We start from the raw sequence: 1,146,148 nt of genomic DNA on the forward strand, positions 1-1,146,148 counted from the left end.
TATAAGAGTCAGGGTCTTTCTTTGTTACCCAGGCTGGAGTGCAGTGGTGCTTTCATGGCTTACTGCAGCTTTGAACTCCTTGGACCCTCAAGCAGTCCTTCCACCTCAGCCTCCTGAGTAGCTGGGACTACAGGCACGTGCCACCATCCCTGACTAAGATTTTTATTATTTGTAGGGATAGGGTCTCATTATGTTGCCAGGCTGGTCTCAGACTCTTGGCTTCAAGTGATCCTTCCACCGCAGCCTCCCAAATTGCTAGGATTACAGGCATGAACCACTGTGCCCAGCATTGAGGGTGTGGGTCTTTCCAGGAAGTTTTCCATTTCATCTAAGTTATCCAACTTGTTGATATACCCTTCTTCATGGTATTCTGGTGGTTTTGTTGTTGTTGTTTGTTTGTTTTTGAGACAGGGTCTCACCTTTGCCCAGGCAGGAGTGTAGTGGCACTGTCTTGGTTCACTGCAGCCTCTACCTCCTAAGCTCAGGTGATTCTCCCACCTCAGCCTCCCAAGCAGCCGGGACTACAGGTGCACACCACCAGGCACAGCTAATTTTTTTTGTACTTTTAGAGACAAGGTTTCACCATGTTGGCCAGGCTGGTCTTGAACTCCTGGACTCAGGCAATCTGCCTACCTCCGCCTCCCAAAGTGCTGGGATTACAGGTGTGAACCAGCATGCCTAGCATAGTATTCTTTTGTCATCCTTTTTATTCTGTAGTATCAGTAGTAATATTTCTTCCTCACTTCTGCTTTTAGTAATTTGAATCTGCTCTCTTTTTTCTTAGTGCAGCTGTCTAAGCATTTGTCAATTTTGTTGATCTTTTCAAAGAATCAACTTTTGTTTTGTTGTTTTTCTTTTTCTTTTCTTTCTTTCTTTTTTTTTTTTTTTTTTTTTTTTTGAGTCGTAGTCTCACTCTGTTCACTTTGTTGCCCAGGTTGGAGTGCAGTGGCGCGATCCTAGCTCACTGTTTCCTGGGTTCAAGTGATTCTCCTGCCTCAGCCTCCCAAGTATCTGGGATTACAGCCGCCTGCCACTACACCCACCTAATTTTTTTGTATTTTTAGTAGAGACGGGGTTTCACCATGTTGGCCAAACTGGTCTCTAACTCCTAACCTCAAGTGATCAGCCTGCCTTGACCTCTCAAAAGTGCTGGGATTACAGCCATGAGCCACCCCGCCCAGCCTGTTGTTTTTCTTGATTGTTTTTCTATTCACTATTTTATTTTGCCTCCAACCTTTATCATTTTCTTCCTTCTGCCCTCTGTAAGTTTAGTTTGTTCTTGTCTAATTCCTTAACTTGTACAGTTATGTTATGGATTTGAGATTTTATTTTTAATGTAGGCATTTACAGCTATAAATTTCCCTCTGAGCCCTGCCTTCGCTGCATCTCGTAAGTTTTGTTATGTTTTTATTTTCATTTATCTCAAGGTAATTTCTAATTTCCGTTATGATTTCTTTGACCATTTGGGTTGACAGGATTTTTTTTCTTTCAGCACTTTACAGGTTTTATTTATTTATTTATTTATTTATTTTTATTTATATATATTTTTTGAGACAGAGTCTCGCTCTGTTGTCCAGGCTGAAGTGCAGTGATGCGATCTGAGCTCACCACAACCTCTTCCTCCCGGGTTCAAGTGATACTCCTGCCTCAGCCTCCTGAGTAGCTGGGACTACAGACATGCACTACCATGCTCGGCTAATTTATTTTTATTTTTTATTTTTTGTAGAGACAGGGTTTCACTATGTTGGCCAGGCTGGTCTCGAACTCCTGACCTCGTGATCCACTTGGCCTCCCAAAGTGCTGGGATTACAGGCGTGAGCCAGCGTGCCCAGCCTACAGGTTTTGTTACATTGCTTTTTGGCCTCCATTTTTCTTTCTCTTTTTTCTTCCCTTCCTTTCTTTTTATTTCTTTCCTTTATTTATTATTATTATTATTTTGTTATAGAGATGGTCTCACTCCATCACCCACCCAGGCTGAAGTGCAGTAATGCAGTCATGGCTCACTGCAGCCTCAAACTCCTGGGCTCAAGCGTTCCTCCTTCCTCCTCTCAAGCAGCTAGGACTACAAGTGCATGCCACCACACCAAGCTCATTTTTTTTTTTTTTTTGAGACAGTGTCTCGCTCTGTTGCCCAGGCTGGAGTGCAGTGGCGCGATCTTGGCTCACCACAACCTCCACCTCCCAGGTTCAAGCAATTCTCCTGCCTCAGCCTCCTGTGTAGCTGGGATTACAGGCATGCGCCACCAAACCCGGCTAATTTTGTATTTTTAGTACAGATGGGGTTTCTCCATGTTGGTCGGGCTCATCTCAAACTCCTGACCTCAGGTGATCCGCCTGCCTTGGCATCCCAAAGTGCTGGGATTACAGGCGTGAGCCACAGCGCTCAGCCTTTTAAAATTTTTTGTAGGGATGGGGATCTCACTATGTTGCCCAGGCAGACCTGAAACTCCTGGGTTCAAGCACTCCTCCTGCCTCAACCTACCACATTGCTGGTATTGCAGGTGTGACCCACTGTGCCCAGTCTGGCCTCCATCTTTTTTGTGACAAATTTACTCTCATTTGTGTTTTTGTTTCTCTGTATGTGTCTTTTTTTTTTCTTTATCTGTTCTATATTTTTGCCCTTAAATAATTTGATTAAATATGCATTGGTGTGTAGTTCCTTTGTATTTATCTTACTTGGAGTGTGCTGAGCTTCTTGGGTTTGTAGGTTGATAGCTTCCATCAGTTTCTCAGTAATTATATTATCAAATATTTCTTCTCCATCTTTCTTTGTCTCCCCTTCTGTGACTCCCATTACATGCATGTTAGGCCATTTTGATACTGTTCCACAAAGCTTTGGCTACCTATTTCTTTTCTTCCCATTCTTTCCTTTTCTTTATGTTTTAATTTGGATATTTTTTGTGAATCTATTGACTTGTCTTCAAGTTTACTGATGTTTTCCATTGCTGTGTCAAGTTTGCTGTTAATTACCAAGTTCCAGGAAGGAAATTTTTTTTTAAAGTTTGCTGTTTAACCTATATAATGAATTCTTTAGTTCTGACATATTATTTTCTATTTTTAGCATTTCCATTTAGTTCTTTTTTATGGTTCTATCTCTTTGCTGAAATTACCCATTTATTCCTGCATGTTGTCCACATCTTTCTGCTATTAGTATCCTCATCATAGTTTTTTTAAAGGCCCTGTCTGATAATTCCATTGTCTAGACCACCTCTGAGTCTGTTTATATTAAGTCTTTTCTCTCATCATCATGGGCCACTTTTTTGTGCCTTTTGTGTATTTTGTAATTTTTATTTTTTTAAGACAAGGTCTCACTCTCACTCAGGCTGGAGTGCAGTGGTGTGATCATAACTCAGTACAACCTTGAACTCTGAGTTCAAGCAATCTTCCCACCTCAGCCACCTGAGTAGCTGAGACTACAGGTATGCACCGCCACACCTTTCTTTCCTTTTTTTTTAAATTTTATTTCTTGTGGAGACAGGTCTCCTTATGTTGCCCAGGCTGATCTCAAACTCCTGCCCTCAAGCAATCCGCCTGCCTCAGCCTCCCTGTAGTTTTTAAATTATATGCCAGATCTTCTGTCTGAAAGAACAGTAAAGATTGGAATAAATTATATTTATCTTCAGAAAGTGACATGCCCTTTCTTCTTTTTTAGGTTGCTAGAGTAAGAGTTGAGTCAGTCTAATTCGTAGGTGATTTGTATTTGGGCTTTGTTGTAGCTTTAGTTTGATTGAGTTTTACCTCTGGCTTCAAATGTTTTGGGACAGTACTTTTCCTTTACTAGGGCCCCCTATTTGGACACTGAGATTTTCTAGAGATTTGCAGCTGTGCTTCACAGCTGCGTTCCTACCTCTCAGAACTGTGGGAGATCTCTCCATGTTTTATAGTCCAGTTGGTAGGTCATTGGCCACGAGGGAGTTCTCTTTGCTCTCTGATCCCACTTTATGCTTTCTGCACCCTGGAAGACCTCTTTCAGCCTTGCATCTCCTCCCCTGGCCTTTGGAGGGCAGGTACTCTATAGGGTGTAAATATTTGGCATGCCCCTGAGGTGTTTCTTTCAGATCTCCTGTTTGCATCACAAACTTTAGTAGTCCAAAGCTCAGATTGCCTAAAGGGGATTTTCTCAGCTCTCCTCTGCCTCCAGCTGTTGGTGACTGACCCTGATCCCTCCCTGAAGATTATGCGAAAGAGTTAAGGAGTAGGTTAAATTCCGTCTATGGCTGGGTTTCCTTTTTTTTGTTGTTATTATTATACTTTAAGTTCTAGGGTACGTGTGCACAACGTGCAGGTTTGTTACATATGTATACATGTGCCATGTTGGTATGCTGCACCCATTAACACATCATTTACATTAGGTATATCTCCTAAGGCTATCCCCGACCCCATGACAGGCCCCGGTGTGTGATATTCCCCTTCCTGTGTCCAAGTGTTCTCATTGTTCAGTTCCCACCTATGAGTGAGAACATGCGGTGTTTGGTTTTTTGTCCCTGTGATAGTTTGCTGAGAAGGATGGTTTCCAGCTTCATCCATGTCCCTACAAAGGACATGAACTCATCCTTTTTTATGGCTGCATAGTATTCCATGGTGTGTATGTGCCACATTTTCTTAATTCAGTCTATCATTGATGGACATTTGGGTTGATTCCAAGTCTTTGAGGCTGGGTTTCTAAAGATGCTAATTTGGGGCCAGGCGCCATGGCTCAAGCCTTGTATTACGCCTTTTTCACACTGCTGATAATGACATACCAAAGACTGGGCAATTTACAAGAGAAAGAGGTTTATTGGACTTACAGTTCCATGTGGCTGGGGAGGCCTCACAATTATGGCAGAAAGTGAAAAGCAAGTCTCACATGGCAACAGATAAGAGAAGAGAGCTTGTGGAGGGAAGCTCCCCTTTTGAAAACCATCATATCAGCGGGTGCAGTGGCTCACGCCTGTAATCCCAGCACTTTGGGAGGCCGAGGTGGGCAGATCACTTGAGGTCAGGAGTTCAAGACCAGCCTGGCCAACATGGTGAAACCCTGTCTCTACTAAGAATACAAAAATTAGCCAGGCGTGGTGGCAGGCGCCTGTAATCCCAGCTACGCAGGAGGCTGAGGCAGGAGATTCACTCGAACCCGGGAGGCGGAGGTTGCCTTGAGCAGAGATCACGCCACTGCACTCCAGCCTGGGCAACAAGAGTGAGACTCTGTCTCAAAAAAAAAAAAAAAAAAAAAAAAAAAGAAGAGAAAACCATGAGATCTCATGACACTTAATCACTATCATGAGGTCAGGGAAAGACCTGTCCTCATGATTCAATTACCTCCCATTGGGTCCCTCCCACAGCACATGGGAATTCAAGATGAAATTTGGGTAGGGACACAGCCAAACCATATCGCGCCTGTAATCCCAGCACTTTGGGAGGCCAGGATAGGAGGATAACTTGACCCCAAGAGTTCAAGACCAGCTTGGGCAATATGGTGAAACCCCATCTCTACAAAAATACAAAAATTAGCCAGGCATGGTGGCACGCACCTGTAGTCACAGCTACTCAGAGGTCTGAGGCAGGAGGACTGCTTGAGCCCGGGAGGTGGAGGTTGCAGTGAGCTGAGATCATGTTCATGCCACTGCACTCCAGCCTGGGTGACAGAGGGAAACCATGTCTCAAAAAATAAATTAAAAAAAATCTAATTTGCCATGCCAATATAAATGTAGCTGTTAAAAATTTGGGTAGTTTCTTCTTACAAGCCCTGTATGTGCTGGATTCTTCCTCTTGCTGTTACACAAGGGATGAAAGCAGCTATGGGTCTCTTCTTTCCCATTGAGAGCTCATCACTTTCTGGAATTGGTTTATTTAGGTCTCTTTGTTCCCTCAGCTCTTTATTCTTTTTAAACTGTGATTTTGTGTTTGGGTTGTTAAGGTGAGAGGATCTTTTTCAGCTTTCTATGAACAAACTGGAAACAGAATTCCTAAAGTGTGTCATTTCGTATTTGTTTTTCAGACTAATATATTTTGGTGGTTATGGGTGTAGGAGACACAGTGAACTCCAAGACTGTTTTGATGTTCATGATGCATCTTGGGTAAGATAGTAATCACTGTTTACATTTTCCTCCAAGTCAGTATAGCCTTAACATCTTAGAAATAATGAGTCTAGTCTTTCTCATTTTTGGAGCTACCAATTTGTCGTAATTGACGCTATGAAAAAAATGTGTTTTCTCTCTTTAACATTTGGATCCATTTGGCAAAAGGTATCTCTCTAGTGGTATTAGCCTTCATGGCTATTGGCAGAGTAATTTCTTTTCTTATATCGTTAATCACAGATACCTGCTTCTGTTAGACAGGTAGAGGCTTTAGCACAACTTGGAAAAATTATGTTCATATTTAACCGCAAAAGCTATTGTTGACATACACCTCTTTTTAGATATGTCCACTAGAATTATTCATAGGTCAGACTGGCCTCTAGATAAGAGTCAGTTGGTAGTGATACTAATTTTTCTACTTATTCTTACTGATTAGACAATAAATCATTATTAATGAAAGAAGTCATGAATTACAAAAATGAAATTTTTAAACAGATAATTTAAAAAACCATTGATCCTACCACCAAGATGCAGTCTTATTAGTTTTACCTTCTACTAGCGTATATTATTCTACATTAGTGTAAATACATATATATGTGTATATATATATATACACACACACACATTTCATGTATATTGCTTTGTATATGGGTATTATTGAAAATTCCCCATGTTTCTATGTTGTTTTTGAGTTTTAAAAATGACATATCATTAAAGCTTTGCTACTTAAAGTATTGCTGAGAATTTTCAGGAATATAACTTCTATTTATATCTAGTTATTTTTATTCATCAGTGAAATAACTCAATTTTTTTCTCCTACAATACAGTTACTAAGCTAATTATCATGTCCTGAAGTTTCTGGAACACAAATGGTATTTTTTTTTTTTTTTCATTTAGACTCTAAATGAGCTGGGTGTGGTGGCACATTTCTATAATCCCAGCTACTAGGGAGGCTGAGGCAGAAGGATCACTTGTACCAAGGAGTTTGAGACCAGCCTGGGTAACATGGCGAGACCCTGTTTCAATTTAAATAAAATTTAAAAATAGATTCTAAACTAAGTAAATTGTTTAGCTTATTTTACTTGCTTGACAAGGCCTGACAAAAATAAATGATGTCTTTCTGACACACAATATAAAACTGGCACAGAGATCATCTAGAGTAGTGATAGAGGATTTCAGCACCCTGGGAGATGCTAAATATGGTATAGCTGCTAAGTCTTTTCTTTGCTGACAAAGAATTTTATATCTTAGGAGATAAAGAAGAGAGTGGTCATAAGTTTAATCTGTAAGAACAAATTGCTTGGTGAAGTAGAAGTGATTGGAAGTTTTTGGGAACAGGAACCATGACCCACCCCCTAAAGTTTATTACAGCAAAAATGAGGAGTTCTGAGCATGTACTTTAGGGAAACAGATTTTAAAATGTAAACATCATTCCACCCTCTGCAATTTTAAAAAAGATAATCCTTAGAGAAAATTGAAAGATTGTCAACAAGTAAAATTATGATTCACTGCAAACAATACTATGAGAAGAAAAGTTGCCAGGTGGTGCTGCTACTGGTCTGGGGACCACGCTTTGGGAGGTACCCGTGTATCCGTTGGCTTTGTGACTATGGTAACACTTAACTCTATTTTTGTAAGGTGTCTGTTATTTTACCAGTAAATATGTGATAAAACTGTAATAATAATGTAAAAATTATTAAAGCTTTGAGATATTTAAAACATTTCTCTTTTAGGAAGAGCAGATATTCTGGGGATGGCATAATGATGTCCACATATTTGACACAAAGACACAGACTTGGTTTCAACCAGAAATTAAAGTAAGTGTGGTAAAAAGTCATCTTTATATATTTGTATTTAAAAATAAATTTTTTACTGTGGATTTTGGGTTTTTTTTTGTTTTGTTTTGTGTTTTTGAGACAAAGTCTTGCTCTGTTGCCCAGGCTGGAGTACAGTGGCACAATCTCAGCTCACTGCAACCTCCGCCTCCCGGGTTCAGGTGGTTCTCCTGCCTCAGCCTCCTGACTAGCTGGGACTACAGGCGTGGACCACCATGCCTGGCTAATTTTTGTATTTTTAGTAGAGACGGAATTTTGCCATGTTGGCCACGCTGGTCTGGAACTCCTGACCTCAAGTTATCTACCCACCTTAGCCTTGCAAAGTGCCCGGATTACAGGCATTATAGGTCACCACACCTGGCCTGTTATTTGGATTTTTGTAATTAGGTTTGTAATCACATACCAAGTAGTTCTCTTGAGTACTTTCATTAATAGCATTAAGAAAAACATCAGAACCGTAGATGGCACTTGTAGTCCCAACTACTCAGGAGGCTGAGGCAGGAGGATCACTTGAGTCCAGGAGTTTGAGGCTGTAGTGTGCTACAATCACATCTGTGAATAGCCACTGCACTCCACTGCATTCTAGCCTGGGCAACATAGTGAAACCCTGTCTCTCAAAATAAACAAATAAAACAAAAAAATGCATATTCTTCTCCATGTCAGCTAAGGTTTTCTAGAAAAAAGTCTTTTAATGAGGTGCCATCGTCATTCTTTACCCACAAGTGTCATGCCCTGATTTAATAAAGGTCTATTTTTAAAAATCCTTTTATAACAAAGCCCATGTTTTATATACCCTTGAATTCAGAGGTACATGCAATTATGGCATGACAAAAAATACATTATCAGTATTCTTTCATTTGTTAGTGACCAAACACAAATTCAAATTAGTTTAAGCAATAATGAATTCTCACATAGCTGGAAATCATATTGGAATGGCACACAAAGTAGAAGGAAGAGCCACAGGGACCATAGCCTCAGGAACCGGAGCAGGTTACTCAGCATCCTCACAATACTTTCTGTCTTTCTGTCTGCTTTTCTCTGCTTCTCTTTGTGTGCTTGTTTCATTCCGTCTATGGCAGACACACTGGCTCATTTAGGAGGGAATATGGTCCTGGTTACACACACAGTTATTTGTATTGTACTCTCTCAACGTCTATATATTAGTCTTAGAAAAGGGCTGGGCTTGCTGGCTCATGCCTGTAATCCTAGCACTTTGGGAGGCCGAGGCAGGCAGATTGCCTGAGCTCAGAAGTTCGAGACCAACCTGGGCAACATGGTGAAACCCTGTCTCTACTAAAAATACAAAGGAAATTAGCTGGGCGTGGCGGCATGCGCCTGTAGTCCCAGCTACTCGGGAGGCTGAGGCAGGAGAATTGCTTGAACCTGGGAGGCGGAGGTTGCAGTGAGCGGAGATTGCTCCACTGCACCACTCCAGCCTGGGCAACAGAATGAGACTCCGTCTGTACCAAAAAAAAAAAAGAAAGAAAGAAAAGGACTCTGCCTCTACTTGGGCATGTTCCTACCCTTTACAGCAATTCCTGATGCCAAAGGGATGATTGGCCAGTCTTGAGTCACATGTTCATTGCTAGGAACAGGAGGCTATTGTGACTGATAAGCTTACCAGAATTGAACAGAGTGGAATGCTAAGCAGGTCGTATATGCACAGTTACATACATGTCTACTAATACACATATATGACCAGAATTCCTTACAGTCCAACTTCTGTTCATGGAAATGATGGGAAGGTCTATACAAAATCGTAAGTATTAGAGTTTGGCCATTCTCTGGATTCTCTTTTTCCAGGCAATAAATTTCAGATTTCCAGTACTCTTCTATTCTCTTCTATATAGTAGAAGAATTCTTCCAAAATTTCAGATCAAGCCTGGGGTAATAATAAAAATTTTGTTTTGCTGGAAGGGCTGGGAACCAAAATTCTTAAGTGGTTCTCATTTAAGTGTTATATAGGTAATATCTGAATTATGTCTTACCAAGTTGACCTCAGCACAGTTATTCAAATAAGCCTGAAAAGTTTAGGAAGTTATGATATTGGATGCAGAGCTTTAATTTCCTATACCCACTTTGAGTAGCCAGTGAGCTGAAAATGTCAGGTTCTTTCAGAACTTGGAATTAAAATACATACATAAAGGCACCCACCATGAAAATATGGAAATTATGCAGAAGATTTTTCCCTCAAACCTTATTCATTCATCTACCCATGATACTCACTTTTTCCACCAATTAAAAACCTCCCTAGGGTGGCGTAATGGCTCACGCCTGTAATCTCAGCACTTTGGGAGGTTGAGGCAGGCAGATCGCTCGAGGCCAGGAGGTTTGAGACCAGCCTGGACAGCAGAGCGAAACCTCATCTCTACTAAAAATACAAAAATTAGCCGGGCCTGGTGTTGCACACCTGTAATCCCAGCTACTGGGGAGGTTGAGGCAGGAGAATCGCATAAACCCGGGAGGTGGAGGTGGCAGTGAGCCGAGATTGTGCCATTGCACTCAAGCCTTGGCAACAGAGCAAGACTCTGCCTTGAAACAAAAAACAAAACTTCTCTAAAGAAAAGGTCTGCTATATTTATTCAAAATAAAGTGTAGAGAAGTGTTATCAATTAATGTTAAGAGTTTTAGTAAGAGAGAGAGCACTGTCTGGCTTAAGCCAAGAGTGAACTTCTTATTGTAAATTTGAGGCACCAAGAGTTTTGGGGCCATTTTTAATTTTACAGAGTTTCTGAGATAATCGCAATATGCACTGCTCACTTCTAATGGGAACTCTGTGTGTGTGAAAGAGAAACAGAGGAGAGAGGGAGAGAGAGAACATTTTAAAATTTGATTTTAAAATCTTTATACAGTATTTCAAACAAAAATTTACATGAAACCTTATTTTGCTAAATAGTGTCAGACATATAAGAAAAACATTTTCAAAAGTAAAGATCAGGGAGAATAAAATGTATTCTGACAAATAGTATTTGTCTACAATTAGTACTATTTAGAATAAACTTTTGCATTAGCGTTTTTAATTGAATTACATAGGTAATGATAACTTAGTGATTAAGACTTTCACATACTGAGCATAGGAATGTAACTTTATTACAGATATTTCAAGTCTTTGCAGTCTGTTCTGATTTCTACTTGCAGGGTGGAGTTCCACCACAGCCACGAGCCGCGCATACATGTGCAGTTCTTGGAAATAAGGGTTATATCTTTGGCGGACGTGTTCTGGTTAGTGTTTTTAATGGAAATGGTATTTTTATGTGCAATGCTCCTTATAAAAATTTATCCTCTGATTTCGTGGAATAATTGAACATTCATGTAATCTAGAGATTAAAATGGCATTCAATACTAATTTTATTTATCTTCTAATTCATAAACAGACCATACATGAACAATCATAGATGATTATAAATCATATTTTAATGAGGAGAATCTTTCAGTGCAGTATCAGAAAAAATTAATTTCTTGTCATCTAAAGCCTGTGAATTTAAACCTATTTCTTCCTATTTTTTCCTTTCCCCTTTGACACATTGATTTGGGAGCTCTGTGTCAGTCTTATTAATGCTTAGCATTGTTTTCCAATAGTTAAACATCTTATGTGAAGTAAAATAGAGATAGTCTATTTTTAATCTGAACTTACTTTAAAAGAAAAATTTTAGCTGATAAAAGATGTGAAATACTGACCAATGTAACACACTTTTCTTTTAGCAAACTAGGATGAATGATTTGCACTATCTAAACCTAGACACCTGGACTTGGTCTGGAAGGTAAGTTTGAAGTCTAAGTACGTTTTAATCTATAGGCATGTGTATGTGTCTGTATGTCACCATAATCCAAATGTGAGTCTTTAAAACTGGACTGGTATTTTTTTCCTTCAGATCGTATGTCTAAGCAAGGACTATATAGATTTAAATAGAGTTTGTTCCTTAACCAGACAAGATAAAACATGAAAATACTAACAGTTGAAATTAGATTATATAAAAGTACTGGTTTTATACTAAGTAGTTTTTGAGGATTGATCAGTAGAAGAAATGAAGAAGTGGTTGAATGGGGTCATCTCAGGTGAACAGGTAATGGAGTAAAGTCGGATTTTATTTGTAGCTCATAATATGTATTTAACAATAGAACAAATATATTTAGCTATCAACTTAGCAATTTGTATAATGAGATGGAATCAGAGCTATATATTATTCCAAAGTATAAGTACCATTAAATACCATAAAACCATGAAAGTCTCAGAAGAAAATATAGCAGATTATCTTTAAAATGTTGGCATGGAGAAAGCTTTGTAAAGATGATATGAACTCAAAATTCATAAATGAAAAGACTGATCGATAAGACTACTTAAAAATTAAATATTTCTCTGTAGAAAAATGTACCACAAAAAATTAAATGGCAAATTGTAAAATGCAAACAAAAAACTGGAAACAATATTTGCAGGTTTTTTTTTTTTTTTTTTTGAGACAGAGTCTTGCTCTGTCACCAGGCTGGAGTGCAGTAGCATGGTCTCAGCTCACTGCAACCTCGCCTCCCAGGTTCAAGCAATTCTCCTGCCTCAGCCTCCGGAGTAGCTGGGACTACAGGCGCGCACCACCACGCCCAGCTAATTTTTGTATTTTTAGTAGAGACGAGATTTCACCATGTTGGCCAGGATGGTCTCGATCTCTTGACCTTGTGATCCGCCCACCTTGGCCTCCCAAAGTGCTGGGATTACAGGCATGAGCCACCGTGCCCAGCTGACATTTGCAATATTTTTAAAAGAGAGATGTCAGGGCAAAGATCCACAAGAACTCAGTAAATCAGTTTTAAAAAGGCAAATAATCCAATAGAAAAGTGGACAAAGAACATGCATAAACAACTCACAGAAGAAATAATAGGTAAAAATTATTTTTAAAAGATGTTCAACCTAGGCTGGGTGCAGTGGCTCACACCTGTAATCCCAGCACTTTGGGAAACCGAGGCAGGTGGATCACCTGAGGTCAGGAGTTTGAGACCAGCCTGGCCAACATGGTGAAACCCCAGCTCTACTAAAAATACAAAAAAAGCAAGGAGTGGTGGTGGACGCCTATAATCCCAGCTACTCGGGAGCCTGAGGCAGGAGAATCGCTTGAACCCGGGAGGTGGAGGTTGCATTGAGCCAAGATCGTGCCACTGCACTCCAGCCTGGGCAATAAGAGTGAAACTCTGTCTCAAAAACTAATAATAAAAATAAAACCAGGCAGGTGCAGTGGTACACGCCTGTAATCCCAGTACTTTGGGAGGCTGAGGCTGGTGGATCACCTGAGGTCAGGAGTTCTTAACCAGCCTGACTAACATGGTGAAACCCCGTCTCTACTAAATACAAAACAATTAGCCGGGTGTATTGGCGCATGCTTGTAAACAGAGCTACTTGGGAGGCTGAGACAGGAGAATTGCTTGTACCTGGGAGGCGGAGGTTGCAGTGAGCTGAGATCACGCCATTGCACTCCAGCTTGGGAAACGAGCAAAACGCCGCCTCAAAAAATAAAAAAAAGTTTCTTATAAACAACACAAACAGTAAAAATATTTCCGTTTTGTAAAAAACAAATTGTATCTTCCAAAAATGTCCTGTGTTATTCTGGAACATTCCAGACTGTGGAAGAATGGTATCTTCTCACCTCCTAAATTAAATTCTTTTGCTTCTAACTTATGCTTTTTTATTTTATTTTATTTATTTATTTTTTTTGGAGACGGAGTTTCGCTCTTGTTGCCCAGGCTGGAATGCAATGGCGCGACCTCGGCTCACTACAACCTCCACCTCCCAGGTTCAAGTGATTCTCCTGCCTCAACCTCCCTAGTAGCTGGGATTACAGGCACATGCTACCAGGCCCAGCTATAACTTATGTTTTTATTTTTCATGCCCCGTCTCTTTTAAGTGTCCCTTTTATTATTATGATTATTCTTGTTGTTCTGTTTTCTTTTGTTTTAAGAGACAATGTCTCTATTTTGCCCAGGATGGTCCGTCCAACTCCTGGGCTTGAGCAATCCTCCTGCCTTGGCGTCCCAAAGTGCTGGGATTACAGAAGTGAGCCACTGTGCCTGGCATTGTTTTTATTTTTATTTTTTTGAGAAATCCTTAGAGGTTTACCCTGTATCTGGAATGGCTTTCATGCTTTTATTTTGAAGTTAGAATAGCTAGCATTTTCAGAGGAAGATAATGTTTTGGGAAATTCTAGAAGTAGATCAAAGTAAAAAACAACAATATAAAAACCCATAATATCCTTGGGGAAATCAGCTAAAAACACAAAATTAACCATGAAACAACAGTAAAAAGTTACAGACATGAAAAAAATTGTGTTGAAAAACTAAGGAAGCAGCTGATTAGCCAATAAGAATGATGCTGAGTATGCATTGTGCATTAACGGAGAATTGACTTTTTTTTTTTTTCTTGGAGAAGCAGTCTCTCTCTGTCACCCAGGCTGGAGTGCAGTGGTGCAATCTTGGCTCACTGCAACCTCCACCTCCCAGGTTCAAGCAATTCTCCTGCCTCAGCCTCCCGAGTAGCTGGGACTACAGGCGCATGCCACCAGGCCCAGCTAATTTTTTGTATTTTAGTAGAGATGGGGTTTCACCATGCTGCCCAGTCTGGTCTCGAACTCCTGAGTTCAGGCAATCCACCCGCCTTGACCTCCCAAAGTGTTGGAATTACAGGCATGAGCCACCGCGTCGGCTGAGAATTGACTTTTATTTTCACTGTGTAGCCAGGTGGAATGGTCATTAAATGGAAAGATTTTTTAAATTCATCTAAGAATTTAATAATGTTTTTCAAATATTCATGTAGGTGGGACTAGTAAAAGTTTTTTGGAGCAGTGAGGGCAGATTTTTTTTTTAAGATCTAAGATGATTAAAAACCTTTTATTTTGATTAATATAGTACCTAGACTTTCTTTTTCTCCTTGCCACAGGATTACTATTAATGGAGAAAGCCCAAAACATCGGTCATGGCATACTTTAACACCTATAGCTGATGATAAACTTTTCCTATGTGGTGGACTAAGTGCAGATAATATCCCATTAAGTAAGTTGATTAAGGTTTAGCCTATAATTATTATCTCATTCTTTTTTCTTAATTGTATTTCATACTTACAGTGAAGTAAATCTTCCTTTTTTCCTGTTTTTCTGGTTTGCCTTTATCCTCAATTATTTTCTTGCATGAATTATGATCTCCTTGCTTTTGTACCCTTGGCTCTCCACGTTCCCCTGTTTTCTAGGGAAAGAGAAGAGGAAGGGTGATTGAAGCTAGATGAAACAAAGCCCCTTTATACTACTATATTCTGTGATTCTGTGTCCGCTGATTTTTGATCCAGATGCTTGTACTGTAGGGTAGGATGCTTGCACTGTTCGCTTTTGCTGTACTCCAGGCTAGGGGATTGGAAGAGCAGCCTTTCTTAGAAGGCCCTGGAAATACAAAGTGGGAAGCCCAGTTGCTTCTCTTTTTGTTCCAGAGCTGTAGAGGAAAGTGTTTAGCTAGGTTTTTTAAACTCCAGTCATTGCTGATCCCAGTGGCTATGGGTTTTGGAATGCAGTTTTTCTTTCAGCAGTAGAACTGTGGCATCAAGATAGACAGATGACCACGAATATTGACTTCTTAATTTGGCATGTTAGATGTTTTATGTTTTCTATTTTCTTTTCTTTTTTTTTTTTTTTGAGATGGAGTCTTGCTCTGTGGCCTGGGCTGGAGTGGGATGGTGCAATCTCGGCTCACTGCAACCTCCACCTCCCGGGTTCAAGCGATTCTCCTTCCTCAGGCACCTGAGTAGCTGGGATTACAGGTGCCCACCACCACGCTCAGCTAATTTTTGTATGTAGAGGTGGGGTTTCACCATGTTGGCCAGGCTGGTCTCGAATTCCTGACCTCGTGATCCACCCGCCTCAGCCTCCCAAAGTGCTGGGACTACAGGCGTCAGCCACCGCACCTGGCCATTTTCTGTTTTCTTAACCCAGAAGTTTTCTCTGGCTAGAGATGTTTTCATTAAGAAACATTATACACTATTACAACATTTATATAATTATATATTAGGGTCTGGAAACAACTGTTTTTCAACAAAAGTTTATTGAGCATCAGCTGTGTGTCTGGCAGTCAGACAAATTCCAGAGGTTAGTTGGAGAAACAACAGTTCCTAGTAGGAGATGTTAGTTATTCTTGCACATTATTATACTTCTCCAATTTGTGAGATTTTTATTTAAAAGAGATTTGGAATCTAACCAAAAACTAACATCTGTACATTTCACTAGGGGCTGTTTAATATCATATCTTCATGATCTCTAGTGTTTTTAGTTCCTGTTTTCTGTTTTTGGTCATTGACCTATGGGAAATTAAATGTCCTAACTCATAAGCTAGTCAATTTCCTCCCTTAAAGATTCTGTTTCAGTCTAAGATTTGGTCATATGGATATTAGATGATCCCAAGACTTTTTTTTTAGTTTGGTTGACTGTGATAATGGCATTGTGGTTATGTAAAAAATGTCCTTTTATTTTCAGTAATGCATACTGAAGTATGTATGGAGAAAATGATGTGAGATCTAGGATTTCATTTAGAAAAATTAAGCAATAATAACAAAAAGATAAGTGGAGCACATGTAGCAAAGTCTTGATAGTTGTTGAATCTGCGATATATGGAAGTTCATTGTCATGGTCACTCTATTTTTGTAAATGTTTGAAAATTTGTATGATAAAATAGGTGCACTCAGAAAAGATAGTCATTTAAATGTAGCATGATAAATTGGGGGGAAAATTAAAATTGTATCCCAGAGACCTAATCTTAATTTCTGAACTGTCATGATATTGCAGGTGATGGTTGGATTCATAATGTCACAACAAATTGTTGGAAACAACTTACACATTTACCTAAAACAAGACCTAGGTAAGTCAAGAAATTGACAAATAGTAAAATAGTTAAGAATTTTTAAAGTATTAAAATATAGTACTGAATTTATAGTGTTTGCCATTGAAACCATAAGCCATTGAGAAGGATATCTTTCAAATGAGCTTGATGTTACCTAAATAATTTAATTATTATTTTAATTATATCTGATTGTTAGAAATGATCTATCCAGTTTTCACCCATACTTGCATATTTGAAAATGTTATTCTTTTAGGTAAATGCATAATCTTGCCTGATAACTGTGAAGATTAAGATAATTAAAAGCATCATATGAGATTAATGTTTTTAATGTTAATAATTTTAATAAGCAGACAAAAATGGGGTTGGCTTTAATAGTAGTTATTTGTTTTTGGAAGAGGTTTAAAGCAAGTTAATCAGGAAATTTGCTTCCATGTTGATCCAATGGATGGCAGGTTATTATTAATCTCTGTTAACTGCATGATGTATTCATTGATGGGAATTTTTTGAAAAAGAAAATACGTTATTTATGGTATATTATAGAATTAAAAATTTTAGAAATTATATACTATTATTAAACTACAAAGAAAACCACATTTGTACTATAATTCTTGTTTTTTTCTAATTTTATTGAATAGTGTAATAATATCTTCATAGGAAATTCAGATTCAGCACATTATGATCATTATAATTGGTAATTCTTTTTTACGCTATGTATTTTAGAATTTTAAAAATACAGATTATTTATGCTAGTGTGTAATCAATTTAATGATATATATTTTGTTATTTAATAAATGACAGCTTACTTGAGAAAAAGGCCTGAAAATATTTATATTTATTTTGGTATATGTATCTATATTAATATTCACAGTACGTTTAGAATTCATAATTGCATTTGTGATTCTTTTGTCTTCATGTATAAAAATTCATTGGAATGTATTACTTTAACATTTCTGGCTCTTTTGAAATTTTTTTTTTTTAATGTAAAGAGTTTTGTACTGAGACATGGGAGCCAAGAGTTCTAGTCCTTGCTCAGCTACTACCTACTTTTTTGGCTTTGAAAAGTCACTTAAGGAAACTGAGCATTGGCCAGGTGTGGTGGCTCACGCCTATTAATCCCAGCAATTTGGGAGGCCAAGGCAGGAGGATCACTTGAGTCCAGGAGTTTGAGAGCAGCCTGGGCAACATAGTGAGACCCCATTGCTACAGTTTTGGTTTTTTTTTAATGGCCGGGTGTGGTGGTGCACACCTGTAGTCCCAGCTACTCAGGAGGCTGAGGTGGGAGGATCACTTGATCCCAGGAGGTTGAGGCTGCAGTGAGCTGAGATTGTGCCACTGCACTCCAGCCTGGGCAGCAGAGCCAGACCCTGTCTCAAAAAAAGAAAGAAAGAAACTGAGCATCGATTTTTTCATCGGTGAAATAAGAGAGTTGGACTAGATAATCTCTTAGTTTATTCCAGTTGTTTGATTGTATGAATGCATTATAGACCAAAGTATTAGTAAAAATGTTTAATTTTAAAATTGCTCCTATTTTATATTTCAACCCTTAATGAGTAGAGCAACACAACTATTATCTATAATATACTGTTAGTTAGAACTAGAGCTATGTAAAGAGATTTCTTTTAATTCAGCTGATGTGTCATGTAAATAATATGCTTTATTAGAATGTTTAGGTGATAAGTTTAGAGCAGCTGTGAAAGGACATAAACTATCAGTCTGTAGAAAAAACATCAGGTTGCAAGCTAGATGTCACCAAAATCAAGGCAGGAAAGGCTTTCCAGTGTTCTTCGATGATGAAATGGCCAGAGTTTCCCTAAGGCAGATAAGACAGAGGCAGATCTACAGGTATGAGGTGAGGAGAAGAACAGGTGGGATACAGTTGAGTGTAAGGAGAACATATATATGTGTCTATATATATACTAATTTTTATAAAAGTGACAATTTAGCTAAGATCTATAAGCATTTTGTACAAATTTTTCAAGTTGTAATTTGAAATGTAAGCTGCCCAATTCTCCTCTTAGAACTCTACAGCTAGGTTTCTCAACCTTGGCATTACTGACATTTTGGACCACATAATTCTTTGTCATGAGGGTGTCCTGTGCATTGTAGTATGTTTAGCAGCATCCCTGTCCTTTACCCAGTAGATGCCAGTTGTACTACCTTTTCTCTCCCCAACTTATGACAACTAAAAATATCTCCATATACTGTGAAATGCCTCTTTAGGGGACAAATTGCCCCTGGTTGAGAACGACTGTTCTACAGTGTAGCACTCCTATTCTCTGAGTCTCACCTTAGATAAACCTATGGCTGAAAAGCCATATATGTAGCCAGATCTGATAGCCTATATAGTTGGCTATCAGCAAGGACCCTTTTTTATGTGTCTGAAAAAGATGTTAGAGAAAATATTAGTGTATAGAGCCCCAAGTACTGTTGGATCTCGTGAGTATCGCCAAGGTTACACATAGCCTTCTCTCCAGGAAATTAATCTGTTCCTTCCCATGTATGAGGGCATTTTTTGTATTCTCTCTCCTTTACCTAACCCTCTTCCAGTTCCCATCCTTGACCCCACCACGTAATCTGGGTTCTTGTTGAAGATTTATATCAATGTATCTTCTATAAGAGTTGGAGAACTGGGCAGAGTATTTCCCAAACAACATCTCTAATGACTTAGTTCCATTTTGGGCCACAAGTGCATTTGTCATTGAATGTGTACACGATTGTTTGAGGAAAGTATTTGGTTTAACGAATTGTGCATAATTCCACTGTTTGCACTTGTGAAATTTAAGTAAAAGGGATTAATGTACTAAAAATTAGTTATGTGTCCCAGTTCCTGGGAAGTAGAAAAAATAAAATAAGTTGTGTGGTAATAAAATAAGTTATGATTTATAATTGTTTTAGGTATCTGTTGCTTCAACAGTTGGTATATTAAGAAAAGTAATCAAGGCCAGGTGTGGTGGCTCACACCTGTAATCCCAGCACTTTGGGAGGCCAAGGTGAGAGGATTGCTTAAGCCCAGGAGTTCAAGACCAGCCTGGATAATACAGTGAAACCCCATCTCTGAAAAAAAAAAAAAAATTAGCTGGGTGTGGTGGCGTGTGCCTGTAGTTCTAGCTACTCAGGAGGCTGAGGTGGGAGGATCACTTGAGCCTGGGAGACAGAGGATGGAGGAACCAGAGATTGTGCCACTGCACTCCAGCCTGGGTGACAGAGCCAGATCCTGTCTCAAAAAAAAAAAAAAAAAAAAAACAAGGAATCAAAGTACTCTAAAAGTCAAAGCAATGACTATGTAAAAATCCCTAATTTACCCTCTAAAATTGGGAAATTTTTTTGAGAGTTCTCTTACTCTGGAAATATTCAACTTTGTTAAACCATAAAATTAGTATTTGGGTTTTTTTGTTTGTTTTTTGAGATGGAGTCTCGCTCTGTCATCAGGCTGGAGTGCAGTGGCATGATCTCGGCTCACTGCAACCTCCGCCTCCTGGGTTCAAGCGATCCTCCTGCCTCAGCCTCCTGAGTAGCTGGGACTACAGGCGAAAATTATTATTTGTTAATAATGTGATATTGGAAATAGACATGAACTATCAGACCACTTCCAAAAGAATATTAGATGCTCTACTCCTTTATGAAATAATTTGTATATCTAATGACTGAATATATTATGTTGTTTTTTTCATGTTCTCTTTTGTTTGGTTGGTTTTTTTGTTTTTTTTTTTTTTGAGTCAGAGTGTAGCTCTGTCACCCAGGCTGGGGTGCAGTGGTGTGATGTCGGCTCACTGCATCACTGCAACCTCCACCTCCTGGGTTTAAGCAGTTCTCCTGCCTCAGCCTTCTAAGTAGCTGGGATTACAGGCATGCGCCAACAAGCTCGGCTAATTTTTTTTTTATTTTTAGTAGAGATGGGGTTTCACCATGTTGGCCAAGCTAGTCTTGAACTCCTGACCTTGTGATCTGCCCACCTCAGCCTCCCAAAGTGATGGGATTACAGGCTTGAGCCACCGTGCCCAGCCTCATGTTTGCTTTTGTTAATCACAAGTTTTTGAGCAGCTACTGGGTACAGAACACCACATGAGGCATTTTTAAGAAGCCATAAAATTAGATTCCCCAGGTTCCCATGGTGTGCTGTTAATGGCCAACAAGCACTCTCCAGAGTGGGAGGATGCCCTAATTTGTAGCATTTGCCGATTTCCAAGGTGTAAATACTCCTACCATGGCCAATTTCAAGCTTCCAACGTGATGTCACTGCACGTGGAGTTGGATGCAGATATGTACAATCAGCTTCTGCTAGCCAGTAAGCCAGTTTGAGCACACCACTGTGACAATTTCTTAACTTAAGGACCTCATAATCTTAGTTAGCTAGTCAAACAGCTAAAGTAGCATGCAGAGCAGTTCTTCTTCAAATGTAAGTGAGGCAAGTATAAAATGAGCACATAAACATTAAAGGGTGCTGAATAGAGATGGTAACAGAACCAGTTTTGGGTGGGTATTTGGAATACTTCCTGGGTGTTTGGAGCCTGTTTTTAAGGCCCAGTAAGAATGGCTTATTACTCTAAGCATAAGAAACAGAGTGAACAAAAGCCTAGAGATAGATGATAAGCTTTTCTCATAGGGGAAGCAAGGGAATGAATTTAGCTAAGTAGAGGGCTCATTTGGGAAAAGCCAAGAATTAAGATTTGTGGGAAAAAGAAACTGGTTGATCACAAATATTAGGCTAGGAAAACAGCCATTGGTAGTGCAGATGCTTCATCATCAGGAAATTTCCATGGTTAGAGGCAATATTTGAAAAATATTTGTTATTAGCCATATGTAGCTGAGGGAGATGAGAGACTGAAAAACTAGGAACATATTATGGTGTTCTGTACTCAGAGTGATGAGTAGTGTGACAATGGAAATGTGAAGGAGTGCCAAATTGGATTTGTTGGGTGATGGGGAACATAGAGTAGGAAAAAAGGCAAAAATTATAAGAACAGTAACATCGCAGATAGTAATAAGAAAACTGGGGAAAGTGCTTGTTTCAGCAATAAGGTGATCAGTTCCTTTTTAATTTATTTCACTGCAGGGATAATATGTATGAGAGAAAAAGGTTATAAAAATATTGAAGGATATAGTAGAGTTATTAAGAGTCGTCTCTGGCTGCGTGTGGTGGCTCATGCCTATAATCCCAGCACTTTAGGAGACCGAGGCAGGAGGATTATCTGATCCCAGGAGTTCAAAACTAGCCTCATCTCTTTAAAAAACAAAAACAAAAAACAGAGAGAGAGTCATCTCTTTAATGGTGTGATTTAATGAACTCTAGAGGAATCTTTATAACCCTTTTTAGGATATTCCAAAGGTTCAAGTTCAATCGTGTCTCTTTTAAATAGATTACATTTTAGAGTATGAAATTTAGAATTGATTTATATATAATGTACAGTTTCTCCCATGACAGTGTTTCACTCTGTTTATAATTTTCAATCATAGGTTATGGCACACAGCCTGTTTGGGAAAAGAAAATGAAATAATGGTATTTGGTGGGAGCAAAGATGACTTACTTGCCTTGGATACAGTAAGAAAATCTTATATCTAAATATTTCCTCTGAGTAGTTGTGTTATTCACACTAAATGGCTATTCAGCAAGAATGTTGATATTCTAACATTGCAAAATATGAAGGGCCTGAAATGTTACTCTGTGGTTTAATTAATCTTCAGGATGACTGGCTTTTTTGTTTGTTTGTTTTTGAGATGGAGTCTTGCTCTGTCCCCCAGGCTGGAGTGCAGTGGTGCGATCTCGGCTCACTGCAAGCTCTGCCTCCCAGGTTCACACCATTCTCCTGCCTCAGCCTCCCGAGTAGCTGGGACTACAGGCACCTGCCAACATACCCGGCTAATTTTTTGTATTTTTAGTAGAGAGACGGGGTTTCACCGTGTTAGCCAAGATGGTCTTGATCTCCTGACCTCGTGATCCGCCCGCCTCAGCCTCCCAAAGTGCTGGGATTACAGGCGTGAGCCACCGCACCCAGCAAGGATGACTGGCTTTTATGAAGCCTTTCTGGATATTTTGGATTTACAAATCAAAATAGGTCTATTAGTTTGATTAGCAAAATTATTAAGAAGACCTTTTAAAGGATGACTCCTCTTTCTCTTTTCTCTTACATGGGTTTCTCTAATATTATTGAATTAAAATATTTGTATGTAGGCTGGGTGTAGTTGCCCACGCCTCTAAATCCCAGCACTTTGGGAGGCCAAGGCAGGCAAATCACTTGAGGCCAGGAGTTCGAGACCAGCCTGGCCAACACAGCAAAAACCATCTCTACTAAAAATACAAAAATGACCCAGGTGTGGAGGTGCATGCCTGTAGTCCCAGCTACTTAGGAGGCTGAGGCACGAGAATCACTTGAACCCAGGAGGTGGAGGTTGCAGCAAACCAAGATCATGCCATTGTACTCCAGTCTGGGTGACAGAGCGAGACCCTGTCTCAAAGAAATATATATTTTTATCTAATATTTGATACATAAAAAGAATATTAATAATGTAGATGCTAAGTATAATAAATACCCATGAATTTTGTTAGCTAATTTTAGAGTTAGAACATCATCAGTACTGTTGAAGCCACCTGATTATTCCTTCTGAATCTTACCTACTAGCTTGCCCCTTCAAGAGGAAACTACTTTGTTGAAATATTCCAAGTATATTATTATTTTTTTTTTTTGAGACAGGATTTCGCTGTTACCCAGGCTGGAGTGCAGTGGCATGATCTCGGTTCGCTGCAGCCTCCACCTCCTGGGTTCAAGCGATTCTCCGGCCTCAGCCTCCCAAGTAGCTGGGATTACAGGCGTGTGCCACAACGCCCGGCTAATTTTTTGTATTTTTAGTAGAGATGAGGTTTCACCGTGTTGGTCAGGCTGGTCTTGAACTCCTGACCTCAAGTGATCCACTCACCTCAGCCTCCCGAAGTGCAGGGATTACAGGCATCAGCACCGTGCCTGGCCTATTCTCTTTTTTACTATATATCTTTTACCACTGCTTTACTCAGCTGTTTTACATTTAAGTTTAAAGCATTTCAATTTTAAAATTTGATAAAACTAAGGTCAGAGGCATAAATGAGTAGCATTTGGAGAGTATGGTTCTTTCACTCCTAGCACCCTGGGAAATTCAGAGCAGGGCGGCCATATTTATACACTATACACAATGGGACAGGAGTTCAGGAATGATTGATGTGGTTTTGTGTAGGACACTCAGAAATAGAGGATTCTGAGCCATCAGGGATGGGGTATGGTGAGCCAGAGCCTAACCCAGAGGGCACTAGCTCCCTTTCATCTCTTGAGGCACAGTTATCTCCAGAGCTGCTCCTATGGAGTGGCAAACTCCAAAGCAGGATGGCTTCTCTCCATGGAATTTGCTTTATTTTGTAGTTATGAAGCCCCTAACTTAAATGTTTTGTATATTGAAAGTTTTAGAGCTTTCTTTGGCTGAGAATTCAGTGCTTCACTAAAAGATTAAAACTACAACTTCGCATTTATTAAAAAAGCAAATTTTGTGGTTTGTCTTCTCTTTCTTGGCACTAGAAATCTTCATTTAGGATACAAAGTTTATCATGAAAGTAGGAATTCTGATTAAAAGCATGATCATAAATTATGAAATTCTAAAGACCTATTTGAAAGGATTAGATACATTTTCTGTGACTTTTCTACCACATTAACTTTTAGATGAGAGACTCATTATTCAAATAATCTTCCAGATCTTGACTTTCAAATTAAGAATTCCCGGGGAGGGCTGGGCGTGGTGGCTCACGCCTGTAATCCCAGCACTTTGGGAAGCTGAGGTGGGCAGATCACCCTGAGATCAAGAGTTCCAGACTAGCCTGGCCAACATGGCAAAACCCCATCTCTACTAAAAATTACAAAAATTAGCCAGGATGTGGTGGTGTGCACCTGTAATCCCAGCTACTCAGGAGGCTGAGGCAAGAGAATCACTTGAACCCGGGAGGCAGAGGTTGCGGTGAGCCGAGATCGCACCACCGCACTCTAGCCTGGGCAACAGAGCGAGACTCCGTCCTAAAAAAAAAAAAAAAAAAAGAGAATTCCCGGGGAATCTTGAGACCACCTGGAAAAGGAGGACAAGGTAAAGAGGAAATTTTTACATATGAGTTATTTGAAAGAAAAAGTTCAGCTTAAAAACAAAAAAAGTGCCAGGCGTGGTGGCTCATACCTGTAATCCCAGCACTTTGGAAGGCTGAGGCCGGCAGACTGCTTGAGCTCAGGAGTTTGAGACCAGCCAGGGCAACATGGTGAAACCCTGTCTCTACACCAGCTGGACGTGGTAGCCTGTTCCTGTGGTCCCAGCTACTTGCGGGGCTGAGGTTGGAGGATGGCTTAAGCCAGGAAGGCAGAGGTTGCAGTGAGCTCTGATTGCACCACTGCACTCCAGCCTGGGCAAGAGAGCCAGACCCTGTCTCCAAAAAAAAAAAAAAAAAAAAAAAGGTTTGAAAACCACTACTGGGCTGGGTGCGGTGGCTCACGCCTGTAATCACAACACTTTGGGAGGCTGAGGCAGGTGGATCACCTGAGGTCAGGAGTTCGAAACCAGCCTGGCCAACATGGCGAAACCTTGTCTATACTAAAAATACAAAAAAAATTAGCAGAGCATGGTAGTGGGCGCCTGTAATTCCAGCTACTCAGGAGGCTGAGGCAAGAGAATCGCTTGAACCTGGGAGTTGGAGGTTGCAGTGAGTGGAGATTGCACCACTGCACTCCAGTCTGGGCGACAGAGCAGGACTCCATCTCAAAAAAAAAAAAAAAAAGAAAAGAAAACCACTACCGTTATTTTTTAACTCACTTCTCGGTGAAGAATGTATTTCTTATTTTCAAATTTGCAATTATGTAGGCTATTGGTTAGGTTAAAATTTGGTCACTGAAAATTGGAAACCACAAACTCAAAGTTTGTAGGTAGCAGGTATATGTATGTACATGTATGTTTATGTGTGTGCATGAATTTATGTGTGTGTGTCAACAGCTAGAAAGATTTATTTGCTGCCTTATACAATATCTTTTACATTTATAAAATTAAGAAACATTCAATTATTAACTCATTGTTATTTTTATCAAAAACTTAATAATGCCTTTTTTGTGTTGATTAGGGTCACTGTAATGATTTATTGATCTTTCAAACACAGCCTTATTCACTACTCAGGTAAGCAAATTTAATATTTTCTATATATTTGCTATGAGTATATGATAATTTCTTTCTCATTTTTGGGAAGCATTGAAATATTTTTCAGGTTGCTTATGACATGAATTCAAGAATATGTTCACATCTTCCTAAGAGTATAATCAAATTTATAATGGTGAACTATACACCAATGTGAGTTTTAAAAATTAAAATATACATGCGTGGCGTGATGACTTACACCTGTAATTGAGTGCTCTGAGAGGACAAAGCAGGAGGATCACTTGAGGTCAGGAGTTCAAGACCAGTGTGGGTAACATTGTGAAACCCACGACTCTACAAAAAAAAAAAAGTAGCTGGCATGGTAGCTCACGTGTGTAGTCTTGGCTACTGTGGCTACTAGGGAGGCTGAAGTGGGAGGATGGCTTGAGTGCAGGAGTTTGAGGCTGCGTTGAGCTATGATCATGTTTCCTGTACTCCAGCCTGGAAATAGACTGAAAGCCTGTATATATGTGTGTGTGTGTGTGTGTGTGTGTGTGTGTGTATGTACACATACAATACAGTCACTGTTTTGTTTGTAAAATTGCCTTTAGTTTATATGGTAATATTAAACATACTATATTTCCTTAATTCTAAGCCTGACATTTTTCACATTTTAACTTTTTGGAAATTAGAGTGTGCCTAATAATATATATCATATATATGTTATATAGTCATTCCTTGGTATTTGTGGGGATCGGTTCCAGGAAAACCCCCACTTGGATACCAAAATTCATGGATGCTCAAGTCTCTTATATAGGGTGATGTAGTATTTGCATATAAACCTATGCCTATCCTACTATATACTTTAAATAATCTCTATATTACTCATAATTCCTAATACAATTTAAATACTATGAAAATAATTGTTACACTGTATTGTTTAGGGAATAATTACAAGAAAAAAAAAGTCTGTACATGTTCAGTACAGATGCAACTGTCATAAGCCTAACTATATTTTCAATCTGCAGTTGATTGAATCCACAGAGGAGGAACTTACAGATACAGGGGGCTGACTGTATATACACACATACACAGATATTTAATATAGAAGAATTTCTTTTTTAACCCCAAAGCTAGTATTAAGTTGGTGTTATGACTTGTAGTGTCTTAGTTCATACATTCTTACTCTAAAAGGAGTCTGTACAAAGTTTAGTGGGAGGATTATGGAAGAAGCCCCTATTTCTACCTGTGAGAGTTGGGAGGAAGGAGGCAGGATTTGAGAGATGTAGAAGTTGCCCAGTGAACAAGTGTGGGAATTTTATGCAGAGGGAATAACATAAGTGAAGACATATGAGAAAGAGAGAGATAAAGAGAGGGGACAAGTTATATTTCAAGGAGTATACTGTGACATTTAGATGTTCTATAACATGAACCACCTGAAAACCATTAGACTAGCTCAAACTGGACCTTTCTGACGTCTTTCTTAACTACCCCTTCTCTTAGCACAGTAGTTCTCAAACTAAACTCTCATGAGGGGCTTCAAAAAAATTAATGCCTGTGTTCTGCCCCTACAGATGATGATTTAATTAGTCCAGGGTGTGGCCTGCACTTTGGATTGCAAGTTCCTCATATGCAGGGATCAAGAAACACTTGAGTGCCTACTTGGGAAGGCACTGTGCCATGAAATAAGAAGGCATGGCCTTTCCCTAACATTGCTAATAATATAGAAGGTAGACTTTCAAGCTTCCAGACTTTTTCTACAATAGAAAAAGGAAATTGCCTTAAGAGAAACATATACAAAGTTTATGAGAATACTGGAGAAGAAGGCCTTTTGTCTGTCTATGATTAAGATGGCAAAGGTTAGGGAAGTCTTTGCAGAAGAAGGATTTGAGCTAAGAATTTGCCATGAACAAACAGTGCAAGGGTGTTAGTGTAAAGATATATACAAAAGCATAGTATGTTCTGGATACTGAATTCTTGAGCATTCCTGGAATGTAGTATGAGGCAGAGAGTTGCAAGAAATGATGTTGGACAAGAAATCAGAAATCATATGTCATCTAGAACTTTATCTCTCTTTTACAGTATCTGGTGTAAAGAGATCAAGAGCCATTGAAAAATTTGGAGCAAGAGAATAAGATGATCATATTACAAGTTAGACAATTCCTCTGGCAACAGAGTGGACGAAAAATTGAAGGGATATGTGACTGGGTAAAGAAAATTGGTAAAGAGACTATTACAGTGGTCAGGTACAGAGTGAATGTCTGATCTGGAAAGTATCAATGGGGCTGGAGAAGGAAGGGAGATGGAGATATTTAGGAGGGAGAATGGACTTGGTAGTTAAATAGATGCCAAGGAAAAGGAGTGGGGAGAATTAATGATAGGAGGAATATGGAGAAAGGCAGCAGTCTGAAGATGGCATAAGGGTAGAAATGATGAGTTTGGTTTTGGACGTGCTAAGTGTTTATGGGAACTGTAGTGGAGCTATCCATTAAATGCTTAAATATATGGAAAGAGGTCTGGGCCAGACATAAAATTTCATAATCATTGGAGAATTAGTAAGTGTGGATTAGCTCTGGCCAGGAGGAGTTTTAGAAGTAAGGAGAAAGCCAGCAACTCAGCATTAGGACCTTACTACATTTGAGGGGGAGGGAGAAGAAAAGGAGGCAGCAAGAGAGTGACCAGAGAAGTTGAAGGCTAGCCAGGAGATAATGGTAGCACAAAAACCAAGAGAAGGGAGATCTGAACAAGGAAAGACTAAAGAGATCCTAGAACATTTGGATTGAAAAGCACTGTGGATAGTACATATTTTCCCTCATCTCCATTTTCACAGTCAAGGATCCAGTGTCTGTAGTCTCACTTCTCACCACTGCTTCCAGGTTACATCATTTCACATGCAGGTGTTGCCATCTACTAACCTCCAGCTCATTTTCCCCCAGTCACTGAGGACTTTGGCCCTGGCTCACCACAGTCCCTTTTCTTGACTGATTTTAGCATCTGTGTGGAGAACTCTTTTCATTCTTTATGACCTTGCTCAGCACAGTTCCACCTGTGAAATCTTAAACTCCCATCCTCCTCTTGGACCAGAAACCTCTTATCCTGTTAATTCTTACACTCCCTTACTCCTTGGACTCTTCTCGGTTCTCCAAATAATAAGACCCTTCCACCCTTCCAGTTTTAGCTTTCTCTCTTTTTTTTTTTTTTTTTGAGACGGAGTCTCATTCTCACCCAGGCTGGAGTGCAGTACGCGATCTCAGCTCACTGCAAGCTCCACCTCCCGGGTTCACGCCATTCTCCTGCCTCAGCCTCCCGAGTAGCTGGGACCACAGGTGCCCGCCACCACACCCGGCTAATTTTTTGTATTTTTAGTAGAGACAGGGGTTTCACCATGTTAGCCAGGATGGTCTCGATCTCCTGACCTCGTGATTCACCCGCCTCGGCCTCCCAAAGTGCTGGGATTACAGGCGTGAGCCACCACACCCAGCCTTAACTTTCTTTCATATCCAGCCTAGTTCACCTGTACTTCTTTCTCTTGCCAGCAATTTTAATCCCCTTCTCCACCATTTCTCTGTTAGTGAAGGGTGACTTCTGGGGAAGAGCACCAAGACCGAGGGAGGATGAGTATGTTTGTTTATATGCCGGTTGGGCAGGAGAAGCCAATGGAGAGTAGGTTGTTAGAAACACAAGAAAATGCAGGAAAAGCGGGTAGAGCAGTGTCTTGAGAAGGTGATTTTAGCAAACAGATTTTTAAATTAGTCCTTGACTGGAGAAAGGATTCTTTTCTTTAAAATAGTGGAGAAAGAAGGAAGTATGGATATATAGATAGAAAACTTTTTTGGTTGGGGTGGGACATTGAGAAGTTCTAGTTGATAGTGAGGTCATCTGATAAGAGAAAAGAGAGGTGAGGATAAGAACTTAAGATGAATGGTGAAGATTTGAAGTAGCTGCCTAGGTGACTGCAGGAAGATGCTGACGTCTGTCTGCGGGATATATAACAAAGTAGCACGCAGCTGAGGTAGAATATCATCAATATGTAGTGGCACCATAGCTGAGAAACATGGCTTTCCCCAGTAGCACTAAACAGCTGGGTCGCAGGTGCAGAAAGGAGATGACTGGCTGAATTTATCCATCATTGCAGTTTGGCTGGGATGGGTAACAAACGGTGAAGGGGATTAAAATTGCTGGCAAGAGAATGAAGTGCAGGTGAGCTAGGCTGGATACAAAAGAAAGTTAAAACTGGAAGGGTCTTATTATTTGGAGAACCGAGAAGAGTCCAAAGAGTAAGGGAATGTAAGAATTAAAAGGATAAGAGGTTTCTGGTCCAAGAGGAGGATGGGAGTTTAAGATTTCACAGGTGGAACTGTCCTGAGCAAGGTCATAAAGAATGAAAAGGTTTCTCCACACAGATGCTAAAATCAGTCAAGGAAAGGGACTGTGGTGAGCCAGGGCCAAAGACCTCAGTGACTGGGGGAAAATGAGCTGGAGGTTAGTAGATGGCAACACCTGCATGTGAAATGATATAACCTGGAAGCAGTGGTGAGAAGTGAGACTACAGACACTGGATCCTTGACTGTGAAAATGGAGATGAGGGAAAATGTGTACTATTTTCTCAAGAAAGCTGCACACACAACAATTTTCTTAGATTTCAGAAAGTCAGAGGAAGCAGGGGTGTTTATAGAACATACAGCTGGTGTTCCAAAAAGCAAAAAACCCAGGTTTGGGAGGGGAGATAAGCAATGATGCAGAAGATGAAAAAGTGTAGAAATGATAGGAAGTGGCTTATATCGTCTAGTAGATTTGTGGGATCATGTTCATCTTACCTTTGGATATAAAAGAATATTATAAGAAATTAAAAGAAATAGCTATATTGTTCTGATTGTAAAAAGATGTATTTACCAAGAAAATTCATACGATATGAAAAGTATATAGTAAAAAAATCACCTATGAGCCATCGTAGGGGGTATATATATACATGTATTAGTAAAATTATAAAAATTGTACATGTATATATATGTATATATATACTGAGAGAAATTTTTTTTCTTTTTTTTTTCTTTTGAGACAGAGTCTCACTCTGTCACCAAGGCTGGAGTGCAGTGGCGCAATCTTGGCTCACTGCAACCTCCGCCTCCTGGGTTCAAGCAATTCTTCTGCCTCAGCCTCCCGAGTAGCTGAGATTACAGGCACGCACCATCACACCCGGCTAATTTTTGTATTTTTAGTAGAGATGAGATTTCACCATATTGGCCAGCCTGGTCTCGAACTCCTGACCTCATGATCCTCCCGCCTCGGCCTCCCAAAGTGCTGGGATTACAGGCGTGAGCCACCCCGCCCAGCAGAGAGAGATTTTATATATAAATCATTTATATAATGATCAATATATAACCCTATATACATGATTTTAATGATTTTATTAAATGATTAGAGTGAACTTAATCATGCTAAGAGGTCATTGGAAACCTCAGCAAGAGCAGTACACATATATGTATATGTGAATGTATAAAGGATCAAATTATGCAGTCTGTTTTGTAATATCTTTCATGTAAATAATCATTCAGTATAATAAATCTATACTTAAGTTAGTAATGGCTATATAGGTTCTATCTCGTGGAAATACAGTTTATTGGCTAGGTGCAATGGCTCAAACCTGTAATCCCAGCACTTTGGGAGGTCAAGGCAGGTGGATCACCCAAGGGGCAGGAGTTCGGAGTTCAAGACTAGCCTGGCCAAGGTGGTGAAACCATGTCTCGACTAAAAATACAAAAAAATTAGCTGGGCATGGTGGCATGCGCCTGTAGTCCCAGCTACTCGGGAGGATGAGGAGGGAGAATTGCTTGAACCTGGGAGGCAGAGGCTGCAGTAAGCCGAGATCACATTACTACACTCCAGCCTGCGCAACAGAGTGAGACTCCGTCTCAAAAAAAAAAAAAAAAAAAAGAAATACAATTTATTAACTAGTCTATTATATTTAGGATATCTGCAATTTGGGAATTTGGGGCTACTATAAAAATTAGGCATCAGGCTGGGCGCAGTGAGGCCTGTAATCCCAACACTTTGTGAGGCCAAGGTGGGCGGATCACCTGAGGTAAGAGTTCAAGACCAGCCTGGCCAACATGGCAAAACCCCATCTCTATTAAAAATACAGAAATTAGCCAGGCGTGGTGTGGCACACACCTGTAATAACAGCTACTCAGGAGGCTGAGGCAGGAGAATCGCTTGAACCCAGGAGTGGGAGGTTGCAGTAAGCTGAGATCAGGCCACCACACTCCAGCCTGGTTAACAGAGAAAGACTCCATCTCAGGAAAAAAAAATTAGTCATGAAATATTCTTATATATTACTATGGAAAACTGATGTATCACATGTTGTATTGTGATGATTCCTGCTTGGCTCGCACTGCCAGAGACAAACAGCAGATTCCTTCGCATGGTCCTCAGGGCCTCCATTTATCTGTCTCACCTCTGGCCATGCCCCACTCGCGCTCTGCCCTCCAGCTGTATTTAGACAATAGAAGTGCAGTTTCTGTAATCTTATTTCTCGTCTCTAGGGCTTTGCAAATGTGGTTCTTCTAGCTGGAATACCTTTGTTTCTTTAATTTGTTGAGGACCTCAAGGTCTCAGCTTGGACCTCCATCTGGAGAGTTTCCCCTGGCTTGCTAAGGTTGTCTTAGTTATTCTTCTCCTCTGATTCCCACAGAACCCTGTACCTCTACTTCAACCTCTCAGGACATTTTAACTCACTTCTTGTTTAGAGTTGTTCCAGAGTGGAGGGAAAAAGCTTCAAAGAGTAGAGAAGAACATCTAAATCTCTAGAGTATAAGTGCTTGTAAAAATGACAGCTAAAGTTACCCACAGCAGAATCAAATGAGTCTGTTAAAAAAATTTTTAACACTTATTTTTTTGAATTAAAGTTTATTAATTGAAACAGATGCTTTTTTGATAGTTCTTAAGTTTCTTGTGGTTTTAAAGTACAAAATGCTCTTCAAAATAGCATAAGATTAAAAAGGGCATTGTACTTGGAAGGATACTGCCCTCTAGTCTAATGGAATCAAAGGGGAAAAGAAATGAACACCCACGCCCCCAGAAGAGTAGAAACCCAAGTGGTCTCTTGGCACTTCCTGTATCGCTCCATTCCTGTCTTTCACCCTGCTCTCTCTGGGTCAAATAAGTCAAGTGTGTAACCCCCGTGCAGTTGTTTATGGAAGAAACATGGAGCAGATATAAAAATAGATGTTTCATCTTGAGGTGACAGAAGCAAAGGACAGTTCTGTGAGAAGGGTATATGGTTATTGGGCTGACTGAAAGGATGACATAAACAGGAGCTGCCATAGACTCATCTGGTTTGAAATTAAGTCTGAATCATTTTTACTTAAAGAACATTATGCATGGTAAGCCATATATTCTGTTTCCATTGGATTTTGGTCAGATTTAGTCTCTATGCTATAAAAATATATGATTATTATGGTGCTCTGGGAAAAAAAAATCCTATCATGTTCCAAACAAAACAAATGAATGCATTGCCATGTAAAATTTTTATGATGATTTTAAATTTTAGGAATACTTAACTATAACAAAGGATAAATGTTTGAGGGGATGGATACCCCATTTTCTATGACATGATTATTATGCATTGCCTGTCTGTATCAAAACATCTCATGTACCACATAAATATATGTACCTACTATGTACTGACAAAAATTAAAAATTAAAAAAAGATCTGTGAAAGTCCAATACTACAATGTTAAAAAAGAAAGAATTCTTAACTATAAATATTTTATATTATAACCTCAGGTTCAAGACTAATAATTCTGTTATGTTTTATTTACAGGTCATGCCTTGACTGCATTGGTAAAAATTCTATCATGTTAGAAAGTCAGATATCTTTATTACCTCCTAAACTTCTGCAACAAGTACTCAAAAAAATAACATTTTGGGCTGCAGCTAATCACCGAGAAGAACAAAGAGTCCAAAAAGAAGAAACAGAAAATAAATATCAGTGGATCAGTAGCAATTAAATTGTTATATACTTTACATATTTAGTATGTTTTAACTTTTTAATCAGACTATACATTTACACTCCCAAATTGCAGGCTTTATTTAAAGGATAAAATTTAAAGGATAAAAAAACAGTCACTCTGTTAAGTGACTATATGCCATGGGATATATGGAAAAAAGATATTAATGCAGATTAATTTATATTTGTAAACAAATTTCCTTACAAACTGCAGAACAAATATTCTTTCTGAAAGTAAGTACAGTTATAACAGATTTTAAATCAATGTGTATTCTTTACTGGAAAGATTACATACATTTGAGAATAAGAAATTACTCTCAAGAACTTCAGAAATCTGCAACATAATTTTATAAATATATAAATACATGTATGTATGTCAAAACACTACATATACACTTTCAGAAAGAATAAACTTTCTCAAGTCATTTTAAAGTTACCTAACGTTCTTCTTGAATAACTAATACAGTGGGTCAAATATTATAAAATAGGCAAACACCAAAATGGTATTAAATATTGAACTCCTGACCTTTTCGACACTTACCTAGTAAAGTATTCTTAGGCATCATCATAACTTTTCCTCACCTTTATTCGAATAGAGGAATAAATGTCTTCAGTTGTCTCTCCATTACCCCTAAGTTATTAGTTTGTCTAGTTTATATATAAAGACCATGTTTTAAAGTACATAAAGTGGAGGTTTATTTATCATACAGGCTTTGAAACATTAAGAAGCAGTATTTTTATTAACTTTTTGAGACATATTAAAATACATTTTGCCTTAGAAGACTGCTTCTAAAGTAATTTTTGTAAGTAATGAGATGGGATGGTAATCTAGTAATTTGACTTTATAGAAATCCCTCAGTTTGGCCCCCACCATTCTACAGAGTTGTACTCAAGACAGATACTGAAAAAATCTAATACCTTCCCTTGTATTTTCAGCATTACCATCTATACAGAAATGGAACACTGTATCTTTATATTCCTAAAAATGGTACTTTTGGCATAATTAAGAAATTTTTCTTCATATTATCACAATCATGCCCTTCCATTGAATTATTAATTACAATTAATTACTAAAAAGCTTGGTATGTAAAATTATTCTCCACAATATTACCATGCAAGTTATCTCTGAAATTTAAAATGTTAAAGAAAAACATTTCTATATTGAAATATATATAATTTATAATGAAAATTATAGTAGTTTGTAGTATTTCATTGAATTTTAGAGAGATATTTCATATATATGTACTGTATTTTGGATGTGTAAAGCTTCTATGTATTGAAATATTTTTTTACGTTTTATTTATTGTACAAAGTGTATATAATTACTGTTTTCTTTTTTGTCAGTGTAAAGCAGTCATTAGAATTGATTATACAAAAAATATTTCATTGTCAGTTTTCATTTTTCTATTTTTAGGCTGAATAACAGATTTAGAAAATGAATCTCACAAATAATTCACATCTTGGAAATAATTACCTTATTATGCTGTGGTGCTGATGAATTTAGCATCAGCCTTTTATATTTAAGGCAAAAATATATCAAAACCTAATTAGACACTGATAGATGACATTGAGCAGAAGGAACACCGTTTTAAAATGGCTTCTGGATTATGTGAATGCCTTGTCCCGCCTCTTAGAAGAGCACCTCTATTTTTAAATGATGTATTTGGAACATTAAAAGTTGGATTAGCCCCCTTAAAATACACACTCTCATGGGCTTTAAGAGAATGAAAATCTGGTCAGGTGCAGTGGCTAACGTCTATAATCCCAGCACTTTGGGAGGCTGAGGCAGGAGGCTTGCTTGAGGCCAGGAATTCAAGACCAGCCTGGGCAACATGAAGAGACCCTATCTGTTAAAAAAAAAAAAATCTCAGAATATTCTTACCATTGCCAGAAAGGATTCTTTTAAGGTTATTGTTATTTTTAATGTGATAAATAACACATCAAAATTAGTGTACCTTTTTTCCAAATAGTATTTTTGCAAAAGCACCTGTAAAAATACTTTTTAGAGGCCAGGCATGGTGGCTCATGTCTGTAATTCCAGCACTTTGGGGGGCTGTGGTGGACAGATCACTTGAGGCCAGGAGTTCGAGACCAGCCTGGCCAACATGGTGAAACCCTTTCTCTACCAAAAATTAAAAAATTAGCTGGGTGTGGTGGCATGCACCTATAGTCCCAGCTACTCGGGAGGCTGAGGCAGGAGAATCACTTGAATGTGGGAGGCAGAGGTTGCAGTGAGCCAAGATTGAACCACTGCATTCCAGCCTGGGCAACAGAGTGAGACTCCGTCCAAAAAAAAAAATATATATATATATATATATACACACACATACTTTGGAACTTTGTACTGTCAGCTGACACAGTGATGTTTTCACCAATGTGGGTTTTTTTTGTTTTTTTGGGTTTTTTATTTTGAGACAGAGTCTCTGTCGCCCAGGCTGGAATGCAGTGGTGCGATCTCAGCTCACTGCAACCTCTGCGTCCCAGGTTCACGTAATTCCTGTGCCTCACCCACCTGAGTAGCTGGGATTACAGGTGCATGCCACCACGCCCAGCATTAATTTTTGTATTTTTAGTAGAGACGGGGTTTTGTCATGTTGGCCAGGCTGGTCTCGAACTCCTAACCTGAAGTGATCCGCCCACCTTGGCCTTCCAAAGTGCTAGGATTACAGGTGTGAGCCACCACGCCCGGCCACCAGTGTGTTATTTGTACATGTATTTGAGAGAAATAAAGTCACCATGATAGAATAATTGTCAGGGTAGTGCATACTATTGATGAATTAAAATTTAGATTTCAGAATTTCTGGGAGGAAAAGAAGCAATTTTAAGGAGCAGATGATCCCCCTACTCACGTTTTTTTGCCTCTCTTTCCATTGTATTAATTTAATTCTTTTGGAATTTCCAGTTTGATGAAGTTGCCATACAGTCCAGCATGTGGGCACAGCATGATTTTTTCAAATGATTCAATGTCTGTTGTTTACATTATGGCTCATTCTTGGTGTTGTATATTCTATGGGTTTTGACATGTATATAAGGACATGTATTCACCAGTGTAGTATCATACAAAATAGTTTCACTGCCCTAAAAAATCCTCTGTGCTCTGCCTGTTCATTCCTCCCTCTTCTCTAACCCCTGGAAACCACTGACATTTTTACTGTTTACATAGTTCTGTCTTTTCCAGAATGTCGTATAGTCATACTGGCTTCTTCACTTAGCAGTATGTATTTACGTTTCTTCCATTTCTCTTCGAAGCTTGATAGCTCATTTCTTTTTAGCGTTGAATAATATTCCATTGTCTGACATACCACAGTTTATCCATTCATCTACTGAAAAACATCTTGGTTGCTTCCAAGTTTTGGCAATTATGAATAAAGCTGCTATAAACATCTGTGTGCAAGGTTTTGTATAGACATAAGTTTTCAGTTCATTTGGATCAATACCAAGGATCAAGATTGTTGGATCATATGGTAAGAATATATTTAGTTTATTAAGAAACCACCAGACTACCTTCCAAAGTGGCTATACTCAATGAATGAGAGTTCCTGTTGCTTCACATCCTTGCCAGCATTTGGTGGTGTCAGTGTTTTGGGTTTCTTTGTTCTGCTAGATATGTAGTGGTTCATATTGTTTTAATTTGCAATTTCCTAATGACATATGATGTTGACATTTTTCATATGCTGACTTGCCGTCTATATACTTTGGCGAGGTGTCCAGGTCTTTTGCCCATTTTTTTCAATCAGGTTATTCATTTTCTTATTGTTGAGTTTTAGGAATTCTTTGTAATTTGTAGATAACAGCCGTTTATCAGCAGTGACTTGCAAAATTTTCTCCCAGTCTGTGGCTTCACTTAACATTGTCTTTGACAGAGCAAGTCCATCTCATCAGTTCTTTATTTCATGGACTGTGCTTTGGTGTTGTATCTGAAGTCATCAACAAACCCTAGATTATCCAGGTTTTCTCTTCTCTTCTACAAATGTTACAGTTTTATGTTTTACATTTAGGTCAGTGGCCCATTTTGAGTTAAGTTTTTTTAAGGATGTAAGGTGTTTGTCTAGATTCGTATTTTTGCATGTCGATGTCCAGTTGTTCCAGCACCATTTGTTGAAAAGACTATCTTTGCTTCATTAATACTGCTTTTTCTCCTTTATCAAAGATCAGTTTACTATATTCACGTGGATCTATTCCTGAGATCTCCATTCTGCTGCATTTGTTTATTCTTTTGCCAGTACTATGCTGTCTTTAATACTGTCACTTTATGGCAAGTCTTGAAGTTGTGTAGTGGCAGTCCTCTGATGATGTTCTCTTTCAATATTTTAGATCTTTTGCATTTCCATATTAATTTTAGAATCAGTTTGTCAATATGTACAAAACAACTTGCTGGAATTGTTATTGGGATTGCATTGAATCTGTAGATCAAGTGAGGAAGAACTGATATTTATTTATTTATGTATTTATTTATTTATTTATTTATTTATTTGAGATGGAGTCTCGCTCTGTCGCCCAGGCTGGAGTGCAGTGGTGCGATCTTGGCTCACTGCAACCTCTGACTCCCAGTTTCAAGCGATTCTCCTGCCTCAGCCTCCCGAGTAGCTGGGATTACAGGTGCGCACCACTATGCCTGGCTAATTTTTGTATTTTAGTAGAGACGGGGTTTACCAGTTCGAGATCAGACTGGTCTCGAACTCCTGACCTCTTGATCTGCCCACCTCGGCCTCCCAAAGTGCTTGGATTACAGGCGTGAGCCACTGCACCCAGCCAGAACTGATATCTTAACAGTAAATCTCCTGTCCGTGAATATGGAATATATCTCCAATTATTTAGATGTTCTTTGAAGATTTTCATCCAAGTTTTATGCATATTTTGTTAGACTTATACCTATGTAATTTTGGGTGCTGCTAACATAATGCTAATGTGTTTTTAATTTCAAATTCCACTTACTCATTACTGATATAGGAAAATGATTGGCTCTTGTATATTAATTCTGTATCCTGAAACCTTGCTATAATTGCTTATTAGTTCCAGGAGGGATTTTCTGGTCAGATTTTCTACATAGATGATCATGTCATCTGCTAACAAAGACAGTTTTATTTCTTCCATCCCAAACTGTATAAAATTTCCTTTTCTTGTTTTATTGCATTAATTAGAACTTTCAGTATGATATTAGAAAGCAGTGGTGAGAGAGGGCATCGTTGCTTTGTTCCTGATCTTAAGGGAAAGCTTTGAGTTTCTCACCATTATGTCTTATGTTAGCATAGGTATTTTGTAGATGTTCTTTATTAAGTTGAGGAGATTCCTGTCTATTCCTAGTTTGCTGAGAGTTCTTATCATGAATGGGTGTTGGATTTTGTCCAGTGCTTTTCCTGTATCCATTGATGTGCTCATGTGATTGATTATGTAAATTGATTTTTTTTGTTGTTGTTGTTGAGACGCAGTCTGGCTCTGTTGCCCAGGCTGGAGTGCAGTGGTGTGATCTCGGCTCACTGCAACCTCCACCTCCCGGGTTCAAGTGATTCTCCTGCCTCAGCCCCCAAGTAGCTGGGATTACAGGCTCCTGCCACCATGCCAGGCTAATTTTTGTACTTTTTAATAGAGACAGGAGTTCACTACGTTGGCCAGGCTGGTCTCGAACTTCTGACCTCAAGTGGTCTGCCCACCTTGGCCTCCCAAAGTGCTAGGATTACAGGCATGAGCCACCGCACCTGGCCGTTAATTGATTTTCAAATGTTAAACCAGCCTTGCATATCTGGGATAAATCCTACTCAATTGTGGTATATAATTCTTTTTGCACAGGATTTGCTAATACAGATGTTCCACAACTTTTGTTGGTGTTAAGTCCCAATAAGCCCATTGTAAATTGAAAATATAAATCAAAAAATGCATAGTACACCTAACCTACCAAACATCATAGCCTAGCCTACCTTAAACAGGCTCAGAATACTGGCCAGGCATGATGGATCATATCTGTAATCCCAGCACTTTGGGAGGCCAAGGTGGGCAGATCATAAAGTCAAGACATCGAGACCATCCTGGCCAACATGGTGAAAACCTGTCTCTATTAAAATGCAAAAAATTAGCCAGGTGTGGCACCGGGCGCGGTGTCTCACGCCTGTAATCCCAGCACTTTGGGAGGCCGAGGCGGGTGGATCACGAGGTCAGGAGATCGAGACCATCCTGGATAACACGGTGAAACCCCATCTCTACTAAAAATACAAAAAAATTAGCTGGGCGTGGTGGTGGGTGCCTGTAGTCCCAGCTACTCGGGAGGCTGAGGCAGGAGAATGGCGTGAACCCGGGAGGCGGAGCTTGCAGTGAGCTGAGATCGTGCCATTGTACTCCAGCCTGGGCTACAGAGCGAGACTCCGTCTCAAAAAAAAAAAAAAAAAAAAAAAAAAAATTAGCCAGGTGTGGTGGCCTGCTCCTGTAGTCCCAGCTACTCGGGAGGCTGAGGCAGGGCAATCGCTTGAACCCGGGAGATGGAGGTTGCACTGAGCCAAGATTGGGCCACTGCACTCCAGCCTGGTGACAGAGCAAGACTCCGTCTCAAAAAAAAAAAAAAAAATGCTCAGAATACATATATTAGCCTATTGTTGGGCAAAATAATCTAAGACAAAGCCTATTTTATAATAAATCGTTGAATACAGTATAGTACAGTATTGGTTGTTTACCCTCATGATTGCATGGCTGATTGGGAGCTGCAGCTTGTCACAGCTGCCCAGCATAAGCGAGTATGATATTGCATATAACTAGCCCAGGAAAAGATCAAAAATCAAAATTTGAGGTACAGTTTCTACTTAATGGTTATTACATTCATATCATCATAAAGTCAAAAAATCCTTAAGTAGAACCATAGTAAGTTAGGGACTGTTTGTATTTTGTTGAGAATTTTTGCATCTATATTTATGAGGGGTATTAGTCTGTAGTTTTTTTTACCCTGTCTTTGCCTGGCTTTGATATTAGGGTAATGCTGGCCTCATATAATTAGTTAAGATATATTTTCTCAGGCTGGGCACAGTGGCTCACACCTGTAATCCCAGCACTTAGGGAGGCTGAGGTGGGTGGATCACTTGAGGTCAGGAGTTCGAGACCAGCCTGGCCAACATAGTGAAGCCCCGTCTCCACAAAAAATACAAAAAATTAGCCAGGTGTGGTGGCAGGCGCCTGTAATCCCAGCTACTCAGGAGGCTGAAGCACGAGAATTGCTTGAACCCAGAAGGCGGAGGTTGCAGTGAGCCAGGATCACATCATTGCGCTCCAGCCTGGGAGACAAGAGTGAAACTACATCTCAAAAAAAAAAAGGAAGAAGTATTTTCTCTGCCTCTAATCTTCTGAAAGAGATTGTAGAGAATTGGGGTGTTAAAGTCTCCAGCTATTTTTGTATTGGGGGTCTATCTCTCTCTTTAGCTCTACTAATATTTGCCTTAAACATCTGGGTGCTCCAGTGTTGAGTGCATAGATATTTAAAATTGTTGGCCAGGTGCGGTGGCTCATGCCTGTAATCCCAGCACTTTGGGAGGCTGAGGCAGGTGGATCACCTGAGGTCAGGAGTTTGAGACCATCCTGGCCAACATGGTGAAACCCTGTCTCTACTAAAAATACAAAAATTAGCTGGGTGTGGTGGCACACGCCTGTAGTCCCAGCTACTTAGAAGGCTGAGGCAGGAGAATCACTTGAACCTGGGAGGCAGAGGTTGCAGTGAGCCGAGATGGTGCCACTGCACTCCAGCCTGGCGACAGAGCAAGACTCCATCTCAAAAAAATAAAATAAAATTGTTATATCCTCTTGCTGAATTGACCCTTTTATTATTATGTAATGACTTTGTCTCTTCTTACAGTTTTTGTCTTGAAATTTATTTTGTCTGAATAAGTATAGCTTCTCCTGCTCTTTTGTTTGTTTGTTTCCATTGGCATGGAACATCTTTTTCCATCCCTTTATTTTCAGACTGTGTGTCTTTATAGGTGAAGTGCATTTCTTCCAGGCAACAGATCATTGAGTCTTGGTTTTTTTTTTTAATTCATTCAGCCACAACATGTCTTTTGATTGGAGACTTTAGTCTATTTACACTCAATATTATTATTGATAAGTAAGGACTTACTCCTGCCATATTGTTATTTGTTTTCTGGTTCTTTTGTGGTTTTCTCTTCCTCCTTTCCTTCTTGTCTTCCTTTTAGTAAAGATGATTTTCTCTGGTGGTATGATTGAATTTCTTGCTTTTTATTTTTTGTGTTTCCATTATATGTTTTTTTGATTTGAGGTTACCATGAGGCTTGCAGATACTATCTTAAAACCTATTATTTTAAGCTGATAGCTACTTAACACTGCTTGCATAAACAAACTAACAAGCAAAAAGTAAACTAATAAAACCTCTACATTTTAACTTAATTCCCCAGCTTTTTAATTTTTTGTCATTTCTATTTATTATTGTCCTATATATGTCTTGAAAATTTGTTGTAGTTATTTTTGACTAGTTCATTTTTAGTCTTTCTACTTAAGAGTAGTTTGCACACCACAGTTACAGTGTTATAATAGTCTGTGTTTTTCTGTGTATTTACTATTACCAGTGAGTTTAGTACTTTCAGATGATTTCTTACTGCTCACTGACATCCTTTTCTTTCTGATTGAAATACTCCCTTTAGCATTTCTTATAGGACAGGTCTGGTACTGATGAAATCCCTCAGCTCATGTTTGTCTAGAAAAGTCTTTATTTCTCCTTCATGTTTGATGGATATTTTCACTGGACATACTATTCTAGGGCAAAAGTTTTTTTTCCTTCAGAATTTAATTTTGTTTTATTATACTTTAAGTTCTGGGGTACATGTGCAGAACGTGCAGGTTTGTTACATAGGTATACACGTGCCATGGTGGTTTGCTGCACCCATCAACCCGTCATCTACATTAGGTATTTCTCCTAATGCTATCCCTCCCCTAGCCCCCCACCCCCCAACAGGCCCTGGTGTGTGATTCCCTGTGTCCATGTGTTCTCACTGTTGAACTACCACTTATGAGTGAGAACATGATGGTGTTTGGTTTTCTGTTCTTGTGTTAGTTTGCTGAGAATGATGGTTTCCAGTTTCATCCATGTCCCTGCAAAGGACGTGAACTCATCCTTTTTTATGGCTGCATAGTATTCCATGGTGTATATGTGCCACATTTTCTTTATCCAGTCTATCATTGATGGGCATTTGGGTTGGTTCCAAGTCTTTGCTATTGTGAATAGTGCCGCAATAAATGTGTGCATGTGTCTTTATAGTAGAATGATTTATAATCCTTTGGGTAGATACCCAGTAATGGGATTGCTGGGTCAAATGGTATTTCTGGTTCTAGATCCTTGAGGAATCGCCATACTTGTCTTCCACAATGGTTGAACCCCGGAGGTGAAGGTTGCAGTGAGCCGAGATTACGCCACTGCACTCTAGCCTGGGTGACGGAGCGAGACTCTCGTCTCTCAAAAAAAAAAAAAAAAAATTTATTCTTCTGTTTCCTCTGTGTATTTTCAAATAGCCTGTCTTCAAGCTCACCATTTATTTCTTCTGCTTGATCAATTCTGCTATTAAGAGACTGATGCATTCTTCAGTATGTCAGTTGCATTTTCGAGCTCCGGAATTTCCGCCTGATTCTTTTTAATTATTTCCATTTCTTTGTTAAATTTATCTAATATTATTCTAAATTCCTCTTCTGCATTATCCTGAATTTCTTGAATTTCGTTGAGTTTCCTCAAAACAGCTATTTTGAATTGTCTATCTGATAGTTCACATATCTCTGTGTCTTCAGGATTGGTCCCTGGTGCCTTATTAAGTTCATTTGGTGTGGTCACGTTTTCCTTGATGGTCTTGATACTTGTGGATGTTCATCAGTGTCTGGGCATTGAAGAGTTAGGCATTTATTGTAGTCTTCACAGTCTGGGCTTGTTCGTATCTGTCCTCCTTGGAAAGGCTTTGCAGCTATTCAAAAGGATGTGGGTGTTGTGATCTAAACTGTTATCTGCATTGGGGGGGATTCCGTGCCCTGTGAACTGTGGTTCTAGCAGACTAATAGAGGTGCCACCTTGGTTGTCTTGGATAAGATCTGCAAGAATTCTTTGGATTAACAGATAGAGACTCTTGTTCTCTTCCCTTACTTTCTCCAAACAAATTGAGTCTCTCCGTTCTGAGCTACCTGGAACTGGGGGTATGGTGATGCAAGTACTCCTGTGGCCACCACCACAGGGACTGTGCTGGGTCAGACATGGAGCCAGCACAGCACTGGATGTCACCCAAGGCCTACTGTAACCCCCACGTGGCTACTGTATAGGTTTCCTGAAGGCCCTAGGACCCAGGTGGCATGGTCAGCCAGGCTTTTGTCCTTCTCTTCACAGTGGACCTTTCTCTCTTTCTAACCCATTACACTTAGGTTACACCTTTTGTGATTGTGCCACAGTTATTGGATATTCTAGGGGAGTCTGAGGTGCCTTTTTTTTTCTTTTTGGTCTTTTTTCTCTTTGCGTTTCAGTTTTGGAAGTTTTATTGACATACCCTCAAACTCAGAGATTCTTTCCTCAGCTATGTCCAGCCTACTAGTTAGTTCATCAAAGGCATTCTTCATCTTCGTTACAGTTTATTTGATCTCTAGCATTTCTGTTTGGTTCTTTCTGAGAATTTCCATATCTTCTCTATTTACCTTACCCATCTGACTTAAGCAATCCTCCCACCTCAGCCTCCTGAGTAGCTGGCTGGTTCCACAGGCGCATGCCACTATGGCCGGCTAATTTTTGTATTTTTTGTAGATAACAGTGTTTTGCCCTGTTGCCCAGGCTAGTCTTGAACTCTTGGGCTCAAGCGATCTGCCTGCCTAGGCCTCCTAAATTGCTGGGATTATAGGGGTGAGCCACTGTGCCTGGCCATTACCCATCTGTTCTTGCATTTGACTACTTTTTCCATTAGAGGCTTTAGCATATTAATCATAGTTGTTTTAAATTCCTAGTCTGATAACTTCAACATTCCTGTCTTATCCGAGTCTGCTTCAGATGCTTGCTCATTTCTTCACACTGTGTTTTTTGTTGTCATTGTTTTTTTTGAGAGAGTCTCACTCTGTTGCCCAGGCTGGAGTGCAGTGGTGCGATCTTGGCTCACTGCAACCTCTGCCTCCCAAATTCGAGTGATTTTCCTGCCTCAGCCTCTGGAATAGCTGGGATTACTGGCATGTGCCACCACACCCGGCTAATTTTTGTATTTTTAGTAGAGACAGGGTTTTGCCATGTTGGCCAGGCTGGTCTCAAACTCCTGACCTTAGGTGATCCACCCGTCTCGGCCTCCCAAAGTGCTGAGATTTCAGGCATGAGCCTCCACACCCAGCCCACGATGTTTTGACTTTTATTATGCCTTGCAATTTTTTGTTGAAACCTAAACATGATGAGCTGGGTGAAAGAAACTCTGGTAAATAGGCCTTCTGTGGTGTGGTAGTAAGAAGTGTGGGGAGGGAAAGCATTCTGTAGTCCTATAATCATCTGTCTTTTTAGGAGCCTGTGCCCCTGGACTATCAACTTCACCCCAGTTCTCAGTTTTTCCCCCACTTAGGTGGAACAGAATGGCTAGAGGCGGCTGGAATTAGGTATTTTCCTTTTGCCAGGTAGAGTAGGCTTTGATAAAATAGTTTCTCCTGAGGCAGCCCTTGTTAAGAAGAACTAGCATATTTCAAAATGGTTCCTTTTTCCTTACCCTTGCTGGAAGCATGAGATAATTTTTCTCTGATATTTACTGTAAGAACCTAAGAGACCTCCTGGAGGTAAACTCAAAAAAGTGTGAGGATCGTCCTATGACTGGGTCCCCCGGAGTTGTGGTTTTGTTTATTTGTTTGTTTTTTTGATACAGGGTCTTACTCTGTTGCCCAGGCTGGAGTGCAGTCATATGATCTCAGCTCACTGCAGCTTCCTGGATATAAGCAATTCCTGTGTCTCACCCTCCCTAGTAGCTGGGACTACAGGCAAGTGTCACCAAACCCGGCTATTTTTTATATTTTTAATAGAGATGGGATTTCACTATGTTGATCAGGCTGATCCCGAACGCCTGACCTCAAGTGATCTGCCCACCTAGGCCTCCTAAATTGCTGGGATTACAGGCATGAGCCACCACACCCAGCCCCCTGGAGTTTTTAAGTCTAAAACGTGTTCACACTGAGCCTCCAACAAGTCATCAATTACTGTAAAGTTTTTATGCTCCCAAACTGGTAGCTCAGAAGGTTTTTGCTCATGGGTTTCTGCTTTGGTAAATTGTGATTCTCTGTATTCACCCATCTGTCTCTGCAGTTTGACAGGCAGTGGTTTGCACTGTGACCTCACTTCTCTGATTGATCTAAGAACAGTTGTTGATTTTTCAGTTTGCTCAGCTTTTTGTTTGTTGTTAGGATGGAGTGGCAGCTTCTAAGCTGTTTACATGCCAGACTAAAAACTGGAAGTCTTGGGCAGGGCACAGTGGTTCATGCCTGTAATCCCAGCACTTTGGGAGGCCGAGGTGGTGGATCACTTGAGTTCAAGAGTTCGAGACCAGCCTGGACAACATGGTGAAATCCCCCATCTCTACCAAAAATACAGAAAAGTTAGCCGGTGTGGTGGCACACGCCTGTAGTCCCACCTACTTGGGAGGCTGAGGCGAGAGGATCGTTTGAGCCTGGGAGGTGGAGGTTGCAGTGAGCCGAGATCACGCCACTGTATTCCAACCTGGGTAACACAGTGAGACCCCACATCAAAAGGAAGAAAAAAAAGAAATTGGAAGTCTTACAAGAGTATTTTTTTCAGCAAAAGATTTTTTTGCACACATTCTGGATTATGATTATAATGATAGCATTATCAATCATTGAATTTCAAATGACCTATAGTGGATTTTTAAGAATTTTATTATCTTTACAAAGAGACTTTTATTCTTAAACTAACTTCAATTGTCTCTTCTATTTTTATTTGATAAGATGTACAATTTATAGGCAGTGATTAAAAGGTTGGAGGTCCTTTGTTGTTTTTGTTAAGATAATTGAGGGATATTAAAATGAAGGAAGTGAAAATGTCTGAGTATCAATATAGATACACATACAAAGTAGGATAAGTAATGTACTCTAAAGTTGTCAAAGGCCTTGAAATTTTTTTGATTCTATCCCATTTAGGTCAAAATTAGAAAATTTTCCTCAAAAGAAAGTGATTCTGAAAACAATATGCTTTTGCTTTTTTTTTTTTGAGATGGAGTCTCACTGTATTGCTAGCTAGAGTGCAGTGGTATGAGCTCAGCTCACGGCAACCTCAGCCTCCCAGGTTCAAGCGATTCTCCTGTCTCAGCCTCCGGAGTAGCTGGGACTACAGGTGCAGGCCACCACGCCCAGCTAATTTTTTGTATTTTAAATAGAGATAGGGTTTCACCATGTTGGCCAGGATGGTATCAATCTCCTGACCTCTTGATCTGCCCGCCTCACCTCCTAAAGTGCTGGGATTACAGGCGTGAGCCACCGCGCCTGGCCACAATGTGCTTTTGCTTTTTAAAATTAAGTTGCTGATTGTATGCCAGCCATGATCAGAGATGGCTGTTAGCTTGAGAACTGTTTAGTTTAGGACCCCTTTACACTCTTAAGAATTATTGAGTTCCTCCAAGAGCTTTTGTTTATGAGGATTTTATCTATAGATATCTGCCATATTAGAAATTAACACTAATTTTAATTTAGTTTAATGTTTAAATTTTTTAATTTATTACAAAATAACAACAAAATTGTTAACATAAATAACATTTTAAATGAAAAATAACTTTATTTTCCTAATCAAAAGAATTTCAAAAAGAATGATATTGTTTTGCATTTTTATTTTTATTTTTGAGACAGAGTCTTGCTTTCTCACCCAGGCTGGAGTGCAGTGGCATGATCTCGGCTCACTGCATCTTCCACCTCCCAGATTCAAGCAATTCTTCTGCTTCCACCTCCCAAGTAGCTGGAATTACAGGCGCCCACCACCATGCCTGGCTAATTTTTCTATTTTTTTAGTAGAGACGGGGTTTCACCATGTCGATCAGGCTGGTCTCGAACTCCTGACCTCAAGTGATCCGCCCACCTCAGCCTCCCAAAATACTGGGATTATAGGCATGAGACACTGCGCCAGGCCGACTTAAGTGAAGAAAATCTGGCCTCACACAGATACATAGTTAGAAAAGAGAGTTCCTTAAGGAGCCCCTGAAAAGGTCTCCAGGTACCCACGGGGCTTGGAACTATACTTTGATACACTGAGAAACTCTGCTTATAGTACAACTAATTAATGTGTTTCAGAGACTCTTTTTGTTGTTACTGCTCTAAGTAGGATAAAAGTATGGTTTGAAACATAAATAAGTAAATCAAAGTGGATATTATAGTATTTTATTAAATGGCATATATATACGAAATATAGGCTGGGTGGGTGCGGTGCCTCACGCCTGTGATCCCAGCACTTTGAGAGGCCGAGGCGGGTGGATCACCTGAGGTCAGGAGTTCGAGACCAGCCTGGCCAACATGGTGAAATCCCATCTCTACTAAAAAATACAAAAATCAGCCGGGCGTGGTGGCAGGTGCCTTAGTCCCAGCTACTTGGGAGGCAGAGGCAGGAGAATCGTTTGGACTCGGGAGGCGGAGGTTGCAGTGAGCCGAGATCGAGCCAGTGCACTCAAGCCTGGGGGACAAGAGCGAGACTTCTCTCGAACAAACAAAAAACAAAAACGATGATAGAAGGGTAATGTAGCTGGAAGGAGGACACAGCCAGGAATTGAAGCTGGAAAGGCAAGCTGGGTCTGGACCATGCTGGGTCTTCTTGCACAGCACTGTGATATGAATTTTTTTTTTTTTTTTTTTTTTTTTTTGAGACGGAGTTTCGTTCTTGTTGCCCAGGCTGGAGTGCAATGGTGCCCTTTTGGCTCACTGTAACCTCCGCCTCCCGGCTTCAAGAGTTTCTCCTGCCTGAGCCTCCCAAGTAGCTGGGATTACAGGCGCCGGCCACCAAGCCTGTGTAATTTTTTTGTATTTTCAGTAGAGACAGAGTTTCGCCATTTTGGCCAGGCTGGTCTCGAACTCCTGGCCTCAGGTGATCCGCCTGCCTCGGCCTTCCAAAGTGTTGGGATTACAGGCGTGAGCCACCGCGCCCAGCCGAGATATTAATTTTGGATTCTACTAAGGACGACGGGAGCCAGCTCAAGGTTTTTAAGTGACTCGATCAGATTCACGAGGTTGGTTCACAAGGAACTTCGATAACCCCAAAGTCTAGTGAGCATAATTCGACTGGGAGAAGACACTGCTGCAAGGAATTCTGTGAACCAGACAGATTTGAGGGCACCAACCAGGGTGGATGGCAGATAAGGTCTTAACAGCCTCAAGGTGATTTGCTTCCTTGTTGAAGGCTTTAATTAATCCTCTTAAGTAACTTTCAAGTTCTTGAGTTCAAGTAAACACACTGGCACACTAGGGGAGGAGTGGCAGGCTATAAGCATTTTAATAATTAAAAAAAAAAAGCCTTTTATTGTTCAAAGTGTTCCTTTTCTATGGAGTGCTCCCAACCAGAAGATGAGGGAAATGGAGATAATGAAGCACGTCCCTCCTACCAAACACGATAAATTCTACAGGCACTGTAAGATCAAGAATTTAAGATTATTTTTGTCCCACCCTATTTTACAGGTGAGGTATCAAGCACAGTAACTCGTAATTTTCTTTTGGCCCAATTGAAAGGTATCATATAAGAGAAAGCTGTGTGTGCGTGAAAAGGATCCGCCTTTCTTTCTGAAGAAAAGGGTGGTTACGGCTTCGGAAACGCTTTTCAAGCCAACTCTGCAGCCCGGCTGGCGGCGGCAGCGGCGGCGGCGGCAACGTCAGATTCCCGCAGAGGCGGCGCCCGGCAGGGGCGGCAGGAGCTCAGGAGAGGCCCCCGGGGATCGGGCTGGGCCCCACGTGAGAGCTAAGCGACTGCCCTCGCGCCCGCAGAACAGCAGGGCCTGCATCGACTCTAAGGCGAGACCAGAAACTTGCTAGTGGAGCAATTCTGGTGCCCCTGCCCGGGCTGTGAACCCTCTGAGATCATCCCTCAATCAAACGAATAGAAATCCTCGGGAAGAAAAAAAAAATTGCGGCAATCCGGCTAAAATTCAGCAGCTTTCAGGGACCGATTCAGGACATTATCCCTGTGGTTCCCTCAGTGAAAGGAGACTCGAAGCGCGACTAGAAGTCGCCGGGCCCCATAGATCTGCGGTGCCCAGGCCGTAGGCGGAGGCGCGGGCAGAGGCGGCGGCGGCGGCGGCGGCGGCTGGAGGACCCGGCGCTGGGGGCGCTGAGCGGCAGCCTCGCTTCCGGAGCTCGGCGGGCGGCGTCAGCGGAACGGGCGGCTTCCGGCCGCGGCGTAAACAAGGCCGTGGACTGCAGGAGGCGGGGCAGACGGGCTGCAATAGGGAGCCGGCCCGACGCGGACCGCTTCCCTGCAGTGCCCCGAGTCCCGGGCCCGCGCCGCCGCCGCCCGGCTCCGCTCGCGGCCCCTCTGTCTGCAGGCGTGCCCCGGCGGCGGCGGAGAGCCGTCCTCGGCCGAGGAGGCTGGGAAACGCGAGCGCAGGCGGCAGAGAGGCCTCAACGCCGTCCCTTTCGCCACCGCCTTTTCCTTGCCTCGCGCCGCTGTGCATTTCTCTCCTTTTCCTTTGTTTTTTTGGCCCCTCGCGGGTGTGGGCATTGTTGGTTAGCAAAAGTGCAGCCTCAAGATGGCTGATGGCAACGAGGATCTGCGGGCTGACGACTTGCCTGGGCCAGCCTTCGAGAGCTATGAGTCCATGGAGCTTGCCTGCCCCGCTGAGCGCAGCGGCCACGTAGCCGTCAGCGACGGGCGCCACATGTTCGTCTGGGGCGGCTACAAGGTCAGTGAGTGGCCGGGCCGCGACGGACGTCGCTCGGCTGTGACTCGGGTCTGCGTTCGCGGCCAGGCGGGGAGGCCAGAGCGGGCCGCCGAGGGCGCTCCCCGCCTGCGTCGCGCGCCCCACCTCAGACTCTGCCCGTTGGTTGTTTTTTTTTTGCGCGCGGGAATCTTCCTTCTCTCGAGTACCCCAACCCGTCTCGAACCTCCAGGGCTGCTGTCATGTCACCCTGGTGCTCACAAAGCCAACTCACTCCCACCCCCGTTGTTGCCATTGGAGCGTTATTCCGGGGAAGGCCCTGTTAATGTTGCTTGGGCGGTGCATTCGGAAGGGTTGGGGTGTGAAAGGTGACGGTGTGTGATATCACTCAGACGCGTTATGAGGACGGCCTACGAGGACTTCACCCTCTGGAGCTGGGAACCGCTGCCCACTTACAGGGAGGCCGAGGTGTAGGAAAACTGGAATTCCAAAAGGTTACAGGAACCACCTTATTCAGCCTTCCCGCCTGTGCAAATGGCCATCAGGACTGTTTTCCTTCTGGCTTCAGCTGGGTTGAAGTTTTTCAGCAGACACCCCTATTAAGATAATGGAAAAGCTCCACCAGTAACCAAAAAATCCCCAGCATCAAATGAACTACAGAGTGCAGCTCTTTGACTCTCCGATCCCCTGGTTATAAACAACGTGATTAGTTAGCAGTTTAAAGCCAGTTGCCATTCTTTACCCTGCTAACCTCGGAAATCTAGAATTTTATTTGCTAGGATGGCTCTGAGCCAGTCCTACCACAAAATTCCTCTTTGGTCTTGAAAATGTTCTCCGCCCTCCCCACGCCCGTGCCTTGGATGACTTGCTTTGTGATTGTTTTTAGCTTATGGTACAGCTGACTTGATCATAGTTGACCATTTTTGAGATAGCTTTCAAAGATGGCTGTCCTGATACTTTATTTTGGTTTAACTGCAAAAGTAATTTTTTGCCAATCCTAATGAATCTGCAGTGTTTTCCCCAGTTTCCAATGAATGTGGTTAGAAAATAGAAAGGGGGCCGGGCGCGGTGGCTCACGCCTGTAATCCTAGCACTTTGGGAGGCCAAGGTAGGTGGATCAGCTGAAGTCAGGAGCTCGAGACCAGCCTGGCCAACATAGTGAAACTCCGTCTCTACTAAAAATACAAAAAAAAAAATTAGCCTGGCGTGGTGACGGGCGCCCTAATCCCGTCTACTTGAGAGGCTAAGGCAGGAGAATCACTTGAACCAGGGAGGCGGAGTTTGCAGTGAGCTGAGACGGCGCCATTGCACTCCAGCCTGGGCAACAAGAAGGAAACTGTCTCAAAAATACTTTAGAAAGGGGTAGAGAATTGCAAGAAGGGGGGCGGGGGGGCAAGCATGTAGTCACCCTTATAAAAATGTAAATTAATTCCCCTGGAGAAACCTGTCAATGACACTTCTAAGCTACCTAATTCATAATTGTATTTTTAAAATGACAGCATGAGAGAATAAGACTTTGGGAGTGGGGCAGGGGAGGATTCTTAGTGTGGAATATTTCTTGTGGATTTAAAAGGGCCTGGATGATTGGGGCCGATTCAGGGAGGAGCAGCACAATCACTGAATTGGATGGTTCTGAAACAGACTGCCCTCCCCATTTATGGCTGGTGGCTGGAACCCTGAGGGTAGGCACAGAAGTCCTTGGAGATTGTTTCAAAGGCAATAAACCTTGGCTTCCTACATAGTAGGCAGTTTTCCTCCCCAGGACAGGCTGGTCCCCTGTGGGTCAGCCCGCTTCCAGCCTTTCCCTTCATCACTGGTGGGGTGGAAAAAGAAGTTGTTTTACGTGGTCAACTGTTCTGTTTCTGTATGTTTAATATTCAAGCTTGCTGGACTTTGACACCCATTTTTGGCTAACCGCAGTCGTTTACTGTGTCAACATTGTTCAGAAAGTGGCTAGGGAGGGTCAAAGGCTGGGAATGTCAGGCAGTTGTTAAAGTTCAGGGAAAGGATAGAATCCTGGCTCCATCATTACTTCATAAATAACCTTGGGCAAATTACTTAAACTCTAAACTTGTTTTCTCATAACATCAGCTACTTTTTAGGGTTGTTGTGAGGATTAAATAAAGCAATCCATGGATAGCTTTCAGCTGTGGCATATGGTAGGCTCAGTCTGTGTTAGGAATTAATACCTGAAGGGAAATGGAGCAGAACAAAGAACTTAAAATTCTGCATAAGGATTTAATATTTTGCATATTTGCAGTTCTGCCCTCTCTATTGCTGCTTAGAGAATGGATAGGTGAAAGGAAGGCATGGCTAGAAAACCACGCATCGTGTTAGCGTGGATCAGGCACTTTCAGTAACAGCCTGCTGACCATGGCACAGGCAGTCTCCTGAAGTCATGCAGCTGAAATTTGGTGCATGGTTCTGTTCAGGATAAAGCTGCCTTAGAGAGTTCCCAGAGATCTCTTGGCTGGGCACAATGGCTCACAGCCTGTAATCCCAGCACTTTGGGAGGCTGAGGTGGGTGGATTGCTTGAGGTTGGGAGTTTGAGACCAGCCTGGCCAACATGGTGAAACCCTGTCTCTACTAAAAATACAAAAATTAGCCAGGCGTGATGGCGAGTGCGTGCAGTCCCAGCTACTTAGGAGGCTGAGGCAGGAGAATCACTTGAACCCAGGAGGTGGACATTGCAGTGAGCCAGCCAAGATTGCGCCACTGCACTCCATCCTGAGCAATAGAGACTTGGACTAAAAAAAAAAAAGTTCCCAGAGATCTCTTCTTGTCCTATTGCAACTGCTGTATCAAAATTCTGAATTAAGAGCTATCTATGTTGAGCTTTACCTTGAGTGTGTGGCATGGGTGGGGGAGGATTGTGCACTGTAATACCTATTTTTCATACTAATTATGAAATTAGTATCTCAAGATCGATTTAAAAAATACAGTAGTGCCTCTTTAAAATACCAGTTTTTATATTTACAATTTTTTTTATTCTTAGAGTAATCAAGTCAGAGGATTATATGACTTTTATCTGCCTAGAGAAGAACTATGGATCTACAACATGGAGACTGGAAGATGGTAAATGTGGATATTATAAGGGGGACTAAAAAATTCAGATAAGGGCTGGGCACGGTGGCTGGCTCATGCCTATAATCCCAGCACTTTGGGAGGCCAACGCGGGCGGATCTCTCGAGGTCAAGAGTTCAACACCAGGCTGGGGTGAAACCCCATCTCTATTAAAAATACAAAAATTAGCCAGGCATGGTGGCGTGCTAATTCCAGCTACTTGGGAGTCCGAGGTGGGAGAATCGCTTGAATCTGGGAGGCGGAGGTTGCAGTGAGCTGAGATCGAGCCACTGCACTCCAGTCTGGGTGACAGAGCAAAACTGTCTCCAAAAACAAACAAATCAGATATGGCTGCAAAGAAAAAAATGTAAAACACTTTCTAAGCTACTTATATATTCTAAAAACACTGTTCTGCTACTTTAGCTTAGCTGCTAAGCTTAATTTAGCACCTGTTCTGTAGTTACTAGATACTTTTATGAACTTAGAATAAATTTCTATCTCAAGTATCATAGTAATATTTAAAATAGATGTAGAGGCTTCAGATCCAGAATGGAAAAATAAGTGTTCCATTTTTTTCAAGATGTTAAGTCTTCTGTTATATGATCTCTTGAATAAGGAAAGGAATTTATAAATGGTTAAATTGTTAGATTTTAGATTGTATAGAATTTTATCTGCTAAAAATAAAGGTGGTATTCTATTTTAATAAGCTCTCAAAATTTGCATGCAAATCTTTTTAAAAATAGTGTTGTTCTGTTTAAAAACCAAAATGACCTCCAGTTTGCCCTTTTTGTAAACTGGAGATAATCTGAAATGATCTTTTGCAGTTTCATAACAGTAGTAGTCAAGAGCATGTCCCTGGTAGAATCAAGGTGTTTCTCAAAATGCTGGGTTAGCCATGGTTGCGGATTTACAAAGTAGTTTTCCCCATGGTGTGCTTTGTGAGAACTTTATGCTTTAAATATTTTACTTACTGTAGATCTCAGAATTAGCGTAGTAGTCCCACTTAACAGTTAGGCTGGATGCTGTGGCTCACGCCTGTAATCCCAGCACTTTGGGAGGCCGAGGCAGGCAGCTCACCTTAGGTGAGGAGTTCAAGACCAGCCTGGCCAACATGGTGAAACCCCATCTCTACAAAAATACAAAAATTAGCCAGGCATGATGGCAGGTGCCTATAATCCCAGCTACTAGGGAGGCTGAGGCAGGAGAATCACCTGAACCCGGGAGGCAGAGGTTGCAGTGAACTGAGATCATGCCATTGCACTCCAGCCTGGGTAATACAGTGAGACTCCCTCTCAAAAAACAAAAACATTTAACAGTTACAAACTAAAAATAAGTCATGATTATTTCTGTATATAACAAATTGGTGTTAATATGAAGCTGTTTCTTAATCTTTTTCTAGAGAATTGGAAATTTATAATTGTATTCTCTTAAAAGCAGAATGCTACATATTTTTAAAGATAATTTTTAAGGGGCCGGGCACGGTGGCTCACACCTGTAATCCCAGCACTTTGGGAAGCCGAGGCAGGTGGATCATGAGGTCAGGAGATCCAGACCATCCTGGCTAACATGGTGAAACCCTGTCTCTACTAAAAAATACAAAAAATTAGCCGGGCGTGGAGGCACGCGCCTGTAGTCCCAGCTACTCGGGAGGCTGAGGCAGAAGAATGGCGTGAACCCGGAAGGCAGAGCTTGCAGTGAGCAGAGATCGCGCCACTGCACTCCAGCCTGGGCGAAAGAGTCAGACTCCATCTCAAAAAAAAAAAAAAAAAAATTTAAGGCCAGGTATGGTGGCTCACACCTGTAATCCTAGCACTTTGGGAGGCCGAGGTGGGAGGATCACTTGAGCCCAGGAGTTCAAGACCAGCCTGAGCAATACAGTGAGACCCTGTTTCTATTTAAAAATAATAACTTTTTTTTTTTTTTTTTTTTTAATGAGAGGGAGTCTCACTCTGTCGCCCAGGCTGGAGTGCAGTGGCGCAATCTCGACTCGCTGCAAGCTCCGCCTCCTGGCTTCACACCATTCTGTTGCCTCAGCCCCCTGAGTAGCTGGGACTACAGGCGCCCGCCACCACGCCTGGCTAATTTTTTGTATTTTTAGTAGAGATAGGGTTTCACCATGTTAAACAGTATGGTCTCGATTTCTTGACCTTGTGATCCACCTGCCTCAGCCTCCCAAAGTGCTGGGATTACAGGCATGAGCCACCGCGCCCAGCCAAAAATAGTAACTTTTAAAAAAATGAGCCTTCTAAAACTTTTAAGTTTAGCAAAGATAAATATTATTATATCTGACAGTTTTAGCAGAAGACCTTGAGTATACTATTAGAATTTTAAATCTTAGATTCCTTAGGTTGATTCAGATCAATTTTTAGATTCAGAATGAGTTAATACATACAAAGCACTCAGGAATGCCTGGCACATGGCACTACCTGTTTGTAGTGTTACATAAAGGACTGAATCTGATGCATATGAACAGCTAAAAGGGGACTGAAGAAAAAACACTGAATTAATCTATCAGCACTGGGAATGTTGAGGTTTTCCTTCTGGGCTCCTGGCCCACTCAAAAGCAAAACAACTTATGGCCATGTAAATAAATAGCAAACAATTTAGTCTGAGAAACATAAAATGGTATGCTCCTAGAATAATAAAATATGACTTAGGCTTTCAGAATCTCTCATGCCTGTACACATGGGGCCAGCTGGCACTGTTTGTGGAATGGGTAAAGAGGGAAAAGCACATTCCTTGAATTAAGGTTAGACCTAGGAGAGATCCTAGCGGCACTGTCTACTCTGCCTTCTCATTTTATTCCTTTATTGTGAGGATATAAGTAGAAGAAGAAAAATTAATAGACTTTTGCATTTCTTCCCTTTAACTTACATACATTTAATTTATTCCCCCTCAGGAAAAAAATCAACACTGAAGGTGATGTTCCTCCTTCTATGTCAGGAAGCTGTGCTGTGTGTGTAGACAGGGTGCTGTACTTGTTTGGAGGACACCATTCAAGAGGCAATACCAATAAGGTTAGTGTTTCTAAGGATTATGGCTTGAGGCATTTTTATTCTTATTATCTTTCAAACAACTGCAAATTTCTAAGGTTAGCCCCAGACTTATTTGTGTCACAGTTAAAAATGATGTGTACTTGATTATGATATGAATGTGCATTTTAGTATTTTGTGTGCCAATCTGTATTTACCTAGGCATTATGTAAAATCAACTTTTGTTGGTAACCTGTGTGCAGTAACTTCCTGGGTGGTTTTTCTTTGTGCTTTTTGCAGCTACTTGTTCTCTTAGAACCTTAAATGTTAGATGAACATTAGTAATAAAATTGCAGACAAAATGAAGACAAGATGTAATGGAGGGAAGGGTAAAAATGAGCAGGCAACCAGTCAGAAAGCTGTAAGGATAAATTAAAACTGACAAAACTTTACATGTTAACATTCCTATAAAGTGGTGCCCAAAGACAATGCTGTTCAGACTTTGCCGTATTTTGTTCCAAGTAGGAAAAAATATATCACTTCTTCTCTTTCAGACCAATAAGAGACAGATTAAGTCAATCAGAAATGATACATATGACATATATTAGCGCTTACTGAGTTGCCAAATAAATGAATCCATAGGAGTCTATTAAGTTGGCAACTTAGTAAGCACTTTATGTGCTGAGCACTTGGCTGGACACTGGAGACAGAAAGAATGATATAGTTCTCACCTCCTGGAACTCACATTCTAGAAGGGACACATATAGTAAGTAAACCACTGCAGTAGCACCTGCTAGAGAGATACACAGCACCTGGCATATAGAAAATAACTCAGTAAGTATTGTTGAAACTGAAAACTTTGACATTGTATTTGGTGGGATGAGGGAACAGAACAAGGAAAATCTTGACCGAAGAGGTGATGCTTGAACTGAATAATAAAATTGGAAGGAGTAGCCAAGATACAGAGATATAAGCAAATGTCTTTTTTTTTTTTTTTTTTTTTTTCGGATGGGGACAGAGTCTCGCTCTGTCGCCCAGGCTGGAGTGCAGTGGTGCAATCTTGGCTTACTGCAATCTCCGCCTCCCAGGTTCAAGTGATTCTCGTACCTCAGCCTCCTGAGTAGCTGGGATTACAGGCATGCATCACTACGCCCAGCTAATTTTTTTATTTTTAGTAGAGACAGGGTTTCGCCACGTTGGCCAGGCTGGTCTTAAACTCCTGACCTCAGGTGATCCACCTGCTTTGGCCTCCCAAAGTGCTGGGATTACAGGCATGAGCCACCGTGCCCGGCAGCAAATGTCTTAATTATGGAAATTCCAAGTGGATGGAATATGTGGCTGAGATGGTTTCAAACTATGTTCCTAGAAACTTTAGGGATTTGAGATGCCTTGGGACACCTGTGGGAGGAGCATATGGTGTTAGGTAGGCTCCAAGCTGCCCCTTCCTCCTCCATTTTAACAAGTGTAGCTCCACTTTTGTTTGTATACGTTGGGCTTTTGCTTAGTATTTTGCTTGAAGAAAGAGTTCTATGCCTGAAAGATTCTGTGAGGCACATCTATAGGCTATCATTGAGCCATATGTATTTCAGAGCCAAGGGGGAGAATAATAACTGACACAACTTAAAAGCTTGGGGGAGGAGACAAGCTGTGGTTTTATGGAGGTAGTTACAGAAACAGTAGTAGTTTGTCGAGTGGCTAGGGTTGTGTGTTTTAAGTTTGACTGAATGGAAGCTTGAGTGTCTCAGAGAAGTAAAAAATATATAGTGGTCAGATATATTCAGTTGCCTGGATGTGAACCCTTTAAAGGAAAGATGAATATTTAATCTTTTAAGTATTGATCCTTAATTAATCTCTTTAATCTTAAAGATTAAGTCAATTAACTCTTTAATCTTAGAGTTAAATAGACACCGAACATGTATTTGTTAAATTGAATTTAAAGGTAAAATTACTAAACCTATTTTTTTTGGGTAATACCATTCTGATACCCATAAAATAAATATCAGGGCTGGGTGTGGTAGCTTATGCTTATAATCCCAGCACTTTGGGAGGCCCAAGTGGGCACATCACTTGAGGCCAGGAGTTTGAGACCAGCCTGGCCAACATGACAAAAACTCGTCTCTACTAAAAATACAAAAATTAGCTGGGCATGTTGGTGCGTGCCTGTAATCCTAGCTAGTCGGGTGGCTGAGGTACAAGAATTGCTTGAACCCAGGGCAGAAATTGCAGTGAGCCGAGATCATGCCACTGCACTCCAGCCTGGGTGACAGAGCGAGATTCTGTCCCCACCAAAAAAAAAGAAATATATATATATATATATGGCTATCAGCACAATTTTGCAATTGCAAAAATATGGAACCAGACCAAATGCCCACCAATCAACAAGTGGATAAAGGAAATGTGGTGCATATATATACCAGGGAATACTACTCCGCCATAAGAAGGAACAAAATAATGGCATTTGCAGCAACCTGGATGGAACTGGAGACCATTATTCTAAGTGAAGTAACTCAGGAATGGAAAACCAAACACCATATGTTCTCACTCATAAGTGGGAGCTAAGCTATGAGGATGCAAAGGCATAAGTATGATACAGTGGACTTTGGGGACTCAGGGGTAAAGGGTGATAGATGGGTGAGGGATAAAAGACTACACATTGGGTACAGTGTACACTGCTTGGGTGATGAGTGCACCAAAATCTCAGAAATCACCACAAAAGAACTTATCCATGTAACCAAACACCACCTGTTCCCCCAAAACCTATTGAGATAAAAAATAAAAAAATAAAAATGGGAAAAGAAAATGTACGGCTGTCTTAGCCAGGTATGGTGGTACATGGCTGTAGTCCATCTATGTGGGAAGCTAAGGTGGGAAGATGACTTAAGCCCAGGAGTTTAGGTTACAGTAATCTATGATTGTGCCACTGCACTCCAGCCTGGCAAGAGAGACCCTGTCTCTTAAAAAAAAAAAGTGTGACTATGAAAAAAAAAATTAGTTGAGCTAACAGCGTGCTTAGTGACTTAGGAAGTTGGTATTCAGTCACAGAATCCTCATCTGGACTCTGAGCAGTCTGGCAGCCAGTCTGCAGTCACAATTTCAGTAGCACTGAATTAGATGGCACTCTTATCATAAATCATAGTAAAATTAAATGCTAAACTTGAATTTCTTTCATAAAACCAACTCTAACTGAAATCATTGCTTCTGACAGTTCTACATGCTGGATTCAAGGTCTACAGACAGAGTGTTACAGTGGGAAAGAATTGATTGCCAAGGAATTCCTCCATCATCAAAGGACAAACTTGGTGTCTGGGTATATAAAAACAAGTAAGTTGGCAGCACTACAGGTTTGGGTTTTTATGTGTAAAGTGGTTTACCATTCAGGTATCCTTAGCCAGTAAACATTTGCACAGAACATACCTCATAGGGCCCATATGAAGATTAACTGAATTAATACATGAAAGCATTTAACACAGCACCTAAGATAAACTGCTTGTATCCTATCCTATGGGTATTTGAATTTTTAGTGTCTTGGTTTTTCATCCAACAGGTTAATATTTTTTGGAGGGTATGGATATTTGCCTGAAGATAAAGTATTGGGAACTTTTGAATTCGATGAAACATCTTTTTGGGTAAGTGAAGTTTCATATTTGCATATGGCCTCCTTAGTATGTTGAAATAATACATTTTATAAGTTTTGTGCATTTTTCTTTGGTAATCAGGCAGGCTGTCTAATTTTATAAATATCATTTCTAAAATAACGCGGATTCTTATTTTCTGTAGAATTCAAGTCATCCAAGAGGATGGAATGATCATGTACATATTTTAGATACTGAAACATTTACCTGGAGCCAGCCTATAACTACTGTGAGTTACTAAAGAATAATGAATTGTTAAGGATACTTAGAGGCAGTGGGGAGGGGTGGGGTAGGGGAGAGGGGTGCACCAGAGTTGGAAGATACTGTGAAAGTGACAGTTCATTCTTGTTTTCTGGGGAGAAGATCCATAACTTTAATGATTTCCAAGGACTCTAGAACTCAGAAGTTTAATGAATGTATGAAATGACTAACCCAGCATCTATTACCTAATAATCTAATACTTTTTTTTTTTTTTTGAGACAGAGTCTCGCACTGTTGCCTGGGCTGGAGTGCAGTGGCGGGATCTCTGCTTACTGCAATCTCCACCTCCCAGGTTCAAGCGATTCTCCTGCCTCAGCCTCCTGAGTATCTGGGATTACAGATGCCCGCAACCACGCCCAGCTAATTTTTTTGTATTTTTAGTAGAGACGGGTTTCATCACATTGGCCAGGCTGGTCTTGAACTCCTGATCTTGTGATTTGCCCACCTCGGCCTCCCAAAGTGTTGGGATTACAGGCATGAGCCACCGTGCCCAACCTATCTAATACACTTTACGTGGTAGAAGTGTTTCAGATTTTGGAATATTTGCATTATATACTTAACAGTCAACTATCTCTAATCCAAAGATCCGAAATGCTCCAATGAGCATTTCCTTTCAGCATCATGTTGGCACTCAAATTTTCAGATTTGGAGCATCTCATATTTTGGATTTTCCGATTACAGATACTCAAACTGTAATTAAATAACTCTGCACTATACTGCAATTTGTATTACTTAAATATTAGATTTCTTTTCCCTCTGACACAGATAATTATATTTCTTTTCCCTTTGACGCAGATATTATATAATATGCCAGCCTTTATTTTAAAAGAGAAAAAATAAAGCAGCCTATTGTGTTAGCCAGCCCATTCAGTAACACATTTCAAAAATAGAAAATTAAAATGCCCAGTTTTGGTAGTCAGCTTGTAGTACAACTGTTGTCTAGAAGTCTACACTCCCAACTTTTAAAAGCTCAAGTGCCTTACATATTCTTATCCCATATCCAGAGTAGACATAGGTATTTTCCCTGTTTATAAAAAGTTCACTAACTTGCTTATGTGCCTCTAATAGGGTAAAGCACCTTCACCTCGTGCTGCCCATGCCTGTGCAACTGTCGGAAATAGAGGCTTCGTGTTTGGAGGCAGATATCGAGTAAGTATTCAAACGACTTCAATGACTTGCTTTTGAATTCTTCAAAATGATAACTTAATTATCCTTTTTTAGGATGCTAGAATGAATGATCTTCACTATCTTAATCTGGATACATGGGAGTGGAATGAATTGTAGGTATCACTTTAGATACATTTTTCCAAAATTCAGATTGTTTTTACCCTATATTCCCTACTATTGGTATATAATGTCCTTGCTTAACTTTTCTTTAACTATGAAATTAAATAAACATAATTACTAGGTCCTTAAGGAATGAATTTTATTTTTGTGTTTCCAGTTCCTGTAACTATGTGCCTAGTACATAGCATGTGCTCAGTGTTTGTTGAAAGGAAAAGGTCTGAAGTTGATTCTAACGTCAAAGAAAATATTTCAGTATAAAGCATGTAGTTTATACCAAGAAGCCTTTTTAAACTTAAGGTCTCTTTTTTCATAACATGTACATATAAATTTTAAAAGAAAACTTAAAAATACAGTAGCTGCTTCTAAATGCAGATATTGTAACTTAGCTATTATTTTCAGAATTCCACAAGGCATATGCCCAGTTGGTCGATCTTGGCACTCACTAACACCAGTTTCTTCAGATCATCTTTTTCTCTTTGGAGGATTTACCACTGATAAACAGCCACTAAGTAAGTCCTTGAAAAATATGATAATGAAATCATCATATATCATCCATATCTAATAGCTGAAAATGAGTCTATTAGAGACTGATGAGACGGCTTATAGGGTTGGTTGGAAGGTTTGAAATTAATTTTGATCCTGTAACATAGCTGTAATTGTACTATATGGCATACTTCTGTTCAATAAAGAACCTGGAGCACTTAAGAGCCCTGCTGAAGGGCTACAACATGCAAAGGGCTTACTTGGCTAATTGCAGGGGGGGGAAAAAAAAGAAAATATACTCTCTGTATCTGCTCATGATCTATTACCTTTCTTGCCAAAGCTGTGCCCTTTAAATGTCAATGTCATATTGACAGACTAACATACTTCATTTCTTTGCTTGAATCAGGTGATGCCTGGACTTACTGCATCAGTAAAAATGAATGGATACAATTTAATCATCCATATACCGAAAAACCAAGGTATTTAAAAGCAATTCATATACTGAATATGCATAAGACATAAGAATTGAGGTTTTGGCTGCATTATATCCAGCATTCTTATTTATAAAAATCTCAGCATTCACTAAGGTTTGAAATACTTCTCAAAGAAAAGAAAACCAATGTTATCCTAGTATCGAATGATCTCCTTTCCGTCATCTGTGCATGAAGAGTAGGGCTGGATTTTTATTTTTGCTTCTTCCTTCTGTTATAAAATTGACACATAGTTAAAATATACAATCAAGCTTTTCACTTCAATGAGTTGAACTGCATCTAAGTTTATTAAAAATGAGGGTCGGCCAGGCGTGGTGGCTCATGCCGGTAATCCCAGCACTTTAGGAGGCTGAGGCAGGTGGATCACCTGAGGTCAGGAGTTCCAGCCTGGCCAACATGGTGAAACCCCGTCTCTAGTAAAAATGCAAAATTAGCTGGGCGTGGTGGCGTATGCCTGTATAATCCCAGCTACTTGAGAGGCTGAGGCAGGACAATTGCCTGAACCAGGAAGGCAGAGGTTGCAGTGAGCTGAGATCGTGCCTTTGCACTCCAGCTTGGGCAACAAGAGTGAAACTCTGTCTCAAAAAAAAAAAAAAAAGGGGGTAGAGGTGCTGGAATGGGTAAAATGTTTAAACCTTAATCACATGGGAGGCGAGGTACAGTGGGATTACAGGATTACAGCTGTAATCCCAGCACTTCTGGAGGCTGAGGCAGGCAGAGTGCTTTAACCCAGGCATTCAAGACCAGCTTGGGCAACTTGGCAAAACCCCATCTCTACAAATAATAGAAAAATTAGCTAGGTGTGGTAGCATATGCCTGTAGTCCCAGCTATTCAGGAGGCAGAGGATGTAGTGAGCTGAGATTGCACCACTGCACTCCAGCCTGGGTGATAGAGCAAGACTCTGTCTCTTAAAAAAAAAAAAAATACATGGGGAAAAAACAAGAACTGTCAATTAGACTTGCAGTAGCACTGTATAACAAAGATGAAGAAATCAAATCATCCAAAAAAAGCTTATTAAACACTGATAATTTTCTCTTGTTAATCTCAGAACAAAATGCTAAAGGAAATGATACAGTCAAAATTCATGTTCAAAGCCTGCATTTTTTCCCCAAGTATCTAAACCAAGTATAGTCATGCAAGTAAGACTTCATTTGCACAAATGATCTCTCCATAAAACTACCAGGCTTTCTGAGACTTTATAGTTTACTCAAGCAGGGCTTTCACCATCCCTCAGACGTTCTGTGTAAGGCCAGTTGGCCCTACCTATGGAAGAAGAAGGCATATACTACTCAGCTCCCATACGATTTTTATTGCTAACAAAGACCTAGAGAACAGATCGTTCAGTTCAAACTCCTCATTGCATAAATGAGAACGACCAGAGAGAGAAAATAATATCCAGATAAAATAGATATTGATTGATCTGCTTTTGCTACTTTCCCTTAAGATTTTACTTCTCGCCATGATGTTTTGGTCTGAACTACCTTAAGATCGCTAGTCTTTATTTCATAGCTCTATTCTGTAGTATAAAATGGCCAACTGGTGTTCTGGGTGGCTTCAAACTCGTTTTTGTTTTAAATGCAGGTTATGGCACACAGCTTGTGCCAGCGATGAAGGAGAAGTAATTGTTTTTGGTGGATGTGCCAACAACTTGCTTGTCCATCACAGAGCTGTAAGTATACTACCTTCACATTATTACTGAAACTTACTTGCAAAGCATTTGCTTTTAAATGTGTTCTTCCTATTTATTTTTCAGGCACACAGTAATGAAATACTAATATTTTCAGTTCAACCAAAATCTCTTGTACGGTAAGTAACTTTGTACTTGGCACTTAGATTATTTAAAATTGTGTTTCCTAAGACTTAGCACTCTCGAAAAACTAGGTTTATGGATTATTTAAGGGCAATAAAACTTCATTGCTATAACCAGTTCCTATGAAAATCTTTGAAGAAAGAAAGAGGGATGTTTTATGTAGTTTTTCAAGTGAATGTACTTCCAAACAGTAAAGTGAAATTACTTTTCTCTTTCCTTGTCCACTTTCAGGCTAAGCTTAGAAGCAGTCATTTGCTTTAAAGAAATGTTAGCCAACTCATGGAACTGCCTTCCAAAACACTTACTTCACAGTGTTAATCAGAGGTTTGGTAGTAACAACACTTCTGGATCTTAAGGCTTCATAAATAATGCCTATGATCACCTTGCATGGACAGCAATCCTGTAAACATCACAGAGTGGCATCATTTGTATAATTATATGCATTGTTGTAGTTTGCACCTGTTGGTTTTAATGTGCATGTGAATGGCCTAGAGAACCTATTTTTGTGTCTAAAGTTTACAATAAATGTATTTAACACCAGTAGCTGTCCTCTATTAAAGTAAAGTAATGGTTGGGCTTTTTACCCTGAAGAATGGTTGCTACATTTTCTTTTCAGTAACTTCAGGATATGTATCTGTAGAAACATTATAGTCTTACCATCATCAAAATGCTGAAGTCATTTTTTGAAAACATTATAGATTTTTTTTTTTTTAATGGCAAGAGTAGTCTATAGTTATGTAACCTAGTGTTGTAAATACAATATAATAAAGGTTTTTTTTTTTAAACATTAATATTCACATTATGACGAAGCTGGAAAAACAAAGTGTGGAGGGACCAACAACTGTTCAGTACTTTGACCTTAATGCTTCAGTGTAGGGGCTGGAGCAAGTGGTCATGCTGAATACAGGCAGGTGCTGTCCAGTCAATTAAAAAGTTTTTTTTTAATTAATAGGTTTTATAGCTCATGAAGGAATGGAAATAATGATGACATCATTTTCCATTCTGTTAAGAGACAGAGGAAAAGTGGGTTAGAGTCTTTAGTGGTAAGCCTAAAATGCGCTTCTGGTATTATAGGTTAAGATACTCTAACGTGCTATATTGGTAATTAATTACTAAAGGTGGAAATTAAAATGGTACAGAACTGAATCAGATTACAAGGAAAAAATTAAGATCAAACCTGAAGGTCTACAAATGAATAGAAATGATTAAGCTGAGTCATGAGAATTATTACTTATATTTTACATTTTGGTCTAATATTTTTTTCTGACAAGTATCAATGAAAGCAGAAGAAAATCCACTCCAATACTTAGTTTTCAAGACACAATCCTAAATATTTAAACCCCTTGTAGCTGGCCTATAATATATATATATTAGATGTTATATACAGTAGACTTACCAAGTCAATAGTTTAAGCAATCAAGCCACTTCACTGTTCAGTTTCTTTACATCATGAAATGAATACTTGGTATTAACCTCCCAAATTTCAAGAAAATGTAGAATAACTACAGATGTATATAATTAGCATTTAACTGTCCACAAATACTTTAGGAAATCCTATCATAGTGTTTCCTCTATATAAAACTGGGAAAAAAACAAGAATTAAGTCCTTTTGGTGAATATAGCAAGGCAATGTTTAGTTCATTTGGCCTGTAATATATATATTAGATGTTATATACAGTAGACTTACCAAGTCAATAGTTTAAGCAATCAAGCCACTTCACTGTTCAGTTTCTTTACATCATGAAATGAATACTTGGTATTAACCTCCCAAATTTCAAGAAAATGTAGAATAACTACAGATGTATATTAATTAGCATTTAACTGTCCACAAATACTTTTGGAAATCCTATCATAGACAGTGTTTCCTCTATATAAAACTGGGAAAAAACAAGAAGTAAGTCCTTTTGGTGAATATAGCAAGGCAATGTTTAGTTCATTTTTATAATGCGGAAATCCTGATACATGGTGCTTTCATCTTTGAACTTCCAAAAGGCTATAAAATTGGCTCTTCTCAAATATTTTAGAATTTCATTTCAGCTATTTCCTTTTTACGTTCAGAAGATTGGGTGCAGACACTTTCACTTTGCCAGGAATGTTTCTTGATAAATCTGTGTCCTAAAAAAAGAAAATTGCTGAATATCTTCACATCCTGTATGGTCAATCATGTTTCTTTTATGACAAAAACGAAAAACATTTCCAAACTTTTAGCTGAGATGGTTTTACTGCTTCTAATAAGACAGCATTTTCTACTAAAATAACAAAAAACTGCTAACATTTTAAATTGTACTGTCAGTCTCCACATTCCTTTTCTGAAGGAGAACTTTACCTTTACGCTGCGGAATAAGTCTTTTTCTCTTGCTGTTGCTTCTTTGGAATGCATGAAACTATTCAAGGCTGTTTTTGCAGCTGTAAATACAAAAAAGAGTAAGAATAATCTACTGTTAAGTCACTGAACTGTTTAAAATCATAATTCAAAAAAACAAATTTAAATACCTTTTCCCTTTTTCTGCACTCCAGGAGTAAGTTTCACTTTATATCTTTAAAAAGGAATTACATGTGTTACTAAATAGACGTTACAAAACAATTCACAAAAGCCATTCTGTCAACTAATGGTAACTTACTTGTAGTTTGTCATGGTGGTGTAAGGGGCACATATTGGAATGGCAAACAGTAGTACATCTTCAGGATGTGGCTGGCCTGTCAAAGAATCAAATAGGTTTTCCTAAAAAGGGAAAATAACAGTTACAAAGGCAATTTATACCGCCCTTTACAAAAAATGCTAAAACACTTGAATTAGTATCTCAACATATTTTTTATCTTTTCCTGATATACATACCATCTAAGCTGGAACAGTGGTACTTAAACTCTGCTTCATAGTTCCAAAGAGTTGAAGACCAATGTTTAAATATATTCTTTACTACTTAATTTTTGCCTAGCATAATAAGTAATGAGAACAATAATTTTCAAAATCCTACCTACAGTTACATTTAAGAGAAAGAAGGCCCAGGAGCAGTGGTTCACGCCTATAATCCTAGGACTCTGGAAGGCTCAGGCTGAGGCGGGTGGATCGCTTGAGCCCAGGAGTTCAAGACCAGCCTAAGCAACATGGAGAAACACCATCTCTACAAAAAATATAAAAGTTAGCTGGGTATAGTGGGTGCCTGTAGTCCCAGCTACTCGGAAGACTGAGGGGGGGAGGATCACCTGAGCCCAGGAGGTAGACGTTGTGGAGAGCCATGATCCTGTCACTGCACTGGGTGACACCAGCCTGGGTGACAGAGACCCTGTCTCAAAAAAAAAAAAAAAAGGAAAAAAACTATTGGATATTACCTGAGTTGCAGAAACCTGCTGTGGATTAAAATGATGCAATAATAACCACAAATAGATTTAAGTCCTATCACATGGAAATGGGACTAATACCTTGGCTATACCACTATTTCTCGTCCTGGGGAGATTCTGCCCTCAGAAGACAATGGGCAATGTCTAGAGATAGTTTTCGTTGACACGATGAGGGGTGAGAAGGAATAGGTAGGGGCTGCTACTGGGATCTAGTGGGTAAAGGCCGAGGATGTCGCTAAACATTTTATAATGAATGGGACAGACCCCACAACAAAGAATTAACCAACCCCTAATGTTAATAGTGCCAAAGTTGAGAAACCCTGGGCTAGAACAGCCTTCTCTCTTACCCATTATTAAGGAGAAATCCCAGAGTTCTTATTTGCTGTGCTGCCTGTGAGATTGCCCCCATTTATTTTACAATATGAATAAACTTAGATTTAGGACAGAATGCTTGGTGCTGAAGTATAATTAATATTTGAGTGTTTGCTATGTGCCATAAACTTTTCTAAATGCCCTTTACATACATTAGTTATCAAAACAACCCTCTCCTGGGTAGGGACATTATCCCCATTCTTCAGATGAGGAAACTGAGGCACAAAGAATGTTTCCAAGTTTGTACAGTTACATATAGCAGAGTTGGGATTAAGACCCCGAAAGTTTGACTTCGTAGCCTGCAGTCTTGTCTTAGGTTTCTAAGTTTTAATAAGTTGTGTTTCAAACATTCTGGGAACTGAATTGTAATCACAGTGTTGTAGTAGGAACCCCAACATAAAATCATACCTCATTTCCCTGTTGATCCAGATCTTGCTCTTCCTGTTCCGAACATATAAAAATAAAAATGTCAGCTATAATGTAAAATGAAAATTCCACATCATTAAACCATAAGGAGAAAGAAACAGTGATACAACCAGACTGTCATTTCTGACCCACAGGATAGGGGGCCTCAAGGTTATATTCTTCCTAAGACTCTGAAGTGGATTCGTATATGTGTTTGTGTGTGTCTGTTTTATTACTTAAGAAAGTAATGTCATTCAAGAGAAGAAGGGTAGTTCTCTGAAGTAGAGGAGGTGGGAACTGAAACTTTCATATAAAGTATATGTTAAAGCAGCAAAAGTTACAAGTACAATTTAAAATGACAACTAAGGTTGATAAGTTTGCCAGGAGAAAAGCAAATGGAGAATTTTGGTCAACAGAACTTTTATTTTTAAATATCTGTTCAACAGTTTTGGATAAATTTTTCCCATATCCCATAAAATATGCTTAATTTTGTTTGCTTAAGAAAAATCTATCTGGAGATAACTGACTGTCTCAGTCTGTTCAGGCTGCTGTAACAAAATACCTTAGCCTGTATAATTTAGAAACAACAGAAATTTTACTTCTTACAGTTCTGAAGGCTGGGAAGTCCAGCATCAAGGCACCAGCAGATTCAATGTCTGATAAGGGCTTGCCTCAAAGATGGTACCTTAGGCTGGGTGTGGTGGCTCATACCTGTAATCCCAGCACTTTGGGAGGCCAAGGTCGGGGGATCCCTTGAGCCCAGGAGTTCGACACCAGCCTGGGCAACACAGGGAGACCTCATCTTAAAAAAAGATGGCACCTTATTGCAGTGTCCTCACGTGGCAAAAGGGCACTCATCTCATTCATGACAGAAGAGCCCTCGTGACTTCACTTCCTAAAGGCCCAACCTCTTAATACCATCACACTGGGTATTTAGGTTCCCATATATGAATTGTGGGGGGATATTAACATTTAGACCATAGCACCTACTCATGAAAGAACATTAATAATTAACACCTCTAGTGAGTATTTGTGAGTCTAGGATTTACAGAACATAAGGATATTGTACAAATTTTAAAAGCCAAAACGAGTTTTAGTATTACTAAACAACAACTGTTCAGCAGGAAAAAAAAGAAAATAGTAATACAGAATCCCTGTAAGCATTACCTGCACTAAACTGAGCACACAATTATAACTCAAGCTTTACATAAAAAAAATGCTGGTGACAAAGGTAAAAATTTTTTATCTGGCCTCTATTTTAAGCCGTTATTAAAAAATAAACAGGCTGGGCATGTGTCTTACGCCTGTAATCCCAACACTTTGGGAGGCCAAGGCAGGCGGATCACCTGAGATCAGGAGTTCAAGACCAGCCTGGCCAACATGGTGAAACCCCATCACCACTAAAAATACAAAAATAAGCCAGGCGTGATGGTGCATGCTTGTAATCCCAGCTACTCAGAAGGCTGAGGCCGGATAATTGCTTGAATCCGGGAGGTGGAGGTTGCAGTGAGCTGAGATTGTGCCACTGCACTCCAGCCTGGGCAACAGAGCAAGACTGCCTCAAAAAAAAAAAAAAAAAAAATTCAAGAAGAGGTACATATTCATGTAAGAAGATATACAGAAGGCTGGGCTTGCTGTACTGTTAATAAAACAATTAGGCAATCATCTTAGCTGGAAAAATACGAACTCACTGGTTTTGTAACCAGAGTACTTGGCTCTTAAATGGTGTACTCATTTTCAACATTATGTACGACCATATGGCATAGATTCCTATAGAAAAGCTTAGAGAAAGTGAAAATTTATTTTCTACACATCTTCAAGACAATCCCAATTTTCTCTCTCTCTTTTTTTTTTTTTTTTTGAGATGGAGTCTCGCTCTGTCGCCCAGGCTGGAGTGCAGTGGCACAATCTCGGCTCACTGCAAGCTCTGCCTCCCAGGTTCACGCTATTCTGCCTCAGCCTCCCAAGTAGCTGAGACTACAGGCGCTCACCACCACACCCGGCTAATTTTTTTGTATTTTTTTAGTAGAGACAGGGTTTCACCACGTTAGCCAGCATGGTCTCAATCTCCTGACCTTGTGATCTGCCTGCCTTGGCCTCTCAAAGTGCTGGGATTACAGGCGTGAGCCACCGTGCCAGGCCTCTCTGTCTTAATTTAATTCAGTTCCCATCAGAATCAAAGCCTCTCCTTAAAACTGATTACTTCCTAAAGGCTTGTAACAAAATTGTTATCAGCTATCAGTACTACCATTATCATGCTTAGATAAGATACTGCAATTTTAGTCTTTCAGGTTGTATTTCTGGATGACATTCCATTAAGAATAGGGTTACTCACTTGTCTTGGTTTTAGCACTGAAAGTCCCATGTCCTGGGAACTCCAGGATGGGTAATCACCCTAATTAAGAAGCAGAAGCCCACAAAGTAGCCATACCTTGTCATCATGTGGATCATCTACAGCAAAGTCTTGTAACTCATGAGTTATAACCTCAAGGAACGGAGTTTCTTTCTTAATGTTGTCAGAGACCCTCTGTCCACCTCTAGGTTTCTGGGGCTGTTTCTTCACAGGTTCGTCCTTTGTTTTTCCTTTCTTCCCCTTCTTCCCTTTTTCTTCTTTGTTTGAACCTGCAGACTTTAATTCATAGAGGAAACATCAGTCAGTGTTGTATTTTCAATACTGTGAATATTTTAACAAGAATGTATTGAATGCCTGTCATACGCTAGGCAGTGGGCTAGATGCCCATTTGAAAAGCAAAAGAAAAAATGTTTTTAGATGTTATTTACCCCCAGCAACTTCATGATAAGTTCACGGTCTTCTTCATCCTGGTCTTTGTATTTTTCTTTCATTTTTTTCATTTTACTCTACAAAATCAGAAGATTTTGGTTGGAAATATTCAGCAGCAAAAAAATGTCAACAAATACTTGCAAAGAAATGGTGTTACTTTATATTCTCTGTCAAAAATGCTTACTGAATAAGGCACCATTATAATAAACAATATGAAGGCTACAAAGTTGGATAACTGAAGTCCTCATCTTCAAGGAATTTACCATAGGGTGGAGAGAAGATACACAGAGAAGTAAGAATACATTAACAAAACATAAAGAACTGTGAGGAAGAAATAAAGTAAAACAGTATTGGAAAAGCAAGTCTAAAAAGGAAGAGAACAGTAATAGCAAGTCATCACATTTGGTTTGGGTCAGGGTACACATGGAGGAAGAACAGGAAATAAAGCAGCAAAGCTAGGCTAGGCACTTATTCTAGAGGCTTTCAAGACTCTGTATTTTATTAAATAAACCAATGATTCTTTACCCTGATTACATCCCCAAATCACTCTAGGGGTTTTAAACTATAAACATCTAGGCCCCACCCTAGAGATTTTTGTCTTGATTAACTGTGTTAACTGGGACTGAAATAACACATTTTGAAAATTGTAAATTTGTGTCCCTAAACAGGACACAAACACCGTAAAAGACTGATACATCAGACTCAATTAGAATTTAAAAATGCTACTCATCAAAAAAGACTATTAAAAAGTGAAAAACAGCAATCCCCAAAGTGTGAAAAACGCTTGCAATACATATATCCGAGAAAGGACTTGTATTCAGGATTGCAGAGAACCCTTATACATCAACTAGAAAGACAGGACAAACCAATTTTTAAAATAGGCACTTCGAAAGAGGATACACAAAGGTCCAAAAAACATGAGAAAGCGCTCAATATCATTAGTCATCAGGAACATGAAATAAAAGCCAAATGAGCTATCAGCATATACACACTTAAATGACTGAAAAAAGAAAACAATACCAAGTGTTACTACGGATGGGGGACAACTGGAACTCTCATACACTGCCTGGTGGGAAATTGATACAGGTGCTCTGGAAAACTGATTGACAGGATCTAATAAAGGCAAACAACATGTATGCCACAACCCAGAAAATTCCACTCATATGTATATGAACAGAAATGCATACTTAGGGATCCAAAAGTCATGTGAGGGTCTGGCACGGTGGCTCACACCTGTAATCCCAACACTTTGGGAGGTCTGGGTAGGTGGATCACCTGAGGTCAGGAGTTCAAGACCAGCCTGACCAACATGGTGAAACACCATCTCTACCAAAAATACAAACAAAATTAGCCAGGCGTGGTGGTGCATGCCTGTAATCCCAGCTACTTGGGAGTCTGAGGTAGGAGAATCGCTTGAACCTGGGAGACAGAGGTTGCGGTGAGCCGAGATCATGCTATTGCACTCCAACCTGGGCAACAAGAGTAAAACTCTGTCTCAAAAAACAAAAAAAATGTCAAGTGGGGATATTCTTAGCAAGTGGCAAGCATGAGCCTTCTGGCTGGGCGCAGTGGCTCACGCCTGTAATCCCAGCACTTTGGGTGGCCGAGGCGGGTGGATCACAAGGTCAGGAGATCGAGACCATCCTGGCCAACATAAGTGAAACCCCGTCTGTACTAAAAATACAAAAATTAGCTGGGTGTGGTGGCGTGTGCCTGTAGTGCCAGCTACTCAGGAGGCTGAAGCAGGAGAATCGCTTGAACCCAGGAGGCAGAGGTTGCAGTGAGCTGAGATCACACCACTGTACTCCATCCAGGCTGGCAACACAGTGAGAACCCATCTCAGAAAAAAAGAAACTGGCAAGCAAGCATGAGCCTTCTGGGATGCTGGAAACATTCCAAGTAAAGTATCTGTATCTGAGTGGTGGTTTCACAGATGTGTGTGCTTATAAAAATTCACTGAGGCCAGGCATGGTGGCTCACGCCTGTAATCCCAGCACTTTGGGAGGCCGAGGCAGGCGGATCACAAGGTCAAGAGATCGAGACCATCCTGACCAACATGGTGAAACTCTGTCGCTACTAAAAATACAAAAAGTAGCTGGGCATAGTGGTGCACGCCTGTAGTCCCAGCTACTCAGAAGGCTGAGGCAGGAGAATTGCTTGAACCCAGGAGGCGGAGGTTGCAGTGAGCCGAGATCGCGCCACCGCACTCCAGCCTGGGCAACAGAGCGAGACTCCATTTAAAAAAAAAAAAAAAAAAAAAAAATTCACTGAGCCAAAGATTTGTGCATTTTACTACTATGTACACTGTACCTCAAAAAAAAATTGAGAAAGAATATTGTAACCAATAAACAGGACTGAGGAATGGAAAACCTGATGACAACAGAGTTTCTTAGAAAATACAACTTCGGAAAACCAACTTCAAAAAAAATCCCGGAAAACCTGAATAAACCTAAAATCATTAAAGAAATTGAAATTAGTTCTTACAAACCTCCTCAAAATAGCCAGGCATGGTGGCACACACCTGTGGTCTCAGCTACTAGGGAAGCTGAGATGGGAGGATTGCTTGAGCCCAGGAGGTCGAGGCTGCAGTGAGCCAAGATTGCAACACTACATCCCAGCCTGGGCAACAAAGTAAGACCCAGTCTAAAAAAAAAAAAAGTCTCCTCACAAAACCCAAAACATTAGGTCTAGTTTTATAAGCAAATGCTATCCAATTTCAAGGAACAATCTCCGTTTTTTGACAGAGTTCTTGCTCTGTCACCCAGGCTGGAGTGCAGTGCATGACCTTGGCTCATTGCAACCTCTGCCTCCCAGGCTCAAGCAATTATCCTGCCTCAGCCTCCAAGAAGCTGGGACCTACAGGTCCCACCACACCCGGCTAATTTTTGTATTTTTAATACAGATGGGGTTTCACCATGTTAGCCAGGCAGGTCTTGAACTCCTGACCTCAGGTGACCCAACTGCCTCAGCCTCCCAAAGTGCTGGGATTACAGGCATGAGCCACCGTGCCCAGCCACAATCTCCATTTTATACAAAGTTCTAGAGAGCAGAAAAAGAGGGAAAGGTCCTAAACTTATTTTATGAAACTGGTATAATGTAAACACAAAAAACAGGCAGAGACGGTATGAGAAATTAGAAGCCAATTAATATATTTTTCTCAACTAATATACCATACTGACTAACAGATAAAATAATACAATAGTCTGGGCATGGTGGCTTATGCCTGTTAATTTTAGCACTTTTGGATAACAAGCAGGAGGATAACTTGAGCCTAGGAGTTAGACCAGCCTGGGCAAATAGGAAGAGCCTGTCTCTAAAAATAATAAAAATAAAAATTAGCCAGACATGGTGGCACATGCCTGTGATCCCAGCTGTTTGGGAAGCTGAGGTATTAGGATGGTTTGGGCCCAGGAGATCGAGGCTGCAGTGAGCCATAACCACACCACTGCAGTCCAGCCTGGGCAACAGAGTGACACCCTGTCTCAAAAAAACAAACAAAAAGAATGCAATAGACACAGAAAAACCATTCAGTAACATTTAACTCATCGTTATTAAAAATAACTTTCAAAAAGGTGTCCTTCAACAACCCAAAGGAAACATCCCGCAATGATAAAATCTTAGAAACAGTTCCTGTAATGGAATTAACAAAGATATACACGATTACTACTTCTATGAAACATTATATTTTTGCTTTTCAGTCACTGCAAAAAAAAACATGGGGAAAATAAAAAGATATTAAGACTAGAAGAAAAGCCATAATTTGCAGACGATATGACTGCCTACAGATGAAGTATTAAAATTAGTAAGTGCTCTATAAGATTGCCCATTACTTGATCAACATGAAAGTTGTCTTCCCATGTACCAGCAAGTAACAGCTAGGAAATGAAAGTTTCAAAAATAGGTAGGGCGCAGTGGCTCAAGTCTGTAATCCCAACACTTTGGGAGGCTGAGGCGGGCAGATTGCTCAGTTATAGTTTTATAATTGCACAATTATAGTTTTCCACAGGAAGACTCAAAGTGGTAAAAATGACAATTCCCCAGAAAATAATCTAAAAGTTTAATGTATTTTAATAAACATTCTATCAGGATTTGCCTTGAAACTTAACCTATCTGCAGAATATTTCATTGTAAAAATGCATCATTTATTGTTATTTCACATTGTTGTACACTTAAGATTAATTGCAGTATTTTTTTGCTACTACAAATATAAACTTCAACGTCCTCGTTGCGTACCCATAATTTTTTTTAGGATAAATTCCTATAAGAGGAATTGCTGAGTCAAAGGGCAGAAGCACTGTTAAGACTTTTGACTGGAATTCCCATGTTGTACACTCAAACTGACAATGTAGTATCTATTAATTTGATGGGTAAAAAAAATTCCCCAGGTTTACACAGCATTTCTGTCATCACTTTTTTTTTTTTCCAGATTTGTCATTTGTTTTTTAATTTTACTGGTGGTTCTTTACTTTCTCCACCTGCAATTCACTGTGGTACCGTTTTCACATGGTTAGCCATCATTTTGAATATTTCATATCTTCTCAAATGATCTACAATATTATTTTATCACGTACTAAAATGCTAAATATCAGGTAGTGGTCCTCTGTCTAGATTTTATTCTGTCTCATTTTTTTCTGTCTAGCTATTCCTATGTTAATAACATGCTGTTGTAAAAATTCTAGCATTAAATATTTTACTACCTCATAGGGAAATCCCTCCTTATTTCCTTAGCTATTCTCAAGCATTACTCCTTCCAAAATAAATTTACAATTATTTTATCAAGCATTAAAATCTCAATTCTGATTAAAGTCATGTTGAATTTACATATGAGGGGAATTTATATTTTTATTAGGTTGAGTCTTCCCTTCCTTATGCACATGTCATTTGCAGCTCACTGGAAAAAAGCATAGGAAAATCTGACCTGTATGGAAGAAGGAAAGATCATAAAACATCTTTATAAAGATTATAGCCTAGTGTGGTGGCATGCACTTGTGGTCCCAGCTACTTAGGAGGCTGAGGTAGGAGGAATGCGTGAGCCCAGGAGTTCAAAGCTGTAGTATGCTACAAACATGCCTGTAAATAGCCACTACACTCCAGCCTGGGCAACAGAGCAAGACCCTGTCTCTAAAAAAAAAAAAAAAAAAAAATTGAAAAGAAATTTAAATTTTAAAAGGGGTACACTGATAAATTAGCCCATAATCCCCTCATTTTTATACTGCTACAGCTTTTTTTTTTTTTTTGAGACAGGCGAGTCTCGCCATGTCACCCAGGCTGCGGTGCAGTGGCGTGATCTTGGCTCACTGCAACCTCCGCCTCCTGGGTTCAAGCAATTCTTCTGCCTCAGCCTCTCGAGTAGCTGGGACTATAGGCATGTACCACCATGCCTGGCTAATTTTTCTATATTTAGTAGAGATAGGGTTCACCATGTTGGATAGGCTGGTCTTGAACTCCTGGCCTCAAGTGATCCACCTGCCTCAGCCTCCCAAAGTGCTGAGATTACACGCATGAGCCACTGTGCCTGGCTGCTACAGCATTTTGAAGAGTGTATTATATCATAACCAGACATGGTGGCTAACACACCTCTAGTTACAAGCACTTTGGGAGGGTGAGGCAGGAAGATCACTTGAGCCTGGGAGTTTGAGACCAGCCCAGACAATATAGTTAGACCCCATCGTTACAAAAAATAAAAAAATTTAGCTGAGCATGGTGGCATGCACCTGTGCGGTCCCAGCTACTTGGAAGACTGAGATGGGAGGATCACTTGAGCCTAGGAGTTAAGGCTAGTGCAGTGAGCCCTGACTGCACCACTGCATTCCAGCGTGGGTGACAGAGCAAGACTATCTTGGGGGAGCTGACAGCGGGGTTGGGGGGTGGGGAGGTGGGGGCAGGGGCAGTGTGGAAAGAGTATGTTCTATCATAAGTACTTCTTTCTTCACCATCCACCTTTAGCAAAATATCTAAGAACTCTAACCAAAATCTAAAAATTACTGAGCTAAATTCTCAATAAATATCAGCTCTGCTACTTAACTAGCTGGGTGACTTTGGCAAGCCATAATCTCCTATTACTCTTCCAGATAAAATGAGAGCTTCTGTGCAGATGATCTTGAAAGTCTAAAGAACTTCTAATAGTGATCTCTGTGTTCCCTAAATGCTGTATCTACTCAACTAATTTTTAGTCAAAGGAAATCACACAGGATTATTTTTTGGCCTACATTTTCTATTTCACTTCAACTTTAAAAAATTAAAAAGGAACCTCACAAATTAACTGTGAACCATATAGATCATCCTGAAGTTTACCTTTTGTCCTCGTTTCATTGGCTGCACAGCCGCAACATTTTTGCTTGTGTTCTGATGAGTTTCAATGTGTACAGTACTTTCTTTTTCTTTATCCTTTCCCTCTAACGCTTCTAAATCTCCTGAGTCACTTGGAAGTTTTTTCTTTTTCATTTCCCTGAATAAAAAAGACATGAAAACATTTCATTCTTAGAATTTGAAATTCTTAGTGCCCTAAAAAAGTTCCATGGGGAAGGCACATATACAGTATATAAATGGTCATGGCTTCTGCTTCACTTGATAATCACCAAGTTAGAAAATACAAAGATGCTTAAAATCATCATGTGGGAAAAAGATGCAAGTTTTTCATCTCTCATGGATTTATCTTTCTTTCCATCATCCAAGCTCAACATATTGTCACCCCTGACTCATCCTTACTCACTAGGCACATTTTGCCCCTGATCACCTTGATGGCCAGGCACTGGGATTTGTAGTCTTTGTACCAACATAGCATTGGCAGGTCTTAGGCATTCAATAAAACATCTGTTGACCGGTTGGTTGACTAAATGGATTAAAAATACACAGGTTAAGAAGGAAGGGTAAATTTTATTACTGTGGTATTCTTCTTTCTGTTCCCAATGCCAACGTCTTAGTTCAGGTCCTCATTACATCCCACCCAGACTTCCTCCAGAGTCTACATACTCTGAATTTTTTTTTTTTAAAACGGAGTTTGTGCCACCACACCCAGTTAACTTTGTATTTTTAGTAGATATGGGGTTTCACCATGTTGGTCAGGCTGGTCTCAAACTTCTGACCTCAGGTGATCTATTCGCCTTGGCCTCCCAAAGTGCTGGGATTATAGGCGTGAGCCACCACATCCGGCCATTAACTTCTATATTAATCTTCCTTAATCATTTGCCTATGTCACATTCTCTTCGTATCACTTTAAAGGGTATAGTCCAAAATCCTTAGCTTTTAAGTACTCCACTTTTAGTCCAAATTTACTTCTCCAATCATATTATCTACCATTTAATACACAAACTTTCTCTTCCTTCCAACTCAGTCTATTTATCATTTCCCCAAAGCACTATGCATATTACCCCAAAGAAGCACTCCCCTTTGTTAATGCTAATTCTCCTTGGAGTCTCCCTCCTTCATTTACTTAACTGCTAACATATCTTTCAAGGTATACTTCTGATGTTATTTCCCCAAACATCTGAACTCACAGCAATCTCTTACTCTTGAACTACTTTATCACTTTCAGACACTATTTACATATTTATGACTACTTCCTGAATCCAGGACTCAAAAGCTTCTTGAAGGCATGAGCTTTATACTTCACCTCTTTGTATACTCAGTAAGTATCTAGCACAGGGCTATGTGCTCAGAATTCTCTGTAATTGTTCAATGATTATGTTTCTCAAATGAAAAGGCTTTATTGTCCATTCTGTTCTAGGGCCTCTTCCTGGAGTGCTTTAGTTTGCTTAGTCTTTCCCACCCTACAGTAGTTGTTCCCTTCCCTTCCGCCCTTCCCTTGCTTCTACTTGCTTCCTGAGACCTGCTATTAAAAAAAAAAAAAAAATCGGCCAGGCGCGGTGGCTCACACCTGTAATCCAGCACTTTGGGAGGCCAAGGCGGGTGGATCGCGAGGTCAGAAGATCGAGACAATCCTGCCTAACACGGTGAAACCCCATCTCTACTAAAAATACAAAAACAAAATTAGCCGGGCGTGGTGGTGGGTGCCTGTAGTCCCAGCTACTCGGGAGGCTAAGGCAGGAGAATAGCATGAATCTGGGAGGCAGAGCTTGCAGTGAGCCGAGATCGCAGCCACTGCGCTCCAGCCTGGGCCACAGAGCGAGACTCCGTCTCAAAAAAAACAAAAAACAAAAAATCAACTATTCTGCCTTACATAAAACTTTCCTAATTTCAGGTATTCATATTTATTCCTGACAATATCACCCTAGAACTAGTCTATGTAATACACTGAAATCATTATTGTACATGTTTATGTAATAAAAGGTCTTATTAGAGCTAGTCCTCAAATAACATCATTTCATTCAACATCATTGTGTTATAACTTTGATGAGAACAAAATTGATTCCTGGCCACGGCTACCATCTGTGCAGAGTTTACATGTTCTCCCCATGTCTTTGTGGGTTTTCACCAGGTACTCAGGTTTTCTCTCACATCCCAAAATGCGCATGTCAGGTTAACTGGTGTGTGTAAATTATCCCAGCATGAATGAGTGCAGGTATGTGTGCCCTGCAACAGAATGACATCCTGTTCTAGGTTGGTTCTGGCCTTTTGCCCTGACCTGCCAGGATAGGCTCTAGCCACCAATGACCCTTAACTGGAATAAGCGGTTGAAAAACGAATGAATGAATGAATGAATGACTTAATAAAAATGATTGTCAAAAATTCATAAACTATAGTCATACAAATGTATAACAATCAACAATGTAGTATGAAAGTGTTTAATGAATGTGCCACATTTTTGTTTTTGAACCTCATGGTAGTAGGAGGTACTCTATAGTTTTCACTTTGCAAATAATCCTTGATTTAACCCACTACCACTACAACTGCCATCACTCATTGATTTACCAAAAATTGGGTAAATAATTATCTTGCTCGCTTTCATTCATCTTTCTTAAATATACATACAGTTTACATTTATTTTAACGTTTAATATTAGAAGAGTTTTCAGTCTTTATTTAGAAGCTTGGTGATGGTTTTGTGACCAAAAATATGCCAGAGGAACTTAACTCTTGTTTATATCAATTAGCCCATGGCAAAACTGGTTTCATTACACACTGTTTCCCTTAAGTCCAAGTTTCCAAGAACCTATTGAAAATGTTAAGTGGGCCAGGCGCGGTGGCTTATGCCTATAATCCCAGCACTTTCGGAGGCCAAAGCGGGTGATCACGAGGTCAGAAGATCGAGACTATCCTGGCTAACACGGTGAAACCCCGTCTCTACTAAAAATACAAAAAATTAGCCGGGCATGGTGGTGGGCGCCTCTAGTCCCAGCTACTCGGGAGGCTGAGGCAGGAGAACGGCGTGAACCCGGGAGGTGGGGCTTGCAGTGAGCCGAGATCATGCCACTGCACTCCAGCCTGGGCGACAGAGCGAGACTCCATCTCAAAAAAAAAGAAAATGTTAAGTGAAGGCCGGGCACAATGGCTCATGTCTGTAATCCCAGCACTTTGGGCAGCCAAGGTGGGAGGATCACTTGAGCCCAGGGGTTTAAGACCAGCCTGGGCAACATGATGAAACCCTGTCTCTACAAAAACTATAAAAATTTTTGTAGTGGCACACGCCTGTAGTCCCAGCTACTCAGGAGGCTGAAGCAGGAGACTGCCTGAGCCTGGGAGTTTGAGGCTGCAGTGAGCCATGACTGCGCCATAGCACTCTAGCCTGGGCAACAAAGCGAGACCCTGTTTCAAAAAAAAAAAAAAAAAAAAAAAAAAGGAAAATGTTAAGTGAGGACTTACTCTACTAGGTCTATTTCATTGATTATAGTTATAGATTAGGGCCCTTAAACAGAAAAATGTATTAGAGCTTAATATTAAAAACTAAACATTTGTGCTAAATCTTGGTAAATTTAATGAAGGAAGTCTTTAAACAGCTAAGTAATCTGTGGTAGCTGAGCTATCAATTAAAAAAAAAAGAAAAACATGCTTTTTAGTTAATTAACACAGATGTGTTTACCTTCTTTCCTTGGCTGACAAATGTCTCCGGCTCTGTGATTTACTGTCACTCTATTAAAACAAAAAAACAGGCAAATGCAAATATCACTATTAACTTTTTTGAAAAGTAGAAAATTATTCACTGAGAATCGGATGTTCTTCATAAAACTGAAAATAGCTTACAGAATTAGAAGATTCCTCTTTTGAAGCCAATTTCTGGATGGACCTATGAAAATAAACACAAGGGAGTCTCTACTAGCCTGTAAAAGACATGCATTTACAAAGTCCCAAAACATTCCCATATCATACTCTTAAGTACTGGCAATCCAACAAATTTTCAAATTTGGTGAAGTGAGAAAAACATACAACCAAATTGCTCCTCTCTCCACACTTCCATATACATTTTTAAATAGGTGACGTGTATTGAAAACTTACTGTGTGTCAGGCACTGCCAGATGGTATACACGCATGAAACCTTCACCAAATCCCTATGAAAGGGATACCATTCTGTTTTCACCAAGAAGGAAACTGAAGCTTAAGCACAAAGTAATTTTCCCAAGGACGCACCCTAAGACCCAATACTGGTCTGTCTGACTCCTAGACTGTTCTGAATTACCCCTAAGTTAATTATGCATTTATAACTATGGACTATTCACCTGATGATCTGCAAAACATTATATAGACTAAAACACATTTCTTTGATGGAATTGCCTTTGTTATGTTTTTAGCATTTATAACCATTTACTTGTTTCTATTTGGATCTAGTTTGGCCACTCTATATGCACTGTATTTTTCTACCCTGGTCCTGGGAATTTCTTTGCAGAGAGACCCAATCAAATGTTGAAAAAGTATTAAGACAATGGAGTGTAAAAGTACTGATGTCAATCTTGGTATTATCTTTGTAAGGATTACCTCATCATCATTCTCAGCTTACACAATAATATGTAAAATTTTATTTTTTAATTACCTTTGGGGTTGAAGGTGAGACAAGTCAATGGTAGTATCAGGATAATTTAATGTCTCTTCCCCTTCATCCTTCATTTCACCAACAGAATCCTGATCTTTTCTAACCTCTTCATATTCTCCTTCGTCTTCAGAGCTTTCTTCCTGAATGAGCTCCTCATTTAGTTCATCTCTGCCACTCTGAAGAGTGATATCCTCTTGGTCAACCTGAGTCATGAGTTCTACTTCCACAGGAGTTTCATGTTCTTCTTTATCCTCATCACTGCTCGTGTCACCTCCATCTGTAGAATTATCATAAGGAAAGTCAGTGTGGGACTACCAACCAAGCCAGGTGATTTCCTAAAAATGTCATAAAAATATTCCACTGTTTCTCCCATATTTCTCCAAAAAATCAACAGAAAAGTGTCTGATCATTCCCAAAGGGTACTCTTAGACAAAAGAATAACCTGTATCATGAATAGGTTGAACTAAATGATCTCCAAGATCCTTTACCACAATAAATTTCTTGGACATTGCTACCCTTTCAACAATGAAAACCACAACTCTGCCTTAGTTGGGTATTTCCAAAAACCAAGACAGCAAAATTAGTTGCATAACTTTTGCTGCTTTTATTATAATTTGCACATAAAAACTTAAATACGTATTATATAACGCCCACATAGCAGGTGCTCATTCTTCTGCAAAAGGAACACTGTCTAATAGTAGTAACAGGGTCTACTGCCTCACCTGTAAAATGAGATGCCACCACTCATCTGACAAGGATGGTTGTGAGAATAGAAAATAATGTAAATAGGCCAGGTGCAGTGGCTCATGCCTGTAATCCTAGCACTCTGGGAGGCCGAGGTGGGTGGATCACAAGGTCAGGAGTACAAGACCAGCCTGGCCAAGATGGTGAAACCCCGTCTCTACTAAAAATACAAAAATTAGCCAGGCGTGGTGGCAGGCGCCTGTAATCCTAGCTACTCGGGAGGCTGAGGCAGAAGAATTGCTAGAACCTGGGCGGCAGAGGTTGCAGTGAGCCGAGATTGTGCCACTGCACTCCAGCCTGGCGACAGACTGAGACTCCCTCTCGGGGGGAAAAAAAAAAAGAAAAGAATGTAAATAAGGCACTTTATACAGTCCCAGGGAAATGGTGAGCCTCAATCAACAAAATCTTGCAGCACAACAGTAATAGTAAATGAAACAATGCAATATTACCTGTAAAGAGGAATGACCTTAGCAGAGAGAATAACTACAAAAGTAGTTTAGTGGGAATATTTTCCCTAGTTTCCTCAGGTAGGCAGATGAATTTATTCCAGCAACTATAATTGCTCTCTACTTGAAACAAATATTTTATTAAATCAAGCCAAATTTTCATATGAGAAACTGCACTTTATAAATTCATCTATCACTTGTAATTCCTAAACCCAAAACTAAATGCTAATGCACATTTACCCGAGTCTACCTTTGTTAAACACATTTATGCATTACCCATTAAATACTGAAGTCTCACTATATAAACATACATTAAAGTATGTTAGTATGGATCCAATTAAATACTTTTTTTTTTTTTTTGAGACAGGGTCTCATTCTGTGGCCCAGGCTGGAGTGCAGTGGCAGTGGCGTGATCTAGGCTCACTGTAACCTCTGCCTCCCAGGTTCAAGCAATCCTCCTACCTCAGCCTCTTCAGTAGCTGGGACTATAGGCGCTCACAACGCCTGGGTGATTTTTTTGGTAGAGATGGTTTTGCCATGTTGCCCAGGCTGGTCTCAAACTCCTGAGCTCTAGCAATCCACCTGCCTCGGACTCCCAAAAGTGCTGGGATTACAGACATGAGCCACAATGCCCGGACTGATAAATACTTTTAAATTCACTAGAATAAGTATATTTAGCATTTCCAAAAAAAAAAAAATTCAGTAAAACAGCACGTACTTTGGGTTTTCGGGGTTTTTTTGAAATTTAGATTATCCCAAAGAGACATGATCTTCTAAGGATTTAGAAGCAAAACTAGGTAACAAAAAACATCACAAGCTAATTTCTTAAAATCTATAAACTACCTAATTGTTCCATTTCTTCTGATATGAGTTCACTTGTACAACTTGCCAGTGTCTCCATGTCTTCATCCTGTACTCTGACTTTTCGTTCACCCTGATGTCTCCAAACACAAGACTCATCTACCTAAAGAAACAGTTATTTTTCAGTGACGGAGCTTCAGACAAGACTAATGAAAATCAGGAAAAAAACAAATAAATAACCAAGAAGTTGAAGAGTACCTTAAAAAGGAAGCTAAACCCCATCATTAGATATGAGGGAGGAAGAAAATTCTTTTTTCCTACAAAAGATAACGTACATTAATGCTTTGAAAATCAGTCTTCTCCATTTTTTGCTTGTAAAACAAAAAAAAATTAGTGTCAGATGACACTAATGGTCATATCCATTTTGTCTTTTACTATGTCAAGAATAACATTTCCCATTTATAGAACTGGGCAGTATGTATAGGAACAGTTATTAAGAAGTAAAAAATATACACACTTGCTCTGATATTCTGGGTCAGTCAGACCCTGAATATTCTATTTTCAGAAATAAGTTCAGGCTATCCTTTCTTACCCTTATAACTAAACTATGTGAAAGTGCACTGCCCTCAATAAAAATATACATGAAGAAGATATGACAAACACTAAACTTGTCACACCAAGGCAAAAATTTCTTTACTTCATAGCAGACTTCACATAGGAAATCCGAGTAATTTGTTTTTGTTCTAAGAGTATTTGTAAACTGTCTCAAACCTGTCTCCATAATCCATTGACAAGTCTAGTGATATTTTTCCTGTCAAGACATTACCTCTTATCATGAAGCTTCCTGTTGTCAAATATTCTCCAGTTGGTGCTGTTTTAGATACCTGAAGAACACAATAATACATTATATTCTTATTTAAAAAAATACTCTAGTTTTCTTTTTCCACTTGAGGAGAAAGTAAAGTCAGAGTCAAGTAAGCCACACTGTCTTCTGAAAAGTTTATAATTTCGTACAAATTCTCAATACTAAAGGGAAAGATACCCCTTTAATGACAGATAAGCCTTTGGAAGTAACAAAGAAAAAAACAAAGAATCCACTACATCAATAATTTTCTTTCTTTTTTTTTTTTTTTGAGATGAAGTCTCACTCTGTTGCCCAAGCTGAAGTGCAGTGGCACAATCTCGGCTCACTGTAACCTCCACCTCCTTGGTTGAAGTGATTCTCCTGCCTCAGCCTCCTGAGTAGCTGGGACTACAGGCACGCACCACCATGCCCAGCTGATTTTTGTATTTTTAGTAGAGACGGGGTTTCACTATGTTGGCCAGGCTGGTCTTGAACTCCTAACCTCATGATCCGCCTGCCTCGGCCTCCCAAAGTGCTGGGATTACAGGCGTGAGCCACTATGCCCGGCAATAATTTTCAAATGCCATGGACGACAGCCAGAACTGGTCCACTCATCTCTTCCAGCATGAGATGTAATGAGAAAACTAAGGATAGGTTAATGAGCTTATCATAAAGCTATGTTTACTAAAATAAAGCTCTATTTATTAAATAAAATCCTTGTCTAAGATACTGTTTTTGATAATAAAGTTTTGCCTTTTTTTTTTTTTTGAGACAGAGTCTCACACTGTCACCCAGGCTGGAGTGCAGTGGCTTGATCTTGGCTCACTGCAATCTCCACCTCCCAGGTTCCAGAGATTCTCCTGCCTCAGCCTCCCAGGTACCTGGGATTACAGGTGCGCACCACCACGCCCGGCTAATTTTTGTATTTTTTAGTAGAGACGGGGTTTCACCATATTGGCCAGGCTGGCCTTGAACTCCTGACTTCATGATCTGCCCACCTTGGCCTTCCAAAGTGCTGGGATTACAGGCATGAGGCAAAAGTAACCTTTGTCTATATGAAATAGCAGATTTTTAAAAATATATCCTATTTTGGCAAAACAGAAAGTGAGTAAACTTATCCCATAATTTAAAAAAATTTTGGGGCCAGGTACAGTGGCTCACACCTGTAATCCCAGCACTCTGGGAGGCCAAGGCAGGTGGATTGTGAGGTCAGGAGTTCAAGACCAGCCTGGCTAAGATGGTGAAACCCTGTCTCTACTAAAATTAGCCAGGCGTGGTGGTGGGTGCCTATAATCCCAGCTACTCGGGAGGTTGAAGCAGAGAATTGCTTGAACCCAGGAGGCAGAGGTTGCAGTGAGCCGAGATCACGCCATTGCATTCTAGCCTGGGTGACAGAGCAACATTCCATCTCATAAAAAAAAAAAATTTATACATCTGTGAAACCCCCAAATCTTGAGAGTATCTTTATTAGTCATAGTTATTAAAATAGCAAGGGGCCAAGTGTGCTAGCTCATGCCTGTAATCCCAGCATTTTGGGAGGCGGAAGCAGGAGGATCACTTGAGGCCAGGAGTTTGAGACTGGCCTGGCCAACATGGCAAAACCCCATCTCTACAAAAATAGAAAAAGTAGCCAGGTATGGTGGGACACTCCTGTAGTCCCAGCTACTCAGGAGGCAGAGGCAGGAGAATCGCTTGAACCCAGGAGGCGGAGGCTGCAGTGAGCTAAGATTGCACCACTACACTCCAGCCTGGACAACAGAGCAAGACTCCATCTCAAAACGAACAAACAAACACAAAAAACCAGCAAGGGATTAAAAACACTAAATTTCATTCTAAAAAATTTCTTAATGAAAGAATTAAAACCACTTTTATAACAGCACTGAGGTAGCAATTTATAATCCCCCTATATGACAATATCACAGCACAGCATATAATATAAAAAGATATAAAAATGAAACTAAATCTAAGGGAGTATAATGAAACTGAATTCTTTTTATCCTACTGTACAGCTTTAGGAACTTATAAAAGTACATCATCATCAATTATAATTCTCAAAAGTATGATAAGAAATCAATAGCAATGTGAGGTCAAATATAGAATGAAGTATCACCAAACTCAACAGCACTGGCCAGGCACCATGGCTCATGCCTGTAATCTCAGCATTTTGGGAGGCTGAAGCAAGAGGACCACTTAAGGTCAGGAATTCGAGACCAGCTTGGCCAACATGGTGAAACCTCATCTCTATAAAGAAAAAAAAAAATGCAAAAAAACCCCAACAACATCATTAACCACAAAGAAGGGCAATTAATAAAAACAAGTGAATTTAAAAAAAAAAACAAACAGGATATGCCTACTTTTCTGGAAGTGCCCAAGAGAATTCAGAATATTCCAACAAAGATGAACAGAAGAAAGGCCTTTTAGGTCAGTATGCCAATAATAATCAATAATAACTGGAACACTCTTTATCCTGTATAATTGTGTGGATCACTCTCTCTTCATTTACCTCTCTGCTCAAATCCTACCTTCCTAGAAAGGTTCCCCCAATACTTCATCCAAAACGGTATCCCCTATCACTCTCTATCCCCTTCCATGCTTTTAAAAACACTATTTTATGGCACTTATTACCTGACATTATGTACATATTTTCCTCTACCAAAAAGAGTTAGCTCTATTGAGCCTTGTCTGCTTTATTTACTTCTATACTCTCAAAATTTGGCACACAGTAGCTCTTAGTAAATTAAGAAAAAGGACAAGAGCCCTTATTACCTGATGATGGTACACCCACCAAGCACTAGTGATAACTCGTGCATCCCAAGCAGCACTGTAGCAAAGTGCCATTGTGCCAGCTTCAGTCAAGGTCCGTGGGGGGATGGGTTCTCCTAGAATAACAATGCATAATGTTTCAATACCAAAGTATGGACTTTCTCCAGAGCAAGATATGAAAATCACATGCCGCATGACAGGGTCAATGATATGTGTATATATATATATATATATATATATTTTTTTTTTTTTTTTTTTTTTTGAGATGGAGTTTCGCTCTGTTGTTCTGGCTGGAGTGCAATGGCGCAATCTCAGCTCACTGCAACCTCCGCCTCCCGGGTTCAAGCAATTCTCTGCCTCAGCCTCCCGAGTAGCTGCAATTACCAGCGCCCGCCACCATGCCCGGCTAAATTTTTGTATCTTTAGTAGAGATGGGGTTTCACCATCTTGGTCAGGCTGGTCTTGAACTCCTGACCTCATGATCCACCCACCTCGGCCTCCCAGAGTGCTGGAACTACAGGCATGAGCCACCGAACCCGGCCGGTCAATCACATATCTTAAATACTAATACATTTTTACTTCACCATTATAAAAAGTTACTATTTTAATTAAAAATGTATTTTTAATACTCCTATTTACAGAGCAAGCTTTTAAATGACCTACGTAAATAAAACATGTCAGAGAAGAAATATCCTCTCACATCAATAATTCTAACTTCACTCCAGAAAAGATAATTTAGAGAAATCCATTTAAAGTTTGAAGACTTCCAAAATTAAAATAGATTGGCTGAATCATGAACATGAAGAGCATATATGAATAACATGTCCCTTATGGTTAGATTTCAAATATTTTTAAATTGGGGTATAATTCACATGCCATAAAATTCACCCCTTTAAAGTATACAATTCAGTGGCTTTTTGTATATTCATAATGCTGTGTGACCATGACCATCAATACTATTTAATTCCAGAATATTTTCATCATCCCAGAAAAGAAACCCTATATTCATTAGCAGCCACTCCCCATTTTCTCCTCTGTACCCAGCCCCTGGCAATTACTAATCTATTTTCTGTCTCTATGGTTTTGCCTATTTTGGACATTTCATACAAATGTAATCATACACAGCATTTTAGGTTTGGCTTCTTTCACTTAGCTTAATGTTTTTCAAGATTCATCCATGTTAAAAGCACATATAAGTACTTCTGTTCTTTGCAAGTCTGAATAATATTCCATTATATGGATATATCACATTTTGTTTATTCATTAATTGAATGACATATGGATTGTTTCCATTTCTTGGCTATTATAAATAATGCTGCTATCAATATCTGCAAACAAGTTTTGTGTAGACACATACCTTTGCTCATCTTGGGTATATACCTAAGAGAGGAATTGCTGGGTCAATTATGTTTAACATTTTTTGGAACTGCCAAACCACTTCCCACAGCAGCTGTATCATTGTCCATTCCTACCAGCAGTATTCTATGTTCTCCACCATCATCACCAACACGTGTTATTGTTTTCTCCAGCATCATCACCAGCACATGTTAGTGGGTATAAAGTGGTATCTTGTGATTTTTTTTTTTTTTTTTTTTTGAGACGGAGTCTCTCTCTTTTCACCCCGGCTGGAGTGCAGTGGCGTGATCTCGGCTCACTGCAACCTCCACCACCTGGGAAGTGATTCTCCTGCCTCAGCCTCCTGAGTAGCTGGGATTACAGGCATGCACCACTACGCCCGGCTAATTTTTATATATATATATTTTTTTACTAGGGATGGGGTTTCACTATACTGGCCAGGCTGGTCTCAAACTCCTGACCTCAAGTGATTTACCTGCCTCTGCCTCCCAAAGTGCTGGGATTACATGCATGAGCCACAGCGCCTGACTGGTATCTTGTGATTTTGATTTAAATTTTCCTAATAACTGATGATACTGAGAATCGTTTCATGTGATTGTTGGCCATTCACGTATCTTTGCAGAAATATCCATTCAAATCTCTTGCTCATTTTTCAGCTGGGTTACTTCCCTTTCTATTGTTGAAACTTAGGAATTCTTTGGACACTAGACTCATCAGATATATGATTTGCAAATATTTTCTCTTATTCTGTGGGTTGTCTTTTTACTTTCTTGATAATGTTCCTTGGATTAAGGTTTTATTTATTTATTTTATTTTTTGAGACAGAATTTCGCTCATTGCCCAGGCTGGAGTGCAATGATGCCATCTCAGCTCACTGCAACCTTCGCCTCCAGGGTCCAAGCGATTCTCCTGACTCAGCCTCCCAAGTAGCTTGGATTACAGGCACCCGCCATCATACCAGGCTAATTTTTCATATTTTTTAGTTGATACAGGGTTTCACCATGTTGGCCAGGCTGGTCTCGAACTCTTGACCTCAGGTGATCCACCTGCCTCGGCCTCCCAAAGTGTTGGGATTACAGGCATGAGCCACCGTGCCGGGCTGAATTAAGGTTTTTAATTTTATGTCTAACTTACCTGTTTTTTGTTTGATTACTTATGATTTTGGTATCATATCTAAGAAATTACTGCATGATACAAGATCATAAAAATTTATGCCTTGTTTTCTTCTAGCAGCTTTATACTTCTGGCTTTTAAGTTTAGGTCTTGGATGCATTTTAAGTTAATTTTTATAAATGGTGTGATTAAGAGGTCTAACCTCAATCTTTTGCATGTGGATATCTAGTAGTGCCATACTACCGTTAAAAAGTTAAGCCACTGACTGGCAGAAAATACTTGCAAAAGACATAGCAGATAAAAGATTGTTATCTAAAATATAAAAAAACTCTTAGAACTCAACAGTAAAAACACAAACAGCCCAATTAACAAATGGGCCAAAGACTTTTAACAGATACTGCATCGAAGATATACATATGAATATCTAATAAGCATATGAAAAGATGCTCTGCATCATATGTCACCAAGGAAATGCAAATTACAACAACATTGAAATACACTATGCATCAATGATAATGGCCAAAATCCAAAACACTGACAACACTAAATTCTGGTGGCAGTGGAACAACAGGAACTCCCATTGCTGGTGGTGATGTAAAAGGGTACAGCCACTTTAGAATAGACAGTCTGGTGGTTTCTTACAAAACTAAAAATACTCTTACCATGTGATTCAACAATATTGATGTTTGGTATTTACCAAAATGAACTGAAAACTTATATCTGTACAAAAACCTGCACAGATGTTTATAGTAGCTTTATTCATATTGCCAAAACATGGGGGCAACCAAATTCAGTAGATTAATGGATAAACTGTGGTTCATCCAGACAACTGAATATTATTCAGGGATAAAAAGAAATGAGCTATCAAGCCATGAAGAGACATGGAGGAAAGGTAAAAGCATACTACTAAGTGAAGAAGCCAGCCTTTAAAGATCAGTGGTTGTCGGGGGTTGGGGGAAGGGAGGGATGAACAGGCAGGGCACAGAGGACTTTTTTAGCACAACCAAACTAAATCTGTATGATAATACAATGGCAGATACATGTTTTACACATTTGTCCAAACTCAAAGACTATATACATCAAGAGTGAACCCTGGCTGGGCTTGGTGACTCATGCCTGTAATCCCAGCACTTTGGGAGGCTGAGGTGGGCAGAACACTTGTCAGGAGTTCGAGACCAGCCTGGCCAACATAGTAAAACCCTGTTTCTTCTAAAAATACAAAAACTAGCTGGGTGTGGTGGCACGTGCCTGTTAATTCCAGCTACTCTGGAGGCTGAGGCAGGAGAATCGCTTGAACCTGGGAGGCAGACGTTGCAGTAAGCTGAGATTACGCAACTGCACTCCAGGCTGGGCAACAGAGCGAGACTCTGTCTCAAAAAAAGAGAGTGAACTCTAATGCAAACTATGGACTCTGGGCCATAATGATGTGTCAATGTAGGTTCATTAGTTGTAACAAATGTACCGTTCTGGTGGGGGATATCGATAATAGGGGAGGCTACGCATGCATGCAGCAGGGGGTATGAGGGAAATCACTATACATTCTGCTCAATTTTGTTGTGAACCTAAAACTGGTCGAAAAAAATGTCTATTTAAAAAAAGAGGCCGGGTGCGGTGGCTCGTGCCTGTAATCCCAGCACTTTGGGAGGCTGAGGCGGGCGGATCACAAGGTCAAGAGATCAAGACCATCCTGGCTAACACGGTGAAAACTCGTCTCTACTAAAAATACAAAAAATTAGCCGGGCGTGGTGGAGGGCGCCTGTAGTCCCAGCTACTCGGGAGGCTGAGGCAGGAGAATGGTGTGAACCCAGGAGGCAGAGCTTGCATGAGCCGAGATCACACCACTGCACTCCAGCCTGGGTGACAGTGCAAGACTCCATCTCAAAAAACCAAAAACAAAAAATTAAAAAAAGAAAAAAAGAAAGAGGAAATTCTATCCCCATTGGTCTTGGCACCCCTGCTGAAAATTAACTGACCATAAACTACAGGTTTATTTCTGGAATCTCGATTCTATCCCTTGATCTATTTGTCCATCCTCATGCCAGTACCAGTGTCCTGATTACTGTTACTCTGTAGAAAGCTTTAAAATCAGGAAACATGAGTCCTTCAAAATTTGCTCTTCATTTTCAATACTGCTTTCGCTAATCTGAGTCTCCTTGCATTACCACATGAATTTTAGAATCAGCTTCTCCATCTCTGAAAAAATAAAATAAAATAAAATGCAGGGCCAGGGGCAGTGGCTCATGCCTGTAATCCCAGTACTTTAGGAGGTCAAAGTGGATGGACTGCTCGAGCTCAGGAGCTCGACACTAGTCTGGACAACATGGCAAAACCTCATCTCTACAAAAAACACAAAAATAAGTTGGGCACAGTGGCAAATGTCTATGGTCCCAACTACTCAGGAGGTTGAGATGGGAGGATCGCTTCAGCCTGAAAGTTCAAGGCTGCAGTGAGCCAATCGCACCACTTTATTACAGCCTGGGTGACAGGAGACCCTGTTTCAAAACAAAACAAAAAAAGCAGCTGCAATTTTGAGAGGGATTACAGTGAATTCCTAGATTACTGGGGAGTACTGCTATCAGAACAATATTAAGACTTCCAATACATATACATGGGATGTCCAATTTAGGTCTTTAATTCCTTAAAATAATTTTATAGTTTGTTATCTATAAGCGTTGTAAGTCTTTTGGTAAATTGATTCCTAAGTATTTTATTCTTTTTAATGCTAATTATAAATTGAATTGTTTTATTAATTTCCTTTTCAGATTGTTCACTGGTAGTGTACAGAAATACAACTGATTTTTGTTTACTGATCTCATATCCTGGACATTGCTGAACTTGTTTATTAGCTCTGATAATTACTGGTAGATTCTTTAGGTTTTTTAAATGTGTGTGACCATATCAACTGTAAACATAGGTAGCTTTACTTTTGCCTAATTTGGATTTTTTTTTCTTTTTATTGCCTAATGACCTATATAGAACCACCAGTATAATGTTAAATAGAAATGGCAAGAACAGACATATTTGTCTTATTACTGATGGGAGGAGGAAGGTACCCAATCTTTCAGCATTAAGTATGATTGTTAGCTGTCGGTTTTTCATAAATGCTTGTTTACCAAGTTGAGGAATATCCCTTCTATTCCTAGTTTGCTGAGTGTTTTTATCACAAACAAATGTTGAATTTTGTCAAATGGTTTTTCTTCATAAGTTGAGATAATCCATGTGTGTTTTTTGTCCTTTATTAGTAGATTATATTACATTAATTTCCATATACTGAACCAAGCTTTCATTCCTGAGATAAATTACGCTTTGTCATCGTATATAGTCATTTTAATATGCTGCTAGATTCAGTTTGCTAATATTTTGTCAAAGATTTTTGTCTATATTTATAACCGGTATTGGTCTGTAGTTTTCTTGTGTTATCTTTGGTTTTGTAATACTGGCCTTGTAGAATGGGTTAGGAAGTGTTCCCACTGATCCTATTTTTTGGAAGAGTTTGTGAAGAACTGGCATTCAACCTTCTTTATAATTCACCAGTGAAGCCATCTGGCCTAGGGTTTTCTTTGATGAGTATTTTTTTAATGTTTTTCTTTATTATTAATCCAATCTCTGTACTTACAGGTTTATTTCAATTCTCTATTTCTTCTTGAGTCAGTTTTAGTATTTATATCTTTCTAGGAATTTGTCCATTTCATCTAGGTTACATAATCTGTTGGTATATAATTGTTCATGGTATTCCCTTATAATCCTTTCAATATCTGTAAAGTCGGAAGTAATGTTCCCTATTTCATTCCTGATTTTAGGGATTTGAGTCCTCTATTTTCTTGGTCAGTCTAGCCAAGGGTTTATCAATTTTGTTTATCTTTTCAAAGAACCAACTTGGGTTTTGTTCATTTTCTCTATTTTTTTCCTATTCTCTGTTTTGTTCATTTCTACTCTAATATTTACTATTTTCTTCCTTCTCCTTGCTTTGGGTTGTTTTTCTAGTTCTTAAGGTGCAAAGTTAGGTTACTGATTTGAGATCTTTCTTCTTTTTAAATATAGGCATTTATAGCTATAAATTACCCCCTAAGGGCTGCTCTTCTTGCATCTCATAAGTTTTGACACACTGTATTTTCATTTCGTTCATCTCAAAGTGTTTTGTGGCATCTTTTGTGATTTCCTCTTTGTTCCATTGCTTATTTATAACTGTGGTATTTAATTTCCACATACTTACGAATTTAAAACATTTTCTCTACTCCTGGTTTCTAATTTCACCCCATTATAGTCAGAAAACTTACTTTGTCTAATTTCAACAGTTTTAAATGTATTGAGGCTTTTTTTTTTTGAGATGGAGTCTCGCCCTGTCGCCCAGGCTGGAGTGCAATGGCACCGTCTCAGCTCCTGGGTTCAAGCGATTCTCCTGCCTCAGCCTCCCGAGTAGCTGGGACTACAGGCGTGTGCCACCACACCCAGCTAATTTTTTGTATTTTTAGTAGAGACAGGGTTTCACCATGTTAGCCAGGTTGGTCTCAACCTCCTGACCTCACAATCTGCTTGCCTCAGCCTCCCAAAGTGCTGGGATTACAGGTGTGAGTCACCGCATCCAGCCGAGGCTTGTTTTATAGACTATCCTATGGTCTACCCCAGAGAATATTTCATGTGCACTTAAGAATACAGGGTGAGCACCCCAAACCTGAAAATCCAAAATGCTCCAAAATCTAAAACTTTCTGAGTGCAGCATGATGACTCAAAGAAAATGCCCACTGGAGTTTGCTAGAAACGTTTTGCAGCATTTTGAATCTGTGATTTTTGGATTTGGGATGCTCAACTGGTAAGTATAATGCAAATACTTCAAAATATAAAAACACTCTGGTCCCAAGCATTTCAGATAGGATACTCAACCTGTATGGTGCTGCTATTAAGTAGAGTATTCTAGAGATGTCTGTTAGATTTAGTTTACAGTGTTGTTCAAGTCTTCCATTTCCTTGCTGATTCTGTGTCCAGTTATTCTATCTATGACTGAAAGTTGGGTATTAAAGTCCTCAACTATTATTGTAGAACTATCTCTCTCTCCCTTCAATTCTGTCAGGTTTGCTTTATGCATTCTAGGGCTCTGTTATTAGCAGCACATATGTTTATAATTGTTACATCTTCTTGATAAGACTGATCCTTTTATCATTACATCTTTTTTTATTAGGTGTGTGTGTGTGTGTGTGTGTGTGTGTGTGTGTGTCACCCAAGCTGATCCTCCCACCTCAGCTTTCTGTAGCTGGGACTACAGGTGCATGCCACTGCACCCAGCTTTTTAAAAAAATTTTTCTAGAGATGAGGTTTCACTTTCTTGCCCAGTCTGGTCTCAAACTCCTGGCCTCAAATAATCCTCACACTTCAGCTTCCCAAAGTGCTGGGATTACAGGCATGAGCCACCACATCTGGCCCTCTATTAAATTTTTGTCTTACAGTCACACTAAAAATATTTTAAAGAAAGGAACAGGAATTCTGAATAGAAAGAAATATATTACCTGTTGGATTCTTAATTACACAGCTAGTAGCTCCATGAAGATCAGCATGTACATAAATGTCTCCTTAAATACAGACAAATAAAAAATGACACTTTAAGTCCTAATTATTCTTTTTTCCTTTTTTTTTTTTCAGATGGAGTCTCGCTCTGTCGCCCAGGCTGGAGTGCAGTGGCACGATTTCAGCTCACTGCAACTTCTGCCCCCAAGGTTCAGGCAATTCTCCCACCTCAGCCTCCCAAGTAGCTGGGATTACAGGCGTGCACCACCACGTCCAGCTAATTTTTTTGGTATTTTTAGTGGAGACAGGGTTTCACCATGTTGGCCAGGCTGTTCTTGAACTCCTGACCTCAGGTGATCCACCTGCCTCAGCCTCCCAAAGTGGCTGAGATTACAGGCGTGAGCCACCACGCCCGGCCAAGTCCTACTTCTAGGTGTGAAAAATGATTGCAAACTTTAACACCACTACAGTAAGCTTTTAAAAATTTGACCTACAATAACTTTGAAGACTGAAAGTTATTCTGTTAATGTAATGTACTGAAAGTCCAACACTGCAGATTAGCTCAGCAATACCATTTTAGGAATATTCACTTAAGAACTAAAAGCATCAAAACACATATGCAACAAACCATGAAGCATCATGCATCAAATCTTTCTACTAGTTAAATCTATCAAACAGAAGAGTATAACAAGAAAATCAATGCCTAATATTGAGATAACTGATCCAAACATTCAAGAGAAAATTTTTCCGAATTTTAATCTTACCTACCTGGTGTCAAGTATCTTTTCACAATTATTTCATTCTGTTGCTGATCTCGTCCACCTATAATTAGATAGTTCTCTGAGCTAATGAACCACAGAAATTTCTCAAACCTATCAAAATGAAAGAAAAAAAGTTAACTTTTCTTTATAGCTGCCTGAATTCATACCCTTTTTGCAAACAAAACAAAACAGGAAGCTATTTAAGACAAGTTGATGGTTTAATTTTTTTAAGGCATCAAGCTTAATTTTACTAAAAACCTATAATACAAATTGCCCTAGGATATTCTTTAGACAGTCTTAGAAAAAAGAAATTAAATTCTATGTTTAAAAAAGTTATCTCCTTACTCCATATAGCCTTCTTAAACTCAACTTCTAACAATAAATTTCATAAAGCAAAAGTATAAAATGTCATATGGTCCTTAGGTTTAGCTTTCTTTTAGTGAGGCACTGAATAGGCTTTAGACCACTAATAAGAAAGAAATGTTGTTTTCCCACTCTGCTCTCAATAAATGAACGTAATTAATCTTTAATATGATATTCTTTACATTTTTTTAAATACAAAAGACCAAAAATTGTCCTTAGGAGGATAAAATTACAACTTTTCTCAAAAGACAAAATAACTTGGGTTTTCATGATTAATACCTGCAAGATAAAAAGTACAGAGTATATTATCTGTATGACATTTAGAAAATGACATGCAAGACAGATGAACATAAATACTTGCTACATTATATATGACTACAGAGATTATCTTCTGTATGATTTAATCCACACTTTTTAAAACTTTTGGTTAAAAATGGTAGACTAAGCACAGATACTTAACTTAAACTCCCTAATATAATAGTGAAAGGACTTTACTATTTTCTAATCTGATTTTTTGATTGGGTAACACATACTCATGGTTGAATAAATTTTTTTACTTATATAAAAAAGGTCAGCTGGACACGGTGCCTCACGCCTGTAATCCCAGCACTTCGAGAGGCCAAGGTGGGCGGATCACGAGCTCAGGAGATCGAGACCATCCCGGTTAACATGGTGAAAACCCGTCTCTACTGAAAATATGAAAAATTAGCCGGGTGTGGTGACAGGCGCCTGTAGTCTCACCTACTCGGGAGGCTAAGGCAAAAGAATGGGGTGAACCTGGGAGGCGGAGCTTGCAGTGAGCTGAGATGGCACCCCTGCACTCCAGCCTAGGCAACAGAACGAGACTCTGTCTCAAAAAATAAATAAATAAAAAACAAAAAATATAAAAAAGATAGTGAGAGATCCTGCATCCCTTCAGTTCCTGTCACTACACCAAAGAGGGAGCCATTGTGACTGGCTTCCTGAGTATCCGTCTCAAGATTCTTTATACATAGAAAAGCTAAAATATTTATCCCAATCTTCTCTTTTTTGTTGCGGGAAGTCAGGGACCCTGAACAGAGGGACCAGCTGGAGCTGTGGCAGAGGAATATAAATTGTGAAGATTTCATGGACATTTACCAGTTCCCAAACAATACTTTCACAATTTCTTACGCCTGTCTTACTTTAATCTCTTAATCCTGTCAATCTTTTGTCCTTTGCCTTGTGATCTTTGCTTTTGCCCTTTGCCTTGTGATCTTTGTTGGACCCTTATCAGGAGTTTCTGATTTTGCCCTTGTCCTGTTTCCTCAGAAGCATGTGATCTTTGTTCTCCTTTTTGCCCTTTGAAGCATGTGATCTTTGTGACCTACTCCCTGTTCTTGCACCTCCCTCCCCTTTTGAAATCCTTAATAAAGCTTGCTGGCTTTAAGGCTCAGGTGGGCATCATGGTCCTACGGATACGTGATGTCACCCCCAGCAGCCCAGCTGTAAAATTCCTCTTTGTACTCTTTCTCTTTATTTCTCAGCTGGCTGACACTTAAGGAAAATAGAAAGAACCTATGTTGAAATACTGGAGGTGGGTTTCCCTGATACATTTTTAGACATAGCACAAACTGTTCTGAATATTGCTTTTTTCACCTAAAAGTACATTTTCTTCATTGCTGAATGGATGCACTACACTTACTTAACCATTCCCCTACTGATAGTAAAGAGGTTTGTAAAAAGACAAAGACATAGGGACAAAAAGAATGGGAGAGAAAAATCAAAGATGTATTTTGTAATCATCCTAGTAAGGGAATGTATAGCCAACAAGTCAATAAAAAGTAGTCAATCAAAAGAAGGCAATAATGAAGACAAAAGAGGACACAGAACAAATGGGACAAGCAAAAAGCAAACAGTAAGATGGGTGGATTTAAACCCAAATATATCAGAGATTACATTAAATATAAATGCATTAAATGCCCAGGTAAAAGGCAAAGACTGTCAGACTGGAAAACAATGACAATGATATATATGATGCTCCTTTAAAATATAAGGATGGAAAGGTTGAAATATAATGATGAAAAAAGACAGGCCAGGCGCGGTGGCTTATGCCTGTAATCCCAGCACTTTGGGAGGCCAACGCAGGCATATCACTTGAGGTCCAGAGTTTGAGACCAGCCTGGCCAACATGATGAAACCTCATCTCTAATAAAAATAGAAAAATTAGCCAGGCATGGTGGTGGGCGCCTGTAATCCCAGCTACTCAGAGGGCTGAGGCAGAATTGCTTGAACCCAGGAGGCAGAAGTTGCAATGAGCCAAGATTGCACCACTGCACTTCAGCCTGGGTGACAGAGCAAGACTATGTCTCAAAAAACAAAAAACAAACAAATAAAAAAGATATACCATGTAAACACTAACCAAAAGAAAGCTCATCTAGTTACACCTGACAAACAAGGAAAAAATAGTTACAAGTTAGAAGGACATTTCATTAAAGTTGATAAAAGACTCAATTAATTAGGAAGACGTAACAGTTATATAGTTTTATCACCTAATTACATTGTCTCATATATAAAAAGCAAAAACTGGCAGAAGTAAAAGGAGAAATGGACAAATTCGCAGAATATTATAAACTTTCTGCCAATATATTTTAAACTTTAGACAAAGTCTTTAAAAAAACACTGCTTACCAAAACTAGGAAATTTGAACAGTCCTTACATTTACTAAATAATTTGAATCTGCAATGACAAGCTTTCCCAAAGAAAACTCCAGGACTACTCAGCTTCACAGGTGAATTTCATCAGCTATTTAAGAACAACTGAAAAAGGAACACTTTCCAACTTGTTTTATGAGGCAATATGACCTTGATACCAATACCCAACAAGAACATTACAAGAAATGAAAACTACAGGATAATCCTAGTCATCAACAGAGATGTCAAACAAAACAGAGAGGGAGAAGAGACAAATACAACCAAATTTTGAAAGCTGGAAAACAAATGGACAAGTGATGAGACTTTTTTTTTTTTTTTTTTTCCGAGACAGAGTCTCGCACTGTCACCCAGACTGGAGTGCAGTGGCCCGATCTCGGCTCACTGCAAGCTCCGCCTTCTGGGTTCACGCCATTCTCCTGCCTCAGCCTCCCGAGTAGCTGGGACTACAACAGGCGCCCGCCACCACGCCCGGCTAATTTTTTTTGTATTTTTAGTAGAGACGGGGTTTCACCGTGTTAGCCAGGATGGTCTCGATCTCTTGACCTCGTGATCCGCCCTCCTCGGCCTCCCAAAGTGCTGGGATTACAGGCGTGAGCCACTGCGCCCGGCTGTGATCAGACTTAAGAAGCTGAATCCTAAGCTGATGGTGAAAAAAGCAACAACTAAATTTGCAATGTAAAACTCATAAAAGGATAAACAAATGGCAGCACAAACACTTAAGGAAATAAGAGTTTAAGATGGGAATGAAAACAGGAGGACTGGCTGAGAGTCTGTTCAAGAAGCAGTTAGTTCCATATATGTTCTTTCCAGCTAATTCCTGTTCCATTTCCTAACAGAAGGCCAGAGGTTAATTTCTCTAGAAAGGGTATAAAGAAGATCTCTGGACAAGGGTAAATGTGGCACAGCTATATAATCAGGAGTAATATATGTAAAATACAGCAAATAAGTAAATGAATTATGGATCCTAAGACTCTCAGCCTATTATTTCCACTGGGCTCCCCAAATGCTGCAGCAGCCAGGTCTTCACCTTACAAGCAGGAGAAAAAAAGAATCTTTTCTGGGAAATGAGACTAGCTCAAGGGGAAAAGGGCTAAAGACAATGAGGATTCTACACAAAATGGCCAACACAGATCATTTCACAAGCCCAACCACCCAGGGAACTTCCAAACAGCATTTAAATACCCTACCATAAAATGTAAAACGTTGAACAGACAATCAAGGAGCACCAGACACTAATATGAAAGATGGAGACAAAAGCAACATTTTTAAAAAAGTGCCTGTAGTCCCAGCTACTCAGCAGCCTGTGCCACAGAGCGAAACTCTGTCTCCAAAAGAAAAAAAGAAAAGGAGGGTGCGGTAGGGCTGATGTAGGTATGTCAAAAACTAACAAGTTACAGTAACATGAGTAACTCTAGACATCCAATATATGGCATGAGGAATACAGTTAACAATACTGTATTACATATTGGAAATTTGCTGAGAGTATATTTTTAAGTGCTCTTACCAGACACACAAAAAACAGAGTAACTACGTGAGATGATGCATATGTTAATGTGCTTGACTGTTTCATTTCATTATGCATATGTATATAATAAAAACATATTATAGACCATATATATATATATATATATATATATATGTTTATTTTTTTGAGATGGAGTCTCGCTCTGTTGCCCAGGCTGGAGTGCAGTGGCACAGTCTTGGCTCACTGCAACGTCTGCCTCCCAGGCTCAAGTGATCCTCCCACCTCAGCCTTTCAAGTAGCTGGGACTACAGGTGTGCACAACCACACCTAGCTAATTTTTGTATTTTTGTAGAGACGGGGTTTCGCCATGTTGCCCAGGCTGGTCTCGAACTCCTCACCTCAGGTTATCTGCCCGCCTATGGTCTCCCAAAGTGCTGGGATTACAGGCGTGAGCCACCGCACCTAGCCTATCCCTGTCTTTATAGAAACATTGTGAAAAGGAGAGAGTTCTGAATGTTGATGTCCCTGAGGTAGAGCAATTGCATGTACCCAAAATCTGTGTGTTTTCATTTGTGAGCATCTAGTCCAGTGCCCTCCCTTCACTTGCTCTGAGGGTGTAGGATGTTGTGATACCCATTAGCTAATTACCTTTGGGAAATGATTTCAGAGGATTAGAATGCCACTTCAGCCACCCATTTTTTTTTTTTGTTTTTGTTTTTTTCTGAGACAGAGTCTCACTCTGTTGCCCAGACTGGAGTGCAGAGGCGCCATCTTGGCTCACTGCAACCTCCGCCTCCCAGGTTCAAGCGATTCTTCTGCCTCAGCCACCCGAGTAGCTTGGTCTACAGGCACAAGCCACCACACCTGGCTAATTTTTGTATTTTTAGTAGAAACGGGGGTTCACCTTATTGGCCAGGCTGGTCTCAAACTCCTGATCTTGTCATCTGCCCGCCTCGGCCTCCCAAAGTGCTGGGATAACAGGCATGAGCCACTGTGGCTGGCCCCCATTTCCTTTTGACAGCAGGCAAGTGTCTGTGTGTTTGTTGAAATGACACATTTGATCCTTTTTATGGCTCAAAGAAAAGTTAATGAATACCTTTTGAGTTTGGTGCCATGACAGAGTCATTCCTCAAACCTGTCAGCACTTACGCGTTGTCCTCTGGTCACTGCATGACTTCGCTGAAGTTCCTTACCCTCTCCGTTTCAGATTCTGAAAGTATTGTATCAAGAGCTAATAATCGGCTGGGCGCGGTGGCTCATGCCTATAATCCCGGCACTTTGGAAGGCCGAGGAGGGTGGATCACTTGAGGTCAGGAGTTCGAGACTAGCCTGGCCAATATGGTGAAATCCATCTCTACAAAAAGTACAAAATCCCCTCTCCCCTCTCTCCTCCCCCTTCCACGGTCTCCCTCTCATGCCGAGCCAAAGCTGGACTGTGCTGCTGCCATCTCGGCTCACTGCAACCTCCCTGCCTGATTCTCCTGCCTCAGCCTGCCGAGTGCCTGCGATTGCAGGTGCGTGCCGCCACGCCTGACTGGTTTTCGTATTTTTTTGGTGGAGATGGGGTTTCGCTGTGTTGGCCGGGCTGGTCTCCAGCTCCTAACCACGAGTGATCCGCCAGCCTCGGCATCCCAAGGTGCCGGGATTGCAGACGGAGTCTCGTTAACTCAGTGCTCCCCACCTGGGAAGTGAGGAGCGCCTCTTCCCGGCCGCCATCCCATCTAGGAAGTGAGGAGCGTCTCTGCCCGGCCGCCCATCATCTGAGATGTGGGGAGCACCTCTGCCCCGCCGCCCCGTCTGGGATGTGAGGAGCACCTCGGCCCGGCCGCGACCCCGTCTGGGAGGTGAGGAGCGTCTCTGCCCGGCCGCCCCGTCTGAGAAGTGAGGAGCCCCTCCGCCCGGCTGCCACCCCGTCTGGGAAGTGAGGAGCGTCTCCGCCCGGCAGCCACCACGCCCGGGAGGGAGGTGGGGGGGTCAGCCCCCGCCAGGCCAGCCGCCCCGTCCGGGAGGGAGGTGGGGGGCTCAGCCCCCCGCCCGGCCAGCCGCCCCGTCCGGGAGGGAGGTGGGGGGGGTCAGCCCCCCGCCCGGCCAGCCGCCCCGTCCGGGAGGGAGGTGGGGGGGGTCAGCCCCCCGCCCGGCCAGCCGCCCCGTCCGGGAGGGAGGTGGGAGGCTCAGCCCCCCGCCCGGCCAGCCGCCCCGTCCGGGAGGGAGGTGGGGGGGTCAGCCCCCCGCCCAGTCAGCCGCCCCGTCCAGGAGGTGAGGGGTGCCTCTGCCCGGCCGCCCCTACTGGGAAGTGAGGAGCCCCTCTGCCCGGCCAGCCGCCCCGTCCGGGAGGGAGGTGGGGGGGTCAGCCCCCCGCCCGGCCAGCTGCCCCGTCCGGGAGGGAGGTGGGGGGCTCAGCCCCCCGCCCGGCCAGCCGCCCCGTCCGGGAGGGAGGTGGGGGGCTCAGCCCCCCGCCCGGCCAGCCGCCCCGTCCAGGAGGTGAGGGGCGCCTCTGCCCGGCCGCCCCTACTGGGAAGTGAGGAGCCCCTCTGCCCAGCCACCACCCCGTCTGGGAGGAGGTACCCAACAGCTCATTGAGAATGGGCCATGATGACAATGGCGGTTTTGTGGAATAGAAAAGGGGGCAAGGTGGGGAAAAGATTGAGAAATTGGATGGTTGCTGTGTCTGTGTAGAAAGTAGTAGACATGGGAGACTTTTCATTTTGTTCTGTACTAAGAAAAATTCTTCTGCCTTGGGATCCTGTTGATCTATGACCTTACCCCCAACCCTGTGCTCTCTGAAACATGTGCTGTGTCCACTCAGGGTTAAATGGATTAAGGGCGGTGCAAGATGTGCTTTGTTAAACAGATGCTTGAAGGCAGCATGCTCGTTGAGAGTCATCACCACTCCCCAATCTCAAGTACCTAGGGACACAAACACTCTGCCTAGGAAAACCAGAGACCTTTGTTCACTTGTTTGCCTGCTGACCTTCCCTCCGCTGTTGTCCTATGACCCTGCCAAATCCCCCTCTGCGAGAAACACCCAAGAATGATCAATAAAAAAAAATAAAATAAAATAAAAATAAAAGAATGATGCACATTTTAATAAAAAAAAAAAAGAGGAAAAAAAAAAAGTACAAAAGTTAGCCGGGCATGGTGGCGCACACCTGTAGTCCCAGCTACTTGGGAGGCTGAGGCAGGAGAATCCCTTGAGCCTGGGAGGTGAAGGTTGCAGTGAGCCAAGATCGCACCACTGCACTCCAACATGGGCAACAGAGCTAGGACTCTGTCTCAAAGAAAAAAAAAGTAATAATGGCAGGGCCAGGCATGGTGGCTTTTATCTGTAATCCCAGCACTTTGGGAGGCTGAAGTGGGAGGATCACTTGAGCCCAGGAGTTCGAGATCAGCCTGGCCAACACTGAAAGATCCAGTCTCTACTTAAAAAAAAAAAAAAAAAAAAAAAAAAAAGAGGTAATGGTGGCCCTTTCCTCTCATTTATGCACTGCAGGGATGAAAAGGATGACAATGTCTATGTGTGTGATAGATTGTGGAAAGCCTACTGCCATGTTAAGTGAAGAAAGGGAGTATGTCTGCTGAAGAGATTAACTTCTGGTCTCCTATCAGTATGTGTGGTGTGGTAGGGGGACTGCATGACCTTAACTTTTTGTTCTTGAGAGGCCTAGCATTATCAGAGTCCCCTTAGAGATTTTTTTTTTTTTTTTTTTGGAGAAAGAGTCTTGCTCTGTCACCCAGGCTGGAGTGCAGTGGCACGATCTCGGCTTACTGAAACCTCTGCCTCCCAAGTTCAAGTGATTCTTGTGTCTCAGCCTCCCTAGTAGCTGGGATTACAGGCACCTGCCACCACACTCAGCTAATTTTTTTTGTATTTTTAGTAGAGATGGGTTTTCACCATGTTGGCCAGGTTGGTCTCAAACTCCTAACCCCCAGTGATCCACCTGTCTTGGTCTCCCAAAGTGCTAGGATTACATGGGTGAGCACCACTGTGCCCAGCCTAAATATATATAATTTAAAAAAATTTAAAAAGAAACAACTTGGAGAAGACAGAGACTTGCCAAAAAAGAATACTAAAAAAATTTAATACATCAAAACTATTCTCAGAGAGCTAAAAGAAACTAAAGCAGAAACTTATTTATTTTTTTAAAAAGGGTATATTCCAAGAACCAAAAAAAAAAAGTCCTCTCTTTTTTTGCCAGGAACATTATGTTGAAAAGAGAGTTCTTAAAATTAAAAACATGATAGGAAGTAATAAAATATTCAGTGGAAAGATTTGGTGGAAGATAAAGCTGAGGAAACTCCCAGGATGTAGAGCAAAACGATAGACTTGAAAATAGAAAATACAACAAAATTGGAGGACTGGTCTAGGGGGTTCCATATCTTAAAAACAAGATTTCCAGAAGGAAAAGAAAAAAGAAAGCAGAGGTCAGGCAGTTTTTCAAGAACTATTTCCAGAAAATGTCTCAGAACTGAAAGTTTCTGAATTAAAACAGCCCACAAAGTATCCAACATAATGGATTAAAACATCACCACCAACCCCAATTGTAAAATTTTGAAAAATTTGGAGAAAAAATTGGGAGGGGAGAAATATCTACAAGCTTGTAGAGAGGCAAAAACAAGTTTCATGTAAAATATCAACTATCAGCCAGGTGTGATGGCTCAAGCCTGTAATCCCAGCATTTTGGGAGGCTGAGGCGGGCAGATCACTTGAGGCCAAGAGTTAAGAGACCAGCATGGGCAACATGGCAGAAACCCTTCTCTACTAAACACACAAAAATTAGTTGGGCATGGTGGCGTGCACCTGTAATCCCAGCTACTCGGGAGGCTGAGACAGGAGAATCACTTGAACCCAGGAAGCGGAGGTTGCAGTGAGCCAAGATCATGCCACTGCACTCCAGCCTGGGCAACAAAGTGAGACTCTGTCTCAAAAAAAATAAAATAAATAAAATATCAACTATCAAAATAATACCAGATTTCTCAAGTTACTATAATGAAGCAATACCTTTAAAAGTCTGAGGAGGCGGGGCGTGGTGGCTCACGCCTGTAATCCCAACACTTTGGGAGGCTGAGGCGGGTGGAACACGAGGTCAGGAGTTTGAGACCAGGGTGGCAAGTAAGGTGAAACCCCATCTCTACTAAAAATACAAAAATTAGCCAGGCGTGGTGGTGGGTGCCTGTAATCCCAGCTACTCCAGAGGCTGAGGCATGAGAATCGCTTCAAACTGGAAGGCAGAGGTTACAGTGAGCCAAAGACTGCGCCACTGCACTCCAGCCTGGGCAATAAAAGTGAAATTCCGTCTCAAAAAAAAAAAAAAAAAGTCTGAGGAAAATATATTTTCATAGAATTCTATACTCAATTTTTTTTTTTAAGAGACGGGGTTTGGCATGTTGCACAGGCTAGTCTCGAACTCCAGAGGTCAAGAGGTCCACCCACCTCACCCTCCCAGAGTGCTGAGATTACAGGAATGGGCCACCATGCCCAGCCCACTCAAACTATAAGAGTAAAATGTTTTATACATTGGAGACCTCAAAAACTCTGCTTTCTATACACCCTTTCTTGTGAAGCTTCTGGAACACACACTCTTTCAACCAAGAAAGAAGTATGAGATCCAGAAAAGAGTTTCCAAAACAGAGAAGGATAAAGATAACAATAAAAAGAAAAGTGTACGATGCTTAGAGAGAACCAATATAAAATTAAGTAAGTCAAAAAGCTCCAGGAGAGACTTCTGACCTCTGCAAGATGATACTGATTGAATTCCAATGTGTCTGAACACACTTGGAAGATATTATTTAGATAAATTAGTGATAAGAACAAAAATAAAAAGCAAATGAAATGACAATTAATAACTCCAGGGAAGATTTTTAAAACTGAGCAAGGAAGGAAAAAGAAAACAGAATTCTATGTGGGTCAGCTATGACATATAAATTATATGACTACAATTTAAATATTTATAATGATGCCAATGCTATTAATCTTGACAAAATTATGCTGTAACTGTGTGTGTATGTAATGGAACACAAGTGGAAAGAGGGAAATCCTCATCTTTCCCAGTGGGAAGTTAGTAAGAATATAAAACAGAAAAATTAAGAAGTAGCAATATAAACATATTACTAAGATAAATAAAGGCAAATATCAAAAGAATCAACTAAAAGAGCTAAAAGTGGTTTCCTTCGGAGAGCAGGCAATAGGAGTAAAGGTGAGGAACTGGAGAACTAGCTGAGTGCAGAAGCGTATGCCTGTAATCCAGCACTGAGGCTGAGGCAGGAGGATCTCTTGAGCCTAGAAGTTTGAGACCAGCCTGGGCAACAAAGTGAGACCCTGCCTCTACAAAAAATTAAAAAATTAGCTGGGCACAGTGGCATGTGCCTGTAGTCTCAGCTACTTGGGAGGCTGAGGTGGGAGAACTGTCAGAGCCCAGGAGGTCAATGCTACAGTGAGCCATGTTCATGCCACTGTATTCCACCCTGGGTGACAGAGAACCTGTCTCAAACAAACCAACAAAAAATTGCAGAGCTACTGGTTTTGTAACAAGCTTTGTAGAACTGTTTGACTTTTCTAAACAATGTGCATGGATAATTTTAATAAAAACAAAAACTGTATTTGAAAGAGACAGAACACTTACCAATATACTTTTCTTGCTTTTTGAATAGAGGTAACAGTCTGAACTTCTTTTAATGTTTGCTTTGTTTTCTTTTCTGCTGACTTGAATGCCTATTTATAGAAAAGAGTTTTAAAAACAATTTGTTAAGAATGTATTTAAATAACACCAAAGTAAATAATGGGGCAAGAATTTTTTTAAATGTCACAAAATGGCACAATCTACACACACACACACAAACACACACACACACAAATACGCATACTTGAAAGTAATGAAGAAATGAAAATATTTTTGCCTGAAGTATTAAAATAATCTAAACTAAAGAATTACTACATGAAAATATTTGCCCAAGACCTACAAAGTAATAAATACCTTGTCATTTTCTAGATACTGAGTACCTATCATATGCTTGGTTCTAGGCTAGATGCCATTAGAGATATAAGAGTGAACAAGATGGACAAAGCCCCCACTCCCACCCCACTAGGTCTAGAAGAGACAACTATTAATCATATAATCCTTTAAATAAATATATAATGGTGAGTGCTTCTAAAGATGCTACAGGAATATAACAAGGAAACCCGATTTACACTGGGTTATGGTCAAAGAAGGTATCTCTGAGGAAATGACATTTAAGCTGAATCCTCAACGACTAACGGGGTTATCAGGCAAAGAATAGGAAAAAGGGCATTACAAGCAAAAAAAAAAAAAAAAAAAAGACCAGCAAGTACAGCAAGTAGTAATCAAGGGCATAATGTCAAGAAATGAGGTTGAAGCAATAGACAGAGGGCCAAGTCATGAAGGCCACTCATTTAACAGCTATTAAAGTGCCTACTCTGTGCCAGGCAATATTCCAGGGATTGGGATGCAGCAATGAACAACACAAAGATTCTACTTTCATGCAATCTATATTCTAGAGGGAATCCAGAAAAAATATTCAAATAAACATATGTTGGGCTGGGGGGAGTGTTTTTCAAGAAGAAAATAAGGCAAAATAAAGAGAGATTCAGGGTGGTACTATCGTTAGTAATGAGCGGTCAAGGAAGGATTCTCTGATTAAATCTCATTTAAGTGGATATGTAAATGAAGAGAGGGGTCAAACTGAAAATTCCAGGTAGAGAGAACAGCAAGGGCAAAGACCCTGAGAGGGGAGCACGTGTCATTATTTTATGAACAGCTAAGATCCCAGTGTAGCCAGAAAGAGTGTATGAGAGGAGGAATGCAGGTGTTGAGGTCAGAGGGGAGGAGATCTCCCGTCCTTCTTGCAGGATAGGAGAAGGGCTCTGAATTGTATTAAGATGGGAAGCAACTGGAAGAGAAAAAGGACTTCACTTTTGATTTATTTATTTTAATATATTTTTTGAGACGGAGTCTCGCTCTGTCTCCCAGGCTAGAGTGCAATGGCATGATCTCAGCTCACTGCAACCTCCACCTCCCGGGTTCATTAGATTCTCCCACCTCAGCCGCCCAAGTAGCTGGGATTACAGGTACCCGCCATCACCTCAGGCTAATTTTTGTATTTTCAGTAGATATGGGGTTTCACCATGTTGGCCAGGCTGGTCTCAAACTCCTGGCTTCAAGCGATCCACCGGCCTCGGCCTTCCAAAGTGCTGGAATTACAGGCGTCAACCACCACACCCAGTCTTCACTTTTGATTCAAAAGGATCACAACGGGGCTAGGCATGGTGGCTCACACCTGTAATCCCAGCACTTTGGGAGGCCGAAGGTCAAGGCCTGAAGCGGGCGGATCACCTGAGGTCAGCAGTTTGAGACCAAGCTGACCAACATGGTGAAACCCTGTCTCTACTAAAACTACAAAAATTAGCTGGGTGTGGTGGCGGGCGCCTGTAATCCCAGCTACTTAGGAGGCTGAGGTGGGAGAATCGCTTGAACCTGGGAGGCAGAAGTTGCAGTGAGCTGAGATCAAGCCATTGCACTCCAGCCTGAGCAATAAGAGTGAAACTCCATCGCAAAAAAAAAAAAGGGTCACAATGGCTGCTATGTGGAGAACAGACTGTAGTGGGAAAAGAGGAGGAGGAGAGAGATCCAATAAGAGGCTACTTGTCATAGTCCATGTGAACACAGAGGTGATAGGGGACTGATCAGTGGAAATAATGAGTAGTAGCCAGATTCTGGCTGTACTTTAAAGAAAGAACCAAAGGATTTACTGATGGATTGCATGATTTATGGGAAAAGAGTCCAGGATATCACAAACATTTTTAACCTGAGTGAACAGAAAAATGAAGGTGTTATTTACTGAGATGAGGAAGAATAGGGGAGGAGCAGTCCTGGGGGGAAAAAATACTGGAAATACATATATTTAAAGCAAAGTTAAGTTTGAAAGATACTTCTGAATTAGAAAACCTCATTTAAACAGAAGAAATAATTATGTCCATTAAATTACGCAGGCACAAACAACTAACATTCACTCTAAGAAATACTCAGTACCTTCTCAGCAGCTTCAACAGTCTTTTGTGTTTTCTTAGCAGCATATCTCTTGTGATCATAATACCTAGAAAAACATATTTCTCTTAAATTTTAAGTATAATATTTATTCTTCAGTTTTCTACTTAGTTCTAACTTGACAAATTCTCAAATTATACAGAACAAATCAGAACAAACTGTATAATTAACAAAACTAAATTTAAAAAAGTATTTTCACCCAAAAAAAGTATGCATGTACAAGTGAAATTTAAAATTTTTTAAAATGTCCTTAATTCCTTAATTTATTGCAGATAACACTTGGCCTAAAATGTAAAGTTAAATGACTTACTTTTTGGCATTGGCATATGCTGACAAGCTGAGATCAACATCTACAAGTAAGGGCTTATTTTTCTGAGGCTTCTGCAGCTGTTTATTCTTTTGTTTTTTCTTTTTTCCTTTTGGTGGTTCAGTTTCATTTTTCTCAACATTGACGTCACCATCAACATCATCATCTTCCTCCTCTGATAACAAGTATGGATTTCTATTAAAAATATTCAATAGCATTTCACTAACGTCAATGACATCACTTTTATTTTCAATTTTCTTCTTCAATAAAATTATAAATGGTTTACAGTACTGGAAGTTTCATTATTTATTTTAATCTAAATTAGTTTTTTCCCTTTCTTTGAGAATTTCAAAATATGAAGAAAAAATGTTTAATACAGTGAACAATTAAAATAACAAAATAAAGACAAGCATTAACTGCTTGACTAAGAGTCAAACTTACCTTAGCAGCATTGTAACATGGTTTGTTTGTAGTTTTAATTCTTTGATTGCACTTGCAACAGGGTCTCCTTGAGCCTGGGCTTCTTTCACAATTAACCCAATTTCTGTCCAATCTATCTGGTTAGCTAAAGCACTTCGAACTACCTGAATGGCTCTGTCAACTATTTGTAGGTTCATTTCTATGAGCTCTCCTTTCAGTTTGTCTATTTCCTTAAAAAACAAACCACACACATTTACTACATTGCCAGTTAAAGTTAACATTTTTGAAAAAGCACTGAGAAAGCCAAACATAATACCTGAGCCTGCTGAAGAGCTTCCAATCTGTTTTCGTGATCCTTTCGAACATTATCTAATTTCTTCAATGCTTGCTTTTCCTTTTATTGGCAAAACAGATTTTTTAAAAATTAGATTTCTCCTACCTCATGACATCCCTCTCTTACTTCCCAACACTCACTATCCTGACCCCATCTATGCTGTTATCTAGCTAGCTGAAGTTCCCATAGTCTACCACCCTAGGCCTATCCCACTACAATGCGTTCCATGCCCCAAAATTACTTCTCCTGTCTTCCTAACTCCCACTCCTTATATAGAAAGGTATTTTGATTACAGGTTACTGTGTATATAAGATATACCCCTAATACCCTTGGCATTATTCAAACAGGCAGAAATCAAGACATTTTTTCCTATGGCACAAAAGTAAAGTTTGGGAGAACGAATTCTTTATTTTTTTTTAAATAATAGAGACCGGGTCCCGCTATGTTGCCCAGGCTGCTCTCCAATGTCTGAGCTCAATCCTCCCACCTTGGCCTCCCAGAGTGCTGGGATTACAGGCCTGAGCCACTGCACCTGGCAGGGAATGAATTCCCAAAGAGCATAAATTACCAAATGACTTTGTATTTTTTGCTACTTTTGATTTTCTCACAACTATTTCCAGTATTTTACAGAAACTTTTTCCCCTAAATTAATAAGACAAAGGCTCATGGTAGTTATTTGGCATTTTATCATATATACTTTACATTTCAAGGTTATCAATTGGGGGACAAAATTTCTAACACTAGTAATATCATCAATTAATGAGTATTTAAATGCTAGATGAAATATTTTTTAAAATTTAGATAAGAATGATGACTATTAAAACCCACAAAATAATTACCAAAATAAATCACTAGTATTTTGACACCCATGAAACCATGGGGTTCAGTTTACTAGCCAAAGTGCTGCCACCATGTGGTAATTACATGATGTATATAATTCATCTGACTGGCCTACCTGCTTTGAAATTGTGCTATGATTAACTAATTTTTAAAAACTGAAGAGGAAGTGGTACAGGGATTCAAACAATTTGATTTTTTTTTCTTTAAGGCAGAGTCTCACTCTGTCACCCAGGCTGGAGTGCAGTGGCACAGTCTCAGCTCATTGCAACCTCCGCCTCCCAGGGTCAAACAATTTTTGTGCCTCAGGCTCCTGAGTAGCTGGACACCCATACCACACCCCATTAATTTTTGTATTTCCAGCAGAGACAGGTTTTCACCATGCTGGCCAGGCTGTTCTTGAACTCCTGACCTCAAGTGATCTGCCCGCCTCGGCCTCCCAAAGTGCTGGGATTTACAGGCGTGCGCCACCGCGCCCAGCCTCAAATAATTTGAAATTTTTGCACACATATTTTAAGACTGTTTTTGAAAAAATCAAATCCCCTTCAAATCAAGAGTGACTATTAACAATTTATGAAACTGTTCTGCAGCAAATGCTCTAAAAACATGGTCAAATGTGCTGGGAAAATACTGTATATCACTTCTTTTGGAGTCATGATACACAGAAAACATATTAAGACTTGGCTTTAAAGTCCATTTAAAAAAGAAACAGTTTAATGATAAACAATATCCCCTCCTCTGGCCTATTTAAAATCTCCCTAAAACAGTATCTCCTTAACAGCAATGTTTGAGAAGCTTTGGGTTGTTCTGAGCAAACCACATTAAGGTGTAAATAACAGGCCTCACGTTCCCACCGTATTTTCCTTTTTTTACAGAATATCTGAAATACTCATGAAACAAATGAGGACATACTTTTCAACAATAAAATCCCCCATGGACCTTCTTCATAAACCTTTATCATAAATAAAGAGGCAGGTCAGAGAGTTCCCATACTACTTCTTACACTCTTTCTGAAAGGCTACCCTTTCCTATATCATCTACCCATCAAGCCGCTAAAGACTAGCTGGTTTAATATGTGTTTTTAATAATACATACCTGTTGTAAAGCTTTTAAGTCAATTTTCTGGCCTTCTATCTTGGAATAAAATTCATCCACCGCCTTATTAAAAAAACAAACAACTAGTTGGAAAAAAAAGCACAGTCTCTACTTCAACTTGCATACACAGAATTTTATTTTTTTTTTCTTTTTTTTTGAGACAGAGTCTCACTCTGTTGCCCAGGCGGGACTGCAGTGGCGCGATCTAGGCTCACTGCAACTTCCACCTCCGAGGTTCAAGTGATTCTCCTGCCTCAGCCTCTCAAACAGCTGGGACTACAGGTGCACCCCACCACACACCGCTAATTTTTGTAGTTTTTCAGAGACAGGGTTTCACTGTGTTGGCCAGACTGGTCTTGAACTCCTGACCTCAACTGATCTGCCTGCCTTGGCCTCCCAAAATGCTGAGATTATAGGCATGAGCCAGCAAGCCCAGCTGCATACACAGAATTTTAGATTCCATTGTGTTTCATAACACCACTCAAAGAACTTGAACAGATTTCCGGTAAATGTATTATATGGCTAAACAGTATCAAGAATCAAATGAAGTTCAAACCTCTGGTCCTTCATCCTGAAATAAAGTGGCAACAATTATTTCCAACAGCTGTATCTGTGACGACACTGATCTTTAATGCCCAGATTCACAGTGAATGTAAAGCAAGTATAGTTTCAGTTTCTCAATAGAAGCAAGTTGATATCAACAGCTCATATCATGCTAACTAACTGGTAAAGGAACAGAACGGAAAACCCACCTTGTCAAATGATTCAAATTCTATATATGGACATTGTGAATGTTGAGAAAACAAGAAAGGATGAAATTCCTCATACCTGTAAAACATATTTATTATATCACATTCGAGAACATTAACAAACATCCAAAGCAAATTGACCCATGCCTATATGCTTACGTCAGTATGTCTTCAACTGGTTTATCTGCTTCCAAGCTTGGTTTTATTTCTCTTTTCTGAATGATATATCCCTACAAAAATGCAACATTAAAATCATTCCTATTCATAATTAACAAAGATTTACTTCTTTTTTTTTTTTTTGATACAGTCGCGCTCGCTCCATCACCCAGGCTGGAGTGCAGTGGTATATTCTCGGCTCACTGCAACCTCTGCCTCCCGGGTTCAAGCAATTCTCATGCCTCAGCCTCCCAAGTAGCTGGGATTACAGGTGTGTGCCACCATACCTGGCTAATTTTTGTATTTTTAGTAGAGACAGGGGTTTTGCCATGATGGCCAGGGTGGTGTCGAACTCTTGGTCTCAAGTGATCCGCCCACCTTGGCCTCCAAAAGTGCTGAGATCACAGGTGTGAGCCACTGCACCTAAAAATTTAGTTTCTGTGACTGATATTAATTTGCACCTAATCCAAAGGTTTACTTTCTATGACTGATATTAATTTTAATTTTCTATAAATAGTTATGCTTTGAAAAGGGAAGAAAAACACTCATAAGCTACTAGGTAATTCAAAAAATATTTAATGGTTGGGAGCTGTAAATCACAACATTTTTGAAAAGGGCTGACAAATGAAAATGTGCTTCTCTATCTGAAACTAAAGAAATAACTGTAAATTCCTCAACTTTTCTGAAGAGCCGATACTAACCTGACATTGTACTTTCTATAAAAGATAGGGAACAGAAAAAAACTTATAAACCAACAAAAACTTTTAAAACACTATCCTGGGCCGGGTGCAGTGGCCCATGTCTATAATCCCAGCACTTTGGGAGGCCAAGGCAGGCGGATCACTTGAGGTCAGGAGTTCGAGACCAGCCTGGCCAACACGGTGAAACCTCATCTCTACTGAAAATATAAAAACTGTCCAGGCATGGTGGCACGTGCCTGTAGTCCCAGCTACTCGGGAGGCTGAGACAGGAGAATCACTTCAACCAGGGAAGCAGAGGTTGCAATGAGCCAAGATCATGCCACTGCACTCCAGCCTGGGTAACAGAGCAAGACTGTCTCAAAAAACAAAACAAAAAAACTATCCTGGAATAAGCATATTACAGATAACAATTTTCCAAATTAAAATAAAATGTATATATAATGATCCTTTAATGAACGTTTAATTTCTGAAAACCCAAATAAATCACAACAATATATAGTAAGTATACATGGTGCTACCTTCCCACTGAAGTTGGATGTTGTTTTCATATAGTCTTCTGCTTTCTGCAGAGAAACAAGTACTTTTTCAATATCTAATGGTGGGGGAAAAAAAGGAAAAAAGGAGTGCCAATCAAGTGTCAATTAACCGTGGCTAAACAACTATGTAGAAAAACAGGAAAGTGCTTACAAAATAATGTTGCGTTCAAGAAAATTAGAGATAGTGATTTCATGTTTATAACCAGTATATGTGGATATATGGTTTCATTTTGAACAGCCTGTTGTCCAAGTAGCTTTTATTGAATCATCCACCTTTCCCTCCATGACCTGAAAGGAACTTTGTTCATAAACTAAATTCCCATATTATTTCAAATTATTTTTGGAATCTTTATGCTATTCCTTCTCCAAAAACTTACAGTTTTAATTACTATAGCTTCATATTTTAATCTGTGAAGGGTTACACAGACAGTAATAAATCATTACTAGTATTTTCCAGAGTTATCCTGAACATTTTCACATGCTTTTGCTCCATATAAACATCAGAGTCATTTTATAAAAACAAACAAAAACAAAACACCACCACCAGCACCTGTTGTCATTTTATGAGTGCACTGATTTAGTATATTGCAGAAACTAAAACATTCACTAAAATCTCATTCAATTTTTTTTTTTGAGAGTGGTGATACTTGTTTTTGTGGGGTTTTTTGAGATGGGGGTCTCACTCTGTTGCTCAGGCTGGAGTGCAGCTGTGCAGTCACCACCCACTGCAGCCTCAAACACCCAGGCTTAAGTGATCCTCCCACCTTAGCCTCCCAAAGTGCTGGGATTGCAGGCATGAGCCAGTGTGCCTGGTCAAATGTTTTTCATTCTAGAACCACCTGCTCCCTTATTACTTTCCCAGAAAAAATTTTCATAGTTTAAAAAAAATGAAATAAATGAAAAATGTACCATGCAGACATACCTTTAGTTTCAAGTTTTTCATCCACTTTGACATTACCCGAGAATCCATTTTCTAAAAGACAGTGTTCAATGAGAGCTGGTCCATAGGCTATAAATGCAGAGGATATTACTTTTAGTATTTTCCTATAAATTCTTTTTTGTTTTTGTTTTTTGAGATGGAGTTTTACCCGTCGCCCAGGCCGGAGTGCAATGGTGCAATCTTGGCTCACTGCAACCTCTGCCTCCCACCTCCTGCCTCAGCCTCCTGAGTAGCTGGGATCACAAGCACCCACCACCATGCCCAGCTAATTTTTGTATTTTTAGTAGGGACAAGGTTTCACCATGTTGTCCAGGCTGGTCTCGAACTCCTAACCTCAGGTGATCCACTCACCTCAACCTCCAAAAGTGCTCAGATTACAGGTGTGGGCCACCATGACCTAGCCTAAAATTTAACATTCAAAATATAGCACAAATTTATTTCCCAATATCAATGATCTACTCAATAACAGTGGCTGGTGAAAACAATAAGTTTACTTATTTTGAAGTGTTACTTAGAAATGACAATTCTAGTTCTTAGACTGGGTGCGGTGGCTCATGCCTATAATCCCGGCACTTTGGGAGGCCAAGGCAGGCAGATCACCTGAGGTCGGGAGTTGGAGACCAGCCTGACCAACATGGAGAAACCCCATCTCTACTAAGAATACAATAAATTAGCCAGGCGTGGTGGCACATGCCTGTAATCCCAGCTACTCAGGAGGCTGAGGCAGGAGAATCACTTGAACCCGGGAGGCGGAGGCTGTGGCGAGCCAAGATCGTGCCATTGCACTGCAGCCTGGGCAACAAGAGTGAAACTCCGTCCCCCGCCCCACCCCGCAACCAAAAAAAAAAAAAAAAATGACAATTCTAGTCCTTAAAGAAATTTGAAACTACAATTAACTTACAAAAGTCAGTGCAAGTTATAGGAATTTAATGGGCTTCAACCACAATGAGGATTTATCCCTGGAATGCAAGGTTGGTTTGGCAACCAAAAATTGGTTAATATAATACTCCATATTGATAAAATAAAGGAAAAGAGCCATATATCATTTCAATAGATGCAGAAAAAGCATTTGACAAAATTCAACACTAATTCCTAATAAAAACTCTCAATAAACTAGGAATAGAGGGAGCATTCTCAACCTTATAAGGACACCTATGAAAAACCTACAGCTAACATGATAATTACTGGTGAAGGACTGAATATTATCCCCCTAAGATCAGGAACAAGGAAAGAATATTCAGTCTCACACTGCTATTCAACATTGTACTGGAAGCTATAGCTAGCACAATAAGGCAAATTAATTAATAGCATTCAGATTCTAAAGGAAGAAGTAAAGCATCCTTATTCACAGATGACATGATCCTGTACCTTAAAAAATCCTAAGGAACCCACAAAAAAACCCTACTAGAATGAATAAACAAGTTTATCAGGTTTGCAGGATACAAAAACCAATATATAGAAATCAATTGTATTTCTATGCAAAAATGAAATTAAGAAAATTCCACTGACAATAGCATCAAAAAGAATAGAATGTTTAGGAATAAATCTAACTGAGAGAAATTAAAGATCTAAATAAATAGTCAGACATTCTCTCTTCATAGAAGACTCAATGTAGTTAAAACGGCAATTCTCCCCAAACTGATCCACAGACTTAATGTAATCCTTACCAGGCCAGGCAGTGGCTCACAGCTGTAATTGAGACCAGCCTGGCCAAGAAGGTGAAACCCCATCTCTACTAAAAACACAAAACTTAGTGGGTGTAGTGGCATACACTTGTAATCCCAGCTACGTGGGAGGCTGAGGCAAGACAATCACTTGAACCCAGGAAATGGAGGTTGCAGTGAGCCGAGATCATGCCACTGCACTCCAGCCTGGGCAACAGAATGAGATTGTCTCAAATAATAGTAATAATGTAATCCTTATCAAAATCCTATGAGGCTTTTTTCATAGAAAGTAACAAGTCAACTCTAAATTTTATAAGGAAATGCTGGCCGAGCGCAGTTGCTCACGCCTGTAATCCCAGCACTTTGGGAGGCTGAGGCGGGCAGACTGCTTGAGTTCAGGAGTTCGAGACCAACCTGGACAACATGGTAAAACCCTGTCTCTACCAAAAAATAGAAAAATTAGCCAGGAGTTCATCCCTGTAGTCCCAGCTACTTGTGGGGCTGAGGCAGGAGATGGCCTGAACCTGGGAGGTGGAAGCTGCAGTGAGCAGTGTTCGTGGCACCGCACTTCAGCCTGGGCAACAGAGCGAGACCCTTGGGAAATGCAGAAGATCTTTTGAAATGCCAAATGCCAAAACTCTTTTGAAAAAAAAAAAGTGAACAGTTAAGAGGACATGTAAGTTGAGTATCCCTTATGTGATGTGTTGGGATAGAAGTGTTTGAGATTTCAGATTTTTTCACATTTTGGAATATCTGCATATACATAATGAGATACCTTGGGGATGGAACCCAAATCTAAACACAAAATTCATTTATGACTTTACGCAATATAGCCTGGAGGTGATTTTATACAATATTTTAAATAATTCTGTATAGCTGTCACATAAGGTCAGTGTGGAATTTTCCACCTGTGGCATCACGTCTGTGCTCAAAAAGTTTCAGACTTCAGGCCAGGCACGGTGCCTCACACCTGTAATCCCAGCACTTTGGGAGGCCAAGGCAGGTGGATCACGAGGTCAAGAGATCAAGACCATCCTGGCCAACATGGTGAAACCCCATCTCTACTAAAAATACAAAAAAAATTAGCTGAGCGTGGTGGCATGAGCCTGTAGTCCTAGCTACTTGGGAGGCTGAGGCAGGAGAATTGCTTGAACCCGGGAGGCAGAGGTTGCAGTGAGCTGAGACTGCACCACTGCACTCCAGCCTGGTGACAGAGAGAGACTCTGTCTCAAAAATAATAGTAATTTTAGGCTTAAGATTTTCACATTAGTAATGTTCAACCTGTACTACCTGATTTCAAACATTACAGAAATTTGCCAGGGGAAGGCCAAGTGTGGTGGCTCACGTCTATAATCCCAGCAATTTGGGTGGCCAAGGTGGTTGGATTGCTTGAGCTCGGAGTTTGAGACCAGCCTGGGCAACATAATGAGACCCTACCTCTAAAACAAACAAAAAAAATAAATTAAAAAAGAAAAGAAATTTGCATTTGCCAGGGAGACACTGGCTTAAACATACAAATTTTACACATGCTATACTAACAGCTGGAAAGTTCTAAAGATAACTTTTGAATGCTTTCTAATTTCATAAGAGAGGAAGAGTTAACTCTCTAGTGCTCAGTAATCAATGGTACCTGCCTCCCCGTCTTCTCTAGATTCCTTAATATAGGGCTAAGTGATGATCTTCTCAAGTATAAAAGTGTATTGGGATCAAAAATGCTTATTGGGATCAAAAGGACCTGTCAGATGCTGGGATGCCCTGAGACCCACCAATTAAAAAAAAAAAAAAAAAACCAAAAAAAAACTAAGCTAAGTGGTTATTAAATCAAAGACTCACAATGAAAAAATCTGATTTCTTAGAATACTACCATTAGCACTGAAGTACTAGATAACACAATCTGCATTGCTTTTAAATAAAATCTAATAGATAAAGCTCAAACTTCATGTGGTTTAACTTCTCTTTCTTTGACAATAAACTCCTACTTACTCCAAGGATCACTTGTTCAAATTTTCTAATAAAACCATAAAAGATTTCAATATATTCCTGAAAACCACACTGCCTTGCAAACATTTCACTGCTATTTGCAGGAATACTCACGAAGTAATGGGTTAAGCACCCTCTTCAGTAGTTCACCCTTAGGTGCGCTGGCTACTATTTCAGTCAACCTGTGAAACAAAACGGACATGCCTCTATCATATCTTAAATAAACCTTACAGCAATCTTCATATTAATACTACTTTCATCTGTATCAGTTCACCTGATCTTTACAATAATCTGAAACGTAACAGGAATTCATTCTTCTGTTGTGAGAAAATGGATCATAAAAGATATTTACCCAAGATTAACAGGTTCTTGAATGGCAGTTTTCTAAGATAAACCAGTATTTTTTCGACCAAGGCATATTGTCAGCAATGTGCCCACATATAAATGACATAAAAATGACATTTTTCTGTAAAAGTTAAATGTTTGTAAATTTTCATGCCATATCTTAATATCCAAAATGGTTTACCTAATTAAGCATCGAACAACTTTTTTTTTGTTTGGTTTTTTTTTTTTTTTTTGAGACGGCATCTTGCTCTGTCGCCCAGGCTGCAGTACAGTGGCACGATCTCGGCTCGCTACAAGCTCCGCCTCCTGGGTTCACGCCATTCTCCTGCCTCAGCCTCCCGAGTAGCTAGGACTACAGGCGCCCGCCACCACGCCCGGCTAATATTTTGTATTTTTAGTAGAGACGGGGTTTCACCGTGTTAGCCAGGATGGTCTCAATCTCCTGACCTTGTGATCCGCCCACCTTGGCCTCCCAAAGCGGTGGGATTACAGGCGTGAGACACCGTGCCCAGCCAGCATCTAACAACTTTTAACAATGCTGTACATCAATGTGGTCCCCATACCAGCATCAGCATTACCTGAGAACTAGTTAGAAATGCAAATTCCTGGGTCCTAGACTAGATCTACTGAATTAGCAGAGGGTGGGGGTGGCAATCTATGTTTTAACAAGCCCTCCAGGTAATGCTGAAGCATGTTAATTTTTTTTTTTTTATTTTTTTTATTTTTGAGACAGAGTTTTGCTCTGTTGCCAAGGCTGGAGTGCAATGGCGCAATCTCAGCTCACTGCAACCTCTGCCTCCTGGGTTCAAGAGATTCTCCTGCCTCAGCCTCCCAAATAGCTGAAATTACAGGCATGCACCACCATGCCCGGCTAATTTTTTTTTTTTAATTTAGTAGAGTCGGGGTTTCACCATGTTGGTCAGGCTGGTCTGAACTCCTGACCTCAGGTGATCCATCCTCCTCGGCCTCCCAAAGTGCTGGAATTACAGGCGTGAGCTACAGTGCCTGATCAACTTTATTTATTTATTTAATGTAGACTAGTTAAGTGAAGCAGTGGGAGTGGAGAAGGAACAAAGAAATGATGTATGTTAAACTTCAGGAACCACTGCTATAGAATATGAGTCAGCAGGGCCTTCCAGCTAGCTGGAATACAGCTGAAATACAAAAATACAGCTACAATCATTACTTTACCTCACCGAACTTCCCTTTTTCTTACGTAAACCAGAATTTCTCTCCCTTTGCCCTCTGCACAAGATATCCATCTGTCTTCTCACAGAGTAGCTAATAAGTCTCCTCAATTTACCAAGAAATCATAACCATTTGAAGTAACCCAAAACTTAGCTAAAAAACACATTGGGCTTGCTTCGGCAGCACATATACTAAAATTAGAACGAAACAGAGATTAGCACGACCCCTGCACAAGGATGACATGAAATTTGTTAAGTGTTCCATATTTTTTAATTTTAAATTTAAAATTTAAAAAAATTACAATGAAAAAGAAAGACATTGGCTGGGCCCGGTCGCTCATACCTGTAACTCCAACACTTTAGAAGGCTGAAGTGGGAGGATTGCTAAAGCCACAAGTTCAAGACCAACTTGGGCAACAAAGCAAGACCCCATGTCTACAAAAAAATTTAAAAATTAGCCAGGCATTGTGGTGGGCTCCTGTAGTTCCACCTACTTGGGAGGCTGAGGCAGGAGGATTGCTTGAGCCCAGGAGTTCAAGACTGCAGTGAGCTATGATCACGCCAACTGCACTCCAGCCTCAGGGAAGGGGGAGTGAGACACCACCTCTAAAAAAACTAAAGACAACCGAGCACAGTGGCTCATGCCTGTAATCCCAGCACTTTGGGAGGCCGAGGCAGGCAGATTGCCTGAGGTCAAGAGATCAAGACCAGCAAGGCTAACATGTTGAAACCCCATCTCTACTAAAAATACAAAAATTAGCTGGGCGTGGTGGCGCACGCCTATAGTCCCAGCTACTCGGGAGGCTGCGGCAGGAGAATCGCTTGAACCTGGGATGCAGAGGTTGCAGTGAGCTGAGATCGTGCCACTGCACTCCAGCCTGAGCAACAGAGCGAGACTCCATCTCAAAAAAAAAAAAAACACCTAAGGACATACATTTGCCTCTCCCAAATAAGACTTAATTGCTTACATGCACATTTATGTAGTTCAAACAGTCTAAATTGAGTTACGTTATCTAAGTAAAACAAAATATTTTATCTCACAGTTCTTTCACGTTCTGACATATGACCCATTTTACCTTTTTTTTAAGAGACAGGGTCTCATTATGTTGCCCAGTACATTTTAATACAATACGAAATGGGTTTAAAAACAAAACACTTTACCTTTCCAAAGTAAGCAAAGGTTCAGCAGCTCTAGCATGATCAAGTGGATAGCGTTCACGAACAGCAAATTTAACATCATCTGCCTCATCAGTTCGAAACCTTAGAATATTTAAAATTACGTACTCATAATCTGTAAGAACAATGTTCCCCTGCAATAAAATAAAATACAATTTAGCGCTCTTTCAAATAATTTTTGAGGCCAGGCACAGTGGCTCACACCTGTAACCCCAGCACTGTGGAAGGCCGAGGCAGGCAGATCACTTGAGGTCAGGACTTTGAGACCAGCCTGGCCAACATGGTGAAATTCCATCTCTACTAAAAATACAAAAGTTAGCCAGGTATGGTGGCGGGTGCCTATAATCCCAGCTACTTGGGAGGCTGAAGCAGGAGAATCACTTGAATCTGGGGGGTGGAGACTGCAGTGAGTTGAGATCGCACCACTGCATTCCAGCCTGGGCAACAAGAGCAAACTCTGTCTCAAAAAAAAAAAAAAAAAAAAAGGAAATAAAAAAACAAAACAAAACAGAAAAAAACAAAGCAAATCATTTTTGAGACTACTTAAAAATTGAGAAAGAAGCCGGGCATGGTGGCTCATGCCTGTAATCACAGCACTCTGAGAGGCCGAGGAAGGAGGATCACCTGAGGTCGGGAGTTCAAAACCAGCTTGACCAACATGGAGAAACCCTGTCTCTACTAAAAATACAAAATTAGTTGGGCGTGGTGGTGCATGCCTGTAATCCCAGCCACTTGGGAGACTGAGGCAGGAGAATCGCTTGAACCTGGGAGGTGGAGGTTGCAGTGAGCTGAGACTGAGCCATTGCACTCCAGCCTGGGCAACAAGAGCGAAACTCTCGTCTTAAGAAAAAAAAAAAAAAAAAAAAAATTGAGAAAGAAAATGTGGTCAATTTCAGAAGCCAGCCAGGCAAGGAACATATTACACTTCCACCTGCAATTTGTCTTTTAATATTAATAGTTACATGGCAAGAGCAATATAGTTAATTATACCATTTGCCCACAAATTTCCACATTTGGTAATGTAGCCCAATGAAGTAACTCCAACACTCCAGTAAAACCAAAGGCAATATGCTTAAAGATGTTCACTGAATGGCTGGGCGCAGTGGCTCACGCCTGTAATCCCAGCACTGTGGGAGGCTGAGGCGGGCAGATCACCTGAGGTCCGGAGTTCAAGACCAGCCTGACCAACATGGAGAAACCCCGTCTCTACTAAAAATACAAAATTAGCCAGGCATGGTGGCGCATGCCTGTAATCCCAGCTACTCAGGAGGCTGAGGCAGGAGAATGGCTTGAACCTGGGAGGCGGAGGTTGCTGTGAGCCGAGATCACGCCATTGCACTCCAGCCTGGGCAACAAGAGCGAAACTCCGTCTCAAAAAAAAAAGATGTTCACTGAAATTTATCTACAATAGAAAAAAAAAACCCCAAACAGCCTAAATGTAAAAGTTAGGGAAATTAAATTATGATAGCTCAACACAACAAAATAGTAGAAAGAGGTTACCTAATGGAAACAATGTTAGAAAAAAAGGAAAACATAAATAATGTTAGGTAAAACATAGCAAAGACACACAAAAAAGTTATATCCTAGAAAATGGAAGGCATATGTAGGCTAAAATGAAATTACTTCTTAAAGATTTAGAATTAAAGACTTTTTAAAATTTAATATTGCTAGATAACCTTTTCAATAAAAAAGAAGGGGGAACATAATGAAAATAAAGCTAACGAAAGAATACCACCTTCCAAATTTATTACTGACAGTGAAGATCAGAGTTACTCTACAGGTATAATTAAAATACAAAGAAGCATCCATGAAAACAGTCAAAAATGCCTTACAACTGTTTACAAGATAGTCACAGAATACGGTGGGAGTAATCCCAAATTCATCTGAAATGACAGGTTGCAATGTAAGTGGCTTCAGTAAATGTAGCCACCATTTACGTTGGTTAGAGAGATAGATAACCAGAAATTACTAAGTGCTGAAAAACTAGTAGCAGGCCAGGCGCAGTGGCTCACGCCTGTAATCCCAGCACTTTGGGAGGCCAAGGTGGGCAGATTATCTGAGGTCAGGAGTTCAAGACCAGACTGGCCAACATGGTGAATCCCTGTTTTACTAAGAGTACAAAAACTAGCTGGGCGTGGTGGCAGGTGCCTGTAATCCCAGCTACTCGGGAGGCTAAGGCAGGAGAATCGCTTGAACCCGGGAGGCGGAGGTTGCAGTGAGCCAAGATCACACCACTGCACTCCAGCCTGGCGACAGGGTGAGACTTATTCTCAAAAAAAATTAAAAAATAAAAAAAAAGAAAGAGTAAAAACTCAGGTTAGAGTAGAAAAGGACATTTACTACACAAATAATCAGCAAAGGGCTCATAATCAGATTAGATAAAGAGCTCTAAGAGATCATATCAAATGTTGCTAAGGATGTGGAGCTAAGGGAATTTTCAACATCAATGAATCTCACAGACATTATATATTGAATAAAAGAGCCAGGCGTGGTGGCTCACCCCCGTAATCCCAACACCTTAGGAGGTTGAGATGGGAAGATTGCTTGAGCCAGGGGTCCAAGGTCAGCCTGGGCAACGAAGTGAGAGTCTGTCTCTACAAAAAATAAAAAAATTGGCCAGGCATGGTGGTGCACATCTGTGGTACCAGCTACATGAAAGGCTAAGGCAAGAGGGTCACTTGAGCCCAGGAGGCCGAGTTTGCAGTAAGCCCTGATCATGCCACTGAATTCCAGCCTGGCCAACAGAGCAAGACTCTATCTCAAAAAAATAAAAAATATTGCATAAAAGAAGGCAGACCCAATGTCATGCATTGCTTAACAATGGGGATACATTCTAAGAAATGCATTTAGGCAACTTCGATGTCGTGTGAACGTAATAGAGTATACTTACACAAACCTAGACGGTGTAGCCTAATACATCCACCAAAGATATGATATAACCTATTGCTCCTAGGCTAGGAATCTGTATAGCATGTTACTGAATACTGTAGTCAACTGTAATACAATAGCAAGTATTTGTGTATCTAAGTACATCTAAATATAGAAAAAGTACAGTAAAAATATGGTATTACAACAACAGTTCCAGGCCGGGCGCAGTGGCTCATGCCTGTGATCCCAGCATTTTGGGAGGCCAAGGCGAGCAGATCACCTGAGGTCAGGAGTTTGAGAACAGTCTGGCCAATATGGTGAAACCCCATCTCTACTAAAAATACAAAAATTAGCTGGGCATGGTAGTACATGCCAGTAATACCAGCTACTCAGGAGGCTGAGGCACTAGGATTGCTTGAACCCGGGAGGCAGAGGTTGCAGTGAGCTGAGATCACACCCTTGCACTGCAGCCTGGGCAACAAAGTGAGACTCTGTATCAAAAAAAAAAAACCAAAACAAAACAAAAAAAAAACCGCAGTCCCCAGCCTTTGGCACCAGGGACCAGTTTCATGGAAGACAATTTTTCCATGGATGGGGGGTGCAGGGGTATGGTTTCCGGATGAAACTGTTCCACCTCAGATCATCAGGCATTAGATTCTCGCAAGAAGCATGCAACCTAGATCCCTTGCATGCACAGTTCACAATAGGGTTCACGCTCCTATAAGAATCTAATGCCACCACTGATCTGACAGGAGGCAGAGCTCAGGTGAGTAATGCTCACTCGCATACTGCTCACCTCCTGCCGTGTGGCCTGGTTCCACAGACCAGTTCCAGTCTGCGGCACAGGGGTTGAAGATCCCTGGTATAAAAGATTAAAAATGGAACACCTGTATAGGGCACTTACCATGAATGGAGCATGCAGGACTGAAAACTGCTCTGGGTGAGTGACAGTGAGTAAATGTGAAGGCCTGGGACATTACTGCATACTACTGTAGACTTGATAAATACTGCACACTTGGGCTACACTAAATTTGTTTTTTATTTTTTAATTTTTAAAAAAATTATGCTTACCTCAGACCAGATTAAATTTATGTATTTATTTATTTATATACATACACACGCACGCGCACGCGCGCGCACACACACACACACACACACACACACATATATTTTTTTTTTCCTTTTTGAGACTGAATCTCACTCTGTCACCTGAGCTGGAGTACAATGGCATGATCTCAGCTCACTGCAACCACTGCCTCCCAGGTTCAAGTGATTCTCCTGCCTCAGCCTCCCGAGTAGCTGGGACTACAGGCACGCACCACCACACCAGGCTAATTTTTGTATTTTTAGTAGAGATGCAGTTTTGCCACATTGGGCAGGCTGGTCTCAAACTCCTGACCTCAGGTGATCCACTCGCCTTGGCCTCCCAAAGTGCTGGGATTACAGGTGTGAGCCACCACACCTGGCCCAGATTAAGTTAGTTAGTTAGTTAGTTAGTTAGTTTATTTTTGAGACAAAGTCTTGCTCCGTTGCCCAGGCTGGAGCACAGTGACACAATCTGAGCTCACTGGAACCTCTGCCTCCCAGGTTCAAGTGATTCTCCTGCCTCAGCCTCCCGAGTAGCTGGGATTATAGGTGCCCGCCACCACGCCCAGCTAATTTTTGTATTTTTTAATAGAGACGGGGTTTTGCCATGTTGGCCAGGCTGGTCTTGAACTCCTGACCCCAGGTGATCTGACCCCAGGTGATCCGCCCTCCTCGGCCTCCCAAAATGCTAGGATTACAGGTGTGAGCCACTGTGCCCGGCCTGAGTCATTGCGCTCAGCCAAATTTATTTTTAAGATGTTTTTCTTTCTTCAATAATAAATTAACCTTTGCTTCCTGGAACTTTTTTACTTTATAAACTTTAAACTTTTTAGCTTTTTGACTCTTGTAATAACACTTAGCTTAAAACACATATCGTACAGCTGTACAATACTTTCTTTCTTTAGATCCATATTCTCTAAGCTTTTTTTCCATTTTAAATTGTTTTGTTTTTACTTTTAATGTTTTTGTTAAAAACTAACACACAAACTCACACACCAGCCTAGGCCTACACAGAGTCAGGATCAAGATGTCACTAAGCAGTAAGAATTTATTAGATCCATTACAATGTTACAGGACCAACGTTTATATGCAGTCTGTTGTTGACTGAAACATCACTATACATACAGCGCATCAGTGCATGACCGTATTTGACTATTTTCTGGTTGCATATTAGTCCTGAAATGTCAAGTACCAAATAATTTACTTCTCAGATCTTCATCTCCTACATTCATAAGGCTATTCTAAATGGCTAAAGTCTGCCTAAACTCAGACCTACAGATAAAATGAAGGTTATTACTGGAAAATTTTATTTTATTTGTGTGGCACCCATTTCCTAGGGTAGTAACAACCTTTGACACAGAAAAAAAATGTTCCCCCACTCATGTTATATAGCACTATTACAAAATGATTAATAAGAAATTTTCCTTCACCATATCCCACAAATTTAACTTACCCTATCATAGAGCTCAATGATTAAATGGTAAGCAGCTTCATCACTTCCAAATTGAAAATCTACAATTCTATCCACACCAAGCTGTTTTGCACTGACTAATCTCCGACTCTTCAAATGTTTTCGGCACTAGCAAGAGAAAGAAAAAGGCATTCATTTAGTAAAAGTGAATTCCTAACCATTTGGTATTGGTTTATAAATAAGCTTCTTTTCATTATCATCAGGAATATTTAAAACGTTGTGAATAACAGTATAGTCATAAAGTAATAGATTGCAGATGATAATCAGAGGGAAAACATTTTATTATAAACACTAACTCTGAAACAGTGTTTTATTTGCATTTTTTTAAGACAGGGTCTCACTCTGTCACCCAAACTGGAGCCCAGTGGTGTGATCATGGCTCGCTGCAGCCTCGACTTCCCTGGCTCAGGTGATCCTCCTGCATCAGCCTCCTGAGGATTGGGACCACAGGCACATGCCACTATCCCCAGCTAATTTTTTCATTATTTGTAGAGACAGGGTCTCACTATGTTGCCCAGGCTAATCTCAAACTCCTGGGCACAAGCAATCCTCCTGCCTTGGCCTCCCAAAGTGCTGGGATTACAAGCGTAAGCTACTGAGCCAGGCTTTTATTTTCAATTTTTAAGTAGAGAATGATGGACCTATAGCAAAATTTGCTTTGTTGCTTTATACCACTGCTAAATTCCTTGTTGTGGTCCTAATGACCTCACTCATAAGCCACAACCTTTATTTATTTACTTTATTTTGAGAGAGAGTCTCGCTCTGTCGCCCAGACTGGAATGCAGTGGCACAGTCTCAGCTCACTGCAACCTCCGCCTCCCAGGTTCAAGTGATTCTCCTGCCTCAGCCTCCTGAGTAGCTGAAATTACAGGCGTGTGCCACCACACCCGGCTAATTTTTCTATTTTTAGTAGAGACGGGGTTTCACCATGTTGGTCAGGCTGGTCTCGAAGTTCTGACCTCGTGATCCGCCCACCTCAGCCTCCCAAAGTGCTGGGATTACAGGCATGAGCCACTGTGCCCAGCCAACCTTTACTTATTTATTTATTTATTTATTTATTTGGAGACGGAGTCTCACTTTGTCACCCAGGCTGGAGTACAGTAGCACAATCTTGGCTCACTGCAACTTCTGCCTCCCAGGTTCAAGCAATCCTCCTGCCTCACCCTCCCAAGAGTAGCTGGGACTACAGGCGCCCACTACCACGCCTGGCTAATTTTTTGTATTTTAGTAGAGACGGGGTTTCTCCACGTTGCCCAGGCTGGTCTCGAACTCCTGAGCTCAGGCAATCTGCCCACCTCGGCCTCCCAAAGTGTTAGGATTACAGGCGTGAGCCACCACACCCAGTCCCTTTATTTTTTTTAAGTCTCTTTGATGACACTTCTAAGTATGCCAAATTTCCCTTTTGTATGCTTCATTTATGTTCAAAATTAATTAATTGTTTCCACTAATCTTCTACTTCTAATACATATCAACTATGGACCATGAGCTTATGGCTTATGGTATCCTGTAAATAGTCCACCACCTTATATCCAGTTACCCCTACCAATTCTTTTTTTTTTTTTTTTTTTTTTTTTTTTCTTTAAGAGAGTCTTTGCCAGGAGCGGTGGCTCAGGCCTGTAATCCCAACACTTTGGGAGGCCGAGGTAGGTGGATCACTTGAGGTCAGGAGTTCAAGACCAGCCTGGCCAATATGGTGAAACCCCATCTCTACTAAAAATACAAAAATTAGCTGGGCGTGCTGGCGCATGCCTGTAATCCCAGCTACTCAGGAGGCTGAGGCAAAAGAATCGCTTGAACCCAAGAGGCGGAGGTTACAGTGAGCCGAGATGACACTACTGCAATCCAGCCTGGGCAACAGAGCAAGACTCTGTCTCAAAAAAAAAAAAAAAAAAGAAAGGGACAGAGTCTCTCTGTTGCCCAGGCAAGGCTCAAACTCCTGGACTCAAGCAATCTCCCACCTTAGCCTCCCAAGTAGCTAGGATTACAAGTGCCCTGCCACTGTGCCCAGCTTATTCCTACAAACTTTACTAATATAACCCAAAGAGAATTTTCCTGGTATCGTCTCTAAGCTTTTGATAACCTATTTCAATCCAATGTAATAACTCTCATTCTTTATTAAATCCCCTTCCTCCTATCCCTGGCCATAAGGTTCTTTTTCTTATTAACAATTAAAATAATATTAGTATATCAAATCCAAATACAATTTACTTGGCAATACCTACTCTTTTAGATTACATGTACCGTCTTTTTGTACAAATATTGAAGTATGACATGGACTGGTAACAAGACTACTCTGTAGCCTCTAAAATATCTTACAATTGTTTCTAATTTTTTAATATAAAAGACCCTTTAGTTAAGACCAATAAGAAAGAATGCTTTCTTCAAGACTCAAATACGGTCTGGGTATGGCAGCTCACGCCTGTAATCCCAGCACTCTGGGAGGCCGAGGCAGGCGGATCACAACGTCAGGAGTTCAAGACCAGCCTGGCCAACATGGTGAAACCCCATCTCTACTAAAAATACAAAAATTAGCCAGGCATGGTGGCGTGTGCCTGTAATCCCAGCTACTTGGGAGGCTGAGACACGAGAATCACTTGAACCCAGGAGACTGAAGTTGCAGTGAGCCAAGACTGCGCCACTGCCCTCCAGCCTGGTGACAGAGCAAGACTCCGTCTCAAAAAAAAAAAAAAAAAAAAAGACTTAAATACGAAACAAATTTTACAGAAGTTAATCTAAGACCACCTTCAAAAAAAAGACAAAAAATCCACTCCTTGACAAAGGTTGAAAAAAAACAACAATAAACACATAAATTCATTATTAAAATTAATGCTAACATTTTCATAACTAAGAAGAGTTCTTCTCCAGACCTTATAGCCCAAATTGACTGAAATTCGCATTTTATATACTCACATAGGCAGAATAACTTCCTAGGATAAACAATCTGCTCCTCCTTAACTCAGTAGTTTTAAGAATGACCTATACTGATTTGATTAAACAGTAACCTACATGTAGGGCTATCTTTAAATCCCTAGAGGAAAATCACAATCAGTTCTTCCAGAGTCCCTGAGTAATAATTTTATTCAAGAAAAATAAAGACAAAAGGCATCATTGAAAGGACAGAAGTTCACACAAAGGAATAGTAAAAAGGGGATTATTTATCATGGAGAGTACAGATGGACACATAGTACATATTTAAAGCTTGTTTCATTTCCCTATCAACAGCTTGGTGAAATCAACCTGCTGCTGTGTGCCACAAAGCTATAGCTGTCATCCCCAAATGTGAATACTGGAACAACCACTGTGATTTATCACATAATAGACATAACTCTGCCTGTGCCATGCAACAGTAACAGCTCTTTGATTTATAAAGTGCTTAACATTGTCTGCTCCATTGAGGAAATCTTTCTATACATTTAGATTGACACGTACACCTAACCCATAGAATTCTAAGTATTTTTTAAAGTGACTGACCTATTAGTGTAGTCTGATTTGGAGATGTTTACACAATCCCAGTGTCCTATTTCATTGGCCTGTTACCTCATCCATAAAACTGAAATTGTATTTGTTCTTCACAGTCCACTGAGTTGCTAAACAACTTAAATGAAATACATATTATTCATCTGCCTTAAAAAGTGCTACACAACAGGTAGCATTATTATTGTCATTATTATTAAGGACAGGCCCCAAAAGAACTATTTTGGGTTACTATTAAATAAATTAAACTTTAATAATCTGAGAATTTTGTGAAAGCCCTTGTGATATGGAAACACTTACCTAATTTGTAATCCAAAACAGACTCTAAATTGCTGGGGGGTAAAGCTCTTCTCTGTAAAGCCTCTAATGAAATAACTCAATGCCATAACAGATACATTGCCAAAGTAAGGAGCGGAGCAGGAAGGAAATGAACATGTATGGAGTTCTAATATGTGTCAGGTATTGTTTCAGGTGCCTTTCTTTTTTTTTTAGATGGAGTCTCGCTCTGTCGCCCAGGCTGGAGTGAAACAGTGCGAACTCAGCTGACTGCAATCTCTATCTCCCAGGTTCAAGTGGTTCTCCTGCCCCATCCTCCCAAGTAGCTGGAATTACAGGTGTGTGCCACCACGCCTGGCTAGTAGAGACAGGGTTTCACCATGTTGGCTGGGCTGGCCTTGAACTTCTGACCTCAAGTGATCCACCTGCCTCAGCCTCCCAAAGTGTTGGAATTACAGGCATGAGCCACCGCACCTGGTCTGTTTTAGGTGTTTTATATATCATTTCAATTAATCCAATAATTTCATGAAGGAGGTACTATCCACATTTTACATTTAAAGAAACTAAATTCCAAGAGGTTAAGTAACTTTTCCAGGTTATAAAATTACTTTCTGACAAAGCTATTAATTCAAAGTTAAGTATATGTGACTCGAAAGTCTCGTGTACCACATGAATTTTCAATCTATATGTTACATCAATAAAAGAATGGGTAGCATGCCCACCCATGTAAAAATCTGTTTTAATAGTAAAAACAAAACAGAAAAATAAAAAGACTTAGTAACATATTAATGTCAGTGAGTATTCCAAAAAAAAAAAAATACTGACTGGGTACAGAGGAATACGACTCACAAAAGTGAGCTCTGGAAGATAAGACTAGGAAAAAAAGGTGGGGCAGGGAGGAGAAAGAACACAGAAAGCCAAGAATGTTAGGCTATAGAATATGGATTTAGAAATCAGGAAACCATAAAAGGTGAGGTAACTAATGAAAATTATACTTTAAAAAAATTAATGTTGGGCCAGGCGCGGTGGCTCATGCCTGTAATCCCAGCACTTCAGGAGGCTGAGGCTGGCGGATCACCTGAGGTCACGCATTTGAGATCAGACTGGCCAACATGGTGAAACCCCATCTCTACTAAAAATAGAGAAATTAGCCGGGTCTGGTGGCACACGCCTGTAATCCCAGCTACTGAGGAGGCTGAGGCAAGAGAATCACTTGAACCTGGGAGGCAGAGGTTGCAGTGAGCCAAGACTGTGCCACTGCACTCCAGCCTGGGTGACAGAGCGAGACTCCTTCTCAAAAACGAACAAAAAAACAAACAAACAAAAACAAAAAAATTAACGTTGGTCTAATTTAGAATTGTTTTGATGCAGAGAAGTGAATTACAGTTAAGGAACTGTAAGGCTGAATGTGATAAAAGCTTGAACTCTAATAGTGACTGTGGAAACAGAAGATCTGGAGCAGAACAGGATGTGAAAGGTAATGGGGAGAAATCAATTAATAAATATTCACTTTATTCAACCCATTATCTGTCAACCACTCCCTTTACCTTCATTTTATCTGCACTTTATTCGTAACAGTGAAGGAAACCCCAATTAAAAACTTAATTGTTAGTGAGCAATCTCTTAAAATTTAGCTTCAAGCGTAACAAGTTTACCTTCATGGCAAAACTAGACGGCATCATATTCTTAGGCCACTCAAATTCTGTTGTATGAATTCGTATGCCAGATTCAAGTAAAAGTGTAGCTTTAAAGTCCGGTCTGTAGAAGAAAAAAGTCGAATTTTTCTTTAGGGTATATGCCAAAGCTAATTGCTAAACAGGCTTAAAATGTAGGTTAAAAAAAATCAGTAATCTCATACTTAATTGTCAAAGAGAAAATAAGCCTATAAAATGTTCTTACTTTTGAAGACGAATAAGGTATGTCTTATTATCCACATCATAAACATTGTTTACTCTCATTCCTAGCAAGCTGCAAAGATAAAGGAAACATGTAACATGTTACACTATTGTCTGAAACATAAAACTACACATAATTTAATAAAAGCTTCGAAAGAGCGGATCTCAGTCTCTAAGGATATGGAGTCAGCCGAGGAGCAGAGTCTGAAAGCCATTTGGAGATTCAGTTCAAAACTTAAGAGTAACGATTTAAAAACAGAAGTGGTCTATCAGCTCTAGGAACAACACACTATAGCTTGCGTCTTCCAAATGACCCAATTTTGGGGGAGAAATACAGTAAAATATAATCCAATTAATTTATTACAAGGGAGAAAAAAAAAAGATAAAAGAGGGCCCCGAAAATATGACAAAGCTCACAGGGCTGAATAATAGAATCCAGACTAGAATCCAGATCTCAGTCCAAATCTGCTCAATCCAGCTAAAACCGCGATGCTCTCTCTCTCTCTGGGGTGAGGGGAGGGAGGTGTTCAAGAAACCAAGCCCCCAGTCTGGAAACCTCTGAAGCAAACGACCACTCTGGCGTCTCGTGTTTTAACAAACGTTTCCTGCCCAACCCGGACAACCCAGGCCAACAATGCAAGAGCTTCGCGCTAGCGGGGCAAGCCAGAGAGCTGGGAGGACGCGGGGGATGGGGCACGAGGTGCCTGGGACCCCCAGGGGTATCCTAAGGGTCACGGGAAAGACACCACACGCCTGCCCACTCAGGCCTAGGCAGGTCCATAGACGCACTAGGAAATAAGGAAACATATCAAGCTGGTCTGTTTGCGCCATGGGACTCCGGCCTCTGCCTCCTGCACTCCCCACACGAGCCTCGTCACTTAGGGTACTGTACCTAGCATTCAGCTCCGCGAGTACGGCGCGGAGGTCAATGGTGCTAAAGCGGCTCTTCATGGCGAGGCCCGAGGGTCACTACCGCAAGTTCCTCTACTGCCCGGCCGGACTCGACGCCACTTCTCCTCCGCGCAGGCGCACTTGGCGGAGCTCTACGGCCGCGCAGAAGACCCAATATTCCTCGAGGCGAACGTATTTGTGTCGCTTTTCTGAAGATTTCGATTGTCAAGTTGCAGCTGACTCTCTTCATTGTACCAAAATTCAAATTCGAATAAAGATTCAAACTGTTCTCTTGAAACTGCATTCCTTCCTGGAACCCTTACGGACCAGTCTGGTTACCGTGCCCCATTGTGTCTTGGGCTCAAGTCAGCCTTCATAGTGACCCCTGCTGGTCGAAACAATTTTCGAGATGATTATCAGGAGTATTTCCCCACAGGGGGGCCGTAGGGCTCAGTGTAGAAGAGCAAGGACCCCTTTCTGCGCGCTTACTTTGACATAAGATTTTGAAATGTAACGAAACGGAACTGCTTCGGTCCTTCTAAGATTATCCTCAACGATCGAGGCGAACTCTCAAAACGGAGTTCCTATTTTGATGGGTCCTGCTCTCGGAAGGAGCATTCTGCAATTGATTACAGGATTCTCATCGAACCTCGGTCTTGGTACCCCTGAGACTCACCGCAGTACCTGGTGTACAATCGGTGCTCCATAAACACTTGGCAGCATGAATGTGCAAGTGTTTAGCTAGATAATGGTGAAATAAGATAAAAATAAAAACAAGAAGATTCCCAATGGGGGTGGGGTGGGAGGGGGGATTCACAGTGTAGTGAGGAAAATAGTCCTGTAAGAATGTAAATTCTGCATTTCTTTTGTCTTAGGATAGATGCATGGGAAGAAAGGCTACTTTATAAGGTGAGAACTCAAAAGAGGCAGGGTCTCACTATGTTGCCCAGGCTGGAGTGCAGTGGCTATTCACAGGCGCAATCCCACTACTGATCAGCACGGGAGTTTTGACCTGCTCCGTTTCCGACCTGGGCCGGTTCACCCCTCCTTAGGCAACCTGGTGGTCCCCCGCTCCCGGGAGGTCACCATATTGATGCCGAACTCAGTGCGGACACCCGATCGGCATAGCGCACTACAGCCCAGAACTCCTGAACTCAAGGGATCCTCCAGCCTCAGCCTCCCGAGTAGCTGGGACTACAGGCACGCGCCACCGCGCCCGGCGCTCGGCGTCGCTGCAAAAGAGCTGCTAGAGGCTTGCAGGCTACACATGGTAGCAACCAGAATTCCTACCACCAGAAGGCGACTCTAAACAGAAAGGGCGCCGCTGCTATTTCAGAACTGGTACCAGTAGATGCAAAAATGGCTATAGCACATACTGCACAGCATTACTGTCATACGGTACAGTAAACCATACAGAATGGCCCAAAATATGAAAGCATTGGGGAGAAGGTGGAGAACAGGGAACTTTTGTATGCTGTTGATGGGAATGTAAATTAGTAGAGCCATTGTGCAAAACAGTATAAAGGCTCCTCACAAAATTAAGAATAGAATTACCATGTGATCTAGCAACAACATCACTATCCTGAAGATATATGTTCATGTTCATTGCAGCATTATTCACAATAGCCAAGATATAGGGATAATCTACTTTTCATCAATGGATGAACGGATAATGAGTGCAAATATATATGTACACACACACACACACACACATACATACATACAGTGGAATATTATTCAGCTTTCAAAAAAGAAATAAATCTTGCTGTTTGCAACTGGCATGGATTTAACAACATGGATGAACCTGGAGGACATTATGCTAAGTGAAATAAGCCAGACATAAAAAGACAAATACTGCATGATCTCACTTATACGTGGAATCTAGAAGTTTCTCATAGAAACAGACAGCAGAAATGTGGTTTCCAGGACTTGGGATGTAGGGGAAATGGGAAGATACTGGTCAAAATGCACAAACTTTCGGTTGTAAGTAGAGTAAGTTATGGAGACTTAATGTACAACATGCTGATTATAGTTCATAGTAATGTATTGTATGCTTGAAATTTGCATGGGAACAGAAAACCAAATACCGTATGTTCTCACTTATAAATGGGAGCTGAATGATGAGAACACATGGACCCATGGAGGGGAACAGCACACACTGGCGCTTATCAGAGGGTGGAGAATGGGAGGAGGGAGAGGGTCAGCAAAAATAACTAATGGGTACTAGGTTTAATACCTGGGTGATGAAATAACCTGTAAAACAAACCCCATGACACAAATTTACCTATATAACAAACCTGCACATATACCCCATGAACTTAAAATAAAAGTTAAATTAAAATAAAAAACAGAAATTTGCTAAGAAAGTGGATATCAAATACACACATACAAAGTGTGAGGTTATGGATGTGTTAATTGGCTTGATTGTAGTAATCATCTCACAGTGTATACATACATCAAAACATCACATGGCTGGGCCGGGTTGCTCACACCTATAATTCCAACACCTTGGGAGGCCAAGGCTGGCAGATGGCCTGAGCCCAGAAGACCAGCCCGGACAACATAGTGAGGCCCCCTCACCAATCTCTACAAAAAAATAAAAAAATTAGCCAGGTGTGATGGCATGTACCTATGGTCCCAGCTACATGGGAGGCTGAGGCAGGAGGATCCCTTCAGCCCAGGAGGTCAAGGCATGGTGGCCATAATTGTGCCACCACACTCCAGCAGGAGCTTCAGAGTAACACCCTGTCTAATAAAAAAAAAAAAAAAAAAAAAAAAAAAAAATTGGCCGGCTGCAGTGGCTCACGCCTGTAATCCCAGCACTTTGGGAGGCCAAGGTGGGTGTATAACCTGAGGTTGGGAGTTCAAGATCAGCCTGGTCAACATGCTGAAACCCTGTCTCTACTAAAAATACAAAAATTAGCCGGGCGTGGTGGCAGGCATCTGTAATCCCAGCTACTTGGGAGGCTAAGGCAGGAGAATCACTTGAACCCAGGAGGTGGAGGTTGCAAAGAGCCGAGACTGTGCCATTGTACTCTAGCCTGGGCAACAAGAGGGAAACCCTGTCTCAAAAAATATATATATATATAATATTTATATATATAGATATATGTATAATATATTTATATAATATGTATAATATATTTATATAATATTTATATAATATGTATAATATATTTATATAATATATAACATATTTATATATATATACACACCTCAAATATATGCAAATTTTATTTGTTCCCATAATTCATTTTACACTACTATAACAGAACACCACAAACTAAGTAATTTATAAAGAACATAAATTTAATGCCTCACAGTCCTGGAGACTAGGAAGTCCAAGATCAAAGGACTGGCATCTTGAAAGGGCTTTCTTGGTGTTACATCCCATGGTGGAAGAGCAACGAGAGAATGAGAGAGACAAGAGGACCAAACTCATCCTTTTATAAGGAAACCATTCCCATTTCTTTTTTCAGTAGCCCGAAACTGAGCCCCAGGCACTGTCTTATATAAAATATTTTAGTCTCTTATAAGCTTAGCATTAACCATCACTATGTTTGGCCTCATCAATAGATGTCTGGAATCTAGAATGAGAGATGGGATTTTTCAGTCCTATGCTTAGAGAGTAAATCAGAGATAGAATACATTGTTGTGTACTGGGGAATCATATTTTCCCAGAAAGACATACAAATGGAACAAACAGAATAGTGGAATTCAATTGAAACCATGTAATACAAAAAATAGTTGTGGTTCTTCTGGGTAAAAATAATGCTAAATTTGTTATTTATAACCCCAAGGGTTAAAGAAAGTACTAATGAAAAAATTTTAGGGCAATGGATTAAATCTTAACATAAGGAAGAACTTTCCGGTAGTAAAGACCGTTCAAATATTATTTAGAGATATATTCAGGCACTAAAAACCATTAAGAATAACAAGAGAATGCCACGAAGTCAGAATAGTGGTTATTTCTAAGAGGAAAGGTACTTGGGTGCGGGTTTCTGGGATGCAGGCAAAGTTCTATTTCTAGATGCCAATTATATAGTTTCTCACTTTATAAATTCCTTAAACTTACATTATGTGTATGTCTTATGCACAGTTTCATATGTACGACACAGCTCACAAAGTTTAAAAAGCAAAACAGCCAGGCACAGTGGCTTGCGCCTGTAATCCCAGCCCTTTAGGAGACTGAGGCAGGTGGATCACTTGAGCCCAGGAGTTTAAAACCAGCCTGTGCAACATGTTGAAATCCATTCTCTACAAAAAATATAAGAAACTAGCCAGATGTGGTGGCATGCACCTGTAGTCCCAGCTACTAGGGAGGCTGAGGTGAGAGGACCACCTGAGCCCAGGAGGTTGAGGCTGCAGTGAGCTGTGAGTGTGCCACTGCACTCCAGCCTGGGTGACTGAGTGAGACCCTGTCTCAAACAAAACAAAACAAAATAAATTTTAAAATGAAATTAAAGAGGCTGGGCACGGTGGCTCACACCTGTACTCCCAGCAATTTGGGAGGCTGAGGCAGGCGCAGATCACCTGAGATCAGGAGTTCGAGACCACCCTGGGCAACATGGTGAAACCCCATCTCTACTAAAAATACAAAAATTAGCCAGGTGTGGTGGCACATGCCTGTAATGCCAGCTACTGGGGAAGCTTAGGCAGGAGAATCACTTGAGCCTGGGACGTGGAGGTTGCGGTGAGTCAAGATCGCAACACTATACTCCAGCCCGGGTGACACAGCGAACGAGACTCTGTCTCAAAAACACAACAACAACAAAACCAAGAAGTTAAAGAGTAGGTATGATAGAAATTAAAAATGGCCACACATTCTTTAACACTCATGAAGTAGGTTCTGTTTTCTTCCCATCTTTGAATCCAGGGTAGCCTGTGATTCCTTTGACCAACAAAGCGTGGTAAACAGAAGTGATACTATGCTATTTTTGGCTCTAGCCTTTAATAAGACTTGTAGCTTCCAGTTTGGCCTCTTGAAGCTTGAGTTACAATGTTAGAAGTCTAATACCCTACCGTAGAGAGGCATTGAGACTACAGGGAGAGGAAGAGGAGCATGTCTTTACAGCCAAGCCTGTCAAGGCAGAGGCATGTGAATTCAGTTATCTTGGGCCCTACAAATTAGACCAGCCACCAGCTGAATACCACAATCAACTTCGCCTGGAGCAGAAGAATGTTCAGCTGAGTTTTGCTACAAACTCCTAACCCTCAAAGTCATGAAACCTAATAAAACCTAGTTGTATTCTCAAACTACTAAATGTTGGAGTAGTTTGTTATACGCAATAAATTACACAAAAATAGGCAGATTTAAGCAAATACATTAAAAAAGAAAGTAAGGGCCGGGTGAGGTGGCTCATGCCTGTAATCCCAGCACTTTGGGAGGCCGAGGCAGGTGGATCACGAGGTCAGGAGATCAAGACCAGCCTGGCCAAGATGGTGAAACCCCTTATCTACTTAAAAAAATACAAAAATTAGCTGGGCACGGTGGCAGGCGCCTATAATTCCAGTTACTCGGGAGGCTGAGGCAGGAGAATCGCTTGAACCCAGAAGGTGGAGGTTGCAGTGAGCCGAGATTGCTGCACTCTAGCCTGGGTGACAGAGAAAGACCCCGTCTCAAAAAAAAAAAAAAAAAAAAAAAGAAAGTAAGAGTTCCGCTATATTAAATTTGGCCTAAGGCTGCTGCTGTACCTTGAGTCCCTTAATACTGAACAACAATCCAATTTGGTACGTAAACAAATAGAAAGCTTACGAGTATATTCTTGTAACAAATAGCTGTCTCAGCCATCACAGCTGCCAAGCTTCAGCTAATCATAGGCTGTTAATTGAGCAAATCATGTCCAAATAAGGCAAATACTTGGCTGTAACCAATCAAGCTGTTTCAGTATCTCACTTCCCTTCTCTATCTGTGAATAGTCTCTGCCCACAATGTGGAACGCTCTGAATCTCTTCTGGTTCTGAGTGCTGTCCTGTTCATGAATCATTCTTTGGTCAAAAAACTCTGAAAAATTTAATTTGTCTGAAGTTTTTTTTTTTTTAACAGTTCTCATATTACTAGTAAACAAATTTAACCTGGGCATGGTGGCATGTGCCTATAGCTCCAATTGCTTGGAAGGCTGTGGCAAAAGGCTTGAGCCCAGGAGTGAGGCTGCAGTGAGCTATGATCTATGATCATGCCACTGCAATCCAGCCTGGTGATGGAGCAAGACTCCATCTCTTAAAAAAAAAAAAATAGAGTTTTAGAATAAGAAAACATTGTTTTGTACAAGGAATATTATTTTATTTATGTATTTTTTTTTTTGAGACAGAGTATCACTCTGTCACCCAGACTGCCAGACTGGCTCGGCTCACTGCAACCTCCACCTCCCGGGTCCAAGTAATTCTCCTGTCTCAGCCTCCTGAGTAGCTGGGATTACAGGCGTACACCACCACACCCAGCTAATTTTTGTATTTTTAGTAGAGACAGGGTTTCGCCATGTTGGTCAGGCTGGTCTCAAACTCCTGACCTCGTGATCCGCCTGCCTCAGCTTCCCAAAGTGCTAGGATTACAGGCGTGAGCCACTGTGCCCGGCCTAGGATGTTATTTTTAAATCAGTGAAGTACATACTCTAAAAGACAAAAGTCATAAACATTTATGTGAATATTTATATCCTCTTGGCATGGGTGAGACCATTCAAAGCAAAACACCAAAAGCAGAAAACATAAATGATTAGATTAACAGATCTGAATACATTAAAGGGGTATTATTTTTGTTTTGTTTTGTTTTGTTTTTGAGACCGAGTTTCACTCTTGTTGCCCAGGCTGAGAGTGCAATGGCTCACTCTTGACTCACCTCAGCCTCTGCCTCCCAGGTTCAAGCGATTCTCCTGCCTCAGTCTCCCCAGTAGCTGGGATTATAGGCATGTACCACCACACCTGGCTAATTTTGTATTTTTATTACAGATGGGGGTTTCTCCATGTTGGTCAGGCTGGTCTTGAACTCCCGACCTCAGGTGATCTGCCCGCCTCGGCCTCCCAAAGTGTTAGGATTACAGGCGTGAGCCACTGCGCCCAGCCCATAAAAGTTTAAAGTCACTATATGTCAAAAATATTCCACCATAACCCTAATCTTAACCCTAAACATAATTAAAAACTTAAAAGTGTAGTCCACACACACGCACACACACACACGGAAAAAAATATCAATGTGAAAATGTGTTCAACTTAAAAGTTGTTTTTTTTTTTTAAAGTATAAGTATGTTAAAGAACACAGTTACTGGCTGGGCACGGTTGAGGTAGGTGCATCACTTGAGGTCAGGAGTTCGAGAAGACAGTTACTGAAAGGATACCTTTCTGACCTCTCAGAGTTTTGTCAGTTACAGACTGAGCTTGATTCCCCCCATGTATTACTTTCCTATTCTGTGGTAATTTGCTGTATCAAATTACCACAAATTTAGAGGCTTAAACAACATAAATTTATTATTATTATTATTGAGATGGGGTCTCACTCTGTCCCCTTGGCTGGAATGCAGTGGGACACTAACAACTCACTGCAGCCTCAACCTCCTGGGCTCAGGTGATCCTCCCACCTCAGCCTCCCTGGTAGCTGAGACTACAGGCACATACTACCACACATGGTTAATTTTCATATTTTTTGTAGAGACAGGGTTTCACCATTTTGTGCAGGCTGGTCTCCAAATCCTGAGCTCAAGCAATCCACCTTCCTTGGCCTCTCAAAGTGCTGGGAATTACAGGTGTGAGCCACTACATGCGGCCAAATTTATTATTTAAGAGTTCTGGAGATCAGAAGTACCAAATTGGTGAAGAGGGCTGCATTCCTTCTGGAAACTCTTGAAGAGAATCCCTTTCCTTGCCTTTTCCAGCTTCAGGGGGCTGTCCACATTCCTTGGTTAGTTAGCACATAGATATCTTTGGGGAGGGGGTCATTATGCTGCCTATTGCACCTCAGTTCCACAAAGCTGAGTTATCCCAGAGGTCATGGTACTCAGGAAGTAGGAACCCCAGGGCTAATGGAGGCAGCTACTCAAAAGCAGTTCTTACATCCATAGCTAAGTCATTCTGGGTCCAATTCAGGGATCCATTTAGTGAAAAACAAGAGATACAAAAATTAGCCGGGCATGCTGGTGTGTGCCTGTAATCCCAGCTACTCGGGAGGCTTGAGGCAGGTGAAGCGCTTGAACCCGGGAGGCAGAGGTTGCAGTGAGCAGAGATCGCTCCCCGGAACTCCAGCCTGGGAGACAGAGCAAGACTCTGTCTCAAAAAAAAAAAAAAAAAGATATACCAAAATTATTTTGCTTCTTATTTTAAGGTTGGTGAGAAGGTAAAGTTTTTTTTTTTTTAAAATAGCATCTCTACCTATTTTCATTTTGTAAAAATGCATTCATTTGGAGGTGATTTTTTAATTCTTGAAAAGTTGTCCTGAAGAACCGGAATCAGACCTATTCCATGTGGTTGCAGAGGGCAGACCCAGAAGCAGCCATGGGGGAGATACCTGTTTTATTCAAAGAGGATCTTTTCTGACAGTTATCCTTGTTCAAAATGCAATGAACTACCTCAAAAAAAAAAAAGGGAATACAATTAGCTTTATAAAAAATTTAGTACAATGCTTCTTTCCTCTTTCATTTTATAGACAGTGAGGAAAATCTGTGTTTAGTGCTTAGAGTCTTTAAACTCCCAGTAGATTATCAGATTAATGTTAAGACTGATGTGAATGCTTAACCAGTTTCCACTGGCCCTAAAATGCCTGAATTTAACAGTAAGCCCTCCAAAACAGTTATTTCATATAGATGAAATTTCTAATCACAGACCACCAAGAACTTTTGAAAAATTTAAAGGTTGTCTTCTTTCATAGCTTACTCACTTATTTCTGTTTTTAAAATGAAGCATGATTATGAGACATGCTCAAGGACAGCTCAGTGGAGGATGCAGAGGTTTTTGCTCTCATTAACACTGGGTTCAAGACCCAGGCGGCTGGGCGCGTTCTTTAAACTCCCTTTGCTTCAGTTACTTTTCGGCGTCTAGGTGCCGTTCCCTTTTTGGCAATCCGACGGAGAGAGAAGCAAGCGAGGAGACAGGGTGGTGCATTCTGCCACGCTGGCCCCTCACCTCTGTCATCACAGGGCGTTCTGGGTTCCTCTGAGAGGAGTTTTTCCCTTATAAGGAGGCAGTAGTGGGATTCCTCTTCGGAAGATTAGCCCTGCCTGTAGCCAAGTAGAACGAAAGGATTTGTGTGTAAGACTGTTGATTAGCCCGTCTTTGGTCTATAGCATTCTAAAGCAAAAACCTTGACAGGACAGGGGTGAAAGAAGGTGACATCCGTGACAGGAGGTAGGCAGGGAAGCTCAGGTCAGCTCAGTGCAGGGGAATAATGTTGGTAACTGCAAGCAGCATCCTGAACGGCCGCGGGAAGAACTTGGAAATTCTTTAAGAGAACGTACTTTTTGCTCTCTGTGATCCGGCGGCCATTTTTTTCCGACTGTCTGTGGGTAAACGAGCAGCCCCTGTTGGCTCCGAAGGTAATAACAGCTTTTCGCAGAGACGTTTTGAATATGCGCCGGTAGGGGGCAGCGATGAGGCGGTTGCAAATCCCCAAGCATCCCGTCAACTGGTGAGCTTTCGCGCTGAAGGAAACGTAAAACAGTGGATAAATATAAGAGTGGAGAGAGAAAGCCAACTATAAACCTCAGTAACATCTTTCTCTATATATTTTTTCCTTTAGAGGAAGAGAGGACTCGTCTTTAAATGTGCACATTAGTATGTTTCTTAATACGTATGAACCGGAAAGGAGGCAAACTTCTTAACTTCAAAGACACTATTTACTTACAAAGGTACCCTTAATGAGGGAGGGGGGCAAAAGAGACGGGGTCTCGCTATGTTGCTCAGGCTGGAGTGCAGTGGCTATTCACAGGCGCGATCCCACTACTGATCAGCACGGGAGTTTTGACCTGCTCCGTTTCCGACCTGGGCCGGTTCACCCCTCCTTAGGCAACCTGGTGGTCCCCCGCTCCCGGGAGGTCACCATATTGATGCCGAACTTAGTGCGGACACCCGATCGGCATAGCGCACTACAGCCCAGAACTCCTGGGCTCAAGCGATCCTCCCACCTCAGCCTCCCGAGTAGCTGGGACTACAGGCACGCGCCACCGCGCCCGGCGGTCGGAGACGCTGCGAAAAGCTACTAGAAGCTGCAGGGCAGTTACGTCATTGGGGAGCGGGGGGGCCACGCCGGGCGACGTGAGCTTGGACACACCCACACTGGGCGGTCTGGAGGCTACGTTAGTGTGGCGTCATCCGAGCTGGGCAGCCGTTCTGCCTTACAGGGTTGGGACCCCGGAAGCTTATCGGCGCGGTTGCGGCCGCGGCTCCCTGTGTTTTGATCAGAACACCACGTTCCTGCTTAACAGAAATTGGTCAGTATGCGCTTAATGCTCATAGTGTGGCGTCCGGACACGCAGCGAGAGAAAAACGCAATAACCTGGTCCGTCAGCGTTGCTTGCTTCAGCAGGCCTTAAATATGTGCTGCATCTTTTGGGGGACGTTACTTAAGAGGCAAACATCTGGCTCGAAGTCTTCCATTATTTTCAGCAAGCATTTAGGAGGTGACTGCACTATAAGGAGAATAACCCACAGTAGCACAGGTTGGGAGTCTGCACAGTGCCGAGGCCAGCTCAGTCTTCACTATTCGAACGAAGGAAGCCTGGGGCAACTGTTTGTTTTCTCTGCCCTGCGTGTTAGTTGCCCGTTGTTTTTGGAGAAAAAACTAGTATCGGGGTATATTGGTGGAAAAATTTGGATTTGGCAGCTTGAAGCCTTTTTTGCGACAAGCTTAGGTTAGGAAGGGATAGAGGGGAGGAAAGAAAAAATAATTTTCGACCATAGTAGATCTGCGAAAGCAGACCTTCTGTTTGTCCTCTTATCTATAGTCTTTCCCTCACCCCCCACCCCTTGTCTCCTAAAAACCAGTCCAGACTTTCCCCGCCACCTCCGTCCTTGTAGCAGATAACGTTGCTCCTTCCTTCATGGATAAATTGAAGGCCAACAGACAAAAACTTTTCAACTCTTTGCTGCTCTGTCCGCTCTAAATTTATCTTTACACCTTCAGAGAAGAGCACCCTTCTGTTTTCCCCTCCTACCTCAAACCCAGTAGGTCAAAATTCTTCCATCAATCATTTTTACCCATTCTATCTCTCTCTTTCATTTATACAGATTCCAAGCTGCCTTTCTTCTAAAAAAAAAAAAAAAAAAAAAGTAAAAAAACTCCTTTGACCTTGCCTTTCTAAATGAAATCTGTCTGTTGTTTTCATGGCTGCACTTCTTGAAACCATGTTCTACAATTGCTACATTTGCTTCTTAACCTTCTGTCTTCAGTCCATAGCCCACCAATCCACTGAAACTATTCTAGCTAAGGCTACGATACCCAAGCCTCCTAATTGGCAGGTCTAAGGGACCCTTTCTGACATAGGTGATGTAATTTACCACCAATCTCTGTCACTTGTGACTGCTGTTTCCTCCCTGAACGTTTCTTCTCCCTGGTTCTTGTTCACAGCCCCTGATATTTCCTCCCAGGCTCTCTCTTCTGCCCACCCAGCAAATGTTTTTGTTCCTTACAGTTCCCTCCTAAATGTTCTCTGTTCTCTCACCGTGTTCTTCATGAGTGATGTAATAAATTCTCAAGGCTCTCAAATCTGTAGTTCCAATCTGATGCTGTTTCCAGAGCTTCAGATTCACATTTTTAGTTGCCTTCTGGATGTCACCTTGAAATCATTCAAAACTTCAAATTCAGTATTTGCAAACAAAACTGATCATCTTCTCTTCTTCCTCCAAGCTTACCCATTTTTTCTTTTTATCAATATGTTTATTTATTTATTTTTTGAGACAGAGTCTTGCTCCGTTGCCCAGGCTGGAGTGCAGTGGCACGATCTCGGCTCACTGCAACCTCCGCTTCCTGGGTTCAAGTGATTCTCCTGCCTCAGCCTCCTCAGTAGCTGGGATTACAGGTGCCCACCACCGCACCCAGCTAATTTTTGTATTTTCAGTAAAGATGGGGTTTCACAATGTTGGCCAGGCTGGTCTTGAACTCCTGACCTCATGATCCACCTGCCTCGGCCTCCCAAAGTGCTGGGATTACAGGCGTGAGCCACTGTGCCTGGCTCATCAGTATGTTTAGTTGCTCACTTCAGAACTCTCAGAGTCATCCTTGACTACTATTTCATCCATTCAATACCAAATACTTACTTTTTACTTATCCAGTGACAGGCACTGTACTAGGTGGTAGAGATGTGGTGGTGAAGAAAAGAGACAGAGTGGAAGAGACAGACAAAAACTTAGCAAAAAAAATTATAATTTCAAACTGTGATAAGTACCGGTGAAGGAAGCACAGTACTGAGATATGAACAATGGTGGTAGGAAGCAGGTGGGGCACCTGCTTTTGAGAATGTAGTCAGGTAAGCCTCTTTTAGGAGGTATCATTTAAATTAGGGCCTGAAGAATGAGGCATCGGTTAAGGTACATTGAAGCAAACAAGGACTGTCTGTAAACTGAAGTAAACGAACCTCTCTTTAGGAAATTCAGAAGAAAGAAAATTATCTCGAGGAAGTTGGTCAGAAGAAAATGGGCAGATCATGAAATGTTAGTTGTCCCCCAAAGTCGGTTCTCCCCTTTTACAGTGCTAATACATTGCTACTTGGGCACATGAATCCCAGCTAGAGACCACATTGCCTGAATTTCCTTACAACCAAGTGTGGTCAAGTTCTCACTAATGGAATATGAATGAAAGTTGTATGTGTCCTCTGCATCACTTGCTTAAAAAGAAATCGGTTGCCCTCTACTTTGGCCCTCTTGGCCTTTCCAGCGCTAGGTGGCGCCAGTGCAGATCCACTGCAGTGCCCCACCTTTAACCATGCAAATTAGGAAAAATACCTAGGGTCGAGGAAAGAAACCAGTGAATGCAGAAGGGGCAGGATTGGAAAACAAAACAAAACAAAACAAAACAAAAAAAAAAAAACAACCAAACCAAACCAAAATAAAACCAAAACAGCAGAGTCCATGGATGAATTAATGAAGCTGATCCACCCTATAGCCTCCACCACTCCTACCTCTGGACTGTTAGATGAGAAATAAGCTTCCATCTTAATTCAATCACTATATTTTGGGGTCTCTTTATTATTACAGCATACTCTGTACTCTAACTAATAGAGGGAGGTTCCCAGAAGAAAATCCTGGATAAGCAGAACTCAGAGCAGGAACCAAAAGAGCTCCAGGTATCTACAGGGCACCCCAATGGGATGAACCATCCTCAGTATCCTCTAAGAAGAGTCTGATTTTCTAGTTTGAGTTCTGTATTCTTCTACAATCTGTATTTATATGCATACCTATTTTTATTTTTGTTATTTATTTATTTTTTGAGACGAAGTTTCGCTCCGCTTGCCCAAGCCAGAGTGCAATGGTGTGATCTCAGCTCATTGCAACCTCCGCCTCCTGGGTTCAAGTGATTCTCCTGCCTCAGCCTCCAGAGCAGCTGGGATTACAGGCACGTGCCACCATGCCCAGCTAATTTTTTGTATTTTTAGTAGAAACGGGGTTTCACCATGTTAGCCAGGCTGGTCTCGAACTCCTGATCTTAGGTGATCCACCCGCCTCAGCCTCCCAAAGTGCTGGGCTTACAGGCATGAGCCACCACGCCCGGCCATGCATACCTATTTTTATTATAATTATGTTGTAAATAAAACATCTGTGTCTTGCTTTTCTTTCCCACATGTTACTATGTTTTTGGTGGCAGTATAATCTTTTATTATTATTATTATTTGAGACAGAGTCTTGCTCTGTCTCCCAGGGTGGAGTGCAGTAGCGCGTCTCAGCTCACTGCAACCACCACCTTCCCAGTTCAAATGATTCTCCTGCTTTAGCCTCCTGAGTAGCTGGGACTACAGGCAGGCTTCACCACACCCAGCTAATTTTTGTATTTTTAGTAGAGATGGGGGTTTCACCATGTTGGCCAGGCTGGTCTCGAACTCCTGGCCTCAGGTGATCTGCCCGCCTCCCAAAGTGCCGGGATTACAGGTGTGAGCCACTGCTCCCGGCCAGGTGGCCCTATAATCTTTTGATTTGGTGCATCATAATTTATGACTATTTAAATTGAACCACTATCAGTCACACTAATCACTTTACTATTCTATATATTTCACCTTTATTGTTTTATGAATTAGTGATCGGCATAGTATCCAGTGCTAAGTCAGTTATGCACAACCTCGAATCAGCCGTTTGCTTTTTTTTTTTTTTTTTTTTTTTTTGAGACGGAGTCTCGCTCTGTCGCCAAAGCTGTAGTGCAGTGACGCGATCCCAGCTCACTGCAAGCTTCGGCTCCCGGGTTCACGCCATTCTCCTGCCTCAGCCTCTCGAGTAGCTAGCTGGGACTACAGGAGCCCGCCACCACGCCCAGCTTTTTTGTTTGTTTTTTCAGTAGAGACGGGGTTTCACCGTGTTAGCCAGGATGGTCTCGATCTCCTGACCTCGTGTTCCGCCCGCCTCGGCCTCCCAAAGTGCTGGGATTACAGGCGTGAGCCACCGCGCCCGGCCAGCCGTTTGCTTTTTTAACAGTGCAAAAAACAAGGCCGTGTCTGGCTATATGGGGCTTTGCTTGTTCAAAATGTAACCTCTATACGGCCGCGCGCAGTGGCTCACGCCTGTAATCCTAGCACTTTGTAAGGCCCCGGCAGGCGGATCACTTGAGGGCAGGAGTTCGAGGCCAGCCTGGCCAACATGGTGAAACCCCATCTCTACTAAAAATACAAAAATTAGCCTGGCCTGGTGGCGCGCGCCTGTAGTCCCAGTTATTCAGGAGGCTAAGGCAGGAGAATCGCTTGAACCCGGGAAGAGGAGGTTGCAGTAAGCCGAGACGTGCAACTGCATTCCAGTCTGGGCAAGACTCCGTCTCAAAAAAAAAAAAAAAAAAAGTAACCTGTATGAAAGTTAATTTTGTGGCACTGAACATTGGAGTAGATAATAACCTCATCTGAAATGGGATGTCTCAATCTGTCTACAAAAAACTCCATGCCATAGAGCTCAAAAGTTTGTAAATTAGTCCTTTGGAGACGTTAAAGAGCATGGAGTCATACGAAAAGGCTTTCTGCCCTGGTAAGGGAAGAAAGCTTGTGGGCAGGTTGAGTCTGGTCCTTGAGTTCTCAGCTCTCACCAGGGAAGGGGTACCAGACAAAGCTGAGGCTGAACTTGAGCCGCACAGGCCCTGATTGCTGGGCCGTGAGAGAACACCCGAGGAGGGGGCCCAACGCACCTGAAGAAAAGACGACGTGGAGGTCATAAACGACCAAGAGAAAGGGGCGCACCGCGGACACTATCGCCAGCCGGACCCCAGATCAAGAGAAATAGAAGAGGAGCCGGGGTCTCCAAACACTACAGGCTGGGGTCCCAGGGCAAGGGACTGGGCCGCCGGCGGAAGCGTCGGGGAGAGGCGGGACTGTCGGCGGGGTGTGGGAGAGGCGGGGCGTGGGAGAGGCGGGGCGTGGGAGAGGCGGGGCCACCAGCAAGTGGGCGGGCGGGAGGCGGGGCCGCAGTTGGGGTGTGGAAGAGGTGGGGCAGCCAGCAACTGGGAGGGGAGGGAGGCGGGGCCGCCGGCGGGGCGCGGTGAAGAGGCAGGCTGCCAGAGTGCCTGGCCGACAAATTACCCAGCGTGAGCTCGGTCACCTGGGTGTGGCGGTTCAACCCTGAGCTACGTCCTCCCACGGCGCCCGGAGTTTCCCCACCCTTGACACAATGCCTATTCGCAGCTCGCTGCAGCGGAGTCATCTACTGCTGCTGGCAGGATTTTCATTGCGACGGGTTGTTATGTGCATTTCAGGACATACCCCGTGGGTTGTCCCTGATTCAGTTACATTTAATAAACGAGCGGTGGATTAACCGGAATTACAGTTTGACAGAAAACACGTTTTCTTCTCGACAACACCCTGCGTGTAGGAAGAGCCTTTAATATGGTTGATACACAATATTTAATCGATCCAGAAACACATTTCTTGTGACAGGCTTTTAAATATCAGAATAAATCCTAAGAGTGAACAGTTGAAGTTACTTATCCAATGTTACACTGCTAGGCCTATAAATAAACTTGCGGGGTCTATTTTCTCCCATTTGAATATGCTTTGATTTCCATATGACAGTTCTGCCGAAATGTTTTGACATTTTAGATCTTAGTAGAACTCCATTACAACACGACTATTTATTACGTTGATTCTGATCTGACGTGTAATAAATCATGTCCCCAAACCAAAACTCCATACATTAATATCCTGATATTTAACACACTTTATCCAACTATTGATTCTATCTGTTCACACCAATGTGGTAAAAGCTTTATGTTGTATTTAATTTATTCATTTTGAAAATATTTAAAATGCTTCATTTTCATTAGCTAACTTTGAAGAGTGCTTCTTTTGTTTGGGGACTCTGTAGATTTAGGCTAATGTCACCATTCAGAATAATTGGCAAATTGATTTGCCTTTCTTTGACTTTCTATTCTCCAAGCTGATTATACGCTGAGGTTAACACATTTGAACTGGCCGGCCGGTTGGGTGGCTCACGCTTGTAATGCCAGCACTTTGGGAGGCGGAGGTGGGTGGATCACCTGAGGTGAGGAGTTCGAGACCAGCCTGGCCAACATGGTGAAACCCTGTCTCTACTAAAAATACAAAAAATTAACCGGGCGTGGTGGCGGGCGCCTGTAATCGCAGCTACCCGGGAGACAGAGGTTGCAGTGAGCCGCGGTCGCGCCATTGCACTCCAGCCTGGGCAATAAGAGCGAAACTCTGTCTCAAAAACAAATATATATGTGTGTGTATATATATATATATATATATATATATATATATATGTGTGTGTGTGTGTGTGTGTGTATATATATATACATATATATTTGAACGTGCCTAGATTGTGGTAGGAAAACAAATACTTTAAATTGCATACAGCTTTCACTGACTAAGGTAAGAGGATCAGGATAACATTATTTGCCTAAACCATTCATTTACTCATTCAACAAATAAGTATTGAGATCTGCTATGTGCTAGGTGTCCCAGTGTGTCAACTATTAGTTAATATGGGGGAAAAATAATAGTTTTGAGAATAAAAGTGTAAAAAATGAAACAATTTGCTTGACATGATGCAAACAGTTTAATCATATATAGGTTTATGTCTATTCATCTTGGACCTGGAAGAGAGGACATAATTTCTGAGTAGAAGAATGACTGGGTTAATGTCTAATTTTGCATGTCCTCTGGCCCCAGCCATGATTAGTATAAAAATCCTAGGGTTTCCCTAGGTCTAGGGGAAGATATTACTCTCCTCACCACCTCCACATAGAGTAATATCTTCCCCTAGACCTCCTCCCCTTATGAACAAATGGAGGAACATTGAGGCTGTAAATGGCCTTTTGAGGTTCATATGACAGTCTACTTTCACTTCTTTTATTTTAGAGGGGGAAATTTTAAGCTTTCATGGGTGTGGTTTAGACAGTTTTTAAATATTACTTTGTTGAGAGTTTATGATGTGGTGGTTGAACAAATAGCACCATAGGTACTTGCTAGGGGATACATTACACATACAGTATGTCATCACAATTCACATTGTTAATAATTAAAAATATATTCTGTTACACTATGGTTTATGTGTATGATTTTTTTTTTCCTGAGATGGAGTCTCACTCTGTTGCCCAGGCTGGAGTGCCGTGGCACGATCTCGGCTCACTGCAATCTCTGCCTCCTGGGTTCAAGCGATTCTCCTGCCTCAGCCTCCCGAGTAGCTGGGATTACAGACGTGCACCACTACGCCTGGCTAATTTTTTTTTTTTTTTTTGTCAGTAGAGACGGGGTTTCGCTATGTTGGCCAGGCTGGTCTCAAACTCCTAACCTGAAGTGAACCGCCTGCCTCGGCCTCCCAAAGTGCTGGGATTACAGGCGTGAGGCACCGTGACCAGGCAGTTTATGTGTATGATACATTTCTTTTTTGAGATAGAGTTTCACTCTTTTTGCCCAGGCTGGAGTGCAGTGGTGTGATCTTGGCTCAACTCAACCTCCACCTCCTGGGTTCAAGTGATTCTTCTGCCTCAGCCTCCTAAGTAGGTGGGATTACAGGCATGTACCACCACACCCAGCTAATTTTTTTTTTTTTTTTTGTATTTTTAGTAGAGACAGGGTTTCTCCATGTTGGTCAGGCTAGTCTCGAACTCCCAACCTCAGGTGATCCATCCGCCTAGGCCTTTCAAAGTGCTGGGATTACACGTGTGAGCCACCGCGCCCGGCCTATATGTATATTTTATGACCAAAGGAATTCACACTTTTCTCAGTGTTTGCTTTTAGGGCTAATGAACTGGAAAAGCAGTCCAATTTATACAGAGAATACTGAAGGCACAAGCTGCCTGTGTCTGTTCAGCTGAAACCCCTTGCTGACAAGGTTCTAATTCATTTTGTGACACAGCTCATTTTCCAAGGGGGAGTATAGCCTAGGGTGTGGCAAGAAACAAATAAAGGCAAAACCACTACACATTAGTTAGAATATTGTTAAAAGAGACAGTCTATAGTCACTGTGATGTATGGATAAACAATATTGCATATTACAAGAGTATTTGTATAATCAAAACCATTATATACAAATGCTATTATGATTTATCATTATAAAAACAAATATTAATGTTCTTGTACATTATAATAATAATATAAACTAGAAGAGTGATTTATCCCCTTTTGAGCATAAGATTTATTAAAATAGTAGGTCCCTTTGTGCATTCATTCATTCATTCATTAACTCTACATCATTAGTCATTGGGGAAATGCAATCAAAACCACAAGAGATACAATTTCTTACCTACTAGGATCACGAAAATAACAACAGCAAAACAGAAAATAACAAGTGTTGAACTGGGCAGGTGGTGCATGTCTGTAGTCCCAGCTACTCAGGAGGCTGAGATGGGAGGATCTGTTGAGCCGAGGAGTTCCAGGCCGGCCTGGGCAACATAGCAAGACCTCATCTGAAAACAATGAAACAAACAAAAACAACAAAGAAAAGAATAACAAGTGTTGGCAAGGATGTGGAGAAATTAGAACTCTCATACATTGCCAGCGGGAATGTAAAATAGTGCAGCTGCTGTGAAAAACAGTTTGACAGTTCCTCAAAAATGTAAACATACAATCACCATATGATTGAGTGATTCCACTCCTAGGTACAGACCCCACAAAGAACCAAAAGCAGGTACTCAAAGAGATACTCGCATTAATGTTTGTCACAGCACTATTCACAATAGTCAAAAGGTGGAAACAACTCAACTGTCCATCAACAGATGAATAAGTAAACAAAATGTGATGCATATTCATATTCAGCCATAAAAAGGAATAAGGTTCTGACGCATGCTACAACATAAATGAGCCTTGAAAACATGTAAAGTGAAATAAGCCAGACACTGAAGGACAAATAAATCCATTTGTGTGAAATCTGTAGAATAGGCAAATATGTAGAGATAGAAAGTAGACAGAGGTTGGGAATTAGGGTAGGGAATTAGGAATTTTTATCTTATCTTACTTTTCATTTTTTTGAGACAGGGTCCTACTCTGTCACCCAGGCTGGAGGGAAGTGGCTCACTGCAGCATTGAACTCCCCTGGCTCAGGTGATCCTCCCACCTCCAGCCTCCAAGGTAGCTGGGGCTACAGGTGTGCACCACCACACCTGGCTACTTTTTGCATTTTTTTTTTATAGAGATGGTGTTTCACCATGTTTCCCAGGCTGGAGTTATTACTTAATGGGTATAGAATTTCTGTTTGAGGTGTTGAAAAAGTTTTGGAAATAGTAGTGATGGATGTACAATATTGTGAGCGTAATTGATGCTCCTGAATTATACACTTGAAATGGTTGGCCGGGCGAGGTGGCTCACGCCTGTAATGCCAGCACTTTGGGAGGCCGAAGCGGGCGGATCACAAGGTCAGAAGATAGAGACCATCCTGGCTAACATGGTGAAACAACCCTGTCTCTACTAAAAATACAAAAAATTAGCCAGGCCTGGTGGTGGGTACCTGTAGTCCCAGTTACTTGGGAGGCTGAGGCAGGAGAATGGCATGAACCCGGGAGGCGGAGCTTGCAGAGAGCTGAGATCATGCCAATGCACTCCAGCCTGGGCGACAGAGCAAGACTCCGTCTCAAAAAAAAAAAAGAAAAAAGAAAAAAAGAAAAGAAAAGAAAGAAAAACAAAAAAGAAAAAAGAAATTGGTTAAAATGGCAAATTTTATGTTACATACATTTTAACAGTTGGGCATATCTGTGTGGGTTCATTTCTGGGTTCTCTGTTGTGTGTCACTGATCTGCTTATCCCTCCATCAAGATGACAAAGTCTTGATTACTAGCTATGTGATAAATATTAAAATTGGGTAGACTGATTCGTCCCACTTTTCTTTTTGAAAATTGTTTTAGCTATTTTAGTTCCTTTGCATTTCCATATAAATTTTAGAATAATCTTGTCTATATCTACAAAATAAATCTTGCTAGGATTCTGATAGGAATTGCACTAAACCTGGAGGAAATTGACATTTTTTTACCATGCTGAATCTTCCAATCCATGAACATAATGTATCTTCCCATATGTTTGGATATTATTTTATTTCTTTTGTGTTTTGTAGTTTTTGATATATACATTCTGTATATTTCAATTTTTTGAGTGAATACAAATATTGTATTTAAAATTTTAGTGTCCATGTGTTTATTGCCAGTATATAAAATACAGTTGATTATTATTATTATTATTTGTTTTTTTGAGACGTAGTCTCACTCTGTCCCCCAGGCTGGAGTGCAGTGGTACAATATCGGCTCACTGCAACCTCGGCCTCCCAGGTTCAAGTGATTCTCCTGCCTCAGCCTCCTGAGTAGCTGGGATTACAGGTGCCTGCCACCAGACCCGGCTAATTTTTTGTATTTTTAGTAGAGACAGGGTTTCACTATGTTGGCCAGGCTGGTCTCGAATGCCTGACCTCATGATCCACCCACCTCGGCCTCTCAAAGTGCTGGGATATAGGCGTGAGTCACCATGCCTGGCTGAAATACAGTTAATTATTGTGGGAGGTTTGTGTTTTCAGATTTCTTGGGATTTTATATGTAGGAAATAACGTCTTCTATAAGTAGCAAAAGTTTTATTTTTTCCTTCCCAATCTATATGCCTTTTATTAATATTTCACTTTCTAGCCCTAATGCATGGCTAGAACTTTGAGCACCATGTTGAACGAGACCAGTGAGGTTGAACATCTTCCCTTGTTCTGATCTTAGTGAGAGAGCATTCAGTTTTTTACCATTAAGTATGTTAGCTGTAGGGATATTCTTTTCTTTTCTTTCCTCTTTTCTTTTCTTTCTTTCTTTCTTTGGAGGTTAAAAAAAATCAAATTGGGAAAGTTCTTCTCTATTCCTGTTTTTCATAAAATTTTATACCATGAGTAGGTGCTAAATTTTGTCAAATATTTTTTCTGCCTTCATAGAAATGATCAAGTGATTTTCTTTCTTTCTTTCTCTCTCTTTCTTTCTGTCTTTCTCTCTCTCTCTTTTTTTTTTTTTTTTTTTTTTTGACAGAGTCTCACTCTGTCGCCCAGGCTGGAGCACAGTAGTGGCATGATCTCGGCTCACTGCAACCTCTGCCTCCCAGGTTCAAGCACTTCTACTGCCTTAGCCTCTGGAGTAGCTGGGACTACAGGCACGTGTCACCAAGCCCAGCTAATTTTTGTGTTTTTAGTAGAGACAGGGTTTTGCAGTGTTGGCCAGGCTGGTCTCGAACTCCTGACCTCAAGTCATCCGCCCACCTCAGCCTCCCAAAGTGCTGGGATTATAGGCAAATTTTCTTCTTTATCCCATTGATTGATTGGATTACATGATTTCCAAATATTCAAACATTCTTGCATCCCTGAAATAAACTCCATTTCATGGTGGTATATGATTATATTTATACACTGCTAAATTTTATTTGCTAATATTTTGTTAAGATTTTTGTATCTGTATGAATTATTAATATAGATGGCTCACACTTGTAATCCCAGCACTTTGGGAGGTCATTTGAGGTCAGGAGTTCGAAACCAGCCTGGCCAACATAGTGAAACCCCATCTCTACTAAAAATACAAAAATTAGCTGGGAGTGGTGGGGGGTGCCTATAATCCCAGCTACTTGGGAGGCTGAGGCAAGAGAACTGCTTGAACCCAGGAGGCGGAGGTTGCAGGGAGCAGAGATTGTGCCACTGCATTTCAGCCTGGGTGACAGAGCAAGACTCCATCTCAATAAATAAATTAATAATAATAATAATAAAATACAAATACAAAAATTAACCAGGCATGGTGGCACACGCCTGTAGTCCCAGTTCCTCGGGAGGCTAAGGTAGGAGAATTGCTTGAACCTGGGAGGTGGAGGTTGCAGTGAGCAGGATCGCAACAGAGGGAGACTCTGTCTCAAAAAAACAAGAAAAAAGAAATACAGGTCCAGCTGGGCAGGGTGGCTCAAGCCTGTAATCCCAGCACTTTGGGAAGCCGAGGCAGGCAGATCATGAGGGTCAGGAGTTTGAGACCAGCCTGGCCAACATAGCGAAACCCCATCTCTACTAAAAATACAAAAATTAGCTAAGCGTGGTGACGCACGCCTGTAGTACCAGCTACTCGGGAGGCTGAGGCAGGAGAATCGCTTGAACCCGGGAGGCGGAGCTTGTAGTGAGCTGAGATCCCACCACTGCACTCCATTCTGTGCAACAGAGTGAGACTCTGTCTCAAAAAAAAACAAAAAGAAAAGAAAAGAAATATAGGTCTGTAGTTTTATATTCTTTGTGTGTGTGTGCACTTATTTGTACTGAATTATCTGGTTTTAGTATCAACTTCACAAAATAACTGAGAAGTATTCCCTCCTCTTATATATCCTGAAACTATTAAAATGTTGGGTAGCAATCTCCTGGAACATAAAGGTGCATCCTATAACCATCTGGGTCATGAGATTTCTTTTTTGGCAGTTTTAAAATTATAAATTCAATTTCCTTAATGATTACAGGCTACTAGGTTGGGCGCAGTGGCTCACACCTGTAATGCCTGTAATCCCAGCAATTTGGGAGGCGGAGGCAGGAGGATCACATGATGTCAAGAATTTGAGACCAGCCTGGCTAATATGACAAAACCCCGTCTCTACTAAAAATACAAAAATTAGCCGGGTGTGGTGACAGGTGACTGTAATCCCAGCTATTTGGGAGGGTGAGGCACGAGAATCGCTTAAACTCAGGAGGCGAAGGTTGCAGTGAGCCGAGATTGCGTCACTGCACTCCAGCCTGGGTGACAGAGTGAGACTGTGTCTGAAAAAAAGAAAAAAATTAATAATAATAATAGGCTGCTAAAATTATCTATTTTATATTGGGCGAGTTGGGGTACTTTGCGCTTTTGAGAAATTGGTCTTTTCACGTGCATTGTCAAGTGTATGTGTATACAGTTGTTTGTAGCATTCTGTTATTATTTTGATATCTGCAGGGTCTATAGTGATATCTCATGTTTCACTTCTGTTATTGGTAATTTATGTCTTCTTTCTTTTTTTCTTTTTAGTCGTGATAGCAGTTGTTGCTTTAACTGATATTTTCAAAGAACAAGCTCTTTGTCTCATTGATTTTCTCTATTGTTTTTCTCGTCTCGATTTTATTGATTTCTACTCTTATTATTTCTTTCCTTTTATTGCTTTGGATTTATTTTGCTCTTTTTAAAGTAGGTTCTTGAGATGGGAGTTTAGAATATTAGTTTGTGAGTTTTCCTCTTCTAATGTGCGCATTTAGTGCTATAAATTTCTCTCTAAGCAGTACGTTAGCTGTGTCCTTATAATTATGATATACTGTATTTTCTTTTTTTTTTTCATAGAGGTAGGGTCTCACCTTGTCACCCAGGTTGGTCTCAAACTCCTAGCTTCAAGCAATCCTCCTGCCTCAGCCTGATATGTTGTATTTTCATCTTTTTCTTTTTTTTTCTTTTTCTATTTTTTGAGACAAGGTCTTGACCTGTTGCCCAGGCTGGAGTTCAGCGACGTGATCATGGCTGGCTGCCACCTGTCACCCCAGGGCTGAAGTAACCCTCCTGCCTCAGCCTCCTGAGTAGCTGGGACTATAGGCAAGCACCACCAAGCCTGGCTTTTTTTTTTTTTTTAAAGAGATGGGGTCTCACTATGTTGCCCAGGCTGGTCTTGAACTCCTGGGCTCAACAGATCCTCCCGCCTTGGCCTCCCAAAGTTCTGGGATTATAGGCATGAGCCACCGCACCTGGCCTGTATTTCCATTTTCATTTATTTCAATGTATTTTCATTTCCCTGAGACTTACTTTTTGGCCCATGGATTATTCAGAAGCATGTTGTTTATTTTCCAAGTGTTTAGAGACTTCCCTGCTACCTTTCTGTTATTGATTTCTACTTTGAGTCCATTGTAGCTGGAGAACATACTCTGTATCATTTCTTTTTTTTTTTTTTTTTTGAGATGGAGTTTCACTTTTTTTGAGATGGATTTTCGCTCTTGTTGCCCAGGCTGGAGTGCAATGGTGTGATCTCGGCTTACTGCAACATCCGCCTCCTGGGTTCAAGCAATTCTCCTGCCTCAGCCTCCCTAGTAGCTGGGATTACAGGCAGGCAGCTGCCACCACGCCCAGCGAATTTCTTGTATTTTTAGTAGAGACTGGGATTCACTATATTGGCCAGGCTGGTCTTGAATTCCTGACCTCAGGAAATCCACCCGCCTCAGCCTCCCAAAGTGCTGAGATTACAGGTGTGAGCCACCGTGCCCAGCCCCGCTTCAATTCTTTATATATTTATTGAGGTTTGTTTTATAGCCCAGGGTATGGTCTATTTTGGTATATGTTCCATGGGCACTTGATAATAAGATACGTGATATGTTGTCTTTCAGTCCTCAGTTTTTGCTGATATTTATGTTCTTTTATTCTTCTCTGCTTATAATTGTCTTATTTATTTATTTATTTATTTATTTATTTTTGAGATGGAGTTTCGCTCTTGTTGCCCAGGCTGAAGTGCAATGGTGCAATCTCGGCTCACCACAACCTCCGCCTCCTGGGTTCAAGCAATTCTCCTGCCTCAGCCTCCCAAGTAGCTGGGATTACAGGCATGCGCCACCACAACTGGCTAATTTTGTATTTTTAGTAGAGACGGGGTTTCTCCACGTTGGTCAGTCTGGTCTCGAACTCTCGACCTCAGGTGATCCACCCGCCTCGGCCTCCCAAAGTGCTGGGGTTACAGGCATGAGTCACCGCACACAGCCCTTTTCTTTTTTCTTTATGAGCAAGGACTTGAGCAATAATTGTCTTTACTATGCCCTCTACATACATTTAGAACTACATTGGAGAGTTATAACTTTTACTTCAATCATCAAACATAATTTAGAAAACTCAAGAGGAGAAGAAAAATCGATTGCATTTACCCATATTTTTGCTTACCATGTTCTTTCTTGCTTCCTGATGTACCAACATTCCTTTTTCTAAAAAAAATCCTTTCCTTTCTGTTTAGAGAAATTCCAACTTCTTTTAGCTATTTTTTTAAAAATTGTAGAGATGGAGCCAGGTGCAGTGGCTCACGCCTGTAATCCAAGCACTTTGGGAGGCCGAGACGGGTGGATCACCTGAGGTCAGGAGTTCAAGACCAGCCTGGCCAATATGGTGAAACCCCATCTCTACTAAAAATACAAAAATTAGTCGGGCCTGGTGGCGCATGCCTGTAATTCCAGTTACTCAGGAGGCTAAGGCAGGAGAATTGCTTGAACCCAGGAGGTGGAGGCTGCAGTGAGCCGAGATTATGCCACTGCACTCCAGCCTGGGCAACAGAGCAAGACTCTGTCTCAAGAAGAATTTAAAAATTAAAAAAAAATTGTGGAGATGCGGGTCTCACTATGTTGTCTCGGCTGGTCTCAAACTCCTTGCCTCAAATGATCCTCCTGCCTCGGCCTCCCAAAGTGCTGGGATTACAGGTGTGAGTCACTGTGCCCAGCCCTTCTTTATATCTTCTTTATCTCTGCTGAGACTTTCTATTTCTTTGCTGAGACTATTTTTTAATTGTTTCAAGTGTGTTCATAATTGCTAATTAAAGCATTTTTTATGCTGGCTGCAGTAAAAACTTTGTCATATTATTCTAACATCTTTTTCATCTTGATGCTGACATTTATTGTCTTTTTTCATTCAATTTGATATATTGTTATAATGAGTGATTTTTGGTGGTGACCTGAATATTCTGAGTATTATGTTATAAGACTCTGGATGTTATTTATTTTTAATTTAATTAATTAATTTATTTATTTATTTTGAGATGGAATCTCCCTCTGTTGCCCAGGCTGGAGTGCAGTGGCAGGATCTCGGCTCACTAAACCTCTGACTCCCGAGTTCAAGCTATTATCCTGCCTCAGCCTCCCAAGTAGCTGGGATTACAGGTGCATGCCACCACACCCAACTAATTTTTATATTTTTAGCAGAGATAGGGTTTCACCATGTTGGCCAGGCTGGTCTCGACCACCTGACCTCAAGTGATCCACCCGACTTGGCCTCCCAAACTGCTGGGATTGTAGGTGTGAGCCATCCCACCCGGCCTAATTTTAATTTTTAATTAAGATTCCCCATTGTTAAGCAATGAACCTTATTTATTTATTGAGATGGAGTCTCACTGTGTCACCATCTCGGCTCACTTCAACCTCTGCCTCCTGGGGTCAAGTGATCCTCATGCTCATGCCTTAGCCTCCCAAATAGCTGGGATCACAAACCTGTACCACCACACCTGGCTTTTTTCTTTTTCTCTTTTTTTTTTTTTTTTTGAGACAGAGTCTCACTCTGTCGCCCAGGCTGGAGTGCAGTGGCATGATCTCGGCTCACTGCAACCTCTGCCTCCTGGGTTCATGTGATTCTCCCGCCGCAGCCTCTGGAGTAGCTACGACTACAGGTGCACACCACCATGCCCAGCTAATTTTTTGTATTTTTTGTAGAGATGGGGTTTCACCATGTTGGCCAGGCTGGTCTTGAACTCCTGACCTCAGGTGATCTGCAGCGCCTCAGCCTCCCAAAGTGCTGCGATTACAGGTGTGACTCACCCCACCCGGCCACTGCACCCAGCTGGATCTTACTTAAACTTCTGTTTTAGCTGGCCTCCTCTAACACCAGCAAGGAAAGAGGAGCACTACCTTGTTACTGCCAGATGGGGGCAGATGTCCAGGTTCCTCATTTGGCCTCTGTTGACAACCTAGGAGTGGCTCCTTGTTACTACAAGGTGAGGGTGGGAGTACTCGCTCCCCACTAGGCCTCCAGTGATAGCTCCCTGGCTGGAAAGCGTAAGAGTACATTATGCTCCCCATGGGGTTTTCACTGACTCTATACCACAAGGGAGGCTGGTATTGGGGGTGAGGGAGTAAAAGAAAAAAACCTGTTTTCCAGCGGGGCGCAGTGGCTCACGCCTGTAATACTAGCACTTTGGGAGGCCAAGGTGGGTGGATCACCTGAGGTCGGGAGTTTGAGACCAGCCTGGCCAACGTGGCGAAACCTCCGTCTCTACAAAAAATACAAAAAATTAGCCGGGTGTGGTGGCAGTCGCCTATAATCCCAGCTACTAGGCAGGGTGAGGCAGGAGACTCGCTTGAACCTGGGGGGCGGCGGAGGTTGCAGTAAGCCTAGGTGGCACCACTTCACTCCAGCCTGGGCAAAAGAGTGAAACTCTGTCTCAAAAAAAAAAAAAAAAGAAGAAGAAAAAAACTGTTTTCCTGTACACTCATGAAACTTCTGACACCAAATGTGTGGAGTTTTCCCTCACAGTAAGCAATTCTCCAGCTCTCTAGATCCCAGTCGGGTGTACTACAATTATGACAGTAACTACCCAGAATTAGCACAGACCACACAGGTTAAGGGTTCAGTCTCACAAGACTATCCCAGTTCAGAAGTCAGTCTCAAATTCCAAGTTGTGACTTGTACTTCTGACCCACTGGCTATAAATCAGGGGCTCCCATGACTCCCTCCTGGGGCTTGATAATTTGCTGGATGGCTCGAGGAACTCAGGAAAGCACTTTACTTGCAATTACCCGTTTATTATAAAGAATACAATTCAGGAAGAGCCAAATGAAAGAGATGGATTGGGGCCAGGCACAGTGGCTCACGTTTGTAATTCCAGCACTTTGAGAAGTGGTAGTAGGTGGATTGCTTGAGTCCAGGAGTTTGAGACCAGCCTGGGCAACACAGTGAGACTGTCTCAAAAAAAAAAAACAAAAACAAAAACAAAGAAAGAGATACATTGGGCAAGGTATAGGAATGGATGGGCTGTATGAGGGTTCCAGGCCCTTGCTAGAGGTGCCACCCTTCTAGCACCTCAGTGTGTTCACCAACCCAGAACCTCTCCAAACCTTGTCGGTTAGGGATTTTATGGAGGTTCTATTATGTAGGCATGATTAATTAAGTCAGTGGCCATTGGTGACTAAGATCCTCTCCCTTCCCTGGAGTTCAAGGTGTGGGACTGAACATTCTATCCAGGGTTGGTTCCTCTGGCAACTAACCCCTATCCTCTAAGAGTTACCTCATTAGCATAAATTCAGGAATGGTTAAACGGGCTTATTACTGTTAACTTAAAAAAAATCACAAGATTTATAAATTTAGAAGTGGAGACTTTATTTCTTGTAAAGTGTTACAGCCTGCAAGGTGGCCATCCCAGAGGCTGGGAAACGCAGCCTCCAGTAGAGACCTGGAAACAGGCATTTCAAAGGAGGAGGGGCTGGGGTAGGAGCTTTATGCTGAAGGAGTTGGCTAAACATACATATTTAACAGGCTAGAGGAGGAGCTATGAATATTCATGAAGGTGGTCCTGGTGCATGCATGTTGAATAAACATGCATGTTACTTATGAACTATGTTCACCTTGGGGTGGAGACTCAACATTTAAATGTATTACGGTTAGGCCCTATTCATCAGAGGTCTTTTCAGGACACAAAAGGACTTTTAAGCACGCAGTCTACGTAAACTGGCTAGACCCAGTCCTTGGTCAGTGGTCTTCTTATCAGGAGAAAGTTACTGAAATCAATCTCTTGTCCAATCAGAGCTGTAGTTATGGCTTATGGAACAAAGTCAGTTGGTCAGCATGTGGTGGTTGTAAGCTGCAACTGCTTCAACATTGTTTATCTCAAGGCCAGTGCTTATTTAGCTGCTAGAGAAAAAGAAAAACCTTGTGGTGGTTAGGACATAGGTTATTCTTTAAGTGTAGGAGTGCATGGCTTAACACTTGCCTGGCATGGCCTTAGATCCTGTTTATAATTTGTATCTTATTATCATAAAGATAATCTGTTCTGTCAGTCTTTTTTTTTTTTTTTTTTTTTTTGAGATGGAGCTTCGCTCTTTTGCCCAGGCTGGAGTGCAATGGCGCGATCTTGGCTCACCACAACCTCCGCCTCCCAGGTTCAAGTCATTCTCTTGCCTCAGCCTCTTGTGTAGCTGGGATTACAGGCATGTGCCACCACACGTGGCTAATTTTGTATTTTTAGTAGAGACGGGGTTTCTCCATATTGGTCAGGCTGGTCTCGAACTCCCGACCTCAGGTGATCTGCCCGCCTCGGCCTCCCAAAGTGTTGGGATTACAGCCGTGAGCTACTGTGCCCTTCTGTCAGTCTTTTTGAGACAGGGTCTTGCTCTGTTACCCAGGCTGGAGTGCCAGGGCACAATCATGGCTCACTGCAGCCTCGAACTCCAGGCTCAAGTGATCCTCCACCTCACCCTTCCAAGTAGTTGGTACCACGGGTGTGCACCACCATGACCAGCTAATTTTATTTTATTTTACTTTTGTAGATGCGGAGGGTGGGAGGGTGGTCTCCCTGTGGTGTTCAAGTGAAACCCCATTGCAAAATTGGAACTGACGCAGGGAAAGAGATCTGAACCTAACCAACTCCAACTTGCTTCTAATCTCCTATCTGTCCTTGTTCATTCCTGGGCATAGGCCAAAGTAACTTTGGGAGGCACTTAGTTTTTAGTTTATGGTTTAAAGCAAAGATGATAACAGCCCTTTCCCAAAACAAACCCCTTTCTTGCCTGGAGACTAGGCTGCCTTTGTGGGACTAACAAACTAGCCAAAAGATTAAAAATTATGGTTTAGGAGTCATGCAGCTGGAGGCGATAAGATTCTGACCCTTCCCAAATTGCTCCTGGGGCTAACATCACTATTGTAAAGATTCAGATCAGTGCTTGAGATATTTTGCAAACTCTGAACTTGATGGATCAACTGGCACCACCCAGACTGATACATTGACTCATGTGATCTTGTTGCCCCCACCCAGGAACTGACTCAGCGCAAGAGGAAAGCTTCAACTCCCTTCCATTTCGTCTCCTACTTGACCAATCAGCACTCTTGACTCACTGGCTGCCCCCTCACCCACCAAGTTGTCCTTAAAAACTCCGATCCTGGGCTCGGTGGGGTGGCTCACGTCTGTAATCCCAGCACTTTGGGAGGCAGAGGCGGGCGGATCAATTTGAGACCAGCCTGGCCAACATGGCAAAAACCCATCTCTACTAAAAATACAAAAATTAGTCTGGCGTGATGGCACGCCTGTAATCCCAGTTACTCGAGAGGCTGAGGCAGGAGAATCGCTTGCCTCCCTTGCTGGGAGGCTGAGGTTGCAGTGAGATTGCACCACTGCACTCCAGCCTGGGCAACAGAGTGAGACTACCTCTCAAAAAAAACGAAAAACAAAACAACAAAAATCCTACTCTGATCCCTGAATGCTCCGGGAGACTGATTCGAATAACAATAAAACTCTGGTCTCCAGCACAGCTGGCTCTGCATGAATAACTTTCTCTATTGCCATTCCCCTGTCTTGATAAATCGGCTCTGCCTAAACAGTGGGCAAGGTGAACCCATTGGGCAGTTACACAGGCTGGTCTCTAACTCCTGGACTCAAGCAATCCTTCGCCTCGGGCTCTCAAAGTATTGGGATTACAGACATGAGGCTCTGTGCCCAACCTGTTTTGTCAATCTTATGATCTCTATTTTAACATCAATGATGGTCAGTTGTGTCTAAACTGCAACAGGGAGGGGGTACAAAGAGGCATGTCTGACCTCCTATCTCGTTATAGCTGGGAACTCAGTTTTTAAGGTTTCTTTGGGGTCCTCTTGGCCAAGAGGTGGTTCATTCAGTCAGTTGCAGGGCTTAGGATTTCATTTTTAGTTAACGTGATGAATAACAAAAGATGTGCCCCTCACATCTATCAGTCAGGAAATTCCAAGGGTCTCAGAAGTTTTGTGCAAGAAACTGGGACCAAAAATCAAATATAGATCTCTTATTAATATATCACAATATCAGAAGGAAGCAGTGGTGGGAGAGGGAACTGGACTCCTTATAGTGAAAATCCTGACTTTCCAGTAGGCCTCCTCTGATCCACCCCAGCAGGGCAGGGTACGATGCCTCCTACTGCCAAAGGGAAGTAGAAATCCAGGTTCCCCAAGTGATCTCCATTGACACCAAGAATTTAGGTGGGGCTCATTATCACCTGGTGGGGATGGACAACCCTGTTCCCTACTCAACTTGGTGAGGGGACAAGAGATTGGGGCACCTCATTAAGAGCCTGGCAAGTGCGGATGCCTAGGCTCTAAGAAAAGAAAGACAGCTACGAACAGTCTGAGCTCTGTGAGGTATGTAAAACTTATCAGGCCCAGAGACATGAGTATGGGCCTTCAGGCACCTCCCCACTCATGTCTGGGGGCATTTTTTTTTTTGAGTGTCGCTCAGGCTGGAGAGCAGTGGCACAATATCTGTTCACTGCAGCCTCAACTTCCTGGGCTCAAGCAGTCCTCCCACTTTAGCCTCCTGAGGAGCTGGGACTACAGGCATGCGCCACCACACCCAGCTAAATTTTTGTATTTTGTAAAGATGGGGTTTCACCATGTTGCCCAAGTCTCGAACTCCTGAGCTCAACTGAGCCACCACTCCAGGCTGGCGGCAATTGCTCCTGACTAGTATTTTGTTCCGGACTAGCTGCCTCACCCATTGTCTTCATGTTCCTGGAACTTGTGATACAACGAACAATGTATAGCCAATCAATAGCTTCAGTTATTTTAATGTAAATTCTTGGTAAACAATCTAGGAACTGCCTATTTCCTTCAGAAACACACTTGTGGCCGGGCACGGTGGCTCATGCCTGTAATCCCAGCGCTTTGGGAGGCCGAGGTAGGTGGATCGCTGGAGATCCGGAGTTTGAGACCAGTCTGGCCAACATAGTGAAACTCCATCTCAACTAAAAATACAAAAAAAAGTAGCCAGGTGTGGTGGCGCATGCCTGTAGTCTCAGCTACTCGGCAGGCTGAGGCAGGAGGCAGAGGTTGCAGTGGGCCGAGATCCAGCCACTGCACTCCAGCCTGAGCGACAGAGTGAGACTCCGTCTCAGGAAAAAAAAAAAAAAAAAAGAAAAGAAAGAAAGAAAGAGAAACACATTTGTAATGACTGCTAATTAGAGTATATTCAGAGCAACTTGGATCTACACTCCTCGTTTGCAGTCCTCAGACTTGGCCCAAGTACACTCTCTACTTATATTAAGATTGCCTCAGTTTTTTTCCCTTTAGGTTGATAGCTCTCCACCTGGCCTTTATTACCATTGGTGGAAGTGGGGCTACAGATTTTTCTTTGGTGTTTGGCTGACATGGTTATTTTCTAAAAGTTTTCTGCCTTTCTAGGCTTTCTTCTGGTCCTTTGGCTGTCTGTCTTCCTGCACTTTCCTCATCATTTGGCTAAAGAGAGAAGGCTTCTCTTGGAGCTTCTTTCATATTTCAAGGTTTCAACTTCTTAAGTTCCAGGTTTGGAAGATATAAGGACAAAAAAGCAGCAAGAAACTTACCACTAAGTCATTCCTTGGGTTTCCAGGTCGCTAGCCAGCCTGCCTCCTTCTCGCCAGCTGTCAAAGTCTTCTTATGCTTCTTGTATTTGTAATGCCTCGGGTTTTTAGTTGTACTTAGAAAAAGAATTGGAAAAAGTATGCCTACTCTATCTCCCTGGAAGTGAATTCTATTGTATTAATTTTATGCTTACCTTTTGTTTAGGGCAAATGATACTGGCTGAAAAACTCCAGTGACTCTGATTTTTTTTTTCTATTCCCACATTAAGACAACTATTGTTATGGTATGAGGAATACATTAAATTATTCTAAGAGCTCTATAAAGCAATTCAAGCACAGGTCAAAAGGCCAGGTCAGGCTGGGAGTGGTGGCTCACACTTGTAATCCCCCTGTAATCCTAGCAATTTGGGAGGCCAAGGTGGGTGGATTGCTTGAGCTCAGGAGTTCCAGACCAGCCTGGGCAACATGGTGAAACCCCGTCTCTGCAAAAAACACAAAGATTAGCCAGATGTGGCAGCTCACTTCTGTACTCCAAGCTACTTGGGAGGCTAAAGTGGGAGGACCTCTTCAGCTTTTGAGCCTGGGAAGCAGAGGCTGCAGTGAGCCGACTGTGCCACTGCACTCCAGCCGGGATGACACAGCCAGACACTGTCTCAAAAAAAAAAAAAAAAAAATCCAGGACTTCAGTGCTCTTTATAAACTGAATTAGATTTATCAATAGCCCACCCTACCCCTTTAATTCTAATGGTGGTCATATACATATAATTCTCTTGAAGCATTAACATCTATGACTTTGATGCATTTACTTTAAAATTTTGTTTTGCTTGCACATTGCTTTTTCTTGACATGTTTTGTAAAACTATTGCCTTTGTTTATATGTAACAGAAGCCAATTAGAGCCTGCTTTAGCAAAAAGAAAAGTAATGTGGCCGGGCACGGTGGCCCATGCCTGTAATCCTAGCACTTCGGGAGGCAGAGGTGGGTAGATCACCTGAGGGCAGGAATTCAAGACCAACCTGGCCAATATGACAAAAACCCATCTCTACTGAAAATACAAAAATTAGCCGGGCGTGGTGGCACGCGTCTATAGTCCCAGCTATTCGGGAGGCTGAGGCACAAGAATCTCTTGAACCACGAGAATCGCTTGAACCACAAGAATCGCTTGAACCACGGGAGGCGGAAGTTGCAGTGGAGCCAAGATCGCTCCACTGCACTCCAATTGGGCCACAAAGTGAGACTGTCTCAAAAAACAAAACAAAACAAAAAAAAACCCCAAAACTAGGGTGTTTCATGAAACTCAGTGATTGGTACGCAGACAGACCCTAGTAAGGGCCTGGAGTGTCAGGAATAGTCTCTGCTTCATCTCTGCTTTCTCCACACATCTGCTTCTTTCTTTCTCCCTGAAAACTAACCTCTGTCTGCCTCCCAGTACTCAAAACAGGAATATGGCTGTGACACAGTCTCTAGTTAGTAAGATGCATCCTCTGGGAAAAGATGGACTGGCACAGTATTTCTTCAGATCTGATTCTAAATTCTTAGGAATAAAAATCCAGGCTGGGCATGGTGGCTCACACCTGTAATCCCAGCACTTTGGGAGGCCAACGCAGGTGGATCACTGGAGGCCAGGAGTTCGAGACCATCCTGGCTAACATGGTGAAACCCCATCTTTACCAAAATTACAAAAATTAGCCAGGCGTGGTGGCACGTGCCTGTAATCCCACCTACTCGGGAGGTTGAGGCATGAGAATTGCTCGAATCCAGGAGGTGGAGGCTGCAGTGAGCCGAGATTGTGCCATTGCACTCCAGCCTGGGCAACAGAGTAAGACCCTGTCTCAAAAAAAAAAAAATCCAAATAGCCAATTAGGATAATGAGTCTACCTGTGGTCCAGTTGGTATGGCCAGAGATGTACATGCTGAGGAATCCCACAGAAAATCCAGAACTGCTAGGAGTCTACTCCTGTATTTCTGTGGATGGGGGCGGCAGTTTCTAAAGACATCCTAAGAGTGTTAAACACATCCTAAGAGTGTTAAACACATTGAGTAACTTGCTCTACTCCTAGAATCTTTGATATACTGTTAAAGATTTATCCACATCAAAATTGTTATGATGTTCCAGGTCAGCCTTCTAACATAACTATGTAAATACACTGAATTCACGATTTGTTTTTCCTGTAATGTTAAAAAGATATAATAAGCAGCAGAAAGACCCATTTTTACATTTGGAAATGAAACTGCTTCAAAGGCTCTAGACTTTCCTTTTCTGGCATTAATTCAGTTAATGTGGAAAGTCGGCACACAGGGTAGTTGACCTTCATCCCATAGTGAGACAGCGGAGGAACTCTTGCCCTAATTCACCGGAGAGGGGCATAGCCCCCAATGACCCAGGTTTAAGAAACTGTAATGTTACCTCTGAAGCCAGTCTTTTTTTTTTTGAGATGGAGTCTCACTCTGTCGCCCAGGCTGGAGCGGGGTGCAGTGGCGTGATTTCAGCTCACTGCAATCTCCACCTCCTGGGTTCAAGCGATTCTCCTGCCTCAGCCTCCTGTGTAGCTGGGATTACAGGCACGCACCACCACACCCAGCTAATTTTTGTATTTTTAGTAGAGACAGGGTTTCACCATGTTGGCCAGGCTGGTCTGAAACTCCTGACCTCAGGTGATCCACCTGCCATGGCCTCCAAAGTGCTGGGATTACAGGTGTGAGCCACCACACCTGGCCTGAAGCCAGTCTTTAACTCAGCAGGTTATGCTATTTGACTATTATTTGTGGACATATAATCGATTTTATTTTTATTTTTGAGACAGAGTCTCTTTCTAACTCTACTGGAAGATAAATCTTTCTTACTTGAAATGGAAACAAACTCATAAATTGTGTCCGGCTTAATCCTTGTAAAATTGTTGTAACATTTACCTAGGATTTTACAACCATTTCCACACTCATAAATCTTGGTCATTGTGCTCAAAACTGTATCTTAAAGTAGGAGCTACTACAGACAATTATATGCTGATGGTTCAAAGGTTCTGAACAGCATAGAAGCTGCTCCATTGTTTGTTCTTGGTATATATACTATGTGTGTTTATAAAGTAAAATTTAAAAAGAGGATATGGAGCAGGAAATTTCACATGAACCTACCTGGTTATAATTTTCTAAGGAATTTTACCTTTCCAACCTAAATCTGGGTTTTGGATTAAGATATCGTTTACAACACTGCCAAGCTCTACTTTTCAATACAACTCTCTTCTTTTCTTTCCTTCCTTTTCTTCCTTTCTTCTTCTTTTTTTCTCTTCCCCATTCATTTTTTATTAATTCATTTATTCTCTCTTTGAAACAGCACTATGTAGCATCTAAAGTTATTATTATTTTTGAGACGGAGTTTCGCTCTTGTTGCCCAGGGTGGAGTGCAGTGGTGTGATCTCGGCTCACTGCAACCTCCGCCTCCTGGGTTCCAGTGATTCTCCTGCCTCAGCCTCATGAGTAGCTGGGATTACAGGCATGTGCCACCACGCCCAGCTAATTTTGTATTTTTAGGAGAGATGGGGTTCCTGTACGTTGGTCAGGATGGTCTCGAACTCCCGACCTCAGGTGATCTGCCCACCTCGGCCTCCCAAAGTGCTGGGATTAGAGGAGTGAGCCACCACGCCTGGCCTGTTATTATTTTTTGAGATGGAGTCTCGGTCTGTCACCCAGGTTGGAGTGCAATGGCGCGATCTCGGCTCACTGCAAGCTCCGCCTCCCGGGTTCACGACATTCTCCTGCCTCAGCCTCCCGAGTAGCTGGGATTACAGGAGCCTGCAACCACGCCCAGCTAATTTCTTTTTTTTTTTTTTTTGGTATTTTTAGTAGAGATGGGGTTTCACCGTGTTAGCCAGGATGGTCTCGATCTCCTGACTTCGTGATCCGCCCACCTTGGCCTCCCAAAGTGTTGGGATTACAGGCGTGAGCCACCGCACCCGGCTCTGTTTTTATTTATTTATATTTATTTGTTTTTGAGACCTAATTAAAAAATTTTTTTTGGCAGAGATTGGGTCTCGCTATGTTGCCCAGGCTGACCTTGAACTGCTGGCCTCAAGGGATCCTCCTGCCTCAGCCTCATGCATAGCTGGGATTACAGACATGAATCACTATGCCTGGCAGGATTAGCAATTTTTCTAAAGATACACTTTCTTATAACTTTATTTACACTTTATTTCTACTGCTAATAGATTTCCCAGGATTTATCCCTTCTTTAAAATAGTGTTCAATTCTGGGTAAGTCTGACCTAAGGGTTTCAAATGATAAAAGGGATAAAATCATCATCAAACAAGTGCATGGTCAGACCACCTTTGTCATGTGGTCAGAGTCATCCTTGGTACTTGATGGGATAAAAAGAAATACCTGACAGGGTCTTATGAAATGAGCGATTTTTAAGAGTTATAAGAATTCAGAAATTAGGGTAAACAGTGTGTGGTACTATTGTTAGAGAATACATTAATTCCAATTTAAAAACAGAGGGCCGGGCGCGGTGGCTCACGCCTGTGATCCCAGCACTTTGGGAGGCCAAGGCAGGTGGATCACGAGATCAGGAGTTCAAGACCAGCGTGGCCAATATGGTGAAACCCTGTCTCTACTAAAAATACAAAAATTAGCTGGGCTTGGTGGCACATGCCTGTAGTCCCAGCTGCTCAGGAGGCTGAAGCAGGATAATCACGTGAGCCCGGGAGATGGAGGTTGCAGTGGGTCCAGATTGCGCCACTGAACTCCAGCCTGGGCGACCAAGAAAGACTCCGTCTCAAAGAAAAACAACAACAAAAAAAATTAGGTCTAAGCCATTTTTTACAAGTAAACATATTTCTTATGAGATAGATATAGTATTGGCTGGGTACAGTGGCTTAGGCCTGTAATTCCAGCACTTTCGGAGGCTGAAGCAGGAGGACTGCTTGAGTCCAGGAGTTTGAGACCAGCCTGGGTTACAGTGAAGTCCTGTGTCTACAAAAAATAATGATAAATAAATGAATAAAAATTATAGTATTTTATTTATACTGTTTTAGTCAGGAATATCATAAACATAAGTGGTTGTTGAAGAGATTAAAAATTATGAAATGGCATTCTCTAGGGAAGCCTGGTTTGCGTGTAAATTCCAGAAATCTCTTCATTTACAGGCTTTGAGTCAAAAAGTAGAGAAGATTTTTCTATACTTAGCTGTTGGAGCATTCATCTGTTTAAAATTTAAGACATAACCCAGGCCAGGCCTGGTGGCTCACGCTTCTAATCCCAGCGCTTTGGGAGGCCAAGGCCTGCCCATCACTTGAGGCTTGAGGTTGAGTTCGAGACCAGCCTGGCCAATACGGTGAAACCCCGTCTCTACTAAAAATACAAAAATTGGCCCGGCGTGGTGGTGCATGTCTGTAGTCTCAGGTACTCGGGAGGCTGAGGCAGGAGAATTGCTTGAACTGGGAGGCAGAGGTTGCAGTGAGTCGAGACCGAGACCGAGCCACTGCACTTCAACCTGGGCAACACAGCAAGGCTCTGTCTCAAAAACAAAAAACAAAAACACAAAACACAAAAACATAACCCAGGTGTCTAGATAAAAATTAAAAAAGGGCTAGGCGCGGTGGCTCTTGCCTGTAATGCCAGCACTTTGGGAGGCCGAGGCGGGCAGATCACTTGGGGCCAGGAGTTCCAGACCAGTCTGGCCAACATGGCAAAACCTGTCTCTACAAAAAATAGAGAAATTAGTCAGGCGTGGTGGCGCACGCCTTTAGTCCCAGATACTGGTGAGGCTGAGGTGGGAGGATCTCTTGAGCCTAGGAGGCTGAAGCTGCAGTGAGCTGACATCGCACCACTGCACTGCAGCCTTGGTGACAGAGCGAGACCTTGTCCCAAAAATAGAGAGGTGGGGTTGGGGATGACACTTGAACCCCAATCTTCAGACTCCTAAGCTTTTCAGTTTTATGACAGTGCTTCATCTTAAGGTAAATGGAAAGTAAATGAAATAATTGTTAGAATATTAATGTTTAATAAGTTTATTTCCGACTGAAATGACGTTTATAAGGTTATCATATAACCTATCTACCATTATCTAATATTTTAAATTTGTTTAATAAAAACAGTATGTTACCATATGCTGTTTATAGCATCTTGCTTTTTAAACAAAGATACCCATTTCCTGTTTTTCTCCCCTTGATATTTGAAGGTTTCACGTTATTTTAAGTCTAATTTTATCATTAACCATTTGATACAAAAATGTGTCCTTGGCAGGGCGCAGTGGCTCACGCCTGTAATCCCAGCATTTTGGGGGGCCGAGGCGGGTGGATCACCTGAGGTCAGGACTTCGAGACCAGCCTGGCCAACATGGTGAAACCCCGTCTCTACTAAAAATACAAAAATTAGCCGGGCGTGGTGGTGGGCGACCTAATTCCAGCTGCTCCGGAGGCTAAGGCAGAACTGCTTGAACCCAGGATGAGGAGGCTGCAGTGAGCCGAGATTGTGCAACTGGACTCCAGCCTGGGCGACAGAGTGAGACCCCGTCTCAAGAAACAAACAAAAACCAAAAAACCAAAAATGTGCCCTGAAGTCTTCCACATTGTATTATTTAAGCCTCACGTGAGTTAGCAAGGTCAGTTTACACGAGATAAACTTAGTAAGGTTAAGTGCCCAGATCCAGGCCATACAAGCGGTCGTTCTATATTCTAAATTCTATGCTTCTTAAAGTTAAGAATGGGTAGTAGTTAAGAAGCTACTACTAACAGTATGAGATAAAATGATATTTTAAAGATGAACAGATGTCGCATTCTAAAAAGGTGAAAACGCGGCAAGGCACAGGAACTCTTCATAATACTGCAGTTTTTAAGAAACATGGGCTGGTCTTGACGAGACCTATAGGCAGACAGGGCTCAAACATTCAAAAGAGCTGCAGAGTAAACTCAACTCCGGGAAAGCGCTGCACTGACTGGCAGATTCCACACGAGACACTGGCCTCCCACGTGTCTTTCAGGAAACATACAAAATTCAAGGGATAAAGGAAGCCAAGAAGGGGTTGCGAAAAAGGGAAAAAAAAAAAAAACAAAAGCGAACAGAGCTTCCCTGGGACGTTCAGGGAGCGCGGAGGGTGCGGGAAGGCTGGGGCGGGCGGAGGGAATTCGCAGAGCATCTGGCGGGCACCGAGGTCTGGGAACAGGCCTGGAGGCAGCTCGGTTCGTGGAGAGAGCGGGCTGCCCGTGGGCCCCACCCTGTAGGGCCCCCCAGTAGATCTGCTCCCTTGGTTCGGGTGGGCAGGGGAGGGCAGAGCGCAAAAGAGAAAAGCAGGGAAGGAGACGCTAGAAGAGCCACGGGTAGGCGCGAGTCAGAGTCCGAGGTTCGAGGGCTCTGGGCCGGCCGCATCTGCGAGCCCTCCGAGGCGCCGTAGCCCCGCCCCTCCGGCGCGTGGCGCCCATGACGCTAGGCGCGCGGGCCGCTCTCCTTACAGAGGTCGCTCTTGTCCGAACGGTCGGCCTCTGCTGCGCCTGCGTGGTCGGGAGGGGAAGTGAGGCGGTTTCCTCGGCGCCTTTTCCGGCAGCGGCGGCGGCAGAACTGGGAGGAGGAGTTGGAGGCCGGAGGGAGCCCGCGCTCGGGGCGGCGGCTGGAGGTAACCCCTTGGGCCGAGCTGGAAAGGCGGGCCACCTCGGTCTTCGCTCCTTTGTGGAGCTCTGGCAGTAACTCCCCTCCCTCTCTGTTTCTCTGCAGGCAGCGCACCGAGTTCCCGCGAGGATCCATGACCTGACGGGGCCCCGGAGCCGCGCTGCCTCTCGGGTGTCCTGGGTCGGTGGGGAGCCCAGTGCTCGCAGGCCGGCGGGCGGGCCGGAGGGCTGCAGTCTCCCTCGCGGTGAGAGGAAGGCGGAGGAGCGGGAACCGCGGCGGCGCTCGCGCGGCGCCTGCGGGGGGAAGGGCAGTTCCGGGCCGGGCCGCGCCTCAGCAGGGCGGCGGCTCCCAGCGCAGTCTCAGGGCCCGGGTGGCGGCGGCGACTGGAGAAATCAAGTTGTGCGGTCGGTGATGCCCGAGTGAGCGGGGGGCCTGGGCCTCTGCCCTTAGGAGGCAACTCCCACGCAGGCCGCAAAGGCGCTCTCGCGGCCGAGAGGCTTCGTTTCGGTTTCGCGGCGGCGGCGGCGTTGTTGGCTGAGGGGACCCGGGACACCTGAATGCCCCCGGCCCCGGCTCCTCCGACGCGATGGGGAAGGTGCTATCCAAAATCTTCGGGAACAAGGAAATGCGGATCCTCATGTTGGGCCTGGACGCGGCCGGCAAGACAACAATCCTGTACAAGTTGAAGCTGGGCCAGTCGGTGACCACCATTCCCACTGTGGGTTTCAACGTGGAGACGGTGACTTACAAAAATGTCAAGTTCAACGTATGGGATGTGGGCGGCCAGGACAAGATCCGGCCGCTCTGGCGGCATTACTACACTGGGACCCAAGGTCTCATCTTCGTAGTGGACTGCGCCGACCGCGACCGCATCGATGAGGCTCGCCAGGAGCTGCACCGCATTATCAATGACCGGGAGATGAGGGACGCCATAATCCTCATCTTCGCCAACAAGCAGGACCTGCCCGATGCCATGAAACCCCACGAGATCCAGGAGAAACTGGGCCTGACCCGGATTCGGGACAGGAACTGGTATGTGCAGCCCTCCTGTGCCACCTCAGGGGACGGACTCTATGAGGGGCTCACATGGTTAACCTCTAACTACAAATCTTAATGAGCATTCTCCACCCATCCCCTGGAAGGAGAGAAATCAAAAACCCATTCATAGGATTATCGCCACCATCACCTCTTTCAATTGCCACTTTCTCTTCTTTTGAATTTGAACTCTGGAGTTACTGTTCTACAGTTTGGCGGGGACGGGGCTTGGGGGTTTTCTCTTTTGTTTGTTTCCCTTTCTTTTTCCTTTTTTTTTTTTTTTTTTTTTTGTTGGCTTTGCGTTAGGATGCTCTGATCTGACATTTGACATGAACACAAAGTTGCTAGATGCTCTTGTTGACTTCCAGCAGATGGGATGGGGGAAACACAGCAGTTCTTGGTAAAGTCCTTTGTAATAATAGTTTGATTTTTTTATTTCGAGAGAATCTTTCATTTTCCTATGTATGCTTTTTTCCTTTTTTGCCCAGTTTCCTTATCACTTGCTGTAGATGGCTTATTTTGCATTCATGCAGACTATGTTGCAAGTCTGTTTCATCTAGTAAACTGAAAATTATTGCTTAATCAAACTGCCGTTTGTCTTTTATATTTAAGGCCTTCCCCCCCCTTCCTTATGAGTTCTAACTTAGTAATTTCAAATGTGACCTTTTATATCTAAGACCAGTATAGTAAACTTAGCCCACAGTGGCAAATAATGAGTAATATTGTAATATGTTCCAGTTGCACCTCAGTATGTTAAACAGGTAATGTAAGAAGTTCTCTGAAATGTCAGCAAGTAAGTTCTGAAACACATCATGCATGAGTAGGAATAAAACCCAAGTTCCCCATAACGTAGATAACTTAATGCTGCATAAAAATATGAAAGTGTAACCCATGAAGGACACTTTTTCTTTCCACTGCAAAGTTAGCCACTTTGCTGTTTTTCCTCTTTTTTAAACTTTGAAAATAGACTCTTTCCAGAAATTGGAGCAATAATGGTGTTACCACACACAGATTAAATAATTTGTAGATATTTTAAGTGACTTTTGGGCAAAACTGGAATGTATACTTTTACCTTGTTTCAAACACCTAAGACCAGTAATTTAAAAATTACTAAAAGGTTTACTTTGTTCATTAATAAAACATTTAACAATTCAAATTATATGCACCTTTTACCTAGTTGAAAAAAATACACATTCCTGTTTTCACATTATAGCAACTGATTAAGCTGAAGCTGTAAGTCATTTTTTATAGATGAGTGATCCGCATCTCCATCAATTAGAACACTGGAAAAGATGTTTTATAAAAGAGGTATTTAATTTTGTTTGTAGGATTAACTCATGCAAATAATAAAAAAGATATCCTGTTGGTTCAATAGTACACTGTCTCCTTTAAGGAAGGAAGCGTGATGAATGAATGATGTGTAGACTTGAGGGATGACTATTAAAGGGGACGTAGGATGAAGAGAAAGAACCTACAGATGACAATGAATGTAAACTTATTTTTCTTCATGTGTAAGCAGTGTGCTCGCTGGTGATATCCAGATCCTAACAAGATTACTTGGTTAGCTGGTTAGGACCAGTAACTGGATTGCGACCACTATGATAATATTTTGAACCAAATGTTAATGCTTGATGCAGAATTGTAAAGCAGCATCTGGTTCCTATATAGCCTTAAGGATTAATTTTAGTGATCCTCAAGGAATTAAATAGGGAATTTCAGAAATGTAGACTGCAAAGGCAGTATACAGGAAAAGGTGGAGTGGGTTTTGTTTATGAGGGTGTCTGAAAACTAAAATTGAGCGGGATATCATGGTATAGTTGGACAGTATTGGTCCTTCACACTTTGGCCATATTGTATAATGGAGCTTTTACCAAAGATGTATGAGAAGTGTAAGACTATAAAAAAATGAACTATTCAAAGTAAAACTCTTAACAAACATTTTACTTAAAGCAGATGCAAAAGGGTATTCTCATGTAGGCTCCTGTTGGTGCAGAGGGATTTTTTTGATTTCAGGATACAACTAAAGTACGAAGTTCTCAGTTTCACTTTAGTAGAAAGAGCTCTAGAAATGAGGCTGATAAACACATCTAAGAACACTGGTTGCTTTCTAAAATTTCCAAAGCTCCACCATAAATGTAATTTTTAGTGTTTCAAATGATTGCATTTTAAAGTATATAAATATGGGTTATCCAATATCAATGCTATAGTAACATCCTGAAACAAAACAAGCACAAAGGTATAAATGCCTAAACTGGAGGAAACTTGAAACCCTCATGTTAAATCTTAAATGTAGTATTTCTAACTTGTGAAGACAGATTGGTAGGCAGCCATTTTTTTGTGTCTTAAAATAACTGGGGGCATAGTTAAAATTTTATACATCAAGTGATTGCTATTATTGAATGTTGCAGGTGAGATGTGGTTATTTTTAGTTTATTTGAAATGTTTGACTGGAAAGGGGGGAGGGGGAAGCAAATATTTGAAATTTGGAAAACCCTAAACCTTTTGGTAAGAAATTGTAATTTTCACTTAAAATTTTCTTTAAGGATATAAGAGGTTTATAATTGATGTAGTTAAATTGAACAATAACCATTGGTGACTGGAGCAGGTAATTATAGCCTGCAGAAAAAATTATCTAAGAATTTTAAAAATAAGATCCTGAAGTTGTTTAATTGCATCCATTTCTGTATTTATGTGAATTTATAAACTGCAGTAAGTTTTGAATGAGGTTAATCTTGTTTAATATAAGTAAATGAGTCTGTAGACTGTGATCTCCCCAAACTAAAAAGTACAGTACTTGGAATTGTGTTCTTTATGGTTGTAGTGTTGGTAAAGCACTAATATGCAGAAAATAAAGGAATTACACAGTGCAGTTTCTCACGTTATGTTACTCGCTTGAACTAGATAAGTGGGACGTGTGGTGTGTCGGGCCATGTTATTCTCCAGGGTATATGGTAAAAAGTGACTTAATTTGGAAGTTGCCTGACTTTTGTAAGAAAAAAAAATCAATTTGGTTCTTGTAAATGCTGGCTGTTTGAGGTAATGCGCCCTGTTTTAGTTCCACCAACTTAATCTGATTGTATGATAATTTAGAATACCACAGTTAAACAATTTTTAAAATTTGAGGTCCCATAGCAGTCTTTATTCTGCTGTTTTTTCCAAATTACAACCTTAGCATTTTTAGAAGTAGAGAATTGTGTCTAAAGAATTGGCCTTAAGTCTTAAATTCAGGCCTTAATTCTTTATAGACTTTTGGATTTCAAAGTTTCTTTTAGAGGTCAAATTGTTTGTCCTATCGAAATGGCAAAACTGTATTCATTTAGAAAGTAAAATAGTATCATAGAGGATAAGGTTGGAAGAAAGAAAAGTAAAAGATGAATAACTTGTTGGATAAAAGGGTTTGAAAGACATTCTTGTAAGCCTTTCCTCCTATATCAGCAATTTTTATAGTGTGATTTTAGAATGTCTTCATGTGATCTCTAGTATGATTTAACCCCATGTTAATATTTATTAATATATTTAGTACTGTGGTTAAGATACTGTGACAAAGTATCAATTTTTCAGTGCTAGCAGTAGAAAATATTTTCCCCATGAATGGGTTTTTATGTTTTAATATAAGCTTAGAAGTAGCCATAATCTGAATGGTGATGGAGCTTACAAAATTCCAAAAGTTATTTTCTCAATACCTTGCCCAATATGTATCAGGATTACAAGTAAGGTAAGTTGTATCTTTCCTTATAGGTAAAAACTGTATTTGTAAAACCACATACAGCAATTATAAGAAATTTTTAAGTGATTAGTCACTGAACATAATATATTTGGAGTATAATATTCAATATTATCTAGCCTTTTGCTTTAATTAAATGGTAAGGATTAGTAAAGGTTACAGTATTAGAGAGTTTACAAAAATGGAATGTTGGGAGATGGAGCCATAGAAGAGGCAAAGCAACTTGTTGCTTTGCCAAACAAAAGTTGCCAGACTAGACTAGTGAGCTGAACAGGCAAGGAACACAGAGGTGAGATCAAGGAAGGCAGAACAAGAATGGAGCGGGATTTAGGAATTAAAGCAAATCTGCAATTAAATATAACTGAAGTAATGGTAAATTTCAAGAGAACTAGACTGTAAGAACTAACCTCACATTGTGGGAAAATAAAAATTTTAACCTTTTCCCCCTTTATTTGAAATGTTCTATGACTACTTGAAAGAATTTAAAAATGAAAGTATTTGTCAGTTTTGTCCTTGAATATCTTTCATTTGTTATAGAATACATATTTTGTCCATAGTATTTTGTTTTATAAGTGTGAGGGTAGATTTTTTTATTGAGAGCCTACTAATATGCCTGGCACTGTTGAGGTGCAGGAGATCGACAGTGAAAAAAAAAACAAAAAATCTGTATTCATGGAACTTACCTGGAGGGTTGGGGGCAGAGAACAAAGATCAGATGATAAGTAAAAGTCTGTTAGGTTATATGCTATATATTGTACAATATGTTATGTATGTACACATATTAGGGAATAGGTAGGTGTGTTCGGAGAAGACCTCATTGAGGTGATGTTTGAGCAGATACTTGAGGAAATGTTAATATTGGTATAATTGACATAGTCACAGAAAGATAATAGTACAGTGTAAAGCAGAGGTGGGAAAACTGGCCAAGGGCAAATCTGGCTGCAGCCTGTTTTTTATAGGGACTGTGCTAGAATGGGTGTTACATTTTTAAAGGATTTGTAAAGTTTTTAAGAAAAAACCACGAATATGTGACAGACAATATATGGCCTGAAAAGCCTAAAATGTTTACTATCTGGCTCTTAGGAAAAACATTTAACCTCGAGTGTAAAGCCAATTTTTAAAACATTATCAAAATTTATAGGAAATGGAACAATTGAAAGTGAAAGGCCATTGTTAAATGAATCTAATCAAAATTTTAGGACACAGAGGCTGGGCGCGGTGGCTCACGCCTGTAATCCCAGCACTTTTGGAGGCCAAGGCGGGCGGATCACGAGGTCAGGACATTGAGACCATCCTGGCTAACACTGAAACCCCATCTCTACTAAAAATACAAAAAATTAGCCGGGCGAGGTGGTGTGTGCCTGTAGTCCCAGCTACTCGGGAGGCTGAGGCAGAATGGTGTGAACCTGGGAGGTGGAGCTTGCAGTGAGCCGAGAGCGGGCCACTGCCACTCCAGCCTGGGTGACAGAGCGAGACTCCGTCCCAAAAAAAAAAAAAAAAAAAAAATTAGCGCACAGTGACATAGAATTTCCACATTTTATACATTTAGTGAGCTAAGACTTGTTATTGAGTAGTCTAACCTGGATTTTGTTTTTCTAAATGAGTTTAAATGCGTGAAATCAGTAGTTTCTCAGTTTTGATTTTAACACAGTTGTTTAAAACTGTGTGAGTCACTTCATTTTAAATATTTCTTTTATTTTTGTGGTAGTTTTACTGGTCTTTGGATTTAAGTTAAATGTGATTCTCTGTTACGTGTCCTTTCTTCCAGATAACCTAGATTAGTTTGGTGTAGGTTCAGATAACATCGTTTAACTGTGGCTTTTTTATCCACTCTTTCTGTAATTAAGTCATAAGTCTATTATTTTTATGGAGAAAGTTTGTAAGGGGAAGTGTTTTATTGACGTGGAAACTTATGGTGCATGATATTTGGTTTCCAGTATTATTCCTCTAACCAATATAAACTAGAAAAATTTGCTTCACACATGGATTATTTCTTGCCTAGAGGGTTATATATTAATACTAAATCATACTAAATAATTTCTACAAGTAGGATGAGAAATCTATATTTTAAACTATTTAAACTATTACAAAGTTGTGAAACCTATAACTATTTTAGACTACTACAAAGTAATCTAGCGGAAGTTATGGAAGTAAATTTTATTGAGGACATTTAGAAATGAGCTTTAAAGAAATGAAAACATTTGTAGTTCATAGAAAGACCTATGTGAAACTAGTTATTTATGATTATAAAAGTTGTTTTCCATTACAACTGAATAGCCTGAGAAGGTTATAGCATATGAGAGGGAAAAAAAAACATTGTTGTGGTAGAGCAGAAATTTGGATCTTTGAAGTTGGTTATAATAAGGCAAACCAAAGTGCTTTCTCTGCATGTCTTTATTTTTTATTTTATTTATTTATTTATTTATTTTTGAGGTGGAGTCTCGCTCTTGTAGCCCAGGCTGGAGTGCAGTGGCTCCATCTCAGCTCAGTTCAAGTGATTGTCCCGCTTCAGCCTCCCGTGTAGCTGGGATTACAGGCATGCGCCACCACGCCCAGCTAATTTTGTATTTTTAGTAGCGATGGGGTTTCACCGTGTTGGCTGTTCTCGAACTCCTGAGCTCAGGCAATCCACCCGCCTCGGCCTCCCAAAGTGCTGGGGTTATAGGTGTGAGCCACCGTGCCTGCCCATGTGTTTATTTATTTATTTATTTGAGAAGGAGTCTCGCTCAGTCACCCAGGCTGGAGTGCAGTGGCGCGATCTCGGCTCACTGCAACCTCCGCCTCCCAGGTTCAAGAGATTCTCCTGCCTCAGCCTCCCAAGCAGCTGGGACCACAGGTGCACCACAACACCTGGTTAGTTTTTTTTTTTTGGTTTTGTTTTTTTTTTTTTGTATTTTTAATGGAGATGGAATTTCACCATGTTGGCCAGGCTAGCCTCGAACTCCTGACCTCAGGTGATCCACCCACTTTGGCCTCCCAAAGTCCTGGGATTACAGGTGTGAGCCACCGCGCCCGGCCCACGTGTTTATTTTTAAAAGTTAGTTTTATGAATAAGTCCTAGGTTGGAGTTAGGCCTAAGGAAATCAAACTCAGAAATATTCTAAGAATAGTAAGAGTTAGCATTTACTGAATGTTTGCCATGTGTCAGGCATTGTTCTAAGCATTGAATGGGTATTAATTCTCTAAATCCTCACAGCCACCTTGGGAGATAGGGCTCTCATTTTATAGTTGAAAAAACTGAGGCATACAGAGGTATATGTTAATAAGTAGCAGAGCCTGAATTTGGATTCAGGTAGTCTCTGCTGTACTATGAATGTGACTAAGGTGAACCAGTGCTTACTCATGTTCTTAGTATCTTTTTGGTGTATGTTTTCTTATAAATACCTGGCTTTAAGTAAATTTCCTATAATTTTCTTATTTTATCATCAATAAGATTTATTTATTTATTGAGACGGAGTCTTGCTTTGTCGCCCAGGCTGGAGTGCAGTGGCGCGATCTCGGCTAACTGCAAGCTCCGCCTCCCGGGTTCAGGCCATTCTCCTGCCTCAGCCTCCCGAGTAGCTGGGACTATAGGCGCCCGCCACCGCGCCCGGCTAATTTTTTTGTATTTTCAGTAGAGACGGGGTTTCACCGTGTTAGCCAGTATGGTCTCGATCTCCTGAACTCATGATCCGCCCGCCTCGGCCTCCCAAAGTGCTGGGATTACAGGCGTGAGCCACCGCGCCCGGCCATCAATAAGTTTTGAGTCCCTGTATAATTTCACTCTTGTGTACAGTGGAAAACACAGTATTAGGCACTTAGGGAACTTTTTTTTTCTGTAAAAATCAAATTTGACTGCTTGATAGTGAATTTGACAGATCATTGTGAAAAATAGGAAAAATTAAAATTTTCACTCAGCTGATTATTTGTATACTTATATATAGATTTCTTTTAAGAAAAGTTTTATATGGAATGCTTCATGAATTTGTGTCATCCTTGCACAGGGGCCATGTAATCTCTGTATTGTTCCAATTTTAGTATATGTGCTGCTGAAGTGAGCATCCCAGTTAAATTTCAATTAGATAAACTATTTTTTTAGTACAACTGCATCCCAAGCAATATACTAAAATTATATATTAAATTATATATACTATATATATAAATTATATACTAAAACTTAAATTGAAATTTAACTGGCCATCCTATATTTTACCTACAATCCTATATCTGACTTTGAGTGGTACGAAAGGAGGTAAGATTCAAAACGTCTAAGTTTAAAAAGATATTTAGGAACCCTCAAGAACTCTACCAAGTAGTTTGGATATTGTTTTGTGTGTAATGGGAGCCACTGAATTTTTACATACGTAAATATATATATATACACACATATCTTTCTGTGCATATAGATAGATAGATAGCAGGAGAGAGTCACAGTGTTTAGGAGTATTTAGTAGCTTTGTATAGAATCATGTATCAAGATTATGGATAGAGGTTGGAAGAAAGAAGTCCTTTCAGGAGACTTTGTTGATAATTCAGTTGAGAAAATGAGGGCCAAGTACAGTGTAGAGAAATGAGAAAGAAGTGAGAAAATGAAATAAATTGGTGAAATATGTTACTTGTGGAGGAAGAAAGCGTTAACAATTGTGATCTGAATTCTTTTTTTTTTTGAGACAGAGTCTCGCTCTGTCACCCAGGCTGGAGTGCAATGGCATGATCTCAGCTCACTGCAACCTCTGCCTCCTAGGTTCAAGTGATTCTCCTGCCTCAACCTCCCATGTAGCTGGGACTACGGGCGCCCACCACCATGCCCCGCTAATTTTTGTGTTTTTAGTAGAGATGGGGTTTCACCATGTTGACCAGGCTGGCCTTGAACTCCTGACCTCAGATGACGCGGTCGCCTCAGCCTCCCAAAGTGCCGAGATTACAGGTGTGAGCCACTGTGCCCCGCCTTGATCTGTTTTTTTTTTTGAGATGGAGTTTCACTCTTGTCGCCCAGGCTGGTGTGCAACGGCGCGATCTTGACTCACTGCAACCTCCGCCTCCCAGGTTCAAGCGATTCTCCTGCCTCAGACTCCGGAGTAGCTGTAATTACAGGCGCCTGCCACCACGCCCGGCTATTTTTTTTTTTTTTTTTCTGTTGTATTTTTAGTAGAGACAGGGTTTCACTATGTTGGCCAGGCTGGTCTTGGACTCCTGACCTCGTGATCTGCCCGCTTCGGACTGCCAAAGTGCTGCGATTACAGGTGTCAGCCACTGTGTCCGGCCCGGCGTTGATCTTAATTCTTACATAAAAGATAATGATAACACCATTGGTAGAAATCAGGATATATAGCATACTTCAATGGAGAGACATTGATAATTGGGTAAAGTACTTTGTTTGCAGTGCTGAAAAAGAGTTTGAATCTGTTAGGGATTCTCTCTTTTGTAACTATTCTTAGAGTAGTGCTGCCCGATAGAAACATAATGCAAGCCAAATATGTAATTTAAAATTCTTAGTGCTCACATTTAAAAAATAGAAGTGAATTCAATTTTAATAATGTTTTATTTAACCCAATATATCAAATATTTCAATATGTCAGCAGTATGAAAAAGAATTTTTTTTTTTCTGAGACAGAGTCTCGCTTTGTCGCCCAGGCTGGAGTGCAGTGGCACGATCTCGGCTCACTGCAAGCTCCGCCTCCCGGGTTCACGCCATTCTCCTCCCTCAGCTTCCCGAGTAGCTGGGACTACAGGTCCCTGCCACCACGCCCGGCTAATTTTTTTTTGTATTTTTAGTAGAGACGGGGTTTCACCATGTTAGCCAGGATGGTCTCAATCTCCTGACCTCATTATCTGCCACCTTAGCCTCCCAAAGTGCTGGGATTACAGGCGTGAGCCACCGGGCCCCCCCACTTTTTTTTTTTTTTTGAGACGGAGTCTTGCAACCTCTGCCTCCCGGGTTCAAGTGATTCTCCTGCCTCAGCGTGCCGAACAGCTGGGACTACAGGCACCTGCCACCATGCCCAGCTAATTTTTTTTTTTTTTTTGTATTTTTTAGTAGAGACAGGGTTTTCACCATATTGGCCAGGCTGGTCTCAAACTCCTGACCTCGTGATCCACCTGCCTCAGCCTCCCAAAGTGTGAAATAATTATTAATGATATATTTTACATACTTTTTTTTTTTTTGGAGACTGGGGTCTTGCTATGTTGCCAAGGCTGGCCTCAAGAGATCCTTTCTGCCCTTAGCCTCCCTAGTAACTGGGACTACAGGTGTGTGCCACCATGCTCAGCTCTACATTCTTTATTTCATACCAAATCTTCACAATTCAAATGTGTATTTTACATTTAAAGCACATCTCAATTCAGACTAGCCACATTTCAGTTCTCCATAGCCACATGTGGCTAGTGGCAATCATATTGGACAGCTCATTCTTAGAGGGTGATTTTTTTTCTTTTTTTTCCCATACTGTATCTGCAACTTAAGTAACTATAGTAGGGGATACCAGTTGAGATGATTTAGATGTGATGAATTTTTCTAGGCCAGAGGTTGGCAAACCATGACCTGTAAACAAAATTGGTCCCACTGTTCTGTTTTTGTAAATAAAGTTTTATCAGAACACAGCCACAAGCATTCATTTGTGTATTGTCTATGGCTGCTTTTGCACAACAGCAGAGTTTGTGACAGAGGCCCTATGGCCCACAAAGCCTAGAACATTTATTATTTGGCCCTTTACAGAAAGAATTTGGACCCTAAAGTCAAGTCTCTGGGATAAAACATATACCTTATACTTTTTCTCTTTTTCTTTTTTCTTTTTTTTGAGATAGAGTCTCGCTCTGTTGCTCAGGCTGGAGTGCAGTGGCGTGATCTCGGCTCACTGCAACCTCTGCCTCCTGGGTTCAAGCAATTCTTCTGCCTCAGCCTCCCGATTAGCCGGGATTACAGGTGCATGCCACCACGCCCGGCTGATTTTTGTATTTTTAGTAGAGACAGGATTTCACCATGTTGGCCAGGCTGGTTTCGAACTCCTGACCTCAAGTGATCTGCCAGCCTCGCCCTCCCAAAGTGCTGGGACTACAGGCGTGAGCCACTGCACCCAGCCTACATATTTTATACATTTAAATTAGGTTCCCCAAAGAAATAATATTTGAAATGATTAAAATATTGTATATATATTGATTCATTTATTCACCATTTACTGAAACCCTACTAAGTTCCATGTGCCATACTAGGCTCTATTAGCAAGATAAATCGGATTAATGACAGACCTGTTGCATCACAGCCACCATGTCCTACTGGATTCAATGCTTAAAACACACACACACACGCACACACACAGCAGTTTGTTAGGAGCCTCTCTTCCTCAAGGCTATTGCTTTGAAGTCAACAAGACTTAGGCTTGAGTATACTTACTAGCTGCGGTATCATGGACAAATAACACATGTTTGTGCATCAAGTTTCTTATGTGTGAAATGGAAGATGATACCACCTATTGTGCTGATCTGTTGTGAGAATTACATCTAAAGCCCATAGCATGCTGACAGGCACACAATATTTATTCAATAATAAGTACTGTTATTTAACTCTATACTCCGTTTTCTCATCCTGTAGATATTTTTTCCTCTAACTCCTAAATTACCGTGGAAGAAAATATCCTACAATTCAGAACTGGTGCTGATAAAGTATTAAACCTAAGTTTGCAAATATTAAGGGAAGTTTCATAGTAAATGTAACTATTTTAGTTAAATAGGGATTAAGCTAATCAGCATGATGCCTCCATATTAGAAATTCTGTTAAATTTCACTCCGTGGCTATTTGAATGATAAATACAAATAAATTTTGAGTCTAGTCTCAGCTATATCACTAACTGTTACGATTTTACTGGACAAATATCTAGTTACAGCCACCATAAGCTCACTTTCTACATTTTTGAGACGGGAGACACCATCATTTACATTTGTAATTATAATGTGACTACAATTACTTGGACATTGTCATTCCAAGGGGAGACTCTTAACTATGGGGGAAAAAAAAAGCTAACAGCATTAAGATTACTTCCTTTTTTTTTTCTTTTTTTTTGAGACAGAGTCTCACTCTATTACCCAGGCTGAAGTGCAGTGGTGCCATCTCAGCTCACTGTAACCTCCACCTCCCGGGTTCAAGATATTCTCCTGCCTCAGCCTCCTGAGTAGCTGCGACTACAGGCGTGAGCCAACACGCCAGGCTAATTTTTGTATTTTTAGTACAGATGGGGTTTCACCATGCTGGCCAGTATGGTCTCTATCTCTTGACCTCGTGATCCACCCCCTTGGCCTCCCGAAGTGCTGGGATTACAGGCTAAGCCACTGTGCCCGACCAAGATTACTTCCTTTTCAAATGCATTGTTTCTGCAAGTTTTCCTTACCTCTAGAAAACTGAGTAGCATGTGTTCCTCATTTCATACTCCACCCCCAACCATCAATAACTACAATACCCACCTGAACAATGTTTTGAAAATTAAATGACTCTCTTAAAGTGTTTTTATAAACTTTAACACACATCTCCCTCTGGTATCACACCCTTAACATCTATCATCTTGTCTTTGTCACCAGCTCTCTGGAACACTCCTATTAGCAGCTTCTCTACTGCCTCCGGTCTCTACTGCAAACTAGTTTCTGGCCATTTCACCCAATCTTTCTAACTAAGGAAGGTCCCAATGACTTTTTTTTTTTTTGAGATGGAGTCTCACTCACTCTGCCGCCCAGGCTGGAGTGCAGTGGTGCTATCTTGGCTCACTGCAACCTCTGCCTGCTGGGTTCAAGCGATTCTCCTGCCTCAGCCTCCCGAGTAGCTGGGACTATAGGCATGCACCACAACACCAGCTAATTTTTGTATTTTTAGTGGAATTTTTAGCAGGGTTTCACCATGTTGGCCAGGCTCGTCTCGAACTCCTGACCTCAGGCTATCCGCCCGCCTCTGCATCCTAAAGTGCTGGGATTACAAGTGCCAGGCCAGGTCCCAATGACTTTCTAACGTCAATTCTAAAGAATTCTTTTTGAACTTCAATCTTCTCTCTATAGGATATGTTCTCTCCTCTAATTTGTTCCCTGTCAGGTGCTTGTGCGTGCTCCTGAAGACAAAGCAACATTTTGGAGGGGCGGGGTCTTATTTGAAGTATATGAGGAAGGCGCTTCCTTGCAATGAGTGAGGGAGTTGGCAACTTTTAATAACCCCCAATCATTCTTCTTTATTTACTCAATAGCACCTGAGGGCCTGGTTGAAGAGAAAGGTTTTGAGGTAGGGGATGAGGCACAAGGGGCAAGAAAGCAGAGAGCAAACTCTTGCTGTCTCCCATCCCGTGTTGTTAGGTAGGGGTACATCATATTATTATAGTTAGAGCTATACCTATCTATGTGTTCTTGATGAAGGCATTGTTTGCAAGTTGCTCTTTTTCAACAGCAACATTAGTACCAGGTGATTACTGAACCCTTCACAGTTTGTCTTGCCCTTACTTGGAGAGAGCTAGATGTATCCTGTTTCTGCTGTGCATTTGGCCAACAGTCATGGGCGTGTGAATACGTGCCTTTGGTGTGTTTGTGTTCAATTCTCTTCATTTCTTTTTGTGTCTTGGACTTTGCATTAGGTAAACTCACGAACTTATTCATAAAGAACTCAACTTTTATGGTGTATAAATATTTAAAGAATACGTGAAAAAACAAGATGAAGGACAGGCTTATTTTCAGAGGTTTGTGCATGGTAGCAGAAAACATACATTTTAATGAAGTCATCTTTGTGCCAGTGAGCATTTGACTATTAACTTTTAAGAAGTGGAAAAAAATTCCTGAATTTTTTCGATAACTTTTAGAAAAGTCTTGTAGCATGTTCTGAGTTTGATCCACTGTTCACTGAATTATATGATAGGACTTCAATTTTAAAAGTGTATAAAAGCTTGTAGAAAGATTTGGTTTATTAAAAAGATTATGATGTGAAAAGCTAGCTCTAAAGTATTAAAGCTTTATTTTTCCCCCATTCTGAATTAAAATAGGAAGGGAGAGAGGAAGACGAGTCAGTGTTAAGGCCACGAGGTTGAATCATCTAAGGAAATGAGTCAGTGACTATAAACCATAACTTTCCTTTTTCTGGGGCTTTGACTTGGAGAACTTAATGTTGAATTATTTGAAAAATCTTGCTTGATATCAGTGAATTTAAAATAAGTTTCTTTTTTGTTTTGAGAAACCTTGTAATATTACTTGGATTCATTTATTTTTTATTTTTATTTTTTGTGAGACGGAGTCTCGCTCTGTCTCCAGACTGGAATGCAGTGGTGTGATCTCAGCTCACTGCAACCTCCACCTTCTGGGTTCAAGTAATTCTCCTGCCTCAGCCTTCCGAGTAGCTGGGACTACAGGCGTGTGCCGCCACACCCAGCTAATTTTTGTATTTTTAGTAGAGACAGGGTTTCACCATGTTGGCCAGGATGGTCTCTATCTCTTGACCTCGTGATCCACCCGCCTGGGCCTCCCAACGTGCTGGGATTACAGGCGTGAGCCACCACACCCGGCTGGATTCATGTATTATTTCAACAAATATTCAGTAGAAAAAAGTAGCGGGTATATTCTTCAAACCAAAAGACATGCAGTGATTTGAAAATATGGGTAATGTATCAGTATCTCTGTGTATATATTTAGCTCTAGGTAACCAATAGTGATTCTTAATCTGCTTTTAAAACAAGTTTTTTGAGGTTAATAACTGATGACTCATTATTGGATTTAGGATAAACCTAGAATGCTGGTAGCTATTGACACATCATATTTCTATTTGATATGCTGGAGTTTTTTTCCTAGTCATGAATTATTTCTTAGGAACCCTGAGCCCATAATTGAAATAAATGCATTGTATTTTGGCTTATTTTTGAAACTTTAAAAATCTCAAATGGTGTCAGGCGTGGTGGCTCACACCTGTAATCCCAGCACTTTGGGAGGCCAAGGCGGGTGGATCATGAGGTTAGGAGATCGAGACCATCCTGGCTAACACGGTGAAACCCTGTCTCTACTGAAAATACAAAAAAAAATTAGCCGGGCGTGGTGGCGGGCGCCTGTAGTCCCAGCTACTCAGGAGGCTGAGGCAGGAGAATGGTGTGAACCCTGGAGGCGGAGCTTTCAGTGAGCCGAGATCGCGCCACTGTGCTCCAGCCTGGGCAACAGAGTGAGACTCCGTCTCAAAAAAAAAAAAAAATCTCAAATGTAACTAATGATCAAGTCTGTAGGTAAACATAGATAGGTCTCTCAAGGTAAACGCTGGCATATTATATAAAAAATTCTTGACCTTTTATGATTGATTGCTTGTCTTTATGACTTGGACTCTTTTTATAAGATTGGATTGCATTTTTAATTCTCTCCAACTCATGAGTAATACTTGATTTATGACAGTAAATGCATTTTACACAAGAACCTAATATTTAGAAACTTACTGAAGTATCTTAAATCCTGTTTTTGTCATCAAGACAAACTTGAATTAAAGACTAAAACATTACATTTTTATTTTTTATTTTTTTTGCTTAGTATAATAATATGGTAGTGGTATCTTAGGGGAAATGTTTTAAATAAATACTAATATATCTTTTTCTTTTATTATTTCTTGGGTATCTTGTTGAATACAGTATGGATTTTAGACTAGCATGACAACATTTCTAAATTGCCTTCTGGTCAAGAGTGGTGGTTCACACCTGTAATCCCAGTACTTTGGGAAGCCAAGATGGAAGGATTGCTTGAGGCCAAGAGTTTGAGACCCACCTGGGCAATATAGTGAGACCATGTCTGTTTTTTTTTTCTTTTTTTCAATAGAGATGAGGTTTTGCCATGTTGGCCAGGCTCGTCTCGAACTCCTGAGGCTCAAGTGAACCACCCACCTCGGCCTCCCAAAGCGCTGGGATTACAGGTGTGAGCCACCACACCCAGCTAGACCACATCTCTTTTTAAACAATCAATCAATCAATCAATCAATCAATCAATATGGTTGGCAGGGCTATTGTTTCCATATGCTTAGACATCCTAGACATGTTAATTTTTCTCCTTTCAAACCTATGGTAATTTCTAGGTTCTTTTTCTTGCTGCATGTCCCAATCTAATAAAACCTAAAGTGTTACCCACTGATACACCTCAGGGTCCATGCTGCTTTGCTGAGCATCAAAATAGTGATTTAGGAAATTGTGATTTCTGGATTCTGGATTACAGTGTTAGAAATACCCAAGAAATTAGGATCTGGAAACATCCTATGTATGATGCTATGAAGGCCATTCATTGAATGGAAAAAGGATTGAAGATGGAAGAGAACCTCCTTTCCTCATATAAGCCATATATGATACTTATCTTTTTTTTTTGAGATGGAGTTTCACTCTATCATCCAGGCTGGAGGGCAGTCGCGGGATCTTTGTGGCTCTCTGCAACCTCCGCCTCCTGGGTTCAAGGGATTCTCCTGCCTTAGCCTCCTGAGTACCTTGGATTACAGGTGTGTGCCACCACACTTAGCTGATTTTTGTATTTTTAGTAGAGATGGGGTTTTGCCATGTTTGCCAGGCTGGTCTTGAACTCCTGACCTCAGGTGATCCACCTGCCTCAGCCTTCCAAAGCGCTGGGATTACAGGCATGAGACATTGTGTCCAGCCCTTCCTACCTTTTTTTTTTTTTTTTTTTTTGCAAGCATTTTTAGTTTCCTTTCTGACAGGATTGATTTGGGTAAAGAACATTGAATTTTGAGTCAATAGTCTCAAATAGATAGACCTATGTTTGAATTCCAACCCTGACCTCAATAGCTAAGTGACACTGGAAAATCTATCTCTTTGTCTCAGTTTTCCTGCTAAAAATCGGGATGGTAATGTTCACCCAGCAAGGCTTTATCACAAAAAGTGGTAACTTATGAGAAAGTCCCTATCTGGCATGGTAAGCACTCAAGAGAAATTAGTTCTATTTTCCTTCTTCCCTCTAGTTTAATAATTTAAAAAATTAAATCATGCAGCCATAAAAAAGAATGAAATTATGTCCTTTGCAGCAACAAGGATGCAGTTGGAGGCCATTATCCTAAGCGAATTAACACAGAAACAGAAAACCTAATGCCGCACATTCTTACTTATAAGTGGGAGCTAAACACTGGGTACACACAGACACAAAGATGGGAACAGTAGGCATTGGGGATTCAAAAAGGCAGAAGAGAGGAAGGGGGGCCAGGTTTGAAGAACTACTTGTGTTCACTACTTGGATGATGGGATCATTAGAGGCCTAAACCTCAGCATCATGCAATATACCCATGTAACAAACCTGTGCCCGTACCCTCTGAATCTTGGATAAAAAAATAAAAGCAGGCCAGGAGCGGTGGCTCATCCCTATAATCCCAGCACTTTGGGAGGCTGAGGCGGGCGGATCACTTGAGGTCAGGAGTTCGAGCCCAGCCTGGCCAACATGATGATACCCCATCTCTACTAAAAATACAAAAATTAGCTGGGCACAGTGGTGGGCGCCTGTAGTCCCAGCTACTCGGGAGGCTGAGGCAGGAGAATCACCTGAACCCAGGAGGCCGATGTTGCAGTGAGCCAAGATTGCGCTGCTACACTCCAGCCTGGGTGACAGAGTGAGACTCCATCTCAAAAAAAAAAAAAAAAAAAAAAATATATATATATATATATATATATACACACACACACACACACACACACACACATACACATACACACACATACATATATTCAGTGAAAAAGATATTCTCAAGGTGATAAGAAACCAACTATTTGTTGTATTTTACCTTTTAATAGGTAACAATTGAGAACAGGCATTATTGATTCAAGAATGGTGTTAGTTTTTTTCCTTTAACTACACAAAATGTGTAGTCATCAATTCTTTGACTAAGAGGAAGGAGTGTCAAGAGGGAAGCCTGAAAAAATCTTGAAGTTTAAATGCTTTTGTCTAACTATCTGAGTCACTCCTCAGGGTGGAGTTTCTATGGCATGGCTCCCTGCCAGCATAATTTTGAGCTTTTAAGAGAGAGTAGTTGGGCCAACAAACACAGTAACCAAAATGACTACTCTGACACTGGAACCAGCTTTACATACAAATATTTTCTCTATTATCTCAGAAATAATCATGGAAATATACAAGCATTTCCTCTTCTGAACCATATTAATTTTCTAAGAATGAATGTATATTCAGCTACAAACATAATTGAAACAATTCCAGAGAACAAACAAGTGTGGGCCACTTACTCCTGGGGATGTGGCTGTTCTGCACAGCTTTGAGATGTAGGAGAAAAAAAGTATGACTTCCTTCTGTTTAATGATTGTTTAAGTGTGCTTTGATTACTGCAGAAAGCCTAAACCTACTTTTTAAAATTCCATGCAAATCTTGTTGAAGTGAATTCCAGTGACTAATATATTTGAGAAACTTTCTTGGAAAAAAGAATTACCAATGATATATTTAAACAACTGGTATTCATAATATAGAAATATAATTAGACTAATGTGTTCAGTATTTCAATGAAGCTTGATGTTCTTGATCATTAAAGACTTACTTTTCGGCCGGGCGTGGTGGCTCGCGCCTGTAATCCCAGCACTTTGGGAGGCCAAGGCGGGCGGATCACGAGGTCGGGAGATGGAGATCATCTTGCCTAAGAGGGTGAAACCCCGTCTCTACTAAAAATACAAAAAATTAGCTGGGCGTGGTGGCGGGCGCCTGTAGTCCCAGCTACTCGGGAGGCTGAGGCAGGAGAATGGCGTGAACCTGGGAGGCGGAGCTCGCAGTGAGCCGAGATAGCGCTACGGAGCGAGATTCTGTCTCCAAAAAAAAAAAAAAAAAAAAAAAAAAAAAAAAAAAAAAAAAAAAAAAAAAAACAAGACAAAAAAAGACTTATTTTTCTTTGTGAGGCCGAGGCAAGCAGATTGCTTGAGCCCAAGAATTCAAGACCAGCTTGGGCAACATAGTGAAACCGCATTTCTACAAAAAAATACAAATTTGCCGGGTATGGTGGTGCACACCTGTACTCCCAGCTACTCGGGAGGCTGAGACAGGAGGATCTCCCAAGCCGAGGTCAAGCCAAGAAAGTGCCACTGCACTCCGGCCTGGGCAACAGGGTGAGACCATATCTCAAAAAAAAAATAGGCCAGGTGCAGTGACTCACACCTGCAATGCCAGCATTTTGGGAGGCTGAGGCAGGCAGATCACTTGAGGTCAGGAGTTTGAGACCAGCCTGGCCAACATGGGGAAACCCCGTCTCTACTAAAAATATAAAAATTAGCCGGGCATGGTGGCGGAGCTGTAATCCCAGCTACTTGGGAGCCTGAGGCACGAGAATCGCTTGAACCTGGGAGGCGGATGTTGCAGTGAGCCGAGATCGCACCACTGCACTCCAGTCTGGGCGACAGAGCAAGACTGTCTCAAAAAAAAAATAATAATAATAAATAATAAATAAAAATAAAAAATAGGCTGGGCGCAGTGCCTCACTCCTGTAATCCCAGCACTTTGGGAGGCCGAGGCGGGCAGATAACCTGAGGTCAGGAATTCAAGACCAGCCTGGCCAACATGGCAAATCCCCGTCTCTAGCTAAAAATGCAAAAATTAGCCCAGTGCGGTGGTGTGCGCCTGTAATCCCAGCTACTCGGAAGGCTGAGGCAGGCTAATTGCTTGAGCCAGGGAGGCGGAGGTTGCAGTGAGCTGAGAGCCTGGGCGACACAGCAACACTCTGTCTCAAATAAATAAATAAGACTTAATTTTATTTATTTATTTTTGAGACTGAGTTTCACTCTCGTTGCCCAGGCTGGAGTGCAACGGCGCAATCTCGGCTCACTGCAACCTCCACCTTCTGGGTTCAAGTGATTCTCCTGCCTCAGCCTCCTTAGTAGCTGGGATTACAGGCCCACGCCACCACGCCCGGCTAATTTTTTGTATTTTTTAATAGAGACTGTAGAGACGGGGTTTCACCATGTTAGCCAGGATGGTCTCGATCTCCTGACTTCGTGATCCACCTGCCTCGGCCTCCTAAAGTGCTGGGATTACAGGTGTGAGCTGAACCACTGTGCCCAGCCTATTTATTTATTTTTAAAATTTATTTTAATTTTTTACATCTGGGAAGTTGTGAAAAACTTTTTTTTTTTTTTTTTTCTGAGATAGAGTCTCACTCTGCCACCAGGCTGAAGTGTAGTGGCACCATCTCGGCTCACTGCAACCTCCGCTTCCCGGGTTTAAGCGATTCTCCTGCCTCAACCTCCCTAGCAGCTGGGACTACAGGCCTGCACCACCATGCCCAGCTAATTTTTTTTTTGTATTTTTAGTAGAGACAGGGTTTCACCATTTTGGCCAGGATGGTCTCGATCTCTAGACTTCATGATCCGCCCGCCTGGTGATCCGCCCGCGTCAGCCTCCCAAATACTTTTTTTTTTTTTTTTTTTTTGAGAGGGAGTTTTGCTCTTGTTGCCTAGGCTGGAGTGCAATGGGGCGATCTCGGCTCACTGCAACCTCCACCTCCCAGGTTCAAGTGATTCTCCTGCCTCAGTCTCCTGAGTATCTGGGATTACAGGCATGAGCCACCATGTCCAGCTGATTTTGTATTTTTAGTAGAGAAGGGGTTTCACCATGTTGGTCAGGCTGGTCTCGAAGTCCTGACCTCAGGTGATCCACCCGCCTCGGCCTCCCAAAGTGCTGGGATTACAGGTGTGAGCCACCACGCCCGGCTAGAAAGATTTATTTTTAATTAGGCCGGTTCAGTGGCTCATGTCTGTAATCCCTTCAGGAGGCCGAGGCAGACGGAACACTTGAGGCCAGGAGTTCGAGATCAGCCTTGCCAACATGGTGAAACCTCATCTCTGCTAAAATAGTCCCAGCTACTCAGGAGGCTGAGGCACGAGAGTTGCTTGAACCCAGGAGGTAGGTGGAGGTTGCAGTGAGCCGAGATCCTGCCACTGCCCTCCAGCCTAGGCGACAGAGTAAGGCTCCATTTCGAAAAAAAAAACAAACAAATAACAAACAAAAAACAAACAAAAAAACTTTGGGCAAAGATTGCACAGGATATAATTATACTAAAAGATTATTAGTTATTAAACCTGAAATTTAAATTTAATGAACTGTCCTGTATTTTATTTGATAATTCTACCACATGGGTTAAATGAGAAAAGTCTTCATAAGTACTTAGAACAGTGGTGGTACAAGTAGTGCTCAATAAATGGTAGTCTTTATTTTTTCCTTTTCTTCTGCCCACATGATCTGCAGGAATTATTTTTGAAACTAAAAATGATAACTAATACTTTACAAATGATGGAAAACTCAGGTTAAATAATTTGCATTTGGTTCCATAGATAAAAAGTAGTTCATCTGGATTGTAAAATGCTGCAGCCACTTTAGAAAAACAGTTTGGCAGTTCTTCAGAATGATAAACATAGAGTTACCACATGACCTGGCAATTAAGTCCACCCACACTTCAGGGTAGGGGATTAAACAGAGAAGTAGATACCAGGAGGTGGAGATTATGGAGGGCTACCTTAGAAGCTGCCTCCCATAGCATGGGATGGTTATCTGTCCAAACTGGGACTGAGGATACTTCTGTATGCCACTCTGATGGTTTGCTCAGCTTTTTTTAGATGGGAAAGCAAAAGGTTAATATATGTCAGTAAAGTCCAGTCTCTCCATACGTTGGAGGATGGAGGCCATTTTTTTTTAAACCAGTGGAAGAACAGGGATTTGAGTATGAAAATGCTGTAGGAGAGTGACTTTAAAATTGCTTTATCTTCCTTATTAAGGTAAGGGACTTGCCTTCCTTATTCCATTTTAACTTCAAATTTTTTTTCTTTTCTTTTTTTATACAAGTGTGGCACAGATTGTCTAGCAATTCACAGAATTCTTTTCCTTTCCTTCTTTTGTGTACTAATAGACTACATTTCCCACCCTGCCTCGCAGTTAGATGCAGCCTCACAGCTGAGTTCTAGCCAGTGGAATGTGAATGAAAGTGATATATATTGATTCCTGGTTTCATACATAAAGTCCCCTCAAGCTCTCTTCCATGCTACTTTCCTTTTTTCTGACTTTATACAGAATATCACAGCTTATTTGAGGATGGAGGAGCCCTAAGATATAAGGAAGAGGTTTTCTAGATGGATCTTTGTAGGAGGGCTGATCAGGAACTCATTTTGGACTAACTATGGGCAAGAAATAAACTTTTCTGGTTAAAAAATTTAGAACTTGGCACTCCCTATTCTAGTTTCTGTAAAGGAGAATAACTTAACCATATCACTACTGAAGAATTGGAATTCTCCCTTTAACTAAGAGAAGTACTTTGTTATTGTTTGTTTTTGAGACAGGGTCTTGCTCTGTCGCCCACACTAGAGTGCAGTGGCCTGATCATAGCTCACTGTAAACTTGAAATCCCGGGCTCAAACAATCCTCCCACCTTGGCCTCCCAAAGTGCTGGGATTACAAGCATAAGCCACCACGCTTGGCCTACACTTTTTATTTTTCAATAAACTGTTACCCTAGACTCTGTGAACCTCAGAGAGAATAGCTGCTGCAAAAAGCCATAATTGGTGGAATGTTTGTGTGCCTATACATTCTAGCTTGCTTCGAAAAACAGTTTGTCATTAGATACATGTTTGAACTATCAAGTGAGTTTTTTTTTCTGAGATGGAGTCTTGTTCTGTCACCTAGGCTGGAGTGCAGTGGTGTGATCTCGGCTCACTGCAACCTCTGTCTCTCAGGTTCAAGTAATTCTCCTGCCTTAGCCTCCCATTAGGTGAGATTACAGGCCCACACCACCATGCCCGGCTAATTTTTTGTGTGTGTATTTTTAGTAGAGAAGGGGTTTCACCATGTTGGCCAGGCTGGTCTCAAACTCCTACCTCAGGCGATCTGTCTGCCTCGGCCTCCCAAAGTGCTGGGATTACAGGCGTAAGCCACCAGGCCTGGCTCTTTTTTTTTTTTTTTTTTTTTTTTTAAAATAGAGACAGGGTCTCCCTATGTTGCCCAGGTTGGTCTCGAACTCCTGGGCTCAAGGGATCCTCCCGCTTCAGCCTCCTGAAGTGCTAGGATTATGGTAAGAGCCACACGCACAGCCACTGTCAAGTGAATATTAATCTTTGTGTCATAAAGACTGTCATGAATTTGTTTGCTATAGGGCGTGCTACTGCTTGGAAAAAAAAAAAAAATATATATATATATATATATATATATATATATATATATATAAATTTGGAATGTTTTCTGCAGCAAAACCAAAGAAAAAAAAATAGATAGGCAACTGTAGCCTAAACAATTAGGGACTTATTTCCTGACATAGTAAATCCAAGAAATAGGCAGTCCTGGCCTGGTGTGGCTCAGGGATTTGGTCAAGAACTCCAAAATTTGTGTTTTACCACTCTGTAGTCCTTAGTGTGCTGGCTTGTGGATTTACGATTCCAAGATATCTGCTGCAGCTCTAAGTACTTGTGCCTGTTTTCAAGGCAGGAAGGAAGAGGAGGCAGAACCATTGGCTGGAATTCATCACATGGCCTTTCCTAACTACAAAGGAGTCTCAGAAAAGAAGCACTTACCTTCTATACTCTCTAGTGGAAGAGGACAGGATGAAAGGGATTGATAATGGGTTTTGAGTTAGCTTTATCAAAGAGAATCATGGTCAAAAAGCTGGCTGGGCGTGGTGGCTCACGCCTGTAATCCCAGCACTTTGGGAGGCCGAGATGGGGGCCAATCACGAGGTCACGAGACCATCCTGGCCAACATGGTGAAACCTCGTCTCTACTAAGGATACAAAAATTAGCTGGGTGTATTGTAGCATGCCTGTAGTCCCAGCTACTTAGGAGCCTGAGGCAGGGGAATCGCTTGAACCTGGGAGGCAGAGATCATGCCATTGCACTCCAGCCTGGCACAGAGCGAGACTCCATCTCAAAAAAAAAAAAGAAAACTGAGAGACACTGTTTTAAAAGTTCTTTTAGACCAGATTTAGATAAGCCAAGAGTAGGAAATTCCAGGTAATGGGTCAGCATGAGCTTAGAATGGAATGAACATTGTGGGTTGGTTCACAGGACATTGATGAGCCCAGCCCTATTAGGTGGAGAATAATGTTAAGAAGCAATGGAAGGTGAGGGTGGGGCTTAGCTTGGCTGTAGTAATTAATAGGGCACCTCTAAAGGGTTTTGAACAGGGGAGTAAGATGTGAAGAACGGGTTTGGAGAAACATTTGACAATATGAATTATAAGATGAGCTAGGAGGTAAGGAATCCAGGACACTGCTGTGATAATACAGCTGTGAAATGCTAATTATTAATGTTGAAACATTGTATAATTCCAATATTCAACCATTTTTGACCTATAATATCATTAGATTCATTCATATTTGAGGTGATGGTAGGATGTCCAAATGGAAAATCTAATAAGTAGATGACAATATAGGACTCAGTTTTTGAGAGTAGAATATTGGAGGAAATTTTGAATTTCTTGATGAAAGTAGATACTTTCCATCCTATATTATCCGGATTTCATTTCCTTTCAACATTGAAGCTGTCACTTTGTGATGGCTTTAGCGCCCACATTTCTTTCTTTCTTTTTTTTTTTTTTGAGACAGAGTCTTGCTCTGTCTCCCAGGCTGGAGTGCAGTGACGCAATCTCGGCTCACTGCAACCTCTGCCTCCTGGGTTCAAGCGATTCTCGTGCCTCAGCCTCCTGAGTAGCTGGGATTACAGGCGCCCGCCACCACTCCCAGCTAATTTTTGTATTTTTAGTAGAGACGGGGTTTCACCATGTTGGCCAGGATGGTCTTGATCTCCTGACCTCGTGAACCACCCACCTCGGCCTCTCAAAGTGCTGGGATTACAGGCGTGAGCCACCGTACCCGGCCTTGACCCACACTTATTTCCAGGCTCCATACTCTTATATTCAACTGCTCACAAGGCATCTGCTCTTGGATATCTCAATGGACTCTTCAAACTCAACATATCTGAAAAAGATATTTTCTTCCTTCCCCTTGCCTCATCCCTCTCATTCTTGTCTCATATTCTTTTTTTTTTTATTTATTGGTATCAATGTCCAACTAGCTGACTAGACTCAAAACTTTGGACTTTGATTGTTCCCTCTTTTTACCTCCTACATTCTTTTGCTCATAGATCTGATAAATTCTGCCTCTTGAATCTATCTTTCCTCTTCGTCTCCTACTGCCACTCTCTTAGTTTAGGCTCCTATCACTTCTCACCTGGATTATTGAAATGCATCTTACCTGCTTAAGTCCTAGCGGGGAAATAGCCACACGGTTACCAAAGGGGTCATTTTAAAATACAAATATGGGGCCGGGCGCGGTGGCTCACGCCTGTAATCCCAGCGCTTTGGGAGGCCGAGGCGGGCGGATTATGAGGTCAGGAGATCGGCCATCCTGGCTAACACTGTGAAACCCTGTCTCTACTAAAATTACAAAAAATTAGCCGGGCGTGGTGGCGGGCGCCTGTAGTCCCAGCTACTCAGGAGGCTGAGGCAGGAGAATGGCGGGAACCCGGGAGGCGGAGCTTGCAGTGAGCCCAGATTGAGCCACTGCACTCCAGCCTGGGTGACAGAGCAGGACTCCGTCTCAGAGAAAAACAAAAAAACAAAAAAACAAACAAAAAAAAACACAAATATGGGCCGGGCGCGGTGGCTCATGCCTGTAATCCCAGCACTTTGGGAGTCCGAGGCGGGCAGATCACGAGGTCAGGAGATTAAGACCATTCTGGCTAACATGGTGAAACCCCGTCTCTACTAAAAATACAAAAATTAGTTGGGCGTGGTGGTGCGTGCCTGTAATGCCAGCTTCTAGGGAGCCTGAGGCAGGAGAATCCCTTCAACCAGGGAGTCGGAGGTTGCAGTGAGCCGAGATTGTGCCACTGCACTCCAGCCTGGTGACAGAGTGAGACTCCGCCTCAAAAAAAAAAAAAAAAAAAAAAAAAAGAAAGAAAGAAAGAAAGAAAAAACATAAATAAAAATACAAATATGATCATGTCTCTTTCTTGCTTAACCCCTTTCAATGGCTTTCAATGCATAGTGAATAAATTTGAAACTCATTAGCAGGGCTTAGAAGACTTTCCACAGCACCCACTTTATCTCCAGCTGTGTATCTTTGCATCTCCTTGCACTCCCCTAATTGCTCCACACCAAACTTCTTGTCCTTTTCTAGACATGCTATGCTGTGTCGTAATTACATGCCTTTGCATCAATTGTTCTCTTTGCCTGAAATTGTCATTTTCACCTTTGAACATTTTGGTCATCCTTTAGCAATGTACTTTTATGAAGACTTCTCAGACGTGTCATTCCCTTCTTTCTGCTTTCCTGGTAATTCACATTAATCTTTAGTAGAACAGTTACCACAATATATAGTTGTTATGCAAGTGTTTCTTCTCTGCATCATGAACAATGTGTTCTTGGTGTGTCCTGGTGCCTGGTTCATAGTTGGTGCTCAATATATATTTCTTCAGTACATTGCCATGAATGTGGATAAGTTGTCCCCTGAAGAAAGAATAGGACAGGGTGGCAAGGACTGCTCAAAGGAATGCTTATAATTAGAGGATGGAGAAAAACCAATAATCAGAGGATCAGTCAGACAAGAATAATTCATTTCCCATGTTATGGAGCCCCATACTGGGTATAAGGAAGTATACTGGCATGCTAAGCTAATGATAAGTTTGTTTTGGCTTTGCTTTGTCTCCAGGTTACAATCAGTACAGATATCTAAGGCAGAACTTTTCTGTTACCTTGATTTGTAATTTCAGAAACAACTCTTATAAGTACTGTTTATTTTCTTTTCTTTTTTCTTTTTTTTTTGAGACGGAGTCTTGCTCTGTCGCCCAGGCTGGAGTGCAGTGGCATGATCTCGGCTCATTGCAAGCTCTGCCTTCCGGGTTCATGCCATTTTCCTGCCTCAGCCTCCCGAGTAGCTGGCACTACAGGTGGCCACCACCACGCCCGGCTAATTTTTTGTATTTTTAGTAGAGACAGGGTTTCACCATGTTAGCCAGGATGGTCTCGATCTCCTGACCTCGTGATCCACCCACCTCAGCCTCCCAAAGTGTTGGGATTACAGGTATGAGCCACTGCACCCGGCCTCGTTTCTTAAAGGTACTCAACCATTCAGTTTTTGTACTGAAGTACGAATTAATTTTAATTTGGTGAGGAGACACATGGAGGGAAAATACCTTAATCTAGAAAGCCCAGGGGGAAGGAAGTTCCCTTCTAGAGTCTCAGCAAGTTGACACAGCCCCTTTGTTGTATTTTGAAATCATATATACTTGCTGGGGATGTTATTGGCCATGCTCACTGTTGGTCTCCTGACTACTCAGCTCCCAGAAAGTGAAAGTTGAGTGCCAGACATGGTGTTCAGTCCCCTCTTACGCTTATGCTTACTGACCACAGAAGTGACATTATTATATTAATTGTAACCAGAGGCAAAAATGAACATTATGCTCCAATATTAATTTCCAATTATGTATAACCTAGTGCTTATATTCCATTCCATGTAAAAAAAAACACTCCTTGATTTTTTGTGGTTTCACGGTCTAGTGATTAACTCCAACGTGTAACATGTGTTATCCAATGCCTATATAGAGTATTTACACTAATCTTCCTATTCTGGCTGTTATTTAGGTGATCACTATGTTCATATATTCTGTTGAATATTTTATTTTTTACTTCCCTTTGGTCTTGATTTCTAGGACTCTAGGACTCTAGGACTATTTCTAGGAATAGAGTTTATACTCTATTCCTCTTGGGTTTGTGCCATATATGTTTGCTTATTTCCTAATCCAATTTTCCAAGTCATAGCCTCACCAACTGCCTCTCCTTTCACTAACCTATCTTACTGCCAACATCTTTTTCTGACCAACCCCCAAGATACCCTCCGTAGACTCTGGGCTTAGTTAGCCTACCTATAGTCATCCTCTTTAACTTTTTTCCTTAATTTTTTTTATTCTCTTGAATTTTCCTGTCTGAATTTTAACTTCTCTAACTAACCTCACATTAAGCCTTTATAATTATAAAAGTGAGCCATGGTCTTTATGAAAAATTGGAAAAATATAAAAACAACTGGAGTGGAGAAGAAAATAATCTCCAGATTCACTACCCAATGAAAACTACTAGTATAGATATTTTTATTCTTTTTCAATTTTCTCTTAGCATGAAAATGTATTTCCCTATGTTATAAACTCTTTAGAAATGTAACTTGTAATGATACTATATGTTCCACCTTTAAGATTACAATACCATTCTTTTGTATTACGATATTGACTTAAAAAAGACTGTTGATAGCCGGGTGCAGTGGCTGATTCCTGTAATCCCAGCACTTTGGGAAGCTGAGGCAGGAGGATCACTTGAGCTCAGGAGTTTCAGACCAGCCTGGGCCACATAGTGAGACCCCATCTCAAGAAAGCATCAAATAATTATCCTGGCTGGGCACGGTGGCTCACGCCTGTAACCCCAGCACTTTGGGAGGCCGAAGCGGGTGGATAACTTGAGGTCAGCAGTTCAAGACCAGCTTGACCAACATGGTGAAACCTCATCTCTACTAAAAATACAAAATTAGCCAGGCATGGTGGCACACGCCCATAATCTAAGCTACTTGAGAGGCTGAGGCAGGAGAATCGCTTGAACCCAGGAGGCGGAGGTTGCAGTGAGCCGAGATCATGCCATTGCACTCTAGCCTGGGCAACAAGAGCAAAACTCCATCTCAAAAAAAAAAAAAATTATCTGGGTGGGGGGCACGTGTCTGTGCCTGTAGTCTCAGCCGTCCAGGAGGCTGAGGTGGCAGGCTTGCTTGAGCCTGGGAGGTCGAGGCTGCAGTGAGCCATGATTGTGCCACTGCACCCCAGCATGGACAACAGAGTGACACCCTGTCTCAAAAAAAAAAAAAAAAGAAAAAAAGTAAAAAGACTTGACATAATACCAAATTGCTTTCTGAGGGGATTAAATCAGTTTATGTTCCAACATCAGTGTGTGAGTGCCAGTCTCCTTGCATTTTTTCCAGTATTGAGTATTATTATGCTAATTTTATAGGCAAAATTTTCTCTTTAAACATTATCAAGAGCCCTGAAAAATAGCACCAATGATGTCATAGCTCTTAGGGTCAGAATTTAGGAGTTAAAGGGAGATACAGAAATCATCTAGTCTAGTTCTCTCATCATTCAAAGGAAAAAAAAAAAAGGATCTGCAGCAAGTTGATTTGCCAAGTGTCACAGGCAAATAATGATAGAGCTAAGGCTAGAGTTTAGGTTTCATGAGATGTGGTTCATTTTTTCCCATTCTGCTTCTTAACTTAGTATAGAAATTAAACCTCATTTTGTATTAGATATTGTCTTAGCTACAGTTTTTAAGATGGATCAAAAGACAGATTTTTTTTCAAAGAACTCCTTTAGTCACATAAAATTTTTATAGCTGTCTTTTTTTTTTCTCAAATTTCCTGAGTAGTTTATCAGTTAATAAAAAATTACCCAGCACTGGCATAAACTCATATAACAAAAATTCTGATATATTTATAATCTAATGCCCGAAATGTCATGGCTTAAATGATAATAATTTCTTCTCTCTCATGTTTTCTGCAGTTCAAGAATTCAGGAGCATCTTGGCTAGGTAATTCTGTCTTGGAGTCTCCTCTGAGCTTGCTATCAGCTGTCAGGGCTGTAGTCATCCAAAGGCTTCACTGGGGCTGCAGGATCCACTTCCACAATGGCTGACCTCCCCCACTCCCTCCCTTCCTCCCTTCCTCCCTTCCTTCCTTCCTTTTTCTTTCTTTTTTCTTTCTGTCATCCAAAGGCCTGACTGTGGCTGGAGGATACACTTCCACAGTGTGGCTTCTTTCTCTTCCTTCCCTTCCTTCCCTTCCTCCCTTCCTCCCTTCCTTTTTCTTTTCTTTTCTTTGTTTTCTTTTCTCTTTTCTTTCTTCTTTCTTTTCTTTCTCTCTCTCTCTTTTTTTGAGACAGGGTCTCACTCTGTAGCCCAGGCTGGAGTGCAGTGGTGTGATCACGGTTCACTGTAACCTCCACCTCCCAGGCTCAGGTGATCTGCCCACCTCAGCCTCCTGAGTAGATGGGACTACAGGTACGTACCGGACAGTGGCTCACTTTCATGATTGGCAGGTTGCTGCTGATTGATGGCAGGATGCCTGTTTTTCTCCACATGGGCCTCTGTACAGAACTGCTTGACTGTCCTCACAGGATGGCTGCTAGCTTTCCTCAGAGTGAGCAAGCGAAGAGAGCACAGCAGAAGCTGCAATGCCTTTTATAATCCAGCATCAGAGGTCACACACCCTTGGCCAAGCATGGTAGCTCATGCCTGCAATCTCAGCACTTTGGAAGGCCGAGGCAGGAGGATTGCTTGAGCCCAGGAGTTCAAGACCTGGGCAACACAGGGAGACCCCATCTCTCCAAAATTCAAAAATTAGCCAGTTGTGATGGCACAAGCCTGTGGTCCTAGCTACTTGGGAGGCTAGGGTGGGAGGGTCACTTGAGCCTGAGAGCTCAAGGCTGCAGTGAGTTGAGATCATGCCACTGCACTCCAGCCTGCTCAACAGAGCAGCACCATGTCTCAAAAGAAAAAAAAAAAAAAAGGCACACTCCCTCATTCCTGTTCTGTTCTGTTGATCATACAGACCAGCCCTGATTTATTTTGGGAGGGGCTACTGAAAGGTGTGAAGGTGTGAATATCAGCAGTTGAGGGTCACAGGAGACCATCTTAGATGCTGGCCACCGTAGTAGGAAATCCACAGCTTGTAATGACTCAGGTATGCTATCATGGACCCAAGCTCTTTCTAATCTTGCTATTCTCCCATCCCTAGTTATAAGCCTTTGTCCTACCTATGGTTGCAATATGGCTGTGGCACCTTCAGGTTTTTTTTTTGTTTTGTTTTTTGTTTTTTTAGATACAGTCTTGCTCTGTCACCCAGACTGGAGTGTAATGGTGTGATCACAGCTCACTGCAGCCTCAACCTCCAGGGCTCAAGCAATTCTCCTGAGCAGCTGGGACTACAGTTGTGTGCCACCACGTCCTGCTCATTTTAAAATATTTTTGTAGAGACAAGGTCTTGCAATGTTGCCCAGGCTGGTCTAGAACTCTTGGACTCAACCGACCATCCTACCTTGGTCTCCCAAAGTAATGGAATTACAGGCATGAGCCACTGGGCCCACCAGGTGTCTTGCATTTAGGTGTCAGGCTGAAAGATGGGGGAAGTGAAATAAGGGGTACTAGTCAACTTCCACTTGTAGCCCATTGGCCAAGACTGTCAAGTGACCTCCCTAAGCCATACAGACATCTAGGAGATTGAGTTTCTAACTTTGATAACTTCTTCAGTAGAGTCAGTCAAGGGAGAAGGGTGTTAGAAACGTAGGCTGGTCAGCACGCAGTGTCTGCCACAACCACAGGTAGCTTTTGTTACCCTAGTGAGGTGCTGGTAATATAATACTTAATAATGAATGGGTACCCATTCAATATTATACTTTTTTTTTTTTGAAGCAAAGTCTCACCCTGTCGCCCAGGCTGGAGTGCAGTGGCGCCATCTCAGCTCACTGCAACCTCCGCTTCCCAGTTCAAGTGATTCTCCTGCCTCAGCTTCCCAAGTAGCTGGATTACAGGCTCCTACCACCACACCCAGCTAATTTTTGTATTTTTAGTAGAGACAGCGTTTCACCATGTTGGCCAGGCTGGTCTTAAACTCCTGACCTCAGGTGATCCACCCGCATCAGCCTCCCAAAGTGCTAGGATTACGGGTGTGAGCCACCACGCTGGCCTCAATATTATACATTCTTGTAGGTAATTATGGAAGAATTTTTAAAATAATAAAACAGACTTTCCCTCTTAGAATTTTTAAGAGAAAGCAGTGATTGAAGATCCAGTTTAAGAAGAACCAAAAAGAAAATTGGATATGCAAAATAATGCTTTATAGATGGTTTTATGTGTAGGTGTCTGCTATAACAGATTTAGGGTGTTCTACATGTATTTAAGTGGTATCCTAAGGCTAGTGTGGTGGCACACACCTGTAGTACCAGCTACTGGGAGGCTGAGAAGACTGCTTGAGCCAAGGAGTTTAAGGCAGCAATGAGCTTTGATCGAGCCACTGTACTCCAGCCTGGGTGACAGAGTGAGACACTGTTCTCTTAAAGAAAAAAAAAAGTGGTACCTTAGCATCATAAAAACATGAGTTCTATTTTTCTTTTTTCTTTTTTTTGAGACAGAGTCTTGCTCTGTCGCCCAGGCTGCAGTGCAGTGGCGCAATCTCGGCTCACTGCAAGCTCCGCCTCCCGGGTTCACGCCATTCTCCTGCCTCAGCCTCCTGAGTAGCTGGGACTACAGGCGCCCGCCACCATGCCTGGCTAATTTTTTGTATTTTGTAGTAGAGACAGGGTTTCACTGTGTTAGCCAGGATGGTCTTGATCTCCTGACCTCGTGATCCGCCCTCCTCGGCTTCCCAAAGTGCTGGGATTACAGGCGTGAGCCACCACACCCGGCCCTATTTTTCTATTTTAATGTGAATGTTATGCTACCCATGATAGTATCACAACGCTTATGTTTATGTCATATTTTCTTCTCTACCATCAATTTCTTAGTTAACATTTATTGTTGACTGAAATATATAAATTGTCATTGCCCTTGAGGAGTTTATAGTTAGGGAGGTAATATATACAGAAAGTTTTAGATCGCTTGTAAAAACATGTAACAAAGGAAATGTTATACAATTTGGGGGGATAAAGTAGAAGATAATGTTTCAATAAATATAAACAATTTGAATTTAATACAACTAAATTCTTCAAATTAAAGGGATCAACTCGGATAAGGCAGTGATTGAGGCAGAGAAAAAAACTAGAAAAGGTGATTTGTATGCTCTTAGCTCCATTATGAGAGGTGATGTTTGTATTTTCTGCTGTACTTCATCCCTTGGGGTTGTTCTGGAGTCATAAGCCCTTATATACCTTTGGATTGTATTGAGGGATGTTATATTTAAAAAGGTAATTTGATACTCAGGGTTGTATTTATCATGGTATTATGAGAGTTCGGGCTACAGTACTACTCAGTGTCTTCTATAGGAGAACCAACAGTCCCAGTGTCAGAGTCCTTAAGGTAAAAACTTATTAGCTGTTGTCCTGACACGGATTATTTGTTCTCCTACAGAAGACACTGAGTAATACTGTAGCTCAACAACAGCTGTACCTTAAGGACAGCATACATCCTGTAACTAGTCATGTTTCCCTCTTTGTTTAGGGCACTAAGAAGCTCAGAGTCTAATTAAGTGAAGCACCTTTAATAATCATGAACCCCTTATCTCATGCATTCATTTCTCTCTACTAATGCTTCCTGGCTTCATCATACTTATGGGCCCTTGTTCTTTCTTCACTTTGATTTTCATGGTCTTTTTGTTTTTTTCATCTTATGTGAATTTTTTTTTTTTTTTTTTTTTTGAGATGGAGTCTCACTCTGTCACCCAGGCTGGAATGCAATGGCGTGGTCTTGGTTCACTGCAACCTCCGCCTCCCGGGTTCAAGTGATTCTCCTGCCTCAGCCTCCTGAGTAGCTGGGACTACAGGCACCTGCCACCATGCCCGGCTAATTTTTGTATTTTTAGTAGAGACGGGCCTTGTGATCCACCTGCCTCGGCCTCCCAAAGTGCTGGGATTACAGGCGTGAGCCACCGCGCCTGGCCATCTTATGTGAATTTTTATAATCTGCAAACACTTTTTAGAATTAGGAAAAATTTTTTTTTCTTTTTTTGGCTGAGCATAGGGGACTTTATTGATGGTAGATGACAAGGTGGGGCTTCCAAGGCCCTTCCCTTTTCAGGGGGTCTGCATGGAAATTGCGGGGAGGGGAGATTCTCAGTGTGGCAGGGAACTGGACACGTCAGGGACTCACCAGCAGCTGAGGGCCTCTCTCTTCCTCTTGTGTTTTTGCTGGGGCTAGTGGTCTGGGGGTCTTATTCCTTAGAGGCCGTGTGGGCCATGAGGTCCACCATCCTGTTGCTGTAGCCAAGAATAAGGAAGAATATTTTAACTGAAAAATAAAACTGCTTATACGCCCACCAAAGTGGCTAAAACTAAAAAGACAACACCAAACATTGGCGGTGAGGTAGGGCAATTGGAACCCTCAAATATTGTGGTGGTAATGTAAAATGTATGACTTTTTTGGGAAAAGGTCTGGCAGTTTCTTATAAAATTAAATATACCTACTTGTGACCCAGAAAAATGACCACATGTTAATAAAAAGACTTGCACAAAATGTTCACAGCAGCTTTATTCATAATAGCCCCAAACTGGAAATAGTCAATGTGTCTATCAGTATGAGAATGGTATATTTATACATGTGGTATATTTATACAGCAGACCACAACTCAGCAGTAAAAAGTGACTACTGACACATAAAACAACATGAATCTCAAAAACACTACGCTGGGCAAAATAAACCATACACAAAAGAGTATGTATTCTATGATTCCATTTATATGACATTCTTGAACAAACAAAGCTAATCTGTGGTAGAAAAAAATCAGATGGTGACAGTGTGCATGTGAGGGCATGAAGTGTGGACTAACTGGGAAGAGGGATCGGGGAACTTTTGGGGTAATGATAATGTTCTATATTTTGCCAGTGGTTGGGTTATACATATGTATGCATTTATCCAAACTCAGCAAATACACATTTAGAGTGTACATTTCATTGTATATAAATCTTACATAAAACTATAAACAAATATTACATTCTGTTTAATAATATGCATCCCAAAGTACTTAGGGAAAAATGTAGTGATGTCTAATTTTCTTTGAAATGCATCAAAAAATAAGATGAATTAATGATGAATAGCGGGATGATAGAATGATATGGGAAGCAAAATAAAATGGTAATGCTTAAATCTAGGAAGTGGGTACATAGGTATTTACTATAAAGTTATTTCAGCTGCTCTTTAAGACTTTTCATAATAAAATATTGGGGGGAAATGCCCTTAACCTTCCTTTAGTGTGTTCTGGCTGGATATAACTTTTTCTTTTAATATCTTACATAAGTGTTAAAGCCTTTCTCCTCAGGGGGAATTTATGTCACACTTTTCAGAATTTACATAATATCTAATTTAAGCTGTTTTAAAGTAATCAGTTAATGACCTTTAATCTAGATATAACTTTATTTATTTATTTTTTTTGAGATGGAGTTTTGCTCTGTTGCCCAGGCTGGAGTACAGTGGCATGATCTCAGCTCACTGCAACCTCCACCTTGTGGGTTCAAGTGATTCTCCTGCCTCAGCCTTCCAAGTAGCTGGGACTACAGGCGTGTGCCACCACACCTGGCTAATTTTTGTACTTTTAGTAGAGTTTGGGTTTCACCATGTTGACCAGGCTGGTCTTGAACTCCTGGGTTCAAGTGATCCTACCACTTGGCCTCCCAAAGTGCTGGAATTATAGGCATGAGCCACTGCGCCCAGATCTTTTTAACTTTTAAAAGATTTAATTGACAAATAAATACTGTATATATTCAAAGTGTACAACACGATGATTTGGTTTGCATACACATTGTGTAATGATTTTATTTTTTCTTTTTCATTCACTTATTTCCTGAACTCCGGCAGCTTACGTTTTACCTCCTTTGGTCATCTCACCTTCTCTTCTTCAAGATATTACTTCTGTTTTATGATTGTTTTGTGGAAACAATTGCTTCATTACATTTTTTAAAAAATTTACAGCAAGAGACCGGGTGTGGTGGCTCACGCCTGTAATCCCAGCACTTTGGGAGGCTGAGGAGGGCGGATCACCTGAGGTCAGGAGTTCGAGACCAGCCTGACCAACATGATGAAACCCCGTTGCTACTAAAAATACAAAAATTAGCTGTGGCACATGCCTGTAATCCCAGCTACTTGGGAGGCTGAGGCAGGAGAATTGCTTGGACCTGAGAGGCAGAGGTTGCAGTGAGCTGAGATTGTGCCATTGCACTTCAGCCTGGGGAACATGAGCGAGACTCCATCTCAAAAAAAAAAAAAAAATTTGCAGCAAAATGTTCAAAATTTTAATCTGCTCTGAGGTAATGTTTTCTTTTCTTTTTTCTTTTTTTTTTTTTTGAGACGCAGTCTCATTCTGTCACCCAGGCTGGTGTGTTGTGGCATGATCTCGGGTTACTGCAACCTCTGCCTCCTGGGCTCAAGTGATTCTCGTGCCTTAGCCTCCCAAGTAGCTGGGTGTGCCACCACACCCGCTAATTTTTCTATTTTTAGTAGAGACAGGGTTTCATCATGTTGCTCAGGCTGGTCTCGAACTCCTAACCTCAGGTGATCCCCCTTCCTCACCCTCCCAAAGTGCTGGGATTACAGGCGTGAGCCACTGAGCCTGGCCTGAGGTAATGTTTTCATGGTGATTATTCATCAGCATTTGTTTTTCTGTTTCTTTTTCATTTCCTTTTTTTTTTTTTGAAGCAGAGTCTCGCTCTGTCACCCAGGCTGGAGTGCAGTGGCACCATCTCAGCTCACTGCAATCTCCACCTCCCAGGTTCAAGTGATTCTCCTGCCTCAGCCTCCCAAGCAGCTGGGATTACTGGCACGCACCACCGTGCCCAGCTACTTTTTGTATTTTTAGTAGAGACAGGGTTTCGCCATGTTGGTCAGGCTGGTCTTGAACTCCTGACCTCAGGTGATCTGCCCACCTTGGCCTCTCAATGTGCTGGGATTACAGGCGCGAGCCACTGCACCCGGCCTAATTTTTGTTTTTTTAGTAGAGACAAGGTTTCACCATGTTGACCAGACTGGTCAACCACTCAAACTCCTGACCTCAAGTGATCTGCCCGCCTTGGCCTCCCAAAGTGCTGGGATTACAGGCATGAGCCACAGCGCTCAGCCTCTTTTTCATTTTCTTCCTTAAATCTTTTTTGGTTCTTTTTTGACTGTTCATCTTTGAATGAAGTGAATTTTCTTAGCTCAACTATTTACAGGAGATTTGTGTTGTGAAGGGGTCAGGGACATCTTCTGTATCAGTGGGAATTTTTCTTTTGATCCAGGGTTTTGCATATGAGATACTTTAGCCTTTTCTTCTTCGCAGGCAATGAAGACAGGCAGCTGCACAGCTGTGCACAGTGGGATCTCTTCTCACTTCTCATGAACATGTGGCTTCCTGTGAATATGACTTGTGTGTGGAGTTCTAATTTAGTCCCAATTTCTCTGCTACTCAAAATCAAAATGGGTCCAGAGAAACTGGTGCTACCAGCCTACCCACCTGTGTTAGTCAGTTGGAACTGCCGTAACAAAATACAACAAACTCAGTGGCTTAAAACATCAGGAATTTATTTTCTCACAGTTCTGAAGGCTAGAAGTGTGAAATCAAGGGGTCTGAGGGTTGGTCCTTCTTGAGGCTCTGAAGGAGAGTGTGCTCCATGCCTCTCTCCTCGCTGCTGGTGGTAGCCCTGGCATTCCTTGGTTTGTAGACGCATCACTACAATCTCTGTCTCCGTCTTTGAATGCTGGTCTCCTTTCTATGTCCGTGTCTACATTTTCCTCTTTTTTTTTTTTTGGAGACAGGGTCTTACTCTGTCACCCAGGCTGGAGTGCAGTGGCACAATCTCGGCTCACTGCAACCTCCACCTCCTGGGTTCAAGTGATTCTCCAGCCTCCGCCTCCCAAGTAGCTGGGATTACAGGTGTGCACCACCATGCCAGGCTAATTTTTTTGTATTTTTAGTAGAGATGGGGTTTCACAATGTTGGCCAGGCTGGTCTTGAACTCCTGACCTCAAATGATCCGCCTGCCTTGGCCTCCCAAAGTGCTGGGATTGCAGGTGTGAGCCACTGAACCCTGCCATTTTCCTCTTCTTATAAGGACACCAGTCGTTGTATTAGGACCCATCCTAATCTAGTATAACCTCACCCTAAGGATTACATCTACAGAGACCCTATTTCCAAATATGGTCACATTCACAGGTACCAGGGGTTAGGACTTTCACATATCTTCTGGGTGGGGGGTCACAAATCCATAACACTGCCTTCTTCCCATTGTTGCACAAATGGGGCTATTACTTTTTTTTTTTTTAACTTCAGTATACACATCTCACTGGGTGAGCTATTAAGCTCTTACTGAGCTCTTCTGGGGCCCACTCTCGGCCTCCTGTTGTGCCTTTCCTCACAAGCCTTTGCTTTTGGTACCCCTTACACTTATTTTACAGTTATTTTGTTTTACCTGTCTTAATTTTTTTTTAAATTGAGATAGGATTTTCATTCTGGTCTCTTGTGTCCTTTGTTTTGGGAGATGATTTCTGAGGGATGATGGAATTACCAACTTTATGTGACATCTTCAAGCAGGAAATGCCTTGGGTCTTTCTCATTCTTTAGGGGTCACTAACACACTGAACTGAATAAGAAAGGAAGATACTACCAGGGCGTGATGGCTCACGCCTATAATCCCAGCACTTTGGGAGGCCAAGGCAGGCGGATCACGAGGTCGGGAGTTCAAGAACAGCCTGGCCAACATGGTGAAACCCTGTCTCTACTAAAAATACAAAAATTAGCTGGGCATGGTGGTAGGCACCTGTAATCCCAGCTACTCAGGAGGCTGAGGCAGGAGAATTGCTTGAACCAGGAGGCAGAGGTTGCGGTGAGCAGAGATTGTGCCATTGCTCTCCAGCAGTCGAGCAACAAAGGCAAAACTCCATCTCAAAAAAAAAAAAAAAGATTAAAAAAAGGAAGATACTATTTTTAGTGCTTATTTCAGTAAGATGGCCTTCTAGTTTCTTAGTCTCAGCCTACCATGCCAGTTCTACCAACACTGTGTCATAGGTAGGAATTAATAGAATTTGCTTATATGGAGACTTAAAAAAAATCTTGCATATCGATTATATTGAGCTAGAATGCAATTTGAATTATTTTAAACTTTTCTATTATGGTAACAAAAACATAAAATTTAGCTTCTTTTTTTTTTTTTTTTTTGAGACAGTTTTGCTCTGTTGCCCAGGCTGAAGTGCAGTGGTCTGATCTCGGCTCACTGCAACCTCCACCTCCCAGGTTCAAGTGATTCTCCTGCCTCAGCCTCCCAAGTAGCTGGGACTACAGGCATGCACCACCATGCCTGGCTCATTTTTTTGTATTTTTAGTAGAGACTGGGTTTCACCATGTTGGCCAGACTGGTCTCGAACTCCTGACCTCAAGTGATCCACCCACCTCAGCCTCCCAAAGTGCTGGGATTACAGGTGTGAGCCACTGTGCCTGGCCAAAATTTACCATCTTAACTATTTTTAGGTTTATAGTTTGTTAGTGTTAAGGATATTTACATTGTTGTAAAACAGATCCCAAGAACATTTTCACCTTGCAAATATGGAATTTTATACCCATTAAACAGCAACTCCCCTTTAATCCCCTCCCACAGTCCCTGGTAAACCAATATTCTATGTTTGTTTCTATGAATTTTATGACTTTAGACACCTCATGTAAGTGGAACCATACAGTGTTTGTCTTTTGTGACTGGCCGATTTCACTTAGGATAATGTCCTCAAGGTTTGTTCATGTTGTAGCATGTGACAGAATGTCCTTCCTTTTTAAGGCTGTATAATATTCCATTGTATACATATAACACGTTTAAAAAATTCATTCATCCATTGATGGAGATTTGGGTTGCTTTCACTTCTTGGCTGTTGTGAAAAGTATTGCTAAGAACGTGGGTGCATTAGTTACGGTTCTCCAGAGAAATGGAACCAATAAAATATATAGAAAGAGATATAAAAAGACATTTCTTATAAGGAATTGACTCATGCGTTTATGGAGGCTGAGAAATCCCATGATCTGCCGTCTGCAAGCTGAAGGCCCAGGAAAACTGGTGATATCATTCTAGGCCTGAGAACCAGGGGAGGCAATGGTATAAGTCCTAGTCCGAGTCTGAAGGCCTGAGAACCAGGAGCTCTGATTGAGGGCAGGAGAAGATGGATATCCCAGCTCAAACAGAGAGCAAATTCACCCTTTCTGTCTTTTTGTTTGCTTCAGGCCCTCAACAGATTGGATAATACTGTTTTACCAGCTATCTGGACATCCTTTAGCCCAGTCATTTTTTTTTTGAGACAGAGTCTCGCTGTTGCCCAGGCTAAAGTGCAGTGGTGCAATCTTGGCTCACTGCCTCCTCCACCTCCCAGACTCAAACGATCCTCCTGCCTCAGCTTCCCAAGTAGCTAGGACTATAGGCGCATGCCTGATTTTTGTATTTTTTTGTGTTGATGGGGTTTCACCATGTTACCCGCGCTGGTCTCAAACTCCTAGGCTCAAGTGATCCTCCTGCCTCAGCCTCCCAAAGTGCTGGCATTACAGGGGTGAGCCACTGCGTCCAGCCCTAGCCCAGTTATTTGACACATAAACTACTGGATCATATGGTAATTCTATTTTTAATTTTTTGAGGAATCTCCATACTGTTTTCCATAGCAGCTGTTCCATTTTACATTCCCATCAACAGTGCACAGGGGTTCCAGTTTCTCTACATCCTCGTCAACACTTGTGATTTTTCAGTTTTTGATAGTAGCCTTCCTAACGGGTATGAGGCATATTCTTTACTTTTATATAACAACCATTGTCATACTGCTTTAATGTATGACAATTATAAAGTTAATAGTTCTTTTTCTCAGTACATAGCAAGTCTGTTTGGGTTGTGTCTTTATCACTATCATGTGTTGAAAGAAGTTTCTAATAGTTTTAATTATTTTTGCTCAGATTACTTATCAGCCCTGGGTGTACATTTTTAAAAAATAGACATCGAAAAAACTTTAAACCCATTTTGTCAACTTAAGGGACTTATTTCCAGGCATAGCCATTACTTCTTATATAGAATACAGTATTTTAAAAATTCTCAGTCCTAAAATGTTCCTGGAATCTGCTGATTTATTGAGATTTATTCTTGCTATACTTACTACTATGGTCTACTAAATACTTGACTCCACTGAATGCTAGTAACAGGTCTGCCTTTTCAAGTCTCTCCAACCTTGTGAATTTTCAATTACTACCACTTCAACTTCAATGTGATTCTTCTGAACTGCAGAGTCAGCAGTTACATTCTGCTGAGTAATGAATGCAAACTGCTCAGAATTACAGAACACTTAAAGCAACTCATTTTAACTATGTTTTTTTTTTTTTGCTGAAGATTGTGAGAGGTAACTGTAGCTACATAAATGATTTTTGGCAGGGTTGGCATTTAGAGGGAACCATTTATTTGCTTTTTGAACAACATTCCTGGGCCACTATTAACCTAAACATGTGAGAGCCAATATAGCACAGTGTTTAAGAACATGAGTTTTAAGCCCAACTGCCTGGGTTCAATTCTTGACTGTAAAAGCAGTGCGAGGGACGGGCTGGCGTGGTGGCTCAGGCTTGTAATCCCAGCACTTTGGGAGGTCAAAGCGGGAGGATCACTTGAGGTCAGGAGTTCAAGACCAGTCTGGCCAACATGGTGAAACCCCATCTCTACTAAAACTACAAAAATTAGCTGGGCATGGTGGCAGGCATCTGTAGTCCCAGCTACTCAGGAGGCTGAAGCAGGAGAATCTCTTGAACCTGGGAGGCGGAGGTTGCTGTGAGCCAAGATTGCGCCACTGCACTCCAGCCTGGGTAACACAGCAAGACTCCATCTCACACACACACACACACACACACACACAAAGCAAAAGAAAAAAACAGTTTGAGGTTAGGCAAGTTTCTTAACCTCTCTGTGCCTCAGTTTCTCCATCTGTAAAATGAAGATGGCTGTTATATTTTTTTTTCTTATTTTTTTACATAGAGATGGAATCTCACTATGTTGCAGATTGGTCTCAAATTCATGGCCTCAAGTGATCCTCCCGCCTCAGCCTCCCAAAATGTTGGGATTACATGTGTGAGCCACCGTGCCTGGCTGGCCTGTTAGATTAAATGAGTCACTGTATGTAAAGCACTTTGAACTGTGTCTAGCCTACAGTAGGCACTCTGTGAGGTTAGCTATCATGACAAGCATTATTGATTATCTTCATTGATTTCCTGGACCTAGCCAAACCAGCAGAGTGGCTGTTGACCAACTATGCTGATAATTATTAGTCTAGTTGGTGTTCAAAACTACTGCTATAGGCCAGGTGCGGTGGCACACACCTGTAATCCCAGCATTTTGGGAGGTGAGGTGGGTGGATCACTTGAGGTCAGGAGTTCATGACCAGCCTGATTAACATGGTGAAACACCGTCTCTACTAAAAAAAAAAAAAAAAATCAGGGGTGGTGGTGCATGCCTATAATCTGAACTACTTGGGAGGCTGAGACAAGAGAATTGCTTGTACCTGGGAGGCAGAGGTTGCAGTGAGCCAAGATGGCGCCATTGTACTCCAGCCTGGGCAATGAGAGCAAAAACTCTGTCTCGAAAAACAAAACAAAACAAAACAAAACTAAACTAAAAACAACTACTCCTGGGGCCAGGTACAATGGCTCACGCCTATAATCCCAGCAGCACTTTGGGAGGCCTAGGTGGGCAGATCACTTGAGGTCAGGAGTTTGAGACCAGTCTGGCTAACATGGTGATATGGTTTGGCTGTGTCCCCACCCAAATCTCATCTCAAATTCCCACGTGTTGTGGGAGGGACCTGGTAGGAGGTAATTGAATCATAGGGGAAAGTCTTTCCTGTGCTGTTCTCATGATAATGAATAAGTCTCATGAGATCTGATGGTTTTTTAAAAAAGAGGAGTTCCCCTGCACAAGTTCTCTCTTTGCCTGCCACCATCCATGTAAGATGTGACTCCCTCTTCCTTGCCTTCCGCCATGATTGTGAGGCTTTCCCAGCCACATGGAACTGTGAGTCCAATTAAACCTCTTTCTTTTGTAAATTGTACAGTCTCAGGTATGTCTTTATCAGCAGCATGAAAATGGACTAATATAGTAAATTGGTAACAGTAGAGTGGGGCACTGCTGAAAAGTTACCTGAAAATGTGGAAGCAACTTTGGAACTGGGTAATAGGCAGAGGTTGGTACCGTTTGGAGAGCTCAGAAGCAGACAGGAAAATGTGGGAAAGTTTGGAACTTCCTAGAGAGATGTTGAATGGCTTTGACAAAAATGCTGATAGTGATATGAACAATAAGGTCCAGGCCGAGATGGTCTCAGATGGAGATGAAGAACTGGTTGGGAATTGGAGCAAAGGTGACTCTTGTTATGTTTTAGCAAAGAGACTGGCAGCATTTTGTCCCTGCCCTAGAGATTTGTGGAACTTTGAACTCGAGAGAGATGACTTAGCGTATCTGATGGAAGAAATTTCTAAACAGCAAAGGATTCAAAAGGTGACTTGGGTGCTGTTAAAGGCATTCAGTTTTAGAAGGGAAGCAGAGCATAAACGTTTGGAAAATTTGCAGCCTGACAATGCGATAGAAAAGAAAATCCCATTTTTCTGAGGAGAAATTCAATCCAGCTGTAGAAATTTGTATAAGTAACAAGAAGATTAACAATGTTAATCCCCAAGACAATGGGGAAAATGTCTCCAGGGCATGTCAGAGGACTTCACAGCAACCCTCCCATCACAGGCCTGGAGGCCTAAGAGGAAAAAGTGGTTTCGTGGGCCAGCCCCAGGGTCCCCATGCTGTGTGCAGCCTAGGGACCTGGTGCCCTGCATCCCAGCCACTCCAGCCAATGGCTGAAAGGGGCCAATGTAGAGCCCAGGCATGGCTTCAGAAGGTGTAAGCCTCAAATCTAGGCAGCTTCCACTTGGTGTTGAAAAGTCAAGAATTGAGGTTTGGGAACTGCTGCCTAGATTTCAGAAGATATATGGAAACACCTGGCTGTCCAGGCAGAAGTTTGCTGCAGGGGCGAGGCTCTCATGGAGAACCTCTGCTAGGGCAGTGCAGAAGGGAAATGTGGGGTCAGAGCCCCCACACAGAGTTCCTACTGGGGCATCATGTAGTGGAGCTGTGAAAAGAGGGCCACCATCCTCCAAACACCAGAATGGTAGATCCACTGACAGCTTGCACCGTACACCTGGAAAAACCATGTATGCTCAATGCCAGTCCATGAAAGCAGCCAGGAGGGAGGCTGTACCCTGCAAAGCCGCAGGGGCGGAGCCTTCCAAGACCATGGAACTCACCTCTTGCATCAGCATGACCTGGATGTGAGACATGAAGTCAAAGGAGATCATTTTGGAACTTTAAGATTTGACTGCCCTGGTGGATTTTGGACTTGCATAGGGCCTGTAGCCCCTTTGTTTTGGACAATTTCTCCCACTTGGAATGGCTGTATTTACCTAATGCCCATACCCCCATTGTACCTAGGAAGTAACTAACCTGGTTTTGATTTTACAGGCTCATAGGTGGAAGGGATTTGCCTTGTCTCAGATGAGACTTTGGATGTGGACTTTCTTTTTTTTTTTTTGAGACAATGTCTTGCTCTGTCACCCAGGCTGGAGTGCAATGGCCTATTCTCAGCTCACTGCAACCTCTGCCTCCTAGGTCCAAGTGGTTCTGCTGCCTCAGCCTCCTGAGTAGCTGGGATTACAGGCACGTGCCACCATGCTTAGCTAATTTTTGTATTTTTAGTAGAGATGGGGTTTTACCATGTTGGCCAGGATGGTCTCGGCCTCCTGACCTCAGGTGATCCACCTGCCTCAGCCTCCCAAAGTGCTGGGATTACACGTGTGAGCCACCATGCCTGGCCTGGACTGTGGACTTTTGAGTCAATGCTGAAGTAAGACTTTGGGGGACTGTTGAAAATGCATGATTGGTTTTGAAATGTAAGGACATAAGATCTGGGCGGGGCCAGGGGCAGAATGATATGGTTTGGCTATGTCCCCACCCAAATGTCATCTTGAATTCCCATGTGTTGGGGAAGGGACCTGGTGGGAGTTAATTGAATCATGGGGCAAATCTTTCCCGTGCTGTTCTGATGATAGTGAATAAGTCTCATGAGATCTGATAGGTTTTTTGTTTGTCTGTTTGTTTGTTTGACTGTTTTTTGAGACGGAGTCTCGCTCTGTCACCCAGGCTGAAGTGCAGTGGCACCATCTTGGCTCACTGCAAGCTCCGCCTCCTGGGTTCAAGCCATTCTCCTCCCTCAGCCTCCCAAGTAGCTGGGACTACAGGTGCCTGCCACCATGCCTGGCTAATTCTAGTAGAGATGGGGTTTCACCGTGTTAGCCAGGATGGTCTTGATCTCCTGACCTCGTGATCCGCCCACCTTGGCCTCCCAAAGTGCTGGGATTACAGGTGTGAGCCACCACACCTGGCCAAGATCTGATAGTTTTAAAAAGAGGAGTTCCATGGCTGGGCATGGTGGCTCAGGCCTGTAATCCCAGCAGTTTGGGAGGCCGAGGCAGGCAGATCACTTGAGGTCAGGAGTTTGAGACCAGCCTGGCCAACATGGCGAAACCCCGTATCTACTAAAAATACAAAAATTAGCCAGGCATGGTGGCAGGTGCCTGTAATCCCAGCTACTTGGGGGGCTGAGGCATGAGAATTACTTGAACCTGGGAGGTGGAGGTTGCAGTGAGCTGAGATCACACCACTGCACTGCAGCTTGGGAGACAAGAGTACAACTCTGTCTTGAAGGAAAAAAAAAAAAAAAAAAAAAGAGGAGCTCCCCCACACAAGTTTTCTCTCTTTGCCTGCTGCCATCCATGTAAGACATGACTTGCTCCTCCTTGCCTTCTGCCATGATTGTGAGGCTTCACCAGCCATGTGGAACTCTAAGTCCAATTAAACCTCTTTCTTTTGTAAATTGCCCAGTCTCGGGTATGTCTTTATCAGTAGTTTGAAAACACACTAATACATGTGATGATACCCCATCTCTACTAAAAATACAAAAATTAGCCAGACATGGTGGCGTGCTCCTGTAATCCCAGCTACTCAGGAGGCTGAAGCATGAGAATCGCTTGAACCTGGGAGGCGGAAGCTGCAGTGAGCCGAGATGGCACCATTAGACTCCAGCCTGGGCAATACAGTGAGATTCTATCTCAAAAAAAAAAAGAGAGAAAAGAAAAAACCGTTAAAATAAATCACTGACTGGATAACTTGTGTGTAAAGGAGGAACTCGAAGCTTGAACTTCAGTATCTACCAGACAGGAGCTTCCATTCAAGAGATAAGGTACCTGAAGTCTCCAAGCACTGTGTCTGATACGTGGGTGTTCTGTGACCACCAGTTGAATCTGAATAGCTAATGATAACCTTTCAGAGTAAGAATGTTTAAACCCCTCATTCCAACTATGGAGAAGGAAGGGTAACGTACTGAGCACCAAGAAGCAAAAAGGTTTTGTTAGGAATAAGTTGACTGGTGACTCTGTAAGTGAATAAAAATTGCTGGCTCAGGAAATAAGCCTTCAGAAGGAAACGAACAAGATTAAATAATAGGATAAAGTTACTCTATCTGGTGTGGTGTGTTCCATGAATATTTTAGCTCTTGTGAATGAGTAAAACTTTTCACTAGGAAGAAGATATGACTTCCAACAAAAGTTCTGGGCAAAGTGCTTGGTTTCCACCTCTGCCTGTAACACAGAGGCTGAGGTCCAGCAGCCTTGTCGGTCATTCCCTTCATATTCCCAACCCCTTCCCACACACCTCAGCCAGTCACCCGTGAAGAGATATTTCCATTTCCTTGTGAGAGAACAAAGTTATGTAAAGCTATTTTTGTGTGGGTAAGAGGAGGCCTGGGAAATCAAGTGGAAAGTAAGAGCGCTGTTTAATAAATAGGATGGTGCTGTGAAAAGAAAAAAGGCTTTGGAGTTATAGACTGAGCTTCCAATCCAGGTTCTAAGACTTAGGAGTTAGGTGATCGTAGAAAAGTGACTTAACCTCTCTGAACCTCATTTTCTCCATTTGTAAAATGGGGATAATATTTCCTTCAAGGCTGTTGTGAGGATTAAATCTATGTAAAATCTTAGATATAAAGTAGACCTTCAACTAATCTTAGTTTTTCTCATGATTAGCTGAAGACAGGGATCTGACCTAATTCTATTTTAGCTAGCTTGGTATTTCCTGCCTCCAGCAATGAGGTGAAAACTAGAAATACTGAGATTTTAAAAAATGAATACAGATTCTGTTCAGGGTCTCTAGGGATTATAGAATAAGGGAGGATTTAAATTTTTAGAAAATCATCAATTATATCAAATTATTTAAAAAATGGCCACTTACAATAAAACAAATGAGTTCTGATGTTAGCTGAGTAGCAGTATAAAATATGATTTACATTTTAAGGGTGGAAACTATCTTCTTTAGGATTCCCGGAAACAGCTGCTCTGGTGTGGTGTACACAGGAAGTACTGAAAAATGCTTGTTAAGTATTTTACAAAAGCTCAATTAATACATATTTATTATATGTACATGCATTTTTATAGCTGTTGTTTCTGTATCTTTGAGAATGAATCTTTAGAAAAAAAAATGTAGTCAAGGAACTTTTGCTAGGATTGCCAAGGCTAGGTTTGACCACTGATTCATTCTTCAACATTGTCAAGAACTCCTAGTACTTACAAAACAAGTCTGCCTGGGGAGGCAAAAAGATGAGAAGGAAGTAAATAACAATGTGAACTGAAGTTCTGTTAGGTTTTTGCTTTTTATTACATGCTTTTGAAAAAGGGTTTTATTTTATTTTTTTCTACTTGTGTTTTAATTTTCCTTAATAAACATATTAGCTTTATACTTTTAAACCCTAATCTCTTCCCTCCAATGCATGGACATACAAGCATGTATGTATACCATCAACACACATATAACCTTTACAAGATGCATTCTGGGCTAGGCTGAAGCAAACCTAAAACATCACATATAGGACTGACAGACTGAATGAGAAAGTCCTCATTTCATTGTCCTCTTTGGACTTAAGTAACTGTGTGTTAGAACAAGATCTAAAGAAGTTTGGTCCTTGCATCCTATGGTTATACAAACTGGCCTTATGACTCATCATCTTGTCCATAGTCTTGAATTTTGATATTGGTTAAAGATTCCAGAAACTATGTGAAAATATTAATATATATATATATTTTTTTGAGACAGGATCTCACTTTGTCACCCAGGCTGAAGTGCAGTGGCGCTATCTCAGCTCACTGCAAGCTCTACCTCCTGGGTTCAAGCGATTCTCCCACCTCAGCCTCCCAAGTAGCTGGTATTACATGTCTGGCACCATATCTGGCTTTTTTTTTTTTTCTTTTTTTTTTTTTTTTTTTGTATTTTTTGTAGAGAAAGGGTTTTACCACATTGGCCAGGCTGGTTTCGAACTCCTGGCCTCAAGTGATTCACCCACCTTGGCCTCCCAAAGTGCTGGGATTGCAGGTATAAGCCACCATGCCCAGCCAATGATGAATATTTGTTATCTCATAGTTTGTGGGTCAAGAATTTGGGGCAATCTTAGGTGGTTTGGGGCTCCCTCAGGGTCTTTCATGAAGTTGCAGTCAAGATGTTGTCCAGGGTTGCAGACATCTGAAGGCTTGACTGGAACTGAAGGATCCGGTTCCTAAGTGGTTCACTCTCACTGTTGGTAAGTTGCTGCTGGATGTTGGCAGGAGGCCTCAGTTCCTCACCACGTGGGCCTCTTCATGGGGTTGCTTGTATGTCTTCATGACATGCCAACTGGCTTCCCTCAGATCAAATGATCCAAGACAGATCCAAAGGCAGAAACTGCAATGTCTTTTATTAACTAGCCTTGGAAGTCACACTTCATCATTTCCACAATATCCTATCAGTTACACAGGTCAGGCCTATTTCTACTGGGAGGGGTCTACACAAGAGCATGAAGGCCACCAGACAAGAGTCATCTTAGGGGCCCTCCTAGAGGCTGGCTGCCATGCTTCTACAAAGTTTGATCCAAAAATGTCACCCTTTCACTCCTGTGGAATAGAAATGGAGGGGGGCAATATGGGGAGATTTCCTTCTCTTCTGAGAAATGTTTTCAACTTTCAGCTGTTTCTTTTGGTATGCCTACTTTTGATATAGATTTTTCTCTCTCCTTCACTTTTTCTCACCTCTTGCCCAAGTCAGTGTACCTGTTTCAAAAATGCTCTCCCTATTCTTATTCAAATTCTAACCTGCTTGGATTTGTGCATAAATAAAAGTATCAGATTCTGATGAAGAGACTGTGATACGCTTCTACAAATAAAACATTTTCATTTCAGGGAACAATTTCTCTGGCATAATGCCTAAAACAAAACATTTACAAACTAGACAGTGTTTAAAATAAGGATATACAATTGGTTCATCACAGAAAGAGCTAAAATGTATTACTTATGTAATAAAAACATTTGAGCATCAGCTGGTTATATGGTTTGGCTGTGTCCCCACCCAAATCTCATCTTGAATTCCCATGTGTTGTGGGGGGACCAAGTGGGAGATAATTGAATCATGGGGACAAGCCTTTCCTGTGCTGTTCTTGTGATAGTGAATAAGTCTCATGAGATCTGATAGTTTTATAAAGAGGAGCTCCCCTGCACAAGTTCTCTCTCTTTGCCTGCTGCCATCCATGTAAGATATGACTTGCTCCTCCTTGCCTTCCTCCATGATTATGAGGCCTCCCCAGCCAGGTGGAACTGTAAGTCCAATAAACCTCTTTCTTTTGTAAATTGCCCAGTCTCTGGTATGTCTTTATCAGCAGTGTGAAAATAGACTAATACAGCTGGGCGCAGTGGCTAGTGCCTGTAATCCCATCTACTTGGGAGGCTGAGGTGGGAGGATCACTTGAGCCCAGGCATTCAAGGGTACAGTGAGCTATGGTTGGCCCCCTGCATTCCAGCTTAGCCTGGGTGACAGAGTGAAGACACTGTCTCTTAAAAACAACAACAACAACAACAACAACAACAACAAAAAACCCAAAAAAACAGGACGTTTGCATTTGAGCATCAAGCGCTATGTAACACATTATGAAGTCCTATATATTAGACATGATTTACTAGTCAGATGTATTAGTTACCACCTAGGGAAGAGCCAAAATGAAGGTAGATATTTGTAAAGACAGTTTGATGACGGAATATTAATAAAAAGAATACCTACTCGATCTCCATGTCAATCTTCTAGTAGATTCACGTTTGCCAACTCTATCGGGCTGCATGCTGCTCCCAGTACTCTGAAGGACCCGCCTGGTGATGATGCCATCCAGCATCCACAGAAGCAGGGCTGCTTGCTCTGAGGGCTCTTTGTGAATCAGGCAGTGAAGGAAGGGTCATGAGATGGGTGAACTTGGGCATGTCTCGAGTTCCCACATCTTGCTTTAACAGATTTTCAGCTCCTTCTAACTCTACTAGTCATTTATTACTGTTTTCTAGGGACAGCCCCCATCTCACAGTCACTTCTAAGTTTTTATTACCTTAGAATTGCTGTGAACCAGGAAATAAAATAACCAAGCATATTTCATTTATGTCCAAAATGGATATTAGGCTGGGCACGGTGGCTCATGCCTGTAATTCCAGCACTTTGGGAGGTCGAGGCAAGTGGATCACCTGAGGTCCGGAGTTTAAGACCAGCCTGGCCAACATGGTGAAACCCTGTCTCTACTAAAAATACAAAAATTAGCCAGGTGTGGTGGCACCCGACTGAGGCACAGGAATCGTTTGAACCCGGGAGGCGGAGGTTGCCATGAGCCAAGATCGAGCCACTGCACTCTAGCCTGGGTGACAAAGTGAGACTCTATCTCAAAAAATAAATAAATAAATAAATAAAAAGGATATTAATACTATTAATAAAATGACTAATTTAATACTGAAATGGCGGTGTTCAATGAATACAGACACTGGGACCACCTGGGATCCATCCAGCTGCTGGGTAGAGGGAGTCCTATGCTGGGTGGGTCATGGTAGAAGAGTGATAGTTAACCCAGTTAAAATGCTGACCTACTAATATGACTTTCATATGCAGGGGTAACTCCAAGGAAAGCCTCACTGGGTGCTCCAAGAAGGCCACTGCCTGGTCTGTGGGTGGGAGTGGGGGATGGTAAGAGTGGCCTCTGGACTCAGTCCAGCTCCTGCATTTACCAGCTGTGTGACCTTGAGCAGATTCCATAAACTCTGAAAGCCTTAGTATGAGTTTTTGGTTTTTTGTTTTTTTTTTTTTAATTTAGAATAATGGTACCTAGCACAGAGGTTGGAAAGATTAATGAAAAAATGTGGCTGGGTGCAGTGGCTCACGCCTGTAATCCCAGCACTTTGGGAGGCTGAGGTGGGCAGATAACTTGAGGTCAGGAGTTCGAGGCCAGCCTGGCCAACATGGTGAAACCCCGTTTCTATTAAAATACAAAAATTAGCCGAGCGTTGTGGTGGGTGCCTGTAATCCCAGCTACTTGAGAAGCTGAAGCAGAAGAATCGCTGGAACCCAGAAGGCAGAAATTGCAGTGAGCCAAGATCGTGCCACTGCACTCCAGCCTGGGCAACAGAACAAGACTTGTCTCAAAAAAAAAAAATGTGCATAAGGTGCTTAGCACACTGCCTGGCACACAATAAGCATCCAAATGCATACTGCCATTTGTTAAAAAACACATACACACATCTTGGATCTTTGCTGTATCTCACATTGAGTGCCCCCCTTTTTCTTTTTTAAATCAGTAAGACACTTTAAAATGAGAATTCTCACTTCTTTCAGCAAGGATTTTTTTTTTTTTTTTTTTGCCTTTTGGTTACAGAACAGCAGGAATGAGACTAGACTAAGGAATAGCACTTAGCATATGATATGAGAATGTATTCATATGTACACACATTGAAGACTCTAGGACTTTGGAAGCTGTGGGTTAATATGAGAAATGTCCCTTTAAGAGTTAAACTTTGACCTGAGTTTAAAGGGCTGGAGGGGTCAGGAATGACTGGGAGGACATGGAGAATTTTAGGCAAAAACCACACAAGGAAGGAAGATAATCATCTAAATAACTTGGATAACAACTAGGGAGGGGATGAGGTTAAGTGTTTATTAGTGGGGGGAAACTTTCAGAGAAAGAACCACATCCTCTGTAGCTTAAGCAAAAATGGGACTTGCTTAGCTCACGTAAGTGAAATTCAGGCTAATCTTGGCTCCGGGTAGGGCTGGATTCAGGACTCAGATGGTGTGGTCAGGGAAGCCCTCCTTCCCCTGCCCCCTTTCTCCTGGTAGTTTCTCTCAAGTAGTGAGTTAAGACTCAGTGACCAGGGAGAAAGCTTTTTCTGAGAACCCCAGTAGCTTTCAGAGAGGTGTCTGGCCTAATCTGGGTCACGGTCCAACCTTCTCCCAGTCACTGTGGCCTTGGTGGGATTGGGGTGCACTGGGCAGGATCGGCTAGCTAAATCACATGGGATTGGCTCGCCACCACCCAGAGGAGTTCTGCTCCCAAAGACAGGGCAGAGGAGGCTGAGCAGGAGCAAGGACATATCCACAGTAGGTAATGCTCTGCCTAACTTCCCAACCATCTGCCAACACCCCATGGGCAAACATACCTTCTGCTTGGGCTTGACACCAGCCCCCCGAGCCAGTCAACAAGACCCCCTGAAGTGACTGCAGAGTCTCATGATCACATGAGTTCCTGGAAACTTCATCTTATAGTAGGTAGTTGTCGAGAGAACTAAACGTAGAGAGTTCCTTTGTACCAAGAGGTTTGGAGCTAGGGCAGAATTCACAGAATACAGGGTCAGCTGAGTGAAGAGTGGAGTGAGAGTATTGCTCAGGCTGTATTCAATGAATGTAGCCATTGGGACCACCTGGGATCTGGCTGCAGGTTGTTGAGAGCCTCGTGCTAGGTAGTTGGTGGTAGGACAGTTGGGAATTAACCTAGTTAACATGCTGATCTACTAGTACCGAGCTATGTATGGAGCTTTATTTCCAGCGTCCTTCCCCTGTTTCATATGTGGTCTTCAGTTCAGTGGAATATTATTCTTTTTCCCTAGTAGAAAAATCTCATGAATATTTTTAGAGACTTGCTTGTTTACAGTAGGAAAAAGCACACATCCTGTGCTTGACATGCGTCCTTCAAAGACTTCTGAGTGAGGAGGCCTGTGGGGCTGGGGCATGAACCAGTGGAGAGAAATAGCACAGATTACTAGAATGCTTTAGAAATCCTTTTCTGCTTCAGATAAGTGGCTAATTAAATTTGGGGTTGGTTATTGGAAAAGTGCCAATTATGGAAACGAGCATCTGTTGATCACACTTTGCTTCAGATGCTCGGCTCCTTGCTAGAGCCGTGTTGCAAAGAAAGCAGGGAACTGCTGCTAGCACCAAGACAAGCAGGCGTGGTGGGAAGAGTGATTCATTATGTTTACTTTCAGGTTTCCGTCTTGTAAAAAGATTAATTCAGTAGAACTCAAATTCCAGAGAAAAATGGACCATTTATTGTGTTCGATTCAGGCTTAGGCACAGCAGGTGGATTTTCCAAATTGCCTCATCTGACATTTCCTAGAAATGTAAGCTAACATTATTCCAATTTTTGGCAACTGGAAAGTTATATTTGAATATTCTACAAGTCAGTTGGCAGGACTGGAGATTTCAAACATTTAACCATCTCTCTTGAGCTTGATTTTGTCAAGTGATTTTTAACTGTGAGACAGTCCTTTTTTAGACCTGGAAATAGTCTCAGAAAACTTAAGTCATTTGCCAAAGATCAGTGAATAATACGTACATTAGAGCCAGGAAGTGCAGAATATTGATTAGAATTCAGTTATCTTCTATCTTGGAGTCATTTGTAGAAAATGACCATTATTTGTGATGTGTGTGATTTTGTTTGGCACATGAAATGAGTGAAGGTTCTTTTTAAAACAAAAATTCCTTTTTTTTTTGTAGAATAGAGATGACATCTTGCTATGTTGCCCAGGCTGATCTCAAACTCCTGGGCTCAAGCAATCCTCCTGCCTTGACCTCCCAAAGTGTTGGGATTACAGGTATGAGCCACCGTGACTGGCCACGTGAAGCTTCTTAACAAACATCTTGTCCTGGCTTTTTTTCTTGGTACCTCTAACGCTTGCTTACTGTGGTGTCTGCCTTTGGTAAGGCCCTTGCCATAAGTGAGCATGGAAAGCTGCAAATCACATGTTCTCTTCTGGATGTACACTTTCCTGCTGTGTTGGGCAGATCCAACAGGCAAATCCACTTTTCAACAATAATACCATATTCAAGGTAATGACATCCTTTGATCTTTTCAATTGGAAATGGTAAACCTAAGCAAATTAAATGCAAGCAAACACCATCAGTTAATTATTTCTTAATTGTTAGGCATGTCTGGTCTTCACCAGTTGTCTCTAAGATACCATTTTACTTCCCTATTATAACATGTTTTTCTCTACTTCTTTGGAGTTTCTCTAGTAAATAATCTTTAGGTTATTCTTGAGTGTTTTTGCTTGTTTGTTTTCATGGGTATCATAGATTTTCCCTGTATTACTCTATATCTTTGGGGTTATTTACTGTAACTGCAGTCTTTTTGTGATTATAGAATTTCTGATATTTGAAAATAACTTTTAGGTAGATAAAATGCAGACATTTTCTAGGGATGGGGAGTGAGGGGTTAGAGATGAGACAAGACAGTGGATGAGTTTGGATTTAGACTTCTTTATTTAGGGGCCCTCTGGGACACCCAGGTGGATATGGCCAAAATGCACTTGGAGATGGTCCGGGACTCAGAAGACAGTTCAGGGCTAGAGATAAATATTTGGAATTACTAGCTTATAAGTAATATGTGAAACTGTGAGAATAGATGTAACATCCAAAGGAGGAAGCATAAGTTGAAAAAGGTTGATATTAAGGGCTGGGTAGAGAAAGATGATGTGAGTGGTCATAGAAACAGGAGATTTGGGGAAGAGCGCTGTTTTGGAAGTCAAGGCCAAGGTTGAGATAAGAGTCTGGCCATCAAGCAGTCACTGGCCTCAAAAAGCAATTTTGTGAGGCTGGGTGTGGTGGCTCATGCCTGTAATTCCAGCACTTTGATAGTCTGAGGCGGGCAGATCATTTGAAGTCAGGAGTTCGAGACCAGCCTAGCCAACATGGTGAAACACCATCTTTATTAAAAATACAAAAATTAGTGGGGCATGGTGATGGGCGCTTGTAATCCTAGCTACTCGGGAGGCTGAGGCAGGAGAATCGCTTGAACCTGGGAGGTGGAGGTTTCAGTGAGCTGAGATCACGTCACTGCACTCCAGCTTGGGTGACACAGTGAGACTCCATCTCAAAAAAAAAAAAGAACAATTCTGTGGAGTGGAGCAACTGAAAGCCACACTCCAGTGGGTTGAGGCACAAATAGCTGCTCAGGGAGATTGTCAGTGAGAAGGTGAGTAGACTGAGCAGTTTTTCATGATGGAGTGTTGACCATGTTTCTTAGGGAGAAAAGGAAGAGGGAGATTTGTAACAAGGGAAAGAACAGAGAAAGAAGGGAGTGGGGCCTATCGATGGCTTGAGGTTTCAGGGATGTGGGGATAGCATCAGGAGAGCAGTGGTGAGTCTAGGAGGAGGGTACACATTCCTTCAGCTGGAACAAAGAATGCAAGTGAAAATATAAGCTGGGCTGGGCACGGTGGCTCACACCTGTAATCCCAGCACTTTGGGAGGCCTAGGCAGGTGGATCAACCTGAGGTCAGGAGTTCGAGACCAGCCTGACCAAGATGGTGAAACCCTGTCTCTACTAAAAATACAACAAATAGCTGTGCGGGGTGGCAGGTGCCTGTAATCCCAGTTACTTGGGAGGCTGAGGCAGGAGGCAGGAGAATTGCTTGAACTCGGGAGGCAGAGGTTGCAGTGAGCTGAGATCATGCCATTGCACTCCAGCCTGGGCGACAGAGCGAGACTCCATCTCAAAAAAAAAAAAAAAAAAAAATTAGCTGGGTGTGGTGGCACATGCCTGTAGTCCCAGCTATCTGGGAAGCTGATATGGGAGGGTCGCTTGAGCCCAGGAGGTTGAAGCTGCAGTGAGCCAAGATTGCGCCACTGAACTCAAGAGTGATGAGACTCTGTCTCATAAAATAAATAAATAAATAAATAAATAATGGAAAAAGAAAAAATGTAAGTTGGGAGATAGAAAAATGGTGAGAGAGTTATCCTGATGCCCTCTTCTTTCTCAATGAAGCAAAAGGCTGGGTCACCGCCTGAGTGTGAAAGGAGTTTGGGAGCATCTTTAGAAATTAAAATATATGATGCACCTAGCTTTTGTGGACCCCATATATTACATTTCTTTTTTTTTTTTTTAGACAGAGTCTTGCTCTGTTACCCAAGCTGGAGTGCAGTGGCACGATCTCGGCTCACTGCAAACTTGCCTCCTGGGTGCAAGCAATTTTCGTGCTTCAGCCTCCTGAGTAGCTGGGGTTACAGGCGCCCTCCACCATGCCCAGCTAATTTTTGTATTTTTTAGTAGAGACGGGGTTTCACCATGTTGGCCAGGCTGGTCTTGAATCTTGACCTCAGGTGATCCGCCGGCCTCGGCCTCCCAAAATGTTGGGATACATTTCCATTTTGGAATCTAAGTCATTTTTCACTTTCTTCTGAACCCAAGAAACATAACGTGTAAGAGCCAACAGCTTATACCAAAAGTCATGCAAATGCTAAGGTCTCAGTCCTGCTTGGAAAACTCACCCTGGGAATTTCTGACCAGCTAAGAGTTTGCCTTCAGATGTGTCTCTTGGTCTAATATAGTAAATCTATGCCAACCTATGCAGGTTTTATTGATGTGAAGATTGATGGCTGAGTAATTTATACCTTAACTAACCTGATAAGTTGACTCACTCTTTGAGAATGTTGTATCTTCTATGGAGAGAGAGTGAGAACTCCTTGGGGTAGGGAGGTCCCCTGAGAACTGTTAGTGTTCCTGATGTAATAATATGTCTGAAAGCCTTTTATTATGGAGTGAGTGTGACAGTTAAGGAACGGAAAGAAAGAAATGTGAGTCACACAAAATCCCCATTCCAAGTTCTGTAGCCATTGTCAATCATATTCAGGAAAATGTTGTAAGGAACTTAAATATTATATACTCTATTTATATTTTATATAATCTTTATAAATGCTATATACTTTAGCTTCACCTCTGATGGAAAAAGAGACATATGTGTAGTTTCACTTTCCTCTTCTATTTTATTATGCTTGCACTAAATGAGGCAGAAACACCTTAGCAGAGTGATTGGCCATGAGGGAGGGGACATGGGAGGGGATGTCGGCTTCTGCAGTGCAGAGGAGCCCTCAGAATTTAAAATTTTGCTCTATTTTCCTTTGAGATGTCTTACCTTTGCCCCAGGTTTCCCATTTCAGAGCATAATGTGGAGCAGGCTCACCCTACACGGGCACAGAATTCTGCAGGAGCTTGCCTGTTCTTGTCCTGGCTCCACACCGCTCCTCAGGGTTGGGTACAAAGTAGCTTTCCAAACCTCAGGTATGACCAGCCAGAACCTGTTTATTGCTGGCCACTGGCCAACTTTGAGGGCACTGGTACTGTGGCTCCCAAGATCCTGCTAATGGGCATGTTCAGTTACACACAGGCTGGGGATGGCCAACAGTAGTACAGCCTGGAGGATTTTGCACTTCCTTTGGCTGAACTAACAACATGAGACCCTTAAATACAGATCAAGCTAAGTGAAAAAGTTAAGGAAAATTAAAACAAGAAGCATTGGAAAGATTTTGCCTTTACTTAAAATTCCCCAACATTTTCCTTTTAAAAGAAAATTAGCTAACCAGCTTTTAGTGGTCATTTATGGCTTATAAATACTTTCTAAGACTTTGTGTCACTTCCTGTTGCACAAATGGCAGGTTGGAATGTGCCCTTAGATCTCACCTAGTATTTCCCTTTCCAGAGCATCTGTCTCCTCTATCATTCCTGGATCCTGAAAAACCTCCAGAAGAAAGGAGATGCTTTTGCGAGACACAGATCCCAAGGCTCCCCCTACTCCAGTGCTACCAGATGTAAGAGAAGACCCCTTTCCTGCCTGGACCTATGCCACAGGCTGTATCTGTTCACCACACTCATCACCCAAAGCTGGAGAAGCAGCAAGGAGCAATCACAGATGTGGGGTGATGTGTCCCCACCATTGTCATGATCCTTTGGACGTATCTTCCTCCTGTACACTTGAGCAGATTTGGAGACAGTCTATGAACATGTTTTTTTCCCCTGTTTTTATCAAGTGTTCTCTGTTTTCTACTGAATCTTCAAACACAGCTTGTGTCTTATTTTCTGTTGGATGTATCGAGAATAGTATTTTCCCACTTCTGAAGAGCTTAAAAAATAGGCCATACTTCTGTTTTTCTGAGAATGTAGTTCTGCCTATAAGTGGGGAGATGAAAATAGCCTTCTAAATCTGTGGTCCTTAAGTTTATCTTCCCTCTTAACTTCACCAGGGAGCCAACAGCACCCATGTGCCTCAGGGTGGAGGTAAGAGTGAGAGATGAAGTGCAAAAGGTTGTTCAAACTTAAGTGCCTGGCAAGTCTTTTGGTCCCTGAGCCTGGGGAATTGCTATAGAAATCTAATCAGAGAAAGCAATCCAGGGCCAATGGGCAGGGCCAAGTACTGGGCAGGAATCAGGGTCATGGGTTACAAATTCATTTGAGAGTGAAATTATGAGCTTGCATAAAACTTTTATAGGGCTTGATCCTGGGAAATAGGTGAGTACCTTTACAAGGTAGTTAACTGAAAGCTGGAGTTTTCAAGACTTTAACGCTTTTTTCTTCTCCTTAAGTGGTTGGGAATGTGGTGGACATTTGTTAAGTGTGTTTATTTTTTGTTCAGCTTCCCTTCTTCCAATCACAGTTTTGGTGTGACACAGTATTCTACATTGTGTTCACGGCCAACCCCCTCCCTCTATTCAGGGACCTCCAGGGAATGGTGCAGGACTCAAGCTCAGCCAGTCAGAGCCTCCTTTCTGGACCTTGAATATCAAGGGAAGAAGCAGAGGGTGAAAAATAGTTCAGAGGACGCTAGTGGTGGCAGTGTCATCTGTGGGCAGCAGTGAGGTGCTGGCAGGGGCAGACTGTCCTGTGGAATGACCTGGGCCATGCTCCTCCGTGCCCATTCTCTCTTGGTTTCCAGCCATTTTCCTGATCCTTGTTCTCTAGCCCTCCCATCCATCTTGTGAACTATTCAGTATCCTTCTAATACATTCCAGCTTAAATCAAATTAGTCAGGGCTGGTTTCTGTTGCTTGCAACCAAGAATTATATTGGGCCATCTGATGTTCCTATCCTCAAATCTAAAGAGATGTTTCCAGTGTTGCTAGTTGGAGTCTACTTAGAATGGTCTGGCAGCAAGCATGGTATGTCCCTCTATGTGAAAGGAGCTGTACTTAGAGATTTTAAGACCAATCTAGAGTCTAGGGTTTCCAGCATGTTTCCCAAGTGGACCCAACTAATTTGATGTAGAGAGAAATTCCACTGAGTATGGACTCCAAATAGTCAATGTTTGTAGGTATGAAGCCCAAGCCACAAACCTAGGTGGCAAGAGATGGTGAGTTTCTTCATGTATTTAAATCAACTTAATTTCAACTTTACCTTTTCCTACCTAGCAAGAAGGAAATATATTCCCAGGCACACTTGACTTCCCCCAGAACCTCCTCACCCCAAAAGTTGTTTGGAAACCCAGTGTCTCTAGTGCCAGCATGTGGGGAGGCCCTCTGGGCATCAGTCACCAGACTGGATTGGTGGCTGCTGAAACATCCATTGTCCTGGCCAGTGTGGTCCCTTCAAACCTAGTAGCTCTGTTTCTCCCCCTGCAGTGTTTGAAGCATGGGAATCTCTAGCAAGGCTGTTCCCTAGACCTCTGTCTCCCTAGGTGTGCCACAAAACAAAGCCTTTGAAGATTTGATCACCTCCCTAAGGCATGATTAGTCCACTTAGTGGGGAGGACTCTAGTCCCAGATACTTGAGGAATCTATAGATTTCTGTCCCTCCTTGTTTCCAGGAATCTGTTAGCCTGATGAACATCCCACTTTCTTCATAGTTCCCTTACAGGATTCCCTATAACTACCTAATAAGTTAATTAATAGCTTAAGCTTGTGAAAACAAAATTCAAGAAGGAAAATGTCCTGCAGGCAGCTTTTGCTTTCTGCCTTGCTACAAACCTCCTTTGAGGCAAAGATGCACAGAGCCTGTTCCTTGTTCAAATGGGAGAAGGGAGATGGGTCACTACATAGGATGGAAGGAAAATTTTTAAAAAATAAGCAATTTTTTAAAAGTCTTGTCAACAACAGCTAAAATTAATGAGGGGAAAAATAAAACAGAAGTTCTGAAAGGCTATCCACTGCCAAAGACAAGGATTAGTAGAATTTGTATTTGGTGTCACCATCATCTGTGATTCCTTAAAGTTTCTTTCTTTCTTTTTTTTTTTTTTTTTTTTTTGAGATGGAGTCTTGCTCTGTCATCCAGGCTGGAGTGCAGTGGCACAATCTTGGCTCACTGCAACCTCCACCTCCCAGGTTCAAGTGATTCTCTGCCTCAGTCTCCCAATTAGTTGGGATTACAAGTGCCCACCACCACACCCGGCTAATTTTTGTATTTTTAGTAGAGATGGTGTTTTGCCATGTTGGCCAGGCTGGTCTCCAACTCTTGGTCTCAAGTGATCCACCCGCCTTGGCCTGCTGGCATTACAGGCATGAGCCACCGTGCCCAGCCTCCTTAAAGTTTCATAAGAGATGTGATCTCATTTCTAAGCTACTCTGGTATGAATGTCACTCCCTCTTTTCTCACCCTAACTTTTTCAAGTCAGGAATGAGGAGTATTTCTTGTTTGCATTCTGGAAATCAAGTCAGCAGTTCCATCTCTAATTAATATGAAACTTCTACTCCACTGAAAACAAATATTTGTGTTACAAATGAAAGAGAATATCATCCACAATCTAGCTTCTTACTCAGTCCCATGTTGCAGCTGTTGCTTTAAATAGAATCCACTTGCTATAGACTTGGATAGCAAGATGCTTTGGTGAGGTATCTCTGTTGGCATGTGAGCCTAATACTTCACTGATATATTTAAAATAAGCATATGCTAAAAATTTTTTGTTCATTATAAATGCTGATTCCAAGCAGCAAAGAATTCACATTTTGGGAATTTACAAGCCTAATTCATTCCACACATATGAGGCCAGATCCTGGTAGAATTGATGTCTCCCTAGAAGAGGCAGTTGGAAGGGAGAGTTGGGTCTGCACAAACTCATAACCATTGTTGATTTTGAATCACAGAAACCCTGGCTCAAATGGGCTTAGATGAGAGAGGGCCTTATCATCCCATTTAACAAGGCCAGAGGTGGGTTGGCTCCAGGATTGGCCAATTCAGGGGCTTAGGGACATCATGGAGGACCTCCCAAGCCCACAGATATTGCCCATCTTTCCTCTCTGCAACCTTCTGTGTGGCTTCTCACGACCAAGGCATTTCCCAGCATCAAATCATGGCAAGATTTTGAGCCAGGGGAAAGGAGAGGTTTCCTCTTACCTGTCTCTTCTTGATAGCAACAGAATTTCTCCCAAACTATGCTCCCTGCCCCAGCAAATTTCTTTTCATGCCTCATTGGCCAGAATTGAATCAACACCATACACTCAAGGCTTGACTCAGGGAGGCCTTCCAGAGCACATGGCCTCATGGGGATGAAGCTGGGCTTTCCCAAGGAAGGGAAATTCAGGCAGGGAGTCAGCAATGTATATCATGCCACCTTATCCCTTAGGAGCTTATAAACAACATGTAAATATTCTTTATATATTTCCTGCTCCTGTTTTACTTGAGCCCCTCTTCATATTCCCTGGGCTCCATAGTTGCTTCAACAGCCCCTATCCCTCCCCTAACAGCCTTAGGTATCTTCTCTTTCCAATCCACACTCCTTCAAATACCCTGCCCCAACTGCATGCCCCTAGCAGCCTTCTTTTTTTGGGTGGGGGGACGGAGTCTTGCTCTATCGCCTAGGCTGTAGTGCAAATTTTTGTATTTTTGTATTCTTAGTTTTACCATGTTGGCCAGGCTGGTCTCAAACTCCTGACCTCAGGTGATCTGCCCGCCTCGGCCTCCCAAAGTGCTGGGATTACAGGTGTGAGCCACTGCGCTCTGTCTCCATTCATTCATTTATTCATTCACTTACTATATATTTATTGAGTATCTACCATATATCAGTTTGTCAGGTGCTGAGGATACAAAGGTAAATAAAGCACAGGTTTTTGTGTGTGTGTGTGTGTGTTTTGTTTTTGGTCTCTTTTTTTTTTTTTTTTTTTTGAGATGGAGTTTCGCTCTTGCTGCCCAGGCTGGAGTGCAATGGTGCAATCTTAGCTCACTGCAACCTCTGCCTCCTGGGTTCAAGTGATTCTCCTGCCTCAGCATCCCGAGTAGCTGGGATTACAGGCATGTACCACCACACCCAGCTAATTTTGTATTTTTAGTAGAGACAGGGTTTCTCCATGTTGGTCAGGCTGGTCGCAATCTCCCGACCTCAGGTGATCTGCCTGCCTCGGCCTCTCAAAGTGCTGGGATTACAGGCACGAGCCACCGCCCCCGGCCTCCATTCATTCATTTATTCATTCACTTAATATATATTTATTGAGTATCTACCATATGTCAGCTTGTCAGGTGCTGAGGATACAAAGGTAAATAAAGCACAGCTTTTGCCCCCCAGGAGCTCATAGAGGAAACAAGTAAACAGGCAAACCATCTAATGTGATGGTTGTTATAGAAACCAAGTTATAAGTAGAGGAATAAAGAAGTATTAATAATGGTGGTCATTGGCACTGTGGGAAAGCTAAGCATTTGCAAGGTAGATTGTGAACCAAGCCACATTTCTGATGTTTCCAAATTACTGGCTTAAAAAATTAATTGTTGGAGAATAATCAATGTATGAGTTACGAGTGATGTGAAGTATTCCATATTAAAAGGAAGGCATGGGTGGGAGGTTGGATTTGCTATCTTTTCAAAGCAGTTGGTGACTTTGTCATTTATTAATCTTATTAGAAACATTTCTTTTCTGGAGTTTAATTAGAAGAAAATACATGATGTTAAAACATACTCTACTAAATGCTGAGGGCCGGGCACGGTGGCTTACACCTATAATCCCAGCACTTTGGGAGACCGAGGCAGACGGATCACTTGAGGTCAGGAGTTTGAAGCCAGCCTGGCCAACATGGTGAAACCCTGTCTCTACTGAAAATAGAAAAAATTAGCTGGGCGTGGTGGCGTGCATCTGTAGTCCCAGCTGCTTGGGAGGCTGAGGCAGGAGAATCATTTGAACCTGGGAGGCAGGGGTTGCAATGAGACGAGATCATGCCACTGCACTCCAGCCTGGGCAACAGAATAAGACTCTCTCTCTCTCAAAAAAAAAAAAAAAAAAATATATATATATATATATATACACACACACACACATATATATACACACATATATACACATATATATACATATATATATATACACATATATATACTAACTGCTGAATGTTTCATTTGAACCTTCATCAAGTTTCAAAATAAAATATTTCAGGATGAACACGTGAATGCTTTGTGTCTCTTACTTGAGATTGTTTTTACTTATTCAGAGAATTGTTTTAGGAGTCAGGGAGATGTTGCATGATTTGGAGGCTCCGAATTCCTGAGGATCCTCCTGAATTCTCAGATGTCTTCCCTAGTTCCTCTCCAGACTCATCCAGCCTTGTCCTTTGTTCTTTCCAATTCTCTGAGCACACCCTCTGCCTGGGAGAGGGCATCTGTCTATGTGATGCTCCTATCACAAGCATGCGAATTATGCCCATGTTTACAATTTCATTCCATCTCTCTTCGAAGTGCTAGTCTCACATTTTCAAATGACCGATGAACATCTCCATTAGGTGTGTTGCTGGGAACTCAAATGCCCTCCCTCATCATACCTTTTCTGCCTTCCCAATTTTTTCCCTAATATTTATTAAAGGCCAACTCAAACGCCATCTTCTCCAGAAAGCACTTTCCAATTGTCTTTCACCTAATAGGTAAATATTTATTGAGTGCCAGTTAAGGGACTTGACCTATTACAGACCAGAGTATACAGTGGTGAGCACACGTCCCTGTGGGGTGAAATATCAGAGAGTAGGTGACAACAGCTAGGAAGGACCTCATCTTGGTTGGAAGTGATCTCTTGCATCTCTGATCTCCTAAAACTTCACTGTCTATGTAATAAAGACACAATAACAAATAACTTAACCTGAAGAGGATTTGCTGTGCACTGGGTGCTGTCCTAATACATAATAACTCAATCTTCACAACAATCGTGTGAGACAGCACTGTTCTTCCACCCCCACTACCTTTTTTACAGAAGGGGAAACCAAGGCACAGAGAGATTAAGAAACTCATCCAGGATTACAAAGCTAGTAAGTGATAAGTGTGCTTTCATTAAAGCCAAGAAAGTAAAATTAGTAACAAGTTCTGTTTGGGGTAAAAATATTTAAACTTAATGTCATGAGTTTTAATATACCCACTTTTCAGTTTCAGTATTTTCTCAATGACATTAATGTCCTGGAGAAATATTAATGATTAAAAAATATACTAAGACTTATTAATAGGGGTGCACACTTTTCCTGTTGCCTCAGGCTCCAGTATGGCTTGGCACAGCATTGTTGGAGCTTGTTTCTTTTTCTTTCTTTTTTTTTTTTTTGAGACAGGATCTTGCTTTGTCACCCAGGCTGCTGGAGTGCAGTGGCATGATCTCAGTTCTCTGCAACCTCTGTCCACTGAGCTCAAGCTATCCTCCCTCCTCAGCCTCCCAAGTAGCTGAGACCACAGATGCGCACCACCGTGCCTGGCTAAGTTTTTGTATTTTTAGTTGAAATGGGATTTCGCCATGTTGGCCAGGCTGGTCTCAAACTCCTGGCCTCAAGTGCTCCACCCACCTTGGCGTCCCAAAGTGCTGAGATTGCAGAGGTGTGAGCCACTGCACCCAGGTGAAGCTTGTTTCATTTAAACTTTTGCTATTTTGTATATCATAGATTTTATGCATGAACTTTTATTTTTTAAAAATTATGCAGGCCAGGGGCAGTGGCTCAAGCCTTTAAATCCTAGCACTTTGGGAGGCTGAGGCAGGAGGATCCCTTGAGGCCAGAAGTTTGAGAACAACCCGAACAACATAGCAAGACTCCTTCTCTACAAAAAATTAAAAATTAGTTGGGCATGACAGTACATGCTGGTAGTCCCAGTTGCTTGGGAGGCTGAGAATGGAGGATGACTTGAGCCCGGGAGGTGGAGGCTGCAGTGAGCCTTGATTGTGTCACTACACTCCTGCCTGGGCAACAGAGTGAGACTCTGTCTCAAATAATAATGATAATAACAGTACATCTTATTTAATAATATTAAAATACTATTTATCTTGATTGCTGAGTTTTTGGAACCCCCTTCAATTCTGACCTTGAGTGGTGGAGGCAATTTGGCTCCAGGTCTGTACTTCTGTACTCGTATTGTTGATTTTTTTTTTTTTTTGAGATGGAATTTTGCTCTTGTTGCCCAAGGTGGAGTGCAATGGCGCGATCTCAGCTCACCACAACCTCCGCCTCCCATCTCGGCTCACTGCAACCTCCGCCTCCCAGGTTCAAGCGATTCTCCTGCCTCAGCCTCTGGAGTAGCTGGGATTACAGGCATGCACCACCACACCCTGCTAATTTTGTTATTTTTAGTAGAGACAGGGTTTCTTCATGTTGGTGAGGCTGGTCTTAAACTCCAAACCTCAGGTGATCCGCCCACCTCAGCCTCCCAAAGTGCTGAGATTACAGGCGTGAGCCACCATACCCTGCCTGTTGATTTTTATATCTGCATCTATTTATCACTGTTATTTCCAATTAAACTATAAATGCTTTGAGGGCAAACATCATTCATCATACTGCCTTCTTAGATTCCCAAAGACATCTAGCATTTTGTTTGGCACATAAAGGTGCTTGGTAAAGGATGGCTGAAAGGGAATCAGAATAGCCTCTTTTAATGTATTGAACTTTACCATCCTCACCAGCTACTTTTACCACAATATGTAGTTTTGCTTTCTTGATTGCAGTTTCCCTCTTACATGCATGCTTCATTTTAATTTTATAAAAATTACAGTGGCACGATCTCAGCTCACTGCAACCTCCGCCTTGTGGGTTCAAGTGATTCTCCTGCCTCAGCCTACCAAGTAGCTGGGACTACAGGCATGTGCCACCACACCCGGCTAATTTTTGTATTTTGAGTAGAGATGGGGTTTCACCTTGTTGGCCAGGCTGGTCTTGAACTCCTGACCTCAACTGATCCACCTGCCTCGGCCTCCTAAAGTGCTGGGATTACAGGCATGAGCCACTGCACCCAGCCGCCCAGTGTTTTCTTTTTAGTGAAACTTCACATTTTTCAGAGATACAGAGCCTTTGGGAAGAAAACCTAGAAGTTTTAGTTCTGTAAGTGGACAGATCAGTGTAGTAAAAAGAAGGCAGAGGATGTTCACAGACATAATTATCAGGTCTTTGGTAACAACATGGGAGTTTTTGAAGCACAACGGTTCTGTGATTTATGCCTCCTTGCACCTGGAGCTCGGCTCCACTCCTCCCACACCCTGCTGCAAAAACCTCTTCACCTGTGGCTGTGCGGTCTCTGTGTAGTAACTTCACGCCTGGTTGGTTATATTTTCTCCAGCACTGCTTCCGGGAATGACAGGAGGGGATGAGTATTTTCTCTCCTGTCACTGAACTACTAGAAATGTGGCTGTTTAGGAGGGGAGGATTCATGACGAATGCAGCCATTTCTCCGGGATGCATTGAGTAAAACCCTTTGAGAGCCCTCCTCAGGGTGGGAGCCCCCCCTTTTTTTTTTTTTTTTTTTTTTTTTACTGGAGAGACAGCCTCCAGCGCAAAATGAAGACACATTCCCTGGGTGGGAGTTTTGAAGACAAAATAAAAGAAATGCATAGCACCAGGAAACATCCGTACCTGTTGCCTTCTGGAGGGCTCCTCCTGCGAGCATTGTCATTGGGTTAGGTCCTGCACCCTTCCTGCCAATCCACTCTTGGGCTGGATTGAGAAATACAGAAATCACTTTGGGTTGCTTGGCTGTATGTTGAAATCCTCTGAGCAGGTTTAGTTTCTTTTGAGTTTTATTTCTTCTTCTTTTTTTTTTTTTTGAGACAGAGTCTCGCTTTGTTGCCCAGGTTGGAGTGCAGTGGTGCGATCTCAGCTCACTGCAACCTCCACCTCCGCGGTTCAAGTGATTGTCCTGCCTCAGCCTCTTGAATAGCTGGGATTACAGGTGCACACCACCATGCCTGTCTAATTTTTGTAGAGATGGGGTTTCACCATGGACTATAGGCCAGACTCTTAAAAATGAGGTGGCAGAAAATCTGAAGTTTAACCAAGACTCAAGTCCATTTTAATTTCTATTTTAATAATCTGAGCACAGAAAATAGATTAGTACGCTATCTGAGATTAGAGTGAACTGGTGAGAGACTCAGTGTCCAAATATATGAAGAAGAGTAGCAAGAATTGGTACAAAGTGAGAAAAGAAGTTGAGAGTGGTAGACAGGGTCCAGGCCCAGTCCCCAGGTCCTGGTGCTGTATGTTCCCTTACTGTATTTTCAGAGAAGGCGGGGAGGTGTTCAGCAGCCAGAACTCCATTTGAGGTAAGCCAGACTCAGATGGGGGTAAAGCAGAAGTCAAAAATCATCCTTTCTATCCTTCTGTATCAAGACTAAGTATAACAGCAGGGAGCTTGAAATGTAGAGACATGAGAGTTAAAGTTGACACCTAGTCTCAGATTTAGATATCAAAAGGTTAAGACTGTAAAAATCGGGGTGATCTGGAAGGATGTGATTCGAAAGTCAAACTGAGGGCCCATTGTGGGGCCAGGTGCTGGCCCTGGGTCTGGAGATATAGACATGACCAGACATAGTGCTGCCCTCTGGGAACTGTGATCTGTCTGGAATCATATATCTTACACTCCAGCCCAGTACAGGTTTCCAGGATTAAGTGGTGTTAGATAAATTGCAAGTACACTTTCAGAACTACATGATAATACGTATGGAAATTTTAACTAGAAAGGTGTACAGTGACAGAACTCCCTCCCCCCTACTTTAGTGGGGTGGCCACACTTCAACATACCTCTGTATTACTCATCTTCCATGCAGTGTTTCCCCAGGACCTGCCTTGACTTTTCTCTTGCTGAGCTCTGTTCTACCACACACTTGCCTCCCCAGATAGCTAATTATAAGCTTCTATTTTAGTGCCTGCTTACAACAAAAGCTGTGTCAAAAGCAGCGCATACCCATATAGAAATTTAAAAGGGTACAATTCCTGAATGGTGATGAAGCAGTACTCTGCGATGTGCTTCATCATCCAAGCGATGGTTCGGGGAAATGGAAATAGATCTGGTCAGATCGGTGCAGGCCAAGCGGGTGCCTAACATGTGTTTACCGACAACGACCTAGTACACGTTTATTAGGAACATTTTCTATTTACATAAAGAGGCAGAGACAGCTCCAGTGTTCATCAGGATCAGCTTGGGCTACTGCAGCCTTGCACATCAGTTCACAGCTTTGCAGGCCCAGAAGCGTTTTCACTAGCCCTTCTCAATCTTGAGAAATAATGCTTCTGATGTCACAGTAGTGTAGGCTATTTGAGCCCTAGGTTTACGTATAGTAGTTTTAGGTTTTGGATTTTTAGTCACAGGCCTTCTTGCTAATGCGATCGTCTCTTTTAGGCCTTTGGCATCTGAGCCAGTTCTGATTTGCTGGGATGCTATTATTGCCTCTTCTTATCCATTTCAGGAGTAAGGGGTAGAAGGGAGGAAAAAAATAGAAATAGGAACAGCATGAATGTTGATCGACATCTTGCATTTTGAAGAGGAAACTCATCATCTCCTCCAAATGGTCATCTACTCAACGCCTGGAGCTCTAAAGAAATGCCCATCCTCTTAATATAAAACAAACACAAACTATGTGTTCAGAGCTTCCATGTGCATTTGTGTTTACAGACGGAAATACCTGTGAGACTAAAAATCTTCAAGCCTTATTGCAGATCCCTGGTTTCTGTGGGATTATGTAAAACCTGTATTTCTGAAACCCCGCCTCCCGTCTTCCTTCCATCTTAAAGCAGGGTTGAACCTTTTATTAAACTGACAGCCAGGAAATGTTTTACCTGCTTGACTTGTTCTTACTATTTTATACAGGTTTCAGTCAAATGTTTCTACACCCTGCTGGGCGTGGGAGGCCGTGACTCACCAAGAGAGAGGATATTCGGTTTGCATATCCAGGGTGTTGCAGGATGATAGAGGACTTCACAATTCAGGCTTGGTGCCATTTTGTCCCTTCCCTCGTTCTCTCTTGGATATTTACTTGGCTACTTGCTCCCATGGAGAACCAGTCAGCTGAGTATTCAAATATTAAATTAATTCCTCTTTCTACACAAGTGGCCAAGCAAGTTTTTACTAGAAACGTAGACTGGTGCCTGAGGAAGACTGGGGGTAGGGAGAAGAGAGGATGAGTTTATTTATTTAGTTATTTTTAATTTTTTTTTTTTAATAGAAATGGGGTCTTGCTGTGTTGCTCAGGCTGCTTTCAAACTCCTGGCTTCGAGGAATCCTTCTGCCTTGGTCTCCCAAAGTGTTGGGATTACAGGGATGAGCCACCATGCCCAGCTAGAGACTGAGTTTAAAGGGCAAAGGAAACTGTGGAAAGTAGTTTCTCTAAATATAAGTTTTGTGATGCTTTTCCATTGTCCAAGATCTTTGTGCCTTTGTGTATGAATAGGCCAAGAAAATGTTTTAGAATAACTTTGAATTAATCAATTTGTGTCAAGAAACCTCCTTTTTCCTGCTGCAGCAGGGTCTGCTTGGCCTATGAAAGCTCAAGGAGGGGTCTTTTATGACTCAGAGATATTTCCTTAATTTAAAAAAAAAGTTGGGAGGCCGAGGCAGGCAGATCATGAGGTCAAGAGATCGACTGATACCATCCTGGCCAATATGGTGAAACCCCGTCTCTACGAAAAAGACAAGAATTAGCTGGGTGTGGTGGTGGGCGCCTGTAGTCCCAGCTACTTGGGAGGCTGAGGCAGAAGAATCACTTGAACCTGGGAGGCAGAGGTTGCAGTGAGCTGAGATTGCGCCACTGCACTCCAGCCTGGCGACAGAGCGAGACTCCATCTCAAAAAAAAAAAAAAAAAAAAAAAAAAAGAGGGACAGAGGCCTTTGACTCCTGGCCACTCTTGTGAATCACATTTTGCACACAACACCTCCTCTCTTCATCCTTTTTCAGACTAAGGACTTGCCCAGAACTCTGGTGGTTACAGACCAAGCACTATGGTTGGAGGAGCTAGCCCAACAGAGGCAGCTGCGATCAGGGGAAGGGTGGAAGCCGCACACCAGAGCACCCTTGCTGCTCCAGGGCTGTCAACGATCTTCTCATACTCAGAGACTCGCTCGCCCCTGTGTCCTTTCATTCCTTCCTGCAGGCACTTCTGGAGCGGGTAGCGTGGTGAGATTTCTCACACAAAATTTGCTACAAAGCTACAGTAGACCACGTAGTGTGGTAGTAACATAAGAACAGACGTATAGATCAATGGAATAAAATAGAGAGCCGGGAAACAAACCCTTGTCTTCAATAGTGCTGGGAAAACTGGATATCCACTTACAAAAGAATGAAGCTGGACCCTTACCTTATACCATGTGCAAAAATTAACTCAAGATAGATCAAGGACCTAAACTAAATCTTCATAATCTTTGATTTGGCAAGATTTCTTGGATGTGACACTAAAAGCACAGGTAGCCAAAGAAAAAAATAGACAAATTTGGCTTCATCAAAATAAAAAACTTCAGTGTATCAAAGGTCACTGTGAAGGGAATGAAAAGATGGCCTACAGAATGGGAGAAAATACCTGCAAATCACACATCTGATAAGGGACTACTATCCAGAATATGTTAAAAGCCCCTACAACTCAACAACAACAAACCAAACAACCTAATGTTAAAATAGGCAAAGTAATTCAATAGACAGTTCTCCAAAGAAGATACACAGATGGCCAATAGGCACAGGAAAAGATGTTTAAAATCATTAATCATTAGGGAAATACAAATCAAAATCACAATGAGATACCACTTCACATCTATGAGGATGGCTGGTAATAAAAACAAAAACAGAAAACAACAAATGTCGGTGAGGATGTGGCTAACTTGGGACACTCGCATATTGCTGGAGGGAGTGTAAAATGGTGCGGCCACTGTGGAAAACAGCCTGATTGTTCCTTGGTGGTAATACAGAATTTCCATATGATCCAGCATATTCCACTCCTAGGTATATACTCAAAGTAATAGAAAATAGGAACTCAAACAGATGCGTGTACAACAACCTTCATAGCAGCACCGTTCATAATAGCCAAAAGGTAGAAACAACAGAACCGTCCACCAGCAGATGAACAGATAAACAAAATGTGGCAAATGCATGCAATGGAGAAGGATTCAGCCACAAAAAGGAGTGGGATTCTGATACCTGCTATGACACGGATGAGCACCAAAGACATTATGCTAAGTGAAATAACCCAGACACAAAAGGAAAAATATTGTGTGATTCTACTTCTTTGAGTGACCTAGAATAGGCAAATTCACAGAGACAGAAAGTAGAATAGAGGTTTGGCAGGAGCTGGGGGAAGGGGAAATGCGGAGTGATTGCTCAACAGGTACAGAGTTTCTGTTTGGGATGATGAAAAGTTACATACAGCATTGTAAATGTCCTTATTGCCACTGAATTGTACACTTAAAATGGTTAAAGTGGTAAATTTTATATTATGTATATTTCACCATAGTAAAAAAAAGTTTTAAATACACATTCCAGGGCCCCACCCTTAGAAAGCCTCAGAGGCGGCCGGGCGAGGTGGCTCACGCCTGTAATCCCGGCACTTTGGGAGGCCGAGGCAGGTGGATCACCTGAGGTCAGGAGTTCAAGACCAGCCTGGCCAACATGGTGAAACCCCTTCTCTACAGAGATACAAAAATTAGCCTGGCATGATGGTGGGTGCCTGTAATCCCAGCTACTCTGGAGGCTGAGGCAGAAGAATCACCTGAACCTGGGTGGCAGAGGTTGCAGTGAGCCGAGATAGTGCCATTGCGCTCCAGCCCGAGTGACAGAGCAAAACTCCGTCTCAAGAAATCCTCAGAAGGTGATACAGTAAATATGGATGGGGTGGGAATCTGGAATCTGTATTATTATTATTATTATTTTTAATGCCTTCCTATCTTTCTCAGGCATAGTCAGGTTTGGAAACTTATGATTTAGTCTCTGCCAGTTCTTTCCAAGGGGCTGGTGCGTCTGTAAGGAAGTGTTCACCAGTCTACGTGAAATACATGTGTATTTCTCATGCATCTGAGTGTATTAAATTTGAAGTCCTGTTTTAAAATCTGAGATTGTCATGATTACATTGTTTTGGGGTTAAAGTGTCCAATCATCTCCCACCATAAAATGATGGTGACAATAATTCAGGTTGTTTTTTAAGTGTCTGTGCTTGGCAAAATAGAAGTGAGCAGTCCTATGTTAGTCTCTCAAAAGGTTTTCAAAATTTTAATGGTTTGTTAAATTCCAAAGATTGGGAACCATTCCTCCAGACACCATCCCTTTGAAAATACTGAAATAGAAACTGCTTCTGCTGTTTATTTTATTTGTGCCAGAAAGAAAAAAAAAATGGAAAGGACCTATACATTTTTCTGTGGTTCATAGGACCTGGAGCAACAAAGGGCAGCATTGAAACTGACAGCATTGACATGTAATTTGTCCTGCTGCCTGTTGGAACGTTCTTTTTCAGATGCTGGAGGAGCATGACAGAGGAGAGGTGGAGGTAGGCGAGAGTAATATAATTTCTCCAGGAGAACATCTGAGAGGGGAAGTTGCTTTCCTGCCCTGGCCCTTTCACCCTCCTGAGTTTGGGGGCTGTGGTGGGGCAGGGATTGACCAACAGCCATTCCTAGGGGATGGATGCCTTTGCATTCCAGAGGGCAGCTGGCTGAAGGGAGTGCTGAGTCTGTGGGAGCCATAGCCCGCCCCACCCTTTAGGCAGATTAGTTAATTATTGAAAAGTGCCTCAGAAGCACAAAGGTCTGGAGAGACTCCATGAGCTATTGCTCAGGCCCGTGTGGGAGCTGGCATTTCTGAGGAGACACTGAGACTCTTCTAGGAGGCTGTGGAACAAGAAATAGTTCCTTCCCATTGTGGTGCAGTCCTTTCAGGTTTGGTGTAGAGAGACAGTTCCAGAGAATTCTTATACAGTGCATATAACTTCTCAAGAGAGAAGTTAAATTTATTTGTCTTAGGATTTGTGAAGTATTTAGATAAATGAACCACATCAGATATTTTCCGTTGTTTTAATTTTTTGTGTGTGTGGTTTTAATGTTTTAAGGACATTCAGGTCTTTTTTTTTTTTTTTTTTTAAACGGAGTCTTCCTCTGTCACCCAGGCTGGAGTGCAGTGGCACAATCTCAGCTCACTGCAACCTCTGCCTTCTGGATTCAAGCAATTCTCCTGCTTCAGCTTTCAGCTTCCCGAGTAGCTGGGACTACAGGTGCGCGCCACCACGCTGAGCTAATTTTTGTGTTTTTAGTAGAGACGCGGTTTCACCATGTTGGCCAGGATGGACTTGATCTCGTTATCTGCTCACCTCGGCCTCCCAAAGTGCTGGGATTACAGGTGTAAGCCACCACACCCGGCCCATTCAGGTCATTTATGCATAAACGATCACATGACATGTTCTGTTCTCTGACTTACTTTTTTCTTTTACTTAACAACATTCCCTGTAGCTCTTTCTGTGTTAGTGCATATAGGCATCCCCCATTTTAACTGTTGCATTCCTTCTAGATGTATCATAGTTTCTTTACCCACTATTTTAGCAAAGGATCACATAGGTGGTTTTCCATTTTTCACCATTACAAACAATGCTGCAACAAATGTTCTTATACACAAATGGGTGTGTGTATGTATGAGTGTTTCTGAAGGATATTATTTCTAGAAGTGGAATTTCTGGATCAAAGGGCATGCACATTTAAAATTTTTGTAAATAATATTGAGTTTCTCCCCCAAAATTCTGTTCTGATTTTTATAGCCACCATTATACTCATCAGCGTTGGACATAATCATTTTGTTAAAACTGCCAGCGTCATGTGCAGAAAAAACAGTGTCATTTTAAATTGCATTTCCTGGATTTACCAGTTAGATTGTTCATTTTATCATATGCCTATTGACCATTTCAATTTTTGGAACTTTTAGAAATAAAAATACAGAAAAGGTGTATAGGCTGGTTGCAGTGGCCTACTGACCATTTCAATTTTTGGAACTTTTAAAAATAAAAATAGAGAAAAGGTGTATAGGCTGGTTGCAGTGGCCTACTGACCATTTCAATTTTGGGAACTTTTAAAAATAAAAATACAGAAAAGGTGTATAGGCCGGGTGCAGTGGCTCACGCCTGTAGTCCCAGCACTTTGGGAGGCCAAGGCGGGTGGATTGCCTGAGGTCAGGAGTTTGAGAACAGTCTGGCCAACAGGGCGAAACCCTGTCTCTACTGAAAATACAAAAATTAGCTGGGCATGGTGGCAGGTGCCTGTAATCCCGACTGCTCGGGAAGCAGAGGCAGGAGAAACGCTGGAACCCGGGAGGCGGAGGTTGCAGTGAGCTGAGATCTCGCCACTGCACTCCAGTCTCGGCGACAGAGCGAGACTCCATCTCAAAAAAAAAAAAAAAAAAAGAAAAGAAAAAGGAAAGGTGTATACATTAAAGGTGTACTGATCAATGCATTAAGACAAAGTGAACTCTTCCTTGTAATCATGTCCCAAGTCAATAAATAAAATATTATAAGACCTTCTCCCCAAAAGAAGACTCTCCCCTGAAAAAGATCGACCTCCTCCAAAGTAATTCCTACCCCAACATCTAAGTGCTGTAGATTAGTCGTTCCTGTTTCCTACTGTCATATGAACAGACTCATACAAACATGCACTCTTCTGCGTCTAGCTTCCTTCATTCGCATTACGTTTATGAGTCTTTCACGTACTCGTGTGTAGCTGTAGTATGCTCATTTACATTGCTTATTGTATTGCATTATGTGAATATATCACAATTTATTGATTGATGGACATCTGGGTTACATCTGTTGCCAACTTTCAGTTATTAATGAATAATGTTGCTAAGAGCATTATCGTGCATGCTCTTTAGTATAGCTGTGCATCATCTCTGTTGGGTATATATCTAGGAACAAGATTCTGGGGTCATCAGCATTGTTCTGTTCAACTCCACCAATTGCATTTGTGAATTTCTTATGAATATTCTTTGCACACTTATTATCGGGTGGTTTGTGTTTTATTATTGACTTGTATCTGTCCTATTTACTCTGGATGTTAGTTCTGTTGTAAATATTCTCTCTTAGTCTGTATATAGGCCCTTTTATTTTACAAAGTTTAAAGTTTTTATGCAGTCAAATCTGTAATTCTTTTTCTTTATGGTTTCTGGTTTTATATCTTGCTTAGAAAGTCCTTCTCTATCTCAAGATTGTAAAATACTCTCTTATGTCTTGTCTCCTTTTTTTTTTTTTTTTTTTTTAGACAGGATCTCACTCTGTTTCCAGGCTGGAGTACAGGATATGATCATGGCTAACTGTAGCCTCAACCTCCTAAGCCCAAGCGATCCTCCCCTCTCAGCCTCTTTAGTAGGTGGGACTACAGGCATGCACCGCCATACCTGGCTAATTTTTTAATTTTTTGTAGGGACAGGGTCTTGCTATGATGCCCAGATGGTCTCGAACTCCTGTGCGCAAGCGATCCTCCCGCCTCAGCCTCCCAAAGTGCTGGGATTACAGGTGTGAGCCACTGCATGGGGCCACATTTCCATTTCCTTCTAATACTCATTTTGATTTTTTACTTTAGGCTTTTTAGTCAGTATGGAATTTATTTGTGAGGGTGAGAAATAGAGGCTAATTTATTATCTAAATTAGGGGATGAGTAAAATGATACCATTTGCTGCCTAAGTTTTAAAAATATTTATTTTATTTTATTTTTATTTTTGAGATGGACTCTGGCTCTGTCACCCAGGCTAGAGTGCAGTGGCGCGATCACGGCTCACTGCAACCTCCACCTCCCGGGTTCAAGCGATTCTCCTGCCTTAGCCTCCCAGATATCTGGGATTACAGGTGTGCACGACCGCGCCTGGCTAATTTTCATATTTTTAGTAGAGACAGGGTTTCCCCATGTTGGCCAGGCTGGTCTGGAACTCCTGACCTCAGGTAATCCACCCGCCTCGGCCTCCCAAAGTGCTGGGATTACAGATGTGAGCCACCACACCCGGCCTCAAATATTTATTTTTAACATCTCAAAATAAGTTCTAACATCAAAGAACTAAAAAACTATCAACAAAAAAATTTTTTTACCTCAGAATAGTCTCCTCTAAGTTAAGCCTGAGTTAGATTCTAAATAGGGCAAATGTTCTAAGTCAGCGGTTGCCACCCAAAATGCTATCTATGCATATAAATGGTCAGTGACTTATTTATTCACTTACTATGTATTTATGGAATTTAAAGTGCAGTTCCCTTGGACTTACGTGTCTAACGAGGAAGAAAGGCTTCATTCTGGGACCTTCAGGGTAGCCTGGCTTGCACACTGGATCTAGGTTCACGGGTCATGAAAACTACAGTGGCTTTCTTCCCTCCCAAGCCTCCAGCTACTCCCAATCTGAGCAAATGGCCCCCAGATGGATTCTATGTTCTGAGTCCGTCCCCAGGACAGAGGGAGGTCCAGTTTGAGCTTTATTACAAATCCTGTAGGTCGGCTTTAGATTATAGACATGGCTTCCTCAGGCAAGGCTGCCCACTTGAGGGAAACAATTTTGTTGGCTGGCTGGGTGGTTGGTGTAGGGCTCACATTTGGGAGTTCACTCCTTTCTCTCCCTTTGTCTGAAACGATCAGCACCTTGTTGTGCCTGTTCACTAGCAGTACTCGGCACACAATCGTTTGTTGTGCTGACTCTCCAGTTGCTCGCAATGTGAGGTGGATTTGTTCTACTTCTTCCTTGTGTATTCTTGGTGAAGGCCGATAATTTGCTACTTAGTTAACAGACATGTTATAGGGCTGGAGCCTGAGATAAGGTCAGGAGGAGAAACATCCCGCTTAGCTTGACAAAGAGCTTGGTTTAAGGCTGGAGAGCTGACTGTGCAATTGTCTGAGCTGCTTTTCTTGGAAATGGCTCTCTTGGCTGAGCTCCAGAAATATAATCAAAAGTGGCCTGAAATCACAAGTTTTGCTGCTTGCATTCTTAGTTTCACAATTTAAGGATTTGGCTGGTGCCTGTCCTGAAAGTGTGGAATTGTCTACTGTTTGCTACACATGACGTTGAGTGAGTGTGTGTCTATGTGTGTACACACACATGCATGTGCAGGACACAGGGATTGTCTGCGTGGGCATGTTTTACAGTCCAGCTGTTTGTACCTTCAGGGAGGCAGTGATTAAAGAGCAGTGTATGGCAGGTTTTCTTTGATTTCAAGAATCACATATTTGGTTTTGTAGTTAGTGTCTTTGGAGAAGAGTGATGGAGACTCTTGCATAGAAGTGCAACTGATTGCTTAGGTGCAGTGGTTTTGCCTTTCTTAAGAACTCCGCCTCAAAAATATGGAGATAATTTACTTAGAAGAAGGCAATGTGCCGCTTTTTGGAGAAGCAGGTGTACCTGACCTTGCCCTGGGGGAAGTGAAGACCTGAGTTTGAGGAAGTCAAGCTTGAGGCTGTCAGAAGCAGTTATTTATATCTGAGTGATGTGTATGAAAGCCAAAGCCTTTCATTCCACCACCGTCACGGAACTAGTTTAGAGAAGAGGAAGGGCGTGCATTTTGCCTTGTTAAATATCTACTGCACTAAGAACTTCTGGTGTGGTTCAGATTTCTGGTAATCTGTACCCAGGCTCTATTGTCTAAAAAGGAGTGCTTAGACACTCTTCTTTCAACCTACTTTGTGGATAAAACAGCTCACTTCCAGTTGATTGATAGACTGTCAACTGATTGTTGCTTCCTTTCACCAGATGCCCCTCGTGTGGGCAGCCTCGTGTGTGTGTGGTGGTGGGGGTTGTGGTAGGGACCTTGCAATATCTCTAAGCTCAAAATAAGGACATTGGACTCTAAAAACTACCAAAAACCATACATCGGAAACTCTTGGGTTCATCATGATAATAAATGAAGTCTCACATAACTAGCTTTCATTTTTATGCCTCTTGAGTTCTCAGGTTTCCCCACCCCCCCCCACCAGGCTCTTTTGATTATGGGAAATGAGTGTGTTTTGGGACAAACATGTCAGGATTATGAGGGAGAAACTTGGCAGGGGAGCAAACTGTGCAATATGCTTGACAAGACTTGAGAAACAATACATCTCAGATTTTTTCAGATAGTTCTCAATTTCTGGTTCAGAAATATGGCCCAGAAGCTACAGAAAGGGAAGCACCACTGCAGCTCCACGGAGGGTCACTGCCTCTTAGACTTCACTAAGGAGCCAACAGGGGCCATTTATGCCCAGAAAGCTGAGGTGTCTGCAGGAGGGGAACTTACTCCTGCTTCCACCAGGAGTACATGGAAATTGAAAAGAGAGAATTTATGTTTTTTTGCCTTAAATGAGAAAAACAGAAGGTAGATCTCCCAAGGCAGAACATCTGTAATGATAGAGCAGTAAGGAATATGAGGAGGGAAACATGAGCATGTTTGCATAAACATTTAGATTTTTCTGGGCTTGCCCAATCCCAGTCTTTTGGAGTCTGTCTTTTATGAGGGCAACCGTGGTTTAAGAGTGAGCAAATGTTAGTTCATGTAATTAAAACCCGTTGAATTGAACAGGAAACATTCACGGGAAATCTGCAGGTGTCTGCAAGCAAGAGTGACGCTAGAAGGATCTTAGTATGCCAGCTCCCTCTTCCTCAAGGGTAGTGTCCCTGGAATGAAGCCACCAGCAACAGGAGAGGAAACAGATGGGGTTGTAGAAAGTAGGAGCAGCAAAAGCTTCTGAACTTAGTAATAAGCTGCTTGCCCCGGGGTGAGTATAAAAGGCATCTGGGGTATTTGCTTTTTTGTTTATTGGAGGAAGAAAGGTGTCTCGCAACATTTCTCTCTCTCCCCTTCCTCTCTCTCTCAAATTTATTCAGGATATGAAATTTCTAAGGCTACTGCCATCTTAGGGTTTGAATCTCTTTTCAGCTTCATTCACACATATTAAAGAGAGACAGTTCCAGTATGACTTAAGAAAGAAAAGCCAGGCTGATTTCCAAGATGCAGTGTTGTGCCACGGATGAGTTTTCTTCCTGGAGTGAGCTATTTGAGTTTCATTTTTCTTACCACCTTTTAGCCTCTTCATTCCAAGGCCTGGACACTTCAGGCAGAGAAGCCCTCATCCTGGGTGTCGGGGTGGGAGGTGTTCTCATCATGAATGGGAGGCGTACCCAGATCCAGCTCTGCCTTTTTTTAACCAAACCAGAGTGTAAACAAATGGCTGTGTGACTCACCATAATCGACATAGCAAGATATGATACATGCCAGGAGAGAAAAAGAAAGTGCTGATGGAAAAATAATCTCATTAGGGAGATTTGTTTGTGGTGATTTATTTTATTTTATGTTATTTTATTTTTTTGAGATGGAGTATCCCTCTGTCATCCAGGCTGGAGTGCAGTGGCGCGATTTCCACCTCCAAGATTCAAGTGATTCTCCAGCCTCTGCCTCCCAAGTAGCTGGGATTCTTGGAGCCCACCAACACACCTGGCCAAGTTTTGTATTTTCAGTAGAGATGAGGGTCTCATGATGTTGGCCAGGCTGGTCTCAAACTCCTGACCTCAAGTGATCTGCCTGCCTTGACCTCCCTAAGTGCTGGGATTACAGGAGTGAGCCACCACGCCTGGTCTGTGGTGACATTTGAAATGAATCTGAAAAATGAGTAGAACATTAACAGATGGAAAAGACCGTCACTGTATTATTACAGTATTAATGCTCAGTAATATCTGTATCTAACAATACCATGGAGCTTTTGTGGGGCCTGGTCTTAGAATATGCTTTTGCTGGCAGGTGCACCTCGATTATCCTTTGGAGACCACCTTACTCTTTGTTTTTGTTTTTGTTTTTGAGATGAAGCCTCACTCTTGTTGCCCAGGCTGGAGTGCAATGGCGTGATCTCGACTCACGGCAACCTCCGCCTCTCGGGTTCAAGTGATTCTCCTGCCTCGGCTTCCCGAGTAGCTGGGATTACAGGCGCCCGCCACCATGCCCAGCTAATATTTTGTATTTTTAGTAGAGATGGGGTTTCACTACGTTGGCCAGGCTGGAACCTTACTCCTACTCTCCACCTAGGAAGTGTGAGTGAGGCTGGCTCTGCCCCAGGCTCCTGGTGAGGCATGCAACCCAGACTGGCCAATAAAAGAACCACATGTCCTTAGCATAGTGAATTGGCTCAGGGTGGGAGAGTGACCCAAGTTGGGCTAGTCCTGGAGCTTTTGCTGGAACAATTAGGGAAAAGGATTCCTCTTTTTTTTTTTTATTTTGAGACAGTGCCTTGTTTTGTCGTCCAGGCTGGAGTGCAGTGGCACAATCTCAGCTCACTGCAAGCTCCGCTTCCCGGGTTCACGCCATTCTCCTGCCTCAGCCTCCTCAGTAGCTGGGACTACAGGCGCCCGCCACCACGCCCGGCTAATTTTTTGTATTTTTAGTAGAAATGGGGTTTCACTGTGTTAGCTAGGATGGTCTCGATCTCCTGACCTCATGATCCGCCCGCCTCGGCCTCCAAAGAAAAAAGGATTCCTCTTTCTGCTGGGGTTCCTAAGCTGGTGGGTTCCTGTTTGGGAGCTTTAAGGGGCCACTTTTGTTACCATGGAGGGAGAAACTGAGACATGAAAGGAAGATTCCTGAATCCTTCGTTTGAGCACCTGGAGCCAGTTATGCCTGAAACTCTATGCCTGGACATTTTAGTCACTCAAACCAATAAGTTTACTTTTTCTTTTCTTTTCTTTTCTTTTCTTTTTTTTTTTTTTTTAAAGAGATAGTATCTTACTGTGTTGCCCAGGCTGGAATGCAGTGGTGCAATCATAGCCCACTGTAACCTTGAACTTCTGGGCTCAAGCAATCCTCTCGCCTGGCTAATTTTTTTTCCTTTTTCTTTTTTTCGAGATGGTGTCTCCCTCTGTCACCCAGGCTGGAGCGCAGTGGAGCGATCTTGGTTCACTGCAATCTCCGCCTCCCTGGTTCAAGCGATTCTCCTGCCTCAGCCTCCTGAGTAGCTGGGATTACAGGTGTGCGCCACCACACCCACCTACTTTTTGTATTTTTAGTAGAGACTGGGTTTCACCATGTTGGCCAGGCTGGTCTTGAACTCCTGACCTCAGGTGATCTGCCTGCCTCAGCCTCCCAAAGTGCTGGGATTACAGGTGTGAGCCACAGCGCCTGGCCTCACCTGGCTAATTTTTTAAGTTTTTGGTAGAGATTGGTTCTCCCTATGTTGCCCAGGCTGTTCTTGAACTCCTGGCCTCAAGAGCTCCTGCTGCTTTGGCCCCTCAAGGCACTGGGATTATATAAATTTACTTTTTAAATATGTCATCTTGTGCTGTATTTGTGCTTTTCCCCTTGCAAACAAATAAACAAAAAAGTTCTAGTCAATACATAAATCTTTAGTGATCTGCTTAAACAAAGCTGTGGGAGCAAGAGGGTAGCAGATTCAGAGAGCAGTTTCCTAGCAAAAGTCTTTCTGCTGCTAACATCTTCCAGGTCAGCTTCCTAGGCCCCAGTGACTAAGACATTGGGACTTTATTCTTAACCTCCCTGGTCCAAGGCCTTTCACAGAGCTAGCTGACTTCTGTGTGCTGGATATTTTTCCATGAATCAGAAATGAAATATGCAACATTGTAGCCACAAAGCAATGAAAACAGCTCATTTGTCGTTTGTGTCCCTCCAAGCTTTGTTTTTTTCTGGGTCACACGTTATTAGTGAAGAGTCATAATGCTAATCCAGTTTGGATTTATTAACAGTTGAATAGACTATTGAGAAAAAACTTGTTAATCATCAGAAGCAAATTCATTGCAGAAGAATTACAGACAGAGTGGGACAAATGCCTTAAGCCAACTAATTTTCTGCCCCTTCAGGGAAAACTCTTGGATATTGGAATTAAGTGTCACAACTGGAAATGTAAGAATGTAATTGCTTTTATTGAATACTTACTATGTCCTTGATACTAAGGACAGTATTTGCCTACATTCTCTCTTAATTTCATCAACTCTGTGAAGTAGGTCCTAAACCCCGTTTTATAGGTGGTGAATGACGCAGACATTACCAGTTGCTACCCAATGTCCATTCTTTCCTTGTTCCTTACAGAGAGGCAACCCCAAGCAGTGACTGCTTCTAGCTCAAAGTTCAGGCTCTCTGGTGATTTCTGCGGCTGCTACTGCAGCTGTGGACAGCCATGTGATCTGATTCTGGCCAGTGAGACCTGAGTGGAAGTCTTCTGCAGATTTCTGGAAAAGTATTTCTTCTGGGATATGGGCACTGCCCCTTCTTCCTTGTTCCTTCCTTCTCCCTTTCTGGAATGTGGGTGTGAGGCTTGTGGCAGAGTAGCCATGCTGTGACCTTGAGGAAGCTATGAGGAGGAAATCCACATTCTGAGGGTGGAGGAGCAGGAAGGTGGAAGGAACCTGGGATATTGCTGACATTGTAAAGCCACTATTCCTCCCTGGAAGGCCTACCTTCAAGACTTGTTATGTGAAAGAAATAAGCCATTGTTTGGTTAACCTGGTGAGGCTGGGTTTCTGTTGCAGACAACTGAATGCAATCCCTAAGTGATACAGGGAAACTGAGCTGAAAGAGTTTAAGGGACTTGCTTGCATTTCCATATAAAGCGATGTCTCAAAGCTGGGTAAGACATGATTCCTACGCTTAAGGTGTTTACAGCCTAGTTTGGGAGTCCACTGCATAAAGAAACAATTATAATATAACATATTTAGTATAATGGTGGTGATTTGCATAGGGTATCATGGGTGCCTAGTAGAAAAAAAAAAGGAAACAAGACAAGAGCAGAATAAAAGTTAGCCAGGCAAAGAAGAGAGGTCAAAAAAAGAGATTATAGCTTGAAATAAAGGATGGAAGTGAGAAACAGCATGGCATACACAGAGGGCCACAAGCTGGTCTGAGTTGCTGGAGCATAAATTATAAAGTAGGCATTGGTGAGAAACACAGCTGGAGAGTTGTTTCATTTAATTATTGCTGAATAATAAGCCACTTCCAAAACTTAGTGGCTTAGAACTATATTTTACCATTTCTCATAGTTCTGTAATCTGAGCTGAACTCAGCTGAGTGGTTCTTCTGTTCATGGAGTATCTGTTGGGGTTGGAATACCCAAGAAAACTTCTTCATTCCCATGTTTGATGCCTCCAGCTGGGATAACTGAAATAGCTGGCTGGCTGGCATCTCTCTCTCTCTGTCTCTTTTCATATAGCCTCTACATATGAATAGCTTGGGCTTCTTCATAGCATGGTGATCTCAGGGTAGTTGGACTTCTTACATGGTAGATGGCTCCAATTAAAAGGAAGAGGAAGTTACCAGTGCATTTAAGGTCTGGGCTCAGAGCTATCAGAACAGCACTTCCACTGCACTCTGTTGATCAAAGCAAGTCACAAAGCCTGCCCTGAGTCAAGGGAGAGGAAATGGCTTCTATTTCTCTAAAGGAGGAACAATATGCACACATAGGGAGAGATGAATCAACAGTGGCCATCTTTGGAGACTATCTACTGCAGATTTTATAAGGGCGCAGATGAAGGACGCTCTTTTCTGCTTCAGGTAGGTTGACATGAACACCAGACCTAGGGCATTTACCTTGCTTCATATGTCGAATCTGAAAGGAGAAGTCCTCTCAGGCTGCCCTGACTCATCAGAGTAAAACAGAGTAGTGTGATTAGGCAGAGGTAGGGCTGCGGTGTGGCTTCTCTGCTGAACCCCCTCCAGTTTTCATATGGCATGGACTGGACTCAGAGGCTCCCATATGTCATGAGAGATGGTTGAGATAAGAGTTAGAGAGGCTACCTGGGGCCCTCAGTGGTGAAGGGAAGGCAAGCCCATAGTAAAGAATGGGCGGACCTCTCAGGCCAGATGCTGGATGGGAGATTGGCAGAAACCCTTCAGAGCCAGGGCCAAGGGAAGCTGAGCTATGGCTGAGTCTACCTGGGGAGATCACTGAACCCTGGCAAAGCTGAGAGATCAGACAAGAAGTTCCCAGCCACCCTGCAGCAGAGATTAGTGAGGATCTAGAGAACATAGTAAGGACTCCAGTGCCTCATGGCGGACTCCAGTGCACTGGCGGACTCCGGTGCTGCCTTTTGTCTCCCATAAGGTGACAAAAGACAATACCCATCCTAATGAAGGAATTACCCTGCCAACATCTTGGAGCACAGCAAGAGGAAGATGCAATGCCTTGAGAGACTGGGAATGCACCTGAAGTGATGGCTGCTTTTACTCTCTTCATAGCATTTCGTGGACTGCAGGAAAATTTATGCAGCAAGAGAGGCTCATAAGGAAGAATAGATACATTATAATGAAATAAAGAAGCCATGTTACATACAATTACAAAGAAAGAATAGGAGTAATGACAAATTCAGGACTGCAGTTACCTCTATGGGAGAGGAGGGGGTGGGGGAGTCCACAGGGAGCTTCAACTGTCTTGCTAAGGCTTTATTTATAAAGTTAGGGAATGGGTACATGTGTGTTGTTATATTCTGTATGCCTTTTTGTGAGTTTTAAGTAGTTCATAATGTAACTTTTTAAAAGGCTACACTTCTGAATAGATCTGTGAGCCCCAATGCCAAGTTTAGGTCTTGAACAGATTGTATGGGAGTGGGGATATAGAAAGAAGCTTGAAACAGGACTCAGACCTACTTGTTAGAAAAATCAACCTGGCTGGACTTGAGGAGGACAAGATAGAGTCAAGGGAGGCAGTGAGGGGGCTGCCACACCAATGCAGTGAGAGGGGACAGTGGCCTGATCTCCCCAGAGGTGGTTGGGGTGGCTTAGAAAGTCAAATTGGTGGACTTAGTGATGAATAAAATGTGGGGTGGTGTGGGCAAGGTTTGTGGTTGACTGGACGGATGAGTCCCCTACCTCCAATTGACTAAGGTAAGAGAATACACCCAAGTGGAGGGTGTATTTTGGTGCAGACATGAAGAGGTCATTTAGGACAGGTTGGTTTGGAGGTATCTGTGGGACATGCTGGTAGAGATGCCTGGACGGAGGGTGGATGCATGGGTCTGAACTCCAGGGAAGAGATCTTGGAGACCCCAGCACTGATGCAAATTGAATTTCTAGAAGTGGGTGAGGTGCTCCAAGAGAGAGCAAGTAGGGGGCCAGAAATGAAGATTCAGGGAAGTCTGGGGCACAGCACCCCCTTGGCCTGAGCAAGGGGAGCCTACAGCCATTCCAGCTCTTCAGACACCCCTTTGCCATCCTCTCTGGAGCTCCAACTTTGGTAAGCAGAAGAACTACCACCCACCATCACTCCCTCTGGCCTGCCTCTGTGGGGAGCAATGCATTCCCTGGGCTCCTCCCTCCCTGCCCTTGTGCATTCTCTTCTCTATTTGCTGTCAAGGTTTGCCTGCCTGTGGGCTTGCTTTCCTTTCTCTCCAGAAACACTAAAAGGGGCAGAGAGACCGCCCACCATCCCCCACCACCCACCATAGGAGCATGAAACGATAGGAGCTGCTGAGGTGCAGCCTGGAGACCCCTTGGGTGCCTTGGCATCTGTCCGCTTCCTCAGCCGCTGGGTGCTCAGCCCCCTGCTAGCCCCAGGCCTTTCAGAGCTGATGGCCTTGTTCCGCTTGTTCTCCAGACACGGTTTAGGTAATGCACATTCTTGTGACCCTGCCACAGTGTCTTAGACTTGAACTTCTGAACACTGGGCTCTGTGGAAACCTCTCAGCCCTGAGTAGCTGGCACTTTATTGGTGTTTCTCTCCCCTCTTTTGAAGAAGGGATATAATGCTTTCCTTTTTGCAGGATGGGTTTTTTGCCAATAACAGGAACATGCAGAGGCTGCTCAGAGCAGTTTTGGTTGGTAGTGAAGTTGGAGGATGTGGAGGTGAGGGGGATTGCAGCCTGGCCAGCCCATTTGCATGGGTCCTCACCTCCTTTTTGGTGTTATTGTTGTTGTAATAAATGCAAGACAGCGTTAGTCTTTGTTGACAACTTGGGTATCCTCTATCCTCTCTTCCACCCAGACCCTGTCTCCTTGAACTGGAAATCTCTCTTTTTCTTAAAATTTGGATTCTCATGTGAAGTTTAGAATCTGAATTAGAGAGAGGCTGCTCTGAGCTCTAGGACAAAAAAAGGGGGAGGTTTCCTGCCCTAATTTGGAATTAAGGGAATTTGGGAAAAGCCAAAGCAACAATGTTGTTTCAGAAATATCAATCTCTCAAAGCATTTCTCCAGAATTGAAATATATTTCAATTATGGAATGAAAATGTATCCATGGGAATGATAGAGGGTTTGGTTTGCCTAAAAATAACTCTGTAGTCAAGGTTAATACAGCTATGTAATAAGTTAATCAAGAAAGGAAAGTTTTCATATAGAAAGCACTTTAAGGAATTACTCCAAACTGTCATAGCATCTACTCTGAGATTTTCCAGTTGCTTTCAGGGTGATTTACTTACCAGCACTTTGGAACTTACTAGTATAAACTGTAGCCTTCTGGTATAAAATTTATACCAAAAAGAACAGCTGTGTACAAAGAGGCAATCTGCATTCTCATGATGTACCATTCCACCTGATAACTGGGCTTTCATTGGTTCATTCCTCTGCCTCCAGCCCTTGAACATGAGCCAACTCAGATAGCAGGGCAGCCATTCCCTTCCCAGGACTCCTCTGGAAACCTGCTCACTGCTTTGTTTTGGTTGCCTTATCTTGAGCATCTGATGTTTCTTGATGTACCTTCTAGCTCTGATAACCACCCCTATGATGTCCCCATGGCCACCATGCTTACTCTGGGATTGCCCTTCTGGGATGGTAACCCTGCCCAAGGCCCTCCTTCTGTCCTTATTCTGAGCCAGGTGTTAATAGCCAGCCAATGGGATCAATAAGCTGGGGAAGGAGGGTGTTATGGGAGTCTGGGAGTTGCATTTTCTAGCTAACATATTTGCATTTTAGTAGGGGTCTCCTGGGGCAGGGAATGTTAATTTCAAGAGAATTCCAGGCACTGAAACAAGCTGGGGTGTGTGTGTGTGTGCGTGCACGCGTGTGTGTGTGGTGTGCGTGATGGAAGAGGAATAGAATAAGAAGGAGGCCAAGGAAGAGGAAGAGGAGGAGAAGGAAGAAGAGAAGGAGGATGACGAAGGGGAAAGGGAAGAGGAAGAAGATAGTGGCCACCATCTATCAATTCAGCAAAAAGAACATAGAGAACACCCATTGTTCCTTCCATTCAGAGATGACCACTGCTAATACCTTGTATATATCCTCCCAAGCACCTAGTGTCATAGATATAAATGAACTTCCTTATCTCTAGCAGTCAAATTGAGACAATTTTATAAACTTAAAAGAAAACTGCACACAATTTCTGTATGTACCATTTAGTAACACTTACATTCCTTGTTCCAGTAGCCCCACTTCTAGGAATCTATCCTAAGGAGAAATATAGATTAATAAAAACAACCTTAGCCATCATGTACTGAAGGTTGATTGTGTACCAAGGGTCTTACACACATTGGCTCATTTAATTCTTACACCAACTCTACCAAGCAGATAACATCATCTCTCACCTGAGACTGGAGAAGTTAAGGACCTTCTCCAGGGACCTTAGCAGGGACCTCTGCTAGCAGGTTAGTCTGGAACTGGAACTCTGTGCAGCAGGTACCCCAGGATAAGGTATCATCCATCTGGACCGTCTCAGAAGTGAGTGTACCCCCTTGTCCCAAGTTTCCTGTCCTCTACATATGCTCTAAAGGCCCTGGGGTATGGGGAGGAATGTGACTCAAAGTCTTGCCCTCACATCCAGTGCTGAGCAGCAGCAGGTACAGTGCCTGCTGGGCCTCCCATCTGCTTAATTTCCCCTTCCATGAAGCCTTCCATCATCTGTTAGACCAATCTTGTCTTTCTTTTATTTGTATTTATTTATTTAGAGATGGAGTCTCACTCTATCACCCAGGCTGGAGGGCAGTGGTCCAATCTCAGCTCACTGCAACCTCCACCTCCCGGGTTCAAGCGATTCTTTTGCCTCAGCCTCCAGAGTAGCTGGGATTACAGGTGTGCACCACCACTCCCTGCTAATTTTTGTATTTTTAGTAGGGACAAGGTTTCACCATGTTGGCCAAGCTGGTCTCAAACCCCTGTCCTCAAGTGATCCGTGGCCTCCCAAAGATTCCAGGCATGAGCCACCGTGCCCGGCCCAATCTCGTTTCTCTTTTCCATGTGCTTGCGCAGTGCTTCAGGGCTGCCTCAGTCTAGCACAGAAAATACTCTACTGCCTCCCCACTAGTCACAGCCTTGACGGTCTCAATCAGAATTATCTGGCAAAGTGGAGAAAGTGCAGACCTACTGAATCAGATTCTCGGGTTCAGATTTTCTTGTAGCACACTCACGTGGGAGAGAAACTTCGCTGGCACACGTCTCCTCAGAGCAGGGACCTGGTCTCATTGCTCTTCATGTTTCCCACAGCTCTTAGCACCGTGACAACCAGCAGCCAGTGTCTGGTGAGTGTACAGAGGTATTTCCTAGGAAGAAAATGAGAGTAAGGAGAGTGTAAAGGTGGGGTTAAGAGTGTGGAACAACTGAAGAGGATATAATTTGAGAGAAGAGCGGTGAGATGGGAAACCTCAGGGTTGATCCACAGTGCCCACCCTTGGGGTTCCTTTGAGTGCTAGAATAGATATTCAGTCAATATCTCTTCCCCTCCTTTTCTCCGTAGACACATACTTTAGTCCCAGAATTTTTTTTTTTTGAAATCTAAACTTTCAATGACGAAATGAGTAATTGTGCATAAAGTGGGTCACAAGGAAGTGATAACGAATGCACAGACTATTTTAACTGCTGAATCAGAAATCGCTCTGCTACGTTATGAAATATGCAGGAAGGAAAATAAGCAGATGACAGAAGTGGAAGGAATCCTAAAATAATATTTTCACAAACAAATTCTGACCCAACATAGGCTTGGGGGGCAGTGGGGGGAAGCTTCCATGCTACACATTCCTGAGAGTTGAAGAATTGGAACAAAATTGCCAAAGTAGAAATCTTTCTAAATGACGTAGGATCTCCTGAGGCACAAAGCCACCCAAACCCGCAGCCCGAAAGCCTTCTGTAATTTCATGGGGGGGTCTTAGTCACCCCGCTACACGGCATGGGCAGGTTGGGATTAAAGAAAGCAAAGACAAAACAAAACCCACAAACAAAATTTACAAACTGTTCTATTTTTTCTTCCTAACACAAACAAACAAAACCCACTTTTTTGGTTTCATTTGTTTCATAGATTTTTAAAAATTGTTGTAAAACATATGTAATATAAGTTACCATTTTAGCTTTTTTTTTTTTTTTTTTTTTTTTTTGAGACAGAGTCTTACTCTGTTGCCCAGGCTGGAGTGCAGTGGCATGATCTCGGCTCACTGCAACCTCTGTCTCCCGGGGTTCAAGAGATTCTCGTGCCTCAGGCTTCCAAGTAGCTGGGATTATAGGCATGGCCACCACGCCCAGCTAATTTTTGTATTTTTAGTAGAGATGGGGTTTCGCCATGTTGGCCAGGCTGGTCTTGAACTCCCAACCTCAGGTGATCTGCCCGCCTCAGCCTCCCAAAGTGCTGGGTTTATAGGTGTGGCCACTGCCACTGCATCCGGCCCATTTTAACTTTTTTTTTTTTTTTTTTTTGGAGACGAAGTCTTGCTCTGTTGCCCAGGCTGGAGTGCAGTGGCACGACCTTGGCTCACTGCAACCCCTGCTTCCTGGGTTCAAGATATTCTACTGCCTCAGCCTCCTGAGCAGCTGGGACTACAGGCACCTGCCACCACATCCAGCTAATTTTTGTATTTTTAATAGAGACAGGGTTTCACCATATTGGCTAGGCTGGTCTCGAATTCCTGTCCCCGTGGTCTGCCCACCTCGGCCTCCCAAAGTGCTGGGATTACAGGCATGAGCCACCGTGCCTGACCAGCCATTTTTAAGTGTACAATTCAGTGGCCTTAAGTACATTCACAATTCACTTAATATTGCCCAACTGTCACCATTATCTATTTCCAGGATTTTTGCATCATCCCAAACAGAAACTCTGTACCCAATAAGCAATAATTCCCTATTCTCTCATGCCTTATCTCCTGGTAACCACCATTCTACTTTCTGCCTCTATGAATTTGCCTGCTCTAGATACCTCACATAAATTGAATCACACAATATTTGTCCTTTTGTACCTGGCTCGCTCCTTCCCTTCCTCCCTCCCTCCCTCCCTTCCTTCCTTCTTTCCTCTCTTTCTCTCTTTCTTTCCTTCTTTTGATGGAGTCTCACTCAGTCGCCCAGGCTGGAGTGCAATGGTGCAATCTCGGCTCACTGCAACCTCCGCCTCCCAGGTTCAAGCAATTCTCCTACCTCAGCCTCCTGCGTAGCTGGGATTACAGGCACATGCCACCACACTTGGCTAATTTTTTGCATTTTTAGTAGATACGGGGTTTCACTGTGTTAGCCAGGATGGTCTTGATTCCTGGACCTCGTGATCCGCCTGCCTCGGCCTCCCAAAGTGTTGGGATTACAGGTGTGAGCCATCACGCCCGGGCTTTTTTTTTTTTTTCAGACCTATTTAGTATCCAAGTACCACACTTATTTCACTCAGCTGAAGTTTTTCAAGGTTTATTTATGTTGTAGCATGTATCAGAATTTTATTCCTTTTTATGGTTGAATCATATCCCATTGTATGTACATGCTGCATTTTGTGTGTCCACTCATCTGTTGGTGGATAGATTGTTTCCATCTTTGGCTATTGTGAATAATTCTGCTATGAACACCAATGTACAAGTATCTGTTTGAGTCCCTATTTTCAATTCTTTTGAGTATACACTTAGGAGTGGAATTGCTGAATCATATGGTAACTTTATGTTTATGTTCTGAGAAGCCACAGACTGTTTTCCATAGCGTCTGCACCATTTCACATTCCCACCATCAATGCACAAGTATTCCGATACTTCTACATCCTCACTCACACTTGTTATTTTTCTTAAAAAAAAAAATAACAGACAACCTATTGGATGTGAAATGATATCTCATTGTGGTTTTGATAGACTTGTAGGCAGAAATCATACTGAGGACACATATTACAGCTAATTCACATAGTTTAGGTTTTTCAACAAAAACTAGGAATCAGCATGTACTGAAGATATACTAAGGATGTTTATAATTTATCTTATTTTGCACACTATCTTCTTTTCTATCTTATTTTTGATGTGAAGATCTAAACTGACCTCTTATATTCTCATTTTATGTATTAGTTAATTTTTCTTCTAGATACACATTTCAGTTTATCCAATGTTCTAAAAATGGTGTATAAGGCATTCAAAAATTTTTAATCTGTGATGACAATTGTCATTACTTCTGGTATCCTATTGAAACAGCCTCCGAAGATGAGTCAGTTCTTTTAATTTCTTTTCTTTCTTTTTTATTTTTAGACAGAATCTCACTCTGTCACCCAGGCTGGAGTGCAGTGGCATGATCTTGGCTCACTGCAACCTCCACCTCCTGGGTTCAAGCGATTCTCCTGCCTCAGCCTCCCGGGTAGCTGGGATTACAGGTGTGTGCCATTATGCCCGGCTAATATTTTGTATATTTAGTAGAGACAGGGTTTCACCATGTTGGCCGGCTCGTCTCGAACTCCTGACCTCAAATGATCCACCTGCCTCAGCCTCCCAAAGTGCTGGGGTTACAGGCGTGAGCCACCGTGCCCGGCCCCTTTTAATTTCATTGTTAAGTTATGTAGTGTTTTGTAGTCAATAGAACAAAAATGAGAAGAGAAGTTATTTCCTTGAGGTTGAGCTGTGGTCTTTTCTTAAGACAATTATTATAGTCAAGTGACAGACCTGGTGTATTGAAATATTTTCTGTTAAATGTTACCTTTCTTTGAGTGCAACCAACACATTTGAAAAGAGAGACCTTTCATGAACACTTGGTCAGCAAATATATATATATATATAAATTAATTACACATATATATATTTCTATATATATATAGAAATGTGTGAGCATGGAGAAATGTCTCCCAACAATATCCTTCTCAGGGATTTTTGTCTATGTATTACTGGCTGGGACTATAGCATATGGCCACCTCTCACTGCAAGGGAGGTTATGAAATGGAGTATTTTTGCTCGGGCACATTGCTGCTCTAAATAAAACTGTGGTTCTGTTAGTAAGGAGGGACAAGCAAAGGATGGAGTTTCAGGAGAGCAAGGCAAAAACCCTGCCCAAGGGTTTTTATCTAATGTGTGGCCAACATCTTTTTCTCATGGTACAATGAATATTATGGCACCTTATTTACTGAGCCTTATAGAAATAATCTGTACAACTTAGACATAAGAAAATGTGAGCTTTTAGTCCGAATCAAGTATTGTTTTACCAATTTCAAATGAGCGATTGGTAGTTTCGTGCAGAATTTTAACGTCATGGCTGCATAATGTCTAAGTGTACAAGCCCATAATTCCTTAGAACTATTTTCACTTTTAAAAAATTCATATCAGTTATTTTTACAGACCATATTTTGGGGGTGAAAATTATTAAAAATTCTCTTAATTCAAGAAAAACTCTGTGTCATGAATTTCCCCCAGTCTTTGAGTATCTATAGCTTAAAGAACATGTTCTACTTTGTGAACAGATAGGTGTTTGGTAAGAGGTATATAAATATACTTTTTCTGGTTTCATTTATTTTAAGATAATTTTTTTTCACCTCATGACAGTCATTTGGGGCTGACAATGTTACCATGGTAACCATGTTCCAAAATTCTGGTTGCTAGTGAATATTGATCCTTAGCACTTCAACACCCTTCATTCACTACAATGTTCACTTCTCTACGTGAAGGAGGCTCTGCTCAGAGAGCACATTTAGGTCAAGGAGTCCTGGCTTGGTAGCGGCTAGGTACTCCAGAATAAATCTACAGGATTTTCCTCCCAGGAACCCCATCTAAAGATCCCATTGAGAATCTGACTCAACCCACAACATTCTGGCTTACATTTTCACTGAAACAGATAGGAGCAAAACTTCTTTGTTTCCTTTTCAGCTGCATCGCGAGAGCTCAGAAGCTCAGTCAATGCAAAACAGAAGGCACTGAGGGAAAATTTCAGATGAGAATGGACGTACCCTCTCCAGAGGCAAAGAAGTTTGCAAATTACTTTTTGAAGCCCTCTCTATATAATTTTGAGGTTAAAAATGCTTTCCTCCTGCGAAGGAGAGATTTTAATCTGGATTGTATGCTGGAGCTCAATGATTGATCCAAATCAGAGTCCAGAGGCCTCATGGGAATGATGATCGTCAGGGCTACAGTGGGGCAACTGCAGATGGAGCTTGCCCCTCTCCTCCATAAATGGGGAAGAGCCTCTCACCTCCAGTGAGGTTTTGTGCATAAGAAAGGGGAGGCTTGTTAGAGACAGCAGCTTTGAAAACTTAATTCTCCTTGCCAAGAACTAATGGACTATCTTCAATGTGCATGAAAATGTGTCTGCACAGTGACCAGAGAAGCCAAAATGAGGCCTCTGCAGACCTAATTTGGCATCAATTTATCTCCATATGAGAAAGTCTGGTTGTACTTATTTTACTCTCTGCTCTAACCAAGAAAAAAACAAAAACCCGGCAAAGGTTCATTGAGACAACAGTCGGTCACTAAAAAGGAATTTGAACCAGTCGGTCACAGAAAAGGAATTTGAACGAAGATAACGTAGTTACATTTTACCCACATGTTCCTGAGGCCAGTGTGCTAATAGTTAACAAATGCTATTTAGCCCATCACCATTAGATTAACATTTAACCAAATCAGCATAGACTTTGTGTGACTAAAAGAATCTACAAACACACACACACACACACACACACACACACACACATCTTTTTTTTTTTTTTTTGAGACGGAATCTCGCTCTGTTGCCCAGGCTGCAGTGCAGTGGCACAATCTCGGCTCACTGCAACCTCCATCTCCCAGGTTCAAGTAATTCTACTGCCTCAGCCTTCTGAGTAGCTGGCATTATAGATGTACGCCACCATGCCTGGTTAATTTTTGTATCTTTAGTAGAGATGGGGTTTCACCAAGTTGGCCAGGCTGGTCTCAGAACTCCTGACCTCAAGTGATCTGCCCGCCTAGGCCTCCCAAAGTGCTGGGATTACAGGCGTGAGCCACCACACCCAGTCACAGATATCTTTTGATATCTCAAGAACTATGGACGGAATTAAAGAATTCCAAGACCAATTAAAGAATTTCAAGTGAGACAATTCATTTTCTTATGATCTTGGTCCTGTGTTTGGAGAGGCAAATGTGTGTTTTAGTGAAATGTAAATCCAGGGAGAAGGTGCAGTAGAAGAAACTGCTCACCTGTCCTTGTAGCTATAGCTAACCTTTATGGAGCTCTATCAGCTAGGCAGTATTTACTCATCAGTTCTGGGAGGTGAATGCTGTTATAATCTCCATTTTCCAAATGTGACAACAGAGACACAGAGAAGTTAAGTGACTTGCCCAACATCAAACAGCTAGTTTTACAGGACCATGCTCCTTGTATAAGTTGTTACACATGGTCCCCCTAGCTTTGTGGCTCACGATCCTGTGTGCAGAATGCTATTGTGGAAAGCAGGGAGAAAATCAAGCTGCGGTATACTGGGAGAGAAAGAACAAAGGAAAGCTCTTAAGGCGACAACAAGGACAATGTCTCCAAGGACAGTGCAATTTCCCATCAGTGAGGTACTGGTCAGGCTCCCCAGCCTCAGAGGCCCATCCAGGGTTTCTTCGCTGCCAGAGTCATGCTGTTCAACTGCTCGTAGGGGTGCTTCAGCCCTGGAAAGGAGTCCAGGCGGTAGGGCTGCCAGAGACCTGGCTGGTCTATCCAAAGACAAAGGAGGATGCCATTCCTCTGTAAGTTCTCTTTCAAATGACCTTTCTGAGATAGATCCTGTTTGCTTTAGTGTCTGCCCTCCTCAGTACATCCTCCCCGGCTCCAAAAAGACACATCCCTTGATATTCATCCAGTTCTCCCAATGGCCTTGGATGCTTGTGACTGTGCTTCTCAGGGGAATGGAGTCATTCCTAGTGCTGGGTTTCTGGAAGGATCTTATCAGAGTGAATGTAGTGTGACGTTTGGATACAGATTGGCTTATTAGCAAAAGCACCTTTTAACACTGATGCTGCCCGTTTTCCCTGGAAAATGAGCCTCTGTTTAATCCAAATAATATATGGAGAATGTTCAGAACTGTGATGTTACCATCTGTTGCTGGAAATTGAAAAGCAGAGAGGAAATATGCTAATACCTCTCTTTGGAATTTCTTCACCTGCCCTCTCAGTATAGTAACAGTCTGTTAGGTCTCAAACCTTTGCACCATTTATCATTAGGCCATAAGATAATGAATGCCTCTGGCCCTAAAATGTGCATCATTACAATCATTTGGTTTAAAAATATATGAGTATCTCTAATAAAAGGGATGATTATATCAATTTTAAAAACTTAAAAATCCAACGGCAAGTCCTCTTGGTTAAACCCGTAATATCAGGTCTCATAGTTTTATGTTTTATTTATTTATTTTTTTGAGATGGAGTCTCACTCTGTCACCCAGGCTGGAGTGCAGTGGTGTGATCTCGGCTCACTGCCACCTCCGCCTCCTGGGTTCAAGTGATTCTCCTGACTCAGCCTCCCGATTAGCTGGGATTACAGGTGTGTGCCACCACACCAGGCTAATTTTTTGTATTTTTAGTAGAGATGGAGTTTTGCCATGTTGGCCAGGCTGGCCTTGAATTCCTGACCTCAAGTGATCTGCCTTCCTTGGCCTCCCAAAGTGCTGTGATTACAGGCATGAGCCATGTGCCTGGCCAGGTTTAGTTTTAAGCTAATGATTTAAAGTATAATTTAGTTGTTCCTCTGAAGATTATAACTTTAAAAAAAGTCACATTTGGAGATAATTGTTCACATTTGCCTGAGGATGTTTCTATTTGAAAATGCATAATAGAATGTAAAATTATGATTTATAATAGCTTTCAGTTTATAATTAAAATCAAAATGGGAACATTCAAGTAAATGAAACAACTAGATATTTCTAAAAGGTATTCTTTATATGAAGATTCAAGGTAACATGTTTTGTTAGCATTCTTCCACATTGATTTAAATTGGTTTTTTTGCTTTTATGCAGGTGAGGTGGGGAGGAGCAGATGTTTTGCCTCTAGTGAGACAATAATTTACTTCCCTATTATTGTTTGACTTTGCCTTGTTTCTGCCTATGAATTACTAACAGAGGCTTGCAGCACTATCTATGGGGCCTGAAACATACAATAAGGGGCCAGAAGGCCTTGAGAGAGCTGAAAAAGAAATCATCACCCTAGCCTCACCCAGTCACCTGTCTCCAGGCAAAATAATTCCCTGTCCTTCATGATGATTCGGAGAAGACCAGCCCCACTCAGCTGCTGTTGCCAACCAACCATAGTTCTTGTTACCCTGGGCCACAAGTGCCTTATCCACTAGATTGAGAAAGTTAATGCCAGAGGGAAGTGAGAAACTAACTATGGAAGAGTGGACCCATGTTGCAAAAACAAAGTTCTAGGGAAAGACGTGAACAAAGATGGGTGAGTATGAATGGGGTCTGACTGGAACATGGCAGAGAAGAAATTCAACTATGCAATGAGATAAAGCAAAGATTCTAATGAAAGACTGATGTGGTCATAAACAAACAAACAAACAAACAAAAAACAGGTGCCCAATGAATACTTCTAACTGAAAAAAAATCTGAAGATGCTGGTCAGAGGATCCTCAGGAGGGAAAAAACCTGACTTTCCTTGGTAAGGGCCTGTGGAGCAAGTAATTGCAGCTTGAACCATGGGGTCTCCTTGGAGCTGCGGGCACCAAGCATCAGATCTGAACACAGAAGCTGGGCCAGTTTGTTAAGTAGGGTGCGGCAGAGACTGTTAGTTGCCTATCCAATATCCAGTCTCCTCTTTTTCCTTGGTCACATAACCCAGATTTTAATCTGGGTGGCAGTGTGCTCAGCTGAAAGACTACACTTGGAAGCCACATTTGCAGCCTGAGGGCCAGTGAGACATAAGCAGAAGTTGTTGGGTAGTCTTCTGTGGACTCCTTAAGAGGGAATAGACTACTCACAGACTCCTTTTTCTCCTTCTCCCTTCCTTCCATGCCTTTCTGGAACAGGAAGTTTAACATGATGATTGGCGCTCTAGCTGTCACATTGGACCATGAAGTTATGTTGTTTTTTTTTTTAATTAATTTTTAGTTTTATTTCAGTGGTTTTGGGGGTATAGGTGGTTTTTGATTCCACGGATAGGTTCTTTGGTGGTGATTTCTGAGATTTTAGAGCAGTGTACACTGTACCCAATATGTAGTCTCTTATCCCTCACCCCTCCCAACTTCTCCCCACACCGAGTCCCCAAAGTCCGCTATGTCATTCTTATACCTTTGCATCCTCATAGCTTAGGAAGTGATCTTGAAGATGAAAGCCATATTCTAAGGATGGCAGGACGAAAAGATAAAACTTTGATGATGCTGTATCTCCCATACCAGCCAGACTCCAGCCTTCTTTTATATGAGAGAGAAATAAGCTTCTATGTTGTTGAAAACACTGTTACTTCTTCATTCACCCAGGACATCACAAGCTTAGTGATCTTGGAAAGGCTTTGACAGAGGAGTGAAAAACTGGCGTGTTTTGGTTTGTTTATTTGTTTCAGTTAAATAAACTGTAAGACAAAGGTGATTTAAAATGACAAAATATAGTCTCTGAGCTCAGTCATAAAAAGGAATCAAGGGATTATGTAATTGTATTATGTATTTATTTGGTCTAAACAAAAAAGAGCTTTATTCTCTCATGTAAGTGAGTAGTCCGGAGGTCACGTGGGCTTCAGATAAGGCCTCATGAACAGCTGGACGAGACAATGAAGACCCAGTGTCTTTCTGTCTCTTCTTAGTCTCCATGGTGACGGCTTTATTCTTGGGCTGTCTTGCCAGATGATCACAAGATGGCTGCCAGACACAACCTGAGTTATGGATGTCCTCATTCACATTTCCTCAGAGAAAGGAAACTTCTTTCCCAGAAGCCCCTGGCAAAGTCACCTTGCATTGGCCTGCATTGGGTGACTATCCCTAAGCCAATCTCTGGAGCTAGGATGATAGGGGTCACTGGTTGGTTTAAACCTCCCAAGGTCTACCCAGAGAATTGCAATGATGTTAATCCCTGCCAACAGCATGGCTAGGAAGTATGGGACCCTGTTAGGAAAGAGAAAAGAAGAAAAATGCCTGTGGGGAGGCCACCCTATGCCCTATATTTTTCCTCGTCATCCTCACCAGGTAGTGTTATTTAAAGGACTTTAATATTTTAAAAGGCAAATTGCTCCCAAAAGGTCTATTGCCCTCAAATTTCATTTTCAGTAGCCTGAAACCCAGTATTAGACTTATTGATTTGGGGTAAGGCGCGGGATTTCCTGAAAAACCTTTGCTTCATTCATTCAACTTACCTCATTCATTAATTCCTCGGTAGACATTTCTTGGGTGCTGGTTATGTGTCATACACTCTGCAGGTCTTGCCTGAGAGGATAAACACATCATAAGCCATTAGGATCGGTGGCACTAGCACATGGGGCACTTGTACTCTTTATGAAGGTCGGGAAGCAAGTAGGAGGGCACGGGAGACAGGACAGGTAAGTTTTGATCGTGAGGAGGGAAGAGGCCTAGGAGTTGGGCATAGGGTGATGCCCAGAGAGACTGCACCTGCATGAGTCCCTCAGTGAGGACCCGGGGTGGGCTCTTAGTTCTTTGAAACTCAGAAAGGGAGACTGCTGTGAGGGCTGCATTTGGGGACTTGAAGCAGTGCCTGTTTTGCCGTCTTATGAGGGCAGGCTTTGTAATTGGGGTTTCCAGTCCCCCAGTTAGGAAGTCTCTGGGGGAAAGATGACTAGAGTCTGTGGTTCTTGATTTGGGCTTGGAGAGGATTTGGGGGTAAGATGCTAGGAAATGAGAGTGAAATCTCTGAAACTTACAGGAAGAATCTTCCCCAGTCCAGCTTGTCTGCTGCTCTCCTGACGCTGGAACAGCTTCTCAGGAGTTTTCCATTTTTCATGGCACAATTCTTTCTCCTGCAAGGATAAGAGAATAAGAGCTTCATAACCCAAATAGTTCACAGCGTGGTATTCGCCTCTATTTAAAATCATCTCCCATTGGGTTCAATTAACAATGTACATGTCAAATTATGTCACACCCATTACTTGCTCTAATTTGGTCAGGCTGGGTCAGGCAGTCCCTGAACTGATGGAGCTGTTAACCTCCCAGCAGAGAGTCACGGTGGCTGTGCCTGCACTGCCCTTGGCCTTGGCTGTGTCAGGGCAGAACACTGTACTGGGAAAGTACCAGGCAGTGCTGCAGGAAAGGTCAAGTTCGTGACGACAGTGACCAGTCATCAAGCCCTTTACCAGAGCTTTGCCTCTAGAGATGACTATGTGAATTGAATCGTGGCTCTGTCATTTAGCAGCTGTGTGATCTTGGGCACGTGAACTTTTCTGAGCCTCATTTTCCACATCTGTAAAATGAGACTATTATAACACTTCATTTATATTTATACTTTTAATTATATTGATATTTATTTCACTAGGGTTGTAGTGAGGATTAAATGCCATAATGCATGTAAAGTGTTTTGCATAATGCCTGGCACTTAGGATTAACTCAATACCAGCTATTTAGTAGTAGTATTTAATTTTTAAAAAATCTTGTTTGGTCCCTCAAAACTGGGATTCCTTCTGAGATCACATTCAGGAAATATTTCATCAGCCCTCAAGAAACTCGGAGAAGACAGGCAGTCTTTCCTGGAACGGGTAGAGGGGAACCAAAGGATCTGCAATGGTACCTAGACATCAGGATTATTAATATGTGTGCCAAGAGCAACCCTGACTTTAAGAACACCTCTGTGTGGGCACAGAAAGCTTCTTTTTCTGCCTTGGGGTTTCACAGGTCAATCAATCTGTGTGGTCAATCTTTGTGCGGTCAATCTGCAGAGCCCCAAGGGAGAAGGTAGAAGGGTGCTGGGCACTCTCTCCATTTTAAGTAGAGGTAAACTGGCTGGGCGTGGTGGCTCACGCCTGTAATCCCAGTACTTTGGGAGGCCAAGATGGGCGGATCATGAGGTCAGGAGATCGAGACCATCCTGGCTAATACGGTGAAACCCCGTCTCTACTAAAAATACAAAAAAATTAGGTGGGCGTACTGGTGGGTGCCTGTAGTCCCAGCTACTCAGGAGGCTGAGGCAGGAGAATGGTGTGAACCCGGGAGGCGGAGCTTGCAGTGAGCCGAGATCGCGCCACTGCACTCCAGCCTGGGTGACAGAGCGAGACTCCGTCTCAAAATAAATAAATAAATAAATAGAGGTAAACTGAGGCACAGAGAAGTCTCCACACACATGTACAGTACTTTTCATCCCCTCTCAAAAAACAAGGGAAACTGTACTAATTGTAGAGCTAGAGGCAGAATCTCTTGCCCAGAGAGACTTGAGACTGAGGCCAATATTGGGGAAAATTACCTTGGTTTACTTTACAAGCACAAAGGCTATGCTTCTTACCCTCTCTCCACATCCAAAAATCTCTGGGGTACATCGGCAGCCTCCTTTATGGTACATCCAGGAGATAGATAGTGTGTTGTGGAAAAAGCCCTGGGTTGTAGTCAAGAAACTTGTCCTGTAATCCCAGTCCTGCGAAACCAGCGATGTGGCCTTGGAAATGTCACTGAACATAGTACTGTACTTGAGAAACTGAATGGAAGGGTTTGGGCTACACCAATGGTTCCCAAACCTGGCTGCTCATGAGAATCTATGTGTGTGCATATGTGCATGTGTGCGTGTGTGTGTGCTGGGGCAGGGGTAGCTGGAGCCTAGGAATCTGTATGTTGTTTTTTGTTTGTTTTTTGAGACAGAGTCTCACTCTGTCACCCAGGCTGGAGTGCAGTGGCACAATCTTGACTCACTGCAACCTCCGCCTCCTAGGTTCAATTGATTCTCCCACCTCAGCGTCCCAAGTAGCTGGGATTACAGGTGTGAGCCACCACGCCTGGCTGGAATCTGTACTTTGGAAATGTTTACATGATTATCAAGAGCAGTCACTGTTGGGGACCCTGGGAGCAGATGCTTTCTAGAGTGTCTTGCTAGGCTCTAACATTTTCTGACTCCAAAGCCTCTTTCAGCACATTCCACACAATTCAGTCCAAAGGCGATGTCAGCCCTCACAGTCAGCTCCCATGAGCAAATCAGTGTGTGATTCCGCATGTACCAGGCTGTCTGTGTGCTCGGGCCCTGGGTCCTGTCTGTTTCTTGGTTAATTTGGCATTGAAGCCTGCATCTTGGGCTCACCTGGGGCCAGTAGCGCCTGGACCCTGACTTGCTCCAGAGGGGCCTTCTTGCCATTGTGCTGTGGTCTAGAACACCAGCTGCACCTGCCCTGAGTCCAAGAGCAGATTAGGAAACCTGACCAGCCTCCCCTGCACCCTTGAGGCCAGCGTCCTTCACAGGAGTTTTGAATTCACAGAAATGTGTCTCCAGCTGTCTCAGAGTTATGAAAAGTCTCTGTGTTAATAAGGAGCTATGGAACGCCAGGGCTAAAGCTGTCTTTAACTCTTCTTTCAAAACATTCAATCCTGACATTCTTTGGCTTAGTAAATGGGGAGGAGGCTTTTGCATTTGTGTGGGGGCGAAGGAAGGCATAAACTGCGGCTCCCAGGGCTGACTTCTGTCCAGGAAACACAGGTCTAGACGTCCTCTGAGTGGCAGAGAGAACAGGAGAGTGGGACTCTGTGGTGGGAGTGACACTGTGGCCCCTCGCCTGCAGGACACTCCAAGCAAGTGGGGTGGGGCTGCATGGGTGAGTGTTGGGGTGCAGTGAGCAGAGGAGGGGGTGCTGTGTGCTCACCCACCATGTGCTCTTGCCCACTACTGTTGGGTAGGACCACAATCTAGTGTTGCCAAACACGGTGAAACTTGTGATTCTTGGAAGAAATCAGGAATCTCAATTTTACATGAATTTTCCCAGTTTCAAAATGATGACACATTTAATTTTTACAATTCCTTAGGCCGGGCATGGTGGCTCATGCCTGTAATCCCAACACTGGGAGGCTGAGATGAGAGGATCACTTAAAACCAGGAGTTCAAGACCAGCCTGGGCAACATAGCAAAACCCCATCTCTATTTAAAAAAACCCAAATCATTAAAAAAAATTCCTCAGACCAAGCAAATTGCACCTTCAGGCTATAGTCTGGGTAGAGTCCTGGCTGCAGGACTGGTCTGGGTGTGCTCTAATATTCTGCCCCCAAATAGGCAGAACCCCAAAGGAGGTCCTTACATCTTAAGAGACCAAATCCATCTTACACTTGGTGACATCCTTTGTTGGAGGGAGAAGGAAGGCTCTGGCTCTCTAAAGCCTTAGGAATCTACTTTCTCTGCCACTGTATAACAGCCTACTACTGCGCTGTGGATCAGCAGTCCTCACCTTCCTTCTCCCTCTGTCTGTCCCTTGCTCCCAATAAGCCCTGATGACAGAGAGCTCAGATAGGGCCCTCTCCCTGGCTCTACTCAGGTGTGTAGCCAGGCTATAAGCTCTCACACTGTCTCCTTTCCCATTCTAGAAACAAATTTAAACCCAAGTAACAGAGAGGTACCCTGTAACATGAATCACTTTGAGCTATAATTTAGTTTTTAAAGGTAAATAATTTTTTTGAGACATGGTCTCACTCTGTTGCCCAGGCTGGAGTACAGTGGTGCAATCATGGCTCACCACAGCCTCTACCTCCCGAGGTCAAGGGATCCTCCCACCTCAGCCTCCAGAGCAGGTGGGACTATTAGCATGCGCCACCAACTCCAGTTAATTTTTGTATTTTTTGTAGAGACAGGGTTTTGCTATGTTGCCCAGGCTGCTCTTGAACTCCTGGGCTCAAACGATCTACCATCCTCAGCCTCCCAAAGTGTTGAGATTACAGGCATGAGCCACTGTGCCTACCAGGCCAAAGGTAAATAATGTGTGTAGTTTGATACTGTATCAGAAACTATTTGTGACACATGTCATAGCAAATGTGTGGTGACAACGGAATTTCTATATAGGAAACTCTTGGGAGTGGCATTTTGTTTGGGAGCAAGGAATGGTTAAAATACTTTATGTAAAGCTACATTGTATATTTGTTGTATATTAAACTCTCTTTTTATTTATATTGCACTTTTTTTTTTGAGACCGAGTCTCACTGTATCACCCAGGCTGGAGTGCAGTGGCCCGATCTCGGCTCACTGCAACCTCTGTCTCCTGGGTTCAAGCAATTCTCCTGCCTCAGCCTCCTGAGTAGCTGGGACTATAGGCCTGCACCACTACACCTGGCTAATTTTTGTATTTTTAGTAGAGACAGGTTTTCACCACGTTGGCCAGGGTGGTCTCGAACTCCTGAGCTCAGGTGACCTGCCCACCTCAGCCTCCCAAAGTGCTGGGATTATAGGTGTGAACACTGTGCCCAGCCTAAATTGCACTTCTATTTTAAAAACAAAGTTGTGATGGCTAATTTTATGTGTCAACCTGACTGGCCACAGGGCGCCCAGGTGACACCTTGTTTCTGGGTATGTCTGGGAGGATGTCTCCAGATGGAATCAGCGTTTGTACAGGTGGACACAGTAAAGTCGCTTGCCTTCCCCAATGTGAGTGGGCATCATCCAGTCCGTTGGGGGCCTGAATAAAACAAAAGGCAGAGGAAGGAGGAATTTGCCCCTTTTTTCCAGCCTCACTGCTTGACCTGGGACATTTTATGTGGTGAGCCATGATTGCAGCACTGAACTCCAGCCCTCCACTGAGATCTCATCCATCAGCTCCCCTGGTTCCCAGGCTTTCCAACTTGGGTCGTATTATATCACTAACTTTCCTGGGTCTCCAGCTTGTAGATGGCAGATCATAGGACTTCTCCACCTCTATGACCCCATGAGCCAATTCCTCATAATAAATTTCCTTTTATTTACATACACACACACACACCACACACACACACCTCCTACTAGTTCTGCTTGTCCGAAGAACCCTAATACACAAAGAAAACCTCCAGGAGCCACGCCTTGATGCTGCCTCTGTGACTGGTCAGGACACATGCAAGGATAAGGAGGTATGTAGAGACCACTTTGCTCCAGATGGGGAGGAAAATGGTCGAAAGAAGTCCCAGAACAACCCAGGGAAAGTGTAGACCCTACTGCTCAGGCAAAAATTCAATTTTGAGGGTGAGAATTTTCAGCCTGGTTCCTGAAAGTGTCCTAGACAAGGAAGATGCATTCTCACCACCACGCTGGGCCATTCTGGATAAAACCAAACCTGCTTCTTGGCAAAGGTCAGTGGTAATGTCAGTAGCGTCTCAGACACCTGCCCATGGATGCCTTCTGCCAGGCAGCCAGATGGCTCATTACGACCCACATGTAGCTCTCTAGGCCCAGTGCCCTGGCTTGGTGGCAGCAGATGGCCTGGGGGACAGGGGCTTGGTCTCATTGCTCAGAGTGTTCTCAGAGACCGTCTTGGGATTAGCAAACTCAGGGGATACCAAGGAAGATTTCCTTAGACCTGGGTGGACCCAACTTAGAGTTTACTTCTAAGTAACTAGTTCTAAACTCTAGAAAAGTAGAATAAAATGAAATATACTTATTACTTGCCAGGAAGTGGTTGAATTCTTGCTGTTACTATAATGCTACTATTTGGTATTATTTCAAGTAAGTAATCAGAGGGTTTCAATATTTAAAAATAAATAATGGCTGGGCGTGGTGGCTCACCCCTGTAATCCTAGCATTTTGGGAGGCTGAGGCGGGCAGATCATGAGGTCAGGAGATCGAGATTATCCTGGCTAACACAGTGAAGACCCCGTCTCTACTAAAAATACAAAAAACTAGCTGGGCGTGGTGGCGGGTGCCTGTAATCACAGCTACTCGGGAGGCTGAGGCAGAAGAATCGCTTGAACCCAGGAGGCAGAGGTTGCAGTGAGCTGAGATCACACCACTGCACTCCAGCCTGGGCAACAGAGTGAGACTTCGTCTCAAAAATAAAATAAAATAAAATAATAAAACAAAATAAAAATAAATAAATATACAAGAAAACCACTGACCCTTCACTAAATTGGTAGTTGTCATCACACTTAATCACTGCCTTGCCGGCAATATCATTCCCTTCTGGAAAACCTGTCATCAGCAGCTGGCAGGAACTCACACCGTTCTTAAATTTATCTGTTAATAGATGGTTTGACTGCAACTTTTTTTTTTCTTAACTTTTAAGCAGTAGCAATTCAACACTGAAAAGGAATGTGATGTTTATTGCTGTTTTCCCCCAGGAACAAAGAAATCTGGCAGGACACACACAGGTACAGCATGGACCTGCTTTCGGAGTTATGCATAATGATTTTTTAAGTTGGAGTGTGTTTGGATGAGGAGGGACAAGAAAACTGCTTCTGCAGGGGAGGTGGTCCCCACTGCAGCTTCATCTGTCCCTAGGCCACCTCCCTGCAGCCACCCCAGGCAGTCGTGCAGGACGTCATGTCCTGGCTGCTTTCCTCTGAGTCACAGAGCTCGCCACAGCACTTCTTCCTCCGCCTCTTACAGGCCTGGCCAGCCAGGAAGTCACAACCACAGCTAAGAGGTTCTGTGCTGAGCATCTACAGTAGCCCCCAAGTGAGGCCAGAGGTAGATGGTAATGGGTCTGAGGCTTGGGGCCATTTCACAGGACAATCATCTCTATACTTTTCATTTTGGTTTTAGAACTCTGTGGGATTTCTTTATCTCAAATGCCCTTATCAGTCTGCAGATCTCCTGAAGGCTCATCTGGTTTGCTAGGTCTTAGTCTGCTCAATACAGATGATAAGATAGTGGGTGAAACAAGAGGTTTGGTAACATAAGTTCCTGATGACATGAGTTGTACACAGTATATGTGCAATTTCTCAACACATGTTTGGCCTAAACACTTGCAAATACACCATCCTGAGCTAAGAGAGTGACTTTCTTTGATTTTTTTTTTCTTTAAGCAATGACACTAATCCAACAACAATCATTGGAGAATGCCTACTATTTTCCAGGCATTCTCACAAGACCACCAGATTCAATGTGAGAGATCCCCTGCCCTCTAGAGTTTTACAGGTTAATGGAAAGGGGTTTTTACCAAGAAGCGCAAATCCAAATTACTCGTTTCTTATGTTAGCAACTTCACCCTCAGGAGTAAGCAGCAGCAGCAGCCAAGGGGCACACAGAGCCACAGGCTAAACACGGTCCACAGCTTCCTGAAATCAAAGGGCTTCAAAGATTTGGAAGACACATTTCTTTTGATTTTTAAAGCAACCACACACCTATTCTGGAATAGTGTACAAAAATCACATAGGCCATCCCGACTCCTAACTGAATCCCCTCTTCCACCGTCAGAGGACGAGGGCACTTTTTGGCATGATGGAGAGAAGCGAGGGGGCAGGGGTGGCCAGAGAGACGGCTGGAGTGGAGGCGGGGGCACCAGCGTGGGGTGAAGGCAGAGGCACCACGGGAATGTAAATTGCAGGACGCATCCTGAGGCAGTGAGTGTTCGGGGCATTCTTGTGGGTGGTCACTTGGGCCCTAGATTAAAGGCAGAAACACAGAAATGCCTTGGGGGACGTTGTAAACTTCAACAGCTCTATCTGTTGTTTCAGGAATGAGGGAGAAACATTCACCAGAAGCTTCAGACTGGGAGGAGACAGAGTCTTTGAGGCAACCCAGGGGCTTCTTAGCTGCAGCTGTGTCTGCTTTGAAGTTCAGTCCACTCTCCCCAGGAAGCCAAGAGGCTCTCAAGTGCTTGCAGCAGAGAAGTTTCATAGAACAGAAAGAGCAGACAGAGGCACGCTGCGCCCTCCAGCACGGCTGCCTGGCAGGAAGCTTTGCTGAGTAACTTTGGTTTTAGTTGGAAACCTTCTGTCATGTTCCTGTCGGGGCAGTGTGGGGAGTGTGGGCTGCACTGTGGCGGGTGGGTTAGATTTCCTCCTTCCATGCAGTGGACAGGGATGTGGGATGGGGGCACGAAGCCATGGACAAGTGGATAACTGACCTTGAGAAGATGTAGAGGTCACCACAGAGGGTTTCCAACTCACGAAAGCATTTCTGCTATGGGAAGGACAAGGGACGCTGGCCTATGGAACAGGCCACCGGAGATTCCAGAGCAGAGCCCTGCCCAGGCCTCCAGACTTGTGGCTTTAATTATCCAGTTAGTCATAGGTTTACTGTCATCCAAGTTTAAGAAGCTTGACTGTGACCCATGTGCAAAAAAAGGTTGTTCAGGCTTTTTTTTTTTTTTTAAAGCCACTCTGGGCTGTTCAGCAGGCTGAGACAGGATCCCCAGAGCCCACCAGCCCTGCAGAAGTGGGGACTGCCTACCTGCACTTTTCTTTCTTAGGCACTTTTATCTTGAACACAGAGCCTCAGGCATTGGCCAGTCCGGTTAGTCTGGAAAAACTTGAGAGCCAACAGTTTATTTCTGCTCTGAGGGCAGTTTCACTAGCACAGAGCACATGGCGAGCAGAGCCCAGATTACAAGGCTGGGCGGGGCGGGGCGGGGGCGGGGGCGGGGGCGGGGGTGCAGGTGAGGTGCTTCGGCTCTGACGGGCGCTGGGCTGCTCACCCAGTTTTACATGGGAAGTGGTAGGGCCCTGTCTCCCCTGGCCCCTGCCCATGCCCCGGGAGAAATGGGTATGTTTGGGTGGTACCTTCCTGCATGGGCAGAGGCAGGTGATTGTATCGCCAGCCCTGGAGCTCAGCGTGCACAGCTTGGGCTTCCATTTGGAGGAACCTGATCCTTGGACTTGAACACTCTGCTCTTTGTGTTTTGCACAACAGGAGAGTCCTGCTCCTCGCTTAGCTCAGCACAGCGAGTCCCCTGGCTTCAGCTTCCCTCCTGAGCACCTGACGGTTGTCGGTTTACTGTGACTCACTGCCATTCTATCTGCCTGGGCTTATGTTTCCAGCATCTCACCAGAGCTGTTGTGACCCATCTCCTGGGCAAAGCCTTCCACGGAGAGGCTGCCGGGCCAGCAGGAGAGGAGACCCAATCCATCCATCAGCATTTGAATAATTCCATCCACACATACTTCTCTTCCAAACACCCGGGCTATTTTCCTTTCCCTGAGCCATGCAAGCCCAAGGAGCCAGCAGGGTTGCGTGCTCTCAGGAGTAGGACACGTCACATCAACTTGAGTGCTCCAGGAGCCCTGCCACAATGGTTTCTTTGTGAGATCATCTTTGCAGCGGTTTCCTGAAGCTCTGGCCTCCTTCCTGGTATCTTCACACATTCTAGGTGTTTCAATTCAGTAAAAACATAAGGGCCTTTTGACTGCTCACTCCTGCACTTCACACTGGGAAGGACACAGAAGTCCCCAGAGAGTGCCCTGGACGACAAAATGTAGTTCAGAGGTATCTAAGGTGGGTTCCACCCAAAAGGGTCCCACAAAGAAAGAATTCCAGGGCCAATTAAATTTGGGGATCTGCATAGTCCATCTCTCTCTTGGTGATTCAAAACATATATTTATATATATTAAAGGTTCTGAGAAGTCCTGTAAGTAAATCCTGTTCCACTTTTTAACCCACCATCTCCCAAACCCAGCATGATACTGATATCAGCATGCTACTCTTTTCATATAACACCTACTTATATATGAAGGAACTAATTGAGGTCTTTTGAGATATATTTTAGGAAATGATCTAACAGTGGTTTTTAACCTAAGGAAACACCTCACTAGAGAGTGCTTGGGCACAGGAGGTGGCATTTTGGGTTGTCACAAAGATGGGGAGGTGCTACTTGCATTTCATACATAGGGGTTGTGGGGGCAGGGGCAGCTAGTGCTGTTACAGTGATGATGCAATGCGGCCCCGTCCCAAGTGGGGTGGGGGGCACTGTCCTGCCCTAAATGCCCACAACTCTCCCCACGCCGCTCTCCCACCCCATTGAGAAGCAGTGGTTGGACCTACGCTCAGCATTGTGCTCCCAGGCCCTCTCTGCGGGTTCAAACGCCTCTTGATGTCCTCTTGGTCTCTGCCTCCTTGCTTCCTCTAGTTGGGATGCCTGCACGCTGGAGAGAGTTGGGTCTTTTGTGGCTTTTGTGGCTCTGGTCCCAGTAGGAGATGACAGACACAACCAGAGGGCAGGATTCCCTCGTTCCACGGTTCCATCTACTCTGGAGGCGAAAAAGGGGTGTGTGAAGTGGTCCCTGGGAATAAAGAGAAAGCTGCTCACCTTTCTGAAAAACTTTTCACCTCTCAGGGAAAGGGGACCTGAGAGAAGCCTAAGAGAAAACTCCTGATGCTTAGCCAACTCCTTGAGAAGGAAAGTGAGAATGGAGGCTGAAGCCCCTTCCATCCTTCCTGGTAAAGCAGCGGAGACGCCAACACCCACGATCTGCAACTCAAAGTCAAGGGATTCCGTGTCCCTGCTTGTGTCAACATAGAAAACGCCCATGGCAACGGGCAAGTGCGGCCTGAAATGGCAGAGTGTGTGTTTCACAAAACAGGGGTGGCTCACGGCTGCAGCCGCCCGGGGAGGTCCTGGCCTTGCCTTCGAGGGGCTGGTCCTCGGGGGGTGGATGCAGCTTTGCGGGGCTGGCTCCACGTCGCGCCGCGGCGGTTTGGGCTGGGGAGCAGCCCTGCAGGGAGGCGCCGCCGGGTGGGCCGCGGAGATAGCTGCAGGGCGGGGCCCCCGGGGGCGCGGGGACGCCCAGCGGCCGGATATCAGCTGCCACGCCCGCGTGGGCGGAGAAAAGAGCAATTTGACTTTGGACGGAGAGCTGAGATGCGGGGAGGAAATCCACCACCGGCCTCTGGCGACTCCTGTCCTGCGCGCAGGGGAGGCAGCGCAGCCCGTGAACACCCCCGAGCCCGGTGCGGGCCGAGCAGTTCTCCGCACCTCCGGTAAAGGTGCAGGACCGGGTGATGGTCTCTGCAGCAGTCAGAAGGCTCCTCTCCCAGCCCAGGAACGTCTGCAATAAATTGCTTCCATGTGCGGGCTTCCCGCTTCCTCTTTCTCTCTCAGGGTTAATGTGGGAAAAGGGAAGTGGCTTTTTTTTTTTTATTTTGAAAATTAGCTTTAGGGCAAAGTCCTGCCAAGTGTGTAGTTCAATACCCCATATTATAGGTGAGGACACTGAGCTCCAGAGAGATCAGATTCCAGGTCACACTGCTGGTGCGCCGCCAAACCAGGTGGAGAACGCTGGTGCCTCCGCTCCTTGGGCATTTTGACTCCGGCATTCATGATTGTTTTCCCTTCTTTAATACCCACTACAGCAAAAATTTTGTTGCTGTTTCCCTCTGTTAAGAATTATTAAAACTTGGAGGAGGGGAAGCAAAAAGTTCTTTCAATATTAAATTAAAGCACTGTCTAACGAGCCCATCTGAGAGTCATTTGGCTATCTAGGGGAAGGTAGCTTTGACTTATTTTTTACTATAAAATAGAGTCCAAACGTTCTTAACTCTGAAATTAGTTAGGCCAGGAGCCCCGGCTCATGCCTGTAACCCTAGTACTTTGGAGGCCAAGATGGAAGGATTGCTTGAGGCCAGGAGTTCAAGACTAGTGTGAGCAACATAGCAAGAGTCCCATTATCGATTTTAAAAAATAAAATAACATGAGATAGTACTGTGTAGAAACTATTAAAATGTAAGTGCTGTCTGGGTACGGGAGCTCACGCCTATAATCCCAGCACTTTGAGAGGCTGAGGTGGGCTTGAGCTCAAGAGTTTGAGACCAGCCTGTGCAACATGGCGGCAAAACCCCTTCTCTACAAAAAATACAAAAATTAGCTGGGCATGGTGGTGTGTGCCTGTAGTCCCAGCTACTCTGGAGGCTGAGGTGGGAGGATGGCTTGAGCCTAGGAGGTGGAGGTTGCAGTAAACCAAGATCATGCTACTGCACGCCAGCCTGGGGGACAGAGCCAGATACTGTCTCAAAAAAAAAAAAAAAAAAAAAAAAGTAAGTGTTTTTCTGTTCTACAGAGATGCAAATGATTCCTATCTGGTCAGATAAATTACCTCAAAGGTTATAGTTTTGCTGCCCTGTAGCACATTAGCCAGTTTAGTATCTAACTTTGTGATCTTACGTCAGCATTCCTTTTCGTTCTCTGAGTACACAAAATCTTTATTCTCGTAATATCTTTGAACCAGTGTTGCCACCTTGCAAAGTCCCTTATGAATGAGTTACCTACCTCACCGATACATACTCACCATATCTTGTCAAGGCTTCATATTCCTTTCCCTGTATAGTCCCCACAAATATACACTGTCAGCTTTCAATGCACACCAAGCGCCCATTATTGATTCTTTGTCCCGAGTGGCTCCTCTGGAGCATATGCGTAACATCAGGGGGACATAGGGCTTTTAATTGTCAAAAGTATACAAACTCAGCACGTTATTCCAAATAATCTCTGCCCCTGCTCCCTCACATTTTGATCATGCCGTATCTGTGATCTGGGGCTGGGGACTCTGGCCCTCAAGATGCCTCCAATGCTCTCGGCCCCTGCTAAGAGCCTCTGCCCACACACGGGGTCATGCGCATAACCTTAGAACTCTGGGCACGGCTAGATGAACTGTGGCACGCACCTGATCTAGGCAGCAGCCCACTTCCCAGTTGGTCAGCCAGTGAAGGAAGGCTCAGCCCCACCAGGCCAGTGAGATTCTCCGTCTTGGCAAATTGCTTAAAGACTTGATAGTAAAGGAGAAAGAGATAAAGCAGGCACCTGAGGCCCCGAAGCAGCAGACACTTAAATAAGCAGCAGGAAGAAGGTCCTGGCAGAGACAGAACACCTGAGTTTTCCACATGGCACACGGACCTTGGAGGCACAGAGGGATGGGCCCCGCTACTGAGTGGCAAGAAGACGAAATGTCTGTGTCGTAGAACTGTGTGTGATCTTGAAAGACCTCTCGGTTCGTGAATGGCATCTTGGGTTCTGTCAGGCTCCACACAGGTTCTACTGCTCCTCTTCCTCCAACAGGCTGAGCTGTGTGACTTTTCCAGGGTTGCCATCCGACCTGTCATTTGGTCTGTGGCCCTTAGTTTCTTATCCACATGTGGCTGTAAAAGAAACTCCACAATCCTGGAGGGAACTCAGTGGGTCCCTACTTCCAATCCAAAAACCTCGACTCACTCTTTTACTTTTTCTAATAACTTAATAAGTTAAATAATAATAAAAGAATTGTTACCGTTGTTCAGCCAACTCTTTCCGGGCTCATCAACGATTTTCTAGGAAAGAAGGTTTCCTTGGTTAGACCTGCACTTCCTCTCTGTCTCTCTCCATTCATGTTTGAGCATTCATTCATTCTCCCCACAAGCACATCATGGATTCTAAAATGAAGAAGGCAATATTCGTACTTTGAAGATGCTCACATCTTGCATGTGCAGTGTTACAAGAGTGGGGTTGGTGCAGGAGTGAAATGGGAGGCCGTGTCCCGAGATGGGGTCACCAGAACCTGGAGTGACAAGGTGGAGGTGGGGAGAGGAGCTTTTCCTCCTGGCTTTCCCACAAACACTGACTTCCATGCCTCTGGCCTGGAACCACATGTAACCAAAGCCATATGTTCAACTTGCGTTAATTAAATGGTGGCCTCAGCAACATTTCTGGTGCTGCTTCTGTTGCTTTGGCATTATGATGTCTTCAATATTTGTTACTGTGTGTCGTTTGTCATGTTTAACCCAGTGGCTCAGATTCTATTTGTTTGTAAAACTTAAATGTTGAGAGACTTCTGTTCTTGATTTTTTAGAAAATAAAAATTATTTTTGGTTTATTCCATGAGAACATATCTTCTATAGGTTGAACCTCCAAGGTTCTTCCTTCTTGATTTTTCTGGGAGATGACTGTAATTTTTTTTTTTTTTTGAGACGGAGTTTCGTTGCTGTTGCCCAGGCTGCTGGAGTGCAATGGTGCAATCTCAGCTCACCGCAACCTCCGCCTCCCGGGTTCAAGGAATTCTCCTGCCTCAGCCTCCCAAGTAGCCGGGACTACAAATGCGTGCCACCACGCCCAGCTAATTTTTGTATTTTTAGTAGAGATGGGGTTTCACCATGTTGGTTAAGCTGGTCTTGATCCACCTGCCTCAGCCTCCCAAAGTGCTGAGATTATAGGCGTAAGCCACTGTGCCTGGTGTAATCTTAACTGCTTTTTAGGAAATGGTGTAAGAAAAGGCTGTGCCATAAACTCAAAATCCTACTAATCCCCAGTTCTCAGCCCCAAACCGAAGAAAGATTACATTTCCAGTCCAGTTTCTAATCCCAAGTATCCATGCACCCAGGATGGCGGGAAAAGGGAAAAGGCGGTACCTTAAATGAGGGAAGGACATCTCAGTCTTGGCCAGTTCTTACTCTTCCCAGGGGCCACCCTCAAGCCCCACCCTGAGCAGGTAAGTGAGGCAGGCAGGCAGCCTGGGAGCATGTGTGGGAGGGAATCCAACGGTGTTCTCCAGGCTGCAAGAGCTGGGCAGACACAATCGTGCTGCAGCCCTGGCCTGTGTTTTTCTTTCCCACAAAGACCAACACCGGTGCTGCTGACATCATGACAGGTTTGATCATTTTTATTTTGCGGTGAGCGTGGTGTCATGGTGATGAAGAGTCCTGTGAGCTTGTGCAGGTCCCCTCAACTGCAGGCTGTCCAGGCTTCCTCCTCTACAGTAAAGACAAGGAGAATGGCTGCTTCCTAAGGTGATGGCGAGGTAGGATGAGGAGTGTAAACGGCCCACCCTGCTCCCAGTGGTAACTATGGGTATGATTTCCTTTTGGGAGAAGACAGAGATTGCCCTTCTGATCCTCCCAGCTGTAAATTTGGGCTGGGGCAACTTTTAGACACAAACAGGGCACTCCTGGCTACAGGGCCTCAATGTTTTCCTTGAGGTGGAGTATCTAGGCATTTCCCTGAGGTTTCTGATGCCTGGGCAGGGTGGGGTGGGGTGTGGCTGGTTCTGACAGCTGTTCCCCACCCAGCTTTGTGCCCTGGGGAGGGAGATCTACCTGCACATCCCGCTGCACTGGATCTGCAGGGAGCTGGGGCTGCCCTTGGACGCCTCAGGCACAGGCCCTCATCCTCTGCCTAACTGCTTTTTACACCCATCCCTTGAGTCCAGGGAGATTTTGCCACAATTTCAAAAAAGAAATGATTATTCAGAAGGCATTCTTCTATATATTTCCTTTTTTTTTTTTTTTGAGATGGAGTTTCGCTCTGTCACCAGGCTGGAGTGCAGTGGCATGATCGGCTCACTGCAACCTCCGCCTCATGGGTTCAAGCGATTCTCCTGCCTCAGCCTCCCGAGTAGCTGGGACTACAGGTGCATGCCACCACGCCCAGCTAATATTTTAATTTTTAGTAGAGATGGGGTTTCACCATGTTGGCCAGGATGGTCTTAATCTCTTGACCTCGTGATCTGCCCGCCTCAGCCTCCCAAAGTGCTGGGATTACAGGCATGAGCCACCGTGCCTGGCCACATTTCTGTATATCTTGCAAGCAGACACACTGTCTGTCTTTTATTTGATCATCTTTCCAAGGATGCTGGTATAGCATGTATGCTTGGAAAATAGAGATGCTGTTTCTCCAGAGAAAGGGGGAGCTTGCTTGCATTCTTCTATGTAGTTCTAAGGCCCCTGCTCCACTGTACAGCAAGTGGCCACACCCTTAGTGTCTTCCTTGCCTAACCCAGACCCTTACAGCACTCAGCTTGGAAAAGACCCTTGCAGCGCTCAGTTGGGTGCCATGATTATGCCTGTAATCCCAGCACTTAGGGAGGCCAAGGTGGGTGGGTCACTTGAGCCTGGGAGTTTGAGACCAGCCTGGGCACCATGGCAAAACGCCATCTCTAAAAAAAAAAAAAAAAAAAACCACAAAAATTAGCCAGGCATGAGGATGCACCTGTAGTCCCAGCTACTGGGGAGGTTGCTGCAGTGGGAGGATTGCCTGAACCCAGGGAGGTTGAGGCTGCAGTGGGCTGTGATTGTGCCACTGCACTCTATCTTGGGTGACAGAGTGAGACCCTGTCTCAAACGAAAACAAAATTTCAAAAAAAAAAAAAAGAATGCATTCTTGCCCTTAGAGGCTCCATCCTCACCTCCCTCTTCTGGTTTCTCTTCCTCTGTCTCTGCTGTGTGTGTCTTTAATAAAGAACACTGAAATTAGTGAGCCAGGTTTGCCTCCTGGGCAGGAATTATGAAATCCAGGTGGCCTTGGTTGTAATAGGGGGAAAAAAAAACCTTTATTTTGTCTGCTTAGTGTTGTCCTGGCTTTTCTTTGCATATTCCGTCCCCCTACCCCCAAACTCACTGTGCTGTTCTGGTGAGGCTGACCCCACCCAGATTCAGGACTGACCCAGGCCTGGCCAATCAACAAGGCCTTCAGGGACTGGTACGTGTCAGTTAAATGAGTCAGTCCCAGGACGCTTTGTATATATATGTATGTAATATTTGTAACTATTGGGAAAGTGTCTAGCTTTCCACAGGAACTTCTAACCTGTTCCAGTGTGACCCTAAGGATGCCGGTAGCCATCTTGCCACTCTCGGGAGAGGAAGAGCCACAGAGACAAGGCAACTCTGAGAGCTGAGTCCTGATGACCGGTCGAAGCACCCGAATTCAGCAGTATGTGAAGCCCCTGAACTTCCAGTTATATGTGCTGATGAATTATCTTTTTTGCTGAAGTCCATTTGAATTGGAGTTTATATCATTTGCAATTTAAAGAGAACTGATCACCAGCTGGCTCAAGTCTGAAGTATAAACTGGTTTCTAGCAATCAAAAGCAATGTGTGACCAGCACAGTGGCTCCAGCCTGTAATCCCAGCACTTTGAGAGGCTGAGGAGGGAGGATCACTTGAGGCCAGGAGTTTGAGACCAGCCTGGGCAACATAGCTGGACCCCATCTCTAAAAATACGTAAATTAAAAATAATTTTTTTTTTTTTGAGACGGAGTTTCACCTTTGTCACCCAAGCTGGAGTGCAATAGCACGCTCTCGGCTCACTGCAAATCTCCGCCTCTCGAGTTCAAGCAATTCTCCTGCCTCAGCCTCCGGAGTAGCTGGGATTACAGGCATGCACCACCACGCCCGGCTAATTTTTTTGTATTTTTAGTAGAGACAGGGTTTCACTACGTTGGCCAGGCTGTTCTCGAACTCCTGACCTCAGGTGATCCGCCTGCCTCAGCCTCCCAAAGTGCTGGGATTACAAGCATGAGCCGCCACACCCAGCCTAAAAATAAAATTTTTAAATAAAATAAAATTTTTAAAAAGCAAAGTATTTCCGCCGGGCATGGTAGCTCATGCCTGTAATCCCAGCATTTTGGGAGGCCGAGGCAGGCGAATCATGAGGTCAGGAGATCGAGACCATCCTGGCTAACACGGTGAAACTCCGTCTCTACTAAAAATACAAAAAATTAGCCGGGTGTGGTGGCGGCCACCTATAGTCCCAGCTACTCGGGAGGCTGAGGCAGGAGAATGGCTGGAACCTGGGAGGTGGAGCTTGCAGTAAGCTGAGATCATGCCACTGCACTCCAGTGTGGGCAACAGAGCGAGACTCTGTCTCAGAAAAAAAAAGTAAAAAAGAAAAGAAAAAAGAAAAAACACTGCCTTCCACTTTTTCCCTCTTTATTAAAACCATTCCCCTTCCTTCATCATAGCTAGGTGATCTGTCTCCACTGTGCTTTTAGCAACACGGCCTTGAAAAAGAGACTCTGAGAGACTCACTCCAGTCATGCAGAATTTTGGGACAATAGTGAGGTTTTCTCCCCAGGGATCCCTTCCATGTTTGAATTTCCCCACTCCAAGAGTTGTTCAGCAGAGGCCATGGGGACTGGCATCTGGATCCCGACCCACACTTACTCCAAGTTTTCCACTTTCGGAAGTCTCCCAATCTTCAGGCTGAAGTTGACTTCAGTGGGGCAGGCAACTGCATGCCCTACCTAGGTGCCAGTGAGAATTGGATTCAGCTTTTAAAGACCCTACTTTCTGCCTCCAAATGGTCTAAACAAAGATAGAAGTGTATTTCCTTCTCAGGTGAATGAAGTCTGGACTTAGTCTTCCTGAGGTTGTCATGAACCAGGATCTCTTTATCCTGCTTTCTCCCCATCCTCGGCGTTTGGCATAAACCTTCCATGACTCCTTTCCCTCCCCTCTTCTCTCCCCACACTGCACATGCCATGTCACTTACTTCATTGGCTGGAACACGGAGACTCCACCAGCGAGGGAGGCTGGAAAAGGCATTCTTCATTCTGAGTGCCAGTTTCATGTCGGGGGCCCATCACTAAGGAAGAAGAACAGAATGGATATTTGGGGGATACTAGGAGTTCTCTGACCTCTCATGCCACTCCGTGATGTGCCGCAGCAAAAATCCTCACTGGAATAGCTCCAGTGCTGGTGATGCCAATGAAGGCCACTGTGGAAAAGAAAAGAATAATTAATTCCAGACACATCAGTAAAGACACCCTCCTGTTATAAATGCTGAGAGAATGGCTTGGGACCACCTGGGGTCGTTCTCCATCCTGACCATTTAGAGATCACTACCCTCAGGGAGTAAGGTCTCAAATCCCATCTCAATGCCTCATAGACAGCTGGACTTACAAGGATTTAGGCCCACAGAAACATTTTAGGAAACTTCCAGGGAGTCAGAGATCAGGCAAGGGAGCTGCGTCCCTGCGTGACCCCATCTCAGCTGAGATGAGACAATAGCGGCTTTCTTCGTGAAAAACTAAAGTGGGAAATGTTTCTTGATATGTTTCACTACCAGTCTATATAGAGGGTCCGTTTATGAATAAGAGAATTGTGGAATTCCACACAAGGTTGTTGGGTCTCAGAGCTCCTTCTGCAGCTCAGGAGCACTGTAACTGGATTCTCCAAAGCAAAAACACTGCTTTTGCAGGTCATTAACAACCATGTGACAAAACTATCTTCAGGGAAGGAACCCAACCTCAACACCTCAACATTCACTAGTTAACACTTGCAGAGTGCTTAAAGTGCTGGTTGGAGCATGGTAGGGGCTCAGCAAATATTAGTGAAACAAGTGCCTGGACATTCTGGGTAAGAGAAGCCATTATTATTAGATATTTATGATGCATTTACTATGTATAAGGGATATAAGCACTCTGAAGGATCACAGAGATAAGACATTGTCCTTGCCCTCAAGGAGTTTACAATCTAATAAAGAAAATAAGAGGCTGGGCACAGTGGCTCACGCCTGTAATCCCAGCACTTTGGGAGGCTGAGATGGGCGGATCACAAGGTCAGGAGATTGAGACCATCCTGGCTAACATGGTGAAACCCTGTCTCTAATAAAAATACAAACAATTAGCTGGGTGTGTGGCAGGCGCCTATAGTCCCAGCTGCTCAGGAGGCTAAGGCAGGAGAATGGCGTGAACCCGGGAGGCGGAGCTTGCAGTGAGCCGAGATCATGCCACTGCACTCCAGCCTGGGCGACAGAGCGAGACTCCGTCTAAAAAAAAAAAAAAAAAACCAAAGCAAAAAATAATCAAGGTAAGAATCTGGGTTCCTGCCTCCCACAATTTATAATTGTAAATGTGTTTTGTTTTTTTTTTTTTAGCAAGTTTATTAAGAAAGTAAAGGCATAAAGAATGGCTACTCCATAGGCAGAGTGCCTATAATTGTGTCTTTGAAGAGGCTGGTTTTAATTTTTATTTTCTTTTATTTGTTTAGTTTTAGAGATGGGTGTCTTGCTATGTTGCTCAGGCTGGTCTCAAACTCCTAGCCTCAACCAGTCCTCCTGCCCTCCCTTCTAAAGTGCTGGGATTACAGGCATGAGCCACTGTACTCAGCTAAGGCTGGTTTTAAAATCCTCTCATTTCTCCTAGAAGATGGTGAGGATGTGATGTGGGTCACGTGGGCCAGGCTCGGGGGGTCATGGGCAGCACACTGTCCTTGGAAACAGCAGCAGTGGTGCCTCCTGTTTGTTCCTGTCACCTCTTGCTTCCTAGCTGAGCCTCTGCCTCAGTGTCCCCTCTCCAAGATGAGGCAACTGCATGTGTGTCCTGCAGCTCCCTCCCTCCCTTGCACTCCTAGCTGCTAGAAGCAGTCATATCTGTGAATCACATAGAGCTCCCTGACATCTGGTCTTACATCAAATCTTTCTTGGCAATATAAGAGTGAAACATCCAGTTTTTCAAACTGGCTGTTTTGTTTTGAATTCATCTTCAGATGAGCTTTTCTCAGGAGAAATGAGGAGTGGGGGACAGAGAGCAGAATAAAATGCCCACAGGAGAGTAAAACAAGATGCCAAAAGACCAGGAGGAAGACCACAGATTTCCAGAGCCTGATCCTCTGCCACCAGACCCTGAGGGCAGCTCTTTGATTTCTGGTCACTCGTGTCCTCCATTCCATGCCTTCGGCAGCCACCACCACAACCCCGGGGTCGGGCACCTCCACAGTGTACAGCAAGTTTACTACCTAGCAAAGTATGGCCCAGATCAACGGGGGCTTCAAAACCATCCACACTTACGTTTCATTCATTCATTTGCTAATTTATTCATTCTATATTCATTCAACACTCATTGAGCACCAGTAGGTGTCATCTAGAAGTCTTGTCTCCATTTGCTATCAGCAAGGGTATCACCTTTTCTATACAATGAGTCTCATTTCCCAAGAGTGGTTTTGGATTTGAAAGCAGATGTTACTCAGAACCTTTTCTGAGGGCAGTGTCTCAGCTCCCCAGGGAGGCCTCCAGTTCTCCAAAGGAGCCTTATACATCTTTGGCCCAGGTTAGCATCCATCTCCCTGCACATCCTCACAGATATTAAAAAGGATCAAAGCATCTTTGGACAGTCCCGGGTTGTCTCCAAGGAAATCGGAGGCACCTGGATGTAACTAACAAAGACTCTTTGTGTCAGTGGGGCTGAGTCACCTGACAGGTCTGAAATGTAACTTCCTCCTCTGGGGCCAGGAGAATGGAATCCGAAAGGCTAGAAGGATAGATCAAAATGAAGATAAAATTTTAAAGGAATGAAAGTAGAGTTTTGTACTTAGTGATTAAAAGAAGAAAAGAAATGACGAAGGAAAAAGGAATCCCATTTGACGGTGTTGTATGTGAAACTGACTTAGAGATTTTGGTTGACTGCAAACTCAAGGTGGACTAAGGCCTGATGTGGCAGCTGGAAACCTGAATGGACTTTGATTGTGTCACAGAGTCAGGAGTGTCTAGTGAGGAGACAGTAGCCCCCTGGGTTTGTCACAGGTCAGGCCATTTGTAAAATATTAGGCTTAGTTGTGGGTCCATGTTTTAAGATACATTTTAACAAACTGGAAGGACCCCCAGAGAAAGGTGGTATAAGTGTGGGAACCACACCGCACAAGAAGCCACTCATGTTCATCTATAAAAATGATTTACGGACATGACAACCTTCTTAAAATATCTGATTGTCAAGATGTAAAAGGGAGCCTGGAGAACTGAAGGCTGAGAAGGACTTCATTCTCAGATTGTGGGAGAGACCTTCTGACATGGATTTCTACAACCTCTGGCCACTTCATCTCACAATTTAATCTGCATCTTCCTCTTTCCCTTCATGTCCTCCTGTCTTAGAGGAAGAATCATTCCTCCTCCTTCCAGAGGCTGACCTCCTCCTCTCCCATCTCCTGCAGAACATGCCCTGCTAATTACCATCCCCTCCAGAATCCTTTATTTTTCTTTCTTTCCATAAGCCCACAAATACGAGGGAGATGATTAGTTAGGTACTTATTACATGCCAGGTGCATAGTAATTAATCTGCCTTATCTTGATTAATCCTCAAACCAATCCAATGAAGTAGGTGACATCCTCTCCATTTACAGATGAAGAAACAGAGGTTAGCTGGGTGTGGTGGCTCATGCCTGTAATCCCAGCACTTTGAGAGGCCAAGGTGGGCAGATCACTTGAGGCCGGGAGTTTAAGACCAGCCTGGCCAACATGGTGAAACCCCCTCTCTACAAAAAATACAAAAATCAGCCAGGTGTGGTGGTGCACACCTGTGACTCCAGCTACTCAGTAGGCTGAGGCATGAGAATTGCTTGAACCTGGGAGGTGGAGGCTGCAGTGAACCGAGACCCACCACTGTATTCCAGCCTAGGCAACACAGCAAGACTCTGAAAAAAAGAGAAAGAAAGAAAGGAAGGAAGGAAGGGGAAAGGAAAGGAAGACAGAAAGGGAGGAAAGAAGGGAGGAGAAAGAAAGAGAAGAAGGAAAGAAAGAAAGAAGAAAGAGGAAGGAAGGGAAAGAAAAGAAAGGAAGACAGGGAGGAAGGGAGGGAGGAAGGAAGGAGAAAGAAAGAGAAGAAGGAAAGAAGAAAGAAAGAAAAGAAAGAAAAAGAAAGAAAAAGAAAAAGAAAGAAAGGAAGAAAAAAGGAAGAAAGAAAAGAGAAAGAAGCTGCAAGGAGTTCAGTGACATTTCCAAGCTCACCCAAGTGAGCTTGGCCAAGTTTGAAACTTGAAGAGTGCTTAAAGTTCTGGATGGACTCAATTCCAGGTCCATCTGCCATTAAAACCCCCAAGCTCACTTGCTTCCAGGCTTTAAACGTGCTCCTCCATTCCCAGCCAAGTGCCTTTAAAGAAGGCTTTCTCTGTGGATCTACTTTCTCACCTCTCATCCACTCAGCCTGCTGCAGCCTGCTTTCTGCCCTCACCCTCTGCAGAAACGGCCTGCAGAAGGTCATCAGTGACCTAGGTTAATCCCATCAGCCTCTCCTCAGTTCTCACCCCACGTGGCCTTTTGTGGCATTGACATTGCTGGCCATACTCATCTTCCCCTACCCTCCACCCTCTGCCACATCTGGCTGAGCCCCTTTCTCTCACCACTTCACCTCTCATCCTATAATCCCCACCTCAGGTCCCTCCTTCCAGGTGTCATTGGCCCTTTTAAAGGACCTGAGGACTCAGCTAAAGTTGGAAATCAGGAATGTGTGTGTGGGACTTCCTGGTAGGTGTAGGGGTGCTATGGGTCTAAATGTGTCCCCCTGAAATTCACATGTTGAAGCTTAAATGCCAATGGAATAGTATTAAGAGGGGGGCCTTTTGAAGGTGATTAAGTCATGATTCCTTATGAATGGGACTAATGACCTCATAAAAGAAGTCCTGCGAAGCCTCTTTTGCCCTTCCCTCTCTTCTGCCATGTGAGGACACAGCAGTCATCTCTGTCTTCCTCCTCTGCCATGTGATGACACAGGAAGAAGTTGCCATATGAGGGACAGGCCCTCACAGACACTGAATCTGCTAGTGCCTTGATCGTGGACTTCCCAGCCTCTAGAGCTATGAGAAAATAAACCTCTGTTCTTTATAAATTACCTAGTCTGTGGTATTTTGTCGTAACAGCCCAACAGACTAAGACAAGGGGTAAGATATGGGGTGCAGTTCCAATGACCCAACTGTCCTCACACCTATATTGGATGGAGTCATAAAGGGTGGGGAAGAGTTATAGGTCAGAAACAAAGGGTCCAGAGATGGGGATTGGTATTGTCTCAAAAAGCAGAGACAGCTACCTGGGCAGAAGGCAGTGGATAGACAGTGAGATGGTGAAGTCCAAGGAGAAAGCAGACTGAGGCCCTGGGAGAGGGTGGCCATGATACAGAAAAGGAATTACAGATGTCACTGGAATTACAGATGTCAAGGAATTAAGACTCTAGATTGTTGGTCGGCTCATTGACCTAGACTCTGAAATCCCCTAAAATCATGACAGCAGGTGGATTTCACTTCCCTGACTTGTGTCCACATCTCATGTGAAGCTGTGTCCTCAGCAGCGATAAGATTTTGCATTCCCTAGGGATTATCTTCCATTTTTCCAGTTTGCCCAGAGCTCCCCATCCCTACTCCAGTTAAGCAGGACCACGGATGCAATGCTGTACTGAGTAGGGTAGCTCCAGGGGTGCCCTTCCCACAGAATACCCATTGAGGGTCCTGAGGCCACTCAGATAAGCACTTATTGAAAGAAGAGATGAATTCATTTCCTGTGTGTCTTTTTTTTTTTTTTTTTTTTTTTGAGATGGAGTCTCTCTGTGTCGCCCAGGCTAGAGTGCAGTGGCACGATCTCAGCTCACTGCTGTAAGCTCCGACTCCCGGGTTCATGCCATTCTCCTGCCTCAGCCTCCCGAGTAGCTGGAACTACAGGCGCCCGCCACCATGCCCGGCTAATTTTTTTTTGTATTTGTAGTAGAGACAGGCTTTCACTGTGTTAGCCAGGATGGTCTCGATCTCCTGACCTTGTGATCCGCCTGCCTCAGCCTCCCAATTGCTGGGATAACAGGCGTGAGCCACCACGCCCAGCCTCCTGTGTGTCTTATTCCAATTCAATTCAGCAGCATTCTTTGAACCCCTACTGATACCAGGCTCTATGTGATGGATTAAGACAGCTCACAATGAGAAGAGGGGCAGAGGGATAGCCTGCTGCCTGGGCGCTGATGTCCTCATTGATTCTCAGTTAGGGCAAAACCTCAGGGAGTTCCATATGTAGCCCTGGGCTCTCTCTTCTGGTCTCAGCATTTGAAAACCTCCTCGGGAACCCCAGCAACTCTTTAGCTTAATAAATGAGAGGAGGATGGTCTTGGTGAGACCGCTGAGGAATATTTGACATCGCTCAGGTCCTGGCCCACACCCCCCCGAGTCACCAGGTGAATGAAGCAGAAATGTGTCTGCCTTGGGCAGAGCCATGGCTGCTTTCTCTCTTCATGGTCTCCAAATTGAGGGGGAGGGGAATTGACAGCTTTTCCCTTTGGCTTCACTCTCCCCTCATTTCTTTCTGCAAGGAGTCTCAGGATCTCTTTTCATTTTCACATAGAAACAACCCCTGCCTCCAAACCCTTGGAGTCTTTCTCAGAGAATTCCATCTTGGCTGTTTCCTTCAGCATCGACAAAAGCTGGACCATCACAAGGGGCTTCTCCTCCTTATTTTTGAAAGAAGAGCACAAGAAAAGAGCCTTCCAAAGTGAGCCCCAAATGCTGACTTGCTGCTCCCCCATTAAAGTCGGTGTTGGCCCTCACTCTGTCTTATTTTAAGCAGCAGTGCTTCTGTAGAGCAGAGCTAAAGATTCAGCAAGACAGGATAGGTCTTTTATGGCTGCCCCCAGGTCTGCCCTCAGAGACTTCCAGAAAAGCCTTCCTCTCTGTCACTTTGCCTGATTCGCCATTAGCATTCCTGCAGCAGGTCAGCAGGTCTTGGGTACCCAAGTTCCAGCTACATGAGCTATAAAATCCCAAGCAGAACTGGAGCATCAAATTGCTGTGGGTTCATTTTTGGCTGGCAGGCCTCTTCTATTAGCACCATAAACACCACCACTATCCCCACAACACACACAGAGAAATACAGCCTGAGGATAAGAAGGCACATTGAGGAGCTGAGGGCGCTGGTGAGGAGGGGACTGGTCCACTAGCCATGACGAGGAATCCCTTTACAAAGGGGCCAGCTTTGATGTGGGAGTGGAGCAGGGAAATCTAGAAAGCCTCCATCAGAGACGGAATCCAAGACCTGCAGTCCCAGGACTCTGGTTCTGTTTAGACTCTTAGGTTATTCCTCCTTATGGGAAATCCTGGAACTGGACCAGCTTCTGTGATAACCTGCAACCCTGGGGACACATTCAATTTGCAGATGTGTTGCACAATATTGAGCAAAGGTTGATTCAACATTTATAAGCTGGGAGTCGCAGATTCATGGCTTCTTTTGGAGAAACAGTAGGTATTGGTACCCCAGGCCCTCGTGGCCAAATAGACTGGGCCTTTTAAATAGAGTGAATGACTCACAAGTTTGCACTTTCCACCGCTCCCTGTGACAGCCCTCATAAGAGGCCAGGTGATCCTGACCTTGCACGTGCACTGCTGTTTATTCTTATAGTGGAAAAACGTTTCTCTGTATACTCATTGCCATCAAACGTGATTTCCCACACAGGACTTCCCTGACTCCTGAAGGTATTTGATTTTGCAACCCCTGATCTAAAGCGCCTTGATTAGCCTGGATTGTTTCAATCACAAGGGATGGAAGATAAACCCATCCAATTTAAACAAAAATAAAAAGAGAGGCTGACAGGCTCCCGGTGCTGGGAAGGATTCCTGGGCAGTCACAGAATGGAAGGAGGGACTGCAGGAATCACAGAAAATGACCAGTGAACTCTGCCAGGATTCTGTCTCCAGCTCTCCTTCCTGCCTGTCTCTGTCTTTGGATGTTGGCCTCATTCTCTTTCGGCAGAGACGCCTTTGCCACGTGGTGAGGATCATGGCCACCAGAAGTCCCAATTTAGAAATCCCAGTAGAAAAAAGAGCTTCCTGTCTCCAGTTCTGAAAATCAATCCCAGGAAAGGATGCTGGCCTCACTTGGGTCATATGCTATAGAGCTGAAGGCTATTTTCTTTTCAAATCAAACACTTATGTAGCTAGTCACTGTTCTAAGCAGGTCACGAATATTAACTTATTTAAACCATATTTTAAAGAGCCTATGAGTTAGGTGTCATTATTGCCTCCATTGCAAATAAAGAAAGTGAGCCCCAGAGATGTTAAGTGGCTATCCCAAGGCCACAAAGCTATTAATTAATGGAGTTGACATTTGAAGCCAGCCAGCCTGGCTCCAGGGACTATGCTTGTACCCCATTGTATGGTTGTGCAGGTTTGTACCACATAACTCCAGGAAAGCAACCACTGAACTTACACAGAGCATGACCTGTACAGGTGTTGTGGAGAGCCTGCACGTGCCTGAAATTTAATAACCAGTCCTAGAATTTGACCTGTTTTGGATATTCCGGCTCAGTTTCTACATCTGTAAAGTGAGAGGATAAGCGTTATCTTCTGGGATTGTTAGGATTTGGGGAGATAAGTAACCATCTAGCATGGCTCTCGGCACAAAGAATGCTCTAGAAAAGGTCAGCCATTAAAGACTTAACTTTCTTCCTGGCTCTCATGGGCAGGTGTCATTCCCAGCCCTCTGCTCTCACTTATGACAACATCTAGTCTGTACCTCTGAGAATTACACAGGCCCTGCCACCTCTCCTAGTTTAGCCTTGGCTTTCTAGGATGAAACATAAGCCCTGCTCCCTGTTAAGGAGGGTTGCAAAGGGCAGGGATAAGGCCAGGTGCTGAGTATGTGGGTGGATGGGTGGGTGGTGGCTGAGGGGAATCAGGGCAAGTGATGGAAGAACACCAGGTGCTTTCATGATGAACTGTGATGTGGGTGAATGAGATGAAATACAAAGGAAAAGGAGCAGAAAGAGAGGCAGGGAGAATGCAACTACCAAAACAAGTAAAATTCTGTGACTGATCATTGAGCTTTACAGTTAAAGGAAACTTAGAGGTGATCCAGTTGAGAGGCTATTCAACCTTTTTTTAAAAATAAGATCTTACGCAGGACCCAATTCTGCAAAATGGATAGAGGCAAGGTGCCCTGGATGGGTGAGGGCAGGGGACTTAGGGAGCTGTTAGTTTGGCTTTCCTGTTGCCCTGCACGCAGGGCTCCTATGAACAAAGTTTGAAAACCAGACCTGGGTCAATCCAGGATCCAACACCACCACAAATATTACCCACTTTGTTTGTACTCTACAAATAAATTATGTCATTATTCATGCCACAGCTTAATATCTAAAGAAATGGCCATTTTATTTGCTCATGATTCTGTGGGGCAGCCATTTGGGCTGGGCTCAGCAGGGTGGTTTTCTAAAGTTACTTCTGCAGCCACTGTCATCTAGAGGCTTGAATGGGGCTGGATCTTTTAAGATGACCTCACTCACATGTCTGGGGGTTGGTACTGGCTGTTGGCTGGGTTTCTCTCTATGTATGGTCTCTCATCCTCAAAGAGGCTATTCTGGGATTCTTTACATGTAGTACCAAGTTCTAAGAGGGCAAGAATGGAAGTTGAAAGGCCTCTTGAGCTAGAAAGTCACATAGAATCACTTTTGTTACATTCTACTGGTCAATGCCAGTCACAAGTTGCTTTTCCCAGAATCAAAGAGTGGAAAAATAGACTCTTGATGAGAAGAATGTCAAAGTCACATGGAAAAGAGTTGTTTGTACAGGAATGGGAGAATTTTTGACTATTTTTTTTTTGCAACCTACCACATTGCCTTATTTTCTATAACCTTTTTTTAATAAATTTGGCATGTATCTGGGTATACAGATTTATAGTATGTGTGGGAGAATGTGGCAAACTCTGCTAGTTCTCTACTCATTATTCATTCTCCATTTCTTTTCTTTTTTTATCTTTCTCCATTTTTTTCTTATTAACACAACCTCAGTTATTTTTTCTCAGGGTGGCAATGTGCCCAGTTACAAATATTCATATCCCCAGATTCCCTCACAGCCAGGGTCACTGCATGACCCAGTTCTGGACAATGAATGTAACTAGAAGTTTCCTGGGCAGGGGCTCCAGGAAGGCTGTTAATTTCTGTATAAAAGGGAACAGACTCAGTAGCACTTGCCTTTTTTCTTTTTCCCTTTTTCCTTTCTGTCTCATTCTTGTCTGGATCACATATGCCACATTTAAGGGTAGAGCAGCCATCCTGAAATCATGAGAATAATGAAAAACATGGCAGAATAGAAGAACTGAAGAAACCTGATCTCTAATGGCATCACAGGACCCCTATTCTGGTCCTGGACTCCCTACCTCTGGGCTTCTTTTTGTCTAAGAAAAATAAGCCCTAATTGGTTAAGTCACTAGAGTTGTGGTTTCTTCTACCGAAACTGGAAGTGATGAGGAGACGAGGCTGAGAAAGAAATCAGGAGGCTGACTGCGAAGATCCATGACTATTAAGAAGACACCATAGCTGCTATGAAAACTGAAATGAGTTTCTGCCTTTTATGTGCATAGATGTTTGTGTGTATTTGGATGTGCATGAGTCTAGACAGATGTGAGTTTGGGTGTGGGGGTGGGAGTGAATGTGTGTATGTAAGGAAATGCTATAGTTGTTGCAAAATTTAAAATCAAATCAGAGTCCAGATTTTCAAAAACTGAAATAATAAGTTAAAATGAAAAGGTAAGTTTAGTGGTGATGACTATAAACCTTGTACTTGGGAATTTTAAAATATATCAGGATGGGAGGGTCTAGTTTCACAGCCTGGGGGTTTGAGTTGTCTGCAAAGGCTCAGAATGAGCTCACAGAGTGAGCTGTTGTGCCAAGAGCTGTGGCTCGCCCTCCAACTGAAGTGTTCATCTAGGATCCAGAGCACAGGGCAGAATTCCCTCAAGCTCTGTATGGTCAGAGCTCTGGGAGCAAGCATCATGTTTATCCCAGGACTGGTTAATGGAGCCCATCCAGAGGAAGACCGAGATGCCATCCAGGGATCTGGGAAAGTTTAAGCTGGACAAGAGAAGACTTGGAGGGGCCTGATAATAACTGTAATACGCGTTGATCATTATGTACAAACTATGCCTAAAACCTGGTTTCTTAAACCAACAATAACCGTTCATTTGTTCACAGTTCTGCAGTCTGGGCCAGGGAGCTTTCCTCTGTGCCATGTGGTGTCATGGTGTTGGCTGGGCTCCTTGATAGATCTGGGGCCAGCTGGTAAGTCAACTGGGGTTGGAGGAGCCCTGATGGCTTCACTCACACATCTATGGCCTCAGCTGGAATGGGCACATCCCTTCTCATGTTCTTTCACCATTCTTCTCCACAGAGCCTCTCATACTCAGGGAGGCTAGCCTAGACTTCATGACTTCTCAAGGCAGCAAGACAGTGAAAGTGGCTGCTACAGGGCTCTAAAAGCCCGGGCTCAGAATTTCTGTTGCTTTCCACTGGACTGAGAAACTCACAAGAGCAGCCAAAGTAAGAATGTAGAAAGTGACTACACAAAAGTACAAATTCAGGAGTGTGACTGATTGAGGACCACTTTGTGGCAGTCTATCAAAAAACTAGTATCTATAATTTCTATGGTCTTTATAGTTCACAAAGGACATTTACTTGCACTAACTTAATTTTATCCTTACCACTAAACTGAGATATGGTTAGTGGTGTGCTGGTAAAACAACAAACAAACAAAAAGCCCTCATTGGTAGCATTTGCCAATTTCCATGGTATAAATATCCTACAGTACCAAGTTCAAGAGACCAATATGAGATCACTCATTGCAGAAGTATAGATACACTGCCTGCAATGGGGGGTAGTATCTCTACTTGCAAATGAGGTTATGGGACTTTTTCAAATTCACACGCAATCAATAGGGGCGGAGCTGAGACTCACCCAAGACCCAAACTGTATGCTTTAGTCACAACATCACCTTGCCTCATAGCAATTTTCTTCAAACATCTGAAAGATTGCTATAGAGAAGGAGTAGCCCTATGCTAGGTTGCCCCAGGAGGTAAAGTAAGAGTTGTTTTGTTTTCTTTTGTTTGAGACGGAGTCTTGCTCTGTGGCCCAGGCTGGAGCGCAGTGGCACAATCTCGGCTCACTGCAACCTCTGCCTCCTGGGTTCAAGTGATTCTCCTGCCTCAGCCTCCTGAATAGCTGGGACTATAGGCACGTACCACCACACCTGGCTAATTTTTGTGTTTTTTTTTTTTTTTTTTTTTTTAGTAGAGACAGGGTTTCACCGTGTTGGCCAGGCTGGTCTTGAACTCCTGACCTTGTGATCTGCCCACCTTGGCCTCCCAAAGTACTGGGATTGCAGGCGTGAGCCACCGTGCCTGACCTGTAAAGTAAGAGTTAATACAAATGAGTTTCAGAGAGGCTGACTTTAGTATAAGAAAGTCAATATGAAAATCAGTTCTACAATAATAGAGTCATCCAAAGAGAATGAATTGCTTTGTATCATCATGGTCTTCCTATCATGAAGGTGTTTGTCAGAGGCTAGACCCTTGAAGATTTCAGAATTAACAAAGAGGTTAAATTAGATGGCCTCTAAAGTTCCATTTATCTCTTGGATTCTGGTTGTTTAAGAGCGTTTTGAAATCCAGATCCGGAATCACTTAATGTCCTTTTGAGACTGAAGAAGGCAAGTGAAGGGAAGAGAAAGGAAGGGAAGAAAGAGGGAAGGTGAGTGTTAAATTTTGGGAGGAGCTTGGCCAGATGAGAAGTCCCAGTCCTGGAGAGCTAGCTGTCCTGAGTAATTCAGGGATGGAACATGGGTCTTCACGAGGGTAACTGACTCTGCTCCAGCTCGCAGAGCCATATGACTCATAATATGAAAGCACAACCTTTATTTTATCCCAAGCCAGTTCAAATGGCAGCAGAGAGCCCCGATCTTGTGTCTGAAATGTTAGGATGTTCTCAGTGTAGCAGGATGCAACCGCAGATCTTAGCTGTTTACAAATCCTCTTTCTTTCCAATCAGGCTTCTTTATTTTTTCTCAGAAGGAAACCTTGCTGAGGATTTTGGCAGTTAACTCTCTTTGGCTCAAACAGAACCCAACTCCTCCTACCCCACACTGCCCCAGCTCAGCTCTGCAGGGGTCTTAGGGGATCTGCTTGGAGTCTGGCCATCTCCCCGCTTAGCCCTGGGGGCTTCCTGGGCAGTTACAGGTTGCGGTTTTATACTGAGAACTACAAAACTGGAAGCTTTCCTGAAGGAGCAGCTCAAAACTTGAGGATGAAATCTCAGCATTTGAGAATAAACACCCAGGATATTTCCTGGGATGACTCAGGCTTCACCAAACACGCCAAGAAATTACACGGGTAATTGTAAGGCTTTGGTGCTTCCAGGGAATGCTCAAGATGGTTACTGAAGTAGATAACTCATCTCTGAGAATAAGTCATTCTCCTTAAAAACTGCAAAGTCCATGCATCTCCAGTTCTGAGGAGCTGGTATTTCCCTGTGCCAAACTCAAAGAAAGGAAGGCAAGTTGACTGAGTGAAACCCGGCCTTTCTCTTTCAGCAGGCAGCTCCCAGAGCAGAAGCAGCCCCATCAGAGATTTTCCAGCCTGGTGTGGTGGCTCCCGCCTGTAATCCCAGCACTTTGGGAGGCCAACGTGGGAGGATCACTTGAGCACAGCAGTACAAGGCCAGCCTGGGCAACATAACGAGACTCTGCCTCTAAAAAAAATATTTTTTAAGTTGGCCAAGCATGGTGGTGTACACCTGTAGTTCCAGCTACTTAGGAGGCTGAAGTGGGAGGATGGCTTGAGCCCAGGGATTTGAGGCTGCAGTGAGCTATGATTGTGCCACTGCACTCCAGCCTGGGCAACAGAGCAAGACCCTGTCTCAAAGAAAAAAAAATTCTAAGGGCACTTTAACATCGAGGTTCCCTGGTGCCCATTCAATAATATGCTCCGTGAGGTCCAGCAGATCCCAGTTACCAGTGGGTAGAAGGATCTGGAAGGGTTGGGCAGGATGTGAAATAAGAAGCAATGATGGTCTCAAGAACTGCTCAGGTGCTAGCAGTTGCTAGGATGACGGTACTCCACTCTGAAAAACATTTAGGCAATTAGGAAGCCCCATCATTTTACACACAAACTGGTCCTGGCTCCTGTATACCAGGAGCGCCCTCTCCCCAGGCTCGGTGTGCCCTCACTTATTTCTGTTTGCTTGTGCACAGAAATAGATCTGGAAACCTCAGGGAACAGGGCAGGAGCTATTAAATTAGAGCTCACTGTTCCCATTTCCTCATTCAGCAAACGGCAGGACTTGGGCATCCAGCCTGGTCCTGGAGCTGTGGAATCCACTAGGACTGGGGCTTGGAGCCTTGAGCAGGCTCAGGGTTCAGGGCTCAGGCTGCTTCATGGGGCTCAAGTTTCTGTCTCCCTATTCTCTTCCCCTTCTTCACTCCTCTCCTAATAACCTCTAAGTGCAAATACCCCAGACTTTAGAAAACTTAGAGATCGTACTCGTCCAAATACCTGACTTTACAGGCAAGGCCCAGAGATGTTGACTTTTGAAAGACACTCATCCCGTTAATAGAAGAGCTGTTCATTCATTAGCCAGGTCATACCACTAAACTTTTCATTGCATGATGCTCTCCCTCGCCTTCTCTCCTTTCTGAAACAGGCCTCCATGATGGCCCCCAAGGTCCCTGCCTCCTGGAATTCACACCCTTGCACAGCCTATGCCCACATCAGTGTTTTCTGTGTCACCAGAAGAATGTAGCAGAAATGATAGAATGTCACTCCTGAGATTAGGTTATAAAGGACTATGGCTTCTGTCATGGACTCTCTCTCCTTCTCTTCCTCTATCTTTCTCTTGGATCACTCTGGGAGAAACCAGCAGTCATGTCATGAGACACTCAGGCACACTGTGAGAGGCTCAGGTTGTGAGGAACAGATGTCTCTGGCTAACAGCCAGCAGGGAGGTAAGGCCTGCCAACAACCACATGACTGAGCTTGCAAGCAGATCCTTCCCCAGTTGAGCCTTCAGATGACACCAGCCCCAGCCAGCAGGTTAACTGCAACTGTGTGAGAGACCATGAGGCAGAACTGCCAACTAAGCCCCAGATTCTTAACCCACAGAAACTGTGAGATCATAAATGTTTGTTGTTTTAAGTTGCTTAGTTTAAGAATAATTTGTAGCCGGGCACGGTGGCTCATGCCTGTAATTCCAGCACTTTGGGAGGCTGAGGTGGGTGGAACATGAGGTCAGGAGTTCAAGACCAGCCTGGCCAAGATGGTGAAACCCCATCTCTACTAAAAATACAAAAATTAGCCAGGTGCGGTGGCAGGCGCCTATAATCCCAGCTACTCAAGAGGCTGAGGCAGGAGAATCATTTGAACCCAGGGAGCAGAGGTTGCGATGAGCTGAGATCAAGCCACTGCACTTCAGCCTGAGGGACAGAGCGAGAATCCATCAAGAAAAAAAAAAAAAAAAGAATGATTCGTTACATAGCAACAGAAAAAAACACTGGGTTTTTTTCTTGGCTTTTTTTTTTTTTCTAGGCAAACAAGAAATCCCTGCATCCACATAGCTAGCCAACAAGGCCTTGTCCTATACCACTTTCAGGGGTGAAACTGGTGAATCAGAATAAAGAAAGCTTCCCAGGAGGCCTGGGGCAAGTGCCTCCTTGGCACAAGACTTAGTGATCTTTCCAGGCCTAAGGGAGAGAATTCCAGTTGGTGGGCTGCTAGAATACACCAGCTTCCTTTATAGAAGTTGTGGCCAGTGCAAATGTTAACCAAATAAGATGCGTAATGTATGAGCCTTATAACACTTTACAAATGGAGTTCCTTGGCTGGGTGCAGTGGCTCATGCCTGTAATCCCAGTGCTTTGGGAGGCCGAGGCAGGTGGACCATGAGGTCAGGAGATCGAGACCATCCTGGCTAACATAGTGAAACCCCATCTCTACTAAAAATACAAAAAATTAGCCAGGCGTGGTGGCATGTGCCTGAATAGCTGGGACTCCAGCTATTCAGGAGGCTGAGGCAGGAGAATCGCTTGAACCTGGGAGGCAGAGGTCGCAGCGAGCTGAGATCTCGCCACTACACTCCAGCCTGGGTGACAGAGTGAGACTCCGTCTCAAAAACAAAAACAAAAACAAAAGAAATGGGGTTCCTCTTTGGTGGCTGTTCTGTAACTTAAGGGGAGTAAGTTGACTTCCCATGACTCTGGCTTCCCAGTTGGGATGGAATTTCCATATGATGTTTTCAGAGGCTACAGTAATGGTGGAACCTTCACTCACTATGTCCTCCCCATCCCTGCTCACCCCTATATTGGTCCAGCCCTGTCTGCCCCACACACACCTCCAAAGAGAAAGCTTTTTGAAAAGTGCCTGTGCAGAAAGCATCCTACAAATGCATACATTCCACAGAACATGGTCACACGTGCTCTTTCTGACACACTTAGTCATTGGTGGGTCCAGAGCTGCAGGGTCCTTAAGCAACATCCCCTATCCTGCTCATCTATGTGCCCTAAGTTGAGCTCTGTCTTGTTTTCTCTGCAGAAAACCTGTGGCTAGAAGCAAAATTTGGCCTTTCAGGTGCCCAGCATCTGCTTCCTAAAATACAGCTAAACTAGGTTAACGCTTTTTTCTTGACCTTGAAGTGGAGACTCAGAGCCTTTGGGAACCTTCACAGCTTCTTGTTTTAAATATCCAACAGGAATACTGCTTTACCATCCTTTCAGCGGGGGGATTTCAGTTGAATATCCCGGGACCAGACACACCAGAGAGGTAGCACCCATTGGACCTCTTAGGCCAGGTGGAGACAGTGAGAGCTGCTTAGGCATTCACTCAGCGATGCCAGTATGTCTTACTATACAAAACAGTGCTGAGTTAATTTCACACAGCTGGGGGAGGACTGGAGGTGCTTTTGGGGCCTATTGTGTGTGAGCCAGCAAACTCATCTCTCCAGCTGTTCCTTGGTAGAAGTAGAAGTAGAAGAAAACGAAGAAGTTGGAGCCAGAAGTCAGTTTCTGCCAACGGGAACAATGGGTGCAATTGTGCATCTCACATAGCAGCAAGGAGTATTAAACAGAATTATGTACACACTGTTACTACCATGAGAACCTTGCCATGGGAACTTCCGGATGTACTTTTTTGGAATCCAGGGGATCTAGGAAGACCATTCCAGAAAAAGAGATTCCATAGAAATGTCAGGGAGTGGCCAGTTCTTGGATGACCTCTCCAAGCAAGAGAAAACATAAATGTGTACTTTAGGAGTTTCAAAAGCAATGAAGATCTTTCTTAGTGCAAAAGCCCTGTTTTCCCCTTAATATTAAAGATAGTCTTGGTCTTATTTCTGGGAAGTTTCCAAGGACAGAGGCTAAACTGTGACCAAACTCACAGGAAAGAGACCCTCAGAGCTGGGAAATGATCACTTCAAATGGTTTCTTGCCCCTTGCCTTGAACTGCGTTCAAGCTAAACCCTGCAAAATCTCCACATGAGGGACTTCTCCAAAGGAAGACGCAGGTGGAATCCCAAAGGCAATGTGGTGATTGAGGTCTCTGAGCCTGAGCTAAGCCATCATAACCCCTATGACATGCATGTATACATCCAGATGGCCTGGAGCAACTGAAGAACCACAAAAGATGACATTCCACCATTGTGATTTGTTCCTGCACCACCCCAACTAATCAATCGACCTTGTGACATTCCCCCCCGCCCCCCTCCACTGGACAGTGAGTCTCATGATCTCCCCACTCTGGACCTTGTGACCCCCGCCCCTGCCTGCAAGAGATAACCACCAGCTTTAACTGTAATTTTCCACTACCTTCCCAAATCCTATAAAACTGCCCCACTCCTATCTCCCGTTGCTGACTCTTTTTTCGGACTCAGCCTGCCTGCACCCAGGTGAAATAAACAGCCTTGTTGCTCACACAAACCTGTTGGTGGACTCTTCACGGGGACCCACGTGACAGTGGTAAGAGACCTGCCTCAGTCTCTTGAGCTGTTCACCTCAGAAGAGTTCCCTTGCTTCTCTGATCTTCTGTTTCATCTTCTCGGCAATGGAGATGACACCTACCTCATGGATTTTTTTTTGTGAATTTTTTCTTCTTTCTTTCTTTTTTTTTTTTTAGACGGAGTCTCGCTCATCACCAGGCTGAAGTACAGTGGTGCGATCTTGGCTCACTGCAACCTCCACTTCCCAGGTTCAAGCATTCTCCTGCCTCAGCCTCCCGACTAGCTGGGATTACAGGCGTGTGCCGCCACACCCGGCTAATTTTTGTATTTTTAGTAGAGATGGGGTTTCACCATGTTAGTCAGGCTGGTCTCGATCTCGTGACCTCGTGATCTGCCCGCCTCGGCCTCCCAAAGTGCTGGGATTATAGGCGTGAGCCACCGCGCCCAGCCAAATTTTTTCTTCTTTATTACTTAATTTTATTTTTCAAAAACAGAGATGGGGTCTATGTCACCCAGGCTGGTCTCGAACTCCTGGGCTTAAATGATCTGCCCACCTCAGCCTCTCAAAGTGCTGGTACCACAGGCATGAGCCACCATGCACTGCCTTTTGCAGTGAAATTTTAACAAGAGTATGAATAAGGTTTAAACACTGAAAAAATAAATCATCTCTGAGTTGCATTTAGTTGTGCCGGACCCACCACATTAACAACCTAAGAGAGCTCTGCCCCGTGCCCCATGCCACACGAGCCCTCATCCTGGGCCTACCTGGCTGGCTGCTCTCCCGGATGATGGGGACTCTGCTCAGCGATCTCAGGTGGCAGAGCAATTTGTCCCAGGGTCTGCCCCCAGCAGTAGAGTGATGCCGTTGGGAGATCTTTGTTTTTATTCCCTCCTCTTCCTTCTGTCCATCTAGGATTGAGGGTCCTCTTCGTGGCCTCTCTCCTCAAGTGTGGTGCTCGTGCTCCATTTCTCACAACCCATTTGGATATATTTATAAACCAAAACACAGTTTCCATAGTCTGACTCACCCAGATCTCTTTCTCTAGCCCTGAGCCCAATCCCAAGTGCCGGCGGGAAATGACTAGCTACACGACCACCCCACCACTGATTCCATTTGTCTGAAAGTAAACCTTCACCTCAAAGTGGTTCCAACTCCCAACTATGACAGACTAGTAAATAAGGAATTTTTTTCATCCTTTACTCTCCTTTGTTCCCTATTTCAACCTTTTCTGGTCTGAATTGCCCCCACAACATGCGTATGTTGAAGCCCTTACCCTCAATGTGACTATATTTAAAGACAGGGGCTTTAAGGGAGGAAGTAAGGCTAAATGAGGTCATAAGGACAGTGTCCTAATCTGATAGGACTGGGCTTCCCTTTTTAAAAAAGACTTAATTAATTAATTAATTAATTTTGAGATAGGTTCTTGCTCTGTCATGCAGGCTAGAGTGCAGTGTCACTATCTCGGCTCACTGCAAACTTCACCTCCTGGGTTCAAGCAATTCTCCTGCCTCAGCCTCCCCAGTAGCTGGGGCTACAGACATGTGCCACCATGCCTGGCTAATTTTTATTTTTTGTAGAGACAGGGTCTCACTATGTTGCCCATGCTGATCTCAAACTCCTGGCCTCGAGTGATCCTCCCACCTCAGCCTCCTATAGTGCTGAGATTACAGGTGTGAACCATGGTGCCTGGCCAGGACTGATTTCCTTATAAGAGGAGGAAGAGACACCAAAAACCTGTCGCTCTCTTTCTTTGTACACACAGAGGAAAGGCCATATGAGGACACAGCAAGACGGTGGCCATGTGCAAGCCAGGAAGAAAGAACTCACCAGAAACCCACTCTGCCAGTGGCATCTTGATCTTAGACATCCAGTTCTCAGGACTGTGAGAAAAATAAGTGTCTGTTGTCTAAGCCACCCAATCTATAGCATTTTGTGATGGCAGCTTGTATTAGTCCATTTTCATGCTGCTGATAAAGGCATACCTGAGACTGGGCAATTTACAAAAGAAAGAGGTTTATTGGACTCACAGTTCCACGTGGCTGGGAAGGCCTCACAATCATGGCAGGTGAAAAGCACATCTCACATGGTGGCAGAAAAGGAAAGAGGGCTTGTTCAAGGAAACTCCCCTTTTTAAAACCATCAGATCTCATGAGAATTATTCACTATCACAAGAACAGCATGGGAAAGACCTGCCCCCACAATTCAGTCACCCCCAACCAGGTCCCTCCCACACTGGGAATTCAAGATGAGATTTGGGTGGGGACACAGCCAAACCATAATCACAGCTCAAGCAGAATAACACACAACCTGTTACCAAAACTGGCTACCTCTTCCTTTACAATGGCTCTCAGAGTCTCCTCCTTCTTTCTAGATCTTCTCTTGTTGCCTGCTTCGTGTCTTCCTTCCCTGACACCTGGATTCCTGGTCCCACTTCTCATTACCGCTTCACTGCCATCCTTCTCTCCCATCTATCTGATATTCTAAAAACACAACATGTTCCTTGTCTCAGTCAGGATAGGCTAGGTTATGCTACAGTAGCAAATGACCCCAAAATCTCGGTGGCTTCACACAACAAAGATTGACTTATTCGCATCATGCATCCATCATGGACTGTCACGATTGAGTTCTGTCTCTGCCCCAGGTTGTTTCCATTCTGGGACCTGAGGGGATGGAGCAGTCCCTATGTGGGACTGTGTTGTTCTCGTGGCAGAGGGAAAAGGGAACATGGTGAACCATGCAATGGTTATCCATTGCTTTTGCCTAAAATGACACACATCCCTTCTACTCATATTTCATTGGTAAAAGTTTCACACTTCCAAGTGTGATATCATCTGGGTAGGAATGTAGAATCCTTCCATGGGGAAGGGAAACAAATAATTTTGAAAACTGCAACAGTTTACCACCATAGCCATTCCTGCTTGTCAGCTTCCTCTTCTCTCCTATGATGTAAATGCTGTGTGTTGAAGCCCTGGCCATCTCACTGCCCTGTGAATTCCACTCTTTCCAGCTCAGAACGATTCTCTTTCCTATGATCTTTAGTTGAGATTGTCATCAAGAACCCCCATCCCGGAGTTGTTTTAGGTGTCTAGCTGCCCAGAGCCCTTTAGGTGATCTTGTGATTACTCCTGGCCACATCTGACCGGACTGTCAGGAGGGACAAGTGACCAAGGATTGCTAAAGCACAGGCTCACAGAGGCCTAGGAGCTAGGCCAATCAGAGCCTCTCCTGGGAATTAGAACTACCAAATACAGAAAGAATGAACCACTTAGGGTAGTAGTTGAAGCTGAAAGGATGTCTAGAGGTGGAAAGAGAATCCTGGCTGGTGAAGTTATGTGTAAGTTGAAATTAGGAGAGAACAGGAGCTGAATGAGCAGAGGAAGGGTCATTAGAGACAGGAGCAGGGGACAGATGCACAGAGAGAGCAGGGATCTTGAGGGAGGGGTGAGATGGAGAGGCCTCCCCAGGCCTCGGAGCTGTCTCCATGACAGCACCAACCACTTGCACTCCTACATTAAATCCCTCCTTTCTTGAAACATGTGGAGGGGTCTCTGTCCTTACGATCGGCAAATCCTCAGTAAAGCCACTTTCAGTTTAGAGAAACCTCAGTTGTCCACTTGCTTCACATAGATTTTGACCTTCCCATTCAGACTTTAGGCTCCTAAAAAGCAAGGCTCATGTTTGTGTTGTCCATGAGCCTCCCACAGCATAGGCCCTAGTACATGATTCACCACCAATTTCACGTACTTTTTTTTTTTTTTTTTGAGACAGGGTCTCACTCTGTTGCCCAGGCTGGAGTGCAGTGGTGTGATCTCTGCTCACTGCAATCTCTGCCTCCCGGATTCAAGCAATGCTCCTGCCTCAGCCTCCTGAGTATCTGGGATTACAGGTGCCCACCACCACGCCTGGCTAATTTTTGTATTTTTTCAGTAGAGTTGGGGTTTCACCATGTTGGCCAGGCTGGTCTCTATCTCCTGACCTCAGGTGATCCTCCCACCTTGGCCACACAAAGTACTGGGATTACAGGCGTGAACCACCACACCCAGCCCAATTTCACATACTTTTGCATCATTATTGTCATCATCCTCTTTGTTACCAAGCCTAGAAAATCAACTCAAAGCATTTTTATTGTTGAACAAACAAAAGAGAAAATGCAAATGTCCTTACCCAGAAAACAGTCTCTATGCTGACTTAGCACACATTTCTGGGACCTCTGTAACTGACGTGGTATGGATCATGGGCACGGAGTGGACTTTTCAGAATTGCTGAAGCCCAGGCTCCAAGCCTCTCATTCAAGTTCCCCAGAGTAAATTGCTAGGCCTCAAATGCAGCCTCTTAAAAATGGGATTAACATCTGGTTATGGTAAGGAATAAATAGTAAAAATGAAGAACCGTCACAGTACAAGTGGCACAGATGCTTAGTAGCAACTGAGTCTTCATTTCTGCTTAACAAAATGCCCCATGTAGGCTGGGCATGGTGGTCCACATGTGTAATCCCAGCACTTTGGGAGGCCAAGGCAGAATGACTGCTTGAACCCAGGAGTTTGAAACTAGCCTGGGCTACATAGTGAGACCCCATCTCTACAAAAAGTTTTAAAAGTTAGCCAGGTGCAATGGTGCACATCTGTGGTCCTAGCTACTCAGGAAGCTTGGGTGAGAGGATCACTTGAGCCTGGGGGTAAGGCTGCCATGAGCTGTGAATGTGCCACTGCACTCCAGCCTGGGAGACAGAGTGAGACTCTGTCTCAAAAAAAAAAAAAAAAAAGCCCTATATGCTCAAAGCAACCTTAGCTCAGCCCCTTGTGAGGTGAGACAGGTAAAGTAGGCAGTGGGAGGAGCCGGATGGTGGCAGCTTGGCCCAGTGGCTGGCTTTTGCAGAGCCTGTGGGTGTCCTTTGACCTTCTTCCCCCATCCCTGTGGACTTCCAATTCCACAAGCAGAAATCAAGCAGTGGATGAGGTGGGGGAACCCAGGCGGGAGAGATCACATACAAAGTTTTTTCACGTGTGCATTTGTGCACATGCAAGAATCATTCAACAAAGAAAGTTTAGTTGGGGTTTGCAGACTGTTCATAAGTTGAAAGATGCCTACCCATTTAGACATTTAGATTTTTCTGCCAGGAAAAGGAAAAAAAAAAGATTAAATGGATGGATGGATAGATGATAGATAGATAGGTAGATGATAGATGATAGATAGATAGATAGATAGATAGATAGATAGATAGATAGATGATAGATATTCAGACAGTCCTTGCCAGTCAGCGTCAGTTGTGCTTTCTGGGAAGTAGTCTTGTTTAACATGACCCCCAGGAAGTGAGCAGAAAAGGCCTTTCTGAAAGATTTGGTCTCTGTCAGGATACCCTGGTTGCCTCCAGGTGGAGAGAGGACTCCTTGAACTCCTCTACTGAGAGGAATATCCAAGGGAGACTTCTGGCCCAGCCAGGCCAGGTAAGAGTTCCAGAAAATGAGCATGAGAAGAGAGGGGAACCTGCTGCTTTGGGGTTTCTGCTGTTTCAAGGTAGCCCTGACTGGGGCAGCCACCAGCCACCAGTGATAGACAAAAGAGGTTAAAACACACACACACACACACACACACACACACACACACACACTGTGGCAAACAACATGGCTTGGGAATGGCTTTCACTCAGCACAGCAATCTCAATCAGGAACTACTGTGTCCAACACAGGATCGCATGGACTCCAGTTCATGCACTTAAAGATGTCGTGGTTAAATGTATGGACTCTGGAGGGAGTCTGTTTGGGTTCAAACCCCACCTTTTCAGCTGGGTGCAGTGGCTCACTCCTGCAATTTCAGCACTTTGGGAGGCTGAAGTGGGAAGATTGCTTGAGGCCAGGAGTTCAAGATCAGCCTGGGCAACATAGCGAGACCCCAGCTCTACACAAATAAACAAACAAAAACCCCCAAATCTCACCTTCTCTATGTATTAGCTGCTAACCTTAAGTTGCTTAGCCTCTCTGTGCCTCAGTTTCCTCATCTGTCACAACAACAAAAGGAATTAGAATATTAAAGCACTTCAAATAGTTTCTGGCAAATTAGCAAGCACTACTTATATAGTTGCTACTGGTGCAAATAACAGCCTTTCTGAAAGGGAACCATCCGATGCTTGAAGGGATGCAGCGTTTCAAGGCCACGAGGATGTTGGTGGTTTTTTTTTTCACTTTCCATCAGCTACAGAAATATAGGGGAGGCTAGCTGCTCCCCACATCTTCATGTCCCGATGTGAGGCTACAGGGAAATCGCTTGACTCCAGTGGCTGTCACCAAACTCCTCTGTTCTTTGGTACTTGAAGGATCTTGCCTGAGTTTGCTAGGGCTACCCCGACAAGTTATCACAAACTAGGTGACATAACCAACAGAAATTTGTCTTCTCAGAGTTCTAGAAGCTAGAGGTGCAAGATCAAGGTGTTGGCAGGGCTGGCTCCCCTGAGGGCTGAGAGGGAGAATCTGTTGGATGCCTTTCCCATGCTTCTGGTGGTTTGCTGGCAATCTCTGGTATTCCTTGGCTTGTTGAAGCACCACCCTGACCTCTGCCTGTATCTCACATGCTGTTCTCACTGTGGGTGTGTCTGTCCCCACCTTTTCTTTTTTTTCTTTTTTTCTTTTTTTTTTTTTTTTTTTTTTTGAGAAGGAGTCTCACTCTGTCACCCAGGCTGGAATGCAGTGGCTCAATCTCGGCTCACTGCAACCTCTGCCTCCCGGGTTCTTCTGCCTCAGCCTCCCAAGTAGCTGGGACTACAGACGCGTGCCCCTACACCTGGCTAATTTTTGTATTTTTAGTAGAAATGGGGTTTCACCATATTGGACAGGCTGGTCTCAAACTCCTGACCTTGTGATCCGCCCCCTTGGCCTCCCAAAGTCCTGGGATTACAGACATGAGCCGCCACCGCACCCGGCCAAATTTCCCCTTTTCATAAGGACAGGAGTTATATTAGATTAGGGCTGACCTTAATGACCACATTTTAACTTGATTACCTCTGTAAAGACTATCTCCAAATAAGGCCATAGTCTGAGGTACTGGGGTTTAAGCCTTCAACTTTTTTTTTGAGGCAGGGGCAGAGGGGACAGAATTCTATGCATCCCCAGCCTCACCGCACCCAAAGCCAGCATGCTGAGGCCTGCAATCACCCCAGACAGCCCCAAAGGTTTGTAACTAAACATGCTGACCTTCTCCCCTTGACTCTTGATGTTTTGGATTTGGTTAGCCAGAGGCTGGGGAAACAGATCCATTAAATTCTGCGTAGCTTGAAAAACCCATCTGCGTAGCTTGAAAAACCCAAGGCAGGGCAGGTCAGTGAAAGCACCTCCAATAATTCTTGTGGATTCTCTAAAAGGGTATGATTTTTCCAGCTCTGCCTGAGTATTGTAACTCTTCACACTTTCTTGGGAAGGGTGAGAATGGACAGGAAAGACCAGTTGCTTTGCTGGACTTTGTGTGATTCCCTGCGGCAGGACCTTTGCCAGGGCAGCCACTGAGGGAAGGTAGCCAAGACTTGGAGCACCTTCGGGCTGTGAGCCTCATTCATTCCTGGAGGCAAAAGTGCCCAGGGCAGGCCTAGCTCTGGTGTGGGAGTCAGGAAAGAGAGGAGGTGCAGGGCCGAGGGGAGGATAAGGGGATCAAGGAGGTGATGAAGGAGGCTGGGAAAATAGCTATTGTAATCACAGACTTTTCTATAAAATAGGTAATTTATGTGTAGTGCAGAACAATGATCTTTTCATTAAGCTGAAAAGAAGCTGTGTATAGTAGTTAGGATTATATTTGGCTGTGTGTGACAGAAAATGTCAAAGTAATAGATGCTTTTTTAAAAATTGACCCTTATTTCTCCCTTTTACAAAAGAAGTCGGGAATTAGGCAATCCAGGGCTGGTATGGCAGCCCAAGGCCATCAGGGAAGGAGGCTCCATGTAATACGCTGACCCTCCAACCTTAGCATGTCTCGTCCCTAATGGCTTTTCAGCCTCCAGCCAGGTACCAGGTAGCAGGAAAGGGCCTTCTCAGAGGCCCCGCATATTACCTCTGCTGACATCTCATTGGCCAGAACATAGTAAGGTGGCCACATAATCTTTTCTCTGGGTAGCTATGTACCTAGCAAAAACTGGGGACTTGTTATTAAGAAAAGACAAAAAGTTGGAGACCTACAGTGGTCTCCACTACACTGTATATGAAGGCAAGACAGTTAATTTCTACCTAAATTCCCAAATGTATCCTCAGGAAGAGAATGTTTCTGAAGCATGAATTCTTTGTGCATTGGAGGATCTTCCCTTTCAACCTTCAATTGCACTGCGTGAAAACCACTCCTCAGGTTCTCAGCTTCAACCTCACTTTCTCAAGGAACCCTCCTCAGGCCCCTCAGTCTGCATTAGGCTTCCCTGTTTTATGCTCCCATTGCACCTTATGCTTCTGCTTCAAAGCCTCTGCACCCTGGTCATTATTGACTCATCTGGAATTATGTGTGTAAGGGCTGTCTTGCCTGTAATCTAAACTGTAAGCTCCCTGAGGGCAGACTCTGCTTCACCCTCCACTGTCTTCCAATGTGTGGCACCTAGTAGGCCCTCAATAAGTATTTGTTAAGTGATTGAGTGATTAGAATATGAGAGAGACCCCAGATTCAAGGCCATTTCCACCGAGACCTTTTTTTTTTTTTTTTTTTTTTTGAGACAGAGTTTTGTTCTTGTTGCCCAGGCTGGAGTGCAGTGGCGCGATCTCGGCTCACTGCAACCTCCACCTTCTGGTTTCAAGCAATTCTCCTGCCTCAGCCTCCCAAGTAGCTGGGATTACAGGCATCTGCCACCACGCCCAGCTAATTTTTGTATTTTTAGTAGAGACGGGGTTTCACCATGTTGGCCATGCTGGTCTCAAACTCCTGACCTCGTGATCTGCCCATCTCAGCCTCCCAAAGTGCTGGGATTACAGGTGTGAGCCTCTGCACCCGGCCAACCTTTTCTTTCTTTAACTAGACTTCCCTGGCTGAGACCAAGACAAAACCAGATTCCCCTGAGCTGTGCACCTGCCGGGACTGGAGCAGCCCAAATGCCCATGGGAGGGCTGTTGACTGGGGCTGTCAGACCAGGCTCTCCGAGGAGGACTCCCACACCCACAGCCAACTCCACTTTACAAAACCAGCTCCAGCCAGAAGTATGCTCGGGGGGGCAGGAGAACAGAAACTGCAGTAGTGTGGGTGGATTTTAAATCTGCAAATGCAACTGGCTGCCCAATGTTTGGGAGATAAAATAGGTCACTATCCTCCCCTTGGTTCGGCGTCACTCCCAGGCCCTAAAGGGGAGGGAAGAATTTTGTGATCTTTGCTGTCACAGGCTATGGACAAATTTGGTTATGTTCAGCTTTACAAGAGCTGCCCGCCCACCTGACTCTTGTTCACAAGACCCCTAAAAATCAGAAAAAGATCAGTCCAGGCTGTTCAGAGTTGGATGGGGAATCTTCCTGAGGACAGTTTTTAAAGAGTCCATTTTGACACCAGCCAAGACAAAAGCCAGGACCCAGAGTCTAGACAGCTCCCAAGCCTGCCGTTTTCAACTTGGCCTTAGGATGGAGTCTTCTGTTCTCTGGCAATGAATGACAGGCTTTTAAAGGAGTGACAAAGAGCAAGCCCTGGAGAGAGCCCCATGAGGCCTTGGGGTAAGGGCTTCCAGGACTGTTCATGAGAAGCTGTGCATGTCTCCCTCCAGCTTCCCCAGATGAGACACCAAGATTGAGAAGTGAAGAGTCATCTCCAATTTGGCAGACATCCTGACCCTCCACACTCACCATTCTGATATTTAGTCATTACCATCCTGGCATAGTTAACCACTTCTCCTTCTGACTGAGAAGCTGAAAGTGATATTCAGCCTGGGTGTGATGTGGGGATTTTCTGGGACAGGGCGGAGATGATGAGATGCTGGAGTTGCATGAGCTGGTCATTACAGTCAAGACTTGTGAACCAGTTGTGAAACCCTTGGTAACCTGAAATCTGCTATGGTGGGAGTATTTACACTACAGAAATTGGCCAATGCTGCAAATCAGGGTTTCTTTCTTTTTTCAGTGAGACACTGCACCAGCACACACTGCATTACTCACGCAGGAGGAGCTCTGGGAGGGCGGGAGAAAACCATGGGTGAGCAGAGTTGAGGATGTTTGGTGCTTCCCCTGATGGCTTCATCATGTCATCTTTCTTGGCTCTTCATGGTCAGTGTTTTCTCCGTGGAAACACCAAGAGATTCTACCTCTGCTCCGTCAGCAAACAAGGAAGTCATTGATTTTCATGGCCCCTGTGCTAGAGAACTCCAAGAGCCCAACTTCTTCAAGCAGCAGGCCCATTTTCTGGTGGAGAAGAGAGAAGGCAAAGCCAGGGAAGGGCATTTAATAGTGACAACTCAGCGAAAAGTAGAGGCAGCCCAATGATCAAAGGTGTCTTCCTTCAAAGCCCCTGAGTGAAAACAGCAATCCATGCTTACCGATGAAGGCCACAGGTGATGTTTCTTATGTGAGTGCATCCATCTGCTTCAGGTCATATTTTCAGAGGTCATACAAGGCTGAAAGGAAGCAAATCATTTTCATGAGAAGGATAATAAATGAGACCAGGATTGGTATCGAGAAAAGTTTTTAGACATTTCTGAGCTGGCCAGCCTGGGGAAGAAAGTGCTTCTAGATACACAGATTTCCAGGACTCTCCCTGAGAGGGTTAGATTCTGGGGGTCTGCAGATGGGGCCAAGAACCCGTGTTTTAAACAGCCCCTTCCTCACCCCGTGATCCCGCTGATGGCAGCCTGCGGACCGCACTTGGAGGAACTGGTCTAGTGAGGGTCCTCGGAGGGCGTTTTGCAGTGGGTGGAACTGAACTCTGAGTGGGATCTTCCTTCAGTACCTAGGCCCTGCCCTGCCATGGCTATGGATCTTCAGCACTCATCCTTGGGGACTGGTGCTGGGTGTTACGGGAACAGCATAAAAACACAAAACAAAAAAATTCCATTTCTCACCACCGGCGGTGAGAAATGGGGGTGGAGCCTGGAACTGTGGTCACAGGGCTCCAAGAGGAGCAGCCAGGATGCCATTGCACAACCAGCCACCTCTAAGAGAAGCAGGACCAGGCCCAGGGCTAAGCCTTCACAAGCCCTGCCGCCAGCTGCCAGCCACCCTTCCTCCCTGGGAGAGCCAGAAAGGGAAGCATAGTGAAGCCCTACATGGTGGCCTCCATCAACAGGGAGGCCCCTCTCCTCCCTCTGCCGCAGCCATCCTACTTTCGGCCAGAATGTCCCAGGGCCAAACTGAGGACAGGGCGGCCTCTCCAGAATCCTGCCCTTAGGGGCCCTGCCAGAGACTGGTTTTTCTTGTTGGAGGCACCTCTGCACAGTTTGCATTTATAAGGCCTGAAGAACTCATCCCAAGAACCCAAGCCCACTTGCAAAGATGGGATAGAGAAGGGGCATGGCATTCCACAGATGGGCTCACTCTGGAGAGGAGCTACTGACCCAGCAGCAGTTCCCCCTCCCTCACCCCTGCTCACCACCCCAGGAAGACATCCGAATCCCCATCAAATGGTCCCTGCCAAGAGCATCGTGGTAACATGGGGAAAGAGAGGATGCTAAGTTGCCCCTCTGCCCACTGGACTCCGTCTCATCTGAGGAGAATTCCACAGCAGCCCCTTCTGGGCTGTGCTCTTTATGTCTCTAAGCCACTTCCTGTTTCCTTTTCTAGGTCATAAGCCAGGCTTATAGTTGGTGTGAGTCACTTACCTAGGAAGCCCAGAGCACACGGCTGCCTCTCAGGGAGGGAGCAAAGGATACAGCTTAGAAGTGCAAGGCACTGGTTTGCTCCTAAAACACATAGATTGTCCTAGACTTTTAGCAGTGCTGTGTACCATGGCCCCCAAGCAACGCACGCCTGGGAGATCCGTGATTTGCCCAATTTGCGTTCCTCTGCTGATGCCAGGCTTTCAGTTCCCAGGAGGCACCGGACAAGCGTAGTTTTGCAAATGAAACATTGCTTTGCCAAGGGGCTAGGCCTATCAGACAATCATCAGGCAACAGCCAGCAGGCCCTGTGAAAGTCATGGCCAAGAAGCCATTCAAAAGCATTGTCTTCTAGTAACTAAATTTCAAATCCAGGGGGAAACCACAGCTCAGACATCGGCCAGTGTTCAGCAATCTGGATTCACAGGGAAACGGACAGGAATAGATTCTGCACAAGTCTATTGTGCATTGTTTTCCCTTCATGACATCTAGGCAGTTTATTCCTCCTGACTTCCACTACTCACTGCATGAGGATTATTCTGTGGAAACCAGAGTACTAAGGACGAGGCGCTGGATGATTTGGTCAAAGTCAAATGTGCCAAGTCAGCATCGAGCAGCTATTTTTGCCTTCCAATTCCATTCCCTGAACTTTTTTTCTGTGAAAGTGTCTTGTAAGCTGGAACACACCTGAGGTGGCAGAGGAAAAGCAGAGTTCGAATCTCTTCCCCAGGCCTCTGAGTGAGTTTTGCATTCAGGGATGATACTGGGGCAAGGGGCTTGAAAGGTCCTGATGTTGCTGACACCCACATAAAACACTTTCTGCAGCAGGGAAGGGAAGGGGAGAGGAAAGAACAGGCAGAGAAAGACCCAGAAACTCAGATCAGCCTAGGATGAGGGTAGCTGTCCTGAAAACAATCAGAAATCCAGAGTCCTGACTCTCCAGCAGGTATGGTCTTGATCCTAGTGAGATTATCTTCAAAGAGAAAACAAACTCTAGTCATGCAGAGAAGCAGCATTGTTCCATGCAGATCTATAAAAAACAACAGAAAGAGCATCATCCCCTTAATTATTGAGGGAATAGGAAAATAGGAATCCGCATACCCTGCTGTTGAGAATATAAACTGGAAAAACTGAGGTGGGGAATCAGTTGAGGCCAGGAGTTCAAGACCAGCTTGCCTAACGTGGCGAAACCCCATCTCTACTAAAAATACAAAAATTAGCTGGGTGTGGTGGAGTGCACCTGCAATCCCAGCTACTCGGGAGGCTTAGGCTAGAGAATCGCTTGAACCTGGGAGGCAGAGGTTGCAGTGAACTGAGGTCACACCACTGCACTCCAGCCTGGGCAACAGAATTAGACTCTGTCTCAAAATAAATAAAATAAATAAATAACTGGAAAAACATTGCTGATTGGCCACTTGGTAATGTTTGAGGCAGAGACTATGCTTATTCTGGGTCCATTACACTCTTGTTTTCCTCCTGGACACTCAGGAAGACTACACTTTCCAGCCTCCCTTGCAGTTAGGAGCAGTCATGTGACTGAGTTCTGGACAATTGGAAGGTGGGCAGAGGAAGCGATGTGAGTCACTGCCAGGCCTGACCCTAAAACTACCTGTGTAATTCTCCATGCTCTGTCTCTCTCCCTTTACTTATCAGGTGAAATCAGAGCATCCAGTGGAGACGTCCAAGGCCGGTGGCAAATGGAGACCCATCATGTAGGCAAACCCTGGTTCCAGACGACCATGCAGAGTGCCCTCTACTCCCAACCAATGACTTGTGTTGAACTGTGACATAAAAGAGAAATACATCTTTATTGTGTTAAGCCACTGAGATGTTGGCTATGTCTGTTACAATATTTAGCCTATCCTGACTGACACACTATCACAATCCTTTAAAAGGTCATAAGCTTTGACCTAGCAATTAAATTCTTTGGAACATATCCTAAGGAAATAATTAAGAAAATCACCTAGGCTAGGCTCGGTGGCTCATGCCTGTAATCCCAGCACTTTGGGAGGCCGAGGCAGGCAGATCACGAGGTCAGGAGATCGAGACCATCCTGGCTAACACGGTGAAACCCCGTCTCTACTAAAAATACAAAAAAGTAGCCGGGTGTGGTGGCAGGCGCCTGTAGTCCCAGCTACTCAGGAGGCTGAGGCAGGAGAATGGTGTGAACCTGGGAGGCGGAGCTTGAAGTGAGCCGAGATCGGGCCACTGCACTCCAGCCTGGGTGACAGAGCGAGACTCCGTCTCAAAAAAAAAAAAAGAATAATCACCAAAAATTATAAACAGACTGGGCGTGGTGGCTCACACCTGTAATCCCAGCACTTTGGGAGGCAGAGATGAGAGGATTGCTTGAGGCCAGGAGTTTGAGACCAGCCTGGTCAACATAGCAAGACTCCATCTCTAATAAAATTTTTTTAAAAAATTATAAACAACATTAATCTCCAATAATAGGCAACTCATTAAATAAATAATAATACAACTCTACAAAGGAATATTTAGGCACTTAATATCGTTTAAATGTATTTATTGACATGAAAAATTTTCATGATTTAGTATTACATGAAATAGAGTAACAAAGCAACATGGACGGTGTGAGCCCATAACTATTTATATATGTATATGCATGCAAAGAAGAAAGTTTGGAAATATACCAAAAAACAGTGATTATTTCTGGACTACAGGTGGCTTTTAAAAATTATCTCTTTCTTGCAGTTTTATGCTTTTTTTACAATGAGCATATATTTTTCTCAGTTAAAAAAATTTTTTTGGCTGGGTGTGGTGGCTCACGCCTGTAATCCCAGCACCTTGGGAGGCCAAGGCAGGCAGATCACAAGGTAAGGAGTTCAAGACCAGCCTGGCCAATATGGTGAAACCCCATCTCTACTAAAAATACAAAAAAAAAAAATTAGCTGGGAGTGGTGGCGCACGCCTGTAGTCCTAGCTACTTGGGAGGCCGAGGCAGAAGAATCGCTTGAACCCGGGAGGCAGAGGTTGCAGTGAGCCGAGATCACGCCACTGCACTCCAGCCTGGGCAACAGAGCGAGACTCCGTCTCAAAAAGAATTTTTTTTTTAAGTAGCCTGTTGGAAATGGATGGGTCTCCTTTGAACTTTAGGGCTGGCCTTACTCGCTCTCAAAGTGTTAAGTGTAATGAGTGCAAAGGAACCACAGGTCCCTTCCACTCTTCTGGGCTAAAATGCCACCATTAGTAAGGTTAAATACCTATTTTATCTTCACCACTGAGAGCAACTCTCAAGCCCTTCATTCACTTAGCTTCAGGGCTCAGTTCTGACATAGTGCTCTGGCTTTAAGGAAAGATGTACCTTTTTATCACAATGTTTTTCAGGATTTTCTCAGAGTTGCTGGGCCTCAGAACTCTCTTCTTTTGAGTCCTAATTTGGATAATTTGGGAAACTGCAGCCACAGGTCCTCCCTCCCTTGAGATTGGCTGAGTGAGGCAGACTACGCCTACAGCGCAGAAAGCAGGGCAGGAAATCATACTCTAATCATAGGTCTTTATTCAGAAACCCAGCAGCCTCACTACCAAATAACCTCAGGAGTCCTAAAGCCTCAGTGTCCTGACCTATAAGATCAAAGAGTCTCATGTGATGTCCCCAAGTGGACTTTTAATAAAAAGTAGCACTGCCAGTTTCTGTTTTGACCTTCCAACCACAGGATCATGCCAACATTCAGTAGTAAATGCATTTTTTTTTCCTGCCAAATCGACTCCTTGTTCTTTTCAACACATCCTCACACAGAGGGAACAAGCCACTGAGGTTTCCTGTTGAGGAAGGTTCTTTGGTGTTCTGTGAGGAAACCATATATTCAAAGAAACCATGTGTAAGTTTTCTGTGTAGTAGGACAGAACTACCTTAATTTAACTTGATGTCTTTTCGACAAACCATGTACCCCTAACATGAAGAAATGGAAGGAAGGTGTTTATTTTCATCCCAGCTCTTACTCTGCTGCATTGTTCCTGTGTACATTTCTCTTATTCCACAGAGTAGGAGCTTCTTGAGGACCATGACAGTCATTTATTTCTCCCTCCCTGCTCCTGGCACTAGCAGGACCTCCCTTCCTCCCTCTTAACAAAGTTTTCAGTGAATAAGTGAATGAATGAACTTTCCCCTGTTTCCTTATGGGTTTCAACCAGCACAGACTACCTGCCTTTGTTAAAATGGTTCCTGTGTGTCTTTGTCTCTACGGGCACTGTGTTTTATGGGTTTCTCGAAACCTTCCCATGCACACAGTAGTGTAGCAGTAAGATCAGCTACATACATTGTAGGACCCACTGAAAAATGAAAATGCAGGGCCCCTTGTTCAAAAATTATTTACAATGTCAAATTATTCAAAATTAATAAAATTAATTTTTAAACCCTAAATTAAATAGTAAATGATTAAGAATTTCAAAGCTTTGCAGGGTACAGCAGCACAGGCAAGCCTGGTTCTCGTCCACCACATGGCTCAGCTTCCTGTTCCTCCCCTCTGCTCGGAGTCACAGTCCCGAGGCCAGCGGGGTGTTTACCGACTTGGGCCTACCCACACCCTGCCCTGCATCCTGTCACCAGAGTTTCATTTGGAGTCCTGAGCAAAGGTCTCCAATTGCTGATTCTACTGCCAACAGAAAACACTCTCCCCCTTCTGGATGTGTTGGCAGGAAAACCAAATTTTTATCTCTCCAGGTCAGCTAAAATCTTGAGGCCAGTTAACTTTCCCAGTGATCTCATCCGAATCATCCTTCACTTCTGCCCCCAGTGAAACTGAATCTGCACTCTGCCCGACTCTCAGCCCAAGTGAGGTGCCACACCCACACCTCACTTGTCTTCTACTGAGGCCTTTCCTGATAACCCGTTTCCCTGGGTTGCCCTCTCTCACCCTTGAGACCCCTGTTCAGTTGTGAACAGTCTCTCCATTCTATGGCTGCAGACTCTTGACTGAAATCTGTTTGCCTCCATCAAAACTAGATGTTTCCAAGGAAACCACCTGCCCCTGTGTGGCTCTAACAGTTCCCAAGTGGAATCTTCCAGTGCCTCTCCCCACTGCCAGATCTGCCATCACCACAGAAAAGCTGAATTTTCATGTGTGAATCAGCCAGTATCCTGGCCTCAAATTTGTTCACCTCCTTAACTTTGGTGACCATTGTCTCCTCTCCACCTCAGCCATCTCTATATCCTGTACATTCTCAAAACTCAGAACTGAAATGGTAAACTTCAATATCCCTAAACTTATTGAAAACACACAAACTCCAATATCCCACATTCTCATTTCAATTCCTTGGTTTCCAGCATTCATACTGTCAAACATCAGCATTTTTGTGCTCCTCCACATGGCCTGTCTCCATGTGGAGAGCTTGGGCTTCCTCACAGCATGGTGGTCTCGAGGTAGTCAGACTTGCTACATGGTAGCTGGTCTCCAAGAGTAAAAGCAGACGCTGATAAACCTTTTGAAAGTTAGGCCCAGAACTGGCACAGCATCCTCTCTGCCTTGTTCTGTCAGTCAAAGCAAGTAATAAGAAATCATGAGGTGAGTCCAGATTCAATGGAAGGAGAAATAAACTTCACCTCTTGAACAGTGGAGCAGCATGTGTATACAATGGGAGAAGGATTTGATGGTGGCCATTTTTGGACACTGTCTACTACAGAGGAGAGAGAAAATAAATATATAGACAAACAGGAAAATACCAGATAGTAATTGTCAGGCCTCTGAGCCCAAGCTAAGCCATCATATTCCCTGTGACCGGCAGGTATACATACAGATGGCCTGAAGTAACTGAAGAATCACAAAAGAAGTGAAAATGGCCTGTTCCTGCCTTAACTGATGACCTTACCTTGTGAAATTCCTTCTCCTGGCTCAAAAGCTCCCCCACTGAGCACCTTGTGACCCCCACCCCTGCCTGCCAGAGAACAACCGCCTTTGACTGTAATTTTCCACTACCTACGCAAATCCTATAAAACGGCCCCACCCCTATCTCCCTTCGCTGACTCTCTTTTCGGACTCAGCCCGCCTGCACCCAGGTGAAATAAACAGCCTTGTTGCTCACACAAAGCCTGTTTGGTGGTCTTGTCACACGGACGCAAGTGAAAGTAGTAAGAGCTGTTCAGAGAATCGAAACAGGGTGATTTGATGGAGAATGACTGAGGAACTCCTGGAGATTGAGGGGGTTGTCAGGGAAAGTCTCTCTCAGGAAGTGATGTTTAAATTACAACTTGTGGCTGGGCGTGGTGGCTCACGCCTGTAATCCCAGCACTTTGGGAGGCCAAGGCTGGTGGATCATCTGAGGAAAGGAGTTCGAGATCAGCCTGGCCAACATGGTGAAACCCCATCTCTATTAAAAATACAAAAATTAGCTGGATGCAGCGCTAGGCTCCTGTAATCCCAGCTACTCAGGAGGCTGAGGTGGGAAAATCGCTTGAACCCAGGAGGCAGAGGTTGCAGTGAGCTGAGATTGCGCCATTGCACTCCAGCCTGGGCGACAAGAGTGAAACTCCGTCTCAAAAAATAAAAATAGAAATAAATTACAATTTGAAAAGCAAGAATTTCCAGCTGTGTGAAGGTCCAGGCAGGAAGAAGAGCCAGCAGAAATGCTCTAACATGGGACTGAGCCAGGCAAGTTTAAGGAATAGAAAGACCACATGTTAGGAGTGTAGAAAAGGACAGGGAGCATGGGCTGGAAAACAGGTCAGACAAGTGGGAAGGGCCAGATCAAGTGAATCAGGGGAAGGAAGCTGGACTTTATTCCCAGAACCATTCATGGAAAGTGATTGAAGGGTTTGCAGCAGAGAGGGGACATAATATGACTTACATTAGTGAAAGGTCACTCTGGCTGCCTTGCAGAGAACAGGAAGTGTAAGTGTGGAAGCAACAAGACCAGTCAGGAGGCTACTGTGAAAGCCCAGGGGAGATGGTGGCTTGTTCTGGCTGCTGGCTGTGGGGAGGAGACAAAACAGAGATAAGTTTGGTGGCTGGACCAGAAGTTGCTGAGGATTGAGCCTTTGCTGTCTTGGTTCAATTCCCCTTCATGCCCAGGTGATCACTGCAGAAACCTCCTGGTTGGTCCTCACCCACACCTAGCTGTCGGTTAGTGCCCCTCCTTAGAGTTTTGTGGGGGGTTTCTGTTTTGTTGAGACAGGGTCTGCTTCTGTTGCCCAGGCTGGATTGCAGTGGTGCAATCATAGCTTACTATAACCTTGAACTCCTAGACTTCAAGCAATCCTCTTGCCTGGCGTCTGTAGTAGCTTGGACTACAGACAACACCACCATGCCCAGCTAATTAAAAAAAAAAAAAAAAAAAAGATAACTTTTGTAGAGATGGAGTCTCGCTATGTTGCCTAGGCTGGTCTCCAACTCCTGGGCTCAAGTGATCCTCCCACCTTGGCCTCCCAAAGTGCTGGGATTACAGGTGTAAGCCATGGTGCCCAGACCTCCTTAGAGTTTTTAAGATTACTTTAAATTCCATATCGTTGCACACAATGAGACCCTTCATGGTAGGCTCTGCTCCTTCCCACTTAGATTGGTTTCCCATCTCTGTCCCACATAGGCCTTTGCTCCAGCCAGATCTAAGTCTTCACTGTTCCCTGACCATGTCCTGGTTCATGACCCTGTGCCTGGCATGTGCTGTCTACTCTGCCTAAAATATTTCTTCTCCCTCACCTCCATTACTTTGTCTACCCAACTTCTGTTCCTCCCTCAAAATCTAACAGGTGTCACCTCTTCCACTAAGCCTTCCCTGAAACCCCAGTTTTATATAGATTTCTATGCACGTGACACACAACAGCATAAATGTCCAACATCTCTTCCAATTGGTTGGGGTTTCTTAAGGACAGAGACCATCCCTAGAACCCGGCACAGGGCTCCATAAGCTGATGCTATCATTTTCAGCACAGGTTACCCTTGGAGTGTGAAAATGTGTCTTACAAGGTGAAATCACAGCAGAAAGATTTGATAGACCCCCGTAATGAGGTCCTCCATTCTCCCAGGCTGATTCTGGGAGGCTGGACTCATCACTTAAGAAGCCTGCAAGTAAGGGCCGGGCACAGTGGCTCACGCCTGTAATCCCAGCACTTTGGGAGGCCAAGGCAGGTGGATCACGAGGTCAGGAGTTCACTCTAGCCTGGCCAACATGGTGAAACCATGTCTTTACTAAAATCACAAAAATTAGCCGGGCCTGGTGGCGCATGCCTGTAATCCCAGCTACTCAGGAGGCTGAGGCAGGAGAATTGCTTGAACGCAGGAGGTGGAGGTTGCAGTGAGCTGAGATCGTGTCACTGCACTCCAGCCTGGGGGGATACAGCAAGACTCTGTCTGAAAAAAAAAAAAAAAAAAAAAAAGAGAAGCCTGCAAGTCTTCAATGGGAGAACTGACACAAGATCTTCAGGGCTCGACATGCTCCAGGAAAGGTCTGGCCCCTGCACACAATGGTCACCATTACTGCTGGTAATAGCATTGGCTCTTGGCAGAATTAGTACTCAGACCACCATTCTCCCCTCGCTCCTACCCATAGTCTCTGGGAAGATCTGAAAAGCCTACTGCTGTCAACATGAAGTTCACCATAGTGCTTAAAGGTAAATACACTACAAGTGGCTGACTCTAAAATCTATACCCAGACCCGGTCCTCGTTTCTGAACTTCAGACTCTCATATCAAATTGCCTGATGGACTTCAGTACCTAGATATCCTCCAAACTTGGCAAAACTGAACTCATCGTTTCTCTTGCCCCCATATACTCATAAGTGGCAGCCCACTGGGAATGACTGATGGATGTCTCTTGAGTTCATCCCCTTCATTGCCATTGCCAGGATCCTGTTGCAAGCCCTTAGCTTCTCTGGCCTGCAGAACCACCTGAGCCCTTCCCCAGCCTCCCTCTTCCTGGCCTCATCTTCCTCAGGTACCCAGAGCATCTCTCCAAAATGCAAATCTAATCTTGTCGTTCCTCTCTCACAAAACCCTTAATTGCTCAATGCAGGTTATCAAACTTTAGTTTGCATCTGAATTGCCTTATAAGCTTCTTAAAAAATGCAGATTCCTGAGCCCCCTCCAGACCTCCAAAAATCCAAAGTTCTGTGGGTGGAGTGATGCACATTCTCAACCAGTGCCCAAGGGGTTCTGATAGAGCTGGGTTCCACTTTGAGAAACACTGCCATGCACAGGCAACTCCAAGTTCCATCATTCACTCCACCGGGCCCTTCTCAGGCCAGGGACACCTCAAGCAAGGTCTGTGTCATCCACTGCCTCCTGACACACCCTACTCTCCATGGTATGGCTTACCTTCCACCTTTGCTCTATCTTGCCTGGTGCCAAGAATGTCTTCTTCGAAAGACCGAGCCCTTTTTTCATTCCGATAACTCAATAATCCTTTGGAACGTTGCTACTCAAAGCATCAGCATCTCCTGGGATCTTGTTAGAAATTCAGAATCGCAGGCCCCACCCCAGCCCTACTGAATCAGAGCCTTGGTAATTCCAATGCACATAAGAGAAGAAGAAGCACAGCCTTATAACTTGGCTCAATAGTCACCTGTTCCAAGAAGCCTTCCTAAGCTGACACAGACTCATCAAATACCCATTCCTCCAAACTGACATTGGACATCACAATCACAGGGCTTGTAACATTTAAAAGTTAGGAATCTCAAGCTGCCGGGGGATCCCTGCACGCCATGCCACATCCTGCCTGTCTGTCCCCGCGGGTCGTTGCCCACGACAGCCGCGCCATGACCACCCAGCAGCTCGTCCTCCAGGGCCTGGGCCCATGGGGCTTCCGTCTCGTGGGTGTCAAGGACTTCGAGCAGCCTCACTATTTGCCGGGTCACTCCTGGAAGCAAGGTGGCTCTAGCTAATTTATGTATCAGAGATGTAATCACAGCCATTGATGGGGAAAATTCTAGCAATATGACGCACTTGGAAGCTCAGAACAGAATCAAAGGCTGCAAAGACAACATGACTCTCACTGTAGCCAGATCCGAACATAAAGTCTGGTCTCCTCGGTGATGGAGGAAGAGAAGTGTCGTCCATACAAGATGAATTTAGTCTCTGAACCCCAGGAGGTCCTGCACATAGGAAGCGCCCACAACCGAAGTTCCATGCCCTTTACCACCTCGCCTGCCTCCAGCACTAACGCCAGGGTCATCACAAACCAGTACAACAACCCAGCTGGCCTCTACTCTTCTGAAAATATATCCAACTTCAACAACGCCCTGGAGTCAGACTGCTACCAGCGGGGTAGAGGCGAACATGCTCAGCCTCCAATCAGCCTTGTCATCGACAAAGAATCTGAAGTTTGCAAGGTGCTTCAGGAGATACGGGAGTTGAATGAGCCCCCAAAACAGTCTGTGTCTTTTCTGGTTTTGCAGAAAATCCTGGAGTCTGAAGAAAAAGAGGATCCCAACAAGCCCTCAGGATTCAGAAGTGTTAAAGCTCCTGTCACTAAAGTGGCTGCATTGATTGGAAATGCTCAGAAGTTGCCTATGTGTGACAAATGTGGCCCTGGAATTGTCGGTGTGTTCGTGAAGCTGTGGGACCGTCACCGCCATCCCGAGTGTTACTTGTGCACTGACTGTTGCACCAACCTGAAACAGAGGGACCATTTCTTTGTGGAGGATCAAATCTACTGTGAGAAACATGCCTGGGAGTGAGTCGCACCACCCGAGGGCTATGAAGTGGTTACCGTGTTCCCCAAGTGACCCGGCAGATCCGACCACTGTTCTCCAGCCGGCCTGTGCTGCAGCTTTTTCTCTGAGTGTCCTGGCCCTCTCCTATCTTGAAAGTTCTCTGCTTACTTTGGTTTTCCCCCTGCTCGTAAAACATTGAGTCCCCTGCCTTGGTTAATTGATTCACACTGGTTGTGTGATGCCCGTTTTTACAATTAAAGGAAAACAGTTTTGTTCAGTGTCCCCTTGCCAGAAACACCATGTCCTTTCCTCCCCTCTCTTCTTCTCTGCTGCATTTAGACATCAGCCAAATTTGAACCCAATCAAATATAATGTATCTGACATCGATTTTGTTTTTACTCAATAAATTTATAGACTCCAAAAATAAAAAATAAAAATAAATAAAAGTTAGGAATCTCATAGTCCAGTCCCAGAGAACTGTCAGATTTAAAGAGTGGCCCAAAGAAGAATTCCAATGCCATTATCCCCAAAGCCCAGGGAACACTCCTTTTTCATTCTTGCAGTCCCATGCCCCATCTTGGCACCTTGCCCCCTTTCTTCTCTGCTGGTGTTCAGCCCCACAGGAGGTGTTTCCGACATGCCCGGTCCCCCTGTCTCATCTGGCCTCTGTGGCGTGGTTCTTCTTCGGCACTGCTTTTCTCCTGAGAATCTTGCTGGGTGGCTCCGTCTCTTCTCCTTTCAGAGAGTGGGGCAGGTGGAAGGAATGAAGTGGGCAGTGCCTGGTGTTCTCAGTGGGTTCTGGGCTGTCATAGAAGTGCCTCTTCATGTTTCTCTCTCTCCCATCCTTGGACAGCAAGAGTCCTGTTCATTGTTGGACACCCAACATGTCCCTCACATGGTGGGAAGAGCACCAGCCCAGGGGCCAGAGGACTGTTCTCACACCCGGCTCTGCCACGGACTAGGGATGTCACCTGGGGCAGGCCCCTGTACCTCTCTGGACCTCTAGTTATTGGTCTATTAAAGGGGATAATACTTGCCCAGTCGGCCTTACACCTTCCATAAGATGTTTCTTTTCTTTTCTTTTCTTTTCTTTTCTTTTTTCTTTTCAGATGGAGTTTCATTCTTGCTATCCAGGCTGGAGTGCAGTGGCACGATCTTGGCTCACTGCAACCTCCACCTCCCAGGTTCAAGCCATTCTCTTGCCTCAGCCTCCTGATTAGCTGGGATTACAGGTGCAGGCTGCCAGGTCCAGCAATTTTTTTTTTGTATTTTTAGTAGAGATGGGGTTTCACCATGTTGGCCAGGCTGGTCTTGAACTCCTGACCTTAGGTGATCTGCCCGCCACGGCGTCCCAAAGTGCTGGGATTACAGGTGTGAGCTACTGCGCCTGGCCCCATAAGATGTTTCTACAAAGTGAAGACAGTACCTGGGTATGACACATAGGCATGCATGCACGCACGTGCGTGCACACGCACACACAGACACACACACACACACGCTTATACTCACAGCCACTCCATCTCGGTGCTGTTCATCAGCCAAAACAAAAGACAGCAGAATCCCATCTTTCTTCCATTTTCAGTGCTGCCGCAATGGTCTGCATGAGTGGCCTGGCTGACACCCTCAGAGCACCAACAATGCTGAAAAGAGAAGCAGACACCAGGTTCTTTTTTTCTCTTTCTTTCTTTTTTTGAGACAGAGTCTTGCTCTGTCACCCAGGCTGAAGTGCAGTGGCGCGATCTCGGTTCACTGCAACCTCCACCTTCTGGGTTCAAGTGATTCTCCTGCCTCAGCCTCCCAAGTAGCTGGGACTACAGGCATGCACCACCAAGCCTGGCTAATTTTTGTATTTTTGGTAGCGACGGGGTTTCACCATGTTGGCCAGGCTGGTATTGAACTCCTGATCCCAAGTGATCCACCTACCTCAGCCTCCCAAATTTCTGGGATTACAGGCATGAGCCAGTGTGCCTGGCCAACACCAGGTTCTTATTAGGCTGTGCTCCAATATCATCATCTGGTTTCTCATTGTGATGATGAAGCTTGATAACTTTGGAAAATTTGAAATCGTCGTTGATCCTAGAACTGAGAAAATTGTTGTGACCCTCACAGGCAGGCTAAATAAATGTGCAGTGATCATCTCCAGATTTACTGTGCAACTCAAAGACCTAGAAAAATGGCAGATTAGTCTCCATCCCATCAGTTTGGTTTTATTGACCTGATGACTGAAGCTGGCATCATGGACCACGAGGAAGCACGAGAAAGGCACAGAGGAGAGAAAACCCTGGGATTCTTTTTCTGGGGATGAAATACATGATTACAAATTAAATGCTTCCCTCAATAAACAAAACCGAGAGAGAGAGAGAGAGAGAGAGAGAGAGAGAGAGAGAGAAGAGAGTGAGCAAAGCCCCAGGTCAGTTGTCTGCCGGCTGCTGCTCTGAGTCTCAGCCAGAGCTCTGGACGAGGAGGAACTCAATCCCCTTGGCATCCCCATGAGTGCCTAGAGTGGAGATTTCTCCTCTGCAGCAAACTGGGTATCTAGTACATGTGGACGTTCTCACTGAGGAGTGTTTCAGAGCCATTAGCAGACACAGAAGTATTCTGGCCATCCAGGGAGTTGGTCGCAGCTCGCTCTAGCAGAGGAGTGAGGGACTAGGGGCCCGGGAGTTAGCATGCTTGCCTAGGACATCTGTGGAATCTTTATTTTCCCTTTTTTCCTGCTGAATGAGGTGAGAGAGTTCTCTAAATGGGTATGGGGTCAAGGAACACTTATTATTTTTGGAATAGTTACAAAGATCTCTCAGGCATAAATGAGACTTGGAAACTGGACTACTCCTCCCCTCCCCACTTCCATTTGATGAATGACAGCTCTTCATGTATGACACACCTACCATGTGACATGCACTGTATTAGATGCTTGACTTCTGTTGTTTTAGTTGGCACGTTCTTTTCACACAGTTGAAAATGAGGCCCAGGTGCTCACGTGATTTTTAGAACCTAGGGTAGAGCCTGGAGCATCTGCCCTTCACCTCCATCTTCCTCACTCTGTCAGCCTTTCCCAAGGCATTCTCAGTAGAGGCCTAGTCTGGGGGGACCTTCTGTGGTCAGATGAATTGGTTGGGCACTGTCAGCACTTTATGTGCCCCTTGGTTTCAGGATGCTGTGAGCTGAACATCACAGGATACCCTAAGGCCTAAACTACAAAGTGACAAACCCAAAGGGCCATTCTGGGGTGGTTAATGCAGCAACTTAACAGCATCAAAGATCAAGACCAGTTTCTCTGAGATTTTCTTGGCTTTTCCCTCATGATTCCAACAGGACTGCAGTAGCGCCAAGCCCATGTCTTCACATGACAATGTCCTAAGGCAGGAAGGGGCAAGTACTCATCCTGTGTCATGTTTTAAGAGCCAAGAAATCCTTCCTAGAGGTTCCCAGGGCCGATCGTCTTTGCATTCGTTACATGCAGGACCACAGCACATGGCTATAACTAAAGCAGTTACTGAAGGAAAATGGCTCCGACCTGTGAACATTTCATCCTGGGACCAGGGAGGAGCCCATGAGACACACAGGTGCTATAAACCAACAAAACTGAGGGTCTCTCAGCAAAGGCGTGCGGCAAGGAATGTTGAGCAGGAAACCAACACGGTTTTCCATACCCTTCTTGAAGATTTGCATTGCACATTAATATGTTTAAGGCTCTATTGTAAAGAAAGGTATTTTACTTCTTTTTTTTTTTTTTTTTTTTTGAGACAGAGTCTCACTCTGTCACCCAGGCTGGAGTGCACTGCCGTGATCTCAGCTCACTGCAAGCTCCACCTCCCGGGTTCATGGCATTCTCCTGCCTCAGCCTCCCAAGTAGCTGGGACTACAGGCACCCGCCACCACGCCCGCTAATTTTTTGAATTCTTTAGTAGAGACAAGGTTTCACCGTGTTAACCAGGATGGTCTCGATCTCCTGGCCTTGTGATCCGCCCACCTCGGCCTCCCAAAGTGCTGGGATTACAGGTGTGAGCCACCACGCCCGGCTGGTATTTTACTTGTTTTAACCCAGTGCTTCCCAGACTTTTTTTTTTTTTTTTGAGACAAGAGTCTCGCTCTGGAGTGCAGGCTGGAGTGCAGTGGTGGGATCTCGGCTCACTGCAACCTCTGCGTCCCGGGTTCAAGCAATTCTCCCGCCTCAGCCTCCTGAGTAGCTGGGATTACAGGCGTGCACCATCATGCCCGGCTAATTTTTGTATTTTTAGTAGATTCAGGGTTTCACCATGTTGGCCAGGTTGGTCTTGAACTCCTGACCTCAAATGATCCACCCGCCTTGGCCTCCCAAAGTGCTGGGAATTCAGGCATGAGCCACTGCGCTCGGCCCAGACTTATTTTTTCTTGGAGTTCTTATTAACTCCCTGCAGACACGGTGAGCAAAACTGGGTCCGCCATGCTGTTTTCCTCAGTTAAACGACTGTCCTGAGAGCTCTTTGGCACAGCCGTGCAGCCAGATAGTGCCCTTTGCAAACACCAGAGAACAATGAGAGCTAGAAGAATGGCTGGGTTCAGTCATTTGAAGGAAAGAGTTTTCTTTGGCTCATTTAATGGGAAATAAAGGCAAGAGTTCTTTCCTGTGGGCTTCTTTTCCTTTTGGCCATTCTAAATTAATAGGTTTAAGACATTACTTTTAGTTTAATTTCTTTCCATTACACTTTCAGTACTCCAGTGCCACCAGGGAGGGCAGCAATGACTGCTTTTAATAGTGATTAAAGACGGACCCATGGTTAGGTCAAACCAGGCCTGCACCTCCTCCCATGCTGCACGTGCATCGGCATCAGCAAAGCCTGCAAGAATGCTCTTGAGTGATGACTTCCCCATGGCCACTTGTCTGCAGCAAGCAGCCTGCCAGAAGCCGGGACAGCTGGCAGCCCGTGCCCACCAAGCTCTCAGCCCCAAAACCTCTCCTTCTCTCTCCTCCTCAGTCCTCCTGTCTCCCCACCCATAGTGTGTTCTCTAGCAATACATCCATTAGTTGTTTCCCTGCTGCTAGACATCTAGATTACTTAAACTGCTTTTGCTGTTGGAAGCAATGCCTCCCTGAGCATGCGTGTGAGCATTTCTCAAAGGTAGATCCCAGAACGAGGAATCACTTGGTTCACCAGGCTTGCACATTTAAAAATGTGACAGATACAGGCTTTTAAACTGCTCCATCGCCTTGGTGCAGAATGGAACTCCTGAGAGGTGAGGTCAGCGAGAAGATGTGAGTGGCTCTGAGCTGACGTTAGCCTGTGTGTTCCTGTCCCAGCACTCACACCGTGCAGGGAGGGAGAAGTTACGAGTGGCTCTGAGCTGGCCAGTGGACCGCATGTTCCTATCCCGGCAGTCACACAGTGCAGTGAGAAGATGTGTGTGGCTCTGAACTGGCCGGTGGACCGCGTGTTCCCGTGTGGCACTCACACCAGGCAGTGAGAAGATGTGTGTGGCTCTGAGCTGACGGTAGCCTGCGTGTTCCCGTCCCGGCACTCACACCCGTGCAGTGTTGCTTCTCCTGCACTTGCTGATCCTATAATTGATATAGGGAAGGGCCTGGTAATGGATTGTCTCAGGGGGAAAAAATGATTCCCCTTCTATGTTTCTGCTCAGTCATTTCCTCTTCCGCCGGGGTGGGATGAGATAGGAATAGGAAGGGTTTGAGGAAAGAAGTCCTTTGTTTAAAAATAGCAGAGAAGTGCTGCTTGGTAATTTCCCTGATTTTTACTCACTGAAGAACCTGACTCCAGCTCTTCTTGAGTTTGGGATGGACAATGGAATGGCTTGGCGCCATCCTAGGCTCTGTCATGCGTTCATGCAACAAGCATTTGTTGAACACCTCAGGGGTATAGCATACTGATTGATCAGGGCATCACTGGCCTTCATGCAGATGTGGGGTCCTGGGAGCCCCCTACTATTTGAGTCAAGGCCTGTTTCATTGTTCTTGACTGAATGTTTGTGTTTCTCCCAAAATTCTTATGTTGAAGTCCTAATCCTCAGGGCAATGGTATTTGGAGATGGGGCTTTTAGGGAGGTAATGAGTTAGGTGAGGTCACAAGGGTGGGGGGCCTCGTTCTGATGGGACTACTGTCCTTTAGAAGAAGGAACACCAGAGAGCATGCTCACTCTCTCTCCCCCCTCCCCATGTGAGCACTTAGCAGGAAGGCAGCTGCCTGCAAACCAGGAAGAGAGACCTCACCAGGAACCAGATTAACTCGCACCCTGATCTTGGACCCGGAACTGTGAGAAAATACATTTCCGTTGTTGAAGCCACCTAGTCGATGGTATTTTATTATGGCAGCCCAAGAAGACTAAGACAGCTGGGTAGCTGGGAGGTGCCATGGGGAGCACACAGGGACTTGGGGAGTGACCAGCCACCCACTGGTACAGAAGTATTTCAGTATTTCAACAACAGATACAAAAATGCTAGCACCAGCACTGTTCATGGGGTTTACATGCTAGTGAGAAGAGACAGACAATATACAAAATAAGCAAAATAAATAGTGTGTCAAATGGTGTAACCTCTGTGGAAACAAACAAGGCAGAGAGAGAATTAGCAAGTGCCTTGGAGGAGGGAGGTTGCTACTTTATGTTGTACAAAGAAGGAAAGAGAAGGAGAAAGGCGTGCTCCCTATCCTTTAAGGCACACTATCATTTAAGGGCATTTTACAGAAGTTGTGCACACTTACTTATTCTTAAAGCCTCTTGCTCAGAACTTAATCATACAGCCACACCTTGCTGAGAGAGAAGATGGGAAACACAGACCAAATTCTGGAAAGCCATGTGCACAGCTGTGGGTCAGGGGAGGTGGGGGTCTCTGCTACTGAAGGTGCAGAGACTAGGAATTGGGAGGCCACCAGCCACAACAGGGGAATAACATGACTGGATTGTGTTGTAGAAAGATAATTTTTCAGGATCTGTTGGGAGACAGTTCTCCATGCGTCTCTAGCATTTGTGGGTGTCTTATGAGCAGGAGCACTCACTGCCTCTGTTCTGGAATCTCTTTCCAAAGGCATTTGAATAGCAAATAGCCTTGGAAGACAAGACTCTCCCTTTGGAGCAAAGTACAGGCATGCTTAGTGCCTAGTATAAGAAAGATAATGTCTTCTGCAGAAGAGGTCAGAGACTTATTGCCTATCATAAAAGATGCTGATTCTCTAAGCTCAGCATTCCTCCCCTCTAACACAACCCACTGTGTGTGCAGGTGCAACTGGGCCTTCTTTATGTTGACCTGTGGAAATTGGAGCCAAGGGAACCAGCATAAGAACATATACTTAATTTCCACTTTACAAGAACAGATATATATATATGTAATTATTCCCATGTATCAAGGGAAAATTGTACCTTTACAATGAAAAGATCTGGCAGACACCACCTTAACAAGGTGATCAAACTTAACACACCAATAACTGACATCATGTGTCTCTTAATGTGATACACTGAAAAGAATCCAGTGTTATCTCTGTTAAAAATATACAGCATGACTCTAATCATGAGGAAAAAGCAAATCCAAATTGAAGGATACAAAAAATGCTAATATGATGAAATATAAAAAAGGACAGGAAAACAATTCTAGGTTACGGGGGCTAAACAGATAAGACAACTAAATGCAATTTGTTATCCATGATTGGCTCTTGAATTGAAAAGGGAAAAAAAACTATCATAATATCTTATATCCATAAACAAATTCCACTTGGCAAAATTGAATGTGGATATATATTAATATTAGATATTATTATATCATTGTTAATATTTCTTTTCTTTTTTTTTCCTTTTTTTTTTAGACAGAGTTTCAATCTTATTGACCAGGCTGGAGTGCAGTGGCGTGATCTTGGCTCACTGCAACCTCTGCCTTCTGGTTTCAAGCGATTCTCCTGCCTCAGCCTCCCAAGTAGCTGGGATTAGAGGTGCCTGCCACCACGCCTGACTAATTTTTTGTATTTTTAGTACAGATGGGGTTTCATGTTGGCCAGGCTGGTCTTGAACTCCTGACCTCGTGATCCACCTGCCTTGGCCTCCCAAAGTGCTGGGATTATAGGCATGAGCCACAGCGCCCAGCCCTGTTAAATTTCTTGAATGTGATCACGGTATTGTGACTGTGGGGAAAATGTTCGCATTCTTAGGCAATACATGCAGAAATATGTAGGGGAGAAGTGTCATGGCATCAGCAACTTATTTTCAAATGGTTCAGAAAAAACACACATACATGAATATATAGGGAAAAAGAGAACATAACTGTCACTAAATGCTAATAACTGGTGAATCTAGGTGAAGGGTATGTAGGTATTCACTGAATTATTCTGTCAACTTCTTTGTAGTTGGATTTTTTTAAAACAAAAAGTTGGAGAACATGGAAAAGAATCCTGGTGGCCTGTGAAGGATGGATGGGGGCAGGGGGTGGACCTGGTTTGGGGACAGCTGTACTGGGAGCTCTGTCCCCTCAGGAAGTCTCTCTCCACCACTCATCATGGCTTCTCCCTGCAGCATGTCCCCTCGCTGCTGCAGGCAGGCTTTGCCAGGCTGCAGATGCATGGCCACAGGCCCCTCTGGATTCCCAGCCTTCCAGCAAGCATCTAGAGAGAAAAGAGCCTGCTGCAGCTAGAAAAACCCTGGGATCTAATGAGCTCAGCTTGGGTCATGTGCTCCTCCCAACTCCCACTCCTACCCCTGCCAACCACCCATTGGGTCAGACCCATGCACTCCAGGCACTGAGGGGAGAGCTAGGAGGGAGAATCAATCAGACTCGGGAGGGAGAGGGCAGAGCAGCAGAGGGTTAAGGATGAGCCAATGGTTTCTAACTAGGGGGACTAGGGAAGGCAGCCTTAACTGAAAGAGAATACAAGACAAGCCAGTTTGGGTGTTCTGTTTTGAACTCGATAAATTCAGAAGCTTTGCGAGGATCTAGGGGGAGAATCTCACAGATTGCTGGGAATACAAATCTGTAGCTCAAAAACGCATTGGCAGTGCCTGCTGCTTGATGAAGGCATGGGTGTGCGGGCTTCATCTGGAGAATGCGGAAGATTCCATCATGCCTAGCAGGCTAGCACGGAGCCCCCTCTCCTTGTAACCAGGCTCGTTGGCGACAGAGATCCTGGCAAATTATGAGGAAGTAGAAGCTGGGAGCCATTCAAAGTCATCACATCCACGTTTCTCTTCAGGGACTCAGCCAGGGCCGCTCCTGCTGCTTGTTCCAAGGCACACTGGGAGTTGTTGGGCAAATATTTGCACAACATTTAGGCCCTAAACCTGCAATGGCCTGAGCCCCTCCATGACAGAGCCTCCTACCCGGGTGCAGGCAGCTCTCTCAGCTTCTCCATCAAACCTAGCTACAGCAAGGGCTGTTGAGCCACTCCAAGCTCAAGTCTGGTTTTCCAGAAAAGATGTCCTGCCAAGAAATGTGTTACTGAAGAGGGAAAGGGAAATATAACCAAAGGCCAGGGTACTGGCACCTTTCTCCTGTCCTCTCCTGAAAACAGGGACCTCTGCTTCCTTTTGCCTTCTTGTTCTGTGTTCAGGAAAAGTTGTGTCTGTGGTTAATCTCTCGAGATCCGGAGGGAGTTGGAAATGGGTTTGAATTCCAGTTTCCCCATCCCCATCACTTCCTTGGGAGTCAGTGAAAGTCACTGAGGTAACACAGCAGAGCGCTCGGCATATGAGAAGCGTGAGCCAAATGTGAGCTGTTCTCTCCCAGGAGCGTGTCTGAATGGGGCTGGAGATGGACGCCTCCTTTCCTCATTTCTCTCAGACCTCCTGGGGTGGTTTCCTGTCACAGAACAGAAGCAATTGCCTCAAATCAGATACCCAAGGATGCTGCAGGGAGAAGAGGCTGGAAGAGGGTGGCTGGGGTTTCACTTGTGTAAGCCACACACCTAAAATAAGCCCCCGCAGGAGACTCTGGGAATTTCCTGTAATTTTCACTGTAAATGTCCTATTTATAAAGCTGAGTCACTGCAAGCCGTTGTTTCACAACCACCCAGCATGTGGAGACAGGCCGGCACAGGAAACAAGGAGCATACCCCAAAACGCAGGCCTCACTCATGGCCTTTGGGGGTTCCCTGGGGCCAGCCTGGGCCTGGCCGTTCAGCCCCTGTAAACACCTCCACAAACTCAGGATTTGGGTCACTGGGCCAGGCTTACGCTCTCATCCCCCATTAGCCCTTTTTCTGGCTTCTTTGCTCCAAAATAGTCTTTTTTTTTTTTTTTTTTTTTTTTTTGGTTATACATTTACAGGAAAAGTCTGGCTTCTTCGAGAGTTGCTTACAGACAGTGCCAGGCCTGTCCCCTCTGGAGACCTGAAGGGTCTGGCCTTAAGTAGGATCCAGGGCAACTCTCTGCTTTCCCACATGAATAGACCTGCCTGGATGCCTCTGCTCATCACCACCTCTATAAAACAAACAGATTCTCCCAGGACAGATTCCATACGTTCAGGGCTCAGGGTGCCTGAACCCAGAATTCATTAAAAGCAGTGAAGGGGCAAAAACGGGAGCAGATGTCAGCAAAGCACAACTGCACTTAGCAAGTTCACCTTTCCATCCAGAGTTCCTTGCAGGAGGGGCCAGGAGGGAACACAAAACCCTCCTCACTTCCTGATTTTACAATCACTCAGCTAGCGGCTACAATCAGGGTCACTAATCACAGCTGTTGAACCAGGCCGCCACATCCTGCCACCAGCAGCCCCGGAAGACACTGTGCAGAGCAGGAGGCAACCCTATGCCACTGGTTCTCTGGTGTGCAGAGAAGTCTCCAAATCAAAGAAACCTTAATGCTTAGTGACAGCTTCTCGTTAAACAAGGTAAACAGTGGTCCAGTGAAAACATTCTCAATGTTGCTGAGAATGTTTCCCTCAACACACTTCTTTTTGGGAGCCAGCTCAGAGGCCCAGCTCTGTGTGCCTTGTGGGTTCAGCTCTGATTTCTGGGAGCCCTGGGAATGTAGGAGGTTTGGACCCTGAGAAGTCCCTGGGCCGGCAGTGCTGTGTGTCAGTGTCAAGGCAGTGCAGTGGCATGGGGCAAGGCCTCTGTGAACTAGTCAGCGGGGAAGGGGCGGGAGGGCATTGCCAGGTGCCCAAGGCTATCTCCAGTGCCAGAGCTCCTCCCTCCCCGTCCCCACATTATGTGACCAAAGGTCTTTGGGTGTTGCTGCCGGATGGTGGGTCTTCTGGTCCAGCTGCTCTCTAACACCTGATGCCCTTTTATCACCCTCTGTCTCTCATACTTCCCAGGCCCCGGCCTGAGCCCCAACCCAGGCAAAGTCCCCTGAAGTCGCTATTCCTTTCCTTATTCTTTATTTTCATCGCCACATCTCTCTCTCTCTCTCTCACCCCCGTTACCAGAGAATTTAGGCTACCTTTTCTCCATCAGCATGGCCCGTGGCCCGACAGCAAATGTCTGAATGTGTGTGTGGTAGCTGGCACTCAGCTTCTCATGAGCTCCGTGATGTGAGCTCCATCTATGGAGGACACAGATGTTAGTGTCACAAAAACCCAGGCATTTTCAACTCCTGTCTAGTGAGTCACCCTTCCCCTAAGCCCCACCCCCACCTATCACAGAGATTAACTGGGGTTGGGGGAGGGTGCTTCTTACTGTAGCAGTAAAAAAACAAAGTAACCTGTCAATTTAGAAAAAACAGATTCAGGCCCAGTGCAGTGGCTCATGCCTGTAATCCCAGCACTGTGGGAAGCTGATATGGGCAGATTGCTTTGAACTCAGGAGTTCAAGACCAGCCTGGGCAACATGGCAAAACCCTACCTCTACAAAAAATTAGCCAGGCATCATGGCACATGTCTGTGGTCCCAGCTACTCCAAAGGCTGAGTGGGAGGATCAACTGAGCCCAGGAGGCAGAGGTTGCAGTGAACCAAAATCGTGCCACTGCATCCAGCCTAGGTGACAGAGACCCTGTCTCAAAAAAAGAAAAAGAAAAAACAGATTCAAACCAATTAGAACTCAGAAGGTTCAGCAAGTTCACCAGACACAAAATCTACCTGCAAAAATCAACAACATCTCTGTCCACCCACAATAACTGCTGAAAAATATTATTAAAAAGATACCATTTACAATAGCAGCAAGAATTACAAAATATATCTAGGTAATAGCCAAGAATACCCAAAACTTCTAAAAACATGTCTTAAATTCTAATAAGGAAACATAAAATGATCTGAATAAATAGAGTACATTCCACATTTTGGGTAGGATGACCTCATGTAAGATGACTTACTTTGGATGACATTTATAAAGACCTAGTTATATGAACAATGAACCTATAAATTTAATGCAATGCTAATCAAAATTCCAACTGGATTTCTTTTTGAGAAACTCAATGGAGAAATAATTAACTTTTACAAAGAAGAGTAGAGGGGAGACTTGCCCAATTACCTACACTACAAAATCAGAATAACAGTAGCAGTGCCAGCTCCGTGGCAGTCCAGTAGACTAGCAGAAAAGCATGGGTAGCTGGGCAACACACTCCGGTCCTTTAGGAACTACACAGAGAGAAAGTTAACCCAGCAAACACAGGTCCTCAGTGGGCTCAGCCACCAGTGGAGGTTTTGCTGGGATATTTTGCTACACTACTATCATTGCAACAAGTATACCTAAGGGATAACAAAACATGTGCCTCAAGGTCCCCGTGTGACTTAAAATGCACTACATCAAACTGGCTCTGTGGAAAGAACAGGACTTAACCGTTCAGCAGGCCTAACTCTCTGGAGCTGCCCCTGAAGTCCGCAGCAGCTACACGTCCTTCATGAGGCCAGATGTGCAAAGCCGGGCCCAGAAAGCTGAGGTAGGTCCCTGCACAAGGCCACAGGGCTTCCATCTCTCTCCACAGAAAACACATCGCAGAGCTCATGAGAAGCTAAGTGCCAGCTACCAGGAGTGCTGGAGGGTGAGCTGGAGGAGGTGGCCTTAGGTGGAGATGAAGGGACAGGAGTCCACAAAGCAGGCCCACTCTGAGTGTCCAGCAATGCTAGGTAAAATTCACAGGTGGAAATCCTAGGCCCCAGGGTGACGGTGTTTGGAGGTGGGGCTTTGGGAGGTGATTCGGTCTTGGGGACAGAGCCCTGAAGAGCCCTTTAATGGAGGGGATTAAAGCCCTTATGAAAGAAACCCCTTCTGCCACAAGAGGACTCTGGGAGAAGGCGCTCTCTATGAACCAGAAATCCAGCCCTCACCAGACACCAAATCTGCCAGCGCCTTGATCTCAGACCTCCCAGCCTCCAGAACTGTGGGAAATAAATGTCTATCCAGTCTGTGGATTCCTGTCCTAGCAACCCAAATGGACTAAGACAAGCATCTTTTACTTCAACTAATTCAAGCAGATGTTCAGCTCTCCTGAATTACTAAAAGCATACACATTTTTAAAAATAGAGCATACAAATCAAATCTCAAGCATTTTGTGTCCACTCTCTTTAGCTCCTTGTCGCTCGTCTCATGTTTCTGTAAAACCACATTCTTTCCTCTCATTTTCGGTGGGGTCTGTCTGGGTTGTGCTGTAGCAACAAAAAATTTCCAAATCACAGAGGCTTTACACATTGATCATTGATATTTGAGCACTGATCATTGCTGAAGCTGAGTAATGGGTACAACAGGTTTGATATTATATATATGCATATATATATTGTATTGTATATATACATATATATTTGAAATTTTCAATAATAAAAGGTTTTGTAAATCTCCATGGCTTAAACCCACAAAGGCTCGTTTCTTGCTCATCTTCCATGTCCCTCATGGATCAGCAAGGTCTCTACTCCACTTCATCCTCATCCAGAGACACAGGCTAGCCAGCCTCCACCCTCTAGATTATTACTCACTACCGTAGCACCAAAAAGGAACCACGGGGAGAGCATGTGATGGTTCTTCAGGCTTTTGCCTGAAAGCGAAACCCATGACTTCTGTTCACATTTCATCAGCAAAGCAAGCCACATAGCCACACCTAATTTTAGTGGCTCAAAGACAAATGGATCTACTATCTACTCAGTAGAAAGGGAACTGGAAATATCTGGTAAACAGCACTAATGATGACCACAGCCACGAAGAGATGTAAATCTAGAAATTCATTCAGAAAGAAGCCCTGATATGCCATAGAGTTGTTCCCAATGGGTTTCACCCCCAACCAAAACCAAACACTCAGTTTTCTCCATTTTAATAAAACATTCAAACTTATACTAAGACTGGGAGTTCCACAATGTCAGGGACAGTTTATATAACTTCTTTACTTTTCCAGTACCTAACAAACACAGCCCATTGAGAACTGTCCCTGACATTGTGAAACTCCAACCTTGATATAAGTTTGATTGTTTTATTAAATGATAAGAAATGTCTTCTTATTGTCTTCCCTCTGTACTGTTTGTGTCCCATTTTCCTCTTCCTATAAGGATGACCGTCCTCTTGGATTAGGGCCCGCCCTACTGACATCTTAATTTGATTACCTCTGTAAAGACCCCATTTCCCCACACAGTCACACTCTGAAGTGCCAGGGGTTAGAACTCAGCACTCTGTCTTTAGCAGGTGCTAGATTAAGATCTGCTCAACTGAAGAGACACAGGAGGCAAGTAGAATGGATTTCCAGGCGTCCTCTAGAGAAGCCATTTCTCATCTTTGTTCTTACTCTTACCAAACTCTGTCTTATGACATTCCCAGGAGGAGACAGGAGGGGGCTGGTGCTTTTCTAGGAGGCCACTGGGTCATTGAGGCTGTCCCAGGTGGCCAGTCTTTCTCGGCTGCAAACTCACCAAATGTCAGGGGGTGCAGAAGGGAGCCTTGGGATCATCCTACTCAAAAGCATGCATCTTACAGGTGAGGAAACTGAAGCCCAGAGAAGGCAAGGACTTCTACCTGCTTTAAGTCTACCGCCTCCTAAGTCCTTTTGCATTAGCAATCTCTGAAAGGCTTGTGACTTTGAAACCTGGGTATCCTGGACCATTGTCCAGTCCTGTCTGTGTCTGCCATATTATATCCAGCCATGCTGTACACTGCTGTATGTTTAGTAAGGCTGAACTGAGAGAGAGAGAGAGAGAGAGAGAGAGAGAGAGAGAGAGAGAGAGAGAACATTTAAATAGTGTAGGCAATTCTGCCCATTTCACTCAATAAGGGGATATAAATCTGCTGTTCCCAATAGATGTTGGTTCCTGCCTCATTCTCATACGTGAGCACTAGCAAGCCTTTGTATAATACTAGCATGGCCCCTAGACACAGGCCAGTCCTGTCCTGGGGCTTTACTGAAGAGACAACACTCTGCTTCTGCACCGGAGAGAGAGCCCGTCCTATGCTTAGTGAGAAATGGTGTCAGGGTCTCCAACACGGCAATTTCTGAAGGGATTTGCAGGCGTCATTTGAACTGTACTCTCCGTCTTTACACCCAAAGCCTGGTGTGATATGCTCTGCTGTGACCATTGCCAGTGCCGGGGTTGGGCTGCCGAGAAAGGACACGTTGAGAACAGTGCCATGTATTAAATGAGCCTTCGGCGGGCTCTTGCTGGAGCATCTTATGAGCAATGGCACATGTAGAGAATAATAACTTGAACAAACCTATGCATCGCTTGACCATAAAAATCATTAAAATATCAAGGGGTTTAACGACGTAATGACCTAGCACAGATGGAAAATACGTTTAAGATCTCAGTCACTAAAAATGCATTTGGCATGCCACATTTGCCTCCTCTGAAAATGGGGGAAAATACATTTAGGGTAAGATGGCCACAGCTCCCCAAGAGGAAGGGTGGAAAAGAGAGAGACAATCCTCATTGGGTGCCCAATGAGGCAAAAGCTCTGAGGTGCTCAGATTGCCCTTCTGTGAGGGCTGGTGATGCTATCACCATTGGAAGCTGCAGCCAATTCACCACTCCAGAGGCTTCTGAACTATGCGAGATGCAGGAAGCATTTTCTGAAAGAGAGTCCCTCTTAGGGGAAGATACCAGAGTCTGCTTACCAGAAACATCAAGAGGGGAGGCAGCTGCAGAAATGAATGTGGACAGAAACACTGAACGCAGCAATTTATAAAAGAGGCTACTTTGGTCTCCTGGATACGTGTTTCTTTTTTCTTACCAGATCTTAGTTACTGTATTAGTTTGCTATGGGGCCCATAGCAAAGCACCACAGACTGGGTGGCTTAAACAATAGAAATATATGTTTTAGTTTCAGAAGCTAGAAATCTGAGATCCAGGTGTTGACGGGGTTCGTTTCTTCTGAGGGCTGTGAGGGAAGGACCTGTCCCTGGTTCTGCCAGGTTTGTAGATGACCGTCTTATTCCAGTGTCCTTTTATCATCTTCCTCCCTACTGTTTGTGTTCCAGTGTCCTCTTCCTATAAGGACAACAGTCCTATTGGATTAGGGCCCACGCTGATGACCTCATTTTAATTTGGTTACCTCTGCAAAGACCCCATTTCCCCACACGGTCACACTCTGAGGTACCGGGGGTTAGAACCTCAACATATGAATTGGGGAAGGGGAGGCAGGACAGGGTTCAGCCCACAACGTTACTCAATGATTATAATACATCCAAAGGGAGGCTTTGAAGGGGTGTGTTTTGTCACATGGAGAAAACAAAAAGCTCACAGTGTATGGAATGGTTCCTGTTTTACTAAGGTGTTTGGTCAATGAAAGTCTAACTCACCAGGGACAAACTGCATAGACAGTGAAGGGCGAAAGCTGGGGCTGTTGGCCGTGAACCAGTTCTGTGATCTTAAGCAAATAAAACCCTTCCATGACTCAGTATTCTCATTTGTAAAGGAAAGGAATGAAGTTGGTGAGCTGGATGTGGTGCCTGGCACTCCCACCCACTGTGAGCCTTCCTGTATGACAGAGACAAGAACACTAAAACCTATGTTTCCAGATTCCTTTGCAGCTAGAATTCTGCTTAGGCATTAGGTGCTCCCAACAAGATGCACTGGGATGAGATCTGAAGGACCACAGTGAGGTAGAGGCCACCTTCTTATTGCTGCCTCTGCGGGCAAAGCCTGGTCAACTGTGTGGAAAGAAGCTGTGGAAGATAGGGTTAGCACTCGATGTCTCTTAACCAGCCTGAGGGGCTTGCCGAGCATTTGCCGAGATGGGGCAGCAGCAGTGACTGCCCAGGAGTCCTTCCCAAAGACATGCTAGCAAAAACACAAAAACACACACAAGCGTGATCATTGCACTGTTGTAATAAGCAAAGGACTGGCAGCAACCCAAGAGAGGGAACTGGTTGAATAAATTATGGCCTATCCACACACATAATGGAAGGCTGTGCAGCTCTCCAAAGGAGCAAAAATAATATTTTCATAACATGCCATGGAGTAATTGTTAAGATTTGTGAAAATGGATGCAGGGTGATCTGGCTGTGACATCTGTCACTCCATTGATCGCCAGGGTTGATTCGGCTGATCTGGCTGGCTAGGCAGGTATCCCCTTCCTCCCTCACTGCTCTATGTGCCTCCCTCCTGAAGCGGTGCTCTCAATCGAAGAGGACGGCCATCCCTGATAGAGGAGGACTGGTCCTTCTTTGGTCAAAGGTATACGAGTACCTGTGCTCCCCTGCCAGAACCTCCAAACAAGCTCTCAAGATTGGTGAAAAAGCCGGGCATGGTGGCTCACACCTGTAATCCCAACACTTTGGGGAACTGAAGCAGGTGGATCACCTGAGGTTAGGAGTTCGAGACCAGCCTGACCAACATGGCGAAACCCCCTCTCTACTAAAAATACAAAAATTAGCCAGGCGTGGTGGTGGGCACCTGTAATCCCAGCTACTCAGGAGGCTGAGGCAGGAGAATCGCTTGAACCCAGGAGGTGGAGGTTGCAGTGAGCCAAGTTGCCCCATTGCACTCCAGCCTGGGCAATAAGAGCAAAACTCCATCTCAAAAAAAAAATAAAAAATAAAAAAGATTGGTAAAAGAAACAAACTGGAGAAAAAGGTATAAAGTACACTTCCACTTACAAATGAGGGATACGTATGTGTATTTTAAAGGAATCTCGGAATAATAAACAAACCAAAAAAAGGTAGTCCTAAAGATCTCTTTTAATAGGAAAAATAGTGAGACTAAGATGTCAGGCCCCAAACTCTGGCTGTAAAACTAGAAGCAAAGGATGAGTGGACCCGTCTCTCTTCTGCTCAGTTCAGAATGAAGGAGGAGAAAACACATAGAGGGCAGGTGAGAAAGGGAAATTAGCATTTGCTGAGCTCTCCCTTTTAAACCACCTGGGCAAGGTACTCTAAGTACATTTCTTTCTCTAATCCTTTACAGCTTTGCTTTGTGATAGGCATTTTTATTATCCCCATTTTATAGATAAGGAAAGGAGAACAAAGAGGAGTGAAGCCACAGAGATCAGAATCATAAAGCAGGGAGAGTTGCACCCAGGCCGTTGGACCAAGCTCTAGCATCCCTCTCTTGCTGGGCCCCCAGATTGAACCTGTAGGCAGTGGCCATAGGAAGGTGCTGTCTCCTTGGAATCCTGGTTTCTGTCTTCTTTCCCCACTCCAAGGCTGGGCCCCAATCCTGGATTTGAGAGATGGGCCCCAAGCCTAGCCAGGGCATCTCCCAGCCCTCCAGCTTCTCTGGGATTGGCTGAGAGGAGGAAGGGAGGGCCACTAAGCCACTGTTTTTTTGTTTGTTTGTTTTTTGTGTTTTTTTTATTCGATCGGCTATTGAAATCATTCGATGGCCAGGCACGGTGGCTCATGCCCATCATCTCAACACTTTGAGAGACCAAGACGGGAGGACCACTTGAGCCCAGGAGTTTAAGACAAGCCTGGGCAGCATAGTGAGACCTCATCTCTAAAAAAATAGGATAAAATAAAATTAGCTGGACGTGGTAGTGCAAGCCTGTAGTTCTAGCTACTTGGAGACTGAGGTGGGAGGATCACTTGAGCCCAGGAGGTCAAGGCTGCAGTGAGCCAAGATAGTGCCACTGCACTCCAGCCTGGGCAACAGAGTGAGACCCTGTCCCCATCCACCCCAAAAAACAAAACAAAACAAAACAAAAAACATCTGAGGAGTTTTAAAAATGACTGATGCCCAAGTTTCACCCTCAGAGATTCTGACTGAATAGGCATGGGGTGCAACGTTGGCATGGGATGTTTGGGAGCTCCCTATGTAATCCTAATGTGCCATAAAGTTTGAGACTCCTTCTGGTTTTGAGTGTAGCAGGGGCCAATATCAATGACACCACCCACCATGTGGGAGCTTGTTAGAAATGAGAAATCCATGGCCTACTGAATCAGAGACAGGGTGGGAGGGCAGGGGTGGAGGGAAGGGAGCCAGTATTTTAACAAGCCTTCTACATGGTTCTGGTGTGCCTGGTTTGAGATTCACCGTTCTAAGCAACAGCTAGAGACAGATCGTGTGCCATGGTTTGCTTTGTCAACTATCACATAACTGCTATGTTGATTATAAAACAAGTTAAATTTAATGGCCCCAGGGAGCGAGAGTATTCAGGCCTTTTCCCCAAGAAAAAACCTTGAGGCAAATGAGAAAGTGTTTAAATGTAATTTGGAATCAACCGGAACTCACTCTAGCTTCTGAGAAGGAGAGCAGCATTATCAAAACATGATGATGCCCCTGAGTAACTATACCACGAGCTTCCAAAGCCAGCGTGGATGCCTCCGGGTCTGTCCCTGAGGACAGACGGGCGCGGGTGAACAGCCATGGTGACCCCGGACTGCCAAGGCTTCCCAACTTGATGGTGTGTTCATTTCCTAGGGCTTCTGTGACAAATTACCACAAACTCAGTGCCTTAAAACAACACAAGTGTATCCTTTCCCTGCTCTGGAGGACAGAAGTCTGAAATCAAGGTGTCGGCAGGGTTGGTTCCTTCTGAAGGCTCAGAGGGGGAGTCCCTGCCATGCCTCTCTCCAGCCTCCAGCGGCTGCTGGCAACCCTTGTGTCCCCTGGCTTATGGACCCATCACCCCAATCTCTGCCTCCATCGTCACATGACCGTGTGTCTCAAATTTCCCACTCCTTTCTCTTCTAAGGACACTCAATGCATTTAGGGCCCACCCTCTCCTAATTTTACAGGTGAAAAAACAGAGGCTCAGAATGAATGATTCAGGGCCTTGAGGTCACTCAGCTGTGAGGTAGACGTCAGAATCCAGCCTGAGCTCTTCGCACTACACTCTTACTTTCATCCTGATTTAGCCTTCCTTTGGTGGCTCCCAAATTTGCTACTTCTCTTTTTTGTTTTGAGACGGAGTCTCACTCACTCTGTTGCCCAGGCTGAAGTCCAGTGGCACAATCTTGGCTCACTGAAACCTCCGCCTCCCAGGTTCAAGTGATTCTCCTGCCTCTCAGCCTCTCAAGTAGCTGGGATTACAGATGTGCACCACCATGCCTGGCTACTTATTTTTTAATTTTTCTGTATTTTTAGTAGAGTCGGGGTTTCACCATGTTAGCCAGGCTGGTCTTGAACTCCTGACCTCAAGTGATCCACCTGCCTCAGCCTCCCAAAGTGCTGGGATTACAGGCGTGAGCCACCGTGCCCGGTTCTTCAGATTGGCTACTTCCCTTCTGCTTTTGCTAGGACTACCTTAGTCTAGGCCTTCACCATCTTCTTCCTGAATTGCTAAAACAGCTTGCCTGCTAGTCTCTTTGTCTACTCTTTTCTGCTCCAATTTGCCTGTGCCCTGCTGCTGTATACTTTTTCATATTTCAGCACATTTTGTTAATAGAATGATCTGGGCCTAACTCAGCAGGAAATTTATTCTCTAGCATCTAAAAATGGTTTTTCATTAGGCTAGGTGTCACCTACTCATCTGTGCCTTGTTAGGATGGGGAGCAGTAAAGTCATACGAGATATAGACTAGGTTTATAAGATAGCTGACTTTTTACCATCCTTGGTAATGATAGATGAGGACAGAACTCACATGAAGTTCATAGCTAATCTACAAAGCTTGCTGTGGCTAACAGCTTTAATCTAAAAGCTTAGGCTGATATGTTTGCAGCCAGTTGTGTTTCTCTACCACTGTACAAATTCAGGTGGGGCCCAAAAGTCTCAGGTGTTAATGATCTACACACTAACCCTCCAGCTGAGGTGGGAATCTTTAAAAGCCACAAATGCAAAGGAATTACTGAATTCTCAGGTGGCTTCGATGAAGAAAGTCAAGTAAGTTTAGAGTAACCTGATTCAGCAACACACATCTTGAGATGTACATTTCAGAGGGGAAGGTGGATTTTATAGAGTTGAATTCTATATGCCTCCCTGATGTAGCATTCAGGGAGGTGTACAAGTTCATATCATATGCATTTTCTTTACCAACCTGGGTTTAGATCAAAAGAGGATGATGTTAGGAGGTCCCAGTGAAATATGGTAAATATCTTGCACAAGTGACCATTTGCAAGTTACCAGACATGAAAACCACACCCGATTCTTCTCTGCCACAGGAGTGTCATTGCCAGAGATTCATCAGGCTCTCACACTCTTTCCCATTAAGTAATTCAAAACATTTTGACAAATGTGTCCATTTGTTTACTATATTTATCATCTGATTTACCTGTCATACCACACAGCAAAGCTGTATATTAGTTATATAAAACTCTAGTTAGATAACAAGGATGGTTAGACTCAGCATTGAAAATTCCTTCTCGGTGGGCGGAGGGCGGTGGGGGGGGGGGGTTCCAAGATGGCCGAATAGGAACAGATCCAGTCTACAGCTCCCAGTGTGAGAGACGCAGAAGACGGTGATTTCTGCATTTCCAACTGAGCTTTGAAGAGAGTAGTGGTTCTCCCAGCATGGAGTTTGAGATCTGAGAAAGGACAGACTGCCTCCTCAAGTGGGTCCCTGACCCCCGTGTAGCCTAACTGGGAGGCACCCCCAAGTAGGGGCAGACTGACACCTTATATGGCTGGGTACCCCTCTGAGACAAAACTTCCAGAGGAACGATCAGACAGCAACATTTGCTGTTCGGCAATATTCGCTGTTCTGAAGCCTCCGCTGCTGATACCCAGGCAAACAGGTTCTGGAGTGGACCTCCAGCAAACTCCAACAGACCTGCAGCTGAGGGTTCCGAAGGAAAACTAACAAACAGAAAGGACATCCACACAAAAGCCCTATCAGTACATCACCATCATCAAAGACCAAAGGTAGATACAACCACAAAGACGGGAAAAAAACAGCAGGAAAAACTTAAAATTCTAAAAATCAGAGCGCCTCTCCTCCTCCAAAGGAACGCAGCTCCCCCCTTTTTTTTTGAGAGGTTGGAGGGTGTACTGATTCTACAGATGGTGAAGGCTTCAGATTCCGAAGAATCTGAAGGCTTTTGGTGAACACCACTGATGCATTCAAGAAAGCTAATGAAAGGTTGGAGGCGTTTAGCCACCAATTGAGGTCATGTGTGAAAATCAGAAGGCCTTGTGCTGTTTAAAGCCACCACATTTGTGGTATCTGTTATGCAGCACTAGAAAACTAAGAGAGATGTGGCTACCCAGAAGTGGGATGCTATAACAAATATCTAAAAATGTGGGAATGACTTTGGAATTACACAGTGAGTGAAGGCTGGAAGAATTTTGAGGAGCTTGATAGAAAAAGCCTAGATTTCCTTAAGCAGACCTTTCTTAGAAATATGGATACCGGATATGAAGCGGAGCCGCTGCCGCGACCGACCGCAGCTGCCGCCGCCCGACCGCCGGGAGGATGGAGTTCAGCGGGCAGCGGAGCTGTCTCAGTCTTTGCCGCCCCGCCGGCGAGCGCCGCCCGGGAGGCAGCGGCTGGAGGAGCGGACGGACCCCGCGGGGCCCGAGGGCAAGGAGCAGCCGCCTGCCTTGGCCTCCCAAAGTGCCGAGATTGCAGGCTCTGCCCGGCCGCCACCCCGTCTGGGAAGTGAGGAGTGTCTCTGCCTGGCCACCCATCGTCTGGGATGTGAGGAGCCCCTCTGCCTGGCTGCCCAGTCTGGAAAGTGAGGAGCGTCTCCGCCCGGCCGCCATCCCATCTAGGAAGTGAGGAGCGCCTCTTCCCAGCCGCCATCACATCTAGGAAGTGAGGAGCGTCTCTGCCCGGCCGCCCATCGTCTGAGATGTGGGGAGCGCCTCTGCCCCGCCGCCCCATCTGGGATGTGAGGAGCGCCTCTGCCCGGCCGAGACCCCGTCTGAGATGTGGGGAGCGCCTCTGCCCCGCCGCCCCATCTGGGAAGTGAGGAGCCCCTCTGCCCGGCCACCACCCCGTCTGGGAGGTGTGCCCAACAGCTCATTGAGAACGGGCCAGGATGACAATGGCGGCTTTGTGGAATAGAAAGGCGGGAAAGGTGGGGAAAAGATTGAGAAATCGGATGGTTGCCGTGTCTGTGTAGAAAGTAGAAGACATGGGAGACTTTTCATTTTGTTCTGCACTAAGAAAAATTCCTCTGCCTTGGGATCCTGTTGATCTGTGACCTTACCCCCAACCCTGTGCTCTCTGAAACATGTGCTGTGTCCACTCAGGGTTAAATGGATTAAGGGCGGTGCAAGATGTGCTTTGTTAAACAGATGCTTGAAAGCAGCATGCTCGTTAAGAGTCATCGCCAATCCCTAATCTCAAGTAATCAGGGACACAAACACTGCGGAAGGCCGCAGGGTCCTCTGCCTAGGAAAACCAGAGACCTTTGTTCACTTGTTTATCTGCTGACCTTCCCTCCACTATTGTCCCATGACCCTGCCAAATCCCCCTCTGTGAGAAACACCCAAGAATTATCAATAAAAAAATAAATTTAAAAAAAAAAAAAAAAAAAAAGGAACGCAGCTCCTCACCAGCAATGGAACAAAGCTGGACGGAGAATGACTTTGATGAGTTGAGAGAAGAAGGCTTCAGATGATCAAACTTCTCTGAGCTAAAGGAGGAAGTTCGAACCCATCGCAAAGAAGTTAAAAACCTTGAAAAAAGATTAGACGAATGGCTAACTAGAATAACCAGTGTAGAGAAGGCCTTAAATGACCTGATGGAGCCGAAAACCATGGCACGAGAACTACGTGACGAATGCACAAGCTTCCGTAGCTGATTCGATCAAATGGAAGAAAGGGTATCAGTGACTGAAGATCAAATGAATGAAATGAAGCGAGAAGAGAAGTTTAGAGAAAAAGGAATAAAAAGAAATGAACAAATCCTCCAAGAAATATGGGACGATGTGAAAAGACCAAATCTACATCTGATTGGTGTACCTGAAAGTGACGGGGAGAATGGAACCAAGTTGGAAAACACTCTGCAGGATATTATCCAGGAGAGCTTCCCCAACCTAGCAAGGCAGGCCAACATTCAAATCCAGGGAATTCAGAGAAGGCCACAAAGATACTCCTTGAGAAGAGCAACTCAAAGACACATAATTGTCAGATTCACTAAAGTTGAAATGAAGGAAAAAATGTTAAGGGCAGCCAGAGAGAAAGGTCGGGTTACCCACAAAGGGAAGCCCATCAGACTAACAGCTGATCTCTCTACAGCCAGAAACCCTACAAGCCAGAAGAGAGTGGGGGCCAATATTCAACATTCTTAAAGAAAAGAATTTTCAACCCAGAATTTCATATCCAGCCAAACTAAGCTTCATAAGTGAAGGAGAAATAAAATCCTTTACAGACAAGCAAATGCTGCGAGATTTTGTCACCACCAGGCCTGCCCTACAAGAGCTCCTGAAGGAAGCACTAAACATGGAAAGGAACAACCTGTACCAGCCACTGGAAAAACATGCCAAGTTGTAAAGACCGTTGAGGCTAGGAAGAAACTGCATCAACTAATGAGCAAAATAACCAGCTAACATCATAATGACAGCATCAAATTCACACAAAACAATATTAACCTTAAATGTAAGTGGGCTAAATGCTCCAGTTAAAAGACACAGACTGGCAAATTGGATAGTCAAGACCCATCAGTGTGCTATATTCAGGAAACCCATCTCATGTGCAGAGACACACATAGGCTCAAAATAAAGGGATGGAGGAAGATCTACCAAGCAAATGGAAAACAAAAAAAGGCAGGGGTTGCAATCCTAGTCTCTGATAAAACAGACTTTAAACCAACAAAGATCAAAAGAGACAAAAAAGGCCATTACATAATGGTAAAGGGATCAATTCAACAAGAAGAGCTAACTATCCTAAATATATATGCACCCAATACAGGAGCACCCAGATTCATAAAGCAAGTCCTTAGAGACCTACAAAGAGACTTAGACTCCCACACAATAATAATGGGAGACTTTAACACCCCACTGTCAACATTAGACAGATCAACGACACAGAAAGTTAACAAGGATAACCAGGAATTGAACTCAGCTGTGGACCAAGCAGACCCAATAGACATCTACAGAACTCTCCACCCCAAATCAACAGAATATACATTCTTCTTAGCACCACATCGCACTTATTCCAAAATTGACCACATAGTTGGAAGTAAAGCACTCATCAGCAAATGTAAAAGAACAGAAATTATAACAAACTGTCTCTCAGACCACAGTGCAATCAAACTAGAACTCAGGATTAGGAAACTCACCCAAAACTGCTCAACCACATGGAAACTGAACAACCTGCTCCTGAATGACTACTGGGTACATAACGAAATGAAGGCAGACATAAAGATGTTATTTGAAACCAATGAGAACAAAGACACAACATACCAGAATCTCTGGGACACATTTAAAGCAGTGTGTAGAGGGAAATTTATAGCACTAAATGCCCACAAGAGAAAGCAGGAAAGATCTAAACTTAACACCCTAACATCACAATTCAAAGAACTAGAGAAGCAAGAGCAAACACATTCAAAAGCTAGCAGAAGGCAAGAAATAACTAAGATCAGAGCAGAACTGAAGGAGATAGAGACACAAAAAACCCTTCAAAAAATCAATGAATCCAGGAGCTGGTTTTTTGAAAAGATCAACAAAATTGATAGACCACTAGCAAGACTAATAAAGAGGAAAAGAGAGAAGAATCAAATAGATGCAATAAAAAATGATGAAGGGGATATCACCACCGATCCCACAGAAATACAAACTACCATCAGAGAATACTATAAACACCTCTATGCAAATAAACTAGAAAACTAGAAGAAATGGATAAATTCCTCAACACATACACCATCCCAAGACTAAACCAGGAAGAAGTTGAATCTCTGAATAGACCAATAACAGGCTCTGAAATTGAGGCAATAATTAATAGCTTACCAACCCAAAAAAGTCCAGGACCAGATGGATTCACAGCCGAATTCTACCAGAGGTACAAGGAGGAGCTGGTACCATTCCTTCTGAAACTATTCCAATCAATAGAAAAAGAGGGAATCCTCCCTAACTCATTTTATGAGGCCAGCATCATCCTGATACCAAAGCCTGGCAGAGACACAACAAAAAAAGAGAATTTTAGACCAATATCCCTGATGAACATTGATGCAAAAATCCTCAATAAAATACTGGCAAACTGAATCCAGCAGCACATCAAAAAGCTTATTCAGCATGATCAAGTGGGCTTCATCCCTGGGATGCAAGGCTGGTTCAACATGTGCAAATCAATAAACGTAATCCAGCATATAAACAGAACCAAAGACAAAAACCACATGATTATCTCAATAGATGCAGAAAAGGCCTTTGACAAAATTCAACAGCCCTTCATGCTAAAAACTCTCAATAAATTAGGTATTGATGGGACGTATCTCAAAATAATAAGAGCTACTTATGACAAACCCACAGCCAATATCATACTGAATGGGCAAAAACTGGAAGCATTCCCTTTGAAAACTGGCACAAGACAGGGATGCCCTCTCTCACCGCTCCTGTTCAACATAGTGTTGGAAGTTCTGGCCAGGGCAATCAGACAAGAGAAAGAAATAAAGGTTATTCAATTAGGAAAAGAGGAAGTCAAATTGTCCGTGTTTGCAGATGACATGATTGTATATCTAGAAAACCACATCGTCTCAGCCCAAAATCTCCTTAAGCTGATAAACAACTTCAGCAAAGTCTCAGGATACAAAATCAATGTGCAAAAATCACAAGCATTCTTATACACCAATAACAGACAAACAGAGAGCCAAATCACGAGTGAACTCCCATTCACAATTACTTTAAAGAGAATAAAATACCTAGGAATCCAACTTACAAGGGATGTGAAGGACCTCTTCAAGGAGAACTACAAACCACTGCTCAATGAAATAAAAGAGGATACAAACAAATGGAAGAACATTCCATGCTCATGGATCGGAAGAATCAATATCGTGAAAATGGCCATACTCCCCAAGGTAATTTATAGATTCAATGCCATCCCCATCAAGCTACCAATGACTTTCTTCATAGAATTGGAAAAAACTACTTTAAAGTTCATATGGAACCAAAAAAGAGCCCGCATTGCCAAGTCAATCCTAAGCCAAAAGAACAAAGCTGGAGGCATCACGCTACCTGACTTCAAACTATACTGCAAGGCTACAGTAACCAAAACAGCATGGTACTGGTACCAAAAGAGAGATACAGACCAATGGAACAGAACAGAGCCCTCAGAAATAATACCACACATCTATGACTATCTGATCTTTGACAAACCTGACAAAAACAAGAAATGGGGAAAGGATTCCCTATTTAACAAATGGTGCTGGGAAAACTGGCTTGCCATATGTAGAAAGCTGAAACTGGATCCCTTCCTTACACCTTATACAAAAATTAATTCAAGATGGATTAAAGACTTAAGTGTTAGACCTAAAAACATAAAAACCCTAGAAGAAAACCTAGGCAATACCATTCAGGACATAGGCATGGGCAAGGACTTCATGTCTAAGACACCAAAAGCAATGGCAACAAAAGCCAAAATTGACAAATGGGATCTAATTAAACTAAAGAGCTTCTGCACAGCAAAAGAAACTACCATCACAGTGAACAGGCAACCTACAGAATGGGAGAAAATTTTTTCAATCTCCCCGTCTGACAAAGGGCTAATATCCAGAATCTACAAAGAACTCAAACAAATTTACAAGAAAAAAACAAGCAACCCCATCAACAAGTGGGCGAAGGATATGAACAGACACTTCTCAAAAGAAGACATTTATGCAGCCAACAGACACATGAAACAATGCTCATCATCACTGGCCATCAGAGAAATGCAAATCAAAACCACAATGAGATACCATCTCATACCAGTTAGAATGGCAATCATTAAAAAGTCAGGAAACAACAGGTGCTGGAGAGGATGTGGAGAAACAGGAGCACTTTTACACTGTTGGTGGGACTGCAAACTATTTCAACCATTGTGGAAGACAGTGTGGTGATTCCTCAGGGATCTAGAACTAGAAATACCATTTGACCCAGCCATCCCATTACTGGGTATATACCCAAAGTATTATAAATCATGCTGCTATAAAGACCCATGCACATGTATGTTTACTGTGGCACTATTCACAATAGCAAAGACTTGGAACCAACCCAAATGTCCAACAATGATAGACTGGATTAAGAAAATGTGGCACATATACACCATGGAATACTACGCAGCCATAAAAAATGATGAGTTCATGTCCTTTGTAGGGACATGGATGAAGCTGGAAACCATCATTCTCAGCAAACTATCCCAAGGACAAAAAACCAAACACCGCATGTTCTCACTCATAGGTGGGAACTGAACAATGAGAACACATGGACACAGGAAGGGGAACATCACACACTGGGGCCTGTTGTGGGGTTGGGGGAGGGGGGAGGGATAGCATTAGGAGATATACCTAATGTAAATGATGAGTTAATGGGTGCAGTACACCAACATGGCACACGTATACATAGGTAACAAGCCTGCACGTTGTGCACATGTACCCTAGAACTTAAGGTAAAATTAAAATATAAAAAAAAAAAAAAGAAAAGAAAATTCCTTCTCACTGAGAGCAAATTGGTGCAACCTCTTTGTGGCATATGCAAATATCAATTAAAATTTAGAATACAAATATTCTTTGACCTAACGATTCCAATTCTAGGATTTTTTTTCATAAATAATAACGAAACCAGTCCAAGACAAAAACACACGTGTGTAAATATTTATTTCAGCATTATCTGTAAGATGAGACCCAATAGAAATATTCTTTTTTTTTTCTTTTGAGATGGAGTCTTGCTCTGTCACCCAGGCTGGAGTGCAGTGGCGTGATCTCTGCTAACTGCAACCTCTGCATCCCAGGTTCAAGCAATTCTCCTGCTGCAGCCTCTCAAATAATTGGGATTATGGGCACCTGCCACCACACCCGGGTAATTTTTATATTTTTAGTACAGACAGGGTTTCACCATGTTGGCCAGGCTGGTCTTGAACTCCTGACCTCAGGTGATCTGCCTGCCTCAGCCTCCCATAGTGCTGGGATTACAGGCGTGAGCCACTGCACCTGGCCTAAAATATTCTTTAATATATGATAAATTTGTATACATCCAGGCCAGGTGCGGTGGATCACCTGAGGCGGGCAGATCACCTGAGGTCAGGAGTTCAAGCCCAGCCTGGCCAACATGGCGAAACCCTGTCTCTAATAAAAATACAAAAAAAAAAAAAAAAAAATAGCCCTGCATGGTGGCAGTTACCTTGTAATCCCAGCTACTTGGGAGGCTAAGGCAGGAGAATTGCTTGAACCCGGGAGGCAGAGGTTGCAGTGAGCCAAGATGGCTCCATTGCACTCCAGCTCTGGGCAAAAGAGTGAGACTCTGTCTCAAAAACAAACAACAACAACAAAAAACCTATTAATACTAAGCCTGGTGCTGGCTCCTTATGCCATTTATGGCCTAAAGAGCAGTGCTAGTTCCTGCTTTTCTTCCAGCAGCCATAAAGTAAGGGCTGAGCACTGGAGATTAGAAAATAAAAGATCCCACCCATGTTTCTGCAGAATTTCCAGACCAACAGTATGGTAGGGGTAGACTAGGGTGTTAAGCACCAAGAGGATTCAGCTGCATACACTTAACCTTGGCATAGTAATGTGATGAAATGCACACGTGCACAGGGAATGTTTAATAGTTCTTAGTCTCATAGGTTTGGTACCTGGACTCTCTCAAAAGGGTAGAGAATGGCTCTGAAGCCAGAATCAGAGATTTGGTCCCAATGCTGCTGTTTACTAGCTATTTGACCATGAATAAGCTACTCTTTGGTCTCAGTGTTCTTATCTGTAAATGGGATAATTCTAGCACCTATCTCCTAAGGTTGTTGTGAAGATTAAACAAATAAGTAAAATACATACCAAACGCTTGACCAATGCTAGACATTGCTATATATTTAAAAGCTATTCTATTTCAGAAAGAGAAAACAGTCCTATTTCCGCACAGCTGTGGCTCAAGCCTGTAATCCCAGCACTTTGGGAGGCCAAGGCAGGCAGATCACGAGGTCAGGAGATCAAGACCATCCTGGCCAACATGGTGAAACCCTGTCTCCACTAAAAATACAAAAATTAGCTGGGTATGGTGGCATATACCTGTAGTCCCAGCTACTTAGGAGGCTGAGGCAGGAGAATCGCTTGAACCTGGGAGGCAGAGTTTGCAATGAGCTGAGATCACACCACTGCACTCCAGCCTGGGTGACAGAGCGAGACTCTGTCTCAAAAAGAAAAAAAAAAAAAGAGCTTCAGAACTCTCACTCTTCCTCCTCTCTCCAAACACCCTGAGGCTATGAATTAAAATAACAGTCATGATCTTTGTCTCTGAAATTCTACAGAGGAGGAGTTTTCCTAAGCAGTGTTGTCTACTGCAACGCAAATTTTCTTGAACTATTCATTTTATCTCAAAATCATTTCTGAATCCCGCGGTCATTAATTTCAAATCCAGACTTGCCTTTGTATGTAATTCTATGTAGTATTTTCATTCATTTACAAAAGTTCGGGGGCCCACCGTGATGGCGCCGGTGGTCTCTGAAAAGATCCAACCAAGCACTTGGTCTAGTGTGCAGGAACTCCCATCTGCTGCTGCGTAAATAACTCGCAGCGGAGTTTCTAGGCTAAAAGCACAGCAGTTTCCCTACTGTGTAGGCATGATACAGGATTCCCGAACAGGAGGCCGTCGTGTGATCCAGAGCAAGCCCTCACTTGTCTGGAGCTCAGCTTCATCAGCTCTAAAACAAAGGGATTGAATTAAATGGCCTATTTTGTCCTTTCCAATTAAAAAGACTCTAAATATATAAGAACCCTGTCTCAGGAAGCTGAGCTCTTTCTTATACTATGCTGAAACAGCTCCCCCCGCCCACCCCAACCTTGCCACCATGCACTCAAGCACACAGAACCCGTGAAATAATAACAGCTCCCACTTACTGAGTGCAAAGTGCCGAGGGCTTTATATACGTCATTGCAATTAATCTTCACAGTAAATCTGTGAGGTTGCTACTAATTCTTCAGATGCCCAGAGAAGTCAAACTGAAGGCCTAAGTGGGAGCCTTGCTTCTTCTTTGTTAGACAGGAACCTGGCCGGATTTTTTGTGTTTGTTTGTTGGAGATAGGGTCTCGCTCTGTCGCCCAGGCTGGAGTGCACACTGCAGACTTGATCTCCTGAGCTCAAGCGATCCTCCTGCCTCAGCTTCCTGAGTACTGTAACTACAGGCCTGCACCACCATGCCCTGCTAATTTTTTACTTTTTGTAGAGACAGAGGCTCGCTATGTTGTCCAGGCTGGTCTTGAATTCCTGGGCTCAAGCAATCCTCCCGCCTTGGCCCCTAAAAGTGCTGGGATTACAGGCAGGAGCCACTGCACTGGGCCCTAGCCTAGATTATTAAAGTACCTGCTGGCTCTGTAACATCCTATAAATCTAGCTTCGTGGTCTTCTTCAGCTTTCCAAGTCAGCTACACCGGGGATGGGGGTCCAGGAACGTGGGATTCTTCCTGACGTGCAAGATGTGCAGTGATGTGCACCATCATCCTTGGATTCTACTTTTTGAATATGTTTTTTTTAGCCATGCTGGTTTTATTCATATAAAGCAGCACCCAAAGTGTTCTCCTGGAGCCTTTAAGAGCGTCCAGGACAAGCAGAGCTTCTGCACACTTGATTCCAAACCTCCTCCTTGCTCTCAAAAGGCCAGACACCTCCAGAGTTTCTCTCAGGAGAGAGACTGAGCGGAGTTCCCCTCCTGTGGGTGTTTGGCTTGCATCAGGCCGCTGAGTGAGGCCGAACCACAGCAGAGTGATGTCACCTCACTTTCAGGTCTGCTTTCAAAGCACATATTAAAGTTTCTGATTCTACCACAGCCACACATTTTCTCAGTCTTCATCTTCCATCCCTGCCTTAAGCATTTCAGTCTATCCAGCCAATCTCTCTCTGTCTTTCTCTCTCTCGCTCATACACACATGCTCATATATACACTCATACTCTCATTCATCTTATATTTCATAGTTCAAAATAAACATCAAAATTAAGGCTGTTCCCGTGACAAGAAAGTATATACAAAGAAGTGAGAGGCTGATTCATAAAACCGCCCGCATTCAGGGCTCTTTGGAACCATCCTCCTCTTTACAGGGCTGAGGGCTGCAATAAATAGAGCTCATCAGAGACTCAGACATACTCAGAATAAGAAGTGCACACATTTAATAGAGCAGCTGTGTTGGTCTGCGTTCCTGGAGGGGTGTGGGAGGAGACTGGCATCCATTCGCTGCTCTGGAAAGGCTGTGCCAACAGCACCAAAAGGACCAAGGAAGTACCCGGTGCCGTGGGCGGCACCCACCAGGCATGAGGTCCACCAACTGGACCAGTCTCCTCGCCCACCCACTGGCCACGGCCACCAAGGGGCTGGCCACCAACACCGCACCCACCTGTGGGGCCTCCAGCCTCTTGGAGGCGAGGTGGGGCTGTGTGGGGGACTCCCCAAAACCCTCCCACCAGAACATCCAGGAGTGACTCAGTCTGGTGCGAGTCTGGAGTGGGAGGGGCAGGACCCATCCTGGGCAACCTGCAACTCCTCGGGGAGAAGGACACCAAGACTTCGAGGCCATTGGAGGCCACCTCCCCACAGGAAGGAAGCGCCTAGGCCTCCATGTCCTTAAGGAGAAAAATCCTGCCATCCAGGAAAAGGAGGCACCACTTTACTTCCCACTGGGCCTTCACTTCCTGTGGGATCTCTGGATGGTATTTAGCAAACAGAAATACAGAACACTCAGTTACATCTGAATTTCAGATAATCGGCAAATCCTGTTTCTATGTAAATATGTCCCACATACTGCATGGGGTACATTTAAGACTAAAACATTATTTGTTACTTATCTGAAATTTAAATATAACTGGGCATCTTGTTTTTATCTGGCAATTCTGCCTTCCTTATGGTCTTCCCTCTGGCCAGGCCTTCCCAGGTGAGAGTTAATTCTATGTGCTCTCAAGCAGAAATTTGTTCAGTTCAGATTCTCCTGGGATTCCTGGTGAAAAGGCAAAGATCTCAGGCCACATCTGTTGAATAATATCTCTGGGGGTGCGACCCAGAATACACATTTTATTAAGTTGTTATCTAAGTGGTTCTGATATACATTTGTATTAGTTATCTATTGCTTCTGAACAAATTACCCTAAAAATCAGGCTGAAAACCACCAATATTTATCACCTTGTAGTTTATATGGGTGAGGACTTTGGGACTGACTTGGCCTTATGATCCTGGCTCGTGGTCTTTCATGGCGCTGCAGTCAAGATGTTTGTCATCTCAAGCCTTCGCTGGTGCTAGGGAGTCTGCTTCCAAGCTCACCTAACTGGCCCTCAGCAGGCCTTGGGTCCTGGAAACATCAGTTCCTCACCACAGGGACCTGTCTATAGGGCTGCTCACAGCATGGCATCTGGCCTTTCCCAGGGTTAGAAAGGAGATGGAGGGATGGAGGGAGAAAGGGAAGGGGAGAGAGGGAGAGAAAGAGAGAAGTAGGGGGTGGAGGTGAAGCACAAACACAAAAGTGAGCCCTCAAGACAAATCTACTCAAGGGAAGAGGGAAGATAATTACCCAAGAGCATGAATGGCAAGAGGCGGGAATCCTGGGGGCTGTCTTAGAGGCTACCCACCACCATGTTCAAGTTTGGGAATTCCTGCTATAGATCGGTCCTCAACACACTGGAGCCAAGACCACATTGTAAACAATGGGATCCAGTGTATTTCTTTCCTTATTTTTCCTTGCTTCCACTCCTCCTCCCTGTCCACTTTTTGGTGATCTGAGACAATAACAATGAAGAACTATAAAGAAGTGAAGAAGAAAAAGAAATCAAAATAGCAATCTTAGGAGGTTAAGAGTAAATTTTAAAATGCTGGCAAATACTGTTTGGGTAGAATGAAACTATATGCAAATCCCATGCATATATAGCTGTGTCCTAAAATGTCTTAGCATTCAGTGTGGTTCTTGGAGAATCTCCTGTGAGTACTAATGAAAATACAGAAGTAGGGTGACCAATTATCTTAGTTTGACCAGGACTCTCCCATGTCTGGGCAGAACAATATGGTTGGTTACCTTTATAACAAGGAGCCAATAAGTCATTGCATCAGCCACTCTGCCCCCATCTAGAGACTGAGGGGGTCAGCCTCGTGATGGAGTGGAGAGGACACGGGTTTTGAGCTGCAGGCCCAGTATGTGCCTTTAGCTGTGGCCTTGAGCTATCTCATCTAGAAAACGGGAACCATGCATCTGCTTGGTAGAGCGTAAATGATACACAGGGGAGTGCCTTGTAAACTGAGAGGTGTCGTCTCGATTTTAAAAAGAACCCCTCCTGTCAAGGAAGGTGAGATCAAAAATATCACCCCTTTTCACTTTTGCGACCAAGTCTGACATTTTCTCTTTCACGTAGTCTGGCCATGCTGACTTCCTGGAGAGGTGAACACAGCCCACAAAAGCTGTGGGCTTTTACACTCGTTTAATTTTCATCTTAATTTGCCATTTAACCCCAAATTGATTTATACTATTCCCTCCAGAAAATGCTAATCTCCCCAAAAGAACAGTCATCTCTATTATATCCTCAGTGACAAGTTTCCCAGGAAATCTGTACCAAGTCCTGATGTAAAAGATGTGATTCATCTTTCACAGCTCTGGCGGTGTGACTCTCTCCTCTCAGGGAGAGAACTGTCCCCAGCAGCACTGTTTCCCTCACCCTCCTCCACTGCCATTCCTCAAGGTCTGGGAGTGAAAAAGTGAGTAATATTTAAATTCTGTTAAAGTGCTCATTCCCTCTCTTTTTTTTTTCTTCTGGGTTGTCTCATTCTGGGGAGTAAATGTGCAGGCCTGTACATTTATATGACCCAAAGTCTCTAATTCAAAATGGCAATACCATTTTGAATGAACTCTATTTTTCTTGAGATGGGTCAATTGCAAGAATAGCCATACTTCTCTTCTATAATGATTCTGTCCATCGTTCTCCTTCACCCACCCCGGGCCCTAGATGTGAGTCTCAGGCACCCTACAAAGACCTTGGACTGATGATAATGCAGAGGAAAGATGATCTCAGTCTGTTCTGTTCCCTGCCAGTTTGCAGCTATATGACCCTGGACCTCTCTTAGTCTCAATGGGGAGAAAGAGATCTGGCTGTCCCATGGCATCAGGTGGTTGTAAGGATGAAATAAACAAGATTAATATCAATGAAAGTCCTTTCAAAACCTTAGAGTACCATATAAATAAAAGGTAGTTAGTTTATTCATTAGAGTCCTTCCGTTGCCATACTTCAGATATCTTCCCAGCTGAGTATTCCATTAGAATTATTACTTGCTTTGGTTACTGGGTGAGAATTTCTGCTTACTGGCCTTGGCGGGTTTACCTAATAATTTAATTAAATTATTTAAATTTAAATTACTGGAGGTAATTTTAAAACTTTCACAAATCTGCTGCCTCATGCTTTTTGTTTTATAGTTTTAACACTTAAGAGGCTAATTTTTGGCTGGTCTGAGTGCATTGGTGTTTACAACTAATTGATCATAATCAGTTACAGATTTCTTTATTCATTCTCCACTCCCACTGCTTCACTTGACTAGCCTAAAAAAAAAAAAAAAAAAAAAAAAAAAAAAGGCTAAATTTTGCCCCTGCACTTTAGGCACACCATCATCAAGACCAGTTTACAAAGTATGTCCTTTCCCTGACATTCAAGATGGTGCGATTTCAGTTTACACAGAATTTAACTTTTAGTTTTATACCATTTCTATACAGATATGGAATTTTTTTTAAACCTACTTTTGCAATCAGCAGTTCTACCTCAATAAAATTGACTTTTAAAAAATGAGCCAGGCTTAGCTAATCTTAAACAAGTACCACAATTAAAGAGAAGATTATAAACACAGCTTCCCTCCCTGGTTCCTTTAGTTGCATGCAAGCTTGTAGTTAATATAAAAGTAAAACATTACCACCATGTCAAAAGAAAAGAGGAAACTTAAAAAAAAAAAAGGTTCACCTACCAGCCTGATACCACAAGTGGATAGACTGAAAATGAAACAAAGTGAATTGCTCCATTAACAACATTCTTCTTCTGAAAGAAAAAGGATGGGAGGGTTGGGTTCAAAGACTCAACCTTATCCTACAGTGCTTTTTCATCTTTCCAGGGCATGTGGTGAGTGGGAGTTAAGGTCAGTACCTTGCATAAGATTTCTCAGCCAATTCTTGATGGAGCTAGGCAAAAATGTTGTGATGGTTAATTTTACATGTCAATTTGGCTGGGCCAAAGTGCCCAGATATTTGGTCAAACATTATTGTGGGTGTTCCTGGTGAGGGTGTTTTTAGATGACATTGACATTTAAATTGGTTGACTTTCAGTAAAGCAGATGGCCCTCCATAACGTCTGATAAGCCTCACCAATCATGTGAAGGCCTGAATGGAACAGAAGGCTGGCCTCTCCTGAGCAAGAAGGAGTCTGCTAGCAAGCAGCCTTCAGACCTCAACTGCAACATTAGCTCTTTACTGGGTCTTTAGCTGCTGGCCCACCCTGTAAATATTGGACTGACCAGCCTCCATCACATGAGCCAATTCCTGAAAACCAATCTCTCTCTCTCTATGCACATCCTATTGTTTCTGTTTCTTTGGAGAACCCTGACTAGCAGAGATGTAAGGCAAGAAGAACTTTAAACAGCAGGATAAGAGTCTGAGCCATTTCCCTCCTCCACAGTAAATTCACTCACACACACACATGATTTTTAAGCTGAGATAGGAGCGTTGATTATTTCAAGGACATTGACTAGTGGAGTGGCTGTCAGAAGTTTGCAGCTCTGCCCTGCTGGGAGTCAAAAGGCTGGGTTGAGTCCCCTTCCCACAGCTTACTGGCTGGGGGGCCCCAGCTGAGTCATTTAACTTCTCTCAGCCTCGGTTTCCTCATCTGACAAAATAGAAAGCTCTTTGTAAACACTGCTATAGAGTGTCTGATATTATTTTTACTTACCATATTTCTTAAAGCAATGATAATAGCTAACATTAGAGGACTTTATACGTGCCAGGCTTTGTGCCAAGAAGATATATTATCTCATTTAATCTGTCCAACAACCCCATGATGTGCGTAGTACCATGTCTCCACTTTACAAATGAAGAAACTGAGGCAGAGAGTTGAGCTGCCTGCCGAGGTCACATTGCCGGGATGCAGCAGAGCTGGGATCTACACCTGGCCTATCAGAACTAGGGAACATTCTCCCTAATGATTACCTCTGTAACTGCAGATGGTTATTTAACCACTTTAAGTTCTGATATTCTTGTATGTGCCATGGGATACCTGCCCATCTCCTAGGCCTGTTGTGAGAATTCAGGGAATGACATTTGGGAGTGACATCTAGCACACTGCGTGGTGTGCACTCAAAGGGTGTGAGAAGAATTTCTATTATAGGCACTTGTTATGTACTGAATGTTTGTGGCCTCCCCAAATTCCGATGTTGAAATCCTAACCTCCAATGTAATGGTATTAGGAGGCAGGGCCTTTGGGAGGTGACTGGGTTATGAGGGTGGCAGGCTCATGAATGGTATTAGTGCCCTTATAAAAAGACACAAGAGCTTGCTCTCTCTTTTCTCTCTGCCAAGTGAGGACACAGCAAGAAGACACCCACCTGCAAACCAGGAATAGGGTCCACACTAGACGCCAGATGCAGGCACCTTGATCTTGGACTGTCCAGCCTCGAGAACTGTGAAAAAATTAAACAACAAAATTTCTATTGTCTAAGCCAGCAGTCCCCAACCTTTTTGACACCAGGGACTCATTTTGTGGAAGACAATTTGTCCACGGACCAGTGGTGGGAGGCATTAAAGTCTCATAAGGAGCACACAAGCTCCATCCCTCACATGACAGTTCACAGCAGGGTTTGCGCTCCTGTGAGAATCTGACGCCGCTGCTTATCTGGCAGGATGTGGGGCTCACTGGAGTGCTGCTCATCTCCTGCTCTGCACCTCAGGTCCTAACAGGCCATGGACCAGTAGCAGTCCACGGCCCAAGGACTGGGGACCCCTGGTCTAAGCCACCAGTCTGCAGTATATGTGTTATAGCTGCCTGGGTTAAGACAATGTCCCATGTCCCAAAACACCAGTCCCTTCACAGGAGATAATTTAATCCCATGTGCTAATAGGGGAAGCAGCCAGGTTTGCTGGAAATTAATGACTACTCTGCCATAGTTAACAAAACCTTGTTTTAAGAAATATTTTTCTTGAAAAGAGTAGATGAATTTGAACAAATGTTTAATGTTAAGTCTTTTGTTAAGCAAATACCTTCTTCTTGAATATATTTATGATTAGTTTATTTATACAGTCTAAACTACTCTATAACTCAGTTTTTGACATATCAAATAATCCTTAAAATGCTGATGAAATATATTTCATACTTTTAATTTTTAAATTTTATTTATTTATTTGAGACAGAGTCTCTCTCTGTTGCCCAGGTTGGAGTTCAGTGGCGTGATCTTGGCTCACTGTAACCTTTGCCTCCCAGGTTCAAGAAATTCTTGTGCCTCAGCCTCCTGAGTAGCTGGGATTACAGGCATATGCCACCACACCCGGCTAATAACTCATACTTTTAAAATATAGCTGTAAGATGAATTTATTAGTTTGTTGGGGCTGCCATAACAAAGTATCACAGACTATGTGAACCAAAATCTAACTGTGCCTCTCCCATCTTCTAAGAATATCACACTGGTACCTGAGAGAGGAGAGCACACAAAGCCAGGAGCACCTACTGAACCAGTAACAGCAAGTAGTTACTTAGCCAGAGAAGTACACCACGAGGGAAGGAGAGAGAACTTCAGAACTTGGGGAAGGCCAGATGGGCCTCAGGATCCTGATACATGGGGTGTGAGTGGGAGAGGGAAGAAAAGATGGCCCTAGAGATAATTCCTATTTCCCCAACTTTGCTCTCCTTTCCCCTCGTTTTCCCTTGACCTCCCCCAAACAGGCCACATGGCCCTCTCTGAGTCGCATATGCCACCCCCAATCATCCCAGCAATGGATCCTTGTCAACTTTGGCGCTTTAATGTCGGGGCTTACGTCCCTTCCTTCATTCAACAGTGAAAACCTGAGGACATTAGGGTGAGCCATTTTCTCTTTCACCTCTGTGTCCAAATTTAGCTACATCTCCTTCCATTCTCCCTTCCCTCCCCACCTTCACTTCCCTCCCTCTTCCTTTAGTCTTGCTGAAGAGGTGACTCTTTTTTTCAGGAATCAATCTGCCTGTGGTCAGCACGGTGCCTGGCCCATTCCTTCCCTCTAGGCTCTTCCACCCTTCGCTCCATCAATTATCCACCCGCTAGTCACCTCCGTTTATCTTCAACCACAACCTCCCTCCCCATGCACTTCTACAATCCTCTCAACCCAGTCTCTCTCCTGTTTCCTACCAAACTTTATGAAATAAGCTACTACTCTGACTTTCTCCACTCTTTTGCCCTGCTCTCCATTCATGTCTACTCATTTTTGTATTCCCTGTAGAACCTAGAACTCATATTGTAGGTGCTCAAGGAAAGACAGATTAATTATGGAACTGGATAATCAACTATTCCTGAGCAATAAGTGCAAGGATGGGGCAAGATGCAAAGAAGATGCTGTTCTTGTCTTCAAGGAGGAGGCCGTGGAATTTGTGAGTTAAAATAGACACACAAAAAAGTCGGTAGATCTACACTGTGAACAAACAGAACAAAGTCTTTAAATGGAGGCATCGGGAGAGAGGCCCCCGGGACTGCAGTAACAGCTTCCTGTCCCCCTAGTGCTTATGTGAGTGCAGATAAAGTCATAGGTAAATCCTAATAAGGTGCAAGGACCGACCCCTGAGCCACAGTTGGGACTTTTATAAAATGAATGCCCATGGTGAGTATCTGGGATCCTCCCTTGTTGAAGATGGACAGTGTCCCTGGAGGGAGGAAGCATCAGTGGACAAATGGTTCTGTGCCATGGACAGCTCAGCGCAGTGTGAATCAGTGTGGGGTACCCAGGGATTCCTGAGTATCTGAGTGATGGAAGCCGGAACCTGTTCCTGGCTTTCCTTGGCTGTGCACCCCATCTCTCCAGCTATAAAATGAGGGGTGATGCTCTGAAGACATGAAGTGTGAGCAGCAACCTCTGGGTGATTTTCCACATTCTCTGCCCACTGTCTTCCGTAATCTTCAGGGCTGTGCCCCTCCCGGCAGCAGCAGCACTTCCCTCTCTGAGCAGCGTTGGCAGCTGAGAGGACACTGGTGGGCTGTGACTGCTGAGCCTTCCCCTGAGGTTCGGGCTTGGAGGGAGCCCTGTCCCAGGGGCCAGGCTTGGTGAGAACTTGGCACCCTGGAAGCCCAAAGTCCCAGTGCTGCCTGATCCTCCACAGCAGAGCTTCTCACAGGCTAGGCTGCTTTCAATCAGGTCTTGGAGCTCCCACAGACCAAAATAGTATTTACAGCCTGCCTGGGAAGGTCTACAACCCTAAATTCTTCTAGGAATAATGAAATCAGAGTATTGAGCTGAGGAGTTGTTTCATTTGATAGGTTGAAGGAATTAAAGGAAACACATTTGCAAAACCAGGTCACTCCACTATGCTCCAGTAAGAAGAGTAATAATAATTGGTATCAAATATTGGCCTGTCCCAGGTTCTGTCCTGTAGTAGCCACTCCCTTCAGGAATTTGCTCCTCTACATAACAATGGGCAGCTGGTACCCAGAGCACCTGCCGCATGGCCTGGCCTGCCAGATGCAGATAAGGAGAGATGATGACTCCTTGTCTTGAGTCACCTTCTGTGAAGAGAAAGCATGAGAGGAAAAGATTGATAAGATCTCATCCAGGATCAGCTAGGGTCCGAAAGGAAGCCAGCCTGGGAGACCGAGGGGAGCGGATCCATAGTCCATCTCCACCCACTGCCATGCAGCAGGGGCTGAGGACCCTGCTCATGCAGAGATGCAGTAGATCTGCAGACAGCTGCTGTGAGCAAAGGTAGCTGGAAGTCCAGGTGCCCCATTTGTTCTTTTCAAATGTGGTACGCAGCTGAGAAGGGGAAAGAAGGAATAATCAAGCCATTTGTAAACCGTGAGAAATACCCACAGGAACTCACATTTCCATCCAGATTTCAAGTTGACGTTTGGCTCTGACATCCATCTTACTATTCGAGAACCCTAAGACCTCCATGGCTGAACATAACAAATGTCACCACCAGCCTGGGCATGGTGGCTCATGCATGTAATCCCAGCACTTTAGGAGGCTGAGGCAGGTGGATCACTTAAGGTCAGGGGTTCTAGACTAGCCTGGCCAACATGGCAAAACCCTGACTGTACTAAAAATACAAAAATCAGTCAGGTGTGGTGCCGCACACCTGTAATCCCAGCTACTCGGGAGGCTGAGGCACAAGAATCGCTTGAATCCAGGAGGCAGAGGTGGCAGTGAGCCGAGATCACACCACTGCACACCAGCCTGGGCGACAGAGGGGAAACTCTGTCTCAAAAAAAAAAAAAAAGTCACCACCACTATCATCATCCCTGTCTCACAGGTGAAAAAACAAACTCAGACTGAGGGACCTGCCTCAGAACTCACAGCCAGTCAGCAGCAGAGGCAGGAGTGCAGCCTTCTCCCTCTGGCTTCTGTTAGTCCAGAAAATCCCCACCAAGTGATGCTGAGATAAATCTTCAACCAGGAGAGGGACAGGGTGACCTGAGGGGGTCTGCATGGCCACGCTCCTAATCATAATCAATGATTGGCATGGATTGTTTGGAAAGATGGTAGCAAAATACTCTGGGGACTCATGGATGAATCAGAGTCAAGGGAAATGTCCTATGGTTGGGAAGTGTTTCTGGGGAGATTCACACACAAGCTCCTGACCAGGGGCAGCTGAACAGGCAAAACCCTGGGCTCTCTCTTTATAGAATCTCACGCTTCTTGCCAGGAACCTCAGGGGAGTATGAAAAATGATGGCTTTTGTTTTTGTTTTTGTTTTTTGTTGCAGAATAACAGTCACATTTTTCAAGGCTATCTGGAAAGTTACATCTGTCCTCTGGAGACACTAGTAAAAAAATAAAGTAATAGATTCCCCTCCAGCCTTTTACCAAGAATTACAAACCTACTAACAGCTTTCACCCTTTCTGTCTCTCTTTCCCTCTCTCTCTCTCTCTGTCTCACACACACACACCTACCTCTGCTCCTCTGCTCATATTTCACAGGGCTGGACAGAGATCGTCATCTAAATGCATAGCTCTGAATTGCTAAGTGGCAGGATTAGCTTGGATCCTATGTTATCCCTGATCACATTAAGCAGATCAATGAGGCAGAACTTCTGTCAGAATTTTTTTTCTTTTTCTTTTTTTTTTTTTCTTGAGATGGAATGTCACTCTGTTGCCCAGGCTGGTGTGCAGCAGCAAGATCTCGTCTCACTGCAAACTCTGCCTCCTGGGTTCAAGCAATTCTCCTGCTTTAACCTCCCGAGTAGCTGGGATTACAGGCGCACGCCACCATGCCTGGCTAATTTTTGTGTTTTTAGTACAGACAGGGTTTCACCATGTTGGCCAGTCTGGTCTGGAACTCTTGACCTCAAGCGATCCACCTGCCTCGGCCTTTCAAAATGCTGGGATTACATGCGTGAGCACCACGCCCAGCCGGCACTTCCATCAATTTTTGAGTCTGAAGCCCACCCACACGCAACCCCAACATTTAACCTGGTAAGCTGGTTAATTCTGCTACAACTGCAGCCAATCATCTGTCAATCATCAAAGCTGCCTTTAAGATCAACCTAGGACTCTACCGTGGGAACAGTAGATGTGGGGCAGGTATGTGTCCTATACTGGCCTCTGTCTTCACTTTCTGCCACCACACATAGGCAGTACCCAAGTGTCAGATTTTCCTGAAGGCTGGGTAACTGAAGGGAAATACAACAGAAAAGGAAAAAAATTGAAACTCCACTCTGAAAGTGACTTTCCCCATAATCCAAGAGAAAAGCAACAAGAAAACACCTTCAGTTTTAAAACTATTTTTTTTAAGCTAAGTTCGTGCTCTGTCGCCCAGGTTGGAGCACAGTGGCACGATCATAGCTGACTGCTGGCTCATCTCCTGGGCTCAAGCACTGCCCCCACCTCAGCCTGTCCAGTAGCTGGAACTTCAGGTATGTGCCACCACGCCAGGTTAATTTTTTGAAATTTATTTTTAGTAAAGACAAGGTCCCACTACATTATCCAGGCTGGTCTCAAATGATCCTCCTGCCTCGGCCTCCCAAAGTACTGGGATTACAACAAGCGTGAGTTACAACACCTGGTCAGATTTTTTTTTTTTTTTAAAGAAAGGCAAAATTTATTATTAGACTCAAAATATTCACAACCATTTTCTTTTTTTTTTATACTTTAAGTTCTAGGGTACATGTGCACAACGTGCAGGTTTGTTACATAAGTATACATGTGCCATGTTGGTGTGCTGCACCCATTAACTCATCGTTTAACATTAGGTATATCTCCTAATGCTATCCCTCCTCCCTCCCCCGACCCCACAACAGGACCCTGTGTGTTGTGTTCCCCTTCCTGTGTCCAAGTGTTATCATTGTTCAATTCCCACCTATGAGTGAGAACATGCGGTGTTTGGTTTTCTGCCCTTGCGATAGTTTGCTGAGAATGATGGTTTCCAGCTTCATCCATGTCCCTACAAAGGACATGAACTCATCCTTTTTTATGGCTGCATAGTATTCTATAGTGTATATGTGCCACATTTTCTTAATCTAGTCTATCATTGATGGACATTTGGGTTGGTTCCAAGTCTTTGCTATTGTGAATAGTGACCTGGCCAGTTTTAAAACTTGCTCTCCTGGCCAGGTGCAGTGGCTCATGCCTGTAATCTCAGCACTTTGGGAGGCTGAGGTAGGAGAATCGCTTGAGCCCAGGAGTTCAAGACTAGCCTAGGCAAAGTAGCAAGACCTCATTTTGTTGTTGTTGTTGTTGATTTGTTTGTTTTAATAAGTTTTAAAAAAGAAAAAAGGCCAGGCACAGTGGCTTACACCTGTAATCCCAGCACTTTAGGAGTCCGAGGCAGGTGGATAGGCCAAGGCAGGCAGATCACCTGAGGTCGGGAGTTCCAGACCAGCCTGATCAACATGCAGAAACTCTGTCTCTTCTAAAAATACAAAATTAGCTGGGCATGGTGGCACATGCCTGTGATCCCAGCTACTCAGAAGGCTGAGGTAGGAGAATCATTTGAACCCAGGAGGCGGAGGTTGCGGCAGTGAGCCGAGATTGCGCCATTGCACTCCAGCCTGGGCGACAAGACCGAAACTCTGTCTCAGAAAAAACGAAAAGAAAAAACAAAACAAACAAACAAAAAAACACTTGCTCTCCAGATGGCAAACCTCACTGCCCAAGTACCTCTCCTAATACATGTTGCAATTCTCCCTCCACTTCTCAGGAACCCCCATAATCATGGGGGTTAGAACCAAGCCCCAGAATCTACCTCCTTATGTAAGCTACTCATTTTCTCATCTCTTGAGTTATTCTCACTAAATAATGATCCCTTGATTGGGGGATGGAGAGGTGCAGGCTTGAACACTTTCTGGGTGCAAAGAAGTACATTTCCTCTTTTGTTACATTTAAATCAAACCACTCCCACAGCAGGTTTTTGTTTCCTCCCTTTTACTTTCTGATGAGTTTCATAACGCTTACTTTTGTAGTTTGATAAGATCTCCACAGTATGATCAGCAACCAACACTATTCTAGAAAGCTTCTAAATCAACTGTTAAGATGATCTGGTGGGTATTATGGACAAAATGCAAACTTAAAAAGCAGATTACTTTCTGGGAAGGTAATGATTGAGAAGGATCTTAAGAGTAGGGTTTAATGGGCTGAAAGGTTTGAATGCTCTACCAGTTAGGATCTGATCCACTGCAAGGGAGAGAAACCCAGCCCCAAACCAGCAGAACAGAGTTAACTAGGTGAGGTAACTGGGAAGTCCAGGAGCTGCGGTGGCTTTAGACATAGCTGGCTTCAGAGACTCAAACAGAATCATCGGAAAAACGTTCTAATTTCTCTGTTTGCTTCTAGACTCTGCTTTCCTCTATCTTGACTTTTACTCTTGAGCAGCTCAAAACTTACTTTATCCTTGGCACTAGCTACCCCAGAAAAGAAGGGCCTCTTATGCAGGGGGAATCCTGTGGGTTAGCCTCGGTCAGGAAACCCAAGTCTCTCCTGAACTTGGTGGGCTATTGGGAGTAGCATGATGAAAAGTCTGGAACCCCAGGTTAGGAGTACGCTCTGCCACCACCGCCTGCACAGATAAGTGTAGAGAGATATTGAAGGTGGGGAGACTATTAGAGGAGTGAGGCCCAACCTGAGGTGATGATGGCCGTGAAGATGGAAAGTGGGGGAAGACTGTGAGAACCCATCACAGATCAGTGTATGACACGCTGAGTTCATGTGAGGCAGAAGAAATTAGAAATGCTAAAAGAATGGTGATGCCATTAGTAAAACAAGAATATGAGGCAGAAGAGTCTATTTTTGCAGAAATTTTGCTAAGACATACTCTTGGTTGGGCAAGCAAAGGAAGACATCAGGCAGGCAGCTGAAGGGGAGAGGTCAGACTTAAGAGAGGGATCGGAGCTAGAGGTCTAGAGAGGGGGCCTCTACAATAAGCTTGTAGTTGGAATCATGAAAATTGCAAGATCTATGTGTGCAGAGGTGAGTGGTCAAAAGACAGAGCCCCAGGGAATTGTGAGTTAAGCAACAGAGAAGGAAAAGGAACGAAGGATGGTGACGGAGGAGCAACCAGACGCTGGGCGGAGAAAGTCAGACCTACTTAAGTCAAATAGGAGAAAAGTTCCAGTATCAAAAAGAAAAAGAAATAGATCCACATGTTCAACAATATTTCCAATATTGGTTCTATACTCATATTTTCCTCATTCCTTTTCATAAGTGAACTCACAATCAAACTAAGTCCAACGAGCAGCTATTGAGGCTACAAGATTTACTGCTTTCTGAATACCAGTGGCTTCCATCCTAAGTTGTATTCATCTGAGACCTGAGTTGCTTATCATTAGTAACAACATATTCATTTTGGGGTCTTCTCTCATTTTTTTTAGAACAAGGACCAGGTATTAAAACAGCTGCCCAAGTACCAAGGTGCAAAGATGGCACTGCTGCAGATAGCTAAGCTGCTAAGCAGGCAGCATCATTATGTTGACTTGGGGGCAGATGTATAAAATCTAATCCTGGCAGATGAAAGTCAGGTTGGAAGTCTCAGTGTATGAAATACAAAAATGGGAGCTATATGACCATCAACCTGTTTGAGAACTGACTGTCCCTGGAGTCAAGGCAGAAGATATTTCAGTATTTCACCTTTAAGTGTTCTGTTTTTTTCCAATAATTCCTTGAATTTTGGTACTTCCCAGGGCCTTAACCTGGGCTTTCCCCCAATCTATACATTTGGGGTGATCTATAAGACCTCAACTTGGCTGGGCACGGTGGCTCACGTCTGTAATCCCAGCACTTTGAGAGGCTGAGGCAGGTGGATGGCCTGAGGTCAGGAGTTCGAGACCAGCCCGGACAACATGGCGAAACCCCGTCTCTACTAAAAATACAAAAATTAGCCGGGTGTGGTGGCACGCGCCTGTAATCCCAGCTACTCAGGAGGGTGAGGCAGGAGAATCGCTTGAATCTGGGAGACAGAGGTTGCAGTAAGCCAAGATAGCACCACTGCACTCCAGCCTGGGCTACAGAATGAGACTCTGTCTTGCCAAAAAAAAAAAAAAAAAAAAAGAAAAGACATCATCTTTCTCAGTCCACCCTCTCTTCTGCCCCCAAACCTATATACGGTCATCCCTCAGTATCCATGGGGAATTGATTCCAGGACCACCCACAGATATCAAAATCCACAGATGTTCAAGTCCTTTGTATAAAATAGTGTAGTATTTGCATATAACCTATACACATCCTCCCATATAGCTTATTACTTTTTTATTGGACTGAATTTATTTTTTTATCTTCAGCTTTTAAATTCAGGGGTACATGTGCAGGATGTGCAGGTTTGTTGCATAGGTAAACGTGTGTCATGGTGGTTTGCTGCACAGATCATCCCATCACCTAGGTATTAAGCCCAGCATCCATTTGCTATGTGTTTGCCCTCCACACCCACCCCCTACCCCCATATAGTTTAAATCATCTCTAGACTACTTATAATACCTAATACAATGTAAATGTTATGTAAATAGTTGTTATACTGTCTTGTATAGGGAATAATGACAAGAAAAACTCCGTCTGTACATGTTCAGTACAGACACAACCATCTATTTTTTTTCCCGAATATTTTCAACCTGTGTTTGGTTGAAACCCATGGAACTCACATATACAGAGGACCGCTTGTGTTTAGCTGCCTATTACATACATGTAACCAGGGTCACAGTGTGTGGCCACTCAGGCTGGGTACAGCAAAGAGCAACATTGGAAGGGGACACCATTCACACTGTAGACATCATTATTGTTTTGAAGTTAAAACCAAAAATTAAAACAGTTGATTCCAAACTTACATGATTTATATACAGGACAATTTTCTGGCAAAGGACAGTAAAGTCTCTAGTTCTAATAAAATTAATGTTATTACAATTCTTTTCAAAATAAAAGTGTTTTAAAGAAAAGGGACTCTGACCTGCAGAAGGGCAGCATGAGGACCGTGGAGGCCTTGACCCCATCAGGATGCACCGCGGGCCCCTACACAACTTACTGTATCTGCCTTAGTCTAGCTCCACAGCAGTTCTCAGATCCCGTCCTCTTCATTCCTACTGCTACTACCAGAGTTCAGACCCCACTCCTCAACATCTCTTACCTGTTCATTCTTCCTTCCTGATCTCTTTGCCTCATGTCTTGCCCCTCTCCTGCCCACTCTCCAAATTTGCTGTCAGAATAATCTTTCTAAAATGATTTGGCCAAGTGGCTACCCTACTTAAAGTATTGAAATATCCTCTCATTGCCTCCAGAATCCATCTGCACTCCTGAATACGCCACATGGACTCTGCACGTCCTTGCCCTGCCCTCCTGCCTACCCATTAGTCATCTCCTACACATGCCCTATGCTCGAGCCACATCAAAACCACATTTGATGCTGTTGCATGTGTTTGCCTAGAATACCTGACAAGCTGTCCAGTGGCTTTCCATTCATCCTTCAAAAATCAGCTTAATGGTCCCTTCATGAAATCTTCCCTGACCAACTAAGGCAGAGGTGACCACACCCTCCTTTGCACTGCCGCTGTACCTAGCTTATGCCTTTATGATTGCATTTCTCTGAGTTGCAATTATGTTTTGCATATGCCTCTCATTACAGATGTGAGAGCTGCTTACGGGTATGGAATGCATCTTATTATTTGTCCCTAATATTTAAAAGAGTACTGATGGGTACCTCTGATACCTAGCACAGTGCCTGTCTGCTGAATTGAAGGAGTAAATAAATGTGTTGAATGTTGAGAAGAGTCATTGAGGGTAGATTTGAAAATGAGAGAAGGGAAGAGAAGTAAAATGTCTTGAGGATTTTAAGTTCCGGGATACATGTACGGGATGTGCAGGTTTGTTACATAGGTAAACATGTGTCATGGTGGTTTGCTGCACCCATCAACCCATCACCTAGGTATTAAGTCCAGCATGCATTAAGCTATTTATCCTGATGCTCTCCCTCCCCACTGTTGAGGATCTTTTATGTCAGGCGTTGTTCCAGACTCTTTACACATAGGTCCTCAGTTTTGGGTTAACTGTGGAGAAACTCTAACAGCAACAAGCCATATTTCATTTGCTGTCCACTTTACAGTATTTTGCAGAGTCTCAGTGAACTTCTTTGCTAAGTTCTGTTCCTGCCCTCTGTGGCCTGCACTAGTCTGCTGCTTTGGGACTTTCGTGTTTTTGAAAGGGGACTATTTCTTTGTTTTTGCTTTTGGTATTGCATTCTGCTGGGAAGTATCAAACCAGTGATGCCCCATGCCTCATTAAAGCCTTACGGGACTTTTTTTTTTTTTTTTTTTTTTGATAAGAGTAACCTCTCAATTATTTTCCCCTATGGCCTCTCTCTTCCTATGACAAAGGTAGGGTCTAAAAGACATGGTGAAGATGTCTGGTTGGAACGTAACGGTAAACAACAGGCACACTGCTAAACTTGGAATCCTTCCTAACAACTGAGGATTGTTTTTCCTGGACCACTTATGTGTCATTTACTTGGGATGGTTTCTTGTACACCTCTCTAGTTTGCAAGAGTTTACCAGTCTGGATTCTCAGAACAAACAGTTTTGGCTTAAGCTGAGGAGACTGCTTTCTTAAGTATGGTCTCCATACATTATCTAGTTTAACCATCACCACAATGTTAGCCAGTAGATATTCTCATTTTACAGAAAGGGAAAGTAACATGCAGAGTTTAACTTGCCCAAGGACATACAGGTAGATTAGGTGGTAATCAAGTGAGCTGTTTTCTCATAAAGCTTGGGAGCATAAAGGGAAGGCGATTGGATTTAGAACTGAACTGGAACTGTCTTCCAGGGCTAACTGGGAATATTGTTCCTACCAGCCAAACTATGCCTCTCCTGTTCTTTGGACTCTCAGGTTAACAAGCAGACATTTCACAGGGAACAAGAGTAACAGACTGACTGTGGGTGTCAGATACATGTTTGAGAGTGAAGAGTTTTGAACAACAGAATTTTTTAAAATATCCATCCACTGCAGTGGCTCACAGCTGTAATCCTGGCACTTTGAGAGGCCGAGGTAAGATGACTGCTTGAGCCCAGGAGTTCAAAACCAGCCTGGGCAACACAGTGAGACCCTGTCTCTACAAAAAGAAATATTTTTTTAATTAGCCAGGCATAGTGGTATGTTGCCTGTAGTCCCAGCTACTGGGAGGCTGAGGCAGGAGGACCACTTGAGCCCAGGAGGTCGAGACTGTAGTGAGCTATGATCATGCCACTGCACTCTAGCCTGGGCAACAGAGTGAAACACACTCTCAAAAAAAAAAAAAAAATCCTTGTAACAAGATTTAGAAAGAAAATAGTTATTTTAAAAGCACATTACTGTACCTACATTCATAAATGTCACTGAAATCCAAAGATATTCTCTGGTTAAACATTTATTATTTGTGGGAGTGTGAAACTTGTTTTTCCTGTTTTTAAGTTTTAAGAAGCCAGTCCTTTGTTCCATGTGAATTATATGCCATGAGATTATTTACACTCATTCTAAACACAAGTGTAAAGCTTCTCATCTAAGCTTCGTATAAAAAAAAACAGTAATTTGTGGCTGGGCGCGGTGGCTCATGCCTGTAATCCCGGCACTTTGGGAGGCCGAGGCGGGCGGATCACCTGAGGTTGGGAGATTGAGACCAGCCTGACCAACATGGAGAAACCCTGTCTCTACTAAAAATACAAAATTAGCTGGGAGTGGTGGCACATGCCTGTAATCCCAGCTACTAGGGAGGCTGAGGCAGGAGAATCACTTGAACCTGGGAGGCGGAGGTTGCGGTAAGCCAAGATTGCGCCATTGCACTCCAGCCTGGGCAACAAGAGCGAAACTCCATCTCAAAAAAAAAAAGAAAATAGTAATTTGTATATGTAGCACCTCAGTACATTGCTGTACTGTGCATGAAGCACAAGCAGGTTATCAGGACACATTCCTTAAAAGAACAAGGTTGAGTACTGAATGTAGATACATGAGATTGTTTGTACTGTATACCTAAAACTCTGGCAATGATTTGTCAAACAATCATGAACCAACACAAGCACCTGGAACTCACATCGTTAATGCCTGGACTTCAGCAGATTAACAAATCTGAGTTAAAGGTAACTTTTAAAAAAACTACTCAAGGCCAGGTGTGGTAGCTCATCCCTGCAATTTGGGAGGCCAAAGCAGGCAGATTGCTTGAGCTCAGGAGTTTGAGATCAGCCTAGGCAACATGGCCAAACCCCATCACTACAAAAAATATAAAACTGAGCCGGTCATGGTGGCTCGTGCCCGTAATCCCAGCTACTCAGGAGGCTGAAGTAGGAAGATTGCTTAAACCTGGGAGGTGGAGGTTGCTGTGAGCCAAGATTGCACCAACTACACTCCAGCCTGGGTGACAAGAGTGAGACTCTGTCTCAAACAAACAACAACAAAAAACCCAAAAGCATTTAACAGCACTGACCCATCAAAAAGCTGTCAGTGGTACCTCATTAGAACTAATAACCTGAAAGGAATTTGTTAACTACTCAAACGTTTAAGCCTATAAAAACTGCATCTAGGCCAGATCTTTTACAAACATTTTAATTTTGCTTTGCAAGGAAGAAATATCCTTGTTTTCAACCTGTGAAAATTAAAAAATGTGAATTAATTCAACAAAATAAGTTACTGTATTATAGGTAATGTATAAAGGTTTCTAAAAATGAAGACCACCTATTGAGTATTCATGACAATATTTTCCATTAATTGCAAACAGAAAGGCCTTGCAAGTTTAATATAACGCAGAAGCAGAAAGCAAGTTTGTCCAGCCCACTGCTCATGGGCCGCATATGGCCCAGGACATCTTTGAACGTGGACTAACACAAATTCGTAAACCCTCTTAAAACATTATAAGATTTTTTTGCAATTTTTTAAAAACTCATCAGCTATCACTAGTGTATTTTACGCATGGCCCAAAGGCAATTCTTCTCCTTCCAGTGTGGCCCAGGGAAGATTGCACACCCCTTCTGAAGTAAAGCCTATGTGCCACTTTACACTGGCTGATGGAGAAACAGACACAATCCAAGGTTTTGTCATTCTTGTCTGTTAGTAAAAGACATGGTCAGTTAGCCTGAGGAATTAGTTAAGTCCTGCATCCCACACACGCACTCATTACACAGTGAAAGATTATTTAGGCAAGAAACAACTGCTACAAACATATTTTAAAGTCACATTGCTCTTTTAGAGTTAATAAATATAAACTCTGAAAATATTGTTATGCAGATAGATCAAGTCTCAGACTTCAGAAAAATGACTTTCTGCTGTACTTTAATGGCCTGCTACCCATCTGGTCTCAGGTTTAGCAAAGAACCGTGGAAGGAGGAATTGAGTAAGGGTCCAGGGCGGTGGAATGTTAATCCTGGAGCTCCAGCCAGCAAACCCAGGCTCCCATATTTAGAAACGAGGATTTGCTCTGTCCCTATTGGCCTTCGAATGCTCGTGGCAGTTGCTTTCAAACTGTAAAAATGAACAGTGAACAAAAATTTTCTTCCCCGTATCTTCTTTATTTTTCTAAGATTGTTATTTGTTTAAATAACAGTACATGTTGTGTAACAATGTTCTCAACTTCCTCCCATCCCAGCTGCCATTCCCACCGTGACTGGGCAGCAATGTTTACATGCATCCTATACTCTCAAAAAGGTGCCCAGATTTCACACTGCAACAGATAAAACTGACTTGCATTATGCATATTTTCCAAGTGCCCACCTGTAATTCCACCCCAACTACGGTCACATTTATTGAACACTTACTATGTGCCTAGTACCTAAGTACATTACATGTATTTGACTAATTTAATCTCCACAGCAACCTATAAGATATTATGATCTTTACCTTACATATGAGGAAACTGAGGCACACAGAGTTTAAGTAACTTCAAGGTCACACAGCTAGTAAGTGGCAGCACTGGGATTCAAACCCAGATAATCTGGTCTCAGAGCCTCTGTGCTGACACTGTTTTCAGAATGCACGTGAGCAAAATATTATCATGGAGATAATCTGCTGTACCATATTTTAGGTTTATCATTTGCAAATGATAGCATCTTGTCATTAATAATCAATGACTTAGAATGTATCTCACAGTTGATAGGGACTCACTAGATATTCACAGAACTTCACCAACACATAAGAACTTCAATGTCTTGAACAACCCCAAATATCTAATGGTTTAAACTTTAACTGGTGAAAATGCCTTGAGAATTTATTGCTTTCCTACCCAATATTATGGAAAGTAAAAACTTAGCTTTTCCATTAATTTTCAGTAAGATATCGTTGCAACAGTTTTCTTTTTCTGTATTTCTATTAGAGTGAAGGTCTTTATGGTATGAAAACTGAATATTCTCCTCTAACAATGTTTGTTATCAATGAATCAAAACTCTTTCAAATCCTGATGTTTCCTAAGAAAAAAGAAAACCCAGAAGTCAAATACCTGGCCTGTGCCTACAGGACTGTGGGAACCAAAGACACAGCTTCAGCCTTCAGAAGTAAGAACTACCACTTACTCTATTGAAAAAAAAAAAAAAAACTGCTTTGAAAAACTAATTAAAATGAGAAGTTTTAAGTGTCTCAGATGTAAAATCATGATTATGTGAAAGGTACTTTCAAGGTGAATTTTAATTTTCAGAACGTCACTTGAATTAATTTAGCCTCTTAAATATCTGTCTTCTTTTCACAGAAGATATCAATAGCAGAGAAAACATTTTATGAATTGTAGTAACGTAGCTTTTTGAATGATATTCAAAAGGCATATCAGAAAGAAACAGAAAGATAAACCAAATACAATTTTACAAGAAAAAAACTTGTTTTACTTACCCTGTGTTATCTTCTGAAAGTAACTCAAAAGGTAGGCTTTTTTTTTTAATCTAATTTCGTTCACCTTTAAAATGTGATTGCATTTCAAAGTAGATTCTATTTTAACAACTTCCTTTCTAGAAAACATTTAAAGACAAAGTCAAGCAATGCCATCTACAGGTGGCCTTTAGAACAACAGATGTTTCTATAACCCATACTCTTCTTTAAAATACCTATAATCTGTCATATCATATTTTGCATCATTTAACAAGGAAATTTTCAAGAAAGGTAAGAAAAAATTAAAAGATATGCTGTGTATAAAAAAATTCCCACTAACATTCTGGATTAATAGTTCTTACTTTAAAATAACCTAGGCCAGGTGCAGTGGCTCACGCACATAATCCCAACACTTTGGGAGGCTGAGGAGGGTGGATTGCTTGAGGTCAGGAGCTCCAGACCAGCTTGACCAACATGGTGAAACCCCATCTCTACTAAAAATACAAAAATTAGCTGGGTGTGGTGGCAGGTGCCTGTAATCCCAACTATTTCAGAGGCTGAGGCAGGAGAATCGCTTGAACCTGGGAGGCGGAGGTTGCAGTGAGCCAAGATCACACCATTGCACTCCAGCCTGGGTGACAGAGTGAGAGTCCGTCTCGAAACAAAACAAAACAACAAAAAACTAATTTCATTTCCAACTTCACCAAACATATGATCCATGGACCCTTGGTTATAAACTGTGGCAGATTAAAATGCAAAGTTATGCAACCTCAAAGATGTTTAAAGTTATAACTGGTGTACAGAAGAGACTCAAGTCATTGGAGACTGGACCTGCAACAATTTTTAACTGTTGAATCCCCCTTCCTTCTTGAGTAGCATCACCTTTGCCTTCTTGGCCAGATTCTCTAATTTTCAGATTATATTTATAGTCTATTTCCATTTCCAAAGTTCAGTCCTGTTTATTTTAAAACCTCCTATTTCATACAAGGTTCCACATCGGATTCCAAGTGGTTTTTTGTCCGTATGTACTAGGGGCCCACTCTATTCACAGATGGTTTGCTTTTTATATACTTTCTTCTTTCTTTGCTCTCTTCTCCTTGGGAAGTAGATGCTAAACGGATAAAAGAGGTTTCCTTGTTGCAGTGGTTCTCAATTTAAGGCAAACATTAAGACCATCTGGAACCCCTTAACAAAACTACTATGCCTCTGATTAAACTGGACTGGGATAGGGCCTGAACATGGGTTTTGTGTGCTTTTAATTTTCCACGTGCAGCCTGGTTTGAGAAACACTGCCTTACTATGGGGTTGCAACCCTTTCCCTAATTGGCTATAACTGCATTCTGATAAGTAGTTTCCGAGCTCCATTGTGCAGAGGCAACCCACACTTGCCCACAGGCCAAGGCATTGGCAGTCCCTTGGGATTTGGGAATTAGCTGTGTCCTGGCTGAGCCCCAGCTAGTGGCATCACCTTATCCATTGCACTTGCCTTTTAAACCACGTCGTCCCCTCCTTCATGTTGTTGCAGAAGTCTTCTAACCCTCAATTCATGCATCATTTCTCAGGCTGGCAGAGTGCATCTTCAATACCCCTCAGCCTTACAGTTCCCACATCACTCCTCTAATTCTGTCTCCATGCTTCGGAATCTGCTGCTGGTGGGTAAACACAAATCCAGCCAGAAAGAGAAATACTGGTCTCCCATACTTGCAAACATCTTGAATCTCTAGTTACTTCCTCAGGCCTTCCTCCTGCGGTTTTGTTTTTTTGAGATAGGGTCTCACTGTCACCCAGGCTGGAGTGCAGTGGTGCAATCATGGCTCACTGCAGTCTCAACCTCCCTGGGCTCAGATGAACCTCCCACATCAGCCTCCCTAGTATGGATGGGACTACAGGTGTACACCACCACACCCAAGTAATTTTTTGTATGTTTTGTAGAAACAGGGTCTTGCTATGTTGCCCAGCCTGGTCTCAAGCTCCTGGGCTCAAGTGATCTGCCTGCCTTGGCCTCCCAAAGTGCTGGGATTACAGGCATGAGCCACCTCACCCAGCCTCCTCCTGTGGTTTGTGAGTGCAGGTACAACTTGTTATCTCTCCACATTCGAAAGCCCAAAAGACTAAATTACATTCCCTAACAATGGACTCCTCCGAAAGGAGACCTCTTCCAGAGCTCCCCAGCTGTCTGTGGAATAGTAGTTGGTGATGGAGCATGTTCTCTGAACTGGCCACCTTCAGTAAGCCCTGTAGCATTCACTGGTCCTAACCATCAGTGGTCGAATCTTAGAATGTGAGGATTGGCACCCTGACTTCAGTTTTGGCCTTATTCCAGAACAAGAAAGATATCCTATTTGACTTTTTTTTTTTTTGAGACGGAGTCTTGCTCTGTCACCCAGGCTGGAGTGCAGTGGCTCCATCTCAGCTCACTGTAGCCTCCACCTCCAGGGTTCAAGCTATTCTCCTGCCTCAGCCTCCCAAGTAGCTGGGATTACAGTGCACGCCACCATGCCAGGCTAATTTTTGTATTTTTAGTAGAGACAGGGTTTCACCATGTTGGCCAGGCTGGTCTCCAACTCCCGACCTCAGGAGATCCGTCTGCCTCGGCATACAGGCGTGAGCCACCGCGCGTGGGGCCTATTTGACTTTGAATTACAAATTTCCTCTACAGTCAGTACTTAGGTGAGTTCTCCAGAAGCAGAGAGGAATGTATGCAAATGATTTATCAAGGTTAAGTAAAGGAATGGGAATAGCCGAACAGGAAGGGGGAGGAAGTCAAGCAAGAGTGTGATTTTGGCAAAGCTGCACAGAGGCCGACTTCAGCCCGACTCCTCCAGGAAATTAGTGAAGTTTCATTTTTCTGAACTAAAAGAGCTGGGTTTTCATACAGTAAAATCAAGGGGGACTTCAGGCCAAAGACCCACAGATAGTGTGTGTTAAAAGAGGGCCAGGTGCAGTGGCTCATGGCTAGTAATCCCAGCACTTTCCGGGGCTAAGGAGGGTGGATCACTTGGCTCCAGGAATTTGAGACCAGTCTGGGCAACATGGTGAAACCCTGACTCTACAAAAAATACAACAAAGCTAGCCAGCTGTGGTGGCGCACCTGTAGTTCCAGCTACTAAGGAGGGTGAGGTAGGAGGATCACCCAAGCCTGGGAAGAGTAGGTTGCAGTGAGCCAAGATTGTGCCACTACTGCACTCCAGCCTGGGCAACAGAACAAAACCCTGTCTCAAAAAAAAAAAAAAAAAAAGAGAAAGCAGGAGGGCATAAAAACTGGAGGGTGAAAAGACATTTAAGGAACCTGGGTGGACTATTATAGTCAAGGTCAAACTTATTTTTACAAATTTCATGTTATAAAACAAGCTAAAAAGTGGTCATTTGTCCTAAGACATCATTAATAACAGCTAGCACTATCTGTACCTCACAAAGCACCACAGATTTAGGTTACACTGCCTTGCAAACTGCTTAATGAAATGCTAAGGACAGTATGAACAAAGTATCTTGGCGGGGGGGAAACCAGCAAAGGAAACTTTTAAGACTGAAATAAACCTGAAAGGAATGAACTGATTTCTTGACTTGTATCCTTAATGTCTCTAAATAGGGCTGCTTTTGCTCCTGTTAACTGTTTAGATGTTCACTTTCTTCAAAGGTATTTCTGAAATTCACAGTCACAAGGTCTCAAAAACAATGTTTATTTTAACACATAAAATGTACCATCTAGCACCAATGCCTATAAATACCAGAATTCCATCCGGTTACTACTCTTTGGAACAAGTATGATTAAAGTCCTTGACAGATTATTGTATATGAGCGAATGGCTTCATAACATAAAACAGAGAGACACAGAACAGAAATTCATTTGGTATATACATATAGAACTACATTTGTAGTTATTCAAAAACCTTTCACTGCTTCATGTAAACAATACCAGTATTTTTAAGCCAGATTTTCCTGGAACATATACATAAAGTGCATGAGCCACGTAAGTGCATAAGCCTGAAACTGGTCTTTCTATTCTCACTCCATGCTCAAATGAAAAATCTGTAAAGATATCTTTTGTTCCTCCAATCTTCTGATTTGTCTTCTTAGCAACTCATTACAGTACAATTTACTGATTAAATCACATAGATATGTATGGTGGAGGAAAAGAAAACTTTGGCTAATATAAGTATACAAGACAATATCTCAGTTCTTTTTAAAATTAAAAGAACATTTCAGTATTAAAGATATTTTAAAAGAAATGAAGTGGAAAATACAAATGATAAATATTGTATAATTATGTACAAAATGAAAACCTTTTAAACTCTGAAGACAAACTAAAATTTACTAGTTTGAATTTAAAACATTATTATATAATAGCAGATAGTTCTCTTCAGAAATTTATCTCTAGCTTCCTGTAAAAGGTCCAGTCAAATCATGTTGGCTGTTTTTGGCAGATTTCAGCCTCGCCTCAATACCAATTTTTATTTGAATAACTGATTCCCAACATTTAAGAAGAACTTGATGCTGAACTAAGTAACCTAAGCTGGATTCAGGGCCATTGGCAGGCAGGCAGGCAAGCAGGAATTTTTCGTATTGCAGACAGCCCCTGGTGGTCATCATCTATACATCGGATCTCTAAGGACGTGCCGGAAAAAAAAATCTGTGAACACAATCTTCCCATGCTGTATTCACATGCTCTATTCACATCTTTAGTTTACCCAGGTTGTTAGAGCCTTGGGTAAGATGATTAAAGGCTTCACGATGGAAATTTCTATAACAAAAAAAAAGGAAACTTAAAAGATTGATTTACCACAAACTATTTACTGGGTATTTAATAATGCCTAATATGCCTCATAATGCCTAGTATGCCTAGTATAACAGTGGCTACATGCAATTCAAGTGAACAACCATGCATGTTTATAGATGGTTCTTTGCTGACACCTAACAAGCAACTGAAGAAAGAACAGATGCATTGGACATTATCAAAATTAAAATATATGTGCTTCAAAAGACACAACATAGGCCGGGTGTGGTGGCTCACACCTGTAATCCCAGCACTTTGGGAGGCTGAGGTGGCAGAGCACTTGAGGCCAGGAGTTCGACACAAGCCTGGCCAACCTAGTGAAACCCAATCTCTACTAAAAATACAAAAAAATTAGCTGGGCGTCGTGGCACATGCCTTTAGTCCTAGCTACTTGGGAGGCTCACACAGGAGAATCACTTGAACCTGGGAGGCAGAGGTTGCACTGAGCCAAGATCATGCCACTGCACTCCAGACTGGGTGACAGTGCGAGACTCTGTCTCAAAAGAAAAATAAGAAAATAATAAATTAAGAAAATACAAGACACACTATTGAGAAAATGAAAAGACAACCCACAGAATGGGAGAAAATATTCACAAATAATGCATCTGTAAGTGTTTAGTATTCAGAATGTATAAGGAACTCTCACAACTCAAAGTAAAAAGACAAATAAGTCAATCTGAAAATGGGCCAAGCATTTCTTCTAAATACAGAAAAGATACCCAACATCATTAGTCATTAGAGAAATGAAAACCACAGTTTAGAGACTATCTCATACCCAGTGAGATGGGTATAATTAACAAATGTTGGTAAAAATGTGGAGAAAACTGGAACCCTTATACACTGCTAGTGAGAACGTATAATGGTATGGTAGATTAGGAACACAGTTTGGCAAGTCTTCAAAAAGTTAAACAGAGTTCCCATATAACCTTGCAGTTCTCCTCTAGGTATATACTCAAGAGGTCTGAAAACATGTTCACACAAAAATTTGTAGATGAACGTCCATAGCAGCATTATTCATCTCATCAATGGATGGATAAGGTGTGGTACAGCCACATAAAGGAATATTATTCAGCCACAAAAAGGAGTTAAGTGCTAATGTGTGCTACAATGTAGATAAGGCTCGAGAATACTGTGCTGAGTGAAAGAAGACAGTCACAAGAGGCCACACAGTATGTGACTTGTTACATATGACATGTGCAGAATAGGCAAATCCATAGAGATTAGTGGCTGCCAGCAGCTGGGGACGGGGGTAACAGGGAGTGACTGCTAATGGGTAAGAGGCTTCTCTGGGGGGTGAAATCATTAAAAATTAGAAAGTGGTAATTTACACAACTATGTGAATATACTAAAAACCACCAAATTGTACACCTTAAAAGCGTGAATTTTATGGTATGTGAGTTACATCAACTAAAAAATAAGAGTTTTTTTTTTTGGCCGAAAAAAAAAAAAAAGCCTCTATATTTAGGAAACACAAAATCTTTCTGCCTCCAAAAAATTCTACTTTTAAAACTGCACAACAGCTTCAGTTAACACTAGATCCCTTAAAGCACAAAACAGTTTTTTTTGTATCTGTGGCACCATGCCACATAAATGTTAATCTGAATAATCCCGCTGCTGCCTTTTTACTTAGATTTAGTCCTAACACCTACTTCTGTTCCCTAAGTTTTATTTGCTTTTGACTAGAATTCATATAATCAGAAAACTTTACCACAAACATAATCAAAGCAAAGATGATAGAAAAAGTGTGGGCTTATTGAATCTAGCATCCTTAATTCATAAAACTAATCATCTCCCTGCCTTACACTAGTCACATATACCAAAGGTGCTGGAAATACAAAAATAGATGAAAGGCCAGGCGCAGCAGCTCACACCTGTAATCCCAACAATTTGGGAGGCCGAGGTGGGCAGGTCACTGGAGTCCAGGAGTGCAAAATCAGCCTGGACAACATGGCAAAACCCTGTCTCAACAACAACAAAAAAAATACAAAAATTAGCTGGGCATGGTGGTGCATGCCTATGGTCCCAGGTACTCAGGAGGCTGAGGTGGGAGGATCACTTCTTGAGCCTGCAAGGCAGAGGCTGCAGCAAGCCGAGATTGCACCACTGTACTCCAGCCTGGATGACAGAGTGAGACCCTATTTCAAAAAAAAAAAAGGATGAAGTACAATTCTTCCCTCTTTCTACAGGCTCAAACCCTAGGTGTCACTGAGGCAACCTGCATAAAATGTGATTGTTATACAGGGTAAAACATGCACCAAGAAGCGGGAAAATACATAAATTCTACTTAATTGAGTGCATTTATCTTTTATGGACTCATCTGCCTTGTTGTATTTCATTTCCTGTAAACAATTTTTAATAAGGAAAAGTTCACAAAGGTAAGAGCAGGCATTTTAAAATCTCACAGAGATAAAAGAAACTTATAAATAGCTAATAACTTGTCTGAGGTAATACCCAATTATAGAGCTATACAATTTACGCCTATGGAGAAGCTGGAAAAGGCCTTTAAAAGCGAAGCCTGGCCAGGTATGGTGGCTGATGCCTGTAATCTCAGAACTTTGGGAGGCCGAAGTGGGCGGATCACTTGAGCCCAGGAGTTCGACACCAGTCTAGGCAACACGGTGAAACGTGTCTCTACTTAAAAAATACGAGAAAAAAAAAAAAAAAAAAAAAAAAAGCCTGGCTTTAGAGCAAAAACCCAAGGCAAGATAGATTAAATTATCTTGACAATGAAGTTACTGCCTGAGTCCAGTGAATCATTAGAGCTGTTTCTCCACATCAAAATCAACGCCCATACCACACATATGCCCTGAAATAGTGTCCAGCTGATGAAACCTCCTTGGAGAATGAAGAACTGAGAATGTTATTTACCGATTTTTTCTTTCTGATGTATATAATATGAATATCTTCACTTCGATACTCTTCATCATGTTTTTCCAAAGGAATTTTTTCAAAGTCAAAATCTAGCTGAAGGAGCTATAAATTTAAAAGAGACATACTTCAAATTCAATAATATGAACTGACCTGTGGGTGACAGAAGTCAGAATGCTGGTTACTTTTTTTTTGAGAGTCTCACTCTGTCACCCAGGCTGGAGTGCAGTGGTGCGATCTTGGCTCACTGCAACCTCCACCTCCCTGGGTTCAAGTGATTCTCCTGCCTCAGCCTCCTGAGTAGCTGGGATTACAGGCAAACGACACCACACCCAGCTAATTTTTGTATTTTTAGTAAAGAAAGGGTTTCACCATGTTGACCAGGCTGGTCTCGAACTCCTGACCTCATGATCTGCCCATCTCGGCCTCCCAAAGTGCTGGGATTACAGGCGTGAGCCACCGCGCCTGGTCAGTGGTTACCTTTTGAGTATTGCCTGGGAAAGGGCAGTGTGCAAACCTTCCAAGATCCTGAAAATGTCCTCTATCTTTATGTTGGTAAGTAGTTACTTGGGTGTATACATATGAAAAATTAAGCTCAGCACTTGACTGATACATATGCATTTTACATATGCTTTACCCCAATAAAAGCTGTTTAACAGTACGAAATTTTCATTATGCATCATTTCAAAAGTTCATGAACATTTTTCATATTCAAGAAAAACATGAAAATAAACAAACATTTTAGTATTTGTTACCTGAGGCAGTCATATACCTGCTTTCTCATTAAACCAAAGTAGTCCTTCCAGCAGACAAAACTGCAGGCCTATATAGATGTACCCTCAAAAGGAGTCACTCACAATGTGATAGATTTGTGCCCATATAAGGGTTTGGGTGATCACTAGGGGAAGAAGAGTGACAGATACATAAAACCCTATATACTATATTTTGCAACTTCCTGTAAGTCTTTTCTAACTATTTCAGACAAAAAGTTTAAAAAACAAAAAAAAAGACCCTAAAAATAGACAGGTATCTAGGTTGGAGGTTTCATAAATATGTAGAGAAAAACACAGAAGTAAAAACTTATCACTTGGCAACATGGGAAAACCCCATCTCTACAAAAAAATACAAAAAGTTAGCCGGGTGTGGTGGTACATGCCTATAGTCCCACTTACTTGGGGGCGGGGGGGGGGGGGGGTGACACTGAGGCAGGAGGATCACTTGAGCCCAGGAGGTTGAGGATGCAGTGAGCCCTGACTGTGCCACTGCACTCCGGCATGGGCTACAGGGTGAAACCCTGTCTCAAAACAAAAACAACTTATCACCTGCACATTTCTATCACGTATTCTCCAAAGGTAATACATACATCATTGAGATGTTCCCCAAAGGCAGCATCATGTTTAATAAACACTGAAAACTGTTCTTAAAAAGGAGTGGCACCCGTATTAACATTCTTCTGTAGCCATAGATCAACTAATTAGAAATGAAATAAAGTATCAGAAAAGATGAAAAAGGGGAGCTTCGTAGAATCATGGGCTGTGAAGATCCTTTCCTCAGCTTCACACAAACAGCATGTTTTCCCCACCCAAAATTACCATAATATACTTGAAGAGTCACATACAGCCCCCCTGAAGGGAAATCACTACAAAGATAATAGAGTACTTAATACTTACCTCAAAATATTTTTTCTCAATTTCTGGATTTTTCCCCATTGTTCGTTGTTCATAACAACATATAATACAAGTTTCAAATCCGCTGATATCTTTTAGAGTTTTCAGCAATGGCTCCAAAGACTATTTAAAAAAGAATATATTTTTTGTTTTTGATTTAAAAATTTTTCTACTCTAAAAGTAGGTTGAGGAGGTACAGGGGTATTTATAGCTCCCCTACAATTTATCCATCTTTGAATCAATCCAACAAAGCACATGTAATTAAAGCTCTAGGCTAGGTGCAGTGGCTCACACCTGTAATATCAACACTTTGGAAGGCAGAGGTGGAAAGATCGCTTGAAAGCAGGAGTTGAAGACCAGCCTGGAGAATACAGCGAGAGACAAACCACCCCCCGCAACACCTTACAAAAAATTTAAAAATTAGCCAGCATGCTGGTGCACACCTATAGTCCCAGCTATTGAGGAGGCTGAATGGGAGGATTACTTGAGCCTCAGGAGCTCGAGGTTACAGTGAGCTATGATCACTCCACTGCACTACAACATGTGTGACAGAGCAAGACCCCTATCTTAAAACAAAAACAAACAAACAAAAACCCCTCTGTAACTAATGATTGGGTAAGCTCCTGTTAACTAAACCATGTACTGATTTTGGTTTCCAGAAAAAGGATTCAGATGACTGCATTTTGGAGTTCTCATGGGAAACAAATGGAATCAACCTTACTCTTAAAAGTTTAATTTTATTTAATCTAATTTGGGATTTAAATAATCAACGATTTCCCTACAAAAGTTAAATCTGACCCTAACTTGGTTCAATGCTAATTATTTTTAAAATAATCGATGCCCACAACACTATACAAACTGATGTTTTTTTTTTTTTTTTTTTTTTTTGAGACAGAGTTTTGCTCTTGTTGCCCAGGCTGGAATGCAATGGCATGATTTCGGCTCACTGCAACCTCCGCCTCCCAGGTTCAAGCGATTCTCCTGCCTCAGACTCCCAAATAGCTAGGATTACAGACATGCACCACCACGCCTGGCTAATTTTGTATTTTTAGTAGAGACAGGGTTTTGCCATGTAGGTCAGGCTGGTCTCGAACTCCCGACCTCAGGTGAGCCACCTGCCTTGACCTCCCAAGTGTTGGGATTACAGGCGTGAGCCACCGCGCCCGGCCCAAACTGGTATTTAAAGAAAAGAACAATGAATTATTTATAACTTAATTCTCAATGTCATGGTTAACATGTTCCGTGGGAACAACCAAGGGAAAAAGAGAGGATTTTGGCTTTTCATAACATCCAATTGGCAAAATCCTTTAAAATTTTTACAGAAGCCTCTAGTAAAATGCATATAACACTTTTCTCAACATGCTTCACCAGGTCGGTATGATAATGATGAGCGTATATACATATGGTCCCTGGTGACTTTTATCTTCTCTTTACTGCATCAACTATAAGGCAAATCCCGGATTCAAAGATGTTAAAATGTGAAGAAACGTGTGCTTTAGAATTCATGGAATAAGGTTCATCTTCTAAGTGAAGAGACTTCGCTCACTGGATACTTACCTCTTCATAGTATATGCAGTCGGCCATCAGTATGAAGTCGGGTGGAGAAGGAAAGCCTTCTATTTCTTCCCCCCTTAAAAATGCCAAACAAATATTTCAATTGTTTTAATAATTCAAAATACTCTTGTTTTATAAAGAACCGGAAAGTCCCCTTCCATCCTTTTAATGAAACGCAATTCAAAACAAACTACAAATCAATATCTTAAAACAAGCTGAAAGGCCATACAAACCATTTCAGTACCTTGGCTTGAACAGAACCAGTGACAAGATGCTTGTTCATATTAATATTCATCTTCAGCAAGTCTTGCAATTCCTCAAGATCGGTGACTACAACATCAGCCCTATAAAATAACGTCGACTGAGGTGTAGGCACAGGGGGGAAAGCCTGTAATCCGGATTTCCCCAGCAAGAAGGCGCCCCCACATCCCGCCCGCCCGCCAGCTCTTACCCGAGGGTAGCAGCCATGAGCCCCACGGCCCCGGTGCCCGAACCCAGCTCCAGCACCGACCGCCGGCTCAGCGCGTGGGCCCCGTCGCCAGAAAACTCGGGCGTTTCCAGGTATTTAGAAAGGACAATGGCAGCGTCCCACACAACGCAACCCACGCCACCGGAGCTATACTGCTGTAGTCGTAGCACTGTACCATCCCGCTTCTCCAAAACTCGCACAAAGCTCCGCAGTGGGTCCTCCAGCGAGGACTCCAGCGTATCCGCCATTGCGCCCGGCAACAGAAAGCGGCGCGCGCAGGGACGTCACATCAACGCGCACCGCCCCGCCCTGCGGCTCCGCCCCCTGCCCGCCGCTGAGTTGGCGACGCAGCGCGCGCGAGTTAACAAAGCCCGGAAGGCAGCGTTACCTGGGCGGGGCCGAGCGTGGGGCCCCTGCTTACCCGACGCGCTTGGCAGCCTCCCTCTACCCTAAATCACACGTTTGGCTTAACGAAGAGGCCGTTTAAATCACTTTCCCAGACAAAACTATTATAATCTGCTCTTTAAAAAACAAAGCCAACCTCAGAGTTTACCAAGTTGGACACTTGATTTACATAGTAGTTACAAGGCTTAAATGCAATCAGCTTCCAAGATCCTACCAAAGATGGCTATAATCTTACAATCTTCCTTTTCAAGTTCCTAGTATGCTCCTAGTTTTTTGTATGAATTCATAAAAGTGGTTGCTAGAAGCCTGCAGCTCACATTTAACAGTGAAGAAAAAATTGTGTGTGTGTGTGTGTGTGTCTATAGGACTCAACAATCTCCCCCTTTGTTCCTTATAATGAAAACACATATTTTAAAAGTCTTTTAAAAATTAAGACTGGGGTGATTTATTAATCTTGTTAAGAACTCTGATACAAAGCACAGTAAAAGGCCACAAACCAGTAAATAAACAACGTGGCTTTTGGCTACTTTACAACTGCTGCTACAGCACTATCAGCAAAACACTCTATCACTTTGAACGAAGGCATCCAAATGGCAAATAAAAGCTTTACTCACTTATCTGATTAAAATGTTTAATAAAGCTTTAAGTATTTGCTGGTTTAAATATTACCAATCTAAAAAATATATTTAAAAAAAATTTCAGTTAACACGAGATTTATAGAGAAAGTTACTAGGTCTTGAAGGCAAGGCAGTTGGTTCCTATGCCATAGAATTTTTTTTGAATTTATGAATTAGTAAAGTAGCAGATTGTATTATAGGCCTCAAGTCACTTAAATTTATATAGGTTATTAGCAGTATCTTTAAATATACAATATAAACAAAACTGTACATACATGGCATATTAACTGTTTTCCATAACAATAGGCAATTCATTAGCTAAAGACGTCATAGTCTGCAAAAACAAAAGGCACATCTGAATGAGATACATGCCCTTTTTCCCTCCATCATTGGGTTATGTAGTCTTTGTTTACATTTTGACAAAATAATAAACACTTACAGTGCCATTCTATTATTTTCATCCTACTTTTCATTTTTGTCTTCAGCAGCAAATACCGGCATTTAAGACATGGCATTAAAGAGTTTAAGAACAGTTGGTGTTATTCACAATTCTCCTAGATGTAAAAACTAGAAGTAAAAACTAGAAGATGGTCAAAGAGGTTTAAAAATCAGTAACACCATATACCCCTCCCATATTTGTGTAAATTCACTGCCTTAAAAAGGCATCTATTACTCAAATTTGAAAAATTTCACAAAAGCACTATCCCTTTTCAGTGCAATCATGTCACTTTAAACCATATTTTTGCAGAGTTTACAGTGCAAATATAAATTCTTTATACTGGCCTTTTGGCAGCACTGAGGATCCAAGACAAGGCAATGCTACTGATCACCTGAGGATAATGGTGAAGGACTTTTGTATTTTTATTTTTCCAATTCTTAAAAGCTTATTTGATCAGTAGCATTTTTGTAAGAGCATTATTTGTAAAAAGTACTAAAATACTATGTCTTTTTTTGAATAAATTAAAAAAAAAACTTTACAAATACCATTCCAGTGTCAATGACTACATATGGCTAAGGTCATTGGGGAGTTTCTGCATTTTCTAGCAAAGGCAGTCTGTACAATGGGGGGTGCGAAAGCTCCCGTTTGTAAGTCTTTGGTGGCAGTTTTGGCAGATGAGGGCTTGAATTCTGCCTTGGTGGAACAGGGGGAGCTGGAGGATGAGCAAGATTATTCTGACTAGAACTGAGCACATAGCATCGACGCGGTACCCTTGGAGAGGGTGTGCTAGGAGGAGTGCTTGGCGAATTTGGACACGTACTAATGTCTCTGAGCCAGTCTGAATCTCTGTGAAGATGCCCCAGTGGAGGTGGCTGAAGATTAAATGGACAGTTTATAAAGTGTTCTGGAGGCCGAAGGGGAACTGGTGGAGGGGTATCAGGAAGAGGATCTCTTGGTGGTGGCGGAGGTGGACTATGCAGAGGCCCATCAAATGCACCAGTAGGAACAGGAACTCTGGGTTTTACCTTTGGAGGAGGAGGCTGTCTCGGTGGAATAGCAGGAGGATCATCATCAGATTTCATATTTCCCTCAAAAAAAAAAGTAATTAAATTATACCTCTATTCTGAAAAATTAAAAAAAAAAATTTTTAAGTCTGAAAAATTCTTACTTGTCAAGTTAAATTCAGAGGCTCAAAATAAACTAATCTGGGTTAATTATCAGATTATGAGTACTCCTAGATTAATTCAGGGCTGGGTTTAATATTTTTATATATGAGATGTTTTAATTTAAGTCTTAGGTCCTAACTCTTTATCTTGCTTTGTGTATACATTTCAGAAATTTATGTATTTTAATTATAATAGTAGGTAAGTGACAATAATTTATTGCTTTATAGACATGAAAGGACATGATGTCTAGAGGACTTTAATGTCTAGCTTCTGCTTACTGGGCATCTACTGCTACTTTCTCCAGTGAGGCTTAGAGCAGTAGATCTCAAAGTGTGATCCAGAGACCAACAACATCAGCATCAGTAGGGAACTTGTTAGAAAAGCAAATTCTTGGGCCCCATCCTAGACTACTGAATCAGAAACTCTGGAGGTGTGGCTCCACAGTCTGATTTTACCAAGCCTTTCAGGTAATTCTGATGCACCCTTAAAATTTTGAGAAGCATTAGTTGAAAGTTTGAAGAATACTTGGAATACTACTGAAGTTTTTTTCCACCTGTACCAGAAAGAAAATGTACTTCCAGCCTCTTTTTTATTTTTTTATTTTTATTTTTAGTTTTTGAGACAGAGTCTTGCTCTGTCGCCCAGGCTGGAGTGCAATGGTGCGATCTTGGCTCACTGCAACCTACCTTCACCTCCCAGGTTCAAGTGATTCTCCTGCCTTAGCCTCTTGAGTAGCTGGGATTACAGGTGCCCGCCACCATGCCCGGCTAATTTTTGTATTTTTAGTAGAGACAGGGTTTCACCATATTGGCCAGGCTGGTCTTGAACTCCTGACTTCAGATGATCTGCCTGCCTCAGCCTCCCAACCAGCCTTTTTTTTTTTTTTTTTTTTTTTTGAGACAAGAGTTTTGCAATTGTTGCCCAGACTGGAGTGCAGTGGCACGATCCTGGCTCACTGCAACCTCCAACTCCCAGGTTCAAGCGCTTCTCCTGCCTCAGCCTCCCCAGTAGCTGGAATCACAGGCACCCGCCACCACACCCAGCTAATTTTTTGTATTTTTAGTAGAGATGGGGTTTCATCATGTTGACCAGGCTGGTCTCGAACTCCTGATCTCAGGTGATCTACCCGCCTGGCATGAGCCACTGCGCCCGGCCCAGCCTCTTATTTAGAAAAGGTTTTTATAAGGATTAAACAACTAAAAGTATTTTTCAAATATAACAACCCAAATGCTGAAAAACCATAAATGGTAGCCAAAGTATAATTCACAGACTCTTTATAACACTAGGCATTATTTTGAAGATTCACAACTTTGAATAAGTTGGAGTAAAGTCCTGTTGATTACCTTGGAATTTGAAGCATCATGATCAAACTTTTTTCGAGGAGGAAGAGGAGGAGGAATCAGGGGCTCTTCACTTAGTTTATGTAAACTACCACATGAACTAAAGAAAGACTCTGGGGGAGAAAAAGACTAGTTTAACCACAATTCACAGTATAAGATAAACCTTTATCACAATTTGTGATCGATACTTCTACCATGGCATTTGTCAGACTGTATCAACTATTGGTTTATCTATCTTCCCCCATTAAATTGTAAGCTTTCTGCAGGGAGTGTGTATTTATTTCTGTGTCTCTAGCACCAACCATAGTGCCTGGGGCATGATGGGTACTTCAGCTAAATGAAGGTGTACTATTTAATTATGATTAATGAGATTCTGCTCCCTGAAAAGCCTTTCACAAATCAAAACAAAACATGTCTAAATACACTGTAGTAACTTCCAAAGAAAGACCATCCTAATCAGAGACCTTTTTTTTTTTTTTTTTTTTTGAGACGGAGTCCCACTCTGTCGCCTAGGCTGGAGTGCAATGGCACGATCTCGGCTCACTGCAACCTCCGCCTCCCGGGTTCAAGCAATTCTCCTGCCTCAGCCTCCTGAGTAGCTGGGATTACAGGTACCCACTACCACCCCCAGCTAATTTTTGTATTTTTAGTAGAGACAGGGTTTCACCATGTTGGTCAGGCTGGTCTCAAACTCCTGACCTTGTGATCCGCCCACCTCGGCCTCCCAAAGTGCTAGGATTACAGGCATGAACCACCGTGCCCTGCGAGACCGTATATTTTTGAAGCAGCTATGATTGGGCACATCACCACACAGGTAATAAAACCCTCCATATAGGAACCCATAAGGTAGTGTTATATCACATAACTCTTTGTCTTTGCAAGTCTCTCACTGATAATGTACACGTTATATAACTACATTAAAGGAAATTTACAAAATGATAAATGACAGGAAAATACCCCTAAACAGATCAACCAGACATATAATAATTACTATCTTCATTTTAATTTTTTCTATAGTTCAACTTCCCATTTGATCTCTCTATATTCACACAGTTGTTACAAAGGCAGCAACTATGTCTTATTTGTCATTATACTGAGATTGGGAACACAGGCGCTAACTGGGAAAGAAGTTGATAAGTTTAACTTTAAACACTCTAACTGAACTGCTTATGAGACATCCAAGTAGATATGTCAAACTAATTATTCTATGTCAAAAATTGCTATCCCGATCATGTGGCTCTGCAGTTACTTCCTGGGGGAGGGGGGGGAGTCCTGTTGACTCAGGGGGAAATAGCTGATACAAAAGGTACGCCTATGAGGTTGGCAGATGGTGTGGGGAGGTTAGGCAGAGGATGTTCCTAAACACTCTGAACTGAACTGCTTATGAGACATCCAAGTAGATATGTCAAACTAATTATTCTATGTCAAAAATTGCTATCTCAGTCATGTGGCTCTGCAGTTACTTCTGCGGGGGTGTCCTGTTGGCTCAGGGGGAAATAGCTGATACAAAAGGTATGCCTATGAGGTTGGCAGATGGTGTGGGGAGGTTAGGCAGAGGATGTTCCTCAGACCTGCCAGCATTGTTTGTCCCGTCTTTGGGAGAACTCCTTTCGGTGGTGGTAAATCTGTCCCATTTGGTTTAGTTGGCCAATCCTGCCCAGGACACCCCAATTCAAGGCAAGGAATAGGCATGGGACTCACTTTCTTAACATGATCAGATTTTTATCTACCTCTCTTTCATGCAAGTAGCCATTTTTTTAGGGAAAGTGAACCTGACCCCTTAGCTCCAGGGATGGGGCCTAATTGGTATAAATCAATCAGAGTAATCCCATTCCTTTAGCCAGAGTGATGAGTTTAACTGTAGGCATGTAACCTAATTCAGACCAGTGAAATTTAAAAGGAGATATTCTGGGGGCTAATGGAAAGGAAGTTCCTTGCTCTTTTTTGGAAACGCATTCTGTCATACTGTCTTGTCTGTACTTCTCTCTATATATAATTTGACTGAACAAAGAAGCACACAACCTTTACTGCTCTTGCCAGTTATGATTTTGAGGGAAAACAGCTTTAAATCAAGCTGATAATCTGGACAAAACAATGAAGAGTGAAAAAGAACCCTGGGCTTTTTTTTTTTTTTTTTTTTTTGAGACGGTGTCTCGCTCTGTCGCCCAGGCTGGAGTCCAGGAACCCTGGTCTTTAATTACATCATCGAGTCACTGAATCAACCAGTCTTAAAGCAGCCTTCCTCTAGGCTTCCAAGTATGTCTGAGTGTTTTCTTATTGATTAAGCCAGTCTTAGGTGGTAACAGACACGCACACTCATGGAAGCAGATGATATGTGAATGATGGGAAAGCTATGAGAGCTCTGAATCTGGGTCTGACTCTACAGTCACCACTTAACCAGTATATTTCTCCACGGTAGGCAATCAATAACCCTTGCTGAAGTCTGAATGCAATTTAATTGTCTATCAAGAGCATTTCCCTACAAGACTACAGTCTTTATGAACTTTTTTAGTGCCTGCATTTATTCCAAACTGGTGAATATAGCAGAATTTACTAAACAATTTCTGTAATGTTAGTTAGCTATCTAAGTTACTTCTAATTTTCTGCCATTCATTCATTCATTCAACAGTTATTGGGCACCTGCTAATACTGTCAGGCACTGTCTGAAGCACTAGCAATATAACCGTGAACAAAACTCAAAAATTCACGTCCTTATGGAACTTATAATCTAGGTTAGGGAAAGATAAGTAAAAGTATGATGCCTATAAATTATGACAAGAAATATTTGGTTGGAAAGGGGTATAGAAAGAGGTGGGAGGGGAGCAACATAAATAGGGTGATTAGGGAAGGCTTCACTAAGGTAACAGCCTGAAGGAGGTAAGGGAGCAGGCTGTGAGGCTAAATGGCTGAAAAGTATTATAAACAGCAGGAATGGCAAGAGCAAAGCACTGATGCAATAATGTGTCTATTATGTTGAGGCAGACTGAGTGAAGGGGGAGAATAAGTGATGAGGTCTGACAGATCAAACAAGCCCAAACTGTGTAGGGCCTGTGCGTTCTTTAAAGGAACCGGCTTTCACTGTGAGTGAGATGGAAAGCCACCAGAGGGCTTTTTTTTTTTTTTTTTTGAGATGGAGTTTCACTCTTGTCGCCCAGGCTGGAGAGCAGTGGTGTGATCTCAGCTCACTGCAACCTCCGCCTCCCGGATTCAAGCAATTCTCCTGCTTCAGCCTCCTGAGTATGCTGGGATTACAGGTGCCTGCAACCAGGCCCAGCTAATTTTTGTATTTTTAGTAGAGACGGGGTTTCACCATGTTGGCCAGGCTGGTCTCCAACTCCTGACCTCAGGTGATCCGCCTGCCTTGGCCTCCCAAAGTGCTGGGATTACAGGGGTGAGCCACCGTACCCGGCCCACCAGAGGGCTTTAAGCACAAGTAAAACAAGGTCTAACTCAGATTCTAAAAGGATCATTCTGGCTGCTCTACTAAAAACATACTGAAGTGGAGAAGATAATAAGTCAGGATGCTTACTGTAATAAACAAGGTAAAAGTTATGGTGGCTTGGACCAGGGTGGCAGCAGTGGAGATGGCAAAAAATTGTTAGATTCTGGATATATTTTGAGAGTAGTCAAGATTTGTTGATAGGTCACATTTGGCGTGTGAGAAAGGGAGAGAAGTAAAAGATACTTCTATTACACTATTTTTAGCCTAAGTAACTGGATGCTTGTAATTAGAATGGAGATGAGGAGGCAGTGAGAGGAACAACTTTGGAGGGGATAATAAGAAGCTCAGTTTCAGACAGGTAAGGTTTGAGATTCCTATTAGATATCCAACTGGAGATGTTAAATGGGTAATTAAATATATGAGTCTAGAAGTCAGAAGAGAGGTTCTGGCTAGATATAAACTTGGGAATTATCATCATGTAAACGATACAAGACTGAACAACCAAGTGAGTGAGAAGAGGTCCAGAAACTGAGTCCTAAGGCCTTCCAATGTCAATAGTTTGGGAAGGTGAGGAGGAACCAGCAAGAGAGACCAAGCAGTGACAAGTGAAGTGGAAGAAAAGACGAGACAGTAGGATGAATCTTCATGCATGTAACTTTTTCCAAACATTTATTGGGTATTTTGTATAAATAAAAGGCAGAGGCGTTGTCTTTCTTGTTTGCCACTGAATCTCTTGTGCTTAGCAGGGTAACTGGTACAAACTAAGTATTCAATTATCTACTGAATCAGTAACATCAAAGGGTGTGAACATTTTTATGGTTTGATATGTTGTATTCAGATTCCAAAAGGGTTATACTAATATACCAATTTACATGGGGATAAGTAATGTGCCTTTTACCATAGGCTTGCTCGTACTAAAACAAAAAAAAATACATTAATTCAAAAGACTAAAATGGCAACTCACTATTGTGTAAAATTCCTCAGATTTCTAATGATGCTGAACTATCTATAATTATCTATGTTTCTTTACAAGGTATACTTCCTTTGATGTGAAGTACCCATGTTCATTGTGAATGGAGTCTTGCCATTTTTCTCATTTCATCTGAGTACTTTTCATACTTGCTATGAATATTTTATTTTCTTTGGGGATTTATTTTAGAATATTCAGAATTTAATGCAGTTATTCTCAATTTTCTATTAAATTTCAAAATGTAAAATTTTCTTATATGGAAAATGTATTTTACTACCATTCAAAATAATGTCTAGAATTCCTACTTCTACGATGGCACAGTGTTATGGGTTGAATTGTGTTCCCCCAAAGATATGATGAAGTCCCATAACCTAGTACCTATAATTGTGACCTTATTTGGAATATAGTCTTTGCAGATGTAATGAAGTTAGGATGAGGTCATTAAAATGGATCCAAATCCAATATGACATGACCAGTGTCTTTATAAGAAGAGGAGAAGAAATAAAGAAACATACCGCGAGAAGACAGCCATATGACAATGGAGGCAAAGACTGAAGTGAGGCATCTACAAATCAGGAGATGCCAAGGATTGCCAGCAAATGCCAGAAGGTAGAAGAAGCAAGGAAGGATTCTCTTCTCCAAGTTTCAGAGTAAACATGGCCCTGCCAACATCTCGATTTTGGATTTCTGGCCTTCAGAACTGTGGGACAATACATTTTTGCTCTTTTAAGCTACTCAGTTTGTGGTGCTTTGTTATGGCAGTACTAAGAAACTAATAGTGTAATGACATTTCCACCACAGAACAACAAGAAAAATAAGAAATATCAACAAACTTCAATAAAGCCAGGAAATATATGAAGCTGAAGCTTTAATTCATGAAGGTAGATTATAATGTATATGGAGACAGATGGAGGAAGATGAAACCCTACAGAGAGTAATACTGACAAGCAGCAGCAAATCTGCCCCACAGAACCAAATAAGGATTCAGGAGCTAAAGGCATTTGGTACAAAGGAAGGCATGGACATGAAAACAGAAGACTTGGTTAAGTCTGGATAAGGGAGAGTTAGAACCCCATTCTCCTCTCCCCTACTTAGTGAGGCCAGGCAATGACCTCATTCCCACCTCTGTAGGAGACTGGCAGTTTTATTCTCCGGAAAATCTAAACCCCAGACTTGGGATACTAGTCTGAGCTGAAAACACAGATATCCATACTACATGGCGAGATTGCCCCAGGCAGAAGATTCAAAGATCCTTCTTTAGAGAAACTAAACATTCTTAGAGAAAATGCCTACAGATTCTAACATTTGGGGATTTCCTAAGTAAAAAATTATCATTCCATCACTCTACAGTGAAACCCACAAGTCAATAAGTGCCATGGATATAGATACAGCACTTCCCATCAGTTTCCCCCTCATTCTAAAATATGAACAGAAATACTACTGGACAAGAAAGGAAAGCCTCCAATATGAAAGACAAGAGACTACAACTAATACAAGAAAGGAGGTCAGAAAAGAGACAACACTAGAAACAAAACAAATTTTTTTTCAAAAATACTGTAATTATTCATCATCTCAAATATTCATCATTTCTTTGTGGTGAGAACATTTAAAATCTTCTCTTTTATCTATCCAGAGATATACATTATTATTAACTATAGTCACTGAAACTTTGCATCCATTGACTAAAGTCTCCCCTTTCCTGGTCCAACCCTGCCCAGCCACTGGATATGCAACTTAGCTGATTTGATCATTCCACAATGTATCAAAACATCAGATTGTACCCCATAAACATATACAATTATCTGTCGATTAAAAATAAAATTTAAAAATACTATAATTATTATCCTAAGAGAGATAAGACAGTGCATCCATGAAATTAGAATAGGATGCTATTAAAAAAAGGCACAATCAGAGGTAACTGAAAAGAATTCTTAGAAATTTAAAATTATGACAGATGAAGAAAATAAATAGAAGAGCTGAAAGATAAAGTGAGGAAATCTTCCAGGAAAACAGAACAAGAAGACAAAGAGATGGACAAGAGGTGATAAAAGACAAGAAAATTGGAGGATCAATCTAGGATGTATGAGAATAAGAAAAAGGAGCTCCACAAAAGGAGTCAGAGAACATGCTGGGGGAAAAATTATTACCAAAGCAACAGGAAGCATTTTCTGGAAATCGAACACTCGAATCTCTAAATTTAAAGGGCTCATTAAGTAGATGACAAAATGAAAAAAAAAAATACCCACATCAATGCAGTTCATTGTGAAGCTGTAGATTATTAAGAATAAAGAGAATGCCTTAAAAGTTTCTTCAACATATTGTGGCAGAGCCTGCTGCTTCCCAGTACACCTTTCCCTTTTTCCTTTTAGTAATAGGATCCCATGAATTTTGGTAAGGCAAATGGCTACCTAGTTAGAGACGTTTCTTAGCTTCCTTTGTAACTAAGAAGGTCTCCTTTTTTTTTTTTTTTTTTTTGAGACAGAGTCTCACTCTGTCGCCCCAGGCTGGAGTGCAATGACACGATCTTGGATCACTGCAACCTCCACCTCCCGGGTTCAAGCAATTCTCCTGTCTCAGCCTCCCAAATAGCTGGGACTACAGGCACACGCCACTATGCCCAGCTAATTTTTGTATTTTTAGTAGAGATGGGGTTTCACCATGTTGGTCAGTCTGGTCTCAAACTCCTGACCTCAGGTGATCTGTCTGCCTCGGTCTCCCAAAGTGCTGGGATTACAGTCGTGAGCCACCGCGCCCGGCCCAGATCATGTTTTTATAACAAAGCTCCTTGCCCTCCATCTTCCTGCTAGCCAGAAAATGGTAACAACTACAGCAGGTACTCAAGACAGAGATGGAAGTCACATCTTGAGAATTCTGAATTGCCCTGCTTAGCTGGAAAACCCAGTGGAGCAGAGTTGCTTACTTGCTCTGGCTATTGTGAGGAATAAACTTCTATTTCATTTAAGGCTCTGTATATTTGGGTCCCTCTGTATGACATTGGGTCCTCTGCTACTGTTAAGTATGCTCTAAGTTTAAAAAAAGATTGAAACTGTAGGATCATTGAGAGAAAGATATTTGTCTATTTCATTCACTGCTATCACTCTCACATCTAGAATAGTGCCTGCACATTATCAGGCATTTAAAAATTATGTACTGAGTAAGTAAATGAATGGTATTAGACTTTTCAGCAGGAATTATGAAAGGCAGAAGACCGTGGAGGAAAATGAGTTCAAAATTCTGAGTCAAATTATTTTTTACATTCTATTTCCAGCTAAACTATTAACAATTAAATGTATAATAGGCTTCCACAAAATAAACAAAAAAAGGTATAATAGGTTTCCATATATGCAATAACTTAAAAAGTTTAAGTCATATGTATTATCTTTTCTCACGTAGCTACTAAAGGAGCTACTCCTATTAAAATCAGGGAGCATATCAAGAAAGAAGATGAGGAATCCAAAAACAAGGATCCAACACAGGAGGGAGGCAAAGGGAATTTCTAGGATGACAATGAAAGAAAGTTCTAGGATGACAGCAGGGTCAATACCTGAATATCAACCAGTCCAAACTGGAACGGGGGACAAAAAGGCACCAGGAAGGAAGATTCTAGGAAAGAAAGAAGGGAAAGGGAAAGGGAAACGAAAAGAAAAGAAAAAGGAAAACCCTGCTAGGTTCCCTGATTTGCCTGACTTTATGGAAAACTGCTATGAAAGGGCATGGAAAGGTGCTAAACAAACATACAAACAAACCTAAACAAACAAACAAATCTAAACATTAATGAGGCAATTATGAACTCCAGGAAACAGAGCTATACAAGAAAGGAAGCATAGCAGTGAATAATATTTGCCCCAAATGTGGTTAAGTATAGGCAGGGTAGACATGAAATTCTCATCCACCATAAGAGGAGATCAGTAAACATTGTCTAAAATTAATGACTCAAGAGAGACTACAAAAACATCATTTAGAAATGTGGAAGTGTCCTTGGAGAACAAGAAAAGGAGTGGGGAGACTTGAGGTAGAGAACCACTGTTAATTTCATTTTAAGTGTCTTAGCACTATTTCCCTTTTAAATTCTATTAATATGTCACTTTGATAAATTTTTTTTTGGTAGGGAGGACAGGGTCTTGCTATGTTGCCCAGGCTAGTCTTGAACTGCTATGTTGCCCTGACCTCAAGTGATACTCCTGCCTCAGCCTCCCAAAGTGGTAGGATTACAGGTATGAGCCACTGTGCCTGGCCAGATAAAAATTTTTTAACCTAAAATATAAAATTAAACATTTAAAAGACTAAGCTTATTTTTCTCATAAGATAGGGAAACTTGCTACTATATATTTTACTATGCTCGAAGCAGATGTTCTCCAGATTGAGAGAATTATACCCAAAGGTGCTGTGTTCATTTTTGAGTTATTTTGTTTTAAACAAATGACCACAGAAAGAAAGTTTACAGCATTAAAAGTTATAAATTATGAAATAATTAGGAATGATAGAATAGTGCTTTACTTAAAATTTACTGCTTTAATTAAATAAGATGATGTAAAAAAAAATAAGTGACTGAGGATATCCCGGGAACCTGATAAACATTTACTATATTATTGCCATGGGAAAATGATTTGAAAAGGGTAAGGAAGAAAGACAACTGACATGAAATTACTATTCATTCTATGCCAAGCAATATTTTAGATGGTGTTTTTTTGTTTGTTTGTTTTGTTGTTTTCTTTTTTTGAGATGGAGTCTCACTCCGTTGCCCAGGCTGGAGTGTGGTGGCCTGATCTCAGCTCACCACAACCTCTGCTTCCTGGGTTCAAGTGATTCTCCTGCCTCAGCCTCCTGAGTAGCTGGGACTACAGGCGTGCACCACCATATCCGGCTAATTTTTGTAATTTTTTAGTAGAGACAGAGTTTCACTATGTTGGCCAGGCTGGTCTTGAACTCCTGACCTCGTGATCCACCTGCCTTGGCCTCCCAAAGTGCTGGGATTACAGGCGTGAGCCACCACACCCGGCTAGGTGTTCTATACAGTTATTTCATTTAATCCTTAACAAGTGTGGGGAAGGTAAGTAATTTCTTCAAGGCCATACAGCCCTTAGAACAGATCATAAAAAATGATGAAAATAAACTATAGTGAAGCTTAAGTAGTACACAGTTGTAAGCAAATAATTAAATTTATTTATAACTTTTCTTGTTCTTTAATATTGCCAAAACTCAAAATACTCAAATATAATCAACCAGATTATTATCTTTACAGTCATTTCATTAAGAATCAACTTAAATTATACTTACTTGAATGTGGCAAAAGCACTGGAGCAAAGATGCTATTGCTGCCTATTGGAATAAGAAAAATTAATTTGAAAAGGAAGGTAACATGTAGGTATTATTTTTTAAATGTTTCCATAAATAATACGTAATACACAGTGCAGAATTTTATCATCATCTTTTGCCATGTTAGTTTTTTAAAAAATTAACTCAGAACCTTCTGTATCTAGAATGGTTTTCCTTCTTAGCATTAAGTGGTTCCCCCTCTATCACAGAACTTATCTATTTGTTTTCTTATTCATCATCTATTGCTCCCTTTAGACTGGTAGTGGGACCCAAAAGGTACTAAACAAATCTTTGTTGAATGAGTAAATTAGAAGATAATATGCATCAACAATGCACAAATTATGCTCTACTTCTTGTATTAATCATTATTTTCACATTTAGATATCACTTTTCACACTAATATAGTTTGCAAAGGATTCTATAGTTCCCTAATTAAAATGATAAGAATTATCTGAGACACAGGATTCCTTTTTTACCAAGCGGTTTACATCAAATACTTACCACAGGAGCTGTTGAGATCCACATCTAAAAATACACTAAGGTCTGAAGAAGCAGATACTGGTGGAGTAGATGGTGTATTTGGAGAGGTTGGTGCTGACACTGTTGATTCCAGCTCAGTTTCAGCAATCCGACTAAAGCTTATTTTACATGGTTCTCTTTCTAATGGTGTTGGGTGACCTCGTAAAGTACCTGAGGTAGAGCCATGTCGGCCTGTGTTAGGCCTTATTCCAGGAGATTTTAAGGAAAAAGTTGATTTCCTAGGCTGAGAAAAGCAAACATAATTAATGTCACAAATTTGCATAGACAACAATTTGTTTCTGTGACTTAGAGCTACCTTATTAGTCTTATTAGTTCTTAAGCATACAGTTCTTAAGCGTGCAGTCCTTCAGTCTGCAATGACAGCCTGTATCATTCTAGTAGAATCTTCTGGATTTGACTGGCTTAATTTTAAAATGAATTGGAATATAAGTAAGTCTCTTTTCAGCACTGCAGAAATAAAATTCTTGAAATTTTATGTGAAAATCACATTTTACTCCTAAAACATATGAACCTAAACTTCTCTTTGAAAATATCTATATAGATTTTACAAACATTTACTGGGAACATAATTTATGAAACATATTATGCTATATGCTTCAGAAAAAAAAAAGATCATTTTTTCCCCTTCCTATACTAAATGATCAACCTCTACATTGATGCTTTAAAAATCTTTGGAGAAAATTCCTATCATTGTCTCCCACCATCACCTCTGTCCCATTTTTCAAGTTCTGGCAGGAGTAATCAAATAAAAAACACAGAACTCAGATCAGAAAACTTGAGTTAAGATCTCAACTGTGCCAATATCTAGCTATGCAGCCTTGAAAAACTTATTTAACCCCTTGGAATCTCACTATTTTCCTTTGTAAAATGAGAATAAGATCTATGAGGGGTTTTCAAAAAGTGCATGGCAAATGTCTATTATGAAATAACTATGCATGACTTTCATTTTTTTCCATCAAAATAAACTCATACTAACTTATTATAACATGTCTGAACAGTTTGAGATGCTCAAACATATCTAGTTTGAGATACTCAAACATATCTAGTTTGAGATACTAAGAAGGATAACACATCGGTTTGTAAAGAATCCCTATCAGAGGAACACGAATTCTGCTAAAATTGAAGCAAGAACAAATATCAAATCCATGATGATGCTTGGGTAGAAGAATGGTGAGATCACTAATACTTTATGAAAAGTTTATGGGGACAATGCCCCAAAGAAATCAGCTGTTTACAAATTGATAACTCATTTTTAACAAGGGATCAGATGATATGGAAGGTAAAGCCAATGGCGGCAGATCATCAACATCAATTTCTGAGGAAAAAATCTCATTCCTGCTCTAATTGAAGAGGACCTATGATTAACAACAGAAATGATAGCCAACACCACAGATATCTCAACTGGTTCAGCTTATACAATTCTGACTGAAAAATTAAAGTTGAGCAAACTTTCCACTAGATGGATGGCAAAACCACTGCACCCAGATCAGCTGCAGACAAGAGCAAAACTTTCAATGAAATGTTAAATAAGTGGGATCAAGACCCTGAAGCATTTGTTTGAAAAACTGTTAATAGGAAATGAAACACGGTTTCCCAGTATCATCCTGAAGACAAAGCACAATCAAAGCAATGGCTACCAAGAGGTGGAAGTGTGGTCCAGTCAAAGCAAAACCAAATCAGTCAAGAGCAAAGGTTGGCCAAGCACAGTGGCTCATGCCTGTAATCCTAGCACCTTGGGAGGCTGAGGCAGGAGGATCATTTAAGGCCAGGGGTTTGAGACCAGCCTGGGCAATATAGCAAGACTCTATTGCCATTAAAAAAAAAAAAAAAAAAAAAAAAGGCTGGGCATGGTGGCTCACACCTGTAATCCCATCACTTTGGGAGGTCGAGGCAGGTGGATCACTTGAGGTCAGGAGTACAAGACATGCCTGGCCAACATGGTGAAACCTCATCTCTATTAAAAATACAAAAATTAGCCGGGCGTAGTGGCACACACCTGTTATCCCAGTTACGTGGGAGGCTGAGGCAGTAGAATTGCTTGAACCTGGGAGGTGGAGGTTACAGTGAGTTGAGATTGCACCACTGTACTCCAGCCTGGGTGACAGAGCGAGACTCTGTCTCAAAAAAAACAAAACAAAAACAAAAAGAAAGGTCATGGCAACAGTTTTTTAGGACGCTCAAGGCATTTTTCTTGTTGAGTTTGTAGAGGGTCAAAGAACAATAACATCTGCTTACTATGGGACTGTTTTGAGAAAGTTAGCCAAAGCTTTTGCAGAAAAACAACCAGGAAAGCTTCACCAAGGAGACCTTCTCCACCACAACAATGCTCCTGCTCATCCCTCTCATTAAACCAGAGCAATTCTTTGAGAGTTTTGATGGCAGATCATTAGGCATCCACTTACAGTCTTGACTTGGCTCCTTCTGACTTTTTTTGTTTCCTAATTATAAAAAAAAAAATTAAAGGGCAACCATTTTTCTTCAGTTAATAATGTAAAAGAGACTGCAATGATATGGTTAAATTCCCAGGATCTTTAGTTTTTTAGGGATGGACAAAATGGTTGGTATTAGCGCTTACAAAAGTGTCCTGAACTTGAGGAAGCTTATGTTGGGAAATAAAGTTTATGTTTTTATGTTTATCTTTTAATTCCATCAAAAAAATTTATCTTTTCATTCCATTTTTCCATGAACTTTTTTTCTTTTTTCTTTTTTCTTTTTTTTTTTTTTTGAGACGGGGTCTTGCTCTGTCACCCAGGTTGGAGTGAAGTGGAGTGATCTTGGCTCACTGCAACCTCCGCCCCCAGGCGTGCACCACCATGCCTGGCTAATTTTTTTGTATTTTTGGTAGAGACAGGGTTTTGCCATGTTGCCCAAGCTGGTCTCAAACTCTTGAACTGAAGCAATCTGCCTGCCTTGGTCTCCCAATGTGCTGGGATTACAGGTGTGAGCCACCATGCCCGGTCTCTATGAACTTTTTGAAGTCCCCTCATATATCACACAATTGTGAAGATGAGATAGCATGAAACTACCTGACTTCCTGCTTCACCTAAAGTTGGTTTGTGTTTTTACTTCCTTCTATATCTTGCTTCACTTTTAGCTACTTAGAGTTCATCTTCTACTACTTCTGTTGCCACTGCAAACTCCTGCAGTAACTGGAAATTGTAGCATCAAATTCTAGTGACAGAGATGGGTTCCAGAGGCAACTATGGACCATGGAGCCCTAATGGCAGAAGTCATATCAAGTCACAAGAACCAAAATACATTTGCTTACTCCTTCCCAGGTCTTTTCTTTTTTTTTCTGTTCCATTCAGCTACCTATTAAGTTCTCACTTTCTCACACCTTTTTGTATTATTCTAGGAGGGATCAAAAGTAGACACATAAATAAGTAGTACCAAGATAAGGCATAAACCAGATTTTATCAAAAGGCTGACATTTCCCCCCCCAGTTTTAGAAATAGTATATTACTGCAAACAAAACACCTAGGAACAGCCATTCAATTACATTTTTAAGATAACAGGTTGTTAAACATTGAAAATAATATTTTAAAAAACAGAACACTTGTTCCCGAAATTATAAAAGACTTACAAATCGAGGTGGCTGTTTGCAGTTTCGAGGTTCAATTTCTAGTGACTTGTTGAACAAATAATCTGTAAACTCTTTTTCAGATGCACTTCCCATGGGGTTAAGGTTTTCAAAGAATCTCTGGAATTAAACAAATAACACAAGTGCATATATAGTAAGTATATATTTTAGATCTTATTAAAATAAGATCTCATTAAAATTTTTTGCTGAAAATTACTTATTTAATGCTAAAAAATAACACATTAAGAGCCCACAATATGTGAAAAGTTCACAAGTGTTGCTTATTCCAATCTCTTTACTTCTGAATAAGATTATATAATTTCTGTGGAAGTTATATTCTAGTCTTAAAGTTCTATTAAGAATATGAGTTTTCATTTATTATCATTTTAATGGCTCAGCAGTAGCACTACTTATTCCTTAGGAAACTTTACTCCTACTCATTGTAACAAATGATCATCACTAGTAAGCTACCAAAAGTGTTTAGAACAAAGCTATGGTTATAATCCACAATGAAGTTTTGATAATCAGAAAAAAAGTGGAGATAAATTAGATTAAGGTCTGTTAATCCAATTTATAGATCATTCTTGATCATTTATAATTACTCTGGAAATTCCTTTTACTTTAAAAGTAGTCATTTAAATTACTTTAAAAGTAATGTCAAGAATGATTATAGGCCGAGCACGGTGGCTCACGCCTGTAATCCCACCACTTTGGGAGGCTGAGGTGGGTGGATCACCTGAGGTCGGGAGTTTGAGACCAGCCTGACCAACATGAAGAAACCCCATCTCTACTAAAAATACAAAATTAGCTGGGCGTGGTGGCGCATGCCTGTAATCCCAGCTACTCAGGAGGCTGAGACAGGAGAATCAATTGAACCTGGCAGGCGGAGGTTGAGGTGAACCGAGATCACACCATTGCACTCCAGCCTGGGCAACAAGAGCGAGACTGTCTCAAAAAAAAAAAAAAAAAAAAAGAAAGAAAGAAAGAAAGAAAGAAAGAATGATTATAAAGTTAAACCTATCTGTGCTAACTTCTAGTATAAAAAATGTTTTTATCTGAGCCAAGCCATGATGGCTCACACCTGTAATCCTAGCAGTTTGGGAGGCTGAGGCCGGGGGACTGCTTAAGCCCAGGAATTTGACACCAGCCAGGGCAATATGGTGAGACCTCTCCTCTTAAAAAAAGCCTAATAAATAAAATGTTTAAAATTTTTGTCTTTATCAAAAAATATTTTAAGCTTAAATTTAAGTTTTAACGTAGAAAATTCAGGTGATTTAGCACTGCCAAAAAAAGAGAAAAAAAGAAAAAGAAACAGTAATCTTACAAACCAGAAATATCATTGTTTACATTTAAATATTAGACTATCTTCCAATGATTTTACTGTGCATGTAAATATATGCATGTATATATGTATTTATATATAATTATTAATAATTTATATATATATTTTCCTGAAAAACTGGGATATCAATTTTAATCTTTCTGAAGTTTATATTCAATTAACTTTTTTCAATGTGGTTTGCTTTTTTTTTTTTTTTTTTTTTTGAGATGGAGTCTCACTCAGCCTTCCAAAGTGCTGGGATTACAGGTATGAGCCACCTCACCCAGCCAGTTTGCTTATTTTACAAAATACAAATTTTAACTCTATAGTATTTCATCAGATGGATATTTCAGAATGTAATAATCTCCATATAGCTAGTTATCCATATAGGTACTTTCTAATTTTTTGCTATTATAATAATTATTTTTATTAACTCCTATATATAAATTTTTCTGTACATTTTTTATGATTTCCTTAGAAAAATTCCTTAGCAGCAAATTACTGGATTTAGCTTTATTTAATTTTGAAGTGGTTTAGAAGCATATATAAAAATGGTACTAGGTTTTAGCTTTAGCAGTAGGCAAAATGAGCTTTAAAATTTCTAGTATAAAATTCTTCCCATTTTTAAGGCATTCTGCCAATTTCAAGAAAATTGTATTACTCTTTTAACAATACTGAAACAATGTGTTCTTATGTTCAGGTTAGCTAAATTAAATATTAGCCACTAGTAATTAAAGGCTTTCAGAAAGCTATAACAGCAGTATTCTTGATTTCCTCATCCTTTGCTCTATTTTAAATACTATTTATTTAAGTATGATTTGAAAAGTGAATAGCTACTTTGTCTACATTTTAAATTTATTTTGTTTGACTCAATCATATAGAAGACACTTCCTCCCAAAAATGCTTTAAATGGTGGTAGGAACCCTAGACCACACCACAAACACCAATTAGCAGGTATGGTTCTGAGATATAAATACTAAAAGTACTATTTCAAGCATACCGAATTAAAGTGTAACATTATTCCTGTGGGGACCATATTTCCTTAGCTCTCCGAAGCCCCACATCACAGAGGGCGGGTTCAATGGTGAGAGGGGATGAAATAGGTCACCATCAGTAGGTTACCACCTTTATTTTTTTTAAGAGCAAGTATCTTTTTTTTTTTTTTTTGAGATGCAGTCTCGCTCTGTCACCTAGGCTAGAGTGCAGTGGCTCTATCTCAGTTCTCTGCAACATTTGCCTTCTGGGTCCAAGCGATCCTCCCACCTCAGCCTCCTGAGTAGCTGGGATTACAAGCACGTGCCACCACACCCAGCGAATTTTTGTATTTTTAGTGGAGACAGAGTTTCACCACGTTGGCCAGGCTGGTCTTGAACTCCTGACCTCAGGTGATCCACCCACCTCAGCCTCTCAAAGTGCTGGATTTACAGGCATTAGCCACTGTGCCCGACCTATCATTTTTATAAATGGTATGCTTTAGGTGGTCTTTTTCTTAGGACTTTAGGGTACTTTGTTTTGAACCGGGAACAAAGAAGTTTCTATCTCATAATTTAGGAGGGTGGAAGTAATGGTGGATATTTTCACTCAATATGCCCAATTTGCATGCAGATTATGTCTAAAAAGTTTAGCGCAGTTTTTAATATGACACGTAAACTTATTCTGGTTGATAGTTATAATATGTTCCCAAGTTCAAGTATAATATAATAACATTCATTTAGCATAAACATAATATCATAGTTTAATTTAGAAGGTTGTTTCATATTTTATAGTACTATAGTATCAATATTACACACTATTGCTCAAAATAGAACATCAATCGACAGGATGTTAGAAAAATCATCTTCTGCCAGGCATACATATACCACTTTGCTGACCCTTTTCCTATTTAAACACACTGTTCTTATGAATTATATAACGTTATTTTGCTACATGTAACATTATCTAAAATGGCTATCAAATCTAGAAATGAATTTTCTTTTTACTGCATGGACATCATTCTACTTTGTCATTCACTTTTTATGGTGTAGCTTGAACCAACTACACAAAGAAGCAATACTTTCAAAAGAAAGTACTTAGTAACAATATTAACAACTGCAGATAGTGTAGAATGTCTAATGTTTAACATGCTATCTACTGATTAATTTTTTTCTATTATTTTCATAGCAAGACAAATAATTATGATATTTCTTACAGGTCACACAAGATCTAAAATTTTTTTTTAATTTTTAAAATTTTTAATTTTCATGGGTACATAATAGGTGTATATATTTGTAGGGTATAAGAGATGTTTTGATACAGGCATGTAATGTAGAATAATCCCATCATGGAGAGTGGGGTATCCATTCCCTCAAGCATTTATCCTTTGTATTATGAATAATCCAATTATACTCTTATAGTTAATATTTTTTATTTTATTTTTTGAGACGGAGTCTCCCTCTGTCACCCAGGCTGGAAGGCAGTGGCATGATCTCGGCTCACTGCAGCCTCCACCTCCTGGGTTCAAATGATTCTCCTGCTTCAGTCTCCCAAGTAGCTGGGATTACAGGCACCCGCCACCATGCCCGGCTAATTTTTTGTATTTTTAGTAGAGACAGGGTTTCACCATGTTGGTCAGGCTGGTCTCAAATTCTTGACCTCAAGTGGTCCTCCCGCCTCAGCCTCCCAAAGTGCTGTGATTACAGGCGTGAGCCACCATGCCCAGCCGATACTTATAGTTATTACTACTATTATTATTTTGAGACAGAAGTCTTACTGTGTCACCCAGGCTGGAGTGCAGTGGCGCTATCTCGGCTCACTGCAACCTACCCCTCCTAGGCTCAAGTGATTCTCCCACCTCAGACTCCTGAGTAGCTGGGACTGCAGGCACCCAGCACCATGCCCAGCTAATTTTTTTTTATATTTTTAGTAGAGACGGGGTTTCGCCATGCTGCCCAGGCTGGTCTCCAACTCCTGATCTCAAGCGATCCGCCCGCCTTGGCCTCCCAAAGTGCTGGGATTACAGGCGTGAGCCACAGTGCCTGGCCTCTTACAGTTACTTTTAAATCTGCAATTAAATTATTATGGACTGTAGTCACCCTGTTGTGCGATCCAATAGTATGTCTTATTCATTCTATTTTTTTTTTTTGGTACCCATTAACACGTTCTCTTCTAAAGATATGCAAAGAAAATATTTACCCTCATATCTGGTTCTATCCGTAAACAGTAAGGCTGATTCTGATACTGCTGAATTTCTCCAGTAATTTCAGCTACTTTCCTCCTCTTACTGAAATTGATTAAATCTTTCCCTTTCTTTTTTAAAAAATCATTATTCCCTTCTTCGGTCTTCAGAATATTTGTTAAATATATTCCTAGTAAAAAAAAAAAAAGAATTTAAAGAAAAGTTATTTTAAATTTTGTTATTTAATCAATTATTTGGGAAAACAACTGATCTAGTAAAGTTGAAAGACATCCTATACTATTCAGCAACTCTACTACTAAAATGTTAAGTCTCTGATAAACAATCATTAACTCTCCATTAAGCATTTTTTAAAGAGAAAGAATTTAAAATAAAAAGAAAATAAAAGCTACTGGCTTGTACAAAAATAAAGGCTGCTAATCTAAGAAATGGCAAATTAAGCTTTTCTAAACTCTAATTTCACCAAGTGCAAATTGTGTTAAATCTATTCTGACCAAATATTTTAATATTTGATTATAAATATTTAATGCCAAGTATCTTAGGTGATTATTAATAAATTAATTTTAAGCCAATTTTGGTTAATAAGTCTATAGGCTTATAAACTAATTCTGTTTTTTCAGAGACTGTAATTTAGATAGAAAAATAATTACTTCTCATTCATGAACAATAAAAAAGTTTTTAGTCCCTTTTTCATGCGTAATTGCTGATTCATTTAAATTGGTGGTTCTCAGCTGGGGACAATTTAGTCCCCCAGGGGATATTTAGGAATGTCTAGAGACATTTTTGGTTACCACAACTCCAGGGTGCTATTGGAGTGTAATGAATAGAGGCCAGGATGCTGCTACAGATCCTATTACGCACACGACAGCCCATCACAACAAAGAATTATTTGGCCCAAAATACCAAAATTGTTGAAGTTGACAAAACTTGATTTAAATCATTCAATTTCAATCATACACAACAATATTTTAATTCTAAATTTAAAAATCACATAGAAGCTTTTAATAAATTAAAGAGAAAGCAAACACTGTAGATGTGACATAGATAGTTATGATAAAAATAACAGTTACCATTTCATGAGTGCGTCCTATGTGCTAGACTTATTAGGTAGTACAGACAAAATATTTTTAATCCTTATTTATAACAACCCTATGAGATATTATAGTCTTCATTTTATAGAAAATAGAGAGTTTTATTATTTATTAATACAGAGAGCTAATAAAAGTAGATGAGCTCAGATATAAAATAAAGATAACATGCCTCTGAAGACTGCTCTCTTTTGGCTATCACACGCTCACCCTCAAAATATATCCATATTTAGTAACTTACCAAAAAAAGGCACACAAGGTGGATTGATTGACTTAAGTTTTACTAGGTATTTTTTAAAGTGATCTTGACTTAATTCCACAGCTTCGTCCAAAATTTTCCTTTTCCTTTCCTGCAGTGCCTTAAAGTATACATAAATTGAGTATAAATTTTTTACAATTCAATCATATTTTATAAATGCAAACCTTTAAATTTTATAAAATTTTGCAAATTATCTGGAAAACAATTTTTTTACATTAAAAGATGAGTGGTATTCCTTTGTACACTTACCTGAAGTGATTTCTCCTCTCTTTATCTATAAATATAAAACCCATAATTTACTCATATAAATTAGAAGATCAAGCAATACAAAAAATTCTACGTCATGCCTTGTGCGTTATTTTGACTAGCCAGGGTTTCAAGTCATAGCTGTAGAAGATGAAAATTATAACCCCTGAACATTCAAATATTTTTCCACTGAAAGATCTTTTGGGGCTAAAGGTTGGGGTTTTGTTAAGGAGAAGACAACTATCAGAAGACAAGAAGACTTGAACAAAAATTTAGTGAATGAAGTAAACTAGCATTTCTTTTATACTTCATTACTAGATCTTCTTATTGAAAATTAATTTTTACTTCAGAAAGAATATACACACACACGTAAACCCCAGAGCGAACACTATGCTTGATGGAGAACCATTCAGTCAATTTCCTTTAAATCAAGGAAAAAGCCAAGGGTATAACATTGTAGCTTTTATTCAATACTATACAGAAGTCCTAGCTAGCATGGACAAGTATAAGAAATAAAGAGCTAGAGATTGGAAAGAAAAAAAAATGTCACTATTCACACAGAGGATATGACTGCCCATGAGGAAACTCCAATAAATCTACATATAGAATGTTAATGAGAGAATCAGCAATGCTGCTATATATAAAACCAATAGACAAAAATCAACTGCATTTCTAGATATCATCAATAAAGAAATCAGGATTTAAAAAAAATTCTGAGGCCAGGTGCAGTGGCTCACGCCTGTAATCCCAGCACTTTGGGAGGCTGAGGCGGGCGGATCATGAGGTCAGGGGATCAAGACCATCCTGGCTAACACGGTGAAACCCCGTCTCTACTAAAAATGCAAAAAATTAGCCGGGCGTGGTGGCGGGTGCCTGTAGTCCCAGCTACTCGGGAGGCTGAGGCAGGAGAATGCCATGAACCTGGGAGGTGGAGCTTGCCGTGAGCCGAGATTGTGCCACTGCACTCCAGCCTGGGTGACAGAGCGAGACTCTGTCTCAAAAAAAAAAAAAAAAAAAAAAAAAAAAAATTCTGGTCAAGTGCAGTGGCTCACACCTGTAATCCCAGCACTTTGAGATGTTGGGGTGGGAGAATAGTTTGAGGCCAGGAGTTCGAAACCAGTCTGCGCAACATAGCAACGCCCAATCTCCACATAAAATTTAAAAAATTAGCTGAGCAGGGTGGCACGTGCCTATAGTCCCCACTACTCAGGAGACTAAGGTAGGAAGACTGTTTGAGCCTGGGAATAGGAGGCTGCAGTAAGCTATGATCATGCCACTGTACTCCAGCCTGGGTGACAGAGCATGACCCTGTCTCTAAGGGTCACTGAAAACAAAATAATTCTAATATACATCTAGCAAAAGAGGTATGCGATCTCTGTCAAAACAAAAAAAACCCCACAAAACTTTATTAACTGAGTAAATAAAGAGATAAACGATGTTCACAGTTGAAAAGACTTGTTACTATAAAAATGTCAGTTCTTCACTAATCTGTAATTGGATTTAGAGAGCCAATGCAACTCCTATCAAAATGCCAATTTAAAAAAATGGAGCTTAAATTGATTCTAAAATGTATATAGGAGAACAAAGAACCAAGAATACGTTCCTCCTGAAAAAGAGTAAGATTGGCGAGGATTTGCCCTACTCTTCTCTATCAAGGACTACTATAAAGTTATGATAGTTTAGACTAGTGGCACTGGCACAAGAGTGATCAAATAGATCAAAGGAACAGAACAGAGAGACCAACAAAAGGCCTACAGATATAGGCATTCAATTTATGACACATTTATTAAATACATTAATATTTCTTTTTTTTTTTTTTTGAGATGGAATCTTGCTCTGTCGCACAGGCTGGAGTGCAGTGGTGCGATCTCGGCTCACTGGAACCTCTGCCTCCCGGGTTCAAGTGATTCTCCTGCCTCAGCCTCCCAAGTAGCTGGGATTACAGGCGCCCGCCAGCATGCCTGGGTAATTTTTATATTTTTAGTAAAGACGGGGTTTCATCATGTTGGCCAGGCTGGTCTCAAACTCCTGGCCTCATGTGATCCACCCACCTCAGCCTCCCAAAGTGTTGGGATTACAGGCATGAGCCACTGCCCCCGGCCTATTTCATAATATTTGACTAAGTATTAATATCTTTAACATATAAAGTTCATACAAATCAATAAAATGCAAACACCCAAACAGAAAAATATATGTATAAAGCAGTTTTTCCTCTATTCCCCTCTAATAACAACCCACTAAAAAAAATAAATAAATAATGTTAAAAGAGGAGTATGTAACCTCCCACATTATTCTCAATACTTATCCAGTTCCACTTAGAGGTTTGGGGTTTGCTCTGCTTTGTGATACTAAAATGGAATAATATTATAGTCATTCTGAAGCTTTTCCCCTGCTGAAATATCACAAATGTTCTTCCACAACAATACACATAGATCCCATTCACTTTGTTGTATAGCTGAACAATATTCTACAATAGAGGTATAAGAGGATGTATTTAATCATTCTCTTACTGATAGACATTCAGGTTGTTTCCTGTTTTCTGCTACTACAACTAATGCTGCAGTAACTATATCTTTGTACATATAACTTTATACTCTGGTGTGTTTATTTCTTTGCAATTCTGGGTCCTAAGAGTATGCACATTTTTAATTTTAACATATATTGTTAGACTGCTTTCCAGAAAGATTGTAAAAACGCACATTCCCAAAAGCAGTATTTATATGGCTGAGTTTCTAACTTGTTATCCTTTACTTAAAAAAAGTCTTTCCAGGTACAAAAGCAAAGGAAGAAACCATAAGTGAAGAGACTGATATGTGCAACTAAATAAAAATGATAAAACGTCCTTATGTCAAAGCATTATACATTTTTTAAATTAAAAAGCAGATAAAAGACAAACAGAAATGAGAATATATGTACAGTCTAAGTTTTAATATCTTTAATATATGAAAAATCCATATAAATGAATAAAATGCAGCTGGACATGCTGACTAATGCCTGTAATCGCAGCTACTCAAGAGGCTGGGACAGGACGATCCCTTGAGCCCAGGAGTTCGAGACTGCAGTGGGCTATGATCATGCCACTGGCACTCCAGCCTGGGTGACAGAGCAAGCTTGACTCTTTAGGAAAAAAAAAAAAAAAAAATCAACAAAATGAAAACACCCTCCCCCAAAAATGAGAGAGGCAATGAATACATAAATCATAAAGTACCCAATAAATACATATTCAACCTCACTAGTTATTATTTATTTTGAGAACAAGTTTCACTCTGTTGCCCAGGCTAGAGTGCAGTGGGGCAATCTTGGCTCACTGCAACCTCCACCAGGCAGGTTCAAGCGATACCCCTGCCTCAGCCTCCTGAGTAGCTGGGATTGCAAACCAGCACATACCACCATGCCTGACTAATTTTTGTACTTTTAGTAGAGATGGGGTTTCATCATGTTAGCCAGGCTGGTATCGAACTCCTGACCTCAGGTGATCCACCCGCCTCGGCCTCCCAAAGTGCTAGGATTACAGGTGAGCCACTGAGCCCAGCCTCACTAGTTATTTTTTAACATACAATTTAAAAATGCAGTGCGATTTCTGCCCCCGCCAGAGGCATGCAACACCATGCCTGGCTATTTTTTTTTTTTTTTTGTAGAGATGTGGTCTCCCTATGTTGCCCAGGCTGGTCTCAAACTCCTGGGCTCAAGTGATCCTCCTGTCTCTGCCTCCCAAAGTGTTGGGATTACAGGTGAGAGCCCCCACACCTGGCCAAAAGCTTTTAATATAATACATAATACCAAGGGGCATTTATCGTATCCTGCTACGAAACACCTTGGCAAAAGTATTTAAAGTCTTAAAGTATATAAATACTCAGACCCAGGATTTCCACCCCTAGATTATTTCTAGGGAAATAATCAAGCTCTTAAAAAGACTTCTACATATGAATATTCCATGATAAATTATCACAGAAAAAAATCAGAAATAACTTAATTGTCCCACAATCTACTGTTGGAATAAATTATGATTTATCCATGATAGAAAACCTTGATGCCATTAAAATCTTGTTTTTGAAGATAAGCTAATAAAAAAATAGAAAACTGTTTATGAGAAAAGGGCCATAAAAATCTATGCACAATGTAATCTCAATTTTGTTATTAAAATATATATGCAAAATATCTTCCTATTTTCTATATCTCCTGAATTTTCAATAGTACATGTTAAACACATATTTTATAATTTAAAAAATATATATATTTTTTAATTTTTTGAGACTGAGTCTCACTGTGTCGCCCAGCCTGGAGTGCAGTGGTGTGATCTCAGCTCACTGCAAATGCTGCCTCCTGAGTTCAAGCAATTCTCCTGTCTCAGCCTCCGAAGTAGCTGGGATAACAGGCGTGCGCCACCATGCCCAGCTAATTTTTGTATTTTTAGTAGAGATGGGGTTTCGCCGCGTTGTCCAGGTTGGTTTCGAACTCCTGAGCTCAGGTGATCGACCCGCCTCAGCCTCCTAAAGTGCTGGGATTACAGGCGTGAGCCACCACGCCTGGCCAAATTTAAGTTTTTGAAATAGTTCTTCCCGTGTTATACTATTGTTGACTACCTAAAGGTAATTAAGACATTACTTGTATTTTTATATTTAAAATCCTTTGTCATTTGAGACTATCAATCAATGTGTTATTGAATAAATCCACTTGGAACTTCATTACATTTAGGTTAAGTACATTACACGGCAGTGCAAGTCTCATATTGTTTATTGAATATTGATATATTTTCTAATATAAGCCTAGGATTCACATATTATATATCATATTCATATATTAACTAATATATCAACATATTTTCTAATATATTTATATCATATTTATGAAGCAAGGATGAATTTACAAAGAATTTAATTAAAAAGACAGATGATAGATGAAATTTCTTTTATGCTAATTTCATCATCCCCGAGAAAAATGAAAAAGTTAAGCCTAAAACTTACCTCAAAGGTATGGTCTAGTCTGTATACTGACACTGAATTTACTGCACTGACTATCTCCAATACGCCATTGAAATTATTCAAATCTTGAAAAACTTGCAGAATTTCTATAATTCTACTTAGTACTGCCACCCGTTCTTCAAAATTTTCTGCTTCCACAATGCATCTAACAACAACAAAAATTCATGGCTTAGAAAAGTTTCTTCACCTCACTTAGAAAACAAGATAATTATGAGTAGCCAGAATTTTAGCTTAAATATGACTTAATATTATGGCTATTAGGAGGTAGTAAGAGTAAATTAAAACTTACTTTTCAAACCAGAGGGTGAGATTTGTGGTATGGCGAATCATTTTTAATAAATTTGGAGAATTTATTTCTTTATCTTCTTTGGTCCACACACTCCCTACAAGTTCAGACGGTTGAACTTTCCTATGGAATTGAAAATCAGTGCAACTTAACCTATAAAGGATTTGTATTACTTAAAGATCTTCTAAAACTTAATAAGAAAAAGACAATTAACCCAAAAGACAGATGAACACATATATGAACAAGTAATTCAGAGAGGAATAGACCCAAATAGCTACAAACACGAAAACACACTTTATCCCTTACTCAGGGAAAATAACATAAAACTACAATGAAATCCCATTTTACTCATTAGATGAACAAAAGTCTGATAACTCAAGGCCAGGCGTGGTGGCTCATGCCTGTAATCCCAGCGCTTTGGGAGGCCGAGGCAGATGGATCACCTGAGGTCAGGAGTTCGAGACCAGCCTGACCATCATGGAAAAACCCCGTCTCTACTAAAATACAAAATTAGCCGGGCATGGTGGCACCTGCCTGTAATCCCAGCTACTTGGGAGGCTGAGGCAGGAGAATCGCTTGAACCCGGGAGATGGAGGTTGTGGTGAGCCGAGATCGCACCACTGCACTCCAGCCTGGGCAACAAGAGCAAAGCTCTGTCTCCAAAAAAAAAAAAAAAAAAAAAGAAACGAAAAAAAAGTCTGATAATTCCAAATGGATAAAAATATAATAAAACAGGAACACCAATAGGGAAGTAAAAATTGATACAACCATTTTGTAAAACAATTTGGCAAGATCTCATAGTACTGAAGAGATACATATCGGATGACTCAGCAATTTGACTCTTAAGTATGCATATACCCTAGATAAACTCTTACACAAATTTATAAGAGCCAGGTGCAGCAGCTCATGCCTGTAATCCCAGCACTTTGGGAGGCTGAGGCGGGCAGATCACTTGAGGTCAGGAGTTTAAGAACAGCCTGGCCAACAAGGCGAAACCCCATCTCTACTAAAAATACAAAGAAATTAGCCGGGCGTAGTAGTGCGTGCCTGTAGTCCCAGCTACTTGGGAGGCTGAGGCAGGAGAATCGCTTGAACCCAGGAAGCAGAGGGTTGCAGTGAGCTGAGATCATGCCACTGCACTCCAGCCTGGGCAACAGAGTGAGACTCTGTCTCAAAACAAACAAACAAAAAACAAAGTTATAAGAAAACGTTTACAAGAATATTCAGTGAAGCATTATTTGCAAGAGTGAATAGAGGCTCATCATCCAGAGACTGGATAAATTGTGGAGTATAAATATAACGGAACACTACACAGCATCTAAAATAAGCTAACTAGAACTGTATTCATTGACTTGAACAAATGCCAAAAATGATTTAAGTAAAAAGCATGTTGCAGAATGATACATAAGTATATGCAGTTTAAAAAAAGTGCAAAACAAGCTGAGGTGCAGTGGTGCGCACCTATAATCCCAGCTACTTGGGAGGATGAAGTGGAAGGATTGATTGAGGCAAAGGGTTTGAGACTATCCTGGGCAATCATAATGAGATCCTATCTCAAAAAAATAAAACAAAAAAAAAAACAGGCACAGTAGTTCCTCCCTGCAGTTCCTGCTACTGAGAGACTGAGGTGGGAAGACTGCTTGAGCCTAGAGTCTGGGGCTGCAATGAGCTATGATCATGCCACTGCATCCCAGCCTGGGTGACAGAGTGAGACCCCATCTTAAACAAACAAACAACAACAACAACAAAAAACCAGTTGGGCACTGTAGCTCACACCTGTAATCCTGGCGTTTTGGGAGGTTGAGGTGGGAGGACAACTTGAGGCCAAGATCAAGACCATCCTGGGCAACATAGCAAGACCTCATCTCTATGAAATTTTTTTAAAAAAATTAGCCAGGTATGGTGGTGCGTGCCTGTAGTTCTAGCTACTCGAGAGGCTGAGGCAGGAGGATTGCTTGAGCCCAGGAGTTCAAGGCTACAGTGAGCTATGATTGTGCCACTGCACTCCAGCCTGGGCAACAGAGTGAGACCCTGTTTCTAAAAAAAAAAAAAAAAAAAAAAAGTGTACAACAATGCTATACGTTGTTTATGAATCTCCGTGTATGTTTATAAATTTTAAAAATATAAAGAGAAATAGTAAACATCAAATTCAGGGTGGTAGTGCTTTCTTAGGGGAAAGAGAGCAATAAGATTTGGGAGAATTACACAAAGGATTTCAATTTTATCTAAAATGTTTTTGTTGTTCATGAATATTCATTATATTATTTCCTATATTTTTTGAATGCCTGAGTATTTAATTAAAATTCAGACAGAAGAGCAGATTAAAACATTGTATACAGTGAGTCAGAATACACAATTTAAAAATTGGCCAAGTACAGTGGCTCACACCTGTAATCCCAGCACCTGGGAGGCCAAGGCAGGAGGACTGCCTGAGGCCAGGAGTTCAAGGCCAGCCTGGGCAACACAGTGAGACCCTATCTCTTTTTTTTCTTTTTAATTGACTGGTGGCATTGCCATCAATGGCCTACAGACTTGGTTATTCATTAAAAAAATATTTTTTAATCAGTAGATTTGTGTATAAATAAGTACTTGCTAACAGTTTCTGAAATGTTTTCTTAAAGTGGCTCTATTATTTCACCAGAAATTTAGTTTACAAAGCTGGGTGCAGTGGCTCATGCCTGTAATCCCAGCACTTTGGGAGGCTGAGGTGGGTGGATCACTGGAGGTAAGGAGTTCGTGACCACTGTGGCCAACATGGTGAAACCCCATCTCTACTAAAAATATAAAAAAGCCGGGCATGGTGGCACACACCTGTAATCCCAGCTACTCGGGAGGTTGAGGCATGAGAATCACTTGAACTTGGGAGGCACAGGTTGCAGTGAGCCGAGATTGCACAACTGCACTCCAGCCTGGGTGACAGAGCAAGACACCATCTCAAAAAAAAAAAAAAAAAAAAATTTAGTTTACAAATGAAGTCAGTATTAGGTATTTTTCTATGTCCTGAAAGTAGGTCCACATGAAGTGAAGTGCTTTTTTTCTGATGTCCATTCATGTAAAACAATTACATTGTGAGAAAAAACATGATGCAGTACTATTTGCTTTTTTTACCTCAAGTAACAAGTCCCTTCATTTCTACGTATCACAAATCCCACAACATAAACAAAGCTACCTGGATTCTAAATTACTTAAAATATAACATAACATTTTGAGTCAGATGTTGACAACTTCTGGTGGGTGCGCTAAAAGTCTGGTTCTGAATGGCATGGCCAGTGCAAACTAGGCAAATTCTAAAGAACATAAAGTAAACATAATGTAGTAAAGGTACCTTACTATATTACCTATTAGCACTAAATTTTATATATTCTTGCTTTTCCCTGTGTAATCTTTATTTAAAAATTGGCTGCTAATCAGGATAACTCCATGAAAATATTTTTATTTTAGAGATAGGGTCTCACTCTGTCACTCAAGCTGGAGTGCAGTGGCACAATCTTGGCTCACTGCAGCCTCGACCTTAAGTGACCTTCCCACCTCAGCCTCCTGGGCAACTGGGACTACAGGGGCACTACAGGCACGAGCCACCATGCCTGGCTATTTTTTGTAGTTTTTGTATGACGGAGTTTGCCATGTTGCTCAGGCTGGTCTTGAACTCCTGGTCTCAAGCGATCTGCCCACCTTGGCCTCCTAAGTGCTGGGATTACAGGCATGAGCCATCATACCCAGCCAAGCACATTTATATTTTAAATTGAGGCTTCTATACTACTCACAATAGCTATGATATGGAATCAACAGATTAATGAATAAAGAAAATGTGGTATATATACACAGTGGAACACTATTCGGCCATAAAAAAAGAATGAAAGCCTGTCGTTCAAGGCAACATGGATGAGCCCGGAGGACCTTATGTTAAGCAAAATAAATCAGACACAGAAAGAAAAATATAACATGTTCCCACTCATATATGAAAACTAAAAAAAAAATGAACTCATGGAAGTAGAGAGTAGAACTGCAGGTATTAGTGGCTGGGAAGGATTGGGAGGAGGGGAAAACAGAGAGGTTGGTGTAGAAAAAGTTTTTGATGGAATGATAATGATAGTGACATTTTTCGACAGAGAGCTGTTACATGCAAGGCCTGTACCCTTCGCAACAGCCTGAGCTGTAAATGAGAAAAGAAAACCCATCTCACACAATATTCTATTCACTTAGCTGCTAAGGGCCTAGCATCCATACTAACTGACTTGACTGACTGACCTCAAACTAAACCAAGGTGAGAAGGTATTAGGAGTTGAAGAGGGGTGGTGGACTTGAAAATCTTCCTGCCATTCCTCTTGTAATGGATTGCTAGTCCCCAGTCTAGACATAAGACTTTTACTTGCAGGGCAGACTAGTTAAAAACTGTGCTATGACCTTTCCTCTAAGCCCATGAGAGTAGATGAGGTATTTTTAAGCACTCATGAATAATGTGCAAAATGTTTTGAAAATAGGTAATGTTCAAGATTCTTAAAAATAAAGCAAGACATTAACATTAATTGTCTACCTGTAAAGATCAGACTCCAAAAGTGTCAGCTGACGTGCAATTTCTATTGGATGAAGTGTCATGAGATCAAATGTTTCAAACTGTCCTGGTTTGCTGATATGCCATTCAATTGGTGGAGGTGGACTTTCAAAGGTAATATTATGGCTTACTCCGTTTGCCTGAGCTTGCTTCTTCCTCCTGATGATCTTAGCAATTGACTCTACCCATTTTTTCATAGCTTTCCCTGGAAAAAGAACACATAAAGAAAAATGTCTTTTACTTGACAGACATGACTGCAAATCTTCATTTAATCCTTAACTTTCACCCAGCCTCAACAGTTACCAACTCATGGCCAATTTTTATTTTCTCTAACCCTACTCATGCCATCCCGTCACTTCCTAGGTTATTCTGAAACAAATCCGAGACATCGTATTTCATTCATATTTAAGCACCTTTAAAACACTCTTTAAAGTAATAACCACAACACCATTATCACACATAAAACTGACAACTTCTTAATACATTGTTATCTTGAAGTATTTTGTCACTGTTCACATTTCTCTCTCTGATTATTTTCCTTTTTTTTTTTTTTTGAGACAGGGTCTTGCTCTGTGGCCCAGGTTGGAGTGCAGTGGCGCAATCTCAACTTATTGCAACTTCCATGTTGCGGGCTCAAGTGATCCTCCCACCTCAGCCTCCCAAGTAGCTGGGACTGCACATATCACCACGCCTGGCTAATTTTTGTATTTTTTTTGAAATGGAGTCCCACTTTGTCACCCAGGCTGGAGAATAATGGCGTGATCTCGGCTCACTGCAACCTCCACCTCCCGGGTTCAAGCGATTCTCCTGCCTCAGCCTCCTGAGTAGCTAGGATTATAGGTGCACACTACCATGCTTGGCTAATTTTGTTGTATTTTTAGTACAGACAGGGTTTCACCATGTTGGCCAGGCTGGTCTCGAACTCCTGACCTCGTGATCTGCCTGCCTTGGCCTCTCAAAGTGCTGGGATTACAGGCGTGAGCCACCGCGCCTGGCCTAATTTTTGTATTTTTAGTAGAAATAGGGTTTATCCATGTTGCCCAAGCTGGTCTTGAACTCCTGGGCTCAAGTGATCTGCCTGCCTTGGCCTCCCAAAGTGTTGGGATTACAGGCATGAGCCACTGTGCCTGGCCATATTTTCTTATATTTAGTTTGAAAAGGGATCTGAACAAGATTGCACATATTGCACTGAGTCAATGTGTCTCAAGTCTCCTTTAATCTACAGGTTACTGCTTTATTGCATATTTTTGCTTGCACTTTGTGGAAGAAATTGTCATTTGCCATGTTTTTCTGTCCTCTATATTTTCTGTAAAGCAGAGATATAGTGACTTGGTCTGATTCAGGATTAATTTTATGACACAAATACTTGCCAAGAATACTTCTAACAGGAGGCATATAATGTCTAGTTAACTTTTTGTGATAGTACCCATCCAGTCATGATAATTCCCTAGGTTTATTATTTTACTAGGACCTGAGAAATGTGATATTCTACCATTCCTTCTTCACTTACTAGCTGAAATACTTCCACAAAAATAAACTTTTCCTCATGAACTATTTGGTTATTCTGAAGTATAACTAGTATAGAAAAGAACTTTGGACATTAACATAACCATTTACTTAATTTATTCTAATGTGTGTGTGTATTTTAGAAGCTTCTTAGATTGTGTCTAATCCAGTATTCTCATTTAGAATATAAATTTTTGTTTTTTGTTTATTTTGAGACAGGGTCTCACTCTGCCCAGGCTTGTGTGCAGTGTTGCAATTTCGGGTCACTGCAGCCTCGAGCTCTGGGCTTAAAAGTGATCGCTTCACCTCAGCCTCCCGAGTAGCTGGGACTACAGGCACATGCCACCATGCTTGGCTAATTTTCATATTTTTTGTAGAGACTGGGTTTTGCCATTTTGCCCAGACTGGTCTCAAACTTCTGGGCTCAAGCAATCAGCCCGCCTCTGCCTCCCAAAGTGCTGGGATATTCTAGGTGTGAGCCATTGCACTGGCCTAGAATACAACTTGAAAATGTAGTATTATGACAATTTCAAGGCACACATAAAAATGTATCATAAACATCTCAAAGTAGAAACAAAGGAATAACATTCTTAACTTTAAATAATATTCCCCTTAAAGAACAAGTAGAACACGAAATAAGTTACACTTGTTATAGTATTTGTAATGCCCTATAATGTCAGATAAAACATAAATGTTCTTGATTCAATAATATACATTTGATGACACATTTGTTTAAATGTTCATGGCCTAGGGTTTCATTTCTTGGGCTATGATTCTGAAACTTAAAATAGAAAACTCCTCTCTTTCAGATTTCAGAAATATACCAAAAACATTTCCAGAAGATGTAAATATTATAAGAAAGCTGTTAATCATTAAAAGAATAAGATTAAAGAAAGAAAACATAAAATTACACATATTTTTATTCAGTTGAAGAAATGGCAACCTTGCAATGAGATAAAATTAAATAGCTTAAATTTATTAAAAAGAACTTTCGACTTCTTTAAAAGAAATATTCTCCTCAAAAACTTGAAAAGGCAAAGTTCTGAGACCTCAGATGATTGGTCTAAACATATGTGAGTTTCTTGCTGTCTATAAAAAACATTCCAAATGTTATTTCAGCTTTTTAAAAATGAAAAATGCTGGCCAGGCATGGTGGCTCATGCCTGTAATCCCAGCACTTTGGGAAGCTGAGGCAGGTGGATCATCTGAGGTCAGGAGTTCAAGACACCAGGCTGGTCTTGTGGTGAATGTGGTGAAATACCATCTCTACTAAAAATACAAAAATTAGCCAGGCGTGATGTCATGTGCCTGTAGTCCCAGCTACTTGGGAGGCTGAGGCAGAAGAATCACTTGAACCTGGGAGGCGGAGGTTGCAGTGAGCTGAGATGGCACCACTGCACTCCAGCCTGGACAACAAAGCAAAGCTCTGTTTCAAAAAAAAAAAAGAGAGAGAAATGTTTTAGTTTCTTAAAGTCACACAAATTTGAACATAAACTCATGTTCAATATAAGATTCAATCAAACCTTTATATAATATACCTCTTACACTTGAAATGAAGGATTCTAGTCTTTCAAGCAATTCCAAGTCTCTTTCAAAGTCATAAAAATGATGTTCAACCCAATGCCGAAATACATTTAAGATCCTGATAAAATGGAAAGAAACACATTTTAGTGAAACATAAGTGTTCAATTACACTTCTTCCTTCTCTAATGCCACGATAATAGCTTTACATACAAGGGTCAACATAATACTCAAAGACTCTCTAATCTGTATTTAATTAATACTTTAAATGCTTCAATGACAAGAGGAGAGTAGGTCTCCAAACGGTGTATTATTTATTAATAAAATGTATACTTTTAAAATATTTATAAGCATAAAAATAGTGGTTTCTGTGCTTCCCATTTATGTTAAGGAAAAGTACCCTTTATTCATATGTAGAAAACTTATGCTCTATATTACAAAAGCTATTTTAAGTTCATAAAAAGCATTTTTAAGATTTAAATTTTGGTACTTTTTCACTTAAAATGGAAAACCAACTAAGATGTACTGTATCTGGTTCTAAATGCAAGTGCTATCATCAAATTTCTTTCTTTTTTTTGAGATGGAATTTTGCTCTTGTTGCCCAGGCTGGAGTGCAATGGTGCGATCTCAGCTCACTACAACCTCCAACTCCCAGGTTCAAGTGACTCTCCTACTTCAGCCTCCCAAGTAGCTGGGATTATAGACGCCCGCCACCATGCTGGGCTAATTTTTGTACTTTTAGTAGAGACGACGTTTTACCATGTTGGCCAGGCTGGTCTCGAACTCCTGATCTCAGGTGATCCGCCCACCTCAGCCTCCCAAAGTGCTGGGATTATAGGCGTGAGCCACTGCACCCAGCCTATCATCAAATTTCTATGTAATCTACACATATACTACAGTCTCTTATTTCATTTCAAAAGACAAAAATAGAACTGTTTTGTTTTACAGTATCACAAAAATGATTACCTATAACCTTGCAAAGAGAGATTTAATCAACTATGCAAATGGAAAGGAAAGGAAAGACAAGGGGAGAGGGAAGAGGAGGGAAATGGAAGAGGAAGAAGGGAAAAGGAAAGGGAAGGAAGGAAACTAGTAGGCAAGCCATGGAAAGAAAATATTTGCAAAATGTTTATCTGACAAAGGACTGGCATTCAGTCCTACCCAATTTACTCCTACAACTCAGTAATAAAGAGACAAGTATCTCAACAAAAATTAGAGGATTTGAACAGATTCTCCACAAAATAAGTATGAATGAAATACCACTACATCCAGCAGTATGGCTAAGGCACAAAGACTGACATTACTAAACACTGGTGAGAATATGAAGCAACTTGAACATTGTTGGTGAGAATGTTTTGGAAGTTTTGGCAGTTTCTTTCAAAACTAAACATACACATACCTTCTGACCCAGCCACTCCACTCTGAGTTGTTTACCCAAGAAAAGTGAAAAATATTCACAGTAAGACAGGTAAGATAAAGTTCATAGCGGCTTTATTCATAATAATAAAAAACGAGAAAAAGCCCATGTATCTTTCAATGGGAAAAATGAATAAACTGGTATATTCATATAATAAAACACAACCTCGCAATAAAATAAGCCATTGATACAAATTCAAAAGCATGTTGAGTGAAAGAAGACACAAAATTGAGTTTTTAAGAATGCATTTATTAAGACTCTAAAACAGGTAAAACTAATCTATGGAGGGAGAAATTGGAACACTGCCTTTGGGCAGTGGGAACAAAAACTGATGAGAAGGAACATAAGGGAACTTTCTGGGGTGTAGTAACATTTGATATCTTGAAAGGCGTTTGGATTATGGAGATACATGTATTTGTTAAAACTCAACAAAAGTACACTTAAGATGTGTGTATCTTCTGTCTTCAGTGGCAGCAAGAAAAAAATGTATTTAATTATATGCACATTTTAGAACAAAAGAAAAACAAACACTGAACTGTTAATGACATACAAGTTGAAGTATTTAAGGAGTGTACTTCAAAATTCATACAAAAAAATGAACTGATAGATGAATGATAAATGAACACATAAATGAATAGATATGAATAGATGAATACATATCTAGGTGGTGGGTTTATGGGTGTTCATTGTAAAATTCTCAGTTTTGCTGTATGTTAAAATTTTTCATAATAAAATGTTAGAAAAATTACTACCACCCATTTTACTAGAAATCTTTCAATATTTATATAAACAGGTTTAATAACTTGGCTTGGATTTCACAGTTTTCCACTCCATCCAATTCCATACAGGTAATCTCATCTACTACTTGCAATACAATGCCTACATTCCTCTCAGGTCAATGTCCTTATCTGTGTCCTCAGCACACCATTCTCATTTCTGCCTTCTTGTCTTTGTTCATACTATTTCTCATGACCCTGAATACCTACAGTCACCTTTCTACCTATCTAAAGCCTATACATCCTTTAGGGGCAGTCTCAGATTTTACCTTCTCCAAGATGCCTTCCCTAATTACTCTGGCCTAATCTTTGCTATTCCTGAAATTGTATAGGGATGTATTTTTCTAAGTCACTTAAGCACTCCAAGTAGAACAATATATAACTGTTTCATGTGTCTTTTTCCCCCAGTAAAGTCCCCAAGAAAGCCACAATATCATGACAGTCTATGTTATTTTTGTACTTAGCATAGTTATAAGTACAGGACTGAGAACACAGCAAATGCTTAGAAATACATAAAGAGCTTATATGACTGAGAAACGAAGATTATACTCCCACCCCCTACCCCACCCAATAGCAACCTCATAAATGTATGTGTCATATCAAGGGATTTAATGTGATTGTAGATAAGTACAAATGCATCACAGCTAGTAGAAAAGAATTACTTATTTATTGCTGATACATAAATAATCTCATCTTCTTATACAAAGAATGACGTTAAAAGTTTTAGTGAAAGACATATAGCTGGGAGCACTATCATTCTTCTAAAACTGCATTTGTTTGTGGCAATTATCCTGGGAAATAAATAACTAATATACTCAGTTCCAAAATTACAATTTATTGGTCAACAGTAATCAAGGAAACTTGAAATTTAGAGAGAAAAAAAATTTAAATTACATATAATTAATAAGATAACTTGGTTTCCAATGGAAGGAGGAAGATAATACTTTGGTTACTTGGACAGTAAAGAGGGCTAAGAGAAGGCGCTTCCAATTTTCAATGCTTAGTGGTACGTACACACACACACACACACACACACGCAAAGAAAGTCAGACATGAGTCTGAATCTTGTCCTGCCACTCCCTTTACATAACTTAGCTCAAATTACTTCACCTTGCTAGGTTTCAATTTCCTTATATATAAAGTAGGAATAGTAATCATGTTGTAAGAATGAGATAAAAAAGATAAAGCATTTAGGGTAATCCCCGGCACACAGTAGTATTTATTAACTGGAAGCTTCTACAATCAAACACATTTTTAGAAATTATTGCAATTAAACTAACAAATGTCTATATATTTTGTGAGAGATAAGTGGGAAAAGGGCTAGAACTTCCACAAATATTATAAATTGTAAAAAAAGCCAGGATTACTGTATGATCGCAAAGGGAAATGAAGGAAAAAAGTGTGAAAAAAGGTTGACAGCAGGAAAGCTCACATGAAATTTTATAATTTTTACTTACAATAAAAAATAGGTATCCTGATACGTAAGCATAACATATCACATGCCAGAGATATGTGATGCAAACATAGGATATTTAAATATTTGAATTTCTTCAGGGTATTTAAGAATAGCTTCACTGAGAAAGAACTCTTTTAGTTTAACTTAACTGCTGTGAAGTTAAAAATATTCCCTATATTTGAATTAAAAGCTGAGAGCTTTTGTGTTAACTATATATTGAAAACTGACACATAAAATGTGTGTGTGTGTGTATATATATGTGTATATATATATATATAAAAAATATTCAAGCCAAACCTAAGTTGTACTGGTTGGACATATTCCTTGCGAAATCTTTTAAGGTCTGCACTGATTGGCTGCTCGCCTTTCTCTATTGCCAATTTGTCTGCGTCAGTAGGTTCTGGCTCTGGAATTTCAAACCTAAGAAGAAAAGCAAAAGGAGAAAAATCCGTTCATACATAATGAAAATACAAGGAGGAAAACAGCAAGCAACCTTCTTTCCTACCACTTCCACGAAAAGTGGATTACTGTTAAACTTCCCTTGAGGTATGATATACTACAAAAAACTGTCCTTTGGCTATACAAAACTGACGTTTTGTATTCTTACTTTTATAAAAACTAAAGTTTTGTCTTTTAGCACTGATAATACAGAAAAGGTCCAGGGAAAAGAGCCAAGGAAAGAATTCATAAGGAATTTAAAGAACATGACAGAAATTGCTTATCTAACAATGTCTTTAATATTTATATTATTAAAATGAAAGTAGGCTAATAAATTTATTTAAATGAGTACAAATTCAAAGAGAGGGCCAAAACCGAATATTTAACAATATTTAAATAATTTACCTAAGTGGATAAGATAAAGATAAAAAACCTTGCTCAAACATAGGAAATACAGCTAAACTATAAGTCTAACGTGTGCTTTCCTTATTCTGGACATGGAAACAACTAAGTAGATCCTCATAGCACATTACACTGACTCAGTCTGGTAAATTTAGTTTGATAAAACAACATAGTGATAGAGATCTAGAATTATATCTTGATAATACAGTTAATAAGCTTTGGTATAATAATAAGTTTTAGTAAGTTTTAAAACGTAAAACTAAAAATCATTCTGGAGTCCAGATTCTACATTTTAAACTATAAAACATTTAAAATGCCACTATAATACTAGGTAAAACAAATTCAACCCAACACTAATTTTTAAAAGTTAATCATAATAAAGGAATTGCTGATTTTTTAGGTTTAATAATGATATCTGATTATTAAAAATGATCCCGTATTTTCTAGAGATACATAGAAAAATATTTATAGATGAATTATGTTGTCTAGGATCTACTTCAAAATAATCATGGGGTGGGGTGTTTAAATTTGTAGGGAAACAGATGAAACAATGAGTTGATAATTACTGAAGGTGGTTGATGAATAAATGGGTTTATTATATTCTTGTATCTGCTCTTGTATGTGTTTTGAAAGTTTTCATAACAAGTTTGTTTTAAAAGTGGAAAGTATTTGGCAAAGTAGTCTACGGTCCAAAAAAAAAAATAGTGGTAAGTAGAAAAGTCTCTTTTAAGAAAATATCATTTTATTACACAGAACAATATTCATTAAAATATAGTGCTTTCATCCTCTAAATTAGTCTTTCTGATTACCACTTGAAATATTTCTAAGAGCTGAAAAGATCTGTGTTTATAAACAGATTTTAGGGAGTACTCCATTTGAAGAGAATAGTAATACTGCCAATTTAATGCCAAATAAAATATGTTCAATAATTAACTTGAGTATTTATTAGGTACTAGGCACTTTACAAAATACAGTTAATTTTTCACAAAATGTCAATATAACTGAAATACATATTTTTCTTACCGTTCAATCAGTAAGCTCAGCAATTCCTGTGGTTTACAAAATGAACGATATGTGGTAAGAAAAGTACGAACAAAATTGGGATCTGAAAAGGCAGAGCATAAAATAGGTTTCATGTTTAATGTATTCAGTTTAATTAACTCAAAGTACCATATTTGGAGGCCTTCCTCCCTTTTTCTTTTTACTTTGGCTCCTCAGATTGTGGCTTTTCCTAACAATCATGGTACTGGCAGGATACCATGGTATCCCTGCCATACATAGAGAAATACTGACATAGAGAATATACTATGGTATATCCTTAATAAGCGAGGATTGTTTTCAAATTTGAAATTCATGAATATGGCTGGGTGAGGTGGCTCACGCCTATAATCTCAGCACTTTGGGAGGCCGAGGTGGGCGGATCACGAGGTCAGGAGATCGAAACCATCCTGGCTAACACGGTGAAACCCCATCTCTACTAAAAATAAAGAAAAAAAAAATTAGCCGGGCATTGTTGCGGGCGCCTATAGTCCCAGCTACTCGGGAGGCTGAGGCAGGAGAATGGCGTGAACCCAGGAGGTGGAGCTTGCAGTGAGCAGAGATAGCGCCACTGCACTCCAGCCTGGGCAACAGAGCAAGACTCTGTCTCAAAAAAAAAAAATTCATGAATATGCATATTTTATGAATATTTATTCAATAATTAATGAAGTTAACAATATTACATTTTTAGACCTTTAATTCCTTCTCTTATTTATTCCTTTTGTTTTTGCAGTATTTTTATATTTTGGAGGCAATCCATTTTTTCCCCAAGCCTCAAATATTTTTGAGCATCCTTAAAAAGCTTTTGGGTCCCAGGCCCTAGGTCAGCAGTTGTAATGAGTTTCACATACCTGCATACATATGATATGTTAACCTTTCAATTAATTTCACTACAGTTCCTCCTTTAATAATGGGGATGCCACTTCTACTTTGCAAGTTGTCTTCAAAAACAATGTTTTCCTCAGAGTCTTTTACTACAAAACGATATACTTCAGGACTTGGTAATCTCAGTGGTTGCTCATTTTCTTCTTTCAATAATACTGAATCTAACATTCGATCTAGAGTACTACGATAATGAAGAGAAATAAGGGCTGCCATCCAGTTGTTTTTTTCTTCAGCAGACTTAGCAGCAAATATTATGCTGTTCTCATCTTTGGATACTAATTCAAATGCATGCTTGTGCTCACAAGTATCTTCTTTATCACAAATTTGTATTTTCCTCATGACAAATTTTTCTTTTAACCTGTATTCTGCACTACTGTAACCTGGAAGCCGAGTCTGGCCATGATTAGGTTTACAACTGATCATTAAGCCATCAAACAGAAAAATATGCCGTTCATGTTTGGCACCGATTCTTGTCAATGGTCCCTCCATAATGAATTCATTACAACACTGTCCAATATCTTTGCCTTCCCATCCATCGATATTTTTCTGAATTTCATTCATTTTTTTGATAGCCAGGTGTTTGCTTCTTAATTGGTGACTATAAAAAGGGCAAACAGGATCTCTAGAAAAAACAAACAATATAGCTTATTCAACAGCTAGCAACCCAAATGGTTTCAAGCATAAACCATCTCAAATCAAGTGAGTAAAATATTAAATAACCAAACAGTAGCTTTTACGCACAGCATTTAGTTCTAACTTTGCCACTAAATAATACAGCCCTCAATTTCATTATTATGAAAGAGAAGTACTACTGGCTCTATAAGAACTAAAATTACAAAAAATCCTAAATTTCTTTCATAGATTATATTTTTAAACATTTATTAAGTCTATCCTAATAATATAACAATGCTAATCTTTTTTTTTTTTTTTTTTTTTTTTTTTTTTTTTTGGAGCTCTTGTCCCCCAGGCTGGAATGCAATGGCACGATCTTGGCTCACTGCAACCTCCCCCTCCCAGGTTTAAGTGATTCTCCTGCCTCAGCCTCCCGAGTAGCTGGGATTACAGGTGCCTGCCACCACGCCTGGCTAATTTTTGTATTTTTAGTAGAGATGGGGTTTCACCATGTTGGCCAGGCTGGTCTCAAACTCCTGACCTCAGGCGATCTGCCCACCTTGGACTCCCGAAGTGCTGGGATTATAGGCGTGAGCCACCGTGCCCAGCCAACAATGCTAATCTTAAGACTAGGCTGGGTTGGCCAGGTGCAGTGGCTCAGACCTGCAATCTCAACACTCTGGGAGGCCAAAGCAGGCAGATCACCTGAGCCCAGGAGTTCAAGACCAGCCTGGGCAACATAGCAAAACCCTATTTCAACAAAAAATACAAAAATTAGGCAGGTGTGTTGGCATGTGCCACCCAGCTACTCGAGTCCCAGCTACTCCAGAGGGTTGAGGCAGGAGGACTGCTTGAGCCCAGGAGGTTGAGGCTGCTGTGAGCTGAGATCACATCACTGCACTCCAGCCTGGGCAACAGAGTGAGACCCTGTCTCTTAAAAAAAAGAAAAAAAGGCTGGGCGCAGCGGCTCACACCTGTAATCCGAGCACTTTGGGAGGCTGAGGTCAGGAGTTTGAGACCAGTCTGGCCGACGCGGTAAAACCCCGTCTCTACTAAAAATACAAAAATTAGCTGGGCATGGTGGTGGGCTCCTGTAGTTCCAGTTACTTGGGAGGCGAAGGCAGGAGAATCATTGGAACGCAGGAGGCTAAGGCTGCAGGTTGCAGTGAGCTGAGATTACACCACTGCACTCCAGCCTGGGCAAGAGAGACTCCTTCTCAAAAAAAAAAAAAGGAAAGGAAAAGGAAAAAAGAGAGTAAAAGACCAACATAAAAGTATATAAAAGTATGACAAGCACAACTTTCAATAATGTAACTATCACAATAAATCACACTTCTTTGAAAACCAGGCATCAGAGACAGCGAAGTAAGCAGAGGCATTCACGTTTTCAACACTTTGGAATTACCCAGGTCGACGTCTAGGTGAATACTGCTTGTAAATTCGGTCCATGCTACCTTGGAGATTCATGAGAGCAGTAATAGCTTGGTTCAAACATTCTCTGTCTTCTTGTTCTTCACTACATGCTTTCAATTGCTAAGAAAAAACAGAAAGAAAAATCAAAACTGCATTGTTTGATTCTTCCCCCAACTTTCTAGTAATAGAAAAAGCAGCAACAAATATTATCAACTCTAAGTTAATTTTATATATACTTAATAAAAACAGCTATAATTTTATATATACCTACTGCCCTCTCAAACCAACCCTTTTTCTTTCTTTTTTTTTTTTTTTTTTGAAACAGGATCTCACTCACTGTGGCCTTGAGCTCCTGGGTTCTAATGATCCTCCACTCTCAGCCTCTCAAGTAGCTGAGACCACAGGCGAATGCCACCACACCCAGCTAATTTTTAAAATTTCTGTAGAGACAGGGTCTCGCTATGTCTCCCAGGCTGGTCTTGAACACCTGCTCAAGCTATCCTTCTGCCTCTGCCTCCCAAAGTGCTGGGATTACAGGTATGAGCCACCAGTCCTGGCCCAACCTTCTTTCTATAAACATAAACACAATACAGATATAAACTAACATGAGCATAGTAATCAGGAAAAAAAAAAGCAACTGTAAAAACCATTCGGACATTTTATTTTTATTTTTTATTTTTTTGAGACAGGGTCTTACTCACTCCGTCACCAAGGGTGGAATACAGTGGCAGGGCTAACTGCAGCCTCGATCTCCTGGGCATAAGGCTTCCCGAGTAGCTGGGACCACAGTTGCATGCCACCACATCCAGCTAATTTTTTTATTTTTATTTTTTGTAGAGATAGGGTCTCACTAGGCTGGTCCCAAACTCCTGGACTCAAGCTATCCTCCCATCTCTGCCTCCCAAAGTGTTGAAATTACAAGTGTGAGCCACTGTGCCAGGCCACATTTTCCAAACATATTTAAAAAGTTTAAAACACCTAAAGCATGAAGCTTACAACTTACTTTTATTCATTAGCAACTATGAATAGAGAAAATAAGTAACTATAAACTATTTCATATTCTCTAATGATTACTTTGTTTTAGCAATTTCAAGTTTACAAATCTTTGTTATATAACATAATCAAGGGTACTAACTTTTAACACTTCAATCTATCATAAACTTTTCCGTAAACAGCATCTCTCAAAGGATTCCACTGCTATTTTTTACAATATGAAATGTCAAGAAACCATGAAAATTAATTCTATCTCAATCTTTAGAAGATTTAGAAACTGACTTATTAATCTCTAAAACTCTGGTTCTATTTCATTTGCCCCAAAATGTTCTCTTGTATTTCACTCTCAGAAAGAAAGCAAATTTACTTATAATAAATAATTCAGATTGTATTGTATTGTGCTCCAATGTTTTGATTTTTTTTTTTTTTTTTGAGACAGGGTCTCACTCTGTCACCCAAACTGGAATACGGTGAGGTGATCATGGCTCACTGCAGCCTTGCCTCAACCTCCTGGACTCAAGTGATCCTTCCATCTCAGCCTCCCAAGTAGCTAGAACTACAGATGTGTGCCACCATGCTTGGCTAATTTTTTTTTTTAATTTTTCTGTAGAGATGGGGTCTCACTATGCTGCCCAGGCTGCCCTCAAACTGTTTTAATCTTTTGAAAGAAGAGTTCAAAGTGGAACATCATATAGATATTATATATATTATGTATTTATAAATATATATTTATGCAAGGATATGGGGAATTATGATCACTTCAGAAAATTTTTAAAAACTTAAATCTATTTTGTGATCTTTAACTTATTAGAGATTTTGTGATAAATTAAAATTTTCCTTATATTCCAAGAGCAATCTCAAAAGCATTCAGCAATGGTTCCCTTTCCTCAGCAAAGAACTAACTGGCTATTGTTTGACAACTTTGTCCATTACCTTTTATTTATGTCTTAGAAATTAGTCTCTATATGAAGCACAGAGCCATTTGATTTTATTTCAAGACACATGTAGAGGTCTTGTCATCAAGAGATTAGCAACATAAATAATGTAAATGACTATTATTAGAAGTAATACCTTAATCTCTAGACTAAGCAATAGAAAGGATGGAAGCAAAGTCAAAATATCATAGAAAGTTTGAAAAAAGATCTGTGCTTGGTTATTCTGACTTCTACAGGTGAAAGTTACTGGCAAAATCACTTATTTTGCTGCTTTAAAGATTTCTTACAGAAAGTCTTCTCAGCTCCACTCTAAAATATTTCTTTAATAAATATGAATGTTGATGACATCAAACACTTAATTAGAACTGTTTTATTCTTGTTTTTGTTTATCCAAATATCTAAATTATCACCAGTAGTGATATCCTACCAAAAAGGTATGATTTTCATTGTCTACTTGGTCTTAAGGCTGCTCAAACTCTTCCACGTGTCATTTTTAAATAACCATGTAATAATTATAAGCTGTAAAGGAGAACAAAATTGAGGATATTTAGAGTGGGATTTCCTGGTAATGGAAGTATATTAAACAACGGCTCTGTTTGGCATAATAATCTGATAATTTGCTAAATATTTCTTGAATTTTCAGCAGTGAGATTTGATAAACATCATATTAATGAATATCCAACTAATATTCTACAGATACTTAAAAGAATGTGTTCCAAACATCTTACACAGAAATTACTGGGCCAGGCAAGGTGGCTCACACTTGTAATCCCAACATACTGGGAGGCCAAGGCGGGCAGATCACTTGAGCCCAGGAGTTCAAGACCAGCCTGACCACACGGAGAAACCTTGTCTCTACAAAAAATACAAAAATTAGCCGGGCGTGGTGATGTGCACATGTAGTCCCAGCTATTTGGGAGGCTGAGGTGAGAGGATGACCTAAGCATGGGAGGTAGAGAATACAGTGAGCTGAGATTGTGCCATTACACTCCAGTCTGGGTGACAGAGTGAGACTCTGTCCCCCGCAAAAAAATGAAAATAAAAATAAAAAATACAAAAAAAAATTAGCTGGACGTGGTGGTGCATGCCTGTAATCCCAGCTACTCAGGAGGCTGAGGCATGAGAATCACTTGAACCTAGGAGGTGGAGATTGCAGTAAGCCAAGATAGCACCACTGCACTCCAGCCTGGGTGATAAGGCGAGATTCTGTCTCCAAAAAAAAAAAAGAAAGAAAAAGAAAAGAAAAATTACTGTACTGAACTATGTGCAAACAAGTAATGTACTTTCATGCCCCCATTCGCTTTCTACACAACAGTCTCTGACCTCCTTATCCACCCGGTGAATTTAGCCACTAGGATACAGTTGAAATGCTTCCTCTTGAAGATGCCTTCTGATTATGCCTTTTCCCTCTTAAATTTTTTCTTTTGAAATATCAAATTTATAGAAAAGTTGTAAAAGTAACACAAATAACTCCTGTAATACTCTGAATCACCAATTTTTAACATTTTGTCACATGCTTCATCATTCTGTGTGCCAGTGTGTGCAGATCGTTTTTTTAGTAGTTGTGATACTATCCACTCAGTTCCTTCCAGAGGAAGGGGGACTACGGCTGAATGGTTTTGCAGTAGTTTTTGGAATATAAGGAAAAGTCAAATGTATCACAAATTACTCTCAAATAGTATCATTCTCCTTTACTCCTTTAATATTTCTCATAGCTCATCTTACAACAAGGATTTTCTTTTACAGAATCACAGTATAGTGATCAACTTCAGGAAATTTAACACCGAGTAATCTACTGCATAATCTAATCTATAGTGTATATTCCAATTTTGCCAACTGTTTTAATAACATCCTTTAAGGTAATATTTTCCCCCAAAACAGGAACTGGTCAGTGAAGCACTAAATTGTCATGTTTCTATTGTCTCTTTTATTCTGGAGAGTTCCTAAGCATTTGTCTTTCATGACTCCCGCAAATAAATAAGGACACACACACCCGCGCACACACTGTTCTCTCTCTCAGTAGGACGAATACCCAAAACCATTATGTATTTTTTTTTACTCCACTGAACAAAGGAAAAATCAATAGGAATTTTTTTCTGCCTTCCCTAAGCAGAGCTAGTAACTCCTGCTTCATTGATCTCATAGTACTACCTCTATTAGGCTCTTATAATATTGTAATTATTTGTTTGACATCTATTTTCTTCACTAAATTGTAAACATCTTAATGCCTAGGGACACGTTTTATTCCTTTTCAGTTTACCTGCATGTGGTAGGTATCCACTAGGTGGTTGTCAGAAGTAACTGGAATAAATGACTACTGTATGATTTTGTTAAGTATTTAGACCAATAATGAATGTTTTTTGAGCTCTGCTCTGTGCACGCTCTTTTATGCATTAGCTTATTTAATTTTTATTACAACTCTGTAACACGAGGTACTATAATCATATGTTACAGATGAAGGAAATGAGGCACAGAGAAATTAAGTAATTTGCCCAATATAAATAGGAGAGTTTATATCCAAACCCAGGAGCTCTGACCCCAAAGTCTCTGCTTTTTTGCTACACTAATACCCCGTGGCTCTACCATGACACCAGACACAGCTACGCAAAACACTGGTCTGTGTCTAAATCTGATGACCACTGAGTTGAAAGGGATTCTTTCTATGTTGAAAACAAACTGGATAACTACTGAGTTTAAGAAATAAAATGAAATGAGTGTACTCTGGAAAAGAGGTCAAAGAGAAAAGATACCCTTGCTACATATGCTTAAAATTAAAAATAAAAGTGATTGTTTATTAATGGGTAATATCTTTTCTTTTTCTTTGAGATAAAGTCTCACTTTGTCAACTAGGCTGGAATGCAGTGGCACGATCTCGGCTCACTGCATCCTCGATGTCCCGGGTTCAAGCGATCCTCCTGCCTTAACCCCCCAACCCCTGAGTAGCTTGGACTACAGGCATTGCCACCACATCCAGCTAATTTTTGAATTTTTTGTAGAGATGGGGTTTGGCCATGTTGCCCAGGCTGGTCTCAAATTCCTGAGCTCCAGCAATCCACCTTCCTTGGCCTCCTAAAGTGCTAGGATTACAAGCATGACCCACCGCGCCTAGCTTTAATGGGTAATATCTTATGAACCTAGCTGAAGAATATATTCCTTGCTACCTGATACTCATCATTATCCTTAGTTGTCTATAAGTGTATCCTGTCTAAGATTTTATATTTCATGTAAGTTTTTTCTTAACTCTGTATGAGAATTCACTGAAATATTTACCCTGCTTTTCTTGAAACTCCTACCAAATGCTACATCTACTATGGACATATGTGCCCACAGCAAGGGGAATTTCAATAAATTATGAATTTGTCTCTAATTCACTGTACTAGGAGTTCAGTCTAGGTGTGAAATAAAACATGTAATCAATTCTTTTTTATTAGTAATAAACTCTCTAGATTTTCATAAGAGTGGAGTTGGTAATTTGGTGGGAAATTAAATCCATTAAAACCTATGACTAGGCTGGGCACACGGGCTCATGCCTGTAATCTCTCCACTTTGGAAGGTCAAGGCAGGAGGATCACTTGAGGCCAGAAGTTTGAGATCAGCTTGGGCAACATAGCGAGACTCCCTCTCTAAAAAGAAATAACCTAAAAACCCCAAAACAAACAAAAAACCCGTGATCATATTTCTTTACGTGCTTTTTTAAAAAAAACACTAACTTTAAAAAAAAACACATAAGAAAGTTAACTGTTATTAACTTTCTTTCATATGTACCTGAATCATATGTCAGTACTGAAAAAGTAAATATGTAGTAAAATCCTCTTTATGGTCTTTTTTAAGAGTTGAGAGATTTCTTTCAATAGAGATTGCAAGCTCTTTATGTTATGAATATACTCACACACACACAAAAAGAATGACAAAGCAAGCCTGGGCAACATGACAAAACCCCTTCTCTACAAAAAATAAAAAAACAAAAATTAGCTGGGTATGGTGGCATGCTCTTGTAGTTCTAGCTACTCGGGAAGCTGAGATGGGAGGATTGATTGAGCCTGGGAAGTCAAGGCTGCAGTAAGCCATGAATGGGCCACTGCACTCCAGCCTGGGCGACAAGAGTGAGACTCTGTCTAAAAAAAACAGGAATGATAACAAGCAAATGTTGCATAATGTTAACAACTGGTAGCCAGGCGCAATGACTCACACCTGTAATCCCAGCACTTTGGGAGGCTGAGGCAGGAGGATCACCTGAAATCAGGAGTTTGAGACCAGCCTGGCCAACATGATGAAACCCAGTCTCTATCAAACAATACAAAAATTAGAATGGCGTGGTGGTGTGCACCTGTAATCCCAGCTACTTGGGAGGCTGATGTGGGAGAATTGCTTGAACCCAGGAGGTGGGGGTTGTAGTGAGCCGAGATCACCACTGCACTCCAGCCTGGGCGATACAGTGAGACTCTGTCTCAAAAAAAAAAAAGAAAAAAAAAGTGAGTCCAGGTGAAGGGTGCTCACCACTATTTCTGTAACTTTTTTCTGTTTTTCAAAGTAAAAGGTAAAAAAATATTACCTATAAACTCAATTGTTTCATATTGAAATACTGGTTGATCTTCCTCAATGAACCTCATTGAAGTTATTACTAAGTTTTCCTGTTAAGCTTTAAACTAAATTAATTCCTCTTGAGAGAGAATAATTTTTATTCTTTCCATTACTAAATTTCCAAGGAATGACCAGGGAGTTAGGAGAGTAAGAGAACATTACTTGCCTTTGAATAAACCAGTTCTAAAATGAGAGAGTTAACATGTCCTTAGTAAAAAAGGACAGACATAGATTATTTTCTGAGATAAGGTCTTGCTCTCTTGCCCAGGCTGGAGTGCCGTGGTGTGATCTCAGTTTATTACAGCCTCTAATTCCTGGGCTCAAGTGATCCTCTCATCTCAGTCTCACAAGTAGCTGTGACTACTGGCATGCATTACCACGCTCAGCTAATTTTAAAAATTTTTGTAGAGATGAGGTCTCACTATATTGCCCAGGCTGGTCTCAAACTCCTGGGTTCACGCCATCCTTTCACCTCAGCCTCCCAAAGTGCTGGGATTACAGACATGAGCCACTGTGCCTCGCCTATATACCTTCTTAGAGAAATGTCTAAATCCTTTGCTCATTTTTTTAGTCAGCTTGTTTTTTGTTGTTGAGTTGTAGGAGTTCTTTATGTATTCTGGATAAGAATCTTTTATCAGATATATAATTTACAAATATTTTCCCATTCTATAGAATGCCGTTTCGTGATACTGTTTTGGCTCAGTACTCATCCAAAATAAATTCTGTCTCATGTTAAGCCTACTTTGGGATGAGAATCATAAGAAAGAAGGCTGGACTAGTGTGACTCAAAGGTTATTACATCCCTTTAGTAGTAGAAAACACAATCCTGGAACAGTTTTAACCCACTGTTTTAAAGTATCTGCTTTGGTGATCTACCAAGAGAGATTTATTCTTGGATTTAGTGTTTAAATATTATTTTTTATTTTCCAAAATCAGATTTATGATAAAACAAGATGGAAAAACAACTATATGACAAGAAATTAGAGGATACCATATATAGTTACCTAAAATTATTTCAAAGTACATTGTTAGGCCTGGTGCAGTGGCTCACGCCTGTAATCCCAGCAGTTTGGGAGGCCAAGGCAGGCGGATCATTTGAGGTCAGGAGTTTGAGACTAGCCTGACCAACATGGTGAAACCCCGTCTCTACTAAAAATATTAAAAAAAATTAGCCAGGCATGGTAGCACGCATCTGTAATCTCAGCTACTCAGGAGGCTGAAGCAAGAGAATCGTTTAAACCTGGGAGGTGGAGGTTGCAGTAAGCCGAGCCTGCACCATTGCACTCCAGCCTGGGCGACAGAGTGGGACTCCATCTCAAAAAAAATAAAAATAAAAATAAAAAACAAACAAACAGGCCAGGCACAGTGGCTCACACCTGCAATCCCAGCACTTTGGGAGGCCGAAGGCAGGTGGATCACTTGAGGTCAGGAGTTTGAGACCAGCCTGGCCAACATGGTGAAACCCCATCTCTACTAAAAAAAAATAGAAAAATCAGCTGGGTGTGGTGGCGGTCACCTGTAATCTCAGCTACTTGGGAGGCTGAGGCAGGAGAATCACTTGAACCTGGGAGGCAGAGGTTGCAGTGAGCCAAGATTGCACCACTGCACTCCAGCCTGGGTGACAGAGTGAGACCGTGCCTCAAAAAACAAACAAAGTACATTGTTGGTTTATTGTTACTCATGGCAATATATATTGTTATATACATTGTTGGAATAATGTTATATTATTGTTGCCATGCAACAATTTATATTGCATGGCAATATATATTGTTACATATATATAGTTAACTCATGGCAGATATATAGAATATATATCTATAATATATTCACTTTATAGATAATACTTTTTTGTTCTTTTCAAATTTAAGCCCCATAAGGTTGATCACAAACTACTGTTTTCATTTTTCTTCTCAGATAAATTTTGTTTATTTATTAATTTACTTTTAAGACAGAGTTTCACTCTGTCATCTAGGCTGGAGTGTACTGACGTAAACATGGCTCACTGCAGCCTTGACCTCCTGGACTCAAGCAATCCTCCTGCCTCAGCCTCCCTAGTAGCCGGGACCACAGGCATGCACCACTATGTCCAGCTAATCTGATTTTTTTTTTTTTTTTGTAGAGACAAGGTCTCACTTTGTTGCCCAGGCTGGTCTTGAACTCCTGGGCTCAAGTGACCTTCTCACCTTGGCCTCCCAAAGCGCTGAGATTATAAGCATGAGGCACCTTACCCCACTTTCTAAGATAAATTTTAGATAAATTTCTACAAACTGCTTTTTAAACATAATTTTAGATTATTATCTTAACATATAATTCAATCTTCATGCAAGAAGGAAAAGAAAAAAAATCACTTCTTGATTTATAAGTAACTTTATAACATAATTCTTATATCCAAAGAAAAAAAATATAGCCAGGTATGGTGGCTCATGCCTGTAATCCCAGGACTTTGGAAAACTGAGGCAGGCAGATTGCTTGAGCCTAGGAGTTCAAGACCAGCCTAGGCAACATGGTGAGACTCTATCTCTACAAAAAATTTAAAAATTAGCTGGGCATGGTAGCACACATCCGTAGTCCTAGCTACGTGGGAGGGTCGCCTGAGCCCAGGAGGTCAAGGCTGCAGTAAGCCATGATTGTATCACTGCATTCCAGCCTGGGTAACAGAGCAAGACCCTGTCCCAAAAACAACACAATAAAATAGATGATATACAAATAGTTAACAAGTATATAAAAGATACTCAACATTACTAGTCATTAGGAAAATTAAAATCAAAACCACAATGAGATACCACCTCGTATCCATTAGGATGACTATTATTAAAAAAAAAAAAAAAAACAGGCCAGGCAGGGTGGCTCACGCCTATAATCCCAGCACTTTGGGAGGATGAGGCAGGTGGATCGCTTGAGGTCAGGAATTCGAGACCAGCCTGGCCAACATAGTGAAACCCTGTCTCTACTAAAAATACAAAAAATTAGCTGGGTGTGGTGACAGGCGCCTGTAATCCCAGCTACTCGGGAAGCTGAGGCAGGAGAATCGCTTGAACCTGGGAGGCGGAGGTTGCAGTGAGCCAAGATCGTGCCATTGCACTCCAGCCAGGGCAACAAGAGTGAAACTCCATCTCAAAAAAAAAAAAGAAAAAGAAAAAGAAATTAACACGGTTTGGTAAAGATGTGGAGAAATCAGAACCCTGTGCACTGTTGGTAGGAATGTACAATGGTGCCATTACTATGAAAAACAGTGTGGTAGTTACTCAAAAAATTAAAGATAACATTACCATACGATCCATCCATTCCACTCCTGGGTATATACATAAAATAATTCAAAGCAAGGTCTCAAAGACATATTTGTACACTCACATTCACAGAAGCATTATTTATAGTAACCAAAAGGTAGAAAAAAATCCAACAGTCAGCCAGGCGCGGTGGCTCACCCCTGTAATCCCAGCATCTCGGGAGGCCAAGATGGACAGATCATGAGGTCAAGAGATTGAGTCCATCCTGGCCAACATGGTGAAACCCTGTCTATACTAAAAATACAAAAATTAGCTGGGCATGGTGACATGCACCTGTAGTCCCAGCTACTCAGGAGGCTGAGGCAGAAGAACTGCTTGAACCCAGGGGGCAGAGGTGGCAGTGAGCCGAGATCATGCCACCGCACTCCAGCCAGGCGACAGAGCAAAATTCCATCTCAAAAAAAAAAAAAAAAAAAAAAAAAAATTCAACGGTCTATCAACAGATGAATGGATAAATAAAATATGGTATAACACACCAATGAAATATTATCATCTCTCAAAGTTTATTTGTAAGCGTCATTGATGTTGTGTATTGTTCTAGTGTAAGTTTCTTTCATTATCTGAATGAACCACAATTTATTTACCCTTTTCTGGTTGGCAAACAGGATTTGCTATTACTGACACCTGCTACAGACTTTCTTGTACATTTCTCTTGGTATACATGTGCCTGCATTTTGTTTCTTTAGAGTATATATTCAAGGGTGGAATTGCCTAGTCAGACAGTATACATATTTTTTAATTTAAAAGGTAATGCCAAGCAGTTTTCCAAAGTGGGTTATACAGTTTACATTCCTAACAGAATGCAAATAGTTCATGCTGCTGTTTATGGATATTTTCAGACTTTCAAATTTCTGTAATCTGATGTGTATGTAGTGGTATCCTGTGGTTTTAACTGCATTTCCTTGACTATTAATGGTTTGAATACACATTTACTGCCATTTTGGATATCCTGTTTTGTGAAGTGATTCAAATCTTTTGCCATTTCTAATCTCTTCTAAGGCTTGTCTTTCCATTCCACATTTCTATTTGTTCTTGTTGTTGCTGTGCATTAATTAAAACTGAGTATATTCCATATTTATTCTAACGGTTACAGTTTCATTGATCAGACATGGGTAGTTTCTCTTTATTCATTCCTTTTTTTTTTTTTTCTGAGATGGAGTCTCGCTCTGTTGTCCAAGCTGTCTCCTGCCTCAGCCTCCTGAGTAGCTGGGATTACAGGCATGTGCCACCACCCCTAGCTAATTTTTGTATTTTTAGTAGAGACTAAAAACATGATTTTGCCATGTTGGCCAGACTGGTCTCAAACTCCTAGCCTCAAGTCATTCCCTCCCCCTTGGACTCCTAAAGTGCTGGGATTACAGGCATGAGCCACCGCACCTGGCTCTCTTTATTCATTCTTTGAAGCCCAAAATTACTACTACCTAGTAATAAAGAGTATCTGCTGCCTTTGGACAAGCATGAGTACTCATCAGTGAGTGTTTCTTTTCCCATTTCTAATTCCTTACACAATTTCCCTTGATCTTTTAAAGGCAGGAGTGATTACCAAAGTGAGCACGTGAAAGATGGAGATTTTCTGGTGACAATCCATTCATTTCTCTCTATTACTGCTACTGATTTTCACTGACTCTAGCTAACATCTAAGAACTTCTGTCTACTTTCAGATTATGGCCCATTTTCAACTGTAATTCCCACATATCTTGCTCAGTAAAATGTTCTTTCTCAATTTTTTTTTCTTTAACAGGGTCTTGCTATGTTGCTCAGGCTGGCCTTGAACTCCTGACCTCATGTGATCCTCCTATCTCAGCCTCCCAAGTAGGTGGGACTATAGGCTTGTGGCCACCATGCCCAGCTTCCAACTTTTTAACTGCTCTTTAGAAGCAAAGTATCTTTCTGCTTGATTATTTCGTACCTCTCCTTTAGGATACCACATCGTTGGTTTAGATAGACAGTTACGACTTTTTCCGTCTAATCCATGGTAGTAACATTAAAATAAAAGCCATAATAATTCTATGTATACCTTGTAGGCATCTAGGCAAGGAATATATATGATTATTTCTAATGAATACTTATCTCTTTTTTAAGTTCTTTTTTATGGAGTGCTACTACCCACAGCATTTGATGCTGGAGGTAGCCAGCTTTTTTTTTTATTTTTTTGAGACGGAGTCTCGCTCTGTCGCCCAGGCTGGAGTGCAGTGGCACAATCTCTGCTCACTGCAAGCTCCGTCTCCCGGGTTCACACCATTCTCCTGCCTCAGCCTCCCAAGTAGCTGGGACTACAGGCGCCTGCCATCATGCCCGGCTAATTTTTTGTACATTTAGTAGAGACGGGGTTTCACCATGTTAGCCAGGATGGTCTCAATCTCCTGACCTCATGATCCACCCGCCTCGGCCTCCCAAAGTGCTGGGATTACAGGCGTGAACCACCGCGCCCGGCAGTAGTCAGCTTTTATCCACAAATAGATGAGCAACTTCATTGTGTAAGTCTCCATGGATACTAGTGGATCCATAAAGAACTCATCAAAAGATATGCTGGCTTCATATGAATAATATATAAGCATATATTTGGATGCCTTAATTTTTAAAAATAAGGTTCATGTCTTATTAGAGGTCCTATCATTAGTCTTAGAGTTGCCCTCTAATATTGGCCAACATTTAAAAATGCTGGTTTGACCATATAATTTAAAAAAAATTTTCCCCTACCTAGATGATTGCTTTTTAAAAATCCTTGCTACTAGGTCTGCATTTAAGATCAGGTCATTGACTATAATGGCCTGACTCATCCTAAGCCACAGCTACTTTTGCCACCAATTAATCACTAGCCTCCAAACCCTCTTAGCCAATGTGACCAGGACTAGTGGTTGGCTAGTTAATTAAAATAGAGAAGAGAGTCATTTTTTTTAAGTTATATATATATTTTTAATGTGTTGCTTGGGTCCCAGCTAAGAGAGGAAGAATACAACACTGCACAGAAAAAAATATTAACTTCAAAAGTTATTTCCTTTATAAGATAACAAGATAGAAATTTAGAGCAATGTTACATATAAAAATTATTAAATACTTACATAAAATAAGAATTAAAAGACTGGTACTGTGTGTCTCCAAAATTAATTTTAAAAAGTAAACTCTTCTATTAGATAAGTACTTTGAGATTCTGTTATAAAACCTTACCTTTAGTAACTCAAAGTAGTGCCAACAGTGATACACTGGCACCAGCATAAGACGTGGAAGGACATAACGAACTGCCTCTTTAAAACCATCAGCAATGGACTGCAAAGCAAAAAGATATCACAGTATGTATGTCTCTGACATCAAGGATATGCAACAGCAGTGCCTAACAGAAACGTCTACTAAAAATTTGAGATACAGACTTATCAAAACTACAACAGAATGCATATTCTATATTGAAACTGAAGTGCTATCAAGTTGTTCTTTTCTCCCTTTCCTCCTTTAAGTTATTAGAGAAATATATACATTAATTTTCTTTTATGTGGCTAAAATAGCTTTCACAATAATCCTCTACAGCTTATGTTCTGGCTTCCATATACCCTAAAGGAATTCTGAAAAGCTATGTACTCTCCTGCACAATTTTAAAATGTTTTAAATTTAAATAGTTACAAAAGATGCATTTCAGGGAATGCTGTATACTGTAAATGTGATTTATAACTATTTCACTAAACAATAATTGAATAACTTTCAGATTTAGCTCATTTATGAAAAACGTCTGTCATACAACTTAATTGACAAAGTCGATCTTCACTGTCAAAATAAACAGCAACATCAGCTCAGTTTGTCAGAAGTCAAACTTTATTGTTAAATTCAAACAAACATTATTAATGTCATGGTCTCAAGGATTAGAAGCCTCTGGAGGAAACTACAACTGCTTCTGACATATTACATCAAGGTATGAGAACTTTACAAGCTTCTCCTCTTCTTTATCCCAAATGATGATGAAGTACTTACAATAAGGTTAACATAAATCTTTGTGATAACCATATCACTTCTTAATTCTTAGACAGATAGATATGACATAACATAGATAGATGACATTTTGGCTACCAAGAATTTTTACTATCATCCCCCTATAACATTCTTTTGTGAACTCTTTTGCTTGGTACTCAGTGAACTCTCCAATAGGAGTAATACTTTTTTTTTTTTTTTTTTTTTTCCTGTTTGGTGCCCTAGAGGTTTTTACATCTTGGATCAATGCATAATGGGAAATACATAACAGCAAAAGGTAACAAGTAAGAGACTTTGGAAAAGACAATGCAAAAAACATAAACAAGATCTCCGAAGACTAGAAACAGATTCCCTTAAAGCTCTCTGTGCCTTTATATATCCTGAAAAATCTTAGTGTATAGCTTGGGATAGGTATACCCCAGTTTTGGAAACTACTGTAGAATAAATGGTTTTCTAAAATTTATAATGGATTTAACTCATGTTAATTTTAAATGTCTATATAGTTCACTTACTAGTATTTCTCCCCATAAGAAAAACACCAACCACACCAATATAAAATGTGAGAAAGAATCTGATATGCTGCTTTAAAAAAATCTTCATAAATATTACCATAATTTTCACATTTTGTTAAATTATAATCTTTTCAACAGACTTATTATCCAGTAACCAAACTTCTTACTAGGATACACAAAAAGTGCCACCAATTTTCCTAAAGATTAATTCATTTTCACATTTGTTATGATCTGAATGTTTGTGTTCCCTCAAAAGTCATATATTGAAACCTAATCCCCAATGCAACAGTATTAAGAGATGGGGCCTTTAGGAGGTGATTGGATATGAGGGCAGAGCCCCTGTGAACGGGGTTAGTGCCCTTATAAAAGGGGCCTAAGGGAGCTTGTTTGTGCTATCCATCATGTGAGGACACAACAAGAAAGCACCATCTATGAACCAGAAGAGCAAACCCTCACTAGGGCACCAAACTAGACACCAAATCTGTTAGCCTCTTGATATGGGACTTCCTAAATGTGAACTGTGAGAAATAAATTTCTATTGTTTATAAGCCATCCAGTTTATGATATTTTATTAGAGCAGCCTGAATAGACTAAGACAGTATTAAACTAATTAATATAGTGAATTATTCTGGATATTTTATATACAGTGCTTGAACTGGAACCAATATGAAACTTCAAAATTAGTCTACAAGATCAACTGTTTTGCTTATTTGTACTAAAATGCCTGATAAAGTGCATTCTAAAATTTTTGTAGCATGTATTTACAGTGTAAGGAGTCCTCTGATAATAACAGGAGCTACATTTGAGTATTTAATACACATCAAACATTATGCTTATGCTTTATATATACATTACCATTTAATTTCCTAATAACTATAAGAGGTATATATTATGATGATCACCATTTTACAAATGAGCAAACTGAGTCTCAGAGATTAAGTGAATTGCTCAAGGTAACACAACCATTAACTGGGGCTGGGCGTGATGGCTCACGCCTGTAATCCCAGCACTTTGGGAGGCTGAGTCAGGAGGATTACCTGAAGTCAAGAGTTTGAGAACAGCCTGGCCAACATGGGGAAACCCCATCTCTACTAAAAATACAAAAATTAGCCAGGTGTGGTGGCATGCGCCTGTAGTCCCAGCTACTTAGGAGGCTGAGGCAGGAGGACTCCTTAAACCCAAGAGGCAGAGGTTGCAGTGAGCCAAGATCGCGCCACTGCACTCCAGCCTGGGTGAAAGAGCGAGATTCCGCCGCAAACAAACAAACAAAACTATTAATTGGCCCAAAGCCTTAAGTTCTAACTTCAAATCTTATTTTTTTAAGTCTGCTACACAGTCCAGGTATGGTGCCTCATGGTCAACAGAACAGCCTAGCCAATATGGTGAAACTCTGTCTCTACCAAAAAAATACCAAAATTAGCCAGGCGTGGTGGTCCACACTTGTAGTCTCAGTCACTCAAGAGGCTAAGGCAGGAGAATCGCTTTAACCCGGGAGGCGGAGGTTGCAATGAACTGAGACTGTGCCACTGCACTCCAGCCTGGGCAACAGAGTGAGACCCTGTCTCTAAATAAATAAATAAATAAAGTACGCTACACAGCTTCTAAAGATGCTTTTTGTTTTTAGTTTTATTAAGGAAGCATTATTTTATCTTAAACTGAATGAATTTTTTTTTAAGTTAAAACAATTGAGTTTGGCCCGAAAAAGGATTTCATCTAACTCTTCCAATTTCACTGAATATCTAGGATGACAGCTTTATTAATAACTGGGCCCTTTAACATTCAAATTCCACAGCAAAAATTCCTAATAAAATAGGACTGAAACAAGAAATGTGTTGAGTGCTTTTAATGAGTATCCAAAGTTCTTATAGACTGTGTATTTAATGCATACTTTATATGAATATATGAGTTAACTTTAAAAATATTCCTCTCTTGAAGTAATTTTGAGAATTAAGTATAATTTGTATTCCATGATAACAAATTTTTGACAATAGAGAAGTGGAAGATAATAAACAATGGGAATTTATAGTACAGAAGGCAGGGAGAAGATGGTAAGTTCAGTTTTAAACATGTCATATTTGAAGTGCGTTTAGGGTATCCAAGTGCATCAATTCAAGGCAGCTGGTTATATGAAAGTGTATAGATACATACACATATGTACACGGTACACAGTGCTTAAAAGAAAGTGATGGCCTGGAAATACAAATAAGAAGTCACCAGTATATAGACATGAAGTCACCCAAGGAGAGCACAGAACAGAAAAACAGGGGCTGATAACAGAAGTTGGATAATAGCTATAATAATTAAGAGACTTAGAAGAAGAAATCAGAGAAGACGAAAATTGGGAACATGTAGTATCACAGGAGCTGATATGGTTTGATTTTGTGTCCCCGTCCAAATCTCATGTTCAACTGTAATCCCCAATTTTGGAGGTGGGGCCTAGTGGGAGGTAACTGGATCATGGGGGTGGATTTCTTCCTTTAATGCTGTTCTTGTAATAGAGTTCTCAGGAGATCTAGTTGTTTAAAAGTGTGTGGCACCTCCCTGCTCCTTCCTCTTGCTTTGACCATGTGAAGACGTGCCTGCTTCCCTTTTGGCTTCCGCCATGATCGTAAGTTTCCTGAGGCCTCCCCAGCCGTGCTTCCTGTAGAGCCTGTGGAACTCTGAGCCAATTAAATCTCTTTTCTTTATAAATCACCCAGTCTCAGTCTTCTTTTTCTTTTTTTTGTTGAGACAGAGTCTCACTCTGTAGCCCAGGCTTGAGTGCAGTGTTGCAATCTCGGCTCACTGCAACCCCCACCTCCTGGGTTCAAGTGATCCTCCTGCCTCCAAGTGATCCTCCTGCCTCTGCCTCTGTAGTAGCTAGAACTACAGGTGTGCACCACCATGCCCGCTAGTGTGTGTGTGTGTGTGTGTGTGCATATATATATATATATATATATATATATATATATATATATACACACATATACACACACATATATATATATATATTTTTTGGAGACAGGGTCTTGCTCTGTCACCTAGGCTGGAGTGTAGTGGCACGATCTCGGCTCACTGCAACCTCCGCCTCCCGGGTTCAAGCAATTCTCCTGCCTCAGCCTCCCGAGTAGCTGGGATTACAGGTGCATGCCACCACACCCAGCTAATTTTTGCATTTTTTAGTAGAGACAGGGTTTCGCCAGGCTGGCAAGGCTGGTCTGGAACTCCTGACCTCAGGTGATCCGATCCACCCACCTCAGCCTCCCAAAGTGCTGGGATTACAGGCATGAGACATCACGCCCAGCCTTCAGGTATACAGGAACCAAGAGATAAGAGCAGTAACAAATACTACAGACATTAAGTATGAAATAAAAATATCCACTGGATTTGGCAATTAAGTTACTTGTCAAAGGCAATTTATATCCTGATTAAAACATACATGGTAGTGTTTTCATAAAGAATGGTAAAAAATAATATAAAGACAATTGGCTGCAAAGAAAAAATGAGAGAGGAAATGAAAAAACTTTCTTCACTCTAGTTAATTATTCTACTAGAGTGAAGAAAGGTTTGTTCATTTGTTTGCTTGTTTGTTTCAGGACTATAAGGATTTTTACCATATTCAAACGTCAAGGGGTAAAAGCCAGTTTATTTTTTATTTTTATTTTTTTTGAGACTGGGTCTCACTCTGTACCCAAGGCTGGAGTGCAGTGGCGTGATCATGACTCATTGCAGCCTTGACCTCCCAGGCTCAAGCAATTCTCCTGGCATGCCACAGGTGCACGCCACCACACTCGGCTAAGTTTTTATATTTTGTAGAGATGAGGTCTCCCTATTTTGCCCAGGCTGGTCTCAAACACCTGGGTCCAAGCAATCCTCTGACCTTAGCCTCCCAAAGTGCTGGGATTATAGGCAAGAGCCACCACGTCTGGCTGGAAAAGTCAGTTTAGATGTAGAAGTTTTACATATTTAGCCAAGTATTACCTATGCCAACATAACTTTTGTTGTTAGTGTTGAGATAGTAAAAATAAAATTTTATTTGTATCTCTCCACTTATTTTCATTTTATCTAAGTGTATTCCTGAACCAACTAACTTGCATACTCTCCCTCAATACAGTATTTATCTCCTTTAAATTGTAGGCCTCATAGAAAAATCAGTATGAGTACATAGGAGGTTGAGGTTATCTCAACTTTTTAAGATTTCTCCAAATCTTCCTCCTATAGGGAACATAATCCTGAAATCACACTCCAGATTCATCTTTATTTTTTATTTATTTTTCTATTTATTTTTTGAGACAGAGTCTCACTATTCCACCCAAGCTGGAGTGCAGTGGCGCGATCTCGGCTCACTGCAACCTCCGCCTTCCGGGTCAAGTGATTCTCCTGCCTTAGCCTCCTGAGTAGCTGGGATTACAGGAGCTCACCACCACGCCCAGCTAACTTGTGCAATTTTAGTCGAGACAGGGTTTCACCATGTTGGCCAGGCTGGTCTCAAACTCCTGACCTCAAGTGATCCACCTGTCTTGGCCTCCCAAAATGCTGGGATTCTAGGCATGAGTCACTGCACCCAGCCAAATTCATCTTTATACCCCAGATCTAGTATGTGCCAAATTCTTCTGGTCATTCAGTACTCATGATGTTGTACTATAAAAGATTTCTACAATAAGAACAGACAGAACTCCAGAGAGAAAACAGAAGATAATCCAAAACAGGTTTAGAATGAACAAGATTTGAAGGATTACGAGGATTCCAGAATTACAAATATTTGAAGGATAAAATAGTGAGATATTTATTTGCTTTATTAAAAAAAAAAAAAAAAAAAACCTTCAATTTAAGTTTACCTGAAAGTGTAGAGCAACTGCAGGTCTGGCCATCAATTTATTGAAATGTTCATGAAACTCTGGTGAAAGAATGTCCTGTGATAATGTTTCATAAGGATCAAATGCTTGCTCCTATTTTTTTAAAAAGAGAAAAAGCATTAGGTTTAAAAGAATATATTTTCTACCAATATGGTACAGATTATTATCACTTGATCCCAGGAGTTCGAGGTTACAGTGAGCTATGATTGTGCCACTATATTCCAGCTCGAGCAACAGAGTGAAACCCTGTCTCAAAAGAAAAGAAAGAAATGAAAAGAAAAAAGAGAAGAGAAGAAGAAAGATTTCTTTTCCCATTAGACTGGCAAAAATTAATGGGATATCTGCAGAACCGATATGAAAACAAAACAAATTTTGAAAAAAAGAATTAAAAAGAAAAAGAATAAGGTAATACCGAGTTAGTGAAGGGAAAGGGTGAAGAAAGAAGGAAGCTTACATACACTGGAACTTAGCTGGAAGTGAACGTGGCAAAGTGTTTCCAAGTTCTAAAAATGTATCTAGTCTTTAGCACTACAATTCCACTTCCAGGAATATATCCTTAAAAATGATTAGAATATATGACTGGGCGCGGTGGCTCATGCCTATAATCCCAGCACTTTGGGAGGCCGAGGCGGACGGATCATGAGGTCAGGAGTTCGAGGCCAGCCTAGCCAACAGAGAGGAACACCGTCTCTACTAAAAATACAAAAAATTAGCTGGGCGTGGTGGCAGGCGCCTGTAATCCCAGCTACTCAGGAGGCTGAGGCAGGAGAATGGCTTGAACCTGAGAGGCAGAGGTTGCAGTAAGACGAGATCGTGCCATTGCACTCTAGAATGGGTGACAGAGGGAGACTCCATGTCAAAAAAAAAAATGATTAGAATATCAAGGCATAGTGCAAATATGTTTGTTGCAGTGTTGTTTACAATAACAAAAAAAAAAAGGAAAAAACTCTACAACCTATGGATAATAGATAGTTAAAATATGTTATGGTGTCTCCATATAACATCACATTATTTATACTTAAAAATTGTGTTGAAGTATATACATTAACATGGACAATGTTTATGATATACAGAGTAAAAACAGTAAGTTATAAAATAGTGGGATCCTATTTTTGCAAACACACATACATTCGTATGTATGCACAGAAATATATAAGGATAAGTTATCTCTGGGTGTTATAAAATAAAGTGACTTTCATCTAATTTATATATCTATTTTTCTGAATATTTTTACAATGAGCTACATTATTTTTATAGTCATTTAAAAGATAAAATGATTTTTACTTTGGAAAACATTAAAATAATATAAAGCTTCTTTCCAACTTTAAGTTTAAAATCCATAGAAGGTAAAGAGCTATGGTCAATAAAATGTATCTTCCTTCATCTTGAATATACTTACCACTAAAAAAAAAAAAAAAACCTAAATGTTACTACTCTAGTTTATATACTACTCTAGTATATAAACTTTCACTATAAATATTGCCATAAACACACTATAAAGAAAGTGTCACTATATAGGCAATGTGATTTTAGTTTGTTATCAGTTAAATCTTAAATATCTTTTTATAATGGCCAGTGGTATCTTCTAATTTTCATAAAGAATATCTTACAAAAAAATTTTGTTTTTTGGAGACAGGGTCTCACTCTGTCGCCCAGGATGGAGTGCAGTGACACAATCATGGGCTTGATCTCCCAGGCTTCCTACCTCAGCCTCCTGAGTCACTGGGACCACAGATGGGCACTACCATGCCTGGATAATTATTTTACTTTTTTATGGAAACGGGGTCTCACTATGTTGCCAAGACTCATCTCTAAGTTTCTTACTACAGCATTTAGGGCTTTAATGAGAATATAAGTAGTTTTGTAAACTTACTTCTGCCAAATCTTCAAAACAGCTGCCAGCTAAGGGATGAGGACTGCTTTCATCAGTCATTTCAACTGTGTCTTCAATCAAACCTAAAAGTTTCACAGTCAATTCATGTATATCTGAAATGTTACTAAAAATCTTTTCGATATCCTGAAAAAAGAGAAGGAAGGTTAAGAAATGTGAGATTGAGAATTCTGCTAAAAAATTACTAAATATAAAGAGCAATATAGGCTACTCGAGGCAGACTGCCTATGGAATAGCCCTGCTCCACAAGAAACAGTACTTTTGCTGCTGCTGTACGCTGCCGCTTCAGCAGAGGTTCCTACCATTGTCATGCCTTTGACTTCTTTCTTAGACAAAGCCAAGAACTGTCCCGAGCTAAGCCCCAACTTTGGGGCTTACCTGCCCTGCACCAAATACATCATTTAATTTATGGGTGGTACTCGTTTTCTACATGTTTTTAAATTTATGGAATAAACTATAGAATTTCTTTAACTAGCATATCTTTTATTGGGAGCATGATTAAAGCTATTATCACTTCTGAACAATTCATATATTATATAAAGCAATATATTTCCATTAAATGTCAACAAGCTATAGCAGAATTTTTGCATTTTGCTCTTGGGAAAACTCATTCTTTGTAAAAATAAAAGTTATTACATGTGAATGCACTCCCATTATAAAAGATTCAAACACAAGACAGAGAGAGTAAAATATGAATGTTTACTTTCATGCCCCCCTTACACCCATGACCCTCAGAGGTAGAAACTATTAATAGTTTAGTATGCATTATTCCAGTATAAAATTCCAACCATTTTCAAACATGTACATCTTGATGTTAATATATTAAAAGATGGAATCATACTGTGTATTCTTTTAACTTGGGTTGGAGAGGTCAACGTACTTTGGAAATAAAGAGACTTGCTTGTACAAAAAAAAAAAGAAACAATATAAGAGTTAAGGGTATATCTTCATTGAATCTCAAATTAATATATTCCAAGACAGTAAAAATCAATCATGAACAGGAAGAGAATTTTAAAAATCTCTTGGATAACAGACAATAAAAATACTACAAAATATAGATTCTAGATAGTTTTTTTAAATCTAAAACCTCCTACTGTGGATGATTCTAAGCTACTTTTTACATAAAGAATTCTGGCATTTGAGTGTTTTAAAACTGGCTGAGATGCTAAAAGACTTGATCAAGGTCTTACAGAGCCCTAGGTTTTACTTATAGCTTAGGCTATATAGTCTTATAGATTAATGGTAAGAGCTGGGATGAGAATGAAGATAACTCCTAATCCTGTTACAATCTGGTTTCACAATTTAGGGCCCATCTCCTGGATCTGAGAAGGAATTACAGATTTCATCCAAGCTCCCGTCTGTGAATTACAGCCATTCACTGCTTAAAGACGGGTATGTTCTGAGAAATGCGCTGTTAGGCGATTTTGTCATTGTGCAAATATCACGGCTAGATGATATACTACAACATTTAGGCCATATAGGTATAGCCTGTTGCTCCTGGGCTACAAACCTGTACAGCATGTTACTGTATGGAATACTGTAGGTAACTGTAACACAATGTTAAGTATTTGTGTATCTAAACATATCTATATAGAGAAAAGGTACAGTAAAAATATAGTATAATCTTACAGGATTACTGTCATATATATGGGTATTTATAGTCTTATCACTGACTAAAACATCATATGTGGCAGATAGCCATATATCTAGGATAAGACAGGTTCAAGCCCTCTGAACACAAACACATCATATGACTGACCATCCCGGTTATGGCCAACTATTATTCACTCTGGCATCTTATAATGGAAACATCACGGGCTTTGGAACCTGACAGACCTGAGCTTGGATCCTGGCTCCACCACATGTGGTATAATATGAAACATATTTTTGGTCTTTGTCCCTGGTTCCTGTCTTAGAGCCCCTAAAACGCTAAGAATATCCTGAGTGATAATAATGTCTTTTGTTATTCATAATGAGTACCTTTGATAAATACTGAGTTTATGCTAATGAGGTTACTTACAGTAGGGCCCCTAGATAACCTCATGATAGGGCCAGTCACCAAAAAGACCAGATGATTAGAGGATTGAAGGGTTACTTGAAACCAAACTGACTCATGAGAAAAAGAAAAAGGATCAGAGGGTTGCAACTTTCAGCCCCACCCACTGACCTCTAAAAAATTGGGGAAAGAGCCTGGGAAACATGGCAAAACCCCATCTCTACAAAAAATGCAAAATTAGTCGGGTGGGGTGGTATGTGCCTGTAGTCCCAGCTACTCAGGAGGCTGAAGCTGGAGGATCTGCTTGAGCCCAGGAAGCAGAGGTTATGGTGAGCCAAGATGGTGCCACTGCACTTAAGCCTGGGCAACAGAGCCAGACCCTGTCTCCAAAAAAAAAAAAAAAAAAAAAAAAAGGGCAGGGGTGAGAGGCTAGAGATCAAGCTCCATAAAAACTCTTGATGAGCTTCCTGGTTGCAGACCTTGTGGAGGTGCTAGGAGGGTGGCTTGCCCAGAGAGGGCTTGGAAACTCTGTGCCCCTATACTTTGCCCTGTCCATCTCTTCATCTGTATCATTTTAAAGTCCTTCATAATAAACTGGTAAACGTGTTTCCCTGATTTCTGTGAGCTGTTCGACCAAATTAATGGAACCCAAGGAGGGGGTCATGGGAACTCCAATTTATAACTGATCAGTTCGGAGCACAGTTCACAACCTGGGACTTTCAATTGGCGCCTGAAGTGTGAGACAGTCGTGTTGGGACTGAGTCCTTAATCTGTGAGATCTGACACTATTTAGAGGTAAATAATGTCAAAATTGAGCTAAATTATAGGACACCTAGTTGGTGTACACAGGAGAATTACTTTGGTGTATGGGGAAAAAATCCTCACATACGTTGTCACAGAAATGTTCTGTGTTGAGTGTGAAGATTAGAGAGGGGTCAGGCGCGGTGGCTCATGCCTATAATCCCAGAACTTTGGGAAGTCAAGGTGGGTGGATCACCTAACGTCAGGATTTCGAGACCAGCCTGGCCAACATGGCGAAACCCCGTTTCTACCAAAAGTACAAAAATTAGCCAGGCGTGGTGGTGCACATCTCTAATCCTAGCTACTCGGGAGGCTGAGGCAGGAGAATCGCTTGAACCCGGGAGGTAGAGGTTGCAGTGAGCCAGGACTGCACCATTACACTCCAGCCTGGATGACAGAGCAAGACTCTGTCTCAAAAAAAAAAAAAAAAAGATTAGAGAGGAAAAACTGTTTTTCCCTTTTACAACATGCCAGATGAATGACCCTGGCTTAGGAATGAAAAGGACAATAATAACAACTAACATGTATTGGGCACATTATATTCTAGGCACTCTTCTAAGCACTTGAAATGTAATAACCTAATATCCTTATTAGATAGGTACTATCATCATCCTCATTTTACAAATGAGGAAACAGAGGCATAGAGCAGTTAAGTAATTTGCCCGTTATCACACATTTGGTCTGCTAATACCCAGCTCATCAGGGTCTTAGGGTTAAATTAGATGATTTCTGTAAAATGCTCCTGGCACATATTAGGCCTTCCAGAAATGCGAGCTTTTTGAAAACATAGGATGAGGGGCAAAAGGAGTAACTTAAGATCATTTTTAAGTCATTCACTTCTTTAATATTTGCAGAGTACTATGCTCTGATTTTAGATAGTCTTTCCCTCAAAAGTTTATATTTTACTTAATGCTAAAAAAAATTATAGTAGATACAGAGATAGATAAAAAAGGGATTCACTCTTCCATCTGACCCTTTAGTATTAAAATAGACATTTTCTGTCATATCAGCACTAATCCAGTGAAAAGAGACCCATAAAAATTAATTCCTGAGGAATGAAAACTGATGGGACACAAAAAGACAAAGATAATATTAGCTGCCAGCATTTATTAGGTTTTTATTCTTCATACCACTAGAGACAAAATCCAATTATAACGTGGTAGAAAAGAAGCCACATTCAAGATTAAGCTCTATAACTAACTTGATTAAGATGTTAATTTCCAGCTAGGCACAGTGGCTCAAGCCTGTAATCTTAGCACTTTGGGGGGCTGAGAAGGAAGACTGCTTAAGCCCAGGAGTTCAAGACCAACCTGAACAACATAGCAAGACCCCCATCTATATTTAAAAAAAAAAAAAAAAAGTCAATCTCCTTACAAGTAAAGTAGAGATGACAATATTTGCCCATTCTATCCCTCAGGATTGTTATAAGGGTCAAATAAAATAGAACAGTACTTTGAAAAACATAAAGTTCTGACTACTTATGATAGTATTCCCAGTAGGAGTTATTATAAACATTGTTAAACTAAACATATATCCAAAAGAAAAAAAGTAATTGCCAACTAAAACACTTTCGATTATCATTTAAAACTCATTCTTTTGGAATATAATGAGAAAAGCTAAATCTGTTCCTAACTTTAAATACTCAACCACCTGTGTCTGAGTGTCACTCTTATTTACTCACGATGTAGTTATTTTGTGGAGGAAGTTAGGAGGTACAAGATAAATAAGACAAAGGCTAAGTATCTTTTTTTTGAGCCGAGGTCTTGCTCTTTTGCCCAGGCTGGAGTGCAGTGGCACGATCATGGCTCACTATAGTCTCAAATTCCTGGCTCAAGCAAATCTCTCACTTCAGCCTCCCCAGCAGCTGGGATTACAGGCATGTGCCATCATGCCCAGCTAAATTTTAAATTTTTTTGTAGAGACTGGGTCTTGCTCTGTTACCCAGGCTGGTCTCAAATTCTTGGCCTCAAGCAATCCTCCTGTCTCAGGTTCCCAAAACAGCTGAGATTACAGGCATGAGCCACTGCACCTGGCCAAGACTAATTATTATTATTATTATTATTGTTACTTTTTTTTTTTTTTTTTTTTGAGAAGAAGTCTCGCTCTGTCGCCCAGGCTGGAGTGCAGTGGCGTGATCTCGGCTCACTGCAAGCTCTGCCTCCCAGGTTCACGCCATTCTCCTGCCTCAGCCTCCGGAGTAGCTGGGACTACAGGCGCCCACCACTACGCCCGGCTAACTTTTTTGTATTTTTTAGTGGAGACGGGGTTTCACCGTGTTAGCCAGGATGGTCTCGATCTCCTGACCACGTGATCTGCCTGCCTTGGCCTCCCAAAGTGCTGGGATTATAGGCGTGAGCCACTGCACCCGGTCAAGACTAATTATTTTTAAAGTGTGGGCCAAACACATAGACATGGAAAAATAAATCATGTGATAAAAGAAAGAAAAAAAACTTTTTTGTTTGTTAAACATGGCATTCTGCATAAACTTTTATTTTTAAAAGTTCCACCGTTAAAACTTTATTTTTTTTAACCCCATGGTATTCTGAGCTTCAAACTAAAACTTTAAACTACTGCCTTAAGGTACTTACCAAAAGACAGAAAAATGCAGAGGTCTTCCTTTCCTAGACCATACATCTTTTTCACCACCTCCAAATGAATGACTCTAAATATCAGAACTGCATAACGGAAAATGATTTCACCCCAGTATAAACCTCCTTCTAATTTTGTGCCTAATTTTCATTGTCACTGTACCTATTATATAACAATTCACATGTTTATAAAGCCCACAAATACATGAAAGTATTTTTAATGTACTCATAAAGTATTTAAAGTTACTATTTATGGGCTGGGTGCAGTGGATCATGCGTATAATCCCAGCACTTTGCGAGGCCAAGGCAGGTGGATCACTTGAGGTCGGCAGTTTGAGACCAGCCTGGCCAATATGAAGAAACCCCATCTCTACTAAAAATATAAAAAAATTAGCCGATTGTGGTGGTGCATGCCTCTAATCCCAGCTACTCAGGAGGCTGAGGCAGGAATTGCTTGAACCCGGGAGGTGGAGGCTGCAGTGGTGCGAGCTGAGATCACGCCACTGCACTCCAGCCTGGGCAACAGAGCAAGACTCCGTCTCAAAAAAATAAAAAAAAGTGACTATTTATGATTTTAAGCTGGTCTGGTTTTTTGGGGTACACAGAATTTCAAACCCAAAAAGGTACTTACAGAAGGTTTAAACAGCTTTCTATCAGAAAGAAAGGCTTCTCGAAACACTTTTATGATCATATTTAATTCCCGTAGATACTGTCTTTCTTCTGCGATTTCAGTTCTGACAAGATCATAGTAGTTTAATTCACCAGAAGAACTAGGTTCATCTTCACAGAGAGAAACCAAACCTATGTCATCCTGATCAAACATGTCCATCAAAACCTGAGAAACAGAAATCAATAATGTATAAATTTATTTTCTTTACTTTTATAAAAACTGCCTCAAAGTACTTGAAATCTATACGTTATTAAACAGGGCTGGGTGTTGTAATCCCAGCACTTTGGGAGGCCAAGGCAGGAGGATCACTTGAGGTCAGGAGTTCAAGGCCAGCCTGGCCAACATGGTGAAACCCTGTCTCGACCAAAAATACAAAAAATTAGCCAGGCGTCATGGTAGGCGCTTGTAATCCCAGCTATTTGGGAGGCTGAGGCAGGAGAATTGCTTGAGCCTGGGAGGTCAAGGCTGCAGTTGAGTCATGATCACACCACTGCACTCCAGCCTGGGCGACAGAGCGAGACTCCATCACACACACACACACACACACACACACACACACACACACACGCACACACAAATATTACACAATGAGTTGTGTGTATTATAAGTAAATTTATATGATAAAACCTAGAATAAAAGGAAAAAAAGTTGTTGAAGGTGGGAAATATTCAAATAAAATCGAGTATGGCAAAATAAATATTTCTGGAGATATGAACTAATGGTGAAATATGTACTAATACATATGTATATGTATATATGTATACTGTAATACACACACACACACACACATAATAGCAAAAAAAAAAAAAAAAAGCAAGCCTGTCTTTGGGGAACAATAACCCGAGCCAAAAATCCCAGTTCAGCCACTACTCGACTATGATTATGAACACATTTATTCTTTTGAAAGTCACATTCCTTATGAGTAAAATGTAGCTGATAAGAAGAATTCAATGTGGTAATGTATATAAAATGCATACTACTACATCTAGCAAATAGTAGGTATTCAACATGGTAGTTCCTTGCCATATTATAAGGATGACAGTACATATTTGAGTAGGGTTAAAAGGAGAAAAGTGAAATGCTACTATGGTAGAGGCACACGATAGATCAGTGCGATGCATTTCTGATGCACATTTACTACAATGACCACTGCTATTACGTTCATTTGCTAAACCCAAACATCTCACAGATGCTTAAATTGTTGTAGCAACCACTTCTTCTTTCAGAAATGCTACCATGGACTTAGGTCAACCAACAGGCAAGAACTAGCTATAAATCAAAGTGAAAAAGAAAGTTGACTATACTTTATTTTTTATTTTTTTTTTTTTTGTGAGACACAGTCTTGCTCTCTCACCCAGGCTGGAGTACAGTGGCATGATCTCAGCTCACTGCAACCTCCGCCTCCCAAGTTCAAGTGATTCTCCTGCCTCAGCCTCCTGAGTAGCTGGGATTACAGGTGCACGCCACCATGCCTGGCTAATTTTTTTTTGTATTTTTAATAGAGACGGGGTTTCACCATGTTATTCAGGCTGGTCTCGAGCTTCTGACTTCAAGTGATCCACCTGCCTCAGCCTCCCAAAGTGCTGGGATTACAGGTGTGAGCCACTGCGCCTGGCTGTGACCATACATTTTATAATTAATAATACTTTTTTTTAAAAAAAATGATTGGACCTAGTTAATTATATATTTAAGACTGACCGAAACGTACCCAGAGAGTTCAGCATAAAGGTATACCCTGAAAAGGAAACTACAAAAAGTAAAAACTTCAAAGGGATGAGAGGAAATTCTGACAACACAATAACAGATATTCATTCATTCATTCTGAAAAACATCTACTGATCACCATAAACTGTACCACATGTTGGTAAAATATGCTAATAAAGTAAACATGAACTCTGCCTTCCTAATCTTTTTGAATCTAACTCAGAAATATCTTATAAGCATCTTTTAAATCTGGTCAGCTCTCTCCATCTTACCGCAGGCTTTAGATTACTCCACTAAACAATCACCATCTCTTAAAAAGATACACAAGTTTCATAATTTGATCTGCCTGCCACAGGTCTTCCCAACCCCAGTTCTAAAATCATGTTACTAAAAATAAATGATACATAAAAATGATACTGGATTTCATTGCCTTCTGCATAAAATCCTAACTTCTTTAGGATAAAGGCCATTCATAATTTAACTCCAACCCACCTTCCTAATCTCATGTTCTGTGACACTCTCAAATCCCTCCCTTCCCCACTGCTTACTCCATGCAATCCACCTTCTTGTCATTGGAGACCATCATCCCCACTTCCCAGCCACTTTAAATTTAAAGAAACCAGTAAGGCTACACAGGGAATTTGGTGATGAACTCTGATTTCAAACAGACATGCAAAATAAAGGAAGACATAAGACATAAAAACACACAGAAGAGCTACCACCCTCTTCTCTTCCCCACCAGAGACCCTTTTAGAGTAGGTCATACTTGCTAGCTGTAACTTCTTGCTCCCATTCACTTAGCAAGCCCATTACTATATTAAAACTGCTCTCACTATTGATCTAGTGTCAAATCTAATGGTGTGTTTTAGTCTTCCTACTTGTTTTCTCTAGTTTTTGACACAGCTGACCATTCTCTCATTCTTAAAACTCTTAAAACTCTCAGGGCGAGGCATGGTGGCTCATGCTTACAATCTCAGCACTTTGGGAGGCCGAGGCAGGAGGATCACTTGAGGCCAGGCATTCAAGACCAGCCTGGGCAATATAGCAAGATTCTATCTCTACCAAAAGTAAAAAAAAATAATAACCAGGTATGCTGGTAGACACCTGCGGTCCTAACTACTCTGAAGGCTGAGGTGGGAGAATCACTTGAGCCCAGGAATTCGAAGCTGCAGTGAGCTAATATTGTACCACCACATTCTAGCCTGAGTGACAGAATGAGATCCTATCTCTAAATAAGAAAAAACACATATAAACCCCCCAGCTCCAAACAATTTTTCTCTTCTTGGCTTCTGATACACCATTCTGTCAGTGGGGCCTCCTCTATGACTTACCTTCTCTACCACCCACTCCAGAGTTCCATTCTTAAAACTCTTTTGGTCACATAATACCAAAGTTCCTGAATTTAAATGCTACAGGGGTCAGGCAAGTAACATTATAATATATAAGAAACAGTGGGGATTATGGTAAACCGGAAGGTACATGCACCTAAAGAGGAAGTGTGCTGCTCAGTGCCAGCTGTTTTCTGTTAGGCATTCTGATTTTCTTTTTTCATGAAAAGTCTGGGATTTACATTTTTATGTAAAATTTTTAGATCTGTAAATATAAATGGATGGCAAATAATTCAAAAATTTAAAAAACAAACCTAGAGACCCTATTCACTAGAAGGTCACCAGTCTGAAACTGGGAGGATTGCTTGAGCCCAGGAGTTCAAGACCAGCCTGGGCAACAAAGAGAGACCCAGTTTCTACAAAAAAATTTTAAACACAGCCAGGCATGGTGGTTCAAGCCTGTGGTCCCAGCTACAAAGGAAGCTAAGGCATGAGGATCACTTGAGCTCTGGAGGTTGAGGCTGCAGTGAGCCGTGTTCACACCACCGTACTCCGGCTTAGGTGAGTCCTTGTCACAAAAAAAAAAAAAAAAAAAAAAAAAAAAAAAAAGGAGCGAGCAAGCTAGCTCTTGAAACAGATGGAGTAATACTACCATGAAAGAGAAAATATATTCATACCCCACTCCTGTTAGCTTCAGATTTTTCTGGCCAGGCATGGGTGGCTCACGCCTATAATCCCAGAACTTTAGAGGCCAAGGTGGATGGATCACCTGAGGTCAGGAGTTCAAGACCAGCCTGCCCAACATGGCGAAACCCTGTCTCTACTAAAAGTACAAAAAATTAGCCAGGCATGGTAGCACGCACCTGTAATCCCAGCTACTCAGGAGGCTGATGTGGGAGAATCGCTTGAACACGGGAGGCAGAGGTTGCACTGGGCAGAGATTGCGCCACTACACTCCAGCCTGGGCGAAAGAGCAAGACCTTGTCTTTAAAAAAAAACAAAAACAAAAACAAAGGCCAGGCGCAGTAGCTCATGCCTGTAATCCTAGCACTTTGGGAGGCCAAGGCAGGCAGATCACTTGAGGTCAGGAGTTCGAGACCAGCCTGGCCAACACGGCAAAACCCTGTCTTTACTAAAAATACAAAAATTAGCCAGGCGTGGTGGCAAGTGCCTGTAATCCCAGCTACTCAGAAGGCTGAGGCAGGAGAATGGATTGAACCCAGGAGGCAGAGGTTGCAGTGAGCCAAGATCACGCCATTATACTCCAGCCTGGTTGAGAGAGTGAGAGTCTGTCTCAGAAGGAAAAAAAAAAGTATAATTCAATAGGTTAAAAACAAAAGAAAGAAAATACAGAACTCAACTGCTAGTATATCTAGATCTGGTGAACTAAGCTTCCTCAGAGCAGCTTTGTGCCCTCTTATTCTCTCACCTTTTTTTTGGTTTTTTTTGTCCACTGTTGCCCAATGGCACAATAATAGCTCACTATAGCCTCAATGTCCTAGGCTCAAACAATCCTCCCACCTCAGCCTTCCAAGTAGCTGGGATGCACCACCACACCCAGCTAATATTTTTTTTATTTTTAGTAGAGATGAGGTCTTGCTATATTCCCCAGGGTATCTCACCTTTCTTTCTTTGTTTCTTTTTTTAAATTTTTTGTAGAGATGATGTCTTGCTATGCTACCCAGGCTGGTCTCAAACTCCTGGGCTCCATCTATCCTCCTGCCTCAACCTCCAAAAGTGCTGGGATTACAAGCGTGAACCACTGTGCCTGGCCTTTACCTTTCCTAAACATCAATTTCCTTCTTAAGCATTTATGTTCAGTTTTTCCAGTTTTAAATACTATTTTCATTAGTAGTAACTTATATACTAGAAGTTAAATTCTATGGTTCTTTCCTATGATCATCTAATTCTCAGCAATCTTTGATATGCTAGAATACCTCATATAGCCACATGTTATTTTTATTTTTAACTGTAAAGAAATAGGGTTGATTCTCAAGTTCTCTGTCTGGCAAATTAAAGATATCCCTAGAAACCATATATTCAAATAATTTATTAAACAAATGGTCTGTGAGCTCTTGAACTAGTGATCTCTAGATATCAGTTTGGATATACTAAGATCATACCACATCATACAATCTCATTACTTAGGGTTACATAACTAGACCCACATATCAAGTCATCGGGATTTTTTTTTTTTTTGAGACATAGTTTCACTTTGTTGCCCAGGCTGGAGTTAAGTGGTACTCGGCTCACTGCAACCTCCGCCTCCCAGGTTCAAGCAATTCTTGTGCCTCAGCCTCCTGAGTAGCTGGGATTATAGGCAATCGCCACCACGTCTGGACGATTTTTTGTATTTTAGTAGAGATGGGGTTTCACCATGTTGCCCAGGCTGGTCTCAAACTCCTGAGCTCAGACAATCTGCCCGTCTTGGCCTCCCAAAGTGCTAGGATTACAGGTGTGAGCCACCACGCCCGGCCAAGTCATCTGGATTTTAGCTAAGCATATGACAGTCTCTTGTGACAAATAGGGGATCATGACAGGAATGTCTGAAACAAGGACCAGCAAACTACAGGCCAAATCCAGCCTGCAGCCTGTTTTTGTAAATAAAGTTTTGCTGGAACATAGCCCATGCTCATTCATTTATGGCTGCTTTCATGCTACAAGAGCAGAGAAGAGTAGATGCAAGAAAGACGTATGGCCCACAAAGCCTAAAATATTTATCCCCTGGCCCTTTATAGGTAAAGTTTGTTGACCCATGAATTAAATAAAATGTGAAATAATAGCTAACTAAAAGGCAGGAATGAAGAAAAGTGGTAACTTTTAACCTAGAAGAATGCCACTAATAACATATGTTGGAAATCTCATTTCTTATATAATCCCTTTCAATTTTTTTTTTTTTTTTTTTTTTTTTTTAAGATGGAGTATTGGCTGGGCGCGGGGGCTTACACCTGTAATCCCAGCATTTTGGGAGGCTGAGGTGGATAGATCACCTGAGGTCAGGAGTTTGAGACCCACCTGTCCAACATGGTAAAATCCCATCTCCACTAAAAATACAAAAATATTAGCCAGGCATGGTGGCAGGCACCTGTTATCCCAGCTACTTGAGAGGCTGAGGCAGGAGAATTGCTTGAAACTGGGAGGCAGAGGTTGCAGTGAGCCAAGATCACGCCACTGCGCTCCATACTGGGTGACAGAGCAAGACTCTGTCTCAACAATAAAAAATAAATAAATTAAATAAAATAATATGGAGTCTCGCTCTGTCACCCAGGCCGGAGTGCAGTGGCGTGATCTCGGCTCACTGCAACCTCCGCCTCTCAGATTCAAAGGCACCTGGCCTTTTCAACATTTTTACTAAATAATTTTAATTCAAGGTTTATCAGACTTGTACACTTTACAAAAACCTGGGTAGAGTATCTAAAATGCTGAATGACAGAATTCAATTTTTAAAATATCTACATATGCTGGAACATAGCCTCAATAACAGTATGAAGTTTTCTAGGGATAAATTCACGTTCATTCTTACAACAATAACAAAAAATCAACAAGCACAAGTTGGAGAAATCAAAGACCTAACATAATGGTACTTCATGTGGAACAGTCCTCGGGAGTTTAGAAATCTGCAGACTCAACAAGTACACAGAGTAACGTGGTGCCAAAATATTAATGCTGAAATTATTAAAGAATAGCATATAGAATGAAGGATACGTACATGCATTTCAATATACTCTGTTGGTCAGACCAAATCTGGACTATTGTCTTCACAGTTTTAGAAATCAGTCTAAAAGCAATATAACAAGGGGATCTGAAAATCCTGCCACATGAAGATTTTTTTAAACTCTCAAAAGGTGAAGATTTAGGACATGGAAAAATGCTTCAAATAAAGGAATGACTTATTAAAAAAAAATAGTTTATGGCCTGGTGCAGTGGCCAACACCTGTAATCCCAGCATCTTGGGAGGTTGAGGCAAGAAAATCACTAGAAGCCAGGAATTCCAGACCAGCCTGGGCAACATAGCAAGACCCCATTCCTACAAGAATTTAGAAATTAGCTGGGCATGGTGGCAGGCACCTATAGCTCTAGCTACTTGTGAGGCTGAGGCAGGAGGATTGCCTGAGCCCAGGGGTTTGAAGCTGCAGTGAGCCTGGGTGACAGAGGGAGACTCAAGCTCTCAAAAACAAAGAAGCTGGGTGTGGTGGCTCAAGCCTGTAATCCCAGCACTTTGGAAGGCCGAGGCAGGCAGATCACAAGGTCAGGAGTTCGAGACCAGCCTGGCCAACATAGTGAAACCCCGTCTACTAAAAACACAAAAATCAGCCAGGCATGGTGGTGGGCACTTGTAGTTCCAGCTACCTGGGAGGCTGAGGCAGGAGAATTGCTTGAACCTGGGAGGCGGAGGTTGCAGTGAGCCGAGATCACACCACTGCACTCCAACCTGGGCGACAGAGTGAGACTCCGTCTCAAAAAAGAAAAAAAACAAAAACAAAAAACAAACAACAAAGAAAATGCATATGTGTTTTCACTTACATGTGGAATCTGGAACAAACTCATAGAGGCAGAGTAGAATGTGGTTACCAGAGGCTGAAGGGAAGGGGGACAAAACCTCAATTAGGAGGAATTGGGTCTTTTTTGTAAGATTTATTGCACAGTATGGTGAATATAGTAAATAATAATGTATTTACATTTCAAAATTGCAAAAAGAGTAAATTTTTTTGTCATTTCAATTTTTAAAAGAAATTTTTGTGGGTACATAGTAGGTGTATATATGTATGGGGTAAATGCAGGCATATAATGCACACATCAGAATAAAATGGAGTCTCCATCACCTCAAGCATTTATCCTTTTTTTGTGTTACAAACAATCCAATTAAACTCTTTTAATTGTTGTAAAATATACAACAAATTATCGTTGACTGTAGTCACCCTGTTGTGCTATCAAATACTAGATCTCATTCATTCTAACAATATTTTTGTACCCATTAACCATCCCCATTTCCCCCACTCCAGCTACCTTTCCTAGCCTTGTAACCATCATTCTACTAGCTAAGAGTAAATTTCAAATGTTCTCACCACAAAAAATAAGTATTTGAGGTAATAAATGTTAATCAGCTTGATTTAATTATTCCACATTTTCTTTGTAATCATAACATTACCTTGTACTCCATAAATATATACAACTATAATTTGTCAATTTATAATTAAATAAATTAATAAATAGGAAGGGGAAAAGAAAATAAAGTGCTCAAATAATGACAGGAACAGAAAAACCAAGCTAGGGCTCCTAATAACCAAATCTGGAACAACCGGAACTTTTTTTTGTTTGAGACAGTGTCTCACTCTGTCACCTAGGCTGGTGTGCAGTGGCGTGATCTCGATTCCATGTAGCCTCAACCTCCCGAGCTCCAGTGATTCTCCCACCTCAGCCTCCCAAATAGCTGGGACTATAGTCACAAGCACACGCCCGGATAATTTTTTTTATTTGTAGAGACATGTTGCCCAGGCTGGTCTCCAACTCCTGAGCTCAAGCGATCCACCTGTCTCAGCCTCCCAAAGTGCTGGGATTACAGGCATGAGCCACGGTGCCTGGCCTACAACATCTAAATAATGAAGTAACAGATTATGACCCATTGAATAAAATAACAATTCATTAGTCCATATTAAATTTGAGTGTGATAAAGAATAAGATACACAGTTTCAAAGTACTCCACAAAATATTCATTTATTAATTACAAAAGGGAAAACAGTAACTTCACAGATGAAAAGCCTGGCAGATAACTCCTTAATCAAGTCATCGAAGTCAACATCACCACCACTAATGAGACACAATGAAATCATGTGCCTGTGTGCCATCTGAGAAAATGCAATGAGAAGAACACAGCACAATTTCTATGATATTCCTGCTAAAGACCATTACCTGATTCTAACCAAGAGAAAACAACAGAGAAAACCGAAATTGAGGGACATTCTACACAGTAACTGACCTGTAACTCTCAAAAGCGTCCAGGTTATAGAAGTTAAGGGAGGAGAGTTGATTCTAACATCTCTCTCCCCAACCACAGGATTACACTGCAGTGGTCCCTGTGCCTATTGCCATGGCCTCTCTTGAATAAAGTCAGCTTTACCACCTTTTTTTTTTTTTTTTTTTGAAACAGTCTTGCTTTGTCACCCAGGCTGCAATGCAGTGGTGCAATCTCAACTCAGTGCAAACTCTACCTCCTGGGTTCAAATGATTCTCGTGCCTCAGCCTCCCAAGCAGCTAGGATTACAGGCATATGCCACCATGCCCAGCTACTTTTTTTGTATTTTTAGTAGAGACGGGGTTTTGCCATGTTGACTAGGCTGGTTTGAACTCCTGACCTTAAGTGACCTGCCCGCCTCAGCCTCCCAAAGTGCTGGGATTACGGGCGTGATCCACCACCTGGCCTGCTTTGCCATCTTTTTTTTTTTTTTTTTGAAGTTAAGGGAGGAATGAGGAATTATTCCAGACTGAAGACGATAAAAATACATGACACATAAACAATATATGATTCTGGAATGAATGATTTTGGTAAAAAGATCATTAGGATATGTGACAAAACTTGAATGATGTTTGAAAGTTAGATGGTATAATGTATCAAATGTATTCATTTCCTGGATTTTGACTGTCAGTCATACTGTGGTAATGTAGCAGAATGTTCTTGTTTATAGGACATACTATATTGGCAACTTACTCTCATATGGTTCAAGTGGCAAGGGCTTACTTTTTGTTGTACTTCCAACTTTTCTAAAAGTCTAAGATATTTTCAAAGTAAAAAAAAAAAAAAAGTAGCCATAATTTTGTAAGTCAAAATAGAGATAACAAGGAATTGCTACCATGATGTAAGTGAAAAGTCATTTCTGAAATTATGGCATCGTACAATCGGTCTCAGTCATTATAACTGCACATCAGAATTACCTGGAATGCTTTCAAAGAACACTGAGGTTTGGAGATCCAATCCAGGCCAATTAAATCTCTGGGGGTGATATGCAGGCATCAGCATTCTTTAAAAAGCTTTCTATTAATTCTGATGTGCAGTCAAGGCTGAGAACCACCAGCATGTGCTAGGTCCTGAAGGTTGTTCACCCTGAGAGAGTTTCATTTAGGCATTTTCTCTGTAGTCTTTCTGGCCTCACCCGTGCTAAAGTTCATTACTTTCTCCACTGTACCTTGGACTTACTAGTATGATAGTTTTAATCATATTGTTCTGTAATTATCTGTTTATAATATTTTTATTTTGCAGTAAAATAAATACCTTCTAACACAAAGATTGCTATGTTATTCAGCGTTATAGCTTCAGTGGGTGCAGTGGCTCATGCCTATAATCCCAACACTTTGGGAGGCTGAGGCAAGCACTTGAGCTCAGGAGTTCAAGACCAGCCTGGGCAACATGGTGAAACCCTATCTCTCCAAAAAATATAAAAACAGCTGGACGTGGTGATGCACGCCTGTGGTCCTAGCTACTCGAGAGGCTGAGATAGGAGGATCGCTTGAGCCAGGGAGGCAAAGTTTGCAGTGAGCTGAGATTGTGCCACTGCACTCCAGCCTGGGTGACAAAGTGAGACCTTGTCTCAAATAACAGGAAGAAGAATAAGAAGGTAAGTAAAGGAATATAGAAGAATATGGAAGACTCAATTTCTTCCCACAAGTAGCTTACAGCCAGGAAAGAAGACAGATATAAAAACAAAAAAATGATCAGAGGGGAGTAACTTCAACATTGCAGTCTAATTTTCTCTCCCCTGTGCCTCACTAAGCTATGCTGTGAAACCAAAGTAGGGTCTTCAAAATTACTTACACTTAAAAGTACCTGAGTAGAACTCTATATATTCTCTTTCTAAAAATATAAAACTGAAACTACTTAAATTGTTTTGAGGCCTTGGATGTTTTTTTTCTTGTAAGTAAAAGATTCTTGACCAAAAAAAGAGATCCCCATCCTGCCATATGCTTAAAAACCTGGAAATATCACGGTTACTCTGTAAAGCCAGGATTTTTCTCTCTTCCAGTACTAGCAATTATAAAGATTACTTATCTAATAATGTACACAAAAAGATTGAGGCAGAAATTAGTATAGTTGCTATTCAAGTTAAATTTAAATACCTTGTAACACTTACCTTATCCGCACACATTGACACTTTAATGTCCTGCTGAGATATTTCATAATGCCGGATATTAAAAACATAATTACCAGCCAATTTTAAAATATCAGCTGAGATATACTCTAGTACAGCCACAATATATAGGGATACATGGTAGTCCACTTTGTACCCTAATACTTCCTGTGAAAAGAATAAATAATTTAATTGCAAAATGTAGCACTGTCAAGTATTACACACTTAAAAAATTCCTATTTAACATCCTTGCTTATAAAAAATTTTCTATTAACTACATGTCTAAATGTATGGGTACCACGGGATATAAAATGAATCTTTGGTCCCTGTATTAGGGGATTTTTTTTCTTTTAAGAGACATCTAATCTAACAACTCTGCCTTTTATCAAACAACAACAGTTGATCTTGATATAGAAATCTTGGGTTGGACTCCACTAAAAGCCTCTTAATACATTAACCAAAATTCATCTGACAAATATCAAAATATCTGCTATCTTCAAGGACTCTGCTTTAAAACCAGTATCCCCTAATTACAGTAGTTTCTACTGAGGGGAGGTATGGAAGTGTCTGTGTGTGTGAGGCAGGCGGGGCGGGGGGGGCTTGAATTTGCTACAAAACTCTTAAAATCCATATACACCAAACATATTTTGCCCTATGCGTTAATATGCAATAGCCAAACTAGGTCCTAGTCCACTTTTCCAGTATATAAAAAATAATCTGTGATAATATAAATTAATTTTAAAGACAGTTCTGAACTCACAGTAGCTTCTGAAATTATACACTTTCTTAATCAACAAATGACTGAGAATCATGGCCTACTACATAGGAATTAGTCAGAGTAGCAGTCATTGGAAGATGCCATAAAGATGCCACAATGGGCCAGGCCTGATGGCTCATGACTCTTATCCTAGCACTTTGGGAGGCCAAGTAGGTGGATCACTTGAGCCCAGGAGTTTGAGACCAGCCTGGGCAACACAGCAAGACCCTGTCTCTACTTAAAAAAAAAAAAGATGCCACAAAATAATAGTAATGCATTATCACTATTAATAATTTTTAATATTGTTTGAAAAGCAATCCAATTTCACCAGAGCATAATCATTTTGTATACATATTAATATATGCGATGTGTATGTACAAGCATACATATGGAAGTGCACATATACACACTAACACAGACCATGCTACATTAATGCTTTATAAATATAGAAATAAAATATTACTTGTTATAAAGAACACCCCCCAACTAATGTTTAATCTTTTGTTACCTTCAACGAAGGATGGATTTTGTCCACAGGCAGTAAAAGAGGATTTCTTCGTTTTCGTTTTTCTATAGCAGATTGTGCATCAGCAATGGCCCATTTATCAATTGGGTGAGGAAAGGTCTTCTGAACTCGCTCCTGCTCAATCACAGCAGAACCATTGTAGTATTAATAAAAGTGTTCATAAATAGGAAATTCATACAAAATTCAACTTGATCTCTATTCTTAATGCTAGCAGATAATAGTGACACAATACATTCTGATTCCTGTAATAAATAAATTTTTTGGCTTAAAAAAAAGGTCAGGCTGGGCGCGGTGGCTCACGTCTGTAATCCCAACACTTTGGGAGGCTGAGGCAGGTGGATCACTTGAGCTCAGGAGTTTAGACCAGCCAGGCAACACGGTGAAACCCCATCTCTATTAAAAATACAAAAATTAGCCCGGCATGGTGGTGGTGCATGCCTATAGTCCCAGCTACTTCAGAAGCTGAGGTGGGAGGATTGCTTGAACCCAGGAGGCGGAGGTTGCAGCAAGCCGAGATCATGCCACTGCACTCCAGCCTGGGTGAGAGGGAGACCCCCAACAGAAAAAAAAAAAAAAAAAAAGGTCAACAGGACTATCAAAATTTTTCCACATAATTTTCATGGATAAAACAAAAAGGTAAACTTCAAAAAGAAAGCTTTAAACATAATTAAGATGAACCGGAAAAAGGAAAAAACAATACATAGGATATATAAGAAAGATTAAAGCGAACATGAAATAGTGTATTAGTGATTTTAAGTTAGGTTTCTAGAGTTAAAACTATTTACCTAGCAGAGCAGAAATTGTTCATTCATTTTTAATCATTAGTATACAGCCACTCTCCTTTCGTTAATCTTAGAGCTTCAAATAAAAGAGGTCATGTATCTCTTGGAAGATGAAATGGGTGAGAGAGCTCAGAATGGCTTATGAAAATACGTACCTTGACAAAAACAATCTTAGCCTTTGTGTTCATCTTGCTTTTTTGTTTTTGGAGACAGGGTCTCACTCTTGTCACTCTGTCTGTGTCACTTCTGGCTGAAGTGCAAGTGCAGTGGCGGGATCTCAGCTCACTGCAACCTCCACTTCCCAGACTCCAATGATCCTCCCACCTCAGCATCCCGAGTAGCTGGGACTACAAGCACATACCCCTACTCTTGGCTAATTTTTCTATTTTTTGTAGAGACAGAGTTTTGCCATGTTGCCCAGGCTAGTCTCAAATTCCTGGGCTCAAGTGATTGTGTCCACCTCAACTTCCCAAAGTGCTGGGATTACAAGTGTGAGCCACTGCACCTAGGCAGTTCATCTAATTTTAATTTAATCAGTGATTCATTGGCATGAAAAACAAGAACTACTGAGATCTGAATTAAACTCTAATTTAGCAGGGTTTCCTATATTTATAGTTATAGTCTCAGATTTTAGCAAATTTAGCTATTGAAAAATATGCTTTCAGTCTGTTTATTTCATGTTCAAAACTAGTAGCAGAGGCTGGGCATGGTGGCCCATGCCTCTAAGTCTCAGCACTTTGGGAGACTGAGGTGGGAGGATCCCTTGAGGCCAGGAGTATGAAACCAGCATGCGCAATGTAGGGAGACCCTGTCTCTACAAAAAAATTTAAAAATTAGCCAGGCATGGTTGCATGCACTTGTAGTCCCAGCTACTTGGAAGGCTGAGGCAGGAGAACTGCTTGATCCCAGGAGTTCAAGGCTACAGTGAGCTATGATCCTGTCACTACACCCTAGTCTGGGTGATAAAGCAAGACCCTGTCTCTTAAAACAAAACACAACAAAACCCAAACAATTGGCAGCAGAGAACAGGGGAAAAAAATGCTTTAATTCCAAGAATCCTGGAAAATCTTAATAGCTCAATCACTACAAATTAAGATTTTCCTTTATACTGAAAGTTGTTGTAGCTGGGCATGGTGGCTAACACCTGTATCCCAGCACTTTGGAAGGCTGAGGAGGGAGGATCACTGAAGGCCAGGAGTTCAAGACCAGCCTGGGCAACACGGCAAGGCCCAGTCTTTACAAAAATAAAAATAAAAATTAGCTGGGCGCAGTGACACGTGCCTGTAGTCCCAGCTACTCGGGAGGCTGAGGCTGGAGGACAACTTGGGCCCAGGAGTTCAAGGCTACAGTGAGCTATGATCATGCCACTTCACAAAAAGAAAGAAAGAAAGTTGTTGCTTATAGAAACAAATTTCAAAAAAAAAGGAAATGTAAACAGTATAGTATAAAAGTAATTTTTGAAAATATAAAAATTAGCCTGGGGTGCACGCCTGTAGTCCCAGCTGCTTGGGAGGCTGAGGCAGGAGAATAGCTTGAACCTGGGTAGCTGAGGTTGCAGTGAGCCAAGATCACACCACTGTACCCCAGCCCGGGCGACAGAGTGAGACTCCATCTCAAAAAATAAAAATGAAAATAATTTTTGATAGCTGTACTATTAGACATTTGTTTTTAGCAGGAGAAAATAATACCAATTTTATTAATATTAATTTTATGTGCACAGGGTGCTTTTATACAAAAGAAGTAAAACTCTCCCTAACAGATATTGCTAAAAATCCAAAAATACTCCCATGTAACCAAGGCAAAACAATTATTTTAGTACTAATTTAAACAGTTTTTCAGATATATATATATATATACACACACACATACATATACATTTTTTTAAATCACTGAGCAAATGTCCTCAAAATTTACACTAATCTTTTATTGAGGTAATATTTATATGCAGTAAAATACACAGATCTTAAAATGTACAATTTGTTGAGTTTTAGAAATGCTTATGTCTGTGTAACCATCATCTCAACTGACATAGAGAACATTTTTTTTTTGTTTTTTTTTTTTGAGACGGTCTCCCGCCTCAGCCAAAGTACTGGGATTACAGGTGTGAGCCACCGCACCTGGCCTTATTATTCAATATAAAGTACTATGTTTTGAGTCCTCTCTAAAAAATATGTGCCTAAACCCAGGTTATGAAGATATTTTCCAGAATTTTCTTCTAGAAACCTTGTAGTTTAGCTGTTATGTCTAAGGCCATGATCCATTTTGAATTAATTTTTGTCTACGGCATGAGATAGGTTTCAAGGTTTTTTCCCCTCATAAATGTACCCAGTTGTTCTAAGTTTTTTTTTTTCTGAAAAACTTGCCTTTCCTCAATGAACTGCCTTGACATTTTTGTCAAAAACAAACTGACCATATATATCATACATAATTTCAGTGGTTTTAGTTTTCACAATAAATTAGAATGATATAGATACAAAAATTAATTCATACAGTGGTTGAGTGACTTTTTGAAATGACAAAATAATTTTTACCTCTACATCTTGAACAGTCCTTGGCTGGGCCATGCATAATTTATTAAGCAGCTGAAAAATCAGCTCTTCAATATAATAGAGAGACTCTTCATTAGCTGAGAGAGTGGGATGCACTTGTTCCTGAACCTTTAAAAAAAAGTTATCAGTTAAAGTAATGGCAAAATAATATAAATTGAACAAAAGTCAAAGAGAATCTTATATATAATATTTTACTATAATGGTTACTCAAAACAGACATAAAACACAAAATGAAGAAAAAAACTATTTGTTGGTCTCTGTAAACTTTTCTTAACCCACAGAGCAGTGGTTCTTAAGCATTTTTGGACCCTTTGAAAAATCTATGGAAAGCCATTGAACCCTCTCTTCCCTATCACCAAAAAGCATATACACATAAACTATTCTATACAATTTCAGAGGAACTGTGGATACCCTGAAGTCAATAAACCTACTTGAAGTCTACGCAGGTCATGAATCCCAGTAATAAAGGTAACATCTGAAAAACCATACTCCTTTACAAATTATAGAGGTGCTCTGTGAAATAGGTGCTACTCAGCTTTCACAATAGCACTGTCACCACCAGCTATGCTAAGCACCCCACCTTTTTTTCTTTTTTTTTCTTTCTTTTTTTTTTTAAGCAGCTGCATCCTTCTAGGGATGAGCCGTTTTTGTTTCTAAATTTTCTGTCCTAAATAATAATCCAGTCTGACTGGATATAAGAAATATGGTAAATAATAGTACCTAGCATACAGTAGGTGTCCTATAAATATTTGTTGAAAGAAATTTAAAAAAGTATTGCTTTCCTTTCTTTTCTTTTTTTGAGACAGGGTCTCACTCTGTCACCCAGGCTCACTGCAGACCTGGGGTCAAGCAACCCTCCCACCTCAGTCTCCCAAGTAGCTGGCACTACAGGTGTGTGCCACCATGACCTGGCTAATTTTTAAAACTTTTTGTAGAGATGAAGTCTCACCATGTTGCCCAGGCTGATCTTGAACTCCTGGGCTCAAGTGATCCTCCCACCTCAGCTTCCCAAAGTGCTGAGATTATAGCATGAGCCACTGCACCCAGCCTGCTTTAACTTTTTATGCCATGAAGTCAGAAGGATATCAGAAGCACTAACACAAAAATAGATAACTTGAATAGCCTCATAGTTAAGCAAAAGTAATTTAAAACCCTCCCCACAAAAAACACAGCATTGAAGTTAACCATTTTATTTGAAGTCTCAAAATTTACCATAGAATTCTTCCTAACATCACATCACGTGCCACCACTAAACCAACCATTGCCAAACAATGATTAGTCTACGATTTAGACTTTGCCATTTCCTAAGAGATCCATGCCTGAACAAAATGAGAGTTTTAAAAAATTAGCATAGGCACGGTGGCTAACACCTGTAATCCCAGCACTTTGGGAGGCCGAGGTGGGTGGATCACCTGAGGTCAGAAGTTTGAGACCAGCCTGGCCAACATGGTGAAACTAAAAATACAAAATTAGCTGGGTGTGGTGGCACGTGTCTGTAATCCCAGCTACTAAGGAGGCTGAGGCAGGAGGATTGCTTGAACCTGGGAGGCAGAGGTTGCAGTGAGCAGAGATCGCACCACTGCACTCCAGCCTGGGCAACTCCATCTCAAAAAAAAAAAAAAATAGCATAAAATTGTGCATTATAGCCTCATATTTTGTAAGTCTATAGGATTTATAGTAAAAATCCCTTCTTTCATTTCTAATATTAGTTATTTGTGTATTCGTTCTTTTCTTGATCAGCATCTCAGAGGTTTATCAATGTTATTAATCTTTTAAAGAACCAACTTTTGGCTTTTATGATCCTATTTTATGTTTGTTTTATATTTCATTTATTTTTGCTTTATCTTCATTATTTCTTCTGCTTTTTATGTTCTTTTGCCAACTTCTTGAGATGGATACTTTGCTCATTTTTGTCAACCTTTCTTTTCTAATATGTATGTTTTCTCTAAAACTACTTTTGTAAAAACACACATATTTTCATATGGAATATTTTTGTAATCATCCAGTTCAAAATACAGTCATCCTTCAGTGTCTGTGGGAAATTAGTTCCAGGACACCTGTGGATACCCAAATCCATGGATGCCCAAGTCCTTTATATATAATGGTGTAACACTGTATACAACCTACACACATCCTCCCATATACTTTAAATCATCTATAGGTTACTTGTAACACCTAATACAATGTAAATGCTATGTAATAGTGGTTATATTGTATTGTTTAGGAAATAATGACAAGAGAAAAGTCTGTATGTGTTCAGTACAAATGCAACCATCCATTATTTTCCCAAATACTGTTGATCTGAGGTTGGCTGAATCTATGGATTAAGAACCCAAGGATAAGAATGGTGGACTATAGTTTCTAATTTCCATTATGGTTTCTTCTTTCACCTTAAGAATCTAGAAGCAAATTTCTTTAATTTTTAAACATGAGATTTTTTAAAAGGTTTTTAAAATTGATTTCTATAATAATCACGTCGTCAGAAAACATACTTTCTTTTTCATTTTTATTTAGTTATTTAATTTTTTTGAGACAGAGTCTCATTCTGCCACCCACGTTGGAATGCAGTAGTGCAATCATGGCTCACTGTAGCCTTGACCTCAAGCTGGTCTTGAACTTGTGAGCTCAAGCTATCCACTCACCTCTGCCTCCCAAAATGCTGGGATTACAGGCATGAGCCACCATGCCTGGCCAGAAAACATATTTTCTATGATTTCAATCTTTTGAAATTTGTTGAGACTTGCATTATAGCCCATTATATGGGTCTACCTGGCTTCATTGACAAACTCATCAAACATAAAGGAAGCAATACAACAATCTTAAGCGAACATTTAGAAAATTTTTTTTAAAAAGATACTCTCCAATTTATTTTGGGACTAGACTTTATATAAAAACTCAAAAAGAAAGATGAAAATTATAGGCCATTTTTAGCTCAGCACAGTGGTTCATGCCTGTAATCCCAGCACTTTGGGAGGCCAAGGTCAGAGGATCGCTTGAGGCCAGGAATTCCAGACCAGCCTGGGCAACATGGCAAGACCTCATCTCTCCAAAATAAAAAAATTAGCTGGGCATGGTGGCATATGCCTGTAGTCCCAGCTACTCAGAAGGCTAAAGCAAAAGGATTACTTGAGCCCAGAAGGTCAAGGCTACAGTGAGACATGATGGTGCCACTGCGCTCCAGCCTGGGGGAATGAGCAAGACCTCATCTCTAAAAGAAAACAAAATTATAGGCCATTTTCACTTATGAATCCAGAAAAAAAAAAAAGCCTAAGTAAAGTGTCACCTAACTAAATTCCATAATGTATACAAATAAGATTATACAATCACAGCCAGGCATGGTGGCTCGTAATCCCAGCACTTTGGGAGGCTGGAAGTGGGTGGATCATCTGAGGTCGGGAGTTCGAGACCAGACTGGACAACCTGGTGAAACCCCGTCTCTACTAAAAATAAAAAAATCAGCTAGGTGTGGTGGCACAGGCTTGTAATCTTAGCTACTTGGGTGGCTAAGGCAGGAGAACTGCTTGAACCCGGGAGACAGACGCTGCCGTGAGCTGAGATCACTGCAATCCAGCCTGGATGACTGAGCGAGACTCCATCTCAAAAAAAAAAAAAAGAAAAGAAAAAAAGAAAAATAATATGACCATCCCAATATATATGTAAAAAAGCCATTTGAAAAATATTCAACATTCATTCATGATAAAATCTCTTTGTGGGCCCGGCACGGAGGCTCACACCTATAATCCCAGCACTTTAGGAGGCCGAGGCGGGTGGATCACTTGAGGTCAGGAGTTCAAGGCCAGCCTGGCCAACATGGTGAAATCCCATCTCTACTAAAAATACAAAAAATTAGCCACGCATGGTAGAAGGCGCGTGTAGTCCCAGATACTTGGGAGGCTGAGGCAGGAGAATCGCTTGAACCCGGGAGGCGGAGGTTGCAGTGAGCCGAGATAACGTGCTGTTGCACTCCAGCCTGGGTGAGAGTGAGACTCTGTCTCAAACAAACAAATAAAAAATCTCTTTGTGAACTTCTTTCATTTGATAAAGGATGTATACTAAAAAGCTACAATAGGCTGGGTGCGGTGGCTCAGACCTGTAATCCCAGCACTTTGGGAGGCTGAGACGGGGGGATCACAAGGTCAGAGTTTGAGACCACCCTGGCCAATACGGTGAAACCCCGCCTCTACTAAAAATACAAAAATTAGCCGGTGTGGTGGCAGGTGCCTGTAGTCCCAGCTACTCGGGAGGCTGAGGCAGAAGAATCGCTTGAACTGGGAAGCAGAGGTTGCAGTGAGCTGAGATCATGCCACCGCACTCCAGCCTGAGCGACAGAGCAAGACTCCATCTCAAAGAAAAAACAAAACAAAACAAAAAAAGCTACAATAAAATCATAGTTAATAGTAAGACAAGACACTGACAGCTTTCCTTTGGAGATCAAGGAAAAGGATATTTTCTATTATCATTTCTATTCCACATTATATTTGGAGGTCCTGGCTATTGCAGTAAACCAAGAAAAAGAAAATTTCAGAATTGGTAAAGAAGAAACAAATTTGCAGATCATCTGACTGCCCATTGTGATGGTTAATTTTGGGGTGCCCATATAACTGGTTACACACTATTTCTGGGTATGTCTGTCAGGGTATCTCTGGAGGAGATTAACATTTGAGTTGGTAGACTGAGAAAAGCAGACTACCCTCCCCAGTGTGGCCTTATCCACTTGACTAAAGGCCTGAATAGAACAAAAGGCTGAGAAAGAATTCTTTCTCTCTGCCTGACTGTATTTGAGCTGGGACACCGGTCTTCTGCCTTCAGACTGATACTCAGACTGGAATTTATATCATCAGCTCTTCTGGTTCTCAGGCCTTCAGACTAGGACTAGAATTATACCATTGGCTTTTCTGGGTCTGCAGCTTGACAAATGCAGATCTTGGACTTCTGGGCCACCATAACCTCATGAGCCTATTTCCTTAAATGTCGTGTGTGTGTGTGTGTGTGTGTGTGTGTGTGTGTGTGTGTGTGTGTGTCTCCTATTGGTTCTGCTTCTCTGAAGAATCCATGCACCCATGGAGGACAAAATAATGTACCCATGCAGGACAAAAATATTGTACACATAAATTACCTGAACTCATAAAAAATAAACTTTTCTTTCTATGTACCAGCAACAAAGCTAGCAAACAAAATTTTTAGGCCAGGTGCGGTGGCTCACTCCTGTAATCCCAGCACTTTGGGAAGCTGAGGCGGGAGGATCGCTCGAGCCCAGGAGTTCAAGACCAGTCTGGGCAACACGGTGAAACACCACTTCTACAAAAAATTAGCCAGATGTGGTGGCACGCAACTGTAGTCCCAGCTACACGGGAGGCTGATGTGGGAGGATCACCTGAACCCGGAGGTCGAGGCTGCAGTGAGCCATGATTATGCCACTGCACTCCAGCTTGGGTGAGAGTGAGACCTTGTCTCAAAAAAAAAAAAATTAAATAGCATTTACAGTAGAATTTAAAATACCGTGTACCTTGAGTACCTGATAAGGTACACATGACTCCTAGGGAGAAAACTAGACTTTAAGAAAAATTAAAGAGCTAAATAAATGAAAGATGATACCATGTTGGTGAACTGTCAGACTTAATATTGTATACAACTGAATTCTCTCAAAATTGATACATGCAGTTATAAAATCACAATCAAATCCAAGCAGGTTGTTTTGCTAAAAATGCCAAGATAATTTCAACATGTAAATAAAAGTGCAAAAAGCTAAGAAAATCAGTCATATATTCTTTTTTTAAAATTACTAACAACAAAGTCATATGTCTGTAAGGAAGTACAAGGATTTGCTCCAATGGTTGTCAGGATTTATTACAAAGCTATAGTAATGAAGAATGTGACAATGGCATAAGGATAGAGAAAGAAATCAATGGGACATAACAGAGTCCACAAACAAGTCCACATATATATAGACGCTTATTTACACAGATGGCACTGTAGAGTATGAGGTGTGGCAGAGAGTTGCAGGGAGGCAGGGAAGTGTATGAATAGTGTTGAACCACTGCAGAAAAAGAAAATCAACTCCTACTTCAACCTTTACCCAAAAATCAATCCTAGCTGCATGTTAGGCCTAATAAATAAATATACCCAATAAAGCTCTGACAGTGTAAAACTAGATAATATCTTCATGATTTCAGGATTGAAAAAGATTTCTTATATAGGACACAAAAAATTACTAGCTATGAAGGAAAGAACTGATAAACTTTATATTAAACTTTAAAATTTAGGTTTCTCAAAAGACATCTTTAAGAAAGTAAAAAGGCAAGTTACAGAGTTGGAGAAGATATATGTAGTACATGTAACAAAAGGCTCATATCTAGAATATATAGAGAACTCCTAAAAATTCAGTAAGAAAAAAAATGATAAAAATCCCAAGAGAAAAAATGGGCAAAAAACCCTTAAACTAGCACTTCACAAAAGAATAAATTCAAATAGCCTATATATATATTAAAAAGTGCTCTAGCTCTTAAGTAATCAGAAAAATGTAAATTAAACGACCATGAAAACTATCCACTCACCAGGCAGCAAAACTAAAAATTCTGATAATATCAAATGTTGGTAACTATGTGGAGCAATGGGAACGATCACACACTGCTACTGGAATGTAAAATGTTTCAATCACTTTCAAAAACTTTGCCATTAAGTACTAAAGTTCAAGATATGTATAGTCTATGACTGAGCAATTCCACTATAGGATATATATATATATATTCAGGATAGATTTACATATATTTCTTTAGAGCTATACAGTCCAATATAATAGACGCTAGCCTCATGTGGGTACTGAACACCTGAAATGTAGCTCCACTGAGTTGAAATGGGATGTTGGTGTAAAATACAAACCAGATTCAAGGATTCAGTATTAAAATAAGAAGTCAAATTCTCAATTTTTATGACACATGCTGAAATGATTAGATTGGGTTAAAAATATGTTATTAAAATCAACTTCATCTGTTTCTTCTTACTTTTCAACTGTGGCTATGATAATTTTCGTTTTTAACTTTTATTTTAGATTAAGGGGGTATATGTGCAGATTTTGTTACCTAGGTATATTGTGTCATGCTGAGGTTTGGGGTACAAATGATCCCATCACCCAGGTACTGAGCATAGTACTACCTCCTCTATTAGTCCCCGGTGTCTGTTGTTAACATCTTTATGTCCATGGGTACCCCATGTTTAGCTCTCACCCGTAAATGAGAACATGCAGCATTTGTTTTTTTTTTGTTCCTGCATTAATTCACTCAGGAGGGAAAATTTTATTTATTTTTTAATTAATTATTATTATTATTATTATTTAGATTTTTGAGACAGGTTCTCGCTGTGTTGCCCAGGCTGGCCTTGAACTCCTGGGCTCAAGCAATCCTCCTGCCTTGTCCTCCCAAAGTGCTGGGATTACAGGCATGAGCCACCATGCCCAGCCTAGGAGGGAAAATTTTAAATTACATGTGTGGCTCACATTGTATCTCTTCTAGACAGCAATGCTCTAGAGAAATGTTTACCAGAAGACATACGCTAGAAGGCTCATAAATAACATTATTAATAATACCTTCCAAAACTAGAAAAGAATTCAAATATTCATCCAGAATGGGACAGATAAATTGTGGCTTATTAATACAATGGAATACACACAGTCAAAAAAATGCAGTAATAATGACAGCTACATAAAATGTGGATGCACCCTGAAAAAATGTTGGCAGAAAGAAGCCAGATAAAAAGAATACATACAATGGGATTCCATTCACAAAGTCAGACAAAATTAAATACAAAAATAAAAAATAAACAAATTCAGAACAAATTAAACAATGGTGTTAAGGGATACACGCTGAGATGGAAAAACTATTAAGAAAATCAAAACAGGCCAGGCGCGGTGGCTCGCGCCTATAATCCCAGCACTTTGGGAGGCCAAGGCAGGCGGATCACAAGGTCAAGAGATCGAGACCATCCTGGCCAACACGGTGAAACCCCGTCTCTACTAAAAATACAAAAATTAACTGGTCATGGTGGTGCACACCTGTAGTCCCAGCTACTCGGGAGGCTGAGGCAGGAGAATCGCTTGAACCCAGGAGGCGGAGGTTGCAGTGAGCAAAGATCATGCCACTGCACTCCAGCCTGGCAACATAGCGAGACTCCGTCTCAAAAAGAAAGAAAATCAAAACAGTGAATACCACAAAAACGGTTACCTTTTGGAGAGTTATCCTGAGAAAAGTGCTGACAATGTTCTGTCTTCTTACCTGAGTGTTAAATAGGTGTTCCTTAAACTGTATATTTATCCTTTACACATTTTCTGATTATATGTTACACTTCACCATAAATGAGGTTTTCAAAAGTTTGAGAATCATCTAGCAAACAGAGGAAATTGAGGGGGGAAATTATCAATAAAATAAGTCTAAAGGGCTTTTCTAGTGCCCATGTCACTGAACAAAATTTTAATGTCAGGACCCTGGAGACAAAGAGAATATCCTACAAGACTGGGAGGACAGGGAAGTGAGGAGGAGCAGATTATATATGAGAAGCAGACATTAGCTTCAGATTTCAACAGTAATACTAGAAGCTAGATGGTAATGATGTTCAGCCTGGAATCCAAGATACCAGCAATATCAAACGCCATGCTAACGTGACATTCTTAGATAGAATAAGGTCCAAAACTTTATCTCTCACGTAGTCTTTCTCATTAACCTTCTGTCATTTGTACTACACTAAAACAAGGGTATGAATCAAGAAAGAAAAATATGGAATAAAGAAAATAAAGGAATCAATAGAGAAGAAAGGTCAAAGGAATGCCCAGGATAAAATGAAAGGAAATTATAGGATGAGAGCTGTAAAACAGGAATAAAGGTGACCAGTCCACACTGGTGCAGGTCAGAAGGCTCTGGGAGAGACTGTCTCAAGAAAACAAACTTGACAGAGTATGCAATGGGATGAAAATCTTGATAGGATATTTAGAAAACTGGTAAAAAGTTTGAATTTGGTAATAAGTGTACTACATAGAAAAACACACAAACAAGAAAACAAGATAATTAATAACTCCAGTAAAAGCAGTGAGTTAGAAAAGAAAAAGCAGATTAAATAGCATTTATAGGCCGGGTGTGGTGGTTCATGCCTATGATCTCAGCACTTTGGGAGGCCAAGGTGGGGGTGGATCACTTGAGGCCAGGAGTTCAAGACCAGCCTGGCCTACACAGTGAAACCCCGTCTCTACTAAAAATACAAAAATTAGCTGGGCCTGGTGGTGCGTGCCTGTAATCTCAGCTTGAACCCTGGAGGTGGAGGTTGAGGTGAGTGGAGATTGTGCCACTGCACTCCAGCCTGGCCGACAGAGTGAGACCCTGTCCCCCCCACCCCAAAAAAAAACCCCAAAAATAGCATTTACAGTCATAATAATGTAAACTTTGAATATTAATCCAACTCAAATTAAGATATAACTTTGAAGTGGGGGAAGAGAAAGTGGAAAGTGTGTGTGTGGTTGGAGGGGAATGTATGTGCATATTAAAGAATATTAAATCCTTTGTGCCACTGCACTCCAGTCTGGGCAACAGAGTGAGTCCCTGCCAAGAAAAAAAAAAAAAAAGAGAAAAAAGAGAATATTAAATCCTTACCCTCCGTGGTAGGAAGTCAACAGATAACATCCAAAACAGAAAAAAACATGAAATAGCAATATAAGCACTTTTTCTTTCTTAGAAATATAGAAGTAAATAAATCACTTTGAAAAGTTAAAATGGTTTTCTCTAGGAAACAGAAAATTTTGTGTTTAAGGGGGAAGTAATGCTATTTTTCATAACAAGCTTTGCAGAGCGAATTATCTTTTTATTTACATAAATAATTTTGACAAAATACAAACTAATTGATAAAGAAAAATAATTTTGAATTGGGGAATGGGGAAGTGGAAGGCCATAGTAAGGAAAGACTACTCTTTGAAGAAGTCTGGTCCAAAAAGTCTAGCAGTAAGGCAATTAGAAATTCATATAGGACCAATAATAAAAAAAAAAAATCAGGCTTTCTAATGTATTTCTATGTTAGAAATATGTTTCTAACATATTTTCTAATAAATTCAAATTAGGTTTTGGAGAAATAAATATTTCCTCTTATACCCTGCACTTCTTTAACACAGCCAGAGATAACTTAATTACATTTTAGCCATACATTTCTAATAGATCAATCGACTTTTAAAAGACATTTTTAAAAAAGTAGACATTTAACTAGGCGTAGTGGGGTGTCTGTAGTCCCAGCTACTCTAGTGGCTGAGGTGGGAGGATTCCTTGGGCCGAGGAGTTTCAGGCTTCCAAACATAATGAGACTCCATCTTTAAATAAATAAATAAACATTTACATTGTAAGTGTGGCAGTAGACTTCATAAGGCCGTTTCTTTTTTTTTTTTTTTTTCTTTTTCTTTTAAAGATGAGGCCTACCTAAATTGCTCGAGCTGGTCACCAACTCCTTGGCTCAAACAATCCTCCTGCCTCCTCAGGCCCCCCTCCCTGAGGCAAGGTTGTTTCTTTCTTTCTTTTTTTTTTTTTTTGAGACGGAGTCTTGTTCTGTCCCCCAGGATGGAGTGCAGTGGCGCGATCTCAGCTCACTGCAAGCTTCGCCACCCGGGTTCACGCCATTCTCCTGCCTCGGCCTCCCGAGTAGCTGGGACTATAGGTGCCCACGGCCATGCCCGGCTAATTTTTTGTATTTTTTAGTAGAGACGGGGTTTCACTGTGTTATCTAGGATGGTTTTGATCTCCTGACCTCGTGATCTGCCCGCCTCGTCCTCCCAAAGTGCTGGGATTACAGGCGTGAGCCACCGCGCCCGGCAAGGTTGTTTCTTATAACATCTTTCCATAAAAAGCCAAGGGCCCCACTCAGTGAAAATGATTGAACATGAGAATTAAGATAATGTCTAACTGGGATGGATTCTTTTTCTGTGATTATGATTTTGTTAAATAAGCTACAAAGCAATTTGAACATCAAGCATCAAAGTTTCTTATGCCAAACTTCTTAATTTCAAATATGAAAACAGTCATAAAAATAAACACACAATGTTAAAATCTCACCCATAAATGCTGTAACAGGACATCAAGAGGACAATGGAAGAGAACCATGCTTTACACTTCTACAGAGACAGTAAACATAAAATTACCACGACAGAACCAATTTGCCTATCATATTTTTTGAAAGCCTAGTCAGAAAAAGAGCAATTAAAATAATTTCCAGTCTTTAACAGTAGATTAACAAGTCAGACCTGTATTTTAGTTACACCATATTTTCAAATTGCCAGAAGGCATTTCCTTACTGTAACACTATAAATAGAATTGTTAGTGGGTGCAGCGCACCAGCATGGCACATGTATACATATGTAACTAACCTGCACAATGTGCACATGTACCCTAAAACTTAAAGTATAATAAAAAAAAACAAAAAACAAAATAGTCTCATACTATAAATCCATGTGTAGACACACACAAAAGCACTTTAACTTTTTACCCTGATAAACCACTACATTTGACAAGTTATAGAAATGTTATTTCCTAATTTATATTTTTCAGTTTTCCATCTTCACATTTAAATTAAAAATCTTGCTAATGCACTTGTTCAGTAATTAACATTTGAGTTTCAGGTACAATGTGGAAATAAATCCTTTTGGATATAGAGTCTGACTGATATTTATTTTTGCCAAATTCTTCATTGTGCTGCCAAGATTTCCACAAGGATGCAAATATCTCAAACATCAATTAAGAATACTGGCAATGTTTTCATTATTAAATGTTTTGGGTTTTTTTTGTTTTTTTTTTTTGAGATGGAGTCTCGCTGTTTCACCCAGGCTGGAGTGCAGTGGCAGCAATCTTGGCTCACTGCAACCTCCACCTCCCAGATTCAAGAGATCCACCTGCCTCAGCCTCCCAAGTAGCTGGGACTACAGGTGTGCACCATCACGCCCAGCTAATTTTGGTATTTTCAGTAGAGACAGGGTTTCATCATGTTGGCCAGGCTAGTCTTGAACTCCTGAGCTCAGGTAATCTGCCTGCCTCAGCCTCCCAAAGTGTTGGGATTATGGACGTGAGCCACGACACCCAGCCCATTATGAAATATTAAAATTCAATTTAAAAAGAAAATAAAAATTTTAGTTGAAGTATATATACTAAAACTACAAAATACTGGCAGAGCAAGGTTGCTCACACCTGTAATCCCAGCACTTTGGGAGGCCAAGGCAGGTAGATTACCTGAGGTCAGGAGTTTGAGACCAGGCTGGCCAACATGGTGAAACCCCGTCTGTACTAAAAGTACAAAAATTAGCTGGGCAGCTACTCTGGAGGCTGAGGCAGGAGAATCGCTGGAACCCGGGAGGCAGAGGTTGCAGTGAGCTGAGATCGTGCTGCTGCACTCCAGCCTGGGTGACAGAGTGAGACTCAATATCAAAAAATAAAAACAAAATACAATAAACATGAATAAATAAAAATAAAAATAAAAATACAATATACTGCTGATAGGAATTAAAGACTTAAATAAATGAAGAGATTAAACTATGAGTTGGAAGACTCAACATTGTTCTGATGTCAATTCCTCCCAAATGATCTGTAGATGCAACACAATCTCAATCAAAATTCCAGCAAGCTTTTTTGTAGAAATTGATATGTTGATTAAAACATTCTCATGGAAATACAAAGGTCCTAGAATAACTGAAACAACTCTAAAGAAGAACAAAGTTGAAGGGCTAACACTACCTGATTTCAAGGATTTCTATAAAGCTATGGTAACCAAAACAGTACGGCACTGACATAAAGATAAGGAAAACAATCAATAGAACAGAATAGAGAATCCAGAAATAAAACCACACATATATGGGCAACTGATTTTTTAAATAAAAGCATGAAGACCTTTAGCAAAGGAAAAGGACAGCCTTTTCAATAAATGGTGACAGAACAACCAGATATCCATATACAAAAAAACAAACATACCATATACAGAATTATCACACCATATATAAAATGATTCAATCAGCACCATAAGACAAGGTGAGATTTTTTTAAAAAAGAAAAAGTGATTCAAATGAGTCATAGATATAAATATAAAATTTAAACTATAAAATTTCTAGAACAGGCTAGGTATGGTGGATCACACCTATAATTGCAAAACTTTGGGAGGCCAAGGACAAAGGATCACTTTAGATCAGGAGTTCGAGACCAGCCTGGGCAACATAGTGAGACCCTGTCTCTATTTTTGAAAATTAAAATAAATAAATAAAAAATTTCTAGAAGGGAAAATTTTTGTAACCCTGGGTTAGGCAAAGATTTCCTTGATATGACACTAATGGCACAGTCCCTAAAAAAACAAATTGATAAAAATTTAAAACTTTTGGCCGGGTGCGGTGGCTCACGCCTGTAATCCCAGCACTTTGGGAGGCCGAGGCCGGTGGATCACGAGGTCAGGAGATCAAGACCATCCTGGCTAACATGGTGAAACCCCGTCTGTACTAAAAATACAAAAAATTAGCTGGGCGTGGTGGCGGGCGCCTGTAGTCCCAGCTACTCGGGAGGCTGAGGCAGGAGAATGGTGTGAACCCGGAGGCAGAGCTTGCAGTGAATCGAGATCGTGCCACTGCACTCCAGCCTGGGCGACAGAGCGAGACTCTGTCTCAAAAAAACAAAAACAAAAACAAACAAACAAAAAAAACTTTTGGTCTCCAAAAGATAGTATAGGCCAGGTGCAGTGGCTTATGCCTGTAGTCCCAGAACTTTGGGAGGCTGAGGCAGGATGATCATTTGAGGCCAGGAGCTTAAGACCAGCCTAGGCAACACAGCAAGACCCTATCTCTTAAAAACAAAAAAAAAAAAAGAAAGAAAGAAAAAGATAAAAAGATAGTATTAAGAGAATGGTATATAATGAAACTTCGATAAAAGGAAAAAAAAAAAAAAAAAAAAAAGGCCGAGTGAGATGGCTCATGCCTGTAATCCCAGCACTTTGGGAGGCCAAGGTGGGTGGATTCCTTGAGGCCAAGAGTTTGAGATCAGCCTGGGCAACATGGCAAAATCCTGTCTCTACTAAAAATACAAAAATTAGCAGGGCATGATGGTGGGTGCCTGCAATCCCAGCTACTTGGGAGGCTGAGGTGAAAGAATCGCTCGAACCCGGAAGGCGGAGGGTGCAGTGAGCTGAGATTGTGCCACTGCACTCCAGCCTGGGCGACAGAGCAAGACTCCATCCCCCCAAAAAAAAACAAAAACAAAAACAAAAAAACAAAACAACTCAACAAAAATGGGCCAAAGATCTGAACAAACACTTCACCAAAGAAGATATATGGAAGGCAAATAAAAACATGAAAGATGTTGAACATCATTAATCACTAGGGAAATGCAAACTAAAACCACAAAGTACCATTACACTGCTATTAGAATGGCTAAAATTAAATTACCAAGTATTGGCAGGAGGAACAGGATCTCTTATATTGCTGGTGGGAATGTAAAACTATACAACCACTTTAGAAAACAGTTTGAAAGTTTCTTAAAAAGTTAAGCAGCCAGGCGTGGTGGCTCATGGCTATAATCCCAGCACGTTGGGAGGCCGAGACGAGTGGATCATGAGGTCAAGAGATCGAGACCATCCTGGCCAATACAGTGAAACCCTGTCTCTACTAAAAATAGAAAAATTAGCCGGGCGTGGTGGGGCGTGCCTGTAATCTCAGCTTCTCAGGAGGCTGAGGCAGGAGAATCACTTGAACCCGGGAAGCGGAGGTTGCTGTGAGTCAGGATTACACCACTGCTCTCCAGCCTGGCAACAGAGCAAGATTTCGTCTCAAAAAAAAAAAAAAGTTAAGCATCCACCTACTATCCGATCCAACCACTCTTTGGTAATTACCAGCAATTTCCATTCTTTGTATTGAAACATATCTTCATACAAAGACTTGTACACAAATATACATAGCAGCTTTATTTGAATAGCCAAGATCTGAAAAACTAAATGTACATAAATAAGTGAATGGATAAACAAGCCACAGTATATCTACACAATGGAATACACTACTGAGCAATAAAAAGGAATGAACTATTGATACATGCAACATAAATGAATCTAAAATAATCATGCTGAAAGCCAGATTGAAAAAAAAGAGTATGTACTGTATGATTCTATCAGTATTAATATAAAACTCTAGAAAATGCAATCGATAATGACAGAAAACAGATTAGTGATGGCTTGGGATGTCTCCTGAGAGTGGGGAGAAATAGGAGGGAGAATTACAGTCAAGAGGAAATTTATGGGGCTGAAGGATATGTCTACTAGCTTTACTGGGATGGTTTTACTGTGTATATATAACTTATCACATTGTTGAAAACATCAAATTGTACATTGTAAATATATGTACTGTAAATATATACTTTATATCAATTACATCCCAGTAAGGTTTTAAAAAATAATTCTAAAATATAATATTCTAAGGCAACATTTTTCTAATCAAAGTGTATAATTAAAAATTGAAACCACAGCTGCATACTCTAAACTCATTAAGATCAGGAACCATTTCTCGTTTGTTTTTTGGGGGGCAGGGGAGAGGTGTGGAGACAGAATCTTGCTCTGTCACCCAGGCTGGAGTGCAGTGGTGTGATCACCACTCACTGTTAAGCCTCGAACTCCTGGGCTCAAGTGATCCTTCCACCTCAGCCTCCCTTGTGACTGGGACTACAGGTGGGCACTACCACACCAGCTCCCATTTCTTGTTTTCGGTCTCCTCCTCCTATTTCCCTACACCTGTATGCTTAGCATACAGGTAATCTAGTATGTCATTAAAAGAACAGACCCTGCATTGGGCCAGGCGCGGTGGCTCACGCCTGTAATCCCAGCACTTTGGGAGGCCGAAGCGGGCAGATCACGAGGTCAGGAGATCGAGACCATCCTGGCTAACATGGTGAAACCCCATCTCTACTAAAAATACAAAAAAAAAAACTTAGCTGGGCGTGGTGGCGGGCGCCTGTAGTCCCAGCTACTAGGGTGGCTGAGGAAGGAGAATGGCGTGAACCCGGGAGGCAGAGCTTGCAGTGAGCCAAGATAGCACCACTGCACTCCAGCCTGGGCGACAGAGCGAGACTCCATCTCAAAAAAAAAAAAAAAAAGAACAGACCCTGCATAAAGAAAGCACTCAGTAAATACTTGTTAAATAGATTCACAGCAGCAAACAGATCTCTTGGCCTCACTGAAATTATCTGGATACTGGAAAAAATTTTAAACTCCATAAAATTTGTTTTCATTTCACTGGAAATGTATCTGGAGACCTGGTTCTCATACAACATTATAAATGAAGGAATTCCCTCTCTTACGTTTCTCTATTCCTCCCACTGTCCATTAATAATTCTCAGAGTCCATGCTCTTAATTAGGTACTTTCAGCAGGCTTTCACAATGTAAGTTTATTTAAAATGCAGATAAGTACAGGCCAAGAAGCTATTTCTACTTAATATTAGGTGAGAGCTTACCATAATATAATCAAATATGTAAAAAAGATTAGCTGAAGCAAAAATTTTTGTCATCAAAGTTTTCTTTGAATGGCCTATGACCCAGAAGCACCTTCCCATAAAGGCAGGTCATTTGCTTGTAAACCCAAGACAGTACAGGCTAGAAAAATGGTTCCCAATTTGTTCCAGTGGCAGATCATTTGGAAATCAGTGTTCTTTGCAGAACGTGAAATTTTAAGACTCATATTCTATCACAGCAGGGACAATGCTAGTAATGACTTTAAAACTTAAAATCAAACTACAGGAACATGTTTCTAAGAAAAAAACCAAAAAGTATTAAAAGCCATTTTCCCTTTAAAACCTCCATGATCATTCGCTCATTTATTTTACAATCTTTCACTACTCACTAGCAAGTAAATTGCAGCAGACAACAAAGATTTTTTTTTCTAATTTATGGAAGAAAAATAAAATTGAAAAAATAATTGCTTTTTTTCCCCTGTGAACTGGGAAAAGATCGCTATTAAATTTGTTTCATTCACTTATGTTTAATAAATTCCCAGGCCAAACACCCACGTCTGTCAGGACACTTTCTAAACAGCCATATGTACTCTTTCCTAAAGAAGATCTGCCTGACAAGGTGCCTGCACACAGTGAGTAAAGCAGGGTCTCCTTTTATACCTGTTTTCACAGTTGCCCTCTCATTTTACTAAGAAAGGCAGATCTCTCACTTATCTTGAAATTCTCTATAGGATACATGTTGCTCTGAAGTGCAATAAATAAATCCTAGACACTAAACAAAGAGATAATTACAAATATTTTCATTTAAGTATCTTGCCTCTTCCATCCTCTAGCCTAGTGGAAAAATACATCCTCCTGAGGGGACAGGCCCATGAAAATAAAAAGAAAGCATCTTTAAGATTTTTAAAAAATTAGCCAAGTGTGGTGGCATGTGCCTGCAGTCCTAGCTACTCAGGAGGCTGAAATGGGAGGATCGCTTGAGCCTGGGAGGTTGAAGCTGCAGTGAGCCATGATCATGCCACTGTACTCCAGCCTGGGTGACAGAATGAGACTTTAATAATAATAATAATAATAATTCAGTTCAAAAGACAGGTTTTAAAGCTTTACGGTTGTAGGGAAAATCCTTTTAAATTCAATATGTAGACTTTTTTGTTGTTGTAAGGAGTATAAATAAAAAAGTGCGATTAAAGACTTAAATCTAAAAATATCATATTAGAATTATGCAGGGGAAATATAATGAAAAAAGTTCACAGAGAAAAAAAGGACAATGTAAAATTTCCAACTTTTAAAGACACACTTTTCATGTGTATTTTTAAAAAATGATGGTGGATATCAAATTATTTTGGTATTTAAATTCCATTCAGCACATTTAAAAGACTGATGCAACTGTTTTACCTTAAAACATCAGTATTTATAACACATATGAAATTACATCTACTGCAACTATTTAAATGTAAAATGAAAATTTCTAGATGTCAGCATAAAAATGTGCAAGTTTTTCAAAATTCTTTTGGGGATACACAGCAAAAAAAGTTAGAAAACTCCTAATTTAGGAGAAAGAATCAAGTAGATTCAGTGATGAATACATGTTAGCCTGGCATGAGAAAGAGGGGAAGAATGATGACTAGGTTTCTGGCTTGAGAACTGGATACATCATTTATATTGGAGATACAGGTTTATGGGAAAAAATACTGTGAACACTGATGTGGGACTGTCTGGGAAGCAGGAGGATGTAGCAGTTTTAGATAGGCTGTAAGAGAAAATCTCTCCAAGAAAATGATGTCTGACTATAAAGACCTAAAGGAGGTAAAAGGGCCAGCCACGTGATTATCTGAGGGAAGGGTGTTTCAGGTAGAAAATTCAGCAAGTACAAAAGTCCTAAGACTAAAACATGTCTACGTTATAGAAACAAGAAAGCCAGTATGGGGCAGAAGCAGAACAAACAAGGGACAATATTAAAGAGGTCAGAGAGGTAAAAGCGGGAGGTGGGGCAGCCCTAGACTGCAGAGGGCCTAGTAAACCTTTGGGAGGACTTTTTTGACTTTTATTCTGAGAAGCACTGAGAGGGTTTTGAACAAAGGAGTGAAATGATCTCACTTATCTCTTTGTGTTTGGGGAGAAAAAGAAACTAAATAGGACAAGAGCAGATGATCAGAGACCAGTTGAAAAGATATTTCAATATTCCAGGAGATTGGTGATGATGACTTGGTTCCAGGTGGTAAAAGTCAAAAAGTATAAAACGGTAACTAAATATATAGTTTGAGGTAGAGCTAAAAGGATGTGCTGACAAATTAGATGTGTGGTATAAAAAAAGACAATATTCAAGAATAACTTAAGATTTTTAGTTTGAGCAACCGGAAGGATGGAGTAGCCATTTATTGATATGTTAACCACTACAAAAGAAACAAGTTTGCAGGGGAAGAAAAGGATACAGTGTTGGTTGAGATGCCTCTGTGGAAATATCAAGTAAAAAGTTGGCCGGGTGTGGTGCTTCATGCCTGTAACTCAAACACTTTGGAGGCTGAGGCAGGAGGAATGCTTGGGCCCAGGAGTTGGAGACCAGTTTATGCAACACAGTAAGACCCTGTCTCTACAAAAAGTTTTTTAAAAATTGGGGCTGGGCGTGGTGGCTCATCCCTGTAATCCCAGTACTTTGGGAGGCCGGGGCGGGCAGGTGACGAGGTCAACAGATTGAGACCATCCTGGCCAACATGGTGAAACCCCGTCTCTACTAAAAATACAAAAAAATTACCTGGGCGTGGTGGCACACGCCTGTAGTCCCAGCTACTCGGGAGGCTGAGGCAGGAGAATCACTTGAACCTGAGAGGTGGAGGTTGCAGTGAGCCAAGATTGCACCACTACACCCCAGCCTGGCAAAAAAGCGAGACTCCATCTAAAACAAACAAACAAACAAAAAATTAGCTGGGTGTGGTGGCACACACCTGTAGTCCCAGCTATATGGGGGCGGCAGGGGGGTGAGGTGGGAGGATCATTGAGCCCAGGAGGTTAAGGCTATAGTGAGCTGTGATCTTGCCACTGCACTCCATCCTGGGTGACAGAGTGCGACCCTGTCTCAAAAAAAGAGTTGAACATTCATGTTTAAGAAAGAGGTCTGAGCCAGAAATGTAAATTTGGTAATTATCAGATTTAGATTATACGTGAAGCAATGAGGCAGGATGGCATCTCCAAAGGAGGATGTGTTAATAGAAATAGAAGTCTAAAAATTGGCCAGGCGCAGTGGCTCACGCCTGTAATCCCAACACTTGGGGGGCCGAGGCGGGCAGATCACAAGGTCAGGAGTTCAAGGCCAGCCTGGCCAACATGGTGAAACCCCATTTCTACTAAAAATATAAAAAAAAAAAAATTAACCAGACGTGGTGGTGCGCGCCTGTAATCCCAGCTACTCGGGAGGCTGAGACAGGAGAACTGGTTGAGCCTGGGAGGCAGAGGTTGCAGTGAGCCAAGATCGCACCACTGCACTCCAGCCTGGGTGACAGAGCAAGACTCCGTCTCAGGAAAAAAAAAAAATATATATATACACACACACACACACACACACACACACACACACACACACACACACACACATATATATAAATGGGCTCTGGGGAGGTCAGAAGGATGTGGTCACAGAAAGATGAGGAGGAATCAAGGGAAGGGAAACTAGAAGGAATATTCAGAGAAAAAAAATCCCTGAAAGCTTGATATTCTTCTGGAAGCCAAATGAAGAAAGGATTTCAAAAAAAGAAGAGATCAACTGTCAAATGCTGCTAATAGGTCAGTTAAGAAAGAACTATAATATACTTTGTATGTAAGAAGTAGTTTTTGGCAGGCAGGTGGCTCACTCCTGTAATCCCAGAACTTTGGGAGGCCAAGGCTGGAGGATCACTTGAGTCCAGGAATTTGAGACCAGCCAGAGGACATAGCAAGACCTTGTCTCCACAAAAAAAATAAGAAAATTAGCTGGGTGTAGTGGCACATGCCTGTAGTCCCAGCTACTCAGGAGGCTATAGTGGGAGGATCATTTGAGCCCAGGAGTTGGAGGCTGCAGTGAGCTATGATCATGCCACTGTACTCCAGCCTGCGTAGCAGAGCAAAACCCTGTCAAAAAAAAAAAAAAAGAGAGAGAGAGAGAAATAGTGTTTGAGTTTACAAAATGACCTAATGAGGAAGAAAACTGGAGTACAGAAAACTTTACTTAGAAGAGCTAATACTAGTCCTTATATCTAGATCTTGGTATTATTTTCATCTTGTTGCTTCACTTCTACATGTTAAAATGTGAATGTGTAATACTTTATCCATTTGAAAAAACTTTGTACTAGCATATATTCTTATGTAAAAGAAGAAAATAATTTTTTATGGACATGGGGTCTCGCTATGTTGGCCAGGTTGGTCTTGAACTCCTGGCCTCAAGCAATCCTCCCATCTCAGCCTCCCAAAGTACTAGGATTACAGGCATGAGCTACTGCACCTGGCCCATGGAAGAAAATAATTTTTGGTTGTTAATTTTTAACATGAGATAATGCTAAATCCACTAGTTACATTAAAATTCCTTTTGATTCAAATATGCAGGATATAATCAAATTACTGTTCCCTTGAAAGAGAGTCCATGGTTAATACAAAAGACATATAGTTGATTTATGTCAAGGGGTAACACAGGTAATGCTTTGAATACTCAGCATAAAACACTTTAATGGAATATTATTGCTCCAAATATACCATACCAAAATTAAACCAAAAATAGAAGGCTACTTAATCATTGCTGACAGGGAGCCAAGTACAGCAAGTTAAAGTACATTCCTACCGCTCATCTAGTTCTGGCTGAACTCTTCGGGTCAGTTTGGGTCATTATTAGTTTGGAATAATTCCAAATGACTCCCTCGAGTTCTACTGTTACATTCAGCGGCTTTAGGAATTCCAGAACAGGCTCATGTCACAAAAATCACAGGATCTCTTATTAGTTTTTGGCTTTGACTTGAAGTAATCTTTTCAAAAAGCAATTCTGATCAAGTTAATCTAATTACTTTGCTATGTAAATGAGAACCCAACAGGACTTCCTATTCTCAGGCAGAGACCTTAACTCAGTGTACCTACAGTCTACCATACTAGCTTCATCCACTTATTCTTCTTGTTTTTTAAAATAAGTCATTAAATTCAGAATCTGAGACCTATTCAAAACAAACAAACAAACAAATCATGTTCTTACTTTCCCCTCAGCCTCAAATCCTTCCCCCCCGCCCTTTTTTTTTCTTGTTAATTCTACTGATCTTTCAGATAATTGTTTACTTCCTTATTGTCTGTCTCTCTGCCACAGCCACTTAGAACACAAGCTTTATAACAGCAGGGGCTCTGCTACATCTTCCGTATCAAGAACAGTGTCTGCAGCCAGGCGACGTAGCTTACACCTGTAATCCCAGCATTTTTGGAGGCCAAGGTGGGAGGATCGCTTGAGCCCAGGAGTTCAAGACCAGCCTGGAGACAGTAATATTACTATATTTGAATATATAATCCAGAAAGAAGCACAAATGTTGCTTGCTTAAAGTCTTCTTTGACTCTCATATATCAATGACACCAGTTATATTTTCTCAGATCACCCTGTACTTTTCTTGTGGGCCTCAGGAAAGATCCAGTGCCATCTTCTAAAACAAACTTCCAAGAGACATTTGTACAAACGCAGAAACACTAGGATCTCAGTAGAACTTCACAAAACCATTTTTAAATCAAAGCCCCTACCGATCTTTTTCCTTGCCGTAGACTGCTATTAATTAACCCAGACATTCTCTCACACCTCTTGCCTTTTAGATATCTAAGAGCAAATTGTCACAGGGTGGGGAGGTCGATATTTAACCTGAATCTAATTGGACTCAGGAACAAAGTAATTCAACCAATTCTTTCTAGCTTTCTCTGACATTTTTAACTACAGCTGGCAAGAAAACAGCCATGTTCTTTTCTATGGCTAGCCTGGTGAAAAACACCTTACAGAAAAGACATCTACAAAATAAATATCAGGGACTGTAAAATCTGATAAAATGATTTTGAGGCATATTTCCCATATGAAGAATGCTGATTTATCTCAACATATAATCAAATAACACATGCATATAGTACCAAGGGATTTCAACGACACAGGTAATAAACTGCATTTACAAATATACACCATGCTCTTTTTTCCCCAAGTAACACAATAGCTTCAATGATCTTGGGGAGCAGTGGTGAAGGCAATTATGTTCTAGGCTCTTTTAGGGAAGATACATAATTTAGCAGTAATGTTAACAATCCATGCATTATCCATTAGTAGTGTCATTTCACTCTGCTTTGTAGCTCTCTGTTTTTAAATGATCTAGGTGAGGTTCTATTTTAAAAGTTTAAGAACAAGCAAAAAGCTAAAGAACACCACATTTCTATTCCCAAAATTATTTTTCCATAAACCTATTTGTCTATCTCTGTGTTTCTTTTTCTTTCTTTCTTTCTTTTTTTTTTTTTTTGAGACAGAGTCTCGCTCTGTCGCCCAGGCTGGAGTGCAGTGGTGCGATCTCAGCCCACTCTAACCTCTGCCTCCCATGTTCAAGAGATTCTCTGCCTCAGCCTCCCGAGTAGCTGGGATCACAGGCATGCACCACCACACTTGGCTAATTTTGGTATTTTTTTTTTTTGAGACAGAGTCTTACTCCATCGCCCATGCTGGAGTGCAGTGGCGCGATCTCGGCTCAACTGCAAGCTCCACCTTCTGGGTTCATACCATTCTCCTGCCTCAGCCTCCCGAGTAGCTGGGACTACAGGCGTCCGCCACCACGCCCGGCTAATTTTTTGGGTTTTTTTCTGTATTTTTAGTAGAGATGGGGTTTCACCGTGTTAGCCAGCATGGTCTCGATCTCCTGACCTCAGGTAATCTGCCCGCCTTGGCCTCCCAAATGGGATTACAGGCATGAGCCACTGCGCCCAGCCCATCTCTGTGTTTCTATGTAATGCAATGAATACTTGAGATTGGTTTTTTAAAAATCCCTTGAATTTTCAATGTTGACAATGGTGACTTTGTCAAATACATATATATATGGATCTATATATGGGTATATATGGATATATACATGGATATAGACATAGATATCCAGTTTTCATAAAAACTAGCCAAAACTGGAAAATAAGCAAAAGAATACTGGCTGTGTTTCAGTACAGTGCTATGCTTGAATCTTTTATTAATTTCTACTGACTATTTTACACATCTATAAGATTAAGTTACAGCTTTTCAGCAGATAGAGATGCAAGTAATTTTTTTTTTTTTTTTGAGATGGAGTCTCGCTCTGTCGCCCAGGATGGAGTGCAGTGGTGTGATCTCGGCTCACTGCAACCTCTGCCTAGCAGGTTCAAGTGATTCTCCTGCCTCAGCCTCCTGAGCAGCTGGGATTACAGGCACACACCACCACACCCAGCTAATTTTTGGTATTTTTTAGTAGAGACGGGGTTTCACCATGCTGGCCAGGCTGGTCACGAACTCCTAAACTCAGTTGATCCACCAGCCTCAGCCTCCCAGAGTGCTGGATTACAGGTGTGAGCCACCACGCCCACTGAGATGCAAGTAATTTTTAGCCAGAGGAAAATATAACCCAAAGCCTACTCTTTTATGTTTCTTGTAGGGTATTAACTAATTCTGTATGTAACCCAACAGTCTTAATATTCCCTTATTAAATTGCCTATAAATACCTCCTCAAATTTTCATATTAAGTGACTTTAACATCTTACTAGTTCCCTCATCAATGGGCTGAATCAAAATAATTGATACATGTTCATTTACATTTGCATGGAAGTGATGACTTTACCTTTCTGAAAATTACGTTCTAACAGTTTTGGAGGTTCCACCAAGATGTCCAAGTGGACTAAACTGACAGAGCCAAGTAAGCTACATTGCTGCTTTCATAGACACACAAATACCCCTTACTGAACTCTGAGCTCAGAACCGCTCTCATTTACATAAACCAAAACCTCAAATTTTAGAATTTTTGGTTTAGATGGTATACATCTTTGGAGGGGCCTTTATTTTAACTTTGTACTCTTAGGATCCCGCATCATGTCAAGTATGTAAAATGTGTTCAATAATGGTTAAGTGAATTAATGAAGCTAGAATACACCACATGTACAATGGCAACACCAATTGAAGGAGAGAGATATTCCAATCAAATCCTAGTTGTCTTTGTAACGATCTGGTCAGCTAGAGGAAGGATGCCAAGTTCTAGATGCTCTGAATGTGAAGACAGAGACTCCCCCAAAATGGTAGAAATTCTCATTTTACAAAGACAAGGTGGCTGATGCATACCAGAATTTAAAACTTCCTGCAAAGAAAGAGTGAACCTTTAGCTCCCTAAGAGCTACAGCTCTTAGCAGGCACTACAGACCTACAAGTTGCAATGTCCTAAATACCATAAAAGTGGACATAATCTTAATTACTTTTACCAAAATTTTTCCAAAAATATAAAAAAATTTTCCATACGTATGTATTTCAATTCTATCACAACAGTAAGTTAATAGAAAATGTTTTCTGAATTCACCTCAAAAGACCAAATTTTCTTAGATGTATTTATTTCATAAAGAACATACTAGAACTGTGGAATATAACATAGTATCTACAAGGCACCTGAGTTCCAGGAAAACAAGCACAATATAAATGCAAAGTAATAGCACCAAAGCAATGGACTAGGATTGGATGCTAATCTTGGCTTCTCCAGCCTAACTTGAAAAAAAAAAAAAAAAATCTGGGTCTGGTGCGAGGTGGTTTATGCCTGTAATCCCAACAGTTTGGAAGGCAGAGGTGGGCGGACTGCTTGAGGCCAGAAGTTCAAGACCAGCCTGGGCAACATAGCATAACCCTGTCTCTATTTGAAGAAAAAGAAAACATAAATCTGTTTCTGGACATAAAGGATTATTAGAATCAAAGCTACCTATTGAACAAGTTATGCAACACACACCCAAATACTATTTGCTACCAGAAAGTTATAAATGGGTATATACCTGCGTCACATTGCCAACAATATAGGCCTACCTGATTACTGCACTCACACTTGTCTGTGGTCAAAGGGCTAATTACTATCTAGGCATTTCCCCCTTTGCTTTTAATTCAGGCCAGAGTTCATTTTCACCACTCAGCACACTTTTCATTTCTTTCCCTCTCCTTACAGAATTGGGCTGCACATGGAAGTAAGGTCAATTTAATACTTTAGCACTTGGTATACCAATGGAATAACTGTCTAGCTGCCACTAGTCATTTCTGCCAGGTTCTTTAAAAAGATACGACTTAGTGTTTGCCCTGAGGAAAGCAATACTTCCTTGTAAGAATTATGAAAATAAGGGAAAATCTGCAACTCTCATCGCATGAGGAAAATGTCTTTAACTTTAAAATACACTACTTCCTTTCATTTATAGAAATTTAATGTCTGAGGATATATTTTCCAAGTATAGTCTTTTAAATTAATCTTTATTTTTTCCTTATTTTAGAATGTATTCTTGGTTATTTTGCACAAAAGGCAGAAGAGACTAAGTCTGCATTAACGGCAAAGAAAGAAAGCCCCTGCTCAACAGGCATGACAGCTGATCACGCACCTATTCACAGTCTTTAAATGTCTTGATCTTACAGAAGGATTTATTATAAAAATGATCGTATGGTTACTACCTAAATTCACAGAGGAAGACCGCCACCATCTACAGGAAAGATGCACCCTAGCAATGCACCCAAACATGAAAGACTGATTTGCAGGAGTTGCCCCTTTCTTGTTCCTTAAAATGATTTCAAGTCCTAAATCGCAATTTGGTCGTGAAGACACTGAAGACACTGACCAAATTTTCTAAGGGTAATCTCTTGTAAACAGGTAAGACACCGTTTGCAGGAAGTGGGAAGGCGCTTTAAATTTACCTTGAGAACTGTAAAATGAATAAGAATATTATGACTCACTGACATTTCACACATGTGAAACATCCATATTACAAAAAACCATTGCCTCATAAGTGGATACCCTTGACAAGCAAACCGCCTAGGGGGAACACTCCCAAAGAACTTAATTAAAAGTAATTACCCGGCCTGAAAATGTGCTTTTGTTTTAGAAACTGTCTAAATACCAGCGGGACTTTCTCTTGCCCGATTCCAGCCTGAGGACAACAAATTGGTCAACGGCGGAAGTTGCCTGACGAAATGACTGCAACATGAAATCCAGTTTTATGATCATAACAAAACCTTCCTTCCGGGACCAGGCAAAAAAAAAAAACTTGAGAAACGTCCTTCAGAATGCAACAGGCAATTGTGAGCCCCCCATTGCCAGCCAACGAGAAACGGCTCGGCCCCGGGGACTCGAGCCCTGTGGGAGGGACGACCTGCTCCCCGTTAGAAGCTCGGGGGGCCACGGGCCACCCGCCGGCCGCCCCGCCCCTAGCACTGACCTTCCGCAGGGCCGAGACCAACAGTCCCCGCCATTTCGGACTGTTCTCCTCGCTGAAGAACTCGTAAGGCTGCGGCGCCTGCTGCATGGCCCCGGCGACAGCGCCTCCGCATCGGGGGCAGCCCGCGGGCCGGGCCGGTGGCCTGACAGGCAGGGCGCGGGCCGCCTCGCCTCGCCGGCGGCCGCCGCCTCCCGCCCGGGCCGAGGCTACGGCCGAGGCGGCTCGGAGGCGGCGCCGGCGGGCTGGCGGAGACCCCGGGGTCGGCTTCCTCCGCCGAGGCGGCCCTCGCCTCCCGCAGCGCCCGCAGAGGAAGCGCGGCGACCCGCAAGCCCGGGCGACCCCGGGCGGCGACCTCCTTTCCCGGCGGCGCTGGCCCGCTTCTGGGGCGGCTCCTCCTCCTTTGTCTGGGTTCGCGGCCCGTCAGGGGTACAGCTGGCCCAGCCCCGCCCCGACTCCCGCTACGGCCGCGGCGGGCGGTGAGCAGCGGCGGCGGCGGCGGCGGCTGCTCGTCTCCTCATCGCCTCCTCCCCGCCCTCCCAGCCGACAGCGCCGCCCGGCCCTGCCCACTCGAGTCACCTCCACAGAGCTCTGGGGACCGACCCGGAGTGCGCGTCGGGCGAGCGAGCCTCGCTATGGCGCGCACAGCGCTGGCCGCCGTTGCTGCCCCTTTAGCAGCAGCGCAGAGTGCCTTGGGGTCGCCGCTGAGCCCTGAGTCCCAGCAGCCGAGGCTCGGCCCGCCCCCTCGGCCCGGCGCTCATTATCCCGAATAGCCCAAGAGGCCTAACACGGAGCATGCGCGCCGCGGAGCAGGCACAGGCGCCAGCCCGGCGCGGGGGTGCGGGGCCTGGGGCCCCGGGGGAGTCCGCTTTTCCCGAGACTGTGCTGGGGGCCGCTCCAGACTCTTCAGTTTGACTGCTTTTTACCCATATGCTCCCTCCTCTCGACCTGCTTAAGACAATCCGGACTCGGTGCCACTCTTGTAGCGCTGGAGCCCCAGGACTACCGTCGTGGGAGGCTGCATAGGGACGTGGAGAGAAAGGGGCATTCGGGCTGGACAGGATATTTAACGTATTTGTGCTCTACGTGGCTTGTTTTCATGAGTACCGTATGTTTACACAAAGTAGGTACTATATATAATATATCGTTAGGAGATACAGTAACTATTTCTTAGGGTGATGGTGTGGGGACCGAGAGATGAGGCGTGGAAAGCCCTTAGCCTGGTGGTAGGGTCAGAAGGGGCAGATGACAGTGACGTTGATCAAGCTTGAATTGAAAGGTCCTTCACTTGCACGGGCCCCTGTGCGTTCACAAAATCATATCGTTTTTACAAAACTTTCAAGATATTTTCGAATTGTTTTCTTAATCGTGTCATCCAAATTGTGTAGGCTTCAGGTCCTACAAAACCTGGATCGGCGTCTAGGAAACACTCATTAGCAACCCAGAAAAGATCCTGACAAGCTTTTCAATCCAAAGAGGCATAGGCTCTGGTAACTCATTACCACAAATTTCATCCCACTAAAGAGGCTGAGCACATTACTTTTAACAGGTTGTAAAGAAGATATTTTACTCCCTGTCCCTAGCCACCAGCAGTGAGAAAGGGAAAAGACGAACAGGGTACAAAAAATAAGTCAGTACTACAATTCAGTTCCGGCATCAGTAGCTGAGCAATTATTCTCCCCAAAACATGCACCACTTTTTCATTTGGGCAAAATCAGAATGGCAGAGTTGGAAAATAAGATTATTTTTCTAATCCACTAAAGTATCCACTAAATCAAGAACATCCTCTAATAAATGGCCATATCCATTCACATGTACTTGGGATAAAAGGTGGGATGGTAAAATGCTTGTATTTCTCCCATTAATGTTTCAGTCTGTGAGAGCGAAGACTTTGGCTTATATAGAGGGTCCTTACTTTTCTCTCCTGTTCCCAGACTCCAGCTATAAACTACTGTGATGTCAAACTACTAGACCATGTATGTTCTCTTTACTCATAGGAGAGTAAACTTGTTAGAAATCTCATTCTTGGCTAGGAATATCAGAAGGCTTTTCTGGGCCAAGTCAGGCCTGAAGACATATTTTGTTTAGCTAAGGCTGTATTTAAATTTAATTGTTAACATTTTAAAATCAAGAGGCTTCATATAAAAATGTATATTTTCAGCTTCTCTTGACAAAGATCTGGCAACACTGGGACCTACTGCATTCGTGCAAGAGAGTAATCAGCAGGCACCGGGTAGTGGCTGCCCTCTTTATAAAAATATGCCATCCATTTCCAGTTGGCTATACTTCCCACCTGGCACTCTTCACCCTTTTATGTAACTTGCCTAGTCTCTACAGGCATCTGAGTTCTGATGTCTGGGCTGAGCAAACAGAAATATGATCCACGTGCATGTGGAGGATAGTCCAAGAATGACAGCAGTAAAAAGTTTCCCATTCAGGGCCGGGCGAGGTGGCTCACACCTGCAATTCCAGCACTTTGGGAGGCCGAGGCGGGTGGATCACCTGAGGTCGGGAGTTTGAGACCAGCCTGACCAACATGGAAAAACCCCCTCTCTACTAAAAATAACAAAACTAGCTGGGCAAGGTGGCGCATGCCTGTAATTCTTAGCTACACGGGAGGCTGAGTCAGGAGAATCGCTTGAACACGGAAGGTGGAGGTTGTGGTGAGCTAGATCACGCCATTGCACTCTAGCCTGGGCAACAAGAGCAAGACTCCGTCTCAAAAAAAAAAAAGTTTCTCATTCAGACAAATGGGCTATCTAGAAAAAATGTTGGATCCATACCCTATACAATACACTAGCAAAAACTCCAGATATGTCAAAGATTTAAATGTAAACAATAAAACCATACAATGATTCATTTATAACCTCAGAACGGAAAAAGACACTTTCACTATGACACAAGATCTAAAAGACCGATAAATTCAATTTTTATAAATGTATGAGCCGGGCATGGTGGTACATGCCTGTAATCCCAACAACTCCAGTGGCCGAGGTAGAAGCATAGCTTGAGGCCAGGAGTTGAAGACCAGCCTGGGCAACACAGTAAGACCCTGTCTCTTTAAAAAAAAAAAAAAAAAAAAAAAAAAAGGGCAAAAAAAATCACCAGATAAGCCAAAAGGAAAATGACAAACTGGAAAAAATAGCAGCAACTCATTTTTGTGGGTTTTTTGTTTGTTTGTTTGTTTGTTTGAGATGGGGTCTTACTCTAACTCAGGCTGGATTGCAGTGCAGCGGCATGATCTTGGGTCACTGCAACCTCCGCCTCCTGGGCTCAAGTGATCCTCCCACTTCAGCCTCCCGAGTAGCTGGAATCACAGGCACGTGTCACCATGCCCGGCTAATTTTTTGTATTTTTGGTAGAGACAGGGTCTCACCATGTTGCCCAAGCTGGTGCAATTCATTTTTGTAGTTAATTTCAGTAAAATATAAAAGAGCTCCTACAAATTAAAAGGCTAAAATTCAATAAGAAAAACAAAGGGGCCAGGCACAGTGGCTCAACACCTGTAATCCCAGCACTTTGGGAGGCCGAGGCAGGAGGATCCCTTGAGCCCAGGAATTGAAGACGAGCCTGGGCAACATAATGAGACCCCATCTCTATAAAAAAACTTTTTAAAAAATTTAAAACAAAAAAAGAAAAAAGAAGACATACAAATGGCAAATGGGATATGACAAGGTGCTCAACATCATTGATCATTAGAGAAATGCAGATCAAAACTACAATAAGATATCATCTCACCCCAGTTAAAATGGCCTATATCCAAAAGACAGATAATAACAAATGCTGTTGAGGATGTGGAGAAAAAGATAATTCTCTTTTGGGGGTTATACTGTTATCATTTTTCACCTATTAGAATAGCACAGATGAAAAAGTTTGATTACACACTATGATGGTGAAGATATGAGGAAACAAGCATTCTAATATATTGTAAGTGTATTAGGACTATAAATTGTTTCAACTTCTGTCAAGGGGAACTAGATAATATCAAAGTTTCTCTTTGACCTAGCAAATTCTAGGAATATGTCCTGTAGATATACTTGCTCTTACATGAAGTCACTTAGAGACAAGGTTATTCATTGCAGTGTTGTTTATTATACCAGAAGTAAAGCAAAACAAAAAACGCCCTAGAAATAAACAGTTTAAATAATCATCAGTAGGAATAGGGGACTAGTTCAATAAATAATAGTAAATCCATACAGTGGAACCTATAAAGTTATTTTAAAATAACCAGGCCTCTGTGGAACATTATCTAAGATATGCTGCAAAATGAAAAGTGCAGGATGTATAGTACTGCAAGTATGGTTCCTCATATATATATATATATATATATATAAGGAATGCAGCATTTTATTATATAAGCATTTGACTCAAATAATTTCTCTGCATTTACCGTATTGGTCTGTTCGCATGCTGCCAATAAAGACATACCCAATACTGGGTAATTTATAAAGGAAAGAGGTTTAAACAACTCACAATTCCACAGGGCTGGGGAGGCCTCAGGAAACTTTACAATCATGGTGGAAGGGGAAGCAAACATGTCCTTCTTCACATAGCGGCAGCAAGGAGAAGTGCTGAGCAAAAGTGGGAAAAGGCCCTTATAAAACCATCAGATTTTGTGAGAACTCACTATCATGAGAACTGCAGCATGGGAGTAATCGCCCCCATGATTCAATCACATCCTACCGGGTCCCTCCCATGACACTTGGGGATTATAGGAACTACAATTCAAGATGAGATTTCGGTGGGGACACAGCCAAACCATATCAGCAAGGCTACAAAGATTTTTGTTGCCACAGGGATGAAAACTGGGTGGCTGGAGATGAAAGGGAGATTTTTCACCGTGTACCTTTTTGTGACTTTTGTTGTTGTTGAGATGGGGGTCTTGCTATGTTGCCCAGACTGGTCTAAAAACACCTGGGCTCAAGAGAGCCTCCCTCCTTGGCCTACCAAAGTAGTAAGATTATAGGTGTCAGCCAACTTTGTCTAGACCCCTTATTGTGACTTTTGAATTTGCAACCACATAAAAATGGCACTTATTCAAAACACTAATTAAGAGTTATTTTTAATGAAAAATTTCCAGTCTAACTATAAACTTTTGCTTCAAGTGTTAAAAAATAAAAAATTAGGCTGGGCGTGGTGGCTCATGCCTGTAATCCCAGCATTTGGGAGGCTGAGGCGGGCAGATCACCTGAGGTCAGGAGTTTGAGACCAGCCTGGCCAAAATGGTGAAACCCCGTCTCTACTAAAAATACAAAAATTAGCCAGGAATAGTGGTGGGTGCCTGTAATCCCAGCTACTCAGGAGGCTGAGGCAGGAGAATCACTTGAACCCGGGAGGTGGAGGAGGTTGCAGTGAGCCGAGATCGCGCCACTGCACTCCAGCCTGGGCAAAAAAGGGAGACCATCTCAAAAAAATAAAAATAAAACAAAAAAATGCAAGTATTAAACACACTGATACTATAAGAGGGAGGGCATATGTATACATAACAAAAAGCTTAATCACAAATTTGTACTGAAATATGCTAACTATCATGCTAATATATTTTTTTTTTTTTTCGGGACAGAGTCCCACTCTGTCACCCAGGCTGGAGTGCAGTGGTGCGATCTTGGCTCACTGCAACCTCTGCCTCCCAGGTTCAAGCAATTCTCCTGCCTCAGCCTCCCGAGTAGCTGGGATTACAGGCACACACCACCAAGACCGGCTAATTTTTTTGTATTTTTAGTAGAGACGGGGTTTAGTCATGTTGGCCAGGCTGGTCTCGAACTCCTGACCTCAGGTGATCCGCCTTCTTCAGCCTCCCAAAGTGCTGGGATTATAGGCGAGAGCCACTGCACCCAGCCAATAATTTGACAGATTGTAATTTTGCTTCCCTTTTTAAATTAATTTTTTTTAAGAGACAGGGTCTCGCTCTGTCACCCAGGCTGGAGTGCGGTAGCGTGATCATACTAGCTCCCTGCAGCCTTGAACTCCTAGGCTCAAGGGGTCCTCCTGCCTCAGCCTCCCAGGTAGCTAGGACTACAGGTATGCACCACCAAGCCCAGCTAATTTATTTTGTAATTTGTATTTTTTTTTTTTTTTAAGAGATGGGGGTCTTGTTCTGTTGCCCAGGCTGGTCTTGAACTCCTGGTCTTAAGCGATCCTCCTGCCTCGGCCTTCCAATGTACTGGGACTGCATGAACCACTGCATGAACCACTGCACCCGTTACAGGCATGAACCACTGCACCTGGCCTTTACCTTTTTTTTAATTTAGAAAGGATTTGGGGAAAATGTGAATGATCCAAGCCCAATTAAAATGTTAAAAGACAGTTAGAAATTTACCACTAATATTCTCCCACTTGAAAACATTTTCAAGAAGGACTTACTCAACATTTCTTCCATTTACTCTCTCATACTTCCTCAATTTATTTAAAGCTACAAGCGCTACCAGTCAATAGCAAAGCAAAGCAACGCCACAGGAAACAATAAATGTTGTTATCACTCACTTTCATGGGTTGCTGCCATAGCCAGCTCGGTCCTCTCACAGCCACCTGCCTGAAAGAAGTTGAAGCAGGCCCTCAGACAGGCCTTTGTCCTCTGACCCTTATGGGAGGCTCATGCCCAACCCCCTGTAAGAGACAGCATACCTAAAAGGTCTTCCCAAGAGGAACTATAATTTTGTATGAAACTCCAAAAGATCGATTTAAAAGTATGCCTCCCCACTCCCCACAAAAAAGGCATTGTATGTTTATATGTTACATACAACGTGCTATTGAGCAAAAAGAGTGTTTTCTGGTTCTCCAAGGTATGAAGATGCCACCGAGGTCATCCAAATATTGCCACCACCACCAGGTGGAAAGTCATCGTACGTGGGGGAAGTAGCTGTTCCAAACACCATCTCCTATAATCAAGGTGAAAGGGCAAAGCATTGCTGGGCGTGGTGGCTCACGCCTGTAATCCCAGCACTTTGGGAGGCCGAGGCGGTCGAATCACAAAGTCAGGAGATCGAGACAATCCTGGCCACGGTGAAACCCTGTCTCTACTGAAAACACAAAAAATTAGCCTGGCGTGGTGGCAGGTGCCTGTAGTCCCAGCTACTCGGGAGGCTGAGGCAGGAGAATGGTGTGAACCCCGGAGGCGGAGCTTGCAGTGAGCCAAGATCGTGGCACTGCACTCCAGTCTGGGGGAGCAAGACTCCGTCTCAAAAAAAAAAAAAAAAAAAAGCTATCTGAAAGGTTGAGATGGGGATCCCTTGAGCCCAAGAGTTCAAGGCTGCAGGGAGCTATGATTGCACCACTGCATTCCAGCCTGGGTAACAGTGAGACCCTGTCTAATAATAATAATAATAATACATTCGTTCAGAGAATACAGAATCATTGGAAAGCTAATGAAGTAGATTCTGGTTGAGCTTTCAGGAACAAGTCCCAAAGCCACATCACAGAACCAGGCCACTAAGAGAGTAATTTCAAAATAATTATGATCCACAGAGAACTGCCACACCATGAGTCTAGCCATTGCTGCTGCCACATAAAACTAGTGACTGAAAAAAAGCATCATTCAAATTTTTGTTATTTATGTTATCGCAATAGAATCCTTCAAATTCCTGACAGTTAATGAAGTTGAGCTGTCAACAACGAACGTATTCGTAATCTGTTCAGTATAGCTCCCAGTCTATCAGATACACTAGAGTGAGATATAGAAGGCAGAAGTGAGCCCAGGCACGGTGGCTCACGCCTGTAATCCCAGCACTTTGGGAGGCTGAGGTGGATGGATCACCTGAGGTTAGGAGTTCAAGACCAGCCTGGCCAACATGGCGAAACTCTGCCTACTAAAAGTACAAAAATTAGCCGGGCGTGGTGATGGGCGCCTGTAATCCCAGCGACTCAGGAGGCTGAGGCAGGAGAATAGCTTGAACCCAGGAGGTGGAGGTTGCAGTGAGCCGAGATCACACCACTGCAACCCAGCCTGGGTGACAAGAGCGAGACTCCCTCTCAAAAAAAAAAAAAAAAAAAAAAAAGAAGAAGGCAGAAGTGAGTTGGAAGCCGCAACTCTGATATTTCTGTTAGCAAGCACCATTCAGTCACTAGTTTTATGTGGCAGCAGCAATGGCTAGACTCATGGTGTGGCAGTTCTCTGTGGATCATAATTGTTTTGAAATTACTCTCTTAGTGGCCTGGTTCTGTGGTGTGGCTTTGGGACTTGTTCCTGAAAGCTCAACCAGAATCTACTTCATTAGCCTTCCAATGATTCTGTATTCTCTGAATGAATGTATTATTATTATCATTAGACAGGGTCTCACTGTTACCCAGGCTGGAGTGCAGTGGTGCAATCATAGCTCCCTGCAGCCTTGAACTCTTGGGCTCAAGGGATCCCCATCTCAACCTTTCAGATAGCTAGGACTGGTCAGGCAAGGTAGCTCACCACGCCTGTAATCCCAGCACTTTGGGAGGCCAAGGCGGGTGGATCACTTGAGGTTAGGAGTTTGAGACCAGCCTGGCCAACATGGCAAAACCCTATCTCTACTAAAAATACAAAATAAATTAGCCGGGCATGGTGGCACATGCCTGTAATCCCAGCTACTCAGGAGGCTGAGGCAGGAGAGTTGCTTGAACCTGGGAGGCAGAGGTTGTAGTGAGCCAAGATTGTGCCACTGCACTCCAGCCTCGGCAACAGAGCAAGACTACGTTTAAAAAAAAAAAAAAAAAGATAGCTAGGACTAACAGCCATATGCCACCACACTCGGCTAATTTTTTGTTTTTGTTTTTGTAGACAGAGGGTCTCGCCATGCCATCCAGGCTGGTCTCGAACTCCTGGCCTTAAGCAGTCCTCCTGCCTCAGCCTCTCAAAGTGCTGGGACAACAGGCATGAGTCACCACACCTGGCCCAAAATAAATTTATTTTTGTTTAGCTAGAATGGATTCTATTCTCTTCCAACTGAACCCAAAATAATAAACCAAACAGGGCAAACCCCCTCTCTCTGGGGTAGGTTTATACTACTGTGTTAGTTTATATCACTAACTCACAACAAAGTGTTGTTTTGTTCTGTGATTACTATATTCACTGATAACCAAACTTCAGTTTTTTGACCCAAATATATAATCATTTACTCTCTACTTGAAAAAACAGTGTGATTCTTTGGTGTTATCCATTGATGTGATTTCTGGAAGCTGAGTAGCCTAGAATGACCCTCCAGATTCCCTTCAACTCTGTGGTTCTCACCTACCATATCCACTCTTAGAATAAATGCCATCACTATATGACTTTCATAGGAAGTTTCCTTCCAGAGGAAACTACTATTCTCTCAATTAGAAATGCTGGTAGAACCTTGAAATCCTCAATGTCGCATCAACTCTTTTAAAATAACATTTAACACTAGGCTTTTTCTTTAATTCCAGAAAACTTACCAAGTAATTCTGGAGAGAATTCAAAAATAAAAGTATATTCAAAAGTTCACTACCAACCACAAAATTCTAACATGCAAAGTAGAAGCAAAAAGCATCTTTATATCCCTAAATTCCAAAGCACAAAGTTGGATGTCAGAAGACAACCTTTTACTGTTGGCCTGTAACATAACCAACATGCTTGGTTCTGAGTATTTAGAAGGATCCAGGAGGTCCCAGCTGGAATGACTGATCAAGAATCTAAGAAAGGCTGGGTGCAGTGGCTCATGCCTATAATCGCAGCATTTTGGGAGGCCAAGGCAGGTGGATACCCTGAGGTCAGGAGTTCGAGACCAGCCTGGCCAACATGGTGAAACCCCATCTCTACTAAAAATACAAAAATTAGCCGGGCATCGTGGTGTGTGACTGTAGTTCCAACTACTCAGGAGGCTGAGGCAAGAGAACTGCTTGAACCCAGGAGGCGGAGGTTGAAGTGAACTGAGATCATGCCACTGCACTCCAGCCTGGGCAACAGAGTGAGATTCCGTCTCAAAAAGAAAAAAAAAGGGAAAAAAAAAGCATCTAAGAAAAACATAGGCAAAGGTTAAGGATCTAGGCATTCTGGGAAAGAGCAATTAGTACGTGGCCCCTGTGATTTGGGAAGCTACTCAGAGACCAAAACAACAACAAAAACCCAAACAAACTAAAGAACCTGCTATTATTATAAACTGATATCACAGCCAGGTGTGGCGACCCATGCCTGTAATCTCAGCACGTTGGGAGGCCAAGGCAAGAAGATTGCTTGAGGCCAAGAGTTCCAGACCATCCTGGGCAAAATAGTGAAACCTGTCTCCTCAAAAAAAAAAAAAAAAAAAAATTAGCTGGGCATGGAGATGCACACCTGTAGTCTCAGCTATTCAGGGGGCTAAAGCAGGAAGATTACTTGAGTATTTAGAAGGATCCAGGAGGTCCCAGCTGGAATGACTGATCAAGAATCTAAGAAAGGCTGGGTGCAGTGGCTCATGCCTATAATCCCAGCATTTTGGGAGGCCAAGGAAGGTGGATACCCTGAGGTCAGGAGTTCGAGACCAGCCTGGCCAACATGGTGAAACCCCGTCTCTACTAAGGATGTTGAGGCTACAGTGAGCTATGATCATGCCACTGCACTCCAGCCTGGGTCCTGGGTGACAGAGTGAGACTCTGTCTTAAAAAAAAAATAAAAAGGCTGGGAGTGGTGGCTCACGCCTGTAATCCCGACACTTTCGGAGGCCAAGGTGGGTGGATCACTTGAGGTCAGGAGTTCCAGACCAGACTGGCCAACGTGGTGAAACCCCATCTCTACCAAAAACATAAAAAATTAGCTGGGTGTGGTGGCGCGTGCCTGTAATCCTAGCTACTCGAGAGGCTGAGGCAGGAGAATCGCTTGAATCCAGGAGGCGGAGGTTGCAGTGAGCCAAGGTGGTCCCACTACACTCCAGCCTGGGAAACAGAGCAAGACCCCATCTCAAAAAAAGAAAAGAAAAGAGAAAAATAAATAAAAATTAAAAAATAAACTGATATCCCTAAAAGACATCTCTTATATTCCCAGTGGACAAATTTACAGAAAATTAAACCTGAAAGGCGTAAAAGAAACAACCACTGCTGTAGCCATTTCATTGTGCTTCAGAGCAACAAAGTTAAAAGAGGTTTTTCTAAAGATACAGTTTTAAGCAGAAGTTGGCTGAAATTCAAGGTTCTCTAGTGAGAGAGGTCCCTCTGTTATCATTGTCCCTCAGGTCTTTCCTAATATTCAAAATTGGGCTTCCTGAGCAACCCAAGACCTGCCATCTCTTGCCATATCTAAAAGGTAAATTTTCTCATTTTATCCCAGGGACAAAAGAAACTTAAAATAAGATAACTTTAATGTGAGATCCTTCCCATAAGCAGAAAATACAAGCAATTAACAACATCAACAACAACAACAAACCCACAATACTTTCTAGGATTTGAGGCCAGAAAAGTAGAGTTGGTTGGTATCAACACTGTTCTTCCCTTCAGGGCTTCAGGGTTTATTTCCATTCTTAAGCTATTTAATGAGTACAAACTATTTGAAAACATCTCGAGGCAGCTTTTGCTTTCCCAACCATTTCACCCTGTCCTTCTACCTTAAGCCCTGATGAAGAGATTTCAAAAACTCCCTTTGAGTGTGTTAGAAAAGCTTAGAAACTGACTTTACGATTACAACTCAAAAATGTTTACAAGATCTTTAGATAATAGTGTATGCGCAGAAAGATGAGGAAACCTCTGACCAAGAAGTCTAGACACAGATTAAGGGCCCAGGAGGGCAGAGCCAGTCCTTAAACAATATAGACACCATGTCTCCTGTGTTTACAGGGATAGCTCATAGGTACAGCCATCAGGGTTGGATTGCCTCCAAAAGTAGGCCCTACAAACTCCCGTAGGCCAGGGCCTGGCAGTATACCCCATTCTCACCACCATCCTTTGAAGAAAGTTCTAAGAGTTAAGGTTATCCCACAGGCTACTAGGTAGATTTCCAAATGGCCTCAGGGAAAGTGGAATTCTGCCAACAGTAAAGGCAACTCCCCAAACAGTGCTAATGCTGAGAGGATCAAGGGAAGGACTTTGATATACACATATATGTATGGATAAAAGAGTTAAGCTACGTAACATGAAACACCAAAAATATACTTGCTGGTACATCAAGAGTTCCTCACAAACACTCTGAAGTTAAAATCTAAAATGCTCCACTTTTTACCCAAAATATAAATGACTCAACCTCATTTTGTATTATATACTAACACAGAAATGAGTTTTTTAAAAAGGTTGGCTGCTATCTATCTAAAGCAAACAGTTTATGTTTTACACATAAAAAAATTTATTTGCATAAAAGTTTTTATGGAACTAAAAAATATGTTCTCTACAACACCAAGGCTCATTAAAATATTTTAAATATTAATATACATTTCTTCTGTCAGAAATACATAAAACTTTATTATATCAGTATTAAACAAAAAAACCCTATTGACATACATATAAAACGTTTTACAAGCAGAATAACCTACATATTCAAAACACTTTCAACAAATTTTTCATTTTTATTTTTCAGGGTATTTTATATATATATATATATATATATTGTTTATTATTATACTTTAAGTTTTAGGGTACATGTGCACAATGTGCAGGTTAGTTACATATGTATACATGTGCCGTGCTGGTGTGCTGCACCCATTAACTCGTCATTTAGCATTAGGTATATCTCCTAATGCTATCCCTCCCCCCTCCCCCCACCCCACAACAGTCCCCAGAGTGTGATGTTCCCCTTCCTGTGTCCATGTGTTCTCATTGTTCAATTCCCATCTATGAGTGAGAACATGCGGTGTTTGGTTTTTTGTTCTTGCGATAGTTTACTGAGAATGATGATTTCCAATTTCATCCATGTCCCTACAAAGGACATGAACTCATCATTTTTTATGGCTGCATAGTATTCCATGGTGTATATGTGCCACATTTTCTTAATCCAGTCTATCGTTGTTGGACATTTGGGTTGGTTCCAAGTCTTTACTATTGTGAATAGTGCCACAATAAACATACGTGTGCATGTGTCTTTATAGCAGCATGATTTATAGTCCCTTGGGTATATACCCAGTAATGGGATGGCTGGGTCAAATGGTATTTCTAGTTCCAGATCCCTGAGGAATCGCCACACTGACTTCCACAATGGTTGAACTAGTTTACAGTCCCACCAACAGTGTAAAAGTGTTCCTATTTCTCCACATCCTCTCCAGCACCTGTTGTTTCCTTTTCAGGGTATTGTACAGACTCAAATGGATTGAGGACTGCTTCAATTAGGACAATCATTTTTTGTAATTCAATGTTTACAACTTAGTATGTATGCAATCGTACTACTGACAAAATACAGAATGATAATATTTTCCATCTCTTAGTAATCTTGTAATGGAACAGAAAAATATCCTGTGTTTGCATTTCTTGCAGGAATCAGCTGTTATAAAGAAACATTAGGGCTTGTTTCTTCTGTCATTGATATCTGAATGCTTTTAATATACTCATCCTAAGAGTTGAATAATGGCCTACTCTGTTTACCTGGGATGTGCTACTTCTTAAACATGAGCTGATGAAGTGTAGCCTTTCAAATTAATGGATGAGGTAGCTCAATCAATGTAATCATCAATGCTTGAAGTGAGGGGAAAAGGAAGAAAACAGAAACATTTTTCCTATCAACCAAAATGCACATCCTTCTCACCCATCCATCATACAGCTTTGGAGAGCTAAGAGGAAAGAAGACATACACAGTAGAAGATGAATCCTGAGAGAGCAAATCAGAGAGAATGGATGAAAATGCCTCACCTAAATGTGGTTCAGTACTCAAAGTTCTGCAGTCAGGTCGCCACATTTTCATTTACAATTTCTATTTTCTAACTTTCTAAATTATAAGAATAATTTCGATAGATACCACAAAACACATATATACAGGATATACCACAGCACTGGGCATCAACTTAAAATACTCATGAGGTGAATGTAAGGCACTTTCGCGGTTTACAAAAGTGAATGCCTCAAAGTTAGATATTTATCAAAAATGGAAAAATATCCCTATACAAGTTTATAGGAGCCCTGAAAAATCAAGTACGTATGAATCATTACCAATCTTGGCCAACATTTTGAGAGCCTTAGTGTGACTAAAGATCAGAGATATAATAGATAAATAACTTTTTTAAATTGGAGTTCTATACATCAGTGTCAGGATTCTAAAACTGCTCTCATAAAAATCTGTCTCTTCTAAGTTATTTCAGTTCTCAGCCACAGAGATTGAAGAACAGGACAACCACTCAGTGTACCACTGTTTAGATTTCATGATGATACCATACCACATCAGTTACAAAGAGACTGGAAATAATAAAGGCTTTGAGTTTGTTTTGTTATTTCCTACAAATATTATAATTAAGATAGAAACTTATTCAAACTACTCAAAAATGTAAATTTTATGTATTTTCTTGAAATCATGAATTTTTAATTTCCAAATACAAATATTGTTGCTCTAAATAATGTGAGTTTTGTGACTCTTCAAAATTAAAAGAATGTAACCTACAATATAATGTATTTTCTTGTCTATGAGAGACCAAACGAGCTTAGGTAGCGTAATGCTAAAAAATTGATTTAAGGAAATAATCTATTTTTATGCCATCTTTCTCCAAAACTCTTAAAAAGCCAAATCTTCTCTAGGTCATGGTTGGTAAGGACAGGTCATTAACAAAGTCAGGGATTCAGGGCTGAGCATGATGGCTCGCACCTGTAATCCCAGCATTTTGGGAGGCTGAGGCAGGTGGATCACCTGAGGTCAGGAATTCGAGACCAGCCTGGCCAACATGGCAAAACCCCGTCTCTACTAAAAATACAAAAAATTAGCCAGGCATGGTGGTGGGCGCCTGTAATCCCAGCTACTCAGGAGGTTGAGGCAAGAGAATCGCTGGAACCCGGGAGGCAGAGGTTGCAGTGAGCCAAGATCGTACCATTGCACTCAAGCCTGGGCAACAAGAGTGAAACTCCGTCTGAAAAAAAAAATAAATAAAAGTCAGGGATTCGGACAGATAAAACTGTACCTTGCCTCTTTATTCGCAAAGTAAATAAGCATGGAATTTATTTTTTGTTGTTGTTTTTATTTTTTGAGTCAGGGACTCACTTTGTTGCCCAGGCTGGGGTATAGTGGCATGAACACAGCTCACTGTAGCCTTGATCTCCCGGGCTCAAGCGATCCTCCTGCCTCAGCCCCCAAGTAGCTGGGACTACAGGCACACACCATCATGCCCAGCTAATTTTTGTATTTTTTGTAGAGATGGGGTTTCATTCACTATGTTGCCCAGGCTGGATTTTTTTTTTTTTTTTTTTTTTTTTTGAGACAAGATCTTGCTCTATCATCCAGCCTGGAATGCAGTGTCATGAACATAAGCTCACTGCAGCCTAGACCTCCTGGGCTCAAGTGATCCTCTCACCTCAGCCTACTGAGGAGCTGGAACTACAGAGGCACCAGACCCAGCTAACTTTGTGTAGAAACAGGGTTTTGCCATGTTGCCCAGGCTGTTCTCAAACTCCTGGGCTACAATCTACCTGCCTTGGCTTCCCAAAGTGCTGGCCACGGCCCCCAGCCTAACATTTTGAAAATTATTATTATTATTATTTTCTTGCTCTGTCACCCAGGCTGGAGTGCAGTGGTGCAATCTCAGCTCTCAGCTCACCTCCGTCTGCTCGGTTCAATTGATTCTCCTGCCTCAGCCTCCTGAGTAGCTGAGATTACAGGCATGCGCCACCATGCCTGGCTAATTTTTGTAGAAAATTATTATTTCTATGTTACATCATTTTAACAATGCAGTGGTTATCTTTGACCTAAAAACTAAAGTTTAAAAACCATTTTTTAAATTAAAGAATGCAATTAGTACATTCTTGTTGCTGACATGAAGATTACAGTGCATACCTAGCTCCTTTCATTATTTATAATTCAAATCTTTGTTGTACTTCATCTGCAATCATTCCAGAAATTGCAATGGAAGAAGTAGCAGCAGGAGAAGGTGCATTTCTCACATGAAGAATGCGATTTCCAATATCCCCAACTCCTGCATCAAATACAAAATCTTCTACCAGATTTCCATCTCTATCCAGGGCCTGGGCTCTTACTCCAGCTGGGCCCCTGCAAAAGTAAAAGATGGGAGTCAGCTGACTCAAAGACATAGGATACTTTACAAGTCAGCGTTTCCAAAAAGTCTTAAAGCAATAAAGTATTCTTCTAAATGCACAATTATATGGAAACCCAATGAGTTTATGTTTAACCAAAGGCTGTCAGTTGTAGCCTGTCAAACCTATATTGTTAGCTTAGAGCCTAAAACCTATTACGTAACAATAGTGTAACAAACGCTTATCAAAGAAATACATAAAAACAAGTAAGTTATTTATCAATGTCTGCTCTTTCCAAAGGTAGTAGGTAAATCCACACTTAATTAGAACAGGTATATTTTTATTTAAATTTATAGAATGAATTTATTATAAAAATCAATCAATGGCAACAATAAGCCTCATCTGAGTAATACAAATCAATGAAAGCAGAGGTTATGTGTCAGTTGCATTCCTGTATCCTATTCTACTTATTTTTGTGTTTTTAAAATTCACACAATTAAAATTTATGGAGAGAAATATTTGCAAATGGCAACAAGTTCTTGTTTTGCAGTTTGTTTTTAAGAGTTTACCCTTCAATATCAGGATCATCTTCAATTTCAAAAGATGATAGGAAAAGCATAAAAATAAATTTAGCAGCATGTTAATAAAATGAGAGTCTTTTTTTTTTTAATTGAGATAGTCTTGATCTGTTGCTCAGGTTGTGTACACAACCTCGCCTGGCTAATTAAAGAAAATTTTTTTTTGTAGAGACAAGGTTTCCCTACGTTGCCCAGGCTGGTCTCAAACTCCTGGCCTCAAGTGATCCTCCCACCTTAGCCTCCCAAAATGATGGGATTATAGGTGTGAACAACTGTAAAGACACTGATAATCTTTATTACTTAAAATTCTATTTTATAACATTTGAGCTCACAGATTTTTGTTGTTTTTTTAAACAGTTAAAATTTACAGATGAAATTTGAATCCAATGTTTTTGAACTACAAAAAAGCACCTCTTATGAAACTTGTCCAAGGAAGCCCAGTGTGAAAAATTCTATCTTATACACACCAGCAAGGCTCAAGAAATCAGGAAACAATATTAAACATTTTTTACTAATTCTGGGACAAATCAGATAAGTACTTGCAGAAGATACAAAGAACACTATGAAGGCACTGCCCTCTAAGACTTCAGCTGGCTGAAGAGAGATAATAGTAATAGCTATTATTTAGTAAGTGCTTACTCTGTGCTAGGAATTACCTCATTTAATCCTCAAAACAACTCTTAAGAGGCTGACACAGTTTATATTTAACAGCAAAGAAACACAGAGAGATTAAGTAACTTGCCTGAAATCACAGAGCTATACTATTCATTCGTAGAGAGGTAAATAAGAATTATAACAGTAAGAGTGAAAGGTTGTATGATAAAGATAAGTGATCTTCCCTATAGAATCCTGCAGGGAATCTGGACAAGAGATTTTTTAGCTGTAAGAATTTCCAAGTAAGAATCAGATATGGGAGTGAGTGGAGCAAGACGGTGGAAAAGAAGCCTACAAACATTGGTTCGGCTGCTAGAACACCAAATTTTAACTATCTGCACACAGAAAAGCACCGTCACAAGAACCAAAAATCAGGTGAGCAATCACAGTGGCTGGTTTTGACTTCATATCTTTGAAAGAGGCATTGAGGAGGGCAGAAAAGATGGTCTTGCATCGCCAATGCCACCCCTCCCTCACCCCCTAGCAGCAGCCAGCCATGTGGTGTGGAGACAGAACCTATGCACTTGGGAAAGGGAGGGTACAGTGGCTGGGGGCCTTTACACTGAACTCAGTGCTGCCCTGTCACAGTGGAGAATAAAGCTGGGCTGGGCTCAGCCAGCGCCAGCACATGGAGGGAGCATTTGGACCTGCCCCAGCTAGACAGGAAGCATCCATCCCAGTGGTCAGAACTTGAGTTTCCCTGCAAGCCTCACCACCGTGGGCTGAAAAGCTCTGGGGTCCTAGATAAACTTGAAATACAGTCTAGGGCACAAGGACTCCAACTCCTCAGCTACTAGCACTAGGCTGGGCTTATAGTCAGTGGACTAGGGTGGCATGTGATCTAGGGAGATACCAGCCGGCATAGCTAAAAGAGTGCTTGCATCATCCATCCCCCAAACAAAGGCAGCTGCAATAGAAGTGACTCCTTTCTTCTGCTTAAGGAGCAAAGAGCAAAGAGTAAAGAGGACCGTCTTACATCTTGGATTCCAGCTCAGCCACAGTAGGATATGGCACTGGGCAGAGTTGTGAGGCCCGCATTATAGGCCCTAGCTCCTGAACAACATTTCTAGACCCACCCCGGGCCAAAAGGGAACCTACTGCCTTGGAGGGAAAAACCCAGTCCTAGCAGGATACATTACCTGCTGACTAAAGAGCCCTTGGGCCCTGAATAACCAGCAGCGATACCCAAGGAGTGCGTCATGGGCCTTGGATGAGACTCTGAGATGTGCTGGCTTCAGGTGTGACCCAGCACATTCCCAGCTGTGGTGGCTACAGTGAAAGACTCCTTCTGTTTGAGAAAAGCAGAGATAAAAGTAAAGGGGACTTTGTCTTACACCTTAGGTACCAGCTCAGCCACAGTGAGGTAGAGCAACAAGCAGGTTCTTGGGGTCCCCAAGTCAAGGCTTACACTCCTTTTTTTTTTTTTTTTTTTTTTTTTTTTTTTTTTTGTGAGACAGAGTCTCGCTCTGTTGCCCAGGCTGGAGTGAAGTGGCGTGACCTCGGCTCACTGCAACCTCCACCTCCTGGGCTCAAGCGATTCTCCTGCCTCAGCCTTCCAAGTAGCTGGGATTACAGGTGCACTCCACCACGCCCAGCTGATTTTTGTATTTTTAGTAGAGATGGGGTTTCGCCATGGTGGCCAGGCTGGTCTCGAACTCCTGACCTCAGGTGATCCACCCGTCTTGGCCTTCCAAAGTGTTGGGATTACAGGCATGAGCCACCGTGTCTGGCCCAGGCCAACACTCTTGGACGGCATTTCTAGCACTACCCTGGGCCAGAGGGGAGCCCACTGCCCTGAAGGGTAAGTCCCAGGCCAGGCAGCTTTCACCACAAGCTGATGGAAGAGCCCTTGGGCTTTAAGTGAATATTGGTGGTGGCCTGGCAGAAACCCTGTGGACCAAAGGTGGTGGTAGCCACAGGGAGTGGCCCCTCTGCCTGTGGAAAGGGGAGGGAAGAGTGAGAAGAACTTTGTATTGTAGTGTGAGTGCTAGTTATCCGCAGTAGAACAGAACATCAGGTAAACTACTAAAGTATTTGACCCCAATCTGTGGCTTCCAGACAGCATCTCTGGACACGCCTGGGGCCTGAGGAAGCTTACTGCCCTGAAGGGAAGGGCCCTGGGCAAGACCCAGTGCTGGGCTGGCTTCAGGTCTGACCCAGTGCAGTCCCAGTGGTGGTGGCCACAGGAGTGCTTGCATCACCACACCCCCCAGTTCCAGGGGGTTTAGCACAGACAGAAAGAGACTCCATTTATTTGGGAGGAAGTAAGGGAAAAGAACAAGAGTCTCTGCCTGGTGATCCAGAGAATTCTTCTGGATCTTATCCAAGACCACTTAGGTGGTACCTCTACAAGTCTACAAAAGACACAATGTTATTGGGCTTGTTACCCAAGTCCCTTTGAATACCTGGAAAGCCTTCCCAAGAAGGACAGGCACAAACAAGCTCAGACTGTGAAGACTACAATAAGTACCCAACTCTTCAATGCCCAGACACCAAAGAACATCTACTAGCATCAACACCATCCAGGAATACATAACCTCCTCAAATAAACTAAATAAAGCACCAGAGACCAATCCTGGAGAAACAGAGATATACGACCTTTCTGACAGAGAATTCAAAATAGCTGTTTTGAAGAAACTCAAAGAAATTCAAGACAACACAGAAAGAATTCACAATTCTTTCAGATAAATTTAACAAAGGGATTGAAATAATTAAAAAGAATTAAACAGAAATTCTAGAAATGAAAAATGCAACTGACATGCTGAAGAATATATCAGAGTCTCAATAGCAGAACTGATCAGGCAGAAGAGTTTGTGAGCTGAAAGACAGGCTATTTGAAAATACATAGTCAGATGAGACAAAAGAAAAAAGAATAAAAAACAATGAAGCATGCCCACAAAATCTAGAAAACATTCTCAAAAGGGTAAATCTAAGAGTTATTGGCCTAAAAGAGGAGGTACAGAAACATATAGGGGTAAATAGTTTATTCAAAGGGATGATAACAGAGAACTTCCCAAACCTAGAGAAAGATATCAACATTTGAGTACAAGAAGATTATAGAACCCCAACAGCATTTAATCCAGAGACTAACTCAAGCCATTTAATAATCAAACTCCCAAAGGTCAAGGATAAAGAAAGAATTCTAAAAGCAGCAAGAAAAAAGAAACAAATAATATACAATGGTGCTCCAATATGTCTGGCAGCAGACTTTTCAGTGGAAACCTTACAGGCCAGGAGGGAGTGGCATGACATATTTAAAGTGCTGAAGGAAAAAACCCTTTTACTCTAAAATAGTATATCCAGTGAAAATATCCTTCAAGCATGAAGGAGAAATACTTTCCCAGACAAAGTTGAGGGATTTCATCAACACTAGATATGTCCTACAAGAAATACTAAAGAGAGTTCTTCAATCTGAAAGAAAAGGATGTTAATGAGCAAGAAGAAATCATATAAAGGTACAAAACTTCCTGATAACAGCAAGCACACATAAAAAACACAGAATAGTATAACACTATAATTGTGGTGTATAAACTTCTCATCTTACATAGAAAGATTAAATGATGAACCAATCAAAAATAGTAACTACAACAACTTTTCAAGACACAGACAGTACAATAAGATATAAAGAGAAAAAAAAAAAATTAAAAGCCAAGGAACAAAGTTAAAGTGTAGAGTTTTTATTAGTTTTCTTTCTGTGTGTTTGTTTGCATATGCAATCAGTATTGTCATCAGTTTAAAATAGTGGGTTATAAGATAGTATTTGCAAGCCTCATGGTAAAATAGAAAAACATACAATGGATATCAAAAAATTAAACAAAAAGAAAGAAATTAAAACATACCATCAGAGAAAAATCACCTTCATTAAAAGGAAGATAGGAAGAAAGCAAAGAAGGAATTGAAGACTGTAAAGCCACCAGAAAACAAATAACAAAATGGCAGGAGTAAGTCCTTACTTATCAATAATAACACTGAATGTAAATAGACTAAAGTCTGCAGTCAAAAAGACATAGAGTAGCTGAATGGATGAAAAAACAAGACCCAATGATCTGTTGCCTAAAAGAAACTTACTTCACCTATAAAGATACAAAGAGACTAAAAATAAAGGGATGGAAAAAGATATTCCATGACAATGGAAATGAAAAAAGAGCAGGAATAGCTAGAATAGCTATATTGATATCAGACAAAATAGACTGCAAGACAAAAACTGTAAGAAGAGACAAAGAAGATTATTATATAATGATAAAGGAGTCAATTCAGCAAGAGGACATAATGATTGTAAATATATATGCACCCAACACTGGAGTACCCAGCTATACAAAGCAAATATTATTAGAGCTAAAGAGATAGACCCCAATATAATAATAGCTGGAGACTTAAACACCCCACTTTCAGTATTGGATAGATCTCCCAGGCAGAACCTCGACAAAGAAATGTCAGACTTAATCTGCACTACAGAACAAATAGACCTAATAGTTATTTACAGAACATTTCATCCAATGGCTGCAGAATACACATTTTTCTCCTCAGCACATGGATCATTCTCAGGGATAGACCATATGTTAGATCACAAAACAAGTCTTAAAACATTCAAAAAATTTGGAATAATATCAAGCATCTTCTCTGACCACAATGGAATAAAACTACAAATCAATCACAAGAGGAATTTTGGAAATTATATAAACACATAGAAATTAAACAATATGATCCAGAATGGGATCACATCAAGTTAAAAAGCTTTTGCACAGCAAAGGAAACAATCAACAAAGTGAAGAGACAACCCACAGAATGGGAGAAAATATATGCAAACTACTCATCTGACAAGGGATTAACAACTAGAATATACAAGAAGCTCAAACAACTCTATAGGAAAAAAATTTAATAATCCAATTTTAAAAGGGGCAAAATATCTGAATAGACATTTCTCAAAAGAAGACATACCAATGGCAAACAGGCATATGAAAAGGTGCTCAACATCACTGATCATCAGAGAAATGCAAATCAAAACTACCAGGAGATACCATCTCACCTCAGTTAAAATGGCTTTTATTCAAAAGACAGGCAATAACTAATGCTGGTGAAGATATGGAGAAATGGGAAACCTCATACACTGTTAATAGAAATGTAAATTAGTACAACCACTGTGGCCAATAGTTTGGAGGCTCCTCAAAAAGCTAAAGATAGAGTTACATGATCCAGCAATCCCACTGCTGGATATATACCCAAAAGAAAGGAAATCAGTGTATCAAAGAGATATCTGAATTTCCATGTTTACTGCAGCAGTATTCACAATAGCCAAGGTTTGGAAGCAACCTAGGTGTCCATCAACAGATGAATGAATAAATAAAATGTGGTATCTATACACAATGGAGTACTATTCAGCCATTAAAAAGAATGAGATCCTGTCATTTGCATCAACATGGAGGTCATTATGTTAAGTAAAATAAGCCAGGCACGGAAAGACAAATATCATCCGTTCATACTTATTAGTGGGATCTAAAAATCAAAACAATTGAACGCATAGAGGTAAGAGAGCAAGACTGTAACCAGAGGCTGCGAAAGGTAGTGTGGAGTGGGGATTTACAGGGGAGGTGGGGATGGTTAATGGATACCTCCCCCCAAAAATAGAAAGAATGAAATGAATAAGACCTAGTATTTGATAGCACGACAGGGAGACCATAGTAAATAATAATTTGATTGTATATTTAAAAATAACTAAGAGTGTAATTGAACTGTTTATAAGACAAAGGATAAATGCTTGAGGGTACGAATAACCAATTTTCCATAATGTGATTATTATGCATTACATGCCTGCAGCAAAATATCTTATGTACCCCAAAAATATATACACCTACTAGGCACCCATAAAAATTAAAAAAAAAATCTTAAAGAATCAGATATACCACATAGAACACAAAAAGAAGGGACGGAACTGAAAGCTGAAACTTCTTGGGGTAGAGACGCATATGTTTATCAGCTGGTATGTGGCCTATTTTGTATACTATTTATAGTTTATCTGAACTCATCGAAGTAGCATTTCTCCCCTCAACATCAGGACCAGCCACTGATGTTGAGTGTCCAATGTAAAACTCTGCTGTATAGAGAATCAGTCAGTACATTCCCTTTGCTCCTTCTAGGCACATAAAGGTTAAAATTGATTAACCACAGTTAAAAATGTCTACACTTATTTTTCTTACAAACAAAAATTATGTTCTCAATGTCCCCTATACTCTTGTCCACATATTGAAAACCCTACAATCCAAATTTTAAAATAATAATAATGTTTTTCTGGCCAGGCACAGAGGCTCATGCTTGTAATCCTAGAACTTTGGGAGGCCAAAGCAGGTGGATCACTTGAACACAGGAGTTTGAGACCAGCCTGGGCAACATGGTGAAATCCCATATATACGAGAAAAAAAAAATCAATCAGGCGTGGTGTTGAGTGTCTGAGTGTCTGTAGTCCCAGCTACTTGGAAGGCAGAGGTGGGAGGATCCCTTGAGCTAATGGCGGTAGAGGCTGCAGTTGAGCTGTGATCACACCACTGCACTCCAGCCTGGGTGACAGAGTGAGACCCTGTCTCAAATAAATAAATAAATAATAATGATGTTTTTCCTACGATTTCATTTTAGTTCAAACAAGTTTTTAACATGAAATGTTTAAAGTACCAAATTTTTCATTCCCTTTTCAAGCACTTAAGGCAACTTCAGGGTTTTTCTTTGTAGGATTACATATGCTTTCCCCTCAGAACACTTCAAACTGAAATAAGTATTATTATTTGAAATCTCAGCCAGGAAAGGTGGCTCCCGCCTGTAATCCCAGAACTTCGAGAGGCCAAAGTGGGTGGATCACCTGAGGTCAGGAGTTCAAGATCAGCCTGGCAAATATGGCAAACCCCCGTCTCTACTAAAAATACAAAAATTAGCTGGGGCGTGGTGGCAGGCACCTGTAATCCCAGCTACTCGGGAGGCTGAGGCAGGAAAATCGCTTGAATCCAGGAGGTGGAGGTTGCGGTGAGCCAAGATTGAGCCATTGCACTCCAGCCTGGGCAACAAGAGCGAAACTCCATCTCCAAAAAAAAAAAAAAAAGAAAAGAAAAAGAAAAGAAAATCTCAGGTAACATAAACCATAAATGTCTTGAGGGCAAGTATGGTGTCAACACCCCTACATCACCCAAATGTGCAGATCTGTGTCTTGCACATAGTAGGCATTCAATAAGGCTAGAAACTTTAAGCTTTAAGTTAAAATTTAAAATTTCTATTTTTTTAATTTTTATTTTTAAATATATCCTGGGCAGGGTGGCTCAGGCCCAATCCCACTTTGGGAGGCTCGAGGGGTGGATCGCTTGAGGTCAGGAGTTCCAGACCAGCCTGGCCAACATGGTGAAGCCTCATCTCTAACTAAAAACATAAAATTAGCCAGCCATCATGGCACATGCTTGTAATCCCAGCTACTTGGGAGGCTGAGGCAGGAGAATCACTTGAACCCAGATCGCACCACTGCACTCCAGGCTGGGTGACAGAGTGAGACTCCGTCTCAAAAAAAGAAAAAAAAATATGTCCAGAAACAAGAACAGCTGAATGTGTAACTAAATACATACATTCATGAGAAGTCTTGTATTACATTATTGTCATATGTCAAGCATTACACTACAGGTTGGAAAAACAGCTACGAAAAGCTGTAACAGGCATCTTCAGCCAGTTCCAAATACAATGAGACAATCTAGTATTTTATAAAACTCCACTGCTAATCTAAATATATAAGTCCATACCAGGCATAGTGGCTCATGCCTATAATCCCAATGCTTTTGGAGGATGAGGCAGGAGAATCACTTGAGCCCAGGAGTTCCAAACCAGCTTGGACAATATAGGGAGACTCTGTCTCTAAAATAATAATAACTAGGCAGGTGTGGTGGCACACACCTGTTGTCCTAGCTATTTGGGAGGTTGAGGCAGGAGGATGGCTTGAACCCAGGAGTTCAAGGCTGCAGTGAGCTATGATCACATCACTGCACTCCATTCTAGCCTGGGTGACAGGGCGAGAGCCTGTCTTACAAAAAAAAAAAAAAAATTAAAAGCATTTTTCTAGCACATAGATTTTTTTAAATCCAACCTGATAATCTGTCTTAACTATTAAATACATTTACATTTACTGTAATTACTGATATGCTTGATTTCTACCATATTATTTTATGCTATCTAACCTGATTTTCTAAGGTTTCTATCTCCTCTTTCTTCACTTATTGAGTTTTCTATATTCTTTTTTTCCTTCTCTACTAAATTGGAAATCTATTTCCATCTTGTATTTAGTTTTATTTACTCAGATGGGATGCACTGTACATCTTGAATTTGAGGTCTGTCAATTCTAGAAAATTTTTAAGTATTCTCTCCTCAAAGGATTGCCTCTTCTCAATTTCTCTGTAACACCTATGAGAGATAGGCTGGAATCTTCTCAGTTTTCTTTTCCATGTCTTATTTTATTTTATTTTTGAGACGGAGTCTCACTCTGTCACTCAGGCTGGGGTACAATGGTGTCATCTCAGCTCACTGCAACCTCTGCCTCGCAGGTTCAAGTGATTCTCCTGCCTCAGCCTCCCAAGTAGCTGGGATTACAGGTGCCCACCACAGCTAGTTTTTGTATTTTTAGTAAAGACGGGGTTTTGCCATGTTGGCTAGGCTGATCTTAAACTCCTAACCTCAGGTAATCCACCCTCCATGGCCTGGCAAAGTGCTGGGATTACAGGCATGAGCCACTGTGCCCAACCCCATGTCTTTTAATTTCTATGGATACATCTTTATCTTGCAGTATTGCTTTCTAAATTCTTCTGAGTTACCTTCCAATTTGATAATTTCCTCTTAAGGTAGGTCTAACCAGCTGTCTAACCTAGTCATCTGAGGTTTTTCCTTTAATTTTTTTTTTTTTTGAGACAGGGTCTTGCTCTGTTGCCCAGGCTGGAGGGCAGTGGTGTAATCACAGCTCACTGCAGCCTTGACCTCTTAGGCTCAAGCCATCCTCCCTCCTCGGCCTCCAGAGTAGCTGGGACTACAGGTGTGTACCACCATACCTGGTTAATTTTTAAAACTTTTTGTAGAGACAGGATCTTACTATGTTGCCTAGGCTGGTCTTGAACTCCTGGACCCAAACAATCCTCCCACGTTGGCCTCCCAAAGTTCTGGGATTACAGAAGTGGGCCACCAAGCCTAGCCTGAGTTTTAAAATTTAAAAACTATATTTTTATTTCCAGAAATTCTCATTAGGTGGTTTCCAACTAATTTGCCTAGTTCTTTTTTCTTTGGTTTTTTTTTTTCATGTTTTCATTACCTTGTTTTTGATTAATTGAAGCATATTTACTTTACAGTTTCTATTATTACTATTACCCATAGTTGTTGGAAGTCTAATTCTGCCACTTATTTTATCTGCTGACTCTCACTTATGGTGGTTTGTAACTTCTGATTGTGAGTTTCTGTTCAGTACGACTTTATCTGTGGGAATCATCTGGGAGGGGTTGGATTCAGGGTGTGTCCCTCTGCAGTGGTTTTACATTTGCTTCTATTACTATCCTGAGAGCACTTTTTTTTAAATGGAAAATTTTAAACACGTCAAAAAGTTAAAAAAAAAAAAAAAAGAAAAAGAAAGAAAACCAACAGTATAATGAACTCCCATGTATGTATTATCCAGTTGCAACAATTATACACACACAGCCAATCTTGTTTCATCTATGTACCAATCCAACACCAATGTCTCTCCACTGGGTTATTTTATTTTTTTTAGAGACAGGCCTCACTCTGTCACCCAGGCTGGAGTGCAGTGGCACAATCACAACTTACTGCAGCCCTGACCTCCCAGATTCAAGCAATCCTCCCTTCTCAGCCTCCTGAATAGCTGGGACCACAGGTGGACACCACTACACCCAGCTAATTGTTTTTTAAAAATATTTTTTTAGAGACAAGGTCTCACTATATTGCCCAGGCTGGCCTCAAACTCTTGGGCCCAAGCAATTCTCCCATCTCAGTCTCCCAAAGTGCTGGGATTATAGGTGTCAGCCACCACGCCCAGTCTTATTTTTTGAGACAGGGTCTTGCTCTGTCACCCAGGCTGGAGTGCACTGGCATGATCATAGCTCACTATAGCCTTTAACTCCTGGGCTCAAGCAATCCTCCTGCCTCAGCTTCCAGAGTAGGTGGGACTACAGGAACATGCCACCACACCCAGCTAGTTTTTAAATTTTTGGTATAGATGGGGTCTTGCTATATTGTCCAGGCTGGTTTGGAACTCCTAGCCTCAAGAATCCTCCTGATTCAGCCTCCCAAAGTGCTAGGATTGCAGGCGTGAGCCCATGGTGCCTGACCTATTTATTTTAGTATTTTATAATTTTTTATTTAATTTTATTTATTTTTGAGACAGGGTCTCACTGTTGTCCAGACTGGAGTGCAGTGGTGTTATCATGGCTCACTGCTGCCTCGACCACTAGGCTCAAGCAATTCTCTTGCCCCAGCCTCCTGAGTAGTTGGGACTACAGGCATATGCGCACCACCACGCCAGGCTCTTTTTTTTTTTTTTTTTTTTAATTTTTACTAGAGACAAGGTCTCATATTGCCCAGAATGGTCTTGAACTCCTCAGGTCAAACAATCCTGCCTCAGCCACCCAAAGTGCTAGGATTAAAGGCAGGAGCCACTGAGCCCAACCATATTTTATTATTTTTTAGACATGTTGTCTTGCTAAGCTGGATTAAAACTCCTGGGCTCAGGCAATCCTCCTACCTCAGCCTCCCAAGTAGCTAGGACTATATGCATGAGCCACAACACCCCCACTGAATTATTTTAAAGCAAATCCCAGATGGCATACCACTTCACTTCAATGTGTATTTGTTTTCTTTTCTTTCTGTTTTTTTTCTTTTTCGGTTTTTTTTTTTTTTTTTTCAGAAATGGGGTCTCACTATGTCACCTGGGCTGATCTCACTATGTTGCCAAGGCTGCCCAAGCAATCCACCCACCTCGGCCTCTCAAAGTGCTGAGATTACAGGCATGAGCCACCCCGCCCGGCCTCAATGTGTATTTCTTTTAAAAAGATTCTTAAAAATTATCCAGGTGCAGTGGCTCACACCTGTAATCTCAGCACTTTGGGAGGCCAAGGCGGGTAGATCACTTGAGGTCAGGAGTCCAGACCAGCATGGCCAACATAGTAAAATCCCATCTCTACTAAAAATAGGGAAAAAAAAATCAGCCAGCCATGGTGGCACATGCCTGTAATCCCAGCTACTCAGGAGGCTGAGGCAGGAGAGTCACCTGAACCCGGGAAGCAGAGGTTGCAGTGAGCTGAGACTGCGCCACTGCACTCCAGCCTGGGAGACAGAGCGAGACTCTTAAAAAAAAAATTCTTAAAAATAATTATAAACCAATAATTGCTTAGTGTCAGTAGTCATTTTGTGGTCAAATTATCTGATTTTTAGTCTCTCTAATTTACTTGAATTAGAGGGGGTGGGGAGGGGAGGGAGGGAGAAAGAAGGAGAGAGAAGAAGACAGAGAGAGAGAGAGAGAGAGAGAGAGATTGATTGAAGCAGGATCCAAAAATGTCTGGCTCTACTTTTTCAGTTAATTTGTTAGCTTACAGTTCCTAAACCAAGCTGGTGGTATACGTTCAAAATCTAAGCACTTTGAGGGATTCTAGATTTTGGGGAAGATTCCTCCCACTCCCCATCCCCAAGACCAAGATAGACAAAGTTCCTTAATACTTCCCAGTGCCAAGGGGAATATTTTTTTTCCAGACTTCCTTTCTTCTGAGGGTATAGCCTTTCAAGAGCCCCTAGGGGGCCTTACATTAGAGTCTGAGTTCCAACTTTCTACCTTGTATAGACCCAAGATTTCTTTTTCAGCACTTGAGTGGCAATTAAAATACAAGTCCCTAATGTCCTATATCTTGTTCTGACTGGTGGATATGGTTTGTACAATTATCGAAATTTACTAAGCATTTAAGATCTACATATTTTATACGTTGAGTCACACATAAATTACAAATATAACTCAAGCCCCTCAGTTATTAAAATTAGCAAACCATCCCCACCTCTCCAAGTCAGCATCAGCACCAACTCCTTTTAGTATGAATTTTAATTTTCTTTCTGTTTTTTGCTCTGGGATGCCCCTTACTTTCCCTTACTCTCAGCTATATGTATTTCAAGGATGTTTATCATATTTCCTCCAGACTCTTATTACTATTTTGTAGTGTGAAGGTTACCAAATTCTCTACACTAGTGGTTCTCAACCAAAGGAGATTTTGCCCCCTACAGGACATCTGGCAATGTCGACATATTTTTGGTTGCCACAATTAGGAGAATGAGTAGAGGCTGGGGATGCTGTTAAACATTCTACAATGGCTGGGCACGGTAGCTCACACCTGTAATCCTAGCACTTTGGGAGGCCAAGGCGGGTGGATTACCTGAGGTCAGGACTTTGAGACCAGCCAGGCCAACATGGTGAAACCCCATCTCTACTAAAAATACAAAAAATTAGCCGGGTGTGGTGGCAGGCGCCTGTAATCCCAGCTGCTCAGAAGGCTAAGTCAGGAGAATCGCTTGAACCCGGGAGGCAGAGGTTGCAGTGAGCCGAGATGGCACCACTGCACTACAGCCCAGGTAACACTGTGAGACTCCGTCTAAAAAAAAAAAAAATTATACAATGAACTGGACACTCCTCCACAATAAATAATTATTTGGCTCAATATGTCAATAGCATCAAGACTGAGAAACCCTAATCTAGATCACCATAAGCCATTACAACTTTATTGTAGAAATGTTTGAGTTTTGCACCTTTGTGTTTCACACACTCTAGTTATCACTTGCTATGAAAACATCTTGCCTGAAAGTTTACTCTAGAATTCCCCACAGAAGACATTTTCCAAATTGAAAATGGGGAAATTGTGACATATATGTCTTCGTCTTTTACATCTTTACAGTGCTAACAGATACAAACTGCTGTTAGATTAACATGTCAAAATTAATCACAGAACAAATTTTTAAAGTTTAGAGCTATATATATATTTGAGACAGGGTCTTGTTCTCTCCACCAGGCTGGAGGACAGTAGTGCAATAATGGCTAACTGTAGCTTCAGCATCCTGGGCTCAAGGGATCTTGCCACTTAAGCCTCTCTAGTAGCTACAACTATAGGCGTGCACCACCTGCCCAGCTAATTAAAAAAAAAAAATTGTAGAGATGGCATCTCACTATATTGCCCAGGCTGGTCTCAAACTCCTGGGCTCAAGCGATCCTCCCACCTCAGCCTCCCAAAGCACTAGGATTACAGGCATGAGCCACTGTGCCTGGCCTAGAGCTAACATTAAGAGTCTTAGAGACCATCATTTAACAATGAGAAGTTTATCTAATGCAAATATTTAACAGATTGTAACTTTATATTCCAATCTCATGTTCACCAGTAAATTATTGCCCAAAATGCTCTGGCTAAGCAATGAGAAGTCAACCTGGGTGCCCTTCAGTGGTTAATGAAATTTAAGGACACCATCCTGGGAAACACACCCCACTGAAAGTGTTGCTTCAACTATATTTTACTATTTACTAATGCCTGATGTGCTTTCACTGCAATACTAAGGGCATTTATGGTTTAGTATACTGGTTGCAAGACAAAGGAGACAAGGCAGGACTTAGGCTTCAAGCTGTGGAAAAGTCTATTGATCTTGGCCAGGCGCATTGGCTCACCCCTGTAATCCCAGCACTTTGGGAGGCCAAGGCAGGAGGATCATGAGGTCAGGAGATTGAGACCATCCTGGCTCTCTATGAAACCCTGTCTCTATTAAAAATACAAAAATTAGCTGGGCATGGTGGCACGTGCCTGTAATCCCAGCTACTCGGGAGGCTGAGGCAGGAGAATCGCCTGAACCAGGGAGTCGGAGGTTGTAGTAAGCCGACATTGTACCACTGCACTCCAGCCTAGCAACAGACCGAGACTCTGTCTCAAAAAAAAAAAAAAAAAGTCTATTGATCTTATTTTTATTATTTAATATTTCAGGCTATCACAAGGAAGAGAGACTAACACAATGAATACCCATTTTTTTATCTAACAGCTTAAGAAACAAAGCATTACCGATATGATAGAAGCCTCTGTAGAACTCTCAAGATCCCATTCTCTTCCCTCACCAGAGGTAACCACTCTCCTGAATTAGGTGTTTATCACTCCCCTGCTCATTTTTATTTTCATACTACATGTATAATCCGTAAGCAATATATGGTTTTGCTATACTTGTTTTAAAACTTATACAAATGGTATCAAACGTATCTTCCCCCGAGAAACCCAAAAACATATCTTCTACAGCTTCCTTTTTGTTATTAATAATTTCCTGCACTTAATAACTATAGGAATCAAGAGACGAAGCAAATGGAATTGCTGAATTAGTTAGCTTTTCTCTCTTTAAAGAGGAACTCATCTGTGATTGGGTTGAATTTGTCCCCAAATGCACCTGCCTGCAGTGCTGTGCCCTTTTCTACTACATGCCAATGAAATTGGTAACAGAAATTCACACCCTTACACCCAGAGACAGGAGAGTTCACTAATAACCACAAGCCCGAAGTCCAGTTCTACCATATGAAATCCAGTGGTCTAAAAAGTTTTCCTCAGGCTTCTATAAAGGGTGGTAACTGAATACAGGCAGTGAATTCACTGCAACTATTTTTATACAGAATTCACTATGCTCACCTCGTTTGTTTTCCAAGGAATATCAATAGCAGTAATAGAAACCAGATTTGACCAGTCTATTTTCAGATATAAAACATCACAAGTTTGCTAAAGCAGATCACTGAAAACATAAAAGCCCTTACTTATAAGTGAGTGAAAGAAAATAATGGCTAGATATTTTTATCCCTTCTATTTCAGAAGGTGAGTAGAGGAGTGAAAGAGATAAGAGGAAAAACGTTAGCTGAGTTTTAATCTTCTAAGGATTCAAACATGCTGGTCTCAGAATGATACATTACAGTCAGATTTAAACGAGGACGCTCCCCTAAGAGAGACAGCTGACATGATTATTGCTCTCTACACAGATACACAGTCAAGCCTGCTGACATTTTTTACCAGGCTAGTTCAGCAGCTGTTGCAGAGAAAGCAGATATCTAGTGCTAAGAAAATTCATGGAGGGATGGATTGTAAATGGAGGGTGAGAGTACCTCAAAGTACACTGCTGATTAGGCCTAACGAATGGCTTGCTCAGGAAAAAAGGTGAACACTAAAAACATTACCAAAGAGGGGAAAAAAATAGGTTTGGGTGGTATTAAGAATAATCTACAGATCAAGTCTAGAAAGCCTTTTATCTTTTTTTTTTTTTTTTGTGAGACGGAGTTTTGCTCTTGTTGCCCAGGCTGGAGTGCAATGGTGTGATCTTGCCTCACTGCAACCTCTGCCTCCCAGGTTCAAGCCATTCTCCTGCTTCTGCCTCCCAAATAGCTGGGATTACAGGCATGTGCCACCATGCCTGGCTAATTTTGTATTTTTAATAGAGACAAGGTTTCTCCATTTTGGTCAGGCTGGTCTCGAACTCCTGACCTCAGGTGATCCACCCGCCTCAGCCTCCCAAGTGCTGGGATTGCAGGTGTGAGCCGCCGTGCCAGTCTTTTATCTTTAAGAATAAAAGATGTGGCTGGGTGCAGTGGCTCACGCCTGTAATCCCAGCACTTTGGGAGGCTGAGGCGTGTGGATCGCCTGAGGTCGGGAGTTTGAGACCCGCCTGGCTAACAGGAGAAACCCTGTCTCTACTAAAAATACAAAATTAGCCGGGCGTGGTGGCACATGCCTGTAATCCCAGCTACTCAGGAGGCTGAGGCAGGGGAATTGCTTGAACCCAGGAGGCAGAGGTTGCAGCGAGCTGAGATGGTGCCATTGCACTCCAGCCTGGACAAGAAGAGCGAAACTCCATTTCAGAAAAAATATAAAAATAAAAGATGCAAGTTGTCCTTACTTTGCCCCACACCCCTGTAGCAAGGACTCTGATTGTTACCACACTGCTTTCCACTTCTATCCTGAAAGTAGAGTCCCTGAGTGCAGTAAGGTCCAAGAAAGAACAAAAGAAGTAGAGAAGAAGCAAGGTGAGATGCCAGGTCTAGGAGTGTGTTTCTAACAGGTTTTAATGGAGCTGGAGGCTATCATCCTTAGCAAACTAACACAAGAACAGAAAACCAAATACCACATGTTCTCACTTATAAGTGGGAGCTAAATGATGAGAACACATGAACACAAAGAAGGAAACAACAGACACTGCAGTCTACTTAAGTGGGGAGGGAGGGAGGAAGGAGAGAAGCAGAAAAGATAACTATTGGGTACTGGGCTTAATATGTGGGTGATAAAATAATATGTACAATAAACCCCATGACATGTGTTTACCTATGTAGAAACCTTCACATGTACCCCAAACCTAAAAGGTTTTTTTTAAGTTTTAAGAATCAATCAAAATATAATGTTTTAATGTGCTTATTACCTAATTAGTTAACATAGTGATCAATAATCTTATACAAAATTAAGGCCAAAAGGCTTTGGAATCACAAGACTAACTGGCCAGAGAGATTTTTAAAAATTCAGGCAAGTTGTTTTTATCAGGAGTGATAGTTAGACAAAAAGGCTAAGGTAGCATCACAATAAAGCTGTCATAGAGATTTCAGATTAGAGCTGTAAGGCAGTCTAGATAATTATAAATGGACCAGCACTAAGGGCCATGATGTAGCAATGCCCAATAAATGCACTGCAAAGGGAATTCAACAACATGTTGGGAAAGAAAGCAAACAAAAATTCAGTGCATATGCAGACTGACTCTGAAATGGTACTTACTAATCACCAAGTCAGACCCACCTCTCAAGTTCACATAGGTCAGGACTGTATTTACACTCCTTATCCCTTTTCCTTACCTAAGTATATCACTGATAGTAATTTCAGGGATGAATTTTTGAAGATACTTCACTGTTGCACCAAGAAAACATGCTTTATACATTTCAGTAACTCCATAGGAAAAATTCTGGGATGCCAGTTTAATCAAGCCACTGAAAACAGAGAAAAAAAATCTTTATGAGAGAAAGGAATTCTTTATTACGTAAAATACCTTTATAATTATTAGATTCTTTTTTTATGTCATCACAAAAATCTAGGCAAAGTCAGAAAAACTACAGATTAAAAGAAAATCAAGGCCAGGAGTGGTGGCTCACGCCTGTAATCCCAACACTTTGGGAGGTCAAGGCGGGCGGAATACTTGAGGTCACGAGTTTGAAACCAGCCTGGCCAACATGGCAAAACACTGTCTCTACCAAAAATACAAAAATTAGACAGGTGTGGTGGTGCACACCTGTAATCCCAGCTAATCAAGAGGCTGAGGCAGGAGAATTGCTTGAACCCAGGAGGCAGAGGTTGCAGTGAGCTGAGATCGTGCCACTGCACTCCAGCCTGGGCGACAGAGAGAGACCCTCTCTCAATCAACCAATCAATCAATGAATCAATGAAAATCAACTTTTGGCCAATATCAGAAGAAAACCTCATCAGCTCAGGAGGTAAACAGAGCTGGGCATGGTGGTGTGTGCCTGTAGTTCCAGCTACTAGGGAGGCTGAAGTGGGAGGCTCGCTTAAGCCCAGGAGTTTGAGGCTGCAGTAACCAATGATTGTGCCACTGCATTTCAGCCTGGGCAACAGTGAAACTTTGACTCAAAAAAAAAAAAAAATACAGAGGTAAACACCCTCTAAACTCAAATTCCCAAGGAGTGCTGGTTTCAAACTGGAACTCTATAAAGCCTGCCAACATCAAGGCTTTCTAATGGAAATATTAGATGCCTTCAACACACCTAAAAGGCAGGGTATGAAAGAAATGGGACATCTACCCTAGATTTCTTTAGTCAGCCAGAGGTAAAATACTTTAGTTGTTTAGGCAGGGTGTAGTGGCTCATGCCTGTAATCCCAGCACTTTGGGAGGCCAAGGCAGGTGGATTGCTTGAGCCCAGGAGTTCGAGACCAGGCTGTGTAACATGGCGAAACCCTGTCTCTACAGAAAACACAAAAATTATCTGGGCATGGTAGCATCTGCCTGTAGTTCCAGCTACTTGGAGGCTGAAGTGGGAGAACTGATTGATCCCAGGAGGTTGAGGCTGCAGTGAGGACAAAGTGAGACCTTGTCTCAAAATTACAAAACAAAAAACCAAAAAAACTTTAGTTGTGATTTTCAAGTGAGACTCTGCAAAGCCTAGATGCACATATGTATATATTTTTACAACTACATGTGCCAGGAAGCTCCATCCTAAACTTTCTGTTTCAGAATCCATAGAGGGTGAAACTCAAGTATAGCTTTAAATCTAGTGATTTAAACAGGAAAATCTAGTGATTTTCATGTGAAACCCTTTAGAGAGAAACATTGGTAAAAGGACCAAACAAAATACCTAATTCAGTATTTCTTACAATAGTAAAGAATCTGCATCTTAGGTCAACACAATCGTATTGTTAGTTTCCTACACAAGGAAATTACTTTGGTCATCAGTAATTTCTCCAGTGGCTTACAAAATGATGGAGACTGGCTCAAAATGATTTTATTAAAATAGCCATCTACTGATTTTGAGAGAATCTATTTCCTCCCCCACCAAATAAAACTGGAAACTTAGCAATACAAGATTTGGATTGCCAGATATATGAATAACTCTTGGCCTTATCTTCTTTTTATTTTTATTTATTTATTTATTTATTTATTTATTTATTTATTTATTTATTCATTTTTTGAGATGGAGTCTTGCTCTGTCGCCCAGGCTGGAGTGCAGTGGCAGCGATCTCAGCTCACTGCAAGCTCTGCCTCCCGGGTTCATGCCATTCTCCTGCCTCAGCCTCCCAAGTAGCTGGGACTACAGGTGCCAGCCACCACGCCTAGCTAATTTTTTGTATTTTTAGTAGAGATGGGGCTTCATCGTGTTAGCCAGGATGGTCTTGATCTCCTGACCTCATGATCCACCTGCCTCGGCCTCCCAGAGTGCTGGGATTACAGGCATGAGCCACTGCGCCCAGCCAGCCTTTTCTTTTTAACCCCAGCTCAACAGAATTTTCTTGAAGTAGTTAAAATGTTATACTTATTCCAAAAGGCATTTTTTTTTTTGTTTGTTTGTTTGTTTGTTTGCTACCCCATCCACTCCAAAGCTTTTAATTTGGATTAATACAACATTCAATATACCAATCACAAATATGGGGATTTACCCAATAAGTAGAGTATCAAGAAAGACAAAACTTCCCACATTGAAAATATAAGCACATAAAATCATTTTTAAAAATAAATAATGTTACCTATTGATAATTATATCCATAACATCTGTGGCACTGAAGTCAAAGGGTCTGTAACCCTCTCGTTTAAAGGCAAGAACTGCATTAGGCCCTAGCCAAATACTGCCATCCATCCTTGGTGTGAAGTGAACTCCTAGGAAAGGAAACCGGCTATCTGGGACCTATAAATTTAACATAGTAAATAACAGCCTCATTTCACATTCCATGTTATCAGAGATGCAAACATTCAATTGGTAACATAAAACACTTTCTTCTCATGCATTTAATTTGTATTGTGAGCTGTACTCAGATATACTTTTCCATTAACATGCTTCTGCTTAGAAATGCACACAAGAAACCCTGATGCTGGCTGGGTGTGGTGGCTCACGCCTGTAATCTCAACACTTTGGGAGGCTGAGGCGTGAGGATCATTTGAGATCTGGAGTTCAAAACCAGCCTGGCCAACATGGTGAAACCCCATCTCTACTAAAAATACAAAAATTAGCCTGGCGTGGTGGTGTGCACCTGTGATCCCAGCTACTTGGGAGGCTGAGGCATGAGAATCACTTAAACCCAGGAGATGGAGGTTGCAATAAGCCAAGATCATGCCACTGCACTCCAGCCTGGGCAACAGAGTGAGAATCTGTCTCAGGAAAAAAAAAAAAAAAAAAAAGAAACTCTGATGCTACTGACACTAATAGATTGTTCCATCTATGCATCTTTCTGGGTAAAGGAAAAAAAAAAGATGAACTGTCTTACTTCAGGCTATTCTCGGTCTTTCACAAGGGATGTCTATGACTGGCAAGTAAAATCAGAGCTGCCAGAAAAAAATACACATTCATAGCACAGGCTTCTGCAAAGTACAAATACATGAGGTTGAAGCAGATGAAATTCATGTTTCGGCAAGCTCAAAAATATCAAATAGCCGAATACTGACTATTTCATCTGGTTCGACCTAATATATTTTAAGAGATTCATTCATTTCCAGGGTAGTTCCAGACAGAAGAATGAACTCCTCATTTAAATACCTCTGTCTTCTACTCCCTGAAACTACAGAGTGGCCACATCCCTTTTCTGTACCTACAGATAGTGAACTGAGGAAAAGGGTTGGGTATCAGGGACTTCCATAAGGGAAAGTTTTCCCTTTCCCTCCACCAGAGAGAAGGTAGAATTCAGTTCCTTCTTGATAGCACTTCCCAGAGTGCACTCATGCTTTCTGGAGACATGTACCTGCAGGCAATTAATTACAATTTAATAACCATGATACAGGGATAAAGATTTAGGGATTTAACCACAAGAGAAACCGATGAAATGCTTACAAAAACGGTCCTTCAAAATTTCTCTTATTTCTGACCCAAGTGAAAGTTGTTTTCATCTCCTTTATGACCACCACCTGCTTGAAAAAAATGAGAAGTAGGAAGCATCATTACCTACCGGATAAATATTTCCTTTTACAAGATAACATTTTTCTGGCTTCAAAAGCAGGTAATCTCCCCGGAATGGTACAATTCGAGGATCAGGAGTGCAGCCACTCAACTCTGAAATACGGTCTGAGTAAAGTCCTGCACATGTCACAACATACTGACATCGAATTTCCTCTCCCTAGTGCAAAATAAAAGAACAGTTATTTGTATAAAGTGGAGTAGAATAGGTCAAGAGGGGAAAAACAGGTGATAGAAAAGAAAAAAAGGTACAGAAATAGAATTTTTTCTAAAAGAGGATATTCAATACAGGTATCAGCAAAATATGTTCTTTAGCATTTAGGTGGCAGCTAGAAACTTAGGATAGTGGCATGTAAGAGGATGTCACCTTAAATTTTGTACTGTAAAGATAATAATGGTCAACCTAGCAAGGATACTTAGTAAGGTATACATGCATGCACACAAATACATACATACAAATACATACAAATCTGTTTATTAGGACCTAGCAGGGAGCTTCTTAACTATTTGCTGCATGAGGAAGCAAATGTCATTTAGACAGCCTCCACCAATTTTTTTTGCTCCCCCACCCACCCCACAGCTTTTAATTTGGATTAATTAAAAATTCAATATACCAATCACAAATATGAGGATTTACCCAATCAGCAGAATATCAAGAAAGACAAAACTTCCTACATTAAAAATATAAGCACATAAAATCATTTTAAAATTAAAGTTATTACCTATTGATAATTATATCCATAACATCTCTGGCACTGAAGTCGAAGGGCCTGTAACCCTCTCATTTAAAGGCAAACTCTGTATTGCAACCAGCTTCTCCTGTATCTGAGCAATTACCGTGTTACTCTTCGGTTGCTTCACACTCAATAATCCTGCCCAGTTGCAACTGTAACCTACCCACCAAGCAATTTCTCCTTCCTAATCAATATCTACTTTGCAAACTGAGGACACTTTAGAAATCTCATTCATTCAATGCACATTTAATGAGAGCACACACTACGTTCAACGTTTGCTTTAGTGACCAGCTTTAGACTGCTAATGTTAGGCTGTTATGATTTCCTATAAATTTTATTTTGTGATTATCATCTGCTTATTTTTAACTTTACTCACTAAGTTTAGCCAATTTGTCACCCTATTTCCTAAATGACTTCATTTATCCCGCATTCACCACCACACTTGAATTCCCATCTCTTTACTTCTTACAGAGTAAACACCTAGCAATTCTGTTCTTATTCTTAGATCTTCTTCCCAGATGACCTATTTTTGAAGCCTCAGAGTTCTCACCTGTCTCAACATTTTCTTTCTTTCCAGGCCTTACTGTTTTGTTGTTGTTGTTGTTGTTGTTGTTGTTTTGAGACGGAGCCTCACTCTGTTGCCCAGGCTGGAGTGCAGTGGCAGCGATCTCGGCTCACTGCAAGCTCCACCTCTTGGGTTCACGCCATTCTCCTGCCTCAGCCTTCCGAGTAGCCGGAACTACAGGCGCCCGCCACCACGCCCGGCTAATTTTTTGTATTTTTAGTAGAGACGGGGTTTCACCGTGTTAGCCAGGATGGTCTCGATCTCCTGACCTCGTGATCCACCCGCCTCGGCCTCCCAAAGTGCTGGGATTACAGGCGTGAGCCACCGCGCCCGGCCAGGCCTTACTGTTTAGCCTTACTCTATTGAGCTAAATTTTCACCTCTATATGTATCCTATTTTTGCCCTTGCTAGAAAGTTAAGCCTCTTTTCAGGAGTTATACATGTCATAGTTTTTACAAAAATTAGATGCAACTTCTCCATAATGAATTCAAATTAGCTAGACTAAGCCATGACTGTTTTAAGACCTTTGAAGTCAAAAGGGCTGTCAAGATCTTGCTCCATTACCCAGGCTGGAGTGCGATGGCGCAGTCCTGGCTCACTACAGCCTCAACCTCCTGGGTTCAAGTAATTCTCCTGCCTAAACGAACAGCTGGGACTATAGGCGTGAGCCACCGCACCCAGCCAAAAATAACTTCTTCTAAATAGGTTAATATCTTTCCTGTTCATCTAGAGTTATATTCTAGAAATATGAGAAGTATTTTTGTGATATAAATCATCAGCTCCTACACAAAAGATTGGCAGTTCTTTCGTTCTTGGAACAAAAAAAATGCAGATAAGTCCTATGATAGATGTAAAGATAATAATAGAATTTATAAAATGGTACCAGCATGCAATAACCTAATAGTTCTCTTTCAAAACTCAAGCAACAGTTCCCAAGAAAGAAATTATCAAAAACTATCACAGGTCTCTGAAATCATTTTATGCTATATGTGAAACAATAATTAAATTCAGTAACATATTAATTTTACCTCCAAATTAAAATTTAGGTAACCATCAAATGATACATTAGTTCAACAAAAATTTCTTTTAGGCTTGGCACGGTGGCTCACGCCTGTAGTCCCAACACTTTGGGAGGCCAAAGTGGGAGGATCACTTGAGCCCAGGAGTTCAAGACCAGCCTGGGCAACACAGGGAGACCTTGTCTCCCTATGTTTTATTAGAGATAAAGTCCCCAATTAAAAAAATAAATAAATAAAAAGAAGACAAAGAAATAAACCATGCATGTCTGTTGCTCTTTCATAAGTGAAGCAGATTCCCCCCTCCCCATATCCAATGTATAAACCTTTAATTAGCAAATCCTACCTGCAAAAATTTATTTTAAAAATCCCTGGCCAGGCGCAGTGGCTCACACCTGTAATCCCAGCACTCTGGGAGGCTGAAGTGGGTGAATCACTTGAGGCCAGGAGTTCAAGACTAGCCTGGACAACATGGTGAAACCCTGTCTCTACTAAAAATACAAAAATTAACCAGGCGTGGTGAGACACACCTGTAATCCCAGCTACTCATGTGGCTGAGGCACAACAATCACTTGAATCTGGGAGGCAGAGGTTACAGTGAGCCAAGATCGTGCCTCTGCACTTCAGCCTGGGTAACAGAGTGAGACTGTCTCAAAAAGAAAAAATTTCTTTAAACTTTTCATAAAACTATTTCAACCTGGTAAGTGGACCCCCCAATTTGAATGTGAACCCAAAATTATACTTACTGAAAATGCCAAAATAAAGAATGGCAACTCTGGGTACAAAGTATATATCCACTGGTATGCCATAGGCCCCTGTATATATTCTATCATATGATGCTATACTCTAGTGAAAATGTCCCTTAGATGAGGGCAGGCACAGAAACAGATTTTCAATTCTTCTTTGAATGGAAAGCCTGCCACCTGGGTCACATGACCCGGCAAATCTGATGGTAATCGAAGGGTCTACAGCAGATAGTCATGCTTTATGGAGCCTTTGGAAGGCACCTGTAGGCAAATCACAGCACAGAACTTTAGGGTTTTTGGAGGAAAGTTATATCATCCTCTGCAGATAACTAACCTCCTTTTGAGAAAGTGCTTCTGGCTTTGACTGAACACTTGACCACAGGTCACTAAGTTTACCATATGAGCTACCCATTATTAACTGGGTGGTGTTGTCTGACTCATCAAGCCACAAAATTGGGTGTATATAGCAGCATTCCATCATTAAGAAAAATTGTAAGATAAGGGTTGTACAGGTCCTGCTGGCACACGTAAGTTGAAGAGGCAAGTGGTTCAAATTCCCATGGCCCCTACTCCTGCTAAATTGCCTCCTTCCTATCAACCTGCCTCTATAGACCCATGGGGAGTTCTCTATGACCAGTTGACCAAAGAAGAAAAAATATAGGCCAGGTTTAGAAATGGTTCTGCACAATATTCTGGTACCACACACAACTGAACAGCCACAGCACCAGAGCCCCACTCATGAGTGGCCCTGAAGGACTGTGGTGCAGAAAATATTCTCAGTGGGCAGACCTCTGAACATCACACCTAGCTGTTCATCTTACTTTAGAAGGACTGATGGCCAAAGATATGGATCTACACTGTTTCATGTGCAACAACTAATGGTTTGGCTAGATGGACAGGGAAAGGACCTCTGGAGAAAGGTATATGAATGGACCACTCCAAAACAGTTTCAGAGAGTAAAGATATTCAAGCTCCATATGAATGCTCACTGAAGAGAAATCTTGGCCAAGGACAATTTTAATAATCATTAGAAAAAGATGACCTGCCCTGTGGATGTTAGTTAGCCTCTTTCTCCAGGCACCCCTGTCTTTACCTGACGGCATCATGAACTACATGATTAGGTGTAAAGATAGTCTCCATAAATGGTGCTGGGAAAACTGGATAGCCCCATGCAAAAGAATGAAATTGGACTCCTTTTTTACACCATTCACAAAAATTAACTTGAACTGGATTAAATATTTAGATTAAAAGATTAAAGATTTTAGATTGAAAACTAAGACTCCTGGAAGAAAACACAGGGAAGACATTGGTCTCAGCAATTTTTTTTTTAATATATAAGGCACCAAAAGCACAGGCAACAAAAGCAAAAATAAACAAGTGGGACTATATCAAACTAAAAAGCTTCTGCACAGCAAAAGAAATGACAATAAAGAGACAACCTACAGAATTGGAGAAAATATTTGCAAACCATATATCTGATAACAGGTTAATATCCAAAAAATGTAAGAAACTCATATAATTCAATAGCAAAAGAACAAATGAGCCGATTAAAAAATGAGCAAAGAAAGGCCGGGCACAGGGGCTCACGCCTGTAATCCCCGCACTTTGGGAGCCAAGGCGGGTAGATCACCTGAGGTCGGAGTTCAAAACCAGCCCGACCAACATGTAGAAACCCCATCTCTACTAAAAATACAAAATTAGCTGGGCATGGTGGCACATGCCTGTAATCCCAGCTACTCAGGAGGGTGAGCCAGGAGAATCGCTTGAACCCAGGAGGCAGAGGTTGAGGTGAGCCGAGATCGCGCTATTGCACTCCAGCCTGGGCAACAAGAGTGAAACCCCATCTCAAAAAATAAATAAATAAAATAAGATAAAATAAATAAATAAAAATGGGCAAAGAAGCCGGGCATGGCAGCACGTGCCTGTAATACCAGCTACCTGGGAGGCTGAGGTAAGAGGACAGCTTGAGCCCAGGAGTTTGAGGCTGCAGTGAGCCATGATCATGCCACTGGACTTCAGCCTGGGTGACAGAGACCCTGTCTCAAAAAAAAAAAAGGGGAGTGGGGGGGCCAAGGACCTGAATATGTATTTTTATGTATTTTTTCAAAGATATACACATAGCCAACTGATATATGTAAAGGTGTTCAAATCACTAATCATCAGGAAAATCAAAACCACAATAAGATATCATCTCACATCTATTAGGATGGCTATTATCAAAAAGACAAAAGAAAACAAGCATTGGTGAGGATGTAGAATGCCCTATTGATGGGAATGTAAATTGGACAGCCATCACAGGAAACAGTAAGGACGTTTCTCAAAAAATTAAAAATAGAACTACCATATGATCCAAATTAAAAATAGAACTACCATATGATTTCCTCTGGGTATATACCCAAAGAAAACAAAATCAGTACCTCAAGGAGATATCTGCATTTTCATGTTCATTGCAGCATTATTCACAACAGCCAAGACATGAGAACAACGTTAAGTGTCCATTGACAGATGAATGGATAAAGAAAATGTGATATATATACACAATGCAATATTATTCAGCCATAAAAAGGACAAAATTCTGCCATTTGTGACAACATGGGTGGGCATGGAAGATACTGTGCTAAGTGAAATAAGCCAGACAGTGAAAGACAAATACTGTATGATCTCACTTACATGTGAGATCTAAAAAAGTTGAACTCATAGAAAAAGAGAGTACAATGATGGTTGCTACAGACTGGGAGGGGGGTGGGCAGGAATGGGATGATAGCAGTCAAAGGGTACAAACTTTCAATTATAGGATGAATAAGTTCTAGAAATCTAATATACAGCATGGTGACTACAGGTAATAATACTGTATGGTATACTTGAAATTTGCTAAGATAACAAATCTAAGTGTTCTCATCACATACACATAAATGGTAACTATGTGAGGTGGCAGATATGATATCAAATAACTTGATTGTGATAATCATTTCACAATGTAAACATAGAACTGGAAAACATAGTTATGGTAGCAAGGATGGAGGTGATCAGCGACATGGACTTACTCACCAAGGCTGATCTGTCTACAGCTAATGCTGAGTGCTCAATCTGCCAATAGTAGATAGCAACAGAGCCACTGATGTGGTCCCTGGACCACTTCCATCATAGAAAAGGTAGCACTTACTTCTCACTGGCATAGGCACTTGCTCTGAATATAAATTTGTCTTCCCTGCCTATAATGCTTCTGCCAAAGCCACCATGTGTGAACTTATGAGATGTCTTATTCACCATCATGGTATTTTACAGAGAAGCATTACTTCTGATCAGTGAACTTATTCTGCAGCAAATGAAATGCAGCTATAGGCTCAGGCTCATGGAATTCACTGATTTTACCATTTTCCCCATCACCCTGAAGCCACTGGGTGACAGAAACTGGAATGGGCTTTAGAAGTAATAGCACTAGCTGGCTGGCAACTCCTTGCAGGGCTGGGGCAATGTCCTCCAGGATGCTCCATGTGCTCTAAATCAGTGACTAATATATGGTATTGTTTCTCCCACAGCCAGAATTCACAAGTCTGGAAATTGAGGTAGAAATGAGAGTGGTTCCTTACTATTACCTCAATCATCTACTACATGAAATTTTTGCATTCTATCCCCACAACTTCGCTATTATGATCTAGAGGTCTTAGTTCCCAAGGGAGAAGTACTTCCATTAGAGAATGACAGTGGTTCCATTAAACTGGAGGTTGATACTGCAACACCTGGCCACTTTGGGTTCCCCTGCCAGTAAATCAAAGAGGGGACTGCTATACTGAATTGGATAACTAATCCTGACTCTCAAGAAAATGAGTTGCTACCACAACTAGGCTTGGGGATGATAAAGAGGAATATGCCTGGAATACACATCTCCTGAAGCTTCTCTTAGTATTCCCATGTACTGTTATAAAAGTTACTGGAAACTACCTCGACCCAAAACAGCCAGGGCTGCTAACGGCACAGACTTCAGGAATGAAAGTTTGAGCTACACCACCAAACTAGAAACCATGACCAGCTGAGATGCTTGCCAAAGGCAAAGAGAATATGAAATGCATAGTAGGGGAAGGAAATTATAAATATTGGCTATGGCCACATGACTAGTCACAGAAATGAGGGATGTTATCATCTGAGTATATCTTCTTTACTTTAAAATAATACATTTCTCCATACATTACCTAATTCTTTTTTTATTCCCATTGCTATAGATTGAATTGTGCCCCCCCCACCCCAATTCATATGTTGAAGTCCCAACCCTTAATGTGAACTGTATATGGAAACAGGGCCTTTAGGGAGGTAACTAAGGTTAAATGAGGTCATAAGGGTAGGGGCTAATCCAATAGGACTGGTGTCCTTATAAAAGGAAGAGACACCCAAGATCATGCGCTCTCTTTTCCGGCACACACAGACAAGAGGTCATGTGAGGACATAGTAAGAAGGCAGCCATTAACAAGCCAAAAGTCAACCCTACCAGCACCTTAATCTTGGACTTTTAGCCTCCAGAACTGTGGGCTTTTTAGGCCACCCAGTTTGTGCTATTTTGTTATGGAAGTCTGAGAAGACTAATACACTCATCTCTACCATTCCCACATTATCTAACACAGGGTTTCTCAACCTCAGTACTACTGACTTTGGGGGCTAGACATTTCTTTGTTTTGGAGGCCTATTCCCCACACTGAAGGATGTTTAGCAACATTCCTGGTATCTACCCACCAAATCCCAGTAGCTGTGTCCCTCCCCCATCCCAGTTGTGACAATCAAAAATGTCTCTAAACATTGCCAAATGTTCCCCGAGGAGTAAAATTGCCTCTAGTTGAGAACTACTAATCTAATATAAAATGCTTAAATAGTGGTTAACCTTATATCTTGGTATTTAAGTGACAGGATCTCAAAGGGGGAGTGTAACTCAGCTAGTAGAAATTAAACATAATCCAGGATGGATAAAGTAGACTGTTTTTTTTTTGTTTTTTTTTTTGAGAGTTAGTTAGCATGTCTTCAGTCCTATGAAGGACAGTTACACCTTGTTAGGTGGAAGCATACTTTTACTTCTGTCTTTATTTGGAAGCTAAATATCGTTATAAGGTTATAAGGGGCGTGGACAGATGTCAGGTTGACAAAGGGTGGACTGTAGGGGTTTGTACTGAGTCCATTTGGTTAAGCTAGGAACTATGCTTGACAGAATCCCCTTCTCTTCATGGTTCCAACTTAAACTTGGTCAAAACAGGAGATGCATATAATCTGGTGGCAGAGGGCCAGGCGTGGTAGCTCACACCTGTAATCCCAGCACTTTGGGAGGCCGAGGCGGGTGGATCATGAGGTCAGGAGATCGAGACCATCCTGGTTAACATGGTGAAACCCCGTCTCTACTAAAAATACAAAAAAATTAGCCAGGTGTGGTGGCGGGCGCCTGTCCCAGCTACTCGGGAGGCTGAGGCAGGAGAATGGTGTGCACCCGAGAGGCGGAGCTTGCAGTGAGCCAAGACTGCACCAATGGACTCCAGCCTGGGCGACACAGTGAGACTCCGTCTCAAAATAATAATAATAATAATAATAATAATAATAATAATAATAATAATAATAATAATCTGGTGGCAGAAGTAAATCAGCAGGTATTATTCTCTGAAGGTCATCCTAGTCCAATGAGGTGACAGACAGATACCCACTGTCCAGTGAATTCCAGCTCCGCATTCAGCTCTGTTTCCCAATTACTGATCCATCAACTCTCTTCTGAATCTATGCTTTCCCAGAAACTTCCACAATTGTGTAAGGTCTTATTCCTATAATAAATCCTATAGCACTCATTAATGACTCTGCTCCCTTGAGTACAACTTGATGCAGCGAACCTACAGGGAATCCACTGCTTCTATGCCATTCAGTGGTTCTTGCTTTAGGTCCATGTGAAGATGAATAAAAGCAGTCCATCTCCCTCTGGACAACCTGCATACTCCCTCTTCCGAAGTCTTCTGATTTATAGAGAGTTAATAAGTTAGTGGAGATCAGTAGATAGAGTGATAAAATATTAGTTTTGCCTTAAAATTAAACACTCCATATGCTTATAATCCTGTTCTTTGCCAGCAGAGCCACTTAATTAGGACATTCCCAAGTTGAAACCCTCCTTAGAATAAAAGCTGTTAAACTTCCCTAAAAGAAATTCTCTCAGAATTACATTAGACAAATGTCATTCAATAACTTAAAATACAGCCCTGTGGGTTAATTTAATTTTTAATAAAGGGGAGGGAAAGAAAGTAGCCAGCAGTTTTGCTTAAGAATCTTTACCTTTGTATTCTTTATAACAATTGGATATTGCATTCCTGAAAAAAAAGAATAAGTGAAAAATTTATTTTTAGCAAAAGGCCAACATTATTTGAAATATCATACTAGAAACAAACTTAAATAACCTTTTTCTGTCATTACTATGATTGCACCTTACAGTTCATTCTGAAACTTTTTACCAAATAACAATTAAACTAGTTCATACTTAACAACATATAAAACTCCAGCATGTTTTTAGCTTGATTTTAATTCACCTAATCTATGCTTATAAACCATATGCCACCTGACCTCCAATATAGACATAGCTATTCTCTGAACTATAATCCTGGAAACCGCAATGTAAAATGGATAATCATAAATCAGTATGTATTTTCCCACAGACTAAAGCTATGATATGAGAAACCTTGTCATCCAAGTGTTGGTTACTGGATTCCTTGCAGGTTCTATGTTGTTTAGAAAAGCAAGAGTTCTCACAACACAAAAACTTCTAATAAAAAATTGACCATTTTTAAAATTAGTTCCCACTCAGATACATGGGATCTCAAAGTTTTATAAAGCGTATGTAGAGCAGATAAATACAATCTACTTGTATCACAAATTTGGTTTATTATGCTACCTACCTAAAACAACCTTAATTATTTAACAATTTTGCTCATCATCTTAGAATTCAGAAAGACAGAATGATTCAGATGGCTTAGATCTCCTTAAAAACCTGTCAAGGAAGAAAGAACAGAACACTACTTTTTTTCTCCTTCAAATTTCTCAACAGCAAATAGAAGGCTCACAAATCTATCATTTGGACAAAAAAAATTAATGCCCTCAAAGCAAAACAAAACAAACTCTAAGTGAACTCTTAAACTGTGGGGGCTGGGCATGAGGTGGGGGGAGTTCCAAATGGCCAGGTCATTTTATGACCTTAGGCTGTCATTCTGACATTCTAAAACTTGGATGTGTCTAAGAATCACTAAAGGCTTATTACTAGGTGCTATTTCCAGACAGTCTGATTCAGTAAGTATGGGTGATGCTAACATTTGCATTTTGGGCCAAGCACAGTGGCTCATGCCTGTAATCCCAGCATTTTGGGAGGCCAAGGTGGGCAGGTTGTTTGAGCTTAGGGGTTCAAGACAAGCATGGACAACATAGTGAGACCTCAACTCTTTTTATTATTTAAAAAAAAAAAAAGAAGGAAGAAAGTAAAGAGGAAAAAGCATATTTAAAAAGATTGCTTCGATCCCTTTCATGGTTCTTGAAACATACAAGCAGGCTGAGCATGGTGGCTTACGCCTGTAACCCCAGAACTTTGGGAGGCCGAAGTGGGTGGATCACCTGAGGTCAGGAGTTTGAGACCAGCCTGACCAACATGATGAAATCCCATCTCTACCAAAAATACAAAATTAGCTGGGCATGGTGGTGCATGCCTGTAATCCCAGCTACTCAGGAGGCTGAGGCAGGGGAATTGCTTGAACCTGAGAGGCAGAGATTGGAGTGAGCCAAGATCGTGCCATTGCACTCCAGCCTGGGCAATAGGGTGAGACTCCGTCTCAAAAGAAAAAAAAAAAAAAAAGAAATATACAAGCAAAAGAGTTCTTTTGAAATTACTCCTTCGTGACCCTGACACCTCTCTAAGACTGAGCCACATGGGTCACTGCTTTTTTTTTTTTTTGAGACAGAGTCTCACTCTGTTGCCCAGGCTGGAGTGCAGTGCGCTGGTGCAATATCAGCTCACTACAGCCTCTGCCCACCGGATTCCAGCAATTCTCCTGCCTCAGCCTCCTGAGTAGCTGGGATTACAGGCACGTATCACCACACCCGGCTAATTTTTGTATTTTTAGTGGAGATGGGTTTTACCATGTTGGCCAAGCTGGTCTGGAACTCCTGACCTCAGGTGATCCGCCTGCCTTGGCTTCCCAAAGTGTGGGATTACAGGCGTGAGCCAACGCGCCTCCCAGGTCACTGCTTTATATAGACATATTTACAGCTATCAATAAAAAGGATCAGTTCAGTCCTGTACTCTTCACATAGACACCAGGTTTGCCAATTTTCCTACTGACTACGTTTGCCATTTAGAGATACAGAACCTGAATAGTTATACCGGTAAGCTGTACATCTGAGTCCCATAGGATTTTGCAAATTAAGAAAAAATTATTTTATTTAATTAAAAAAAAATTTTTATGTTTAGTAAAGATGGGGTCTCGCGATGTTGCCCAGGCTGGTCTTGAACTCCTGAGCTCAAGCGCTCCACCCACCTTGGCCTCCCAAAGTGCTCGGATTACAGGCGCGAGCCACTGCGCCCAGCCCTAAAAAAAAAATTTTTTTGAGACAAGGTCTCACTGTGTCGGCCTGGCTGCAGTGCAGTGATGCAATTATAGCTCACTGCAGCCTCAAACTCCTGTGCTCAAGCAATCCTCCTGCCTCAGCCTCCTAAGTAGCTGGAAGTACAGGTGTGTGCTACCATGCCCAGTGAACGTTTAAAAATTTTTTGTAGAGGCAGGGTCTCGCTATGTTGCCCAGGCTGGTCTTAAACTCCTGGCCTCAAGTGATCCTCCTTCCTTGGCCTCTCAAAGTACTTGTGCAAATTTTAACTTCACAATTAGATTTGCTGTCCAGACTTCTAAGGGAGAGAAAAAGGAAAAAAAAAATTCTCCAGAATGGTATGTGTTCCTTAGGAGTGGTAAAGTCTAGCACACTGGAAGACTAATTTACATGTTGATATATATAGACAAGCCAAAAAGGAGATGTCATGTCATGAAAATTTTTTTCTCTCCTTTCCAGCAGTATAATAAATTGTCATTCAAGCTGGGTGCAGTAGCTCGCTCCTGTAATCCCAGCACTTTGGGAGGCTGAGGCAGGAAGATCACCTGAGGTTAAGCGTTTAAGACCAGCCTGGCCAACACGGTGAAACCACGTCTCTACTAAAAATACAAAATTAGCCAGATGGGGTGGCACATGTTTGTAATCCCAGTTACTTGGGAGGCTGAGGCAGGAGAATCACCTAAACCCAGGAGGCAGAGTTTGCAGTGAGCCAAGATTATGCCACTGCACCCCAGCCGGGGCAACAAGAGTGAAACTCCATCTCAAAAAAAATAAAATAAATAAAATAAAAATAAATTATCATTCATAGTTATAAAATTCTGGTTTTATAGGAACTTTCAAAATTCTTCAGTTCATGGTTCTTTGTCCTTTTTTCAGTCTACTGGTTTATCTCTATTCCTGGTTGTTCAAACTAGTCTAATTGTAAGTCTGGAGCAATGGTTCTTAACCAGGAGTGATTCCTTCACCCCCAACTCTAAGAGAACATTTGCCAACATTTAGAGATACTTTTTATTTTTTTTGTGTGTGTGTGTGACGGAGTCTCGCTCTGTCACCCAGGCTGGAGTGCAGTGGCATGATCTCAGCTCACCGTAACCTCCACCTCCCGGGTTCAAGCTATTCTCCTGCCTCAGCCTCCTGAGTAGCTGGGACTACAGGCGTGAGCCACCATGCCCAGCTAAGTTTTTGTATTTTTAGTAGAGATGGGGTTTCACCATGTTGGCTAGGATGGTCTCTATCTCTTGACCTCATGATCCGCCCGCCTCGGCCTCCCAAAGTGCTGGGATTACAGGTGTGAGCCACTGCACCTAGCCTAGAGACATTTTTAATTGTCATCACTTGGGGGCGTGATGGTACCGGCATCTAGTGGACAGAAGCCAGGGATACTACAAAACATCCTACAGTGCACCGGATAGCCCCCTACGACAAAGAACGATCTGGCCCCAATATCAATAGTGTCAGGATTAAGAAACCCTTTCCTAGACCTCCCCTCTGCAATTACCTTGGTGTCCTACTTTCCTAGTCCAGCCTCTTAGCTTCCACCTTCCTGTTGTGCTTCATAGCCAGTCTTTTTCCTTCATTCTAACCACCAATTTCTGGAACTCTTCTGTCTTCATTAAACCAATGAAGCTTTCCACCTGACATCTTTGTTAATCTGAAATTCTTGCTCGTTATTCAGCTTGTGGGGAACATAGTGTGGGTCCAGTATAGTTCAGTAATTAACTATGTGGGCTTTAGGTACAGTCTATGAGTTGAAATCCAAACCCCACCACTCACTACTTGTACAACCATGGCCAAGTTTCTTACTCTCTCTGTGCCTGTTTTCTCACCCTAAAAAAATGTGAGTAATAATGGTACCCTGCCACGGAGAATTGTAAAAGTCAAATGAGTTAATACTTGGAAAGGACCAAGTGCTTAATAAATGTTAGCTATTGGCCAGGCACAGTGGCTCACGCCCGTAATTCTAGCACTTTGGGAGGTCAAGTGGGCAGATCACTTGAGTCCAGGAGTTCGAGAGCAGCATAAGGAACATGGTGGAACCCCATCTCTACAAAAAATACAAAAATTGGGACGGGCACGGTGGCTCACACCTGTAATCCTAGCACTTTGGGAGGCCAAGGAGGGAAAATCACTTGAGCTCGGGAGTTCGATACCAGCCTGGGCAACACAGTGAGACCTTGTCTCTATAAAAATTAAAATTAAAAAAAAAAAGAAAAATACAAAAATTAGCTGGGTGTGGTGGCAAGCACCTATAGTTTCAGCTACTTGGGCGGCTCAGGTGGGAGGATCACTTGAGCCTGGGAGGTGAAGGTTACAGTGAGCCGGGATTGTGCCACTGCACTCCAGCCTAGGCAACAGAGCAAGACCCTGCCCCAAGGGGAAAAAAAAAATGCATTTTTAACAAGCATTGTCAAGAGATTCTGACTGTAATCTACAGGGTAGGGAAGTGTTTGGAGACAAATTTTCCATAAACAGCCTTGGCAGTTCAGATTTTAGCACCAGTCAGAAGTGTCGGACCACCGCCTGGTTCTACCAGCACAAGACCCTCCAGGAGTCCCAGTTCTCTCACATTCAGTCTGCACCTTCTGTACCTACCTCTGGTTCTGCACCATACTCTAGCCTAGCTCCATGTGGCCCTCCCACCAGCACTACCCCCTAAAATATCCCAATTAAAAAAAAAATCAATATAAGTACAGCTGTTCCTTAGTATCCAAGGAGGATTGGTTCCAGGAACCCCACAAATACCAAAATTCAAGGATACTTAAGTCCCTCATATAAAATGCATATAACATTTGCACATAACCTATGCACATACGCTGGATATTTTAGATAATTTCTAGATTACTTATAACACCGAATGCAATGTAAATGCTATTTTTTTGTTATACTATCTTTTTTATTTGTATTATGTATTATTCTACTATTATTTTTTATTGTTTTTTTTCCCAAATATTTTTCATCCTCAGTTGGTTAAAACCACAGATGCAAAACCCATGGATATGGAGGGCTGACTATATTCAATAGAAAAGACAAGGATGGCTTACCATCTATACTTCTTGAAGGACTTTCTTTAGCCATTTCAATACCTTTTACTTCAAAATTGGTCAAGACAGAGCCACCTGCTTCTTGGAAATCCTGGGCAAATGACAAAGCCACCTGCCGATAGTCCACAATGCCAGTATGTGGACAATCAATAGCCATTAGACCCTGAAACAGAATTATGAAAAGATAACAGATAAGAGAAATAATACTTGCTAAATAACAAAATCTCTATAATCAAGAAACAATTTTGTCCTTTAGAGGAGTTGATTTTGCCAAGCTTTTCTTGCTGCTACAATGAGTTTTTCTTTTCCATTTATTATCCCTCACCATACCTGATTCTGATTTGATTCATATCTGATTCTGAGTTGAATTACGTATCATCAAACAATTATGTTTTAAATAAGCTCTAGTGAGATTTTTCCCAGTAGTATATACTATGTTGTCCATACTTAGTAAGAACTCAAGAGTTGTTCTAGCTACTCACAATGTTTCCAGAGCATTGCTTTGACTTGCTGCCCAGACCCTATCTTTGAGACTACAAATATGGAATGGAGATTTTATGTGGTTAACTCAAACTTTTTCTTCAGGTAATACAAGAAATTAATAGCCTGGATTTTTTTGTTTGTTTCTGTTTTTGTCCCTAAAGACATGTCCAAATCAATGTTCATCAATCTGTAGATGAATGACCTATATAACACATGCTTATTTTATTTTTTTAGAATAAATGTTGAACGTGTCATTGGCCGTTTCTAATTCTAAAGAAAAGGATAAGAGGAGAATTTCACACACTAAGTACTGACTACATTTTGGTGATCATTGTTAATAGCACCATTTTCTGTTGCCTTTTTTTGTATATATCAGTTCTCCCAATCAATTTCCCCAAGAGGGTAGCCTGGTATCCAGGATAACATCCAGACGGTGAGTGCTATTAATAAATTCTGCCATCCTCTCATTTGGCCAGCACAGCATTATTGTTGTGGTGGTTTTAAAATAATATCTGATATAATACTATTGTAAAGATCTCACTCTTGTATTCACCACCTGACCATCACCCCAACATATTCCCCTGCTTGGCCCTTAGAAGATTTTCATTTTGCGGCCGGGCGCAGTGGCTCACGCCTATAATCCCAGCACTTTGGGAGGCTGAGGCAGGCGGATCACAAGGTCAGGAGTTCGAGACCAGCCTGGCCAATTATGGTGAAACCTCATCTCTACTAAAAATACAAAAATTAGCCGAACGTGGTGGCGGGCACCTGTAGACCCAGCTACTCAGAAGGCTGAGGCAGGAGAATTGCTTGAACCCCAGAGGCGGAGGTTGCAGTGAGCCGAGATGATGCCACTGCGCTCCAGCCTGGGCAACAGAGTGAGACTTCGTCTTTAAAAAAAGATTTTCTCTTTGCTATCCCACTGGGACCAATGTTTTCTAATGACCAGGTCACACTGAGGGTAAAGACTCCCAAAACATCAACAGTCTCTTTTTTAACAAATTGAAAGCAATGTTTGGCAAACTTCATCATTTTCCTGACAGTCTCATTTCTAGAATATAAGAGTATTTGCCAAGCATAGGAAATCATTCCTTCTGTTTTGATACAGTCAGTAAACATAAGACCTAGTCATTGACTAAATTCACATGCCAGTAACTCAACTTCAATCTATAAACAATATTTTGGGTACAATAATCTTAGAAGCTCACTTAGGATAATACCAAGAGATTAGTCCATGAAAACTTCCTTACCTACCATAAAATTATGTGACAAGTATAACAGAGGGATAAAAACATTCTGTAAAAGTGCTTAATTCTCAATCAATAGTTTTTTGCAATTCCAAATAGCTTCCTTATTCATCTTATGCTCCTATTACCCAGCACAACGTCTGACACACTGAAGACACTCAAACATTTACTGAAGGATTGAATTTGAGGGCTGTGTTTAAACATAGAGGATCCCCTTTACTCCATTCCAGACCTTCCCTAGAAGGTGTCTCTTCTTTTCTTTCTCTTTCTAGTCTTGGCCTTTCCTCTCCTCCTAAGATGCTGGTGTGCCCCACCTATACATGTGTGTTGTAGAAAGGTGAAAAGAGTCATCATCACCATGCAATCCAATGCTCTGGCCTGGGACTAGCTGCAAAGGTAGAGGCTGCCAAGTTGGGGTGGTGTTGGTAGACAGGCTGGCTGTGTCTGTCACCCAGGAGGTTGGGCATGAACTGTCCAGGTCAGCAGGTCAGAGACTGAAATCTGAGGCCTTGGCAGATCAGAACCAGGCAAGAACCAGACAAGCAGGACAGGGAAAATTGAGAGTAGATCTCAAGTCAGGATACAGAGGAACAGATGAACATGTGATTGACCAATAGTGCTAACAAAATGGCAAAAGCAGACCAGAGGGCAGAGTAGCAGTGAGGATTTGCCCAGAGAGGGAGCAGTCAAGAGTTACCTTCGGCTACTCTGGGCATACCGCTTATGGGGTAGCCCTGCTCTGCAAGAAGTACTTTAAAAAAAAATAAAAAGAGTTATCCTCCCAAGTCAAAGTTTACAGAGGCAGTTTAAAATTTTCCAAGGGCCTCTCCCCGATGATACTTGGTTTTCTTAAAGGGACTTGGTCTAAGAAGCTCTTTAGAGCTGCCTTGGTAAACTTCTTTCTGGGTGGCCTGGAAAAAAAACAAGTGACCCCGTACAATGGGCATTTTACCCAATATTCCTATAGCAGTGGTAAGGTTGGCAGGGAAGGAAGGACTTTATTCAAAACATCTTTAGAAAATAACCAAACTACATGTTCTACTATATATTGCCATCCCTAAATATATGAAACACTAATGATTACAACTTGGAATCATATAAAGTATATATCACTTCTGTGGAGGCCTCAGAGAGAAGCAGAATATGCCTCTTTTGTAAGTTATTTTACTCATTCATCTTTCAAGTGGGGGTTTGTCTCTGAGGCTTTCTTAAACAATTGTACTAAGCTAAAAGCATTCCCTTAACATTGGTATAAGAGAGAGTACCAGCTCTATCAGAATACTTATCACTATATCTTCTTTTACACTATAACCTCCTTCAGGTTGACAGCCATGCCTTATTCATCTTCTTATCTATCTACAGTGCCTAACATAGTGTGTGGCACATAGTAATCAAAAAACCTTTGGTTGAACCAAACAGAAAAAATACCAGTTCTGAGTCAGATCTTGAGGTGGGCAACTCTTTGGGAGCTGTGTGACCCTGGGAAAGTAAAGTTTCTTCATTTATAAGACACAAAAATATGTGTAATACATATAATTTCATTACCTATGCACACATATCTCACTGACCTCATTCCAAGGACCTGTGATGGTCACCTCATCAGGTACAGAGAACAATATCCAGACTCATCCATAACTTTTACAACATCTGAAAAGTTTTGTTTTTTTCAGTAATGCATAATATAAAAAATCATGGGTTCCTGTTCCGATTTTTTCTCTTTAAAGCCTTAACAAGGATACACAACAGGCAACAATCAGATAGACCAATTCTCCAAATTTCAGTACCATTAGGATACCAGTAATCCTGTTTTTCAAACTCTACAATTAAATTATTTTCATGACCAAATCTATAATGGGGCCAGCAGCTCAGATGTACTTTTTTTTTTTGATATGCATCTTACATTTGAAAGACTTTTCATGAGCAAATAAAAATTAAAAGGTTTTAAAAATTGGCATGTCCTTTTGAAGGAGGTTATCAATTCTTTCATTCTTCAAGGTAATACTTGATAGGAGCACATCAATGAAAGTTTTTTTTTAAATTTTTGAAACTTTTATTTTTAGTTGACACATAATTATATTTTTATTTTTTTCCTTTTTTTTTTTTTTTTTTTTTTTTGAGACAGAGTCTCACTCTGTTGCCCATGCTGGAGTGCAGTGGTGCGATCTTGGCTCACTGCAACCTCTGCCTCCCAGGTTCAAGCGATTCTCCTGCCTCAGCCTCCCAAGTAGCTGGGACTACAGGCACCCAAAAACACGCCTGGCTATTTTTTGTATTTTTAGTAGAGACGGGGTTTAACCGTGTTTGCCAGGCTGATCTCGAATTCCTGACCTCAAATGATCCACCCACCTCAGCCTCCCAAAGTACTGGGATTATAGGCATGAGCCACCATGCCCAGCCAATAGTTGTATATATTTATGGAACACAGTGATATTTCAGTATGTGTCTACAATGTGTAATGATCAAATCAGGGTAATTAGTATATCAATCACCTCAAACATTTATAATTTCTTTGTGTTGTAAAAATTCAAAATCCTTTTTTCTGGGTTTTTGAAAATATGTGAGATTCTGATATATTAGTTTCACAATTGAATTCCATCAAAATCATATAAAGCTATGAAACAGCAATAGATTTAGTCTATTTTCGGGAAGGACATGTTTAATAACGTGTATAGGAAGCTGTTGTTTTGCATTGAGCTTCTGTATTAGACCTCTACAGACCAAACCAAAATGGAGTCTCTCATGCTAAAATCCTCCTCACCAGATGGAAACCAAATTGTTTATATGACCTTCTAAGAAATCACAAGAGATAACTAACAGCCAAGTTCACAAACAGGCTGGTTTTAGCCAGCTTGATAAGGAAGTCTTCTCTGGTTTTTTTGGAGTCCAATGGCGCGATCTCAGCTCACCAAAACCTCTGCCTCCCTGGTTCAAGCGATTCTCCTGCCTCAGCTTCCTGAGTAGCTGGGATTACAGGCATGCGCCACCATGCCCGGCTAATTCTTGTATTTTTAGTAGAGATGGGGTTTCACCATATTGGTCAGGCCGATCTCGAACTCCTGACCTCAGATGATCCGCCTACCTCGGCCTCCCAAAGTGCTGGGATTACAGGCGTGAGCCACTGTGCCTGGCCTCTGTTTTAACCTTATAGGAAAGTAACTTTGAAACAACCAATCTGCTTTTTGTTCTCTGTTTCTGCTTTCTTCAACCCTTTTCTGTCTATAAAGCCAACCTCCTCTGGTCAGCTCATCAGAGTGCCTTTTCTAAATCTTTGAATGAGATGCTCCTTAATTCATGAATCACTAAAAGAGCTAATTTGGTCTTTAAATCTGTTGTAATTTTGTCTTTTAACACACTCAATAGTTTTGTAATGCACTGTATAGATAAGAAACAGAAAGTGGGTTTAATCTAAATTTTTTAAGTAGACTCCTTTTTAAGAGCAGTTTTAAATTCATAGAAAAATTGAGCAAAAAGTTCAGAGATTTCCCATATATTCTCTGCTCCCACATATATAACAGCCTCCTAATTTCTTAATTTTAATACTAGCATTTTTTTTCCTTGAAGCATAACATCAGTCTAAACAACCAGCCCTTATATCAGTTATTCACAACCCTAGTTTTATAATATGCTAGGATCTCTATTGTTTTAAAATAGGCTATCTCACTCTAAAAAAGACTGATATGCCTTAAAGAAAATAAACAGAATAAAATAATAAATTAAATGTAACACATCAGGAAAAGGGGAAATACAAACAGGGGGAAGAATACACATAACTAAATATTCTTAATTATCTTAACAGGGTAATCTATTATCCTGTTTCTTATCTACACAGTGCGTTACAAAACCATTGAGTGTGTTAAAAGACAAAATTATAACAAATTTAGTTTAAAGATCTAATTAGCTTTATTAGAAATTCATGATTCAGGGAGCACCTCATTCATAGATTTAGAAAGAGCACTCTAATGAGCTGACCAGAGGAGGCTGGCTTTATAGGCAGAAAAAAGCTAAAGAAAGCAGAAATGAAAAGTCCCCAAATATTTCAAACAAAACCAATTTGAATTTACTAGGATTGTTCAAAAAAGCATATAATAATATATACCATTTCTTAAGGGATTAACGTTTAGCCGAATGCCTTATACATAGTATTTCATTTAATTCTCAAAACAATCTCCATTTTACAAATGAGTCTGAGGATTAGAAAGATTATAACCCACTCAATGTTAATAGCCATTAAAGAGGCAGATGTGAGAATGGAGCTTATGTCTGTCTGACTTATCAACAGCTACATTATACTGCTCACCTTATGCTAGATGCAAGTTAATTTCAAAAAGTTGAAGGATACAGCAAGATAAAGTAAAGGATAATATGTCAAAACTCCCTTAAGTCGGCCAGGCGCAGTGGCTCACGCCTGTAATCCTAGCACTTTGGGAGGCTGAGGCGGGCGGATCACGAGGTCAGGAGATCAAGACCATCCTGGCTAACAAGGTGAAACCCTGTCTCTACTAAAAATACAAAAAAAATTAGCCAGGTGTGGTGGTGGGCGCCTGTAGTCCCAGTTACTCTGGAGGCTGAGGCAGGAGAATGGCGTGAACCCAAGAGTTGGAGCTTGCAGTGAGTCGAGATCACGCCACTGCACTCCAGCCTGGGTGACAGAGTGAGACTCCGTCTCATAAAAAAAAACAAAAACAAACAAACAAAAAAAACTCCCTTAAGACTGAGAATTATTGGAATCAGATAATTCAAAAATAACAATAAGTGGCTTTGGTTCTCCTCTCCCCACGTCCAGTTCCATCTTACATATTCAAATTTGATTAAATTTCCTAAATTAGTACCTTTTGCCTGTCAGCATTCTGCTCAAGTCCTTCGGTAGCTATCTGCTATTTAGATCAAGGGTAGGCAACCTTTTTTATAAGAGACAGATGGCAAATATTTTTGACTATCTAGGCTTATGATCTCTGTTGCAACTACTCAATGAGGCTGTTTGGCGTTAAAACAGCTACAGACAATACATAACTGAATATTTGCGGTTGTATTTCAATAAAACTTTACGGACACTGAAATTTGAATTTCATATATTTTTTTTTGAGATGGAGTCTCTCTCTGTTGCCCAGGCTTGAGTGCAGTGGCACAATCTCCACTCACTGCAACCTCCGCCTCCCGGGTTCAAGCAATTCTCCTGCCTCAGCCTCCCAAGTGGCTGGGACTACAGGCACACGCCACCACGCCTGGCTGAATTTCATATAATTTTAATTCATCACAAAATAATGTTCTTCTTTTAATTTTTTTAACACACTTAAAATGTAAAAAACATTTTTAGCATGGCCGGGCACGGTGGCTCACGCCTATAATCCCAGCACTTTGGGAGGCCGAGGTGGGCGGATCACAAGGTCAGGAGTTTGAGACCAGCCTGGCCAATATGGTGAAACCCTGTTTCTACTAAAAATACAAAAATTAGCCAGGCATGGTGACATGTGCCTGTAATCCCAGCCACTTGGGAGCCTGAGGCAGGAGAATCGCTGAACCCAGGGAGACGGAGGTTGCAGTGAGCCGAAATTGTGCCACTGCACTCCAGCTTGGGGGACAGACTGAGACTCCGTCTCAAAAAAAAAAAAAAAAAAAAAAAAAAACAAACAAAAAACATTTTTAGTTTTCAGGCCATACAAAAACAGGTGGCAGGATGAATTTGGCCCACAGGACAGAATTTGCCAAGACTTTGACCATTTAGAATTTGCTCAGAGTATGAAATAAGCAGGTGGCCAAAATAAGATGGTCAATGAAAATATTCTACTTAAAAAAATCAGTCACTAATTCACTATCTCAGAGAGATAAGAAATATTTGAGGAGAGAAATGGGAAGTAACAAGACCTAGTGTATCCCACAAGCAAAATAGTTTGATTATCCTGACTGGGTGCCAGGAAAGGAATAGGTGGCTTGCTGGAGACGAAGATGCTATAACCTCTGCAGGAAGAACTCATTCAACACTATTTAGACTCCTGGATACCAGCAGCGTCTTAGGAGCTTTACATGAATTCAGAAAATCTTGCATATTTTGACCCAACTTTAACTTTACAACTAGAGATAAAGGGAAAAAATACATTTTTTTTCCTTCAAGCTTTTATTTTTCCTGGACTTGAAAAAATACATTTCTATCTTGTCTTTTTGCAGAAAGGATGAAGCAGCTTGTAAAAATAAACAAAAAACACATATAAAACTATACAAACTAGGATTAAACATTGGATCAACCAAGTATATGAATTAGAAAAGAAGAAATAAATAGTTATTATTTGCAGATAAAATGTCTGGGTATAAAAAGTCCAAAAGAATTTCTAGACAAATTATTTAGAACCAATACACGAATTTAACTAGAAAGTTGGATACAAGGTCAGAAATCAATTATATTTCCACATACCTGCAACAAACAAATAAAAAGTGAATTTTAAATAACAATACTATTAATGAGAGTATCAGAAAACATCAAATACAAATTCTTTGTAGATAATAAATATAAGAGACATGCCATGCAAGACTTCCATACTGAAAATTAAAATACATTATGTAATAAATTAAAACAGATCCAGACAAAGGGAGGGATATATGAAGTTCAAGGATTGGAAGACTCCACACTACAAAGATGTAAATTGTCTCCACACAGACATACAGATTCATTGCAATCTCAGTCAAAATCATAACAGGTTATCTTGTGGAGTTTAGCAAATTAACTCCAAAATTTATGTAGAAATGTAAAGATCCAAGAGTAGCCAAGATAATGTTGAAGAAAAAAACGGAAGGCCTTACTCTACCAGATATTCAGGCCTATTAAAAAGCTACTATAGGGCCAGGCGCTCACGCCTGTAATCCCAGAACTTTGGGAGGCCGAGGCTGGAGGATCACCTGAGGTCGGGAGTTCAAGACCAGCCTGACCAACGTGGAGAAACCCTGTCTATACGAAAAATACAAAATTAGCCGAGCATGGTGGCGCATGTCTGTAATCCCAGCTACTCGGGAGGCTGAGGCAGGAGAATCACTTGAACCCGGGAGGCAGAGGTTGCGGTGAGCTGAGATTGCGCCATTGCACTCCATCCTGGCAACAAGAGTGAAACTCCATCTCAAAATAAATAAATAAATAAAAATACAAAAGTTAGCCAGGTGTGGTGGCGGGTGCCTGTAATCCCAGCTACTAGAGAGGCCGAGGCAGGAGAATTGCTTGAACCCAGGAGATGGAGGTTGCAGTAAGCCGAGATGGTGGCACTGCACTTCAGCCTGGGTGACAAAGAGAGACTGCATCTCAAAAAAAAAAACAAAACTACTATAGTCCAAGCTACTATAGCTCATGCTTGTATTCCTTGCACTTTGGGAGGCCAAAACAGGTGGATCACTTGAGCCCAGGAGTTCGAGACCAGCCTAGGCAATATGGTGAGACTCTGTCTCTTCAAACATTTTAAAATTAGCTGGTCATGGGGAGCTGTGATCACGTCACTGCACTCTAGCCTGGGTGACAGAGTAAGAACCCATTTAAAAAAAAATGGCTATTATAATTAAACATTATGGTAGTAGCACAGAAGAGGCAATGGAACAGAATGGAGTCCAGACATAGACCCGCCACATACCTGATATCATAAAGGCAATACTGCAGCACAGTGGGAAAATAATGGTTTTTTGATAAGTGATGCTGACACAACTGGATATCTGTTTGGGGAAAAAATACACCTTGACCCCTAACTTATACCATATATAAAAATCAATTCCAAATGGACTGTAGATCTAAATGTGAAATGTAAAACAATAAAACTTTTAGAAAAACACATAGAATATCTTCTAGACCCTGGGCTAGGCAAAGATTTCTTTTTTTTTCTATTTTATTTTATTTTTCTTACCAAGTCTTTGAATGCATCCAGAAAATTTAACTAGAGCACAAAAAACACTAACCATAAAAAAACAAACATATGCATAAATTGATAACATTAAGAATTTCTGTTAATCTGAAGACAATATTAAGAAAGTGAAATGCTGCAATCCCAGCACTTTGGGAGGTCGAGGCAGGAGGATCAAACTCATGCCAGCCTTATCCGCCTATCGTATAGATCAGACACTACAGCTGCCCTCCTCCAAAAATGTTCAATGGCTCCCCGTGCCTACTGGATAAACTTCAATGTTATTAACATGAATGCCAAACCCTTTATGTGGGCCTAACCCTGCCTTTTCAGTCTCATCTCTTATATTTCCCTACATACCCAATGCTCCCAACCACACCTCACTGCTCAGTGTTTTCCAAACATGCCATGTGGTCTCAGGCCTCCTCTTGTCTTCATGTTGGTCAGACCTGGTATTTTCTCACAGAGAAAGAAATCAGGTGTCCAGAGTTTGTGACAATGCCCTCTTGTGTCTGTCACTTCACTACTTCTGTGACAGGATTATCTAACTGATTTTATATTATTCCTGCCTCCTATACACTCACCCTCAGCCTCCATGTCTCAGGACTAAGCCCTAAATAAAAACATCCCTTTGTTAATCACTTACCCTACAATATGGCTCCTTCTTTTTTATATCCTCCTGCTGGATCAGCCTCAGGCCCGGGACACCATTCTGGAGGCCTTTCTCATATAGGGCCTGAAGTCTGGGAATTTCTTCTTGTTCAACAGCTACTATAAGCTTCAAAAAAAAAAAGGTAAGGAGCATGGATAGAGGTGAATGTATCATCAGCGATGAAAGATAAAGTCAATGGAAAATCATCAACTATTGTATGACCCAAAGGAGGTTAATTTTTTAAAATTATTTTTTCTTCACATATCTAATTCTTCCTTTCTTCATGACTATTTTCTTCCTCCACCAAGAAAAGTTGTCTTAAGAAAATGTTATTAAAACAAATTTTCCCTAAAAATGAAATGTAGCTTCAATTTCCACTTCTGTTATCATAGTCTCTATGTGCATCTTGGCCATAAGCAACTCATCACTACCACATTCTCAAACCCAGAAAGGAGAGAAGCATAAGTTGCTTGGACTTTACTTTTTTTCCCCCCCAAAACAGAATGGCCTTCTTATTTCTTCAGGAAAATGTAAAATATCAGCACATCAGAAAGACAACTGGTACTGAATGTGATGGAACATAACTGACAAAACAATCCCTTTTATTTTTGGAATATATTATAAAGTATTTACAAAACATTCTGTTGCAGGGGGAAAACAGTCAATTCATCAACTTATTTATTTCTTTTCTATTTATTTATGGGAAAAATATCTGAGGTACAGTTTCTTCTTTACTTAAAGAAAGGGGCAAAGGAAAACACAGGTGCATATTCGAAGGTATATTAGAATTCACAAGTCATTATTTCATACCAAAGAGGCAACAGAATTTCATGAGGTGACACTTTTAATCAAGGTATAAAGGCTATTTAAATCAATAAATAATTAACCTTAAAAACAGAAGTGGAATCAAAGGACTCTATCAAGTAAGTGAAAAGACAACCCACACAATGAGAAAAAATATTTGCAAGTCACGTAGCTGATAAAGGTCTAGTATTTAGAATATGTAAAGAATTCTTACAACTCATAATAAAAACTGTAACTAGACTTTTATATCTTGCCTTTTTCACTTATGTCAGGCCCATTTTACTGAATTGTTTTTTAAAATGTGGCCATGCACAGGGGCTCATGTCTATAATCCAAGCTACTTCAAAGGCTGAGGCAAGAAGACCACTTGAGCCCAGGAGTTCAAGGCTGCAGTGAGCTGTGATTGTGCCACTGCACTCCAGCCTAGGCAACAGGACAAGACCCTGTCTCTTAAAAAAATTTGTATCTATTTTTAAAATTTCTATTTATTTATTTATTTGAGACAAGGTCTCACTCCCATTGCCCAGGCTATAGTGCAGTGGCCCAGTCATGACTCCCTGCAGCCTCGACTTCCCGAGCTCAGGTGATTCTCCCACCTCGGCCTCCCTAGAAGCTGGGACTACAGGCATGTGCACCACACTCGGCTAATTTTTTTTTTTTTTTTTTTTTTTTTTTTTAGTAGAGACAGCGTTTTACCACATTGCCCAGACTGGTCTCAAACTCCTGGGCTCAAGCAATCTACCCACCTCGGCCTCCCAAAGTGCTAGGATTACAGGCATAAGCCACTGAGTCCAGCCCTACAATTTTTTTTTCATAGCATCTTTTTTTTTTTTTTTTTAATTTCGCTCTTGTCACCCAGGCTGGAGTGCAATGGCAGGATCTCGTCTCACTGCAACCTCTGCGTCCCAGGTTCAAACGATTCTCCTGCCTCAGCCTCCCAAGTAGCTGAGATTACAGACGCCTGCCACCATGCCCAGCTAATTTTTGTGTTTTCAGTAGAAATGGGGTTTCACCATGTTGGACAGGCTGGTCTCGAACTCCTGACCTCAGGTGGTCCATCCACTTCGGCCTCCCAAAGTGCTGGGATTACAGGCGTGAGCCACCACACCCAGCCTCATAGCAACTTTAATGGTGACAATGAGCTTTTATTCTTAAAAATTATAAGGGCCAGGCACGGTGGCTCATGCCTGTAATCCTAGCACTCTGGGAAGCTGAGGCTGGTGGATTGCTTGAGCTCAGGAGTTCGAGAACAGCCTGGGCAACATAGCAAAACCTGTCCCTACAAAAAAATACAAAAAAATTAGCTGAGTGTGGTGGTGTGCACCTGTAGTCCCAGCTACTAGTGGGCTGAGGTGGGAGGATCACTTGAGCTCAGGAGGTCAAGGCTACAGAGAGCCGAGATTGCACCACTGCACTCCATCCTGGGTGACAAAGTGAGACCCTGTCTCAAAAAAAAAAAAAAAAAAAAAAAAACTTATATGAAGGACATGACTACCAACACTGCAGAAATAAAAGGACTTATAAAAGAATACTATGAACAACTGTATGGCAACGAATTAGAAAATCTAGATGAACAAATTATTAGAAAGACACAAACTTCTGAAACGGATTTGAGAAGAAAAACTTAATAAACCTATAACACATGAAGTGATTGAAAACTTCCCACATTAAAAAAAAAAAAAAAAGCCCAGGCCCAGAGGCTTTATTCATGAATGCTACCAGATGTTAAAAAAAAAAGTAATACTAATTCTTCATAAACTGTTCCAAAAAACAGAAGAGTAAGAATCACTTCCCAACTAATTCTGTGAGGCCAATATTAGTTTGATACTAAAACCAGTGCTCTGGTTTCTCTTCAGAAAGAAAAAATATTTTGCCTTTTACCAAAACCAGATATCGTAAGAAATTGCAAACCAATATCCCTTAAAAATATTAATGCAAAACCCTGAACAAAATACTAATAAACTGAATGCAGCAACATATAGAGAGGATTTTACACCATGACCAAGAGGGATTTATCACAGGAATGTAAAATCAATTTAACATCCAAAAATGTATTAATACACTACATTAATAGAATAAAGGATAAAAACCACATGATCACCTTGATAGAAGCAGAAAAGGCATTTGAGAAAATTCAACACCTTTTCATGATAGAAAACATTCAACAAACTAGGAATAGAAAGGAACTTCCTTAATCTGATAAAGGGAATCCACAGCTAACATCATACTTAAGGGTAAAAGATTGAATGCTTTCTCTATTAGATCAAGAACAATTCAAGAAGGTCCACTTTTACTACTTCTGTTCAACACAGTATTGGAGCTTCCACCCATGGAAATCAGGCAAGCAGAATAAGTAGTTAAAAGACATCTAAATTGGAAAAGAAGTAAAACTAACTTATTTGCAGATGACATGATCCTGCATATAGTAAAGCCTAAGGAATTCATAGACACACACACACACATACACACACAATTAGAACAAAATGAGTTCAGAAAGGTCACTGGATTAAAAAAAATCAACATACAGAAATCAATCATATTCTATGCATTAGCAATGAATTATAAAAAATGAAAGTAGGAAAACAATTCTCCTCACAAAAGCATCACAAAGAATAAACTACTGAGCACTACAGACCAAATGGACCTAACAGATATTTACAGAGAGTTTCATCCAACAGCTACAGAATATATATTCTTCTCCCCAGCACATGGATCATTCTCAAGGATAGACCAATATGTTGGGCCACAAAACAGGTCTTTAAAATTTTTTTTAAATGAAATTATATCAAGTATATTCTCTGACCACAATGGAATGAAACTAGAAATCAATAACAAGAGGAATTTTGGAAACTATACAAACACACAGAAATTAAACAATATGCCTCTGGCCAGGCATAGTGGTTCACACCTGTAATTTCAACACTTTGGGTGGCCAAGGTGAGAGGATCACTTGAGCACTTGAGCCCAGGAGTTTGAGACCAACTTGAGCAACGGAGGGAGATCCTAACTCAAAAAAAAAAACCAAAACGAACAACAACAACAAAATGACTGGGCATGGTGGCTCATGCCTGTAATCCCAGCAATTTGGGTGGGTAGATCACTTGAAGTCAGGAGTTTAAGACCAGCCTAGTTAACATAGTGAAACCACATCTCTACTAAAAATACAAAAATTAGCCAGGCATGGTGGCGTGAGCCTGTAGTCCCAGCGACTTGGGAGGCTGAGGCTGGAGAATTGCTTGAACCCAGGAGGTGGAGGTTGCAGTGAGCTGAGATGGCACCATTGCACTCCAGGCTGGGTAACAGCAAGACTCTGTCTCAAAAAAAAAAAAAGAAAAATTAGCCAGGCATGGTGGTGCACCTGTGATCCCCATTACTCCAGAGGTTGAGGTGGGAGGACTTTTTTTTTTTGAGACAGAGTTTCGCTCTTGTTGCCCAGGCTGGAGTGCAATGGCGCGATCTCAGCTCACTACAACCTCTGCCTCCCAGGTTCTAGCAACTAACCTGCCTCAGCCTCCCAAGTAGCTGGGATTACAGGCATGAGCCACCACACCCAGCTAATTTTGTATTTTTAGTAGAGATGGGGTTTCTCCACGTTGGTCAGTCTGGTCTCGAACTCCTGACCTCAGGTGATCCCCCGCCTCAGCCTCCCAAAGTGCTGGGATTAGGGGTGCGAGCCACCATGCCCGGCCGGGAGGTCAAGGCTGCAGTGATCTGTGAGATAGTGCCACTATATTCCAGCCTGGGTGAGACAGAGACTCTATCTCAAAAAAATAAACAAACAAGCAAACAAAACCAATACGCTCCTAAATGACCAGTGGGCCAATAAAGAAATTAAGAAGGAAATTTAAAAATCTGTTGAAACAAATGAAAATAGAAAGACAACATACCAAAACCTATGGGAAACAGCGAAAGCCGTACTAAGAGGAAAGTTTATAGCTATAAGCACCTACATCAAAAAAGTAGAAGAACTTCATATAATCTAACAATGCATCTTAAAAAACTAGAAAAGCAAGAGCACACCAAATTCAGAATTAGTAGAAGAAAATAAATAATAAAGATCAGAGCAGAAATAAATGAAATTGAAACAAAGAAAACAATACAAAAGATTAATGAAAGGTTGGTTTTTTGAAAGGATAAATAGAATTGACAAACCTTTAGCCAGACTAAGAAAAAGAGAAGACCCGGATAAATAAAATCAGAGATGAAAAAAGAGACATTACAACCAATACCACAGTAATTCAAAAAATTGTTAAAGGCTACTATGACCAACTATATATGCCAATAAGTTAGAAAACTTAGAATAAATGAATAAATTCCTGGACACATACAACCTACCAAGATTGAACCATGAAGAAATCCAAAACCTGAACAAACCAATAAAAGGCAATAAGATCGAAGCCATAATAAAAAGTCTCCCAGTAAAGAAAAGCCCAGAACCTGATGGCTTCACTGCTAAATTTTACCAAACATTTAAAGAAGAACTAATACTAAACCCTACTCAAACTATTCCATAAAGTAGAGGAGGAAATATTTCCAAACACATTCCATGAGGCTGGTATTACCCTGATACCAAACCCAGACAAAGACACATCAAAAAAATGAAAACTATAGGCCAATATTCCTGATGAACACTATACAAAAATCCTTAACAAAATACTAGCAAACCAAATTCAACAACACATTAAAAAGATCATTCATCATGACCAAGTGGGATTTAACCCAGGGATGCAAAGGATGGTTCAACATATGTAAATCAATCAAGGTGACACATCATATCAACAAGATGAATGACAAAAACCATACAATCAGGCCAGGCGTGGTGGCTCACACCTGTAATCCCAACACTGTGGGAGGCCAGTTCAGGTGGATACATAACAAAAGACCAGTCAGCCTTAAAAAAGGAGAAAATCTTTAAGATAATGAGAAATACTTAAGATAATATCCTCCATGTTCATCTCTATTGTCACAAATGGTCCATGCCACAAATGACAACAGAGATGAACCTGGAGGACATTATCTTAGGTGAAATAAACCAAGCACAGAAAGATAAATACTGCGTGATCTCATTTACATGTAGAATCTCAAAAAGTTGAACTCACAGAGGTAGAGAGTGGAATGGTGGTTACCAGGGGCTGAGGGTGGCAGGGAGGCAGGGGTGGTGTGGAAAGATATTTGTTAAAGGACACAAAATTTCAGTTAAGTAAGAGGAATAAGTTCAGGATATCTATTACACAAAATGTTGATTATAGTTAATAATGTATTATATTCTTGAAGACTGCTCAGACAGTAGATTTAAGTGTTTGCATCATAAAAAAAAAATAAGTATGAAAGGTAATGCATATGTTGGTGAGCTTGATTTAGCCATTCCACAATGTACACATACTTCTTGAGACAGAGTCTCACTCTGTTGCCCAGGCTGGAATTCAGTGGTGTGGTCTCGCCTCACTGCAACCTCTGCCTCCCAGGGTCAGGCAATTCTCGTGCCTCAGCCTCCCGAGTAGCTGGCATTACAGGCGTGTGCCACCACACCCGGCTAATTTTTATATTTTTAGTAGAGATGGGGTTTCACCATGTTGGCCAGGCTGGTCTCGAACTCCTGACCTCAAGTGATCTGCCTGCCTCAGCCTCCCAAAGTGCTGAGATTACAGGCAGGCGTGAGCCACCCTGCCCGGCCCATAACGTATACATACTTCAAAACAACATGTTGTACATGATAAATATTTACAATTTTTGTCAATTAAAAAATAATTTTAGGCCAGGCACAGTGGCTCACATCTGTAATCCCAGCACTTCAGGAGGCCAAGGCAGGAGGAGTGCTTGAAGCCAGGAGTTTGAGACCAGCCTGGGCAACAAAGCAAGATCCTGTCTCAACTTTTAAATAAGAAATAAAGTTAAAAAATAATAATTTTAACTTTTTTGAGGCAAGGTCTCACTCTGTTGCCCAGGCTGAAGTGCAGTGGCATAATCATGGATCACTGCAGCCTTGATCTCCCAGGCTCAAGCAGTCCTCCCACCTCAGCCTCCCAAGTAGCTGGGACTATAGTTGTGCACCACCGCACCCGGCTAACTTTTTAAATTTTTTGTAGAGATAGGGTCTCACTATGTTGCCCGAGCTGGTCTCAAACCCTTGGGCTCAAGAACTATTTTCTAAAAAGGAAAAAATAAAAGACACTCAACATCATTATCACTAGGGAACTGCAAATCAAAACTTCCACTAGGATGGCTAAAATAGAAAAGACAAACCAAAATAGATGTTGGCAAGGACATGGAAAATTGGAATCCTTATTAATTACTGGTGGGAATGTAAAATAGCACAGAGCTTTGGAAAACAATTTGGCAGTTCCTCAAAATGTTAAACATGGAGTTACCCTGACAATCCAGCAATTCCCCTCCCAGGTATATAACCAATATAAATGAAAACATATGTTCACAAATAAACTTATACATGAATGTTCATAGCAGCATTATCCATAATAGCCAAAAGGTGGAAACAATCCATATGTCTATCAACTGATGAACAAATAAAATGTGGTATATCCATACAATGGAATATTGTTCAGCCATAAAAGACATGAAGTACTGATTCATGCTACAACAGGGATGAACTTTGACAACATTATGCTAAGTGAGAGAAGCCAGTCACAAAAGACTACATAGTATATGAATCTATTTATATGAAAAGTGCAGAACAGGCAAATCCACAAAGACAGAAAGTATACTAGTGGTTGCTAGGGCATCGGGGGAGGTAGAAATGGGAAGTGACTGCTAATGGGTATGGGGTGTCTTTTTGGGGTGATGAAAAAGCCTGAAATTAGATAGTGGTGATGATTGCTCAGCTCTATAAATATACTAAAAATTGATCTGTGCACTTTAAAAGGGCGAATTGTATGGTGCATAAATTATATGTCAATAAAACTTTTATTTAGAAAATTACATAACGTCACACCATCTTTTTTTAGTTATTCCCTAAGATTAGATTTGAAAAATTACATAGATACAAAGAAAAAAATACATTTTTAAAAAATGTAATATTAAACATCACTAAGCAAATGCTAGTTGGAAATTAGTCAAGGCTCTAATAAAATGCCATACCTTGCCACACTGCTTGTAGGAAATTCCCTTTTGCTGACAGTACTCATAGAGGAGGGCTGCACCTTGTACACATAATTTGGCTTTCAGAGACTCAGGTTTATAATAAATTCCACTATGTATGACACCACTGTTATGTCCAGTCTGGTGAACAGCTACAGAACAAGAGAAACAGGGTAAGAGTAAGTACATGATTCATACAAAACATAAGAGGTAAGAGAACAAACTTATAGTTGAAGCTATTAGAGACCACATCATGTAAAATTCTGCCTGAATTTGTTCAGATCACTGGTAACTTCTTCTAACATCCCTGGTATCCATGTCACATCCCTCCAGCCCATCTCTGATTTCAACTACAACTTTGGTGCACAAACTCACCTCTCATTACCAGCAAACCACTTCAGGGGCCCCCTAGGGCTCTTTGCACTCTGCCTTGGGGCCTCTGGTAACTTTTTTAGAGAAGGGCACGGGGTGCTCAACATCACTAGCGGCAATCCTCAACCAATAGAGAGAAGAGCCGATGGATAAAGTGAGCACAATCCTGGGAAATACTACATTGCTCCTCAGAGGCTCCGGTGGAATCAAGCTCACAGCCACAATCTTGATGTGTTCTCATGTCTTTTCCTCCTTCCCTGTCTTACTTTCCTCACCCCCTCACTCCTGTTTCCTGAGATAACCTCTCAAATAAATAACCTATAGACACGTCCTCCTTGTCCCACACTCGGCTTTAACCTCTCAAATAACCTATAGCCATGTCCTTGTCCCACACTCTGCTTTTAGAACACAAACTAAGAAACTAACACTGACATTCAGCATGAAAGATTCACAACAGACAAAATGAGCAGATGCCCAAGTAAGCCCAAAGAACAACATTGATTATATACATACCTAAATCTTTCTCCTTTTCCAGAACACCAATAGAAAGTGATGGATGTCGCAGGATGAGTGCTCTGGCAGAGGCAAGCCCCACAATTCCGCCACCAACGATGACTATATCAAATGAGCTTCAAAAGAAAGTCATCTTTAAAGTAATTCATATTTACAGTAGACCTCGCCAAACTTCACATGCATAATTTTCATCAATGGACAATTAAACCATTAATTTGTAATCATGAAAACGTATTCGGCGGCCGGTCGCAGTGGCTCACACCTGTAATCCCAGCACTTTGAGTGGCCGAGGGGGGCGGATCACGAGGTCAAGAGATCGAGACCATCCTGGCCAACATGGTGAAACCCCGTCTCTACTAAAAATACAAAAATTAGCTGGGCGTGGTGGCGCGTGCCTGTAGTCCCAGCTATTTGGGAGGCTGAGGCAGAAGAATCACTTGAACCTGGGAAGCAGAGGTTGCAGTGAGTGGAGATCACGCCACTGCACTCCAGCCTGGTGACAGAGCAAGGCGACAGAGCAATGTATTGGGCCCTGTGCTGTTTGGTTTCACATGTATTAAAAAAAAAAAACCCTTAAAAGTTATACTAATCAAGCCTGGGTGTGATGGCTCATGCCTGTAATCCCAGCACTTTGGGAGGCCAAGGTGGGTGGATCACTTGAGGTTAGGAGTTCAAGACCAGCCCGGCCAACATGGTAAAACCCCATCTTTACTAAAAATACAAAAATTAGCTGGGTGTGGTGGCAGGCACCTGTAATCCCAACTACTCGGGAGGCTAAGGCTGGAGAATCGCTTGAACCTGGGAGGCGGAGGTTGCAATGAGCCGAGGTCATGCCACTGCACTCCAGTCCAGCCTGGGAGACAGCGCCAGACCCTGTCTCAAAAAAAAAAAAAAAAAGTTAGACGCATTAAAAAAAAAAAAAAAAAACCTCAAAAGTTATACGCATCACTGGTCAGTAGTATAATCAACTACAGCTTACTGGCAGGCAGGATAGCTGGTTGCCCAATCTGCTCTTTATCTCCATAGCACGGCAGCCAGGCTGGTTACATAAGTGACTGCAGTCATGCGTTGCTTAACCATAGGGTTAGGTTCTAAGAAATGCATTGGTAGGCGATTTCCTTGTGCAAACAGCATAGAATGTACTTACACAAACCTAGATGATATAGCTTACTGTACACCTAGGCTATATGGGATAGCTTATTGCTCCTAGGCTACAAGCCTGTACAGCAGGTTACTATATTGAATACTGCAGGCAACTGTAACACAATGGTAAGTATCTGTGCATCTAAAAATGTGTACATATAAAAAAGGTACAGAAAAAATATGGTATTATAATCTTTGGTATCACCACTGTACATGCAGTCTGTGGTTGACCAAAATGTTGTTATGCGGTGCATGACTATACTTTGTGTTAAGCATAGTCATGATTCTACTACCCAGCCTTTCAAAATTCCAATGTAGTACTCTTGACAATGTGTTAACACATTAAAGCTTTAACACTTTAGTGTGCAAGAATTTTTACAAGTTTTTCTTTGAGAAGTAAACAACTCCGAGAAAATAAACCTTGGGGCAATAATTGGTCCAGAAATGGGCTTAGGAACCACAATCTTTGCCATGGCAAATCCTGATTATACAACCATTTACAAAATTAGGGCCGGGCGTGGTGGCTCACGCCTGTAATCCCAGAACTTTGGGAGGCCAAGGCGGGCAGATCACGAGGCCAGGAGGTTGAGACCATCCTGACTAACACGGTGAAACCCCATCTCTACTAAAAATACAAAAAATTAGCCAGGCGTGGTGGCGGGCACCTGTAGTCCCAGCTACTCGGGAGGCTGAGGCAGGAGAATGGCGTGAACCCAGGAGGCGGAGCTTGCAGTGAGCCAAGATTGCACCACTGCACTCCAGCCTGGGCGACAGAGCGAGACTCTGTCTCAAAAAAAAAATTTAGAACAACCATGTATAATTTATATAAATCTGCAATTCGAAGCTTAAAAGATTACCTTTAACACTGACCTGATAGCCAACAAATATGGATCTTATAGGAACTGTAGACAGAGGGAAATTTCAGAGATTAGGCCCTTTCTTCGAAAAGTGATCTAAGTTTCAATTTCAAAATCCTTAGCAAAGCACATCAATTTGATTAGAATTGCTACCACATCTTTGGCTGTATCTGGAACCAGAAACAGATCCTAGACAACTAGGAACTAACACGTAAGCTTGATAAATCAAATCCTGCATCTTAAATTAACTTGGGGGTCATAAGTGGATAAAGTTCCCTCTGTCAGAGCATAAGCCTTATACTTGAACAGGGAGAACCTCCAGGTGATGCTCAGCAGGTGGTTCTCCTGCAGCAGCTTTAGATTGGATAAAATGGTTGTCAAGGATGGTGAATGATGCCCACTTTTAAAAAGAGAGGGCATAAAAAGAGCAGCACAAGTAAAATGGGATTCTGGGTCCACTACATTAATACTAGTTATTGGCAAATGCCTACAGTGGTCAACTAAAAAATTACTAATGTGATCAGAATGTATTTGGAAGTCCAAGCCTTTAAGCAGGTTTTAAAAAAACATAAGTTCAGTGGATAAAAGGTAAAGCATTCACATTCCACTAGGTACTTACACTGATTTACAGATTGACCCTTTACACAACTTTCACAATAAACAGATGTTTTATGGATTCTAAAATAGCCTGGCTTTTAAGAATTCCAGAATAACTATTGTTAAGATAGGCTTTTTATTTTTCAAAACCTCTATAATCTTCCACTAAGGTAGGTGTTCAAAACACTTACAAATACTTAAGATATTTGTATGTGTATTACTTAATCATATTTTATATACAGTCATCCCTCAATATCCACAGGGGATTGGTTTCAGGACTCCCATGGATACCGAAATCCACGTATGTTCAAGTCTTGTATACGAAATGGCACAGTATTTGCATATAATCTACACACATCCTCCAATATACCTTAAGTCATCTCTGGATCACTTATACTACATAGTACCATGTAAATGCTATGTGAATAGTTGTTATACTGTATTTTAAATTGTGTTATTTTTTACTGTTTTTTCCAAATATTTTGATCCATAGTTGGTTGAATCTGCAGATGCAGAACCCACAAAAACGAGGACTGACTGTTTTGACTGACTTTTTTTTTTTTTTTTCGGTGAGATGGAGTCTGGCTCTGTCGCCAGGCTGGAGTGCAGTGGCATAATCTCGGCTCACTGCAACCTCCAGCTCCCGGATTCAAGCGATTCTTCCACCTCAGCCTCCCAAGTAGCTGGGACTACAGGTGCGCGCCACCATGCCCAGCTAATTTTTGTATTTTTAGTAGAGACGGGGTTTCACCATGTTGGCCAGGATGGTCTCAATCTCTTGACCTCGTGATCCGCCCACCTCAGCCTCCCAAAGTGCTGGGATTACAGGTGTGAACCACCGTGCCCAGCTGTATTTTTTTAATTTATCAAGTTGATATCTATATCAATTACATGGCAGTGTGTGTATAAGAGAGATATCTTTCATACTGTTTTTCTTTCTTACTTTCAAGTTCAACTATGATGCTATGTTTTGCCTTCAAGGCTCATTTTCTGTAAAAGGTAGCATAACCTTGGCCCTTACAGGGGTGGTCTTGACTTCCATAATAATGCTTCTCATCCTTGCTGCCTTTTGTTTTTTTTGGGGGGTTTTTTTGTTTTGGGGTTTTTTTTTTTTTTTTAGATGGAGACTAGTGATTAAATGTTGATGTTCTAAAAGCTGACTCTGGCTGCTGCGTGTTGGTGGATAGCGGGAGTAGAGTCGGATACCAGTTAACAGTGATTGTGATTTGTTGTGGGGCATGTAGACAGTTCTTTTGGGAAGCTTTTCTTAAGGAAAGAAAAGCAGGGCTGGTGAAAGTTTTGTTTATACTGAAAATTTTTTTTTAAAAAATTTTGGAGTCAGGGTCTCACTCTATTGCCTAGGTTGGAGTGTAGCAGCATGATCTCGGCTCACTGCAGCTTCCCACTCCCAGGTTCAAGTGATTCTCCTGCCTCAGCCTCCCTAGTAGCTGATATTATAGGCGAACACTGCCATGCTGGGCTAGTTTTTGTATTTTTACTAGAGACGAGGTTTCACCACGTTGGTCAGGCTGGTCTCAAACTCCTGACCTCAGGTGATCCACCCGCCTCGGCCTCCCAAAATGCTGGGAATACAGGCGTGAGCCACTGCGCCTGGCCCCTTGCTGCCTTTTGATAATTATAACACAAAAGCTTTTGGGGAGGTAGACCTTCCACTTAGAATTATTACCTTGGTACAGATTCCCAGCCAAGATATTGTCTTTGCAGATTATACTACAACTATCAATAAACCCTTCTTATTTTCAAACATAAAACTATCATACTGAATATGCTTTTTCCAACTACATGTGCCACCCTTCACTCCCTCTTCTCAAATCTGAAGAATCACTGTTTTATCCAGTGACACAAAATCATTGAAATATGTTTCACAAACAAAAGCACAAATCTCCAAGCATCCACTATGGAGACAGGTGAACAGAACAATAGTCATAGATGAATGCTGGAGGACAGTTGCAGGCCAAGCTAACCACGGAGGCTGAAAGAGACATCTTTCTCTACAACTCACTTAATCTCAAGTTAACACCAATGAATGGTTTAACAGATAATTTTCTTAAGCTTTTTATGGAAAAGTTCATACCTACACAAAGTTAGACAAAATAGTTCAATGAAGCCCCACATATACATCACCCAGCTTCACTAATTATCAACTCACAGCAAATCTTGCTTCTTCTATACTCTATTTCATCCCCTCCTGTATTATATTATTTTGATGCAAATCTTAAACACCACATTATTTCATCTGTAAATATTTCAATGTTATTTCTAAAAGGCATCTCTAAAAACACACACTACCATTATAGTTAAAAAAACTAACACAAAATTTTTTACATCACCTAATATTCACTTTAAAACTTTTAGGAAAAAATAGGACAAAATCTTGGGACTTAGAGTTGACATCAAAAACATGATCCATAAAAGAAAAAAAACTGATAAAATGGACTTCATCAAAACATAAAACTTTTGCTCTGCAAAAAGACTCTGTTAAGAGGATAAAAAAACTAAGAAATTGGAAAAAAATACTAGTAACTGCATATCTCCCAAAGGACTCATACATAAAAGAACTCTCAAAACAAGCCATTTAGAACGTAGGCAGGCCGGGTGCGATGGCTCACGCCTTTAATCCCAGCACTTTGGGAGGCCAAGGCGGGCGGATCACCTGACGTCAGGAGTTTGAGACCAGCCATGCCAACATGGAGAAACCCCATCTCTACTAAAAAGACAAAATTGGCTGGGCATGGTGGCGCATGCCTGTAATCCCAGCTACTCGGGAGGCTGAGGCAGGAGAATTGCTTGAACCCAGGAGGCCTCTGCGGTGAGCCGAGACCGCGCCACTGCGCTCCAGCCTGGGCAACAAGGCGAAACTCCATCTCAGAAAAAAAAAAAAAAAAAAAGTGGGCAAAAGATATGAACAAATATTTCATCAAAGAGGACAGATACACAGATGGCAAAGAAGCACATGAAAAGATGTTCAACACCATTAGTCAATGCATTGTTCAAACATCATTGCATCAGAGAAATGTAAATAAAAACCACAATGAGATATCACTACGTCTCTATCAGAATGGCTAAAATTTAAAAAGTGATCACCCCAAATGCTGGTGAGAATGAAGGGAAACTGGATTACTCACACATAGCTGGTGGGAATGTAAAATAGTACAGCCACTCTGGAAAAGAGTATGGCAGTTTCTTAAAAAGAAACTAAACATGGACTTACTACATGACTCAGTAACTGCAGTCTTGGGCATTTATTCCAGAGAAATGAAACTTATGTTCATACAAAAACCTGAACATGAATGTTCATAGTAGCTTTATTCGTAATAGCCAAAAACTGGAAGCAGCTTGGATGTTCTTCAACCCATGGTAAACGGTTAAACAAATTGTGATGTATCCATACCATGGAATTCTATTCAACAATTTTGAAAAACCTGCTATCAATACAGGCGACGCCTTGCATGGATCTTAAGGATAGTATGCTGTGTGAAAAAAAGCCAATCTCCAAAGGCTTGTTTTGAGAGTTCTTTATGTATTTTGTGTATTAGTCCTTTGGGAGATATGCAGTTGCTGGTATTTTTTTCCCACGTCTTGGTAGTTTTTTCATTCTCTTAACAGTCTTTTGCAGAGCAAAAGTTTTTCATTTTGATGAAGTCCATTTTGTCAATTTTTTTCTTTTAGAGATCATGCTTTTGATGTCATCTCTATGTCCAAAGATCTTGTCCTTTTTCTAAAAGTTTTATACTGAATATTTGGTGATATAAAAAATTTCAGGCCGGGTGCAGTGGCTCATGCCTGTAATCCCAATACTTTGGGAGGCTGAGGCGGGTGGATCACCTGAGGTCAGGAGTTTGAGACCAGCCTGGCCAACACGGTGAAACCCTATCTCTACTCAAAATACAAAATCAGCTGGGCGTGGTGGCACATGCCTGTAATCCCAGCTACTCAGGAGGCTGAGGCAGGAGAATCCCTTCAACCTAGGAGACAGAGGTTGCAGTGAGCCAAGATCATGCCACTGTACTCCAGCCTGGGTGACAAAGCGAGACTTCGTGTTAAAAAAAAAAAAAAATTTAGATTCACAGTTGCCAAGAGTTAGGAAGAATGGAGAGGAAGGTGTGAATATAAAGAGATAGGTAACACAACAGATAACCTTGTGGCAATAGAATATTTTTATACCACCCTTTTTTTTTTTTTTAAGAGAGTCTTGCTCTGTTGTCCAGGCTTCAGCGCGGCGGTGTAATCACAGGTCACCACACCTTCAACCTCCTGGGCTCAAGCGATCCTCCTGCCTCAGCCCCACAAGTGGCTGGGACTACAGGAGCAAGCCACCACACCTGGCTAATTATTTTTTAATTTTTTTGTAGAGCAGGGGTTTTGCCGTCTCCCTTTGTTGCCCAGGCTGGTCTCCAACTCTGAGGCTCAACCTATCCTCCCACCTCGGCCTCCCAAAGTGCTGAGATTATAGGCATGAGCCAGCATGCCTGGCCACATTTTCATATCTTAATTGAGGTGGTAGTTACACAAATTAATACATATGATTAAACTGCATAGAACTAAACACACACACACACACGAATATATGTAAAACTGATGAAAGCTGAACAATGTCCGTGGATTTTGCCAATATCAATTTCCTAGTTTTGATATTGTACTATAGTTATATAAGATGTTTTCATTGGGGTAAATGGGGTGAAGGGTACATGGGATCTCTTTGTACTGTTTATTTATTTTTATTTTTTATTTTGTAGAGAAGGGATCTTATATTTTGCCCAGGCTGGTCTCAAACTTCTGGGCTCAAGTGATCCTCCTGCCTCAGCCTCCCAAAGCACTGGGATTACAGGCCTGAGTCACCACGCTTGGCCTGTACTATTTTTGCAATTTCCAATGGATCTATAATTACTTCAAAATAAAAGTATAGGCCAGGCACGGTGGCTCACACCTGTAATCTCAGCACTTTGGGTGGCTGAAGAGGGAGGTTCACTTGAGGCCAGGGGTTCGAGACCACCCTGGGCAACGTCTCTACAAAAAAATAGGAAAATAATTAGCTGCCTGTGGTCCCAGCTCCTGGAGGACAGGAAGCATTGGGGAGGGGGGCTGAGGAGGGAGGATCGCTTGAGCCCAGGAGGGTGGAGGCTGCAGTGAGCTATGATTGTGCCACTGCACTCCAGCCTTGGCAACACAGTGAGACCCTGACTCCAAAAATTTTTTAAAAAAACATTTTAAGTATAAACAAAACTTTCACTAGCCCTACTTTTCTTTCCTTAAGAAAAGCTTCCCAAAAGAACTGTCCACATGCCCCATAACAAATCACAATCGCTATTACTGGTATCCCACTCTACTCCCCCTATCCACCAACACGCAGCAGCCAGAGTCAACTTTTAGAACATCAACATTTAATTATTAGCCTCTTCTTTTTTTCTTTTCTTTTCTTTTTTTTTTTTTTTTTTTTTTTGCGAGACAGAGTCTTGCTCTGTCGCCCAGGCTGGAGTGCAATGGTGCGATCTCAGCTTACTGCAATCTCCGCCTCCCAGGTTCAAGCGATTCTCCTAAGGCTCCGGAGTAGTTGGGATTACAGGCGCCCACCACCACGCCAGGCTAATTTTTTTGTATTTTTAGTAGAGACGGGGTTTCACCATGTTGGTTAGGCTGGTCTCCAACTTCTGACCTCAGGCGATCCGCCCGCCTCGGCCTCCTAAAGCGTAGCCTCTTCTTAAAACCCTTTTAAATAGCTTCCCGTGGCTCTTAGAATAAAAGTCAACGTGTGGTTAAAATAAACTAAAAACCTTGCTGTGATGTAGTCCTTCTGGGTCATTCCACACCATATGTCTTCCACTAAACTTCAGTCACACTCATATGGCCCACCTTCTAGTCGTCAAAATAGCCAAAACCTCTCCAAGCCTTACAGCCTTCACACAAACTGTTTCTTCTACAGAGGACAGAGAAAGACAATGGTTTCGAATGTGACGTCCAAACTATAAATCACAGGACACTGAATTCTGCGGGCTTTCATTAGCATAAGAGCTGCCTCCGACGGGGGCAACACTATGCGGGGTGTGCCAGGAACTGATTTAAGACTGTATTCAGATCTTCCAAGCAACGCCAAAGACTCCAGCTTATAAAGAGCATATTTGATTGCTTATACTGTGTGCTAGGTCCTTTTATCCTTCAAATGACCACCTACAGGAGAGACTAAGGTCCAATTCACAACTGAGCCTTTAAGGAGGTTAAGTAACTAGCCCAGAGTTCAACAGAAAGTGGACGGGTTGTTCAAAGCCAGAGCTACTCCCGACCTCTACTCTATACACTGCCTTTCCTCCGGCCCGTAAATACAACGAATGAACCTGCAGGTTGGTAGCTCCTGGGATCCGAGGTTGGAGTGCCACAGGACCCCAACCTGCTCTCACCCCGGGACAGGGAAATACGAACAGGGGCACAGGTCCACCACCAGGTGCCTCCGCGAGGGGCAGCAGCGCAGGCGGCGGGGAGGACCAGCGGCCACTCACCTGGTGCTGGCGCTGCGGCTACCTCCACACAGCGGTCTTGGCCTCCCAGACGCGAACCCGCACGCCCCAGGGGAGCCACCGGCGAAAAGCCCGCGGGCCCGTCCGCAGGCACCAACCAAATAACGCAGCGCTGGCACCATCCCCTACGCACGCTCCCCTCCCTCAGCGCTCAGAAGAAGCCACTTGACCCTCCACGGCCGAGGACCCGCGCTCTTTAGCCCCGCCCCTCACGCGGGGGCCAATGAAGTGGCGCGCCTTCGCCCCATGTGGGAGAGGCTGCGGTGGCCAATAGGCGCGCGCGTCGGAGGGCGAAGGGCCGGCCAGGGTGCCGCAGACGCGGGGACGCTGGCTCGCTCCCTCCCTCCCTCCCTCCGACGCTGTGAGTAGAGAAGCTAGGCCCCGAGCCGGGCGGGACTAGGGTGGTGGTTGTGTTCTGCCCTCGCCCGTCGCCAACGCTGGGCTGACTGAAAACCTGGCCCTTTGGGTCGCGCGTCTTCGACCTTCACCGCCATGCGGACATGGGGCCGTGGGAGAAACTCTGGGCGGGATTACGGTGAAAATTCTTGTTTGGGCGGGCCCTGCGGCTTCTTTCTTCCGGCTCGCCCTCGGCCCCGCCCCCGCCCCGCCCCCGCTCCAGCTCCAGCCGGGTCCTCGCTCGGCCCCGCACGCGGCCCGCGGTAGACGGAGGGCCTGGGCACCCACCGTCTCCATCCCGGCCCCAGCCCAGTCGAGCGTCCACTAGAAGGGCGCTCCCTGTCCGGCCCTAATCCTCGCTCCTCACGGAGGCTCTTTGTCACAGCGAAGACTGACAGCCCGCAGTCTTCTGGACTTCTTTTATGGGGCTCCTGGCGGTGCTATTCATTCAGTCATTGATTCGTCTTGTAAATATGGAGCGCCTGCTCTGTACTCGACCCGGCACTGGGTACCGGAAGAACCAGACAGCTCGGTTTTTGCCACCATTTATAAGTCTGTGTCCTTTTCTTGAGTACTGAACCGAGATACAGTTTTAAATGTGCTGTGCGGTCTCTGAGCAGCGACTCACCTGTGCAGGTCACTTCACCTGATTCCCTTTATGTAAAAATGAGGGCGATGGGCTGTGTAATCTCTAAAGGACCTTCTAACTCTTTAAAATTGTCACTGTGCCGGTGTTGCTAACACTCATTCTGTATGCTTGATGGCAGTTTTTAATTTTTAGGGTTAGGACAGCTGAACATAACAAATAGAATTATACAGATTTATTACCAGAAGGACTTCGTGTGCCTCTAAGAATCTTGGTTCCAGTCTTTGGTCAGGTAGCTCCAGGAAATCACTTCACCTCTTTGCCTCAGACCCTCCTCAGTGAACTAGGAATGATAGCAGTGTCTCCCTAGTCTTAGGGCCGTTGAGCGGATTACACGAGATAAGGTCAGCAGGTGTTTAGCACAGTGAAGCATTTGCTACGTGATGACATTTATTATGGTTAAAGGGTTTTACCACCAGAACAGTGGTACATAGTTTGCTTTATTTGTTAAAACAATGTAGAATATTGCCTGCTTGTTCCATCACAGATGAAAAAAAGAGATGGTTATTCAACTTTGTGAGGTAATTGTGGATTTCCATGCAATTGTAAGAATAGAGATTCTGTGTACCCTTTACCCAGTCTTCCCAGTGGTAGCATCTTGCAAAACTAGTACCATATCACAACCAGGTAATTGACATTCACACAATCCATTGATCTCATTCAGATTCCTCATTTTGTATTAGTGTTCTCTGTGTATATTTAGTTCTATATGGTTATCAGGTGTGTAGATTCTTGTATCCACCACCACAGTCAAGGTACAGCCCAGGTCCATCACCACAAGGGTCCCTCCAGTTGCCCTTTTATAACCACAACTTACCTTTGCAGCCCCACCCAATCTATTCTCTGTTTCTAAAATTTTGTTATATCAAGAATGTTACATAAATGTAATTATTGTAATTATACAGTATGTAACTTTTATTGACTCTTTTTCATTCAGCATAATCCCTTGAGATATATCCAAACTGTTACATGTATCAGTAGTTCCTTCCTTTTTATTACTGAGTGGTATTCCATAATGTAGATGTACTACAGTATTGATATGGTTTGGCTGTGTCCCCACCCAAATCTCATCTTGAATTGTAACTCACCATTCCCATGTGTTGTGGGAGGAACCAGGTGGGAGGTGATTGAATTATGGAGGCAGGTCCTTCCTGTGCTGTTCTCCAGATAGTGAATGAGCCTCACAAGATGTGATGGTTTTAAAAACGGGAGGTTTCCCTGCACAAGTTCTTTCTTTGCATGCTGCCATCCATGTAAGATGTGACTTGCTCCTCCTTGCCTTCCACCATGATTGTGAGGCCTCCCCAGCCATGTGGAACTGTAAGTCCATTAAACCTCTTTTTCTTCTCGGTCTCGGGTATGTCTTTATCAGCAGTGTGAAAATGGACTAATACAAGTACATTCAACTGTTCACTCATTGAAGGACATTTGAGTTGTTTCTAGTTTTTAGCTATTGTGAATCAAGCAGCTGTGAACATGAGTGTACAGCCTTTTGTGTGAACCTGTTTTTGTTTCTCTAGGATAAGTGCCCAAGAGTACAATTGCTGGGTCATATGGTAAGTGCATGTTTATTTTTTATTTTTATTTTTGAGACAGGGTTATGCTCTGTTGCCCAGGCTGGAGTGCAGTGGTGCAATCTCAACTCACTGCGGCCTCTGCCTCCTGGTCTCAAGCAATTCTCCTGCCTCAGCCTCCTGAGTAGCTGGGACTATAGGCACATGCCACCACGCCCGGCAAACTCTCATATTTTTAGTAGAGATGCGGTTTCGCCATGTTGACCGGGCTGGTCTTGAACTCCTGACCTCAAGTGATCTGCCTGCCTCAGCCTCCCAAAGTGCTGGGATTACAGGTGTGAGCCACTGCACCCAGCCTATTGTATCATTCTTTTTTATTTATTTGCTTATTTATTTTTTTGAGACAGAGTCTCGCTCTGTCACCCAGGCTGGAGTGCAGTGGCATGATCTCAGCTCACTGCAAGCTCTGCCTCCCGGGTTCACACCATTCTCCTGCTTCAGCCTCCTGAGTAGCTGGGACTATAGGCACCTGCCACTATGCCCGGCTAATTTTTTATATTTTTAGTAGAGACAGGGTTTCACCGTGTTAGCCAGGATGGTCTCAATCTCCTGGCCTCGTGATCCACCCGCCTCGGCCTCCCAAAGTGTTGGGATTACAGGCATGAGCCACTGCGCCCAGCCTATTATGTCATTCTTATGCCTTTGCATCCTCATAGCTTAGCTCCCACTTTTGAGTAAGAACATACGATGTTTGGTTTTCCATTCCTGAGTTACTTCACTTAGAATAATAAACTCCAGGCCAGGTGCAGTGGCTCACGCCTGTAATCCCAGCACTTTGGGAGGCCAAGGCAGGTGGATCACGAGGTCAGGAGATTGAGACCATCTTGGTCAACATGGTGAAACCCCATCTCTACTAAAATACAAAAAATTAGCTGGGCGTGGTGGCATATGCCTGTAATCCCAGCTACTTGGGAGGCTGAGGCAGGGGAATCACTTGAACCTGGGAGGCGGAGGTTGCAGTGAGCTGAGACTGCGCCACTGCACTCCAGCCTGGCGACAGAGCAAGATTCTGTTTCACAAAAAAAAAAAAAAAAAAAAAAAAAAAGAGTAATAAATTCCAATCCTATTCAGGTTGCTGCGAATGCCATTAATTCATTCCCTTTTATGGCTAACTAGTATTCCATCATATATATATACCACAGCTTCTTTATCCACTCATTGATTGATGGGCATTTGGGTTGGTTCCACATTTTTTGCAATTGCAAATTGTGCTGCTATAAACATGCGTGTGCAAGTATCTTTTTTGTATAATGACTTCCTTTCCTCTGGGTAGCTACCCAGTAGTGGAATTGCTCGATCAAATGGTAGTTCTAATTTTAGTTATTTAAGGAATCTCCACACTGTTTTCCATAGTGGTTGTACTAGTTTACATTCCCACCAGCAGTGTAGAAGTGTTCCCTTTACACCATATCCACGCCAACATCTATTTTTTTTTAATTTTTTGATTATGGCCATTCTTGCGGGGAGTAAGGTGGTATCACATTGTGGTTTTGATTTGCATTTTCCTGATGATTAGTGATGTTGAGCATTTTTTCATATATTTCTTGGCCATTCATATATCTTCTTTTGAGAATTGTCTTCATGTCCTTAGCCCACTTTTTGATGGGATTGTTTTTTTCTGCTAATTTGTTTGAGTTCATTGTAGATTCTAGATGTTAGTCTTCTGTCAGATGTATAGATTGTGAAGATTTTCTCCCACTATGTGGGTTGTCTGTTTACTCTGCTGACTGTTCCTTTTGCCACGCAAAAGCTCTTTAGTCCCAACTATTTATCTTTGTTTTTATTGCATTTGCTTTTGGGTTCTTGGTCATGAAACCCTTGCCTAAGCCAATGTCTAGAAGGGTTTTTCTGATGTTATCTTCTAGAATTTTTATAGTTTCAGGTCTTAGATGTAAGTCCCTGATCCATCTTGAGTTGATTTTTGTATAAGGTGAGAGATGAGGATCCAGTTTCATTCTCCTACATGTGGCTTGCCAGTTATCCTAGTACCATGTGTTGAATAGGATGTCCTTTCCCCACTTTATATGTTTGTTTGTTTTGTTGAAGATCAGTTGGCTATAAGTATTTGGGTTTCTTTCTAGGTTCTCTGTTTTGTTCCATTGGTGTATGTGCCTATTTTTATACCAGTACCATGCTGTTTTGGTGACTATGGCCTTATGGTATAGTTTGAAATCAGGTAATGTTGTGCCTCCAGATTTATCTTTTTGCTTAGTCTTGCTTTGGCTATGTGGGCTCTTTTTTGGTTCTATATGAATTTTAGGATTGTTTTTTCTAGTTCTCTGAAGAATGATGGTATTTTTATGGGAATTGTATTGATGGGAAGACTAATATCCAGAATCTGCAATGAACTTGAAGCAATTTGTAGATTGCTTTTGGCAGTATGATCATTTTCACAATGTTGACTCTATCCATCCATGAGCATGGGATGTGTTTCCATTTGTTTATGTCATCTGTTATTTCTTTCAGCAGTGTTTTGTAGTTTTCCTTTTAGAGGTCATTCACCTCCTTGGTTAGGCATATTCCTAAGTTTTTTTTGTGTGTGTGGCTATTATAAAAGGGGTTGAGTTCTTGGTTTGATTCTCAGCTTGGTCACTGTTGGTGTATACTAAAGGTACTAATTATGTCATTAATTTTGTATTCTGAAACTTTGCTGAATTCATTTATTGGTTCTAGGAGCTTTTTGGAGGAGTCTTTAGGGTTTTCTAGGCATACAATCATATCATTAGCAAATAGCAAGTTTGACTTCCTCTTTACCGATTTGGATGCCTTTTATTTCTTTCTCTTGTCTGATTGCTCTAGCTAGAACTTCCAGTACTATGTTGAATAGAAGTGATGAGAGTGGGGCTGGGTGCCGTGGCTTATGCCTGTAATCCCAGCACTTTGGGAGGCCAAGGCGGGTGGATCACCTGAGGTCAGGAGTTCAAGACCAGCCTGGCCAACATGGTGAAACCCCATCTCTACTAAAAATACAAAAAATTAGCCGGACGTGGTGGTGGGCGCCTGTAATCCCAGCTACTTGGAAGGCTGAGGCAGGACAATCGCTTGAACCCAGGAGGCAGAGGTTGCAGTGAGCTGAGGTCATGCCATTGCACTCCAGTCTGGGCAACAAGAGTGAAACACTATCTCCAAAAAAAAAAAAGGGGGGTGGTGGTGGTGAGAGTCGGCATCCTTATCTTGTTCCAATTCTTGGAGGGAATGCTTTAAACTTTCCCCGTTCATATTATGTTGGCTGTGGGTTTGTCATAGATGGCATTTATTACTTTGAGGTATGTCCCTTGTATGCCAATTTTGCGGAGGATTTTAATCACAAAGGGATGCTGGATTTTGTCAAATGCTTTTTCTGCATCTATTGAGATGATCATGTGATTTTTGTTTTTAATTGTGTTTATGTGGCATATAACATTTATTGACTTGTGTATGTTAAGCCATTTGTGCATCCCTGTATGAAACTCAATCATGGTGGATTATCTATGGCAGCAGTAATTTAGTAGTGGTTATTTTCTAATTTGCGTTTAACTGGGTTCTTTTAATTTATTAGAGCTAGATTCACTAACTTCCCACTAGAGGTCTCCTCTTTCCCTATAGAAAGCGTTCCCAAAGGCAACTGTTTGGACTCAAGTAGGAATAATTTGCAAAATCATTAGCAAAGTTGCAGTTGAAATGTAAAAACCTACCAATTTTTGTTACCTCTATTGCCAAATATAAATTTAATTTTTATGTTTAAAACATTTTAAATCTAATATCTTGTGTTTTTAGAGATTACAGCCTAAGTAAATTTGGCCTTTCGTTTAAGCTAAATTATAAGATGGGCCAAAATGAATCAAGCAAAAATATTCAGTTTTCAAAGACCACTCTAATTCACCTGCTTAATAACAGTTTAACTGGTTTTACCTTTCTCCATGGAAACATGTCAACCGTTGAAGACTATTAATAAACAAATATTTATTAAACTTTTGCATTATGCTGAGAAAAATGGAAATGAATAAGATGCCATCCTTGTTCTTTTACTTTGCATACTCTTTTTTCGTTCTAACTGGAATTTTTTTTTTCATATTCTGCTTCTGCTTCTAGACTAACTGAAAACTCTTAATCATTAAGACCCATTTCAAAAGACACCTCTAGTGTGAAGGCCTTCTTCTCACTCCCTTCTCTAGATTCTCATGGTATTTGTTCACACCTCTATTATCCAACCACGTTGGGTGTTATTTATCTCTTTATATGTTATCTCTCTTTATTAAATTATATGTTCTATGAGGTCAGGAACCTTGTCTTTCTGTGTGTCTCTTTCTCCTTTGTTCTTGTTTTTGTTTGTTTTGTCTTACCATTGTTGCCTTTGCACTAAGTATAGCAGACATTCAATAAACATTTTTTGAGCGAATGAATGAATGGACATGGCATTTGAGTAAGGTCTTGAGGTTGGGTGGGATTTCCACAGATTGATGGTGATGGGGGAGGGAGGCTAAGAGAAAACAGCCTGAGTAGAAGCTGGGAAAGCCCATATTTGTAAATAAGATTGACAACTAATAGAGTTATTCAAGGTGGGCACAGGCAGAGAGCGCTTTAACAAAAAGTTGGAAAGGGTTGAGAACATGATAAGAGGTAGTGGAGCAGAGGCTTGCAGTAATGAAGACGGCTGTAGTGAAAAAGGGATGAAAGGGTAGTTGGTTCTGTCTTCAGTTCACATCTCTCACTGTTCCACGGCCTCAGCATCCTCAATCACTTCCTCAGCTTTAAGGTGTTTCCCTCTCAGGCATCTTTCTAGTCCTCTTCTTTCTCTTGAATTCCAGAACCATGTAATGATTGAGGAAAGGACCCTGGGCTGGTAGAGAACTGGGTTCAGGTTTCAACACTGCCACCAATTAGTCATGAAACATTGAGCAAGTCCCTTTAAACACATGCATTTATTAATACCCCACCTTGTTTCAGAAAGGATTTAGGATGTCAGGAAGTTACTTAATATCAGGGCTTCAGTTTCCTCACCTCTAAATGAGAGATTTCATCCAGGTGATCTAAATTCCTTACAGCTCTAATGTTTTGTGACCTCTGATTCCAATGATTTGTTGGTCATCTGCACTTAGAAATCCTGCTAACACTTAGTATGTAGATTATGAAAAACTAAAAGAAAAAAATCTGAACCTATAACCCTGTTCTCCTAATGTGATTTCTTTTAATGGCATCACCATCCTACTACCAGTGACCCAGGGCCAAAACTTGGTGTCATTTTCAACTCCTCTAGCCCTTGCCCCTACATCTCACTTAACTGAGTCATATGGAACTAACTATGTAATGTCATTCCCATCCTTCCCCAACTAGGCCCTTTCGTATGGCCTCATGTGATTGAAGCCCTTGCTGACTGGCTGTCCCATTCTGTTGACCCTTAATCTTGATGCTGCTGAGTCAATTTCTTGAAGCACAACCGTAACAATGCCAATGCTTTGTTCTATTTTATTTATTTATTTATTTTTGAGATGGAGTCTCACTCTGTTGTCCACGCTGGAGTGCAGTCTGGTACAATCTCAGCTTACTGCAATCTCTGCCTCCCGGGTTCAAGCGATTCTCCTGCCTCAGCCTCCCGAGTAGCTGGGACTACAGGCGCATGCCACCATGCCTGGCTAATTTTTTATTTTTTTATTTTTTGGTATTTTTAGTAGAGACAGAGTTTCACCGTGTTAGCCAGGATCGTCTCGATATCCTGACCTCGTGATCTGCCTGCCTCGGCCTCCCAAAGGGCCAGTGCTTTGTTCAGAAACCTCGGTGACTCCCTGCTACATACAGAATACAGTCCAAATTCCCTGGCTGAGCATGCAAAACACTTCACGACCTGACTGTGCAAGTTGCCTGCCTCTTCTCATGACTCACATGTGCTAGTGAAACTGAAAATAACATGCCTTAAATGTTCCTGCTTCAGCTAATAATCTGGCATAATTTTTCCTGGCACCTTTGTTTGTTGAAATCCTTTCTGTCCTTATTTTAACTCTTTTGAGGCATTTATCAAGTTCTGTCACTTATTTTAACTACTTGATAACGTGTCTTAGCCCACTCCATCCTGCATTAAATTGTCAGATGCTCAAAGCAAACACCATGTTTCATTTATCTTTGTCTCCCCATCTCCTCCTCCCTGCCACATCCAGTCCCCTGCACACACCTAGCATACTACTAGGGAAACTTGAATTGAGGTCAATCAAATCGAAACCTACTCCAGGAATCACTTTCTCAAATTATGGTTATACATTTTGACAGCTGGAAATTAAGCAAATCATCTCATTTTACAAATGAGAAAACCAGAGGTCAGAGAGGTGAAGTTACTTGCCCAGTCTTTCCCAGCTGCCCTTAAAACAGTTTTTTTGTTTACACTGCTCTGGTAACACCACTTGCAGCCTTGTCATAGGTAGATCTATTTTCATGTCTCCTCTTCTTTCCTGGATGCAAGCATCTTAACCTTGACACGTTGCTCTTTCGGTGATTTTAGTCTGTCATTTTGATGCTGGAAATATAGATGGGGAATAGAGGAGCCAGCTTCAGCAAATTCATAGCTACAGCGCCTGAATGGACACTAGATGGCAGTACGACAGGCAGACTCCAATTGAGGTTTCAACAGTGGAACTTAACGTTCTAGCCGGAAGGAGCCTTAGACACCATCCAGTCCAACCCCTCATTTTTTTGCAGCAAACAAATAAAAAACCCCAAGAACAAGAAACAGGAGTGACTTGCTCAGTAATTGTTGAGTGGCAAGTGAGTCATCAGCTTTATCAGTACAAGAGCATTGACTCTGAAGTAAGTTGCTATATGTATGGGACTCGGATGATGATCTAATGTAAGTACTGTTTTGTGTGTCTAGATCAAATGATGCCGTTTGGAAAAATTTCCCAGCAGTTGTGTGGCGTAAAGAAACTCCCATGGTCATGTGACTCCAGATACTTCTGGGGCTGGTTGAATGCAGTGTTTAATAAGTAAGTTACTCTAAATAAAGTGAAGAAATGTGGAGATGGTTACAGCTAAATAAGTTCCCAATAGCTTGTTTGGCTATTTCTCATATTTACAGTTTGTGCAGTGTGATCCTAATTTTGTTTACAAACAAACAAAACCCACACAAACATGGAAAAAACACCAGAAAAACAGATTACAAAATATTAATTGTGGCTGTTTGGGTTGCAGGATTTCGATGATTTTTCTTACTTGTCCTTTTGATATATTTCAAGTTTTCTAAAACATTTTATAATCAGAAAAACTTATTAAATATAATTTTAAAGTATTTTATTTTTATGGCTTTTTAAAGGAATGTAGTTAACCTTTTGAATTCTATCAAAGTAACTTGGGTTTTCAAAAAATTAGTGGGTGGCACACTTAGAAATGTCATTTTGAAACTTGAAACTAACCTTCTAATTACTTAATACAGCATTATGATCACTAGCTAGAGAAAAAAGCATATGTAGAAATTAATAAATATCACTTAATGAGATTAATTTGACCACAGATTCAGAATTATTTTCTCTTTAATCTTTTGTTATTAATACAAATTCTAACCAAGTATAGTCATTCGTAGAATAGTTACTAAGTATCTCTGGTGTCAAGCACTGTACTATATGTGAATCAATGAAACGTTGTGTCTGATAAATTCATATAAAAATAATACGCCTTGACAGCGTTCACGTGGAAACAAAAACAAAACTAAAAAAGTCAGCAGATAGACTGCAGGTTTTTTTGTTTTTGTTTTTGTTTTTTTTGCATGGATCTCACTAATTTATCTTCCTCGTCAGTCACTTGAAATGAAAATTTGTTGCGTTCTGTATTATTTATGTCAGTTAATATAGTTAACAAGCTAGTGATTATTGTAAAAGCAAACTGCTTTTTTTCTCTTGCCAACAGGGTGGATTATGATCGCATCAGGGATGTTGGCCCTGACAGGGCGGCATCCGAGTGGTTGCTGCGCTGTGGGGCCATGGTGCGCTACCATGGCCAGGAGAGGTGGCAGAAGGACTACAACCACCTTCCAACAGGCCCTCTGGACAAATACAAGATTCAGGCGATCGACGCCACCGACTCTTGTATCATGAGCATTGGATTTGATCACATGGGTAACTACCCTATCGTTTTGCTAATAGAAAATGCAGATGATTTGCAGTGACCATTTTGTTGCAGTTGACTCACGATTATAGTCATAGGTATGTCCTTTTTGCCCATTTCATTATAGTCAAGTTTGTTTCTTCCTGTGTTTGATATTTATTTTCAAATTAAATTGAGGTTACAGACACCTTCCTCTCCTTCCTCCTCTCACTAAGCTTGTTTCTGTATGTCTCTAGTCTTTGGTTTATTGACTTAAAATCCAGGGCCTTGTTTGTCAAACTATCTTTGTCAAACTTCTGTCATTGAGAAGCCCTCAATAATGCAGGAATAATTATATCCACACAGCTTCTGCTTACGTGGGCATTTTTTTTTCTTTCTTTCTTTTTTTTTTTTTTGAGACAGAGTCTTGCTCTGTCGCCTAGGCTGGAGTGCAGTGGCGCGATCTCAGCTCACTGCAAGCTCTGCCTCCCAGGTTCACGCCATTCTCCTGCCTCAGCCTCCTGAGTAGCTGGGACTATAGGCGCCCGCCACCATGCCCGGCTAATTTTGTTTTTGTATTTTTAGTAGAGATGGGGTTTCACCGTGTTAGCCAGGATGGTCTCGATCTCCTGACCTCATGATCCGCCTGCCTCGGCCTCCCAAAGTGCTGGGATTACAGGTGTGAGCCACTGCACCCGGCCTCTTTTTTTTTTTTTTTTTTTTTGAGACAGAGTCTCACTCTGTCACCAAGGCTAGAGTGCAGTGGCGTGATCTTGGCTCACTGCAACCTCTACCTCCTGGGTTCAAGTGATTCTCCTGCCTCAGCCTCCCAAGTAGCTGGGACTACAGGTGTGCACTACCACGCCAGGGTAATTTTTCTATTTTTAGTAGAGACAAGGTTTTGCCGTGTTGACCAGGCTGGTCTTGAATTCCCGACCTCAGGTGATCCACCCGCCTCAGCCTCCCAAAGTGCTGGGATTACAGGTGTGAGCCACTGGGCCTGGCCCTATGTGGGCATTTCTTTCCTCCAGTGTGTGGGCATCTGACTGCGGAATGGTCCTGTCCATCAGCACAAGCTCTATAGTGAATTCCTTATATGGTTAATAGGGTGAGCAGTCATTCCAGTTTTCATGGAACTAAGAGGTTTCCCAGGACATAGGACTTTCAGTCCTAAAACCAAGTCAGTCGTGGGCAAACCAGGACAGTTTGTCATCTTAGTGGTAAAGCAGATTCTTAATCTGTACTTTTTCTCCCCAGAGGGCCTAGAGCATGTTGAAAAAATAAGGCTGTGCAAGTGTCATTATATCGAGGATGACTGTTTGCTGAGACTTAGTCAACTTGAAAATTTACAAAAAACCATATTGGAAATGGAAATAATATCCTGTGGGAATATCACAGACAAAGGCATCATTGCTTTGCGTCATTTAAGGTAGATGATCAAAGCCAAAGTGGAAACTTGATAATGCTGTTAAGGTGAATAGTTAGAATTTAATTGACTGTGAGGGGTGGTGTCTTTTTTTAGTTCTAAAAAAGATAATTTTAAAAAATGACCTCACTTTCATCTGTAATATTTTAAAACAGCTAAAATGATCAACCTTAATACATTAATGTTGTATTGAATTTTTTATAGAGTATATTTTAAAAAATTAAATCTACATTAAGCACCTAGCATGGTGCCTGCCACAGTAAGCCCTCAGTAAGCATCAACGATTATGCTTTCTCTCCTTTTTTTTTAAAGCAGTTTCTCCTATGGTTTTAATATTTTCAAGACATTTGGTATATACCTATTAGCATTTTACTGTGTAATTATTTTGCTTGAGGGGAGAAAAACCTTGAAATATTCACCTTTCTGTCTCTAGAGCCTAGAACACTGCCTGACACTGTAATAATCATCAAAAGCATGCATCCACTGGTTAGGAAAGCTGTTCTACATCCTCTTGTGCCACCAACCAGACCCACGCCATGGCCTGGAGCAAGTCACCTAATCCCAAATGCAAAAACAGATAATACTAGCAAGGAATGTTTAATTCTAAAATTTGTAAGATTCTGAGTCTCATCGGCGTGATGAAAAAAGAATAGAAGTTTTTTTGTTTGTTTGTTTTTTTGAGACGGAGTCTTGCTTTTGTTGCCCAGGTTGGAGTGCAGTGGCATGATCTTGGCTCACTACAACTTCCGCTTCCTGGGTTCAAGCGATTCTCCTGCCTCAGCCTCCTGAGTAGCTGGGATTAAAGGCGTGCACCACCACGCCCGGCTAATGTTTGTATTTTCAGTAGAGATGGGGTTTCGCCATGTTGGCCAAGCTGGTCTCGAACTCCTGAACTCATGATCCGCCCGCCTCGGCCTCCCAAAGTGCTGGGATTACAGGCGTGAGCCACCGTGCCCGGCCTAGAAGTTTGTTTAATCAAATCCCTGTGTTAGAGATCTCAACATTCAAATTATGTATCTAATTAATGTAGTTCTGCTTTAATATATAATGGATCTGCCAGTAACCTCAGTATCACAGGAAGTTTAAGAAATTTTAAACATTAGGACCAAAAGTACTAGATTGTTCATCTCTTACATTACTTGAAGCTTCAAAGCTTCATCTTTTAGTAGAAACTCTAGTATCTAAGAATTTTCCCAGCTTTTGCCCTTTTGGGGTTGAGATTCACATTTCATGTTTCACATGCAAAGAATATCTACATCATTATAAATATATATTTTATTTAGAATGATTCAGCTAGAAATATTGATGTAACCCAAAGTCTGTGTTACTTCCTGGCATGAATTTCATCTCTAAGGCTACTGCTCTAAAAGTAATTTTGAAGGCATAGGGTGATATAGATTCATTTTCTACATAATTTTCTTTCTTTAAGTCAGTAAATTGAATTTATTTTTAATGCTCTTGGCCAAATTGAAGTGACTTTTTTCTTTATTTGCAGAAACCTCAAATATTTGTTGTTAAGTGATCTTCCTGGAGTAAGAGAAAAAGAAAATCTTGTCCAAGCCTTTAAGACAGCACTGCCTTCTCTGGAACTAAAATTACAATTGAAGTAAAATAATGTGTCTTATTTCAGTATAAAGGATCATTTGAAACTGTTGATTCCAAACATCAACTAATATTATATAGTCATCAGTAGAATTATAAGGATGCCATATCATGACATTTTAGAAGTGGAGAGTGCATCATATGTAGAAAATAAATATTCAGACGTGGCTCATTAATGTTACTAAGTTGGAAGTGAGAATTTATGAACATTAATTCATTTTAAGAAAAGTGCAGCCAGGCGCAGTGGCTCATGCCTGTAATCCTAGCACTTTGGGAGGCCAAAGCGGGCAGATCACCTGAGGTCAGGAGTTCAAGACCAACCATGGCCAACATGGTGAAACCCCATCTCTACTAAAAAAACAAAATTAGCTGAATGTGGTGGTGCACGCCTTTAATCCCAGCTACTCTGGAGGCTGAGGCAGGAGAATCACTTGACTTGGGAGGTGGAGGTTGCAGGGACCCGAGATTGTGCCACTGCACTCCAGCCTGGGTGACAGAGCGAGACTGTCTCAAAAAAAAAAAAAAAAGAAAAATGTAAACTAGGTAACATTTTAATTCTAATATATTCATTTAATATGTAAATCTATAGATATCTCTTGATGTAGATATTTAGAATCCTTTAAAGTTATTTGTACAACAGATGTTTTTATTATAACAGTAATTTACATTTAACTTTAAAGTTAGTGAAGCATACTACCATAAATGCACAATTATGAAAAATTAGAAGCTAAATTACAGATTCATTGATGGAGTCAATTATGCAAAGTGGTCAGTGGTTGTTGAAGCATGCATTGCTTCAACAGGATTTGCGTGCATTTCCCATGATCCTGCATTCTTGTGTTCTTGATAGCATACAGACTTACTCAGAATCAACAGTTGCTGCTTAATTTGTCTATTTTGTAAGCTTAGGCTACTATTTTATTAAAACTGGACATAGATACTTGGCTGAATACAAATAGTTTTGCAGATTGCAATATAATAAAGGAAACAGTAAAAACTAGTGGGCTATGCTTAGGTTTTTCTTGAAACCTAACATTGCTTTAGGCTGGGTGCCGTGGCTCGTGCCTGTAATCCCAGTGCTTTGGGAGGCTGAGGTGGGAGGATCACTTGAGACCAGGAGTTTGAGACCAATTTGGGCAACACAGTGAGACCCCATCTCTAAAAAAATTTTAAAAATTAGGCAGGCATGGTGGTGCATACCTGTAATCTCAGATACTTGGGAGGTTGAGGTGGTAGGATTGCTTGAGCTCAGGAGTTTGAGGCTGCAGTAAGCTATGATCACGGCCACTGCACACCAGCCTGGTAGCCTGGGTGAAAGGGGGAGACCCTGTCTCTTAAAAAAAAGGGCTGGCCTGTAATCCCAGCACTTTTGAAGGCCAAGGCAGGCAGATCATTTGAGCCCAGGAGTTCAGGACGAGCCTGGGCAACATGGCAAAACCCTGTCTCTACCAAAAAATTAAAAAATAAAAAATAGCTGGGTGTAGTGGCACATGCCTGTAGTCCCAACTACTCAGGAGTCTGAGGTAGGAGGATCAGTTGAGCCCGGGAAGTCGAGGCTGCAGTGAGCCATGTTGGCACCACTGCACTCCAGCCTGGGCAACAGATTAAGACCCTGTCTCAAAAAAAAAAAAAAAAGTGAAAAATAGATAAAACAGGTCTTCATTGTTACCTGTGAGAAATGGCCCTGATTCTATTACTCTTATATGCCAGTTTGTTTATAGATTTCTGTGTGTTTGATTTGAACTTTTTTTTTTTTTTTTTTTTTTTTGAGACAGACTCTCACTCTGTTGCCCAGGTTGGAGTGCAGTGGTGTGATCTCAGTTCACTGCAACCTCTGCCTCCCGGGTTCAAGCAGTTCTCTGTCGCAGCGTCCCAGGTAGCTGGGATTACAGGCGCCCACCACCACGCCCAGCTAATTTTTGTACTTTTAGTAGAGACAGGGTTTCACCATCTTGGCCAGACTGGTCTTGAACTCCTAACCTCAGGATCCACCCGCCTCGGCCTCCCAAAGTGCTGGGAGCCACCGCGCCCAGCCTGGTTTGAACATTATTAAGCTGTTGAATATAAACTTGAAAATAATTTTCTATGATACAGCTTTCAGGTAGAAAAATGAATTTTCGTTGTGTTTAACAATGTTGTGTTTAACAGCTTATACAAATAACACAGTATAAATGGTAATTGCCACTGTCATTTTAAAAATCAGAAAATAGTAAATAAAAGGATGTGGAAGAGTCTCATGTGATACAGTGGAGATTTCATACCGAATAAAAGCATTATAAATATGGTTAAATTGAACATAAGCATAAATTTAACGGAACTCATTAGAAAAAAATAAGCCTTTTTTCTCAGGTTTGTTTCATTACTGTATGGTGAGACAACTGATTCACCACGATTTAGTCTAGAGCTACTTTTCTATTCTGAATAGTTTTTGGTAAAACTATTGGCTGAATTATTAGGCTGTTATAGTAATCTGCCTCCGTCAAGTGTATTTTCTTGGGTTAAGGAAAAAAAAATTTTTTTTTAACTATTCACGGAAGCTGGATGTTCTTCCTTGTCATTTGAATCAAGGCCGTCTAACAGGAATTGAATAATTCAGGGACTAGCATTTAACCCATATCAGGTCTAGGCAAGAAAAGACATACATTAGGAAGCCTTAGGATATCATTAAACTGCCTAGGGTAGTCAAAATTATTGAGTAGACACCAGACCTCAGTGGATTACTTAAGTAAATGGGGTCAGATGTCATCATGAAGAAAATTAACAGGAAGAAAATGAGAGTACAGAAGAAATGTTTTGAAAATAGAGTGAAATACAACTTTGAAGACCATGGCTGAGAAGTGCTAGGAATAGTGGCAGCACATCAACCAGAAATGGTGTTGAGCTGTAAGAAACAGACGTCAGGCTTCATATTGCCCTTGTGTCCAGGGGACAAGGATGAAAAAGCTTTTTGATTAAGAGCAGTAGACCAAATCAAAGCTAATTATGTCATTTTGGCCAGGCGCAGTGGCTCATGCCTGTAATGCCAGCACTTTGGAAGGCCAAGGCGCTCAGATCACGTGAGCCCAGGAGTTCAAGACCAGCCTGGGGAACATGGCAAAACCCTGCCTCTACCAAAAAATACAAAAAAATTAGCCAGTATAGTGGCACATGCCTGCAGTCCCAGCTACTTGGGAGGCTGAGGTGGCAGGTTTTATATATATATATAAAAAACACATATATATATATGTGTGTGTGTGTCATCATTTTAAGTCTCACTGTGCAAAGCTATGAGTCCTCAATACTTTGGACTACTTAGTGTAATATATTAGTTGTTAGAATAGCATATATATATATATATATATATATATACATACACATACATACACATACAAACATAGTGCAAAAAGATGTTTCAGGGAAAACATCAGTTTACAACATAATGTCTTTCATGACTCAAGTAAAAGCTCACAAGTAATTTCTTCTGAAACCCAGATCACTGAATTACAGGTTTGCCTATAGATGTACCAGGTCAAAGGCTGTGCCAGAGAGAATGAAATACTAATTATTTTCAGGCTGATAGGTTCAGTTCCTGCAAAGCCTGTAGGTCTTGCTCTACCCTTTGACTGCCTTAATCAGCTGCCGAGCTTCATGCCATTGTTTACAAGGGGAATTGGGTGAATAAATGTAGACAGATTACAGTAAATCCACGTTGCCTGCAAAAGTGACTAAGGTGTATCCTTTACTGATAAAGTAAGGATGAAATGTGGAAACATATAATTAAATTATAAATTACCAAGCTTTTGTGATAATTCATATGCTTTTAAATATTTTGAACCTAAGTGTTACCCTCAAAATGTTTTAAAATATAAAAATCAAGAAATAGAGCAAGCAGGAAATGGGATTTTAAACATTTTGATTTCAAGAAATAGAACTATCTTAAATATGATGCTGAAACAATCTGAGAGGCAGGAGATAGGACTCAGGCAACAGAGATCCGAGGAAATATATATGGGCATTTTGTGGTTCATTTTTCTTGTGTGGCATGTGGTACAACTGAAGCATAAATCTTTTTGATATCATCTAGTTTTGCCAGAGGTATGGGACAGTTCATATTCTGTCCATAAGTTCGGCTACTTACATAAACTGAAATACAAGTGCAACTCCAAACAGGTTTTTTCTTTTCTGGACACCATCATCAAGCATGGAAGACTGGATCTGGAATTTCCCTTCATATCTTGCCAGTTGGCCTCCCAGTTTCTTGCTTATGTTTTCTCCTGGTGTGTTTTCAACATTGTAATTGTTTTCAATCAACTGTATAAGTTTTATTTTCTTCAAAGCATCTATTGATTCCTTTTTTAAAATCATGTCTCCTAGCTCCTTTAAATGTTTGGAAAACGGTAGTTAAGTTTCTTGGTATCACAGTAGTACTTCTTATTATCCAAAGCTGGAAGGATGCTGCTGCCAGTTAGCTGGGGTAGGTACTGCAACTAAAAATGCAAAACACAGAATTAGGTTCAAAACTGTGCCATGCATTTTTTTCATTATTTAGAATATATCACAAAAGAGGTAATTAAGCTTTTTAGTATAGAAGTACTTTTTTTGCACACAATCCAGGACTTGAGAGAGGATTAAATGTTTCAATTTCGTCTTGGCTTTTCCTTTTAAATGTTTATATTAAAAAGGAAAAACATTCACATTAAAGAAGATTTAGAGAATATGAAAAGGGGAAAATCTACATGTTAACATTATTGGGAAGAAAACATAGATTTACAGGAGTTGAGAGCTTGCTGAGATCTTAGGGATCATTTAAGCCAATGCCTTGTCTTATAGCGGAGAAAACTGATAAACAGAGCACCTAGGCAATTTGCCTACTCACTCTCTTCCCTTAGTTAAAAAGGCAAATCAAGCATGGCACAGTGTACACTTGTAGTTCCAGCTACAAGGGAGGCTGAGTGGGAGCATCCCTTGAGCCCAGGAGAGCAGCCTGGGCAACATAGCAAGATCCCCATCTCTAAAGAAAAAAGACAAACTGCTTCCTTCAAGCTTCCTGAAAATGTTTGAATTTATTGTCAATGTCAAATGAAAGAACACACCTGTATTTTTTGTATTGCACTATATGTCCTTCGGTATCCCTAAAAAGGGAACTGTTTAGTACTTTTACTTTCTAGAAAAAAATTTTTCAGCCATTGTCCTCAGAAAAGTGCTTTTTAGTACTTTTAAATCAGTTGATTCTTTCAGGATTTAAAAGCAGTACACCAGGCCAGGTGCGGTGGCTCATGCCTGTAATCCCAGCACTTTGGGAGGCCAAGGCGGATGGATCACCTGAGGTCAGGAGTCGAGACCAGCCTGCCAACATGGCGAAACCCTGTCTCTACTAAAAATATAGAAATTAGTTAGGCATACTGGCACATGCCTGTAATCCCAGCTACTGGGGAGGCTGAGGCAGGAGACTCACTTGAACCTGGGAGGCAGAGGTTGCAGTGAGCCAAGATCATACCACTGCACTCTAGCCTGAGCGACAGAGTGAGACTCAGTCTCAAAAAAAATCAATACACCAAATAGTGGAGTTTCCCTATTTTTTCAAATAGAAATATTTCCATCAAAACCTTTTGCTCTCGAATACAAACTAATACTGAGATAAGGAATAATTCTGGCGTGGGGGTGGAGGAGTCTGTTTCTGGCCTGTTGTGCTACCTGGGTCACATATGATGGAGAATAAAACATTAATTTTGTAACTGTGATCTACATTAGGGCCCTGGAGTTCATGCTGTACTTGTTCCTCATGGACCTTTTTCACCCTTTTCCCTCCTCCCAGCCTCATACACAACACACCCTGGTACCATTCAGCATGCTGGGCAGTGGAAGCTGCAAAGAGAAAGACTAAGGCAAGATAATGTATAGCTTAAGGAGTACCTAGGTAGATCCTGAGGTTACCCAGGATCAGTTGTGGTTCCAACTACAGTTCATTCTAAATTATTACAGCTTTTGGCTTATCACAAGATGCTTAATGTAAGGCCATTTTATACCAATCAGGATTCTTCACAGTCTCCCAGTGTGCAGTTTGGATGCTGTTCTCTGGTTAAATGTATTCAGCTGATACCACCAAAAGCACTCATCACTGTATTTGCCCTAGCCAACTCTGACAAAGGATCAGGGAGGAAAACAGCTCCTTTTTTGGACAAACCTGGAGTGTTAGTTTTAATACTAAAAGTGTACATGATGACACAGAACTGCATGGGGAAAATCTGATTTCATTTTCCAAAGCCCAAAAAGTCTCCTTAGCTGGACTCATACTCATGTACCTTGTTGAGACCTGTGCTCATGCAGGCTGGAAACCCTGGCCCCTGTGTGGCATCAGGAAGCAGCAGGACAAGGGCACCTTTAGGATTCAGGGAGAGGGGGCTTCAGGAGACAGATGTCCCTGGGGCCCTGGTTGATAGATCCTATGACCTGTCTCCTAGTGCTGGAATGAGGATGCTGGAGCTGAAAGCCACAACTGCCATCCTCAAGTCTAGATTCCAACTCTCTGTACCAGGTGGCAGGTAGGAGATCATTTCAAATTATAACCTTGGATGTTTCTGTAAAGCAGTGGTGCTTTCGGCTCTTTCTTAGGGTCTTCCTTGTTGGTTTGTTGTGTTCTTTTGCCAAATCCTCTATTTCTCTGATGTTTTCAAAATATGGGTGATGCAACAGCTGTTCACATGTCAGCCTTTGAGTAGGGTCCATGTGGAGACAGCCCTAAAAGAACAGAAAATTCCTTCTTCTTACTTCTTCAAAATTGTATTAACTTATTAATGTCATTTTTTTCTTCTTTGAAAGATGAAACTTCAGTTGCAATAAGAAGGGGGAAAAGGCAGGAAAACACACCAGTCATGATTTTAGTTCCTTCCAGTCATTCCTAAATGGCACTCACATATTAAATAAATAGTTTCTAGAAGTAGTAATGAAAAATCATTTTCTCCACCTTATTCTGTTCTTGAAGCAATTGGTACTCTGCCCTGGGAGAGTAAGATATAATTTTAGAGTTTACCTCAGTGGCCAAATGGGGTAATCCATTTAGCCAGTTTGGTCCCTTGCATGTACTTTGTAAAAACTAGTGTTTTTATTTTAAAAATGATATTTACACATGATAACAAATACAGTTAATACAGCATACAGCAAAGTCTCCACCACTGTAGGTGTTCCCTTCACCCTTCTAAAATCAGCTACTTTTTTTTTTTTTTTTTTTTGGTGTATCCCTCCAGAAATAGTTGATGCATTATAAGTATATATGATCATGTATATAAGGAGAGGCATAACGTACATGCCTTTATATTACATCATTCTTAACTATTTTTGTTGCAACTAAGTAGGCCATGGAGCTCATTCTTGGATAGATTAGATTAAATTTCACAACTACATACTCCAAGGAATTGACTCAGTTTTTGTTGGTTATGTCAGAGGTGTTGAAACCACAGCAACACCATCTTGAATAGGGGCTGGGTAAAATAAGGCTGAGACCTACTGGGCTGCATTCCCAGGAGGTTTGGCATTGTTACTCACAGGATGAGATAGCAGGTCGGCACAAAATATAGGTCACAATGACCTGATGATAAAACAGGATGCAGTAAAGAAGCCGGCCAAAACCAAGATGGTGATGAAAGTGATGTCTGGTTGTCCTCACTCCTCGTTGTACACTAATTATAATGTGTTAGCATGCTAAAAGACACTTTCACCAGCACCATGACAGTCTACAAATACCCATAGCAATGCCCAGAAGTTACCCTAAATAGTCTAAAAAGGGGAGGAACCCTCAGTTCCAGAAAATCCCTGCCCTCTCCTGGAAAACTCATAAACCACCCCTTGTTTAGCATATAATCAAGAAATAACTGTAAGTATACTCAGTTGAGCAGCCCACAGCACTGCTGCCTATAGAGTAGCCATTCTTTTATTCCTTTACTTTGTTAATAAATTTGCTTCCACTTTACTGTGTGGACACGCCCTGAATTCTTTCTTGCATGAGGTCCAAGAACCTTCCTTTGGGGTCCGGATTGGGACCCCTTTCAGGTAACAGTTACATTATCATTTATATTAACTCATTATTTAATACATCAGTAAATAAATAATTTTTAAACCATGTGGGACATTGACTGTAACTTGCAAACATTTTAGTTGATACCATACCTCATTTTACATAAGAGCTATATTTCTAAATATATATATATATAAATATATATATCAAGTTTTTAAATGTACTTCAAATGTACCAGGGAGTTAGCTATTTAAAAGGATCCTGCAGCTAAGGATTTTCTGAAGAAAAAGTTCCCTTTGTAAAACAATCACCACCCCCCTGAAATTTCTGTTTTGTGTAAATTTAGACTTCAAATATAATGTTAGGTTTATTTAAAGTGGAAAATACTTGCAAATGTTTTCTTAATAGGATGTGATCCATTTAAAAAAATTGAAAATATACTTTTCCAAGGAGAATTTTTTTTTTTTTTGAGACGGAGTCTTACTCTGTCACCCAAGCTGGAGTGCAGTCGTGCAATCTCAACTCACTGCAACCTCCGCCTCCCAGGCTCAAGCAATTCTCCCGCCTCACCCTCCTGAGTAGTCGGGATTACAGGCGAGCGCCACCACGCCTAATTTTTTTTATTTTTAGTAGAGACGGTTTCACCATGTTGACCAGGCTGGTTTTGAACTGACCTCAGGTGATCTGCCTGCCTTGGCCTCCCAAAGTGCTAGGATTACAGGTGTGAGCCACTGCCCAGCCAGGAGAAGAATTCTAAAAGGAACACTTTTCATTGCATGGATTGACATAAGTAATTCAGATTCCCCAGTGATGACAACTGCTGTGTGCTTCCTGGTCTGTTGGAAGCCATGATTTTTACCTTTAGGAGCCCCAGGGCAGGATAAGAGATGTTTGGGAATTTTAATTCAAGTGGTTCCTGTTGAAAAGAAAAGAGGTTTTTAATTTACAGCATGTATTCAAATTAAGGTTACCTCAAATTAAATCTTTTGATAGAAACATTTTCCTGGCACCTTCCTCACGTCCTCCACCCTTTGCCCACCCAACCTCCTGCCCAAAACAGTCTCCCTTTGCCTTTTTCACAAGCTTTCTCTCCCCACCTCCAAATCGCTTTTCCAAATTTGCTTCGTAACTACTCCCTTAACTTCCTGCTCTGATACCAATGGAGATAGCAAATTATAAATAAAAATACTAATGAAAAAAAACTTTTCTGAGCAGTTTTTTTTTTGAGGGGGTGGGGGGGCTCAAGTTATATAACTTGCCTTTCCTGAGAATAATTTTTGGCATTTATAGTGTGATTTATAAAAAGGTAGCTGGCTGGGTGCGGTGGCTCATGCCTATAATCCACTCAGGCCAAGTCTGATGGCTTGAGCCCAGGAATTTGAGACCAGCCTGGGCAACATGATGAAACCCTGTCTGTCTCTCTAAAAAAAATACCAAAAAACTAGCTGGGGGTGGTGGTGTGCGCCTCTAGTACTAGCTACTTGGGAGGCTAAGGCGGGAGGATGGCGTGGGTTTGGGAGATTGAGGCTGCAGTAAGCCATAAATGTGCCACTGCACTCCAGCATGGGCGACAGAGCAAGACCCTGTCTCAAAAAAAAAAAAAAAAAAAAAAAAAGGCAGCTCTAATTCTAATTATATAAAGGGAGCTGCAAAATAGATGTTTTTCCCCTACCCAGGTGAACAGATGCTTCTTGATTTTCTGGAATAAACACTGTTGTCTCCTCCCACTAGGGCCTGCTGCTTCCCTTCTCAGCCTGCTGTTTAAACAGTCTCCTGTGGGGCATTCGTCAATCTCCTTTTGGCCGTATAAGGCGATTTTGCGCCAGTCACGTGCTGGAGACAATCAGGAATAACACTATAAATGGGAGGAATGCCGAATGTCAGGCAGACAAACAGGCCAGTTAAAGAGACATACCACTGACAAAGGCTAATTGAGCAGAGAGGCTGAGAAAATAAGAGCCAGCCAAGCTGAGCAAAATAAGTGACTGCAGTGCATTGTGTGTATAAAAGTGGCAGTGTGTGAGCTGCCGACTGGAGTGACTGGCCAGGCTCATCTAATCAAACAGTCCTGGTGCTGTGGCCAGCTTTCACAGTACAGTATTATTTTGGACAGGCAACCAGCTCCCAATAACCAATTCTGGATTGTACACATACTAATCATTGATAAGAGTAGGAGAGAAGAGCCTCTGTTTCAGAGTTCCCTATGTCAACAGGAGAAAAAAAAAATCCTAAAGTAGGTTTGTATTAGCCCTTGACAGTAGCCCCTGTTGCACCCTCATACTTCCACTCATGCTCCATAGCTTAAATATTTCTCTTGTTCTTTCTGTCGGTTGAATCTGAGCATCACTGGGGTTTGACGTGCCATTGCTATATCATCGAGCTCTGCTGTCTCAGCAACAATGTCTGGATGAGGCCAACTGGTTGCCTGTGATACGCTGGAGCCCATCTGTGAGCGTTTCACAGCCCCAGAAGCAAGCAGGCCTCCCTCTGTCAGGGTTACTGACAGGCAGAGGGACTGGGGCACAGATGTTCAACCAGTGCAGCCCCCGCACTGCCTCTTCCTGTGTTTCTGTCAACAGGAAATCTGCAGGACAATCTCTGGGAAGCCATGGGAAGCTTCTTACATTTATGAAACCTGGGTTATTTCTGAGGCTTCACCAACAGACAAGTGAACAGGAAATCACTAGGGATATTTAGTGCACAACTGGGAATGTCCAGATCACAAGGAAGCCAGATGGGTCACCTCCCATATGTCAGGTGTCATTCCTGCCCCTCCGTCCCAGCAAGACCCACTTTGAATGCTAGTGCTACAGGAGGAAGAGGCAGTGGAGAAGCAGAAACCTTCATTGTGGGACAAGCCAAGAGGTTAGGGAACAAACAAAACACAAGTGGTAGAGACAGAACTTCCATCTGAAAACTGAAGGGTTTAGTGAGAAACTGGAGGGTTAGTTTCATTTTTAAGATACCTTCCTCAGTAGAAACTCAAGATTTCACAGACCTTAATTATGCTCTGAAATGTTTTTGATTACAATACAGGCTCATTAGAAGACATTCAAAAATATAAAAAATCATAAAGTTACCCCAAAATCCCACCCAAAAGAGATATCCACTCTTAGTATTTTGATATATATCCTTGCAGCCATTTATTTCACAAATGTAAAAAAAAAAAGCTTTGTGATTTCCCAGATGTTGTCACATTATTTTGTATTTATATATGTAAATATATGTATATATGCATTGTGTGCATATTACATTTTTATTAAAACTTTGTCAAATTATACATACTGGTTTTTTTGTTTGTTTTGTTTTTGTTTTTGTTTTGAGACGGAATCTGGCCCTGTTGCCCAGGCTGGAGTGTACTGACGTGATCTCGGCTCACTGCAACCTCCACCTCCCAAGGTCAAGCCGTCTTCCCACCTCAGCCTCCCAAGTAGCTGGGACTACAGGTGTGTGCCACCGTGCCTGGCTAATTTTTGTATTTTTAGTAGAGACAGGGTTTCATCATGTTGCCTAGGCTGGTCTCGAACTCCTGGGCTCAAGCGATCCACCTGCCTCGGCCTCCCAAAGTGCTGGGATTACAGGCGTGAGCCACCATGCCCAGCCTACACTGTTTTATAACCGTCTTTTTTTTTTTTTTTTAACTACATGGTATTTCTTATTTTTAGAGACAGAGTTTTGCTCTGTCACCCAGGTTGGAATGCAGTGGCATGATCATAGTTTACTGTAACCTCAAACTCCTGGGCTCAAGTGATTCTCCTGCCTCAGCCTCCCAAGTAGCTGGAGCTATAGGCATGTGTCTCCAACCCCAGTTAGTTTTAAAAATATTTTGTAGAGACAGGGTCTTGCTATGTTGCCCAGGCTGGTCTAGACCTCCTGTGCTCAAGCAATATTTCACCTCAGTTGTCTCCTGAGTTGCTAGAATTATAGGTGTGGGCCACCGCACCTGGCTCTGTATGGTATTTCTTTTTTTTCTTTCTTTTTTTTTTTTTTTGGTTCGGAGACAGGGTCTTACTCCTGTCGCCCAGGCTAGAGTGCAGCGATCTCAGGTCACTGCGGCCTCAACTTCCTAAGCTCAGGTGATCCTCTCACCTCAGCCTCCTGAGTAGCTGTGACTACAGGTGCGTGCCACCATGCTAGGCCAACTTTTTGTATTTTAGTAGAGACAGAGTTTTGTCTTGTTGCCCGTGCTGGTCTCGAGCCCCTGATCCACCTGCCTCAGCCTCCCAAAATGCTGGGATTACAGGCATGAGCACACCTGGCCTGATGAGGTATTTCTATTGTAAGGATGTACCATACATAATCCCCTACTGATGGAATACTAAAGGAAATAATTTCTATTAAATAATGCCACATCTTTATGCTCTTGGATTATGGTTTCACAGGAATAAATTGTTGGAAGTGGATTAGGGGTATAAACATTTCAAATTTTTCTGCTTTTAAAAAATGGGCTTCCCCCATTTGGGTTGGCCATAATAGAGGGTAAGCACCAGAGTAAGGCTGGCTAAGGAAGTTTTTATTTATTTATTTATTTTGGAAAGAGTCTTGCTCTGTCGCCCACCCAGGCTGGAGTACAGTGGTGTGGTGCAATATCGGCTCACTGCAACCTCCACCTCCTGGGCTCAAGCAATTCTCCTGCCTCAGCCTCCTGAGTAGCTGGGATTACAGTCATGTGCCACCATGCCTGGCTAATTTTTGTAATTTTAGTAGAGACAGTGTTTCATCATGTTGGCCAGGCTGGTCTGGAACTCCTGACCTCAGGTGAGGTCTCCTGCCCATCTCGGCCTCCCCAAAGTACCAGGATTATAGCGTGAACCATTGCACCCAGCCCAAGGAAGTTCATTATGATTTTTCCCATGGTCTGGAGACCATGGGCATAGTAGAGTAGGGAATTTGGACAATGCTGGGGAAAAACTAGTTAACTTTACCTTGATAGGTCTAGGTCTAAAAGTTGGTTGGCTCTAAGCTACCTAGGTTCAACTGCTAAGAAATGATAAAGGACAGGTGTGGCTCCAGCAGGCAGGCAGCGCTGCCTTCCTATGCAACAGGCTGGCTAGACTCTGTTATCAGCAGCCTCTAAATGAGCAGTAAGGCTAAAGTCTCGCTAGCCAATTTGCTCCAATTTTCTTTTTCTCTGTTAGACTGACCTCCAATGCAGGGTGAGCCATGGGGCTCAGGAGGTGAATAACAACCAAAGCCTAGCTAGCCTGGCCTACAGAGCTCTCTCCAAAATGGGTAACTCACCATATCTTCAGGGTCTGGAATTTTCACTCCACTGAAGTACTGATTCGTGCTAAACACTTGCTGGTGCCTAGGAATGAGATCCCCTTTGGACAAGAAAAGAAAAAGGTAAGTGAAATTGGTTAGCAAACACTGATCTATGGTTTTCTTCCATCAATGCTGTGTTTGTCTGTGCCCATATGCATGGACACTGCAGTGTTCTTGGGCAATCAGAAGGAGAGGCATTCAGGCAACCCACAGCAACCTGTATTGATCCCTACGGTGGACAGCACACTGTGTTAGGCACAGAGGAGGCAAGCAACAGAAACTGAGGGCTACAAGCTTCTTGCTCTCAGGTTCTTGTTCTCAGAGCCTACAGTGTACTGAAGGAACCCAAACCAAACAACTCAGAAGCACATGCACACAAATAAAATAATGCCTTTTAAAAAACAGCAAAACGGCAACAACCACAAATCAAAATCATATTAACTGAATCCTGATAGGTGAAGATAAAATTTTATTGCCCTAGCACTTATAACAGTGTCTAACATAGAGCAAGCACTCAATAAATATTTGAAGAAGGAAGAGAGGGAGGGAGGAAGAGAGGGAGGGAGGGAGGGGAGGGGAGGGGAAGGGAAGGAAGGAAGAAATCACGGATTTTCTAGCTAGAAGGAATACATTTCCACATTGGGACCATCTTTTCTTATTTCACCAGTTAGCAATCACATGGAAATCCCATTTCATCTACTGTTTAGAAGCACTTACAATGTGACATAATGAAACAAGAAGAGTATTTCTATATTTTAGGGGACTCTAGGAAGCTCCTCCTGCCCACATTTCCATCACATCAGCTAAAATCCCCTTTATGTAAAATTCTATATTACACTTGAAGAGGGATTTTGTTCAGAGAATATAGGGAGATACTCAAAGGTGTTCTCCTGGGGCACAACCAGGCCCATTTCCCAGAGCACTGTGGGAGTTCCTACTCCAGGGTATCAAATTATTACTGATGCATCCTAGAAATTTACCTCTCACTCAAATGCAAAAACTGCTGCCTCGCCTCATTTTGGGTGAGCAACCAAGATATACCCTCAATGCCTTGTCCCAGATCTCAGTGAGCAGCATCATGAGCACAATTCCTTGCACCTTAATAACCTTCTTCCTCCAGTGCCAGAGGGGTGACATGGGGAGGCTGTCCTAAAATCACTAGAGGAAACACAGCCAAGAAAGGCTGAGTGCCCCTGGAAGGCCTACAAAGCGCCTTCCATGTCACCCAACAAAGTCAAGCTATCAGCAAACATTTATTGCCTACAATGTGCAGACACTGGTGGAGGGTAAGTAGAAATATAAGACGTGGTCTCACCATCAGGAAGTTTACAGTATCTTTGGGAAGATAAGATTACAAGGGAAGGCATGGCGATGGCAGTTCCTACAAGAGTTTAGAGGAGGAAAAGTTTACCTTAAACTGCGATACTCAGGCGAGTAGTGTCTAAACTCCCTGACTTTGGAAGAGGGCAATCACTACTGATGGGTTTTTTTTTCTCATCTTCCCTCCCTTCTCCCCTGCCCTTCCCCTCCGCCTCCAAGGGTAGAGAGAAAGGAAAGGGCACTGGGGTGGGAAAGCAAGACGGACTGAGTGACATTACAACTAGCTTTCCTCCTGACACTTAGAAGGTTGGGAATCATTCTCCATAGAGTCTGAATAATCCAAACTAGTCAGGCAGGCTGGGATTAAGGACATCCAAATGGATTACCCCATCGTCATAAACAAGGTAAACCATGAAAGCATTCTGTAAACTGCTAAGCCCTTACAGAAATGTGAGTTTTTATTGTTGTTATTGTCATTATTAATGTTTTAACTTGATCCAAACTGCTCAAGAATCTTGGGTTGTTTTTGGACAATGAGTAAGTACTCAATAATTGTTAACTATTTTAATTAAAACAAATATGGCCACCTTTAATGGAGTCATTTAAATGAGGCTTCGAGTTTTCCTCTTTCCTAACTAATGCCTTAAAGGGCATTAGGTGAGACTGAGAACTTGGCTCTGCCCTGCCCCAACCTGGGGAAATATCCAGTTTTCCAAAAGGTGGGACAAAAACACCACTTACCCAAGGTCTTCCTAATCAGATACAGCTGATCCACATCCGATTTTCCTGGCCACAGAGGCACTCCTGACAGCAGCTCAGCAAAGACACAGCCAATTGCCCAAACATCCACCGGGGGGCCGTACTGCGTGTCCCCCACCAGCAGCTCAGGGGAGCGGTACCACCTGGTAGCCACGTAGTCTGTATAGTAGTCACTCGGTCCAGCTAGCCAGTGATGGAACATGGAAAACAAACAGCAGCGGAAGGCTGGAATCAAAACTGAGGGGGAGATCTCAGAAGTCAAGCCTGTGCCCAATTTTGTGGCCTTTCTATATCGCTGGTTCTCAATTCTAGTTGCACATTCAAATCACTTAAATAAATATTTTGTAAATTACTGATGCTCAAGCCACACTCCAGTCCAATTAAAACAGAATCCCTGGGGAGGGTCTGGGGGGGGGGGGGGGGTTATTTGGCTTAGAATTTAAAGTTCCCTGGGCACAGCGGCTCACACTTGTAATCCCAGCACTTTGGGAGGCCGAGGTAGGTGGTTTGCTTCAGCCCAGGAGTTCGAGACCAGCCTGGGCAATGTGGTGAAACCCCGTCTCTACAAAAAAAATACAAAACTTAGCCAGGTGTGGTGGCTCATGCCTGTAGTCCCAGCAATTCAGGAGGCTGAGGTGGGAGGATCACCTGAACTGGGGAGGTCGAGACTGTGGTGGGCTGTGACTGTGCCACTGCACTCCAGCCTGGGCAACAGAGTGAGACCCTGTCTCAAAAAAAAAAAAAAAAAGTTCCCCAGGTGATTCTAATCTGCCTCCAAGGTTGAAAGCCACTATTCTAAAGTAGCACTTCTGAAAAGTATTTTAGCAAGAAATGGTAGAAATCAGGGAGGTAAGATACTTTTTAATAACTACTTTACTGTGGTATAATTTATGGATAGCATACATAGGTAAACCATTGTATTATCTACACATTTTCGGTAATTACAAAATTATAATTTATAGCACACTTATGCCCTAAATATACAAGTACTATCTTGTATACTTCTAGAGCATTTAGATCCTTTGTTGTATCAAGAACTTTTTCATTTTTTATACTTAACAAAAGAAAATGTCAATACTCACTCAAAAGCCGAGCAAATCCAAAGTCACAAAGCTTAATCACGGAATGTTTCGTGATGAGGATATTTTCTGGCTTCACGTCTCTATGTATGCACTAGTGTAACAAATCAAAACAAAAACAATATTAAGGCTGAACTATATATGGGATAAATGAAACACATGACTATTTAGCAAATATTGGATAAATCATTTAAATCTCTCCTTGGCCTGTTGGACAACAGCAAAAGAGCAGCCTAAAATAAATCTAGTACCATGCCTGTCAGAGCCTGAATCATCCCAAATTCCTAAAAGGCCCAAAAGAGCCAAGAAGAGTGAAAGGAAAATGAAAGTAGGGTAGCCGGTCTTAGCAGAGAAAAATACAGGACACCCAGTTAAATTTGAATTTCAGATAAACAAATAATTTTTTTAGGATAATACATCCCATGAAGCACTTGGGATGTACTTATACTAAAAGTTATGCTTGTTTATCTGAAATTCAAATTTAACAGGGTGTCCTGTATTTAATCTGACAGTTTTAGGTGAAAGGGAAAATGTTGAAAGGTCCGGGTGAGGCTGCATCATGGTTGCAGGAGCTGCAAATTGGTGCATAAGCAGAATTCACAATTCAGTTGTTTAACTGTGAACAGAACACAGTCAGCCTCGTAAACAGGACAAGCCCTGGGCCTGCTGAGATAAGCTGGGAAGAGAAGGGTGGCAACCACAGCTTGCCAAGAGATTTCCCTTCCAGCTCTGACATTCATCCGGACAAGATAAACAAGAGTAGGCAGCAGCCCTCACCCTCTGGGGAGAGTCGCTAGATGTCAGCTCTGTCCCACACACAAGTGCTCTGAGAGCTGCAGCCACCCCTCGAGATGCGGCCCCCCCTCCAGAATTTAGACTCAAATCACCTGTGGTTTCCAGCCCACAGCCAACATTCTTAAACAGGGTGATCTTAGAGAAAAGAACGTTTGAGAATCTTCACATGATTTTCTCATTAAATGACAATTTCTTTGGCAAAGAACAAATCAACAACCTAATTAAGAGTTACTTTTTTTTTTTTTTTTTTTGAGTTGGGTCAAAATACTGCTCAGGGTCCCTAATAATCTTCCTCTTTCCCAAGTGTTTTCCTCTTAGGAGGAGAATGCTAGATCGTTTGCAACCTGAGAGACCCTCTTTGGCCTGCAGCCTGAAACCCTGGGGTTATTCTTAAGAATCTGGAGAGGACTTGGGTTCTTCTTGGGCATGACCAGTTCTCACTCCAAAGGACCTTCAGGATGAGAGATCAGTGTCAATGTTTCCCCATGGGTATTTATTATTCTGGAAAATTTGGGGTAAATAAAACAACTTTGGGATTTTATTATAATCGATCTGGTTCTTAGCAATTAACATCCTGAGATCTCTATTCTTTTTACCACTGGCTTCACATATTGCTATAAATGGGTACACCATGAATATCATGATGACATATGGTCAGAAGTACTTGTAAGCAAGCATGTGCTCCTATTCTGTTCTGGGAATTCTTTACAAGTTTCTGCACCCACCCCCATCAGCACATGGAGCCAAACAGGGTGTCTGGGGCTCTCCAGGGAACTGTGGTATGCATTATATTTGTTTTTAGCATCCCAGATCTGCCCTACCAGGGTCTTGGTGCAGTCTCTCTTGCTCCCCCATCCTAAAACCTGCTCTTGAAAGAGTGGTAAGTCATAGTAACTAACAATATGGGTGTCCACTCTCCCCTGTGTATTACAAGGATTATAGCCTTTAGCTAGTTGGAGGCTCCTCAGGGAGAAGTGCTGTCTACTCTCATACTTCCTCCTTCCGGGAATGCAGCATCAGGAAAAATCATTTGGAACAATATAAAGAAGGAGATTTAGCCCTACCACCTAAATTGACCCTGGCAGTTGAGTAAGATAAAACATTGCAGTGAAATTGCACTCATGGCCAAAACGAAGCTCTAACTTTGGAATCTGGTTTCTATGCACAGTGGGCAGTATTGTATTGGATGGGGCAGCAGGCTTCCCAGCATCTGTGAAGTCACGTCACCTGGGCAATAGTCTACTATGCCTCTACCAGCCGCCTGTGGCCAGGAGTGTCACAGGCTTTCGATAGGTTGCTTGGTTCGAGACTCGACACTCATATCTCACCAAAGCAGACACTGGCACTTTGCACTGGGTTTGGGGTTCCACCTACTGCAACTGACATACTGCAGCTAAGCAGGCATGAATCACCTGGGGTTTTCCCCAATTTCATAGCCTTTTGGGAGTACAAGACCACATAGACTCCAAGTGAATGGGGTTCTACCTTAAATCTGAGTAGTTTCTAAGCAGTATAAATGTATGACTAATTTTTTGTTCTTTGTGGTTTTTTTTTTTTTTTTTTTGAGACAGGGTCTCATTCTGTCATCCAGGTTGGAGTACAGTGGCATGATCTTGACTCACTGCAGCCTCGACCTCCCCAGCTCAAGTGATCCTTCCACCTCAGCCTCCTGAGTAGCCAGGACCACAGGCACACACCACCGCACCCAGTTCATTTTTTTTTATTTTCTGTAGAGACAGGGTTTTGCCATGTTGTCCAGGCTGGTCTTGAACTCCTGGGCTCAAGTGATCTGCCTACCTTGGCCTCCCAAAGTCCTGGGATTACATGCAGGAGCCACCATGCCTGGCACTAGTTTCTTAAAATCATAAAAATGCATGTTTTATATAACCTGAGCAAGAAGGAATAGCTAGGTTGGCATTTTTAGCCTATACTTACCCAACCAGGCTTATGAAGATTTGGGTAAAAAATTTTACCCACAGAAGTGTGACATAAACTTTGTACAAGGCTCCACCTCAGCTTAAGGGGAGCCTTGTTGCTTTTCAAAAGAGATCATGAGACTTACATTGTGTTTATGGCAAAAATTTACAGCTTGCAGTGTCTGCCAAGTTATGCTCTTCACGAGATGTTCTGGTACCCTAATAAAAATAAAGCAGCACAAACACATTCTTTAGTGTAGCCATGGAATTCAGCTCAAGAAAAGAAAAAATAAACGAAGATAGGCTTTAGTAGTGAAAAATCTTAGGTGACACATAGTCATCTTACTCATCAATCATTCCATGAATCCAAAATGTAAAAATATGCGACCAGCACACCGCTGAAGTCTAGGGAGAACAGGTTAACAAAAATGCAAACATCTACTTCTTTGGTAAGGACATGAAAACCTACAGGGATTTCAACAAGTATTTATAACCACCTATCTCAAACATCTGTGACACCACTGGGAAACTGCCTGGTAACTTAAGCTCCATTTTCACAAGGAATTTTTTATTGATGTAAAGTTAAGTTACTATTCAGCACAAAAGATGCTGTTTATTTTCTCAAGTTGCCCCAAACAGACAGCCTTGAAGCAGGACTCATCTTCCATGTGTGGGCATGTGGTCTCTCAGAGCAGCATTGCTGTTGTTTGTTTGGTTTTTTAGATAATGAAGACTTTACTGATTATAGCAAAGAGCTTTACATTGCAAACCATTCTATTTGTTTTTTAGCATCCCAGATCTGCCCTACCAGGGTCTTGATGCAGTCTCTCTTGCTCCCCCATCGTAAATTGTTATTAAATGTTAATAATAATTTAAAAACCTGAGGCATCCTGGTTCTTTCCCTATGCTGCCATGGCAGCCAGCTGCAGCCCAGGTACATCTTTCTACTCTCTCCTCCATCACCACAGCTAAACTTCAAGCCACTGCTCCCAGTACTTCTTCCCTGACTCACATCTTTTATTACCAGGGCAACCAGTAGTTCCAGCAGGTACTTTGTGTGAATTAGAAAGAGGCATCTCGCCTGGAAACATTTAAAACAACAACAAACCAAGGCAGGGAGTGTAAGAAACGAACCACAGAGAGAGTGCATTTATTTTCTGAGACCCCAACCCACTGGCTGGACTTACTGTTTTGATAAACATTCCACAGTGTTGCTGTGGTCCTCAGCCAAAACGAATAAGTAAATCAGGGAGGAAGCTCTTGAGTAGCTGTGTTAAGGGGACTACAAAAAGTCACTTGTAGCCTCTGAGAGAGGCTACAAGGCCACTGTTGTCACAGGCCAGACGTTCAGGAAATCCTTTCAAGCAGATCAGGGGGTGTTTGAACAGAGAGTGGGATCACATGAAGGAAAGGAAGAGGCCACTTCCAGGAAGGCTAGTTGGGACATTGCTGGACCAGGTCTATGTCCCTGTGTTTGAAGTTGCTTCTCTCCAAATTCTCTTTTCCTTGTTTGAGCGGCATATAGGCATAGATGCTAGAAAAAGTCACTGTCGAGAAAAAAGGCTTAGAAAAATGCAACTAAGATGAGACATTAGGGGGAATGCTTTTCCCCAGCCTCCACTTTTAATTTTTTTTTTTTAGGGTCAGGGTCTTGCTGTGCTGCCCAGGCTGGAGGCAGTGGTGCTATCATAGCTCACTGAACTTTGGACTCCTGGACTTAAGGGATCCTCCTGCCTCAGCCTTCCCAGTAGCCTCTACATTTTGTCCAGAAAAATGGAATATATTTTGATTATTCAATAAATTAAATTTTTGGTTTTTTTTTTTTTTTTGAGATGGAGTCTTGCTCTGTCACCCAGGCTAAAGTGCAGTGGTACAATCTCAGCTCACTGCAAACTCTGCCTCCCAGGTTCAAGCGATTCTCCTGCCTCAGCCTCCAGTAGCTGGGATTACAGGTGTGTGCCACCACACTCAGCTAATTTTTGTATTTTTAGTAGAGACAGAGTTTCACCATGTTGACCAGGCTGGTCTCAAACCCCAGACCTCAAGTGATACGCCCACCTCAGCCTCCCAAAGTGCTGGGATTACAGGTGTGAACCACCATGCCCGGCCTGCAAATTAAGTATTAATATAGGGTTACCAGTACCAGGCAACTTTAGTTCCTACAAACATTTCCCCAAATAAATTATATAAAAGGAGCATATAAAAGTAAATTATAGTTGCATATCATTATTGCTCCTTTAATCCCCAGCACAGCTAATCCCCAGAATTACAAAACTCTCAAATGTAAAAACTCTGTACAAACTACTTAGTGCCATCTTGAACTGGCTACTCACTTCACTTCTTTACTCAGTTTCTTTTCTGTAATGCAGAGGCCTCAGACTCTGAGATCCCTTTTAGCTGAAACACTCATAATAAGAGGGGCCAGTTTTTCACTGTTGGAGAAGGGAGTTACAACTATAAAAAGGGGAAAAATAGATAGAATATATTCTGTGGTGTTGGATTTAGAGAGAGAGAGAGAGAGACAGCGTGAGAGTGCTGTGCTAGAAGGGGTTGATCACCTTATATAGGATGGCCCAGAAAGGTTCTCTGGTTAAGGGAACATCTAAAATAGTGGTTAAGTGGTGAGAAGTGGCCAGATTTGGGCTATATTTTTAAAATAGAGCTTCCAGGATTTTCTGAGGGATTGGATGTGGGAGAAAGAGAAGAATCAAGGAATGACATCAGGTTTTTAGCTTGAGTAACTGGTACACAGTGGTGCCTTTTACTCAGGAGAACACTGGAGGGGAAACTGGTTTGGGGGAAGGGAATGCTTACTGGACACCCAAAGGAAGACTGTGAGTCAGCAATTCTACATTCAGAAGGAAGGTCAGGCTGGAAATATGAGTTTGAGAAGCATAGCATATGGGTGGTATTTGGGGCCTAGGACTGAATGAAGCCAATTAAGGAGTGAATCCAGCTAAAGAAGAGGAGCTCGGAAGGAAGCTGTGAGACCCTTCCCCACAGAGGAGCAGAAAGAGGAAGGGGACCCCACAAGGGCACCTGAGTTGAGAGCATCAAGTGAATAAGACAACACTCAGGAGAATACAGTATCACAGGACCAACTGAAGAAAGTGTGTCAAAGGACTTCTGAATTAAGATGATGGATTAAGCAAGCCCAGCTAATTTTGTTCCCTCCTGAAACCTGACTAGAACTACGCTGAAGACTTCTAAAGACAAAACCTCACAAGGTCAGAGAGGACAGGAGAAGAGATAACAGCAACACAATGTGGAATCCAGAAAGCAACTGAATGAAAGATAATTAACTTAACAATCCTAGAAAGCGAAAATCTAAGCCAGGAGAGGGAAGGTGGAGAACCAACCAATTCATCCAGAAAGAATCCTCAAAAGGCTCGGGAAGTAGCAGCCAAAGTCTCTATGGAACTAGGAGCTAAGGAGTATGGAAAAAACTGTTTAGAAAATAATTAAATCCCTAGATCCCCTCCTCTATCATTTGCCCATAGGGAAACACTCTCCACTACTGGGCAGAAGGCTGGAGCTTTGTTTCTGGAAAGGATAAAGCAGAGGACATTTGGCATACGTGAGATTGTGGATACCGTTCTGAAAATGTGGATACTGTTCTGAAAACAGGGGATTAAAGGACTGTACACATACAAAATGCTGAATGCTGGGATTCCCCACCCCTCTTCCCTCACTAGACTCTGGGAAACCCGGCAGGCAGACTTCACTCTCCAGGCACAATATTCAAAGACTTTTTTGGGAGAAGCTCAGAGGGAAAGCTCTGAAGATTCTGACACTGGGGTTCCACCAGCAAATGGCCCAGCTAGAAAACCATAGTGAAGCTCAGAGCTTCCAGTAGTTCCTTGTTCTTAACTATGAGCATATAACCAGAGACTATATGATGCCCAAGAAAAGCCTCTAATAAGAAAGTAGAAGACCAGAACAAACAGAAAAAAGCAACTTAAAAGAAACAGAAATTATGGAGGATGAAGAGAACATTTTTAAATACCATTAATATCCTCAGAGAGAACAGGAAAGCTGTTGTATCCATGAAATAAGAACAGGATACTACAAGAAAATGGGAGGACCAGTTCAAGAGTCCACATCCCAATAATAGAGGGTACAGAAAAAGAAAATAGGTAAAACAATGAACAGGAAGTCAATAACAAAACAATTCAAAAATTTTTTTCTGAGGCAGAAAAGGCCCAGCAAGTGCCAGGATAATGGATGAAAATCAAGACACACTCATGAGTTTCATAATCAAAAACACTGAGCACAAAGAGAATCTCCTACAAGTTTCTGGAAAAAGAAACAGGACTTCACAAGAGAGCAGAAAATAGAATGGCATCAGGCTTCTTGGCACTAGAAGATAGAAGACACTAAAATAATGACTTCAAAAATTTGAAGGAATATTATCTTCAACCAAAAACCAATAAACAAGCCTATATCCAAACAAAATACCAAACCAGTGTGAGGATAGAATAAAGCATGTGAGGGCAAGGTCTCAACCTCTTATTTGTTCCTGTACCTCTCATCTGCTCTTTCTCAGGAAGCCCCTCATGGATGCAGTCCACCAGAAAGGAGCAGTCCATTATCAAAGAAGATTATGTGGGCTGGAGACCCAATGCAGGAGGGAAGCAGCAGGAGTTTCTGGGAGGATGGCAGAGGGAGATGACGGGATAACTGCACTCCAGGTGGCAAAAGCAACCCATCCTGACAGGACAGTGTGACCCAAGAGCCATGCACAGTAAGGGGTATCATCGCCATGCCCTCTGCCTCATGCAATCTTAAATAAATATGAATATATTCAACAAACTTAACAGCTCTGGAAGAGTCTGGGTGACTGGCTGGACCCTTCAGGCTAAGGCAGATGTTTTGATGTTCTTTGTTCTTCTCTCTTGTCTTTTTGTTGTTGTTGTTGTTGTTGTTTGTTTTTTGTTTTGTTTTTTTGAGACGTTGTCTCCCTCTGTCACCCAGGCTGGAGTGCAGTGGTGCTATCTTGGCTCACTGCAACTTTCTCCTTCTGGGTTCAAGCAATTCTCCTGCCTCAGCCGCCCAAGTAGCTGGGATTACAGGCACACACCACCACACCCAGCTAATTTTTGTATTTTTAGTAGAGATGGGGTTTCGCCACGTTGGCCATGGTTGGCCAGGCTGGGCTCGAACGCCTGACCTCAGGTAATCTGCCTGCCTTGGCCTCCCAAAGTGCTGGGATTACAGGTGTGAGCCACCGTGCTTGGCCAATACTTTTTTTGCAGAAATGGGGGTCTTGCTGTGTTGCCCAGGCTGGTCATGAACTCCTGGGTTCAAGTGATTCTCCTGCCTTGGCCTCCCAAAACACTGGGATTATAGACATGAGCCACTATGCCTGGCCTAAGGAAGATGTTCTTAAAATTGTAGCCCGTGCTAGCAAGGCTAGGGAACTCATTCCACCTTAAGATATTTGTTTCCACATTGGTGGTAAATAGTGGTTGTGGCTGAGCTCTAGGGCAGAGTGGGGAAGGGCTAGAACAGGTATGAAGAAAAGGGGCTCAATTCCTTCTCATTCTTTACTCCCTTTAATAGCTCTTCTAGCTCAAAAGCAAGCTCTCCTTTCAGAGCAATCATACATAAGCTCAACCTTAATCTATGAGAGAAGAAGGGGCTTGAGCTTTTCTCCTGGGCCTGGTTCTTCTCTGCCATGGGATTAGGTGATTGAACTTTAGACGAGCCATATATATCCCCAGCTTTTCTTCCTAGTAAATAGTACTCCAAGGGAGCTGGACAGGATCCAACTTGGGCCTTTTGGACTCCCAGCCAGCTGGGCCTGGTCTGGTGGGCTTTAAAATCCTGAAGATATCAGCTCCCCCGACCTAGAAATGAGAGTCGGGCAAGGTATGAGAAAATCAAGCAAGGATCCTCCCTTTCTTTTCTGTCCCACACCAAGATGGAAGGGGCTCAAGAAGGCACTTCCATAGGTAGTCAGGTGGTCTTCCTTGAGGCCTTCAGTTCAGTTGCCTTGTTGAGAGCTCCAGTTGTTCCTCCAGAGCCCACTGGGCTGTTGCCCAGCTCCCCAGAGGCACTCCTTCTGGGGAGGGCAGAATGGAATCCATCTTTCGCTAGTGGGAAGATGTGGAGAATGGGCACACTGCTGAGCTCTCCACTGGTGTGACCTCATGGCATTCTTCCTGCCTGCTTTGTGAATTTTGTTTCACCCCCCAGGAACATAAAGGGTTCCCAACTGCTTGATTCTAAGGAAGGGTGTGGGCGGGAGAGGGGGGTGTCATTTGAAATCCCTGGAGTCTAGATTTCTGTGTGATTATATCATCTTTTTAACCAGTTAGAGATGGATGTACTTGGTCAAAATAAGCAAGTAAACCCAGAAAGAGGAAGACAAATCCAGGAAGTAATGAATCTGACCACAGAGAAATGCGGCAGGAATTACAAGGATGATGGCAAAGGGAAATCCAAGGGATACAGCTGGACAGCAGGTCTTGAGTACAACAAGCCAGACAGAAGGAAAAGGAGGTTTAAAGGCCAGACATTACCAAGAAAAAAAAATGGAACTGATGGATTACCTGATGTAACTATCCTGTGAAAATGTACATTGAGAGGCTATTAAAATGAGTTGGGGTGGGGCGCAGTGAGTGGCTCATGCCTGTAATCCCAGCACTTTGGGAGGCTGAGGTGGGCAGATTGCTTGAGCCCAAAAGTTTGAGACCAGCCTGGGCAACATGGTGATATCCCATCTCTACAAAAAATACAAAAAATTAGCCAAGCGTGGTGGCAGGCACCTGTAGTCCCAGCTACTTAGAAGGCTGAGGTGGGAGGATTATTTGAGCCTGGGAGGCGGAGGTTGCAGTGAGCTATGATTGGGCCACTGCACTCCAGCCTGGGTGACAGAGTGAGGCCTTGTCTCAAAAAAAAAAAAAAAAAGGTCAGGGGAGGGAATTAGCAACAAGATTAAAGAATGTCAAGCAAATTTTAAAACAAGGCAAGTGTTAATTTGAGGAAAAAGTACAAAAGGAAGCCATAGTATGGTACAATGCTCAGCTATAAGTAATATTTACATAGGCACAATAATGGGAACAGTGAACATTAATGTAACTATTTTGGAGGATTAGAACAGGAAGCAGAGGAGATAGTGATTTCAGGGAGCTAAATTTTCATCTCTCACAATAGAAAGGCTTTGATGTCTAAAAATTGATATTTTGAGATATATTAATCACTCTTTTACATTACATTATACTGCTGGATTTGATTTGCTAATAATTTTGCTAAGGATTTTTTACCTAAATTCTTGAGGAATATTCATCTGTCATTTTCTTTTCTAGAAATGTCTGTCTGGTTTTGGCATCAGCATATAGTGGCCTCATAAAATGATTTGGGAAATGTTCCTTCTCATATTTTCTGAAAGAGTTTGGGTAGGGTTACTATTATTTCTTCCTTATATGTTTGATAGAATTCATACATCAAATATTTTAATAATAGAGCCTAAGGTAGCACAATTATAAGAAAAAATATATATATATAAATCCATATCTTTGGTGAGAAAGTAAATTGGTTCTGTCTGGCAAAATTTACAACTCAAAAGTACCAATTTGAGAACTTCTAAAGGAAAATTACAAAAGAAGAAAAATCTATTTGTAGGAAAATTTTATACCAGAATCATTATCAAACCAAACACTGAAAATGACCTCAGTATTCAACCAGAGAGGAATGGTGAGACATAATAAACTTAATGTAATATTTTACAGTCATTGACAATAGATCTAAAAATTATAATGCAACATATATAGAAAATACATAGAAAAGAATATTAAGCGAAGAATAGAGTTGAGGGGAAAAACAGCCATCTCATCACAGAACACAGAGAATGTGGTGCTTCGTTTGGAAAAGCTTGGCTGCCTTTGCCGTCTTCAGGCTTGCAGACACAGACACTCAATTTTGTCAGCATACCAAGACAGTATCCATTTCAAAGGGGCAAGTGAACATTAAACAAATTAACTAGCCTGTCATATAAAACTAGAGTGCCAACGTATTCACCCATACCCAAATTCTGAGTACTAGCTCATGCTTTCTTTGTAGACAATTTCATAAAGAAAGTCAAGTTATAATCAGAATGATGAGCAAAGAATTTGGATGAGGGAAAGTAGGCAATTTGACTCTTCATTGCTGTTAAACTGAGATTGCTTAACTGCATCCATCTCGACTTTAGGAATAATTTATCATTAGATAAAACATAGAGTCAGTCAAATCTAACAAGCCTAGAAGCCATTCTGTCTAAGGTTGCTTTACATACCTCCGCCCTGATGCATTATGTGTTCGTTTCACAAAATAACTTTCAGAAAGCAATCTCTGTCTCTCCAAGTTTTTAGGGGAGGCTGTATTGTGACCCTAATGTCCTAATAACAAAATCAGACAGACAGAAATGTAAACGACTACCATATGAAAGTGAAGACATCAAACCGATTTTTAAAAATTCTTCAGAAATGTGAAATTCTTCGGAGATGATGAAGAAATAACATGTATCCCTTTCCAGCATTCTCAATTACAGAAGTCATCCTTTCCACTGCTGCTTGTCTAACATTTGTGACACAGATCATCAAACAGTTGGCATTCATTAAGACTTCATTTCTACACAAGGCTATCACAAAGATGGGAAGGGCTGGGGGTCTGGCCAAACTCTTGTAAAAAAAGAATATATTACTAAGAATTTATCCTAAAGAAATATTTACGAAAATGGTTTTTCACTGTAGCATGGTTAGTAATAGAAAATAACTGGAAACAATCTAAATATTTATCAATAGGAGATTGAACTAAGAAATCATGGTATATTCATACAATGGAATTCTATACAGCCATTTTTAAAATATAAAGGTAGATATGTATAGATAGGGAGAAAGCTCCAGAGTACATTTAAAAAAAAATGCAGCCTGGTGTGGTTGGGCACACCTGTAGTCCCAGCTACTCAGGAGGCTGGAACAGGAGGATCGCTTGAGCCCAGGAGTTCAAGTTTAGCCTGAGCAGCATAGCAACAAGACCCTGTTTCTAATATTAACTAATTTATTTAACTAAATAAAAACAAAATAAATGCAGAACAGTATGTAAAGCTATTGATTTTATTTATTTCAATTTTTTCTTTTTTTTTTTTTTGAGATGGAGTTTTGCTCTTGTCACCCAGGCTGGACTGCAGTGGCACTATCTCAGCTTACTGCCACCTCCGCCTCCCGGGTGCAAGTGATTCTCCTGCCTCAGCCTCCCGAGTAGCTGGGATTACAGGCGCCCACCACAATGCCCGGCTAATTTTTGTATTTTTAGTAGAGACGGGGTTTCACCATGTTGGCCAGGCTGGTCTTGAACTCCTGACCTTAAGTGATCCGCCTACCTCGGCCTCCCAAAGTGCTGGGATTGCAGGTGTGAGCAACCACCCCCAGCCCTTCATTTCAATGTCTGTGTTGCTTTAAAAATTTGCAACAAACAACATATCATTTTTAATCTAAAAAAGAGAGAGAACATTTCTGGAATTTCACTGTCAGAAACTGAAAACTTGCAGTAATGTACATTACCCAGGAGATGTTCTTTGAACAAACTATGTTATTCAGAGAAGGAACTGGTGGTAATTAAATCTGTGCAGGAAAGAATCAATGAAGTCTTATGTCTGGCTGAACATATAGGTAGGCAGAAAAATGAGGAGAAAACATCCAAACCAGTTATTTGTAAAACTTTGACACAGGGAGACCAATCATCTATAGAATAATAGATACAAAGTTTTTTAAATTCTGTATAAGACAAGGAATGGTTGTGATTGGGGACAATTATAAAAACATAAACCTAAGCACTGGGAATTATAATTGACATGTATTCATGTTACTGTAACAGGATACATATCTCGTGGTATAAACTTGCTTGTGTTAGTAGCAACATGAAGTTGGATCTTCTCCAAAAGCTTTCCAAGGGAGTACCAGAAGTTACAAGCATGTTAATAAGAAGATGAATTAGTGTCCATTTCAGGTTCAAATGAGAAGTCTTTGAGTCTGATTTGGCAAGAATTATTTTTAATAATTAAACATTAAAACATTACTATAATAATAAACATGAAAAATATAAAAGCACAAATAAAATGAAAAATATCAATAACAATCATAACTCATCACTAGTAATATTCAGATTACTTGTCTTTTTTCCCATCTATATATAAATTCTATGAAAATGAAATAATATGTATTTTTATTATAGTATAATTTTTTTTCATTTGACAACTATTCATGAACTTTTTCCTATGTCAATATATGTTTTATCTGTTAACATAAGCTTTATTCTTAATGGGTCCACTGTATTCTATCATAAAACTTTATTATAATTTACGTAACTAATTATCTATTGTTGGATATTTCAGTTGATTGCAATTTTTTCTTTATAAACAATACTTAAAAATATCCCATAACAATAAATACTTTTGTAATTAAGTTTTTGCACATATATTCAAATATTTTCTTATGGTAAATTGTTCAAAGTAGACTTGCTGGGTTTAAGATAATGCCTCTAAGACTTTTAATTCCACACACTGATTGCCAAATTGCCTTCTGGACAGGTTGCTCCAGCAGAGTACTTCATAATCTCTTTTGACAATATTAGGCTTTAGAAATTTTAAATCAAAGTAACCTTTAAATTGAAAATCCAAACCTTGTTATGATTATTCTTCTTTAAAATCATTTTGTAACTATCAATTTATTGGTTTGCTAATTCAGTCATTCTACAAGTACTGAGTATGTACCAAGTGCCAAATATGCAGCTAGAAGACACTGAGAATCCACAGGTGAGGAAGGCCCAGCTCTTGCCCTTGAGGATTGTGCATTTTACTGGGCAAATGGGATATGTAAATAAACAATCCCAGAAGATGTTATAGAGGCCAGGGTGCTGGCAGGCATCATAAAGGAGTCATATGTGAGATGTAGGAAGGACAGCAGGAGTCTTCCAGGTACAATAGAGAAAGTAAGGAAACCCACGTTTGCTGAGCAAACAGCATGTCCTGAACCTAGAATGCAAGGAATTTGGTAGGATGGGTCATGTATTATGGGCAAACTGGTGGGGAGTGGGGTGGTAGAGTGAGTAAGATCTTGTATCTCATGCTGGGGGGATTTCCCCATACCAGTAAGCTTTGGGGAGCTATTAAAGGATTCTATGTAGAGGGTGGCATGCTCAACTTTGTATTTTAAGAAATCTGTACTTAGAAATATAAGAAGTGATCACAGGACATTCTGAGGGTAAGTATACTAACCTAAGGGGACCCCACCTGGCACCAAGCAGGCTGGTAACCCAACCTGGCAACACCAGCATCAGTAGCTTATGCTTTGTTGATATTGTCTAATAGATCAAATATGAAACTGAAAGATAACCGAAGTCTTCTGACCCCTAAGGTACTTGATTATCAATTCATAGCATTATACAGCTAGAAGTCCCCTGAAACTTTACCTAGTCCTAAACTCTCATTTTTACAGGTGAAGACACCTGTAAGCAATTTGCCCAAGGTCACACAGATAATGCTAACTCACCTTTACTGTGAATGTGCTTACAAAATTTTATTTTATAGTATGATGTCTCTAAATTAAAAAGTTTTCATACGATGATAGACTGGAAAAAGAAAATGTGGTATATACACACCATGGAATACTATGCAGCCATAAAAATGAATGAGATCATGTCCTTTGCAGGGACAGGATGGAGCTGGAAGCTGTTATCCTCAGCAATCTAACGCAGGAACAGAAAACCAAACACCACATGTTCTCACTTATAAGTGGGAGCTGAACAATGAGAACACATGGACACAGGAAGGGGAACAACACATACTGAGGCCTGTCGGGGGCTGATTTCCTTAAGTAAATCTTATATTTGATTTCCTTAAGATTTCCTTAATAAATCTTATATTTGGCAAATCATAGCATTTTACCATTTGGAAATGAGGTTGCTTGTAATTAATCACACATTTATCTACAGGTCTTTCTGTTTTCTGCAACTCCCATATTAAAGCATTTTCTGTTTCCTGGAACATATATAACATATTTTGGCCAGTGGAGTTTTTAAAAATCTGCTTTCAAACTGTAATCACCCTTTTTATTCTGTTCAAACTATATGCCAAAAAAAGAGCTGACTTTCATTGCTTTTGACTCCCACAAATCAGTGTTCCCAAGCCACTCAACATGATTAATCAAATTCCCTGTAACATCCCTCTGGTACCACATAGCCATGAGTAACTTATATTAACAAGTTTAATTGAAGTGTCACTTGCAAGCTGTCAAAAGATCAAATATCAACATACGAAATGTTTTCTCCTTTGAAAACATAATTTCTCTGTATCGATGACTTTCTGAAGGGAGGTGTCTGTCCTCTTGGCTCTCTCTGGCTATGTAAATTAACATTCTGAAATATGAAAAGTCTGTGCTGTGGTCACTAACAAACCACAAGCCGCTTCCATTCCATTTGCCTGGAGGTCACGGCAGATCATATATAACCATCACCACGTGGCAGAGCAAGCCCCTGGCAAAGACTTGAAAGAGTTGTTGGAGGAGCCTCAGCCTCCAGCCACTGAAGTGTGAATGGGAGCCATTCACAGTCCATGGGATGGGACACCATTCTGTGGCTCTAATCTATAATCCACTCTTCATATTGTCCCCAGCCAAAGTTGGGCTCCCGAGAACACAGCCAAAAAAGGAAAGGATGGGATATTTTTCATCCCTGGTCAACTTATCTAAAGTCTCCTCCCCTTTCAACTCCAAGGCCACCTTCACCATGAAGCTCTCTTTGAATAATATCTCCCAGGACCTGCTAATCATTCCGTCCTCTTTCTCTAGCAACAGTAATAGGCCCCAGGGATAGTTGCGTCACCTGAGCTGAGCCAATCGGAGTTCCACTAGACTTAATGTGCAGATGCTACCTTCTTCTAGAATTCCTTTCTTCTAGAACAGCTATATAGATTGATATAAGCCTGTGGCCATGCTTTCTATTTTGTACTTTTCCCTTCCAAACTTCCAGCCCATGCCACCCACATGCCCTCCCAAATCCACCATATAAGGGAAGCTTATTTGCAAGGCACAATGAAGAAGAATTAGGGCTGGGAGAGAGTGAGAAAGAACAGCCACTACCTACGTTGCCCTGCCTGAAAACACCCAGCTGAGGAGTGGGTGGGAGCTGGAATCCAGTCCTCTCACCCTGCAAGAGGCTGCCCTCAACTTCAGGAAGGGACCCCCTCCTCCTTTTTTCTTTTTCTTGGACAAGGCCTCTGTGTGCTCACCAAGTCTTCTTCCAGTGCACACAAAGATGTTGCATATGCTAGAGAGAGCTGTGTGGTAAGATCAGCGGAGCCCCCGGAGTCACTCCCACCCTTCTCAGTTACAGCCACAACACAATTGTTTTTCACCTATGCTTGCTTCAGTTGGGTTTTTGTCACTTGAAACCAAAGAAATCCTGAGTAATACAGCAGAGTAGACACCCGGATTGCTTCCAGTGAAATACCATGTTTGTTTTAGTCTCAAACTTCCTAGTAGCCATTGCCTTTGGAATCTTCCTTTCAATCTCCAAGCCCTTCTACCTCCCTGGTCAGGCATAGACTAACTAATATCCTTCCTTTTCTTAGAGACTGAGATCACTTCTATGCAGAGATAAAGTACCAAAGAAATCAAGTTCAATCTAATGATGCTTCTGCTGGTTTCTTCATTAAAGTGACTATTTTTTTTATCCTTTTGTAACATTTTTTGTAATCTTTCTGCTGTCCACCTTGGCAGCAGAGTATGTTGTACAAACACTGGCTGTTTTTAACTAGTCTTTTTTTTTTTTTTTTTTTTTGAGACAGAGTCTCACCCTGTTGCCCAGGCTGGAGTGCAATGGTGCAATCTTGGCTCACTGCAACCTCCGCCTCCCAAGTTCAAGCGATTCTCCTGCCTCAGCCTCCCGACTGGCTGAGATTACAGGCACCCGCCACCACGCCCAGCTAATTTTTGTATTTTTAGTAGAGATGGGGTTTCACTATGTTGGCCAGGCTGGTCTTGAAGTCCTGACCTCAGATGATCCACCCGTCTAGGCCTCCCAAAGTGCTGGGATTACTGGCATGAGCCACTGCACCCGGCCTTACCTAGTCTTAAAAAGAGTCATTGCCACTTTTCGCTCACAAATCCCAGTGTGTCTTTGTTTTGCTTGTAAGGGATGGATCACTCACCCTCTTTGGTATCTGTCCAACTCATGGAGAACTGTGTGGTCACAATATTCAAACACCAGGTGAAGCCTCCGTTTCCTCCTGAAGACTTCCAGGAGGTTAACAAGGTTGGGATGCTTGAGTTGCTGAAAACACAAAAAAACAAGTTACTAAATTTGACTTGTGAAAGACAGCTTTCTCTAATCTTGATCCAATAAAAAGTAAGTTGTTTGTCCTTTAAGAATTTCATTCTTAGATTGAAGGAGGCTGTAAACAGTATCATCTTACCCCTCTTAACAAGCTATTTGTCAGTAGCTTGTAAGTCAAAGATGATTATAACACAGGTGGTTGGTGAGGGCAAAGAGAGGTATAAGAAGGCCAGAAAATAAAAAAGAATGAAGAGAGAGGGGAGATGGTAATACAAACTCAGCTTTCAAGATTCAGATCAAATGTCCCTTCCTAGGGTCTCCATTAATCTCCTCACACTGGTTCAGTGCCTTGTATGTCTAAAAGGCCCCCTGAAGTATGACTCTTTCAGAATTACTGAGTAATTAATAAATAATATGTAATTCTTACTTAGTAATTATTGTTCAGTTAATTGTTTGAAGTCTTCTGGTATCAATAGCTACAATAGATAAATTCAATAGAATATACGAACGACGGCATCAGGGTCTGTGTTCTTTTGTTTATCAAAATTGTGTTGTTGTACTTCTAGCACCAGGCCGTGTACATAACAGGCATTCCATCGTTATTTACTCTCCAATCTGATATGCCTGAAAATGTGTGTCTAGATTAAAAAAAAAAAAAAAAAAAGCCCAGGACTGAATGTTAGCTTTGGCAGAGATAAATCTTGTACCTAGCTTCCTGGCCCTTTCTGGACATAATGCTATCAGAAGCACTACAGCTAGGCACTGGTCTCTTTTTTTCTGCAGAAGAAAATAAGAGACTTACACTAAGAAAGACAAAAAAAAGTCACAGGAAAACATATCAATCATGGAGTCCCTTCTGCAGTGCCCATTCACTATCAGATCACAATTACAGTCCCTTTTACCTACTGTTGTACGATTTAACACTTGGCAGATCGCTCCTCTTTTTCCAAATATTCTTTGATAGTGCCACCAGATAATTTTCCATAAGAATTTTACAATCAAATGTTGTTTTATCGCATTAACTTTCCGCCCTGATTTTTAGAACTGTGGTGAAATACATACAACACAAAATATATCATCTTAATCATTTTAAGTGTACAGCTCAGTGCTATTAAGTGAAATCATATTGTGCAACCATCACCACCACCTATCACCAGAACTCTTTTCACTTGCAAAACTGAAAGTCTATGCCCATTAACTCCCCAATCCTTCCTCCCCCCAGTCCCTGCCAAATACCATTCCACTTTTTATTTATTTATTTTATTTATTTTTTGAGACGGAGTCTCACTCTATTGCCCAGGCTGGAGTGCAGTGGTGAGATCTCAGCTCACTGCAACCTCCACCTCCCAGATTCAAGTGATTCTCTTGCCTCAGCTTCCTGAATAGCTGAGACTACAGGTGCACACCACCATGCCCAGCTAATTTTTGTACTTTGAGTAGAGACAGGGTTTCGCCATGTTGGTCAGGCTGGTCTCGAACTCCTGACCTCAGGTGATCCACCTGCCTCTCCTCCCAAAGTGCTGGAATTATAGGCTTGAGCCATGAACCCGGCCATGAGCCACCGCGCCCAGCCTCCACTTTCAGATTTTTGACTAGGTACCTCCTACAGGTGGAATGATAGACGTGTGTGTGTTTGTGTGTGTGTGTGTGTGTGTGTGTGTGTGTGTGTGTGTGATTGGCTTAGTTCACTTAACGTTATGTCCTCAAGGCTCACCCAAGTGGTAGCAAGGTTGAGCATGAATAATATCGCATTGTATGAATATACCACATTTTGTTTATCCATTCATCTTTTGATCTATGGACATGGCTTGCTTCCACCTTTTAGCTATCGTGAATAATGCTGCTGTGAGCATGAATGTACAAATATGTTTTTGAGACTCTACTTTCAATTCTTTTGGTTGTAGGAATGAGCCAGGCATATGTTTTGTTTTGTTTCACCTACATTCCCCAGGTGATTCACTGTGTATCCAGAGGTATTAATCATAGACAAGCAGGCTACTCCATCAGTGATAAAAGGTAAAAGGAGGAAAATTGAAGTTCTTGAACTGCATGCTACAGCACATTTGTATGGGCAGTGACAAAATAAAAGCAGCCCACAAGGAGATACTAAAGAAGAAAGTTCTTTTTTCTTTCCTCATTTTCTCTGTAAAATCCCTCTGTATTTTCAAGATGTGAAATTCCTGCTCCAGATATTATACTTGATGAACAAGTATAAAAAATTCAAGATATTTCTAAAGCTCATGTCTTATTAGTCCATTTGTGCTGCTATAACAAAATACCTGAGACTGGGTAATTTATAAAGAACAGAACTTTTTTTCTTACAGTTCCGCATGCTGGGAAATCCAAGATCAAGGTGCTGGCACTGGTGTCTGCGGAGGCATGCTCTCTGCTTCCAAAATGGCACCTTGTTGCTGTGTCCTCACATGGCAAAAGGCAGAAGGGCAAGAGAGCACCCCCCTCAACCTTGAGCTCTTTATACGGGTGCTAATCCCATTCATGAGGGCTCTGCCTCCCAGCGGCCACACCTCTTAATACAGTTGCACTGGGGGTGAAGTTTCAACATGAATTTTGGAGGACGCACCACCATCATTGAAACAGAGCAGCCCATTAATCACCTTTGTGAGAGGTGACAGCATGCTGGCAGCCCTGGCAGTCCTCGCTCGCTCTCGGCGCCTTCTCTATCTGGGCTCCCACTTTGGCGGCACTTGAGGAGCCCTTCAGCCCGCCGCTGCACTGTGGGAGCCCCTTTCTGGGCAGGCCAAGGCCGGAGCCGGCTCCCTCAGCTTGCAGGGAGGTGTGGAGGGAGAGGCGCAGGCGGGAACCGGCGAGTTCCGGGTGGGCATGGGCTTGGGGGGCCCGGCACTCTAGCGGCCCCCTGGCCCACAAGCCCCGGGCAGTGAGGGGCTTAGCACCTGGGCCAGCAGCTGCTGTGCTCGACTTCTGGCCGGGCCTTAGGTGCCTCCCTGCAGGGCAGGGCTCAGGACCTGCAGCCTGCCATGCCTGAGCCTCCCCTCCCCACCCCCCCACCCCCACCGTGGGCTCCTGCGCGGCCGAGCCTCCACGATCAGAACCGCCCCCTGCTCCGCAGCACCCGGTCCCATCGACCACCCAAGGACTGAGGAGTGCGGGCGCACGGCATGGGACTGGCAGGCAGCTCCACCTGTGGCCTGGTGTGGGATCCACTGGGTGAGGCCAGCTGGGCTCCTGAGTCTGGTGGGGACTTGGAGAACCTTTATGTCTAGCTAAGGGATTGTAAATACACCAATCGGCACTCTGTATCTTGTTCAAGGTTTGTAAACACACCAATCAGCACCCTGGGTCTAGCTCAGGGTTTGTGAATGCACCAACTGGCACTCTGTAACTAGTTACTCTGGTGGGGACTTGGAGAACCTTTATGTGTAGCTAAGGGATTGTAAATACACCAATCAGCACCCTGTGTCTAGCTCAGGGTTTGTGAATGCACCAATCGACACTCTGTATCTAGCTACTCTGGTTAGGACTTAGAGAACATTTGTGTCCACACTCTGTATCTGGCTAATCTAGTGGGGACGTGGAGAACTTTTGTGTCTAGCTCAGGGATTGTAAATGCACCAATCAGCACCCTGTCAAAACGGACCAATCACCTCTCTGTAAAACAGACCAATTGGCTCTCTGTAAAATGGACCAATCAGCAGGATGTGGGTAGGGCCAGATAAGAGAATAAAAGCAGGCTGCCCGACCCAGCAGTGGCAACCTACCCTGGGCACCATTCACACTGTGGAAGCTTTGTTCTTTCACTCTTTGCAATAAATCTTGCTGCTGCTCACGCTTTGGGTCCGCACTGCTGTAACACTTATGGCAAAGGGCTGCAGCTTCACTCTTGAAGCCAGGGAGACCACGAACCCACTGGGAGGAAAGAACAACTCCAAACACACTGCCTTAAGAGCTGTAACACTCACTGCGAAGGTCTGCAGCTTCACTCTTGAGCCAGGGAGACCACAAACCCACCAGAAGGAAGAAACTCAACACATCCGAACATCAGAAGGAACAAACTCCGGACACGCCGCCTTTAAGAAGTGTAACACTCACCGCGAGAGTCTGTGGCTTCATTCTTGAAGTCAGTGAGACCAAGAACCCACCAATTCCAGACACGTTTGGATCTTAGAACTGAGGGCACTCCAAGCTATAAAATGCCACATTTGTTATCATACCTGAAAACCCTTAGCCTGAACTAACATTCTCCAAACATAGTAGGATAGAACTGACTACTGTCTTAAACCTCTGAATTGGATTGACTAAGATGTCTCAACCAGAGAGTAAACAACCAGGTTAAAAGGGGCTAAATACTAACTTTATGATAGAATTCGCAGAAAGCAGAAGTTTTCTTTCAGACTGAAAAATAATCATCCTTAGGCTTTACTTTCATTTTCACACTATTTGCTCCCTTGACAGGATGTGACATTGAGGCCAAGACTTTGAATCTTAGAATTCTCTTTCCATTTTCCACATTCCATATTTAGTCCTCATGTCTCCAGCTGGCTCTTCTAACAAAAGTAGAAATGCATCAATTCTACCCAAACAAATCCCCCGACCTTCTCTGGATGCCAAGCCTGGTGCCTCCCACTTGCCACGTCCAAACGTGCAGTGATCACAGCAGGACACTGCTGCCCCAGGACAAGGCCCAAAGGTCCTCTCCATTTGGCCTCTGCTTACCTCTCCAGCCCCAACACTTATAACTTCCTTCTGGACCCACTGAATTTCTCTCACTTCCTAGAAGGCTCACACTCCCTTTCATTTCAGGATGTGTTCAGTTTCCTGTCTCTAAAGCATGCCCCACCTCCAGATGTTACTTTCTCTATTCAGCTTCCTCTGCTCCACCCTGACACAGCTGGTATGTACCGCAAGAGCTATGATCTGGGCACCCAAGCAAGGAGTAGCACTGTGCCAGTAAAGGACACTGTCACAGCCATATCCATTTGTCTGAATGGGACCAGTAACTGTTATATTGCACCCACCTTGCTACGTTACTATACATCTTTTGAAAACCAAAGTTCTTAGCTGGGCGTGGTGACTCATGCCTGTAATCCCAGCACTTTGGGAGGCCAAGGCAGGCGGATGCCTGAGTTTAGGAGTTCAAGACCAGCCTGGGCAACATTGTGAAACTCTGTCTCTACTAAAACTACAAAAATTAGCTGGGCGTGGCGGCACGCACCTGTAATCCCAGCTACTCGGGAGACTGAGGCATGAGAATCACTTGAACCCAGGAGGCAGAGGTTGCAGTGAGCCCAGATTGTGCCACTGCACTCCAGCCAGGGCAACAGAGCAAAACTCTGTCTCTAAATAAATAAATAAATTTATTTTAAAAAAGGAAACAAAACTGAGGTTCTGATAACTGCATGTATTAAATATTCAAATAACATGTAGGTTCTTTCCAATTTTTTGCTATTATAAATAAGATTTTGATAAGCAACTTATTAGCTGGTTGCCTCACTTGGACCAAATTAGGTAAGTTCTGTAGGCCTCAGTTTTCCATCTGTAAGAGTAAGAAGCGCAAGGGCTGTACTGCCAATTACACACAGGCACATACAACAGGGTCAGGTAAATATTAACCTCTCTGTAAAGGTTAATTATTGATATTGTTACCTTTGGGTTAAATCTATTTTTATTTAGAATGATTTTTCTCTATTCATTTTATTCAACAATTATTTATATATCTTAAGGTGCATATGGCACTGTGTTAGCCCTAAGGATATAGAGACAAATAAAGCAAGTACTGCCCCTACCGGCCTGGAGCTTAGAACCTAGGAAAGGAGACAGATGTTGGAGAAGTAATTATAGCTATGATAAATGTTATAAAAATGAGGTAAAGTGTACCTGGTTTGAGGGTGAGGTGTGGTTCAGGGAAAATCTCTTTGAGGAAGTGGCCATTAAGTTAATGATTCATTAACTGAGAATGACCTGAAGTTAACTGGGCACCATCTAGAGCCCCAGAAATGTGGCTCTAACTAGATAGAGTCAAATTGCTTTCCAAAAGGATTGTGAATATTTACCCCTTGGCCAGGAGTATGACAGTATTTTTACCATATTATGGCCAGCTTTAAGGAGCCTATAGACAATTTAAGGCTTGTGATATATATTGCCAAATTGCTTCCTTTGAGGGCTTACAGTGCCTCTGGCAACACAGGAAGGTGTAACTTGTCTCTCCCATCTTCCTCCATGAGATGATCTTCAAATAATTGCAAATAGCTGATAACTTATCTCTCAACCTGTTTTTAGAATAATTTTAATATAGAAAGATGATCATTAATACTAAATCCTAATGAGGGGTTATAAATATTAAATTATCAATATTTTAAAATAAATTATTAACTTTCACTGGGTTGCCAGGATTCCAGGTGACCCGAAAATACTCCAGAGCAGCAGATATGTGGTCTGGCATAGCACCCTTATGAAGCCAGTCCCCGTCTAGCTGTGTTCATATATTCAACAAATATCCCTAGAGCCCTGTGATAGTTAATACTGAGTGCCAACTTGATTGGATTGAAGGATGCAAAGTACTGTTTCTGGCTGTGTCTGTGAGGGTGTTGCCAAAGGAGATTAACATTTGAGTCAGAGGACTAGGAGAGACAGACCCACCCTCAATCTGGACGGGCACCATCTAATCAGCTGCCAGCACAGCTAGAATAATGCAGGCACTTGATTTGCTGAGTCTTCCGGCCTTCATCTTTCTCCCGTGCTGGATGCTTCCTGCCCTCGAACATTAGACTCCAAGTTCTTCAGCTTTTGGACTCTTGGACTTACACAGTGGTTTGCCACGGGCTCTCCGGCCTTCAGCCACAGACAGAAGGCTACACTGATGGCTTCCCTACTTTTGAGGTTTTGGGACTCAGCTTGCAGACGGCCTGTTGTGGGACTTCATCTTGTGATCATGTGAGCCAATTCTCCTAATAAGCTCCCCTTCATATATACATCTATCCTATTGGTTCTGTCCCTCTAGAGAACCCTGACTAATATAAGCACCTACTCTGCATCAGGTATTGGTGAAAGAGACAGAGGACTCAGGCATTAAACAAAGAAGTGCCAAAAATAATCTATGAAATTAGGCTGTCTCAGAGAAACTGGCCCTGAGGAAGTGACCTTGAGCCGAGTCTAGAGGGTAAAGGTCTGACCAAACCAAGGGCAGGGGTGGTGGTAAAGGCAAAGATGGCAGCTTTCCAGGCAGTGACTGGCCCTGAGTCAGGAGAGAACTTGGGTCACTTCAGCAACTGAAAGACAGTGTGGCTGGTGGGTGAAGCTCGTGGAATCAAGGCCAGCCAGTCAGAAGGCAGATCCTACAGGGCCTTGCAGGCCACGCTAAGCAATTCACTCTATCCTAGTGCAATGGGAAGCCACTGGAAGGATTTCAGCAAGACGTGATATGATACCATGGGGCTCTTAAAAGCTCACTACAGCAACAGGATATAGAATGGCTTGGAGGACGCAAAATGGATGAAGTGGCTGTTGATAGCTGACATTGTGGTGACTTGGAGCAGAGCAGAGGCAGGGTAGTCGGTGAGAAGCATTGTCTTGAGATGTATTTTGTTATCAGAATAGTCCGGATGTGGTGATCGGCTGGAGGTGAGGGACAGGGGAGAAGGAAGTGTCAAAAATGACACAAAGGTTTACACACTGGAACTGTCAAAAATGACACAAAGGTTTACACACTGGGGCAGATGGTGATGCCATCACAGAGAGGGGGAGTAAGACTGGGAGAAAGAAGTCACTAGCTTTGTCTCATTGAATTGGTGGGGATCTGAGACACCAAAGTGGAGTTGTTATGTCAGCCAGAGTCTGAGCTGAAGATAAAAGCCAGGGAGTCCGCATGTGTGTAAGCGAAGCCATAGACAGAGAGAGGAGATTGCCCCGAAGGAGCGAGAGTGAGATGAGAAAGCTGTCTAAAGAACCCTCCCACCCAGATGTGTGGTTGATGAGGAGGAAACACGAAAGGGGAAAGGGAAGAAAGCCCCTTAAGATGAGAGAGAAGACAGCAGAGCAGGCGCCATGGGGGCATCATGGGAGGAGGAAGTGGTCAGTGTTGACAGATGCTGCTGAAAGGTCAGATGGAAACAGAGGGCTGAGAGATGCCTGGTGGGCTTCCCTGGGTTGGGGTCGAGTGACCTTATTGGAAACGGTATCGGTGCAGTGGTGAGACCAGAAGCCAGATTATGTGGACTTAACATCTCAAACTACCTTACTCCTCTCTCTCTATTGACTCCACTGACCTCAGGGGTAGAACTCAAAGGGACACCTCTGATCCTCAAACCAGTCTGCAGCGAATAGCTGGAGGTGTCCATCATAGCCCCAACATTGTGAATGTTTGCATTCACAAGGGTTTGGATGTTTCTGCTTCAATGCTGAATGGAGTTCTTTCGGGACGTACAAACGAATTAGATGAGAAGAACTAAGCAACATGATGGACAAACTGTTACAGGCTTACCCAACATGTTCACGGTACATACAAGTAAACTTAATAGACAGAACAGGTTAAATTACCATATATACCACAAAGATGTTTGGGGCTCATTTAATGACAATTCCTTCCTATATACAAGTCTGTGAAGCCAAAGCCTCAGGTCTGGGGCGTCTGTGCTGGGCTAATCTTGAAGCTCTTGGTGCTCCTTACCAGGCCAGTATCACCGTCCTTCAGTTAATGCTCTATCTAGAAGCACGGGCCTGCTCGGACTCAGATTTACTTTCTCTTGTACAAAAGTTTCCACTTTTGCTGCTGCTATTTTATTTTAGTCTTCCTTTTATTTTCTCTTTGTGTTTTTTAAAATTTTCATTTTCAAATTATTATTACTTTTTTGAAACAGGGTCTCACTCTGTCACCCAGGTGGGAATGCAGTGGTGCAATCACAGCTCACAGCAGCCACGAACTCCCAGGCACAAGTGATCCTCCTGCCTCAGCCTCTCAAGTAGCTGGGACTACAAATGTGTACAACCATGCCCAGCTAATTTTTAAAATTTTGTGTAGTGACAGGGTTTCGCTACGTTGCCCTGTCCGATCTTGAAATCCTGGGCTCAAGCCAACCGCCCACCTCGTCCTCCCAAAATGCTGGGATTACAGGCGTGAGACACTGTGCCTAGTCTATTTTTTATTTTTTGAGACAGGGTCTTTCTCTGTTACCCAGGCTGGAGTGCAGTGGCATGATCATGGCTCACTGCAGCCTCAAACTCCAGGCTCAAGTGATCCTCTTCCCTCAGCCTCCTCAGTAGCTGGGACTACAGGTGCACACCATCATAACAAGCTAGTTTTTTTATTTTTAAAATTTTTTTAGAGACAGTGTCTCACTATGTTGCCCAGGCTGATCTCAGACTCCTGGGCTCAAGCGATCCTCTCACCCTAGCCTCCCAAATTGCTGGGATTATGGGCGTGAGCCACTGTACCCAGCCTTCTCTCTGTGTTTCAAATACTGATGTTCCATATTATGTTGCCAAGTCAAGTATTTTCTGTGACATTAAAAAAAGGACTTCATTTTTCTGAGGTTGAATTTAGCCAGAGCCCTACCTGGTTTCCCTGCAGAGCTGAGAATGCTACGTATCCTACGTGGGCAGCTGCCTCTCTGTGTCGTCAGCCCTCTGTCTTCATTGGGCACCCATCTGTTCTGATAAGCTCAGACCCTCCATCTACTAAGGTCAATTGCTTGGCCTGTTTAGCCCATGAGATTTTGAAGAATTTTGTGCTAGTTGCCAACCTTTTTTTTTTTTTTTTTTTAGATGGAGTCTCGCTCTGTCACCCAGGCTGGAGTGCAGTGGCACAATCTCGGCTCACCACAACCTCCACCTCCAGGGCTCAAGCGATTCTCATGCCTCAGCCTCCCAAGCAGCTGGGAATACAGGTGTGCACCACCATGCCTGGCTAATTTTTGTATTTTTAGTAGAGACAGGGTTTCACCATGTTGGCCAGGCTGATCTCAAACTCTTGACCTCAAGTTATCTGCCCACCTCGGCCTCCCAAAGTGCTGAGATTATAGGTGTGAGCCACCACGCCCGGCCGCTACCCTTAACCAGGAAATGTTACTTTAAAATCCTGGTTACCAAGAGTCTCTTGCAAATGCTGGGGATCAGCAGGTCTAGGCCTGTAGACTCTGTGGCACTTATGAGCTAGGGCTGAGAGCAGCTGTTCACTTTAGACAAGGCTTGTATGCTTTAGGTCACCGCAGTCACCCACTCCCTATTGCTCCCTGATCATGATGCCAAGTGAGAGTTGCTCTTTATCATCACTCTTGCATTATTGACTTTCTTATACTAGAGTTAAAAGTGAAATATTTAATATGTCCATGTTTCTATCAAAAGTAGAAAAACGTACAAGCAATAGAGGTATATTTAATTTTTTGTTGTTCTTTTAAAGCTTTATTGTAAATTGTAAACTTATTGTAAATATACAATTTATAATTATATATATACATATATTATATATAATATATATACACACATGCACACACACACACACACACACACACACATATATATATAGTTGCTCTATTGCCCAGGCTGGAGTGCAGTGGCACGATCTCAGCTCACTGCAATCTCAGCCTCCTGGGTTCAAGCAATTCTCCTGCCTCAGCCTCCTGAGTAGCTGGGATTACAGGCACCAGCCACCACCCCCAACTAATTTCTGTATTTTTAGTAGAGACAGGGTTTCACCATGTTGGCCAGGCTAGTCTCAAACTCCTGACCTCAAGTGATCCGCCCACCCCAGCCTCCCAAAGTGCTGGGATTACAGGCGTGAGCCACCATGCCTGGCTAATTATATATGTTTATGGGGTTCAAATTAATGTTAGGATTTATGACTATAATATGGAATAATTAAACCTAGCTAATTAACATATATCCATCACTTCAAATACTTACCTTTTTTTTTGTGGTAAGAACATTTGAAATCTACTCTTTTAGCAATTTTTTTTTTTTTCTTTGAGACAGAGTCTTGCTCTGTCACCCAGGCTGGAGTGCAGTGGCACGATCTTGGCTCACTCCAACCTCTGCCTCCTGGGTTCAAGTGATTTTCCTGCCTCAGCCTCCCAAGTAGCTGGGATTACAGGTGCCTGCCACCATGCCTGGCTAGTTTTTGTATTTTTAGTAAAGACAAAATTTCACTATGTTGGCCAGGTTGGCCTCAAGCTCCTGACCTCAGGTGAGCCACCTGCCTCAGCTTCCCACAGTGCTAGGATTACAGGCGTGAGCCCCTGCACTCAGCCTCTCTCAGCAATTTTGAAGTGTACAATACATAATTAACAACTGTATTCACCATGCTGTGCAACAGATCTTGGAAATGAAACTTATTCCTCTTGTCTAAGATTTTGTACCCTTCAACCATCATCTCTCCATTCTCCTCATCCCCTAGCCTCTGTAACCACCATTCTACTCTCTGCTTCTAAGAATGTATTAGGCTGTTCTCACATTGCTATAAATACCTGAGACTGGGTAATTTATAGAGAAAAGAGGTTTAATTAGCTCATGGTTCTGCCGGCTTTACAGGAAACACGGGGCTGGCATCTGCTTAGCTTCTAGGGAGGCCTCAGGAAGCTTACAATCATGGCAAAAGGTGAAGGAGGGGCAGGCATGTCACATGGCAAAACCAAGAACAAGGGAGAGAGAGGGAATTGGCAGTGGGGCATACCTGTTTAAATGACCAGATCTCACGAGAACTCACTATCACGAAGACAACACCAAGTAATGAGGGATCTGCCCCCATGATCTAAACACCTTCCACCAGACCCCATCTCCAGCACTGGGGATTATAATTCAACATGAGATTTGGGTGGAGACAAATATCCAAACTATATCAATGAATTCACTTGTTTCAGATTCCACATATAAGTGAGAACATGTGCATTTTTCTTTCTGTGCCTGGCTTACTCAGCAGCATAATGTTCCCCAATTTCATCCATGTTGTCACAAATGTCAGAATTTTCTCCTTTTTTAAGGCTGAATAGTACTGTATTGTGTATATATACTACATTTTCTTTATATATTCATCCACTGATGGCCACTTAGGTTAATTTTATGACTTTGGCTATTGTGAACAGTATTGCAATGAACATAGGAGGGCAGACATTTCAAATTTCACTTTTGGGTAAATACTCAGAAGTGGGATTGCTGGATCATATGGTAATTCTATTTTTAGTTTTGTGAGGAATCTCCATATATTTTTCCATAATTTACATTCCCATCAACAACTTTAAGGGTTTCTTTTTCTCCACATCCTCGCCAACATTTATCTTACATCTTTTTTATCACAGCCATCCTGACAGGTGTGTGATGATATATCATTGTGGTTTAAATTTGCATTTTCCTAATGATTAGAAATGTTGAGCATTTTTCCATATATCTGTTGGCCATTTGTATGTCCTCTTTTGAGAGATGTCCATTCAGATCCCAGGCTTATTTTTTCCCCCTTTTTTAGAGACAGTGATGGCACCAGTGGCCCATCTGGAGCAGCTGCTGCCATGATGCTGGCTGCAGTGGGGGAGGCGCAGCCATGGCTGTGTGCTCCCTGGAGCTGGCAGGAGCTGGGAACAGATGGGAGCCTCAGGTTGGAGGGGCAGGAGCCCCACCCTCCCAGGCAGCTGCAGACACCCAGTCATGGCTGCAGACCCGGGCATGTCTGCACACTTGGGACCTGGGAGGCCCCCCAACCCCTGCAGGCTCAGAAGTGCCATGCCTGCTCCTACTGCCTGACCTCTCCCCACTCCTGGTGCCCACTCCGATTTCAGAGCAAAGTTATGGCCAAGCCCAGGGACTGTCATGACCCAGCCAGGTGTGCGCATGCTCAGGGACATGCTGACACGCCAGCCCCCTGCTGCCTCGGACCCCTCTGGACTTTGGACACCACTGAGCATAGGAGGGAGGCCAAGGGAGGCCAAGGGAGGCCAAGGAAGGGGAACATCTAGTTTTTGAGCTGTTTGAGTGTATTATATGTTTTGGGTATTTTTGTTTTGTTTTGTTTTGTTTTGTTTTTGAGACGGAGTCTCACTCTGTTGCTCAGGCTGGAGTGCAGTGGAGAGATCTCGGCTCACTGCAACCCTTGCCTCCTGGCTGGGTTCAAACAATTCTTGTGCCTCAGCCTCCTGAATATTTGGGATTACAGGCGTGCACCACCACACCTGGCTAATTTCTGTATTTTTAGTAGAGACAGAGTTTTGCCATGTTGGCCAGACTGGTCTCAAACTCCTGACCTCAGGTGATCTGCCTGCCTCAGCCTCCCAAAGCACTGGGATTACAGGCGTGAGCCACCACACCCGGCCCGAGTTCATTATATATTTTGGATACATATAACCCCTTATCAGGAGTAGGGCTTGCAAATAGTTTCTCCTAATCCATAGGTTGTTTCTTTACAGTGTTGTTTTCTTTACTGTGCAGAAACTTTTTAGTTTCATGTAATCCAAATTGTCCATTTTTGCTTTTGTTGCCTATGCTTTTGGAGTCAAATTTAAAAAAATCACTGCCCAGACCAATGCTGTGTAATTTTCCCCCTATGTTTTCTTCTAGAAGTTTTACAGTTTAAGTCTTTAATCTATTGGGTTGATTTTTGTATATTGTGTGAGATAAGGGTCCAGTTTCATTGTTCTGCATGTGGACATCCAGTTTTCCCAACATCTTTTATTGAAAAGACTATGCTTTTCCCACTGTGTATTCTTGATGCTTCTATCAAAGATCAATTGACCATTCAGGTGTGGGTTCATTTCTGGGCTCTCCATTGTGTTCCACTGGTCAATGTGTCTAATTTTTTTTTTTGCCAGTACCATTGTGTTCTAATTACTATATTTTTATAAAATAGTTTGAAATCAGGTAGTGTGATGGCTCCAGCTTTGTTCATTTTTCTCATGATAGCTTTAGCTATATGGGACATTTTGTGGTTACATATGAATATTAGCATAGTTTTTTCTATTTCAATGGAAAATAACATTGGAATTTTGATCAAGATTGCATTGAACCTGTAGATTGCTTTGGGTAGTATGGACATTTTAACAATATTAATTCACTATGTTAAAAAAACACTATAAACAACGCCAAAAGACAAATAATTGCCTGGGAAATATTTGTTAAAGTTGCAACAAAGGGTTATATTCCTAATATTACAAAGAAGTCTTATTTATGTATTGTTAAGAAAAAGACGACCCAGTGGGAAAATGGGCAAAATATATCAATAGGTAATAGAAGAGGAAATATAAATGATAAAGGGACATATGAAAAGATGCTCAGTCTCACTGGTTGTAAGAGAAAGTCAAATTAGAGAAACAACGTGATGCCATTTATTTCCTAACCAGCAGGCAAACACGCAAGATTGGCAGCATCCAGTGCTGACAAGGGCATAGGGAAAGGGGTGTTCTCACACATGGCCAATTAGAGTGCAAACTGCTATAACTTTTTTGGGAAAGTTACTGGCAATATTTATTACATTAAAACCAAACGGACCAAAAAAATGAGCAAAAGATCTGAGCAGATACCTCACTGAAGAAGATATAATACAGATGGGAAATTTTAAACATATGAAAAGATGATTAACATCTTTTGTCATTAGGAAATTCCAAATTACAACCACAATGAGATACCATTACACACCTATTAGAATGGCTAAAATCCCCCAAAAAGCTGATAATACCAAATGCTGGTGAGGATACTGAGCAACAGAACCTCTCATTCACTGCTGGTCGGTGTGCTAAATCAGACAGCCACTTTGGAAAACAGTTTGGCAGTTTCTTACAAAGCTAAACATATCTATACCATATGAGCCAGTAATCACACTCCTAGGTATTTACCCAAATGGTTGAAAACTATGTCCATATGAAAACCTACAAGCAAATGTTTTTAACAGCTTTATTCATAATCACCAAAAACTAGAAGCAACCAAGTTGTCTTCCTATAGGAAAAAGGATGAAAAAATTGTGCTACATTCATATAACGTGATATCATCCACCGATAAAATAAGCTAACAAGCCATAAAAGACAGGTATAAAGTTTAAATGCATATTGTTAAGTGAGAGAAGCCAGTCTGAAAAGGCTACATATTGTACTATTCCAATTCTATGACATTCTGGAAAGGTAAAGCTACAGAGACAGTAAAAACAATAACAGGTGTCAGGGGTTCAGAGGATGTCGGGAGGGTTGAGTAGGTGAAACACACAGGATTTATTAGGGCAGTGAAACTATTCTATATGATACTGTAATAGTGAATATGTGATATTATGCATTGGGCAAAATGCATAGAACTTTACGACACAATGTGTGAACCTTAAGATATGCAAAGTGTTAAAAAATCATGTAGGAGGTTGGGGAATCCTAGGATAGAACAAAGACTGTGACAAAAAGAATCTAACTATATTACAAATGTATGAAACAACCTCACCAAAGAGGGTAGAGGAAAAGCTGATACAGGTTTCCAGATAAGCAAGGAGACAAGGCTAGAATGACCCATTAGATTTGTGAGCTAATCCCATCTCATTTGTCTACAGATTATAGTTGAAGACATCAGTATGAACTCTTGTTTAGCTTAATAAAGATACAGATGATTACATATAGAAATAACTCTAGATACATGTATGTACACAGGTTGGTATACACACATATATTACCTTGCTCTGTCAGCTGAAAGGGCCTAGAACCAACCACATCCTAGTAGCAATATGTATACCAAGTGCTTAGATCTCGTTTTTTGATACTAGTCTCTAATAGAAGGAACCAGGGATCCATGGAGAAATACTCAACTTGAACAATGAGAACATATGGACACAGGGAGGGGAACATCACACACTGGGTCCTGTTGGGGGTTGGAGGGCAAGAGGAGGGAGAGCATTAGGACAAATACCTAATGTGTGTGGGGCTTAAAACCTAGATGATGGGTTGATAGGTGCAGCAAACCACTGTGGTACATGTATACCTATGGAACAAACCCACACATTCTGCACATGTATCCCGGAACTTATTAAAAAAAATTAAAAAAAGAAATACCCAATTCTAGAACTTGGGCAGGAAATATATAAGATGAACATGGAGCATCTTGCAGTGCCAGAAAATAATAAAGTGTTAAAACCCAAACCAAAGCAAACCCTACATTGATGGAAGTATATCAAAGGGATATAATATCCACAAATCCATACTAATATAAATAAATGATTGACTGGATGAATGAATAAACAAATAAATAAAAGATAAGTCAGTGGGAGAGTAGATACATCTCCTATATTGGAGAATTCCAAATAATTTATGTTGATACTCCACCTTCAGGGACGGGAGCCTAACTTCTCCCTCTGTAGGAGTGCGCTGCACGTAGTGACTTCCTTCCAAACAGCATAGAATAGAATGGCAGAAGAAAAGTCACTTTACAGTGGAGAAACCTGACGACACTACCTCAGCCAGGTGATCAAGGTCAACATCAATAGTGGTAAGTCGCTGAGGCGGGCAGATCACAAGGTCAGGTGTTTGAGACCAGCCTGGCCAACATGGTGAAACCCCGTCTCTACTAAAAATACAAAAATTAGCCGGGTGTGGTGGCAGGCACCTGTAATCCCAGCTACTTGGGAGGCTGAGGCAGGAGAATCGCTTGAACCCGGGAGGCGGAGGTTGTAGTGAGTCGAGATGGTGCCACTGCGCTCCAGCCTGGGCAACAGAGCGAGACTCCATCTCAAAAAAAAAAAATAGCGGTAAGTCATGTTGATAGTATGTACACTTGATGGGATGGGACGTGGTCTTCTAGCCCATAACCCTGGTCTAATCATGAGAAAAAACAGACAAATTCCAACAGAGGGACATTCTACAAAATATGTGACCAGTACTCCTGAAAACTGCCAGAGTCATCAAAAACATGTAAACTCTGAGAAACTGTCACAGCCAAGAGGAGGCTGCGGACACAGCCTCCTCTAAATGATTACTAAATGATTACTAAATGTAATGTAGTTTCCTAGAAGGGATTCTGGAACAGAAACAGGAAATTCAACAAAAAATTAAAGAAATGCAAATAAAGTATAGATGGACTTCAGTTAATGATAATGCATCAGCATTGGTTCATTGATTATAGTAACTATACCATGCTAATATAAGATGTTACTAAAAGATAAAACTGAGAGCAGGGTATATGGGAACTCTACTATCTTCTAGTTTTTCCGTAATCTAAAACTATTCTAAAAATAAAATTTATTGAAAACACACACAGACACGTCCTCTTACTAGCACTCCACTTCTGAGAATATACTTTCCATAAATAAAAGCATCATTGCATAAAAATATCCATACCAGGATTCCAGCACTTCCTGTGGAGGCAAAAAATATGAAACAACATGAACATCCTGTAATAGAGGAGGATGGCTGAATACATTGTGCTATATTCAGACCAGGAAATAATAAATATTATGCAGGTATTAAGAAAGTACAATTAATAGAGGCCTATCTATTGGCTGATGACCATGATGTTATTGCTGAGTGAAGAAGGCAAGCTACTGAGTAATTTTATAAAAAATATATGAAAATAAATGTTCATTAAAATATGTGAAAATAGGAAGTACATGAAAAAATATTTTAAAATCCTTCCATTTTCATATATTCACTTGTCATATATTATTGTTAAGAACACTATATTGAGCCCTCTGCTCTGCTGGACACTACTGTAAGATCTGGGATTATATACTTAACAAAACTGACAAAAATCTCTGCTCTCGTGAGCTTATATTCAAGCACCCAGATGTTGATAAGTCTTATGGAAAGAAACAAGGTCGATAGGGGCATAGCGTGGTGGAATGGTGAAATTTAAATGAGGGAAGCCCTCACTGAGATGATAAATGAAAAAAGATCTGAAGAAGGTAAAGGTCTTAAGGATGTTTGGGAAAACGTTCCAAGCAGTAGGAGCAATCATTCCAAAGGCTTTTATGTGGGATTCTGCCTGGAGTGTTTCTAGAACAGCAAGGAGGTCAGTGTTTTAGTCGCCTCTTTTGTCTTGTTTCCCATTCTTTCAGCCCATCTTTTAATTGAAGATTTGCTGAAACCACTGCAGCAGCTAGCTTTGTGCGCCTGTAGCCTGACAGAGCCTCACCCCAGCTGTCCTTGGTTTTTGCTTTCTGCCCAGGCCTTGTGTGATGCTGAGGTGTGGGATGCTGCTGGGATTCGGTACTTGCAGGAGTTAACACTCCATAGGGGAGCCTTGGACCAATGGGGGACAGGGTGCTTCAGTGTCCTCTCTTCCGTTCCTTGGGCTCCTTAAAGAGGCCTGGCAGGATGAGTCCCCGTTCCTGGTTACATTGGGTTTCCTCCTTCCTTGTTTTCTCCCCTGTCACCTACTCCTGCTCTCTGGTATCACTTCCCAAAATAAACTCCTAACACACAGTTCCTGTCTCAGACTTTACTTTCTGGGAGGTGCACAGTCTAAGACCATTGGTACCTGAAGTGGCCTTAGCTAGCAGGCCTTCAGAATGGAATTCTGGAACTGGATCAATCATGGAGCAGATGGCAACAAGGACCCCACTGCTGATGATAAGTGGGGTGGGAGGAGCCCAGGGAGGTGTAGCAACACAGTCACTAAGCCTTTTGTCAGGGCTGGTTTTGAATGGGGTGTAAGCTTGCTTCGGCACTGCAGTGGCACATGAGTGGTATGCGGCAATGGTCATTATGGGAAGTATTGAATAAGCTGGCTCTTGTTAACACCTATAAATCACTGAAAAAAGAAAAAAGAAAATGACAGGGTCAGGTTAGCCACGAACAGTCATCTGTGGGAGTCAGGAGGCCTTGCTGGCAGTATTCAGAGACATTTATCTCCTACAGACAGGACAGACTGTGCCAAAAAATCAATCTCAGGACTTAAAGGGCAGCAGAGCTACAAAGGGGACAATATCCAGCCTCAACAGGTCTCTCATGTCTAAGTCAGGGCTATGGTGAGAAAAGAGAATCATCCTGAGATCTAGGATAGGGACATCTACGAGAAAGAGCCTGAGAATCTGAAATTCTCAAATTTCCCTGAACCTTCAGGGCTAGGAAAAGCAACTCAGTTCCATTGCTGTAGGTTAGCTGCTTCCTTTACCTGCAGACCTTAAAAATCCCTCACATGATGCAGGTGCCTCCTTAGGAGGGGGATGCCTGTCCTCCTTAGATTCTACCCCACCTCCTTCTAGGGCCCACGGACCTATAATAGGATGAGGTTGTTGCAGTGCCTGAGTAGGGCAATAAGGTTCTTGCTCTGCGAGGAAATAACTGCACTCAAGAATGACAAGACCTGCCTCATAGGTACCAGCAGCCGTCTTGAAGGGGCTGGGCCGTGATAGTAGTAAAATGTAAGGCTGGAAAAGGGGAAATTCATTAATATGAGAGCACTACACTGTCGCATAACTTGGGACTTAATTCTTGACAAGGACACCTGCAGACAGTTCTTTTTTAAATTTTACTTTTATTTTTTATAGAGACAGGGTCATAATCTGTCATCCAGGCTGGAGTGCAGTGGCATGATCATCGCTCCCTGCAGCCTTGAACTCCTAGGCTCAAGTGAGCCTCCTGCCTCAGCCTCCCCAGTGGCTGGGACCACAGGCACACATGACCATGGCTGGATAATTAAAAAAATTTTTTTTGTGGAGACAGGGTCTTACCATCTTGCTCAGGTTGGTCTCAAACTCCTGGCCTCAAGCGATTCTGCCACCTCCGCATCCCAAAGTGTTGGGATTACAGACGTGGGATACTGTGAGACACTGTGCCTGTCAAGACAATCTTTTTTTTTTTTTTTGAGACAGAGTTTCACTCTGTCACCCAGGCTGGAGTGTAGTGGTGTGATCTTGGCTCACTGCAACCTCCGCCTTCTGGGCTTAAGAGATTCTGTCTCCTCAGCCAACCGAGTAGCTGGGACTACAGGTGCGCACCATCACACGCAGCTAATTTTTGTATTTTTGGTAGAGACAGCATTTCGCCATGTTGGCCAGTTTGGTAACAAACTCCTGACCTCAAGTGATCTGCCCGCCTCAGTCTCCAAAAGTGCTGGGATTACAGGTGTGAGCCACAGCACACAGGAGACAGTCTTAAAATGTGCTGCTGGCATAGCTCTTTGAAGGTTGGGCTTTTAGTAGGTAAGGCAGACATGCTGGAAGTGCCTTGGCAGAGTATTGAGGAAGGGGCCTGGGGACTCAAGGAGGGGGAAATATTAGAAAGGATGTGTGATGTGGGACTGCAGGACCTACCACCTGATTATGTTTCCTTGGAAGGCCCAGAGGATACTCCCTCCACTGAAGCAGTAAGGAGCAGAAAGGAGCCCAGTGGCATCTTCAAGAGCTCATCACTGCTGTCCTCTGTGGGTGGGGTAGACAGGCTTGTCCTCAGTAGGCTGGAGATGCTACCACGGAACTAGGCTTTCTGGTTCTGATGAAAGTGATAAGATTCCAGAGTGGCAGAGACCAGGTGCTTACAGTGGCAAGGTACATAAAATTACCATGATGAGAAGCAAGCCAGAACACCTTATTTCACAGAAATCTGTGCTAATAATGCACAGGAATGCCATGGAGTTCCTATAGGTGAGATAGAAGGACAGCTGGCTCATGTGTCACCCGACTTGCATTGCCAGAAGAAACTGAGCAAGCAGAAGGTTGGTGTCAACAGCTAGAGTGGAAACCTGCAGCTCCTCGCCCAGTTTCTAGATCTAAGTCAGTTCCAGTCCAAAGTGTTGCTGACTGAGTCACCTTGAAGGAGGATCCTGCAATGCCACTGTGAGTATTCCTCACTTTTCAAAGGGATCTGTGGCTATTTACCAGAGTAACTGGGAAAGGAAAATACTCAGACCTTTCAAGGGCTGTGGCTACAAGGTCTGAGCTGGCACTGATATGTGGGGACCCCAAATGCTACCATGGCCTCAGGTTAGAGCACCGTTTCATACTGGGCTTAACAGGTCCATGAATCCATTCTTGAGATAACTTCCTCCACTTGAGAAATGCAAAATTGGCATAGGTATGCTTAACAGTCAGCTAAGCATACCCTCACATTGGTTCTATGACCTGTGAAGTAAGAGCCAATATGGCAGAAAGGGCCAAACACAAGCTCCTGAAACTGCTCTTCCTCCCTGGCAACACAACCCTGGTCAAAATAGTAAATCCGAAGCAAAACTGCATCCCAGGAGAAAATGCAGTGATGAGTACCACCATCAAAGACTTAGGAATGCAGAGGTGGTGATGCCCATGCTAACCCCCTCAACTCACCTGGTAGACTCCTATAAACTCAACCCAACTGTACTTCCAATTGCAGCAGCTGGGCCAGATATGGTATCTTTCCTGGAACTGATATACACAGGCTCTGGCACTTGACATGCAACTATTGACTTGAATGTATTCTTTCCAATACCAATCAGTAAGTTAGATCAAAAGCAGTTCACCTTGTGTGGGATGGACAGCAGTTCACACTCACTGTCCTGCCTGAAGCCTAAGTTAACTCTCCAGCACTCTGTCACCATATAATCCACAAGGACCTTAATTGTCTTGACGTTCCACTGAATATCATGCTGCTCCACTGTATTGATGACATCATGTTAACTGGATCTCCTGGTGAACAGAAATGGCAAGTACTCTGGCTGTCCAGTTAAGATATGTGTGTACCACAGAGTGGAAGAAAACCCTCTGGGGAATGGCATATAAGTGGTATTCTAGGAGTCCAATGGCCTGGGGCATGCTGTGACTTCCTTTTTTTTTTGGGACAGAGCCTTGTTCTGTCCTCAAGGCTGGAGTGCAGTGGCTAGAGTGCACTATATAGCTCTCTGTAGCCTTCAACTCCTGAGCTCAAGTGATCCTCCCACCTCAGCCTCCCAAATAGCTGTGACTACAGGTGGGCACCACCATGCCCAGCTGTATCCTCTTTAAAGGACAAATTGTTGCACCTTGTATCCCCTACCATTTAAAAAAGGGCATTGCTCCTGGTGGGTGTCTTTGGATTTTGGAGGCAGCATGTACAGCCCTTGGGCACTGCTCTGCCTAATTTACCAAGTGATTTAGAAGGCTGCTAACACTGAGTAGGACCCAGGACAAGAGGGAACTTTGCACAGCAGGTCAAAGCTGCCCTACTATTCAGGCCATATGACTTGGCATACCCAGTTGTGTACATGTGTCCAGTTCCTGGCATGTCATTGGGACTTGGTAGAGTGAGCACATGAATGTAGGACATCAAGTGACTGAGTAACCCAAAGCTGCCCACTGTGAGCTGGATAATAGAGATATACTGACCACTGTCCTAAGAAAACATCTGGAATCAGGCTCGAGCAGGTCTGGAGGGAACAAGCAAGTGACAAAGAGGTAGCTCCTTTTCCCAACTCATCTGTGTTGCTGCCCTGTTACCTCTCCTTCAGCTTACATGTATGAGGAACAAAGCCTCACACCTGGCTCACGGGTCTCTTCTGCATTCCTCTCAAGACCCAGCACAGGCCAGTGATGTGCACCGTGGATGCTTGACCTGTTTTACTGACTAACACAGTACGTGGAAAGTACTATGAGAGAAGGAATAGTACAATTGTGACAAAAATGAAAAATGGCACTGACACAGCCAAGAATTAATGCAGCAACCCTGTGATAAAGTCAATTATTTCATTGGTTTTTATGTGTGGCCGAAAACATCTGTTGGTTTAGAAATTCTGTGTGGTTTTTTGTTTGTTTGTTTGTTTGTTTGTTTGTTTGTTTAGATAAAGGGTTTCAGTCTGTCACCCTGGCTAAAGGGCAGTGGTGTGATCATAGCTCACTGCAGCCTGGAACTCCTGGGCTCAAGCTATCCTTCTGCTTCAGCCTCCCAAAGCGCTGGAATCACAGGAGTGAGCCACTGTGCCTGGCCAGTTTAGAAATTCTTAACCTTTCATTATTCCAGCAACGACAAAAAAATAGATGGAGTTCAAAGATTTTCAACCAGGCAATTTTACCCAAGAGTGTTTTCACTAGAGGGACTTTAAGGTTAATAAGCAATAAAGAAAGTTAATAATTAGCAAGAAAATATGCTTGTTGAAAGGAAATTTGTGGCCTAAAACACCAATTCTGCCAAGTAAAAAGGTGGATTAAAACATTTTTCAAGGCCGGGCGCGGTGGCTGACGCCTGTAATCCCAGCACTGTGGGAGGCCGAGGCAGGCGGATCACGAGGTCACGAGATCGAGACCATCCTGGCTAACGCGGTGGAACCCCGTCTCTACTAAAAATACAAAAAAATTAGCCAGGCGTGGTAGCGGGCGCCTGTAGTCCCAGCCACTCGGGAGGCTGAGGTAGGAATTGCGTGAACCCGGGAGGTGGAGCTTGCAGTGAGCTGAGATCGTGCCACTGCACTCCAGCCTGGGCGACAGAGCAAGACTCCATCTCAAAAAAAAATTTTTTTTTTTCAAAAATTTAAAGTGAAAGACACAAGCCTTGCCCCTTTAAGAATGTTTCCATTCATTCTGTATAAAAATTACTCCTTCCTTCCTTCCTTCCCTCCCTCCCTCCCTTCCTCCCTCTCTTTCTCTCTCTCTTTTTTTTTATTTTTGGCCAGGGTCTCACTCTGTCACCCAGGTGGGAGTGCAGTGACTCAATCACACTCACTGCAGCCTTGACCTTCCAGGCTTAGGTGATCCTCCCATGTCAGCCTCCTGAATAGCTGGGACCACTGGTGCACACCACCACACCTGGGTAATTTTCACATTTTTTGTAGAGACAAAGTTTCACTTGTTGCCCAGGCTGGTCTTGAACTCCTGAGCTCAAGCGATTTGCCTGCTTTGGCCTCCCAAAGCGTTAGGATTACAGGCGTAAGCCACCATGCCCAGCCAATAATTACTACCTTTTAGTGTGGTTTACAGTTTTTTGTTTTTTTTTTTTTTTGAGACGGAGTCTCGCTCTGTTGCCCAGGCTGGAGTGCAGTGGCACGATCTCTGCTCACTGCAAGCTCCACCTCCCAGGTTCACGCCATTCTCCTGCCTCAGTCTCCAGAGTAGCTGGGACTACAGGCGTGTGCCACCACGCCTGGCTAATTTTTTGTATTTTTTAGTAGAGACGGGGTTTCACCGTGTTAGCCAGGAGGTCTCCATCTCCTGACCTCGTGATCCATCTGCCTCGGCCTCCCAAAGTGCTGGAATTACAGGTGTGAGCCACCATGTCTGGCCGGTTTGGAGTCTTATAATAACGATATGTAATACACACTGTCGGCTGGGCGTGGTGGCTCATGCCTATAATCTCAGCACTTTGGGAGGCCAAGGCGGGCAGATCACTTGAGGTCAGGAGTTCGAGACCAGCCGGGCCAATATGGTGAAACCCTACCTCCACTAAAAATACAAAAATTAGCTGGACATGGTGACGTGTGCCTGTAATCCCAGCTACTCAGGAGGCTGAGACAGGAGAATCGCTTGAACCTGCGGGGAGGAGGAGGTTGCAGTGAGCTGAGATTGTGCCACTACACTCCAGCCTGAGCAACACAGTGAGACTGTCTCAAAAAAAAAAAAAAACAAACAACAACAACAACAACAACAAAATGCTGTCCACCTAGAAATTTTACAGGTTAGAAATAAAAATAATTTAAGGGGCAAAAAAGCAATAGCATAAATTATGTCTTTTATCAATGTGAATTACAAAAATCACTTTTCCTGCCTCCTCTTGCTCTGTGACATTTGTTTTCTAGAGTCTACAGTGTGTGGCAGGGTGTGTGTAGTGGCGGCAGAACACTGACAGATGGTGGTATGTGCTTAATCTCCTTGCAAACTGGGAGTCTTTAAGAAGGTAACGAGCCAGCTTGTTGGTTTCTGCTTCTGTTGTTCTGAAAGTATTTGTGTGGCAGCTTTATCACTTAGGAGTTCACTACACAGCCGGAATATAATCTTTCTAGATAAACACATCAAGAGCTCAACCAAAAATCTTCTAATAAACAAACAAAACAGCCTGTTACTATTTGCAGTTAGTATATTATCTTGTAAAAATAAAATTCAACAGGTCCCCACTTGTTGAACCAATAGGGAGAGATAATGATAAGAGGATTGTTTGGTTTCTATCATTGTGGGCAAGGGAATGCTCTGTTTTGTCTCCTATGCTACTGACAACCAGTTTACATAAACTCCCAGCATCTATCTATACATTAGTAATGAACATCAATGGGCCAGATCTCTGTGAGTCTCTTATGAGAACATGTGCAGAGAATGAAAACTGTCCAATCCCTAAGGCCCCAAACTGGCAGCTTATATGGCAAACATTATCTGCAGATGTGTTTTACTTGGCCTGAATGATGTTTAAAATTTTTAAAAATTATTTGTCAACATTTTAAGGTCAAGAGATCTCATTCTCACTAAAAGGAACCAGGGGTCTCTGGAGAAATGGCTGATACAGGGCTGGGGCAGGATGAGCCTGGGACATTTGGCTGTGCCACACAGTAAGCAAGTGCTCAAAGAAGGATGGACATCTGTCAGGACACAGGAGTTAGATGGAAGGAGCCGCAAATGCTAAATGTGTGATAATTGAGAGTCAGAAAGAATACTGACAGTGATGGTGTGTAACATATTGAATTTTTAAAAATCCATGAATCCACAGTGATATGAAAAGGAGGGGTGGGGGCAGAGGGGAAGAAAATCTTTCTTTTTTTTTTTTTTTACAGAAAAATGATAACTAATGAGTGTAGAAAGAATTGTAGAAAAATAACTATTTTACAATAACTGTTTTACATCACCATTGGTTGATGCCGGCTATGGCGGCTCGGTTCACACCTGTAATCCCAGCACTTTAGGAGGCCGAGGTGGGTGGATCACTTGAGGCCAAGAGTTCGAAACCAGTTTGGCCACCATGATGAAATCCCGTCTCTACTAAAAATGCAAAAATTAGCCAGGCATGATGGCAGGCACCTGTGATTCCAGCCACTCAGGAGACTGACGCAGGAGAATTGCTTCAACCCAGGAGGTGGAGGTTGCAGTGAGCCAAGATCGCACCACTGCACTTAAGCCTGGGTGACAGAGCAAGACTCTGTCTCAAAAAAAAAAAAAAAAAAAAAAAAAAAAAAAAAAAAAAGAACCATTGGGTGAAAGTTGTTGGGGAACAAGGTCGCCACAGTTTCAAAATATCACCCCACAGATTATTAATTATAAAGGAGAAAATCATTTTTACAATTGAGAAATATGGCAGACCCATCTTAACTAAGGAATTAAAACTGATAGTACCAATTAGGGGACAAAAATGACATCATACACTTACTGATGGGAGCTAGTGTGAAGAACACAGCTTCACCCATGCAGTGTTCTTACTGAAAACATTTAACCTGTATCAAATCATTTGGAAACAGCCAGTTAGTCTAAGTCGAGGCACATTCCACAAAACAGATGGCCTGGACTTTTCAAAAATGTCAGTTTCATGAAAGATGAAATAAGAGAATAAAGAAGGTGGAAAACTCTTTCAGATTAAAGGAGACTAAAGAGTCATGGCAATGGGCCAGGCGTGGTGGCTCACACCTGTAATCCCAGCACTTTGGGAGGCCAAGGCGGGTGGATCACAAGGTCAGGAGTTAAAGACCAGCCCGGCCAAGATGGTGAAACCCCATCTCTACTAAAAATACAAACATTAGCCAGGCGCGGTGGCAGGTGCCTGTAATCCCAGCTACTCGGGAGGCTGAAGCACGAGAATCGCTTGAGCCCAAGGGGTGGAGGTTGCAGTGAGTTGAGATTGCGCCACTGCACTCCAACCTAGGCAACAGAGCAAGACTCCGTCCCAAAAAAAAAAAAAAAAAAAAGTCATGGCAATGTACAGTCACTGAATAGATCCTGGATTTAAAAATAACTATACACATTTATATATATAGTTATTTCATTATATATATAGTTCTATAACCATTATTAGAACAATATGAGAAATTTGAACATAGACTATATATTAGATAATAGTATTGAGTCAATGATAAATTTATTGAGTATGGAAATCATAATGTGATTATACAGAAGAACATCTTTGTTTCAGGAGATTATGCTAAATATTTAGGTAGATGGCTCAGCCAAAAAAGTATGTGTGAGAGAGGGGGAAAGAAAGAGAGAGAGAGAGGCAGAAACAGGGATAAAGGAAGTACAGGCACAATGGCTCATACATGTAATCCCAGGGCTTTGGCAGGCTGAGGTGGGAGGATTGCTTGAGGCTGGGAGTTTGAGACCAGCCCGGGCAACATAGTAAAATCCTATCTCTACAAAAAATAAATAAATTAGTCAGGCACTATGGCTCACACGCCTGTAATACCAGCAACTCAGGAGGCTGAGGCAGAAGGATCACTTGAGCCCAGGATTTCAAGAATACAGTGAGCCATGACTGTGCCACTGCACTGCAGCCTGGGCAACAGAGTGAGACTCTGTCGCTAAAAAGAATGAAAAAAAGACAGAAAGGAAATGCAGCAAAATTCTAACAGTTGATGAACTAATCTAGCGAAGGGTATGCAGGTATTCATTGCAGTATTCTCTCCACTTCTGTATATTTTGATTTTTTTCTCAGAATAAAAGGTTGTAGGAAAAATCCCAGGACACTTTACATAAAATTCTGATTTCTGGCTTTTTAAAAAAGACTCTGGCTGGACATGTTGGGGGTCATGCCTGTAAACCCAGTACCTTGGGAGACCGAGGCAGGAGGATTGCTTGAGCACAGGAGTTTGAGACCAGCCTGGGCAACATGGAGAAACCCCATCTCTACAAAGAATACAAAGAATTGGCTGGGCGCAGTGGCTCATGTCTGTAATCCCAGCACTTTGGGAGGCCGAGGTCAGGAGTTTGAGACCAGCCTGGCCATCTCTACTAAAAACACAAAAACCAGCCAGGTGTGGTGGCATGCACCTATAATCCCAGCTGCTCAAGAGACTGAGGCAGGAGAATCACTTGAATCTGGGAGGTGGAGGTTGCAGTAAGCCAAGATCGCGCCACTGTATTCCAGCCTGGAAGACAGAGCGAGACTCCGTCTCAAAAAGAAAAAAAAAAAAAGAATACAAAGAATTAGCCTAGTGTGGTGATGCATGCCTGTAGTCCCAGCTATTCAGGAGGCTGAGGTGGGAGGATCACCTGAGCCCTGGAGATTGAGGCTGCGGTGAGCCATCATTGCCCCACTGCACTCCAGCCTGGGCAACAGACTGAGACCCTGTCTTAAAAAAAAAAAAAAAATGGGGGTGGGGGTGGTGGGCCTGATGCGGTGACTCATGCCTGTAATCCCAGCACTTTGGGAGGCCGAGGCAGGTGGATCACCTGAAGTCAGGAGTTCACAACCAGCCTGTCCAACATGGTGAAACCCCGTCTCTACTAAAAATACAAGAAATTAGTTAGGCATGGTAGTGGGCACCTGTAATCCCAGCTACTCAGGAGGCTGAGGCAGGAGAATCGCTTGAGCCTGGGAGGCAGAGGTTGCAGTGAGCCCAGATCATATCATTACACTCCAGCCTGGGTGACAAGACCAAGACTCCATCTCAAAAAAAAAAAAGACTGAAAACCCAGCACCTTAGGCTTGCAGTCTGTGGCACTGAGCAGTAGCTGTCCACTTTAGATCAGACATGAGGACCCCAGTTTGCCCCAGTCTCCACCTCTCCATCTTGCCCTATATTCAGACTGCTTCCCTCATTTATGTTAACAGTGTGATTCCACAGACATTTGGGTTTGTTAATCCATAATCCATAACAGAAAATGCTGAACTCAGCTAAAACAATTAATAGACATATGTTATTAATTCACCTCAACAAGCCAATTAAACAATTTGAAGAGAGGGAGCCTAGAATGACCCCTATTAGCAAAAGCAGGATGAAATTCTTAAAGATGTCACAGGATTTTCCACTGAGGTGTTTGTTTGTTTGTTTTGTTTTTTTGAGACAGAGTCTTGCCCTGTCGCCCAGGCTGGAGCACAATGGCTCTATCTCGACTCACCGCCACCTCCACCTCCCGGGTTCAAGCGATTCTCCTGCCTCAGCCTCCCAAGTAGCTGTGGTTACAGGTGCCCGCCACCACACCTGGCTAATTTTTTGTATCTTTAGTAGAGACGGGGATGTTGGCCAGGCTGGTCTCAAACTCCTGACCTCGTGATCCACCTGCCTCAGCCTTCCAAAGTGCTGGGATCACAGGCATGAGCCACTGCAGCTGGCTGAGGTTTTTACTGAGTGAGGAAACACTCCTTCAACTAATATTTGAAGAGCAGAAGCCCTTCCAACTATGAAAGTTCTAATTAGATTCTAATGCTAGGGAGCATTTACATGGTACTCTTAGCATTTAGTGGATGTGGCACTGCACAGAGCACATTCAGTTAAGCACTTAATAAATGCTTTGGATAACAGGCAACCTTGACAGTCCTACTTCTTAAAGCATGTGCCTGTCACCATGATGGTAATGTGCCCAGCAGGACTTCTGGTCTGCTCTTTGAAGACAGTGAGCCTCTTGGGGGACTGTGTGAAGAGCTTTTGCCTCCAGCGCCTCCGTTGGCCGTTGGCCACAGCACTATGTTAAAATCCCACCTTCTGCCCTTCTGTCTGTGCTTTCCTCTTCTATGTTTACTCCCTTTGACCCTCTACTTTCCTGCTCTTGCATCCTTGAGGCTGCTTGACCGCTGTTAGATGTTTGGCCCAAGAGCCCTCTGCCCTCCTCAGCAAAAAATCAGCAAAGCAATGCCAAACAGGGACATAAATCATAGCGATAAGGCACGCCAGGCTCCAGGAAGCACCAGAGCTTGCCCAAGGTCACTCCACAGCTTCAAGCATGATCAGAAACTGAAGTTCCATAGCTGGGTGTGGTGGCTCATGCCTGTAATCCCTGTACTTAGGGAGGCCGAGGGAGGCGGATCATGAGATCAGGAGTTTGAGACCAGCCCGGACAACACAGTGAAACCCTGTCTCTACTGAAAATACAAAAATTAGCTGGGTGTGGTGGCACGCCCCTGTAGTCCTATCTACTGGGGGAGGCTAAGGCAGGATAATCGCTTGAACCCAGGAGGCAGAGGTTGCAGTGAGCCGAGATTGCGCTATTGCACTCCAGCCTGGGCAGCAGAGTGAGACTGTCTTCAAAAAAAAAAAAAAAAAAAAAAAAAAGAGAGAGAAAAGAAAACTGAAGTCTCTAACTGTAGCTCCTGTCCCCATGCCCCTGTCCCTTCTATAAGGCTACTGATCAAAGGGGACAGCAGGGAAAAAAGGGATGCTCTGGACATTCTGCAGGTTACTATTCACGATGAATTAAAATCAAATGAGAGCCTACTTCTGGCACCTAGGATACACTCAACAGTGCCACTCGCCCACACCCCATGCACCTTTTTTCATTTCTCTCCCTCAAAGAGTCATTTTACACATTTTTTCTAATCACTTACCAATGAAATTTTAATATCACAAATATACTATATATCTGTATATGAACCATATGTATATCTGTGCTTTAAACAATAAAAAAGTTAGATTTTTTTGCCACCTGCCAAGAACCAATTTTCACCCTTTAGGAGTGACCTTGTTCTCATTATGAATCTCTGCATTACGTTGTGATATTTATAATTAATTTTCAAATGGACATTTCCCCTCACACTTATTCTCATCTTTGTAGGTGGCAAACCTACAAAGGTTTGTACAAAGGTTTAGAAGGCTATTTTAGCCTTCTAAAATAGTCCATAGGGTTATGGAATGAGATATGGAAAGAACGGCTGTTCAGCTACAATCTGCACTCAGGCCTCCACAGAAGCCACAAATCTCACAGCTAAGGCCCTGCGGGAGAACGGGCAGTATAAATTCTGACGACCAGTCATTGGGAGACTTCAGAGTATGGTGTTTGGTATAAAGTGATGGATGGTTCTGGTATGGGGAAACCACATGGCATGAACTTGGGGACAGACAGAACTGTGTCTGCATTCCAGCTTACTGACCGGGAGGCCTTGGCAAATCATTAACCATACTGAATCCATTTGTAAAATGGGATAACAATATCTACCTTCTAAGGTTGTTATTAGTGTAACGATATCTACCTTCTAAGGTTGTTATTAGTGTAATTTGTGCATCCTAAGTAACAATGATACTTGGCAGTTTGTCCAAATTTACTAGGTCCCTTGCCCCTACCTGCCACATAGCAGTAGATGATTCCTTCTCTTTGTCTCACTTGTTTTTCTTGTTTTCTGGAGGGAGACATGTCATAGACAATGTCCCAGCTGCTGCTTTCAGCCCTTGACCAATGCTGGTCTAATATATTTTAACGCCCCCATACCACCTGCCATAGGTAGAACGTCTGCCCAGGGATCCCACAGTGACACTGTCCTGTCCTTGACCTCCAACTCCGCTAGGAGCATCTACTTTTTCTGCCACTGCTGGCAGAAATTCTTTCTTTCCTCTTCTTACCATTTTCATTCCACAGAGAGAAGGTTCAGCAGCATAGGGGCTTGGGGCCTTAGTAATACAATTATTCTATTGTATTACTTTGTATTTGTATGGTTTGTATTTGTTTTGTATTTGTTTGTTTTGGTTTGTATTACTTTGTATTTGTATGGTTTGTATTTGTTTTGTATCTGTTTGTTTTGGTTTGTATTACTTTGTATTTGTATGGTTTGTATTTGTTTTGTATTTGTTTGTTTTGGTTTGTATTACTTTGTATTTGTATGGTTTGTATTTGTTTTGAACCACATAGCCCTTTCCTTGCCCCTTGCCGGACACACAGATATTCCCCTAGGGGCTGCATGGAGTTCAAGTGCATCCAACTGCTTTATGCAGACCACTGCCCACTTTCCACGACAGGGCCTGTGATGCTCCAGCCCATCATGCCTGACTTCTTGATTTTTCTTTTTTTTTGAGACAGTGTCTTACTCTGTTGCCCAGGCTGGAATGCAGTGGCACAAATCACGGCTCACTGCAGCCTTGACTCCCAGAACTCAGGTGATCCTCCCACCTCAGCTTCCTGAGTAGCTGGGACTACAGGTGCATGCCACCATGCCCAGCTAATTTTTCTATTTTTTGTAGAGATGGGGTTTCACCACGTTGCCCCTGCTGGTCTTGAACTCATGGGCTCGAGAGATCAGCACGTTGGCCTCCCAAAATACTGGGATTACAAGCGTGAGCCACCACACCCAGCTCCTGACTTCTTGATTTAACGTGATTTTCTTCCTGTTACCTTGTCTTTCTCTGTAATCTGACTTCTGTTATGACCACCCTACCTCTCATCCAATAAATCCTTAGTATGTTTAAACCTGAGTTACGGAAAGGAGTTGAATTCAGGTAGGGTCCATGTGTCATATGCAAATCAGAAGACGGTGAATACCCTGGTAGAAGAAGTTCCACCCCATAGCTTAGAGCCAGCTGTGGATCCTGTTACAGAAAGATTAAGGAGAGTGTATGTAAAGAATCTAGCAGTCTTGCTCTGTCGCCCAGGCTGGAGCACAGGGGCACGATCTCAGTTCACTGGAGCCTCTGCCTCCCGGGTTCAAGCGATTCTCCTGTCTCAGACTCCCAAGTAGCTGGGATTACAGGTGCCTGACACCACGCTTGCCTAGTTTTTGTATTTTTAATACAGATGGGGTTTCACCATGTTGGCCATGTTGGCCTCAAGCTCCCGACCTCAAGTGATCCGCCCGTCTCAGCCTCCCAAAGTGCTGGGATTACAGGCGTGAGCCACCATGCCTGGCCTAAATTGTCTTTTTTTATGCAATGATATTTATGTTTGGTATGGTTCAGGGCAGTAACTCAAGGTCACGGGTCCAGCAATTCTCTCCCTCCTCCAACATCAAGTTTTTTCTCTACTGGATTTATTTACACCATTAGCATACAAATGTACTTCTCACTCGTATAATAAAAACAACCACAAAAAAAACCTGTCTTCAGCCCACATCTTTACGAACACCTCTGCCCCATTTTTGTCTTCCTTTTGTAATAAAACTCTTCAAAACAGTTGCCCATATCATTATCTCCACTTTGTTCCTCTCGTCTCTCTTAATCCCTTGCTGATGAAGGTTTCATTCCTGCCTCTCCACTCACACAGCTCTTGTCAAGGTCGCCAAAGACCCTCACATGATCAAAGCCAATGGCTAATCCTAAATCTACTAATGGAGACACAGAGCATCCCCTCACTTTTGAACAATCTTCTTCACTAAGCTTTTAAGAACACTATGGCCAGGAGCGGGGGCTCACGCCCATAATCCTAGCACTTTGGGAGGCCAAGGTGGGCGGGTCATTTGAGGTCAGGAGTTTGAGACCAGCCTGACCAACATGGTGAAACCCTCTCTCTACTAAAAATACAAAAAGTGGCCAGGTGTAGTGGCAGGCACCTCTCATCCCAGCTACTTGGGAGGCTGAGGCAGGAGAATCTCTTGAACCTGGGAGGCGGAGGTTGCAGTGAGCTGAGATTGTGCCACTGCACTCCAGCCTGGGTAGCAGAGTGAGACTGTCTCCAAAAAAGAAATAATAATAATAATAATAATAATAATAATAATAATAATGAAAGAACATTGTTCTATGGGGTTTCCTACCATGCAGATCGCCTCTTCTTGCCTCCCTTGCCGGTTCCTTTTCATCTTCCTGACCCCCAAAGGCTGGGTACACCAAGCTTCCACCTTTAGTACCTGTCCCTCCATCCCACATGGTGACCTCCTCCGGTCCCACAGCTTTAAATACCATCGATATGCTTATGTCCCCCAACTCTGTCTCCAACCTGGACTTCCCCTGAATGCCAGACTTGTGTAGTCAACTGCCTACTTTACAAGTCTCCTTGGGTTCACAACTCAAACTTAACCTGTCCAAAACAGAGCTCTTCATCTCCTTTCCCCCACATTTGCACCTGGGTCTCTCTATCACAGTGAACAATCTCCTCATTCTTCCAGTCAATCAGTCAAAAACCTTGAAATTGTTCTTGATTTCTCATCCAATCATTAGATTCCTATGTGCTCTTCTTTCAGAAGAAATCTAGAATATGACTTGATCCTGCCGGACCCTGGCTTCCCCCTTCCTTCTCTCCCTGGCCTGTTAGCACCCACTGGGCATCTTGGCTAAGACACTGGGTTATTACCTGTGTTCCCTCAATATAGGGTGCTTTCTACTTATGCACCTTTTCCTAGGATAGAGTGTCTGCCTGAAATGCCTTATCTCTCATTCCACGTTTCCCTAAACATTTCAAAGTTCAGCTCAAACATGCCTCCAATCACTTTATTTTCACCATTCAACAAGCACCTAAAGAGTTCTTACCAGGCAAGGGTACACATGCCCTGCTCACTGGGAACCCAGTCTATAAGGGGTGAGAGCCAAAGGGCAATTCAACTTACCTCCCTTCCAAGAGCTGAGCTTCTGAAAGACAGGGTGTACAACTTTGCATAAACATCGTTTTAGGCACAACTGGGGCTCTATGAGTATTTACTGAATCCATAAATGGAGAAAATAAAATGTTCATTTACCATACCCTCAATTCACCTACTCAACAAATATTTATTAAGTATCTTTATTTTATAAGTGACAGGGTCTCACTGTCACCCAGGCTAGATAGAATACAGTGGCCTAATCATAGCTCACCATAGCCTTGAACTGCTGGGCTTAAGCCATCCTCTTGCCTTGGCCTCTTTCCTTAGTAGCTAGGACCACAGGCACGCACCACCATGCCCAGCCTAGTACGTATTATGTGTTAGGAATATCACACAACTCTGAAAAGTTACAGCTTTAAAGAACAGACTCTACCTATAATCTAGTCCCACCATTTCATAGAGATCAGTGGTGTCTACATCTGTGCACTTAATTTGGAGAGTGGGGTGCTGCATGCTTTGAAATCAGGCTCATGTGTACACAACCCCATCCTTTGGAGGATATCAATATTCAGATAAGAGAACACATTTGACTTCCCCATTTATTGGCAACATCCACCTTTGTTAAGAGTTTATTTTGTTAACTTTTTTTTCCAATCCAACAATGACATTTTTTGGAGGCCTAGATGTGCCAACTAGTGTGCTTTGGGGATATAGAGCTACAGAGGCAAGGTCTCCATCCCAGAAGAACTCAATGAATTTGGGGAGCTATCACTGTTAATGTAGTATTGATAAAGTGTAGTGAGAGATTTGAAAGGAGCATTCACAAAAGTAATCTTCAGAATCAGAAAAAGAGTATCTTTCTGCAAGAAACAGATTTTCTTTCAGGTAAATGAACCCTTTGAAATGTAATGATCACCTCCTCCCCTGGGAAAGCCTGAGGAAGTGAAAATGCCCAACAGCCTCTCCCTGTGTACAGAGAGGGTAAGGGTAGGGTGACCCGGGCAGGGGGATGGTCAAAACACTGCAGGTCTCACCCCTGCCCATGGGAGCACTCCCCTGCGGGGCTTTGGAAGCATCTCCTCTCAATAGATAATATCCTGTTGGTTAAGAACATTCCAAACCTAAATAGAGAAGTTGCCCTGTTACCCACCCATTCCAATTTATCCAAAGCTTGCTACTTTCCATTTAGGTTCCTTATCTAGAAGTGACCCCACACACTTATCCATGGGCACAAGATTTGTAGAGTGATCTGGAGAAAATGGAGAAGCAAGAATAATAGTAAATCCCCTGGAAGTTTCATTCATCTGTCTCTCATCAAGTAGCTCTTCCCTTGTCACATAGTAGTTATACAGGTCAGAACAGAGAGGCCATAACTGAAACAAAGTTGACCTCCACCATATTCATTACATGTCACCTTTCACATTGCGATTTGGATTTTACCTTCACAGAAGTTCTGTAAAGTAGTCTCTCCATTAGCGAAAAACACACTTTCAGCTTGTAATAAATACCTTTCCCCCCTCTGATATCATGTTATTTTTAGGGTTAACTAATAAACATTTGAAAAGTGATCAGGCCAGGCTCGATGGATCATGCCTGTAATCCCACCACTTTAGGAGGCCAAGGTGGAAGGATCACTTAAGGCCAGGAACTCGAGACCAGCCTGGCCAACATAGCAAGATCCCATCTCTAAAAAATGTTAAAAAAAATTAGAAAGTGATCATTTCACTTCTTTAAGAAAAACGCTTCTTTTTAGAAACGGGACATGATGATGCTCAGCAGTAAATACATATGAGGTGTAATGAGAATCTGTGAGCTTCCTAGCAGTTTGAAAACAGGTAAATGTTAATTCTCTTAATAGACTGAGTATACCAATAGGAAATACCTTAGAAGTTTAAAAATCAACAATGCCAGCAAAATTGAATTGTCTTACATTCCTATACTATCAAATTGTAATGGTCCTTGAAAACCCAGGTCTACAGGTGGGAGAGAAATTATGGGGAAGAAAAATAAATATCCCACAGCATCTCTAAAAGTGAATGCCACCTTACCTGGCACTTTTGTCTCTGCTTTCTAGTTCATTATATAATTAGTGACTTGTGCACAGATATCCCATTTGTGTCACTGAAGTCAAAAGGCTATGAAGTAAGATATAACCATGTCCCATGACATTCTTTTAACATAACATGACTCACTTTATTTCTTTCATCCCTAAAAATTCACTTTAAAGAAAAAGTGGATCCCGGAGCAGTGGCTAGAACCTGTAATCCCAGCTACTCAGGAGGCTGAGGCAGAAGCATGGCTTGAGCCCAGGAGTTCCAGGCTGCTGTGAGCTATGATCACATGGCTGCACTCCAGCCTGGGAGACAGAGTGAAACCCTGTCTCGAAAAAGAAAAAAAAGGAAAAGTGAATCAATTACCTTGAGCATTCGGATTTCCCGAAGGGCAATTTTCTTTATGACAGGGTCATCTTCTGATTCCAGAAACTTCTTGATGGCCACAATCTGACCCGTGTCCCTGTTTCTACATTTGAAAACAACTCCATAGGATCCTTCTCCAATTTTCCCAATTTTTTCATACTTCTCCATCATAGAGGAATAAATCTTCTTAAAATGGATCTTCAGCCGAGAATGGTGGCTCACGCCTGTAATCCCAGCACTTTGGGAGGCTGAGGCGGGCAGATCACCTGAGGTCAGGAGTTCGAGACCAGTCTGGCCAACATACTGAAACTCCGTCTCTACTAAAGATACAAAAAATTAGCCGGGTGTGGTGATGGGCGCCCGTAGTCCCAGCAACTCAGGAGACTGAGGCAGGAGAATCGCGTGAACCTGGGAGGCGCAGGTTGCAGTGAGCCGAGATCGCGCCACTGCACTCCAGCCCGGGCGACAGAGCGAGATTCCGTCTCAAAAAAAAAAAAAAAAAAAAAAAAAAAAGAAAGAAAGAAAAGAAAAGAAAGGATCTTCACATAGTTTGAAAACGTCGCTTATAAAATATTGGCACCAACGGACTGCACTAGAGCCCCACCCAACGATGAGTGTTTGTCACGGTCCTAGAACAGAACAGCACATGTTAAGGAATGAAGAGTGTACCCGTGTCGGCAATGGCAACGCGATCAGGAGTAACAGCCTAGAGTTAGCTGCCTCCAGTAACCCGATTTTAATCGCCCGTTAAATACCCTGTAAGTTAAAATGTAACTTGCCATCCTAAAACGAGCCGAGCTGTAAGATAAGCTATCTTTTTAACGTTATCGTTCATCCGATCTAAGACACCTGAGCTGGCTGGAGTACGGGGAGGGCTAAGGGCTTCCCCGGTTCTAATTTCGGGTCTCATTTCCCTGCGGCAAGAAGACACCTCCCGGCTCCCCGCGGAGGCGGCGGCGAGGCTTGGCCGCAGGAGACCAACCCGCGCCCCGCGCCCCACGCCCCCGGGACTGGGAAAACCCTCCCGCGCCCGGACGTGCACCTCAGCCGCGCCGCGCAGCATGGAGCGGTGCCACGTGTTGGCCAGGGACGGCCCGCGCCTCCTTGCCCGCCCGGGACTCACGGCGCCGCGGCGGTCAGGGACGGGCCTGGCTCCCGCCTCGCCTTCTTCCGCCCAGCTCGGCTCGGCGTGGCTCGGCCCGCGATCCCTATGGGAACCGGCTCCCGCCCCGGGTCTGCCTGGGCGGGGCCGCCGCGCCCCAGCTTCCCACCCCCGGCCCGGCCCAGCCCGGCCGCCCTCCCGGCTGCAGGGAAAGGCCTCGGAGGGCCGCCCTCCGTCCATGGGAGCTGTCCTGACCGCGGGCCGAGTCCTGCTGCCGGGAGAGCAGACCTGCTAGATTTGCAAACTTCCGCAGGCCGTGCAAAGCGCAGCTGTAACCGCGTCTGCGGAGCAAGACGCCTGCGCTAGGAGCCCCTCCTGAGCGGTCCACATTTCCCTGCAACAGCAGTCCCCACACCTCAGAACCGCGGTTATTCCCTTTGGTCCCTTGGAGGCATCTTCTGTGTCTGTGCTGATCAGTGCTGCGGCGTCAGTGAATGAATGAGAGGGAGAAAGGAAAGAAGAGGAAGGCGTGACTGCAGAAATTGCTTAAAGTCAGCACTTTCCTCTACAGTAGGGAAGGTTCCACGGCAGTCTTCTGCTGTGGGACTTTTCTGGTGTGGGAGGTGGAAGCTTACAGAGTCTGCCTTAATTGTTTTTGGTTCCTTTCCCCCATCTTTCTCCCAACGGACTCCTACTGCTCAAATCTGAGCACACTGGCGGGAAGCGGATGGACCTGGGGAAATTATGAAATCATGTCAGTTGCCACTGGGCAGAGTGCCTCACACTTTATCATCCGTCCCGTTCCCAGTGCCAGCATCAATGCGGGTACTTGTCCTGGAAGCAGTACCCGAGGAGAGAAAATTAACACAGTGTCTATGAAACAGGGGCCAATCCCGTGTCAAGCAGCATGCTACTAAATGTAAACCCAGGAAGGGTTCAGAAAGGAGCCTGGAGCTGAGGAGAGAGGGCTGGTGGCTGCCCTGGAAACCCAGTACAAGGATGGCCTAGAGGTGGTCTGTGAACAGAAATTGTTTGCAAATGGCAACCATTGATCTGTTTTCTGTCTCTATAGTTTTGCCTTTTCCAGAATGTCATGAAAATGGAATCAGACCGTATGTAGCCTTTTGAGGATAGAGGATCTCCCCCACCACCCCAACTCCAGTGAGCTTTCAGATGAGATTGTAGCCCCAGATGACAATGTAAGTTCAATCTTGTGAGAGACCTTGAGCCAGGGGCACCCAGCTAAGCCATACTTGGGTTCCTGACCTCTAGAAACTGAAATATGTTTGCTATTATGTTTTGGGGTAATTTGTTATGCAACCATATGTATCTAACACAGAAGCCTTTTATTAATAGGAGGTTGAGAAAGTTCACTTTCATTCCTAGTTTGCTTAGTGTTTTTGTTTGCTTTTTAAAATTATGAATGGATGTTGAATTTTATCAAATGCATTTCTTCATCTAGAGGTGATCATTTCCTTTTCCTTTCTTTTCTTTTTTTTTTTTAATTGAGAGGGAGTCTCGCTCTGTCACCCAGGCTGGAGTGCAGTAGTGTTATCACTGCTCACTGTACCCTTGAACTCCTGGGCCTAAGCAATCCTCCCACTTCTGCCAGGCCTGAGTAGCTAGAATTATAGGTGTGCACCACCTAATTGTTTTTATGTAGTCTGTTGATACGGTGAATTATATTGATTTTTAGATGTTGAACCAACCTTTTGTTCCTGGGATAAACCCAACTTATTTATGATTTTATCATTTTAATGTATTGCTGGATTTGATTAGTAATATTTTATTGGAAATTTTTACATTCATGTTTTGAGAGATATTGATGTATAGTTTTCTTGTAATATCTGCTAATTTTGGCATCAGGATAATGCTGATCTCAGAAAATGAGTTGGGAAGTGTTTATCTTCCCTTTTATTTTCTAGAGATGTTTACATTAAATTGGTATTATTAATTCCTTAAATGTTTGGAAGAATTTTTTTTGTTTTTTTTTTTGAGACAGTCTTGCTCTGTCATCCAGGCTGGAGTGCAGTGGTGTGATCTTGGCTCACTGCAACCTCTGCCTCCCAGGCTCAGGCGATCCTCTTGCCTCAGCCTCCAAAGTAGGTGTGCCACCACGCCTGGCTAATTTTTGTGTTTTTTGTAGAGACAGGGTTTCACCATATTGCCTAGGCTGGTCTCCAACTACTGAGCTCAGATAATCTGCCTGCCTCAACCTCCCAAAGTGCTGGGATTACAGGCATGAGCCACTGCACCCCGCCTTCTAATATAAGCATTTAATGCCATAATTTTTCCTGTAAGCACCACTTTAAATACATCACAGAAATCTTAATATGTTGTATCATCATTTTCATTCAGTTCAAAATATTTTTTTTTTTTTTTTTTTTTTTGAGATGGAGTCTCACTCTGTCACCCAGGCTAGAGTGCAATAGTGTGATCTCGGCTCACTGCAACCTCCGCCTCCCAGGTTCAAGCGATTCTCCCACCTCAGCCTCCCAAGTAGCTGGAACTACAGGCATGCACCATCATGCCCAGCTAATTTTTGTATTTTTAGTACAGACAGGGTTTCATCATGTTGGCCAGGCTGGTCTTGAACTCCTGACCTCAAATGATGCTCCCGCATTGGCTCCCAAAGTGCTGGGATTATAGATGTGAGCCACCATGCCTGGCCCAAAAATATTTTCCTTGTGACTTCCTTTTTGACTCATGGGTTATTTTTGTAGTGTGTTAATTTCCAACTATTTGGTGATTTTTAAAGATATCTGTTATTGATTTCTAGTTTAATTCCATTATTTTCAGAGAACTCAGTTTATATGACTTAAATTCTTTGAAATGTTTTATTTTGTTTTATGACCCAGAAAGAATATGGTCTATGTTCATGAATGTTTCTTTTTGACAATTAAAAAAAATATTTTGAAATGAAGTGAGAAAGTCAGTGTGAATTTCCCCAGAGCTGCATCGTCTGAAGTTCATACCAGGTTAAATCAAGTTTGTCTGGAAAATTAACTTTATGGACTCCACAACGTCAGTACCCAAAGAGCCTGGAACTGTGCCAGGCCTAGTGGTAGTTAAAGTAGGAGCCAGTGTACTGGTTATTTATGCCCAAGTAGGCAGTGAACCAGAAAGCTAGCATGACTTGCAGCTGCAAGTTGTTTTGTTTGGAGGAATTTGAAATAAAATATTAGAGAACAACTTTAAAAGGGAGATGAACAGTCGGCTGTCACCACTTAGCACAAAAGAGAGAAGGTAACGTGGCCTCTAGACTAGTCAAACTGACAGTCCTTTCCCTTGGCAGGTGCGACACTGGTTTTGGTATCAAAGAAGTATATAACTCCTGGAAAGTATAGCTCTTGGGAATCTCAGAAATGGTCTGTTATGTGGGGGCTTTTTCTCAAGCCAGTGCAAAGTGAAACAGCATTATATTCTGCTAATAGTGATCTTTTCTTTGCAGTTTGTATAATTAGCGAGAATACTTCAGTGTTCTTAGAACAGCACAAACCGTACTATGGTATTTTAATCATTTAAGGAAAAATAAACATTCAGTAGGGTAACATATGGTCACAGAAAAAGCCTGGAATTTGGAGTCAGAAGACCAGGATTTCTACCTACTTACTGGTGTTTGATCTTGTGCAAGATAATTACTATTGCCTATATAACAACATTATTTAATGAGTGCTTACTTTGTGGCAGGCATTATGCTATGAATATTTGACCCATGAGCCTCACAATAACCCCAGGAGATAGGCATTAAATATCATCCTGAGCTTTCAGATGACTCTCATTGAGTTGGAGAGGATAAGTAGCTAGCCTAAGGACACCCAGCTAGTGAAGTGTGAAGTCAGTATTGGAATGCAGGTGGTTTGACTCCAGAATCTTTTCTCCTAACCATTTTGCTAATACTACCTAATGCATTGTGGTGGTTGTCAGGATTATTGAGTTAATGTGTAGGACATTGAGAGCTGGCGCAGAGCACTTAAAATGATGCACAGTGTAGCACCTTCCTCCTTTTTTTTAGGCTACCGGGAAGACTCATCTTGTCTATATGCTCCCTTCTCATGGTAGCTCAGCAACTTCATGTGTGTGCAGCTCCAGCACCAGGAGAATGAACTTCCATGAGATTGGGCAGAACACTGAAGCCTCATCTGAGTGCAGAACCCAGGGCCAATGCTTGAAGCCTTTTTTCTTTTTTTTTGAGATGGAGTCTCGCTTTGTTGCCCAGGCTGGAGTGCAATGGTGCGATCTCGGCTGACTGCAAACTCTGCATCCCAGGTTCAAGCCATTCTCCTGCCTCAGCCTCCCGAGTAGCTGGGACTGCAGGCACCCGCCACCACACCTGGCTACTTTTTTGTATTTTTAGTAGAGATGGGGTTTCACTGTGTTGGCCAGGCTGGTCTCGAACTCCTGACCTCGTGATCCGCCCGCCTCAGCCTCCCAAAGTGCTGGGATTACAGGCATGAGCCACCGTGCCCAGCCAGCTTTTTTTTTTTTTTTTCCAATTATGTTGTAAGGAAAGGGGAGTTGAGTCAATGTCATTTTAAAATGACACTCTACAGCAGCTTGAGGAAATACTTGAATTTATTGTCTCTGTTTTAAGTGGAATTGGGAAAGAAATTGATTCCAGAGTCCATACAGACAAAAGCTAATAACTATCATTTAGGGACGCATTTCAGGCTCAGTATCCACATTATCTCTGATCTTTATGACAATCTTACATGGATTTGTTAACTGACTGGGATTATTAACTGGCCTGTTTTATGAAAGAAGAAGCTGAGGCTCTGAGAGATTGATCAGTAGAGACAAAGCCACCCTGCTATCAAGGGCTGAACACAGGTTTCAGGCCCAACTCTGCCTGTTTCCAAAGCCCATGCTCTTGTAGTGGTGAATGGAGTTAGAACAACTAAGAATGCCTTGAGAATGATCCTCTGTCCTTGGATGCCCTAGAGAGCTAACAGCAGGGCAGACCTGCTGGTCCAATCCGAATTCACAACATCCTGAAGAGAAGCCAGGTGTCAGCTGTCAGCCGCATTCTTCTTGACCAATCACTGCTAGAATGTTACAAAGCCAGGCATGCAAATAACTTTCCCTTTACCTGGAGATAGAAAAGAATGCTGAATCAGCTGGGCATGGTGGTTCATGCCTGTAATCCCAGCACTTTGCGAGGCCGAGGCGGGCAGATCACATGAGGTCAGGAGTTCGAGACCAGCCTGGCCAACATGGTGAAACCCCGTCTGTATTAAAAATACAAAATTAGCTAGGCATGGTGGTGCATGCCTGTAGTCCCAGCTACGCGGGAGGCTGAGGGAGGAGAATCACTGCAACCCAGGTGGCAGAGGTTGCAGTGAGCCAAGACTGTGCCACTGTACTCCAGCCTGGGTGACAGAACAAGACTCCATCTCAAAAAAAAAAAAAAAAAAAAAAAGACTGCTGAATCAATGTAAATATATGGGAAAATCAATTTTAAAAGGAGCCTATCATTTCTGATTTTATATATAGGCTCAGCCAATAGTAAAGTAAAATGTCTTCATTCTCTAATTAACCTTAGTTATTCTGTATGTATTTTTTCCTTTTAAATATTTATTGTACTTTTTAATTAATTAATTTATTTATTTTGAGATGGAGTCTCTGTCACCCTGGCTGGAGTGCAGTGGTGCAATATTGGCTCACTGCAACCTCTGCCTCCTAGAGTAGCTGGGATTACAGGCCTACACCACCATGCCTGGCTAATTTTTATATTTTTAGTAGAGATGGGGTTTCACCATGTTGGCAAAGCTGGTCTCAAACTCCTGACTTCAAGTGGTCCACCCGCCTCAGCTTTCCATAGTGCTCAGATTACAGGCGCGAGCCACTGTGCCTGGCCTTTATTGTACTTTATATATGATGAGCTAGTCCTTTTAAAGTACCTTTTCTTCTAAAATCTTTTGTTTCTGAGTCTTTTTTTCTTTTCTTTTCTTTCTTTTTTTTTTTTTTTGATACAGGGTCTCACTCTGTCACCCAGGGTGGAGTGCAGTGGTATAAGTAGCTGGGACTACAGGCATGTGCCACCACACCCAGCTAATTTCTGTGTTTTTCATGGAGACAAGGTTTCACCATGTTGGCCAGGCTGGTCTTGAACTCCTGACCTCAAGTGATCTACCCACCTCGACCTCCCGACATTGGTGGGATTACAGGTGTGAGCCACCACACCTGGCCTCTTTTCTGAGTGTTAACACTGTTTTCACATTTCCAGGTTTTCAAAGAACCACCCAGTACTTTCATCAACAAACCCACATGCCAGGAGAGCTCAGCAATATTAACACTAAAACCCTGGAAGGTTTATGTGGCTAGCCCTGGGCTACCAGTGAGTGAGTCAATGAATATGATCCTCTCCAGGAAATAAGTCTCAAAACCTCAAGTTATACATCTATTTGCCACTTTGGACAGTTGGTTGCTAAACATCCTTAATCATAAGGCCATCTATGAACATTTCTGCACTATCATGACTTTGGCATCATTATATTCTAGAGAAAAGCCCTGCAAAGTGTACATTTTTGAGATCGAATAAATAGGAAAGAACATTAATTACTTTCTGAATTTAGCTTAAAGCTGTAACACAGAATCAGCAGTTTGGAAAGCCAACTTTTCCTGCTGACATGTGTCAGACACCATGCTGGGCACTGGAGACTCAGAAGCCACTTTGTCAAGATGAAACACTGTGTTTCCTTGCAGAGCAAACTCTCCTGCCTCCCCCCAAGAGGGGTTCCTCCATGGAGGAAACTAGATAGGAGGACTTGGAGGGCTGGTGTTTACATTGTACTTTTTGTTTTTCAAAACACTTCACAAGGGTCTGTGAAGGAGAGAAGGCACATCTGGCATTTGAGGAAACAGATACAGAAAATTTAAATGACTCATTCAGAGTCCAAAAGCAAATCTGTGACAACAAACAGGCCTAGAACCTGGGTCTCAATTTCAAGTTGTATTCTTCTCACACTACTGTACTGTTGGCTTCAAATTAGGTAGCTCTAATTATGGTTAAAGAAATATAAATCTACCTTATGGGAACCCAATATTAAAACAGACATAAAATAAAGTATGACAAAATGGGGAAGAAGAGAGGAAAGGGCAAGAAGTATGAATTATTTGCATTTAAAAATATTTCTCGCTTTACATAAAATAGATTTCATACAGATTATCTTAGAAATGCATCCATTTCTTTTTTTTTCTTTGAAATGCTTCCATTATATTTTCTTGTGGTAAAAAACACATAACATTAAATGTACTACCTTTTTTTTTTTTTTAGACATGAAGTCTCACTATGTTGCCCAGGCTGAAGTGCAATGGCTATTCACAGGCATGATCATAGTTCACTACAGTAATTTTTTTTTTTTTTTGAGACAGAGTCTCGCTCTGTTGCCCAGGCTAGAGGGCAGTGACCTGATCTTGGCTCACTGCAACCTTCACCCCCAGGGTTCAAGCGATTCTCCTGCCTCTCAGCCTCTTGAGTAACTGGGATTACAGGCGGCCTCAACCACCGCCCAGCTAATTTTTTGTATTTTTAGTAGAGACGGGATTTCACCATGTTGGCCAGGCTGGTCTCAAACTCCTGACCTCAGGTGATCCACCTGCCTCAGCCTCCCAAAGTGCTGGGATTACAGGCATGAGCCACTGTGTCCGGCTTATGGTCTTGAACTCCTAGGTTCAAGTGATCCTCCCATCTCAGCCCCCTGAATAGTTGGGACTATAGGCACGTACCACTGCACCAGGCACAAAATTTACTGTCTTAACCATTTTTAAGTGTATAGTTTCATAGTTTAAGTACATTCACATTGTTGTACACAGATCTCTAGAACTTTTTCATCTCGCAAGAGTGGAATTCTATCCACTAAATAGGAATTCCCTCTCCCCTTAGCTCTTGGTTACTCTAACCCTAACCTTCATACTTTCTGTTTCTATGATTTTCATGACTTTAGATACTTCATGTGAATGAAATCATATGGTACTTGTCCTTTGGTGACCGGCTTAATTCTCTTAGCATAATGTCCTCAAGGTTCATTCATGTTGCAGCATGTGACAGGATTTCCTTCTTTTTAAGGCTGCTTAATATTCCATTGTGTGTAGACACTGCATTTTCTTTTTTTTTTTTTTTTGAGATGGAGTCTCGCTCTGTCGCCCAGGCTGAAGTACCGTGGCGCGATCTCGGCTCACTGCAAGCTCTGCCTCCCGGGTTCACACCATTCTCCTGCTTCAGCCTCTCGAGTAGCTGGGACTACAGGTGCCCGCCACCACGCCTGGCTAATTTTTTGTATTTTTAGTAGAGACAGGGTTTCACCGTGTTAGCTAGGATGGTCTCGATCTTCTGACCTCATGATCCACCCGCCTCAGCCTCCCAAAGTGCCGGGATTACAGGCGTGAGCCACCACGCCCAGCCACATTTTCTTTCTTCATTCATCTGTGGATGGACATTTGGGTTGCTTCCACCTCTGCAAGGTTTGGCTTTGAATTCTTCTGGGTATATACCCAGAAGTGGACTTGTTGGATGATATGGTGAACATATTTTAAATGTTCTAAGGAACTGCCATACTGTTTTCCACTGTGACTGCACCATTTCACATTCCCACCAACAGTATACAAGGGTTCTAACTTTGCATCCTTGCCACCACTTGTTATTTTTGGTTCTCCTGATAGTGGCCATCCTGATGGATGTGAGGTGATAGTCTATTGAGGTTGTGATTTGCACTTTCCTAATGATTAGTAATGCTGAACATTTTTTCATGTGCTTATTGGCCATTCGTATATCTTCTTTGGAGAAATGTCTATTCAAGTTTGTTGCCCATTTCTTCACTGGGTTATTTGGTTATGTTTTTGTTGTTATTGAGTTGTAGAAGTTCCTAATATACCCTGCACATTAATCTCTTATCAGATATATGGTTTACAATTACTTTCTCCTGTAGGCTGCCTTTTCATTCAGTTGACTGATTCCTTTGACTCACAGATGTTTTTAAGTTTGATGTCCTATTTGTCTATTTTTTCTTTCATTGCCTATGCCTTTGGTATCATATCCAAGAAATCATGGCCAAATCCAATGTCCTGAAGCTTTTCTCCTGTTTTCTTCTGGAAGTTTAATAATTGAAGATCTTACATTAGTGCTTTGTTTGATAATTGGAGATCTTGCATTTAGGTCTTTAGATCTTACATGAAGGGCTTACATGTTGGCCATTTTGGCTTACTTTCTGTATATGATGTAAGATAATGTTCCAACTTTTGCATGTGGATATCCAGTCTTCTTAACACCAGTTGTTGAAGAGCATGTTCTTTCCCCATTTTGTAGTCTTGGCATTATTGTCAAAAATTATTTGTCCAGATGCAAGGGTTTATTTCTGGCTCTCTGTTCTGCTCGCTTGGTCTATTGATGTGGTTTGGCTCTGTGTCTCCACCCAAATCTCATCTTGAATTGTAATCCCCACATGTCGAGGGAGGGACCTGTAATCTCCACGTGTCAAGGGAGGGAGGTGATTGGGATCATGGGGGTGATTCCCCCATGCTGTTCCTCTGATAGTGAGTGAGTTCTCACAAAATCTGATGGTTTTATAAGGGGCTCTTTCCCCTTCTCTCTCTTCTGTCTCCTGCCACCTTGTGAAGAAGGTCCCTGCTTCCCCTTTGCCTTCCACCATGATTGTGAGTTTCCTGAGGCCTCGCCAGCCATGTGGAACCGTAAGTCAATTAAACATTCTTTGTTTATAAAGAAAGCCTATATCCAGTCTTGGGTAGTTTTTTGTTTGTTTGTTTGTTTTTGTTTTTTTTGAGACGGAGTCTCGCTCACTCTGTCGCCAGGCTGGAGTGCAATGGTGCGATCTTGGCTGACTGCAACCTCTGCCTCCTGGGTTCAAGCGATTCTCCTGCCTCAGCCTCCCGAGTAGCTGGGATTACAGGCGCCTGCCACCACGCCTGGCTAATTTTTGTATTTTTAGTAGAGACGGAGTTTCACCATGTTGGCCAGCCTGGTCTCGAACTCCTGACCTCAGGTGATCCACCCACCTCGGCCTCCCAAAGTGCTGGGATTATAGGCGTGAGCCACTGCGCCCGGTCTCGGGTAGTTTATACTTAGTCTCAGGTAGTATCTTTATAGCAGTATGAGAATGAACTAATGCATCTATCTTTATGCCAGTACTACACCTTCTTAATTACTGTTCTTTGTAGTTATAAAATCAGGAAGTGTGGGGCTTCCAACTTTGTTCTTCTTTTTCAAGATTGTTTTGGCTACTTAGGGCCCCTTGAGACTCCCTGGGAATTTTAGGATGATTTTTTTTTTCTAAGAAATGCATCTGTTTTTTAAATGGAGTTAATACTGTAAGTCCTATCAGCTTTCTCCTCCCTTTCAGAAACTCTGTGATGCTTATTCATTAGCGTCTATATAGCTAGTTGTACAAACAGAAACCTCTGGCACCCAAGATACATTTTCCATGACAACCATTGAATTTTTAGTCATGTATTGATCAAAAAAGTTTACATAGTTCCATAAGATTATCTCTAAACTGCATGCATGCCAAGGATTGTGTGAAGATCATAGTTAAAACCACATGTGAAAGTTCTATTATTGTAAATAGCTTTCACAGGAATGGCTCATTGTCAAATATTAGGAGTGAGGTATTTATTGTGAGGCATCGAAAGTGAATCCACATGTCGGTCCTTGTAAAAAATATGCATTTAAACAGTATTCCTCCAAAATAATAAAATAAATCCTTCACCTTAAACAACAACCTATTCATTTTTCTACAATATCATCTGACCTGATTTCCCCAATAAGAGTGTGAACTCTGGAGCCAGACTGTCTGGGATCAAATCCAGCTCTGCTAGTAACTGTCTGTGAGAACTTGGGCAAGTTCCTTAACCTCCTGATGTTTCATATGTGTCGTCTGCAACATTGAAATGAACTACCTCTTCACGTTGTGAGGATTGAGTGCTAAATCCATGCTAGCTTTTGTTTTTTTTTTTCAGATGGAGTCTTGCCCTGTTGCCCAGGCTGGAGTGCGGTGGTGCCATCTCGGCTCATTGCAACCTCTGCCTCCCAGGTTCAAGCGATTCTCCTGCCTCACCCTCCCGAGTAGCTGGGATTACAGGTATGTGCCACCACGCCCAACTAATTTTTGTATTTTTAGTAGAGACGGGGTTTCACGTGTTGGCCAGGCTGGTCTCGAACTGCTGAGCTCAGGTGATCCACCCGCCTCTGCCTCCCAAAGTGCTGGGATTACAGGCGTGAGCCACCGTGCCCGGCCCCATGTTAGCTTTTATCATCATGACGATGATAATCCCTGTGTATTATTTTCTGTTTGGATGAGAAATTTATTTACTACTAAAATGTATTCCCTACTCCACTGAAAACAATTTAAAGTTTAGGGATTCATTTCGGGCTTAGCAATCAAGGAAAAACATTTATTTAGTCATTCAGAGTCCTAATCCACACTCCCAGGGTTTCTATTGGAGAAACCCAATGTTTCCCACTGCCAGAGCAGCACTCTTGCCACCACATCGTGCATCTGCTCATGGGGGAATCTCTAGAAAGGAGACAGCACATGGTGGAGGAGCAAGGGCCAGAGAGCCCACCAGACCTGGGCTCGGATCTGGGTTCTACCCTTTCTTGGCTGAGTGAAACCAGGAAAGTTACTTTGTGTGTTGGTCAAGAATATGTCTAAAATTTTGTTGTTTTTTAGAGATAGGATCTTGCTGTGGTTGCCCAGGCTGGAGTACAGTGACGTGATCACAGCTCACTGCAGCCTTGAATTCCTTGGGCTCAAACAATCCTCCTGCCTCAGCCTCCCAAGTAGCTAGTACTACATGTGTGTGCTGCCACACCTGGCTTTTAAGGTTTTTGTTTTTGTTTTTAATTAAGCTTTTATTTTGAGATAATTGTAAACATCCAGTTGTAAGTAATCACACATAGAGGGCCAGGCATAGTCTCACGCCTGTAATCGCAGCATTTTGGGAGGCTGAGGCAGGCGGATCATCTGAGGTCAGGAATTTGAGACCAGCCTGGCCAACATGGTGAATGGTGAAACTCTGTCTCTACTAAAGACACAAAAATTAGTCAGGTGTGGTCACGTGCCCTGTAGTCCCAGCTACTAGGGAGGCTGAGGCAGGAGAATTGAACCTGGGAGGCAGAGGTTGCTGTGAGCTGAGATCGCGCCACTGCGCTCCAGCCTGGGCTACAGTGAGAGACTTTGTTTCGAAAAACAAAAAACAACAACAAAAAAGGAAATCACACATAGAGATCTTGTATACTATTTACCCAGTTTCCCCTAGTAATAACATCTTGCAAGACTGGAGTACGGTATTACAACTGGATATTCACATTGATAAAGTCAAGATGTAGAACCATTCCCTCATAAGCATACCACAAGTTGCCGTGTCCCCCATCCCTGACCCCTGGTTATTGAAGAAGTCTTTCTGTAGGTATATGTGTTTTTTCTCTTGGGTAAATACCAAGAATTGAAATGGCTAGATTGTATGGTGAATAGATACTTAATTTTCTAAGGTACTGCTATAGGCTTTTTCAAAATTGCTGTGTCATTTTGCATTCCCATCAACAACATATGAGAGTTTCAGTTGCTCCACATCCTTGCAAGCATTTGGTACTGTCAACCTTTATTTAAAAAAAAAATATGGTAAATACACATAATATGAAATTTGCCATCTTTACCATTTTTAAGTGTACGGTTCAGTGGTATTAAATGCTTTCGCATTATCATGCAACCAATGCTATCCATCTCCAGATCTCTTATCATCTTGCAAAACCAAGTCTCTGTACCCATTAAAGAAAATTCTCCATTCTCCTGACCCCTGGGAACCAGCATTCTATTTTCTGTGTCTATGAATTTGACTACTATAGGTACCTCTTGTAAGTAGCATCATACAGTATTTGTCCTTTTGTCACTGGCTTATTTCATTTAGCCTAATGTCTTCAAGGTCAACTGTGTTCGTCCAAGGTGTACACAGGTAGCATATGATTTCCTTAGTTTTTAAGAGTGCATAATATTCCATTGCATGTATGTACATTTTCTTTATCCATTCATTTTCCAGTGGACACTTGGGTTGCTTCCACCCAAGCTTCCACCCATTTTGATTAATGCTGCTATAAACACAAGTGTACAAATGTCTTTGTGACCCTGCTTTCAATTCTTTTGGGTATATACCTGAAGTAGGATTGCTGGATCATATGGTAATTCCATTTTTAATTTTTAAAGGAACTGCTGCTGTTTTATGCAGCAGCTGCACCATTTTGCATTCCCACCAAAAGTGTATACAAGGATTCTAATTCCCGCACATCTTCACCAACATTTGTTTTCTGTTTGTTTTGATAGTAGCCATCCTAGTGGTTGTGAATTGGTATCTCAATGTGGTTTTCATTTGTATTCTGGGATCTTAGCTGACAACTGCAGAAGTCTCTTCAGCTTGTTTAAGCAGAAAGGGATTTATTCAAGGATATTAAATAGCTTGAGGAATCTCCAGAAGGGTCAGAAAGCCAGATCTGGAGACTACACAGTTAGAAACATAACAAAACTGTTCTGCAGGACTGCCTCAGCCAGACTTTAGAGCTGCCGCTGCTGCTGCTGGCACTATACTTGGCTCTGCTAATGCTGGATGCTATACCCACGACTCTGCATCATTCCTACCCACAAAGGCCAGACTCCTCTCCACCATCCAAGCCAGAACAATGGTTCAGGACAGCACGTACTTCCTTGTGCTGCTCTCTTTCAGACTGAGACTTGTGTGCGTAAGTCTGGTTGGAGGAGTCTGCACCGTAGCTGCTAGGTGTTGGGAAAGGGAGTTGGGCTTCTTCTTTGGAGACACGAGAGTCACAAGGCGGGAAATTACTCTAATATTGGAAGGGTCTTCAAAGACAAACATAAAGCATGAGAAGTATCTGCTGTATTTTTCTATTCTACTTATAAATAGGGATAATTATAGCTGCCTCACTGACTCATTTTGAAGATGAGATGCGATCTCTCATGTAAAATGTTTAACACAGTGCCTGGCCCAGAGCAGGTGCCAATAATGTTGTTTTTCTCTTTTCTCTCAATAAAATGTAAGCATCACTTCCTGATATGACATAGGCTATTAGTGTAGGCAGCTGTATAATACGATTTTAGGAACCTCAAGGAAACTCTATGACCCCCCTAATACTCTATCTAACATAAAATTCCATGTTAGTACTTTAGCTTCTGATCTTTAGAAGTTGCAAAGCCACAATTCACAATTCAAGATGAGATCTGGTTGGGGATACAGCCAAACCATATCAAGGTTGTGAAATCCTGGAGGAGATTTGCGAACTGGACTTTAAGGAATTTAAATGGACATTGTTATTCACTGTGGGTTTTCAGAAACCACAAACTGAGAAGTAATTATGGACTTGAAAGTTTGACCCAGAGTCAGTGCTTTATGTAGACCATTTACATGTCAAATGGCCAGGATGCCCTGGCACCCTGGCAGGTACTCCATGATCAACAGAAATCTCTGGATTCTCTTGTGTCTTTTATTCATTGTAAGATAATCATGGTGGTAACTAATCCAGGAAGACTTAGCTTTAAGAAACATGACCAGGATAAAGTCAGATACCCAAAATCAAATGTCACATTTACAGTGTGCTAAATATTACACTTAGCAAAATTACTGAGGAAAGAATATGTGGTTGAATATCATGATGATTTAATGAACCATTTCACTCAAATGCGGTGAGTGGTTTTGCTTTTTTTAAGCTTCACCAAGTGGTTGTTTATGGTATACAGGACATCTGGTGTTTTTAGCAGTCCAGCATCCATTTGAAGGGAGCATTTATCTGATAACCAATTAAGCTGAATACATTTTCACATATTTATTGATTACTTGGATGCTATCTTTTGTGGAATGCCTGCTCGAAATCTTTTGCTCTTTTTTCTACCGGGTTGTCCGCCTTTTCCTTATTGATTGTAGTTCTTAATGTCTTCTGGGAGATCTTCTGTGGCTATATGTAATACAAGCCTCTTTTTCCATTCTGTGGCTTGTCTTCATTTTTATAAAATGAAGATTTTCTCTACTCGTCTTGAGTAGAGAAAGTATTTTACCAACTTTTATTTATTTATTTATTTTTTGAGACGGAGCCTCACTCTTGTTGCCCGGGCTGGAGTGCAGTGGCGCGATCTTGGCTCACTGCAACCTCCACCTCCCAGGTTCAAGCAATTATCCTGCCTCAGCCTCCTGAATAGCTGGGATTACAGGTGTCCACCACCACGCCCAGCTAATTTTTGTAGTTTTCGTAGAGACGGGGTTTCACCATGTTGGCCAGGCTGGTCTTGAACTCCTGACCTCAAGTGATCTGCCCACCTCGGCCTCCCAAAGTGCTGGGATTACAGGTGTGAGCCGCCATACCAACCTTTTTATAGTCAAAACTTAATGTTCTGTTCAAAAAAATCTTTGCAGACCTCAAGTTCATGAAGATATTTTCTTTTAAAAATGCTATAGTTGGTATCTCAATGTGGTTTTGATTTGCATTTCTCTAATGACCAGCGATGATGAGCTTTTTTTCATGTTTGTTGGCTGCATAAATGTCTTCTTTTGAGAACTGTCTGTTCCTATCCTTTGCCCACTTTTTGATGGGGTTGTTTTTTTCTTGCAAATTTAACTTCTTTGTAGATCTGGATATTAGCCCTTTGTCAGATGGATAGATTGCAATAATTTTCTCCCATTCTGTAGATTGCCTGTTCACTCTGATGGTAGTTTCTTTTGCTGTGCAGAAGCTCTTTAGTTTAATTGGATCCCATTTGTCAGTTTTGGCTTCTGTTGCCATTGCCCTTGGTGTTTTAGTCATGAAGTCTTTGCCCACGCCTATGTCCTGAATGGTATTGTCTAGGTTTTCTTCTAGGGTTTTTATGGTTTTAGGTCTAACATGTAAGTCTTTAATCCATCTTCAGTTAATTTTTGTATAAGGTGTAAGGAAGGGATCCAGTTTCAGCTTTCTACATATGGCTAGCCAGTTTTCCCAGCACCATTTATTAAATAGGGAGTCCTTTCCCCATTTAGACCAGTTAGAATGGCGATCATTAAAAAATCAGGAAACAACAGATGCTGGAGAGGATGTGGAGAAATAGGAACACTTTTACACTGTTGGTGGGAGTGTAAATTAGTTCAACCACTGTGGAAGTCAGTGTAGCGAATCCTGAAGGATCTAGAACCAGAAATACCATTTGACCCAGCAATCCCATTACTGAATATATACCCAAAGGAATTAGAAAAAAAATTTAAAAGCCCCATGCTAAGTCCACCAATATGTGACATACTGAAAGGAACAGTTAAAGAATGAAAACATACCTATGCCCTTAGTGAACTTCTTGGTGAAAAATAAATAAGTCAACTTTTTTTGTTTTTCTTGAGTTACTGCTATGAGCGGGAAACTAATCCACATTATGTCCTTTAATCCTCCTAACAACCAATGAAGGGGCCATTATTTCCAATCAACAGAGAAAAAGATGGAGGCCTAGACAGGTTGAATAAGTTGTCTAAGGTAAGTGCTAAGTGGTTTGGCTAGTAGGTAACAATTGAATGTTACACTGAAATGTACAATCCATATGTGCTGTAGAAATTCTGAGAAACAGAAAACGATTTGGATTTGGATTAAGTGGTCAGAGCTGTCATAGAAAAGTTATGGCTTGAACTGAGTATCATTAAGGTAAAGGATTTAAGGTTTGATAAAATAAATCAGAACTGTAGGATGGAAGAGCCATTATGAGCCCAGCAATGAAACTGGAGTGATCATGGCCTCTATGTGGCCAGTATCCCAGGGTGCTTGGCAGAATAGTGGGAGAGAAGGCTGGAGAGGAGGCTTAGCCAAAGAAAAGAAGTTTGATGAAACTGCTTTTTCTCACAAGACCTTATGGGATTTACTTCACCTAGCTTTTTGTCTCCAGCTACTTTTGCCTCCTTCCACATGACGCATACATTAGCTACGCTCAATTGATATTTATTGAATGCCTACTGTGTACAAAGTACAGTGTAAGAAACTGGCTTTGTCACACTGTTCTGGTCATGCAGGGGTTCATGCTTTTATTTAAAGTTACATTTTTCTTTAACATGAAAAAAATCAAATGTATGCATGCACATAAAGAATCAAATAGACCTGTAAAAGTTTGTTATCACAAAGCATGCCCTTCCATCTCTCTCCTCAAAAACAACTTTTCATTATTTTGGCAGATTATATTATCCCCATGCCACGAAATAATGTTCTTGATTAAAAAAACTTCCTGGCCGGGCGCAGTGGCTCACACCTGTAATCCCAGCACTTTGGGAGGCTGAGGCGGGCGGATCACAAAGTCAGGAGATCGAGACCATCCTGGCTAACATGGTGAAACCCCATCTCTACTAAAAATACAAAAAAATTAGCTGGGCATTGTGGCGGGTGCCTGTAGTCCCAGCTACTCGGGAGGCTGAGGCAGGAGAATGGCGTGAACCAGGAGGCGGAGCTCGCAGTGAGCCGAGATCGCGCCACTGCACTCCAGCCTGGGCGACAGAGCAAAAGACTCCGTCTCAAAAAAAAAAAAAAAAAAAAAAAACCCAAAGCCTCCTAAGTGAAATTTTGTATCCTTTAACCAACATCTCCCCATCCCCAAACTAAGATCCCCCAGCACAGCTCCAGGCCCTGGTAACCACACTTCTACTCTCTACTTCCATGAGTTCTGCTTTTTCAGATTCCACATGTCAGTGAAATCATGTGGTATTTGTTGGTCAGTGCCTTGCTTATTTCACTTAACATGATGTCCTCTAGGTTTATCCATGTAGTCACAAATGACAGGATTTCCTTCTCTTTTTCAAAGCTGAATGGTATTCCATTGTGTGTATATACCCTATTTTTTTTTTTTTATCCATTCATCCACTGATGGACACTTAGGTTGATTTATTTGGTTACTGTGAATAATGCTGTGATGAACTTGGGTGCGCAGGTAACTCTTCAACATACTTATTTCATTTCCTTTGGACACATACCCAGTAGTGGGATTGCTGGATCACAGAGTTCTATTTTTAATTTTTTTTGACGACCCTCCATACTGTTTTCCTTAATTGCTGCACTAATTTATATTCCTACCAACAGTGTACAAGGGTTTCCTTCTCCAGCATTTTTTTTTTAGACAGTGCCTTGATCTGGTGTCTAGGCAGGAGTACAGTGGTGCGACCATAGCTCACTGCAGCCTCTAACTCCCAGGCTCAAAGGATCCTCCCACTTCAGCCCCCCAAGTAGCTGGGACTGCAGGCATGCCCACCACACCCAGGTAATTTTTCTTAAATTTTTTTTTTTTTTTTTAATAGAGACAGGGTCTTGCTATGTTTGCCCAGGCTGGTCTCGAATTCCTGGCCTCAAGCGATCCTCCCGCCTCAGCCCCACAAAGCACTGGGATTACAGGCATATGCCACCACAGCCTCTTTCATTTTTTTGATAATAACAGTGTGAGGTGATATCTCATTAATTTGCATTTCCCTGATTAGTGACATTGAGTATTTTTTCATGTATCTGTTGGCCATTTGTTTTTTTTTAGACGGAGTCTTGCTCTGTTGCCAGGCTGGAGTGCAATGGCACAATCTTGGCTTACTGTAACCTCTGCCTCCCAGGTTCAAGCGATCCTCCTGCCTCAGCCTCCCGAGTAGCTGGGACTACAGGCGTGCGGCCATCACGCCCAGCTAATTTGTTTGTATTTTTAGTAGAGACGGGGTTTCACCATGTTGGCCAGGACAGTCTCAATCTCTTGACGTCATGATCCACCCGCCTCGGCCTCCCAAAGTGCTGGGATTACAGGCGTGAGCCACAGCGCCTGGCCCTGTTGGCTATTTGTATGTCTTCTTTTGAGAAATGTCTATTCAGGTTCAGGTCCTTTGCTTTTTTTTTTTTTTTTTTTTTTTTTTTTTTGGAGACAGGGTCTTCATGCTCTATTGCCCAGGCTTCAGTGCAGTGGCACAATCACAGCTCACTGAACCTCGAACTCCTGGGCTTAAGTGATTCTCCTGCCTCAGACTCCTGGGTAGCTAGGATTGCATGTGTGCACCACCTCACCCAACTAATTAAAAAATTTTCTGTAGAGATGGGGTCTCGCTATGTTGCCCAGACTGGTCTCAACAGATCCTTCTGCCTTGGCCTTCCAAAGTGTTGTGATTACATGTGTGAGCCGTGCAACCTGGCCTTGCCATTTTAAAATTGGGATGTTTCCTTGCTATGAGTTATTTCACTATGTATTTTGGATGTTAACCCCTTAAGAGATGTATGGTTTGCAAATATTTTCTCCCACTCTGTTGATTGCTTCCTTTGCTGTGCAGATTTTGTTTGATGTAATCCCTTGATTTTCAGTTTTTAGGTATTATCCACTGATTTTCTACTGTGGAAAATGAGAATTTGATAACTTTTCTAACCTCCACAATACCATGTCCTCTCCCAATATAGTTGCTGCAATTTTGATTAGATGAATATTTTGTTAACAAACATTGTTATGCCATTCATCCAGTGGTCATTTTTTTTTGCCCATTTTGCTTTCCTGGAGTTAACTGCCAGTTTTTTGTTTGGCTTGGTTGGTTTTTCTCCAGAATCACTGTCACCTCTGATTGAACCCTGGAGCCTTGAAAAGCATCTCCTCCACCCACCTTCTGATTCCAGCCAGTATCAGTGGACAGCTCCATGGGAACTGAAGACCCATTTCCTACTCTTTCAGCTTTCTGTCTCAGGGTCTTCTTTGACACTTAAGGAGCCTACTGTGCCCATGTGCAAACTGCCCCATGTGCAAGGAGATGATGCCCTTGGCAGCAACTTGATGAGTGAAAAATGACAGCGTACGGTTAAATGCTCCAGCCACTTGTCTTTCAGGAGGCAATTCAGGGAGCTATCACATAGCTTCTTTGAGGACCTGGTGGAATCAAGCTCCCACTGTCTACACAGAAATGACCTCAATAATACACCATGTTTTATACTGACTTTCCCCTTTCTCCTTCGCAATATCACAAGTCCCTCACTCCTAGTTTCTGGGATCTCTAAAATAAACTAACCCACGTTCTTGACTCAGGCTTTGTTTCAGGAAGAACCTCGTAGTTTGCTGGTTGCCTCACTCTTAAGATACTGAGATACATTGGATATTTTATTAATCTTTCTAAAAACATGTGGCCAGGATCTTCTGATATGCTTCAATATACTCTCTATGCCTGGTGTAGTGGTCATCCTTGGATATTCCATCCTCATCATCTGGGGATTTCTTTCATTTCTCTCCTGTGCTAAATCCCATTTCCTGCATCCTATGTCATTTTGTTTGGTTTATGCCCTTTTTATGAAGCACATCCTTTAGTAGCTTCTTGAGAAAGGATATATAGGAGGCAAATTTTTTTATACTCTTCATTTGACTTTTATGTTACATTTAGTCAGATACAGAATTTTAGGTTGGAAATTTCTTTCACAAGTTTGAAGGCATTGCTTCTGTTGAAATTTAAAGCTATTCGGGTCTGGATGCAGTGGCTTACGCCTGCACTCCCAGCACTTTGGGAGACTGAGGTGGGCAGACAGGAGTTTGAGACCAGCCTAGGCAACATGGTGAAACCCTATAAAAAATACAAAAAAATTTAGCTGGGCATGGTGGTGGGCGCCTGTAGTCCCAGCTTATCAGGAGGTTGAGGCAGGAGGATGGCTTGAGCCTGGGAGGCGGAGGTTGCAGTGAGTCGAGACTGTGCCACTGCACTCCAGCTTGGGTGACAGAGCAAGACCCTGTCTCAAAAAATAAAAATAAAGGTATCCTGAGTCTTATTCCTTGGTATCTGACCTGACCTTTTTCTCTGGAAATGTAGATCTTCTTTTTGACTCCGGTGTCCTTGAAATTTCGTAATGATGTGCTTTGGTAAAGGTCTTTTTCATCCACTGTGTTCTTTCAATCTAGACTCTGATATTCTTTAATACTGGAAAAATTATTGAAACACTCTAATGGTTTCTTCTGTTTTCTTTTTGGAACTCTGGGAGATTACATATTAGACCTCCTGGGCTGTCAATTTTCTTAACTTTTTTCAACATTTTCCATTTAAAAATTTTTTTTGAGAAATTTCAACTTTATATTCTAAGCCATCTAGTTGAATTATTCAGCTATGCTGTCATATTATTTTCTAAGAGCTCTTTTTGTTTTTTTGAAACCCAACTTTTTAAAAGTACCCTGCCCTTGACTCACTCATGGTTGCAACATCCTTCTGAAAATACTTTTTCTTTTGATGTTCTCCTTACCCTTCATAGCCTGTTTCCTCTGTTTTCCCCAGACTGTTTTTTCTCTTTCATTTATTTGTAATCCTTGGTTGTTTGCTCATTTTTAAGAGCACAGGACTAAAAGACTAACTGCAAGGTCTAGACATAATGCGTGGGATGGTGGGATTGCCAACTATGATTTTCACTGTAGTGTCATCTAGCTGGGCAGTTTAGCCGGGACATGTCTGACATCAAGATCTTAATGAGGCCTTTTCACTTGCATTGGTCAGATTTCACAGAGAAGACTCTTCGGTATTCCACCATGGGATGGTAAAGATCTGGCTGCCAGGATTCAGTAAGAAAAGGAGGATTCTGGCTTTCTTATCCATCATGTAAATGTCCCCTGTTTTGAGGATGGTTCCCCTGTCATCTACTGTATCCCGTATTCTTAACATAGCCAAAATAAACAGCCACACACTTACTGAAATCATATCATATGTGCATTTTTAAAGAATAAATAACTTTATATTCCATTTGTATAACATTTTATTGTTTGCGTATTGCATAGTGAAAAGAACAGAGTCAGAAGACTCATGGTCAGGCTCAACTACTAACTTGCTGTGTAAATTGGATAGATCTCTTAACCTTGCTAAACCCTTACTTCCTCATCTGAAAAATAGAGATAATACTTATTTTACAGAATTGCTAAATACTGAATGAGATACTTATACTGTTTTCCTCTTAAGTAATTAGTCAAAATAATTATAGAGTTTGCTATTGCTAACCCCTTGTTCATCATCTCAATGCTGTTCTCAATAAATGCATTAAGACAACAGGTACCAATGTAACACTTTAATTTTGAATATTAACAATAGCAAAAGAAAAACAAACTCAAAAATGACCCTACCCTTTATTATTTTTAGAATACTGGCTTTTAAATACTTATTGATACTATCCCATCAGGAATTCAATTCATTTAAATATTTTTTTTCTTCTTCAACCTACTCAAAATGAATACCTACATATGTGAAAAACCCAAGATTACATGTGTAATTACTTTATAGTTTCCTCTCTGGCATAGTATAAGTAAAATACATATCATGGGCAATTAAATACTTCCCCCTGCTACATTAGGGATGATAATATATATGAAGATTAATTCCTTATGCATTATCCCTAATGTAAAGAAAAATCACAGGTATTTTATACTGCTTGTCAAGAATACATACACATGGTAGACACAGCTAGACATACACACCCCTTCTAAGAATATTTCAACTATCATCAATATCTTCTGTATGATCCCTTACAACTATCTGTAGTTGAAAACATAAGACTCCCTTTTAAGGTAATTCTGTATGAAACTGTATTATAAAATACTTTTGTTAAGCAAAATTGCATGTGTGTGTTGAACCCCCAAACACTCAAAGTACTTTACTACTCTTAAAAGATAAACAAAATTCTTATACATTATAAAAAAAATTTAAGCTGCTCTGCAACCCTCCTTTGCTAAAAGTTAGATACATTACACCACTCCAGCAAGAGATTAATAAATAAGGATTAAATATTCTGTTTTACAAAAACATACAGAATGGCCAATATAAAAGTGAAAACCTTGCTTGAGAATTTAACAAATTATGTTCATTAAGAAGGAATAAGACATGATATAAAATGATCACTAAATTTACCTCTCTTAAGATAATCACGAGTTATCTAAAAATACCATGGCACCCTTGTTACAAACATTGTTTTTTTTAAAAAAAGACTGTGTTTCCTGGAACTAGAGGACTATTTGTCTCATAGCTTTTATTAAGCAAACTTGATATAACCACCACACAGTGGCAAGAGATAGACTAGCTGTTTCCAGCTGCAGAAAATATTGAATTCTACCCTAAAGTACAGATCATTTGCAATATAACCCATAATAGTTAAAGCAAATCATAGTGCAGTTTGTATTGAATTTCCTTATTTTTCCTTTCAATGGAGTATATTCATTTTCCTGTCATTTGAGATCAGTTTCTGTTGCTTAGTAACTATTTTCATGTCCAGCCAAGATGTAGAGATTGCTGTGTGCAGTAGGATTTTCTGTTGGCCTACTTTCCAAAACGACAACCCTGTAATTAAACCAAAACAAAGGGCTTAAGAGTAACTACAGATTTCATACATCAAATACTAACATCAAACTAGGAAAGAATATCATTGTTCACATTTCAGTAAGATTACGTAAGGATCACAGACGCACAATCAAATTCAGCTTTACATTTTACAGCTTTAAAACACAATAAGAATTGATGAATATAAAATATTGAAGACATTTTGGGATAGACTCATTATCTTATTCCAACTAAAAAATCTGGGCTAGGTGTGGTGGCTCACACCTGTAATCCCAGAACTTTGGGAGTCTGAGGCAGGGGGATCGCTTGAGCCCAGGAGTTTGAGACCAGCCTGAGCAAGATGGCAAGACCCCAACTCTACAAAAAAAAATAATAATTAGCTGGGTGTGGAAGCCTGCACCTGTAGTCCCAGCTACTCAGGACGCTGAGGCAGGAGGATCCCTTGAGCCCGGGAGTTTGAGGATGCAGGAAACTGTGATTGTGCCACTGCACTTCAGCCTGGGTGAGAGAGTGAGACCCCTTCTCAAATAAAAAACAACAAACAAAATTTGCTTACTCATTTATGCCAACAAAAGGTATAATATAATACTTTAGGGATTTCACTAACAGGAAGAGGATGGAGGAAGAGCCAAGAGAATAAAATAGGACTCTAAGAGACACTCGTCCAAACTGTTCTTCAAGGTATTTGAAATAGCTTTTTAAAAATAGTATGAAATGGGGCCCCTCTCCCTAGTTGCTGGAACAAAAATGGAGAAAGAGTTCAATCAAAGGACTGATAGGAAAAAAAAAAAGAAGTACTATTCCAAACATTTTAGTTGTGGGGAAGAGAGTTTGAGAACAAAATAAAAAATAATATACCCATGCAGAGAAAAAAGTTTCTAGAGGAGGAATGGGAGAAAAAAAACTGCACATAACACTTATTTTTCTAGTGTATGAATTTTCTATAATTAGCATGTTATTACTTTAATAATGAAAACATTTTTTAAAAATCATAGATACTTTATATTAGGCATTACAGAAAAGTAGAAAAGGAAAATATAATTACTTATAATCCAACTGCCCAGAGTTAACTGTTATTAAAATTTTGACATGCTTAGTTTTTTTTTCCTAGACACAAGTATCTATACTTAAGCAACAAAATAATTTTTTTATTTTTATTTTTATTTTTTTAGATGGAGTTTTGCTCTTGTCGCCCAGGCTGGAGTGCAATGGCGTGATCTCGGCACACTGCAACCTCCGCAACCTGGGTTCAAGTGATTCTCCTGCCTCAGCCTCCCGAGTAGCTGGGATTAAAGGCATGCACCATCAAGCCCAGCTTATTTTTTTTGTATTTTTAGCAGGGACAGGGTTTCTGCATGTTGGTCAGGCTGGTTTCGAACTCCTGGCCTCAGGTGATCCACCTGCGTCGGCCTCCTGAAGTTCTGGGATTACAGGCATGAGTCACCGCGCCCGGCAACAAAATAAATTTTTAACCACTTGTAAAGATAAAACAAAAACTCTGTTTAGATATGTATCTTAAAAACAAGGAGATGCCCATGTAAGAGACAAGCAGAGCAAGGCAACAGTCTGAAGGAAGTAGTTTTTCAGAGCAAATAGTGATAGAGTGGACAGAGAATACGAACAGGGAAGGGAAAAGTGATGCACAAAGCTCTGAGCAGAGTAGGTAGAAGGAAACAAGCAACCCAGAGAAACGGCCTCTGATGCCAACCCTCTACCAAGCTGAATTCTCTCACACTTGGTTTCATTAAAGGATTATCTACACCAGGATCAATGGATGATCCACAATTCTTTTTTTTTTTTTTTTAGACAGAGTCTTGCTCTGTCGCCCAGGCTGAAGTGCAGTGGTGCGATCTTGGCTCACTGCAACCTCCGCCTCCTGGGTTCAAGCAATTCTCCTGCTTCAACCTTCCGAGTAGCTGGGATTACAGGGACACGCCACCATACCTGGCTACTTTTTCTATTTTTAGTAGAGACAGCTGATTCACCTGCCTCGGCCTCCCAAAGTGCTGGAATTACAGGCATCAGCCACTGTGCCCGGCCCACAGTTCTTTTCTCAGCCCTTCCTGGAGAAGCAAAGAGCCTCTCATTTTAGTTCTAGAGTCATTTACCAGATGATCCTCAAATTCTCTTTTTGTTGGTTGGACGACTTACTAAGTTGCCATGCTTTGTGGGCTTACCTTTTCTATTCACTAAGGTAGTCATCACTTTTTGAAAATTCCTGTTCTCCTATAAAACTCTCTTCAAAATTTTTATGGAGTTATAACTCCATTTCCCCCTCCTTCCTCAAGTATCTAAAACTTAAGCAATGTGAACCTGAAGACCAGAGGTTCCCAATCCTTGTCTCAGGACTAATGCATACCACTATAGCCAATTTTGCTTTAGTAACAACTTTTGGTGGGAAAAGAGGAAGGAATGGGTATTTTATTAGCTATAGAAGTAGACAGTTGAGCGACAGAGTGAGACCGTCTTAAAAAAAAAAAGAAAAAAAGAAGTAGGCAGTAGATTTTGGAAATCAAAAGCTACAGCTACTACATTTTTTTCATAAGATGACAGTTTTGCAACTTGTCTTTTATTTGGGGTAAAAAGAGACCATATAATTCTTTTTAACTTAGATTAACTTTAGAAACTGAACCAGGCATTTTCTAATATAAAAGCAAATATCATCAAGAGGTACATATTCCTAATAGTTAATGGAAGGCAGCACACCATGAAGAAATGAAGACAAACGGGCCCGAAATAGCTCTCATAGTACTAGGGACATCAACATCTATATCAACACATTTTGTCTCAGTTGAATATAACTGTCTCTAGAATAACAATCCTCACACTGACAAAAGGTTGCTTAGTTAACTTATTAAAATATTACTAATTCTCTCAGTAAAGACACAGAGAAATGTATCTAAGTCAATGAGCTTCTAAGAGTTTTGTTTGAAACAATTACAGACTGACAGTATAATTAAGAGTATGATCTTTGAACTCCTTTGGTAATTAAATTAATACAACCAAACTATTACCTGTCTGATCCTAATAAGCGGAAAACTCTTGTTTCATCTGAAATCTCCTGGGTAACCTAGGAAAGAAAAATACCTATCAGTAACATCTTACTCCCCATATTGCCTTAATAACAATTTAAAATTAATTTAGAGCAATTATTAACACAATAAATATTTTTTGGTAGACTTAATTCCTCAAATAAAAGAAATTTTAGTAAGTTTTTTGATTGCATATTATTAGAAATGAACCCACATTTATGGAACATCTAGTATGGGTCAGGTACTCTACTTAGAAGAACTCTTTGTGATATGCATTATAATTCTCATATCATTGAAGAAGAAACTAAGACTCCAAGAGGTTAAATAAGTTGTTCAATCTCATAGAATGGGTAGACTCAAGACTTGAATACAGGTTTGTTGGACTGCAGAGCTCCTTTGGGGGCCAAGGCTTGAGGTCAGGAGTTGAGACCAGCCTGGGCAACAAAGTGAGACCCTGTATCTACAGAAGTATTTAAAAATTTTACCTGGGCACAGTGGTGCATGCCTGTAGTCCTAGCTGCTCAGAAGGCTGAAGTAGGAGGATCGCTTGAGCCCAGGAGTTCAAGGATACAGTGAACTATGATTGCACCACTGCATTCCAGCTTGGGCAACAGAGCAAGACCCTGTATACTCTGTTTTCTACAAAGCTGCAGAGGGTGCTCAGCCATGTGCAGGTACTATGCCAAAGTGCCCGCAGTTTGTATACCTGGGGGCAGGCCTTAACCAACATGGGATAGCAGTTGCTGCATAAATGCTCAAGCCTCGTCATCTACAAATGAGTCAATTCTGAGGTGTATTTTACCCCATTCCTCAGTGGTCCCTACTGGATTAAGCCCCAGTTGCTCTTAGTGGGAACTAGCTTATTAATGTGTTCTTTATTGGCTTTTTGCCCCTCTTTATTCTCCATTCCTCATTCCATCACTTGTCTTCTGGAATCTATTCCCAAATACACTATCTGTATTTGAGTCCTTGTCTTAGGGTCTACTTTTAGAGGAACCCACACTAAGATATTGTAGATATAAAGTAAGTTAAAAAAAAAAAAAAGTCTGGTATCAAGGAGTTTGCAGTCTACCTGGGAAAATAGAATTAATAAGCTTGAATCAGAAAATAAATTAGGTGTTATACTAGTTGGAGCTGATTTTTCAGAGTATTAAGTTCAGAGATGTTCTAATCATTGTGCCTGGAATGACTGAGTATTACTTTATGAAAGAGGTCAAGACTTTAGCTAGGCCCAAGTTGAAGGATGAGAACATAAACTGAAAAAAAGGTAATCAAGACGAATTAAAAATAGGCCGGGTGTGGGGCTCACATCTGTAATCCCGGCACTTTGGGAGGCCAAGGCAGGTGGATCACGTGAGGTCAGAAGTTCGAGACCAGCCTGGCCAACACGGTGAAATCCCATCTCTACTAAAAATACAAAAATTAGCTGGGTGTGTTGGTGCATGCCTGTAATCCCAGCTACTCAGGAGGCCGAGGCAGGAGAATCGCTTGAACCCAGGAGGTGGAGGTTGCAGTGAGCTGAGATTGTGCCGCTGCACTCCAGCCTGGGCGACAGTGTGAGACTCCATCTCAAAAAAAAAAAAAAAAAAAGAGTTAAAAATAGATATTTCGGAAATGGAATCAATATTTGATACAGTAAGAAACAAGGACCTTCTGTAGATTTCTAACCATAGGAGTGACATAATGAAAATAGCATTTAAGAATAATTAACCATATGATAATAAGTAGGACTGTAGGTTTCATCAAGTGCAGGGACTTGGTGACATTTAGTGACACGTATCAGTAACTAGATAAACTTATATATTCAAAGACAGCTGATTTATGTCATTTCCTCCTGGAAGCATTCTAATTCTGCATTCATATAAGAGGTAGGAATATTCATTTATATATAAGTAAGAGTGTGGATAAAACTAAAGGTAAATGCAAACAGAAGAAGTTTTTGAGCTTTAAGTAAGTTCACAAACTTGTTAGGCCATAGTTAGAAGAATCACACAAGTATTCACGTAAATGTGAAATGTCTCTGTTAGTATTATCTTAGCTAGTAGGACTCATTCCTCAAATTGGAGGCCCAAATCCCATCTCCTGCATGAGACGTAATTATCTCAGCTAGAAGTGATTTAAAGAGACCCTTCAAATCCAGACTCTTCCACTTCACTAGTTATGTAACTCTGGGCAAGTTACTTAACCACTCTGTAGCTGTAAAAATGGCAATATGAATAGTATCTACTTCTACTGGATTATTTTGAGCCTGAAATAAGCAAATATTTGTAAAGTGCCTGGAACACAGTAGGTATTATTTAAAGTTTGATATTATTTACAATAATAGTGTCTTGAACATAGTTGGTACTCAATAGTTACTAAATGAGTCAATTTTCTTAGATTCCCTTATTCTTATGCTCCATTATGTATTAATTTAGATTTTAAAATATATTTAAAAAGAAGCCAGATATTTATAGATTATGGAAAACACTTAATAAATTTAGAAAAGTTTTACAAGCTTAGCAACCATATTTACAAATTACAAATTAGATAAATGAAATTGCATGAACTTATATTTTGCAATTCCTGGTGGCCACTGAGAATTTTGAACTATGATACAGAAGTGAACATAGTTGAAGGGAAAATACTGGCTTTTTTGTTCTACCAGTTCATAGTATTAAAAGCACTAAACACAGTAATGTAGGTTCAGAGAGGAAATGCATAAAACGAGTGCTTCGACATTTAAAATTGTTAGTGGGAGTCAGTGGAGGTAATCTGAGAAGGCTTACCTCATCTGACTTGAAGCTTTTACCCTGCATCCCATGTTTCCAGAAAGCCAACACACTGTCTTGAAGGCATACTAAAAATGATAAGGGAGAAGTGAAACTAATATAAAGCACAGAGCATTTCACTATAAATTTTCTCTACTTTTAATAAATAATATAAGCCTATTCAAGTGTCTAGTGCAAAATTCCACTGTCTAGACCACGATTTCTCAACATTTTTGTGGCTAAGACATGCCTAAGTTCAAGTAATTTACTGAGGTAGGGTTATGCAAGTCTTCAAAGATACATATAAAAGCCATTCATTTAAACATGAACTAACTTCTGATAAGGTGGATGTTGGCATATTCATTTCTTTCATACAAAAGATACAGTGTATCTTTTGTCTTAAATGAATAAAATCATAAAAACATATATAACTGGGTTTTTGCATTAAAAGCATTGTTGTTTAAATACTGTTACATATTCAGAAGTAGCTTTAAACAAGCATTTTTTATGTTCATATTTTCCCTGTAACAAAAGAAATTTTAAAAAATAAACCTGGCCGGGCGCAGTGGCTCATCCCTGTAACCTCAGCACTTTGGGAGGCCGAGGTGGGTGGATCACCTGAGGTCAGGAGATGGAGACCAGCCTGACCAGTATGGTGAAACCCTGTCTCTACAAAAATACAAAAATTAGCCAGGTGTGGTGGCCTGTGCCTGTAGCCCCAGCTACTCAGGACGCTGAAACGGGAGAATTGCTTGAACCCCACAGGTGGAGGCTGCAGTGAGCCGAGATCACGTCACTTCACTCCAGCTTGGGCGACAGAGCGAGACTCCGTCTCAAACAAAATAAATAAATAAAAAATAAAATAAAATAAACCTGCCCCACAATCCAACATTTAACCACACATTGAATATTTAGGATCTGTGAGTCAATTCTTACATAAAATTCTTAGTATTTAACCATTACAAGTAAGTATTAGAGTTAGAAAAGCATAATTAAAAGTGATGGAGGAAAGTAACTGAAAATTAACTGTTTTATTAGACTATTAACTTTTTGTAAAAAGTTAATGTAAGAATGTTCTGGGAACATAATTAAGCTCAATAAAAATAAAAGTATTTGACAATGACAAATCACATGTGTTTCACTAACTGTGACAAATAAAAAACCTAGTTACTGATTTTATTTTTAAGAGGTGTTGTAAAGGCATTTTTTTTTCCCCAGGAGGATTCCTGTAATTATTCCAAGGTTTACTGGCAAGAAAAGATGGTAGCCTAGGAGGAACAAACTTTTGTGTAACAATTAAAATTACGAAGATAATTTGGCACATCTGAAAAAGTTGAGGTATCAGTGTGTTTCAATGAAAGTGAAGAGGAATTAAGGATTCCTATGTCAGAATCTCTCTCAAAAATGTTAAATCCAAATTGGCATGTAATATAAGGAGTAAAAGAAGAAACTAGTTTCCAAAATTTCTTTTGTCCTGACATTTACAGAAAGTTTAGGTTTTCTGCTTTAATAAATTAAATTTCCCAATCATAAGCAAACTATTTTCATGTAAAATGTCACACAGAGGCACAAACATTTTGTGGATAAAACTCCAATTGAGAAATACATATTAAAATGTTTCTTAAAAATAAAAAACTAAGTAATGAAAATCGTGTTTTTAAAAATATGTAATTATAAAGTACATGTTATTTTTTATGGCCCAAATAAAAATTACCAACTTCATTTTAGTGCCTTTGATTTATGGTAGAATCATATCATGAAATGTTTAAAAATGTTTCCATTCATCATTTTTTTCACAAGTTCTGTCACTCCTGGGGAAGATACTGACATATGATCAATGAGCATGCAAACAATAATAAACTGTAATAATTTTCATCATAAAACCAATGAGTATTAGAGAGTAAAACATTCGTTGACAAGGAAGCAAATTAAATGGCATAAAAGTTTACAAGTCCTGTGAGAACTAGCTATTTATATAAAAATAGTTCCAAAAGCAGTAATATCAACACACACCACCCAGAATCTTACATGGCAAAGAATTATGGCATATCTAACACTGTTATCGCATCACACAAATACCTTCCTGACTGGGAAAGAATTGGGGGAAGTATAATTCACTTAATGCAGCAAAGGGAATAATGAACAGAAATGTTAAAAGTGATTACAAGTTTTAAATATTCAGGAAACAATAAAAGATTTATGATGGTCTGAACCTGCACTGTGCAATATGAGAGCAAGAAGCCACATGTTGTTATTTACATTAAAATTTGAATTAAAATCTAAAAAATGAAAATGTAGCACTAATCATGTTTCAGGTGCTTAACAGCCATATATGTTTAATCACTACTGTATTTAAGAGCACAGATAGAGAACATTTCTATCTTTTTTTTTTTTCTTGCTCTTGTTGCCCAGGCTGGAATGCAATGGCATGATCTCAGCTCACTGCAACCTCCGCCTCGCGGGTTCAAGCGATTCTCCTGCCTCAGCCTCCCAAGTAGTTGGGATTACAGGCACCCGCCAGCATGCCCAGCTAATTTTAGTATTTTTAGTAGAGACGGGGTTTCTCTCCATGTTGGCCAGGCTGGTCTTGAACTCCTGACCTTGTGATCTGCCCACCTTGGCCTCCCAAAGTGCTGGGATTACAGGCGTAGAACATTTCTATCTTTACAGAAATTTCTGTGAGACAGTGCTGGTCTAGACAACCCTAAGTACAGAATGAATTTTAATAATCATTAAGTATCGCAAACTGATTTATGAAAAAAAGGAAACTTACCTACAGATTCAATGCGAAAATCAAAACTTAACTCAGAGGCCAGTTTCTTACTTGATTTTAATTTTCCTTGTAGATTTACAATTTTCACAAATTCTTAAAAAAAAAAAACAAGTCAAGACTGGACATGCAAATCTGCTAAAATAAATGTAACTTGATATATGTGGATTTTACATGGATATCAAATAATATTCTTAATAAAGTTCAACTATTTATCTTGAGTCAGGTATGCCAAATGGCAAAAAATACTGTAAGAGTGCCTCCATCGGCAAATGGCAATTCTGCTATTATTTTTTATATAGTATATACTGAATATTTACACTCTCATTTTTAAAAATGTATGCTTCTTTAAAAATGGCTACCTCGGTGCTCAACTATTTAGCCATAAGAGGTGATTTTTTTCGCTTACAAATTACACATGATAAGTAACATTTTTAGTAAAAACAGTAAAAATCTTGAATTATGGTTTAACAGAATAAAAAAATTGCTTTATCAAGTAGTATACTCAAAATAAAATTAAAAATAGTACTTACTGTCTAAACACACTAAAACGGTATCTCTCTCCAACTGTGTTACATGAATGGAATCTAACTGCTGGCTGCCTTAGGAAGTAAAAAACAAGGTTACAATTATACTTTTAAAACCTAGAGCCTAGAAAATAAACATAAATTCTGACTTTTGCTGTGACTTAAAATTGATCTTTGAAATTTAACACAGAATTTATATTTTGTGATGTTATCTTTCAAAAAATGCATGTAAATCAATTTAAGAGGACAAATATGTCCTAAGCATGGCTAACTCAGCTGAAAAAAACCTCAGTATTGCCTTTAATTAAAGCCTCAGCTAGATCTACAAAGGTGAATCACAAAAATAAAATGAAGCAAAGGTAAAATATGAGGAGGAAAAGTAACATGCATGCTATACACAATGGCTCGATTTTGCTCTGCATTTTATATAGCCAATGGGAGATAGAAACAAGATGAATTGGGTGAATCACAGCAAACCTAAATTAAAAATTAGCCAGTGATTCAAAAGGGCACAGGATCAATGAAATCTATAGTAAGACAGAAATTTTCCTGGTATAGGTATGTGTTTACAGGTGGGTGGGAGTTCTTTTACAAAGAGGACACTGAGTAACATAATGAACAATATTGTCAAGAACATCTTTGCAGGATACAACTCTCATCGTTTTGCTGATATTTAAAGGGCTGCTTCTAACATCTGCTGATAGATGTAATAACATTAAAAATTTTTTTGATAAAACAATGCATTTTAAGCACTCAGATTGTTTCAATGGTCTAGCTGAATCTAAGAAAAGATTTTAGATTATTTAGAGCAGTCCTTTTTTTTTTAAATGTATGTGCTTTTATTGAAGAATTTTAAAAACATCACCAATCAACCTGATTTAAGGAATATAGTGATAATAAATGTACTACACAGACATTTCATACTTCTGAACATATTCACACACACACATATATATATATGAACACATATATACTAAGACAAATACAGAAGAGTCCTTAACCTGAGTTGCTCCATTAGAAGTACTTCTTTCTGATTACAAAATGTCATCTAGGTTACCTTTCATTCTCTTAGAACTTTTAAGAGTTAAACATGCCCAACTACATTCATTTAGCTGTATATTTACAAAGAACTTGGTGACCACTAATTTTAAAGAAAAATTGCTAATTGGCCACTGTGATTTCTAATACAGAACTCTCTAGAGACACTGAGGTCACAAGCTTAGGGCACTGAGACAGGGCCACATTCTTAAAAGTACTTTTCCTAACACAGACGCATTCATTGTATGACTTTTCCTTCAAATGGCGGATTGGGGGCAGGCAGAAAAGAGGATTGCCAAATAGCAGGTATTCACTACCTTTTGAAGTTACCTCAACTTCAATGTGCCCTTTCTGATAGTGCCTTCAATACAGGCACCATTCAGTAAAACAATTCAGTGTAAAAACAATTGTATAGAGCATCTTAGAATATGTTTTTCTATGAAAATAAATTATAACTGATCATTATTATCTAAAAGGGTTTTATAAACTTTCTGATATAGGACTGAGCTACATTTCTAATATTAAAATTAAGAGTTTCTAAGCTCTTTATGTCCTAAATCCAGGCAAGCTGTGACCAAAATTAGGAAAAGTAGAATTAGGGCCTGGTAAAAATTTTGATAGCATCATTCATGACTGTGTGAGGGAAACTGAAAGTGGGTGGTAAAGAGCAGAGCTGTTTGCCGGAGTGAGGGCATTCATAATAACATATTCCTTTCTCTTCTTATTCCTTGAACAGAATTCCTACTTAGAAGCCTAAGAGTCAGAGCCTGCTTCCCCCATTTCCTTGTAAAAAGTACATGTTTCCCCAAGGCCACGGGCAAACATGCAATTGAAGGCGGTAACTTTCACCTAATTAGGAAATAGTGGAAATCAATATAACTTAAAATGTTCTTTGGGTAAATATTTCATTGCACTGATTTATACAAGTTTTCTTTCACATACTTTCATGTTTATAAATGAGATTCAACACAAACATACTGTTTTTAAGTACTTTGCTTATTTTTCTATGGGTTTTATCTTTTTTATTTATTTATTTATTATTATTATACTTTAAGTTTTAGGGTACATGTGCACAATGTGCAGGTTAGTTACATATGTATACATGTGCCATCTGGTGCGCTGCACCCACTAACTCGTCATCTAGCATTAGGTATATCTCCCAATGCTATCCCTCTCCCCTTCCCCCACCCCACAACAGTCCCCAGAGTGTGATGTTCCCCTTCCTGTGTCCATGTGTTCTCATTGTTCAATTCCCACCTATGAGTGAGAATATGTGGTGTTTGGTTTTTTGTTCTTGCGATAGTTTACTGAGAATGATGATTTCCAATTTCATCCATGTCCCTACAAAGGATATGAACTCATCATTTTTTATGGCTGCACAGTATTCCATGGTGTATATGTGCCACATTTTCTTAATCCAGTCTATCGTTGTTGGACATTTGGGTTGGTTCCAAGTCTTTGCTATTGTGAATAATGCTGCAATAAACATACATGTGCATGTGTCTTTATAGCAGCATGATTTATAGTCCTTTGGGTATATACCCAGTAATGGGATGGCTGGGTCAAATGGTATTTGTAGTTCTAGATCCCTGAGGAATCGCCACACTGACTTCCACAATGGTTGAACTAGTTTACAGTCCCACCAACAGAGCAGTCCTTCTTAACTATACCTCTTTGGGAAGCCTATGCATTGTCTCCCTTGAAAACTGCACATTCAAACATAAACACAGAATTTTATATAATATTTTGGGGTGTTTGTGGACCTTCTAAAGCTTATACATGGTGAAGAATCCATATCTACAGAATCGATAAACTGTCCCTCAGGTAACACTTCAAAAATAGTTTTTCTTAGCTACTCTATGTTCAGGCACTCATTCAACAGATATTTACTGAGTGCTGACCATATGCTAAGCACCATCCTTGGAGATAAGGATATAGCAATAATAAATCAGACTGAGCCTAAAAGAGTCTTGAATAGGAGTTTATTTTAATGTTATAACTTGCCAGTTCAAGGTATAGCCTGTTTGTTCAACAATGAACACAGCTAGGAGTTGGATTAACAAATCACTTGTAAAAATGGGGAAACCTAATGAGGACAAAGTGCTGGACTAGAAAGATTGCCTCACCTCTGCCTGAAGGTGACCTCAATGATTACCCTCAGGCAGTAATTTGGGTCTTTACTCCCTCAGGAAGTAATCTGGGTCTTTAAACAGCCTTGACCCCAGGTCAGACAGTAGTTGGGGGTCTGCTTTAATTTTAGCCAAGACAATGTTAAAAGTAGGTAGAATAGCATACCTCACGCATTAAAAAACAAAGCAAACAACAAAACTCTCAAAAAAAAAAAAAAAAAAAACAAAAAAACGCAAACTCAAACATACCCCAAAAGGAACTCAAAAACAGGACTCACTGAACTCTTGCCTTGAACAATATAACCTTCTAATATATAATCCAGAAGAAAGTGGTCGCAAATATACATTAAATAGTTGTATTAAATGACATGCTTTATACCATGCTGATGAGCAAAAAAAAAAAGTTGGGCTGTCAGCCAAAACTTGTCTTTAAATAAACTGATCCATAACCTTTCCTTTGAGCAATAAGAACAGGGAAATATTTCTTTCTTTCTTTTTTTTTGAGACAGAGTTTCGTTCTTGTTGCCCAGGCTGGAGTGCAATGGTGCGATCTTGGCTCACTGCAACCTCTGCCTTCCAGGTTCATGCGATTCTCCTGCCTCAGCCTCCCTAGTAGCTGGGATTACAGACATGCACCACCACGCCCGGCTAAGTTTGTATTTTTAGTACAGATGGGGTTTTACCATGTTGGTCAGGCCGGTCTCGAACTCCTGACCTCAGGTGATCCACCCACTTTGGCCTCCCAAAGTGCTGGGATTATAGGTGTGAGCCACTGTGCCCAGCCTGGGGAAATATTTCTATTTGGGCAGTTTATATCTCACGATAATAAAGCAATGCATTTGTACCTTTTCTGTTAGCTGTAACAGCAGGCATACATCCAACTCAACTTAAAGCATTGATCAATAGACTTAAAAGGCAGAGTGCAGGTGGAGGTAGAAGGGTACATAATGTGACCTCTTCCATAAAGAGTATGTTTTATAGACCAGTGCATGCTGGAGCTGGCTTGTACTGAGTTAAACTTTCAGGAATTTTGTAAGCCAAATGACATCAGGTTGGTAGTTTGAAATTGGCCATGGGTGGAGTATTTGTACCACAAAAATAGGCAACTCTAACAAATGGTTGCACCTCAAGAGCCTGTTGTTAGACATTTACCAGGGTATCACTGGTTCATACTGATTCTTATGTTGAAAGTGAATTTAGCGTAGGTTCTATATTATAATGAGTTCTTGTAACTTAGCCTATAAATGATCAAAAGCCAAAGGTTATTTAATAAGAAGCATTAAGCATCAAACTTATAATATATGTAACAGACTTCTTCAAAAGGCAGTAAAGAATACAACAGTGGTGAGTAATGAAATAGCCATAACTAAAGCTTGCTTGGCATATGTAAAAATGGCCTAATAAACCTGGATTATAAATGACCAAATACACCAGCACAACAAACAGGAAACTAGCAAAATGGAGGCCCCACCTCACCCACTTCACATATTATGCAGATTTAAAAAATGATTTATTGAATGATTTGTTCTAATTTTAAAGTCTAGGAATAAACTTCCCATTTTTTTCAGATCTTTCACTGAGATATGTCTGATTTAAATGGAAAGGCTCGGAAGCAACACCTAAGAAGCTTCTATTCAGGTCTGAAAGCCACATTCACTGATTCTAAGAAGTGAGCGGGGAAGACAGGATAAAACAGGATAAGTGAAGCTCTTTGCTTGAGGCTTGAGAAGTTGATAAAATTTTAAGAACTGCTTAGAAAGTGTATTTACTTAGCAAGTCCAAAGATTCACTGGTAAGAACTAAGACTTTTCACTGTCAGGAATCATTAAAAATTTCCTTTGTTTAAATAATTTGTATCAAACTACCTCTGGCAAATAGAGATCATAAATATACGTACACGGTTCTATGGGCTTACTTGGGAAACTATGTTTTGAATATTTAAAAGAGCCCACACTGGTGTTTTGCTTCTTTTATAGGTGGTGTTTTGCTTCTTTTATAGGCAAAAATATCAATATTCTAACATAAGGTAAAAAATACTTACCTGCACCAATTTCTGTAAACCATGAAGATGCAGAGTTCAAATTGATTGTCTCAAACTGAACTACCTGATTCGATTCAGTGCCTTTGCTAATAGCTACACAGACCATAGGGTATTCCTGTTCAGGTATCACCAGCATTTCAAAAACATTCAAAGGACTTGGCAAAGGAAAATCAAAGTGCTGCAAAAAAAATAAACAATAGAGCCATAATTCAGAAACAATCTCCCCATTCATACCACTGTTGAATAAAGTCAACAGAAAGACTCCTATCTTCTTCATTTATCTAGTTCTAAAAAGGATTACCTCTAAGATGATAAGAAGGATGAATGTTCTATAAAAATGTGTTTTAGATAATTAGCCATATTAATCTTTATGACTGATGGTTCTGGAAGTTTATTATCAGTTAAAGAGTAAATCCTAAGAACACAAAAACCTCTAAATCAAATAAACAACTACAAATAACTATAAATGTTCTGACCCTAGATAGTAGTATTGGGATCTGCTAATTTTAGCTTCAGTTATACACTAGTGTTTTCTAAAGGAAAAAAATGTGAACAAAATAATATATACCTTTATCAACATGAATTTCTGCATTGGCTCATACCACTGAAGTAAAACAATTCCAGACTGTAAAGCTCCACAGAGGTATTTATGTCCCGTGTAAGGGTTTCTGACTGGAAAGAAATAAACAAACAAAAAACCCAGACACACTCAAAATACTGAATACTTTCATTGTATCTGTTAACCAGGATGACAAGAGTGGGCAGAAAATAAAAAAAGACTGTGTCTTTTCTTTTGGCTTCATTGCCTTTTCCGTTTTACTTTCTTATCTCAATTTTAAATTATATATGTTTACTTCTAAACAACTTGCATATACTAGGTTGTTAAACATAAGAACTTTTGACAAGCACAATAACAACCTAACATGCAACCTAAAAAGGTGTTTTTTTCCCTTCCTCACTCCCTCCCGTCCTCCTTCTTTCTTTTTAAAGAGACAGGGTCTTGCTCTGTCATTCAGGCTAGAATGCAGTGGCACAGTAATAGCTAACTGCAGCCTCAATCTCCCAGGCTCAAGCAATCCTCCCACATCAGCCTCCTGAGTAGCAGAGACTATAGGTGTATGCCACCATGCCCAGCTAATTTTTCAATTTTTTTTTTTTTTAAGAGATGGGGTCTCACTATGTTTCCCAGGCTGGTCTTGAACTCCTGGACTCAACCGATCTTCCCATCTTGGCCTCCCCAAAAAGTTGTTTCTTAGTAAACTCAAAGAATGAGTTCTGACAAGGTCTAGGAGGCAACTAAAATGCACCTCGTTTTGGTATAGCAGTGTACAGATGTCTACTTAAGATGAAAATAATTCATCTTGTATGTATTAATTTATCATGATGTAATCTTGACTCAAATCTATAAAAATTCATATTGCTCTTTCCTTCTCCCAAATTTGATTTCCATTAATAATTATAATCATTGATTATAAGAATAGTTATTTGCATTAAACTCTAAAGTATTATTTATGAGTTTTTATCTTAGATTCCAAGTTTCTAGGCCTTTTGTGCATCACAGATCTTGGGAATCTGATAATAGATATTGACATGATTCTCCCTAGAAAAATAATATTTATAGCACATTTGTGGTTAAACATTTTTGTTTTACAGTATGGACTATGCTGTGAAACTATTATGTGGCACAAAGATCAATGTGTAAATTCATTGATCAAACAAAAGAATAAATAGGAAGTTAGGAACTTAAGATCTGAAGTCATTGAACCTGAATCTGATTCCTAAGCTCTGTTACTTACTAGTGACACAATCAGTATTATGGAGTTGTTTAAGGGTTAAATGAGATAATTATGTAGTAAAGAACTTAACCTCACCCAAAAAAGAGGTCTGGTCTCTGTCCTGCTTCTGGGAGGTAATTGCTAAGCCTTTGGAATGTCATGCTTGACAGGACTGTCTTTGTCTGGGGGACTCTGGTCACTGGATAATATAACAATAATGATTCAGGGTGGGGACTGGCTGCACTAGATAGTCTTAATGTGAGGGCTGGTCATGCCAGAAATACAAAAAATGTGATTTTGGGTGGGGGCTTTGGGTCATGTAACATCAGATGACCTTTAGTGGGGCTGCATACTGAGATCAGCAAGGTGGTCAATCAATCATGCCAGAAATACAAAAAATGTGATTTTGGGTGGGGGCTTTGGGTCATGTAACATCAGATGACCTTTAGTGGGGCTGCATACTGAGATCAGCAAGGTGGTCAATCAATCATGCCTTTGTGATGAAGCCCCAATAAAAACTCTGGACATCGAGGCTCGAATAAGCTTGTGGTTGGCAGTGGTTGGCAATGGTTGTGTGTTCTGCCACATACCAATGCTGGAAAAGTAACGCCATCCATTAACCATAGGGAGAGGACAACAGAAGCTCCATGTTTGGTATTTTTCCTGGACTCTGCCCTATGTACTTCTTCCCTTGGCTGATTTTAATCTATATTCTGTCCCTGTTCTAAACGGTAATGATTTTAATCTATATTCTTTCCCTGTTCTAAACGGTAATGATTTAAATCTATATTTTTTCCCTGTTCTAAATTGTAATCGTAACTATGAGTATAACTGCTTCCAGTTCCGTGATACCTTCTAGTGAATTTTTTTATTCTGGGGGTAGTTTTGGGAATCCCCTAACTTGCAATTGGTATCATAAGTGAGGGTGTTCTTGTGTGAACTGTTCCCTCTAACTGCATAGTTGGCTCAACTCCTGTAAACATGTTCATAAAACATGGGTGGTAACTGGTAGATGGCAAATATTAAATAAATGAAAGTTAGAATATTAGCAAAGATACAGCCTCAGGGACTATGGTTAAAAAACTCTAGGAACACTATGCTCTGAGAAAACGCTAAGGTTATTATCTCTAAGCATTTCTATGCCATGTCTGTCTATATTCTTGTACTTCAATGGCAGCTTAACTTCTTACTAAACACAAATTTTAAAAACCTACCCTCCTTCCTATTTGATTCCATACGACTCTTCAGATAATTATAAAGATGTTAAAAGTTCTAACCATTCAGTTTGAGAAATACCATTTACTCACCTATGCAACATTTGTGGCAGCCTTTTGTATCAGGAATCTTTGTTGTTAAAGCGAATTTTCTGAAAACGTAAGACGATATAAATGCACTCTACAGTAGTGGTTACAACACAATGATTTGTAAATCAGTTGCATCAGAATCAGACAGAAAGGAGCTTAAAAAACTGTCTTGGATCCTAACTCCACACTATCTCATCTTATAGGACTGAGGAAGGGCCTGACAGTCTGTATTATAAAACTTCCACAGTTGATTCTCATGGTCAAGTTCAGAAAACGTTCAGCTTTTCCAGATATAATACACTTTAGTTTAAACTACCTTTGAAAATTAAGACATAGTTTTTTACTGGGCAAGAAATACGGGCTATTTTTAAAATAAACACTAATTCCCCTCATTCAGTAGAATCAAAATGATATTTTGTACCTTGGTAGTATTCGGTCTGGAAACCTGTGAGTTTGAATATGGGCAGCTAATCCTGGTTTTTTGGCATGTTCAAACAAAGCTATAAGATTGTGAGAGTAGAGCTGAAAGGTTTTTCCTATAAAAGAAAAACATGTTACCTTTTTGAGAATCATTTACAGCAGAGAAATACAATTTTCGAGAAAAAGAAAACGTAATTACCTTCTAAAACGAGAGTCCAGTAATGTTCAAAAAGCCAAGCAAAATAGAAAAACACACACAAAAAAACCCTCAGTTAATACTATTTTGAAAGACAATAGATAAAATGTTTTTAAATTAACAGATAATTTTAATTCAGAATATATAAATTAGGTACTAATAGGTGATCTGGGCAGACTAAACCTTAATGATGCCAGCACACAAAAAGAAATTGTTGTACAAAATCTTATGTTATGGACTGAGTTACAATGATGTACATGTGATTATTTTAATACAAGATGGAAAATTCTATAAAGCTATATTATTATTTCTCTGGGACAGACCTATTTATCAATAACTTAACAAATTACCTTGGATTAAAAATCATTGTGAATGAAGTCTTAAATATAACAGATGGAAATACTTAAAAAAGTAAAACCAACCAATATTATAAGCCATGATACAAGGATAACAGGGCTACAATTCCATATAATAAAAAATATGGCTGTATTAAGTAAGAGGGATGGATATGGTAAACATCATCTGATTTCTCACTATATATGGTATGATAATATAACAATACAAAACAATATTTATCTTTTTATTATTAGAAAACATACATATATACACACACATATACACAGTTTTATCCTCAACAAAATTATCTGTATGTTCTCAGAACAGAAATATTCTGCCTAAACATTAAACACCCTTCCTTTCTCCATTTCCCCAATCTACATAGTTTGCTACCCAGCTAGCCAGGCAGCTAAACACACATGTACATGCCTCCTATTGGGCGTTGCTATCTAAGATGTACCCTGTGTAATTTTTAAGCTTATTTCCAAAGACAAGTATGAGTAGGGATAAGCAGTAAGAGAGTTAGAGAAAAGTTTATATGATACAATTCATAATTGTCAACTCAAACAGAATTGGCTTTATTTTCATAACAGTAATATAAAATATTAACATATTAATATTTTACCAAACAAAAGTAAAAAAGATTTTGGGGAAGCATAATTAAAATATATTAAATATTCTTTTGAGGACTCCAGCTTTTTAGAAGCCATTTAACACACAATCAAATAATATGCTCTCCATAAACAGTGTTATTAGCTCAAATATACAGATTCTTAAAAAATCTCTACTAGAGAGAAATAATAATTAACTATCTTGTACTCTACTACCAAAATGAAAGCAATCAGCAAACTTCTTGGTAGTCATTTAAATCTAAAATATAAGAAAATATTTTTTTCATAGGTAAGAATTAAAAAAAAAAAAAAAAAGCCTAAAACACCACCTACCCACCCGTTCACCCCTAATAATAACCAAGAAAGAATAAAATGAGGTTACCCTGGAATCTTGTTCAGAAGACCTTAAAGAATCAGTCCAAGATAGTTAATGTGTGTCCAGAACAACATGAATTTCACCAGCAAACATCTGTATAAGACTCTACAGTTTACTAAGCACTCTGGATATTATCTCATTTAACTCTCACAACCTCATAAGGCTGTACTGTTACCCCATCATCCTCATTTTATAATTAAGATAAATGAGGCTGAGAGACAGTGACTTGTTCAGGATCGCAGAGAAAGAAAATAGTGTGATCCTCTGCTTCTTTCCTGTTAATTCCCAAAGGAGGCCAGGAGTGGTGACAGTGATAGTGGAGGAGGCTGAGTGGAAGGGAACGGCCTCTAGTGATAAGCACTGTGATACCCTTCAGGTGTTTAGATGCTGGGTGGGTTTGGAAAGTGCAGCCCTAACTGAAGACAGGATCCCTTCCCAAAGTTTCTTCCCATTCTAGGTGGGTAGCAAATATCCACAAGTCCCAGAGTTACTATATTAGATTATAGTCATCCAGAATTACAAATAACATTTAAAAATGGTGTATATTAAAATTACATTTCTCTGCTTATCTATGGTTTATTTTTCATCATCACATACATACCTGATAATGACATTAAAGTATTATTGATAACATACAGCCAAGTACACTTCCGTGGAAATAACTAAGAAAAAGAAGATAATTAAGATTCTCTCATTGTCATTATTTTAATCTTTTAAATTCCAACATTCTGAAATCATATAAAAATAACTATTTTCTAACTTTCAGGTAATTATCAAACCCTTAAGAAAAAAAATCTTTCAACATGAACATGCAAAGAGTACAATTTTATCCCTTTAAATATTTAAATCATAAAAATTAAAATTGGGGCCTACACAGATTGATTTAAAATTAAGACACTTCTTTATTCAATTTGTTTAAATTAATTTCTTGAATTAAAATGCCTAATTACCTGTTCCATCGTTGCCTCATGTAGCTCATTGAGATTCAGTGTGTAAATACCATCTTCAGTTCCAAAAATAATGTACTGATCTAAAATAGTTGAGATAAATCACCAGAATTTACCATCATCTTCTGAAATCATTCACTAAAATAATGACTTTACATTGTAATGGCATCAAGAATTAGCCACCTATCCATCTAAAATAAAATTATTTTCTTAAATTTGTATCACCTTCTTTACCTCTTTCCCCAATTCCTTTCTTATTTTTTAAAAGCAGATATATTCTATGTTAGACTAACTCACTCTGACTTTATCTTACTATATAACCCTGCCTTTCAACATAATTTTTGTATTTTAAGATTTTTATAGTTACACATTTTTGCAAGACACCTCAAACACTCTTTTGACCAAGGAAACAAAAAGTTAATATAAATTATAAATCACGACACACTAGAAATAATGAGCACACCTAGTATCCAGATCTTGGTTTCTAAATATTACTTTCCACTAAAAAGAACCAGGGCTTCTTAGAGAAAGACTGCTTCCAATTCTGGGGCAATAAAAGTAGATGCTGAGCCTAGAAATCTTGCTGTGCCAGAAAGTAAAGAAGTGCTAAAAAATGATGAGGACATTTCAAACAAAAGAACACAGGCATTCCCACTGCTCAAAAATTCTGGGACAATTTAAGTGTGAAAATAAATAATAGAGATAGATCATATCGCATGGAATAAAATAAGAATTAATAAGTTTAAACTGATATAAATAAACGAATGAATAAGTGGGAAAGAAGATAAACTGTCAATGGCTATCAACAGATTGTCAATGGATGCTAAACTGAGTGAGTGAAATTCTGAATGGCAATAGTATAATTATAAACATAATCTCAGTGCATCTCCATATTAATTACCTATAAATCAGAAAGGAAAAAATAGTAACCTGAGAATGGAGAAGGCTAGTGAACACTGCTTTAACCAACAGATCGATATTAACATCACTAGTATTTGGACAAGCTGATACCATGTATCTCCTGATATGATGTACTGAGAAGATGCACAGTAACATTTCTGTGTTATTCCCATCAAAAATGCATAACCTGATTCAAGCATGAGGACTCATTATACAAACCCCAATTAAGGGACATTCTACAAAATAAGTGGCCTCAAAAAAGTTGACATCAGAAGTTGAGGAATTGTTTTACACTAAAAGAGACTAAATAATAAAAAATCAGCTGGGAGAGGTGATACACACCTGTGGTCACAGCTATTTGGGAGGCTGAGGCACGAGGATTGCCCAAGCCCAGGAGTTTGAGCTGCACTGAACTATGACTGCACTACTGAAGTCCAGCCTGGGCAACAGAACAAGACTCTGTCTCTAAAAAAAAATTATTTTATACACACACACACACACACACACACACACACACACACACACACACACACACACACATATATATACCCCCTCTGTCATACTTTTTAATAGTGGCATTTAAAGCCAATCATTATAACCTGTCTTTATTATTAAGTAGAAACACACATTTCCTGAAATCCTCTACTGCCTAATAGCTTCTGTTTGCTAATTGCTAGACACTGGGGTAGGCTTGTTCCTTCCTTGAAATAAAGTAAATATCGGGAGTGATTCATGTTTCAAACAATCACACTGAAAAGCAGAGGTGTTATGTTTGTTTTCAAAGTCACATGGTAATGACAGAGTGGGAATCCAAACCCAGATTTATTTGATTCCAAATTTTTGCCTCTGAAAATGTTTCCTCACTTCAGAAACATAGTCTACATTTTAAAAAAGTTATTTTAACATCATTTCAGATGTACAGAAAAGTTGTAATAGTACAAATAATTCCTAAATACCTGTAACACAAATTCCACAAATGTTGAACATTTACTACTTCTGCTTGATCCTTCTCTCTTCCTTATGTAAATGTTTGTTTTCTGAGCTGTTTAAGATAACTTATGAGCATGATGCCTCTTTACTTTGAAATATTTGTGTACATTAAGGAAAAAAAGTCATATAACCACAAGACATTAATACTTAAACAATAAACAAGGTTATCTATAATTCTTACTAATTGAGATTATAAATTGTCCCAATAACGTCCTTTTACGGTAAAAGAAAATTCTAAATTAAGGATGCAATCAGTTGTGATTTCTCTTTAGTCCTTTAATCAAGAATAGCTCCTATACACTCCTAAATTTTAACGCCTTTAAACCAAAACCCTATTGACCTATTTAGGTTGTTGCAGGTTCCTATACCATTAGGTCTCTAAAGTCGTATTTTTAAAATAAACAACTTCAAGTCACTGATCATAAAGATCTTTCCCATAATAAATATTTTATTGGAGATGTATATAAAATTCAAACATTTTACCTTTTGTATCAGGATGTATCCAGGATGTTGCACAATTAATTTTCAAAGGACAGCCATCAAAAACTTTTGAAAAGCATGCTCCCATCTTATTTATAAAGAAAGAAATGTTAACTTATTTGATTAGAAAATTTTATATATTCTTGGAAAATAACTAACATCATTGAAATACCAAATTAACTCTTATTTGCGTATGCTTGTTGTTTCATTCCAAAACAAAATTCATATTTTCACATCATTAAACCCCTACTACCAAGACAGTCTCATATTCTTTCCTTTTGTAATCCACTATTTTATGGCACAAATATCAAATTTACCAAAAGATCTACATACATCAATAACATAGTCTAGGAATTTTAAGTTACTACTATTTTTTAGGACTGACAATTATTAATGTGAAACAATGGATAATTTTATTCAGTAACATTATAGTGATTACAATTGCAGTATAACTCTTTAATAGTCATAAGAGACAAAAAGGTTGATATTTATATTATACATTAGACTTTCACTGAATAAAAAAGGACAATGTATAAAGCATCCCATTCATACGATTGGTTCCCATCCCATTCATGGGATCATGGGGTTCCCATTCACAGATAAGTTCCACTGACTGGCCAGGAAAATGCATTAATATAAGCTTCCCTGGTTCCTTTTAATTGTATATAGTCCAATGTGAAAATCACTTTAGAGGTAGAAAGATATTTAATCCACATCAAGAAGAGGACACAGTACTATTAATATCATCGCATTAAAATTAAATAGGCCTTTGTAGGCTAATCTGATGACTCAACTGCCAGTATTTACAAAAAGTGAAACACTGTCAATTCCAATTCACACACTCAAATTAGAATACATGATGAGATATCCAAATGCATTCAATATCTTTGTATTTTATGATATCTTAACTTTCAAAGGCTCAAGTATATTGATAGCCAATATATTGCTGCTTCTAAAGAGAGAAAAAACGGCAAATAGTTCACATAAAAATATTCCTTACCAGAACTTTTGGGGTGGGTGGAAGGCCATTGATGGCTGGTTTCTATGGGAAAAATAAAATTTACTAGTGTAAGACCTCCTAAGTCTTAAAAAGAAACTTGAGACATTTAGAACTTCTGTTACTTGAATTACTGAATTAAACAGACTATGCCCCTTGCATGATAAATATAGTATTATTTACAACTAATTGCTAAATGCCTGTTATACCTACAGGGAAGTCTCGTTTGTCCTTTTTTCGTGGTAACTGTGGTGCTTGTGCTGATCCTTCTGTATTTTCACTCATCAGTTTTGAAATACCATCACCATTTCCTAAAGAGAATCATGTTAAAAGTTGAATGACCACACAAATAAGCACTTTCCTTGAAAAATTATTTCCCCTTTCTCCCACTATTTGTCTTTCACTTGGGTGATCCTTTATTGGGGAATATTCTCTACTCTCAGGTAAGTTATCTTTGGTGTCTTTCTCTAGATTCTATAGAGGTAGCATTGCATCTTTAGCAGTGGTCTTAATCCATGTTTTTCCGTATCATGAAGAAAAAAAATCTGACCTACTGACTCTGATATGCAAGGCTTTTTATAATTGAACTTCAATCCACCTTTTCAGTTGTATCTTCCAGTATATACCCTTTAAAAGCTCACATTTCTATTATAATAGACTGCATAATTCAGATTTCCCAGCTTCAGTGCATTTCATCTACCTACTGAAGGCTCACCAAGCCCTTTAACATCCTGCAAGAAGGACCAGGTACGGTCACTCATGCCTGTAATTCCAGCACTTTGGGAGGCTGGGGCAGGCGGATCACTTGAGCCCAGGGGTCTGAGATTAGCCTGGGCAACACGGCGAAACCCCATCTCTACAGAAAAAAAAAATCCTGCAAGAGCTTAGTTTCCTTATTCCCCATCTTTATCTCCCTCAGAAATCTCTGGTCTTCTGTTACATCCAGGTAATTATTTCAGAAGACACATACATAAACTGTCTTTCCTAATGTTATGTGTATGTGGGTATACCTTCTGCTGTAGACCCTGAAGTTCTGGGGGCAGAAACATGCATTCACCCTTCTAGATCCTATAATAAATATTTAGTAAGGATTCAAATTAGGATTGAAGTGAACTGAAATCTATTTATAGCCCATCCATGCAGAATTAAAGAGCCTTTACAAAGCTTTAAGCTATAATAGGATTGACTAAATAAAAAAGATATTTTTTGAAATAGGAACAAATGACTCTCATTTCAGTTTTCACTTTGATTTATTCACCCAGATAACAATATCTAGCCATATGTACCCCATGGCTGCTAATAATGCTAGCCATACCAATAGAAGAAGTCTCTGCCACAGGCCCACAACTTGGGCTACTCTGTCTTCTGAGAATTTGGGGAGCTCTGCTTTCTGAATCAGGACAATGTTTTATGGTTGATGCTTTTTCTTCATCCGGAAAGTTGTCTTCAGGGTAACTGCTTATCCTTGGCTAGTGGTACAAAGACAAAAAAGTACTTTAACAGTTATCATTAGGCATCAGAGTCTTTAGGGAAAGGGAAATGCACCTTTTTTCATTCTTCTATACAGTTCAATTCACTGGGCTAAGTGAGCAAAGTAAGAGGTGAGTTACTGCCCAACACAACTATCAACTTGCCATGTGATTTTTAATCAGCCTTAAAACTGATAAAATTTTTATAACTAATATAATTATATAAAAATCCACAAAACAACTAGAAACAATCAAGAAAAATGACTCCACTAATATGTCAAATTGTAGTCATAAGAATGATAAATGATGAACTGTTTCCCCTCCATGTAGTCAAATATTTTCTTCAATAAGCAATAACCTGTTTTTGCCTTTTTCTTTCTTTCTTTTTTTACTGAGATGGAGTCTCGCTCTGTCACCCAGGCTGGAGTGCAGTGGCACGATCTCAGCTCACTGCAACCTCCACCTCCTGGGTTCAAGCGATTCTCATGCCTCAGCTTCCCAAGTAGCTGGGATTACAAGCATACGCCACCATGCCCAGCTAATTTTTGTATTTTTAGTAGAGAGGGTTTCACCACTTGGCCAGGCTGGTCTCAAACTCCTGATCTGAAGTGATCCACTTGCCTTTGTCTCCCGAAGTGCTGGGATTATATGCGTGAGCCACCAACCACGCCTGGCCGCCTTTTTCTAATAGCTATTAAAAATATTGTATTCCTCATGAAATCTTCTTTACTATATATTTTACACCATCATACACTTCTTTTGAAGAAAACTCTATTCATCTAAAATACATTTAAGAAAATTTTGAAAAAACTCAAAATTATTTTAAAAATTTAACTATATTATTTAAATAAGGATTTAGTGTTCAAAATCATTAAGTAGCTCACCTTAGGAGGTAGGGGAGGTGGTATTGCACGTTTTGAGGTTGATCTAATACAAAGAAGAAATGCAATTTAGATGATGATAAATGACCGTAACCGAAAACACAGATACTATTAAATATGTATTAAAATCAGTTTCTATACAGAGGATGTAAAAGACAGATCACGATGCAGAGTATAAAATCTTTAGGAAGACCTAAGACCTCACTCATATTGTCAAATTGTATGTCTATAAAATAAAGATTTTAAAAAGTGGACACAAAGTCTTATTTTACTTTTATGGTTATGCTTTGCTATATTTCTTATGTAATAAAAACTAAGTTAACTTCTTGGTTAAAAAACTGATTCAGAATTTTAGAGTTGGGACCCATAGATTCAAGTGGGTATATCATCAAACCTTTTGTTACTCAAAGTAGATCCTCAAACCAGCAGAATTGGCATCATCTGGGAACTTTTCTAAATGCACAGAATCTTCCTTTTAATAAGCTCTCCAGGTCAATAAGTTTGAGAAGCACTTATCTAGTCCACTGGTCCCACACACTTATCCACAGTCATTGCAATCAATTAGGCGGCTTTCAGGATTCTTAGATCCAGTCCCAAAGACTGTATTCTATACCAGAGGTTGGCAAACTTTTTCTATGAAGGGCCAGAGAGTAAATACTGCAGGTTTTGCAAGGCATACAGTGGTTGTAACTATGGAACTCTGCTGTTATAGTGTGAAAGCAGCCATGTACGATACATAAACTAATAAGCATAGTTATATTCTAACAAACTTATTTATGACACTGAAATTTGAATTTCATGTAATTTTCATGTGTAATAAAATATAATTATTCTTTTGATTTCTTTTCAACCATTAAAAATGTATTTACTATTCTTAGTTTGTGGGCTGCCATAGTTTGTTAACTCCAAATGTATAGGCCTAATGTGGGAACCTAGGAATCTGCATTTCTAAAGAGCTCTGTAGGCAATTGCAGTACACAGACAGGTTAGGAACAACTCATGAAGGCCAGCCCCCTCACTTAATTGTAGAGGTAACTATATTGGAGAGATGAACTGGGGCTTTTTAACTCTGTTACAGTATTTTTTCCCATGACATCATGTGACTCACCTTTCAGTATATTATCATTACATAGCATATTCTGATTAAAAACAAAAACAAATAAAAAACCTTAATGATCAATACATGATGCTTTTTGGTAAAACTCAAAAGCTTTACCTTCATTAATGGCATAACTTTTTCAAGAATGCAAATTAAAGCTTATTAGAATAAATCACATGCCCCATACTGTTCTTATGTAATCAAATAAAATATAGTTATTAAATTAGAAAACAACTTACTTGCCAGTATTTGCACCATCAACAAAAGGATTCCACTGTAACATGAAATTTGGGTCTGATGACAATCCCTGTAAAGATAAAAATATAGTTTAAAATGTTACTTTGTAACAGGTATTAACCATTTTATTTGATTCAAGAAAACATTCCAGTGTCATGATTATTAATCATCTTGGCATTCAATCAATTTTTTAATCTCTAGCTAGATTTGCTTTGTCATTTGACATATTTAGGTCAATGACTCATTATCAGTCGACCTGAACTTAAGAAATTCCATAAACATACTAAAGGTAGCTTCAAATGTGACAAACCTTCTTTATCAGTATGTGAGCATATTCCAAAGCAAACAATAAAAGAAAACAACTGAATTATCTACATCATCACTCCATTAGCATGGAAAACTAAATATCATATTACTAAACTGTCATGAATTTACTGGTGCTACTACTTTTCCCTCTTAGCATGGAAACTGGGGTTTTATCATACAGCAACATATTTACAGTAAGAAGAGCACTACTTCCAAACATTAAGGATGAACTCAATAGGCTAGGTTAGGCTAACTCTAATAATATCTTGCTTCATTACTTTTTTCTTTTTATTTATTTATTTATTTTTGAAATGGAGTCTCACACTCTGTCGCCCAGGCTGGATGGAGTGCAGTAGCTTGATCTTGGCTCACTGCAACCTCCACCTCCTGGGTTCAAGCAATTCTCCCTGCCTCAGCCTCCTGAGGAGCTGGGTTTATAGGCACATGCCACCACGCCTGGCTGATTTTTGTATTTTTAGTAAAGACAGGGTTCTGCCATGTTGGCCAGGCTGGTCTGGAACTCCTGACCTCAGGTGATCTGTCTGCCTCAGCCTCCCATAGTACTGAGATTACAGGAGTTGGCCACTGGGCCCGGCCACTTTTTTCATTTTAGATAAGGAAAGAGGTAACTAGATAGTAAATTCAAAATAGCAGCAATGGTTAAAAAAGAAACTATATTAACAAATAAAATATATTTAAAAAATAGTAAGGCAATACAGAATGTAGAATTTACTATAAAACAAACAGAATCAGTTAAAAAAAAAAAGGTCCTAAGAGCTTAAAGCTGAGAATCAAATTCTGCGTATTTAATAACATCATGTAAAACCTTCAAAAGACTAAGGAGGTTAAAATGAATGATTGAAATAGTGTATTACATCGTACTCTAGTAAAAATAAAACTAACTATAAACTTTTAAAAACTTTAATACGGGAAAAATTGTCAAAATTAATGCTTAAAAGAGTATATTACTTTGTTTTCTAATCAAAGTACAACTAACAAAAAAAAAGTTTTCTCAAATCTTAATGTGAAAATAATGCTTTAAAAATGAATTCTTACCATTTCATCTCGTGCTTCTGTTTCTTTTCTCAGAGGAGGTTCAAATTGTAATTTGTCAACTGCAAAATATATAACAGGTATGTACAAACTCAGCATCTCAAAGGGTTGATCTCAGAAATGTAATGACAAGTTTGTATATGGGGTGGGGGAGGGAGAAAGAAGAGGGGAAAGAAGACAAAAAATATGTTATTTTTTGACTACAAGAGTACCCCTTTGTTATGCTTACCAAAAGTAAATAACAAAGTGGGATCTTCCTAACATCTCTACTTAATTCTTGTTTGGAATCAGGAAATTAAACAGTTCTTTTTGTATAAAAGAGATTTTTAAAAATTCATCAAAAATAAATGACTAAGTAAAAACTTTAAGAATTTTCTCTATGCTGTAGACTCTGTTTTGAGACGGTTTAAGCTACAGCTTCATGGCAGAGATGAACTAAGAAAAACTACCTAAAAATTATCTAAAAAGAACAAATGACTTCTGTTCAATTAAATGTCACAATGGCATTCAGGAATCTGATATATTTTGCTAAATATGTATTTTATTTGGCCTAGTCATACTGACTTCAGAGTTATTCAAAATATTCAAAGAGTAACTTCTTTTCTATAAAATATTCTAAAACATAGAAAAGGAGGGTTTATTACTTCCTCATAAAGTATTTAAAATTTAAAAATTCTAAAATCTAATGTGATTAAAAGCCCCCCAAATTTTTTTAAACACTCATACTTGCATCATAGAGATGCAAAATTCCTAAATACAATCTTAGGAAACAAAATATTTTTAAAAAGCGCTTTCAAATAGGATCCAGTTGTCCTTATTCCTAAAAACAAGATTTGTAAAAAGCAAACACAAAGTACTGACATAATTCATCACATTAAACAAAAACAGTATGTCATAAATTTTTCAATAAAAGTTTAGAAGACATTCCATAAAATACAGTATCTACTTTAAAAAATAATCTAAAATAAAAAGTCCTGGGACATTAATGACTTAACGTAATTAAAAAACATCTGAATTCAAGAACTACTACTATTCATAAAGAACCTCTTTAGTCTTTTGAAACAGAGATGAGCTAAAGTTTGTTTTTGTGACAACCAGAAACACTGGCAAGCAGGTCTAGAGCTGCATTTCACATTACATAAAATGTGAAAATAATATATTACTTTTTTGTTGTTGTTGTTGTTGTTGAGATGGAGTCTCACACTCTGTCGCCCAGGCTGGAGTGCAGTGGCGCAATCTCAGCTCACTATAACCTCCGCCTCCAGAGTTCAAGCTATTCTCTTGCCTCAGCCTCCCGAGTAGCTGGGACTACAGGTGCCCGCCACCACGCCTGGCTAATTCTTCCATTTTCAGTAGAGATGGGGTTTCACCATCTCATGAGGTTTCCTGACATCAGGAGTTCCTGACCCCAGGTGATCTGCCCACCTAAGCCTCCCAAGGTGCTGGGATTACAGGTGTGAGCCACCACACCTGGCCATTTTTAAATAACAGAAATTGGACTTACCCTTCTGTATAAACAGCTATCTACATGTAAACATATATATGTCTGCATGTTTGTGTGTGTACAAACTAAAGCAACTGTTTGGAGGCAATGCACCACAGACACCGTAAGTCTGTGATTCTTAAAAGAAGGAAAATACATGGTGGTAAGAGCCATATTTACCCTGACTTTCTGCCTGGGGGCACTTTCCAAACTAGGACACAAGAAAATGGAGCCCACAGAGAAAGTAACAGTCTCAACAGGTGAACGGAACAAGGATTTGAATTTAGCGCTGCTTAGGTAGAGGGCACAGTCCCAAAAATAAGCTGTATGAAGGATGAACTCCAAAAATATGCAAAGAAGTTTTCTTAAGTCTTTGGCTGAATACTAAGGGCAAAGCAAGAGTATGCAAGTTATCTCAGAAAACAGCTAACAGAGCGCTGTGAGCTTCTGGAAATCCCACAGTACCAGGAAAAATTTGGCTTTCTACCTGAGGAAAGACCTTGCTGAATACTCTACTAAAACCTGACACAAGCCTTGAAAGGATTAAGTAGACATACCAGGTAATTAACTCTTTAAAGAAAGAGGATAAAATCCAGATGCTCAACATTGTATTACATTGTCCAAGATACAATAAAAAAGACAACCAAAGAAGCTAGAAAATAGGAACCATAACCAGTTGAAAACAAATTAGTAAAACCAGACCCAGAGGTGACACAGATGTTAAAATCAGCAGACAAGAATTTCAAAACAGCTATAAATATGTTCAAGGATTTAAGAGAAAAGATAGACACAGTAAGTGAGCAGATGGAATAGCTCAGTAGAAAAACAGAAATTATATATATGGATGTGTGTGTATATACAGGTATAGTACATATATGACTGAAAGTCTAGATCCAAAAAATGCTTGCCTGAAATGAAATTCACTGAACAGTAGACTCAATACTGTAAAAAAGATCAATAAGCTTCAAGTCACGGCAACAGAAACAAAACTGAAGTACAGTGAAGAAAAAAAAAAACTTACGTGTGGATACATGAAGAAGAGTGTAGTGGGAGTACAAAGCCTCCACGACCTGTAGACAACATTCAGTGTTCTTACGTATATAACTGGAGTCCCAGAAGCAGAGGAGAGAGACTGGGGCAGAAATTTTGAATAAATAGTGGCCAAGCATTTTCCAAATTTGATGAAAAATATTAACCTACAGATCTAAGAGGCTCAATCAGCCCAAGATAGAATACAAAGAAAAAATGCAGACACATCACAAATTGCTTAAAAACAAAACAAAACCCACAAAAGTTTCATACTGCAGTACCTCATATCTTTTTTTAAAAACTGAGTTGATGTCATGAATTGGGTTATAATTGGCAGCTTTAAAAAATACTCATGTAGAAGAACTTACAGATATGTTACAGGTTTTTTTTTTCAAAAATAGTTATTCTGTCAATATAGGCTTTTATTTGGTAATTATAGTCTATTTTTAGGATGAATATAGCTTGTCGAAAAGCCTCAACTATACCAATGGTTAAAAAAAAACAAAACGTGTCTTGAGTTTGCGCTTCCTACTTGGGAAATCTGTGATTACTTCTCTGGAGACAGAAACACTTACCTCCCTAGAACTGTTACTAAAGAGATTTGTAAGACAATATAGATGCTTCCTAACTGACAAAGGCTTGACTTACAAGTTTTCTGACTTTCTCGTGGTACAAAAGTGATATGCATTCAGTAGAAACTGTACTTTGAATTTTGATCTTTTCCCAGTCTAGGGATATACGGTATGATACTCTCTTGAGATGCTGGACAGCGACAGCAAGCCGCAGCTCCCAGTCAGCTACCCTAACATTAAGTATTCTGAGCGTGTTTAAGCTGGCTGGGCTAAGTTATGATGTTTGGTAGGTTAGGTATATTAAATGTTTTTTTGACTTATGATATTTTCAACTTAAATGGGTTTATTAGGATGTAACCCCATCATAAATCGGGGAGCATCTGTACCTCTCACTCAAAATCTCTATTGCCTTTATCACTCTTAGCCTTCAGGTAAGATAAAAAGGACAAATAGAAATCTCAAACTGAAGTTGGTTAAACTTTCAGAAATCCTGAGACTTCCTTAGCCTAAAGGGTTTTTTGTTGTTGTTTTTCTCTTTTGCCTGAATGACAAGTGACGGCAGTTCCCCTGGAGCTCATTAACTCTATGAACCAAAATCTGGGCATCCTATACATCTGGGAATACTGCCATCATCTCAAGTTACTATGTTTATTACATTTCCAGTTATTAACTGTAACTCAGAGTACACACAGTTTTCCATTCAAACAGGTCCAGGAAGCATTTCCTCTGAAACAACCTTTATATTAAAATTCAGAGACTGTCTTCTGGAAAACTGCCCTCTAAACTCAATAAATAGAATTTTGCCAGGTGCTGTTAATAACTAATGCAACAGTAAAATAGGGTGTTGATCCCTGTATTCATGTCTCTCAAACATAGAGACATACGCCAATCTTAAATTGCTGGAAGACTGTCCCAGCAGGACACCTCAAAAAGAGGTGACAAGGAATCCTTCTGAAGCAGATGACTACAAAAAGAAGAGGGCTTCCACCCAAGTCAGTTGGACCAAACTGATAACTACATGAAAAGTCTGCCCAAGACCCATGGAAAGATAACTGGAGCCACTGGTTGTTTTACTTTAACCTGCAACAACAGTACTTTATTTCTTAGTCACATTTCCCCCCACTTTTTGCTAGCTGGAGGTTTTGGACTGTTGACAGATGCTTGTTACTTCTTTATGATGATACCTGTAGAGTCCCTATTCTTACTATTGCCCTTTGCAGCCTTAGTCAGTCTGGAGAATGAGTCTAACACCTGGCTGAAATTTACTTGTGAGTCAGCTAAAACTATACAATTAAACTAACTGTTAGGCTTATACTCTTCGTGAATACCTCCTACCTTCCCTTGGTGCCAATTCCTTGTAATCAGCTGGTTTCCTAGGTAACGACTCAACCACCAATACACTCTTCAGATGACAAACCAAAAAAAAAAAAAGAAAAAAAATTAGGTAATTTAGCTAATACAGTCATATCTGAATCAGACTGAGAAAGTAGGAAATCTGTCTTGCCATTCATAAAGCTGAAAGGACAGACACAAATCCAAATGCAAAGTCAACAAGAAACAATGTTTCTCCCAAGGATACTTTGTACATGTAAAGTTTCATATAATGACCCCCTCTGAGTTATTCTGCTTTCTAACTGAGAAATGTCTCTCTCTCTAAAATCACTGACTGCCAGAAACATTGCTACATGAAATCACATTTAGAATGAATCATCCTATTCTTGCCTGGACTAAATCACTGACACAGAGAAACAGACTCAATTTCCAGTCCAGATGCAGAGCTTCAAATAAAGGCATTTCTGAACACAACACTTCAAAAAGTTTCCAAGGAAACATACTCCCGGGTTTACTTTAACAGCGGAGACCTGATGTTCACCCTTTCAGATACATCCCTACTTTGCATTAAGTCATCATTTAAAATTCACCTGAACTCTACTCTTTCCAAAATCCTGTATTTCTTTTCCCTTGTTTGATGAAATCTTGAATGGTTTGGTTCCTCTGGTGTGTGTTCTCTCTCACTGCAGGGAGTCAGTAAACCTGACTTTGTTGGACTACACATTTGCCCCTGGTGGTCTTAGACTGATTGGGTGTGATTCATAATAATCATTTATGTCCACTAAAAATACACTGTAAAAATGCTTACAGTAGTCATAATAGCCCAAAACCAGAAATAAATCAAATGCTCATCAACAGAAGAATGGATAAATTGTGGTATGGTCATACAATGGAATACTACAGTGTAGTGAAAACTGAACTATTACTACACATGACTCTAACAGACATAAAGTTGAGTAAAAGAAGCCAGGAACAAAAGTTGCTTTTTGTATAATTCCATTTACCTGAAGGTCAAGATCAGGTAAAAGCCAGTTTATGTGACAGAGATCAGAATAGTAATTCGCCTGGGCGGAGAGAGGGCAGGCGAGTATAGAATTTAAGAAAACTGATTGTGAAGGCTCTCGTGAGGGAACCTTCTGAGATTCTGATCATGTTCTAACTCATATTTTTAGCTGGGTGGTAGTTATATGAGTGTATATATTTAAAAATTTACCCTGGAGTATTCGTAAGATTTGAGCATTTTACTGTATGTAAGCTACCACTTCAATTTAAAACACTGAAACAAAAAACAGAGTAGAAATAAATAGTATAAAATCTATCAAACCAACAAAAGCAAAGTGGTAAAACATTCCTGATAAATACAAAAGAAGTTTCACAAAAATTTAAAGACAAGTCATTAATAAAGTGACCTTCTACTCTACCGCTTTGTCTGGTGCTTTAAGCAACCAGAACTTACTCTATGAGGATATTAGTATTTTGGGCTAATATTATGGAATATAAAAGAACTAAATCTTATCTCTGAAGAAGCCTATTTTGATTAAGAAGACTGAATATCATAAATATGTCAACTCTCCCAAAGTAATAAGATCTGTGTAAAAACAATGAATTTTTCTGTTTTTTTTTAACCACATAAGCTGATTCTTAAGTTTATGTGGGGAAGAAGGCACAATAGCCAAATGTCATAATGAAAAAGAAGTGTGACAAGGTACATATGTGTGTGTTGTGGGGAGGGGCAGAGAGTAGGAGTAGGATTAGTTCTAACAGATATTATCAAGATATAATAATCAAAAGTATGCTACTGGCACAAAAACAGACATGCAACAGAATAGAATTTCCAGAATAGAATAGAATTTCCAGAAACAACCCTAAAATATCTATGCCAATTCGGTATATAATAAAGATGGCATATCAAATCCATGAGTAGAAAGATTGCATTTTCAATAAATAATGAAACAAATGAGTAGTCATCTAGAAAGAAACTCAAGTTGAATCCATACTTCTTACCTTCTACCAAATAATGTATATCAGGTTTTTAAATATTAAAAAAAGAAACTAAAAACACAAGAAGAAACAATAGGAAAATTATTTGATAACTCTGGAATCGAGAAAGCCTTCTAAATATGACACAAAACCCAAAACTATACGAGAAAAGATAGATAAAATAGACTACATTAATGGAATACTACAGAACTGCATAAAATAAAGAATATGATGTTACAATGGAATATCAACTTTGTTACTTTTCTCTTTAGTATTGGAGGCCCACAGACTTCACCTCAGATTATAAAAGGAGAGAACAGCATAAGAAGATATCATCAATCTAGGCACTAACAAAGACACTAAATCTTGAATTACTGGCTTAATTATGAAAAGGCCTGATTGAAACAACTGAGAAGGGAAAGATACTCTAACTCTCTAGTGACTAAGAGTTTTAAAGCTATGTCCAGAAAGCTAGAAATGTTTGGGTTTATGAAAACTCAGACTTAAACAAAATGCACACTGGCAATCATTCTAATTAGCTCAAATATTTAATGAATTATTTTCCTCTAGTATGGTTTACAATTTTATTTGATTTTGTTAGTCATAAACCTTATTTTAATATAAACTACTTTAAATCTCTCAGAACAAGTATTCATTTAAGGCAATAAACCAGAGAACTAAAACGTCTTTACGAATCTGTAGTTCTAAATTAATTTAGCTAAGGTGACAAATATTGATAGAAAATTTTCATCTGTCAATGATTATTAAATTAAAAACTAATCTCGCTTTTGAAATATTTCCTTTAGAAAGATTCATCTTAGTGCTAATCTGATTTTTAAAACCTGAAACCAACCCAAATGTACAGTGAGAGTAAACTGGCTAACTACAATATATCAATTAATGAAACAGAATGCAATCGCTAAACAGAATGGTTATAAAGTCTATACTAATATATGGAAATTAATTCTATTGTTAAGTGAAATTTTATGCATAGCATAAATTCAGCCATGTAAAAATACACATGGAAAATGAAAGAAATGTGGCAAAATATTAACTATGGGTTGGCTCTGGGTGATGTGATTGCATGCAATGTTAATTTTCTCTTTTTTTTCTTGCAGATTTTCAGCAATGGGCATGATTTTGTCCATAACTGGAAAATAAAAATTATTCAGAAATTACAAACCAAGGGAATTCCATCGAAACCAGAAAAGCAACCCCTATTTTAAAAGTATTCTGATATGTTGAAGTATGTAGCCTTAGTCTGAAATTTTATTATTCTACAAAACATACAAGAACACGCAGCACAACCCTCCAAAACCACCAATGGAAAATGTAAACCAAACACATACAATTTATTTCTGAAGCTGTCCGTTCAGCTCTGGCATTCCTGTTTGTAGATCTAATGGTATGACGAATGATTGCATGGGGCTGTGAATATAAGCATAATATATATACTTTAACAAATTTCAATGAGAAAGTTAAAAGGTCAAACTTTCTTATCATTTATTGATAAATATGAATATCTACTAGTAAATTATAGGATAAACATAAAACAAATACAATGAACGCTACAATACTTCGGAAGTTTTTTCACTTGTTCCATGTTTATACTGTATAAAATACTGAAGAGATTCAAAGACAGACACAAATCCTGTCCTCAAAGAGCTTACAGTCTAGGAAGATAAGACACACAAATACAGATAAGAAAATGGCAAGTGCCTTTCATTAACAGGATAAATGGACTACTATTAAAGCCCAGTGAAGGGAGAAATGACTTTGACCTGAAGGGGTATAGTTCTTCATGAAAGCTGTAATCTCATCTGGGGCTCTGAAGTACCAGTATGTACTGAATATGCAGCAATGTGGGAAAAGCATTTTAGACAGCAGAAAGAATAAGAACAAAGTGATGTAAGAAATAACAGGAAATTGTGGAGTGTTTGTAGGCAGTGGGGGTTGATTATTATTTGTTTGCAGTGAAGATTAGGTGATGAGATGACAAAGATGGAAAGACAGACCATGAGGGTGAGCCCAATCGACAAAGGCTCTGAATGTCAGCCTGGGGCTCTTCACCTCAGTTTCTTGGCAAAAGGAATTTTTTGGAGACTTTACAGCAAGGAAGTGGCATTGCCAATGTCAGCTTTAAGAGTTATCTATTAAATATGTATGAGACTATGGAGGGGAGAAATATTGGATACAGGGAGATTGAGTAAGAATATTGTAGTAAGCCAAGTGAGAAGCATAATACTTCTACCCACCACGCAGAACCTCCTGCCCCTTAGGCCTTCAGCTCAACCCCTATTTACCAAATTTCTGATGACTCACTGTCATTCACTGATGACTCTCAAAGTGGCTCATTTGTTCGCCCCTTACTTCAATACCCACCAAAACACCAAATAAATTCAAAGCCCCAGGAGGATCCATTGTTCTAGACTTATTTTCTGACCCCATCTTTAAAGACACTCTCATATATTTCAATGTACTCTCAACTCCTAAAAATCACATCTTGGACCCTGTCATCAACTCTAACACATGAATTTCCTCTATATTACAAATCTCTGATCTTTTGAGCTTACTCTCTCACTCCCATAACACTTGTTCAATGTTCCCATTGGAATATCAAGTCCATTGATTCATTATTTTCTCACTCTCCATCAACATCTCTCCTTATCCAGTTTATGTCTGGTAGCACATAATTTCAAGTAATTTCTTGCAAAAATTCTAAATTCCCTTTGCCCCACTGTCTTTTAGTACACTGGGACAGCAAAATGCCAATCCTGGATAAACTCAACTGGTTACCTTTGCGTTTACACATCTGGGGTATCAATCATGCTGGAGGAAAATTACACAGCAGAACACACTGAAAATTCATCTAATCTGAGCTCCGACTTTGCCCACAAACACTTCTCTAGTCATCTAACCCTCCATTCCCCTCAATTACTATTCTGTACCTTCTTCACATTCTTCAAACCTACCCATTTTCCTTCATCCGTACAGATGACCTCACCACTTACTTCACAGAGAAAATAGAAATCACCAGCTACACTGCATTATCAACCATCCCTTTCTCTAATGGAAGAGCAGTGTTGCTTCTCCCTGCTTCCTTCTCATGGACTCTGCCTTTCCATCTTGCTTCCCTTGACTCTTCTATCTATTTTGGACAGTATTCATGAGCATTTAATACTGTTCAAGCAATGCCCCCCACCACACACACAAAAAAATCCTTCTCCAGCTTATTCTCTTCCAGCTACTGCTCTATCCTATCCCTCCCTTCACAACTCAATTTCATAAATGAATTGCAATACATATCTTTCAAATCACTCAATCTAGCTCCCCCTCCTCTATTAGAAAATTATCTCTGTTAAACTCATCAAACACTAACCACCTAAAGCCAAAACTAGTTTAACTTAATTTCTATGTTCTCATTGAAACTCTCCTTTCTTCTTTCAATGTTCCTTATCAATCTCCTTTGCTATTGCTCTTTGCCTACTTGATCCTTAAATTTTGGGAGAAATGTCAGGTTTTGTGCTAGGCTCTCTTCTCATTCTACATGCTTCCCTTGGGTGATCGATCACATTTACTCCTAAGGCATCAACTACATGTGTATCTAATCACTCTCAAATTTATATTTTTATTATTTTATTTACTTTTATTTATTTTTTTGAGACAGGGTCTTGCTCTGTCACCCAGGCTGGAGTGCAGTGGCACAATCATGGCTCACTGCAGCCTTGACCTCTTGCATTAAAGTGATCTTCCCACCTTGGTCTCCCAGGTAGTTGGGACTACAGGAACCCACCACCAAGCCTTGCTAATTTTAAAACATTTTTTGTAGAGGCAGGGTCTCACTGTGTTGCCCAGGTTGGTCTCCAACTCCTTGGCTGAAGTGATCCTCCCACCTTGGCCCATCCTAAACTACTGGGATTACAGGCATTAGCCATCATACCTAGCCTCAAACCTGTATTTTTAGTCCAAACTTTTCTCTCCAAGCTACAATGACATATCTAGCTCCTTACTAGACTTTTCCATTTGGAAGTTCTATGCAACATCTTCTTCAGTATAAAACTTAACTCATCTTTCTTTCCAAACCTGATTTTACCATAGTGTTCCTATCTTAGTAAATAGTAAATATATCCATCCAACTGCTCAAGTCAAAATCTGGTAGTAATTCTCTTCTTATTCCTTACCTTCATGTCTTCATCCAATCATTAACTCTCTAATTCTTAAATTAATACACTTTTCTCCATCCTTGCTCTACCATCCTAGTTTACCATTATTTTTATCTTGTATAATTTCAACAGTCTTTTAACAGGTTTTCAGTAATGAACTCACCATTCTGAAGTCACTGAGATCTTTAAAAAATGCACATTTTGATTATGTCACTCCCTTACCCTTTAATGGCTTTCTACTACCCTTAGACTAAAGCCCAACATTTTAAATACAGTTTGATAGACAGTATCTAGCTCTGTATCGTTATCTTCTACCACTTCCTTCTTCCTTGTTTTCTGCCCTAGTCAGACTGACTTTTCTTTCTTTCTCTTTTTTTTTTTTTCCTGAGACAGGGTCTCATTCTGTCACCCAGGTTGGAGTGCAGTGGCGCGATCTTGGCTCACTGTAACCTTTGCTTCCCAGACTCAAGCGATTTTCCAGACTCAGCCTCCTGAGTAGCTGGGACTACAGGCGTGTGCCACCATGCCCAGCTAATTTTTTGGTATTTTCTGTAGAAATGGGGTTTCGCTACGTTGCCCAGGGTGGTCTTGAACTCCTGAATTCAAAGTGATCCAGCCGCCTCAGCCTCCCACAGTGCTGAGATTACAGACAGCCACTGTGTCCAACCCAGACTGACTTTTCTTTAGTTCCTTATGTACACTGCCTTTTCCCTTATCACTAGGCTTTCAAACATGTTATTAACACCTCTGCTCAGGCCACTTACATTTATTCTCTTCCTCTAATTCTGATTTATCCTTCAGGTTTTCAGCTTAAATGTCACTTCTACAGTAGTGAGTTTTTTCCAGTCCCTATGATATCCCTCCATAGCACCTTTTACCTCCCATTCCATCACATGTGTAAATTATTCGTTGGTACTTCTGAATTTCCTTTGAGACTATACTATGAGCGTTATAAAAGCAGGGATAATGTTAGTCTCATATACCATTGTGCCCCCCCAACTGCCTGGCACGTGGTTTTGCATTTCGAGAACTGAAAAGTATGGTGACATCATTAAACAGAAATAGAGAATTCAGAAAGTAGAGTGGATTTGGGAAGCCCAGCAAAACGAGATAAAAAATAAGAGGTGTCTGGTTATTTACATAACTAGTGAAAGGCAAATTGGAGAATAGAGTAATATCTAATTCTACATTTATGCAAGAATAACTTTACTAAGTTTTGGATCTTTAAACAATTAAAATATTTACTAATCCCAAGTTGCAAACAGTGGTTCAAGTAGAAAACAATTTTGTTTGGCTGGTTTATTTAATATTTCCACTTCAAGTTCATTTAACGTTCAACTAAATATTCACTGGGTACTCATGACATGACAGGATTATGCTATATACCAGGCAATGGGGAAATAAAGACTGGAGTTTAAAGATTGTTCAATGACTATTTCTATTAAATACATACATAGATATGATGGTGTATTAACTAAGAGAGTAGGCTCTGGAGTTTGCCTGGATCTAAATCCTGGTTCCATTTCCTATTGGCCATATGATGCTGGGCAAATTACTTTCATTTTTTGTCCCTCGTTTCCTCATTTATAAAACAGTATAAAGGACTGTTTTGATATTAGATGAGTTAACATAGAAATTATTTGGCCTAATACTTGGCATACATTGAGTACCCAATGAGTGCTAGTAGTTACTATAATATTTATTTATTTATTTAAAGACAAAGTCTCACTCTGTTGCTGGGGTTGGAGTGCAGTGGCACAATCTCAGCTCACTGCAACCTCTGCCTCCTGGGTTCAAGAGATCCTCCTGCCTCAGCCTCCCAAGTAGCTGGGACTACAGGCGCCTGCCATCACATCCAGCTAATTTTTGTATTTTTTTCAAGTAGAGACAGGGTATCACCATGTTGGCCAGCTGGTCTTGAACTCCTGAACTCAAGTGACCTGCCCATCTTGGCCTCCCAAAGTGCTGGGATTACAGGTGTGAGCCACCGTGTCTGGCACACAGTATGATATTTATAGGAAATAATTTAAAGCTGAAAAACAGGAAATAGAAAATTCCCTTTAGTGAAGGTAGAGATAAAAGGGAAATAAAATAAATAAATAAATAAATAAAGGACATGAAGAGACAAATTCAGAAAAACTTAGAAATAAAATGGAATCATAAAAGGAGAAGAAGGAACATAAGGAGAGAAAGAGACTGGTGAAAAAATATAGCTGTGCTATAGTCATAAATAGATACCTGTCAATGAAGAGGAAGTCTCTCATTCCTGATTTCCTGACAAATTGTGTTGTTATAGAAAATACATTACAGGCCAAGCATGGTGGCTCACGCCTGTAATCCCAACACTTTGGGAGGCTGAGGCAGGTGGATCATGATGTCAAGAGATCAAGACAATCCTGGCCAACTTAGTGAAACCCTGTCTCTACTAAAAATACAAAAATTAGCCGAGCGTGGTAGCAGGTACCTGCAGTCCCAGCTACTCAGGAGGCTGAGGCAGGAGAATCACTTGAACCCAGGAAGTGGAGGTTGCAGTGAGCCAAGATTGTGTTACTGCACTCCAACCTGGCGACAGAGCGAGACTCCATCTCAAAAAAAAAAAAAGAAAATACATTAAAAATAATTCTATAATGTTTTCAGAGAAGGCAAGCACAGTTATGAATAGCCCTACAACTAATTATATAAGAAATAATAGTTTTGAAATACTGAAAAGGATAACATTTTCCAACAGGAACTTCAGCTTCATTCTTTAAAATTATTTGTATTTTGTTAATACAAATTCAACTACAAAAATGCGCAGCTGGATTTCGAAGAAGTCCTTTTCATGAAAAATAATATGCATATGTGTTGTGGCTACACTTTTGTTTTCTTGGTTGAAAGCAAGGCTCTTAAAACCTTTATTTCCTTGGAAACAGATGTTCTTTATATATATCCCACAGAATGATCAAACTCACTACAGAAGCTGAGGTCTAGAGATAAGGGCAATCACTAAAAGGGAAAGCACCTCTGCATTTCTGCAGAGGGACCCCTGATTTCAATCTCAGCTACCAAAACTTCAGGCTAACCAAACTAAGAACATAAAAAGAGACAGTGTTAAGAACTAATCCTAGTTCTAAGGAGAACTAGGATAAAAAAAGTATCAACTGGTTATACCACAATAAAAAAGTATCAACTGATAATTATGTGCAGGAAAAGTGTAGTTTACATTATTAATCTCTGTAGCTAAACCTGTTTTAACTAAGTTAAAAGATAGACTCAGAAAACAAAGAAAAAAAAGCAAACTTTAAGGCCTTATAAAACATTTATTTTCAACTATGAGACTGCAAACACTTCCTTACCTCAAAGTCATCGTCATCTGCTTCAGTGTAATGTGCGTGGTTATCTGGATTGTTCACTTTGTCTAACAGTTCAACTGCTAGGGCTCTAGAGAGACCTGGCTGTGCAACAAAAGTGTGCTAAAAGACAACAAAATGAAATTTCATGAGTATGCCTTTACATCTATGGCTTAAAGAAAATGCTATCTTCATTTTTTCATTCAGTAACTAGCAGAGACAAGTATATGGGAGTCTACTAACACAAATAAACTGTGTTAGTAAAAATATTAATCAGAGAATCCATAATTACACATTATATAAAACTGAAGAGCCTTTGTAGGGTAAATTTAGAAAGCAATTTCTTTTTGTGAAGTTATCTAATCCATATTAAGTTCTAAAATTAATATAGATTAGATATGGCTATACCAATGACATTCATTACTCATATCACTATACTGATGCAAATGAATACTGTGGTATGGTACATAATCACAATAAGAAAAAAGCATGTATATCATATATCTGCATACATTTAATTCTGTAAAATTATGTTAATTTACAAAGACATATATAATTAAATATTGGCATGTCAGTAAAGCTTCTTAGGTTGTTGTAATCACTGACTATTTCTAACATAAAAGTGTTTTATACACACACATATGCAGAGTATTCTATAAATTTACATTAGAAGACAAGAAAAGCAATTTGTTTTAGCTGACAGCAACATTTTAAAGTTTTCTCTAAGGCAGGGGTCAGCAAACTACAGCCCATGGGGAAAATCTAGTGCACTGCCTGCCTCTTTTTGTAAATATTTATTGAGTATTAAAACTATACCCACATATATACACTGTTTATGGCTGCTTCTGGGCTATAATGGCAGAACTCAGTAGTTGTGGCAGAGGCTGTATGGCCCACAAAGTTTAAAATATTTACTATGTGACCCGCCTATAGAAAATTTGCTGGTCAGGCATGGTGGCTCATGCCTGTAATCCCAGCACTTTGGGAGGCTGAGGCGGGTGGATCATTTGAGGTCAGGAGTTCAAGACCAGCTTGGCCAACACGGTGAAACCCTGTCTCTACTAAAAATACAAAAATTAGCCAGGTGGTAGTGGCACGCGCCTGTAATCCCAGCTACATGGGAGGCTAAGGCAGAAGAATGGCTTGATCCCAGGGGGTGGGGGTGGAGGCTGCAGTGAGCTGAGATCATGCCACTGCACTCCAGTCTGGGTGACAGAGTGAGACCCTGTTTCCAAAAAAAAAAAAAAAAAAAAAAAAAAAAAAAAAAAAAGTTTGCTGACCCCTGCTGTAAGAGATCACTAACATTTTTATCTTAAAAACATAAATACTTTTGTTCTACTGATATGTCTAATTTATGACTATAGGAAGACCCCTCGTAATTTCAATGACTTACAGTCAGAAGTCTTTCAGCAGTTGGTCTTTTTTTTGGGTTTTTGGTTAGTGCTATTTTGACAAAATTATGGAATGTTGATGACCTTAAAATAAAAAGAGACGTACAAAAATATTTCACTACTATTACGTTTCGGTGTTAGTAAATAACATTAACTTAGGAACAGTTAGTCTAAAACACCATGATTTTTTATTGGGCCACTTAGTTAAAGTACAATATATTCCGTGGAAACATCTGTGTCAGTTTTGTCTTTCATATAAAATACAATTAAGTAACAGAACAGTAATATACAACCACAAAAATTACACTAACAATCAGAAATAGATAGGCTGTGTCATTTATATATGACCTTCTTTTCTAGGTACTACTTAGGAGTCAAAATGTCCTTTTCTCATTGCATAATTTACCTAGTATGTAAATATTGTGCTATACCAAAAGAGTTGGACGGCACGAAAGGTAGGCATGGGGTAATATAAGAGACTATTTAAATCCCAAAGAGGCTGATGAATTTCTTAGAAAAAAAGGCAAAGAGGAGGGAGCAATTTTAGCAACTAGAAGGGTTTTCTGCCACCTTCACTGATGAAGTGGGGAAAGGAAGAAGACATAAATTAAAGGTATCACATTTTGATTATTAAGAAATGACACAAAAAGGTATTTCTACCATTGCCAAGATTCCACTGGAGAGAATGGACAAGAACTAAAGGTATGAAATAACCGTATTTATCAGCAATGACAACCACCACACAGCAGTTCTCTGCAGAGAAATCACATCACTGCATCACATTTGGTGGCTTGCGATAAAGATAACATGGAGTCAGACAGTATCGGGACTGGCAAAGGTTCTCCAATGGTAATAACTGCTCTGAAATCTGACTGTGAATTTAGCATTTATAGCTAACAGTCATTCATTCCTGAATGAATATCAGTCATTCCTGCCGTAAAACCGTTCAGTTCCAGATGTCTAGGAACTTAGAGCAACAGGGAAAAGGAAGGACCCAGTGTCAATACAAAGGAATATAATTAGCAGCACAATATAAACTCCTTTCTTTCCACGGTGTGATTTGCCATTCTTTCCTGTCATCATCCCCAGAATGGCTTGAGTCCTAAATAAAACTATGCTAAGACAGACTACTGAAACATAAAGCAGTGGTTGAGAACCTGTTTGTGGGGAGGGGCCTCTTAGAACCTGAAATAAGCAATGGACTGTCTTCTCAGAAAAATGGATATACATACAGAATTTTGGGGGCTCACAGATCCTCAAAGATCTATGTAATCTAGATAAGGAATTCTAGAATTTAAGAACTCAGAAACTTATTTGCACAGCTTCTTTTATTAAATGTATGGGGAAGACATTACCAGAAAAATAATCTTTAATTTTTATTAACCAATTGATGACATCTTTTTGGACTATAAAGATAGGTAAACTGCTTTACTTTGTAAGAGAAAGAAGGGATCAAGATGAAAATAAGTAATAATCTTTTTGAGTATTACGTAAGGAAGAGAGGGAAAAACCAACAGAGATTGATTTTAAGTGTCATGTTATCTGGAAACCCTTTTCATATCACCTTCCATGAAAGTCAATGTGTAATTAATGGAAGTAAAGGAAGATAGAGCAAAAATAGATGATTCTTCAAAATCTTCATGTAATCACTTCTAATTCTTTCCTCACCACACTTCTTACCCAATCTGCCGAAGACCTAAGAAAATTATTGAGTTTTATGAGAACACTGGATTATAAAGAACACTGGGCCGGGTGAGGTGGCTCATGCCTGTAATCTCAGCACTTTGGGAGGCCGAAGTGGGCAGATTACGGGGTCAAGAGAATGAGACCATCCTGGCCAACATGGTGAAACCATCTCTACTAAAAATACAAAAATTAGCTTGGCGTGGTGGCATGTGCCTGTAGTCCCAGCTACTCGGGAGGCCGAGACAGGAGAATCACTCGAACCCAGGAGGCGGAGGATGCATTGAGCCGAGATTGCGCCACTGTACTACAGCCTGGCAACAGAGTGAGACTCCGTCTCCACAAAAAAGAAAGAAACACTGGGCTGGGCACAGTAGCTTACACCTGTAATCCCAGTACTTTGGAAGGCTGAAGTGGGAGGATCCCTTGAGGCCAGGAGTTTGAGACCAGCCTGGGCAACATAGTGAGACCCTGTCTCTATAACAAACAAACAAACAAAACTTAGCCAGTTGTGGTGGCACATCCTATAGTCCCAGCTACACAAGAGGCTGAGGAGGGAGGATCTCTTGAGCCCAGGAGTTTGAGGTTGCAGTGAGTTATGATCATGACACTGCACTCCAGCCTGGATAACACAGCAAAATCCTGTCTCAAAAAAAAAAAAAAAAAAAAAAAACTACCAGAAAATAAATCTAGATCCTTGCCATAGGTCTGCAAGCAAATCAGCTGTGTAACTTTGAGAAAACTGCTTAATGTCTATGGACTTCTGTTTAATCATCTGCAAAATATGGGAACTGAATCTATACTCCTTTCGATTGTAAAATTCTATAAAACTATATATTCTTTAACTCACCATTTTGTTTTGTCCTTTAGTTTTGGAGGCTGAAAATTACTTTTTGACATTAAGAAGAGAGCCCTGAAATAAAAATTATAGTTAAAGAACAATATCAAAATTACTACATCTAACAATTAGAAAGAATATTCTGTAATGAATTTATACAAGACTACCACATAAGTGGACAATGATGAAAACTACTATGGGATATAGAAATTAAATTTTTAATATTTTAGATAGCTTTCAAAAAATTTCTCTTGACTACAGAGAAGATTTTTAAATTTCCAACAAGTCCTTATTCACAAAGCAAACCCACCAAATATTGGAAAAGAGTTTTCTTACTATACTGTTACATATGTAACTAGTATTATATCTTAAGCACATGTCTATATAATTGTATATAATTCTCTAATACATAGAGATGACATGTTACTCTAACATTAGGTTGCATATTTAACCAAAGACTGGCCTCCATATTTATTTTGGGTGGGTGTATAGGCAAATTATATCCATTTCCTGATTGTTTTCCTTTTTTGGACAATGATTTCCCATATTCTCTCAGTATATTAAATACATAAACCAATCTACAAGAGAACTTTGTCTATAAACTCACGTGTGACCCATTTTCTTGTGGGCTATGGGGGTAGTATGATAGAGGATTTAAGAAGGAAGTTCTAAAATGCTCTATTTCAGCATTTCCTACAAAAATCCCAGGTTTCTAAGCAAATTCCTGTTTCTTTTTTAGCATAACAAATACATTTTTCCTTTCTAAAAATTAAATGATTCAAAGGAAAAATAAAAAAAACTATATTCCCACCATTCTATTATTTAAAATTTTCTAATCTCTTTAAAACATTTTTCTAATCTTTTTAGTCTTTATCTAAATGCTTACCAATTACATTATATTCACATTAGTATTTATAATTTTTTTCACTAATAATCAATTTTCCATTTTGCTTTGGTTCATACATATGTAATGGCTGCCCTTAACTGTTAAATAATTGGCTTAAGAATTCACCAACTACTACATATTTAGATTTTTTCCCTTGTTATCCTGAAATGCATAATTCTTAGCATTTTCTTTCCTTAGATTATTTCTGAATTATAATCCCCTAAACGGTGGAAGCACTGAAACATTTGTATTGCCCATAACAAATAACATCAAAGTATTTTTCCAAAAGGTCTGTACTTATCAGCATTCTAGCTAAAAGTAGGTATCTTTTAATATATATTATCTTTAGCTGCTTATGAGCTCAAATAGATTCCCGTATCTGGTACTTGCTCATAAACCTTAATCTATTTTTTGCTTGTAGTCTTTGAATGATTTCCTTATATAGTATATATCAATCTGTTGCCAATCACGTTAGCAAAACACTTTCACCATTCTGTTAATTTTCTTTTTAGCTTCATACCATTTAAAGTGTCAATTTAAGCCTAATCTATCTTTTCCTTCAAAGTATCAAAAAACTTTTCAGATGCCCTCAAATATTTTTTTCTGAGATAATACATCCTAGAATGTAAATGATAATTATATTCAGCATAGATACCTCTTCATTATTCCTGGATAAAATAAAAAGAAACAAAATCAAATATAACTAGAAAAGTTTCATCTGCATTCTATCATTTACTTATAATTCCACATAGGACAAAAAAAAAGATCAATTGATAAAAGAATGAACATGAAGACTCAAAAAGTCTTAAAATAATGTTAACTCTCATATCCTAGTGTGATTATGAAGAGAAATTTGTTTTATGGAAAAGCTTCAAACAGTACAGACAATTTACTCTTATGTTGTTTTAGGAGCAGCAATACAAGACAGGTTTTATTTATTTAAAGACTAGTCAAGTACAGTAGTGAGAAGGAGAAAAGCAGAACAAGGAGCTTGATCTGTAATTGTGAAAAATGAATTGAGGTAACTACCTTCGGACTAGCCCACAATAGGTTTTGGATGAGATTACTCCTAAATCCCTTACAATACCTTTACTATTTTTCATTCTTAAAAATGAGCTTGATGCTGAGTTATCAGCATTTCACTTTCCCCATAGACTTGATCAATAACTGGATAATTATAAATAATGAGAACACCTCATTGGGTGGAGATCAAACATAGGTGGCTGAAGTTCTCCAAGTTCAATTGCTGTTATTCCTACTGCCCAGATATCACAGAGTTGGTTGTAGCCACCATTCTTCTCTACTGCTGCAACTTCTGGGGCCATCCTAGAAGGAATCAATGAATACAACATTTTTGTTGTTAAATATTGATCTGAATCTGTTACTTCCTGTTATAATCACCAGACTTGTTGGAGGGAAGGAAGCTGAGAGGTGTTTACTAGGAAAGAAGAAACATTACTAAGTAAAGGCTTAAATCTCTATTTCACACACATACACACTTTTAAAATTAATTAAGAATCTTGAATGCCCTCCTCTGAATGTTTATGCTCTAAGGAAAAATCTTGTTTTAGTTTGGTTTCTATTTTTGTGAATCTTGTTATGTAATAGGCAAAAAGAAAAAGAATACCTAAATCCCTGTGAAGGTCAAAGAAAAGTTCCTAAAGGAGGTGAGACTTCTAAGTAGGGTGGGGAGCCTGGACATTTCAGTGACAGGAAACGAGTACAAATTCAGGGAGACCAGCAAAGCTGACAGGACAGTGCTCAATGTATCACCTGCAAACTGATAAGGGGCCATACATTGCTGGCTACCAGTCTGTGATAAATACAGAAATGGAGAGTAAGCATTTATGCTTGTCCAAATGCATAAATTCATTTTTATCTTATTTTACAAATAAGTCTGTAATGGACAGGAAATAACACATGGTTAGAGAAAGTCTCAAAAGTGTTTGGGAAATCAACCTCAGAAGTAGAGGCTAGATTATAAATGATCTACTGTTTATACAAAAAAGGTTAGACTTTATCATGAAAATGATGGGGACCCAATGAAAGATTTAATTATGAGGTCAAACAATCTAAAACTGCATGGCAAGATGAAGGATAGTGTGAAATCAGGTGAAATCAGTCAGGCAGATATGTTAGAGAACTTTTCAAAGGCCGTAGCAGAGGGAACAGAATGAAAGGGGTTAACTTAAGATATAGATCTGAGGAGGAAATGCTTGTGGATATTGAAATAGAGCTATTATTAAACAACTGTTGAATATACAAAAGACTGAAGTTGGAGTTACAAGTTTGGGAATCAGCACTGTAGAAGGCCTCTGAAGTTATAAAGTATAGATGATACTGTTCAGGGGAAATATTCTTTTATCTTTTCAAATGTTTACTAACTTAACTTCAATTAATTTGAATTGAATATCCACAAGGTACAAGTTGCTTTTATATGTACTTAGGCTACAAAAAGTTATATTAACACCCTGTCTCTCAAGTGTGGTTAGCATATAAAGTATGTATACTAAAAATGTGAACATGTAGATGTGTACTATATGCAAGTGCTACATACATAACAATGGATATAGGAGTAAGGAGAAGTAAACAATCACCACGGAGCAAGATAATTGAAGGCAAGTTTCACAGAGGAAAGAGGCTGAGGTGGAGCCCAGAGAAAGCAAACAGGATTCATCTCCTCTACCCACTGGAATCAGCTAGTGGTGGCTAACTGGAATGTCAAGTTGACTATGACTGTTGCACTTCCTGGCTCAGTGGGAAACTGTATTCAATCAGTTGGCCATAGGTATAGAAAGGTAGAGAGTGTGGCCCTCTTAAGAATGGGGAGGGCTTAAGATAAACACAGAAAAAGGGTATCTTAGGGAAGAGTAAAGAAAGCTAAAGTAGTAGTATTTCACCTGATATAGTCAGGATACAAAAAATAGACAATTTAGACTAGAAGAGTATTCACAAAAAGGACAGTCATAGAAAGTGAGGGACTCTGATGTGACAAAGGCAATCCTATAGGTTATCTAACTCACCTATATCTTCATTTAACTTTTATTTAACTGATACTTATTGAGGCTTTTTTTCTGTTAAAGTGATTTGTGTTGACTGAAAACAATTTGGAATATATGAAAAAATATGGAAGAAAACAAGCTAAGCATGATCCCACTCAAAGAGAGTTCCTGTTTCACATATTTTCATCCATTTTTACACACACACACACACACACACACACACACACACACCTTTTATAAAATGGTATCATATTGCATATACTACTTGGAATCTTGCTTTCTAAAATTAACAACATATCATGAGCCGTAGCATATTATTCCACTGAATTGAATAAATGTAATTCCCTTCCTGTTGTGTATTATTTTCCCTCAATTTTTATCATTAAAATAGTGTGATAAAGCTTATCATATACAAATCTGTATGCCTCTCTAATAAATTACCAGATATGGAATTACTGAGAATAAAGAAGATAAATATTGCTTAAAGTTTTTGATAAACATTACCATCAAATTATGCTTCAAAATCGTTCTACCAATTTCTTTTCTTTTTTTCCTTCAACTTTTATTTTAAGTTCCAGGGTATATGTGCAGGATGTACAGGTTTTTTACACAGGTAAATGTGTGCCATGGTGGTTTGCTGCACAGATCAACCCATCACCTTGGTATTAATATTAAGCCCAGCATCCATTAGCTATTCTTCCTGATGCTCTCCCTCCCTAACCCCTGTTGTACCAATTTCTACTCTCACTGCCAAATATTTAGTGATAGTAAGGATGCCCATAATTCCAAATATTTTCCAATTTGATAGAAAAAAGTCATTTAATTTGTTCATCAAGGGACACATTATTCAGAATATATATATTTTTTAGGTTAGTCAAGTGAAGCAGTGAGAGTAAAGAAGGAACAAAGAAATCTGTAGGGGTTGCATGCCCCTAGCCATGACCTGCAGGCCACTACATGATGTAAGAAACATGAGAAAACATTTAAATTTTCCTATTTACTTCAAAGACATAAAGTAATTCACATTGGAGAAAAACCCCGAGAACAGAAGAAATCTGGTAAATCCTTGAGACTCTGCAGTTCTTTTCAAAAACATAACTAACAGTGGAGAAAAACCTCATAAATGTAAGAAATGTGATAAAGCCCTTGGATATTCCAGTTACCTTCATAACCACAAAGGTGCTCACACTGGAGAGAAACGCTATGAATGTAGGGAATATGCGAAAGAATTAAGTTGTCTTAGTTACTTTCAAAGGGCTCATACTGGTGAAAAATCTTTTACATGTAAGAAATATGGTAAGGGAGTTATTCTTTCTAGTTTCCTTCAGAAACATGAAAGAAATAATACTAGACAGAAACCCTATAAATGTAAGAAATGTGGTAAAGTCTTCCGTCATTTCTGCTCCATGTGAAGACATGAAAGAACACATAGAGAGAAATCCTGTGACTATAAAAAATGTGGTAAAGCCTTCAATCAATACAGTTCCCTTAGAAGACATGAAAGCTCATACTGGAGAGAAACCCTACGAACGTCAAAAATGTGGTAAATCCTCCAGTCATTTCAGTTACCTTTAAACACATGAGAGAACTCATACTGGTGATAAACTTTATGAATGTGAAAAATGTGGTAAAACCTTCAGACATTTCAGTTCCCTTCGAACACATGAAAAAACTCATACTGGAGAGAAACTCTATGAAGGTAAAAAAAAAAAAAAAAAAGTGGTAAAGCCTTTAGTCGTTTCAATTACCTTGAAACACATGACAGAATTCATACTGGAGAGAAACCTTATGATTGTAAGACATGCGATAAAGCCTTCAGATATTCCAGTTCTGTAGGTAAACATGAAATAACATACTTCATAGAAATCCTAGGAATGTAAGGAATGTGGGAAAACATTCAATTATCTGAGTTATCTTTGAAAACATGAAAAAAATTATACTGGAGAATAACCATATGTATATGAGAAATGTTGTAAAGTCTTTGTATGTTCCAGTTCCCTTTGAACACATTAAAAAAACTCATACTGAAGAAAAACCTATGAATGTAAGGAATATGGGAAGGCATGTAATTTTGCCACTTCCCTTTTAAAATATAAAACTCATACTGGGGGGAAAATATGCATGTAAACAATGTGGTAATGTCCTCAGTGTTTCCAGTTCTAGTTGAAGACATGAAAGAAGTCATTTCTGAAAATCCCTGTAAACATATGGAATGTGGGGATGCCTTTGTTTCTCTCAGGTACATTCAAAGACACATGACATGTGCACATTGGAGATGAATCTTATAAGAATGTATTCTGTATCTAAATCCTAGTACTTGGCAAAACAGGTAAGTTTCCATTTTAATAATTATTTCAAAAGTCATCTGAGAATGCCTATTGAAAAGAAATCTTATAAATTTAATTTGAAAAGCCTGATGCAAATTAAACATTGACTAATGCTCAAAACATGCACATGAATATTATACAACTTATAAATATATTGTGTTTATCAGTGGCTCATTCTTAATGAGGATCTCTGGACTATTGATTTCCACTTATTTTCCATGAAAATATTGAGGTGAGAATTCTGTAGACACCCTTTAAGTGATAGTAAATGAATTCGATACGTAGTGTTTTTTTGTCAGTTAATAATTTTTCTTTATATGTCTAAAAGGTTGTTGGATTTATGAATGAATTAAAAATGTATTTCTAATATGTAGGTAAGATTTTTATGTAGTTTTTTAATTGGTCTGTGATGAATGTGTCATTGAAAACTGAGTCTTTGTTAATTTTGGGGCTTTTCTTACTGGTCTCAGGTAAAAAGTTTTGGTTACCCCTCACCTATTAGATATATTCTACCTTTCTTTTTTATGGAAAAAGTATTCTCTTTTGGCACAAATAAGTCTATGCCATTGTTTTTGCTAATAGAGTTGGTATTAGAAAAAAAAAGAAATCCGTAACTTCTTGTGATCTATTATCATATGTTACGATACTTAATATGTATTATTTTACTAACTGCTTCTAATGAGACATTCTTTTTAACGACATAAGAACTTACATATGAAAAATATTAAACCTAGTTTGGCATATTTTAGACAATATTTCCTGTTTTTTTACTTGCCTTTTAATTTTGTTTAAGCTGGTGGACATAAACAAGTTTTAAATTTTCATGCAGTTAAATCTATCAGCATTTCCTTTTAAGGTTTTATTCTTTATGTTCAGAAAGCCTTCCTCAGCTCTTAAAGCAGATAGTTACTGATGGCTCTTTTGGTTTCACTTTTTTTTTTTTTTTTTTTTTTTTTGAGACGGAGTCTCGCTCTGTCGCCCAGGCTGGAGTGCAGTGGTGCGCACTCAGCTCGCTGTAAGCTCTGACTCCTGGGTTCACGCCCTTCTCCTGCCTCAGCCTCCCGAGGAGCTGGGACTACAGGCACCTGCCACGACGCCCGGCTAATTTTTTTGTATTTTTAGTAGAGACGGGGTTTCACCGTGTTAGCCAGGATGGTCTCGATCTCCTGACCTCTTGATCCGCCCGCCTCAGCCTCTCAAAGTGCTGGGATTACAGGTGTGAACTTGACTATTTCCACATACGATTTTTTGACATCAGGTATGAGGTACGGAGCTACTTAAATTTCTTTTCAAATAACAAATTATCCAAACACTGCACATTAAAGAATCCAAATTGGCTAAGCACAGTGGCTCAAGTCTGTAATCTCAGCACTTTGGGAGGTAGATCACTTGAGTTTTAGACCAGCCCAGGAGTTTTAGCTGAAACCCTGTCTCTACAAAAAAAATTACAAAAAATTAGCTGGCTGTGATGTTGCATGCCTGTAGTCTCAGCTATTTCGGGGGCTGAAATGGGAGGATCATCTGGCTCTGGGAGGTCAATGATGCAGTGAGCTGTGATTGTGCCACCGCACTCCAGCCACGTGACAGAATGAAACCCTGTCTCAGAAAAAAAAAAAAAGAATCTAACCTTTCACACAAACTGCAAATGTCACCTTTTATAACATTCACAATTTTAAATATTAAGGTTTTGTTATGAGGCTTTTTATTTCTATCATCTATCAATAATGAAAGCAGTGTTTTAGAAAGATTATTTTGTCAGTAATCAGTGGAATGCACTAAGAGTGGGGTGGCTGGTGAGAGTAATGGTAGGTAGGATGAAGGAGTTTTAACAACCAGGAAGAAGAATCCTAGATTAAACTTAGGTGATGGGTCAATAGGTGCAGCAAACCCACCATGGCACACGTTTACCTATGTAACAAACCTAGACATCCTGCACATGTACCCTGCAACTTAAAATAAAATAAAGTGGAAAAGTCCTAGATTAAAAGAGAATGCCAGAAGAAAGGGTAAGAAAATTACAGGAGGCAAATCTTTTGAAAATTTCATACCTAAGAGCCCTCTCAATATAAAATCACAGGGATAGTAAAAATTATTAGCACTTCTACAGAGGGAAGGCTGAACCATGAATATGAGCATCAAAGTTCCCTAACCCAAACAGAACTTATGATACTGTCAAAGAGCACGCAAATCTCCCTACTTTTAATTATTACTTCTATTACCAAGTATCGAGGTTGATCACAAAACCATGAAGAAATGAAAATGGATCAAATTCAATCACAGTAATGTCTTACCAGTAAGGGGTGCCAATGAAAGATTTTCGTTTTGCAATGGTAGCTGTTATTTTTGCAGCCACACCAAAGTCAGCTAGTGAGGAAAAAAACAGAAAATTTTAGTTCTTTACAATACACCAAACAACATTTTTACTTTCGCCCTTAGGCATGGCAGTATTAATAATTCAAATATTAATGTTAGAAAAATGCGCATAAATTGAATACCTAAATCTCTTCTTGCTTAGTTCACAACATACTTATTAAAAAAATTTACTGGCACTTTACTAGAATGAAAATACTTTATTAAGAACAAAGTTAACAAAAAATATTTTTATTATATACACAATGAAGTTAATTTGGGAAAAAGAGAAAAAAAAAAGCACAAAAAATAAAACACATGGGAGAAACACACACCTGTATTCCTTTTATCCTAATATAACAAGGATAGCATTCTGGTACTATTTTTTTTACAGTCATTTTTTTCTATGTATGAACTTTTTAAGTGTTGTAGTTAAACATGATTGTATTGTAATCCCTGCTACTTGGGAGGATTAGGTGGGAGCATAGCCTGAGGCCAGGAGTCCAAGTACACAGTGAGCTATGACTGAATCACTGCACTCCAGCCTGAATGACAGAGTGAGACCATCTCCTTCAAAACAAACAAAATAACACACAGAAACACGTGGTTGTAAAATACTAAATAAATATACAGTCCATTTTTGTCATTTAACACACCAGATGTTACTCTTACACATTCATAGATATCAATGATTGAATAGATTTATCACAGTTTAACAGTTTTTCTATTGCTAGACTTACATTTGCATTTTTTCTACCACAAGTAATATTATGGTTAATGCTTTAGTGAATATGGATTTTCCATCTTTAGGTTTAATTTCCTTAAAATGAGTTTTGGGAGTAAAATTACTGGATCAAAAGTTAAACATTACTGCGACTCTTGATATGAAAATGAAATCTGCATAATGTTAATTCTCATTTAAAATTTTATAAAAATTTTATTAAAATGTCATTAAATTTTTGGAAAAAATTTTAGGAATTTGAAATAACATACCTAATTTTACATCGCCATGGTCTGTCAATAAAATATTAGCACCCTAGAACAAAAATACAAATACAATTAAATTAGCATCATAAAATTTCTTCCAATAGAATTGGCAATTTAAATGTATTAAATGAACTTACTTTGATATCTCTATGCATTTTGCCTTTAGTATGCAAATAGGCAAGACCCTAAAAGTTTAAAAAAAAAAAAAAAGAATGTATCAGCAAAACTGTAAATGTGACTCCTAAATTTTCTACTTAAATTCTTATTGAATAAGAAAAACTAGAATGTCTTTTTTGGGGAGAAAAAAACCTAGATAAGTAAATCAATGTTTACTATATTTTAAAGATTTGTTTTTGTTTTTGAGACAGAGTCTCACTGCCCAGGCTGGAGTGCAGTGGCAGTGATTTTGGCTCACTGCAGCTGCCATCTCCTGGGTTCAAGTGATTCACTTGCCTCCGCCTCCCAAGTAGCCGGGATTACAGGCATGCGCCACTATGCCCAGCTAATTTTTGTATTTTTTAGTAGAGACGGGGTTTCACCATGTTGGCCAGACTGGTCTTGAACTCCTGACCTCAAGTGATCCACCCGCCTCAGCCTCCCAAAGTGGTGGGATTACAGGCGTGAGCCACCACACCCGGCCTGAAGATTTCTAATTTATTTTCTGATAAAAATCAGAAATATTTCACTAAACACAATCAAGATATCAAATATATTAATTACTCCTAAAAGTTTCCTTATGTGGTGCTCCTTTATAATTTTCCCATTCTTCCCCACAACCCTCACAAACACTGATGTGCTTTCTGGCACTATAGTTCAGGTTTTCAAAGTTGTCTGACTATTCTAGGTGTTTTACATTTCCACAGCAATTTTAGAATCAGCATGTCAACTTCTTTAATAAAAAGCCTCCTCAAATTGTGATTGGGGTTGCACTGAATCTACAGAACAATTTGTGAAGAATTATCATCTCAACAGTATTGAGTCTTCTGGTTTGTGAACATGGTATAGTTCTCCATTTATTTGGGTTTTTAATTTCTTTCAGGAGTTTTGTAGTTTTCTGTATGCAGGTGTTTATGCATCTTTTGTCATATTTATCCCTAAGAATGTCATATTCTTTATGTTATTATATGTTGTATTATTTTAACTTCAGATTGTCCGTTGCTAGTATATATAAATCTGATTGATTTTTGTACATTGATAGTGAATATTACAATCTTTCTAGCCTAATTTATTAGTTCTAGTAGCTACTTTGTAGATTTTATTCCATTTTCTACACAGATGATGATGTGGTCTGTGAATAAAGAGAGTTGTACTTCCTACTTTCTAATCCAGATGCCTTTTATTTCATTATTTTCTCTTTTTGCACTGGCTGAAACCTCTAGGACAATGTTGAAAAGTAGTAGTAAAGGCAGACTTCATCACCCTGTTTGGGTGAGCCTGGAGGAAAAAACATCCCGTCTTTTACCATTAAGTATGAGTTAGTCATAGGTTTTTCACAGGTACGCTTTATCAGGTTGACCAAGTTCCTTTCTATTCCTACCATGTTCAGAACTTTTTTTTATCAGGAATGAATGTTGGATTTTGCTAAATGCCCTGTGTGTATTTAGATGATAATGTGGTTTTTCTTTTTTAGTTGTTAAGATGAAATGATTTTTGGATATTAAACCAACACTGCATTCTAGAATAAACTCCACTTATGATGTATTAACTTTTAAAATATATTACTGGATTACCTTTGCTAAACCTTTTATTTTTAATGTTTGCACCTAGGTTTATGAAGAACATTAGCCTGTAGTTTTGTTCTCTTGTAAGATTGTTGTCTAATTTTGGTGTCAGAAAAATGCTGACTCAAAATGATTCGGGAGTTATTTCTCATTCTTCAATTTTCTAGATAGGTATATATAGGATTGGCATTATTTCTTTCTTATATGTCTGGTAGAATTTACTGTATGGCATCATCTGGCCCGGAGTTTTCTTTGTGAGAATACATATAGGATTATTCAGGTTATTTATAATTGAGTGAGCTTTGGTAGTTTGTATCTCTTGTTGAAACTGCCCATTTTATTGGCATAATACTGTTCATAATACTGTCTTGTTATCTAATATTTGTAAATTCTGTCTTGATATCCCATCATTCATTTCTGATGCTTATCACTTGTTTCTTCTCTTTTTACTTTTTTTCCTGATCAATCTGTCTAGATGTTTATCATTTTTATTGCTCATCTCAAAGAATCAGATTTTTATTTCACTGACATTCTCTATTACTATTTTTTTTCCTTTCCATTTCGTTTATTTTTATTCTGATCTTTATTTCCTTTCTCTGCTTACTTTGCATTATATTTGCTCATCTTTTTCTAGCTTCTTAGGTGGAAGCTGAGGATACTGATTTTGAGAGCTTCTGTTTAGTGCTATAAATTTCCCTATAAGTACAGGCTGAATATCCCTATCTAAAATGCTTGGGACCAGACATATTTCAGATTTCAGATTTTTTAGTACTTGCAGAATATATACTGGTTAAACATCCCTAATCAGAAAACAGAAAATACAAAATGCTCCAATGAGCATTTTCTTTGAGCATAATGTTGGACTTTCTTAAACATTTCTTGTAGGATAGGTCTGCTGGTGACTTGTTCTTTCAGTGTTTGTAAGTCTGAAAAACTCTATTTTGCCTTTGTTTTTGAAAGAGATTTTCTCTAGGAATAGAATTTTAGGTTGACAATTTTTTTTCAGTACTTTAAAGATTTTCCACTGTCTTCTCACTTATTTCTAACAATAAATATTCCTTGTCTTTGTTCTTTTGTATATCATGAGTCCTGTTCTGAATGCTTCTAAGATGTTCTAATCAAATAAGCAATTTGATTCATGTGTCTTAGTGTAGTTTTTTTCGTTTTTTTTTTTTTTGTTGTTGTTGTTTTTTGTGCTCAGGGTTTGTTGAGCACTTTGGATCTGTGGGCCCATATTAATAGTTATCATCAAGTATGGACAATTTTCAGCCATCTCCCCTTTTCAGTTTGTCTCCCTTTTCTCTTTCGTTTCCCTTTTTTCTCTTTGTCTCTTCATTCTCTCTCTTTTTTTTTTTCTCATTTTTGTCCCTTTTTCTTCTGTTGTCCCTTCAAGGACACCAATTATATCCATATTAGGCCACTTGAAATTGTCCTACAGCTTAATGATACTCTTCACTTATAAAAAATTACTTTTTCTTTCCATGTTTCATTTTGAATATTTTCCACCTCTATGCCCTCAAATTCAAATATACGTTTTTTGCAATATTTAATCATCTGCTAATTTCATCCTTTGTTAATTCCATCAGACACATGTTAATTAACATCCTTTGTTAATTCCTTTGTTAATTCCATCCAAAGCTCACTCAGTATTTAATCATCTGCTAATTTCATCCTTTGTTAATTCCATCAGACACTGTGGTTTTCATCTCTAGAAGTTTGACTTGGGCCTTTTTTATACCTTCCATATCTCAACTTGTTAAGCATCTTAAACAGTTATAACTGTTTTAATGTTTTTGTCTGCTAATTCTGGCATCTGTCAGTGTGGGTTGGTTTTACTGATTTTCATCTTATTTTGCTTCTTTGCTTGTCTGGTAATCTTTGAGTAGATGCCCAACATTGTGAATTTTACTTTGTTGGGTGCTGTATATTTTTGAATTTTCAAAAATACTCCAATACTCTGAAGCACTCTCCAATACTCTACCTTAAATACTCTAACTGGCTTGGGACCCCACCTGGGTTCCTTCTCCCTGTACTGTGGCCTGAAAACTTTCCCAACGCCATAAGCTGGGGCAATTATATGGCTTCCTTGGTTTGTTTCCTATTTTTCAGGCCTCATTGTCCTTCATTACCTGATGTTCAGTTTCTTGAAAATCACTGTTTCATATATTTTGCCTACTTTATTTGATTGTTTTGGGTAGCATGGTAAATCTACTTCTTGTTACCTGATTTTGACCAGATGTGGAAGTTTATCTGCATAATAGAATTTTAAAATTGGAAATAATCTTGGAGGTATTCCCTTCCTAAGCTTCATATTGGTTTTTTTTTTATTTTAATTTTTGTGGGTACATAGTAGGTATATATTTATGGGGAATTTATTTGGTACAGGCGGCAATGTGAAATAAACACATCATGGAGAAAGCGGTATCCATCCCCTCAAGCATTTATCCTTTGAGTTACAAGCAATTCAATGACACTCTGTTATATTAAAATATAAAATTCAGTTATTACTGACTATAGTCACCCTGTTGTGTTATCAAATACTAGAACTTACTCATTCTTTCTTTTTTTTTTTTTTGGTACCCATTAACCATCCCCACTCCCCTCCGACCATATCAAATCCCTTCTCAGCCTCGGGTAACCATCCTTCTACTTCCTATGTCTGTGAGTTAATTGTTTTGATTTTTAGATCCCACAAATAAGTAAGAACATGTGATGTTTGTCTTTCTGTCCCCGGCTTATTTCACATAACATAAGGATCTCCAGCTCCATCCTTGTTCTTGAAAATAAGCCTCATTTTATAAACTCATGCTCACATAACAATAGGGATGCATACATTCTGAGAAATGCATTGTTAGGCAATTTTGTTGTGCAAGTATCACAGAGGGTACTTGCATAAACATGGATGGTATATACACATAGCCTACTAAACACCTAGGGTATATGTATAGCCCTATTGTTCTTAAGCTACAAACCTGCACAGCACATTAGTGTACTGATATTGTAGGAACTGTAACACAATGACAATTACTGTGTATCTAAACATATCTAAGCATAGAAAAGGTACAGTAAAAATATAGTATTATAACCTTATGGGACCACTGTTGTATATGTAGCCCATTGTTGACTGAAATGTTATGCAGTACAGGATTGTATTTTGGGAACTAGAACTATATAAAAGATTACGGTCACATACCAGCGCCAGAGTGCAAATTCGACTTTGTTTTTTTTTTTTATTTTTTCACCTCTACTCAGTACTTTGTTTAATACTTAGGGAAACAATGAACTTTAGAAATTAAAATACAAAGAAAATGAATTTGTCAATAATTCTCTGCTATGAGTGTATAATTAAGTTTGTATTTTATGTAGATACAATGAAGTAGGTTTCTATGTTATGTAAACGTTATAGGAATATACACACACATACGTACATACATATATATTACACATCTCTATATATATATATAAATATATATATGTTAGATAAATTAATCTGATTTATCTCTCAGTAAGATTTGGCAGTGTTTATGTCTTTTAAAGCATGTGGGAACCAACTCTTCAAAATTGACTAGAACTTTTTCCTGATCAGCCAAATCTCCCATTTTGGAAAATATTAGAGAACAACACATAGAGTATCAATTTCTTTCTAAATTGAAACTACACAATATAGGAAATTTAGGGATAGAAGCATTAATTAACAATTATCAGTTGTAAATTACAAAAATACAAACCACAATCACTACTACTTATTCCCTCCTGCAAATTTAAATGCCTTAAATTATATGAACAAAATTGTTAATTCCTAATTTTCTCAGTGAGTAGTCTTTCAGGGCACTGAAAAAAATAAATAAATTGGGAGAAATACCACATACTCTATATCTTTATTGAATATTCATAACCCATTTTAGCATACTAAAAGTTCTCACAGGCCCTGAAGTAAAGAAACCTGTTTAATGCAATGTTAACCAAACTTACAAAAAGAGATTCTGCTATCAATAACATTTAATACCACATAGAACTAGGGTTTTCAGATAACACCTTGAGTTAATGCTGTGCTAATTTATTTTATTTCAAGAGAAATAGTAAAAGCCCCTATGTCTCATGGAAGAGATTCCTTTTACTGCCATAAACTTGAAGGGAACGCTTAGACAACATGTTACAATTGAGAGGTTTGGTAATTCATTCTTGAAAACCAATTTACACAACTGAGGGCCAAGTGCTATAAAGGAGAATACCTCACATGACCATGGTGTGCATCAGCATCAAAGTGGAATTCCACATATGATCACTGTATATGTCGGCATCAGCTTAAATGAATTCATGTGATTCATTCATGAAAGAAAAATAACTAGTTTTACAGAATTATAAGAGATTAACAGAAAAATCATTTTGTTTTACCCTTTCTCTTTAAGGTAGACTATCATTTTATAGTTATCAATTGTCAGGCAATTGCCTTTCTAACTACATTAAGAAAATATTGCCTAGAATTGCCTTTCTAACTATATTAAGAAAATATAGTACCTGTAAGGTTTCTCTGCATACATAGGCTATTTGCAATTCTGATAATGGTCCAGTAACTAGAAAGAAAAAGAGACCACATTGTTATACATTTAAACCTAACATTAGAAACAGTCTACTTAAAAAAAATGGCAAACTAGGCCAAGCGCAGTGGCTCACGCCTGTAATCCCAGCACTTTGGGAGGCCAAGGCAGGCGGATCACGAGGTCAAGAGCTCGAGACTATCCTGGCCAACATGGTGAAACCCCGTCTCTACTAAAAATACAAAAATTGGCTGGGCATGGTGGTGCGCACCTGTAGTCCCAGCTACTCGGAAGGCTGAGGCAGGAGAATTGCTTGAACCCGGGAGGCAGGGGTTGCAGTGAGCTGAGATCACACCACCGCACTCCAGCCTGGCGGCAGAACGAGACTCGGTCTCGGAAAAAAACAAAAAAACAAAACAAAACAAAAAAACAGACGAACTATTATAAAACAATTTCTATTTATACAGTTGAGTGATTTCTCTTCTGATTGTGAGCATATATTATTTCTGTCAACAAGAATCAAAAACAAAAGGTAACACTGAGAATTTTTTCAAATGTACTTTAAAAGATTTAACTCCGTAACAACTGTGGTCCTTGAAAATATTAAGCACTCATGTGCAAAGCATAGTGGTATGCATTATAGGAAGGTCTATAGAATGCAATCCTGAACAATTTTTCAAAAATAAAGAAATACATATAACTAATTATACAGAGAAATAGAGAATCATAAAGAGATTGACTATCCAATATATTAAAAGGCATCATATACTTTTTTATAGATCAAGATGCTATTTCTTTAGTATAATTCTTTACCACACCTATCAAAAGAGAGGCTTGATCCAGTACCTTATCTAAGAATTTAAAAAATAACCGTGTCACTTTTGGCAACCAGATCTCTCCCTAATATGAAATATAAAATTCTACTTATTTCAAGAACTCAACCAGAGGCTTCGGGACTATGCCTTTCAGTACCATGAGAGTAACTCTGGGGTGGTATCTGCTGACAGCGAAACCAAATCAGGTAGTCATGTGTATTCTTCACCTAGAGAAATTTCTACCGCGTATTTTAATCACTGGCTCTCTCTACCCATTCAGGAACATAAATTTTTGATTCTTAGTAACATGATAAATAGTAGTAAAAGAAAAAAAGTCACTTTATTAACAACATCTAATTATAAGTGTAGATTTTATTGATTATTATGCTATCTAGTATACTAACTACCGGGATGGGTACTTCTTAGGTTCAATTTAATTCAACAAATATCAGGTTTAATAAGAGAAAGTCAGAATTTCATGAAAAAATAAAATTAATGTTTCAAAGCTATTCTTTAAACTTAAAAGTTGCAAAAAAAAAAAAAAAAGCCAGCTATCTTGAGTGCTCTCATTTTATAAAAATGTGAATGGACAAAAATTACAATTACCGAATAAAAACTTTTCACAGAAAAGACAGCAATTCCATTTATTTATTTATTTATTTATTTATTTATTTATTTATTTATTGAGACAGTCTTGCTCTCTCGCCCAGGCTGGAGTGCACTGGCGTGATCTTGGTTCACTGCAACCACCGCCTCCTGGGTGCAAGTGATTCTCCTGCCTCAGTCTCCCAAGTAGCTGGGATTACAGGTGCCTGCCACCACACTTGGCTAATTTTTGTATTTTTAGTAGAGATGGGGTTTTACCATGTTGGCTAGGCTGGTCTCAAACTCCCGACCTTGGCCTCCCAAAGTGCTGGAATTACAGGCATGAGAAGATAGCAATTCTTTATAAAATCATAGAAAAAAATTAAATCCAGTGGCACAGAGAATTTTAAATCCACATGCCTAAGAAATAGCCTAAATCATAGTAATTTGTGTATTTGTAACATTTATGTGATGTTAAAACATTTTTGTTAATAAAGAGGTAGTGATCAGTGTTTAGACATCAGTCAGAATTTTTGTTGTTATGGATTATTTGTTGTGACAAAATTAGATAATTATGACATTTTAAAATTGATAATTAAGTACTATATTGATAAGTTTTTTTGTAATTTAAAAGTTTACTTCTGAGCTTTGCTTTCCCTCTCCTCTGGTAATGACTTAGTCAACTGGTAGGTATTCTTTCATTTTGCTATACATTTACATTCTATATTTATACTTATAAAAATGTAATTTTTAAAAGCCTAAGTATGACCCAGTATGTTATACATATTCTTTCACAATTCACTTTTTCCATTTAAAAACAAGCCTTAGGGATATATACCCAGGTCAATAATTATGAAGTAACTTCATCTTTTTAAGTGCCGCACAGTATTCCATATTACAGGTTGAAGAGTAGTTTATTTAACCACTGCTCTATTGATTGACATTTTAAAACTGAGCTCTGTAGTTACAACCTATTATTTGAAGTGAAATAGCACTTCTGTTTTTATATCTACTGTGGCTGCATTTGTAAACTGCATGACTGAAATTTGGTAAGGTTTCCAATATAAAGATTTCAGCATAGAAACGTTTAAAAATATTTCACGTAATTCTTTAAAACAAATTATAAAATAAGTAGCTGCAATGGGAGTTTTACTATCCCATATCCATGTTAAACAAGGAGAAGAAAAATTATAAGGATCTATGTTTAGTCTCATAAATTCTAGAAATTCAAGAAATTGCCAGCAGCAACAAAACAAATTAAAAGCTAAACAGTAGAGCCAAAACAAAACTTTCTAAACAGTATTAGACTGTAATGTCAAATTCAACTCAGGAAACTGCCTAAATTAATATGAATACTAAATAAAATACTCGAAACTTTAAAACATACATATTAATACAAAAATATTACAGTAACAAGCAAATTGCTTTTCTGGTTAGCAGGTTAAGTTACTAAGACAGACACGTAACTTCCCTTCTGTGAGTTACCCCTTGCATTTCAATTTTTTTTTACAAGGAAATTTAGGAAGTTTCATTTGTAGATAAAACACTTTCCTAGAGATATCTAAAGAGTAAAATTTGGATTATATAAATACTTTTGCATTTGTCACTTCAGGCTCAGGCAAGTTTAATTGACTAACCAATAAAAAATAAATACAGATTTCTGTTATGCAGTGCTCCGGGAACAGAAGAATGCAAAATAGTAAGTCTACCTGTTAATTTCCGTGGTTAACTGGAAATATCGAACAACAATCATTAAAACCAAAGTCTGTTTAAAATGTAAAGTCAAATTAACAGTACCATGGTAAATATCTTGAAGTGATCCGCCACCACAGTATTCCATACAAATCCATAGTTTTTCCCGACTAATACAAAAAAAAAAGAAAATTATATTAGCTAGTAATTTTCAATCACTGAAATACTCTAAGGCTCTCACTCTTTAGCACACCAGGGTTCAGAATGGACTGTGAAGTGCAACAGGAAACTGCTATGTAATCTTGCTACAATATACAGAAAAGCACATTAATTTCAGCTTTGTTCCCATCTTCAGTGGTTTAGAATATGATCAGTTTTGTAAGTTAAAACACTTACTTGTAATCACTTATGTTTCATTAAAATTGCCAGATGAGGTACAACTATAAAAATGGGAGTACCATTATTAATATGTAATAGGGGAAAACCGTAGAAATAGGAAAACCTTAAAAAATTTAGAACTTTGCAGTGTTTAAAAACATACAAATATAGTAGCACTTACATACAAGGGAGAGAGTGTAGTAGCAAAGAATATATAAAATACAGAGAGAGATGATGCTTTTTTTTCTCTTACCTAAGATAACTCCCAAAGTAGGCAACGATGTTACAATGTTTACATTCTTTAACCATAAATATTTCTTGTTGAATCAAAGAAAAATCATCTCCTGGAAAACAAAATAAGTTGTTTATCATGTTACTCAAAATCTCTACATATGAAAAGAAGGAAGGAAAACTTTACAATAAATATTAGAGATGAGGAATGAGGCATTCTTAATACTTCAATGAAAATGTAAACTGGTAGAATCTTTCTATAAAGTCAGAAGTCTTTAAAATATACAGAATCTTTGAACCCACAATTTTACTTACAAATTTTTTTTTTCTTAAGGAGATATGTACAAAGACAGATGTTTACCACAGTATGGTTTAATAATGCAAGGATGGTTAAATAAATTACAGTACAGTGTGCTGTGACATGAAAATAGGTTTATATTATGTGAAAAAGATTATATATTATTTAAGTATATAGAAAAAGTATTGCAAAAGTAATTTTGCTTTCTTCCTTTTTGGTCTGTATTTTACAATCAAACCCTTATGAGTTAATTAGAAAAAGCTACATTAGGCCAGGCAGGGTGGCTCACGCCTGTAATTCCAGCACCTTGGGAGGCCGAGGTGGGCGGATCACTTGAGGTCAGGAGTTCAAGACCAGCCTGGCCAACATGGTGAGACCCCGTTTCTACTAAAAACACAAAAATTAGATGGGTGTGGTGGTGGCACCTGTAATCTTTAAACTTGAAATGGAACTTCAAGTTTAAAATCAGTGGGCAACATAGTGAGCCTCCCTCTCCCAACTAAAAAAAAGTTCAGTGGTGTCCAGACAGACTCTGGCTCTAACTCAAAGTCATCTTAGAAAAACATACAAGGCCAAGAAGGAAAAACTCAGCAATTAGGTCTTAGATAAATAAACAAAATCTTCACACAAGTCAGAGATATTTTTTCCCTTTATACTTTCAACTTTTTCAGTTCAAAACCAAAACAGAGCTTTAAATATTCTTGTCATGCCATTAAAAGCTTTTAAAGAACCTATCACTACTGATGTGGTTTAAACATCTATTTAGTTTCATACAAAAATTAGCTGAGCATAGTGGCAGGTGCCTGTGGTCCCAGCTACTCGGGAGGCTAAGGCAGGAGAATCGCTTGAACCTGGGAGGCGGAGGTCGCAGTGAGCTGAGAGCATGCCACTGCACTCCAGCCTGGCGACAGAGCGAGACTCCACCTCAAAAACAAAACAAAACAAAAACCCATACATACATTTAGTTTAACTATTAATATGACACATTTATTTATAATCATTGGAACTTTTTTTAACAGTCAATTCACGTAAACATTAACTGATAGTTCAGTTACAGAATTTCATGTTAGCAATTTTAAAGGGTTAGGGAAGCCAAATGAGGGTACAATCTTCTAACTGAATGAACGTCTGAGAGAAAACCTTTAAAGATAATCTACCTTTTATTTGTAACCTGGGAAAACATGTATTACATAAATGGTTACGTATACCTTAAACATAAGTGTACGAATGGCTACTTGTTACAATTGAAAATGTGCTTCTTAATGGTTTTACAATAAAAGAGGATCAAAGGAGATAATCCAAAATAGAAGATGATCTCCTGTTCCTCATTATCAGTTTAGCCAGCTGTGAGTAAGCCCTGAAGGTGACAGTAGAAAGTCTGCCTACCTAGGTGCAGAGGAAAGGCCCTGCTTTCTGTGTTCACTCGCGGGCACCAGAATACTTTCTTCTTTTATATCACTCCTCCATCTGAGCCTTTTCCATCATAGCATTAAAACTTCTCCTTTACGCATGCTAATTTCCCTCAAACTGGCTAAATTCTAGCCCATCTTTCATGTTTGAAAAAACATGAATTACAAAGAAGAGTAAAGCAGCACATAATTTTGTTAATATATGTGTATATATATTAACACATATATATATAGTCCATTCTCACACTGCTATACAGAACTGCCCAAGACTGGGTAATTTATAAAGAAAAGAGGTTTAATTGACTTACACCTCCGCATGGCTTGGGAGGCCTCAGGAAACTTACAATCATGGCAGAAGGGGAAGCAGGCAAGTCTGACACTGTGGCAGGTGAGAGAGTGTGTGTGTTACAGGAACTGTCAGACACTTATAAAACCATCAGATCTCATGAGAACTCACTATCATGAGAACTCACTATCATGAGAACAGCATGGGGGAAACCACCTCCATGATCCAATCACCTCCCACCAGGCCTCTCCTTTGATGCCTGAGAATTACAATTCAAGATGAGATTTGGGTGGGGACACAAAGCCTAACCATATCAATATGTTATTCTTTGGATTCCCACCTACTCACTTTTAAATGTGCACAGAAGCCTTATATCTGAGCTATGCTGAGAAATTCTTCAGTTAAGTCTGGGATTTAGAACAGATTTTCTCACAAGAGTAGCTTCACATAATATGGTGCCTAACTTCTCAATTGTGTGTAAATTCTTAAACTGACCCATAAAAGTCAATAATATGGCTGAATTAATATTACTAGTAACAAACTACTAACTCTTGGTAGTAGTTTGAGTTCTGGGTTCCACCCTGCAACTGTGTTTCCAGCAGCAGCTATGTGAGGTTTCTATCAGGCAAGGTGAGGTCTTGGTGAGAGTGAGTGACAACTTTTTACAGCTGTAGCTGGAAGCAAGAATTCCCAAGCACAGGTTATTAATAAGTCAGATGTTTGAACTCCACCTTCAGATATATTCTTCGTATATCTGCTTCACTATTATATTATTTGAAACTTTAATGCAAAGAGAGTAAAATCTTCTGTGAACTGAAATTGTATCATGGAAGAGACTTACATAAAGCTACTATTTTTGTAGTTTATCCTGAGAGGTAAGTAAGCTAAATATGGTTATCACAGATGTAGCTATTCTTTGATGGCCTACATCAGCCTCATAAAAATAATCTGAAATTCGGATAGTTGATTTTATTCTTTTAACTGGGTGATACGCCAAATTAATATTACTTTCCACTGAGATGTGGCATAAAATCCACTAGGTTCAGAGAACTTAGGCTTGTAGGTTCCAGCCCTGTTGCTCACCAGCCTGGGCAACATAGAGAGATCTCGTCTTTCCAAAATAATAAGCTAGGCATGGTGGCATGCACCTGTAGTCCCAGCTACTCAGGAGGCTGAGGTGGGAGGACTGCTTGAGCCCAAGAGTTTGAGGTTGCAGTGAGCTATAATCACGCCACTGCACTTCAGACTGGGGAACAGAGTGAGAGTCTGTCTCCAAAGAAAAAGGTACTTGCTTAAAGAAGAGAAATTTTATTCTTCACACCCTGACAATGTAAGGATGAGACTAGTTGAGAACCACAGAGCCCCTTATCTTATCTTCAGTTTTGACTATATACCTATTATTTCTATTTGAATGTCTTGCTAGTACCTTACATTTAATACATGCCCTGAAGTACCAATATCTTCTCTTAAAAACCAATTTTTCTTCCTGACTTTACAGTTTGTGTTAATGACACTTTATTCTAAAGGATTAATCACTACCAGTCTGATCATAGCCCTCCTAACAAAATCTACCTCCATCCATGGCACTGTTTGTGTCATGTGACCTTGTACTAGCCAAAGGAACCAGGGTGAACAACTGACTTGAAAAGAACTAATCCATAGCCTGGCAAGAGCTAATCACATTTGATCTCTTGAAAATGTGAACCATGGAGACTCGGTCAGTTGTCAGTTACCAGCAGAATCATAATAAAAGTGAAATATTAGAACAAGAGGCCATGAATGACTATGGCTAAGATTCCTAGAGATGTCCTACTGGAAACCTGGCTGCTGAGTACATCCTTACACAGGAAAGGGAGAAATACTAGAGACCGAAAGTACAGGTTGTTTTTTTTCTCCTCCTTTCTGTAAGGGCAGTTGCAGGTTCTACCAAACCGCAGACAGAGATGGGAACCACTGAAGACAGATGCTTATTTCCTTGGGCTCCTCAAGTATGCATGGGTGTGTGTGTGTGTGTGAGAGAGAGAGACAGACAGAGAGAGACAGAGAGCGAGTGAGAGTGTGTGTGTGTGTGTGTGTGTGTGTGTGTAAGGGAACTCAGCCTGATACTCTTAGAAAAAAAAAAAAATGACCCCCTTCAGCCAGAAAGGGGAAATATGTAGAGCCAAAAGGGATGGTAGTTCTGTATCTGAGACAGTAGACACTGGAACTAGTCCTAATTAAAATGATAAATTATTAAAAGCTCCTAAAACTGGCTTGAGCCCTGGGAGGTAGCTATAAAAATTAACTAAGAAATGTAGATATTTGTTATAGCATGCTGGGTTCTAAATGATGTTAACATTGGGGGTTTGTGTTTTAAAGTTTTTTGAAAAACCACTGTATTACTGTTTAAATTAAGCATGTTCAGTAACCACTAGAGCAATGATCACAGCCTCCAACATAGTGTTTCAAGGCTGACATTAAGAGACAGATTTGCTAAAAAGTGTACAAGTACAAGATCCTGAAGGCCAAGTTTTCTGCCCCTTGTTTCTAAGCCACCTTCTGCCTAGCAGGCACACTGCAACTCTAAACTACAATTTTTAACTGGAGTGGGCAGCCAACCCCCTAAAACAAGTTACACTACAAAGATACAGCCTTAGTATCTGGGGTCACCTTGAGGGGCTGGTCTTTGCTCCCAGTTTCACAGCTCTGAATACAATTAGCCAATGCCAGTGTTAGCTACCACTTGCTTCTGCTACCATCAGTGCATCAAAATAGGATCAAGTTAGACATTATTAATGCCACACTCAAAACACTTGTAAAAACATAGTAAGAAAAAAGTAGAAATCTTGGGAAGCAAAAGACTAGAATTTTAGAGTTTCCTAATACTATCTGCAGGTTGACATAAAGCAGTTAAGCCTTCATACTCTGGGGATGAACTGGAGTAAGTCGGTTGCACCCCTCGTGTATAAGGGTCCTCTGCATTACATTTGGATTCAATACCCTCTTAAAACTTTCTTGCAATCAAATGAGTCCTAACAAATAGTACCTGGGAAGGGATTAAAAGCAGCAGACCCTCAGATTTTTTTTCAAAAAAAGGTACTAGGCATTAAAACCTGGTTGTGCCAAGATAAAAGGCAGTAAGATTCATCACACCCCTCCTTCCAAAAATATGACAGTAGATCACAGATTTAATACTGAGGTAATTAATTCAACCAATGTCTATAATTATGTGGATAGCTATGTTTCCTGAGCACAAAGTCTATTATCTCTCTTTTTTTTTTTTTTTTGAGATGGAGTCTCGCTCTGTCACCCAGGCTAAAGTGCAGTGGTGTGATCTCAGCTCACTGCAACCTCTACCTCCTGGGTTCAAGTGATTCTCCTGCCCCAGCTTCCAGAGTAGCTGGGATTACTTTTTGTATTTTTAATAGAGACGGGGTTTCACCATGTTGGCCAGGATGGTCTCAAACTCCCGACTTCAGGTGATCCACCAGCCTTGGTCTCCCAAACCACTGGTATTACAGGCATGAGCCACAGCACGCAGCTTATTATCTCTTAAACTCCTAAAACTGTGTTCCAAGCTATAAGCATGAACTAATACCAAAAACTATCCTCTAACATTACATACTGAACTTTCTTTTTTTTTTTTTTTCGAGACAGGGTTTCACTGTATTGCCCAGGCTAGAGTACAGTGGCACGATCTTGGCTCACTGCAGCCTCAACCTCCTGGGCTCAAGCAATTCTCCCACCTCAGCCTCCTAAGTAGCTGGGATTACAGGCACATGTCATGACACCTAGCTAATTTTTTGTATTCTTTGTAGAGCCTGAGTTTTGCCATGTTGCCCAGGCTGGTCTCGAACTTCTGAGCTCAGGCGATCTGCCTGACTCAGCCTTCCAAAGTGCTAGGATTACAGGTGTGAGCCACCACACCTGGCCTGAGCTTTCAGAAAGTTAGCACATTATAATAATTCTACAAAAAGTATATTAGTGAGTATTTTCCATTTGTTATTTCATCAAATATCAACTGGTTTATGCTTTTTATGTCTACTGTATTTCTACTTCATTGTTCATGTTGAAATTATTAACGTGATGCTTCGAGTTGTATTTCCTATTTTAATCCTCTAATTTTTAACTAATCTCACAGAATTATTAATAAATCCATGACACTGGATTTGGTAGTGATTTCCAAGATACAACACCAAAAGCACAGGTAACAAAAGCAAAAACAGAGAGATGAGACTGCCTCAAATTTCAAAATTTTGGCTGGGTGCAGAGGCTCACGCATAATCCCAACACTTTAGAAGGCCAAAGTGGGAAGATCATATGAGCCCAGGAGTTCAAGACCAGCCTGGGCAACATAGCAAGACTCTGTCTCCACAAAAAAAACACAAAAATTAGCCAGATGTGCTGGCGTGTGCCTGTAGCCCCACCTACTCAGGAGGCTGAGCTGGGAGGATTACTTGAGCCCAGGAGTTCAAGGCTGCAGTGAGCTATGATCACCACTGCACTCCAGCCTGGGTAACACAGCAAGACCCCATCTCAAAAAAAAAAAAAAAAAATTTGCTCACGAAAGGACACAACCAACAAAGTGAAAAAGCAACCTATAGGAGAAACTATTTGCAAATCCTGTATCTGGTAAGATATATCTGGTTGAGAAGTTAATATCCAGAATATGTAAAGAAAACTATCAGACTCATGCCTATCCTATATAGGTATCAATAATGGAAACTACCATTTCTTAAACTAAAAATAATTGTTTTATTCCATATTATTGTATCCACATTAATATACTTATCTTAGAAAAGTAAGCCAATGTAGAAAAATATAAAGAATGTAAGCCACGTACGGTGGCTCATGCCTGAAATCCCCACTATTCAGGAGGCTGGGGTGGGAGGACTGCTTGAGCCCATGAGTTTGAGGCTGCACTGAGCTATGACTGCACCACTGCCCTCCAGCCTGAGACTCTGTCTCAAAAAAAAGAAAAAAAAAGGAAAAAAAAAAAGAGAATGAAATAAAAATCACCCATAAATGTACCAGAGACACCCACTGTTAGCTTTCTGTTTGTTCAAGAGACAAGGTCTTGCTGTCACCCAGGCTGGAATGCAGGGACACGATCATTGCTCACTGCAGCCTCAAACTCCTGGGCTCAAGCAGTCCTTCTGCCTCAGCCTCCCAGGTAGCTGGGACTACAGGTATATGCTGCCATATCCGGCTAATATTTTCAAAAATTTTTAGTAGAGACATGATCTCCATTACGTTGCTCAGGCTGACACCATGAGCATTTTGATTTTTTTTCCAGTCCTGTAAGTACTATACTTATGAAGTTCTGCATATCACATACACAATTTGGACCATACTCCAGAGTTTCACAGACTATTTTCACTAATCAATATTGTGTAAGCATTTCTCATGTCATTAAAAATCACATAAAAGTTACCCAAACTGGAAAGAAATAAGTTAAAAAATCTCTGTTCACAGATGACACGATCATATGTATAGAAAATCCTAAAGTCCATTAAAAAAATCTATTAGAACAAATAAACAAATTTAGCAAAATTGTAAGATACAAAATCAAAACAGAAAAATCAGTTGTGTTTCTATACACAGTGAACAATCAGACAAGGAAATTAAGAAAACAATTTATTTACAATAGCATCAAAAATAACAATTAGGCCGGGTGCAGTGGGTCACGCCTGTAATTCCAGCACGGGCAGATCGCCTGAGGTCAGGAGTTAGAGACCAGCCTGGCCAACACGGTGAAACCCTGTCTCTACTAAAAATACAAAAATTAGCTGGGCGTGGTGGTGGGCGCCTGTACTCCCAGCTGCTTGGGAGGCTGAAGAACGAGAATCACTTGAATCCGGGAGGTGGAGGTTGCAGTGAGCTGAGATCATGCCACCGCACTCCAGCCTGGGCGACAGAGTGAGAATCCATCGCAAAAAAAAACAAAAACAAAAACAAAAAAAAGAACAATTAGAAATAAACTGAACTAAGGAACTGAAAGACTCGTGCACTAAAAACTATAAAACATTGCTGAAAGATATTAAAGATGACACAAATAAGTGGAAAGACATCCCATGCTCATGGATTGAAAAATTTAATATTATTATTATTATTTTATTTATTTATTTTTTTTGAGACAGAGTCTCGCCTGTCACCCAGGCTGGAGTGCAGTGGCACAATCTCAACTCACTGCAACCTCCGCCTCCCGGGGTTCAAGTGATTCTTCTGCCTCAGCCTCCCGAGTAGCTGGGACTATAGGCACATGCCACCACACTGGGCTAATTTTTGTATTTTTAGTAGAGACGGGTTTCACCATATTGGCCAGGCTGGTCTCGAACTCCTGACCTCGTGATCCGCCCACTTCAGCCTCCCAAAGTGCTGGGATTACAAGCGTGAGCCACCGTGCCCAACCCAACTTAATATTACTAAGATGTCAATACTACCCAAAGTGATATAAATAGCTACACAATCCCTATGAAAAATTCTGGTAACATTTTTTTTTGCAGAAATAAAAAAGAATCATTCTAAAATTTGTATAAAATTTTAAGAGACTCTCCATAGCCAAAACAATTTTGAAAAAGAAGAACAAAGTTGGAAGACTCATGCTTCCTGATCTCAAAACTTACTAAAAGCTACCATAATCAAAACAGTAGGGTACTGACATAAAGACAGATATATTAAAGACCAATGGAATAGAACCGACAGCCCAGAAACAAACCCTCATGTAGTATATATGGTCAAATGATCTTCAACAAGGGTATCAGAACTACTTGATGGGGAGAGGGCAGTCTCTTCAACAAATGGTTTGGGGAAACTGGATATTCACATGCAAAAGAATAAAGTTGGACCCCTGCCTTAAACCATACACAAAACTTAAAATGATTTAAAGATATAAATGTAAGACCCCAAATTATCAAACTCCTAGAAGAAATCACAGAAGAAAAGCTTCATGACATCAGATTTGGCAGTTATTTCTGGTATATGATACCAAAAGCACAGGCAACAAAAAACAGACGAGACTACAAATGAAATTTAAAAAATTTTGTTCACCAAAGGACAAAATCAACAGAGTTGAAAAGGCAACCTATAGAACAGGAGAAAATATTTTCAAATCCTGTATCTAAGAAGGGTTTAATACCCAGAATATATAAAGAACTCCTACGACTCACAAGAAAAAATCAAATGACCTGATTTTAAAAATGGGAAAGGACTTGAATAGACATTTATCCAAAGATGACCTGCAAACAGCCAATAAGCACATAAAAACATGCTCAACATCATTAATCAGAGAAACTCAAATAAAACCACAATGAGATATCACTTCACATCCATTAGGATGGCTACAATTAAAAAAAGCAGAAAATAAAACTGGTTAGAGGTGATGTGGAGAAGCTAGAACCCTTGTATACTGTTACTGACATTGCAAACTGGTGAGACTGCAACAGAAAACAGTATTTCTCAACAAATTAAAGGTGGAACTATCATATGACCAATTCATGCTTTTAGGTTTATATCCAAAAGAACTGAAAATAGGATCTCAAAGAGAGATTTGTACACCCATGTTCATAGCAGCACTATTTACAATAGCCAAGAGGTAGAGGCAACCCAGTTTGACAGAATGTCTATTGACAGATGAATGAATAAAACTGTAGTATATGAAAACCATGCAGACTTAAAAAGGAAGGAAATCCTGTCATATGCTATAACATAGATGAACCTTGAGAACATTATGCTAAGTGAAACAGCCTAGTCAGAAAAGGACAAATACTGTATGATTCCACTTATATAAAGTATCTAAAGGAGCCAAATTCATAGATACCAACAGTAGAATGGTGGTTACTAGTGGCTGTGGGGAGGCAGCAAAGAGTTGTTGTTGTTTAATGAATATAGAGTTTTAGTTTTGCAAGATGAAAAATTCTAGACAACTATTTCACAACAACGCAAATATAGTTAAAACTACTAAAAGATGCACTTAAAAATGGTAAAGACAGCTGGGCATGGTGGCTCACATCTGTAATCCCAGCACTTTTGGAGGCCGAGGCAGGTGGATCATCTGAGGTCAGGAGTTCAAGACCAGCCTGGCCAACATGGTGAAACCCTGTCTCTACCAAAAACATAAAAAATTAGTCGGGTGTCGTGGTGGGAGCCTGTAATCCCAGGTACTCGGGAGGCTGAGGCAGGAGAATGGCTTGATCCCGGGAGGTGGAGGTTGCAGTGAGCCAAGATTGTGCCATTGCACTCCACCCGGGGTGCCAAGAGCAAGACTCCAACTCAACAAAAACAAAACAAAAAGCAAAAAAACAAAAATGGTTAAGATGGTAAAGTTTATGTGTTTTTTACTGAAATTTTAAAAATATTAAAATGATGTGAGCATAGCCTAATTTAATCATTTCACTACAGCTGGATGTTTAAATGAATATATATATACACACACACATATATTATTATATATATATTTCTTTCTTTCTTTTTTGGGACAGGATTTCATTCTGTTGCCCATGGTGCAACGCAGTGATGTGAACATGGTTCATTGAAGCCTCAACCTCCTGGGCTCAAGTGATCCTCCTGCCTCAGTGTCCTGAGTAGCTGGGACTACAGAAGCAGGCTGCCGTGCTCTGCTAATTTTTAAAAATTTTTGTAAAGACTGGGTCTTATCATGTTGCCCAGGCTGGTCTTGAACTCCTGGGCTCAAAAGATCCTCCCACCTCAGCCTCCCAAAGTGCTGAGACTACAACAGGTGTGAACCACCGCTCCCAGACCAAAAAAATAAAAATAAAAATAAAAATAAAAATAAAAACTTTTAAAACAAGTATTTAAAATAAATATGCAGTAACCTAAAAATTTGTATATCATTTAGAGCAAAATTACAATGTAAAAATTAGATCTCTTAATTAATATTTGCAATGGCAAAAGTTTTCTGTATTAGTAAGTACTAGATACATTTCTGAAGTTTATGAAATAATGTTAAAGATAGTTATCAAAACGAAAACTAATTTTAGCGGTAGTTCATTATACAGTGAATAAATTAGCAGTACTTTTTCAGAAAATCAATCCAATGCTAAATATTCAATCAGCTAATTTTTAAATAACTATGAAAAATACAGTGACACAATGGTGGCAATCTTGTGAATATGGTTGTTTTGGTTCATAATAAGTAAATATGGTTTTTTTCCATTGAGCATAATGAATGTACAATGTTAAACAGAAGACATTAGTAAACAACACTAACCTTTATTCATTTTCTGTATCTATTATTTAAAACCAATAAAATGACATTTGGGGCATGTATTTGTGCCTTCAAATTAACATTTTCCATTAATTCAGACTTGAACTGTCCAAACAGTGAAGACAGGATACAAATATTTTACTTTACAGAATATTTTTAAAAATCAAGATTGTTAGGTTTTTGAATAGAAAGTCTGAAAAGAACATACCACGTAACCTGAATAGATGACACTTGTCCTATTTGGCCAAACAGCCTACCCTGGGATTTCTTTCAAGAACTTTGCCAAGTTCTTTCAAGAACAAGGCAAACTAATGGCTGGTTTAAACCTCCGTATAGTTCCTGACTTTTTAACACTTACACTACCTTCTCTGCTTATACTTTCAGGAAACAAGTTAAAGTATTCCCTGCAAGTCCAAGGAAAGCTTTAAACATCTATTCAAAGATATTTAAAGATTCCTATTTATTTCAAAAACTGTCTAAAGAAACACATTTAACTTATTTTATTAAAAAATACTAAACTATTTTATAAGTATTTCCGATTTACCGTTTTAAAAGACAAGCAAGGGAACAAACCAAAAGGGTATTGCATTAATCATCCTGGGTAGTGATGTATTAAATTACATCCCTGTAAGCAAGGCCGAAAATATTTAAATAAACTGTAATTTTCATAAGCTTAAAATATTATTTTGTAGTTTTGCCATAAAAGAGGGGTAATGGAAGGAGGAGAGAGGGAAGGGAAAGTAGGATTCTGATGGTAAGTTTTCCCACAAACTTTGTTCCTGCTCTGGCTGTTGGCCACCAATAGCTACAGACTTGTTGGGCAAACTGAGCATCTGTAAAATGAGTTAGATGGTAGGCTGAAATTCAGACAGAAGACAGGAAAACATGGTGGCATGAACCATCACAGTATCTGCCTGGGCTTATAGGGCACTCTGGATGTCTAATCAAAGAGATGAAAAATGCAACTAAAACTCACAATGGTATCACTGGTGGTATTATTTTCAATGCTAATCACTGGTAAGTCAAACTCTATTTAATGTTACCATTTGTAAGGTGGTGACTTTAGTAAGTATCTACTATAAAAATGAGATAGAAATGGTTAAATCATTCCTGAAAATAATCATTTTGCCTATATATACAAAGAGCAACAAGAACATACAAACATAGGAAGGAATGCTGACTTCATTTTCTTTTACAAATATTTTTGTGGCTAATTAATAAACGCGATTTTCTGTGCTAACCTATTTTCAACTCTAAGGCTTACTGTAGCATTTTTTTGACTATTAGGAAGACCTTCAAAAGCAATCTGTTTCAGCAAAATTTTGAATATAGCATTATAAAATTAAATTGCCAGGGGCAAGTCAGTAAATACAATTTAGGACTCTAAAATTACTATAAACTTTAATATCCTATTTTTCACCATGGAGAAAAGCATGTTAAGTTTACAGCTGGAATTTCATTTACTTAAAAAAATTTTTGTTTATGTATTACCAGACATAAGTTTTTTTCTAAGTCACACTGGCAAATAATTATCTTTTCATGTCTAAATACAATTTTAAACCAGTTCATCTGTTAAATCAATACAAGAAAGCACTTTTGTATTATGCTGGCTTTAGTGCAAGTTTTTGAAAGCTGCTAAATACAGTTGAGAATTCATTTTTGAAATACAGCAGTCTCCAAAATTATTTGAAGTATCTGAACTGAATGTTGGGAAAATTCATTAGCATACCATCATATTTTTAACCTAAAGATACCCTTAAGTCTGTTCCAAAAATGTGAAAAATACCATCTACTTTGGCTTTACTGACAATGCTAAAAGTCCACTGATTTTCCACAAAAATTCCACAGCAAAAAAAAAAAGACAAATACAGGATGCTGAAGATACGAAGAATTTGTTTTGAAAGAAAATTTAAGACAACAGTGCTTCAAACTCTCAGGGATATGAAAGGGGGAAAAAAGAGTACAGGAAAATTAAGGCAACAAAATGAAACAGAAAGAATGCTGGTAGAGTTAAGGGGGGAAAGCTGTGTAAAAATAATACTTATATAGAACTAATAAAAACATTGGAACCAACAAGGAATAGAAGCAGTATTGGGGGCCAGGCATGGTGGTTCACATCTGTAATCCCAGCACTTTGGGAGGCCTAGACGGGCAGATCACTTGAGGCCAGGAGTCCAAGACCAACCTGGACAACATGGCGAAACTCTGTCTCTACTAAAAATACAAAAATTAGCTGGGTGTGGTGGCACATGCCTGTAATTCCAGCTACTCAGGAGGCTGAGGCACGAGAATCACTTGAACCCGGTTGGCAAAGGTTGCAGTGAGCCCAGATTGTGCCACTGCACTCCAGCCTGGGCAACAGAAAGAGACCCTGTTTAAAAAAAAAAAAAAGTCACTGATATGGAAGACTTTAAAAATTCATTACTTTCCAAAGTAATGAAATAAATTCAAGAATCTTAAAACAAAGTTTCTTGAAATAAAGAAAAAATCAAAACTGCAGATGAAAAAAGCAGCTCATTGTGTCTCAGGGAGAAAAATCTGTAGAAAATTATTGAGACCAAGTTATATTCTGTTGAGATTACTAATTTTGAAGACAAAGAAAGAAATGCCAGCTTTTGCTACAATCAGGTAGTAACAGCAAGTTATCTACCAGGGGAAAAATATCAGTTAGGCCTTACATTTCTTTCCAACAATATTCAAGGGAAAAAAATGTCTATAGAGTTTTTTGAGGGTAGAGGGAGAAGAACGTGTGATGCAATCATTTTATACCTAGTCAAATCGTCATTCTCATTCAAAGGCAACAGAAAGACATCTGTAATATTCTTTTATAGGAGGAATATTTATTGCAGTGTCCGTTACATGCTTACACTGTCCCAAGTGGTGAAATATAGCAGTGAGGATAGATAATCGCTATTCTCATTGATCTTACATTCTAGGAGAGAGACAAACACAATATATACACGTATACATATAAACAAACAAGAAAAGTATCAGGCACTCACGTGTCCTATGCAGCGAACTAAAATAACAAGGGCATTGGCCTCTCCGAGGATATGATATTTATTTAAGCTGAGGTCTGAATGACCAGGAGCCTTCAGAGCAAAGATCTTGAAAAACAGTTACCTCAGGCAAAAGGGAAGAATTGCTTTAATCTTGGACTGTTTAAATAAAAAGAAAACAGAGGCATAGTAGAGTAGGCAGAAACATATGCGATGAGCTCAGAGAGGTGGATAGAACAGATCATGTAGGGTTTTATAAACAAGGCTAAAAATCTGAGTATTTTTCTAAGTTGATATGAAAGCTTCAGGGAAGTGTTAAGCAGAAGTGATGATATGATTTATGTTTTTAAAAGTTCACTCCAGAGGCTTTCTGGAAAATAGATGGTGGGGAATGGGAGGTGTGGGCAAGGCAACAGGCACTAGAAGGGTGGAGATGGGTAACAAAGACAAGTAGATGGATTCAGGATGTGTTCTGGAGGTAGAGCTGAGGGAACTTGCTGACAGACTGATTCTTGAGCACAAATAAAAGAGAGAAATCGAGGTTAATGCCTACATTTGTGGATGGGTTAACTGCTTAGCAAAATGCAGAAGAAAAGCAGGTTTGAGAAGAATAATCAATTTATGGATTTAAATTATAATATTCCTAATACGGGAAAATCTTTTTGATAATATGACTTAGCCTATTGATAGTTGATACTAAGTAGGTGAGAATGGAAAGGAAATGGCATAAAAAGACCAATGGTGGGTAGTAAATCTACTAAATATAAAACTAAGTCTAAATAATTGGTCATGGCATTTATAAATTATAAATATTATATTTCTTAAAAGAAGGTACACATAGTAATACATACTCATACCCCAGTGCAATCAGAAAGTTTCTGGGCTAAAATCCCCAAATAAACCAATGAACAGTTGAAAATTGGGGGGATGATGAGGCAGGAAGAGTATAAATATGCAAATTTCAAAATCTGTAAACCAAGAATTCAACAGATGACTGTTTTATTTCTTAAACTGATAAACTAAAACACCCACAAATTTAAGTATATTATTCAAGGTCTTACAAGCCATTCTCTGACAAAACTACAGAATTGTATCTTACAAATTATCAGCAGTAAAAATAAAAGAAACCCCCAGCTATAATTTTTTTTAAAATTTAAGAAAATATTAAAAACAAAAACAACAACAGAATTAAAATTAAACATCTCTCCAAACAATATAATAGTGGACAGATTCACATATTAAAAAAAGAAAAATTCAGATTGGGTTATAAAACAAAAGTCAAATATAATTTTTTACAAGAGAAACATCAACAACCTAGAAAGGATAATGATAGGCCCAAGTATACCAGTTCTATCCATTTGTTGTATGCCACATAAATATAAACAAAAAGAAAGGAGGGTTGGCAATATCAATGTCAGATAAAGTTATATTCAAGGTAAAAAGGGTATCAAAGATCATTAAGGGAGTGAATGATTAAACATGGAGGATGCAAGTCACAATAGTAAGGGAAAGACTGAAGCCACTGACCAATATGAGTGACTAATGCATTATACATTTATTCCATTATTCTAACTCCCCCACTGGAATTCAAGTTCCGTGAGAACAAGGTCTTTGCCTTTTTGTTCTCTTCTACATTCCTATCCTCTAGAACAGAGCTTGGCGTATATTAGGTATTCAATAAATATTTATTAAGAAATGAAAATATAACATGAATTTTATGGGTCAACTGACACACATATAATACATTAAGCAGATGTGCCACAAATGGAAGGAGAAATGGACAAAATCACTCTAGTGGAAGATGATCAACACTTCTGTCAGAACTCATTTATGCCTACTGTTCCATTATGGGAACGCTAAGCACGTGGGAGTTATTTATAGCCTATGGCTCAAGGTCATCACCAAGGTCTGATTTTTCACACGTCTGCAATTCAAAAAACTGCAAACTCCAGCATAAATGGGTTAATAACACTGGAAGCACTATCCTACAATGTGAAAGTCTGGGCCAAAATAACATTCTATGTATGTCCGTATAGTTGCAAAAACCACGAAAAACATTTGAAAACTGCCAGAAAAATATGAATTCTGTAAGACTGCCAGAGACAAAATATAACCAATAAAATCAATGGCGAAGTAAATATCTATAATAACCAATTAGACAGTGTAAGAGGGAAAAAGGAAGCCATTCCCAATAGCGAGAAATACCATAAATATGAAGACGTGGCAAAAACTTTCCTAAAGACCTGAATAAGAAAAAACCTTTACTATTGTCAAAATGCCAAATATCCTACATTAATCTATGTGCCTTTTTTCTTCTTGATAAAAATGATTTTAAAGTTCTGAAGAAAAAAATTTTACAAACAGGAAATACCTGAAAAATAAAAAGAGTGAAGATTATAATACGCAACAAAAGTTTTGGTAATCAAAACCAGGATAGTGTTGAAGTAGGAATAGAAAAAAGAAAGTCACTGGAACAGAACACAAAATCTATGTTTACATGGAAATTTAGTTTATGACAACCAAGGCACTTCAAATCTGTGGATAAGAGACTGAATCTATAGTAATGGCTTTGGGAAACTAGCCATTTGAAAAAATACATAGAGAGAGTTCTCTTTCATCCCTTAGAACAAACTTGCTCCTGATTGAGCAAATATTTAAATTTTGGAAGGAAAAAAAGGAAAAACTGGAAGAAATTACAGTTCAAAATTGTTATAATTATCTAGGAGAAAAGGCCTAAGTACAAGGAAATGGGGAATAGAGAAAGGAGGACTGACAAATTTGTCGGAGAGAAAAAAGAACACTTCCACATGGAAAAAAAAAAGTATAAGCAGAGTGCAAAGACAGAAGACAAATTGTGGGAAGTGTAAAATACATGATGAAGAGTCACTATCCCCAAAATGCAAACAGCATCTAAAAATCAATAATAAAATACAAATAACCTGATAGGACTGGGGCAAGGCATAAGAATAGGCAACCAAAAAAATTTTTAAATGGCCAAATACTAAGATCACATCATCAATATTTACTGAACTTCCATGTTATTCTTTTTTGGGGGACAGGTTGAAATATTACTCAATCTTAATACATGGGTCACATCTAACATAAAATAATCAGTAGCTTTTACAAAACAAGGCAGTGAGAAATTCCAGCCTTTCAAAAGAGTCTTATGATCCTTGCATTTAATCCTTATATTTTAAGTAATCATACACATATTTTTCTTTTTTACTGAATTGCCTTCTTATGTTAGTTCTAATATATGGCTTATTGAGAATTCAGAATTGCAGGATTTAAAAAATACACTCATTAATTCATTATAATGAACTATAATATTAGGTTGGCAAAAACTGCTATAATATTAGGTTGGCAAAAACTGCAATTATTTATGCATCAACCTAATGAAAAATAAGCCATACCCTCAAGTCAAGTAAGTGAAACCGTGTTGTAACAAGCCCACTGCACTCGCTTAAGACAGAAAAGGGATAAATATCTTTGTTTTCTCTGAGAGCACACGCCAGTACCTGGACATAACTTGAATAACCATCCTTGAACATAATTTGAATATTTGCTCTAGTGACTTTTCCAGGACAGGCAAAGGCTTGTATAGTTCTGTTATATTCCCTATTTGTGTTAGTGACATTTTGGAGATCATTTTAAACTTATTAGGTGGCACTTAATAAGAGGATCCTGAAAGAGTATTATTATAACAATTTCTATTTGCCAGGACAAAAAAGATACTGGGACATATCTGAAAGCTTATTTTTAAAGTGTTCCAGCATATGCTACCTCAGTACTATTATCTCTCTAATGAATCACATGTATAATGATTCAAATACTGTGTTTGAAATGCAAAGTCATTTTAACCGCTCAAACTAGGAAACTGGCATAATTATGGTCACAAACTTATCCTACGTGCCTAAGCTTATGAACCAGCAAATGAACATACCACCAAATATTCGCTTACCTGGTCAAAAACTACTACTGCACTCATTAGAAACTTTTAGGATATCAAAATCATAAAACCGTTCCAGGACTATAGTTTTATTTGCAAAGCAAACTATTCAATGTGTTTTGAAACAAGCAGTCTTCTGACACACAGAAGTGTTAATAAAATAAGCATTAAGCTAAGACCAGAATTAACAAACCTAAATCAATCAAAGGGAATAGCTGACAAACAAATGTCATTATCCCAAATATTCACCCCAAAAAATCATTGAATACTTTCCTAATCAAATTCTCATAAAAGCTAAACCTGAAGTTCAAATACTTCACTATCATCTTAAAAGAAAATTACTTTAACAGTGTCAATGTGTCTTCCAATTCTGAATGTGTACATGTCAAATTTTATTTGGCAACAAAACTGTCACATCAAACTTACCTTTAACTAACCACCTTCAGGGTAATTTAATTGAAGATATTCTACTGACCTGATAGAACATATAAAGACTTCTTCTGGGAAGAAGGGAAACAAGGAAAGAAATATGGAAAACCCTCAAAAATTGTCTTGAGGGTTTTAACACATACCAGGCTCCAATTTAATGATTTTTACTGCAGCCAGCTCTCCTGTGTGTACATTTCTGGCCTAAAAATAAAATAAAAACAAAAATCTTGTTAATTAAAAGCTTGTTAATTACATTAAAATTACTTGGTACTATGTTAATTGCTTATCAACCATACTTTTATCAAAACTAAAAAACAAAATATTTCCAATAAAATGCTGAGCAAACTCATTTTCCCATTAAAGAAAAATATAGATAAGACACAAAAGTGTTTAAAAAATTACCAATAGTCCCACCACTCAAAAACAGCTCCTGTTTAAAATTTGGTCTACTTCCTCCAAGGCTTTTCTTCAGCCTCGGGTTAGTTAATATTTTTAATTTTAAAAATCTCATGGGTTTTATTTATATCAGAAAACATAATCATAGGTCATTAAAAATTTTCATCATCTGTATCTAACTACCTAGAGAAAAACAGTGAACATTTCAGTGTACATGCATCTCTTTCCTGGTACACATATGTATATGCATGTGCATTATGGAAGAAGATGACCCCATCATAGTCTTCTAAGACATGATTACAAATGCTGCCTGATTTTCCACTGACAGGATATATAATTTACCCAACCCTCTATTGTTGGGCATTTACAATTTTAATATTATTTTCAAGTTATAAAAATAGGGATACATATATCTTAGCTTTGTATCTATCCACAGCCTTATTTCCTTCAGTTAAATGTCTAGAAGAGAAACTATTTACTATTTAACACAATATCAACAAACTTACTATAATTAGCACTGCAATGAATATCATTACCAATATTTTACCATAGATCAGCTTATAAGGAAGGCAACCTAGACATACAATTGTGAGACCAAAAGGTATGTGGACTTATAATGGGTATGTTGCCATATTGCTCTAAAACACTGTGCGAATTTTTACTGTCATCGACCTTGGATGTTAAAACCTTGGATGTTAAAACCATGTCTGCCAAAACTTATTGTTGGTGAAAATTAAATGATTATAACATAGTCCATATAATAATCCTCTTTATTGTTGGACATAAAGGATGTTACATATAGTCTTTTCATTATTTAAGACATATTTGTTTTAAATGGATTCTAAGATACGGTATTACTAGGTCAAAGGTTGTGAATATGAACACATACCATCAAATAGTCTAAAAACATTTTACCACTATACTCTCTTTGTTAATGTGAGTGCTCATTTTCATCGTACCCCGTGGTACATCATATGTGGAAATGGAATTTACTAATTTATGACCTTTTTCATTTACTATATTAGATTTGAATATCAACTTTCAAATGGCAGAAAAAAACAAGAAAAAGACATGATAAAATAGAAAAGTATAGTTATACTAATCTGCCAAATTAAATAAATCAAATTTTCTGAGGAAAGAAGAGAAAAAGGGAAAGGAATAGAAGAATGATAAAGTAGGGAAGAGTGCCTTCAAAGAGATCCTTTTAAAAATGACATACAGAGGGTGAGAAAAAGAATAGAATGGGGGAGAGATATACAGAGGAAAAGACACAAACAGAAAGAAAAATAATTTGTCTTTTGTTTGTTTGGTTTTTGTTGTTTTGAGACAGGGTCTCACTTCTGTCACCCAGGATGGAGTGCAGCAACAGGATCTCGGCTCACTGCAGCCTCTGCCTCCTGGGCTCAAGTGATCCTCCCACCTCAGCCTCCCAAGTGGCTGAGACTACAGACACCTGCCACTACACTCAGCTAACTGTTGTACTTTTTGTAGAGACGGGTTTCGCCATGTTGCCCAGGCCGGTCTCAAACTCCTGGGTTCAAGTAATTTGCCCATCTTGGCCTCCTGAAGTGCTGGGATTACAGTGAACCACCAGGCCTGGCAAGAAAATAATTTTCAACAGCAGAAGTTGCAACTACTTTGTGATAAGTTCACATTTTCCTCACTAAATCTACTGAATAGGGTAAGAAGGTGTCTCAGGAAAGAAGAGCAGGCCTTTTAACTCCTCTCTTTCATAGTTATAGTTACTTCTCTCCTAACTACGAACACATTTACAAAAAGGGGAGCAGTGGTCAGCCAGATGCCTCACACCATTCCTACCCTCTCCTCTTTCTGCCATTGGACATAAGAACTGTCTGTTAGCCTCACGTCTTCTTCTAATTCCTAAAATTTCCCTTGGGTCATAAAAGGCTATGTGCACGTAGATTTAGCCTGTCCACCTCTCAGCCAATTCACATGCCAGTGAGACTCAGGTATAAAAAATATGGCCAGAACAAGCAGTGATAATTGACTTCCTGGGCATATTGTTCAGTAAATCATAAAATGTGTTAGAAGATGAATTCCGTAATAATGATGGCAATTATGTTTGTAATGCTTTACAGTTTGCAGGAACTTTCATATACATTACTTAATTCTATTTATTTAAACACAAAAAGACTTAGTTTAGTAAAGCAGACCTGCCCAAGGCCATCCTGCTGCCAGGGGTGAGTCAAGAGTTAGAATCCAATTTTGCTGATCTTTTCAAAAAACCAGCTCCTGGATTCACTGATTTTTTGAAGGGTTTTTTGTGTCTCTATCTCCTTCAGTTCTGCTCTGATCTTAGTTATTTCTTGCCTTCTGCTAGCTTTTGAATGTGTTTGCTCTTGCTTCTCTAGCTCTTTTGTGATGTTAGGGTGTCAACTTTAGATCTTTCCTGCTTTCTTTTGTGGGCATTTAGTGCTATAAATTTCCTTCTATACACTGCTTTAAATGTGTCCCAGAGATTCTGGTATGTTGTGTCTTTGTTCTCATTGGTTTCAAAGAACATCTTTATTTCTGCCTTCATTTCGTTATGTACCCAGTAGTCATTGAGGAGCAGGTTGTTCAGTTTCCATGCAGTTGAGCAGTTTTGAGTGAGTTTCTTAATCCTGAGTTCTAGTTTGATTGCACTGTGGTCTGAGAGACAGTTTGTTATAATTTCTGTACTTTTGCATTTGCTGAGGAGTGCTTTATTTCCAACTATGTGGTCAGTTTTGGAATAAGTGCGATGTGGTGCTCAGAAGAATGTATATTCTGTTGATTTGGGGTGGAGAGTTCTGTAGATGTCTATTGGGTCTGCTTGGTGCAGAGCTGAGTTCAAGTCCTGGATATCCTTGTTAACTTTCTGTCTCGTTGATCTGTCTAATGTTGACAGTAGGGTGTTAAAGTCTCCCATTATTATTGTGCGGGAGTTGAAGTCTCTTTGTAGGTCTCTAAGGACTTGCTTCATGAATCTGGGTGTTCTGTATTGGGTGCATATATATTTAGGATAGTTAGCTCTTCTTGTTGAATTGATCCCTTTACCATTATGTAATGCCCTTCTTTGTCTCTTCTGATTTTTGTTGGTTGAAAGTCTGTTTTATCAGAGACTAGGATTGCAACCCCTGCTTTTTTTTGTTTTCCATTTCCTTGGTAGATTTTCCTCCATCCCTCCATTCCAAAGGATTATAAATCATGCTGCCATAAAGACACATGCACACATATGTTTATTGTGGCACTATTCACAATAGCAAAGACTTGGAACCAACCCAAATGTCCATCAATGATAGACTGGACTAAGAAAATGTGGCACTTACACACAATGGAATACCATGCAGCCATAAAAAGGATGACTTCATGTCCTTTGTAGGGACATGGATGAAGCTGGAAACCATCATTCTGAGCAAACTATCCCAAGGACAGAAAACCAAACACCACATGTTCTCACTCATAGGTGGGAATTGAACAATGAGAACACTTGGACACAGGGTGGAGAACATCACACACTGGGGCCTGTCGTGGGGTGGGGGGAGAGGGGAGGGATAGCATTAGGAGATACACCTAACGTAAATGAAGAGTTAATGGGTGCAGTACACCAACATGGGACATGTATACATATGTAACAAATCTGCATGTTGTGCACATGTACCCTAGAACTTAAAGTATAAAAAAAAAAAGGCAACAACAGATGCTGGTGAGGATGTGGAGAAATAGAAACACTTTGACACTGTTGGTGGGAGTGTAAACTAGTTCAACCATTGTGGAAGACAGTGTGGTGATTCCTCAAGGATCTAGAACTAGAAATACCATTTGACCCAGTGATCCCATTACTGGGTATATACCCAAAGGATTATAAGTTATGCTACTATAAAGACACATGCACATGTATGTTTATTGTGGCACTATTCACAATAGTAAAGACTTGGAACCAACCCAAATGTCCATCAATGATAGACTGGATTAAGAAAATGTGACACATATATACCATCGAATACTATGCAGCCATAAAAAAAGGAAGAGTTCATGTCCTTTGCAGGGACACAGATGAAGCTGGAAACCATCATTCTGAGCAAACTATCACAAGGACAGAAAACCAAACACCACATATTCTCACTCATAGGTGGGAATTGAACAACAAGAACACTTGGACACAGGGCAGGGAACATCACACACAGGGGCCTGTCATGGGGTGGGGGGCAGGGGGAGGGATAGCATTAGGAGAAATACCTAATGTATTCTGATGACAATATTTCACTGCCCCTTTTCAGAATTCGAGAATTCTCTTTTTCTTTTTTAAATGCAACAGATACTAGAGAAAAGTATTAATTGTGTATTATTTAACAGATCAGCAACAGTGGTAACTTTTGTTGAAACAGATTAACAAAATAATCTACTGAAAACAGCTAACAAAGCAATATACTAATCCTCTTTCACATTAAATTTCTCCGTGATAATTTTCAATGTAACAGAAGGTGAACTATTACACATTTAATGTCTTAAAGAAATAATCTTAGAGTTGAATTTGATCCAAAGAAAACAGTAGTATTTTAAACATTTTGAAAAAAATTATCGAATAAAAGTTAGTAGCCTTCTAATATGTTTAAAATCCATCTAAAGAACTGGAATTAAAAAAAAAAAAACAGATTCAATGAACTCTTATTTTAACTCACTTACGTCATAATCTAGCAAACATAATAGCCACTTCTATGCCTAAATGTCAGTACCCTGGTTTTCCCTCTTTCCCTATCCACCTAAGAGATCATTTAAATTGTTTTTTCATTTAAAATTTTCACTGGACTCCTATAGAAAACAGAAAAACATCTTTGAACATACAGTATAAGTTTACAAATTGAGAAGAAAGATTTAAGTATAAGTGCCATAAAGGCACAAGAAAGTTACAAAAGTACACTCACAAATTGTGACGGTTGAAAAATTCAAGATTATACATTTCAGGTAAAGAATACAATGTTCAACTCATATGACAATGACTGATGCTAACACATTTTCAACAACAAAATATCTTCAGGCAATTCATTATGCCAAGCAAAAACAGGCATTTGGGCAATGCATTCTGCCATTCACTGCCACTTACTTTGAGGAACCAAAAGAAAATGACTCCATTCTTCTCGGTTACCAATTATTAAACAAGAGTCAACAACATGAAAAGATCTAATATGCTTCTCTGAGAGTTTGGAACAATTAATTCTGATTTTAGTCAGATTAATCAGAAGTGAATAGCTCGGTCTCTGATCTGAAAACTGTCCTCATTCTGGTACGTTCTCCTTTCCCCGCCTCCCTCCCCGTTTGGCCTGGTTAACTCAGACTCGTCCTTCAGAATTCAGTTTAGTTATCACCTCCTCCAGGAAGTCTCCCTGGTATCCTAAGGCTGGATTAAGTGTGTTGTCATCTTAGCTCTACGCATGATCCTTTGAAAGGCTGTGCCACATGGTAGATGCTCTACAAATTTGTTGAATAGACAATCATGGTTGTAGGAAGGTTATTGCTCTCTTAAAAAAATTAAAATCTTCCACAACTAGAAAATGCTATGAAACTGACAATACATTATTTTAAATAGTCTTACTTTTTTCACTTATGTTGAGTCATATTATGATGAATTAAAGTATTTTGAAGAAAATTATTTGAAAAAAATTACTACAAAAGTAAGATTTTGTGGTAGAAAAATTAAAATAATATAAATCAGTGAAAGATGACAGTCCCTCTCCATCCCAATCTCATCTTCCAAAATAACTATTGTTAATGGTTTAGAGTATATCCTTCCAAACTTTTAATTAGGTTGAGTCCTAAGAACACATATGGACAGAACACAAACCTTGATACTTTGGCAGTTTCTCACAAAGCTAAACATAGTCTTACCTTATGAGCCAGCCAGCAACCCCACTCCTTGGCATGTACCCAACTGAGCTAAAAAGTTATGTCCACATAAAAACCTATACATAAGTGTTTAAAGCAGTCTTTATTCACAGTCACCCAAAACTGGAAGTAATCAAGATGTCCTCCAATAGGTGAATACATAAACAAACTGTGGTAAATCCATACAGTGGAATGTTTATTGCAGCACTATTCACGACAGCCAAGACACAGAATGAACCTGGGTGTCCAACAATGATAAATAAAGAAAATCTGATTATATATGCTCAAAATGGAATACTATTTAGCCACAAAAAAGAATGAAATGCTGCCATTTGAGGAAACTTGGATGGAATGGAGGATATTCTGTTAAGTGAAATTGGCCAGGAACAGAAAGTTAACCATCACATGTTCTCACTCACATGTGGAAGCTAAAAAAAGTTAATCTCATAAAAGTAAAAAGTAGAACAGAGAATACTAGAGGCTGAGAAGGGTAGGGGGAAGGGAGGAATAGGGAGAAATTTGTTAAAGTATACAAAACGATAGCTAGATAGGAAGAATAAATTTTAGTGTTCTATACTACTACTACAGGATAGCTATAGTTAACAATAATATATTACATAGTTTCAAATAGCCAGGAAAATACCAAATGTTCCCAACACAAAGAAAGGATAATGTTTAAGATTATAGATTTGCTAATTTTCCTGATCACTACAAATTTTATGTATCGAAACATCACTATGAGTCACTATGAATCTTACCCATATGTACAACTGTCAATTTTTTTAAATTAAATTTAATAATAGAAGAAATGGAAACCACAAAAAGATACGGAAGAATCCTAAATGCATATTGTTAAGTGAAAGAAGCCAGTCTAAGAAGGCTTACAAAGTGTATGATTCCAACTCTATGACATTCCGAAAAAGGCAAAACTACAGAGACAGTAAAAAGCAATGGTTGTCTGGGGTTTAGGGGAGGAAGGAAAGAGACAAATAGGTGAAGCACAGGGGATTTTTAGGAGAGTGAAAGTATTCTGTATGAAATGGTAATGATAGACACATCTCATTACATATTTGTCAAAACCCATAGAACTATACAACACAAAATGTGAATCTTTAGGTAAACTATGAACTATAGTTAATAATATATCAATATTGGTTCAATAATTATAACAAATGTACCACACTAACGCAAGATGTTAATAAAAGACAAAACTATACAGGAATTCAGGGGTTGGCTAAATGTAATTCTATGTACTATGTGCTTTATTACTCTGTAAATCTAAAACTGCACTAAAAAATTGTCTATTAATTTAAAGATAAATTATTTTTGAAAAGAATACACATTTTCAGACACATTTATGAGCCAATTTTTATTATTAGAATCAACCATTTATGTTTCAATTTAATAGAGCCAAAAAGAAAAGGAAGGATACCTTGATTTTTTTAGAGATTCTGAGGGGCTCAGAAACAGATCATTGGAGGATTTGAACAACAATCACAAAATGACATAAAATAAAGATGGTGTTTTACAGTTACACCACGCAGAAGCCAAGATATATTATATGTGGTTACAGAAGTAAAATGCAAAAAATACAAACTACAGCTCCCGCTGATAGGAATAAATACTTAAATGTCAGCCTCCATTTTGAAGACATATTTCTGTTTTCTCCAAATGAAGAACCGATGGGCAAATGTTTGTGCTCTGTAATTTTCCAGCTGGATTTTTAAAACAGAGAGCAGTACCAGGCTCTTTTATAATGAAAGGCAAAGAGGCTTTCAGAAAAAGAGATCTTCTAAACAGAGACCTTACAGATTCAATTTACTAAAGAGATCTTTCAGAAATTTAACTATACAAATTCGCGCTATAATCCAAAAGAGTTTTGGAGTACCAGTTTTTGAAATCCACCATTTCTTTCCAACAAGTTAAATGTGATACTCTCAATTCTTTTTGTTTTTAACTTTAATACACAAGAATTGAAAGATCCTGCATTATGTTTATAAAAGGAACTAACTGGAGTACAACGGCAACTACACAAAAAAGATCTAACTATATTTCTGATTCCTATTCATGTTAGTAGGGTTTTGGTATACACTAATACTCAGACTTAAGATATACTAAACACCTAGAAATCTAATAAAACAGTACAGTTACAGGTCTTATTTAACTCTTATTAATCAGGAACTGAAATTATTATGTGGAAAAGATAAACTCATAATGAATGGAATCAATATCACTATAAAATCCACAATAGAATCATTCCAATTAAATTAATTTTCTATTCGCATTGCTAATGCAATTCCTTTTCATCTCTTAATTCATATTTCCAAGTCAATTTACTACTAAGGAAGTATTTCAACTCAAGCCCTCCAGTCTTCAATCTTACTAATAGTAAAAAGTTACCTATGGATTTCCACTTAAACAAACAAAAAAAATTGAAAGATGTTAATTAAGCCATTTCTACTTCAGTAATATTATGCAATTGCCAGTTTTGTAAACTATGAACTCTTCTACATACTGTAAAATTTTTAATGAAAACTAAAAGTTAATGAAGAAAAGTCTAAACATTTTACCTACAAGGTTTCAACACAGAATTGGAAGACACGAATCAATACATAGTAATACATCCTAGTATTCATGAAGTTGAAAGATAATTTTTTATAAACTGGGGCTAAAAAAAAAAAAACCAGCAAGTAAGGACAGCCATCTAAAAGCTATGGCAACCAAGACCATCACCATGAAGAAAAATGAAAAAGCTCCTGTATTTCTCTGTTCTTCACATTGGGTCTCTCATCCTACCCCAGACAACTTTCTCCCAGCACATTCTTAGGGTCACAAAACTTTTCCATTAAGCCAACTGTGGACTTCAGTTTTAAATATGCCCCTTTATTCTATAACATAACATCAGAAAATCCAGACATCTCAATATTTTTAACAAGCTATCTCCAGTGGCCAGTGACTGCTTCTCAGAGTCATAATTATGTATTCCAGATTTAAGAACATGATCTACAATACAAAAGAAGCAACGCAGCACCCATAAGGTTTGAAAAATACAAAGTAGCTGATTAATCCACAATAAAAGTGAAAAGTCAACTATGTCATAGGCTGTAAAACCTCTATACTCAATACTTTATGGAACATTGCTTTCTCTGTTATTGTTTTGTTTTGTTTTTGTTTTTTTGAGGCCGAGTCTTGCTCTGTCACCCAGGCTGGAGCACAGTGGTGTGATCTCAGCTCACTGCAGCCTCCACCTCCCAGGCTCAAGCAATTCTCGTGCCTCAGCCTCCTGAGTAGCCGGGACTAAGGCAGGCACCACCAGGCCTGGCTAATTTTTTTTTTTGTATTTTTAGTAGAGAGAGGGTATCACCACATTGGCCAGGATGGTCTCAAATTCCTTACCTCAAGTAATCTACCCACCTCATCCTCCCAAAGTGCTGGGATTACAGGCGTGAGCCACTAGTCCCGGCTGAAACACTGTTTTTAACTGGTTCATTTATTCAACAAACATTACTTAATACTTACTATGTGCCAGGTACGGTGTTAATACTAGGAATGTAATGAAACAAAAACAGTTCCTGTCTTCCGAAAACTTTTATCAGTTAGAAAGACAGAAAAGGGAAGAGTAAATACTACAGAGTGTGAAAAATGCTCTCATAGATGACACAAGTCAACATTGGAGGATTCTGAGCCCAGTCAAACTAGATTGAAGAAAAAGCTTCCAGGAGAAAGTAAATTTAAACTGAGACCTAATAGAAGACTTTCCTGGGAGGAGTGGTGGGTAAGAGATTATGGATAGCAAAATTCCAGGCAAAGGTGTAAAGACAAGAGAAAACATGGGCAGTCTAAAAGAGCAAAACTACCTTGCATTAAGGGAATATAAAGATATAAAGAGGGAATGGTGAAAGTTAAGATTCCTTTGATGCTCAGGACAGAATGTATCACCGCCTATCTTCCTGTAGCTATCATATACTAACTTCTTGGTCATCCTTATTCTTTTTTTTTTTTTTGAGATGGAGTCTCGCTCTGTCGCCCAGGCTGGAGTACAGTGGCGTAATCTTGGCTCACTGCAGCCTCTGCCTCCCAGGTTCAAGTAATTCTCTCGCTTCAGCCTCCCGAGTAGCTGGGACTACAGGCACTCGCCGCCACGCTAGGCTAATTTTTGTATTTTTAGTACAGACGAGGTTTCACCATGTTGGCCAGGATGGTCTCGATCTCCTGACCTTGTGATCTGCCCGCCTTGGCCTCCCAAAGTGCTGGGATTACAGGCGTGAGCCATTGTGCCTAGCCAGTCATCCTTATTCTTTTAAGATTTTATGACCCCTGGTTCACAGTTTCCTCTCTATCCTTTCTCTTGCCTCCACCACTCTTAGTGACTTCAATATCCGGAACTACTCTGACTTTTCATTCTCTGACCTAATTAACATTATACTTCCTTTCTAATCACTATCTCCTATCCTTTCAGCTCACTTATTCTAGTCCTCCCATTCCAGCCATTCTCCCACCTCATCAATTTGCCAATGCATTTCTCCATGACCACCAATTATTTCTCTCAACTCCATACATCCTCCCTTACCTATCAGGATTAAACTTCCTCTTCCCTCTATTGTACTAGCCTGGCAAAATCCTAATCTTGATTAATTCCAATTATCCACTAATCCCACACTGGCATCAAATAGCTAACAGTTACTAGAAAAAAAATGACAAAATCATGCTAACTGGTCTTACTTTCAAATCAACACAAATCCCAAACTACAACTTCTTGTATAGGTTTTATTTTCCACTTTTTATAAGAACTATTCCACTCCTCTTGCTTCAAACTTTCAATGATCCCTCAGCCTCTTTGTTAACCCCTCTTCTCTCACCTATCCTAACTGATCATGGAACTGCATCTTTTCTTTATCTAACATTCACCTATGCAGCCAACCATCTATTTCTAGGGCACATCTCTCTCCTCACTTTGCTCCAGACTCCTACATCCATGGAAACCTGACAGGCACCTTAACATTAATGTGTCTAACACAGAACACTCGATTATCCCTCTCCCACAAACTTTTTCATTCCCACATCTTCCTAATCTAAATCAAATTTACCGTATCCACCACACTCACTTAAGCCCAAAATCCAGGTCATTCTTTATTTCTTTCCTTCACACTCTTCACATCTGACATATCAGCAAATCCTGACAGCTTAAACTTATAAGCCAAATCCACACACTTTCTTCTATTTCCAGTGCCATACTGTAATCCAAGCTTGTCTCCATTAGGAACTGGTAAACTATCTGTGAAACATAAAGAAATAGCAAGTCAAGAATAATTCCTGTTCTGGATTGCACAATTGGGTAGACAGTGGTCCCATTTACTGAGATGACAAACATAGGAGGAAGCACACATTCTGTGGCGGGGAGAGGGATACAGATGGGGGCTCAGTTTTGGACATACTTAAAATTTTAACTTGCTATGGAAAACCAATCTAGTGATATCCTATAAGCTGCTTAACAAGAGCTAACCTGGACTGAAAACAGAGTTGGGCATCACCAACATTACTGAACGCAGGCAGGTGGATGAGATTACTTAGAATAAGTAGTCAGAAGAAAAGAGGATCAAGAACAGAATCCTAAAAAATTAGCCACACTTATGGAATAGTGAAAATAGACAAAGTTAAAATGAAACTATTACAGAGACACTATTCTCTGGAATCTCAGTTTGCAGGAATTTTTTTAAAGTCATCCAATCCAATCTCTCTTTTAAAGAGCACATCTCTTCTACTTAATCTATGGTGGTCTAATACATTCATTTTTAGTATAACTGTAGTTGTATAAAGGCTTTTCTGCGATAAGCAAATATATTCTCCAATAATTTCTCTTCAGTGGTCCCAGTTTTGGTTTGTAAGATAACACTGACTTAACCTACTCCTTCTACTATATGACAAATTCAGATCTCTAAATTCATTAATTTATTCAATAAGTATTGAGTCCCTATGAAAGTCAGGAGGCCTAAGCTCTAATTCTAACTCTGCTCAGATAAAAATATAAGTTTGCTTCTACCTACAGACAAAACACAAATTTTTCAATATGCCATGCCATATAAATTCTAGACCCTTCCCACCAGTCTAGTTATTATTTACTTTGATTATGTGCTCAAAGTTTGATGTCCAACAAAAATGATAGTAGTTATAACATTAGATTCATGACAACAAAGGCAACATTTCTTTTTTTCAGGTTTCTACAAAATTACAATACTTTTTTTTTTTTTTTTTAAGACAGAGTCTCACTCTGTCACCCAGGCTGGAGTGCAGTGGCGTGATCTCCGCCCACTGCAACTTCTGCCTCCTGGGTTGAAGCAATTCTCCTGCCTCAGGCCCTAGAGTAGCTGGGAGTACAGGCACGTGCCACCACGCCCAGCTAATTTTTGTATTTTTAGTGGAGACGGGGTTTCACCATGTTGGCCAGGCTGGTCTCGAACTCCTGACCTCAGGTGATTCGCTCACCTCGGCCTCCCAAAGTGCTGGGATTACAGGAATGAGCCACCGCGCCCAGCCTACAATATTTTTAAGTTTTAAAAATAAATGTTGAGGCTGGGCATGGTGGCTTACACTTGTAATCTCAGCACTTTGGGAGGCCGAGGTGGGTGGATAACTTGAGGTCGGGAGTTCAAGACCATCCTGGTCAACATGGTGAAATCCTGTCTCTACTAAAAATACAAAAATTAGCAGGGCATGATGGGTGGGCACCTGTAGTTCCAGCTACGCAGGAGGCTGTGGCAGGAGAATTGCTTCAACCCGGGAGGCGGAGGTTGCAGTGGTTGCAGTAAGCCAAGATACCGCCACTGCACTCCAGCCTGGGCGACAGTGAAACTCCGTCTCAAAAAATAAAACAAAAAATAAACGTTGAAAGTGTTCGATCCAAAACAGAATGCAATATTTTATCCTCTGACAAGAGTAAAGAAAGTGCTTCATTTTACTTTTATTATAAATCATTTTGGGAAAAAGAAAGGCTTTAATCACTACATATATTAGTCATACATCAATTTAACATTTATTCACTGAGCACCTCTGAAGCATCAGGTACCTCAGATACAAGGATAATATTAGTAGAGTAACAGCAAGGAATTACTAAGATGAATAAAAATATCTGTACCTGCCCTGAGTTTCAATGGGGCAGATTTTAGATCCATATAAGAAAGTTTTCTCTAGCAATTAAAACGTCCAAAAAAAAGACCAACTACTTCCAAACACAGTATATCCTTATTATTTAAATAAGAAGTTATAAATGACCATTTGTAAAGGACAAGGTAGGGGTTATATGCACTATGTGCCAGCCACAGGTTCCCTGCTAGCTCCTAAACTCATTAATTTTTTTTTTATTTTTACTTTAAGTTACAGGATACATGTGCAGAAGAATGTGCAGGTTTGTTACATAGGTATATGTGTGCCATGGTGGTTTGCTGCACCTATCGACCTGTCCTCTAAGTTACTTCTCCTCACCCCCCACCACCAACAAGCCCTAGTGTGTATTATTCCCCTCCCTGTGTCCCTGTGTTCTCACTGTTCAACTCCCACTTATAAGCGAGAACATGCGGTGCAAAACTCCTTAATTTTTGTGGAGCAAGTTACTTCCAGGCTGGCTTCCACACAATTATACAGGTCTGGACAGGTGCTTCCTATCCCATGGAAGGAGGCTATACTGCACAATTTCCCCACTCCCAGGCAGACAGATTCAGAGCCTAAAGCCTTCCCTTAGAATGACCCAAAATCTGTTCACATGACTTCAATCTCAGGTCTTCCGCCCAATCTATTAGGATACTCATCTGTCTCTGAAAAGGTTTCTCCCAACTCTTTTCTAACACAGACTGATTTTATTAAAAGAAGAATTACTTACAGAGGATTACTTAAATTGAACTAATTATCTGGAGGTCTTAATGGCAAAGGAAAGGGAGGAAAGGGCTTGAGTTTCAGGGTAGGGAAGATGTGAACTCTCAGTCATTGTTGATGGGTGCAAATTTTTTTGGAGAATAATTGGTTAAAATTCACCAAAACCTTTAAGACAATTTAGGAAATTTAGCTCTAGAAATTTATTTAAAGAAATAATTAAGATTGTGTGAAAAAAATCTGTTCAAGGATACTGATCCCAGCATTATTTACAATAAAGAAATATTGGAGACAATTGCTTGTATGTTTGTATATAATGAACTAAAAATTATATAACTATACAAGAAAATAATACACAAGTATTAAATATGTATATTTACTGACAAAAAGTTGTTATATATTGTTAAATTTAAAAGCACGTTATCAAATATACATCTATATAATATATACTGTATATTATTATACATATCTATTCTATGATTTATACGTATGTCCTTAATATGAATTTTTAAAAGTTGGGAATGTTTATCTCTTGGTAAAGGAGACACAAGTAATTTTTCATTCCTATATAGTTTTAAAAATGAACATGTATCACCAGGTACAGTGGCTCATGCCTGTAATCCCAGCACTTCGGGAGGTCAAGAAGGGCAGATCACCTGAGGTCAGGAGTTTGAGACAAGCCTGGCCAACACGGTGAAACCCTGTCTCTATAAAAATACAAAAATTAGTCAAGTGTGGTGGCACGCACCTGTAGTCCCAGCTACTCGGGAGACTGAAGCAGGAGAATTGCTTGAACCTGGGAGGCGGAGGTTGTAATGAGTCGAGATTGTGCCACTGTACTCCAGCCTGGGCGACAAAGTGAGACTCCATCTCAAAAAATAAATAAAATAAATAAAAATAAAAATAAAAAATGAACATGTATCACTTAAAATGTATTTTGAAAATAAAAAGGTAGGTAAAAGAAGGCTATCTATGCCAAGGCAAGAAGAGAGAGACAAACATATAGGAAGGTGAGTCCTACCTGTAGATCTTTACTACTACATTAAGAATAACAGGAAACAATTCCTGGAAAAAACTGGTAAAGGACCCAAACATCTCTAGCATGTATTACAATGAAGAACCAAAGCTGAAAATGCAAAACTAGTTCCTTAAAAGATGTCTTTAAAAATATATTAAGTTACACCTGATTCTTTCTGATTTGGATACATGAAGAGTTAATAAGGGGGTCAAGAAGGCACGGGGCACCAACAAAGGGATGCATGCATGTGAGAAATAACACATTATTTCATAAGACAAAGCTGGGGCTGGGCGTGGTGGCTCACACCTGTAATCCTAGGACTTTGGGAGGCCGAGGCGGGTGGATCACGAGGTCAGGAGCTCAAGACCAGCTTGGCCAACATAGTGAAACCCTGTCTCTATTAAAAATACAAAAATTTGGCCGGGCGTGGTGGCTCACGCCTGTAATCCTAGCACTTTAGGAGGCCAAGGTGGACACATCACCTGAGGTCGGTAGTTCAAGACCAGCCTGGGCAACATGGTGAAACCCCATCTCTACTAAAATAAAAAAGAAATTAGTCGGGCATGGCAGCGTGCGCCTGTAGTCCCATCTACTCAGGAGGCTGTGGCAGAAGAATTGCTTGAACCCGGGAGGCGAAGGTAGTAGTGAGCCGAGATCATGGCACTGCATTCCAGCCTGGGCGACAGAGCAAGACTCTGTCTCAAAAAAAGACAAAGCTGGAAGTCACAATCCTTCTCAGGCAGTCCTAATTATCCTAAATCAGAAAGAAGCAAACAAAACTAGCTAATGCTACTTAAGGCAGGTTATTCTATCTGCCTGAAATCATTCACATTTTATAATTTATAACAGCATTACAGAGCCTAGTTTATAGGACTCAGTTAATTAACAATAAACATAAATATAAAGTTCCAACAAAATGAGGACAAGAGAAGGCACAGCAGGAAGAATATGCAGCAACCAAAAACGGGACCGTTTCTGGTTTTAGTTATTTGTATTGTAAGGTGGCTATCGGCAAAGTCATCTTTTTTTTTTTTTTTTTTTGAGATGGAGTTTCACTCTTGTTGCCCAGGCTGGAGTGCAGTGGCGCGATCTTTGCCCACCGCAACCTCCACCTCCCAGTTCAAGTGATTCTCCCACTTCCAGCCTCCCAAGTAGTTGGGAATACAGGCTTCCACCACCACACCCAGCTAATTTTTGTATTTTTCGTAGACAGGGTTTCAACATGTTGGCCAGGCTGGTCTCAAACTCCTGACCTCAGGTGATCCACCCACCTTGGCCTTCCAAAGTGCTGGGATTATAGGTGTGAGCCACCACACCCGGGCAAAGTCATTTTGATAGTAAAGGTAAATCAAGCCTGGGCTCTGAATGGAAACATGAGGGTCAGAGTAATGACCAAGTGATAACCAGGAAGAAGTGCATCTGAAAACTGGTGCTGAGACCTAAAGTTTTACGTATTGAAATCAGTCCATAAATCCCTCATTTCTCAGTAGAGGGGTAAGGCTTCTAAGCCTCATCTGACCATAATATGTATAGTGCCTACAGCATGGCAGACAATGTGTTAAGGACTATGTGTAGAGTAGTGAATTTAAAGATGCAGTCCTAAGGTGGCTTGGAATAATGGAAAGAGCAGAGACTGGAATCAGAAGATCTAGATTCAAGTCCTTACAGTGCCATCTACTAACAGTAAGATTGAGGGTAACAGTAAGTTTCTTCTTGGGTAAAATAGGGATGATAGCACATCTGTTCCACCTACTTCACTAGATTATCGTGTGAAACAAATCACACACTGATCATGAGAGTGTTATACAAACATTAGTCATTCTTAGTCATTTTAATCCAATTTCATTTTCATAAATATGTTGGAAGGCGGGGGCCAGTATGACTCACTAGCCCAAACACCTCCAAGGACAGATCTGACTATCAGCTGGGCTTCCCACATCATCATCTCAAAATCTCCATGAGAGATTATATTTAACAGAAATAAAATTATATTAGGCCTAAATTCATCTTGTCCTTCTCAGAGAGTCATCTACCCTCTCAAACTTGACTAGTACTTCACGTCACTGGAAAGCAATAGCCTTCTAATAAAACTCTCCATATACAAATACTCAAAATAGTCCAATACCACCAAGTGAATTCATTTATCTTAGTCAAAGTTCTCAAACTGACAACAAAGCCCCAAAAACACAAGTATTGCTTGTTAATAGAGTTCATGTTTTTCTTTCTGTGTTCTTGGTCTGAAACCACAATGTTAGTTTACAAGTGAAACCCTTTTAAATTTTGAAAGCAAAACTAAAAAAAGAAATCTAAGTCAATCTGTATTCTATCCCATTTGTCTTCATAAAATACACTGGAAATGAAGATCAAAGTGAAAATGCTAAACCTATGTAAACAAAGAACTAGAATACTAGATGAATAAGCCCAAGGTTGCAGCTGTATCCACAAGTCAATCTGGGGACTACACTAGTGATGCATTGCTATACTTGCACTAGTGACGGCACTGTTTTATGTCTATCTTCACCAAGTTGAAAGTACTTTTTACTTCTTTTACAGTTTTCATAACATGTATTTTGCTCCCAGGTATGGTTCAGAGCTTCACATTCATCATTAGAACCATATTTTCTCTTTAGGCAGTCACAAAATAAGCCTACCTCTGAACAGTAAGAAAAATAAATAATAAGATTTTACCCAGATGACTTTTAAAATAGTAAATATCCACAACAGTAGCACATCATCCCAATAAAACATGTTTTATTTTCGCAGTGACCTTATACAACATTTAACATAACATTTATTTAATAAGAAATATAATTTAAAGTTTTTGAAGGACAATCCTTCCTCTCTTATTTTCTACTGTTAAGCTATTTTTCCAAGTTATTCACTCTCTCACTCAAATATGAAAACCAAGAGTCTCTCATAATGTCAGACACAGGACACAAAAAGGACAGTATATTCATATAGTTCAGCTGTGTTACTATCAAAAAATAAGAAAGTAGGTGATGTTTTGATATCAAATGTCAGAGAAATAACATCACATACATCTATTTTTTATTACCTTCAGATTTTTAGGCATTGGACTAGACTCTTAATATTTAAAGATCAAAGTATACTGGTGGAGAGAAGACATAAGAAACAGCTACATTTTCTTTGCTTACAAATTCATGCTTAAAAAAATAACATAAGACTTGGTAACCTACAACCAACTGCTGAACTTAATTAAAAATCACAATGGGCTGGGCGCAGTGGCTCACACCTGTAATCCCAGCACTTTGGGAGGCTGAGGCGGGTGGATCACCTGAGGTCGGGAGTTCGAGACCAGCCTGACCAACATGGAGACATCCCATCTCTACTAAAAATACAAAATTAGCCGGGCGTGGTGGCCCATGCCTGTAATCCCAGCTACTAGGGAGGCTGAGGCAGGAGAATCGCTTGAACCTGGGAGGTGGAGGTTGCGGTGAGCTGAGATCACACCATTGCACTCCAGCCTGGGCAACAAGAGCGAAACTCTGTCTCAAAAAAAAAAATCATAAATAAATAAAAATCACAATGACCTGTGGTCCTGCACCAGTCAATAAGGCATGGTGATGGCCATGCTTGTGTCTTAGATAATATGCCTGCCCCTAAGCTTAGAATTCAGCTACAGACACAGGTTCCGGTGACTCAATAAGAAAGAGATTTAAGACTTCCTTTGATTACCCAGTTATCCACTTGGTTAACTCCCTAATGCCCTTCAAGTCTGTTCAAATCTAACCTTTTCAATGAGGCCTACCCTGACCATCCTTATATAATTCCCCAACCTGCCTTCTTCACTCCATTCAGGCATTCCTGATCCTCCTTAACCATTCAACCTTTTCTTCTTTCTATACCTTTAATCTCCTTGTAACGTATTATACAATGTGTTTATTATGTTTGTTGTCTCTCTCCCCCCACTAAAATTTGAGTTCCATGAGGGGAGGAATCTTTGTCCGCTTTGTTCACTAGATGTATCACAAGGCACCACAACAGTGTCTGCCCCATAGGAGGCCTTCTATAAGTATTTGTTGAATGTTAAATACTCCTTTGCATCCTGTCCTCCCAGTTCTCCATCCCAGCTCCCATTCATTAACATGCCTCACTCTAACCATGCTCGCAGTGGAACAACTAGGACTGGAAATAAACAAACAAGGCTCCAGATCAGAAAGGGAGGGAGGTTTTTACATTTATCCCCTACTCTAGTCCCTAAAAATCCATCCTATGTTTTTTCCTTTTATCTGCTTTCTGAATTCTCAATTCCTCCCAAATTCTTTGTCTTGATTTCCTTCTCTGTAGAATTCCATCTCTAAACTCAGCAATCGTCTTAGACACTTGGGTGATACGACAAACTTAAAGAATGGTAACTGAATGCTGTAATCACTCAGTCTTGATGAAAGTAAAACCCTGAAACAAGAAGAAACATTTGTGTGCCTCATTTCTCTTTCCTGTCATAGCTAAGCTGCTTCAGAGAGCAGGCTACATTCCCTCTACTTCCTCACTTACCAATCATACCTCAACTCTACTCTTAATGAACCCTTCCAACTCCTTGCTTACATGACCACTATGCTGCTTACTCCTTCAAGGCATATTTATTGACCACATACTATATACTAGGCAATATACTAGTACAGGTGTTTCAACAGTAAACATAAGATCTCTGTTCTCATGCAGTTTTAGTCTACCAGGAAGACAAGCAAAAATGAGAAGTGATAAATGATGAGTATCATGATAAAAAATGTACATGGAGCTTTGAAAACATACAGCTGCTAGGTGTGACCTACTCTAAGGGACAGAAAAGCCCCCCCACCGAGAAATGTAATGTTTAAACAGAAACCCAAAGAGTAGGCGATAAGATGGAAGAGAAAGAGTGTTCTAAAGGAATACCTGCAAAAATCTGAAAGACAGAGAGTAGAGTGCATATAAAGAACTGAAAGTTCAGTATGGATACGGTATTGGGATAAGCAGGGCCTTAACAGGAATATTATTCTAAGACTTTATTCTACAGACAAAGGAAATAAAGGAGAAATGACACAAAACTTCAGATTTATATTTTTTGGAGAATGAATTCATCTTCCTCATTGCAGTTAGAGCAAACAGGAACAAGAATGGAGGCAGCTGATGATAGAGATCATCTCTTGAAACTTTTCGTTCCTATGAAAAGAACTTCCTCATACCGCTTTGTTTCTTCTCAGACACCTTCAATATATTATTTTTCTCTGCCACCCCTCTAAGGCTACAGCCTTTCCTCAGCTCTCCTACAAACTCTCCTGGGTGACCTCACCTATATTTCACAGGTACCACCCCATAAAGTGATGATGACTCCCAAACCTGTATCCCCAGTCCAGAACTCTCAAGGCCAGAGGTGCATTTCCTACCACCTACCAGACACATTCACCTATGCAATGCCTTATGTTCAAAACCAAACACAAAATCCAGACTCCACATATTTGGTATTTCCTAACTCTGTTGATAGCATCAATGTAGTCACTCAAGCCAGAAATTCTAAATGCCATCAATTACCCTTCTCCTCCTGCCCCTCACCGATTACCAGGTGTTTTTGATCATCTTCTAAATATGACTCAAATCCATCCCTTCCTTTCATCTTCTATACCAGGGCCTAAATTTAGTCTTGCATAAACTCTCATCCGGATTATTCGGGAACTGGTCTCTACATTTCTAGCCACTTTGTAAAATCCTTACACTACACTGTAAGATATTTCCTCCTAAAAAGTGTTTCTCTAGTCCGGGCACAGTGTACTCACACCCTAAAATCCCAGCACTTTGGGAGGCAGAGGTGGATGGATTGCTTGAGCCTCCGAGTTCAAGACCAGCCTGGGCAACATGGCGAAACCCCACCTTTACAAAAAAATAAAATAAAATACAGAAATTAACTGGGCATGGCAGTGTGTGCCAGTCCCAGCTACTCAGGAGGCTGAAGTGGGAGGATCACTTGAGCCTGGGAGGCGGAGGGTCTAGTGAGCTGAGATCATGCCACTACACTGCAGCCTAAGTGAAAAAGTAAGACCCTGTCTCAAAAAAATAAAAATAAATAATTGAAAAGGTCCAAATTCTTTGATATGACACATGGAGTCCATTAGCTGGTGTTTCCTGCCAGAAAATAGCCTCTATTCTCCATCTATAAAATAATAAAAATAAATAATTGAAATGACATCTCTGCCAGATGTCACACTGAACCTGGAATGAATACAGATGCAGATCTCTCAAAACTCATCACGGCTTCTCAAGCCTCCAGGTGTTTGCACATACTATACCCAAAGCCTGGAATATCTTTTCCTATCTTCTCTACCTAGAAACCACTGGTCTTCTTTTAAAAATCCAGTTAATGTTCCTTCCTCTGTTAATCTTCCTTGGTTCACACTCCTCTCTCTCCCTTCCTTCATCCCCAATAAAGGCAGAGTTTGGCATTTCTTCCACTTCTCCTCTATGGCACATAATTTTCTACCAAATTATGACTGCTTACATGTCTGCTTTCTTTTTTCTTTTTTGAGATGGAGTTTTGCTTTTGTTGCCCAGGCTGGAGTGAAGTGGCGCAATCTCAGCTCACTGCAACCTCCGACCCCCGGGTTCAACCAATTCTCTTGCCTCTCCCAAGTAGCTGGGATTATAGGCACCTGCCACCATGCCCGGCTAATTTTTGTATTTTTAATAGAGATGGGGTTTTGCCATGTTGGCCAGGCTGGTCTCAAACTGCTGACCTCAGGTGATCCACCAGCCTTGGCCTCCCAAAGTGCTAGGATTACAGGCGTGAGCCACTGCGCCTGGCCACGTCTGTTTTCTTGACTAAACCATATGTTCCTTATTGACAGTGTACTTCATCTCATGTTTGCATCCCCATATCCTAACACATTGTCAGCACTCAACAAATACTTCTTTAATGAATGAATGCTTCTAGAAGTGTGATGATACATTAAGCTTTGTCTCTATAAAATGGGATCTTGGGATATGTTTCAAAGTGCCTAAAGCCATTCCAGAATGGTGACTCTTGGCTGGAGGAAAAGAAAGTAAAGGCATACATAAAGGAGATTCCCCATAGCAGACCTAATTCATCTAGCATCCAGAGGAACCCACGTTAGTGATAAGACTACATGACAAAGACTTCTACGCAAATTATAACATCATTTATAATTGCAAAAAAAAAAGTTTAAAAACTAGAAATAACAAATATGCAACTTAGAATGATTAACTAAATGAAGGCTCATTCAACGGATCCTTTAAAAATAGTACTTTTGACTGGGTGTGGTGGCTCACCCTGTAATTCCAGCACTTTGGGAGGCCAAGGTGGGCAGATCACGAGGTCAGGAGATTGAGACCATCCTAGTCAACCTGGTGAAACCCCGTCTCTACTAGAAATACAAAAATTAGCTGAGTGTGGTGGCACATGCCTGTAATCCCAGCTACTCAGGAGGCTGAGGCAGGAGAATCACCTGAACCAGGGAGTCAGGAGGTTGCAGTAAGCTGAGATTGCGCCACCGCACTCCAGCCTGGCGACACTGCAAGACTCCGTCTCAAAAAAAAAAGTACTTTTGTATGATTACACCACTGCACTCTAGCCTGGGCAAAAGAGCAAGACCCTGTCATCCAAAAAAAAAAAAAAATGTACTTTTGTAGAATATTTAACGACTAGGGAAAATGCTGGTCATTTCAATCAAACAGAAAAAAGACCTGTATCATATTCCCAATCATAAATTAAATATAAAAGCCATTTTGGAAATACTGATTTAAAAACATTTAGGAAATAAGCCTGAAATAAACTGTATTAAATTATTAGCAGTACCTATCTCTGAGTAATTTTCTACAACTAATTTGTTCAACAAATATTTATTGAGCATTTGTTTGTTACATTACAAAGATGTGCAAGAGACATCTGTTTCTGTCCCCTGGGAACTAAACATGTTATTCTTCTATAATCAATCAGATAAAGCAATAAAGCTTAGAAAAAAATTCATAGGATTGCCCAGTCTAAATTTATATTCTATGAAAGGTAAAATAATAATAATAATAATAATAAATAAATAAATAAAAATAAAAATAAAAAGCCAGATTGCCAGAACTTCTCTGAAATCTAGGCTGGAAGCAATTTTGATACAAATATTTGGATAAGGGCTGCCCAAATGGCTTGTACTACTGATTATGAACTGTATCATGATGCTGTAGTTGTTATAGATCCTTGTGGTCAGAGGTAGTTGAGAATCTAAATCTCCAGATTTATCCTTCCTGCTGGCAGATCTACATTTTTACAGTAATTACAAATAAAAGCTGCTCAGTTGACATTTAATCCTTCATCCACCATCCACCAAATTCCTTTTCTCTTCTGTGTTTCTTTTCCCTCTACCATTTCCTGCTCTTGCCCTCAATGATTCACTCCATTTATCTAAAAGAATCTTTATGTTCCTCCTCTTCTTTCAACCAAAGAACAGCCAATATAAGATTGAACTCTCCCTCTTGGGGATTCTCAGGAAAGATGGAAGCTTCAGAGGGGATCTGTGGTATTGATGAACATAAAAGTAAATTACGAAGAATCTCAAAGCCAGAGTCCTTTAAAGCTTCTGCTTCAAAAGATACCTAAGGTGTAAAAAAAAAAAAAAAAAAAAAGGCAGGGAAAAATCCAGGCTTGGTGGCTCACACCTATTAATCCCAGCCCTTTGGGAGACTGAGGCAGAAGCATCACATGGGGTCAAGAATTTGAGACTAGCTTGGGCAACACAGGAAGACCCTGTCTTTACATTAAAAAAAAAAAAAATTAGCCAGGCATGTTGCCACACACACTTGTAGTCCCAGCTACTGAGGAGGCTGAGGAGAGAGAATCCCTTAAGCCCAGGAGTTCAAGGCTGCAGTGAGCTGATCGTGCCACTGGACTCCAGCCTAAAGCACAAGACCATCTCTCAAAAACACAGGGGGATATTATCTGAGTAGAACAGTGGCTAATTTACCTTCATTATTCTTTACTGCAGGTATTTCACTAGTTTATATCCTACATTGAAAATACTTCTAAAACGTCCTAGGATGTTCAGCTCATCAGAAACACAGTGATAAATAGCAAAATTACTCTAATTGCCCAGAGCTTAAAAAATTCAGCACTACAGTTTCAGGTTATGTGTTTTTAGGCATACTAAGGAGTAAATTTAAACTGACAAAATTCTATAGGACTTAGATCACTGATAGTGGATATACTATAAAATAGTTTTTCAGAAATATTTCCCCAGAGAACTCAAATAGATGAAATTTGTAATAAAAATACACACGCAGGGTATCATTAGACAGCATCACAGGGCCGGATGTGGTGGCTCATGCCTGTAATTTCAATACTTTGGGAGGCCGAGGCAGGCAGATCATTTAAGCTCAGGAGTTCGAGACCAGACTGGGAAACATGGCAAGACCTCCTCTCTACTAAAAAAAAATACAAAAATTAGCCAGACATGGTGGCACACACCTGTAGTGCCAGCTACTTGGGGGGCTGAGGTGGGAGGATCACTTCAGCCCGGGAGGTTGAGGCTTCAATGAACCAAGATCACACCACTGCCCTCTAGCCTGGGGGACAGAGCGACATCCTGTATCCAAACAAACAGACAAACAGAAGGCATTACAGGAATACATAGAGTATTAAATGCTAACTTAGTGCTATGATGTCAAAAGCATGTGCTCAGAGAACTAAGTGACAGAGTCTGATATTCATTCATTCATTCATTCATCAAATTTTTAGGAAGTACTTACTCTGTGGCAGGCATAATCAGAGACAGAGCAGTGAAGAGATTAAAATCCCTGCCATCATGGAGTATTTTAGTGAATCAAGATAGATAATAAACAAGAAAAAAATAAGTAAAACATTATGTTGGTGATAAGTACAAAGCAAAAAATAGAGTAGGAAAAAAAGATCGGGAGGATGTGAAAAAAAGGAGGAAGGGAGCAAGCCATATAGTGGGGGGCGGTGGTGAAGGGGAGACATTACGAAGAGAGGAAATAGCAAGAACAAGGACCCAAAGATGGGGAGATGCTTATCATGTTTAAGGAGCAGCAAGCAGGCCAGTGTGACTAGAGCAGAATGACTAAGGAGAGTGGTAGATGAGGCTGAGAAATAAGAGGGAAGGGCTGTCTTGCCCAGGAGCATTTGGGTAAGGCTTTCATGGACAGGTATTACAGCAACAGGTGGAAATGGAGGGGTGGAAGGTGATTCCAAGTAATTAGAACAAAGGAAAACAAAAGACAAGGAGCTAAGAACGCCTTAAGGATGTTTAGAATCAGAGGCTGGCCTAGTGTGCAATGAATATACATGTAAGTGTGAGGAAGCAACATTGTGAGGGTAGAGGAAGCAACATTGTGAGGGTAGGGGACCATGTGTTAAGGGGTGAAGGTAGAGTATGATGAATATTCGGTTTTTGATTCTGTTTGGGAACTGCAGAAGAGAGACTAGGGCAGGAAGGCACCAGGGTAAAAGGCAGGCATTAGCTGCCCCTTAAATATAATCTTTGCTTTTTCTCAGGCATGAATAAAATCCTGCTCCAGAGTTGCTTTAGTTACTACATCTATGAAGAAAAAGGGTGGAGGTCTTAAGATCTTTATGGGAAAAACACTCCTAAAACTTTATTGTAGTAGGGAGAAGAGAATATATACAAGTAGAATTTATACTATTGTAAATTAACATGAACTAAATTGAACTCGTCTAACACACAGTGAATCATAAGACAAAGATGACTAAAAAATGAGACTGAGAAAGGAAATAGGAATTTCAATTTTCTGAAGAGCATTCCACAAAATGGCTAATCCCTGGATAAACAACTAAGTTAACTACCTCTAATTTTACATAAAGAAGAAGAGGATTGTTACAAACATACACTTTGAGTTCAAAGGTATTCACAAGGTAAGAGCCAGAACCTTGCTCACAATTCATCACCTCAGTACCTCTACCAGTGCCTGGTACAGAAGACTCAAATGCTTGTTTAAGCAATAAAAAGCCTATCCATTACAGTTTATCTCAGTAGAATCAAACAGTGCTAGGGCTGTTTGATAATACCACTACCTTGAAATGCTAATATTAATTAGGAGGAAATTAAAAGTAAGTAGAAAGAGGGGAACCACCTGTGCAAAACAACAACCTAACCCCAGAGGAATCTACTGGTTAATTACCCAAATGACACAAAACCACTTCAGCGATATGCAGAAGTGTTGTTTGGCACAATGCGATATATATCATGATCAAATCCAATAAACAACGCCGTTGCAAAAAGCAAAGGAATTTGCCCTTAATATTCATAGGCTGCACTAATGCTCCCTTTTTGGAACACACAACAAAAAGCATAAGGCAATCTCAATCTCTTTCCTCTGAACCATTCAAGAACTCAGCGGATTTGGGGAATTGGGTTTGCTTCTCTACAATGTTTTTTAAAATCCTAAATTAGGTGTAACTTACTCTCATCGTTTGTCTTAAGTAATACAAAACAGCACAATACAAAGACAGCGGCTCATATCCACTCTTGGTTATAGGATGTTATAAATCCCTGAAAGGAACCGCTAAAGTAAAACAAAACCCAGCAAGTTAATATCACATTTTTATCGCCAACCAAAAACAAACGATCAAACTTCCACCAGGAAAAGCATCTTTTTATATGGGATAATGCTTGCATAAATGTCACCAATATTAGTTTGCTTACAGTTAAAGCTCAGAGACAGGGTTTCATATGGCTTTTTTAGTCAAACTCATCCATTGAAACAAATTTTTTTAAAAAAATGCAAATGTCTGAATGTCAATATTCTTTCCTGTCTATCTTCCATGAAGCATTTTTCCATGCTAACACTAGAGCATCCTTCGGTGTAATTCCACAAGCAGATTCAAATTCCCTTCAATACCATAAATAAGCCCTATTAAAAAGCCTTTAAACCACAAAAAAAGTGCAACAGCGGTTTGCAACTGTGTGGTTAGTTCTGCCTGTTGGTAGCGATTAGAACAAGCCATGAGTCGAGGGTGCTCAGAACCGAGTAAAAGGGACCCCGGCCGCTTTCTCCCCAAGAGGCAACAATAAAAGCATCCTCCTCTCGCCCCAATACTTCGCAGGAAAGTGGCCCCATTCCCGGGACCCAGTCGACCGCAGGAAAAAAGCACGGCCAGCCTCACTTACCTTATAGACGTCCCCGTAGGTGCCGCTGCCGACCCTCTGGACGAGTTCGTAGTCCTGCTGCGGGTTCCGCCTCAGGATGTCCGCGGCAGGCCGCAGCGGGGCCTCCATCTTCACTTAGGGCCCGGCCCCCGCCAGCTCACCCCGCGGCTCCCGGATTCCCGCTAACAAGCACGAACGGCGCCGCTTCCCAACATGGAGCCTCCGCCCGCAGCTCCGTCTGCACGAGGGACGAGCAAAGGCTGGTTGGCGTCGCAGGCTACGACCCCCAGCGGCCCGCGCCCTCGCGGCCCGGCCCCTTCCCTTCCGTCCCGCCAGGGGCCGTGGAAGAGAAAGGGGCCTGGAAGGGCCCCCGGCGCCCCGTATCCCCGTTCGGTCTGCGGCCCTTCCCCCTCCCCGGCCGCCCGCGAACTGCCCGACGAGGCCTCCCCGCCAGCCGGGGCCCAGGGCCGGCTCCGTACCTAATGGGGGCGGCCCCGTCTTTGTTGAGCGCGGAGCCCGGGACCTACTTCCTAGACCGCACCCGCGTCCTCCTCCCGCGCGCCGGCCGGCAGCTCCGGGTTTGCCGTCGCCGCCGCCGCCACTCAGCCGCTGCACGGCGCGTCCTCTCGGGGGCGGCGGAGGCGCGTACAGTCGCCGCCGCCGCCGCCGCCGCACCACGTTCCCCACCCGGGGCTGCGTCACCGGGAGACACGTTCCCAGCCAGCATGGGTCGGCGCCCAGCGGCCCGCCCGAGCACTCCGGCCGCAGAACCAGAGTGCCGCCCTGAGGCCTGCTGAGAACACAACACCCTCCCGACCGCGCCACCGCGCCCCCCTAGCCGGGCGCGTCCTTGCAGGGCCTGGGCTGTCTCCCTCCCACTCTCAGAAATAAGGCACACGCCTGGGCATTCGTGGGCCAACGGGCCTTGGCTAAACCGTCCCCACATTTGTCAGGTAGGCCTGTAGGGTGACGGGTAGAGGAAGAAGGGCGATGGGAACGTAGCCCTCCAAGTTAAACACGGAAAAGGTACGTTAAGGGCACCGGGCCAGAAGTAACCTGGCAGCGGGGCGCCGGGGAAGGAGGTGGGGGAGTGCCAGGTTAACTAAGTCCCGGCACACCCTACTGCACCTTCCTGTTTTGCAAACCGATCCCGGTGGTACCAGTTTGAGGCTGCACTGCACACCTGCACAACCTGCCTTCTACTTAGTTCTTCTGAGACATTTCTGAAAGTCTGAATTCCTAGGACTGCTCAATGACCTTTGTCCCTGTTGGGCACACGCAGTGTCTCATCGCTGGTATTGCACCTTTAATGAGACCAGGAGTTCCGCAAAAGTAAAACAAAGGGGTCACAGACTGGTTCTGGTTCTACCACTTCCTCAGTATGTGCTCTGGGACAAAACAGCATATTTGGCAACATCTCGGTGTCCTTATCTGCAGCTTGAAGAGGGTAAGATTTTGCATCTGACACCCAGGAAAGTGTTTATAAAGCGTTTTACAGGATAGTAAGGGGGGTTATCGAATATAAGAGGTCTTAAAATACTTAACAATGCACAGCATATATGGAACAGGAGTTCGGGGAAGTAATTTGGCTGATATTTCACAAGCTGTTTTGCAGTTTCAGTTCCAGTCTTGCTCTGAAGGTAGAAATTAAGTTGCCAGTGTTACATTATACTGGCTAAGTTATTTCTAGAGCCTCATAGAGAATTTGAACAGAAAAGCCAGATAACACTCAGCCACTGCATTTAGTGACTGAAACATCATAAAAGAGCAAGTTGGAGATGTTGGCTTGTGGCTTTGAACATCCAATTTTTAATTCTGCTCTTGAGAATTAAAATACTCCTTATTGTTGATAATTGTATAATGTATAATAAGGAGTAATTGACAATACTCCTTATTGTTGATAATTGTATAATGTAGAAATTAAATTCGCACCTTAACAGGACAGGGCATATATGTATTTTCTTGTGCTCCACACACAAAGGGCACTTATTTGGGGAACATAAGTAAGCCCAGACTTACATGCTCCATGGACAAAGCCTATGTGTTTGCTGCATTGAAAAAATTGTTGAAGAACAGTTCCTTCTTTCAAAGATTCTTGGCACTTGTTTTGGTGGGCACATACTTTTGGCTTCGATGACTCAAAATCTCTTCAAATGTTCTATTGGTATCTTAGCACTTGTTTACTGTCATAGATTCATTTGAGATTTTTTTCCTCTGGCCATATAAGCACTGATCCTTTATCTAGTCTGAAATATATTTATTCTTACATGTTTACACTTGCGTTACTCCAGGGAATTTCAGGCAGCACACAGAAAACACTTACTATAAAACAAGATAAAAATAAGTGGGCAAACTAGTATGACGTTAAAGAGAAGGAAAATACGAAACCAGAACAGTGTGACAAATCGGCCAACCAGAGGATTTTATAGTGTTTTTGAGATCAAGAGTAACCAATTGATCAAGAAGAGGCATATATTTTCCTAATGCAAAGACTTCCAAAAATTTTATTTAATGAGCCTTCTTCATAAAGTAGAAACTGAATGCCCAGTTTGAGACGAGGACAAATATCCTGACAATCCTTTAAGCATGTTATTCTTGAAATACAGCATTTAAAATGAATTAGGCAGTGAAATGTTTGAGGTCATAGGCTTCAACAAGACCCTGGAGTGCGGATATTTTATGTTGCCAGTAATGGCAGATCCATATGCTTTGACCATCAACCTAGAGGCAGATAGCATGGAAAAAGTCAAGACTCTATGTGGTGGTTAAAAAGTCGAGACTCTATGTGTCTGCTATAATCATTATTTTACTTGTACTGCAATTCATGCAAAGAGGAAAACATTTGTTTTATACTAACTCCAAAAGAATCTTAAGGATTTTTAAAATACTGGTTGAGTTAATTTTAACAAGATCAGTGAAGTGGGTTGCTTTGTAAAGAAATGCAAATTCAATTTACTTAAATGTACACTGAGTAAATTTAATTTTACATCCTAGACAATTAAGCAAACAATTTCAAGGTTGAAGTTTATGTAATAATATGTTAGTTATGTCATGGTAACTGACCAGAGAGTTTCTTACAAACCACCCAGTTTCATATGACAAGGTATGGAATAAGAATAAATATGGCTTGATAGGTCCTTCATTCCAACCTAATTGTCATGCATTCTTAGTATCTTCATGCTGACACATAAATATTTTTCAGCTTTTACCCTTATCATTATAATATACGATAATGGTTTGCCACATGCTTTGTAATGTACTTCCCTTCTTTGAAAGTTCTTCAGTAAAATGCTGACTGTAATCTGTGGCCTCTAATTTCAGCTCTAACTTTAGCCAAGGCTGAATAAAAAAGAATTGGGAGACATAAAATGCTTTATCTTATATAAAGCTAAGGTTCACAATTTATTATCCAAGACAAAATGGCTAATTAAACCTTCAAGTGTGAAAGGACAGAGCATAAGGACAATAACTTTAGTCTATTGAACATACAGATTTAAGCAATCTGGTAATCTCCTGATTAATCTGCCAACATAAACTAATTTCAACATGTAACTCTATGATTCAGTTGACTGCTCTATAGATCTGTTAAACAGAAATCAATTAAATGTTGGAAGACATTGCCACAATTATGATTTGGATTTTTAAATAATTATTATTAAACTATTGTTTTACTAATTAGGGCCACTTGTCTTTTGAGGCATAAACCATGTTTTCCAAATATAGGGCAATTTTTATATAATTTGTTCTGGATGGCAATAGAACATGTATCTCATTCAGGATTAGTATCAGGTCATTAGGATGAGAGTTTTAAAAAGGAGAGGTGAGGAAGGCAGTCGATATCCCTTTCATCCAGTTTGAATTGATCATCAGATATGTTACTGATATGGTTTGTCTGTGTCCCCACCCAAATCTCATCTTGAATTCCCACGTGTTGTGGGAGGGACCAGGTAGGAGGTAATGAATCATGAGGGCAAGTCTTTCCCATGCTGTTTTCATGATAGTGAATAACTCTCACGAGACCTGATGGTTTTAAAAAGAGGAGTTCCCCTGCACAAGCTCCCTCTCTTTGCCTGCTGCCATCGTGTGAGACATGACTTGCTCTTCCTTGCCCTCTGCCATGATTGTGAGGCTTCGCAGCCACATGGAACTGTAAGTCCAATTAAACCTCTTTCTTTTGTAGATTGCCCGGTCTCAGGTTTGTCTTTATCAGCAGCATGAAAACAGACTAATACATTAAATTGAGGTCTGGCGCCATGGCCCATGCCTGTAATCCCAGCACTTTGGGAGGCCAAGGTGGGCGGATCATCTGAGGTCGGGAGTTTGAGACCAGCCTGACCAAAACCCCATCTCTGCTAAAACTACAAAATTAGCCAGGCATGGTGGTACATGCCTGTAATCCCAGCTACTTGGGAGGCTGAGGCAGGAGAATCGCTTGAACCCAGGAAGTAGAGGTTGTGGTGAGCCAAGATTGCACCATTGCACTCCAGCCTGGGCAACAAGAGCAAAACTCTGTCTCAAAAAAAAAAAAAAAAAAAAATTGTTACCAGTAGAGTGAGATGTTGCTGAAAAGTTACCTGAAAATATGGAAGCAACTTTGGAACTGGGTAACAGGCAGAGGTTGGAAGAGTTTGGAGAGCTCAGAAGAAGACAGGAAAATGTGGGAAAGTTTGGAACTTCCTAGAGGCTTGTTGAATGGCTTTGACAAAAATGCTAATAGTGATATAACAATAAAGTCCAGGCTGAGGTAGTCTCAAATGGAGATGAGGAACTTGTTGGAACTGGAGCAAAGGTGACTTTTGTTATGTTTTAGCAAAGACACTGGTGGCATTTTGCCCCTGCCCTAGAGGTTTGTGGAACTTTGAACTTGAGAGAGAAGATTTAGGGTATCTGGCAGAAGAAATTTCTAAGCAGCAAAGCATTCAAGAGGTGGCTAGGGTGTTGTTAAAAGCATTCAGTCTTATAAGGGAAGCACAGCATAAAAGTTTGGAAAATTTGCAGCCTGACAATACAATGGAAAAGAAAATCCCATTTTCTGAGGAAAAATTCAAGCAGGCTGCAGAAATTTGCATAAGTAACGAAAAGCTGAATATTAATTCCAAAGACAATGGGGAAAATGCCTTCAGGGCGTGTCAGAGGTCTTCATGGCAGACCTTCCCATCACAGGCCAGGAGACCTAGGAGGAAAAAGTGGTTTCGTTGGCTAGGCCCAGGGTCCCTGTGCTGTGTGCAGCCTAGAGACTTGGTGCCCTGCTTTCCAGCTGCTCCAGCTGCAGCTGAAAGGGGCCAACATAGAGCTGGGGCCGTGGCTTCAGAGGGTGCAAGCCTCCAGCCTTGGCAGCTTCCACGTGGTGTTGAGCCTTCTAGTACACAGAAGTCAAGAATTGAGGTTTGGGAATCTTTGCCTAGATTTCAGATGATGTATGGAAATGCCTGGATGTCCAGGCAGAAGTTTTCTGCAGGGGTAGTGCCCTCACGGAGAACCTCTGCTAGGGTGGTGCGAAAGGGAAATGTGGGGTCAGAGCCCCCAGACAGAGTTCCTACTGAGGTACTGCCTAGTGGAGCTGTGAGAAGAGGGCCACTGTCCTCCAGATCACAGAATGGTGGATCCACTGACAGCTTGCACCGTGCACCTGGAAAAGCTGCAGACACTCAACATGGCTTTCCCATGAAAGCAGCCAGAGGGAGGCTGTACCCTGCAAAGCCACAGGGGCAGAGCTGCCCAAGACCATGGGAACCAACCTCTTGCATCAGCATGACTTAGATGTGAGACATGGAGTCAAAGGAGATCATTTTGGATCTTTAAGATATGACTGCCCCACTTGATTTCAGACTTGCAGGGGGCCTGTAGCCCCTTTGTTTTGGCCCATTTCTCCCATTTTGAATGGCTGTAGTTACCCAATGCCTGTACTCCCAGTGTATCTAGGAAGTAACTAACCTGCTTTTGATTTTACAGGCTCATTGGTGGAAGGGACTTGCCTTTGTCTCAGATGAGATGTTGGACTGTGGACTTTTGAGTTAATGCTGAAATGAGTTAACACTTTGGGGGACTGTTGGGAAGGCATGATTGGTTTTGAAACGTGAGGACATGAGATTTGGGAGGGGCCGGGGGCAGAATGGTATGGTTTGGCTGTGTGCCCACCCACATCTCATCTTGAATTCCCACGTGAGAGAGGGACCTGGTGGGAGGTAATTGAATCATGGGGGCAAATCTTTCCTGTCATGTTCTCGTGATAGTGAATAAGTCTCATGAGATCTGATGGTTTTAAAAAGGGGTGTTCCCCTGCATGAGCCCTCCCTTTGCCTATTGCCATCCATGTAGGATGTGACTTGCTCCTCCTTGCCTTCTGCCACAATTGTGAGGCTTTCCCTGCCACATAGAACTGTAAATCCAATTAAACCTCTTCCTTTTGTAAATTGCCCAGTCTTGGGTACGTCTTTATCAGCAGTGTGAAAATGGACTAATACAGTTAAAAAGCTGTTTCTGTTAACCTTTATCGTCAGAGTGGTTTTAAGGTTTATGTGAAAATTGGTAGAAGGATTTCTGTATTCAACTCACAAATTGATTTTGTCTGCAAATTCAATAGCTAAGAAAAGATAGCAGATTACAAATAATCTTACACTGTTCCTTATTGGTTTCCTCACGCAATAACAGGTATGTTCAAAAGGGTGCCCAAAGTTTGCCCACACCTCATGTAGACTAGTGTTATGAGCAGAAAAAGCTACAATGCTTGGCTGGGATCCTATCTTACAGCTGCATAGCTCTTGCAGGATTCCAGTAAGTTCTCCTTTTCTTTGTCTCTGCAGAGCAAGGATAATAATGGCTTTCCACTGTTGCTAATCTCAGGATTCCTCACTATCTATTGGTGATTCGCTTAACCCTGTCATCTAATCATTTATTTATTTATTAGAGATGGGTTCTTGCTCTGTTGCCCAGGCTAGAATGCAGTGGCTATTAACAAGTGCTATCATACTGTACCACAGCCTCAAACTCCTGGCCTCAAGCAATCGACCTACCTCAGCCTCCCAAGTAGCTGGGACTATGGGTGCGCACCACTGTGCCCAGCTTTTATTTTTATAAATGGTCCTTTTATTATATTCTCTTTCTGTGCTTTTTCTTCCCAGAAACCCGATTGATAAAGTTATAGGGATTAGAATTAGTCTCAGAAAAGAGACTCTCAAAATGGCTTTCTAGGATGATATCACTCACATATCTGATGATTACTTGTATAAACTACTTGCCAAGGAAAATGGAACAGTGGTATCCTGTAGCATGGAGTGGCATCACAATTACTCAAACTATCAGCAGTGACATGAAATGGAGTGTCAGTGTAGGGCACAACATTGAAAGATCAATCTCTAGCACTTAGCTGCTGTAACAGTGAGGTTTACTAAAATTATTGTGTCATTTGGCTCTTCTGACTGCTTCTGTGAGAGTACATGAAAACAAGACAAATAGCTTTGGGTTCCAAATACCAGGCATGAATAGAAAATCAGAAAACTTCCTTGACAGCTTTGAAGAAATCCATTATCTCTCATAGCTAAGGGGAAGATATGGCTGAGGACCAAGTCCAGGGCCTGACTATAAAGGCTTTGGAGTTGCAATGTTAATTAAACGTGAGACCCAGTTCTGTTATGCTAAAGTAAGGGCACTGGTGGAGATGGCCTAGAACCTATGACATGGGATGGGGGCATTTGAGCAGATATGAATGAGGCTTAGAACTTTAAACATGAGTTAGAAGAAAGAGTTTCAGTATAGCCCTAATGGGGAAGTACACAGAATGCTCTTGGAGGAGAGCTTATACAATGAAGAAGTTGTAGGATCTTGCTAAATACTTACCTGGGATTCAGATTTGCTCTGTTGACTTGAGCATCTGGAAGTCCTTCTAAGTGGGTTACTAGAAGCTTGTTCTCAATAATAGCTTACAATCTATGTGCTGAGATGCCAGAATTTCCCTGGCATACTGTAGAAGAAAGAATCTCAAGGTTTAGGGAGATGGGATGTTGGATTTGCTCTGTTATAGTCATTCTGCTTAGTCAAACTCTATTCATACCATGCCCAGGAGGGCCCATACAATTTACTCTTTTCAAGGCATTGAATGAGGGAGAACAGATATCCTCGAAAGATTCTTCTGTGGCTGCCCTCAGTGGATTAGAGATGATGATTGGGAGCCCACATTGAAACTGGGATCCATGATTTTATATCCTGGTAGAGGTCAGGTGGCTCAACTGTCAAAGACATGTTTAGCACAGTTACTATAATAACCTTCAGGAAGAAGTGAAATCAGGATGTTTTGATTGCAAGGATAGGTGGTGCTATCCTATTATTAATCCCTGAGTCTCTAGGAATGAATAAAACCATCAGCGTACTTAAGTGCCATTTGACATATGTAGGTGGAAAAATCCTGGGACTGATTGGTAGAAACCTAACTGAAATCTCTGTAACAGAGATTCAAGACATATTACCTGAATCTTAGACATAAACCAATTCACAAACCTGGAGTCCCTTAATTAAGGGTGAGGGCGGATGTCTTTGAGGGAGAGTCCCATAGTGCAGCCAGGTATAAACGGTGACTTTTCCCCAAGGCCATTTCCAGAGGTACTTGTAGCCTTTTACCAGGGTGATTGTGAGCTAAGGAATGGGTGATTCTCATACATTCTGGAGGTTAATTGATATTAGCTCTAAATAATAATCTCTGCAGTCTCAAAATACCGCCAAAATTCCAGTGATTAAAGTAGAGATTTAAGAAAGTCAAGTGGGACTAAAGATCCACTCTGGAGTTATTTTTCCAGTCCCAAAATATATGTGAGTATAGATATATTGAGTAGCAGAATTCCTACATTAGGTTTCTAGGGAGCTATTATGATAGGTAGGAACAAGTGTAACCTCCCTAGCTAACTTCTTACCCATGCCAAAGTAGAATACCAAGATTAAATTTGATCTCCAGGGAAATTACAGAGATTAGTGCCACCATTAAAGATATGAAAGATACAAGTCTTTTCCTTTTAACTCCTCTTGGCTTGTGCAATAGCCAAATTAGTTTTGGAGAATGTGGATTATTAAAAATTTAATCAAATGTTGATGCTAGTCATAGTTGTGGTTCCACATATGGGGGATCTTTACTAGAGCAAATCAGAACAGCTCTTGGCACCTAGAAGGTAGCTATTGACTTGAAAACTAGAAAGTAGCTTTCTTTTCAATTCCCGTCAGCAAAAATAATCAGAAGCAGTTTGCTTTCACATGATTGCAACAGCACTGTCATTGTACTACCTCAGGGATATTTAAAGACTTCTGTTCTATGATAGAGTATCATTCCAGAGGGACCTTTGTTTCCTTGATATCCAGTAGAATATCATGGTAGTCTTTTATCTTGATAACATTATGCAAATTGCACCTTGTGAGCAGGAAGTAGCAACCACCCTACATACTTTAAAAAATACCACTAATACCAGAGAACGAGAGATAAACCCAGTTCAGGAACCTGACACATTAGTGACATTTCTAACAAGGAAGTAGTGCTCTACCTTGTATCATCCACCTTAAAGATGCACAGTGTTTGTTTGGCCTGTTTGTATTTTGAGACAATGTACTGCATTTGCTACTCTTTGACCCATGTAACCTGTATGACTGCCACCTTGTTCATATCACTTGGAACTACATAATGTACTACAGAGAAGGCTATGATGCAAGCTGCCCTGACACTTAGGCTTTAGGATTCAGCAGACCCAATGGTAAACAGGAAACTGTATGGAGTCTCTTGCAACCCCAGTAGGAGAATCCCAATGCAGACCCCTAGGATTTTGGTATAAGAATATGCTGTTGGCCAGGCGCGGTGGCTCACGCCTGTAATCCCAGCATTTAGGGAGGCCGAGGCAGGAGGATCACGAGGTCAGGAGATTGAGATCACGGTGAAACCCCATCTCTCTAAAAATACAAAAAATTAGCTGGGTGCGGTGGCGAGTGCCTGTAGTCCCAGCTACTTGGGAAGCTGAGGCAGGAGAATGGCATGAACCCAGGAGGCAGAGCTTGTAGTGAGCCGAGATCGCGCCACTGCACTCCAGCCTGGGCGACAGAGCGAGATTCCGTCTCAAAAAAAAAAAAAAAAAAAAAAAAAAAAAAAAAAAAAAAAAAGAATATGCTGTTATCTGCTGACAGCTATTGTCTGTTTGAAAGGCAACTCTTGATTTACTTCTAGGTCTTAGTAGAGGCTAGACTCCTGACCACAGGATACTAAGTAACTATGTGACATTAACTGCTCTTTAGAAATTGGGAGTTACCCTGCATGTTCTCACTCATAAGTGAGAGTTGAACAATGAGAACACGTGGACACAGGGAGGGGAACATCACACACCGGGGGCCTGTGGTGTCGGGGGGAGGGGGTTGGGGGCAAGGGGAGAGAGAGCACTAGGACAAATACCTAATGCATACGGGACTTAAAACCTAAATGACAGGTTGATAGGTGCAGCAAACTACCATGGCATATGTATACCTGTGTAACAAACCTGCACATTCTGTACAGGTATCCCAGAACTTAAAGTAAAATTAAAAAAATAAAAGAAAATAAAAGAAATTGGATGTTACCTAATTTACTGGATCGTAAGTTGAACATGGGCAGCAGAATTCCGTTGTCAAATGGAAGAGTATACACTGAGGTGGCCTGAGATGATCTGGAAGACACAAGTAAATCATATGGAACAAATGTCCATTGGACCTGCCCTTACTTCTTTGCCACCTGTTTTTTTTTCAACCCATTATCTATAGGCTCATAGCCATTTAGCAGGGGAAGAAAAAGTTTAGGCTTGGTTTATTAATGGTCTGCATAATATGCTAGCACCAACTTGAAGCAGAGAGCCACAGAATTCTGTGCCCACACCATAATGGGGTGGCCCTGAAAGATAGGAGGAGAAATTCTCCCAGTGGATATAACTTTGAACAATACATCTGGTTGTCCTCTTTTTTAGGAAGAAGAGCTGATCTGAGGTATGGATCTGTACTGATTCATGCACAGTAGCTAATAGGTTGGTCAATTACTTGGAAGGAAGAAGATTTGAGATAAGGAAGTCAGTGGGAGAAGTATTATGGATGGATTCTTAAAATTGCCCAGAATGTGAAAATAACTGTGAACTACAATACTGCCCAGCAGAGGGCATCCATCTCGATAGTTATACAAGAAGATCTGTTCTCCAGGTGTCAATCAGCCTCTTTACACAGTCACTCTAGTGCTTGCTCAGTGTGCCTACGTGACAATAGGAATGTAAGCTAACATTAGATTCAACAATGTAGACTTCTACTTGCCAAGGATAATTCAGTTACTGCCACTATGGAGTGATTAATCTGCTTATAGCAGAGGCCATTGCAGAGATCCCAGTATGATACTGTTCCCTTGACAGATAAGTCAACCATCTGGTGGCAGTTTAATTTCACTAGATTCCTTTCATTATAGAGGGAAGAGTGACCTGTCATCATGGGAATAGATACATATTCTAGGTAGAGGTTTACCTTCCCTGCTTGGAAAGCTTCTATTAGTGCCACAATTCATGGGCTTATGGAATGCCTTGTTTTATCACCATGTATCACAAATATCTTTGAGCAAGAAAGTAATTTTATTATGAGAGAAGTGTGGCAGCAGAGTCATGCCCATGGAATTAACTGATCTTACCCATCACTCAGGAACAGCTAGTTTGATAGGATAGAGGAAAGTATGCAGAAGGATCAATCGTGGTGCTGGCTGAGAGAAAACCCCTGTAAGGATGTAGTATAGGACTCAACCCAGTCACCATTATATGTTGTCATCTACTCAATATTCAGAATGCATGGGCCTGTGAACCAAGAGGCAGAGGTAGGAGTGGCTCTTCTATTATTCCTAATAACTCTCTTGAAAGTTTTTTTCTCTACAACTTTGTCTCTATTATATTGTCCCTATAGGATTGGACTTGGTGAGTTTGGAGGCCCTAGTGCCCAAGGGATTGATACTTTCCCCAGATGACATGGTCACAATTCTATTTAACGGGAAGCTGAAACTGCCATCTGGCTATTTTGGAGTCTTCAGATCACTAAATCAACAGTTAGAGAAGGGGGTCATTGTACTGGTTGGGGTGATTGATTCTAACTACCATGGGGAAATTGGTTATTGCTCCGCAAAGGAAACAAGGAAGACTATGTCTGGAATCCCAGGTATTCACTAGGGTGTCTCTTAGTATTCACATCTCTAATATTACTGGACAGTGGGAAACTGAAGCAACCCAATGAAGATGAGAGCACTAAGGACTTGGATCCTCTGAGACTAAGGTTGGGTGACCCCACCAGATGAGGTATGAGTTAAGGGTTATGGGAAAGTGGAAGCCATGATGATCACTTTGGCCCTTGGGCCCAATAACTACCCTCTTTTCTCTGTCCTTACTATCAGAACCACAATTTTGTTGACCTCTTCCAAGTGGCTATGTCCATCAGGGGAGACTGAGACACTCCCCCGTCTTAGGGAATAAATCTTGATTGGTCTAGCCTCATTTTTCTTATTAAAGGAATGGTTTAGGCTTGGACAATTCTGGACAATGACACAGGAGGAAAAGTCTGCTGGAGTGCTTCTAGGAAGGTTTTCCTTGCTATTAACAGGGTACACAAGACACAGACATGACTTATTCTGTCTCTAGGCATGGATGTCTGCTTCTGATGTGACTAGAATGGCAACTGCCATTTTGAAAACATAAGAGGAGCCAGCATTAGAAAATAAGGTGGCTGGGCGATGGTGGCTCACACTTGTAATCTCAGAGCTTTGGGAGGCTGAGGTGGGAGGATTGCTTGAGCTCGGGAGTTTGAGACCAGCCTGGGGAACATAGTGAGAACTCATCTCTACTGAAAGTTGGGAAAAAATTAGCCAGGCATGGTGGCATGACGCTATAAATGCAGCTACTCAGAAGGCTGAAGCAGGAGGATTGCATGAGCCTGGGAGATGGATGCTGCAATGAGCTATGATTGTACCACTGCACTCCAGCCTGAGTGACAGAGTGAGACCCACTCTCAAAAAAAAAAAAAAAAAAAAAAAAAAGAAGCCAACTATAATGTAACAGGTCCCTCACCAGATTACTGAAGGGTGTGTGTCCACTGCTTGAACTCGGAAGGCCAGGCTGTGAGCCAAGGCCATGATGTCCAGCCAAGGAACAGGTGTTTCTGAGAACCCAAACATCATGGAGAGTATCTGGGAACCTACTAAGAAAAACAGTCTCATTGCTCAAACACAGTAGGCAAAGAGCCAGAAAATTAAAGGCAGTTTAGAGATGGAAAGTAGCACAGGTCTCTAGAGCTGTCCTGCTGCTGCTCAGGAGCGCCCTGTATGTAAGTCCTAATAAACTCATCTACTTGCCAATCTGAACTGTCTGAGTCACGTTTTGGTCTCAGCTCCCTCCCAGTTTGGGAGACCATTATTCTATAAAATCCTGGGCTTTTCTTATAACAATTGGCATCACAAACAGGATCTAAGAGACCAAAGGGAGATTCAGGAAGGGGTGTCTGCAGTGGGAATCCCAGGGTGGTCGACGGCATCCATGTGGGGTGAAATAGTCCAACTGCTCAACCTTTGTGGGCTGCTGCTTGAGTACAGGGATGCTTAGAAAATTCCAGTGGGGAGTAAGCATGTAGTGCAAGGACCTAAGATGTTAAAGTACAATAAGAATAGCAGATGTGCTGTTGCTGTGGTAAGACTGGCTACTGAGAAATTGTTAAAGCAGGAAAAATAGATACAAAAGTTAAGGGAGGAGCTGCAGTTAGAAAGGCACATGCGAGTATCCATGTCGGCCCTGGTTGGGGATTTGGTGGAGAAGGTAGATAAAAGGGAGGAAGGGTTGGAACTCCTGTAGCTTATGTTTCCAAAAACATGGGGAAGTTCAAAGGCATGCCAGGTTTTCTAGGACGCCAGCTGGTTACATATTATGACTCATCCTTGTGCACCTTTTTAAACTGATGGCCAAATTACAGCAAGAAAAATCCAGAGCTCAAATGTTTCACCTTCAGCTATAGTTCATCAGATCTTCTGAAGCTCTCTATTTCTCTCTTTTCTTTTCTGCCTGCTTTGAATCTGTTGTTATTAAACTACTGGTGTTGAAATCAAACTCACTGTTTATGGTACTGCTAATTCAAAGCCACTTGGGGATTTTGTTTTTCTTACACAGGTCAGACAATTCTAACTAAAATGTAAATGTTAGAAACTCATTTGAAACTGAAGAAAAAAAAGAGGGTAAAAGAAGTTTTTTAAAAAATCAAACTGCTATGAAAACTACTTTACCCCAAATTTTTGTCCACAGCCTTCACTGGATTACCTATTAGGCAAATAAAGTTTAGCCATATGAAGGGGTCCCAATTTTGTCAAAAATGATATGGATCCAGTTATCCTTTATAGTCTCATGAGTTTATAATACTATCTCATGGCTAGAGTTCTGAAGTAAAAGGTACTGGGTGTGTGTGTGTGTGCGTGTGTGTGTGTGAGAGAGCATACATGTTTATGTTTATATGTATGTACATGTGTTATATGTTATGTCTGACATGCTACCAACTTGGCTTATAAGTAAATGAGTACTCACACATTAAGGTAAAGTCAAGTACTTTTTAAGTTTGTGTAAATTTAGTAATCTTTAATAAACAAGCTGGATTTAAAATTATTGGTAAAATAAAATAGAAATGTCTTCAGAATTGTCTGCATACATTTTTGTCTAGGTTTACTGATTAGGTAAGTTTTATATTTGCCTCTGCTAGATATTTTAAGATGTCAGAGTTTGACATGAAAGTTATAAGACTGTAAACCCAGCCAAAACCAGAATGATCTTTGTTTGTGTGGTTTTTTTGACAAATAAGACTAATTTAATATAGTTGGTTCAATGAAAGTAACAAAATCTTCTGAATTATCAGCAAAATGCCCATGTGTTTAAGGTTTTTTTTTAATTATTATACTTTAAGTTCTGGGGTACATGTGCGGAACATGCAGGTTTGTTACATAGGCATACACGTGCCATAGTGGTTTGCTGCACCCATATACCCGTCATCTACATTAGGTATTTCTCCTAATGCTATCCCTCCCCTAGCCCCCCACCCCCCAACAGGCCCTGGTGTTTCTCACTCATAAGTGGGAGTTGAACAAAGAGAACACATGGACACAGGGGGAGGGGGGAACTTTAAGGTTTTTACTTAGGTGAACATCTTATATTTACAGGCTATAAAAATGGTTAACAGGAAAATAAGTTAGAATAGTGATTAGATTTGTCTAATATCTCAGTTCTCATGAGTCATCCAGATAAACTGCTAAAAACGAATGAATTGGATAGATATGAATGAGATAAATGCTTATAGGTGAACTCTTGTGTAATTTAAAATCTTAAAATTATTTTAGGTACTCAGTGAATGTCTGAGTGATTTCCAGTTGAAAAAAAAATGTTATAATAGAGGGCATTGGTTGTACTTCTGTACCTGTTAATGGGAAATGAAATCTGTTATGTAGGGGAAGCATTGGTGGACCTCTGTGAGCTGAATAAAAACAAGGACGGAGTCTGAAAATAAATCAAGGAGCAAAAAGAATATGGGCCAAATGGGTGCCTGTACACTTGCCCTAGCCCAGGCAGGCAACGAAGATGAAATAATACTGCCTACCAGGGGAAGATTCTGAGATCACCCAAACAATCCAGAAGTTACATAAGGTACAGATAGGCCAGAACCCCTATAACAGCCCTGTGTGGCCTGTGAAAAAGCCAAATGGCACTTGGAAAATGATGGTAGACTACCATGAGCTAAATGAGGTGGTGCTGCTTGTATCTGCTGCCGTACCCAATATTACTCAACTGCCACAGCAAGTAGTCCTTAAGCTGGGAAGTGTCCGTGCTATGATTGACTTGGATTATGCCTTTTCCAGTATTCCTTTAGTGGAAGATTTACAAGACCAGTTTGCCTTCACTTGGGAGGGCCAATAATGGACTTTCCAGGTACTACCAAAAGGATACCTGCACAACCCCACCATCTATCACAGTATAGTTGCATAGTACCTATCTAGACTCTCTTTGCCTGCCTCAGTCTCTGTGTTTCACTGTATTAATGATATCATGCTAACCTCAGAGTCTCTTGCAGATGTGGAGACTACCCTACAAACCACCTTGGATGGCCTAAAGAACAGGGGATGGGAAGCCAACCCCAAAAAGATACAGGGGCCCGGGATAGGGGCCCAAATTCCTGGGAGTTACCTGGTCAACTAAGACATGAAACATACCTGGAGCTGTCACTGATAAGATAGTACAGCAGCTTGTTCCCCAGACAGTAAAGCAACTGTAGGTTTTCCTAGGTTTACTGGGCTACTGGAGGATATTCATTCCTCATTTGGCACAAACCCTCAGCCCATTGTACACCCTAATGAAGAAGAGTAAAAAATGGGATTGGGCACACATAGAGCAAGAGCCATTTGAGAAAGCAAAAATATTGGTGAAACAAGCCCAAGCACTAGAGGTCCCACTGCCACAGGATCCTTTTGTATTAGAAGTCACTAGAGATGCCACAAGGATGACTTAGGGTTTGTGGCAAAAGCAGCCAATGGGAATGGTAACTGTAGGGTTTTGGTCTCAATTATGTTTCTTTGTTTTGAGATGGAGTCTTGCTCTGTCACCCAGGCTGGAGTGCAGTGGCGTGATCTCGGGTCACTGCAAGCTCCACCTCCCAGGTTCATGCCATTCTCCTGCCTCAGCCTCCCCAGCAGCTGGGACTACAGGCACACACCGCCACGCCCAGCTAATTTTTTTGTATTTTTAGTAGAGACAGGGTTTCACTGTGTTAGCCAGGATGGTCTCGATCTCCTGACCTTGTGATCCGCCTGCCTCAGCCTCCCAAAGTACTGGGATTACAGGTGTGAGCCACTGCACCCGGCCTGGTCTCAATTATGAAAGGGGGCAGAATCCCACTATACAGTCCTAGAGCAACAGCTATTAGCCATGTATAGGGCATTGCAACAAGCAGAGGCCATCACCACCAGAAAGCAGACCACACAATAAAAACTGCCTACCCCATAAAAGGTGGGTGGAAGGCTTTCTAACCAAGCCCGTCTCTGGGGTGGCACAATTACACACCCTGCAGAAATGGCATGCCTGTCTACAACAAAGGGGTGCCCTGTGTACTAGTCCTTAAAGTCAGCTTCTACAGGAGGTGCTTGGACCCATTCACTTTGAACAAGTGGAGGGAGCCAAGATGGCAACGGAACCACCTACCAGGCCAACCATTGTATATAAGGGGACCCCACCAATACCCACTAGGACCTGGTACATTGATGGGTCTAGCAAAGGCACCCAACACCAATGGTCAGTGGTCATGGTACAAATGGATACTGACACCATATAACCATATAGGTACATCATAAGAGCAGCCACAGGGTGGGCCACAGCAAAGGCAGCAGGCATCTCCATCCTCTATGCAGATATTCTAGCAGCTGTTCAGAACTGTGAGACCTACTCACAGCTGAGACCTAGAAGGGTTCCCTCTGCACCAAGTCACATACATAAACCCATACAACCTCCACAGGACTGACAAGTCAATTGTATTGGTCCTGTGCCCTGGAATGGTGGGGAAAGGCATACCTTAACCTGTGTGGACACAACAATGGGGCTACTACTACACAACAATTGGGGCCTTCCCAATAAAACATGCCACCCAGCTGGAGACCATCAAGTGTCTCACTGCTCTTAGTTTCATATATGGCATGCTACGAAGAATATATAATGATCAGAGCTCCCATTCATGGGCCACGATATCCAACACTGGGCATCAGAACAAACCATAGACTGGAGGTTCCACTACCATATAACCCAACAGGGGCAGGACTCACAGAAAAAAAAGGAATGGCCTTTTAAAAACCCAATTACATGCACTGTCCCAGAATGGCTAAGTTCCCTGGACTAAGAATCTCCCTGAAACCATACAAATTTTAAAAGAGTTACCCACTAACACACTTGGCATCATTCCGTATGAATGGGCCTGTAAAATATGCGCCGCAAACTCTCAGCGTTACCTCTGAGACACTGAGCTGTGCTTCTGAAGCAGAAGCCATACTGTGCTCCTAAGAACACCAGTGGATCTGCCAAGTGGCGATGGCTACATGGACCTTCAGGTTTTATGATGCTGGAGGGTGAATGAAGGCTGCTGGAGGATAAGTGATCCCAGCTGTACTCTTTGAGGGAGGTCTGAGAGCCTTATGATATCAACATCAGCAGCACTGATGCCTGCTGGAGTGGTCATAGTGCAGATTGCATAGGCAAGGCTGGAAGCTTACCAATTGGCTACTATACCCACTCCTAGAGAGGGAAGCCATGTGTGGTACTGTAAGCCAGAACTGAAGCCTGTGGCAGCCTCATTAATAGGGCCAATGGGAGAAAATATAGCAATAATAATGTTACAAGGAGTAGATATACCCATGAGGGTCCCTACTGAACATCTGTGTTTGCCTTGTTTCTGCTACCCATGGCAGCTGGTAATGTCTTCTGAACTAGGCTGTGACTACAGCAGCGGTCAGCCACCAGTCCTATTGTGGGGTATGTGGATTCCTCCCCTTGTTAAGTTGCAATGGTATGCCTTGGGATATTCTGCCTTTTGCCTGACAGAACTGGAGTGACTGGTTCAACAGCACCAATAAGGCAACCCAGGATCACTAGGGATTGTCTCTGCAGGAAGGCCTGATTGCCAGTGCAATGGAGACTAAAAGATATGTGCCCTTAGGCCACAAAACAAGTCTCAATAAACTTAAGAAAATCAAAATTATATCAAGTATCTTCTCAGACCACAGTGAAATAAAACTGGAAAATAGCTCCAAAAGGAATCCTCAAAACTATACAAATACATAGAAATTAAATAATCTGCTCTTGAATGATCTTTGGGTTAACAATGAAATCAAGATGGAAATTTAAAAATTCTTTGAACTGAATGATAGTGACACAACTTATCAAAACCGCTGGGATACAGAAAAAATGGTGCTAAGAGGGAAGGTCATAGCATTAAATGCTTACATCAAAAAGTCTGAAAGAGCACAAATAGACAACCTCAAGGAACTAGAGAAACAAGAACCAAACCCAAACCCAGCAGAAAAAAAAATTAACAAAGATCACAGCAGAAACTAAATGAAATTGAAACAAAAAAAATTCAAGACAGATGAAACAAAAAGCTGTTTCTTTGAAAAGATAAACAAAATTGATAGACCATTAGTGAGATTAACTAAGAAAAGAAGAAAGAAGATCCAAATAAGCTCAATTAGAAACAAAATGGAAGATGTTATAACTGATACTACAGAAATACAAAAGATCATTCAAGGCTACTATGAACACCTTTATGTGCACAAACTAGAAAGTCTAAAGGAGATGGATAAATTCCTGGAAATGTACAACCCTCCTGATTAAATCAGGAAGAAATAGAAACTCTGAACAGACCAATAACAAGCAGTGAGATTGAATCGATGATTTTAAAATTGCCAAAAAAAAAATTTCAGGATCAGATGGAGTCACAGCCGAATTGTATCAGACATTCAAAGAAGAATTGGTACCAATTCTACTGAAACTATTTCAAAAGATAAAGAAAGATGGAATCCTCCCTAAATCATTCTTTGAAGGCAGTATTACCCTAATACCAAAACCAGGAAAGGCCATAACAAAAAAAGAAAACTACAGACCATTATCTCTGATGAACATAGATGCAAAAAATTGTAACAAAATACTAGCTTTCTGAATCTAATAGCATATCAAAAAGATAATATACATGATGAAGTGGATTTCATACCAGGGATTCAGGGATGGTTTAACATATGCAAATCAATAAATGTAATACATCATATAAACAAAAATTATGTGATAATCTCAGTAGGCACAGGAAAAGCATTTGATAAAATCCAGCATCCTTTCATGATCAAAACCCTCAAAAAATTGTCATAGATGGGACATACCTCAAAGTAATAAAAGCCATCTATGACACACCAACAGGCAACACAATACCAAACAAGGAAAATTTGAAAGCATTCCCCCAGAGAACTAGAACAAGACAAGAATACCCACTTTCACCACTTCTACTCAACATAGTACTGGAAATCCTAGCCAGAGCAGTCAGACAAAAGAAAGAAATAAAGGGTATTCAAATTGGAAAAGAGGAAGTCAAACTGTTGCTGTTCGCCGATGATATGATCATGTACCTAGAAAACCCTAAAGACTCATCCAAAAATCTAGACCTGATAAATGAGTTCAGTAAAGTTTCGGGATACAAAATCAATGTACACAAATCAGTAGCACTGCTATATACCAACAATGACAAAGCTGAGAATCAAATCAAGTACTCAATCCCTTTTACAACAGCTGCAAAAAAAAATTAATTAAATAAAATACTTAGGAATATGCTTAACCAAGGAGGTGAGAGTTCTCTACAAGGAAAATTACAAAACACTGAAAGAAATCATAGATGACACAAACAAATGGAAACACATCCCATGCTCATGAATAGGTAGAATCAATATTGTGAACATGACCATACTGCCAAAAGCAATATACAGATGCAATGCAATTCCCATCAAAATACCATCATCATTCTTCACAGAACTAGAAAAATATCCTAAAATTTGTATGGAACCAAAAAAGAGCCCACATAGCCAAAGCAGTAATAAGAAAAAGAACAAATCTGGAGGCATCACATTACCTGACTTCAAATTTTGCTGTGAGGCTATAGTTACCAAAACAACGTGGTACTGCTATAAAAATAGGCATGTAGACCAATGGAACAGAATAGAGAACCCAGAAATAAAGCCAAATACTTACAGCTAACTGGTCGTCGACAAAACAAACAAAAACATAAAGTGGGGAAAGGATACCCTATTCAATAAATGGTGCTGGGATAACTGGCAAGCCACATGTAGAATGAAACTGGATCCTCATCTCTCACCTTATAGAAAAATCAACTCAAGATGGATCAAAGACTTAAACCTAAGAACTGAAACCACAAAGATTCTAGAAGATAACATCAGAAAAACTCTTATAGACATGGGCTTAGGCAAAGAATTCATGACTAAGAATCCGAAAGCAAATGCAACAAAAACAAAAATAAATAAATGGGGCCAGGCATGGTGGCTCACGCCTGTAATCTCAGCACTTTGGGAGGCTGAGGCGGGTAGATTACTTGAGGTCAGGAGTTCAAGACCAGCCTGGCAAACATGGTGAAACCCTGTCTCTACTAAAAATACAAAAAAATAGCCATGCATGGTGGTGTGTGCCTGTAGTCACAGCTACTCAGGAGGCTGAAGCAGGAGAATGCAGTGAGCCGAGATCGTGCCACTGCACTCCAGCCTGGGTGACAAAGCAAGACTCCGTTTCAAAAAAAAAAAAAAAGTGGGTAAAGGACATGAATAGACAATTCTTGAAAAAATATATACAGACAGCCAACAAACATTGAAAAAATGCTCAAAATCACTATAAGGGAAATGCAAATCAAAACCACAATGAGATACAACCTCATTCCTGCAGGAATGGCCATAATTTAAAAATTAAAAAAAAATAGATGTTGGCATGGATGTGGTGAAAAGGGAGCTCTTTTACGCTGCTGGTGGGAATGTAAACTAGTACAACCACTACGGAAAACAGTATGGATACCCCTTAAAGAACTAAAAGTGGAACTACCATTTGACCCAGCAATCCCACTACTGGGTGTTTACCCAAAGGAAAATAAGTCATTATGTGAAAAAGATGAATGCACACGCATGTTTGTAGCAGCACAATTCACAATTACAAAGATATGGAACCAAGCTAAATGCCCATCAACCAATGAGCGGATAAAGGAAATGTGGTATATATACACCATGGAATATTACTCAGCCATAAAACAGAACAAAATAATGGCCTTTGCAGCAACTTGGATGGAGTTGGAGGCCATTATTCTAAGTGAAGTAACTCAGGAATGGAAAACCAAATATTGTATGTTCTCACTTAAAAGTGAGAGTTAAGCTATGAGGATGCAAAGGCATAAGAATGATATAATGGACTTTGGGGACTCCGGGCAAAGGGTCGGGAGGGTGAGCAATGGAAGACTACATATTTGGTACAGTATACTCTGCTCCAGTGACAGGTGCAGCAGAATCTCAGAAATCACCACTAAAGAACTTATTAATGTAACAAAAAAAATCTGTTCCCCAAAAACTATTGAAATTTTTAAAAAGTTTTTTTTTTTTAATCCACAAAAACCAATACGTACCCTTAGAGGCACTACCTGTTGTGCCTATATGCCTGATGAAGAGAACAGTGTCACAAATGTTTTAAATCATTTGTCAACTCAAATTCGTTATATAACCCGATTAAGCTTCTTTGACTCATTCTCAAATTGGTTACACACCTTACCTACTCATTGGAGTTACGTTTTGCTAACAGGCATCATAATTGTAGTTAGCTTCTGCTTTTTATGATGTTTTGTATACTGTAGATGTGGCTTGTACGCACAAGCCATGGCTATACTTTATAGGTCTGTATAGTTCTTCCCCTCATACCCCACTCAAGGACTTTCATGCAAGATTGGTGGGAAGAATATAAAGAGCTGGGGAATGGGGTGGATTGTAGTGTGATGTGTCCCCACTAGGTTATTTAAGGTGTACATCCACTGCTTGAATGGGGAAGGCGGGGCAGTGAGCCAAGACCATGATGCCCACTGGAGGAGCAGGTGTCCCTGAGAACCCAAATATCTCAGATGGTATCTGAGAACTTATCAAGGAAAACAATCTCATTGCTCAAACACAGTAGGCAAAGAAGTTACAGAAAATTTGTTTAAAAGCAGTTTAGAGATGGGAGGTGGCATGGATCTCTAGAGCTATCCTGCTGCTGCCCAGAAGTGTCCTGTATAAGTCCTCACAAACTCATCCACTCGCTGGGCTGGACTCGTCTGAGTCATTCTTCAGTCTCTTGGTTCCCTCCCAGCTTGGGAGAACATTTTTCTATACAGTCCTGGATTTTTCTCATAACACCAACACATGGAAGATGGTAGAGTGCACCTTTGTCTTTTTGGCAAAGTCTTCTGGTTATTTTCCAATGTCTATTTCCCTTCTTCGTTTAGTATTAGACCCCAAAATTTTTGTTACATATACGGTATATTTATCAATGAGGTGGGACATGGTAGGTCAATGGTATTTGAGTGGAGATGATGTGTGCACTTTCTGGGTTGTACCCTTAGAGAGAATGGATATATTCACTTCTTCCCTTTTACCCTTCTGTATGGCTAGAATGAAAATGTGAATGCCCACACTAGAGCAGCCATCATGGAACATATGATAGAAGCCCCAAGTGAAAGATGGAAGAAGGCATGAAGAACTTTAGTTCCTTCATTTTTGTTTTGTTTTGTTTTGTTTGTTTGTTTGTTTTTGAGACGGAGTCTCGCTCTGTCACCCAGGCTGGAGTGCAGTGGCGTGATCTTGGCTCACTGCAACCTCTGCCTCCCGGGTTCAAGCAATTCTCCTGCCTCAGCCTCCTGAGTAGCTGGGACTACAGGTGCACGCCACCCGTCCCGGCTAATTTTTTGTATTTTTTAGTAGAGACGGGGTTTCACCGTGTTGCCCAGGCTGGTTTGAAACTCCTGAGCTCAGGCAATCTGCCCGCCTTGGCCTCTCAAAGTGCTGGGATTACAGGCATGAGCCACCGTGGCCAGCCAGTTCCTTCATATTTTGAAGCCACGGTATTATCCCTGGATGGCTTATGCTCAGATTATTTCATAAGACCAAAATAAATATTTGTCTTATTTCAGCCGTTGTAATTTTTATAGTAGCCAAAGCTATATCCTAACTAATATAGTCCATGATACCACTGAGCTGATGAACTGACCACCATAGAACCAGTCTATCTTTAAACAAATTGTTGCATGAAAGTAAATGTCATTTTTTGGTTAAGCCATTTTGTGTTACCGCCAAAAGCATTCTAATTGACATAAATACTTTTCTAAGATTGCTATTTATAGAGGGAAGGAGCAAATTGAACCATCAACTATTGAGAAACTTCTGATTGAGGGAGCCCTTTACTTATGATGGAGGAAAATGAGCATGGTGAAAGAACCAATGGAAGAAAAAATAATTGAGGATACAGGGGGAAGAGAATAGTTTGTGGAGTAACATCCCGGAAGAGTCAGGAAGAGAGAGGATTTAAAGTACTAAAGTTCAAATGGAGTAATACCTTTTCTTCTTTTATTCTGATTTAAAATGAACTTGACTTTTGACTTTTTAAAAACATTTGTATTTTAAAAACATAATTCACATACCATAAAATTCACCAACTTAGATTGTACAATTCAGTGGAGTTTTTTTGTTTTGTTTCATTTTTTGAGACAGGGTCTTGCTCTGTCATCCAGGCTGAAGTGCAGCGGCCTGAATCCTTGAACTCCTGGGCTCAAGGGATCCTCCCACCTCAGCCTCTTGAGTAGCTGGGACTGCAGGTGCACATCACTGCACCTGGCTAGTTTTTCTATTTTTTTTATAGAGATGGGGTCTTTGTATGTTGTACAGGCTGGTCTCGAACTCCTGGCCTCAAGTGATCCTCCCACCTCAGCTTCCCAAAGTGCTGGGATTACAGGCGTGAGCCACTGCACCCAGCCTAATCCAGTGGCTTTAGTATACCCAAGAGTTGTGCAAAGTTGATTTCATGATGAATTCTAAAACATTTTCATTGCCCCCAAAAGAAACCTCATACTCATTAGCAGTCACTCTCCAATTTCTCCCCAACCTCCCACTCCTTTCTTCCATCCCTAAGCAACAATTAATCTACTTTCTGCCTCTTTAGATTTGCCTATTCTATAAATTTCATATAAATGGAATCATATAATATGTGGTCTTTGTGGCTGGCTACTTTCATTTACTATAATGTTTTCAAGGTCCATCCATGTTGTACCATATATTGGTACTCAATAACTTTTTATGATCAAATAATGTTCTATTATATGGATATACTACATTTTGTTTATCCATTCACTAGTTATTTGGCACTGGGATTGTTTCCACCTTTTGGCTATTATGAATAATGCTGTTATGCATATTCCTGTACAAGTTTTTTTGTGGACATATATTGTAATTTCTTTAGGGTGTATATCTAGGAGTGCTAATGTATATGGCAATTCTATGTTTAACTTTTTGAGGAACTGCTAGACTTTTTCCCAAAGTATCTGCACCATTTTATATTTCCATCAGCAGTTTATGAGGGTGCCAATTTCTCCACATCTCACCAACACTTGTTATTATCTTTTTGATTATAGTCATCATAGTAAGCATTTTAAAACTTATTCTGGAGAATGTGAAACATTACTGTTCTAAGACTCAGAGTTATATAAAAGCATTACACTTAGAGAAATATCAGTCCCCTTAATCCCTACTACCCTCTTCCCATTCTTCCATTATTTCTACCCTATTCCCACCCATCTCCCGTAGGTGACCAATCTCATTGGTTTCTGGTTTAGTCTTGCTGTATTTATTTTTCACAGATGAATGGATACTTTTTTCATATCCTTTCCTTTTTCCAGGAATGGTATACTATTTTCACTTTTTCCTCCTCATTTAACATTGTATTCTGGAAATCACTCTGTATTAGCTTATAAAGATCTTCTGTATTCTTTTTCACACCTACATAACATTCTATTGCGTATATGTATTATAATGTATTCAACCACTCATCTATATGTGGGCATTCAGGTTGTTTCCAGCATTTTACAATAACAAAAAGTAATGTAATACATAACCATGTATGTTTATATTTTCATACTATTGAGGTATTTCTTCAGAGTAGATTAAACTTATGATTAAAAAGATGCATTCTAGCAATGTCCACTGAAAGGGTCTAGAAACAGTGATCTTCACCCAGCAATGAGCACAACTAGCACCCACGTCTTGGTTTCTAAACACCTTTTCTCGTTAAAAGGAGCCACAGCATCTTGGAGAAATGGCTATTCTAGTTCTAAGATAGGGAAAATACAAAGGAACCTGAAACATTTTCTTTTACCAGAATACAGGGAACTGCTCAAAGACAAAAAGGGACAATGTTAAAAGGACACACGAGCTGACCCTCAGCCAAATTAGGGGAATTTAGGCATTAAAAAGAATGGTGATGCATAGCACAATTTTTTTAAAAGCTTCCATTAATTTATAGAGGGACTCAACATAGAAAAGTGGGAGAGGGAATGCCAGCTACTTAATTTAAAAGACATGACATCAAGAGGCTGAGGTGGGCAGATCGCTTGAGCTCATGAGTTTGAGACCAGCCTGGGCAACATGGAGAAACCCCGTCTCTACATACAAAAACAGCCAGGCGTGCTGGCGACCGCCAGTAATCCCAGCTACTTGAGAGGCTGAGGCATGAGAATCGCTTGAACCTGGGAGGTGGAGGTTGTAGTGAGCTGAGATCACGCCACTGCACTCCGGCCTGGGCAACAGAGGGAGACTGTGTCTGGAAAACAAACAAACAACAGATAATGATTTTAAAGCCTCCATTTAAAAAATCACTAATATGAAATTGATTCAGGCAAGGATCAATGGATGCTAAAATCAGTGGATGAAAAGTTATTGGCCAATAGTACAAAAAGTCACATACAGAGAGCTATTTATTTAAGCATTTTTTTGTGATTCACACAGTCTCAAAGTATTCACCTGCAGATTACTTACTAATTATAAACACAACAGGTTTTTAAAAAATTAATTTCTTTTTCAATTGGGCATAGGTGTTGAATTATATAAATTTTTTCTTTTTTGTGTGTAATCTATTGTACTCTTAAAAATGGGATTCATATGAAAGGGATTTTCAGGCTGGAATGTAAGCTGAGAATGATAGTAAAGGAATATAAGAAGAAAAGCAGACCACACTTCTCTTTTGTTCTATGAACTTGGTTTATAGGTATAAGGATGAGATAATGTCTGTCTTCCTATGTTGTTTCATTAATGTCATTTCAACTCTGTTGAGCACAGACTTCTTTAAAACCATGTTGTAAACTTGGTTACAGTGTTCACGACTCTGCAGTCACTAGAACCAGTAACTGAAATATAATGCATAAGATTTGGCAGTGGTGGGGGAGTTTGTTTTCAGATATGTTGATGTTCAAATGTCAGTAGGAAAACAACGTGAGGATAACCTTAGGCAGTTATAAACACACCTCTGGTATAATGTCCTCTCTTCTAGAGGGCAGAAGACTACAAGTATAGATTTGGGAATCATCAGCATGGAGGTCCTGTCTGAAGCCATCATAGTAAATTACATTGAGAGAGTGTAGCGTGAGGAGTTGCTTACCATGAGGAATTAGCAGAGATCATGGATCTGGTAATTAAGAGGCTGGCAGTGATCTCCTAAGAACCGATCAGTACAGAGTGTGAGTAACAACCAAATGGCAGAAGGAAACTGTAAGGGACGGCATGATGGTATCTTGAGGTTGAGGTAGTATAAAGGGACAGTGTTTCCAGGTTACTGAAAACAACTAAGTTTGTAGCAGAGAGAAAGCAGTGAAAAGGGAAAGATTGAAAGTATTTTTATTTTTTTTCTTTTCCTTTCAAAATTGTCTGCAACCTTTATGGCTGCCAGGGCCCACCCATACCCAGACTATGTAGTATGATTTCAGCTCAAATAATTGCTATTGGACTATAGGTCTGGACCTTATCTTTGCAAATCTAGTGGGAAATTTTACCCAGTGGATATTGAGTTACAGATCGTAATGAATCTACAGCTTTCATTTATCTTGATCTTCTTGATATAAATTTTGCTATTCTAATTTTAAGACAAACTACTCAGTATACATATACAAAAATGCATGATACCCTCTTTACTAACATGACCTTGCTTTTAAAATGGAAAAAAAAATGGGTGCCTCGTAGATAAATGCACATTATTTTAGCTACTTTGGCTATATAAATGTTGCCAGCTTGTTTGTACTAATGTATAACCGTGCTTGAAACAGGTATTTGAACATCCAGAATCATGCAGTATATCGGTTTGTGTATTTCTGATAACGCTGTTAAATTCTTTGAGAGTGTGTTCGAGGGGGGTGCTGTTTATTTGTTTGTGTTTTCCGTTGAAAATGTTGCGGTACGTGGTCTATCACTGTCTTCACGGTCTGGGGGTGGACTGAGGTAGGGAGGGTGTGACGCTGGTATCTGTGTGAACTCGGGCTTGTGATGCTGAGCTTGGTTCATCTGCTTTCTCCTCCCTTTTCCTCCCCACTCCTTCCCACCAGCGCCACAGCAACATCCTCAGAGTCTGAGCGAACTGCGCCCAGCGCGGGCACGGAGCCTCCCACCGCCAGCAACCTGCGGCCCCGGAGAAGGCAGCGAGCGCAGTGACAGCGCCTCACCGCCACCAGCTCCTGGACCACCATGGCCAAGAACCGCAGGGACAGAAACAGTTGGGGTGAGTAGCAAATGAGAACTTCTGCAGCCTGCACGGGGTCTTCTGGCCCTCCACTTTCTGCTTCTGTGGAGACAGGGAGGGCCAAGGGCTGCTAGGTGCCTGCGTCCACGGCTGGGAGACGGGCCGTAGCCGAGCCGCTCCCTGTTTGGGCGGAGGAACCATGGCCGAGCGGTACCCGCGTCACCGAATCGCGCTGTCGGGGTGAGGGCTGCAGCTTCGCGCAGGCCGGGCCTCCAGCTCCTTCTTCCCCACCCCCCTCCCGCCTCCTCCCAGCATTTGGACAGCACCCACCAGGCGCCTCCGGGGACTTGTGGGTTCCGCCTTAGCGATCGGTTGGGAGGAAGGCTATGGGGGTGGGCAGGGGGCTGTTGTTACTCGGCCCCAGAGGGGCGAGGGGTCGGGGATCTAGAGCAGGCCAAGCCCCAACCCCCCTCCCCGGGAGCCGCCAACTCGCTGGCTCTGCAGGGCGCGGGCTCCCGGCGGCGGGCGGCGGGCGGCGCGCTGGAACAATGAGGCGGAGCGCGCCGGGTCCCGGACGGACGGTAGCAGACCGAGCAACTGGGAGAAGGGCCACCCTCTTGGGAATTCCTGAGCACTGCAGTACTCCTCTTAATTTGGGGGTTGGGTGGGGGAATTGGGGAAGAAGGAGAGCAAAGTTGTGGTTTCCAGCCTTCTGCCCCACCCCGACGTGGTACCCCATTCAGACCAGCCCCAAGGGTGGCTTTGTTCTTTGATTTTACCTTTTGGAGACATTGGGCTCATGATTCAGCACCAGGCCGAGGGGAGGGGAAAGGAGAGGCGAGACCCAGTATGTTCACACCGCGAGTGGGTGGGCGGTGCTCACGCAGGCGGAGAAGAACGGGCGCAGCGATGCGGAAGAAATCGCGGCCCCGCCCGCCTTGCTGCTCCAGACCTAGTTCTGGACGGTTAGTGTGGGCAGGCTGGGCGTCTTTTTGTCGTAGGTTCCCGATTTCTTGCAGTCACAGTGCTAAACTCACCAGCATCTTAGGAACGAAAGCCCTCTAAGGCATTTATTTTATTATCTGAACCAGAGAATGTCTCAGGCTACTGTGGCTTGGTGGGTAAATAAATATTTTGTTCATCAGCTTGTTATTTAGAAATTGTTATTTGGAAATAACAGTTGTTATTATTTGAAAAGTTCAGAGCTGCTTGATTCTGTTCCACATCTCAGTGAGAGCTCTTCTATAACTGTTTATTTGAGCGAGAGGCACAAATGTAAATTTTAATTGGTTATTTCAGTTTACTTTAATCAAAAGACCGTGTATCTCCTTGCCTCTGATTGTTCTAATGGTCACAGGATACGGTAGACAAGGTTTACATTTGGGAGATTATCCAAGGTTTGTGGTAGGCATGGAGAGTTGGAGCGGGGAGGTCTGTCATGACTTAGCTGAGTTTAAGAGAAAGTGGTTCCATTTTCTGAGATCATGAAACTTCAGTTTTAACAGACCTACCTGACTATTGCAATAAGTTTTATTTCCTTCTTCTGAAATTTAAGTAAGCATTTGCAGTGTATCCCCTTTCCACCCGTTCTCTTGGCCTCTAGAATAGGAATTTATTGAACACACACAATTAGGGTGCGTATATTCAAGTCACTTTTGGTCTCAGTCTCCATGAATTGTTGTCTCCACCCTGTTAACAGAAGCATGTGAAAATGTATTCTGAGGATTAAAATTTTTCTCCTTTATGAAGCTTTGGATCATTATTGCGCAGAATTTCCTTTGGCTATAAACTTTTTTTTTTTTGAGATGGAGTCTTGCTCTGTCGCCTAGGCTGGAGTGCAGTGGTGCCTTCTGGGCTCACTGCAAGCTCCACCTCCCGGGTTCACGCCATTCTCCTGCCTCAACCTCCCGAGCAGCTGGGACTACAGGCGCCTGCCACCGTGCCCGGCTAATTTTTTGTATTTTTAGTAGAGACAGAGTTTCACCATGTTAGCCAGGATGGTTTCGATCTCCTGACCTCGTGATCCGCCCGCCTCGGCCTCCCAAAGTGCTGGGATTACAGGAGCGAGCCACCATTCCCGGCCTTATAAACTTCTTATGTAGTGGGAGTTTTTCCCTCTTGGGAACATGGTTCTCACATCCGGTTTTCATAAAAATCACACAGGGACTTATTAGAAATGCAGACTCTCCCATCTTCCAGCCAGAGCTTTGGAATCAATAGATCTGAAAGAGGGCCTAGAAATCTGCCTTTTAATTAGCATTTTAGGTGATTGGGAAGCAGATGGTCTTTAGGTGTTACTTTGAGAAATACTACCTTAGATTATTTACATTTGATAGAAACATCTCAGATAGTTTACCCAGAAGTCATCAGGAAAGTTTCAACTCAAGTGATGGATTAGGAAAAGAAATACTAGAATCACTATAGTGTTTACTGGAAATTATTATAGAAAAGAAAGAGTGGAATTCTGGACTCTTATCTTGATGTTCTATGGAAATGCTTTACTACTTAGATTTTTCTTTGCTGTTAAGTACATATGACATAAATGACTTAGAAAATGTAGTAGATGGAGTAGGAGATAGAGGTTTTGGCACAGATATTAGCCCTGTCAGTCTTAATTCCATTTTATTACCAGTATCTAATAGAATGCCTAACACAGTAGGCATTTAGTAACAGCAATAGTAGCCAACATCGTTAAGCTAATGTCATATGAAATAGGTGCTGTAATACTCATTTTACATATTAAAAGGTAAAGCTAGTAGATGATTGACCCAGGATTCCTGCTCTGGCAGTTTGAATTCAGATTCCTTTATCTTCTATCTCTTTGTTGAATGGATAATACCTTCTGTATTATATTATAGAACTACAGTTTCAATGCATATTCATCTGCATTATTGCATTTGATCTTCAACCTCTTAAGTATGTGTCTTAGGGCATATCACTATTTTGCAGATGAAAAAACTAACTCAGAGGTGAGTTAAATGATTTGGTGAAAGTCATGTATTTGGTAAGTAAAAGGACTGAAATTAGAATCTGGGTTTTTTTCCTAATTTATTTTCTATAACATGATATTGTGGAATGTTTTCATGGAGAGAATGGGGTGGGGTGTGAAGATAATAGAGAAAACAGATCCTTGTAGTAGACAGAGGTCTCTCATGAGAAAAATCTTATGAGAGCTTAAAAAAGAAGACAGTGAACTGACCTTATCTAGCTAAGTAAGTATTTTTCAGACAAGTTAGAAAGAAAAAGGCATCAAGGTAGACAATCCAGAATGAGAAAATACAGTGATTTCCAAGAAAAGGGCAAGGAAGATATTTGCAAAATCAGCATGAGAGCTAAAATTTAGATAAGGAATCTAAGGACCATATAACAGGTGTTTTTATCTTAGTAGCTAGAGACCTGTAGGTCTTACAGGGACCATGAAAGCTACACAGCAGAAAAGCATCTCTGCTGACTGCTAGAATTGAGGACGATGTTTGAAGACCATACCCAGAGATAAAACTGGGAAGCGAGTCTGAGTAGAACTGAGCATCCTACCATCTGTACCTAAATCTACTCTTAAGATGTTTGAATAAATTTAAGCATATAAAAGTCAATTCTTCCAAAATAGGCATTGTTATTATTAATCATTTGAATGTATAAGAGATCTGAGATTCAGAGAGCATAAATGACTTGCCAGAGGTACCATAGTTTCTAGGTTATAGATCTAGTATTCAAATTCAGAGTTGTTTGCTTCCACAGTCCATGCGATGAGGACAAGGAATAGTATGCCAAAAGGTACCACAACAAGCTTATCTAGGATTAAGCTGATATAAGAAATCAATGCTGTATAAATTTGATCATTTGGACTAGAGAAGTAGGCAAAGAATGTGCTAGTGTGGAAAATAAAGGGGACAGATAAGTATCAGAAACAGTAGCCCAGAAAGCAGTCTTGCACTGCTTGGTCAGAGCTTAAGTGCTACCAGAAACAAAACAGAAATGCATACTTTGTTTGTTTGTTTTTGTCAAAGTTGCTTAAAAACTTGGGATACCACCTGGGAATTTGAGTTTTCTACAATGTAACAGAAACAGATAGTGCAAAACTGCTTTAGAAAAATAGTATTCGCACTAGGCTGGGCGTGGTGGCTCATGCTTGTAATCCCAGCACTTTGGGAAGCTAAGGCGGGCAGATCAGGAGGTCAGGAGATGGAGACCATCCTGGCTGACACGGTGAAACCCCGTCTCTACTGAAAATACAAAAAATTAGCCGGGTATGGTGGCATGCACTTGTAATCCCAGCTACTCGGGAGGCTGAGGCAGGAGAATCGCTTGAACCCGGGAGGCGGAGGTTGCAGTGAGCCAAGATCCGCCGCTGCACTCCAGCCTGGGCGACAGAGCAAGATTCCGTCTCAAAAAAAAAAAAAAAAAAAAAAAAAAAAAAGAAGAAGAAAAGGAAAAAGAACGATAGTATTCGCAGCAAAGTATCAGCTTTGACTACCTTTAAAAATAACTATCTTAGCTTCACAGTAAGTGTAGGAAATGCCTATTTGTTGAAAAGGCATTTGTGGAAAATTAATTTTTAGGTTTCTGGTTTTGAGGAAAGATTTAAAACAATCTTGAGTGTACTATAGTTACCTCATGATCTTCTTTCTTTTCCAGTTGGCTATATTCTATTTTTCTTGAAATGAGACCGTCTGTCCCTTTTTACCTACCTCATCTTCTATATACCTAATTCTTCTAAAACAATATAAAATTTCTACTTGGTCTTGGCTGGACACGGTAGCTCATGCCTATAATCCCAGAACTTTGGGAGGCCAAGGTGGGCAGATCACCTGAGGTCAGGAGTTCGAGACCAGCCTGGGTAACACGGTGAAACCCCATCTCTACTAAAAATGTAAAAAAAATTAGCCGGGTGTGGTGGTGGGCACCTGTAGTCCCAGCTACTTGGGAGGCTAAGGCAGGAGAATGGTGTGAACCTGGGAGGCAGAGGTTGCAGTGAGCCGAGATCGCACTACTGCACTCCAGCCTGGGCCACAGAGTGAGACTCCATCTCAAAATAAATAAATAAATAAAAAACAAACAAAAAAAACCACCCCAAATTAGCTGGGCATGATGGTGCATGCTTGTAATCCCAGCTACTAGGGAAGCTGAGGCAGGAGGATCACTTGAACCCAGGAGGTAGAGGTTGCAGTGAGCTGAGATCGCACCACTGTACTCCAGCCTGGGTGGCAGAATGAGACTTCATCTCAAAAAAAAAAAAATTCTACTGGGTCATACATGTACTGTATGATATGTACTATATATAAGACATGTACTGTAGATTTTCCTTCCCTACATTTTTTAAGTTGCCTTCCCTGCATCTTTTCAAATGTACTTTTCCTATGTATATTTTTTATACTTAACATCTGCTTACCTTGTCTTGATGACTCAAGGGTTACACCTTTGCTGCATTTCAGACTCTGCAGACTTTATTATCTTTAGAATCAGTGGCTACACTGTAGGCAGAACCTGTGATCACCAGGGAAATAATCCACTGTGTAGTACTTCCAGTAATAAAAAAAGATTTTAGATTTGGAAGGTCTTCCTCTTTTACATAAAAATTTCTTATGAAACATATATGTATACAAAATAACATGTAAAACGTGTTCAGTTTTAAAAAAGGAATGAGCACCTGTGCCCCCCAGCCAAAGAAATAGAACATTATCAATATTTTGTCACTCCTTGTATGCCTCTCCTTAAGGACAACCTGTTTTGTTTTGTTTTCTTTTGTTTTGTTTTTGAGACAGAGTCTCTCTCTGTCACCCAGGCTGGAGTGCAATGGTGCAATCTCAGCTCACTGCAACCTCCGCCTCCCAGGTTCAAGCAATTCTCCTGCCTCAGCCTCCTGAGTAGCTGGGATTACAGGTGCCCGCCACCACACCCAGCTAATTTTTGTATTTTTAGTAGAGATGGGGTTTCCCCAGATTGGTCAGACTGGTCTCAAACTCCTGACCTCAGGTGATCCACCCACCTCAGCCCCCCAAAGTGCTGGGATTACAGGCGTGAGCCACTGCACCCGGCCAGGACAACCTGTTCTTACCCTCTCCAAAGGTAAACACTTTCATTAATTTGAAGTTTCTAATTCTCTTGATAATTTTTACAGTTTAGCTATAAATAAATATATATATATCCCTAAATAATATACTATTTAGTTTTACATTTGAAGAGCCTAATATAAAGGGAATCTAGAGTGTGCATTTTTCCACAAGATATTTTGTTCACTCCACATCCTTACCCATAGTTGGTAATATGATAGGTCTGAAATGGTATCTCATTGTAGTTTCAATCTGCATTTTACTGATTACCAGTGAGATGTGAGCATATATTTATTGTCCATTCACATTTCCTCCTCAGTGCCTGTTTGCCCTTTGCCCATTTTAAAATTAGGTTATCTTTTTCTTCTTGCTTTGTAGGAGTTTTATACATATTTTTTATATAAGTCCTTTGCTGATTGTCTTATAGATCTCTTTTACCACTTTTTGCATGACTTTGATCTCTATGGTGTATTTTAATAAACAGACATTATGTATTTAAACGTAGTCCATTTAAACAATATTTTCCTTTATGGCTTGTACTTTTTATATTTAAAAAAATCTTCTCTTACCTCAAAGTTATAAAATCGTCTTCTATATTATCTGGTTTTAAAATTTTACACTTCATTTTTTTTCAGTTTTTAAAATTTGTGGTAAAATACACATAACATAAATTTTACCATCATAACCATTTTTAAATGTACAGTTCCGTGATACTAGTACACAAGTAAAATATTGTTGTGTAGCTATCACCACTGTCTATCTCCCGAACTCTTCATCTTGCAAAACTGAAACTCTGTGCCCATTAAACAGTAACTCCTCATCCCTCCTCATGGCTACTAGCAGCCACCATTCTACTTTCTTTCACTATGACTTTGACTACTCTGTGTACCTCACGTTAGTGGAATGATACATTTTTTTTTTTACTGGCTTTTTCACATAGCAAAATGTCCTCAAGTTTCATCCATATTGTAGAATATATCACAACTTCCTTCTTTTTTAAGGCTGAATAGCATTCCGTTGTAAGTATACACCACATTTTTTTATCCATTCATCTGTTGACAGACACTGGGTTGCTTTCACATTTTAGCTATTGTGAATGATGCTTCTATGAACATGGTGTACAAGTATCCCTTTGAGACCCTGCTTTCAATTCTTTTGGGTATATACCCAGAAGTGGAATTGCTGGATCTTATGGTAATTCTATTTTTAATGTTTTAAGGAACTGCTATACTGTTTTCCACAGAGGTTGTACCATTTTATGTTCTCATCAACAGTGCACACAGGTTTAAATTTTTTCATATCTTCGCCAACACTTGTTATGTTCTGTTTTTTAAAAAATAGTTGTCATTCTAATGGATGTGATGTGATATCTCATTGTAGTTTTGATTAGCAATTAATATTATGATTTCTCTTGTGATTTTTTCTTTGATCATTTGTTGTTTAAGAGTGTGTTGTTTAATTGCCACAAATTTGTGAATTTTCCAGTTTTCATTCTGTTACTGATTTCCAACTTCATCTCATTGTGGTTGAAGAAAATATTTAGTATTATACCTATCTTTTTAAAATGTATTGAGACTTAATATGTGGACTCCCTTATAGTCTATCTGGAGAATGTTCCAGGTACACAAGAGAAAAATGTGTATTCTATTGTTGTTGGCTAGAATGTCTGTATTTGTCTGTTAGGTCTAATTGGCACATTGTGTTGTTCAAGTTCTCTATTTCTTTGCACGTCTTTATTTCCTTTTTGTTTGTTTGTTTTATCCATTATTGAGAATAGGATATTGAAGTCTCCAACTGTTAGTATAGAACTATTTCTTCTTTCAATTCTGTCAACTTTTGCTTCATATATTTTGATACAGTGTTCCTAGGTACATAGATTTTTGTCATTGTTATATATTCAAATGCCGTATTAAAACTTTTATTAGTATATGATGTCCTAGCCAGGTATGGTGGTATGCACCTGTAGTCTCAGCTATTCCAGAGGCTGAGGCAGGAGGATCCCTTGAGCCCAGGAGTTTGAGGCTATAATGTGCTATGATTTGGCCTGTGACTAGCCACTGTACTCCAGCCTGGACAACATAACAAGATATTGTCTCTAAAAAAAAAACCAGTTCTTTGTTTTCTGTTAACTTCTGTGGTTTTTTAAAGGCTATCTTTTCTGATATTAGTATTGCCACCTCTACTCTCTTTTGGTTTATATTTACGTGGAATATCTTTTTCCACCCTACCACTTTCAATCTGCTTGTGTCTTTGGATCTAAAGCAAAGCTCTTATAGACAGCATAGAGTTGGATCATGTTTTTAAATCCATTCTGCCAATCTCTTTCTTTTGATTGGAGAGTTTATATCTGTTTACATTTAAAGTAATTACTGATAAGGTGTGACTTCTTTTGTTTGTCTTGCTGTTTTCTATTTGTCTTATAGCTTTTTTGTCTCTCATTTCCTGCATTACTGCGCATTACTCTCTGTTGTGTTCAGTTGATTTTTATAGTGTAATGTTTTAATTCGCTTATCATTTCCCTTTGTGCACATTTTTCTAGCTTTTTTTTGTGGTTACCATGGAGATTACATTTAACATTCTAAAGTTGTAACACTCTAATTTGAATTTATACTAGTTTAATTTTAATAACATACAAAAATTCTTCTCCTTTACATGTCCATCCTCACCCCTTTCAGTTATTGGTATCATAAAAGTATACATATTGTGTGTCCAAAACACATAAACTAGTAACTGTTTTTTTAAAATGCACTAGTTTCTCAGCTGGGCATGGTGACTCATGGCTATAATCCAAGCACTTTGGGAGGATGAGGTGGGAGGACTGCTCGAGCCCTGGAGTTCAAGACCAGGAATTCGGGTCAATATGGCAAAACCCTTTCTCCACAAAAAAAAAAATGCAAAAATTATCCAGGTGTGGTGGTGCATGCCTGTAGCCCCAGCTACTCCGGAGGCTGAAGTAGTAGAATCACTTGGGCCCAGGAAGTTGAGGCTGCATTGAGCCATGATCATGCCACTGCATTCTAGCTTGGGCAACAGAGAAAGACTCTGTCTCATTGAGCTGTGATCATGCCACTGCATTCTAGCTTGGGCAACAGAGAAAGACTCTGTCTCAAAAAAAAAAAAAATACATTACTTTCTTAAATTATATAGAAAACAAAATGTGGAATTACAGACCAAAATTACAAGTATTATTATATTAGCTTTTGGACTTACAGTTTTTTTTAAAAGTATTAGTCTCTTAAACCATATAGAATACCAAAGATGAAGCTACAAACTGTTGTTAAAATAATACTACCTTTAATGATTGCCCATGTATTTACCTTTACTGAGATTTTTATTTCTTCATGTGGCTTTAAGTTACTGTGTAGTGTCGTTTCATTTCAACATGCAGGACTGATTACCATTAGCATTTCTTGAAAGGCAGGTCTAGTGGTAACAAACTCCAGCTTTTGTTTATCTGGGGATGTCTTAATTTATTCCTCATTTTTGAGGGACAGGGCTGCTGGATATAGGATTTTTAGTTGACAGGTTTTTTTTCTTTCAGCACTTAGACTATGTCTGCCCACTGCTTTTTTGCTTCCAAAGTTTCTGATGTGAAATTTGCTGACAATCTTGTTAATAATCCCTTATATGTGATATGTCACTTCTCTCTTGTTGTTTTCAAATTTTTCTCTTTGTCTTTGGCCTTTGACAGTTTGATTATAATGTGTCTCAATGTGGGTCTCTTTGAGTTCATCCTACTTAGAATTTGCTGAACTTCTCAGATGTTTATCTTTCATCAAACTTGGAAAGTTTTCAGCTATTATTCTACAAATAATCTCTCTGCCACTTTCTCTTTCTTTTCTTCTTCTGTAACTATTACAATGTGTATGTTGGTTCATTTGATGGTGTCCCACAGGTTTGTTAAGCTCTATTCAGTTTTCTTCAATCTTTTTTCTTTCTATTCTTCAATGACTTGATAATTTCTATTTTCCTAATCTTCAAGTTTGCTGATTTTTTTTGTCTGCTCAAATCTGTCTCTGACTACCTCTAGTGAATTTTTCATTTCAATTATTATATTTTTAAGCTTCTTTTTTTCTTCTTTTAAAGATAGGGTCTCACTCTGTTGCCCAGGCTAGAGTGTAGTGGTATGATCAGAACTCACTGCAGCCTCAAAATCCTGGCCACAAGTGATCCTCTCACTTCACCTTCCCAAAGTACTTAAGTTACAGGCATGAACCACCTTGCTCAGTGTGGAATTTCTTTTTGGTTTATTTTTAGGTTTCCTGTCTTTTTACTGAAATTTGTATTTTGTTTGTATGTCATTTTCTTGACTTTCTCCATGTCTCCTGCTGGTTCTTTGAGTATTTATAAGACAGTGGTTTTAAAGTAATTGTTGAGTAGGGTTGCCATATTGTCTTTCTCTAGGACAGTTTCTGTTTTATTTTTTTCCCTTAAATGGCCAGTACTTTCTTCTTTCTTTGTATACTTTGTGATTTGTTGAAAACTGGACATTTGAAACTAATAATGTGGTAACTCTGGAAGTCAGAATTTCTCTCTTTCCCACAGTTTGCTATTTTTTCTTTTTGTTTTAATTGTTGTAGGATGTCTCCATGTCAAGGATCAGCCTGAGATGTAAACTTAAGATCTTCACGGTCTTTTCTGAGCCTGTGCCTTTCCCTGGGCAGTAACTAATTTCCTCTGTGTATGCAGTTGCTTTTGAATGTCCTAGTCTTTAGTGTCTGGTTTTCAAAAGTGGGTGGGAAAGAAAAATGAAGGGGTAGTTAAAGGAACCTGCCCTTTAAGTACCCTGGAAGTCACTTGAGCTAGAGTGGGAGGGGCTTCCAACAATGAGAGGTGGGGTGTGCAACAAGGACAGCTCACCTGTATCTGCACCTCCATGATCAGAAGCAGCAATTATCAACCAGAATACAGATCTCCAAATTTTGGAGGACAGGGGTTCTTATTCCCACTTTGGCTCCCACAACCTGCATTCAAGCTGCTCCAGGAACACATGCATGGCTGCCTGCCATGGGACTGGGAGATATGGGATGTGTAGCTCCTGCTAAGCTAAGAGCTAAAATTGACTGAAATTAACTGCAATTTACTATCCAAGCTTATCCCTGGAAGTTTCAAGTTTTTAATGGATTCCAGAGTTCTTCTCAGAACTCTTTCCAGTCTCACTTCATCAGATTAAGACTTCATCAGATTTCTCCTTTATTCATAATTATTAGTATTTACAAATCATCACTGGATATTGAATTTTAACAAATGCCTTTCCTGCATTCATTCAAATAATTATATGGTTTTTCTTTTCTAGTTTGTTAATACGTTTAATTAGATCAATAGATTTTTTATGTTGAGGTGATCTTGCATTTCTAGAATAAATCCAGGCTAGTCATGTTGTATTTCCTTTTTTAATACATTACTGGGTTTGCTAATCTTTAGATTACAATATTTGCAAGCATGTTTACAACTAATTTTCTTTTTTTGACTATTACAAAAGTTTATTTAACAAAAAGTCTAATATGAAAATGTACATGACCTAATTTTTACATAATTTTTACCTAACTTAACAGGCCCTTTGGAGAGGCGACATGGATTTCTCTGCTGAATGGTCATTATTTATACATTCCAAGTCTTCTAACATGATGGTACTATTTCCTTGCATTACCACCATTCCAATATTGTTTTGTTGCCCGCTAGTTGCCATCTCCACACATTTATCTATCACAAGATTCATAAAGGGATCAAATCCCCACAATATTCCTTGGACATGTCTGCCACCATTTAATTTCAGTTATAACTTCTTGTCCATAAATTTTTTTAAATCCAGAGGGTGAGCTTTGCTCATGGTGTCTTTTCCGTGGGCTTACAGATCACTGAATTTCCTTTCTTGCACTTTCTTTGTCTGACTTTGATATCAAGGTATCAAGGTTATACTAATTTTATAAAATGAGTAGGGGACATTTCCTTTTTAAAAAAAATTCTCTGTAAGAATTCATGTAAGATTAGGATGATCTAGTTTGAGAAAACTAGTCTATTAAACCTCCTGGACCTGCCATATAAGATTTTGAACTGTTCATTCAATTTCTGTTTTGGTTATAGAATAATTAAAGTTTTCTATTTCTTCTTGAGTCAGTTTTAGTAATTTACATTTTTCTTGAAATCTATCCATTTCATCAAGCTGGCATAAGATTGTTCTAAGTTTTCTGTTATTTTCTCTGCTTAATTTTGTTTATGTGTACCTTCCTTAGTATATCTTTTATCATGTGATTTCTCCTTTTTTCTTTTCTATTTATTTAATTTCTGTGCATCTCTATTATTATACTTTCTTTTGGTTTATTCTATATTTTATTCTTTGTAACTTAAGAAGTTGGATACTGAGCTCGTACATTTTCAGCTTTTCTTCTTTTTCTGATCTATGCATTTAAGGCTATAAGTTTTTTCTACATAACAATTTTGCTCTATCCTATATATGTTGATATGTAGTAGATTTATTATTGTTCAGTTTTAAGTATTTTACTGTGTCATATTAGTCTATTCTCATGCTGTTATAAGGATATACCCTAGACTAGGTAATTTATAAATGAAAGAGGTTTAATTGACTCACAGTTCTGCATGGCTGGGGAGGCCTCAGAAAACTTACAATCATGGCATAAGGGGACGCAAACACATCCTTCTTCACATGGTTGCAGGAGAGAGAAGCGCAGAGCTAATGGGGTAAAAGCCCCTTACAAAACCATCAGATCTCATGAGAACTCACTCACTATCATGAGAACAGCATGGGGGAACTATCCCCATGATCTAATCACCTCCCACGAGGTCCTTCCCCCAACATATGGAAATTACAATTCGGATTACAATTCAAGATGACATTTGGGTGGGGACACAGAGCCAGACCATATCAGTGTCCATAATATTTTTTTTACCCATGAATATAGAAAAAGTATGGATTTTTCTAAATTAATGTTTTGTTCTTGATTTCATACTTAATTTTGTTATAGTCAGAATATATTTTGTATCGCACCACTTTCTATGGTAATGGAAATGTTTTGTGTCTGCACTGTCCAATATGGTAGCCATTAGTCATATGTGGCTATTGAGCACTTGAAATGTGGCTAGTGAGAATGAGGACCAAATCCTTAATTTTTGATTGATTTAAATAGTCACATATGGCTACTGGCTACAATACTGAGCAGTTCATGTTCATAGAACACCCATGCTTTGAACTTGGTTGAAATTCGATTTATGTACTAATGCATTTTTAATTTTTATAAATATCTCATGTACATTTGAAAAGCATTTCATGTTTCCTGATTTTTGATGCGGTATGCAATATATGTCCATTAGCTCAAATCTACTAAAAGTATTGTTCATATCTTCTATACTCTGATTTTGGACTGCTTTATCTACCAAATACTGATATCTGATAGATACTTTAAAGTTCTCAGATATGTTTTTTAAAAAAACATGAAGTGGATTTGTCAGTTTCCCCTTCTGTTCTGTTATTTTGCTCATAGACCTTTGAACTATGTTAAGTGTGCACAAATGTGGAATTGTTACATCTTCCTAATAAGTTTAACCTTTTATTTTTATGCCACAAACCTCTTTATCTCTCATGACACTTTTTGCCCTGAAGTCTATTTTATCTGATATTAATGTAGATGCTTTATGTTTCTTTTGCTGGTTTAGTTTCTGGTACTACTGAGCTGGGGTAGCTGGGGAAGGAGACTGACTGATAACCGTAAAATGAGTCACCTTGTGTACCTAATTACCTAGAGGCTCCTCAGCAGTGAATGCCCTTTGGAGGACATTCACCTGGGACTGAATATCCTTATACTCCGTGCCTGTTCCAAAGCTCTATCACATATTTCTTCCAAGTGCCTGATTATCTGGTGGAAGTGTTAGCTACTGTCCACAAATTGGTGTAGTTCTGTGCCTTTGCCATGTGCTGCAAGTCTCATGGCTGCTGTCAGTTCACTTATCTATTCTTTCTGTTAGAAGGCAATAATGGCTTTTCCTTCACCCTGTCTTCCAAAAGTCATGAATGCTTTTCACTGGCAAAATCTAAACAAGAGCTCTCCCAAGAAAGGATTGCAAGAATTGTAGTGCTGTAGTTTCAGTCTCTGCAGTATATTTCCAATCTCTGCAATATAGAGAACAGCTTAGAATGATTGAGCATGACACAGACAAAATTCAGCACAAAGAGTAATCATCCATTTTCAATATAGCTGACTCAAAGATGATTAAAGGACCAGGTAATTCTTTAGAAAACAACTGTGTCTAAAACTGACTTTTTTCAGTGACTACAAAGGCATATGTATTTGTTTTTCTTAGCGGGAATTGTGCCTTCCATCTGTTCTTCTTAAAACATGTGAACATATTTTCTTATGATTAGGTTTTTTTCTATACCATGATTTCAAATGGCTCCATATCTTGTATAATAGAGCTGTGAAATAATTTATTTACAGTATCCTACAGTTAGACATTTAGATTGTTTCCAATTTGTCACTATGTAAATAATGTTGTCATGAACCTCTATGTAAATAAATACGCATGGAATTGTTTTATTAAAAGGTATGTGTATTTTTAAATGTTTTTCATTGTTTTCAATACTGAGTGTGTGTGTGTGTGTGTGTGTGTGTGTGTATATATATATATATATATATATATATATATATATATATTAGCTTTTACTAGTTATGATAGCCAAAAAGACTATCTCTTTTTTCCTCTCTCTCTGGTCCTTGATTTAGGAAGGCTATCTATTTTAATTAGTTTGTCTTTAATTACTGGAAAGACTTAGCTTTCCCCCCATGTCTATTAGCCATTTATATTTCTATTTTTATTAGTGACTTACTTTTCTACACACACACATACACACACATGCACAGTGCCCTCATCATCATGTCATTGTTCTTCTAGAGAGATCCATTGAATGGTTTATGGAATTCTTTTGTGTCCAATATAAATAAATAGGTTGTTATATAAATGACTGACTCAACTTCTTCCAAGGCCTTCATGTTGCAGGATCTGCATTAATCCTTTTAACCCTCTTCTTCAAGGCTATCATTAACAGCAGAGCTATCTGAGAGTCTGTACGGAAGTGTTTTGAGATCTATTACATATAATCCCATATCTCTACTGTTGCTCTAACATTCTTAAGATTCACATTTATGAGTTAGTATTTTGTTTTTGTTTCCTTATCTCTGTTTGTCTCTGTATAAACTCTTTTGCTGTTACTTTGGAAGTCATTCTCAGTTTTTCATTCACACAATGTTTTTGATGTCATTCTCTTTAAGTTCTACTGCTAGGAAGGGACATAAATAGTTTAAGAAAAAGTAACAGTTCTTTTTAATTTTAGTTGCCAAGAGATAGTTTCCTTGGTGGTATGTTTTTTTCTCTATAATGGCTGCAATATACCCAGAGTTTGTCATCTTACTTAGTTTATGCTGGAAAAATAGATTTTTTTTTACAAAGTTTACAATTAAGAAAATTAGAAATACACTTCCACAACATTTCTAGTATATGAATATGATTATTCTCCACATTTGACATTTTTGAAGATTCCCCTTCTACATGGCTAAATTCAGTAGCTGAGTGCCAGCTTCCAGTAACTCAGAACACCACATAGAATGAAAAAGTCCCCTAAGTCCCTATAGTGATTGAATATAAGACCAAGTGTATAAAAAGGTGAAATGATATACAGACTATCCTCAACTTATGATGGTTTGACCTATGGGTTTTCAATTTTACAATGGTTTGAAAGCAATACCTATTCAGTAGAAATCATACTTCAAGTACCCATATAACCATTCTTTTTTCACTTTCAATACAGTATTCAATAAATTACATAAGATAGTCAACACTTTGTTATAAAATAGGCTTTGTGTTAGATTATCTCACCCAGTTGTAGGCTAACGTGTTTTGAGGATGTTTAAGGTGGGGTAGATTAAGCTGTAATGTTCAGGAGGTTAGGTGTATCAAATGCATTTTCAACATATATTTTCAACGTATGATGGTTTTATCAGGATGTAACCCTATTGTAAGTTGAGGAGCATCTGTATAGTTGGTTCTTTCCTTCCTTGTGAGCTGTACATTTGTATTATTCACAGTAAAGTGCTAGTTTCCATCTGGTTTACTTCTGACCTGTTTCCTGCCCCCTCTCTCTTTAGGATTTGCACAGTATTCTGGGAATTGAAACTGAGTTTAATTTAGCAAAACATATTTAAGAAAAAAGAAATCTGGTGCTGAGGAAACTTGTTATGCATTCCAAAGGATTTCTGAATGAAAAAAAAATTTTAGAGACAGGGTCTCATTCTGTTGCCCAGGTTGAAGTACAGTTACATGATCATAGATCACTGTAATCTGCTATTTCTGGACCCAAGTGATCCTTCTACCTCAGCCTCCTGAGTAACTAGGACTACAGGCATGTGCCTCCATGTTTGGCTAATATTTTAATATTTTTGGAGAGATGGCACCTTGCTGTGTTGCCTAGGCTTGTCTCGAACTCCAGAGCTCAACCGATCCTCCTGCCTCACCTTCCCAAAGTGCTGGGATTACAGATATGAGCCACCATGCCCAGCCTATTTTAGATTAGCAAGGATAATATTTATTGTGTATATAATATATAGTTACAAATAATGAGTCGAGTACATAATATTTGTTCTTAGTAATACCCTGAAGTCCAATATTTTTCAGTTATTTGTATTAAATTTATGTAAATATTTATTGAGCACCTACTGTGTGTAAACTTCTGTTATAAGTTTTTGTTTGTTTGTTTTTGTTTTTGAGATGGAGTCTTGCTCTGTCGCCCAGGCTGGAATGCAGTGGCGCAATCTCAGCTCTCTGCAACCTCCACCTCCCGGGTTCAAGCGATTCTCCTGCCTTAGCCTGCCGAGTGGCTGGGACTACAAGCGTGTGCCACCATGCCCAGCTAATTTTTTGTATTTTTAGTAGAGACAGGGTTTCACCGTGTTAGCCAGGACGATCTCAATCTCCTGACTTCGTGATCTGCCCCGCCTTGGCCTCCCAAAGTGCTGGGGTTACAGGCCTGAGCCACTGTGCCCAGGCTATACATTTTTAAGAAATACAAAGATGAATAATACAGTCTCTGCTCTCTAAATATTTTTAGTCTAGTTTTTCGGTTTTGTTATTTTACAGAAACTGAAGTTTTTCTAAATAGTTTTTTAACAGCTTTATTGAAATATAATTTATATTCCACATAATTCACCCACTTAAAGTGTAGAATTCACTGGTTTTAGTATATTCAGAGTATATTTAGTATATATAATTCTGAAATTATTATAGTTTTAGAACATTTTCATTAGCTCCCAAAAGAAACCTTATATCTGTTAGCCATCACCCTCCATACCCTTCCTACTCCCCAGCTCTGGGTAACCACCAATCTACTTTCTGTTTCTATAAATTTGCCTAATTCTATACATTTCTATGTAAATGGAATTATACAATATGTGGTCCTTAGTACTGGCTTCTTAACATAGTGTTTTCAGGATTCATCCTATTATAGCATGTATTGGTACTGCATTTCTTTTTATTGCTGAATAATATTTCATTGTATGGATATACCACATTTTATCTGTCCATTTATTAGTTGATAGCCATTTAGAGTGTAGCTTTTCTAAACACTTTTATATGTAAATGTTGATTACCATAATTATATGTATGGGCTGATGTTAATGATAGGTTTCTTTCTTAACTGTAAGTGACATACAAACTAATGGCTATATATTTATAAATATTCCACAAATTCATTCTATTCTATTATTTATTCTCTCATGTAATAACAAATGATTTCTGTATTTTTAAAAGTCTCTATACCAAGAAGGAATATTTAATATGGTATTTTGCTTACATAGACAGAATGAGACTTCTTTGTATAAAGCATCTCAGTATTTGATACTGAGTGATAAACAAATATCACAACTCAGGTATTTGTTTTATTTTGTAGCCTATGTAAGTCATGGTTAATAGACAATCTCCCTCCTCTTCATTAATTCCATGTGTAACTCTTCAAGAGCCTTGAACATATAAATGTAAAGTTCAGAGTTATCTACCTAACCCACACCTGGTATACAAAGGCAGACAAGGAAAGGATAATCAGATACCAACATCCACTGAAGTGTTTTCCATTACTCTCACCCATAATATCCACTCTGTTCCAAATCCTTTCATATTTGTGCTCTGTCTTACTCTTCCTGACCTGGCCCCTCATAACCTTTTCAACCTGCTCCATGCATATTGTACTACTTGCTATTCTTAAACATGCCAAACACACTCTCCCACACACTTTTTTTTCAGAGTTATACCATATTGTACACACTGTATTATACTGAGTTATTTCTTATGATATATATTGGGCAATTGTTCCAAATGAACTTCCTCATTCTTTACAATTATGTTTCACAAGAGGATGAACCATAATTTATTAATCAGTCCCTCATTGATGGACATTTACATTGTTTCTGGTGTTTTGCATATGTATGAGTATATCTGCAAATGAATTCTTTGAAATAGCATTGCTGGGTCAGGAATACATATATTTGTGTTTTTCATAGTTATTTGCCAAATTGCAGCCCAAAGATGCTGTATCCATTTTAATTCCCACCTGTAGTATCTGTGAGTACAAGTTTACATCTGAACTAATGAAAATAATTATTACACTTTTGATCTTTGTAAATCCAATATGTGAAAAAGTTATCAATATATTTTTTCATTTTTATTTGCATGATGGTGAATATCTTTTTATATGTATGGAGTCATTTAATATTGTGGGTTTTGTCAGTTGCTTATTTGTGTCTTTTGTCCACTTCTCCTCCACCAGGTGTAGGTCTGTGATTTATTTGGAACTGGTTTTTGTGTATGGTGAGAGCTAAGGATGATGGCTCATTTTCCCCACACATGAATATTCAATGGATTTAGCATCATTTATTGAAAAGATCTCCTTTTCTTATCTATTGCAGTGGCACCTTTGTTGTAAATCAGATGATTGTATATGTGTGGGTCTGTAGTCTTTTCTATTGGTCTGTTTGTTTATACTTGTGATAATTTCACTCTGTCTTCATTACCATAGATTTTAATTATCTATTGGTGTCTGTTAGTGTAAGTCCCCCAATTTTGTTCCTCTTCAAGGTTGTCTTTGTTATTCTTGGCTTTTTGCCTTTCCATACAAGCTTATTAATTTGCATAATAAAGATTTATGCAACAGAGAAATAAGCTTGTTAATTTGTACAAGAAAGATTGCTGAAAATTTGATTTGGGTTATAATCAATCTATTGATCAATGGGAAGCATCGACACATTCACAATATAGAGCTTTCTAATCTGAGAACATGTATATCCCTCTTTCAGTAATGTTTTATATTTTTCTGCAGAGGTCTTAAATGTCTTTCATTAGATTTCAGTGGTATGTTGGAGCCAGCTCCTACTAGTTCATGAGAGCTGATCGGGTACATCTCTTCCTGGCTCCACATTCAGTAAATCACATTGTGAGACTAAAGTGGGCCATGGTGGTAGTATTTATATCACAGAAATTGGCAAATGTCACAAATCAGGACTTTTCCCCACCTACCCACTGCTAAGAGCTGGTTATTAAACATTTGCCAACACATCACTTAGATTGATTACTAGATGATCAGGTTTTATAATGCTATGTAAATATTTTTTCTCACTAAAAATAATTAAGTTATAATCTACATACAGTAAAATTAACTTTTTTAATCTACTGCTCTGTGACTTGTGAGAAATTTATATAGTCACGTTATGACTACCACAATCAATATTTAGAACTGTTCCATTACCCCAGATAATTTTCTCTATGTCTTTAGAGTCAGCTCTAAAGTTGAATGTATCACGGTTATTTATCCATTCCCTAGTTAATGGAAATTTGGGTTGTTCACAGTTTTTAGCAAATATGAATAAAACTGCTATAAACATATTTGTGCAGGTTTGCGTCTGAACACGGGTTTTCACTGACTTTGGGAGAAAGCTTTCAGTATTTTAACAGTAAATGTAACATTAGCTATATTTGTAGATACCATTTATTAGATTAAGGAATTTTTCTTCTATTCCTACTTTGCTGTGAGGTTTTTTTGGTTTTGTTTTCTTTCTTTAATCAGGAATGACTATTACATTTTCATACCTACTTTTATGCATCTACTGAAATAATCATATGTCTGTCTCTGTTATGCAATGTGGTGAATTATGTTAATTGTCTCTGAATGTTAAATTAACCTTGAATTCCTATAATAGATACCATGTGTTTGTGATATTTAAAAAATTTATGTCTGGATTTTATTTGCTATATTTTGTTTAGAGCTTTTGAGTTTATCTTGATAACAGATACTGGCTTATGATTTTCCTTTTTTATAATGTCCTTGTCAGTTATTGGTATCAGAGTTAGTCTGACATTATAAAATAAGTTGAGAATGGTCTCTTATTTTCTGTTTCTTAGAAGTTTGTGTAAGATTGCTCTTCGTTGTTTTCTAAATGTTTAGAAGAGTTCACCAGGGAAGCTGAGCCTGGAATTTCCTTTGCATGAAGGTTTTAAATTATGAATTTAATTTTTTCTAGGTATAACAGTATTCATAGTTATTTGTCTTATGTGGTTTTTTTATAAGTGATACTTTTAATTTGTTCATTTCATCAGAGTTATCAAATTTATTGTCATAAAATTACTCATAATATCCCCATATTATTTTAAAAAATCTGTAGGATCTATAGTATCTTTTTTTATATCTAATATGAGTAATTTGTGGGTTTTTTCTCTTATTTTCTTTGATCAGTCTTATATTATTAAGTTAATCTCACTGATCTTGATTTCTAGTTCATTTATTTTTGACCATTATTTCCTATCTTTTCTTGTCTTTGAATCTAATTTGATATTCTTTTTACTGTTTCTTGACATAGATATTAGCTTATGATTTTTTTCAAGCATCTTTACTACTTTATGCATTTCAAAGTTTAAGTTTCCTCTAAGCAAGTTTTTTATATGTCATATTTTAAATATTTCAATATAAATAAGATACTACGACCTAACATATTGATTCAATATTTATATGAAAAGGGTCAAAATAGCCAAGACTGATAGTAATTAGAAGATAAGAGGGCTTGTCCTATTAACATATAATGGCTTTTCATAAAGCTATTTTAATGAATATAGTGTAGTATTGGTGCTGTCAAAGACAAATTGACAAATAGATCAGAACATTCATCAGATCATTTAGTTCACAATATTTTCTAGTTTTCATTGTACTTTCTTCTTTATTCCATAGGTTATTTAGATTTATTGCTTAATTTCCAAACATTTAGAGATTTTCTTAATATCTTCTTGTTACTGATTTCTGGTTTAATTCCTTTATGATGAGATAACATATTCTTTCTTACTGTAATTCTTTGAAGTTTATTGAGATCTGATTTATAAGCCAGTACCTAGGCTATTTGGTAAATGTTCCATATGAACTTAAAAAGAATGTGTGGTTCTATAATTACTAGATGTCAGATAGGTAAGGCTGGCTACTGGCTAATGATGCTGTTCAAATCTGCATATTTACTGATTTTTGTCTGAATTTTAAGGCAGTGAAAAGAAAATTCCTAGAAAGATAGAATGAACTAGAAGTATTTCAAGAACTATCAAGCTTTATTGGTACTAATATCACAATAGCAATAATAACTATTAAAGAAATTGAAATGGCCAGTCGCGGTGGCTCATGACTGTAATCCCAGCACTTTGGGAGGCCGAGGCGGGCGGATCACTTGAGGTCAGGAGTTTGAGACCAGCCTGGCCAACATGGTGAAACCCCATCTCTACTAAAAATACAAAAAATTAGCCGGGCATGGTGGCACGTGCCTGTAGTTCCAGATACTTGGGAGGCTGAGGCAGAATTGCTTAAACCCGGGAGGCAGAGGTTGCAGTGAGCCGAGATCGCGCCACTGCACTCTAGCCTGGGTGACAGAGTGAGTCTCCATCTCAACAAAAGAAATTTAAATGACAGTTAAAAATCATCTCACAAAGAAAACACCAGGTTCACAAAGTTTTACAGGTGAGTTCTATCAAAATTTCAAAGAACCGTTCACTCCAATCTTTTATTACAAACTTTTCTCTTTTTTTTTTTTTCCATAAGACGGAGTCTCACTCTGTCACCCAGGCTGGCGTGCAGTGGTGTGATCTCAGCTCACTGCAACCTCTGCCTTGTGGGTTCAAGTGATTCTCCTGCCTCAGCCTCTCAAGTAGTTGGGACTACAGGCACGCACCACCATGCCTAGATAATTTTTGTGTTGTTGTTTTTTTTTTTTTTTAGTAGAGACGGGGTTTCACCATCTTGGCCAGGTTGGTCTCAAACTCTTGACCTCAAATGATCCACCCGCCTCGGCCTCCCAAAGTGCTGGGATTACAAGTGTAAGCCACCATGCCCAGCTGCTAATTCATTTTATAAAGCTTGCATAACTTATATAATAAAACCACCCAAGGACAAAATAAGAAAGGAAAGTCATAGGCAACTCATTTATGAATATACATGCACAATTCCTAAACAAAATCTTAGCAAACTGAATCCAACATTATACTATACCCTGAGACTATTAGGTTTATATAAAAAGTGCAAATATATATTATTTGCTACACTGATATGTTGGATGTGAAAAGCTATATGATCACCTCAATAGATGCAGAAGAGATTATTTGATAAAATTCATTATTTGTTTGTGATTTTTAGAAACCCTTAGTAAACTACACATAGAATTTCCTTCATCTGATATGATAAAATGTATCTACCAAACCAAGCCCAACAAAACTGTAACAAAAGTAACCCCAATAGGCAAATATTGGAGACATTCCCTTTAAAATCAGGAAGTTATGCCTACTGAAATCAAAAGTTATGCCCATTATCACCTCTTCTATTCAACATTGCCTTGAATGTCTAATAAGTTAAGAAAAAGAAAAGACATACATAAAGATTGAAAAGTTGGAAACTGTCATTATTTGAAAATTGTATTTCTGTTTCTACATTTAAAAAACCCAAAAGTATCTACATAAATTTTACAGGAAATAATAAAGTTTAGTAAATGCTTCAATATGAGACCAATGCATTAAAGCTAATTATAGTTCTTTATCCAAACAACAACTAGAAAGTATAACTAAAACAACAACAAATAAACCAGTCATAGTTAGCAACAAAAACTACAGTGCACCTGGGACTAAATGTAATAAACCTCTTCCTACTCCCCCAAATTATAAAAACATTACCAAAGGGAATTAAAGACCAAACATAGATGGAGAGCTAGATCATGTTAATGTATTAGAAGACTTAATAGCATGAAGGTACTGATTCATTTCAAACTGATCTATAAATGTAACTTCAGTAAAGAGTTCAACTAACAGATTGATTTTAATATTTATATGGAAAGGGTTAAAATAGCCAAGACCAATAATAATTAGAAGGATAGGAGGTGCTTGCCATATTATATACAGTAACTTTTTATGAAGCTATTTTGAATAGGATAGTGTAAAATTGGTGCTGGTGTAGAGAAATTGATGAATGGATCAGAACTGAGAGCTCAGAAATGAGTCAGTGTGTATGTGGGGGTGTGTGTTTGTGTAAAACTCTTACTTATGACAAAGATCTCATGGCAGACCACTTGAGGAAAGAAGGGGCTTTGACAGAGCTCTGAAAAAATTTGTTTCTCATATTTAAAAAAGAAATGGCTTTTATCTTCCACCCTACAAATAACAACTTCTGATGGACTAGGAACTTAAGTATCAAAAGCAAACTTTAAAACATAGAAAAGTCTGGGCACCGTGGTTCATCCCTGTAATGCCAGCACTTTGGGAGGCCAAGGCACGTGGATCACTTGAGTCCAGGAATTTGAGACCAGCCTGAGCAACATGGTGAGACCCCATCTCTACAAAAAATACAGAAATTAGTGGGACTTGGTGGTTGTGTGTGCCTGTAGTCCCATCTACTCGGGAGGTTGAGGTGGGAGGATCGATTGAGCTCAGGAAGCAGAGGTTGCAGTGAGCTGAGCTCACACCACTGCACTCTGCCTGGGTAACAGAGTGAGACCCTGTCTCAAAAAACAACAAACAAATAAACTTAGAAGAATATATGTGACTATTGGCCGGGCGCGGTGGCTCACGCCTGTAATCCCAGCACTTTGGGAGGCCGAGGCGGGCAGATCACGAGGTCAGGAGATCGAGACCATCCTGGCTAACATGGTGAAACCTTGTCTCTACTAAAAATAAAAAAATAAAAAATAAAAAATGCGAGGTGGCGGGCACCTGTAGTCCCAGCTATTCAGGAGGCTGAAGCAGGAGAATGGCGTGAACCCGGGAGGCGGAGCTTGCAGTGAGCCGAGATCGCGCCACTGCACTCCAGCCTGGGCGACAGAACGAGACTCTGTCTCAAAAAAATAAATAAATAAATAAAAAATAAAATAAAATAAAATAGAATATATATGACTATCTTTCAGATCTTGTATGTGGAATCATTTCTTAAACATGGTATACAAAATGTTAACCATAAAAGAAAATATTAATAAAATCTATTACATTAAAATTAAGAATGCCTTTTCATCAATTATAGCTTAAGGAAAATGAAAAGGCAAACTCTTAGAAACTAGAAGACTCTTGCTATGCATGTAACTAACAAAGGGATAGCATTCAAAATACATAAAGAACTACAAATCAGTAAGAAAAAGACAAACTACCTAATAGAAAAACGGATAAAAGGAGTACTTATCTTATTAGCAATTAGAGAAATGTATATCAAGACCACAGTGAGATAACATTTTATACCTCTGCAACTGACAAAAACAAAGTCAGATAAAACCAAGTGTTAGAAAGGATATGGATCAATAGGATGTTAAATTGCTGGCGGAAGTGAAACATTTATATAGCCACTTAGAAAAAGACAATTTTGCTCCATGTTTTAAAGTTGAATATTTGAAAAACTTACAACCCAGAAATTCCATTTCTATGTGCATTCTCCAGTACCTTTTGCATATGTGTAGTTTGTTGCAAACAATTATTTCAGTCTATAGAAAGTTATGATCTAGTTTTCTGCCCCAAAGCTGTTTCTCTATCCAAAATATTATGTCTAGCTTGGGTCTGTGATTCACATTTGTGTGCTCAGATCATAATTAAATCATAGGCAAGGAGCGTCATCAAATAAAATATGTATTTGCTATTCTCAAAAAGGGCCTTTGTACTGAGACTGAAATTAGGTGGTAGGTAGGACTGTAATCAGACATGAATAGATAATAGTATTAATAACAGTCACCATTCATTAAGCATGTACTATTTGTCAGATTCTTCAATCTTTATTTAATGGAAATTACTTTGTTAAGTCTTCACAAAGGCTTTCTGATATGGGTACCATTATGAATCTTTTTAAAATGGAGCATAGTGAGCCATTGGGAAGCTAAATAATTTCCACAACTTTATGTTGTAAATTGTAAGGCTGGGATTTAAACAAAGGCTCTCTGACTCCAGCACCTGTGAAATGGCAATATAGAAGCTATTATCTTTCAGATAAAAAGTCAACTTTTCTTAACTTTGCAGAGAGAACAACTCTGATTCGTGGCTATAGGCAATGGTCTGTTGTCTCTAGATGCTTTGTATGATTGTTCAGAAAGTAGTGGTGTATACTTATCTCTACTCATGCAAAACTAAAATTATATATTTTCAGTATTTCAATAGCATTATTTTATAGATGAACAGCAATAAAGTTATCAATGTGATATATATATATCAATGTGATCTGAAGACTTATTTAAAATTATGCCAAGAGATGATTGCCTTGCTTTTATCTAGTTATAAAACTTCTTATCAAATAGACATCATGAAGAATGTCTACCTAAAGATATTTTCAAAAATTTAGATAAAAGATTATTTAAGAGTCCAGTTTGTTTCAAAATTATTATCATTGTCTTAGTCACTCTGGGCTGCTGTAACAGAAAATCATAGACTGGGGTGGCTTAAACAACAAACATTTATTTCTCACAGTTCTGGCAGCTGGATGAGATGAGACTGCCAGCAGGGCTGGGTTTTTTTGTAAGGGTCTTCCTCCTGGTTCATAGACTGCTTTCTTCGTGTATCCTCATAATTCAGAGAAAAGGGGCTCTGGTTCCTTAATTTTCTTATAAGGGAACTAACTCTATGATGGGAGACCCTCGTAACTTAATCTAAGCATAATCTAAGGCCTCCCAAAGGCCTCATCTCTAACATTGGGGATTAAGGTTTCTACAATAGCAATTATTGAGGGTTTCTTTGAGGCTAGGTCATATATCTGATCTGAGGAATTAATTGGTGTATGTATAGACTTTCTGTTCTTATGATATAAAGCAAACGAGCCTATGTATGTGTTGTCCAAAAGTTATTTGATTGCTACCAAAGAGGCAGAATTTTTTTTTTTTTATTGTAGTAGAAAGATCTGGGATGAAAGTTTTGACTCTTGCAATCTAATCCCAGTTTGGCAGTTACCGTCCATGTGAACTTGGACCTGTAATCTGTCACTTTCTAATAGTTGTGCTCTTGGGAAATTTAATTAGATTCTTAATTTTCTCATGTGTCAAAAATACAGATAATAATAAATACCGTACTGGAACATTACAAAGATTAAATAAATAACATGAGAAAGATATAGAAATCCTATATGAGGAAGTCTACCATTTCCTTCCTTCTAAATTCCATTTCCATCTCTTGGGCAAGGTCAGTCACATCTTTGGCTTTAATTTCCTCATCTATAATAATACCAATAGCATGCTTGAGAATCTGTGATTCTGAGCCCTTCTAGGTATTTCTTCCTATATATGTTCAGCTTTAAAAAGTATTGCAAGGATCCTTTATGTAAATAAGCTATTTCTAGGGGATAAAGAAAGTGTGAACTACAACCATTTTATTCCTCTGCTCCAAAAGTAGAGTGCTTTGCTTTGATTTTCTTTCTGACTCAGCAGACAGAGACATCTGCACTGACTTAGAGTTTTCTTGAAAAATTTTTTTGATTCAGTCATATGATCAGAAAGAACAAATGTAAGTCCTCCTGGGATATAGTGTGAATGACATTAAAATATGTCATTAAAACAAACATTTCTTTTCTTTCTTTCTTTTTTTCTTTTTCTTTTTTGAGACAGGGTCTCCCTCTATTGTCCAGGCTGGAGTGCAGTGGCACAATCATATCTCACTGTAGCCTTGACCTCCTGGGCTCAAGTGATCCTCCCACCCCCGCCTCCTGAGAGCTGGGACCACAGGCACGTGCTACCACACCTGACGAATTTTAAAATTTTTTGTATAGACAGGATCTCACTATGTTGCCCAGGGTGCTCTTGACTCCTGGGCTCAAGCGATCCTCCCACCTCAGCCTCCCAAGGTGCTAGGATTACAGGCATGAGCCACTGCACCCAGCATAAAATGAGCATTTATAATTCCAGTATGCTCCTGTGTCGGATGTTTGAGAGTTAAGAGGTACATATACATTTCTTGGCACTTTGAGATGATTAGCTGAACCAGTCACTGCTCTGTTCAACAGGTGGATTTTCGGAAAAGACATATGAATGGAGCTCAGAAGAGGAGGAGCCAGTGAAAAAGGCAGGACCAGTCCAAGTCCTCATTGTCAAAGATGACCATTCCTTTGAGTTAGATGAAACTGCATTAAATCGGATCCTTCTCTCGGAGGCTGTCAGAGACAAGGAGGTTGTTGCTGTATCTGTTGCTGGAGCATTTAGAAAAGGAAAATCATTCCTGATGGACTTCATGTTGAGATACATGTACAACCAGGTATGCAGGAAGTACTTTAAAAAGTTTTCTTTCTTCTGTGCTTCTGTCACTTCATGTTTTTATTTCATGGTGTTCAAAATTTTCATTTCTATTATTATGTACCCTATATATGAACCAGCTAAAGAAATGCTGTGGTGTAACCATTCCAACCTCAGTGCTTTGGGGACCAAACTACACAGACCAATTTTCTCTGAAGCTGCTTTGCTGCATTTCCCTTAGAATATAACTTATATTTTTATTCTTTTAAAAATAGGCACATAATATTCTGATTATAGACTTAAATGTTATAGTGTTTAAAATGTCACATAATTTTTGTATTGTAATCACTTTTTTCCAACATTTAGTATGAAATATTTCAAGCATATAGCAAAGTTAAAAAAATTTTATACTAAACATCTTGGTATCCACCACCCAGATTCTACCATTAACATTAGTATTCCTGCTTTATCACTTATGACTCCATCTATTCATCCCTCTTTCCAGCCATCACTCCAAGTTATTCTTTGATGCATTTGAAAATAAATTGCTGGCCGGGCACTGTGGCTCACGCCTGTAATCCCAGCACTTTGGGAGGCCGAGGTGGGTGGATCACGAGGTCAAGAGATCAATACCATCCTGGCCAACATGGTGAAACCCTGTCTCTACTAAAAAAAAACACACAAAAATTAGCTGGGTATGTTTTCCTTGTCCTTCAAGGTTATTTTTCAGGCTTAGGATTTTTATGAATATCTCAATGTAGATCATTGACTCAGAGTGAATGTTATGGAAATGTTATTATGCTAATTAATAATAATCACAATTTATTCATTGAAGTATGCATCCCAAGACATTTTTCCAGGTAATACCTTATTGGAAAAATTTCAATTTCTACCTCAATAGTAATTATTTATTGACTACCTGCTAAATGTTCTAGATTGTGCTAGGCACTATGGTGGATACCAAAGAAAACATACCATAGATTTTGCACTTAGGCATCTCATGGTTTGGCCAAGGAGACAGAATAACAATAGGTGAAATATTTAGAGCATCATTACATGGTGATATGGTGACAGATATATTTTTTCTTTTCTTTCTTTCTTTTTTTTTTTTTTTTTTTTTGATACAGAGTTTCACTCTTGTTACCCAGGCTGGAATGCAGTGGCGCAATCTTGGTTCACTGCAACCTCTGCCTCCCGGGTTCAAGGATTCTCCTGCCTCAGCCTCCCAAGTAGCTGGGATTACAAGCATGCGCCACCACATCTGGATAATTTTTTGTATTTTTAGTAGAGACAGGGTTTCACTATGTTGACCAGGCTGGTCTCAAACTCCTAACCTTGTGATCCACCTGCCTCGGCCTCCCAAAGTGCTGAGATTACAGACATGAGCCACCATGCCCAGCCTGATCGACGTATTTCTAAGTGTAGTTCAGGGAAGGGCATATTGTAGGCAAAAGTAACTGGAGAAAGCTTCATAGAGATATTGGAAGTTAGAATAGATTTTGAAGATGTGTGGATCTGGACCAGAAAAGGAAGAATGGACATTCTGGACTATGAGGAATAAGTATAATATATGTATTAAACAGAGTGTACACCTTCTTCCCTAGAGTGGAAATTAAGTATTGGAGATGAAGAAGAAATAAGATTGAATAGGTTATTGAGCCAGATAATAGAACAAATTCACAGAAGAACCAAAGCTCTTGATAACGGTCTAAAATGCCTTTTAGAACAAGATAGGATATAATTAAATACATTTTTCTTTAAATTAGTTTATGTAGATTTTTTATCAGTCCAAGTAGTCCTCTCCCAAATTCCTCTGCATTCGTTACTGTAAGGTTTTAGATTGGACAATTATCTAATGAGATCTTCCAAAAACTAATAACTTATTCTCTGTAACAGATATCAAAATGGGGGTAACTACTATCAACCAAGGTCACCAATTACTGACTTACTAAATCTATGGGATATTTTCCATGCCTTATCCAACTTGATCTTCAGCCTTTAAACAATTGATAATTTTTCCTATTCTGTCTTCCTTTGGCTTCTCAAACTCCACTTGCATCAGTACTTGTCTATTCCTTCCTGCTGTCCTGGCCCTGGTCAGACCTTCAATCATATTTTTGACCTTTATTATAGCACCCCCACCTTTATCTTTTCTAGCTATCATTTCCCTTCCCTACTAACTAGCCCTACCTACTTCTAGAATAGTATCTTTCTACCACAACTATGATGATAATTCATCTCTGCTTCTTCATAACTTTCCGTCGCCTGCAGGATAAAATCTGACTCCCTTAAGGACCTTACAAGGTCTTTCAGAATCTGGCTGTCTGTCCAGCCTCTTCCTGCTACTTGCTTCCTCCTCCCACAAAACCAAAGCATAATATGCTCCCTACTTCCTTCCTTTCTGCCTGCCTGCCTGCTTGCCTTCCTTTCTGGAATGCCTTCTCCAAATTTGCTTCCCTGGAAAATTCCTAAATATTTTTCAAGTCTTAGCTCAAACATCCTATGTGGTCTTGCCTGACCAATGGTTAGTTATTTATTTTCTATGCTACCATTTATGCATTATATATACTTCCATTTTGGCATGCATTTATTGCATCATAATGGTTTGTTTGCATGTCTGTCTCGCTGTTAGGCTGTGAATTTCCTCTGGTCTGCAATGATATCTTTTCATTTTTATATCCCCAGGACATATCAAAAATGTGGCAGATGGTTGCTCCTCTGTAATTATTTTTTGGATGAATAAAGTGATGGTATCAATGCAATAGATGTGCATATGTTGTTTCCTTTTAACTCGAATTGGAGAGGGATAAGAATCAGAATGAATGAATGGAAAAAACTATATACACATATCAAGTTCCATATCATAGACTTTATCATTTTATAGGAATCAGTTGATTGGGTTGGAGACTACAATGAACCATTGACTGGTTTTTCATGGAGAGGTGGATCTGAGCGAGAGACCACAGGAATTCAGATATGGAGTGAAATCTTCCTTATCAATAAACCTGATGGTAAAAAGGTATGATGCTAACTTCCTAAATAAAATTGAGTTTTCACTTATAACAGTTACTACTTTTTAGGATCCTTGAAGTTGCACTTTTGAAAATTAATTTTGACCATTTGACATGAAGCTTAAAGTGGGGTAGCATCCTATAGCATGATCTTTGTTTCCCTTTCTTGTGATCAGAGTAGGCGAAATTATAACGATGATAGAACAGCAGATCAGCAAGTAACATCTGTATTTTGTTTCACTGCTACATAAAGTTTCTGTTACGTTGGATTACTAGTAAAAATTACTTATAATAGTAATCAGCTGTTAATATTTTTATTTTCTGTGGCATTCATGGCATGTGTAAGAAATTATCTAAAATAGTATTGATTAATAATGGTTTGCTTTAGTTCTTATATTAATATTATGGTAACCCTAATGACCTAGATGTTCTATAAAATATCAATAATGTACTCTTCTTGCCTGTAGGTTGCAGTGTTATTGATGGATACTCAGGGAACCTTTGATAGTCAGTCAACTTTGAGAGATTCAGCCACAGTATTTGCCCTTAGCACAATGATCAGCTCAATACAGGTATGAAATAAGCCCATTTTGATGATGTTTCTTTAACTAAAAATTATGAGTATATGTGTTTCTACATACATGTTATAATTAGATAAACAACAGAAATTGGGAATCATATATATTGTTTGACTCAATTAGCATACGAGTTCTCGTGATTTCTGTGAGAGTGGAATTGTTTTTGTTACTGTAGTTTAATTACTGACAAACTTTCAAATTGACTGCTTTGGTTAGAAAAGGTCATATTATCTTATTGGGATTTTTGTTGTTGTTGTTTAAAGCCTACAATAAACTCAGTAACATAAATCTTATATGCGTATACATTGAGACCATCTATTGTAAGTTATGTTTAATGAAACAGTGTTTATAAATATAAATTTTGTTCTACATAGCCAGTAGAAACATTTCTAAATGTAAAAACATTTACATGTGTTCATAGCTTTTAAAAACACCTTAATGTACATTTAGGAAAGTAAATAGCTTATATATAAAATTTATCTTTCTTTCCTTTCCTTTTTTCTTTCACTTTTTTAAAAGTCTTATTTTTGAGGTTATTGTGGGCTTTCTAAATTGTCCTGAAAATCCTTGTAGAGTTTTATTAGAACCATAGAATCCATAGCATAAAAGATTTTAAGACTATTTTTAGATATTTTCAATCCACTGGCAAAAGCAAAAAGAGAGTGGCCAAGGAACAGGGCAGATCAATAAAAAAAGGTAAGATAGCTTAAAAAGGCAGAAAAGGCAAAGCAGTTAGGATGAGTGAGTCAAGACTAAAATTACAAGCAAGCATAGAGAATGGAGCTAGTGAACCAGCAACAAGGGCGTCATATATGATTAGGACAACCAAGACAGGGTAAACAGAAGGAGGAAGGAAGACTGAATTTATTAAATAAAGGACTTTAAAGTAAAAGTCATAAAAAAAAAAGTCATGGTTATAACCTACTTAATCAACTTTTAAAAATTAACTTTTCTTTCAGTTGACAAATAAAAATTATATATATTGGCCAGGCACGGTGGCTCACGCCTGTAATCCCAGCACTTTGGGAGGCCGAGGCGGGCGGATCACGAGGTCAGGAGATCGAGACCATCCTGGCTAACACGGTGAAACCCCGTCTCTACTAAAAATACAAAAAATTAGCCGGGCATGGTGGCAGGCGCCTGTAGTCCCAGCTACTCGGGAGGCTGAGGCAGGAGAATGGCGTGAACCCAGGAGGCAGAGCACTTGCAGTGAGCCGAGATTGCGCCACTGCACTCCAACCTGGGTGACAGGGCGAGACTCCCGTCTCAAAAAAAAAAAAAAAAATATATATATATATATATGTGTGTGTGTGTGTGTGTAAATTATATATATATGTGTGTACATATATCTGTATATATATAATGTACAATATGATATTTTGAATACACACATTGTATAAGCCTTTAAAATACTGACTTAATCTAATTTATTGTAATTCACAGTGTAAGCCATACTTATACAAGCCTATTTAAACCAGATTGACTTTGCCTTATCAGTATTACTCATTATTTATATTTGACCTGAATACATTGAATATTTTCAGAGAAAAATCTGCTAATTCCTTAGTAATGACTTTTTTTAATTATGTGAGAAATGATGATCTGTTATTTAAATAAGTATACAGAGCATTCTTTTTATATCAGTACATAAATATATAAGCCTCCTTAACTTTTCTTTGAAGTTAATGATATTTATTTCCCTCAAAAAATGTCATCTTAATGCTGTTATCACATATATATATAAGGATGTGAGCATGATATTCAGAACCTAACTTCCATGTGATGAAACTCTGTATAGACATAAATAAAATGATTAATTGTGAAGAAGTCAACATGATTTTTCAAAACAAAATTTTCCATATGGCTTGCTGAGATTTAGATTGTTATTATTTTGTCTTGCTTGGAAGAATGAGTTTTTTTGACTAATTGCATAAATTAGGTTCATAAAATAATTTTAATATTCCATCTCCAGAGCAGGTGACTACTGTATTTCTGGAACCATTTTATAATCATTGTTCATTCCTTATTGTCTCTCAAGCTTATTTTACTTCTCTCTCAAGGTCTTACAAATATCATGTAAGCATGTACATAAGAGAGTCCATTTTGTGGTAACTGATATTTTTAAAAGTAGGGAATGATGAAGTAAGTGCTTAGGATGATGCCAGTTATCTTATCATTGTAATTTTATTTCTTTATCAAGGTATATAACTTATCCCAAAATGTCCAGGAGGATGATCTTCAGCACCTCCAGGTAACAATATTTATTTTCTTTTTTGTGTATCTGGTAGTCTTTGAAACATGTATAGCAGAACTTTGGGGAATGATTTCAAAACATAATCAGATTCTGATTCTGCTGTTTAAACAGGAACTATTGGCCCAATTAGCTGCCTGGTAATTACTGCCTGAGACTGGTTAATTTATAAAGGAAAGAGGTTTAATTGACTCACAGTTCAGCATGGCTGGAAAGGCCTCAGGAAATTTACAGTCATGGCCGAAGGCAAAGGGGAAGAAGGCACCTTCTTCACAAGGCAGCAGGAAGGAGAAATGCCAAGCGAAGTGGGAGGAGCCCCTTATAAAACCATCAGATCTGTGAGAACTCACTCACTATGGCGAGAACAGCGAGAACAGAGAACAGCGTGGGGGAAACAGCCTCCATGATTCAATTACCTTCACCTGGTCTCTCCCTTGACACGTGGGGATTATGGGGATTACAATTTAAGATGAGATTTGGGCGGGGACACAAAGCCTAACCATATCAATAAGTAACTACCTTTCTCCCTAATTTAACATCAAATTTAATATATTTTTTAGAAAAAGAGCCACATTGCAAGTCACAGACATTTAAAAAAAACACAGCTGAGGTGATAAGGTTCAATCTAGCCTCAGGAAAACTACAGAGCAATCACTGCTCCAAAAGGAGCAGAAACAAAGAAGCAGAGTTTCGGTTTACAACTGGCGACAGTACTGAGAAAGTTCCCAGGACTAAGGAGCACAACTCTCCAGGTTTATTATGCTCTGGGCACAGTATATGTTTCTCCTCTTTCGAATTCATTTCAAGATTCTCCAGGGCCGGGTGCAGTGGCTTACGCCTGTAATCCCAGCAGTTTAGGAGGCTGAGGCAGGTAGACTGCTTGAGCCCAGGAGTTTGAGACCAGCCTGGGCAACATGGTGAAACCCTATCTCTACCAAAAATACAAAAATTAGCCAGGCAGGCGTGGTGGCGCATGCCTGTGGTCCCAGCTATTCAGTAGGCTGAGGTAGGAGGATCACTTGAGCCAGGGAGGTCAAGGCTGCAGTGAGCAGAGATCATGCCACTGCACTCCAGCCTGCGTGACAGAGTGAGACCCTGTCTCAAAAAAAAAAAAAACAAAAAAGAAAAAAAAAAGAAAAAGAAAAAAGACAAAGAAAGGAAAAGGACTCTCCATTTCTTAAGCTAAATGCCTAATGCTTTTGTAGTAATCCAAGCCATTGTGCCATTAAATTTCCTTAGGCAACAGCTTTTGTAAATATATCCTACATAGTTTACAGCTCTCTGGTCTAATTTATGCAAGTTCTGCTTCTAAAGGTCATTTAGCATGTTTCCTTCTTCTGTTTTGTCCCCCACAAAAAAATTAACCCACATTCTAGATATAAAAAGTGTTCATTTTAAAATATGAAAGTGTTAATTTTAAAAATAAAATGGAAATTTTATTTTTAAATGTACTTTATGTCTTTCATTCTTAAATATCTAATTGCCATGGCTCTGCTTTACCTATCCAATGCTTATTTCCTAAAAATGATTATTAGAATCTTCTTAATGTAATATTCTGTTATACCTAGAGGGAAAAGTAAATGAAAGAAAGCCAAGAATTAAAACTTTGCAGGTGCTAAAGTTCTCTCTCTCTCTCTCTCTCTCTCTGTGTATGTGTGTGTGTGTAATTTTTTTTCTAGCTTTTCACTGAGTATGGCAGACTGGCAATGGAGGAAACATTCCTGAAGCCATTTCAGGTGAGCGAGTGTTAAATGATGGTAAATTCTTACTAGATTTTCCTGAAGACTGTAACCAGGTATATTAATTAGGGTCATGTTTCCTTCTCTTTTTATTTCATTGAGAAACCATTTTTGAACTATTTTATGCTATTTGATGCAATATAGAATGAGATGGAAATGAGGAAATCGAATTTTTAAGAATTATTTTTTAAAAAAGAGATGTGGAAATGAAAGATGAATTAGGCATTCTGGTTCCAGGCAAAATGTCAGCTTTTTTTTTTTCCTGAACTCAAAGTGACTCTCAAAGTGCTGGGATTACAGGTGTGAGCCCCTGGGCCCAGCCTCATTTATGTACAAAAATTAAACATCCAGCCATATCTTATGAGATGTATTAAACATAAGAATGTGTTCATTTGAAAATAAAAGGATGGAAAAAGATAGATCAGGCACATACTAAGTGAAGGAAAACAAGTGTCTATATTTTTGTGAGACTTCAAGTCTATAAGAATTATTTAGAATAGAGAAGTTCATAATAATAAAAGGTTATTTCACCAGGAAAATACAAGAATTCTAGTCAGGCATGGTAGCACATTCCTGTAATCCCAGCTACTCGGATAGCTGTGGTGGGAGGATCACTTGACCCCAAGAGTTTGAGTCCAGCCTGGGCAACATAGTGAGAGATGGTGTCTCTTAAAAAAAAAAAATTCTAAATTTGTATGACATATAGCCTCAAAATATATAAAGATCAATAGAACCATAAGAAGAAATAAGTAAATCCACTGAAACACAGCTCCTAACTATTGATAAGTCAAGTAAACAGAAAATGAGTAACAATACAGAAGATGTGAAACCTAGGGCTAACAAGCTTGCTTTATGGTACATGCATAGAATAGTGTAAGTAACAAAGAAAACACATTACTCTTAAGCATGCAAGGTGTATGTACAAAAGTTTACCACATATTAAGCCACAAAGCAGGTCTCCACAATTTTCGAAGGATTGAATTCATACTGACCTCATTCTGTCATCATAGGACAATTTAGTTAAAAGTTAGTAAGAAAGTGCTCATTTTAAAAAGCATATTTTGGAAATTTAAGCACACACTTCAAAAATAATTCATGGGTTAAGTTAAACTCATAATAGTTATATGAAAATACTGCAAATTGAGTGCTTGAAAGAAAACACACATATTGAACATTAAATGCTATCATGAAAATGGTACTTAGAGGGAAAAAAATATAGCCATAAAAGTTTTATATTAGAGAAGAAGAAAGGCAGAAAATTAGTGATAAGTACAAATTAAGAAGAAAAAGTAGGCTGGGCACATTGGCTCACACCTGTAATCCCAGCACTTTGGGAGGCTAAGGTGGGTGGATTGCTTGAGGTCAGGAGTTCAAGACCAGCCTGACCAATATGGTGAAACCCCGTCTCTACTAAAAATACAAAAATTAGCTGGGCATGGTGGCGGGCACCTGTAATTCCAGCTACTCCGGAGGCTGAGACAGGAGAATCACTTGAACCTGGGAGTGGAGGTTGCAGTGAGCCAAGATTGCACCATTGCACTCTAGCCTGGGCGACAGAGCAAGACTCTGTCTCAAAAAAACAAACAAAAAAAAAAAAAGAAAAAAGAAAAAAGAATAACAGACAAAACCTAATGAAAATAAGAAAGAACATTTATAAAAGCTATATGTCTCAGGATGGATCAATTTTAAAAACATAATGTGGATTGGAAAAAAGCTAGTTGCCAAAGACTATTTACAGTAGGATAGCATTTTTTATAAAGGTCCAAAATGAGCAAAACTAAACAATATGTTAAGAATATAAACACGTGTGATAAAACTATTTAAAAAGCAAAATTAAAGTAGTATTTACTACCGGAGAGGAGAAATGGGGATGTATCAGGAAGGGACACACAGGAAGCTTCAATGTTATTGGCATTTTCAATTATTTAAGCAGGTTTGTGGGTTCACAAGTATTTATTTTATTAATCTGCTTAATAGCATATATATATATGTTACATGCATTCTTTTGTAGGTATCATATTATGTGATAACATTTTTAAATTTTAAAAGGTCAATAGTGTTTATTTTTTTTCTTTTTGAGACGGAGTCTCACTCTGTCGCCCAGGCTGGAGTGCAGTGGTGCGATCTCGGCTCACTGCAAGCTCCACCTCTGGGATTCACGCCATTCTCCTGCCTCAGCCTCCCGAGTAGCTGAGACTACAGGTGCCCGCCACCACACCCAGCTAATTTTTTTGTGTTTTTAGTAGAGACAGGGTTTCACCATGTTAACCAGGATGGTCTTGATCTCCTGACCTCATGATCCATCCGTCTCGGCCTCCCAAAGTGCTGGGATTACAGGCGTGAGCCACCGCACCCGGCCAATAGCGTTTCTTAAAACCAGCAATTACAGCTAGCAAATATAAGTTTTAAAATATATATACCATTCACAATAGCAAAACAAAACAAAAATCTTTAGTAATTAGCCACCAAAATATAAAGACCTTTCTGGAGAAAAATTCAAAGGTCTATTAAAGACCATAGAGAAAAAATTGTATAAACCAAAGAGATATAATATGATCACAGATGGTATGATTTAATGTTGTGGAGAATTTCATTCTCAACAAATTAGTCAAACTCAGTGCAATTATAATTGAAATTACAATAGGATTTTTGTATATTTTCTACAACTCATATGGAAGAATTAAGTCTTGTTTTGATTTAAGAGTCAGGTTATTTTATTTTTATTTTTATTTTTTTTTGAGACGGAGTCTTGCTCTTGTTGTCCGGGATGGAATGCATGCAATGTCATGATCTCGGCTCACTACAACCTCTGCCTCCCGGGTTCAAGCGATTCTCCTGCTTCAGCCTCCCAAGTAGCTGGGATTACAGGTGCCCGCCATCATGCCCAGCTAATTTTGTTGTGCTTTTAGTAGAGATGGGGTTTCACCATGTTAGCCAGGATGGTCTCGAACTCCTGACCTCAGGTTATCTGCCCGCCTCGGCCTCCGAAAGTGCTGGGATTACAGGTGTGAGCCACTGTGCCCGGCCTTAAGTCAGTTTTTAAGAAGACGATCTGAATTAGAGGGCTCAATACACACTAAAAAGCCATAGCAATGAAAATGGTGAGGTCCTACACAGATACAAGAGCAAAGCTCAGTGGAACTAAACAGTTTAAATACACTCATATATATATGGGAGCCTGGTAGTCAATAGAGGTGGCATCATAAACTGGTGGGAAATAAATGGGTTAATAGTTGGGTTTGGAAAAACAAGTTCACTATTTGAAGAAAGAGCTGGATTTTTACTAAATACTGTAATAGAAGTAATCTCCAGATGGATCAAAGAACTAAATATGCAAGTTAAAACTATAAAGCTAATAGAAGAAAGTGCTGGAGAATATTTTTCTGAACTGAGGTGAAGAAACATTTATTAGACCCTCTAAAATAAACCATGTAGTAAAAAATTGATGCATATTACTACATCAAAATTAAGTATTTGTATTTATCAAATGACTTTATAATCAAAATGAACAGATTGGTAGAAGACATTGACAATGTCAAAGTCAACAAAAGATTACTAAGCAGAACATACAGGAAACTTTTGCAAGTAACCAAAACCTGGTTCCCAATCAGAAAACAGGCAAAGAATATTAATAGACAAGTCACAGAAAGGAAACCTGAATGGCTAATACATTTTTGAAGGGATGTCAAGTCTCACTGATAATTAGATAAATATTAAAACAACAATGAAATACCACTTTACACTCATTAAATAGGCAAAAAGTAGAACATGGAGATAATACCAATGAAAGCTAGGATTTGGGAAAATGGGAACACTCAGGCCCTATTGTTGAAAGTGCAGATTGGAGCAGCCATTCCATGGAGCAGAGGAAATATATAAGGATATTTATTGATAGAGTAATAGTAGCAGGAATTTGGAGACAACTTAGGTGTCCATCACTAGCAGAACAGATACATAAAAATATGGGGAAAAGCATACTCTGGAATACTTTGCAACATCTAAAGGCAATGAACCAAAAGTGCATAGAGTAGCATGAATAGAGTGTTAAAATTTGTACAGAAGTAAGCAGAAAAAAGTGTGAGATTTATAACATGATACTATTTATGCATATTATAATATATATTAAAGTGAATGTGGGTGGGAATGAATAGTTGAGGAATGGGAGTGAGGATCTGGGAAAAATATGATGAAGTAAAGTAGCATGGAGAGATGATGTATGCTGTGATGAAGGGGTATGAATTCTCCTGAGGGCTCAGGAACCTGGTGTGGGGAGGAGGTGAGGTAGAATAAAACCAGCCTTGCTTGCAGTCTTCTATATGATTTACAATATGTACTAGACTCTGTTGTCTTTTTTTTTTTTTATCATTTGTTAGGTTGATCGTTGAAGTGCTATATGGTAATTAGGCTATTGTTTTGATTTTCTTCTCTAACTTGTTACTCAGAACCACTGGCAAACCAGAGTAGGGAACTCCATTGTAAATTACAGAAAGGGACTTTAGGTCTTACCAGCAGATGTCACTGCTCCTTACATTTTGCCAGAAACATTAAAACTGGAAAAGACCAATCAATGCTCCAATAAAACAGATGAGAGATAAAGATTGATAGAGTTGCGGCTTTTGGTTAAAAAAAAAAAAAAGAGTTGAAAACAAACAATGAAAAAAACTTTAAGAGATTACCCTAGTTAGTAAACTGTTGACATTATGAAATGTCAGTGACAAGAAAAAAGTTTTCGCTGACTGAGTCAACAATGACTCCTAAACATGTTTGGACTTGTAACTCTTAACTACCTGAAATTGAAATGCGAAGCTCATTAAGTAGTAAAGGTGGCATCCAAAGTTATTTTATAGTATTTTAGATTAAAGCAACCAAATCCAAAACAAAAAATACATTATAAAATCAAAAGATAAAATGCAAATACATTCAAATTTCAAAACATATATGAGTTAAATAATTCAAATTTCAGTTAGAAAAAGCATAGCAAAAAATTGCAAAGTAAAATAACTTCTAAATGAAATTTCGATTTAGCAATCTTTTTTAGCAGGTCACTTCTATCCTCTTCTCTCTGATAAGTTAACAGCTTTATTCATTTGGGTAAAAGTGTGGGGAAATTTTAAACATTGCCTGAGAAAGTAAGGTGAGGGATAATGAAATTTTAAAAATAATTTTATATTAAAATTAAACTAAGGCCAGGTGTGGTGGCTCATGCCTGCAATTCCAGTACTTTGGGAGGAGGAGGCAGGAAAATTGCTTGGAGACCAGAAGTTTGAGATGAGCCTGAGCAACATAGTGAGACTCTATCTCTACAAAAAGTGAAAGAAAAAAAATCCACAAAGAACTACAGCGCCTGTAGTCCCAGCTATTTGGAGCGGGGCTGAAGTGGGAGGATCACTTGAGCCCTGGCGTTTGAGGCTGCAGTGAGCTATGATTGCACCGCTGCACTCCAGCCTGGGCAACAGAGTGAGACCGTATCTCAAAAAATAAATAAATAGACAAAATTAATTTAAACAAATTTAAAATAGAAGAATTCTTAACTCTGAAATACAGTACAATTATGAATAATAAACAGACCTATAATAAACAACAAATATGAAGACAATTAGCTGGGAAAATGAATAGCTGAATTAACATATTAACTTGATTCTTTAAAAAAACAATTTATATCAAGCTGTAATCAAGCAAACAAAAATATGTTCGTGTATTTAAAAACCATGGTTTAAAAGAGAGAATTAAAAGCTAAATGAATTCAGTTTAAAAGCAATATTGAAGTGCAAGTGTAACCAGTGGTGTGCTGGCAAAATGTTTAAAACTGGTTGGGGAGGAGGGAGGAGGTGAGCCTGATATATATTATTTGCTAATTTTTATGGTGTAAATACTTTTACCATGGCCAATTTCAAGCTACCATGACGTCAACCAACTTGCAAAAATTCCTCAAAATTTAACAACTGTTTTTTGCAACCTCTAATGAGCCAGCTCTAAACTATGTAGCACGCCCAGGAAGTATAATTCACATTAAGACATAGTATAGAGTTCTCTAAGTGACATTAGTTATTTTCTCACCTGTTTTGCTCACTATGAGCATTTGAATTTAAAGTATAAAAATCTGGCAGGAGCTACTTTATTAACATATCTATCTATAAAATAACTAGGTTCTTTATATTAGCTTCTTTACCTTAGGACTTCCAGTTTTTGTTGAGAATGACAATATTTTTCCATTAATTTAAACATGGCTGTATGTAATAACTGTGCAAGTTTTATTTGAGTAATAACACCCAGTTTGCTCTAAGAACCTAGTGAAAATGTCTTGTCACGTGCGATAGATTTGTGTCTATATTGGTATGTTATGAGTTTTTCTTTCTTGGTCATTTAGACTTGCATGAGCCACACCTGGCCCCACATTGTTCTGTATTGGGATGATCACATCCTTGGGGCAGGATCCCTACGACTAATTCTGGATATTTTTGATGTTGTCAGACATTATTTGAAGTTCACTCTAAATGCAGGCTGCTTATCAACACCAAGCAAGGCTGTCTTCCTCTAATGCTCTGCTAAATGACCAGCCGCCAGTTACTTGTTTCCCCAGGAAAGGCTCATTTTCCACTTGTATGACTCTGAGGAGCTCTGTGTGTGTGCTTGTCACTCTTGTCCTCTCAGTTCTGCTGGGCTGTGGTGGTGGAGAGGGTTTCCACTCCGTCATGTGCTAACAACAGTAAGCTTGTTATGGGGTCTATGCTAAAAACAGATCCCCCTTACTAAGAAGACCCTGTATTATACCTTTAAATGTACCCTTTGGCAATAGCAGCCCAGGAGTTTACGATTTAATCACTTCATGCCTTCTAATTATGTAGGCTATGAAGAAATAGAAACATTCCCCATTTACTAAAGTGTATTATAGTCTCAAGATTCACTTGAGTTCGTGTTTTAGATGTCAATACATTTCTCAGTGGCATTTCGACATGGTGGGTCTGTTTCTAGTAGGCCGGTCTGCAAAATCCTGTTTAATCTACAGCAAATTTAAATAGTGGTCACGAAGTTCCTGAGCCTTGGTTCCTTTAAGGCAGAGTCCTGAATATATTTGATGATTTCTGGACCTTTTTGAGGCCCAGAGCCCTGAGGTAGTTGGGAATTTTAGCAGGATTTAGGCTGTATGGCTCACAGAGAAGAGATGGGGCTGCAGCATATCTGTAGCCTTGATGATTGATGCAGAAGCAGGTGTTTTAGGCACCTGGGTTAGAATCATTTCTGAGCCATGCCACAGTTCTGCTGAATTGGAATCCCTGTGTTTAGACCAGGGAATCTGCACTCTCTATGTCATTCTCAAGCACATATTTGAGGACAGATTTAGCCACTGGGCACACTCCAGCAGACAGCATCTATGGCAGAAGGTTCTGGTAGCAGAGAGATAGGGCACCATTTCTATGTACATTTCTGTGTACAGATAGTTAGTAGATTAAGGTTGGCCTGTAATAGGAAAGTAGGAAGCATAAACCCTAAAAAAAAACTTTCCTTCACACAAACTTGACTTCTCTTAGAAGGCTTATTTCTTTCTTGAGCATATATTTTAGGACTATTTACATTTATTATCTTCTCTTCCATGTCCTCAGTGTCAAGTACTTCACTTTCTGGAGTTAATTCAGCCCAGTTTTCACCTACAGCATGTTTATTAACCATTTTCATACACTTAAAAGCCCAGCAAGACCTTAGACCTTACACAGATATTCAAATTATCTTTGTGAGATAAAGGTAAAAACTCAATTCTTCACATTCCTTTCAGTGGAGATGTAATTATTAGTGAGCACATCAGTCTGTGCCAGTTTTAAGTTAAACTGAAGGTTGCTGAAAAATAATAGAAGGGGAAGCATATAATAATACTCTATTACATTAGGACAAGTACTGTTTCTCACCATTTCTTATTCAAATTGGGCCTACACAGGACAATTAGGAATTATTTTACTCTAGTTTGCTTAATTATGTTTGAGGACCCTTTATTCCCATGATTTGAGAATGTCCATTTGCACAAAAAATTCTTTGATAGTGATTTAAGCTACTTTGAAACAAAACATCTTTGGTCAAATATCTGTGATGATTATAACTGCCAAGTCATACCTGATAAATGCATGACCTCACTGAGAAAATGAAAGGCTGATGTCGGCCTGCTTGGGCTGAAAATTAAAGGAAATGATATGAAAAAAGACAGCTGAGGAAGTTATCTACCCTATCCCATGTTCTGTCGAGAGAGCAATTTAGGTGATCTGAGAGCTGTATGGATTAGAAGAAATGCTTATCTGGCTACATAGAACTAGGTCAGTGGTGTAGACTAGGATTCTCCCAATTTCTACATTTAGGTACCTGAAATGTCCAGAAGAGCAATAACAGCAATTTATTGCATGCTTATTTTGTGCCATGCACTGTGCTAAGCATTTTTCTTACATTATTCGAATTACTGATCATTACAGTTCTATAAAAAAACTAATGTTACCGCTCCTTCTTTATTCTCGTCTTTAATTTTTCTATCCAATGAGAAGTACTGAGGCTGAGAGTAGTTGAGAAACTTACTCTTGGTCACATATATCTTTAAATTGTAGAGCTGACCTCAACCTAGGCCACAGCTCAGAGCCCTTGCACTTAACTACCATCTTTTAGGGCTTCTCTTTGCTATCTTAATCTGAGCCACTTATTAAGCTGTATTTTATTGTCTTACATTTTAATGTGCCTATCCCCTCTCATTAATTAAATTATACATGACTTATGAGCAAGAACTTTGTCATTTACTTTTTGAAGTCTAGCGCACCTACCATGCTGTTCATAAAGCATGTGTACGATAAATGTTCACTAAGGGGGTAGTATATACATATTTGGGATTGTAAATAGTTTGCATATACAACTCGAAATTGGAAGACCTGGATTCAAGATCTGGAGCAAGTATTAGATATCCAGTATTGTCTCTTTATACTTTTAAGGTAAGAACTATATCCTTTATACTTTTAAGGTAAGAACTATATCCAAACAATATTAAGTCATAAGTTGACGTGAGAGTGTCCAAAATATTTATACTGGGCATGGCCCCTTCTTGAACTGGAGAAACACAATTATGAAATTCTCCTTCAATGGGTAAGGGTATAGAGTTGCTGCATTGAAAGTGTCACACTGATGGGTGGTTAATACAAAAAGAAAATACCATATTTCGTTAGTTAAGACTAACAGAAAAATGTTGGGTGTTTTCAGTTAGCAATAGTGATTGTACTGTATATGGTACCATCAAATTTAAAGGTGATCCTAGAGCATGGTCTGTAGATACTTCAAGTAATTAGATGAGGCTGTAACTGCTCTGAGGCAAGGAAGATAAGCCTTGGTTACTGGATCAAGCAATGGGCTACAAAAGGCACTGAGTCTTTGATGTTGTTGATTTAATACTTATCATGGATTTTCTTTTTAATAAAAAAGAAAGATTTATGATAATTTGGAAGGATTGATCTGCCCTCCTATTAGCTTGTCTCTAATTTTTCTGCCCATATCCTTGGAGAGTTTGTGCAAAGATTCTTCATTTTTTTTTTTGTAAATCATACGTATTATAGGTATTCTTAGCTGCTTTGGGACAGTGGTTCTTCCAGTGGATTTTCTGCCTGCAATATCCATAGACTTCCCTATCTATAGGTTCCTGATTCATAGAGAACAGAGGATATTTTGGTCTTGTTTTTATCTGAAGGACCACAAATTTGTCTTGATTTCTATTTTGCTAATTACCCAAGCCCTATGAAAAGTCAGTGATATACTAGAGATTTCTAAATTGACAATTTCTCATTCAACCTTTTTATTCTGAGTCTATATTTTATATCTGAGCCTCATATGTTTTTTCTTCAATATTCATATTTTATGTCTGAAAGTTTCCTGAAGTCAATTTTTAAAGTTTCCTGTTGATTCATCCCTATTTTATTTATAATTTAGAACCTTTGTCCAATTGATATTTAAGAGAAAGTCTTCCAAAATAGCCTTCTGTAATTTTTTTTATTTTTCTTGCCCCCTAAAGGCCACTAAATTGTTAAAATGTATTATCATTATGTTTTAATAAACAGCTGGATTATTTAAGTATTCTCCTGGTCTTTCTTATCCCACTGTTTTTAACCATTTTTTCCCACCTGAAGGTCTAACAATTAAGTGAACTAGTTGGAACAGAACTGATAGTTCAGGACAGTAAATATCTAACAAGTCTGCAACAGATTTTTTATCTTTCTGGGTTAAAAGAATTCCTTAACACTCAGCTCAAGACCAGGGTTTAAATTCAACTTCTGTAGAATAGCCTTCTGATCTAGCAGTTTTAAGTAGATTTGGGCAGTGTGCCCACTCCTTTCCTGTGAAAATTTCCGAGGAAAAAGTAGCTTGTTTAGAAGGTCAGGGGAAGGAGCAGAAGGAATTGAAGGGATGTATTGAGTGGTAAAAATAAAACTGAATGAAAAGAAATGCAAGGAGGGCAGGTTTCAGAAGGTTACAGTGTCAAATGTAGAGACTGCATTTTGGAGTCAGCATTTTATTTTGAGGCCTCAGTTTATTATTTGAAGCAGCTAACTAATGAGTGTTTGGTATTTGTCTCAATATTTAAAGAGCTCCTCTTAACTGTATTGTTTATTCTTACATGTCCAAAGTTCACCATAATGGCCACAGTTATTCTCATTTTTTAAAAGTATATTTACTATTATTGATACAAAAATTAGTGTTGTTTAATAGAAATAGGAAGCAGAAATTCTTCCAGGAGGAGCTTGCAGTTTTGATATAAACCTGTAACATAAAAGTTAATCAATAGTATGTGCTCATGAAAAGTGTTTTGGGTTCTTTAAGCAAGCAGAGGCTAGGACAGAGTTGTATGATCAATAATCTGACAATTACTGATTTTGTATTATGTGCTATACAAAGTGACTCACGCATTGAAAAGACAGAGAGTGTCCTCTTGAAGGTTTTGTAGGGAACCTAAGGCAGAATTTGATTAATTACTTTTGCATAAATTGGTTGCCAGCCTACCAGACTTCCAACCATTAGTCTTTGGGGCAGTGTGAATGGGACTGAAGACTTCTTAGGCCTATGCTTCCATCTGTTCTTTATAGAGGACTTTAGTATTCATTCAGTGATACAAAACAATTCAAGACAAAACAAAAACACGTGAGACAAGACTTTGTACAAATTGTCAAATAAAAGAAAGCAAAGCAAGCAGCAAAAGAATAAGCAGGCTAATGGCAAAAATATTCACTGAATGGTGTGCCCCCAAACCAAAAGTTCTAAGAACTTTATACAAAAATTAGGTCTTATTATTTATCAAGTGAATGTACTTCCAACACTAAAATTTGAATTACTCTATGCAAACACTTAGGACTAATGACCCTATATAAAGACCTATATGGTTACAAAATCCTAGGATAACAAATTAATTTAGCAACAAGAGCTCAATGAAGCAAATCAGAACTCAGAGTGTTGTTGAGACAGATTCACCTGGAAGCAAATTGAAGGACAAATGGAATTTGGGAACAAGGCAGAAAGAGAATGCACCTGTAAGTCTAAGAGTCACAGAGGATGCTGCCAAGTGAAGGCATTCAAAAATGGTACAATGAGACGTCCAGAATTGGCAAAGGATAAGACCATCTCTCAAAATATGACTTAAAAAAACAAAGCTAAACTTATTGCTTAGTGAACTATAGAGCTCTGCTGGTGAGGCATAGTCTCATTGAGCAAAGCCAACTGATGACCACATGTAGGCGTCAGGGGCGTGTTTTGGAGTTTTGTGGGTTATGGAAGCAAGATGGGTTGACATCAGTCTGAGAATATGTCTTTTGTTAAATGTGTTGGGTGTAGAGGTGAAAACAGTAAGTTTTCTGGAGTGAGTCTTTGACTACTTGACTGACTTTTAAAGCAATGAGGCTCTCTGTTGGCTTTTTGTGTGGGTTGTTGATTGAAGTAAGTGTTCCTTACTTTGGGTTTAAAACCAGTTCTGGTGTTTACCTTTACCTGAAACTGAAATTAGAAACTGATTACATGTATTAAAAACCAGTTCAGATATTTACTGGCTGTATGGTTTTAGAACATGTAGTCTTTCCCGGTGAGTGTAGGAATAATTTCATATATTTATAATGGATGTGCACATAAATTTACTGTTATTTTTCAGATAACATTTGTTTCATATAAGCTTTTTATACTGACATAGTCAACTCATGTGTTGATATATTCTACATACTTATTAATAGCTATGTGTCATATTAATGCACCATAGTTTATATAGCTATTTCTCAATTGTTGAGCATTTGGATTTATTTCAGTTTTTCACTGTTACCAAGTCATGCTGTAATACTCCTTTTGAATAATTTCCTGAAAGATATAGTCTCCAAAGGGACGCTAATAAAATTTGTCATGATTTTAAAAAGTTAGATGATTATTTCATTTGTAAGCTAAGTATAGTATAGGTCCATCATTTGACCCAGTTGCCTGGCTGAATTTAATTTAAAAAAGTGTTTGTGGCTTCATATGTTTTTATCTGAGCAAATTAGGCTAATTTGTATTCTTGGTTTTTATCTCTACCTATATTCATACGTGAGCAAATCAAGATTCTGCAGTGTAGAAAAACTGATGGATTTTGACATAAAGACTGAATTTCATAGAAATCCATACATGATGAATGAAAAGCATATAAATTATCTAGGGAGGGGTGGGGGACAGTAGGAATTGCTCATCCCCATTCATGAGAACCAATTATTAAATATTCAGGAATTATATAAACCAGTTATTAAACCTTTAATAGCTTGGAATCAGCCATGATGGGTATATTTACACCACAGAAATTGGCAAATGCTACAAATCAAGGCTTTTGTTTTTTTGTCAGAGAGCCAGTTTATCAGCACATCACTGGATGAGAGCATCAGGCAGGAAACCTGGGAGTTGGAACGTTGCCATTAATTTCATGATTACTTTACATATTGCTAATTTTAAAAAATGAAACTTTATATTTGCTTCTATACCACACATGGTCCTCATTATTTTGAATTGGGAAGATGGCCAGTGAAAAAGACCAAGAAATGAGACTAAAGCTCCCAAGAAAAATGCAAAATACAGCCAAATCCACATACTTGGTTTCATTTATCCTGGTTCATGAACCTCTATTTTGAAAAAATTACTTCCCAGCTAACATCTATTTTCAAAATACATGTTTTAGCAAGAAATGTTCAAAATACAAATTATTATATTTTGACAAAAATTGTGGCAAAAATGGACATCTATTTAAAGTTAGCAGACTACTTAAAGAGGGTGGATGTGGGTATTTTTAATTCTTTTCTCTACAAGAATCCCTCCTCTCCCCCACAAGAATCTACAAAACAAAATAAGAGGGAGGAGAGGCTCCATCTTATGGGAGCAAGAAAGATCCATAATCGCACGCCACTTAGAAGTGACCCTGTTTAAGGAAAAAAGATGTGATTCAAGGATTTGACATCCAGCAAAACTGACTTTCAGGCATAAAGGGCCACAACTATTATCAACATGTAAAAATCCAAGGAATATTGTTCCCATGACCCTTAATGCAAAATCTACTAAAGAATGAATTTCAGATCAGCAAAGATGACATAAGGACTAGGAGTGATCATTAAATGTATATTTGTTTGCGGAACTTAGACTAAATGCGGGACAAAAGGGAGAGAACATCATATGTAATCTCTATTTTCTTTAAATAAATGAATGAATAGATAAACTAAAAAGTAGGAGAATGAGGAGAGCATGTGCCAAATTAAAAAAAAACTTTCATTAAGTAGTCATAGTAGTTGATGGTGGTATTGGTACTGCTACTCTGCGGCTGTTGTGTATGTATTAGAGCATTGAAAAAATGAGTAATTATGGGATATCATAATTCAACCATCCCTGATGCATTAAGAATCAAGATTCTTGATTCAAGATTCTTGGACAAGGAGATATGGATATAATATAGACATTCAGTGGAAACTCTATAGTCCTGAATTTGAATTGGGAATGTCAATATGAATTTATGAGGTATTTTATCATACACACACACCACACACAATTTTATTCTAGCTCTGCCCACTGAAAGGTCTAGAAACACTGACCAACGCAGCAGCACTTTGAGCATTATAATCTTGAAGAACCATATTCTACTAAAAGAAACCAGTGCTTCTTAGAAAAATGCCCGTTCTAGGTCTAAGGTAGGAAATGAACTTGGAACACCTTTGGGGGAAAGAAAACTGTTATAAAGTTATGTTAGTTATTTTTCTGGATTTTTTTTGTTCGTGATACTAGCCAGTTTTTTGAATTTGTAATTTATATTCCTCATTCTAAATAAATATTCACTTTCAAGCCTAATTCTGCATTCTTTTTCTTACAGAGGTTTTCCTCTGCCCCACTCTGCCCCACAGATTATGTAAGCTTCAGGCCCCATAAAACCTGGATTCACACCCGCCTCTCTACCACATACGCATAATGAGAGCCCCTTAAGAAGAAAATGAAACAAATGAGGAAACAATAAATGTAATAGAGGAAAAATATTTAAAGAGATGAGAGAAAAAACTTTTCTCGAATAAAACTTGAATCTTCATACTATTTCCCTAGGGAAAACTGATACATTCCAGTCAATATGAGAAAATACTTAGTAAAGTTATTGAACTTTTAAGAAGAAAGGATCCACACAGAGTTTTCCATAGCAATATTCCATGGAAAAAGACAGATGAATGATAATTGACAAGGTTTTGAAAGAATCACCCTAAGAATTTTTATATCCTGCCAATTTGTTAATTAACTATGAAAGCAACAGAAGATATGCTCAAGAATGTGAGTACTCAGGAAATACAGCAATCCTAATACTGCTTCTTGGAAAACCATATGGCAAAATTTGGCCCACTTTTATTTTATTCAAAATAAGAGCTCAGGTATGGAGAAGTTGACAGTGAAAGGATTTTTGATGTAGTGAATCCAATTAAATATAACACTAAAGCCAAACAACTTTGAATATTGTGAGTACAGAGCAGAGTGTAAATATTTTAAACGCTGACATTGTGAAATTGATAATTAAAAAATGAGAAAATGATTTATTCAACAAATCTGTATTAAGCACTGATTCTGTGCCAAGCACTGTACTAGGTGTTAAGGATACTATAATGATCAAGAAAGAGATTCAAGTTTTGCCTCTAGAAGGCTTACAGTCTATAAATAATGCACCATAACATTATGGTTTGGAGTTATCTATTTCTTTTTCCGTCTAGTTCCCCTTCTAGCAATAGAACTCCTCTCTCCAATTCCCTCTGGTTCAGGTGAACCTGATGACATTCACCCCTTACATACAGGTGACAGTTCAGACCATCCCATCCCTCTGACCACAGTGATTATTTCTGGACTGGGCATATGATCAAATTGGGCCCATTCCTGGAAATTTCCTGACATAGCTGTCTTGAAAAACTGACTTGCACTGGTGTTGCTAAGCTAGCAGGATGTGAATCTGGATCTCAGTGGTCATCTTGGCCGTCATGTAGAGAGGACTGTTCAGAGAGAGAAAGAGCCTTAATGTCACTTAAGTGTCCCAAATCCTTCTGAAATCCACCTACACCGCTGACCTTTCCAATTACAGAACCAATTATCTACTTTTTTGCTTAAACTTGTTGGAATTGGATTTCATTACTTACAACTGAAAGAAGTCCACCAACTTCTAGTGTTATAATAGGGGAAGTTCAGGATGATATGGGAACACATAGAAATAGTACATATATAAATTGTCTTGTAATTTCCATATGCATTTGTAGTATCTTTCAATGTTTATTACATTTTAAACATATTTACTCAAACTGCTTTTGGTTTTATTTCAAAGTTATGACATGTAAAACGTAGAAGGAAGGGAGGAGTGGTAAGAGGAAATCTGAGAATGCTGATTTTCTTATGGCAGGGAATTAAAGGTGAAACATATATTTAAAAAGCATGACTCCAAACCAATAAGTAAAGACAAAAGACCTGATCAGCCTCTTCACAAAAAAGAATAAACACAAAGGGCCAACAAACATATGACAATGTGCTTAATTTCATTAATCATCAGGGAAATGCATATTGAACACAATGGGCTAGGCTACTAAACCACACCCTCCAGAATGTTTAAAATTAAAAAGACAGAGAATATCAAGCATTGGTGAGGATGTGTAGCATCAGGAACCCTCTAAGACTGCTGGTAAGGTTATAAATTGGTACTTTGGAAAATGGACAATATCAACCAGTCCTGAACATGTGCACACTCTCTACCCAGTAATTCTGCTTTAGTTATAAACGCAAAAGAAAGAAGACACAGAAAGAAGAGCAGAAGACATATGAATGTTCATAGCAGCACTATTCATGCCAGCCAAGAACTAGAGACACTGAAATGCCCATCTACAGAATGAATTAATCATTATTCACATAATGGGAAATTGCGCAGTAATGACTATGAATTATGAACAATTATGCAATAATATAATTAATCTCACAAATATAATGTTGAGTGACAGAAGCTAGACCAAAAGAATATATCATGTATCATGTATGATTCCACTTACGCAAATTATAAAAACAGGCAAAACGAACTGATGCTGTTAAAAGTCAGGCACGTGGTTACCCTTGAGCAAGGGGTCATGACTGGAGGGTGGCAGGAGGAGGGGCTTATGGAGTGCTGGATATTCTCTGTTTCTTGATCTAGGTGCTAGTTACACAATGTGTTCAGTTTGTGAAAATTCATTAAGTTATATACTTAATGTGCAGTTTTCTGTATGTGGACTATATTCCATTCAAAGGTATAAAAAGTTAAACACATGACTCCCAGCTCAATGTTTTCCAAAATCTTTGTTCTTAATTTCAAGTGAATTTATTAGAACTTCTAATGGTAAAAAAATCATTTACTTGAAATTCAGCAGTATTTTAAATGTCATCTCATCTTCCTTTTAGTCAGTTAATTTCAAGTGCATTTTAATACTTTTTATTTAAAATGCCACATACAAAACAGTTCTACTTTTTATAAAACTGTTTTTCTCCTTTTTCTTTCTTTTAGCCCTCTTCCATTTGTGTATGTACCTAGGGAGACGACTGGATGATGTTCACCAAATGTTAACTATCGTTAAATCCAGGAGATGGGATGTGGGGTGCATTTTTAAATTTTCTCTCTGGACTCTGCTATCTAGTTTGAACTTTTTATGATGCGCATACATACATATCATTTCTATAAAAACATTAAAACAATTTCTTTATAAAAGAAAAGCTGATCTTATATCTTATGCCTGCATTCAGCCATACCTATCAGAAAGGAAGATTCCTAGGAACCTATTCTACACAAAATCTGATTATAGTGACATAGCTCCATTCAGGCAGTTTGGGAGTCATCTCTGTCATCTCTCAGTGGGGTGCGTTCATGCTGGCATTTTGTACACAGCCTTCTGTTCACATTTAATGGAAATATGTAGGATGATCTCATAGGGGAGAGACTGCCCAGACACTTTCAAAGGTTTTATGTTTGATTTTTAATTCAGCAATGTGGGAAAGAACGATATTCAAATGACAGTGATATTATAACTGGTTTCCATATAAAGCAAAGGGAGGCACCTTAAAGTCCTCATATCAATCCTTTCTTATTATTTTTTAGAGTCTGATATTTCTTGTTCGAGACTGGAGTTTCCCATACGAATTTTCATATGGAGCCGATGGTGGTGCCAAATTCTTGGAAAAACGCCTCAAGGTTTGTTAGATATTTAGGTGCATGAAATTTCACTAATAATCTGGAATTATTTCTGTTGGATCATTTGGTGAATAGATACTCAGTAGCCACTAGCCGCAATCTCATTTGTTATCGATATTAATGACACAGGTGAAGAATTCTTTGTATATATCTATAAAACAATAAGTTACTCCTAAAGATAAAACTTTTACTTTGAAGAATTAAATCACTTCAAGACTGACAGTGCAAATATCAAGATTCAGGTTTTAATAGAGGTTTCAAAGCCAGTGTAACAAATATCTAATTTTGAAATCCCTGGAGTCAATCTTAGAGCACAGAATGTAAAATTAGAAGACCTTCCACTTTCTGTGTCGTGCTGGTTCAATACTGTACAAATTGTTACACTGAGCAGATATCACCAAAAGTGCCTACTGGGAAATCAGGGGAGAAAGATCAAAATTTACAAAAATGTTCCTTGAAAATTGGGATCTCTGAACTTATTAGGTTTACAGTCATAAAAGTTTGTCTGTATTAAAAACTATCAAATATGTATTTACATAAAGTGGGAGGTGAGGGTGATTTAGCTTGTAAGTAAACACCCAACTATTCAGATTCCATTCTAGAATTTAAATGTACACTTACCAGGTGATAGGAGGCTGCCTTGAATATCTACTAAAAAGAAAGTAGAAATATCCTACTTTCTCTTTGTGGCTCCTACGAGTGCTTTGAATTAAAATTTGAATTTGTAGAAACTAGCCAGATTAAAACCCCACTAATTTGTATTAAAAAATGGGAAGGTCCATGTGAGTTAGCATAAGGGTAGACACTTGTTAATTAAAACTATGCCATGCGTTTTCTATACTTAGACACGGCTCTGTGTGGGCAAACCCACCCAAGACTTTCTTCTTTCTTTAGTAGCAGCCCTGTCGTGTCATTTTCATCATTGTGGGACCAAACAGACATAGCAAATATAAGATGCCACAGAATTCCTTTGCATAATTTGTGATGAAAGTAGTTTAAACTTCAGAATGATTTACTGCAGGTCTCAGGGAACCAGCATGAAGAACTACAGAACGTCAGAAAACACATCCATTCCTGTTTCACCAACATTTCCTGTTTTCTGCTACCTCATCCTGGCTTAAAAGTAGCTACCAATCCAAACTTTGATGGAAAATTGAAAGGTTTGTGTCTTTTAATGAATATGTTTGCATCACTTAGTCTGATTATAAAAATGTCATTTTATCTATTGGGCTTATGGCTGATAGTTTAGTTTATCCACTGATAGGAGGCTGATGATTAGAAATTGTCAGGAGAATAGGGCATCCTGGGCTGGTGCTCCTCCTTGGTGAACTGTGGGATTCTATGGGCGCTGGATGTATACACTGCCTGCAAAAATAGGCCGGATCCTGAGTTCACCCAGAAGGCAGTAACCCTCACCTTCTTATCTCTGTGCACTGAGAAGTGCTCCTTAATATTTTTAGGCTTAATTTTCCTTATCTACATGAAAAAGGAAAACAGATGTCTATAGTATTGGAATTCTGTATTAAGTTATGTAATTAGAGATTGAAAGAAATGCTCTTTAAAACTGCTCCTAAAGAATTTAATTATAAATTATTAAAAACTTCACTAAAAATGAAATCTTGTGTGGAAGAAGAAGAGGACCAGTGTCTTAAAAGAAAAGCACTAGAGTGTTTTTCAAATAGTGTATACTTATAGGATGTAATTATGTCTTTAATAGAGGACTGATTGTTACATGATTCCAAAGCAGCTTGACTTGTTAAACAAACAAACAAGAGCAGGAGGGGAGGTAGGAGTCTGAGGAAATGGAAGTTAATCTTTCCCAAAAGATATCCACCAGGTCTGTAGACATACGCTTTGTAGTTAGTACGACATTGTTCAAAGACATGACTTTTTAACTTGAAAGCGTAGTGTTGAATATGCCACTGAATTCAGACATTTGTTTAATTTACTGTGGCCTTTGTGCATCGTGCCAGGAGTGAGACAGTGGCATTACAAGCTTTTCAGCACAATTGTTGTCAGAGGGATTTAAAATTACTTTAAAGAAAGGACAATATAACTTGTATCCAGTTTTACAAAACTGGCAGATTTGAAAAGCAAATGAATTATTTTTGTCCCTGCACCCATGACATTTACTCTCAGATACCTTACATTTAACTTTGGCAGTTAGTACCATAAATACAATACCAAATTTCTCAATCATTAATCAGCATGGTGGTTATATACATTTTATCTTACTTTCATACCACAGACTAGATAGCAGTAAGCATATGGTACATATGGATGACAGGCTCCTATAATTTCACTGTCACACTTATGAATTCCAACCCACTAGTGGATGCAGAGATCTCAGTATTGTGCAATTACCTAATGGCTTTAATGTGTTTTGAATAAATTACATAAAGAAAGCCTTCTTACATAAAGAGAAAGCTTCTCTTTCTTCTCTGGAGTTGGGAGACATAAACAGGCAGAGGAGGGGTGCGCCTTCAACAACAGCCCTTTATTGGAACTAAAAATGATGGTGGCTTGTTCCATTACTGCAGTATACAGCTACAGCTCTTAGATTAACTGATACATTTTGCAATGAAAGAGCTCACGGAGAGAGTTTAAGACAAATCATGCAAATGCAGAATCCTACTTATTATTTTTATTTTTTATTTTTAGATACAGGGTCTCACTCTGTGGCCCAGGCTGGAGTGCAGTGGTGCGATCCTAGCTCACTGCAACCTTGAACTCCTGGGCTCCAGCCATCCTTTTGCCTTAGCCTCCCAAGTAGCTAGGACTAAAGGCACGCACCACCATGTGCAGCTAATTTATTTTTAAAATTCTTTGAAGAGATGAGGTCTTGCTATGTTTCCAGGGCTGGTCTCAAACTTCTGGGTTCAATCAATCCTCCTATCTTGACCTCCCAAAGTGCTGGGATTACAGGTGTGAGCCACTGCACCCAGGCAATTATTATTTTTTTAGAGATGGGGTCTTGCTCTGTCTATCAGGCTGGAGTGCAGCGGTGTGAACATAGCTCACTGCAGCCTTGAACTATTGAGCTCACACAATCCTCCTGCTTCAGCCTCCCAAATAGGACTACAGGAGTGTGCCACCATGCCCGGTTATTTATTTATTTATTTATTTATTTATTTATTTATTTATTTATTTATTTTGCAGAGATGGGGGTTTCACTATGCTGCCCAGGCTGGTCTTGAACTCCTGGCCTCAAGTGATAAATTACAGGCATGAGCCACCATACTTGGCCAGAATCTCACTTTTTAAGACATTTGTTCTCCATCAAATTGTATTCACTTCTATGCATATATTGACCTACACAATTGGTTTACAGTTAACTATAAGTTATGAGTTTACCAAAGTGCCTTGCCTAGGAAAAAGAGTAGTGAAAGGCAGCTTCAATTTCCATAAAAGTTCCATTTTAATGAGACTTTTATATCTTACAAGACTGCTGCTAAAGCCCTCTTTTGTGCAGAAATATCGTACTTTGCCTCCGTGTTTCTTTGGGCAGTTTTGAAAGTCTGCTATCTACATTATTTTTCTGTCCCACGCTGAATCTTACAATTTGGTGTGATTTCTATCCAGGATGTCTTGTCAGCTGACTGTGATGTTCTCCAGAGGGCTGGCATCTCACTGGTTGCCTCTAGTGAAGAAAAGTCTCCGAATAAACAATTATGCAAAAGTTGTTCTTTGATAATAGTTTCTCATATACTCTTTCACACACAGAAATAACTTTCTAGCTCATTATCAATAGTAACCATTGTTATAATAACTATTTGTTCATGGTCCCTCAAAGTATTGCAATTATTATTGTCTTACCTATTTCTAGTGTTATTAAAAACTGATAATAATATGATTAAATTTAACTACTGTTAATTTAAGAACTTCCCAAAAGGAAATGAAAAAGATTAAAGGTACTGAATCACATTCATTTATGCTTCATTCAACCAGCTTTTATTGGGTGCTTACTGAATACCTACCCTAGCACAGCAGATACAATTTTTTAAATAACAAGGAGTTATCCTTTTTTTTCTTTTGAGGTTGCTCTGCGTTATAGTACCATATGTAGAATGAGCAGGTAGCCACATTATAAGATGTGGAGCTGCTTCCTTAGCAGCTGCAGTTAGACTTGAGAATGCATAGTCAAATGCGTGTTTCCAATCACTTATCAGAATCAGGAAATCCTGAGAAAATATCTTCCTTTGTTAATTTATACAGCAATACTATACTAGTGCATCTGCCCTGTGGAGTTCTTATAAAGCATACATCGTATTCTCAATTATTGTGTCAGGTAACCACCACTTTGACCAAGCCCCTAAAGTCCTTGGAAGATTTTGCCCTTGTGGAAAAAATTACTGAAGAAAATTACTGAACATAATTCTGAATCAGCTATTCATATATATTAATTGACCACTTGCAAGGCCAAAGCTTATTAATGCCCCTCGGCAAATCGATTTGAACTGGTTTGCAGATTTTCTGGTTCATGTCTTTACTGTGTTCAACTAACATTAGCAAGAGCTCACCACCTACGTATGTTATGAATATATTGTTCTTATTTTCTGAATCCAAAATTGGAATACCTAGCATTGGTTCCAATGAGAACAAAGAGGGCTACTGCCATCTTCAGACACATTTTTAATCCAAATGTATGGTTAGATGCTGGTTACTTTAATGATAATTAATTACCACACTTGCTGGTGCATTAACACACAGTCGTATCTTATTCCATTCCAATTGTATAAGGAATGTTTGGGGGCAGAAATTTATATACAAGTTCTGAAAGTGATTTTAAAGTGGTTTTATAAGAAGAAAACTTTGTTTTATTCAGAAACTGAAGAATTCATACATTCTAGGTGTATAGTAATATTCTACTAAAGATGAAAAAACGTAAAATCATATAGCAAAAAAGAAACCTATTAGTGTCAGTGAATACAGATACATGGCAGGCAATAAAACACAAAACAGGAACGTGGTAACATAAATACAAATATCAGTATTGTAGTCCAGTGAATACTAGTAACTAAAAAGCAAACCACAATAATAAATCTATATATAGTACAAAGCAAAATTATCAGTGAAAATTGGTACAATGCAAACAGCAAAATAAGTGAATAAACTCCACTGCAAGTACCTGTAAATCACGGTCACTAGAATTTCAAAGTGGCACAAAACATGAAACAAAATAACTTGGAAAGATATCCAGCATCATGCTTGTGTGTGTTATAAAAGAAGTAAAGAAAACAAATTCTAACATAAAATAGTATTTCAATGTAGCCCCAATGTTATAACTGGGGCTATAATAAAGGGGAAAATGCAAACACAGTCTTAAGTTTTGAATCTTTAAGGCCTTCAAAATCACCAACCCCAAAGCCTGAAAACTCTAACTCTGCTAAAATTTAGATTTTTAAAAATTACAGGCAGTTACTGAATTTACTTAGAAATCAAGCAAGTCACTGGACAGATCTTGCTTTTTTACATAGTATGTGTATTTTTCCATATATATATAATGTATGTGTGTGTGTGTGTGTGTATATATATATATATTTTTTTTTCTTTCTTTGAGACAGGGTCTTGCTCTGTCGCACAGGCTGGAGTGCAGTGGCACAATCTTGGCTCACTGCAACCTCCGCTTCCTAGGTTCAAGCGATTCTCCTGCCTCAGCCTTCCGAGTAGCTGGGACTACAGGCATGTGCCACAATGTACAGCTAATTTTTTTTATTTTGAGACGGAGTCTCCCTCTGTCGCCCAAGCTGGAGTGCAGTGGCGTGATCTCAGCTCACTGCAACCTCTGCCTCCCGGGTTCAAGCGATTCCCCTGCCTCAGCCTCCAGAGTAGCTGGGACTACAGGCATATGCCACCCACGCCTGGCTAATTTTTTTTATTTTTATTTTTAGTAGAGGTGGGGTTTCACCGTGTTAGCCAGGATGGTGTCGATCTCCTGACCTCATGATCCACCCGCCTCAGCCTCCCAAAGTGCTGGGATTACAGGCGTAAGCCACTGCACCCAGCCGTGTACAGCTAATTTTTATATCTTAATACAGACAGGATTTCACCACGTTGGCCAGGCTGGTCTCAGACTCCTGACCTCAAATGATCCACCTGCCTCGGCCTCCCAAAGTGCCGGGATTACAGGTGGGAGCCACTGCACCCGGCCCCAATTTTTCCATATATTTGAAATAACAATTTAAGAAATTGTCCCTGTGTTCAGAAGACTTCTCTCGTGATCTGTTTTCTATATTACTTTGCTAAGTCTGTAATGTTAAGCTTTAACCTACTGCTACAGCTTGGGTTATGTGTAATCAATTATATCAAACATGACAACTACATACTCATACTACCTCTCATCTGCTTAAGTGGCCTTTTCTTGCTATTTTATTTTGTGTTGCTGAGTTCCACCACTAGAGGTAGCATCATTGTCACTATCTTTTTGAACTCTGCAGTCCAGTTACCACAGCTTACCCAGTTTTGTACAGTTCTTAGAAGGTGGGCACGCTATGCACGGAGCAATTTTTGGATACATTTTCTGGAGGGAATGCATTATAATAAGCCAGTAAAAATCTGGTCTCTTCCCCATTTATGAGCCTATATATATAAAACCACAAACAAGACTTAAAACATGAACTGGTTATGGCTGGGCACGGTGGCTCATGCCTGTAATCCCAGCACCTTGGGAGGCCGAGGCGGGAGGATCATGAGGTCAAGAGATCAAGACCATCCTGGCCAACATGGTGAAACCCCTCCTCTACTAAAAATACAAAAATTAGCTGGGCATAGTGGTGTGTGCCTGTAGTCCCAGCTACTCAGGAGGCTGAGGCAGGAGAATTGCTTGAACCCAGGAGGCAGAGGTTGCAGTGAGCTGAGATTGCACCACTGCACTCCAGCCTGGGCGACAGAGCAAGACTTCATTTCAAAACAAACAAACAAAAAAGCAAAAACAAAACTTGAACTGGTTATATGAATGGGCTACATACAAAGCATACATGTAAAATCAAGCAAGCTAACTTATAATATCAAGAAAGCTAACTTATAGGTGGAAGACAAGATACATATGAAACGGGAGTGGAAATTTGGGCAAGGAGAATCATTCACTGTGAGAAGAGCAGGTTTCAGGAGTCGCTTAAATGATGGGGAAGTGAGTGATGGCATTATCACTGGGGAGGAAATGGGGGAGATCAAAGGATGTTTTATTCTGTGGCATGGAGGACTGGGAAGGATTCCAAAAATAATAATGGATTTGCTTTTACTTGTAGAAATAGATGATGAATTCATCAAAAACTTGAAAATACTGATTCCTTGGCTACTTAGTCCCGAGAGCCTAGATATTAAAGAGATCAATGGGAATAAAATCACCTGCCGGGGTCTGGTGGAGTACTTCAAGGTATCACTCTCATTTCTAGAGCATTCGTGGGATAGATTTGACATATATTGGATCGTAATTCCTATAAACAAAAATTATAGACCCGATAATATGGGAGCAAAGGTACGAGGAATCTATAAAAAGGATTTTAAAAATCCTTTCTAAAAAGCTTTTTCAAAACCTTTCAGAAAGCTTACTTTCTGAAATTATTCTTTTGAGGAAACTACATATAGGTAACATTATTGTCCCCTTTTATCTTGAGGGAGCTGTATTTTGAAATATGAATGTAAGAGTTGGAAAAGTCTTTTGGGGGGATGGGGTGTTTCCCAGGGTCCATGGTCTATTCTGAATTTTACCTTCATAATTCTGAAGATTTTCCCCAAGGGGATACCTTCCTACTGAAGAAAATACTTCCCCATTTCTTACTCTCTGCACCAAGAGCCAATATGAAGTGGAATTATTTTAAATTTGCATTTACCTGTTTACCTTCCTTAGATAGCACTGAATACTTTTTACCAGCACTGAATACTTTTTACCAACCCGTATATATCCTGGAGAATTTCAGTTACCAACCCAATTGTGGACTGATGCTCCAAGGACTAAAATATCAATTTTTAAAATTCATGTTTTGTCATTTAATATGCTATCATATAGGTTCTGTGTGATCTGTTTACCTTCATGATTGTCAGCAATAAATGCCATGTTATTAATCTAAAATATGAATTTTTACTGCGTGTAACACTGTGGAGGTGCTTACAATTTGGTAGGAGATTCAGGACCTTCACAAGGGTCTGTTCCATAAAGCTTATGACATCAGCAGGGTACAGATTCCTGCGGGTAACTGAAAAGGGCGTTACTCCCGGCAGAGGGGTCTAAGAACATTTTAAAGGGAGTGGCATTGAGTTGAGCCTTTAAGAAGGGCCAGATTGGCAGACAGAGATGTTTGAAAAAGGCATTTCAGGAAAGGGAAACAACATGAACTAAGAAAAAAGGGAATTTAAGTATGAGAAAGATAAAATAGTTATAAGTTCCTGAAAATATTTTTTGAAATGTCAAGAACTTAGAATGCAATTTCATAGAATTAGAGGAAATATTGAATGGAATTGCTTGAACATGAATCTTTTTCTTTTTTTTTAGGCTTATATAAAGATCTATCAAGGTGAAGAATTACCACATCCCAAATCCATGTTACAGGTATTTATTAATGAGGAGGCATGTTTTAAGACACGTGACTAAGGCTAAGATTTCTGGCTGTCAGAAATAACCAAATAACAATATTAGACAGAATAATTTATTGGAAGATTATTTGCCTAATAACTTTACCTATTTATGTGTTCATCTAAACATGTTTCACATAAACATATTGCAGCCTCACTTGTGTTGAGACACAAACACTTTATACCAAAGGGTTTTCATTCTCTTTGCACTAAATTTGTTTAGAACAGTCTTCTATTATGATTTAGATTCACACATGTAACACACAGTAGAAAAGCAGGTGCAAGTTTTAAAAAACTAGTCTCCACAAACATTTTTTTAAAATGAGCCAGGCACGGTGGCATGTGCCTGTAGGACCAGCTACTCAGGAGGCTGAGGCAGGAGGATCACTTGAGCCCAGGAGTTTGAGTCCAGCCTGGGCAACATAGTGAGACCTCATATCTAAAAAATAAGTCAATAAATTTTGGCCGGGCGTGGTGGCTCATGCCTGTAATCCCAGCACTTTGGGAGGCCGAGGCGGGCAGACCACGAGGTCAAGAGATCGAGACCAGCCTAGCCAGCATGGTGAAACCCTGTCTCTACTAAAAATACAAAAATTAGCTGGGCGTGGTGGCGCAAGCCTGTAGTCCCAGCTACTTGGGAGGCTGAGGCAGGAGAATTGCTTGAACCCAGGAGATGGAGGTTGCAGTGAGCCGAGATCGCGCCACTGCACTCCAGCCTGGGCAACAGAGCAAGACTCAGTCTCAAAAAAAAATAAGAATAAAAAATAAATAAATAAATAAATTTTAAAAAGGGAGAAACTAGTTCCCTTATATATTTTTAAAATGTAAGTTCTTAATAGTTCCTTTTTGTTATCAGTGATACACTCTTCTGTCAGCAGCAGTCCTTAGATATATGTGTGTATTTTAGTATTTATAAAATGTACTATGTATTATTCCCCATGAGTTTGGGTTTATGATTTTTTTCTTCCCAGCATTTAATGGCAGGCTAAAAAATATTTTTTGAGAGGAAAACTCTTCCAAATGAAAATTCATTTTAGAAGTATTGTGTATTGAGTAAAAATCTGTTTATGCATTTTTGAAACTTTTGTACTACTTTTTAAAATGTAGTAGAAATATTATAACAGTTTTAAATTATTTTGAGGACTTTGGTTTCTTGCACATTTCTTGCACATGATGCTCTGAAATGTGAACTGCCTGTGGAAGTTTAATCAATATGAACTGCATTTTACATCATATTTTGTACTTTGTCCAAAGGCCACAGCAGAAGCTAACAATTTAGCAGCCGTGGCAACTGCCAAGGACACATACAACAAAAAAATGGAAGAGGTAAGAGTTAAATATTTTAAATTCTGTCTTAAACAAAACCAGTATCCTTCATGCAACTCATTCTCTTTTTTCTTCCATGTTACACTGTACACACATGCAATGAGGTGGCTTTGACTTTTTCCTCAGCCTGTATCACGTCTATTTATTATATTCCTGAAATATTTTTAAAAACATTGTGTGCACAATTTTGAAGGCATTTTAAATGAATTGCCTCTCTCTGTAATATATCCCTATTCACATATTTGGGGGGAGCGCCAGGTCTTTCCACTATTTATAAAATCTAGTAGCCAAAATAGCATGTGGTACCCTCGCCACTACACCTCCTTATATTCCACAATTTTGGTATTTCTCTTAAAGATTAAACCTTTTAGGAAAAAAAAAACAAAAACCCTAAGGGCCATTATTTCTATTTATTACATTTCCTCATTTTAATACTCCAAATTAGGATGGATCTAATAATTATTGTGTATATGTACTACTGTGATAGATATTATTTTCTCTTGAAAATGTTATGAAATTAGGCTGGGTGCGGTGGCTCATGCCTGTAATCCCAGCACTTTGGGAGGCCGAGGCAGGTGGATTGCCTGAGGTCAGGAGTTCGAGACCAGTCTGGCCAACATGGTGAAACCCTCTCTCTACTAAAATAACAAAAAAAAATTAGCCAGGCCTGATGGCACGCACCTGTAATCCCAGCTACTTGGGAGGCTGAAGCAGGGTAATTGCTTGAAACAGGGAAGTGGAGGTTGCAGTGAGCTGAGATTGTGCCACTGCACTCCAGCCTGGGCAACAGAGCAAGAATCTGTCTCAAAAAACAAAATGTTATGAAATTAAAATTGCGTTCAAATTGAAGTCTTAGAATGAAGGAAAATGTAGTATATGGAGTGGCATTATTTATAAGGACAATCAGAATGAAAGAATTCTCGATATAATTAAATCTCAAATGCAGGCATACATACCTCATTTTATTGAGCCTCACTTTCTTGCACTTTTTACAAATTGAAGTTTGGTGGCAACCCTATGTGAAGCAAGTCTATTGACGCCCTTTCTCCAACAGCAAGTGCTCACTTCATGCCTGTGTCACATTTTGGTAATTCTCACAATTTTTCAAACTTTTTCATTATTATTATATCTGTTATGGCAACCTGTGATCAGTGAGTGCTGATGTTACTATTGTAATTGTTTCAGAGTGCCATTAACTGTGCTGTTATAAGATGGTGAACTTAATCGATAAATGTGTTTTCTGACTGCTCCATCAACCAGCAGTTCCCCCATCCCTCCCTCTCTGCAGTCCTTTCTTTTACCTGAGGCACAACAATATTGAAAATAGGCCAATTAATAACCCCACAATGGCCTTTAAGTGTTGAAGTTCAAAGAGACACATCTCTCACTTTAAATCAAAAGCTAGAAATGACTAAGCTTAGTGAGGAAGGCATATGAAAAGCTGACATAGGCCAAAAGCTAGGCCTTTGCACCAATTAGTTAGCCAGGCTGTTGGATGCAAAGGAAGAGTTCTTAAAGGAAATTAAAAATGCAACTCCAGGCTGGGCCCAGTGGCTTACACCTGTAATCCCAGCACTTTGGGAGGCTGAGGCAGGTGGATCACTTGAGGTCAGGAGTTTGAGACCAGCCTGGCCAACATGGTGAAACCCTGTCTCTACTAAAAATACAAAAATCAGCCAGGCATGGTGGCACATGCCCATAGTCCCAGTTACTTGGGAGGCCGAGGCAGGAGAATCGCTTGAACCCAGGAGGCAGAGGTTGCAATGAGCCAAGATCGCACCACTGCACTGCACTCCAGCCTGGGGGACTGAGTGAGGCTCTGTCTGAAAAAAAAAAGAAAAAAAGTGTTACTCCAGTGAACACACAGATTATAAAAAAGTGAAACAGCTTTTTTGCTGACACAGAGAAAGCTTTAGTTTGGATAGAAAATCAAAACAGCCACAACATGCCCTTAAGCCAAAGCCTAATCCAGAGCAAGGCCCTAACTCTGTTCAATTCTATGAATGCTGAAAGAGTTGGTAAAGATGCAGAAGAAAAGTTGGAAGCTAGCAGAGGTTTTTGGTTCATGAGGTTTAAGAAGCCATCTCCGTAACATAAAGTGCAAGGTGAAGCAGCAAATCTTGATGTAGAAGCTACAGCAAGTTATCCAGAAGATCTACCTGAGATCATTGATGAAGGTGGCCACGGTAAACAGAGATTTTCAATATGGATGAAATAGTCTTCTATTGGAAGATGCCATCCAGGACTTTCCCAGCTAGAGAGGAGAGGTCAATGCCTGGCTTCAAAGCTTGGAAGAACAGGCTGACTTTCTTGTAGCTGGTGACTTTAAGTCGAACCCAGTGTTCATTTACCATTCCCCAAATTCTAGGCACTTAAGAATCATGCTAGGCCGGGCACGATGGCTCACACCTGCACTTTGGGAGGCCCAACACTTTGGGAGGCCGAGGTGGGTGGATCACGAGGTCAGATAGAGACCACGGTAAAACCCCGTCTCTACTAAAAATACAAAAAATTAGCCGGGCGCAGAGGCGGGCACCTGTAGTCCCAGGTACTCAGGAGGCTGAGGCAGGAGAAGGGCGTGAACCCAAGAGGCAGAGTTTGCAATGAGTCGAGATCACACCACCAGCCTGGGTGACAGAGTGAGACCCGTCTCAAAAAAAAAAAAGAAAAAAAAAATCATGCTATACCTACTCGTTTGTGCGCTATTAATGGAAGAACAAAGCCTATGTAACAGTACAGCTGTTTACAGCATGGGTTACTGAATACTTTAAGCCCACTGTTCAGACCTACAAAGAAAGATTCCTTTCAAAATATTACTGCTCGTTGGCAATGACCTTATTCATCAAAGAGCGCTGATGGAGATGTATTTAAGGAAATTAATGTTTTCATGCCTGCTAACACAATATCCATTCTACAGCCCAGGATCAAGGAGTAATTTTGACTTTCAAAAGTTAATAAGAAATACATTTTGTAAGGCTATAGCTGCCATAGATAGTGATTCTTTTGATGGATCTGGGCAAAGTACATTGAAAACCTTCCAGGAGAAATTCACCATTCTGGATGCCATGAAGAGAATCTGTGGTTTATAGGAGGCAAAAATATCAACAAGAATGTGGAAAAAGTTGATACCAACCCTTCTGGATGACTTTGAGAGGGGTCCAAGACTTCAGTGGAGGAAGGAAGTGCATGTGTGGTGCAAACAGCAAGAGAACTTAAAAGTGGAGCCTGAAGATGTGACTCAATTTTGTATTCTCTTAACGGATAAGGAGTTGCTTCCTATGGATAAGCAAAGACAGTGGTTTCTGGAGATGGAATCTACTCCTAGCGAAGATGCTGTGAACAGTGTTGAAATGACAACAAAGGGTTTAGAATATTTTTTATTGGTACATAATAGATGTACATATTTTTGGAGTACATATGATAAATTGATACATCCATATAATGTGTAAAGATCAAATCAGGGAAAGTGTGGTATTTATCACCTTAATATTTCTTTATGCTAGGAACATTCGAATTATTCTCTTCTGGCCATTTTGAAATGTACAGTAGATTATTGCTAATTACAGTCACCCTACTGAGCTATTGAACACTGTCTTATTTCTTCTAACTGCTTTATTTGTACCCATTAATCAACCTCTCTTCATCCCCTTCCCCCTACTCTTTTCCTTTCCAGGGCTTTAAAATATGAAATAAAGTTAGTTGATAAAGCATTGGCAGGGTTAGAGAGGATTGACTCCAATTTTTAAAGAAGTTCTACTATGAGTAAAATGCTGTCAAATGGCATCCCAGGCTACAGAGAAATCTTTCATGAAAGGAAGTCTATCAATATGGCAAACTTTACTGTTGTCATATTTTAAGAAATTGCCACAGCCACCTCAACCTTCAGCAACACCACCCTAATCAGTCAGCAGCCATCGACATCGAGGCAAGAGCCTCCACCAGCAAAAAGATTGATGTGCTGAAGGCTCAGATGATCCTTAGCATTTTTTGCAATAAAGTGTTCTTAAATTATGTACATGGTTTTTAGATATGCTACTGCACACTTTACTAGACTGCTACATAATGTAAACATAACTTTTATATGAATTAGGAAATAAAAAAAATCATGTGACTTGCTTATTGCAGTGGTCTGGAACCAAACATGTATTATCTCTGAGGCATGCCTGTAACCAAAGTGAATGGTATGGTTAACTGAGATTACCCTTGTAACTTTTCAAAAAATTGAAAATGTTATTCAAGAACATTTAATATACTCCTAACTTAGTTTCTGGAAGAAAATACTCAATTGGCTCCATTCAAATAAAAATCAGTAAAACTGCTAAAGAATGTATTTCACAGTTTACTTTGAGAGCTTTATAGCATTGATCATTGTTTATTAAACCTCATTGGTTAACATGACTTCAGTGTAGTTAGATTTCCTAGAATTTGGATATACGTAGTTTTCTTAGATTTGGATTCATTCTGTGAATGAACTCAGTTTGCACTTCATGTTGTGTCACACGTCTTTTCATCTTGAAGGACTTGGATTAAGTGATAAATATTATTTTCCATGTCAAAAAGAGAAAAATTTAAAATGATTTTAAGCCACCTATAAAATACCAGTCCCATTTATAGTCATGCCTCGTGGATAGGGGGTGGAAAGATGTGGGCTGACAAAACATATATGCAGGCTCCTGATTATTAACGTATTCTAACAAACTCAACTAGCTAAGTGAAAAATTTTGATACAGTTGCCAATTTTACTCTGCATTGCATAAACAAATACTTCTCTATCTGATACAGATTTGTGGTGGTGACAAACCATTTCTGGCCCCAAATGACTTGCAGACCAAACACCTGCAACTTAAGGAAGAATCTGTGAAGCTATTCCGAGGGGTGAAGAAGATGGGTGGGGAAGAATTTAGCCGGCGTTACCTGCAGCAGTTGGAGAGTGAAATAGATGAACTTTACATCCAATATATCAAGCACAATGATAGCAAAAATATCTTCCATGCAGCTCGTACCCCAGCCACACTGTTTGTAGTCATCTTTATCACATATGTGATTGCTGGTGTGACTGGATTCATTGGTTTGGACATCATAGCTAGCCTATGCAATATGATAATGGGACTGACCCTTATCACCCTGTGCACTTGGGCATATATCCGGTACTCTGGAGAATACCGAGAGCTGGGAGCTGTAATAGACCAGGTGGCTGCAGCTCTGTGGGACCAGGTAAGAACACCTTTAATTCACAACTAAATTCAGCACACATTTGAATGTCATCCATGTGCCAGCCACTGCATTAGATGTTGGAAATACAGATCAACAGGAATTGGGCCCCAGTCATCAAGAATGTTATGACCTGCCCAGATACAAGCAACTAACTATATAATACTGTGTAAAATGTGAAGTCCTACACAACTATTTTCCAGTTAACATTTCAGCATTTAAAAAAATATACATCAGTTTAGTAGTATATATACTTTTTTTTCTTTTTTTGGGTAGGGGGGCAGTCTTGCTCTGTCATCTAGGCTGGAGTGCAGTGGCGTGATCTCAGCTCACTGCAACCTCCGCCTCCCAGGCTCAAGCAATTCTTGTGCCTCAGCCTCTCGAGTAGATGGGACTACAGGTGCATACCACCATCCCCAGCTAAGTTTTTGTATTTTTTGTAGAAACGGGGTTTCACCATGTTGGCCAGGCTGGTCTCAAACTCCTGACCTCAAGCAATCTGCGCGCCTCAGCCTTCCAAAGCGTTGGGATTATAGGCGTGAGCCACCCAGCCTACTTTTTATTATTCTAAAAATGTTATATCTATTAAAAGTTGTAAGAGACAACAGCTTTTATTTAGCTAATTATGACTTGTGTTAACATTATCTCATATTTACAACCTATGATTTGATTAGCATTAGCTTTGTTAGGAGCTATCTGAACCACTATCATAAGTTGTCATATCATTCTCTTTTTTAGTTAAAAACTTCCAAAAGCAGTATCAGATTACTTCAGATTGTCTCTGTACCTGTAGGCAGCAGGTAATAGCTACAATTCTTCCAGCATTAAGAACATACTTATGGCCAGGTGCGGTGGCTCACGCCTGTAATCTCAGCACTTTCCGAGGCCAAAGTGGGCGGATCATCTGAGGTCGGGAGTTTGAGACCAGCCTGGCCAACATGGAGAAACCCCGTCTCTACTAAAAATACAAAAATAGCCAGTCATAGTGGCGCATGCCTGTAATCCCAGCTACTCGGGAGGCTGAGGCAGGAGAATCGCTTGAACCCAGAAGGCGGAGGTTGCACTGAGCCGAGATGGCACCACAGCACTCCAGCCTGGGCAACAAGAGTGAAGCTCCATCTCCCAAAAAAAAAAAAAAAAACCCTACTTATATATACTTTATAACATAATTGTAACGTGCCTTTGAAGGATCTAGCTGAGATAAACTAGTGGTAGCACAATGGGAAATGAATGAAGTAAAAACTGGATCCTCTGAGCCACTTTCTGAAATAGTCCCTCAACCACAAAAGATTTAAGAGGGGTTGAGGTCAATGTCAAAACCCTCCTAGACTTATGTTATGCTAAAACCTATGAGGAATACAGAATTGAGTTCTTCAAAGATTCTGATAAAATATGTAATCTAAACTGAAAAATCTGCAGGAGTATCTGTTCTGAAATGCTCACAAATTAATATTGTAAGCAAAGTTGATTATAATGCTGTTAATAAAGCAGGATATATACTTTTCTTTTTTCTTTTTAATCTGCCTTTGCCACAGGGAAGTACAAATGAGGTAAGTTAAATTTTTTAAAATTCAGAGCTATGTATGTGTAAACATTATGATATTATTTTATAAACTGACTAAGCCATTAAAAGATGTCTTTATGTAGATTAGAACAATCTTTGGTGACTTCTAACATTTAAATTTGTAATTGTGAATTTTTAACATGGTCTTAAAATATTTAACTTTTTCTAGACATCATGTATGATTTGATCTACACACACACAAAAACTAAGAATTGAATATCATCAGTATTTGTTTCATGAATGTGTAGAAAACTTCAAAATTCTTAAGCTCTGAAATGGTGGACTCTGCTGTACTGCAGAGTAAAGCAAGCAGTTATGAAACCTGAGGAAATGTAACTACTGGAGGGTATTTATTTAAATGTAGCTACAACCTTTAGAAGTTGTTTTCAACTTTGGCTTTTGACTGACAGTAATACATACCACTTTAAGCAGGGCCCAGGCCAGTATGTATTCTTTCTTGGCAGACCTCAGGCCTGACCTGTAAATTAGTGTTCATTTCTCCTACCGCACATGTGCAACACTACATATCTCAGAAAAGACTCTAGGCATCCACGAAGGAATCATCTGTTACACTAAGAAAAATTACCACTCTGGAATCATTTAGGTCATTATCTTCAGGAAGCAAAGCTGATCTTGAACAACTATAGAGATAATTCTTTCCTCAGTTTCTACTGTGGCATATAATTGGATTATGTCCTCGAATCAAATACCATTTACTATTTACAAGTCAATAAGAAGTTATTTTATGCAAAATTCAGTAAGCAAGTTCATTAAAAAAGCAAAAGCAAATTTCAGCTTTGTAAATCAAAGCTTAAGAAAAAATATAAGAGAATTAGAATTAAATTGAATGCCTTAGAATCAGAATATAATGGAAAACAATACTATGTTGCACCAATATACATTCACAGATCTGAAGATGGTACCATACAGACGTAATGCCATAAGAAAATCAAGGCCAGGCGCGGTGGCTCACGCCTGTAATCCCAGCACTTTGGGAGACTGAGGTGGGCGGATCACGTTAGGTCAGGAGTTCGAGACCAGCCTGGCTAACATGGTGAGGCCCCATCTCTACTAAAAATACAAAAAATTAGCCAGGTGTGGTGGCAGGCACCTGTAGTCCCAGCCACTGGGGAGGCTGAGGCAAGAGAATAGCTTGAACCTGGGAGGAGGTTGCAGTGAGCCAAGATCGTGCCACCACTGCATTCCAGCCTGAGCGAGAGAGTGAGATTCCAACTCAAAAAGTAAAAAACAAAAACAAAAACAAAAAAAAACCAGATCCAAAGAAAGTAGGTATAGACTCACAAATGATAAAAATTAATGGAATTTCCTGGGAACAGATTACTATTTAAAGGATCTCAAGCTTTTATGCAGCTTTTAAAAATATTCAAAGACTCTTTACGAACTCCAGAACTAAATCAGACAAGTCATTTGTAACTGACTGTCAAGTATGTGAAAGTCAGAGGAGGGGATGAAATCTTAGACACTAGCTAACGGGGCCAGGAAACAAAGATATCTATGAACACTTATATAAAGCAATATACAATACACAGAGATTCCTATGATTCAAACATCATTAAAAACCCACAGAGAACAATAAGAGGTAGTTTTAAATGAGGAAAGCTTGCTGAGGTAATGTTTTTGAATAAGGTTTGTAAGATATTAGCTAAGTCACGGAAACAAGGCAAGAGCGTGTAAAGTGAAGGATCCTACTGTGCTGGGGGAAGGACACCATATGTGCTTAGCTGCATGACTGTATCAGTAAATGATGGAGAATAAAATTGGCCCCACTCAGGAAAACACTGGAAGCCCAGAAAGCAAGTAGCCTAGCTATGCATAATAGTTACTGCCAATCAGAAGTTATGAGGTCTTACAATTCATCTAAAACTGCTAATATTCACAATTTGAATTTTCAGCACACCCCTGGGGCAAAGTAGAAGCTCACTGCTCCAAGAGGTATGCAAGGTAAAAGGAAACACAGTTTGAGAATAAAACATTCACCACACAGGTCAACACACAAAAGTGTTAATGCACACATTGAGGAGTTGAAAATACTTTTGAATTTTAAGATAATAATTTATATATCGATTAAAAAAGATTTCAAATTCAACATGCTAAATTTTATACAGTACGATAAACTAAAAAGGAAAAAATTTTACATCTGTGTGTTTAATAAAATGTTTTATAATTTTGATGCTTTTATTCTAGGCTTTGTACAAGCTTTACAGTGCAGCAGCAACCCACAGACATCTGTATCATCAAGCTTTCCCTACACCAAAGTCGGAATCTACTGAACAATCAGAAAAGAAAAAAATGTAATGCAAATTTTAAGAAATACAGGTGCATGACCAATTGTCAATTAAATATTCAGTTTTATGTCTCCATGCAAACATTCAAAGTGCTTCCATCAGAACGGAGTAAAATACTAAACACCTCTGAAGACTGCAAACTGGATTAGTTCTTTTACTTCAGTGTTTAATAAGCAGATGTATGTATGCATGGTTATACTATTTTGTTAACATGTACAATTTCCTGATTTTTCTTCAAAAATGCTGTTATAAAGTATTTGTCTATTTATGATAACAGTACACGTGTTCTGCTTGAATTTACTAAATTCTACTACTGGGTTATAATTAAATCATGTGATATTCCACGTTTGGATATGCTCATTTAATTTCTACAGAAAAAATTTTAAATTATTTCACATTAGCCATTTGTTAAAACACAGCATCATAACTCAGCAGGCTGGATTTAATCTGTATCATCTTATATATATCACAATCTTATTTTTAAGCACATTTTAGAGTTCCTTAGTTGCTTTATCAAAAACCAGATATTGCTTTTACATGGTTTAATAGAATATAAACCTCTTGATAAAAAATGCACAAAAAATCACTTTGTATATGTGAGTTTCACTGCATTGTATATTTTTTCATTTGGTACACAAAGAATGTATTCTTCATAGGTTTATTCTTTTAATATGTGAACTATTATTAAAGTTTACTCTGGTTCCTAAGATTAAAAACAAATGCTTACTGAATTTGAAAATGAGAGGTGCTGATATAGAATGATGAAGGTTTATCTCTTTTTTTAGACTCAAGATGCATTTTATTTAATGTTGACATCAGTACAAACTTAAGTTTCTATTTTACAAAACATGCTAATTCCTTTAGGTAACTTCTAGTTCTTAATGACTAAAATCTCTAGTGGAGTTTCACTGAACAGACTTCTTAGAGGAAGAAGGAAAGTGTGTTAATGAAAAAAGTAATACTTATCTAGGAGGTCCAAAACAGAGAAACTTCTAAAGACTGTCACAGAAATGGCTACACCATAATTAAGTAGCGATATAAAGTAAGAAGTGACAGGAAAGAACAATTAAGATAGAGGAGTGTGGGAGTTCATAAGATATATATACTGACATCTTAGAAAAGTCTGATCACAAGTTCAGCAAATTATCTTTTCCCAGTGATAAAATTCCACTAGCCACACTTTCATTTTTCAATACCCCTTTTCATTACCCCTTTCAATTATATTGATTCCTTTGTCTATGGCCTTTTGAACAGAAAAATGAAATACAGCACTATGTCTAAAACATGGACTCAAAAACCACGCGCTTAGTTTCCACAAAAATATATTTAATAAGCTTGTTATATAAAATCAAACACTTAACATTGTCAACATTTCTTCAGTTATTCAAACTCACTGATATCTAACTGGGAGTAGTTTGTATTCTGGAAGACTTCCTAAGCTAAAAGTATATTTACATATTTACAACACATGTAAATATAACTGAAGAACTACTTCAAATAATGTTGAAATTCACAGAATTCTAGAGATTTATAGTTATAGTTTAGAAGTATCACCAATTTGTTTGCAATCAAATGTACAGCACTAATTATGAAAAATGTTTTAACTATTAAACCAAAAGGGGAGAAAAACTGGGAGGGAAATATATGGTGTTAAAGTCCTGTGATAAATACTTAGAAAATTAAAAAGTAATAATATACATTCGATTTAATGACCAAAAATTTTTTTTGAATCCCTGGTTGTCATTTTTGGTAGCTTAACCCAGTCTGTCAGAAGGCAGTATGCTATGCTGTCAGGAACTCTCCACTGCCTCGTCAGAGCCATGCTAAATGCAGTAACAGCACTGGCTGAAAATAAGGAAGATGATGTTAGCAACTTTGAGTTTCACGCACCTTCCCAATACAGGCTAAGTATTCCTGCTTATATGTATTCCTGAAAGATTAAAAGGCCCGTCACCCATTCATACCAAAAAATACTTTCTCAACATGCTTTAAAAGGATTCCTTATTTTGTTTTTATTTTTTTATTTTTTATTTTTTGAGACAAGGTCTGGCTCTCTCTCTCTCAGGCTGCAGTGCAAGTGGTGCGATCTTGACCCTGCAACCTCTGCCTCTTGGGCTCAAGCCATCCTCTGACCTCAGCCTCCCAAGTAGCTGGGACTAGAGGCACACACCATCATACCCGGCTAATTTTTTTGTATTTTTTGTAGAGATGGGGCTTCACCATGTTGCCCAGGCTGGTCTTAAACTCGTGGACTCAAGCGGTCCACCCACCTCGGCCTCCCAAAATGCTGGGATTACAGGAGTGAGCCACCACGCCCAGCTGGGTTCCTTACTTTGGAGAGGGGAGACAAACATACATCATATATAAATATTTATCACAATAAGGTTCCAAATCCTATTTTATATTTCAACTACATCATGGTAATATTTAAACCATCCCTTTCCAGACAATATTTCACACTACAGCGGTAAACTTTTTTTTTAAAAAAATACCGCAGATTCTTTTTTTTTTTTAAAGAAGGTACTACTGCTGTAAGAAGTTAACAAGTAATAATTTCCTATTTAACATCTGTTCATAATGACATTTCCGCTGCGTTTTTTTCCATCAAGAATACCAAAACAGTTTCCTAATATACAGTATTTGAAAGTGTTTGCCATATTGGCTCTTAAAATGATAGACTAATTTTTCTCATTCAATAAAAGAAAATTTCTAATAACAAAATACATGTAAAGTTAGAATTTTATAATTTCCACAAAGGAAGCAGCATTTATTAACCAGAGTACTTGTTTGCAATTTTTTATCTGTGAAAATATTTTAAAGCTCTTACAAAACTTAAATTTTTAAAAAATCAGCTCAAAAATTTTTTCCATGTTGTTGGGCATACCACTGCTGTCTCTGCTTTCGGTTTTCCAACTCTGTAAGAAGGGCTTGTCTGTATGCTTCATACATTTTAACAATCTGCTCCAATTCTTTCATGAAGAGCAACTTTAGCATTCCCTGGTATGTATCCAGGTCAGCCAGCTGGAAGAGTTCCCACTTCAGAATGTGGTCATATCTGTTTTAAAACACAATCATATATATGTTCACAACACATACATAAACATGTATTTCTAGCAAGAAACTAGTCTGTTTTTTAAAATGTCAACTTTATTTATAACTAAACAAACCATAAGTTTTAATTAAAAATAACTGGGCACAGTGGTGGCGCCTATTATAGTCCCAGCTACTTGGGAGGCTGAGGTGGGAGGCTGAGGTGGGAGGACTGCTTGTGCCCAAGAGTTTGAGGCCAGCCTGGGCAACATAGCAAGACCCTGTTTCTAAAAATAAATAAATCAGTTTTTTAAAAATCTGAGTTATTAACTGCTATTTACATATAATTCTTTGTTGGTTTGTTTTTTTGAGACAGAGTCTTGCTATGTCACCAGGCTGGAGTGCAGTGGCGTGATCTCAGCTCACTGCAACCTCCGCCTCCCGGGTTCAAGCAATTCTCCTGCCTCAGCCTCCCAAGTAGCTGGGATTACAGGCATGCGCCACCATGCCCAGCTACTTCTGTATTTTTAGTAGAGACAGAGTTTCACCATGTTGGCCAGGAGGTTCTCAATCTCCTGACCTCGTTATTCGCCCACCTCAGCCTCCCAAAGTGCTGGGATTAACTTTGGGAGCCACCGCGCCCGGCCTACATATAATTCTTCTAAGCAAAGGAGAAAACTGCTAATATTACTTCATTTCAATTTAAGTTAAAGAATACCTATTTCTTTAAATTACCCATTATTCTAATATTAACACCAGACAACCTTGAACACAGATTTCAAACTACAGTGGTTCTATAATTTCTGAAGAACATATTTTGTGCTACTTATAAGTTCATCAAAAGTTAACTGTCAGGAACTTAAGAATACTTTAGACCATATTGTGCTTGCAAATGATAATGCACAAAAATGGATGGTCATTTGCATCATTCATGTTGATGCATCTTTTTGAGGAATGCTATTCACAACAGCAAACAAGGAACCAAACAGAAGGAGAAATGAAGAGGAACCCTCAATTCGTGGCTCTAAGTATTCTTGAGGCTGAGTACACAGCATCTAAAAAAACAAACAGGAAAACTAAAGAAGGAAAGAATAAACTTTTTAAAATGAGAGAATGAGTAGACTATAGAAGGCTTCAGTGTGGTGAAGGATTCACAAAAGATTCTGTTTACATATATCATGGAAGACCATTAGTAGTCTTTCAGTGGTAAGTAGATCCCTGCTTAGCAGTAGTACCTTTAGTAGTCGGCTACATAGTTCCATTTCAGTATGTGATGAAGACAGCACTGTAATTAATATTCTCATTTTAAAGATGAAAAACACTAAAACCTAAAGAGGCTCTTTACCTCTTGCAAAAGTGCTTAGTGACTAAAAGTTCAAAAAGGAAGAGAACTATGGACCAAGATGCTTCAAAATAGTGGTTTTCAATGTTAATATCCACTAAGACTAGACAAAGAACTTGAATTAGGGAAACGCATGTTATACCCGAAATTATACCTCTCAAATCATACTGCAGAGCAGACATAATAGGAAGCTTTGATTGCAAACTCTAGCATTATTTTTAATGATCGTTTATAGTATTTCCTACCCAGTGGTTCTTTGATATTATACCATTTTCTTTCAAAAGGACTGTCTAATATTTTAAAATGAGATTTTAAAAAAGGGAGATAGAAAACATACCGAGCAGTTAGTGTGAGCCACTATACTTGGCATTTTGACATGTTTCTATTCAACTTGAGTATGTGTAACAGAAATGTCAGTAATACAACATGCAAAAACTGGAAGGTAAATATATTTAATTGGACTGCCAATTTCACTCAGTTACTTGAGAGCTGCAAATTTATTAATAGATTTAGATTTCTTTGGTAGGAAGCTCTGTTCTTTTTAATGGGAAACTCCAACCACTTGTGAACATAAATTAGAGTGATACTGTAAGAAATACTCAATGAGCCTCCATGAAGAAACAGTTATAAGGTATTTCTTAGAACATCCACCATTCTTGTAACTTAAGATTTTATGTGCTCCTTGGAAACAAATTCATAATTCCTAACAAAAAATCTTAATCTCCCAGAGTTAGCTAAGAGGCAATTCAGCAATGTCTACTAAGTCAAGATGGTTACCATTTATACCAGGTGAACTACAACAATGTTAAACTAATCTATCATCTGTGTACTTTCTAGCAAGGAAAACAAAGAACAAAAATAAGATGGTAAATATTATACTTATTTTTAAGACACGAATATCATTCTGTATAAGTATTCAAGTTTTGTCTAAAGGAAGAAAAAATCTTCAAACAATTTTGTCAGTTTTTTTTTTTTTTTTTTTTTTTTTAAGAGATGAAGATCTCCTATGTCTCCCAGGCTGAAGTGCAGTGGCTAATCACAAGCACAATGCCACTACTGATCGGCACAGTAGTATTAACCTGCTCCCTTTCCAACCTGGGCCAGTTCGCCCCTCCTTAGGCAACCTGGTGGTCCCTGCTCCTGGGAGGTCACCATACTGATGCCAAAGAGTACAGACATCCGACTGGCATAGTGCATCACAGCCCAGAACTCCTAAGCTCTAACAATCCTGACTCTGCCTCTCAAGTAGCTTGGATTACAGGTGCACCACCATGCCTGGCCAAGTTTCTGACTTGCCAATCAGCATTCAGCATCAAGAGTACGATTATGGGTAGAAGCAACAAAATCAGATTAGAGAAAATCCTTCTGGGGGAAGAAAGTGCACTCCAAGAAGGGCACAGATGTGAAAAAACTGCAAAGCATGGAATGGAAATCCTATTCCAAATTCTTTCCTCTGTTGCTTCTACATAGTTACTACCCTTCTGCCTATAATCACCTAAGTGTTCCTTCTTTTTCTGAAAAGTATAAACTCCCATTCTTTCCTTCTTAACTAGCCAAGAAATTTGCTTCCACAAGTTTAACTTTTAGTCATTTATACTGTATATACACAGGTAAATCATTCCGAAAATTGGGTGTAAAACACTCCAGTAGTCCATGCTTCTAGCATCTCTTTCACTCTGTTTTTCCTAGGGCAGTATTCTATTCAAATACTACTTATAAATAAGCCATATATACAAATGCCAGTTGCTATAATGCTACCAAAAATAACCTGTCCACACTGCATGCTGACTTCAAGATCAACAGTGCTGCTATCCTCAGCTCCAGGTATCACCATGTAGCCTAAGTCCCCTGCACCCACCCGCCATAACACTGTGTCCACTCCTCCCTCTTTTTCACCTGTATCCAGAGCAGGGTCAATGGTGACACTGCAGGACTGCCAAGCCACTGGAATAAAAAATACCCCTGCCACACACTGCTGAGGACTAGTGTTTTGGTGTGTGTGTGAGAAATAACAGAAAGTAAATATGTTCTTGACAATGTTTTTGCTGTCAAAGATTAAATTTTATTTTATTATATTTTATTTTGAGATGGAGTCTCGCTCTGTCACCCAGGCTGGAGTGCAATGGCGCAATCTTGGCTCACTGCAACCTCCGCCTCCCGGGTTCAAATGATTCTCCTGCCTCAGCCTCCCGAGTAGCTGGGACTACAGGCGCGTGCCACCATACCCAGCTAATTTTTTGTATTTTTAGTAGATACAGAGTTTCACTGTGTTAGCCAGGATGGTCTCGATCTCTCGACCTTGTGATCCACTCGCCTCAGCCTCCCAAAGGGCTGGGATTACAGGCATGAGCCGCCGCACCCGGCCTAACTTTTAAAATTTTATCCTATAGTTCAGCTTGAGTACAGTTATACCAAGCATTATAGACTTTTGTGAGCAGACACAGGAACATAACTTTACAAAAATTAAATACAAATTTAAAACACAGTCTGTTTCTAAATCAAGTTTTAGAAGTATATGCAAAAATTGTGTTGGTAAATTACTGTGAGAGATAGGATTAAAGAATTTCAGGATTAAAGAATTTCAGATTCTCAATTGTCTGAAAAACAAAAGGAAGAAACATGCAAATTTTTTTTGCAAAAATGTCTCTTTTTGTTGTGATAATTGATTCTCATTATCTAATTCATAGATAACCACTCACCCTTTGTTGATAGAATATTAACCATTTCCATCCTCTTCAGCAACATTAATTAGAATCAACTAGAAAGCAACAGGCTTCCAGACCTCTTGTTTAAGTTTTTAAGCAGTAAAGAAGTATAGTACTTGCTCCCTTTTTGTCAGTCTGGCCCATTTTGGAAGAATTACAACCTATTTGCTAGTTTCCTTGAGTTTTATAGTTAGCTCACAGAACCACAGAATTCAAAAAGACTATAATCTTCAGGAATCTGTTTCTTTCTGTAAGAAACCAGGAATTCCATTTAAGTACTATCTCTTCCCCCAAAAAGGAAAGATTATGCTATTTCTTATTAAACATGACTATAGAGTAGAAATAACATACAACAGAAAGAATAACTCTCCTCAACCATATCCACCCCCAGAAATACTAAGGTTAACAGTTAGGCACATATTCTTCCAGATTTAAGGAAAATAAAAACGCATACAGATATTATGTACTATTTAGAATCAGCATACAAACATACAGCTGTAGGTCAGGTGGTATCAAGGGACAAAGAAAAGAGGAAAATAGGAAAGAAAATGCCATCTGCTATCATTCCTTTTTCTGGCACTAGTAGGGGGGCAGTCAGGGTCTCTCATGCTCTGTCACCCAGGCTGGAGTGCAGTGGCACAAGCATAGCTCACTGCGGCCTCAAACTCCTGGGCTCAAGCAGTCCTCCCACCTTAGCCTCCCAAGTAGCTGAGATCACAGGCATACACCACAGCATGCTGCTAATTTTTAAATTTTTTATAGAGACAGAGTCCTGCTATGTTGCTCAGGCTGAACTTGAACTCCTCAGATCAAGCTATCCTCCCACCTCAGCCTCCCAAGTACTTGGGACTACAGACCATGCAAAAAGCCTGGCTAATTTTTAAAATTTTTCTGTGGAAATGGGGCTCTCGTTATGTTGCCTAGACTGGTCTCGAACTCCTGGACTTAAGAGATCCTCCTGCCTCAGCCTCCCGAAGTGCTGGGATTACAGGTGTGAGCCACTGTGCCAAGCCCAGGTCCTTACTTTTATCACAAGTACTGTATCACTTATTTACAAATTAATCTTCTCCTATGAGAATGTAAGTTTCTTACTTGTATCCCTAATAGCAGAGGCCCGCACACAAAGAAATGAAGATTCTATAAATGTCTGAAGAACTAATATTTCTAATTAATGATTTTCACACATTATAAACTATGACATCCTTTATTCAAGTCACGTATTACTTAGAAGCCGAATATTATTAAGAGTAAAATATGGCACACTACTTGGATCGAGCAGCCCAGAGACTCCATTCAGCCCTTCACTCACTCCTCAAACAAATTTGTGTTGTAAATGTACTTACTTCACAGGGGCTCGTGCGTAAACCTGAAGCCAGTCAGGAATTTCTGCAGTATGATATGGATTTGCAGGTACCAGAAGGGACTGATTTCTTTCAGTTTGCTGTGGCTGGTATGTGACAGGAGGTGGTTGATCATACCGAGGTACACTAAGAAGAAAGGAGTGACATTCTTTAGGATAAAGGTCTTAAAATCTAAACAAGAAATTATAAAGAACAAATAATACTTAAGCATTTTTCAGTGTGCCTTCTGTCCAAACTGACTTACACCACCTGAAAGGTAATGTATTTTTAAGATATTTCTTCTGGCTGGTATTTAGTCTTTTCAAAAACAGGTTCAAAGGAGGATATGAAAAAGCTGGAACTAAGTTTTAACCTTTATACAAAGGCTTAAAACTAGAATAGTAAATTCCCACAAGAAATAGTCATCAGCTGTAAATTCATATCAGAAAGGTTGACAGTTTCTAAGAAAGGATGTTTCCTTCCTCCCGTAGGCTGAAAATGGGGGTTAGGATATGTAGTGACGCAGCAGTGAGTATTGTGTTTGAAATATCTCTATCCAATGCAGATAACTTTTCAACTTTTACCAACTCAAGAGAACATATGGGAGTCAGAGTTGATCAGAACCTATTTTAAGTCACAGAGATTAAAAAAAAAAAAGACCATACTTTAGTTCTAATAGCCTGTGTATGCTGTGGGGAGTGGAGATATTATATGGGAAAGTGTAAGGAAAGCACTGAACCACCTGAAGGTTAATAGCTGAACTCGAAGCGGCCAAAAGGGTCTATTTGAGACCAAAAGGGGTCTGCACCTTCAAACATAAAGATTTATGTGTATATGTGGCCAACAAGCATATGAGAAAATGCTCAACATCACTGCTTATTAGAGAAATGCAAATCAAAAGCACAATGAAATAAATACCATTCCACATCAATCAGAATGGCTATTATTAAAAAGTCAAAAAATAACAGATGCTGGTATGGTTGCAAAGAAAAATGAATGCTTATACACTGCTGGTGGGAACATAAATTAGTTCAGTCACAGTGGAAAGCAGTTGGGAGACTTCTCAAAGAACTTAGAACTATCATTCAATCCAGCAGTCCCATTAATGGGACTATTTCTACAAAGGAATAGAAATCATTCTACCATAAAGAAACACGTGTGCACATGTTAATTGCAGCACTATTCACAATAGCAAAGATACGGTATCAACCTAAATGCCCATCAATGGTGGGCTGGATAAAGAAAATGTGGTATGCAGACACCATGGAATACTACCCAGCCATAAAAAAGAACAAGAGCATGTAGTCTGCAGCAACACTGATGGAACTGGAGGCCATTATCCTAAGTGAATTAATGCAGGAAGAGAAAACTAATACCACATGTTGATAGGTAGGAGCTAAACACTGAGTACACATGGACACAAAGAAGGGAACAATAAACATTGAGGCCTACTTGCGGGCAGAGGATGGGAGAAGCATGAGGATTGAAAACTACCTATCAGGGACCGGGCGTGATGGCTCACACCTGAGGTCGGGAGTTCGAGACCAGCCTGGCCAACATGCAGAAACCCCGTCTCTACTAAAAATACAAAACTTAACCAGGCTTCATGATGCATGCCTGTAATCCCAGCTACTTGGAAGGCTGAGGCAGGAGAATTGCTTGAACCTGGGAGGCGAAGGTTGAGGTGAGCTGAGATCGCGCCACTGCACTCCAGCCTTGGCAACAAAAGTGAAACTCCGTCTCAGAAAAAAAAAAAAAAAGAAAAGAAAAACTACCTATCAGACACTATGCTTATTACCCGGGTGATAATCTGTACCAAATCCCCAAGCCATGCAATTTACCCATGTAACAAACCTGCACATGTACCCCTGAACCTAAAATAAAAGTTAGGGAGAAAAAAAAGAAAATGTGGTGTATATATAACAATGGGGAGAAAAAAATGCATGTGTATATTAGAAAAGGTCACTGTTTACTAAACTGGGATTAAAATAAGGTTAGATTATGCTGTGGTTAACAATTTTAAAAGATCAATATGCAAATGGAACTGAATTCTATCTTCAACTCTTCTTTCCTAAATAGGTTCAAAGGAAAATGTTCTTTGATAGTACAACTGGGGGTGAAGAAGAATTGGGACTTTGAAGTCAGGTACGCCTGGATTTGAACCACAGCTTTAACACTTACAAACTATGTAAATGTAAGCAAAACTCCTCCTATCCCTAAGCCTCAGCCTCCATACTTGTAAAAGTGGAATAATAAATTCATACCACAGGTGGTTGTTCTCAGGATTAAATGACCTAATGTAAGTCAAGAATTTTGTATAAGGATTGGCCTAAGATAGACAACCAGACAACTAGTAATACTACATATGTGAGCTTAAGGGCAGCGTTTATTCTCTCTTGTTCAACTTCTACCAAGTTGCTGAGAGAAGTAAATTAACTAATTATGAAATTGCTTTTAAAAAACTATTAAAATTCTGTAATAACATAAGGTTAATGATGATTGTATTAGTCTATTTTCACAATGTTATAAAGAATTACCTGAAACTGGGTAATTTATAAAGAAAAGAGGTTTAATTGACCCACAGTTCCATAATTGGGAGGCCTCAGGAAACTTAAATCATGGCAGAAGATGAAGGGGAAGCAAGGCACATCTTACGTGGTGGCAGGAGAGAGAAAGAAGGGGGAACTGCCACACACTTTTAAACTATCAGATCTCATGAGAACTCACTACCAGAACAACATGGGGGAAATGGCCCCCATGATTCAATCACTTCCCACCAGGTCCCTCCCTTGATACATGGGGATTACGATTTGAGATGAGATTTGGGTGAGGACACAGAGCCAAACCATGTCAACGAACAGAAAAGTAAACTCTCAAATCTGGTTATCTGGACTGCAACAATCATTGCCACCTGATGACCACACCACAGGTTTGATTCTTTCAAAGGACAACAACCTCAGTAGTTGAATAAACACTGATTGGGTGCCACTACATGGAATCATGGGAAAAAACAGATTTTCAAAGTTGAATTAATAAATCCAAATACATAAAATAATTAAAACAACACAATAATGATAAAGCTTAGTTTTCCAGTTGATAATCCTAAAACACATTTTCATAACTATTTTAATGGTTCTAAGAAAATACAAATGTCCACTATAACCAAAAAACTGTATTATGCCAGATGACACTAAGCAACATTTATCAAAATGCAGATGATATTTTACTCATTTTTAATCTTGTGGCTCAGCTTTTGAAGCTCAAATGTGGTTAATTTGAAATATTTGCAACTTCATTACTAAACTAATACTAGCTTTTATGTACTTTGAAATCCAGTGTGTATTTACACTTACAGCACATCTCAATTTATATTAATCACATTCAAGGGCTCAACAGCCACACGTGACAACTGGCTATCAGGCAGCACAGGGCTAAAAGTCTGGCAACAAAGCAGATCTACCCAGCCCAGTATCAATCAAAACAGCACAAAGAATTACTGGCTATATTTATTAAACAGAAATGGGATGTTTTGTTCAGTCCCAATTTTCACTTTCTTGTCTAGTAATAGCAAGAAACAGAACATACAATCATGTCTGAAATAGAATAAACAGCAAAATGTTATAATTCAATTGTACATTCTGACTTAGGGGGTAGGTCTGTTATTATTTGTAAAAATTTAAGTGTAAGAAGGCAGAAGCTTTAATTATTTAATTTTCTGGACACCTATAACAAAAACATTCTGGCATTACTACAGCAGAATCTGATCATAAGAACAATGATCTTGTTTTTGAGGTTTTTTTAAAGAGAAAAGTATTTTTTTAACTTATTAAAGTCATTTATTACTAAATGTATGTCCAGAGAAAAATGTAAATTTTGAAATATAAGGCTTTCAAATCTCAAGCTTTAGGATGCTATTCTCTTAGATGAAAATATCAGTTCAAAACCTAACATTAGACAATCCCGAAACAAAAAGTTGAAAATAAAGTTGATACTGTACCTAGGAGCACAGGGATGCCTGTATTGGGCCTTCTTATTTGTGTGATCTACATAATAGGTTCCAAATTCGGATGACTCAACTCGTTCCCATCCAGGAGGAAGTCCTTCTCGCTCAAGAGGATGGCTCCAGTGAGTTGTATTTGTGTTATGATCTATATAATATTTTCTCCCTCTCATTGTCCAGTCCACAGACCAGCCAGGAGGAAGGGGTAAATCTTCAGAACCATGGTTAGTCAAATTTCCTAAAGATGTAGCAGCAACTCTCCCAATACCTACGGGGAAAGAGAAAATGATAGAGAAGAAACAGAACAATTATTCAATGCAAAAAATGTGCCAGCTAGCAAAGTCACAACATTAACTATCCTGATTGTACTCTTCTATTTAAATTCATGATTATGCCCATTATGATGGTTTTCATAAAACTAGTCGGTATTACTATTAAGGAATTATAAAAAGGGGGAGGAACTAGACTTTGAAATTAGTAGAGGGTTTTTTGGCTGATGCTTCCATCAACAGGCCATACAAACACTTAACAACAGGTTGAGCATCCCTAATCCAAAAATCTGAAATTTGAAATGCTCCAAAATCCAAAACTTCGAGAGCTGACATGTTGCCACAAGCAGAAAATTCCACACCTGACCTTATGTGATGAGTCATAGTCAAAATTCAGTCAAAACTTTGTTTTATGCACAAAATTATTTAAAATATTATGTAAAATTACCTTCAGGCTATGTGTAGAAGGTATATATGAAATATAAATGAATTTCATGTTCAGATTTGGGATCTCTTCCCAAGATATCTTATTATGTACATACAAATATTCCAAAATAAAAAAAAAAATCCAAAATCTCAAACACTTCTGGTCCTAAGCATTTTGGGGTAAGGGATAATCAACCTGTGGCAGTAAAGCTACTTAAGTATGTATACTGCCAAAAGAAAAGTGGGAAAAAGAAAATTTCCCCTGATTAAAGATTTGACATTTCAGCTTTAAAAAAAATGTAAAAATGAACTTGTAAAACCATTCCCGGTTATAAATTCTTAAAAGTAATCTGGCTGTGCCCTAGAATTATTAAGTAAGCTTAAGGTAGCAGGGTTAAGGTCACCATACAAAAATTAATATTTATATATTAACAAACAACAACTGGAAACAAAAGTTATTGAGATAATATAATTTATAATAGCTCCAAAGAATTGTGCAGGACCAATATGCTAAAAACTACAAAACACTGATGAAAGAAATAAAAAACCTATCACATTAACGGATTGGAAGATTCGACATAAAGTTAAGATGTCAATTCTCCTGAAATTATCTTTATCTTTATAGGAGTCCCCCCCTTATCCATGGGGGATCCATTCCAAGACCTCCCGTAGATGCCTGAAACTGCAGATAGTACCTAACCCTGTGTATGCTGTGTATTTTCCTATACATACGTATCTATGATGAAGTTTAACTTATAAATTAGGCACAGTAAGGGATTAACAAAAATAAAATTGAACAATTATTATAATAAAAACTGGGTGAATGTAATCTCTCTCCCTCTCTCTTGAAAGATCTTGTACCATATTCATCAATTTTCAGACTGCAGTTGCAGAGGTAACTGAAACTGTGGAAAGCAAAACCATGGATAAAGCGAGACTACTGTCATTCCAATAAAAATTCCGGCCGAGCGCAGTGGCTCACGCCTGTAATCCGAGCACTTTGGGAGGCCAAGGTGAGCGGATCACCTGAGGTCCGGAGTTTGAGACCAGCCTGACCAACATGGTGAAACCCCGTCTCTATTAAAAACACAAAAATTAGCCGGGCGTGGTGGCGGACGCCTGTAATCCCAGCTACTCGGGAGGCTGAGGCAGGAGAATTGCTTGAACCCGAGAGCAGAGGTTGCAGTGAGCTGAGAACGCGCCATTACACTCCATCCTGGGCGACGAGAGTGAAACTCTGTCTCAAAAAAAAAAAAAAAAAAAAATTCCATGGAGTTTTTGTAGATACAGATAGTTATTAAACAGATTTTAAAATGTATACTGAAAGGCAAAAGAGAACTAGAGTAGCCAAAACAATTTTTTTGAAAAAGGGATAAAGTTGAAGGACTCACACTACCTGATTTTTAAGGCTTACTATAAAGCTACATTAATCAAGACAGTATGGTATTGTCAGAAGAACAGACAAATAGATAAATGGAACCAAACAGAGAATCCAGAAGAACACCCACACAGACATGGTCAACTGATTTTTTTATAAAGGTGAAAGGGCAATAGCGGGGAAAGGTTTTTCCAACAAATGATGTTGCAACAACTGGACATCCATATGCAAAAAACCTAATCACAACCTATACCTGCCACCTTACATACAAATTAACTAAAAATAGATCATATATCTAAATTTAAAACTATAACGCTTTTACAAGAAAAAAATAGAATAAATTTTCATGAGTTTAGTTTAGACAAAGAGTACTTTTTTTTACCATGATGCTGAAAGTTCAACTCATAAAGAAAAAATACTGATTAAATTGAACTCTGTCAAGATTAAAAACGCTTGTGAAGGACACTAAGAGAAAGAAAATCAAGCTGTAAACAGGGAGAAAATGTTTGCAAATCACATTATTAGCCAAAGAACTCTGACCTAGAATATACAAAGAATTCTCAAAACTCAACATTAAGAAAACAACCCTGAGCCTGCTGCAGTGACACGCACCTGTAGTTCAACCTACTCAGGAAGCTGAGTAGGAGGGTTACTTGAGCCCAAGATTTCAGGTCTGTAGCACACTATCATCATGCCTGTGAACAGCTACGGCACTCCGGTCTGTGCAACAGAGTGAAACCCCTTCTCTCAAAACAAAAACAGAAGAAGAAAACAAAACGACCCAGTTAAAAAAAAGGGGGGTAAGAATTTTTAACAGGCACTTCACCGAAGACAACATATTGATGGTAAATAGCACGTGAAAAAATGCTCAGGATCATAATTAGCCGTGAGAGAAATGCAAATTAAAACCATAATGAAATGACAATACACGTCTATGAAAATGGCCAAAAAACCAAACAAAACCTGACAATGCAAGTGCTTACATGGATACAGAACAATTGGAATGCCCATACACTGCTGGTGTGGATGCAAAATGCTACAGTCACTCTGGAGAACAGCTTAGCAATTTCTTATAAAGTTAAACATATGCTTTTCATATGCTACAGCAATCCCATTCCCAAATATTTACCCTAGAGAAATGAGAAGTCATCTTCACACAAAATCCCATTTGTGGATATTTACAATGACTGTATTCATATTTGCCCCAAAGTGGAAATGACACACATGTCCTTTAACAGAATGGATAAACAAACTGTGGTGCAACTGTACAGTGAAATCTACTCAGGAATAAAATGGAACTAATTATTGGTACATGCAAGAATCTCAAAGATGAATCTCAGAAGTATCATGCTGAGGGAAAGCAGCCAGTCTCAAGTGGCTACAAATTGTACAGTTCCATTTTTATGAGATTCTTCCAAACACAAAACTACTAGGACAGAAAACAGTGATTGCTAGGAACTGGAGGTGAGGGACAGGAGTTGACTATAAGAGGACAACCTAAGGGAATTTTAGAGGGTGTTTGAAATGTTCTGTATTCTCATTACACAGGCATTACATGAAATCTATACATATGTTAATACTCAGAACTGTGTAACTTGAAAAAAGTTAAATTTACTATACTTTTTAAAAGAATAATCTGGCTGCATAATTTTATTCTCACACAAGAATACTAATAGTTGGCCGGGTGCGGTGGCTCATGCCTGTAATCCCAGCACTTTGGGAGGCCGAGGCGGGCAGATCATGAGGTCAGGAGATCGAGACCATCCTGGCTAACACGGTGAAACCCCATCTCTACTAAAAATACAAAAATTAGCTGGGCGTGGTGGCGGGCGCCTGTAGTCCCAGCTACTTGGGAGGCTGAGACAGGAGAATGGCGTGAACCCGGGAGGCGGAGGTTGCAGTGAGCCGAGATTGCGCCACTGCACTCCAGCCTGGGCGACGGAGCAAGACTCCGTCTCAAAAAAAAAAAGAATACTAATAGCATATGTATAACAAATCACCCCGAAACTCAGTGGCTTAAAACAAGAAGTATTTATTTGGTTCACCACAGGTTGGTGATACTGGCTGAGCTCAGTAAGTTTTTTCCTTGATATTTGGTACAAGTTATCTTTACTGTCTCATTACTTGATGAAAGTTATCTCTTGTATAACTTTCAATATGAAGCCCTACTGATGATCAGACCTCCATTTCTTCTCTGACTTAAGCTGCTATTTTTTTTACCCTTAGCTCACTCTGTTCCAGCTACACTCACCTCCTGGATGCTGTTCTCAAACACGGCAGGTACTGGCTGTTTATTCTCCCTAGAAGATTCTTCCTTCAGATATTCTCTTGGCTCACTCTCACCCTCTTCAAGCCTCTTCTCAAATGTTTCAATGAAGCTTATTCTTACTATGGCAGTCTACATCTGCTGAGCTTCTACTTACCGTTTTACTTTTTTAAAAAGCACTTTAACCTTTTAACTTATGTAATTTTAGTTTGTTTATTTACCTACAAGAATCCCACAAAGAAGATTCTTAGGACAGGAATCTTTGTTTTGTTCACAGATACATCTCCAGTCTCTAGAACAGTGTCTACAGAATAAAGCACATAGTAAGTGTTAAATAAATAAGCTGCAGTAATAAAGACAGTGTAGTATTAGTGGAGGAGATACACACATCAATGAGACAGAAACTGCATAAATATTTTCCTTGATTTTTGGACTTATTTTGCCTCTTTCACTCCCATATTTTACTAGTTCTGAAACGAAGGTGTTTTTTATAATCAAGAGAGTAAATCTGTTAGCCACTAGGCAGCAAATACAGATGTATTATCATTGCTGGTGCATGTTCTAACACAGTCCTAGGAAGACAGTATGTGGTTCATACTATTATTAATCCTCATTATTTGTAACAGTTGCACCCCAGACAAAATTTTAACATAAATTTGAATCCCTGTGCCTGAAAGGTACAAGGATACAGCATTTAAATGAAAAGTTAGTGTGTTAACAGAAGACTGCCAGTCAACCCAAGGCCCTAACTGCCAAATTTAGAATATCTCAGAATGGTCAAAATAAGAAAGACTGGGTGACCATTGAGGTGTGAAGGAGTACCATGCCAGAGCAAAACATCTACTAGTCAAAAGTTCCCAGCTGACTTTGAAGAGCTTTTAAAATTACAGTTGGCTGGAAACTAAGGCAAAATGAAAACATCAAGTTTACCTTTAAAGAAAGGCAAATGAAACAGACCCCAGTGACAAAAGGTAATTTAGAAGAAACTTTAAAATTAAGGTAAATGCTTCAATTCAAACTCAGATTCTAAAGAAGGATATGTAAGTGTATGGATAAATACGGGTTATTGGCATGTGGTTTAAGAAACTGTTTTTATTTAAATACAACATACAATGCATATGCATAAGGCTAGTCACTGCAGCAACATCTATAGTTGCAAAAGGCTAGAAATCAACCAAATGTCCAATAATAGCAAACTGGATGATTACACTATTACACGCACAGAACAGAGTACTATATTATATAGCTGTAAACATGAATGAAGATGATTTCTATTTATTGCCCTGGAATAATATTCGGGATGTATTATGTGAAAAAAGAGTCTGGACAGTACACCACCATATATACATATATGTAGTAGCCAGCCAGTAAGGTGAACCTGGGCCCCAATTATCCCTGTCCTCCTGGGATTCACACCCTTGTCTGTGTGACCAATAGTTTATGGCAGAAAGGATGGTGTGTGACTTCTGAGATTAGGATATAAAAGACCGTGCAGCTTCTGCCTTGGTCAAGTGTACTTGCTCTCTCATCACTCACCCTGGGGGAAACCAGATACCATATCATGAGAAGCCCATGAGTGAGGAATTGAGGCCTTCAGCCAGAACTGAAGCCTCCTGTTAACAGCCTTGTGAGTGAACTTAGAAGCGGATCTTTTGGCCGGGCGCAGTGGCTCACACCTGTAATCCCAGCACTTTGGGAGGCCAAGGTGGATGGACCACCTGATGTCAGAAGTTTGAGACCAGCCGGGCCAAGACGACAAAACCCTATCTCTACTAAAATTACAAATAATTAGCTGGGCGTGGCGGCACATGCCTGTAGTCCCAGCTACTCAGGAGGCTGAGGCAGGAGAACACTTGAACCTGGGAGATGGAGGATGCAGTGAGCCGAGAGCGCGCCACTGCACTCAAGCCTGAGCAACAGAGAGAGACTCTGTCTCCAAAAAAAAAAAAAGAAAGAAAGAAATGGATCTTTCAGCCAGAGCGAAGCTTCGGATAACTGCAGCCCCAGCTGACGTGTGTGAACTCCAACTTCATGAGAGATCCTGAGTCAGAATGACCTGGCTAAGCCGCTTCCAAAATCCTGAACCACAGAAACTGAGATAATAAATGTTTATTGTTTTATGCCAATGAGTTTGGAAGTAATGTGTTTTACAGCTACAGAAACCTAACACAATACATATGAAAGAGAATAATATGAATACATATTTTACATATATATGTAATTTGTATCTATTTTCATAAAGTGTTGCAATGAAATATGTAACAAAAATTAATAAAATTGGGTATTTACAGGGGGAGGAAGGAAATGGGGTGGAAGAGGACAGGGGTAGAATTAATTTTCTAAATGCATTCTGTTTTATCATTTTGATTTTGCAACCTTTTAAATATCCTATGTAACTTACAACAAAATTAAATCAAAATTTAGAAAAAGCAATCCCTAAAAAGTGAAAACAAAATGAAGTAAACAAATCTAAGAGTACATGAAGCAGCTAAAGCATACTTCAGAAAAATTAATTCAAAGTGAATTTTATGTATTACTTATTTATTGTTATTTATTTTTGAGACAGGGTCTCACTCTGTCACCCAGGCTGGAGTGCAGTGGCACAATTACGGCTCACTGCAGTCTCAACCTCCTGGGCTCAAGCAATCCTCCCACCTCAGCCTCCCAAGTAGGTGTGACTATGGGCATGCACCACCAAGCCTGGCTAATTTCTTTTATTATTTTTTGTAAAGACAGGGTCTCACTATGTTGCCCAGGCTGGTCTCAAAACCCTTAGACTCAAGCATTCCTCCCATCACAGCCTCCCAGTGTGCTAGGATTACAGGCATGCGCCCCTGTGCCCGGCCCAAAGAGAATAAATTGTACTTCCTCATCGGGAAATATCCTAAATTTAAAAAATAAACTACAAAGAAATCTTCTGTTTTATTCAGTAATCATATTGTCGATGATACTATTTTTAAAGCTAGTTATGCTACAGATAAAGCAAATGAATAGTTACATAATTGTCAACAGGAACCAAGATTTTCAGTATGAGAAAAAAATAAAAACCTAAGGCAAAAAGAAGGTAGTTCAATGTGAATGTACTTACTGCCAACAAACTGTACACTTAAAAATGGTTAAGATGGTAAATGTTGTTATGTGTATTTTATCACAATTAAACATTTTTTTAAAAAGCTAAAAGTAAAAACTTGGAAATCTTAAACTGCCAACAGTATGAACTCATAATGAATTTCTATTTCCAGAAAGCAACAAAACATATTTCCCAGATATGTCCATTGAAAAGGTCTACAAGCATTAATCCACCAAATAGCAATGAGTACAAGAGTGCAATCCCTGAATACTATTTCCCCATCGAAAGGAACCAGGGATCCTTAGAATGGTTGAGTACAGGACTGAGGCAGAAAATGCACAATATGAGCCTGGAACATCTAGTCACATTAGAAAGCAAAGAGAAATAAAAAGGAACCAACATTGAAAGGGCTCCTGCCACCAAAGCAGCAGCAATTTAAACATCAAAAGGAATTACCACACCAATAATTAAAACTAAGTATAAAAATCTTAAAATCAACCAGCTCATCTTGGAGAAACGGCTTCTGGGTCAGGGAAAATACATGATAATATGGAACATGAGAAAAACATCAGACTTTTGAAATTGAAAAAAAAGGCTGGGCACAGTGGCTCACGCCTATAATCCCAACACTTTGGGAGGCCAAGGCGGGTGCATCACCTGAGGTCAAGAGTTCAAGACCTGCCTGGCCAACATGGCGAAACTCCATCTCTACTGAATATACAAAAATTAGCCAGGCGTGGTGGCACGTGGCAGTGATCCCAGCTATTCAGGAGGCTGAGGCAGGAGAACTGCTTGAACCCGGGAGGTGGAGGTTGCAATGAGCCAAGATTGTGCCACTGCACTCCAGCCTGGGTGACAGAGGGAGACGTCTAAAAAAAAAGAAATTGAAAAAAAAATGAATTGAAATTGAGGTACAATCTACAAAACATTCTGTACTCCTCAAAACTGTCAAGGTCATAAAAAACAAAAGACTGAGAAACTAGCATAGATTAAATAAGACTAAAGACATACAACAATGAAATGCAATGCAGTACACTCTGGAATGAATCCTAGAACAGAAAATAAACATTAATAAAAAAATGATAAAATCCAAATAAAGCTTGGCGTTAAAAATCCATGAGTTCATGGTTACTTTTGTAGGTGGCTAGGGTATCAATTCATCATTCTGAAATAGCAAACAAAGGAAAAGATCTAGCATTCAACCCTTCTTTCCTATATGAACAGCAACCAAATAATTGATAAAGTCCTTAATTATAATATTCCAACTAATAAAGAAGAAATGACAGAATTCAAGTATCAAAATTTGCAACACTTAGACATACTTTGGAGATATTTCAGGTTTGGTTCCAGATTACTGCAATAAAGTGAATATTGCAATAAAGCGAGTTACGTGAATTTGTTTGTTTCCCAGTGAACCTTAAAGTTATCTTTACGGCCGGACACGGTGGCTCACACCTGTAATCCCAGCACTTTGGGAGGCCGAGGCAGGTGTATCACGAGGTCAAGAGATCGAGACCATCCTGGCCAACATGGTGAAACCCTGTCTCTACTAAAAATACAAAAATTAGCTGGGCCTGGTGGCGCATACTTGTAGTCCCAGCTACTCGGGAGGCTGAGGCAGCAGAATTGCTTGAACCTGGGAAGTGGGGGTGGCAGTGAGCCGAGATCATGCCACTGCACTCCAACCTGGCAACAGAGTGAGACTCCATCTCAAAAAAAAAAAAAAGTTATATTTTACAATATATTGCAGTCTATTAAGTGTGCAATAGCATTATATCTTTAAAAAAAGTACAGGTCTTAATAAAAAAAATTGTATTGCTACAAAAATGCTAATGATTATCTGAGCCTTTAGTGAGTTCACAGCATCTTTTTGCTAGTGGAGGGTCCCGTCTCCATATTGATGGCTGCTGACTAATCAGGCTGGTGGTGTTTGAAGGCTGGGATAGCTGTGGCAATTTCTTAAAAACAACAATGAAGTTTGCTCCATCAATGGACTTTACCTTTCATGAAAGATTTTTCTGTAGCATGTGATGCTGTTTGACAGCATTTTACCCACAGTAGCATTTCTTTCAAACTGGCCTCAATCCTCTCAAATTCCACTGCTACTTTATCAATTAAATTTATTTAATATCCTAAATCATTAGTCATTTCAACAATATTTACAGCTTCTTCACCAGGAGTATATTCTATCTCAAGAAACCACTTTCTTTGCTCATCCATAAAAAGCAACTCATCTGTTCAAGTTTTATCATGAGACCAGCAGCAATGCAGTCACATCATCAGGCTCCACTTCTTATTTTAGTTTAGTTTGCACACAAGTGCAATTCCTTGTGATGTCCCAAAACAATTACAATAGTAACATGAGCAATCACTGATCACAGATCACCATAACAGGCAGAAATGAAAAAAGTTTGAAATATTGCAAGAATTACCAAGATGTGACACAGAGACATGAAATGCGCACGTGCTGTTGGACTGCCACAAACCTTCAATTTGTAAAAAACACAGTATCTGCGAAACACAATAGAGCAAAGCACAATAAAATGAGGTATGCCTGTAATAGTGCTAGCCAATGATCATTAATGGCTGCCAAAAACCAATAATAGATAAAAGGCTTATGGAGAACTTCATGATGATGGATGAATTAAGCTGACATCTGTACCCATGGCTGCATCTTAACATCACAGACAAATCAGTCATTATATGTCACTGGAACCTATGCAATAGAAAGTACACAACATTATCTATGCAGTATTCTGGCAAAAAGGATGCAAGAACAAAAACAGATGCAAGAACAAGTAGATCACCCTTGTTCGGTACCCTTTCAAAAGAAAGCTAACATATAATTTTTTAAAGATGGTGACAATAAAACAGAACAAAACAAGCCTTTTGGTGAAACTGACCTTAGGCTTCTATTAAACTGCAATTGAAAGTTTAATATGTATAGTTTAAGCAACTTCAGTACTTAAAGAGAAAATATTTAAACAGAAAAGAAGCCAATGTATGAAACACATGTACACAGCAAATGACTTTAATATCACATCGTAGAAACACAAAATTACTTTACATTCTAATATGTTCATTATGTTAAAAATGCTTTACAGCCAAAACCAAGCATAACAATGTAACAATTTTTTCTAATGTATAGTCAATTCAGTGTATTTATATGAGTTACTTATAAAAGCCATAATATTTTGGCTAACAGAGCTTCCCTCAGGAAATATATAATAGAAACAAAATTCTAAATACTGCATTATTAAAAACAAAAGCTGCCTTTTTTTTTTTTTTTGAGACAGAGTCTAGCCTCGTCCCCCAGGCTAAAGTCAGTGATGCAATCTCGGCTCACTGCAACCTCCACCTCTCAGGTTCAAGCGATTCTCCTGCCTCAGCCTCCCGAGTAGGTGAGATTACAGGAACCTGCCACCATGCCTGGCTACTTTTTGTATTTTTAGTAGAGATGGGGTTTCACCGTGTTGGTCAGGCTGGTCTCCAACTCCTGACCTTAGGTGATCCATCTGTCTTGGCCTCCCAAAGTGCTAGGATTCCAGGCGTGAGCCACTATACCCTGCCTAAAAACAAAAGCCTTTATAGTAATTAAAAACAAGACAAGGGCCAGGTGTGGTGGCTCATGCCTGTGATCCCAGCACTGGGGGGCCGAGGTGGGTGGATCACCTGAGGTCAGGAGTTCACGACCAGCCTGACCAACATGGAGAAACCCCATCTCTACTAAAAATACAAACTTAGCCGGGCATGGTGGCATATGCCTGTAATTCCAGCTACTAGAGAGGATGAGGCAGAAGAATCACTTGAACCCAGGAGGCAGAGGTTGTGGTGAGCCAAGATCGTGCCATTGCACTCCAGCCTGGGCAACAAAAGTGAAACTCCGTCTCAAAAACAAAAACAAAAACTATACAGGTTTAGAGCGTATTAAAAGTTTGTGGCAATTTCATCTATTAAGAAAACCCATACTTCCATATATGTACTGAACTTGCCTAAATCTAGAACCACATGTACTCTTACATTTAAACAACATTAGGTACCAAAAGCCATATCTGACTATAAATTTGGGATTCATATTTAAAGGAAGCACAAAGACCTCTCTGTAAATACTCTCATTTTTAAAGCCTGACAATTTGATAAAGGAGCCATGAAGTACCCAAAAAGTTGCAAATAGGCACATCAGCTTTACTAACGCTATTAAAAAACTCCAATGCCCTGTAAAGCCATGATTCCTAAACTTTCTTAGAGATATCTATTAATAATTTCAAAACATACCCCAACTGTATTTTTTTTTTTTTTTTTTTGAGATGGAGTCTCACTCTTGTCGCCCAGGTTGGAGTGCGGTGGCGCGATCTCCGCTCACTGCAAGCTCTGCCTCCTGGGTTCATGCCATTCTCCTGCCTCAGCCTCCTGAGTAGCTGGGACTACAGGCACCCGCCACCACACCTGGCTAATTTTTTGTATTTTTAGTAGAGACGGGGTTTCACTGTGTTAGCCAGGATGGTCTCGATCTCCTGACCTCATGATCCGCCCGTCTCAGCCTCCCAAAGTGCTGGGATTACAGGCGTGAGCCACCGTGCCCGGCCCCAGCTGTACTTTCTGAAAGCACAATGTGTGATATATTTTTTCAAATTATTATTTGGGATAATTTTACAAAATCTATTGAGATAAATGTACAGTACAAAACAATGCAAACCACTGTTCTAAAGCATAAAGCATTACCAAAACAGATCCAGAAGATTAAAAAATAAAAAAGCTATGTCAAGCTCTAATAAATCATTCCTCCAGTATGAGTTCAGCCAGAAAGCTCAAACTTCAATAACTAACATCCCAAGTATGTGGGAAAAGCACAGAACACAAAACACTCACTTTTTTTTTTTTTTTTTTTTGAGACGGAGTCTCACGCTGTCGCCCATGCTGGAGGGCAGTGGCACAATCTTGGCTCACTGCACCCTCCACACCGCGGGTTCCCTGGTTCAAGCGATTCTCCTGCCTCAGACTCCTGAGTAGCTGGGATTACAGGCACACACCACCATGCCCAGCTAATTTTTGTATTTTTAGTAGAGACGGGGTTTCACCATGTTGGTCAGGCTGGTCTTGAACTCCTGACCTTGTGATCCACCTGCCTCGGCCTCCCAAAGTGCTGGGAAATACTCACTCTTACAAAGGACATGTGCAAACAGTTATGGATGTGTATTCTATCCCCAGCTCTTTCCATATGTCTTATTTCATAGCCAAAACTGCTCTAGGAGGTAGTACTATTACCACCAATTTACAGATGAGAAAACAGGTTCAAGTGAATTATTTTACCAGTGGTCACACAACAAGTGGTATAAGGTCAAATGCAAACCTGTTACTAACCATGTAATCTCAGCAACAAAAGATCAATTGTTATTTATTCTTTAAAGAAAAATATGACTACCACTAGTAAAAGAAAAAGCAAGCCACCAATTTTGATCCAAATCAGTGGGAAAAAATGGTAACTTCAGTTTTTGAGTGACAAGAACAAAATTACCTTTCTGTAATTTCAAGTAGTCCTTGAAAGTAATAAACTGGATTCACAATTAATCCTCAAAACAGCTTCTATTTGCAGGAATTAACTGCACAAACACCTTCTATTAATACAAAGTAAAACATTCACACACTAAACATATGACTTAGTCGAAGACACAGATAAAGTATTATTTTCTCTCTCAGCTATCAGTAGATGTGCCAAAAAACTTAATCTCATACAACCAGGCAGATATTTATGAGATCTACCATTATGAATAAGACTCAAATAGGCCGGTTTCCAAATTTTGTAGTGGCTACAGAGAATAAAATGGATCTAGAGCTCTAACACAGTTCCACAGGGTCCCTAGTAATGGATGCTACACATTATTAGCATGTGTTATAATCAAGATGTTGATAAAAAGATCTAAGTATTAAACTCAACCAAATGCTTTCTCTCTTCCTCTGCAAAATAAATACAGAAAAGGTGGTGTCTCTAAAGATTATCAACCCCTCCTCAAAAGATTCTGGTTACACAAATATTTACACATTACCCGAGTAACTGCAAATCCAGTATTTCTTGATAAAGCTCACACTTTTCAGTCTGATTTTTGTATCCTGATTTCTTTAGTCATCTTTAAACGTTTAAAAATGTTTTCGAGACAGAACTAAAATTTAAGCGCAAAACAAAGGAATTCAGTCTGCCTTTAGTATTCCAACTAAAGACTTCCTGTTAACAGCAGGATTCCTTTCTTTGGAACATACAGTAAGTGCGTGACTGGTATGCGGCCAAGAACATTAAAGGTCAAATTTTCTAATCTGAAAGTTCTACAGCTAAACGTAGAACTTTCTAGGCTCTAAAACTTTCTGAGATTATACAACTTGTTTTTGTGCTTCTACTAAATACAATAAGCTGAATTTAACCCTTGACACAAGGTGTTTCCTGAAAATCTAATAACTAATTGACAGGAATTACTATTGCCATTAAGTCATTACAAAACAAATTTTCCAACCTTTTTATGCTTATGACAATCAAAATTCAATGTTTCTGAAAATAGATCTATCGCACAAACCTATCCTATCCTCCTACAAACTTACTTTCTCCTTTCTATTCATTCAAATTCCTTGAACCTTATTCAGCATAAATCCTAAAAATATGTTTTAAGTCTTCTCAAGGTGAATTCAAGAAACTTTCAGCTACTGTCTCATATTCAGATTTTTCCCTTGTGGAAGAGGCAGTTATTAGGCTTTTCTGTTTGGCATGTAATTGGTTATTAATCTTTCCCTGCAACTTTAGAGATTCCTTCAAAAAAAGTACTACTTTTTTCTACAAGGTAAAACATTAAATCTATATTGCCCTGATAAAAATTAATCTTATCAAATGAAGTCTCTCAAGCTCTCAAGCAGTGTATCAACTGCTGTAAAGAATTTTTTTTTTTTTTTTTTTTTGGTTGGGAGAGATACCTTATTACCTGAGATTCTTCAACTACCTGCAACCTTCTTTAAACCTAACGCAATCTGATATAAAAGAGCCTGGGATGAGACTTCGAAGGCAGAAGTCTACTGTCTCATTAAAACAAGGTCTTGGCTATTCCATGAAATCAAATCTTATTTCAGTGCATGTGTGTTCCAATAAAACTACTGTATTGCAGGAGGCAAGTCTATCTGGCCTATGGGTGTAGCTTGCTGACTCCTGCTGAAGCCTCCCTCATAAAATTAAAAACACCCTCAAGATTAAAATTACGGTAGGGGCCCGAATTTTGATAAAATATTTTCCTTCTCTTTTTCCACCTCCATGTATGACTGCTTGCAAAGTCATTTCAACAAATGGCAGTCACTAATAATTGTCTTCCTGTGGCAGCCCCTGGGCAGGCTGCCCATAAGATTAACAAACCTGTTTCTTTTAAAGAACAATAATCCAGACTGGGTGCTGCGGCACATGCCTGTAATCCCAGCACTTTGGGAGGCCAAGGCAGGCAGATTGCTTGAGCTTGGGAGTTTGACCAGCCTGGGCAACACTGAAATTCAGTCTCTACTAAAAATACAAAAAATTAGCCAGGTGTGGTGGTGCATGCCTGTAGTCCCAGCTACTCAGGAGGCTGAGGTGGGAGGATTGCTTGAGCCCGAGGTCGAGGCTGCAGTGAGCTGTGATCATGCTACTGCACTACAGCCCGGGCAACAGAGCAAGATCCTGTCTCAAAAAAGAAAATAGAAGAGAAGAACAAGAAAACAATGATCCTAGATCACACAGACCCCCTTGATAGTTTCCAGAATTTGGACTGGCCAAACAGGCCAGGCCACTTTGATCACTGGTGATCTCACCTCCTGCAAACTCTTCTGCTAAGCTATAGGTTTAAACAGTAACCTGCCATTTTTTCCCAGCTTTCTTTCCATAGTAACTGGCAGTCACAAACACTACTGTAAAACCTAAGACTGGTCTTCGAGATATTTTTCAGACTTTGCTTACAAGTGGACCAACTGACACCAAATGGACCAGTGTTCCATGAACTCAACCAAGGAACTGACTTGGTCTTGTGACTCCCCAATTTCCCAGCAACTGATTCAGCACATGAAGACAGCATTGATAACCCTATGATCTCATACCAGTCCAATCACCAGCACCCATCCCCTAGCCCCCTGCCTGCCAAATCATCTTTAAATATCTTAGCTTCTCCAGTCTTGGCGGTGATGACTCTGAGAAACATTTCCCATCCTCCTTACTCAGCTGCCTTGCAATAATTAAACTCTTTCTTCTTTACAGTATCTGCTGTCTCAGTGTTCTGCTCTATTCGGATAGCAGACAAGAGCCCAGTCAGGTGGTAACATTGTTTTATAGCATTTTTTGGATACATAATTATTTGCACATGTTTATGGGGTACATGTGATATTGTGATACATGCAAAGAGTATGAAATAATCAAGTCAGGGTATTTAGGGTATCCATCACCGTGAGTATTTATCATTTCTATGTGTTGGGAACATTTCAAGTCCTCTCTTTTAGCTATTTCAAAATGTTAACTGTAGTTACCCTACTCTGCTATCAAACCTTAGAACTTATTCCATCTAACTTTATGTTTGGACCCATTAACCTACCTCTCTTTACCTCCCCTCCCATCCTTCCCAACCTCTGCTATCATTCTATCTCCATGAAATCAATGTGTTTCGCTCCCACATGTGAGTAAGAACATGAGACACTTCTCTTTCTGTGCCTGATTTCCCTTAATATAATGACCTCCAGTTCCATTCAAGCTGCTGCAAATGACATGATAAACATGGGAGTGCAGGTATTTCTTTGATATACTGATTTCTTTTCCTTTAGATAGATACCCAGCAGTGGAACTGCCGGATCATATGGTAGTTCTGTTTTCGGTTTTCTGAGAAATTTCCAAACTGTTTTTCATAGTGCCTGTCCTAATTATTGTAACATTCCCACCAACAGTCTGTAACAGTTGCCTTTTCTTCACACTCTCACCAGTAGTATATTTTTTTGTCTTTTTAACAATAGCCATTCTGACTGGGGTAAGACACCTCACTGTGGTTTTCACTTACATTTCCTTGACGATTAGTGATGTTGCACATTTTTTCACATACCTTTTGGCCATTTGTATGTCTTCTTTTGAGAAACGTCTATTCATGTCCTTTGCCCACTTTTTAATGGGGTTGTTTTTCTTACTGTTGGCTTCCTTGCATATTCTGGATATTAGTCCCTTGCTGGATGAATCTTTTGCAAACACTTTCTCCTATTCAATATGTTGTCTCTTCATTCTGTTGTTTCCTTTACTGTGCAGACGCCTTTTGGTTTAATATAGTCCCATATGTCTATTTGTTTTTGTTGCCTGTGCTTTTGAGGTCTTAGCCATAAAATCTTTGTTAGATCGATGTCCTGAAGTGTTTCCCCTACATTTTCTTCTAGTACTTTTATAATTTCAGGTCTTAAGTCTTTAATCCATCTCAAGTTGAATTTGCATATGGTGAGACAAGGGTCAGATTTCATTCTTCTGCATGTGGATATCCAATTTTCCCAGCATCGTTTATTGAAGAAAGTGTCCTTTTCCCAATGCACGTTCTTGGTGCTTTTGTAAAAAAATCAGTTGGCTGTAAATATGTGGATTTATTTCTGCATTACCTATTTTTGTTCCATTGGTCTATGTGTCTTTCTATACCAATACCATATTATTGTGGTTACTATAGCCTTATTTGTGGTTACTATAACCTTGTATGTGGTTACTATAGCCTTATTTCGAAGACAGGTAGTGTGATGCTTCTAGCTTTGTTCGGTTTGCTCAGGATTACTTTGGGTATTTGGGCTCCTTGTTGGTTCTGTGGAAATTTTAGGATTGTTTTATTTCTGTGAAAAATGACTGGTATTTTAATAGGGATTGCATTCAATCTGTAGATTACTTTGAGCAACATGGTCATTTTAATGATGTTAATTCTTCTGACCCATGAGCATGGGATGTCTTTCCATTTGTTTTTGTGCTCTTCAATTTCTTTCATCAGTGTTTTGAAATCTTGTTATTTATTTATTTATTTATTTATTTTGAGACGGAGTCTCACTCTGTTGCCCAGGCTGGAGTGCAGTGGCGCAATCTCAGCTCACTGCAAGCTCCGCCTCCCGGGTTCACACCATTCTCCTGCCTCAGCCTCCCAAGTAGCTGGGACTACAGGCGCCTGCCACCACGCCCGGCTAATTTTTTTATTTTTAGTAGAGACAGGGTTTCACCGTGTTAGCCAGGATGGCCTCAATCTCCTGACCTCGTGATCCACCCTCCTTGGCCTCCCAAAGTGCTGGGATTACAGGCGTGAGCCACCGTGCCCAGCCTGAAATCTTATTTTTTTAATGACATACTTGAATCTGAAAACGTATGCAATTAACTTGTACTTTATTTTGAAGTTGTGACTGGAAAGTTGCTTTAAAGTCTGTCTTTAAACTTAGAAAAATTATCTCAAATTGCTCCTAAGAGAGGATCAGTAGAGATTTAGTTCTTATAGTATTTCCTCAATTATATTTGGCAAATTAGATTTTCAAAACAAGAGTTTAACTTGTTATTAATTCCTCATATTTACATACTTAAACCTCAGGTAGAAAAGTATTACAAGCTATCAGTGACGTCTACAATATAGGTGGGAAAGGTGAACGCAAAGAATAACACATATTCTATATTAACAGTAAACATAGCTATTTCTGTTCTCCCTCAGCTACCAAAAACTGTCTTAAGCCTCCAGATTTAAAACCGCTGGGTTCATTCACTCATTCAGCCATTTATTTTTGTGAGCATCTCTTAGGCAGTCATGTGCTGTGCTAATCCTATCTGACTCTTCCCTCTCCTTTGTCCTTCAAACCCCGTTAGTGGCCAAGTCCCATTAATGTGGGCGTGTCCCACTTCTCCTCTTTCCAAATTTCTGAAGTATAGGTCAAGTCCTCATTAACCACTGAATATGCACCAAATGGAAGATTACGCAGTCATTAAAACCACTCATAAAAAGTATACAACATGAAGAAAATCATTCAAGTAAAAAGAACAGAAAACTGTACAAAATATTATATAATCACATCCATGTAAAAAAAGAATTTGGCATGGAAAAAGATGAAGAAAATAACATACTAAGAGGATCTCTGGTGGACAGGTACTTTGCCTTTACGTTTCTGCATTTTGCAAATTTCCTGTAATAAGCAGTTATTATTCTAGAAGAAAATATAAATGAGCTTTATTTTTAAAACTTACTATTTTAGTTAGATAACAAATTATTCCTGAGGTTCAGAACTGCATATCAGAAATAACCAAAATAAACACTCAAGCATGCAGCTAATTCTTTAACCTAATTCCTTAAAAACTAAAAGGTGCTTTTACCCATGCCTCTTACTGCATTTCCACATGCCTAGAAAACCTCTCCTCTACAATGTTCCAGTGAGACTCTGATGTCAGCTTTCATAAAATAAGTTGTTCTTACCAACTATTCCACATTATTTTTAAAACTTCAGTGATCTGCTTTCTCCTAAACTCTAATTCTCATTTTTCCTTTAAAAGCATCCTAGATTTGCGTTTTCCTATTACCACTGGTACCCACTGGTACCTGCAATCCTCTTTTCTCTAGGAATCTACCCTTAATTCTAGTACAAAACTAATCTTTAAACACTGCTTTCATAAAATCACTTGTCTTTCCGAAATGTGCAAGAGCTTCCACTTGACTCAAATCTAAGCCTATTGTTGAACCACAAATCTCCACTCAACCTTACATCTTATTTCTTCAAACCAGGCAGAACTACACTGTTCCTTATATTTAAACCATGCCTACTCTGTTTTCATTGTGCTATTCCCAATTTTCCACGTAAAATGTCCTTCTTCTGGCCCTTGTTAATCTAAAGGCCAAGCTCAAGGCCCACTCCAAGTCCTACCTCTTCCATGAATCATCTCTTTAAGTATTCCAGCCTATACTCATCTCTCTTCTGATTCCCTGTTGCACTTACAGTTAGTATCACAAAGTATAACAATTTTTCTGTGACCATTGTGTATAGATTGGTTTTGTTTCCACAAATAAGGTACTAGACAAATAAGGTACCAGAAAGCAGAGACCAACAGACCCAAGGAAAACGCTAGACACATAAACAGTTAATATTAAATGAATAAATTTTTTCTACAGTCAAAATACTAATGCTCCAAACCATTTTTAAGTCGCCTTATTTGAAGTTATGTGAGCCAAAAAGTAAATCTGTCTCACATTTTATTTTTATCCTGCCAAAATTTAAAGTCTATAACTTGGTAGAAAAAAAAAATCAGACAAGAAAGTTTAATTTTCATCTCACTTCATTTTATCTGGTAAAACCAGGACTTCAGGAATAAAGTAGAATTGTACATTTCTCCCATCTCTTCTGCTCCTTTCAGAAGTATCTCCAACTCAGGAGATATGGAAAGTACCTTCTTTTCTTAAATTATATGGTAATTTTTTTTGTCTGTTACAAAAATAATAAAAAGACATGCTCAACACATAATTAACCATATGACAATAAGTCTTTTTGATCAACTCAGGAAATAATTCTTGAACTACTTTTTGTTGAGAAAAAGGGCAGGATCTAGCGAAGTAATGTGGTTGCTCAGGGTATCACTGAGCATGCCCAGTTGTTCCTACTCTTCTTTCCTTTCCCAAGTTTGTCAAGTGTCTCTGAGGACTCCGTCAAGTGTCTCTGAAGACTTACCCTTCCCATTATTCTACCAAACCTAAACCTAAATTCAGCCCAACTGGAGACATTAAATTCTCTAGGTTTTCAAGGGTCACAGCATTAAGAGTCTAGACAGCCTTGAGATAAATACCAAGTTTACATAACATGAGTTAATAAAATAAATGGTCACAAGGACTCTTCCATTCAGTGTAGATTAACAACTATTTGCACACAGGCTTAAGCAGGATGAGCAAAGTGGAAAAACATTTCGCTAGTAGTATTTGTTCGTGTCCCAAGAAAATCTAGAAAAGAACATCTTTTTAATTGACATGTCAATAAATATAAACTACTATATTATTTATAATGTTAAGCTACCTGAAGCATGCCTCCCCTGATTCTGTGGCATTCTTTGGAAGAGATCATGGTTGTATTCATAATATCTGTAGTCTTCATGTGCACGATCTCCAAGTGGCCGCTTTCTCTGACCATCAAAAAAATTGTCTGAATAATAATATCGGGAACCAGAGTCTCCATTTTCAACAGCAAAACTAACTTCCGTTACAAATGACTGAGAAGAACCATACTCTCTAGGGACATCTGCTAGACTTCTGGCAAGATAAGAAGGTGCAGATAATCTGTTGCTTTCTCTTCTCATTATTTCATGAGGTGTTCTTTGAATTGGAGTTCTAAGGAAACTCTGGTTTCTTGAAACTACATCTCCAGAAGTTGAAAAGGCATTAGGGCTTGAATCTGGAAGACAGATATCAGTTCGTCTTGGAATTGTTGGACCATGCCGGATGAATGAAGGCATAAGATCTACAATAAAACAAAGGATAAAATTACCCTTTCATCATTAAGTAACAAAAGTTTTCGAAATTTGTTCATTTATGTCTACCACCCCAAAATCAAAATGTCAGTCAACTTAAGAAAACACAATTTTAAATTTTGGTTTAGGATGGTACTTGGGCATTTTAAATTGAGGAAGATTAATATTTTCCCAATCAAATGAATTTATATAACTTGCATTAATGGACTATGCGTAAAAGCTCAGCTAGAATAAAATGTATTCTGCATACTACCATACATAATATGATAAAATATCAATAATCTTATCTATGAACTACACATTAATGAAATGCTCATGAATTAATGTATAAAAATAGGAAATAATATAACAAATTGATAGTTTCTAGTTAAGTAGTTTATTTTGTTGTTCTCACTTCATTTTAGAAACTGCCAAAAATCCTTCTTGAAGCAAACACAATTTCAAAAATAGAACTTAATGCTACTCCCAAATATGTAAAAGTGGATTCCTTTAAAAATTAAAAAATTAGTAGCTCTTTCTTCTCTTGGAATTACCTAGCACTAGCACAGTAATCAAAAGCTAGAAAGCCAAAAATTTATGTATGAAAATTGAAAATAAAAAGCTCTCATTTCAAAGAAGCACACAAATGTAGAAGTGGCTCAAAAAACCAAGCCTGAAACTATGTAATTATAATTCAAAATAGTAGATAATAGAACAACAGCTTTTAGGATACAGTACTTTTAAACACGAAACTTGAAAACAGCTTAAGACATTCCCAGTTAGAAAGCAAATACCTTTAAAACAAGACAAAAACCTGAATATGCAGACCCTCTTATTATTCATCAAGTAAACAATATTGGAGACACTCATATTAATAAGCTTCAGAAACTAACACTGGACAGAAACAAATATCTGAATAAATAAGGCTCAACACTTGATGTAACGACAACAAAACAAAGTAGATCAAAAGTTATTTGCTTAACTGTGACAAACATTAACAAAACTGCACGTTCTACACATGTACCCCAGAACTTAAAGTATAATAAAAAGTGTGACAAACATAATTCACGATTTCAAGTAATGTCTGATAAACTTTATTTGCAGCAAACAGCAAGCTATCACTTAAAAACAGCCAGAAACCTAACTGCATGTGTGACTGAAAATCAAGTTGTTAAAAAAAAAAAAAAACAACTTAAAAATCAAGTTTCGAGTTACTGATGTACTCAACTGACATATATTTTGTTGAAAGTATTGCAAGTACCACCATAAATCTGGAAGGCTGACAATGTGGTTATGATGGAAAAACATGCTCTCCCATCTGTGTGATCTTGGGCAAATACTAGAAACCTAACTTTCCCAATTACAATATGAGGTAATACTTAAGTCACAAGGTTACTACCAGCTTCCAAGAAGGAAACTTAAGCAAAGGGCCCAGGGCGCAGTAAGAGCACCAAAATACCAGCTCCATGCCTCACAAATGTCCTGAACACACAAGAATTAAAAATTCAAGAGATTCAACTCAAAAATCAAATACTTACATTAAGAAGAAAAGCAGCGGGGGACCGGAGGTGGGGATTGGGAGTGGGATCTACCCTATTAAAAAAAAAAACTTTTCGAGGGGGGGGTTCTCTAATACGATAGAAATTATTTTGAGTTGCCTTCTTGGAATCTCACGAATATAGCCAAATACAAAGGCTTTTGGCTCTCTGCTCTGCTGTGTAAGAGTGATGAGGCTTTGGGTGGCGGCTACAAGAACGACGGTATGCTTTTCACCTTCTCAAGTCTGCATCCGGCAGCAGGACTAAGGAATTCTGCCCCAGAGTTCGCACAACTTGCAGCACAGTCGAGAGACACCCGCAATGTTTGCAAACATGACGCACATCTCGACGCATCTAAAAGAGTAAAAAGTGTCCCTGTCTAATTACTTTTACTCCTATAGCATTAGGTGATAAGCAATTTAAATGTTTCCTACTCTCTCTTCCAGTAATCAAAACCAACAACTCTGCCTGGTGGGGCGAGGAAGTCTGTTATTTTTAGGGGGTGCTCTTGGGGGGGTTAGGCGCGGGGGGGACTAACCCAAGTTTCTTACTCTTATGGGCTTTCAATCAACGAATACCACTTCAGACACAAGAAAATCTCAAAACCAGTATTTCACGCGACCAAGGACGAAGGAGAAGCCCTGGAGACCCGCCGGCGCCCCCGCCAGGGTCCCCGGAGCACCTGGCCGCCTGGGCCAGGTGTGGGCACGCCCCGCCTGACACTCACTCCGAAGCAGAGGCGACGTCTCCTTCTTCACGTACTTCCCCTGCACCTCGGCCGGCTTGGACACTTCGTTTTTGGTTTTCTTTCGGGACAGCATCCTTCTCGACGAGGCCCGAGGCCGCGCTGAACTGCCTCCCTAGGGCTCCGCGCCGGGCGCCGGCCGTCTCCGCCGCCACCTCCGCCGGCGCCGCCGCCTCCTTCCCTCCCGAGCCGCCGCCTCCGCCGCCGCCTGTCCGGAGCCCGGGGTCGCCCGCAGGGACTGCCGCATGTTCAGGGCGCTAAGCGCGCCGGCCGCCGCTCAGTCGCTGGTCAGTTCCTTCCCGGAAGTCGGCCCGCTCTGCGACGCTGCTCGGGGACGCCGTGAGGAAAGCCCAGCGACGCCGGGCCAGGGCCAGGGCCATGGTCCGCCGCGGGCCGCCGAATAACCGCTACCACTACCGCCGCCGCCGCCTACATCCCGTAAACTTTCCCCGCGGCCGCTGGGAATTCTGGGAAGCTCGACGCAGCGCGGGCCGCCGCTGCCCCTCCCCCACCGCGGCTCCAGGCGCGGCTCCGGCGGCGGGACTCGGGTGCCGGCGCTCTAGGCTACCGGGCCGTCCCCGCCGAGCTGCGGCTGTCCTCACTCATCCTCAGCGAGAAGCAGGTCCTGCCGACTGAGAAGATGAAGGACGAAACCTGCCCCGCTGAGTGCGGGAGTTCGTCGCATGCGCATGTCGTGGAACCTACTCTCCACGAGTTTTTATTGTTGTTGCTTTTGTACCCCCTCGGGATCCCTAGCGGAGGCAGTGACTCTCTTTCCCCCCAAGACGTTGTTCCCTGTTTGAAGGTGTTCTTCCTAATGTTTCCTAGGCTGCTGAATTCAGCTCTCTAAAAAATGCGGAATGCTAACCATGACTCCCAGGCAAGTGCTACACCAAAGCATCTATTCTGCTGGAAACGTTCATGCTGATTAACTAGAAATAAGTTGATCCTCTACTGAGTATCAGGGAGTGCGTTTTTCTATAACAGGAAAAAACGGAAGAATGCAAGATGGAATTTCCAGTACCTCTTTTTAAGATACAATTGGTGTTAGCATATTACAATTATTTTATTGCATCATCACTATCATTAGTATGATTAATAGCCACATATTTCCTCCTGACGTTATGTGTTATGATCTTAGAATTTTGAAGACTTTGACCACTGCGAGTCGGGACCGGGAATTTTCTATCTAAAATAATAGACTCTACTTCCTTCTATATAACTTAGCAAGACTGCCAAATGTACAGGATAACATTTGGAAAATAAGATTGGATTCATCCCCTAGTGACCAAATTAATGCTTTAATAATGAGGAATGCTTTCCCTGAGATCTAAAACATCTCACAAGAGATCTAAGACATATATCACAATTAACAAAAGACATGGAATTTTTTACCACGTAAGATTAAGAAGATGGTCAAATGTTTTACCATGAGCAAACAAAGGAGACATTTGATCTAGTGTCTGTCTCCATATGTTCCCTTGGTGCAGATCTCCCACAATTCATTCATTAACCAGGAAATACTCATTACCCACTGCGCTAGTCGTTTGTGATAGAGCAATAAGCAAAACAGACAAAAATCCCTACTGTCATGGGAAAGAGAAAAAAATGACAAAAAATAAGCAAAACATACTATGTTAGATAGTGATAAGTGATGAAGTGAAAATAAGAGAGGACTCACAATTTTTGAGAGGGTAATAGAGGGACCAGAGAAGGCTCATGAGGAGGTGACATTGGAGTTAAGTGACAGAGTGAGGAAATTGGCCATGCAGCTAACTGGAGGAACAATATTCCAGGCAGAAAGAACAGCAAGTGCAAAGTCGCTGCAAGTGGCCATGTTCCTGGCAGATTGGAGGAACAGTAAGAGGGTTTATGTACTGGAAAAGACGGGGAGACGAATGGGGAATGCAGTTAGAGAGTAACAATAGCCACGGCACCTAGGGCTTTGTAGGCCATTGTAAGGAATGTTACTTTGAGCAGAGGAGTGACATGATCTGAGTTAATGTTTTCATAGGACTGCTTTGGATGCTGTGTGGAGAGTAGACAATGGAGCTAAGGGCAAAAGGGAGATCAGTCAGAAGTTATTGCTGGCTTGGACCCAGGCAATAATAGGTGGAGAGGTAAGTGGACATATTTTAGACATATTTTAAAGAAAGCCAACCAAATTTGCTGACATTGAATATGGAGTGTGGGAGTATCAATCACTGCCATGGGTATGAAAATCTTAATAAACAGAATTGGAACTCACTAGAAGCAGAGTGTACTCTGAGAGAAACATTAGAAAAACAGTTACTTGTTCCTGTGGTTCAGAAATAAGGACGAGTCCTAAAGCGTTGATAGTGTGCAGGGAGAAGAAAGAGTGATGAAACTTAAGTGAGAGCACAATGGGGTTTTGTTACACATCAGGGTATGAAGGCGGGAGCTGAAGGAGGAAGGGGGAGCCAAAGAAGTGCCAGGTTTCTGCCTAAGGCTTACCTCAGAGAAGGACAAAAGGATATTAGCATCTTGTTAATAAAGGCAACTCTTCACACCTGGAGTTTTCCCAGAGCCTGAAGTACGGGGACACCTTTCACATGTGCGGAGGAAAGAATCCTAGAATTTTATAGTTGAAAAAGAATTCTGAGATTGCCTAGGCTCACCTCATCAACATCAAAAAGGAACGAGAAAAATTAAGTGTTTTGTCTCAGATTACATTCCTGGTTAATGACAGAATAGCATCAGAACTGGAGTTTTCAATTCCCTTTTTTTCCCCCCTGAGGCAGAGTCTTGCTCTATCCCTCAGGCAGGAGTGCAGTAGCACTATCTCAGCTCACTGCAACTGCTGCCTCTCAGGTTCAAGCGATCCTCCTACCTTGGCCTCCTGACTAGCTAGGATTACAAGCGCCCGCCACCACACCTGGCTATTTTTTGTATTTTTAGTAGAGACTGGATTTCATCATGTTGGCCAGGCTGGTCCCGAACTCCTGGCCTCAAGTGATCTGCCCGCCTCGGCCTCCCAAAGTGCTGCAATTGTAGGCGTGAGCCACCAGGCCAGCCTCAATTTCCGTTTGGGGCTCTTTACTGCTACGGAACATTCAGAATCCCACTAATGTGAGTCCAGACTGTTTCTAACAGTTGTTTTGAAAGCCGTCTGTGTTCCTTAGAGAGTACTCCCTTTTACAATGCTATTTAATTTCTGTGGATTATAGCAGAGAGAAAGCCTTAATTAGGTGCTCTATTTAAGACAACTAATTTGCCTTTTTATCAAGGAGGGTACATTCCAGAATCAACAATGTGCAGGCAGCATTAGCTATAGCAATGCACAACAAATATGTGAACTTTGAATTTGAATCCTTAAATCTAAAAGCTTTGAATTCATGTTTGTTTTCTAGAAATTCCTTGACTTCTGAGAATTTTTATTAAGGAATTCAGATTTGCTGTAGTTCTACGGAGCTGTAATTCTCCAGACATTGCCTTCAATAATGCTAATACTGCATTCCATAATAGAGATTTTTTTTTTCCCCTTACAGTTACATTCTTAGTGGAGAAAACTGGCAATTAGGGAGCTTCTCATGTTTTAACAACTTTTTTAAAAAATTAATTTAGTATTAAAATTTATTTTAGTGGAGCCTATAAGGTATGACCCTGGGCTAACCTCATAGCATTCTGAGTTCTTAGTTGTCTCATCTGAAAATGAAGAAAGTGAACCATTTGTTTTTTTTTTTTTTTTTTTTTTGAGACAAAGTCTTGCTCTGTCGCCCAGGCTGGAGTGCAGTGGCATGATCTCGGCTCACTGCAAGCTCCGCTTCCCGGGTTCAGGCCATTCTCCTGCCTCAGCCTCCCTAGTAGCTGGGACTACAGGCGCCTGCCACCACACTCGGCTGATTTTTTGTAGTTTTAGTGGAGACGGGGTTTCACCGTGTTAGCCAGGATGGTCTCGATCTCCTGACCTCGTGATCCACCCACCTTGGCCTCCCAAAGTGCTGGGATTACCGGCGTGAGCCACTGTGCCCGGCCAAACCCTTTGATTTCTAAAGTGTCTTTCAGTCCTGGAGTTTTCTGCCATGTAGGCAGAAGGGAATATGCAAAAATAAAAACTTACCTTCATAGGATAAGAGAAATGTTGGTGATTTTCTTTCTTTAAAAAGTTTGTTCTTTATTCAAGTATTAAAGAAAATATTAAAATATCAGCATTATATAAAATCATGATTAGCATAAAAATAAAATTTCGTGCCAGATTGTTACTTTCAAAGACAGCTAAGGTCTTTATGCTATGTTGACTTCCTCGTTGGAAGCATGTAAAATTTTAAAGGGTGAACTATTCAGTGAAAGATTATCCAAGAAAGACAACCAAAATGGAAATAAGCCCTACATATGGCGCCTCAGAAAAAAAAAAAAAAAAAGGAAAAAAGGAGAGGAACTTCTAGTCTACTCTCCAGCTCACTCTTCTTCTTCACATAACAAGATAAACTTAATCTGTCTCAGGAAGATGTAATAATTATGCCAATTATAGCTCTTCAAGTCTCCAAAATTTTGCTATTAAAATATGGGAGGGGGCTGGGCGAGATGGCCTGCGTCTATAATCCCAGCACTTTGGGAGGCCAAGGCGGGTGGATCACCTGAGGTCAGGAGTTTGAGACCAGCCTGGCCAACATGGTGAAACCCCATCTCTACTAAAAATACAAAAATTACCGGGGTGTGGTGATGTGTGCCTGTAATCCCAGCTACTCTGGAGGCTGAGGCAGGAGAATCGCTTGAACTAGGGAGGCAGAGGTTGCAGTGGGCTGAGATCGCACCACTGCACTCCAGCCTGAGCAACAGAGTGAGACTCTGTCTCAAAAAAATAAAAAATAAAATATGGGAGGGTAAATTCCTAAGTGTCCTTTAGGCAGAAACTTTGGTTGTTTCCTATGAAGGATAAGGGTGTGTAATGTCTACACAGATCTGAAGATATTATATAATTGCTTAATATTAGCAATTTAGTAGGGTTCCTAAACTCCTGTTATGTAAGATGAATCATCCCCCCAGTAACATAAAGAATTAGTATCACAATTCTTTTTTTTTTTTTTTTTTTGAGACGGAGTCTCGCTCTTTCGCCCAGGCTGGAGTGCAGTGGCGCGATCTCGGTTTACTGCAAGCTCCGCCTTCCGGGTTCACGCCATTCTCCTACCTCAGCCTCCCGAGTAGCTGGGACTACAGGCGCCCGCCACTGTGCCCAGCAAATTTTTTTTTTTTTTGTATTTTTAGTAGAGACGGTGTTTCACCATGTTAGCCAAGATGGTCTCGATCTCCTGACCTCGTGATCCACCCGCTTTGGCCTCCCAAAGTGCTGGGATTACAGGCGTGAGCCACTGCGCCCAGCTTAGTATCACAATTCTAATCAAAAGGAGTCAAGCTGGGAGATTCGGTGTCTCTGAGCTTAGCTTTTGTTCTTATGTACTGTTATTGCCTAGACTTAGAGGTCCTCTGAAACCTTGACAGAAAGCCAAAATGAGTCTTCTATTTTTGGCAGCACTGGCCTCGGACTTCAGTTGTCTGTCCTTCTGGTTCTTTCTGTATCTTGACTTCTCTGACCCTAGAAACTTTTATTTTGCTTCCAGAATTGGGCCGTATCTTCAGCCACTTTCAACTTTATTTTTAAACTATTCTTTGCAATTATCAGTTTTTACTTGGCTTCGTGATGTTGTGAAATATATATTTGGTCTTCATCTGTTTCCTGACATAGAGTTCTTAAACCCTTGTAATCTCCAGAAGAGTGTCTTTTGTATGCTAATGAGATGACTGGTGGCTAGATAGCTTCAGAATAAGGGCTGGTCACCCAAGAAAGACCAAAGTAGGATTAGAGGGTGGGGACTTTCAGCCCCACCACCAACCTTCTGGGACGGGAGAGGGGCTGAAGGTTAAGTTGACCACCAATAGCCAATGATGTATTAAGTCATTTCTACATAATGGAGCTTCCATAAAACCACAAATGACTGGCTTTTGAGAGTTTCTGGATGGCTAAACACACAGGTTCCTGGAAGCTGCCATTCCTAGGGAGGGCATGGAAGCTCCATGCCCCTTTTCCCATACCTCTCCCTATGTGTCCCTTCCATCTCGATGTTCACAGGTATCCTTTATTCTATTCTTTTTAGTAAACTGGTAAACACAGTTTTTCCCTGAGTTCTGTGAGCTGCTCTAATAAATTAATAAAACCCAAGAAGGGAGTTGTGGGAACACCAATTTATAGCTGATGGGTCAGAAACACAGGTCACAATGTGGGGCTTGCGATTGGCATCTGAAGTGGGGCAATCTTGTGGGACTAAGCCCTCAATCTATGGGATCCTATCAGGTAGATTGTGTTAAAAATTGAATTTAATACATCTATTTGAAATAGTTTCAAGGAAGAAGTTTAAACAGAACTTCTTCAGTAGAGCCAGAATGTAAAAAATTAAGAAAAAAATGGAAATGTCCCATTCCATGTGGAGACTGGCCACATAAATATATCTCCTCTCCCTCCTGGAACCCCAGTTAATTGACAGTGAAAGAATATAGAGAGAATAAACTTATAATTATTATGAGAACACAAAATAGGCCATCAGATCAGTAGATGTGACATTAATAAATGTCTAGAAGATGAAGAGTGATAGGGTTGCAAGAGGTGGGAGGAGATCAAGAGACAATGAAGCAGGATGAAGTATTTTAGTTCACAGCCTAAGATGCTCATGGAAGCACATATTGCCAAAGGCCGAGGCGAGGCTTGGGATCACGTGCACCTGGTTTAATTAAGGAAGATAGGACACTAACGTGGAGCCGAGAAGAGCCATTAATTGAAAGTTAGACGTACACCCCCATAGAATTTCAGGTGTTAGGCACCTATTCCCTTGAAAAGGGATATTCAGGTTCTGTTTTTGGATAAATTAAATGGCCCTATGATAAAAATTTTAGCATTCTGACATTTGTATATCCTACAAACCAAAGAACTAAATCTCATAGAGCAGCGTCCGGGTAGTAGGCCCTGATCCCTCAAATAGCACACTCACAAGTGTTTGCTTTTTTGTTTTGTTTTGTTTTTGTTTTTGAGACAGGGTCTCACTCTGTCACCCATGCTGGAGTGCAGTGGCACAATCACGGCTCACTGCAATCTCGACTTCAACCTCCCGGGCTCAATCCATCGTCCTATCTCAGCCTCCCAAGTAGCTGGGACTACAGGTGCATGCCACCACACCTGGCTAATCTTTCCATTTTTGTAGAGACCAGATATCACCATGTTGCCCAGGCTGGTGCCAAACTGCTGGGCTCAAGCGATCCTCCCACCTCAACTTCCCAAAGTGCTGGGATTATTAGAGGCATGAGCCATCATGCCTGTGTTTGCTTTTTTAATGTATCATTCTAAAATATAAGTATGCAATCAAGGATCACCAGAAATTTCAGGAAAACTTGCAACATGAGTGATAGCAACATAAACAGAAAAATAGACTACAAATAAAACAGGTAATTCAGAGTATAAATGAGTACTTTAAGCAACAATGCTTATTACTATCAACAGGATGATTTGCAAGAAGATATTGCACTCATAAAACAATAGGAAGCTATGAAAAAGAAACAGATCAGAACAATAAAGAGCTGTTGGAAATTAAAGATAGGGGTTGCCAAAGTAGAATTTTCAGAACAAAGTTAGGAAGATAAAGTTGAGCAAATCTCCCAGAAAACAGAACAAAAAGACTGAGATGGGAAATCTCAAAGAACAGAAAAGAGAAATAGGCTTTATACAAAAGGCCCAATATCCTGAAAACTTAAGTTCCAGAAAGAGTTAACAGAGAAAATTGAGAAGTATATGGCAGACTCACTTCACAGCAATAACTTAAACATACCCTGAGAATGACCCTATGATCTCAGAAGAATGTGTGTTCGAAATTCCAAGCTAAGGAATTTGGGAGTAGCCAACCCAGAGATTCATTCCTTATCTATGAGGAACATCTGAATCCCCAGCCCATCCCATGGAAGACAGGCCTTCCAGGAGGATTGAGGTCCTTTGTTTTGGGTTAAATGAAGCTTGTCAGGTGGAGGTTGTTAGGAGGAGGGTGCTAAGGGAAAATGCTACATAAACTGCGCACTTTTTACAGAGGGCAGTGGTTCTCCTGTCCAGCCCACTGCCACTGGACTACCCTGTATATGAGTCCCCTCAATAAGTCCTATGTCTTGTTTGCTGGCTCCAGTTTCTTCTTCGGCCTCTCAAACACGGTGCCATTCCTACTGAAATCAGTAGGGGTCTGGTGACAAGATGCCATCATCAAAAATGAACACAAGATATTTTTTCAGAGAGGGAGGAATTTCCCAATTGATAGGGTATCCCAAGTGCCCTTCGAAATAAATGAAAAAAGATCCATGTCTCAATGTGTTGTGAAATTTCAGAACATTAAGGGTAAAAGGAAGACCCTGAAAGGTTCCAGTGAAAAGATCTTAGCATTCTGACATTTGTATATCCTGCAAACAGAAGACAAAAGTATCAATTATGAAGGAATGAGAATCACACTAATGTCAGATTTTTCATCAGCAACAAGGATTTCTATAAGACTATGGAGCAATGCCCTCAAATAAATGAGGGAAAATTAGTTGACAATTTTATACCCATCAAAAAAGGTGAATCAAAATCCAAATGTCAATCAAAAATGAAAGAATAAAGACATTTTTTGGAAATAAAGGGACTCAGAAAGTATACTTTTCATGTATCCTATTCTAGTAAGTTACTTTAGAAGATAAGTTTTTAAAAAATGAGAGAATAAACTCACACAAAGGACAAAACAAAAACAGAAAAATAGGGACTCAAGAAATAGTGAATCTAACTCAGGAAAGTAATTTTAGTCTCAGTATCATGGTTGTATAGCAAGCCTGGAAGCCAATCAATCCAGAGTGAAATTGGCCTTTAGAGGACTCTAAAAGGAAGCTACCTAGGAAAAGATGAGATTTAAGAAATCTGTGTTAGAACAAATTACGAAGGTGATAAAGGCAGAAGATTCAGTGAAAAAAGAAAAGCAATGGGACATGAAAATTCAGGGAAATACAGCATTTTGGGACCTTCTGAGAAGACCTACTTTGAGAACAAAGAGATTAGATTTGATTTTGACAAACCAAGAGATTAGTCAAAATTTGAAACTCAGGATTGGAGAAGTAACTGTAAGTGAACAGGTGGTAATCATTGAATACATTTAACTACAGAAAAGCCTAAACAATGGTGAGAAATAGGGTTTTTAAAGAAACCAGGCCAGGCACAGTGGCTCATGCCAGTAATCCCAGCACTTTGGGAAACTGAGGCGGGAGGATCCCTTGAGCCCAGGAGTTTGAGGCCAGCCCGGGCAACACAGGGAGACCTTCCGTCTTTACAAAAAAAATGCAAAAATTAGCCAAGTGTGGTGGAACATGCCTGTAGTCCCAGCTACTCAGGAGGCTAAGGTAGGAGTATCAATTGAGCTCAGGAGGTTAAGGCTGTCATGAGCTGTGATCGTGTCACTACACTCCAGGATGGGTGACAGAGTGAGCCCGTTTCAAAAATAAAAAATAAGGAAACCAAACTTTGTTATGCATTTTCTCATGTTACCGCATCTTAAAAAATTTCAGTTTAAAGAGCTCAGTATCTTTAACAACAACCAAAATTATACATTGAGTCAAGACAGGTCTAAACAGGACATTGAATGTCAAAATCCTGTGCCTTTGGCTGGCAATGCTGTTTATTTCGTGCTGATCAGGATTGAGGAACTAGAAATAACAATGTAGACAAAGAGCAGATTCAGTGGAGTGAGGAAATGGGAGGGGATGAACAGGAGGTTGTGGTCAGAGGGGAATTTCAGAGTTTTAAATAGTTATCAGGTGTGACCAAATTAGCTCGTAGTTGGAGTAGAGGTGGAAGTAATGAAATTGAGAAAGGAATGTAAAGGTCGCATGTTAGAAAACATGGAATATGGTAAAACAAACAACAAACTAAGCCATTGAAACAGGATGAAGGGACTGTCCTGCAAGTAGTAGAGAAGGAAGAGGAACGGCGACATAAATAAAAGGCATAAAAATAGATTTCTTTCTTATGATTCATGTATTACTCAGAGGCTTCTGAATTCCTAGAACTTCTATTGAGATTTCCAAATCAGTTAGTAATAATATTCAAATATTGTATTTCACTGATGTGCTTTACTGTTAATTTCACAGTGCTATTAGAGGCCTAATGTCTTCAGATAAATTGATGTCAGAGCTTCCACAATAGTCTGTTGTCAATTTAGAGTATGGGTAGCTTTGCATGTTAGGGCCAAATGATCTCAGATGTAATTAGTTAATAGAACTGTGGGTGATCAGAAGTTAAGGATCTTGAGATGGAGAGAATGAGCTGGAAGTATCCAGGTGGGCCCAATGCCCAACGTAATCACAAGAGTCCTTATAAAAGAGAGTCAGGAAAGTGGTGACAGGAGACGTGAGGATAGAAGCAGGAGGTTGATGAGGTGAGCCAAGCAGGCAGCCAGTCTCCAGAGGCTGAAGAAGTCAGGGAAGCGGATTCTGCCCTCAGAGCTCCCAGAGGCAGCCACCCTGCCAACAACACCTGGGCTTTAGCCTCCTGAGACTGATTTTGGACTTCTCATCTCCAGAATTGTAAGATAATGAATTGGTGTTGTTTTATGCCAGTAAGTTTATGGTAGTTTTTACGGTAGCAACAGGAAACTAATACGAAAAGTTTGCAAATGGTTTCAGGGTTTTGATTGCCAAATTTTATCAGCAGTGTGTGAATGCCTGTCTTTAAATTTTTAACTGACACATACATATTATGGAGTACAGAGTGATATTTTGATGCGTATGTACAATATGTAATGATCCAATCAGGGTAATTAGCATTATCTGTAACTTCAAATATTTATAATTGCTTTGTGGTGGGAACATTCAAAGTCCTCTCCTAGCTATATGAAAATATACAATAGACTACTAACTATAGTCACTCCACAGTGTCATAGAACACTGCAATTTATTTTTCCTAACTGTAGTTTTGCATCCATTAACCAGCCTCTCCCTATCTTCCCCTCTCCCCTACCCTTCCCACCCTCTAGTAATCACTATAGTTTTTTAGTGTCCACATATGAGTGAGAACATGCATTACTTATTTTTCCTTGCCTAGCTTATTTCACTTAATATAATGTCCTCTAATTCCATCCATGTTGTTGTAAATGATATGATTTAATTCTTTATGGCCAAATAGTATTCCATTGTGTATATATACCACATTTTCCTTAGCCATTCATCTGTTGGTGGATTTCATGTGCGTCTGTGTGAGGAGACCACCGAACAGGCCTTGTGTGAGCAACAAGGCTGTTTATTTCACCTGTGTGCAGGTAGGCTGAGTCCGAAAAGAGAGTCAGCAAAGGGTAGTGGATTATCATTAGTTCTTATAGGTTTGGGGATAGGCGGTGAAGTTAAGAGCAATGTTTTGCGGGCAGGAGTGGATCTCACAAAGTACATTCTCAAGGGTGGGGAGAATTACAAAGAACCTTCTTATGGGTGGGGGAGATTACAAAGTACCTTCTTAAGGGTGGGGGAGATTACAAAGTACATTGATCAGTTAGGGTGGGGAAGAAACAAATCACAATGGTGGAATGTCATCAGTTAAGGCTATTTTTACTTCTTTTGTGGATCTTCAGTTACTTCAGGACATCTGCATGTATACGTGCAAGTCACAGGGGATGCGATGGCTTGGCTTGGGCTCAGAGGCCTGACAGTGGACACTTAGGTTGATGCCATATTTTGGCTATTGTGACTAGCACTGCAATAAACTTGGGGGCGCAGACGTCTCTTTGATATACTGACTTCCTTTTCTTTGGATAAATACCCAGTAGTGAGATTGCTGGATCATATAATAGTTGTATATTTAGTTTTTGAGGCACTTCCATGCTGTTTACCATAATGGCTATATTAATTTACATTCCCACCCACAGGGTGTAAGAATTCCCTTTCCTCCACATCCTCACCAGCATTTATTATGTTTGTTTTTGATAATAACCATTCTAACTGGAGTGATATGATATCTCATTGTGGGTTTTATTTGCATTTCCCTGATGATTGAATGTCTCTTTAATCTTTACCTTTTTTTAATGGGTATGTCCTCATTTAAATAGCTTGTAAACTTTTCTAGGGTATGAAACATGTCCAATACTTCTCTTTTTCATCTCATACAGGTATCCTGAACCTGATAGATCCACAAAAGTGTTAACGGTGTTGACAAATTTCAGTAGTGTTGATAAACTTCAAAAGAAACTTGACCTGAGTTTTTAAAAAGGAATTGCATGAATTTTACTTTGAGCCTTCTGAGTTAGGTTGAGTATGATACTGCATGTGTTAGAGTTAAAAAAAAGTTCCTTCAATAGGATAGGATGTCAATAAACAAAAAAAGTTTTTGAAAGTAAGCTTAGCAGTGCCATTTTGTTACCAAAATGAGAGAAGCAATTTGAAAAAAAAAAAAGAAATAGAAATATACAATACAGATTAATATGTAGAAATCGAACATAGATCATGCTTAACCTATCACAATTGTACATTTTTCCTCATTCTTTTTCCACCTATGTTGTTCTAACACATTATCAGATCTAAGAGTTTTGGGGAGTATCTTTAGTTTTTAAAAATATGATTATGTCATCTGCAAAGAATAAGTTGATTTCCTCTTTTCCAACTTGGATGCCTTTTATTTCTCTTGCCTGGTTGCTCTGGCTAGGATTTCCTGTACCATGTTTAATAGGAGTGGTGAAAGTGGGCATCCTTTTCTTGTTCCAGTTTTTAGAGGAAAGGCTTTCAGCTTTTCTCAGTGCAGTATGCCTTTGGCTATGGGTAGTCATATATGACCATTATTATGTTGAAATATGTTCTTTTTATGCCTAGTTCGTTGAGAATTCTTATTAAGGTATGTGGAATTTTATTAAATGCTCTTTCTACATCTATTAAGATAGTTTTTGTCCTTTATTCTGTTGATGTGACGTACCATGTTTGATTTGTGTATGTTGAACCATACTTGCATTCCTGGGATAAATCCCACTTGATCATGGTGTATTATGTGCTGGGGTTTGGTTTGCTAGTATTTTGAGGATCATTGAATCTATGTTCCTCAAGGATACTAGCCTACAGTTTTCTTTGTTGTTGTTGTATCCTTGTCTGGTTTTTTTGTACTGGGGCAATGTTGGCTTTGTAAAATGAGTTGGGGAGAATTCCCTCTTCAATCTTTTGGAATAGTTTGAAAAGAATTAGTATTGGTTTTTTGTAAGTTTGGTAGAATTTCGTAGTGAAGACATCTAGTCCTGGACTTTTCTCTGAGAGACTTTTTATTACTGTTCCAATCTTGGTTGGTTGTATGTGTCCAGGAATTCATTTCTTGTAGGTTTTCCAGTTTGTTGGTATATAGCTGTTCATCACAGTGTCTGATCTTTTTCATATGTGTGGTATCAGTTTTTTTCTACAAGTATATTTAAGACAGCTGGCCAGGCGCGGTGGCTCACACCTGTAATCCCAGCACTTTGGGAGACCAAGGCGTGTGGATCACGAGGTCAGGAGATCGAGGCCATCCTGACTAACATGGTGAAAAAAATACACACACACACAAAAATTAGCCAGGCGTGGCAGTGGGCGCCTGTAGTCCCAGCTACTCGGGAGGCTGAGGCAGGAGAATGGCGCGAACCCAGGAGGTGGAGCTTGCAGTGAGCCGAGATCATGCCACTGCACTCCAGCCTGGGTGACAGAGCGAGACTCCGTCTCAAAAAAACAAAACAAAACAAAAAACAGCTTTATTCTAGTTTTAGGATAAAACTTGAAGCGGATATTTCTGTTAGAAAGGATTAACTGTGCAATGTTCACAGATGAGTGAATAGCCGTTACAATGAGTAAACAATATCTTAATGCAAACAATATGGATTAATCTTATAATCATCATGTTACATAAAAAAGCAATGCAAAATAATACATTTCACAGTTGCTAACATGATGAAAAATAAAGGAATTATAAAAGCTAGGCTAATTATTTTCATTTTTAAAAATCTATTTTATTTTTATTTTTGTGGGCACATAGATATATTTATGGGGTACATATTTTGATATAGGCATGCAATGTGAAATAAGTATATCATGGAGAATGGGGTATCTATCCACTCAAGCATTTATCTTTTGAGTTACAAGCAATCCAACTACACCTTTAAGTTTTCTTAAAACGTACAATTAAGTTATTATTGGCTATAGTCACCCCATTGTGCTATCAAATAGTAGGTCTTATTCTTTCTTTCAATGTTTTTGTACCTATTAACCATCCCTACCTTACCCCTCAGACCCCCACCACCCTCCCAGCCTCTGGTAACCATCCTTCTCCTCTCTATCTCCATGAGTTCAATTGTTTTGATTGTTGGATCCCAGAAATAAACGAGTACATGCAATGTTTGTCTTTCTGTGCCTGGCTTATTTCACTAAACATAATGATCTCCAGTTCCATCCATGTTGTGGCAAATGACAGGGTATCATTCTTTTTAAGACATATATACTGCGTATATGTACTACATTTTCTTTATCTGTTTATCTATTGATGGATGCTGAGGCTGCTTCTAAATCTTGGCTATTGTAAACAGTGCTGCAACAAACATGGGGGTGCAGATATCTATTCGATATACTCATCTCCTTTCTTTTGGGTATATATCAAAGAGTGAGATTGCTGGATCATATAGCAGGTATATTCGTTTTTTTTTTGAGACGGAGTCTTACTGTGTCGCCCAGGCTGGAGTGCAGTGGCGCAATCTTGGCCCACTGCAAGCTCCGCCTCCCGGGTTCACGCCATTTTCCTACCTCAGCCTCCCGACTAGCTGGGACTACAAGTGCCCACCACCACGCCTGGCTAATTTTTTGTATTTTTAGTAGAGATGGGGTTTCACCGTGTTAGCTAGGATGGTCTCAATCTCCTGACCTCGTGATCCACCCGCCTCGGCCTCCCAAAGTGCTGGGATTATAGGCCTGAACCACCACGCCTGGCCTATTATTAGTTTTTTGAGGAACCTCCAAACTGTTCTCCATAGTGACATTATTAATTTACATTCCTACCAACAGTGTATGAGGGTTACCTTTTCTTTACATCCCTGTTAGCATTTGTTATTGCCTCTCTTTTGGATATAAGCCATTTTAACTGGGGTGAGATGATATCACGTCGTAGTTTTGATTTGCATTTCTCTGATCAGTGATGTTGAGCACCTTTTATATGCCTGTTTCCCATTTGTATATCTTTTTTTTTTTTTTTTTTGAGATGCAGTTTTGCTCTTGTCGCCCAGGCTGGAGTGCAATTATGTGATCTCGGCTCACTGCAACCTCTGCCTTCCGGGTTCAAGTGATCCTCCTGCCTCAGCCTCCCAAGTAGCTGGGATTACAGGCGCCCATCACAACGCCCAGCTAATTTTTTTTTTTTTTTTTTTTTTGTAGAGATAGGGTTTCACCATGTTGGCCCCACTGGTCTTGAACTCCTGACCTCAGGTGATCCACCTGCCTTGGCCAAGTGCTGGAATTACAGTGAGCCACTGCCCCAGCCACTACTTGTATATCTTTAGAGAAATGTCTATCCAAATCTTTTGCCCATCTTTTGATTGGATTATTAGATTTTTTTCCCTATAGAGTTGTTTGAGCTTCTTACGTATTCTGGTTATTAATAGCTTGTCAGCTAGGTAGTTTGCAAATATTTTCTCCCATTCTGTGGGTTGTCTCTTCACTTTGATAGTATCCTTTGCTGTGCAGAAGCTTTTGAACTTGATATGATCCCATTTGTCTATTTTTGCTTTGGTTGCCTGTACCTGTGGAGTATTGTTCAATAAATTTTTGCCCAGATCAATGTCCTAGAGATTTTCCCCAATGTTTTCTTGTAGGAGTTTCATAGTTTGAGGTCTTAGATTTAAGTCTTTGATCCATTTTGATTTGACTTTTTGTATATGGTGAGATATAGGGATCTAGTTTCATTATTCTGCATATGGATAATCAGTTTTTCTAGCACCATTTATTGAAGAGGCTGCCTTTTCCCTAATGTATGTTCTTAGCATGTTTGTCAAAAACAAGTTCACTGTACTTGTATGGATCTGTTTCTGGTTTCTCTATGGTGTTACATTGGTCTATGTGTGTGTCTCTCTCTCTCTCTTTTTTTTTTCTCGCTCTGTTGCCCAGGATGGAGTGCAGTGGCACAATCTCAGCTCACTGCAACCTCTGCCTCCTGGGTTCAAGCGATTCTTCTGCTCAGCCTCCCTAGTTGCTGGGACTACAGGTGCCTGCCACCAAACCTGGCTAATTTTTTGTATTTTTAGTAGAGATGGGGTTTCACTGTGTTAGCCAGGGTGGTCTCAATCTCCTGACCTCATGATCCCACCTGCCTCCACCTCCCAAAGTGCGGGGATTACAGGCGTGAGCCACCATGTCCGGCTGGTTTATGTATCTGTTTTTATGCCAGTACCATGCCGTTTTAGTTACTATATCTCTGTAGTACAATTTGAAGTTGGGTAATGTTGTTCCTCCAGTTCCCTGCCCCCCTCCATCTTAGGATAGGGATTGCATTAAATCTGTAGCTTGCTTTGGGTAGTATGGACATTTCAACAATATTGATTATTCTAATCCACGAACATGAAATATTTTTACATTTTTTTGGTGCCCTCTTCAATTTCTTTCATCAGTGTTTTATAGTTTTCATTAGAGATCTTTCACTTCTTTTGCTTAATTCCTAGGTATTTAATTTTATGTGTAGCTATTGTAAATAAGGTTTCTTTCTTAATTTCTTTTTCACATTGTTTGCTGTTGTCGTATAGAAATGCTACTGACTTTTGTATCCTGTAACTTTACTGAATTTATCAGTTCTAATAGTTTTCTTGATTTTGATATTCAATTTGGATATTCAATTTGGATATTCAATTTGGATATTGGATCTATTTAGTCTGTAGTGCAAATTAAGACTGTTTCTTTTGACTTTTCTGTCTGGATGATCTGTCCAAGGCTGAAAGTGGGGTGTTGATCTCCAACTATTACTATATTGGGGCCTATCTTTCTCTAGCTCTAATATTTGCTTTATATATCTGGGTGCTCCAGTGTTGGGTGTGTATATATTTAAAATTACTATATCCTCTTGTTGAATTGACCCCTCTATCATTATACAGTGACCTTCTTTGTCTGTTCTTGTAGTTTTAGTCCTTGTCAGGAAAAAAAACAAAACAAAACTCGCTCTGTTGCCCAGGCTGGAGTGCAGTGGCATGATCTCGGCTCACTGCAAGCTCCACCTCCCGAGTTCACGCCATTCTCCTGCCTCAGCCTCCCGAGTGGCTGGGACTACAGGCGCCCGCCACTGTGCCCGGCTAGTTTTTTGTATTTTTAGTAGAGATGGGCTTTTACTGTGTTAGCCAGGATGGTCTCGAGCTCCTGACCTTGTGATCCACCCTCCTTGGCCTCCCAGCCTCCCAAAGTGCTGGGATTACAGGCATGAGCCACTGCGCCCAGCCCTAGTTTTGGTCTTAAAATCTACTTTGTCTGATAAGTATAGCAACTCCTGCTCTTTTTTAGGTTCCATTAACATGGAATATCTTTCTCCATCCCTTTATTTTCAGTCTATGTGTATTTTTATAGGTGAAGTGTTTCCTGTAGGCAACAGATTTGTTTTTTCATCCATTCAGCCATTCTACATATTTTGATTGGAGAGTTTAATCCATTTGCGTTCAATGCTACTATTGATAAGTAAACACTCACTCATGCCATTTTCTTATTTGTTTTCTGGTTATTTTGTGGTTTATTTTCCTTCTTTCTTTCCTTTTTTCCTTTATTAAAGGGGATTTTCTCTGGTGATATGGTTTAGTTTCTTGCTTCATTTTTATTTTCCTTTTTAAATTTATTTAAAAATATATATATATAGCTTATTGCTTTCTGCTCCTGTCAGACATGCCTTACCTGAAGTTTCTTGCTTTTTATATTTTGTGTATCCATTATATATTTTTTGTTTTGAGATTACCATGAGGCTTGCAGATAGTATCTTATAACCCATTATTTTAACTTGATAACAACACTGTTTGCATAAACAAACATGCAAAAATAAAACTAATAGAAATTTTGCACCTTAACTCCATTCCCTGCTTCTTAGCTTTTTGTTTCTGTGTATCTTATTGTACTGACTATGTCTTGAAGAGTTGTTCTACTTATTATTTTCAGCTGGTTCCTTGTTTAGTCTTTCTACTTAGGATAAAAGTAGTTTACATACCAGTTACAGTATTATAATCTGTGTTTTTTTTTCTGTCTACTTACTATTATGAGTGAGTTTTATGCCTTCAGGTGATTACTTATTGCTCATTAATATCCTTTACTTTCTGGTAGAAGTACTCCCTTTAGCATTTCTTGTAGGGCAGTTCTGGTGTTGATGAAATCCCTCGGCTTTTGTTTATCTGTGAAAGTCTTTTTTTCTTCATGTTTGAAAGATGTTTTCATTGGATATAGTATTCCAGGGTAAAAGTTTTTCTCTTTCAGCACTTTAGATGTCATGCCACACTCTCCTGGCCTGTAATGTTTCCACTGAAGAGTCTGCTGCCAGATGTACTGGAGATCCATTGTATGTTACTTGTTTCTTTTCTCTCACTGCTTTTAGGATCCTTTCTTTATCCTTGACCTTTGGGAGTTTGACTATTACGTACCTTGAGGTAGTCGTCTTTAGATTAAGTCTGCTTGGTGTTCTATAACCTTCTTGTACTTGGATATTGATATCTTCAGGTTTGGGAAGTTCTCCGTTATTATCACTTTGAATCAATTTTCTATCCATATATTTTTCTTTACATCTTTCAGGACAATAGCTTTAGATTTGCCCTTTTAAAGACTGTTTTCTAGATCCTGTAGGCATGCTTCATTGTTTTTTATTCTTAATTTTGTCATTAATTTTTGTCATAAATTTTGTCATAAATTTTGTCACAAATATTTTCAAATAGCCTGTATTCAAGCTTATTAATTTTTTCTTCTGCTTAATCAATTCTGCAATTAAAGGACTCCAGGCTGGGAGCGGTGGCTCACGCCTGTAATCCCAGCACTTTGGGAGTCCAAGGCAGGTGGATCACCTGAGGTCAGGAGTTTGAGACCAGCCTGGCCAACATGGTGAAACCACATCTCTACTAAAAATACAAAAGTTAGCTGGGTGTGGTAGTGCACGCCTGTAGTCCCAGCTACTTGGGAGGCTGAGAAGGGAGAATCACTTGAACCTCGAAGCAGAGGTTGCAGTGAGCCGAGATCACACCACAGCATTTCAGCCTGGGCAACACAGCAAGACTCCGTCTTAAAAAACAAAACAAAACAAAACTCTAATGTATTCTTCAGTATGACAATTGCATTTTTCAGCTCCAGAATTTCTGCTTTTCTTTTTAATTATTTCAATCTCTTTATGAAATTTATCTGAGAATTCTATATTCCTTCTGTGTTGTCTTGAATTTGTTTCCTCAACACAGCTATTTTGAATTCTGTTTGAAAGGTCACATATCCCCTTCTCCAGGATTGGTTCCTGGTGCCTTATTTAGCTCATTTGGTAAGGTGATGTTTTCCTGGATGGTATTGCTATCTAGTAGATGTTCTTTGGTGGCCAGGCATTGAAGAGTTCAGTGTTTATTGTAGTCTTCATGGTCTAGGCTTATTTGTACCTGCCCTTCTTGGGAAGGCTTTCCAGGTATTTGAAAGGACTTGAGTGTTGTGATCTAAGCTGTATCTGCTTTAAAGGGCACCCCAAGCCCAGTAACACTGTGATTCTTGAAGACTTATGAAATATCACCTTTATGGTCTCGGACAAGATTCAGGAGAATTCTCTGGATTACCAGGCAGAGGCTCTTTTTCTCTTCCTTTACTTTTTCCCAACCGGAGTCTCTGTCTGTTCTGAGCCACCTTAATCTGAAGGTAGAATGACACAAGCACCCCTGTGGCCACCACCACTTTGACTGTGCCAGGTCAGACCTGAAGCAAGGATAGCACTGGGTCTTGCCCAAGGCCTGCTGTAACACACTCCCTGCCTACTGCCTATGTTTGCTCAAGGTCCTGGGGCTCTATAATCAGCCAGTAGTAAAGCCAGCCAGGCCTGTGTCCTTCCCTTCAGGGAAGCAAGGTTGCCTTGGCCCTAAGTGGGTATAGTGATACCATCTGGGAGTTGGGGACTAGAGTCAAAAAACTTAGTCTACCTGGTGTTCTATTGCACTGCGACTTAGCTGGATAACAGTCTTTCCCACTCTTTCCTCCCCTTTCAAACATAGAGGAGCCTCTCCCCATGGCCCCCACCACAGACCCATGAGGAATGCTGCCGGACTATAGCTAGGACTCCAATTAGCTTGTGGTGAATGCTGCCTGTCCTGGGACTCACCCGTCAAGGCAGTGGGCTCCCTTCTGGCCCAGGGCAGGTGCAGAAATGCTGTCTAAGAGTCAAGTTCTGGAATTGGGGGACCCCAAGAGCCTACTTGGTGCTCTGCCCCTCTGTGGCCGTGCTGGTATTTAAGGTATAAAACCAAGTCCCTTTTACTTTTCCCTCTGCTTTTCTCAAGCAGAAGTTTTGTCCCATAGCCACCACAGCTGGGAATGTGCTGAGTTTCATCTCAAGCCAGAGAGTCTTAGGGGTTCACCCAAGGCCTCATCATAGTACCTGGGTATCGCTGCTGGTTATTCAGGCCCAAGGGCTCTTCAGTTAGCAGGCGATAAATGCTGTCAGGGCTGGGTCCTTTTATTTAAGGCAGTGTGTGTTCCCTTCTTGGCCAGGTTGTGTCTAGAAATGTCCTCTAGGAGCTAGAGCCTGGAACGGGGGCCTCACAACTCTGACCAGTGCCTTATCCTGCTGTGGTTGAGCTGGTATCCAAGATGCAAGGCAAAGTTCTCCCCCACTTTTCCCTCTCCTGTCCTTAAGTGGCAGGAAGGGGCCTCTTTTGGAGCCACAAGCTGTGTAGCCTGGGGTTTTGAGAGGGCGTGATGCCAGCATACCATTAGCCACCCTAGCTGGTCTCGTAATATGTCACATGTCCCCCCAGTCCACTGTCTCTGGGCCTAGTTCATCACTAGGACTCACCTAAGAGTTGCAGTCCTTATGTGCTCAACTGCCATTCAAGTTCACCTGGAGACAGAGCACTATAGCCCTCAGTGGCAAGGTTTACAGGAACTCAAGTTCCTACCACTGGGATCAGTGATTCCCTCCTCTGGCTAGGGCTGGTTTAAATGCTCCCTCTGTGGGCAGGTGTCAGCTGAGTTTGGTCCTTTCTGCTCTAACAGGACAGCACTGAGTTGAGTGCCTCACAATTGCTGTGTTCTCCTTCCCCCCATGCCCAGAGATGTTCTCCGTACCACACCAGCTGCCAAGGGTGGAGGAGGGGTGGCAGAGGGGTGGCATCAGCTATTTGGGACTGTTTTTTCTATCTCTTCAGAGTCTCTTGCAGTGATATGAAGTTAGAACTAGGTATTATGAGGGCTCACCTGATTTTTGGTTCTTAGGAAGGTGTTTTTTTTTCTGTGTAGATAGTTGTTAAATTGGTGTCTTTGTCAGGGAATGATTGGAGCCTTCTATTCTGCCATCTTGCTCCGCCTCTCCATGATCTAGGCTAATAGTTATTTTTAGCAGGAAAAGAGTTTTGAATCAAGAGAAGTGAGATGGAACCTGGTAATACTTCTACCTTCCTAAAAAACTGGGGTGATTAATTATTTTAATCTATTTGTTAAATCTTGTGCTTAAGTTTTATGTACTTTTTCTATGTGACTATTACATTTTACAAAGAAAAAGTTAAAAAGAAGAACATCTATCTGCTGCATTATTTAGCCCATCAAAGTTAACTGTTAAGTCTCATTGTGATGCCCTAAAGGGGAGAAACTATATCCCTCATTATCCTTTTTCTCTCTCTCCCTTTCTCTCTCTCTCCTTGAACATATTTGATTTACAGAAAATGGATTAAACTCTATACACTGTCCTGTAACCTAATTCTCACTTACAGGTCTCTTGAGGCACATTCCATATCAGTACATACAAATCTACTTTTTGAAAATTATTAATATATTAAATTTTTATGTAGAGGTAGCATGATTTAACCACTTCTGCATATGGACATTTTAGTTGTACCAGGTATTTTTATATCAAATAATGTTGCCATTAATATAGTTTTAAATACAATTTGATGCTTTGCCAGTATATTTACAGAGTTTGCACACAAAGTGTACTAATTTTATATTGTGACAAATGCCAATTCAGTGTCTGAAAAGGTGGCACCAATACACTTTTCTGACAAGAAAAGGATAAAGAAAACCTATGAGATTTTTCAGAAAATTTCCTTGAAACTTTTCATATTTATAAATACCAAACACTTTAGATTTTCAAACTGATTAATAAATCCATTTTAAAATCAAAATATTTTTATAAAACTTTTTTTGCATTAACTATGAAAGCAATACAAAAACGTTTCTTAAAATATAGGAAGAAAATTATCTCACAATATCCAATTACAGAGAACCATTGTAAAGGTTAGGAGAATACCACATGCAGAATCTCTCAGAATAAATAAATAAATAGCGCCTAAGGAGAGACAGCTAGGTAAGAATATTATGGTGAAATGGGATGGTGTGCTATTTTTAATGATTAAATTTAAACTGTTGTCTTTGAACCCAACAGAAGATAAAAAATTTGAGTAGAAATTAAAGGATTTAAGGTACAGATGAAGGTGTCATTTTTCTCACATAAGATATACTAGTTCCTGAAAGGTGCTCAGATTTAAAATATTAAAATATTAAGGTAATTAGGTAATATTTAACTATAGTTCTCAATACTCGACAAGATCTATGATTCCTTTAGGTGAAAGATGAGAATAATGATATTCCAATGCTTTTCCTAGGTCTCCGCTGTCCATAACCTATTTTCTTATTAGGAATTGACAAGGTTCAAACCATTTTTGTTATACTTTATACTTTTTTTTTTTTTCACCCAGGCTGGAGTGCAGTGGCGCAATCTCGGCTCACTGCAACTTCCACCTCCCGGGTTCAAGTGATTCTACTACCTCAGCCTCCTGAGTAGCAGGGATTACAGCCACGTGCCACCACACCCAGCTAATTTTTGTATTTTTAGTAGAGATGGAGTTTCACCATGTTGGCCAGGATGGTCTCAATCTCTTGACCGCATGATCTGCCCGCCTCGGCCTCCCAAAGTGCTGGGGTTACAGGCATGGGCCACTGTGCCCAGCCCCAGTTTGTCTTTATTGGTGTAATTTGTTTAACTTTTCAAGAACTCTATCACCCAGGCTAGAGTACAGAGCACCATCATAGCTCACTCTAGCCTCAAACTCCTAGGCTCAAGCAATCCTCCCACCTCAGCCTCCCAAAGTGCTGGAAATGTAGGAGTGAACCACTGTGTCTGGCTTGATGTCAACTTTTTTTTTTTTTTAATTAATTGACTTGTTTCATGTTGTAACATATGACCTATCCTGGAGAATGTTCCACATGCTGATATATTCTATATCTGTTAGATGAAATGTTTTGTAATTGTCTGTTATAATTTGGGCCAATGTGCAGTTTAAATGTAATGTTTCTTTGTTAATCTTCTGTCTAGATCTAATACTGAGAGTAGGGCATTGAAGTCCCCAACTACTGTGTCAGTCTCTCTCTCCCTTTAGACTTAATATATTTACAAATCTGGGTGCTCCAGTGCTGGGTGCATATATGGTTAGAATTATATCTTCTGGTTGACTTGATCCCTTTATCATATAATGGTCTTCTTTATTTTTTTTACGGTTTTTAATTTAGTCTGTTTTACTTAAGTATAGCTGCTCCTGCCCACTTTGGGTTTCTGTTTGCATGGAATACCTTTTTCCATCCCTTCCCTTTCAGTCTATATTTGTCTTTATATGTGAGATGTATCTCTTGTAGGCAGCATATAATTGGGTCACTTAAAGTTCATTTATCCCATCTTTATCTGTTGTTGTTGTTGTTGTTGTTTTTGAGACAGTGTTTTGCTCTGTCACCCAGGCTAGAGTATAGTGCCATGATCTCAGCTCACTGCAGCCTTGACCTCCTGGACTCAAGGAATCCTTCTACCTCAGCCTCCCAAGTAGCTGGGATTATAGGTGCATGCCACTATACCCAGATAACTTATTTAATTTTTATTTTTTGTAGAGACAAAGTCTCACTATGTTGCCTAGGCTGGTCTTGAACTCCTGAGCTGAAGGGATCCTCCCGCGCTGGCCTCCCAAAGTACTGGGATAACAGGTGTGAGGTGCTGCAGCTGGCTTCCATCTATATTTTTCAAGTAGAAAGTTTAACTTGTTTACCTTCAAGGTCATTATTTATGTATGAAGATTATTCCTATCATTTTCTTTGTTGATTTTTTGCATATCTTTTGTTCCTTCCTTTCTCTTGTTTATCATCGTGGTTTGGTGGCTGTCTGTAGTGGCAACATTTGAGTCCTCACTCTTCCTTACTTATGTGTTTGTTCTACCAGTGGGTTTTCTACCTTTGTGTCTTCATGATAGTAGATATTGTCCTTTTGCTTCCAGGTATAGGACTACCTTAAGTACTTCCTCTAGGACTACTCTAGGGGTGATGAATTCACTTAGCTTTTGCTTGTCTGAGAAATACTTTATTTTTCCAACTATGAAGGATAACTCTTCGGGGTATATTATCTTTGGCTGGCAATTTTATTTCTTTCAGCACATTGAATATCTCATCGCATTCTCTCATGGCTTGTAAGGTTTCTGCTGAGAAATCTATTAGTCTGTTTGGGGTTCTCTTATAAGTCACTAGATGCTTTTCCCCCCCTTTTTAAGAACTATGTTTTTATTTGGCTTTCTTTAGACAGTTTGACTAAAATGTGCCACGAGGACAACCGTTTTGAATTCTATTTGCGGATCTCTGAGCTTCTTATATCTGGATGTGTAAATCTTTTGCTAACCTTGGAAGTTTTCAGCTGTTATTTCATTACAGAGGCTTTCTATCTCCACCTCCTGAAATACCAAAAATTTGAATATTTGGTTGCTTTATGGTGTCCCATATATCATGTAGGCTTTGTTTGTTCTTTTTCATTCATTTTACTTTGTCTGCCTGGATTATCTTAAGAGATCTGTCTGCAAGTTTTGAAATTCTTTCATCTGCTTGATCTAGTCTATTGTTAGAGCTTTCAAATATTTATTTCATTCAGTGAATTCTTCTGTTCCATAATTTGTTTGGTTCTTCTTAATGATATCTCTCTTCAGTAGATTTCTCATTCATATCCTGAATTGTTTTTCCGATTCCTTTGTGTTGTTTAATCTGTGTTCTCTTGTATCTCACTGAACTTATTTAATTATTTTAAAATTTTTATCTGGTATTCATAAATTTCTTTCTCACTAGAATCTGTTACTAGATGTATTAGTTGATTTTCATGCTGCTGATAAAGACATACCTGGTAGTGTGTAATTTATACAGGAAAAAGGGTTTAATTGTCTTAGAATTCCACGTGGCTGGGGAAGCCTCACAATCATGGCAAAAGGCAAGGAAGAACAAGTCACTTCTTACATGCATGGCAACAGGTAAAGAGAAAGAGCTTGTGCAGGGAAACTTTGCCTTATAAAGCTATCAGAGCTCCTGAGACTTACTCACTATCACAAGAACAGCACAGGAAAGACTTGTTCCCATGATTCAATTACCTCCCACTGGGTCTCTCCCATAACATGTGGGAATTCAGGATGAGATTTGGATGGGGACTTGGCCAAACCATATCATTCCACCCCGGCCCCTCCCAAATCTCATGTCCTCACATTTCAAAACCAATCATGCCTTCCCAACAGCCCCCCAAAGTAACTCATTTCAGCATTAACTCAGAAGTCCACAGTTGAAAGTCTCATCCAAGGCAAGGCAAGTCTCTTCTGCCTATGAGCCTCTAAAATCAAAAGCAAATTAGTTACTTCCTAAACACAATGGGGGTACAGGCATTGTATAAATGCAGCCATTCTAAATGGGAGAAATTGGCCAAAGCAAAGGGGCAACAGGCCTCATGCAAGTGTGAAATCCAGCAGGGCAGTAAAGTCTTAAAGCTCCAAAATGACCTTTTTTGATTCCATGCCTCACATCCAGGTCACACTGATGCAAGAGGTAGGTTCCCATGGTCTTGGGCAGCTCCCTTCTGGCTGCTTTCATGGGCTGGCATTGAATATCTGCACTTTTCCAGGCACATGGTGCAAGCTGTCAATGGATCTACCATTCTGGGGTCTGGAGGATGGTGGCCCTCTTCTCACAGCTCCACTTGACGGTACCCTAGTAGGGACTCTGTGTAGGGACTCTGACACCATGTTGCCATTCCGTACCACCCTAGCAGAGATTCTACATGAGAGCCTTGCCCCTGCAGCAAACTTCTGCCTGGACATCCAGGCATTTCCATACATCCTCTGAAATCTAGGCGAAGGTTCCCCTACCCCAATTCTTGACTTCTTGCACTCGCAGGCTCAACACCATGTGGCAGCTGCCAAGGCTTGAGGCTTGCACCCTCTGAAGCCATATCCCAAGCTCTACATTGACCACTTTCAGCCACAGCAGGAGCAGCTGGGATGCAGAGCACCAAGTCCCTAGGCTGCACATAGCATGGGGACCCTGGGCCTGGCCCGTGAAACCACCACTTTTTCCTCCTAGGCCTCCAGGCCTGTGATGGGAGGGGCTGCCATGACCACCTCTGACATGCCCTGGAGACATTTTCCCCATTGACTTGGGGATTAACATTCAGCTCCTTGTTACTTATGCAAATTTCTAAAGCCAGCTTGGATTTCTCCTCAGAAAATGGGATTTTCTTTTCTATCGTGTTGTCAGACTGAAATTTTCCAAACTTTTATGCTCTGCTTCCCTTCTAAGACTGATTGCCTTTAACAGCACCCAAGTCACCTCTTGAATGCCTTGCTGCTTAGAAATTTCTTCTGCCAGATACCCTAAATTATCTCAATTCAAAGCTCCAGAAATCTCTAGGGCAGGGGCAAAATGCCACTAGTCTCTTTGCTAAAACATAACAAGAGTCACTGGCCAGGCACGGTGGCTCACAGCTATAATCCCAGCACTTTGGGAGGCTGAAGCAGGTGGATCACCTGAGGTTGGGAGTTCGAGAGCAGCCTGACCAACATGGAGAAACCCTGTCTCTACTTAAAAAAAAAAAAAAAAAAAAAAATTAGCCAGATATGGTGGTGCATGCCTATAATCCCAGCTACTCAGGAGGCTGAGGTAGAAGAATCGCTTGAACCCAGGAGGCAGAGGTTAGTGAGCCAAGATCATGCCATTGCACTCCAGCCTGGGCAACGAGAGTGAAACTCCATCTCAAAAAAAAAAAGTCACCTTTGCTCCAGTTACCAACAAGTTCCTCATCTCCACCTGAGACCACTTCAGCCTGGACCTTATTGTTCATACCGCTATCAGCATTTTTGTGAAAGCCATTCAATAAGTCTCTAGGAAGTTTCAAATTTTCCCACATCTTCCTCTCTTCTTCTGAGCCCTCCAAACTGTTCCAACCCCCTGCCTGTTACCCAGTTCCAAAGTTGCTTCCACATTTTTGGGTATCTTTTCAGCAGTCCTCCACTCTATTGGTACCAATTTACTGTATTTGTTTTCATGCTGCTGATAAAGACATACCTGACACTGGGTAATCTACACAGGAGAAAAGGCTTAATGGACTTATAGTTCCATGTGGCTGGGGAAGCCTCACAATCATGGGGAAAGGCAAGGAGGAACAAGTCATATCTTACATGGATGGAAGCAGGCAAAGAGCTTGTACAGGGAAACTCCACCTTATAAAGCCATCAGATCTTGTAAGACTTATTCACTATCACGAGAACAGCATGAGAAAGACCTGCCCTCAGGATTCAATTATCTCCCACAGGGTCCCTCCTACAACATGTAGGAATTCAGGATGAGATTTGGGTGGGGACACAGCCAAACCATATCACTGGAGAATTGTTTGTTTTTTAAATTTTTTAAAAAACTTAGGTTCAGGGGGTACATGTGCAAGAATTACTGTGTTGCTTTGGAGGTATCATATTTCCTTTTTCATATTTTTTGTCTTTATGTTTATGCATCTTATATAATGGTTACATCTACTAATTTTTTGAATTTATTTTTGTAGGAGAGGACTTTTTTCTGAAGATGTTTCTGTGTTGTTGGTAGGGTAAAGCACTTTGGTTTTGATTCTAGATGCATGCAGTAGTGTGGTCTCCATATAAGTTCTTCAGCTGTAAATAGCAATGGTGGTTTCCAGTGTCCTCAGGGGAAGTTTTGTCACTGCAACTTCCGCCTCCCGGGTTCACACCATTCTGCTGCCTCAGCCTCCTGAGTAGCTGGGACTACAGGTGCCTGCCACCACGCCCGGCTAATTTTTTGTATTTTTAGTGGAGACAGGGTTTCACTGTGTTAGCCAGGATGGTCTTGATCTGACCTCGTGATCCACCCACCTTGGCCTCCCAAAGTGCTGGGATTATAGGTGTGAGCCACCGTGCCTGGCCCTCTTTTTCTCCTTTCTTAAGGTAAAGCCTGTGGTTATTGATTTCAGACCTTTCTTCTTTTCTAATATAGGTGCTTAGTGGTATAAATTGTTCTGTAAGTACTACTTTAAAAGCATATTGATTTTGAAATGTTTTTATTTTGATTCAGTTCAAGATAGTTTAGTTTCCCTTTAGACTTTTTTTTCTTGAACCAATGAGGTTTGAAGTGTCTTCATTAGTTTCCAAATTCTTGGTATTTTCTAGCAAGATTCTTGTTAATGAATTTTAATTTGATTTAATAGTGGTCAGAGAATGTACTTTGTATGACTTGAATCCTTTTATTTTTAACTTTAGGTGTGGTGGTACATATGAAGGGTTTTTTGTTGTTGTTGTTGTTGTTTGAGATGGAGTCTCACTCTGTCACCCAGTCTAGATTGCAGTGGCACAATCATCTCAGCTCCATATGAAGGTTTTTTACACAGGTAAACCCATGTCACAGGGGTTTGTTGTACAGATTATTTCATCACCCAGGAATTAAGTCTAGTACCCAATATTATCTTTTCTGTTCCTCTCCCTCCTCCCACCCTCCACTCTCAAGGAGACCCCAGTGTCTGTTTCCTTCTTTGTGTCTATGTGTTCTCATCATTTAGCTCCCACTTGTAAGGGAAAAAAATGCGGGATTTTGTTTTCTGTTCCTGAGTTAGTTTGCTAAGGATAATGGTCTCCAGCTCCATCCTTGTTCCCACAAAAGACATGATCTTGTTCTTTTTTATGGTTGCATAGTATTCCATAGTTTATATACCACATTTTCTTTTTCGTTGTTGTTGTTTTGAGATGAAGTTATGCTCTTGTCGCCCAGGCTGGAGTATAATGGTGCGACCTTGGCTCCCTGCAACCTCTGCCTCCCGGGGTCAAGGGATTCTCCTGCCTCAGTCTCCTGAGTAGCTGGGATTATAGGCGCCTGCTACCATGCCCAGCTAATTTTTGTATTTTTAATAGAGATGGGGTTTCACCACGCTAGCCAGGCTGGTCTTGAACTCCTGACCTCAGGTGATCCACCTGCCTCAGCCTCCCAAAGTGCTGGGATTACACAAGTGAGCCACCATGCCAGGCCTGTACTACATTTTCTTTATCCAATCTGACATCGATAGGCATTTAGGTTGTATGTTAGTCTGCTCTCACGCTGTTATAAGGAGATACCTGAGACTGGGTAATTTATAAAGGAAAGAAGTTTAATTGACTCATAGTTCCACATGGCTGGGGAGGTCTCAGGAAACTTACAATCATTGCAGGAGGAGAAGCAAACACATCCTTCCTCACATGGTGGCAGGAGAGAGAAGTGCCGAGCAAAGTGGAGAAAGCCCCTTATAAAACCATCAGATCACATGAGAACTCACTATCACAAGAACAGCATGGGGGTAACTGTCCCTATGGTTCAATTACCTCCCACCAGGTCCTTCCCACGACATGTGGGGATTATGGGAACTATAACTCATAATGAGATTTGGGTGGGAACACAGCCAAACCATACCAGATTAATTCCATGTCTTTGCTATTGTGAATAGTGCTGCAGTGAACATTTTGCGTGCATGTGTCTTTATGGTAGAATGATTTACATTCCTCTGGATATATACCTAGTAATGGGTCTGCTGGGTCACATGGTAGTTCTACTTTTAGCTCTTTGATTAATCACCATACTGCTTTCCACAGTGGTTGAACTAATTTGCCCTCCCACCAGCAGTGTATAAGTGTTACCTTTTCTCTGTAACTTTGCCAGCATCTGATATTTTTTGGCTTTTAATAATAGCCATTCTGACTGATGTAAAATGATATCTCATTGTGGTTTTGATTTTCATTTCTCTAATGATCAGTGATAGTGAGCTTTCTTTCATATGCATGTTGGCCGCGTATATATCCTCTTTGAAAAGCATTGTTCATATTCTTTGCCCACTTTTTAATGGGGTTGTTTCTCTTGTAAATTCAAGTTCTTTATAGAGGCTGGATATTTAGACCTTTGTCAGATGCACAGTTTGCAAATGGCTTCTCCTATTCTGTAAGCTGTCTGTTTATTCTGTTTAGTTTCTTCTGTGCAGAAGCTCTTAAGTTTAATTAATCCCACTTGTCAATTTTTGCTTTTGTTGCGATTGCTTTTGGTGTTTTTGTCATAAAATCTTTGCCCATTCCTATGTCTGGGATGGCATTCCCTAGGTTGCCTTGCAGGGTTTTTTTATAGTTTTGAGTTTTACATTAAAGTCTTTCATTCATCTTGAGTTAGTTTTTGTAGATGGTATAAGGAAGGGGTCCAGCTTTAGTCTTCTGCATATGGCGAGCCAGTTATCCCAGCACCACTTATTGAAGAGGGAGTTCTTTTTCCCCATTGCTTGCTTTTGTCAGCCTCGTCAAAGATGAGATGGTCATAGGTGTGCAGCCTTATTTCTGGGCTGTCTATTCTGTTCCATTGATCTATGTGCCTGTTTTTGTATCAGCACCATGTTGTTTTGGTTACTGTAGCCCTGTAGTATAGTTTGAAGTTGGTAATGTGATTCCTCCAGCTTTGTTCTTTTGGCTTAGGATTGCCTTGGTTATTTGGGCTCTCTTTTGGTTTCATATGAATTTTAAAATAGGTTTTCCTAGTAGTTCTGTGAAGAATGTTGTTGGTAGTTTGATAGGAATGGCACTGAATCTGTAAATTGCTTTGAGCAATATGGCAATTTACATGATATTCTTCCTATCTATGAGCATGGGATGTTTTTCCATTCATTTGACTTCTATGAGCAGTGTTTTATAATTCTCATTGTAGAGACCTTTCACCTCCCTGGTTAGCTGTATTCCTAGGTATTTTATTTTTTTGTGGCAACTGTGAGTGGAATTGCCTTTCTGGTTTGGTTTTTGGCTTGGCTTTTGTTGGTGTATAGGAATGCTAGTGATTTTTATACATTGATTTTTGTTTTCTTTTGTATCCTGAACTTTTGAAGTTATTTATCAGCTAAAGGAGCTTTTGCGCTGAGACTATGGGGTTCTGTAGTTATTGAATCATGTTGTCTGCAACAGAGATAGTTTGACTTCCTCTCTTCCTATTTGGATGCCCTCTATTACTTTCTATTGCCTGATTGCTCTGACTAGGACTTCCAATACTATGTTGAATAGGAGGGGTGAAGGAGGGCATCCTTGCCTTGTGCAGGTTTTTAAGAGGAATGCTTCCAGCTTTTGCCCATTCGGTATAATGTTGGCTGTGGGTTTTTCATAGATGGCTCTTATTATTTTGAGGTATGTTCCTTGAATACCTAGTTTATTGAGTTTTTAATATGAAGTGGTGTTGAATTTTATCAAAAGCCTTTTCTGTGTCTATTGAGATAATCATGTGGGTTTTGTTTATGTGATGAATCACATTTATTGATTTGTGTGTTTTGAACCAAACTTGCATCCTGAGGATGGAGCCTACCTGATTATGATGTATTTGCTTTTGGATGTGCTGCTGGATTTGGTTTGCCAGTATTTCATTGAGGATTTTTACATCAATGTTCATCAAGGATATTGGCCCGAAATTTTCTTTGTTGTTGTTGTTGTTGTTGTTGTATCTCTGCCTGGTTTTGGTATCAGGATGATGCTGGCCTCATAGAATGAGTTGGGGAAGAGAACCCCCTCCTGAATTTTTTTGAAATAGTTTCTGTAGGAATGGTACCAGCTCTTCTTTCTACATCTAGTAGAATTCAGCTATGAATCTATCAGGTCCTGGGCTTTGTTTGGTTGGTAGGCTATTACTGATGCCATTTCAGAGCTCATGATCGGTCTGTTCAGGAAATCAGTTTCTTCCTGGTTCAGTCTTGGAGGGTGTATGTGTCCAAGAATGTATCCATCTCTTCCAGGTTTTCTAGTTTGTGTGCATAGAGGTGTTTATAGTAGTTTGATGGTTATTTCTATTTCTGTGGGGTCAGTGGTAATATTCCCTTCATCATTTCTAATTGTGTTTATTCAGATCTTCTCTCTTTTCTTTATTAATATAGCAAGTGGCCTATCTGTCTTACTAACTTTTCAAAAAACCGCCTCCTGGATTCATTAGTTGATCTTTTGAATGTTTTTTTGGTATCTTGATTTCCTCCAGTTCAGCTCTGATTTTGGTTATTTCTTGTCTCCTGCTAGCTTTGGGGTTGATTTGTTCTTCTCTTATTCTGTCAGTTGTAATGTTAGATTGTAAATTTGAGATGTTTCTAACTTTTTTTTTTTTTTTGAGACGGAGTTTCGTTCTTGTTGCCCAGGCTGGAGTGCAAACAGCATGATCTCGGCTCACCGCAACCTCCACCTCCGGGGTTCAAGTGATTCTCCTACCTCAGCCTTCCGAGGAGCTGGGATTACAGGCATGTTCCACCACGTCCAGCTAATTTCGTATTTTTAGTAGAGATAGGGTTTCTCCATGTTGGCAAGGCTGGTCTGGAACTCCTGATCTTAGGTGATCCACCTGCCTCAGCCTCCCGAAGCGCTGTGATTACAGGCATGAGCCACTGTGCCCAGCCGAGATGTTTCTAACTTTTTGATGTGGGCATTTAGTGCTGTGAATTTCCCTCTTAACACTGCCTTAGCTGTGACCCAGAGATTCTGTTATGTTATATCTTTGTTCTCATTAGTTTCAAAGACTTCTTGATTTCTGCCTTAATTTCATTATTTACCCAAAAGTCATTTAGGATCATGCTTCATTTCCATAAAATTGCATGGTTTTGAGCGATATTCTTAGTCTTGTGTTTTTATTGCACTGTGTTCCAAAAGTGTTTGGTATGACTTTGGTTCTTTTGCTTTTGCTGAGGATTGTTTTATGTCCAATTATGTGGTCAATTTGAGGAGAATGTATATTGTGTTTTGGGGTGGAGAGTTCTGTAGAGGTCTATCAGATCCATTTGGTCCAATGTTGAGTTAAGGTCTGAATATCTTTACTAATTTTCTGCCTTGATCTGTCTAATACTGTCAGTGGAGTGTTGAAGTCTTCTACTATAATTGTGTGGGAGTCTGTCTCTTTATAGGTCTCTAATAACTTGCTTTATGAATCTGGGTGCTCCTGTGTTGAGTGAATGTATATTTAGGATAGTTGTGTCTTCCTGTTGAATTGTACCCTTTACCATTATGTATCACCAGTGAAGCCTGCAATATAGCAAAGATAGTAGCCTGCCTTTCCCTCTGAAAGTTCTGCTCCAGGGAATTAGGGACCTGTTGCCAGCCCAAGCAGACCTGTAGGAGGTGGCTGGAGACCCTGGTTGGGACATTGCTCCCAGTGAGGAGGAATGGGATCTGAGACTCAGTTAAAGTAGTCTGGGCTGGACACAATGGCTCATGTCTGTAATCCCAGCACTTTGGGAGGCTGAGGCAGGCAGATCACTTGAGCCCAGGAGTTTGACACCAGCCTAGGCAACATGGTGAAACCCGCCTCTACAACAAAAAATGCAAAAATTAGACAGGCATGGTGGTGTGTCTATAGTTTAGCTACTTGGGAGGCTACGACAGGAGAATCACTTGAGCCCAAGAGGCAGAGGTTGCAGTGAGCTGAGATAGAGCCATTGCTCAGTTTGGGCAATGGGAGTGAAACCCTGTTTCAGAGGCAATCTGGCTACATTTTGGTAGAGCGGTTGTGCTGTGCTGGGGGTCTCCTTCAGTGCCGGACACTCCAAAGCTCAAAGGCCAGAATAGCTAAGTGACCCAAACAGCGAAGATGATGGCCTGCACCTCCATCTGGGAGCTCCAGCCTGGGGAGGCTTGAAACTTCTCTCAGCTGAAGAACACTCGTGGGGATAGCTTCAGACCCTTCCTGGTGATCAGGAGTAGGATCAGGGACCTGCTTGAAAAAGCAGTCTGGCTGTGTTTTGGTAGGGCAGCTGTGCTGTGCTGGGGATCCACTTCAGCCCCTGGTCATCTTGGACTCTCCAAAGTCCAAAGGCTAGAATAGCTAAGTTACCCAAACAGTAAAGATGGTGGCCCACCCTTCCCTCTGGGATTTCTGTCCCAGGAAGTTTTCAAATCTGTGTTTGCCAGACAGCACTGGTGGGGGTGGCTGGAGGCCCCAGTTGAGAATTCCTGCCCAGTGAGGAGGAACAGAATTGGGGACCGGCTTAAAAAAGCAGTCTGGCCATGTTTCACAGGGCAGCTGTACTGTGCCGGGGTACTGCTTCTGCCTGGTCAGAGGTTGACTTGGACTCTCCAAAGCCTAAAGACTAGAAATACTATCACCCAAACAGCAAAGATAGCAGCCCACCCCTCCCGCTGGGAGCTCCATCCCAGGGAGGCTCCAAATCTCTGTTGGCTGGAGAACATGGGCGCAGGTGGCTGGAGGCTCTGGTGATCCTGCCCAGTGAGGAGGGATTGGGGACCTGCTTAAAAGAGCAGTCTGACCACGTTTTATAAAGCAGCTGTGCTGGGGCATCCCTTCCGCCCCTGGTCAGCTTAGACTCTCCAAAGCTTGGAGGCTGGAACGGCTAAGTTGCCCAAACAGCAAAGATGGCAGCCCACCCTTCCCTGCTGGAGTTTTATCCCAGGGAGGTGCAATGCTGCTACCAGTGGCTGTCTGGAGTTCTAAGCCAGTGGGTCTTCATCTTGTGAGGTTTGTGGAAGTGGGGCCTGCAGATTGTCACTGCTCAGCCCCCTGGATTCAGCCTTTTTCCTAAGGATATGTACAGAGGTCAAACCTCCCGCTTTGCTGGAGTTGCAACTACTTTTGCTGGGAAGTCTGGAGAGTCCGAGTATCAAGGCTTTCCTGGGTCTCCACATGTGCCTGAGTGGCTGTTCTGTTGAGACTCCATGTAGCTGTGTGTGTCAGTCAGAAGGCCCTGGTGGAGTGGGTTCACAAGGAGATCTCCTGACCCAAGGATTGCAAAGATCCATGGGAGAAGCATGGGTTCCTGGGGTTGTACATTCATGTGCCACTACCCAGGGTCGGGGGAGGTTCCCTTGGCTCCATGTTGCTCCTGGGTGGGCCATCATCCTGCCTTACTTTTCTCCATCCTCCATGGGTCAAGTTGCTTCCTTGATTAGTCCCAATGTGAGTAACTAGATGTTTAAGTTGAAGGTGCTGTATTTACTTGCTCTTTCTGTTCCTCTCCATGAGAGCTACGTATATTACCTGCTTCTAGTCAACCATCTTGGCCACCTCCAGCACCTAGGATCCTTTAAAATGTATTGAAACTTGTTTTATACCCCCGAACGTGGCTGATCTTTGTTAATTTTCCATGTGTTCTTAAAAAGAATGTGTATTCTGCTGCTGCTGTTGAGTGGAATGTTTTATAACAAGTTTGTTGTCAATGTTCAATTCTTCTACATCTGTGGTAGGCAAATTAAATATCACACAAAGATTTCCATGTCTGAATCTTTAGAAGTTGTGAGTATGTTATTTCAGTTGACAAAAGGGATTTTGCAGACATGATTCAGGTTAAGGAAACTTAGATGGATATTTAGATGAAGCCTAGGTTGTCCAGGTGGGTCCAGTCTAATCACATGAGTTTTTTTGTTTTTGATTTTGTTTTAACCTATGAGTCTGCCTTTTTATTGCAAGACAACAGGTAGAAGAAACCACACAAACATATAAGGCAAACACTCTTAGAACGATCATCCAGGTTATGAAATAGAAGTTTTCCAGCAATCCCAGACTCTTCATGTACACCTTCTTCACTTTAACCTGTCCCACTATAGAGATTAGTTTTAGTTTTCTATATCATCTAACTAGTTTAATAATTCCATCAGAGATGGATCAGTTTAAAAATTGGAATCTGTTACATAGAAGCTATCCGCATTGGATAGAGCAGGGCTCAGCAGACCCTACGTTTGAATGACTAAGTTGACTTGCTCAGATTGTCCTGGGAGGGAAGACACAAATGCAAGAAGTGTCTCCATAGTACTGCTTTGCTTTTATCATTGTCATCTCAGCCATCGCCTCTGGAGGCCTGTGAAATTGGAGCAGCCAGCCCTGGAAGTGGTGCCCAAAGCCTGTCTCACTGGCTTCATCTTTTGGAGGGGTGGGCAACAGCATTTGTCAGAAATCTTGACAGCTGAGGATCCTTTTCCTCTGAGCTAGAGGTCTTGGCTGGGCTCCAGGGGAGGCTTGAGCTGCCCCACGGAGACCATGGTGCTGAGCTGTCCCGAGGCACAGCTTGCAGGTGGGAAGGCGACCAAGTCTGAGTCCTTGTTCTCACTCTGATCACTGTGCTGCTGCTTGTGGCATCTCAGAGTCATCCCTGACAAAGGCGGCGCCGCAGGTCTCACAGCGAAAGGCCCTCTGCCTCACGATCTTGGCCACGTGTCGGGAGCTGCTCTGTGAGCCCTTCCTTGCCCGGAGAGGCCCAGTTCTCTGTCTTGGCCTCATCCTTGTGCACCCTGTCGATGCGCTTGGCCAGGCTGCTGGGCCACTTCGCGTCGGAGCTGCAGAAGTCACACTTGAAGTTTCAGTCCTTACAGTGGACTCCGCTGTGTATGCACAGGGCGGCTGCGCTGGAGCAGGAGTTGCACTCAGGACACTTCTCTGGGTGGTCGGCCTGGTGCAGCCAGCTATGCTCCAGGAAGTCAGCCCATCCTGGCCCTGGAAGGCACAGTGCAGACACTTGAAGGTGTGCTTGATGCGGATGTGCGATTTGAGATTCGCCTTCATGGTGCAGCGGACGTCGCTGCAGAACTCGCACTCGAAAGGCTTCTCCCCCAGTGCACGATCATGTGCCTTTTCAAGTCTGAGCTGATTTTGAACTTGGCGCTACAGAGCCAGCACTGGAAGGAGATATCCCCAGTGTGGGATCGCAGGTGGACGGTGAGCTGGCTGGAGTTGCGGCTGACATAGGGGCAGAGCTGGCATTTGTATGGCTGCTCGTCCGAGTGGATCCGTAGGTGCTTCTTGAGGCTCCTGCTGTCCACGGCAGCATAGTCACACAGGTAACACTCGTGCGGCATCACATGTGCATGGTCAGGTTGTCCTTCCGCTGAAGCACTTGTCACAGAACTCACACTTGAGCGGTTCGTCACCCGTTGTGGATTCTGAGATAGCGGTCCAAGTCTTTCATGCCATGGAGAGTTTTGAAGTGGCAACCTGGGTAGCAACAGTCGAATGTCCTCTCTCCAAGGGCGGCTGTTTCTTCCCTTGACTCTGAGGGAAGAGTGATGACAGGGGCCTTCTGCTTTCAGTCACTGCTTTCAGTGGAGAGGCAGGTTGCTTTTGGAATATCATTATCCAGTTCTGAAGCTGCACAACTCGCTCCTTCCCATCCTTCGGGCCTTCACTCGAAGGTCCGCTCCTTGGTGAGGATTTCCCTGGACAACGCATTTGAAACCTAACCCCAGGGCAGGGAGCCACCTTCCAGGTGCGCAGCCGAAGCCCAGTGCCAAGGAGGCCGGGGACTTGGGTGCCCGCGTACACCGAAAACAGTCTCTGAGGGGTCCTCAGAGCATCTTTCCAGCATGTTTTTAACAGCAGAGAAACTTTCCCAGCTCTAATCAGAGGGAGAGGTCATTATGGAAAAAGGGTCAGAAATATAATGTTGTTGACTTATAAAGATGGAAAAAGGAGGCCATGAGCCAAAAAGTGTAAGTGACCTCTAGAAGCTAGAAAAGACAAAGAAGTAGAAACGAATGTACCTTGCTGACATCTTGGGTGTGTGTGTGTGTGTGTGTGTGTGTGTGCGCGCACGTATGTTTCTCAATGAAATGTTAAACTTCGAGCCTGTAGTACTATAAAATAATAAATCTGTATTTTTAAATGACTAAATTCTTGGTAATTTGTTGCAGCACCAAGAGAAAACTAATACATTTGCCAACGTAGTTGGCATTTCTTGTGAGTGTGTGTGTGAGTGTGTGTGTGAGTGTGAGTGTGTGTATGGATGTTTCTTTAGATTCACATTTCTAATTGGTATCACTCTGTAATTTTTTAAACACTTACAGTGGAGGTCTACTAGCAATGTAATATTTCAGCTTATGTCTGAAAGTTCCTATTTCACCTTCATTTTTTGAAGATATCTTCGTTGGGTAAAGAATTTGAGGCGGCCGGGCGCTGTGGCTCACGCCTGTAATCCCAGCACTTTGGGAGGCCAAGGCGGGCGGATCACGAGGTCAGGAGATCGAGACCATCCCGGCTAAAACGGTGAAACCCCGTCTCTACTAAAGATACAAAAAATTAGCTGGGCGTGGTGGCGGGCGCCTGTAGTCCCAGCTACTTGGGAGGCTGAGGCAGGAGAATGGCGTGAACCCGGGAGGCGGAGCTTGCAGTGAGCCGAGATCCCGCCACTGCACTCCAGCCTGGGCGACAGAGCGAGACTCCGTCTCAAAAAAAAAAAAAAAAAAGAATTTGAGGCTAGTTTCATTTCCTTCAGTACTGTATAGATGCAATATTTTCTTGCATTCTTTCTGATGAAAAATCTGTCATCTTTATTTTTGTTTCTCTGTACATAATGTATCTGTTTCTCTAGCTGCTGAAAAATGAGTGGGATTTATATTTCAAACAATGGTTTAAGGTACTACAAAAAGGTAATTTTTGGTGAAAAATGGATCAACTAATACTAGGTTGACCAAAGATCTGATTTGTCTGTATATATACTATATATCATATATATAGTAATTGTATATGTAATTATATGTGAATATATAGTAATGGTTCTCAAAATTTTTGGTCTTAGGATTACTTTGTACTCTTATAAACTATTGAGGACCTCAGAGATTTTGCTTATGTGAATTATATCTAGCAACATTTATCATGTTAGAAGAGAAAAACTTTAAAGTATTTATATATTTTAAAATACTGAAAATAAGCCTATTTCATGTTTAACACCATAACATACTTTCATGAGAAATAAACATATATTCCAAAACAAAGTATTTGAGAAGAGCTGTGAAGAAATCTCTTAAATGTCTGGCTTAATAGAGAGTAGCTGAATTATCCCATTTGTTTCTGCATTTGTTCTGTTTTATCATGTATCATTTTGGTTGAAGTATATGGAAAAAAACCTGATCTCACAGAGGCAAGTACTGTAGTTAGAAAAGGGAAAAGTATTTTAATCTTTTTTGATATAGATAGTCTTCAGTGATACTAAACCAAATCAAACAAGTAGTAGTTTCTTAGAGGTAAGTTGAAATGTAGAATCTGAAATCATATTTTGTACCTTTTTTTTTTTTTTTTTTGAGACGGATTCTCACTCTGCTGCCAGTCTGGAGAGTAGTGGCACCATCTCGGTTCACTGCAATCTCCACCTCCCAGGTTCAAGCGATTCTCCTGCCTCAGCCTCCCGAGTAGTTTGGATTACAGGTGTGTACCACCACGCCCAGCTAACTTTTTTGTAGTTTTATAGAGACAGGGTTTCACCATATTGGCCAGGCTGGTCTCGATCTCCTGATCTCATGATCTACCCACCTCAACCTCCCAAAGTGCTGGGATTACAGGCCTGAGTCACTGTGCCCGGCCTCTACTCTTAATATTAGAATCCATTGGTCCATCTTGGACTTTGAATGGATCTTTCATCCATGCATGATTTTGTAACATCAAGCATTGGTCATATGGAAAATATTGGTTACTGGGTTATATATATCCTCTCATTGATTCATACAATTATACAATATTTTAAAATTATATTCATAAATATCACCACCGATTTTTAACCTGAAAATTCTTTAAATATTGGAAAACTGTCAAGGCCACAATGGCAGACACACGATTTCAAAATACAAAATTTTTTTTTTTTTAAGATGAAGTCTCACTCTGTTGCCCAGGCTGGAGTACAATGGCATGATTTTGGCTGATTGCAACCTCTGCCTCCTGAGTTCAAGTGATTCTCCTGTCTCAGCCTCCCGAGTAGCTGGGATTACAGGCATGCACCACCACGCCCCGCTAATTTTTTTGTATTTTTGTAGAGATGGGCTTTCTCCATGTTAGCCAGGCTGGTCTCGAACTCCTGACCTCAAGTGATCCACCCGCCTCAGCCTCCCAAAGTGCTGGGATTACAGGTGTGAGCCACTGGTGCCCGGCCTCAAAATTCTAATTTTTTTCTTGAAAGCTTTGAGCATGTAGTCAATCATCTTTGAAATTATAGAATCATTTCATTCATTTTCAAGAAAATGCTATCTGGATATTAAAGTCTGAATAACTAGGGTTTGTCTCTTCATCACTCTTTCATGTAAAAATGGTGTTCCATGAAAACAGCAGCTAGTTTAGCACACTCAAAGAATCACATAAGTGCTTTTCCTTGAGACAAGCATATACTTTGGTATGGAGCAAAAGCGCTTTAGGTGTACTCCCTATTTCATTGCATAGAATATTAAAAATATGTCTATGGAAGGGTCAAGATTATATAAAATTAACTTTTTTTTTTTTTTTACTGCTTCATCAAGAAAATTCTTTTTTTTATTTTTGTTTTTTTTTTGAGATGGAGTCTCAGTCTGTCTCCAGGCTGGAGGGTAGTGGCACGATCTCAGCTCACTGCAACCTCCGCCTTCCAGGTTCAAGTGATTCTCTTGCCTCAGCCTCCCAAGTAGCTGGAAATACAGATGCATGCCACCATGCTCAGCTAATTTTTCTATTTTCAGTAGAGATGGGGTTTCACCATGTTGGCCAGGATGATCTTGATCTCTTGATCTCAGGTGATCTGCCCACCTCAGCCTCCCAAAGTGCTGGGATTATGGACATGAGCCACCGTGCCTGGCTGCATCAAGAAAATTCTTAAGTGAAACTGGCTTCCTTTCCCCTACTCCCCTTGCTGCCTCGATCAAGAGTGTGTAGTGGAGGAAAATACCATGACTGTTCGTATAATTTGGTGCCATTGTTTTGATGCATACTAAGATACCACCAGTTTTACCCACTATTGTTTTTGTACAATCAGTGCAAATGTCAGCATAGTGAAAAAGGCAAATAATGCATTTTTTTAATCTTTATTTTTATTTTTTTTCTTAGTGACAGTATCTTGCTCTCACCCAGGCTAGAATGCAGTGGTGTGATCATAGCTTGCTATGAGACAGAAAAAATCCTCCTGTCTCAGCCTGTTGAATAGCTGGGACCACAGGAGTGTGCCACCACACCCAGCTAATTTTTTTAAAATATCTTTTTGGTAGAGATGGGGTCTCCCTATGTTTCCCAGGCTGGTCTTGAACTCCTGGCCTCAAGTGATCTTCCTGCCTCGGCCTCCCAAAGTGCTGGGATTACAGGCCTGAACCACAGTGCCTGGCTAAATAACGCATTCTAATGAAATTAATCTTATGGACCTACTGAAATGGGTCTTAGATTCCTAGGTTCCATGGACTACACTTTGAGAACTACTAGCATATATTTACTATGACCTCACAAGTCCCACAAGATTAGCATTATCATCCTTGTCTTACAAATGCAGTCAATCAAAGCCAGGGGTTTAAATATTAAGTTTTTTGTTTGTTTTGTTTTCAAATCTATATAGTTAGTAGGTAGCACAATCAGAATTTGTACAGAGCGCTTTCTTTCTCTGACTTTATACTCTTAACCACTATGCTACTTATAGTTGTCCCTGTAAATCCTCTCATACTAAACAGCTGAATAATGATAAATTATTGACTTGGTCTGTAGTATGGTAAAGCTTTCTGCTGCTTTTTTTCTAGTCATTATGTTCTTCTCTCCAATGTGCTTTTAGTTTGTTTCCTATCTGTCTCAATCATCAAACTTATAGTAGATTTCTATTGTGTTGCCAGGTAGCATGAATTTATCTGAATATATTCTAATATTATTGGGAGCACCCATCTTCAACTCTCGGTACATTCAGTTCTGGTGAAGCTAACTTCTTTGCTAGTTGGTCTGCCTTTCCCGTAGTATTAAAAGCTCCATGAAACAAGGACTTTGTCTATTTCCAGTTTCTAGTATTATACATTGTATATGAGATGATCAAGTAAGTTACAAATTAAGTTATTTTATCTCTTTGAATCTCCATTTCTTCATAGGAGAAATATATAAATACTTATACCACAATGTTCTCTGAATTTTAATAATATAATGGTACTGATATGCTTGGTCCATGTGAAATGACCAAAATAAATGTTCACCAAGTGTTAATATGTTTATTTACTGTCTTGATAGGTTTATCTCCTGGAAGACAGAAGCAACAAATAGGGAACTGCTACTCTACTTAATTCTTCTTTTTTTTTTTTTTTTTTTTTGAGACGGAGTTTCGCTCTTGTTGCCCAGGGTGGAGTGCAATGGCGCAATCTTGGCTCACTGCAAACTCTGCCTCCCGAGTTCAAGCGATTCTCCTGCCGCAGCCACCAAGTAACTAGGATTATAGTCTCCCACCACCACGCCTGGCTGATTTTTGTATTTTTAGTAGAGACAGGGTTTCACCATGTTGGCCAGGCTGGTCTCGAACTCCTGACCTCAGGTGATCCACCCACCTTGGCCTCCCAAAGTGCTGGGATTACAGGCGTGAGCCACTGCGCCCGGCCTACTCTACTTAATTCTAACAAAGAGGAATTGTTGGCAAAAGTTAGTGATGGGAAGCTTGGGAAAATTGACCCAAATTAGAGTTAGAATCCTAATAGGGAGAGAAAAAAAATAGACATGGTTAAATGGTTGACCAAGACTATAAGAAGTACATCTCACAAAACTCAAAAGACACTATTATATTGTCATGAGACCTACAGAGGGAAAGATGAACCAAAAGGAATCACATACTATCAAAATCTGGAAGTGCAAATGCTCTCGAAGTAAGAGAGGAATTATTTAAATCCTGTGTGGTTGGACAAAGAGCTCTCCATTAAGCTCAAATGTTAAAAGAACTTGCACAAAAGATAAAAAGATAGGAATATATATTCAAAAAAGAATATACAAATGTGGCAGGCCTGGAGCAATAGTACCAAGAATTCATACACATCAACCACCTGCCCACATCAGACTCGGGTTCTTGCTGCCTTCTTTGCTCCTCCCCTAAACCTCTACCCAATGTACCCCCAATCCTCTTGCCATTTTCGCCAAAAATGAGCTGACTTGCAAAAATGCTACAGACAGCTAGAGAACTTCTTAAATTTATGATCTGATGTTTGAGGCCAGGAGTTTGAGACCAGCCTGGACAACACGGTGAGGCTGCATCTCTACAAAAAAAAAAAAAAAAAAAAAAAAAAAATTAGCCAAGCATGGTGGCACATGCCTGTAGTCCCAGCTACTTGGGAGGCTGAGGTGGGAGGATTGCTTGAGCCCAGGAGTTTGAAGCTGCAGTAAGCTATGATTGTGCCACTGCATTCCAGCCTGGGTAACAGAGCAAGACCACCTCTAGGAAAAAGTATGAGAAATAGCCACCTGAAGATAAGAAATAGATACACTGTAAATGATGTCATGTTTACACATGAAGAACTTCTCTTCCTATTTTGCTTGTATATTCTTTGTCAAGAAATGATTTTTTTTTTGTACCGGGGGGAAAAAGTAGAATGGTGTGGGATCCTGAAATATAATTAATGAAGACATTTTAATAGATAGCTGGTCCTGTCCTGTCCAAGACAAATTTCAAGACAATAGAACTCACGAGTGAAATTGCTCAACTTCTGCTAGGGACCTTTGAAGCACTCTGAAGAAAACGAGAGTTACTACTGGGAACAATGGAGAAAGGAAAGCTAATAATGTAAGATACTAATTGTAAGAAAACATCCTGAGAAAGTGAGAAGGGACAGGATCTAGTTCACAAAGGCGTTTGGCCTAGGGAGCAAGGGCAGTTTATTAATTACAAATTATTAAGAGATGCAGGAAGTGGGTAGAGTTGGTGGTGGTTAAATGAGTAGTTCTCTTATGAGAATCAACTTACTGAGAGTAAAGACGAATTGGAGGTATTGGAGATTTGAGTAGGACATATGAAACCATTATCTTGGATAGTGAGAAGCTTTCCTTTTTTCTTTTCTCTTTTTTTCTTTTCTCTTTTTTCTTTTCTTTTCTGACGGAGTCTTGCTCTTTTGCCCAAGCTGAAGTGCACTGGCGTGATCTTGGCTCACTGCAACCTCTGCCTCCTGGTTTCAAGCAGTTCTTCTGCCTCAGCCTCCTGTGTAGCTGGGATTACAGGCGCCCGCCACCACACCCAGCTAACTTTTTTTTTCTTTTTGAGATGGAGTCTCGCTCTGTTGCCCAGGCTGGACTCAGTGGCACGATCTCTGCTCACTGCAACCTCTGCCTCCCAGGTTCAAGTGATTCTCCTGCCTCAGCCTCCCAAAATAGCTGAGACTACAGGCGTGTGCCACCACACCACACTAAAAATTTTAGTATTTTTATTAGAGACGGGGCTTCACCATATTGGCCAGGCTGGTCTCAAACTCCTGACCTTGTGATCTGCCTGCCTCGGCCTCCCAAAGTGCTGGGATTACACGGGTGAGCTATTATGCCCAGCCAATAGTGAGAAACTTTCTAAAAGCTGGGCGTCATGGTGCATATCTGTAATCCCAGCTACTGGGGAGGCTGAGGCAAGAAAATCCCTTGAGCCCAGGAGTTTGAGGCTGTAGTGAGCTAACATTGTTGCGTTGCACTCCAGTCTGGGTGACTATGAAATCCTGTCTCTTTTTTTTTTTTTTTTTTTTTTTTGTAAAGTAATGGAATTGTTAAGCAATGTTGAAATCAGTGATTATGAATTTAAAGTGAGGCCAGTTGGAGCAGCTGACTGTCTTTCTCTGGCCATTTTCAGTTGCTTTGGTGTAATTGCAGAATAGGAAAAGAGTTTAGTTTAACCAGGGTTGGGAAGTTGGGATTGCCATAGGTAAATGTCATAAAGGTAGATAGGGGCAAGCAAAGTGATTGTGTTTCAGGGGAAGTGGCTCTAGTGATAGATCATGGAACATAAGCTGAGTAAAGAGATCATGAGGACATGAGGTAGATGTAAGGCTTAGTGGTGGACAGTGGAAAAGTGGTGGGATCAATGGATAGAGGAAACAAATTTTAGAAGTGAAGAAGAAGAAAGATGGATGTCCAAAGTCTTGGATGCTTGAAATAAAGACCAGAGATAGTGAAATTATTGACAAGGTAGAGTGTGGTCTCATCTTTCTCTCCACAATTCAAATATATCAAATATGAGATATTGAAAGCACTAAGAGTAGTGATAGAGGTAGTAGTGAGAAAAAGACAGTGACCCAAGTTCTAAAATCAGTGAGGGAGGTGGCCAGGAGGTAGGTAGATGACTGCAACAAGGAATGTCTAATCTGTTTCTAATTATAGCCTACTGCTTGGGATTGATCTGTTGGAAAATCAGTAGTAATGAGGCTTGAATTTGTATATTATATACAAATATATAATATGGAAATGTATATATTATACTGTAATATACAAATGTATATATTCTCTCTACATATATATTATATATCTCCCTGTCAGTGGTATCATAGCCATGAGAGGAATGGCCTGAGCAAAGCACACAGCAATCTTGGCTCATTTACAGATTGCAATGGACAATTTACCAGCCAGTGAAGTGATCACCTTGTGGGCTAAGGTGGAGAAAAGATGTCTAACTAGGGGAAGGGAGTGGAATAAAAACCCTGTAGTTAATTTTGTACTTTGTACTTCTAGAAAGTATAAAGAAGCTTAAATAATCTTTTCAAAGGAAATCTTCAAAGGTGTACTCATTTGTTGTCTACTACTTGTTTGGGGGTTCCTCTTATAGGTTCCACTGTGAATCGCTATTCCTAAGTAGATGGGAACATCTGTAGAAAACTCTTTGTGCCTATGTCCAGATCATACTGTTCTGTGGGCAAAAACCTCGTGGCTTCTTTTCTAAAGCCCCCATTTTCAGACACCTATTGGAAATCTTAGGAGCAGTAATGTCAGTTTCTTCTCCCCAATACCACATGTTTACTTCTCCAGTTATCTCTGGTCAATGAAGACAAGCGCAGTCTTATTTCAGGGTCAAAGTACAGCCAATTTAGTACTGCTTGAAAAGTGGAATCCAAGGGCTGTCACCCTGGGCATCAATATAAAAATAAAATTGCTGCATTTAATTAGCTTCCACCACTGCAGGCTACTGCTGCTGCTTTCTCTCCCCCGCAAGATTCTACCACTTTTTCTTTCCCCAGGTGGATGTATCACGTTTAAACGTGAAAATTGCCCTGTTCTCTTCAGGAAACCAACCGTAGAACTAAACTCTACCTTTCTTGGACTTCATCTTTTCTAGAATTGCATACATCTTGTATCTTCTCTAGGGTCAGGCTGGAAAATCAAGACCACTTTATCCTTCCCCGATATCCAACTAATTCTAGGTCTCAATTAGGATAAGGTTTGGCTGCATATAATAAGAAAATCCAAAATAATAGTTACTTAAACAACTAAAAGTTTATTCCTTTTTCGTAAAGTCCAGAAGGAATTGAGGCCTCACATGATAGCTAAATGAATTTGTCAGAGATCTAGGCTCTTTCCAGCTCTCTACACTGCCATCTATAGGAGGTGGCCCTCATCTTTATGGTCCAACATAGTTGCTAGATCTTCAATCATCATCTTCACTCTAGGCAGTAGGAACAAAAACAGGTGTATTCCCCCTCTTTATTTTTGGAGATGGGGTCTTGCTCTGTTGCCCAGGCAGGAGTGCAGTGTAGTAATCATAGCTACTGCAGCCTCAAACTCCTGAGCTTAAGGGATCCTCCCACCTTAGCTTCCTGAGTAGCTAGGACTGCAGGCACTGTGTCTGGCTAAATTTAAAAAAAAAAAAAATTTTTAGAGACAAGATCTCACTATACTGCCCAGGCTGGTCTCACACTCCTGGGCTTAAGTGACATTCCTGCCTCAGTCTCCCTAGTAGCTGGGACTATAGGATTATGCCATCATGCCAGCTTATCCCCTCTTTTAAGAAGTCTTCCCAGACCTCCTGCATATCAGTGGCCAAAACCTAGTCACATGGTCACATCTAGCTGCAAAAGAGGCTAGAGAATATAGTCTTATAGCTGGGTAATAACATGCATGGTCAAATTTCAGCCTTCTTTTTTTTAAGGAGGAAGGGGAGGATGGTTAACTGGAAGCAACTATTTGTCCTGCCTTTTCCTCCTACTCAATACATAGACAACATAGCAAGAGATACTGTTGCCCTTTGAGAAGCCAAACAGAGTTTAGTATGGCTAAATTCACTAATTATTACTTTATGAATTAATCAGAAGGTATTCTTAAGAATTTAAAATCTTAAGTATTCTCACCACAAAAGTGATAAGAATGTGAGGTTATATATGTTAATTAGCTCAATTTAGCTATTTCACAATGTATATGTATTTCTTTTCTTTTTCTTTTTTTTTTTTTTTGAGATGGACTCTTGCTCTGTTGCCCAGGCTGGAGTGCAGTGGTGCGATCTCGGCTCATTGCAAGCTCCGCCTCCCGGGTTCACGCCATTCTTGTGCCTCAGCCTCCTGAGTAGCTGGGACTACAGGTGCCTGCCACCATGCCCCGCTCATTTTTTTTTTTTGTATTTTTAGTAGAGATGGGGTTTCGCCATGTTAGCCAGAATGGTCTTGATCTCGTGACCTCGTGATCCGCCCGCCTCAGCCTCCCAAAGTGCTGGGATTACAGGTGTGAGCCACCGTGCCCAGCCATGTATATGTATTTCAAAACATTGCATAAGATATATATGTACAATTTTTATTTGTCGATTTAAAAAAGAATGGAGACTTGAGGACATGGGGTGTTCTTAAACAGTAGTGTGACATTCAGTCTTATTTTAGAAGAATCCTATTTGGAGGCTGTGTGGGGAGAGCAGGTTGGAGTGGGGCAACTTTAAGAGGTTCATGGTAACCTTGGCAAGTACAGATTTGATGAAATGATGGGGGCGGGGTCAGGGAAAGGCAATTCCAAATCTTGGACTTTCAGATCATTGATTTTTTTCTAATGTCTTGTGATCTTTTTCTTTTACCCACTTCACCATTATGTGAACTACCTCAGAATTGCTTATTTTAAATATCCTGCTTTTTGACCATCATTTAAGAAAAAATATTTCCAACAAATCTACTTTAGCATCTCCACTTCAAAAAAGCCTTTACTCCCAAACACTGACCCTACCAGTTTTCATACACATCAACCATCTGCCCACATCCACCTCTGGTTCTTGCTTATACCCACTGTGACTTGCATGGACACTGTTAAATTTACATGTAGTATCTGGAGAATACATAGGAATCAGGACAAAGGGGTGGGGAGAGGGCAAGGACAAAAGAAGGAATGATATGAGAAATAGTGCTAAGATGAGTGACCACACTTGTCACTAGACAGCACTGAATATGGTACTTTTTTTTTTTTTTTTTTTTTGAGAAGGAGTCTCATTCTGTCACCCAAGCTGGAGTGCAATGGTGCGATCTTGGCTCACTGCCACCTCCGCCTCCCGGGTTCAAGCGATTCTCCTGACTCAGCCTCCTGAGTAGCTGGGATTACAGGCGCGCGCCACCATGCCCGGCTGATTTTTGTATTTTTAGTAGAGACGGGGTTTCACCGTGTTAGTCAGGATGGTCTCAAATCTCCTAACCTTGTGATCCACCTGCCTCTGCCTCCCAAAGTGCTGAGATTACAGGCGTGAGCCACTGTGCCTGGCCAGTGCTGAACTTTTCATAATAAACTATAGGTGTATGGTTAGGCTAGCATAAATGGTTTCTAGTGAGTTTTTACTCAGAATACCATCTATTCTTCAGAGTAGCTAGAAGGGCAAGGAAGATTAAGGTGCTTGACACCACACTTAGTACATTTTTTTATCCATAACACTTCAAACATTTTAACTGGAAATCATTTCAAACTTACAAATAGGGTTACAATGATAATACAAATAATCCTTGCTTCATTGCCTTATTTCTCTCACTCTCTCACATTCTCCCTCACACGTGTATGCACATGCCTGGGTAATTTTGTTTCTGGATCATTTAAGAATAAGTTGCATATATCAGTCGGGCATGGTGGCTCATGCCTATAATCCCAGCACTTTGGGAGGCTGAGGCAGGTGGATCACGAGGTCAGGAGATCGACACCATCCTGGCTAACACAGTGAAACCCCGTCTCTACTAAAAATACAAAAAAATAGCCGGGCGTGGTGGCGGGTGCCTGTAGTCCCAGCTACTCGGGAGGCTGAGGCAGGAGAATGGCATGAACCTGGGAGGCGCAGGTTGCAGTGAGCCAAGATTGCACCACTGCACTCCAGCCTGGGTGACAGAGCAAGACTCCGTCTCAATTTTTTTTTAAGTTGCATATATCATAGTCTCTATTCCTAAATACACCAGTGTATACTTTTGTAGAAGATACTTTTACATAAATGCAGTAACTAACTTCAGTATATTTAATATTGATATAATACTGTTTTCTAAGCTACTATCCTTATTCCAATTTTGTCAGTAACTTCAATGTCCTTTATAGCAGTGGCCCCCAAACTCTTTGGCACCAGGGTCTGGTTTTGTGGAAGACAATTTCCCATGGACCGGGGTTGAAAGGGGACGGATGGTTTTGGGATGATTCAAACGCATTATGTTTATTGTGTATCTTATTTCTATTATTACATTGTAATATATAATGAAATAATTATATAATTCACCATAATGTAGACTTAGAGGGAGCCCTGAGCTTGTTTTCCTGCAACTAGACGGTCCCATCTGGGGGTTATGGGAGACAGTGACAGATCATCAGGCATTAATTAGATTCTCCTAAGGAGTGCGTAACCTAGATCCCTTGCATGTGCAGTTCACAATAAGGTTTGCGCTCCTATGAGAATCTAATGCCACGGCTGATAAGACAGGAGGCAGAGCTCATGCACTAATGGGAATACGGGGAATGGCTGTAAATACAGATGAAGTTTTGCTTGGGTCACCTGCTGCTCACCTCCTGCTGTGTGGCCTGGTTCCTAATGCCCAGGAGGCTGGGGACCACCTGCTTTACATTTTCTTCTCCAACACAGAATCTAGTGTAGGATTAGGTACTGCATTTAGTTATCATGTCTACTTAGACTCCTTTAATTTGGAACACGGCCACGTCTTTTTTTTTTTTTGACATTGACACTTTTTAAAGAGTCCCTTTTATTGTTCACAGTATTAAAATACTAGATAACCTGTTAGTACCTGGCACAGGGTTAGTACTTATTTATTGCTTGATCTTGAAGACAGATATGCCTCCAAACAGGAAAGAAAAATGATTGGTAAATGTTCATCTGGGCTGTAAGCACTGTTAAGAGCTGTCTACTTTGCCTTAACTAGTAAAGCATATCCCATGTAATCATTTTTCAGAATTAAATACTATTTTAATACAAGGGTATCCAGCTCTATTTTACATTGTTGCCTACTCATTACAACATTTCACTGATTTAGTTATACAGTTCTCTGCTTTGGAATTTTAACTTTATATGGAATTTTTAAAAAAGTCTGTCAAAACTAGCCATGTCTCCTGATTTGCAAGTGAAGCAACCAAAGAATAGAAAGCACTTCTGGGTGAAATTTAACCTTTTGATCAGGAGATTATATAATAGACATTTCACATAATTTAAGTGAGAATTCCAGTCTTATGGCCAAAACATAACTATTATTATGGGGAAAATGGACATCAAGTACATGTTAGAAAATTACTTCTTATAATTTTGCACAGTAAATAAGACTACAAAACACACAGGCTGCACAAATCTCAATGAAGTGCAGAATTATATTGAATGCTAGGTTAAGGACCTTACCCATTTGACACTAATCTTATTTTGGTGCTCATAGCACAGAGTCCATCAACATTTGATTATCTTCTGTATGGATGTAGATTTTCTAATCTTCTTTTCTGTGTAAATCTTACCACTCCACCACAAACAGATGGCAGGAATGTTTTACACAGTACTTTCTTCAGAGTGCAGTGTACATGGTTGCCATTGAACCAACACTGATAGTTCTGCCAGAAGTAGGAACTGATAGAAGTGTTGCAACACAGGACAAACCTGAGCCTCTAGTCCCAAGTTCCCGACCTAGCTGGCAGTGTGGCCTTGAGTTTGCTAAGCTTCCATTTTCTCATCCATAAAATGGGAATAATGGTAGTTCCTGCCACATAAAGGCAGTATGAGGTTGGTATAAAAGCTTTGAAATGAAATAAAACAGGCTTGTGAGATGGGTCAGTTTGGCCAACATTTCCAATTCTACATTTCAGTGTTCAGCATATTAACATGGTTTTAGGTTGTTTTTGTGTTTCCAACTGCATATATCTCATCATTCATGAGCTGCTCAATTAAGAAAGTCTGAGCCACCCCTAAAGATGGCAACATGAAATAAAGCCATCTTTGAAGCACCCAAAATCACAAACAGGGCCTTGCCCAAGGTTAAGTCATGATTCTGCAGGTAAACTATGCACTGCCACAGTATACGGGGACCCCAAACTGGCTGGTGTAAAAGTCATCCTTCTATAATAGAAATGGAGTCCCAATGCTCTAAATCCTATACAAATCACTTGGGGAATCTCTTTAAAATGAAGATTCTGATTTAGTAGGTCTGGAGTGCGGGCTGAGATTCTGCATTTGTAGAATGTGTTTAGTGAAATATTTTGATGCTACCATTCTAAAGACCAATGATAAATACACTGAAACTTTATTAAAAGGTCAGGGTATATAGAAAACAAAAGGCATGTTTGCAAAATTATTTATTTACATCTTAAGCTCACATTAAAATCTTTCTAGGATAGAATGGCTAAGATGAAATATACAAAGCTGATATAAACACAGAACTCATTAATCTTTATCTGAACAGAAACATAGAGATGGCTTTAGATAATCTGTTTTTCCTTCACAAACCAATGTTCCCTTAAGTCATGCCATGATAATGTCTCCCCATTAAGAACTTAACTTGTATTGCCCAAAAAAGCTGAGAAGCAAAAAGCTAACTTTGATTTGTTAAACAGCTATTCATATGCCACAAAACCAAAACTATTTTACAGTGCTGAGAGGTCCAGATAGGTCCAAACATGATGATTTTTAAATGAGTGCTTTGGTTAATTAGGCTTTGACTTGGTTTTTGGCATTACTTGTATAATTATATCATTCCAATGAGTCACTACAGGTAATCCATTCAAAACATGACTTGCTTAATACTATCACAAAGCACTTAGCCTTGCCTTGACTGGAAATACCTTTAAGATGCTGACAATAGCAACAATTTCTCCTTTCCTTCACTCAGCAAAAGAAATCACATAAATCACAAAATAAAAAATTCATTTCTCACATGTTAAAAAAGCAAAGTCTGCCATAAACCCTTAGAGAAGAAACAGTTTCTCATAATATCTGCCCTGGGTAATAGTGCATTATTAAAATACTAGACCTGCAAGATCTCTTCCTATGCCTTGGAAGCCTATGACTTCATGATCTATTCATGAAAAATATGCCGAAGGCTAAATATGCAATGCATTGAAATTTCTGGGAAGAATTCACATTTAAAACAGTTTAAAAAATCTGGATTTAGTAAGAGTTTTAGAAAAATAAATAAAACACTGTGGTTCTACTTCTCCCCTTCTACTCTCCCTTCACAAATCTAAGCTTAAGTGCAGGCTTCTAAAAAGCAGAAGAGAGTACAATAGGATGAGAGAGGTGGGTTTTACTATCCACATTTTCCTTTTCTTAGTGTAACGTATTATCTCAAAGGCAAACTTGATTCCCTTTTCTTGAAACGAAGATCCCATCTTCTGAGACGATCTTAAATAATTGTTCTTAAATCAAAAAGTTTGAAAATCAGTGCTTTTAATAAGCAACTAAATGCCTATAAAATATATAACTTAATATTTTGAAGAATGCTATTGTAAAGTTTGAAACAAGATCTAAACATTTTTAAGTTTACATTTAATGTCTTTAAAAGGTCTTTTAAAAGCTATAAGTTCTATTATAAATTGCCAACTAAATTATAAATTGCCACTCACCTTCTCAAAAATTGTTGCACAAATGCATACATTTAAGGTATCTGTATGGTATTTCTCATATTGATCTTTTTCCCAATCTCATAAGTGGGATAAAATGAGAAATTAAGCACCTAGATGTTGGTTAAATTCATTTGAGCAGCATTTTGATTTTGAATAGAGATTCTAAATGTAGTCTAAACTTTCCAGAAAGTCATATTTACATTCATTGTACATTTTATATACACATAAATACAAATTTATAGGAAATAAACAAATTAACCTACACCTCTCATACTGTAAAAGACAAAAATTAAAAATACAACAACCGTGATCACATGCTAAGGCCAGCTATCTGGGAAATATTATTGTTCAGTTCCAACAGCAATAACTTTGAGTAACTTGACACATATCACATAAATACACTACAGGTACTTAGTTTATTTTTGTCCTTAGCCTAGGCCAATCCACAGTTTTAAGTGAAACAATTTTCTGTGAAAGCTAATGCCATACAAGTAGTCAAACACTTACTAGAAATGTCTGCACCACAGAAGAAAGATCTAAAGAAGGCATAATAGCAGATGTCAAATATTTTGAAGTATAATTATAGGGAAGGATTAAAATTAACTCTTTATCCAGGGGGAACTCAGGGCTTTCTGACAAGAGCTGTGCAAAAATTCAAAGGTTTGCTTCATCAGTGTGAACTCCCAGTCCCACAAAAAACAGTGCCTTGTCAAGGCTCTTGTAGTGAGGCCTCCTGGGTTGACCGGTGAGACTCATAAGCCCCCAAGAAACCCTGAAGTTCCCTGATGGAAATTATTTTGTTGAGATTGAGTTTCTGACATGATGACTTCTTGGGCAGTTTGCTTTCTCTTGTGTTCCTGCCCATAAAGCAGTGCTTGATTTTGCTGTTCACCTTTTGTAAATAGATGGGCTTGGCCCTCCAGGAATATATCAAAGCGAACTTTTCGGATTATTGTCTCATGAAAACAAGCAGGTTGTTGTGATGAACTTGGAAAGTGCCCTGCACCTAGTAAGTCTTCCACCAACTGCTGGCGGAAGTGGCTAGCAGAGATTATAATTGGAAGAAAAAAAAGGTTACCGAATCTAAAATGTTGACTGTTCTATAAAGTTTTGATCTTGAGCATGAGTGGAAAGTCCTATTTGGCACTCCTTGACCTCAGGTGGCATGCCAATGATTATCACAGTAAGAAATTCTTAGAATCAGATTTGAGGTATAGAAGGAATAAGAAACACAGAAAATTTTGACCTATATTAAATAAACTCTTCTATAAGTCAGGTTTTTAACCCTAAAATCAAGGCCTTTTTTCCCCCAGAATATTAAATTTACTAAAAACGTAGAAATAAAAATTCTAGTATGGCTGTAAATATATAAGACAAATAAATGAGGTCACATGGTTTATACATTTCAAATTCTTAGAGAGGCCCTACAGTAGTTCAGGAAGACAGTTTACAGTATTGTTCCCTGAGTTCTTGAGGCAACCTCAAGTAAATTTATGAACTCTAAGATTTGAGAGACAGAAAACCTACATGGTCTGCTTATCCCTCTTTTCTAAGAGTAGCTATTTACTCCAAAGTGGTTTGTTCAGTGCTTTCCCTATAGTTCAACTGCTTTAATTATGTGGCTTTATCCGTTTCTTAGAAGACCAGCTCCCCAAATGAAACTTTTAAGAGAAAGAAGAAAAGGCTGTTTAAAGCAAGTAAGCTTTTAACATTAGTTAAGAGTGCAATTGAGTAAATCAGTTCTAAATCTATAATACAAGAAGAGTGGTAATACTGTCACAGGTGTTAGAAGGTTAGAATTCTACAGATTTGGGTTTGTCTGATGTCAGCGGTTAATAACCACTTAATAAGCCCTGCCTCCTAACCAATTATACTCTACTAATTGTCTACCAATTCAAAGAACCAAAACTATTATAATGACTTTCCAGTATTTAAATATGTAAGAACACCTAAATTTGGTTTTAAAATAAAGTTTATAACAACCATTCTCATCAGATCTCAAACTTCAAATATCTAGATTTTACACATAGATTTGTAATAATTAAAAAAAAAACCAAAACCACAAAAACTCATTCAAAACTGGTATTTTTTAGGTTCTTGAATTTTCATATGTCCACATTCTTGGTGGCTATTAAAATTTTAAAATAAATTCAAATCTTGGGAATAATTTAAGTAGTGAAATATGTGAGTATTTATTTTCAAACTCCCATAAGGGTCTATTTAGAAAAACTAATTATGATAAATGGAAACTCCAGTTGTGTTGCTGGCAGTTTTAGGTTAGGCTTAATTTTAAGTTGAGAACCTACTGAAATGTTCATCTATTTCAGTAAAGTGCACAAATATGAGTGTACCCTTTGGTTTGGCTATGACCTCAAAGGAGGTGTAGAAGTCAATGGCGCTGGTGTCAGATTCCTAACTATATTACTGAGGCTGGCAATCTTCTCCTCCAGGAGGTAATTTTTCTTCTCTGCTGTTTTCTGTCGCTGTTCAGTCACTTCCAGAGCTTTCAACAACTGGGCATTTTCAACATACAAGTCCTTCACCATTGCGTCTGCCTTAGTGTTCTTGCAGAGCTAGAAACAGAACCAGAAACATCTTGACTCCATTTCTGTAACTCTTCTTAAACCTTCAGTTTAAGGTCTGACATAAGGACAGTTGTTTTATAAAGGCAAATCACTTCGTCTAATTATATTCTTTTATTTTACAAAATAGCTTTAACATCAGACTTGGCATCAGGGACACCATTGGAACAAATCTACTTTTTCTAAGCTATTTCTTTGCATGAGATGTTTATGTCAGTTACTAATAGAACAGATTGATATTAGATGGCACCAAAAGTTTTTTTTCTACCTAAATAGGCATTATTTCTGTATTTATTCTTTAAAAATATCAAATACTTTTATAACTTAAATTCCTGAGGTGTCAGGTGTGGACTGTTTAACTCTGCTTGTAACAACAGATACTTGAACTTACCATTCGTAACTACAACCCACTGATTATTTTAAAATTTAGCTCATGTATTATAACAGAGATAAGATTTGGGCAGTTACTTCTCCTGAATTGTCTTTGTTTTTGTTTTGTTTTGCATGGGGCCTTGTCTAGTCTAATCTTTATAGTTAGAATATATGGTCTAGGTTGGGGTGGGAAAACTTGTTAGCAGCCTTGGGATACTTTCATTGTTGTTCTGGTTAATATTTTCCAGTCCCCCTTCCCATGTTACAAGTGTTCATTTTACACCCAATTTCAAGTAGGGCATCTAAAAGTATAAAGGTTTATGAGAATAAAGAGTAACTAAAGAGTAGCTTAACAACCTATTAGCATTTCAAAGGGCAGGGATAAGGATGACAGCACTCTCAAGCTCAGAACCTAGATGACTGGCAGACATCACATAACATTTCAGAACATATTTTCTGTTGAACTTCCTGAATACAACTTTTTTTCCTCCCTCCCTCTCTTCCTTTCCTTAAAAAAACACTTTGATGGTTCTTCATTGCCGACAGAATAAAAATCAAGCTTCTTTCTTGGCTCAGCACTGGAGGCCTACTGTCCTGTTCCCCCTTCCTCTCTAGTCTCTCCTCCTGCTTCTCCCAGGACAGTGTGAACTGGCAATGCTGAAGTGTTTATACGTGTCCACACCCCACATGTGGTCATAACTCCATGATGTTCCCACAGCCTAGGATACCCTTCCCCACACTTTCTTAACTAGTTGAAATCTTAACTCTCAAGATGCAGCTTCAGAGGTCTTCAGGAAGCTTTCTTTAAACTCCTGGGTTGGATCAAATATGTCTTTCTCTTGTGTTCTCCTCTACTGAAAACAGGACGGATCCCACTTATTTCTGAACCTACCATTTGGCCAAACGCTTGGCACCTTGTAAGTGCATTCTATATGGGCAGGGGCTTTGTTCACTGTTGTATCCCTGTGCCCACGGCAGGACCTGGCCCACAGTAACTATGTGTTGAATGCTTGAATATGTAAAGAACTGAATGGATAAATGCTCACTGAATGGGACTTTTTCTTCCCTGTGTATTAAGAAACAGGACAACCAAAAGTTGCTGTCTACAGCTGAATTCAGACCCTCTCTTGGGGTTGTTATTCTTAGCTTTTAAGTATCTAAAGAACTAGGTTGGGCATTTTCTGCCCCCCACCCCACATGTTCATCTCAGTTTCCAGAGAGGCTATAACACTCTCCCAGAGGGTAGTACTTTCTGCTTGTCTCTTCAGTGGATGCGCAACTAATTTCTAAACACCAAGGCCACATCTGCCACCAGCAGGTGAAAAGGAGCAGGCTGTTTAAGTGGTCCTGGAATCTGGGGTCTAGATTCTAACTCAAAGTACATCTTTTTGGAGTCTAGCTGTAGCAATAAGATACTTGTTGAGGTTTTCATAAGCTGTTGGGAACAGGAAAGCTAAAGTTCCATTTATTATCCCCCTATTTTTTTAACCAATATCATTTTTCAATTTAAATAGGAATATTTCCTGTCTTGGGCAGAGAAAAATCTGTTGATTCACAGGGACCTAAAGCATGTGAATGGACATGCTTTAGGTCTATGTGAATCAATAGATTTTTTTTGATCTTTAAAATCTTAGGTCCATGTAAATCATGTTAGCAAAGATTTACACTTTTAAATTGTGGACAAACATGCCTTAAACAGAGCTTTGGAAAAAATACAGAGTTCGTATTTTTTGGGGTGATATGAGGGATAGCAAATCCTAAGTTCTTACAGACATTTATAATAGAATTTGCCTTTATTAGACAACATAAGTTAACGAGTTAATGGCAATAAAGGGATGTAAAACTGGAGTTAAAGCTGGAATGTGAGGTGGGTGAACAGAGATGACCGGGTAGGCTCACTTGTTCTTTGAGCTGATTCACTTTCTCTTGAAGAAGCCTTTTCACTAGTTTCAGTTTCTGTTCAACTTCTATCATTCGTTCCTCCATGACAGTTACCAGTTGTTCCTGGTTTCCCTGAAGGGAAGAAAAGTATATTATTCGAAAATCATGTCACACTGAAAACACTGGTTTATTTTCCCCACAAGATGCCTAGAGAAAGGACAGCAAATGTTTTGCCTTTGTAACAGGAAGGATGGATTTCTCATGAAATGAGAGTTTTGAGCCCTGCATGGATTGCATATGTCAGAAAAGTAACCCTATCAGATAAAGGATCAGACTGAAAAATCAAAAGAATCTTACCTGTGTTACCATCATCCCCCTGATATAAAGCAAAATTCTGAAAACCCATAATTTAATACCTGTGAGTACCTCTAGTAAAATGGACATCCAAGGTAACTTGGAAGATCGCTATCAACCTCCCATCTGTGATCTGGGTCTCTGCAATGTTATGGGCCTCTCAACAACAAAACAAGCACTGAATATATTCAGGGTTTCCTAACATAACCAATCAGCTTGCAATATGCATGTCTGTTTTTCCTTTGAAGTGGCTGATGACTGTGAGGGTGGTAAGTTTCTTTCTTCATAATAGCCTCTTCCTGCCAATTTTTCTAGTCATCTGTTTCCCACTTGTAAATGTGAAGCACACATCTGGATTGGAGGATGGGTTTACTATCAGAGCAGATTGAAAATGAAAAATCTCCTGTTCTCACACAACGGTGATGGGTTAAGGAGTAAGTGAGTTTTGGAGAGGAGAGAGACCTAGAGAGATTAGAATGCAATTGACTTATTAGAATGCAACCCCCATCCCTCTGCAGTCCACCAAAATGTCCCCATAAGGAATTTCAGATTTCATAAAGGTATTAACAGCTGATGGTAGTTAAGATATACTTTAAAAGACATGCAGAATGACTAAACATGAGTCAAAGGCTACCATCTGTTTAGATACTAAGTAGTAACACTTAATCATAAAAGAAACCCTAAATCATGTAGTAACTATCCGGAGGATAAAAATTGTAATAGGCAAAGGTCTAATGCAGGAAGTAAGTTACAAAAAATTGGGCCTGGAGGACATCTAGCTTTTAAAAAGGCCTATATTTAAAAAAAAATAATAGCTTTTTAAAGTTCAAACATAAATACAAAATGATGTCTATTTGCCCAACAAAGCAAAACAAAAAAAAAGATAATTCAAAGAACATAGAGTTGGCAAAAGAGTGGAAAAACAGGAAAAACAAAGGCAGTCATATACTTAAAATTTATTTTATTGTTTCATCAAAAATTTCCTGTCAAAAAGATTTGTACATCTTATACAAAACAGTATAAATACCCCTGGTTTTCTTCAAATTCCATATATAAAAGTAGTACCTTTGGTTAAAAATAGTTACAACATATGGAATGAGAAAATATATAGACTACATCCTTTCAAGAATCTTAAATCCACACTCTTTAAAGGGTATAAATAAAATGATTTGTAACAAGCTGATGTTTGTGAATTTGATTCACAAGATCTGTCATTTCTACATAAATAAATAAGAGACATAATACTGCAAAGGTTTAACAGTAAAAATAATAAAATAATTTAAAAGAGCACTTAATTCCAACATATCTTAGCTTATGTCTCTGTGTGTGGTGTGTGTGCATGGGTGGGTGTGTGCATCTGTCTGCCATGGTAAGAAATGCCATCAATAGCAGCCCAGTTTTCACAGGTGCCCAATCCTTCTGTAGGAATCTGCGTGCACTGCTCGCTGCTCCGGTAGCAAGGCCTAGAGAAAGAAGGCAAGTAGTACACTTCACCCTCATGTCAGGATGAGTTTTTAGGGGGAGTCTAAATTCACACATCTACAATGCAAACAATTTTTAAAAGCACACACATTAACACTACATAGGCAAGCAAAGCAACACAAAATGCAGAAGAGATCACATCACTCCACACACAGAAACGTGCAGATTTAACAATATTCTGCATTCTTAAAATTAGTGTCAGCTCAGCAGCGGGAAATGGGAGAGCCTGCAGTAGCATTCTGGTGAGAGTAATAAGCCGTCCACTCTGTCATCTGGTTGGAGGATTTTTTTTTTCTTTCAAAAATCTTAGTTTTTGTCTAATCCTGAAGGAATTGGAGGAAAAGGATATTTTTTTTAACATTGGTGGGTGGGTTGGAAACAGCAGGCTTTGAAAATAGGGTGTAAGAGAGCAATGAGAAGAATCTTGGCGGATCATTTGGTTAGAAGGTCCACTAAAAACTGAGATCAAAGTTTTGTAGTTCAATTATATACTGGAGAGTTAAAGCATCTAACACTCTACCATCACAATTTAAGAACTTTAATACTGGGAAGTTGAAGAGGTATGTATAAAGCTTCCAAAAACAGATTTTAAAGCTCATAAAACAAAAACCTTCTAAAGTTTATTAGAAATACAGCATAGGTACATATGTAGAGGGAAAAGTTTATTAGAACTGACAAGTGGTAGGAGTACTTCGTAATTAAACATAGATGGATAGTAGAAGAAACAGAACTGTTCCTATGTAGAGTTCCAGAGCTAATGTGACTGCAAAGCCACTTTGAGGGGATTCAAATAAGAGATAGGAAATTCCTTGTCAAGCATTAACTGAGTGGCAAGGTATCTGAACACACAAGCGCATGCAAACCAGAAAGGATTAATGTAGAATTCCACAAAGAAGGACTTTTTATTTTATTCCTAGTTCTGAATTAACTAAATAGGCAAGCTGCAAGAGTTAAACTTCTGAGAAAGGATGATGAATGAAGCATTAAAGAGAAATAACTCTGAATACTTGAAAACCTAAGTAATATAAGATTGGATGTGGTGGTGAGCTGGGATCATGCTAATGCAAACAATGAAAAGATTTTTATTTTCTTAAATAGTTTTATGAACTATGTCAACTAGAAAGATGTCACTGACTATACACTCTATTTGTTGTGAAAAGTCATCACTTGTGATTTTCATGGGATGCAGCAGGCTGCACGGCTCTGGCACAGGAAAGCTCAGTGTACTTTGTTAGTAGCGCATATCCTAGCAACATTTAAATTCTGTAATATTTTTGGCATGGGATGGGAACATCAGGCCAATTGTGCGCTGTGTTTAAGTGATCCTGATACTTCATCGTTTATTACAAATGGGCAAATCGTCTATTACAGAACACTAAATGACTCAGCTTAGAAGCTGAGAGCTCAAAAGTAGCACCGCAGTTCTATGGATTTGTCATACAGGTTAAATATCTCTCTGAAAGAAGATTTAGGATTGTGATTTTGTTTTTTTTTTTTTTAATTTAAGAGATGGAGTCTTGCTATGATGCCCAGGCTGGAGTACAGTGGCTATTCACACACATGATCGTAGCTCACTGCAGCCTTGAACCTCTGGCCTCAAGCGATCCTCCCGTCTCAGCCTCCCAAGTAGCTGGGACTACAGGTGTGTGCCATTAGATTTAGGTTCTTTCTCTCCACCTTTGAACTGGTATAACTTTCAAATAAACAGGTAAAATTAACAGGTGATCTACTAGAGTAGAGAGAGCTTCATACCTGTGGTGTGTTGGTTTCGGAGGTCCTGTTTTCAAGTTCCTCCTGCAGGTGCTGGTTTATCCTTTCTGCCTGCAGCAGCTGGCGTTGAAGCTGCAGAAACTGCTCCCTGGGCACCATCGGACAGGCTTGCTGCTGGAGCAGCTGCAAATCCCAAGCATGAGGGGACGGGCTAGGCGTCGCAGTGGACCTCAGGTGCTGCATCTGAAGGACAAGGGCAAAGCCCTGTTCAGCTGAGTCCCTTCAATCCCAGAGCTGCCCTTTATGGTGTCAGGCAGTGAGTAATGAAGACTATTAATTCATTAATAACCCCAGACCCACTGAAACTTGGAAACAGGACAGCATATGGGCCCGAGGAATACAGAAATGAGAAAAGCTATTTCGCTTAGCAGAGAATATGCTTAATAAGTAGGCTTTCTTAAAAGTTTTAGGCTTAAAAAGCCCTTCCCAACTCTGGAGTGATATTAAGGGCACGATGTACATAATACATGTGAATTCTATTTCATTTTTTCTTATACTGGAATAATTACCTCCCCCCTTTTAAAAACGGGTTGGAGAAAGTGGCTATGCTTTAGGGTTTTACCACTTTACCATTCATAAAGATTGTTAAATGTTCAATGACTATATTTTTTCCAACCCCAAGTTAGCAATTTTTTTTGGAAGAACCTCATCTTGCATCTAAAATTATTTTAACCTACCTTTAGTTTATCAATATGTAATTATACCCTTAGATTAAACAGCACAAGACAGACAATTCTGGGGCATAAAGCAATAATATCCTAGAACATCTGGGAACTGGAGAACATGGAATGGAAGTATTCAAGACAATGAGGAAATGTGTACCAACATGCCAGTCAAAGTGGGGGAGAGGAAAGGGAGGACGATGCACAGCATTTTGGGCAGTGAGGCAGGCCACCTCACATCTATACACACGCGGAGCATGCAACAAACATTACCAAGACTAAACTCAAGAAGCGGCACCTCCAGGCTTGTGAGAAGGTGGAAAAGGACCTCTAAGACTCGGCTATAACTAAATGTTGTCATGAAATGTCAGAGCCACTATCCATTTCCTTATATCTAAATTTCTAGGTGGGGGTGGGGGCATTGCCCACTTTGAAATACCTCTAGTTGTAGATTCAGAAAACCACTTTGTTTTCATGATAAAAATTATGGAGAATTATCCCATAATTTTATATCAGTGGGATAATTTTCTTCATATATAATGCTTTAAATACTGAGGAAAAGTTTGATGTAAACAGACATATTATACCATTAAAACAAAATGAATACTGGCTCTTTCCTTAAGTACTTATTAACTGTTACAATCAACAGAAATAACATGAGCAAGGGGTTTAATGAGATGGCTCCATGCTATGAAAGTTCATTGAAAGAGAATGTTCTACCTTCACACACTATCTCAGGCAGAGAACTGCACCCTTCTCTGCTACTTCCAACCACTGAGTTCTAGGTACAGGTTAGCCACAGACAAGACAAAAAGAAGAGAAAATTACAGGAGTTAGAGAAAAGTATGAGTAATAAAAAGAGAAAGAACAGTACTAATTAGGTCTATTATATACATGAATAAGAGCATATGAAAGACACATTTTTCTGTATATAAATTTACAGACATTAAAATGTCTTACAACTCTAATTCTACAAGTGCATCTTCACTTACTGTATCCTATTTGTGCCCCGCCCAATATAATGATTTAGAAGATTCCAGGTCCAGGCCAGGCGCAGTGGCTCATGCCTGTAATCCCAACACTTTGGGAGGCCGAGGTGGGCGGATCACTTGGGGTCAGGAGTTCAAGACCAGCCTGTCCAACGTGGTGAAACCCCGTCTCTACTAAAAGTACAAAAATTACCCAGGCATGGTGGCACGTCGCCTTTGGTCCCAGCTACTCGGGAGGCTAAGGGCGGAGAATTGCTTGAACCTGGGAGGCAGAGATTGCAGTGAGCCAAGATCACACCAATGCACTCCAGCCTGGGTGACAGTGAGACTCCATCTCAAAAAAAAAAAAAAAAAAAAAATTAGGTCGCGTATGGTGGCTCACGCCTGTAATCCCAGCACTCTGGGAGGCCAAGGCAGGTGGATCACGAGGTCAGGAGATCAAGACCATCCTGGCAACGTGGTGAAATGCCATCTCTACTAAAAATACAACCAGGCATGGTGGTGGGCGCCTGTAATCCCAGCTACCTGGGAGGCTGAGGCAGAAGAATCGCTCGAATCCGGGAGGCAGAGGTTGCAGTGAGCTGAAATCGCGCCACTGCATTCCCACTTGGTGACAGAGCGAGACTCCGTTTAAAAATAAATAAATAAAAAAGATTATTCCAGGTCCAGTACAGAATGGATCTGATGTTAAATCTCTTGCCACTTGGAGACGCAGAATGCAGTATAAACTATAAGCCATTTTGTTGTTTAAGTGTCTGAAATGTTAGCTATCATAGAGGTACACAAGAGACTCGAGAACTGCTGATATAGTCTGTAACCCTTTTGTTGAGTGTTCAAAACAAACTTATTGAACCGCTCATGTTGAAAAAGCTCCGAAGTAGGCGTCAAATTCTAGCCCTAATTTTTTTCTTTACCTAGTCTAGTGATCTGTGATCTTTAATTACAGTGGGGGGATGTGTTATGTTAGAACCGTGACTGTTAAACTAGTATATAGAGATGAGAGACTACTTCCCCCAAGGGAGTGCACATATCAGGTTAGAACCATGAAGACAGCTGTGCTCAAATCCCCTGAATCCAGAGATTCTGATATAGAAACCTGTCCCTGCCCAGCCTGCCACCCGTTGCCCCAATCAGGTAAGAATCCCTGCCAGAGTGAGAAGGAATGTACCTATCCCTCAGGTGAGCTGGGACACACTGTGCATCCCCCAAATTAACCTACTCTATAGGTATCATACTATAAATAAAAATCCAATTTGTAGCGCTGGAGAGGGGGAATGGTTAATGCTTAATAGCTACAGCCGAGTGATGAACAGGTTTTGGAAGGAGTGGTAATGGTTGTAGGATGTTGTGAATTTAATGAATGCCACTGAATTGTACATTTTTAAATGGTTAAAATGGCAAATTCTATGTTAGGTATATATTTATCACAGGTTAAAAATTAATATACTAAAAACCATTGAATTGTACACCTGAAATATGCGAACTACATAATATGTGAATTATACCTCAATAACACTGTTTTTGTTTGTTTTTTTGTTTTTTGGGTTTTTTTTTGAGACGGAGTCTTGCTCTGTCACCCAGGCTGGAGTGCAGTGGTGCGATCTCAGCTCACAGCAACCTCCATCTCCTGGGTTCAAGTGATTCTTCTGCCTCAGCCTCCTGAGTAGCTGGGACTACAGGCGCATGCCACGGCGCCCGGCCAATAACACTGTTTTTAAAAACTTCAATCTGGAGAAATATAGGAGAGATCAGGGAACTCCCAACACTTTGGGAGGCTGAGGTGGGAGGATTGCTTGAGCCCAAGAATTCAAGGCTGCAGTGAGCTGTGATCACAACACTGAACTCTAGCCTGGGTGACAGAATCTCAAAAAAAATATCCAATTTGTGTAAATCTATAGCATTAATAATTTTTTTTTTTTGAGATGGAGTCTTGCTCTGTTGCCTAGGCTGGAGTGCAGTGGCACGATCTTGGCTCACTGCAACCTCCGCCTCCCGGGTTCAAGCGATTCTCCTGCCTCAGCCTCCTGAGTAGCTGGGATTACAGGCGCACACAACCACGCCCAGCTAATTTTTGTATTTTTAGTAGAGATGAGGTTTCACCATGTTGGTCACGCTGGTCTCGAACTCCTGACCTTGTGAACCACCTGCCTCAGCCTCCCAAAGTGCTGGGATTATAGGCATGAGCCACTGTGCCTGGCCAATAATTCAGTTCCATTTCCTAATGAAAGTTTCATTAGAATAAATAGGTATGAGATGTTCTTTTCAGTGTTCAAATAGAAAAATCCATGCTTTTTCCTTAGCTGTTCGGCTCCAGTGTCAAGAACACTCAATTTTCCTCCTCTGTTAGCAAATATTTACTACTAGGTGGGAAAACAACAAGGGGAAATTGCTTACGATGGCTAATAATGTTAATGGGTGCTGGGTAAAACAGGAACAGGCAGGAGAAGAACTGGTCTCTTGGCAGAGCCTCTGGAAAGGCTCTCACAGTGACTAAGTACACACTGCTACTTTTCAATTTGATACTAGACATATGGGCTTAGTTTTAGACATCTTATTCCTCAGAGTATATAATTATATTTCATCAGAAAAGCATGTCTACATCTAAGTACAGCCCACAGCTCAAAGTTTTGAATGCATTCATTATATTGCTGTTAAAAAAAGAAAAAATGGTTTAGACTTCACTAAAACTTTCATGAATTTCCCCTTTAGTTGATAAATCAGAGAACACAAAATTGACAAACTTCACTGGTGATTTAATGTTAGTGCTATACGTTTGCCCATATTTCACATTAAAAATCAATGCTTGGTGCTTGGTTTTTAAAAGCTACCTTTGCATGTGGCCAGCTTCATAAAAGAAAATACTTAAATAGCTCCATTTCTTCTTTTTCTTCTTTATTTTTTTTTTTTTTTCTTTTTGAGATGGAGTCCGGCATTGTTGCCCAGGCTGGAGTGCAATGACGTGATCTCGGCTCACTGCAACCTCCGCCTCCCAGGTTCAAGCAGTTCTCCTGCCTCAGCCTCCCAAGTAGCTAGGATCACAGGTGCCCACCACCACGCCCAGCTAATTTTTTTGTATTTTTAGTAGAGACAGGGTTTCACTATGTTGGCCAGGCTGGTCTCGAACTCCTGACCTCAGGTGATCCACCTGCCTCAGCCTCCCAAAGTGCTGGGATTACAGGGGTAAGCCACTGCGCCCGGCCCCATTTCTTCTTATAATTCTGGCTTAACAATATGTGTATACACAGTACTTTTTAAGAGCACAAAAAGACAATTTCTACAGGTTCTTCTCTGCCTTACATAAGTCTTATAGTTCACTAAATGTTAGATTAACTAATTTCATTTACCCAAGGTATATCAATGAAATCCTTAAGAAGGATGTACACATAAGTTTGTTATATCCTATAATTAAACTCGGTATTCAGAAAGCAATCTAGAAGACTGGAACTCAAAGTCCAAGCTGACAAGCTAGTTTTACAAATCCATTTTTTTTCTTTTTCTTTCTTTTTGAGACAGGGTCTCTCACTGTCTCCCAAGCTGGAGTGCAGTGGTGTGATCTCAGCTCATTGCTACCTCCAACTCCTGTGCTTAAACAATCCTGTCTCAGCCTCTCAAGTAGCTGGGACTACAGGTACGTGCCACCACACCTGGCTAATTTTTGTATTTTTTTTTTTTTTTGTAGAGACAGGGTTTCGCCATGTTGCCCAGGCTGGTCTTGAACTTCTGGACTCAAGCCATTTGACTGCCTCAGCCTCCCAAAATGCTGGGATTACAGGTATAAGCCACCATGTCCGGCCACAAATACATTTTCATAGTGATCAGATGTACCTCTCACAAGGCAGTCCTGAGTTCTAAATGTAGTAATGAAGAATAGCAGCACTTGAAATTAAAACTTCCAAATGTTAATGCTCTCAAATTTCCCGCATGGATTTCCCAACTGAAGAGGGTGCTAGAGATCAATCATGTCTATAAAATGCTGCAATATAGGAGGGATCAGTGAACTGGTATAAACATGGTGATGGCAAGAGTGCTCAGGGCCCCTTGGCTAATCAGAGAGTCCCTGCCCCCTGAATTTGCAGAGGTACAGGTCTTTGCATTTTAGGTCATCATTATTACTTACTCTGAAAAGCAGTATGGCTTCCTATGGCAGTATAATGAAGCAAAGTTGTCTGTTAAACTTGGTAAGGCGGACCAAAGAATTCAACTTGGCAGTGTACTTAGATTTTCACAACGGGAATTCAATGCCATGTCTAGTCTCTCCCAACAAATACCTCATTCATGGATTAACATATTCTTCATAGCTAAGGCCATCTGCTGAGAAACTTACCTCCATGAGCTGCTCATCCAGTTTTACTTGTTTCTTTTTCAGGCCTTCATTTTCCAAATGAATTGTTTCTAATTCTTGTTCAAGGGAATTCATCTGACTGACCTGTTTAAAAAAAACAAAATATTCCCTTGAAACAGAAACAAAAACACTTGAGTTGTTCTACTTTATTTTGACAAATCTGTGCTTGTCAGAAATCTCAACTCTTGGAAGAAAGCCAAGTTAATTCAGTGACAAACAAATAATACAATTCAGTGTATTGCTTACATTTAAGTAATCTAGTTTTAATCACCTGTCCTCACACAGAATAGATTCCTTAAGGCAGCTGGCTTTTAAACTTGGATGCCACCCACTGTAAGAAATACGTTTTATCTTACAACGCAGTACACACACCCACACATATGTACAGTACATATCACTGAAATATCCTTACCATGGACCATGTACTCTGATATTTTGTAGTATATTAATAAAAAATGCTGGTTTCCATTAAATTGATTTCATTATCCTCTACTATGGATCTGCAGCAGGAAAAATACTGTCTTAATGCAAACTTAAAGGCTTAAAATTGAGAGTACATAAAACCTGATTTATATAACTTTTTAATTTTAAAGATTTCGTGAGTACCTTTTTTTTTTGAGACAGAGTCTCACTCTGTCACCCAGGCTGGAGTGCAGTGGCACAGTCTCAGCTCACTGCAACCTGCGCTTCCCAGGTTCAAGCGATTCACCTGCCTCAGCTTCCCAAATAGCTGGGACTACAGGTGTGCACCACTGCACCCAGCTAGTTTTTGTATATTTTTTTTTTTTAGAGATGGGATTTCACCATGTTGATGAGACTGGTCTCGAACTCCTGACCTCGTGATCTGCCCACCTCGGCCTCCCAAAGTGCTGGGATTACAGGCATGAGCCACCGCGTCCAGCCTCACTTTTATAACTCTTTACTACAGGAAGAACCTAGTGAGCTAGAGGACACCGAGTCAGAATATTGCTCAGTAAAAAACATACAACACTATCTTAGAAAGCTGATTTTGCTTCTATCAAAAAGAGCTGAGGAGAACAGCAAGAATTGTGAAACAGAAGTGTAGTCTTCCAGGTCCATTTTAAACTTCAGTATTATTAAAAGCCTATCACAGACTTTTCTCCCCCTAATGAGCAGCTAAATGAAACCCATTTTCTTTCTGCAAAGTTTACTTGAATGTACCTGAAATTAAATGACATTTCAGCTTTAGAGCACAACCAGGTCTTCTTACTGCAAATGGTCATGATAACTTTCACAAAAAACAAAAATTTTATGAATATTTTATAATGAAATATTTTTCTCAGATTTCTAAACAGACCATATTTTTTATAAAGAGGTAATAGTGAAAACTGAGTTTCAGTTTAGAAAAAGAAAAGTAACAACTCTGAGAAGTCTGGTCTAGAACTCTAACTTCATGGGACAAATTACAGAAAGCAAACTGATTGGCACTGCAGAGGTGTGACCAGGGGGTAGCCAGCCTCCAAGAGGCCTCAAAGAGCCCCACCTCCGGGTATTCACACCCTTATACAGTCCTCTCCCACACTATACTAGGGTTAGTCTGCGTGACAAATACAGTGCAGCAGAAATGTTGGTATGTCACTCGCAGGATTAGATCATAAAGGGACCACAGCTTCTGTCTTGGTCTTTCGGTCTCAGTGTCTGTTTCATCACTCCTTCTGGGGGAAGCCAGATGCTACACCCTGAGAAAAGGCCCAGGTAGTGAAGAGCTGAGGTCTCAGGCAAGCAGCCAGCAAGGAACAGCAGCCTCTTGCTAACAGTTGTACAAATGAGCTTGTAAAGTAGATCCTCTAGCCCCAGTGAAGCGTTCGGGTAACTGCAGGCCTGGCCAACATGTAGACTGCATCCTCATGAGAGCCCTGAGTTGGACCACCCAGCTAAGCTGCTTCTGAAATCCTGACTTGCAGATAAGACAAGAAATGTTGTTTTAATTTGTTACATAGCAAAAAAAAAAAAAAAAAAAAAAAAAGCCCATATTAAGATGTTTCTAATATTCGAGTGATAAATATTTTGCCAACTTATAAGGGCTTCTAATACTAATAAAGATGATTAATTGCCTTCTTTAAGAAGCTTAAATTGTGGTTTTTTGTTGTTGTTTTTTTTTTTTTTTTTTAAACAGAGTCTCACTCTGTTACCCAGGCTGGAGTACACTGTGTGATCTTAGCTCACTGCAACCTCCGCCTCCTGGGTTCCAGCAATTCTCCTGCCTCAGCCTCCCAAGTAGCTGGGACTATAGGCATGTGCCACCATGCCTGGCTAATTTTTGTGTTTTTTTAGTAGAGATGGAGTTTTACCGTATTGGTCAGGCTGGTCTCAAACTCCTGACTTGGTGATCTGCCTGCATCGGCCTCCCAAAGTGCTGGGATTACAGGCATGAGCCACCACACCCGGCCAAACTGTTATTTTTTCAACCATTATTCAATCAAAAAGAACCACGATGCTATTTTGACAAGATAACAGCATAAAGAGATACATGCCAAAATATGCCATCGTAATCATTTCCTTAGAAGTACACCTGAGAAGAAACACACTTAAGAACGCATTATAGTGAGAACACAGATGTACGCCATATATTCTCAAAAACTCACCTTCCTGTTAGCAGGAGATTGTTCTTTCTGAAACTGATCACACTCTCTCTTTAAGCTCAATTTTTCTTGCTCTGTGGGATTCATGGTACCTGATGGGTTTAGATGTTTTTGGTGCTTGGGAAGAAGATTGGATTCCAACTGACGGACCTAACAGGAACAAATGTAAGAGGAAAAAATGCTAATACAATCACCCAGCCAGCAAAAACAACAAACATAGGGAAAGTTTTAATTCAGTACTTGGGTCCTGTTTAACATCCTTTTTCAATCAAGCCTGTAAATACTTGAAGCTAGCTTTTCTGGATTTCAAAAGACCCTTTCTAGGTGAGTCTGGTTGGGTCTGCAAACCCAGGACTGTAGGAACAAGACTGGGAAGAGGGGACTTCTGGGTCTACTAACTCTCCAGGAGTCAACAGTGTATGTGATGTGGCTGCCAGGAAAACAGGCACAGTGGTCCCAGGCCCTTTTTTTCTGACATGAACACTACTTTTAGGAGAGAATGGGCTGACAGTTCCCATCTGCTCTTATTGGACTATTCACATCTAAAACAGTTCTACGAAGACATGAACCATGTCTGTCTTGCTCACCACTGCAGCATCCGTGATAGCAGTTTCTGGCATGGAGTAGGTGTTCTAACTAAATATCTGCGACTCTTCAGAGTTCCTCCTCAAAAGGGGTGTTAAGCATAGGTTAAATATCATTGGGAGACTATGCAGCAGAGGTAAGGAATTCAAGCACCAAGTTGGTGGTTGGAAAAGACCTTAAACCTTGAAATGCTGTCTTTTAAAGGAGGCACCTTTTTCTCTCGTGAGGAGTTATTTAGACCTGCAAGATCTGAGTCTAGTTTTACCATTTTTGTACTACTAGTCTTGGTGGCCAGCCAATTTGAAGACTATATGGTTCACATAATTTCCATGAGTCTATATTTTGGATATGAAGATTAAAGTCACAAATATATTTTAATATAAAACTGCTTATAAAAATATTTTATAAACATCAGGATAAAATTATATGTGAGTAAATGATAAATGATACATTCTTAAAATAAGTCTGCTATAGCAGGATACTCAAATCCATACCTTAGAACCATTCCAATCATATCCAACATTCATTTTCCTATCAAACTAGTCATTTTCAAACATATGCCATGATGTGCAGCTTCTCCAATTACCTTCTCCCGGGAGTGCGTGAGTTCGGCTTTGGTGTTCTGTACCATGGTCTGGAGCCTCTCATTCTCTTGCCAAAGCAGCTGCTGTTCCTCATTCATCAGATGATCCAACTTGTCCCAGGACAGCCTTTTCTGCTGGTTATGGAGCCCTGATGGATGAGTAGCTATCTCTGGGGCCCAGCTCTTAAGAGAATTGCAGAGTGTAAGCCTTAAAAACAAGCTATTGGGTAATTGCTGTTTTGAGACAGGTGTCATGTTTACCCAATGACAACGACTCCTAATAAGTACCTTTCAATTGTCCCCTCAGTCTTCTAATGAAAGTATGTGTATGTACATATAAATATGAATAAAACAATATTCTTGAAGTTTGATTTAAACAAAAAGATTTGGAGAGTCTCTGTTTAAAATGGTCTTTGACAAAACAGCCATGCCATGTCCAATAATGAATATGACTGTAGGGCAAGGCCCAGTTCCATAAAGGACCCAAATGCATTGAGACTGGTGGCTTAAAAGTTGCTTCATTCTTACGAAGTTATCTTTAAGCCCAGAAGATATTCATTTGATTCACAGAGGACATAAAGAGAAGGCTGAAATGCACTGCCAACTCAAAAGCTTTCATAGGCTAAACTCTACTTTCATTTTCACATATGCAATCATATCCTTTTTTTAGAATCCAAAGCACATATTGTCCATGTAATTAACGTCTGAATTCAGAAATGTGCTTTCAGCTACCAAAGTGATTTTTTGGATCTTGAAAATGATTTAAAAAATTAAAAAGATAACACAAATAGATAAGCCTCTTACCTTTTAAACCAAACATGAAAAAAAAAAAGGTACAATCTCATTTTCAGAAAAAGTCAACCCAGAAGTAATTTTAAAAATGGAAACTTTTTTTTTTTTGAGACAGACTCTCACTCTGTCACCCAGGCTGAAGTGCAGTGGCACGATCTCAGCTCACTGCAACCTCCACCTCCCGGGCTCAAGCAATTCTTATGCCTCAGCCTTCCAAGTAGCTGGGATTATGGGCGCATGTACTACCACAGCTGGCTTTTTTTTTTTTTTGAGACAAAGTCTAGCTCTGTCGCCCAGGCTGGAGTGCAGTGGCACGATCTTGGCTCACTGCAACCTAGCCCTCCCGGGTTCAAGCGATTCTCCTGCCTTAGCCTCCCGAGTAGCTGGGATTACAGGCACTCGCCACCATGCCCAGCTAATTTTTTTTATTTTTAGTAGAGATGGGGTTTCAACATGTTGGGCAGGCTGGTCTTGAAGTCCTGACCTCGTGATCCGCCCGCCTAGGCCTCCCAAAGTGCTGGGATTACAAGCGTGAGCCACCATGCCTGGCCATTTTTGTATTTGTAGTAGAGACAGGGTTTCGCCATGTTGGCCAGGCTGGTCTTGAACTCCTGGCTTCAAGTGGTCTGCCTGCCTCGGCCTCCCAAAGCGCTGGGATTACAGGCATGAGCCACCACACCCAGCCCAAAACAACTAGTTTTTTTATAAAAAGTTTCACCAAGAGATAACTGAATGTGTCTACTTTTATTGTAGGACAAAATCTTGACATCTGCCCCAAAATGACATCTATAACATTGTTCTTAATTTATTTGCACACAGATTAGGCAGCACTGTGACTTATTAAAATGAGACACTTTCTACCACACCACCATAATGTGTCAGCCAGCTAACACTTTAATCAGCTCTTCCTGGACTTTCTGGTGCCATAGCAACCTATTTGTAGCAATGAATTATCTCCTGAAATTCAATACTATTGTTTTATGCCTTTTTAGCAGAAGCTGTACTTTTTTGCAAGTCTGTGTATAAGTTCCCAGATTAATTTCTTGCAATGTTTTTCTACATTTGATTTTTTTTAAGGTCACACAAATACTTTTCTCTACCATTTAAGAAAATGTTTTAGTTTTGTTATTACAAAACTCAACTCAGCCATGGTCTTCTGACTTGCTCAATACAAAAAAAAGACCTGTTTTATATCACTATGGTTTCATTTATATGAAATTTAGAAAAAAGCATCCCTAAACTACAGTGGCAGAGGGTACAAAAGTGGTTCCCTTGGGGTTACCAACTGGAGGGAACAAGAGAGAGCCTGCTGAGTGCTGGAAATGTTCTACATTTTTATCTAAGTGATGGTTATACAAACACAGATACATAAAATATGCATATTTATATGTACATACATATACACATAAAAATAACCAAGTTGTCCTAAGATTTGTATACTTTACTGTAAATAACTTATACCTAAATAAAAAAAGAACAAATCACCTTGCCACCAGCATTCTGAAGTTGCTTATGTAAAGACATCACTTCTTGTTTTAAAGCCTCCTTTTCCTGCTGAGTCACTCGTAGGTCAGATTTCATCCGGGACATTTGCAGGTTTACATTCTGCACGGTGTCTTCTAAATTCTGAACCTGTATTGTGAGAATGATCTTTTACTGCTACACAAACTCTTGTGGTCTCACCTCTAGCATGTTCAGGAATGAATAAGGACAAAAGAACTTTCAAGTCTGTTTGTTTCTCTTTACTAAATCCAGCTTTCTTGTCAGTAGCTCAGTGGAAACCTAGGACAGTAGGTATATTTACAGGATGTTAAATTATATTTAGGACAATGATGAACTATGTCTGGAGCAAGGTATTGCTGATAGTCATCTGGTAGATTACTAAATGGTATCTTACAATACCAATGGGTGCCAACTGGCATCACAAAAGATGGTTTCACTGAATTTTGTAGAAATTGTTTTAGCCTATGATGTTGGACTGTAAAGGACCCTCTTAGTTGCAAATAAAAATATATACTTGTAGAATCCTATTCTAGGCTAGGCATGGTGGCCCACACCAGGAATCCCAGTACTTTAGGAAGCCAAGGCAGGAGGATCGCTTGAGCCCAGGAGTTTCAAACTAGTCTAGGCAAGATGGCAAGACCCCCCATCTCTACCAAAAATAAAAAGCTGAGTGTGGTGGCGTGTGCCTGTAGTCCCAACTACCTGGAAGGCTGAGGTGGGAGAATCCTTTGAGCCCAGGAGTTTGAGGTGGCAGCAAGTGGTGATCCAGCCTGGGATACAAAGAAACCTCACCTTTTTTTTTTTTTTTTCTGGAGACAGAGTCTTGCTCTGTCGCCCAGGCTAGAGTGCAGTGGCACGATCTCGGCTCACTGCAACCTCCGCCTCCCAGGTTCACGCCATTCTCCTGCCTCAGCCTCCCCAGTAGCTGGGACTACAAGCACTTGCCACCGCGCTCGGCTAATTTTTTTGTATTTTTAGTAGAGACGGGGTTTCACTGTGTTAGCCAGGATGGTCTTGATCTCTTGACCTCGTGATCCGCCTGCCTCAGCCTCCCAAAGTGCTGGGATTACAGGCGTGAGTCACCGTGCCTGGCTAAGACCTCACCTCTTAAAGAAGAATCCTATTTTACGCTAATACCGCATATAAATTCCAATTTTAAAAATTTAAATTCATAAAGGGAATGTTGATATAGATCTTCAAAATAGGGCATAAACTGCCTTAGAAGTCCTATCTATAAATTAGGAACAAGCAGTCATTTTTATGCACTATTCTCAAGCCTTCATAATTAATAAACTTTGATGGAAATATTTAAATTATTTTGCTGCAATGTTTGAAATATTATTTAAATCATTTTGTCATACTATATTTACTTTTCTTTTTTTGAGATGGAGTCTCGCTCTGTCGTGCAGGCTGAAGTGTACTAGCATGATCTTGGCTCACTGCATCCTCTGCCTCTTAGGTTCAAACAATTCTCCTGCCTCAGTCTTTGGAGTAGCTGGGACTTAACAGGCACCTGCCACGACACCAGGCTTTTTTTTTTTTTAATTTTTAGTAGAGATGAGGTTTCACCATGTTGGCCAGGCTGATCTCGAACTCCTGACCTCAAGTGATCTGCTCACCTCGGCCTCCCAAAGTGCTGGTGAGCCACCATGCCCAGCCTTGCCACACTATAAACACACATCAAACATTGGTCAAATTGAATCATTTGGAACCCTCTTACGCTACTTCTACCTGGAACACTCTTTTTACCGGGATTTCTGTTGGAAGATCTAGGAGAATACTAACCGTGAAGATGAAACAAGAATTGTCCATGTACCTTTTCCTGAGAAGCCACCAGCTGTGACTTTAAGCTCGCACTCTGATGTTCCCAGGATTTCTGTTCCTGCTTCATCGTCGCAATTCTATGCTCTAAAAGACTTGATTTTGCCAACTGTTTCAGGAAGGGAAAAAGAGGTAAGAGGGCATTTTTGCAAACATAGCTAGCCTTAATTTATATGCCTGCACTTACATTGTCAAGAACAAGTACCATCTATTTATGTAGGGGAGCAGGGCAAGGTCAAAGGAAATGGTCTTCCTGGCTCCAAATCGAGACAAACCAAAGACTGTTTTACACGTCTAATTTTGAGGAGTTGCTTCTTTTTGGAAATTTCCTATTTTTCTTTTCTATTGCCTCATGTTTTGAGGGTGGAAGATGGTAAGCTGGAAGGCCATTAAAAATCTCAAGAGCATACCATAGGAAGAAAACAGAATATCTCTTAAGGCAGGTGGGGAAAAAAGGTGGTGTTTTGGGATTTGCTAAAGAAGATAAAATAGAAAAAAAGTGTTTATCTATGAAATTGATCTCAGATTATTAAACACATAATTTATATTATAACAAAATAGCGGTATAAAGTAGCACTGTGATGTGATAAGAAACATTTTGTATTATCGAGTTTAATAATATAATTAGTAAACAACTAATTTAGACTTCATCAGTCTTGGCTGCAGGAAGTCTGGGGTCACAGAATGCCAAAGAAATGCTGCTCCAGGACACTCTGGAACAACAGACTACCACAGGAGGCCCCTGTGCCACTGTCCACAGAGAAAGGTTCATTATGGTGTGTATTGTATACGATGATGGTAAAGTCTTATTACTTCTACTACCTTATCGACACAGCTATTTAATTCCTCACTCAGAGCTTCCTTTTCTTTCAGCAGTTTTTCGTTGTAGCTTAGAACACTAGAGATTTTTTGCTGGAAGTCAGAGAGATCGGGACATCTGTGCAGCTGTAAGAGATAAACAAATGAGCCCTCCCATCACATCTCATGGCTGTAAGTACAAAGGGGTATTTCTAAATAGGGCATTTTCACAGCTGCTGCTATTTGCCTATCTGTGGATATTTCAGAGGACATAAACTCTAGCAGAGACTATAATAAACTTCAAGGATTCCCTTCTGGCTTCTCTCTGATTCCCAGTTGACTGTTGAAATGTCTGCTTAGGTAGATTGAACCAGGCAGACATTGTTAAATAATGATCCTAGCTCTCCTTTTAAAAAACCAGTCAAGACTATAGAATTGGGCTGTGGGGGTGGCTCACACCTGTAATCCCAGCACTTTGGGAAGCCAAGGTGGGGAGGATCACTTGACCTCAGGAGTTTGAGGTCAGTCTGGTGAACATGGTGAAACCCTGTCTCTATTAAAAATAATTAGCCAGGCGTGGTGGTGCATGCCTGTAATCCTGGCTACTCAGGAGGCTGAGGCAGGAGAATCGCTTGAACCTGGGAGGCAGAGGCTGCAGTGAGCCGAGATGACTGCACTCCAGGCTGGGCGACAGAGACTCTGTCTCCAAAACAAAACAAAAAAACCCCCTAGAATTGGCATGAACCACATACAAGTAACAACCCAAAGGCAAGTTTAAAGATAAAACCGTGTTTTCAGCTTGTTCCCTGTACTCTTCCTTTCAGAAGGTGCCTACGCTGACTGGCCAGTAAAATGTTGTTGGTGCGAACATACTGGCTTTTCCTCTCCACTTCATGAAATCAAGACAAACCAAATACTGTTTTTTATTCGTCTTCAATATCAGTGCTGGTACTAGTCTCATTTTGGGCTGGATAATTCTTCAGGCGTTGGGGGTCGCGGGGCATTCTGGACACTGTAGGATGCTTCACAGCGTCTCTGGCTTTACTCAAAAGATGGCAGTAACCCCCCACCTTCCAGTTGTGAAAACAAAAAATGTGCCCAGACATTGATAAATGTTCTGGGGCAGGAGAGCAATCCTCACCCCTTCACCCTATTGAAAACCCATGCTTTAAAGAGGCTGTTTCTTACACTTCTTAACCCTTTTCCATAGTTCATAGGTTTTTAACTTTCCTCTATTTCACTTGACTCTTCAATTCTTTATTATCATTATGATTTTACGACCATCTTTCTACTTCCTGAACCTGAAATTCTTTCACATTTAGCTGTAGGAATAGTATGACAAAACAGACTTTCAGGGTTCAATCTTGTCTTCAACTGGTGACAAATCCAGCATACCTTACAAATCTGAACAAGTCAGAAGGATATAGGAAAATGTATTTTGAAATACCTGGGCACTGGTTTAATAAAGGACCTTCTACTTTATCCACTGCCTTGTCTTCCTACCCTCCAGACACCCGTAAAGCTTGATACCATTTTGGATGTCTGTAAACTGGCATGTAACTTTTGCTGATGCTATTTGTGTTTCCTTTCAGTGCAATAGATAACACAGATAGAAGTGCTTTGTGAACTATGAATCACGATATCATACAGAGTGACACATGCCTTCTAGGTCCACGTTGTATAATAGCAATGATGGGCTGACGCTACCCTATTCTTGGGATCCAAAAGGATCCAGGTCTCTGATAAAACAACTTTCTACCAAAGGCAGACCAGGCTCACAATTTCTTCATCTCACTATTTATACCAATGCTTGTTTAAAAAAAAAAAAAAAAAAGCAATAAAAACGTGCTGAATGACATCCCCATCATGTTGTTTTTCTCCTAGCTCTGCTCCTTTCCTTCTGTTCTCCAGCTTAGCAAAGCCACAAAGCACACATTTCCCATACTATGAATTTGAAACCAATCATTATCATCTAAAGGCTGAACAACAGACAGGCTTTCAAAAAGTCAAGGAAAAAAGGATGCTCAAGTTAATTAGGATAAAGTTGGTAATAACAGCCTTGGAATACTTCACCACACTACAGAAAGGCCCCATGAGTTTTAACTTCTGTTATGTTTATATGGACAGGCGACTTCTCTAGTCACGGCAGAACATGCATTTTGCATAGCAGTAGTTAACTTGAAAAGGTTCTTATAAAGCACCTATTGAGTACCAGTACTATACTAGGCATTATGAAAGACACACATACCCTGAGGGTTTTATAATGCTATTAAAAAAGCAAGACGCATAGGAGTCAATCAGATCAACATAAACATAATACCAGATTTATAGACTCAATGTTTCCACATTCAGGAAAGGACAACTTTGTGCTTACAGGTTGAAGAGACAGATGTTAAGAATGAAAATTTTATATGAGTGCCATCACAATCTGATGCTGAAGTAAACAAATAAAATGGAACAACTAAATTTTCCTACCATAAATCAAGATTGTTCCAATTGAAAGACTCCTGTAAATACTGAAAACAGGACAATGTTTAGGATGCAAATTGTTTTTTTCCAACAATGCATTTCTCCATGAGAGGACATAATTTTTAAGTTGAGACCTCTTTCATATTTTCATATTTAAAATTAAGCCTTTTTTCTTTCTTTCTTTTTTGAGACAGAGTATTCTGTCGCCCAGGCTGGAGTGCAGGGGCACAGTAGCGCAATCTCAGCTCACTGGAGGCTTGACTTCCCGAGCTCAGGTGATCCACTCATCTCAGCCTCCTGAGTAGCTGGGACTACAGGTGCACACCACTATGCCCAGCTAATTTTTTTGTAGAGATATGGTTTTGTCCTGTTGCCCAGGCTGGTCTCATATTCCTGGCCTCAAGTGATCTGCCCACCTTGGCCTCCCAAAGTATTGGGATTACAGGCATGAGCCACTGCGCCTGGCCTAAAGTTAAGCCTTTGTTTGAAACTTTGAAACAGGCTTCTGAAGGCCACATTCATGAGACTGCATGCCATCATGCTCTAGAACTGATGCCTCATAGTTGCTACAGAAAAAGGCAGAAGGATCAGTTTCTTCAGTGCCTCACAAATCAGTGTGAACAGAATTAGAAAAGTTATAAGCAAGATAGTCCCCCTCCTTTTAGACAAACATATGTTACTTTATAACCTGGCTGGGTGACAGAACAACAATTTCTTAAACTGAAGTGGTTGGGATTCATTTATGATAATAGAATTTTAGAGTGGGCCGGATGCAGTGGCCCGCGCCTGTAATCCCAGCACTTTAGGGGGCTGACGTGGGTGGATTGCTTGAACCCAGGAATTCAAGACCAGCCTGGCCAACATGGCAAAACCCCACCTCTATTAAAAACACAAAAATTATCTGGGCGTGGTGATGGGCACCTGTAATCCCAGCTACTCGGGGGGCTGAGGCATGAGAATTGCTTGAGCCTGGGAGCTGGAGGTTGCAGTGAGCTGAGATCACACCACTGCACTCCAGCCTAGGCAACAGAGGGAAGAAGGAAACTGTCTTAAAAAAAAAAAAGGGGGGGATTTTAGAGTGTACAACATATATAAGTTAGACACATGTATAATTAGCAATAGCCTTTACAGATAGGATTTTGCACTTTAGGTCCTCAACTTTGCCAAGCAGTATGTCCTCAGCTACCAAGCTAGTTGACAGAACTTGGTACAAAGGACAACTGGTGGTTAGAAATACCAGCCCAACAGGAGCCCACCAGGTACATATTGTTCTGTGAACCCCCCTTAGCTGCACACAGCCTTACCTGTTTCATTTTCTCCAGTTCATCTTTGAGAAGGTGGTTTTCCTGTTGCACAATATGGGTCTGTATTTTAACTTCAGAGAGCTCCGCCTCCAGAGAAGACACTAAAGTGGAGGACTAAGAGAAAAATGAAAAAGTCAAATAACAGACATACATATTTAGGCTGGGGAAACTTACCAGGTTCATAAAAGGCCATATTAAGGAAACAGTAATATGAACTCAATGACACTGTTTTATGACCATTTTTTATCGTAAAAGACTTTCCACTTAAATGGCATGGAAAATTCAACATCATGCTAAAAACTCTCAATAAACTAGGTATTGATGGAACGTATCTCCAAATAATAAGAGCTATTTATGACAAACCCACAGCCAGTATCATAATGGGCAAAAGCTGGAAGCATTCCCTTTGAAAACTGGCACAAGACAAGGATACCCTCTCTCACCACTCCTATTCAACATAGTGTTGGAAATTCTGGCCAGGGCAGTCAGGCAGGAGAAGGAAATAAAGGGTATTCAAATAGGAAGAGAGGAAGTCAGAGTGTCTCTGTTTGCAGATGACGTGATTGTGTATTTAGAAAACCCCATTGTCTCAGCCCCAAATCTCCTTAAGCTGATAAGCAACTTCAGCAAAGTCTCAGGATACAAAATCAATATGCAAAAATCACAAGCATTCCTATATACCAATGATAGCCAAATCATGAGTGAACTTCCATTCACAATTGCTATAAAGAGAATAAAATACCTAGGAATACAACTTACAAGGGACATGAAGGACCTCTTCAAGGAGAACTACAAACCACTGCTCAAGGAAATAAGAGAGGACACAAACAAATGGGAAAACATTCCATGCTCATGGATAGGAAGAATCAATATCGTGAAAATGGCCATACTGCCCAAAGTAATTTATAGATTCGGTGCTATTCCCATCAAGCTACCATTGACTTTCTTCACAGAATTAGAAAAAACTACTTTAAATTTCATATGGAACAAAAAAGGAGCCTGTATAACCAAGACAATCCTAAGCAAAAAGAACAAAGCTGGGGGCATCAAGCTACCTGACTTCAAACTATACTACAAGGCTACAGTAACCAAAACAGCATGGTACTGGTACCAAAACAGATATATAGACCAATGGAACAGAACAGAGGCCTCAGAAATAACACTACACATCTGCAACCATCTGATCTTTGACAAACCTGACAAAAACAAGAAATGGGGAAAGGATTCCCTATTTAATAAATGGTGTTGGGAAAACTGGCTAGCCATATGCAGAAAACTGAAACTGGACCTCTTCCTTATACTTTATACAAAAATTAACTCAAGATGGATTAAAGACTTAAATGTAAGACCCAAAACCATAACAACCCTAGAAGAAAACCTAGGCAATACCATTCAGGACACAGGCATGGGCAAGGACTTCATGATTTCTAAGGTAAGTTTTGCATGTTTCTCCACTGTAAAATTACTGTCTTTTTCTTGGAGGAGATACTTTGAGACTATACAAATTCTATTTCTCCTCAAACTTCTGCTTATTAATTTTAACATCTATCAGTGCATTTTGTCTACAACTATTATTACTGGGGTGTTTGCCTAATGATGATTTTCTATTTTCTTCTTCATTTATTAATTGGAATTAGAGCTGTTGTTTTCCCTCCCAGCTTAAATTTTTATATCAATATGGACTCATTTATTTATTTATTCAGTTTTTTTGGTGGGGAGATAAGGTCTCACTCTGTTGCCCAGGCTGAAGTGCAGTGGTGCAATCTTGGCTCACTGCAGCCTCGACCTCCCAGGCTCAAGCGATTCTCCTGCCTCAGCCTCCTGAATAGCTGGGACTATAGGGGCATGCCACCATGCCCTACTAATTTTTTTTGTATTTTTTGTAGAGATGGGGTTTCACCATGTTGGCCAGGCTGGTTGCAAACTCCTGGGCTCAAGTGATCCACCTGCCTTGACCTCACAAAGTGCTGGGACTACAGGCATGAGCCACTATACCTGGCTGGTATTTATTGTAGTCTATGTTTATTTCATAATTATATTTATTTTATTCTATACTATCATTTATTTTGGTGATCAAATTGTTCCAGCTTTGGCCATCAGGACACAGGCCCTTTTGACATGTCCTTTTTTTTTAAAACATCTTTTTCCTTCTGGCCCCATCAGATGTTCCAGGCTTATCCTGTATTTTTCTCTGCCCCAGCCCTAGAATCAATCATTTTTCCAAGGAACCCTGGTTCCTTTTATAGGAGAATGGTGCTTAGTAACCAAGATCTGGGCAATCCATGCATATATACACATCTGTGTTTCTGTATCTATCTAGCTTTGTATACATATTAGAAACCATGAGTTTATCCAAATACCGCAGATCTCAATGTAACATCAGAGGGCTCATCTTAGCATTCCCCATTGCCCCACTTGCAACTTCTTCTCCAACAGTGAGAAATCTAGTTCTTATTGTTCACAACATATTTACTTATTTGTTCAATTCTAGTAAGACATATAGTAGTTTCAGAATTACTAACCCATACCTCTTATGAGAATCCTGTTTACTGACTAGATTATCATAGCATGTAGATACAGTTCATCTTGTCTTTAGCCTGGATAGTATCCAGTCAAGATATTAATTTCTGAATTACTTAAGAGAATTGTTTTCTTCCCCAGTGTGGTTATATTACCCATTTATAACACAGTTAGGCTCATCTGTTCATGTATGTGCTCCCTTTGGGTTTCTTCCCCCACCACTACCATATTGATTAGTTTTACTTGTGCACTTATTCTGGGGGTAAGTGAAGAGTATGTGAAACGTTACTATGGTTCTAAGAGTCAGAGCTATACGAAAAGATAAACTCAGAGAAGTGTCATTGTTCTTCCTCGTCCCTTCTAGCGCATTCTCATTCCTCTGTTCCATCCCTTTCCCACCCTCCCTTTTTAGTTTCTGGTTTATCCTTCTTGTGTTTCTTTTGCACAAATGAGCAGACATGTACTTTTTAATATCCCTTTCTTACACACACAAAGGCATTCTATAGATACTTCTTTGCACTTTTCTTTTTTCACTTAACAGTATGTCTTGGAAATCATTTCATATAAATAAGGATTTCTTTTCTTCCTTTTTCTTGAACAGCTGCACAGTACTACTTCATGGTATGGACATAACCCCCACATGTATTCACCTACTCTCCTACACATCAGCATCTATGTTGTTTCCACCATTTTGCAATTAGAAACAGTGCTGCAGTGAGTAACCCTCTGCATATGAGTTTTCATATTGTTGCGGTGGTATCTTTAGGGTAGATTCCTAGAAGTGAGATTTCCAGGGCAAAAGCTAGGTACATATGTAATTTTGTTAGGTATTGTCAAATTCACCTACAAAAAGGCGGTACCAGTTTGTATTCTCCCAGCAAAGCATGAAAGAGTCTGTTTCCCCACAGCCTTGCCAACAGAGTATGCTGTCATATTTTAAAATTGATGCCAGTCTTATAGGTGAGAAATTATACAAGTGTTGTTTTAATTTGCGTTTCTCTAATTTTGAGTGATTCTGAACATTTTTCCATAGATTTGAGGGCCATTTTAATAATTTTATTTTATTATTTAGAGATAGGGTCTCACCCAGGCTAGAGTGTAGTGGTACAGCCTCAAGGGATCCTCCTGCCTCAGCTTCCTGAGTAGCTAGGACCACAGGTGTGTGCCACTACACCCAGCCAATTTTTAAACTTTTTGTAGAGATGGAGTCTTGTTATGTTGTCCAGGCTGGTCTTGAACTCCTAGGCTCAAGCTATTCTCCTGCCTCGGCCTCCCAAAGTGCTGGGATTACAGGTGTGAGACACCACGCCTGGCCCATTTTTATCTTTTGTATATGATTTATTTGTTCGTATGCTTCTCCCATTTTGCTATCAAATTTTTGGTCCCATGTCCCTCCATTTTTAAGAGTTCTTTACTAGCAGGGATATTAGGCCTTCTCACTGTGGTATATGTTGTGAATATTTTCTCCTAGTTTGTCAGCTGTCTTCTAACTTTGTTTATGGTATCTTTTTGCCAAGTAAACTTTTTTTAACATATAATCAGTGTTTTCTTTTATTGCCTCCGGTTTTTGAGTTACAGTTAAATAGCCTTTCTTTACACCAGGGTTAAAGACAAATTCACCCGTATTTTCTTCAAATATTTGTATAGTTTTTTTTTTTTATATTTAGTCTCCTAATCCAATTAAGTTTATCCTTGTGCATGGAATGAAACATAGGTCTAATTTTATCTATTTCCGAATGTCTACTCAGTTGTTCAGGCACCATTAATTTAAAAGTCCATCTTTACCCCAGTGGTTTGAGAAGTGGCCCTGGTTATACACTACGTTTCCATTTGTATTTGGGTCTAATTCTAGACTTTCTATTCCACTTACCTACTTATCTATTCATGTGCCAGGACCATACTGTTTTAATTACTAAGGCTTTATGTTTAAGGAAGTTTAATACAAACATTTCTTCTATTTCTTGGGATTTCCTCAAAAAAAGCTGTCAGGTGGCTACAGGCCATACCTGCACTTTACAACGTTCCAGTTCTTCTTTCAGATTAAACTTCTCTTGTTCCCGTTCCTCCAATGCACTGTTTCCTGGCTCTTTTTCCTTCTGGCATAGCATTTCTGTTAGACGTTGATTAAGTTCTTGCAGTTTTTCCTGGTTTTGAGAGTTCTTTTGGCTAAGTTCTGTATTTTCCAAATCCAATTGTTGGTTTTTGATTTTTAATTCTGAAATCTAATTAAAATTAAAATAAGTTTTTCAAACTTGTTACCCTACTTGTGCTAAAAAAAAAAAAAAACAGATTTAGAGACATAATTGTCTTTTCCCTCTTTATATAAAGTTTAAAATATATATATATTTCAAAACAGAAATAATACACACTCATTATTACAAATTCATTCCATTCACAAGTGTATGAAGAAGTGAGACACTCAGTCTGACCCCACTCTACAGGGGAGCCCATTGTCCACAGCTGGATATGTGTCCCTCCAGATCATTTTCTACGCATATACAGAACCCATACACACATACAGATTCTTTTCTTCTCTTTAGCAAAATTTGGAAATTTTATGTTTGGACAGCTTGCTTTTTCTACTTACTTACTTAAAGACTCTTTCCAGGTGGGCACGGTGGCTCACGCCTGTAATCCCAGCACTTTGGGACGCCGAGACAGGCGGATCACCTGAGGTCAGGAGTTCGAGACCAGCCTGAACAATATGATGAAACCCCATCTCTACTAAAAATACAAAAATTAGCCGGGTGTGGTGGCATGTGCCTGTAATCCCAGCTATTTGGGAGGCTGAGACAGGAGAATCGCTTGAACCCAGGGGGCAGAAGTTGCAGTGAGCTGAGATTGCGCCATTGCACTCCAGCCTGGGCAACAAGAGCGAAACTCCGTCTCAAAAGGAAAAAAGACTCTTTCCAAGTCAGTGTGTTCAGCAACCACCACATACTACTTTTTACTGGCTATAGGATATTCCATGTAGTAAGATATTCCATAATGCATTTATCTGTTCCCACGTTGATAGACATAAAGTTTTTAAAATCATTATTTCTTTTAAATGGATCTTTTAGAAAATCCATTTATACATGGTAGTATTTTGTATTTAGAATTATTTTTTAGAAGTAGGATTGCTGGGTTAGAAGATCTGTATATAGATATATATTCATTATTGTTTCAACAGATATCTCTAATATGTCTTCCTCACAGTGCTACCACCTTATAATCCTAACAACAATGCATGGGCACAGTCATTTCCTCACATCCTTTTAAATACTAGATATCAATCTTTACTTCTTGCTAATTCAATAGGTTAAAAAAAAGACGCTTATTGAATTTGCACTTCTCTAATCACTAATAAGGCTAACCATCTTTTGTATTCTTTTTTTTTTCTGTGACTTGACCATTCATATAGATTGCCTATATTTCAACTGGATTTTCCCATTTATTTGTAAGAGTCCAAAATACATTTTGGATGTTAACACCTTGTCTATTTCAAGTGCTGAAAATACTCTTTCCCAATATGTCCTTGTCTTTTGACTGCTTCAGACAGATTCTTAAATGGCCTTCCCTTTTTATAACTGCATGTTGTAAGATTATACAAATTGAGCACTGAATGGCACCAGCTATCTGAATAAAATGTAATTCTGTGAAATGATATGCTGATTAGCTGGCATTCTGTATATGTGAAATTCTGCCCTTAACTTTCTGCTTTCAATCATGGTGAGGAAAAAGGAAGGGCTAACATTAACTGAAACTGCACAAGGGCTACAGCTAATATTTCGTAGGTATGGTTTTAGAGGTATCACCTCCTCAATTCTGCTGATGATAAAGCTTTATCAAGCACTTAGGGCCTAGAATAATATATACATTATTTAACATAAAACAGGAAGCTAGTTTAGAGTCAGTATGAGGTAAGTTTCCATTTTCAAATTCAGAATTTACAACCTTACCATCATTAGCTATATGCTATTCATTACCGTGTGCTGTAAATTTATAAATTTCAAAAAATGGGAAAATTTTGGAATCAAAAAACATTGAGAAATATTAAGTATTTCCTTACCTGTTTCTTTAAATTTTCAACCATCTTCTGAACTGCAGCATTTTCTTGTTTTACAGTTTCCGTTTTTTGCCTAAAAGGAATGATGAAAATAAAATTTAATGGTTAGGCTTTAAAAGCTGAAGTAAAAGAATTTTAGTCTTTGCAAAAATGTCTTAGGAAAATGTAAGTATACGTCTTACCACATTTCTTCCTGAGATCCATTTAATGTCCCTAATTTCAGGTTAGAAATGCTATCTTCTTCATTTAAAGTAGTAATTTCATTTCTCAAAATAGAATTTTCCTGTTGAAGCTTTTCAGATTCATATCTGAAGCACAGAGATTGAAAAAAATTGTTACAAGGCAGTCATCTGGCATCTTTGGAAAATATTTTCTAGTAACTTCCAAAAGGATGAGTATTCAATGCCAGTTAAAAAGAAAAGTCTAAATTAGTAGTCTCTTAGTATTTGGAAATCGAGTTATGACATATTGACACATTTCTTTTGGGAAGTAAGAATTTCACTAAAAGATGTTAGAGAAGTGTAGCTAAAAAACCCTTAAGCCTGGAGAAATGAATCAAGACTCAATGCTCATTCTGGTTGTTGATTTTTCTCAATGGCAAGCATACTGCTTTGAGCAAATGTCTTCATTTATCTCAGTCTCAAGTCCTACCTGTTCTGAATACACATAAGCCATGTTACAAAGCTATATTAGCTTAGTTTTAGGCCCCTGGGTACCTAGGGAAAGAAAATTCTCTATTGAAATCAAAGGGCCACAATGAAATATGTACACTGTTTACTTTGTGATTTTATTCATCTCATTATATTCTGATTTTTAGGACTAAAAATGGTCTGAAGAAGAGGAAAAACTACATTCAGAATTAAATTATTTCAGAGACATTTCAGACGTCCTGTAATAGTTTACAAGTTTTTTTTTTTTTTGAAAAACCAAATTTGCTAGAAGACTATGCAATTATATTTTACAATGTCAAGTGGGCAGTGGTTCAAATTAATTCTACTTGTATCTCTGCTTTTCAAGCATATTTATTAGAATCTGGAGGCTCCTCAAATTATATGTTCTAAGATAAATTTCCACTGTTTGTTTTGTCTCTTTTTTTTTTTTTTTTTTTTTTTTTTTTTTAAAAGAGACAGGGTCTCACTCTGTCACCCAGTCTGGAGTACAATGGCATGATCATGGCTCACTGCAGCTTTGACCTCTCAAGCTCAAGCAACCCTCCCACCTCGGCCTCCCAAGTAGCTGGGACCACAGGTGTGCACCACCACGCCCAGCAAACATTTTTTTATTTTTCTGTAGAGGCAGTCTTGCTATGTTCCCTAGGCTTGCCTGGAAACTCCTGGCCTCAAGAAATCCTCTTGCCTTGGCCTCCCAAACAGTTGAGATTGCAGGCATTTAAGCCATGGTGCCTGACCATTTGCACTGTTTATGGGTTATCAGCATGTGCTTCAAGTGATATGAGTACAAAACTATAAAGACAGAACATTTTTTCTATATTAGCATAAGAAGTGAGTTCTTATCTACTAAGTTAATAATACACAAAAAATCATTCATTTGTATATAACATGTTTCCTCAAAATGAGGAAAGTAACACTTAGCAAAATAAAAAAAAAAAATCCCCTATCCATCTAAATGAAATAAGTGCTAGAAAAAAGTTAAAGAGGTACATTGAGGATGCACATGGTTAAACAGCAAACACTCGCCATTGTGAACTTTCACACCCCATATGAACACTTGTTTGCTACAGCGGAAGGGAATGCCTCCTAAACAAGGTTATTTTATTTGTTAATACGGCACAGAAGCAGAAGGAAGTCTAGAGAGTACTGCTCTCTTCGTGAAGACTACTAGGTTAGTTTCTCTAGGCACGGCAAGCAGTGGAAGTTAGATCTGGTGAGGTGCTCTGTGGGATTCGTGACGTCTAGAAGGTACATACATTACCTCAGAAGTTCAACTTTTTGCTGCATCTCACTGCACGTGATCTGCAAGTCATGCATCATTGCCTTCAGCTCTTCCTCCTTTTCTCCGTGAGAAAGTACATCTTTTTGCTTAACTAAAATAGTGACTCTCTCCTTCAACTTCCTAGTCAGCTCCTGTAACTTTGTTTTCTCCAGTTCTAACTCTGCTATGGTGGCCTGATGCTGAAAATGTTTGTCTTGAAAGCCTAGGAGAGTAGTGTTTTCCTCCAGTATAACTTGATTCTGTACTCTTGGCCTTTCTTGATGTGTCTGAATTGTTCCATGTAACCAGGCAATTTCATGTGCTTTTACTTTTTCCAAGAGCTGTGTGTTCCCCTCAAGGTACTGGTTTTCTTGCTTACATTCCTCTATGACATGATGTACACTCCTAACCCTGGGCACACACTCTTCCAGTGTCTGATTGAGCTGGAGTATATTTCCATCAGGTTCGATTTCCAGGTTCTCTAAACTGGCTTCCCATAAGCAGCAGTCACACCGCTGGACCACGCTTTCCTGAAGCTTCTCAATCTTGCCTTGAAGTCTCAAAACCAGAACATTCAGCCCCTCATTTTCTATTTTGACCTCATCGTAACTCTTTTCCAGGCTGAGGAATGTTTCAGTGACTTCCTCCATTTTCTTCAGCTCATCCTGCAACCTGAAAACCTCTGCAGTGAGTTCTTTGTTATTTTCTAGTGCCTCATCGTAGCGTGTCTCCATCATTCTCAGCTCTTCCTGAAGGCAGTCATTTTCTCGGCTCACATCTTCATACAACAGCTTATATTTGGGAGAAGCCTCAGGGATTCTCTCAAGCATCTTCAGTTTCTTTTTTAGCACAGAAACATCAAAAAGTAGGTCCTGTTTCTTTTCAGAAGCTCGATCACAGTCCGCACATAACATCATTAGCTGTTCCTGAAGCTGACTAATCTGATTCTTCAGCTCCCAGGATTCAGTCCTGGTCTCTTCACTGTTTTCAAGCTCAGAAAAACCCTCTACTGAAGCTTCAGACTCCTCTATTTTGACTTCCTGTCTCTGAACAGAGCTCGTCCCTGTACTTCCCAGGTCCCGGACCTCATCATCTTCCAGGTCACTTAGGACATGCCGCCTGGTCACACCTTCTACTTGCTTCGTTCGGTTTTGCTGTAAAAACTGCTCTGTTTGTTCCGCAGTATTTCCAAAAAACTCAGTAGCTGGCTCATCCAAACAAGAAGACATTACTAACCCTGGCTCTAACTTTTGTAGCCTCTGTTGCAATCTAGAAATTTCAGTAGCCATTTTCACATTTTCCTTCACTGCCTGTTCATGAGCTCTCTGCAGGCTTAAGAGGACGTCCCCATTTTCTTCCAACAGCTGCTCCCCTTGCTGAAGCAGGGACAGGGCTCCATCTCCTTCCACCTCCTCCTCTCCTATCACCTGGCAACCACTCTGAAGCATTGAGAGAGGAGATGTTGCCTGCTGCATTTCCTTTATTTTACTCTGAAGTCTGGAGATTTCTGTGCTCATCTCGGCTCTTTCTCGATCTGCTGTCTCACAGGTCGCTTTGTGAATGTTCTCCATGGCTAGAAGCTTGGACATCATTTCCTGCCTTTCCTGGTCATGTTCCATTTCTAGTCTTTCCAGCCGCTGGCTGGCCAGCTGCTCCGAAGCCCCTGCCTGGCACAGGACCTCCTCACGCTCCCTCAGTTCCCTTTTGTGACTGCTCTTCAGCTCAAGTATCTGGTCAGACAGCAGGCTTTGCTGGGTTTCAGATACATTTCTTAGGTCTTCCAGGTCTTGGAGTAGCTGCTGTCTCTCGACGACCATGCTGTTCAAATGTTCTTTGTATGTTTTCTCCAGCATCTCTCTCTCCTGGGTCAGGACCAGAGAAGTTGTTTTCTCTCTCTTAAGAGTCTCTTTCAGCAGCTCCTGGGCTTCCGCACACTCCTGGGTGAGCTCGTCCTTCTCAAATTCCCACTGGGATTTCTCCTCACGCTGCTGTTCCTGGAGGTCCTTCAGCTCTTGGCGGTAGCGCCCCTCCAGGCTTTGCAGAGCGCTTTCACACCTCTCAGTGACTTTCTGACAATCAGACTGAAACTGGGCTTCTATTTGAGAGGTTCTTCTATTACACTCTGTTTCCATTTTTTCCCTAAATATAGTCAACATACAGCATTATTGAAACTGCCGCCAACTCCAGAAGCAAACAAAAACCATTTTCCCATGCACTGAGAAAGCTGCTGAGCAAACAACTGAAATACTCCCTAAAAATGCTCTTAACTTACTCCTATGTGATTCATTTATACTGGAAAGGGATCTCATTTCTGAAAGCTAAGACTGGCAGCCATAATTCATTTAAAAGACTTACCTCTCTCTGGAGTTAGGGGGAAATCTTAGAAACTAATTTCTCTGGCACACTCCCGGATGTATTTGTTTATGGATTTTTAAACCAAAGACAAATGACCAAATGTATATTAATCTAATTCCTCACTTGGGAAATATATACCATTCCTTCATTTTAATTAAGCATGCGTTATAGGATATCAGTCACATAAATGACACATATGAACAAATTCATTCTGCTTTTGCTTCTTACTTAACGAAGTAGCACCAAGTCAATCAGCGTGTGACGAAACAAAGCCCTCAAATAAACCTGGGATTTCACATGAGGAATGTAAGCATGGAGTGCTGTTTCTTAACTCTGGGAGGAAATGTAACCTTGCCTGGAATCCAGTTTATTAATAGCTTTTCTCAGAAAGCAACAGGATTGAACTAGGAAGGAACCACTTTTGGGATAATCTTATCCTCCTCTTGAGCCTTATAAGGTAGAATAAATCTTAATACGAGGAATACTTTCCTCTTTTACAAACATAACAAAATAAAAACAGTTCCAATCATCCCAAGGTAGGTTCACATCAAAATAATGGCAAAAACAGTAAAAAAATATTTAAAAGAGTCTACTCAATCAATGGGCTATTATGCCTTCTGACTTCTTCAAGTCTCTTAAGCGACTGGCACTTTTTTTTTTTTTTTGAGACGGAGTCTCGCTCTGTCGCCCAGGCTGGAGTGCAGTAGCGCGATCTCGGCTCACTGCAAGCTCCGCCTCCCGGGTTCACGCCATTCTCCTGCCTCAGCCTCCAGAGTAGCTGGGACTACAGGCGCCCGCCACCACGCCCGGCTAATTTTTTGTATTTTTAGTAGAGACGGGGTTTCACCATGTTAGCCAGGTCTCGATCTCCTGACCTCGTGATCCGCCCACCTCGGCCTCCCAGAGTGCTGGGATTACAGGCGTGAGCCACCGCGCCCAGCCACAACTGGCACTTCTAATGCCCCGAGGGATGGTGCCCCAGGTAGCTTCATTTCCCTTCACTTTCTTACCTTCCCTCCTGAAGCTCCCTTTGGTGCTTTTCCAAGAGCTCTTTTCTTAACTCCTCTTTCTCAAGAGTGTGTTTCTCCACCAGGCTTGTCAGCTGCTCCTGGTGAAACTGCTCTAGTTCCTGAGTCAAGCCTCTCACCTTCTCTTCTGTCCAGGCGCTACTCTGAAGGCCTTCCCTCTCCCGCTCAAAGCTTGCTTGAGCCTGTGTCAGTCTAGCCTTGAGCTCCATCTCATGTTGCAGCCTCAGCTTCTCCTGCAGGTGAGTCTTTTCCTCCTCAAGCTTCACTTGCAGTTGTTTTTTCTCCTCCTCATGCCTGCAAGTGGCCTCATGATGTGCCTCCTTGAGCACTGCTGCTTGCCCCTGAAGTTCAGCAATTTCATTTTTAAGGTCACTTATTTGTTTTTCTAAGGTGTGCGTTTCGTTCTCATGCCTTTGCTTCATGTTCTCCTGTGCCTTCTTGCAGCTGACCACGGTTTCGTCCAGCTGCTTTTCATAATGGCGCACCTGAAGGCACAGAGTGACACCACCACAAGATTACTCAGCTCAAGGTCACTGAAAGTGAAGTGATGGAGCAGCAATTGCTTTTTTTTTTTTTTTTTTTTTCCCTACAAGACATTTCTCATTTCTCTATCTTGTTTTAAAGTAACTGAATTCAACACTTTAAGCAAGATACTTAAGTCAGGCATGGTTTACATATCTCTTTTAAGTGGCTGAATTTTATTAGTGTCTGAACAACCTTATTAAGAACTGAGCAGCCATTACACATAGCTACCCTCTGTCTTCCCATGCATCCTTTCCAACTGTAAACTTGAGTCTTGGAACATATATATTTTTTGAGACAGGTTCTCACTCTGTCACCCAAGCTGAAGTGCAGTGGCGTAATTATGGCTCACTGAAATCTCCATCTCCTGGGCTCAAGCAATCCTCCCACCTCAGCCTCCTGAGTAGTTGGGACTAAAGGCACACACCACCGTGCCCTAATTTTTTTTTCTTGGTAGAGACGGGGTCTCACCATGTTGCCCAGACTGGTCTTGAACTCCTAGGCTCAAGTGGTCTGCCCACCTCGACCTCCCAAAATGTTGAGATTACAGGCATGAGCCACTGTACCCTGCTGGGTCTTAAAATACTTAATTAAATTCAAATATTAATTGAACACCTATCAGGTACTTGCAGGCCTCGGAATACAACGCTGGGTAAGATATGGTCCCTGCTATCCAGGAGAAACCAGTCTAGACATGGATATGACAACTATAAGTACAGTAGGAGGCAGAAAATAAAAGGTATACAAAAAAGAGCTACAATGTAACCCAGGGACTCAAAGGAGGGAAAAAAATCACATTTTAGTTGGAGAAATTCAAGAATGGCTTCATGCAAGAGGCAGCATTAAATATAAATCCTGAAGGGTAAGTAGACTTTCGAGAGGCAGAAAGAAACTAATATCAGCATAGTTTGTAACAGCACAAGCAAAAGAGGACAGAGTGTGATGGACAACTAGGAACTACCCAATTTAGCTGGAGGATAAGGTAACTCATAAGAACGGTCAGTTGAAGTCTGGACTGGAAACGTCAGTTGAAGTCTCATGGTGAAGAGTTTAGAGGCCAAGGTTCAGAACTTGTACCTAATTTAGTAGGCAATGAAACATCAAAGGGCTTTTTTTGGTTTCACTGAGATGTTTTTAAAAAAGAAATTGGGAGATAATATAATGGGTTTCAAGCTTCAAGTTCCATGATTGCCAGGGCTGAAGATATTACATTTTGGAGAAACTCTCCAGAAAAAAGGGGCCTTGCTGTCAGCCTACAAAACCATCCTGAGGATGTGGGTTCCCAACATAGAATGTGCTGCTCTATGAGAAAAAAGAATTGGAAATGCCCTACACACATAAGCCTGTCAGAGCCAAAAGAAATTAGAGAAGTGGATTGGTGGGAAGGACTTACTTTATCTTCGAGCTCCAGTCTGAGGCAACATATGTCCCTGTGATGTTGTTCTTTCATCTGTTCAATGACCAGCTCTGCCTCAATGCTCATATTCAATGGATTGCATTCTTCAGAACCGAGCCCTGAAAACACATGGGACTCATTGATCCTGCAGCAGGTTCTTTCAATAACACAGTGTGGCATCTGAGGAGGGACATCCAGTTTAACTAAGGAATGATTTTCAGCCTGAATTACCAGAGATGTGAACTAATAGGAAATAACAGAGGCCAAGAGAAGTCTTTTCTCTTTTCAAGCGTTAGGGCAAACAAGAAGAAATGAAGGTGAACAGATTCTTTCATGTACAGGCAGTGGAAAAAACCTTAATAGAATCCATCTCTTAGAATAGTAGGTGGTGGGGCGGCGGGGGTGGAAATTGTTGCTTATAGGTAGCTACCTCCTAATGCAAATGCTGCAAATTGAGGTAATAGCATGAGGTAGTTTGGTCAAACCAACCAGACTCCTACCCATCCAACAAATACTGAATGACGATGTGGCAGGAAAATGAACGGCCAGCATACTTGCTGCGATGCCCTGAGGAGTTAGCTTCATGGGTCACACTATCAACAACCCATCACTCAGCATTACAGAAGACTGCCTATTTCCTATGAATTTCCTAGAGTGTGGGTAGATCCCCATTTTATCTTATCAGCTATTATTGGCTAAAATTATCATATTTTAGCTATTATCAGCATAATTTTAGCATATTATCAGCTAAAATTTTAAAAAACAGGGCATAGGTTAGGAACCAGGATACAGGCAGTTGTGGGTAGAAATTCTTAACTCATGCATGAGCTCATCTCTGCAACTGCCCACGACGATGACTGAGAATGACACTGAAAATGTGAAGCATAAGTTGGGGGCTGAGCTTGTACACAGAAGAAAAGATTATGACTAATCTCTTAAGGCAGTGGGACCCAAAATAGCTTTGCATGTGGGGATACACAGGCAGATGGAAGAAAGGAACTTTTCTTGGGTATATGTCTAGCAGCTGCAACTGGCAGTCTTGCTTTGGGTCTTCTCTTCATATTTGATGGCATATTCCCAAATGAGAAGTAACACCCAGGGTGTGAGCCACACCACGATGGTACAGCTTCTTGTCCTCATGAGGAACAACCCCAACACTTGGCCATCTATGGAAAAGTCCATAACAGCTGCCGAGATATATCATATTATGAGATCCTCAGACTGGAATGAGCTAAGAATCAGAGGGGAGGTCTTAAGGCCTCTTTGTCTCCTCCTTCCCCAATCTGTTAATTATTCTGCAGTAAGAGGAGGAATAAACAACCTGTGTAAGAACGACACTCCTATCCCCAATAGCACTGGGGAAAGTTATTTATAACAGAATAACTGATTATGAGCTGTCTCTGAAATTTAAACTCAACACCCCCGAGAAAAGAGGTAGGCTATCAGGAGAGAGGAAAGGAGCTCATAGTTAATGCAGGAGGCTCCCAAACTCTGCCTTCCAAACTTGCCACTCAAAATCTTCCTCAAAGGCCAGGAGGCCAGCCCTTATTTATCTTCTTTGTTCTGCTGAGGCAATACAGACATTCAGCACAGCCCGTATAAGAAAACCAGCTATGGATTCTGTAGTATCTGGCTGGCCTGCTCTCCAAAACCATCTTCATATGAGTTACACACTCTCTTCGAAGAGGACAGCAATAGCTCAGTGTCTGAATTCTAACACTCCCAAGGCCTGGATTCCCAGATTTGCAGCCAGTTTTTTGTTTGTTTTGTTAACAAAGCAAATACCCTTGTGGTTTGATTCTTCCATTCCTTTGTTGACGCATATCAAAATCAGATGGAAATGTTCTCATAAAAACTTCAAGGACAAATGAAAAACGAGACCACAAGTGAAACAGCTCAAGAAAAGAGTATGGCCAAATTCTTTTTTTTTTTTTTCTTTTTTCAAGTTGCCAAAGCTTTGCAATTTTATATTGAACCACGTTTCTAAAAACAAGAGTAAAGGCTTTATCTACAGCCTGTCCGAATGTGTTTACCGTGTTCGGGCTCAATGCCACCGCTGTTAGCCTCAACTTCTTCTGACGGTGAGTTCTTCAACGGAAGCCTGAGCACTCTGCCTTGTGCACGATATTCTTCCAGCTCAGACTGGAGTTCATCTACTTGGTCTTGTAGTACCTGGGATTTAAAAACCAACACTGGTCTTAGATGTGACACCAAAAGCATAAGCAACAACAACAACAAAAAAGATAAATTGGATATCATCAAAACAAAATCTTTTGTGCTTCAAAGGACACTATCAAGAAAGTAGAAATGTTTTGCAAATTAAGTATCTGATAAGGGACTTGTAACTAGAATATATAAAGACTATTATAGCTCAATAATAAGACAATTTTAAAAATGGGCAAATGATCTGAATTGATATTTCTCTAATGATGATATACAGATGACTAATACATACATGTAAAAGATATTCAATATCATTACCTATCAGGGAAATACAAATCAAAGCCACAATAAGATACCATTTCACACTTACTAGGGTGGCTAGAATCAAAAAGACATACAATAACGACTGTTGGTGAAGAAGTGGAGCAATTGGAACTATCATACTAGTGGGAATATAAAACAGTGCAACCACTTTGCAAGAAGTTTAGCAGTTCCTAAAACGGTTAAACATAGGGTTACCATACAACCTAGCAATTCTACTCCTAGATATATGCCCATACAAAAACGTGCGCACAAATTTTCATAGCTGCGTTACTCATAATAGCCAAAATCCCCCAAATGTCCCTTAACCGGTGAATTAATAAACAAAATGTGGTATATCTACGCAATGGAATATTATTCAAGAAATGAAGAACTGATACACGCTACAACATGGATGAACTTTAAAAACATTATGTTAAATGAAGGAAGCCGGTCTCAAGGGCTAATATTGTAAGATTCCATTTATATGAAATGTATAGAATATGCAAATCTGTAGAGACACAAAGTACACTAATAATTGCCTAGAGCTAGGGGGCTTGGGAGAGATTATGGCTAAGTGGAGAAGGGGTTTCTTCCTGGGGTGATGAAAATGTTCTAAAATTGAATGCGGTGATGTTTGCACAATTCTGTCAATACAATAAAAGACTGAATTTATACCTTCAATGGGTAAAACATATAGTGTATAAAGCTGTTAAGAAAACAAGTGGATGAGGCTGGGTGGGCAGATCACCTGAGGTCAGGAGTTCAAGACCAGCCTGGCCAACATGGTGAAACCCTGTCTCTACTTAAAAAAAAAAAAAAAAAAAAAAAAAAAAATTAGGCGTTTGGCAGACACCTGCAATCCCAGCTACTCGGGAGGCTGAGGCAGGAGAACTGCTTGAACCCAGGAGGTGGAGGTTGCAGTGAGCTGCGATCACACCACCGTACTCCAGCCTGGGTGACAGAGCTAGATTCCGTCTTAAAAAAAGTAAGAAAGAAAACAAGTGGATGAACTGGGGGAATTTCTGAAGGTAGAGCTGACAGCTTTTACTGATGAATTCATTAAATGTAAAGACATTTAGAAAATACCTCTATTTAATTAGAACCAAGAGCTAAAATTTAATTATAAAAGCAGTAGAAATGTTTTCTTAACCATGTATGTATATTTCCTGAAAAGGAGGGCTGCAAGTAACTTCATAATATGATTGTTTTACTCATCTCTGCACAATTAAACTTTTTATCTAAGTAGCTGGAACTCAGTTATATTTGTCTCATTAAAATAAACACGTGTTTCTGGTTTAAGAAAAAAATTCAAATTCCTAACTTTAGGGGAATTTTTTTAAAATCAAAGATTCTTGTTACTTGTAAAAATGTTTCCATCTCTCCTGGCCGAAATTGGGAATGATTTACTAGCTAAGACTTGAGTGGTTTTCTGTTTCATTTGCATTTTATAAATAAATGGAGTAAAAAATGTATTCAGAAAAAAAAAAACCCACAGGACAAAACCAAATCACGTCAGATTAGATCTGCAATGATCAATCAGGAAAGGCTAATTTTTGAATAATAATGTTAATAGCTAACATTTATGTTTTTTTTTTTTAATTTTATTATACTTTAAGCTTTAGGGTACATGTGCACATTGTGCAGGTTAGTTACATATGTATACATGCGCCATGCTGGTGCGCTGCACCCACTAACTCGTCATCTAGCATCAGGTATATCTCCCGGTGCTATCCCTCTCCCCTCCCCCCACCCCACAACAGTCCCCAGAGTGTAATATTCCCCTTCCTGTGTCCATGTGAATAGCTAACATTTATGTAAGTGCTTACTCTATCCTTGGCTCTGCTCTAAGCACTTTACATATACTCACTGATGGAATTTTTGCTACAACATTTTGTGGTGGGTACTTTTATTTTTACCATTTTATGCATGAGGAATGGAAGTACCCACAGATGAAGTGACTTGCTTAGGGTCACAGAGCTAGGGAACGGGGAAGCTGGGGTCTGAACCCAGGCACTCCTGCACTTACTCAGTTCTCTTTGTCTACCTACCCTGCACTGCCGCTCATATTCATTTCTCATCTGTGTCAGTCTCTCTTCTTGCAGGAAGAACTCAGCACTGCTAGGATCGAGGTCACCAAACTAGAAGGGGAAAAGGGCAAAGCTGTCATTTTTCCCGAGTGCCCTTCTTTGACCCAACACAGCAAAGGCCCAGTTTCTGGTATTCACCCAGTCTCTTGAGTATGATAGGAATGTGACATGTAAGCACGAACAACACCAACTGGGTGATGGGGAGAACGCACTAGAGTGACGTGTTCAATGAACACAGGGATCATTTCTCAGTGCCAGGCAATGTTCTCCTTCATAACCAACTTAGTAAATTATATCCCTACAAAAGTTAGAGCACCATTTAGCTACCCCAGTAATTGCCTAATAAAAATGTTCTGGTGGCATTGCTCCTGTTCTTTTGAGTAAACTACATAAAGTAGGCTGCCTATCAGGAAATGAGATTTGAACAGGTTTACCTTTTCTGCTAACACATTTTCCAAATTTCTCTGAAGTTTGTTTGTCAGATTCTCATATTCTGCCAACTTCTCTGCATTTTCTAGAAGCTCATTTTCCAGACGACTGTTTTCCTGAACAAGTATGGGGAAATTAAATGTGGTACAGATTAAGAAATTAGCAAACTGTGGTACTATTTTATATACAGCATAAATCAGTACCGTAGATTAAAGATGTTTATCTATCTTAAAAGCTGTAGTAGACTACAGGAGGCAAAAGTAAATATAAAAGGTTGATATCTATTTTATAACAACAAAATAAGTTTGCCCTTTTGTTTTTGACCACGTAGAACTGTGCTGTCCAAAACAGGTAGCTGCTAGTAGCCATACTGGGTACTGGGCCCTTGAAGTGTGTCTAGTACAAACTGTAAGTTTAAAATAGACACCAGACTTTGAATAGCCCCAAAATGTAAAATAGCTCAGTAATATTTTTTGTATACTGATAATGTGTCAAAATGATAATGTTTTAGAGATACTGGATTAAACAAGATTATTTGAAATTAGTTTCACCTGTTTCTTTTCACCTTTCAATGTGGCTATTTGCAAACTGAAATTATAATGCAGGCCACGTATGTGTATCTATTGGACAGCATTGCAGTAGAATATGAAAATATTCTCAATACATAATATTGACAAATGAAAGAAAATGATTACAAAATACCTTGTTCAGCTGCCAGCAAAAGAGAACTCAGAAAAAGTATAAAAAGTAGAGTAACTCTAGGCCAGGCATAGTGGCTCACGCCTGTAATCCCAGCACTTTGGGAGGCCAAGGTGGGCGGATCATGAGGTCAGGAGATCGAGACCATCCTGGCGAACACGGTGAAACCCCGTCTCTACTAAAAATACAAAAAATTAGCCAGGTGTGGTGGCGGGCGCCTGTAGTCCCAGCTACTTGGGAGGCTGAGGCGGGAGAATGGTGTGAACCCGGGAGGTGGAGCTTGCAGTGAGCCGAGATGGCGCCACTGCACTCCAGCCTGGGCGACACAGCAAGACTCCATCTCAAAAAAAAAAAAAAAAGTAGAGCAACTCTAAAATCAATTTATTGATATTATGATTTGGTTTATATTTAATTTATAAATTTCTTTTGGTTTAAAGATATAAAAACTGTACATATGAATTGCTCATAATTTGTATATGTTTATATTATAATAACACATCAACTAAAACCCATAAAAGTTTTTTTAAAAGGATCTGTATATATAGTATTTTTAAGAAAGATTTCCAACCACATTTGCCAACACACACACACACACACACACACACACACACACACACACACACACAGACGTGCCATTTGACATTTTTCTTTTCCAGTGTTAAAGGCTGATTGGAAGAACATCATTTTCTAAGAACATTTTGCCAAAAGAATACAGAGCCAGTATATTTTTAGTATATTCTAGTTCACACCCTCATACAGCAATATAAGTAAAAAAAAAATGTACTTAGAGCATTTAAAAAATACTACCTTCCCCTAAAATGCCAATTCTGTAACATTAATCTTTCAAAGTACACCTAAATGTAGAGCCTAGAACAACATAGAGTAATCTCTGTGTATCAGGCAGTGCTGGTGCTCTGGAAATTGACAAATCAGATACTGTTGTTATCTTGGGAGGGAGGCAGATGTGGATACAACTCTATATGACCCAGTAGGAAATGTGCTATCTCTTGGCAAGAAAAAAGTAAATGTAATGGGAATGAAAAAGTAATTTGGCCTGCAGTGTTGGGGAAAGCAGTGAAGGGGCATAAATGTGCTCTGCCCTCTGAGGCACGGGGAGAGCTGGGGTAGGTGCAGTGGGGTGGGGGAGGGCATGGCACTGGGACTTGGTGGCAGCAGCTCAAGTTTGAAAGGTATGAGGACGAGCTCCTTTTCAAGAGCCTTGACTGCTAACACATTGTTTTTGTTGTTTTTTTGCAAAGGGTGGTAACAGCATGATTGTAACGGATATTTAGCTAAGTAACTGGTAGCCATATGGAGGTGGAAGAGATGGAAGAAAGAACTGTTCAGGATACACATTAATTAGCTGAGACATCATGATGAATTCTGAACCTAATCAGAGGCTGGGGAAATGCAGAGGAAGGAGATAAATCTGAGAGTCACTTTGGAGCATCAACATAACTTACAGGCTGATGAGTAATCATGAGGGAAGATGACGAGGAATTTTAGCTTCTGAGACTTACACCTCATGGTGTTGATGTTGATTGGGGAGAAATTCACGAAATGAAACAGTTAGATGGCTAGGGAGTAATAATTACCTCAGTTTTTGATGTGTGGAGTATCAAGAACCTTTTGCGATAGCAATAACAGCAAACATTTCACATGTACTTATTGTTTTCCAGACACTGTATGTGCCTCATCTCATTTAGCCCACACATCAGTGCTATAGGGTAGGTATTATTATGGTGCCCATTTTTAACATTAGGAAACAGGCTGAGGAACCTGATCAAAGTTTTCAGTAAGTGGTGGTACCCAGATCTAAACCAGGCAGCCTGACTCCAGAGCCCTTGCACCTTATTATATGGTGTAAGAGTCCAGCAAAGAGAAGGACCACTTCTTTCACTGAGACACAGGAAAGAGGGGAGGATGTTTGAGAGGCAAGGCACATTTGGAGGCCGAGGTGGGAGGATCACTTGAGGCCAGGGTTTGATACCAGCCTAGGCATCATAATGAGACCCCGTTTCTACCATTTTTTTTTTCTTTTAGATCCAGAGTCTTGCTCTGTCGCCTAGGCTGGAGTCCAGTGGCACAATCTCTGCTCACTGCAACTTCCTCTGCCTCCCAGGTTCAAGCAATTCTCCTGCCTCAGCCTCCTGCGTAGCTGGGATTATAGGCACACACCACCACACCCTGCTAATTTTTTGTATTTTTAGTAGAGACAGGGTTTCACGATGTTGGCCAGGCTGGTCTCGAATTCCTGACCTCAAGTGATATGCCTGCCTCGGCCTCTGAAAGTGCTGGGATTACAAAACACATTTTTTAATTAGCTGAGCATAATAACATGAGCCTATAGTCCCAGCTACTTGGCAGGCCGAGGCTGGAGGATCACTTGGGGCCAGGAGTTTGAGGCTGTGGTAAGTTATAACTGCACCGCTGCGCTCCAGTCTGGGTGACAGAGTGAGACCCCATCTCAAAAAAAAAAAAAAAGAAAAGGCACATTTGGAGGCCGGGAGAAACAGGCATCCATGTAGCAGGAGGCAAGACCATCTGCTGAGAATGAGGGGGGCGGGCAGGCGAGAAGATGGGGATCTGAGGGTGAGGGCCAGGTTTGGAGTAGCAGCGGGAGGAATCAAGGGGTCAGCCAGGTGCCAAACAGCCCTGAAGACCTAGTGAACCCGCAGTGGGAGAGAAGAACAAGAGATGCTAATCAATACTGTGAGCAAAGCAGGAGCCTGGGTAGCCCTGCTGAAATCCAGATTTTAGCAGGGCCCTGCCAAGTCTGGGTGAAGACCCAGCTGGGCAAACTTGGAGGATTTTTGGACTGAACCCTGTGCAAACATGCCCACTTCCAAAGCTGTAGTTTTCCACGTGGTGTTCCCGGCAGGGACGCAGACCACAGAACTAATAAGATGATTACCTTTAAAGAGAGGGCAAGGCGGTCCCGGATATAGTTCTCTTCTGTTTTTGCCTTTTCAATTTCCTGTTCAAGTTCTAAACGCTGCTTGCCTGCCTGCTGCAGGATCTGCTCTCTCTCTTTTCGGAGTTCATTTTTTAAGGCTGCTATTCGCTCCTTGTACTCTTCATCCAGTTTCCTGTAACGAAGAAAAATGGACAAGCTGCCATCACGTCTTTCAGAGGTCCCAGTATCAATCTACCAAAAATGGAAACACAGAGGCACAGAGATGAAAAGCACCTGGATAAAATATCTAGTGTACCCTGCTTTCCCTTAGGGCTTGACCACATCTGAGTCACTCCAGCAAGGTGTGGCCAACAGGCTGACCAGAAGAGTCCCCAGTGCACTGTTCTGCCCCTGCAGCTGCAGGCGCCACTGCCCTGGGCCAGGGTGGTGGGTGAGGAGGAGCCTCACTCTGCTGGCCTCACCTGAGGTTGTACTCATTCCGCCGCTCTATGGCCGCATGGTGATCATCCACCTCCGAGGCCATTAAAGACTTGAGCTTCTCGGCCTTGTCCAGATCTGACCGTAGCTTCTCTTTTTCTCTGACCACCTGATCAACTCGTTCCCTAGGATCAGAAGTACACTGAGTTAATGGGAAACTGTTTCTAAGCAACAAGTAGACCCAGAAAAGCTCTCATCTGGCTTGCATCAATACAGAAGCAAAACCAAGACAACCAAAACCCTCCCAAAGCAAAAAGGCACTCCACCCTTCCCTTCAAAAGCCTACATGTCAATCTAAGTTCTCCTTAATTTTCCTATACTTTAAGGAAGATGTGTGCAGCAGTTGGATAGAAGATGAGCAACATTTGCATACAGAATAGAAGGATGTCCATCCAAGGCATCCGAATGACTTGCTGGACAAGTAGGAAAGGGAATGGGGCAGGCGAACCTTCTGCTCAACTCACAACAAATGCCGGATTTCAGCCTTAAAGCTGGCCAGAGCCGCCTGGTGAATGCTGTTCTTGGTAACCAAAAGTTCATTTTCAAGGGCCAGTGTTAATTCTGTCAAATTGATGTTTCCATCGAGGCTGAAATCCAAGGCCTAGAAATCAGAGCAAGGCGTAAATTCAAAAACAAATCACTCATTCCATCCTCTGAAAGCAGAAAATGTGAAGGCTATACAAACTCTGAGAGCTGACAATGATCTAGCAATTAGACAATTCCATTGCTTTGGTGATTGCTTAGGAACAGCCATCAGTCTAGAACACAGTTAAGTTTTCTCTAAGGAAAGCATAACATGGTTATTTGTGTTAAAAAGAAAAAAAAAAAATTATCTTGGCCAGGTGCAGTGGCTCACGCCCGTAATCCCAGCACTTTGGGAGGCCGAGGCATGCGGATCATTTGAGGTCAGGAGCTCAAGACCATCCTGGCCAACACGGTGAAACCCTGTCTCTACTAAAAATACAAAAATAGCCGGGCATGGTGGTGTGCGCCTGTAGTCCCAGCTACTTGGGAGGCAGAGGCAGGAGAATCTCTTGAACCCCAGGAGGCGGAGGTTGCAGTGAGCCGAGATCACACCGTTATACTCCAGTCCAGGTGATAAAACGAGACTCCGTCTCAAAAAAAAAACAAACAACAAAAAACAAAAAAAAAACACAACAACAACAACAACAACACTATCTGGCCCTGTAAATAAACACAATTGTAAGAGTATTTCTCATGTCAATAATCTGGGGGTTAAAAACACGGAAAGTACTTAACAAAAGGCTCCTGGTTAAAAGGGCTAAAAAAAAAGTTACCTTTTATCTTTGAGACTTTGTGAACAGAAGTACCATTAAGAAGAAAGAAAATCAAATCACAGTTTCCAAAAAATAAAATTGAAAATTTTCAACCCTTCTCCAGTTTGTCATTTTTCTCAATTTTAGCTGCCACACCTTCAGGATCTCCTGGCTGTTCTCAATGCCCTCTTCCTGCCAGGTGTCCAGTATTCTCTCCACAGATGCATGGCCCATCCCATCATCCAGGCAGGAGAAGACCCGAAAGCCAATGGTACTTGTCATTGCTGATGAGGTTGTGGTACGTCGTCCACTCTCATCGAAAGACTGGAAGGAGGAAGAGACTTGAGTAAGCCTAGCTTGATTCCAGGCATTTCAACAAGATATTGGTCAGCCCTGACCACGATGGGTAGAAGGCATGTTTCTCTAATATACAGTGCCAGGAAAAAAGTCATGCAGCCTCTCTGATCTCTGTTCCCAACTGAGTCAAGCCTACGGAGCTTATCAAAACCAACTGTTTTGGTAGAGAGTTCTATGACATAGACGAGATATGTCCCTAATTAACACCAGGTTTCTTCTGACCCAGAGCTGACATGACAAGGCATAATTAGTGGTCTTTCCACTGTAATTTACGGTCATTTCTCAAACCCAACCTTTCCTTCCTAATGGTTAAGTCTTTCTAATTCTTCTTTTGCTTCCCTCTCTTTCCTTAGTATTTTGCTTCAGACAACAGATTAATTTATTAGACATTACTTAAATGGGTTCTAACTTTTATTCACAAAGAAAGCACTTCTGCTTATTTTTTACCTGCATGGAAAGGTGCCTTTTTAGTTGTCTATATGGAGTAGATGCTGATGGTGTAAGAGATTTTCCATTTTTAAACAAACCATAGAAAAAATCTTCTACACTCATTGTACCGTCAGGATCAAGATTATGGAATACTTCCTCGAGCATCTAGAAAAGAGTCATCACATATTTTAAATACTCCATTCAAGTATACAAGGCCCAAAGTATACTTCCGGCCAGTAGTAATCAGTACCATGGTTGGTCCCAGGACTCCAGAAATATAATTATGCCCCTTTATTCTCACTTTACTGGTTTCCCTTTCCAGTAATGATATGCCCTCCTCCTTCCCACAAACTAAATAAAAGTCAATTTCCAACATCTTCATAATCTTATGCAATTTAGCAATTAACTATATTCTCTTTTACTCACACTCCTACAATAGGCAGTCTTTAATGTTGTTACACATTATTCTTACAAATTTTAAAAAATACCTAAATAATATAAAGATACAAGCTTCCCAGTGTCATAACAGTAGAAAGTGGTTGGACATCTGTTACACTTTTATACTGTGGTGACCCTCAGTGATATTTTCTTTATGTTGAATTTTTGAAATTGGTAGGCTAGCACAGCAGAATTTGGTCTGGGACAGATTACAATGATCTGATTACAATTAAGATTTGGAATCTGAAATCCATAACTTGGGGTTTAGAACCTTACTTGTAACAATACTGAGTGTGTTGGCTTTTTGCTTTAATGTTTTAGCACAGGAAAAACAAAGACTTTATGTGTGTGCAATAGAAGGGTTCCAAGACATGTAAAGGCAAGGGAGTTTTGACTGGCTAGTCCGCACCCTCTGATGGTAATCAAATAGCCCCTATCCTGTAATAGGGAAGGGGAGATTGGGCTACAGCCCCATCTAGAGGCTTGCCTGGGAATGGCTGGTTCCCTAGCTCCACAGAGGAATGGGAAGGTGAATAGAGCAACGTGGATCATTGAAGCCACAGAACGAGGAGGAAAGGCAAAGCCCTCCCACTAGCAGTCAGATTCCTCTTTATTCTGGGGTTAAAATGTTTCTATAGGAACATGCCTCCAATGTACAAAATGGAAATCTCTTGGAGAGCTTGTTAAAATGAAGACTCTAATATGGTAAGTCTGGTGGTGTGGGGATTCAGATTTCGGCATTTCTAACAAGCTCCCAGTTAAGGCCCATGCCACTGAGCAGTAAGGAGACAGAATAAGCAACAAATTGCTCTTGTTGCATTTGAGCCTACAACTGGACTCATTCTAACACAGGCCTAAATTCTCTGCAACACATTCTCAAGCTTCTAATATTCCTTTTGTAAATCTGGACTACTGCTAGGATTTATACGATCTCACTATTGTTGATTTCATTCTTCATGTAAGGGCTTGAGGCAATTCTCTCATCTCAAATGCTTTTTTTTCCCCAATTCATACCCAACAGGAAACATTAGTTTCCATTCTTGCTTTCATACGACTTCCTCTGGAGGGAACTCTGAAACAAGAAAACCATTCTAAAGAGTGGAAACGTTTGCAAGAAGCAACAATTCCTAAAAGAGGATCAAATCAATGGAAAGATATTTGGGGCAAGATTCTGAGGTTGCCAAGATCCCTTAACTTTTCTATCCTGTTCTTATCAACCAAAATAATATTTTCCTGGAGGACAAGGCTTTCAGGACCTTTGTACCAGAAATTACTGTCAAGTCCAGGTGTGTTGACTGAAGTTAACAAGGTTAAAAGTTTGGCTCTAACATTAGATCCACACTGCTTGACCTTGTGACATTAGCCAAATCAGTGCACAGCTTCCAGACTGCCTAAAGACCTCGCACCTGGAAAGTCCTTCCAGTTATTTTAGATGGTGGAGTGGGCAAGTGATGAATAGAAGAGTGTGGATTCAGAAGACGGGGCCGGGGCTAGGCAGAAAACAATGCCGGTTAAATGGCCAACTGGGGCACGCTCTACACTTTGAGCAGGAGCTGTCTCTGGAACTGTGAGGACATTCTTATTCTTACATGGACCAGGTCTTTGGATAGCTGGTTTGCTGAAGTGTAAGTTGGAAAATAATCACAAACCCAAACACTCAAAGAGGCCCGGAAGATGATGTCAACGAATGAGGCAAGATGGGTTTAAGACATCAGAAAGTAGCGAGTGCTGGGAAACTGAACACAGGAGTGCATGTCCTCTCCAAAGGGGCTGGCTGCATCTTACTGCCCATAAAATGGAGCCAAATCTTTGGAGTTTTAGAAAAATCTCCTGATTTTTTTTTTCAATGTAGCAAAAAGTTCAATTTTAAAAACACTGGGCATGACAAGTAAAATAGGCTTGGGGCCAGATTCGGCATCGGGCATGCTGGTTTGCATCTCTGCCCTGTCATTGTTCTTGCTTTCGGAAAGGAGTGTGCTAGTTACAGGCATAAGACAGTGACTCTAGTTCCCCTTCATGAAAGCAGGGAACAGCCACGATTTCACTCTCTCTACCTATAAAATGAGAGGTGACTAAATCTAAAATGGCGTTCAGTTGTAAAATTTTAGGATTCCAAGTAAATGAGATCATCTTGAACTTCCAGCTCCTCTGTGGTTTAGAGCTAGTAATACTAAGTACTATAGAATTTCACTATTTTTCTTTAGCAGGAAAAACACTAAGTAAAAGTTATATTCTATGAGCAATCCTCTACTTGTCCTCAGGCCAGAGGAAAATAACTAAATGTGCTACTTCTTTTCCTGAGCTTTGGAAACCACCACAGAAGAACATGCAGCTCTCCACAAGTAGCTACAGTTTATTCCAAGAATTGGTTTTAGATAAATAATCCAAGTTTGTGCAATATTTTTTGGCAAAAACAACCCAAGGTTCTACATATTGCACTGATTTACAATTCAGGAGAATAAATTTAATTTTATGACTTAATAGTCACCAATGAAAAATAAATTACCACTGAGCCATTACAAAGGTAAACAAAGGGTATATAATGGTCAAAAATACAGGAAAGAAGGGGAAAACAACAAAAAAAATTTTCTGTAAGCTAGGCTACTTGAAAGCTTTTGAAAATAAATCAAAAGCTATTATTTGTTTAGAAAAATACCACTAAACAAATATTTCTATTATCTGTTTAGAAAAATAATACCACTTATCCCCCGAGCAAGCAGAAAGCATGGTTTCAAATATCATTATAATCAAAGATTCCCAAAGCGACAACTGTAGCCCTACCCTAACTCTCTCCAATCCTTATTTTCAGCTCGTTGAAAGGCACATCTTAGAATTATTTCTATTCTTATGTTTCACAGCTATTCATGCACCCAGTCCTACCAGTTCCTCCCTTAATTTTTTAGAAAACATAAAGCTCAGAGTTTTACCAAAGAAGAGTCTTTTGGGGGCTCCTTCAAAACTCTTCTTAGTATTTTCAAAACAACCAAACTACCCTTTACCATTTTCTCATGACCAGAATATTGTAATGGCTGCTGGCTGCTCTCACCCAAGGCTCTCTTCATGCTAATATGTAAAAGCAGTTTAGCTCCTCGTCAGCAAGCAAGATTTTTCTATATATTGCTCAATCTGCTTAAGAACTCAGAGATGATATTGAGATGTTCTTTCCAAAAACTTAAATTTATCCTTCTGGTCTTCAAAATACTCCCCCAACTCAAATCTACTGAAATCCTTGCTTAATTCTGCCTCCACATGTTTCCCACAATTTACTCTGTGAATGGCACCTCTACAAATACATCTGACATCATGGCTACAGAGAGCTAGTGCCTGACAGTTTCACATGGGGTAACCTGCCTAGCACAGTGAGCTTACAATAGCTGGGTAAGTGTCAGCTCTTGTCAGTTTTTCTTTTTCACAACACAACAAGAGCTCCTCAGTGACAGAATCTTCATGAATGACTTCTTAGGAAAAAAGAAAATGGAGCCTAACAAGCTGCAGAGAGCCACACTACAGCTGTTCCTAGCATGTGGTCAACTACACTTTTACCATCATTATCATTCCTGAATTATACTGCGAGGCTTACCTCTCCATCCACATTCTGTAAACCATACTGCTCACAGATGGAGACCAGCTTCTTCCGGTTCAGGTGACCATCACGGGTGATCCCCAAATCTTCACAAACTTCTTGCAGTTTCTCTTCTATCCAGTCTTGGGGAGGGGAAGATCCACTCTGTGAAGCATTCAAGTCATCTGGGTTCCAAAACCTTAACTGGCCTGAGAGAGAAGCATATGTTGCACGGTTTCCAAAGGAATTGCAAAGAGAGAGTGCCTATTCTTAAAGAAAACTGTGCTTTTTGAAAATAAATACTGTAAGAAAAAGGCAATAAATGTCAATTCCATTTTGATTTGGTCCTGAAGCTCCCATGAAACAGAATCAATGGTTCTAAGGCTGCAACTAGAGTAAATGGGTACTTTTTGGCTCCCTGACAGTCATACCGGTGTAATAAATATAATCTCCTGTGCAATACTGCAAAGTTCTAGGCTTGTTTTATTTCAGCTGAGCACATCACAAGCTTAGGCTATAGTGATCATAGAGAAAGAAGGCTGGTTGAGGGCCATTATCGAGAACTCTGTAAGCTCTATCTCAACTATAGCTACCAGAATGTATTACCTCCACTTTCTTTCCAGCCTAAGTACTACAGCATCTTTTACTGAAAAGAAAATAATTTCATGATAAAAGTCTCAACATTAGCCTGTTCCCAAATCCTTACATATGAATATTCTGACATACAGAAACCAACAGTCCAACTGAAATTAAAAAAAAAAAATCAATGGTTGCAAGCTATAAGTTCCCAGTTATCTATACATTAAATTTCATTTGAAGACTTAAGGATCAAACTACTTATTTAAAAATCAAAACTTCTTATTTATTCTCTATTAAAAGCCCTCACTTCTAAATTTTGCTTTACACATTAGAGATTCTGTAAAGTCATTACTTAAACATGAGATAATTACTGGCACAATTTTGTGTGCTTGGAAGAACCTCAGAGGGTTGAAAGCAGTATTTAGTGCTACTCCCACTCTTTAGTGACAGGAATTAAGCCCATTACTGCTGTGGCGTTTCAACCTAGAGAACAGGTTGTAATTACACTTAAGTACAGTTAATCCACAGAGGGCTGTGAAGTGGGCTGAGGTTCTGTTAGCTGAACCACAGTGCCATCTGGTGGCCAGAGGATCAACGTGTTCTGATGCTTCTTAAATACATTTGAAACTTGTCAAGGGATGCATTTTTAAATTAATTAATTAATTTATATTGTTATTTTTATTTTTTGAGACAGAGTCTCTTCTGTTATCCAAGCAGGAGTGCAGTGGCACAATCACGGCTCACTACAGCCTCCAACTCTCGGGCTTAATGGATTCTCCCACCTCAGCCTTCTGAGTAGCTGGGACGACAGGCATGTGCTACCACACCTGGCTATTTTTAGTAGAGACGGGGTATGCCATGTTGCCCAGGCTGGTCATGAACTACTGCGTTCCAGTAATCCTCCTGCCTTGGCCTCCCAAAGTGCTGGGATTACAGGCGTGAGCCACTGTACCTGGCCAAGGGATGCACTTTAATAGGTCACTATTTAAGACTGTTAGAAAATTAATCTGAAAGTCTGTATAAGAGAGAAATTAGCCCGTAAGTAAAATTATATATCTTAGTTACCATCTCTTGCATGATACTAAATGCTAGGATTTTAAAACTAAAAGCTATCAATTGGGAATAAATTTTTTGTTGCTGTTGTTCTTAATGTTAATTCCCCTGGCCTGCAGCATAAGAGATCAGAAAGACCGGGTGTGGAGAGCACCCGGCGGCCCTTCCCTTCCAGGCACGTCCTGACACACTCGGCTCTTACCTTCCGCTTCATACTCCTCACTGCGTTGCGTCTTCCAGTGCTAGAGAAGGCAAGAGAAGATTAGTGTGCTTTAGAACTTATTCAGAAAGAACTATCCTAGCTTTTCCTAGAGCAGATCACTCTCTGGCTCTGAAATCATCATCTAAGTGAGTCACATAATTTCAGGACTCTCTAGTGTATCCATCTAGATGAGTTCTCTTCAGTTAACCAGCCAATCAGGACGAGACTCCTAAGAAACACCACACAGCCTTCTGCAGCATTTCACCAAGGATTTGTCCTCATTTGCTAGGTCACTTATTCAACAGCAAAACCTATCACAACCAATTAAACCCAGCCAAAGCAAATATCCAGTATCCATCAACCAACAAGTATCTGTACACATGCATTTATGAATTTATTCTTCAATAAATGTGTACTGAGTGCTTCTCTTTGTGCTAGGTACTGTGCTAGGTCTTGGTAATACAACCATGAACAACCATGAACAGGACAAACATATTTCCTGCCCCAAGAAGTTTATATGCTAATGAAGACATGCAGACAAGAAAACAGGAAATACAACAGGGTAGTATTTTAAGTGCTATGACAAGGAAGTTCAGGATGCTATGTTGCTATGCAGATGGGATACTTTAGACTTGTTAGATCGGGAAGAAGCAATGTCTAAACTGAGACCTGAAGGATAAACTGCAGAGAGCCAAATGAAAAGAAGGGGGCAGGCTGGGCACAGTGGCTTGCGCCTGTAATCCCAGCACTTTGGGAGGCCGAGGTGGGCGGATCACGAGGTCAGGAGATCGAGACCATCCTGGCCAACACAATGAAACCCCATCTCTACCAAAAATACAAAAAATTAGCCAGGCGAGGTGGCGGGTGCCTGTAGTCCCAGCTACTCGGGAGGCTGAGGCAGGAGAATGGCGTGAACCCGGGAGGCGGAGCTTGCAGTAAGCCGAGATCGCGCCACTGCACTCCAGCCTGGGCAACAGAGCGAGACTCCGTCTCAAAAAAAAAAAAAGAAAAGAAAAGAAGGGGGGCAGTTGTTATCTGCTGAAGCAAGGAGGCAAGAATGAGCCTAGTGTATCTGTGGCATAGTGAGGAGAGAGATGCAACTTAAAATAAGTAGGCTAGAGAAAGTATAAAATGTACATTACCAGTAAATTACATTAAAGGCAGTTCAATTTATCTGAATTGGACCATTTTGCCACCTTATCAGGCTTCATTACTCCTGCCTCTTCTCCAAAGTCACAGCATACAGTTGTAATTTGTGTACTGCATAAAAGTGCCCCGCTAAGAGCACAGGTCAGGACCGAAATCCAGCCCTTGCTCCACTGCCCGGGGATAGTACAGGTCGTCTTTTGACCAGTTGCAACAAGTAGGTCCACAGTGGCTGTGGCTTCCAGCAAATGGCTTTAGCCTCTCCAGCAAACTGCCTAAAACTAATCACTGTTATGGGGGGTTACTACAACCATCAAAGAAAACCCTGTTAGAAAAGGTGAATCGCCCTTTCCAAACGGGGCTGCTGTCATAGCAGTGATCCAGCTTTATGAATGAAGCTGCCTTTGATAACAAATAACCAGCACGTTTTCTGGGTAGCTGACCTGTACAAGACTAGTTGATTGCTTAGAATCCGAAAATAAACTCGACAGGAAAGTCAGCCTAATTAATACCTGTCTCTAGAACTTGGATTCCTCATGACAGATGGTATGGCACGTAAAATTTTTAGATGAAATGTTGTTTTTCAGTAGTTCATTCAAGTTAATACGAGTTGAAGTTCTTCTTTCAGGCAACCTACGCTCATCTACTTTATTCTCCACACTCACTAGTGGTAGTTCTCACCTCTTAAATGAGGGCCAACCACCTACCACAGTTTCACAGGTCCATGTTAGATATTTAAGATAGTATCAATTCAGAGAGTTCATTTAATTTGGCCATACCAAGCTGACAATGCTGAGATGGGTTGTTGCTGACAAATGGAAGACACCAAAAGGCCATAACTCAAAATGTTTAAGTTCACTACAATTCATGCAGATTACAATGGAAAGTCACTAATAAACATGGCATCAATGAAAAGTGAATTAGGACGTGTGATTTTTGCTTGTGATAACAATTTCATCAGCTCACTCAGCCTACATTTCTACATAAAGACGTCTCTCCAATCTAGTGGATGTCTGAGGCATGGTGGGGATGGGGAGCAAGTGGTAAAGTCAACAGTCCTTCATAAATTTTCTTACATTCTCATTTCTGGTCAGAATTGTTTTCACATAAGAAATTTTAAATCAACAAAACCATCCTGCCTGTCTGTCCCTCCACATTTATTTTCCTGTTCAACAGAGCAGACAATTTAAATGCTCATACTACTTCGGCATCCAAAATTATGAAAATTCATTATTTAGCATACCAGTTGGAAACACCCCAGAACTAAATCCACTAATTCCACCTATGACAAATAAAATAGGGTTTTATGGTCTCAGAACCATTGGTAGAAACCTACCAAATCTCAAGCAGGGGATGATTTCTAACAGCAGAAATGAATGGGAGAAATGGCAGGAGAATATGTTATCACTGGCCCCAAACCATAAAGAGAGTCCCAGTTGGAATATACAGCTGTAAAAATGCAACACACACACCTTCAAAAAATCCTCGTCATTACTAAAGCACTGGCTCATTTACTTCTCAGTTCATTTGAAAATAGTGAGCACAGAATTCAAAGAAGCAAGATGCTCCAATATACTGTTTCCAACATCTTATGAGTCTATGAGACTGGGTGCCTATGTCTGATTCACTCTCTGGGACAGTACTTCCCTGCTGCCTTCTTCCCTGGATTCTTACTCCTAACTAATAAAGGATCGAGTATGGAGGCCACTGCATAGACTTAGGAGGCAGAGTGCCTGGTGCTGAATCATGGCTTCCCTACCAGGTTGGCCTTAGGCAAGCTTCTGACGACTTCTGCCTCAGGTTCTCTGCCTATAAAATGGGAACAAGGTAGTGCATATTTCATGGAGTTATGGTAAAGTGCTTAGAATTGTGCCTGGCACATAGTAAGCTCTACACAATTTTGTTATTTTTATTGGACATATGTTTACATGATACATGTGGAATTTATTTTAATTTCCATATTTAAACTTAAAGCATTCAATTGGGTAGACCTGGGGAGGTATCTGTTATGGATATACATTTGTAAGAAAAATGCCAAGTCTTCCCAGCAGAGAAGGAAGAAACACAGACAATTCACATAAGAAGCAACATAATTAAAAAAAAAAAACCAAAAACAAAAAAACATGGGGGAAGGTTCATCTCAACAGCAATCAAAGAAGGATTAAAACCAAGAAGTCATTTTGTTCCTATTAAATTAGCAAAGTATTTAAGATATAACTTCTACTACCATCAAGGTTATGATTTAAAATAGGCCCGTTTATATGTTATGGGTAGCACTGTAAATGATTATTACTTTTAGTAATGTAAATGGCTTTATGTATCAAAAGCAATAAAAATGTTCATACTTTTTGATCCAATAATTTCACTTGGTATTCAAAGACAATAAAATCAAGGAGGAAGAAAAGCCATATGTGTAAATATGTACATGATAGCACTTTTTGCAACAAGAAAGTATTGAAAACAATTTAAATATTCAACAATCGAGCATAAAGTATAATGATACATTATAATGCAGTCATTAAAAGTATAATTAAAAAACCATGTAGGAACGTGGAAAAACATCTTATGAAATGTTAAATGAAAGACCATTACAAAAATGCTATCTATCCTATGATTACCACCAGCAAAAATATTTATACAATTAGACAAAGGCTGGAAGGAAATAGAGATAATAAAAACAGATGCATATTGGTTGAAGGACTATGGGAAACAATTTTCTTTTATTATTTTACTGTTATAAATGTTGTTTATGCAACAGAAATAGGTACAACTCTCACTATTTATTTGCCCACTAAATTCTCACTAAATTTATTTCCTGTGACTTGGGGGTGGGATAAAGGGAAGCTCCCTCCTTTTGGTAAATATTGCTCTGCAGCATCTCCCCCATATTATGACAGATGAGGCGGTTTGGTGGGAAGCCCAGGTGCTGCTCAGGCTGGTGAATGTTGGATGCCAATGCCTCCTAAAGTGGCAAGATCAGAGACACTCGACTGAGATCTGCCTTGTGGACTGAGACCATCTCAAACAGACATTCTTGAGACAGTCCAACCCAAAAGCGTCGTCAGATACGGCACAGCCTTCGAAAGCCCAGGCAGCATCCTCATCTTCGATGATTTCACACAAAATCTTAAGGCAAGTGGGGGTGGGGGTTAGGGGAGAAGGATAGTTTAAACATGGTTTTTGTTTGTTTCTACTTTTAAGACGGAGTCTCACTCTGTTCTGCAGCCTCAACCTCCCACGCTCAGGTGATCCTCCGGCCCTCCCCGCTGACCCACCTACAGATGCCTGCTACCACGCCCGGCTCATTTTTGTATTTTTTTTTTTTTGTAGAGATGGGGTTTTGCCATGTTGCCCAGGCTGGTCTCAAATTCCTGGGCTCAAGTGATCCACCCACCTCGGCCTCCCAAAGTGTTGGGATTACAAGTGTTAGCCACTGCACCCAGCCAGTTTAAACATGTTTTAAAGTCTTCTGGGAGTAGCAGTATCCCAAGAATTCCCCCTAGGACCCTTTGTAAGAAACACAGATCCAGCCAGGACCACCCTGTTAAAAGGAGAAGCAGGCTTATGCTAATGGCTACATTTTCATTCCAAGACCACCTCAGTTAGAGATGGGGCTTACCACACAGATAGGAGGTATTCTGTGCTTCCTTCTACCTAGTCTCCACCAAGGTTCTGTTCCCTTAATAAGAGGGAGAAAAGCACAGGGTGGCTGAGCATTTGTTATTAAATTGCTATTTCAGGGGGGTGGGTGGGGGAAGATTCAATTCATTCACAGCTCATTTATTTTCATTCTCACTGCCTGGAGCCAGTAGTTCCAATTAAAAAGCAGGGAGAGAAGGAGGGGAAGGCAGGTTAGAAGGCTAGGGGGATTAAATCATTCAGTTACTGGAACGCCACCAGTAAAGGGAGGCATCATTCTGGAAAAGGGTCCTTTAATTGCTGATGACTTACCCAGCACAGTGGAAGCCTGGCAGGTGGCCTGTAGACACAGATCTGCCATGAGCACTAGAAGGACGATTATCACAAAAATCTTTGGAAAAGTAGGGGGGAAAGCGAGGAACAATGGCTGAGATGTGTTCACAAGACTGAATTCATGAGATAAGATTTATTTCTTCCCTTGAAATATACGTAACCTCTCATTGGAGAAAGAATGGATATTAATAAACATAAAACTCATCCTGTGGGACTTCAGATTCTCCCTACTCTGGAGGCACAGTTGTAGACAGATAACTGTAGAACACTGTCTGGGTTGTTTGGCTCTGCCACTTTCTGTGACCCCTCAGTACCTTACAACGTGAGGAGGACACTCCAGTGCACCCAAAGGGACATGGAGTCATATGCTTGGCACTTAGGAAACCTTAGCTATTGTTATTATTTCAGTCAGAAAAATGATGTGGTTAGGGGTTTAGACTGCAGAACCATACTCGAGTTCAATTTCCGCTCTACTACTTACTCGTGGTGTGACCTTGGCCAAGTTACTTACCCTCTGTGTGCCTCAGTTTCCTCATGAGTACATGAATAACAACACGTACCTCTGATGGTGTGCTTCACATTTGGAAAGCACTTACAACAGTGCCCATTAAGTGCCAAGCATTTGTTAATAAATATTACAATGACTATTCTTACTACTTGGATGTGTAAAACTAGAACAAGGGCAGAAAAAACAGCAGACAGACTAGTGCCAGCTTTAAAGAACAAACCCAGAAGAGACTCTCTTTAAAATCTACAGCCTTGATATGTTAATTGGCTTGATTTAGTTATTTCACAATGTATCCATATATCAAAACATCATGTTGTACACTGTAAACGTACATAACTTTTGTAATTATACCTTAATAAAGCTAAGGAAATCCCCAGAACTACAGCTATGAGCATGATGATTGTGATGAAGCAGTGAACTTCCAATTCAACTTAGGATCAGGGCTTCCCCTGGGGCCCCTCCCTGCAGACAGTGTCCCCTAGGCAGCCACGGCTCGCAGAGGCTGCCTTGTCCTTCCTCATTACTATGCCAGTGTACTGGCCAACAGCCCCATTGAGAGTAGGCAGAGGGGAGAAGGTCAGAGGTTGTCCGGCCCCAAAATGGCTGCTCACAAGACAGTCCCCAACCCCTCAGGCAGACAAAAGGAGTCCCCCCAAACCCACTCTGTGGGCCGTGCATCTCAATGTCATGCTGGCCATTGTAGCCAGCTCTTGAGTTGTCCTACAGCTGGACAAGGGTGCCCTGCACACAGCGGCTGCACAGGCGGCACCGATTTCTGGAATGCTTTCTTTGGAGGGACACCTGCTTTGCTGGACTGCAGAGCAGATGGCCAGAGCCTCCTGGATCTCCAGCTTCCAGCCCCAACGCCGGGCCAGCATCTGCAGCCTGTGGTCCTGGTGTGGCCCCTGCCCACAATAGCCCAGCCGCCACCCCCACCAGCCATCTGCTCCAGCGCAGACCTTTGCGCCCCGCAGAATGTACGGCTAATTAAAACCATTATGGGGGCAGACACCGGGGCATTCTTACCCAGCAGAGGTTGCTGAGCTGATCTCAGCAGCCTCAGAGCCTGGAGTAGAGTTGTGGTTTTTTGTTTTTGTTTTTGTTTTTTGGAAAGGAAAAAGCCCTGTAAACCCAGAGAGAAGAGGAAGGAAATGTACTAGAGTAACATAGCTCCCCAAACAAACTGAGCTGTAGTGTGCATTTAGAAGAGCAGCACATGTAGCTAAGCACAGGAAGTCTCTGAAAACACCAGAAATCAGTTTAAGGAGAGTGCTCATGAAAGAAACTTTAAGACTTTTAAAAAATACAGCATCTATGGCGTATTTCACTAACAGTCCTAAGTATTTATAAAGCCTGTGCTCTGAGCTGGGTAGTGGAAGCTGAGTGCGCCCGGCAGGGCTGGCTATTGTTTCTGCAGGGACACACTTCCTGGGACTGTGGTTCATTTTCCACTATGCCACCTTTGAAGGCAAAGGCAATGGAGAGCCTGACAGCCCAGCTCCCAGTCTCTCCATTCTGAACTCCCGGACAAGCTCCTAAGGCCAGGGTTGTCACGACCAGAATGCAAATCAGTGCCTTTATCTTTAAAGGCAATTAAGTGCTACAAGTGCATGCGGGGGATGACAGGAATTAACACGATTTTTAAACGCACACACATTTAGATGAGACCTGCTACACTGAAGGCTAAAAAAGCCTTTGGTACTGCTGGTCCAAGGAAATGCTGAATTTAAGAGTTTGGGCCTTAAGCCTCTTCTCCTACCAAGGCTGGGGACTAGTTTTGGTTCACTGGATTTTAAAGTCCTTAAAGGAAAGAGATTTTAAAAAATACCTTTCCTGCTCCTCAGAGCTGCTAAGTAACGAATACTACTTTTCTGTTGGAAAATATTTAATGATATGTAGGACAGAAAATGTTACTGTCATCATGAACATTAATTCTTGACTTCTTGTCTGTTTTAGTTTCTAGTTAGAAGATAAATATTAGAAATTGTTGATCTGGAAGGAGGTGGGGGTGGGGTCTGGTCTCCAAGACAATTCCCGCTGGGATCAAGTCAGGAAGGCTCACCAGGACACTAAAGCCTAAAAGTATGTGTCAGAAAAAGAGACATTTTATAAGCTTTGAAGGAGCTTCTTTCTATCACTTTCAAGTGATCTACAATTGCATCTTTAATGAATGTTTCATCTCTGGGAATAGCCGGATGATCTGATAAGACTTAAGACAATGAAGGAAAAGAATGGAATTCCATTAAAAAAAAAAAAGTCCATCCTGAAGACATCATAGCCTTTGGTAGAATAAATGGCATCAGCAATAAAACTGTTTGCTTTGTCAAAGACTGGAACAGAAAATTTAACAAGGGAGTAACAGGAAAATAGGTGCATTTCAGCTACAAAAGATCTTAGCAGAACTTCTCTTGGTTATTAAGTTTACTCCAGAATTAAATATTGACTCTGTACGATGTAAATGAATAATTCATAAACTGCAAAGTTATGCATACATGAAAATGAACATAAGGGAAAAGATAAGTCAGTTTCACACTTCTTGAAGAAGTTTCATTTTATGTAGGGTAGTAAAATCAGTTTGTCTTTTTTTAAGCTTTTTAACAACCACCTCCCCATCCTCCTACCCTCATAGTCCCAACACAAAGACTGGATTTGCTTGTAGTGCAGTAATCAGCTTTAACTTTTCTCTCAGGTCCTCACTTAAACCACACTGTGCAAGCCAATGGTTTTGGCTTACACTACTATTGTCTACAGTTGGAAAAATGACTGTATAACACCCCTTGCTGTTGATAAGAATCTTACTAGACCCGATTTATTCCCTGTGGAGGAAAACAGTTAACAAGGTGTACCCTGTTTTCAACCAGGGCAGAAAGCAAAGTGGTCCTGCCCCAATTGTATTAATTGCACAACCTTTTCTACCAGGCCTGAGTAATCGAGAACAGAATTGAGAATTAGTTTAGTTTAGTTTTGTTTTCCCTGCCACCTGCCCTCAGAAGAAACATGAGCATAAAATTCAAGGTCAGTTCAGTAGCTATTAATATTCAAGGGAAAAAATGTACTCTTCTTACTCTCACTTGTTTCTTAACAAAGTAAAGCAAAAACAGTGACAACCAAAATCTTCTCATTAATCACACCTTAGGTTGGAATCAAGAAGGTGCCCTTTGTTAGTCTGGATTAATTCAGAATAGAAATGGCCAACTGAATTGACTTGAGCGAAAATGATCCCATAAAAAAAGAAAAATCACCACTTTCTTTTCAATATCACCCAAGATGAGAGGTCAGACTCCCAAGGGATCCAACTGCCAAATAAACACATGAAATTGGAAGTCAAACACTCATGGTAGCCTCATGGTGGGACCTACCTGTCACTTATGAATTAGCACATTCTGCTTCGGGATTTCCAAGTGAAATTCTGAAATGTGTATTTTGGTGCTGAAAATTTAGCTAGGTTACAGTAGCCTTTCCCTACAGAGTAGCTTTATTGCCTTGTAATCTAAATTTGGTAGAAGAGACATGCTTAGTAGCTAGGTTATATATTTTCTGTTTCAGCAGGAAAGAATCAAAGTGTCTGATAGAAGCATGGGGTGGGGGAAGGGATTTCCATCTGATAAGACTTAAGACAATAAAGGAAAAGACTGGAATTCTGTTAAAAAAAAAAGTCTATCCTGAAGACATCATAGATGTAAACATGTAAACATGTAAAATGTTTACAATTTATGTTGGGGCTTTAACATGTACGAACTAAAGCAAAAGTAAAATATGATCAAAAGCAATTCATAACAAGATTTCTTTTCATACATTCTACCCAGGAGAGGAGGCCAAGGTGGCAGATCATTTGCTACCCCCTAGTGCCAACATAGGCTCTCCCACCCGTGCCACCATATCACAGTGGGCACTATGAATAGGCACCAGATGAGCTCCAAGTCGCTTGTAAGTAATGAAGCCTGAAGCTTCACAGTGGACTTACATTAAATATAAATTTAGTTGCTTCAAAGCAATCTCCATAATAGCCTCCCTCTCACATGCCTGTGTTTCTAGATGTTTTCTTGAGTGGGAGATGAAGGGTGGAGTTGTAAGTAGACTGCAGTGAATGATTCTCAGTAATCACTGAGGATGACCCATAATTTGGGTTATGCTTATGGGCAATAGGAGAAGGCCCTCCAAATAAGGATGCAGAGAAAACTGTGAACCACTAACCCAAGAGCCTAGGAATGAATTCTGGCTGACCTGTAGCAACCTCCCCTACTATGAAATCACCTTAGAGGGCAAAAGAGGAGAAATTATTATTTTATCTTTTCAGATGACTGTCTGCTCACTAATCCCTATAGGATGAGTTCCTAGAAGCCAGCCCCCTTGGGGACAGTTTTTATAGGAGTTGTGACACTGTTCCATTCCACTGCCCACTCCTCCACAATCCTCAGAAAAATAAAATTATTATTTGATGCAACCTAGAGCTAAAATTAGTCTTCTGTTGAGTAGCAACAGTCAGATTTCCCTCCCTTTAACTTCGGATGATGGGTTTAGGCCCTTTTATTGTCTTCATCACAAAAAGAAAAAGTCATTTGAGGAAAAATCAGGCATGTCTGAGAGCAGGGGAAACTGAAGTCCAAAAAGGTGAGCTGAGAATCCCTCCTTTCCCTAAGCTGGGATCCAGAAGTCAAAGGAAAACTGCAATCAAAACAAAGAAGACCTGGCTCCAGATCCCCATCTTATTACTCCTTATGAAATAGTCACATCAGGGGAGACTCGGCCCCAGTCCCTCTTTCCACATTGCCTGGTAGCCCCGAGATTAAGTATGAGCCCAAGGAATAAATTCCCAACATCCCCAAAGAGAGGAGACAGAAGGGCTTCCAGCAACCAAAAGGGAGAAAAAAGCGGCCAGCAGTACAATAAAGAACTGTCAGAGGCCGGGAGCGGTGGCTCACGCCTGTAATCCCAGCACTTTGGGAGGCCGAGGCAGGTGGATCATGAGGTCAGGAATTCAAGACCAGCCTGGCCAAGATGGTGAAACCCCGTCTCTACTAGAAATACAAAAATTAGCCAGGCATGGTGGCATGTGCCTGTAACCCAGCCAGTAGGGAGGCTGAGGTGGAGAATTGCTTGAACCTGGGAGGCGGAGCTTCCAACGAGCCGAGGTTGCGCCACTGCACTCCAGCCTGGGCGACAGAGCGAGACTCCATCTCAAGAAAACAAAACAAAACAAAACAAACAAACAAAAAACAAGATCTGTCAGATTCAGAATTCATTATAAGAGGAAGAAATCAATCCCACACGTCATTGAGAATTTTTTTTCCTTCCCACACTCTGCAGCTGGGGGCCACTCTAGAACAGGCAAGATCACTGGGTCTCCTAAGAGACCTGCACAGCTTCTGTAGAAGGGACAGAGGTTTCCAGAGCAAGCTTGTGCTGCCCATTGCATGAACTTCTATAGGCCAACAGAATGGCCCTCAACTGCTAAGCCTAATATGGAAACTGACCAGAAACAGGAATGCTGTCTTGCCATAACAGTAAGTAACAAGACTGATGCATTGACAAGGCTGTACCACAAGATTCCTGCATACACAGGTGTGAAGGCAGTGAGTGTGACCCATAACCACAGCTGCTGTGCAAAGCTGGGCTTTGCCTTTTTTAACCGCCAACAGGAACATCGAAAATGTCTTGTGTGAAGCTATTACTTTTTTTTTGGAGACAAGGTCTTGCTCTGTCACCCAGGCTGGAGTGCAGTGGCACGATCTCGGCTCACTGCAACCTCTGTCTCTTGGGTTCAAGCAATCCTTCCACCTCAGCCTCCCCAGTAGCTGGGACCAAAGGGCATGCACCACCATGCTCAGTTAATTTTTTTGAGTTTCGTAGAAACAAGGTCTCATTATGTTGCCCGGGCTGGTCTTGAACTCCTGGGCTCAAGTGATCCTCCTGCCTTGGCCTCCCAAAGTGCTGGGAGGCATGAGCCACCATGCCCAGCACTGAAACTTAATTTTTTAAAGAGATGAAGTGATTTGAAAACTGACAGGCACAATTCAGCTTACAAAACACTTTCTTTTTAGGCAAGAAAGCAGTTGGATGAGCTTTGGTGTGAGTCCACTTTTGGTAATTAAAAAAGGTGTGGTACAAAGGTGTTATCTTGTATTCCTACAGGCATTGCTCTGGTGTGGGATATAACAGAATAGCGAAGTTGAGTCAGTTGGAGTCCTCGCTGAGAACAGAAATCCAGAGAAATGACCCTCTCCGGGCCTCTATTTGCAGTTCTGCTGATGGAGGGTGGTGAATGCTACAGCTTCTGTGTATAGCATCAAGAGGTCATATCTAAGAGGTTTCTGGAGGAGTTAAGGGAAGTTGTAAGTACATCAAGGGTGAAATGATACTCCCAAAATACCATTTTACTGAGACATAAGCCACAAGATTTTGCCCAGGCTCAGGCCTCAACTCTTATCTTTATTTATACATGAAATCAAAGTCTCACTTTAAAAATAGTAAATCTCCCTGGGCACCAGTAGATAACATATAACAAGGATATAAGAAACATGTTGCCAGCAACAAAGTCAGCTCTGCCCAACAGCTTTCTGCGTATTCCTAGATGAGGACTAGAAACTCATGTCAAAAAAAAAGTAAGCATTTACTTTCTTAGTACCAAATAATACCCTGGGGACTGAAATAGTTGGGGAAATGAGTTATTAAACTTAAAAGTGTTTTCCAAATAACAAAAACTTACCTGCTCAAGTACTGAGACATTTAACCATTTTTTTCATAAAGAAGTACATTCCACACCACTCAGGGTTATAGAACAGACTTTATGATACCCTTCCTGACAATAAGAAAACTATTACGAACACTGTACTAACTGAAGTATGTAAATTACTTGCATCCCTGAGATTGTATATGTAAAATTTTTGTGCATATGAGTATATGTGTTTTACTGGGGAAAGACCCCTATCTCAATTCGCAAAGAGACCCAAGAAAGGAGAAGGACTCCTGAAACTGTTCTCAGCTTTTTCTGCTTTTGGCTTTTTCTATTTTCAGCTGTCACTTCTCATCCACACTACTCTTATACCACTTTTGTGGGTTTTTTTTTTCTCTCTTCTCTCTTTTAGTTGCTTTTCTCCCTCTCTTCTCAATAACATTTCTGCCACTGCTGCTTCACTTGTGGTGAAGGACAAGTGTCATTTGTTTTTTTAAAAAAAAATGATGCAGACCCCGATCAGCAGACTGGTCATGTGTCCTTATAAATTTCCGTATTTATTGCCAACACTTGGGCTCAACACTTGGGCTCTTTTTTGTTATTTTTGGATTTTGGGGTATTCTGGAAAGTTGAGGAGGACACTGGATGTCTGATTGCTGGGGCCATTATTGGGAGCAAGCTTCCTGTAGATTTCAGTAAGCTGAACATGGATGTTAGACCACAATGAACACACAGGTGCACGCGCACACACACACACACACACACACACACACACAGAGTCCACTGGCAATCTACAGACCACTTTCAGAAAGTTGAGGCGCTTTGTTTCTTTTCCAATTTATATTAGTATCTGAAATATCTGTAGCCCCAGTCTGAGCTGGGATTTGCAAGAAATATTTACAGCTTGCTCAGCATGGCATTTTCAATCATGTTCTATAAATGGGATGCTGGTAAATGAGCCATAAAGAAAGAATAAAGAAAATGTTACTGAACCTCCTTTATTGGTAGATTATGGCAATATGCAAAATGAAAAGATGGGGGATGAGGGAGGCTGGCGACTCTCCACATGCTGGAGAACGAGACAGGCCTGGGTGCAAGGAATCCAGCAGAAAGAACCATGGCAACTGCTGGGCACTGGAAAGCACCCCAGGCTCAGTATCTTGAGGCAAAAACCAAGTGTTCGAGCTGCTTTATCACACTACAAAAGATAAGATGCAGGCTTTCAAAATGCCTGAACGCGTTGCTTTCATTTCCTGCTACAGATGCTGTTTTATAGTTTGGGGCAAGGGAGGGGGAGGAGCTGGTTCGCCTTTTAAATAACTAAAAATGATCATGCTATAGAGGAGAGAGATATTCAAGAACTAGAAGTGGGAGACCTCAGATGATGTGGAAATACCTGAACTCTAAATGTGTACATGACGCATGCACAGAAATGTCAGCTCTCCAAAAGCTGAAACGAGGTAAAAACATTCAAAAGATAGAAACATTATATATGTCCAAAAGGCAAGTAATAAGATTAGCAAGGAGTTGGTAACTGAGAAAAGCCCACATCGTGCCATCAACCCCCTCAGCTCCCCTGTCTCTGTGCTGCACTGACGTGGGGCTCCACACTCATGATCCAGATGAACGTGCATGCCCGATTCCTTACCTCACTGCAGTCACCGGCTGGGATGTGTGAAGGCCGCGCTTCTTCATCCAGTGGCTCAATCACCGTCACTTCAGGAAACTCCTCCACGGACTCTTGGAACTCGGGCAAGGACCTTCGTCCGTAACGCTTCCCACCTCTAACATATTTGGGCTGAGCTTCTAGTGAGCAGTCTGAGAGAGGAGACAAGAGTTGAGGCCACATGACATGAGAATCTCAGTTCTTAGCTGCCACTCACAGCCATCGGACACAGCCTCTTATACCAACCTCAAAATAAACCACCACTGTTTGCCAATTGTGGTGGCTGTGGGTGTATATGAGCCATCAGGTCAGATGCAGAGCACGCCTTCTAATTCTGAACGATTTATGGGACCGTGAGTATATATCTGCACATGACGGGAGCAATCCAACAATGGCAGCAAGGGATCTGACTTAATTGCAGAGGATTAAGGTCAGGAAAAGGTGAGGGGTCACATTTGTTCTGTTTATTAAGCTGGGTTTTCCAGCAGGATGGGGAGACATCATATTAACAAAGAGACACCTTGGAGGAAGTCTTAGAAAATGGTAATACAACAGACACCAAATCAGCACTGTATACTCAGTATCCACATCAATTAGTCTGAAACACCCTCCCCTACCTCAGTGATTCCTCTGTTAACCATTCCACTCTCTGATCTATCAGACAAGCAGATGACAAAACAAAGAAACGGACACAACACATTCTAAGCAATTAATGACAGCTAGTTACGTATATGAAACCCGGCATCAAGATCTCATTGTAAAATTAAAAACAGTAAAATAAAATAGCAAATGTGAAACCACAGTAAAAAAAATTGTATTATTTTATCTCTTTGTAAGCATCGGTGTTGTACAAAATAAAAAGGAATGTGCATGAGGTGAGAGTCATCTCTTGATCTTAAAGAAGGACTTCAGCATTTTGACATCACTTGTCTCAGGTTCAACACTGACCACCTTCCCCGTTACCATCACCACCACTGCTGCCATCACCACTGCCATCACCACCACCACCACCACCTCCACCGCCACAACTACAGGCTAAGCTTTTTCTACAATTGGAGCTTTAAAGCAATAAAATAAATACTTCACTCTATTCAAATGTTATCTCAGCTATAGATTTTTTAGCACCTTGTACAGCATCAGAATAAAATGTTTCATTAAAGTACAAAAGATGACAATGCTTTGATTTCTGTTGTCTTGCTGTCCACATATTCATACTCTCTCGAGAACAGATATGTATTCTGTTTGAACATGAGTCTTAGCAAGGTATGTCTGAACTCAGACATGTAGACTTTTAAATGAGATTATGTACACGTATTATAAAAACGACAATAGTTGATTAGATAAGAACTAAAAGAACGACCGTTCCTTTATCACCATTGAAACCATGCTGGGGTTTAGCCATTACTTTACAGTTTCCCAGGGAGGACTGGCGACCCTCTTTGACTAAACACCTCCCCGCCATGTCCTTCCCTCTGGGACAAGCTCGGATTTCACTATCTTCACAAATGTGGCCAGACACATTCTGAACATGCTCAGCAAAGCTCAGAGTGAAGTATTTATGGTAGCTATATAATTTCTAGTGATATTTATATCCAGCTTTAAAAAAGTCCCAGTGAAGTCATTTTATTAGGTCGAGTGATTCTCTTACAGGAAGTGTTTAAGCATACAAAATTTATACTGAAAATTGCATGCATATTTGAAGGTACCTTTTATCAGAAGACAGTGTGTCAGCTTGTGACCATTCAGGAGCGGCCCAGACACCCGAGCTACTTGTTGGCAGCTGACACCCACAGATGCTAGTCAGATAAGAGGCAATGCAGAACCATCCTTAATTTATTACATATTCTTAAATTTTGGTGGCAGACAACAAGATACACCATTAGTGACTATAGGGGTTTGGAAAAGATTAAAAGGAACACTTAGAACCTTGGATAATGAACCACAGTATTTTCCCAGTATAAGAACAAAGTTGTGTCCTGGGGATGGAAGTGGCGAAGGAGCTCTTATTGCATGCTGCACTTATTCAGAGGTTAAAAAAAAAAAAAAAAAAAGCAGTGGGAGAAAACAACTATCTTTTAAAAATCCATTGTGATCTAATCCCAAACCTACCGGTGGATGAAATGGTTCCCTGGTTGTTTACTACTCACTACCCCACGTAGTGCATAGGGTAGATGCAGTGGTGGATTCAAAACAGCTCTTTTTCTAAGCAATAAAAGGTAACAGATTGTGAGCCAGCAGGGACCCTGTGGAGTTTTGGTTTATTTACTCATTTATTTTTGCATTGCCAGGCATTAAATTGTTTATTTCATTATCTTATTATAATAACCAATTTAAGCAAACTTTAAGTTAATATCCTTCATAGAACGTACGAACATGATAAAGTCAATTTCTAGAGACATCTATTAAACTATGTAACCTTTTTGGAATAAAGACATTAGCACACACAAAGAAAAATGGGTTAAAGTTTTCTCATCACTTTATTTTCCAAACCATGCAAGTGACCAATAACGAAGTGGACTAATCACACCATTTAAAAATAGTCACCTCTAAGAATGACACACTCAGACATCCCTCTCCCATTTAGAGCATCCGCCTCATTGCACTTAACATGATACGATGGGAACAGAGACAGCAAAGCTAACGATGTTCAGAGAGAACATTCACGGTCAACAGCCCTTGCTAGGTTAAGCGCTGAAAACACTATGATTCTCCTCATCAATCTCAATCAGAGATTTAGAACTGAACAGCAGATGTCCACCGAACCATGGGGATTATAAGACACTCTTACCCACTCAAGTTAAAGAATGCCTTGACCCTTTCTGACCATGCCTAATGGAAGAGATCCAAAACTGCAACCCTGGGGCTACGTTTATTTACTTTCTGAGCACATCCAGATGGAACCTTTATTTTTCAGGGTGTCATTCTGGAATAATCTTATCTATGTCAGATAACATGGAGGCTTTTGGTTTATTAAGAAACGAAATTATTGACATCACAGAGCTTCCACAGGTGAGAGTATCTGCTCCAATCACCAGCTCCAAGAAGGGACATGAAATGCCTGGCCAATATGGCGAAACCTGGACTCTATTAAATACAAAAATTAGCCAGGCGTGGCGGCTCGTGACTGTAGTCCCAGAAACTTGGGAGGCTGAGGCAGGAGAATCGGTTGAACCTAGGAGGCAGAGGCTGCAGTGAGCCGAGACTGCGCCACTGCACTCCAGCCTGGGCAACAGGGCAAGACTCCATCTCAAAAACAGAAACGAAACAAAACAAAAAGAAATGCTATCAAAACAAAGTATAAATGACTGCCATGCTTTCAGTGTTTCAGTGTTTGAGTTCCTTGAAAGTGTATTTATGATTCTCCCTGGATTGTTAAGCTTCTGAGTCATTTTTCCTTCTTTCCCATTTTCCATTTCTCCTATTTGGCATCACTACAAAAATTAAAGTGGGCTTCAAAGGAAAGCAGACAAGCCCAGCTTGCCTGGAGGTGTCTCAGACCCCATCCCTGGAAAGCTTATTATGAGACACACCAATCAGAGGAAGGTGGCTTTGAGGCAGTCCAACCTGACCTAGTTTAATGATCTAGGTTTTATTCCATAAGCCAAATGCTTGGTTATGAGCAGGGGACAGTAGAGAAACCTTGCTTCAACCCTCCACTGGAGTAATGTGGAAGTGAGTGACAGTCTCTACAGAGCACGTGGGGAAAACATCTGATTCGAGAGTTAAAAAGATGAAGAAAATACTATGCCTTCGGGCCTTAGAAATGACAGCTGGGTTGCTCACACGCCACATTTGTTATTTCACATCTCATCTGTCCCAAGAAGAGAAACTCCAGAGCTTCGATAATGTTCCCCTTCCAAATCAGGATAAACCACCATGCACATGTATGATGCTTGACCAGAGGTCTTGCACTCATAATAAAAAGAAAGTTAAAATATGGTGTCAGGGAGAATGACCACTCAGAGTAGATAAGCCAGCTGCAGCCAGGGGAAATAACAAACACCCGCCTCATTCCTCTCCCAGTTCCTTTCCCAGCAGCAGTGTGGAGGGGAGAAACACAGCCTCCCCTACTCCAGGTTTCAAGCAATACAGAGTACACTTTTTAAAGCTCTCCCCTAAAACTGACCACTGCACCAGATCACCACATCTGCATCAGATGTGATACAGGTCACTGCTTAAAATGCTCAGCTCTCCTAAAACCACTGCATGAACAGCCAAAGCCAAAGCAATGAGGACCTAAGGGAAGCTAAAATCATTATGCAAAAGCCTGAACACTATATATTCAATTGAATGCTTTCTTTGCAAAAACATAAGCTCAGGACCTGGAATGGAGTGGCAGCCATAGCTGCTTCCTGGAAGTTAAAGGAGATTTTTCAAAGATGCTCCCCAGTGTTAGGCAGATTCATTTAACACATAAGCGTATTTACCAAACACCTGCCATAGGCAAAACATTACGTTGTACCTATTGAGGAAGAAGATGGATATTTTAACTTGTTTTTTGAATCAAAAAATTCCCTGTTCCCAAAAATGACCTGAGGCCATTTCCAAGGATGAAGAAGAAAACCCTGTCGTTAGGGTGCTGGTATTCTCATTTTGGAATTGCTCGCATAGGACTTTGCTTTCTATGTCCCTTCCTGACTCATTTAGTGAGCCTGGGAAATCATTCCCAGAGACACCACCCCCATCCAAAGAACCTCAGCACAGGAGGCCCTTCATGTTACATTGCTGCTGAGCTCACAGGAATGCTGAAATCCGTTTGAAAAGGAAAGGTAAAAAATGAAGCATGTGCAAACCTCAAGGCCAGCATCCCCAAGAAGCTTTCTTGGGAAAAGGCAGTCATGCAGCAAATGAGCCCCACCCTGCCCCATTCTACATCCCACCTCCTCGCCTATGCTGAATGCACCATCACACAGGGATTACACAGTGAAAATGCAAACCCACGCCTGATTCTAAATAAGAGAAGGGAAGAAAATCCAAAGGAACACTAAGACCAAGAAAAATACAGACAGAGACCAGTGGAAACTGACACAGAGAGACAGATATGGAGAGAGAATGAGACAGAGACTGAGACCAAGAGAGGGAAAGAAGTGGGTGGGGAAACAGGAGATAATAGGGACCTAGAGGCCTATGGAGGGGTGGGGAAGGGGAGCAAGAGATATAGATGTGGGAAGACCACCAGGAAGGGAAAGAGTGGAGTGGGAGACTGAGGAGGAGGAGGGGAGAGATGAGCTGGGGTGGAGGAAAGAAGGGAGTTGGGAGGGGAACGTCTCAAGGATGGGAAGGGAGAAGGGGAGGCCAAGAAAGGTTAAACATTAAAAAGGCATCAGCAGAAGCTTTCTGACATGATCTGCCTTTCCTTTTGCTTCCCAGTGCACTCCCTGCCTCTAGGGCCATCACCAGCAAGCAGCCGCACCACACTTCTGTGTGCACTAAGCCCTTTCCAATTAGCACCTCCCTCCCCAACTACTTCTCTCTCCTGGAACCTCCACACAAGATGCAGATGTTTAATTAGGTCTTTCAGTTCCTCCCTGAATGCAGTGACAGAATCTTAGGCGCAGTCTCCACCCAGTTCTTAGCCACCTGAATGATGCTTCTTGCTGGAACACAGGGGCTTCTGGACACAAAAGTAACAGGGTGGCTTTGATTAGCCTTGCCCAGGAGGAAGGCTTCCAGGGGAAAGTTACCACCCCCCGAAGGTGCCTAAGCTGGTGGATGAGTGTGGCAAGGCAAGCCCCAGGGCTGACTGGATGGTCTAAGTCCTAATGCAATTGAAGATCAGTCAACAGGAATAAAATCTTTGAGTTGATAATGATTATATAATTGTTTCCCCAACCTTTTCATAGGAGGATCAACCAGCAGATCTCTGTTAGGATGCCTGCATCTATAGCCATTTTTGGGAAGAAGGATGAGATACACTTTTTACCTAATTGAACCCTCCCCATTGTTCAAGGGGAACTCAAAACTCATTTCTTTCAAGTAATTTCTTGGCACCACTTTCATGGAACCGTTTCTCCTCTACATTTAGTGTGATGCACACTGTCCATAGCTCCCTATTTATTTATTTATTTGAGACGGAGTCTCGCTCTATTGCCAGGCTAGAGTGCAGTGGCACAATCTCAGCTCACTGCAAACTCCACCTCCCAGGTTCAAGCGATTCTCCTGCCTCAGCCTCCCAAGTAGCTGGGACTATAGGCACGTGCCACCACACCCAGCTAATTTTTATATTTTTAGTAGAGACGGGGTTTCACCACGTTGGCCAGATGGTCTTGATCTTTTGACCTCGTGACCCATCTGCCTCGGCCTCCCAAAGTGCTGGGATATGGCTCCCAATTTCATAATAACCATAGTCACATTTTTCTAAAAGCATTTTACACGTTAGGATTACCTACCCGGATAGACTATAACACTTTCCATGGGAAAGAGCTGTGCTTTGGAATCAAACGGACCTGGACCTGGACACAGAGTTCATATCAAGGTTGGGAGTGCCGAACCTCATGAAGACTTAGTTTCCTCATCTGGAAGGAGGGAAAACAATAGGCGCTTCATGGAGTAAGGTCAACATCAGTCTAGCAGCTCTGCCCAGGGAGCTCCAGCCACACTCTGGTCCTTCCACCGGGACTCCTGTGAAGCCAGTGGTGGCCCAAAGCCATCGGGCCAGGGAGAGGTGTCCAGCATCAAGCAACCATGGGAGCAGTCAGCAAGAGTCTCTCAGTCCTCAATCCTGAAGAGTTCCTCAACCTCAATTTTTGGTAACAGGTAAGATTAGTGTAATGACGTTATCCAGTTCGTCACCTCAGAAACTGGAGCTGCTCTGATCTTATTCTTGCCCCAATTTTCTCATTAGTCTCCTTTCCCTGCATCAGTGAGCTGATGTGAGAGGAACACACTGATTTTCTAGGATTCCCTGTAGAAAACCGTCATCCTCATGTCCCGTTTGGAAACCTTCTTATATATCCACTAAGGTTGAAATAAAATATAGACATGGCTCACGCCTGTAATCCCAGCACTTTGCGAGGCTGAGCCAGGCAGAGGTCAGGAGTTTGAGACCAGCCTGGCTAACATGGCGAAACCCTGTTTCTACTAAAAATACAAAAAATTAGCTGGGTGTGGTGGTGCATGCCTGTAATCCCAGCTACTCGGCAGGCTGGGGCAGAAGAATCGCTTGAACCCGGGAGGCAGAGGTTGCAGTGAGCCGAGATTGCACCATTGCATTCCAGCTTGGGCAACAAGAGCAAAACTCCGTCACAAAAACAAAAAACAAACAATATATATACACATACACACACACACACACACACACACACACACACACACACACAACTCCCAAGTAAACTGTTTCATTATCAAAATTCTCACCAGCCCTATTTATTTAATTTTAAATTACATGAGTATTTCTTGCACATATACATATTTTTAAGTTGCCTTTTACCCTTAGTAAATTTCCCACATAAGTATTCTTTCATAGCACAGTTTAATAGCTACTTAGTCATTGTTTACATAGATAGAGCACGATTTGCCTATGAATACACTGTCTAATTTCTTCACTTGCTTTATACAGGCTGACTATCCATTATCTGAAAGGCTTGAGATCAGAAAAAAGTGTTTCAGATTTTAGGAAATCTGAAGTATATCAGTTGAACAACCCAAATCTCAAACTCTGAAATCTGAAATGCTCCAATGAGCATTTCTTTTGAGTATCATGTTGGTGCTTAAAAGTCTTGGATTTTGAAACATTTCATATTTTTGGATTAGGGATGCCCAACATATATATTTTTTCACTACTTTAAATGACTAACCTTATACACACATTTTTATGTACATCTATAATTATTTACATAGCATAAAATCTGAGAGTAGCATGGATTAGCCAAAAGCATTATTACAGTTCTTGGTGCCTATTATCTTAGGTAATCCTAGAAAGGTTCTATCATTTTACAAAACATCAGTGGGGATGAGTGTTTCCAATTTCAGGATTAGAAGCACAATCCTAATATCCTCTTTTGTTGTTGTAGTTGGCACTGGTGGTGGTAGTGGTTTGCTTTGCTTTTTTCTTTGCTTTTTTTTTTTTTTGAGACGGAGTTTCGCTCTGGTTGCCCAAGCTGGAGTGCAATGGTGCAATCTCGGCTCACTGCAACCTCCGCCTCCTGGGTTCAACCGATTCTTCTGCCTCAGCCTCCTGAGTATCTGGCATTACAAGCGTGCACCACCACGCCCAGCTAATTTTTGTATTCTTTAGTAGAGACGGGCTTTCACCATGTTGGTCATGCTGGTCTTGAACTCCTGACCTTGTGATCCGGAGTGATCCCACCTCAGCCTCCCAAAGTGCTGGGATTACAGGCATGAGCCACTGCGCCCGGCTTTTTTTTTTTTTTTTTTTTTGAGACAGAGTCTCGCTTTGTCACTCAGGCTGGTGTGCAGTGGTGCGATCTCAGCTCACTGCAACCTCTGCCTTCCAGGTTCAAGCGATTCTCCTGCCTCAGCCTCCCGAGTAGCTGGGATTACAGGCGCCTGCCACCACGCCCAGCTAATTTTTGTATTTTTAGTAGAGACGGGGTTTCACCATGTTGGTCAGACTGATCTCAAACTCCTGACCGCAGGTGATCCACCTGTCTCACCCTCTCAAAGTCCTGGGATTATAGGCGTGAGCCACCGTGCCCAGCCTGTTTTGCTTTTAACTCTTGGAGAAAACTTCTGGTCCTCACTGTTAGCATTTCATTGATGCCAGCAGAACAGGGACTAAGTTCTTACTTACCTTACTTAACCAACAGAAGACAACAGAACGAGCCTTTGGGCCATCTGTGTGTAATATCTCCTAAAATCAGGGACTTCAGCCAGACTTCAGTGCCTAACCCAAGGCCTCTGAACATAGTTATAAACACAAATCTTCAATCACTGAAATCAATAGCTAGCCTAGTGACAGGCCATAAGACCTGGTTCAAGGCACAATTGCTGAGTAAATGAAAAAATGTCTGTTAACTGTATGTATCACTTCTTCAAAATATAAAGAAAATAATTACAATTATGGCAGTCCTTGAAACTAGGAAGGTCTGTTACAATGAAACAATCATCTGTACCAAAACAATGCCTGGTCCTATTTTTCTAATGAGTTGGCTTTTTCAAACCTGAGGTTTTCCCCATGAATAAACAAAGAGACATTTCCAATGAATCACATCAAGGAAGAAAGAGCTTCCTGCATTATGCTAACATCTACTAAAGAACAGAAATCTAATGCAAGATGCATCAAATGAGGACAAAATCTCTGGAGAGAGGATCCAGCTGGCATGTTGATGCCATGTAGCTTGGAGCTTGTGCCAGCATTTCCATTACAAAAATCCTATAATCCAAAGCCACGGCAAATTGAATAAATAGCTAATAATTAAGTTGTTGCCCCTCTCCTATTCCAGAAAAATAATTTAAAAATTAGATTGTACACATAGATATGAAAGAATTATGCCACTGGCAATGCTAATCAGTTTGGAATTTACAAAAGACTTCCTACATCCCAATCCATTTTTCTGCCTTTATCTGAATTTCAATATTTTTCACTGTGTTGTTATTATTATAAAAATTGCTTTTTAGGGGAAAAACGCTAAGATTCTTAGAATTATAAATATCTGAGTTAAAAAGATGCTGAAAATAATCTAGTCCATATCTCCTGATTCTAAAAATAAAGAGACTGTACCTCAGAGGAGTTATAAATGGCAGAGCCCAAGACTATAGAAATAACTTAATTTCATCTCCTCTCAAATCCCATGAGAGCTTTGTTTTTATAGAATTTATATACAACTGCCTTTTATTAGGAGGCTATAAAAACATGAGATATACTATGCATTTGTCCTTGGGAAGAAGAACTTTATAGTTTCAATGAATGTTAAGTAAAATCTTACATAAACACAGGCTAGCATTCTTCATAGATATGGATAATGTCATTTAGATATTAGGAGGCAACACCATCAAATCTTGGAGCTGAAGGATTTTATGTATTTTTTCAGCACAACCACTTTCACATACAAGGTGACCAAAGACCACTAAGGTCATGATATATAAGATCACCTGATTAGAGGGACAGAACCAGCATTTCCTAACTCCTCACTCAAGGGTGGCTCTATTAAATCAAGCTGACTTTTCTATATTATAGTCTGGTGCAATATCTTATATTTTAATTTATAAAAATCTTTGGTGTTATAAAATATCAATTCACGGCCCTCTTGGTTTCTAAGGCTGAGCACTATGGTCCCCCTTTTATTTTCAGTCTCCTTCTATGGTGTAAAGGTAACCTTTTATCTCAAAGACTACCATCTCCATTGATTTCAAAAAGGCAAAACAAAAATAACACAGACCTCGCCGGGCGCAGTGGCTCATGCCTGTAATCCCAGCACTTTGGGAGGCCGAGGCAGGTAGATCACAAGGTCAGGAGTTCAAGACCAGCCTGGCCAAAATGGTGAAACCCCATCTCTGCTAAAAATACAAAAAAATGAGCCAGGCGTAGTGGTGGGTGCCTGTAATCCCAGCTACCTGGGAGGCTGAGGCAGAGAATTGCTTGAACCTGGGAGGCGGAGGTTGCAGTGAACTGAGATTGTGCCACTGCACTCCAGCCTGGGCAACAGAGTGAGACTCCATCTCAAAAAAACAAAAACAAAAACACAGACCTGGCCCCTTCTGGTATAAGATGAACTAAGCATAACCAGCCAAATAATGCAGAGGACACAGGCATCCCTGTCCCTAACGATCAGGTAAAACTTGCTTTTCATTTATTCCTCTCTGCTGCCTCTGGCCACTTGTCAGACCCTTTTGGCCAGGCTGCACTGACCGAAGACTGGCTCACCCATTTGAAAGCTAAAATCCTCAACCTAAAGCCTTCTTGAATCACATCCCTTGGTGATACAGTGTAAGCCCCTCCTCTGCCACTAGCTGTAAGACTTCAATTAAGCTACGTCCCTCTTTGGGCCTCTAATTGCTCATGGATGAAATGGCAGGGTTTTCTCCAGCCCTAAAATGCTATATGATCTATGATTTAAGGGATAGTTACTTCCATAAAGGGAGAGGGAGAGGTAAATGAAGGTGGCCTGTTGATGTACTGCATTTGAATCCTGACCCTACTTCCTCTGTCTCTGCCCAGCCAAACCAGTCTGCCTGCAGCGGGGTAGAGTCACTTTTTTTTTTCTTTTTTCTTCTTTTTTTTTTTGAGATGGAGTCTCACTCTGTCACCGAGGATGAAGTGCAGAGGCGTGATCTTGGCTACTGCAACCTCCGCCTCCTGGATTCAAACAATTCTCCTGCATCAGCCTTCTGAGTAGCTGGTACTACAGGTGCCTGCCACCACACCTGGCTAATTTTTTGTATTGTTAGTAGAGACGGGGTTTCGTCACGCTGGCCAGGCTGGTCTCGATCTCCTGACCTCAAGTGATCTGCCCACCTTGGCCTCCCAAAGTGCTGGGATTAGAGGCATGAGCCACCGCACCCAGCTCAGAGTCACATTTTAGAGTGAGTGGAAGAATGTTTGAGTGGAAAGAACTGCACGATCCCCACGAACAACTGGAGGGGCCAAGGAGAAATTGGCAAAAGACAGAAAAAGCAGAGATGCTCAGGAACAAAGCAGGGAATGTGGGAGGAAAGGCTGACTCATGTCTCAAAGCACAGGCTCAATCCTAGGTTTTATCCTGCCAGGACAAATGTTAGGGAAGTCATAAATGCTACAAGAAATGCTATCAATAAGTACTTTTCTGCTGCATTACACTGAGGTGGAGCAGTTTTGTGACGAAGACTTACTGCCTACCCAAAGGATGGAACACACAGCAAAACTATAAAAATCCCTTCTGTGTGTCTTCCCGGAAGACTTGTCCAAATTATGATCTTTGCCTGCATAGCAGTGAGGCAGACACATAACTATGAAACCACCATCTGGAGCCAGATTTATAAATATTACTTCCTGGCTGGGACCAAGCTCAACCAGCCATTGTCTAGCTCAGGGATGTCCAATCTTTTGGCTTCCCTTGGCTACACTGGAAGAATTGTCTTGGGCCACACATAAAATACGCTAACACTAATGATTGCTGATGAGCTAGGAAAAAAAAAAAAGGTCCATGCATAAATGTCATAATGTTTTAGTTTTAAGAAAGTTTACAAATTTGTGTTGGGCCGCATTCAAAACTGTCCTAGGCCACATGCAGCCCATGGGCCGTGGGTTGGACAAGCGTGGTCTAGCTCATCCTACTGCTCGGATCCCAACAATGTACAACTCTGTGCGGGGACCCTTCACATCTGTAGTCACTATAATCTGTATATTTATTATAATTTTCTGGCAGGTGACAGTGACAGTACAGGTTTTGAAGAAATGGCAGCAGGAGGATCATGTGGATTAGCGGCAGGACCGCCTGTTCCAAATCCACATAAAAGCACATTATCAGCACACAGAACCCTGAAGTTATGCTTATATTACCTATGCTCACGTTAGCTAATATCTACCCTGGCGGTGATGTCAACCATAGCTCTATTCAGGCCCCCCAGATGTCGCACCATTGTCATCAAGATGACAGACAACCTTAAAAAAGTGAAAACACCAATAAAATGAGACCATATAAAAACACAAAAGTCCATATTCTAGCAGCGGTCACCTGTGGAAACGCTAATGTTTGTCTGGAAAATTTCAAGAATGCAATAACCTCCCTCTCAGGCTCACTGGGGGCTTCCAAAGAGCTTTATCAAGTATCAGAGTTAAGAACAACATTGCTAGGGGTGTCACCATCCCCGAAAAAGGCGGAGACTCAATCCAGAACCTAAAACACTGCTAAAGGCAGTGTCCATACACACAACACAAATCTGGAGCACTTCAGAGGGCAGGATGAAGAACTAGATCACCCGGCAAGGGTGAGAAATGAGCTCCCATCTGTGCCTCACCTAAATAGGTCACAGTGAATGACTCCTTGTAGTGACAAAATCTTAATGATTTATGCTCAGTTTCAAAACTGGACTATATTTTTGATGTTCTCTTTTTTAAAGTAGGGTTTATTGAGGTATAATTTACATAGAGTAAATTTAATCCTTTCATTGCACAAGTCTCTGGGTTGGAAAAACTCACACAATCCTGTAACTACTAGCACCATCAAGATATAAAAGTTTCATTGTCCCCCAAATTCCTTCATGCCCCTTTGTAGTCAACTCCTGCCCCTACCCCAACAACCACTAATTTGATAAAACCAGACTGTACTGTAATATAAATTTCCACAGTTTTTAGACTTTCCTTTACACATCTACCATATTTCATTGATTTGAAGACACCTCCCCCCTACACACACCAGATTTAGACACTCTGAAATGAGAATTTACAATTAATGTCATTTTACATTACAATTGGCAACAATTTTTGTTTTTAGAGATACATGAAATAACAATGTGTCTTACAACCTATGGTGCTTAGAAAAAAATCAGTGAAGTATAATATTAAGTCTTTTATTTCGAAACATTCATTGAATACTTACTACATGCTAAGCATTCTTCTAGGCACTGGAAATACAAAAATGAACAGCATGGTCCTCAAGGAATTATCACTTGAGAGGAGGAGACAGATAATTATAATGTAATGTGATAATGTCTACAGCAGAGCATGATCCACTCACTACGACTAAGTAAAATTATCTCTAGACTGGTCACTCTTCTACCTTCAGGAAAAAATTTCCCCAAATCATATCCTTCCATGTACAAGGAAACAAGGATGAAAGCAGTTACCATTCAGCTTCACTCTACTCATTCCAAGAATGAGTTATTGCCTAGAAACAATCCAATTATTTTCTCCATAATACTATGCTGCTGTAGTAGAGAAGTCTCATTTTAGTGTTCAACAGCTGCAAAGCTTTTATGATAATATTGAAGAGAAGTCACCGAAAATAACTGCTCAATCTGTGAAAGGCAGATGTCCCCAATCCTTCATATACATGCTTCAAGGTCCCCAGATTCTTCCCCGGACAACTTTTAAAGGGGAAGGCAGAGAAGAGAAGTGAGTGACCTTACCTGGTTCTTGAAAGTGTTCTTCATTTGACAGAGTTCTGGACAAGATGAGTATTAATGCTTCTTTAAATTGGTCAAAATGTACCTAAAAAAAATTAAAAATAGATTTAAAGTAATTTCCACAGCTCTAAGAATGCAAACCTATCTACAAGGTACCAAAACTGTTTTCTTCCCATCCTGACAGCCTTGAAGTGAGTCATAATCCAATTTGTTGCCCTTTTCATTTCTCTAAAGACAGAAGGGAAAATAGGCTGATCATTTTGACACCTCGTGCCGTAAACATTCATATCGATATTTATTCACCCCAAAGGAAAAAAGCTATATAGCAAAATCCTCTTTATAAACTCAGAAAAAGATATATTTTAAACTCTTAGCTGCTTTTATTTTTCTGAACAAGACCAGAAGAGAAAGACGTTAGGCTAGACATTAGAAAAGCCTTCCCAAGCAAATGATCCAATGTAACGATGTCCCAAAGATGCTTTCGTATCTTGAGATATTCTAGAAGGGAGTAAGCTGTCTTTTGAGGATGACTTGAATATAGTCTTCCTTGAGGGAAGGTATATAATATTTATTTCCCAAGGCCTCTGTGATTCCATAAATAAGCAAAAATCAATAGCAAATGCACAAAGGATAAAAGAATCTTAAGAAGTATTTTCCTGAATTCTTAAAAAATAGAGTTATCTTGACTGAAGTTGGAAAGAACCTGAGTTTTATTTAAGTAAATAGTCAGAACTAGGATATTACTTTGTTGAAAAGGTAAAAGCATTTTCTTTATGGCCAAGGATATTCTATAACTTAGATGTATGTAATCTCACCTTGGGATTTCTTCTCATCACAATTCTAGTTTGATAATGTGGCACCTATTGACATAGAACCCCCATGTAAATACAAAACTGGTAAATTTGTAGTTTGTTCTGCTATGGGATGGGTCTGTTTGGATGTCATTACAAAACACTGCCTAGAGGTTTAATATAGGTGACAGATAAACTTCCAAATCAAATTTACAAAAGCAGCAAACTTCATTAGTTATTGAAACAGTGGACAAAAAATCATATCATGTCTTATCTATGCAAATCAAAACAAAAGAGAGGAATTCATTTATATGTCATAAAAGATTTATATGTCATAAAATTGTATCTCCTTGCAATTTACCACACTCTTCCAAAGTATATGTGATTTCTCTACCATGTTAGTTTTGATTGATTGGAATTACTTACTGAAATCATTAGATTATATTGCATATATTTAAGGTGTACAACCTGATGATTTGATATATGTACACAATGTGAAATAATTATCACATTCAAGCTAATTAAAATATACATCACCTCACATAGTTACCTTTTTACAGGCTTAAAAAATCTACGTAATCTAAGGAGCCAGAGCAGAAGTCTGTCAAGGAAAACCAGGCACCTGCTGAAGATCCAGGGAGGCACAATCTTTGAAAGGGTAAACGACTGTAGAAAGGTAGGCTATGTTAATTAGGTTTCACAGCCAAACATCCTGGGGGAGGGAGGGGCGGCCAGGTCCTGCTACTGTCCCAGAGTCAAGGATAGGCTCCAGTTAACATGCGCAAGGCCAGCTTCCCAACCAGCCAGTTCACAAACATCATGCACTCAAGAGCTCTGGCACTCAGGCCACTTGACGGGCATCTGTGAATTTCTACAGAATCATTCATTCTTCTCAGGGAAGCCAGGAACAGGGTTAGGAGGACACACAAAGGCTTTATAGCTAGGTGGGTCCAGGCTCTAACCCTAGCTCTTCCTTCACTGCCTGATGTGAATTGGAGACATTACGAAGCCTCTCCAAGCCCTAGTTTGTCTGTCTGGAAAACTGGGGACATCTAACAACTGATATTTATTATTCATTCAATAAATATTTATTGAGCAGCTGCTCTATGCCAGGCATTGTACTTGGCCCTGGTGACACAGTAGTGAATGAGAGTGACAAGTCCCTGTGCCACGATGCTCATAGTCTCAGGAAATGTCACAGAGAGTCCAGGCAGCTGCTAAGAGCACTGCATGTATTTTATGGTATTTATAATACCGCTTCCCTGTGTTAGGAAGATAAAATGAGAATTGGGTAAAGTATCAAGAATGTCCTGGGACTGTTAGATGCCCAGCAAGTGGTAGTTAATACTACCAATAGCTATAGTAATAGGGGTGACTGACTGTTCCCATTACTTTTATAAAGAATCAGGGCCATGGCCAGGCACAGTGGCTCACGCCTGTAATCCCAGCATTTTGGGAGGCCAAGGCAGGTGGATCACTTGAGGCCAGGAGTTTGAGACCCGCCTGGCCAACATGGTGAAACCCCGTCTCCACTAAAAATACAAAAATTAGCTGGGCATGGTGGTGCGCACCTGTAATCTAAGCTACTTGGGAGACTGAGGGAGGAGAATTGCTTGAACTTGGGAGGTGTAGGTTGCAGTGAGCTGAGGTCAAGCCACTGCACTCCAGCCTGGGTGACAAGAGCAAAACTCCATCTCAAAAGAAAAGAAAAAAAGAATCAGGGTCATATTTTCAAGCAAAGCTAATAGCCATGAGAGTGACCAAGATAGCCAAGAGTGAGTGGTGGGGGCGGCGGCAGGGAGGTCTGAGGGCCTGCCTTCTCCTCCAGGATCTGCAGAGTTGCCCAGCATCAAAGAAACTGATCCAGTTTGCTATATTTAGGGACCTGTAACTCTAGGTTTCCTCTCTCTCTTAAGGATATTAATGGAGGGGACTGAATGAAACGTAAGTCTCTCCTTGCTAGAGTTACAAGTTGAACATGAAGAAGGTTCTCTTTCAAAAGGAAGGTGTTTGGAAGATTTCAGATTCTTTAACTTGACTCTGTGAGTCTCCCCAGGGTCTTCTAAAGGCGTAAGTTTTGATGGAGGCCATTGGAAATAACCTTCCTGAATTTGGTCCTCACATAGTTCAATTCATTGTTTGAAGGTCACTCAGTAGTGCATGTACCTGAATTTTACTTTCCCTGACACATGACAAAGACATCTATAATCTGGAATTAATTCTAATTAACTTCCAAGGCTTTACATGAGGCCTAAGTATCCCTTGAATATGGTATGACAAACACACAAGCTTTTGAGACTGTATAAGCTTCATTTATATGGAGTTTATTTCACAGCCTCACCTATCTAGAGTACTACAGACAACCAGGAAAGAAACACATGGGATCAAAAGCTGAGGGAGGTGTCATAAAGCCCAGGCACTCATCCTGTAGAAAATGCTACAGGACTCTGTAATCCCAGCACTTTGGGAGGCCAAGGCGGGTGGATCACGAGGTCAGGAGATCGAGACCATCCTGGCTAACACGGTGAAACCCCATCTCTACTAAAAACACAAAAAATTAGCTGGGCGTGGTGGCGGGCGCCTGTAGTCCCAGCTACTCGGGAGGCTGAGGCAGGAGAATGGCATGAACCCGGGAGGCGGAGCTTGCAGTGAATGAAGATTGGGCCACTGCACTACAGCCTGGGCGACAGAGTGAGACTCCGTCTCAAAAAAAAAAAAAAAAAAGAAAATGCCAAAGGACCAACTCAGTATTTTCCACATTCCTACTCTACCTGATTATTATAAACTTCATAATCCTGCTTCCCAACTCACTGCAGATTGGAAGCAGGAAATAAAAGACAGGGGCACTCCAAGCTAAAAGTACAAGGAGTAATTATTAACATATTAGCCAGGTGTGGTAGCGTGCACCTGTCATCCCAGCTATTTGGGAGGCTGAAATAAGAGAACTGCTTGAGGCCAGGAGTTTGAGACCAGCCTGATAACACAGCAAGACTCCATCTCAAAAAATATAAAATAAAAAGAAGCAATTATTGACATATTGAGATGGAGGAAAGATATTAACCATCCTCCTTCAAACAAAAATAAAGTATAATACTTCTTACACTTTACAAAGGTGTTTTTAAAACTCTATTTTTTTTAATTAATTATTTTTTTTTGAGATGGAGTCTGGCTCTGTTGCCCAGGCTGGAGTGCAGTGGCGTGTCTCGGCTCACCGCAAGCTCCGCCTCCTGGGTTCACGCCATTCTCCTGCCTCAGCCTCCCGAGTAGCTGGGACTACAGGCGCCCACCACCATGCCTGGCTAATTTTTTTTGTATTTTTAGTAGAGACAGGGTTTCACCGCGTTAGCCAGGATGGTCTCGATCTCCTGACCTCGTGATCTGCCCACCTCGGCCTCTGAAAGTGCTGGGATTACAGGCGTGAGCCACCGCGCCCAGCCTTTAAAACTCTACTAAAAACTACATAAACTATAAAAAAAGACAACATGTGCATTCAAAAACTTAATAGGCCGGGGTTGTCTGGTGTTGGGGCATGTATCCATGCTTAGTGTTGAGGCAAGGATTCATTAAGTGAATCCTGAAGCTATTACTTTTTTTTTTTTTTCAGATGGAGGCTTGCTCTTGTCACCCAGGCTGGAGTGCAGTGGCGCAATCTTGGCTCACTGCAACCTCCACCTCCCGGGTTCAAGCAATTCTCCTGCCTCAGCCTCATGAGTAGCTGGGATTACAGGCGCCCACCACCACGCCCAGCTAATTTTTGTGTTTTTAGTAGAGACGGGGTTTCACCATGTTGCCCAGGCTGGTCTCAAACTCCTGACCTCAGGTGAGCCACCCGTCACGGCCTCCCAAAGTGTTGGGATTACAGGTGTGAGCCATCGCGCCCGGCCTTGAGGGTATTACTCTTACAACACAGAAGAAAAACTAATGGGTCAGGAGATTTGAAATGATCAAGAACAATCTAGTTGTATTTAATACACTCTTGTATATGATAAAACTAAAATTTTAAATCCCCAATGGTCAAGCTTTTTTTTTTTTTTTTTTTTTTTTTGGTCTACCATTAAATGGGGCAAAAGATCCAGGTATTAAACAATTTTATGGGCTTTTGCAGTGGCTCACACCTGTAATCCCAGCACTTTGTGAGGCCAAAGCGGGCTGATTGCCTGAGCTCAGGAGTTTGAGACCAGCCTTAGCAACACGGTGAAATCCCATCTCTACTAAAAAAATTTACTCTGGGAGGCTGAGGTGGGCGGATCACAAGGTCAGGAGATCGAGACCATCCTGGCTAACGTGGTGAAACCCCGTCTCTATTAAAAATACAAAAAATTAGCCAGGCGTGGTGGCGGGCGCCTGTAGTCCCAGCTACTCGGGAGGCTGAAGCAGGAGAATGGTGTGAACCCGGGAGGCGGAGCTTGCAGTGAGCCAAGACTCCGTCTCCAAAAAAAAAAAAAATGTAGCTGGGCGTGGTGGCAGTGCCTGTAGTCCCAGCTACTCAGGAGGCTGAGGCAGGAGAATCGCTTAAACCCAGGAGGTGGAGATTGCAGTGAGTTGAGATCACGCCACTGCACTCCAGCTTGGGTGACAGAGCGAGACTCTGTCTCTGAAACAAAAAATTTTTTTTACGAACGTGGGTCATGGATAATGCTAGATGAATGACGATATTATCGTAGGTTCATTCTTTCCTAGACATTTTGTCATTTGAATCTCACAATATTCATGTGACACAGTCAAGGCAGAGACCCTACCTCAAAATTGAAAGGTGAGAGGTAGAAAAAGCATGCACCAGGACTCTGACTGGACTCATCAGAGCCCAGCAAGCCTGCCTGGCTCAGGCCCACTTCCCTCTTGGTCTGACCCCTCAGGGAAATCCCTTGCTGCTGGAAGTCAAATCCTCAACTTTCACACGAAGCCACCAGGTGTAAAGCACACACCAAGTATAAGGCAGGATCAGGAGATACATGATCAAGAAGACACATAACCTCTGCCCTCAAGGAGTTTATCAGCTACCCCATAGATTCCAGAAAGTGGAAGGGTGGAATGGGGAAAAAGAGAGGAAGGTTTATTAGTAACTACAAGATAGAAGCTGGTATGTGCCTGAGAGAGACAAAAGCTGGTAGGGGCCTCTGATAAACAAGCATGTCCTACTTGGCCAATAGGGAGGAAAAGAGGGACAGTTTTGCAACGCTTGAATTCTCTCAAATCTTCACAGACAGAGATTAAAGGTCTCCGAAATTTATTTATGATGTAGTAAATCAGCCTCATTTTAGATGAAAAGGGGCTCTATAAAAGATTAAACAGGATTATTAACTCAGAGGCTCTTCAGAGCCCAATAACGTCTACTTGGTTGAATTCCTCTTTTTCCAACAAACAGTCCGAAAATTCACACACCACATAGCAGCTGGCCCAAACCATTAGAGCAGCTTAAGTCTTGCATTGATCTTTATTTTCCTTCTTGCAAGTGTAGACACTGGGCCCTTGGATTTAAATAGCAGTAAATGCCTCATCTTTCAAAGAGATAGTTCTCTTGTGGAGGAGGCGACCGCTATTTTCCATCAATGCTCATGAATACTGATGTGGTGGAAAAGCCCCTTAGGACACAACCCAGAACCGAAATGTTGATGAACACCCCCACCGGTGGGCTAACTATGTTCAGCAACTGCAATGTTTTAAGTACCATTTTTCTCCTCCAAGGGAGCTTTACTATTGTATTTTGTTAAAAAGTAGAAATCTTCATAAATATACAATACAATTAAGTCTCACAAGGTAACAAGTTTCCAAGTTGTGCATACACTGGTTGGTACCTCTTCATTTGAATAATAATTGCTGCCATTCATTTTACAAGCATTCCTATACCTTGTATGCCTCAACGGGCAGTTTGCAGCAATGGGAAAATTACACGACTGACGAAAAATACACATGACATTTAAACTAAATTAAGAGGAAGACCAGTCAAGTCTGATATTTTTTGTCATGTGTCACCACCTCTTAGGAGAAATTTACCTCATTACTTTTCCTCTTCACATTTCATATGAATGCTTTTTTAGAAACGCAATTTGCTTTTTTTTGAAAAAGAACTTAAGCACCACACAAGAAACAAATTCAAACCACACACACAAAAAAACCCTGTAACAGGAAGTGGAATAAGGAAACTAATGTTGCATAAACTCATCTCGTGCAATCATGGAGATCAAATGCAGTTTCCACATGTGTGCAGGCACTACTGGAAATAGACCCAAGGTGGGAGAACTCAAACTAGCACTGAACAAGGTGAGTTTATGAAACAAGACAAAGGTCTATGTAACTAATACAAACTTAGTAGATTTGTCTTTACTAATATAAAGAGAAATTAATGAAAGAAGATTCAAAACACTGTGTTAATTGAAACAGCTACAGAAATATGGACTTATCAGAAGTCAATGCACAGGAAAATGCTTACAGCATTATGCAAAGAGAAATGACATAGACTAAAAAAGAGGCAGTTTCATAATGAAAGATACACTTATATTTTATTTTAAATAAAGTATTCAGGTCATTGTAACTTGAATTGTTAACTTCATATTATTATATTTAATATTCATTTATTAAATTATAATATTGTAACTTAATTTACTGCAGACAATGTAGAGAGAGGCAAAGGCTATTTTAAAAGGTAGGTTTATAAAACCTAAAGCAACTATATGAAGCTGTACTCCAAGACTGGTCCAAGGAATCCTGTTTACAGATGGAAATGAATTCAAATCACCACCACGCAAGAGAACTTCTAGCAAATCTACTCTTCACTCTAACCATGTTTCTTGGTAAATCATTACTAGGAAGTCACTATTTATCAAAGAGCCATTCTGGGTGTGTAGAGGGTAGGGGAAAGGAGCATACAGCCAAATACAGCAAGTTAACGGTGTCCTTGGTGCTATGATAAGCCTTTGATACACACAAATCTTAGTCCACCTTCATCACAGTCTTGTAAGGGAAATAGTCTTCCCATTACACTGATGAAAAATCTGAGGCTCAGAGTATTTAAGATAACGTGTTCATATGGTTAAAAAGTGGCAAGAGCTGAATAGCCAAGACAATCCTAAGCAAAAAGAACAAACCTGAAGGCATCACGCTACCCACTTCAAACTGTACTACAAAGTTACAGTAACCAAAACAGCATGGTTCTGATAGAAAAACAGACACATAGACCAACAGAACAGAATAGAAAACTCAGAAATAAGACTGCATACCTACAACCATCTGATCTTTGACAAACCTGACAAAAACAAGCAGTGGGGAAAGGATTCCCTATTTAACAAATGGTGCTGGGAGAACTGGCTAGCCATATGCAGAAAATTGGAACTGGACCCCTTCCTTACACATTATACAAAAATTAACTCAAGGTAGATTAAAGATTTAAATGTAAAACCCAAAACTATAAAAACCCTAGAAGAAAATCTAGGCAATACCATTCAGGACATAGGCATGGGCAAAGATTTCATGACAAAAATGCCAAAAGCAATTGCAACTAAAGCAAAAATTGACAAATGAGATCTAATTAAACTAAAGAGCTTCTGCATAGCAAAATAATCTATCATTAGAGTGAACAGACAACCTACAGAATAGGAGAAAATTTTTGCAATCTATCCATCTGACAAAGGTCTAATACCCAGACTTTACAACAAACTTAAACACATTTACAAGAAAAAAACAAACAACCCCATTAAAAAGTGGGCAAAGGACATGAACAGGCACTTCTCAAAAGTAGACATTCATGCAGCCAATAAACACGAAAAAAAGCTCAACATCACTGATCATTAGAGAAATACAAATCAAAACCACAATGAGATGCCACCTCATGCCAGTCAGAATGGCAATCAATAAATAGTCCAGAAACAACAGATGCTGGTGAGGTTGTGGAGAAAAAGGAACACTTTTATGCTGTTGGTGGGAGTGTAAACTAGTTCAACCATTGCGGAAGATAGTGTGGTGATTCCTCAAAGATCTAGAGGCAGAAATACCATTTGACCCAGGAATCCCATTACTAAGTATATACCCAAAGGAATATAAGTCATTATATTATGAAGATATATGCATGCATATGTTCATTGCAGCACTATTCACAATAGCAAAGACACTGAATCAACCCAAATGCCCATCAATGATAGACTGGATAAAGAAAATGTGGTACATATATACCATGGAATACTATGCAGCCACAAAAAGGAACAAAATCGGTGGGGCATGGTGGCTCAGGCCTGTAATCCCAGCACTTTGGGAGGACGAGGTGGGCGGATCTTGAGGTCAGGAGTTTGAGACCAGCCTGGCCAACATGGAGAAAGCCCATCTCTATTAAAGATACAAAAAATTAGCTGGGCGTGGTGGCATGCACCTGTAATCCCAGCTACTCGGGAGGCTGAGGCAGAATTGCTTGAACCCAGCAGGCAGAGGTTGCAGTGAGCTGAGATTGCACTATTGCACTCCAGCCTGGGGCGACAGGGCGAGACTCCATGTCAAAAAAACAAAACAAAATGAACAAAATCATGTCCTTTGCAAGACATAGATGGAGCTGGGAGCCGTTATCCTCAGCAAACTAAAGCAGGAACAGAAAACCAAACACCGCATGTTCTCACTTATAAGTGGGAGGTGAACAATGAAAACACATGGACTAATTGGCAGGAGGTAGGGGGTGGGTGGGGAACAGCACACATTGGACCTGTGAGGTGGGGGGAGGGAGAGCATCAGGAAAAATTGCTAATGGATGCCAGGCTTAATACCTAGGTGATGGGTTGATCTGTGCAGCAAACCACCATGGCACATTTACCTTTGTAACAAACCTGCACATCCTGCACATGTACCCCAGAGTTTAAAATCAAAGTTGAAGGGAAAAATAATGTGACAAGAAGTGGAACTTGAATCCAGGACTGCCTTCAAAGCCCGTGCTCTAACTGTATACTATCTCCATGTGGTGGGGGTAGTGTTTGGGGAGCAGGGTGAGGGAATGGAGATTCACTTTTGCATATTTGGAGTTTGAGGAAACTGTGCAGATATGTATTCAAATGCAGGGGCTGGGAAATCCAGGATCCCATCCTGGCACTGACTCAAATGAGTCATCTGACCTTGGAAAAGCCAAGGTTTCTCTGTCAGATGAACTCTGAGGTCTAAAATCTGAGACAGACACTGAAGAACTTTAAGTCCCCTCTGTCCAGACAGGAAGCTACTCATAAAAGTATCCGTGAAATAATGATGAAATCTAATGAGCATCCCTAATCACAGAAATAAGGCATTATAAAATCAGGTCGGTAGAAGAGAATGGCCATTTAGCATTTGTTCCTCCCTGCCTGTTCTAAGTCCAGGCCTTCCCAACAGCTCTCCCCTCTCGATCCCTGTCACACTAAATATCTCTGACAGACACAACGATGTACTGTACACAAAAACGCACTTAATTCTGCAATGAGTTTGATGAGAAAGCATTAATACAGAGTCAAAGCAAGTTGAGCAGTCTCCTAATCAGGTCTTCTTGTTTATCAATGGGGAACCACAGACCCTCAGGAGTTCAGACTTAGAGACTAGATCCAAGTCTACATATGCAAAAAACCTCCTCCTAGCTGTCTTTTCTCTCCCACAGCATAGGCCATTTCCCTTCACCAATTTAAGTCTCCCTAGCCTCCCTTCCACAAATCAGAGACAACCAGTCTGACTTTTGTATGAGTTATATTATGACAACCCCATCAGCAGCACCACTATTACAAACCAATGGCAGTTAATATTGAATGTAATTTTGCATACAGAGAACAAGTCCAAATAAGCACTACAAGAAAGTACTTCTCCATTTTTCATTTACACTTCAAATGATTAAAATGTATATAAGAAAAATAAATCTTAAAAAGCTTTTGAGTTGGAAACAAATCCACCACATGAAATTTATCAAGAAATTTAGAAAGAACCTCAAACCCTTTCAGAAATGTAAGAAAATTGATCTAAATTATATATATTTGTACAGCTATCAAATTTTAATACTAAAAATTTCAACATGTCTTTGATTACCAAAGTCTAGATTACCTACCGGACTCTAGAAACCAGTGGTGATTCTGCTGCCTGGAGGCTTATTCTCACTTTATAGTGTGCCAGGGACATAGGGTATTTCAGCATCCAAATTCATATTAAGAATATAGCAATGCAACTCCTCAGAACTTCAGGGGCTGTTTTGTCTCAAAGTTGGCATACTACGTAAGGAGTTTTTGAAACGGAATCTCGCTCTGTCGCCAGGCTGGAGTACAATGGCGTGATCTCGGCCCACTGCAACCTTTGTCTCCCGAGTTCAAGCAATTCTCCTGTCTCAGCCTCCCGAGTAGCTAGGATTACCGGCGCCCACTGCCACGCCGGCTAATTTTTTGTATTTTTAGCAGAGACAGGGTTTCACAGTGTTGCCCAGGCTGCTCTCGAATTCCTGAGCTCCGGCAATCCACCTGCCTCGGCCTCCCAAAGTGCTAGGATTACAGGCGTGAGTCACCGTGCCTGGCCAAGAATGCATTTTTAAAACTGGATATGGCCGGGCACGATGGCTCACGCCTGTAACCCCAGCACTTTGGGAGGCCGAGGTGGGCGGATCACGAGGTCAGGAGATCGAGACCATCCTGGCTAACATGGTGAAACCCTGTCTCTACTGAAAATACAAAAAATTAGCCGGGTGTGTTGGTGGGCGCCTGTAGTCCCAGCTACTCGGGAGGCTGAGGCAGGAGAAAGGCGTGAACCCGGGAGGCGGAGCTTGCAGTGAGCCGAGATTATGCCACTACACTCCAGCCTGGGCGACGGCGAGACTCTGTCAAAAAAAAAAAAAAAAAAAAACACTGGATATAACTAAATGTTTCAACAAAACCAAGGCAAATTATCTTCATGTCCTGATTTCTAATAAAGGAGATAGAGAGGTATGCAGAAACACTTCATTTAAGCATCTACAATTAGTATGATTGCTTGGATAAAACTTGGTTCATGGTTCCCCTCGATTTTTGTAGTATTTGCTCCCCGTGCTACTCATGTGCCATGTATATTACCCGACTAGATTGTAAGTTTTTCGGTGTCTTGAGAAGCCCCTTGTGATGAGGCCTCATCTAGCTGACAGGTGCTTAACTGATGACAAAGATATGATGGAACTCTTTTCATAACCTAGTGGTAAACACTTATCGGCAATATCCCTTTTCCTTCAAATCAGGGATCCACAAGCTTTACGCATTTCAAACACCTGTACAGTAACCACCTTGCTCAGGTGAATATGGTTTCAAGCTATAAAGCAAGACAAATGAATTGAAAAATAATTTGGGGGAAAATGACCTATTGGTAAAACACATAGAAATGGCAAGTTGATTTAAGTTACTTTCATTAACAACTATTAAACATTAGGCCTCAAAAAAAAAAAAAACAAGTTATTGAAGATGCGTTGTAATATTTAAAAATAAATACACAATGTTTGCATTCCTGGTTGAGCGAGACAATGCTTTCCATCTTACTTCTTTTTCAAGAAAAAAAGGATTAATTCAGCCCAAGTCCAATAGAGGTAAGGTGGATTTGTATTTGATTTAAAAATTATATTCATTAAGATAATTCAGCCTAAGTCAACATAGAGGAAGCTTAGAAGTTGTATTTGATTTAAAAATTATATTCACTAAGATTTAAAAGACAAAATTAAAGCCAGAAGCATCCAGGAAGTTGATGGATACTAATGCAGCCAAAAGCCAACTTAATGGAAAACTGTAGTTTACAGTAAATGTAAATATAAATAACTTGGACCCTGATATGGTTTGGCTGTGTCCCCACCCAAATGTCATCTTGAATTGTAGCTCCCATAATTCCCATGTGTTGTGGGAGGGACCCAGTGGGAGATAAGTGAACTGTGGGGGTAGTTTCCCCCATACTGTTCTTGGGGTAGTGAATAAATCTCACGAGATCTGATGGTTTTATAAGGGGTTTCCCCTTTTGCTCGGCTTTCATTCTGTCTTGCCTGCCACCACGTAAGGTGTGTCTCTCATCTTCTCATTCTCTCTCACCTTCCACCATGATTGTGAGGCCTCCCCAGCCACAAGGAACTGGGAGTCACTTAAACCTCTTTTTCTTTATAAATTACCCAGTCTCGGGTATGTCTTTATCAGCAGCGTGAAAACGGACTAATACAGATCCCATGCCATGAGACTACAGGAATGCCTGACAGGCAGGACACACACAATACATATTTGTTGAATTAATGAATAGATTAATATATTCAGATTTGTTATGCTACCCTTTCTTTCTTTCTTTTTTAATTAAACCAAGCTGCTAACCCTTATAAGTTTTTCTACAAATATCTTCTAAAGAGAAGAAAGATGACTGGCAGTAAAAACCACTTATAATTTTACAACTATAATCCCTACTGTATGCATCATGAAAATGATAACACTTGGATGGCTCCAGTGAATCCTATGGCATTTTTTCTTATAATTTAAAATTATGGACCATATAGAGTATCTTAATAGCATATGGCCAAGTCTGTGTGATCATCTGAGGAGAATAATTTGGTTTCATTAAAAAATGCAAATTTAACAGTAGTGCATTAACTCATGCCAACCCCCCCACTCTCAGGACTATCACCAGGGACCTCCCACATGAAATCAATATGCATCCATCTATTTAACTTTTATCACTGGCTCACTAAGTAAATATCACACTATAGACCACTTAAGTATTCATTATTCAGGCAAATAGCAAGCGTCAGAAGCAGGCTGGTAGTGTCAAGTCGTTAACAAATCAATCAATAACTGCTCCCTGTTTGAGTCTACCAAATGAGGGCAAAGATGTGCAACATCTGGAGAGCAAAGCATTGACCTGCTGCCAAGGTGCAGTCTGTTTACGGCGTGGCATTCCATATTTACGCAGACTCTAAGAAAACCACTCAAGGAAACCTTAGTTGTATCATGCCTTTTCAGACTTTAATGAGCATTAAAACAGATCAGCCCATTGATACTATCCTTTAGACACCAAAAGTACTGAGATCCCCAAGGACCATACTGGGAGATGCCAGTTTTTTTGCTACCCACAGAGTCTAAGACTGAGGCGGAACTGGAAAATATGTGAGTGCATGAGGAGCAAATGGTTCAATCTTCGAAGCTTCATTTTAAGATTATTAAAGCAAGATTTTTAGCATTTTATGGGGACCACATGTATGTAGAGACAGCTAACCCTCCCCCCGCCACAAGAGGCCAAGAATGGCTCCAGTTTTTGCAAAGAAGTCACATATTTTTTTCAAGTGTGAGTCCCATTTAACATCACACTCATGTGCCAAGTGCCTGAGAATATCATCTTTTGCACATGAATTTCAGGATGATGGCTACTCCTGTCTGTCTCAGGTTACAGAAAGCCAATACATGGTACTATATCTGAAGTCACTTACCTCTCTTGTCAGCTAAAAGACAGTGAAAATGAAATGAAGAAAAGGAAGCTCAGTCACTAGAATAAAGTTAAGCCTCACAACTGCTTCCTCAATTTATACGTGATAAAAACCAGAATGAAGCAACAGACTGCAAAAAGTGTTGTCCATCTTTTTCTCTCATCATTCCAAAATCCAACAGCAAGAGACTTGACTCAAAGCCATATAAACCTATTGATTATAAATAGCTATTAATTATAAATAAGGCAAATAATAAAAGCTATTAATTATAATGAGGAGAATTGAAGGCAATCTCAGGTCATGGCAGATCAAATATCCACCATTGGCAAGAGGAAAAAAAGACCCTCTCTCACTTCTTACTCACATCTGTGACTTGATCTATGGTAATAACATGACTATTTGTCATCAAACACAGAGGTTAACATTGGCGTGCACACACACATCCCTGCTGGAAGCAAGCCGTGCTGGGTTTTAAATGAACCTGCACTGTATTTATTTACCCTGCTGTCTTATTTCCTGGGTAGAAAGTTTAATTAATACTTCACCCAGAAATAATCCACACAAGAAATAGCTTCACTGGGAGTAAAAGTCATAACAATAGCTTTCTTACTGCATTTTCTTTCTCTTCAATGGAAATCTCACCCTCCTCCTTTCTGTCCCAGTGATGAATGTGGAGTCAATAAAATAAACCACAAAGAACAAGAAAAAAGTTGGAAAACATCCTTTCATTGCCTCTTTATCTAAGATGCTCACTGTACACCATAATTCCAGAGCACAAATTAAAGCAGGCTCTTGTCACCCTAGCAAACTGGACTGTGATGTCACACCCATTACATTCTTCTTTTTATCATGTAACAGCCAGGATGCTAGAAACAAGTTGCAACATGTGTGGTCCGCCCCACCCCCAGCACCCCGGCAGAAACCGCACCCCACTTCCCATAGCCACGTTCTTCCCCAGACCTTACCCTGCCCAAGAGGTTGTCCTGAAGTAATGTCTGCTGCAGCACTGGGGCCACCTCCTCCAAGCTCAACATGTGGCAAAGGTCGGTGAGTTCCTCCTGCCCCAGGGACCCTGTGCCCGTCGTGTCAAAACTGTCAAACAGCTCCTTGAGTCGGGCCTCATGCTGGTCCTGCTCCACCTCATCCATCCCATAGCCCACAGTGCTCACCTGTGTGTAAGACAGAGACAAGGACAGGTTGTGGCAGCCTCTCCAGTCCTACCGTGGTCACCACCTGGCACATTCCCGTTCTCTGTACCCCACCAGTCTCTAGGGAATGCTCGGGAACACCCAGTTTCTGATGCACCCCACAGCAAGACCCCCAGTCTCTGTAGGACCAGCCCTGGCCAGTGACACTCCTGCATGCACTCACATCAGGGGCATATACATAAGCTCAGATCACACTGGGAGCAAAATTACCAGAATGAGAGGGTCACGTACAGTAGAAGACACCCTCCTCTCTTGCCTGGTTCTCAGGCGGACAGCCAGACTGCCAAACTCAAGGCTGAAGGTGGTTCTCTCCCAGCTCTTCTAGCCCAGGATTTTAAGAAGGTGAAAAGCCACTTTGACAGCAAGACTATTCAAGTGAACTAATTGTTAGCGCCAGCAGACTGCATGGTCAGAGCTTCCATGCTAGCTGGCAAGCTTTAGACAACCTGCCCCGATGGTGCAATCGGTCAGCGTGGCCAAGCTGATTCGTTCTACTTCATTCAGCTTAGATGGCCCCCATCATAGCTAGACTGGAGGGCTGCAGCAAGAGGCACTAAATGAACACGACGTCTGCTACAAAACCACCTCCCTGTTTTACATGAAACTAAATGCCTTTTACACGAGTTCCTCAAAAAGCAACTCAATTAACTTCACTGGTGCAATTACATGAGGTGTGACGGGAAGAATATTCCCAGAAGCTTGCTTTAGTCCCAGCGAGTTTTAGGTAATGCTTAGTTGCCTAGAGAAAGGGGAAGACACTATTTCAACCTTTCAGACAGTGAGGTTTAAAGGAGCCACTGACTGGTTTATATGAATCATACAGCATCTCAGGGAACCTCCACTCACTAAAGCATCTCATCTCTTTATGCCTGGTTAACCTGTGTTCCGTCTCTCTCACCTACCCATACTCCAGGCTTTCCATTTTGCCACTGTCCTTAGGATCAGTAAAAACTTGGAGACGTCAATAACTGAGTCATTTTTGTTAAAAATATACATCATAAAATTCCAGGTAGCTCGTATTTTACTAATGAAATCTGTGGTTTTTTTTTTTTCCTTGCATGACAGTTCATTTTTAACGTGCTGGATTTTCCGATGAAAGCCTGAAACCTGCACATCTGAAGATGCCTTCGCCATGATGCAATGGATGCCAAACACGACATACACCCTTGGGACGGTGACCTCAGCCATCTGCAACAAGGCTCTCAGAACCAGTCCTTTGACTATAAAAAAAGCAGCAGCTTTCACTAACCAAGCATCTTTAATCCAAGCCAAATTACAGAACTCTCTAACTTAGAGGTGATCGTCCATACGGCAGATCATTACAACATGAAAAACGTAAGCTAAGATGTTGAACACAGCCAGAACTGAAAATAAAAGAGCTTTCTAAAACAAATCAATGTTGCTCTAGGTTGTGTTTGCTTTCTTTCCATAGACAGCTGTTCAAAACATGACAAGCTACAACAGGGCCACGATCTTGCCAGGGGTTTCAGCAGAACTGGGTGGACACAGAAGATAAATGTGAACAGCTCTGCCATACAGCTCAGTTTTTACTGGGGCCACTCATTAAAGTAAAGCAACATGGCACAATTTTGGTCCAGGTTCCTGGTCTTGGACAGGTCTCTTCTCCTAATTATCAGTTTTTCTGTTACTAAGGTGCTGCAGGCTCTGGCTGTCTTCCCAGGATTGGTCTGTTGGGTTAACTAATCACTATGTAAATGTTTTCAAAATAAGTTGAGAGTGTTATATAAACATCAAAGCCTCAGAAAAGAAACACCAAGTTGTTATGCAAAGCCACAGGAGTTAAGAATTTAGACAAGGCCAACACTTCGCTAACAAGATTCACTTAGAGTCCACCAGTTAATTGTCAACTAAGATCTGCTGAGAATCCCCAAGGTGCTCCAGGATTTTCAGTGTTGCGGTAGCTCTTAGTCTCACTCTGAGTTTTACAGTCCCCTGGGCTGTTATCTGACCGACCTCATAAAAGCAAGACTCTTCTTTTGCTTGATTTTGCATATATGTTTAAAAACTCAAAAGCGAAAGAATTCTAACACTTCCCTTTTTAAAAATTATTTTTAAGGGGCGGGGATTTGTCCATCTTAAACCAATGAAAGAGAGGAATAAAACACTGATGTACTGAGAAGCCCTGATCTTATCCACGGTGTCGAATTTGATATACTATCATGCCCCACTCTTTGGGAGGTCATTGGATTTTCACTAAATCAAACCTCTTTCATTTTATGGCAGCTTTCTTTTCTTTATCTCTTTATTTCATCTCCTTCCTTCTCAAAACACTGTGCTTGACTGAAGGGGAGACAAGCACCACCCCTGTGGAACAAATGCTCACGCTGAAACATCCAGGAGATGTTACGCATGGTGACAAGTTGTCAGTGCTCATCTGGCACAGAAGGCATTTTTACTGGTTGATATTATTTCCCAAATGTTCATCAGTAATTTCATGTGCAAGAATTTTTTTCTCCCCACTTGGCAGAAAGTTCTTTAATGGTAAGATCCACGCTCCTATTTCTTTTATATCTTCCCCCAAATGCATACTACAGTCAGTCTGTTCTTCAAGCCAGGGATTTGGTAAATATCATGGATTGACTTCCTGTATGGATCACTCCTTGAGAGGAAACGTACCCTAAATGAGGTCTACAGAAATGGGCATATGAAAATTTTGGAATGCCCATCTCATCCACCTACACACCTCCACTTCCCCCATCCCACCCTTTCTCAAAGGCATTTTCAGCCTCCTAAGCAAGAAGTAGAAAGCCAACACCAACTGCCAATCTGTAACATGCAGCGCTGTCTGAAGTTTAATTCAATAGGCTAGTAATTAAGTAAATGGATTCACAAACTTCGACTGCATTGTCTTGCTATGGGATGAAACTTTGGAGGAGAATCTATACTAAAACCTTTCTCAAGTCCCCTCGATTACAGCATGAGAATAACAATATCCATCTGGAAGGTTTGTTCTGAGAGTTAAATGTGGCAAGCAAGCGAGAGTGGCTAATTCCAGAGAAAGCTGATACAAGAGGGAATTTAAGATAACCAAAAGAATACCTGCAGCTACAAAGGAGTGGTAAACTGAAGAGGAGGTAACAAGTGAATTATCTACAGATCTACCTCCAAAGAAGCAAAGCAGGAGATGTGAAATGCTATAGAACAGACTGAGAATGGGCAGGGAGTGTACTATGTATATAAACATCATTATATAACTAAATGATAATGGCAGCAGGTAATGTTCAGAGCTTCCTCTATCTTTAAAAGCAGGTTATTGATAAATTTAATGTCAAATAAAAGCAGAAAGCTGCACTGTAACTGGGAATTACTTCTGAACATTTACTATGAGTCTGGCCTAAACTAAGTACTTTATGTATATCATCTCATTTAATCCTCCCAAATCTTAGAAGTGGATCTTCTCATTTTCCCACGCAAGATGTAGAAATTGGGGCTTGGCAAAATTAAGCCACTGTCCAAGGAGACAGCATTAATCTCCTTGAACAAAATGGGGGTGGAGCCAAGATTTGCACTCTAGTGTGACACTGAATTATATTATCCCTCAATCCTACACATGCACACAGAACACATGAATGAGACCTCTGAAATGATGCCATTGGCAAACCACTTATCTCCACCTTTATGTGTTAGCCAGTTGAACAGTACTAAGCAGTAGAAATCCCCACACAACACTCCATGGCCACAAACTTTTCCAAATTGGAATTGAGAAGCAGAGTTCCTTCCTTCCTACCTCCCTTGATCCATTTATTGAATAATTATAGCCTACAAGGCACCAGGGATATACAGATAGAATACACATTCCCTTTTTTTTCTAAAGCAGCTTTGGGATTTAGGGCATGAAAGAAAGAAATTCTTATATAAAAATGATCATGAAGTGTCCCATGTCTTCAATAATGGGCATTGCCCAGGAATTGGTAATTCGTAAATGACTTCCCCTGAATAAACACTTAAGTATGTATAATCTGTGCAATCCAGTGCTTTTCAGGGTCAGATCCTAACTGGTACCCACCAGAGGCAGGAGTCTTACTCAGAGATTAAGAAAGTTACATTTTGAGCGAGAAATTCTACTTCAAATTGCAAAGAAGAGCTCCAGTGTTACGAAGCCTGCCATAATAAACCTGGGCCTCTCCTCACCATCTACCTTTCCAGTCAAATTGTCAGAAGGCTTTATGACTCTTTCGGAATGAAAGAACCAGTATGGGCAATATTTTGGAGTTCTAACTGGGGATGGTTAAATAAGAAGCAGATGCACAGAACCATTAATCAAAACATTTACCACTCAATAACCACCCATAATGACAATTATTCTGAGCATTTTCCTTCCAAATAACTCAAAATAAGGCTGCCAAAATGCTGCCGACTCTGACAGTGGTGTTCATTACCCCAGCTGATGAAATCACAGTGCCAAATAGGACTGCAAACTAAATAGGTGGAGGTGTGGCTAGAATCATGAGTGGACATGTGGATTTATGAACTTTTCAGTGTTCAACCAAGGTACAGAAAGGAGCTTGTAACAATGACACCCCAGCTAAAGGGGACGTCTGTTCTGGGCCAGAGGGAGTGAAAAAGGGACAAAGTCTGGCGAGTGAAAAGGGGACAAAGTCTGGCAAGTGAAAACCAAGTAATAAATATGCACAATGCTAGAGCCCCTAGCCCAGGCCTTTTATTTCGCATCCAGATGGTTCAGCAGCTGAAGAGCTCTGCGGAATGTCTGCATGCCCCTCTCGGCTCAGCTGCTTTCCTTGAGAGGGCATCATAATAGATGCTTTTGGACCTGTGTGCAGACATAGCTGTTGGGGGTCCACAGACTAGGCAGTGACCACCAGTGACTCATTTACTTACTCTACAGCTGACGTGATGAACACCGACAAACCCCACTTGGGCAAAGCTCTCCATTTATGCCTTTAGCTTTCACCATTTGGCAAGTCGGAGCCTAATAACGCCAATGATCAAATTAAAGTGCTCTTTTTCTTCTTTCTTTTCTGCAAATACTTTAATTGGCTGCACAGATTTTCAGGCTCACCATATTGGACTACTTTCAGTATAAAAGGAAAGAGTGACAAGGATAAATTCAAGTTTAGTAAAAGCTCAATAGAAAAAGCAGTTGCAGCCATTTACGAGTTTATATAGGAGAATACTTCCGCCAAAAACCAGTGCTGCTTAGCAGCAAACTGATTACTGTCAGAATGCCTCCTCTCTGCTCAGTGTCTCACTTCTAGCTGGATACCAAAAGCACAACAATATCACTGTGAATGAAATCATGATACAAAAATATAACACGAAAGCTTAAATGCACAGGAAGAAAGTCACATTAAATACATTTGAAAAAATGGCTGGGAGCGGGGGCTCATGCCTGTAATCATAGCACTTTGGGAGGCTGAGGCAGGTGGATCACAAGGTCAGGAGATCGGGGCCATCCTGGCTAACACGTTGAAACCCTGTCTCTACTAAAAATACAAAAAAAAAAAAAAAAATAGCTAGGTGTGGTGGCGCACACCTGTAATCCCAGCTACTCGGGAGGCTGAGGCAGAAGTGTTGCTTGAACCTGGGAGGCAGAGGTTGCAGTGTGCCGAGATCATGCCATTGCACTCCAGCCCAGGAGAGAGCGAGAGACTCCGTATCAAAAAAAAAAAAAAAAAGAAAGAAAAAGAAAAATAACAACCTTTGTCAACTACACTATAATATTTAACTAAGGGAATCCTATCAGCGTTTATTCGAAAATGTAAGCAACCTTTATTATTTTACTATCCTGAAGGATGTAATAAACCCATGCTTTTGTTCAACCTAATAACTGGTAGATTACCCAATCAAGTAGTTAACTCAGGTTAGCTACAGGAAAAAAAAAACAAAAAACAAAAAACACAACAACAAAAAAACGCCATTAGCCTGGCACAATGTGCATTCAGTAACCTGTAATCAACTACTAAGTAAATTACAGAAGCAGAAAACAGAGCTGCATGTTTGTTACAAAAAAAAAAAAAAAGGAGAAAGCTTATAACAACTTCCACTTCTTAAGCCATATTGACTCACATTAATTTAGGATGCCTGAGGCTATGAGTATGGTACCCTGAGGTGTAAGTGAAGGTGATCTTCTCTTCTCACGTCTATGAACAATATTTTCCCAACTTTGTTTTTAAAGTGAGAATTAGGGTATAGATAGATGCTTTGTAATTTTTCCATCCAAAAGCTTGAATAAATGGTTAATTGCTGACTTAAATTGCAATAAAGAAGTGTCCTAATTTCAAACAAGGATGCTCACTTTCAGAATCTCATAATCTTTTCAAAATTCTATTTTATTCATAAATAGGATAAAAATCTTTTTGCAAGCTTCACTAAGTCTCTCCATAAGCCCCTGCCCAACAGATGCAAGTTCAATAGCTAGAATTCAAACCAGATAATTTATTGGCTTACAAATGAATTGGCATCTATAAAAATAAGCCTTCTAAAAAGGCTTCACGCTGTTTAAATCCTTCTAAAATGCTCTGGCTAAGCTTGCCCACCCTTTATCAATGTAAGACTGATAAAATGCATTTTCATTATCAACATAAAATGGAAGCATCAAGATAGTTGAAATGTTAGTTTAGAAAGTCATTTGCAGTGACATTTAAAACAATTTATTTGAACATTTGACTCATGATAAGAATACTGCCTATTACATTAAGATTGGCTGTTCAGAATTCACTGGAGCCCTATTCTCCCCCTCTGTGACAGTTAACATCTTTTGATATTAAGGGTCATTACACATCTAAAATGAAAAAGAAATAAGAAAAAAGAACCCCACGCCATTCTGAGCAAGTGCCTATTAAAATGACTGATCCTTGACATTTTAATGCAGACTGTATGATGGCTTCCTCTCTATTGCCCCCTGTGAAGCCTTTCCCTGTATTGGTAATAACTTTGCCGATGTCCAACCCTGTGGAACATTCATCCTACCTTTTCCCCACTCTGCAGAATGCTTCCCTCTAAAGAATCACCAGAGAACAGGGAAAATAAACAAATCTGCAAACAAATTCCCGGGCAGTTCACATCACCTCCCAAAGGACACTGACAATAGCTGAAGAGACCACAACACACAAACTCGTTTTTCAGCCAGCCTGTAATGTTCCTCCTATACACACTCTGGAAATCCTCAGCTCCCTTCAACTCCGGAGCAAGAGCCACCAATATTCCAGGTCAGCCACCTATATAATATGCTCACCACGAGAGAAGACTCAAGGTAAAATTAAACTGACAGAAAAAAGGAATTTTCCTTGTTAGATCATCAAGCCTCCGGAATCATGCAAACATGTGTGTATGTTATGGTGTTTACGGGGACCTAACTGAGAAACGTCGTGGTTCCAGGGGCTTCCCTCATGTGTCAGGATGGACTTTATCAGGATTCTCATCCTACAAAGCTACCATGTCAGTCACAAAAGACAACTACGCAATCTGTTTCGATGTAATAAATTCAGGAGTTGAGCTGTATGGCAAGCCCATCTTAGAAGTCCTCAACACCAGGAGAGGATCTGTCCTAGTTAGGAGCAGAAAGCAGATCTCATAATATCCAAGTTGTCTGGAAACATGATATATGGTAGGGCAGTCTTTCCAGCTCCCATTTTGTTGGTGCCTTCACCTCGGGTTGTCAGGGCTGGGGTTAGGGAAATTGCCTCTTTCCGTCTCTATCTCTTTTAACTTCGCAGCGAGAGCTGGAAGCAGTGACTGTTCCCATCACCTAGTGTCCTTCTGTCAGGGGCCGCTTCGGTAGCTACAGAAGCCTAGCCGCTGGAAGCTTCCTTCCCCGACACTCCATACCTCCATGCCACACCTTTTAGGCAATAACCAAATGTCATTTTGTTCTTTCCCCTTCTCCTGGGCATTATACTGGGAAACTGTTTACGCGCATCGACCCCGCACACCTCCAAAAATCTCCACTTTCCGGGCTCCAAGCAGCTCTCCGCTACTCAGACAGCCCAGGCTAACACCTCGGATTTCCCCATGCAGTTTCCTCTGCAGCGTCTCAATCACAAGGCTGTACGGGCGGCACATGCCAACGGAACCACCACCCCTTCTGCTCCCTCGGGGACTCAAGCCTGCTCTCGGTCAAAGCACAGAAGCGGCTTTCAGCTCCGGGCAGGCGGCCGGGGCGTCGGGGGTACTGGAAGTGCCCAAACCCAGCGGTGCTGCCGCGCGGGGAAGCGGAGGTGCGGCCGCAGGACAAGCGCGCCTCCCAAGTCCCTGGCCACCTGCGATGCGTCCTCAACTCGCCTGCCCATCGCCACTACCAGAAACCTCAGACAGCCCATTGTGTGGGCAGGCAGCGCGCTCCCCCGGCCCCGCCGCCCTCGCCTACCTTCTGTCGGTCTCTCCGGAGCGCCCGCACAGCCGGCAGCCCGCCTCCAGCGCTCTGCAAAGCGAAGGAGGACGCTTTGTTAGGGCTGGAGAAACGGGACAATACTTCGCAGCCGGCGCAGCGGTTCCGGGCGGGCGTCCTTCAAAAGGACGCGAATGGGGACCCGCGTGAGCGTCATTTCCATATGTAAGGGGCCAGCTCTTACAAAAGCGCGGCTCTCGGGGGCCGCGGGCTGCAGCGCGCATCCTCCCCGCCCCCGCCGGCCCGCCCCCGCCCGCGCAGCCCGCGCCTCCGGGACCGGCCCCTCCTCCCGCCTCCGAAGCAGCCCCGTCCCCGCCTCGTCCTCCCGCCCGGCCGCTGCTTCCTCCCGGCCCGCAGGGATTGCGCCCCGCTGGCCCCGGACCCCAAATGGGAAGCCCCCGAGTGATCCGGTGCCCAGTTCGCTCCGGGCTCTCAGGGCCTCGCCGACGGCGCGGGGGCAGCGCGAGGCCTCCGTGCACCCCCAGGCCGTGGGTCCGGGTCCCCGGGGTTGCGCCACTTACTGCGTCCCGGGGCTCAGGCGCCCGGCGCCGCCGCGGGAACCATGGCCGCTGGCGCACTCCGGGCTTGGCGGCGGCAGCGGGACGGCCGCGCCCAGCGCGCTCGGCTCCCGGCTCGGCCGCGGCCACCCGGAGCTCTGGACGCCGGGGAGGAAGGGCCGGGCCCGCGCGGGGAGGAGGAGTCAGGGCGACGCCGGCCCCGGCGCGGCTCCTCCTCTGCGGCCCGCGCGGCTCAGGCAGCGGAGGGAGGAGCGGGCGGCGCCGCCTGAGCCCTCGCAGACGCGCCCTCCCGCTCCGAGCGCCCGCCTCCGAGATCTGAAGTTAGAAACGCCGGGGCTCCGGGTGCGGGTGTAGGAGGCTGGCGCCCCGAGGTCGCCACCGAGCTGGGGCTGGCGCTGCCACCCTCGCCCCTTGCCTGTCCGCCTCCCTTTCTTTCCCAACACGCCTACACTCACCCGCACCGCGGACACTCGGGCCGCAGCGTCTTCGCGCAGAGGAAGGGCCCCCGCCTTCAGCAAGCGGGACTTTAAGGGGGTGATTTCCCAGCCCTCGGGTGTCGATTGGCCATCAACATTGGAAAGGGTGTTCAGGAGGCAGAAGGGCTGTAGAAGTGACTCGGAACCCTGTAGAGCGAGCGCGACCCTCCTGCCGGGTCTACACTGGCTTCCGCACCTGCCCACCACGTCCTCACAGGCTCCCGCCCCTGTGCAGCCTTCTCCGGGTGAAGCTAACCCTCGGTCGCAAGCCACACAGGACGAAAACTCCTTGGAGTTGGTGGTTCCCAGCCCAACAGTTGCTCGATATTAATCGCCTCCTACCTACTACCCCAGAGTCTGCGTTCTCACTCCCCCATCCCTACACTTCTGATCTCATTGCAGTCAAATAGGATCCCAAGTCCAGGCCATGGTTCTTTTTGAGCTGCAGGGTTAAATGTGTTGCCCTTGAAGGATCCGCCTGATGGATTACAACCCACAAGTCTGGTTATTTTAGCAGGAAACTGGTGATTCCTTTTCTACCGAGAAAGCAAGCAACAGACAAGAGGAAACCAGCATTCCTTGAGAATCCAGTGCGCTAGAAACTCGACAGAAATTATCTTATCTAATTCTCACATCACTCTTAGGAGGCAGACATTATTTTGCAGATGAGGAAAATGGATCTCCCAGAAGTCAAAGAGCTTCCTCAGGATCACACAGCAGGAACTCCACAGAACTGAGATTCAAAAGCAGATCACATATGTGGCAAAATTGCATAGAACTGAATATACACTCACAAATGAGAGCACGTGAAACTCATGAAATTTGAATAAGACATTTGGACTACACTAATGTCCATTTACTGATTGTAATATTGTTCTACAGTTATGCAAAATGTTACCATTGAGAAAAATTAAGTGAAGCGTCTATAGGGAATCTCTCTATTATTCCTTACAACTTCAAGCGAATTTACAGTTACCTCAAAAAATTTTTTTAAAAATTTTAAACATCTCAGTCTTATTCAAAAGCCCAGGCTCTCTTCTTTCAACACGGTATATAAGCGTGCCTGCAGAATAAGAGAGATTTATGCTCCTCTCTCCTTTTTAAACAGTCTTGAATAAGTACACATACACACACAAACACACACTCATACACTGTATGCATGGTTGTTCAGTCATCCAGTAATATGATACAACACACACACACACACACGCAGTTCATTAAGAGGATAGCTAACCTGTTACCAGAATACTTACATAGAGGTCATCTTGTAAGACAGACAATAATGCTCACTGGGCACTAAAACAGCCAACAGTCTTGGAAGGTAAGAATGAAGAGGTGTCTTTCTTGTTTCACCTAATCTCTGCCATGGAAGCCTCATCCTACTGGTTACCTCTCCAAGCATCGCTTTTTAACCTGCAAGAATCCTTAAGGATGATATTGATCATTAGTTTAAAACAGTGATTCCTGGGGGTCAGGGGATATTGGAAGTGGCATTCACTCCCTGTGCAGGAAGATCAGAATTGCTGGGGGTTGTGTAATTTGAAAAACACAAGATGCGCTTTCTTGAGAGGAGTAAGTGGGGTGGAGTTAGCCCTGGGACTGGGAACTGGGATCACCTCCAGCCTTGCTACAAAGGAGGGAAAGCATGGAGCATGGTTACCGCGTGGTGTGGGTTGGCAAGAGCAACTCTACCAAGAAAGATGATTTATTTAACACAATGGGCCTGCAGTTTGGTTTGCACTGAGCACATGGTTAGTCTTAGTCCAAACTGGAGTCATGGGAAAAAAAAGCAGAGACTTCCTTTAGAGCCCATTACTTGATCTTTTCTCTGTTAAACACAAAATAACAGCAGAAGTAGCAACCAGGCTCCAGTTCTACATTATAACCAATATAAGAGAGAAAAGAAGAAATGTAAATATTTATTCAGAGTTATCACCCTTTACAAACAAAACTTCACTCTTATCTGTTGCAGCTTATCTGACTCTGATTTTTACTCTCACTTTACAAAGAACCTTGTTCAAGGACCTAGGATCCTTGAAGTATTTGTACGTGAAGTTTTTGAAGGGTTTTCTGCCATATTTCACAGTACGGAACTGGCTTTCTCAGATGGTTAAAGCTCTAAAACGTTAACTAAAGAATAATCCAGGGAAGAGAAAGTTACTCTTTGTTTCTTTTCTTTCTTTTTATTTATTTATTTATTTATTTTTTGAGATGGAGTCTTACTGTGTCGCCCAGGCTGGAGTGCAGTGGTGCAATCTTGTCTCACTGAAACCTCCACCTCCTGGCCTCCTGCGTTCAAGCGATTCTTCTGACTCATCCTCCCAAGTAGCTGGGATTACAGATGTGCACAACCACATCTGGCTAATTTTTGAATTTTTAGTAGAGACAAGGTTTCACCATGTTGGTCAAGCTGGTCTTGAATTCCTGACCTCAAGTGATCCTGCCTCGGCCTCCCAAAGTGCTGGGATTACAGGCGTGAGCCACCACGCCTGGCCTACTCTTTGTTTCTTCTTGAAGTAATTTTGAAATTATCAGTTTAGAGTCAAGACGACAAATGAGAGAGAGAGAGAAAAAGAGAGAGAAAAAGTCAGGCTTTGTAAATTTCCTGGAACCTGAAAAGTTATTTTTTTTTTTCTTAGCCAAAAAAAGGCTCTAACCAAACATAGTCTACCCTCTCCCAACTCACAGTTGGGTATAAACTATTTTTTATTCACAGAATAGTCAAACAGCCTGTCACTCATGTAGCAACTCCTGGCTCCTTCTAAACTTCTTTAATCGATATCTTTCTTATTTCTGTGACCATTTGAACTCAGCAGGACAGTTTTCAGGCAAGTTGCAGAGCTGTGTCAAAGACAGCCAGATTGTTAAAGTAGATGATCAGTTATAGTTTGGCCCAGGAACTCACTCGGTGAAAGAAAGGGACATCAATGATCTCCCCAAGGCCCTAAGGAAAATGAATGAGGAAAGGAAAAAGGGAGAAATTTGAGTTCCAGACATACAAGTCAGGGACTTAAGAGTTCCAGCAGCAAAATGTTGGTGGTTAAGAACCCAGGAAGAAAGAGGAAAAGTATAGGAAAGGGAAGGGAAGGTGACAGAAGGCAAACTGATTTACACTTTTGCCCCTGGGGGACACCTATTAGAAATTAGGATTCTCTATTCATTTTCCTTATGAAGAAAATGAAAGAAGAGGAAACCAGGATTCCATACAATTTATTTTTTTAAAGTAAGCATTGATTGCCTACCCTGTGCCTAATACTGTCCTGAAAGTCACACAATGTTCAAAATAAACATCAGGCTGGGCATGGTGGCTCACACCTGTAATCCCAACATTTCTGGGGGCTAAGGTGGGTGGATGGCTTGAGCTCAGGAGTTCAAGACCAGCCTGGGCAACACAGTGAGACCCCCCTTCTCTACTCCTCTTTTTTTATTAGCCAGGCTGGGTAGCACGTGCCTCTGGTCCCAACTTCTCAGGAGACTGACATAGGAGCATCGATTGAGCCCAGGAGGTCAAGGCTGCAGTGAACAACGATTACACCACTGCACTTTAGCCTGGTGACAGAGTGAGAACCTGTCTCAAACAAAACAAAATGAAGTAACAATCAACCTTGGTTCTTACCCTTGAGGAATGCATCATTCTCTTTTGGGAAGGTAAAAATATGCACTCATGAGACAGTAAAGGAGTGATGTTAGGTGGCATTGGACTCTAATTACATTCTCCAGTTGGGGGACATACACACGCTACAGCATGGGAAGAAGAGAGCAATGATTTCCCTAAAACGTGGCTTCCATTTGATCATTCTGACCATTGCTTTTCACTTCAGGTCCTAGATCTTTTTCCTGACATTCAAGGTCCTTCCTGATCAATGCAAAGGTATGTATCCTCAGTGTCTGCAGGAAACCTACCCTCCCTCCACTCTGCTCATGTGGACCTTCTAATCTTCCCTCTGCTGCTCTTTCAGCCCAGATCATCAGTCCTCATGTGTATTGAATGCCTTGTCTCTCTGTTCATTGTTTGGCGCAGCAACTGAAGCATAGCAGGAAGTGGTTATTGCACATGTGTCTTTTGGATCCCATGGGCTGAGCACTTAGGTACTTTCCAAATACTTGGCATTCACGTGGAGAAGAGATGTTGCATATGTATACATGGGATGGGTGGGTGGGGGGTTGATCTTTACTTTTGGAATTATCCCTTTTCATGTGGCTGGATGCTGGCAATGGTCTACTGTTTTAAAGACTGCAAGTGCCAAAGGACTGCCACTGTAGCTTCATTTGAAGGGGGGAGGAAATGAAATGTTACTTTAAGAAACATTGGCGTTTGCACCCTCATTCACTCTTCTTTTAAATTTTATTTTTATTTATTTTTTTCATTTTTGGGGGTGGAGTCTTACTCTGTCACCCAGGCGGGAGAGCAGTGGTGGCATAATCTCAGCTCCTCCACTGCAACCTCTGCCTCCCAGGTTCGAGCAATTCTCCTGCCTCAGCCTACCAAGTAGCTGGGATTACAAGCACACGCCACCACACACAGCTAATTTTTGTATTTTTAGTAGAGATGGGGTTTCGCCATGTTGGCTAGGTTGGTCTTGAACTCCTGACCTCAGCTGATCAGCCCATGTCGGCCTCCCAAAGTGCTGGGATTACAGGAGTGAACCACCACGCCTGGCCCCTCCCTCATACGCTCTTAAACACTTAACAAATATGACATGAAATCTTTACTTTTTTGTTAGAATAGTTTTGAATGGAAAATTAAACATTTTTCCCCAAGCAAGACTACTTTGAATTCTCTAGAGTTTGATGTGCACACAAAAGAAATGGCAACCCAGAACCATACATTTTAAAACATTTCTGTTCAGTAGAAATATAATGTGAGCCACACATGTAGTTCAAAATTTTCTAGCAGCCACATTTAAGAAACATGTAAAATTAATTTTTAGATTTTATGTAACCCAATATACCCCAAAATATGATCACTTCAACATGTAATCAACATAAAAAGTAGTAATGGGATATTTTACATTTGTTTTTGTTCTAAGCCTTTGAAACCTGGTGTGTGCTTGGCACTTGCAGCACATCTCAGTTCAGACCAGCCACACGGGGCTACTGGCTGCCACAAACGCAGTGTCAGAACAAGAAGAGGATTCGGAATCTGTCCAGCCCAACTCCATTATGGTTAAAGGAAAGCTGTGTTCAGGAAGGTCTGCTGCCCCGCTCAGGATCACACAGTGGATGCATGACAGCCTTAGGCCTGACCTGTCCACCTCAGCACTCGCCTACTGAGAGGGCTCATGGCTGACTCAGACAGCTGCCATGGAATGAAACCCAGTGTTTACTAACATTTTTAAACAATCACCATCCTCTAAGTCATTGGCCCCTCAAAATATGGTTAGACATACAATTTCTAAAGAAAATAGCCCAATATATACTATTTTGTTTTCTTTTTTCCCTTTCTTTCTTTGTTTCTTTTCTTCTTTCTTTATCTTTCTTTCTTTCTTTTTTTTTTTTTTGAAACAGAATCTCATTCTGTTGCCTAGGCTGGAGTGCAGCAGTGCAATCTCGGCTCACTGCAACCTCCGCCTCCCAGTTTCAAGCGATTCTCCTGCCTCAGCCTCCAAAGTAGCTGGGACTACCTCGCCCAGCTAATTGTCGTTGTTGTTGTTGTTGTTGTTGAGACGGAGTTTCACTCTTATTGCCCGGGCTGGAATGCAATGGCGCAATCTTGTCTCACCGCAACCTCTGCCTCCTGCGTTCAAGCGATTCTCCTGCCTCAGCCTCCCATAATTTTTGTATTTTTAGGTACAGACAGGGTTTCACCATGTTGGCCAGACTGGTCTCAAACTCGACCTCAAGTGATCCGCCCACCCCAACCTCCAAAAGTGCTGAGATTACAGGCGTGAGCCACCGCACCTGGCCCCAGTATATACTATTTTAATACTTAGAAATGACAACCCCGTAGGCCGTTTGTTAAAGCACACCCCACCCGTTTTTGACTCAGCTGTATTGGCATCTGAAGGGTACCAGCAGAGGGAGGGTTGGAGGCCAAGAAGGCAGTAGCTGCTGGGCCTTGCCCGTCCTCCAGGAATGCGTGGAAGGAGTGCTTCTCCGTCCTCCATCCTCCATCCCACCCACATCAGCTCCTGCCAGCATCCCAAGGACCCAAGCTGTCTGCCATGATTAGTATCAAAGGCCTTAAAATAACTGAGTGACCTTTTTTTTCCACTCTACACACTTTGTAGTGCTTTATATTCTGAATCAAGCCAAAGCCAAAATCCAAGAAAAGTGACCATTTCAAAAACAGAAAATGAGCCCACTAGGAAGAGAGCATTGCTTTCAATAATGAGAACATTTGGGAGTAAACTGAATAATGAGGACATCTTTGCACCTGGACTGATGAGAAAACGATTAGATAGGGCATTACAAAAAGCAACATAAAGATCTTTGATTTGCATTTGTTGTCAACTGTGAGAGAATGGGTATAATTCTCTAAAGACGTAGTTTAGACCTCTTTGTACTAAAATATAAAGTCAAAGTGATGATAAATCTTATGGCAGTGGGCTCTGTGAGTCATGTTTCACTCTACATAAAATGTCTTAGAGGCTGAAGTGCTGGGGCTATCCTGATACCCAAATGCCATACTCAGACTTAAATAAAAATGTATTTTGTCACTTGATTTTTGATGTCCCCTTCTCACACATCATGCAGCCTATCTCTGGGTCCCTCAATGTGCAAACAAATAATATAGAAGGAGACAAGGTCAGCAGAGAGAAAAGTAGTGTTTATTTAGGTGTATCTGGTCACAGGTCAAGATCAAGAACCAGCCAAACTGTGTGTGTGTAAGATAGGTAGGCAAGTGTGCTGCTGGAAAGCTTCTGTTTGTCCCTTCAGATCCTCTCCCTACTCTTCTCCACCTGCTGTGTGCCCCAAGAGGCTAACCCTAGATGTACTACATTAACAGGCTCCCTCAAGCCCTAGTTCCCATTATGTTCAGCTGATGGGGTAGCGCTGACAAGATTGGAGGCAAGATGGAGCATAAGGTTGGTGCTAACTCCTTGCAGGGTCTCTGCAGGCTGGCTGCAACCTGTAAAGTCACAGCTCCTGTCTCACAGCCTCTCCACACATTTCTGTCACCAGCTTGCAAAGCCACACTCTCCTTTTACCAGTGAGGCCTAGAGTTGGCAATGGCACATCCTGGTCCTAGCTTCCAGGTGGGCACTTATCCTTGTCTCTCTGAACCCAGTCCACACCTTTGGAAATAGTCCCTTTATTACTACTCTTTCTCCAAATACCTACTTTGACTTTATCCACTATTTCCTTCTGAGACTTTGATTGATAAAGTAGGCACGCATATGTTCCTTGTTCTAGAAAGAATTTCTGTTTTCTTTATTAGCAGGATACTCGAACTTTTCCATTGCCCAGAATCATCACAGGTCAGTTTCCCAGAAGCAGATCCCAAGACGAGAATTTGTACATGAGTTATATGAAAGATGTGTTACAGGAGAGACCTCCAAGGGGGTATGTGGGGAGGCAGGAGCAACACAGGGAAAGAAGGAGGGAAAAAGCCAAGTGCAAGTGTTATTCAGGCAGAGTCCCAGTCTCAGCCTATTGCTGACTGGAGCTCTGGAGCATATATTACACCTCAGAATTTTCCCAGACTTGATTCGGGGGAGCTGGGCTTTCAATTTCCTGTACCAGTGACTCATTGGCTGTGGGCATCTCAGGGCCACAGTAAGCTCCCAGGCACTTTCAGTTCTCTGTGCAAACAGGTGAAATTCAGTAGTTCAAGGGCAACCCTCTGAAGATAGTTGCAGAAGCTAATCATTAGAAAGCAAAATACACTGAAGCTGGGGTGTGGGCACACAGAACCAGCAAAAGAGATTCAAGGTCATCCAGGCAGAGCACCATCAATTTATGCCTCACATGTATCTCCTGGAATTTGAAAGTATCTAGGGAGGGGAGATACACTGAGTATCAGTTGACTATCAATTAATTATCAATTAACAACAGAATTATTGGAAGACAGGAAAGAGTTATCTCCGATGCTAAGGGAACGCACCCTTTGAAAAAGCACTGCATATTAATCAAATGGTATTTGCTTCCAATGGACTCAGTTAATATACTTTTAGTAAAAATCAAATCAGGGTCCATAGGCTTTTTAAAAGGCAGAGGCATCTGTTGGAATCTTAGCTACCAGATGCAGGTATGTTCCATGGTATGTGTGCATGTGGTTGGTGGTGGTGGTTGCGGGGAGAGAGGGTATCAACACTTGCCATTTTCCTCTGAAGCTTCTAACACTTGGAAATTTGTCACAGAAGATTTTCTCATCTGCAGTTCAAATACTTCTCAGCAGGAATTTAGCTGAAGTTGAAATCACCATCTGGCATCTCATATTGAACCAGGTTCTTTGTGTGCCAAGAGCTTCTTCTTTTGGCAATGACGTTGACTGTGATCTTTCAAAAATGTTTCTTGGGTTGGCATTCTTGACTGAACAGAACAAGCAGCCTGTCTTGGAATTTAGGAAGAGATGTGCTGAGCAAGTTTTTGTCCCAGGAATAAAAGTGCGAGGTGAAAAGTTGAAGATTTGAGGTTTTGAATCTCCAGAATTCACGTTTTATTGTCGTTGACCTAAAACCAGCTAGGGAAAAAAAATCCTGCAAAACGATTAGTAGAAGCAAAATGTTGCACAAGGAATATTCCATTTGAATCAATAAATCCTATTTAAGCAATTTCCAGGTGCAAAGTGATATCCTGCCTGCTGTAGGGACATGAGGATGACTAAGATGCAGTCTTTGCTCTTAAGTACTTCAGCATCCACTGGCTGGAGGCAGGGGATGACAGTGCATGATTAGGTGGATACAAGGCAGACTATACTAAGAAGCATAGCTGACATCGTCAGCCTCCTCCCAGGTACTCTGGGATGTCTTTTACCATTTCTGTGTGTTCTTCCATCCACTCTGAAGTGCTTTTGCTGCCATTGGCCTGCACCTGCGACTCTCTTTTGGTGGCTGCCCTTGGGCTGCTGTGTACAAATGCATGCAGAGAGCAAGAAGTGCTTGGGAACTGAATCTCTAGCTAGTGACTGCTCAGTGTGGGAGAAAGCAAGCTCAGCTCCCTTGTCTTAGAGAAGGACATCAATTAATGTCCAGAGTTCCCCTATGGAATTGAGCTGGGCTACTCGCCTTGGGACTTTCACCAAATTTCTCACCCTTGCTTGGTCTCTTTCTCTTCCCTGTCTTACTTCCCTCATTCACTTGCCAGACTCTTTGGGGAGCATTCCCTTAACAAAACCCTTCCCTACAAATCCTCCTCTCATGAACTGCTTCTGGGAACCCAATAAGGGGCACAATAGGAATCTGAACAGAATGCTATGGGAGCACAGAAAGGAGGGATTAGTTCTGCCTGGAGAACAAGGAAGTTTACGTAAAAGGAGAGAGCATTTGAGCAAGGCCTTGAGACGTAATTTGGAATTTGCCAGACAGATAGAATTAAGAAATGTCATGATAAATCTGGGGGAAAATACGTTTATGAAGGAATAATCAAGGTAATGATGACGAGTGATAGGAGATGAGGTTGCTAGAGTTGGTTGGGATGAACTGAAGAAGAGTCTTCAATGCCATTAAAGAGTTTGACTTTTAAAATCTAAAAAAATGGCAATAGTAAGCCATTGTAGGTTTTTGAGCAGGGGAGAAATATGATAAATCTTTTGGGAAAATAATTGAACAAAAATACAAAAGATGGAGAATATACAAAAGATGTGTTGGAGAATAAGAGACAAATAGTGGAAGCCAGTTTGAGGGTCATTGCAATATTCTAAGAGGGGATGATGAAGGCCTGACTTAGAGTCCTTGACATGAGAATGAAAAGAAAATGGCAGCTCCAGAGATTGAACAATTGTACTTGGCAGCTAACCGGATATATGAGGCAATAACGTGAGAAGTCAAATGTGGCTGAGGTGTTGGTCTGGATCACAGTGGATAATGGTGCCATCAACCAAGAGAGAAGACAGGAGGAGAAAGTCAGGCTGAAGAAAAGTCAATGAATTCATTTTTGAAAAAAAAAAAAAAAAATCCCCAATGACTCAAATACATTTGAATGGAATCAAAGTAATCTGAGAATGAAGAACAAACAAAAAAAGTCAGAATATTTGGATACTCATGAAGTTCTTGTTCAATTGTAGAACAAAAGCCTGGGCACAGTGGCTCAGGCCTGTAATCCCAGCACTTTGGGAGGCTGAGGCAGGAGGATTGCTTAAGCCAGGAGTTTGAGTCCAGCCTGAGCAACGTAGTGAGACCTCATCTCTACAGGAAAAAAAAAAAGCCAGGTGTGGTGGTGCACACCTGTGGTCCCAGCTACTTGGGAGGCTGAGGTGGGAGGATCCTGTGAGTCTGGGAGGTTGAGGCTGCAGTGAGCAGAACTGTGCCACTGCACTCCAGCCTGGGTGACAAAATGAGATGCTGACTCTTAAAAAAAACATTAGAACAAAAAGATCCTTTTAAAAATTAGCTTTCTAAGGCCGGGCACGGTGGCTCACGACTGTAATCCTAGCACTTTGGGAGGCCAAGGCAGGCGGATCACGAGGTCAGGAGATCGAGACCATCCTGGCTAACATGGTGAAACCCCGTCTCTACTAAAAATACAAAAAAATTAGCCGGGCACAGTGGTGGGCACCTATAGTCCCAGCTACTCGGGAGGCTGAGGCAGGAGAATGGCGTGAACCCGGAAGGTGGAGCTTGCAGTCAGCCGAGATTGCGCCACTGCACTCCAGCCTGGGTGACAGAGTGAGACTCCGTCTCAAAAAAAAAAAAAAAAAAAAAAAAAAGCTTTCTAGACAGGAATCAAAACGACGAAATTAACAACAGAAACCTGGACATCCTATAAGAATAGGAACACTTAGAATTCCGAATCCAATGCTTCAGTTTCATCATGATTGTACTTTGCTTATTGAAAGTAGAGTGAGGAGTCTCTACGGTCTAAGGATTGAATCTAAAATGTTAAATCTGTATGGCTGTTTGAAGCCATCTTTGAAAGCAGAGTCCTATGACAATAGTGCTGAAATCAAGAAGAAAAAATAGTGCTTTTAGTGTTTACAGACTATTATCTGTGTAATGTGACCAGTTTTTGTAGAGGGGCTTTGGAGTAATAGTCCCATCAATGGACAGTGGTCATTTCCCAGCCTTTAATTATTTCTGTTCATTTGCTTATGGCTATGGCTCTGCATTGATTTTTCTTTCTTCTTTTTGAGACAGTCTTTTATTTTTATTTTTATTTTTTGAGACAGAGTCTCTGTCACCCAGGCTGGAGTGCAGTGGCACAATCTCAGCTCACTGCAACCTCCGCCTCCCGGGTTCAAGTGATTCTCCTGCCTCAGCCTCCTGAGTAGCTGGGGTTACAGGCGTGCACCACCATGCCTGGCTAATTTTTGTATTTGTAGTAGAGACAGGGTTTCACCATTTTGGCCAGGCTGGTCTTGAACTCCTGACCTCAAGTGATCTGCCCGCCTTGGCCTCCCAAAGTGCTGAGATTACAGGCATGAACCACCGCACCCAGCCTGCACTGATTTTTACAAAAATCAATTTGCCCATGTGAGAATTGGCATCCCTGCCTTGCCTTGACATTTTAAGCAGCACACAATTAGAAGAAAAAGCACAAGTCCAAATTGTTAAAAAATGTTTTAGTTTGAGGAAAAGTCTACTTCATACAAGACACATTGTTTCAAAAGCCAAATGAATTAGGGCAGCAGAGAGGACTTGCTACTCTGTAACAATGTTACATTTAAATTCTCTTTGAGAACACTTAATGCTTAGAGCCTCTACCACTTCCTCCTATCCTAGGCAAGAGGTAGATTTAAGAAGTCAAGTTATGCATGAAAATAATGGAGGAAGAGAAGGTAAGAGAAATAGAAAGCAAGAGAAAGAGGTCATTGCTTGTGTTTATTCGTTCAATCACTTCTTGCTGCCCTTCTTTCTTTCATCCTTCCCCCTGTCTCTCCCTTCCTCTCCTACTTCCAGGAATGATTGAATACATACTGTGTGCCAGGGACTGTACTGGAAGCTAGAGATACCACACTAAACAAGTTAAACATACACGATCTCTACTCTCATAGAATGTAAGTCTATCATACTTGATTTCAGATTCTATGTGTAAATAAAAGATTATCACTTTTTCTTCACCCTTGTTCTCTCTCTCCCCTTCCTATTGTATATTAAAGCATATTGGGTTCACCCATTTGTTGGGCAAATGTCCTAAACATAACCCAATTAGGCTGCCTTCATCTGAAATCCAACTCTCCCACTTAATAGTTATGTACGTTTGGTCAAGGACTTGTTGACTTTCCATCTCTTCATTTATAAAACATACTTAATAATAACACATGCCTCATAGGATGTTGTGAATATTAAAGAGTCAATTCATTTAGAATTTAGAATGGGCTCTTGGACACAGTGAGTTATCAATTGATTTTAGCCACTACTGTTTTATATTATGCACAGGAATAAAAAGATGAAACAGATTATATTTTCAAGGAGCTTACAGTCTTGCAGGTGGAGACAGACAGGTACACAGATAAAGGCAATAAAGCATGGTAAGTGTGATGGGTGAAATGATGAAGAATGTAGACTCTAGTCAGGGGGCCACAGAGAAGGGAGTGGTGAATTCTTTTGGTCAACTCTTTTGAGACGGATGTAATATCAACCCAAAGTAGTTTCTTATTTCCCTGACCCTTTGGTAAATGATCCTTCCCTATTAAATGCCTGTTTTGACTGCTTTATTTGTCCATAATTGTTCCACTGTAAATTAATTACGTAAGCACAAATGAAGGCTTTTCACTAATGGACATTGTGGTCCCTCTTTATTTACACTCTGAAAAAAGGACCTTCCCATAATTGGTGAAATAAGGTTACATTTGCCTGATTCTTATGCTCAGCGCCATATTTCTTATAGAAAACAGAGTTGCTCCTACAAAGGGAATACAGGTCTTTTCTTACCCCAGAAGGTAGTCAAGGTAGTCTTATTCCTTTTGCCAATGACTGGCTAAGTCATGGACATATGATTTCATTGCAGCTAATGGGACCCAAAAGGAAGTAAGCTGGGGTTCTGAGAAGGATTTTCTCAAAACTGCAAGAGTAGTTTTGTGATGAGTCACGTGATTAACTGTGATGAGTTTTGGGATGAGACCCTGGAATAAGTGCTGGACACAGTGCCTGAATCAGACTGTGGAAATATTAATGTATTTTATTTTTACTTATTTATTTATTTATTTATTTATTTTAGAGACATGGTCTCACTCTGTTGCCCAGGCTGCAGTGCAGTGGCACTATCACAGCTCACTGCAGCCTTGAATCCTGGGCTCCAGCCATCCTCCCACCTCGGCCTCCCAAAGTGCTGGAATTATGGGCATGAGCCACCACTCCTGGCCTAATTTTTAAATTAAAAACAAAAAAAAAACAAAACAAAACAATATGAGACTAATGGAGGAAACGCTACTACCCTTCTCTGGATATCGCTGGTCTACCCGTGATGCCCGGCACTGCTGCAACCATCTTGGAACTATGAAGGGAGATATTGCCGGCATCTTAAGGATGGTAAAGTAGAAAGATGGAAGTAAAGTGCATCCCTGAAGGCATCTTTGAGATGCCAAATTTACCTCCTTGGGCCTTGATCCACCTCCAGACTTTTTGTTGTGTGAGAAAATAACCCCTCAATTATTTAAGCCACTTTTAGATGGGTTTTTTGCTTTCAGTCAAATCTTTCCTACAGAAGCCTGTATTATTGTCTCCAAATATTTGGGGCACTTCCCTGCAGGAAGATTGTACATACTCTCCCTTTTAAGCCCAGGCCTGGCCATGTGACTTGTTCTGACCAATAAAACATGAGTAGTGTGATGGGCCATTTCCAGGTAAAAGCTTCAAGAGTCAATATGTGGTTTGACGTGCTTCCTTTCCCCTGACCCTGTGATCGGGGAAGCATGCTGAGGTGGAATCTCCTTTAGCCTTGTTTCTCTATGACTATGATAAGCAGGGCTTTCTTGTCCCTCCCACAACGGACAAGTGGAATGGACAAGAAATAAACTTGATCATTGTTGCTGCTGAAATGTGTTGTTCTTGTTATCACAGATAAATGCAGTCTATATTGACTAGGAGACATCCTAAAATTTGTAGTACTAAAAACAATGAAGTGAAGGCAAGAGCTTGAGATGCAGGACCTTAACCCTGAGTTGCCAGGAAACTGATTGGGAGCAGTATATGTCAACGACTGAACAGATATTGGAAAGGACAGACTCATCTCTACCCACGCCATACACTTCCTGGTTAGTGAAATGAGCCTTGGAACAGTAAGTAATTTAATCCAAATTATGCTTTGAAAATGGCTTCACTTCAATGCATTATTCAGAGTAAATTAATCACAACTTATTAAGTGTCTCTTCAGTATCTCTGACAGTCACCTCATCACTTTGCCCCACTAACTTTTTTTTTTTTTTAATATAATGACCTTTCTATGCATTACCTTTACAACCCACTCAACGGACACCTACCTAGGGGCTTTTGGTAATGGCTTAGTGATCACGTGCACAAATATTAAATGAGGGTGATGTGTCAGTCGTTGGGACAAGAGAATGATGATGATGAGATAGATAGCTAATATTTATATAGCACTTGTTGTATACCAGGTTTTATTCTAAACACCTTGCATATAGTAATTCCCTTAGTCCTCACCTATAATGAGGCTGGCATTATGATTATCTCTCTTTTATGGATGAGGAAACAGAGGCACAGAAATATTAAATAGCTTGCCCGAGGTAATGCGACTAAAATGTAGTGACACTCGGATTCCACTCCAGGCAATTTGGCTCCAGAGTTGTGTTCTAACTCTGATGATTAACCAAGCGGGGAGAGGGTTGTTCTTGGGGCAGCAGTTCTTGGAGAAACAGTTCTCTGTGGGGCCAGAAGTTAACAGTCTCATTGAGCTCCACCTGACTTGAATCCTAGCTGGGTGTTGTCTCACAATTTGCAAAACATGTCTATGAACTGTTTTCCTCAGCCATAGGCTGATGCTACTAATAGTTCTGTTCTCTGAGAGTGGCGAACAGTTAAGTAAATGAATCATGTAAAAGTCCCAGTATTGAGCTGGGCCCTGATTACTGTCGACTCCATGTTACTGGGGCTGCTGGAGGTTTACGGAGTAGACCCTCAGAGGTGCAGAAGTCTTGGGCATGCAAAGAGTCATGCACAAGTATGAAAAGAATTTCTCTAGGAGCCTGTAGGAGGGTATGAATCATAAGGCCTGGGAACAGTTAGCTGGAGAGTTACTTCTGGGCTTTGCAGACACAGCAGTGACTGAGATGCACTTGGTGCCCTGGAACGGATGGCTGGGTAAGCCATTTGGACCAACTGTGATTTAAAAAGGGTAGGCCAGGTGCGGTGGCTCATGCCTGCAGTCCCAGCATTTTGGGAGGTCAAGGCAGTTGGATCACAAGGTCAGGAGTTCAAAACCAGCCTGGCCAACATGGCGAAACCCCGTCTCTACTAAAAATACAAAAAATTAGCTGGACATTGTGTCGCGCTCCTGTAATCCCAGCTACTCGGGATGCTGAGGCAGGGGAATCGCTTGAACCCGGGAGGTTGCAGTGAGTCAAGATTGCACCATTGCACTGTAGCCTGGGTGACAGGGTGAGACTCCATATGAAAAAAAAAAAAAAAGAAAAAAAAAGAAAAAATTAGCTGGGCATGGTGAAGAGCACCTGTAGTCCCAGCTACTTGGGAGTCTGAGGCAGGAGAATCTCTTGAATCCAGGAGATGGAGGTTGCAATGAGCAGAGATCGTGCCACCGCACTCCAGCCTGGGCGACAGTGAGACTCTGTATCAAAAAAAAAAAAAAAGGGTTGGGAGAATTTTTCTGAGGCACAAGATGGGTATGTGGATGTACATATGAGTAGGGAAGTGAGGGAAAGGGGCTTGGATCTAAAGTTGTTTCAGAAAAGCTTTGGAAATGTAGCTCAAGAGAGATAACATTTAGGGAAACTGAAATGATCTACCAGCAAGTCGTATAGGTTGTATCTCTAAAATATATTTTAAATCTGAACACTTCTCACCATCCCCACGGTGAGCACTGCTAGCACCTTCCCTAAGGTCGCCATAGTGTCTCCCTAGGCGCCTGTGTTAGTCTCCTAACGGTCTCCCTGCTTCCATTCTTGTCCCTTCCTTTACAGCAAAAAGTCAAACTGTTTTTTCTCTACTCACACTCAACACAGAACACTTCTGGTCACAATGATATGTGAATTTTTCCCCACCAACAACCAATTCTCCAAATACCAGCTGAGTGTCCTACAATTCAGGTCAATTCTGCCACTAACTGGAGTTAGTGCAGATCTCCAAGTTCCCTATGGCACAAATCCACAAGACTGCCCCCCACTTCAGATGCCAATTGCAAGTCATAGGTTGCCAAGTTCTGCACAACTTGGCTGCAAATCAGAGGCTCCAGTGACCCCCTTCTGGGGTTCAATAATTTGCAAGAACAGCTCACAGAATCCAGGAAAACAGCTTACTTACCATTGTCTATTTATTACAAAGGATATTTTAAAGGATAAAATGAGCAGCCAGATGAAGACTTACATGGGCAAAGTTCAGAAGCGTCCTGAGTGCAGGAGCTTCTATCCCTGTGGAGCTGGGGTGCGTTACCTTCTCGGTAAGTGGATGGGTTCACCCACCTGGAAACTTGCCCAACCTCTTAGTTCAAGGATTTTTATGGAGGATTCATCATGAAGGCATGATGGATTGCTAACTCAATCTCCATCCCTTCTCCCATTCCTAGAGTCTAAAGGGTAGGGCTGAAAGTTGCAAGCATCTAATCATGGCTTAGACCTTCCAGTGACCAGCCCCCATGTAGAGGCCACCAAGAGTCACTTCATTAGAACAGAAGACTGTCCTGTTACCCAGGAAATTCCAAGGGATCCAAATGATTAGGAACTCTGTGTCAGGAAATTACAAGGGTCTTAGAAGCTCTGTGCCAGGAACTGAGAGCAGAAAATGTGTGTGTGTGTGTGTGTGTGTGTGTGTGTGTGTGTGTGTGTGTGTACCTATATTATTATTTATTCTTTTTTGTAAACCTGAGATCTTGCTATGTGGCTCAGGCTGGACTTCTGGGCTCAAGCGATCCTCCCTCTCAGCCTCATGAGTAGCTGGGACTACAAGCATGTGCCACCATGCCTGGATCAAATACATGTATTTTTATTATGTACACTGCCTCTTCCATTTGCCTCATGGTAGACAGAGTGATCTTTTAAAAATGCAGCCAGTTCTTGTGGCTTCTTCTCCTTAGAATAAAACCCTAATTCCTTGCTACATAATCTGGCCCTGCCTCACTCCTGGATCTCATCTCTCACTAGCCCCACTCCTGCCTTTTCCCCACACTCTAGTCCCAAGCTCCTTCCTGCTTTAGGGTTTCTGTATTCTCTGGTCCTTCCTTTGCCTGGAATACTCTGCCCATGCATCCCCCCACTACCACCCTCAGCTCTTTGCAAGGCTAGCTTCTTCCCCCACTCTGGTCTTGATCCAGATACCACCTTTTCCAATTTCCTGACCACCTTGTCCCCTTTCTCTCCACAACTCGCTCTCGGCCACTAGCCAACCCATTGGCAGATTTTGTTTTCTTCATAGCACTCATCACTATCTGAAATTGTCTTTGTTCATTTGCTTGTTTATGAGTTTGTTTCTGGTCTTCCCTATTTGACTAAATGGCCTTTGTTTGCCTGATTCATGGCTGTATCCGTCACCTAGAAAAGTTCCCAAATGCATAGAGGCTTCATAAATCAAGAAATAAGTAATCCAGGCTGGGTGTGGTGGTTCACACCTATAATCCCAGCACTTTGGGCGGCCAAGGTGGGTGGATCACCTGAGGTCAGGAGTTTGAGACCAGCCTGGCTGACATGGTGAAACCCCGTTTCTACTAAAAAAAAAAAAAATACAAAAATTAACCAGGTGTGGTGGCACGTGCCTGTAATTCCATCTACTCAGGAGGCTGAGGCATGAGAATCACTTGAACCCAGGAGGTGGAGGTTGCAGTGAGCCAAGACTGTACCGCTTCACTCCAGCCTGGGTGACAGAGCAAGACTCTGGAAAAAAAAAAAAAAAAAAGAAGGCCGGGTGCAGTGGCTCATGCCTGTAATCCCAGCACTTTAGGAGGCCGAGGTGGGGGGATCACGAGGTCAAGAGATCGAGACCATCCTGGCTAACACGGTGAAACCCTTCTCTACTAAAAATACAAAAAATTAGCTGGGCATGGTGGCGGGCGCCTGTAGTCCTAGCTACTCGGGAGGCTGAGGCAGAAGAATTGCTTGAACCCGGAAGGTGGAGGTTGCAGTGAGCCAAGATTGGGCGACTGCACTCCAGCCTGGGCAACAGAAAGAGACCCTATCTTAAAAAAAAAAAAAAGAAGTAAGTAATTTACATTTAATTTCCATCAGTAATATATTTCAAACAGGTTACTTACATGTCCCAGTGGAAAAGAGATAAAGGAGAAAAAATAATTTTATTTACATGTAATTGAATATTGATGCATTTTTTGGATAGTGCCAATAGAACAGTGATATTTGAACACAGTTTTATGAGGTTAATCTACCCCTAGAAAACCTGAAATTACATATGGCTCAAAATAAATAAGTTTTTCATAGAAAAGTAAAACCCAGGAGCCACTATTGATAGGTTCCTATGTTAAAATACTATGAAAATATAAAATTAAATATTATGAAAATGTAAAATGTAAGCTACAATGTTTCTATAATAAAGAACTTCTAGTTAGTAAGGACAGAGAATACAATGTCAAAATCTAGCTATATATGTATATAGAAGTATATATATACACATCATCAAGTATGTATGTATACAACGATAATATACAATTGTACATGCAATGGTATATACAGCATTGTATACATACATACTTACTAAGTTTTTTGAAAATTTCAATGGTACAGAGTGTTTATTTGGAGTCCAGTAATATATTAACAATATGTGAGCATTAGTTGCATTTGCTGATTTGTCTTTTAATTCAGCATTTTTATATTTTAAGATTCTTAATGGAGGATCCTCTGGGATATACTCATTTTCTAGTTCACATATGACTAAATGTGGTCATATTTGCTGATTGTGTAAAGAAATAAATATTAATTCTGACTGGTTTTGAAATAAGAACCCTTGGGGCACCTCTTCTTCCTTCCATTTTTAGATACCTCTGTTATAGGCTTTAACACTTGGGTGGAAGTGTTTTTAAAGGAGCTTATGAAGATTTGGAAAAGATTTTATTTTTAATATCCCAGATTGCATCCTCTGCATTGGGTTGGTTTTGTTACATGTGCTCCATCTGTCTCAGAGATATGAAAACTCAGTAGAGGAAAAATGGAAAGGGCAAAATTGTTTGCCTTGTTTTATAAAATTTCTGAAAATTATTTCATATGTAAGCTCTAGTGCATGGATTCCTTCACTTCTAACTTCCACAACACTACCCAGGTGCCTGTCAATCTGCCAAACGAGGTGCATTGGCTCCAGGCGCTTGTGCCTTTCAAAGCAGGGAAAGGGGATATTGCTTAGTTGTCTCCTGGTTGGAAAGTTCACAGGATGGAAAGCCTTTTACCCAGCCACTACTTTGAAAGAGATCAGTAAGGCTTCTTATCACTTCAGGTGAATTTAATGAAATGCACATATTAGTTCTTTTATTATGAATTTCCTCAAAGGAGAATATAATCAATTTACTTGCAGGCTACAGTTGATTTGGGATTTATGATCTCTTTCTTCAATGTTTCAAGCTAAGTACTGGATTTTTTAAAATATGAAAAAAAATTTCTCTCCCTATCCCAGCTATACCTGGCAGTGAAAAAAGTTGAAATTTTGCTTCTCACTAGACATTGCATGTAATTTCAACCTCCTATTATCTTTTTTTTTTTTAAGTGACCGGAGAACAAAAAACTACTAATGTTTTTTGTTTCTCTGAAAATCAGCTGGTTACATCTAATTGGAGCATTTCAATGGATTGCGTGTCTGGGAGATTTAAGTGCTTTTTTCTCACCCTACCATTATTCACCATTATATTTATGTATTTATTGAGTGTCTTGTAGCCTTGCAATGTGAACATCTGGAGACTAAAGATCTTCTATGATGTATGTAGCACTGAATAAGATATGGATTCTTCAGTAATATCTCAAAAGGGACTTTAATCTGGAGCTATAAAATTCAAACTTTTTTGGTATGTGTTGAATTGCAAATGATTCTTTGAACAGAATCAACCTTCAACAAGCCTAACTCACAATCCCCAACTTTATGAACCTACCAAATTGAGGTGATGTTACCATCTTGGTTTGTTAATTTTAGGAGGATTGCTATTTTAGATTTTTTTTTTATTTTTTATTTTTTAGACTGAGTTTCACTCTGTCGCTCAGGCTGGAGTGCGGTGGCACGATCTCAGCTCACTGCAACCTCCACCTCCCAGGTTCAAGCGATTCTCCTCCCTCAGCCTCTTGAGTAGCTGGGATTACACGTGCCTGCCACCAAGCATGGCTAATTTTTGTATTTTTTAGTAGAGATGGGGTTTCACCATGTTGGCCAGGCTGGTCTCGAACTCCTGACCTCAAGTGATCCACCTGCCTTGGCCTCCCAAAGTGCTGTGATTACAGGACTTGAGCCACCATGCCTGGCCTAGAATTACTATAAACAGAGTATTTTCAATCAAAAGTAGATTGTTGGAGAAGGTGACATTTAAAGCTGGCGTTACAGTTTGTAGGTTTTACAAATCATGGCTCTAGCTTACAAATGTACACATTAGTGCCTATTCCACATAATATCAGATTTTCTCTTGTCCTGTGACTCATCTTAGAGCTCTACTCACTTGTCATCAATATCTCCTATCCTGTTACAAGACCTGGTCATCACCTATAATTGCTTCTCCTCTGAAATCTTGAACTTTGAAATTCCACTCTGTCCTCAACCCCATACCCTTTCCCTCCCCTACACCTTCATCCTGCCAAGTTTCAGTCTTTTTTTTTTTTTTTTTTTTTTTTTTTTGAGACAGAGTCTCGCTCTGTTGCCCAGGCTGGAGTGCAGTGATGCAATCTCGGCTCACTGCAACCTCTGCCTCCTAGGTTCAAGCAATTCTCATGCCTCAGCCTCCTGAGTAGCTGGGATTACAGGTGCATGCCACCATGCCCAGCTAGTTTTTGTATTTTTAGTAGAGACTGGGTTTCACCGTATTGGTCAGGCTGGTCTCGAACTCCTGATCTCAAGTGATCCACCTGCCTCAGCCTCCCAAAGTGCTGGGATTACAAGTGTGAGCCACTGTGCCCGACCAAGCTTCAGTCTTAACAAAGCATCTGACCTTCAGCCTTCCCATTGAATGACCTCCAGAACTCTTGGCTTGAAGGACAGTTCTTTGACTTGCTGGCACAGCCCACCAACAAATTCTCAATCTTGGATCCACCTACCCACCTGCTTTCCTTGGCTCTTTATATTACTGGAAAAAAAAATTACATAATTATACAGTCAGGTGCTCATATAGATTTTTAATTTCAAACCTCAACTGAACAGTCAAGATCATCTGAAAGTTTTTGATCATCCTTAGTTGGCTTTCTGTACAACCTGCCTGCTCTGAAACATGTGGGACTATGAATCACTGGCAGTTATGACAGAGCTAACTAGCTTCTTTTCTTGTTTGTGTTTTTTTGAGACGGAGTCTCACTCTTTCGCCCAGGCCGGAGTGCGCTGGCGCTATCTCGGCTCACTGCAAGCTCCTCCTCCTGGGTTCACGCCATTCTCCTGCCTCAGCCTCCCGAGTAGCTGGGACTACAGGCACCCGCCACCGCGTCAGGCTAATGTTTTGTATTTTTTTAGTAGTGACGGGGTTTCACCGTGTTAGGCAGGATGGTCTCAATCTCCTGACCTCGTGATCCGCCCGCCTTGGCCTCCCAAAGTGCTGGGATTACAGGCGTGAGCCATCGCGCCCGGCCGCTAACTATCTTCTTAAAAAGTATTTTCTCCCTGGATTTCATGTGAACCAGACTGTTCACATTTTTTGGTGTGTGTTCTCCCTCTCTTATTTTTATTTTCTTTTGCCGTTTTCAGGAAGTAAATAGGTTACTTTCTGGGAGGAGAAGTAAAGCGTTTAAGGGAATCACGGCTGGGTGCGGTGGCTCACACTTCTAATCCCAGCACTTTGGGAGGCTGAGGTAGGCGGATGGATTGAGCCCAGGAGTTTGAGACCAGCCTGGGCAATATGGTGAAACCCTGTCTCTGCAAAAAAATAAAATAAAATAAATATATATATATATAATATATATAATATATAAACATATATATAAATATATATATATACACACACACACACACATATATATATAGCCAGACATGATGGCGTGCCTCCTCAGGAGGCTGAGGTGGGAGGATCACCAAAGCCCAGGGAGGTAGAGGCTGCAGTGAGCCCTGATGGTGCCAATGGACTCCAGCCTGGGTGACAGAGTGAGACTGTCTCTAAGAATAAGAAGGAGGAGGAGGAGGAGGAGGAGGGAGGAAGAAAGAATCACAAAAGATTCACTACATACCTATGATGTGCCAAGCACTGTTGTAGGTGTTGGTGATTCAGCAGTGAACAAAACAAACAGCTCTGTCCTCATAGTCTATATTTTAGTAACAAGGGATAGATGATAGGCAAATCAGTAAAATGTGTGCTATGGTAGAAGGTCATAGGTAAGAATGTAGAGTCCTGGAATGGTGGTGGAGGCTGTGGGGCTGCTATGGAAAGTGTATGAGGTGCTAGCTTAAGCCAAGCTGCCTGGGTTCAAATTCCAGGTCCAACACTTACTACATGTGTGACCCTGGGCAAGTTAGCTGGCTTTCTCTATCTATAAAATGATGATTATCATAACACCAACATCTTAGGGTTGTTATAAGGATTAAATAACTTAATAACATACAAAGCATTTCCCTTTGTAGGTGCTATGTAACTGTCAGCTACCTCATTTTAAGCAGTGGTTTCACTGTGGCCAACACATCCATAACCGGTGTCCTAGAGGCAGAGGTGGATTCACTGTGAAGGTAGAGTCCTCAGGTGCCATGCCCCTTCCAGGTGTCTGAGAGGGGCCCTCACACTGTGTTCATGCGGTGCTTTAGTCAAGTTTGCAAAAGTAAGATATTTTAACCACAACTGGTTAAGATGCCATCTGTTTCCTTATGTTAGTGGCACTGAGGTGGCCATGGGCATTTGGGGATCCAGCTAACAGGAAGTTGAGTTGGAGACACACTTAGTTTGGGTTTAGTGTGGGAATGTCCATGTGGTTTGTTCACTTCCCTGCCGATTTCGGTTACAGCTGGTCATGCTTGTGTGGAAGCAGCTCCTAGGACTCCGGGGTCCACTGTGCTGCAGGGCAGGACACGGTGATGCTAATGTGTCCCACAGAGCCTAGCAGCAGAGGCATGTGGGTAGGGAGGAAAACCAGGCTCAAAATGTGCAGAGCGAGAAGTTAGTCTCTGGAAAATTCTGATAATTCTCTGGCATATAAAATTGTAAGTGGGCGGGGCATGGTGGCTCGCTCCTGTAATCCCAGCACTTTGGGAGGCCAAGGCAGGTGGATTGCTTGAGGCCAGGAATTCAAGACCAGCTTGAGCAACATAGTGAGACCCTGTCTCTACAAAAGCATTAAAAAATTAGCTAGGCATGGTGGCCTGCACCTACAGTTTTAGCTACTCAGGAGGCTGACGTGGGAGGACTGCCTGAGCCCAAGTTTGAGGATGCAGTGAGCCATTATTGTGCCACTGCCCTACAGGCTGGGTGACAGAGTGAGATGCCTACAAAAACAAACGAACAAACAAAAAACCCAAAAAATAATACATAATAAAAATAAAATAAAATTGTAATAGGAGGATTTGGTTCTCAGGGCACAGTCGAAACAGAAGGCTTTCCCTCTCAGGAACATATTAGAGAATGCAGCATTTATGATTATAAATGCATGGTTATGGGCTAAATGTTTGTGCTCTCCCCCAACCCCCGCTTCGTATGTTGAAGCCCTAACCCCCAGTGTGATGGTATTTGGAGACAGGGCCTTTGGGAAGTGACTTTGTTTAGATGAGGCCATGAGAGTTGGATCCTCATATGAAAAATCAGACAGCCTCCTCTCTCTCTCCCCTCCATGTGAATATATAAGCAAGAAGGTACCTGTCTACAAGCCAGCTAGGGAGCCCTGACCAAAACTCCACCCTGATCTTGAACTTTCAGCCTTTAGAACTGTGGGAAATAAACTTCTGTTGTTTAAGCCACCTAGTGTATGGTATTTTGCTATAGCAGCCTGAGCTAAGACACATTTTTTCTTTCTTAATGGGAATCACGTGAGATAGAAGTACAGCATTTCTACAAGTAGCAAGAAGGTCTGTGTGTGAAGTTGCAAGCTGGGACTACAGGCATCATCTTGCTGTGTTGCCCAGGCTGGTCTTGAGCTCTTGGGCTCAAGTAATCCTCCTGCCTTGGCCTCCCAAAGTGCTGGGGTTACAGGTGTGAGCTGCCACACCTGGCATAACATCATTTTTAAGTAGTGATGAACATAAATGATATTTGAAAATATCTGCAACAGCCGGGCACAGTGGCTCATGCCTATAATCCCAGCACTTTGGGAGGCCTAGGCGGGCGGATCACGAGGTCAGGAGATCCAGACCATCCTGGCTAACACAGTGAAACCCCATCTCTACTAAAAATACAAAAAAAAAAAAAAATTAGCCGGGCGTGGTGGCGGGTGCCTGTAGTCCCAGCTACTTGGGAGGCTGAGGCAGGAGAATGGCATGAACCCAGGAGGTGGAGCTTGCAGTGAGCCGAGTTCGTGCCACTGCACTCCAGCCTAGGTTACAGAGCAAGACTCTGTCTCAAAAAAAAAAAAAAAAAAAAAAAAAAAAGAAAGAAAGAAAGAAAAAAAGAAAATATCTGCAACAACTGAAATGTGAGGTGGAAATATGGTGTGGAAAATCTGTGATTCTATTGACAACAAAGTCATAGATATTGCTAACATTACTATAGTCATTTTCTTAACATTAGTAATTGAAGAAGATGATAAACTTTAGTAGGAGGGAAGTGAAAATAAAGATACAATGCTTTTCCTACACAAGTGTACAGACCCCTGAGCTCTGGCCAGGTGAACAACACCTGTTGTAAAGTGATCCCTGGCACTCACCTCCTCTTTTCCATTCCTCCTGCCACTGACCTAATTAGAGTCCCATCTCCACATGGACTCACCACAGCCACCCAAACTGAGTCCTCCCCTTTCTCCTAAGCCTGCTGTTATTCCAGTGTTCCCTGCGTACCTGAGAGGAGCTGCTGCCACCCACTCATCTATGCCAGAAGCTGAGCATCAGGCCTCCCTCTCCACATCCTATTTAGATGGAGTCCTGACTCCTCAACGGAGCTCAGGTTTGCCACCCTCTCCACCCACCTCCAGTGCCTGCCTTCTTCGTTAGGTGACTACAACAGCCTCCACACTGCTGTCCTCGCCTGGCCTCACCAATCCTTCTTGCAAAGGCACAGACCTATTTAGAACCCGGGTTGGATCAGGGTGCATGGCTGTTTTCATCCTCCTGGCTGTCTTCAGGATGAAATTCAGGCTCCTCAGTGTGGTGTGGCTTTCTGTCCACCTTTCCAACCCAGCTCCTGCAACTCTGTGTTCCAGCCACCCCTACTTTCTTGAGTTATCCAAACTGCAGGATGATCAAGGGGTTAAAAGTGGGGGCTCGAGAGCCAGCGTGCCTTAGTTCAAATCCCAGCTCCATCAGTCACCGACTGGATGGCCTTGGTAACGTCCCTCGGCTCCTCTGTGCCTTAGGGACCTCAGCTTCAGAATGGGAGTGATGAGAGCAATGGCTGTGCAGGGCTGTGGGGATGCAGTGATATACCACATGAGAACCATGCAGGGCAGGGCCGTGATGTATAGAAAAGCTTAGCACGGGGGCCTTGCTATGAAATCCTGTTTCCCTGGGGAAATAGCCTTTCTCTTGGTCTCTGCTCATCTAATGAGTCCTTTAAGCTGCAGGCATCTCCCCATCCTGAGAACCTTCTCTGACCTGGGCTGGGCTGAGCTGGGCTGGCTGCTCTGGACTTCATTGCCCACCTGCCCAACACCACAGGCTCATCACTTACCTGTGTCCTGCATTGAACATGTAGTCCTCCAGGCAGGGAATGTGGCACCCTCATTCATAACCCAGGTGCTGCCTAGAGCCAGAAATTTACTTCTCACAGTTTTGGAGATTGGGAAGTCCAAGATCAAGGTTCCGGCAGATGTGCCTGGTGAGGGCCTGCTTTCTCATAGATGGAGCCTTCTCTCTGTGTCCTCACGTGGTGGAAGGGGCAAACGAGCTTTCTCCTGCCTCTTTTATAAGGGCACTAACCCCATTCATGAGGGACCTAATCACCTTCTAATACCATCACCTCTGGGGTTAGGCTTTCAGCATATGAATTTTGGGCAGACACAAACACTCAGACCATAGCAGAGGCTGAATGGAGAGAGAGAATACAAATCAAAGGACAAAAGTTCTAATGAAGATAAAGAACAGCTAGTTCTCTTCCCCTCTCTGGACAATTTGCTTTTCAGAGTATTGTAAATACGTGGACTTATCTTACTGTTTCTCTGAGTGGTCCTGTCTGTACTGAGTCCTTTCCTGGCCAATGCTTGGGCCTGACAGCATCAGATTTCTGAAAAAGAGAGGAAAAAAAAGTCATGGGAGAAGGGGGGCTGGGCAGAGGAAGGAAGCTCTCAGCCTCCTCCTCAAAAATAGGTCTCCAAGGACACTATAGCCATTTCAAACTCTTTTAGCTAAAGGGACCACAGCTGTGGGAGCAAGAACTTATATATATATACATATAAAAAAATAAAAATATATATATATTATTTTTATTTTAGTATTTTGGAGACGGAGTCTCGCTTTGTTGCCCAGGCTGGAGTGCAGTGGCACGAGCTCAGCTCACTGCAACCTCTGCCTCCTGGGTTCATGCAATTCTCCTGTCTCAGCCTCCTCAGTAGCAGGGACTACAGGTGTGTGCCACCATGCCCGGCTAATTTTTTGTATTTTAGTTTCACCGTGTTACTCAGGATGGTCTGGATCTCCTGACTTCATGATCCACCTGCCTTGGCCTCCCAAAGTGCTGGGATTACAGGTGTGAGCCACCGCGCCTGGCCCAACTTAAGTATATTTTTAAGAACAGAAAAAACCCACTTGCTGTGCTGAGTCCTGGCTGAGGCATGTCCAACATAGCAATAGTCCTGACTTTAGTTAGAGCTGTCCTCTTTCCTTTATTTTTTACATTACAAAATAATTCATTTCCATCCTGGCATGGTGGCTTGCACCTGTAGTCCCAGCTACTGGGGAGGCCAAGGTGGAAGGATCAGTTGAGCCCAGGAATTCTAAGTGACAAAGAGCTATGACTGCACCACTGCACTTCAGCCTGGGCAACAGAGTGAGACCCCCATCTTTAAAAAAATAAAAGTTGCACAATTAAAGAAATAAATACAATAAATTCATTTCTTGGGAAAAGATTAAACAATACAAAAGTGTGGAAAATAAAAAGCAAAACTGTATAAATAAAAAGCCTTATTTCCCTGATCCTAGTCCCCAGAGATAGTCCCTGTCTCAGTGTGGATTTTAAATACGCATATGGAGGGTCAAAGTTACAAATCCAATATGGCATCGGAAATGTAAAATTATGCCTAGACTTGTCTAGAGAGTCGAGCTGGATGGAAATGCTACAATAAATGCACATTTCTTTTGTAGTGGAAGAAATAAGCTATCTAGAATACAATACATACAAGGAACTCTTTTGATCAGGGAGGGCCTGAGGTTCAGGAGTGGCTGTGCAGTTTGACTCCTGGCTCTGAGCTTTCTCACTGGCTACTCAACAGGTCACTGCCAGGTAGTGTCCCACACCCAGACAGAGGGGTAACCAACCACCCAGTGCAATGAGGCTGCCCATCCTGGGGGAGCTGGATTGTTTGGTTTTAAAATGCCTGGGCTGGAAGTGCATGCTGGGATGGGGGGAAGCAAGCTGACCCGGGGCTGAGCAGGAAGGGCCCAGGAGCCTGCCTGGGAGCTCACCCCTCCCCAACCCTTCTCTTTAAAGCCACCATCATTCTTCCAACTTGTCAAGCCACACCAAGGCCAAGGGAAGCACAGCACCGGTAGGCTAGGGCTTTGGAAAGCAGAGGCAACAGCTGTGCGAGGGGAAAGCTCCGGGCAGGAGGCAGCCCTGGCTGAGTCTAAAAATAAAACCCGGCCTGACAGCCTGACAAAGGGGCTCTTGTCAGGCGCAGCAAGAGGGGCTGTCCTGGCCGCCCTTGTGAGGCTGTTCTGGGGCCATGTGGGGAATCCCTCCCTTTCTGCCTTTGGGGTGTCATTCTCCAACGGCCTCTTCAGGTGGACCAGGCTGTCCTCAGTAAACAAGCCGCCTCAGCTGGGGGTTTAAAGATGGATCGGCCGCGCCACTGCACTCCAGCCTGGGCGACATAGCGAGTATCCGTCTCAAAAAAAAAAAAAAAAAAAAAAAAAAAAAAGATGGATCGGCTGTGGTACCTTTGTGTACAGACTCTCCTGTCTGCAGTGAAAGTGAAACCGGGTACACGCCCATCTTGCTCTTCAGAGATGGGCGATCTGCCTGTGCCATACTAGAACAGCAGCTCCAGATAGGCAGGGATGAAACACATCCGTCTTTGGGAAGGAAGAAGGAGTGCCGCTGTGTTTCCCCATTTTATAAAAAGGAGCCCTTGGAACCGATTTGCTCTCAAGATGTTGTCAGCTCCAGGCCAAAGTGGGCTCCCCACAAAGGCAGTCCTTTTACTCTCTGCACCGCACAGAGCTCGTTTTCTGAGCCTGTGGGGTGGGAATATCCCGCCTGTGCTCCCCGGGTTTCAACTCGGCTGGTCAGGAGGAAGTTTCTCAGCTTTAAAATGATCAAATTCCTCAACGGATTGAAAAAAAAATGTCAATAGAAAAAGCAAAAACATCAGGGAAATTAGAAAATTAAGCACTAATGAGGAGCAGGAAACATCTGCTAGAAGGAATTCCTCTAGTATTTAATTTTAAAGGTTTTAAAAATGTGTATCTTTTTGGTGTAAATAATTTTAAAACAGAGCTAGCCGGCATCTCAATCTCTAGATTCAAACTTTCTGGCTCCAAGGTGTCACCATTGTTTGTGCTGCTCATCAGCTCACTGCTGCCCCCGCGTGTCTGATCTAAAAATCACAACACAGAGCTTGTTATCAATTTTATGCTTTGCAAATAAATGGAGAAAAGTCCCACCCACCCCCGCCCCCAACCTATTAGCTCCCATGACAACAAACGGTATAGAATGAAAGCAATGTTTTAGCTTGTTAGTGACAGCTGCATAACCCAGGTGAATTTTCAACAAGTCTTTCATTCGAGAAGATATCATTAGATTACTTTTTTTTTTTTTTTTTGCAATTCATTGAGCCTTTGCTGAAAGGATAAATTTAATTCTTAGAGGGAGTGGTTATGGTTATATTAGTGATGTAAGTCTTACTAATGATATCCTCTTCCTGAGAAACTACATGAGTTACTTATTGACCTGCATTAGAGTTTATTTTATAACATTACATAAAAACCCTACATTTAAGATGATTGAAAGTTTGCTTTCAATCACAAAGAGTCTGTGATGTGAGAGAATTTCTGACATAAGGCTCAAACATTAACCAAAGGGCAGCTTCTTTGTGTTCACCTGGTACCTTTGTCTGTAGTGAGCAGATTGGATCACTGTTTTGATGTGAAACTAGTCTGCCTCTGTGATTTCTACTGAGGACCAATTTTTCCTATTTCTTGCTCATCTATGTAGTTTATCTGAGCCACTTTTTGCTTTATAAAAACTGGGACCACACAGAATATCATGCTGCTCTAGAGGCAATTTGGAAAGTGCCTTCCATCCTGAATAGATCAGGGGGACTGCTTCTTTATGCAGAAAGGACACAGTCCCCTCTTCAACATTACCTGTATGGAAGAAATGGCCACTTGTTCCCAATACTCACACCAGAATCTTCCTATATATACTTTAGTGAGACTTCCCAAAGTCATCCACTAAAACCTGAATGCCATTTATGGATCTTAATGATCTTTCACTGTTCAATCTAAAAACAGCTCTGGAAGAGAGGGCTGAGGCTTTACCTCCTACCAAAGCAATCAAACAAGTCTGGTTAAAGTCAGTGCCCACATAGGGCCTATGGGGGCAGATTCTTTTAGATCCAACCCCAGTGTACTCCCAAAGGAAAGCTGTGAAGGGCATGGTCTGAATGGGCAGCTGATATTACTGTAAGAAGAGCACTTGGTAGAATGTTCATCATGTCTTGGAATTTTTTCAGTCACCTGTGTGAGGTTCCTGTGAACTAGGTTAAGACCAGCTTTACCACTCTGCAAGGTAAGGCAGAGATTATGGGTCACAAAATGAGATACAAGTTCAGTATTTCTTGGCTATTGACATTGCTCTGACCAAGTCTTCCCTGTGTTTCTAGTAACATTCCAGGTTCAGCACATCTACAGACATTTAACCCTAAGAGGCAAGGTGCCTATCAATGTCTGGAAAGGCAGCTGACAACCTTGGCAGCAGGGACTTGAGAATTTCTACATAGGAGGAGTGCTGAGGTGACTGGAGAGAATGCCTTGAGGTTGCATTTGCATTCAAGCACACTGTTTTCTATTGTGTATTTATTACGGGCGGCTCTGAGGGTCGCTGTTGGAGCTGCCCATTGGAACTGTCATTGAAGAGAATTCAGTTGGTCATTCTTTCAGTTTTTCAAACAATAGGCTCATTCTAAATATAGAAACATGGTGTGAAGAGTTTATTCAGCCTAAGTTGAAGTCTGTTCAACAGACCAGGGGATCTATGGTTGTGTAACAGTTTTAGAAATCTGAGTAGGGAGACGCCTGCAATGCCTGCAAGTCTTCAGGCTTGTCAGTTCAGCCTGGAGAGGTCCCCTTCTCTAAGTACTCTCAGGAGGGAAGAAGCAGAGGTCCTGGAGTCCAAGCCTGCCTTAACCTTGTGTCTTTACCTTTGCCACTGACCCCTGCCATGTCCATTCTCCTGACCACCATCCAGTTGGGACCATGCTACTTAATTGCTGTATGTGTGTCTGTAGAGGAGTGGAGGTGACTGAGGACCTAGTGGGAGTTATTGAAGCTATAGAATAAATACAGCACATCTTCTTGGAATGTTGATTTTACTCAAAGCTTAGGAACATGTACAGTTTTATTAAAATAAATGACAATATATCATAGAGTGTGAATTTGTTGGGATTAAATTCGGCTATAAGTAACAGAAAAATCCAAAGTAACAGTGGCTTAAGAAAATGGACATTTCTGTTTTCCTCATACTGACAAGTTTGAGAGGGCTGGTATGGCCATCCACAGGGTCAAAGACACAGCTCCTCTGTCTTGTTGTTTTGCCTTGAGTAGCTTCCATACTCAAAGATATCTCCTGGGACAAGATAGCTGCCAGAGAAGGAGCCTTTAAATTTGTGTTCCAGACAGCAGGAAGGAGGAAAGGATTTACCTTTAGGGAGGCTTCTGAGAAGTCATATATATCACTTCCTTTATGTCACATGGCTACAACTATTTGCAAGAGAGAGTTGGAGAAGTGGTCTTTATTGGAGGCAGGTGTTTGCTACCTGAAATTTCATAGTCCTATGGCTGTAAAAGAAGGGAAATGAATGTTGGGGTAATTTAAACAAAGTCTCAGGTGATGCTGGTGCAGCTGATCCAAGGACCATACTTTGAATAGCAAGGAACATGATCTTGCATGATCTGGCTCCTGGCTATTTCTCCAATCTTATCTCCTTTCTCTCCCCCTGTCAGTACCAATGCTTCAGCCACACCAGCTTTTTTGATGGGTCTTGATTACTTCCAGCTTGTACCCTACCTGGGAGTCCTTGAACTTGCTATTACTTCTAGCTGGAACCCCACTCTTTTTTTCCTTTTTCTTCTTCTTCTTTTTTTTTTTTTTGATGGAGTCTAGCTCTCTCGCCAGGCTGGAGTGTAGTGGCGCGATCTTGGCCCGCTGCATCCTCTGCCTCCCAGGTTCAAGCGATTCTCCTGCCTCAGCCTCCTGAGTAGCTGGGACTACAGGCACGCCCCACCACGCGCAGCTAATTTTCTGTATTTTTAGTAGAGACGGGGTTTCACCGTGTTAGCCAGGATGGTCTCGTCTCGATCTCCTGACCTTGTGATCCGCCCGCCTCGGCCTCCCAAAGTGCTGAAATTACAGGCGGGAGCCACCGCGTCCGGCCGGAACTCCACTCTTAAATCTTGTCATTAAGATCTCAGATAGGCCGGGCGCGGTGGCTCACACCTGTAGTCCCAGCACTTTGGCAGGCTGAGGCGGGCAGATCACAAGGTCAGGAGATCGAGACGAGACCATCCTGGCTAACACGGTGAAACCCCGTCTCTACTAAAAATACAGAAAATTAGCCGGGCGTGGTGTCGGGCGCCTGTAGTCCCAGCTACTCCGGAGGCTGAGGCAGGAGAATGTCATGAACCCGGGAGGCTGAGCTTGCAGTGAGCCGAGATCGCGCCAC

General features: G+C 40.9%; 13 protein-coding genes, 8 long non-coding RNA genes, 5 other non-coding genes and 9 pseudogenes across 150 annotated transcripts in view, besides 111 other annotated features; 15 read left to right on the forward strand and 20 right to left on the reverse strand.

Annotated features, from left to right (window-relative positions):
- Positions 1–428: part of an enhancer, noted in NCBI's record as "H3K4me1 hESC enhancer chr14:50184541-50185042 (GRCh37/hg19 assembly coordinates)", that runs on past the window's edge. NCBI's record gives its function as "activates a minimal SCP1, AML or CMV promoter by ChIP-STARR-seq in primed H9 embryonic stem cells {active_cell/tissue: H9 hESC(primed)}" and the evidence as "EXISTENCE:reporter gene assay evidence [ECO:0000049][PMID:30033119]".
- KLHDC1 (kelch domain containing 1) overlaps positions 1–35,254 on the forward strand; it is a 60,031-nt gene extending 24,777 nt beyond the window's left edge. The window contains exons 5-13 of one of the 2 annotated variants that reach the window (NM_172193.3): positions 5,978–6,056; positions 7,790–7,873; positions 11,030–11,113; positions 11,594–11,652; positions 14,808–14,920; positions 16,693–16,765; positions 22,202–22,286; positions 25,857–25,909; positions 33,690–35,254. In NM_172193.3, coding sequence (NP_751943.1) covers positions 5,978–6,056; positions 7,790–7,873; positions 11,030–11,113; positions 11,594–11,652; positions 14,808–14,920; positions 16,693–16,765; positions 22,202–22,286; positions 25,857–25,909; positions 33,690–33,876 — 817 coding nt within the window. In that variant the 3' untranslated portion in view covers positions 33,877–35,254. Of the gene's footprint in view, positions 1–5,977; positions 6,057–7,789; positions 7,874–11,029; positions 11,114–11,593; positions 11,653–14,807; positions 14,921–16,692; positions 16,766–22,201; positions 22,287–25,856; positions 25,910–27,949; positions 29,089–33,689 lie in introns of those variants that run through there. The other variant, XM_011536422.3, reaches the window with a different exon arrangement.
- Positions 49,657–49,716: a silencer, noted in NCBI's record as "silent region_5705". NCBI's record gives its function as "represses an Ori minimal core promoter by ATAC-STARR-seq in GM12878 lymphoblastoid cells {active_cell/tissue: GM12878}" and the evidence as "EXISTENCE:reporter gene assay evidence [ECO:0000049][PMID:35858748]".
- Positions 50,057–50,136: a silencer, noted in NCBI's record as "silent region_5706". NCBI's record gives its function as "represses an Ori minimal core promoter by ATAC-STARR-seq in GM12878 lymphoblastoid cells {active_cell/tissue: GM12878}" and the evidence as "EXISTENCE:reporter gene assay evidence [ECO:0000049][PMID:35858748]".
- KLHDC2 (kelch domain containing 2) lies at positions 50,257–68,489 on the forward strand. Of its 3 annotated transcripts, none has more exons than NM_014315.3 (13): positions 50,257–50,725; positions 53,698–53,777; positions 56,665–56,782; positions 59,943–60,058; positions 60,282–60,363; positions 60,515–60,598; positions 61,699–61,779; positions 61,852–61,910; positions 62,317–62,426; positions 62,807–62,879; positions 64,474–64,561; positions 64,646–64,698; positions 64,934–68,489. In NM_014315.3, the coding sequence occupies exons 1-13, from the start codon at positions 50,573–50,575 to the stop codon at positions 65,055–65,057; spliced, it is 1,221 nt and encodes a 406-aa protein (NP_055130.1). In that variant the 5' UTR covers positions 50,257–50,572; the 3' UTR covers positions 65,058–68,489. The 3 variants fall into 3 exon arrangements, with proteins under 3 accessions (NP_055130.1, XP_006720157.1, XP_011534912.1); XM_006720094.5 differs by having other exon boundaries at positions 67,684–68,489; XM_011536610.2 differs by lacking the exon at positions 50,257–50,725 and adding an exon at positions 50,914–51,195 and having other exon boundaries at positions 64,934–67,108.
- Positions 50,307–50,486: a silencer, noted in NCBI's record as "silent region_5707". NCBI's record gives its function as "represses an Ori minimal core promoter by ATAC-STARR-seq in GM12878 lymphoblastoid cells {active_cell/tissue: GM12878}" and the evidence as "EXISTENCE:reporter gene assay evidence [ECO:0000049][PMID:35858748]".
- Positions 64,187–134,892, reverse strand: NEMF (nuclear export mediator factor). Of its 8 annotated transcripts, NM_004713.6 has the most exons (33): positions 134,799–134,892; positions 133,911–133,979; positions 133,667–133,769; positions 128,244–128,369; positions 122,822–122,970; positions 120,243–120,310; positions 116,467–116,553; positions 115,527–115,600; positions 114,311–114,381; positions 114,155–114,230; positions 113,403–113,465; positions 111,453–111,530; positions 111,158–111,366; positions 110,720–110,911; positions 110,395–110,458; positions 107,971–108,059; positions 96,858–96,961; positions 96,092–96,154; positions 88,125–88,237; positions 85,341–85,398; positions 84,773–84,831; positions 84,557–84,677; positions 82,524–82,800; positions 81,740–81,782; positions 81,579–81,628; positions 77,895–78,048; positions 71,600–71,677; positions 71,250–71,447; positions 68,822–68,854; positions 67,324–67,424; positions 67,196–67,239; positions 67,029–67,108; positions 64,187–66,817 (listed from the first exon to the last, which is right to left on the reverse strand). In NM_004713.6, exons 1-33 carry the CDS (start codon positions 134,855–134,857, stop codon positions 66,740–66,742), a joined length of 3,231 nt encoding a protein of 1,076 aa, NP_004704.3. In that variant the 5' UTR covers positions 134,858–134,892; the 3' UTR covers positions 64,187–66,739. The 8 variants fall into 8 exon arrangements, 7 of the variants coding, with proteins under 7 accessions (NP_004704.3, NP_001288661.2, XP_047287868.1 ...); NM_001301732.3 differs by lacking the exon at positions 96,092–96,154; XM_047431911.1 differs by lacking the exons at positions 64,187–66,817; positions 67,029–67,108; positions 67,196–67,239 and having other exon boundaries at positions 68,822–68,886.
- Positions 103,760–104,492: an enhancer, noted in NCBI's record as "NANOG-H3K27ac hESC enhancer chr14:50288374-50289106 (GRCh37/hg19 assembly coordinates)". NCBI's record gives its function as "activates a minimal SCP1, AML or CMV promoter by ChIP-STARR-seq in naive H9 embryonic stem cells {active_cell/tissue: H9 hESC(naive)}" and the evidence as "EXISTENCE:reporter gene assay evidence [ECO:0000049][PMID:30033119]".
- RNU6-539P (RNA, U6 small nuclear 539, pseudogene) lies at positions 121,829–121,931 on the forward strand (annotated as a pseudogene).
- Positions 134,899–135,138: an enhancer, noted in NCBI's record as "active region_8322". NCBI's record gives its function as "activates an Ori minimal core promoter by ATAC-STARR-seq in GM12878 lymphoblastoid cells {active_cell/tissue: GM12878}" and the evidence as "EXISTENCE:reporter gene assay evidence [ECO:0000049][PMID:35858748]".
- Positions 135,720–136,018, reverse strand: RN7SL3 (RNA component of signal recognition particle 7SL3). Its single transcript, NR_145670.1, has one exon.
- Positions 135,942–136,001: a silencer, noted in NCBI's record as "silent region_5708". NCBI's record gives its function as "represses an Ori minimal core promoter by ATAC-STARR-seq in GM12878 lymphoblastoid cells {active_cell/tissue: GM12878}" and the evidence as "EXISTENCE:reporter gene assay evidence [ECO:0000049][PMID:35858748]".
- On the reverse strand, positions 141,998–150,274 carry LOC105378179 (uncharacterized). Of its 2 annotated transcripts, XR_007064155.1 has the most exons (4): positions 150,090–150,274; positions 144,624–146,553; positions 144,238–144,420; positions 141,998–144,000 (listed from the first exon to the last, which is right to left on the reverse strand). It is a non-coding gene; the product is annotated as an uncharacterized LOC105378179 (long non-coding RNA). The 2 variants fall into 2 exon arrangements; XR_943839.3 differs by having other exon boundaries at positions 141,998–144,420.
- Positions 144,074–144,674: an enhancer, noted in NCBI's record as "OCT4-H3K27ac hESC enhancer chr14:50328688-50329288 (GRCh37/hg19 assembly coordinates)". NCBI's record gives its function as "activates a minimal SCP1, AML or CMV promoter by ChIP-STARR-seq in primed H9 embryonic stem cells {active_cell/tissue: H9 hESC(primed)}" and the evidence as "EXISTENCE:reporter gene assay evidence [ECO:0000049][PMID:30033119]".
- Positions 144,655–144,953, reverse strand: RN7SL2 (RNA component of signal recognition particle 7SL2). The gene has a single exon (NR_027260.1).
- Positions 145,367–145,466: an enhancer, noted in NCBI's record as "active region_8323". NCBI's record gives its function as "activates an Ori minimal core promoter by ATAC-STARR-seq in GM12878 lymphoblastoid cells {active_cell/tissue: GM12878}" and the evidence as "EXISTENCE:reporter gene assay evidence [ECO:0000049][PMID:35858748]".
- Positions 150,299–150,488: a silencer, noted in NCBI's record as "silent region_5709". NCBI's record gives its function as "represses an Ori minimal core promoter by ATAC-STARR-seq in GM12878 lymphoblastoid cells {active_cell/tissue: GM12878}" and the evidence as "EXISTENCE:reporter gene assay evidence [ECO:0000049][PMID:35858748]".
- Positions 162,074–162,133: a silencer, noted in NCBI's record as "silent region_5710". NCBI's record gives its function as "represses an Ori minimal core promoter by ATAC-STARR-seq in GM12878 lymphoblastoid cells {active_cell/tissue: GM12878}" and the evidence as "EXISTENCE:reporter gene assay evidence [ECO:0000049][PMID:35858748]".
- Positions 164,795–165,378: an enhancer, noted in NCBI's record as "H3K27ac-H3K4me1 hESC enhancer chr14:50349409-50349992 (GRCh37/hg19 assembly coordinates)". NCBI's record gives its function as "activates a minimal SCP1, AML or CMV promoter by ChIP-STARR-seq in naive H9 embryonic stem cells {active_cell/tissue: H9 hESC(naive)}" and the evidence as "EXISTENCE:reporter gene assay evidence [ECO:0000049][PMID:30033119]".
- Positions 174,746–174,845: an enhancer, noted in NCBI's record as "active region_8324". NCBI's record gives its function as "activates an Ori minimal core promoter by ATAC-STARR-seq in GM12878 lymphoblastoid cells {active_cell/tissue: GM12878}" and the evidence as "EXISTENCE:reporter gene assay evidence [ECO:0000049][PMID:35858748]".
- Positions 174,936–175,325: a silencer, noted in NCBI's record as "silent region_5711". NCBI's record gives its function as "represses an Ori minimal core promoter by ATAC-STARR-seq in GM12878 lymphoblastoid cells {active_cell/tissue: GM12878}" and the evidence as "EXISTENCE:reporter gene assay evidence [ECO:0000049][PMID:35858748]".
- On the forward strand, positions 175,186–179,158 carry ARF6 (ARF GTPase 6). Its single transcript, NM_001663.4, has 2 exons — positions 175,186–175,261; positions 175,360–179,158. The coding sequence occupies exon 2, from the start codon at positions 175,841–175,843 to the stop codon at positions 176,366–176,368; it is 528 nt and encodes a 175-aa protein (NP_001654.1). The 5' UTR covers positions 175,186–175,261; positions 175,360–175,840; the 3' UTR covers positions 176,369–179,158.
- Positions 175,366–175,555: a silencer, noted in NCBI's record as "silent region_5712". NCBI's record gives its function as "represses an Ori minimal core promoter by ATAC-STARR-seq in GM12878 lymphoblastoid cells {active_cell/tissue: GM12878}" and the evidence as "EXISTENCE:reporter gene assay evidence [ECO:0000049][PMID:35858748]".
- Positions 175,716–176,035: an enhancer, noted in NCBI's record as "active region_8325". NCBI's record gives its function as "activates an Ori minimal core promoter by ATAC-STARR-seq in GM12878 lymphoblastoid cells {active_cell/tissue: GM12878}" and the evidence as "EXISTENCE:reporter gene assay evidence [ECO:0000049][PMID:35858748]".
- Positions 176,066–176,115: an enhancer, noted in NCBI's record as "active region_8326". NCBI's record gives its function as "activates an Ori minimal core promoter by ATAC-STARR-seq in GM12878 lymphoblastoid cells {active_cell/tissue: GM12878}" and the evidence as "EXISTENCE:reporter gene assay evidence [ECO:0000049][PMID:35858748]".
- Positions 178,258–178,407: an enhancer, noted in NCBI's record as "active region_8327". NCBI's record gives its function as "activates an Ori minimal core promoter by ATAC-STARR-seq in GM12878 lymphoblastoid cells {active_cell/tissue: GM12878}" and the evidence as "EXISTENCE:reporter gene assay evidence [ECO:0000049][PMID:35858748]".
- RNU6-189P (RNA, U6 small nuclear 189, pseudogene) lies at positions 183,954–184,054 on the reverse strand (annotated as a pseudogene).
- Positions 184,944–185,063: an enhancer, noted in NCBI's record as "active region_8328". NCBI's record gives its function as "activates an Ori minimal core promoter by ATAC-STARR-seq in GM12878 lymphoblastoid cells {active_cell/tissue: GM12878}" and the evidence as "EXISTENCE:reporter gene assay evidence [ECO:0000049][PMID:35858748]".
- Positions 199,661–200,161: an enhancer, noted in NCBI's record as "H3K4me1 hESC enhancer chr14:50384275-50384775 (GRCh37/hg19 assembly coordinates)". NCBI's record gives its function as "activates a minimal SCP1, AML or CMV promoter by ChIP-STARR-seq in primed H9 embryonic stem cells {active_cell/tissue: H9 hESC(primed)}" and the evidence as "EXISTENCE:reporter gene assay evidence [ECO:0000049][PMID:30033119]".
- Positions 201,965–245,136, reverse strand: LOC100506446 (uncharacterized). The gene is made up of 6 exons (XR_007064156.1): positions 243,807–245,136; positions 242,643–242,723; positions 228,258–228,421; positions 225,856–225,996; positions 209,816–209,922; positions 201,965–202,435 (listed from the first exon to the last, which is right to left on the reverse strand). It is a non-coding gene; the product is annotated as an uncharacterized LOC100506446 (long non-coding RNA).
- Positions 205,589–206,090: an enhancer, noted in NCBI's record as "H3K27ac hESC enhancer chr14:50390203-50390704 (GRCh37/hg19 assembly coordinates)". NCBI's record gives its function as "activates a minimal SCP1, AML or CMV promoter by ChIP-STARR-seq in naive H9 embryonic stem cells {active_cell/tissue: H9 hESC(naive)}" and the evidence as "EXISTENCE:reporter gene assay evidence [ECO:0000049][PMID:30033119]".
- Positions 212,385–212,434: an enhancer, noted in NCBI's record as "active region_8329". NCBI's record gives its function as "activates an Ori minimal core promoter by ATAC-STARR-seq in GM12878 lymphoblastoid cells {active_cell/tissue: GM12878}" and the evidence as "EXISTENCE:reporter gene assay evidence [ECO:0000049][PMID:35858748]".
- Positions 214,018–214,519: an enhancer, noted in NCBI's record as "OCT4-NANOG hESC enhancer chr14:50398632-50399133 (GRCh37/hg19 assembly coordinates)". NCBI's record gives its function as "activates a minimal SCP1, AML or CMV promoter by ChIP-STARR-seq in primed H9 embryonic stem cells {active_cell/tissue: H9 hESC(primed)}" and the evidence as "EXISTENCE:reporter gene assay evidence [ECO:0000049][PMID:30033119]".
- Positions 243,792–243,931: an enhancer, noted in NCBI's record as "active region_8330". NCBI's record gives its function as "activates an Ori minimal core promoter by ATAC-STARR-seq in GM12878 lymphoblastoid cells {active_cell/tissue: GM12878}" and the evidence as "EXISTENCE:reporter gene assay evidence [ECO:0000049][PMID:35858748]".
- Positions 243,982–244,071: an enhancer, noted in NCBI's record as "active region_8331". NCBI's record gives its function as "activates an Ori minimal core promoter by ATAC-STARR-seq in GM12878 lymphoblastoid cells {active_cell/tissue: GM12878}" and the evidence as "EXISTENCE:reporter gene assay evidence [ECO:0000049][PMID:35858748]".
- Positions 247,300–247,369: a silencer, noted in NCBI's record as "silent region_5713". NCBI's record gives its function as "represses an Ori minimal core promoter by ATAC-STARR-seq in GM12878 lymphoblastoid cells {active_cell/tissue: GM12878}" and the evidence as "EXISTENCE:reporter gene assay evidence [ECO:0000049][PMID:35858748]".
- MIR6076 (microRNA 6076) lies at positions 248,503–248,615 on the forward strand. The gene has a single exon (NR_106724.1). It is a non-coding gene; the product is annotated as a microRNA 6076 (primary transcript).
- Positions 252,715–253,009: a silencer, noted in NCBI's record as "tiled region #12300; HepG2 Repressive non-DNase unmatched - State 7:EnhWF". NCBI's record gives its function as "represses a minimal TATA promoter and a strong SV40 promoter by Sharpr-MPRA in HepG2 cells {active_cell/tissue: HepG2}" and the evidence as "EXISTENCE:reporter gene assay evidence [ECO:0000049][PMID:27701403]".
- Positions 253,743–273,617, forward strand: LOC105370485 (uncharacterized). 3 transcript variants are annotated; one of them, XR_007064159.1, is made up of 4 exons: positions 253,743–254,730; positions 267,334–267,455; positions 268,933–270,768; positions 272,034–273,617. It is a non-coding gene; the product is annotated as an uncharacterized LOC105370485 (long non-coding RNA). The 3 variants fall into 3 exon arrangements; XR_943841.3 differs by lacking the exon at positions 253,743–254,730 and adding an exon at positions 259,300–259,499; XR_007064157.1 differs by lacking the exon at positions 267,334–267,455 and having other exon boundaries at positions 268,933–273,617.
- Positions 257,915–258,209: a silencer, noted in NCBI's record as "tiled region #3168; K562 Repressive non-DNase unmatched - State 23:Low". NCBI's record gives its function as "represses a minimal TATA promoter and a strong SV40 promoter by Sharpr-MPRA in K562 cells {active_cell/tissue: K562}" and the evidence as "EXISTENCE:reporter gene assay evidence [ECO:0000049][PMID:27701403]".
- Positions 259,698–259,827: an enhancer, noted in NCBI's record as "active region_8332". NCBI's record gives its function as "activates an Ori minimal core promoter by ATAC-STARR-seq in GM12878 lymphoblastoid cells {active_cell/tissue: GM12878}" and the evidence as "EXISTENCE:reporter gene assay evidence [ECO:0000049][PMID:35858748]".
- Positions 259,848–259,897: an enhancer, noted in NCBI's record as "active region_8333". NCBI's record gives its function as "activates an Ori minimal core promoter by ATAC-STARR-seq in GM12878 lymphoblastoid cells {active_cell/tissue: GM12878}" and the evidence as "EXISTENCE:reporter gene assay evidence [ECO:0000049][PMID:35858748]".
- On the reverse strand, positions 263,773–289,624 carry LINC01588 (long intergenic non-protein coding RNA 1588). 5 transcript variants are annotated; one of them, NR_126496.1, is made up of 5 exons: positions 284,853–288,623; positions 282,031–282,162; positions 274,882–274,977; positions 274,360–274,429; positions 273,103–273,868 (listed from the first exon to the last, which is right to left on the reverse strand). It is a non-coding gene; the product is annotated as a long intergenic non-protein coding RNA 1588 (long non-coding RNA). The 5 variants fall into 5 exon arrangements; NR_126498.1 differs by lacking the exons at positions 273,103–273,868; positions 282,031–282,162 and adding an exon at positions 263,773–264,408 and having other exon boundaries at positions 287,698–289,624; NR_126497.1 differs by lacking the exons at positions 273,103–273,868; positions 282,031–282,162 and adding an exon at positions 263,773–264,408 and having other exon boundaries at positions 287,468–288,767.
- Positions 282,207–282,854: an enhancer, noted in NCBI's record as "OCT4-NANOG-H3K27ac-H3K4me1 hESC enhancer chr14:50466821-50467468 (GRCh37/hg19 assembly coordinates)". NCBI's record gives its function as "activates a minimal SCP1, AML or CMV promoter by ChIP-STARR-seq in naive and primed H9 embryonic stem cells {active_cell/tissue: H9 hESC(naive and primed)}" and the evidence as "EXISTENCE:reporter gene assay evidence [ECO:0000049][PMID:30033119]".
- Positions 282,841–282,890: an enhancer, noted in NCBI's record as "active region_8334". NCBI's record gives its function as "activates an Ori minimal core promoter by ATAC-STARR-seq in GM12878 lymphoblastoid cells {active_cell/tissue: GM12878}" and the evidence as "EXISTENCE:reporter gene assay evidence [ECO:0000049][PMID:35858748]".
- Positions 283,371–283,500: a silencer, noted in NCBI's record as "silent region_5714". NCBI's record gives its function as "represses an Ori minimal core promoter by ATAC-STARR-seq in GM12878 lymphoblastoid cells {active_cell/tissue: GM12878}" and the evidence as "EXISTENCE:reporter gene assay evidence [ECO:0000049][PMID:35858748]".
- Positions 283,871–283,920: an enhancer, noted in NCBI's record as "active region_8335". NCBI's record gives its function as "activates an Ori minimal core promoter by ATAC-STARR-seq in GM12878 lymphoblastoid cells {active_cell/tissue: GM12878}" and the evidence as "EXISTENCE:reporter gene assay evidence [ECO:0000049][PMID:35858748]".
- Positions 283,931–284,140: an enhancer, noted in NCBI's record as "active region_8336". NCBI's record gives its function as "activates an Ori minimal core promoter by ATAC-STARR-seq in GM12878 lymphoblastoid cells {active_cell/tissue: GM12878}" and the evidence as "EXISTENCE:reporter gene assay evidence [ECO:0000049][PMID:35858748]".
- Positions 285,202–285,715: a silencer, noted in NCBI's record as "fragment chr14:50469816-50470329 (GRCh37/hg19 assembly coordinates)". NCBI's record gives its function as "represses an EF-1alpha promoter that drives an FKBP-Casp9 reporter gene in an ReSE screen in HepG2 liver carcinoma cells {active_cell/tissue: HepG2}" and the evidence as "EXISTENCE:reporter gene assay evidence [ECO:0000049][PMID:32094911]".
- Positions 285,202–285,760: a biological region, named in NCBI's record as "ReSE screen-validated silencer GRCh37_chr14:50469816-50470329".
- Positions 285,401–285,760: a silencer, noted in NCBI's record as "silent region_5715". NCBI's record gives its function as "represses an Ori minimal core promoter by ATAC-STARR-seq in GM12878 lymphoblastoid cells {active_cell/tissue: GM12878}" and the evidence as "EXISTENCE:reporter gene assay evidence [ECO:0000049][PMID:35858748]".
- On the reverse strand, positions 289,417–387,147 carry LINC01599 (long intergenic non-protein coding RNA 1599). Its single transcript, NR_131171.1, has 9 exons — positions 387,101–387,147; positions 371,225–371,299; positions 334,878–335,008; positions 329,571–329,693; positions 321,496–321,573; positions 321,119–321,361; positions 293,038–293,130; positions 292,710–292,789; positions 289,417–289,523 (listed from the first exon to the last, which is right to left on the reverse strand). It is a non-coding gene; the product is annotated as a long intergenic non-protein coding RNA 1599 (long non-coding RNA).
- Positions 291,462–291,962: an enhancer, noted in NCBI's record as "H3K4me1 hESC enhancer chr14:50476076-50476576 (GRCh37/hg19 assembly coordinates)". NCBI's record gives its function as "activates a minimal SCP1, AML or CMV promoter by ChIP-STARR-seq in naive H9 embryonic stem cells {active_cell/tissue: H9 hESC(naive)}" and the evidence as "EXISTENCE:reporter gene assay evidence [ECO:0000049][PMID:30033119]".
- Positions 303,473–303,532: a silencer, noted in NCBI's record as "silent region_5716". NCBI's record gives its function as "represses an Ori minimal core promoter by ATAC-STARR-seq in GM12878 lymphoblastoid cells {active_cell/tissue: GM12878}" and the evidence as "EXISTENCE:reporter gene assay evidence [ECO:0000049][PMID:35858748]".
- Positions 308,030–308,246: a silencer, noted in NCBI's record as "fragment chr14:50492644-50492860 (GRCh37/hg19 assembly coordinates)". NCBI's record gives its function as "represses an EF-1alpha promoter that drives an FKBP-Casp9 reporter gene in an ReSE screen in K562 erythroleukemia cells {active_cell/tissue: K562}" and the evidence as "EXISTENCE:reporter gene assay evidence [ECO:0000049][PMID:32094911]".
- Positions 320,029–320,118: a silencer, noted in NCBI's record as "silent region_5717". NCBI's record gives its function as "represses an Ori minimal core promoter by ATAC-STARR-seq in GM12878 lymphoblastoid cells {active_cell/tissue: GM12878}" and the evidence as "EXISTENCE:reporter gene assay evidence [ECO:0000049][PMID:35858748]".
- Positions 320,555–320,849: a silencer, noted in NCBI's record as "tiled region #12952; K562 Repressive DNase matched - State 8:EnhW". NCBI's record gives its function as "represses a minimal TATA promoter and a strong SV40 promoter by Sharpr-MPRA in K562 cells {active_cell/tissue: K562}" and the evidence as "EXISTENCE:reporter gene assay evidence [ECO:0000049][PMID:27701403]".
- Positions 320,709–320,758: an enhancer, noted in NCBI's record as "active region_8337". NCBI's record gives its function as "activates an Ori minimal core promoter by ATAC-STARR-seq in GM12878 lymphoblastoid cells {active_cell/tissue: GM12878}" and the evidence as "EXISTENCE:reporter gene assay evidence [ECO:0000049][PMID:35858748]".
- Positions 329,375–329,669: a silencer, noted in NCBI's record as "tiled region #10345; HepG2 Repressive DNase matched - State 5:Enh, and K562 Repressive non-DNase unmatched - State 23:Low". NCBI's record gives its function as "represses a minimal TATA promoter and a strong SV40 promoter by Sharpr-MPRA in HepG2 and K562 cells {active_cell/tissue: HepG2 | K562}" and the evidence as "EXISTENCE:reporter gene assay evidence [ECO:0000049][PMID:27701403]".
- PDLIM1P1 (PDZ and LIM domain 1 pseudogene 1) lies at positions 332,393–333,790 on the forward strand (annotated as a pseudogene).
- Positions 335,340–335,701, forward strand: RPS15AP2 (ribosomal protein S15a pseudogene 2; annotated as a pseudogene).
- Positions 338,056–338,115: an enhancer, noted in NCBI's record as "active region_8338". NCBI's record gives its function as "activates an Ori minimal core promoter by ATAC-STARR-seq in GM12878 lymphoblastoid cells {active_cell/tissue: GM12878}" and the evidence as "EXISTENCE:reporter gene assay evidence [ECO:0000049][PMID:35858748]".
- Positions 338,166–338,285: an enhancer, noted in NCBI's record as "active region_8339". NCBI's record gives its function as "activates an Ori minimal core promoter by ATAC-STARR-seq in GM12878 lymphoblastoid cells {active_cell/tissue: GM12878}" and the evidence as "EXISTENCE:reporter gene assay evidence [ECO:0000049][PMID:35858748]".
- Positions 343,184–343,473: an enhancer, noted in NCBI's record as "active region_8340". NCBI's record gives its function as "activates an Ori minimal core promoter by ATAC-STARR-seq in GM12878 lymphoblastoid cells {active_cell/tissue: GM12878}" and the evidence as "EXISTENCE:reporter gene assay evidence [ECO:0000049][PMID:35858748]".
- Positions 343,674–343,853: an enhancer, noted in NCBI's record as "active region_8341". NCBI's record gives its function as "activates an Ori minimal core promoter by ATAC-STARR-seq in GM12878 lymphoblastoid cells {active_cell/tissue: GM12878}" and the evidence as "EXISTENCE:reporter gene assay evidence [ECO:0000049][PMID:35858748]".
- Positions 344,344–344,413: an enhancer, noted in NCBI's record as "active region_8342". NCBI's record gives its function as "activates an Ori minimal core promoter by ATAC-STARR-seq in GM12878 lymphoblastoid cells {active_cell/tissue: GM12878}" and the evidence as "EXISTENCE:reporter gene assay evidence [ECO:0000049][PMID:35858748]".
- Positions 344,884–345,093: an enhancer, noted in NCBI's record as "active region_8343". NCBI's record gives its function as "activates an Ori minimal core promoter by ATAC-STARR-seq in GM12878 lymphoblastoid cells {active_cell/tissue: GM12878}" and the evidence as "EXISTENCE:reporter gene assay evidence [ECO:0000049][PMID:35858748]".
- Positions 346,649–346,698: an enhancer, noted in NCBI's record as "active region_8344". NCBI's record gives its function as "activates an Ori minimal core promoter by ATAC-STARR-seq in GM12878 lymphoblastoid cells {active_cell/tissue: GM12878}" and the evidence as "EXISTENCE:reporter gene assay evidence [ECO:0000049][PMID:35858748]".
- Positions 347,069–347,428: an enhancer, noted in NCBI's record as "active region_8345". NCBI's record gives its function as "activates an Ori minimal core promoter by ATAC-STARR-seq in GM12878 lymphoblastoid cells {active_cell/tissue: GM12878}" and the evidence as "EXISTENCE:reporter gene assay evidence [ECO:0000049][PMID:35858748]".
- Positions 350,672–350,932, forward strand: RN7SKP193 (RN7SK pseudogene 193; annotated as a pseudogene).
- Positions 356,546–357,091: an enhancer, noted in NCBI's record as "NANOG-H3K27ac hESC enhancer chr14:50541160-50541705 (GRCh37/hg19 assembly coordinates)". NCBI's record gives its function as "activates a minimal SCP1, AML or CMV promoter by ChIP-STARR-seq in naive H9 embryonic stem cells {active_cell/tissue: H9 hESC(naive)}" and the evidence as "EXISTENCE:reporter gene assay evidence [ECO:0000049][PMID:30033119]".
- Positions 364,964–365,023: an enhancer, noted in NCBI's record as "active region_8346". NCBI's record gives its function as "activates an Ori minimal core promoter by ATAC-STARR-seq in GM12878 lymphoblastoid cells {active_cell/tissue: GM12878}" and the evidence as "EXISTENCE:reporter gene assay evidence [ECO:0000049][PMID:35858748]".
- Positions 365,064–365,113: an enhancer, noted in NCBI's record as "active region_8347". NCBI's record gives its function as "activates an Ori minimal core promoter by ATAC-STARR-seq in GM12878 lymphoblastoid cells {active_cell/tissue: GM12878}" and the evidence as "EXISTENCE:reporter gene assay evidence [ECO:0000049][PMID:35858748]".
- Positions 365,244–365,363: an enhancer, noted in NCBI's record as "active region_8348". NCBI's record gives its function as "activates an Ori minimal core promoter by ATAC-STARR-seq in GM12878 lymphoblastoid cells {active_cell/tissue: GM12878}" and the evidence as "EXISTENCE:reporter gene assay evidence [ECO:0000049][PMID:35858748]".
- Positions 365,634–365,703: an enhancer, noted in NCBI's record as "active region_8349". NCBI's record gives its function as "activates an Ori minimal core promoter by ATAC-STARR-seq in GM12878 lymphoblastoid cells {active_cell/tissue: GM12878}" and the evidence as "EXISTENCE:reporter gene assay evidence [ECO:0000049][PMID:35858748]".
- Positions 366,036–366,542: an enhancer, noted in NCBI's record as "H3K4me1 hESC enhancer chr14:50550650-50551156 (GRCh37/hg19 assembly coordinates)". NCBI's record gives its function as "activates a minimal SCP1, AML or CMV promoter by ChIP-STARR-seq in naive and primed H9 embryonic stem cells {active_cell/tissue: H9 hESC(naive and primed)}" and the evidence as "EXISTENCE:reporter gene assay evidence [ECO:0000049][PMID:30033119]".
- Positions 367,536–367,585: an enhancer, noted in NCBI's record as "active region_8350". NCBI's record gives its function as "activates an Ori minimal core promoter by ATAC-STARR-seq in GM12878 lymphoblastoid cells {active_cell/tissue: GM12878}" and the evidence as "EXISTENCE:reporter gene assay evidence [ECO:0000049][PMID:35858748]".
- Positions 367,626–367,785: an enhancer, noted in NCBI's record as "active region_8351". NCBI's record gives its function as "activates an Ori minimal core promoter by ATAC-STARR-seq in GM12878 lymphoblastoid cells {active_cell/tissue: GM12878}" and the evidence as "EXISTENCE:reporter gene assay evidence [ECO:0000049][PMID:35858748]".
- Positions 368,316–368,365: an enhancer, noted in NCBI's record as "active region_8352". NCBI's record gives its function as "activates an Ori minimal core promoter by ATAC-STARR-seq in GM12878 lymphoblastoid cells {active_cell/tissue: GM12878}" and the evidence as "EXISTENCE:reporter gene assay evidence [ECO:0000049][PMID:35858748]".
- VCPKMT (valosin containing protein lysine methyltransferase) lies at positions 384,820–398,676 on the reverse strand. Of its 9 annotated transcripts, none has more exons than XM_017021640.3 (6): positions 398,391–398,676; positions 398,173–398,283; positions 397,943–398,015; positions 396,389–396,508; positions 394,719–394,823; positions 384,820–388,725 (listed from the first exon to the last, which is right to left on the reverse strand). In XM_017021640.3, exons 1-6 carry the CDS (start codon positions 398,654–398,656, stop codon positions 388,672–388,674), a joined length of 729 nt encoding a protein of 242 aa, XP_016877129.1. In that variant the 5' UTR covers positions 398,657–398,676; the 3' UTR covers positions 384,820–388,671. The 9 variants fall into 9 exon arrangements, 5 of the variants coding, with proteins under 5 accessions (XP_016877129.1, NP_078834.2, XP_005268117.1 ...); NR_049738.2 differs by lacking the exon at positions 384,820–388,725 and adding an exon at positions 390,741–391,817 and having other exon boundaries at positions 398,184–398,283; NM_024558.3 differs by lacking the exon at positions 384,820–388,725 and adding an exon at positions 390,741–391,817.
- Positions 398,613–398,672: an enhancer, noted in NCBI's record as "active region_8353". NCBI's record gives its function as "activates an Ori minimal core promoter by ATAC-STARR-seq in GM12878 lymphoblastoid cells {active_cell/tissue: GM12878}" and the evidence as "EXISTENCE:reporter gene assay evidence [ECO:0000049][PMID:35858748]".
- On the reverse strand, positions 399,234–513,986 carry SOS2 (SOS Ras/Rho guanine nucleotide exchange factor 2). 11 transcript variants are annotated; one of them, XM_047431718.1, is made up of 25 exons: positions 513,301–513,682; positions 497,478–497,536; positions 486,388–486,513; positions 483,057–483,188; positions 481,795–481,959; positions 478,196–478,249; positions 470,601–470,804; positions 464,567–464,710; positions 462,676–462,786; positions 456,558–456,656; positions 443,586–443,713; positions 441,535–442,190; positions 440,669–440,750; positions 439,103–439,225; positions 435,174–435,277; positions 432,112–432,334; positions 427,581–427,700; positions 427,274–427,436; positions 422,046–422,163; positions 420,716–420,888; positions 416,227–416,343; positions 412,605–412,866; positions 412,065–412,106; positions 402,379–402,488; positions 399,234–400,957 (listed from the first exon to the last, which is right to left on the reverse strand). In XM_047431718.1, exons 2-25 carry the CDS (start codon positions 497,523–497,525, stop codon positions 400,448–400,450), a joined length of 4,014 nt encoding a protein of 1,337 aa, XP_047287674.1. In that variant the 5' UTR covers positions 497,526–497,536; positions 513,301–513,682; the 3' UTR covers positions 399,234–400,447. The 11 variants fall into 11 exon arrangements, with proteins under 11 accessions (XP_047287674.1, XP_047287669.1, XP_047287679.1 ...); XM_047431713.1 differs by lacking the exon at positions 497,478–497,536 and adding an exon at positions 505,634–505,774; XM_047431723.1 differs by lacking the exons at positions 497,478–497,536; positions 513,301–513,682 and adding an exon at positions 513,877–513,986.
- Positions 421,038–421,742: an enhancer, noted in NCBI's record as "OCT4-NANOG hESC enhancer chr14:50605652-50606356 (GRCh37/hg19 assembly coordinates)". NCBI's record gives its function as "activates a minimal SCP1, AML or CMV promoter by ChIP-STARR-seq in primed H9 embryonic stem cells {active_cell/tissue: H9 hESC(primed)}" and the evidence as "EXISTENCE:reporter gene assay evidence [ECO:0000049][PMID:30033119]".
- Positions 507,912–508,438: an enhancer, noted in NCBI's record as "NANOG hESC enhancer chr14:50692526-50693052 (GRCh37/hg19 assembly coordinates)". NCBI's record gives its function as "activates a minimal SCP1, AML or CMV promoter by ChIP-STARR-seq in primed H9 embryonic stem cells {active_cell/tissue: H9 hESC(primed)}" and the evidence as "EXISTENCE:reporter gene assay evidence [ECO:0000049][PMID:30033119]".
- Positions 513,274–514,353: a silencer, noted in NCBI's record as "silent region_5718". NCBI's record gives its function as "represses an Ori minimal core promoter by ATAC-STARR-seq in GM12878 lymphoblastoid cells {active_cell/tissue: GM12878}" and the evidence as "EXISTENCE:reporter gene assay evidence [ECO:0000049][PMID:35858748]".
- Positions 514,504–514,593: an enhancer, noted in NCBI's record as "active region_8354". NCBI's record gives its function as "activates an Ori minimal core promoter by ATAC-STARR-seq in GM12878 lymphoblastoid cells {active_cell/tissue: GM12878}" and the evidence as "EXISTENCE:reporter gene assay evidence [ECO:0000049][PMID:35858748]".
- Positions 519,662–519,862: a silencer, noted in NCBI's record as "peak2154 fragment used in MPRA reporter construct". NCBI's record gives its function as "represses an SCP1 promoter by STARR-seq MPRAs in K562 erythroleukemia cells {active_cell/tissue: K562}" and the evidence as "EXISTENCE:reporter gene assay evidence [ECO:0000049][PMID:32103011]".
- Positions 519,668–519,807: a silencer, noted in NCBI's record as "silent region_5719". NCBI's record gives its function as "represses an Ori minimal core promoter by ATAC-STARR-seq in GM12878 lymphoblastoid cells {active_cell/tissue: GM12878}" and the evidence as "EXISTENCE:reporter gene assay evidence [ECO:0000049][PMID:35858748]".
- On the reverse strand, positions 524,538–594,333 carry L2HGDH (L-2-hydroxyglutarate dehydrogenase). Of its 13 annotated transcripts, none has more exons than NM_001425217.1 (12): positions 594,115–594,333; positions 585,006–585,121; positions 584,121–584,272; positions 576,219–576,350; positions 569,273–569,429; positions 565,975–566,137; positions 560,624–560,658; positions 551,267–551,434; positions 549,857–550,014; positions 547,462–547,593; positions 529,145–529,357; positions 524,538–528,224 (listed from the first exon to the last, which is right to left on the reverse strand). In NM_001425217.1, the coding sequence occupies exons 6-11, from the start codon at positions 566,129–566,131 to the stop codon at positions 529,162–529,164; spliced, it is 846 nt and encodes a 281-aa protein (NP_001412146.1). In that variant the 5' UTR covers positions 566,132–566,137; positions 569,273–569,429; positions 576,219–576,350; positions 584,121–584,272; positions 585,006–585,121; positions 594,115–594,333; the 3' UTR covers positions 524,538–528,224; positions 529,145–529,161. The 13 variants fall into 13 exon arrangements, 11 of the variants coding, with proteins under 11 accessions (NP_001412146.1, NP_001412147.1, NP_001412145.1 ...); NM_001425218.1 differs by lacking the exon at positions 569,273–569,429 and adding an exon at positions 575,309–575,387; NM_001425216.1 differs by lacking the exon at positions 569,273–569,429 and adding an exon at positions 593,474–593,537.
- Positions 581,592–582,285: an enhancer, noted in NCBI's record as "OCT4-NANOG hESC enhancer chr14:50766206-50766899 (GRCh37/hg19 assembly coordinates)". NCBI's record gives its function as "activates a minimal SCP1, AML or CMV promoter by ChIP-STARR-seq in naive H9 embryonic stem cells {active_cell/tissue: H9 hESC(naive)}" and the evidence as "EXISTENCE:reporter gene assay evidence [ECO:0000049][PMID:30033119]".
- On the reverse strand, positions 581,959–582,050 carry MIR4504 (microRNA 4504). The gene has a single exon (NR_039726.1). It is a non-coding gene; the product is annotated as a microRNA 4504 (primary transcript).
- Positions 593,620–610,061, forward strand: DMAC2L (distal membrane arm assembly component 2 like). 15 transcript variants are annotated; one of them, XM_047431271.1, is made up of 7 exons: positions 594,428–595,164; positions 596,695–596,730; positions 603,415–603,480; positions 603,587–603,698; positions 604,615–604,823; positions 606,049–606,220; positions 607,713–610,061. In XM_047431271.1, the coding sequence occupies exons 4-7, from the start codon at positions 603,592–603,594 to the stop codon at positions 607,825–607,827; spliced, it is 603 nt and encodes a 200-aa protein (XP_047287227.1). In that variant the 5' UTR covers positions 594,428–595,164; positions 596,695–596,730; positions 603,415–603,480; positions 603,587–603,591; the 3' UTR covers positions 607,828–610,061. The 15 variants fall into 15 exon arrangements, with proteins under 15 accessions (NP_001369438.1, XP_047287227.1, NP_001357534.1 ...); NM_001370605.1 differs by lacking the exon at positions 603,415–603,480; NM_001382507.1 differs by lacking the exon at positions 603,415–603,480 and having other exon boundaries at positions 594,428–594,493.
- Positions 594,393–594,522: a silencer, noted in NCBI's record as "silent region_5720". NCBI's record gives its function as "represses an Ori minimal core promoter by ATAC-STARR-seq in GM12878 lymphoblastoid cells {active_cell/tissue: GM12878}" and the evidence as "EXISTENCE:reporter gene assay evidence [ECO:0000049][PMID:35858748]".
- Positions 594,583–594,812: a silencer, noted in NCBI's record as "silent region_5721". NCBI's record gives its function as "represses an Ori minimal core promoter by ATAC-STARR-seq in GM12878 lymphoblastoid cells {active_cell/tissue: GM12878}" and the evidence as "EXISTENCE:reporter gene assay evidence [ECO:0000049][PMID:35858748]".
- Positions 603,175–603,234: an enhancer, noted in NCBI's record as "active region_8355". NCBI's record gives its function as "activates an Ori minimal core promoter by ATAC-STARR-seq in GM12878 lymphoblastoid cells {active_cell/tissue: GM12878}" and the evidence as "EXISTENCE:reporter gene assay evidence [ECO:0000049][PMID:35858748]".
- On the reverse strand, positions 608,369–679,402 carry CDKL1 (cyclin dependent kinase like 1). 16 transcript variants are annotated; one of them, NM_001423763.1, is made up of 10 exons: positions 679,322–679,402; positions 677,805–678,433; positions 641,132–641,253; positions 627,090–627,162; positions 624,236–624,326; positions 623,136–623,336; positions 621,051–621,133; positions 616,669–616,725; positions 614,366–614,536; positions 608,369–612,285 (listed from the first exon to the last, which is right to left on the reverse strand). In NM_001423763.1, the coding sequence occupies exons 2-10, from the start codon at positions 677,970–677,972 to the stop codon at positions 612,178–612,180; spliced, it is 1,074 nt and encodes a 357-aa protein (NP_001410692.1). In that variant the 5' UTR covers positions 677,973–678,433; positions 679,322–679,402; the 3' UTR covers positions 608,369–612,177. The 16 variants fall into 16 exon arrangements, with proteins under 16 accessions (NP_001410692.1, NP_004187.3, NP_001410691.1 ...); NM_004196.7 differs by lacking the exon at positions 679,322–679,402 and adding an exon at positions 678,928–678,985; NM_001423762.1 differs by lacking the exon at positions 679,322–679,402 and adding an exon at positions 678,847–678,985.
- Positions 617,647–618,268: an enhancer, noted in NCBI's record as "OCT4-NANOG-H3K27ac-H3K4me1 hESC enhancer chr14:50802261-50802882 (GRCh37/hg19 assembly coordinates)". NCBI's record gives its function as "activates a minimal SCP1, AML or CMV promoter by ChIP-STARR-seq in naive H9 embryonic stem cells {active_cell/tissue: H9 hESC(naive)}" and the evidence as "EXISTENCE:reporter gene assay evidence [ECO:0000049][PMID:30033119]".
- Positions 629,615–629,909: an enhancer, noted in NCBI's record as "tiled region #14884; K562 Activating DNase unmatched - State 5:Enh". NCBI's record gives its function as "activates a minimal TATA promoter and a strong SV40 promoter by Sharpr-MPRA in K562 cells {active_cell/tissue: K562}" and the evidence as "EXISTENCE:reporter gene assay evidence [ECO:0000049][PMID:27701403]".
- Positions 645,014–645,423: an enhancer, noted in NCBI's record as "active region_8356". NCBI's record gives its function as "activates an Ori minimal core promoter by ATAC-STARR-seq in GM12878 lymphoblastoid cells {active_cell/tissue: GM12878}" and the evidence as "EXISTENCE:reporter gene assay evidence [ECO:0000049][PMID:35858748]".
- Positions 645,564–645,613: an enhancer, noted in NCBI's record as "active region_8357". NCBI's record gives its function as "activates an Ori minimal core promoter by ATAC-STARR-seq in GM12878 lymphoblastoid cells {active_cell/tissue: GM12878}" and the evidence as "EXISTENCE:reporter gene assay evidence [ECO:0000049][PMID:35858748]".
- Positions 647,928–648,093: a silencer, noted in NCBI's record as "fragment chr14:50832542-50832707 (GRCh37/hg19 assembly coordinates)". NCBI's record gives its function as "represses an EF-1alpha promoter that drives an FKBP-Casp9 reporter gene in an ReSE screen in phorbol 12-myristate 13-acetate-treated (for megakaryocytic differentiation) K562 erythroleukemia cells {active_cell/tissue: K562(+PMA)}" and the evidence as "EXISTENCE:reporter gene assay evidence [ECO:0000049][PMID:32094911]".
- Positions 653,407–653,908: an enhancer, noted in NCBI's record as "H3K4me1 hESC enhancer chr14:50838021-50838522 (GRCh37/hg19 assembly coordinates)". NCBI's record gives its function as "activates a minimal SCP1, AML or CMV promoter by ChIP-STARR-seq in primed H9 embryonic stem cells {active_cell/tissue: H9 hESC(primed)}" and the evidence as "EXISTENCE:reporter gene assay evidence [ECO:0000049][PMID:30033119]".
- Positions 653,909–654,408: an enhancer, noted in NCBI's record as "H3K4me1 hESC enhancer chr14:50838523-50839022 (GRCh37/hg19 assembly coordinates)". NCBI's record gives its function as "activates a minimal SCP1, AML or CMV promoter by ChIP-STARR-seq in primed H9 embryonic stem cells {active_cell/tissue: H9 hESC(primed)}" and the evidence as "EXISTENCE:reporter gene assay evidence [ECO:0000049][PMID:30033119]".
- Positions 678,689–679,138: a silencer, noted in NCBI's record as "silent region_5722". NCBI's record gives its function as "represses an Ori minimal core promoter by ATAC-STARR-seq in GM12878 lymphoblastoid cells {active_cell/tissue: GM12878}" and the evidence as "EXISTENCE:reporter gene assay evidence [ECO:0000049][PMID:35858748]".
- Positions 678,689–679,396: a biological region, named in NCBI's record as "H3K27ac hESC enhancer GRCh37_chr14:50863511-50864010".
- Positions 678,897–679,396: an enhancer, noted in NCBI's record as "H3K27ac hESC enhancer chr14:50863511-50864010 (GRCh37/hg19 assembly coordinates)". NCBI's record gives its function as "activates a minimal SCP1, AML or CMV promoter by ChIP-STARR-seq in naive H9 embryonic stem cells {active_cell/tissue: H9 hESC(naive)}" and the evidence as "EXISTENCE:reporter gene assay evidence [ECO:0000049][PMID:30033119]".
- Positions 679,078–679,303: a silencer, noted in NCBI's record as "fragment chr14:50863692-50863917 (GRCh37/hg19 assembly coordinates)". NCBI's record gives its function as "represses an EF-1alpha promoter that drives an FKBP-Casp9 reporter gene in an ReSE screen in K562 erythroleukemia cells {active_cell/tissue: K562}" and the evidence as "EXISTENCE:reporter gene assay evidence [ECO:0000049][PMID:32094911]".
- On the reverse strand, positions 700,625–843,230 carry MAP4K5 (mitogen-activated protein kinase kinase kinase kinase 5). 14 transcript variants are annotated; one of them, XM_047430893.1, is made up of 34 exons: positions 843,144–843,230; positions 824,603–824,688; positions 814,046–814,262; positions 786,904–786,961; positions 768,208–768,298; positions 767,682–767,746; positions 764,465–764,520; positions 758,363–758,410; positions 758,232–758,274; positions 757,181–757,253; positions 750,755–750,886; positions 748,687–748,749; positions 746,156–746,237; positions 744,769–744,885; positions 738,620–738,698; positions 730,878–730,987; positions 729,518–729,585; positions 728,183–728,225; positions 727,145–727,298; positions 726,043–726,140; positions 725,833–725,874; positions 724,836–724,920; positions 722,466–722,545; positions 722,117–722,177; positions 720,196–720,198; positions 719,998–720,112; positions 719,580–719,638; positions 717,066–717,169; positions 716,498–716,675; positions 711,296–711,364; positions 710,766–710,858; positions 708,011–708,081; positions 705,225–705,280; positions 700,625–702,210 (listed from the first exon to the last, which is right to left on the reverse strand). In XM_047430893.1, exons 3-34 carry the CDS (start codon positions 814,151–814,153, stop codon positions 702,123–702,125), a joined length of 2,592 nt encoding a protein of 863 aa, XP_047286849.1. In that variant the 5' UTR covers positions 814,154–814,262; positions 824,603–824,688; positions 843,144–843,230; the 3' UTR covers positions 700,625–702,122. The 14 variants fall into 14 exon arrangements, with proteins under 14 accessions (XP_047286849.1, XP_047286854.1, XP_047286853.1 ...); XM_047430898.1 differs by lacking the exon at positions 814,046–814,262; XM_047430897.1 differs by lacking the exon at positions 720,196–720,198 and having other exon boundaries at positions 730,878–730,936.
- On the forward strand, positions 753,873–754,542 carry LOC100419913 (zinc finger protein 678 pseudogene; annotated as a pseudogene).
- On the reverse strand, positions 794,376–801,673 carry LOC124903312 (uncharacterized). Its single transcript, XR_007064160.1, has 2 exons — positions 801,633–801,673; positions 794,376–798,296 (listed from the first exon to the last, which is right to left on the reverse strand). It is a non-coding gene; the product is annotated as an uncharacterized LOC124903312 (long non-coding RNA).
- Positions 803,824–803,883: an enhancer, noted in NCBI's record as "active region_8358". NCBI's record gives its function as "activates an Ori minimal core promoter by ATAC-STARR-seq in GM12878 lymphoblastoid cells {active_cell/tissue: GM12878}" and the evidence as "EXISTENCE:reporter gene assay evidence [ECO:0000049][PMID:35858748]".
- Positions 804,010–804,059: an enhancer, noted in NCBI's record as "active region_8359". NCBI's record gives its function as "activates an Ori minimal core promoter by ATAC-STARR-seq in GM12878 lymphoblastoid cells {active_cell/tissue: GM12878}" and the evidence as "EXISTENCE:reporter gene assay evidence [ECO:0000049][PMID:35858748]".
- Positions 814,367–814,996: a silencer, noted in NCBI's record as "silent region_5723". NCBI's record gives its function as "represses an Ori minimal core promoter by ATAC-STARR-seq in GM12878 lymphoblastoid cells {active_cell/tissue: GM12878}" and the evidence as "EXISTENCE:reporter gene assay evidence [ECO:0000049][PMID:35858748]".
- On the forward strand, positions 815,186–915,172 carry ATL1 (atlastin GTPase 1). 4 transcript variants are annotated; one of them, XM_047431430.1, is made up of 15 exons: positions 815,186–815,471; positions 842,231–842,403; positions 869,935–870,182; positions 873,045–873,179; positions 873,639–873,743; positions 875,950–876,000; positions 877,680–877,736; positions 895,363–895,455; positions 896,477–896,615; positions 902,703–902,830; positions 903,947–904,003; positions 905,281–905,352; positions 910,135–910,566; positions 912,099–912,113; positions 914,333–915,172. In XM_047431430.1, the coding sequence occupies exons 2-15, from the start codon at positions 842,370–842,372 to the stop codon at positions 914,441–914,443; spliced, it is 1,677 nt and encodes a 558-aa protein (XP_047287386.1). In that variant the 5' UTR covers positions 815,186–815,471; positions 842,231–842,369; the 3' UTR covers positions 914,444–915,172. The 4 variants fall into 4 exon arrangements, with proteins under 4 accessions (XP_047287386.1, NP_001121185.1, NP_056999.2 ...); NM_001127713.1 differs by lacking the exon at positions 912,099–912,113; NM_015915.5 differs by lacking the exon at positions 815,186–815,471 and having other exon boundaries at positions 842,249–842,403; positions 914,333–915,149.
- Positions 842,343–842,842: an enhancer, noted in NCBI's record as "H3K4me1 hESC enhancer chr14:51026957-51027456 (GRCh37/hg19 assembly coordinates)". NCBI's record gives its function as "activates a minimal SCP1, AML or CMV promoter by ChIP-STARR-seq in naive H9 embryonic stem cells {active_cell/tissue: H9 hESC(naive)}" and the evidence as "EXISTENCE:reporter gene assay evidence [ECO:0000049][PMID:30033119]".
- Positions 842,343–842,943: a biological region, named in NCBI's record as "H3K4me1 hESC enhancer GRCh37_chr14:51026957-51027456".
- Positions 842,584–842,943: a silencer, noted in NCBI's record as "silent region_5724". NCBI's record gives its function as "represses an Ori minimal core promoter by ATAC-STARR-seq in GM12878 lymphoblastoid cells {active_cell/tissue: GM12878}" and the evidence as "EXISTENCE:reporter gene assay evidence [ECO:0000049][PMID:35858748]".
- Positions 853,878–854,277, reverse strand: SNRPGP1 (small nuclear ribonucleoprotein polypeptide G pseudogene 1; annotated as a pseudogene).
- Positions 889,545–889,594: an enhancer, noted in NCBI's record as "active region_8360". NCBI's record gives its function as "activates an Ori minimal core promoter by ATAC-STARR-seq in GM12878 lymphoblastoid cells {active_cell/tissue: GM12878}" and the evidence as "EXISTENCE:reporter gene assay evidence [ECO:0000049][PMID:35858748]".
- SAV1 (salvador family WW domain containing protein 1) lies at positions 915,684–950,410 on the reverse strand. Of its 3 annotated transcripts, XM_011537057.4 has the most exons (6): positions 949,978–950,410; positions 949,486–949,604; positions 947,283–947,723; positions 926,848–927,118; positions 922,854–922,997; positions 915,684–917,488 (listed from the first exon to the last, which is right to left on the reverse strand). In XM_011537057.4, exons 3-6 carry the CDS (start codon positions 947,716–947,718, stop codon positions 917,287–917,289), a joined length of 1,053 nt encoding a protein of 350 aa, XP_011535359.1. In that variant the 5' UTR covers positions 947,719–947,723; positions 949,486–949,604; positions 949,978–950,410; the 3' UTR covers positions 915,684–917,286. The 3 variants fall into 3 exon arrangements, with proteins under 3 accessions (XP_011535359.1, NP_068590.1, XP_047287615.1); NM_021818.4 differs by lacking the exon at positions 949,486–949,604; XM_047431659.1 differs by lacking the exons at positions 915,684–917,488; positions 922,854–922,997; positions 949,486–949,604 and adding an exon at positions 931,411–931,493 and having other exon boundaries at positions 927,041–927,118.
- RN7SL452P (RNA, 7SL, cytoplasmic 452, pseudogene) lies at positions 919,795–920,085 on the reverse strand (annotated as a pseudogene).
- Positions 939,337–939,836: an enhancer, noted in NCBI's record as "H3K27ac hESC enhancer chr14:51123951-51124450 (GRCh37/hg19 assembly coordinates)". NCBI's record gives its function as "activates a minimal SCP1, AML or CMV promoter by ChIP-STARR-seq in primed H9 embryonic stem cells {active_cell/tissue: H9 hESC(primed)}" and the evidence as "EXISTENCE:reporter gene assay evidence [ECO:0000049][PMID:30033119]".
- Positions 949,408–949,477: an enhancer, noted in NCBI's record as "active region_8361". NCBI's record gives its function as "activates an Ori minimal core promoter by ATAC-STARR-seq in GM12878 lymphoblastoid cells {active_cell/tissue: GM12878}" and the evidence as "EXISTENCE:reporter gene assay evidence [ECO:0000049][PMID:35858748]".
- Positions 949,838–949,967: a silencer, noted in NCBI's record as "silent region_5725". NCBI's record gives its function as "represses an Ori minimal core promoter by ATAC-STARR-seq in GM12878 lymphoblastoid cells {active_cell/tissue: GM12878}" and the evidence as "EXISTENCE:reporter gene assay evidence [ECO:0000049][PMID:35858748]".
- Positions 950,078–950,647: a silencer, noted in NCBI's record as "silent region_5726". NCBI's record gives its function as "represses an Ori minimal core promoter by ATAC-STARR-seq in GM12878 lymphoblastoid cells {active_cell/tissue: GM12878}" and the evidence as "EXISTENCE:reporter gene assay evidence [ECO:0000049][PMID:35858748]".
- Positions 985,921–987,646, reverse strand: ZFP64P1 (ZFP64 zinc finger protein pseudogene 1; annotated as a pseudogene).
- Positions 1,001,867–1,113,607, reverse strand: NIN (ninein). 31 transcript variants are annotated; one of them, XM_024449622.2, is made up of 32 exons: positions 1,113,110–1,113,266; positions 1,112,568–1,112,621; positions 1,103,978–1,104,181; positions 1,088,841–1,088,922; positions 1,076,540–1,076,629; positions 1,074,816–1,074,985; positions 1,060,869–1,060,908; positions 1,059,053–1,059,243; positions 1,055,053–1,055,199; positions 1,054,405–1,054,572; positions 1,053,436–1,053,572; positions 1,052,956–1,053,096; positions 1,052,492–1,052,666; positions 1,048,884–1,048,994; positions 1,048,411–1,048,500; positions 1,045,930–1,046,068; positions 1,043,894–1,044,015; positions 1,041,961–1,042,463; positions 1,038,596–1,040,734; positions 1,036,846–1,036,971; positions 1,036,667–1,036,736; positions 1,034,622–1,034,837; positions 1,030,096–1,030,209; positions 1,026,347–1,026,469; positions 1,025,520–1,025,633; positions 1,023,686–1,023,832; positions 1,021,412–1,021,591; positions 1,020,244–1,020,390; positions 1,017,620–1,017,721; positions 1,011,627–1,011,827; positions 1,008,057–1,008,170; positions 1,001,867–1,005,776 (listed from the first exon to the last, which is right to left on the reverse strand). In XM_024449622.2, the coding sequence occupies exons 3-32, from the start codon at positions 1,104,158–1,104,160 to the stop codon at positions 1,005,567–1,005,569; spliced, it is 6,492 nt and encodes a 2,163-aa protein (XP_024305390.1). In that variant the 5' UTR covers positions 1,104,161–1,104,181; positions 1,112,568–1,112,621; positions 1,113,110–1,113,266; the 3' UTR covers positions 1,001,867–1,005,566. The 31 variants fall into 31 exon arrangements, with proteins under 31 accessions (XP_024305390.1, NP_065972.4, XP_047287387.1 ...); NM_020921.4 differs by lacking the exon at positions 1,076,540–1,076,629; XM_047431431.1 differs by lacking the exon at positions 1,048,411–1,048,500.
- LOC124903313 (uncharacterized) lies at positions 1,025,568–1,028,180 on the forward strand. Its single transcript, XR_007064161.1, has 3 exons — positions 1,025,568–1,025,656; positions 1,026,179–1,026,514; positions 1,027,147–1,028,180. It is a non-coding gene; the product is annotated as an uncharacterized LOC124903313 (long non-coding RNA).
- Positions 1,026,006–1,027,205: an enhancer, noted in NCBI's record as "BRD4-independent group 4 enhancer chr14:51210620-51211819 (GRCh37/hg19 assembly coordinates)". NCBI's record gives its function as "activates an origin of replication core promoter dependent on BRD2, P300/CBP, MED14 and CDK7 cofactors, and independent of BRD4, by STARR-seq in HCT116 cells {active_cell/tissue: HCT116}" and the evidence as "EXISTENCE:reporter gene assay evidence [ECO:0000049][PMID:35650434]".
- Positions 1,042,282–1,042,431: an enhancer, noted in NCBI's record as "active region_8362". NCBI's record gives its function as "activates an Ori minimal core promoter by ATAC-STARR-seq in GM12878 lymphoblastoid cells {active_cell/tissue: GM12878}" and the evidence as "EXISTENCE:reporter gene assay evidence [ECO:0000049][PMID:35858748]".
- Positions 1,042,482–1,042,551: an enhancer, noted in NCBI's record as "active region_8363". NCBI's record gives its function as "activates an Ori minimal core promoter by ATAC-STARR-seq in GM12878 lymphoblastoid cells {active_cell/tissue: GM12878}" and the evidence as "EXISTENCE:reporter gene assay evidence [ECO:0000049][PMID:35858748]".
- Positions 1,071,654–1,071,703: an enhancer, noted in NCBI's record as "active region_8364". NCBI's record gives its function as "activates an Ori minimal core promoter by ATAC-STARR-seq in GM12878 lymphoblastoid cells {active_cell/tissue: GM12878}" and the evidence as "EXISTENCE:reporter gene assay evidence [ECO:0000049][PMID:35858748]".
- Positions 1,071,744–1,071,793: an enhancer, noted in NCBI's record as "active region_8365". NCBI's record gives its function as "activates an Ori minimal core promoter by ATAC-STARR-seq in GM12878 lymphoblastoid cells {active_cell/tissue: GM12878}" and the evidence as "EXISTENCE:reporter gene assay evidence [ECO:0000049][PMID:35858748]".
- Positions 1,072,124–1,072,233: an enhancer, noted in NCBI's record as "active region_8366". NCBI's record gives its function as "activates an Ori minimal core promoter by ATAC-STARR-seq in GM12878 lymphoblastoid cells {active_cell/tissue: GM12878}" and the evidence as "EXISTENCE:reporter gene assay evidence [ECO:0000049][PMID:35858748]".
- Positions 1,072,674–1,072,813: an enhancer, noted in NCBI's record as "active region_8367". NCBI's record gives its function as "activates an Ori minimal core promoter by ATAC-STARR-seq in GM12878 lymphoblastoid cells {active_cell/tissue: GM12878}" and the evidence as "EXISTENCE:reporter gene assay evidence [ECO:0000049][PMID:35858748]".
- Positions 1,073,378–1,073,437: a silencer, noted in NCBI's record as "silent region_5727". NCBI's record gives its function as "represses an Ori minimal core promoter by ATAC-STARR-seq in GM12878 lymphoblastoid cells {active_cell/tissue: GM12878}" and the evidence as "EXISTENCE:reporter gene assay evidence [ECO:0000049][PMID:35858748]".
- Positions 1,074,180–1,074,229: an enhancer, noted in NCBI's record as "active region_8368". NCBI's record gives its function as "activates an Ori minimal core promoter by ATAC-STARR-seq in GM12878 lymphoblastoid cells {active_cell/tissue: GM12878}" and the evidence as "EXISTENCE:reporter gene assay evidence [ECO:0000049][PMID:35858748]".
- LOC105370489 (uncharacterized) lies at positions 1,103,901–1,105,613 on the forward strand. The gene is made up of 2 exons (NR_135258.1): positions 1,103,901–1,104,055; positions 1,105,286–1,105,613. It is a non-coding gene; the product is annotated as an uncharacterized LOC105370489 (long non-coding RNA).
- Positions 1,103,910–1,103,959: an enhancer, noted in NCBI's record as "active region_8369". NCBI's record gives its function as "activates an Ori minimal core promoter by ATAC-STARR-seq in GM12878 lymphoblastoid cells {active_cell/tissue: GM12878}" and the evidence as "EXISTENCE:reporter gene assay evidence [ECO:0000049][PMID:35858748]".
- Positions 1,104,420–1,104,479: a silencer, noted in NCBI's record as "silent region_5728". NCBI's record gives its function as "represses an Ori minimal core promoter by ATAC-STARR-seq in GM12878 lymphoblastoid cells {active_cell/tissue: GM12878}" and the evidence as "EXISTENCE:reporter gene assay evidence [ECO:0000049][PMID:35858748]".
- Positions 1,111,948–1,111,997: an enhancer, noted in NCBI's record as "active region_8370". NCBI's record gives its function as "activates an Ori minimal core promoter by ATAC-STARR-seq in GM12878 lymphoblastoid cells {active_cell/tissue: GM12878}" and the evidence as "EXISTENCE:reporter gene assay evidence [ECO:0000049][PMID:35858748]".
- Positions 1,112,568–1,112,687: a silencer, noted in NCBI's record as "silent region_5729". NCBI's record gives its function as "represses an Ori minimal core promoter by ATAC-STARR-seq in GM12878 lymphoblastoid cells {active_cell/tissue: GM12878}" and the evidence as "EXISTENCE:reporter gene assay evidence [ECO:0000049][PMID:35858748]".
- Positions 1,112,708–1,112,757: a silencer, noted in NCBI's record as "silent region_5730". NCBI's record gives its function as "represses an Ori minimal core promoter by ATAC-STARR-seq in GM12878 lymphoblastoid cells {active_cell/tissue: GM12878}" and the evidence as "EXISTENCE:reporter gene assay evidence [ECO:0000049][PMID:35858748]".
- Positions 1,112,828–1,113,107: a silencer, noted in NCBI's record as "silent region_5731". NCBI's record gives its function as "represses an Ori minimal core promoter by ATAC-STARR-seq in GM12878 lymphoblastoid cells {active_cell/tissue: GM12878}" and the evidence as "EXISTENCE:reporter gene assay evidence [ECO:0000049][PMID:35858748]".
- Positions 1,113,158–1,113,607: a silencer, noted in NCBI's record as "silent region_5732". NCBI's record gives its function as "represses an Ori minimal core promoter by ATAC-STARR-seq in GM12878 lymphoblastoid cells {active_cell/tissue: GM12878}" and the evidence as "EXISTENCE:reporter gene assay evidence [ECO:0000049][PMID:35858748]".
- Positions 1,126,729–1,126,816, forward strand: LOC124903423 (small nucleolar RNA U83B). Its single transcript, XR_007064405.1, has one exon. It is a non-coding gene; the product is annotated as a small nucleolar RNA U83B (small nucleolar RNA).
- The last annotated feature ends 19,332 nt before the right edge of the window (positions 1,126,817–1,146,148 follow it).

Source organism: Homo sapiens, chromosome 14 (assembly GCF_000001405.40).
Source record: "Homo sapiens chromosome 14, GRCh38.p14 Primary Assembly".
NCBI lineage: Eukaryota > Metazoa > Chordata > Mammalia > Primates > Hominidae > Homo > Homo sapiens.

Coding starts and splice junctions, on each gene's coding strand:
- KLHDC2 (NM_014315.3), top strand. CDS start 50,573: ATGGCTGATGGCAACGAGGATCTGCGGGCTGACGACTTGCCTGGGCCA. Junction 60,059..60,281: donor GTCTGGGTATATAAAAACAA/GTAAGTTGGCAG, acceptor TTCATCCAACAG/GTTAATATTTTTTGGAGGGT. Junction 60,364..60,514: donor TCGATGAAACATCTTTTTGG/GTAAGTGAAGTT, acceptor TATTTTCTGTAG/AATTCAAGTCATCCAAGAGG.
- SOS2 (XM_047431713.1), bottom strand. CDS start 513,387: ATGCAGCAGGCGCCGCAGCCTTACGAGTTCTTCAGCGAGGAGAACAGT. Junction 462,787..464,566: donor GTTTTGAAGATTTGGCAGAA/GTAAGTTTACAA, acceptor TTAAAAAAATAG/GAGCAAGCATTTGATCCTTA. Junction 439,226..440,668: donor CTGAGCTTACTGATTGAACG/GTAAGAAAAATA, acceptor TTTTCTTCTTAG/GTTTGAAATTCCAGAGCCAG.
- ARF6 (NM_001663.4), top strand. CDS start 175,841: ATGGGGAAGGTGCTATCCAAAATCTTCGGGAACAAGGAAATGCGGATC.
- NEMF (NM_004713.6), bottom strand. CDS start 134,857: ATGAAGAGCCGCTTTAGCACCATTGACCTCCGCGCCGTACTCGCGGAG. Junction 88,238..96,091: donor TGTAATTAAGAATCCAACAG/GTAATATATTTC, acceptor TTGTTATTCTAG/GAGAACCCATCCCCCCACGG. Junction 81,629..81,739: donor AAGAGGAATCTTCTAATTCT/GTAAGCTATTTT, acceptor TTGTTTTAATAG/AGTGACAGTAAATCACAGAG.
- NIN (XM_024449622.2), bottom strand. CDS start 1,104,160: ATGGATGAGGTGGAGCAGGACCAGCATGAGGCCCGACTCAAGGAGCTG. Junction 1,053,573..1,054,404: donor ACAGCCAGGAGATCCTGAAG/GTGTGGCAGCTA, acceptor TCTGATTTCTAG/GCCTTGGATTTCAGCCTCGA. Junction 1,021,592..1,023,685: donor TTCAGAATGCTGGTGGCAAG/GTGATTTGTTCT, acceptor AATTCTCTTAAG/AGCTGGGCCCCAGAGATAGC.
- VCPKMT (XM_005268060.5), bottom strand. CDS start 398,656: ATGGCGGATACGCTGGAGTCCTCGCTGGAGGACCCACTGCGGAGCTTT. Junction 398,284..398,390: donor CTCATGGCTGCTACCCTCGG/GTAAGAGCTGGC, acceptor GTTATTTTATAG/GGCTGATGTTGTAGTCACCG. Junction 398,016..398,172: donor CAAGCCAAGGTACTGAAATG/GTTTGTATGGCC, acceptor GGCATTTTTAAG/GGGGGAAGAAATAGAAGGCT.
- ATL1 (XM_047431430.1), top strand. CDS start 842,370: ATGGCCAAGAACCGCAGGGACAGAAACAGTTGGG. Junction 870,183..873,044: donor TGAGATACATGTACAACCAG/GTATGCAGGAAG, acceptor ATCATTTTATAG/GAATCAGTTGATTGGGTTGG. Junction 896,616..902,702: donor CTTTGATGGAAAATTGAAAG/GTTTGTGTCTTT, acceptor TTTTACTTGTAG/AAATAGATGATGAATTCATC.
- DMAC2L (XM_011536652.2), top strand. CDS start 596,368: ATGGTTTTAAAAACGGGAGGTTTCCCTGCACAAGTTCTTTCTTTGCAT. Junction 596,495..603,586: donor CTCCCCAGCCATGTGGAACT/GTAAGTCCATTA, acceptor TTGTGTGTCTAG/ATCAAATGATGCCGTTTGGA. Junction 603,699..604,614: donor TTGAATGCAGTGTTTAATAA/GTAAGTTACTCT, acceptor TCTTGCCAACAG/GGTGGATTATGATCGCATCA.
- CDKL1 (NM_001423763.1), bottom strand. CDS start 677,972: ATGGAGAAGTATGAAAAAATTGGGAAAATTGGAGAAGGATCCTATGGA. Junction 624,327..627,089: donor ATTTTTGCCATAAACACAAT/GTAAGTCTCATG, acceptor TTGTTACACTAG/TGCATACATAGAGACGTGAA. Junction 614,537..616,668: donor CTGCCCTGGGGCTCCTAAAG/GTAAAAATCATG, acceptor CTGTTCTTTTAG/GGCTGTCTCCACATGGACCC.
- L2HGDH (NM_001425212.1), bottom strand. CDS start 594,254: ATGGTGCCAGCGCTGCGTTATTTGGTTGGTGCCTGCGGACGGGCCCGC. Junction 576,351..584,120: donor CCTACAAGCAGTGTGGCAAG/GTATGGCATTTT, acceptor TTTTTTTTGAAG/CTTATAGTAGCTGTTGAACA. Junction 547,594..549,856: donor ATGGATATAATTATCAATAG/GTAACATTATTT, acceptor CTCTGTTTTCAG/TGGCTTGATTAAACTGGCAT.
- SAV1 (NM_021818.4), bottom strand. CDS start 950,071: ATGCTGTCCCGAAAGAAAACCAAAAACGAAGTGTCCAAGCCGGCCGAG. Junction 947,724..949,977: donor GACGTCGCCTCTGCTTCGGA/GTGAGTGTCAGG, acceptor GTTTTATTGTAG/ATCTTATGCCTTCATTCATC. Junction 917,489..922,853: donor TACGCACGAGCCCCTGTGAA/GTAAGTACATTT, acceptor GTTTTAAAACAG/ATATGACCACATTCTGAAGT.
- MAP4K5 (XM_047430893.1), bottom strand. CDS start 814,153: ATGGAGGCCCCGCTGCGGCCTGCCGCGGACATCCTGAGGCGGAACCCG. Junction 750,887..757,180: donor TTCATTGGCACCCCTTACTG/GTAAGACATTAC, acceptor GATTCCTTCTAG/GATGGCCCCAGAAGTTGCAG. Junction 729,586..730,877: donor CAGAAGCACGAGATGAAATG/GTAAGAATTCAT, acceptor TTATCTTTACAG/GGATTGTCATCAGACCCAAA.